We start from the raw sequence: 1093298 nt of genomic DNA on the forward strand, positions 1-1093298 counted from the left end.
AACAGGGACTCAAATCAACGTTTTGGAGCAGAAGGAAGAGATAAACATTCAACCAGAACAGACTGAAGAAACGGGAATTCAAAAAAATGAGAAGAGTCTTAGGAACCTCTGGGACAACTTTAAATGATCCAACATCCAAATCATAGGGGTGCCAGGAGAAGACGAAGACCAAGAAAATGAAAACTTATTTGAAAAAATAATGAAAGAAAACTTCCTCAATCTGGCAAAAGAAATAGACTTCCAGGAGATCCAGGAAGCTCAGAGTGTCCTAAAGAAGTGAGACCCAAGGAAGCACACAACAAGGCACATCATAATTACATTACCCAGAATTAAAGATAAGGAGAGAATCTTAAAAGCAGTAAAAGAAAAGGAGACAGTTACCTACAAAGGAGTTCCTATAAGATTATCAGCTGATTTCTCAAAAGAAACTTGCAAGCAAGGAGCTGGAAAGAAGTATTCAAAGTCATGAACAGCAAGGACCTACATTGAAGATTACTCTATCCAGCAAAGCTATCATTTAGAATGGAAGGGAAGATGAAGTGCTTTCCAGAAAAGGTAAAGTTAAAGTACTTCATCATCACCAAGCCCTTATTATATGAAATGTTAAAGGGACTTGCTTAAGAAAAAGAAGATCAAAACTATGAAAGATAAAATGACAACAAACTCACAACTATCAAAAACTGAATCTAAAAAAAAAACAAAAACAAACTTAAGCACACAACTAGAACAAGAAAAGAATCATAGAAATGGGGATCAGAGGGGAAGGGGATGGGGAAGAATGGGGCAAAAGGTACAGGGAATAAACAGCATGAATAGTAGGTACAAAGTAGGCAGGGGGAGGTTAAGAATAGTATAGGAAATGGAGAAGCCAAAGAACTTATATGTACGACCCATGGACATGAACCAAAGATGGGGGAGGGAATGCTCAGGGAAGGGGCAGTGCAGGGTGGAGGGGAATAAAGGAGAGGAAAAAAAATGGGACAACTGTAATAGCATAATCAATAAAATATATATTTAAAAATAACCTCCTGCAATACAAAAAAAAAAAGAATGTACGTTTTTGCCACTTCTAATTAACAAGAGCAATTGGATAATAAAAAATAGGGAAAGGGGAAATATGGGAGAAATACATGTACATCCTTGTCTATTTGTGAATGGGATCTTGTATATAGAGAAATCATAATAAATCCACAAAAATATTAGAAGTAATAAATCCTTTAAAATGAAGAAAAACAATTCCATTTACAACAGCAACAAAAGCAGTACAATACATGTAATCTTAAAAATAAAAAAACTTGTTAAAAATTAAAAACCTGAAGTAATGCAGAGCATATCATATTTGTGGACTGTAAAATTTAATATTGTTAAGGTGGCAATACTTCCAAAATTGATTTAAAGATTCCATGAAACCTTTAAATTGATCTAAAGATTCTGCAAAAGTAAAACGGACCCAGAATAGGTAATATTGAAAAAAAGAACCAAGTTGAAGGAATCACAATTTCTGATCTCATAATTTACTATAAAAGAGTAGTAATCAAAACAGTGTGATTTTGGCATAAGGATAAAAATAGAGATTATTTTGATTCTAGAAGTAAGCATTTATATTTATGGTCAACCCATTTTTTTGTGTGTGCCAAGGCATTTTAATATGTAAGGAGAAGTCTTAATATGTAAGTAGAAGTCTTACTAACAAACTAGTGCTGGGGCAACTAGATACTGACATGCAAAAACATGAAGTATTACTCCTTCCTCACACAATACACAAAATTGAGCTCAAAATGTATCATTGACCTATGTGTAAGATGTAAACCAAGAAGTCTTTTAGAAGAAAATATGTAAGAAAACCATTGTGATTGTGAGTTATGTGAAGCTCTCTTAGATATGTTATAGAAACTCAAACAGCAAAAAAATGAATTGGATTTCACCAAAATTAAGAGCTTGTGTTTCTTAAGTTATTAAGAAGATTGACAGAACTGGAGAAAGTATTAGCAAATTATATATCTGGTAATGAGCTTGTATCCAGATATATACAGACCTCTTATCATTTAATAATAAAAAATAACCCACTTAAAAATTAGCAGAGTCTGAATAGACTATTCTCTAAAAGAAGATATAGAAATTGTCAATAAGCACACAAAAGGATGCTCACCATCTTTTCCATTTGAAAAGTGTAAATCAAAACCATAATTAGATGCCACTTCACACCCAGTTAGTATGGCTGTGATCAGAAGGAAACAGGTGTAGGTGAAGAGACCTCATACATTATTCGTGGGACTATACAATGGTGCTGCTGCCTTTAAAAACAGCCTTACAGTTCCTCAGTGTTAAACAGAGTTACTATATGATCTGGCAATTCTGCTCCTAGGTGATGGACCCAAGAGAATGGAAATTTATGTCCACCTAAAACCTTGTACACAAAAGCTTACAACATGATTATGCAAAATAGTTGAAAGGTAGAAACAACCCAAATACCCAGTTGATGAAGGGATAAACAAAATATAGTGTATCTATAAAATGGAAGAATATTGGACCAAAAAAAAAAAAGAATGAAGTAATGATACATACTTCAACATGGGTGAGCCTTGGAAACATTATTTTAAGTAAAATAATACAGTCAGAAAAGAGCACATAGTTTATGGTCTCATTTATATATAATAATGCAGAAGAGGCAAATTCATAGAGACAGAAGGTGGATTAGTAGTAACAAGGCAGTAGAGGAGGGGAGGATAGGGTATAACTGCTAATAGGTATTGTGTTTGTTTTTGGCTTGATGAAATGCTCTAAAATTAGAGACTAGTGATATTTGAACAGCTCTAAATACTATAGATTTTAAATAGGGAAATAATAGAGTATGTGAATTGTATCTCATTAAAGCTGTAAAAATGTTTAAATACCTTAATGAAGAATTCTCCCATTTTTTTCTCTTGCTATTCTTCCCTAATATTGTACTGCCTACTATGCCTCCCTTAGAGTATGCATTCCTATGCTGGAACAGAATTTGAACACCCCTGAAATGTATACATATATAGCCTGTATTTTTGGAGTTACATTATGTAAATTTTCAAATGATCAAGGAAAGAAACTTTCAAATTACATTGTTGTTACAGTTTTCATACTAAGAATGTAACAAAATAAGAAAATTTCAAAAATGGTATCCTATTGTAGTGTAGATAAAGGTGTGTGGGTGGAAGAGGTTTGAGAGTTACAAATGAGGAAGGAAATCAATACCACTCAATTTTCAGTGAGTCAACCAGAGCATGCTGACTTTTAGTAATTTTACGTATTAGAATTTGACTTTTGTCAACTCTGACACCAATTACGATTTTTTTCTTTTTTTACACTACTAAATGAATCTCCATTTCTCAGCGGACACTGATCTGGTGTCCTGGAGACTGTCAGATCCCACTTGTTAAGGGCTTATTCTCACAAGACTGTCCCCACTTCAGACACTAGTTGCAAGTCCTGGTGTCTGTGATTCTGAGCAACTGGCTCTAAATTGGAGGTTCCCACAATCCCCTCCTCAGGTTCGACTGACTTGCTAGAGTGGCTCACAGAACTCAGAAGATCAGTGTATTTACTTGAGTACCAGTATATTATAAAAGACTATGTAAGTCAGGAAGAGCTAAATGGGAGGGATGCATAAGACAAGGTAGTACAACGTGGTGCAGAACTTCCATGATTTCTGGGAAAGCCTCCACTCTCCCAGAATCTTTATACGTTCACCAACCTGGAAGTTCTCTGAATCCGGTCCTTTAGGAAAGATTAACTCAAATTTGATGCAGATTTGTAGCTCTACTTACTCAGTCATTTTGAATGTGACAGCCACACAGTACATATGCTCACTCTATGGCATCTACTGGCCACACTGACTAGAACAATGAAGTTGCCATTGTTCATACATGTGCATTCCAGACCACTGTCCTTGGCTGCCAGTTTACATCAATGTGCAAACTGTTATTAGATTAATAATGGCTGGATTTTTTTCTGGACAGAATTTGTGAACTAAATGTGGTTTGTTGGAAGGGATTTTTTCCTTTTTCTTTTGATTTAAATTTTTTATTTTGAATAGTTCATTTTTTATTGTTTTTTTTCTGGTTATTAAATATCCCCCTTATGAATATCAAGGCATTGTTACCGTTCTTATCACAGGAAAATTCCAAGGGTTTTAGGAACGTTATGATGGAACAACAACAAAGACCAGTTATATATTTCTTATTATAAATCACAAAATGACAAAGTAAATTGTGGGGGGAATATTTTTGTTGTATTTTTAATATAGTTTGTAAACTATCACCTTATTTCATAGGAGTTTCTACATAGATTTCCCAATAGTGATTTAAAGCATGTTGACTTTTACATTTCATGATATACTGATGCACATAGTAGTAAAGGGAAATTTGATGGGCAAAAATAATAAGGGCACACAGAGAGCCTCAGAACTAGTTATCTGGAAACTCCCACAGAAATGAATTGATAAATTGGTAGTATTGGAAGAAGCTTTAAACTGGCTTTCATGATAGTGTCTAACATCAGCAAAAAAGTGGAATTCTAAGAGTGCATTTCCCTGCTTAAAACACTTTGCTATTCCTATAAGGTAAAGTGCATTTCATCTGGTAATAGACCTCTTGAGAACAACTGTTTTTTAAATGGCTTTACCCATTAATTTACAGGCATAATTCAAGGTGTAGTGCTAAGAATTTATTTTTAGTAAATAAAACACCCATGGAAATACTAAAATCAGCTTTTTGTGAATGTAACCAGAGTATTTATATTGTGGTTTTTGCATTCACTCATTTTCTTGGTGAGACCTTAAATACATAAAACATTGGAAACCTGAAAGCAGAGTATATGTCCTAAAGTTCTCCTTCTTTGAAGAAAAAAACCCACAAGTCATTATATGTATGCTATGTGTATATATGTGAGTTTAAAATTATTGTATCTTTTAAAATAATCAAGGAGAATGATATGTGAAGGTCTTTTCATCATAAGATGAGCATACTACTTTTCCATGGGTTATGTATTAAAGAAACTATGGTGCTGATTACCTAGAGTGCAATATCAGATGAACCATCCTATTCCTATTGAAAGCATCTTTCAATTCTTATACATGTAAATGTGTGAAAAAATTTCTTCTCTGTAAAATTTTTCCTACTCTCTATCAATTACAACATAGGATTTTAGTCCTCTAAAATATCCATTATATAGTCTATATTTTATTGAATTTAAATATATAACTTTTCAGTGTTTAAATTGTTATAAATATATATGTAAGTATATGCTTATGCAAGTATATATAATTTTGTTATTGTATAAATGTGCTTTGTGTTAGACGGTAAAATGAGATGTGAAAAATTAAATTCTTTTTTTTACTCTCTACCTAATGAATATAAGGTATAATTCTCAAGATTATTATTTTTTTTTACAAAGGGACATTATGAAGAGCTGTATTGAATTGAGATAACTCAATGAAACAGAATTATTTCAAAGCTGAAAGAACTGTTACATCTTATCTACTATTAGCCACTCGGTTTTGAATAATAATACTCATTTTTTTCTCAAGCCTGATATAATGCGATGAAAATAGGCAATGTTTTTGGTGGAAAAGTCTGGAGAACAAGACACTGAATGGTTTAAAGGAGGCATCAAATATATGGTATCAAAGCAATAAAGCCTTCTTGATTTCATTTAGAATCATTCTAGATCTTAAGATGCTGTAAAGGACACTTTGTTACCTCAAAGTCCTATAGGTCTTTCAATTAATAAAATGTAAAAGCTAGAGAAAATATAGTAACTGCCTAGCCATATTACCTTATAATTTAAATAAGAACACTGAGGTCTAATAGTAATGTGTTTTGAACTTGGTTTCTGTTTTGAGATAGAAGAATCCAGAGATTGAGAAATACCCATTGAGAGACAGGTACTAATTAAACAAGAGGAAAAGAAATAATGAATTAATGAGAATTCAACAATTTCAGAGTGGAGAAAATCCCAAAGTCTGATTACAGTTGGACTTTAAATTGAACAAGGACACTCAATATAGTATGAGACAGGAAATGAAAACAAAAGATAGATACAGCTAGAGGTGTAGTTGTTCAATTTTGGGTAAATTTTGAGGATGGTATTTTTAAATGGTATTTAAGGAAATTTAAAAATAAGATTATTTTCTGAGAATAAATTGGGTGGCCACAGGTTTCTAAGTATGAGAAGAATGGAGAAATTGGAAAATACATCTGCTAAGGAAGACTGGAGAAAATAATTGTTGTGGAAGGACTGGTGGGCAGAATTGGGAACTGGGTTGAATGCAGTGGGAAACCGTAAAATAATGGTGGCACCAATGTGTGCAGTTGTGTGTTTTTCTTCAGTAGCATTTATCCAGGTGTGGTCCCACCACTCCACCCCCACACGCTGATATACAGACTACCTGTTCAGCGTGAAAGAATACTGTAGCAAAGATGTTCAGAATACTGAGAAAATAGATATTGGCGTGAATGTTCAATGAAGAATGAAAGAGCAACTCTAAAATAGGACAGTCTCTGCAGTGTCTTCTCAGCTCACCAGCTGGACCTGTACTCTCAAAATCTTTTTCAATAGATAGCCGTTTGTTCTATTACTTGAATACCATTTATTTGGCTTCTTATTAGTTGGTGATCAAGATGCACTTCTACTCTAAAGTTTAATTTTATTTTTTTAGCCCTAAAAGTATATTTCTTTAAACATCAATATTTTCTGAGTTTCAATAAATCTAAAAATTCACTTAACAGGGAGTATAAATGTGTCAACTCAAAATTTTAAGCAAAAAATCAATAGCAACAACAACAAAAAAACCTAGATATTCAAGAATAACTGAATACTGGAAAATATATATTATTAAGTTTAATGTTTCAATTAGCATTTTTTTGTTTTTGTCATTTTAGAAAACAAGCCCATCAATGCCTTTCATTTCTTTCATGCTCTCATTTCCTCAAATTTATATATAAAACTAAAGGAAATAGAAAAATGTAGTTAATATTTTACAATTGCTTTATTTCTTCTAAGGTGATATGATTTTTCAAGGGAATAGGCATATGTCAAATTGCTGCAGTACTACAGATCTTAGAAATAAGAATTGTATTGCTCATTATTCTTGGATAAATGTACCTAGGTGAAAAGTTAAAAAGCAGAAGCAATATGTTTTCTTTTTCTTCAACAATGTTTGATAAAACATTCCTTAAAGAAAGAGCATTTCGTTCTTCTTGATTTCGTCCTTTTCCTTTTCCTTCAGTTCTCAGCTTCACATTGCATGTTGGAGAGAATTATTTTATCACAATCAAGATTGGAGATAATGACAAAACAGAGAATATACTTTCTAAAATAATAAGGTTCCTGTGAATAAACTACAGTACTTTAAAAAAATAATAATGATGAAAAATAGAATTTTTCAAAGAAATAATCTAATGATAATAAAAATGTTTAAATTTGTTCCCTGGAAGTGATCTAGATTTACAGTGAAGTTTTTCACTACTCAGCACTATCAGAAGGGTTGTAGTTTTAATAACCGGAATTTTCGTAACTTTTGAAATTTTAATCTGTGACCTTGGTACTTTCAGGGATCTAAGAGAGTTTCTTGCTTTCTGATCTAAATTTCAGGATGGAAGCCAGTACTCTGTATCAGTATTGTATAGCTTTCTGTGAACTACTTAGGTAATCATTTGAGAATACAAAATTTAGTCAGATCTACCTAAAGTAGGCAACTATGTGAGTCCATGAAGCTGTTCTCTGTGGAATGAGAACTCTATGTGTTTTGTATTTGCTTAAATTCAAATTTTTAATATATACATATTCATATATATTTATACATAAATATATAATATATATTTATACAAATATGTATTTATAGATAGTTGTTGATATATATTATTGCAATATTATTTTTCATATTTTTATCTTTTTTCCTTTTCTTGTGTTTCTTAAAGAAGACCCTTTAACATTTCATGTAGTACTGGTCTGGTGGTGATGAACTCCTTTAGCTTCTCCTTGTCTGAGAAGCTCTTTCTATGTTCTTTGATTCTAAGTGATAACTTTTTTTGAGCAGAGTAATCTTGGTTGTAGGTCACTGTTTTTCATCACTTTGAATACTTCTTGCCAATTCTTCTGGCCTGCAAAGTTTCTGTTGAGAAATCAACTGACAGTCTTACGGGAACTCCTTTGTAACTAATTGTTTTTTTTCTTGCTGGTTTTAAGATTTTCTATTTGACTTTAACTTTTGGCATTTTAATTATGCTGTGTCTTGGTGTGGGTCTCTTTGGGTTCATCTTCTTTGTAACTTTCTGTGCCTCCTGGACTTCTATGTTATTTCATTCACCAGGTTGGGGAAGTTTTCTGTCTTTATTTTTGACAAGACAAGAGCAAATACATTTTAAATTTCTTGCTCTCTCTCTTCTCTTTTCAGCACCCCCATCATGTGAGTGTTGGTATGCCTGAAGTTGTCCCAGAAGCTCCTTACACTATTCTCATTTTCTTGGATTCCTTTTTCTTTTTGACATTCTAATTGGGTGTTTTTTTACTTCCTTATATTCCAAATCATTATTTTGATTCTCAATGTCATGTACTCTCCTAATGATTCCTTATAAATTATTTTCCACTTCAGTTAGTATATCCTTCCTTTCCAACTGCTTATGTTTTATGGTTTCCAGGTCCTTTGTTATGCTGTTTAAATTCTTAGTTCTTCTACTCTTTCCCTAAGTTTTCTGAGCATTCTAGTAACCAGTGTTTTGGACTCTGCATCTAGTAGATTGCTTGTCTTCATTTTATTTAGTTCTTTTTCTGTAGTTTTGTTCTGTTCTTTTATGTGAGATATATTTCTTTTATCTTCTCATTTTGGCAGGCTCTCTGTATTTGTTTCCTTCCATTAGGTAGATCTGTTACATCTCCTGTGCTTGGTAGAGTGGCCTAATGTAGTGGGTGTTTAGTAGGTCCCAGTGGTACAGCTTCTCTGTTCACCCAAGCTGAGCTCTCTAGGTGTGCTTCCCTGTGTGGGCTGTGTACACTCTCCTGTTGTAGTTTAGCCTTGATTCATGTTTGAACATCAATAGGAGGGATTTATCTCCAAACTGATTGGCTGTAAGGACTAGCTGCAACCACCATGGACGATCTGCTGAGCAGGGTCCCATCCCACAAAGCCAGGCTTACTTCATCAAGGCACTGGTGCCTGCTGAGTCTGCCTCTTGTATGTGTTACTTATTGAGATGGACATCTCAGGAGTTGCACGACAAGGTTAACCACAGCCTGTGTTCTTCCTGGGACTAGCAGGCATAAGCTCAAAAGTAATCAGCAGATGGCTGCTATTTATGATGGGCTTAGAGGTGCCCAGGAGAGGCCAAGCTGAGAACCAAGGCCTGTAGTAACTACTGTAAGGCCTGGCGCCACTTAGCAAGAGCTACATACAGGTCACACTGAGGCCAGATACTGCTTGTCTGAGAGATTTTAGGAAAGTCTGAAGTAAGAACCAAGACAGTCCATTTGTATGGAAAAATCATTGGAAACAGCTTGGTTGGGCCCATAAGTTGGTGAGCTGGTGTCTAAGGGAATCACCAAAGTGGAACAAACAATGATAGCCAGATTAATGGAGACTTATATATGACATCTGCATGCTGGTTCTATAGGGGAGGGGATCAGAAAAAACAATGGCCTCTGCCAGGACTTCTGTCTGGGAAAATATTGCCCTGCCAGCTCTCGATCTAAGCCCAGAAAATTCAGTTTTTACCCATATATTCCTAGGGGCTTTGAAGTTGATGCCCCAGCTCTGGAACTAAGAGGATATGAGTTTGAGTAAGTGTGTCCTTTAAGAGGAACTGCCTGGGACCCCTGAATCACTTTGTTTCACTCAACCAAAATTCCCACTTGTTTTCACAACAAGAATTTGTGGGGACTTCTCTTCCCATACTGGAACCCTGAGATGGGTGGCCTGGTGACCCCTCACTCCTCAAGGTAGATGTTCACAGCTAAGGTATCTTGCCCAGTTTTTATCTGCCCACATTTTGGTGTGGGACCCATTCTGAATCTCTGCCTGTTTTACCAGTCTCAGTGTGGCTACATTTTATATTCTTAGTTGTAGGACTTCTGTTTGCTAGATTTCAGGTGTTTCTGAATGATGGCTGTTCTGTAGCTTACTTGCAATTTCGATGTGGTCGTGGGAGAATGAGAGTACCGCATTCTCCTATGCTGCCATCTTGACCAGAGGCTAGACATTTATCTCTATTAAAAAGTTCTGTTACTGAGAATCAAGATGGCAGAGGAGTGAGTGGAAGTCACACTAATGTCCTCCAGGGACAAATCTGGAATTACAACTAAGTTGTGGAGAAATCACCTGGAAAAAACAACAACTGAACAATAGCTAGAGAGGAGCCTTGTAACCTCAGACAGACAGAAGAATCAGTTTTAGCACAATATAACTGGTAAGGAGTGTGGTAGAGACTCCAGAAGGCAGGTGGGGTGCCCATGGGTGGCAGGGCCAGAAGGATATTGAAACGGCCAATTTGATCCTCTTGTGGGATCTAAACCATATGTGGGGATCTCCAGCCTACAGCACCAGAACCCAAAATGTACACAGAAAACAGCCAGCTGTGAAAAGTGACAGGATTGCTCTCTGCCAGAGACAGGTGGCTGGAGCTGCAAAGAGCCCTTTTAAAGGGCCTACACATACACTTTTAATTGCAGCCACTTATCCTTGTCTCTGGCAAAGGTGAGGGCAGAGTGGGCTAGAGACTCCTGAAGAGAGACTGGGGAGGGAGGCTTTGGGGAAATAACTGAGAGAGTAGCTGGAGGAATCCCAGTGCTAACTACTATCTCATACAGCAGCAGCCATCTGGTTCAGGCAGACCACTCTTCTGAGCAGCAGCAGCATGAGAGGACCCAATAACCCCACCCCCAGGAGGGACTATACCCCACCCTGTGCTGTCTAAGCCTGCCTTTGGAGTGCAGATTGATTAGATTAACAGCTAAAGGAGACAACCACAGACTGTAGCTTCCTAGAAGCCTCAAACAGACTGCCTAAAGTCAGGCAGGGTCAACATCCAGTATCATCAGAGGCAGAACCATAAAGAAAAAACAGTGGTCTCCTACCATAGAAGTTCACACAACAAAGTCAAGAAATCAAGAGAGAGCAACTTAATAAGCAGAAGCAAAAAAGAAGAGTCTCACAAATAATGGGAAGACAAAGAATCACCCCCCAATCAAAGGGAAAGGAGGAATCCCCAGAAAGAGAAATAAATGAAATAGAGGCAAGTATACTATCAGATGTTGGGTGTAAAACAACAGTTCTAAGGAAGCTCAATGAGCTTAGTGAGCTCAGAGAGAATTACAGAAAACTACAGGGAAACTATGGGGAGCGTACTGCAAACTATTTCAGCATGAAAAAGGACATAGAAATTATCAATAAGAGACAAGAGGAAATAAAGAATATTGTTTCTGAGTTGAAGAACACAGTAGAAGGAATCAAAAGCAGGTAGTTGAAGGAGAGGATTGAATCAGTGAGCTGGAAGATAAGGTAGAAAATTGCTCCCAGGAAGAGCAAGAAAACAAAAAAGGACTCAAAAAGAATGAAGAAGTGTTAGGGAAAATGCAGGACAACCCGTAATAAGATACATATAATAGGGACACCAGAAGGAGAAGAAGAGGGGAAGGGATAGAGAACCTGTTTGAAAAAGTAATGATGGAAAACTTCCCTAATTGGAGGAGAGAAAAAGTCACACAAGTCCAGGGAAGCACAGAGGGTCCCATTCAAGAGGAACCCAATGGGGCCCACTCCAAGACATATCATAATTAAAATGGCAAATATCAAAGACAAACAGAGAATCCTAAAGGCAGCAAGGGAGAAAGAGGTAGGAACATATAAGGAGGCCCCGATATGGCTAGCTGCCGAGTTCTCAATAGAAACCCGACAAGCCAGAAGGGAATGGCAAGAAATATTTGAAGCAATGAAAAGCAAAGGCCTGCAATGAAGACTGCTCTACCCTGCAAGTCTTTCAATTCAAATAGAAGGCGAAATAAGGAGTTTCTCAGACAAAAGAAGGCTAAAAGAATACATCTCCATAAAACCAGCCTTGCAAAATATGCTAAAGGGATTGCTTTAAAAAGATGAAGAAAAAGAGTATATAAATACTCAGTTGCTTTCACAGCACCAATACTTAATATTACCAATATTTTTAATACTTATTAATCTGATTGTAATAATGATGCATTTTAATTGTTACTTTATTGTTGAAACTAAACCTGTTTTTGTAGATTTCTTGCCTATTTATATTATTTTTAAAAAGCTTTAAATTACTTTTTGGTATTCTTTAACCATTTTTAACTAAATGTTTGTAGGAAATTTTCACTGAAAAACAAACAATCTATTAACCCTTTTTTAAATGTGTTGTAAATACTTTCCTATTCTATTACTTGTCCTTTACCTTTTTTATATGTATATTACTGTATAGTCTTAAATGTTTAATATAGTCATATTGTAAGTATTTTACTTTATAGCTTCTGGGTTTGAATATTTTACTTCAGGGTAAGAAAAATATTAGTTTGCATTTTTTTATGAAAACTCCTTAGATTTTACATACTGAGTTCTAACTCACCTGAATATTGTTTGTATAATATGTGAAATAGGGCTCTATATTTGTTTTATTTCAAGTAATAGTGGTCCATGCACCTTATTTGTTGAATAAGCCTTATTTTCTCCATTGATTTGAAATATCGACTTAATGATTTATTACATTGTAGAAAGATATATACATTTGTTCCTAGAATGTTCACTTGATTTCATTGATCTACTTTATTATTTCTGTGCTGTTGTCATGACGTTTTAATTGCTGAGACTTTATAATGGATTTAATTTTTTAAATAATTTATACTGGATTTTGACATTTAAAAAATTAATAAAATCAATCTTCATTTAAAAAAAAATAAGGAAGGGACTCCTCCCTTTTGCAACAAGATGGATGGAACTGGGGAAAATTATGCAAACTGAAACTTGCCAGTTGGTGAAACAAATACCATATGATCTCAGCTATAAGTGGAATCTATTCAACAAAACTCACAAACAAAATAAACCACAGGCATGGAAATATGGAGCAGACTTAAAGTGACCAGAGGGAATGGGGAAGGAGGACAATGGTGGAAGGAAGGAGAAGGAACTAAACAAAGAACATGTGTGAATGACCCGTGGACATGGACAACAGAGTGGGAATTGACTGTGGGAGAGGGGCCAGGGTAAGATGGATGGCGGAGGACAAAGGGGAAAATTTAGACAACTGTAATAGAATAAACATGAATAAAGATTAAAAATTAAATAAAAAACTTTGTTACTTATACACATTTTAAACTATGAATATTTATAGGTGTAAATGAAATGATGAGATTAACTCATTTAGGAATGTAATATATCACAAAATACATATTTTTAAAAAGACCTTACTTCACATGTTATTTTCTTACTAATACATGATCACAAGGCCATCACTGTAGAGCATTTTTCCCCTTTATCTGTACTGTCTCCCCAACTTTAATGTGGTTTAATTTGGTTTTTGTAGACGATATGGTTAATATTTCTTAGTTGAATGTATTATTAATGGTTTATACTTAGCATATAGTATGACTAACAAATATAATTGATGATGAAATATTCTTTCTTTTCTAAGGGTCTCTATAAATGTTTGTTATTTTGGAGTATGATTCAAGAGAAGGTACATCTATAAGGAGAGATGAGGTGGCATGAAAATGGTCAGAAATTTCAGTAAATATGAAAGAGTAATACAACTAAAATTTTTTTGAATTGTCAAAGAAATGACTTGAAAAATCTAGTATTGATTATTTTTCTGAGGTAATTGGAATATTTTCAATAAAAATGTGAAATTTTTAATATGAATCATCATTTAATTTCAACAACAAAAATATTACAAACATAATTTTAATGTCAGTACAACTTTCCCTTTGTTTTGGAAAATGGGTGACTACTGGAAGGATTGCTCAATTTTTCTATTTTTTTTTACTATGAGCCTTGTTCAGGTTTAATTTTTTAAAAAATTTTTTAAGAGATTACATATATAACCCCCTTTAAATTTGGTGGATTTGGGGCATTTTTTGTATAAAACAGAATGAAAGTTAATATATAACTCAGCAGCTCCACTAACAAGTATATACCCAAAATAAATGAAAATATATATCCACATACTTGTACAAAATGTTTATAGTAGCATTATTTATAATTGACAAAAGGAGGAGACAAACAAAATGTCCATCAACAATGTAATTGTGGATAAACTATGGTGTATCCACATAACGGGACATTATACAGCCATAAAAAAGGATAAAGTACTGATACATGCTACAACATGGATAAATCTAGATATTAGCTTCACAAAAGAAGCTGTTACAAAAGATCACATATTGTATGATTCCATTTATGTGAAATGTTTAAAATAGGCAAATCAATAAGGATAGAATACAGATTTTTGGTTGTCAGTGACTTGTGGGGTGGGGAAATGGAGACTGCTAAATAGGTATGAGGGTTTTTTGGAAGGTGATAAGAATGCTCTGAAAAGAGATTGTGATGATGTTACAAGTCTGTGAATATACTAAAAACATGATACACTCTCAGAAGGTGAATTAATGGTATAGGAATTATATCTCAATAAAGCTGTTATATAAAAAAGGTAATGACATTTTGTATCTGTTCAAAATTTGGGGAAAATTTATTTCTTTGTATTACTTAAAGTATAAATGTTAACTGCTGAAGATTAAATATTAATTTTTTCCCCCCAGCCATTGTGTAGTGGCCTTATGGTAAAAACATTCTTTAGGAAAATCTGCATGGAACCTAGCAACAATCACCAAGTTTTCATAAGTACCTGAACTAAAAATAATTTTATTCTATTCGATTTGAAAGATAAGTCTAAGTTCAAGAATAAAATAATACATTTCAGAATGTCATCATAGAAATATTTATTTGTCTTTAATTAAAAAGCAAGATTTTTTAATGAAATCTTTTCTATGTAAAAGAAAATTTTATTTAAAAGATAGGTATTTTTATTGGTTGAATTCCTTAATATTTTACTTTTTTTCCCACAAGAGGAGCTAGTCTTGTATGTATTAGAAAATTGTGCCAACACCTCCAGGAGGGATAAAAATGATTCAGTTATTTTCTCTCTGGAAAACACCTAAGTTTAATTGCTTGTTCACTTAGCATTATCAATTAGAATTAACTCGTTGCTTCCAGGTGCTTCGTCCTGTGCCCCAGACTCTGGTCATCCTGCAGATAGTCCAGGTGAGGAGAATTTTATTATGGGTGACGTAGGGTCATTGCTTCACTTAAAAGGCTCTGCCAAGGAGCCAAAATTATGTTAGGATTTTTATTCCTGTTTGATTTTCAAAATTTGCAAAATGGTGCAAACATATTATGGTAGTGATAAGCAGCATATACACTGAGATCATGTTATTCTAGCGACATTAATGTCCTTAAATCTGAGTTTTTGATCTCATATTACAGTAATATGCATCTACCATTAATGATTTTTGTAAGGGTTAAATGTAACATTGTATAAAAAGCTTTAACACAATAACTTAAGTAGTTTTAATAGAGATAATACTACTGAATAAATTCTATCCTCTCTCCAGCCACATGGATTTTATCTACAGTAGACCAAGTCACTTCACATAAATTGGGAAATACTAAGTACCAAAAGATGTTTATTCAGCAATTCCTATACATTTTGGAAACATAGTCACTTTAAATATTTGTAACAAAGGCTGGTGGTTTACCAAATCTCGGTAGGAGGAGGAGAATTGCAAGTCATGGTTACTGAGAATTAAGATCTTTGTCAGAATCCAGAGGACCTGCCCTTAATGTAACTCTGCCATGGATATTGTACTTGCCTGCCCAACACCTCCCCACCCGCTTTTCCTTTCTTTATTAATTCTTCCACATTTCCCATGCAGCCTGTTTGCTTTTAAATTAAAAGTAAAGGTAATTGATCTCGACTATAGAAAAGGACAAATTGCTCAAATCTAACATCCCATCTACTGGCAATATTTACTGTTGTAGTGATTGGCATATGTCCCAAAGTGGTACAATAATGTGTATGTAGAGATGACCAGAGCTTTTAAAGAAACAAATAAAAACAGTTTCTTGGTCTCCTGAAATAACCTCCAGAAGAAATCCTCTCTCTATACTTGAGTAGCTAAAGAAGCAAGTAGACCTGTGACTACTTAGCACTAAAAGGAAAGCCAGTATTGGAATGAGACTGATATCACAAGATGCAAAGCAGAGAAAATGAATGAAATTGGAGTCCTTATGACATTATTATTTTGTTTAGTTTTTATTTCATAATTATAAACTTAACTCTGCAATCTAGCTAAACTTGGAAGGAGTAAGAAAAATATGGAATCTAATGAACTGAAGCAAGAACACGAAAATTATAGAATATTCCAAGCTGATGAGGGTGCTCTTTTGAGCTACAGAAGGAATGGTCTGGTGATTAAGAAAAAACACAAGTCAAATTTATTAGAGTTATCCACAGTCTGGTGATCTTGCTGGTCTTGCCATTCTGGGGCCTGTAGTGCACCATGGCTTTCTCAACATCCATGTCGTCTTTCGCCTGGCTGAAGACCACATGCTTGCCATCCAGCCACTCAGTCTTGGCAGTGCAGATGAAAAACTGGGTGGTCCAGCATTTTCCATGGAGGAGATGCCAGGACCTGTGTGCTTCAGGATGAAATTCGCATCATCAAATTTCTCCCCTTACATGGACTTGCCGCCTGTGCCATTGTGGCATGTGATATCACCACCCTGGCACATAAATCCTGGAATAAATGTGAAAGCAAGACTCTTTATAATCACATCGTTTCTACCCAGTGCTCAGAGCAGGAAAGGTTTCTGCTGTCTTTGGAACTTTGTCTGCAAACAGACCGAAAGAGATGAGGCCCAAGGGCTTGCAATGTTAAAGAACATGGCGGGGTTGAGCATGGCTGGACGCAGGAGGATTCTGGGTGGCGGGGTTTGCAAGGTCCTTACGACATTAGTGTACTGGTGAATTGAATCATGCGTGAAGGCTCCCTGCTCATTGACTTGCCATTATTTGAGCTAATAAATCCTCCTTACTACATGAGTCATACTGAATTATATTTTACTTTGTTTCTTGCAACAGAAAATATACTGAAATAACAGAGTCAAATATGTTTTTCTATTGTTTCTGATACTAATATTCAGAAATATGTAGTCTAGTGAGCTTCTAAAATCTATTGATTTATACTCTTAATCATAATAATTACATTATAACAAAAAGAAAAGTTTACATTCTAAACTGAGAACAATGCAAAAAGAAAAATGGCTTACATATTAATGGCTCACACAAGTGTTGAAATAAAAGTGAAATCTTACTTGATTGTGTAAAATGCAGTGACATTCCAATGATAGTAAAAATTGATAATCATTTCTAAGATGTATATCTTGTCATGTCAACTTGTCATACATCATAAAGAAATTTTAAAATTTCCTGTTTTTGCTTTTGAAAAAAGAACATTAGATTATTTGAATACAATGGCATAGCCTACAAATATTGCTATAAAAATGAAAACAATTGACAATTTGAATGTATACTTAATACAGTACATATTTGTTAACTAAAGTTCAAGTGGATTTTTATCTTAAATAAACTCAATAAGTGACATAAGGATTATTATATAATGCATATCAATATATCTAAATTTTACATATTTTTGAAGTACGGAAAAAGTATTGATTTACATATACAGATCCTTAGTTCAGGTATTACGAGTATTTGAAATTCAGGTATAAAACACTCCATGAGATAAAATTAAATTTGGTGATGTGACAATATGATATTTTGTTATTGTTTCATGTGTCCCTAAGGCTCTTTCATCTCTCTTTCTCTATTGCTTTTTATTAATATTACTTTTAAAGTCTCCCCCCCCCCCCCCTCCCACTCCTCCCAATAGTTTACCCCCCTCCCTCCCCCCCTTCCTTTCATGTTGCTCTTTTTAGTTAGCCTCCACCCTTATAGTATTCCATTGTGTATATGTACCATAATTTTTTTTTTTAAATTGGATATTTTTTCTGTCGTTTAGATGGGTTAAGCCTTTTGATCTGTCCTTCAGATTACTCTTTCTAACCTCTTTCATCTTCAATCTAAATCTGAACTCCTCTAGCATGCTGTGTTTATTTCTATTTCATTTTTTATTTCCAAACTTTCATTTTTATAACTTTTTTCTTTAAGAGTTCTATATTTTATTTGTTTCAAAGAATTAAACTTTCTCATTAGAACATTTCTGTGATTATTGCTGTAAAATTCTTGTCAGTTTCCAGTATGTGATTCATGTAAGTGTTGGTGTTAGATGATAATCTTTAATTTTCAAAATTCTGATTTTTTTGGTTCTTGGTATGACACATTTTTTATTATATCCTGTATTTTGGTTTATTGTGAAACTCTAGTAATATTTAAGTTTCTTTATTTCTTTATGTATATTTTAAATTAAAAATTTTTTTTATTCAAATACATTTTTCTCCATTTCCTGCTACCATTTTCCCCTGCCTCACCCACCCCCACCTCCCACCCTCAGTCCTTTCCCACTGTGGCTTTGTCAATGAATCCTTTATACATTTAACCCTTCCCCTCCATTTTCCCATTATTCCCTTCCCTCCTTCCATCTCATTACTGTCCGTTTCTTTTTCTTTCAATATTGCTGGTTATATTTTCCTTGCTTGTTTGTTTTGTTGATTAGGTTCCACTTATAGGTGCGATCATATGGTATTTATCTTTCACCCCCTGGCTTATTTCACTTAGCATAATGCTCTCCAATTCCATCCATGTTATAGCGAGGGACAGTAGCTCTTCCTTTCTGCTGCGTAGTATTCCATTGTGTAAATGTATCATAGTTTTTGATCCACTCATTTACTGATGAGCACTTAGGTTGCTTCCAGCACTTGGCTATTGTAAATAGTGCTGCTATGAACATTGGGTTACATAGGTTCTTTTGAATTGATTGGTGTTTTGGGCTTCTTAGGGTACAGTCCCAGCAGTGGAATTGCTGGATCAAAAGGCAGTTCCATTTTTAGTTTTTTGAGGAAATTCCAAACTGTTTTCCACAGTGGCTGCACCAGTCTGCATTCCCACCAACAGTGTACTAGGGTTCTCTCTTCTCCACAACCTCTCCAGAACTTGGTGTTTGTTGATTTGTTTATGATGGCCATTCTGACTAGGGTGAAGTAGTATCTCACTGCAGTATTAATATGCATTTCTCTTGTGGCTAGTTATGTTAAGCATCCTTTCATATGTCTCTGGGCATTGTTTACATCCTCCTTAAAGAAGTGTACATTCAGGCCCTGTGCCCATTTTTTAATTGGAATGTTTGTCTTGGAGTGGAGTCATGTGAATTCTTTATATATTTTGGAGATCAAACCCTTGTCCGTGAGGTATCATTGACAAATATATTTTCCCATATGGTTGGTTCCCTTTTCATTTTGTTGATGTTTTCTTTAGCCGTGCAGAAGCTTCTTATTTTGATGAAGTCCCATCTGTTTATTCTTTTCTTTATGTCCCTTACTCTAGGGTACATATCAGTGAACATATTGCAGCATGGAATATCTGAGAGTTTTCTACCTATGTTCTTCTCTAGGACTGTTATGGTGTCATTACTTATATTTAAGTCTTTTATCCATCTTGAGTTTATTATTGGGTGGGGTGTAAGTTGGTGGTTGAATTTCAATTTTTTTGCATGTAGCTTTCCAGTGCTCTCAATACCATTTGTTGAAGATTCTATTTTTATTCCATTTTAAGATTCTGCCCTTTTTGTTGAATATTAATTGACCATAGACACATGGGTTTATTTCTGGGCTCTTTATTCTCTTCATTGATCTCTGTGTCTGATCTTATGCCAGTACCAGACTGTTTTGATTAGAGTGGTCTTGTAATATAATTTGATGTCAGGTATTGTGATCCCTCCAACTTTGTAGTTCTTTCTTAAAATTACTGCAGTTAATCAGGGTCATTTGTGGTTCCATATAAATTTTTTAAATGTTTGTTCTATATCTGTGAAAATACATCATTGGTGTTTTAATAGGGATTGCATTAAATCTATAAATTGCTTTGGGTAGTATGGACATGGTATATTCTTCCATTTATTTTGTCTTCCTTAATATCTTTCTTCAGTGTTATTTAATCTTATGAGTATAGGTCTTTTACCTCCTTGGTTAAGTTTATTCCTAGGTACATTATTTTTCTTGCTGCTATAGCAAAGGGGATTTCTTTTCCAGTTTCTGATTCTGATATTTCATTGTTGATATACAAAAATGCCTTTGAAATCTTAATATTGACTTTGCATCCCGCCATTTTGCCAAATTCACTTCTTAGATCAAGTAGTTTTTTGGTGGAGTCTATGGAGTTTTATAGGTACACTATCATGTCATCTGCATACAATGACGGTTTTATGTCCTCCTTTCCAGTTTGGATTCCTTTTATTTCTTTTTCTTGTCTGATCCTTGTGACAAGGACTTCCAATACTATGTTGAATAGAAGTGGTGAAAGCAACTTTGTTTTGTTCCCAATTTTAGTGGGAAAGATTTTCATTTATGTTCATTGAGTATGGTGTTGGGTGTAGGTTTTTCTTATATGGCCTTTATTATGTTGAGGTATGCTCCCTTTATTCCTGCTTTCCTGAGTGTTTTTAATATAAATAGATGCTGTACCTTATCAAATGCTTTTTCCGCATCTATTGTTATGATTGTGGTTTTTGTCTTTCCTATTTTTTATGAGATGTGTTTATTGATGTGCAAATATGGAACCATCCTTGCATCCCTGGGATGAATCCTACTTAATCATGGTGGATGATCTTATTAATGTATTGCTGGAGGCAGTCTGCCAATATTTTGTTAAGGATTTTAGCATCTAGTTTCATCAGTGATATTGGCCTGTAGTTTTATTTGTTTCTCATGTATTGTCTTGTTTTGGGGTTAAGATGACGCTGGCCTCATAAAAAGAGTTTGGGAGTCTTCCTTCTTCTTGGGTTTTTTGGAATAGTCTGAGAAGAATAGCTCTTCCTTAAATGTTTTGTAAATTTATCCTATGAAACCATCCGGTCAAGGGCTTTTGTGTGCCAGGAGATTTTTGATGACTGCTTCAATATCAGCAGCTGTTATTGGTCTGTTCAGGCTTTCTGCTTCTTCATTAATTGTTGGAAGGTTCTGTTTTTCTAGAAATTTGTCTATTTAGTCAAGGTTTTCGAATCTCTTGGCATATAACTGTTGATAGTAATTTCTTACAATCTTTTGTATTTCTGTGGTATCAGTTGTTATTTCTCCTCTTTCATTTCTGATATCATTTATTTGGGTCCTCTCCCTTTATGTCTTGATGAGTCTGCTTAAAGGCTTGTTGAATTTGTTTTTTCTTTTCAGGAACCAGCTCCTGGATTGGTTGATCCTTTGAATTGTTCTTTTAGTCTCTATAGCATTCTGTTATGCTCTGATCTGGATTATTTCCTTCCTTCTATTAGGTCTGGGCTTTGTTTGTTGTTGTTTCTCCACTTCTTGAAGCTGTATTTTTAGGTTGTTTATTTGAAATATTTCTATCTTTTCTAGGTAGGCCTGTACTGCTATGATCTTCCCTCTCAAGACTGCCTTTGCAGTGTCCCATAGGTTTTCGACTGCTATGTGTTCATTATCATTTGTTTCCAGAACCTTTTTGATTTCTTCTTTGATTTCATTATTAACCAATTCATTATTTAATAGCGTGCTGTTCAGTCTCCATGAGTTTCAATATTTTTGAGTTTTTTCTTTGAGGTTGGTTTCTAGTTTCAAGCCCTTGTGGTCTGAGAAAATGCTTGTTATGATTTCAATTTTCCTGAATTTGTTGAGGCTTGTTTTGTGTCCTATCATGTGGTCTATCTTTGAAAATCATCCATGTACATTTGAAAAGAATGTGTATTTTGCTTCTTTGGGATGAAAGGTTCTATATATGTCAGTTACATCCATTTGTTATAATGCATTGTTTGTTCCATGATATCGTTGTTGAAGTTTTGTCTGGAAGATCTATCCATTGTTGACACTGGAGTATTAAAATCCCCTACTATCAGTATCTTGCTGTCTATACCTTTCCTGAAGTTCTCCAAGACTTTCCCTACATATTTCAGTGCTCCTATGCTGGGTACATGTAGTTTTATAATGTTTATGTCTTCTTTATGGATTCTTCCTTTGAATATCATGAAATGTCCTTTTGTGTCTCTTTTTATGGCCTTTGTTTTGAAATCAATTTTGTCTGATATAAGTATTGCTACCCCTGCTTTTTGTTCCTGCCCATCTGCTTGGAATATTTTTTTCCATCCCTTTACCTTCAGTCTGTGTAGGTCCTTTGTTCTGAGGTGGGTCTCTTCTAGTCAGCGTATGTGTGGCTCATGTTTTCTTATCCATTCAGCTATCCTATGCCTTTTGATTGTGGCATTTAATCCATTTACATTGAAAGTTATTATTGATAGGTACTTATTCATTTTTTTCCCTTTGTACCTGTGATCGTGTCTTTCTTACTCTCTTTTTTTCATCTTCTTAAAGCAGTCCCTTTAGCATATTTTGCAAGGCTGCTTTGGTGGAGGTGTATTCTTTTAGCCTTCTTTTGTCTGGGAAAGTCTTTATTTCACCTTCCATTTGAATTAAGAGCCTTGCAAGGTAGAGCAGTTTTGGTTGCAGGTCTTTGCTTTTCATGGCTTGGAATATTTCTTGCCATTCTCTTCTCTTATAGGGTTTCTGTTGAGAAGTTGGCTGCTAGCCGTATCGGAGCCTCCTTCTATGTTCTTACTTCTTTCTCCCTTGCTGCCTTTAGGATTCTCTGTTTGTCTTTGATATTTGCCATTTTAATGATGATGCGTCTTGGAGTGGGCCCCATTGGGTTCCTCTTGAATGGGACCCTCTGTGCTTCCTGGACTTGTGTGACTTTTTCTCTCCTCAAACTAGGGAAGTTTTCCATCACTACTTTTTCAAACAGGTTCTCTACCTCTTCCTCCTCATATTCTCCTTGTGGTATCCCTATATACGGATATTATTACATTTCAGGTTGTCCTGCATTTCCCCTAACACTTCATTCTTTTTGAGTCTTTTTTTATTTTCTTGCTCTTTCTGGGAGCATTTTTGTACCTTGTCCTCTAGCTCACTCATTTGATTCTCTGCTTCATCTAGCCTAATTTGAATTCCTTCTACTGCGTCCTTCAATTCAGAAGTTGTATTCTTCATTTCATCTTGTCTCATATATAGTTTCTATGTCCTTTTTCATGCTGATATGTTTTTGTAGTAAGTTCCTTGTAGATTCCCTATAGTTTTTTGTAATTCTCTCTGAGCTCACTCATCTTACTGAGTATCTTTAGAACTGTTGTTTTGAACTCAGTGTCTGATAATATACTTGCCTCTATTTCATTTAATTCTCTTTCTAGGGATTCCTCCTTTCCTTCAACGGAGGGGGTGATGCTTTATCTTCCCATTATTTGTGTGACTCTTCCTTTTTGCTTCTGCTTCTTAAATTAATTTGTCTTGATTTCCTGACTTTGTTGTATAAACTTTTGTGGTAGGAAACCACTGTTTTTTCTTTCTGGATCTGCCTCTGATGATGTCAGATGTTCGCCCTGTCTGAACTTAGGCAGTCTGTTCGAGGCTTCCTTGACTCTACTGTCTCTGGCTGTCTCCTTCAGTTTTTAATCTAGTCACTTTGCACTCAGCAATCAGTATTTTGCATCTTAGGGCAGGTTAGTGCCTCTCCTGGGGATGGGGCTATTTGGTTCTCTCAAGCTGCTGTCACACAGGGGAGTGGCTGGCTTTCACAAGATGGCTGCTTCTGTATAGCTAAGGAGTCAACACCGGGATCCCCCAGGCTTCTTTCTCAGTGCTTTCCCCAAAGCTTCCATCTCTTGGCTCTCCTCAAGTGTCTCTAGACCACTCTGCTTCCCCTTTAGCCAGGGATCTACTATCTGTTGCTTCTAGTCTGTGCTCAGCAGTCAGGTTCAAGCACCACCAAGCCCGGGCAGAGGCTTCTGGGGTGGAGCTATTGTATCCTCTTTTGCTGCTGCCTCTCAGGGGAGTGGTCTGCCTGAACAAGATGACTGCTGCCGTATTTAGGATGACTCAGCACTGGGATCGCCTCTGCTATTCCCTCAGTTCTCTCCCAAAGCTTCCTTCCCCAATTTCTCCTCAGGTATCTCTAGCCCACTCTGCCCCCGCCTTTGCTGGAGAACAGGGTAAGTGGCTGCAAATAAAAAGTTACGTGTTGGTCCTTTAAATGGCTCTTTGCTTCTCCAGCCTCTCATCTCTGTCAGAGAGCAACACTGCCACTTTTAACATCTCATTGTTTTCTGTGTTCATTTTAGGCTCTGGTCTTTTAGGCTGGAGATCCCCTATTATGGTATAGACCCTGCTCTTCTCAGGGATCCAATTGGCCGTTTCATTTTCCTTCTAGTGCTGCCACTTGTGGGCACACTGCTCGCCTTCTGGAGTCTCTACCACACTCCTTACCAGTTAAACTGTGCTAAAGCTGATTCTTCTGTCTGTCCAAGGTTATAAGCCTTCTTTCGCGCTATTGTTCAGTTTTTTCCAGGTGATTTCTCTTCAGTTTAATTCCAGATTGGTCCTCAGAGGACGTCAGTGTGACTTCCATTCACTCTGCTGCCATCTTGTCCCCTGTCCAACACCATTTATTGAAGAGACTGTCTTTACTCCATTGTATGCTCTTGCCTCTTTTACCAAATACTAATTGACCATATAGGCATGGGTTGATATCTGGGCTCTCTGTTCTTCTTTTTTATCTATATGATTGTTCTTATGCCAGCACCAAGTTTTTTTGTTTTCCTTTTTTCCCCCTTTTATTTTCCCTATTACTAAGTTGTTTAATTACTCTCTCCTCATAGTATAATTTAACATCATGTTGTGATACCTCCAGCTTTGTTCTTGTTTCTCAAGATTTTTGAGGGCATTTGAGGTATTTTTCTGACTCCACATAAATTTTTGGAAATTTGTTATATATCTGTGATACATGCCATTAGTATTTTAATAGGAATTGTGTTTAATTTATAGATTGCCTTAGTTATGGACTTTTTAGCCAATTATTTTTAAAGAAATAATGGCTGATATCTTCCAAAATTTGATTTAAAAATGGTTAGCTTTCACTTTTAAAGATTTTCAACCATCACCAATAAGAATAAGCTCAAAGACATCTCTAGACACATAAAAAACAACTTATTAGGTACAAGAAATCCTTAATAATATTGACAGCTGCCTTATCAGAGGTCATGAAAACCAGAAGGAAACAAAGTAACATTTTCAAAGTGCTGGCAGAAAAAGGCTATTGACTGAGAATTTTATATAAAGCTAAACGCCATTTCAATAACAAAGAAAAAATTAAAAGATTTCCAGGGAAAAAGAAACTGAGTAACCAGCAAACATGCCATAGAAGAAATATTAATATGAAACTTCATGTTAAGTGAAAGGACAATAGATGATTTCTTAAATATATACAAAGAAATAAAGAGCACCAGTAAAGGTAAATACAATGTTATTATGGACAGTATAAATGTACTTTTATTGTTATATTTTTCTTATCATGTATTTTAAAAACAGCTACATGAAGCAATAATTATAAAATTTGATCACCTTATAGTGGATAGCAATGTAACTTATATGAGAATGATACAAAAGAGAGGGATGAAACAGAATTATGTTGGAGTGAAGTTTTTGTGTACATTTAAATTAAATTATTATTAATCTGAACTAGATTATTTTAAATTGAAATATTAATTGTCTTCTTCTGGGTACCCAGTTTGATTATAATGAAAATGTATACACTGAAAAAAACAAAAAGAAAAATTTGAAAAGTATATTAGAATATATTTACATAACAAGAAAAAAAAGAATAGTGCATAAAGAAATTGAAAGTCATAAACTACATAGAAACTAATAGTAAAATAATACATGTAAATACTACCTCCTCAGTACATACATTACATCTAAATGATTAAACACTCCAGTTGTAAGCCAGAGATTGGCAGAAGAGATAAAAAATAAGTAAAATTTAACAATATGAACTACAGGATCCAGCACAAATAATGCCCCTTCTTCATTAAAGAATCTTTTATTACAAAATCATACGCATGTAATTCTGTAATATAACAATATCACACTCAAGCACACCATATGACATTTTAGGTGAAATGTTCAAATTAAAACTATAAATTATTACACCCATATTATTACCCTACCAACCACACTCAAGCAGACGTTACTTTTGCCGGACCCTGTAGTTCTTCTCATAAAGATGAAAAAGGGTTCCACTGTATTTCTGATAGGTTTGAAGAAAACTATATAAGTTCTTATATAAAATATTCAGTTTTCCAAAACACTGTTTGTAGGGGTAGACTCATACACCCAGTAAATGCACATATGTGTACATAGATGTGTAAATGTCTTATATACTTTAAGATGGAGTAAGAAAAATCTGTTAGTTGTGTGAAATACAAAGAACCTCTTTTTATACTTACTCTCAGCAAAGTCTCTTAGTTTACCTTGCTTTCTGTATCAGTGAAAAAAATAATCTGTGCATTCATTTTTCCCTTTCTCATCCATTTATGCATCTTTTCATTTATCCTTCCAACCATGGGCCTATTCAATATACTTTATGAATCTCTTACCTCAAAGAGAGTCGTAATACAAGTATGACTCATACGTTCAGTAAAAAGGATAATAAAAAGCCTCCCAAAATATGCAAGGATATATTAAGAGTACAGATCAATGATAATGAGGACATGATTGTAAGACATGGAAGCTTGGAATACAACTATACAAAATGACATTTGATTGCTTTTTATTCATCTTGAGGTTCCAGTGTGTGGAAAGGATTATATACAGGAGTGCTTTATATTACAAGAAAGATAAAGATGTTATCTAAACATGAATATTATTTTGCCACATATCAAATCGAGATGCTATTAAAATAATGTGATTGAGATAAAGTATATGGAAATTTGGCAGTAGAACCCATGAACATGTATATTGTTAATCTGTACAAAAGATCAGAAAGCAATCAGACCTTTTGTGCCAGTGCGCTCCATCAGTCCATGTGCAATTTCTCTTTCTCTTTTGCGTTAGTATTAAACAGCAGTTATGCTGGTTATCTCTGACTGGTCTTTGACAAATCTAAAATCTGAAAGGAAAGTATTTTGCTTTGAAGAAAAGTGATTCTCCTCTTCTGTCTTCTACTCCTTATTTTTTATTTACTCAGTCAAGGTAAATTTTCTTATGATACAGAATGTATCATAATACTTCCACTTTTTTGGGGGTAGTCTTTTATAATATATTTTTAATAGGTCTTCTTATGCAGGAGGCAGAAACAAGGCTTCCTACAGAGTTGCCAGCCTGCTATTCATTTATCTTTTAAATCATTGGGTATAATGCCAACAAAGATAATTCCAGTTTATTAATTACTTGAATAATGATACTATGCAACATGTAATCATTCTTGTAATAAACTTTCAACTATATTCCATCTGAAATATATTTTCTGGTAAAATATTTTCTTCTTGTAATAATTATCTAATTTACTTAGGAGTACCATTAACTTGTGGGGTATTTGTTTGGATTTTCTTGATATACCTATCTTTATAAAGGGGCATTTTATGGAGTGCAGATGGTGAAATTATACAAAATGATATCCCTGTATAATCTGATGATTTGTCTTCTGATAAGGTCTGATGGGGAGTAAACTACAAATGCTTCTCTATACATGGAATATTAGATGCACCTGGGATTTTGGCTTTCTTCTTTATGTATGACAAAAAGGAATTTTTTTGTAGAGTCTAAGAAATTTGGTGGAAAAAACTATATATGGTAGGGATAAAATATTTGAAGGAAATAAACTTTATTATGTATAGATTCTTCATCCTTATTTAAAATCTTAGATATGGGCAAGGTCTAGAGTTTCTCAAATTGTGGCTGAAGTCCTGTTAACTGAAAGTCACTCAGCAATGCCTTTGGACATGAATATGATTAAGGGCCACCCCTAGTCTGCAGAAGAATCCCTCTGGTGGGACAGAGCAGGCTAAATTTTAAATACAGTTTCAAGTATCCTGTATGCACACAAAAGCCATGGGAACTACACAAGTCCTTGAGTAGGCTTTTATAGAGCTAAACTTCCTTGGAAAAATGGCTGTGATAAATCTTCACAGTTCCAGAATATTTTTTTCAGGAAAAAGAGCTGTAAATTCTATCTAAAACCTTCTAATCTGATAATTCCCTTTTTATTGACTTCCTCAATTCTATCTGCATTGTTATAATTTTTCACCACCTTTATCTGAGTCATTTTTCACCTACCCTTTGTCAACACTGGTACAAGGGTTTAGATATCTTTCCCAATTCTACAATAGAATCTCTCCCACTAACATCATGTATATAGTCAAGACACGATTTTTCATGTCCTTGTTAGATGAGAACATTGAACTTGATAAATTTATTTCTCCCATGGAGTTAATGGAACTAATGATACTTTCTAAGGTACAGTTAATGGGGAGACTCTGAGAACTACAGAAGGTCTAGAAATTCAACCCTCTAGTTATGGTGCTAGTGATTATGTGGTTCTATGTTCATCAGTGATTAAGCACCTTCACATCTACTGGTTTACAAAAGGGAATATAGCATGGTTAAAAACATGTCATTCTAGGGAGCACAATAATAATAGAAAAATTCATGGTGCATGTAAAGAAGCATTGCAATATAAAGAACACAGTGGTGTCATATCAAGCTCCACCTCTATCTTGTTGTATCACAATTAGCAGACTATACAATCTCTACTGGACTCACTAATGGGGGTAATAAATCCTATTATGGATGTAATAATAACCTCTTGAGGATACTCTACAGATAAATGAGATAATAATGCTGATACGTGCTGCATAGAAATTTTTACAAAATGTTTGTGGTTCCAGTGGGAAACACCCAATTATGTTTTAAGATGTGTGGAGAATGGTTCAGGACAGACTTTACCTAGGCATCTTGGTCAAAGTCCAATACTGCCAAAGGAAGCATGCATATAGTCCAGTGGTGTAGGACAAAAGTAATTGTTATCAAACTCTGGAAAGCTATAGAAACCAAAACAAGACAGATAATTAAACAAATCCATGAGAGCTGCATCATGTCCCCTCTAGCACTAATGGATCTCCTATAAGGAGGCCTGCAACTTGGTCAATGCCTTAAATATATATTGGATTAAATTGGCTGAAACTAAATTTAATTACCTGGAATAGAGTAATAGATTATCATTAGCCTGCATGGAAGGCTAGAAGGTTGTTTTTTTTCTTTTTTTTCTGTTCAGGACTATTTACTGTTTACTGTCTGTGTTTTCAGGAAGAGTTATGGTGCCAGAATATATGGAGAGTTCTGAAATGGAGTCTATGCCATCCATATTCCCATTGGAAAAAATTTAAAACATACATTTCCTGGTGAAGTAAAGTAATGTGGGGTAGATTTTGATCTTTCGTTCATTCTCGCACACAATACACATGCTAGTGAGAAGAAAAGAAGGAACTCTAAGATCTCCAGGTTAAAGGAATGTTTGTAATTGTTAGAATATGTAGAATCACAAGATCAATGTGATTTCATTGGCAACAATGAAAAAAGTCCTCAATTAGAAATCACCTGGAAAACAATGGAATGACAGAGAGGAGCCTTGGAGCTGCGGACAGTGTATTCGACTCTCACACATCCCAACAGGTGAGAAGTGCAGTTGAGGCTCGAGAGCATGGGCCGGGCGCCCATGGGCACTAGCACCAGAGGGACATTGAAATGGCTACTTGGATCCCCCTGAGAAGAACAGGGTCTGAACCATAAACTGGAACCCCTAGACTACAGCAGCTGAAATTAGGAAAACACACAGACAAAATTCAACCCTGAAAAGCTTAGTGGCACTCTCTGCCAGAGACAGGTGGCTGGAGATGCAAAGAGACATTTAAAGGGCCATTGCAAAAATTTGCTGTAGCAGTCACCTTCCTTGATCTCTGGGTAGAGGTGGCAGGAGAGTGGGCTGGTGCCTGAGGAAAGATTGAGGAGGAAAACTTTGTGAAGAGAACAGAGACGGTGGCCAGCGGAGCCCAGGTAATAACTCACCTCCCGCTCTGCAGCTACCATCTTGCCCAGTCATAAGAGACTCAATTAACCTGCCTTTTGCATGCTCCGCACACAGCTTGTGGGCATGTGGGCCTAGGGGCTGAGTGCAGACTGGCTGGAAGATATCAAGGATCCCTGGCCAAAGGGGACACACAGCTGCCCAGAGACCCAGAGGAGACACTGGAGACAGGATTAACCGGAGAGGCCCGGAGCTGACTTCTTCCCATTTTCCTACTCTCCATTTTGCGGGTGCAGGCCACACCCCCAAAGAGCCAAAAGCAGGGAAAGCACACAATAGAAGACCCTAAACTGACAAGTCCTGGGCGCCCGCCGGGTGGGGGCAACAGGCAAATGCGTGAGGTCCGGTGAATAAGCCCCCCCCACCCCCACGCTGGGGCAACTGTGCGCACCCAGGCCAGCAGGTGATCCTGCCTGGCCGGGGAGCAGGCTCAGGAAGCTGGCATGAGAGTGCAGAGCAATCCACAGAAATAGTGGATCCCTGGCCGAAGGGGTCACGGAACTGCCCAAAGCAGGAGGTAGACACAGACAGTAGATTCCTGGAAAGCTCAAACAAATGACTCAAGGTCATATAAGGTCAACAAGTGACATCATCAGAAGCAGACCCACAAAAGTAAAGAAAAAAAAAAAGACCCACCTACTACCATAGAAGTTTAATCTACAAAGTCAGGAAATCTAGATGGATCAATTGAAGCAGAAGCAAAAATAAATAAATGAATGAATGAATGAATAAATAAATAAATAATAATAGACTTCCACAAAAATGGGAAGAAAAAGAAGTTCCCCCCAAATGAGTGGAAAAGGGGAATCCCCAGAGCTAAATGAAATAGAGGCAAGGGAACTATCAGATATTGAATTCAAAACAATGGCTCTAAGGAAGCTTAATGAGCTCAGCCAGCTCAAAGATAACTATAAGAAACTGCAGAGAAACTATCAGGATCTCACAGCAAACTATATCAACCTGGAAAAGGACATAGAAACTATCAAGAAGACACAAGACGGCATGAAGAATACAATTTCTGAATTGAAGAACACAGTAGAAGGAATCAAAAGCAGGCTAGATGAAGCCGAGGATTGAATCAGTGAGATGGAGGATAAGGAAGAAAAACGCTCCCTGAAAGAACAAGAAATGGAAAAAAGACTCAAAAAGAATGAAGAGACATTTAAGGAAATGCAGGACAACCTGAAATGCAATAATATCTGCATAATAGGGATACCAGAAGGAGAAGAGGAGCAAGGCATAGAGAACCTCCTTGAAAAAGTAATGATGGAAAATTTCCCTAATTTGAGGAGAGAAAGGGTCTCACGGATCCAGGAGGAACAGAGGGCCCCATTCAAGATGGACCCAAGGAGTTCTACTCCAAGACACATCATCATTAAAATGGCAAATGTCAAAGACAAAGAGAGAATCCTCAAGGCAGCAAGGGAGAAGGAGAAAGTAACATACAAGGGGGACCTGATAAGGCTAGGAGTTGACTTCTCAACAGAAACTCTATAAGCCAGAAGGGAATGGCAAGAAATATTCCAAGTAATGAAAAGCAAGGGCCTACAACCAAGGCTGCTCTATCCAGCAAGGCTCTCAATTAAAATAGAAGGTGAAATAAAAAGTTTCCCAGATAAAAGATGGCTAAAAGAATACATCTCTACCAAACCAGCACTACAAGATATGCTAAAAGGACTGGTTTTAGAAGATGAAGGAAAAGTGTGAGAAAGAGAAAAACACAGGTAGAAAGAGATAAAATGAATAGGTTTCTATCAGTAATAACTCTCAATGTAAATGGACTAAATGCCCCAATGAAAAGACACAGGATAGCAGAATGGATAAGAAAACATGATCCACACATATGCTGCCTACAAGAGACCCACCTCAGAACAAAAGACCTACACAGATTGAAAGTAAAGGGATGGGAAAAAATATTCCAAGCAAATGGGCAAGAGAAGAAAACAGGGGTTGCAATACTTAGACAAAATAGATTTCAAAAACAAAGGCCATGAAAAGAGACCCAGGGGAACACTTTATAATACTTAAAGGAAGAATCTATCAAGAAGACAAAAACATTGTAAACTTATATTCTCCCAATATAGGAGCCCCCAAGTATATAAGGAAAATCTTGGACGACTTCAAAAAACATATAGACAGCAACACACTGATACTAGGGGATTTTAACACCCCACTGTCAAAAATGGACAGATCTTCCAAATAAAATATCAACAAGGATATTGTGGAGCTGAATGACGCACTGAATCAAACAGACTTAACTGACATATATAGAACCTTACATCCCAAAGAAGAAAAATACACATTCTTTTCAAATGCTCACGGCAGTTTCTCAAAGATAGACCACATAATAGGACACAAAGCAAGGCTCAGCAAATTCAGGAAAACTGAAATAATACCAAGCTTCTTCTTGGACCACAAAGGCATAAAACTGGAAACTGACCTGAAAGAGAAACCTGAAAAACTTGCAAACTTATGGAGACTGAACAGTAGACTATTAAACAATGAATGCATCTATAATGACATAAGAGAAGAAATCAAAAAATTTCTGGAAACAAATGAAAGTGAACATACAACAGTCCAAAACCTATGGGGCACAGCAAAGGCAGTCCTGAGAGGGAAGTTCATAGCAATACAGGCTTACCTAAAAAAGATAGAAACATTTCAAATAAAAGACCTAACACTACAACTTCAAGAACTGGAGAAACAACAACAAATAAATCCCAGAGCAAGTAGAAGGAAGGAAATAGTCAAGATTAGAGCAGAACTGAATGACATAGAGACGAAAAAACAATTCAAATGATCAACCAATCCAGGAGTTGTTTTTTTTGAAAAGATAAATAAAATCAACAAGCTTTTAAGCAGACTCATTAAGAAGAAAAGGGAGAGAACCCAGATAAATAATATCAGAAATGAAAGAGGAGAAATAACAACCGATACCACAGAAATACAAAGGATTGTAAGAAACTACTATGAACAATTATGCCAAGAAATTTGAAAACCTTGATGAAATGGACACATTTCTAGAAAAGTATAATCTTCCAACACTGAAGGAGGAAGAAACAGAAAGCTTGAACAGACGGATAACAGCTGGGGAAATTGAAGCAGTCATCAAGAAACTCCCGGCACACAAAAGCCCTGGGCTGGACAGTTTCACAGGGGAATTTTACAAAACATTTAAGGAAGAGCTATCCCCCATCCTTCTCAGACTATTCCAAAAAATCCAAGAGGAGGGAAAACTCCCAAACTCTTTTTATGAAGCCAGCATCACCCTAATCCCAAAACCAGATAAAGACCCTACAAAGAAAGAAAACTACAGGCCAATTTCGCTGATGAACATAGATGCTAAAATCCTCAACAAAATATTGGCAAACCGCATCCAGCAATACATTCAAAAGATTATCCACCACAATCAAGTGGGATTCATCCCAGGCATGCAGGGATGGTTCAATATATGCAATTCAATAAACGTAATACATCACATAAATAAATGAAAAGACAAAAACCACATGATCATCTCGATAGACTCAGAAAAAGCATTCGATAATGTACAGCACCCATTTATGATCAAAACACTCAGCAAAATGGGAATAAATGGGCATTCCTCAATGTAATAAAGGCCATATATGAAAAACCTACTGCCAACATCATACTCAACGGGCAAAAACTAAAAACTTTCCCACTAAGATCGGGAACACGACAAGGATGTCCGATTACACCACTTCTTTTCAACATCGTATTGGCAGTCCTCCCACAGCAGTCAGACAAGAAAAAGAAATAAAAGGCATCCAAACAGGAAAGGAGGAGGTAAAACTATCATTGTTTGCAGATGACATGAAAGTGCACATAGAAAACCCTGTAGACTCCACCAAAAAACTACTCAACCTAATAAGTGAATTTGGCAAAACAGCAGGATACAAAGTCAATATTCAGAGATCAAAGGCATTTTTGTACACCAGCAATGAAATAGAAGAAAAGTAAATAAGAAAAAAATACCATTTGATATAGCAAGAAGAAAAATAAAGTGCCTAGGAATAAATTTAACCAGGGAGGTAAAAGACCTGTATCAGAAAACTATACAACATTGAAGAAAGAAATTAAAGAAGACACAAGTAAATGGAAGCATATACCGTGCTCATGGATTGGAAGAATTAATGTCATCAAAATGTCCATACTACCCAAAGCAATTTATAGATTCAGTGCAATCCCTATTAAGATACCAATGATGTATTTCACAGAAATAGAACAGATATTTCAAAATTTATATGTATCCATAAACAACCCCGAATAACCTCAGCAATTGTGAGAAAGAAACACAAAGTAGGAGGGATCACAATACCGGATATCAAACTCTACTACAAAGCCACTATACTGAAAACAATCTGGTACTGGCACAAGAACACACCCATAGACCAGTGGCACAGAATTGAAAGCCCAGAAATAAGCCCAGGTCTATATGGGCAACTAATATTTGACACAGGGGACAGAAGCATAAAATGGAGCAATAATAGCCTCTTCAATAAATGGTGTTGGGAGAGCTGGACGGCTACATGCAAAAAATTGAAATTGGATCATCAGCTGACGCCATACACAAAAATAAACTCAAGATGGATAAAAGACTTAAATATAAGTCACAACACCATAAAAGTCGTAGAGGAGAACATTGGCAGCAAACTCTCAGATATCCCACGCAGCAATTTTTTCACTGATATGTTTCCTAAAGCAAGGGACATAAAGGAAAGAATAAACAAGTGGGACCTCATCAAAATAAGAAGCTTCTACATGGCTATAGAAAACATCAGCAAAATGAAAAGGGAGCCAACTCTATGGGAAAATATATTTGCTAATGATACATCAGTTAGAGGTTTGATTTCCAAAATATATAAAAAACTCACTTGACTCCACTCCAAGAAGACAAATGATCCAATTAAAAAATGGGCAAAGGACCTGGGCAGATGCTTTTCCAAGGAAGAGATACAGAGAGCCCAAGACATTTGAAAGGATGCTTGGCATCCCCAGCCATCAGAGAAATGCAGATCAAAACCACAATGAGATACCACCTGACACAGGTCAGAATGGTCATGATAAACAGATTAACAAACAACAGGTGCTGGCGAGGCTGTGGAGAAAAGGGAACACTAGTACACTGTTGGTGGGAATGCAGACTGGTGCAGCCATTGTCGAAAGCAGTCTGTAATTTCCTCAGAAAGCTGAAAATGGACCTGCCTTATGATCCAGTGATTCCCCTCCTGGGACTATACCCTAAGAATCCCAAAATGCCAATTCAAAAGAACCTATGCACCCCAATGTTCATAGCCACACCATTTACAATAGCCAAGTGTTGGAAGCAACCTCAATGCCCATCAGCAGATAATGGGATCAAAAATTATGATATATTTACACAATGGAATACTACACAGCAGAAAGAGAAAAAGACCTACTAAACTTCGCAACAGCATGGATGGAACTAGAGAGCATTATGCTAAGTGAAATAAGCCAGGGGGCGAAAGACAAATACCATATGATCTCATCTATAAGTGGAACCTAACCAACAGTACAAAGATGCAAGGAAAATAAGACCAGCAACACTGAAAGGAAAAGAAATCAACAGAGACAAGAGGGAAGGAGTGGGGGGCGGGGACAAGGAAGGGAAGGGGAAAGTCAAGGAACATATAGCAAGGACTCATGTACAAAACCAAAGGGGAAGGATTGAGGGAGGGAGAGGTGGGATGGGGCAAGGGAAAGTAGTGGGGGGTAGGCAGAGACAAATGTATTTGAAAAAATAATTAATTAAAAATTAAAATAATAAAGAAGCTAAAAGTAAAAAAAAGAAAAGAAAAAAGTCCTCAATTAATGTTTTCTGTAAATATATGGTAACAAAATTATCTCAGGACCAGTCTAAGAAATCTAGTCATTAATGGAAAATCAACATGATTAGAAGTAGAAGAGTAAAGTGAAAGTTTCATTTAAGCTTGGGAAGAATTGAAATTGATATCTATTAGGAAGGAGTCTGTGAAGGGTCAGACTGATGATTTGGGAGGGGAGCAATGAATCTTATAAACAACAGTGGTAATATTAATAATTATCATTGGAATGAACCAACATTCCAGTACTTAATCTATTTTTTTTCCAAGACTGTATTACAGTTAGATGATCTAAGTTTTCAAAGACTCCTAGCTATGAATTAGAGTAGGCAAAGGCAGGGAGATCACTTTTTATATTTTCACAAATAATGGCAGTTTTATAATTTTTTTAAAGTCAAATAACTGCTTACAGTGGCATTATTTTGTGAATGACAATTTTCCAAGTGCAATTGCTTAGATCACCACAGAGAACAAATATTAAACTATATTTGTTGTGTGTCACAAAAAGCTTATTAATATATACAAAGCTGTTTTTAGAAAATTTGATTTCATCCATGGAATTTTAACAGCTTTCTAGAGATTTTCCAAGTGTTTTAAGCAATAAACGTATCTGGCAGCCTCTTTGTCTTTTTCAACATTTTCATGTCTCCCTCTAAAGACTCCTCTTCCCCCAGACCAAAGGATATACTGTTTCACTCATGTTTGCTAGATTCAGTGAGACAATTCCCCTATACTAAAAGAATGAATGGCCATAACAATAGCAATAAAAAACATTTAATCATAAATTTTCAGGAAGCCCAAGTACTCATTAAGATCAACAGGAGACTCTGGTGGGTGTCCAAGCCTCCTCCTTTATGACCACTAGTATGAGACTTGGTTGGGTTCAGGCTACAGAACTCAGCTCAACTAAGATAGCTCTGAGTTATATTAAGACATGGGCATATGTTTATGTAGATGGGGAGGGAATGTACTTTAATTCTAAACTGATTCTGTGTTAAAGTTGCGTCTTTTGTTTGTTTGGATATAGTTTATACAATGCCAAAAAGGAAGATGTTCTCATTTTTTTACCCTGTGTGTTCTCCATGTGGGATCCCTGGATGAGCTTCATCGGTGTCACTTGATAACTTGATAAAAATTCAAATTTAGGCTCCACTCTAGAGCTACTGAAGTAGAACTGACAGTACAGCTGAACAATCTGTATTTTGGTGAACCGTGCAGATGATTTTGTTGCCCAATAAAGTTTGAGAACTACTGTTCTAGGCAAACTGAATACAGATCTAGGAAAAAATGAGTATATACTCTCAGCAAGGTGGTATAAGACATAAAGACCATTTTCAAAAGCCCGCATACCAGGTTTTTCTTTCTTTTTCTTTTTTTAAAAGAAAATTTATTTTTAAAGACACATGAAAATAATGTAAGAAAAATATAACAAGCAACATTGGGAAAAAAAGAAAACGACAGTAACAAGAGGGAAGGAGGGAAGGGGGTAATGGGGAAAAGAATGGGAAGGATCAAATCAAGGAACATGTATAAAGGACCCATGGACAAAGCCAAAGTGGGGAAGGATTGAGGATGGAAGGTGGGGGTGAGAGGGACAGGAGAAAGTGGTAGCAGGGAAATGGAGACAAATGTATTTGAACAATAAAAAAATTTATAAAAATAATGTATTTCTTTTTAGTCATTCTCAATGACCCTCCACTAAGTTTTCTATGCAACAATCAGAACAGTACTATGTTACTTTAGTAACATCAGTTGTCTTTATTGAACTGTAATATTTTACATACTTTCTTATTAATATTTCTTTATTCTGTCATCTAAGTCATTTTATGTTTAGCTTAATCCTACTTTACCCAAAATTCTAATTATTAGGTATTCTTTTCTCTACTAAGTTTATCATGCATTCAACTATATGTTAAACTACTAATTAGTTTAGGGTGATAAATTTGTCTACACAAAAATTTATGGAAGGGGAGAAGTCTAGTTTTACAAGGTGGTATAATATTCACAGTGTAAGAAATATATTTTATTTTAAAAATGATACAGACAAAACACATTGAAGAGAACTGTTACATGAGAACATGTAAGAAAGTTATGTGGGAAAAGAAATAACTGGTAAATCCTGTAGTAAGAAAAAACAATGTGGGTATTTTTTAAGCCTTTCAATACCAACCTAATATTTCAGATAGAGGGAAAAATCCCATATTTTAATAAAACTTTACTTTTTTGGAAAAATGCATGAAAATGTCATTTTCCTAAAAATATTAGAAAAACTCTAAAACTGGTCTTTCACTTTGCTTTAGAAAATAACTTCCTAATCAATACATTGCAATTTATTTTCTTTCATTGTTGCATGTTGGTATATAGAGTGCATCTCATTCATCACAGTGAACCAAATTATGCTGTTTCTTACAATGATATAATACCAGACTCATAGTTACATAAATGAACTTGCAGTCAGCCAGCAATTCTCCCTGGAGCTCTGCATTTAGGTCTCTGTCCCAGATTTTCTCAACATTTTAGGCTGCTGTATATTTAGAGTAGAATACAAATAAGCTTCAGAAGAACATAAATTATCTAAACTTGTTCCCTACAACAACATAAAAAGTTCAAATGTTTATATATAAAAATTTATTTGATCACTTGTTTTTTGATAAAGATGCCTTCTACTTCTGATATACTGTAAAAGTGGTGTATATTGTTATTGAGTTTAGGCTTTAAATTATTTTTTGGTCGATACATATCTTTTCAATAATAAATTTGCTCTATTTGTAGGATTAAAAATGACTTTGAACATGTGTAATGGTTGAACATTTGTTTTAAGCCTCTTATTCTGGAAAAGCATTGCTGTCTAAATTCTACATTGTCTTGGACTACTTGGTATGTATATGTGCATAATAATATAATGAATTTTCCCTGGTCTAATTGCAAAACACTTGTCTAGCTAGTTAGTTAGTTAATCTGGTTAAAGGGAGTTGGTAATGATATAAAGATTAAAGATTCAAAGTAACCGTCTACCAATTACTTTCATGAGAAAGAGAAACCTGTGCCCACATTCCTGTGCTGGAGGTTATCACATCACAAGAGCAAAATGTTGCACATAAGTAAATGTTATGAGCTTAAGGATGGTTCAACAAGAACACAAAAACACAAATAGAAAAATAGCCCAATTTAAGAGATCCCAAACATGAGGTGATTACATCTTCATTCAAAAATTATTATTTATATGGATATATAAATATATAGATATAGACAGAGATAGAGACATAGATAGAGATAGAGTATATAGAAACTTAGTGGTTTGAAAAGGTAGAAGGTTATTTTCTCACAGTTATTGAGGATAAAACTTACAGCAGCCTGAAGAAGCTAATGTACCATCCAACAAAATTCATTGTGTATAATGGCTACTCGGAGAGTAGAATAAATTGATTTTTTGTCACTGAAACTTACTCTCTTAATTCACCTTCTCTCTTAATTGATTAATAATTTCTATAGTTTTCATCTAAAATACATATAAATTACCTGAAAGTTTTAAAGATAGTACAGATACATCAAGTTGTCCCTTCACTCAGTTTTCTCCAATGGTTATATCTTACATAATTAGGGTACAATATTGACAGTAGAAAACTGATATTGGTATATTGCGTGTTTATAGGTCTCTGTCATTTTATTTTATGTGTAGATGTAACCGATGCAATCAAGATATAGTACTATTTTAACACTGTTAAGATCGTATATAAATATGAGGTCTGTCCAGAAGGTATCCAGCCATATAATATGAAAAATAGAGACATTTATTGAGGGAGATACAAGATACAAGAAAAACTGTACACAGAAAAATGACTTCTCTGTCCCCTTCACAGTAGGCACCTTTGGACCTTACATAGTTCTCCCAATCGTCATCAGCTGTCCCATCATATTTTCCTGAATCTCATTGATGTCTGAAATCGCTTCTCTTTCAAAGGTGATTTTAGTTTTGGGAAAGCCAGAAGTCACAGGGTGCCAAATCTGGGCTGTGGTGGGGTTGAGGAACCTGAGTGATTTGATGTTTGCCAAAAAACCCTTGCACGAGATGTGATATATGAGCAGGCATGTTGTTGTGATGAAGCTGCCAATAGCCAGTAGCCCATAGCTGCGGCCTTCTGAATAATCTGAATAGTTTCTGTGGGGGAATGTTCAAGTTTAATGCAAAATTTTATGCAGATTCTTGCTCTCCTCACTCAGTCACTTTGAATGCAATGTCCGCACACTACACATGCTTACTCAGTGGCGAATACCATCCCCACTAACTAATACACAGAATTCCTCATTGTTTATACATGTACATTCAAGTCTACTCTCCTTGGCTGTCACATTACATAAATGTCACACAAACCATTCTTGTCATATTAACAATGGCTGGATATTTTCTGGACAGACTATTCGTGTATATGTTTAAAATTATTATTTTTAAAATTTTTAGTTATTTTAATAGGTAAATATGTCATAATATATCATTGTGCTCTGAATTTGCACTCATTTCCCTAGTGGCTAGAGATGTTGAACATACTTTCATGTGCTCATATTTTATCTACATATTCTCTTTAGTGAAATATGAATAGTCATAATTTTCCCATTTTCTAATTGTATTAAAAATTTTAAAGGTATTTATAGGTTGTAAATGAAGGTATTTTCTCAGATATGTGACTTGCAAATATTTTCTCTGTTTATAGCTTGGATTTCGATATTTTTAAAATGATAATTTTCAGAAAATTTTTAAAAATGTGATATTATGAAATTATGCACCTTTTTTCTTTCATGTGTGTGCTTTTGGTTTTAAGTATAAGAAATCTTTACCTAGCCATAGTTCCTTCAAAGCCCTAGATTATACTCTTAAGATTTAAATTAATTTTACATTTAAATTTTTTATTCAGTTTGAATTATTTTTTGTATATGACATAAGGTTCAGTTACAGGCCCATATGTTTGCCTATGGATGTCCAATTACTCCAATGCTTCATTAGATAAACTATATTTTCTCCATTGAATTGGTGTTCTTTCTCTTGTCAAACAACAGTTGTCAATACTTGTATGGGACTATTTCTGTTTTCTCTATTTAGATTCATTGATTGATTTATTAACCCTTCCACCAACACTGTACGGTCTTGATTAGTATGCAGTAATTCTTGAAATTGGGTGGAGTGGTTTCTCTCATTTTGTTCTTTTGAAATTATTTTAGCTATTTTTGTTTATTTGTTTTTTTCACATATATTTTAGAATAATTTAGCTTATATCTTCTTTAATAAGGGGTTGGATCTTGATAATAATTGTGTTACACCTATGTATAAATTAGCAGATAATTGACATCTTTATTATGTTGAATATTCCAATTGAGAGACATTTCATTGATGTATTCTTTATGTTTTTTTTCAGTAGTGTTGTGTAATTTTAACACATAACTCCTCTACAAATTGGGTTAGATTAGCACCTAAACATTCTTAGCAACAGTAAATGGTATTGTTTTATATTTCTGTCTTCATATGTTCATCAGTAATATAGAGAAATGCAATTGACTTTTGTATGTTTATTATTTATATTGTGACCTTGCTGAACTCATGATTTTTAGGTCTTCTGGAGTAGATTGCTGAGGATTTTCTATAAACCATTATGTTGCTCACAAATAAGGACCTTTCCATTGTTTGCTTCATTGCTCTGGCTAGAAACTTCAGTACTAGGTTGAATAGCAGTGGTGACAGTAAATTTTTTTGTCTTGGTCTCAATGTTACGGGGAAAACAGTAAGCATTTTACCATATTCACTGTAATTATTTTTAGGTATACTTCATCAAGTTGGGAATGTTATACACCTATTTCTAGTTTACTGAGAGTTGTCCTTATGAATAAGTATTGAATTTTAGCAAATGCTTTTTCTTCAACAATTGATATAATTAATCATTTAATTTTTCTTCTTTAGCCTGTGAAATGTGGATTGATTTTCAAATGTTTAGCCATCTTTTGGCATCCCTAGAATAAGCCACATTTGGTTGTGGAGTGAAATTATTTTTATATGCTGATGGATGGATCCTATTCACCAATATTTTATTAAGAATTTTCACATAAATTTATAAATAATACTGGTAGTTTGTATTTTCTTTATCTAGTTTAGAATGAGAATAATACTGGCTTTATAGAATGAGTTGGGAAGTATTGCATTCTTTTCTTTTTAGGAAGAAATTTTGTGTTAATTTTTGAATATTTGGTAGAAATCCTCATGAGAATTTTTTAGTGGTTTTTAATTACAATTTAATTTCTTTAATAGTTACAGGGTATTGAATTTATCCATTTCGATTTAGGTGAATTTGGTAATGGAACTTTTTAAGAATTTGTCTATTTGTATCATTTGTCAAATTTATTTGTTTGGAATTATTCATAGTAATCCCATTTAGCCTTTTGATGTCTACAGCGTATAAAGCAATGTCCCATCATTTTATTGTAACATCATTTTATTGTTAGCAACTTATATATATTATTTTATTTTTTCTTCGTTAGTCTTGCTAGAGGTGGGTCAATTTTATTATTTTTCAAAGACACAACTTTTGTCTCAATTATTTTTTGTTTTTAATTTTATTGTTTTGTGCTCTTTATTTTTATTTCTTTTTGCTTGTTTGGCTTGTTTTGCTCTTCTCTTTCTAATTACCAGCAATGGGAACTTAGATGACCAATTTGAGACCTTTTTCCAAATGTAACTATTTAGTGCTATAAATTTTCTCAGCACCTGTTTAGTTGTGCCTCACAAATTTCTTGTTTATTTTTATTTTTATTTAGTTTGCCCTATGAATTACTTAGGTGTGTATGTTAGTTTCCAAGTGTTGGAGATTTTCCTATGGTTTTCCTATTATTTATACTTTCATTCTATTATAGTCAAAGTACTCTCATACATACAATGTATGATTTCCTTTCTTTAAAATTTTTTTTATAATTTTTTTAAAAAAGTACCAGATATGGTCTATCTTGGTATATGTTCTACAGGGACTTAAAATAAATATTGTTGGTTGTATTATTTTATATATGTTGATCAGGTGTTTTTGTTTGATGTTTGTTTGATTAATGAGTTCTTCTTTTGCCTTTTGTTCTATTAATAGGTGAACAGGAGGGTTTTGTTCTCCATACATAATTTTGGATGTGTCATTTCTATTAGTATTTGACTTACATACTTTAGACTCTGTTTTTGGTATATACTCACTTAACATTGCTATGTTATCTTGACTCTTTTATTTAATGTCCCTCTCTGTCACTGGCATTTGTAGTTGCTCTGAAGTCTGGATTATCTGCTATTAACTTAGCCATTGCTGCTTATTTGGAGTAATGTTTGCAAGATGTATATTTTTTATTGTTTACCTACATATATAATTATATTTGAACTGAGATTCTTGTAGGCAGGGTATGGTTTTGTAACTTTATTATTATTTTTAATCCACACTGCCAATCTTTGTCTTCTAACTGGCATGTGTAAAAATTTACGTCTAATATCAGTATTGATATTTTGAAGATTAATCTGCCATTCCACTTTAGATTTCTCTTTTATAAAAAAAATTGTTTCCTTTTCTTCCTACCTCTCTATTGGTTATATGAGCAATGCTATATTTCTTATATTACTTGGAGCTTTTATTATTATTATTATCTTTATTTCTCTATACCTATAAGCATTCCAAGTGACTAACTTCTCCAGTATCACTACTCTAGCCATCCTCAAGTTCCTAGCAGGTCTTCTTTCTTTTCTCCAGCTTACAGTGTTTTTATTTTTTTTCCTTTTTAAATGTAATGTCTAGAGCTCTTAGTTGTATTAAGCATTAGAAAAAAAAGTACATCTTCTCCATTTTTTGGAGGCAAAGTTGATATTTTTAAACACTGTCTTGCATAGTGCTCGGTAAATTAATTTTCTTAATAATCATAATTAATATATACTTAATAACTCTCCTATTATTTGGAATGTAGGAGATTCTGTATAATCTCAACTGATTTATTAAAAGTCATGGATAAGATGAGCAATAAATAGGGAAAATGAACCTTCAGAAACAACTCGTGACTGTGTCAAAAATTAATTGCATTGTTTAGTGATGGAAGTCATAGTTCAATAAAGAGAGTGGAGAGAATTAAAATTTTTCTTCTAAATATTAAAAGAGTTAGCATAGAAATCTGGAGCAATCAGGACACATTACCCCAAGGATCTGGAGTTCAGGAGAAATGAGAATGTTTACCTTCTCAATTTAAATAAATACCACCATAGGACCATCAAACTTGTTGCCAGAATGCTTACAAAGAGTTAGAAGGAAGCTTCAAAACAGACATGAGGGGTCATAAAAATCACATTCCTATATTCATTCATTAAAGAAAAAAATAAGTGATGCAACGCAGATTAAACTTTTCTTAGACTTGCCATCTACTTAAGAAAACAAACAAGTTTGTTCAAGCTCCTAGAAGTGCTGACTACTTTTACATATAAAAGGTTTTAAATACAAAGCTAATGCCAGAATTTTTAAAACAAAGATTGTTATTTTACACTTAATTGCTGTAACAGTAAGAGCAAAGATTACTCAATGGGGTGAAGTTGGAGTAGAGGGAATCTTAGCTGTCACTTGTGAGATTCTGCCCATAACCTGGAATTCTATGTCATTCTGAACAGTCTACTGGTTTACACATTAGTGTTAATTTTTAAAAATCAACATTTATAAGTCTTAGATTACCAATATGTAGTTTTGGAAGGGTCATCCATTAGCATGCTAGCATTCATCAATCCAATTTTCAATGATTGAGGGGGGCTACCTTGTAGAGAAACATCTGCACTTTTGGCTGTGCAATGCCCCCATGGGGTTTCTACTAGAAGTGATTTTTCCCTACTTTGCTGATTTAGAATTTCCTCAGTGCTTGCTCCTTTCTTAGCACTCAGTGTACCAAAAGTCTAACTGCAGCCCCCCGTAAGTGAAACCTTGTGGATACTTCTAAGCAGTGCTTGGCTTTCTGTAATGTTTCCTTTTGGAAGTACAACTACTGTCACAGAGCTGATGTTATTTGTTAAATAAATTAGGCAATTTGCACCTTCTTTATCTTCTTGCAAATCCGAGAAACAGTTTTTCACTAACACTTTCTATGACTGTGGCATCTGTTTATTCTTTTTCTAAAACTTCTCATATCATCTCTCTGACATGAAACTGCCTACCTTTTCACTTTCTTGGTCTGTGATGTTCTTTTTCTATTTTTACAATGTATATGTTTAGATCTATATAGTCATTTTTCCCTTAGTCCATTTTTCCCAGAAGTGGCACAAGAATAAATGTGTGAAACTTTAGAAAGATACCAAGTCACATATTTTGAGATTTGTCAAAATTCTTCCCTTATTAATATAAAAATATGCACTGTATCTCTAAGAAAAGTCCTGTCATGCCCTATGTTTAGCATAATTCAACTTTAAGGGTCATTTGTCAGTTGGATTTCCAAAATTCAGGGGAAGAAAAGCCACTTTGGCCTCTGCCCAGTATCATGGGTCGTCACAGAAAGCTCTCCAATATAGACAGTCTCAAGAGGTTCTAAGGAAGACCACCTAAGGTACAGTGGAATAAAAGGGGACATCTGTTACTGGACTAGAAAATGTAAACTTGACAGCAGAGAGGGCTGGATTAAGTTCCTCTTAAAAATATGTGGGTTAATTATTAGGACAGATATCCAAGCGTGGCCTAGAGTTGCTATAATCAAACTAAAGAACATGTTGCTGAGGGCCAGTTTTGGGTTTATAGCAGAGATCTCGTGTGAAAAAAGCAACAAAAAGACCATAAAGTATCATAAAGTATCAACATTGCAAAGTTTAGCAAATTTGGTCTCTTTATACCTAGCTTTCCCCTCACAAAAAATTTACTCAGGATAATATAAGATGATTGAAATTGGTATGAAATGTGTAGTGATATGAATGAAAATAGACTTGTTTGTGTGAATATTCAAGAATATGATTTACATGCATCATATATCATAGCCATGTTTTACTTACAAAATCTGTCTTGAACACTCAAAGAAGTAAATAAACACCATTGCACTAATGGGAAAAAGAAAACGTTGATATTTCTATGCAGCTTTTGCACAGCCTTTCTGATTCTTTTAGTGTGCCATGGCCAGTGTCTCTCTCAAATCTGGGCATGCTCTTTCCTTTGCCTAAAAAAACAAAGTCTGTTTTCTACTCTGAATCTCATTGGATTCATGCTTATTCATTCATTAGGCTCTATGTTAGATTTAAGTTTCTCCAGGATGGATGTCTCCATAGTCTGGACGAGTTATTCTCAAAAATATTTCCCCTGTCATCACACTTGTATTCCACCAACGTGGTCTGTTCCTTGTCCATCTTCTCACTAGATCAGGAATTCCCTTTGGCAGGGGAAATCTCATTTGGCAGAAATCTTCAGCTTCTACAACTGCGTCTAGTCCACCATAGGCAGATAATGCTTATAGAATGAATGAATGATAGCTGATTATTTATTATGTGTATTTAACATGCTAAAATCCAGCCTCCTCTTTTTCAGCCATAGCAGGCATCCCCTACAAGTTTAAAAGAACTTGGTTTCTTTCTCTCAGTAATATTATATCATTCTTTTTTTTTTTTTAATTTATTTTTTCAAATACATTTGTCTCTGCCTGCCCGCCAACACTTTCCCTTGCCCCCTCCCTCCTCCCCTCCCTCAGCTCTTCCCCTTTGGTTTTGTCCATGAGTCCTTGCTATATGTTCCTTGACTTTTCCCTTCCCTTCCCTTTCCCCGCCCACCGTCCCTCCTTCCCTCTTGTCTCTGTTGTTTTCTTTTCCTTTCAGTGTTGCTGGTCTTATTTTCCTTGCATCTTTGAATTGTTGGTTAGGTTCCACTTATAGGTGAGATCATATTGTATTTGTCTCTAGCCCCCTGGCTTATTTCACTTAGCATAATGCTCTCCAGTTCCATCCAGGCTTTTGTGAAGTTTAGTAGTTCTTTTTTTGTTTCTGCTGCATAGTATTCTATTGTGTAAATGTACCATGGTTTTTGATCCAATCATCTACTGATGGGCATTTAGGTTGCTTTCAACACTTGGCTATTGCAAATTGTGCTGCTACGAACATTGGGGTGTATAGGTTCTCTTGAATTGGCATTTTGGGATTCTTAGGGTATGGTCCCAGTAGGGGAATCAGTGGTCAAAAGGCAGTTCCATTTTCAGCTTTTTGAGGAAATTCCAAACTGCTTTCCACAGTGGCTGCACCAGTCTGCATTCCCACCAACAGTGGACAAGGGTTCCCTTTTCTCCACTGACTGGCCAACACCTGTTGTTTGTGGATCTGTTTATGATGGCCATTGTGACCGGTGTGAGGTGGTACCTCATTCTTTATTTTGCCTAAAATTGTGTTCTAACAGCATTGTTCGTCTAGTGACAGACGCTTATGAAATATACAGGAAATTATATAAGAATGAAAAGTTAAGATTATATAACCCGCAGTCTTGAGAACTGAATACCTATGTAAATTTCAGTACACAAGTTCATCTGTGTACTGAATACTTATTGCTTCTTCATTTAAACATTGCATGTATAACCATTTAATAAGTCTAGCTTTTCAGCATTAGGTGTCCTGAATCCTTCTCTAATTAAACATGTGATAACTGGGTTGCATGGAAAGTACATTTACTTTCAAAGTTTGGGAAATCATTATTGTTGTGTGCATTTTCATACTTTAACTTGTCAGTTTTGTTAAACTATAGGTACCTTGAAAGTTAGTATTTTAACAAAGGATATTTCTGTTTTTTTTTAAATGAATGTATAACAAACCAGTGTTTCTAAAACTTCATTTAACATGAGGCATCCTGGGATTTTGTTAAATGGAGATTCACATTCATCAGGTCTGGGATAAGGCCTGCAGTTCTGGATTTTTAAGCAACTTTCTGTGATGATAGGTGTGCCTGCAGATGGATCAGGACCTCAAAGATGAATGGATAAAAATGCTGTGGTACATTTACACAGTCAACTACTACTTGGCTGTAAAAAAAAGAAGGAAATTTTACCCTTTGTGACAGCACAGATGGATCTGGAGAATATTATGCTGAGTAAACTAAGTCAGTCAGAGAAAGAAAAGCACCATATGATTTCACTCATATGTGGAATATAATGAAGGAAATGAACTAATAAACAAACTAGAGACAGACTCATAGAGAGAAGTCTGAAAGTTGTTGGGGGCGGGGGCTGAGTATGGGGGTAAAGGGATTGAGCACAAAAGAAAATAAAAGAAAAAGTACTCAGGGAAATGGGCAACAGTGTGATGATTGCTGGGGGTGGGGACATGTAGGGAGGTGGAGGAAGGTTTTGGGGAATAAATTGTGATGGATGGAGACATGACTTGGGGTGGAAAGCACAAAACAGTGTACAGATGATGTGTTTTGGAATTGCGCACCTGCAACCTGTATAATTTTGTTATAACAAGTGTTACCCAATTAAATTTAATTAAAAGGGAAAAAAATAAATATAATCTATTCAAAAAGAGGAATTTGTATTTAAGATAATCCAGGGATTATTATGTATTTCTTATGGCAGAATCAGGCAAATTCACATTGTGAGACATTCTACAGGACAGAAAATGATATATCTTAAACTAATATATGACATGGGAGAAAAAAAGGAGACGGTTATAAGTAAAAGATTTATGAGAGACAAGAAGATGAATACAGCATGTGAACCTGTTCAGAACTTCATTGAAAAAAGGAATAATTGATTTAGAACCCAAGATTGAAGCAGAGTGGGTGGGAGCTACACTAAGCTCCTCCCAAACTGGAAGTACAACTAAATTAAAGAAAAATCATCCTGAATAACCAACTAAACACTAGCTGGAAAGTAGTCTTATAACTGAGGACAAATGGAAGAAACCACTTCACCACAACATGACGGGTAGGGAGTGCAGATTTGCAAGAGGGCTGGCTGGGTTCCCATGGGTGGCAGATGAAGTTCTGGAGGGACATCTTATTTTAAACATTTTAAAATAAAATAAGATACATATCAACTAGATACATGAATTTGGAGGTCATCAGCACCTGCATCAATTCTGGTTTCAAAACCCATGTCTTCATGGTCAATTAATATTTGACAGAAGAGGCAAGGAATAGATGGGGTAAAGACAGCCCATTAATAAATGGTGCTGCGAAAATTGGACAGATACATGCAAAATACGAAATTAGACCACCTTCTTAGATCATGCACAAAAATAAATCCAAAATAGATTTAAATGTAGAACTTGAACCATAAAAATCCTAGAAGAAATCACAGGCAATAAAATCTTGGACATTTCTCATAACAATATTTTTTTATGATATATCTCCTCAGACAAGAGAAAAAAATAAATGGGACTTCATCAAACTGAAAGATTTTTGCACATCAAAGGAAACTATTAACAAAATGAAAAGACAACCCACTGAATGGAAGAACATATTCACCAATGATACACCTGATAAAGGGGTTAATTTCCAAAATTTGTAAAGAACTTGCACAACTCAAAACCAAAAAACAACTATACAGATGGCCAATAGACATATGAAAAGATGCTCAATGGTGCTAGTCATTAGATAAATGTAAATTAAAACCACAATAAGATATCATATCACACCTATCACAATAGCCATCATCAATAAATCAAAAAAACAACTGTTGGCAAAGATGTGGAGAAGAGAGAAACCTCTGCTTTGTTGGTGGGAATACAAATTAGTGCAGTCACTGTGGAAAACAATATAGAGTTTCCTCAAAAAATTAAAAATGGAACTGCCTTATGTTCCAGCGATTTCACTTCTTGGAATATTTCTGAAGCTCTACCTCCACTCCCCCACAAAACACTGATTTGAAAAAATATATGTACCCTTATGTTCATTGCAGGATTATTTACATTAGCCAAGAGCTGGAAGCAGCCCAAGTGCCCATCAGTAGATGAGTGGATAGAAAAGCTGTGGTACATTTACAGAATGGAATACTATTCAGTTGTAAAAAAAAAAGGAAATCTTATCTTCTGCATCAGGATGGATGGATCTGGAGGTTATTATGTAAGTGAAATAAGCCAATCAGAGAAAAAAGTACCATATGATCTCACTTATATGTGAAATCTAATGAATAAAATAAAGTAAGAGAATAGAAACAGAGTCATAGCTGCAGAGAAGAGACTGACAGCTCTCAGAGGGATTGGGGTGTTAGGTGAAAGAGTTGAAGGGAGTAGGACAAAAATACTCATAGACACAGACAATAAGATGGTTATAAACAGATAGAAAGGTGGGTGGGGGAGTTAGGGTAAAGAGGGGATAAAAGATGACAGGAGACTGGACTTTGGGTGGTGAACACACCATAAAATTGTATACAGATGTTGTAGTATAGAATTGTACACTGAAACCTATATAATTTTATTCACTAATGTCACCCCATTAATTTAATAAAAATAAAATACATATAACTTTGCATGGTTCAACATTGATAGAAATAGTGTGTCACATGACTATATTCACATTAATTTTGCTTTACTTTGATGTCTTTTAGAAGACTGGTATCTTTCCCTAGAAAATAAAACACTCACTCTGATGTCACCATAGCACTTAATACAAGTACTTATATCTAAAGCACCTTGTAACATTTGCCTTTCTTGATGAGAAAATTAAATCTAAGACTGCCATAGTTAGATCACTAATATGTATGTGGTTAAGAAATGCTTTCTTTATATCTAATCTATAGTTTCCTTACACTTGAATGAATTTACTACACAAAAAGTTTGGGATAAATATAAATATACTACACATGCAAACAGTGTAAGTAATATGCAGAATGTACAAAATATGTGTAAATTTCATTCACATTTATGGCAGATTTGTTCATTAAACCAATGTTTATGGGCTAATCATTTTCCAAAATTCTCATAATTTATTTCTACAAGAAAAATCAAATCCTAGTTGAAGATTTCCTGACTACAAGACCCTCACTTCAAATTCAGGGACAGGTAAATTGAAAGTAAAAGAATAGAAAAAGATACAATATGCTAACATTAATAAAGGAGTGGCAATATAAGTATTAGAAAAATTAAATTGCAGAACAAAGAAGCTTGCTAGAGGTTAAAAAGGACATTATGTAATGATAAAAATATCAGTTCAGTAGTAAGACATAACAATCTTAAAGGTGACATTAAGCAACAAAGCCACAAAATGCATAAAGCAAAAATTTATAGAGTTGAAGGAAAAAAAATCCACAATTAGAGTCTGGATGCCAACACTCTACTCTCAGCAACTGATACAAGTATTAAACAGTAAATCATCATGTATAAACGCGAACAACACAATTCACCAACAAGATCTAATTAACTTATATAGCATATTCTATCAAATAATAGCAGAATGCACATTAATTTTTTTTAAAGGGAATGAAAACTTCACCAGGAGGGAACATATTCAGGGCCATAAAACAAACCACAAATTTAAAATAAACGACATTGTCTGACAGTAATGAAATCAAACTAGAGACCAATAATACAATGATAAAAGTAAAAACTTCTAAAATTTGAAAATTAAACATCATATTGCAAAATAATGCATATCAATAAAGGAGAGCTTAAAAGAAAGTAAAAATTACATAAAACTGAATTAATAAAAAGGTAAAACATCGAAATATGTAGGATGCAGCTAAAACCGTCATTTTCAACTTTTTTCATCTCATGGCACACATAAACGAATTACTAAAATTCGGTGATACTCACTATGTATATATTTTAAAATAAGGATTTTACATTTCTTAAATTTATTTTTAGAAAGGGGAAGGGAGGGAGAGAAACATGAATGTGTGGTTGCCTCTCGCAAGCCCCCTACTGGAGACCTGGCTTGCAACCCAGGCATGTACCCTACACTGGGAATTGAACTGGTGACCCTTTGGTTCACAGGCCAGCACTCAATCCACTGAGCCACACCAGCCAGGGCAAAAAATACATTTTTTGCTGAACTGACAAAAAAAGGTATATACCTTTTTATTGAATTTATTGGGATGACATTGGTTAATAAAGTTATCTAGGTTCCAGGTATACAATTCCATAATAGCTTCTCTGTACGTTGTATTGTATGTTGACCACCCCAAATTAAATCTCATTCCATCAGCATTTTTTATTCGTTCACACAGGAGGCTATTGCTGTGTTGGCTGTTTTCATTTTCTTATTTGACAGTCTTAGAGTAAAGGGATCAGTGCCCCTGACTAAATAGTCAGGTATTGCATGTTTTAAAATTTCTGTGGCATACCAGTTGAAAATCAGTGAGCTAAAGCAATCATGAGAGAAAAAAATTTATGCCCCTGAAAACTTACATTGGAGAAATGAAAATATTTTAAATCAATAATCTAAATCCTACCTTGAAACCTGAGGTGGGAAAATCAAGGAGAACATGTTAAATAAGGATAAAAGCTGAAAAATAATTAAATTGAAAATAGAAAAATAAAGAAAATCTGTGAAACAACTGATTTCCAAAAACTTTTTAAAAATAATAATAAAACACTAGAAAAACTATGAAAGGTAAATACAGAGAAGACACAAATGACCATAGCAGGGATGAAAAAGGATTTATCACTGCAAATCTTGAAGACATCAAAAGGGTAATAATAGAACATTATAAGCAACTTTATACTCAGAAAGTCCACAAATTTGGAGAACTGAACCGCTTCTTTGTAAACTACAAACTGTAACAACCCAACTAAAATGAAAAGCTAATCTAAATAATTCTGTGATCATTAAATAAATTGGAAACATAATTTAATTCTTCCCAATAAAATCTTTAGGCACAAATATCTTTACTCTTGGATCTATCAAACTCTTAGAGAATTAACATTATAATATCCTCCATGAAATAAGAGGAAACACTTCTGACCTCATTTTTAAAGCCAGTATTACCCAGATAGTGAAACCAAACAAAGACTGAATAAAAATAAAATATATTTTTAAATACTTCTCTTGAACTTACATACAAAAAGCATCAACCAAATATTCAATATAGTCATTTGAATCTAATTATACATGAAGAAATTATACAATATAGTCAAGTAGGGTTTATTTCAGGTATAAAAAGCTGATCCAATATGCAAAATTCAATCAAAGGAATCCACCGTATCAATAGGATAAAAAAAATCATGTGATCATATCAATGGACACAAATAAGCCTTTGACAAAACTCAATACACATTGATGGAGTAAAAGGGAGAAACTTCTAGCAATCCAGAAACAGAGTGGAAATACTTCAAGCAAAGAAGAATATTTACAAAAACTTACAGCTACACACGCGTGCACACACACACACACACACACTCAACGTGCTTCAATGAATTAAATGTTAGAGCTAAAATAATAAAACTTATAAAACAAAAAAATATTTCACAGCTAAAAGACTTCTCTATAAGTGAGGTTTTCTTGAGCCAAAACTTTACTTATAGAAAGGAAGACTGGTCTTTGGGTAGCAAGTCTAAACCACCAGAAGAATGGCCAGGAGGAAAGACAACATGTACATTGTTTAGGAGTTTGCAAACATTTTAATACATCAAGTGGGTAAAGGGGGGAGAAAGATGCAGGCTGTATGAAAGAACTTTCAGAGGTGGGGTAAGTTGAAACAAGGCCAACCTTGCTATAGGCACAGGGTCTGAAAAAAGGAAGTGTCCACTCCTGTGGATTGGTTGTGGGCAGCAGTACAAAAAGCCCATGTGTAAACAAGAAGTGGAGTTTCCTGGAGTTTGATGACTAAAATAGCCTACAAAATTGTCACCTAGAAATTAATCCAGTATTTCCACAGGCATCCACAGAAATGTGAGCAGTGTTTTGTTGCCTGGCCTGTTGCTGTTAACAAACAGTTTTGCCTCTTTCTCTCTCTGGTTACTGTAATTTAATTTACAGTAAGAATTTTCTCCTTGTCAAACTCACAGAAGAAAACATAGGTGTAAAATTGTGACTTTGGATAAGGCAATGGTTTCTTAGATGTGTTCCAAAAAGCACAACAAAAGATCAAATAAAGTGAACATCATCAAAATTAAATATTTTTTTTACTTCAAAGGACATTAAAAAAATAGAGATATAGCCTAAGTATTGAGAGAAAATCATTTGCAAATCATACATCTGATAAGCCACTTGTATCTAAAATATATAAGGACAAATTATACTCAATAGTAGACAATGACCTTATTTTTTAAAAAATGGACATAATAATCTGAGTAGATATTTCTTCAAAGAATATACAGAAATACCCATGGAAAACAAAGCAAAGAACATGTATGAACAACCCATGGACATGGACAACAGAGTGGGAATTGACTGTGGGATGGGGGGCGGGGCAGGATAGGTGGAGGAGGGCAAAGGGGGAAGAATTGAGACAATCATAATAGAATAAACATGATTTAAAAGTAGAAAAAAAAATATAAAATAAATAAAGAATATATACAGAGTCAATAATCACATGAAAACGTCAACATATTTTCCATGTCAATCCTATCTTTTTATAATGTTATAATTTGAAATGTTTTTGGGGAACAGGACAAAGAGTAGATAGGTCATTTTTATTATTTCTTATAATTTCATGTCAACCGACAATTATCTCAAAATAAAAGGTTTCTTTAAAATTTTGCGATAGTTGTAGTGAGGACATTGTACTGTTCCTGCAGTCATTTCTTTTCTAGACTCTTACCTACCACATATTTAGTTGTACCAGCTCAAAAATTCACTTTATCATTTTAGGCTTCAGCTTCCCTATGGAAAAGGAAAGAATTTAGGTTAGTTATACGGCTTCCAGGCTATTTGAGGGTTAGCAATTATTTTACCCTGCTACACACTTTACAGAGGACCCCCCTTTATTGTCTTCACTACAGTGAGAGGTAACTTTTGCAGATTTTAACATTAAAAAACAACTTTTCTGTTTGCATGTGCTTCTTTTAGTCACTTAACAAATATAGTGAATATTATGAAAATATTCATCTATTCTACAGACCATGTTTGCAGCCATATTTCCAGGGCCCTCTGCTGCAACTCTTCAGCTCCACAGGATCCACAGTTTATGGTGTAAAAATTTTAAAAGACAGAATAAAAAACCTCAAAGGTCTCTTTCAGGCCTAGGATTCCAAGGTAGAGTCTTAGATATTTAAACTGTACAAATTTATGTTTTGACTTACTACCTACCACAAGAGTTTTCATATGAATCATGTTTTTCAGTGTGTGAAAGTGCTGTTTCAAATTACATGCAAATCACAACCAATAAGTTATGAAGCACAAATAGTCTGTTATTATAAGAAAGGTATGTCATCAGTCAGAAGGTCTCATTAAAGGGAAACAAACAGGTGTGGGCACAGCCACAGCTCAACAAGGCCTTCATATTTTAAAGACAAAGGAGGGAAAAGTTCCTGCTTACATTTAATTCTATGTACATAATGCTGTAGACATTAGCATCTGCTTTATCTCTTTAAGCCGTAAAATAGTCCTTAAAATTAGACATTATCTTCATTTTAAAGACCCCGACACTGATGCTTGGTGAGGTTATATAACTGGCCCAGATAACTACCAGACCTTTTATTTGTTTTAATTCAAATTTTAAAGCCCACACACTTTCTTGTGAACTGCGGCATTTCAAAGGAAGTTAGAAATATTTACAAAGGAATAATTAATGCTTCAAAAGAGGAAAAAATGTACAGTCTCAGCCAAGGCACATGTCCTAATGATATCATTTTATTATCACGTATCCTGTCTTCCATCTGTGAGCAGAACTAATTTTTTTAGAGCTACATTTCGATTCAGCATGGTCCTCTGACAAATACCACACAAGTTGAATGCATATGACAAAATAAATAGGAGAACACATTTTAATTAAACCTATCTCTCCCCCCAAAAAAGAATGAAAGGAAGAAAAGGAAAGAGAAAGGAAGGCAGGAAGCGAGGGAGAAAGAGAGGAAAACAACTATCCAAGTAATCAATTTCTTAGTAACAACCACATTTGTAAATATTTCCTCCTAATCATGTTTTGCTGAATTACTACAGAAATGTATTATGAAATATGTATCTTGTTTCTTGTTACAATATAGTTATGTTAGATATAATAAATTATGTTAATTATATTAAACTTCAAAATGCAGTGTAATTAATGTGGCTAGTCTCTTTGAATCTGAAACAGGAACCTCAATAAGCATTTGCTTATTTTGAAATAAAACATGTCTGATTTTGATCCTAACACATACAGTCCAATCCAATACTGTTTGATTAATCCTTCATTGCTTCTATTTCAGGCAAGATAGTAAGAGGCTGGGAAAGTTCCTTAGCAGGTGGAATGGGAAAACTGAGACAAATAGCTGATTCAGACTGGCCTCATCCAGCACCCGGACTCACCTGCCTCTTCTCCCTTTAATCATGAAGTGTTTTAACCATTAAGGGCTTGGGAAGATGTGATTCTTATCAGAATCAAATAATTTTATGAACAAAGACTTGGGTCCATTGACTACAGAGGCAGCGTTTTGGTCAAACTAGAGATAACATTTAGTCTTTGGTTGTGTTTCAGGTCCAGGCCCAGAAGAAGCAAAACCAGGCAAAGTGAAGCCATGGCTGGCCTCAGGGTCAGTTACGTTGGCTAATGACCTCCAACTGTAGCACTGACCAGTCAGTAGAGACCGTGGCCCTAAAAGGACGCACCTGAAAACTGATATATAGTCTATTGAGATCCTCCCCTGAGACCTCCTCTAAAATTTTTGCCTTTAAAAAACAGATTACAAATCCTTGGAGGACAAGGGATCCAGCTCGTCTTCCTGGCTCCCACCACCTGGCTTCTTTCCTTAGTTGTGTTTCCTTTGCTTTCTTTCTCTTAAGCTCCAAGGGCCCTTATTTTGCCTCTGCAACTTGTTTCCTGAGTTCATGCAGCCCAGCTGGCTCATGTCTACCTCTGTGACTTTCTAAAAAACTTTCGTCTTTATAAGAATTCTTGGCTCTGAATTCTTTCTTAGCTGAACTCAGGGACCAAGGTCTAACTGCAGGCAACATATCAGGCTGATTCAACCATTTGTCCATTGTTGGAAGGTGATACTTGATAATAATAACTAACATTGATTGTTATTTTGTCCTAAAAGCACTTTACTTATGGTAAACCTTCCAATAACCTAGGAGGAGAATACTATTCTTATCATCTGTATTTGACTAATGAAGGGACTGGTTACACAGAGAACTTAAGAAACCTACCTCATATGGAATGCAAAAGTATTTGAAGCCAAGCAGTTAGGTTTCAGAGTCTGCAAATTTAGCCACTGGCTAGCCCATATATTTTGAAAGAAGGTTCCTGACTCTCGACTTCACTATTCTCCATAGCTTTTCTGCCATGTCACATGACTGGCCTGTAAGCTTGATTAAAAAAAAGAGAGAGTCATATTTCCATAGCAGTAGCAGTAGGAAGCTGATTTAGCCTCAGATAAAGAGTTGCTTTTCTCTCTCAGACAAAAGAACCTTACTAGTCTTAGGTCCAAATTCTCTGTGCCCAATACCTTATATTTAGAGCATAGTAAGATACATGGTCTTTTTCTAAGTTGTTTTAAATGGGCCCTTATTGTTTAAGACCAAGGACAAAGACTCCTTGGATTAAAGCAGAAGTACCCAGGGAATGAAAAAGGTCATGCTTCTGATGAAATCAGTGCTTTATCTATTTTGAAGTGAGGCTACATGGGTATTTTCAAATATAGTTTGACAATCCAAAATTCATGTACAGGAAGGCAATGATTCACTCTTTTCCTCCCTTTGGAACTCCTTCTAGGCCCTTGAAAACAGAAATGTTAGAAAATGGGGTTAAACAGAATCATCTGGCATGGCATATTATATATTGTTTTTCAATAAAACAATGGTAAAATATATTTCTAAGGAAATTTATAAAATATATGTATACATCAAATCTATTTGAAAAAGGATTTTTAAAGTTATAAAATACATTGATTTGTTTGTCACTCTTGCTTAGAAGTGGTGTAAATAACTTGTTTTCTTATGTGCAAGAAAACAGAATGATTCTGACTTACCACAAACCTTAGTGATGTCATTTCTCAAAAACGACTGGGGAGCAAAGATGGGAAAGAGAAGAATTACCTGCTAAATTGACATGCTTTACATACATATCTTTTTATTCTTAAACAGTACTCTGAGGTATTATTATGCCTTTTACAGATGAGGAAAGTGAGATTCAGAGATGTTAATAAACTTACTCATACAGGAAAAAACATGGTTTTCTCCCTGTCCCTCACTCATCAGCACTATGGAGCCTCCTGACATGGGCTGCTTCACTTTAAGACAGGAAGAAGCAGAGCAACAAGAACATTAACATGTTTTTCAAAGTTTATTTAAAGCATGGAAAATATCTTTCAGATATTATTCCATGAATTTATTTAAAATATTGATTGAATATAAGATTATTTTTCAAAGTGAGCTATAACGATATGAGAGTGATTCCTGCTCTCCCAGCTATAACAGTGTGGATGTGGAGAAAATTGAACAAGTAATTAAAATAAAATATTTGGGGGGTTTTACAGGAAAGACACCAAGTTGTGGGAGATCAGGGAAAGACTCCTAGAGGCAGTAGCAGGTCTATCAGTTTCTGACTATTCAGTAGATATTAGCTAGCTGGTGTCAGGGAAGCAGCTGATGTCAATATGGGAAAGTGAGTCAGTGAATTATAGGCAAGTTTGGAATGACTGGAGGATTGCAGCCCATTCAAATAATTTAAGAAAGGTCAGTGTGATTCAGCAATAAGGCATGAGAGAAGTTAAAATGACTGAGGCTATGAAGACTGGTAAGAGGCAGGTTATTTTAAAACCATGTGAAGAAACATAAACATTACTCTGAAAAATGGAAGAATTAAAATGTCATTTAAACTTTCCTGTAATGCATTAAGATACTTAAGACAAAAACTTCCACTAGTGATGAGAATTCCTGGAGTCTCTTTTTCTTTCCTTACCGGGAATTCAAATTTAAAAGTTACTTGGCAAAGATAATGCAGATTTAGAATGTCAGGATAGTCATCAGAAAAATAAAGTTTAGCTCACAGTGTGTGTACATATGTGTGTTGGGGGACTGGTTTTTGTAGATAAATAGATGAATAAAAGAATTATGTGCATATGTAGATTCATATGCACATAAATATGCTACACTGAGATATAATTCACATACAAAAAATTCACATTAAAGGGTTTCATTCAGTGATTTTTAGCATATTACTATTGCTGTGAAACCATCAGCTTTCTCTAATTTGAGAACATTTTAATCAGACAAAAACAAAAAACCCTGTACCTATTAGCAGTCAATCTTCATTCACTCCCTAGTCCCTAAAAACCACTAAACTATCTTTATATGCATTAGCCTATTCTGGACATTTTATATGAATAATATGAGTTTTTTTGTGATTGACTTCTTAATTAGCTTAATTATCAATACTTCATTTTTTATGGACAAAGAATATTTCAGTGTACAAATGTACCATATTTGTTGATTTGTCAGTAAATGAATATGTGAATATTTCCCCTAATTTGACTATTATGCATAAAGCTGCTATGCGTCTTTTTTGTAAAACAGTTATGTGGAAATTTTATCTTGGTATATACAGTAGCAATGGGATTGTTGGGTCATAAGGGGACAAACTCCAGGTTAAACATTTAGAGGAACTGTCACAAGGTTCTTCTAAGTAGCTGCACCATTTCTTCTGCTCAGTAACAATATAAGATAACCCTCATTATACGGTGACCTCACGCTGTTAGATCTGTCAAACTACCTAGTCACGATGCATATATAATGAATCCACTGCTTTTTAAAAATGTTTACAAAATAAACCACAGGCAAGGAAACATGGAGCAGACTGAAGTGACCAGAGGGGATGGGGAAGGAGGACAATGGTGGAAAGAAGGGGAAGGGACTAGACAAAGAACATGTATGAATGACCCATGGACATGGACAACAGAGTGGGAATTGACCGTGGGAGCGCGGAGTGGGGGTGGGATGGGTGGAGAGAGTTAAAGGGGTTAAAATTGAGACAACTGTAATAGAATAAACATGATTTATGATCTAAAAAGAAAAAAGAAAGGAAATAAAAATGTTCAGGGTACAAATGTCTCCTAGGATGCTTTAACTAGAAAGAATACGTCTATCTAATCCAGCGTGTCATATTACTTTCTTAGTTTAAAATAACCACATAAAACTGTCTTTTTTATTCAATTTAGAAAGAAATTCTGTGGAAACTCTCTGAGAAATAAGACTAACAGTAATACTTAAAATGCAATGACAACTTTAAAATAATTGATTGAATTGATTTCCTTTTCTTTCCCCTCTTTTTATAAATTTGTTTATATCTGTATTCTAACAATGGAATGTTTTCAGACATAACTTAGTGCAGACTTTTAAGTAAAAATGTGTTAGTGTTTAATGCTATTTCTTATGTTCTAAATCTGTTGTGAAAGATGAATAGAAATTGCTTTAGCAAGCCCTTAAAATAATAAAGGATATAATAGAAGTATTCTAATTGCAGACGTTGGTGTGAGATAATCCCAATTATATTATAGTGTTCGACCTGTGAAACTAGACCTAGTCGCTAGTGGTTATTAACACCTCCTGACCAATTTATTGAAAGAGCCTTGGATGAAAAACAAAACAGTAAAGAAAGTGTTGTACTTTTAGAGGAGGAATAAATTTTCCTTTAATCTTCTAGGTTCTTTCAGTTGGTCAAAATTCAAACTGACATGAGCAGATTAATAAGAGCTGATAATAAAATTTTATTGCACATGTATGTAAGGGATCTTCCCATACATGAAATGTTCCAAGAAAGAAGGCTAAAATGTGGCATATGTGACATCCTGAGATTAAGCAGCAGAGGTTTCAGAAGGGAAGAAGGTCATTGTTGATTGACAAGAAGAGCAGATGTTCAGTAATTAAAAGTCTTCCCTGTATACCCTGGCTGGAGTGTCTCATTAGTTGGAATGTTGTCCTATAAACTGAAAAGTTGCGGGTTTGATGCCAGGTCAGGTCACATGCCTGGGTTGCAGGTTCAGTCCCTTGTTGGGGCACTTACAAGTGGCAACCAATGGATGCCTCTATCTCACACCGATGTTTTCCTCCCAGATCAACATCAATGTTTCTTGTCCCCTCTCTTTTCCTCCCTTTCCTCTCTTTCCCTCTCCCTAAAATCAATAAGCATGTCCTCGGGTGATGATTTTAAAGAAAGATTTCATGTCCTATAAATAAGTCATAAAAAGTTCTCTCTGTTAATAACTGTTATTATAGGCAAGGTCCCCAATTAGATTCTTCTGGATAGTTAAGGGATGGGCAGATGTGTCTCCTAAACCTGGTCTCAACTGCCTTCAGCTCAAAATAATCCACACGATGAAGTAGCACATCTTTAGAGGCCTGTTCTGAACTTCATATTCTTATGTAGAAAATACCACTGGGGAGGAAAAACAAGACAATGAGTTTGATTTTAGTCATTAATGCATACAATTAATATTATTAGTTATTATTTGTTCTTTTATCAATCTTTAAGTTATTTTTAAAAGATATAGAAAGACTCTGGTGTCAACTGCATTTATCTTACTTTGGTTTTGTCTTAAATGCACCTGCTCCTGAAATTTGTACACTGCTATACTATTCTGTGCTTAGTATTGCTGGTTTGTCCCTTTCATTAGTTTGCTTGTTATATTTTCGTACAAGCAACTTTAATGAATTTTTCCAAAGTTTAAAACATTTTTATTTTGCACAAATGTGGTTTTTAATCAGTTTATTTCAAAATCCAAACTAATGCTATTAGTTTAAAACTTGAATTACTAATTTACATGGCATTTAACTTCCAATAGCATTCTGAACCTAATTTAACTTTAAATTTAATAAGATTAACCAAAATACAATTGCAAGCCATATGGTTGTTTCAGGTCTTTTCATTTCCAATGTAGAATTTTATTTCAAATGGGCTTGTTTACTTGGCTCAGTTTGAAAGTAATTGTTTTGTTGAACAACACTTGAGATCTTAAAATTTGTTAAACATTTTAGGTCTTCTCTTTAACAATTTGCAATTTGTTTTTCTTTTTTTACTTTTCAAAATATATTAATGCCAACTCACATTAATGAGTTAAAAATCTGAAGTTGAAAGTTAAGAAACTTTCTCTATTTGTCAAAGATTGAGAATGCACACCGTGATTTTGATGTCCTTGGGCTGATATTTGCAGAATGCACATTTAGAGATGCTATTCCCCTAATCCTTTGCTTGCTTAGTCTTATCCTGAGGAAGAAGTTGGGTAATGCTGAGTATGGGCCCATCTGTCCTCTGTTTTCAGTGTTTGGGCACATGGGCCTATCTGAGCTTGCCACAAAGCAGGATCTCAATCAATAGTTGCTACAGGAATGATTGTCAAAATCTGTTTAAGATGAACGTGGTCCCAAAAGGTCATGTTAAGAGTTTCTAATTAGTTTACTGCATTTCATGTCCATGCATGCCCAAACAGTACAGATACAACAAAAAATAGAGAAATACCCAGAAAAACTTGTAAAATAGATATGTGGATTTTATATGAAAAAAAGTACAAAACCTTGCTGCAGGACACAAAGGACGTGAAGGAATTAAAAAAAACAATCTTATTTCTTAACAAATTATCTTCATAGAAATATTTACATTGTCCTCAAATAACAGGTATATTACAATTCTAATTACAATCTCAATGAGTAACTGAAGAGGGGCTCTGGAAATTTTGCTTTTATATTCATCTGTAAATATCTTCAGGAAGATTATCTGCCTGTGAGATCCCCTAATTAAAGCTCTTCCTCTAACCTGCTTCTCTGTGTCACTGTTGTAAAGCCATATAAAAGAAGTCCCTTTTCCTGAGGGGGTAAAAAATTATTTCCAAGTATTTTCAAGCTGCTTGTCATGAGTAGGGTCTGGTGACACTTGCTGTTGTCAAGCACTCCAGCTTCTCATTGTTTGAACTCTATACAGGACACCCCTTTAATAAAAAAACAGATTGACAGGGGATAAATCACTTTAAATTATGTACTATGCACAGGAACCACACAAATTAGTGAAACACAAAGGCAGCCTGATAATTGAACTTTATATACCATCCTGAGGTAAGAAAAGAGATACAGTTATGGAGCTTCAATTGGAGGAAGGCAAGTCACAGGAAGACAAGAAGAATAAAATTTGGTATACAGAGGCTGCCTGCCAAACAGATAAGTCTCTTTGGTAAAGAAAAAATATTTCTGAGAATAGCTTTCTCCCTGGTATAGGCACATTTTGTAAATTTCTTTTTACATATGGGTAATCTTTACTGTGTTGTCAGAGTTTCTCTGGGTCTTGCCTTTTCTCAAAATAGCTTTATATTGAAGAGGCATATTTTTGAGTGGCACATTCTGTTACCCTTTGCTCTCTGATCTAAAGCTTCAACCAAACCTTTGTAAAAAATTGTAACAAATATACCACTTGAGTGGGAGACATTGACTTTAAGGGAAGCTATACATATATATGGGGAAGAGGTACATGTGAAATCTATGTATCTTCCCTTCAATTTTGATGTAAAGTTTAAAAATTGCTTAATTAAAATAATAATTCAGTAGTTATAAAGTTATTTTCCATAGAATATTATTGTAACATGAAAAATACAATTAAAATAGTACATAAAATTATTCAGTACTAAAATTTATATGTTGAAACTATACTGAAAAATACTTTAATACAGTATTTGTTATTATCTCAGGGTAGTGGGATTGAGAGTGTATTTTCTTTCCCTCCAATTAGAATATACAGTTTCAATGTGAGAAAATCTTTTACTTTTGAATCCCCGCTGCGTTCTCCCTCCACCTGACTCTTTTCCATCGCGCTCATACTGAGTCTCTGAAGTGATTTCCTATGCCACTTTTCTTCCCTGCCACTTGCCCTTTCTCTGCTTGGTGCAAAATTTCTCCCCTCCTACCACCCTCACCCCAAAAAAGGAAAAAGAATTCCAGAGTTGGACAGTAGTTAAAATGGTAAAAACAGATTTTAATCAGAAATATTGCAACAGGAGAAAAGAAATCTCAGTATATAGAACTGGACTCAATTCCAAATAAACTTTGGACAAGTTGAAATTTATAGCCAAAAGCAGAGCAAGCGGTTTTTACATGGGTTGTGAAGGGTATGAAACAAGTGACTGATCTTATTCCTTTCTATTTGAGTTGTGAATGCATGTGACACATGCAAAAACAGGGCTGACCTGTTTTTGTTATTTTGATTGTGAATCATCTTTCTGTGAAATTGGCAAAAGCTATGTTTTTACAGTCCTTACCAGCATGGTTGGTGTCGTCTGTACTGCAGACGTGGGCAGTGGGTGCATACCCATATGTGTACGTATGTATATATATCACTCAGCAGACGTGACTGCTGCTGTCCCGCCGCAAAGCAGCAAGGGCAATAAAGCTTGGCTCAAAAGGCCTGGTATGTCAGGGCAGGAGGAGGGTCCCTGGGAGCTCCTCTGCTGGGTGCATGGAATAGACCACTGACGCTGCTACGTACCTAGAACTTGTGTGGACAGCCAAGCATTGTACCTGAGCCCATTGCGGTGGCCCTTGTGGGCTTTTCCAGGGTAGGGTGCTCATCCCCCGGGGCCCTCCCTTCACAAGATTACCTGACCCTCAGCTGAGTGCCCTGTGACATCTGGGAGGTGGTAGAAACCGATTCGTCTTTGGAAACTTTAAAATTTTCTAAGCATCAGATACAATCAGTGACCAAGCTGCATTCCAAACACCCTCTTTTGGGACCACAGACCCCAGGAGGAGGAGTTGCAGGAAAGAGCAAAGCCATACCACCCATCATCCAGGCAGGGGCAGGCTGGGGTCCTACAGGCACAGCTTTGCAGATTTTGTTTCCCTGGAAAATGGACTCATGTTTTACGGTAAGGGGAGGCAGTTTGTACTGCAATATACCTACGTGCTTTTTTTTTTTTTTTTTTTTTAAATTTTGAAACTAAGTGCAGTGCATAGAAAGCATTGTCTCAGCTGGTTCTGTCCTGTTGCTGGAACCCAGCAGAGCTGGGGCACCTCAGGGCCCTGACTCCCACATGCACACCTGACGGCCCGGCTGGAGGATTGTGATGGTTTCCCACAGTGATCTCCATCTTGTATGTCTGAGTGTTGATTTAAGGATAACTGTTGTAAAATAAATGTTTTCACTGAAAAAAAAAAGAAAAGAAAAACAAAGAAATTACTAAAAGAACACATCAAGGGTAAGGGAGATACTGGCTAAATTGATTTGACAGAATAACAGTAACAAGCTGATAGGTACGCTGATTTGCATTTTGCATATATCTGGTGATGGCAGAAGTATCAGTATTACAGGTGTGCTTATCACTTGAAGTAGAGCATGAAGGCTTCTAGCTCCAACTCAGGGGCTTCCTTAGATAATCCAAATAAAAGTCTTAGTCAGGTTTTACCTCAATGGCACTGAGTAAGGAAGGTAAAAGAAAAATTGGAAACATTAGAGAGTTGTAGCCACATAGTAGAGGAAATTAGAATTGAAAACCCACAAGGATTCACTATAGTTTTCTATTCAAACATAACATTTCTCTTTACCGTCACCACTAACCCCACTTTGATTCTGTTTACAAGTATGATCTCATTAGATTTGGCCTGGTTATTTACATAAGTGCAGGAAGAATGGTAAATTAACTGCATTGGCCATTTTCAGTCTGCTTTGCTGGAACTTTTTCACTGTCAGATGGTTGGTTGTTTTCGGAGGTCCCTGAATTCCTTGAGAGATTTTGATGAGGGGTAGTGTCGACAGAGGGGTGAAGTAGAGGGGGATGTGAAGGACTGAGGGTGCTGAAGAAAAGATTGAAGGTGGAAATGGAAAGAAATAGAGGTTTTGGGAAAAAAGAGACCTCAGAGGAGCCAGTTTGGGAAGACCTTAAGTTTTCCAGAGATCACCAATATTCCATAGTATTGTTAGTAAAAGTATCCCAATAGTGAAGAGAGTAGACACCCTGGTCAGTGTGGCTCAATTGGTTGGAGCATCTTCCTGTAAACCAAAAGGTCATGGGTTTAATTCCCAGTCAGGGCACATGACTAGGTTGCAGGTTCGGTCCGCGGTTGGGGTGTATGCAGAAGGAAACTAATCAATGTGTCTCCCACATTGATGTCTCTCTGTCTGTCTGTCTCTCTCTTTCCCACCTTCTTCCTATCTCTCTGGGATCAAAAATAAATAAATTAATTAACTAACTAATTAATTAATAAAAAGCAGAGCTTGTCGAATAGAGCATATAGTCAACAGGGGTTTGAGAATACTATAAGAATACTATAATAAATAGTATTGGAATCATTTTTAACTAACTTGGGATTCCAACCTAGCTAGTTTTTCGTACAGGGAATAGCCTCGTATAAATAGAGAAACTTAGGACTTTAACCCAGCCCATGTATCTGGGGCTCTAGTACAGATTCTAGTATCTGCATGATTAAAATTTGTCCTTCTCTATATTAATTGACTGCCATCTGGTGCATTGACTCAGGCATTGGACTAACCAATGAATCTCTAATCAAGCAGCTAGAAGTGCACACTTAGAGTCCTGGATGGGAAGTCCCAGGGTCCTATGATGACTCTGATTCTACCTGAGTCATGGGCACCACAACATGGTCCTGCTCCTCCCTGTCACCCCTCCAAGGGCCAGTTTGTGTCAAAGAAATTACAGAGCTGGGAAATAGGTGATAAAATACAGATTTTACTCAGACGCTATTTTAATAGAAGAAAAGAAAGCTGTAGTATAGTACTGGGGCCCTATTCCAAATACAACATGGAGAAGTGGAAATTTATAATCAAGGAACAGGATGGAGTCCAATGCATGAAAGCTTACTGAGTAAAACATTAATGAAAAAGGGATTTCTGGCTAAATCAGTTTAACAGGATTCTTGAAGTCAAGCTCAGTGATCAGATCAACCTGCGGGATGTGGTGGATGAGGAATTTGATCAGATATACAGAGTCATCAGATTTCAAGGGTGAGGGTTCTCCCCCAAATGACAGTACAGTCTTGATAAAACTGAACTTCTCAGTAGCGGAGACAGAATGCAAGATTTGGTCTAGTTGTATAGAGAGATCAGAGTATATTAAAAACCTGACTGAAGTCAGGTTTTTTCATTCATTTCATTGCTGTGAATCCCTCTGAACTCTTTATCTGAAGCTAGGTAAGTAGGTCACCTCCTCCTCCAAGTCTGCACTGGAGCTGCCTTCTTCCTCTCTCCCTCTCCTGCCCCCATTCTTCCTTTGGAAAACATTAGACTGAGCAGCAGATGGTCTGTAACTTGTCAGATTCTTCTCTTGTGAACATTTGGGGGGCTGTATCCCCTGTGAAATACCTAAAACAGAGTGCCTTCCATACTTGTCTGGTAAAATAATAAAGAATGAATAGGCGTGATGATTGTAAAAGTATAATCATCACAATAGTTAATAAGATGTCCTAAGAAATTCCTTTATAAAATCTAAAAAAACAAAAAACCCATATGTTTACTAGAGAATATCAAAACTAACTTAGCTTTATAAGGGTCATTCAAATATGTGGAAAAAAATTAAGCACCATTTTTGGAAACTTTTTTGGTTTTTATCTTTTTATGAATCAATGATAAAAACATCACTTTTTACCATTGCACCAGTCCTTTGAAAATGAATACCTTTTTTGTTTTCCCATCTTTTTTTTAATTTTGAAAATTTTATTGAAAATTTCCTGTGCACCAAAAACTAAAAACATTTGCTACCTTTCAATAAGTACATGTACTATAAATTCAATATGTGTATTTTTTTTTTCCTGTTAGGAGTAAAACCATTATATCAGCCAACATTTAAAGCCATGAAAATTACTGGTCAGGCCAAACAAGTCTCATCAGCCAATTTCCATGAAAGCAGACTATACGGGACCTCCATGTTAGAGGTTGTGAGTAGAAACCAGAAAAGGGAAATGGGTTCAATGCTATTGTGAACAGTACATTTAAGAATCTTGTTCAGGTTATCTCTTGCTATATAACAAACTACCCCTCGATTCTAGTGCTTTAAAACAACCATTCAGAGATTCAGATAGAGCTTGGCTAGGTAATCCTTCTGGCCTTCCTGTCATTAGTTATGATCACAATGTGTTCACCTGGTGGCTGGGTTGGTATACAGAGTTAAAAATGACTATTCACATGCTTAATGCCATGGTAGAGGTGGCTAGAAGCTAAGCCCTTCTGCCACTCTGTTCATGGAGACTAAAGTTTCCATGTAATCCTTTAGCTGGGTAGTTGTTCTTACGTGAAAACAAGACTTCAAGAGAGTGTTTTTCAAGTGGCAAGAAGTAGATATGACTAATGTTTTAAGGCTTGGACCCAGACATGATCACAATTCACTTTCTCTATATTCTGTTGTCCAAGTTAGTGACAAAGATTGCCCTGTGTATTTCTGTGTTCAAATGGCATTTTTTCCTTTATCTTATAAAATTATTGGTCACAATTAATTATGGCCAACACTAATGACCTTACCTTAATTGCTACTGAAATATCCTATTTTCAAATAAGGTTATGTTTCCATAAATTGACAGTTAGGACTTAAACATCTTTTTGATTGTCATAACTCAACTCATGACACTGTCCTAACTTGGTCACATCAAAAGGGATAAGTTATAAAATCCCACAGCCTTAAATTATTGGGATTGATTAAATGCCTAGAGTGGAATTTTAGGGAGAGATATATCTTGTACCCACTGCTGAAGAAGAACCTTAGTATGTTATCTTTGAGTACCGTAAAGTTACCCAGCTGTCTATCTTCAGTAAACACTGATCCCATAAAGTGTGAGAAATTTTACAGCATGTCAAAAGGCTGACACCATGAACATGGTTTGGCAAACATTTTTCCCCAGTTTAGCTGAGGTCAATTCCCTATTCTTAATGATATAATTTGGCAGTGATTCTTCTTTAGGTATCATACATTTTAAAAAACTCAATTCCTATGAAAGTTGATTTATGTGTATTAATAACACAATAACATGCTATAAATATAAATGTTGGATAGTGTAAGTTCTATGAAAATGTATGACTGTCAATAGAGCAGAAAAATCAAGAATAAAATTAATTTTATTTCTAGAAGAATTGCTTTGCATGTGCTATAAAAGAGCTTCACAACACCAATTACGGTCTGAAAATTACAATTTTCAGAGTTTTTTGAGCATCCTTGTAACGCTTATTTTGAATTCTATCTGATAGATTGCTTGTCTCTATTTCATTTAGCTCTTTTGCTAGGGATTCTTTCTTTCCTTTTGATTGGTGCAGCCACTATAGAAAGTAGTATGGAATCTCCCCAAAAACCTAAAAAGGGAACTGTCTTTTGATCTAGTGATTTTGCTGCTTGGAATCTACCCTAAGAATCCTGAATTACCAATTCAAAAATGTATATGCACCCTTATTTTCATAGCAGCACTACTTAAAATAGCCAAGTGCTAGAAATAGCCTAAGTACCCATCAGTAGATGAGTGGATCAAAAAACTGTGGTAGATTTATACAGTGGAATACTATGCAGCAAAAAGAAAGAAGGAATGCCTACATTTTACCAACAGCATGGATGGTACTGGAGAATATCATGCTAAGTGACATAAGCCAGGCGGTAAAAGGCAAATACCATATGACCTCACTTATAAGAGGAATCTAAGGAACAACATGAACTAATGAGCAAAATAGAATCACAGGCATGGGAACATGGAATAGACTGACAGCGGTAGAGGGGGCAGGAGCGGGGGATAATGGTGGAAAGAAGGGGAAGGGACTAGTTGACTGTGGGAGTTGGGGTTGGAAGGGGTGTAAGAAGCCACAGGGGAAAAAATCAGGACAACTGTAATAGAATAACAATAAAAACATCTTTAAAAAAAGGCAATTTTAGATTTGGGAAAAGCCAAAAGTCGCAGGGTACCAAATCTGGGCTGTAGGGGGATTGAGTCACCTCGGTGATTTGATTTTTCACCAAAAAAACTACATGAGATATGATGCATGAGCAGGTTCATTGTGATGATGAAACTGCCAATCACCAGTTGTCCATAGTTGTGGCCTTCTGAACCATCCAAATAGTTTCTGAGGAGGAATGCTTAAGCTTAATGCAAAATTTGATGCAGAAATTTTGCTCTAATTATTCAGTCATTTTGACTGTGACAGCCACACAGTACACATGCTCACTCAATAGTGTCTACCATCCCCACTGATTAGTACAGTGAAGTCATCATTGTTCATGCATGTGAATTCCAGTCCACTCTTCTTGGCTGTCAGGTTACATCAATGTTGTGCAAACTGTTCTCATTAAATTAACAATGACTGGACTGTTCCCAGAAAGACCTGACACACTTAGATCTAGATGTTCTACCATATATTTTACAAATTTTATATTCTCAGGTGTTTAATCAACTTCCTTGAGACTTTTGATTCTTTCTCGAAGTTTTAAATTTTATGTTTACATGCATTATATTTTCCAATTTAAATCATAGTAATTCAAAACTCATATTTTTGAGGTATAATATTTTGAGTTCCTTGGGATAATAAACATCTGGAGAATCATAAATTGCATAAATGCAGACTGTATTTAATATTTTTAAATTTTGATTACTCAGGGGATCTCCAGGACAAAAACTATTCTTGTGCTTTATTTCAAATACTTAAGTATATTTTAACTAAAATTATGACTAAAGCAGTCTTAAAGAGTAAATATAGATTAGACAAATTAGTTTTTAATGACATAAATTTTTGATTTCCAGCATATTTGACACTATTTTTCAAAGTACAGAAATTATCAAAATGAGGCTACTATCATTTCTTCCTCTGGCTTCACCTTCTCTACTCACACGCTATGTTCTGTTGGCCTTTGCTGATTGACAGATTGCAAATGAACAGTTTAACATTCAAACACATATTTTGGCTACAAAGAAGAAAGGCACAGAAAGAATAATCTGTATTCATTTTGGCAGCTCTGTGTAGAATCATTCTTGCATGTTTTATTTATTCCTCCTTGTTAATAATTGGCATATTTTAGCCTCTTCCGTAGTAGAATATCAGCAGGAAAAATTTAGGTGCATAGGTCATTAAATCATTAACCTCTCTATAATTTGTATTATTATTCAGGATGTTAATGAAGTCCAATCCCATGTCTGGCTCTATTAATACATATTTTTATCCCTCCATTTTTTCTTTAAAGTCAGCAATCTAACTCAGTTTTCAAATACTTGATTACTCATGGTTATTAAGCATATTTCATATTACATGCTTATATATACATCTTCAATATTATTCTCTTTATAACAAGCATTTTTAACATGTTTAGGCTATATATAAATTATGAAACATAAAACTCACCCATTGTAAATGAGAATTCATATAGGTTTCGTAAATATATAGTGTTGTAAAACCTCCTTTCCAATAAATTTATAGGTTGGGGCCATCATCCTGAGAAGTTTACTAATGTTTATTTGGAAGTGACCCCAATTCCTAGCTTTTGGTGTGTGTCTAAAACTTTTTTTTACCTTATTCATTTTCCTAAAGGTCTTATTTTTGTGTTGTGTGTGTGAATACAGGTACTTTTTTAAAAAAAAATTTATAGGTTTAGCTTGTGCCTTTATGCTTTTTGATACATTTTAAGGTAGTATTTTTATGGTAAAGTGAGGGCATAAATAGGCATATAAACTTATATTTACATAGATATTTACATATACACATACATGTGTATATATGTATACAAATATTCAATTGTTGAATAAACTTTATTTCCCTCATTGAATTGTCATTGCACATTTGCCAAAGATCATTTGAAAATAAATGTAAAGATGTGTTGCTGAACTCTCAATTCTGTTTCATTGATTTTTATAATATCTTTAAACAATACCACATTTTATTGATTTCTGCAGCATTGCAGTTTCAATATTGGTTATAGTACGTCTTCCATCTTTCTCTCTCTCTCTCTTTTTAACAAAATAATCCCGGCTATTTTTGTTCCTTTGCATTTCTATAGAAGTTTTAGGTTTACTTTGCCAATTTCTACAATAAACACCTACTGAACTTTTGATAGAAATTACATTAGATCTATAGATACATGGGCAGAGAATTACCCCCTTGACAATAATGAGTGTTCTATTTCGTGATGCTGGAATATCTCTGCATTTATTTTGATGTTATATAATATGTCTCAGCAACAGGTTTTAGTGTATAAATCTGTATTTCTTTTTGTTATTGTATTCTTAGATGTGTTATAATTTTCGGTATTGAAAATAAGAGTTTTTACAATTTTATTTTCTACCTTTTATCCAAAAATTCAAGAATACATATTTGTTTTTTAACTGCACATGGAACATTCTTCAAGATATATCACACGATAGGCTACAAAAGAAGCCTGAAAAATTCAAGGAGACTGACATTTTTTCAAGTATCTTTTTCTTTACACAGTGGTATAAAACTAAAAACTATAGAAAGAAAACTGGAAAAAACAAATATATAGGGACACTAAACAACATTCTATTTTAAAAAATCAATAGATCAAAAAGGAACTTGAGAAATCAAAAGCTATTATGAGTCAAATTAAAATGAAAACAAAAATTTTAAAAAACTTTAGATGCAGCAAAAGCAGTTCTGAAAGAGAAGTTCATAGCTAAACAGGCCTGTCTCAAGAAACAAACAAACAAAAATCTTAAATAAACTATCTAACTCTGCACCTGAAGAAACTAGGAAAAAAAATAAAGAGAAAGTAGAAAATAGTTAAGCTTAGAGTAAAAATAAACAAATGAGAACTTAAGAAATTAAAAAAGAACTACAAGCTGGTTCTTTGAAAAGATAAAATTGATTAAATTTATTCCTAGGTACTTTATTTTTCTTGTTGCTATAGCAAATGGTATTTTTTCTGATTTTTGCTTCTGACATTTCATTATTGGTGTACAAAAATGCCTTTGATTTCTGAATATTGACTTTGTATCTCACTGTTTTCCAAATTCACTTATTAGGTCGAGTAGTTTTTTGGTGGAGTCTATAGGGTTTTCCATGTACACTATCATGTCATCTGCAAACAACGACAGTTCTACGTCCTCCTTTCCAATTTGGATGCATTTTATTTCTTCTTGTTTTCTGATTGTTGTGGCTAGGACTTCCAATACTATGTTGACTAGAAGTGGTGAAAGCAGACATCCTTGTCTTGTTCCTGATCTTAGTGAGAAAATTTTCAGTTTTTGCCTATTGGGTATGATGTTGGCTGTAGGTTTTGCATATATGGCCTTTATTATGTTGAGGTATGCCCACTTTATTCCCATTTTGCTGAGTGTTTTTATCATAAATGGATGCTGTACCTTATCAAATGCTTTTTCCGCATCTATCAAGGTGATCATGTGGTTTTTGTCTTTCCTTTTGTTTATGTGATGTATAACGTTTATTGATTTGTGAATATTGAGCCATCCTTTCATCCCTGGGATGAATCCCACTTGATCATAGTGCGTGATCTTTTTAATATATTGCTGAATGCAGTTTGCGAATATTTTGTTGAGGACTTTAGCATCTCATGGATTGCTAGTGCTCATGGATTGGAAGAATTAACATCATCAAAATGTCCATACAACCCAAAGCAATTTACAGATTCAATGCAATCCCTATTAAAATACCAATGACGTATTTCACAGACAGAATAGACATTTCAAAAATTTATATGAAACCATAAACAACCCCTAAAGCTACAGCAATTTTGGGAAAGAAAAACAAAGCAGGAGGGATTACAATACTGGACATCAAACTATATTACAAGGCCACTGTAATCACGACAGTCTGGTACTGGACACAAGAACAGACACATAGGTCAGTGGAACAGAATACAAAGCCCAGAAATAAACCCATGCCTCTATGGTCAATTAATATTTGACAAAGGGGGCAGAAGCATAAATTGAAGTAAAAATAGCCTCTTTAACAAATAGTATTGGGAGAGCTGGACAGCTACATGCAAAAAATTGAAATTTGATCACCAGTTGACACCATACACAAAAATAAACTCAAGATGGATAAAAGACTTAAATATAAGTCACGACACCATAAAAGTCCTAGAGGAAAATATAGACAGGAAACTCAGATATCCTACACAGCAACATTTTCACAAGACGACAGTTTCACAGGAGAATGTTACCAAACACTTAGGGAAGAGGTAACCCCTGTCCTTCTCAGACTATTCCAAAAAATCCAGGAAGAAAGACTTCCAAACTCTTTATGAGGCCAGAATCATCCTAATCCCAAAATCAGATAAAGACACCACCAAGAAATAAAACTACAAGCCAATATCGCTGATGAACATAGACACTAAAATCCTCAACAAAATATTGGCAAACCGCATCCAGCAATATATTAAAAAGATCACCCACCATGATCAAGTAGGATTCATCCCAGGGATGAAAGGATGGTTCAATATTCGCAAATCAATAAATGTAATACATCACATAAACAAAAGGAAAGATAAAAACCACATGATCATATTAATAGATGTGGAAAAAGCATTTGATAAGGTACAGCACCCATTTATGATAAAAACACTCAGCAAAATGGGAATAAAGTGGGCATACCTCAACATAATAAAGGCCATATATGCAAAACCTACAGCCAACATCATACCCAATAGGCAAAAACTGAAAATTTTCTCACTAAGATCAGGAACAAGACAAGGATGTCTGCTTTCACCACTTCTAGTCAACATAGTATTGGAAGTCCTAGCCACAACAATCAGAAAACAAGAAGAAATAAAATGCATCCAAATTGGAAAGGAGGACATAGAACTGTCGTTGTTTGCAGATGACATGATAGTGTACATGGAAAACCCTATAGACTCCACCAAAAAACTACTCGACCTAATAAGTGAATTTGGCAAAACAGCAGGATACAAAGTCAATATTCAGAAATCAAAGACATTTTTGTACAGCAACAATGCAATATCAGAATCAGAAATCAGGAAAGAAATCCCATTTGGGGGCTGTTAATGGGGAAAAGAAGGGGAAGGGTCAAATCAAGGAACATGTATAAAGGACCCATGGACAAAGCCAAAGTGGGGAAACATTGAGAGTGGGAGGTGGCAGTGGGTGGGGAAGGGGAAAGTGGTGGTGGGGAAATAAAGACAAATGTGTTTGAACTATAGAAAATATAAATAAATAAAAATATATGCCAATATTTTTGTAACATAGATGCAGAAATTCTCAACAAAATATTAGCAAACTGAATTCAACAATATATTAAAAAGATTACATACCATGGCCAACTGGGATTCATCCCAGAAGTACAAGGATAGTTAAGCAACTGCCAATCAATCAATGTGATATATTATATTAACAAACTTAAGGGTTAAAATTATGTGATCATCTCAATAGACATAGAAAAACTTTAGAGAAAATTCACGATCCTTTTATAATAAAAACTCTCAACAAAATGGATATAGAAGGAACATATCTCAACATAATAAAGGCTGTGTATGACAACCCAGAGTTAATATCGTACTCAATAGTGAAAAGCTGAAAGTTCTTCCTCTTAGATCAGTAACAAGACAAGGATTCCCCCATCCCTACTTCTATCTAACATAGTGTAAGAAGTTCTAGACATAGTAAATTAGATGTGAGGAAGAAATAAAAGGCGTTCAAATTGTAAAGGGAGAAGTAAAGCTCTTGTTATTTACAGATGGCATGATACTATACAGAAAACTCTAAAAAGCACAGCAGCAAAAATCTATTAGAAGTAATAAATGAATTTAGTTAAGTTTCAGGATACAGAAGCAATATACAGAAATCTGCTACATTTTTATACACCAATAATTGAATGACCTGAAGGAGAAATCAAGAAAACAATATTATGTACAATTGCAACAAAAACATAGAATTTCTAAGAATAAATTTAACCAGAGAGGTAAAAGACATGTACTCTGAAAATGCAAGACACTGAAAAAGATACAAATGAATGAAAAGATATACCTTGCTTATGATTGAAATATTTATATTGGTAAAACATTCTCACTGTCTAAAGCCATGATTAAATGCAATTCCTGTTAATATAATAATAGCATTGTTCCTGGCCATCTAACCCAGTTAGACTGTGGCCCTCATATTCCTAGGTTGCTAGTTCCATTCCAGTTCTGGACACATACAAATAGCAGTAAATGGATGCATGGATAGGTGGAATAACAAAGTAAAGTTTCTCTCTCTTTTTCCCTTTCTCTCTCTCTCTAGAATCAATCAATCAATAAAATTAAAAAATAGGTACCACCGGCATTCTTTTCAGAATTAGAAAAAGTAATCCAGCAGTTCATATGAAACCACAAAAAGACTCAGAGAAATATTTAGAAAGATACTGAGAAAGAACAAAGCAGGTAATTTCATGCTCCTTGAATATCAAATTATAATATAAATATAAATAATTAAAACAGCCCTGGTTGCTGTGGCTCAGTGGATTGAGTGCAAGCCTGTGAACCAAAGGGTTGCTAGTTTCATTCCCAATCAGGGCACATGCCTGGGTTGTGGGCCAAGTTCCCGGTAAGGGGCAAGTGAGAGGCAACTACACATTGAGATTTTTCTCTCTCTTTTTCTCGCTCCCTTCCCCCTCTCTAAAAATAAATAAATAAAATTGTTAAAAATACTCAAAAAATAATAAAACATATGGTACTTGCATAAAAAAATCTATAAATCAATAGAATAGACTATATAGCCCAGAAATAAATCTTTACTTATATGGTCATTCAATCAATGGCAAATGAGGCAAGGATATAAAATGGGGTAATGACAGTTTCTTTAATAGGTAATGTTTGCAAATAGGGCAGAATATGCAAAATAATAAAATTGCACCACTTTCTTATGCCATATATAAAAATAAACTAAAAAATGAATTAAAGACTTAAACATAAGACCCTAAATTTAAATCTCCAAAAAAAAAAAGATAAGCAATAAACTCTTGACATCGATATAGGAAATGTCATCTTGGATATGTTTCCTTGGACAAGATCAACGAAAGAAAAAATAAACACGTGAGACTGCATTAAACTAAAAAGTATTTGTATACCAAAAGAAACCATCCAAAAAATGAAAGGCAACCTACTGAATGAAAGAAGATGCTCACAAATGGTACGTCTGATAAGGTGATAAGATCCAAAATAATATAAGGAACTCAAATACTTAATAAAATGAGTAGTTTAACTACAATGTGAAAAGAGACTTGTCTAGACATTTCTCCAAAAAAAAATGTACAGATGGGAAACAGACTTATGAAAAGATGCTCAATATCACTAATGATCAAGAAAATGCAAATTAAAACCACAATGAGATATCACCTTGGACTCATCAGAATGGCTATCATAAATAAATCAACAACGTGTAGGAGATAATGTGGTGAAAGGGGAAACTTCATACACTATTGGGATTGTAATTTAGTGTAGCCACAATGGAAAACAATATGGAGATTAATTAAAAAATTAAAAATAGAACTACCATATGACCCAGAAATTCCACTGTTGGGTATTTATCTTTAGAAAACAAAAACACTAATTCCAAAAGATATTTGCACCTTTGTGTTCATTGCAACATTACTAATAATAACCAAAATATGGATGCAATGTAGATATTTATCAATAGATAAATAAATACATTTTTATTCACCAATAAAAAAATGAAACCTTTCCATTTGTGACAACATGAATGGACCTAGACTGTATTATACTGAGAAAAATAAGTCACACACAAAAAGACAAATACTATGTGACTTCACTTGTATGTGTAACCCAAGAAAACAAAACAAATGAATAAATAAAACAAAACACAAACAGATCCATTCATATAGAGAAGCTGATTAGCCAAAGGGGAGGGTGTGAAAGATGGGAATAAAATTTTAAAAAATGTATAGAATGGTTAAACATTAAAAAAGAAATAAAAATAAAATATAAAATTTTATTTTGTAGTGTCCAAAGTCATTATAGAGATAAATTATGTTGATCTTTATACTTACTGCCTTGCTAATATTTATATTAGTTCTAATAGTGTTACTATAAATTTTGTGCATTTTACTATATAAACAATTATGTTATTTACAAATGAAAATTGTTTATTTTTTCTTTCGAATCTGGGTACTTTTTTATGTTTCTATTTGGCCTTTGCATTAGTTAAAACCACAGGTAAAATGTTGTATATAAGTGACAAAAGTTAATAATCTTAGGTGTTTTTTTTCCTAATTTAAGAAGAAAATATTTATTCTTTTATCATTAAGTACAATACATCATAGTTTTTCTTGAAGATGCCCCTCATCACTTGAAAAACTTCTATTTTATCCTAGTTTGTTGAGAATTAATTTTGTGTGTGTGGAATTGGTGATGGTTTTGCATAATTCTTCTGTGTCTCTTGAGACATTTATATGGCTTTTTTGAATTTTATCCTATCACTATAATTTAAATAATATATCATTATCATTGTCCTCATCATTGTCATCATCATCATCATTATTTTGTTAAACCAATCTTGCATTCCTGGGAATAAATTTTACTTGACTTTGGTGTATAATTTTTTTTCTTTTTCCAATTATTCAATTTGGCTTCTTTGGCTTCTTAATGTCTTTAATGGATTTTTGTGTCCATATTCAAGAATATTGTTCCTCCTATTTTTTTCTGATATTTTTGTCTAGTTTGGTATCATGGTGCTTTGTATGCAAGAATAGGATGGGAGGTGTTCTCCATTGTTTTCTGAAAGATTTTGTTAGGAACTTGTATTGTTAATTCTTTATATATTGCTAGAATTCATAGCGAAGTCATTTTGGCTACACTTTTTCTTTTTTTGCAAGAAGATTTTAATTATTAATTTTATTTTTTGTTATAAACCTACTTAGATTTTCTATTTTTTAATGTCATTTATCATAATTTGTGTCCTTTAGATGTTTTTCTAATTTAAGTTTAGGTTCTAGTTCCAATTTGCTGGCATAAACTTGTTTTTATTACCCCTGAGGTTGTTTTCACTTTCAGAGTAAATCAGCAATGATATTTTTCTTTTCTATTTTCAGTGACTGTATATTTGTCTTATTTCATCTTTTTAATGAAGCAACATTTGGTTTCACCTCTATTCTCTATTATGCTCCTTTGTTTTGTATGTTTGTTTTTAATTTCCATTCTATATTTTATTAGTTTTTCCCCTCTACTTGACTGGAGTTTATTTTTAGTTTATTAAAATAAAGGCTTATATTAAAAATTTGTGAACTTTTTAAATATAGCATTAACAATGTACATTTTTTCTAAATACTATTTTAGCTCTGTTCCGCAAGTTTGATATGTTTTGTTTTTATTTTCATTCAATAACATATTTTAAAAATTTATTTCTAGGGGACGGGGGATAGGGGACTGGATGGTAATGGAAAAAATACAATAAAACTTAAACTTAAAAAATAAAATTTATTTGTGATTTATTTTGATCCATGCATTATTACAACTGTAGTGTTTAATTTCTAAATACTTCCGGTTTCCCAATTTTGTTTCCATGGTTCATCTTTACTTCCTTTTATTGCTATAGAATGTAATTTGCATGATAGTGTAGTTGAAGTTTTCAACGATTGTTTTAATTTTCTGCTTCTCTTTTTTATTTTTATTTTTTAATTTTTTTATTCATTTTTAGAGATGGAAAGGGAGGGAGAAAGAGAGGGAGGGAAACATCAAAGTGTGGTTGCCTTTCAGGCACCCCCTACTGAGGACCTGGTCTGCAAACCAGGCATATACCCTAGACTGAGAATCGAACCAGCAACCATGTGGTTCACAGGCCAGCACTCAATCCACTGAGCCACACCAGCCAGGGCTCTACTTCTTCTTTTTAATTTTGTCGTTTTTGCTTCATATATTTTTGGACTCTTATTAAGTGTATATAATTCTTTTGTTTTTGTGTGTAATATGTAATGAGAAATATATCATTATGAAATTTACCTCTTTTCTCTTGCAATATTTTTATTCTTAAAGTCTACTTTGTCTGATAATAATAAAAGCAGTCCAGCTTTCTGAGGGCTGTTTGCGTGGCATATCACCTGCCATCTTCTCATTTTCAGTCTAATTATATCCTTGAACTGAAGGTGTGCATCCTGTTGATAACACGCAATTGCATCTTAATTTACATCAGGATTAACATAATCTGTCTCTTGAATAAAACATATAATCCATTCATGTTTTATGTTATGCCATTTTCTTTCATTTTAATTGTCTCAGCTCTATTTAGCTTCTCTGTTTCCCTCTTCTGCTTCCTAGTGTGCTATGTTAATTTCTGTGTTTAATTTTTACATTATTTTGTTTTTCTTAGTGTTCATCTGAAGTAAGAGTTGACATAATTTTTCTGTAAAGGATCACATAATAAATATTGTAGACTTTGTGGACCATAATTTCAATGTTGAAACTGATCAATTCTGCCATTTTACTGTGAAAGCAGCAACAGCCAATATGTTAATGTAGAAGCTTGGCTGTTTCCCCCAAAAATTTAAGTGCAAAATAGATGGTAGGCCAGATTTAATCTATAGGTCAAAACTTGCCCTCTCATATTCTAACAATTACACACTGTGCATATTAACTTGTTACAATCTATATTGGAAACACAATAGTTTAATTATAAAATACAGAGATATTGCTATAGTCTCTTTTTTATCCCCCACTTTGTGTGAATATTTTGTTATATATAAGATACCATATAGCATATTTATATGTTATATAACGCATATTTACACATTAAATAACAAAATATGTTATATAACATTATATATAATATGTCATATACAAAGTGAGGCAAATGTAGGATTACAGTTGTGAGTATAGAAAATAATATAGTAATTAATAAATAATAGTGCAAGAATAAACTATATTTCACATACTCACAACTGTAAACCTATGTATGCCCACCCTGAGAGTGCATGTGTGTGTGTTAATACTACCTTATATCTTATAAATAAGTTAATATAAGAAATGAGGATATATATTTAATCTTATATATACACCCACATATTTACCATTCTGACACTCTTAGTCTCTTTCTGTCCATATGAATAACTCCCCAGAGCTCTCTCTTATCTGTAAACGATTTTCTTAATATGTCTTAGTCTTCTGTCATTGTGAGAATGTTTATACTTGCCTTTCAACTTTGAAGATAGTTTTGCTGGTTTTTACATTCTTGGTTGATTCTAATTTTCTATCACCAATATAGATATAATAGAACTATTTTTGCTTATTATTTCTGATGTCAACCATTAATCCTCTTGAATATAGTTGGTGATTTTTCTCTTGCTGCTACCAAGTTCTCTATTTTTGGGTGTTGAGGGGTGCTGGGCACTTTCAACAATTTGACTGATACATCTAGATGTCAATCCTCTCTTTATTCTATGTGGGATTTATTGGGTTGCTTAAATCCATAGCTTGAAGTTTTCCATAATACTTCAGAAGTTTTCAATTGTTATTTCTTCATGGATTTTTTTCTTACCCTTTCTCTTTCTCTTTTCCTCCCATGGCTCACTGTCATGCATGTTGCTATTCTTGATATTTTCCTAAAGGTTTCTGGAGCTCTGTTTATTTTTATTTAATCTTTCTACTTGTTTTTTAGATTGAATAATTTATTTTGCTTTATCTTCCAGTTTCCCTACTCTTTCTTGCCCTACATCAAATATTGTTAAGTTCTTTTTTAAAATTTATTTTAGACATTGTACTTTTTAACTCCAGGATTTTCAATTGTTTTTTAATTTGTATGTTTGTTGAACTTCTCGATTTGTTGAGTCATTATCATTGTAGTTTAATTCTTTAGACATTATTTCTTTTAGATCTCTTAATATTTGTAAGGGTTGTTTTAAAGACTTAGCTGAATCCCACATTTGTTGGCAGTCAGAGACAGTGTGTGCAGATTTCTCTTTTATTTTTATTTTGCTGAGTATTGGCCACACTTTCTTGTCTCTTTTCATGTTTAAAAATTTTTCCATGTGATAAATTTTGAGAAATTTATTGTAGAAAATCTGGATTCTTACTTTCCCACTATTTTTTTTCTTTATTTCTTTATAATTCACATCGTCAAAACTTGTGAAGCCTCAACAGAGACAAGAGGGAAGGCGGGGGCAGGGAAAGGGAAGGGAAGGGGAAAGTCAAGGAACATATAGCAAGGACTCATGGACAAAACCAAAGGGGAAGAGCTGAGGGAGGGAAGGTGGGAGGGGGCAAGGGAAAGAGGTGGGGGGAAGGCAGAGACAAATGTATTTAAAAAGTAAATAAATTAATTAAAAAAAATGCTTATGACCTAAAAAAAACAAAAAAACAAAAAAAACTTGTGAAGCCTTTCTTTCCTGCAATGTTTGGTTGTTTCTTTGTTCTGTTTTTGTGTTCTTCTGCTCACCTTTACCCTGCATTTCTGCTTAAGACTGGTATGTTTGAACATTTTAAGGTTTACTTTAAAACTAATACAAGGATATGCTCACAAACAGTTTTACTATATCTTTAGTAAAGTTTCTAGTCTCTGCTACTGATCTATGCCTGACCTGGGAAGAGTTTTTAAATTTCAAATTATTTTAAAATTTCCCTGGCATTTATTTCCAATGGAATCTTATCACGCTGCTTCAGTATATACACACAGGCTTCTTTTCTTTGGGATGTTGAGTGTCTCAAGGCCTCTGGTCTCTGCTGTGCACACACACACTGACTCATCTCAATTACAGTTGTATGGACAGTTTAAAGCCCCTGGACCTACATGACTATTTCACCTTCCGTAGTTCCCTTGTTAAACCCCATGCTATTCTTACAGTTCATTTTTGCCCCCAAATATAACCTAAATCTCAGGTTAATGAGGCCATTGAAGTTTCTTCAGTTGCCACCAAGATTGTCAATTTATCTGACAATCCTTTAGATAAGGTGAAATAGATCTTTTTCCAAGTGTTGTGAAGCTGCTGGTTTTGATAGCCTGTCTGACCCTGATTAAAATTCTATGCCACCAAAACTGGGAAAGTTCTGGGATTACCTGAGTAAAACAGCCACGTACGGTTTGGTAAAATTTTTCACTGTACTTAGCTGAAAGTCAATAGTTTCCATGAATAAATAAAATACTTCTCCATTTTTTAAATAATATTGGTCAGATTCCAGGGCTCTAAAATAATTGATTTTGAAAACTTGTCCAGTTTTGTAGTTGATTTCTTAATGTGTCTATTCACACCAAAAAGTCATAAAAATAGTTTTATATAAATGCTTACTTAGAAAGTTAAAGGCACTTGGGTTTTTAAAAATTCATTGTTCAATAGTTAAAGTCAATTATATATCTACAAATTATCCTGTGAAGGCTACAACTAATCAAACACAGCAAATATAACCAAAGCTTTTTAATGCAAGAAAAGGCTTAAAATGAGAGGGATAAGGCAATTGGAAAACTGTACTGTCTTGAATACCAGTGTACAAATTAAAATCCTAAATTGGCGAATTTTATATAAAGCAATGAATTCTTTCAATACCAGAATATTATTAATCAGGAATAGTGCATTATGCATATGTTGTGAGATTATTTAAGCAACTACTTTAAGCATTCACTTGATAATTAATATTACGTGTTGTCCTAACACAAATGTATCTTCTCATTTCTTAGGAAATATTAACTTACAGAATTATAGAGCTATGTTTGTTTATATTTTTCATTTGTTTAATGTATTATTCTTTTTGAACACCCAGTCAGTAATTTTGCAATTATTATTATTATTCATTTGGTTTGGTTTTACATGACTTTCTTAATCTACAATTACTAGAAAAACCAGTAGAAGCACACTAATTTAATGCTTTATTGGCTATTTTCAATATGTTGATGTAACTTTTGAACGTAACCTCTTTCGATTCTAAGTGTCTAATATTTATACCTTTAAATATACAAACTATTCTATGTGTACACTCATCCTAAACTGAATATATATTACAGTACCAACCTCTTAAAAACAGCTTCTATTGTTAATATTAGATGGTTTATTTGGAAAAAAAATTCTGTGGTTAATATGGTGTAGTGGTACAAAATCTTTAAATATATTGTGATTTTGTTCTTCCAAAATCTAGATGACCAAAATCTACATCACTTGGGATAGTTATATTTAAATTCTTGCTTTAATTATTTCATGATTCAAATGAAAGTAACCCTTTCTGCCATATTGTCTAAAATTACTATTTATGAATGTAATTATAGTTATATGTTTATAATTATTGGTGAACATGTTTATAATTTTTATATGTATTAGCAAAAGTACACCCTTAAGTTAGATGATGAAATAGCAGGAGGACATTATGCAACATCTTCTTCAGGTATGCCCAACTTGTATTTTTAAAAGTAAATCTTATTTTATTATTAAAATTATACATAATTTTTTAGAATATTAAGGACATTAAAATGTATATAAATCAAGGCAAATAATTAACAATTCCTCTGAGCACAATATTTTAATGGAAAAACCTACCAGTTGCTGATAAATTCATTTATTTCTTAGTAGCTATATCTGCACTCTCCTCTTCAAATTTAACAATTTATAAAAAAGCTTTTTTTCTTTTTTCCTCTACATTACATATTTATTATCAAAATGTTTTGAGCACTCTTATAGGCACTGGTGAGGCAGTGCTGGAAAACTTAAACAAAATCATTTTCTCATTTAGGTTACATTCTTTTGGTGAACCTAAGAGCTAAAGGATTCAAAGACCAGAGACATGGTTCCATGTATAGTATAATCAGCAACTCAGTAACATTTTCAAATCCTCGGGCTCTTATTTTCTTCTCTACTCCTCTTAGTGTTTAATTCATTCTTAGACTGGTTTCATTATCACATTATGTGGACAGTCCATACTCAGTCTGTATTAAATGCCTCCTGTCCTTATTCAACAGGAGATAGAGCAAACATAACCCTTGAGCTTGCAATATAAATTATTGCCTGTGTCAATGTCAGAGAAATAGAAAATAGCTGGAGAAAGACAAGCTTGGTAGGTAATGTCATAGATTTTGTTTGAAGTGTCTGTGTCATTTCAGGGAATTATGCCCAGGACACAAATGGGTAGCAATCTTGTTAGTCAACTAAGAATCTTCATGATCAGAGGCAAAAATTCCTGTGCTCTTAGAATAAGCCATTAAATATGTGGACTTGGTGACCACCATTAGAAGAACCAAAAATACTCTTTATTAAAAACACCTTATTACATATTTTATTAAATTATAAAGTGCTAAGATGTAGGTTTTAATGCAGTAAGGATTACTTTTTAGGTAACTGTACTAGTGGAATAAAAGAAAAAGGTCTCATGGACATGGGCAAAACTGTGGCTTGCTGGGGGAGGAGGGTATAATGGGACTAAATGGTAATGGAAAAGTACAATAAAGATTAGATTAAAAAATAGAAATAGTAATGTTTTAGAATACTTTTTAAAGGATAGATATGTTCTGCGATGTTATAATATTCTAAGGAAGAATCATTGTTCTTTAACTTGTTCCACAAATAGCGTCCTTCGAGGTCGGGATAGGATTGAACGCCTTTTGTCTGGTGGTATTACACCATTATGTTCCAGATATTTTTGTGAAATAAGTCAGAGATTGTCATGTTTAGTTTTTTTCCTCAGTTGGCCTCTGTTATTAAACTTCTGTGAGCAAGATATGTATTAGCAAGTCTTAGGAATGCCTGACTTGTTTTCACTTTTTTTTGTTGTTGCTGGCTGTCATTGATATAATATTTTTCTCGGTTACTGTGATCTCCCGGGGATTCTGGCTTCCTCTGAAAGGGTCAAAATTCTCTTTGATTATAACAGGACTGTTGCTCAAGTCTCCTAAAATTTGACATCTCAAATAGAGAATTTTCACAATTCCAGATAGCCTAAAGTTCTCAGTAATATAGTTTATTATTTTACTATGTCATGTAGAAATGTCTTCTTTCAATAATTTCAGGCATCTTTTTAAAAATTTTTGTTCAAATACTGTTGCTTCCATTTTCTCCCACTGCTTTCCCCAGTCCCACCCATCCCAACTTCCACCCTCAATCCTACCCTCCTTTGGTTTGTCCATGGGTCTTTACACATATTCTTTGACAACCCTTCCCTTTCTTCTGCTGCCATTATCCCTTTCCCCTCTCCTGTGGTTACTGTCAGTTTGTTCTTTATTTCAGTGTTTCTGGTTATATTTTGCTTGCTTGTTTGTTTTGTTGATTAGGTTCCACTTATAATTGAGATCATATGGTATTTGTCTTTCACCTCCTAATTTCAGGCATCTTTATATGCTATCAATATAGTATTAAAAATCCTGTCTCTTATTGTTTATCTTTTCTTCTCTTTTTCTTTTGCTTCTAAAATATTTTAGGCTCTTTCATGTGAAAGAATATCCTTATGGAATCATAGCATGTTATAGTTTATGGATATATTCTTTTTAGCTCAGTGAGCATTGCTGATATAAATATAAACTTGATAATCTTTCCTATTGCAAAATATGTACAATATTCCTTGTTAAACTTAAATACAAATTACTCAACAGGCAATTATGGAAAGTCTTATTATGCTTAAAATAAAAAGTATTTCAGAAGATAGAAATTTTATAATATCAAAAGGATTGTATGATATCTTAGTATGGCAATAATGCTTCTTTAACTAATAAATAAAAATTAAACATAGCAAATCTGTGCCCAATAAATTGGATAAACATCCACTAACATATTGCTATTCTTCTGTTTCTGCTGCATGACTGGTCAAAGGTAATTGACAGAAAATATGGAATAAGCCAACTCATCAAAGAAATATATTTAAATAATCACAACCACTCAAGAGCATCAGTTCTATTTTTCAACATGAAAATAAAAGATTTGAAGCAGGGTGTCATATTTCCTCTAAATTTAGAACAGTATCTTTCACTACCTAAAAAGCCCTAGTTCAGTTTTCTGTCTAATGAAATCTTACTCATACTTTAAAAGCCAAGAGAAATGCCACTTTAGGAAGTATTTTAAATTTTTCAGAACCTGTCTGTTACTTTCTCTTTTTTGCTGCTTATCAGACAATAGTAATTTAACTATATTGTGGCGCCTCCATAGTGATTTACTTGTGGTATGAAGCCTCTGTTTCTCCTTAAATATTGTAAGGTTTTAAGCCATGATTTTAATTTTATTAGTTGTGTATATTATTCAAATTAGCAAGTGATAAAAATGAAGTCCTAAAATGGATTATGCAGAAAAAGAGTCAATTGGCTTGTAACTTGTAACTGAAAACAAAAGGATAGTGCCTGTTTTTGGCTCATCTTAAAAGAGGGTCTAAAGAGATATCACTAAGATCTGGTTTCTCTCTATCTATTTCTAATCTTCTCTTTTCCTGAGTTAGTTTCGACAATATATGATATACAGCCTTCCATTGTGACAGGAATTTAGCTTCAGTCTTAAAACTTCACAAATCAAAGAGCAATAGATTTTAAGAAGCTCAGTTTCAGAAACTCCTCTACAAGTCCTGAGATTTACTATATTTTTCCATGTATAATGTGCTCCTCTGTATAATATGCACCACATTTTTGGTCCAAACTTTCAGGAAAAAAATATTTCGTTTTAATTTTTTAATTCAATTATTTGTTTATATTTAGATCTTGGTTTTTTGTAATATAAAAGAATTGTATAATGTTTTGCATTATAAAATAATTTCAATGGAGTTATATTTTTAACACAGAAGCATACATAAAAGAATAGAAAACATTTATACAGGTACAGAATTAATACTACCCATGTATAATGTACGCCCTTATTTTTTCCTCTAAAATTTGGGCAAAAAAGTGCAGTACTCTGAAATTAACAGCTTGGCTTAAAGTCTGCCTCATTAAGTTATTAGAATGGAAAGATGAAATAATTATCTAACTGGATCCTCCACCACAGAGACTCCTCCAGGTTATACTGAATAAATTGTGTGGTCCAAGAAAAAACAAGGGCTGTTGACAAAGAAGGAGCAATGATAGATAGATACTATGCAGAAAACAACTTAATTAAAAGAACCATTGTATTTCTGTACACATCACATTGGTTAAAACCTGAAGAGTACAATGACAAAGAACTCATGAAGAAATGAAGTACATTAAATGCAAGAAAAACAAGTGAAAGAAGGATAGCATGATAACTCTACTAGAGTTAAGGCCAAATACAAGAAGACTCTAAAATTATGCTTGAGAGCTTTATTTACAAAGGGCTAGTATTTTAAAAATGCTCAAAGCTTATAAAGAAATAACAAATTTATTTTGCACTATCTGAAGGTTAGGGATTCTAATATCAAGCAGCTAACAAAGTAGATTTAATTGTAGGCTTCTTCTCTTGGCTTGTAGGGAGTCTCTATCTTGTTCTGTCTTCACTTGATCTCTTTGTGAATTATGAGAGAGAGGGAGAGATAAAGAGCAAGAAAGAGCTCTCTATTGTCCCTTTATAAAGACACTAATCCCATCAGAAGGGCCTCACATTCATGATCCCATCGAAACCTAATACTCTCCCAAAGACCTCATTTTCAAATATCATCACATTGGAGTTTAGGGATTTAACATACGAATTTTGGAGCAATACTGTTCAGTCCATGGTAGCAAGGGCCTAAGTAAATTGGAACTGAAGCTTCTGTTCAAATTCAAGAATCTCAGAAAATCAGAAATGTAGTAAAAAATATAATCAGGATGTCTGCAAAAGTTGGGAATATGAAACTGTGGTTCTCTTGTAATAAAAGATATTACAAGTAACAATTTTCCCTATAGACTTGCCCTCAGTGGGTCCTCTGGTTATAATTTATACTATCCCAAGAGTAGAAATGTTTAAAATTTGAAAATTCTGCCAATTTTGTTATGAAGAAACTAAACTCACATATATAAGTTTTTCAATATTAAAAACAAGTGAAAATTCTTTCACATTTTCACACAATAAACAATTACAGATTACAGCACGGAACAAACTTATTAAAGCTCAGATGAAAACATAAACATAAAACAATCTGTATGTCAAGAATTTCACCTTACGGCCCCTGGCAATCACCCTTCTACTCTCCACTTCTGTGTGCATGACTTTTATAGATTCTGCATAGAAAAGAGATCATCCAATATTTGTCTTTTTCTTTTTGGCTTATTTCACTGAGCATGTCCTCCAGATTTATCAAAATTGTCACACATAATAAATTTTATTAATTCTTATGGATGAATAATGATCTATTTTGTGGATACACTGCATTTTATTTTCCATTCATCCATTGACAGACATTTTTTTCCTATATCTTGGCTACTGTTAATAGTGCTGCAATCAACATAGGTGTGAAGATATATTGTTGAGATCCTTGTTTCATTTTCCTTGGCTATAAAACTAACAGTGAGATTGCTTGATCATATGGTAGTTTTACTTTTGATTTAAAATAGAACCTATATACTGCTTTTTGTAAGTATGTAATGGTTGTACCAATATACATTCTCACCAACAGTGTTTAAGGATTCCCTTTTCTCCACATTCTCACCAATGCTTGCTATCTCTTGTCTTTTTTTTTGTTTTGTTTTGTTTTTAATAGCCACTTTAACAAGTTGAGGTAATATTTAAGTGTGGTTTTATCTGTATGTCCCTGATGATTAGTGATGTTGATGGGCTTTTCATATACCTGTTGGCCATCTCTATGTTGATATTATTTTTGGAGAAAAAAAGTTGTATATTCAGGTCCTTTGCCTTTGGCCATTTTTAATCTTATTTTATCCTTTTGGCTATGTAGTTGTATGAGTCCCTAATATATTTTGGATGTTTGGATATTTGGGTATCCCTTATCAGATCTATGTTTTGAAATATTTCCTTCCATTTGGTGGGTTGCCTTTTAATTTTTCATTTTCTGGGAAGAAGTTTTCTTTGAAGTAGTCTTTTATTTTCTTCAGTTGCCTGTGCTTTTGTTGTCAAATCCAAAAAAATTATTGTCATGCTGATGTCAAGGATATTTTCCTCTATGTTTTCTACATGAATCCTACACTTTCTGATCTTACACATATCTTTGATTTATTTTAATTCTGTTAACTGTGGAGATCCAGTTTTCCTATCATCATATATTGAAGTGATTGTCCTTTTCTTTTTGTGTATTATTGGCACCCATTTCATGATTAGTTGACTATGTATTTAGTGTCATAGAAAATGGGAAAATGTTGGTCAAAGCTACAAATTTCAGTTATAAGATGAAGTTCTACAGAAATAAATTCAGCAGGCTAACTATAGTTAATAATACTGTATTGTATACTTGAAATTTACTAAAAGGAGTAGGACTTTACGTTCTCACTACAAATATAACTAGTATATGAGGTGATATGTTAGTTTGATTATGATAATTTCACAATATAGATATATTAAAACTTCAGATGTAGAAACAAGAAATATTAAGAAACATAAATAGAAAGAAATGTATAAACTATTACATGGTGGATTCCAGAATGCCAAAAAGAAGAGTGAAATATTTATAAACAACCAGAGAAAAAAAGAGCATACATTTTGTAATCATGATAATGGAAACCAGAAGTAGAAAGTAATAACCTTAAAATTCAAAGGGGAGGTAAATGTCTATTTAACTGTTCTGAGTACACAGTTTAACTTATAAAACTGATGAAATTAAAAAAGTTTTATTATGAAATTATTAAAGTTTACCATGTAGAAATGAACAATGTATGAATTTATAAAACATATAGTTGAGGTTAAAGAAAATGTTCCTGCAAAATTTTTTGAGATTCAAAAACTAATTCTAAACAAAATAATTACATATTTGAATAAATCTAAATATACACTGATAACATAAAACAACAATAATTATTGGAGGTTAAGAAAACAAAGGAGATCTAAGGTACTGGATAACAATATAACCTAAAATAGATGGATGATGGCTTCAATCAACATTTAAAGTCTTTGTATTGTTTGTAAAAATTACAAAGATATTCATTCACTTTAAATTTAAAATTTTGTTACACTTTCTTAATTTAATATAACCCCAGAAATTTATAAAAATAGGCTAATTTATTTTCTGGAACAAAAGAAAATAAAAATAACATGCTTAATAAAAAAGAGGGTAGGAAAAACTTATAGAGAATGCAGAACAGAGATAATTCAACACTTCCAGTGGATATATTTAGTGATTTTTTTTATTAGAGCATACACTTCCTAAGCAAATATCAAAAATTTATGATGTAGTTCTTAAGTATTCACATGTGTAGCATAAACAGAAAGAAATGTGTGGGAATTATAAATCAACATGTTTATGGCAGTGTTGGCCTCCAGAGTAAAGGCTAGCAATATCATCAAGGAGGCATTTAGGAATAACAACTGTATCAATAAGCTTTACATTTTGATCTGGAAAATTGGCACTTGGATATTCCCTGTATTCTCTTCATCATCATCATCATCATCATCAAAATATATTCACCTCATCTCAACATCCTCAAAAGCTGCAGCACTTCCAGCATCAACTTTAAATCCAAAATTCCACCTTAAAAAGACCAAAATCTTAGCCTCTGAAGAATTTAAATGAGTTGTGAATGAGTTTCAGGTGATGATTTATCCTGGGGAAAAATCCTGTCTATCTGGGGACCTGCAAAAATGAAAAGCAAGTGATTTGCTCCCAAAATACAATGGTGGGACAGACATAAGACAAATATTCCCATTCCAAAGATAGCCATTGGCAGGAAAAAGGGGGCCATGGGTATCAGGCTAATCCAAAGCTCAGGTGGGCAAATTCCATTTAACTTAAAGACTAAAATAATTCTCTGTGGCTTGATACTCTGTACTCTGGATCTTCTGGATCTTTTAGGGTGGTAGCTATGCCCCTTTAGCTCGAAAATATGTTGTTGGGCCAGTCCTCTGCACCTGTGGCTTTGCTCTTAGACGCATTTTTGCTTCATTTTGTCTCATCTCTGTCTCTCTCAGTCTATGCTGGTAATGTTTCTGCAAGTATAAAAATTCTCAAAGACCTTTTGGTGACCTATGAAATTCATGGAGTCCTGGCTATCAGGCAAGAGGGTCTAGCACAGATCATTTCTGGATAACTGTATCTCTATTCCTCACTTCTTTGATGATGCTTGATTGGAATCAAAAGTCAGTCATCTAACCTCTTTTGTAAACAGTTGTCCAGCAACACCCTTGGCTTTTTCTCCAGAGTAAACTATCTGGATAAGCTGAAAATCTTCAAAACCATCAAGTGCTAGCTCTTCTTTGCTTAGCAATTACTCTGGAAATTTATCTCTTTTTTTCTCACATTCTATTTTGAACAATAAGGAAAAACCTGTCAGTGCCTTCCACACATTGCTTATCCAGCTCCTCAACTAAATGTCCATGACTTAAAAGCTATATTTTCCATCCAACTCTAGAAAGTATTTCAGTCAAGTTTCTTGACACATGATAAGAAAGATTACTTTTTCTGTACTGTACAATAGCATGGTTTTCATTTCCTTCTAAGCCTTCAGAAAAGCATCTTGAATGTCCATGTTTGTAACAACAGTCTCTCCAAAAAAATTCAGACTTTTTCTATTAAGCATCTCAAAATTCTCCCAAACTCTACTGACTAGCCAACTCCAAAATCACTTCCATATTTTTAGTTATTTGTTATAGCAGGATCACATTTTCCAGTACCAAATTCTGTATTATCAGTGGCTTAAACCAACAAAAACATATTCTTTCAAAGTGCTGGAGACTGGAAAACCAAGATCAATCTTCCCTTGCGCCTACCTGGCTTATAGTGGTGACTGTCAACCTTTGTCATTCCTTGGCTTGCAACTGCATCACTCCAATTTCTACCACTGTTGTCACAGAGTATCCTCCCTGTGTATCTTTTCTCCTCTTATAAAGATATCCGGCATAATGAATTAGGGTTCTCCATACTCCAGTATGCCCTCAACTTAACTAATTATATCTTCAATGACCCAATTTCCAGATAAGGTCTTATTTTGAAGTAGTGTGGCTAAGATTTTACCATATGTTTTTGGAAGACACAGTTTAACCCATAAAAAAGAGCTTAAATATAATAAACAAAAGGAGTAATAAAAGCAGAGAAAAAGGACAGCTATTTCAAACTGGAATGCATAGAAAAACTCTACATTGTAGAGTAGGACTTTTGTAACATCAAAATAAAAGAAATAGGTGTTTTTCCAGGGTTCAGAAGGTTATATGAAATATATAAATCTTGATTTGTGCTGATGGAAGTGGATTAATAACAGGCTATCTTTTAGAGGAGATAATATTCTTTAATTGTTGTGAACATGTGAGGTTGTTTTGGCAATTAGTGTAGCACAGTTATAGTTGAACCATTAACAGTGAATAACCCAGGTTAATCAGATATTAATGAGTAATTAGAGAAGTGAGAATGGATTCTTGAACATTACCAACATATATCAAAAGAATACAGAAACAGAAGCTTTCAAATGGGACTTAGAATATAAGATGGGATAATAAGGGGGAGTATGGCAGTGTTAACAAGGAAGGCTGGGTCAAGTGGGAACTGTTACAAAGGGATTAGGCAAGGGAAGGACGTGCATGTGTCTGCTGAGTTTGGTAAATGGGCTCTTATGAGGAGTGGAAAAGCTCTTTAAGTGGAATTTTGGGGAAATTCAATGAGCAAGTATAGAAAACAATCTGAAGCATGATTAAAGATAGCTGAAAAAAGAGGGGCTACTGGACTAACTTATGGAATGTGGTTCCTGGAAGAACTGAGATTCAGAACCTAGAAGGAGGTGTTCACTTGGACAGGAGACTGGAATGATTCAAGCTTACTGTAAAAAAGAATCCAGACGATATTTCCTCAGTGCTTATAAAAATAATTTCAGTCCTCTTTCTTGTTCTTTACAATGAATAAATGATCCAAAAATAGAAACTACAGCATAAATATCATCTTAAATTCCTTGTTTTTTTGATCCCAGTGAGAAACATCTGCACAGGTCTAATTATTCAATTCAATAGTCAGCCTGGAGCTTAAGAAAAACCAAGCTCTTTAAAAGTGCTTCCACTGTCACAAGAAACCTGTTGATGGGAACTTTTTTTTCATTTGTTAAACTTTAATAGTCTTTCAGAATTTTTATTGGCTTTCTTTATAATACACCTGCTTAGAGTGTATACACACACACACACATGCACACACACATACACACAGGGTTGGGCACAAATATGCCTCTTTTTATTACAAAATCTTTTGTTACAAAATCATAAGCATGTAATTCTGTAACAATAATATCACACTCAAGGCACAAAATATGAAATTTTAGGTGAAATGTTCAAATTAAAACTATAAATTATTATACCCATGTTATTACCCTACCAGCCACACTCAAGCAGACATCACTTCTGCCAGACCCTGAATAAAAAAAATGGAACATTTGAAAAAAAGACTCTTTGCATTCTATTAAAGTTAGAGCTATCTCAAAATCACTAATTACCCTTTATTGTAAAATGCAATAATTAATTTCCAGATATTTTAATTATGTAATGTTTTCTGTTTAAATCATTTGATTAAAAATAATCTCTTCAACCATAGATCCCACTCCTCTGGTCAAACTTTAATTCTTTCTTAACCTATATTATCAAGATTTCATAACTGTTTTTTGTTTTGTTTTGTTTTTTATCTATTTTTCCCAGGTTAGGACTCTGGAGTTATTTCAGCTTCCTTTTGCATTGTAGTCTATGTATTCTGTTAGGATTACTCCATAAATTTTATGCAATTCCAATTAATCTCTCTCACTGCTTTGCGTTCTCCTGGTTTCTCCTTCTTCATTTCCCTCTCTTGACACCCCTCCTATTGAACTCCACATCAAAATTTCTACTTGCTCAGAGGAGCATCGATTTGATGTTTGTCAAATATTTTTTAGGTCTAAGTTGTCAGGGGCACAGAGACGAATGAAGTTCATCCCTGTGCTCAAGGAGCTGATGTTACACAGACTATAAAAAAATAAGCCCCATGGTGAGGTTGGAAGTTATAGTCAGTGCTTATACCTACATGAGGAAGAGGTCAAGAGTTTTTCTTTAGAACTGACACTTTTGAACTGTTTATTGAATATGAGTAGGTTTTGCCAAGAAAACAAGGGCACACACCATTTGGGGCCCCACAATATTTTTGGAAAGAGATATGTGGAGAACAATATAAATTGCAACACATTTAAGGAAAAAAAGAACTGCTTCAGAATGACTTTAGCTTCAGCAAATTAGTCTCCATGGAGTACCTTCCAAGATATTCTAAGAAATAGAAACATCAACTCCTACACAGTATTAATGTGCTATAGTTAGACATCCTCCCTGGCAGTGTGGGGGATGAAAAGGATTAGGATAAAACTGAAAGTGAGCTGAGTTTGAAGGCTATTGCTTTAAATGGGAACATAAATAAAGACAATATTTTTAATCAGCCCACTCATCTTCATTATACTGCAAATGAAATGATTTGAGTCCCCCATCTTACTCTGCTAATTACAAATGCTGCCACTGCCTATTGTCAGTTGTCCCTCATTCGTTCAGCAAATGTTTATATTCTGATTACCGTGGTCCATGAACTAGTGTAGGTGTAGAAGCATGGCAGTAAACAAAACAAGGACTATGTACGTAAAAAGTTCATTTTTTAGTGGTAGAGGGCAGCAACTAATTAAGTAAATATGGAAATAGCATGTTAGAAATAATTAGTACTATTGAGAATACAGAAAACAGGATGAGATAGAGTGGTCAGGGAAGGCCCCAAACATGCGCACCCGCGCACGCACGCACACACACACACACACACACACACAGAGGTATTGTTTTCTCATTCATTCATTAAGCCTATTTCTTTAATTTGGAACAATTAAGCCATATACATTTAAAGTGATTATTAATAGGTATGCATTTATTGCCATTTTATTTTATTATTTTAACTATGTTTATCTGTTGTCTTCTTTTTCTTCTAACTCCTCCTCCTCTGCCTTCCCTTCCCCTTCTCCTCCTCCTCCTCTTCTTCTTCCCCTCCTGCTCCCTCTCCTAATTCTCCCCCTCTCCCTTCTCTCCCTCCCCAGTCCTCCTCCTTCTTCTTTCTTCCCCTCCTCCTCCTCCTTCTTCTCCTTCTCCTCCTTCTCCTTCTTTCTCCTTCTTCTTCTTCTCCTCCTCCTCCTCCTCCCCCCTCTTCCTCCTCCTCCTCCTCCTCCTCCTTCTTCTTCTTCTTCTCCCTCTTCTTCTTTTTTCTCTTCCTCTTCTTCTTAAAGAAAGCCCAGCAACATTTCTTACAATACTGCTTTGGTGATAACAAGCTCTTTTAGCCTTTTCTTGTCTGTGAAGCTCTTTATTTATCCTTCAATTTTAAAGAATACCCTTGTTGGATCATTGCCTTTCATCACTTTGAATATTTCTGACTAATCTCTTTTAGTCTGAAATGTTTATGTTAAGAAATCTGATGGCATTCTTATGGGAGCTCCCTTGAAGGTAACTAACAGTCTTTCTCTTGTGGCTTTTTAGAATCTCTTTGTTTTTAACCTTACCATTTTAATTATGGTGTGTCTCAGTGTAGGTCTTTATGGGTTTGTCTTGTTTGAGACTCTGCATATCCTGGACTGTGTATCTTTTTTTCTTCTCCAGATTAGGGAAGTTTGCAGTCATTATATCCTCATATAGGTTCTAGATCCCTTGCTCTCTCCCTTCTTCTTCTGCTACCCCTATAATGCAGATGTTGTTATGCTTCATGTTGTCACGAAGGTCTCTAAAACTATCCTCACTTTTTAAAATCCTTTTTTCTTTTTGCTGCTAATATTGATTTTGTTTTCCTTTGTCTTAAAAATCACTGATTTGATCCTCTGCTTCATTCAACCTACTGGTTTTTCTTTCCTTCCAGTATATTCTTCATATCAGATATTTTATTCTTCATTTGTGATCAGTTCATTATTATAGTTTCTATGTCTTTTTTATGCTGTTGAGCATCCTTATTACCATTATTTAAACTCTATATTTCATAATGGTTTGTCTCCATTTAATTTAGCTCTTATTCTCGATTTTTCTCCTGTTCTTTCATTTGACTAAATTTGATCAGGTGGATTTAGCTGATGCATTTAGAGCGTTTCAATACAAAGCAGCAGAATATACATTCTAATCAAATGCACAGGGACTATTTTCTAAGATAGACTACATATTAGGAAAAAAACAGGTCTTAATACATTGAACAAAATTGAAATCATAGCAAACATCTTCCCTCATCATAGCGGTATGAAACTAAAAATCAATCACACACACAAACAAAAAACACAAAAGCACATGGAGGCTAAAAGCATGTTATTACACAATGAATGAGTTAAAATGAGGTCAGGGAGGAAATCAAAAGATTCCTTGAATCAAATGAAAAATGAGAACACAACCCCAAATCTATGGGACACAGTTAAAACTGTCCTAAGGGGGAAATTCATAGCTTTCTATATTTATCTCAAGAAATGAGTGAATCTCAAATAAAAAATATAACTTTACACTTAAATGAACTTAGAAAAGAACAATAAAGCTCAAAGTGAATAAAAGGAAGGAAATAATAAAGATCAGAGCAGAATAAAATGAAATAGAGTCCAATGAAACCAAAAGCTGCTTCTTTGGAAAGATAACAAGATGGACATGCATTCAACCAGACTTATCAAGGAAAACAAAGAGACAGAATCCAAATAAATAAAATCAGAAATGAAATAGGAGAAGTAACAACAGAAAAATAATTCCTAACGAAATCAAGTCACTAAACAAAAAACTCCCAATACACAAAAGTCCTGGACTACATAGCTTTACATATGATATTTACCAAACTTTCAATGAAAAATTAATCTCTCTTTCTCAAAATATTTCAAAAATTTAAAGAAGAGGGAAAGCTCCCATGTCAGTTTTAGCATACCAATAATACTCTGATTCCAAAATATACTCATTATTTTATTTACCATTTATTCATAATTTTGATTATATTCTAATGTTTCTTTTATCTTTAGGGTCTAGTTGCATAGGTATTAGGGTCATTTACTAATATTTTGTGTCTCTTACTGCTTCATCCATTCTGAATTCTGCAGCCCAGGCATGTGCCCTGATTGGGAATCGAATCTGTGACTCTTTGGTTTGCAGACCAGCCTTCAGTCCACTGAGCCACACCAGCCAGTGCCATTTTATTTCTTGTTAATTTTTCATATCCAGAACTATGACTGAGAAACTTATATTTAGTATCATCTACAAAGGGAATGGGTTTTATTGAGTTCACCAACTGTGGGAATTATTTTGCTGATATTCAGGCATTATTTTCAAGTCTTTGTTCCAAAAACTTTTTTAAGGTAAACTTTAAGTATTTTTGCTTTGCCCCGCATACACTGTGCATTAAAATCCTGGTTATAGCTTTAGTGTCCTTGGCACAAACCTGAAAAGCTAATGCCAGTTCAAGATCATACATGTCTGTTAACTTGCACATATTCCTTTTTTGTGTTCAAGAAACAGTAAAAAAGGTCAATGAAACCAAGAGCTGCTTCTTTGAAAAGATAAAAAGATGGACACTTCACTTTTATTTTTTCCAGCATTTTGATTGTGATGTGTGAAGAAGAGATTATCTGAATGATTTGTCTACCTGTTAAAAGAAAGAAAATTCAATAGTTTTATGACTTTTTATTATGAGCTGCATTTTCATTAATTAATATGTTCTGTGAGATGATATTGAAACAAATTGATGAATTTAAATATAAACAAACTTTGCTTTTATATTCTCAAGTATATACCTTCAATTAAAAAGATGATCCTGATTTATTTTTAAATTTGTTCTTTCACTAATTTTTTCCTTTTAATTCATGTCTTGGATAATACTTGTAATATATGTTTTGATGTCTTAATATATATAGGTGTTAAAATGCATAAAGATAAAATCATGCATTTTATATTGACTTTTTCATACCAAATGCTGTATTACTTGACACAACTGGTTGATGCTTGTATCAAATATAACAATGTATTTTTATGTAAAAATGCTCAGTTGTCAGCTTCATCCTTATGCTCACACATTTCTGCAAAAAATGCTTTTTACTACTCATTAAATATCTACAATTTAAAAAAAACTTGTATTAAGTATAGCACACAAAATCAAGTTCAGATTTAAGTGAATTCAATTAACTAATTATGTGCATTTTATTTTTCCAGGTTTATTGAAATATAGTTGACATATAATATGTAAGTTTAAAATGTACATGAATTTGAAATATTTATATATGTCAAAATGCTAACTACAATAATGTTAGTTAACACATCCATTACCTTAGATTTTACCTTTTTTATCAGTGTAGTCAGAGCTTTTAATAATCTAATCTTATTGCAGTTTTCAAGTATACAATACAGTTTTGTTAACCATAGTCATTATGCTCTACATTATATTCCCAGAGCTTACTCACCTTATAACTGGATGTTTATACACTTTTGCTGCTTTCAACCATTTCCTCCCTTTTCTGGTAACCAGCAATCTAGCATCTATTCCTATGATTTTATTTTTTTAAAAAATTTTATTTAAAAAAAAATCCCACTTCACATATGATTGGGATTATACTGATTTTTGTCTTTCACTGACTGACACTTTACTTACCATAATGTCCTCTCTCTTTGTGTGTGTGTGTGTGTGTGTGTGTGTGTGTGTATAATGTCCTTATATATAATGTCCTCTCTCTCTATTTATATATATACAAATATGTATGTATATGTGTGTGTATATATAAATAAATATGTGTTTATAAATATATATTCATATTTATATATAAAAGATTTATATATATATATTTATATATAAAAGATTTATATATATATATATATATATAAAATCTTTTCTTCACCGTTCATCTGTCAATGGACATTTAAGTTGTCTTAGGTATTATAAATGATGCCGCAATACTGCAGTGAAAATGGTGGGGCAAGTATCTCTTTGACATAGTATTAAAATTTTATTATTTCCTTTGGATCTATACAAAAAACTATAAATGCTAGATCATATGATAGTCTATTTTTAATTTTTGAAAGTATTTAATGTTTTTTTTCCATAATGACAATATCAATTTATGTTTTCACCAACAGTACACAAGAATTATCTTTTCTGCACATCCTTGCCAACACTTATTTTTGTTGTCTTTGTGATAATAGCTATTCTAACAGGTATGAGGTAATATCTCTAACTGATGGTTTTCCTTTGCATTCCCCTGAGACTCGACACTGTTAAACGCATTTTCATGTACCTGATGGCTGTTTGTATGGCCTTTGTTTGGAAAATATCTATTTAATTTCTTTGCTCATTGTAATTTAGATGATGATGATGATGATGATGATGATGATGATTTATTTATTTATTTTTGCTACTAAGTTGTATGAGGTCCTTATGTTTTTTGGATGTAAGTCCTTTATCAGATAGATGGTTTGCAAATATTTTCTTCCATTATATAGGTTGCCTCTCTATTTTGGTGATTCTTTTGCTATGTAGAAACTAAATAGTTAGATATAGCCCCACTTGTTTATTTTTTTCTTCTGTTGTTCATGTTTTTGGTGCCTTTTCCAAAACACTTGCCAAGGCAGGTATGATGGTGTTTTCCCTCTTATGTTTTCTTCTAGGAATTTAATGAATTCAGGTCTCATGTTTAAATTTTAAAGCCATTTTGAGTTTATTTTGGTGTATGGTGTAAGTTGGTAGTCTAGCTTCATTATTTTTTGCATGTGCTTGTGCAGATCTCCCAACACCATTTATTGAAGAGGCTATTTTTTACTCCATTTTATGTTCCTGCCCTTGTTGTCAACTATTAACTGACCATATTAACATGGGTGTATTTCTGAGACTTGGAAATGAAGAACAAACAGACAGTGACCAGAGGGAAGTAGGGAGGGAGATAATATGGGAAAGAAGGATAAGGGCAAGCCAAGAAACATGAATAGAAGACTCATGGGCAAGGACAATGAGGGGGTTGACTGTGTGAGTAGGGGTGGATGGGGCAGGGGAGAGCAAAGGTAAAAAGGCGGGAGAACTATAACTGAACAACAATTAAAAAGAAAAACCTCTTAGGCACAGGCAACACTTTGGTGATTATCAGAGGGAAAGTGTGGAGGGGAAGTAGAAGAGTATATAGAGGGAATAAATAGTGATGGAAAGAGACTTGACTGGGGGTGGTGAATACATAGTACAATATACAGGTGATGTATTATAGAATTGTACATCTGAAACCTATATAATTTTATTAACCAATTTCACCCCAATAAATTTAATTGAAAATAAAATTAAAAAGTGAAAAAATAAAGAAAATAAATTTTAAAACTATTTTCAGAGTGTTGTAAGATAGAGGTTTCATTTTATTCTTTGAGATATGAATACCCAGTTTTCCTACCACCATTTATCTAAAAGACTATTCCTCATTGAATATTCTTGGCTCACTTGTCCAATATTAGTTGATCATGTACATGTGAGTTTAGTTATGGAATCTTGATTCTGTTGCACTAGTCTATGAATCTGCTTCTATTCTGTTACAATGCTGTTTAGATTACTACAGCTTTGTACTGGAGTTTTAAATCAGGAAGAGTGATACCTCCACATTTTTTTTTTTAATGATTGCATTGGATATTCAAGTCCTTTTGTGGTTCCACTCAGATTTTAGGATTGCTTTTTTCTATTTCTGTAAAAAACACCATTTAACTCTTGATAGGGATTGTGTTTAATGTATAAATGAATTTGGGTAGTATGTGTATTTTTAAAATATTAATTATTCTAAAACAGAAACACAGATGGCCTTCCATTTATTTGTGTCTTCTTCATTTTTCTTTTCCACATAATTTTCAGTCTACAAATCTCTTTCACTTTCTTGTTTAAATTTCTTCCTGAGTATTTTATCATTTTTTGCTATTGTAAATGGTGGTGTTCTTTTTATTTCCTTTATAGTTTTTGTTAGTGTATAGAAATAAACTAATTTTTGTATGTTCATTGTGTTCTGTAAGCTTATGGAATTTATTTATTTATTTTTTGTGAAATCTTTAAGGACTTCTATATATAAGATTTTGTCATCTACAAACAGAGACAATTTGACTTCCTTCTTTCTGATTTGGATGACTTTTATTTCATTTTCTTGTCTAATTTCTCTGGCTAGAATTCCTAGTACCATGTTGAATTAAAGCAGTAAAAATGGGCACCCTTTTCTTGTCTCAATCTTAGGTATTTTTACTGTTGAATATGATGTTTGAAGTAGGTTTGCTATAAATGAACCTTATTATTTGAGGTACTTTTATTATACCCCACTTCTTGAGAGATTTTTTTTCATGAAAGGATATTGAATTTTGTTAAACCTTAAAATAATATTGATAAGGTTTTGTGGTTTTTATCTTTCATTCTATTAATGTGATGTATTACATTTATTCATTTGTGTATGTCGAATCATCCTTATGTCCTAGGGACAAATCCCAAATTATCACAGTGTGTGATCTTTTCAATGTGTTATTGAATTAGGTTTGCTGGAACTTTGTTGTGAATTTTTACACCTATATTTATCAGAGATAAGGGCCTGTGATTATCTTTTTTTTTCAGTGTCCTTAACTGGCCTTAGTATCAGGTAATGCTGGTCATACAGTGTCATCTTTGAAGCACTTCTTAGTCCTGAACTTTTAAAGAAAAGTTTGAGAAGGATTGGTATCAATCCTCTAAATGATTTTTAAATAAAATTCAACCATGAGGCCATCTGGTCCTGAGCCTCTCTTTATTGGGAATTTTTCGATTACTACTTCATTTTCCTTTGTCATTATCGGACTATTTAGATTTTCGATTTTATCATGATACATTCTTGCTTGTTATGTTGTATGTTTCTAAAAATTTATGCATTAATTCCAGGCTATCCAATTAGTTGTATAATCATTCACAGTATTCTCTTCATGATCATATATATATATGTGTGTGTGTGTGTGTGTGTGTGTGTGTATATGTCATATATATTCATGTTATTATATTTCTAGAAATGTATCTAGTTCCTTTATGTTATCTAATTTTATGTGATTTTTATAATAATTATTCTTAGTTGCCCCTTATAGTTCTTTTTGTTATTATTTCTGTGATTGTTTTGCATTTTTTAAGTTGTGATTTCTATTATTATTTTAGTTATAATTTTACTTATTTTAGTCCTCTCTATTTTTTGTTAGCCTATGTAAATATTGTCAATGTTTTAATCTTTATGAAAACCCAACTTCTAGTTTTATTAAATTTTTAATTGTCCTTTAGTTTCTATTTTATTTCTATTATTATTTTTATTACTTCCTGCCATCTGGTAACTTTGGGCTTAGTTCGTTCTTCTTTTTCTAGTTTCTTGGGGTATAAAGTTAGGATAATTACTTCTGTTGAGCAGTAAAATATCTTTTTCTCACTTTCAGAGACAGATTATGGTGAAATCATGATATCCAAGGGTAAAATTTTAGATAATATACAAATCTCAGTATTTACATAACATTTATTTATCTTTTAATGTGTTCATTTTTTAGGATGTTTCTAATGAAAAGGAGCAGATTTACTGAACTAATTCCCGAATTGAAATTCTTTACTTAAATATAAATTGTTTTATTCAAGTTGATACACCCATTTACCAATATTAAATACATATTAACATAGATTTCCATATTATATCTCAATAATTAAGGCCAAAAATAACCTTCCATATTCTAAATGAATGACTTCAATGGTATTTACCTCAACTCTAAAAATTATTTTGAACTGTAAATAATTATAAGAGAGATTTGAAGCTAAACTAGAATCTGGTTATATAGAATTAATGATTGGGGTTGACCCAGTGAAAAGCTGACAAAAAATAACTCCTTGTAACCAACTTCTACCAGTGTATGTTGGCCTTATAGAATTTATTTTAGTTACATTGATGGTCTTGATTTTCAGTTCATACTTATGCACTTTCTCATATCCAGATACTTGCTCCTCTAATTTTTGTTTGGAGAGTAAGTCCCTGAATTCCCTAAACTGCAAAACATTAACCACTCTAAAAGAGCTTTCCCAGGACCCTAAGAGAAAACAAATGCACCTGCCCCTGAATTCCCAGAACACTTTGAACTTCCATGTTATTTATTACTTTCTGGTGAGCACCGTACAAGGGTGGGCAAGAGTAAATTTACAGTTGTTCATATGGAAAATAATTCAATAATTAATAAATCATATTACAATAATAAACTCTGTGTTTCATGTACTTACATCTATAAAACTACTTTGGACCAGTTTTGTATTTAAGATTTTTCTCTTCTATTTCCTTATAAGTTCATTTGTGTTTGAGTCCATTTTAGCAATAGTTGTCAAGATGGTATCCACAGAATTTGGGAGGGTCAGCATGTGAGATACTTTTGGTATACAAGAAGTTAAAACTATATTTATGAGAATACTGTTTTTAGTTGCCTACTGCATGGTGTTTATATTTGTACCAGTGGTGCCAACACAATGGTGGCTGAAACTGCTGATGCCTTAGCATGAACCAAAGACATGGTAATGAACCAGAGAGTAGTTGTGGTATTCTTCATTGTCACATACTCAGGATTTTAAAAAATGCCCATAATATCCAACACTGCCATTGACAAAATATAAAAATATGATTGTATTAAATCTTCACACTTGAGTAAATATTCTTTTAATATTATGTGTGAAGAAATGGCAAGTACCCATAAAAGTTCTGCAGCACATCAAAGTACAATGGTCATTGCAAGAAAAAATACTTGAGAGATTTAATTCAGGATAGTTTAAAAATTTTTTTTACAATCTTTATTAATACTTGAAAGTAGAATTGACAAATGAAATGTAGTTATTCAGGCTTTGGTATTTGGCAGCAATTTTCTCAAACATGAATGAAATGAGTTTATTAAAGAAAACTGGTGGCAGTATTCATTGTCAATGATAACATTCAAGCTTTCTAAATAAAATTAGACTTGGAAGAACTTGTATACACTTCATCAACTTTATTCAAAAGAATGTATTGCACAATTACAATTCAGAAGCAAATACAATGATTTGGCTGTTGTCTCCTATGGTAAACATTAAAGAGATTTGCAAAAAAATATAAAAAGGTATAACATAACATTATGCTCAGTAATTTGTTTTGCTATGGAAAATGTTTTTTTAAGAATATGTTATTTATGTTATTATGGTTATGATATGATTTCTATTTTAGAGTAAAGTATTTTTAAAATTATTTTATTTATTTATTTTTAGAGAGAGGGGAAGAGAGGGTAAAAGAAAGGGAGAGAAACATCAATGTGTGGTTGCTTCTTGCACCTCCAAGTGGGGATCTGATCCACAACCCAAGCATGAGCCCTGACTGGCAACCGAACCAGGGACGTTTTGGTTTGAAGGCTGGCACTCAATCCACAGAGCCACACAAGCCGGGACTAAACTTTTAAATATACACATATTTTTAAAATTTTTTTCAGATTACTTTCTTTTATTTTAATAAATTTTTTTTTATTGTTCCAATACATTTGTCTCTACCTGGCACCACTTTCCTCTGCCCCACCCACCCACAACTCCCTCCCTGAATCCTTCCCCACCTTGAATGTTTCCATGTGTGATTCACACCTGTCCCTTGGTCTGTCCCTTCTCCTTCCCCTCCCTGCTACCACCCTCCCTCCCATCCCTGTCAGTTTCTTCTTTCTTTGAATGTTGCTGGTCATATTTTCCTTGCCTTCTTGCTTTGCTGAATAGGTTCCACTTATAGGTGAGATCATATGGTATTTGTCTTCCATCCCTTGGCTTATTTTACTTAGCCTAATGCTCTTCAGTTCCATCCATGCTGTCCTGAAGGGTAGTAGCTCTTTCTTTCTGCTGTGTAGCATTCCATTGTATAAATGTACCATAGTTTTTTGATCCATTCATTTACTGATGGACACTTACGTTGCTTCCAGTACTTGGCTACTGTAAATTGTGCTGCTATGAACAATGGGCTGCATATGCTCTTTTGAACTGGTGTTTTGGGATTCTTAGGGAATAATCCCAGCAGTGGAATCACTAGATCAAAAGGCAGTTCCATTTTTAGCTTTTTGAGTAAATCCCACACTGTTTTCCACAGTGGCTGCACCAGTCTGCATTCCCACCAACAGTGTAGTAGTGTTTCCTTTCTTCTACAACCTCGCCAGCACCTGTTGTTTGTTGATTTATTTATGATGGCCATTCTGACCGGTGTGAAGTGATATCTCATTGTGGTTTTAACTTACATTTCTCTGATGGCTAGTAATGCTGAGCATTCTTTCATATGTCTCTGGACCATGTGTATGTCCTCCTTGGAGAAGTGTCTGTTCAGGTCCTTTGACCATTTTTTAAGTAGATTCTGTGTCTTCCTGGAGTAGAGTCATGTGAGTTCTTTATATATTTTGGAGATCAAACCTTTGTCTCTGAGGTATCATTGGCAAATATGTTTTCCCATATGATTGGCTCCCTGTTAATTTTGGCTGTTTTCTTTAGCCATGCAGAAGCTTCATGTTTTGGTGAAGGTCTCTTTTGTTTATTCCTTCCTTTATGTCCCTAGCTCTAGGGGACATACCGGCAAAACTATTGCTGCATGGGATATCTGAGAATTTCCTGCCTATGTTCTCCTTTAGGACTTTTATGGCATTGCAATATATTTAAGTCTTTTATCCATCTTGAGTTTAGTTTTGTATATGGTGTAAGTTGGTGGTCAAAGTTCAATTTTCTTGCATATAGCTATCCAGCTCTCCCAACACCATTTGTTGAAGAGCCTATTTTTACTCCATTTTATGCTTCTGCCCCCTTTGTCAAATGTTAATTGACCATAGAGACAAGGGTTTACTTCTGGGCTTTCTCATCTGTTCCATTGATCTACGTGTCTGCGCTTATGCCAGTACCTGTCTGTTCTGATTACAATTGCCTTGTAATATAGTTTGATGTCAGGTATTGTGTTTCTTCCCACTTTATTCTTCTTTCTCAAAATTGCTGAGGCTATTCAGAGCTGTTTATGCTTCCATATCAATTTTTGAAATGTTTGCTCTATATCTGTGAAATACATCATTGGTGTTTTAATGGGGATTGTGTTAAATCTATATATTGCTTTGGGTCATATGGACATTTTGATGATGTTAATTCTTCCAATCCATGAACACCATATATGCTTCCATTTATTTGTGTCTTCCTTAATTTCTTTCTTGAGTGTTGTGTAGTGTTCCAAGTATAACTCTTTTACTTCCTTGGTTATATTTATTCCTAGGTACTTTAATTTTCTTGTTGCTGTAGCAAATGGGATTTTTTTTCTGATTTCTGCTTCTGCTATTTCATTGCTGGTGTATGATTTCTGAATATTGATTTCTGAATATTGACTTTGTATCCCACTGTTTTTCCAAATTCACTTACTAGGTCAAGTAGTTTTCTTATGGAATCTAATGGGTTTCCTATGTACACTATCATGTCATCTGCAACTACTGACAGTTTTAACTCTTCCTTTCCAATTTGGATGCCTTTTATTTCTGTTTTTTTTTATCTGGTTGCTGTGGGTAGGACTTCCAATACTATGTTGAATAGAAGTAGTGAAAGAGGACATCCTTGTCTTATTCCTGATCTTAATAGGCAAGCTTTTAATTTCTGCACATTGTGTATGATGTTGGCTGTGTGTTTTTCATATATGGCTTTTATAATGCTGAGGTATGCAGCTTTATTCCCATTTTGCTGAGTGTTTTTATCATAATGGGTGCTGTACTTTATCAAATGCATTTTTTGCATCTATTGATATTATTATGCGGTTTGTGTCTTTCCTTTTGTTTATATGATGTATTACATTTATTAATTTGCAAATATTGAGCCATCCTTGCATCCCTGGGATGAATCCCACTTGATCATGGTGGATGATCTTTTTAATGTATTGCAATGCAGTGTGTCAATATTTTGTTGAGGATTTTAGCTTCTATGTTCATCAATGATATTGGCCTGTAGTTTTCTTTCTTGGTGCTGTCTTTATCCGGTTTTGGGATTAAGATGATGCTGGCTTCATAAAAAGATTTTGGGAGTCTTCCCTCTTCTTGGATTTTTTGGAAGAACCTGAGGAGGGCAGGGGTTCTTCCTTAAATGTTTTTTAAAATTCTCCTGTGAAACTGTCCAGTACAGGGATTTTGTGTTCTGGGAGTTTTTTTGATGACTGCTTCAATTTCAGCGGCTGTTATTGGTCTGTTCAGGCTTTCTGCTTCTTCTTAATTCAGTGTTGGAAGGTCCTATTTTTCTAGAAATTTGTCCATTTCATCGAGGTTTTCAAATTTCTTAGCATATGATTGTTCATAGTAATTTCTTACAATCCTTTGTATTTCTGTGATATCAGTTGTAATTTCTCCTCTTTTATTTCTGATATTATGTATTTGGTTCCTCTCACTTTTTTTCTTGATGAGTCTGCTTAAAGGCTTGTTGATTTTGTTTATCTTTTGAAAGAACAAGCTCCTCGATTGGTTGATTCTTTGAATTGTTCCTTTAGTCTCTGTGTTATTCAATTCTGCTCTGATAAAGATTATTTTCTTTCTTCTACTCATTCTGGGCTTTGTTTGTTGTTGTTTCTCCAGTTCTTGAAGCTGGAGGGTAAGGTCGTTTATTTGAAATGTTTCTTTCTTTTTTAGGAAGGCCTGTATTGCTATGAAATTCCCTCTCAGGACTGCCTTCATTGTGTCCCATAGGTTTTAGACTGTGGTGTGTTCCTTTTCATTTGTTTCCAGGAACTTTTTGATTTCTTCTTTGATCTCATTATTGACCCATTCATTGTTTAATAGCATGCTATTCAATGTCCATGAGTTTGAATATTTTTTAGTTTTTTCCTTGAGGTTGGTTTCTAGTTTCACGCCCATGTGGTCCTAGAAAATTCTTGTTACGATTTTGATTTTCCTGAATTCGTTGAGGCTTGTTTTATGTCCTATCATATGTTCTATCATTGAAAATATTCTGTGTGCATTTGAAAAGAATGTGTATTTTTCTTCTTTGGGATGAAAGGTTCTACATATATATGAGTCCAATCCATTGGCTGTAATGCATCTTTCAGTTCCACAATATCCTTTTTGATATTTTGTTTGAAAGATCTATCCATTTCTGATAGTCGGGTGTTAAAATCCTCTACTATCAGTGTGATACTGTCTATATCTTTCTTGAAGTTCTCCACGATTTTCCTTATACATTTGGGTGCTCCTATGGTGGGTGTGTATAGGTTTACAATGTTTATGTCTTCTTGATGGAGTCTTCCCTTAAGTATTATAAAGTGTCCTTCTGGATCTTTTTTATGGCCTTTGTTTTGAAATCTATTTTGTGTGATATAAGTATTGCTACCCGTGCTTTTTTTTTTTTTGCTGTCCATTAACTTGGAATATTTTTCCATCCTTTTCCCTTCAGTCTGTGTAGGTCCTTTGTTCTGAGGTTGGTTTCTTGTAGGCAGCATATGTGTGGCTCATGTTTTCTTATCCATTCAGCTATCCTATGTCTTTTGATTGGGGGCGTTTAATCCATTTACACTTAAAGTTATTATTGATAGGTACTCATTCACTTTTTCCCTTTGTACCTGTGATCCTCTTTTCTCACTCTATTTCTTCATCTTCTTAAAGGAGGCTCTTTAGCATATCTTGGAGTGCTGGTTTGGTGGAGGTGTATTCTTTTACCCTTCTTTTTTCTGGGAAACTCTTTCTCCTTCCATTTTAACTGAAGAGTCTTGCTGGTAGAGGAATCTTGGTTGCAGGCCCTTGTTTTTCATGACTTGGAATATTTCTTGCCATTCCCTTCTGGCTTGTAGTGTTTCTGTTGAGAAGTTAGCTGCTAGCTATATTGGATCTCCCTTGTGTGTTATTACCTGTTTCTTCCTTGTTGCCTTTAGGATTCTCTGTTAGCCTTTGATAGTTGCCATTTTAATTACGATGTGTCTTGGAGTGGGCCTCATTGGATTTCTCTTGAATGGGACCATTTGTGCTTGTTGAATTTTTGTGACTTTTTCTGTCTTCCAATTAGAGAAGTTTTCCAAAATTACTTTTTCAAACAGGTTCTCTATCCCTTGTTCCTCTTCTTCTACTCCTGGTGTCCCTATTATTTTGAATATTATTATGTTTCAGGTTGTCCTGCATTTCCCTTAATGCCTCTTCATTCTTTTAGAGTCTTTTTTCATTTTATTGCTCTTTCTGGGTGCTTTTTTCTACCTTGTCCTCCAGTTCACTGATTCAATCCTCAGCTTCATCTAGCCTGCGTTGATTCCTTCTACTGTGTTCCTTAATTCTGAAAATATATCCTTCATTTCCTCTTCCCTCTTATTGATAGTTTCTATGTCTTTTTTCATGCTGATATAATTTGCAATAAGTTCCTCATAGTTTCCCTGTAGTTTTTGGTAATTATCTTTGAGCTCACTGAGCTCATTGAGGTTCTTTAGAATCATTGTTTTGAACTCAGGATCTGATAGTTTACTTGCCTCTACTTAATTTAGTTCTCTTTCTGGGGGTTCCTCCTGTTCCTTTAATCGGGGGGTGTTTCTTTTCTTCCCATTATTTGTGAGACTCTTCTTCTTTGCTTCTGCTTCTTAAATTGATCTGTCTTGACTTCCTGACTTTGTGTTGTGAACTTCAGTGATAAGAGACTGCTGTTTTTTTAATCTTTTTTCTTTTTTTCTTTCTTCCTGGACCTGCCTCTGATGAGGTCAGTTGTTGACCCTGTCTGACCTTACTCAGTCATTAAGAGTCTTCCAGAAATCTACTATCAGTGTCTGTCTTCTCCAGTTGTTAATCTAGTCACTCTACCCTCAGCAGTCGGGCTTAGGCACCATAGGGTAGAGCAGAGTCCCTCCTCTGTCCTTTATTGTGTCCTTTAATGCTGCTGCCACTCAGGGGAGTAGTCTGCCTGAGCCAGATGGCAGCTGCTGTATGGGGGAGGAGTCAGCACCAAGATCCCCTTGGCTACTCCCTTAGTTCTCTCCACAATGCCTCCATCTCCAGACTTTCCTCAAGAATTTCTAGAACACTCTGTATCTCCTTTAGCCAGGATTCTACTATCTGTGACTGCCACTTTGTACTCAGCACCCAGGTTTGTGCAATGCCTGGCCAGTGCTGAGCCTCCTGGGGGCAGGGCTATTGTGTCCTTTCCACTGCTGCCGCTCAGGGGAGTGGTGTGCCTGAGCAAGATAAGATGACAGCTGCGGAATTGAGGGTGAGTCAGCACTGGGACCCCACTGGCCACTTTCTCAGTTCTTTCCCTAAAGCCTCCTTCCCCAGTCTCTTCTCAGGTGGCTCCAGCCCACTCTCCCGTTGCCTTTGCCAGAGCCCAGGGTAGTGGCTTCCACCACAAATTTTTGCATTGACCCTTTAAACGGCTCTTTGTGTCTCCAGCCGCCTGTCTCTGGCAGAGAGCAATCCTGTCACTTTTTGCAGCTGGCTGTTTTCTATGAACTTTTCAGGCCCTGGTGCTTTAGGTTAGAGATCCCCACTTTTGGTTTAGAAACTGCTCTTCTCAGGGGGATCCAACTGGCTGTTTAAATATTCTCCTGGTGCTGCCACCCATGGGTGCCAAGCCCACATTCTCAAGCCTCTGCCACACTTCTTACCAGTTAGGTTGTTCTGAAGCCGATTCTTCTGCCTGTCTGAGGTTTTAAGGCTCCTCTCTCACTATTGTTCAGGTTTTTTCCAGGTGATTTCTCCACAATTTAGTTGTAATTCCAGAATGGTTCTGGGAGGAGGTCAGTGTGACTTCCACTCACTCTTCTACCATCTCGAAATTCTCTCGAGTATCTCAGTTTACTTTCTAATACAATATACGTTGATAGATGTGATCCTTATACACAATAACTGCTTGGATTCTGAGTGCTTTTTAAAGTATGAAGTGGTCCCAATAACACGGCAAGAGAGTATTGTGCAGAATCTCTTGTGACTGACAATTCTCAGAGGATGCTATTATTATGATAGAGGAGCATGGGCAGTCCTATGTCACAAAATTAATAGAACCAAAAAAAAACCCAATGTAAAATAGAAAGTAAAATGTTTGTAAATTTTATTGACTGTGCAATTAGTGAGTTCCTGAGCTTATTTCCAAGTTACTCATGTAGCTGTAGTTAATTTTTACCTTTCATTGAAGTAATAGTGCACAGTTTTTCTATTCTATTCTGTTTTCCATGGGCATATCTTTGTTTTTCTAAGTTTTTTTGCAATTATAGGCATTTGATGAACATACATTCTAGTATATTTTGATGCATATGTATAAGAGATTTTGTTTGTTTTTGTTTTAAATAGTAATGTATCTGATAATAAAGTTGCTGGGACTTCAGATATGATTGTCTTTAACTTTAATAAATAACACTAGACTATTTTCCATAGTGACATTACAAATTTTTGTATCTACCAGGGTGTAAAAATCAGTTATTCCACTTAATCATAGACATTTATTATCTGACTGATTTTCAATTTGATGGTTGTAAATGACATTGTGTTGTGAACATAATTTGTTTCTTCTGGATTACTCCTTATCATGAGTACTGTTAGTACTATTGGCCATTCGACTTAATTTCTTCTCTAAAATGATTTTTCCTGTACTATGTCCATTTTTATAGTGAGTTATTTGTCTTTATCTTACTGATTCCTTACATACTTTAAATATATATTTTTCAGTTAAATTTGTTACAAGTATATTTTATTTTCCTTCTTTCTCTTTAGGTATCCTATAAATCATTCTTCTTATTTTCATTCCTACTGTGGCAATACTTTTAGGCTTGCCTAGTTTCTGCATTTTCTTGCTTTACTAGAATTCTGCAATATAAATTGTTTTATTTCTGTTACTTGCCACCTGCTTGCTTAGGGAAGATTTAAGAATCTTCTGGCCTTCAAACAAAGTTACCAATCATCCATCTGATTTTTATATTTCAAAATTTTGTTGAATCCTCTCATTTATAATTTTTGATGTATGTTTTTGTATTATGTATACTGTAAACTCATGTAATTTTGTTTAATAAAAAATAAAAGCTGTCTTTAGTTTATTGTTCATCCATGTTTAGCTAGAAAATATTTCAATACTTGATATGTGTATTAAAAAAGTGAATGAAAGTCATAATAATTTTGAATTTCTGAAAAGAATAAAAGCCATCTACCTACACTTGTTTAGTTGACCCGATTAATCTTTTGTATGCAATAGCAGTTTCTTGATTTCTATGACACTTTCACATTCTTGCATTCCCCTCTCAAATTTACCCTGCCCCACTATTCTTACACACACACACACACACACAAATTATATGAAACACCATTCAGAGGCCTTAATTAGCTTGATAAGGAATATCATGTACTAATATAGAATAAGAAATTAAACCAAGTTTTTTCAGAATCTACCTGAAGCTTTCTCTACTCCTAAAAATATGACCAGTTACCTTAAAATGGGCACTTGCTTGGTCTTCTTAAAATGGAAAATCAGCTGGAATAAATTTGAATTCAGAACAAAGGCAAATTTAAAAAAGAAAAATGTGGAAAACTCTACATGTGTGACATTTACACAGCCCATCTAGAACAATGTGTGTGCTCCTTTTCTAATAAAAGGAAGACACACAACTGAGCCTTGGACTTAATTTCTGATGCAGTTTACTACATATCATTTGAGAAAAATTAACCAATTTTTAGGGTGGGGAAACTGCTCCTAGATAGTCCTCAATTAGAGCCTTATGATATTGAATTCAATTTCTGACACATAGATTTTGCCACAAGATGATCTTAACTATATCTGATTTTTTTGTGTGAAAATTATATAAAAATATCTATTCTAATGGTAACTGATAATCTTTTGTTGACTTCTGAAGTGAATTTTAAGAGAAAAATGCTATTCTTATCAAACATTACCTCTTTCCAAAAAGAAAATATTTCAGTTTTCTTAAGCATCACAGGGATTGCTCAAGATTTGCCATAGTCACTCAAAGACACTGACATGCTTTTTCTTTTTGTACTTTGATTTTACATAACTGACTAGAGTGCTGCTTAAATTTTACATTTCATCATAAATGAAATGTCAATGAAATAACGTAGTGTTATTACATTTTTCTGAATAGCAAAATGTGTAGCTATGATCTTCCTGAATAATAATGTCTATGAAACTCCCTGAGTAGCAATTTGCATAGCCTGTAATCAATTTAGGCATTTTGAAGTTGACGTCTCATATACATATATATTCATTTATTTGACACTCACTGGGCTCTTGTGGAACCACAGTCTAGGGACAGTATTTCTTTGGGAATGTACACCTTGAGCACATAGGCTAGGGAGTAATTTCTCTCTACTCTGGCAGAAAGATTGGTGGCTAAGGGGTTCAGGGAAAGGGGTATCCAGGCAGATGCAACTGCCATTGAAAAGTGACAAGTACAAAGAGAGGATTTCACATTTAGAGAATAAAAATGACTTTAGAATACTACACTAAAGGAGAGGAGATTGTTAAGGTATATAGACAGATCACTAAGGACAATGATTATTATTTTAAGTGATAGTGTGTACTGAAGGCAATGGAAGTCCATGAAAGAAATTGACCTTGAAGAGTTACATAGTTACATATTTGCATTTTCAAAAAAGTATATGCTGGTGATTAAGAAAGATAAATTTAGCATCAGAGGTTAGGACAAATTATAACTTTTTTCTTTTAAATTATATATTGTTGATTATGCTGTTACAGTTGTCACAATTTTCTCCCTTTGCTCCCTTGCATTTCAAACTCCACTCCCTCTAGCGATCCTCACACTTTTGTTCATGTCCATGGGTCATATGAATAAATTATTTGGCTACTCCATTTCCTGTACTGGACTTTATATCCCCATGGCTATTTTGTGGTTACCAATTTGTATTTCTTAATCCCCTTACCTCTTCACCAGTTCTCCCAAAACCCCTTCCCATCTAACAACCATCAAAACCCCCCATATCCATGATTCTGTCTCTGTTCTTCTTGTTGTTTAGTTTGTTTTTTAGAGTCAATTGTTGATAGGTATGTATTTTTTTTGCCATTTTATTGTTTATAGTTTTGATCCTCTTTTGCTTAAATAAGTCCCTTTAATATTTCATATAATAATGGTTTGGTGATGATGAACTCCTTTAGTCTTTTCTTGTCTGGGAGAAACTTATCTGCCCTTTGGTTCTAAATGATAGCTTTGCTGGGCAGGGCAATCTTAGCTGTAGGTCCCTGCTTTTCATGATTTTGAATATTTCTTGCCAACCCCTTCTTGTCTGCAAAGTTTCTCTTGAGAAATCAGCTAACAGTCATGAGAATTCCCCTATAGGTAACAAACTACTTTTTTCTTGCTACCTTTAAGGTTCTGTCTTTGTCTTTAAACTTTGGCTTTTTAATTATGATGTGTCTTGGTATGGGTCTGTTTGTATCTATCTTGTATCTGTACTTCCTGGGTCTGCATGTCTATCTCCTTCACCAAATTTGGGAAATTTTCTTTCATTATTTTTTTCCAAATAGATCTCCAACTTCTTGCTCTTTCTTTTCTCCTTCTGGCGCCCCTATGATGTGAATGTTGGTAAGCTTGAAATTGTGTCAGAGGTTTCTTACAGTATCCTCATTTTTTAAAATTCTTTTTCCCTTTTTGTTATTCTGATTGGTTTTTTGTTTTCTTATGTTCCATATCATTGTTTTGACCATCAGCTTCATCCATTATACTGTTACTTTCCTGTAAATTGTTCTTTATTTCCATTAGTTATCCTTCATTTCTGCCTAGGTCTTTTTTATGCTGTTGAGATACTCACTGAGCTCCTTGAGCATCCTTATAACAAGTGTTTTGAATTCTACATCTGATAGATTGCTTATCTCCAATTTGTTTAGTTCTTTTTCTGGGTGTTTTATCTATTCTTTCATTTGGACCATGTTTCTTTTGTCTCCTCACTTTGGCTATTTCCCTGTGTTTGTTTCTAAGTATTAGGTAGAGCTGCTATGACTCCCTGTCTTGGTAGTGTGGCCTAATATAGTAGGTGTCCTGTAGGGTCCGGTAGCACAGCCTCCCCTGTCACCCAAACTGGGTACTTGCAGTGTACCCTCTGTGTGGGCTGAGTATATCCTTCTCTTATAGTTGAGCCTTGATTATGTTGGCAGGCCACTGGGAGGGATTTAGCTAGGTCAGTCAGCTGCAAGGACTGGCTGTGACCACTGACCACTAACCTCCACCAGCCATGGAGGATCAGCTGTGTAAGGACAGGGTGATAGTGCTCTGACATGGTCTGTAGATTTCTACGAGGTGCACAGGCTCTGGGGTTTCCATGTTGTGTATCCAAGGGTTGGCCACCAGTTGTATTCCACTCAGAGCCATCCAGTATTAGTTACAAAGCAATATACATATGGCTGCTCATTATGCTGGGCTCAAAGGTTTCCAGGCAAAGTAAAACTCTGAACCAAAGCTGGCTGCTGCTAGTGCCTGGCCTGGAACCATGTGGCCAGATTTAAGGGGGTTGGGGGTTCACTGAAGCTGGCTGTTACTTGTTTGAGAGGATTTAGGAAGATGTGAAACCTGAGCCATTTGTATGAAAAAAGCCACTGTTAAAGGTTCGGGTGGTCTGAAGTTTTGGTGGGTCAGAGCCTCAGGGATTTACCAGGGCAGAGAAAACTGTGTAAGCCAGGTTAATGTAGTCTCAGATATGACTCTGCTTGCCAGCTCTGTAACTCTGTTGGAGGAGGGCTCCAAAAAGGAAAAAATGGCCTCTGCCCACCTCCATGTCTGGAAGAAAGCTATCCCCCAGTTTTCACCCTTATGTCAGATACTTCAGTACCTCTCTGTATGCCACTGCTGCCTTTCAAGCTGCCACCCAAGTCTTGGAGCTCACACAGAGTGAGTCTGAGTAAGTTTGTGTGTGGGCCTTTGAAGAGGAACTGCTTGAGAATCCAGTACTTCCTTTCACTGACTCAAACCTGCTGTTTTTATTAACCAGAAGTTATGGGGTCTTATCTTCATGGCACTGGAGCCCTGGGCTGGGGGGGTCCTAGTGTGGAGCTCCCAAGATATACCTCCCAAATTTTTATCCACCACACGTGGGTGTGGGACCAGCCTATTCTGCATTTTTGTTTCACCACATCTCCTACCAGTCTAGTGGGTGGATGTGGTTTCTTTAGATCTGTAGTTGTTGGACTTCCATTCAAATTGATTTCTGATGGTTATTAGTGATGGCTATTCTGTAGTTTAGTTGTAATTTTGATTTGGTTGTGTGAGGAGGTGAGCCATGTTTACCTACATCTCCATCTTAACTAGAATTCTCCCAAATAAGTCCCCAAATCATGATTTGTATACAGGACACCATGTGATAGTCATAAATTTAAGCATCCAATGATAACTGAACTAGTAGCCAAAGAAAACAACAAGACTTGGGGAATATGTAAGTTTGATAAATAATTAGGTAGAAACTTTCATAGAACTTAATGACCCACTAAGTAGAAGGACCAAGGTAAAGAAAATAAGGAAATACAAAGTTTAGTTTCCTGCATTGGAAGACTGTTATATAATACCATTTGATGGAGACAATATACGTGAGAAGATGGGTGTATTTTGGGTTGAAGAGCTTGACTTGTCTAAAGAGTCGGAGGACAGACTCTGTCCCACAGAGGCTGCTCTGGGTCATCACAGATGGGGAAATAAAATAAGTTTTCCCAGAGACTTTTCTCTGTCTGCCATGGAAAGGGGTGGCACTTGCTTCTAGTGGAGAAGGCCCTGAACCCCTATGTCCAATGGCTTTTATTGAAAGGGTTATCAGTGGGACTAGATAGTAGGAATGTAAAGGTGATCTCATTATATCAGTATGTTAATGTTTACAGAGAATAGATGATGTTTTGAAGAGAATAAATGACAGGAACACACCGATTTACATGGGTCAGAGAGGAGACTAATAAACAAGAGAGCATAAACATAATAGTGCCAAAGAGTATAGGGTCAGGGTCTGTGAATAATGTAAATTTCCTTCCCAGCATGAGCTGGTTGTCATAGCTTTTGAGGGAAAAACAAAGCATACTTCAAAGAATTTACTTCTAGGCCTAATTTCCCCCAGGAACTGCCGGATCCAGTTTAGGGCTGTCTCCAGTATTGTTTCTAGCCTGAGCAAATTGGGGAATCAGAGTCGCTAAGAGATAAAGAGACTTCTTTCAGATAGAATGAGGACCCTAGCCATATCAAAGCCAAGGGGTGAGGGTCTTTTTCTCTTTCTCTGTGTCCCCCAAATCCTTCCCGTGATGGCCCATGTGGCTGCGCCTGTCTTAGGTTGCCCCTGCCATAGAAGGGTCTTATCCATCACTGACTAACCAGCCATCCTTTGGGACCAAGCAGGGTGATGTGAGGGAGGCAGGGGCTCAGGGGGACAGGTGGTGTCTCCTCAGTGACCTATTTTCCCAAGGCCTCCTTGCTTAGTCCCAGCCTTGAGGCCCTCTCGCCTGTCGGTGAGACTACAGTTCCTGAAACGAGACGGGATGTTTCCCAACAGCCTAACACTCACTTGGGAGGACAAAATAAGCTATTGAGAGAAATAAATTAGATAAGAGAATTAGTCGCACTTGTTCTCATCAGGGCAACTCAATAAGTCTTACTGTGCAAAAACAGTATAACAAAACCAGGAGGAGAATGAGGTGGTGTCAAGGGTTGATCTTGAAGTCCACTTGTTAAGACCCATACAGTGGTTGTTAGGATTTCAACTTCCATTACATATGTGCCCTCTATGCTTTGAGGCTCTATCTCATCTAAGGAGATGGGTTAATAAGGGGTATTTGTGCCCTATATGTGAATCGAAGTCATTTTTTTTTTCTGATTTAAGTCAGCCTGGTCACTCCTTCATAATTATATAGTAGTCTGACTCTACTCCTGCCATCTGACTGCCTCTGGAATTTCCTCAGGAAGAAATGTTCCTAACATCACTGACTTCAATGGCTGCACTATTTACTACCTAATGGGAGCTTGAACACATGTACTTTCTCTCATATCTCCACTGCAGGGCACAGCTGAGATAATCTTGAAACATTCAGGAAGACCTCTTTGACAGTTCAAGGAAAATAGAAGGGAATTATAAACAATATATTGTGGCTATTTTGGGGATGAATAGTTCTACTAATAGTTTTACTAACCACCTGCTTCCAGACTCAACGGGCTAGATTTTTGGTCGTCTAGGTCCTCGCTTCCCCTTCTGAATAAGCCCTGTCTTATTTCCAAATTCTTTGCAGGTCATGGCAACGGGGAAGAAGACATTTCTTCTTAATTCAGTTTGTTGTTTCAACTCTTTTTGAAGAAAAGCTCATTTCATCAAGAGACAGTGTCTCACATATGTATTTTTTTAGTTTTAAATTTTGAAAAAATCTACCTAATCATAAGGTATAGGATATTGATTAAAGAATACTTTATCTTTTACTGTTGATTCTCAGTATACCAAAATAAATTACTTCTGAAATTTGGATCATCCTATTTTTTTTGGCATGTTTCTTAAATAAAAATTAAGAATGAAAAGTTTCTTTTAAGAGATTTTTAAAAAATTAACTTTCCAAGTGTGGCTATATATATAAGCTTTTATAATAATAGATTATGGTAATTATAGTTTAAAAATCAAAAGTGAAAATAAAAAAGTTAAACATTCAAATTTACTTATTGAATCTTACTTTTTCAAGATAATAATGGTATCATTACAATGGCCTAACTTAGCACTATAAATTATTAAACTGAAAGATGTAAAATTGTGGGTTGGTCTACCTCTTGTGTTGACATATTTTTTAAAAATTTCTTTTTACCCATTATAATATTCTTATTGATCTCAAGGTCCTTAATAGAAAGACAGATTCTTCCCTGTACTCTAAATTACCATAGGCTTAAATCCTTGATATGCTTAAAAGTGGTCATAAGTAAAAGATGAAAGATTTGTAGGATCTGAAGAGAAACCAGAGCAACAAGAAAAATAAAATGCTTAGGAATAAACTTAACCAAGGAGGTAAAAGACCTGTACTCAGAAAAACTACACAACACTGAAGAAAGAAATTAAGAGAGACACAAATAAATGGAAACATATACTATGTTCATGGATTGGAAAAATTGACATCATTAAAATGTCAACTTTGGAGTATAAAAGAGCTAATAATCATATCTTCCTAAATGGAGATTTCAGAAGCCTGACTGTTGGATGTGATTCTTGAAGTGTACCACATATTGCTCCATGGCCTGAGGGATGCTCAGGCTTTTACCCCGGTAGGTATTACTGGGCGATACAAGTGGAAGACTTGGAATCGGGCTTTTGGAGTCTGTAATGATTATTGGAAAGAGAATATGAATGTCCAGAGAGACAAGGAGAAAGGACTCTTTCTTCTTGGCTGTGCTAAAACCAGCATCCACTATAGCATCTTCACCACCTTCCCACTTTCACTGCAATTTGTGCCAAAGCCTATTGGCCCAGTAGGAGTATTCCTGGATTATGAAGGTGGAACTGTGAGCTTTGTAGATGTAGCTCAAAGTTCCCTTATATGTAGCATCTCTTCTTGCTCCCTCTCTCCCCATCTCAGGCCTGTCTTTTGCTGTGGTCACTTTTAACACGAGACATATTGGGCATTTGTTCATATGCTGGGGAACCCAAATCTAAGGAAGACTTTTTCCTTGTGCCTTGTCAAACAAGACAGGCATGTTATATTTTATTGGTTTAGTTTCCTTTTATGTCATGAAAACCCACTTACCATTTTATTAAATAGTTATAACATTAAAACATAAATATCAGTTCTTTATTCATTATGGGAAAATTATTACACATGATGCATGGCATAGAATACATTCCCTGGTTTTTGCTTTATTTCTGAACTGTGGTTAGGAAGTGAAATAATAGATGACAGGGGTGTCCGATAAAAGTAAAATTCAATGCAAAGTAGCAGCTATCATTCATTCTTTTTCCAAACAAACATTGAGGTAAAAGACCCACTGGTAATCTGAAAAGAATTTTCTACCTTCTCTTTATTGAACTATATTCTGCCTATCCAAATATCTCAGTTTAATAATCCACAGTTTGAAGTAATATTATTTGAAAATCTATGATATACATACTTTTGTAGTTCTTATCACATTTATATATACTTAAGTGTTATCAGTATTTTCTACCAGACTGAAATTTACAAGATGATCAGGCCAGTACTCTCCTTAGTCATCCCTAGTATCTCCATCTAGAGCTACATTATTCATACATTACACTATCTATATATTACATAATGATACTATAACATCTTCCTCCATATCTCAGTATCACTCCTCAGGTTCCCTCTATTCATCTGTCTGTGAAATCCTCTGTTACATTCCTACATCTATCATCCAAGCTATACTTTCTTCAGCTGTGATTAACCTGCTGATAAACTCTTCACCAAATACCTAGTCTTAATTGTTACCTTTCTATTTATAGAAATTCTACTTTTTCTTCACTATGGCAGGCACATTCCACCTAATTTGTATAGGTGTGTGAAAACTCAAAGACAATATTGTCTTTTTGTAAGTTTAACATTGACCCTTTTGATATTTTATGATGTGAAACAGCACCTTTTAACTTAAGTATATGTAATGTATCATTAATTATGTGATAATGTAAATAATAAGGATCTTTATATTGTTAAATAAACATCATTATTCACTAACCTCCCCCCCAAAAAAGTCCATACTACCCAAAGCAATCTGTAGATTCAATACAATCCCTATTAAAATACCAGTGACATATTTCACAGATATAGAAAAAACATTTAAAAAATTTATATGGAACCATAAATGACCCTGAATAGCCTCAGCAATTCTGAGAAATAACAAAGTAGAAGGGATCAAAATACCTGCTATCAAATTTTATTACAAGTCCCCTGTAATAAAAACAATCTGGTACTGGTATAAGAACAGAAACATAGATCAATGGAACAGAATAAAGAGCCCAGAAATAACCCCATGTCTATATGGTCAATTAATATCAGACAGAGGGGATATGAACTTAAAATGGAGTAGAAAAAGTCTCTTCAACAAATGGTGTCTGGATATCTGGACAGCTACATGCAAGAAAATGAAACTCTACCAACAACTAACACCATACACAAGAGTAAACTCAAGATGGACAAAAGACTTAAACATAAGTCATGACATCATAAAAATCCTAGAGTAGAACATAAGCAGGAATATTTCAGATATGCCATGCAGCAATGTTTCCAGAGATAGATCCTCTAGGGCAGGAGAAATAATGGAGAGAATAAACAAATGAGACTACATCAAGTTAAAAAACTCCTGCATAGATAAAGAAAACAACAAAATGAAAAGGGAACCAGCCATATGGGAAAACATATTTGCTAATGATACCTCTGACAAGGGCTTGATCTCCAAAATATCTAAAGAACTCACACATCTCCACTCCTGGAAGAAGAACAATCCAATTAAAAGATGGGCAAAGGACCTGAACAGGCACTTCTCCAAGAAGGATGTACAAAGAGCCCTTAAGCACATGAAAAAATGTTCAATTTCACTAGCCATCAGGCAGACACAAATTAAAAGCACAATGAGATACCACTTCAAACCAGTCAGAATGTTCATCATTAACAAATCAACATACAAGTGCTGGTGAGGATCTAGAGAAAAGGGAACCCTTGTACACTGTTGGTGGGAATGCAGACTGATATAGCCGCTGTGGAAAAAAGCATGGAATTTTTTCAAAAAACTAAACATGCAATTGCCTTTTGACACAGTGATCCTACTGCTGGGATTATACCCTCAGAATCCCAAAACACCAATTCAAAAGAACCTATGCACCCCAATGTTCATAGCAGCACAATATATAATAGCCAAGTGTTGGAAATAGCCTAAGTGCCCATCAGTAAATGAGTGGATCAAAAAACTGTGGTTTATCTAATCAATGGACTACTTCGCATCAGAAAAAAGGAAGGAACTCCTACCCTTTATGACAGCATGGATGGGCCTGGAGAGCATTATGCTAAGTGAAACAAGTCAGGGGGTGAAAGACAAATACCAAATGATCTCACCTATAAGCGGAAGCTAATCAACAAAACAAGCAAGGGAAATAGAACTACAGATATGGGAAAAATGAACATAGTGACAGTGATTAGAGTGGGTGGAGAAAGGGGATAATGGGGAAAGAAGAGGAAAGGGAAAGTCAGGGATCATGAGTAGAGGACTCATGGGCGCAAACAATGGGGTGGTGATTGACTCTGGGCGTGGTGCGGTGCAGGGGAGAGCAATGGGGAAAAAAGGTGAGGTAACTGTAACTGAACAGCAGTAATAAAGAAAAATCAAAAAAAGAAAATTAAAAACTATAAAGAGTTCAAAAGGAAAAAGTGAGCATAAGTAAAAGTTATCAAAAGTCTACATTACTTTTTCCTTTTTCATATAGAAATTTGAAATGGCTAAGAAGAATAAAATATTACTGTGCTGCTATTCAGATGCTTTAGCATGGTTTATAACACATGGTGAACAATTACAAAGAATTTGCATATGAGCATGTTCTGTTGCAATATCAAATTCTGAAACGGAGTACATAATTCTAAAATTGACAATGATTAATAGTAAATGACATTGCAAATCCCATTTACTGGTACTTATCAGGCTACTTTTCGTTCTAAAAATAAAAAGAGATATTTAAAAATAGATTTTTAAAATAATCCACAGAGACTCATTTGAAATAACTAGGGGACATTTGCTTGTAATTCTCTTTGGCACATATAACAGATCACATATTATATAAATTTTATTTCATTGGTTCTTCATTGTGTGTGTTCTTTCTCTTCGGCATTCAAAGACCTTAGGAAAAATTTCTGGGTTCCTAGTAGACACTCAAATATTTGATGAACGTATAAGTAGAAATAACCTTTTGAAATATACAACCCACACTCATCAGCTGGAAATATTTGACTTTCTGACCATCTTAAAAAATATGATATAAAACATCAGGAAATAAACTTTATTATTCTAAATATTTCTCTAACATTCTGGTAAAAAATGAGTCATCACTTATTTACATGTATTTAAATGTGCCTTTAACTTATTTCATATGTCATGAATTAAGAAAAAAGCAACCATTTTACCCATAGAAACTAAGCTTTATTTACCCCTTAAGAAAGAAACGATATTTTTTCTCATTTTTAAGGAAGCTATGAACTTCATATCAAGTGACCTCAAACCTTAGTGTAGAACAGTGTTGCATTCCACATTGATGAGCTTAAGAAGTATAACTTTGTTTATGTAACTAAGGACAAATGGCTTAGTATTGCTCTTTATTTAAGTCAATTTAATTTAAAGGTTAGTCTCCATCTCCTGCCATAGACTACCATTCGTTTTGCTATAGCAAATTATCTACTTGGAAAGATTAATGTTTCATATCATGGTGCAGCCAGTGACAAGAATGAGGCTTTAGCAAACGGATGTATGAATATATTGAGAACATTTTGCAGTCTAGTGATCTATTCAAAGCAAAGAACAAAATATGCATGCTGGCTTGTTACTGTGTGCATAATTGTTATAATTATTATGTCTATCTGCTGTAAGGAACCTATTATTAATATATAATGTGCTTTTTGTCTGTTGTGAAGTTTTTTGACTCAAAATCCCTTATTTCTGATAAAGTATAGCCACCATTGCACTATTTCATTTATTATTTACATGAAATAACTCTATCTTTTTACTTTTAAGTTCTTTGTGTCTTTTAATCTAAAATTAGTCTCCAGTAGATAGCATGTAGGTGAATTATAAATTGTTAACTTTTCTACCAATCTGTCATTTTATTGAAGAGTTTAATTTACTACATTAAAGTAAGTGTTAATAAGGGACTTAATTTCATCATTTTTATATTTCTTTATTTATTATTTATTAATTATTGTATTGTTTTCTATACAAAAAACTGTAAACATAGTTTTACCTACCTTTGTGTGTTTTATAGATTTTATGTCTCTCATTCCTTATACTACTTTTTTCTTTAGTTTATATTTTGTAGTGAAGCATTAAGTATTTTTCTTATTACCTTTTGTATATATTTAGTAGAAATTTTATTTGTGATAACCATGAATATCATATTTAACATCCTAAAGTTATTGTAATCGGTACTAACATAACTTCAGTAAAAAACAAAAAACTTGCTTCTTTATACCTCTGCCTATACTATTTTTGGTTGTTGATGTCACAGAACTACATCTTTATATATTTAGTTATCCCAGACATAATTTAATAATTATTTAATGTATTAGTCCCTTAAATTAGGTAGAATCCAAAGTTATAATAATAGTAGCTTTCAGGCAAATATTTTTAACAAAATATTAGTCTCATAAATCATGTAGACAGCCAAAGTAGAGTTATAAACTGTAGTTGCAATAACACAAGCTTTTATAATTGCCAAAGTATTTACCTTTACTAAAAATTTTATTTTTTATATAACTTCGTTACTGCCTAATGTCCTTTTGTTTTAGTTTGCAGAACTTCTTTGAGTATTTTCCTCAGGGCAGATCTACTGGTAATGAACTCCCTTTAGCTTTTGTTTCTATACGAATGTCTTAATTTCCCCCTCACTTTTGAAGGACAGTTTTGTGTGCTATTAAAATCTTTGGTTAAGAGTTTTGTTTTTCCCTTTAGCACTTTAAACATATTGTCTATTGCTTTCTATCTGCCAAAGTTTCTGATGAGAAATCTCCTTGTATTCTTAATTAACATCTTTTGTATACTCTATGTCAACTTTTTCTTGCTGCTTTCAAGATTCTCTTTTTGGCTTTTATTAATTTCAATAAAATCTGCCTCAGTGGGGTTCTTTCTTTATTTCATTTTACTTGGAGTTTGCTGAGCTTCTTGTATGTGTACATTACTTTCTTTTTTTTAAACTTGGAAAGTCATTATTTCTTCAAATATTTTCTCTTCCTGTTTTTCTTTTTCTTCTCCTCCTGGGACTACCACATGCTCATGTGGTTTTATAGATAATACACTATAAGTCCCTTATACTTATCTATTCTTCTTCAATATTTTTTTTCTGTACTTTAGACTCAATAATGTCTATTATGCTGTATTCAAAATTACTGATTCTTTATCTTCCTGCTCAAATCTGTCTTTGGATTCTTCTAGTTATTGTTTTATTTATTGCAGTTTTCAACTTCATAATTCTTTGTTCCTTTTCTACTCTATTTTTATTGAGGGTCCTATTTAGTCCATACATTATTTTTCTGACTTTCTCTGTATCTTCTTTAGTTCTTTGAATATCTTTTAGTCAGCTGTTTTACAGTCTTTGAATAGTAGAACTGCCATAAAATCTTTGGTCAGGAACAGTAGCATTGATATTTCTCCCCTTTTAAACAGGCCATATTTTTCTTCTTCTTTGTATGCTTTGTGATATTTTTTAACTGAACATTTAATCTAATAATGTGATAATCCTGGAAATCATATTTCCCTTTTTTCTGGGTTTGCCTTTAACACAAAAAAAGTCTTTGCTTAGTTTTATTTTTATATTTTTTATTTGTAGTCTGTTACTGTATCAAAGATTAGTTTGAGGTATAAATTTATGGTTTTCTCCAGTGTTTTCTGAGCCTCAGCCACATCCTGGGCACACACAATTTATGTCTAACTCTTACAGCATAGATAGTTGTATTTGTGTGCCCTAGTCTTTAAAGTCTGCAAGGTGTGAGCAAACTGCTCTAGAAGCATGTGCACAGCTCCCTGTCACAAGGCTGGGCATAATAGATGGGTTGATGACTGTATTAAGAGCTACAGTAAGTTACAATTTACTCCCCAAGTCTTCCCCTGGAAGTTGCAAGCCTTCAATAGACTCTAGGGTTCCAAAATAGTTACAGATTCTACCAGTGCAATTATGGTCTCAGTGAGGAAACAGATACTTGGTACTTCCTAATCTTACATCTTCTCCAAATCCTCTTTATTTCCCTTGCTTTTGTAAAGTGTCTATGTCTAAACAATATGGTGTTTATTTTTGTTATGTTTTAAATGTATAAAAATGGTATTATAATGCATTGTTTTCAAGTACTTAATTTTTCTTTTTTAGCATTTTATTTCAACAACTTAAGCATATTCTTTTTGTGAAACTCTAATAATAAATAAAATATGAGACATCTCATACATTAATATCACACTTTGAGGAACTACCATTTTCCAAATTGTTGCATTAATTCCAAGGGATCAGAGATAAATTTATATGGCTACAGTGGAAGATATTGTCCATGGCTTTGATTTTTGCAACAGTTGTATATAGGCTTTTTTTTATGACAGTGATAGAAACGGAAGATAGAAGATATCCAATAATTCAGACTAGTGCCTATAAGTACACAAAGATGTTTTCTGAGTACAAGAAGTTGGTGTGTGTATAATCAGAGTGATAAATGATAATGGGAAAATACAATAAAAATAAATTATTAAAAAATTAAATTAAATTAAAAAATTCAATGTAAATAGACAAATGAGAGATTCAGGAAGATATCTATAAAGACACAATTGCATGCATAAATTTTCTAGGTTTGTGGTTGTATCTCTTAGCATTTACTGCAAAATAAAATATCCCAAATTTTAGTAACTTGAATAACTAAGTCATTATTGCTGCCTTTGCCTGTGGATCAGCTAAGAATCTTGTCTTGCCTCTTGACTGTGTGTCTAACAAGCACTTTTGCTAAATTCTCAAGTGCCCAGTGCCTCTGTTGGAACACTTCGTATCTCCTGCATGTGGGTGCTGATAATCCAATAGACTATCCTGGGCTTGTCCTTTTTACTTGAAAAGCCTTGAATAAAATGCGTAGTTGCATTTTATTTTGTTGATGGTTTCCTTTGCTGTGCAAAACAGTTTGATGTAGTCCCATTTGTTAATTTCTTTCATTTCCCTTGCCTAAGGAGATATATCAAGATAAAATATTGTTATAAGAATATCTGAGATTTTACTGCCTATGTTTTCTTTTAGGATTTCAATGGTTTCAGGTTTAACATTTAATTCGATAATCCATTTTGAATTTATTCTCACATGTAGTATAAAAAAGTGGCCTAGTTTCTTTCTTTCTTTCTTTCTTTCTTTCTTTCTTTCTTTCTTTCTTTCTTTCTTTCTTTCTTTCTTTCTTTCTTTCTTTCTTTCTTTCTTTCTCTCTCTCTCTCTCTCTCTCTCTCTCTCTCTCTCTCTCTCTCTCTCTCTCTCTCTCTCTCTCTCTTTCTTTCTTTCTTTCTTTCTTTCTTTCTTTCTTTCTTTCTTTCTTTCTTTCTTTCTTTCTTTCTTCGCACTTATCTGTCGAGTTTTCCCAATGCCATTTATTGAATAAACTATCTTTAGGTCATTGTGGTTTCTTGTTCCCTCTGTCAGATAGTTATTGACTATAAAGTTGTGGGTTTAATTCTGGGTTCTCTAATTTGTTCCATTGATCTTTATGTCTGTTTTTAGGCCAGTACCATGTTGTTTTGATTACTATGATCTTATACTATAGTTTGATATTAGATAATGTGATTCCTCCAACTTCGTTCTTTCTCAAGATAACTTTTGCTATTTGGGGCCTTTTGTGGTTCCATATAAATGTTTGAAATGTTTGTTTTAGTTCTGTGAAATACAGCATTGGTATCTTGATAAGAATTATGTTGAATCTATAGATTGCATTGGGTAGGGGGAACCAATAAAAAATAAAAAGACAACACATTAAATGGGAGAACCTATTTGCTGATACCCCTGATAAGGGGTTAATATCCAAAATATATAAAGAGCTTATAAAACTCGACACCAAAAATAAAATCCCATTAAAAAATGAGCAAAGGACCTGAATAGACACTTCTCCAAAGAGGACCTACAGATGGCCAATAGACATTAGAAAAGATGCTCAACATCACTAATCATCAGAGAAAGGCAAATCAAAACCACAGTAAAATATCACCTCACACCTGACAAAATGCCTATCACAGTAAATCAACAAACATGCATCAGCGAGAATGTGGAGAAATGGGAACACTTTCTCACTGTTGGTGGGAATGTAGACTGGTGCAGGCCTTGTGGAAAACAGTATGGAGATACTTCAAAAAATTAAAAATAGAATTGCCTTATGACCCAGAGATTCCACTTCTAAGAATTTATCTGAAGAAACACATAACACTAATTCAAAAGATTATATGCACCCCTATGTTCATTGCAGCATTATTTACAATTGCCTAGATATGGAAGTAGCCCGTGTCCATCAATAGATGAGTGATAAAACAACTATGGGATATTTACACAATGGAATAACACTTGGCCTTAAAAAGAAAAATTTACCCTTTGAGACAGTGTGAATGAACCTGGAGAATATTATGCTAAGTGAATATTATGCTATTAAGCCATTCAGAGTAGAACAAGTACCATCTGATTTCACTCATATATGGAATCTAACAAACAAACTGAACTAACATGCAAAATAGAACAATAGAGAAAACACAGGCTGACAGCTTGGGGGAGGGGGGTTGAGGGTGGAGAGATCAAGCAAAAAGGAAAAAGGACTCATGCACATGGACAACATGTGGTGATTGTGGGTGGGGTTAGGGTATAAGGGAGACATGTGGTATTAGAAAAAAACACAATAAAAATAAATTTAAAAAATAAAGTAAAATAAAAATAAATAAAAGCTTTAGTTGCAGTACAACAATATGTTTACTTCTACTGCAAGCTACTGACCAAGCCCAGCATAGATATAAGTGAAATGGAACTAGACACTTTTAATGGGCAACTCCCCCAAGTCCAATTGTGAAGGGCCTGGATACAGGAAAGAGTTAAGTCTTACAACCATTTTTACAAATCTCTGTGGTAGTATTGAAGTGTGTGATTTATCCCTATCTCTATTACGCTGAGCTGACTCTGACAAATCAGCTCTTTGTCTTGGCACAGTAATTGTATAAAATGTATTCTGAAATGTAAGGAGGCAATGAAATATCACAAATTTATTATTTTCTATAACTATTATGAAAATAATTAATTATACTGTTGACATTATTGTAAAAAAATCTCGTAGTAGCACTAATAATATCTCAACCCTACTTTGATAAGGTGGAACTTCTTTTACATTGCTTGCAACTTAAACAGAAATATTGACCCCTATGGTTAGAGCGCCCTTCTGTATGTGTTTTTAGCTACTGCTGGGAAGTCTAAATGAGGTTGTTGTTTTGTCAGAACACACTTTATTTTGTAACAAAATACTCTGATGTTTGGAAAACTGAGTTAATAACTATGTCTCATTAAAAATAGTAATCACTTCTTGGCATCACATCAATAGGTGATCCCTCACAAGGAAGGCATTTAAATATTATTGATAATTTAAGCTTGGAGTTATTGTAAAGGCTGAAGTATTAGCAATTCAGATCTGAATGCCAGCTACTGGCAGATACAGTTTTTGGCAAATTATCAAATATCATCTTGTACTTCTTTTAAAGCCAATTTCCCTAAGCTGTGTTCTGCAGAAATTAATTTTATGACATTAGTCATTTAGAGAATACTTATTATCTCTTTTCAGCCTCTTGACTCACAAAGCTTTGACTTACTCCTAGAAATTGGTAAGAAATGTGGTAAAATTATAGGTGATATAAGTGTAAATGGGGTGCATGTCTCCTTTGTGGATAAAATAAATGTTTCAGTGTATAAATTATATTGTATCTATTTTGAATGTTCACAAGACTTTTTAATTTTGCTTTCTGCATCCAGACTACTCTCCAGAATGTTGAGATTGCCAGAGAAGTGACTTCTGAAAAAAGAAAAATATTGCTCTACTTAAACTCAAGTAAGATCATTACTTTTCAATATTCCATTGTGAATAAATGGTAAAAAAATACAACTCTTTACGTTGTTATAAGAGAGTCATTTTCTTCAATGTTAAGCTTTGTGAAGCTTCTTTATTTGTTCTACAACAAATATCAAACAAAATAATCTTCTGGTATGGGTAGGGTAACAGCATGGCAAATGCATGGTGATGTTTAGTAGTCAGACTGTATTTGGACATATCTTCCTACCGTATTCATTTAAACAGCTATATTGGATTTTTGTTACTTTAATGAGCATCATTCAGAGGAATAATCAATATTAATCAACTTTTCAAAAACTGACTTTGTGTGAAGGTGTCCGTGACTCTTTACCAAGATGAGGACTAGCATCATACATTTCAGTGAATGCTGAAATCCTGGAGAAAGAGTAGCTATGCAATAATCCAAAGGGAGGCCTTGATAAAGCATTTCTCAAAATGCTTCACCCCACTAGAGCCTGTGGAACTATTACATCCTCATTTGTTTATTGAGAACAAAGGATGAAAAGTGTGAAATTGTAAAATAAATTACATAACTACAGAAAAGGAGCATGAGTCAGGAAAGACATCAGTTTGAAGATGAACATCATCTATGACATTAGTGAAGGGATGGATGTTCCTTTTGGAAAGATTCTAACTCTATTTGCTATAAAATCAGAACCTGGATGCCAAAGTTTTGGATAGAATTGATTAAATTTCTTATCTTGATGATTGTTAGAGTATTTTTGAGTTTTTATTTTCTGTCAGTACAAGGATGTCCAATGCAGTTTTAGTGAAAATCATAAAACCCATTGTCATCTATTATGTTTAAATGAATGCTGATACTTCAAAGTGTATTATATAAATATCGTTGTATTAAGTCATATTTAAGTGTAATATATAAATGACAATAATTTTTCAGAATGTATATCTGTGTATTGTAAAAATCATAGAGTTCTAGGAATGGGTGCACTGTTGCAGAAAGCTTATTAGATTATTTGTACTGGGTTCTCAAAAGTTATGTCAAGGTTCAGAGACATTTAGGATTACAAACAATTAAGTCTATATCTATTGTTGTTACTAAACATTCTTTTAGATATGGAAAACATAGTGTGCTATATTTGTCAAAGTATCACCCAAATAGGGATGGGTTACTAATAGACTGATTGTTCTTTCCTCAACTAATCCTGATCCCTAACCACCTGTATCTAGGTAGCTTTTTCCTCATCATTAAACACCATATTATCATGATTTAAATAAAGTCAGAAAATTCTATTGCATAGTTTCTTAGGCACCAATAAGAACTCATAGTACACCAAAATGGTGGATTATATCCAAAGTTTTCAAATAATTTTTCATAGTTAGGCCTTTTTCAATAGTTATACTTCTTTCTCATTAAACTATTTTAATGAAGCTTGATCGATAACAAAGAGGAAAATAGCATTCTTTAACAAAATTGAAACAGGCGTGATTGATCTAGGATAACCTGTTCTTTCTCCCACTGCCTTTCCTTACCTCTGAATTTATTCCTTGTTTCCCCAAACCCTTTAAACTTGATGAACATTTATATTTCCTGGAGCCCTGTGATTCCTTGGTTTGTCAGCCTTCCATTTTGAAGCCCATGAGGAAAAATAAATTAACTAAACAGAGACAGAGAGCAAACTGTAGAGGTAGAAACTACCCAAATTATTTTGTGCTAGCCAGAAATGGCAACGTTATTGCTCTGCAAGAGATGGTCTTCTATTACCTACTTACAATCTCCCAGTACCACAGGTAGCCCTGTATGTTTTCACTGCACCATTGTGTTAAGTATCATATATTGTAAACCTTGACAGAATCCCAAGAAAGGTTACATATAAGTGAAGAAAGAGAAACAAGCCATACTAAGGAGAGATGACAATTTATTTGACGGTGACTATTTTAATCCTCAAAGCACCTTCTTCTGCAATGACAAAACAAATATTTTATTAAAAATATATCTGGATACATTTCTAACATTTTTCTCTCTTCTTAGGTAGCTATTTTTTCTTTCCATATTGTTTTTTAAAGAGTTTAACATACTTTATGGAGAAGCAACACGTTTGATTTGATATTATTTTGAAAGAGGATGAATAAAGAGGAGAAACAGTAAACAGTATTAGAACACATAGATTACTCACATTACCTATTTTCTGATACTTTACACATAAGAAATATTTTAAAACTAAATACATGTCTCAGCATTGCAATGTTAGCAGATTTTTAGAGTCTCTTACCTGACCTATAGAATTTTACTTGTATCTCCCATGTTTTATCCATGCACATATTTGACCTCACTTAAAGCATTTAAAGCTGGTTTCACATTTTAATTGGAAAATAACCATGAGAAAAAGCAAACTGGATGTCTGTTTTGTGAGTAGATATCCTAGCTGGACGGCCTGCCCTTCCTTTGTGCTTGCTGACCTCCATACTTTGCCAGAGGACAGCTCTGTCTTTTTGGGTATCTTCTTATTGCTTAAATGAAATTACCTTTTTTTTTTTAAATTTCTATATATTTTTGTTGTTGTTCAAGTACAGTTGTCTCCATTTTCTGCTCCATTTTCCGGACACCACTTTCCCCAGCCCCACCCACCCCCACCTCCCTCTCTCAGTCCTCACCCCCTGTGGTTTTACCCATAGGTCCTTCATACATGTTCCTTGATGACCCTTCCCCTTCTTTCCCCTATTCCCCCCACCCACCCTCTGGTTACTGTTAGTTTGCTCTTTATTTCAATGTCTCTGGTTCTACTTTGCTTGCTTGTTTGTTTTGTTGACTAGATTCCACTTATAGGTGAGATCATATGATATTTGTTTTTCACAGACTGGCTCATTTCACTTAGCACAACACTCTCCAGTTCCAACCATGTTGTTGTGAAGGGTAGGAGGTCCTTCTTTCTTTCTTTCTGCTGTGTAGTGTTCCATTGTGTAAATGTACCACAGTTTTTTGATCCACTCATTTACTGATGGGCACTTAGGTTGCTTCCAGCACTTGGCTATTATAAATAATGCTGCTGTGAACATTGAGATGCACAGGTTCCTTTGAATTGGTGTTTCAAGATTCTTAGGGTATAATCCCAGCAGTGGAATTTCTGGGTCAAAAGGCAAGTCCACATTTAGCTTTTTGAGGAAATTCCACACTGTTTTCCACAGTGGCTGCACCAGTCTGCATTCCCACCAACAGTGTACTAGGGTTCCCTTTTCTCCACAACTTCTCCAGCATTTGTTGTTTGTTGATTTATTTATGATGGCCATTCTGACAAGTTGAAGTGATATCTCATTGTGGTTTTAATTTATATCTCTCTGATGGCTAGTGATGATACCTAATATTTTAACAATTAAATTTAATGCGGTTGCTACTTTTCTATGCTTTGAGAGTGTTTGAGGCATCTCATGTTGCACCTTGGTCTTTTCAGTCTCTGTCCCCTCTTTGTGTTACACATCGCACTTATCTACAGGATGTCTCTTATGCTGGCCCATTTGTTACAAAAATTATTAATCAAATTCCCAGTGTTTTCAAGCATGTTTGAGATGTTAAGAGTCACTGGCTACACTGGTAAAACATATTTATTTCTGGTTAAGCGGGTGGAGTAGGTAAACACTGTGTTTGCCTCCTCCCAGGACCACATGAAAATTACAATGAAACTACACAACAATCATGATTTATAATCACTTTATATCTAACTGAACACAAGTCCTATAACTAAAGATCTATAGAAGAAGCCACGTCAAGACTGATAAGAGGGTTGAGACGTGAAATGAGTTGGTCCCACACCACCATGTGTCAGTAAAAATCCAGAGGGACATCTCCACAGCAGAGGTCCCCCGAGGAGCCCTGCGCCATGCTCCCTAACTAAGGGTTTCAGTGTAGGGAAACAAAGTCTGCATAACTTTTAGCTGTGAAAACCAGCGGGGTTTGCGGCTAAGACAGAGGGCTTCTGGAAACCCAAGATTTCCTCGTAAAGGGCCCACACATAGACTTACTTGCTGATGGCAACAGCTTGAAAAGTGCAGCTGGGATATTCAGAGGAGAAACTGAATTGTGTGGCTTCAGGGTGAGGGCTGGAGAGTCGGGTTTCTCCCAGACAAATTGCTGTCAGAAACATTTGTTCCTTTATTAAATCCCTCACTCCCCAACCCTGCAAGAGAAGGCAGGCACTGTTCATCCTGACATGGTGATTCCCTGAGATCCTGCCTCACCCAACTTGAGAGCCCACCCAAAATGTTCCCCGTGGTATTCCCATACAAACAGCATGCCTTGGTTTGTGCTGAAGACTTTCCTAAAATCTCTCAAAGTTTTACAAACCCCAAACAGGGAGTGTGTCTCAGAATGCCCAGTACATCTTGTTAAGCAGCACCAAGACTGAAAATAGTGGCAGCCAACCACATTATGTAGTTTACCCTCTACTAAGCACCTCCCTGCCCATTACAGGTGGCAACAATCTGCAGATCACTTTGTAGCTCATACCAGGCAGTGGCTCATGTTGGCCCACCCAGAGCCCCCCTCAGGAGGTTCCAGAATCAGTATACCTCATGGCCAGCTTCAGACCACAGCAGATACCACCCAACTAATTCTACAAATGACATACTGAAGTGGATTAGCAGGCCCCAGAGCCCTGTGAGTCTTGTTCAAAGGAGCTGCACAACAGCTTCTCCACTGTAGTCATGACCAACCCTTCCAGCCGATCAGCTGAAGAGTCATTCTCTCCAATTAATATAGCAACAGAAATCAAGGCTCAACTGTAAAAAGAGTACTCACACAACCCAGACAAGGGCCACACCTGATGCACCTGGATCAGGTGACCAGGAAGACTGTGTCACTGACCCCTCAGGACTGCCTAGGCTATTCTTTACCGAGAGAAGGAGATGTAGTGGCTCTCCCTAATACACAGAAACAAACACAGGGAGGCAGCCAAAATGAGGAGACAAGGAAACATAACCCAAATGAAAACACAGAACAAAAGACCAGAAAAGGAACTAAACAAAATGGAGACAAGTAATCTACTAGATACGCAGTTCCAAAACACTGGTTTTAAGAATGGTCAATGAACTTAGGGGAAGAACGGATGGTCTTAGAACTACAATAAAGAGATATAAAACAAAAATAGAGAGAAAATACCATATGATCTAACTTATGTGTGGAATCTAATGAACAAAATAAAGTGATATACAAAATAGAAATAGAGATATGAATTCATGAAACAGGCCAATAGCTATCAGAGGTGGGGGTACTTTATGAAAGAAGGTGAAAGGATTAGCCAGAGAACTTTTATGCATAACCCACAGACAGAGGCAACAGTGTGGTGATGACCAGAGAAAAGGGGGGCTGGGCTAGATATAGGGTGGCAAAGTAGGGGTAAGAAATGGGGACATCTGTCATAGTGTCAACAATAAAAATAAAGCAAAAATATCATAAACAACCAGTCAGAAATGAAAAATATATTAACTGAAATGTAGAATACATTAAATATTAGTTGAAGTAGAGGAACAAGTCAGCATTTAGGAAGACAAGGAAGCAGAAAATATCAAATTAGAATAGCAAAAAACAAAAAGAACTCCAAAATGAAGATAATTTAAAGAACCTCTGGTACAATTTCAAGCATACCAACATTTGCATCATAGGAGTATCAGAAAGAGGAGAGAGAGAGCAAGGAATTGAAAACCTATTTGAAAAAGTAATGCCAGAAAGCTCCCCAAAACTGTTGAATGAAATAGCATATAAGTTCAGGAAGTACACACTAAAATACTTCATAATTAAAATATCAAAAGTTAAAGGCAAAGAGAGAACCCTAAAATCAGCAAAAGAAAAGCAGTCAGCTACCTACAAGGGAGGTCCCATTAGAATATAAGCTGATTTCTCTACAGAAACTTTGCAGGCTGGAAGGGATTGTCAAGAAACGTTCCAAGTGTTTAAAAACAAGGACCTATAACCAAGATTACTCTACCCAGCAAGGCTACCACTTAGAAATGAAGGAGAGATTAAAGAACTTCCCAGACAAGAAGAAGCTAAAGGAGTTCATCACCAACAACTGGTATTATAAGAAATGTTAGAGAGTCTTCTTTGAGAAGATGAAAAAGGAGGAAATAGCAACAATATTAATAATAATATAGCAATAACTACATACCTATCAATAAATGTATTAGTCATAAATGGAGTAGATGCTCTAAACGAAAGACATAGGGTGGTTGAATGGATAAGAAAACAAGACCCATATATATGCCATCTTTTAAGAGACCCATTTCAGATCAAAAGACACACACAGACTGAAAGTAAAGGGAAAAAAAAGATTTCATGCAAATGAGAACAAACAGAAAAAGTTGGGGTATATTTTAGGAGACAAAAATAGATTTTAAAACAAATCCTATAACAGATAAAGAAAGACCCAATGATTCCAATTCTGCATATTTATTTAAAGAAAACCAGAACACTGATTTGAAAAGACATATACATCTATATGTTTATTACAGCATTTTTTATAATGATAAAGGAAGAAACCGAAGTGTTCACTGATGTGTGAATGGATGAAGATGATGTGGTGCATATATGCAATAAAATGTTAGTCAACCATATAAATAATGAAATTTTGCCTTCTGTGAAAACATGGATGGACTAGAATGTATTATGCTAAGTGAAATGGGTCTGACAGAGAAAGATAAATGTCATGTGATTTCACTTATATGTGAAAAGTAAAAAAAAACCCCTAAATAAATGAATAAACAAAACAAAATTAGATGGTCTGACCAGGGTGAGGTAATATTTGATTGCAGTTTTAATTTACATTTCTCTGATGATTAGTGACATTTAGCATCTTTTCATATGTTTATTGGTCATCAGTATGTCCTCTTTGAAGAAGTGTCTATTCAGGTGCTTTGTCCATTTCTTGACTGGGTCATGTTTTTTTGGTGTTGAGTTTTATAAGTTCTTTATAAATTTTGGGTAGTAACCCCTTATCAGATATACTGACAAATATGTTCTCCCATTTAGTGGGTTGTCTTTGTATTTTGGTGATGGTTTCTTTTGCTGTGCAAAAACTTTTTAGTTTGATGTAGCTAACATCAAACTAAAATAACATCAAAATAAATCCATTTGTTTTTTTTTCCTTTGTTTCCCTTGCCTGAGGAGATATATTGGAAAAAAATATTGCTACAAGCAATGTCTGAGATTTTACTTCTTATGTTTTCTTCTAGGATTTTTATAGTTTCAGATATAACATTTAAATCTTTAATCCATTTTGAATTTATTCTTATATGTGGTGTAACAAGGTGGTCTAGTTTCATCTTTCCACATGTATGTGTCCAATTTTCCCAACACTATTTATTGAATAGACTATCTTTAGCCCATTGTATGTACTTGTTTCCTCTGCTTTGTAGTAATTGACTATAAAGGGGCTGGGAAAAGGTGAAAAAGGGAAAGGGATTAAGATGTTCAAATTGCCCATTATAAAATTAGTTTCGGGGATTTACGGTACAGCATGAAAAATATAGTTTGTTTAATACCTATGTTTGTTACATAATCTGATGGGTATTATTGGGCTGTTCACTTTTCAGTTATGTAACTGTCCAATCACTATATTCTATACCTGAAACTAGTATAATATTGTATGTCAAATGTAATAAAAAAATAAAAATTATTGAAAAGATCTTTATTTCTAGTTTTGAGTATCATTTCTATCATAACTCTGCTCTCTATCATGGATAAAATCACACAATCATACAAGGCAAAAAAGCCTAGCCTTGGGCTCAAAACTGACTTCATATTCTGGGCAACTTTTTAAATGTTTTCTGACTATGAAATGTTCTCTGTCTATCCTGAATATGGGGATCTGCATATCATTATACTCATCTTTTTTGTCCTTCCTGAAAATTTCCAATTAAGGAGGAACATCAAGGATTCCAAAAGTGCTGTGAAATCAATAATCCACAAGTCAGCTTTTGACTACTAGGATACTAGAGCCAGTGGATGCATTCTCCTCCCTTCTTTCCTCAGAAGTACTGTCCTGAGAAACTACATTTACAGGCACCTCACAGCTTGCACAATTTTGTTGTAACTTCTAATCTGACCCGGTCTTCCACCCTTTCCTGATTTTCCTGAACCTTCCAAATAATCTCTGTATGTCTTACCTTTCGCCATCCAGTGTTTTGAGTATTCCTTTAAACTTTTTGCCCTAATTCAAACTGTGAAGTCATCTGGGGGCCATACAACCTCTCCAATTTTCTCAAATGTGGTAGCCTCTCCTGCAACTCAATAACAACTAGATGGAAAGGTGCACGTGTGTTCACTGTGCTCCTTTTTGCTTAATGTTTATCCAAACCTTTTCTGTCTTGTTTCTCATAAACTGCTGCTCCTTTGAAATGCATACCACCAGATTTTATTGCTCAGATCATACTTGACGATATCATTTGCTTACACTTGGTCACTCTTGCTCATATTGTAAAGATTTTATGTCTGACTAATGGCGTTTCTTTTCATTATTTACACAGTTATTATAGTTCAGTATTCATGTAGCAGATTTAACACTAGAGCCTTTCAATTCTACACCTCTTTCCTTTCAACAATTTGGCCATTCTTCTACAATCATCCATTCCTATTACATTGTTATTGAATTATTGACTTTTACTGTATGGTCATCAAAATATTAGTGGTTTTTTTAATTCTATATCCCATCTTTTCACTTTACTTAGTCTAGTTATTCTATCCAGAGCTTTTTAAGGACTTCTATTCCATCAGTGTCCATACTCTTTATTACTTCATGACCTCTTTATACAACATAGATTCAATGATACATCAGTATAATCACAGTCATGATTATCATAAACATCCTCAAACCTCTTTTGCCTTTTTTCCTTTTTCTAATACTTATCTGGGAAAACCTTAACTAGGGTTAAAATATATTTCTATCTGTTTACCTAACTTGAAGGATATGACTAAAAGAAAACATACAATTATGCTGATGAATCCACTTTTAAATTTTGAATCCAAACCTCAACAAGGTCATAACTATTACTTGTCAATAATTGTTTGTCTGGCATAGTTATTTGTATTTTTATTCTTTCTCAAACTTTCAGCAAACTTTCATCATTAAGTTTAATAATATTGTTTTCACTTTACCGTAATAGAAGCAATAAGAAGGTATTTATTTGTTACCTGTAAATATACCGAACTATATACATCTCTACCCATATTCTCTTGTTACTATTAATGAAATGTACATACTTTCATCTTAGCCAAAACTCTTCCCTTTTATGTTAGATTTCATCTTTCTTCATCAGCCTAAGAACTTGCCTCCTGAAATCTTATTTTTCCAAGTATTACCAATTTGTCTCTCTCTGTTCTACTTTATTTCCATCAGAACACGAGCATGATAATATCTCAAAATAAAATCCACTAGAACACGTTGTTCTTTGCCTTGCAAGTAATGAGGATAATAAATGCCTTTCCTAAAGCTATAAGTCTCAATAGTATGGTTAGAAAATATTTGCAGGTTTCTTAACAGTCATAGCTCTAAAGTTAGACTGCTGAGGTCAAAACTTTTGGAATCATTCACTAGCTATGAGATATTTGACACATAAATCATAGTGGTATGGAAATAATAAATGCATAATACATGTACAATATGTAATATAATGTCTGTCAAATAAGCAAATATTAATAAATGGATTTAAAATTAAATTCTTATTTCAGTTTAAAATTTACAAATAACTTTGTAAAATGTTACATACAAAATTTTTATTTAATCTTTGCAGTAAACCTGCTAAGGAGATGATATTTTTGGGCTCATTGTATGACTGATAAAATAAGAATGATCAAGTTTTGTAAAGCCGCATAAGCATAATATAAACTCAGGGTGCAATTGTTGCAGATAATTTATGAGCATGAACCAATTACCACACTTTCATTACTGTGAAATGAGCTCTGTGGTCAGAAGCAATGCTGCACAATATTTGAAAGAGCATTTTATAAGTTCTTAGGTGGCAATTTTGATAAAAATCACTGTAATCAGAGAAGACAAGTAAATATCAGTAATAAGGATCTATTTCACCAAGATCAAAATGCTATCCCTTCCATGATGAAAATGGTCCAGTGTAATCAACCTGCCACTAGGCAGCTGGTGGATCACTCCAGGAAATGGTGCCAGTTCTCAGTTACTTTATCCAGTTCAGCCTGGGCGAGTGAAAATCCATGTTGCTTAGCCCACACATCCTGTCCCTCACTGCCACCATGGCCATCTTGTTCACCAGCCCATGAAATACACAATAACAGCTTGGGGAAGAGACTGACTGACATGACAGAATAGGTCATTCTATCCTCATTATTAAAATATTCCTCTTCCTAGGTCACTTGCTGGGCATAATTCACATAGGACCCACATATCTTCCCACTACGTTCTATGATGATTTGAAGTGGGCTAACAACATACCTCTTTCCCTGACCTCCTTGTACTAATATTCCAATCATATTTATTTAAATTCTTAACAATTTCAAACAATTAAACTCAACTAATAAATCAACCAGCTCATAAAACAGTCCCTCTTTCCAGGCAAAATAAACAAGCAGGTATCTGATGCAAATTCAGTCCACTGACAGTATTTTCTTCAAGATTATCTTTAGGATTATCCTGGAGGCTGTTGTGGTATGGTTGTCTACTTGTGAATAGTTCCTACATATCCTGTAAAAATATCCTATAGATACATCAACCTGACTTGTTTTGTCCTTGGTCACCTAGTGATAGGAACTCCTCATCAGGCCATAGACATAGGCAGAAGGAGAGAGACATTATGGAGTTGACCAAGGCCTTTGGGACACTTTTTCATGCAACTCGTGCCCTCAGGTCCTGCTCAGGCCCAGGGGTGTATATATCACACCCATCTGATAATGAGCACTGATGCACATAGTCAATATTATGATTTCTGGGCCGGGGGCCAGGGGCACTACACAGTACTTAGTTCATAGTGTATACAAAAAAATTTGGTGACCCATGGTTAAATGTTTAGTCTCCTCTAAGTCTCTATGAAATAACTAAAGCTGCTTCTTTAAAGGAGAGTAGATATGCATGGTGGATGGCAGAGCTTTGTTCAAAAATTCTCAGGGCCTGAACAGTGATTCACATAGTGGGCCTGCTAAAAAATCAGACAACATCCCTGTCTGCCACTGGAACTCCAAGAACCACTGGATCAGCTAGATCATATGAACCAGAAGGCACAGCAGCTTTTACAGAAGGCTGGATCTGTTGACAAGGTTTCTCTTGTTCTGAATTCCATTTAAAACTAGCAGCTTTTTCCCAAATGATGTATATATTTTTTCCAAAATCCAAAGATGGCCCAGTAAGAGAAGTATAAGAAGCAAGAAGCAAACTTGTCTTTTACCTTGTAAGGGATATTTGACATCCTCCAGACCACTGAAGCCTAGAAACTTGGGAAACTAATTAAGCCAACAGAGATCCTATGAATTTAAGGATAAAATTCATAGAGTGAAAATACTTGCTTAATGTTACCCTATGGCTTTATGATTTTTGAATACCTTTAGGTATCAGAGAGTAGTGGTTCTCAAAATAGAGATAAATCAAAACCACCTAGAGGGCTTATGAAACTAAGATTTCTGGGCCCCAAGGACAGAGTTTCCAGTTCAGTGTATCTAGGACGGAGCCTGAGGATTTGCATTCCTAACAAGTTCCTGGGCCCTGTTGATGCTGGGATCACACTTTGAGAATCATTAGAGACTGCAACTGATGATTTATATTAGAAAGCAAGTTGTAAGTTAACTCTACTGTGATTTGTCACTGACAACTGTGTTTTATTTCTAAATGACATTCAAACTCCAGGACACCAGGTGCTCTGTAAGAACCATGTTGGAACTCTTCTGCTAATTTGTTTGCATCTAGGTACCATGTGACATTTACACAGCAGAACTGAACACAGTATATTTCAGAAAAGATAAGTTTATAAGTATGAATATTGAATATTCTATGTACAACATATATCTTTACAAAACAGTATAAAAATAAAGAAGGCAAAGGATTTTAAAATGACATTAGTAGCAGATCTATTAATTATTTTTGAAACATACTAAATTCTAACCTAAGTTAAATTCTAATCTTATTCTCCTATAGAGCACATTTGAGTGAAAGTTATTTTGTGAACAATGGACATACATTTGATTATGTTATGGGTATTCCCTATTTTTGATGTGAAAGTTAAATTATCTATAACTGTTATTTGGTAGCTTTTGCTCATTTATTCATTTTTGCAACAAGTATATGTAGAATACCCACTATATACTAAGCTCTTTGTTAACCATGGAGATTTAAAGATGGAAAAGACATATACTCTGCCTATATGAGGTTCACAGTCTGGTGATTTGTAACTGGGTCTTTACAGAGGAAGGCCAGCATTTTGCCTTTGCTTCTTCCTAGGATAATTTTTTGTTTCATTATATACAGTGGCATCTCTAGTACAAAACTTAGCTGTTAACTGTGTTCTACAATCCTCAACTCTCACAACGGAGGAGGTCAGTTAGAAAAAGAAGTAATAAGACATGTTCTATACTTTTGGCTCTTAGGATTACAATTCATATTTATTTTTAATCAGTGTGTCAAATTAAAAAAATATAATACAAAAGTATTTTAAATTATCTCCAAAAGATATTTTTCTCTCACAGACTTACATGGCTGCTATAGTACCCTACTTGTTCTACTAACCTAAGAGGCAATAACTATGTATAATTAAAATTAAAATACATAGTGAGTTAAGTCTGCTGTTAACAACATTGGTAATACCAGTAAAAGTATGGCTATATCCGAAATAAGCCAGGGGGCGAAAGACAAATACCATATGATCTCACCTATAAGCGGAACCTAACCAACAATGCAAAGAAGCAAGGAAAATATGACCAGCAACACTGAAAGGAAAAGAAATCAACAGAGACAAGAGGGAAGGGGGGGGGGCAGGGAAAGGGAAGGGAAGGGGAAAGTCAAGGAACATATAGCAAGGACTCATGGACAAAACCAAAGGGGAAGAGCTGAGGGAGGGAAGGTGGGAGGGGGCAAGGGAAAGAGGTGGGGGGGAAGGCAGAGACAAATGTATTTAAAAAGTAAATAAATTAATTAAAAAAAAAAGTATGGCTATATCCAATCATTTTGAAATACATAGTTTCCATTAATTTCATTATTTCTCTTTGAGAAAGGAAATAAAGAATTACCTCTAACTAACTAGGTTATAAGTCAAATGGATATTTTGTCCATTTGAAAACCTTAGGAAGATATAGTCACAGCACACACAATTTTTTATTCTTTAAACATTTGTCAGTGCCTTGAAATGTGTATTGTTTCAATACATTTTCTGGCACACTCTTACAGAAGATTTGTAAGCCATTTTAATATCTCCTGTCAGTAAACACAGAAAGACTCTGCACTCGCCACGGAAGTGAAATGCCTGGTCATTTGGGGCAAGAGCTTCTGTTAGCAAGGTAGTATAACAGGCTCCGAGTGCGGAAGCAGCCACCTGTTCACTTTCAGTAGATGAAGCGAGGCAGCTAGAGTGTCTGTAAGAAGAGGTAAAATGACAAGATAATAGGAGTAAATTGAGCAAAGATAGAATGGTGCAATTATACTACAAACAGCCTTTCATTGCCATTATAGCCTGCTGGGTTAGAGTATTTTCTAGATAAGCAGTTTGTTATTTTTTCCTGCACTGCTCTTTTGAAATTTTACCATTTTGGTATTTTGTTTTATCTGTCTTGCCATATATTGTACTCATTCTTTATAAAGTTCATTTGTTTATGAGACTTTAGTAAAAAAAAAAATCAAACCAGAAAATGAACAAAAAATATTATAAGCTATGATTTTTAATATGAGGCTGTGATTTTTCAGGGAACAAAGTCTCTGTGATGTCAAACTACCTGCATTATGTGTGGCCATTTGGTAATGGTAAGATCAAGATTTTATTCTAAAAATTATTTTTATTCTTATTTTGGTTCATTGGAATTAACATTTTAGGAAACGGGCAAATACGCTTTGCAAATTTTCGTTAATTTTTAAACATCACAAGAACACAATTTGGAACAGGTTGGCAAATCACTTATGTTGGTCTCATTGATTAATTAGCTGCAAATTGTATTGAAAAACCCATACCTTTAATTGAGGAGGACCTATTTTTGAGATAAAACAAATGATATTAATACTAAATGTACTCCTCTCAATAAAGTATTATATTTCAGCAGCACAATAACAGGCAGACTCTCCAAATTTTGCTACATCTTTTTACCTCAGTATTTACTGGACGACGCAAATCAGAGAACTCATGAGATGGCTAAGGGTGGCCTGGTCTGTGAGACCCGCCGGCCAGTCTGGGCCTGGCCACAGTGTCCTGAGTCAAAGCACCTGTTTTGTCGGACACTCATATTGAGCAAGGCAGAAAAATAGCAAAAAGGTTTTGATAGTTTTAGAACAAAACCAGAAGCAGTTTGGGGTCGCCAGATTTTACTTGGCCTGAGATAAATGAGTTTCTGACTCAATCATCTGCTTTTTGAATTTGCTAACCACTTACTTTCTGTGGGCCTTAGTTATTTCACCTATACAATAAGTTAGCCCCATTCCAATGTTACATTCTAATTATGCTTTGTCTTAGTGTTAAGGTGTGGGATTATTTCCAGCAGAAGACTACAAATTTAATCAGGTTTTTCTCTTCTAATGGGTTTATTTGCTTTATTTATTTATTATATTAATAAAAGAGATAAATCTATAATATGCCTCAAATACCTTTAAACAAGTAAAGTGGACAACGAATGCAGTTATTTGTCCAATTATTTTAAAACTGAGCTTCGTTTTTTTAAAAGAAAGGATCCTCTTTCTTTAACATTTTTTTTATTGGTCAAATACATTTGTCTCCATTTTTCTGCCACCACTTTCTCCTACCCCACCCACACCCACCTCCCACCCTCAATCCTTCCCCACTTTGGCTTTGTCCATGAGTCCTTTATACATGTTCCTTGACTTGACCCTTCCTCTTCTTTTCCCTGCTATCCTCCTCCCTCCTCCACTGTCGTTGCTATGAACCGAAAGGTCAGGGCATCAAACTGGTGTCTTTTCAGTTCACAGGCCAGCACTCAGTCCACTGAGCCACACAGGCCATGGCTTAGCTTCATTTTTAACCTTAAAAAAATATTAAAATATCAGTTTTACTTAGACTTTCCCTATGGTTTAGATTCATCTTTTGTCATTTGGAAGTTTTATTTTTGACTAGGATGATTATATTACTTTAAGTATTGTTAAAAGTTTGAGTATTCATATCTTCCTACTTTAATTATAAAATAAAAAGTCCTTGGTAGAAACATACATCGGTATAATTTAATAAAATTACAGTTATTCCAATTTCAGTGTTACTGGAGTTGAAGAAGTAGTACTTATTCTCTTTCTATGCAACATATAATGCTAAATTTCTATGAGTTGCATCTGTAAGACGGGAGTTTAATATTGTTTTGAGTTACAAAATATATGAATACTTACTATTCGATAAGTATCTTTTATGAAATACATCTACTAGTTGTTTGACATATGATACATAATTTGACAATTTGCATAAACAAAGTATCATAAGTAAAAATCTGCCCTGGCCAGTGTCGCTCAGTTGGTTGGAACATCATCCCATAACCAACCGAAGGCCTGAAGGTTTGATTCCTGGCCAGGGTGTGTGACTAGATTGCAGATTACATACTCGGTCTGGCGCATGCTGGCGAAAACCTCTCCAAGTTTCTCTTTCACATCTTTGTCTCTCTCTCTCTACTTTCCTCTCTCTCCAAAAGAACGGAAAAAAATATCCTCAGGTGAGGAAAACAAAATCTAAGAAAAAATATATAACATTATTGGAAAACAGATCAAAATCCTACAAACAAGCAAAATTTGTTTTCAAAACCAATTTTATGTATATTGTTCATTTAAATCTAGAAATGGCCTAAGAGAGAATTATAAAGTGCAACAGTGTATACTACTTTAAAACTACTGGAAACTCTATTTCCCACCATTGCCCTATATTTATATTATTACAAGTATCCCCTGTATATCAAGGATTTAGAAGAAATACCTATAATTTACATTGAAATAAAAACATATTTCACACTATATGCTAAAATGGGTTATTTTATCTTGGTAAAGAAAGGGTCCAGTAATCAACTTAGTGCTTTAAGTTAGACAATATATATTTAAGTAAAATCTTTTTTTGGAGAATCATCTTATTATAAACTTTTTATGTCTTGCCATGAAAATTATTCATCATGTATCATTTACTGTTAGTTTTTTTGCATAAATTTAGGTGATGAATGAAAACATGCCATGTGGGTGATTCTTTATTTGAAGAAAAAGAAAATGCTATTTATTTTCAATGTGAAAACATTCTAGTGGTGAAAAATTTGATGGTGTTGACTTTAAAATATTACTTTTTTCTAAAACGTGGGTCCGATTCCCATTTGATGAGCTCTTCAAGAAATACTTATGTAAGATGGTATGCTAAAGCAGACAAATTTTAGTTTAGGTATTAGAAAAAAATGGATTTAGCCTGCTGAGATATAAAGAAATGTACGCATATTTGCACTATTGATTTGGGTTCCTGTATCTTTTTATATAACCTTCTTATTAACAGTAAGTTTCCACTGTCATGGCAACAATGACATGTAATGTCTATAATTTTATTTTAGTACTTTGTTTTAGTTACCTATTATTGTGTAATAAATTAGCACAAACTTAATGACTTAAAACAACACATATTTATTATTTCAAAGAGTCTGTGGGTCCAGAATCCCAGCACAGCTAGTCTGGGCCCCCTGCTTCAAGGCATTTATAGGGTTCTAATCCAGGTGTTGGCCTGGGCTGGAGTCTTGCAGAAAGCTGTCAAAGTTGTTTCTCATCCTACCTGCTTCTGTTGTATATTCAGGACCTCTCTTTTTGAGCAAATTGCATAAATTTAAGAAGGAATCAACTAATTTAAAATACTTCACATGATATAAATAAGAAAGGTCATTTAATACAGTGCAGGTGACTAATATTAGAAATATTTTAAGAGACTTTAGAAGTACCCCCAGGATTATGGTGAGCTGTATACATAGCAACTGTTTAAGGAAAACAACAACAAAGCAAAATGTAACAAACAATGCAGAAATGTTTATTTGTGAGGTAATTTGTTACATGGCACAGCTTCAGAAATGGTTTTAGCTCTAATAATTTTTGAGTTCAGATTGATATATTTCACCTTAGTCAAAAGGTAAATTTATCTTCAAGGTCTTCAGAAAATGCCTTTTCTAAAGCCATCACCTAGCCTTAACGCTGTCATCTCTTCAAATCAACCAAGAGGACCCACTCTTAAAAGGTTAAGTAAAACTCTATTCCAGGGTTTCTATTAATGACAGTCGCCTTCCTTAGTTCATTCCACCAGAGCAGAGCTTCGATCTCCTCAGCCTCTCTCCTGGGGCCCTGTATGAACTCTTCTCACTGCAGCTACTCGTCTTTGGAGCCACTCTGTGTGTGCACAATCTGGGATACTTTTGTTGGTTGATTCTTTTCTCTTCATTAAATACATTCCACTACAGTTCTGAATCTAAGCATTCCCTTCTTTTTCCTCAGTCTAACACATTTAAAAGAATAAAAGTAATGAGGAATAACATTGCAAGTGGGAGGATGAAAGAAAATTTAGTAGGGATGGAGAGATACTGAGGACCAATAAACAGCCTATCTGAAAAAAAAAATAGAAAATGATTCGGAGTGATGCAAGGTGACAATGCTATACTGTGGGCTTCTATGAACTACTGAATAATGTCTTGGCTACTCAATACTTTCAGTAGGGCCAGATGGTAGCAAAAAGTCACCACGGCACTGCAGTCATGCTCTTGTTCTTTCAGTTTTGGCATGCTTCCAGATCAACCATCTGTTAAACAAAACACTTAACTGTCGTGGCTGGAAGCCTGCTTAGAAGAAAGGGTGTATTGAGCTACGTGCTAGCCAGAAAAAGGCCATTCCTGGGGAATAAAGTCTAAACCACCAACAGCAGGGCTAGATAGAGATGGCAACATATCCACCATTCTGGAGTTAATGGGCACTTTTGTACATTTTGTTTTGGGGAAGAAAGTTTGTAAGTTGTTTAGAAAGAATTTACCAACAGTGCAATAGGGTTCCCCTTTCTCCACATTCTCTTCAGCACTGCTTGTTGATTTATTAATGACAGTCATTCTGACAGATGAGAGGTGATATCTAATTCTCATTGTGTATTTATTTATTTATTTAAATCATTTTTATTGTTATTTTATTACAGTTGTTCAAATTTCCGCCCCTTGCCCTCCTCAGTCCATCCCACCACCCTGCTCCCACAGTCAATTCCCACTCTGTTGTCCATGTCCATGGGTCATTCATACCTGTTTTTTATCTAGTCCCTTCCCCTTCTTTCCACTATTATTCCCCTCTCTCCTCCTTTCTGTTCACTTTCAGTTTGTTGCATATTTCTATGCCTGTGGTTTTATTTTGTTCATTAGTTTATTTTGTTCATTAGATTCCTCTTATAGGTGAGATCATATGGCATTTGCCTTCACTTACTGGCTTATTTCACTAAGCATAATGCTCTCCAGTTGCATCTATATTGTCACAAAAGGTAGGAGTTCCTTCTTTCTTCCTGTTGCGTTATATTCTGTTGTATAAATGTACCACAGTTTTTTGATCCATTCATTTACTGATGGACACTTAGGCTGTTTCTAGCACTTGGCTATTGTAAATAATACTGCTAACAGAATAGGGGTGCATAGGTTTTTTTGTATTGGTGTTTCTGGATGCTTAGGGTATAATCCCAGCAGTGGAACTGCTGGGTCAAAAGGTAGTTCCATTTTAAGCTTTTTAAGGAAATTGCATGCTGTTTTCCACAGTGGCTGCACCAGTCTGCATTTCCACCAACAGTGGACTAGGGTTCCCTTTTCTCCACAGCTTCACTGGACTTGTTGTTTGTTGATTTATTAATGATGTCCATTCTGACAAGTGTGAAGTGGTATCTCATTGTGGTTTCAATTTGTCTTTCTCTGCTGATTAGTGACCTTGAACATCCTTTCATGTGTCTGCTAACCATCTCTATGTTCTATTTGGAGAAGTGTCTATTCAAGTCCCTTGCACATTTTTTAATTGGGTTGTTTGGGTTTCTTTTTTTTTTCTGTGTTGAGTTTTGTAAGTTCTTTATAAATTTTGGATATTAATTCTTTATCAGATGTATTGGCAAATATGTTCTCCCATTCTGTGGGTTCTTTTTGTGTGTGTTGATATTTTTCTTTGCTGTACAAAACCTTTTTAGTTTGATGTAGTCCCATTTGTTTATTTTTTCTTTTGTTTCCCTTGCCTGGGGAGATATACCCAATAAAATATTGCTACTTCTGTAGATGAATGGATAAACCAACTGTAGGACATTTATACAATGGGATGCTACTCAGCCTTAAAAATGAAGAAAATTTTACCCTTTGAGACATTATGGGTGGACCATTATGGATAGAACATTATACTAAGTGAAATAAGCCAGTCAGAGAAAGACAGATACCATATGATTTCACCCATACGTGGAATCTAATGAACAAACTGAACTAACAAGGAAAACAGAGACAGGTTCGTAGACAGAGAGCAGCATGACAACTAAGGGCAGGGAGGTTAGGGAGTGGAGGGATAAGGGGACGAAATGACAATGAAAAAAATACAACAAAATGTTTTTTTAAGAAGAATTTATTTTGCTATAGGTAAGAGAGGCAAGATAAGGTGAAGTGGGGGCACTTCTGTGGTAGGTGCACAATAGGTAAGGAGAAAATACAGCTTTTTATTGGCTACAGGAATCAGTCCTAAAATTTCATGCATATGCAGGATGCAGTGGCACCTAGTGTTCCCTGCGCCATAGTTGCCTGGAGGTGGGTTATAGGCTCCAGCAGGCAGTCAGGAGTGTGAGCTGTCTTTCGTTAGATGACCCACAGCTATCAACTGGTGAACTGCTCTGTCCTTTCTCTCACTCTCCTGACCACTGTAATTACATTTAGAACATCTCAGAATTTTTCTCTTGTCACTTCTAAATTGCATAGAGCATACTGCATCTGGATAAATTATTATTTTGATAGTAAACTTGAACAACTTAAATTCCATAAAAAGTTTTACTCCAGAATAGGGTGAGATCCCACATATTTCAGGGAAATGGTTTAGTCATTATCACTATTTACAGATATTTGGTAAAATTTTACCACATTATTGTGGGTTAATATTGTTTATGATCTTCAGATTTTTTAAAATTTGAATTCATAATATTATTTAAAGAATTGAAAGAAATCAAAGTGTAATAATGTGTTTCTGAGTGATACAAAATCATGCCTTTACTGAGATCTAGGATGAATTTCCTCCACCATGAAACACATACTGTGTGCGTGCTTGTGTGTATCCTCACTGTTATCTTTAAATTGTTTACATGTGATGTCATGGTAGACATATAACAGATGAGTGTGGGGTAAACTCAACCAAAAGTAGAAACTAACTTGATGGAGTCAGAAAAAGGTTTTCAGTTTCCTACTATTAAAAGATAAACTGAAGCATATTATAAATTTTAAATTTATTTGAGCAAAAACTACTTTTAATCAGGTAGTGCCAAACTAGAAGTGGTTAGGAGTGTTACACCAAAAGGAGCTAGGGGAAAGACCTTTTTGGAGAAAAGACAGAAATAATCAACCAAATTATTTGACTGGCTCTAACTTAAGCAGGTACATTATTTGGCAAAACCTGGTTGGCTATTTGTAATTTGGCCCTTAGGTGTTGATTTCTTAAACTGAGACATTACAAGTTTAGATTTTGATTCGCTTAAGTAGGCTACCAAGGCAATAAAGCCACAACAATCGAATGTCCTACTTATTTAATGAACTTAACACTTCTCATTTTAGGGGTTTGAATTTTCCTATTCATTAATCTCTGATAGTAAATTTAGCATAGAAAGGCTATCATTAATTCTTTTGAGCCTATTGAGCAGGACTGATATGAGAAAATACTTGATATTATTTAAGTTGTTCACTGAAAAAATCTTGATTATTTGGAAAAGAAGAGGGAGAAAGTAAGATATAAATATATATATATATTCATACATTAATTGTAGAAATTTTTGACTTAAAATAAAATAATTCTTAATATTTTATGGTCATATTTAGTCATGTTTTTCTTCTATCTTATTACATTATATTGTCGTTATTATAATATCATTTTTACTTTAGGATGAAAAATAGGTATAAAAATAAGATAGAAATATGGTGAGGCCAAAGAAAGTAATATAACTTATATTGCTTAATACAAACTGCAAATAGGTATGAACTGCTCTAAGTTAACAAAATGATACAAATCAGAATTTGAAAACTAAATATCTTGAGGTTTAAATGTTTCCCTTGCCAAATAAATTTTTGTAGCAGTTTCTTAAATTTCCCTGGGCACTACAATGTGTTTCTTTATAAATCTTTAACAATTGAAACAAACTAGAACCCAGAATCATATAAAATAAGATTAAATATTAGATACCAATTTAAATTAATTATATTTTTAATTATTAGAATAAATTATACTATTTTTGTAGTATTTAAATACTATAAAAATAAGGAGAAAATTATCATCCCCAGGAAACACCATGTTTAAGGAACACCTCAGTTGTATAAATATACCTGTAGAACTGGGAAGACAATGCTTTTCTGAAGATAGCTTTAGTCCTCAGGAGAATCTCACTTCATATGCAAAAAGGTACTTTTCCTAAAGTTGGCTTCTAAACCATGTATTTGTTTTAATAAAGTGTTAATGATTACGGGAATGAAAAACATCCAGGGATTCTTGATCCAAGTTTGCATTAAACCTAACAGAGATTTTTCTAATTGAGAACAGTCTCTTACATGTTGCTTGTGTTTTTGTTTGCTTTCTGTAAGATTTAGATGGCTACTGAGTAAATTACTTTGAAGAGAGAAAAATAAATGCTTATATCCTAAGCAAGTATTTCTCTATTTTTTTTCCAAGAAAGCTCTGAGGAATACAGCATCCTCTCTAGAATATCAGTCCAGAGCTATTACCACAGTATGCTATGGCATTTTTAAAATTTAATCTTCAGATTGAATTTTTGTCTTGAGGAATAATGTATCTTTTTTAATTGATATATAACATTGTGTAAATTTAAAGTGAACAACATGGTGATTTAATACATTTATATATGGCAAGATAGTGTAAGCTAACACATCCATTATATCATACAATTACTAGTTCTTTTTTGTGGTGAGAATATTTAAGATCTAGTTTCTTGCAACTTTGAAGTATATGATGGTATTGCTCAGTATAAAGACAACACTGTGTATTATATCTCCAGAAGTTATTCATCATATAACTGCAAGTTTGTACCCTTTGATCAATATCCTGTTAAATTTCACCACCCTCACCCCTACTCCAGCTTCTGGTAACCACCATTCCAGTCTCTGTTTCTACAAGTTTTGTTTTTGTTAGATCCCACACATAAGTGATATCATATAGTATTTATGTTTCTCTGACTTCTCTTAGTACAATGCCCTCATTGACCACCCATTTTGTGGCAAATGGCAGGATTTCCTTCTTTATTGTGGCTGAATAATATTTCTTTGTGTGTGTGTGTGTGTGTAAACCATCTTTAATCCATTTATTCACTGATAGACATTTAAGTTGTTCACATATTTTGGCTATTGTTTATAATGTTTCAATTAGCATGGGATATTGTTATCTTGTTTGCATTGCCTTTAGATATATACCCAGGAGTGTTGCTGGATCATATTGTGCTTCAATATGCAATTTTCTGAGGACCCTCTATACTATTTTCCATGATAGCTGATCCAATTTATATTACCACCAACAGTGCACAAAAATTCCTTTTTCTCCATATCCTTTCCCACATTCGTTGTCTCAAGTCTTTTTGATGATAACCTTTTTAACATGTTGATGAGACATTTCATTGTTATTTTGACTCCATTGTCAAATATTAGTTGACCATATATGTAAGTGTTTTTTAACTGCGTTCTCTATTCTCTTCCATTCATCTGTGCATCTCTTTTTTTATGTCAGTGCCATACTGTTTTGATTGCAAAAGCTTTGTAGTATATTTTTAACTCATGAAGGGTGATGCCTCCAGCTTTCTTTCTCCTCCTTTGGATTCCTTTTGTTATTTGGGATTTACAGATATGTAAATTTTTAGAATTATATTTCTATTTCTTTGAAAAGTATCATTGGAATATTGATAAGATTTGCATTGATTCTTTAGATGACTTTAGTGAGCGTGGGCATTTCAAAAATATTGATTTTTGCAATTCATGAACATGGAGCATTTGTGTCTTCAATGTTTTTTCATCAACATCTTATAGTTTACATTATCATTTTTTCTGGTTAAATTTCTTCCTAAGGATTTTATTGTTTTTGATGTTGTGAATTTGAAGTTTTTTAAAAATTTATTATTCAAACATTTTGCTGTTAGTATATAGAAACAATTGATTTATAGTTGTTGATATCATATCCTGCAATTTTACTGAATTTGTAGATTTGTTTCAATGGTTTTGGCTGAGTCTTTAGAATTTCCTATATACAAGGTCTGTCCAGAAGTATCTATCTATGTAAAATGCAAAATAGAGACATTTATTGAAGAGTATACAAGAAATATTGTACATAGGACATGGATGCTTCAGTCCCCTTCAACGTAGGCAACTTGGAACCTCATACAGTTCTTCCAATTGCCATCAGCCGCCCCATCATATTTTCCTGAATCTCATTGAAGTTCTGAAATTTCTCCTCTTTAGAAAGTTATTTTAGTTTTGGGAAAACTTGAAGTTGCAAGGTGCCAAATCTGGGCTGTAAGGAGGCTGAGTCATTTGAGTGATTTGATGTTTGGCCCAAATATTCTGTGCGAGAAGTGATGCATAAGCAGGTGTGTTGTTGTGATGAAGCTGCCAATCATCAGTTGCCCATAGCTGTAGCCTTCTGAATCATCCGAATAGTTTCTGCAGTGGAATCTTCAAGCTCAATGCAATATTTGATCCAGATTTATTTCTCTGCTCACTCAGTCATTTTGAATCTGATGGCCACACTATTCATATGCTCACTCAATGGCAGCTACTGCCCCCATTGACTAGTACAGTGAAATTGTCATTATTCATTCATGTGCATTCTAGTCCACTCTCCTTGGCTGCCAGATTACATCAATGTCATACAAACCATTGTTATATTAACAATGGCTGGACTTTTCCTGGACAGACCTAGTGCATATAAGATTGTGTCAATTTCAAATACAGATTTTTCTCCTTTATTTCTAATTTGGATTTTTTTTTATCTCGCAAAGTTTCTTTAGCTAAGGATTCCAGTATTATGTTATACTTAATACATGTCCAGTATTATATATAAGAACAGTGATAGAACCTTTGTTTTTTTCCTAAGCTTGGAAGAAAGTCTTACAATCTTTAACTAGGGAGTATGATTGCTGTGGTTTTGAGGGTTTTATTCATGACAGGATACTGAATTTGTCAAATGGTTTTTCTGCATCTACTGAAATGATCATGTGACTTTATTTTTTTATTGTATTCAGGTACTGTATAACATTTATTGATTTGTTAATGTTAAACCATTCTTATATCCAAGACATAAATCCCACTTGATCATGGTGTATGATCCTTTTAATGTATTGTCAAATTTGTTTTGTTAATATTGTGTTAAAATTATTACATCTATTTCCATTAGGGATATTGGTCTTCAGTTTTCCTGTAGTGATTTTGTCTTGTTTTAGTATTTTGGTAATGCTGGCCTCATAAAGTAAGTTTAGGAGTGTTCTTTTCTCTTTAGGAGAAGGATTGGTATTAATTCTCATTTAATGTTTAGTATAATTCATCAGGGAAACTATCTAATCCTGTGTTGGGAGTTTATTACTTTTATTACTTATTTAATCACCTTACTCATTATTAACATCTTCAAATTTTCTATTTCTACAAGATTCAGTCCTGGTAAGTTGAATGTTTCTGAAATTTTTTCCAGTTTTTCTAGGTTATCCAATGTTGACACATAATTGTTCGTAATATTTTCTTGTGATTTTATGTGTTTGTTCATTATCAGCTATAATGTATCCTCATTCATTCCTGATTTTATTTGAGTGTTCTGTTTTTCTTTGTTGATATAGATAAAAGTCTGACAATTTTATTTATCTTTAAAAACCTAGTTCTGAGTTTTGTTGAATTTTTCTATTGTTTTCTTGTCTCTGATCTTTGCTATTTTCCTTCCTTCTCCTAACCGTGGGCTTAGTTTGTTCTTTTTCTGCTTCCTTTATGTGTAAAAGTAAATTGCTTAGGTGAGATTATTTTTCTTAAGATATTTATTTTTCACTATTAACTTCCTTTCAAAACTGGTTTTGCAACATCTCATTTATTTTGGTATGTTGTGTTATCATTTTCATTTATTTCAGTATATATTTTTGATATCTCTTTTGATTTCCTTTTTGACCCATTGGTTGTTTACAATTTTGTTGTTTAACTATCATGTTTGTGAATTTCTCTGCTTTCCTCTTGTTGTTAATTTTTTTAGTTTTATGCATCATGGTCAGAAAAGATACTTGGTTTGATTTCAACCTTCTTCAATTTGCTAAGACTTGTTTTATTGCCTATCATATGATCTATCCTACAGAACTTTCCAAGTGCACATGAGAAAAAATGTATATTCTCATATTGTTGAATATAACGTTCTATAAATGTGTATTAAGTTCATTTGATATAAAATGTAATTCATGTGGTATGAAATATGACTCAAGTCCAACAATTCTTTGATAAATTTATCTGTATGAGCTATCCATTGCTAAAGTGGAATATCGAAATCCTCAACTATTATTTTATTGTCTATTTCTCTCTTTAGATGTTTTAGTATATGCTTAATACATTTAGTAACTCCAATACTAGGTTTATACATTTATAATTATTATATCCTCTTGACAAGCTGGCCCTTTTATTATTATAAAATGACCTTCTTTATCTTGTTACTATTTTTGGCTTAACATCCATTCAGTCTGATACTAGTATAGCTACCCACACTTTCTTTTACTTTCCACTTGTATAAAATATCTTTTCTCTTTCCTTCACTTTAAGCCTATGTGCGTCCTTTAAGCTGAAGTGATTCTCTTATAAGCAGAGTATAGTTGGGTTTTATCTTTTATCTGTTCAGAAATTCTACTTTTTGATGGTAAAAGTCAATCAAATTTCAACTACAGTAATTATTGACATGTAAGGAATAATTAATGTCTTCTTATTAATTATTTAAAAATATTTCACAGTTCAATTATTCCTTTATTTCTTTCATTCTGCCTACTTTAGTTATTTGGTGATTTTCCCACATGGGTAATTGAAATTAACTGTATTTAAAAATGTCTTAAACCACTGAGAAATAGATAAATAAATAGGCATAAAGACAGATATATTTGGATATATAGATATAATTGCTGAACAGGCTTTCTCTTAATTTCTATTTTTTAAGAAAATAAACTTAGTAGTATACTTGTAACATCTTTTAAATTAGATATACCCCTCTCTTTCTTACTCTTTTCTAATTATATATGCATCAAATTTCAAATCTACCAACCAACTATGGCCAATAAATCTTTTCGCCTTCCTCATTCTCTTTTAAATTGATTAAAATAAAAACAGGAAACTGAAGATATAGTGATATAAATAACCCAAAACAGATAATGGTTACATTTTTCAACCATCCAGACTTGGGCTATAGTGAAAGTAGGTTGCTCAAATATGAAGGAAAAAAATAGCTGGAAAGCTATTAGAAATGTTCTAAATTGGTCATTACCTGTCATCATGATTTTATTTTTTAACATTTGTGCATTTCAGTTTTGATAAACTATATAAGACTCTATAGATAAACAATTAGGTATCCAGTTGTTAGCTATGAAACAGCAAATGAAGTTTCTATCACTGCCATCTGTCTACTATTTTAGTGCTTTTTCCTTGACACTAGGTCAAAAACTCTTTGGGATACTGGCCAACTCAGGTGAATTGTTCCAAGGCTTTATGGAAATCATTTACTAGGACAATCCTGCCAACTGCAGCAGTCTGAAATGACAAAGACATTAGAAAAAATAAATACACTTTTGTACTGAGCTCAAGGGAGTCCTGAAATTAAATTCAGTTAAATCACCTTCATGTACTTGGATGGGTAAAGATCTGCATGCAAATTATTGATATTTAAATTTCATTTCAAGATATAAGTGGACTATGCTGTTCTTCATATATTTTAATAAAAAGTTTAGTTGATAAATTCTGGGCATTCAGAAAGAATTACGTATTCCCTCTACATATGCTTTGGTTTTAAATGGGTTTATTATCAGTTTTACATCTTTTCATTATACCTTCGTGATTAAGGATTTTGGAAATTTAATAATATCCTAATTAAAAATATGCAGGAGCCTGTAGAGAACAACTGTTTATTCAGTGGATCTATGAGAGGCAAATGGATGATGTGAAGATTGTTTTTCTAAATTCAATTTGACTTGTCTTTGAATTCTTTTAGTAATGCAAATAATTTTACTAAATTATATTTGCGCCTTCAAATACCATGAAAAAATATGGGAGACATATATTATGATGTACTTCAAACTGAAATTCAGTACATTTTCATCATTTAAAGAAACTTTGATATATAATTTCAATTATTCATACACATTATACCTGGAATATAAATCATATTAAGCCAAAAAAATCTCAAATACAAACTCTTTCATCCCTTGTGTGAGAATATCTTTAAAATTGTTATCAAGGGTCATAAACCTTGTCCTAAGGCTTATGCATACATAATTAGATTTTGTATTGCTAGATTATTCTCCAGAATGGCAGACCAAACTATCTCTGATGAGAATAAAAATACCCTGCTCATTATCTCCTATTATCTTTATTGTTTTATGTTCAGCATTTATGTTTTGAAAACATCTGCTTTCAAACTTTGAACATGGAGTTATGTGGAGATAGAGTTTTATGTTCTCCTTAATAGAAGTACATTTTCTGATACCATCTGGTAAACAATATATTTTTCTATTGATTTTAGTGACATCTTTATTGTATATTTAATTGCCACTTATAAATCGGTACATCCTTAAATCTCCTTCCTGTGTTCCTTTGGTTTCAATAGCCCTACCGCTACCACTATATTTATTTCTATGGCTTTGTGATATGTCTGCTCATTTGTTTTCTTTTCAAAATGAGCCCCACCTCAGAAAACAACACACAAAGCACATGGCAACTGCAGCGCACTCTCCCATTTGCTGCCTTCGACTAGGCACGTCCTTATGTTAGTAACTGACTTTGGGCTATCAAAAAGAAATAGCATTGCGAGGGAGTAAACTGGGTGGATGCAATCTACTAGGGTTTTGGGGTTTTTTTTGACATTTGTTCTTATTTATTTGTTACTCTTAGAAGACCTCATTTTTGGCTCAACTCAGAGGCAGAAATTCTCAGAGAGGAGTCTACATCTCTTGACAGTCTATTCCTGGTGTTTTTCTTTGGTTTCCTTCATCCTCTTAGCCAAAAGTTGAGCATACTCTGCAGCCTCTTTCTTATTTTTCTTAGTATGTTGTTTCTTCAGAGCGATATACCCACGTTTGTGTTGCAGGACACATGGTATAACAAGACGCTAAATCTTAGGTGCTTTGGTTCCAGGTTTCTTACCTTCCTTGCTTCGGGACTTTCTCACAACATACTGGCAGACATCATTTTCTTTAGAGGTTGAAAAGTGTGTGGATTGTGCTAGCTTTTTTGGGCCCCAGGCAATGAGGCACAGTAGTAACAGTGAGACTGGGAATATCTTTCTCCCCCCTTTTTTACGCCAAAGTTGAGAACAATTGGCATCCACAATGCAACCCCGAACTGCTTTGTGCTTTGTATCTCCAGTCCTCCTTGATCTACAACAGGAATGCCCTTTGCTCAGAAGCAGGCAGACCTGGCCTTGAGTCAAGACCCTCTGCCGTATGGGGACACCTTGTTTGTCATTCCCACCACTGATTCAAACCACATAACCCTCCCATTCTTCACCCAGAGCATCAGCAGCAACTTCTCTGGCCATATGCTTCCTCACAAAATGTACAAAGCTTGTGTTCATCATCCACATCATGAGTTTCTGGCAGCCAGTACCGGGAAAGAGATATTGAACTTTATCTTGAAGCAGCCAGCTGTCTCTGAGGCTTCACGGAAAAGAGGACTCCACTTTGCTACTTTTAATCTGAAGCTCTAAAGGTGGAGAGAGGAGAGGAAGGAAATAAATGCACTTTGGCAGCTTCCAATGCCAGCAGTCGTCTTTTAGTGTTCTGGCTTTATCATGCCACTCCATTGGACCCACCTTCTAGTGATTGTTTCTCTGGATATGAGGCAGCCAGAAAATTTAACAAGACGTGAGACAAGCAGAACCTAATTATAGTTTGTTTTTTAATTCTCAATGTAATCTTCAGGTAGTGTCAGAGCCCATGCTGCATGTCAAATTTGCAGGAACTCTGCAGGCTTATGCTTCCTTCTTGCTTTCATAGTTTCATAGTAAGGTAAATATGAATGCAGTCCCAGCCCTGCTAGTTGACACTGGTAACAGGTGACCGATATGAAGAAAGTGATTATAACGGAAAAAGACAGAAGTGTAGCCAGAAATATTAACATCATCAACAAAGTATAGTAAAGCATTGATTTCTTCTTTTATGTGTCATATTTTTTAATTAACAATAGAAGCCTTGTAGCACTTTTGTTATAGGTTGAAAAGATAATAATAAGTATTAATGCTAAAATTCAATGAATCAAAATGTAGTTCTATGATCATTTACTTTCCCTATAGCCCAAGATGGTAATTATAGATCTTCAGGTATCACAATCATGAAGTTCAAATCTTTTTTCAGAGGATAAACTGTAGAGTGCTTTAATGAATGGATTTCAAAGATAAACCGAGTTAAAGTGTATTTTCAACACTTGCTCAATGTGACCTTAGCAAATTAATTTCATCATTGGTAAAATTTCATATGAAATGCTTTATATAGATTTTTCTTGTTGAATATGGTTAAGATCATCTCAACAGGGAAGATAGGATTAAAAGCATGGATGGAACTGGAGAGCATCATGCTAAGCAAAATAAGCCAGGGGGCGAAAGACAAATACCATATGATCTCACCTATAAGCGGAACCTAACCAACAATGCAAAGAAGCAAGGCAAATATGACCAGCAACACTGAAAGGAAAAGAAATCAACAGAGACAAGAGGGAAGGGCGGGGCAGGGAAAGGGAAGGGAAGGGGAAAGTCAAGGAACATATAGCAAGGACTCATGGACAAAACCAAAGGGGAAGAGCTGAGGGAGGGAAGGTGGGAGGGGGCAAGGGAAAGAGGGGGGGGAAGGCAGAGACAAATGTATTTAAAAAGTAAATAAATAAATTAAAAAAAAAAATAAAGACAACTAAAAAAAAAAAAAAGAAATTTAGTCATGCATAAGGTTGCACTACACTCAGTAGAAGTTTTTGTTTTTACATTTCAGTGTAGAAAATCATATTTTATTTTTGAGTTAGATGAAACTGTTGAAACACAGTGTATTATCACACAAATTCTAATGTGTTCCTAGAAAAGAAAGTCCTCTTTCTTTTCTAATAGAGAATGCAATTCTTATTGAGCAACACAATTCTGATCTGGCCCAAGAAACCAAACCCCACTTGTAATTACAGATTCTGAGAATGTATTAAAATTATAATTGTAGGGCACCAATTGCCCCGATGTAGTTTGTTTGTCTTATCTGTAAGATGTTCTGGAACCTGTGTTGAATGCAGGGAGCTTGTCTGCCCAACACCCATTTCTTCCAGTGTGCAAAGATTGGAAGCTAAACAGAGTTGCTAGACTTTTTGTTTGTGATTTATGTTTCATCAGTCACTTGCATTTGTTGGGAACTTTGACTCTGAACTGAATTACATAGATAAAGAAACAAGATTAGGGGAATCTATTTTGCTGGTGTGGGTTTTAGTGAAAGAGATTGGGTGAATAATAGAGTGATAGACAATCTATGTATTTTTTTGTTTAGTTTATCACTCTCACAGTAGATTGACTTTTCTTTGGAAGGTATGAATAATATAAATATTTACCTTCATTTGACTATATCGTTGTATTAGAAAGGTGTACATTATAGTAGCAAATATTTTTCTAGCTCGTACTGAATTTTACTCAAGACTGTATATACACTGACACATTGAATCCTCCAGTCACCCTGTGAATTGAGTCCCATTAGTATTCCACTTTACAATGATAAAAGTAAGTCCCCAGATATAAAAATAATTTTCCCTGGGTCACAATGAGATTGTTGGAAATAGAACTTTAATTCAGGCAGGTTAGCTTTGGAGTCCCTTCACTCAGCCACTGTTCTGTTAATCCTCTGCTAAAGTATTTTAATCTTCTAATGATGATGATACCAGAAAGTCCAATATCATAATGACTTGGACAATAAAGTAAGTGTGCATAGCAGAACACTTTGATTCCCTGATTTGTAGTATACTAAAGCTTGAGACTCAGTCTCCAGACTTGAGCTAAAATTTGGGAAATGTAACAAAGAGAAACATTTCCTATGTAGGAAGATGAGCGGTTATGAGTCTCTGCTCTCTCTTGATTTGACCTGTTCCATCCAGATATTTGGATGCAGAGCAGTATGCCTTGTAAGCCAAGGATTCAACTATTCAGTTCATTTGTAGTCACCACACTCATAATAGTAGCAAGTAATGAACACATTTGGGCTGTAAAACCCAAACTGATGAAAGAGTTTCAGGATAAATAAAAAGAAATGAGCACCAAATAGGACTATGAAGGAAGAAGGGGAATGATCCATGCATTGTTCAATGTAGACATTGTCTAGATGATAACTGAGGCAACCAGAGCTAGAGAAACAAAGCAAACAAACACCCTGAAATACATGAGGATTACATTTCATATAACTAAATATAGCAACTTTACTCCTCATTGTGGCTACTGGTATGAACACAATCTGTACACACAATATTCTTTCCCATGAATTGGAGAAAAGACTTCTCTTTATAATAGTTCTTTTGTTCAAAATCTTCTCTAACACCATGGGCTACTTTGAGGTATACTAGAATACTGCAGGGAGAAAGGATGATAAAAATGCCATATCAGTTCCTTCTCAAAATAGGAAACTGGAGATAGAAAACAGTTAACATATTCCTTAAGGGTATAAGCCCAAGATCTGGCAATTAATACTTAGTTTAAAGTTTTCTCCTATATGTATCATCCCAACAATTAAGATGGTATTTTGTTATGATTAAGTAGCAGAATTTTTTTCCTTTTTTAAAAGAAATTGAAAATAAATGGATTCCAGTTACAAATAAAATTTAGAACATTTTGTCTATCTTAATGTTTATGAATTACAGGAAAAAGTGTCATCAGGTTAGAGTTGGACATCCATAATGTTTATTTTATCCCTTTTACTGTGATTTCTAATTGAACTTTAATATTTAGAAGAACAGTTTTGGACTTACAGAAATTGAAAAGATAGTACAGAGAGTTACCATGTACCCAGCATCCAAGCTCCCATATGATTAACCTTATAATTGTATAATTCTTCATAACTAATGAACTAATATTAATATATTATTTTACTTGTCTGTAGTATATTTTGATTTATTTGGTTTTAAATAATGTCTTTCCTTTTTCTGTCCCAGGATCTCATAGTACTTTTAGCCTTCATGTATCCTTACATTTTTCTTGGATATGAACTGTTCTCAGACTTCTTTTGATTTTTAAGTCTTTGAGAGTTTCTAGGAGTACTCTTTAGGTATTTTATAGGATGCCCTTCAATTTTGAATATTCCATTTTTTTTTATTCTGCTAGACTTGCTTCTTGAAAAGAAGGCAAATATAAGTGCCATTTTCACCACATCACATGCAGTACACAAACTTTCAACATGATTTGTGACTGCTGATGTTGACCTTAGCAAAGGTAATTTCTCCATGGTAAAGTTGCTCTACACCTCTTTCTGTGCTGTACTCTTTGGAAGGAAGTTACTATGTGAAACCCATACTTTAGGAATAGGGCGCTGTACTCCCTTTTATTTAGGGTGCAGCACCTACAAAAATTATTTAGAATTTTTCAGCAAAGAGATTTATTTCTTATTCCTCATTTATTAATTTATTGAATCATATTTATGTTAGAATTGAGGCATGGATATTTATTTTATATTTTAGGTTTTAACCCAATATTTCTTTATTAATTTGTAGTTCAAATTGCTTCAATTTTGACCATTAGAAACACTTTTCAGGTAGTTCCTATAATTCTTTGACATACCACCATGTGGTAAGATTTCTATTTTTGTTTTGTTTTGTATTTGGAACACTTTGTTACATGCTGGCACTACAAGGTGCTTCAAGATCATGTTGTACATTTTCTGCCCAAATTCAGGAATCAGGCATTTCTCTCAAGAGCCCTGGTTTCTTTTATTAGAGAATGACACTGGAAAACAAGATCTGGGTGATACTTGGATATCCTTTCTTATAGGCACTCTCAGCTGGCAGAGCAAAGAAAAAAAAATCTGTGTGTACTAATACCTGTGTAAACATATAATTATATATGTTTATCTCTATGTATTAATTGGTATTAATATTAAGGTAAACATAAGTTAATAGTAATTAATTCAACTCTATTTCCTCATGGATTATATTTGTTTCCTCCCTTGATTATCTGTAAACTCTCACTCTAATTTTAAAAATATGCCACCCATCCTCAGGCATACATTTAAATATTGAATTTCAGAATACAAATGTAACAGTATTAGGATTCTTAACCTATAGCCTCTTGGGGAAAACCATTATCAACTAAAGCACGGTGCTTATGTGTAGTTCCTTTGCCTTTTGCCTTATAGACTCAACTCTTTTCCAAAGTTACTTAGATGTTCACCTTTTCTCCCCTTACTCCTCAGCGAGGTTGTTCATATATTCATAATACAATTAGATTTTCTTGCCACAGCCTGAAGTCCCCTAACCTCCTGACTTTCTTTTTAATTTGCATGCAGTTTTATATTTCATTTTGTAAATTCTATGATTTTTGACAAATGGATAGAGTCATATATCCACAATTATAGTGTCACACAGAATAGTTTTAGTGGCTTAAATAGTGTCCTATATTTCACATACTCATCCTTCCTGCCTTCTCTTCTTTGCCCTGGAGTTACCTTTTTTTCTTTAATCACATCTATATTTTTGCCGTTTCTAGAATGTGATAAAAATTGAAACATTCATTATGTTGTCTTTTTAGACTCACTTTTTTCACTTCACATATATTACTGTTTCCTCAATGTCTTTTTTGTGGCTTGATAGTTTGTTTATTATTACAAAATATTGTTTTATTTTACATATAAATTACAGTTTTGATTAATTCACTTGTGGAATGACATCTTGAATATTTCTAGTTCTTGAGTATTATGACTAAGTTGATATAGTCATCTGTGTGCAGCATTATGTATGGAAATAAATTTTCAAATCAAATAGATAAATACTTGGAAGTTCACTAGATGGATAATATGAAGTGACTGTGTTTAGTTACCGAAGAAATTTCCAAACTTTCCTCCAAAGTGGCTGTACCATTTTCTACATCCACTAGCATTCAAGGAGAGTTCTTGTTGCTGCACATCCTTGCCAGCAATTGCTATTGTAGTGTTCTGGATTTGAGCCATACTAATAGATGTTAATGGTACCTCATTGTCTAATTTGCAATTCTTTATTGACAAATGATATTGAGCAACTTTTCATATGCTTATTAGCCATCTGTATATTTTCTTTTGGCAAGGTGTCCATTTAGATTCTTTACTCATTTTTAAACTAGGTTGTTTGATTTCTTGCTGTTAAATTTTAAAGAGCCATTTTATATTTTGGAGCTGAATCTTTTTCACATATGTGTTTTCCAAATATTTTTTCCCATGCTCTGGCTTGCATTTCCATTCTCTTAACACAGTATCTTTTACAGTGTAGAATTTTTCATTTTGATATTGAAGTCCAATTTATTAAGAAAAATTTTGTGTATGCTTTTGGTGTGGTATCTAAAAACTCATTTCCAAACATAAGATTCCATAGGTTTTCTTTTATATTTTTTGTAGATTTGTATAGCTTTCTATGGTACATTTAGATATACATTTCATTTTGAATTAATCTTCTGAAATGTAACATCTTTTAAGTTTAATTTTTGTATGTGCATACCATAATATACCAACATCATTTGTTGAAATAATTATTCTTTTTCTATTGAATTTTCTTTTCTCCTTTGCAGAAATAAGTTGGCTACATAGTGTGGATCTATTTCTGGGTTTTCTATTCTGTTTCATTGGTCTGTGTGTCTGCCTCTTCATTTGCTAAAAATTAGATAAATATGGGAGAAGTGACATCCTAGTGATATTCAGTCTTCCAATACATGAACAGAGAGTTTTGTATATAGTTTCCCATTTATTGATTGGGACACATTTGCCAGAATTATTCCTATGTATTTCACTCTGGAGTGATTTATTAAATGGTATTTTTCACTTCATTTTTATTGTTGACACTAGTACAGATGTTCCCATCCCCCTGCCCATTGCCAGCTTCCAATCTGCTCCCACCAACCCTCTCCCCTGCCCCGCTGGGCATCACCATACTGTTTTCTGTGTCTAAAGGTTATGCTTATGTGTATTTTGGCTAATCCCATCACTTTCTTTTATCCAGTTCCCTCCTCTGTCCTTCCTTCTGACAGCTATCAGTTCAATGTATCTATGCCTTATTTTGTTTGACAGTTTATTTTGTTCATTAGATTCCACATGTAACTGAGATCATATGGTATTTATGTTTCTCTGACTGGCTTATTTCATTCAGCCCAATAATCTTCAGGTCCATCCATTCTGTCACAAAAGGTAAGATTCCCTCCTTTTTTATGGCCACATAGTATTCCATTGTGTAAATATACCACTAGGTGTCACATATGAGTCAGTGAGTCCATCCATGTTGTTTGAAATGACAAGATTTCTTTTTTTATGGCTGATTAGTATTCATTCCATTGTTTGTACGTGTGTATATAATCTTTAGATATATTTTTTCATTCATGTATCTGGGAACACTTAGGTTGTTTCCATATCTTGCTTATTGTAAATGATACTGTAATAAACATAGGTATGGATATAGATTTTCAAATTGGTGGATTTTTTTTATTCTTCAGTTAAATGTCCAAGAGTGGAAAAGCTAGATGATGTAATAGTTCTACTCTTCATTGTATGAGGAATTTCTGTACCATTTTCCATAGTAGCTATATAAATTTAAAGCCCCACCAATGGAGTAGGTGTTCCCTTTTCTTCAATACTAGTTATTTTTTGTCTTTTTGATAATAATAATTCTAACAGGTTCTGTGGTTTTGATTAGCATTTCCCTTATAACTAGTGATATTGAGCATCTATTCATGTACCTGTTGACCCTCTGTATGTCTTTTTTGGAAAAATGCATATTCAAATATTTTTTAATTGCATTTTAAAAAAAATAAACAAAAGACAAACTTTAGCTAGACTCACTGAGAGAGATAATAAACAGAAATGAAAGAGAAGTTACAACTTCTCACACAAAAATAAAAAGGTAATAAGAAAATACTATGAACAATTATACACCAAGAAATTGGACAAACTAGAAGAAATGTATAAGTTCTTAGAAGCATACAATCTTCCAAAACTAAATCACAGAGGAACAGAAAACCTGAATAGACCAATTACTAGTAGGAAGAGTGAATCAGTAATGGAAAACCTTCCAACAAACAAAAGTCCAGGACCGGACATCTTCAATGATGAATTCTTTCAAATATTCAAAGAAGACTTATTATCTATCCTTCTCAAACTTTTCCAAAAAACTGAAGAAGAAGGAACCCTAGCAAACAGTTTTTTTATGAGGCCAGCAATACTCTAATATCAAAGCTACACAAGGATACCATGCAAGAAATATTACAAGCCAATATCCTTGATGAACATCAGGGCAAAAATCCCCAACAAAATATTAGCAAATGAAAGTCAACAACATTTAATCTAAATTTAATAATTACTAATGCATTAAATCAGTAACAGAAATATTTGATATCTTCATTTTGTATGCAGTCATTACCATACCTAGCCATTAATCTTGCAAACCTCAAGTAAATTTGAAAGTAAGATTTATTTTTTAGTTTTTTTCTATTTTAAATTGCCTCTACTATGCTATACTTGTGCTAGACAGCTTTTTATTTTTTAATTAATGTCACCATGAAATGAATAAAGTCAATACTGGATAATCTGGGCATAAACAGTGCTCACAGTAGATTATCCTGACCGTGCTTTTCTGTCGTTTCCTTGTCAGCCAACATATTTCTGACCTAAAGTTCTTCCAAAGTAAACTGCAAATGCACTTGTAATATTAACTTAGGAATTACATTAATGTGAAAATAAATTTGTTAGAAATCAATTCAATTAATTCTATAATCAAATAGAAATAATTTAATGATAGTAACTTCATTAGTAAATGGAGTTGGACTATGACTAAATAATAAAGTGATTCCTACCACTTGATTTGTAACACTCAAGGATTTATTCAAATATCTAAAAGGAGTATTGTAATAATACGAACAAATTTTTTTAAAAAAGGATTAGTTTCATGTTACTTTAATTCTTCGAAGTGGCAGAGTAAAAATAGAACCAGAATAGATGCTTGTCCAAATTGTATACTAACTTTGTGCTAATTAACTTTGCTCTTAACCAAGTCATGTATTTTCCTAGACACTATCTGCAGTGTAAAAGACTCTCACAATGACTGAAATTCATGCCTCAGTAATTTATGGTTGCTCTATTAAGTCTAATGTTTTAGAATTAGTGTTATTCAACAATACTAAACCAAGAAAGAAGGTGTTACAAATCAGATGAAAAGAATGTAATGTAATGCAATTAGGACAAATATGCTGATTTTAGAAGCTATACAAAATTGATATTTTTTTGTAATATGGTGATAGAAAAAAACGTAAGTATTAATAGGAAGCTTTATTATTTAGTAACACCAGGAGAACATAAGAAATCTGTTTGATTTCAACAGTAAGGAAATATTTAAATAATGCATTTGTATTCTAGTTATATCTACACTTTATAAAGTGAAAATTATTATCGAAATTTGAACTGACTTTGATAAAATCTTTATAATCAGAGAACTTTGTAAAAGTAAAATAATTATCAATGAACTGAGCTATAATATTGAAACTTCGTTTTTTCTTAAATTGTTTTATTTGCATAATAAATGCTGCAATACAAATATAAAATCATTTTGTTTTAATGGTAAAAAAATTTTCACAATACATAGCATCAGATACCCAGTTTCAAAATTTATTTTCCTGTTATTTTATTGTCTCTTAAAATCCTAGTATATGAGTTAACTTCTGTGAACAAGACTTCTTCTCTCAAGATGCTCACATCTCTAAATGAGAAAGAGAAAATAAACAAGTAAAAATAAGTGACAAACTGAATTTGTGAACTTCGATAAACTGAATTTCTTTAGGAATTTCAGTAATTGTTGGTAAATACGTATTATTATAAAATATATACAACATTGAGAGAAGTCCAGAAACATCTTTCACTTAAAATTAGTAATATTTTCTCTTATCCTCTTTATTAGCACACTTATTTACATAAACAGTAATTTCTTGAATGTTTTACATTTTTAACTTCTATTGTCATAATAAAAAAAGCCACAGTATAGAATTTCATTAGAAACTAAAAATTGAACTGCCTTTTGACCCAGCCATTCCGCTGCTGGGAATATACCCTAAAAATCCCAAGTCACCAACAAAGAACTTATGCATGCCTATGTTCATGGAGGCACTATTTACAATAGCCAAGTGCTGGAAACAGCCTAAGTGCCCATCAGTAAATGAGTGGATCAAAAAACTGTGGTACATTTGCACAATGGAATATGCAGCAGGAAGAAGGGACTCCTATTTTTCATGACAGCATGGATGGAACTGGAGAGTATTATCCTAAGTAAAATAAGCCTGTTGGTGAAATACAAATACCATATGATCTCACCTTGTAAATGGAATCTAATGAACAGAATAAACTACTAAATAAAATAGAACCACAGGCATGGAAACATGGAGCAGACTGAAAGGTACCAGGGGAGAGGTGGGAGGGGAACAGTAATGGAAAGAATGAGAAGGGACTAGACAAGGAACATGTATGAATGACCCATGGACATGGACAAAGGTGTGGGAATTGACTGTGGGAGCGGGGTGGTAGAATGGATGGAGGAGGACAAAGAGGGAAAAATTGAGACAACTGTAATAGAATAACAATAAAATAATAAAAATGATTAAAAACAAAAAAAGAAAGCCATTTAAACAAAGCAGTTCTGTTGCCTAGGCAACACTTTTCATTCTTGTATTCATCTGGTTCCAAAAAAGGGACAATTTAGGCAGTAAAAATGTGCATATTATATCCCTAATAAATGAATGATAAAGATTCTATCCAACCTGATTAACAAAATTCCATTGTAGGACAAATGTTTCAGTATAGAATAATATAAAACTTGATGAGAGGCAAGATTACTTTGAGGCTATAATATAATCATTCAATACCTACTGGACAGTCAGTAAGCAAACATTCTTTAAGCATATAAGGTATAGATATAAATATACATAGCCCTTGCATTCTAAGGAATCATGGGCTAGTAAGAGAGCTATAAAAATATACTTCACTATTAAAAAATGATAAGTATTCTGTTTTTCTATTGTAAATTGCCACAGCAGGCTGTGTGTGTGTGTGTGTGTGTGTGTGTGTGTATTCGTAGTAGCAAAAATTTCAAATTCTTAACTGTTGAATGGAGCACATCAGACATGGTTTCTCCATGAGGCAGTGTGATTGGCAGGAATTCAAAATTACTATTCACTTCCTTTTAGCAGCTGTGTTTTAAGATCAAGCTAAGCAATTTGAATAGAAGTTTTGGTTTGAATATTCTCTGAACTGTTCTGTCAGAGAATGTATGAATGCAGCTACAGCACAATTTAAGCCTGCTTATGCAACGGTGAATTACATTTCAGTGAAGGCTCTTCCAATAACCTCCATTCAGAAACAACCTTTCTTCTCCTTCTAAACTGCAATTGTAATTTGTTGCCTGTACTGGTTATGAGTACCCTGCTATAATTTCCTGTCTACATAGATATTATATTTCCTGTCAAAGTGCAGATACATACGCATCTTTGCATGTGCAATAGAGCCAACCATGCCTATCATGCATAGAAGATATTTAATAAATATTTCTAGAAGGAAAAAAACATTGTGTGTGTGTGTGTTGAACATTTAACATCTGAACAGGATTTATCAATGAAGTATTCCTATAGTTATTTCTTTCTAATGGGTCTATTTTATCAAATTATATTCTTATGGTTAAATATTGAGTGGTAGAGCAAACCCAAAGGGAATGGGAATGGTACTGATTAAATTTCTTATAAATATGTAAGTGGTGGCATACCATATGTTGATTTTGCTGGGGAAGAATTCCAGGAATATTTTGACATAAATCTACATGTTAAAAGTTGATCTGAAAATAAAGTATTTTCCCTTGAACTGTTGAAAAAAATGAAATATGATTTTATTTTCAGTTATAGCACTAAAAAATAAATACAAATTTTATGTCTTCTTTATATGGACCAGAAAAAATTGAGGATACTTTAGACAGGAAAGTACAACATTGTTTGGGAATGAAGGTAATATGTGTTTGTATTTTATGTGTACTAGGAAAATTGATGTCAAGATAATATCTTATGTGAAATCTACTACTTTGTGTTTTCTGCTCCTGAAGATTTCATTGGTATTATTTATGCAATTTGCCTGACCTGATTCAAAGTAAGTCCATATCTCTAATAGCTTGATTTAGGGCCAAAGTTTTTTCATTTGTCCACATTAGTGTTTGGCCCAGAATAAAAAATTAAACACACAAAGCAAATAGATAATAACAATGTAAACAAATCATTAGTGATGCAGTTTCAGCACCCTAGCCTGACAAAGATGAGGAAACAATGGGAAACTAATATCCTAGGAGCGAGGGGAAATTATCATCACCCTTCACACACCCACCAGCAATGTCTCAAGAAGGCCTTGTTTGACTTCACTAGTGGCGCACCCAGTGGCTATCTGTCAAATGAGAAAAAACAAATAAACAGAAACAAACCTGTCTCCCTTTTCCATTAACTGAAACCAGGAAGCAATTCTATTACTTTCTGTGGCCTGGCAAACAGATGTGTCCAAGTGCACCAACCAATGAAGGGACCGTTGTGTCCATGGAGCTTATCTTTCAAGGCACAGCTAACTAGGCTTGTGTTAATTAAAATATAAGTGTATATCAAAAGAGAAAAGCAGAATAATTAGTTGAGAATTTTAGTGGATGGTATTTTTCAGCAGACTTGTAATTATGAGGTTCCCTATGATGATTTCAGCATCTCCTGTTTTTTGATCCTTAACTTGCCCTGCCGATCGTAAAGCTTCTTGGCTTTTCCTCCAGGCCTCACTCCTTTGCTATCCTGTGTAGTGATTTGGTGAGACAAATAAGTGCTGCCTACCCTTCCCCAACCCGCTCCCCTGCACTACATATGAATATCAAGTTCTATTACTGCAATAAAAGTGCTTTATGCTGTTTTTTCCTCAAAAATAAATTTTCTAAGTAAGATGACACTGTTTGTGGGTATTTTATAAATGTGTGTCAATAGGGGAAACATTGTACATAGAGGATACACAAAACTTTGATCAACTGCTGAAGGATGGGCAAGAGGCAAAGAGAGAAATAAATTTTTCTTTTCTCTATATGCTTTTATTTGCCACTACAAATGAAGCAAAATTTACCATATAAAGTGCATTATGTGACATATCATATCACATCGTGAACAAGTTCCATTATTTTTCATTTTTATTGATGCTGACACTTTAAAGCAAGATTATTAAATATGTTACATTGTAAAATAATCAGTGAGAGGAATAAAAATATTTTATTTAAAAATGGCAATTCTTCATTACATTATCTGTTTTACTAAGGCTTAATGTTGGTAATATAAATTCCTGCTTGAATTTGTCACCCATAATTAGGCACAGATAAAGGGTTGAGGTTTGTTTAGAATATCCTGAAATTTTGTAATTGATATTCAAAGTAAAAATAATGGGGATCAATGAAATTCACACAATAGGAGATGAATTATAGAGTTACTTTTTAAAAATTTAGAAAGGTATTATCAATCCAGATAAATATAAATTGTAAAATCAATGATTTTTAAATAGAAAATCAGAGAATTTCTCACTCACTCAGGACAATGACATAGGTGTGTCTTTGCTCCCGACAAATATCTAAATGTTTGGTGCTAACCGATTGCTCTGGCATCTATCATTCTATTGAGTGCTTTGAATTGGCCAGCTGATTTGACTGGTTGGACTGATGTTCTCTTATCTTTTTATTTAAGTGCCTTCCAAAGATGTAAATGAACAAGAACAATTTGAAAGCACCTTTTTAGATATTATTGATGTTTTATTTATTTTTACCTTCTGTAGCATTTATTAAATTTATTATTCCTGGCTTAACATGTTTTAGTTATATATCTTTTTTTTGTTTTCAACCGTTTTCAAATATGGAACTCCTATCTCTTCAATAAGACAGTCCATTACTAACAGAAAGATGGTGTGCTATTTATTTTGTCAGTAATCATCTATTAGTGTTTTATAAGAACATGGTAAGAAGAAAATAAGAAAAGTCAATAAATTTATACTTTAAAGAGTCGTGATAAACTTGGAAGGAGGAAGTTGCCACTAATCTATGACATGTTCATTTTTAATTACCTAAACAAATTTGTTTCAGATTTTATCTGAAGTTATGCACTTCAGTGTGATTAAATGGATTTTTTCCTAGGCCTAGGATATAATAATTACAACTCTTTTACAATTAAAAAAATTGCGCATGTATGAATCATATTTGAATGGTGAATTAGATGAAATGAATAATGTTTTGGGATTCGTTTAATAAGCAGAAGAATGTTGCTAAAATTTTATGTTAAGCAATTAACCAGAATATGTAGAAAAATATAAATGATATTAGAAAATAATAGATATTTTTGCCATAGTATACATGTTAAAATAACATTTGGAGTGTCATTACTACAAGGATTGTTGGGGCAGAGATTGGTCAACATACCAGATGTTCTCCTCTTAATATTTAACAGGTAGAATACTTAGTTTGGGGAAAAACATTTCAAGGATAAAAGCATAAAATATTTTTAAAGCCTATTAATATTGACTATTGATGAAATGTGTTGTCACCAAAGGGAAATTGTTTTTTAATCCTGTAATTCAAGTTGGTCCAGATATATCAATTAATAAAAATATAGCTTCATCATGATATGAGTGTTTTCTTACTTAAATGTTATTAATTCAAGAATTATCAATATACTAATATATACTATAACTCATTTTATATTGCTAAAATATAATCATGTATAGGAAAATATACTATAAATCATATTAGCCTATGATTAGAGTTTTTTTTTAATTTTTATTTTTTAAGTGAATATTATTATTTTTTTCAAATACATTTGTCTCTGCCTTCCTCCCACTACTTTCCCCTGCCCCCTGCCCCCCTCAATCCTTCCCCTTTGGTTTTGTCCATGAGACCTTGCTACACATTCCCCGACCCTCCCCTTCCCTTTCTTTTCCCCGTCCCCCCCTCCCTCCATCCCTCTTGTCTCTGTTCTAGAGTAGTAATAGACCTTTTTTTTCCCCCCCAATCACTGGGAAGGTGCTCCAGAGGGCTAATGAAATTTATACCTAGTATATATCAGAAATTTTAAAGTACTACTTCCTGATCTTGGCAAAAAAATTTAGTTGCCCATATTTATTGCTATTCAACAATAGGTGGTTACTATGTAATAATGTTCTTATCTTATTTCGGTAATGAAAATAGGGCAAGAGGAGACTTAATGGAGAAAAGTTAAGTGGAAGCACACAAGACCAATTTTGCCCTGTCTGCTAATTAGTTTTAAGATCTAGAATAGACTAATGACATTTAAAACCTATTGCATTAAATGTCCCTTTATAATCTATAGACAATCTTTCACACTTAATGAAAATACGCTTATCGTGATAACACTAAAAATTATGAAACTCAGAAAGATTCCCTGATTTTCAAGTGCCCCTGAAAATGATAGAGAAGTTATTTAGATCCTGTTCTAATTCCCACCTCTGTGCTGTTACCATATCTTTTAGCTAAAGGAAGAGCCAGTGACTTTCAAATGAGGAAAAGACTAGACATTGAATTCATTCTGGGCCATGGAACAAAAGAGTGCATATCAGCTCAGTTTTGGGACTATGATTCCTTTTCTCAACTTTGTTATCAACTTCTGCTCTGGAAATAAAACTAATTATAACAAATATATCATATCACTACAGACTTTAAGATAGGAGAATTTCATATGCTTTCAAAACTACAGAATATTATTTCTGCATGAACTAATAATACCTTGCCATAAAATTTGAATATACAGCTTTTTTTCATTATTTTCAAAATAGTTAACATTTGGACTCCTTTTTACAAATGCTGTTTTAGAATGTGAACAATGTTTCCCATTGAACCACATGAACAATATACATCCTAAAAATCTTTTTTAATTTTATTTTTAAATCATGTTTATTTTATTACAGTTGTCTCAATTTTCCCCCCTTTGCCCTTCTCCACCTATCCCACCCTGCCTCCTTCTCCCCTAGTCAATTCCACTCTGTTGTCCATGTCCATGGGTCATTCATACATGTTCTTTATTTAGTTCCTTCTCCTTCTTTACACCATTGTCCTCCTTCCACATCCCCTCTGGTCACTTTCATGTGACCAGCTTCATGTTTCCCTGTCTGTGGTTTATTTTGTTCATTAGATTATTCTGTTGAATAGATTCCACTTATAGGTGAGATCATACAGTATTTGTCCTTCACCAACTAGCTTATTTCATTTAGCATAATATTCTGCAGTTCCATCCATGTTGTTGCTAAAGGTGGGAGTTCCTTCTTTCTTTTCTTTTCTTCCTTCCTTCTTTCCTTCCTTCCTTTCTTTCTTTTCTTTTTTCTTTTTTTATGATTGATTTTATTTTTTAAAGTGTCAAAATCCATTATAAAATGTTAAAAAATTTAAATCCATTATAAAGTCTCAGCAATTAAAACAAAATGACACCAGAACAGAGATAATCAAGTAGATCAATGAAATAAAATGAGCACTCTAGAAACAAACGTATGTATCTAACAATGTAATATATGATTAAATTGATATTTCAAATCAATGGGGAAAATAAGGTTTATTCAACAAATAAGGTGCATGGACCACTATTACTTGAAATACAACAAATATAGAGCCCTATTTCAGACATTATACAAACAATATTCAGGTGAGTTAAAAATCAATATGTAAAATCTAAGAAGTTTTAGGAGAAAATACAAAATAATGTTTTTCTTACCCTGAAGTAATATATTCAAACCCAGAAACTATAAAGTAAGATATTGACAATATGACCATATTAAACATGTAAGACTATGCAGTAATATTCATGTAAAAAAAAGTTAAAGGACAAGTACTAGAATAGGAAAGTGTTTGCAACACATCTATAAAAGGATTAATAGGGGAGTATTTTGTTTGTTTTTTGTTTTTAGGGCAAAAATAAGCAAAATTTAATCAAAAAATGAACAAAGAATACCAAAAACTCATTTAAAGCTTTTTATTAAAAAAAGAAATGGGCAAGAAGTATACAAAAACAGGCTTAGTTTCAACAAATAACCAAGTATTAGTTAAATGACACATCATTGTCACACTCAGATTAATTAGTATTAAAAATATTGGTAATATCAAGTACTGGTAACTGTGAAAGGAACTGGATATTCATAGGCTTTTTTACTTTATCTTCTTAAAGCAGTCCCTTCAGCATATTTTACAATGCTGGTTTGGTGGAGGTGTATTCTTTTAGCCTTCTTCTGTCTGGAATACTCCTAATTTCACCTTCCATTTTATTTGGGAGCCTTGCTGGGTAGAGCGGTCTTGGCTGCAGGCCTTTGCTTTTCATTTCTTGGAATATTTCTTGCCATTTCCATCTGGCTTGTAGTGTTTCTGTTGAGAAGTCAGCTTCTAGCCATACTCAAGCTCCTTATATGTTACTACCTCTTTCTTCCTTGCTTCCTTTAGGATTCTCTATTTGTCTTTGATATTTGCCATTTTAATTATGATATGTCTTAGAGTAGGCCTCATTGGGTTACTCTTGAATGGGACCTTCTGTGTGTCCAGGACTTGTGTGACTTTTTCTCTCCTCAGATTAGAGTAGTTTTCCATCATGACTTTTTCAAACAAGTTCTCTATCCCTTGCTCCTCTTCATCTCCTTCTGGTATCCCTACTATATGGATATTATTATGTTTCAGTTTGTCCTGCATTTCCTCTAATACCTCTTCATTCTTTTTGAGTCTTTTTTCATTCTCTTGCTCTTTCTGAGAGCTTTCTTCTACCTTATCCTCCAGCTCGCTGACTCAATCCTCAGCTTCATCTAGCCTACTTTTGATTCCTTTTACTGTGTTCGTCAGTTCAGAAATTGTATTTTTCATTTCCTCTTGCCTCTTGTTGATAGTTTCTATGTCCTTTTTCATGTGGATATAGTTTGCAGTAAGTTCCTCATAGTTTCCCTGCAGTTTTTGGTAATTCTCTCTGAGCTCACTGAGCTCATTGAGTTTTCTTAGAACCGCTGTTTTGAACGCAATATCTGATAGTTTACGTGCCTCTATTGCATTTAGTATATTCTAACAATCTTAATGATATACAACGAGTGTAAGAATAGTTGTAGGAGATAATAGAATTAAAGACATAAAGGAATGGTTACTGTTGGCTGCTATTCTTTGCTTCTAAACACCCTTCAACCATTCCAGGTACATAAAAAAGTATTTAAAAATTCACAGAAAACATAATTAATTTGCATTAAACTTCATTAGATTCTAATATGTAAGAATACTCATGGTATAGTTGTTATATATTCATAAGTACTTAAGGTATATACAGAGTTTGGCAAAAGCAGGTTTACATATGTAAATGAAACACAGAGTTTATTCATATATTATTGTTTAATTATTGTGTTGTTTTGCATATAAACAACTTTAAACTGACCTTTGCCCCAATGGTATTCTTTCTTTTTATTTATTATTTTTTTACTGTTCAAGTACAGTCGTCTACATTTCCGTGCCACCATTTTCCCCTGCCCCACCCACCCCCACCTTCCACACTCAATCCTTCCACACTTTGGCTTTGTCCATGGATCCTTTATACATGTTCCTTTATACATGATCTCCCCTCTTTTTTTCCCCATTACCACCTTATCTCTTCCCCTCTCGTTGCTGTCAGTTTGTTTTTCCTTTCAATGTTGTAAGTTATATTTTTCTTTCTTGTTTGTTTTGTTGATTAGGTTCCACTTTTGGTGAGATCATATGGTATTTGTCTTTCACCTACTGGCTTTTTCCCTTAGCATAGTGTTCCCCAGTTCCATCCATGCTGTCGTGAAGGTAGGAGTTCCTTCTTTCTTCTTGCTGTTAGTATTCCATTGTGTAAATGTACCACAGTTTTTTGATTCACTCATTTGCTGATGGGTACTTAGATTGCTTCCAATACTTAGCTATTGTAAATTGTGTTTCTATAAGCATCAGGTTGCATAAGATCTTTTGAACTGGTGTTTCAGGATTCTTAGGTTATAATCCCAGCAGTGAAATTGCTAGGTCAAAAGGCAGTTCTATTTTTTGCTTTTTTTAGTCCATCTACTGTGTTTTTCAATTCAGAAATTGTATTCTTCATTTCCTATTTTCTCTTTTTGATAATTTGTATGTCTTTTTTCATGCTTATATAGTTTGTAATAAGTTCCTCATGTTTTCCCTGTAGCTTTTTGTAATTCTCTCTGAGCTCACTGAGTTCATTGAGCTTCCTTATAACCATTGTTTTGAACTCAATATCTGATAGTTCACTTTCTTGTTTCATTTAGTACTCTTTTTGGGGGATTCCTTCTTTCCTTTTGATTGGAGTTTTTTCTTTGTCTTCACAGTATTTATTTGTTAGACTCTTCTTTTTTGCTTCTGCTTCTTTAATTGATCTTTCTTGACTTCCTGACTTTGTGTTGTGAAATTCTATAGCAGGAGACCTGTGAGATTCAGTAGTACAGACTCCTTGATCTCCTGAACTTAATGCTCTTTGGATGCCTTTTATGCCATCTATGTTGGCTTTCTGGAAGTAATTGGGTTTTGATTATTTTTTGGTCATTCTTTGGTGGGCCCTTCCCTCCCGCTGGTTGACTGAGAGTCTCTCTGCCCACTATGTCTTGTGTGTTTGTGTGCAGGTGCTGCCAGAACAAAACAAGAAAGCCCAAGAAACAAACCCCCATCTTCAAAAATAACTCCCCCTTGCAATCCCACTATCAACAGCAAATGAACTAGTATTAATATGGCTGTACAGAAATTAGTACTATTTTAAGAAAGGAAAGAAAAAAAAAACTCTCAGTATAAAATCTAATGACTTAATATGCACTAAATTGATTGTCCCAAAATTAATGTTAAAGAGTTATATAGTAAAGAAAATATCACAAATCATAGAGAAGATCACAGTGGATTTCATCTCAGCACCTTCTAGTATTTACTGCTGCTTTTTCTTTCTGGGTCTGCCTCTGGTGATGTCAGATGTTGACCCACTCTGACCTTAGGCAGTCTTTTTGAGACTTCCAGGAATCTGCTGTCTATTGCTGTCTCCTTCAGTTGTTAATCTAGTCACTCTGCACTCAGCAGTCAGGCTTAAGCACCACAGGCCAGGGCAGAGTCCCTCCTGGGGGTAGGTTTATTGTTTCCCCTCAGGCTGTTCAGAGGGGAGTGGTCTGCCTGAACACAATGACTGTTGCCATATGGGAGATGACTCAGCACTGGGATCCTGCCAGCTACTCTTTCAATTCTCTCCCCAAAGCCTCTGTCTCCAGTCTCTCCTCAGGCATTTCTAGCCCACTCTGTTCATACTAATATTTGCTGGAGCCCAGAGTAAATGGCTGCAAATAAAAATTTATGCATTGGCCTTTTAAACGGTTCCTTGCATCCCAATCTGCCCATCTCTATCAGAGAGCAACCCTGCTGCTTTTCACAGATGGCTGTTTTCTGTGTACTTTTTGGGCTTTGGTCCTACAGGCTAGGGATCCCTGATTATGGTTTAAAACACACTCTTCCCAGGGGGATCCAACTGGCTGTTTAAATATTCCTCTGGTGCTGCTGCCCATGAGCGCCCAGTCGGCCTTCTTGAGTTTCCACTGTACTCCTTACCAGTCAGATTGTGTTAAATCTGATTCTTCTCTCTGTTCAAGGTTATGATGCTTCTCTCTTGCTATTATTCAGTTGTTTGTTTTGGGTAATTTCTCCACAATTTAGTTGTAATTCCAGACTGGTTCTGGGAGATGGTCAGTGAGACTTCCTTTCATTCCTCCACCATCTTCCCCCTCTATATCACACACACCCATTCTGTATTCTTAGAGGAATAATAAAAGCTATTCATTTTAAGAGACAGTAGAAATTATAAAGTATTTGCCAATCACAATTACAATGTTCCCATGTGCAGGGGATTACAGCAAATGTTTCATTTTATTTTTTTCATTTTTTTATTTTATTTTATTTTATTTTACTTTATTTTATTTTATTTATTGTTCAGGTACAGCTGTCTCCATTTTCCCTCCACCACTTTCCCCCATTCTTCCTACCCCCACCTCCTATCCTATCCCCCTTTGGCTTTGTCCATGGGTCCTTTACACATGATTTTTGACAACCCTTCCTCTTCTTTTCCCCTGTTATCCTGGTCTCCTCTCTCCTCTGGTTACTGTCAGTTCATTCTTTATTTCAATATCACTGACTATATTTTGCTTGCTTGTTTGTTTTGTTGATTATGTTCCACTTATAGGTGAGATCATATACAGTGAATGTTTCATTTAAACAATTGTAATTATGCTTAAAATAATACTTTACCATCATAATAATATGTTTTAGTTATGGACATTTTAAAAATGTGGATGCAAAGACAATAAAAGGAAAACCAAAATCAGACTTAGTCCACCAATATGGAGGACTAATGAACTAAATAACCTTCCCAATGCATTATGTATAAAACAAATTCAATAAAACCCATCTCTTTCATGTGCAGAGTTAATTTGGCAAAAGAGTGTGCAACATACTTAGAGACCAAAGCATAAATTGAAAGGGTTATAAAGCACCAATTCTGGGGCTGCCCTGAGAGCATTTTTGGTCTTCCATGGCCCAAGTCTCATCTTTTTAATGGGGATCTCAAGCAAGAAAACAGAAAAAGCCTACATTCTGTATAAGTTGGGAAATCATTATGAGAATCTTTCACAATAACACACTCCAAAAGGTAATTTTCTGAAGGAAAGGCAGATTATGAAAAAAGAAAGCACTCAAAGGGTACAACAAAGAGGAAACTCTCATGCTTTATGTGAAGGGACTAAAAACAGATTTACAAATAATGTCTCATATTTTTTTAAAATGAGACTTAACCATTGTACTATAGCTCATAAAGGATATAAGTCTGGAATGTATTTTAAAAAGGTCTCAGTTGGTACCCTTCAGATGTACCTGATGGAATAAATAAAATAAATTTATTTTAAATCACAGCCTTAAAAATCCCATAGATAAAATTTCATTGATCATAATCTCAACAATCCTCAAAATCACATATTACCTGAGGATGTGAACCATAAGGAACAAGTGTAGCAGAAGCAACAAACACCAGTGACAAAGTAGCAAAGTTTCCAGTTGGAATAATCAGATTGCCAAAGGCAAATCAACTAGGAAAATGCAGTATAATTTTATCAATATAAAACAAAATTGTATGAACAAAAACCTTTTTAGAGATAAAGCATGAAAGTTCACTTAACCACGTGAAAAGAACAATTGTAAATTTTCATAAATGTTGGAATACGTAATGCATCAGTGAGTGGGGGAGCACCGCCACGGGTCACTGCTCATCCCGGTCTCCGCAGCAACTGCCAGGGGGCGGGCGGCGGACGGAGCGCGTGCGGGGAGTGCGTCGCTTCCATATTTGAGGGTTACTGTCCAGGGCCAGCTGAGATGGGACCGGGGACTCTGAATCCCACAGAGCCCGCCCCAGGGGTGTCACAGGTTGGGGGAATAAACACAAATCATTGCAAACACTTTTCTGTTTGCCAGGAGAGGAGACGTGGTACATCTTTCTAGTGGGGAAGGCCCAGAATCCCTTTGTTCAAAGGCTTTTATTGAAAAGGTTATCAGTGGGGCTAGGTAATAAGAATGCACAGGTTATCTCATTGCATCAGTATGTTAATGTTCACAGAGAATGAGTAATATTTTGCAGAAAACAAATGACAGGAGCACACCGATTTACATGGGTCCTAGAGGAGACTAGTAAACAAGAGAGACAGCTAAACATGAGAGCTTAGTAAACACAAGAGTGCCTAAGGGTATAGGGTTAGGGTCAGTGAGTAATGTAAATTTCCTTCCCAGCATGAGCTGGCTAGAGCTTCTGAGGGAAGAACAAAGCACACTTTAAAGAATTTACTTTTAGGTCTGATTTCCCTGGGAACTGCCAGATCTGGTTTAGGACTGACTCCAGAATTGTTTCGAGCCTGAACCAGGTGGGGAGAGGGAGCCGCCAAGAGACAAGACTTCCTTCAGATAGAATAAGGACTCCAGCCATGTCCAAACCAAGACGAGGGGTGCGGGCCTTTTTGCCCTTGCTCCGTGTCCGCCAATTTCATGTCTGCTGCCCATACCTGATCGACATTGGTCTTAGGTTGCCATCTGAGCATGAAATAACTTACCCATCATGGATTACCGATCATCACAGGGCCAAGCAGAGAGGCTGGAGCTGCGCCTCTGCCAGGGGGGCCAGGTTTTGTCTCCTTGGGCCTATTTCTCCAAGGCGTCCTTGATTATTTCCAGCCTATCGGCGGGATTGCAGTTCTTGAAACCAGGCAGGTCATTTCCCAACAGTAATATAACTAAAATATGTAAAGCAAAATGTGAAAAAACTTTAAGGTGAAATTGACATACCTATAGTTCTTTAGGGAGATATTAATACTTTTATCTTCAATAATTCAACCATAAAAACTACAAGATAATAATACTGAAGGACATATGGATATTTCTGTCCCAAAACATTTATATGTCCTGAAAATGATTGTGTTCTGCAAGAATATACACAAAAACAGCAAGCCTTCTGATATAATTTGGCAGAACAGCACAAATCTATGTATTTTGTAGCAAAAACATGAAAGAGTGATTGAGACTGGAGATAATTTTACTCCCTGTATAGATGTATTTGGGTGAATAGATGCTGTCGCATTGGTTACTAAAACTGTACCAAAACGTTGGAATGGAAATTATGGCAAACCTTTTTTTGGACAATGGCTTTTGGGTGCTAAGACAAAACAGATAGAAGGGAACATGAGCCAGTGAGCTCCTAGTAGAGCAATGGAGCAAGAGCCAAGTGCTGCATAAGTGAGGCTGCTGTTATCTAGGATGGAGCCTGGAGGACTTGTTCCTAAGCTTGACCCTAGTTCCTAGCCTCTTAAGAGAGATGTTGAAGTTCTTTTCCTTTTATTCAAGCATAGCAGTAATATAGAAGACTTTTCCTTTTTCAAATAAAGATCATAATTCTGCTATGATTCTACCTACTCTTGCTGAGGATATATTGTGGATAAACCAACATAATTTTTATTCTATTCTAAGATATTTCCTCTATTAATGAGTCATATATGAGTGTAATTGCTTTACAAAAACACATGTTGTGGCATAACAGACTGTAAATAAAACACTGCACTGGGTAATTGAAGAAAACATCTTTGTTCAAATCAAGTCCATAAAACAATTACTTGTATCACAAATACTATATTTTCTGACTACAGCATGAATTAACAGTAACAAAATTAATTTCTTAAAACCTCCCTCTATTTTGAAATTAGAACATTTGAAAATTAAATATAATCTCCTAAGTAGTTTATAGTTCAATGAAGAAATCATAATGGAAATGTATACACATACATACAATATTATAATATAACACTTATTACATATAAAAATTTGTAGGACACGGACAAATGTTTAGTCCTTAATGTATTTTGTTGGAAAAAAATCAAGACTGAAAGTTAATTTGAATATTAAGAAAAGTGCAGTAGGAGAAAAATAATAAAAGGGTGAATTAAAAAGGAAAGCAAACATACTATAAAGATCAACCAAGCTTTTGTAAAAAAATGGAAAAGCAAAAAGTTACTGAAATAATAAACAGTGCTTAATACAAGGTCTTCCACAGTTGCTACTCATCCCCAACTCTCTCTCTCTCTCTCTCTCACACACACACACACACACACATACACACACACACACACACTAATTAAAGGAAGATCAATTATTAGTGGCAGCAAGGGCAAGCTGATGCTATAGGAAGGATCTGGTAAAAGCTCTACAGCAATGCATCCTGTGTGTTTGGTCCTCTTTTTCTCTGTATTTTCCAATTTGGGAGGAATCTGACAGCTTTGTGGCACTATGGGGATAGTAATTTGAAGGTAGAGATTACAAGGTGTTAGGACCTTGAAAAACCACATGTTAAAAGTATGAATAAACCTAAAATAGACAATTTCTCACCAGGGAATGCTGCTCAGCCCAAAGTGACCTTTAATGCCAAAATTAGTTTAAATAGTCCTGGAGTCCCAGCGCCTCCTGGTGCAGACAGAAGCAAAGGTGCATTCTTTCTGGAGACAGATTCCATCACCTTAGACTTTATGTTATTTCTGTAAATACTTTTTAAAATACAATGTTTTGCATTAAATAAAAGTTAACTACCACCAGAAGGAGTAGGCAAAAATATGAATAAAATTGCAGAAAAATAAATATTCACTAGAAATAAATCAACAGGGAGCGGCTTCAGAAATAGGAGTTCCTTAAACACTTAATAGCAATGAATTTGAAAATTTAAATAAATTTGAAAGATTCCCAGAGACAATTTTAGGACAAACTCAGAAGAAACTAAAAAGCTAACTATTAGGGAATTTAAAGAGATATTAATGAGAATGGGAATAAATAAGGCTGCTAATGGGTAGACGTTTCTTTTGGGGATAAATATGTTCTAAAATTAAATACTTTTATAGGTACACAACTTTGTGAATACATTAAAATCCACTGAATATTACATCTTAAAAAAACAGAAATTTTTAAGCATTTCCTGAGACGCAGATAGTTTAAAATATAAGTTCCACCAATGATTCAGAAAATAAATCATTTCAGTCTTTCTCTACAGATTTACTGAGACATAGTTTAAATAACACTGGGTATATTTAAGATATACAATGTGATGATTTGATACATGTGTATATTGTGAAATGCTTACTACAATAATGTTTGTTGACACATATGTCATTCACATTACAACTTCTTTTGTGGTAAGAACAATTAAAATCTCTATGAGATATTCAAGCATACAATAGAATATTGTTAATTATTGTCATGATGCTATACACTAGATCCTTAAAACTTACCTTATACTGGAAATTTGTACCTGTTGATCAATATCAGATTTTCCCAAAAACAGTTCCCATGGCAATTGCAAATCTACTATGTTTATGACATCAAATTTATTTGTTTGTGTTTGTGTTTGTTTCACTTTTTAAATTTTTTCAATATAGTTGACATACAACACTACATTAGTTTTAGGTGCACAGCCCAACAACTAGACACCATGCACTTACCAAGTTTCCATCCCAATAAATCCCACACTCATCTGACTCCATACATATTTATTGAACATTAGTGTCTGTATTCCTTATGCTGTACATTACATCACCATGACTATTCTGTAACTACTAACTTATACTTCTTAATCCCTTTATCTTTTTCACTCATTTCCCTAACCCCCTACCATCATGCAATGGTCAAAATGTTTCCTATAGATGTGAGCTTGTTTCTGTTCTGATTGTTTGTTTCTCAGGTTCAATTGTTGTTATATATGTATTCGCTGCCATTTTATTGTTCATATTTTTTTATCTTTTTTCTTTGTCTTCTTAAAGATTTAACATTTCATGTAACACTAGTTTGGTAGTGATGAACTCCTTTAGTTTTTTTCTTGTCTGGGAATACTTTATATATTATTTAGTCCTAAATGATAGTTATGCTGGGTAAGTAATTTTGGTTGTGGGCCCTTGTTTTATTTACATCACTTCAAATTTTTCTTGCTAATTTCTTCTGGCCTGTGAAGTTTCTGTTGAGAAATCATCTAACAGTCTCATGGGCATTCCTTTGTAGATAGATAACTAACTTCTTTTCTCTTGCTGCTGTGAAGATTCTCACTTTATCTTTAACCTTCGGTATTTTAATTATGCTGTGACTTGGTGTGGGTCCCTTTTGGTTCATCTTGTTTGGGGCTCTCTGTTTCTCCTGGACTTGTATGTTTCTCCTTCACCAGGTTAAGAAAGTTCTCTGTCATTATTATTCATAATTTTTAATTCCTTGTTCTCTCTCTTCTCTTTCTGGCACCTCCATGATGTGAATTTTGATGTACTTGATGTTGTCCCAGAGCATTCTTACACTGTCCTCATTTTTTAAAGATTATTATTTGTTTCTTTTTGCCTTTCTGATTGGGCATTTTTTGCTTCTTTATATTGAAAATCATGAATTTGATTCTTGACTTTATCACGGTACTATTGATACCTTGTAATTTATTCTTTATTTCAGTCAGTATATCCTTCATTTCTGACTGGTACTTTTTATGGTTTCCTTGTTCTTTTTATGCCGTTAAAGTTTTCACTAAGTTCATCTATTCTTTCCCTGAGTCCATTGAGCATTGTTTTGAAAACTGCAAATTTGGTAGATTGCTTGTCTTTATTTTATTTAGTTCATTTCCTGGAGTTTTTTTCTATTCCTTTATTTGGAACATGTTTATTTCTCACCACATTTTGGCATACATAGAAACCTTTGTTTTTGTGTATTAGGTAGAGCTGCCATGTCTCCCAGGCTTAGTAGTGTGGCCTAATGTCATAGGTGTCCTGTAGAGTGCAGTGGCACAGCTTGATCTGGGCACTTCAGGTGCACCCCCCTACCCTATGTGTGTACTGTATACACCCTCCTGTTGTAGTTGAAACGTGATTGCTATTGGCACATCAGTAAGAGGAATTTACCCCCAAGTCAATGGCTGCTAAGATTGGCTAGGACCACCATGGAGATTCAGCTTTGCAAAGGCCAACATCACAAAGCAGAATTTACTTCAGTGGTGCTCTGGTGCCCTTCAGTTTGCCCTTGAGTATGTCTCTTTGACTTGCTCCTCACAAAGCAGAATTTACTTCAGTGGTGCTCTGGTGCCCTTGAGTTTGCCCTTGAGTTTGCCCTTGAGTATGTCTCTTTGACTTGGTCTGAAGATACCCAGACATAGTGCTTTCTCTAGAGCCTCCTGGGAGGATTCAGGTCAAGGTCATCTACCAGGTTGGGGCAAACAATAATATCCATGTCAATGGAGACTCAGATATGTCACCTGCCTACCAACTCTGTGGCAGGAAGACTCAGAAAAGAAGCAATGGTCTCTGCCAGCATTTCTGTCAGGGAGAAAGCTGCTGCTTCCATTAGCTCTGGCTCTGATGCCAGACACTTCAGTTCTTCCCCGTATGTCTCAGGTACCTTTTGACCTGCTGTGGGCTGGGTTCAGAGGGAGTGAGTTTGAGGAATTCCTTGACAGGGGGTGGTTACATAGAAAAAAATAAAAAGACAAATGACCCAATTGAAAATGAGTGAAAAATTTGAATAGATATCTTCCAGTGTTAATATACAATTGGCTAATAAACATATGAAAAGATGTTTAACATCACTATTAATTAGGGAAATTCAATTCAAATCACAATGAGATACACTTAACACACACTCAGATAGCTGCAGTCAAAGAAACATACTATAACTGGCATTGAATGAGAAGGTATAAAGGAATTGAAGTACTTACACATTTCTCTGAGAATATAAAATTGTGCAGTCATGGGGGAACAGTTTGACAGTTCCTCAAATATTAAATATCAAGTTACATCTATATGAATAAGCAATGTTTATTTAATACTCAAACTATGTAATCTACCATACTAATAGGCTAAAGAAAAGAACATATAGTCATATCAACTGATGCAGAAGATATATTTAATAGAGATCATCTACAAAACACTTTTTTTAAATACAGCTAACATCATACATCCAGAGTTAGAACAAATGATATCCCCCTAAGATAATAAACAAGGCCTAATTCCCACTCTCATCATTCTTATTCATCTAAGTACCAGAAGGTAAAAGCCATACACAATGGAAAGAAAGAAAACTATCCCTTTTTACCATTGACACATATGACTTTGCAGAAAATCACAATGGCTCTTCAAAAAACTAGAAATAGTATATGAGTTTAGCAAGATATAGGACACAAGATCAATGTGGAAATTCATTTTCATATACAAACAATAAATGTAAGGAAACAAATATTAAAACAATACCATATGAACTCTTTCCAAGAAAATGAAATGGTTTAGTAAAAATTTAACAAAATGTGTAAAGGATCTGTATGCTAGAAATCACAAGAGGTTGATAAATGAAAACAAAAGACTATTTAAATACATGGGGAGACATATAATAATTGTGGATTCATGGATTTTGTGAGCGATAGGAGAGCACAGTAAAGAGGTCATTCTTGCCCAAATTGACCTATAGTCTTACTGTCTATGGACATCCCAGCATTTTTTAACAGGCATAGATAAAACCATTGTAAAGTTTATATACAAAAATCTTGTGGTAGATTAGCCAAAACAATGTTGAAAAAATAAAACAGAGTAAGATAGGAAGAATTGCTATCTCCAATATTCAGCCTTAATATTTAGCTACAATATTTAAGACAGTGTGGCATTGGGAGAAGGAGAGATAAAAAGATAAATGAGACATGATACAATGGAAAACCCAGAAATAAATACTCATAAATATGCCCAACTGATTGTGAAAAGAGTATAAAAGCAATTTATTTCAGATAAGATAGCATTTTCATTAATTTATATTTAAGCAATTGGATATGACTAAACAAAAAAAATGACTGGGCTGAACCTTGCACCTTGCAGACAAACTAACTCAATTGAATCACCGACTTGAACATCAAATGTAAACTATGAAACTTAAAACTAAAAAAAAAAATGGAGCATATATTTGAGATCTAAAATTGGACCAAGAATTCTTAGTATTAACACCAAAAATAAGATTCATAAAAGGAAGAATATATAAATCAGGTCTCATAAATATTCAAAATGCTATGCAAAATACTTAAGAGGATGAAAAGACAAACTGAAGGCTGAGGAAATTTTGCAAAGAAATAATACAATACTAAAATATATATCAAAAAACTCCTTAACATTAAAAGCAAACACTTCAGGTATAAAATGGAAAAAAGATATAAAGAGATACTTTGCCGAAGTGATATACAAATGACAAGTAAGCACATGTAAAGATAGTCAATGTCATTATTACAGTACATGTAAGAATTTTAAATTGTTTCACTAAAATTAAATTTACTAAAATTTTACTCAAATGAAAGTTTTTTTTTTTAGGTTAACAAATTATATACAGGCAAAATTACATTTGAATGTCCCTCATGGTGATCTTAAAGTATGGTACTTGTATTTGTCTACACAGTCTATACAGTAAATATGTATAATATAAATGTAAAAACAGTATTTTATCATTTATAATAACTTGTATATGATAAACCATAATTTGATGCAGAAAAAAAGGGAAAATGCATATATATATACATAGTTGTTGCCTTCAATGGCTCTGTAAGTTAGTAAAATGATGGTGCAAATATAAATGACTGCAGTACAAGGCAGTATGTGATTAGTTATATAAAAGACTATACACATATAAGCTTTTATATAAATTTAGGGTAACAGAAACAACTTGAATAAGTATATCAAAGCAAAAATATTTGGCAAAATACAACCAGTCCATTTCTTTCAAATCAAGAGCTCCATGCGATGATGTTGTCAGAAAAAAAAATACAAGACAGATATTTTTTACAAGACATTGAATTCCAGGTTAAGAATATTATATTTGTCTTATAGATGATTAGAGTCATTAGAGGTGTTTCAGTAGAGCCAAACAGATTTAATACAGGAAATCTAATTAAAAATACATGAATGTATGAAAACTTTTAGTTTTATCCTAAATTAAACAAAGAGAAACAGGAAATACAAAAAGCAAAACATTTTAACCAATAACTCTGTTTTCTAGTGTAAATTAAAAACCAAAAACTGGTTATGATTGGGGTGTAAAGAAGTCTACTGTAATTAGGATGTGGAAATATTGTAGTACAGAGAAACTGAGATTTGCCTGGAGTTTGAAAGAATAAGAGCTAGATACAAGAGCCCTTTCATTCTGTAAGCTCAATAAAGGAAGAGGCCACATCTCTGTTGAAGGCTTTTTGCTCACCAATTTGCACTGTTTGGAGTATAAATGACCAATATGTGTTTTAAATGAATTATGTGTACATGCATACCTGAGGTAGAATCCCTAGGATTAGCACATATTGACTTTTGTGTGTCAAAAAGAAAGGGAAGATGTAAAAAAAAAAGAGCTATTCAAGTACTGATGTCTGATGAGGAACAAGTTCCTTTAAAGATAAGGGAAATAACATGCCCTGATTGGTGCGGCTCAGTGGATTGAGTGCCGGCCTGAAAACCAAAGGGTCACTGGTTCGATTCCCAGTCAGGGCAAATGCCTAGGTTGTGGGCCAGGTCCCAGTAGGGGGCGCTCAAGAGGCAACCATACATTAATGTTCTCTCCTTCTCTCCCTCCATTCTTTTCTCTCAAAAAATAAATAAAATCTTAAAAAATAAAATAAAGATAAGGGAAAAATAGCCATGTGAGTTATAAGACAATCAGCTCAGCCATTTGCAGTGCTTTAGGGCATATTTAAATACAGTAAAAGTTACTCTAAATATGCTACTGCTGCCTCTGTTATTACCACTTAGAAACACTGAGAGTAAAAGAAATAGATGAAACTGGTTATTTGTTCTGAGGGAGAACATGAATTACCATGTACCAAATTCAAATCAATTATTAGTGTTCTGAGGTTGGATGACTAAATGGAATAATGAGATCCCTGGGATAGAGGAAAAGATTATAGGAGCATGTGAGAAATACAAAATATTATTAAAATATGTCAGTTTTTGGATATCAGCCATACCTTTTCTGATGATCCATTATTATGCTAACAAATTTCAAAAATAATGATGGTGACATTTACTGAAAAACTCCAGTCTAACTTTCCATTTTAATGTGTCATACCTCTTATGTTTATCCATAACCTAGAAAGTTTTCACATTTATCAAAATCACAGTGAGTTTTTTTCTACTTTAAAAAATCACTAATAAATATTTATTTTGGCATCCTCTTAAAGTCTGAAAGTGTATGAGGGGATTTCTCATAATGAATAAGCAATGATATTTTAATCAGTTTTAAAACTTTTAGCTGTTTTTGTTACTGACCATATTTTATACCTACATAAATTTCTTAGAGCAAACTTTCTTTCCAATAATTACATGGTAAGCCAAAAAGTTCAGATTAATTTAGAGGTTGTTGTTGTTGTTTTTGTTTTTTTAAATCAGGATGATTGAACAGAGTTTAACTGGGGAGAGTTAACCTGTATATTTTTATAAGAGTTTAATTCTCAGACAATTTGACCCAGAAAATTCTGGAACTAAGATTTCTTGGGGAAGTTGCTTATGTTTATGTTAAGATACATAACATTCAGACTTATTTCTAATATTATCTATTTGTTAATTAATTGGTAATTGTTGTGACTTTCTCAAATGTTTATTTGGCTAGGCTCTACTAAATTTCCCAGAATTCTCCCTTTTGTGTTTTTTTGGTGAAGGTGGGCCACAATAAATGCTCCTGTGAAAGATTTTGGCAGAAGAAGTTAAGCCACAACTATTGCCTAGGTCCTGGGTGTGTTTCCTTCCCTGCTGCTGACCTCATTGGCCTGAGCAGCAACCAGGCCTGCGACTGCCGTCTTCCCTTTGATCCTTCTTTACTGTCTCTCTTGCCTTAGCCAGCTCTGTATACTTTGCTCCATATCAAAGAGCCCCAGTTTCCATAAGGTCCCCATACCACTGAGGCCATAAACAATAAGAACGAACACAAGTTTCATTTCTTCCCGTAGTCTCCAGCTCCTGCTTGACAGTGACAACTTATTCTTGCTCTCCTTTCCTTTCTGTACATCTTTCCATCTTCCCCCGCCCACTGCCTATCCAGTGGGCTTTAAGTGCTAACCACTAGCCACATGCCAAAAAGCCTTTAGTCTTGACTGGTAAAGAGATTATGTACAATACTATGTATAATTTAGATCATACATCTGGTAATTATACATTTTTAAAAAAAAATTTATGGTTATTCAAATTTTACATAATAAGAACTAAGAAATTTTCTCAAATTCTTCTTGGAGTAAGATAGAATATGAATCATCATGAAAGATGAATAATATTGAATTTTAGGATATTTTAATGAATAATTCTTAGGTGGTATTTTTATGTTATATGGCCTTTCAGGGAACTAAAAGCAGCATTGACAATACCATTGCATAGTTTTGCATGGGGAGCCTGTGCAAATACTAATTCAGCATGGTTCAAGGAGTTTCTGAAGACCACAGTTGTGATAGAAGTTCTACAGACATATACTTGGTCATTCCTCCATTTTTACTCCTTCATTCCACACACTTACATGATACTTACCATGTACTAGGCACTGTTCTAGGTGCTGAGATACTTGAATGACCTAAACAGAAAAATGTTTTTGTACTTGGGCTTATACTCAGAACAGAACACAAAGTGCAGCTGTAATAATAAAATGATATGTGGTATGTTAAATTATGTTGTGTTTTATTAAAAAGATTGAAGTGTTGATTAGTGTAATGAGGAATTGGAAGATTGGAAGTGCTTAACACAGACAGATGCTCGTTGCAATTCCAAACAGAAAGATCAAAGTATATGTTTCCTGGAACTGACTGGCATTTAATTAAAAAAAAATTGAATAAAGTGAGAGCGTTAACAATGCTAGTGAAGAATATATTATTTTCTGGGAATGGCCATAACAAGTTGCTAAAGTGAGTTCACATGGGGTATGTTTGAGCTGTGGGATAGAAGCCAGAATAGTTGGAATGAGAAAGCAAGGAAGAAAAATGTTGAGAAAGAAAATCAGAGATTTAATGAGAGAACTACTGGGAAACGAGTTACGGGAGGACTTGGGGATTATTTGAGGGAATTGAGTGTCTTCAGCTAGGGCTTTAGCTTATAGCATAGTGAGATGGGGAGCCGTGGCTGGGTTTGAACTGAGTATTAATATGGTCAGATCAAAATATTTTCAAAAGTTCATTCTGGCTGCTGCAGGAGGAATTGACTTTAGTAGGGGAAAGTCAATTATCTAGGGCCTGTAAGAGATTATATAGTAGCCCAGATGAACATTATGATGACTCTTGACCAGGGAAATAGCATATGAGGTGGTGAGAAGAAGAGGTTACTTCACTGATGTATTTATAAAGCAAAAGTAACAGCATTTCTTGATGGATTAGATGTGAACTGTGAATGAGAGAGAAAAGTCATGGATGACCACAGTTTTTAGCCATGAAAATCAGGAAGGATGAAGAGGCTATCCCTGGAGATAAGGAAGGCTGTAAATGTTACCTACTCTGGCAGCAGTATCAGGTATGATTTAAAGTATTCACAAGCCCTAATGTATCAGGGAAGGTTCTCTCACAATTAAACAAGTATTTCAAGGACATACTTATTGCATGGAAGGAAGTATTCCTGTGTATTATAGTAATGCTTCCTTAGTAGATCCATGTGTTGTGAGATCAGATTTGGTGGTGTCTCACTGTCATTTTCCCCTCTCCTTTTCTCCTAAACATGCAAATTTATACAGGGGACAGTTTATTCATCATTAAACCAATACTGCTTGCCAAGCATTGCTCTAAAGGCTGATATTGCACATGGAACAGAGTAAAGCAGTGTGACTGGGAGCTTACACACACCTGAGAAGAGATTGATAATAAACAAAAACTGGTAGTAAAATAGATTTTCTTTGCTGTAAAGTAAAATAAAATGGTTAACGATGTTGGGAATCACCCTTTCTGGTTTCAGGAACTATAACCCCGCCGACAGGCAGGAGGGCCCCAAGGCTGGAAATAACCAGGGAGGCCTTCGAGAAACCGGCCCCTGAGGAGACATAACCTGTCCCCCCTGGCAGAGGTGCAGCTCCTGCCTCTCTGCTTGGCCCAGTGATATTGATGATGGGTAAGACCCCTTGATGAAAGAGGTGACCAAGACAGACATCGACTGGTATGGGAAGCAGACAAGAAATTGGGGGACTCGGAGAAAGGGTATAAAGGCCTGCACCCCTCCGCTCAGCTTGGACATGGCTGGAGTCCTGATTCTATCTGAAAGAAGTCTCCTTGTCTCTTGGCGGCTCCCTTCCCTTGCCTGGCTCAGACTAGAAACAATTCCGGAGTCAGTCCTAAACCAGATCTGGCAGTTCCCAGGGAAATCAGGCCTCAAAGTAAATTCCTTAAAGTGTGCTTTGTTCTTCCCTCAGAAGCTACAGCCACCTCATAATGGGGAGGAAATTTACATTATTCACAAACCCTAACCCTATACCCTTAGGCAGTCTTGTGTTTACTACATTCTCATGTTTAGTTGTTTCTCTTGTTTACTAGTTTTGTCTGGGACCCATGTAAATCGGTGTGTTCCTGCCATTCATTTTCTTCAAAACGTCACCATTCTCTGTGAACACTAACATACTGATGCAATGAGATAACCTGTGCATTCCTGTTACCTAGCCCCACTGATAATCCTTTCAATAAAAGCCTTCGAACAAAGGGGCTCTGGGCCTTTCCCACTAGAGGGATGTGCCACGTCCCCTCTCCTGGCAAACAGAGAAGTGTTCGCAATGCCTCGTATTTATTCCCCCATCCGTAACACCCCTGGGGCGGGCTCTGAGGGATTCAGAGTCCCCGGTCCCATCTCAGCTGGCTCCAGACAGTAACCCTCAAATCCTGGAGCTCCGCACTCCCCACAAGGCACTCCAACCCCCGCCGCAGTTCTTGCCCTGACCAGGGATGAGCAGAGACTCTCAGCGGCACACCCGCCATGCGCTACATGCAACATAAGGAAGTAGAGAAAAACTGAAGATGACATGCACTGTTTTATTCAATATATGGGGAGGGGGGGGGCGACCAAAACCAAGAGGATCTCAATTCCGTACAGAAAGAAAAAAGAAAATAAGAATGGTTAGGAAAGGATCCAGGTCTATTTTAAAAAGCAATATGACCATGGCACACTTGGAGTAAAAGGATAGAATAGGGATATTGTTTACTTAGCCAGAGATTTCTGATTTCTGATATCTCTTCAAAAATAAATACTTGTTTTAATGGATAGATTTTATAAGAAAAGTTTTAGACTGAGAATATAGCACAGAAAGTTTCCATACACTCTCATCTCCTCCGCAAATTTTAGTAGTAATTTGTATTAGTAGAATATATTTGTTAACATTAATGAACCAATATATTATTATTAGCTAAAGGCCATAGTTTACATAAAGATCCACTTTTTATGTTGTACATGTCCATGGATTGTGACAAAAACACAATGTCACTTATCTGTCATTACAGTATAATACAGAATAATTTCAGCACCCTAAAAATTCACTGTGTTTCACCTATTCAATTCCTCCAAAAACCCCTGGCAAACATTGATTTTCTTGTTATCTCAACAGTTTTGCCTTTTCCAGAATTTTATATAGTTGGGATCATACAGAATGTAGCTTTATAAGATTAGCTTTGTTAACTTAATAATATGATTTTATGTTTCCTCATTTCTTTATATAAGTAGATCTTTCTTTTTTTAAATATCTGAATAATATTCTGTTTTCCGTAATTTGTTTGTCCATTACCTATTGAATGGCATCTTGGTTCCTTCCAGTTTATGGTGATTATGAATAAGGCAAAAAGCATTCCTGTGCAGTTCTTTGTGTAGACATACGCTTTCAAATCAATTGGGTAAATACGTTAGGATTCCTGGGTCATATGGTAAGACTACATTTAGCTTAGTAAGAAACTGTCAAACTGTGTTCTAAAATGGCTGTATGATTTTTGGATTCTGGCTGTCAATCAGTGCAATTCCTGATATTATATCAGACATCCTCACCATCCTCTTGTATTGTAAGTTTTGTTGGATTTTAACATTTATAATGAGTATGTAGTGGTGTTTCATTGTGCATATAATTTACATTCTTTATTTTGGGCTCTGTTCTGATCCACTGCTCTATGTATTCATTCTTTCACCAACACCACACAGGGATTTATAGTGAAACATGAAGTCAAGCAGCTTGTGTCCAATTATGTTTTCAATATTGTTTTGGTTATTATGGGTATTTTGTGTTTTATGTAAACTTTATTATTATTTTTGACCATGAAAGAGACTTTATTATAATCATTTTATAGGCGAGGAACCTTGAGGCTCAGATGGGTGAAATAACGTATCCAAATCTGTCTGACTGCAAGGAAAATATTCTTTCTACCAACACCAGATCTTCTCTCTTATGTTCCTGATAGTTCAATATGCCTATCCTCTGTGTTTTTCTTAAACTTATTTTTTATTATAGTTGACATACAAAATTATAGTAGCTTCTGGTGTACAACATAGTGATTCAACATGTGAGTGATCCAAAGTGATTTCCCCAGTAAGTCTAGTAACCATGTGTCACCACACATAGTTATTACTATATTATTGACTCTATTCCATATGCTGTACCTTATATTTATGTCTTATTTTATAACTGGTATTTCATACTTCTTAATCTCCTTCCCTTCTTCCACCCAACCCACCCTCACTTCTGGCAACCATCATTTTTTTCTGTGTCTATGAGTTTGCTTTTGTTTCATTTATTTGTTCTTGATTTATCTTGTTTTTTAGATTCCACATATAAATGCAATTATACAGTATTTGCCTTTCTCTGATGTGTCACTAAACATAATATCCTCTATGTCCATCCAAGTTGTAAAAAATAAAAACATTTCATTCTTTTTATGACTAGTATTTCATTGTACTCCTATATGTACCATATCTTCTTTTTCCCTTCTTGTAATGATGGAGGTTGCTTTCATGCCTTGGTTATTGTAAACAATGCTGGAAGAAACACAGCAGTGCATATATGTTTTTTAACTATCTTTTGCTTTCTTCAGATAAATACTCACAAATTAAATTGCTAGGACATAGGGTAGTTCCATAGTGACTGCATTACTTGGCAATCCAAACAACAATGCAGTAGGGTTCCCTTTTCTCCACACCTTCACCATCAGTTATTATTTGTTGTTGTTTTCATAATATCCATTTGACAGTTGTGATGTGAAAGCTCATTATGGTTTTGATTTGCATTTCCCTGATGATTAATGATGTTGAGCATCTTTTCATGTGTCTGTTGGTCATCTATATGTCTTCTTTGGGAAATGCTTATTTAGGTCTTCTGTGCATTTTTAGATTGTTTTTGAATTCATTATTTGTGAGCTGTATGAGTTTTTAAAAATATACTTGTGATATTAACTTCTTATCAGATACATCATTTGCAAATATCTTCTCTCACTCACGAGCCTGCCTTTTGGTCTTGATAATGGTTTTCTTCGCTGTGAAAAAAAAATTTTATGTTACTAAAGGGCCACTTATTTTTGTTTTTTGTTGCTTTTGCTTAAAGGAAATACCCAAAGAAACTGATATCAAAGTGTTTACTGTGTATACTTCCTTTACAGGAGTTTTATGGTCTCAGGTCTTAGATTTAAGTGTTTAATCTGTTTTAAATTTATTTTTGCATACTGTTTAAATAAGTAGTCTAGTTTCAGTTTTCTCAATATATCTCTCACTTTCTCATCACCAATTATTGAAGATACTGTTTTGTCTCCGTTGTATATTTTTGCTTACTTTGTCATAAGCTAGTTGACCATGTGATTGTGAGTTTATTTTGGGGCTATTCTGTTCCAGTGAGCTATATATGTATCTGTTTTTGTGACAGTACCATTTTGTTTTGGTAAGGATAGCTTTATAGTATAGTTTGAAATCAGGAAGCATGTAACCTCCAACTTTGCTCTTTCTGAATATTGCTAAGGCGATTTGGGGTCTTTTGTGGTTTTATACATATAAAATTATTTGTTATAGCTCTGTGAAAACGGTCCTTGGTATTTTGATAGGGATTGCATTGAATCTTTAGATTGTTTTAGGCAGTATGAACATTTAAATCATATTAATTCTTCTAATCCATAGTATAGTATCTTTCCATTTGTTCCATGTCTACTTAATTTATTTTTCATGTATGTCTTATAGTTTTCAGAGTACAGATCTTTTACTTCCTCAGATTTATTTCTATGTAGTTTTTGCTCTTTGATGCAATAAGAAATGAATTATTTTCTTAATTTCTCTTTCAGTTAGTTTGTTATTTGTGTATAGAATAAGCAGATTTCAAAACAATAATTTTATATCCCGCAACTTTACTAACTTCATTTATTAGTTCTAATAGTTTATCTTTGTGAAATCTTTAGGGTGTTATATTTAGTATGCCATCTGCTAAGAGTGACAATTTTAGTTATTCCTTTCTATTTTGCAATATCTTTTACTTACATTTATTTTCTGATTGCTTTGGCTAGGACTTCTAAAACTATGTTGAAAAAGGATTGTGTGAGTGCCCATCTTTATCTTGTTCCTGATCTTAGTGAAAAAGTTTTCAGCTCTTCATTGTTGAGCACTATGTTACCTGTGGCTTTGTCACATATAGCTTTTATTATTTTGAGGTACCTTTGTTCTATACCCACTTTGTTGAGGGCTCTTATCATAAATGGATGTTAAATTTCGTTGAATGTTTTTCCTGTATCGAGATGATGATGTGGTTTTATGCCTCATTTTGTTCATGTCATATATCACATTGATTGATTTGCAGATATTAACCAATCTTGCATCCCAGGAATAAACCCCATTTGATTGTAGTATATGCTCTTATTAATTTATGGTTGAATTTGGTTTGCTAATATTTAGTTGAGGATTTTTGCATCTATGTTCATCAGGATATTGGCCTCTAATTTTCTTTCTTTGTAGCGTCTGTGAGTTTTTGTACTCTGGATAATGCCAGCCTTGTAGAAAGAGTTTGGGAGCTTTTTCTCCTCTTCAGATATTTTTGGAATGATTTAAGAAGGCTAGATATGAATTCTTCTTGAATGCTTGGTAAGATTCACTGTGAAGATTCCTAGTCCTGGACTTTTTATTTGTTGGGAATTTTTTTATTACGGACTCAGTTTAATTTCTAGTAATCAATCTGTTTAGATTTTCTGTTTCTTCCTGATACAATCTTCAGAGATCATGTGTTTTTAAGAATTTATCCATATCTTCTAGTTTGTCCAGTTTGTTGATATGTAATTGGTCATAGTATTCTTTTGTAATTATTTATATTTCTGTAATGTCAATTGTTACTTTTCTTTCATTCTTGATTTTATTTGAGTCCTCTCTCATTTGTTCTTGATGCATCTGACTAAAAGTTTATATATTTCATCTTTTTTTTAAAAAAAGAATTTTTATGAGTTTATTTCAGCCAAACTGATGAAAATTGCCAGGAAACAAAACCTCAATGGATTGACAAAATGCTCTGGAAAATGGAAGTTTTGCACCTTATTTTTTATTATTGCTTTATTTTATTTTATTTTTAAGTATATTTTATTGATTATACTTTTACAGTTGTATCATTTTTCCCTTTATCTCCCTCTATCCTCCTTCCCTCAGCAATTTTCATGCCCATGGGTCGTACATATAAGTTCTTTGGCTTCTCCATTTCCTAATATTATTCTTAACATCCCCCTCTCTGTTTTGTACTTGCCAATTATGCTTCTTATTCTCTGTACCTTTTCCTCCATTTTCCCTATCTATCCAGCAAAGCTATTACATAGAATTGAACGGCAGATAAAGTGCAGGAGTTCATCATCACCAAACCCTTATTATACTAAATGTTAAAGGGACTTATCTAAGAAAAAGCAGATCAAAACTGTAACAGTAAAAATAACAAACTTGCAACTATATTTCATCTTTTCAAAGAAATACTTTTTAGTTTAATTGATTTTTTAAAATTTTAATAGTCTCTATTTCATCTACTTCTACCTTTATGCTCACCTTTGGCTTTGTTTTTATATTTCTAGTTCCTTTTGGTGTAAATTTAGATTGTTTATTATGATATTCCTGGTAGTTTGAGGTAAGCCTGTATCACTATAAATTTCATTCTTAGAACTGCTTTTGCTATGTCCCACAGATCTTGTATTGTTGTGTTTGCAGTTTTATTTTTTTCTCAACATATGTTTTGCTTTTCTTCTTGATTTCTTCCTTAACTGACCGATTGTTTAGTAATACGTTGTTTAGCTTCCATGTGGTTGTGTTTGTAGAAATTTTCTTTTTGTAATTGATTTTTAGTTTAATGCCCTTAATTTAAATCTTAAATGTGCTAAAACTTGTTTTGTGGCCTAACATGGTCTATATTGAAAAATGTTCCATGTATACTTAAAAAATGCATATTTGCTAATTTTTGGTGGAATGTTCTGCAAATATATGTTAAATCTATCTGATCTAATGTGTGAATTAAGACCAGTTCTTCATTGTTGTTCTTCTATTCAGATAACCTATCTGTTGATGTAACAAGAGTGTAAAAGTTCCCTCTTGTTATTGTATTTATGTCAATCTTTCCCTTTACGTCTGGTAATATTTGCATTATGTAGTTAGACGTTCCTAGTTAAGAGCGTAGGTATTTACAAGTATTATATCGTCTTGTTGATTGATCCCTTTATTATTATGTAGTTCCCATTTTTGTCTCTTGCTTCAATCTTTGCTTTAAAGCCTATTTAGTATGATATAAATAGGGCTACCTTAACTTACTTTTTATTTCCATTTGCATAAAATATCTTTTTCCAGCTCTTCACTGACAGTCTGTGTGTATCTTTCCATCTATAGTGAGACTGTTGTAGGCAATGTATATATTAATTTAAAAAAATTCATTCAACCACAATTAATTGAAATATTTAGTCCATTTACATTTAAAGTAGTTATGGATAAGTATGTATACTTACTGCCATTTTTTTTTGGTTTTTTTAACTCTTTTAATTTTAAATTAATGTTATTTATTTCTTTGTTTTTCCTAACATTGTTTCTTTGCTTCAATAAACTGATCAATGTAATCATTCTAGCTTTGTTTCCCCTCTTTCCCTTCAGTCAGCCCAAACTGACAAGATCGCAACACTGAATAAATTTAACTTTTCCACCTACTCAGAACCTATAAATTGGCTGGAGAAAAACAAATCCAGTTTGACAGGTATCACTTCAAATTCATGACCACAAACAAGTGGGTCATCAGAGTTATTTAAAAATCCTCTCATATTTTCCAAGTTAGTTCACTCTCTCACTTTATGAGACAATTGTTCGTATGTTCTCACAAAAATTTTGTTCTCACTAAAATTTTTCACAGCCCCCTTCTCCATTCTGAGCTGAGGTCCTTGCTTTACATTTTACTACTAAAAGAGAAACAATAAGAAGAGAATGCCTACATGGGACTAACATTAAAATGACCTACATTTATCTGAACCCATATACCCTGACTCACTCCTCCAGGTGGAACTGATGGCTCTCTGTGTCCCTATTTAAGGTCTATCTAACCATTTGAACAGTGAATGATATTTCCTCTGACTCACTCAGGAGCATTGCTCCTGCCATTGTTCCTTTCCCTCCTGAAGGACTGATATTTCTCTTCCTACTTGATAATTCTTATCAGCATATAAACATGTTTCAGTCTCCCATTTAAAAAATCATCTTGTCTCCATATCTTTATCTAGATCACAACCCATTTTTCTGCTCCTTTTTAGAGAAAATGTCCTCAAAAGATTTATTTATACTCACTGCCTCTCTTTTCTTCACTTCTCTCTTGAACCAGGGTTTATTTCTACTAAATCTTCTGTTATTGTCACCAATAAACTGCACTTGGCCAATTTCATTGACTTATTCTTAGTCCTCATTTTATTTGATCTCATAATAGCAAAGGCCATGTTTGATTACTCTTTCCTGAAACTTTCTTCATTTATCCTCCAGGATAACAATCCGTTTTTTCCCTTCTCTGCTCTGATCCTCCCCTGTCTCCTTTGATGCTTTATGTTTTGGGCTCCTGCATCTGTGATTTGGAATCTGTCATTGGAAAATTCTTAACCATTATTACAACAAACATTTCTTCTTTTTTGTACTTTCTTTTACTTTTAGTATTTCAATTATGCATATGTGACATCTTTTGTGAGAGTCCCACATATATTCTACAATTGTTTATGTTTTTATTTCCTTTCTTTCCATTTGGGAAGTTGCCATTTACATGTATCTTCAGGCTCACTGGTTCTTGCCTTAGCCATGTTCACTCTACTAAGGAGCCCATACTTTTTTAATAAAACTTAGTGTTATCAAGGAAGTGAGTGACAAGAGATTGTAGTGAGGAAATGACTTTGTGAATCCATTAACTATTAATTAACAAAGATGCAGAAGCATGATGTTATGTAAATTGTCTAAATAAAATTTATCTAATGCAACTTTTTTTACATATCTTAAAACTGAATTAACCTCCATTTTTGTTTTAGTCTTCTAGATGACAATGATGTTAATATTCTGAAAAGGAATTGGCATTCCCCCTCATTTTTCATAAAATAAAAATGTCGGGACTAATGAAACATTATAATAAGTTAATCTAGAACTCAATTCAGTTAGCAGTTTTTATCTGTTTGAGTTGGGAAATGAACTGTTTATAATGCATTTGTGTATTTAGATGATTCCTTACCTGACTCAGTTACTCAATATCAACAATAATTTTTTTGTATATGAATATCTGTGATGTAAAAATTATTATAAAATAGAAAATATTTGTCAAAGAGTTTTCATATACTATATAACCTAGACATAAAGTATATTAATAAAATTAATAATTCCAGTTAGGACTTAACATTCCTTAGCTCAATAAATTGCTGTAATTATACTAGGTCATAGAAACTTTTTCAGATACATAAGGATCATATGTATTTTTGAAAGAAAAATTATTAGGTAAAATATTTCTAATTTAAAATAAGGCAGATCTACATGATTTCAATCTGTTTAAAATGCAATTGAAAATGAGATATCTGACTAATACACGTAATTAAACAGAATTCAAAACACCATTAAGCAATTATGTGATATAGTCATATGTTGATATAAATATTCTTTTTAATTATTTTTTGTCCTGGGGTGTGTACATATTCTACAAATTTCCCATAGTTCAATTTCAGAATTATATAATTAGTGCATCAAGAAAATACTAATGATTTCTGTGACACTTATCATGTGTTTTGTCTTATTGATGGTTAAGAAAAATACCTAATTAAGAGGTATATTAGTAAACAAAAATAAATTTATGAATTATTTTTCAAAAATTTAAAGGAAAAATGTGATTTATTTATGATCGAGTATAATATTTCCCAAAGGCAAGGAATTGCTTTACGTGACAAGTTAGTCATTTCTTGCTATCTGCTCCTTGAAATTACAGAGATTTTTTAAATTGGTTTTCCATTAAGTCTCTTCCTGTTGACTTTGACCTTGTAATGTATTTTCTGTCCACTAAAGGTATGATAATGAATTCTGCCTAATTGAAGTGGCAATCTCTTCAGAACTCTCTGTGATTAAATTTATTGTGAATCATAAACAAGGATTCTTTACAATATACAATACTCTGCAAATTGATTCACTGTTAAATGAGAGGGCTGTTATGAGTTGATTATTTGTCAAATAAACTCAATTGTATAAACTTTCTGTGGAAATATTAATTGACTTTGTTAACCTCAAAAATAACTTAAAGAAGACTATGAGGAAAAATAATAAAGAAGGACAACCAAAATGACCTTTTATACAGGATTGGATAAATAAGATATAGTACGCACATACTATAGAATGCTGTTACTCAGCCATATGAAAAGATAAAATATCACCATGTAACAACATGTACGGACCTTAGAGTATGCTAAAAAAATAAGTCAGTCAGAAAAATCTGAGAACCTTAAGTTTCATTCATATGGGATATAAAAGTGAAACTCATAGACACAGAGAGAAGACAGTATGCAGTATGGTGGTTACCAGAAGGTGGGAATAGTAAAGAGTAAAGAGGGCCAAATATATGGTGATTTGAATTTGGGTGGTGGGCACACAATGCAATATACAGATCATATGTCATAGAAATATACACTTGAAACCTATATGACCTTATTAACCAATGTTACCCAAATAAATTTAATAAAATAAAACAATAGAGAAAAAATGAATAGGAAAAATATTTAAAAATTAATATTTAAATTTAATCAAAATAATTACATATCTGAGGAAAAAATAACAGGAAATTCTCCATTAGCTGCAATATTTCAGGTGAGATAAATATTTATATTATCTTTTTTTATTGAATTTATTGGGTTACACAAGTTAACAAAATTATACAGATTTCAGATGCACATTTCTACAACACATCATCTGTACACTGCACTGTGTGTTCACCACCCCAAATCAAGTCTCCAGCCATCAACATTTATCCCCCCTACCCTGCTCCACCTTTTCCCTAATCGCCACCCCCACTGACAATCACCACATTGTTGACCTTGTCCATGAGTTTTTTTCTCTTTTTTCTCTCAATCCAACTCCTGCCCCCTACTCCACCAAAAAGTCAGACTGCTTTCTATGAGTGTGTCTCTATTTTGCTAGTTAGTTCATTTAGTTCAATAGATTCCACATATGAGTGAAGCCATATGGTACTTGTCTTTCTCTGATTGACTTATTTAACTTAGCATGATGCTCTCCAAGTCCATCCACGCTGTCACAAAGGGTAAGATTTCCTTCTTTTTTCTAGCAGCTGAATAGTATTATACTGTCAATGTACCACAGCTTTTCTATCCAATCATCCACTGATGAGCTCTTGGGAAACTCCCAAATTTTGGCTATTGTTAATAAGGCAGCAATGAACATGACAGTGAATATATTCTTTCAAATTAGTGTTTCAGGTTTCTTTGTGTAAATTCCAAGAAGTAGAATTTGTGGGTCATAAGGCAATTCCATTTTTAATTTTTTGAATTACATTCTGCTTTCCACAGTCACTGCACCAATCTGCATTCCCACCAGTAGTGCAGGAGGGTTCCCTTCTCTCCAAGTCCTCGCCAATTCTTGTTGTTTGTTGATTTATTGATGATAGCTGTATGACAGGTGTGAAGTGAAATCTAATTATGACTTTAATATGCAGTTCTCTTGATGATGAGTTATATTGAAGATACTCAATATCACTTTATTTTTAGTAGTATTGTTTTATATTTAGTCGTATTGTTTGTGTTTTTGGTATTGAGTTTTTAAGTTCTTTATAAATTTTCGATATTAGCCCCTTAGGAGAGGTATCATTGGCAAATATATTCTCCCATTCTATAGGTTGTCTGTATATTTTCCTGATCATTTCTTTTCTGTGCAAAAACTTTAGTTTGCTGTGCTCTCATTTATTTTTTCTTTTGTTTCTCTTGCCTGAGAAGATATATCAGAAAATACACTGCCATAAAAATACAGGATTTTTATGGTATTAAGTTTTAACATTTAGGTGTTTTTGATTTGACTACATTAAAATTATTTCTGGAACAGCACATATCTGCCATCTAACTTATATTTTCACATAAATGATTTCAAATGGAGATCAATTTTATCTTTTTTCATCTTTTCCTGATTTCTCAAGGAACAGCACTTGTTGAGTCCCAGATTTATTCAGTGTGTTTTACCTTTCTGTAGTATAATCCATATATTTAGTTTTTTTATTATATACTGTATTTATGATATTTCTACAACATGTTAAAAACATTTATTTGCTTATCTCGTTATTAAGTAAAAATTAAATTTATTATCTGACAGTTTATTTTTTATTTCCTCTCCTCAATTTGTTTTCATTAATTATACTATCTTCCTCAATCTAATTGCAGTTTCTTTATATTATATATTTATACTATATTACTAACCTTTTCTGTATTTGCCTGTGAATCACAAAAACATTATTTTGGTACTTTTATGCACAAATGTGTATCTGTGTATGTAAATATTTACATACATGCTTTAGTTAGCTGTATATAGATTATATTAGAGAAAAATTTTAGCAATTTTTTGATTGTTCATGTATACCTAGCTAATAATAGAATAATAAAAATAAAAAAAGACATTTGGAGAAAATGATGCTGTGTAATATTCAAATTCAAATCTGCATGGATTCAGCCTTCCATAATACAGTTTGGTTATACTTCATCACTTGCAACAGTTGAGGCATTAATGGCATGGAAATTGCAAACTTATTTTAGCAGAAACTAAAATCTAAGCTGAAATGAAATGGCAGAAATTATACTCTCAATTTTCAAAAATATTCTTTAAACTGGCATAATATATGTACAGTTATTTTTAATCAGTATGTATTCCAACAGCTTAATGGGATACCACTCCTAGAGCCTATTTAGTTAGAACATGATTGTAAATTTTATTTCACTGCAATCAAGCTTCAGCTATTTCAGGTGAAAAGTTTCTTAATTGCTATATTCCCTATAGCTAATAGCCTTGATTACATGTGTGCTTTGAATATGGGAAAATCCATTTGTTTCACAATTTTGTGTTAAATGAATAATATTTCCAAGAACAGTAAAAAGGCACTTGAAAATTTAAAACGTACCTTTTCATTTCAGCTGCCAATTCCAAGTTTAATTTACTTTCAGTACTTTAGTTACTTCAGCATTCAGTTACTTTAAAGAGTTTATTTATTTTTAGAGAGAGGGAAAGAGAGGGAGAAGGAGAATGAGGGAAACATTAATGTGTGGTTTCCTCTTACACACCCCCTAAGGCGCGGGCAACCTGGCCTGTCACCCAGGCATGTGCCCTGACTGGGAATGGAACCAGCGACCCTTTGCTTCGCAGTCTGGCACTCAATCCACTGAGCCACCCCAGCCAGGGCATAGTTACTTTAAATGAAGTTTTCATTAATAGGAAGTATTTTTTTTATTGGTCTCCAGCTATTTCTTTAAATGGAGGAACTAAGCATATGAGAAAATGGAAGAAAATAGTTAAATTGAACATTTTGAATTTATTTTATATTTCCAAATTTATGTGGAACATATTTAGAAGATACTGTTTAAATAATGCATTTTAAATTTATGTAATAACTAATTTAAAACACATTTTATTATAGAAAACTTAAATATACAAACATAAAGAATAGTTATAATATGAATGGACATTAATCAGTATCTTCTCTCATTTCTCCCAAAATCATTTTTTCAGAATTATTTAAATGTAAATTCTCTCTTTTTTTGATTACTTTATATCTTCCAGTATTCATACCTAAGATAAAACAACTATTTTATATAATTAACTTGCCATTATCACAATTTAAAAAATATTGATAAAACTTTTATCAGTATTTAATAATAATGTAGGTTTTTATATTGGTCCCATGCTGTCTTTTCAACTTTATGTTTTCTAATTTAGCACCCAAACAAGCTCTTATATTCAGAGGGGTGCTCACTGACACTAGGTTATTCTTCATACTCAGCCTCTTCTACATAAGTTACTTATGTATTTTATTTTATATCTGATTAGTGTACTTTTACCTAATGTTTACCCTTGTGTATGTTGTAAGAAAGTGGCTTAGCTTCATTTTTTTGCATGTATCTATCGAATATTTTAAAACTACTTATCAAATAGACTATCTTTACCCAATTGTATGTTTTTGCATTATTTGTCAAAATTAATTGTCTATAATGTCGTGGGTGTGTTTCTGGGCTCTCCACTCTCATGCCTTTATCTATATGTTCATTTTTATGCCAGTACTATGCTCTTTGAAATACTGTGGCTTGTTATTGTAATTTGATACCAGATACTGTCATTCCTCCAATTTTGTTCTTTATTCAAGTCATTTTGTTGTTCCACATATATTTTTGGAATATTTGTTCTAGTTCTGTGAATTGTACCTTTGGTATCTTGACAAAAATTGCATTAAATCTAGGGGTTGTTTCAAATACTATTGATGTTTAATTATGTTAATTCTCATATCCATGAACATAGTATATGCTTCCACTTATTTGTATCTTCAATTTCTTTCTTGTATCTTATAATTTTCTGAATTCAGGTCTTTTATATCCTTGGTTAAATTTATTCCTAGGTATTTTATTCTTTTGAAGCAATTGTGAATGGGAGTGTTTCTTAGTTCCCCTTTCTGGTACTTAATTATTGGTATATAAAAATGCAACTTATTTCTGGATATTTATTTTATACCATGCTACTTTACTAAATTCATTAATAAATTCTAGTAGATTTTTTTTTTTTGGTGAGATCTTTAGGGTTCTTTATATGCACTATCATGTCATCTGTGAATAATGACAGTTTTACTTCTTCTTTTCCAATATGAAGCCTTTTATTTCTTTTTCTTATCTGATTGCTGTGGCTAGGACTTCCTCTACTATACTGTAAGAGTGCTGAAAGTGGACATAACTGTTTTGTTCCCAATCTAAAGGGGAAAACTTTTAGTTTTTGCCCATTGAGTATGATATTGGTGGTGGGTTTGTCATCTATGGCCTGAGGTGTTAGGTATGTTCCCTCTATTCCCACTTTCTTGAGAGTTTTTATCATAAACCAGTGCTGGATTTTATCAAATGATTTTTCTGCATCTATTGATATAATATGTTTTTTTCTCTTTCATTTTAATGTGGCATATCACATTTATTGATTTGAAGATATTGTACCTATCTTGCATCCTCAAAATAAATCCTCTTTTTTTTTTGGAATAGTTTGAGAAGGGTACATATTAGGTCTCCTTTGACTGGTTGGTAAAATTCACCCATAGAGTCATTAGTCCAGGACTTCTATTTTTTTAGGGGTTTTTAAAATTATTATTATTGCTTTGACTTCCCTACTTATAATCTGCATATTTAGATTCTCTGATCCTTCCATATACAGGTTTGTAAGATTGTATGTTCCCAGAAATATATCTATTCTGTCCATATTGTCCACCTTTTTGGCATATAGTTGTTCATAATATTTTCTTCAATTTTTATGCTTTTTGGTGTCAGTAATTACTCCTTTCTTTTCTGATTTTTTGGAGTCCTTCCTTTTTTTTTTTAATGAGTCTGGGTAAATGTTTGTCAGTCATGTTTATTTTTTTAAGAAAGCAGCTCTTGGTTTCATTGAGCTTTTGTCTTGTATTTTATTTATATCTGCTCTGATCTTTATTATTTCCTTCTTCTACTCACTTTGGGCATTTTTTGTTGTTCTTTTTTACTCTGTTAAGTATAAGTTAAATTGTTTATGTAAAAAATTTCTTGTTTCTTGAAATTAGCTTGTAATACTATGAATTTCCTTTTGGGATCACATTCACTATGTCCCATAGATTTTGGGTTGTTGTGTTCTTGTTTTCATTTATTTCAAGGTATTTTTTATTTATATCTTGCTCTTACTATTAACCCATTCAGTAACATGGTATTTAATCTCCATGTATTCCTTGTTTTTAGTTTTTATTCTTGTGATTGATTTCTTGTTTCATACCATTATGGTCAGAGAAGATGCTTGATATGACTTCAATTTTCTTAAATTTATTAAGACTTCTTTTGCATCCTAACATGTGGTCTATCACAAAAAAAAGTTTCATGTGCACTTGAAAAGAATTTACATTCTGATGCTTTGGTATAAGGTACTCTGAAAACATTAAGTAAATTTATCTGCTTTAGTGTGTTACTTATGGCTACCCTTTCCATATTAATTTTCTGTCTGGAACATGCATCCATTGTTGTCAGTGGGATATTAAAATCTCCAACTATGACTGTAATACTACCAATCTCTTTCTTTATGTCCATCAAGATTTGATTTACATATTGATGTGCTCCTATGTGGGTTGCATAATGTTTACTAGGGTTGTATCCTCTTGTTGGGTTGCTCCATTTATCATTATATAGTGTTCTTCTTTCTTTCTTATTATAGATTTTATTTTAAAGTCTATTTTGTCAAGTATAAGTATTATCACCCTAGCTTTTTAAAAATTTCCACTTGTGTAAAATAGTCTTTTGAATCTTTCATTATGAGGTGGGTGTCTTGTAGACAGCACATATATGGGTCTTGTTTACTTATCTATTAAGCTACTCTAGGTACAACATTTTGATTGGAGCATTTAAGACATTTAATGTGATTATTGATAGGTATATATTTATTGTCATATTATTCTTTTAACTGTGTTCCTCTCTGTTTTTCTCTTTTTTCCTTTTGTTTTCTTCTGGTTAAAGCAGGCCCTTTAACTTTTCTTATAAAATTGGTTTGGTGGTAACAAACTCCTGTAGTTCTTTGTGGTCTGGAAAGCTGTTTATTTCTCTTTCAGTTTTATATGATAGCTTTGCTGTATAAAGTAGTTTTGGTTGTAGGTCCTTGTTTTTTATCACTTTGAATTTTTCATATAAATTTCTACTGGCCTGAAATATTTCTGAGAAATCAGCTGACAGTCTCATGGGAGCTCCATTGTAGGCAACTGACTGTCTGTCTGTTGTGGCTTATAAGAGGCTCTTTTTGTGATGTGTCTTGGTGGGGGCCTTTGGGTCTCTTTTATTTTGGACTCTCTGTGCTACTTGGACTTGTGTTTCTTTGTCTTTCACCAGATTAGGGAAGTTTTTGGTCATTTTTTTCTTCAAATAGGTTCTTGATCCCTTGCTCTCTCTCTCTTCTTATGGTACCCCTATGACACAAATGTTGTTATGCTTCATGCTGTCCCAAAGGTCCCTTAAACTATCCTAATATTTTTATTTTTTTTTCCCTTTTGCTTCTGTGATTGGACATTTTTTTCTATCTTGTCTTCCAAATTGCTGATTCGGTCCTCTGCTTCATCCAACCTACTCTTTATTCTTTTCTGTATAGTCTTCATTTCATACATTCTATTTCTGATTTCTTATCTTTTTATGGTTTATATATACTCTTTCATGCTACTGGGTAGCTTTAAAACCATTATTTTGAACTGTATAAATAATAAACCCCTTGCCTCCATTTCATTTTGTCTTTTATCTGGAGATTTCTCCTGTTCTTTCTTTTTGGACCTGTAGGTTTGTCTCCCCACTTTAGCTGCCTCTTTGTGCTTGTTTTAATGTATTAGATAGATCTGCTATGACTCTCAGTTTTCATTGCATGGCCTTATGTAGTAGGTAGGTGTCCTGTGAGGTCCAGTGATACAATCTCCTTGATCACCTGAGATGTGTGCTCCAGGAATGTCCCTCAAGTAGGTTATGTGAGCCCTCCTTTTGTAATTGAGTCTTGAGTTCTGTTGGCCTGTTTGTGTGTGGGATCAACCCTCAGGCTGGCTGACAGTGAGGTCCAACCCTGATCATGACATTTAAGTGACTGTGCAGGTGCTGACCACAAAGTGGAATTTGCCTCAGCATTTTGGTGTCTGCCAAGATCTCCCTTTGGATGTGCTGTTGTGAAGCTTATTGGATCCTGCTTTGATGTCTTAAGCCGGTCACTGGGTATGTTTATTCTGAGCTTCCTAGGAGGGAGTCTGGTGCAGTGAATGTCAGATGATGGTATGACTGGCCCTGGGCAACCACTTTTGTGCTACTAGAGATTCAGAGTTTGTGGCTGCCTCAGCTGGCCCTGGGTATGAGCAGGAAGGACCAAGCTGTGCACTAAAGCTGGCTTTTACCATCACTGGGCCTGGAGCACATCCCCAAAAGTCACAAGGCTCCACAAGGAAATCTTCCTCCAACTTACCTTTGTCTGCCCTCTACCTATTAGGCCAGTCTCTCTCTCTTTTTATTTTTTATTTTCTTTACTGTTGTTCAAGTACAGTTGTCTTCATTTTCCCGCCACCACTCTCCCCCACCCCACCCTCCTCTACCTCTCACCCTCAATCCTAACCCCCTTTGGCTTTCTCCATGGATCCTTTGTACATGTTCCTTGATGACCCTTTCCCCTGTTTTCCCCCTCCCCCATCCACTCTGGTTACTGTCAATTTGTTCTTTATTTCAATGTCTCTGGTTTTATTTTGCTTGCTTATCTGTTTTGTTGATTAGGTTCCACCTATAGGTGAGATAATATGGTATTTGTCTTCCACTACCTGTCTTATTTCACTTAGCATAATGATCTCCAGCTCCATCTGGCTATATTCCTAAGTAGGGGTTAAGCTCTATTAGATTGTGGGTCAGGCGGGAGTCCAGGCTGTGGGTCTATTTCTTTACCTCAGGCTGATGCTGCACAGAGGGGACTGTCTGATAATGGCATAAGAACAGACACACAGGTCAATGGTACAGAATAGAGAGCCCAGAAATACACCCATGTCTCTTTGGTCAATTAACATTTGACAAAGGGGGAGGAAGCATAAAATGGAGTAAAAATAGCCTCTTTAACAAATGGTGTTGGGAGAGCTGGACAGCTACATGCAAAAAATTGAAATTTGACCACCAACTTATACCATACACAACAATAAACTCAAGATGGATAAAACACTTAAATATGAGTCACGACACCATAAAAGTTCTAGAGGAGAACATAGGCAGGAAACTCTCAGATATCCCATGCAATTATATTTTCACTGGTATGTCCCCTAGAGCAAGGGACATAAAGGAAAGAATAAACAAATGAGAATTCATCAAAATAAGAAGCTTCTGCACGGTAAAGAAAACATCAGCAAAATGAAAAGGGAACCAACCTTATGGGAAATTATATTTGCCAATGATACCTTGGACAGGGGTTTGATCTCCAAAATACATAAAGAACTCACATGGCTCCACTCCTGTAAGGCAAACAATCCAATTAAAAAGTGGGCAAAGGACCTGAACAGACACTTCTCTAAGGAGGACATACAGAGGGCCTAGAGACATATGAAAGGATGCTCATCACCACTAGCCATCAGAGAAATGCAAGTTAAAACCACAAGGAGATACTACTTATCACCAGTTAGATAACTCTTTGAAGATGCTTTTGATTTCAATATGTTATTCCTGCTTCTTGGTTCTAACAGAAAAAAAAAAACACCAAGAAATACATTGTAATATTTTGAATTAATATTTTTGAAGACCAACTTCATAAACCTTACCAGAATGTTTTTCTATTTATTCTCTGTACAATGGAATGAAGCAGTAGTCCAAAATTTATCACTTAGGATTAGCTTCCCATTTTAATCTTTTTAATTTTTTGTACATATGCTTTTTTATTTTGAAATTATTTTATAAAGTAAAATTCTCTCATTTTTAAATATTCTACTTCTTTTTGGTAAATTCACATATTGTTCTGTAATTATGAGTTCCAAAATCCTTCAATACTAGTTATTGGTTTACATGAATTCAGTTTTCACCACTTTTTGCTCTTGTTAATATAGCTTTTCATTCTTTAGTAGTTTATTTTGTCCCAGTTCTCAATGGAATACTTTCAATTTCCAAATAGTTTCTTCAAGAAGGACACATGATTATTGTATTTCCCATGTTCTTCTTGTTTGGGAATATCTTTAGTATTTTTGATTTAGGTATGATAAGCTGGGTTACACACTCTTTTGTTTTTACTAATTTTGATATTTTAGAAGTCTTAAATATTATATTACCTATATACTTAAATATAATATATTACATATATAATTATATATTACAGAAAAATGTAGTATATAGCACAGAGTCTCCATGTGTTCCTTTAAAAAGTATTGCCTATTATTAACATAGTACATTAGCATGCTATACTGGTTAGGATCAGTGAAGTAATGCCTATATATTAGCATTAAATAAAGTCCAAAGTCAATCAGATTTCATTGGTTTTAATCTAACATACTTATTCTGTTCTATGATCTTCTTTAGAGTGCCACATGATTTATATTCATCATGTCTCTGAACTTTCTTTTAGCTGCAATAGTTTCACAGCCCTTCCTTGTTTTTGATGATCTTGAAAGTTTGAGAAGCACTAGTCAGTTATATAGTAATATGTCACACTTATTAAAATTGGCTTGATGTTTTGCTTATGAATAGACTGGGATTGCAGTAACTTGAGAGGAAGCCTAGAAAGGTAAAGTGCCACTTTTATCACATCATATCAAGCACACATATTATCAACTTATTACTGCTGATTTGTTATAATGCATTACTAAGTTATAAATTTATTGTTGAAATTGTTGTAGCATTGACCATTAAAAACTTAATTGGCTCTTGTGTCATTTTGATATCCCTCAACCAATGTGTGAGTGTGTGTGTGTGTTTTATCAACTTTTTTTTTTTTTAACTTTCTGGCACTACAAAATATTGTAATCTCATCTTGTATATTTTTTCTTCCAATGCTAGAGTCAGTCATTTCTCCAAGGAGTCTTGATTTGCTTTGTTGGAGGAAAGTATTAGAAAACAATATATTATTAGAAAGGCATATGAACACTAAGTGTGTTTATGGCTACTAGATGTTTTTTCATTTTGGTCTTCTAAGCTGACAGAATAAAGATATATATTTACTATGAACTCATCTATCTGTATGTGTACTGAGCTGAATGAGCTCTTACTGATCTCCCTAACTCTATTCCATTACTACTTGGATCTCTATAGCCCCTACTTCCCTTGCTTATATATGGAGTCTCATTTCAAAAATAAGCTCTCTCTCCCATCATGCTACATGTTTCCTGAATTATTCATTTCTAGTACACATGTATAGCAGTATCAGAATTATTAAGCACTACCCATTAGGAAAAAACACTAATGATTAGAGTACAATGTTATGTGCAAATTCTATTGCCTCAAACTTTTAGTTAAAGAGATTTCACTCATAGATAAAAACGTTGTGGTACACATACATATACACTGGAAATTACTTGACCATAAAAACAAATGAAATCTTACCATTTGCAACAGCATGGGTGAACCTAGCAGTAAAATAAGTCAGAAAAAAACAAATGTCATAATTTCACTTTATATGGGATCTAAAGAGATAAATTAAACAAAATAAAAATAGATTCATAGAGAACAGAATATGGTTGAAGACTGGGGGGCTGGGTGAAAAAGGTGAAGGGGTTGGTAGTTACAGAATAATCCCAGGGATGCAAAGTAGAACATAGAGGATATTATAATAATTATGTACAATGCCAAATAGGTATGGGAAATATTGAAGAAACTGCTCTGTAAAGTATAAGATTGTCTAACCACTATGTTGTACACCTGAAACTAATACAAAATAATATTAAATGTAAACTTTAATTGAGAAAATAAAATTTAAAAGAAATACTCCACTCACTTTCAAAGTTACCTAAACCAGCAGCTTTCCCTGACAACCTTCAAAGATATTATTGTCAGTCTGCATTTTGTCCTAGTTTTTCCTGACTTTTGAAATGATTTTAGAACATTTTCCCACCATAAGGTTTGTGTAATAAAAAAAAAAATTGGCCTCACTTAAAGAGTGTTCTTCCTTTTGTCTAGGGCTTTTGGAGGTAACTTCTAAACTCTTGGGCTATCCTGACTGATTAATGGGATTGTTTTTGTTAATTATGGTGGGCCTTTTGGACCATACCTGATAGTTCATGCTAAGGAGTTGAATCAAGGTGGGTTGGATATACCCAAAAAATGATCTTAGGATGAGTAGTGGCCTTACCAGAAAGATCAACTATATGCTTTATTGTGAGCTTTAGGTAACACAGTAACAGTTAACTTAGAAACTACATTCAACCACATGGACAACCAATCATGCCAAGGTAATGGAGGTCTCAGGAGAGTTAAATTTGAGTGAGATGCCCAGGATGGCTATACCCATGCTGTTAGTCACACATCAATACAAGCAGGAAACATATTCTGAAGACTGGTTTTTCATGTTTGGAATCCTCCCAGATTCTGCCCAATGTGTTTCTTATCTTGGCTGATTTGAATTTATTATTTCTCTGGAATAAATGTAATCAATCATAAGTATAATAGTTGTCAGCAAGGTCTGTGTATCCCTAGCAATTTCTGACACTGAGGATCATTTTGGAAAACCCCCAAACTCCTGTTTGACACCAAACTCCTGTTGGTGTCAAAAGAGAGAATGGTCTTAAATGGAAACTTGGTGTTTGGACCCTAACTCCTTGCGATTGTGGTAAAGAGTCTTGGACAAACATGGCAGCCTGGAAAGCTCAGTCCTGTATCTCACGGTTCATCTATCTCAAGGGAATGCTCTAGAGTTCTATGAATTTTGATGAATGCATAGAGCCATAGATCCATTATTATTGTATCATACAGAATTGTTTAACTGCCCTAAAATATCCCCTGTGCTTCACCTAATTTGACCCATTAGAAAATTCTTGGGAATCTCTGTTTTTTTAAATATAATTTTGCGTTTTCTATATTTTGTCTTTTCCTGAATGTCATATAGTTGGATCATATAACATATAGCTTTTTAGACTGACTTCTTTTACGTAGTGAGATGCATTTAAGGTTTCTCTATGTCTTTTTATAGCTTAATACTTTTTAAAATACTAAATAATATTGCTATGCATTTAGCAGACCATATTTGCTTATCCATGACCTATTAAAGGACATGTTGCTGCCCTGTTTCTTGCAATTATAAATAAAACTGATATAAACATCTGTGCATACTTTTTTGCATAAACATGAGTTTTAAACTCAGTTAAATCAATTACTGAATCATATGACAAGAGTAGGTTAGATTTAGTAAGAAACTGGTAAATTGTCTTGTCTTTTTTTTTCTTTTGTATTCCAATAGGTGTATAATAACATCTTGTTATTTTAATAAGTGATTGCTTGATAAAAACTGTTGTTGTGAATCTTTGCATATGATTATTTGCCTTCTATTTTTGGTGAGGAGGTGGTTAGATCTTTTGTCCTTATTTTAAATAGAATGATAGTTTTTCCTATTCTTGAACTGGAATATTTTGGATACAAATCTATTATCAAATATGAGTTTTATAGATATTTTCTCAGCATGTCATTTACATTTTAATTTCCTAAACAGTGAATTTTTCCAATCCAATTTTTGATAATTTTAAGAATCCAAATTAACAAGTTTTCTTTTATGCATCTCACTCTTCATGTTGTATATAAACATACTTGCCAAATTTCTGGTCAACTATATTTTCTCCTATGATTTATTCCAGAAGTTTTATAGATTTGCATTTTATATTTTGGTCTATAATCCATTTTGAGTTAATCTTAGCGTGAAAGGGATAAAGAGTGTGTCTACATTAATGTTTTTGCATATGATGCCCAATTTTTCCTGCACCATTTGTTGACAAAACTACTTTTCTCCCTCAAATTGTGCTTAAGCATTTGTCAAAAATTTGTTGATTATATTGTATGGGCCCATTTCTGAACTGCCTATTGTATTTCATTGATCCATATGTCAATTTTTCATAATACCACACTATCTTGTCTGGTAGTTTGAGTTTTCCAATTTAGCTTTTCTTTGTATCATATCTGCTATTTTGGTCCTTTGCCCTTCCAAAATATTCTTTAGGATCTTTCATCAATATTCATAAAATTGCTTCAGAGGATATTATTTGAATTGCATTAAATCTATAGATCATGCTGAGAAGAGCTAGCATATTACAATTATTGATCCTTTCTATGAAAAGAATATCTCACTATTATTTTAGATCTTTCTTGAAAAATTCTTTCCTAAGATATTTGTAGTTTTCCTTATTTAGATCTTTTACTTATTTTTTTAGGTTTAGAACTAAGTATTTTACTTTTTATTGCTAATGTAAATGATATATGATGTCTGTTCAGAGAAAATACAGCCATTGTTAATATAATGAGAATGGTTTGCACGACATCAATGTAACCTGGCAACCGAGGAGAGGGGACTGAAATGCACATTCATGAACAATGACAATTTCACTTCACTACACCATGGGGGTGGTAGATATCATTGAGTAAGCATGTGCAGTGCGTGGCCATCACAATGAAAATGATTAAGTGAGTAGAACAATGAATTACCATCAAATTTTGCATTAAGGTTGAACATTCCTTCATGGAAACTATTCCGATGATTCAGAAGGCTTTCAGGGATGATGCAATCAGTGCAGCACGAATAAAAGTGTGGCACACACACTTGAAAGATGGTTGAGAGTCTGTTGAAAGTGATCTACATTGTGGAAGGCCTGCAAACAACCAGAAGACCTGAGAATGTTGAATGTGTATAGGCCTCAGTCAACAATGATTGGCTACTGACAGTGCAAAAACTAGAAGTTGACCTGCGGATTCCAAAAAAGTATGTCCAAGATTTTGATGCACAATCTTGGCATGAAACATGTTGTGGCAAAATTTGTTCTGCGGCTTCTATTATCAGAGCAGAAGGATCATTGTGCTTCAGTTGCTAATGACTTGATTCAAACCACTACCAATGAACCAGATTTACTCAAGAAAGTCATCACCAGAGATGAATCATGTATCTATGGCTGTGCTCCAGAAACAAAGGCCCAGTCATCCCAATGGAAGTGGCCTGGTTCTCAACACCCAAAGAAGGTACAGCAAAGTCACAGCAAGATCAAGACCATGTTAACTGTGTTTTATGATTGAGAAAGTGATGTCCATCATGAATGTACCTTTCCAGGCTATGCTGAATAATACTGCAATGCACATGGTGTGCAGATATCTCTTAGAGGTATTGGTTTTATTTCCTTAAGGTATACAATGTGGTAAAGACTGGGAGTGGTGGGGGCTGGGGTTGAGGAGGCCAATTGGTGAGGTAATGGGGATCACTTGTAATAGTGTTGACAATATAAATAAACAAACAAACAAATTAAATAAATACAATATTTGGGAAAAAATACTCCTGAGATATAAGGTACAGCATAGGGAATATAGTCAATAATATTGTAATAATAATGATAATATTGTATGGTGTCAGATGTGTTCAAAACTTATCAGATGATCACTTTATGAGCTATATAAATGCCTAATCACTATGTTGTACACCTGAAACTAATATATGTCAATAGTAATTGAGAAGTAAACTTTTAGAAATTTAATTAACATTCCATTAAATTCAAAAATTAAAAAATTAAAATTAAAAAATGATATGCTTATTAAACTGACAATGAAGAACATTATTAACACAGGATAAAAGAATTCAAAATTTCTCTTAGTACCTTGAATTATGTTGTCTTCTAAATTCATTTGTGTCATCAATAGCATGTTTGTTTTATTCTTTTGTCTTTCTACTTTCATATTATGTTTACATGTTGCCATTTTTAAAAATTCATCCTAGTATTTCCATTTAATCTTTTCTTTTAGTCTGATATAGCACAATAGATTTCTCAGCTCTGTGTGTATGTCTTCCTTTACTTCTATCTGACTTGTACATGGAAACCTGCACTGTTTTCTTTGTTGTCTATCCATTTTCACATAACTTAAATGAATGATTGGGGGGTGCTTTGTAGTGTATAGAGAATGGAGGATTTGGGTGGAAGTAGGAAAGGAAAAGCATATTGTCTTTGCAAAAGTGTCAGATTTCCAATTTATTTCTCATGTTGTATTTTTAAAATGTTTTTCACTACTTTTTAAAAAAAAAATCTTTATGGGGCCGTAGTCATAAACAACGTGACAAAACCCTTGGGATATTCTTTCCATAGTTATTCTTACCATTTATTATCCTTGATTTACCCTTTCTCTCTGCCAAGCATTTTTTTAATAATTCTCTAAAAACAGGAAAATATAATGATAGCCACATATTTTCTTCTCTTAAGATTTTGAGATTAGGGGAAATCCTCCAAATTGTTACCATATAACTATATTTCTTGAGGATGGTAAGGGAAGGGTTAACATCTGAGCTAAACTGGGCTGTCTGCTTAGCCCCCAATTTTTGGTTTTTCCCTTCTTATTTCTAGTGTTAATTGGATTATGTTAATTTTTTTATGTGAGTTGGGTTAAGGAATTTATTGCCATTTTTTAAACAAAATTTTGTTATTTTTGTAATTGATGAAGAAAATTTGCAATACAATTTTAATCTGTTATTTTAATAAGGAACTACCAGTTTATTTTCAAGCCATAAAATTAGGTTTTGCTCCATCACTCAGCTGAATATGTTCTGAGGTCATCAGTAATTGCCTCATTACCAAATCCTGTTTTAAGAGCTAATTTTAACCTACCCCACTCATTTATTTAACATCATTAATTTTTTTCTTAAAATGATTTTCTCCTTTCTTATTAACTCGTTCTTTCCCAACTGTATAGCAATCTACCCAACTTCTCTTCCCAGTTCTATTCACATGTCTTTCTTCCTCTGACTTATAATGAAATATTGATTTTCCTGTTATCCTCTCTTCTTCTCCCTAAGTAATCACTATTATTTGCATGTTTCCAGCATGTGTTTTTCCTTACTGTCCCAAATATAAAACAACTCAACTAAACAGTCTGAAAGTTAAGCTCATTTCCATCTTGCCCTCAATCTTCGAGCTTCCACGTAGAATTGTACAAGTCACTAAATATAAAACAGCATCCAGGTCAGAGGACTGGCTCAGGCTCACTTTTCCTCACAAGCATAAATACACCCTAGGGTCTAGCTGCATGTGGTCTTTACATACAAAATAGTGCCAAAATCCTTTAATAATGAATTTGATTCTAGACCTGTGGTCAGTTACCTTAACTGGGAACTCACAGGCTGAAACACATCGAAGATTTTGCATGATACGTTTTGAATGCATAATAATAAAATGTGTAATTTAAGGTCATCTGGAGAATAAAGAGTCAATAAACAGAACGATTTCAAATTATCATATTGAGTAACATTGAAATGTAAGGTTACTTTTGTCATTTTAGAAGTTAATGTACTTAACATTTTAACCTTACTCCAAAGTGGTTAATTTATCTTTTAAGTACCACCCAGATATTCCACATTATAGGTTGCTCACATCAATTTAGAGTGTCTCTTCTTTTTAAATTAAGCACATCAATTTTACCTTTTTTCTTATTGAAGAGGCAGGGCTGTGTCCTACATTTCAATCAATTATTGGAAAATATAGCATATAGTTGCAAAATGTGACCATTTGACTATGAAGAATTTTATCCTGGTGCTGCTTTGAATTTTTCTTTGCAAGTTTTTTTGTTGTTGTTATTTTTTTGTTTTTAGAGGAGCAAAATGGTAAAGCTCAACCTTGTATACTTAGATAATTAGAATACAATAAATCTAGCTAGATGATTCCTACATAGATTTTCAATAGAAAATGAAGGGGTATAAAACCCACTTACATGCTGGTATGTTTATAGGATACCAGGTAAAACTATTTATTCAGTAAATAATATCAAGTTACTGAATTTTACAGCACTGACTATTAAGTAAGCATTGACAAGGATGCACAGACCCAAGACAAATATCCAGTTTGTGAGTGTTTCTGTAGAGAGATGAAACATAGCCTTGGAGAGTGCATATATGTGGTCTGTTGCTAAAGGTAATGAGGTTAATTTGCTTGTACTTCGGTTATAGTGATATATTGTCACATATCACTTAATAGTTTCCATGAATCACTGAAGTTAATGAATACCTTATTACTTGGACTTAAAGAAATATCAAACTAAAATATAAACTATGCCAGACAGAAAATTGTGTCTGTGTCGTTCCTTGCTGTATTCTCAGTACTTCAAATAGTAGAATAATGAATCATTGTTGAGTAAGTATTGACTTAAAGAAGAGACAAAATGTGTATATGCGGGGTACATCAGGATTGGTACGAGTGAAAACTAGTAGAACTGGTTTTGTTCACCTTCTTTTGGGATACCTGTGATTCTTCTTTTTTATAGCAAGGCAATACATGGTAAGTACATCTAGTGAGTTTGGGGTTTCTCAAAAATGTACTCATAGATATAGATGCCCACAAACATTAATCCCGCACAGATCGTGTGTGTGCGTGTGCGTACATGCAGTTGGTGCGCAGAGTTCTTTTAGTACTAGCAGAGCTAGCAAGAGCCTGGTATATTCTTTGACTTCTCAGAAAGGGCAGCTCTCTACCTCATTCAATTTTTTTTTTTTGGCACTTGCCCCAGCCAAACGTTTCCCAAAACTATCCTGTGCTCAGAGACCTCCAAATCCTGTTTGTTTTAGTTATCTGGGATTACTCTAACAAACCATTTAATTTGCTTTGTAGGTTATTACATTATTACTCTTTACTTTATCACAGCGCTATAGAATATGCCCTAATTCATATTTCAGAATACCATTTGGGGTACCAAAAGTCCTTGAAAAAATGTTTTTCTTCTTTTTTTTAATTGAAAGAATTGTAGAATAAGTTATACAAATTTTCCCTTCTGTGTTTTCCATATAAGGTAGAACCACTTCAGGAAACATAATTATTTGAATTATTGAGGCTATAGAAAAGTCACCAGATAGCTGTGCAATCTTTGGCAATTATCCAAAAATTTTGGGTTTAGATTTACCAGAGGTATGTAGAGTTCTTACAAGTTCTCACATATTGTGTCCCTAAATAAAATTATCAATATAACACATTTATTATTTTATTGTCTTTATTTGTTTACATATTTTTCTATTCTTATTCTCCTTCCAAACAGGTTGAAGTTAGTTACGATGTTCATGATACCAGTTCTCATTCATTTATTCATTCATTCCTGAGTATGAATTTCATTTAAATAATAATTGTTTAGCATTTTAATACAATCCTCCAGACCCTAAGGTTTTAGCAGAGAAAAAAAATGGCCAAGTCTCTTTCTTCAGATGTCTTACACAAGAGATAGAGAAGAAGAGAGAGGCTTATAAATATATAATAAACTACCACATAATGAGAAGAGTTATGAAAAAAATAAATTTGAGTAGAAGGATAAAGAATGAATGGTACAATTTTTAAAAGTGGTCAGGCAAGAACTCTCAGAGAGGTGTCATTTGACCAGAGACCTGAATCTACTAGGGGAGCAAACCATATAAACATTCAAGGCAAAAGTTTTCTTTGTATAAGGAAATATGTCCACATACCCTGCAATGAAAGTTCACCTGGTATATATGAGGATAAACAATATAATAAATGATAAATGAGATACTAGGAAACGGCATTAGGGAAGGTGCAGAGCCAGATTGTGGGAGGTATTCTAGACTATGCTATAAACTTGGGATTATTGTTGGTGTCATGGAGAGCCAGTGCAGGTTTTGACCAAGGAGTAACATGTTGGTCTGTTAGTCTGGTTGCTAAGTGGAATAGGCTTTACGAATGCAGGGATAAAATCAGAGAGACCAGTTAGAAGAGTAATGAAATAATCCATGTGAGAGTTGTTTATGCTTTGGACCAGGGTATTAGGAATAACACTGAATAGGAAGGTATGGATAAGATACATTTTGAAGACAGAGAAGATAGGATTTGTTGATGGATTGGATTTAGAAAGTAAGAAAAAGGGAGGCATCAAGGTGACCCTAGTGTTTTGGTTTGGCCAACAGCATCAACATTTATTGAATTGGAGAAAGGTACAGGGCAGGGAGAAAATGGAAGTTTCATGTTTTGTGGGGGTTTTTTGGTAATACTAGGATTGAAATTTCTATTACATAATCATGTGTAATGAAAGGAGAGAAATTAATCCTAAAGATATAAATGTGGGCGCCCTCTGCATATGTAGATGGTATCTAAATTTGTAGGAATAGATATCATCCAGGGAGTAATATGGACAGAAGAAGAGCAAAGGGTCATTCTTAGTCATCAACAACCTAAAAGTGGCAATTAAAGTCAAAGAGTAAATGAGCCTTCTCTATAAGTGCATAGAATAAGAGGAGAAAGAAATACCAGAGAAAAAGCAGTGTACAACATTATTCAAGAGAGACAGTGAGCAAAAGATTGGAGAAAGAACAGCCAGATATCGGAGATACACCTCAGGGAATTCTGATCAAAGAAGTAAAATTGCAGGAGCCTCATCTGCAGGGTGTCTGATATAGGCAGTACTTGTGAGACCCCAGAATTGTGCTCATATCAATTTGTTCCTTGAAACATCCTGTGTGTGCATCTATTGTGTAACCTTTACGACTGACTGTAGAATTGGGACATATAAACTGTTTTGTCAGTGCATTAGTTAGTTAGGGCTGTCAGTAGAAAGTACCACAGACAGTGACTTGATTACCTTTTTAATGACTTTATCCCCAACTATATTCACATTCTGAGATATGGGAAGCCACAATTTTAACACATAAATTTTGGGGGAACAACATTCATCCCATAACAGTCAGATTACATAAATTCTACATTTATAGGGATTTGGGCTAGAAAGGAAAAAAAAAAACTTCTATAGAAATTATTCAATATGTAGCATCATACAACTTTACTATTTGTAGAGAAAAATAATTTACATTGTTATGTTACTGAACAGAACATTTAATCAAGAAAAAACTATGAGCTAAACAATAGTGATAAGTTAATTTAAGATTTATTATTAAGAAATGTGGAAGGTGAAATCAAGTTGTGAGAATAGGTTCACATGTCTACCCTCTCTCGTCCAAAAATCTATGAAATAATAAAAAAGATAATAAAACAAATCCATAATATAAAAAAATTAAAAATATTTAACTATTACTTTAAAGAGTAATTCCTAAAAGTGAGAAAAAGTGAAAATATCAGATAATCAATAAATTATATTAGATAATTACACTGAAAATAACACAATCAGGATTAGATTGGTTCAGAATTCTGGGTTGTGCTAATTCAGGTTCAATAGATATAAGAAACAGAAAGGGCTCAGGAATCATTGAACAATCCTCAAGGAGCAGTTGCTTAGTATAGGTAGTATGTATAGCAACTGTAAAAAAAAACAACAACTCAGAACCAACAGGATGTTTATAAACATAAATATTTATTTTACTTTATTTTATTTTATTTTATATTTTATATTTTATTTTATTTTAGATTTTAATTTTTGAGGAATGGGCTAATGTGATTATGGAGGCTAGCAAGCCCAAAACCTGGACTTAAGTCTGCAAGTCATCAGGCTGGAGACCCAGGAAAGAGCCACAAGAAAGAGACCCAGGAAAGAGACCCAAGCTGCAGTTCAATCCAAAGGCCCTTTGCTGGCAGAATTCTTTCTTACTCTGGGGAAGTCATTGTTATTCTAGTCAGGCCATCAACTGATTAACTAAGGCACATCTCCATTATATAGGACAATCTGCTTTACTCAAAGTCCACCAAATTAAATGTTAATTCAAAAACATCTTCACAAAAACATCAACAATTATGTCTGACCACACAGCTGAGTACCATAGCCCAGCCAAGGTGATGCACAAAATTAACCATCACAGCAACCTGTTCCTCTTCTGCCGTTGCTTACCCTCAGCATAGCGTAAGTTAGGTTGGAGGCTAGGGGGGCTAATAACACAAGTCAGTGGCTCAGCACCCGTTGTCCTGCCAGGAACCCCCCTAAATCACACCTTTCAGCAAAACATCCCATTCATCCTTCAGAAGACAGGTGCTAAAATTATCAAAGCAGTCAGATAAATAAAATATTTTATACAAATCATTTTGTACATAGCATATGCTCGTGGGTGTACTAGAGTCTGAGAAAGGAACAATTTAAGACAGCATTGACTTCAAAGACATTTAAATAATTTAGCAAAAAGACAAAGGCAATAAAATCAAAACTAACAATAAGAAGTATCAAAAATGTCAACATTGATAAGCAATTAAGCAGTGAAAATAATTTTTGTTGCAATAATTTTCGTTGTAGGAATCATAAGATTCCAACATACCTGCTTATTAAAAAAATCCATACATATTTTAATAATATATGTGCTACAGTAGGACATATGTTATATGTGCATGTAGTTTTTACAGTTTTAAGATTTTTCTCTTTTAATAAAATAGAATATATTTTTAAATGAAAATTCTAATCTAAACCAGCATGTCATTGACAATATTTGCCATTTTAACTAGAGGTGGTTTCCCAGATGCCATCACAAATATATTGGTCTGAACAACCTGTATTATCCAGTTGTAGGTTCTATTTTGTGGGTGATAGTTTAAAAGAAGAAAAACACTACCTCCAACAAATATTGTTGCAAACAAATAATTTTAGAAGGTTGCAAGTGTTCTCTAATTGCCATAGTATTTGCTTAACTATTCAAATAGTAATAAAGACAATTTAGAAACCGTAAGAACATCATATACCCTAAATAGAAAATAAAGCACTAAAGACCTTAAAACTTTAGACAAATTTTACCCTCTTTAGTCTAAATCCATTATAGAGATTTCAATTCCTGATTGTTAATAATGACATTTAATATATAAATGGCATCTTTATATTTAAACCCTATGACGGCATTTGAGCATGTGCATATCTTATTAATTTGATTCTAGACTGGGAAAATGTTTTAAGACGTTTAAAGAGGATTTTAAGATTTAAAGTTATTTAACATTTAATTTGTTCTCTGTCATACCACATACCCTTTCTAAGTACAACACTGTTCTACATCCTGATCTAAGAAGAAAACACTAGTAATGAAAAGGGTGGGTTACAGGCTGCAATTTAAAGAAAATACTTTCATGGATTTTACATAATATTTGAGGAGATAAGCAATTCTTCTTACCAGTGAGCACATGAATTATTCCTTAAATATGTGTCCCACATATTGCATAAATCCAGTTTGAGATTTAATATTTATCAACTTGGCTGTGTTCCTTATTAACAGAGTCCACTCTTATTTATCCCTAAATCATTACTCTGAAACAGCTCAGAACACATGGTAATATCCAGTACATATTTATGGTTTTCTATTGCATGAATGCACATAATTTAAACATTTTAAAAATTAACTACAGGGAATTTTTGAGTGGAAAACTTTTAAATGATTCATGATTGAGCAAGGCAATAGTGTGGCAGCAAGAAGACAGGAGTTTTAGGAGGAAGAGTTGGTTAACCTACCTTTGACAACACCCATTTTGTTAAGAGATAGTTGTGTCTATTAAGTGAGGACACTATGCTAGACAATGACAAAGTAAACGTAAGTAAAAGATTGCATCTGTTGTCAAAACAGGGTAATTAAGTGGGATTGCAGGGGGCGGGCAGGGGGGGGGAACGCCCTTTTTTACATTATCCAATTCAAAAGCTAAACCATCACTAGTAAAGGTCGGACTCCTTTAGTTATTGGCCAGCTTTATAGCCTCTCATGCATCCCACTCCCTTATTAAAGGTGCTCCTAACACATTGGCAATTTTTTCCATTATTCTTCAACTCAAGGTTTTCCCAAAATGTGTCTCTTTTATCTCAAATATTCTTTACCTCAACTTCTAATCCTTAGTCAGTAAGATAAATCTAGGTTTTTCTCAATGGGTTAGCTTTTTTTCTGGCCTCATTTAAAAAGTCATTTCCTTAAAAAATTAGATCCTAATTGTAATTATAAGTTAAAAGTGAAATAGAATATTCAGGTAATAATCTGTATCTTTGGGTTTCACATCCACAGGTTCAACTAACTGTGCAAGGAAAATATTTAGGAAAAAATACATTGTTGCTTATGTGTACTATGTAGTTAGTCCTACAATGGATGCATCTGTACTGAACATCTACAAGCTTTTTTTCTTCCCATTATTCCCTAAACAACATAGCTACTTGCATAGCATTTACACTGTATTACATATTATAAGTAATCAAAAAGTGATTTAAAGTATACAAGAGGATGTGCTTATGATATATGCAAATACTATACCATTTTATATAAGGAACATGAGTATAAGGAATCCTGGTATCCATGGGGGTCATGGAACCAATCCTGGAAGATATTGAGGGACAAGTGTACATTTTTGTCCTTTATGCTCCTTATTGCATTAGCTTCTCCTGTTCATTGTCTCCTGTGTTTTTCCTTCAGAAAAATATGACAACCTTAATTCATTATTCAAGTAAATAAGTATGTATTTATTTAATTCTAAATTCTAGGAAACCAGCAATCAACTTAGTCTTCTTACTTTCCTTCTATATTTACATATTTCCTTCTATATTTACATACGTGTGTGTGTGTGTGTATGTGTGTGTGTGTGTGTGTGTGTGTTGGAAAATGCCCTATCTGGTTTCAGGAACTGTAACCCTGCCAATAATGATAATAATAATAATTAATAAGTATATAAGTATATATATGAATATATACTTATATATGTATGAGTATGTTTATATGTGCATATATCTTATACATGATATATGTGTGAAATATGTGACTATAAATATAAAAATAATAATAAATATACAGGTAACAATATAATACAACTTATAATAAATAAATACAATTTAATTATTTGGATTTTGCAAATCTAAGTAAATAAGTAGATAATAATAAACTTTATAATAATAAATAAATAGAATTTAATTATTTAGGTTTCGTGAACCTAAATAAGTGAGTAAATAAATAAAGCAACTCAAACTCTTATACTGCAGTTAGCCTATGAGAACGCAAATATTAATTTTAAAGCTGTTCTCAATTCTATCAAGCTAAGGAGCATTTAACATCAAGCCAACTCATTAAGGCCTGCCAGAATATAGGCACTGAAACCCACTTACTTTCTGTGAACATTAAGGAAGGAATTAAGGAACTGAAAGATTGTGAAAATCAAGGATTGTAATGGAGCATTGTGAAGGAGTAAAAAGGAAAAAAAAATATATATATGCCATGTCCATTTGTGGCATGGAAAGGAAGAACATTAAAAATAGAAAATGAATGAATGAAAAATAAATGTAAAAGTCTTTCGAAACACTGTAAAACTTTTAGACCTGGAAGTGACTAGGTCATGAGAACAAAGGGTAATTAACTTGCCAATCCGAACAGCAGCATGCCTACTTCTACAGGACCGTAGGAAAAAGAAGTGGCTCTTTTAAACTCAGGCGGTTTTTCAGCTGCACCTGAGGCCTGAGGCCTGTAACCTCAGCCTACTTCCAACACCAATATTGGCCCAGGTTGCACGGCAAAGTCAACTCAAGAATTTTTAAACAGATGGAAATTCAACATAAAACAGGAACCTCATAATCTTATCAGTCAAGCAATCGTGGAGCGCACTCATCATATCTTTAACTCTCTCCTTAGCAAACAAAAAAGGGGGAGTCAGGAGTCCCCCACTGAAAATTTATTAAAAATTTGATAATGATAGCCATGTATACCTATAATTCTTATTTGTGGCCATTTATTTAACATTCCGATAGAGAAACATTTCCCCTGGAGTAAGCCCAATGAAGATCCTCATCCCTTGGTATTTTATAGGGATCCCCTAGGAATGGAAACTGTGAAGGACCAACAGAATTACTAACCTGGGGGAAGAGGGAATGTTTGTATTTAAGTTCCAACAAGACCACTGTGTGCAACCAGTCTGAATGAACGGAGGAGAAACACCACATCTAATCAGCTGTGATATGGCTGGGAGAACGCCAGGATGCCATTGTCACTTGCCAGCAGCTCAACTGTGATCCTGGCTTCTCCAAGTTGTGGGTCATCCCACTGCAATGGAATTCCAGTCAACACTCTTGGGCAGAAGTGCTACACCGCCTTAGAGGGGCTTTCTCATCCAAACTGGAAGGCCAGATCGATCAGCTCCAGCTTGAGTGGCGTCAACAACTTTAGGACATTAAGAGATGTTCTAAGCACAAAATTTTCCAAACTCTAAATGATTAATTTGCAATGGCTCAATCCTAAGACTTGGTCTGAGGGTCTGAACTCTGTGTATGGGCCATGGGTGCTGCAGGATGTTTACTGATTATTATTGTCTTCTGCGCTTTGCGATGCATTTCTAAGCTGTTTCACAGAGATAAAGTGAGGGAAAAAACAAGTAGCTGGTATTGTCGAACTCACCTCAATGTCCACTTTAACAAACAAAAAAGCAGATGTTGGGAAATGCCCTGTCTGGTTTCAGGAACTGTAACCCCACCAACAGGCGGGAGGGCCCCAAGGCTGGAAATAATCAGGGAGGCCTTGGAGAAACAGGCCCCTGAGGAGACATAACCTGCCCCCAGGAGAGGGGTGCAGCTCCTGCCTCTCTGTTAGGCCCTGTGATAGTCACTTACTGATGACGGGTAAGACCTCTTGATGAAAGGGGTGACCTAAGACAGATATTGACCGGTATGGGAAGCAGATAAGAAACTGGGGGACACGGAGAAAGGGCAGAAAGGCCCACAACCCTTGAACATGGCTGGAGTCCTCATTCTATCTGAAAGAAGTCTTCCTGTCTCTTGGCGGCTCCCTTCCCTTGCCTGGCTCAGATAAGAAACAATTCTGGAGTCAGTCCTAAACCAGACTGACAGTTCCCAGGGAAATTAGGCCTAAAAGTAAATTCTTTAAATTGTGCTTTGTTCTTCCCTCAGAAGCTACAGCCACCTCATGATGGGAAGGAAATTTACATTATTCACATACCCTAACCTTATACACTTAGGCAGTCATGTTTACTACGTTCTCATGTTTAGTCGTCTCTCGTTTACTAGTCTCGTCTGGGACCCATGTAAATCGGTGTGTTCCGGCCATTCGTTTTCTTCAAAACATCACCATTCTCTGTGAACATTAACATACTGATGTAATGAGATAACCTGTGTATTCCTGTTACCTGGCCCCACTGATAACCTTTTCCATAAAAGCCTTTGGAAAAAGAGGCTAGAGGGGCTTCTCAACAAAGAGGGAAGTCCCCCTGTCCCCTTTCCTGGCAAACAGAGAAATGTTTGTGACGCTTTGTGTTTATTCCCCCCACCTGTGACGCCCTCGGGCCGGACTCTGTGGAATTCAGAGTCCCTGGTCCCATCTCTGCTGGCCACAGATGGTAACCCTCAGATCCCAGAGTGCTGCGCTCCCCGTGAAGGACTCTGTCCTCTCATGCTACACGTGTGTGTAATCATGAGTGATTAAAGCAGGATTAAAACAAGTGGTAAGCAGTGTAGGATGGAAATGTTCACAAAGGTGAAGAGGAAAGGTATTTTCATTGGATCTGGCAGTCAGGAAAGGCTCTCCAAGAGAACAGGAAGTTTGGATTGTGACTTTGAGGAAGAAATGGATTTTGCAAGTTGAGGCAATAATGAAAAGGTTTGTCTCCAGCACCACATCACCTAGATTTTTCAATTTCCTATGTAACATTTGCAAGTAATCTTTCTAAGCCTCAGTTTTTTTATCTGCAAAGTGGAGATAATAAATATAATTTATTATTTGAGATATTATGCATCATATTTACACACAACTTATCTGAAACTTCAAATATTATAAAAACTAAATAATGGAGTATGAGAGTGTTTCAGGCAAAGGAATCAGCATGAAAAAAGGCAAGGAAGCATGGAACACAATAATTTACAAGTTACATGTTGTTGGATTAGCTCTAACTGCAATTATTCAATAAAAAGGGAAACGTGGAACCAATAGGGACAGCTTGCCAGCTCTAACTATGTTTTTTGTCTTATATTTTCTTTGGGTTTTCATGGTTCACTTTGAAGGCAGTCACATTTAGCGATAATTTAATGGGAGTTGTATAATAAATAATTCTTAGGTTGCACAAAAATATAAAAGGGTGCATAAATATAAAGAATAAACAATCTAGTGGATTATGTTTCACAAATTGGTTGATAGGATATGCTGAGAAGACATGGATTGAAACCTTTCAGGGCTACCCCGAAAGTATCCAGCCATGTAATATGAAAAAGAGACATTTATTGAAGAAGATACAAGATACAAGAAACATTATACATAGGACAATGGTGCCTCAGTCCTCTTCCAAGTAGGCACCTTGGGACCTTACATAGTTCTCCCAGTCGCCACAAGCTCTCCTCTCATATTTTCCTGAATCTCATTGATGGCCTGAAATCTCTTCTCTTACATATGTAATTTTGGTTTTGGAAAACGCCAGCAGTTGCCAGGTGCCAAATCTGGGCCGTAACGGGGCTGAGTCAAACAAGTGATTTGATGTTTCATCAAAAACTATGCACAAGACGTGATGCATGAGTGGCCACATTGTTGTGATGAAGCTGCCAATCACCAGTTGCCCATGGCTGAGGCCTTCTGAATCATCTGACTAGTTTCTGTGGAGGAATGTTCAAGCTTAATGCAAAATTGGATGCAGATTCATTACTCTACTTGCTCAGTCATTCTGAGTGTGACAGCCGCACAATACACACACTCACTCAACAACATCTACTATCCCCACTGCCTAGTACAGTGAAGTCATCATTGTTTATACATGGACATTCCAGTCCATTCTCTTTGGCTGCCAGGTTACACTGATGTCATGCAAACCACTATCATTGTATTAACAATGGCTGGACTTTTTCCAGACAGATCTCATATATATCTTGACTGCTTACATAAGTGGTATGGATCAGAGACAGATTTACTATAACTTCACATTAAATAAGTTTGGGAAGGTCTTAACCCTTATCCCATGACATAAAAGCCAATGGGAAATTTCCTACGTGAATAATAAAAAATTCCATCAGGGAGCAGTGAAGAAAGTATTTTTCTTTGCTTTTAAAGGGGAATGAGGTAGATGCCCTCCTCTCCTCTTGAGACAGTCTCCTCCTTTGGCACAAAATGCCCCGAAATCCTAATTCCAACCCTGTGAAATATAAATAAACTCTCTCTGTGACCTATAGAGTCCTAAGTAATCTGGACATTTACAGCATAGGGATGTTTTCAAGTTCCCAGGTGTTGTTTTTAGAATGATAATAGTTAGGAAGATAACTTCTCTATTATTCTTAGTACTTTATAGTATAGCCTGGGAGCTAGTCTGTGCTATGAGCATCTCAGGGGGATGAGATTTTGATTTCCTTTTACGATAAGATAAAAAATAAACCCAGCAAATGGCTATAGATCTAATCCTCATGTCATGTGACAGGTAAGTAAACATTTTCTATTTTTATTCTCTCTATATATCCATATCTCCAAGGCCAAGGCATTTTACAAGAACTCCTAGAACTCTAGGGAAAGTTTATTTCCCCAGAAAGCCTTTATTCTTTGATTAGTAATTTTATATGTTTTAAACATCAATCTCATAGCAACAGTGGCAACCTATAACACCTGACAGAAAAGTTTCATTTCTTAAAAAGCATTGAAATCAAGGTTGTTGTGAATGCATATATTTGAAAGTGAAATAGCATATACCATGAACCTAAATGATCAAAACTCTTACATGAAAAAAAAAGATCAAGTAACATAATTCCCAAATCATGGCTAATATGATTTTATGTCCCATTAAAATTGATTCCTCCAGGAGCAGTTCACGTACTTGATGGTTTCAATGCCAAATATAAATAAATATTTAAGGTTACTACAGCACATTAAAATGTTTTCCAAATTCTGTATTTACCTATATGTATAAAGTCCAAGTCTTATATGAATACTAATCTTAGTGATTTCAGATGCAGTTAAGGATTTTTATGAGATTTTTATCCTGATTCCCAAAGCAATCTGGCATTGGTTTCTCTGTGTTTAGACCATTTGTTTGAGATAATAGAACATGCATAAAAAACAGGGAGTTCTACTTGTTCACATGCAAAACATTCCCTTTTACTTCAACATCTGCTAGTGTTTCAATGCCCATTGTTTCCTTCCTTGTCCTCCTCCTTTTCCTTGTACTCCTTACTTTTATTTTTTTAGAAGAAAAAAGGGGGAAAAGGACTTATTTTTTATTGTGCATATAAAATGAGGTAGGCACTTAATTTTTTTTGGAATCTCATGACCTGTATAATCTTTTAATGAAGAGACAAATTAAATAATCATAGGTTAGTGCAACAATAGATTAGTGTCCAATAGAAATATGTAAGCCTCATCTGGTGCAGCTCAGTGAGTCACAGATTCAATTCCCAGTCAGGGCAAATGCCTGGGTTGTTGGGCAGGTCCCCAGAAGAGGCAACCTGACACTGATGTTTCTCTCCTCTTCTCTAAATATAAATAAATAAAATCTTTTAAAAAATAAAATAATAATTAAAAAAAGAAATAGGTAAGCCAAAGTGCAGTTTCTCATTTTCCAGTGGTTGCATTAAAAAATAGGAGAAATAGGCAAATTTAACTCTTAAATTTTTATTTATTTTTAAAAATGTAATTGTTGGCACTAATACAGATATTCCCATCCCATGTTTGCTCACCTATATCTACTCCACCCCCCCCTTTATTTAACCAGAAAATTCAAAATATTATAAATCAGAACTGAAAATATTTGAATTAAATATCATAAAGAAAATTAATTATATAAATATTTAAATAAAAGTGCTGTTCTTAGCACTTGGTGCCATTTAATATTTTTATGCTGTATTTTATGCACTGATGTATGATATATGAAAAGATTTTTCCTTACAATACAATGTTATGGAAACTTTTCATTCTTTCAGGGTAAATGAGAAATAAGTTTTTCAAAGAGAGAATTTGTATGATGGTTAATATATTAACAATCCATACTCATTAATAAAGCATGAGATAAGATTGCAATTACACAGTTTTCCATATGACATATAAGTATATTACTTTGCCTAAATTACTTTTTACACTTATAATAAAAAGGACATATTTGAAATTTCATAAAAATTATAAAATTCACTTGAATAGTTGTCTCAAGGGTCAAAACTGAAGAAATAAAATAAATATGCACAAATAAAATTGTGAAATTTTTCTCAGTATCTGAAACAAAATAAGAGTCATAAATTTTTTATTAACATATTATTCCTATAAGCTTATGTAAGTTAATAACTTCTTCATTTATTAGCTTTGTTTTAAATCCATAAAATGAGGATAATTGTCACATCCTCAATTCGGCTATAAAATTTATATGAATTAGTTATAGATAAATCCTTTAAACTACTGCCCAGCTCATAGGAGGTTCTTAATAAAAATTAGCTAATACTTATTAATTGTAATTGCACTGATGCCATATCTGTTTCTGGTGACTGAACTCTTAACAAAATAGTTGTATTCATTGACTCATTCATTCCTTGAACAAAAGTCTCCCAATTCCAACTATGAGTGCTGTGCTAGATTCATGGGTAATTTATAAACACGATACACAACATCTTTTATCATGTAGTGTTCCACCTTTCCCTGTTGCCACTGTGTTAGAAGCAAGGGTGCAAGAAGCAGGAGTACAAGTATTAACAAGAAATGATATCATCAGACCCATACTATTTCTCCTTCACTGGGTCCATACTGGAGGCTTAAGGTACTTGCATATTTATATCATTCACATATTTTTGTACATCTTGCCCATGGGCCATAACAAAAGTACAGTCATGAAAATTAACATAAAAATTATTATGGCAGCCTATTTTACAGACTGAGGTTATTATGACCACATCATTATAATTCCTAAAGTGGATTTGTCAAATTATATTTTTAAAAAATATATTCTAAATTGTACATTTTTCCATTTACATTATGTAACAAGCCATCCAAAACCTTTGTAGTTTAAAATGACAATATTCACTTTATTATCTCAAGTTTCTGAGAAGGTTGAGAATGAGTAAAAGGCTCAGATCAACAAGCCTGTCTTGCCTTTTCATATACTTTAGAAAATGACAAACTAAAACAGTACTGTAGATCTCTCTTTTTATGCAATCTAAGAGTGTAGTCATGTGACATCGCCCCAAGGGCTACTTTGGGTTTCTTGCCCTAAGGTGGCCAATTAGACACACAAATGATTGTAGGAGTCTTCAAGAGTGGGTCTTCCTTCTGACAAAGCAGGGGCTGCATTGTCTTTTGTGACCCAGCCTCAGAAATCACAGTGTTACTTGAACCATACTTCATTAGTCAAAATGTGGCAAAATTATTTCTGGTTACAAAGGCAAAGGTCATAGGCTCCTCCACTCAATGGGAGGTAGGTCAATGTCACACTATAAAATGAATATGTGAAATGGAATCTATTGTTGAGGACATTTTGAAAATATGTCCTGCCATACGGTAATTACTGTGATTCTAGGAAAGTCATCCTACTCGAAAATATATCTCTCTTTGCCTTTTGTGGTACATAAATTTCTAGTATTGGTAATTCATTTTTTTGACTTGGCAAATATATCTCTTCATAATTATTTTCTCCATTTTTATTACTGTGTTCCTTTGTTTAGTAACTCAGAAAATGTAAATGAAATAATTACTTGATATAACCTAGTTTAACTAAAAAATATTCATTTTCTTCCTTCTTTATCTGAACTCATAAAAGCATTCTTTTATTTTCCTTATTTTTGATGTAAAACATGTTTTTGGATGTAAGAAGTATATACCTTAAAAAATAATGATCTAATTTCAAAGATAATTTTGATGAATTCAATCCAACTTTCCTGTTGAATTGTATTATGTAATCAGAAATATATACAGTTGAAAGAAAACATTGGGCCACAAGATATTCATGAACACATATACTTGAAAGCATGTATGCACACTCATATTTATGCATATGCAGCTTCCTGTAGAATGTAACTTGTGACTTAAAATTAATTTGAACTAAATTTAGTATTCTAATATATATCAATAATTAGAATTTTTCTCTTCTGGTTAGACATGAAGTAATTCAGATAATTTTTTCAATGGAAGAAAAATAGAAAGAGACTGATTTAGAGAAATGTAGAAATAAAAATAAATAATTGTGAGTATGATCTGGGAGAAGGAAAATACTTATATATAACAATGCAATATTCTTTGTTAGTAATCATTATCATTTTACCTGAATTTGAGCTAATGCCTAGTGTCATTTCCATTTAGCATGAAGAAATTATTTTAGTTTTTTTGTAAGTCAGGCATTAGCAACAAGTTCTGTCTGTTTTTCTTTGTCTTGTAATATTTTTTACTTTGCTTTTATTTTGAAAGGACATTTTGATTGATATATACTTTTTGGTTGAAATTTTATTTAACAGTTTGGATATGTCAATCCACTGATTTCTGGCATCCATTGATTCTAATAAGTAGTAAGATATTTATAATATGTTTCTCTTATTCTGATGAATAATTTTTCTAATGTTGCTTTCAGGATTTTATCTTGATCTTTGTCTTCCAACAGCTTGACTCTGATGTGGCTAGCTGTGGATGTTTTATCTTTATCTTATTTTGAATTTATGAACAACTTGGATGCATAAATTAATATTTTTATAAAATGTAGGAAGCTTTTAGCCATTATTTTTTTCAAATAACTTTTCTGCCTCTTTCTCTCTTCCCCTTCTTGGACTTCTATTATACATATGTTATGCTTGATGAAGTCCTATGATATTAAAATCCTATTTTTTCTTATGCTTTATAATTTTTGGTATTCAATTTGAATACTCTATACTGAACTATCTTTAGGTTCACTAATTCTTTATTCATCCAAATAAAATTCACTGTAACTATATATCAAAATATTTACTTTGGTTATTGTTTTATACTCCAGGATTTCCATTTTGTTTTTTATAAATATACTGTCTACCTCTTTATTGATACACTATATTTAAATAATCATTGCCACCATATTGTACTTTCAGTTAATTATTTTAAAATGGTTTATTAATGTTATTAACATATTTATAATAGTTAATTTGAAGTCCTTTTTGTTAATTCCAATATTTGTAAGTTCTCAGAGACAGTTTCTATTGACTGTTTTTCCCTGCCTTTGGGTCATACATTTTTGTTTCTATTCATGTTTTACTTTATTTGTTTATGAAAAATAAAAATATTATATTCTGTTTTGTATACTACATTGTTGCAACTCTAGTTACTTATGTCTCTTAGATAGCGTGAGTCACACAATAGTTGTCAAAACAGATATGTTTATACTTTGGCAACACAGCTTGACGTCTCCATCATGAAATTGCATCTCCTTTTAAATAAACTAATAAGTTGGATATGCTATAATGCTGCACATTTTATTGATTGATTTTTCTCTGCAGTGAAATAAACTGGCACTAACCAAATACCTCCCATATCTCATAAAGAAGAACCTTGTAGAACACCCTTACTGAGCATCTAGGGGAATGCGGATACCACAGTAGAAGGCAATATCATTTAGGCAAATCATATTTTTTTAAAGTTTTAATTTATAGACATTATTTATTAGGTCCATTTTAGATTTATAGAAACATTGAGCAGAAGATATAGAGATTTCCCACATATGTCCTGCCCCACACATGTATGGCCTCCCTCATTATCAATATTCCCTCACCTGAGTTGGGCATTGGTTACAAAAGATGAAACTACATTCACACATCATTATCAAAGTCTGTAGTTTATGTTAGAGAGCACTCCTGGTTTGAACAATACATAATAACATGTAGTAACCACTGTAACATCATACAGAGTATTTTTACTACCCTAAACATTCTCTGTGCTGTGCTTATCATGGTTAAGTTGCTTATTTCTATTTAGAAATTAGGAACATTCCTTTGTCTGGATATACAATAGTGTATTTATCCTATTGAAATTACATCTTGGTTGCTTCCAAGTTTTGATATTATGACTGCAATAAATATCTGTGTGTATTTTTTTTTTTTTTTTTTGGTGAACATGAGTTTTCAACTTCTTTGAGTAAATAACAAGAAGCATGACAGCTGAATTTTATAGTTAGGGTATGTTCAGTTTTGTAAGAAAACCTAAACTGCATTATAAAGTAACTGTTTCCATTTTGTATTTCCACCAAAAATGAGTGAGAGTTCCTTTTGCTCCACTTCCTCAGCATTTGGTTCTATCACTTCTGAATTTTGGCAGTTCTAATAGATGTGTAGTGTCATGTCATTGTTGTTCTGATTTGCATTTCCCTGATGAGGAGCATTTTTCCATGTGCTTATTTGCAATCTGTAATAGTAAGGTCTTTGACCCTATTTTGTCAGTTTGTTTGTTTTCTTATTGTTGAATTTTAAGGGTTTTGCAGGTGTATTTTATCTATGTATCAGATATTTCTTCTGTAAATATTTTCTCTGAGACTATGGCTTTTCTTCTCATTTCTTGACAATATCTTTCACCAAGCAAAATTTTGAATTTTAATGTGGTCTACTTTATTATTCTTTTTTATTTCAGGGACTATGCCTATGCTGTTGCAACTAAAAGAATATATTGCCAAATCCAAGGTTGTATATATTTAGTCCTATTTATTCCAAGGCTGTCTAGATAACTGCTAGGTTATAATTTCAAAGATTTGTATTTTTGCATTTTACATTTATGTCTGTGGCCAATTTTGAATCAATTTGCCTGAAGGGTGCAACGTCTGTATCTAGGTTCATTTTTTTTTTTGCATGTGGCTGTCAATCTATCTCTGTACTATTTGTTGAGAACACTATTTTTGCTCCATTGTTTTGCCTTTTCTCCTTTTTCAAAGATTAGCTATGTTTATATGAGGCAATTTCTAGGTTCTCTCTAGTCTGTTTCAGTGATTAATCTATCTATCCTTTTTATTCTTAATATTACACTGCCTAAATAGTAAGCCTTGGAGTCATGTAAGGTTGATTCCAACTTTGTTCTTCTCCTCAATGTCATATTAGTTATTCTGGATTTTTGCCTCTTCATATAAACTTCAGAATAATTTTATCAATATCCCTAAAAAAACTTTCTGAGTTTTTATTGGGGTTACTTTGAATCCATAGATTATGTTAGAACAGTCTATGTTCTAACAGAACAGTAACAATATTAAGTCTTACTATTCATGGACATGGAATATGTCTCCATTTATTCAGATCTTCTTTGGTTTCTTTTTATCAGTTTTGCAGTTTTTCTTACATAGGTCTTTAACGTATGTTATTAGATTTATACTTATGTATTTAATTTTAGGTGCTAATTTAAACGATATTGTGTTTTAATTTGAAATTTTATTTGCTCATTGCTGATATATAACAAAGTGTTTGACTTTTTCATATTAATCTGTGTCCTACAGCCTTGCCATAATTCCATAGTTCCAGGAGTTTTTGCTATATCCTTTCAGGTTTTAGACACAGATGATCGAATCATCTGTAAATGAAGACAGTTTTACATTTTCCTTTCCAATCAGTGTATGTTTAATTTCCTTTTATTGTATTATTATATTAGCTAGCGTTTATATACATTCTGTATATTTTAGGGCATTTTGAATGATGTTGAAAAGCAGTGATGAGAGAGAGATCATGTTAACTTTTTTTCTGGTTTTAGTCAGAATCTTGGAATTTCTTACCAATAAGTATGATTTTAACTATAATCTTTTTGTAAAATTTACAAATCAAGCTGAGGAAGTCCCCTCTATTCATAGTTTACCAAGAGTTTTTATCATGATAATATTTTTAATTTTGTCAAATATTTTTTTTGAATCCTTTGATATAGTTAAGTAATTTTTTTCCTCTTTAGGTTTTGCTTCAAATATTTAAAAATGAATATCTGGGATAAATCACACTTGGTTATGGTATATACTTATTTTAAACATTGCTGGATTTAATTTGCTAATATTTTTCTAGGTATTTTTGCAACTACACTTATGAGAAATATTGGTCTATAATTTTCTGTGGTTGGAATATCTGTCTGTTTTTTATATTAATGTAATATTTGCCTCATAGAATGAGTTAGGGGATTTTCCCTCTATTTCTGATTCAGAAAGAGATTGTTGAGAATTGGTATAACTTTTCCCTTAAGTATTTGGAAGGGCATTTCAATAAATCTATCTAGTCCTGATAGTTTGTTTTGTAAGGTTATAAATTATTGATTCATTTTTTTCCTTTTTTAAAAAGTCTTGTTCATTCTGTTACCATTGTTCCATTTTCTCCCTTTGCCCTCCTCCATCCAGCCCACCCCCTGCTCCCACAGTCCATCCCCACACCATTGTCTATACCCATGGGTCATTCATACATGTTTTTTGGCTAATTCCTTCTTCTTCTTTCTAATCAATAAATCCATCTAGTCCTGAAACTTTTTTTTGTAAGGTTATAAATTATTGTTTCAATTTAAAAACAAATTTAAAACATTTTAAAGATGTTTCCTTAGAGTTTGTAATATACATTAATTCCATGTCCACTGACAAATACTATATTACTTAATAGTAGTGAAAGTGCCTTATATTATCATACTTCTTTTATAATTTTTAATTTTTTTTTATTTATTCATTTAAACTTCACCAGAGTACATGCTCATTGATACTAACAGAGTATCAATGGGGAAAGGAGGAGAGAGAGAAGGAGAGAAACATCAAATGGAGGAGAGAAACATCAATCGGTTTTTGCCTATACATTCCCCGTCCAGGGACCAAACCCACAACCTAAGCATGTGCCCTGACAGTAACCGAACTCACAACCTTTCAGTTATATAGGATGACACACAACCAAGTGGGCCATACCGGCCAGGGCAAACAACATAATTCTTATTTTCTTCCCATCCCTGTATCATTACTGCCATTCATTTAAATTATACATAAGCATATACAAGAATACATATTTTTGTATGTATATTGTATATACATAATCAAATTCATTGTTTCTATTATTATTTTGAACTGTTATCTGATAATTAGAAATAGAAAAGTAAAAGTTTTTCTTCTACATTCATGTACTCCACATCTGATGTTCTTCCTTACTTTATGTAGATCCACACTTCTTACCTATATCTTTTTCTTCTCTCTAAGGGCATTTCAGCATTTCTTGCAAGGCAAATCTGACAAAACACTTCTTCAGTTGCATTTAAGAAAAATCTTTATTTCTTCATTTTGGAAAGCTGCATTTTCAGGGTACAGAATTCTAGATTGGTGGGGTCTTTTTCTTCAGCACTCTGAATATTTAATTCCCTTCTTGCTTATATGATTTCTGGTGATAATTCAGATTTAATTCTTATCTTTGCTCTTCTGTAGGTAAATTATTTGTTTTCCCCCGACTAGTTTCTTTCAGGATACCTTCTTTATCTTTGATTTTCTGTACTTTGAAAATAATAAGCTTAAGTGGAGGTTTTTTATTTTAGGGGGTAGGGAGAGGTTAGCTATTCTTTCCTTAGCCATGAACTATCTACAAATAAGCCATTCTAAAACATTCTTTATTTTTTTACAGTGTTTTAAATTTTTAGCTTTTTAAGATTTTTATCTCTTTGCTTACATGTATGCCCATCTGTTCTTACATATTGTTTACTTAATTGATTAGAGGCCTTAATATATTTATCATAGTTGTTTTAAATTGCCAGTCTAATATTTTCAACATCTCTGAAATACCCGAGTCTGGTTCTGGTGATTGCTCTCTATCTTCAAACTGGTTTTTGTTTTTCCTTTTCATTGTATTTTATACATTTTTTTTCTTGTTAGCCAGATACGATGCACCAGATAAAAGGAACAGTTGTAAATAAGCTTTTAATAATGTATTAGTGAGGTGTGAAGAGAAAGTGTTTTATTTCTATGATTAGGTCTCAGTCTTTTAATGAAATTTTGCTTCTTGATTTGAACTTCCCAAATGCATCTCATCTACACCTTTAGATATATCGGAAAGGCTAGAGGAGGCTGGATTGCGCATTTCCCTCCCCTGAGATTAGTTAAGCTGGTAAAATTCCAGCAGGTTAAATTCTGGTTAACTAGTTTCTCCAGAGAGCAGAGTTCATTAAGAACAGATATACAGATTGTTCTGGAACATTTCAAAATGGTTCCTTTTCTTCTTCCACTATTGGAAGCACAGGAGATTCTTCTCTGCTATTTACTATGAAAACCTTGTAGAACTCTAGGTGGTAAACCTACAACAGTGTGTTAGGACTTCTGATAAATGGGTGTCCCTCAAAGCTTTTATTTGTTTGTTTTATTTTGTTTTGTTTTGCTTTGTTCATCTTTCAGACTTTTTACTCTGAGCCTACAGCAACTTATAAATTACCATTCAATTTTCTTATCCCAGCACTGGTTTTTCTCACGGCGGTTTGTGTTCAGGTGAGTTGTGATTCTCATTATTTGCCTATTGATCTCTTCAATTTAGGGGGCAGTAGTTGGCCCTATGAACTCACTTTTCTAATGGATCAGCAAAAAATTTGTGACTTTTTTAGCCTCTTCAGCATTTCACTTGTTGTTAAGACAGAGTGGTGACTTCCAAGCTTCTTAGATGCTGGATTGGAAACCAGAATTCCTAAATCATATATTTTTGAAAGACAATTTGTTAATGATTGTAATATATTTAACTCTAGTTATAGAATTAGAACATAGAAGACTACAGGAGACTTTGCGTTTTGTCATTCCACCATGAGCATCTTGCCAGGAAATTTTTATTTTAGTTTTAACTTCAATATAATGTCAAATTTACTAAATTTTTTAAATTACAAAACCTTTTGTATATTTTAAGTAGATTATCCAAGAGTTAAAGTTATTTCATTAATTTGCTTTATCTGTCTTTTTCCATGTCCGTCTCCATCTCTTGTTCCTCTTCTACTCTTCTCATTATGATCTTTCTTTCATGCACACAGGCATTTCTGTCTATACCTATATCATTTTTTATGTCTTTCATAGTGAATTTTAACCTTTGGCAGATAAAATATTATTCTTATTCTTTTTAAATGCTTTTTTTTTGCTTTGAAATATACATTGTCAGGTAGCAAGTTTGTGATTCATGCTTTCTTTATATTTGTATTTGCTCAGCACATTTACCTAAATATGGATTTTTAACCTTCCCTTGTTTTTTCAGTGGGTCTTTCAGATAGAAAGTAAGGTAGAATTTTGCTTTGTTAACTAGAAATACTTTTTCTTTAATTTTTAAGTAGCTTTGTGTTCATTTACCTTACTGACATGTTTAATTTATTCAGTGTTTTGTTATGCTTATGGATATTTATATCTTTAATATAGTCTCTGGTATTTATAAAAATCATCTTCTCTTGTATTTCACTCTTGTATTTTCTCTTCTATTTTAGATTTGTTTTTGTATTACAAGTTATTTTTATTCTAACAGTTTAATTAATATTTGTATATTTATGTAATATTCTCAGTAGTCTCTTATCTTTTTTTATTTTTCTCGGCAGGAAACATTATTAAAATATCTTGTAATTTCTTTTCTCTCACATTCCTTTTCCTATCAGTTGATCTGAATTAATACTCTTTTATGTTTTCAATATTTATAATATAATCACCAAGCCAATTCTATTTTATAATTTTACAATTTTCCAATTAGCCCCTCCCACCTTTAGTTTTGATATTTGACCTATATCTATGTTGTCTGAGAATACAGTTATTCCATATTATACTCTGTCTCTAATAGTCATCATTTATTTATGATCTATCAGTAAATATAATTTATTTTTGTCATTATTTCTCCCATGATTTGTTTATTTGAAGTTGTTTTTCTAGTTGATTTCTCCAAAAGTGCTCATGGAAACATCTCACTGAGCTCTTGTGGTCTTGACCTTTTAACTTTAAAGTCAGTTTGGCTCAGTGAAAAATTCTTAGTTCACATTTTTTTCATTAGTATCTTAAATAATTTCATTTTTCCTGGAAAAAATTATAGTGATTCAAAAATCTGAAGGCAAGTATTATTTTTTTTCTATTATGTTTTACTTCCTCAATTTTGGCTTAGGTAATGAATTTTGTTTTTAAATTTTTTAAAATTTCTTTAAAGTTTAATTTTTTACTAGAATATGTCTTGCTGTTGGTCATTTAGATTTGATTTAAGGTATACTATTTAAATTTCAAATAGCATTTATTTTTAATTTGAGGAAAGACATTCATTGTTTTGCTTTGGTTTTCCCCTACATGCAGTCATACCGTACATATGTGTGTTATTATTATTATTTGCCTGTCTTCAATATGTAACTTTTTCTAATACCTTTAAATTTTTTAATATTTATTTTATTAAAAAATTTGATGGAGCCCCGACTGTTGTGACAGAGCGGGTTGGGCGTTGTCCTTCAAACTGAAAGTTTGCTCGTTCAGTTCCCCGTTATGGCACATGCCTGGGTTGTGGGCCAGATTCCTAGTTGGGGGTGTGAGAGAGGCACCCAACAGATGTTTCTCTCACACACTGATGTTTTTCTCCCTCTCTTTCTCCCTCCCTTCCCCTCTCTCTAAAAATAAATAAATAAAATCTTTAAAAAATTTTTTGTGGAAATATAAGCCATACACAAAAATTCACATAAAAATATTTTAATTCAACAAATTGAACATACTCATGTTGTAAATAGCATCTAGATAAGAAATAGAAAGTAGCTCCAGATACCTCCATTTAAATATTAACATCACCAAAACTAAACACTATCTTGACTTTATTCATTTACTTATTTATTAAATTAAATTCATTTGGGTGGCAATGGTTAATAAGATTTTACAGGTTTCAAGTGTACAGTTCTCTGATACATCATCTGCATATTGCACTGTGTGCCCACCACCCCAAGTCGAATTTTCTATCACCATATATTTGACCCCCTTAATTATTTACTTCCCCCATCTCCTTCCCTTTGGTAACTATGATAGTCATCTCACCTTGACTTTTAATATCATGCATGTTTTAAATTTTATATAAGGGATAACTACAGTGTGTATTTTTTTGTGTATGTCTTCATTCGCTGAATCTTATAGTTTTGAGTTAATCTATTTGATTATGTATTATTGCTCATTAAATCTCATTAATATATTGTATTCCATTGAGTGAATATGCTATAATTTATTATTTATTGTACAGATAATGGAATATTGGGCTCTCTTAAGATCTTGGTTGTTATGAATAGTTCTGTTGTTACTATTAATGTACCCGTAATTTGGTGAAGAAATGTAAACATCCTCTTCTATATATATCTACGAATGGGATTGCTGTACCTTAGGGTATAGATACGTGCAATTTTAGTGGGTACTGCCAGTGTTTCACAGTGATTGTAGCCACCAGTTTTTGAATAAGATATGTAATTGCTTTGATCTATTCAAAAATTTGGCTTTAATATCTTTTTTTAAATTTAGTTCTTCTGGTAATATTACATTATAGTTTTTGTTTGTCCTTCCTGACTATATTTTTATTAAAAAGAAAGTTTCCTACATTTCAACCTCTTGATCATAAGGCATTGTCTATTGGGTTTATTTACTACTGTGTTTCATCTTAATCTTTACTTCTGAAAAAGAAATATATTTTAATTTTAATTCTTTCCTCTTTTATCATTTAATTTTTCAGTTTTTCCCATTTTGATATTTTCATTTTTCTTTCTATTATGTTTTTAATTTATTAATTCATTAAAATAATTAGGTGGTGGTTTCTATCTATTCATGGCCATGTAATTTTGTGCTTTCATTTTCTGTAAAAACCTTGTTCTTTTTTCATCTTTTCTTTATAATAGTCCTATATTTAATTCAATAATAACATTTCTATTTTTCATTTTTTGCACAGTATTAATTTTTTTTCTGAACTTTTAGGAAAAAGGTTTGCTTTTCTAGCTTTGTGACTAAAGATTCTTCTGTTGTCACATAGTTTTTTTTGTTGTTGTTGTTTTTGTTTTTAAAGACAGTGTCATGCTTTCTGAGTTGTCCTGGAGCTGCTCTCTCCTCTCCCTTTAGCTGTGATCTTCTCTTTTCTTTGCTACTGTTTCCTCTATCCTTTCAATAAGAAATACATTTCCAGAAGCTTCCCTTCAGTACATTGCTTTATCTTGGCGGGGAACTTAGATGGGAAATTTGAATTGTTGACTAGATTTACTCTCCCAGCACCTTCAGAGATTATCAGATACCTTCTACTTACTTATTAATATGAGATTACTAAAAACCCTCTATACCTTACATGTTAATTTAAAATTAACCCACTGTGCTTTTTGGAGAGTTCCCATTAACTGTGAGGTGTCTTTTTTTCCTGTTATTTTGTATACAACAGAGCTTTCTTTGTTTCTATTTCCCTCTGCACACATACTAATGCCATGACAGACTTGTAACTGTTCCTGTGTTTTTTTACACCAGAAACACATTTTTGGGTATGTGAGGCTACCTCATCTCCTTTTGTATTGTTATTGTTGTAGATGTTATTTATTTATTAATATATTCATATGTTAATATTTGTGTGTCTGTGTGTCAGTAACTATTTGTTTACCAGGGCATTTATGGAGATCAAAAACCTGCATTGACACCAGCTCCATCTTCCTTCCAATTTCTTTTAAGATTTGTAATATTCCAAGTTCTATATCTTAAGCTAGATAGAATACCCTAATTTTATTTTTCTTCAGTTGCTCATATGTTATACCTATCCATTTATGCTAGTAAATGCCTCACGCAAGTTGCTTTCATTTCATAACTTTCCATAGATACTATATGTGTTTTAACAATTGAATGTTAAAAATAGAGGTACTATTTAGATTTGTTTTGTCTTGTTAAATCGATACCCTTGTTTTACTAGAAAATGTTTCCCAAAGATACAGAATTAAAGAATCAGTGGTATGTTTTCTAAAATATGTTTCTCTTCATAAGCCAACTTTATTTGGTCTATTATAACTAAGATGCAATAACTTTGATGTACACATCAAAGATGATTTGAAGAGCTCTTACAAAAGAAAACATGCATCTTCATGAATTCTTGGCATTTATAGTCACCTGGTAAGAGCTAATATAAAATATTTTCTAGTATTTTCTGACGGTGTTAATGGACCTTTACTACGTTTAACCAAGCTTAGAGTTCATGAGATGGGTAATTTTATTATTGCTATATATTTGAAAGAGTACGTAGACTTGTTTCTTTTGAAACCTATCATTTCCCAAACCAAGAAATAATAACATTTAGTGGTTAGAAGCAATAGAAGCAAGCAGTGTATTTACTCTTTTCTCTCTCCACTGCTAGATATTAAATATTGAGTAGCCTAAGCCTTCTTGCTCTTTTGAGGGGAAAAAAGCATGATTATTTAAAAGAAAAACATTTTCTACTAGTTTTGACTTTTTTTGCCCTTACATGATGCAAAACTACTGCTGGGCAAACAGAGGTATTTGTAAGTTGATCTTATGCATTCGAATTTCAATAGAATAAATGAGAATTTTGACATGCAAGTTACATTCATTCATTTAGGAAAAATTCATTTCCTCTGTCTTTGGTGAGAGATTTTAAAATCTACAAAGTAACAGGTAACTTTGAAGAATGAACCAAATATATTGACATCTCAGTAGTCATTGGTTTAAATGTGCAGCTATTTCAGTGATGGCTGATGTAATCACCTGAAAGGAAGTGTAGATGTTAAACAAATACACACCTAATACTGCTTTAATGACTTCTCTTTCTAAAAGTTGTAAGTCCTTAGAGGACTTAATATGATAGCAAAATATTTTTCATTTTAATACCTTGAAAATATAAATTCAATGTCCATAAATTCTACTGGCTGGTACTAAAAATTGAATTAAAATAATTAACTAAAAAGCTTGTTTTTTTGTTACTTCTGTTATATTGATATGAAAAGTGAAAACTAAGTATCTACATATGTGAAAATAGTCAAATAACTGCCATTCTATTTAATGTATATGAAGTAAAGCTCAACTACATATGTGCATATCCACTACCACATGCCTTAATCTGCAAGACATACCTACACTTGTTCTCTTTAGGAGTTTACTTATTGCAGTGATTGCTTGAGATATTATTCTTGTTTTGTTTTATTTCAAACTTCCTACCCAGCTGCTTCTCTAGTGTTATAAAATGAAATTGTTATGGATCCCTTAGACTCATAAAATTTCAATTTAAAATTATGAATATTTGACATTGCCACCGACAGTTGTAGAAATGCATTCTAAATGTAGTTTTAAGAGTAGTTGCAAGAGTAGAATCTTGTAGTTTCAAGAGTCTTAAAGAATGGCAGTTATACTTAATCAGTACTATTTGGAAGTGAGTCTGTACAAACTTATATTTCTTAAATAATTGGTTTAGTAAGATAAAATATGAGTATATAACATATGTTTACCCATATAGAGTGAATGTGTTTGTGAGTGTGTATATAATGAATCATACAATATCATCCCTAACTAGGGTTTTATCATCTAATTCAGTTTTTTCATGCTCATTTGCCACCCCCCACCTTTATACAAATGAGGAAACTAATGTCTAGAAAATTTTATTCAGATTTCACAACTACTTAATCTCAGAGCTAAAGTTATATCTTAACTTTTGATTCATTGTTTTTTCCACTAAGATATTCTTCTCTAAAAAATATTACAAACTTTTATATGAACTCAAAATTAATGCTTCTAACTTTTGTTTTTGAAAATGTATTTTTTTAACTTTGTAATTGGGTATCTAAAGTTGTGTTCTATCTCTGCGCTCTCACCCATCCTGTTTTCGAAAATAGCTAAGAGGTCTGGCTGCTCCCAGCCTGAGTAACTGAGCACCTCTGTCAGCATTATAACAGGAGCTAAAGATCCCACGAGGTGAGCCACTTGAGTAAAGGTTATGCTCTGTTAGTCAGTGATATGCATGCTGATTACCCTCCAACTTCAAATTGTAAATGCAGATCCAAAGTGCTTTTATAATGTGTTTTGATGTGTTTTATGTTTATATGTGGCATTTGACTAAAAGCAAAAGTAATCTTTTTATTAGCAGGAGGGCTAGAAATAGTTACATTTAGTGGGTTGTATGTGTACAAATAACCTCATACATAAATGTCTTATTTTTATCATGTATCTTTTTAATATGCACATTGTGACAGGAAATGCAAATAATTTATTCTATGTACCTTGAAATCTAGAAATGTATTTCACTGTCTTAAACTGTTATCACCTACCAACAGTTTAAGGTCAATTCTCTTCATATATAAGTGTGCCTAAAGAAGAGAACAACATTTTTTAAATAAATAAGAATTTTTAAAAAATTGCAGTTCAACGTTATTTGAAAAAATACTATGAGATTGTGTAAAAAATATATGGAAATATATTTTGTATAGATTATAAATCATCCAAGAGTAATGTGAAATATTCAATTAAATAAGTTGTCATGGTAACCAAACTGTGGTCTTTTCACTTGATTTCTCTAGTTCAGTGATTTGACTTTTGTGTATCATTTAATCTCCTGGGACTATTGTGGATTCTTGATTATCTGCCCAAATGGAAAGGATTAACAGAATAGATTATCTTTAATAACAGTGAATAAGGTTAATGCATATGTGATATGTAAATGTATTTTATAATTGATTACTTATATAGAATTTTTTGTCCTTAAAACAGACAATAATTTAGCCATATGACAATGGATAAGCTACTCACATACTCTGGGCTTCACTTTGAGCTATGGTGTTCTTATTGTCGAAGTATAAAAGTTTGATTAAGTAATAAATCCAAAGTTATTATTAAGGATATAATCTATTATATAAGTAATATTGTAAAAAATTAAACCAACAAAAACTTTTTGGTTCCCTCACACATTTTCTGTTTAAATCTTTCTTAGTTCTATGAATGTTCAATTGTCATCTTAAAATAGTAAAAATAGGTGCCTGAGCCTGGAAATAGCTTATTTCTCTAATAATCCTGCTTAAATTCTTCCTTGTAATTTCTAAACATAAGGAAATTTAATAATCATAAAATATAAAATGTTGGTATAAAATATCTAAAATTTGAAGGTGATACATAACATTATTTTAGGTATATAACAGAATTCAAAAATGAGTAAGGTGAATACCAGCATAAAGTGAAAATCAGAGCTTTAACTGGAAGGTAGAGATTATAGGATAAGGGTACAAAAAAACAAGTATAATTTTATAAGGCTGTATAATGTGTTTTTGTTTAAGGGTAGTTTTATTACAACAAAATTGAAAATTTTTAAAACTTGTAAAAAGTTACATTAAGCTAAAGTTAATTTATTAGTGAAAAAATATGTTAAAAATAAATTTAGTGTGACCTACCTCTAGCACTTATGAAGTCTACCATCGTGTACAGTAACGTCCTCAGCCTTCCAATTCACTGCCCACTTTCCCATTGACTCACCCAGAGCAACTTCCTTTCCTATAAACTCCTTTCATGGTAAGCATCCTATTGAAGTGTACCTTCGAAAAGCCTTTTATACCATATTCTTAGTATATCTATTCTATATTTAGATACACAAATACCATTGTGTTATAACTGCCTATAGTAGTTAGCACAGTAACATGCTGTACAGGTCTGTAACCTGAGAGCAATATGCTATACTATACAGCAAAAGTATGTTAAGCAATATGATCTACATCTTGGTTTATATAAATACAATATATGATATTTATGAAATGATGAAATCACTAAATGATACATTTCTTAGAATGTATCCCTGTTATAAAGTAATATATAACTGTAAATTTAAATTCTAAAAATAATAAAATATAATATAACCATTGCAATTAAAACCTCTATGTATGTGATAAGAAATTATACCTATAAAAATGTGAGGTAATTAGAAAATTGAACTATAAGGATGAACAAATTATACTATGATTTAAATGACAGAGAGTATGACAGAGGAGTTAAAAGAGACAAGTATGAAAAAATATGTTGCCTGAAAAAACTGTGGGACCAGTATGGAATATATATATCAATACATATCATATAACAATTCCAAAGAAGATAAATTAGAGAAAGCAGAAGTGATATTTGTTTGAGTGTATTGGTAAATTTGGCATTTTGAGAAATTCCCCAATAAATGACAGTGTTCTTTTCAATCTGGTCCTTAACAACAAAATAATTGTGGAAGTAAAATGTCACTTTAATTATTGATGGGGAATATTTTGTATAATATACTTTACTGAAAGAGGTGAATAAAATTATGAATATAACTTTAACATTTTTCTGACCCTTCAATATAGTCAGTGTTTTGCTGGTTTATACTGTGAGGTATAACTTGTGGTATGGAAGAACAGAGAAAAACATCCAGAAAGAACAATGGAAATAACGATTAAGTTATGGTCAGGTAGCCTTTCCAAATTTACCTATCATTTTCCACACCCTTTGATGATAAGTGAATTAAGGAATGGAGTGATATACAAAGGATGAAGAGATACACTGTTCTATTGACTGATATTATTTCACAGTAAAAATTTTATATAGTAAGAAGGAGGGTTCTTTACTATAGGGACAATAGTAAATAATACAGAATTGATGAAAGACATATAGAAGCTTCAAGCAAGACAGACAGAAAGCACCCAACAATTTTACATATTGGAATAAAATTTCAAAGCATCAAAAGAAAAAAATCTGCACACAGAGAAAAAAATGCAAATTACCTAAACAGATCATAAGATTGAAATACAGACTTCACAGGTATAAAAATAAAAACCAGACTCCAAAGGGATAGTAACCTCAAATATTTGAGATAAAATAACTGTCAACCTATGATTTTATACTTATCTAAGCTACTATTACAAAACAAGTACCTGTTGAAATATTTTTTTCAAATAATATACTTGAAAGTGTTTAACTCTTACATAAATTTTTTTATAAAAATTTCTAAAGATTGTTCTTAATGTACAGGGAAACTGAACTTTGGAAGGGAGGACTTAGATGCAAACATTAATTATGTGTAGGGATGCAGATAAAGTTGTGAGTAAATATAAAATTGTCTAACTGAAAACGTTGTGATATAATTTAGATTATATTAAAATAATATGCAACTAAAACTGTAAAACAGTTCAATGTAATGTAGAAAGTGATTCATAAGGGATATACAGTTATTTATTTTCTAATATGCAAGTAAAATATTAGCAGAAATTTAAAAAAACATGTATTTGACATGGACAATGGAGTGGGGATTAACTGTGGGAGCCGGGGGTGGCTGGGGTGGAGAAGAGCAACGGCAGAAAAAAACCGGACCACTGTAATTGAACAATATAAAAAAGGAAAGAAATACAAGTATAAAAAAATAAAAAGTAAAGTATACGTTTCTAACAAATAGAAAAACATTCAATTAATGAGAAAACAAAATAAAAGCTTGAATAAACAAAAAAAGCAGAAAAGAAACAAACAAAAAAGGTATAAATCAAAATGAAAAGCTCAAAATAATATGTAAGCAAATATCATGGTGTGTAATATTAAATATGAATGAGCTAAACATGTAAGTAAGAAGGACCCCTTATATGATGTGGTAGTTTTATATGTTGCTTGTAAAGAGCTTTCAACCCATTTAGATGGGTAATTGGAAATTTCAAAAATAACAATCAATATGTTATACAATTAAGGAGAGAGAACAAGATAAGATTTTCTCATATTTTTTCTATAATTACCAACAAATATTTGTGTTAAATTAACACAATTTTTCACATAAAAATGTACTTCTAGATTTTTGAAGTTTTACTTCATCAAAAATATTTTCTTAAAGATTTTATTTATTTATTTTAGAGAGGGGAGTGGAGGGAAAAAAAGGAGAGAAACATCAGTGTGCGGTTGCCACTCACACAGCCCCTACTGGGGACCTGGTCCACAACCCAGACATGTGTCCTAGGCTGGGGATTGAACCAGCGACCCTTTGAGTCAGAGGACAGCACTCAGTCCACTGAGCCACACCAACCAAGGCTCAAAAATAATTTTTGAGGAGATTTTTTTATTAAAGTACCTATGCAAAATGTTATAGGATATAAGAAAAACTAAAATATCTTAAATTTATATTTGTCTGTTGCACTTAGGTATTTTTATTATATTTTATTTATATTGGTAATTAAATTGATCTGTAAGTTCATCTTTTATTTGATCTATATTCATCTAGTTTAGTTAAGTTACCTTTTATTTTTTATTGAATTTATTGGTGTAATATTGCTTAATAAAATAATATAGGTATTGCTGTACAATTATATAGCATGTCATCTGTATTTTGCATTGTGTGTTCACCACCCTAAGTCAAGTCTTTTTCCATCACCATTTATTCCCCCTTTACCCTCTTAACATCCCCCCACCCCACAGGTAATTGTCATACTGTTGTCTGTGTCTTTTGTTTGTTTTACCTAATCCCTTCACCTTTTTCACCCAGCCCACCAAATGGCCCACCCTCTGACAGTTGTCAGTCTGTTCTCTGTCTCTATGACTCTGTTTCTATTTTGAATGTTCATATAAGTCCACCTATACTGTTGTATTTCATTGTGTAAATGTACCACGGCTTTTTTGTCACTCATCTACTGATTGACACTTTGGCTGCTTTCAAATCTTGGCTATTGTAAATAATGCTGTAATATAAAAAGTGGTGCATATATTATTTCAATTTAGTGTTTCAGTTTTTTTCAGATAAATTCCAAGAAATGGAATTGCTGGGTCATAAGGCACTTCCATCTTTAATTTTGTGTGCCAACTCCACACTTACACTTTAACTCTGTACTGCTTCCCACATAGGTTGTACCAATCTGCATTTCCACCAAAAATGCACTAGAGTTCCCTTTCTTCCCCCTTCTTGCTATCACCTGCTGTTTGTTCCCCCTTACTTTTTAAATCATTTTTATTTTCAAGTACAGTTGACATACATTATTATAGTATTTTCAGGTGTACACCCTAGTGATCAGACATTATATAACTCACTAAGTGATTATCCCGATAAATCTCGCTCCCATCTGACACCATATATAATTATTTGAATATTATTGACTATTATTCCCTATGTTGTACTTTATATTCCTATGACTATTCTGTAACAACTAATTTGTACTTCTTAATCTCTTACCTTTTCACCCATTCCCCAAACACTTTCTCATCTGGCAACTGCCAAAATGTTCTTTGTATCTATGAGTTTGTTTCTGTTCTCCTTGTTCTTTTATTTTGTACTTTAGATCCACCTGCTGATAGATATTTATGTATTTCCATTTTATAGTTCATATTTTTATCTTTATTTTTCTTCTTTTTAAAGAAGACCCTTTAATGTTTCATTTAATACAAGTTTGGTGGTGAAAAATTCCTTTAGTTTTTCTTGTCTGGGAGCTCTTTATCGATCCTTCAATTTTAAATGATAGCTTTGCAGGGTTGAGAAATCTTGGTCGTAGGGCCATGCTTTTCATCCTGTTGAATATGTCTTGCCAGTCTTTTCTGGCCTGCAAATTTTCTGTTGAGAAATCAGTTGACAGTCTTATGGGAGCAATTGACTAATTGCTTTTAAGATTCTCTCATTGTCTTTAGCATTCTGCATTTTAATTATGATATGTCTTGGTAGGGACCTCTTTGGGTTCATCTTGTTTGGGATTCTGTGCACTCCCTGAATCTGTACATCTATTTCCTCTACCAAGTTAGGAGAGTTTTCCATTATTTATATTTTTTCAAATAGGTTTTCAATGTTTTGCTCTTTTTCCTCCTTCTGGCACCCTCATCATGTGAATGTTGGTATGCTTGAGGTTGTCCCAGAGACTCCTTACACTATTCTTATTTGGGGGGAATATTTTTTTCTTTTTGATGTTCTGATTGGATGTTTTTCTTTCTCATATTCCAATTGTGTTTTGATTCTAGTCTTCATTTACTCTATTGTTGATTCCCTGTAAAATATTCCTCATCAGTTAGTGTATCCTTATTCTGACTGGTCCTTTTTAATGCTGTTGAAGTTCTAAGTTCTTTGAGCATCCTTAAAACCAGTGTTTTAAATTCTGAATCTAGTAGATTGATTGTCACTGTTTTGTTAAGTTATTTCTGGAGTTCTATTCTTTCATTTGGGACATGTTTCTCTGTCTCCTCATATTAGCAGCCTCCCTGCATTTGTTTTCTACATTGTAGGTAGAGCTGCTATATATCCTAGTCTTAGTAGAGTATCCTTGTATAGTATAGCACATGTTCTATAGGGTTCAGTGGCACTGCCTCCCCAATAACCCAAGCTTGGCACTCCAGGTGCATTCTCCCAACGTGGGCTGTGTACGCCCTTCTCTTATAGTTGGGCCTCGATTTCTCTTGGCACATCAGTGATAGAGATTTATTCCCAGACTGATCAGCTGCAAGGACTGGCTGTGACCACTAACCACCAACCTCCAAATACCACAGAGGATCAGCTATGCTGGGGACCACTTCACAGAGATGGGCTTAACTCCTTCAAGACTCTGGTGCCGGCTGAGTCTGCCCCTTGAATGTGTCACTTGTGAAGATGGTTAGGTGGAGGTGCTTTCATGTGGTCTGAAGCTTTCCACTGTGTGTGCTGGCACTGTGGCCTCCTGGGAGGTGCAGGCCAAAGTCAGTCATCACCTGTGTTCTACCTGTCATAAGCTACACAGTGATCTGCAAATAGCTGGTTCTTGTGCTGGGCTTGGAGGTGCACAGGTATGGCCAAGATTTGAACCATGGTTGGCTGCTGCTAATGCCAGGCCTGGGAACACTTAGTGAGAGATACGGGGCATGCTGAGGCCAGATGCTGCTTGTTTAAGAGATTTTAGACAAATCTGAAGCATTAGCCAAAACAGGTCATTCATATGGATAAATCACTGGAAAAAGCTTGGATAGGCTTGAAAGTTTGGTTAAGTGGAGTCTCAGGGAATCACTACGCTGGGGCAAACAGTGTGACTCAGGTTGATGGAGTCTCAGATATGATACTTGCCTGACTGCTCTCTGTGGAGAGGGCTCATCAAAAGAACAGTGGCCTCTGCTAGAACAGCAGTGTGGGAGAAACCTGCCCTCCCATCTCTCACCCTGATGCTGGGCAATTCACTTTCTTCCTGTGTGACCCTAGTTTTTTTCAAGCTGCTTCACCTTTGCTAGAGCTCAGAAGAAGTGAGTCTGAGTTAGTCCATGCCCAGGGCCTTTAAGAGGAACTCCAGAAGCCTCCAACTCCCTCAGCCTCTGTCCCTGGTTTGTACAGCCAGAAGTTATGGGGGTTTCTCTTCCTCTGGCACTGGAACCCTGGCCTGGGGAACCTGGTGTTTGGCTGGGACCTCTTGCTTCTCATGGGGCAGAGACCTCTGCAGCTGAAATATCCCTTCTGATTTTTATCCACCATACATGTGTTTGGAGCCAGCCCATTTTATGTCCTTGCCCCTGCTATTCCTACCAGTCTCAATGTGGCTTTTTCTTTCATTCCCCAGTTGTAAGACTTCCATTCACCTCGATTTCATTTGATTCTGAATGATGATTTTCTGTAGTATACTTGTAATTTTGATGTGTTTTCAACATTTTTTGTTTGTTGATTTATTGATGATAGCCATTCTGGCAGATGCGAAATAATACCTTATTGCAGTTTAAATTTTCATTTCTCTGAGTATTAGCAATGTTGATCATCTTTTCATACGTCTATTGGACATCTGCAGGTCCTCCTTGGAGAAGTGTCAATTCAAATCCTTTACCCATCTTTTAATTGGTTTGTTTGTGTTTTTTTCATGTTGAGTGGTATAAGTTCTTTATAAATTTTGGATATTAATCCCTTATCAGATGTATCTTTGGTGAATTTGTTCTCACATTCAGTGGTTTATCTTTTCATTTTTTGATGGTTTCCTTTGTTGCACAAAAACTTGTTAGTTTGATGTATTCCCATTTTTATTCTTGTTTTTGTTTATTTGTTTCCTTGCCCAGGGAGGTGTGTCAGAAAAAAATCTGCTTCAAGAAATGTCCAAAATTTTACTGCCTGTACTTTCTTCTAGGATATTTATGGTTTTGCATCCAATGTTTAAGTCTTTTTTGATTTGACTGCATTAAAATCATTTATAGGACTACACATATCAGTCATATAGGATATATTTTTCACATAAATGATTTCCAATAGAAATCTATTATGTATTTTTTAATCTTTCTCCTGATTTGTCAAAGAACAGCAGCCATCTTTTTCACATGTTAAACCTCAGGTTTATTTGCTATGTGTTTTATCTTTGTGTAGTATAATCCATATGTTTAGTTGTTTATTATATCATGCCTTTATAATATTTCTACAGTATTTTTAAAAGCACTTATTTCTTAATTTCATCATATTTATGTTACAATTTATTATTTCTATTTATCTCTTCTCATTAATTTGTTCTCATTTCATTAATTGTATTATCTCTTATTAATTTTAATTGCTGTTTCTTCTCACTATATATTTATATTATGTTACTTTTTTCTGTACTTGCGTTTGAATCTTAAAAATATTATTTCTGTACTTACTTTTGTGTACATATGTATATCTGTGTGTGTAAACACTTGCATACATGCTTTAGTTGGCTGTATATTGATTTAATATGTTTGAATATTAAACAATATTTCAGGGATTTTCTGAATGTTCCAGTATACCTAGCTAATAATAGAATAATATGAATAAGAAACGATATTTGGAGAAAATGATGCTACATAATTTTCAAATTCATATCTGCATGGATTCAGCCTTCCATAATACAGTTTGGTTATTCATCATCACTTCCAACTGTTGAGACATTAATGGCATGAATTGCAAATTTATTTTAGCAAAAACTAAAGTCTAAGCTGCAATAATATGGTATAAATAATTCTGTCAATTTTCAAAACTACTCTTCAAAATTCATAAAAATATGTAATTTTTTAATGCTTATCATTATGGATTCCAACAACTTAATGGGATACCACTGTTTGACCTGTTTAGTAAGAACATGATTGGAAGATCAGTTGGGGTAGGCTTTCTTCTATCCTCCACCAGGATATGTAAATACATGACAAAATAATTTTTTTAACTGCAATCTAGTTTTAGTTATTTTAGTTGAAAGTTTTCTTAATTGTTATATACCTTATAACACATAACCTTGATTACACGCATGCTTTGATTCTGGGAGAATTTGTTGGTTTTACAATTATGTCTTAAATAAATAGCATTTTTAAGAACAATAAAAAGGCACTTGAAAATTTAAAACGTACCTTTTAATTTCAGCTGCAAGTTCCTACTTTGAATCTATATGTTCTCTTAGTTACTTTTAATGAAATTTTAATTAATAGGAAATATTTTGTTTATTAATCTCTAGCTATTTCTGTAAGAGGAGGAACTAAGCTATATAGGACAGTGGAATAAAATAGTTAAATTGAACATTGTGAATTTATTTTATGTTGTCAAAATATATATAACATAATTTACAAGAATGTGTTTGAAAAATTCATTTTCAGTTTATAGCTCTTTTAAAACCCTTTTTTATGATAGAAAACTTAAATATACAAACATAAAGAATAGTTATAATGAACTAAAATGATCAGTATCTTCTTTCATTTCCCTCAAATTCATTTTTTCAAAATTATTTAAGTGTAAATTTGAACTCCCTTTTAGTTACAACTGAAATAAACATGCATACCTAAGATAGAAGAACTTTCTTTTGCTACATAATTATCTTGCCATTATTACAATTTTAAAATATTGATAAAACTTTTAGCAATATTTATTAAGCAATCAATTTTCAGAGCTTTTCATTGTTTCTATACTGTCTTTTCAACTTTGAGTTTTCCACCTTAACACCACAAAAAACTCATACTCTTAAGGGGGCTCACTGACACGAGGTCAATCTTAACTCTAAGCTTCTTCTATGGATAGTTACTTATTAAACATGCTTCAAATATGATTATTTTACCTTTGTCTAATTGTTTTGAGTTTATACTTGCATCTTTACCTTTTTAATAATGAAAATCTTGATCCTTCTACTTTTTGGCTCATTAAAAATGTTTTCCTTTATCACTTATTTTGACCAATTTGATTATGACATGCTTTGATATAATTTTTCTTGTGTTTCTTATACTTGGGATTTTTAAGATTCTTGAATATGTGTTTTTATAGTTTTCAACATATTTAAAATTTTCTAGCCATTGTTTCTTCAAATATTCTTCTGTTTCTTCTTCTATTTCAGACATTTCAATTACCTATGTAGTTGGTCAATTGTGATTAACTGTTCGCTATACATAAAAAAATATGTATATGTCTATTCCCTCTGTGTTTCATATATTTTTATTTCACCATTTTTTTCTTTTAATATCCATAATGCTGTCAATACCATTGTCTTTTTTTAAAATCTCAGGTATTGTACTTTATATATCTAAAAGTTGGATTTAGTGCACTTTTCATATCTACTATATCTTCACTTACCACTTTGAATATACATATAATATAGTTATAATCATTGTTTTAATGTCTTTGTTAATTCTAATGTCTGTGTCCATTGTAAATCAGTTTTGATTGATTTTTTTTATCTCCTTATGATGAGTTGAAATGTCCTGCTTCTTTGCATGCCTCATAATTTTGTATTGGATATCAAATCCAGGCATGCTTTTTACTTCATTCTATGATACACATATATCACATATATGCATATATATGTTATATTTATATATTTTACATACAGTTACTCTGTGATATACATATATATGTATTTTATAGTTGTTTAGAAAGAATTTGATCCTTCTGGATTTTGTTTTAATGTTTCTTAGGCTGCTGAACTAAGGATTTTTAACTGGACTAGAGAAGGGCTGAGTTTAGGACTAATTATTTTTTTATTTTTGGGGCCCTTCTAAGTAGTTTACTCACTGCTCAATGAACTCTGGATTAGGAGAAACACAATTTTCTTGGCCTGTGTGAGGATGAGGTACTATTTAATTTGATATTTTAGGTATTTTTTCCCTGACTTTGAGTAATTGTTTTCATATACATATGTTTTTTCCTATCCTGTGGCCTGAAAATTCTCTCAAGGCAGTCAACTCAGAGAATGCAAGAGTTCATCTCATTATATTCCCCATTCCTATAGAACACTGACTTTATCTGATGTCCATTATTTTGAAAATCATTTTTGTATATATTTCTGCTAGTTGTACATCCTCTCTCCATTATATATCTTGGCTAGGAGCCTAAGTCATAATTATTCTAAATAGCCAATTTTTGTCTTGTATTATTGTTAGTTCAATGATATGACAACTCTAATGTAATTTAGTCATACTTACAACACAATAGCGTAATTTAAGGTGGCATAATATTTACACAAAAGAGAGAATCAATGCAAGAGTCCTTGAAGAATAAAATTTATATAAGATGATCACCTTTGGTTTTAGAAGATGTCATAAAGAAAAGAATATCAAGGAGACCGAGCTGTCAGAAGGCAGAAATGGTTTTCAGTGGATGATGACATTGAGAGTCTTATTGGACTTGTCTAATATTAAATTGTATATAGTCCTCCATCTGAAGAAACCACATTAGGAAGTGTAGATGAAGACCTGAATCTCAGACAAGAATTTGTAATATCTTGCTATTTCCTGAAATTGTCTTATTTTTCTAAAATCATTCTTACAAAGATCGTTGTGACCTATCCTAATTCTTCCATTGTTGCTCTTCTTAATCTCAGCCCTCTCTTCATTTCTTGGCTGCAGTCTCCATTTGAATTGATAACTCTACAAAGATAAGAAAAAGCTGAAACAATTTTAGTATCTTCATTGTCTCTCTTAAAGTTGTGTGTTTATTCTGTACTTATAATTTTTGTCTTCTTAACAGTCAAATACAGTCCTGATTTGGCAATTTATTCTTTTATTTTCATCAGAAGTTTCAAATCATTGCTACTTTCTTCCAATGAGATGGTGTTGCATGTATATCTTTTTTTAATCTTTGTTCAACTACAGATGTCTCCATTTTTTCCCCATTATGCTCCCCTGCTCTACCAACCCCCACCTCCCATATTCAATCCCCCTTTATCTTTGTCCATGGATCCTCTATTCATGTACCTTGACTTAAACCTTCCCCTTCTTTCCTTTGTTATCCCCCTTACCTCCTTCTCTGGTCACTATCAGTTTGTTCTTTATTTCCATGTCTTCGTTTGATTTTGTTCACTTGTCTGTTTTGTTGATTAGGTTTCACTAATGGGTAAGATCGTATGGTATTTGTCTTTCACCGCCTGACTTATTTCACTTAGCGTAATGCTCTCCAGTTCCGTTTATGCTGCTGCAAAGGGTAGGAGCTCCTTTTTTCTTTCTGCTGTGTAGTAGTCCATTGTGTAAATGTATCACAGTTTTTTGATCCACTCATTTGCTGAAGCGCACTTTAGGTTGCTTCCAGCATTTGGCTATTGTAAGTTGTGCTATGAACATTGTGGTGCATAGGTTCTTTTGAATTGGTGTTTCAGGATTCTTAGGGTATAATACCAGAAGTGGAATTTCTTCCATCAATTTTCACTTCTCTTGCCCCTAGTCTAGCCCATTTTTTATACGATGTGTTTCATGTACAGATTAAACAAATAGGGAGATAAAATAATCCTTGTCTGATACCTTTGCCTGCGGGATTCCATTTTGTCTCTACATATTTTGTCCTGACAGTGGCTCTCTGTCTAGAGCAACAGATATTTTTATGACTCATGCAGTCAAAGGCTTTTTTTTTTTTTTTTGAAGGCAACATATTTACAGGAATAAGAAATTGCTTTCCTCATTTTTTCTATCACCCAGTCTCTTCCCTTTGGCTACCATCAGCTTGTTCTTGGCATCTATGTGTCTGTTTCTTGTTTGTTTATTCATTTGTTTTGTTTTGTTAGATTCCACATATAAAGGAAAGCATATGGTATTTGTCTTCCTCTGTCTGGCATCACTTAGCCTAATACATCTATATCTATGTTGTCAAAAATGGCAAGATTTCATTCTTGTTTATTACTAATATTCCATTGTGTATTTGTGCCTCATATTCTTTATATATCTATAAATCAGTGAACATACAGGTTGATTCCATATCTCCATATCTTGTTTATTATAAATAATGCTGCAGTGAATATAGAGGGACATATATTTTTGAATTAGTTTTTTTGTTGTTGTTGTTGTTGTTACTATTGTTCTTTCGGTAAATATCCACAGTGATATTACTGGTTCATATGACAGTTTTCAAAAAAATATAAGAAACTACATACTGTTTTCTGCAGGGGGTGCACCAATATATTATCCCACCAACAAAGCATGAGGGTTCCTTTTCCTCTATATTCTTGCCAGCACTTACTTGTTAATTTTTGATGATCGTCATTCTGACAAGTGTGAGGTGATAGCTCATTGTGGTTTTGATTAGCATTTTTCTGATTATTAGTGACATTGAGCATCTTTTCATGTCTGTTGATCATTTGTGTATCTCCTTTGGAGAAATGCTTGTATACGTCCTCTGCCCATTTTTCAATTGGACTTTTTTCTTATGTTAAGTTTTATGCATTTCTTATGTACATTGGATAATATCATTATGTATATATCATTTGTGAATATGTTCCCCCATTTAATAGATATTTTTGTTCATTTTGTTATTGCTTTCCTTCACTCTGCAGAAACATTTTGATTTGATGTAGTTCTACTTCTTTATTTTTGTTTATGTTGCCCTCGCCTAGGAAACGTATCCAGTAAGGTATTGCTAAGACCAATATCAAGGAGTTTATTGCTTATGTTTTCTTCTAGGGGTTTTATAGTTTCAGGCCTTACATTTAAGTCTCTAATCCATTTTGAGTTTATTTTTGTGTACAGTATAAGAATGTTGTCCAGTTTATTTTTGGCATGTATGTGTTTAGTTTCTGCAACACTGTCCTTACTCCACTATGTATCTTTGCCTTTTTAATTATAATATAACTGACCATGAAGCAAGAATTTATTTATTGAGTTCTCTATTCTATTCCATTGATCTATGTGTCTGGGTTTTTCTTTGTACCATACTGTTTTGATTACTGTACCTTTATATTATAGTTTGAAACCATGAAATGTAATTCCTCCAACTTGTTCTTTTTGAGGTTGCTTTGACTGTTTGGAGTCCTTTGTGGTACTATGTAAATATTAGGATTATTTCTAGTTCTGTAAAGAATGCCATTGATATTTTAACAGTGATTGCATTGAATCTGTGTATTGCTTTGGTTAATAAGGACTTTTTTTCTTTATTTTTATTATTGATACTATTGCAGAGGTCTCTGTGTCCCCCCACTCTCCATTTACCTCCCTCTTCTCAGTCCCTGCTCCCCCTTCCCTCCGTCCTTCACCACACTGTTTTCTGTGTCCATGGGTTATTCATATATATTCTTTGGTTAATCCCTTCATCTTCTTTCATCCAGCCCATCCCACCCCTTTGACAACTGTCAGTCTGTTCCTTGTATGATACTTCTGTTTTTATTTTGCATATAATGTCATTTCAAATGTCACTTGTTTTATAAAGACTTTGTAATCTTTCTAATTAAATATGATTACTTTCAACTCTACATTTGGCTTCTACCTCCCTTGAACACTTTTAATTTACCTTGTGTTATAGGTAGTGATCAACTTTACTGCCCACTACATAGGCATTAGCTTGATATATGGACTATACCTTACATTTTTATATACTTTATGGTAATGGTTTTAAGTATAGTATTTGATAAATTGACTTGAATTTATTGATTGTGCAGTGTTTATTAAATAATTCATTAATAAGAAATAATCTTTAAAGGTTGTGTTTTACCCCATTTTAAAATAAATTAAAAATCAAGTTTAACTTTATTACAATGTTCTTTCATTTACATTACTTTTGATTTCTAAAATATGAGATCCAGGGATTGGGCTGCATTGATCACTAAGGGCACACCAATATAACTTCAGTTTGTTCTAGATGTCATGTGGACAGGGTGCAATACAATGAAACTTTATTTTCCATCTGTGACCTCTAGGGAAAAAAATAGAATAATTGCTTTTCAGGAGCTAGTGAGAGATACATTGCAAACTGAAATTAATAAACACAATTATATTTGCTTTATAAATACTTTAATATCATTTAAACCCTGGAAACATTTTATTAACATTCACTACAAATTAAGTAATAAATCTAAAACAAATAAAACATAATTAAATTTATTGTACTATGCAACATTGTTAAGCAGATTGTGTGAAGGTAATAAAAATAGCATGTAAGATCTAAAAAAATAATATTGTTGGTAGTAAAAACAATGCAAATGAGTATTATTGAATGATAAAGGGAAAATCAGAAAATGCAGATTGCTTCCAAAAACAAAGCAGAAAACCTGAGTGTTGGATTAAAATGAATAATAGATAAGATTGTTATAATGCAGCTATTTTAGTATTTTTTTTTCTCAAGCACCTAAAGTCAACATATAGGTATGCTTCATAGCTAACTTTCACTCAAAACCACCACCACTTAAAAAAACAAACAATATTACTAAGGATGTAAAAATCATCAAAACTTTTCTCTCTTTTATTTACAACATGAACATCTGCATTGCAATTAAGCTCAACAATTCACAGTTGTAAGTTGAACTTGTACTGATCACAAGTATATTTTTACCTTTTGAAGTTTAGTTGAATAAATACTACCTGGAAATTCAGAAAAGTGTAAATCGAATGTGAAAACATATCATTCAAATGACACAATATTACTCAAATATTTTCTCCAAATCACAATTCAGTTGATTTCTTTTTATTAAAATCACACATTTTCTTTTAGATTTCAGGTGTTAATGGTTTGCCTTATCTTTTTTCATTGTCTTTTAAATTATATTTAATCTTCTTCTTTCTTAGTCTTATAATTGTAAGTGATCAATTTAAATATATGCCATGGAGTAGTAGAATAGTACTTAAATCTATACCCTAGTTCTATAATCACCATCTAATAAATGTTGTGACCTTCAGTACATTTTGAATCTCTCTGGATCTTACTTTCTTTATCTGTTAGATAATAGAGTTAAGCCACACGATCTTTAAAATCTGCTAGAGTGGAGCTTTAGTGTACATTATTTATAAAACAATATGTAACAATATTCCCTATGCTGTACTTTACATCCCCGTGACTATCCTGTAACTACCAATTTGCACTTCTTAACCTCTCTACCTCTTCCATCCAGTCCTCCAGTGCACCTCTTCTCTGGCAGTCACCAGTCTGGTCTGGTGTCTGTTTCAGTTTTGTTTATTTTGTTCTTTTGATTCCACCTATTAAGTGAAATCATATGATATTTCTTTTTCTCTGACAATTATTTTACTGAGCATAATACCCTCTAGGTCCCATCCATTCTGTTGCAAAAGGTAAGACTTCATTCTTTTTTGAAGAATGAGGTAATATTCCATTGTATATGTGTACCACAGCTTTTTTATCCACTTGTTTATTGAGGGGCACTTGGGTTGCTTCCATAGCTTGAATACTGTAAATAGTGCAATGAACATAGGGGTGTATAGATTCTTTTGAATAGTGTTTTGGGTTTCTTAGGATAAACAATATGTACAGTGCCCGGTGAATACTGGAAATATCGGAGTAATACTTTGTAAAGTATATGATGGTCTAACAACTATTTTGTATGCCTGAAACCAATACAAAGTAATACTGAAAGTAAACAAAACAAAGCACTATATAATGATTGGGAATTTTTCATCTGTAATATGCCACAGAACTATAAGTAATGCATAATAAACTTGCACACATTCTCCTAGCTTACAAAATCTGATAAAAATGGTAGAACCCATAATTATAGAAAATGTTTTTTAAGAACATAAAATGTAAGTTCTGGGAGTTGAAAATTTGGAACATAGTCTCATCCTCTGTAATAACTTACCATGTGACCATGATTGTGTTTATTAGTTTTGGACTCATTTTGCTTCTTTCATTATTTTAAAGTAAAACACGTTTGTCAGAAAGAGGAATTAGTTTCTGTGCTCACGTTATTATTAAAATAATCACAAGACATAATTAAGAGCAGTGTAAAGTATTAACATTTTCTTCTTTATGTCACTTAATATTTGGTTATGGTCTTATATAGCAAATCTACATGGAATTGTAAATAAGTTTACTTTTCTGTGTTTTTACAGCATGTCACTTACCAGCTGAGTTATAATTACTATAGGCTTGTCTGGCTTCCTCACTGGCCTTGAAGACAGGACTTTCTCTTTCAATTTTGCTTTGTTTCTGTACTTGGAGCTGTTTTTTGGCATATCTAGACAATCTACGGGCATGTGTAAAAGAATATTTCAAGGTAATTATATAGTTATCTATTGTGGAATCCACTGGATATAATGCTTAACTCATAAAAAGAATCCGTCTTCCTTTAACTTGAGAATGCTTACACTCCTTGAATGAATACACTCCTTGTGGTCTATATCTCATTTACCTCTCTGGAGATCCATCTGTTAAAATTTCTTGTTCATTTTCCTTAGGAAATGGAAGATAATGTATAATTCAATGGGTAATTGAGAGATTAGCACTGAACTAATCTCTCAATTACCCATAATATAAATGGCACTGTGTGACTCCTGTGACAATACTATTTTTCTGGGAGGAATCTAATGGCAACCAAGTATTCTGCTGCTAGTATTGCTGGACAAATTTCCTCAAGTAGACTAAAAAATTGCCAGCCTTTTTTGTCAATACCTGAACTAAGTTACCTGTGATAATTTAGACTTATAGAACCATGAGCATTCAGTTTAAAAATACTGAAATATGTGTTCTGTTTACATGTGTGAATCACAATAATGTATCATTATGAAAAAAATAATACATGTACATCCATCCAACTGACAATGTCATATGGACTTCCAAAATGCTATTGTATATATGTATTTTCTATTCTCATTCTGTCATTAAACCTTTATTTATCAAAGCCATAGTTATAAAAAGAAATATTCCCTCTGGTTATATAGTGCTATTGCTTGTATAGGAAATGCTTCTTTCATTTATTGAACAGTTTTCAAAAAATGATCTGATATTCACAGAAATACATGGTTATGCTCATTAAAATTCATACAAAATTGTTAGAGTTGCTTTACTCACATAGCTAAGAACTGGAAACAAGTCAAATGCCTATCAAAAGAATAGTTGAATGTACTGTGCTATATCCATACAGTGGAATATTGCATAGCAATCCAAATGAATTAATACACACAATAGCATATAATAATCTCATAAATATAATGCTGATTTAAAGAAATTGGACAAAAATACAAAAGTATAGTTACATTTATATAAGGTTAAAAGCAGGCAAAATTAATCTCTGGTAACAAAAATTAAATTAATAGTTACCCCTGGGGAAAATACGGATAAGAGAGGCCTATGGAGTATCCTGGAGGAAAAGCTTTCTGTTTCCTCATCTGAATATTTCTTCATGAAGATTTCAGAGCTGGAAAATATGTAAAGTATAACAATTTTAAAATGTGGTTTAGTTCACTAAAGGTAGCTAATAATCTGAACATACACACATCTATATGCTCACTATTGTGAGCTCAATGAACTCATTTCATGTGTTTCAAAACACATTTTTAATTGATGTTCAAATTGTCTCTTATGAGGGTGTTTGTGCCTTTTTAAAATTAGTTAATTAATTAAATTATTGTTTAGCTCTTGTGTCTTTTCTACAATTACTTAGAAGTTTTTGATTGCTTCCTTGCTATTTGATGTGATGATCCTATGATGTTTCCTACCACAAACTTCAAATACATCACTTCCCAAATAATACATTTTTTAAACAAGAACTTAACTGTTTGGATACCAGTATAATCTAGAATTATTTATTTCTTTTTTAAATTTTTATTCTTTATGCTATTATAGTTGTCCAATTTTCCCCCTCTGCCCCAGTCCCCTAACCAGCTCCCCACTTTTATAGTCATTCCTCACATCATTGTTTATGTCTATGATCCTTCATATATGTTCTTTAACTAATCTCTTCACCTTTTTCAAACAGTTCCCAACTCTTACAGCTGTCAATCCATTCCATGATTCTGTGCCTCTGGTTTCATTTTTCTCATTAGTTTACTTTGTTCATTAGATCCCTCTTATAAGTGATATTATATTGTATCTGACTTTTACCACCTGACATATTTCACCCAGCATAATAGTCTCCAGTTCCATCCATGCTGTCACAGAAGGTAGGAGTTCCTTCTTACTTCCTGTTGCATAGTATTCCACTGTGTAAATGTACCACAGCTTTATAACCCACTCATCTTCTGATAAGCACTTAGGCTGTTTCCAAATCTTGGCTATTGTAAATAGCACTGCTATGAACATAGGGATGCATAAATTCTTTTGAATTGTTGTTTCAGACTGCTTAGGATATACTCCCAGCAGTGGAATCTTTGGGTCAAAAGACAGTTCCATTTTTAATTTTTCGAGGAAATTCCATACCTTTTTCCACAGTGGCTGCACCAGTCTGCCTTCCCACCAACAGTGCACTAGGGTTCCCTTTTCTCCATATCTTCACCAGCACTTATAGTTTGTTGATTTATTTATGATGGCCATTCTGATTGGTGTGAAGTGGTATCTCATTGTGGTTTTAGTTTGCATCTCTTTGATGTCTAGTGATATTGAACATTTTTTGCATATGTCTATGAGACATCTGAATGTCCTTCTTGTAGAAGTGTATATTCTGGCCCTTTGCCCATTTTTTAATTGGTTATCTTTCTAGTGCTTATCTTTCTAGTGTTGAGTCATATGAGTTCTTTATCTGTTTTGGATTTTAAACCCTTGTCGAAAGTATCATTGGCAAATATGTTCTCCCATACAGTTGGTTCTCTTTTTAGTTTGATGATAGTTTCTTTAGCTGTGCAGAATTTAATTTGGTGTAGTCCCATTTGTTATTTTTTTTCTCTATCTTGTACCTAGGAGATATATCAGCAAAAATAATGCTATGTGACATATCTGAAGTTTTACTGCCTTTGTTTTCTGCTGGGATTTTTATGGGATAAAATGCTGCCTTTGTTTTTTGCTGGGATATCATGACTTATATTTATGTCTTTTACCCATTTTTAGTTTATTCTGGTGTATGGTATAAGTTGGTGGTCTAGTTTCATTTTTTTGCACGTACTAGTCCAGTTCTCCCAACACTATTTATTAAAGAGATTATATTTACTCCACTCTATGATTGTGCCTCCTTTGACAAATATTAATTGACCATCAAAGCATGGGTTCACTTCTGGGCTGTCTTTTCTGTCTCATTGACCTCTGTGTTGGTTCTTAATGCTACTATCAGGCTGTTTTGATTACAGTGTCCTTGTAGTATAGTTTGATATCAGGTGTTGTGATCCTTCCAACTTTGGTTTTCTTTCTCAAGATTGCTGAGGCTATTCAGGGTCTCTTTTGGTTCCATATACACTTTTGGAATATTTGTTCTAGATCTGTGAAATATACTATTAACATTTTAATTGCATTTGCATTAAATCTATAGGTTGTTGTGGGCAGTATGGACACTTTAATGATGTTAATTCACCCATCATTATGTTGTATTCCTGGATTGGAATAATCAATCTAGGTGTATTTATTTCTACTATGTGGATAAATGTTTCAAAATTATTTGAATTACAAAAAGAAGAATATATTTTAGTACATAATTTCCAACATTAATTTATTACCAATATTTTGATTCTGTATTTAATACTAAGAATTTTTATTAAACTTCTTTATTTACCTCCTCTCTTATGACAAGAATCTGGTTTCTCTAGAACACCCTTGTTGGTAGAATTAAAGTGTTAACATAGTTACTAAGTACTAATTAGATTTATCTTACATTACATACACAACAGTTTTAGAATAACAACATGAATCTTAGCATTAAAATATGACTACTGAAAACAGTTTATGTTTTAACAGTACTTTCCATCTTATAGTGGATCCCACTAAAGATATATCAATAAGTTATTGTTACTGAAAGTCACATGGATTTTCTGTGTGACTATGTTATAATTATGTTATCTGTGACATATAGGCTATTTTTTTCAATTTTATTTCCAATTCTAAATTTTTGAAATTTTTATATTTTGTTCCAAAATTTATTATAAGTATTGAATCCAAAGTGTAATGCATAAAACAAGGTTTAGTCAAAGAGTCTAGTTTTTACCACTGCCTACTTCTACCTTTCCCTTCTCTACCATTATGATAATTTTTATAATTTTACGATTTATATTTCCATTAAAAATAACAATTTTTACTTTGTAATCTGTTTTATTTTTGATCTTCCAATTTTTGCACATATTTCATGGTTAGAGATATTTATGTTTTAGTTCTAATGTTTATCTTTATATTGATAACTTTATGTATTATCCTTAGTGACCTATTATTTGTTCCCTCTGTTTTGGGTTTTGGTTTTGATTGTTGACTGTCAATTTCCTTTTATGAGCAATAATGATATCAGCAGGTGATCTCTTATTTTCTCTTATATTGCATCTGAAATAATATTCTTTTAGTGCCAAACAGCAGCCATAGGGTGTCACTGTTTAATTTTTCTACTTTTTGATATTTCAAATTTTCTTGACTTTTTTTAATTGGAGTGAAATTCACATAATATAAAATTAACTAGTTTAAGATATACAATTTGACAACATTTAGTACACTTTCAGTGTTGTACTACCACCATCACTGTCTAGTTATAAAATGGTTTATTACCCTCAAAAAAAAACAATCTATTAATCAGTCACTCTCTATTTCCTCCTTCACCATGGCTGCTTCCTCTCTATGGATTTACTTATTCTGGACATTTCATATAAATGGAATCATATAATTTGTGACCTTTGGTGTCTGACTTCTTTCATTTAGCAAAATATGGTTGAGGTTTGTTCACATGGTAGTGTATATTAGTATCTCATTCCTTTTCATGGCTGAGTATTATTTCACTATATAAGAATGCCACTTTTATTTTTATATTTAGCCATTGGTAAATATGTGGGTTGTTTCCACCCTTTAGCTATTATGAATTGTGTTTCCATCATATTTTGATAATTCTGATATTATTGGCAGAGTATGTAGTCATTATGATAATCTTTTGAACAAAGAAAGCAGAAAGAGACTCATAGATGCAGAGAACAAACTGTAGATCCAGAGAGCAAACTGATGGTTGCTAGATGGGAGGGTGGTTGAGGGGCTGCATGAAAAAGGTGAAAGGATTAGAAAGTACAAATTGGTTGTTACAGAATAGTCATGGTGATTAAAGTACACCATCAGGAATATGGTCAGTAATATTACGATAACTATGTATGGTGCCAGGTGGATACTAGACATACAGGATGGATCACTTCATAAATTATGTAAATATCTAACCAGTAGCTGTTAACCTGAAACTAAAATATTTAATGTCATCTTTAATTAAAAAATAAAAAAGGAGAAAAATCTTTCATTTTTACACATTTTAAACTCTTTATGTATTTAATGCTTACCTGTAGTCCTTATGCCAATGTACGTGTAATTGTTTTTATTTGAAGCTTGTTATAAAATACATTGTTAACAGAGAGTTACCTGATGTGTTTCATGCTGCATACATCTATATACATAATATTAGAAAGCAATTTACTCATCCATGGGTGACCTTGCTTTCTTTTTATATTTTACTTTATTTTATGGAGTAAAATCAGTTATATATAACTCTGTGTGTGTGTGTGTGTGTGTGTGTGTGTGTAAAATAAAATGTATTTAATATGGCCTTCTTGAAGACAACATACAAGCATACAGTTGAGTTTTATTTTCAGATGCATTCTGACAGTCTTTGTTTTTAATTGGTATATTTAGATGATTAATGTATTTGGGTAATTATTGATATAATTGGATTAATATCTACCATACTTATTATTTCCATTCATTTCTCTTGCTTTTTGTTCCCATTTTGTTTTCCACTCTTTTTGTGGCTTTTGTGGTTTTAATTACACATTTATATATTTATATTTTCTTTCTATTTTTAACATAGTAACTATACTTCTTTTGAAACTTTTATTAATGGTTGTCTAGATTGTACAAAATATATTTGCAACTAATTAAAGTCCACTTTAAATAGCTTTAATGCATTTCACAGGTAATGCTAGTAACATAATAAATTAGTGCTAATTCCTCCATCCCATTCTTTATATCATTGCTATAGTTTATTTCACTTATACATGAGCTATTATCAAATATATTTTTGTTATTATTTGGAAAAACTATTATCTTTCCGATCAATTAAGAATAAGAAAATAAGTTTTATTTTATTCTTCCTTATTTCTTCTCTATTGCTTGCTTTCTTAATGTAGACCTGGGTTTCTGACCTGTATCATTTTCTTCTCTCTTAAGAACTTATTTAACATTTCTGTAAGACATACCTACTGGCAACAAATTCCCTAAATTTTTGTTAGCCTAAGAAAGTTTTTATACATATTTCACTTTAGAAGAATACTTTTTCAGAAAAATAATAAATGTACATTTTTTCTGTCAGCACTTTAAATATCTTATTCCATTCTCTTTTTGTTTGCTTGGTTTGTAAACATTTGGATGCAATTCTTGTCTTTGCTTCCTCGTAGAAGAGAATTCCCACATTTACAAGATTTTTTCAGTATTTTTTTATTTTCTGAAGTTGGACTGTGATATCCTAGATGTGTTTTGTTATTTGTTTTTTGGCATTTACATTTTTGGTGTACTCTGAGATTCCGAATCTGTGATTCGGTGTCTGATATTAATTTAGGCGAAATTCTCAGCTATTATTGCTTGAAACGCTTCTTATGATCATTGTTTTTTCTTTTTCTGCTATTATTCTTACCCATATGTCATAATTTTTGTAGTATTCAATAGTTCTTGAATATTCTGTCAGTTTTTTCAGTCTTCATGTTCTTTGCTTTTTCTTTTTTTTAAGTTTTGGGAGTTTCTATTGACATAGACTCATGTTCAGAGTTTCTTTCTTAGTCAAGTTTAATCTACTAACGAGCTCATCAAAGGAATTCTTCATTGCCATTATTGTGATTTTGTTCTACAGCATTTCTACTTTGTTCTTTGTTAGAATTTCCGTCTTTTTTCTTACGTAACCCATATGTTCTTGTTTTCTGTCATGTTTTCCATTAGAGCTCTTAGCATATGAATCATCGTTGCTTTAAATTACTGGTCTAAGAATTTAAACATCCCTACCATATCTGATTCTGAAGACTTCTTTATCTCTGGAAATCATTTTTTTAAATTTTGTTTTGTTTTCCTTTTTAAAACGTCTAGTTTTTTTGTTGTTGTTGAATGCTGAATGTGATATACTGAGTGAAAGGATCATTGTTAAATAGTTTTCAGTAATATGGTGGTAGGGTTTGTAGGGAATCATTAATAGAAGCATTCAATAGTCCTAAGACAGGTTTGAGCTTTTAGTGGGCCTATTGCCCTGGACTGTGAATTTCACCCCTTTAGTGGGACAGGACAGCTGGAGAAGTTCAGAGTTGGGTGTTTTCCTTCTCCTACATGGAAGGCTACAGGGCCTGGAGCTGGGTATTTTCCTTCACACAGATGGTTAAGCTTAGAATATACCACAGTATGTTAGATTCTGGTAAAATATTTTTTCTTGAAGGTTGAGCTTGTTCAGAACAGAATGCTCCGGCACATTTAAAAATAACAACATTTTATTTTCTCCTGCCAAAAGCGTGAGGGGATTCTTTTCATAATTTTCACTATGAGAAACAGGTACAGCTCATGGAGGAAAAACTCATGAAAGTGTGGAGGCTCTCCCCCACTACCTGCCATCCCAGAGTTTTTTCATTCTCTGATTTATCCACACTGTGTCTTCAGCAATTCGTCAATCACAGTTCTGGTTTTCCCACACGATACTGAGAGCCACCGAGGTTTCTTTCTGCTCCTGGGTGAAATGTTTCTGCTCTGATGAGTTGTGTTTTCTGGTTCTGTTCATCTAATTTTGAAGACAGTCATTTGTTCTACTAATATATCAATTCCCTGATGAATCTAAGAATATTTTTTCCTTCAGGTTTTTTTTCTTTTTTTTTTTATGTTTTGGCTTGTTTTTGGTATAGAGTGACAACTTCTAAGCTCTTTACATGTTGGCCTGGAAACAAGAAGTCACTCCAGTTATTTCTGATTAGTTTATAGTATATTCTCTATCTTTTTCATTTTTCTGAGTATTTGAAAGCCAGTTCTGAAGGCAACATATAGTTGTGACTTCAGTTTTTGGTACTCTCACAGTCTGTCTTTTATTACTGTATTGAGACCATGCATAATTAAGTGGTTATTGTTGTAATTATAATAATGCATACCTTATTTGTAACTGCCATTTGTTGTTCTTAAAAAAAATTTGCCCTTTGATGACTCCCCATATCAAAAGTTTGTCATGGGTCCTGAATCATAGGTAGTCCATGGGCTTGAAGCAGATATTTCTTGTTTCCCCAGGTAGGGATGAAGAATCACTTCTACTTGTATACCAGAGTATTTATGCAATAACTCAGAGAACTGGTGTATGGAAAAGCCCATGTAAAAACAAGTTAAATATTTCCCTTGCATACAGAAAGCAAGGTGAACACAACAGCTCATATCCTTTCACTCAGCATGTTTTTATTTTGTTCATAAAAAAGAATACTTGATGCAAATATCTGTCAACACCAAAGCAAATAATGCATGTGATGCAATTAAACTCAAAATTGCTTTCATTGTGTGTATATGTTTTTAAAAAATATTGTTTGTGTTTCCCTTCAGGGCCTTTTTCATCAAGTATAATGATGACAGTCACCTCTATTCTAAAATAATAAGGCTGCTGTTTTATGAATAATTCCAAATGTGGTCTGATTGGTTTCTTGTGTTTCTATATGCATATGTTTATATGCATTAAAATGGTGTGTTGCTTTGATAACTTTTATCTATTTTATTAATAGTATTAGACATCCCTATGAAATAAAAATTACTGCTTATTAGTACTATATTCCTGTGATTTCTCTATGTTGATTGATGTAAAGTTAGGTATTTTAGCTGATATATAGTTACCCATTACAGAATTATATAGGTTTGATAAAATATTTGTGTATTTCCTGTATTATGTAAGATTAGGTTTTATACATACAGTAAACATTCTTTTTTATTTAAAAGTTTTATTTATTTTATTTTTAGAGAGGGGAAGGGAGGGAGAGAAACATGATTGCTTCTCACTTGTCCACTACTGGGGACCTAACCTGCAACCTAGGCATGTGCCCTGACTGGGAATCTAATTCCTGACCCTTTGGTTTGAAGGCTGACACTCAATCCACTGACCCACACCAGCCAGGGCACAGTAAACATTCTTATGCATATAATTTTGACATATGTGTGGAACTTTCTCTAAGCAACTTAACAATAAATTGCCATATACCATAGATTTATTTGCTGGGTCATAGAATATACATTTCCAAATACTTTCAAAAGTTGTTGTTTTGCGGCATAAATACATGCAGCTGTTAGATGGGAAGGGGTTGGTGGACCAGCTAAAAGAAGGTGAAGAGATTAAGGAAAAAAAATATACATAACACATTGACACAAACAACATTGTGGTGATATCCAGAGGTATGGGAGGTGAAGGGTGGATGAAGGTGGGCAAAGCAGGGATAAGGACGGAAAGATAATTTGCTTGGGGTAGTGAGTACATGATGCAGTATGCAGATGATATTTTATTGAGTTGTACACTTAAAACCTGCATTGTTTTGAACCAAAGTCACCCCAATAAATTCAATTTAAAAAGGTGATTATGACAATTTTCACTGTTATAGGAACGTGTCAGAATTTCTTTCAAATAATCACTGATCCACAAGGAGATACTTGAAAAAAAAGAACATACAGATGTGCATGTATGTGTATTTTCATGGAAAAAACTGACAGGAATAAAAATAGGAGCAAGTATGCTGTGATACATCATGTGCAAAGGGCTGCTGCCCAGACCACCTGGCTGGCTGCAGGCAGATTAGGAGATTTCCAGCCAAGTTGGGAGTTTAAGTAAACACACTTCTCCTCCACACACAACTATAGCAAAAATTACAACTAAACTACAAAACAAACATCACCCAGATTCATTAGAAAATTGAGCTGTATGGAAATCTGGCAACCAAGGATTTAAAGAAGGCACATTCATCCAGATGGGTACCTTTCCTTCAGTAGGCCATGTTACTAAGGGAGTCAAAGCAGCTCTATGTAATATGCAGAAGCAAACACAGGGAGGCTGCCAAATTGAGGAGACAAAGAAATATGGCCCAAAAAAAAGAACAGAACAAAACTCCAGAAAAAAAGAACCAGACAAAATGGAGATAAGCAATCCATCAGATGCATAGTTCAAAACACTGGTTATCAGGATGCTCAAGGGATTCATTGGGAACTTCAACAGCATAAAAAACACTCAGGCAAAAATGAAGGTTACTCTAAGTGAAATAAAGAAAAATCCACAGGGAACCAACAATGGAGGGGATGAAGCCGAGATTCAAATCAATGATTTGGAACATAAGGAAGGAAAAAGCAATCAATCAAAATAGCAAGAAGAAAAAAGAATTTAGAAAAAATGAGAATAGAATAAGGAACCTCTAGGACATCTCCAAACATACCAACATTTGAATCAGAGGGGTGCCAGAGGAAGAGCAAGGAATTGAAAACTCTTTTGAAAAAAAAATGAGAGAAAACTTCTCTAATTTGGTGAAAGAAATAGACATATGAGTTCAGGAAGCACAGAGAATCCCAAACAAGTAGGACCCAAAGAGGATGACGCCAAGACACATCGTAATTAAAATGCCAAAGGTTGAAGATACAGAGAGAATCTTAAAAGCAGCAAGAAAAAAGCAGAAAGTTACCTACAAAGGAGTTCCCATAAGACTTTCAGCTGATTTCTCAAAAGATGCTTTGCAGGCTCAAAGGGACTGGTAAGAAGTATTCAAAGTGATAAAAAGCAAGGACCTGCATCCTAGAGCAATCTATCCAGCAAAACTGTCATTTAGAATAGAAAAGCAGATAAAGTTCTTCCCAGACAAGGTAAAACTAAAGGAGTTCATCATCACCAAGTCATTATTATAAGAAATGATAAAGGGAACTATATAAGAAAAAGAAGATCAAAACTGTTAACATTAAAATAGCAACAATACACAACTATCAACAAGTGAATGTAAAAAATGAAGCAAACAACTAGAACAGGAACAGAATCATAGATAGGGAGATCATTTGGAGGATTATTAGCTAGGAAGGGAAGGGGGAGAATGGGAGAAAAGTTTCAGGGATTAAGAAGTACAAATTTTTAGGTACAAAATAAACAAGGGTATGTTAGAACACTATAAGAAATAGAGTAGTCAAAGAATTTATATGCATGGCCTATGGACATGAACTAAGAGGGGATTGCTGGAGGGAATGGGGGTACTGGGTGGAGGGGGGCAAAGGGGAATAAATGGGGAAAACTGTAATGGCAAAATCAATAAAATATATTTAAAAATTTAAAAATATGAGCAAACAAGAAAACAGATATTAGTGACATAATTTAGTCTGTAAGCAATTTGCACATAATTGATTTTTGAAGTAAAATTAAAGGAATCTATAAACAAATGTTATTATGATAAAAGTTGTCACTTTGAATGTCGAGACTTACATACTAGTTTGTTATTTGTGCTGGTATTCATTGCTCATATTTTTCTTCTGTAACAACCAAAATACTTTTTAACATGGTAAATGCGTTCAATGTTATTGGTATAAAAATTGGTTTCATGTCTTCGGTTCTGATACCTCTCCTGTCAACTTTCAAAGCTATGTCAAATCCTTTCTTTTATTTTATGGCTTGCAGGACCGTGTTTCTGCTTCCTCATCAAATTCCTCCAAAGTCTTCTATTTCTTAATGTTGATTCCTTTTAGTAGCTTCTCATATATAGTTCTCAGTAATTTTTATGATAATTTGTAGCTTCTACTTGAAAATGTTTATAGAAAATATTGTATAACCCCTTTAAAGATATAAAGAGTGAAAAGATGGACTAGCTATAGGAACTCCAAAATTAGGTTGGAAGCATTAATTTTTTCCATTGCTTACAATTGTCCAAGATCATGAAGTGACCCTCTGATGTTCACAAAAATTTCAGTAATCTACATTTAATTACTGAAAACATTTCAGTTGACCCAATACCACCATAATGAGCTTATGTTGTACTATCATGTGAATATTTAGAACAATGAATACAATGAACTTTGAAACACATATAAGATTTATACAGAAAAAAAGGAAAGTCATTGAAATGTTCTTATAGCACATGTGTGGCATTAAAACGTGTATTAAAAAAGCCTTGTATGTAGTATTTTATATAAAACCAAAGAGAGATATATATATAATTTTTATCTTATTTCTTAAAAGATTTTGTTCATTTATTTGTAGAAGGAGGGGAGAGGGAGGGAAAAAGAAAGAGAGGGAAACATCGATGTGAGTGAGAAACATCAATCGGTTGCCTCTTGTACATGTGCAGACCTAGGACTGAACCTTCAGCTCAGGCATGTACGCTGACTGGGAAGAGAACCAGTGACTTTTTGCAACTGAGCCACACCATTCAGGGATAATTTTTAATAATAATTAAAAATTTATGTATTTATATGTACATTCCTGTGTATAAATACTCATATAGCCATCATATACATCCTAAGATATAAAGATTAGATATAATGAGTTTGTATTTTCATGGAAATTTTATTTTACTTCTCCAAAATCGAGTAATGAAATAAAAAATTTTGGAATGCATTTTGCCCTAGTTGATATGGCTCAGTGGATTGAGCACTGGCATGTGAACCAAAGGGTCACTGGTTCGATTCCCAGTCAGGGCACATTCCTGGGCTGTGGGCCTTGTCTCCAGTTGAGAGTGTGCAAGAGGCAACCACACATTGATGTTTCTCTCCTGCTCTTCCTCCCTCCCTTCCCCACTCTAAAAGTAAATAAATAAATAAATAAAATTTTGGAGTGCATTTTATCCATCAGTTTCTTCTTTTGCTCTAGGTTAGACCTAAATAATTTTTTAATGACTCACATCAATATCACCTTTCTAGTGATGAAACTTCTAAGATGATCATATCATTAGTTTCATTGATAAAAGCAACGTACACTAAAAAATATATATACTCATAATAAAAAAATTCACTATATCTTATCAGATATTTTTCATGAATGCTATATTTTGTAGAGTGCATGTCTGGATATCTGGGTATTATTTCTGGTTAATACTCATATCTCTTGCTGACCTTATTTAACAATTTAATAGCCCTTTCTCTTCACTTCCTGACAGAGGATTGTTAATAATCCCGTTACTAATAAGAGAGAACTCTTCTTTAGGAGAGTAAAATATGAGTAACATTGAAGTAGTGGCAAGTTACAGTGAGCCATGAGTGAATAAAAAAAGGGGTGTGAGATACCCAAAGAGCAAATACCAAGTGAACATATGATTGGTCCTCTCCCACCATCATAAAAAATGGAGTGTTCCAAAAAATTATATATGTTTATGTATTGATTTATTAAGAGTGAGAAAGAAGGTAATGGGGTAGTAAAGGGTAAAGAGGGTCAAATATATGGGGACAGAATATTAGACTGTGTGGTGAGCACACAATGCAATACACAGATGATGTATCATAGAATTGTACTCTTATTGAGGACTGTCCCCCCAATAAATATAATTTTAAAAAGAATGAAAACCATTTCCTATGAGTTTTATCATAACAATAAAAATATGTCTCACATAATTAGCGATAATTAGTAAAACTGCTTAGTGGGATTCCAAGAGAAATGTTAAATTGTTCCTTTATCCATATTTTCCTAGTTTAAGAGGAAATAAAACAGAGGCTGATGCTGCAGGAAGACTATTAGAAAATCAAAGGCAGCAAAATCAGAAATAATGAAATGTAAAATATTTTTAAAAATGTAATATTCTGAAGAAGCTTGTTGTTTTTTCCTTTTTTAAAAAGGAACATTATTAACATGCCAAGGATGAAGACAGAAAAAAAAAATTGAAAATGAAAAAAAATCTAAAAGTTTGCAACTACACAGGGACTAATATATATGTGTACTTGCCTATACACACACACACATACATACACACACTGAAACACACACATATTAGGATTTATGTGTCTGACCAACATAAGAATCATTCATAATGATTATCTATCTACCCTGACTTCAGAAACTGAATTTTACTTTAAAATCATGTATATGGCTATAATTTCATAATACTCTGTTTGTAGTTTTGTTACTGGGGAAAGAACAGAGTCAGCACCACTACCACCCCCAAGCTTATTCCTTGGTTTTTGCCTCACTCACAAAAGGTGAATTCAAGTGAGAGACAACATGTAAAGTGAAAATGAGATAGCAAGTTTATTTATGAAACACACACAAGGACAAAAATACAGACAGGAACTCAGCTAGTCTAAATGGCCACATATGGAGGAATCAAAGTTATTAGTAAGCTTCTAAATGTGTTCTATAACCTTGAGCCAAGGCCAGAGGTGGACACTCAGCTAATTTGAGTGCACTGACCATTGGGGTTCAGGGATTATATGCTTTAGTCAGTTTCTAGGTTCTCCCTCCTCCTCCCATTCCTTATTTTAGGAATAACACAGCTACGAAGCCTTTCTTTCTCAGCTAGTAAAGGCTCTTTGTCTCAGTGAAATTGCTACAGAGGCTACCTTTCCTATCACAGTCTCAAGGACTCCCTTCCTCCTGCTCTATATTTGCTTGCGATGTTCAGAGTGCCCAGTGATTTTATTGGCCTGTGCTCAGGTCTGCTGAATCAATGGGTGACACATATCTCCGCACTCCTCCCTAGTTTACTAACTATCCTACCTGACGTTCCCCCTCTACAAGCATTTGGGGCCCAATCTTTGGGGACTTTGAGGCAAAGACTGCTCTGGCTACTTCCTCTTGTAAAAGGGACATTGATATTTCTTTGGTTTCATCCACTTGCTAGCTATTAGAGGAAGCAGAAGGAAGTGCTTGCCCATGGGTTCATGATAGATGTCCAGAGCCTGGGGTCCCTGGGACTGATAGTAATTGTGGTATCCTGGAGACAACAAATTTGACAAAAAATGTTAGGAGTGGAAGGCATGGGACTTTATTTGATAAGTTTTAAATCTAACAGAGATAGTAAAATTCCACTCCTATGCGAGGAGGCTGAGTATATTGATAGGCTGGTCGAAAGAGTGTCAGAAATATGAGAAAGTTTATATTAAGGCTTACTTGTTGTATTACTTATCTGTAACAGAGTTTTGTCTCTTGAAGAGGAATTTGAGGTCCTTCGCTGACTTATAGGAGTAGATAGTATTGTCCTGCTGTGTTGGAGGCTTCTTCTCAGTAGAGGGGTCAGATATTCTGGAACGAAGAGGAAAAAAATGTGTAAGGTAATACCTACGCTAGAAGCAACCTAAAGGAGGAGTGAGGCTTTCCTGCTACTCCTAGGATGGTGCAAGATTGTGAGGAGAGGGATCCAGAGAAGGAAGTAAAAGACAGAGTACGTGGCCCCAGTATCTGGTAAGAAAGTTACTGTCCTATGTGTCATGTCCACGCATACCCTAGTCTCCAGTCCAGTAATGATGCACTCTTCAGGTGGGGCCATCTGGGGCAGGCAGCTTAAGTCCTTAGTTACTATTTGCAAGGCTGTCGTGGCCTTGGGCCTGGGGGCCTTTTGGCTCTGGAGGAACAGGGTATTGCCCTGTGGCCTGCCTTCTTGCACTTATGTCATGGTCCCTGGGGGGCACCATGTCCCAGTGCCCACCTCTTAACATATAAGACACTTGGTGTCCTTGGTAGTGGACCTGGAAGGGCTAGTGGGATGTGGCTGTCCTTCAAGTGTGGCTAGAATATGCATGTCTAACCTCCTCCCTTACTTCTCTCTCTTGTTCTCAGCTGTAGAAGACTGTGTTGACTGTGATTAATATCTCATTTAAGGAGACTCCAGGTTCCTGGATAAGCTTCTGGAGTTTCCTCCATATGAGAGGCAAATTGAGTTAGAAACTTATCTTTTAGTATGACCAGGCCTTCATATGACTTTAAATCTAGGTTGGTGTGCTTTATTAGTGCCTCTCTTAGCCTTTCTAAAAATGTGGTGGGATTCTCCTCCCAGCCTTGGATGACAGAGGAGATTTTGGAATACTTAATGGCCTTTTGTCAGTTGGCCTTGAGGCTTGCTTTAATGCAAATTAGAAAGTGATTTCTTTCCCATTTTGGGGAGAAGTTGTAGTACCATTCAGGCTGTACAGGTGGAACTGCTGACTCTCTTATGGGGTATTTGCTTACAGATATGAGTATATTGTTACTTCCTGGCTTCTTTATTAACTTTTCCTGTGCAAGATCTGATAAGGTCTTCCCCAACCCATTCATAATGTCCTTTCAAGTTAACTCAAGTAAAGTGTTGAAATGAATCTAAGTACTTCTCTAGGTTATTGGAGTAGCTACCCAAGTCTACCTTAATTTGTTTAAGTTCTATAAGAGAGAAAGGCTTATGTACTAGTTGAGGATCACACTCTCTTACAGCCTCCATCGATGGTAAAAGCTTAGTTGGTAGAGATGGCCTAAGGCTGGAAGGTGTCAGGGTTGCTAATTGAGTTGGAGTGAAACCGAAAAAGGTCCCTGTCACCTACCAGACCCAATAAGCAGAGACAGGGATTGAATCTTTATGTGTGCTTTATTCAGATGGCTGGCAATCTGAAAAGCTGGTGCGTTTGTACCCTAATGGACTGTACTGTGTTTTCTTGAAAACCAGCCTTTTTCTATCAGAGAACAAAGTGTGGAGAGGGGTTTGGAATTCAGAGAAAATTAGGAAAAATAAATGCAACATTCTCACCCTGGGCAGTGGCCCCTCCCTGGAACACAAGTCGGGGATATCTCCAGCTGCACCCCCGGCTGTCATCTGTCTCCTGTGGAGCACAAATATCAGTTGCTGTGATTTCCTGGGGTCAAGGTGGGCTGAATCTGCAGATCCTGAAACAGCTTTTTCACATGCATTTATTATTTAGGCTTATCAAACTATTTCCTGAAACTAAAATTTTCCAACTTTTGAGTCCCCATCAGGAGGTCCAAGATATGGCAGCAATGACAATATTGAGGACACCTCTTTTAAAGGGGTTCTCCTAAAGTTGGAGGTGTGGACAGGGGTTGCCTATGGAGTGGCCATTAGAAGGCATTGTAAAAGCTAGCTTGCATTTGGAGCACAGGTGTGGAGCACCTGCTCCTTAAATAGAAGAATGCCTGTACATATGGGATTTCTGACTACCTTCCCAGGTGTTTGCAAAAGTCATCAAGTTGGAATTTCATACTGTGATTTAAGATTTCATGTAGTGGCCAGGATTCCCTCTTAGCTAACTGATATTGAGGCCAAACAGTGTTGCAAAGGAATGCCAGCCTTTCTTCTTTAGTGTTCAGGGGTTAAAGTGTGACCACTTGGAAAGGATATAGTCCAGTGGGGACCCACTTGGTATGGACTCCAGATTTCCCATCTGGAAGGAAGGAACACCAAGAGATTAAAAAGCTCAGTGTCTTGGGGTATAATCTGAGAGGCTCAGCCTTCCAGAACCCAAGACCCGGCACATCCAGAACTGTTGTCTCTGTTATGGGCAGATGTAGAGGCAAGGAGTTTAGTCCCCAGCTGGAAGGAGGAAACAGTAGAAAGCTAGAGAGCCCAGCGTCCTGGGGTATAGCCTGACAGCTCGGTGTACCAGGACACGAGACCCTGCACATCCAGAAGGGACGTCTTCACTATGGACAGACCCTTCCAGGGGTTGAGAATGTTTGTCCTTACCTTTTTTCAGCTAAAGAGAAGGAGTTCACTGATCAGAGGGATCTCCAAAGTTTAATGGTCAATTTTGAGAGCCTGAAGGTTCAACTGAGGGGTAGGGGAGAGGGTAAGATTTGGAATGTAAAAAATGTTAGTGGTCTAGGGCATGGTGCCGGTCTTAGGGTATCCCTCCTTGTCTTCAGGAATAGCATTGGCTCTATGATATCAGTTGTAGTCTGGGGGCTTGCTGTCCCTGAGATGGCATAGGGCTTAAAACTACGACTGACAAGTGATCCTTTTGTTGCCCTTGGATGTTGGCTTCCTGCTTTCCTGCTGCTCTGTTTTGATTGTAGAAACACTGAAAGCTGTTTCTACTGGTATCTTAGTGAGAGTCTGAGGTCCTAAGGTTAGCTTTGGTACCTGATGTCTGCGGTTGCCTGCTGGATAAAATGTATTCACAAAAGTGCTCGGCCCTCAGCAGACTTAGGGTTGATGTTAATGCACTTTTGTAAAGTCCTAGTTTAATAGGCCATGAAAAAGGGTAGGATTTTTATCCCCTTTTGCCCTTATCTGTCCTAGTTTGATTGATCTACTTAGGGTCCTGATCTGGGATTGTATTTACCCCTAGTTCACACATTCACTGGTGAGTAGGATGACCAGCTAATTTATCAGTATAAACCCTGGCAGATTATTTTTGTACTGTTTTTTTAATCTGTAGTGAAGCCCTGGGAGAGAACAATATGTAAATTACTCCAAGTTAGGTCACAAATTAGTGATTACATTGCAATTGATAAAGGAATTTGTTTTTGTAACAATATTTTAAATTAATCCATTTGTTTCCCATTGTTTAATTGTACCTGGTGTTTCTTTTGGGAAATAACAACTGATTTTGGAAAATCAAAGTGAGCTTTTGGTTTTCTTATTTGTCACTAAAATTATTACTTTGCCATTTATCTATTTGCATTTTCTTCCTTAATCCTAGATTTCCTCACTCCATTTTCCTCCTTGAGTTTCCCATTCCTATGTCCTTTCCTCCTGTATGCCTCTTTCTTTTATTCTTTCTCTCCCTTTCCACTTCCTCAATTCTTTCTCTTTTGCCCCTTCTCCCTACACAGAACCCCTGAACATATGCAGTTCTTCTGCAACTTTCCTAGTTCCTTTCTACTAGGCACAACATTCTAAAATAACCATCAGAATTATAAATGAAAGTGTATTAGAATTTTGTAGTCTTTTGGAGATTTTTATATAATTCCTTTATTTGGCAAAGAATTCTATGCATTTTAAGTATATGAAACAAGCCTGATTAGTCCAAATTTTATTTTTGTAAGAAGAAAGAATAAATCCATGAGATATTTCAGGAGCCCTTTGAAAAACATCAAAGCCATTTTAGACTAAGGAAAAGTCTTTTAAAATTTAAAACTGGAAAGCTTGCCAAACACTCTTCACCTAAGGAATGGCATGCTATGTCAATATAGGCCCCCAAACATCAGTTCTTAGGATTGAGAGAGATGAATTTTCTTTGAAAATTAAGCCTTAGATTAATACTTTGCATTTTTGTTAGATTCGGGAAAAACTTTCTCCATTTAACAAACTGAAAAGGACCAACCAAATTTCATATTAGCTTATTTATATAATTTCCTCTCAAGATTTTTCTTTTTATAAACCCTCTACAATTTGTTTAGGCTTTCTGCAATATACACAGTCCCTCATTGTTTCTTTTTAATTCATTCAGAAATAAAACACTTCTTTTCCCCACTGGAGGATACACACATTGCTCAAAAGTGAGCTGTTTTATCAACCAGTGACCTTGACATCTGCAAGGAAACTGGAGAAGAAAGGGGGAATACCACACTTGGGTGGGCTTCAGCTGCCTCAGTTTTAAAAGTACCAGTTTTTCTTTTGTACCTTGAGGGAGAGAGTATTATTTCTTCTGGGGACAGTGAAACACAGGGAAGACTTGGGGTGGAGAAAGTAACAGAACAGAATCTAGGTGGGCTGCTCTGGCTCCTTGGATAAGTTATGGATAGAAAAGGGGTGAGTCAAGGCCAGGCTGCCCTGGTTCACCTGGAAGTCAGAGAAAAAGAGAGCCCTAGACAGAATCAGGGTTTAGCCCAGGTCGAGCTTCCACTGCCCACCGCTTCCCTGGCTGCAAGTCTCCCAGGGGCCCTTAGAATTTAAGAGGAAACAAAAGGTTTATGTCTGAGAAGGGGTCAGCTCTTTCTGAAGGGGGAAAGAGCAGGGCATTCACTTGGCAAATACAACACTGCCCCTCGGGAGAGAGGTGCAGCAGGTTTACAACAGGTCAGTGATTCAAACTTACTTTCCCTGGCCATGGTTTAGAGACAGAAAAGACTTAAGGTATTTGGAGTATTGGCTCAAAGTGTGCTGTTCTGTGAGAAGGGCTCCCAAAGGCCGTTCCACTCTTGGTTATCCTTAACTCTGTTATGTGTCTCGGTTTCTCCTCCAGTCATCTAAAACAGCCAGTGGGCTCAAGTGCTGGGTGACCAGCCCTTATTTTGTACATCACCAGATGAGCCCAAGTTACATTACAGTGATAGGAGTGCCCTATGAGGCCTCTGCAGGTCTTAGGAAGTAACCCCAGACAACTCCCCGAGGCCCCCAGTCATACAGTGTTGCACATGAACTTGGACCAGAGGGAGAATATGTCTCTTCAGTCTTTGGAGCCCAGACAAACCGAAGCAATTGTTTTATCTTATCTTTGTTTCTGCCTCCAAACACGGACCCAGAATATCTGAATATCCTTTCTCCATACCACTGCTGCATCTCCTTTAAACTCTGGAGGTGAAACGGGCAATAAAACATTTCTAGTGAAACCACTAACTCACAGCTTTCTGGACACCTAAGACAAAGGGTAGGATCTGAGTCACGATCTTAGTCACAGTGCCAAAATGTGTTACTGGGGAGAGGCCTGAGTCAGCACTATCCCCTGAGCTTATTCCTTGGTTTTCGCCTCATTCACAAAAGGTGAATTCAAGTGAGAGACAACATGTAAAGTAGAAATGAGATAGCAAATTTATTTATGAAACACACATGAGCACGAAACTACAGACAGGCACCAGCTAGTCTAAGTGGCCCACATATAGAGGAAATAAAGTCATTAGTAAGCTTCTAAGTTTCTTCTATAACCTTGAGCCAAGGTTACAAGTGGGCACTCAGCTAATCTGAATGTGCTAACTATTGGGGTTCAGGGATTAGATGCTTTAGTCAGTTTCTAGGTTCTTCCTCCTCTTCCCACTTTTAAATCTTAGGAATAACATACAGCTACAAAGCCTTTCATTCTCAGCTAGTAAAGGCTCTTTGTCTTAGTGAAATGGCTACAGAAACTCCCTTTCCGAGCACAGAGTCTCAAGGACTCCCTTCCTCCTGCACCACCCCGGCTTGTGATGTTCAGAACACCAAGTGATTTTACTGGTCTGGGCTCAGGTCTGCTGAATCAACAGGTGACACATGTCTCCCGCCTCCTCCCTGCCTTAGTTTACTACCTATCTTACCTAACAGTTTTAAAGCCAAGATATTAAAAATATAAATCAAATGAGTTTGTTTTCCAACATTAAATTAAATTCCTATCATCAATATTCACTTTAACGAACTATTTAAGCAAAACACTGAATCAGAAAGCAGTCTTAAGAAACAAGGACTAGACATGCAGTATTATGAAACTATAACATTATAAGAATTAATTTATCCAATAAAAAAGATTTCATTGATTCTATAAGAAGTTATAAATTTATGTATAATTGTTTTAATTTATTTATTTATATATTACTATTGATATTATGTTATATATTTCATATGATATTTTAGGTGTATTAATATATTTTATAGCTCTTGAATGATTTCACAACAGATAATGAAAAGAGATTTGAGCTTACCAGTTTTACACAATATTTCAACCTTTTTCCCCAATATTTTCTGGAACTTAATAGGTTCCTTGATAAATTCCAGGCAAGAGTCCTAAATGTAAGAAGGAGCACATGCTAGATTCTTTTTGGATAACTTTATACACATTACCTATTTAATTCTTAAACTCTTTTATTAGGCAGTTATCATTTGCTCTATTTTACACAGATGTCTGAGGCCTTTAAAAAGTAAATATCTTTCTCTGTTGCAAAGGGCGACGTGTTGTGGGGAGTGCAGAGCACGGGTGCTCCTAGAGGTGAGGGTTACTTTCTGGAGCCAGCTGAGGAGGGAGCGGGGCTCTGAATCCCGCAGAGCCTGTCCCAGGGTTGTCACGGATGTGGGTAATAAACACAAGTCGTGGCAAACACTTCTCTGTTTGCCAGGAGAGGGGACGTGGCTCTTCCCTCTAGGGGAGAGAAGGCCCTGAACCCCATGCTCAAGGGCTTTTATTGAGAACCATATGCACAGGGGTATGGATGCAAAGCTCATCAATCAATGTCAAAAGGCTATGTTTACAGAAAACAAATAAAGATAGATCATGGATAACAATTGGAGAGCACAAGAGATCTGCCTCAGGTCAGGGTCTATGAATAATAATGTAAATCTCCTTCCCAGTACGAGCCAGTTTTCAATGCTTTTGAGAGAAGAACAAAGCATGCTTAGAGAAACTTACTTCTAGGATTGATTGTCCCCCCAGAACCGCCCTCTCCAGTTTAGGGCTGTACCTGCCCTTAGTATTACTTCAAGCCTGAGCCAGGTGGGCGGGGCAGAGCCACCAAGAGACAAGGAGACTGCTTTCAGATAGAATGAGGACTCTGGCCATGTCCGAGCCGAGCCGAGGGATGTGGGCCTTTTTGCCCTTTCTCCGTGTCCCCCAAGTACTTGTCTGCTGCTCATACCAGCGGATGTCTGGCTTAGGTTGTTTTCTCCTCATGAGAAAAACTTACATGTCATCAACAAGTGACCATCACAGGGCCAAGCAGGCTGAGGCTGCCAGGGGGACAGGTTTTGTCTCCTTAGTGGTCTGTTTTCCCAAGGCTTCCTCGATTAGCTCCAGCCTTGGGGCCTTCTCGCCTGTCGGCGAGGCTACAGTCCCTGAAACCAGACAGGGCATTTCCCAACATTTCTCAAGTTCATCCACTTATACATCCTTTTTATAAAAAAGTAGCTGCTATGAAACAGGCTAAGTGCTGTGATCACAGCAGCAAATATTGTGGAGTTGATGCTCCCTCTTAATACAAAATGAAGGGAACTGGGGCCTGATTTTGATTAAGAGAAGCAGAAGAAAAATCTCTAATAAAGTCACATTAACTTGGGATCAAAGGATACTTAATTAGTGAAAGAAATAGACCTGAGTGAGAAAAGAGCTTGACATTTTTAGAAATTGAAGGAAAACCAGTGAGGCTGAATCAGGAAAATAAGGAGACAAATGCCCCAGTTGGAATCAGATAAATCAGAGTCCTTGGGAATAGTTTTTGCACTTTTTCTGTTTGCAGAAAAACCACTGGTGACATTTAAGCCCAGGCATGACATGGCAAATGTATACTTTAACAGATCATATTGGTGCTTATGGATAAATGAATGGGGAGATGAAGTTAAAAAATAATCCAAGTGAGAGTCAGTGGTGGCTTGAGTCTCAGGGTGAGGAGACTAGTGAAAGATGTAGTTTAGAGGCATAGTAGCCAGGGTTTGATGATGGATTCTACATTGTAGTATAAGAAAGAAAGCAATTTCTCAATTTCTCCTCTTCAATGGAGGGCAAGAGCAACTAGGTCTATGGAGGTGCCAAAATTTCAAGTGGAAAAAAGATCGAAAAGTGTTCATTTGAAATATTTTAATTTTCAGAATATGTCAGATAAGTCATGCCTGAAGCCAAGAGGAGAGATACAGGTGGTGAATTTTAAAAAAAAAGATAACCAACAAATGTATTCAGAGGCGGATAAGGCATTTTGGGGCCATGTGGCTAATTCTTGCAGATTTACATTTAATTCTTCTCTAACTCCGAAGCATAAATTCTTAACCATTGAGTTGTGGAGCCAGGTAGACACAATTTTATGAAACCTGACAAATCCCCTTAATCACCACATCCATTTTAATGAGCTGTCATGTAATAAGCACTATGTGATTCATTTATTGCACACATGTTATTTCTAATGGTTCCTCTAATTCTGCAAATGGTTATAGGTTCATTTAGAGAGTTAAAACTTATTCCAGTTGTTATTTTTACAAAATTTTTCTACACACTTTTCATTCATATTCCTGTGACACCCATCAGCTTAGAAAGAGCAGAATCCTTTGGAAAAAAATGTTTCTTTAAGCCTTAGGAGGAAATGTATATGTTTATTTTATAATTCACTTAATTGTCTAAAGAATTTCTCTGAGGGATAATTAAACTTGTTTTGGGAATAAAATGTTAAAATAAGTAGAATGATATGAAAATGTTTAAAAATATTTACTTCATTGTGCCCTGGCCCAGTGGCTGACATAGTTGGAGCATCATCCCATACACTGCATGGTTCCAAGTTCAATTCACAGTCAGGGCATATACCTAGGTTATGGGTTCTATCTGTAGTCAAGACAAATAGGAGAGGCAACAGATTGATGTTTCCCACAATGTTTCTCTCTCTTTCTCTCCCCAACCCACTTCTTCTTCCTCTAAAGTAGTAATATAACCTTGGGTAAGAAATAAAAAAAATAAATAAATAAATATTAAAATATTAATTGTATGATGCTCATGACGGAATCAGCCATTATGTCAAGATATCATGCTATTTACTATTAACAATGTATGTCACAGGTATGCATGACTGCTCCACTAATACTGCTGTCTGTTCCCAAAATGAAATGAAAGCTTTGCCAGCAATTCATATCCACCGTCATTAAAACAGACTGTACACCATTCCCGAGTGCAATAAGCATGCAGTTGCTCCTTTAATGTCAGGGATATTTGAGGCACTTAGTGCTAAATGATGACAGTGTCTCCAGGAAAAAGCTCAGATACAGAATAGCACAGTTAGAGCAGCTGTTTTCTTCTGGAGTCCAATTACTTTGCTCTCAGAACCAATGTAATCATTTAAGCAGGTCCGTTTTTTCCATACATTCAGGTTGTGAATATGTACCTTTGTGTATTCTAACACAAATACATAAAATGTATTATACTTGATGTTAATGAACAGTTTGAGTTTCCTTCAGATATTAAAATATTACCCCTAAAATAAACTAAAGTTTTCATAATAAACCTCTTAAGCTTTACAGAAATTAACAATGATGAGAACAAAAACAATAAAAAGCAAAAGCAAATAAAGAAATTTTGAAGACACTGCTAACTTTGTAAAAACAAAGTTTTTAAAACTTTATTTTACAACTTTAAGAAATCTTCCAACTATTTTCCTAATCTATAATTTACAGAATGTCTGAATTAACTTTCCACATGAGTTTGTGCCTAATTATTTCACTTAGCTATATAACGATGATGTATTTTAAATGGAGGCTAAAGTTGTGCACTTCTAGGCATATTTTAAAGCATGAAACAGATTAAGCTCTGGGTTAGACTGCTGACTTCAGGTCCTGGCTTAACCACTTCATAGCTGTGGGCATTTAGGCATAATAACTTAACATCTTTGGGTCTCTGATTCATAATTTACATTATTTTCACAAATTCTCTGTGGAAAAGGTACTACTAGGCTTTTTTTATTCTTCAATTAGATTAGAAAATTGCGAGTTCAGTCTTCTGGTTTCTGTTATAATGTGTAAAGAGTTTAGAGGTTATCATACCCTTTCTCATAGTAAGAAAAAGCCTAACAAACTATAAGTCACTAGTGTTTCTTATCCCTTAGAAAACTAGGCATAGAGCAAACTACCATCCTCCAAAATGGAAAGACAGGCAAATATAGGGAATCACCTTATTAAGAGCACAAAATACCATTGGAACAAAAAAGGGAGGGACATTTAAACTGTAATTGACAAATCACTACAAGTTTATTGTGGAATAACCTAAGAGTTAAATAATCCTATGTGCCCAGCCTTAAAATGGCCAGTGAGCATACATGAGTTTTATCTCCAGGAGCCCCATCAGTCTCTCACAATAATGATCACCAAAACAAAACAAAACAAAACACCCAAAACCCATCTATGTCCATGCAGCACAAGGGGGAAAGTAACTATGTTGAAATAAACCAATAGTAATTTTTTCTAATTAACAGAGTTCTTCCATAAAGAAAAACTACTTTATTAGATACTAACCAACGTAGAGAAAAGTAAGTACCAACCTACAGACTCCTCAATGCTTGCCTATCCACCTAAGTGCAGAAAGAGAGAAAAATCTGAGAAGTATGTGAGAAAGTCACAGATGAGTGTCATAAACTCACTGTGAGACCTAGTCAGATGATTCTAGAATGTTTTCACTTCTACCACAACATACCAACATATAAACAAGTCTCCAGTAAAATAACACTGGATTCCAGGAGAGAATGTCAAGGAACAGACTCTACTTAAGAAGAAATCTGTATGAAAAACCACAAATAACATGAAACACAAAAATAAGGAAACTATAGAGGATATCTTGGATATCTATAGTTACAGCAAATTGTAAATACCATACAAACTGAAAAATCCACACTAAAGTTTCTTTTTACCCATATATGATGTCCAGCTTTGAATAACAACAACAAAAAAAAAAATTGCAAGGCATACTAAAAGACAAAAACAAAACAAAACAAAATAAAACTATTTTGACAAGACAGATAAAGCAAAATAACTAGAATCAGGTGTACAGAGACTTTGGAATTATCAGAACATGAGTTTAAAATGTAACGGAATATATATTTGGGGAATATAATTGAATAAAGTAGACATCTTGCAATATCAGGTGAGTACTGTAAACAAAAAGATGGAAATTACAGTGAAAATAAAAAATAAATGCAAAAAATGAAAAAAAAACCCACTGTAACAGAAGTGAATAACTTCTTTGATGGGCTTATAGGTGACTCAACAGAGCCAAAGAAAAACACAATAATCATGAAGGGATGTCATTAGAAAATATCAAATCGAAAAATTAAACAGAAAAAAAAATGACTAAGTAAATAGAACAGAGTATCCCAAAACTCTGAGACAATTTCAAAATATACAACCCTCATGTAAGGGGAATACCAGAAGAAGAAATAGAGAATGGAATGATAGAAATATTGAGGTAATAATGGCTGAGAATTTTAAAAAATTAATGACAAACTGAAACTACAGATCTAGGAAGTTCAGAGAACATCAAACAGAACAAGTACTAAGAAACAATCTATATCAAAACCCAGCACATACAAACTGCATAAAAACCAAAGAAGAGAAATTAAAAAAAATAATAGACAAAACAAAACCAAAAGCACCACCTTTCTTATAGAGGACCAAGGTTAAGTATTACACCAGACTTCTCTTCAGAAGATATATAAACCAGAAGACAGTGGAGTGAAATATTTAACTGTTGAGATTCATGGAAAGGTCAAACTAAACTTCTGCATCTAGTGAAATTTTCCTGCAAAAGTGAAAGAGTATTCAAGACTTTCTCAATAAAAAAGAAACTGAGAGAATTCATTTCCATTAAACCGCCCATGCAAGATATGGTTTAAAAAAAAGTTTTTTCAGTGAGAGGAATGGTATTGATCAGAAACTTGGATCTACATAGAGAAAGGAAGAATGCTAATGAAGGAATAAATATAAGTGTGATGAAAATTATTTATTTTTCTATTTATTAATCTAACAATTCTTTATTTCAAATACTAATGGGGATAATATATTTGGTGATCATAGCATATCAATTAGTGAAATTAATAGCAATGTTAACAAGGCATAAGAGGGAAGAATTGTGAGTACTCTGTTATAAGTTACCTGCATTACCCAAGAAAAAGTGTAGTATAATTGAAAGTAGGCCTAGATTAATTATAAGTATATATTGCATTCATTAGGGCGACCATTGAAATAATTAAAAATAAATAAAATTGATGTGCTAAGGGACAGGAGAAAATGGAATAATACAAAATGCTCAACTAAAACAAAAACAAAAAAAGAGGGGAAGCCAAAAAAGGGGGAGAAATAGAACACTTATAAATAGGGTAGATATGAGTATTAGTAATGACTTTAAATGTAAATTAATACATTAATTAACAGGTAGAGGGTTAAGTGAGTAAAAATCAACAAGACCCAAGATATTTTTACTTTTACCATATGCTCCACCAATAATACTCCTAGTATGTACCTACATTAGTTGAAAACTTACTTTGACAGGAAAAAAAACCTGCACAGTAGTGTTTATTGCAACTTTCTTGCCAAAAAAAAAAAAACTGTAAAAAATCAAAATGTTTTTCAATAGAAGAATGGATCAACAAACTGTGGTATGTTCATACTAAGGAATATCATTCAGTACAAAAAGAAATGGGCTTTTAGGCCACCAAAAACAAGGAGGAACTTTAAGTTCATATTGCTACATGAAAGAATCCTTTATGATTAAAACTATAATGAGATTTTATACAAGAAAAAATATACAGACACTATAGAGTTCTGTGGTTTCCAAGGGTTTGAGGAGAGAGGTAGAGATAAATAGGAGGAACACGGGATTTGTAAAACAATGAAACTATTCTGTATGATACTATAGTAGTAGATACATGATGTAATGTATTTGTCAAAAACTATAGATGTGTACAATACAGAGAGTGAAATTTAACTTTAATATAAACTAAAGTACTTTAATTAATAATGTGTTGAAATTAGTTCATCACTTGTAACAAAATGTCGTACTAATGCAAGATGTTAAAAATAGGAGAATACTGTGTGAGGTGAAGAGGAGGTACATTGAATCTCCTGTAATTGCTGCTTAAGTTTTCTGTAAACCTAAACGTGCTCTACAAAATAAAGTTCATTAATGTAAAAAACAAAAAAGACTAGTAAATTAACTTACAAATTTAGTATGTGTCAGAACCAGGACTCCGGCCAAATTCTTTTTACTTAAACATTTTTACTTTTAAAAAGTCAACATGTATTATAGAATGGCACTAAGCCACCTATTAACCCTGTGGAGGTCACAGTCCAAAAAATTACAGTGTAGTTTGCATGTATCTGAATGACACATTCAATACTAGAATGTGCTGAAATGCTAAAATATTTTTAAAAACACTACCATCTGTAGCCCATAAATCCTGAAAATTTAGTTGATTGCTGTGATGTAAACCAGCTAGATATGGGAGGCCTAAAAATGCTTTCAGTTGGATTTTGTCTATTCATTTAGCATGTCTTTCTCATGAAAATTAGCTCAAGATACAATCAATGTATTTATTTGTATATAATAAGATTAGATCTGAAATATCATTTGTGATAAAGCAGTTCCAAGTTTCAAGTTCTGTTTTGGCATTTTTTTGTGTTTGGCTGAACTAATGAATGTTGACACAAAACATTCTGCAGCTGTTTTCTAATTTGAATTTGAATCTAATTATTTAATTTTTGTTCCATTTTGATTCTTTATCCTTTTCAAAAAAATACTCTTCATTCATGTCTAACTGATCTTCAGTTTCTCACTAGAAATGTCTTGATCAGTATCCTAATCTTCTGAACAAACTTCCACATAATCTTCATCTTCTAAATCACTTTTGTTTTCATATTTGACACTATCATTCCCATCATCAGACTCAAGTAGCATTCACTGAAGGTCCCACCATCTCTTGGATTACCAAATCAATATATTTTTCCAGCCATTTTTCAACAATAAATTAAAACAAAAAATACAATACTGACTAACTTTAGATTTGCAGTACCTCTCAAATAGAATTTACTATCAAATACCACATACCCTGACAAAACACATGTTATAACCAGGTGGCTTAAATGTTATGGCTTAACATTACAAACAAAAGTGCAGCTAGTCATGACCTTGAACCTGTGCACCCTATATATACACACACACACGCACATATAACAATATTTAAGAATAATGACTGTTTGGTTGTTATTAGCCAGATACAAGGACAATATTAACAAAATATTAATAAAGAGTTATTATTTTAAAAGATGTTCTTAAAATAATGTATCTAACCGATTAACAAAGTTATTTGAGCAGTTTTTACTGCTGTCTCATACTTTTAAATTGGATCTATTACATTCAGAAAGCAAGAAGATACCATCAGCATTTTAGATTCGGTGATTTCAAAATTAAAAATATTTTTGCATAAAGGCCATAAAATGATTTTTATGTGTTTGTTATTAATTTGTAGCATATGACTTATAATCATACCATCTCTTTTGTCTTCTATAACTTAGAACAGATATTTGCAAGAGTTTCAGTTGTGTTTGAATTTGTATATCTCACTGCTCCATTGATTAAAAGCAGAGTAAAAACAATATACTATATAAGTCAGAGATGATGTTTTTGTCTTCGCACTACTTTTGATATGTGAAATGCTTCTTGCTTTACAAATTGAGCAGTTAAAATAGGCGCTCAATTTGTTAAATGAGTTTGATCACAGAATAGATAGACTACAATTTAATGCAGAAATTACTTGATTTGTTCAGGAAAAAAATGATATTTTACTCTTGAACTGAGACGTAATCCACCTAATTCAAATATTCAAAAGTGGGAAAATCATGGACAAAAGCAAAGAGGTTAAAGTTATTTGATTTTTTTAAAAGATTTTATTCTTTTTTTATTTTTAGAGAGACAAGAAGGGAGGGAGAGAAACTTCAATTGGATGCCCCCAACTGGGGACCTGGCCTGCAACCCAGTCATATTCACTGACTGGGAATGGAACTGGCACTCCCTGTATTCACAGGCCATTGCTCAGTCCACTGAGCCACACCAGCCAGAGCAACAGGTCTGATTTTTATTATAGCAGCTGTTTGTTGCTGTTATTTGTTTGTTTCTGGCTAAATAATAGTTGAGTCAACTTAATGCAATGCAACATAGATAGAAAGGGTGAGTCCCAACTTTCCTTAGAGAGATTGCATTCTTTCCCCCTCCACCTCTCCTTTTCTCTAACTATATAAATATACAACTGAGTACCTCTTTTGGCATACTGAAATGTGACTAATACTATAAAAACAGGAAGTTAATGTGTTGGAGTTCAAATAAAGGAAAACAAAAGAATTGGTGGAATAGCTTCTAATATTTTTTTCTCTGATCCTTAAATGGGATATTTCCTTACATATCTGTATAACCAGACTTCAAGCTTAATGAACATTTGCTATGTCCAATCTGACATATTTTTTATCTGAGTATTTATATTAATTTATTCAACAAGTGTGTATTATAGTATCTACTGTTTGCTATGCTTTTGAATACTGAATGTCAATAGATGCAGAACATAAAATTAGGTGAAAATTGACATGAGAAATAAGTCATAAATTTTGAGAATCAATTTTGATTGGAAGTATGAAGGAAATTTAACGGTTGTAGAGAAAACATGATAGAAGGCAAAAATAATCATTTAATTTTGTTGCCCAGATGAATAAAATTTAATACATTACAGAAAACTAATATTAGTTGGGTTAGGCTCAAGCAGTAGCGGTACCAGTTTGAGGTAGAAATTGTAATTTTTGCCAGTAAAAGTAATTTTGAGAATCTGAATAACTTTAGGTACATAAAAGGATAGTTGTCCCTATAGAATGATAGGTTAAATATAAATAACATCTTTTTATTCATTCTATGTTAGAAAATAGTCAAATAACTTACCATTTAAAAATAGTTTTTGCATGACTGTTTATTTCTGTATTCTCAGATTAAACATACTATTCCAAATATTGTAGTTTCAACCATAATTCAAGCCACTCTTATAGTTTGATGACCAGAAAAAAATGGCATAGTAACTATTTGTACAGTAGTGATTTTTCAGTGCTTGCAGAATGACAATAAATATGTAACTTGTGTTTGTTCCAAAGAATAAATAGGCAACATTAAAAACATTTTCTTTTCCATGTATGTTAATTCTGCTTCCAGAATAATACCATGTACCCTTTTAACATCCAGACTTCCACCTGCTGGAAGATAAACTAAATATCTATAACCAATGTGAAAACATGTAATACTTGTGTTTATATAGATATAAAATTATGTTGAAAATTGTGAGAATGTGAAATATTTATGTTGCTATATAATTATGTTGAAAATTGTGAAAACATGTAATATTTATGTTAGTGTATATATATATATATAACTGGGATATATATATTCAAATTCAATAGATGAAAACATAAATATGCTTTATGTAAACAATAATTGGCCTTCTTCTTTCTATACTATGTTTAAAGACAAGAAATGTTCATAATTAACCAGATTAAAAAAATTGTTTTACTAAAGTAGAAAAACCAGAAATATGTATAGAAAGAGGTATGTTGGCTCTAAATATTTAAATATGTCCATTGATTCAATCTGCCAATGGCTCAGTCACATTATAATATAGATTGCATTAAGTCTGTCACCTACATTTTCAAAACAAAATTAAAGCAACATACATTGAAAGAGAAAGTGACATCAGAAGAATGGTGGTGTGAGAGATCTCCTCAGTCTTTTCCCTTGAATTTTCAACAGTTTGAACTGTAATAACTCAACAAAGGACTCCGTGCTCAACACACAAATGCACCTGGGAGATCTGCACATAGAAACATCTAAATATGGACAAGTAGAGCAAAAGGGGAAGGCTCGGAAGCTTTGTATGTCTGTGTGAGCATTGTGCAGTAGTAAAAATATATGTCATCAAATCTAATCCATCCTTTTCAGAGCTGAAACAAGTGAGTTCCAGAGAAGCCTAGTGATCTGTCTGATCTTATTACATAAGCCATCAGTATAATAGCTCTGAATTATGTGGTCAACATCTTTTTTGAGGAAAAATGCCTGGGAGTATTTTACCAGAAAACAAAATTGAAATAAAAACAAACAAAAAAACATATAAACACACAGATCAAGCAAAATTAGCCAGTGAAATTTTTTCTGCTTTGCTGTTTAATCAACAGTAATTTCTAATGGGTTTATGTAGGTCAGCAGAATTTGTACTCAGTAAAACTTGATCAAGCTTAACCTCCTTGTGACTGAAAATCTTTCAAATCTAGTATAGAAAGTAGACGATGGAAAAGGATACCATAAATATTGATTAAATAGTTTACATAACATTAATTATTGAGTAGTTTATGAGCCAATTACAAATTTTGAAAACCTTCATATATTAACATAGTTTCTATGTCAGTCTTCACCTGAGTTTATAAAGCTACATTTTAAGGGAAGAAAGGTAGTGTGAAATATTTCTATTAAAACAAAGCATCATAAACTCAAAGATCCAAGATGGTGGCAGAGTTGGTGGAAGGTACACTTACCTCATCCCATGACCAAGCTGGAAAACTAGAATGGCACATAATTATAAAACAATCATCCTGAATAACCAACTGAAGACTAGCTGAAGAGAAGTCTTATAACCAAAGATTTACAAAAGAAGCTACATCAAACTGGTAGAAAGGGTGGAGGGCAAAACGTGCTGGCCCCACTCCTGTGGGCAGTGGCTGAAATTCCTGACAGATAGTTCAGCTGCAAAGGGTTCCCCCTGAGAAGCATGGGGTCTAAACCCCATCTCAGGCTCCTCAGCTGAAAGCACCAGAGCCAAGAAGAGACACCCATGTGATATCCATGTATAAAAAGCAACAGGGTTTCTGTCCATCAGGGAGAGATGGGAATCACCTAAAGACACAGTTCGCCTCTGAACGGGACAAAGCACAAAATTTCACTGGTGGCTACTGAGCCTTGGCTCTAACTGAGAGAGGGTGGAACAATATCAAGTTGCGTGAAGAGAGTTTGGTGCTTGTTGCTCTGGGGAGAGATCTGGGGGTACAACCACCAGTATCCATGTGCTTAGTCATTTTCCCATACCACAGACACTATCATTTTTGGCTGGAGCACTCTCTCAATTATAGCAGAAAAACTTACTTAACCCACATTAGGGACATTCCTATAGTACCTAGTTCATGTGATCTAGGACACTGCACCACTATAACATATCATACATACTACATAAAGCCACCACATGAAGCCTAGGAGTCATAACAGATCTATCTACTACATATAAACAAACACAAATGGACAAACAAAATGGTGAGACAATAAAGTCCCCAAATTAAAGAACAGGAGAAATCTCCAGAAAAATAGCTAAATGAAATGGAGACAAGCAATTTTTCAGATATAGAGTTCAAATTAATGGTTATAAGAGTGCGCTATAACATTAAAAAGGACATAGAAACCATAAAAAAAGACCAGTCAGAAAAGAAGAATACAGTATCTTACCTGAAGACTACAATGGAAAAAACATACAGTCATTTGGATAAAGCAGAGAAATGAATCAGTGATTTGGAAGACAAGGTAGAAAAAAACACACAATCAGAACAGCAAAAAGAAAAAAAAAAGAATTTAAAAACAATAGAATAGTTTAAAGGACCTTTGGGAAAACATGAAGTGAAACAACATTTGGGCCAGAGGCATACCAGAAAGTGAAAGAGAGAGCAATGGATCAAAAATCTATTTGAAAAACAATGACTGAAAACTTTCCTAACCTGGTGAAGAAAAAAGACATGCAAGCATGCAAGTCCAGGAATCACAGAGTTCCAAACAAGATGAACCCAAAGATGCCAACACCAAGACATAATTAACATGGCACAATTTAAAGACAAAGAGAGTATCTTAAAAGCCAGAAGAGAAGAAATTACTTTCCTACAAGGGAACTCCAATCAGACTTTTAGCTGATTTTTCAACAGAAACATTTCTGGCCAGAAGGGATTGGCACAAAATATTCAAAGTGATGAAAATCAATGCCCTACAACCAAGATGACTTTACCCAGCAAGGTCATCATTTAAAATTGAAATAGAGCCCTGGCTGGATGGCTCAGTTGGAGTACACCAGTTTGTGGGTTCAGGCCCAGCTCTGGGCACATAGCTAAGTTATAGGTATGATCCCCAGTCAGGGAAATTATGGGAGGCAACAGATGTATATTTCTCTATCATACTGATGTTTCTCTCAATCTCTCTCTCCCTTTCTCTCTGTCTAGAATCAATAAACATATTCTTGTGTAAGGATTAAAAATATTAAAATAAAACAATTGAAGGAGAAATAAAGAGCTTCCCAGCCAAGAAAAACTTATAAAGGAGTTTATTAAAACAACATAGCATTACAAGAAATGTTAGATATCCTTCTTTAAGAAGAAGGAGAAGAAAAAAACACCCAGGAAAACATAGTTATAAGAATAAATTGGTAATCAATATGCACCTATCAATAATCACTTTAAATGAAAATGGCTTACCCAAATCAAAATATATAGGGTAGCTGAATATATAAGAAAACAAAACCCATATATATGCCATCCACAAGAGACACACTTCAAAATAAAAGATACACAAAGACTAATATTAAAGGCATGGAAAAGGTATTTAATGCAAATGGAAATAAAAACAAAAGCTAGGGTTGCACTATTTGTATATAACAAAGTAAACTTTTAAAAACAGGATAGGGATTGACTGAGGGAATGTGGGATGGGCAGGGCAGGTGACAGCAATGGGAGAAAATTGGGAAAACTGTAATTGAACAACAATAAAAAAAATGTCTATGGAACAACAAAAAGGCTATAGTAAGGAAAACAGAAGGTCACTACATAATAATACAACGAACAATCCAACAAGAGTATATAACCTGTGAAGATATTTATGTACTTTAACATAGGACCCCCTAAATATGTGAAGCAAATTTTGATGGAAATGAAGATTACTGAGAGATGGACAGAAATATAGTCATAGTAGGGAATTTTAACACCCCATTAACTTCAATGGATAGATATTACAGACAGAATCAACAAGGAAATGGTGGCCTTTAATGACACTAGATCAGATGAATTTCACTGATATTTTAAGAGCAGTTTATCCCAGAGTAGCAGAGTACACATTCTTTTCAAGTGCACATTAAACATTTTCTAGAATAGACCACATGTTAGGACACAAAACAAGTCTTAATAAATTTAAGAAGACTGAAATCATATCAAACATCTTCTCTGACCATAAGAGTATGAAACTAGGAATCAATCACAAGAAAAATGCTGAAAAACACACAGTCATGGAGACTAAATAACATGTTGTGATACTATGAATGGGTTAACAATGAGATCAAGGAAGAATTCAAAAGATACCTTGAAACAAGGGAAAATGAGATCATAACAACCCAAAATATATGTGGCACAGTGAAAGCAGTTCTAAGAGGAAAATTTACAGGCCTATCTCAAGAAACAAGAAAAAGCTTAAATAAACAATCAAACATTATACTTAAAGGAACTTATAAAATATAACAACAAAAAAGCCCAAAATGAGTACAATGAAGGAAATAATAAAAATCACATCAGAAAAAAAATAAAATAGAGTCTTTTCATTGAAAAGATCAATGAAACCAAGAGCTGGTTCTTTGAAAAGATAAACAAGATTGACAAACTTTCATCCAGACTCATCAAGAAGAAAAGAAAAGAGGTCCTAAATAAATAAAATAAAAAATAAAAGAGGAAAAATAATAACTCACATCAAAGAAATACAAAAGGTTATAAGGAAATATTATGAACAACTATATGTCAGTGAATTGGACAATTTGAAATAAATGGATAAATTCCTAGACCATATAATCTTTTAAAACTGAATTGGAAGAATCAGAGAATCTGATTAAAACTACTAAAAAATGAAGAGATAATCAAAAAGCTCTCAGCACACAAAAAGTCCTGGACTGGATGGATATTACTGAGCATCTAGGGAAGAACTAACACCTCTCCTTTTCAAATTATTACAAAAATTCAAGAGGAGGAAAGACACCCAAGCTCATTTTATGAGACTAGGATTATTCTAATTTCAAAATCACATAAACACTACAAAGAAAGAAAATGATAGGCTGATATCCCTGATGAACACAGATGTTAAAATCCTCAACAAAATATTTAAAAAATTATATCTAGCAAAATATACTTTAAAGCAAAGATTATAATAAGAGGCACAAAGGACACTACATAATAAAAAAAGAAACAATTGCAACAGAAGACATAAACCTTGTAAACTTTTATGCACCCAATGTAGGAGCACCAGCAATACATTAAAATAATCATACACCTAGATTATTTTATCAAATGGGATTTATTCTGGGTATGGAAGGTTGGAAAAATATCTGCAAATCATGTAATACATCACATAAACCAAGTGAAACATAGAAACTACAGTCCTGATTGGTGTGGCTCAATGGATTGAGTGCCAGTCTGCAAACCAAAGGGTCACTGGTTCGATTCCCAGTCAGGGCACATACCTGGGTTGTGGGCCGGGTCCCCAGTAGGGACACATGTGAAGAAACCACACATCAGTGTTTCTTTCCCTTTCTTTCTCCCTCCCTTTCTCGCTCTCTAAAAATAAATAAATAAAATCTTTAAAAAAAAATAAAGATAGAAACTACAAACCATATCAATAAATTGCAGAAGAAGCATTTGATTGAATACAGCACTGATTTTTGGTAAAAACTTTCAGCAAAATGGGAATAGAAGGAACATTTCTCAAAGTAATAAAGGCCATATATGACAAATTCACAGCCAACATTGTATTCAAACACTTGTAGCAAATATTACATGGGTTTTTCTTAAGACTGGGACAAAAACAGGGATGTCTGCTTTCACCATAATTATTCAACCTATTACTTCTATTCCTAGCCACAGCAATTAGACAAGAAGAAGAAATACAAGGCATCCAAATTGAAAAAAAAAAAACAACAATAAAACTGTCATTATTTGCAGATGACATGATACTCTATATAGAGTACCCTAAAGATTCCACCAAAATCTACTAGAATTTATAAATGAATTTAGTAAAGTAACAAGATACAACATAAATATCCAGAAATCTATTGCATTTTTAGATACCAATGATGAACTATCAGAAATGGATACTAAGAAGAGAATTCCATTCACAATTACTTCAAAAAGAATAAAATACCTAGGAATAAATTTAATCAAGAATGTAAAAAACCTGTACTCTAAATCTAGGACACTGAAGAAGTTGAAGAAACAAATAAGTGGAAGCATATACCATGTTCATGCCCATACTATTGAAAATACCAATGGTATATTTCACAGAAACAAAACAAATATTCAAAAAATGTATATGGAAGAACTAACAAGCAAAATAGAGACACTTAGAGTCAGATACCAAGCTGACAGATCTGGGGAAGGCTGGTGGGTTGAGGCTTGAGCAAATAAGAAAAAAAAAAGAGATTGATATAGTAACATTTGCTTTATATTGTTTCCCTTGCCTGGGGAGATATATCCAATAAAAAATTTCTAAGAACAATGTCTGACTTTTGCTGCCTATGTTTTCTCATATGAGTTTTATGGTTTGGGGTCTAATATTTAAGTCTTTGATCTATTTTTGAATTTATTCTTTTGTGTTGTGTAAGAAGGCGGTTTAGTTTCATTTTTATGCACATATCAGTCCAATTTTTCCCAACATCATTTATTGAATAAACTATCTTTAGCCCATTGTTTAGTTCTCTCTTGCTTCCTCTGTGAAATATTGACTTTGAAGGTGTGGGTTTATTTCTGGGCTCTCTATTCTGTTCCACTGATCTATGTTTTTATGCTAGTACCATGATGTTTTGATTTTTATGGCTTTATAATATAGTTTCATATCAGGTGGTGAGATTCATCCAACTTTGTTCTTCTTTCTCAGGATTGATGTTTCTATGCAGAGCCATTAGTGGTTCCATATAAAATTTTGAAATATTTGTTCTACTTCTGTGAAATATGCCATTGAAATCTTCACAGGACTTGTGTTTTTGCACAGCAAAGGAATCATTAGCAGAATAAGAAGACAACCCAGACAACGGGAGGGCATATTCACTGATGCATCTGATAAGGGATTGAGATCCATACTCTATAAAGAACTTATAAAACTCAAGGCCAAAAAATTAAACAACCCAATTAAAAAATGGGCAAAGGACCTGAATAGATGTTTCTCCAAAGAGGATATACAGATGTCCAAAAGACATATGAAAAGATGCTTGACCTCACTAATTATCAGAGAAATGTAAATTAAAAACACAGTGAGAGAGACTTCCAGCCAAGATGGAGGCGTAAGTAGATACACTTTACTTCCTTGCACAACCAAAAGAAGGACAACAACAAGTTTAAAAACAAAAAATAACCAGAGCCGCTGGAAAATCGAACTGTATGGAAGTCTGACAACCAAGGAGTTAAAGAAGAAATATTCATCCAGACCAGCAGGAGGGTCGGAGACAGGCAGCTGTGGCAGAGGCATGGCAAGGCAGCAGATGGATGACCAGGCAGGCAAGGTGGTGGTTGGCAGACTAGGCAGTCCCAACATTTGTGTGAGGATAAACTGGGAGGAATAGCCGAGGATAGAGACAGACCGTACAATACAAGGTCTCAGCGTGGGAAAAGTAAGCCTCAAAACCTCTCGCTGTAAAACCCTGTGACGGTTACAATAGCAGGAGAAACTCCCAGCCTCACAGGAGAGTTTCTTGGAGAGACCCACATGGTCCTAGAATGTACATAAACCTACCCGCCTGAGAATCAGCACTGGAAGGGCTCAATTTTCTTGTAGGTAGCCAGGGAAGTAACTGAAAGCCAACTGAGAGCCCAGCAAGGGGCATTGTTCCTTCTCAGACCTCTCCCCCACACACACAGCATCATAACACAGACAACTGGCTTGCCCCGCCCTGGAAAATACCTAGGGCTCCACCCCTTCCAAAGTAACACACAGGCTGAGACAAAGAAATATGGCCCAAATGAAAGAACAGATCAAAACTCCAAAAATAGCACTAAACGATGAAGAGATAGCCAACCTATCAAATACACAGTTCAAAACACTGGTAATCAGGATACTCACAAACGTGGTTGAGTATGGTTGCAAAATGGAGGAAAAAGTGAAGGCTATGCTATGCAAAGTGAAATAAAAATATACAGGGAACCAGCAGTAAAGGGAAGGAATTGGGGACTCAAATCAATGATTGGGAGCAGAAGGAAGAGATAAACATGGGACAACTGTAACAGCATAATCAAAAATATATATATTAAAAAAACACAATGATATATCATCTCACACCTGTCAAAGTAGCTATCATCAGTAAATCAACAGACAAGTGCTGGTGAGTATGTGAAGAAAGGGGAACTCTTTTGCACTGGTGGTGGGAATGTAGATTGGTGCAGCCACTCAACCGCTGTGAAAAGCATTATGGAGATATCTCAAAAAATTAAAAATGGATCTGCCATTTGACCCAGTGATCCCATTTCTGGGAATTCATCCAAAGGGACCCAAAACACTAATTCACAAGAACATAAGCACCCCTATGTTCATTGCCACGTTATTTACAGTCATCAAGATATGGAAGCAGCCCAAATGTGCATCAATGGATGAGTGGATAAAACAACTACGGGACATATATACACAATAGAATACTACTCGGCTATAAAAAAAAAGAAAATTTTACCCTTTGCAACAGTAAGGATGGACCTGGAGAACATTATGCTAAGTGAAATAGCCAGTCAGAGAAAGGCAAACAGCATGTGATTTCACTTATATGTGTAATCTAATGAACAAACTGAACTAACAATGAAAATAAGGACGGACGGAGAGCAGGATGACACCTAGTGGTGGGGGGTGGTTAGAGGGTGGAGGGATTGAGCCAAAAGGAAAAGGACTCATGGACATGGACAGCGGTGTGGTGATTGTGGGATGGAGGGAGTTATAATGGGCCTAAAAGCTAATATAAAAAGGAAAATACAATAAAGATTAAATTATAAAAGAAAACATAAACAAATGGGCCTGCATCAAACTAAGAGCTTTTTGCACAGCAAAAGAAACCATAAACAAAATGAAGACAACCCAATGAATAGGAGAACATATTATCAAGCAAATATCTGAAAACAGGTTAATATCTATAATTTATAAATAGCTTGTAAATTCAACACCAATAAAGCTAACAATCTATTTAAAAATGGTCAAAGAAGCCATTCAGATGGCCAATAGATGTATGAAAACCAGTGCTCTATGGCACTAATCACCAGAGTAATGCAAATGTAAAACACAATGTGATATCAGCTAACATCTATCAGGATGGCTATCATTGATAAATAAACAAATAGCAAATCCTGATAAGGATGCTGAGGAAAGTAACCTTCATGCACTATTTGTGGGAATGAAGATTGGTGTAGCCACTGTAGAAAGCAGTGTGAAGATACCTTGAAAAAAATTAAAAATAGAACAACCTCATGACCCAGCAATTCCACTTCTGGGAATTTATTAGAAAAATTGAAACATTAAATCAAGAGAGTATGTGCACCCCTGTGTTCATTTCAGCATTATTTACAATAGCCAAGATTCCAAAGTAGCCCAAGTATCCATCATTAGATGAGTGGATAAAAAGCTGTGGTACATTTACATAGTGGAATACTTCTCAGCCATAAAAAAAAAGAGGAAATCTTAGCATTTGCAGTCACATGGATGGATCTGGAGAGCATTATGCTAAGTGTATAAGCCAGTCAGAGAAAACCAGGTACCATATAATTTCATTCATATGTGGAATTCAATGAACAAAATGAACTAACAAATAAAACATTGACAGACTCCTAGAAAGAAAGCAGGCTGATGGCTGTCGGGAGTGACATGAGCTTAGTGGGGGAGGTGGAGAGATTGAGCGGAAAAAAGGGAGAGAAAACTCATAGACATGACAACAGTGTGGTGATTAGTGGTGGGAAGGGGAGGAAGAGGGATGTGAAAGAGTGTATATGGGGAATAAATGGTGATGGATGGAGACTTGACTTAGGATGGTGAACATACAATAAAGTGTATAGATGATGTCTTGTAGGATTGTGTACCTAAAACTTGTATGATTTTGTTAACCAGTGATACCTCAGTAAATACAATAAAAAGGAAAAAAAGAAAAAGGCATCATGAATATTACAATGGTTTAAAGCAATTAACAATTGATTACTTTAAAAGAATGCAAAGTACAAACACAAGATAAAACCAAGCATATTATTTTTAAGAGGGTTAATTATAGTTCATTGGAATTTTTGATAAAAAAATGTAAATAGCAAACAAATAGAAAGCTAAATCAAATTTAGGAAATTATTTTACTGTACTTTATCTGTAGTTGCATTAAAGTATTTAATTGTTAGTTAAATTATGTGTATCATTCTTATGTGATCACCATAACAATATAGTAAGGTTATCAGGTAAAGAAAATCAAGGCAATAATTCTATTGATTTTTAAAATAAAAAGTAGTGGTGATTCAGTATATCTAACACTAACATTTTTTTTAATCAGATTATGTTCTAAGATTCTTTTGAGAACCTGGGCCTTAACACTATCACAATAGGATAAATGTGAATGCTCCCCAGGTTAGCAAACTCAAGAAAAATACATCAATCAACACAAAAGATAGAGCAGGGTAGCTGGTGTTAGCATCCTGAGGAGATAACTCAGTCCAGCAACTGGTTTCTCTTCTTTTTACAGAATACTATAGTCTCCAGCGACAATCTTCGAAAACATAGTACTTAAACTAAAATATCAAAGACATTTTACTTTTTGTCTGAGGAGGTTTCAGTTTGGGGCTTTATTGTGTTGTTATTTGTCTATTGGTTGACTATGTTATACTTAAAATTTACTATTTTTTTCTGTGAATTTTGAAATGTCCATTTTTGAAAAAAATCTCAGTGTTCACTTGGTATGCCTTTATTTAAAATATTACACATAGACTAGTGGCTTAAAACAACACAAAAATATTTATTTTTCTCAAAGATCTTTAGTTTGAGCGAGGGTCGGGGAGGTTAGGTGGTTTCTGCTCCGGGCTGTGTTTGCTAGGGCAAGGTGAAGGCTGACCCCTCTATTCTGAAGGTTCCTTCCTTTATTATTAGTCTGATATAACAACATGTGGCCTCTCTACGTGTCCTAAGCATTTTCACAACATGCTGACAGAGTTCCAAAGGCAAGTGTCCTGAGAAAGAAACAAAAGATACAGAGAAAAATAAAGAAAACCAGGATGCAGGCACAATACCTCTTATGCCTTAACCACAGGAAGCAAGTGGTGTCACTTCTGCATCACTGCGTTTGTCAGAAATATCCCTACACTTTGACCCAAGTTCAAGGGAAGTAAAAATAGATTGTGTCTCTTGATGGAGAGAGGCAATGTTCTGTAAGAGCATGTGGAAAAAATATATTACTGTGGTCATTTCTGAATAATGTAATCTATTACATTCTGCCCTTTGGCCACCACAATTTAATACAACACTCTGCCGCATGCAAAGCACATGCAACCTTTCTCAAAAACTCTTCAGAGTTTTATAGTGTTATTGCTCCAAGTCAAAACATCATCATCCAGCTCAGCTCTCAGTGTATGTAAGGTTTCTCATGTTTGATTCCTTAAGGACAGCCCATTTGATTTTGAATGATACTGTTTGGGGTTAAACTGTATCTGCACAAAATTCATATTTTGCAGCCCTTCTCCCAGTACCTCAGAATACAACTGCACTTGGAAATAAAACATAAAAATGTGATTAAATTAAAATGAGACTGTTAGGGTGGGCCCTTATCCATTCTGAGTGGTGTCTTCTAAGAAGAGGAAATTTGGACAAACAGACACACATGGAGGGAAGACTGAGAGGGCACAGGAAGAAGGCAGCCACCTGCAAGCCAAAGAGAGAGGCCTCAAGAGAAACCAGATTGGCTAACTCCTTGATTTCAGACTTCTAGTCCCCACAAGTGTGAAGAAAAAAAAAAAATTCTGTTGTTTAATCACCCAGTCTGTGGAATTCTTTTATGGTAGCCTCACTAACTAATAAATCTTTTCACCAAAGAGACAAATTATTTTCTTCTACTCCACAACCAATATACAATGGTGCCGCAGGAATAAAATAGCCACAATACATCCTCCTGTTCAAAAAGAGAGAACACTGGAAATTCACAACCGTCATTGGCCTATAGCAATGCTAAAACAAGAAAGTCGCATTTTATCAGTTCCAGGATTAGTTAGGGCTCAGTAACAGTGTGTGAACTGTTGGGCTCTTGACTGTCCTCTAGGATCTTGGCTCTGCCTTCTGTGATCTTGCTTCTTCCTTCTGGCCTCTTTAGTGTATCACTTGTGTCTTCTGAAATCTTGAATTTACCTTCCGGGGTCCTGGCTTTTTACTCTCAATTGCACTTTCAGTGTACCATACCTGAGAATTAAAATATATAGCGTTGATTCATAAGAAATTGAGTGTATTATGGATGTAGTGCATCAGCTAGAAACTGACTTCTAGTAGATAATTCATTTCTACTTTAAGCTTATTTTCTAATTTACTTATTAAGTTCAGACAAAAGCAGACATATGCGATGAATATTGACTTTCATCACTTTTTCTTTATTTCAGAGAAGTTTGCTTTTAGTATTTCAGTGTCATGCTGTGGTACACTTTTATCTCCATAAGCATAAAATTTCTTTATATTAAATAATGCTTTTCAAGTATATTTTGGGTTGATGTTGCAAAGCCTCTTTTATCTGCATTTGCCTGGTATATCTTTTTTTTTTACTCAGTTAATTTTAATTAACCTTGCTTTAGTTTAACAGTATTATTTTACCAAATCAGTTTGTGTTTACTTACATTAACAGGGTTTAGTTAACTTTACTACTAGTATGTAAATCTTTGATTATAATTCAAAAGTATGTTTAATTTATTATATAATTTGACATGATGAAGGGCCATCATGGAGTAAAATGATAATCTAGGTTATATCCAAAATACATATGATGTATTAAACAGATATTTATAATATATAAACCACAGACAAATAGGCATTTGCTTCTAACTATCTCCAATAAATGTCATGAGATATAGTTGTGCTATATTAGCATTTCCATAGACTTCAACCTGGGATCCATTTATTGATTTATTTATTCTGAATACTTTTTATATGCATGCCATGTAATATGTGTATGGTGGAATTAAATAGTACACTGTGAGATTCTTGAGAGTAAGGACCACATATCACTCAGCCTCTTGAATTTTTCTGGTGCTTTGTCAATAGTAGGTATTTAAAAATTATTTGTTCCTTTATTCATTCACTGCAAGAACCTATGAGGTTAACACAAGTATTCATATATGCATATATACTTTCAACAGAACTGTGGAAAAAAAGAAAAAGAACATCCCTGGCTTTTCCAGTAAGCCTGTAGAAAGCCTTAGTCTTATGAACCATGAAAATACATGTGATATAGTGTTAGACAATATTTACTTCCCTAAAAAAATTCTCACTCACTGTAAGGATTAGGTCTATAGCCAATTGTTTTTCCAATAATGCAATTAATTGCTCTAATGCAAAAGGGAAGTAAAACTTCCTGCATCCTCCTAAAAGCTGACTGGGTACATCCTGGAATATATACCTACGTGAGCTTGTGAGGTGGCAGGGACACTTGAACCTTATCTTTCTAGGTAATTACACTCGCAAGGTGCTGGGAGACATCTCTAAGAGTTAACAACCAGAGATAGAGGAGTTTATCTGGTCTTTGAAAATTTTATTTGCATTCCAAAATGTTAGGATAAGAACCCAGAATCCTTCCAATCAATCCTCAATTGAACAATAAGGTTTTATTTTCCCATCTCTTTCTGCAGTTGGGAAGATGGAATGACTGTCTCTCTGCTGTATATAATGGAAAAAATACATTGTTCCCCAATCCTTTCATGTAAGTGTCCAGCTACTCATGTAGAGCATTTGTATTGGCTCTCATTTTGTTGCCCCAGAAGAGAGTTCTAAGGCAAGGGGGACAAATGCACTTAACATTTATTGTAAGGTGACTAATCAGAAATCTGTCGGTGATCCAGAATACCTTGTGTTCATGCAGGACAAAACTAAAAGAGATGAACTTGAAATATTCCACAAGTAGATAACTTGTAATAAACGTGACAAGTGAAGGATAAATAGCTTCCTATGGATTTAAGAAAAATATCTCCTACATTGACTTTGTTCCCCCTCATCCATAATTCCATCATCATCCCCACCATGAAAGTAGTTGATTTAAATTAAGTTTTGTCCTTTAATAACACTGTTGGACTAAGGCTTTGTAAGAAACTATTTTAGTACACCTCCTGTACATGCATATGATTACAATTATCACCCTTGGTGGACTTAATATAATTTAACCTTAATTTAATTTAGTTTAACGTAATCTCAATTTAATTTTTATAGTATGCATGGATTGATATTTATGTAATTCTCATAGTATGTATTACGCCATGGGAGACACTGCAAATGCACAATAATATGGAAGAGTCCCTGACATTAAGAGATTTACTGAAGATTAAGTCAATGGATTAAGGGTTTGGTGTAACAAGCCAAATACGTTACCCTAAAATGCATAAATTGTTAATTCCATAGAGGAAAAAAAATCACTTTTGTTAGAAAAAATTTTTTAAAACTTTATATATTCAATATGGAGCAAACCTTCTATAATGGCCATTATACTTTTGGAATTGTGCTAAGTGTTGACTGCATATGATTGACACAGGTCTTGCTTCAAAGATTTCACTGCTTAGCAGGATGAATTAAAGAAAAAAAAACCCTTTAGTTTGGAGATTCCTACTTCCTCTCTTATATCAATTTGTTTATTTTATCCTCAAAATTTATTTATTGAAGAAATGAGACCTTTCTTGCAGTTTCCTAATCTGGATTTTGCTTAATACATCTCTGTGTTATTGTACATATCACTGTATGTCCTGTAAATTGGTACTCAGCTCCAGAGATCTGATGGTATTTTAGTTTAGTGTGCTTTTGGTTTTTGATAACATGCTTTTCTTGATAGAGATATATGATTCCTTCAGGAAGGGCTTCATGTTCCTTTTTCCTTTTTTATGGTATTGGTTGACATTATTGATTATTAACTAAATCTACTGCTTAGTAAAGTTGCAAATATTGATATTCCAGTTTTGGCAATTGTTTTCGTATATTAGCTAGTATTAGGGTGGCTGACGTTCTTCTTTGTTTAAAATGATATGTTCGCATTCTTGAGATGTCTGACTTTCGGTGAAAAACTATGAATGTTCCAGTAAGCCTGATCAAGTTGTTTACTTAGATGGAATACTACCACATACGGTGTTTATTTGTGGCCATTATTTGGCAACCCAAATGTAGAGTTTACATTAAAAAGACACAGAAAGCACTCTATTTTTGACAGAAAAGATGAATAGTTCTCTTGGAGCTTTGTAGAGAATTAATCTTTAAAAATAACAAATGTTTTTATTTTTTTATTTGACTAATATGCTTTTTCTTTTTCTTATAGCATTACTTTTTACCATACATAATTTAATAATGGGTTTTAATTCAAAACATTCATGAGCTGTTCTGGAAATAAATAGGCCTATAATATAGATATATCACAGTAAAAATTGAAGGGGAAATAGTGAAAACAAATGATAAAAAATAGTGTTAAAAACTAAGTTACCATATAATTTAAGGTGATATAAAAGGTTGAGCACAGCAGTAAAGTACCTGTGCCTCAGGATATACCTGGCCTGAGAAAGCAGGAAAATATATTCTAGGAGTGATTTGCTAATTTAAAAGATTTCTTTAAAACTGGTGGCTAAAGTTTTATGTTTTCTGAAGTAGGTGATTCCTTGATGATTTTTGGTGATTGAGAAATAAGACTGCACCCCTCCTAAATTGGAAAAAAAATAATATTGGCTTTTATGACTGAAAAATAAATGAGTGTCTTCAAGTTACAAGTGCTGTAGTTCTTGGGGGAGAGAAGAAAGGAGAAGAATATACCCTACCATTGAAGAGACTTTTAATATTTTCAGTTTTGTTGCATATTAAAAAAGATAATAAATTAAGCATTTAAGAATGAAAAAAATGATAGTTTACAGCAAAATTTTGAATGCATGGTAAAGTCTGCAAATCTGCAGGATTTTCTGTTTTTATATGATGGGTCAACCAGAAGTTTACCTCTAAAATATTACTTCATATAGAGCATACAAAAAGTAGATGTGTATCCTATACTCTTGATTGTAGTAATTATTATAATCAAATTTCTTTACCCTCCAAAAGGCTAATAATTAATCTTCTCAAAATATGGAATTATGAAACCTCTTACTTCAGAATAGCTACATTTATGACACTAAAATTCCCTAAAGCTTATTTTTTTCATGGTCTTTATATACTTCTACTTAGAACTTAATAAGGGGTGTTTCTTTTGCTTTATGTTGAAACCATTTTAAGAAAATGATTCTTCTTAAGATATTATCTTGTTGAAAACTTCTATCTTGTAGAGAATTCTACTAACCTACATCATTTTATATACTCCTTTGCTTTTTCTTGGTAACAAGAAAAGGAGACATTAGAAAATTTTGTAAACCTTTCTGTGGAGATTGTTTTTACCTGATTTTTTAAAACAAAAATGGGAAATATTGTCATTTTCTTTCTTCTCTCATTGACTAATATAGTTGACTTTCTCTTACTTACCTTTATAAGTGAGAGTGAATTGAGAAATCAGTAAATTTTGATCTATCCAACAAGGTAGACTTATTCAAATTAAAAGGGATTTACTAAAGGTAGGGTGAAAAAAATGAAGGTATTAAACAAACAAACAAACAAAATCACATAGACAAGAGCATGGGAATTGACAGAGCTAAAGCTAAAGAGAAGTGAGGAGAGGTAGAAGAGGCTATAGGGGGATAAATGGTGATAGAAGTTGACTTGACTCGGGATGGGGAACACAAATTACAATAGATAGATGCTGTATTATAGAATTTGGCCCTGAAACTTATATATTTTATTAACCAATGTTACCCTATTAAATTCAATTTAAAAAAAACAACTTAACTGATAAGGGTAAAACAGATAATTAGTTTGAGCTTGGAATGCAATTTTTTAATTAATTAAATATTTTTTCAAAACATTTTTCTCTGCCTACCCACACCACTTTCCCTTGCTCCCTCCCCCCCCCCAATCCTTCCCCTTTGGTTTTGTCCATGAATCCTTCCTATACATTCCTTGACTTCCCTTTTCCATTCCTTTTCCCCCACCCATCCTGCACTTCTTCCCTCTTGTCTCTGTTGGTTTCTTTTCCTTTCGGTGTTGCTGGTCTATTTTCCTTGCATCTTTGCATTGTTGGTTAGGTTCCGCTTATAGGTGAGATCATATGGCATTAGTCTTTCGCCCCCTGGCTTATTTTGCTTAGCATAATGCCCTCTAGTTCCATCCATGCTGTTGCGAAGTTTAGTAGTTCTTTTTTTTTTCACTCTGCTGCGTAGTATTCCAATATGTAAATGTACCATAATTTTTTGATCCAATCATCTACTGTTGGGCATTTAGGTTGCTTCCAACACTTGGCTATTGTAAATTGTGCTGCTATGAACATTGGGGTGAATAGGTCCTTTTGAATTGGCGTTTGGGATTCTTAGGGTATAGTCCCAGCAGGGGAATCACTGGATCAAAAGGCAGTTCCATTTTCAGCTTTTTGAGGAAATTCCACAATGCTTTCCACAATGGCTGCACCAGTCTGCATTCCCACCAACAGTGTACCAGTGTGCCCTTTACTCCACAGCTTCGTCAGCACCTATTGTTTGTTGATCTGTTTATGATGGCCATTCTAACCAGTGTGAGGTGGTATCTCATGGTGGTTCTGATCTGCATTTCTCTGATGGCTAGTGATGCTGAGCATCCTTTCAAATGTCTCTGGGCCCTCTGTATCTCTTCCTTAGAAAAGCATCTGCCCAGGACCTTTGCCCATTTTTTGATTGGATCGTTTGTCTTCTTGGAGTGGAATCAAGTGAGTTCTTTATATATCTTGCAGATCAAACCTCTATCTGATGAATCATTAGCAAATATATTTTCCCATAGGGTTGGCCCCCTTTTCATTTTGCTGATGTTTTCTTTAGCTGTGCAGAAGCTTCTTATTTTTATGAGGTCCCACTTGTTTATTCTTTCCTTTATGTCCCTTGCTTTAGGTGACATATCAGTGAAAAAATTGCCGCATGGGATATATGAGAGTTTCCTGCCAACGTTCTCCTCTAGGACTTTTATGGTGTTGCGACTTATATTTAAGTCTTTTATCCATCTTGAGTTTATTTTTGTGTATGGTGTCAGCTGATGATCCAATTTCAATTTTTTGCATGTAGCCATCCAGCTCTCCCAACACCATTTGTTGAAGAGGCTCTTATTACTCCATTTTATGCTTCTGTCCCCTGTGTCAAATATTAGTTGCCCATAGAGACCTGGGCTTATTTCTGGGCTTTCTATTCTTTTCCACTGGTCTATGGGTCTGTTCTTGTGCCAGTACCAGATTGTTTTGAGTATAGTGGCTTTGTAGTAGAGTTTGATGTCCGGTATTGTGATCCCTCCTACTTTGTTTTTCTTTCTCAAAATTGCTGCAGCTATTCGGGGTCATTTATGGTTCCAAATAAATTTTTGAAATGTCTGTTCTATTTTTGTGAAATACGTCATTGGTATCTTAATAGGGATTACTTTGAATCTACAAATGGCTTTGGGTAGTATGGACATTTTTATGATATTAATTCCTCTGATCCATGAGCACGGTATATGCTTCCATTTATTTGTGTCTTCCTTCATTTCTTTCTTCAATGTTGTATAGTTTTCTGCATACAGGTCTTTTACCTCCTTGGTTAAATTTATTCCTAGGCACTTTATTTTTCTTGTTGCTATAGCAAATGGGTTTATTTTCTGATTTCTTCCTCTTCTATTTCATTGCTGGTATACAAAAATGCCTTTGATTTCTGAATATTGATTTTGTATCCCGCTGTTTTGCCAAATTCACTTATTAGATTGAGTAGTTTTTTGGTGGAGTCTATGGGTTTTCTAAGTACACTATCATGTCATCTGCAGACAATGATAGTTTTACTTCCTTTTTTCCTGTTTGGATGCCTTTTATTTCTTTTTCTTGTTTGACCGCTGTGGCTAGGACTTCCAATACTATGTTGAAAAGAAGCGGTGAAAGAGGACATCCTTGTCGTGTTCCTGATCTTAGTGGGAAAGCTTTTAGTTTTTGCCCATTGAGTATGATGTTGGCTGTACGTTTTTCATATATGGCCTTTATTATGTCAAGGAATGCCCCATTTATTCCCATTTTGCTGAGTGTTTTGATCAAAAATGGGTGCTGTACATTATCAAATGCTTTTTCTGCATCTGTCGAGATGATCATGTGGTTTTTGTCTTTTCTTTTATTTATGTGATGTATTACGTTTATTGACTTGCATATATTGAATGATCCCTGCATCCCTGGGATGAATCCCACTTGATCGTGCTGTATAATCTTTTGAATGTATTGCTGGATGCAGTTTGCCAATATTTTGTTGAGGATTTTAACATCTATGTTCATCAGCGAAATTGGCCTGTAGTTTTCTTTCTTTGTAGGGTCTTTATCTGGTTTTGGGATTAGGGTGATGTTGGCCTCATAAAGAGTCTGGGAGTCTTCCCTCTCTTGGATTTTTTGGAATAGTCTGAGAAGGACAGGGGTTAGCTCTTCCTTAAATGTTTTGTAAAATTCTCCTGGGAAACCGTCTGGCCCTGGGCTTTTGTGTGCTGGGAGTTTCTTGATGACTGCTTCAATTTCCCCAGCTGTTATCGGTCTGTTCAAGCTTTCTGTTTCTTCCTCCTTCAGTGTTAGTAGATTATACTTTTCTAGAAATGTGTCCATTTCATCAAGGTTTTCAAATTTCTTGGCATATAATTGTTCATAGTAGTTTCTTACAATCCTTTGTATTTCTGTGGTATCGGTTGTTATTTCTCCTCTTTCATTTCTGATATTATTTATTTGGGTCCTCTCACTTTTTTTCTTGATGAGTCTGCTTAAAGGCTTGTCGATTTTATTTATCTTTTCAAAGAACCAGCTTCTGGATTGGTTGATCCTTTGAATTGTTCTTTTCGTCTCTATGTCATTCAGTTCTGCTCTAATCTTGACTATTTCCTTCCTTCTACTTGCTCTGGGATTTATTTGTTGTTGTTTCTCCAGTTCTTCAAGTTGTATTATTAGGTCTTTTATTTGAAATGTTTCTCTCTTTTTTAGGGAAGCCTGTATTGTTATGAACTTCTCTCTCAGGACTGTCTTTGCTGTGTCCCATAGGTTTTGGACTGTTGTCTGTTCACTTTCATTTGTTTCCAGAAATTTTTTGATTTCTTCTCTTATCTCATTATTGACCCATTCATTGTTTAATAGTCTACTGTTCAGTTTCCATGTTTGCAAGGTTTTGAAGTTTCGCTTTGAGGTCGATTTCCAGTTTCATGTCCCTGTGGTCTGAGAAAAAGTTTGATATTATTTCAATTTTCCTGAATTTGCTGAGGCTTTCTTTGTGCCCTATTATGTGGTCTATCTTTGAAAAACTTCCATGAATATTTGAAAAGAATATGTATTTTTCTTCTTTGGGATGTAAGGTTCTATATATGTCAGTTAAGTCTATTTGATTCAGTGTGTCATTCAGCTCCACAATATCCTTATTGATGTTTTGTTTGGAAGATCTGTCCATTTTTGACAGTGGGGTGTTCAAATCCCCTACTATCAGTGTGTTGCTGTCTATATCTTTTTTGAAGTCATCCAAGATTTTCCATATATATTTAGGTGCCCCTATGTTGCGTGCATATAAGTTTACAATGTTTATGCCTTCTTGATAGATTCTTCCTTTATATATTATAAAGTGTCCCTCTTGGTCTCTTTTTATGGCCTTTGTTCTGAAATCTATTTTGTCTGATATAAGTATTGCTACACCTGCTGTCTTCTCTTGCCCATGTGCTTGGAATATTTTTTTCCATCCCTTTACTTTCAATCTGTGTAGGTCTTTTGTTCTGAGGTGGGTCTCTTGTAGGCAGCATATGGGTCATGTTTTTTATCCATTCAGCTATCCTGTGTCTTTTGATTGGGGCATTTAGTCCATTTACATTGAGAGTTATTACTGATAGAAACTTATTCATTTTTTCTCTTTGTACCTGTGTTTTTCTCTTTCTCACACTTTTCCTTCATCTTCTTAAACCAGTCCCTTTAGCATATCTTGGAGTGCTGGTTTGGTAGAGATGTATTCTTTTAGCCTTCTTTTGTCTGGGAAACTCCTATTTCCCCTTCTATTTTAATTGAGAGCCTTGCTGGGTAGAGCAGCCTTGGTTGTAGGCCCTTGCTTTTCATTACTTGGAATATTTGTTGCCATTCCCTTCTGGCTTGTAGTGTTTCTGTTGAGAAGTCAGCTGCTAGCTGTATCGGGGGCCCTCTTGTCTGTTACTTTCTCCTTCTCCCTTGCTGCCTTGAGGATTCTCTCTTTGTCTTTGATAGCTGCCATTTTAATGATGATGTGTCTTGGAGTGGGCCTCCTTAGGTCCCTCCTGGGTGGGCCCCTCTGTGCTTCCTGGATCCATGAGGCCTTTTCTCTCCTCAAATTGGGGAAATTTTCCATCATTTCTTTTTTGAGGAGGTTCTCTATCCCTTGCTCCTCTTCTTCTCCTTCTGGTATCCCTATTATGTGGATATTATTGTGTTTCAGGGTGTCCTGCATTTCCCTAAATGCCTCTTCATTCTTTTTGAGTCTTTTTTCCATTTCTTGTTCTTTCTGGAAGCTTTTTTCTACCTTGTCCTCCATCTCACTGATTCAGTCCTCGGCTTCTTCCAGCCTGATTTGGATTCCTTCTAGTGTGTTCTTCAATTCAGAAATGGTATTCTTCATATCTTCTTATGTCTTCTTGATATTTTCTATGTCCTTTTCCAGATTGATATAGTTTGCTGTAAGATCCTGATAGTTTCTTTGTAGTTTCTTATAGTTATCTTTGAGCTGACTGAGCTCATTGAACTTCCTTAGAGCCATTGTTTTGAATTCAGTATCTGATAGTTCCCTTGCCTCTACTTCATTTAGCTCTCTCTGTGGGGATTCCTCCTGTCCCCTCATTTGGGGGAGACTTCTTTTTCTTCCTATTTTTGTGAGAGTCTATTATTTATTTATTTATTTATTTATTTATTTATTTATTTATTTATTTTTGCTTCTGCTTCAATTGATCCTTCTAGATTTCCTGACTTTGTGGATTAAACTTCTATGGTAGTAGGAGGGTCTTTTTATTTATTTATTTATTTTTTCTTTTTTTGTGTGTGGTACCTGCCTCTGATGATGTCAGTTGTTGACCCTATATGACCTTGGGTCATTTGTTTGAGCCTTCCTAGAATCTAGTTCTGTGCCTGACTCCTGCTTTCGGCAGCTCTGTGACCCCTTCAGCCAGGGGTCCAATATTTCTGTGGATCTCTCTGCACTCTCATGCAGGCCCCTGAGCGCTCCCTGGCCTGGCAGGATTCCCCACCCACCTGGGCACGTCCGCAGTCCGGCCTGGGCGCACACATTTGCCCCAGCCCGGGGTGGCTTATTCACCCTACCTCGCGCACTCACCTGCTACCCGCACCCCGCGGGCTCCCTGGCACTGATCAGTTTAGGGTCTTCTATTCTGTGCTTTCCTTGCTTTTGGCTCTTTAGGGGCATGGCCTGCCCAGGCGAAAAGGAGACTAGGGCAAGGGGTGGAAGTCAGCTCTAGGACTCTCCGGTTAATCCCGTCTCCAGTCTCTCCTCCAGGGTCTCTAGGCAACTCTGTGACCCCTTGGGCCAGACATCCACTATTTCTGCCGACCATAATCACGCGCCTTCTGGCTCCCATGCCCACTTCTGCCTCTTTAGGGGCAGGGCCTGCCTGCACAAATGGGGGCTACAGAATGGGGAGGGACTCTGCTCTGGGGATCTCAGATCATCCTCCAGTTCTTTCCCCAACCCCTCTGTCTCCAGTCTCTCCTCAAGGATCTCTATGCAGCTGTGTGTCCCCTTTGGCCAGGGATCCTCTATTTCTTCTAGCCAGTCTGCACTCAGTCCCTAGGCCCACATGCCCACAAGCTGTGTGCGGAGCACTCAAAAGGCATGTTAATTGATTCTCTTATGCCGGGGCGAGGTGGTAGTTGCAGAGCGGGAGGTGAGTTATGACCGGGGCTCCGCTGGCCACCGTCTCTGTTCTCTTCACAAAGTTTTCCTCGCCAATCTTTTCCCAGGCACCAGCCCACTCTCCTGCCGCCTCTACCCAAAGATCAAGGAGGGTGGCTGCCACTGCAAATTTTTGCAATGGCCCTTTAAATGTCTCTTTGCATCCCCAGCCGCCTGTCTCTGGCAGAGAGTGCCCCTAAGCTTTTTGGGGTTGCGTTTTGTCTGTGCGTTTTCCTAATTTCAGCTGCTGTAGTCTAGGGGTCCCTGTTTATGGTTCAGACCCTGTTCTTCTCAGGGGGATCTAACTGGCCGTTTCAATGTCCCTCTGGTGCTGGTGCCCATGGGCGCCCAGCCCACCCTCTTGAGCCTCCACCACATTTCTCACCCATTGGGATGTGTGAGAGTTGAATCCACTGTCTGTCCATGGCTCCAAGGCTCCTCTCCCTCTATCGTTCCATTGTTTTCTAGGTGATTTCTCCACTATATTGTCGCAATTCCAGTTTGGTCTTGGGAGGAGGTCAGTGTGACTCCCATTCACTCCTCCACCATCTTTTTTCCAAATTTTCGGGAATGCAATTTTCAAAACAGAGTTGGGCTAATATGTTCCTGTTTTAATTGACTTTTGAGAAAGGGAACATCCACTATTCTTTTTCTACTGCAATAGGTGGACCCCTGAGGAGAAGGGACAAGCCCTAGCTCACAGGGTTAAAAGAGCCTTCTGATTGATTTTTATTTCTTCTTTTCTGGTAAACAGCAAATACACAGATTAAGACAGCTATTATTATTAAACAGATTTTTCAAAAGCAGTTAAAATTCTTTGGCCTAGTCTCACTATATTTAGACCTCTCAGAATACCTGCCTTAAAAGAGCACTTTTAATAATTATCCTACTCACTGAAATTAGCACTGTAAATCGGTGGAAACATTTCAGTCTTTTTATTATTCCAGGGAGGCAGAACTCATTGATATCATGAAATATAAGGATTTTACCTTCGTAAGTAATTCAAGTCAAATAATCCCCTTTAATAAGATATGACATGGTACTTCAGGCTTTTATTTTATTTTTTGTATGACACACACATCAAATGCAGAATGAACATTTATTTTAAGTGTGTTTAACCAGTGATTTATGTTTGTGCAGATGTGTTCTTCCACATTGTTCACTACAGATGCTCTGAAGCCAGAAATCACCCCTTTTCTTTCATACCAGGTAAAGTTCAGTCAAAAAAGCCACATTCAGTATGATAACAGAAGTGGTGCTTTTAATAGAAAAGTGAATGGTTACAGAATTGGTAAAGGAAATTTGGAAACCACCTAGTAAAGCCAAGGGTGAAGGATTAATCTTCAGTCACAAATAGCAAGCTTTAGCTTTTAGAATTTTAATTGGTCCCAAAGGAAACCTGGGGTGCTTTTGAAGGATTATTGATTGCGTGTACCTGGTTCTCACAGTAGGGAGGACACGTAAGCCCTCAGCAGGGACATGTCTATCTCAGAAAGGTAGACCTATCATTGAAATATGCACTCAATAATCGCCAGAGCAGTATTTTCCCTTTCAGAGAGCTCTGTCCCACTTGTATCGTCCAGAAAGCTGAATCTGCCTGCTCTCTATGCATTCCTGCTGCTGGCGAAAACCACAGTTGTCCTTTATTGGTCATTAATAAAGGAAGCCTTGACTTTTTCCCTTTCAAAAGGTTTAAGTTACAGACAGTTCTTTATGTTTGGAGTGAACAGCCACAGATCTAATTTGTATTAACAAAACACTACTAACTCTGCACATTAAAACATGACCAAGCATCTTTTACATTAGATTTTATCAAAAACTTTGCAACATCATCACACCTTGTCGAGAATACTCTATGCAATATTAATAACAATTTATTTCCTTTTTCACAATACTAGGCTTAAGCTCTTATAGTCCAGAATTGCATTTTCCATATATCACTACTGAATCTTGCCTGGAGTGATTAAAAAAGTAGCTGTGACTATATATTGTTTCATGTTCTCCTGGTAACCTCTACGGTGAACCTTGCAACCTGGGGTTGACATTATTATCTCTTCTGCTCTGTTAGTTTTCTATTGTTGGGTAAGAGATTACCACACATTTAGCAGCTTGAAATAGCATTCGTTATTACCTCACAGATTCCATGTGTGAGGAGCCCGGTCATGGCTTAGCTGAGTCCCTGGTTCAGCGTCTCCTAGGCTGCAGTCAGGTGTTGGCCAGGCTGTGTCATTTTGGGAACTTGGGATCCTCTTCATAGCTCACATAGCTGTTGGGAGAATTAGTTCCTTGCAATTTTAGCATTTTCTTTCTGTCTAAAAATTATATAATACAATCAAAGCGTTGAAATAAACCCTCAAAAATGCATGCCCAGTTGTGTAAAATTGGAATATAATTTTGTTGCTACAAACTTTCTTGAACGTGGCAGGATATAGGAAAATGTATTTAGATATGAGATTCAAGTGTCTTTTAACAAAAGGAAGCCTGCCATTCTTGAGAACTGTATATTATTTTTGACACAGAGACTTAAGTTCTAGAAGTTGTGGAAGAAAAACATAAATGCAAACCTAATTACTTTCAAAACTTACAATATTTCCCTGAAATCATGCTGCCTTAAACAGAATTTTAGTTCAAATATTGTATTTTACAAGTGGAGAAACAGAAAAATGTAAGCTAAAGAGCTATTTAGTAAAGATTTGAGAACTGAAGTACCTAGATTTTCCCATACTCATTTATTATTTTTTATTAATTAGCTGCCAATTTTAATTCAAATAATATGATTATCTCTAATTCATGATGTATCATGATTATATGTTCTCTACTGAAAGCAGAAAATCAAGCTAATTTATATTACCTTCTCATACTCCTGCCCAAATTCGAGAACTAAGTTAGTGTTCTTGGATTGATCTGTATCTTTTCAGTTATATGCTTCTTTATATTCTCACTTCTTTACTTGAGAAAGGATACATGAAAGATTAAATTTGTGAAACTTTTAATGTCAAAAAAATCTTTGTTCTGCCTTAACATTGAAAGGATAATTTGAGAAACATTTTGTCTCAGAGCTTTGAAGATTTTGCTCCATTGTTTTTTAGTATCAATTGCTGCTGATGAGAAATCTGATCCCCAGATATTTCTCACTTGTGGGTCTGACCTCAGTCTGTGAGGTTTCTATGCTGTAAGAAAAAAAGAGGGTTTATTTTAAGACCAAATATTCTCATTTTTAGCTTTAAATACCACCAAAACAAGTTTAATCTGTTTATTGAAAAAGGTTGTGACTATTTGCTTGGAATTAATCATGACTTTTAGGCTAACTTGATTCGAGCTCAGAGACCCATCCAGTCCCAGAGGGCCAGTTCTCTCACAATATCCTATGCCATTTTGTCATATTTAATTTGGGGCTATGGCCCTCTTGCTGCCGAAATTCCTTTACTTTTTTTCTGCCTTTCAGCATTTTTTGAACCATCGTTGGACTGCTGATTTCTTCCCATGCTATGTTGCCATTTGGAGGCATGTATGTAACCAGGGCTTAGGAAAGGCTGAGTCAAATGCATACTCAATTCACTACCTTGAGGGGAGTCATTTTAAGCCTAACTACTCAGTTTACCTTCCCAGGAAAGATGTGAAAGCAGCTTATAGAAGCTCAGCAGGCCTCTGTTAGCCTAGGTTTGCAGCTACTTTTACAAATATCTCATAAAGAAGCAGGGATCTGAGGGGCATCACTTGTGCTGCTGTGGACAGAATCAGGGATTTACAGGCCAAAAGAAATGTGCAATTTTACTCTAAAAATGAATGTAGTGTTATATTGGGCAAATGTTCTATATTCATCAAATCTGTTTCCTTATCTTCATCATGTAGAAATAACTCTTATGAAAATTTATTAAGACAGTGTGGGTGCAATGCCAGACTCATTGCTGGTCTTCACACATGCAAACATCTTGAGTCCTGAGTTCTGCTTTTCCAGTCTCATTGAATCATCACTGTGTGAGCTTTATGCTTGTGCTGTTCCATCCAGGATGCCCATACTGTACATATGTGCTTCTCTTCTAGACAGCCTTCCTTTCAGAGTCTGCCTGAGAAGAGTCTGCACATAGATGGAGATTCCTTTGTCTTTCAATTTTTTAAATTAATTAATTTATTTTTTCAAATACATTTGTCTCTGCCTACCCCCCACCACTTTCCCTTGCCCCCTCCCTCCCTCCCTCCCTCCCTCTCTCAGCTCTTCCCCTTTGGTTTTGTCCATGAGTCCTTGCTATATGTTCCTTGACTTTCTCCTTCCCTTCCTTTCCCCCACCCCCTCCTTCCCTCTTGACTCTGTTGGTTTCTTTTCCTTTCAGTGTTGCTGGTCTTATTTTCCTTGCATCTTTGTATTGTTGGTTAGGTTCCGCTTATAGGTTAGATCATATGGTATTTGTCTTTATTGCTATTCCATGACCTCAGAAGTGGCCTCCTGATATCCTTATGGCTGATTATTCACAGACTCATCATCACAATATCACATTGCACTGCCATCAGTCAAAATAATAATTTCTGCCTTCCAACTAAAGAATGTCCTATGGTTTCCCTTTTGCCTTTGCTTTCATAACTGAAGCTGTCAGCTAGTTCTTTCCTTGGATATAGGAACATAAAAATTTCTCAAAATATGCATGCTTTTTATTCTGTTGTTTGCTTAGTCTTCATCTGAGTTTACCACCTACGCCCATAAAGTCACTCCCCGCTCGACAGGGTCTCTAGATTTCTGACATTCATATACTTCATACTCTTCAGTTCACAGGCCCTTCTCTGCACCCAACTGTATTCACCAGTATATATTTGACATCAGGACTGGAGCTGGATCTTTTATTGTTCTATGCAGTTTTCTTTCTGGGTCTGCACATTGTAACCTGCTGGTATTTAATCTGTCCTAAATTTTCTTGCCTTGCATATTATAACACAATATAACCCTGGCTTATTTCTAATTTTTACATCTTTGCTTTTCTTGTTGTTCCCAATATGATCATTATTTTCAAGAATATTTGGTTTGAGCTAGTCTTGCATCAATAGTAGCAGTACTGTTTTCCAATCTCAAGGTGATTTTGCAAATCTGTTTAAAATATATGATTGTCTTGCAAATAAAAACAAATTTGCACTAAATTAAATTTGTGAAAAAACTGTAGTAGTCTTAGTAACTTTCCTTGTCCTAAACTCATCTTTAAAACATCTGTCAGCACCATAAGGTAAAATTTTAAGGTAGAAAGCTTCAAAATTAAGAATTAAAAAATATTTTAAAATATTTTTAGTTATTTCTCTCCTTTCTATTGGCTTCATTCAATCCCTACTTTACTGTTAAACCTAGTCATTTATTCTCTTCTGCTTTTTGCATTGTAATGCCGTTCTTCTCTGTTTCTACGTGAATATACAATATTATAGATTTTTCTACCTACACTAGCACCCATTTAGTTCACTTATTGTTTATATTTAATAACAACAAAAAAAAAACACAAATTTTTATGTAGAAATATAAGCCTTTTTGTAGAGAAATCCATAGGATACATTAATGAATGACTCAATTCTAATTTTCAATGAATGTGATAGTCAACAACTATTATTAGCTAGTGTTAGTATTCATGCAGAAAATACGCCCAGACACCTACACAGGTAGGTCATCATTGCTACATATATTTAGTCTTTCCTCTTATCAAACAAAATTGGGCACAAACTTGGCAGTTTTTACATATATTATGCAACCCCAGCACCATTTCCAAAATACCTACTACACAGTTATGCATGTGATTTTATACATTAGATATGAATCTCCTAGACCCCAGGTTATTCAACATCTACTTGAGTCTGGTTTCCTATTAACATCTGGCAGATTCTTTTTTCTTTTTCTTTTTTTTCTTCTCTTGAAGAAAGGTACTTATCAGTCTTATTGTGGTCCCTGTATGGTATCCTGGAAAGCATTGGTAGGTCATCAATTTTTTTTCTCTTACATATTTTAAAAAAATTCAATTTTGCTTTTTAATTTACCACCAAGTACACTTATTATGCTTTATTTCATATATTTTTTCAAGGATATTTTGACACCAAATAGCCTTAGAAGAAAGTTATAGCATCTCCCTATAGTGCAAAGGGCAGGCATCCTTAATATCTAGCATAAGAAAGATAATGTCTTTCTACAGAACAGAAGGCAAGGGATATTCAATCTGAGCTCAAGATTCCTTTACTATAATGCACCCCACTCTTTGTGCTCCTGCCTGTCTGGACCCATCTGTGTCACCTCTCTAGGACATGGGGACAAGGAGAAATGACATAATATGCTGATACTTATGCTGCTTGCTGTGCTGTAAATCCTTAATCTCTGACCCAGAAGTCTCATGTTCTGCCAGAACCCTTGACACTGTGCCAGGTTAAATTGTTAGTTTGTAAACACACTCTTAGTTTATAAAGTCTAGGACCCTTCACATTCTTAACAGCCAGGCCATGGACTAATTATTATGATCTTATAATTATCTAAGTCATTGTTAAAAAATTAGAAGCTATTTGTAAAATATTTAGAACTACAGTTATTTTAGTATAAATTTTACTGTTTTCATGAGTGTTCTATGTCAGTTGTTACTACTATATTTTCGCTTAAAATGGATGACTTATCTATGCACATTTGCCTCACATCATTTGCAAGAGATCAGTAACCAAGAAGATTTTTTAAAAAGATGTCATTTATTGCCCTGGTTGGATTGAGCACTGGTCTGCAAATGGAAGTTTGCAGGATCAATTCCCGGTCAAGGCACTTACCTAGGTTGCCGGCCAGGTCCCCAGCTGGGGGCATGTAAGAGGCAACCAGTCAGTGTTTCGCTCATACTTAGTTTCTTCCAACAAATAATTAGAAAATTTTTGATAAACATGTAATTTATAATGAAAATCATAAATTATAAATTGAAATTATAAATTTATAATTTTATTTTTCAATTTATAATTTCTGAAATATTTTGGAACTTCTGATATTTATTTTTCATGTATTTTTCTCTCAGTTTTATACAAATATTAAAGATACATATTGTTTATTTTGAGAATGTAGTAACAATGTGAAAATGCTTGGAAAAGTTCTAGTTATTTAACAAATATAAAGCATGGCTCTGTGGTGATCACTTATTTACTATGTAATCACTACAATGTAGACTTGCATATTTGTTGGCAAAAGAACTCTTTAATTCAACAAAATTTTCTTATAATGATTTTGTCAAAAATTATTAGATTAAAAAACTATCCAAAAGTTATGCAAATATATACTTGCATATAATATACATCAAATATATTTTCTTATGTGTTAGTTTGTGTATATATGTATATAATTTCAAACAATGCCCAAGCATAGGCTACACCTACATTTGCAGTACAAACATATGTAATGCTGACAGGTACAAAATGCATATGTACATCCCAGATGTCTTTTTTATTACAGAAAGCAAAAATGCTGTGAATTCTTTACATATAAAATGTCATTTTTGTTTAATAAGAACACTTTAATTTTTGTGTTATAGTTTCTGTCACATTTTTCCTGAATATTACATGTAATTTTTTCTTCACTCTTGGTTTCCTAAAATGATCACCTTGGAAGGATTTGAGGAGAAATATAATGTATTTTGCCACTTTTGGCTAACTGTACCATTCTCGTATAATGAATTATATAGTCATGTCCCCAACCCACTGCATGTAAAATGGTTATTCCTATGGATCTATACAGGTGGATCTGGGGACATACTGATATTATCTACTAAATGGTACTCATTTAATATGATAGAGTCAGTCTGAAGGCTGAAAAATGTCTTTTTCTAAGTGTGTGTTTGGAAAGAATCTGATCTCTAAATTCTTTATTATAGGAGCTTGTCAGAAGTTTCTTGCCTTTGTACTTTAGAAAACTACAGATTTTAGAAAATATCGCATAAATAAATATATAAATACTTTAAAAAAATTTTTAGGCATGAATAACAAGAATGGAAACAATAATTCAAATTCAGTCATTTTGACCAGTCTCTTCAAGAATTTACTGTGTCACCTGACAAGAATTATTTATTTGAGTCACCTGATTACTTTATGGTGTCATCTTAATTGTGTCCCTTCATTAAAAACTCATAATCATAAATTATGAGTGGTAAAGCACAATCATTCCTATTTATTTTAAATTGCATAAAATATTTCAAAAGCTTATTGGTCTTTAATTGCTAACGTAAATCTTTTTGGGTACTTTCTCCTATAAAGTGTTGGAAAACTATAATCAAGTTTGATTATGGGGCACCTGACATAAAAGCCATCTTCTAAGTATTTCTCACTTTTCTAAAATAACTACTGAGAAAAGAGAATTACATAAAAATAGTGCATATTTTCTAAAATCCCTCAGCTTTGTGTCTAAACTTAAAATAGAACTCAATACTTTTACAACTTAGGTGAACTATTCCTTCCATTATGGTTTAATTATCTACTGAGGCACAACGTTAAGTTTGGAGTGAAATAATAGAAGACATATAATGTTCATAACTGGAAAGACAAGTATAAACTTAATGTTAGAAAAAATATTAACTTTGTAGTTAAGGAAATCTATTTTTGAATTCATGGCACTTAATTACTAGCTTTAAGAAACTGTCAAATTATTTAAATTCTCTAAGCCTTAGTTTCCTCCACTAAAATCTCAGGTTGATAATCTCTACCTCCAAGGGTGAATATTAGAATGTAAGGCTTCAGTTAGAAAGCATATATGAAAATATTAGCAGTAGACACTCAATAGTGTTAATAGGATTGATATATGGTTTACACAGCAATGAATACAAATCATTGTATGTAACATTTCTGCCTAGATTCATGCCCAAATGGAGTACGCAAAAATATATCACAGTGCATTGCTGTTACTTGAGAAGGGTAATGAAATAAAGTCAAGTTACAGGACACTGAATAATATAGTTTTAGCCTTGGTCTCACCTCAGAAAATAGAGATGGATTCAACTGCTTACATGTCAGGTGACATCAGCAAAACAGCAGAATAAGAATTCCTACCATTTTTCCCTAAAGAAAACTAAGTTTGACAATCTCTCATGGATGAGAGAGAGTACCTTCATGGAAATATAAGAATTTAGTGCAGAAATTCCAATGAACTGTTGAAGAAAAAACTAGATTGGACATATTGAAGAGGATAAGAAGAACAGTTTTACTTTATCTTCATGACATTTCTCCTAATGAGCCACAGCTTAGTGCCAAGAAAGTTCTTCTCACCTCCTTGAAGTTCCATTAAGAAGAGTGAATGCATGCAAATGAGGTCCTGGCTTCCCCAGTTGTGGAAAACACTGCCAAAGAAGCTCACTTGTTTCTTGCCCCATACAGGAGACTGAGGTAAACTGTATGACTAGGGGGTGAGGAGGGGCTGGGAGAAGAGCAGCCAGGGATCTACAAGGGCATTATGAAGATATGGATCCTTGTAACCATTTTGCAGACTCGTCAGGAAGCCCATCAAAAGCAATTGCAATGCTTTTTTGGTGGGGTCGCCTAATGGCTCATGGGCATTCCCGATGCTCCATTTACCTGCCCACACTCCCCCACATCCTAAGGCTGACTCCTTGTGCGTGCTCCTGAGATAAGTTAGTGCAAGTATTTGCAAACAGCTAATGAGTACTGTAGAAATTGATCCTAACTTTATGGGAGTAAGAGAAAGTACACAAATTTGAACATTTAACACTACCTTAAGGTAAGTAAATGAAAGGCTTTTAACATCAGACCTGGCTTTTCAGGATTGAGAGGAGGCTACCAGTTAGTTTTTCTCTTCCAAAGTCAGACAGTAAATACTAGAGATTGTGACTGCTTCTTCAAATGTGAAGACAACAATGCAAAGCTTTAAGGAACATGTAAAATCAAGAATACATGATACCACTAGGAAAAAATAACAATTTCTCCATAATCAGCCTGAAGAAATGGAGTTATTATAGATATAAAATTTGTCTGATAAAAAATTAACCATAATTTATAAAAGCAGCTCATTGAGCTACAAAAGAAAAAGAAAAAAAAGAAAGTGATCAAAATAAAAAAATATGTGAATAAAACAAATTTAACCAAAATATAGAAATTATAAAAGAGAAATTCTGGAGCTGAAGAATACAATACATGAATTGAAAAAATGCAATGGAAACATTAATATCAGACCTGATCAAGTAGAAAAAAGAATCTGAGAAATCAAAGATAAACCATTTGAAATTATCCAGTCAAAAGAAAACAAAGATAAAGGGATAGAAGTATTTAACAAAGTTTATACAAATCATGGGATATGTTCAAGTGAAATCTATGCATTACAATATTCCCCATTTACCTACTGGAGAAATGATCCAAAACCCCCAGTGGATGCCTGAAACTACAAGTAATTCAGAACCCTCTATATAATATGTTTTTTTCCTATACATACAATACATACATACCTATGATAAAGTTTAATTTAAAAAGTAAGTACAGTAAGAGATTAACAACAATTACTAATAATAAAACCATTACACCAATATACTGTAGTAAAAGTTATGTAATTATGCTCCATCTCTTGGTCCAGGTTGATAATCTAGAGCCTTGCAAAGCAGTGGAGTTAAAAAACCAACAGGGCTTTGTTCATCTCCTGGGAGCCTGATTTTCCTCCAGGGACCTACTGAATTACAATCTGTGTGCTCAGGCAATGCAACAGCAATTCCCTTGCATAATAAATTTTGAGTTGCATTTCTCTGAAATGACATGCACTTTTTTGTGCTGCAAATAAATATTGGGTTGGCCAAAATGTTAGTCCATGGTAAATTAAAAAGAAAAGACACTTTTTTTTCATTTTCACCAATAACTCTATTGTACAATGTAGTCACCATTTTGTTCTACTACTTTCTGCCATCTTTCAAGCAACTTCATAATTCCATCTTCCCAAAACTTTTTATCTTTTTGAGCAAAAAACTCTTCCAGGTGCCTTTTGCAAGCATTCCAGGACATTGAAAATTTTTCCATTAAGAGTATTTTGTAAAGACCTAAATAAATGGAAATTTGGAGATACAATATCTGATTAATATGGCAGATGAATCAGAACATCACAGACAAGGTATAACATTTTTTGTCTGGTTATCAAAAGAAACATGCAGTCTTGCTTTATCTTGATGGAACTTGCTTTAACTTGCTATTGACTAATTCCTGACACTTACCATGAAGTGCTGCTTTCAGTTTGTCTAACTGGGAGCAGTACTTATTGGAATTAATCATTCAGTTTTCTGGAAGCAGCTCATAATAGAAGACTCCCTTTCAATCACACCACATGCACAATATCACCTTCTGTGAATGAAGATTGGCCTTTGCTGTGGTTGGTGGTGGTTCATTCCTTTGCCCCATGATCTCTTCCCTTCCACATTATTTATTGTAAAATATCCACTCTAATCACCTGTCACTGTAGCATGGGGGGACGGAGCGTGTTGCAAGGAGCACAGTGCTCCGGGATCTGAAAGTTACCCGTCCAGGGCCAGCTGAAATGGGACTGGGGACTCTGAATCCCACAGAGCCCGTCCCAGGAGTGTCATGGATGAGGGGAATAAACACGAGTCATCACAAACACTTCTCTGTTTGCCAGGAGAGGGGACACGGCTCATCCCTCTAGTGCACAGGTTATCTCACTGCATCCGTATGTTAATGTTCACAGAGAATGGGTGATGTTTTGAAGAAAACAGATGGCAGAAAAACAGCGATTTACATGGGTCTGAGAGGAGACTAGTAAACAAGAGAGATGACTATACCTGAGAGTGTAGTAAACAATTGCCTAAGGATGTAGGGTTAGGGTCTGTGAATAATGTAAATTTCCTTCCCAGCATGAGCTGGCTAGAGCTTCTGAGGGAAGAACAAAGCACACTTTAAAGAATTTACTTCTAGGCCTGATTTCCTTGGGAACCATCAGATCTGGTTTAGGACTGACTCCAGTATTGTTTCGAGCCTGAGCCAGGCGGGGAGAGGGAGCTGCCAAGAGACAAGGAGACTTCTTTCAGATAGAAGGAGGACTCTGGCCATGTCCAAGCCAAGCAGAGGGGTGCAGGCCTTTTTACCCTTTCTCCATGTCCCCCAAGTTCTTGTCTGCTGCCCATACCCAATTGATAGCTGTCTGCAAAAGGTAACTTACCTGCCATGAATTACTGACCATCACAGGGCAAAGCAGAGAGGCAGGAGCTACGTCCCTGCCAGGGAGGACAGGTTATGTCTCCTCAGGAGCCTGTTTCCCCAATGTCTCCTTGATTATTTCCAGCCTTGGGGCCCTACTGCCTGTCGGTGGGGTTACAGTTCCTGAAACCAGACAGGGCTTTTCCCAACATGTCATAATTTATTTTAGAAGCAGAATGTTTTCAATATGTTTAAGTAGAAAATTTCATGCAGAAGTACAGTCAAGGAAGGTTTTTTTTTGTTGTTTTCTTTTTGTTTTGGGTTTTTTTTGTTTATATGGAATCCATATATCAAAGTGATTAACATAACCAAGCTGGTGCAAATGATTTTCAATGCTTAATATGGATATTTTGAGAATGTAGGCTTCCTCTCACATGGTGTGATGTTGATTATCTCAGTTAATGTCTTGATTTGATCACTATCAACTTCAACTGTTCTACCTGACCATGGAGCATCATCCAGAGAGAAATCTCCAGCACAAAATTCTGCAAACCACTGTTGACACATTTGGTCAGTCACAGCATCTTCTCCACACAAAAAGGTGTTTTTACTTTTTTTAAAATAATAAAAAATATTTTGCCAAAGATGTGTATTTTCTTCCACCTTCAATGTTAAAATGGCTACACAAAAACTCACTAATTTTGACGTTATTTTTAAATGCATGCTTATGTGACAGCTGTCACATTACAATCTAACAAAACTGTTTTGAATGAAGCTAAAGACAACTAAGCACTGCTAGAACCATCGTGCAGATAAAAATGAACAAACCTTTCAGCCAATCCAATGTTTTAGGTTTTTTAAAAGTACAGTCTATTTTTTAGGTCATAGAACATTTTTTCCAATTTATGTCTGTCCCTGACTTTTTAACAAGAGCCATTATTATTATATTTTTCTCTTGCATGCATAACAGAATTTATCTTAGTAGTTGTAAAAAGAAAAGGTAATTCAAATGTCTATTAAAATTATGATTGTTGTTAAAACCAAGGATTAGGTGTTAAAATCATTCTGATGAAAGTATTATTCTTGCTATAGAAAAATCTGATAATATTTTTGGAATAGCATTGTAGTCATATTTTTTCCTCCAATATCAAAATGTTTTATAGTCAAACTACCTGAGTTGTTACTTTTGGAATTATGTAATAGGTAACTAAATTCTGTCTAACAAAATTATACCAGCACTTTAAAATCATTCAATTTTATTTCTAGACTTCAGTGTATTGTTACTATTTTCTGTAGACAAGTGACTTTTTTATTTAATATATTTGATGCATAACCTTGTGTAAATTTAAGATATATAACAAGTTAGTTTGATACATTTATATATTGTAATATGATTGTCAATATAGAAGTAATTAACATCTCTATCACCTTACAAAATTCTCATTTCTTTTTAGTGCCTGAAATAATTAAGTTTTAATCTTTTAGCAAGTTTTATGATTATAATACAAAACTGTTGTTTCTAGTCATTATCTTCTGCATCAGATCTCTAGGACTTATTTGGTACTTGATGCAAGTTTGTATCAGGTACCAACACTATATCTGTCCTATCCCCCCTCATAACCTTGTAACCACCATTTTACTCTCTGTTTTTATGAGTTTGTCTTTTTTAGAATTACATATGAGCAATATCATACAGTATATGTTTTTTCCTGCCTGACTTATCTCACTGAGCATAATGACTTCAAGTTTCATTCATGTCACAAATGGCAGGATGTCCTTTTTAATGTCTGAATAATATTCCGTTATATAGACATACTACATATTCATTATCCATTTATCCATTGATGGGGACCTGAGTTGTTTCCATATCTTGGTTGTTATAAATAATGCTGCAATATACATGGAAACGTATAAATCTCTTAGGTAGTTTTTTTTTTCATTTCTTAGGAGTATATACTCAAGATATAGAATTTATGGATTATATTATATAACTATTTTTAATTTGGGAGAAACTTCCATACTGTTTTTCATAGTAACTGAACCAATTTACGCAGAGTTGCATTTTCTACATGCCTTCAGATATACTTGTTGTCTCTTGATTTCTTACCATTGTAACAGCTGTGATGTGATATTTCATTGAGGATTTTATTTTTATTTCCCTGAGTATTTGTGATGTTGACTACCTTGTCATATATCTGTTGACCATTCAGATGTCTTCTTTGGAAAAACGTCTCTTTACTTTTTGTTTAGGTTGTAATGCTTTGTACATTTTTATATGGAGGATATCATAACAATAGGTTATGAAGAGTATCTTGATTTTCTGCCCATTCTCTGTCAGGCCTCTCTATTGATCACATACTCAGGTCGTAAAGGTGATTGGGACTGTAGTAATTACTTAGAAGAGTGGTCTTGAAAGTGGGCTCTCTAGAGCTTGTGGCTTTGAGGAGATTAGTCTAATTTGCTGTGGGGGGAGAAAAGCAAACCTGAGAATCTGAGCGCATATCATTGGACACTGCTCAGCATTTATGTTTTTTGTTTTTTGTTTTTTTTCCACATTGGATTTCTACACAGTATTTAGGTAAAACAAAGAATTTCATGGCTGAATCAATAAGAAGTAGGGATGGTGTAAAGCTGAATTTTGGTACTTAAATATGAGTCAGCATCTGTTTAAACCATATGAGAGGCTTAATCTTAGTGACAGTTATACATGGATTTTAGAGGGGAATGCTTTCTTGTGGGTGAACAGAAACCAAGGAAAACTCTAACCACTAAGTACTTTAAATTTTTATAGAATGAGAGTGGTCTTGGATATCTGGAGTAAATGGAAAGAGAGGCTTGCACACAATTAAACGAATGGGTTCAACACACATGTCTCTTAATAAGTAAGTTCCTCAGGTGACTTTTGTCTTTCTTGCAGCAAATGGAACACTTTTAGGTTGGAAACTTGTTTCCACATAAATTAAAATGTTTTCTTAGTGAAGAGCAAAGGTCACAAGCTCAAATGTCTCAGGCAGTGGAAGATAACATGAACAAGTGAAGGTGTAAGTATCCTTTGTAGAAGAAACAAGTGATCAGTTAACTGAAGAGTAAATGTCCTGCAAGAATGAAAATTTAACCCACAAACAAAATATGTCTACAGGCAAGATTTGGCCCTAAGTTTCTTAATAATATCTCTCACATTGAGGATGCTTGAAAATGTAGGGCAAAATAATGTGCTCTAAAACAAACATTTCTGATATGTGATGCTTGATAGGGATAAAATATGCCATTTTTACTGCTGTCCTCTGTAGGCAAGAGACTTGAATCTTTACTGCTGTCATCAGATCCCCTTCAGGCACATGCTGGGCAGAGTGGACCAACCTGGGTGGTCCTGGCTGCTGTGCTGGCCTAGTAGATGAATGGCAGGGAAGCGTGCTCATCGCAGGATAGCCTGAATGACAAACCCCAGAACTTTACGGAGAGTCAGGAGTTTGTGCATGAAACAAATACAACTTGTAAAGGAGCCTAGTAAAGAAAATTAGTGAATAATAGGGACTAAAGAAGAGAAGAACTAAAGAAAAGGCAGTTTGTGAGGATGAGTGCTAAATAATCATAATTATAATCATAATCATAACAAAAGGTGAAAGTATTCATAAAGAGTCAAGGAAACGAAGAGAGGAAAAGGAGTTCTTTGGCTTTAACCAGTGGGAGTGGTGCCAGCTCTACAATCCTAGCATGCACTTGTTTTGGTGTATTAGTCCCATAAAATGAGCCAGGATAAGATATACAGAAAAATTCCTTTTATAGGATCATGAACATTTAGAATTTACTATGTAGATCACATACAGTCTTTATTTTATATGTAAAACTAAATTGGCAGTTAACTAAAAATTAAGCCTCATTCTTATGGTTGAGGTTTGAGTATTTAATGCCCTGGGATAGGTAAAGTATTTTTCTATATTTTTCATATGAGTTTTCATTACTGTTGTAATAATGTATTTGACTGATGATAGTTATAATAATTTATAATTTTTTCAAAATATTTGTATACTTCATATCTTATTTCAACTTTATATCACCCCTGAGAAGGAAGACATTGACTACTGTTCTCATTTGATAGAAAGGGATATTATGAGTTGAACCATTTAAGTAAATTAATTAGCAGTAAGAACCATAATCAATATAGTGCACTTCCTGAATGTGGCCTGAAGCTTTCCATGGTGCACTTGTCTTTTTTCTGAATTTTCATCAAATTAGATATAGTAAGTACTCAATTTGTAGATAGATAGGTTCTTGGAAATTGACTTTAAGTGAAATAAGGAATAACAAAGCAGATTTTGCCATAGGGTAAATGATATAAAGAAGAGTTAATTTCCTGCAACATACTTGAGTTCACAAAAAAATCATCAAACTTTTGAATAATCACCCCAAACACTTCTAGTATTAAACATTGAAATAAATGTAAGCTATGCAAACATTTAACAAATATTAATAAAAATAAGTAAGATAATTATTTCCCAATCTTCTTATTCCAGTTTAGGGTAGTGAGGGGCTAGAGTCTATCCCAGATACTCAGGGCATCAGGCAGAAACCAACCCTGGACAGGACGCTCTTCTATCACAGGGCAAACTAACACCCACCTACACTAGCTCAGACTGCAACAATTTAAACATGCTAATTAACATCATTTGCATATCTTTGGGACACGGGAGAAAACTAGAGTACCTGAGGAAAACCCATGCAGATACAGGGATATCATGCATACTCCACACAACAGTGACCTCTACCAGGAATTAATTTTTTTTCTCATCGGCATTATACAAAACAGTGTTGATTGAAATAATGTTATTCAAGAACCTGCTGTATTTGTTTTCATCTGCCTCCATAAATCCCAGGGCTTAATTTTAATCTATCTTCACATTTATATGGAAGTATTTCCCTTATGGATTTAAAAAACAACACTACCCTGTAACTCTATTCATTCTCACTTGTGTCGCGTACATTGATCATTACTCCTGTGTTCTTTATACACTTCATTCAGAATTTACTTCCTTCTAGCTCATGCCTCAGAGCTAAAACATCTATCCAGGACTGCTAAAGATTAGAATAGACAGTCATAAGATATATTGTGTAGATGCGCATGTGGAGGGAAGTGTTTCAAAGTAGCCACAAGTAATTAACTTCAAAATAAATATGTCACCATTGAAGCTATCTTCCATGTGTTAAGACTATGAATGTGTAGAAATTTTGATGCTTTAATCCTTCCTGCAGATGTGAAATGTACGCCTGTGTGAGCCTCTGTGCTAGAGAATGAAAAAACTAGTGAGGGAACCAGACCTGCCCTGGGGTCTCCTGTCCTGGCCAGAAACCATGAACCCCACGATGACCCTAAGACAGGTACCATGACTCGTCAGCTTCCTAAGTCATTGGCACAGAATAACGACAATTGAAGGAGGATTTGGGAGATGTGTATATGACAAGTGTGAGAGAAGAAATGAACTAGGAGGTTGACATAAATGAGCTTGGCTGAAGTTTCAAAACAGTAAAACCTAGGCACTTGGAAGCCAGCAACTTCATCAGTAAAGACTCTGCGGATAAAAGGAAGAAAAAAAATCAAATGTCGAACAATATTGATACCCACTTATATATACTTTCTTGATTTACTTCCATGCACAATGGAAAGGTTTTACCACATTGTACATAATTTCAAGTATTTTATTCATTATCTGGATTTAGAGGAAGAGATAAATTTAACTTTTATAGAAATATATTCAGCATATTACAGTTTGTAAATTTAAGGTATACAACATGTTGATTTGACACATTTATATATTGTAATATGATGGTCATTGTAGCATAAATTAGCACATCTATCATGTTACATAATTATCTTTTGGGGACATAGAAATAATTAAGATCTAATTTTAAGAAATTTGACAATAATAAGGAAATATTATTATCTACATTCACTATATTGTGCATTAACTGTTCAGAATGTATTTATCTACTCATTGCAAGTTTGTACCCTGGAACAGCATCTCTACTATCACCCAAACCCTAGCCCTGGTACCCATTTAACTTTCTATTTTGTGAGTTTAGCCTCTTTAGTTTCCACTAAATTCAAGAACACAGTGGAGAAGATGATTTTCATGAAATAAGGCATTCTTCAATGTTTTGAAAGTTTACTTTAAGAACATATGTCAATGTCCTATTAGATTTTTTTCTAATTCACTGGCAGTGCTTGTCTAGAATCTGTTTGTGAATTTCCGGAGTTTCTTCTATTCTTATAAATGAAGTATCAAATGTTTAAAAAAACTTATTTTTCTTTTTAAAACAATACAATCAAGACCACAGAATTAAAAATAGTCACTCAAAGCCATGAAAAAATATCTAGGTAAATACATTGGCTAAAAATGAATGTAGCACAAAAAGCAAATCAGTTAAAAAATTGACATAATTCCCTAAATATGCATTTAAGAGTTGTAAAATCAATATAGAAATTTAGAGTCCACATAAATTATCCAAACATCAAGAAATTATTGGAATTATTTAACTTTTAAAAAATATTGATTTTGAATAGTTTTGTAAAAGATAGAAATTTTCCAAACTTCTTAACAACTTTTCAAATAAGCAGAGAAAGCATAACTGGCCAAAATTGATACAATATTTAGGGAAAATAATTTTAACATCTTAAAAAGTGCATAAAATTTTCCCAATAATCTCAAGGCCTATAAAAACTATCTTTAAAGGAGGTTTTGTTTATTTTTTCTCTAGAAAGACAAAGGTATTTGTTAAATGCAACAAAGCAATGCTGAGAAAAGGAAGTTCTCATATTAGGTACAGCCTGGCCTGCTGCTGGACCCTTTTCTACTCTGTGAGCCACATTTTGCTTGATCACAGAGCTGCCTTAGTAAACACTACATTTCCCATTCTCAATGTGGCTACATGAGAAAAATAAAATGTGAGTGGACTTATATTCAACTCCCATTTTCTGCCCTTGTAGGAATTTGGACATCGGGCAGAGCTGGACTCTCTTGGACCACATTTGTGGAAGATGGCAGAAAAATAAGATGGAAGGAGAGTGGATTTCAGACTTTTTGAAATCACCTCTTGACTATTAAGTTTGGACTGTACTGGAGAGGAAACAAATTGCAATCCTGTATAAGCCACTGTTGGCATTTTTTAGAAAATGGCCAACCAGTATTTTAATCAATGTAGAAATATAAAAGACTCATAAACAGTTTCTCCCAAGGTACACATTGCTAAATGCACAAAAATGTCCTAAAAATAAAACCCAAGTGACTGTAACTTATTTTTAATACTATTGTTTCAACCAATTTTGAGAGGGGACCAATTTAGTTTCCAGTCAAGACATAATGTGAGATAAGAAAGTACATGGGAAGGGTATATGCTAGGTTTGAGTTTAGAACATAACAATGAAACAATGAAAGATAGATTTTGCATATTTTATAATTTTGTCTAGGGCAAATTTCTATAAAGAGGTAACATTTTTCCCCTCAGTAAACTCAACTGTTGTAGTAAGCAGATACAGAGATATTTTTTACATACACTAAGTAAAGAAATCTGAAAATTATCTAAATAATTTAAATCCAAAATATTTTCACCAATGCATTTTATTGCTTAAACAACTACCTACTCAGTTCCACACTTCATTTTTTATGTGTGCGCTGTTGTAGAGGTGCATTCTTGGTATTCTTTCAGCCTCATGCCAAATAAAGCATTTTGATAGGATAAAGTTGTGTTTTATGCAGCATGCATAATTTTGTATGTGTCTAATTTTGCTTTCCCTGTTTTAGTTACAAAGATGAGTTTTCATCAACAGAAACTGACACTATTCTCAGCATAATTGATGATAATAGTTTCTGTTAATTTCTGAGTGTTAGATGTAATCATATGAGGCAAAACCTTTGGGCAGAGTCCAAGTGTGATGAACCATGCCACATACACAGAGCGCCCGGTAGGCCCTCAGGAGTATTCAATTCCACTGTTCCTCCTCTTGGGCAGGGACCAGGCTGTCTCCATTGTTTGTTGGGTCACTTTCATAATAATGGTAGAAACACGTTTCCTTAGGCTATAGGGCTTTTCTATGCTGTGTAATTTAATACTACACTGATCATGAAGCTTCTAAATGGACCAAGAATGAGGTAGGTCACATATATTGTGATTTTGTAAACACTAAAATTAATTTTACAATTTTTTACTAAAGCTACTAATGCATTGTGATTCTCATCTCCGTATATTAAGTGATGATGTTTTCTAATTATATTTTAAGGAATTTATTTTCATAAAGGCTTTATTTTTTCCCTTGTAAAACTGTAATATATATGGATGAAACAGTAAATTATTTATATTTATCCCTAGATAGAGATAAAAACATTTGACAGATGTATATTTTGTTGCATTGTAAGGTAATATAGATCAATTATTTTAAAATAGTCATATGAACAAAGCTCTAAAAAATTCAGATCTGAATAGAAAAAAAATATGGACTTAATGTTTTCCTTATGGGGAAAAAAAGAGAGACATTTTCTTTTGTGAGAAAAGGAAGTTTGAAATTTTTAATGGCTTTATGAGTTAAACATCTTGTTATTGAACCAACTGCACTAATGAAGTGCTCTCACATTTTTGATAGTACAACTTAGACATGATTAGTATATAAAATATTCTGAAATGAATGTTATAGAAATTGGCCTTATTTGTTAGTTGTGCTTGATGGATTTTCATATATACCCAGACACATGCTTTGTCAGTTAGTCATTATAACAATAATATTGCAACAATAATTTTGCATAATAAATAGAAAACCTAACTGGCATACAACATTTATCAGTTAGGAGGCCAGGATTCTCCAGAAAAATAGAACCAGTTGGATACTTAGACATCTATATACATGTGTTAAGCCATTTATTTCAAAGAATTGGCTCACACCATTGTGGCAATTACAAGTCCGAAATCCATAGGGTAGGCTAGAAGGCTGAAAATTATTGGACATAAATTGGAGCTGAAGCCTTAAAGCAGAATTTTTCAGAGAAATGTCTGAGTTTGTTTTAAGGCCTTTCAACTGATTGCATGAGGTGTACCTACATTATCTAAAATAACCTCATTTACTTAAAGTCAACTGATTGTAGATGTTAGCTCTGTTTAGAAAATAACTCCATGGCAGCACTTGCATTAGTGTTTGATTAGTTGGATACTAGGCTGAATAACTAGTCTAGCCTGCTTGACACATAAAAATTAACCATGACAGTCCACTCCTTGTCAGCTTGTCACAAAACACATCCCTTTATCCTATTTAACCTCCAAATAAAAAACATAAAGTCCTGCTTTTAACCAAGACAATACAATTATGATTTACACAACGTAAAATACACCAACCATATTATTTAAAGGGAATACAAAGGCTTTAAGTGATATTTACTCTTCTCCTTAATATACTGTAATTTACATGTTGTAATATAAAGGTTGATATTATTAATAAATTGTTAGATGATTGGATGATAAAGGGATGAGAGAGGGAAGAAAACAAAGATATTTATATATAATTATATGTTATACATATATAATAGACACAAAAAATATTAACAAAATAAGGAAGAAATACAATTACATATGGTCCTAGCTGGTATTTATAGCTGTCTTCTTCCATTGTCCTTTGTACATTATTTTGCCATCAACAAGCACCTCAGCTGGTTATGGTTTTTTATCTCATGAAGTGATCTCAACCTTCAATCCTGAAGAGTCTGGACCATTTATTAGCAGCTCTGCCTTGACTGGGTTGCTATGGTTTTCTATAGAATTTATTTACAGGACATAGTGATACTAAGAAAGACCCCACGGCATCTCCCACATTCCACGCATATGCTTCCTTTCCTCCACTGTAGAGTAGCAGTGCAATTCCCTTTGGTAGTCAGGCTCAATCACCCCTGCCAAAGGAGTAGCTACTTTTTGGTACGGTGATTCTGAGTCATGAGAAGTCCAAAGTGTCCAGGTAACACTCTTAACCTACAGTTCAATGGAATCATTGTGTCTCTTGCTGGAAGCGTGCCTCCCTTTGGAGATGATGCAAGCCTTCCAGTGCCTGGGGACATAAGGTTCTGAGAACCACTGTGCATTCTTGGTTTTACAAAGGAAAGAACTAAATCTTCTGCCAGCATAGAATTTAAAGTGAAAGTGAGTTTATTAGTGAAGCAGTGATGCAGAGAGTGGGCTGCAGAACATCCTCCCTTTAGTAAAATTTGTTTCCTTTATTGGGATTCATTTAATGAGGGGTAGTGTATTCAGTAAAGAGGAGAAATATATAGGATCTTCCTGGAAAACAGGTGGATGTTCCTCAGAAGAGCTTCATTGCCCATTTTGTGTCCTTATTTGGGCTTTTCATTTCTGATTATGGTGTCACAGGGTATGTTGTTTAACATGCTAACGTATTACAAAGAGCGTAGAATGAGGCTAGGTGTTGGTAGTAGATTAAATTAGTTACCATGTTGGATCCAGCTGGTCTTTACCAGTTTTAAGCCATAAATCATGTAGGGGGTGGTCTTACTTCCTTGTTGACCGTTCCTGTAGCTTTTATTGACTGCAGTCATTTTGCCACATACCGTATCTGAAAATGAACACCACTAAGTCAGCAAAGCATATCACAAGAATAAGCATAAATTTTGCTAGTGTGTAACTGAGGCAATAATGAATGGTGCCATTCCCATTTCATCCCTTGATACCTGAACCTATGAATTTTAACTACAGGAGAAAGGGCACCATGTATTGGATGATAAATTAGAGCATATACAGAATTCTGTGGAACTTTTTCTCACCCTGCAAGATACTATCGCACCTAGCTGATACTACAACTGAGTATTCAAAAAGCCACTACACTGTTCTATCAAGCTAGTTTGATTCTGGATGGTAGAGAATATGGAAATACATAAATTCCATGAGTGTGGGCTTTTTCCCCACTTCATTTGCTGTTGAGTTTCTTCATCAGAAGCAATGCTGTACAGAATACCATGACAATGGATAAAACATTCTGTAAGTCTGTGTATGGTAGTTTTAGAAAAATCATTGCATACAGAAAAGGCATATCTACATCCAATGTGTTTATTCCAGTAAGAAGAAAACATTCTCCTTTCCAATATTAAAGTAATTCAATAATATTAACCTGTTACCAGGTAGCTGGCTCATTATCTCAAGGGATGGTGCTTGATCAGATTGTGTTGATCTCCGCTGCTGGAACATTACTGAGCAGTGACTACAGCTATGCTGACCTTGGTGTGGGGAAGTCCATGTTACTTAGTCCATGAATAGACTCCATTCCTGCCCTAAATGCTCCTTTATTCATTTGTCCTTTGGACAATAACAAGAGTGGATGGGGAAAGGGTCTGACTGGTAGCCCCAAAGCAGTTCATTCAGTTCACTTGATTTTTAAAATTTTCGTCTAACTCTCCCTTTGGTGATCACATGAGACACAAATATCTTTATGTCTTTTACCCACGTACTGATAATGGGTCATTAAATGTTACAAATGTGTCACACAAATGTAAGTTGTTAATAAAAGTGGAAAAAATATGGGTTATATAAAAACTTTGTTCTATTTTCACAAATTTCTGTAGATTGAAAGCTGTGTCAACATAGAAGTTTATACAAAAAGAGTCTCAGGAAATTTTAGAAATAAAAAAATTTGAACAACTTTTATTCTATTTTTTATTTTATTGTATTTTTCCATTACTATATACCCCCCTTTCCTCCTTAACCCCACAAACACCATACTGTTGTCCATGTTCTTTCCTTTTTGCTAGATCCCTCCACCCACTAATCTCTCCCCATAGCTGTCATCCTACTATCTACGAATCTGTCTCTATTTTGCTTGTTAGTTCAGTTTGTTCATTAAATTCCACATATGAGTAAAATCATATGATATTTCCCTGTCTCTGATTCACTTGTTTCACTTAGCACAATATTCTCCAGGTCCATCCATACTGTTGCAAAAGTATATTTTCTTCTTTTTTTATGGCTGAGTAGTATTCCACTGTGTAAATGTCCCATAGTTGTTTTATTCACTCATCTATTGATGGATGCTTGGGCTACTTCCATATCTAGGCAATTGTAAATAACACAGTAATGAACACAGGGTCTAGGATTAGGGTTACGGTTAGGGTTGGGTTAGGGTTAGAGTTAGGTTCTGCATTTTCTTATCGTCAGGATATAAACTTTGATGATTGTTCTTAGTGTTATTAAGTTTATAGTATGACTTAAACTCTCTAACAATATTCAAAAAGACAAAATTTAAGTGTGTTTTTCTACATTTAAGTTCATGCCCACCATTTAGGTACTATAGTGTCCATAAGCACATAAAATGAATCTGTATTATATGAGTATATTTTATACAGTATCTTAATATTATCTTAATATTATTCATTCTGATAGCTTACTTCATTATGTCATATTGTTTGTGAAAAAAAAATTTAACTTCTAGAGAGAATTATCCATGCATGTAATTTTTAATTAAAAACAGAAAGATTAGTCAACCTTCTTTCAATAGATAACCTTATGAAAGTCAACTTTTAATTACTCCTTTTGAAGTCTCATTCCCATTTGCTAACTGAAGTTTCAAAATGAGTGTTGGGAATAAGCTGACACTTGAGGGAAGTTAACCATGTGTAGATCCTGTCTGAATGCTGAGCAAAATGAAGCACTGATATGCATATTCTCCATCACACCAAACCATGGCAGCCTCTTTGTACTTCATAAAAGCAGCAATTCAGACTATTTCAACTCTTCCTTCTCTTATCATTTTACCCTGGGAATTCTTGTTCCATGCAGGTGTCCATAAACATAGAGTGCCCACAGAATCTGCTTCATAATCTCTCATACTTTATTAATATTCTCTTTCTCACTCGATGCTGTGCTCAATGGCTTACCATTTCTTTCTTTTCAGACAAAATCCTTTGCAGTGCCATAGCACATGGATTTCAGGACTGCCTGTGAAGAGGTAAGTTAAATGGTTTTGTGCTTTTCAAATTTTATAAACAGGAAACACTTGTCCCTCCTTTATTAAAATGGAACATCACTTTTGGTGGAAGGATGTGTGATGGGTTTATTTTATTTACAGAGTAGGTAGGATATGTTTCAACACTTCTACTACCTGAAATCATTCAGTTCCTAGTTTATGGAGAAGGACAATTTAATAAAGGCAAATGCGCATGTGCCTGTCTTCTTGATGTAAGTTGAGAATTAATACATGGCAATTCGGATTCTCTGTAGAACTGTCATCAAACTTCAGTATGAGTTGGTGATAGTTAAGGCCATTCAAGTGTGCAAAGTACATTGACTTGGGCTTCCAGGGAATGTAAGTATTCTTTTTTAGGAAGAAAGTTGATCTTTTTTAACTAAACAAGGGGCATTCAAAGCATTTCTTTTCATCCTCCAGGTAAAATGCTAACATTCATAGGTTAAAACATTTCATACATGTACTTAAAAAGTTTAAAACATTTTTAGTGTGTAAAAAACCTGAGGGGGGAAAAAAGCAAACAAAACTATTTTTTGTATAATAGGTAACTATAATTACTATTATAAAGTTAAAACAAACCAACAAAACCTTCAGTTACTAACATTTGTCAATATTTTTTCTTTAATGAAGTGTCATGTGTTAAAATTCTAGCAAATATCTTCTTTTAAAAAAATTGTCACAGTTCATAGTTTAAAACCTAATTTCATTCAGAAAATTAATAAGTTGTTTTATATTTTTAATGCTTAATGTCTTACATTATAGTTATTTGTTTATGTCTCTCATAAGCACTGCACACTAAGATCAGAGTGTATATACCTTATTCATCCTTTTAACACCTATCAATTCATAAATTTTCATAAAATTGGATTCACATTTTAGAAGCTTAAATTTAGAAGCAAAAATTTCAGTATTATTTTGTTTTAAATGCATATAATACTTTTAATTTTGAAGGTAGTAAGTCTACTATTTCTATCAAAGGGTTATCTTATATCTTGAGTGGTAAATCACTCATTGAAACTGAATGGATATTTGTGTAAATGAAACACAAATGAAACACATATGAAATTCATGGTGTAGAGACTGGATTATGGCCAAAAGCTATTTTAACAAATGGTTTACCTTGGACTTCAGATCCAAATCAGGCTAGCATAAGACTGATTTTCCCAGATCTTCTTTATATTTTATTAAAAAAAATTGTTCTGATTTATTGATTCAGAATATACAACAGATTCTGTTTATGGTTCAGGTGATGTATTTTACAGTGGTAATACTGTTTTGATCATCTTACCCTTGCTTCTGTAGTAGTGTTTTTCTGCACTATTGCAATGAGCTCTTTGAGAATCTCTATCTAAAGTTAAAGCGTACCCACCACAAAGTAGAAGTGTCTCAGAAGTGCTGAGCAGCAGTGCCCTTGTGTCTTCCACATGCTGGCTGAATTGGAAGAAATAGAGAGTTCTAAGGTCCTTGGAAGATGATTACATCTCCCTGAAGTCAGACAAAATGAACGAGTTTACCTGTAATTTACAACATCAGAACATTTCAGTGGACAGTGTTCATACAGATAATTTAGCTTAACTGTCATTAGCAGATGAAGAAATCGAAAGGTTTTATGAAATGCTGAGTACCACTTATTTAATTAATTAAAAGCAAAATATAATTTGTAAGTTTGGGCTTCAGTGTAAAGTACTACATTGCTGGAAATTGTAGTATATCCTCAGATAACATGAAATAAAACTTGTTTTGTCTTGATTGCTAAGAAGCCATTAAAGAGAAAAATCTACCATCCATGTTTATCAGACAGATTTAGCTACAATATCACAGTGCTGATTCCAGAAAATCTTTTCTTTGAAAAGGAAAAGAAGCATGCTTTTGGGGGGAAAGCCCCAAAAGTCCAAATTCAGGATGGATTCAAAAGAACTGACACACAACCTTATTCAAATTCATTAGAATGTTGTTCGGAGAAACTTTCATACATGAGCAAAGAGGCTGCTTGCTCCCAGTGGTGGCTGGTAGGGAAGAAATCCATACCCCTCACAGGACAGGGTCTCTTTTTTGTTGGGGGTTAATAGTAGAACTATATTAAGAGTAATTGCATAGACCACAGAAAGAACAATGCATTTCTAATTTAACAGATAATATCAAGCAGTTATCCACACTCTATGAGTTTATTACCCTCCTTCCCGAGGGCATGATATGCATTTTGGGGAAGCATTCTGGCCTTCTGGGAAGACAGCCAAGCCTGAAGCTACAGAGAGTTAAGCAGTCACAGAAGGTTAAACAAAGCCCGACATTTCCAGATTCCCGTACTGCTGGAGCCATATTGCATCTGACTTCTCCTACACATGCCCAAAAGAGTTCCATTTAAAACATCTTAATTTTTTAATACAGATTTTTTAAGAGGTCCATTTATTGTTTAAAGACATTCTCTTCTTAAAAAGAAAATGTTGCAATTATTTCAAGAATGAAGATACAAGTCTAAACCCTGGCCAGGTATCTCAGTTGGTTCGAGCATCATCCTCATACATCAGTGTTGTAGGTTCAGCCCTGGCTGGTGTGGCTTAGTAGATTGAGTGCCAGCCTGCAAACCAAAGGGTCACCAGTTCGATTTGCAGCTGGGGCATGTACCTGGGTTACGGGCCAGGTCCCCAGGGCGGGGCATGTGGGAGACAACCACACATTGATGTTTCTTTCTGTCTCTTTCTCCCTCCCTTCCTCTCTCTCCAAGAATAAATAAAATCTTTTTTAAAAAAACAAAAAAGGTTGTAGGTTTAATCCCCAGTCAAGACATGTACAAAAATCAACCAATGAATGCATCAGTAAGTGGAGCAACAACTCTGTGTTTCTCTATCTCTCTTTCTCTGTCTCTCATTTCTTTTCTCTCTTTAAAATCAATCAGTAAATAAAAAATTTAGCAGTAGGACAAGATGCAAAAATGAAATAGGGAATGCAATTATAACAAATTAAAAAATCTAAAATATATGCACAATCAAGCATAATTACTGATTTATCTGCTTTGAAAAGTTTCTTAAAAATAATATGTGTTCAATAAGCAATACACTATTTTATATAGGTTTTCCTTCTATTTCAAATATGACTTAGATCTCTGTTGATTACAAAAATGAATATTTCTCCATAAATATATTTAATAACTGAATAATTCAGGCACACATATAATTTAATTCCTCATTAAAATAATCTTTGACTAGGATTCAATCAACACATATTGAAAGAAATCCTATTATGAGCCCTGTCTGGTGTGGCTCAGCGGATTAGGTGCTGGCTTGCAAACCAAAGTGTCGCCAGTTCGATTCCCAGTCAAGGCACATGGCCAGCAAGGGACATATGAGAGGCAACCACACATTAATGTTTCTCTCCCTCTCTTCCCCACTCCCTTCCCCTCTCTAAAATAAATAAATAAAATATTTTTAAAAAGAAATCCTATTATAAATATAATATGTATGGTTCTAGGTCCTATAGATGAATAATTCTTAATAATAAAAACAGTAATAACTCATTAAGATTTCCTTGAGATAACAATATATAAGATGAAGTTAAATATTATGATATTAAATTAAACATTTCTGAAGATACTATATGTGATGCCTAAATACAATATTGATTGTTAGGCAGATTATTTTTCATGTAATGAAAACCCTAAGTTCAGGACAGTAAAGAATCGTGTTCAGATAAAGTGGTCTCCAAAGGCTTCAAGGAGAAGCAAGTCTTATACTACTTCTTGAAAAAAGGTTATTTTAGCAGAGAAGGTCATGATTAGAAGTAGGAAGGGACAGAAAAGGATAAAATTCCACTTGAACCTTGCATGAAATGGTATTAAGTGCACTACTGCTACGATGGTGCAGTATAAGAAATCACATATCACTTAAAGCTATAGCTTTACAAAACAAATTAAATTATATTTGGCAATCAAAGTATAGGACTATTGAGGAGACATACAAGAATATTTGCAGTGCATTAGGATCTTTGCCTATTTTCTTGTATTTGATAGTTTCTTGAATCTCATATTGTAAATTCTACATTCAAGATTAATGAGACATAGGTTATAATTTTCCAGAAAACATAGTTTGTGGTCTTTCAAACACAAGAAGCTGAAGAGACCTTAAATTTTACATACAAAATCAATAATAGTCTACTTTTGAAAATTCCAAAGTTACTAGATTTAAGCTAAGCATAAATCCTTAATAAGTTTAAAAATAAGGTTTGTTTTTAAAACAAAAAGTAAATTCACATGAATTCATAAATATAGTTTACTGATTTAAAGAAAACAAATCGATGACTAGATTTTTTTAAAGTATTACTTTTTAAGTAATTAAGAGGCACTGCTTTTTAAAAAAATTTTATTGTTGTTCAATTACAGTTGTCCCCATTTTTCCCACATTGCTTTCTCCTGCCCTTCCCACCCTCCTCCATTCAATCCCCTTGCTGTTGTGCTTGTCCATGGGTCCTTTATACATGTTCCTTGACTTGACCCTTCCCCTTCTTTCCCCCATTTTCCCCACTTCCTCCTCTCCTCTAATCACTGTCAGGTTGTTCTTTATTTCTTTGTCTTTAGTTCTATTTTGCTCACTTGTTTGTTTTGTGTATTAGCTTCCATTGATAGGCGAGATCATGTTGCCTTTTGGTATTCATCTAAAGCAAATACTGAGGTCCCCGATGTGGATTTTATAAAATCCGGCTGCACTGCAGGATCATCCAACAGGAACAAGAAAACATTTGAATTTATATCATTTTTTATAAATTATTTTTTTAAAATATCAAGTTTTCTATGTTTTAGGGTTTACATAATATAGCTGTACATTATAAATAGTACACACATTTCTTAACACCTATGCAAAGTATCCTCAGTCAACAAAGCCTAAAGACAAATGACTGTTCATTTAATAAAGAAAAAGAAGAGTCCAGATCTTAAGTTTAGTGTAAAATGGGAGACCGTAATTACTTTTTTTATTTAAATCGTATGGGTTATTTTTTATTTAAACTTATTAAGAATTTATGCTTAGCTTAAATCTAGTAATTTTGGAATTTTTAAAAGTAGGCTATCATTCATTATGTATGTAAAACTTAACGCCTCTTTAGTTTCTCACGTTTGAAAGAACACAAACTGTGTTTCCTGGAAAATTAAAATCTATGTCCCTTTAATCTTGAAATGTAGAATTGCTTTTTATTTTTAAACAGTATGGGTCCGCAGATCTGTGAAGACTTTCTGGCTGATTGTTTTAGGTTGTGCTGTATAGTCGTCATTGTCACTGTCCCATTTCTTATTCTTATCCCGGAAGCATTCCAGGGGCACTAGGGTGTGTAGATCAAGCCTCAGACAACATTCTATTTTCCCCTAAATGCAAGTATTTGATGGGAAAATCAGCTGTCAAGCTCCGAGTTTTCTCTTGTTGATCTTATTTTACCTCTAGTGGTCATTGTTTTGGTACCTGGAGAACAGCTAGTTCAAGATGATGTCCGTCTCAGTATTCTTTGCAGTCGCTTCCATAGAAGGTTCTTGGTGACCAAAATGCTACTTGGTGAAAGACATCAATAGCCACGTGGCTGTATTCGGAAGGACTGGGGGAGGGATATCTCAAGTAAGCTCTGTCTGAGGGAAACTGGAGAGAGTGGTTAAGAGGGCAGAGTCTGGAGACCAACGCCTGGGTTCAAATCCTGACTCCCACTGACACCTGCTCCTCTCCTCCTGTTGAATCTGTGAGACAGCTTTCATTGGGTTGTTAGGAGGGTAAAATAAATTAATATTTGTGGACACACAGTAAGCTCTATATAAGAAGAAATTAAACGACAAATACTATAGGACGTCATTTCATTAGCAATGGCACCAGTACAACAGTGCTGTTCTGAACAAGGAGAGTGCCCTGAAATGGATTTTATCCATTTTCCTTGATTTACTACAGTAGCCCTGAATTTAATGCAATTGTTTAACAATCTACAACATTTCCTGTTCAAGGTTTACATTTCTGTCAACAAAAACTGTTTTAACTTTATAAATTATTATTCATATTCTACTCTACTACTAAAAATGCCTTTATAAAGCATACATCTAAATATATGATTTTGCTGCTGTAATTTCTGTAAGGCATCTTCACTACTTTCAGATCCCTGCTATATCCCACAAGGGCCTTGTTCCACTTTGTCCTCTGCTGGCACGTCTCCCTTGGCCGCTGCTGATTCTCACCAGATCAGCATTAAGGATGCATTTGTGTGCTTCTTACTTTTTGCATCAAATAAACTAAGCATTGTCATGCTTCCATATATTTACTTTTTTTCCTCTTAAATAAAATAATGTTTGCCTCCTCCAAATATCATTTAATTTTTAAGATAAACCACACATTTTTCTACTTACAAAGCATCATTTAACATCCTCATCCCTCAAGAATATTTAATTCCTCTCTCCATGTTGCTCCATCTCTGATATCAGATTGCATTTATTTATATATGAATATTTTTTATAACAAGAATACTCTAAGTTTAGAGGGCATTATCTAATTCATGTAGGATTCTGTTAATGTTACACAATATTTGCAAAATTGATGTGTGTGTAGATATTTTAAATGTATTTTCTTTTATAGTAACTGAATTATTGTTATAGAATATATGTGAATAACATCTTTAACCCCTGAATAATGTATTGTTAACTTGAATTTGTTGTTAGCTTTATTGTCTTCCTGTTATTTTTTCAAACAGTTATTTATTGATATGTATTAAATATATTTTATAGAGCAATGTATCAATATGTATATAGAGATGTACTTTATTCTAACAACAACAACAAAAACTGCCTCATTTTTTCATCCTCTCAGTAAAAAAACGTAAGCTCAAAATCTATATTTTGTTTTCCAGGCAACTAAATAACAATTAGGAGACATTTTACACATTATTTGAATGTGGAGTGAATGGAGTTTTAACTACATAAATAATGTGATGAGATTAGCCTCATAATTGTTTTAGTTCCTCAAATATTCCCTGGGTGATCTGTGATATCACTTTGATATGTAGCAATAACGTATTTATAGACTTTCAGAGAAAAGCCCCTTTTTTGTCCACAAGTTGAAACAGCATTATTTGTGAATGCCATTTCTTCCTTTACATTTCTGGGAGAAAATGGCCTGATTTTACTGTACTTTTGAAAAATTCAACAAATGTGCTCAAGTATGTTCATCTGACTCTGATATTACTTTATACAACTCTCTTCCCCATGCCACCTCAGAGAGTCCTGATTTGGTTTCTGGTTGAAATCACATTGTAAGCATAAGAGACTTTTCTATATAAAAAGCAATTTATTATAACTGAAATATTTTTGTCTTCTAGACATGCCCACTGGAGTTATGATTTAGAATAGATTAATTGACACAAATTAGTGAGTTCCTGCTGTGCATCAGTCTCATAGAGGTGAAAAGAAAATCATCTGGGCTGCTGAGAAACATTAGTTTTTCTTAAAGTATATCATAACCCTTACAAAATTACAGACTAATATAATATTATATGTGATAGAGGGTAAAATGGTATGTATTAGCACATGGTATAAAGCAGTGTACAGAAAGAATTCTCTTTAGAGGACGCTATATCTAAACATATTCTTATCAACATTATAGAACATTCTTTGAAAGAAACTTCTAGCAATCCGCATTAAACATATTATTTCAAGAGAAAACCTGGTATTATTTGCATGAAATTTTGTACTTATAAATTCTAAGAATATATATGTATTTCTAAGAGCTTTTCATCTTAAGAATAGTTCAATAATTATCAATTAAAAATATAATTGCCAAAGTAGTTGTTGTTCCTTTTCATTTAGTGAAAAATAACAGCCAGAGGCCATATCCTGTCTCAGAAAAATTTCATTTTATATCTCTGACAAATGGAAACATTAAGTGAACTACCTAAGGAGACTCTGCTTATTTATCTGAGTAAATATTACAACATTACATGCTTTAGGAGTGACAAGACTCATGGAGTTCTTCAATGATTACTAGGCTGCTGGTTTAAAACTATGGAGTATGAGTCTAGAAATCCTCAACTGTTTCAAATTCCCAAAGAAGTGTGAAGCAAGACAGTGAATTGGAAATCAAGAATCTTGAGTCTCAAACCAGGCTCTATGTTTAATTAACTATATTAATTTAGGCAGTTCCCATCACCTCTTCATCCTTGTTCCTTCATCTGTACCAAGTGTGTGTGTGAGTGCATGTATGTTGGTTACTAAAAATAATTAAATAGTGTAAGTTAAAGAAGACGTAAGGAGGTATGTTTTCAAATTTAATATTTCATGATCAAGACAAAAGTAGATTAGAGGTTGTCTAGGCCTGAAGAAGGGGCTGGCAAAATGGTAGTAATAAGTTTCTTTTTAAAGTAATGAAAATATTCTAAAATTGATTGTCAGGATGGCTGTACAACTTTTAATGTGCAAAAATAAACACTAAATTGTACAATCTGAAGGGTTACGTTGTATAGAATTTATATCGTAATTCATAAAACTATTACATTTTATATTTAGTTAAGCATTAAACAAAATTTTCATTATTTTTCAAATATGGTACATACACTATACTCCTTATTCTCTGAACATTTATTTGTATTTGCTGATATGAATTCTATTATCTGTGATATGAGGACTACTTTATGTGAAATGGTTATCCTTTTTTCTGTACCTATATTAGGTATTAAGTTTCAGATTCATTAGAATGAATTTTCCCTAGATCTTAAATGTTATTCATCATGTTTTACAGTAAATAACCATACAATAATAATTTTAAACTAAGTATAATATTCTCTATGTTTTTCTTTTTTGTCTGAAGACAAAGACAGGGATTTGTTTGCTGCAGGATGGTAATCAGGAGCCTTTCAAAGTTCGGCTGCACCTAGCCAAAGATATTTTGATGATCCAGGAGCAGGATGTGATATGTGTGTCTGGTGAGCCTTTCTATTCTGGTGTAAGTAGCTTTCCCTTCTGTTGAAGATTTTTGTTTTTTCTCATTAAAATGTTTATTCACAGAATATTATTAATATATTTTTCTTTCACTTTTAGTCATTTGCGTGTAATTTTTGTTTGCATTATTAAGTGAGCAGGGTTCTTGTATAAATACCCATATATCTGGGTCCACAGCCACACATTTAGTGTCCATCTGCAGGAGGACATCTCATTGACTCTAGTCATCTTTATTTGACTGGACTGACACCTATATATTTCCTGATCATGAGAGACTGCATTCTACGTTTCTACACAGAGGACTAGCTGAGAATAGAGCATGGCTATTCTAACAGTGTATGGCAGGGCATTATTTTCCTGCCTTAATCTTTCTTGCATCATGTGGAGATTTTGGAGGTGATGCAAAGGTGGAACTCAATTCTTGGCATCTGAGAAGCATAAGGCTTTAGACAGCAGTCACTTAACTCAGAGTCAGTGCTTTGCACCGGGGTCTTCTAACTACCACTGAAGTACCACTGTGGAAGACATCCTTAGGTAAAATTAGATTAGATTCAACAACAACAAAAAACAAAAACAGGACAAGTTTTAGAATTTATTATTTGTTTGGTAATAACATTAAAGACATAGTCTTCAGTGTTGCTATGTGTGAACTCAGAAGAAAATTACAGCAAGTATCAAACAGTTGGCTTCCTGGATTCCCCCGACATTTGTGGCAATTTAGCTCAAAGATTTAATTTTTAGCTTATTAACAGACTTACCTTGGAGTGTTTTATTGGTGGTGAATAATGTTGAACTTTCCACTTCACTTCTTACTAATATCCTATGGGATTCACACTGGGTCCTAAATCAATAGACCCTCACTAACTAAAGATAATGGACATTTTGCAGACTGTTAACTATTCTTTTGTCACGCACCATTTAAATCATCCTAAATCATGGGCCTTGCTGTCAAGGTTGATTAAATTGTTCCCATGGGGCTTGTCCTTTCTTTTAGTTAACAAAAGAATAGTACTAGATTCCTTCCTTCCTCCCATCCTTCCTTCCTTCCTTCCCTTCTTTCTTCCTTCTTTCCCTCCTCCCTTCTTTCTTCCATTTCTGTTTTTAACTAAATACACTTTATATAACTCTTTGAAATAAATGTATTTTGCAGGTCATCAATAAAGTTCTGTAATTTGTAAAATTTAGTATTTCAACACTGTAACACTGATATTGCTTTTAAATTTTGCAGTTGAAATAACTAATATACATAGATCTAATTTCTCTTTTGAAAAGAGGGCTGGGGAGAACCTGGACAGAATTAAGGAGAAATATCCCATGATAACATTAGCAAATATGAAAAAAATATCATTTGACAAAATTTGACACTCAACACTTCCTGCAAATGATGAATGAGAGAAAACTTGCTTAATATGATAACCATCTAATGAACACTTTTCACTAATGTTATAGTTAACATTAAGCATATTCTCTGAGTTTGAAAACAAGTCGAGAATCATGATTAACATCATTTTTACTCAATATTTTTTGGCTGTGTAACAAATCTGGAAATTGAAATAATGTAACAATCAGAAAAAAAGAGGGAAAATGGCTTTATTTTAGAAGTCATAATGGTATACATAGAAAACCCTAAGACATTTACCAAACCAATAGAATAATCTGTAAATTTAACAAGTTATTAGAAATGATGATGTCCAAAGTTAATTCAATGTTTACAATTTGCAACAAACAACATAAAAAGTGCAATTCACAATATATCAAAGATAACTCATGAATAAATTAACAAAATATATACAAAGCTTCTATTTTAAAAACTGCAAAACTGTGATGAATAAAATGAAAATAAATAAACAAATAAATGGAGAAATATAGCATGATCATAATTAAAGACTTAAATTTTCACATTTTCCCAAACATTCAATATCAGTCAAAACCCCAAAAGGTTTTTGCAGTCATTGCCAAGTTGATTCCAAAAATTTACATGGAAATACAAAGGATTTAGTATATCTAAAACAATCTTGATAAGGAGAGCAAAGTTGGAGTGTTTATACTTCCTGATTTCAGAACTTAACTATATTACAATAATGAATGCAATGTGATATTACCCTAAGTATAAGCATATGAATCAATGGAACATTATAAAGACTCCAGAAATTCTCACGTTTATATGGTCAATTCCTTTTTCTTAATTACAGTAAACTATACATTAAATTTGTCATTTCAGCCATCTCTAAGGGTACGTTTCAGTGACATTGAATAGATTCACTATTCATCTCCAGAATTTTCATCATCCCATACTGAAACTCTGTCCCCATTTAATAACAGCTCCCCATAGCTCCCCTCTCCGCAGTCCCCGGTAACCACTAGTATATTTGCTGACCCTATGTATTGACTCATATAAGTGGAATTACACAGTATTTGTCTTTTTGTGTTTGGCTTAGTTCACTTAGTATAATGTACTAAAGGTTCATCCACATTGTAACATGTATAAAAATTTCATTCCTTTGTATGACTGAATAATATTGCATTTCATGTATATACTATATTTTGTTAACCTTGTTTATCCATCCACCTAACAATGAACATTTGGATTGTTTCCACCTTTCGGCCCCTATAAATGATGCTGCTATGAACATGGGTGTACAAATACTTGAATCACTTTTTCTAGTTCTTGCGTGTATGATCCCAGCAGTGGAATTAATGGGTAAAATGTAATTCTAGTCCACTTTTTTTTTTTTTTTGCTTAATCCTTTATCAGATATGTGATTTGCAAATATTTTCTCCCGAACTCTGGGTTACCTTTTTACTCTATTGTTTCCTATGATGCCTACATTTTTTTTTTATTTTGATGAAGCTCAATTTGTCTATTTCTCCTTGGTTGGCTATACTTTTGGTGTTTAATCATTGCCAAATTCAATGTCATGAATATTTTATCCCATATTTTCTTCTAAGAGATTCTAGTTTTAGCTCTTGCAGCCATTTGAGCATTTTAGGGTTTTTTTTTTGGTTTCTTGTTTGTTTGTTTGCTTGTTTTTGCTTGTATATGGTGTTAAAGTTCTAACTTCATTCTTTTGCAGGTGTACCTTTAGTTTTCCTGACACCGTTTGTGTTTTGGCACTCTTGTTGAAAAGCATTTGACCACATATATGAGGCTTTACTTCAGGCCTCTTTCTTTTTTTTTTTCCCCCTATTGGTCTGTGTGTCTGTCTTTATGTCAGTACCACACTCTTTTGATTAATGTAACTGGGTGATAAATTTGAAAATAGGAAATGTGTGGCACCTGGATTTGTTCTTTTTCAAAAAAGACTTGGTTAATTGTAGTACCTTCAGATTCCATATAAATTTTAGGATGGATTTTTCTTTTTCTGTAAAAACTCACATTTAGATTTTGATAGAAATAACATTGAATTTGTACCTTTCTTCTGACAGTGTTGACTTCTTAACAATATTAAACCTTTTACTCAATGAACATGGATGTCTTTTCATTTGTTTATGTATTTTATTTTCTTTCAGTAATGTTTTGTAGTTTTTAGTGTATTTCTTTCACTTTCTTGGTTAGTTGATGCCTAAGTATCTTATTCTTTTTAATGCTATTTTAAATGGAATTTTTATTAATTTTTTCAAATTGTTAATTGTTAGTGTATAGAAATGTAACTGATTTTTATGTGTTTGTATCTAATTTGCTGCATTCATTTTTTTAGTTTTAATGGTTGTGTGTGTGTGTGTGTGTGTAATCTCTAGGTTTTCTGCATATAATATCATGTTAACTGTCTGCAAAAATATCTTTATTTCTTCCTTTCTGATTTGTATTTATATATTTTTTAATCCTCTCTTGAAGATATTGCAACAATGGCATTTTGCTTCTGTTCCTGCTCCTCTGCAGTCAGAAGCAGAAATCAGCAATCAGAGCCTGGATCTCTGATCCTGTCTGTCAGTGACTGATGGTGGAAGATGGGTCATTGCCACTTGTCTAAGAGCTGAAATTGACCTCAGTTAAGCACAATTTATTTTCCAAGTCTTCTGAAAGTTGCCACTTTTACAATGCACTTCAGAATTCTAACATGATTACCTAAGATAGATTCAATCAGTGTAATTTTTGTCTAGTCTGGAGAGGATTCCTAGTGCTTCCAGGTCCCCCATTTCCATAATGTTGCCAGTCAATTGTTTTTAGACAAATCTGTCAAATGAGTTCAAAGGGAAATGTTGATGTTTTCAATTACAACTTGCTACATATTTGGAAGAGTGAAATTATACTTGACCCCTACCTCAGATGAATTATAAATATTTTAGATTAATCTTACACTAAAATGTAAACACAAAACAAATAAATTTCTAGAAAAATAATTTTGTATTAAGGAGTAGACAAGAATTTCTTAGGACAAAAGATTATTGATAAATTAAAAAGAAAATGTTAATGTGAACTTAATCAGTGAACACTTTTGACTTTTGAAAAAAACCTTTTAAGAAAATCCAAACTGCAGAGTAGGAGAAAATATTTTCTATATCTGACACAGGACTTGTATCTAGAATATATAAAGAACTCTCACAACTCTCACAACCATAACAGGTACAAACAAACCAACTGTAAAAAGAACAACTGAGCAAAAACTTTGAAGAGATTTCATGAAATGGTGAAGAAGAGTATGGAAGGATGTTCTAATTCATCCATCATCAAGGAATTACAGATCAGGTTAAAATCATGTAATTTACATCTTTACATCCATTACAATGGCTTAAAAAGATTTTATTGGCAAAGATGTGGTTCACTTAGAAATTATATGAACTAGAATTTCAAATGAGCAACCACTTTAGAAAACTATTTGGCATTGTCTTATAAAGTTAAACATAAACCTACTTTAAACTCAAAACTCCTGTTCCTTCAGATATTCTCAAGAGTAATAAAAATGAATGTTCACAAAAAGACTTGCACACAAACATGCATAGCTAAAACCAAATTATGAACTGATAAGTGAATTTGGTATATTTATAGAATAAATTTGTATACACTTATTTTTTAATACAAAAATAATAGAGACTTCCAATTTCTGGTTTCACATGTAAGGAGCTTAGAAGCCACTATATCCTAATAACAAGCAAAAACATGAACACATAAAAATTCATCAATTCTGCTTAGATTCATGAGAGGCAAAAACACAAGACAGACCACTGCTCCTAAGGTTGGGCAGACAGGTAGACAGAGTCCCAGCTTACCAAAGTAGAGGCTTGCAAACAGAAACTACCTCATAAACCAGGCCACAACAGAAAAAACTGAATAATCATTGACAAACCGCTGGAGGCTCAGTATGGACTGGATTGAGAATTAAAAACTCCAGGGCCACCCGGTCACATGGGGAGCCCACAGTTTTATGAAATTTACCTTTTGGTGCTTGATTGCTTTCCCACAGTAAAAATTAAAAAAAAAATCCTTTGGAGTTCTGTTAGGGGAAAGGAGAAAGAACCATTTTTGAAATTTACCAAAACACTTTATTCTTAACAAGGGCTGCCCTCACGAGAAACTAATTAAGTACACCCTAACTTGCTGGGGATATTATTAAGCCCTAAGTGATGTGAAGAATGAAATACCCAACTCCAGTCCACTCCAACTATCCTGTTCCACCTACAGGAGAAAGAAAAAACTAAGGAGCACTTACAAAGTTTACAGTCTAGAAGCAAAGGCTCATTAAAAGGCTGAGACCTAATCCTAGGCAATAAAACACTTCCCTTTCCCTCACCTTGCCAGCACATTATTAAAAATCATATTGACAGCAGGTCCTTTTACCTAGTACATCATGTCTGGGTACCAAGAAAATATTACAAGGCATACCAAAGGCCAAAAAAATAAAAATAAAAAATAAAAAATCCCCACAATTTGTAGATACAGAAAAAACATCAAAACCAGATTTGTCAAGGACATTGGAATTATTGGATCAAGAATTTAAAAGAACATAGTCTTTTAGGCTCTCGTGAATAAAATAGAATGCAGAAACATAAGGCAATGTGGAGCAGAGAGATGGAAATCCTAAAAATAAGAACCAGAATGAAATGATAGAGATTATAAAACATGAAATAGAAATGAAAAGTACTTTTTGTGGGCTTATTAGTAGATTGAGCAGAAATTTGGAAAGATTCTCTGAGCTAGAGGATGTATCGACATAATCTTTAGCAACTAAAAAGCAAAGAGAACAAAGACTGAAATAAAACAAAACAGAATATTTAAAATTGTCAGACATCTATAAAAAGTGTAAAATAGGTGCAGTGGGAATACTAGAAGGAAAAGAAAGAGAGTAAGGAACAGAAGAAATATTTAAAACAATAATGACCAAGAATTTTTCCAATTAATGTCAGACACCAAACCACAGATGCAAGAATCTTAGAAAACACAAAGCAGGATAAATGCCTCAAACCTACACATAAGCATATTATTATCTATCTACCGAAAAATCAACAATAGAGAAAAAAGTACTAGAAAAAGCCACGAGAAAGAAAGAGCACTATCTATAGAGGAACAAATGTAAGAATTTCAAAGGACCTCCCCCTAGAAATCTTGGAGGCAAGAGGACAGTGAAGTGAGATATTTAATGTTAAGAGAAAGACAATCAAAAAGAACAACCTAGAATTCTGTGGTGTTCAAAATTATTCTTCAGAAGTAAAAGAGAGATACAAACTTTCTCTAACAAAATTAAGGTAATTTGTTGTCAATAAACCTACCTTGCAAGAAATGTTGAAAGAAGTTCTTTAGAGTGATGAAAATTAATATAGGTAAAAATCTTGGATTTTCATAAAGAACAGAGAACATCAAAGAATGAATAAGCAAAGGGAAAATAAAACCTTTTATTTTTCTTATTCTTAATTGAATGTAACAGATGAGAGTATGTCCAAAATAATAACAAAAATGTCTTTGGTTATTTATGTTTATGACTATTGTATGTATTCAAATGAAAGCATATGTGTATGTGTGTATATATATATGTGTGTGTGTGTGTGTGTGTGTGTATGCTTATATATAACAAGTGAATGACAGCAATTACACAAGGGAAGGGAGATAATAATTAAGATTATTTTGTTATAAGGTACTCCCTCTACATGTGACCCAGTACTGTGTTATTTGAAAGTGGAATAGGATTAGCTGTAAATATATATTGCAATTACTTGGCCAATCATTAAAAAAATAAAGCATAACTGAGAGTTAAGAAAAGAGACAAAAATAGAATCACATAAAATGCTCAATTAAGATAACAGAGGGCAGAAAGAGTAGAGTACAAAAATGGTAACAAAGAACAAGGGCAACAATAAAAAGAACAAATATGTTAGATACTATACTAATTAAAACCAATGGTCTAGTATACCAATTAAAAGACAAAGATTGTCAAGGTGGATCAAAGTCCAGACCCAAGTGTATGTTGTCTACAATAAATCCATTTTAAGTGTAAAGACACAAACAGATTAAAATTAATGAGTGGAGAAAAATTGTATATACAGAGACCATACATAGACTAAGATCTCTAATGAATATAGATGCAAAATCTTCTACAAAATATTCAGAAATTGAATTAAGCAATGTATAAAAATAATTGTATACTATAATTAAATGGGATTAATCTCACATATGCAAGGCTCAACATTAAAAAATGAACTAGTGTAATCCATGATACCAACAGGCTAAAAAAGAAAAAAGAACTTTATTGTAAAAATACCCTGGAAAGGAAGGCTCATCTCTCCTAGATACAGTGCCAAAAAAAACAGACCCAATCTCCTTTTCAGCATATATAGGGAGGGGCAAAAGTAGTTTTACAGTTGTTTGTGTGGAAAATAATACAATAATTAATAAATAATTATACAAGAATATATTCTGTTTTGTGCACAAGTGTAAACCTACTTTTGCCCCACCCTCTCTGTTGTTACCAGGCCAAATGAATTTGTCCAAGAAAGCATGTGGTAGCTACTGGTGCTCAGATAACCTCTGTTTTCTCCCTCACGAAGCCATTGAAACTGGTGACACCCTAGTTCTTTCCCTCCAAAAGTAACTGGTAACCATTAAATAGATATTCTCTTTCTTCCTATGCAGCAGCAGGGTCCAGATTATACTCAGACACCATTTCTCAGAAATCTCCCCAAACAAAAGGTGACTAGTCCCGATATCTTCAGGGACACAGCAGCATTTCAGTTCTATATATTTGTCACACCCTCTCATCCCAGAGGGTGGAGAGAAATGCTGCAAGGAGCTGCCCACACTCCTGTGGAGCACTGTTTCCTCTATGATGGTGGTTCCTTACCTCCAGCACCTGCCATTCCCTGGCTCAGAGCTTTCTCTGGCTGTGGGCATGCAGTATGCTTGTGCACTGGGCAGGTGAAGGTGCTGGGAATTACTTCCTCCAGAAGTAGACTTTAACCAAGGACCAACAGGAGGTAGAGGATGAACACCCAGCTTCCTTGGTCTTGAGTGGGTACTGTAAGAGACAGGCTGACTCTCAGTAGAACTGGGCTCAATTGCGCAGTGAACTAATCTGCTTGGGGGGAGAAAAAAATGCCCTGTATGGGCCTCATTTTCTTCTCTCTCCAACCCACTTCCCCTTACCTGAGAGAACTTCTTGGGACCCCTCCCAAATATAATTCTACCCCTTTTATCTACATCTGAGGAAACCAACCAACTAAAGGAAATGTAGCACACTGTACTCTTAGACTCACAGATTTTCTCTGGGAGAACTCCGTATTTCCACTTTTTAAAACCTCCCACCGCTAAAAACCCTCAGACACCTCTGCACTGAAAAACAAACCTTTTTTGAATGTCACCCTTCACAATGTATTGTCTTTGTTCCAACATTGTGCCCTTTGTACAATGATAGCTCACTTTTAATTATGAGTTTAAGAGAGTAGGGGATTAGGGCTGAAGTAATCATCCAACTTTTGAGAGCAGAAAGTCAAACAGTGTGTAACAACTGAAATAGTGCTGATGCTTAGTCTTCTCAAGTTAGTGGTAAGGCTAGAAGAATGTTCTTAGGACACAGCAGATATTAGGTGAAGAATCCAGGCAAGAATGCTAGTATGTGAAATCTGGGAGAGTTGTTATGAAGCTTTGGTTGGAGAATGAAGAAATAAGAAATCAGTATTGGGGGACTAATGACAACCTTGTCATCAGGCAGTTGACTTGTAAAGGAAAATGAAGCTCTATTCTCTAGAGAGCTCCCAGACAGCATAGAAGATCAGTTTCCTTACATGCTGACAATGGCGCAGGAAGAAACTGGCATTTGTGTTCCTAGGTCCATCCCACTATCTCAGGCCTATATCTGAGGTTGCCATCTCCTGACACTTCTGGCCTACCCAGCCCACTCTGAAAGACAGCCCTGGGGCAATGAGACTCAGAAGCCACACTGGGATGATTCCTGGGAAAAGAATTGAGTGGTGGAACCTGACAATGTCTGCTCTTCTGAGTAATATGTAGGGAGGGACCCAGGGACCTGGAATAGGCCTACTATAGACAACGGTGCACAAACACTGGGGCATGAGTCCAGGGAAAAAGCTTGCTCAGATGAGTGAAGTGAAACTGAATGGTTAGAGAATTTGAGTTAGGCAAAATGTTAGTGTCTGAAGATAAAAGATCAGCAGACTGGTTATAATCCAGGCATCCACACTGAGGGATCCTCTTAGCTTCTTTCTCTAAAGTTATTGACATACGGATGGGCTAAATTCGGTAGCAGGGACACAGATTTGGAAAATCTGTAATAAGTCTGTGAGTGCCCCTGAGAGAAGGCAGGATACTAGAGTCGGATGATGAAAGAATAACTGAGAAAAGGCTGTTATGGACTGAATATATGTGTCGCCTCAAATTTTACACACAGAAGCCCAAACCTCAAATGTGATGATATTAAGAGATGCGGGTGTTTGGAAGGTGATTAGGTTTAGATGGGGTTATTAGGGTGGATTCCCCCATGATTGGACAGGGCTCTTATACAGAGAGGAAGAGGCACTGGGGCTTCCTTTATCCGCCATGCGAAGACACAACAAGGAGGCAGCTATCTGCAAGCCAGGAAGTGGGTCCTTGTCGGAATTTAGCTGCGCTGGCTTTCTGATCTTGGACTTCCAGGTTCTGAACTATGAGAAAATACATTTCTGTTGTTTAAGACACCAAGTCTATCGTATTTTTTTATAGCAGCCTGAACTGACTAAGAGAGAATTTACTTCAGGAAGTGGGGTGTGGAATGAAAGGAGGAAAGCTGCATGGGGAAGACTCCGTGGGCTCTGAATGAGCAGCCTGGTGAACATTACCAGCAAAGATGGGGCTGAGCTCTATGGAATGTTCATTATTGGAATCATTATTAGTTCAGTAATGAAGATGACTTAATAATCCACCCCATCAGACAAGGAATTAAACCTCTCATTCTTGCCTGGTTAGGGAGCCTTCAAGTCCTCAGTAGAATTGAGGTAGAGTCTGGGGCAAAGGAAAAACGCTTTGCCACACTTTGCGCATTTCACAATTTTATTCCAGATATACAAAGAAATTCAGTAAATTATTGTTCTCCTCGAAGAGTTTGAAAACATAACCACTTATCAGTGACAGAGAGGAAAACTGAGGTATCCAATGGAGTTACTGTGACTTGTCAGCAAACAAGCTGGATTTTGCCCCAGTGCTTGTGTTAGTTAATTTTCAAAAGAATTCTGTGATTTGTGCAGAGATTATAAGATTGAAGTTTCAGTGTTGAGTTCATAAGACCTGTTCCTCTATGATAATTTGGAAACTAACAAAAGGCCCACAATTATTCAAGATCTTTAAATGCAGATAGCAAAGTGACCACTGATCAGAATGATACATAGCAGTTGTCGGGTAGACATAGTCATCCCTCGTTATCCACGGTTTTGCTTTCTGTGGTTCCTCTGGTCAATTATGTTCCAAAAACATTACATGGAAGATTTTAGAAATAAACAACCCATAAGTTTTAAATTCATGCCATTCTGAACAATGTGATGAAGTCTCACGTTATCCAGGACCCTCTTGCCAAGGTATAAATAATCCCTTTGTCCAGTGTCTCCACGCTGTATGGAATCTCAACCCATTATCCTTTTGGGTTATGAGGTCAACTCTAACAGTATCACAGTGTTTCTGTTCAAGTAATCCTTATTTTACTTCATAATGGTCCCAAAGTATAAAAGTAGTGATACTTACAATTCAGATATACCAAATAGAAGTCAGAAGTGCTTCCTATAAGTGGAAATGTATGTATGTATAAGGGGGAAATGAAACAGTATAGGTCTCAGTACTATCTGTGGTTTCAGACATCTGGGTTTCTTGTAACGTATCCCCAGTGGATAAGGGGGACTATTGTATATTATAGCTTTGGTTAACAAAAAAGAAAGTGATCATCATCCCTTGCGCGCAGAAATCAAACATCCAGTCCCTGTCATTCTCCTTCTGTCCTCTACCACTCGAAGTCAGAAATAGCTGTAGCTGTCCTAGTGATAGTATCCCCTTCGGTGCTGCCCTGAAGGAAAATCAAATCTAGCTGTGCTAGTTATAAATATTAAACAAAATATTTTTAGAAGGCTGATGAGGCTAAAATCAATATGAGATGGCTCCATATTCAAAAGTGTTGTCAGTAAAAGATAAGAATATCTTGGCAATTAAATTCCAAATATGTCAGAATATATGTCAGATAGATATACAGTATCAATATAACAAGTACCTCAGCAAAGTTTTAATGGGCATTGTTAGAATTTAAAATTAAAAAAAATATTTTAGTTGTCCTTGAGGGAACAAACATGCAAGGTGAAGGGATTAATCAAAGACTATATATGAAGGAACCATGGAAATGGACAATGGTGTGGGGATTGACTATGGAAGTGTGGGGGTGGGCTGGAAGGAGGGGGGTGAAAGGAGAAAATTGGGAAACAATCAATAAAATATTATTAAAAACTTGTATATGTTTAAGTGTAAAATAAAGCAATTAGTAATCCAATTAGTAAAACTATAACTTCCTGAAGGTAGCATTAAGAGAAAATAATATTTACCTTTAATCTTGGAGTTAAAGGTAACTAAAGCTAACTTCCATATGGGGTGTGACAAGATGCACAGCAGTGTGAGGTGAGGTTCGTAATCTGTGGAAAGTTTGATCAGGAGAGAGATTGCAGCTAGATTAGTCTGCATGCACACTGAGGTAGAGTCTTACTGCGTCATCTAGGATGGATAGTGCCTGTAGCCTCTGGTATATTTTTTTCTTATCCTCACATCAAACAGCCATTCAATACAGAGATCAAAATCTGTGTGCACACGTGGACATGCACATTATGTATTTTTTCAAACTTTTGAGGTAGTTTCATATATCAACAATTACCTATTAAAATATGCTATTAAATTTGATGTGTTCTAGGTAATTTCATTTGATTACCTGGCATCAGTTTTAGAAGTAAAAGGGGCCATTGCTGAGTACAATTAACACAGAAGTTATTACTTTATTCTTAGTTCTTTTTACATTTGATTTTATATCTATGAAGGAGGCCACAGAGGATCCTTGTTTCTGCTCCTCCTTTTTCAACTTTTTTTGGGGGAGTGGGGAGTGTAGAAAGATGGGAAGCTGCCATTCCACATCTGTTTCAATTAAGAAAAGGGAAGATAGAGTCCTGGCTGATATAGCTCAGTTGACTGGAGCTTCATCTTATAAATCAAAGAGTTGCATGTTCGAATCCCTGTCAGGGCACATACCTAGGCTGTAGGTTTTGTCCCGATTGGGGAACAAATGAGAGGCAACCAATCAAAGTTTCTCTTTCATATTGATGTTTCTCTACCTCTCTCTCTCTGTCCCCTCTCCATCTCTAAAATCAATAAGCATGTCCTCAGCTGAGGATAAAAAATATAGTTATAGGTACAGGATTATGATTTAGATAGTTCCAGTAATGATTTTATAAGGAAACGATGTATAAAGCCTTGATCTTGAAAACTAGAGTATCTTTTTCTTTTATTGTCACAGAGATGATGAGCAGACAATGCTGGAAAACTTCTCTCTTGTTACTTGTGTGGTTTTTGTTTTTGAAACAGTAAACATCACCACCGGAGCCAATGATGTTCTTAAATTTTCCAGGGCTTAAACTATAGGAGAGGCAACTCTGGAAGAAAAGGTTGTGGTATAAGCAAAAATGTTGTCTCCAGACCCATGGTAGGAGCACAGTGGGAAGATCCCAGGTAGCAGCTCTGATTAGTGACAATTGTGTTGGTTTGCCCAACATTGGAAGCAGCAGCAAAGGTCGTGATTGCTGGCAGTTCTTTTGATTATGATGGACAGAGGGGATGTAATAGGAAATTTTGGTGTTAGTTGAAGAATCTTCCAGAAGACAAAGAAAGGGGTGATAATATTTACTTCAAGAACAATAACAGCACTGGTAGAAGTAAACTTTATAAAGTGAGCTAATTTTTTCCATGAAATCATTAAGTAGAAAATGCATGTTAAGGTTATTAAGGATATTATGCTTAATATATTTTTAAGTGGAGATTTTAAGGCCATTTATGTATTGTTCATCAATGTTATATTTTACTCATTACATGTAATGCAAATGTATTGACAAGTTTTTAATATTTAATTTTAGTACAAATGTACCATTTACTTATCATATTACTTTTGCAGCTTATTGTCATTGAGTTTTTGTAAGAAACATCCACATGACACCAGAATGTATTAGACTGAAGATATGAATATTTTCTGAATTGTACAAATGTAAGATGTAAGAATAAAAATACATTTTCGAAGTATATGAGTTAAATATTTCGACAGAATAACAAGTCATGTATCTTGACTACATATAGTTAATATAATATATAATAATAAATATAATATATTATCAATAATATATAAAATAATAAGTGACAGTAATATATATTGAATTAGTATTTTAGTTTCTAAATCCTATTATGGCTTTCATTTATTGGGCACACAAATAATTAATAGATTATGTGTCTATAAAAGCCATGGTTGATGGACCCAGATTGTATATTTGTTTGGTTTGTAATGTGGTTTACCTTCCACTTAGATCAGCCTACTGGAGAAGGAGTCTGGGTATGTCTCTCATTAGTAGTGCATTTTTACATCTCTATTATTATTTTATGTTCAGCATTTTCAAATAACTCCCATAATAAAATTATCTTTATTTCATTTGCTGATTGTTTTTAACTTATGAACAGAGGCGGTCTTTTGTATTGTTGACCAATATGTATATATTATCAAATTATCTAAGAGGAGAATGTGCATTTTCACAGAAAGAGGATATTTAATCCCTGACCAATCATCTTGTATCAACTGTCAAAGATGTATTTAGGACTTAAATGTAAATAAATTGTCTCATTTCTGTTTTTGTTTTTTTATTAATTAATTAATTTAATCATTTTAATTATTATTCTATTACAGTTGTCTCAACTTTCTCCCTTTGCCCTCTTCTGCTCATCCCATCTCTCCTCCCGCAGTCAATTCTCACACTGTTGTCTGTGTCCGTGGGTCATTCATACATGTTCTTTACCTAGTCCCTTCCCCTTCTCTCCCCCTCTTCCTTCCTTCTGGTCACTTTCTGTCTGCTCCATGTTTCCATGCCTGTGGTTCTATTTTGTTCATCAGATTCTACTTATAGGTGAGATCACATGGTATTTGTCTTTCACCGACTGGGTTATTTCACTTAGCATAATATTCCCCATTTCTACCCATGCTGTCGCAAAAGGTAGGAGTTCCGTCTTTCCTTCTGCTGTGTAGTACTTCATTGTGTAAATGTACCAGTGTTTTTTGATCCACTCATTTACTGATGGGCACTTAGGCTGTTTCCAGCACTTCACTATTATAAATAGCACCTCTACAAATATAGGGGTGCACAAGTTCTTTTGAATTGATGATTTGGGATTCCTAGGGTATATTCCCAGCACTGGAATCACTGGGTCAAAAGACAGTTCCTTTTGTGGTGTTTTAAGGAAATTCCATACTGTTTTCCACAGTGGCTGCACCAGTCTGTGTTCCTACTGAGAGTGTGCTAGGGTTCCCTGAATGGATCCATGTCTGTCTTTAATGACTCCTCATATTAAGTATGTGTCTTCATAGAAACAACCAAAGCATAGGTATGGGAATTATACTAGTTCTAGGTCAGGTTTTTCCATTTACTAGTTTGATGATCTGAATTTTCTTAAATGTAACAAGGAGGAAAAGATTTACCTCATTTCCTTATAAGTAAATCATGTAAATGAGGATAGTAGTATCTACTTCATTGGCTAATTGTAAGAATGAAATTAGTTAATGTGTATAAAACAGGCAATACAGTAGCTGACACATACTAAGGGCTAAATATATAATATCTTCATTAACATGAAACATGATAATGTAGGTATGTATAACATGGTGATGACAGTACAGAGATGTAGACACTGTTTCCCAAAGGATGTAATTAAGGAACCATATCTTAAATATGAGCAGAATTTTACAAGATGCATGTGGAGAGCAGACCATCTAAGCAGAGAGGAAAGTGTGTGCAGAATCACCAAACTAGGAAAGAGTATGCAGTAATTGAAGGCTGGGGTTACGGAACAAGTTGCTTGTGGGATGGAGTGGGATATGATATAGGGTAAGGTGAAAACTCAAAGGAAAAATGGGTTGCTGGGTTGTAGTTCTATTAATGAAGGGAGGAATCTGAGGAGGGATATCAGATTTCAGAGAGAAGTAAGATAAAAGTTGAATTTGAGACATATTCAGCTAGGATTTCTCATAAAAACTCCATAGGACATGGCTTAGAGACTAATATATAGGTACAGAATACAAAAGAAAAAGCAAAGCAAATACTGACTTCACACAGTTGGGAACAACATGAGTCTTCACTAGAACTGTTTATATTTCTCTCTCTGTGTGCATAAGAATGTATTTATTGCACTTCTCTATTGACATGTTTCCTGTCTTCAAAAGACCATGAGTGCTTGGAGGGATGGGAGTTTGTATTAATCATCCTGTAACTTCTCCGTGATTGCTGAGCATGTTTGTTGACCAAGAAGAAGCCAGTGGAATAGGCTAGTTTCAGGATAATTAATTAGAGAGACTTAGGAAGAATGGCATGAAAACTACAGCTTCTCCTAGTTCTAGTTATCTTAGCCTTTCTTCTCTGAGCATTGTATAATGGTGATAATACCTAGAACTCATTTCAGGACTGGAGATGAAGTAGGAGAAAAGTAAAGGAGACTAGGGATATGCCATCAAGACAATACATTGATTGGATCTCATATTGGGAAAATAAAAACTTATACAGAATATTTTTGAACCAATTAGAGACATTTAAATATGGACTCTATATTAAACAATGTTATGTAGCAATCTTAAATTTACTAGGAGTGATAATGGTATTAGGAAAATGAGCATGTCCTTGTTCTTAGAACAAAAATGAGGAATATGTAAGGGTGAAATGTCATGTTGTCTATAACTCACAAATGTTTCAGCAAAAATAATATCTACATTGATATCTAGGAAGACAGAGAGAAGGTAAATGTGGCAAATATAAGTAACTTTAGATTGAGCATAGAAGTGCTAATTAAACACTTTTACAATATATCTGCGTATTTGATTTTTTAAAAATAAAAACATTGGAATGGTGCCTATCGTTTTAAACTACAAAAATATAGTTTAATATTTCAAAAGTGAAACTAATAATGTAGTACAGAATTTTAATTTTACCGAAAACAAGTTTATAACATTTTTAAAACTTTTCTTTCATCAAATCACATTTTTACACATCAGTAAAAATTTTGTCATAGACTGGTAATAATATAGAAACTGAAATTGGTTTATTAAAACAATGATGCTTAAGTTACATTGGCTTACTTATATTTTTATTACTCATGACTTTACAGGTGTATTGATAAAAGATGTCATATTTACACAAATGAAATTTTATGACATATAATTTGAATTTAAAGAATAAGACGAATATGGTCACCCATGTCCATCACCTGCTTAAGACTGTTACAGTTCTGGTGTCCTCACGTGTTCTCACTGATACCGTTCTCTCCCACTCTCAACGAGAAAGGTGTTCTGAATATTTTCTTTATTTGTTTATCGTATATAAATAATACAAAATCTAGCTCTAAGTTATATTTATGGTAGACACATAGGTAGATATATAAAGATACTGATTTAAAATTAGTTGGTGTTTATTTTCTTCACTTTTGTAGGAAAGTTGGCAATAGGTTAATTTTGTTATATTCATCACCCACTCCTGCTCCCAGGTTGAATGTGCAGTTTTGGAAAGTTTGCCATCTATCGACCTATTTTTTTTTAGATTTTATTTTTATTTTCTATTTTTTATCTTTATTATATTTTTACAATTACCATTTAGTCCCCTTATATCCCTCTATCCCAGAAATCCCCACACTGTTGTCCATGACCAGGAGTCCTTTTTCCTTTTTGCTCAATCCCTCCACCCTCATCCCACCCACTAGCTGTCATCTGTTCTCCATCTATGAGTCTGTCTCTGTCTTGCTTATTAGTTCAGTTTGTTCATTGGATTTCACATATGAGTGATTTTATATGGTATTTTTTCTTTCTCCGACCAACTATTTTTTCTTTGTAGGGAATCTGTCCCTTTTTTCTAATTCCTTTGGAGATTTCAGAATCTCTGCCTGTGGTGACCTGCAGGCTCACTCTGACGCATCTATCTAAAGATTTACGGTATTTATTTTGCTTGGGAGGCATAAGACTTCTTTGAATATAAGGATTTATGTATTTCTTCAATTCTAATAAATTATCAGTGATTAACTTTTTAAATGTTGCTTATCTCCCATTCCCTGTTTTTCCCTTTAGTAATATTTTTTTTACATGGATGTTAAATCAGCTCCTTTATTCCTCATTCTCCACTCTTTCTCATATTTTACACTTGTTTCTCTGTGGAGTACTAAAATAACTCCTTCGGTGTTCCTTTCAGTTCACCAACTCTGGTTAAGTTCAGTCTGTTGTTTAAACTAGTTATTGAAGTTCTGGTTCTGGTAATTATATTTTTTGCTTCCAAGAGTTCCATTCTGTCCTGTTTATTTACCTCATAAGATTTTATATCACTGTCATACATCTGACATCTCTTGTTCTAGTAATCAGGTTAAACAATCGTATTTATATGTGGATCTGGAATTCTAATATCTCCAGTCTTTCTAGATCTTAGTGTGTTATTTGTACCTCATTTGTTTTGTTACTTGTTGTATTTTATTTCCTCCTGTGGTTGTTCACTGTGAACTCATGTTTTTTGGTTCTCTGTGGGAATTTTTGGAGTTTGACTCCATAACGTGTTACAAAGATAGAATTTGCATTTGTCTTTGCTAGGTGCCGGAGGATACTATTAATCCAGATATGCTTAAAACTTAATTCTCAATTGGGGACTTGAGGTTGCACAGGTAAAATAAATCTCATTGCAAACCCACCTATGGACCAATTTGTATTTGCAAATTCTCAGAAAAATTGGTTTTTAAATCTTCCATTCAGAGTCAAGTTCAAAATGGGCAAGTGTGCTACTATTACTCTTTTGGTGGATAGAATGATTTTTCATTTTTACATCCTACTCCTCATGTTGCTCGTGTCCTTCTATCTATGGGCTCCAGGTGGATGCCATCAGGGCAAAAACGAATATGGAGCCTTCTTCGCTCCCAGTTCCTCTTCCTTTTGTACCACTTTTTCATTTGTGACAACCGAGAATTTTTCTCTTCTTTGTGATTGCCCTGCCATTATTTTATGTTTGTTTTGTTTTATCCATTATTTTATTTTTGCCATTTGACATTAATTGTTGTTTTGTTTTATCCTTTATTTTATTGTGTTGCCCTGAAAAAGGATTTCAATACATCTGCTGAAGAGTGTCAGACTCAAGGTTAGTTTATTATTTTTTTTTAATGGTAGAAAATTAATTGGTTTTGAAACCAGATGGACTTGACCTGTAATCTCAGCTTCACCATTTGCTAACTTTGTGATTCTAAGTAAGTTGATTACCATCTCTGCATATTGGTTCTCCTGAGTGAAAAAGACAGAATACCTGATTTACATAATTAACTTGACAGCATTAAATGAGGTTGCATTACCATGGTTGCTCCTAGAAGTAAACAGTAAAGGTTGTTCCTTTTTTCATTTTCTGATTTTTTACTATTTATATATTTTTGTTTTAGTTTCACAACCTTATTTAAGGTCATAATTGTTTCCTAAGATGATGCGTGAACTACAAATCTGATTATTTGTTCCTTTCTCTAATTCAATTTGTGTAAAACTTTGAGTAATTATTCTGGGTAAGCCATTTGAGCTGGATGAATAGTCTTTCTGTATAAAATTAGAAAACAAATCATCTCACCTCAAAAGAAATGTTCTGTGAATGACTGAATGCTTTTTAAATACAAAAGAGTTTCATTATTAGTGCTTCAAACCAAAGCATTCTTAATATGATGCTAGTTAAAAGAATCTTAAATTATTATAAAGATTATAGATTTATGAAGGTTATATTGCTTCAGTAGAAATTTAATTAAATATGTAATACTTCAATGATATTGAATATAGATTGAAGGGCAAAATTTTAAATTTTTCTGGTAATGAAGTATAATACAAATTAGGTATAATAAAATAGATAATGTAAAAGATCAATTTAATTTATTATACATAAACTCTATCCCATTGAGTTACATTATAGGGAAACCTTTGGTCAAAATTGTCATGATTGTTAATGGCATATTTATTACTTTTCTTCTGTGAAATTGATTCCATCTCTTGATTTGTACTATAGATTATGAAATTTGATGGTTAAAAAAATATATTTTTCTCTTCCGCAACCCAGAGTATGTGAAAGTAGAGACCTAGTGGAAAGTCAGGACTGTCACTTTAGCTCACTGATAAAGAGACCACCTTCACCACGGTGTCAGCTGAGACATCTCAGGGATCAGCAAGGGAGCACTCCAGCCTCTCCCAGCCAAGGTCTTGTCAGTGGAGGCCTGGTGGGCAGCTGCAATTCCTATCTATGACCTTGAAATAGAAAAAACAATCAACAAATGCCAACCCTGAAATAACTCAGATGTTAAATTTTTTAAAGACATTTTATTTATTTAGTTTTAGAGAAAGGAGAAGGGAGAGAAACATCAATGTGTGGTTGCCTCTGGCATGTCCCCTGCTGAGGACCTGGCCTGCAACCCAGGCATGTGCCCTGACTGAGAATCGAACCCACAATCCTTTGGTTCACAGGCCATTGCTCAATCCACTAAGCCACACTGGCCACAGCAGATGTTATAACTTTTTAACAAAGATTTTAAAGTAACTGTCATAAAATTGCTTCATATATGTTACAAACCGAATTGAAACAACTGAATAAATAGAATGTCTCAGCAAAAAGCAAATTAAAATTGTAGAACTGAAAATACAACTATAATAAAAACTCAATAGATGGGCTTAACCACAGAATGGAAAAGACAGAGGAATGAATTAATTAACCAGGAGAACAATACAAATTAAATTTTTTGAACAAAATAAATACTTTCAACTCAAAAAAGAGAGACCCATGGAACTATAATACTATATCTAACATTTGTTTCATTAGAGTCCCAGAAAAGGAGAAAAAGGACAGAGCTCAAAGAGTTCTTGAAGAAATAATGACTAAAATCTCCTAAAATTTTGCTAAAGACACAAACTATGCATTCAAAAAGTAGGACAAATCTCAAAAGGATAAATTCAAAGAAAACCATGCCAAGGCACACTGTAGTCAAATCCTGAAAAGACAAAAGGAAAAAAATTAATGGAATGAGAAAAAATAATAATTTAGTAATAGAAGGAAAACAATTTAAATTATAGATTTTCTCCCAGAAACAATGGAAACCAGAAGTAGGTGGCACAGTAGTTTTCAATAGTTGGGAAAAAACAAACAAAAAAAAAACCTATCAATGCAGATTTATTCACTCTAGAGTTTAGAGCAAAGAGAATTACCAAGGACAGATAGATCCATTACACAATGATAAAAAAAAAATCAATCCCCCCAAAAGTACTAGCAATCATTAATTAATGTGTATGAAATAAACAACAGAGCTATAAAATACATGGAAGGATGAATAAAGAAATCCGCAGTTAGAGCTATTGACATCAACATTCTCTCAAACACTGATAATATAACTAGACAAAAATATGAAAAATATGGAAGAACTCAATAACATATCAGCCAACCTGATAATCAACATTTAGAAAACATTATCAAAGATTACATATTCTTTTAAAGAACATATTTTGGAACTTAAAACATCAAGAAATTTAAAAAAATTGAAATACAGAATTTCTTCTTTGACTAAAATTGAATAAAATCGGAAATCAAAAACAGGAAGATAAGAGAAAAATCTCCAAACACTTTGGAACTAATCAACACATTCTAAATAATAGATGAGGCAAATAAGATGTATCAAAAGATGAACACATACATTTAAATGAATTAAAATGTAAATACAATATGTGTGGGATTCAGCTAAAGTAGTATTGAGAGGGAAATAGCTTCAGATGCATATTTTAGAAAAGAAAAAAACAATCTCAAATCAATAATTGAAGCTCCCACACCAAGAACTTAGGAGTAAAAGAGCAAGATAAACACAAATCAATTAGAATGAAGGAAATGGTAAATGTAAGAACAGAAATAAAAAAATTAAAACAGAAAATCAATAGAAGAAATTAATATAACTAAAACCAGTTTCTTTGAAAACATCAATAAAATTGACAAGCCCCCATAAGACAAAGAAAAAAAACTAAAGATACAAAATGCTGATATTCAGAATAAAACAGGAGTTATTACTACAAATCCTACAGATATCAAACAGAGAATAAGGGAATACTGTAAACAACTCTACACACATTAAGTTTAATAAGTTAGATGAAATTGGCCAATTTCTCAAATAGCTCAGGTTACTAATGTTACCAAACATGGACCCATTGCGGGGGTAGTGGGGAGCCCCAGATGCTATTACCAGAAAAATGCTCTCCCTTTCCCCATGGTCCTTCTGTTGTAAGTTCTTTTGTCCACCACCCTTAAAAATTACGGCTCTCAATGGCAGAGCTTGGTGAAAATGAAAGGAATTCTTTATTCAAAAGTTATACAGGTTTTGATTAGTGGCTAAATGTCACCATTAAATCTCAAAATCCCTCTAAAACACCCACCAACATACACAGTCCTACCTTCCCCCTTTTTGCCCAGTCAGACCAGTCAGGGATAGAGTCCTTCAGAAAAAAAAAGAAGTCCGGAGGTCAGCTAGGCAGGCCTCTCGCTGTGCCCCGCACCATCCGCTGCGTTGCCATGATCTCCAGTTCTTAAATCAGAATACATGGCACCTTCTCATGGCCCACTAGCAAGAGTCCTTTATTCCCCTTTCCTTCCTGCATGGTCTTCACATTGTTCCCTCGAGGTGTGAAGCAAACCATCTCTGAGCTCTCATGCACACGTGCTGCAACCAGAAGAAACCGCCTTGCATGGCTGCTACATCTTGCTTTCCTGCATCTTAAGCTCTTGCTTTCCTGCTTCTTAAGCCACGTGGTCAAGGGAACCCCCACTCCACTCCCAAACCCGCATGGTCAAAAGCCTCTAGCATATGTCCAAACCCTGGTGGGAATCCTCTCCCCACAACCCCCATCTCCAACTCCTTCAGGATGCAGGAGCTGCAATCCGGGGAGCAGCTTCCCAGTTACATCCTGGGTAAAAGTTATGCAAACTTTCGTGGTTAGCCTTGTTGATATGCAAAATAACAATCTCTGCATATGAAGTATGAAGTTATCCTGCTGTTATTGACATGCAAAATAACTCTCAAGGGCCCTGCTCCCTGTCTCCCATCCCCTATGGCAGCCCACCTTGGGGTGATGGGTGAGAATATTCTATATTTTTCTTGGACACCCCAATTTCTGGACCTCATTACAAATCTCCTTTGGGGGAACTACCTGCACTCCATTACACTAACACTCACAAAATGTGAAACAGATTATTTGATTCCCTTTACAACTATTATTGATATGGAATTTGCAGTGAAGTAATTAAAAATGTAATCTCAAGGCTCAGGTGGTTTTATTGGAGAACTCTATCAAAAAAAAATTAATAATAATTCTATAAAATTTCTTCAAGAAAAAATTGAAATTGAATATTTCAAAACCTTTATTATTCTGATACCTAAACCAAAGACCATACAAAAATGAAAACTATGGACAAATATACTTTATAAATATAGACATAAAAATTCTTAACAAAATATTAGCAAATAGAATTCAACAATATATAAAAGGAATTGTACACCATGAACAAGTTTATTACAGGGATACAGACTGGTTTGGTATACAAAAACCAGTCAATGAACTTGATCCATGATAAGAGAAAAAAAAAAAAAAAACTTTTGTAATATTAGGAATAGAGAAGAAATTCTGCAATTTTGTAGAAAACATCTAAAATATTTACAGCTAATACCATATTTAGTATGGAAAGACTGAGTGCTTTCCCCCTAAGTTTGTGGAAAAGGACAAAGATGCACGTGCTGACCATGGGTATTCTACATAATCCTACAAGCTTTAGCCAGTGCAATACGGCAAAAGTAAATAAATGAAGGGATATAGAGCAGGGAAAAAAAAGGAAATGTCCCTTTTTCAGTTAGCATGGTTATATCCTTAGTATACCTTCTATTTCCTGGGTATACCAGGTAACTTTCATCTTAAGGCTATTATATTGGGGTGGCCAAAAAGTTCATGTGGTTTTTTTTTCAGGAAAATAAAAGACATATTTTTCATTCTCACCAATAACTTTATTAATTTGGCTATTTTGAGTAAGTCAGCTGTCTCCTGCATGGTATAACATTGATTATTCTCAATTAATGTTTTGATTTGATAGCTATCAACTTCAACTTGTCTATCTGACCATGAGCATCATCCAGAGAGAAATCTCCAGCATGAAACTTCAGAAACCACTTTTGACACATTTGATCAGTCACAGCACCTTCTGTATACACTGCACAGATCTTTATTTATTTATTTATTTTGTATTTCAGTTGTACTTCTATCTTTCTTGAAATGATAAAGCGTAATATGCTGACAACGTTGTGTTTTATTCCATCTTCAATATTAAAATGGCTATACAAAAATTCACCAATTTTGATGTTTTTTTAATGCATACTGATATGACACCTGTCACAATACAATCTAACAAAATTGTTTCAAATGAAGTTAAAGACAACTAAGTGATACTAGAGGCATTGTACACTTTTTGGCCAACCCAGTACTTGATGGTCCCTCATGCCTGTGTTACCCTTCATCCAGGTAACTGTATCAATGAATATTTTCTCATCAAGATCTTATTTTACTCAAATGTTTTATTCCCTTTTATTGATACCAAGTTCTGTCTCTCTAGGGTTATTTTTTCCAGAGTATTTATCACTATTATTTTCCCTATATTTAGAATGTGAACACCTGACAGGCATGTGTTTTATTGATGCTTTGTTCTCTGTTGTAATTACAGCGAAGCAGTACTTAATAGATAGTAACCATTCACCAACTACTTGAAATAGTCAACATTTTTTAAAAAGGGAAAAAAATCTTTTTTCTCCTGGTTTTGAATTCTCAATTTATATCCATTCTCCCTTTCCAAAAGTTCATTAACTGCCATTTTTTTACTTTAATATTCTGATAAAGCCTCTTTTAAACTCAAAATATCTTCATCGTTTTTATGTTCTTGCAAAAGCATGTCCCAAATCTTTTATTAAAGCACAGCAGAAAAACATCTTACCTCACAGAGAGATTCGATGATTGTATAACATAGACAATACTTCTAATTTGAATGTGAAAAGCGGTGTCCTTCTTGGAAATCAGTTAAGCCTCAGTATATGAAGAATTTACTTTGCACAAATCTCCAAATAGCTTTTAAAAGAGGCATAAAGCAGATGGGAGATATAAAAAAAAGCCAACCAAACAAAAACAACTGGGAACTGACAAAAATCTGGCAGGGAGAGACAGCTGATTTATCTGATGAAAGGAAGCTAAACTATGAATGCCAGAAATGAGGTTAGAAGGGCTAATGTCAGTTATGTGAAATAATCAAATTCCTAACTTCAAAAGGTAGTGGTGAAAAACTCAAGAATTCTTCTGAAACCTGGGATGCAGGGAAGAGGTAAAGAGAGAGAAGGTGGCTGGAGCTGTGTGAGGTGTTAAACAACTGGCTCTGCTTTCCTAGCCCACAGCTCCTCCTGCCCCAGTCTGCGTCTCTAACAGTGACATTTGCTTTTGGAGAGGGTGAAACAGAGGCTCCGGGAATGTGACCCCTGTGAAGCTGTGATAAGATATTGTACTGAAAATAAGGAGATAAAAACAGTGAGGCGAATGGTGAGATAGCCCAGGCACTCCCCTTCGAATCTCTCCTTCCCCCAGAATACAGTAGCTCGGTTTGCAAGTCTTTGGCAAGTAAATTGAAGATTACTTCCAGAAGGCAGGCCATATCAGGAGATAATTTTGTTGTTCCAACTTTGGTCATTGGCAGTTCTTTCAGTTGGCCCCTGTGCCCCTAATGTGGGCTTTTGTTATTGTTTGTTGTTTGTTTTACTATGTTTTGGTTTTAGCTTGTCTTTATTTCCTAGCATTACAAGATGTTCTAGGTTCTTCTTGCATATTTTCTGCCCTAGTCCTAGAAATAATCATTTACCCAAGAGACCCTATTTCATTTTATGGGAGAATGGTATTAGAACCAGGAATTGGTACTAGATATGCTGGTTGCTACTGGAGTGTGTTTTAACCATATTACCTTAGGTGAGGTGTGGTGAACAAGATGCATATGAGAGAAAAAAAAAAAAGAGAAAGTTTTACAGTTTTGTTACTTACAGTTCTCTGGGAAGAACACAGCACACTATACAGGGCCACTTAACGGAAAGCACCAACATTGATCACAAGGCAGGGGGAAAATTGAAAAATAGTGTTGTGATTTCTGTGGAAATTATTTCTCTGACAGTGCTTTCTACTTTATTAAACATTAAAGCACAAATGGATGTTCTCTATCAGGGAAGAGAAAAAGAGACATAGTCTGGGAGAAAATCATTTAACAGAAACCCATCTTCACAAAAAGAGTTTAATAATTGATTTCTGGGGAGGAGCAGGGCATGGTAAGCTCAAGTTTGGTCATGATATCAAGGTAAGGACCCCAACCTTCACAGTGCTTTGACCCCTGGCATAGATCTTAGCACACTGTCTAGAGAAGAAAGCAGGACCTTCTGATTCTTTGATCACATATTCCTTCCTTTTGCCGTAAGGCACACCAAGCACCTGTATAACTCTGTTCAGTAGCACATGGATTTTCACAAAACTAAGATTCTTGTTGTAATATACATCACATTGATGACTAGTTTCTTGTACTTACATATGGTTGGGGTGTGGACTTAATCAACTGGTAAAAGAGGGAAACTCTCCAGTTTCTAGCCAAGGCCTCAAATTTGAGGGGAAACAGCATATATAAGAATCATTTTACAATTGACCCCTTGATGCTTTGACATCAATTTTGGCCTTGACTATTTTTGGCATTTGAGTAGCCTGCATAATTGAGGAGAGCCTTAGAGAGCAGGACCTACATTGTCCTAAAGGGCACAACAAACTTTTCATTGTGAGAACAAAAAAGACAGGAAAACAAATGTAAGGAGTAATTTTAGGCCATCCCATAATTAAGTTTTCCATTTATGTTAGCCAAGTATTAGCCAAGAAAACTTCTGAAATTTTCAGTCTCTAACAATATTCGGCGGTGTTAAAAGTTTTGGGGTCACTATAGAAGGAAAAACAGGAGGAGCCTCAGGGAATAGGTGGTCCTTTCCCCTGTCTCTCCAAGGAGTTGAGGGGTTGACTGGTATGAGGCAGTTTCCTTCAGGAGAAAGTGATCATTTTGATTAATTTTGGGAATGACACAAATAGTAGGAACCTCTAACAGATTTCCTTTAAGACATGAGAGTGTCAGGGTGGACATTTTGTCAGGGTGCAAAAGTATACCAGGATCATGAGTTAAGCAGACAAAGGACTCAGGAAACATAATGGAATCCTTAATCTCAGTGTAAGGAAAGCAATAAATGCCTTGTGTCCATTTGTCAACACCATAGGAGAGGTGTTACTAGGAGTTACTGGAGTTGAGGTTTTAGTGGTCAAAATGAAGTTGTCTCTGGACAGGGGACAAGTCATCTCTAATATCAAGGTCTTGGGCTGGAATGATGTTGACTGAGGCGGTGTCATCTCAGCAGTGAGCTCCTGTCCAAATGGATGCACACTCAAGTTGATAGTTTTTTGTTTTTATAGCTCAGTGATATTACAAAGAAGATGAGCTGCTTGTATAATTGGCAAGAAACCCTAGGCCTGGGAATTAAATTTAACTGGAGGCACAATTAATCAGCCTCCATTAACAGTAGTTGAATCTAAAATATTTCTAACAGTCCAAGGTTTTTCCCAGACAGTTGATGAGAGGTTTTCTGTTACAAATATATTTAAAGCAAGTGGCCCTATTTGGATGTTAATAAAATGTCAGATTATTTGCTAATTAAAATATCTGTAACAGGTTGGAGGTCCAGTATCAGCCTGGAGACAGACCCTCCTTTGCAGCCAGTTGTTATGGGCCCTTTGCTTCAGTTGTTGATTTTGTTGGTAACAAGCATGCCAACAACATCTGGTTGTAGGGCTTGTATTAACCAAAATCAATAGTGTGTGGGCCCCGATATTTGCCATGTCTTTTACAAAATGGCTTATTGGGAGGTGTTGGGCCTCTTAATTACAAACCAATGAAAGTAACTGGAACAATAGTAGATCAGCAATTAATTGTGTATTTTACAAGTTTTTGTTGTCTGATGTTAATTTTATAGCAGCATGTGTTATCGCTAAGAAAGAATTGCCTGATATCATTATGATAAGATATAGTGTTAATTTTGTTATTACCTATGAATATGAGTTTCTATTTACTAAGTGGAGCTATCTACCTCCCTGTTTACTAGTCCACATTATTTGTTTGATTGGCACTGGGATACTAATTTAAATTTTCTGGAGAGGGTCAGAAGGAAGGCCCAGGTTAAATATCTACCCTTTATAACCCAAATATTCCAGAACATATCTTGGGGAGGAATGGTAAAATTTAGGCTCAAAAGGGTCTCTTTCTGATGGCCCTGCTTTGTCCATAGATACAATCTTTAGTTAGCGGGTCCTGGGAGAATCTGAACCTTTGATCTGGGCTCCAACCCTTACAGGATGAGTGCAAGATTGAAGACTTATAACAATAGAGGAGCAACATGTGTGGAGGACCCATGGACAAAGCCGAAGTGGGAAAGGATTGAGGGAGGGATGTGGGGGAGGGGGGCAGAGGAAAGTGGTGGCGGGAAGGTGGAGACAAATATATTTGAACAATAAAAATAAATTAATTAATTAAAAAAACAAAAAAAAAGATGATAGAGGAGCTTGCCCTGGTTGGTTGGCTCAGTTGATTGGAGCATTGCTCTGTACACCAAAAGGTTGCATAAATGCATGATTCCTGGTCAGGGCACATACCTAAGTGGAGGATTTGATCCCTGATTGGGACATGTACGGGAGGCAATCAGTTGATGTTTCTCTCTCCCCCTGATATTTCTTGGAACTCTAAGAGACATGGAAGTTCTATTGAATGCCTTTTTTGAGAGCTCAGCATTGTGTATTCTGGGAAGTAAAATGTGTGCCTTGGTTAGTATCTTGCAGATGTACTTGGTTATATGCCTGTACTGTGAAGGAGATATGGAGTGTCCTACCAAGGTCTTGTATTGTGGCCTTAGTATCTGCAGGTGTGTGTAATTTTGATTTATATTTTGTGTATATTTGAGGCAAGAGATTTCCACAGTTCTTTACTCTGAAGGGGACAGCTCTAAGGTAATGTCTCAGCAGTATGTAATAAATGTGAAGATAGGGACTTTATTTTATTTATTTTTTTGGGATTGGACTGCTTGTTTGATGGAGCTAGGGAATCCAGTGCTGAAATGATTGCCTGAAATTTGATCAACTATGTGGAGTCTTGGTTCCCACCCTTTATCAGTAATGTCTTGACTGAGATAAAACAACAATATTCCACTGAGCTTCATCATTTAAGATGGTGACAATGTCATTCATAGAATCTATGAATTCTTTTGATGTTCATTCAATTAATCTCAAGGGGATTCCCAGTAAGCCAAGGGGCTGGGAGAGGACTGACTTCCTCCAGCATCATGGAATCAGCCAAGGACTGAAGACTAGGGAGGATATCCCTGCTACAGGTAGAATACACCGGAAGACCCAGATTTGACACCACCCTGTCTTAAGGAGGCCTCAGTAATCATGCTATACTGGTGAAGTGTTATGTCTATGACCTGGAGCATAATGGGCAGTTGGGTAAGGATGGACACAGACATGGGGTGTGTGAGATTTATTTCCAGGAGTGCCCAGTAGACAGCTATTGCTTTCATTGTGATTTTCATGAAGCTGATGGGGCAGTTTCTTGCGTAAGAAGCCCTTGGACAATTTATGGCCATCAAGGTTATCCAGAGACTCCAGGTATTGTAAGAAGAGGTTGCCAAAGTCTATAGTGAAGGAGTCTTTGGGGTACTAATAGAAGTGCTTGTGGAGATTAATTTGGATACATTTTAGATCCTTTTGTTGAAGGGGCCCACTTAATTTGGGCTGATTTATAAACAGCAACATCAATGAAATTAAGTAAAATTTGTAGTGAGAAATATGTTACTGTCAGAACCCAAAAAGGACCAGCACAAACTGGACTTTTATGTCCTTAATGTGTGGAGGAGGATGCCATCAATATAATGCCATACCTGAGCTCCTGGAGATATGTGGATGCAGTTAAGGTCTTATATGGAACAATTGTGAGCCATGGCAAAGCTGTTGAAGTGCATGTGTTAACACACACCTAGAAACAAGTATGTTGTCCCTTTACAAGTAAAGATGCTGCCGCGGAGAGGCTATTGAAATAGGCACTCAACAAAATATATTAGCCAATTTCATAACAGCAAAATATTTTCCATTTGTTGATTGGATGGAGTTAGTAATTTTAATAATATTGGGTATTGGTTGTGGGAACCTTAATGGATGGGACCACAGAATTAATGTTGTAGTGATAAGTTTGCACAAGAAATACTATATTTCTGGTCATAAGAATTATAATTTTGTTTTTTGTCAAGCCTCCTAATATGTGGCACTAGATGCAGTTCAGGTGTTACTTTTGTGACCAATATTTTTAATGGAAAACACAAATTTATTTAATTTAGAAATGAGTCTATTTGTTTTGTGTGTAAGAGTTTTGCTTACATTGAAATAATGAAAATATTGAACTGAAATGATTCATTGGCAAAATTCTTCAAGTTTTATAAGTGGTCCAGTTTAAAATGTAGTATTTTACTAAAAATAAATAGCAGTGTATTATTGGGTTTAAAGTACAAATGGAAATAGAAAAAGAAAAAGAACATTTTAGCCTTCACAAATGAATATAGCTCCTGTATTAGAAAAAGAGTCAGCACAGGGCAGGTAAAATTGCACAATGAGGTGCTATTTATTTTTTCCCAGAATTTAGAACAGGTAAAATTGAGTTTTTAAATGAATAAACAGTAAGAATAATTACTCTTTTATTAATTAGGTATTACATAATAAGTATAATTGTTGAAGGTTTTGTTTTATCATACATTGGGGCCATGTTACTATTTCAATTTGGGGTCCCTTATTTCTCATTTTATCAGGCCAATTTGTAGATGCAGAAGATTTAAGTTATTTTTCATTGTGTCAAAGAGTCTACATCCACAATGGAATATTTTAATGTAGCTGGTACTCTTAGAATGAGAAATTTAGGCAAGGTTATAGTTAAAGTGAAGCAAACCAATTTTGCCTCCTTTCTATGTTGTTACTTTCATAAGATTATAAGGAATAACATGTTTATATTTAGTTAGCTTTGTTTTTTATTTTTTTAAGATATGCATCTGTAGAAAGATAAGGGAAGGCAGAGAGAGAGAGAAACATTGATTTATTGCTCCAATTATTGGTGGATTCATTGGTTGACTCTTCTCTATACTCTGACCGGGGACAGAACCCAGCAACGTTGATGCATCGGGACATCACTCCAACCAACTGTTCTACCTGTTCAGGGCTATTTACATTCTTAGATTATGAAGAATAATGTATTCATTTATTGGGATCCTCAGATATATCTATAATTTGAGCCCAAGTATTGATTAAATGAAACTTTGCCAAATGGTGAATTTTATCAAATGCTGAAATCAACTTAGAGCCTATGTTGCAGGGACACAAAGACAATTATTTTTTAAAATATTTTATTGCTACTCTATTACAAGTGTCCCAGTTTTCCCCCTTTGTCCTCCTCTGCCCAGCCCAATCCTGCTCTCACAGTCAGTCTCCACACTGTCATCCATACCCATGATTCATTTATACATGTTCTTTGTCTAGTCCTTTATCCTTCTTTCCCTGTTATCTCCCCTCTCCTCCCCTCTGATAACTGTAAGAGTGTCCCATGTTTCCATGCCTCTGGTTCTATTGGGTTCATCAGTTTGTCTTTGTTCCTTAGGTTCCTCTTATACGATAGATCATGTGGTATTTTTGTCTTTCACCTCCTGGTTTATTTCACTTAGGGCAATATTCTCCAGTTCCATCCATGCTGTTGCAAATGGTTGGCTTTCCTTCTGTCTTTTGCTGCATAGTATTATTCCATTGGCAAATGTACCCGTTTTTATTCACTCATTTAGTGATGGGTTCTTAGGCTATTTCCAGCACTTGGCTATTGTAAATAATCCTGCTGTGAATATAGGGACACTAGGTTCTTTGGAATTGGTGTTTCAGGATCCTTAGGATATAATCACAGCAGTGGAATCACTGGGACGAAAGACAATTCCATTCAGTTTATTGAAGAAATTCCATACTGTTTTCCTCAGTGACTGCACTGGTCTGCATATCCACCAACAGTGAACTAGGGACCCCTTTTCTCTGCATCTTTGCCAGGACGTTGTTTGTTGATTTATCAGCGATGGTCATTTTCACAGATGTGAGGTGATATCTCATTCTGGTTTTTACTTGCATCATTCTGATAGCTAGTGAGACTGAACATCCTTTCATATGTCTGTGGGCTCTCTGTATGTCCTCCTTGTAGAAGTATCTGTTCAGTCCTCTACACATTTTCTAATTTGATTGTTTGACATCCTAATGTTAAGTCGTATGAATTCTTTATATATTTTGGAGATCAAATCCTTGTCCAGGTATCATTGGCAAAAATGTTTTCTGATACTGTTGGGTTCCTTTTCATTTTGATGATGTTCTCTTTAGCCATGCAAAAGCTTTTTATTTTCATGTAGAACTATTTGTTTATGTTTTCCTTTATCTCCCTTGCCCTAGGAGATATATTGACAAAAATATCACCGTATGGGATATCTGAAATCTTACTGCCTGTGTTTTCTTCTAGAACTTTTATGGTGTCATGAGTTACATTTAAGTCTTTTATCTATCTTAAGTTTATTCTGGTTTATGGTGTAGTTGGTGGTTTAGTTTCATTTTTTTCACATGTACCTGTCCAGATCTCCCAATACCATTTGTTGAAGACTATTTTTACTCCATTTTATGCTCCTGCGCCTTTTGTAAAATATTAATTTGACAGAGACATGGGTTTATTTCTAGTCTCTCTATTCTGTTTCATTGATCTATGTGTCTGTTCTTATGCTGGTACCAGACTGTTTTTATTACAGTGGCCTTGTAATATAGTTTGATGTCAGGTGTATGATCTGATCTCTACTACATTGTTCTTTCTCAAGATTGCTGAGGCTATTTGGAGTTGTTTTGGGTTCCACATAAATTTTTGAAATATTTGTTCTAAATCTTTGAAATATGGCATTGGTATTTTAACAGGGATTGCATTGAATCTATAGATTGCTTTGGGCAATATGGACATTTTAATAATGTTGATTCTTCCTATCCATAAAACAGTATATTATTCCATTTGTTTGTATCTTCCTTAATTTCTTTCTTCAGTGTTTTGCAGTTTCTTGAGTACAGGTCTATTTTCTTCTTACTATAACAAATGGGATTTTTTCCCTAGTTTCTATTTCTGATATATCATTGTTGGTATACAAAAATGCCACCAATTTCTGAACATTGAATTTGTATCCCACTATTTTGCCAAATTCATTTATGTTGATTAGTTTTTTCATGGAGAATATAGGGTTTTCTATGTACACTGTCATGTCATCTGCAAATAATGCCAGTTTTACTTCCTCCTTTGCAATTTGGATGCCTTTTATTTCTTTTTATTGTCTGATTGCTGTGGATAGAGCTTCCAGTACTATGTTGAATAAGAGTGGTGAAATCGACACCCTTGTCTGGTTCTTGATCTTAAAGGGAAAGCTTTTAGTTTTTGCCCATTGAGGATAATGTTGCCTGTAGGCTTCTGTATATGGCCTTTATTATGTTGAGGTGTGCTCTTTTTATTCCTACTTTTCTGAGTGCTTTTTACCATAAATGGGTGCTGGGGTTTATCAAATGCTTTTTCAGCATCTATTGATATGCTCATGTGATTTTTTTCATTTATTTTGTTTATGTGGTTTATTACCTTCACGAATTTGCGAATATTATACCATGCTGCATCCCTGGGGTGAATCCCAGTTGACCCTGGTGTATGATCTTTTTAATGTATTGTTGACTCTGGATTGCCAATATTTTGTTGAGTATTTTAGCATCTATGTTCGTCAGATATATGGCCTATAGTTTTCTTTCTTTGTTGTGTCTTTATCTGGTTTTGGAATTAAGGTAATAATGGCCTCATATAAAAAAGTTTGGGAGTCTCTCTTCTTCTTGAATTTTTTGGAATAGTTTGAGGATAGAAGTTAATCCTTCTTTAAATGGTAGGTAAAGTTCAACTGTGAAGTTGTGCCGTACAGGACATATTTACACCAGAGTTTTTTTATTACTTCTTCAATTTCACCTGTTGTTTTCCTATCTATTGAGGCTTTCTGCTTCTTCTTGATTCAGTTTTGGAAGGTTTTATGTGTCTAAAAATTTGGTCATTTCACCCAGGTTGTCCAGTTTCTTGGCATGTATTTGTTTGTAATAATTTCTTACACAGTTTTGTATTTCCATGGTATCAATTGTAACTTCTTTTTCATATCTGATTTTATTTGTTTGGGTCCTCTCTCTTTTGCTTATTGATGAGTCTGATTAAAGACTTGTAAACCAGCTCCTGAGTTTATCAATTCTTAGAATTGTTCTTTTGGTCTCTATGTCATTTAATTCTGCTCTGATATTATTTCCTTCCTTCTATTCATTCTGGGCTTTGTTGCCATTCCTCTAGTTCTTGTAGATGTAGGGTTAGAGTTTTTGTTCTAGGGTTTTCTATTTTTTTAGGCAAGCTTGTATTGCTGTGATCTTTCCCCTCAGGAATGCCTTCTCTGTCCCATAGGTTCTGGGCTGATGAGTGTTCATTTTCATTTGTTTTTAGAAGATTTTTGATATCTTCCTTGATCTCATTGTTAACCCATTCATTGTTTAATAGTATGTTATTCAGTCTCCATGTATTTGAATGTTTTTGAGGTTTTTCCTAGAGGTTGGTTTCTAGTTTCAAGCTGTTATGATCCAAGAAGATGCTTGATATGACTTCAACTTTCTTGAATTTGTTGAGGCTTGGTTTGTGTCTTACCATGTGGTCTATTTTTGAAAACACTTCATGTGCATTTGAAAATAATGTCTATTTTGCTTCTTTGGTGTGAAAGGTTCTATATATATCTATTGAGTCTATTTGATCTGGAGTGTTTTTCAATGTCATAGTATTCTTGTTGATTCTTTGCTTGGAATATCTATCCATTGTTGACAGGTGGCTGTTAAAATCCCCTATTATGAGTGTATTGTTGTTGATATCTTTCTTGAAGTTCTTAAAGATTTTCCTTATATATTTAGGGGCTCCTATGTTGGGTGCATATATGTTTACAAAGGTTATATCTTCTTGATTGATTATTCTCTTAAGTATTATATAGTGTTCTTCTTTGTCTCTTTTTATGGCTTTTGTTTTGAAATCTAATTTGTTTCATAAATATATTACTACCAATTATTTTTTTTAAAGGTCTCTTTGCTTGGAATTTTTTCCCATCCTTTCAGTCTGTGTAGATCTTTTGTTCTGAGGTGGATCTCGGTAGACATCATATATGCAGGTCATGTTTTCTCATCCATTCAGGTACACATGTCTTTTGATTACAGCATTTAATCATGTTAAGTTATTATGGGTAGGTACATATTGCCATTTTTTCCCCTTTATACCTGTGTTCTTCTCTCTCTCTCCCCCCCCATCTTTTTAAAACAGTCCCTTTAGCAACTCTTGCATTGCTGGTTTGGTGGAGATATAGTCTTTTAGCCCTTTTTTTTTTTTTGTCTGAGAAACTATTTTGCCTTCCACTTTAAATGAGAGCATTGTTGGGTAGAATAATCTTGGTTTCAGGCCTTTGCTTTTCATTACTTGGAATATTTCTTGCCATTCCCTTCTGGCTTGTAGTGTTTCTATTGAGAAATCAGATGATAGCCTCATAGGAGCGCCCTAGTATGTTACTAGCTGTTTCTCCCTTGCTGCATTTAAGAATCTTTGTCTTTAAATTTTGCCATTTTAATGATGATTTTTATTGGAATGGGCCTCTTTGGGTTCATCTTGGTTGGGTCCCTCTGTACTTCCTGGACTTCCTTGACTTTTTTTCCTCATCAAGATAGGGAAGTTTCTTGTCATTACTTTTTCAAACATGTTTTTTATCCCTTGCTCCTTTTCTTCTCCTTCTGGTATCCCTATGATGTGAATGTTATTACATTTCATGTTGTCCTCCTGTTCCCTTAAATGCTCTTCATTCATTCTGAGCCATTTTTCATTTTGTTGCTCTGTTTGGGAGTTTTTTACTACCTTTTCCTCCAGCTCACTTATTTGATCCTCTGCTTCATCTATCTGGCTTTTAATTCCTTCTAATGTATTTTTCATTTCAGGTATTGTAGTCTTCATTTCCTCTTGGCTCTTATTGATAGTTTCTATGTTCTTTTATTGCTGGTGTAGTTCCCAGTAAGTTGCTTATAGCCTCCATGGAGTTCCTTATAGTTTCCACTGAGCTCCTTGAGCATCCTTATAACCATTTTGAACTGTACGTTTGATAGTTTGCTTGCCTCAAATTCATTTAGCACTCTTTCCTTTTGACTGGTGGTTGTTTCTTTGTCTCCCCATTTTAGATGATTTTTCTTGTTTGTTTCAGCATGTTAGATTTATCTGCTTTTCATGGTGTTGCCTTCTGTGCTAGGAGACCTATGGGACTCAGTGATGCTGTGTCCTTGATCTCCTGAGCTGGATGCTCTTGGGATGCCCTTTTTGCCATTTATGTGGGCTTTCTACTTGTAATTGGGTTTTGGTTATTGTTATGTCAGTTTTTGGTGAGTCCCTCCTTCTGGCTGGATGATTGAGAGCCACACCACCCAACACATTGTATGCTGTTGTACAGGTCCTGCCAGAATAAAAACAAACAACCCAGAAAACATACCCACAAAAATAAATGTCACCTACGACCACACTATCAACAAAAAATGAGCAAATATTGAGAAAGGTATAAAAAGATTGAGACTATTATAAGAAATAAAAATGAAATATGAGATGACTAACTGTAAGAAAAATGATACTGAGTGGGTCGAGGGAGGAGAAATAATAAAAGTAGGGACTAGAAACAGGTGAAGAAAGAAAGAAAATAAAATGTACAGCATAAATAAAAAAGGGAGGAAAGAAGGCAGAATGGGGTAAGAGATGGTAAGAGTATAGTACTAGGTTTAAACAACAATTTTTAAAAATATAGTGAAAAAATAGGAACTAAATTGGAGAAAAAGATATACCACAGTAATATCAACAACAAGTAAACAAAGATTAATATGGTAGAATGGGGCTAAAGCAAAAAAGAAAGATAGAAAAGCTTATGAGATGTCTAGAGGAAAGAAAAGTGATTTTGAGAGGATAGAGAATAAATACTAAGAGTGAGGAATGAAAACCAGGCTAAAACAAGGACAAATTAAAATTTAAAATGTGAAAAAGAAAGGGCAGAATGAAGGTAAAATGGAGTAGGAGAGGAGAAAGGTAAAATTTGAGATTTGAACTATAGAAATAGTGAAAAATCTAGAAATAAAACAGAAAAAAATGCAACAACTACCATATCAACAACCAATGAGAAAAGATTGATAAAGGTGGAGAGAATATAAGAGTACTTTAAGGATGAGAAAAGAATGTGAGATGACTATGACAAGAAAAACGATTTTGAGAGGCTGGAGTGGGGAGAAATAATAAGGGTGTAGAATAGAAGAAGTCATAGCAAGAGAAAAAATAAAATATAAAAGGTAAGAAAAGGAAGGAAGAAGGTAAAATGGACTAAAGAAGAGAAGAGTAAATTATGAGATTTGAAATAAACTAATATATAATAACTAGTGAAATAATAGGTACAAACTTTAAGAAAAAAGAATGAATGTTAAAAAGCAATGCAAAAAGCAATGGAAATCATAGAGAAGATCATGGTGGAATTGTCTCCTTAGAATCCAATGTTTACCACTGTCTTCTCTTTCTGTATCCACCCCTCGTAATGTCAGATGGTGCCCGAATAAGTCTGGCCCTAGGCAGCTTATTCAAGACTACAAATGAATCATGGTCTGTGGTTGTGTCCTTCAGATTTGGCTGGTCCCCACCGTTCTTCCCTGAAGGCTTTCCACCAGCTTAGGGTATAGGAGTGGTTCATTTAATGACCAGAGAGGATTGCCTGCACCTTCACCTGCCTCTAGGAGCAGCCTCTAGTGTGATCAGGAGAGTGGGTTGTGATCTGGTGTGAACAGTGCCCCTGTGTCACCTCCAAGGGGCACTGTTCAGTCTTCTTGGAAGATGGTGGGGATGTTTCCCCATGCTCTTGCCACTGATCTTGGCCTGTTCCAGATTCTTTCCAATAATGCATGGTTTCTGGGGAATTAGCTATTTCCTATGAGGGACCAATCTGTGCAAAAGAGGCAGCTCTTTACTGCTTGACACAGACAGCAGCTCTATCTAGGAGCAGGGACTGGGTAGGGCCCTGAACACTCCTTCTTGTGCTTATCTCTAATCTCTGCTCTGCTGGTTTCAGCAGATCAGAGCCTGGACAGAGGAACAGTATAACTTGTAGTGTCTGGTAAAGGGCCCTTTTAGAGATTTTTCTTCCCGCTGCAGAAATGTGCCCAGCAGTCGGCTCCTGAGCCTGGCTGGCCTCACTGATCTGCAGAGTTTGTAATCCAGCAAGTAGGGGTTGGGCTCACCTGGCTGTGATGGGACCTGCCTGCCTACAGCAAATTTCAGGCATTTAGCTCCTGGCTGTCCAGTCCCCAGCCTGCCACTGTCTCATGCCCAAACTCTCCTCTTTGTGTAGTCCACTACGTGCCAGCCGTTCTGGGTTGGGACCCACAATCCCTTCACTGTGATTCTATCCCTGAGTTCTTTGTTGGCATAGCTGAGTCTTGAATCTTGCCTCAGCTCTTCTTTTAAAATAGTTTCTGTGTAGCCCCAACACTGCAACACTGAGCCCTGGGGGCCTGTGCTCCACCTGTTGCCCTTCCCCTAAAATCACTAAGCGTCTCTCAATCAGGACTGGCAGCAGCCTGCCAGAGCCTCTGAGAGTTTTAGGTAAAGTTTCTCTCTGAGTTTCTCCCAGATGGTGCTGGGAAGAGTCCTGCAGCAATACTATCACACAGGGTGCTCTCACTGCTCCCTCCAATGATTCTCAGCCTTGGGTGGGCCTGCTCCCACCATACTGTTGTTTTGTGGCCAGAACCCCCCAGTCATCTTTTTCCATCCCCAGGGCTCGCAGCTTCAGAGCTGATCCACAGCCACCCCAAATCTGCGCAGCTGGAAGTGCTGGGTTGGGCAGCATCGACAGCAGTTGCTCTGCTAGGAGAGCTCAGGCTGCTTGCTCCCGAATGTGCTACAGGTAGGCAGCCTCTCTCCCACTCATGCACACTCCCCAAACTCTTGTCTGCACATGTACTCACTCACACATGCTCTCACTCACTCATTGCTGGATTTTCAAGTTGGTGGCTCTGTGGTTTAGCTGCAATACCAGTCCGGGTCTGGGTGCAAGTGGACAGAGCTTCCAGCTACTCTGCAGCCATCTTGGGTCCCCCTCTTATGTCAATTATTTATATAATATTTTTCGTTAAATACTACTAGAAAATTTTAGATTTCTATTCATGTTAAATTATGGGCTTTAGTTTAAGTTAATATATACAAACATATGTTACTATACTATATTAATGTATATGATTTATTTACTTTTAATTTCTTCCTGTGTATCTAAGAATTTTTCCCCATTTTTCTTCTTTATCTTTTTTGTTTATTTGTTTTATTTTGTTTTGTGTTGGGCTTTAGTCATCTGAAGCTGTGATTTTTAGTTTCTATCTCTGTCTCTTAACTCACAGTGTGGAACTGAGATGTGCTTATAGGAAAGGAGAGGAAAAGAGGTATATCTGGCTCTAAAGCTTTCAGGTTCACCTTCAGGGCATGGGCTTTGCACATAGAACAGTGCAGTTAGCCCTCTTGTGTGAACTATCAGCTCCTTTTCATTAGCTTTTTGAACTAAATCTCTTAGAATGGCATGTATCTTTAGGTGGGTAAAAATCTTAGTCTCCTGTCTGTCCACAATTGTTTTTATTCTTTGAGTGCTAGCTGGACAAACTCCTGATGGTCCTGAGCAGCCCTGTGCATGGGTTAGCCTCACCCTCTGTCCAGGCAGATGTCAGCTGACCTCGGAGTGGTGGCCAGTGTTCAGGAGAGAAATGGTGGCTCTGGTTGTATGAAGGGAAGGTAGGCTTTTGATGTCAATATCAAGTTCTTAGCTTTTTGATAAGCCACCTTGGCACTAGGTAGTGCCCAGGAACATTGACTTGGTTGGAGCTTAACATTTCTCTAGAAACTTGAAGCCATTCTCCAGAGCCTTAGGGAGCACAGAGATAAAGATCATACAATTTAGTGACACTAGTCTCCTGGGCTGTGTGCCCTGGTATCAGAGGCAGAGAGGCAACAATACAGGAGCTTCCTAACACCAGGCGCTTAGGTACTAGCCTGAGATCACTTAATTTGTCCTTAGACACTGGAAACAGTGGAACTCATACCTCACATTATTAGTTCCACAATTTGGAGTGAGAAGTGATGCCCAAACCTGAAACAAAAGACATGAAGCACTGTGGACCGAGTGCAAGTGTGCTTCAGCACTTTCCCACATTACCTCTCCCATCAGGTAACCTAATTAGGAAGCCAAGAGGAGTCTACAAGTATTTCTGTCTAGTCTGGGGCCAAAGCACCCCCTCAGTGCACCAATTGTTTGAATAATATTACTCTGGGTGAAGTGTGGGGATGCCAGGTGCAGATGAAGAGAGAAACTGGAGAGAGTTTTACAGTTTTGTTACACTCACAGTTCCCTGGACAGAACACAGCATGTTATGCAGGCCCTGGAAAGCACAAGAGTCGGGCAAGCACCTCTACTGTGGTTTCAAGGAATAGGTGAGGGAGGGTAAATAGATTTAGAATTGGCTAGTTGGCATGATGTTAGTGCTATGAGGAATAGGCATTGCTCCGATTGTTTGGTGTATGACTCTGGGTGACTAGGGCATGGAGAGTGACCCACAGGTGTGAGAGCCTCATAAAGGCAGTGATTGGGGTGCGATTGAATCCACTGCTCAAAAAGGGAAGGGGCAGGCTTCCAGAGAAGACCTCAAAACTGGGTCTAGACAGCGTTTTAAAACACTGTTATAGGATGTCATATGCTTAGGCCCCTTAGTTGAAGGAGCATGGAGATTACACACATATATAAACCTACACACAATAGTAGTTTCACTAAAAACAAAAATCAAGGGAAATAATATTTTAATCCTGCTATAAATCAGCATGATGACAAAGGCAACAGTCACAAATATTATTTAATAATATTCAATATTGCAAGGCAATTCCAACAAGTGAAAAATATTAAGTATTATAGAAATGTAATTCCAATAACGAATGATGATGCTTAATAGTAATATTACAAATTGTATGAATCTCTTTCTTTGAAGATTGAATTGTCGAAAACATTATAAAAGATGACTTGGGGTGGTCAACACATGCAACATACAGATGATGTACAATGTTATAAGATTGTACACATGAAACCTATATAATTTTATTAACCAATGTCACCCAGATAAATCCAATTGAAAAGTAAAAATAATAATAAAAATAATAAAATGTTAATGTAAAATATTATCTAATATAAAAATAAAACATTTAAAAGACAGTAGTGAAATTATATAAATATTCAAAAACATTTTTGCATAATTATTCAAAATATTTAAAACAACTTACTCAAATATTCTTTCTTTAATCTGCCAAAAATTAATTTGTTGGGACAACATATTTAAAGACAATTTATTAGATTATTAAAAATTAATGAATATTTGTTTCACACAGCTTTTTAAATATATATGTGTATGTGTGTATGTATGTATATTTACCTGAATCAATTAGAAATCCTATGGCAGAGTTTTTAATTAGGAAAAAAATTGATTAAAGAGAGTAGTATGTTTAATATAGGACTTGTCAGAGCCATTATAATTTTAATATGTTGGGAAATAGGAGACAGAATATATATAGCAGGAACGTGTATATGAGTGCTAGCATAGAGTGCCTGGATTTTAATCTAAAGGATCACCACTGATTGACCTTGATCAAGTGACTTGGTATCCCTGTGCCTCTGTTTATATTGTAGATCCTCGTTTTCAAGAACAAAGACATAAAGACATTTTCAGTTTTGTAAGTGGTGAGAAAACAAAAGTGGAATCACACGATTCCAAATTCTCTGTAATTATACTTTTCAAGCTAAACAGAAAATTTTAAATTTCCAAAAGTTACATTGTTTAACCACTGTTAAAAAGATATAAAGGACTTGCTAAAACAATATTTTCTAGGGGGCTTAGGGAATAACAGCCTCCTTTCTCTTTGCCACCTATTGTAGCAGAAGATGGACCCACCAGAGATTAGAAAGGAGGAAAACAAAGCAAGTGACCCTAGAATTGTATTAAATGTGATCTGCAAAGAACACATAAGAAAGGAACATTTTTAAATTAGATTATTTAGTTGTTCATTTGTAAGATAGATATACATATATATAAAAATGTGATATTTTCCTCTTGTTGGAGGTGTCATTTGTAAATATCTTCTGTTCAGTTGTTTATCATTTTGTTTTGTTGGTTTCTTTCGCTGAACATAAGATTTTAGTTTGATATAATCTAATTCATTAATTTTTGTTTTTACTTTCCTGGCATTAAAGGTCAAATTCATAAAAAACTAAACCCAAGATCCGTAAGTTTAATTTTTATGTTTTCTTCTATATAATTTACTGTTTCAGGTCTTATATTTAGGTCTTTGATCAAGTATGAGTTAATTTTTGTATATGCTGACAAATATCAATCTAGTTTCATTCTTTTGAATGTGGCTTTCCAATTTTCCAGAACCATTTATTGAAGAAGCTTTCTTTTATCCATTGTATATTTTTGGTTCCTTTGTCAAAAATTTTATTTTTATATATGTGTACATATATGTATGTGTGTGTGCATGTTTATTTTTGAGCTCTCAATTTTCTTCCACTGATCCATGTGCCTGTTTTTCTGCTAATACTGTACTCTTTTGATTATTGTCATTTCATAGTATACTTTGAAGTTAGGAGTATGACACCTCTGACTTTCTTCATTTTTTGCAGGAGTGCTTTGGCTATTTGAAGTGTTTTGTAATTCCATACAAATCTGATGACTTTTTGTCCTATTTTTTTTAATGCCATTGGAATTATGATGGAGATAGCATTAAAAATGGGTAAAGGACGTGAACAGACATTTCTCCCAAGAGGACATACGATACTCAACAGATATATTAATAGATGCTCAACTTCACGAACTATTAGGAAAATGCAAATCAAAATTACAATGAGACCCATCTCACACCTGTTAGAATGGCTGTTATGAACAAGACAATTAATAATGAGTGTTGGAGAGGTTAGGGAGAAAAAAGAACTTTCATTCACTGATGGTGGGAATGTGAACTGGTACAGCCACTATAGAAAACAATATGGAGGTTCCTCATAAAAATTAAGAATAAAGTTACCATCTGACCCAGTGACTCCACTTCTGGGTATCTACCCCAAAAATTTGAAACATTTTTCCATAAAGATACATGTACCTTTGTGTTTATTGCAGCATTAGTCAAAGTATCCAAGACATGGAAACAACCAAAGTGTCATTCCATAGATGATTGGATAAATAATAGGTGGTACATATATACAATGGAATAACAGTCATAAGAAAAGATGAAATACTGCTATTTGTGACACTATGGATATCATGCCTTGAGAATATTATGCTAAGCAAATAAATCAGAGAGAAAAAGTCAAGAACCATATTTCACTTTCACTAATATGTGGGATATAAGACTGAAAGCAACAGATGAACAAACAAGACAAGCAAGAACTCATAGACACAGACAACAGCATGGCAGTTACCAGAGAGAAAAGGGGGTGGAGAAAGGTAACAAAAGTTAAAGGGAGTCATATGTGGTGACAGAAGGGGATTTGACTTTAAGTAGCAAACACACAATGCAATATACAGATGATGTGTGATAAAAAAAGAAGAAAGGAACGTTTTATAATTTATTCTCCTCATTTACTAAGCTGCGTGAGTGTGTTTGTGTGAAGTTTAATGCCTAAGCCATCTTAGAAAGAAAGGAAGTACTTATTTTAGACCAAGAAATTTTAAATTCTAAACAACATTATTCATTTAAAATAAGATTTTAAAAAATTAAATACATAGGAATAAATTTGCAAAAGTGCAAAACATATATTTGAAATTTTTTTTAAAAAAGTGACTGAAAGAAATTAAAGACCTGCATGGAAATACATCACATTTTCATGGATCCAAAGACCTAGTATTATTAAGATAGCAATAATATCCATATTTACTTATAGATTAATCTATCAGAATTCCAGCTTGCTTCTTGGCAGAAATAGACAAACTGATTCTAAGATTTAGATGGAAATGCAAAGGACTTAGAATAACCAAAATAATTTTGAAAAAGAATAAGAAAGATGAAAATCACACTTCTTCATTTCAAAACTTAGTTTTAAATAGACAGTAATCTAGACAGTGTGGGTTATCTTATATATGGCATATGCTTAATCATACAAATAATTGGAATGAAATTGATGGTCCATAAAGAAAATCCTCAGTTATAGCCAATTGATTTTTAAGGGTGACAAAACCAAAGGGGAAAGAATTGTTTTGTTTTGTTTTTTTGACAAATGGTGCTGGGAAAAATAGATAACCACATGCAAAATAAACTTAGAGACATATCTCACACCATATACAAAAAAGAAAAACTAAAAATGAATCAAAAAACCTAAATTTAAGACATAAAAATATAAAACTCATAGAGAAAACAGAGATGTAAAAATTTGTAACATGGAATTGGTAAATGATTTCTTAAATATGACACCATAAGCACAAGTTAACAAAAAATAAATTAACTGTACATCACCAAAATTAAAGTTTTTGACCTTCAGAGTATACTCTCAAGATGTTGCTAAGGCAACACACAAAATAGGAGAATTTTTTTTTTTTGCAAATAATGACTCTGAGAATGAAGTTATGTCTAGTATATATGAAGAACATGATGACATCTGAAAAAGTCCAGCCATTGTTAATATAACATTTTGCGCAACATGGATGTAACCTGGCAGCCAAGAAAAGTGGACTGGAATATCTGTGCACGGAAAAGTGACTTCACCGTATTAGTCAGTGGGGGTGGTAGACACTGTTGAGTGCGCATGTGTACTTTGTGGTCACCACATTCAAAATGAGTGAACAAGTAGAGCAATGAATTGCATCCAATTTTGCATTAAGCTTGAACATTCCTCCATGGAAAATATTTGGATGATTCAGAAGGCTGAAGGTATGGGCAACTGGTGATTGGCAGCTTCATCATGACAACACACCTGCTCATGCATCACTTTTTTTTTTTTTTATGAAACATCAAATCACGCAGGTAACAGCCCCACTACCGCCCAGATTTGGTGCACTTCAACTTCTGGCTTTTCCAAAAACTAAAATCACCTTTGAAGTCAAAGAAATTTCAGACCATCAATGAGATTCAGGAAAACGTGACAGGATAGCTGATGGAGACTGAGAGAACTGTGTGAGGTCTTTTATACATGTTCCTTCACTTGACCCTTCCCCTCCCTTTCCCTGTCTCCCCCTTCTCCCTTGATTTTGTTGGTTTCTTTTTCTTTCAATGTTGCTAATTATATTTTCCTTGCTTATGTGTTTTGTTGGTTAGGTTCCACTTATAGGTGAGATCATATGTTATTTATCTTTCACCCCCTGGGTTATTTCGCTTAGCATAATGTTCTCCAGTTCCATCCATGCTGTCACAAAGGGTAGTAGCTCTTTCTTTCTTTCTGCTGCATAGTACTTCATTGTGTAAATGTACCATAGCTTTTTGATCCACTCATTTGCTGACAGGCAATTAGGTTGCTTCCAGCCTCTGGCTATTGTAAATTGTGTTGCTATGAACATTGGGGTGCATAGGTTCTCTTGCTTTGGTGTTTCACGATTCTTAGGGTATAAACCCAGCCGTGGAATCGCTGGGTCAAAAGGCAGTTCCATTTTTAGCTTTTTGAGGAAATTCCACACTGTTTTCCACAGTGGCTACACCAGTCTGCATTCCCACCAACAGTGTACTAGTGTTCCCTTTTCTCCACAACCTCGCCAGCACCTGTTGTTTATTGATCTGTTTATGATGGCCATTCTGACCAGTGTGAAGTGGTATCTCACTGTGGTTTTAATTTGCATTTCTCTGATGGCTACTGATGCTGAGCATCCTTTCATGTGTCTCTGGGCCCTGTGTATGTCTTCCTTGGAGAAGTGTCTCTGCCCAGGTCCTTTGCCCATTTTTTAAATTGTATTGTTTGTCCTCTTGGAGTGGAGTCGTGTGAGTTCTTTATATACTTTGGAGATCAAACCCCTATCTAATGTATCATTGGCAAATATATTTTCCCATATAGTTGGTTCCCTTTTCATTTTGCTGATGTTTTCTTTAGCCATGCAGAAGCTTCTTATTTTGATGAGGTCCCGCTTGTTTATTCTTTCCTTAATGTCCCTTGTTTTAGGGTACATAACAGTGAAAATATTGCTGCATGGGATATCTGAGGGTTTCCTGCCTATATTCTCCTCTAGGACTTTTATTGCCCTATAAATCTCATGTCCTTCACCTATTCAATCTTCCCTTTCTCAACCTGAATCCTGGCAGCTACTAATGGTTTCATTGTCTCTACAGTAGTGCCTTTCCAGAAAGTTATATAAATGGAATTAGAGTATCTGTAATTTTCAGACTAACTTTATTACTTAGTAATATACAACAGAGGTTTCTCCATATATTTTTGTAACTGGGTCTTTCATTTCTTTTTATTTGTATAGATTGTATATTGCTAAGCGATATTTTATTGTATAGATGTAGCACGGGTTTTTCTTTGTTTACTTCATCCACCTATTGAAGAACATTTTGGTCATCTCCAATTTTGAGCAACTCTTTATAAACTCATTTTTGCATTCAGGTATTTATATAAACATAAATTTTAAAATTAGTTGAATAAATACCTAGGAATGCAATTCCTAGATCACGTGTTAATACTATGTTTAACTTTGTAAGAAACTGCCAAACTTCTTTTTGAATCCCCACGAGCAAGGAATGAGAATTCCTCTTGATGAGAATCCTTGACAGCATTTGGTATTGTAATATTTTGGATTTTTGCTATACTAATAGGTATGTAATATTGTCCTATTGTTTTAATCTAAAATTCCTTAATAATAAATGACATTGAGACTCTTTCCATATGCTTAATTTTCAAATGTATATTCTTTGATAAGATGTTTGCTCAAATATTTTGGTTAGTTTTTAATTGGGTTGTTTATTTTTCTTGCTGAATATTAAGAATTCTTTGCATATTTTGGAAACAGTCCTTTATAAGATATAAGTTTTGCAATATTTTCTTTCCATATGTGGCTTGTCTAATCATTACCTCAACAGTGTCTTTTGTAAAGCAGAAGTTTTAAATTTAACTTTATATTTTAATTATATTTTATTGCTTATGCTATTACAGTTGTCCTGATTTTCCCTCTTTGTCCCCCTCTACCCAGCATCCTCTACTCCCTCAGGTAATCCCCACACCATTGTTCATGTCCATGGGTCATGCATATAATTTCTTCGGCTACTCCATTTCCTATACAGTACTTTACTATACTACCCCATGGCTATTCCGTAACTACCTATTTATACTTCTTAATGCACTCATCATTTCACCCATTCCTCCACACTCTCTCCCATCTGGCAACCATCAAAATTCTCTCTGTATCCAGGACTCTGTCTCTTCCTGTTTGCTTAGTTTGTTTTTAGATTCAATTGTTAATAGATATGTATTTATTACCATTTTATTGTTCACGGTTTTGATCTTCTTTTTCTTAAATAAGTCATTTTAATATTTAATAGAATAATAGTTTAGTGATGGTGAACTCCCTTAGTATTTTATTGTTTAGGAAGCTCTTTATCTGCCCTTTGGTTCTAAATGATAGCTTTGCTGGCTAGAACAATCTTGGCTGTAGGTCCCTACTTTTCATGATTGTGAATATTTCTTGCCAACTCCTTCTAGCCAGCAAAGTTTCTTTTGAGAAATCAGCTGACAGTCTTCTGGGTATTCCCCTGTAGGTAACTAACTGCTTGTCTCTTGCGGCTTTTAAGATTCTCTATTTATCTTTAAGCTTTGTCATTTTAATTATGATGTGTCTTGAAGTGGGCACATTGCATCCATCTTATTTGGGACTCTCTGTGCTTCCTGGACATGCATGTTTATTTCTTTCACCAAATTAAGGAAGGTTACTTTCATAATTTTTTTCCGATAGATTTCCAATTTCTTGCACTTTCTCTTCTCTTTTTGGCACCCTTGCGATGCAAATGTTAAAACACTTAAAGTTGTTTTTACAACTTACCAGAGGCTGCTTACACTATATTCATTTTTTTAATTTGGGTTCTTTTTTCTTCAGGTTATTCTGATTGGTTGTTTTTTTGCTTCCTTATATTCCAATTCATTGGTCTGATTCTCAGCTTCATACATTTTACTGTTGTCTTTGCTATGAATTGTTCCTTATGTCAATTAGTGAATCCTTTGTTTCTGACTGGGTTTTTTCTTTTTTTTTTTCTGTTATTGAGGTCCTTGCTAAGCTTCTTGAGTATCCTTATAAACAATGTTTTGAACCCTACTTCTAATAGATTGGTTATCTCCTTTTTGTTTAGGTCTTTTTCTGGAGTTTTGATCTGTTCTTTCATTCGGACCATATTTCTTTGTCTCCTTATTTTGGCTGCATCCCTGTGTTCGTTTTTATGTATTAGGTAGAGCTTCTATGACTCCCTGTCTTGGTAGAACAGCATAATGTAGTAGGTGTCCTGTAGGGTCCAGTGACACAGCATCCCCTATCACCAAAGTTGGGTGCTTGTGGTGCACCCTTTATGTGGGCTCAGTATACCCTCCTCTTGCACTTGAGCCTTGATTGCTACTCACAGGTCAATGGGAGAGATTTATCCAGGACAGAAAGCTGCCAAGAGCTGGCTGTGACCACTGGTCACAGCTCTCCTTCCAAGGAGGAGCAGCTATACAGGGACTGGGTGATACTGCTCCAACATGGTCTGTAGCTGGTCACTGGGTGGGCAGGCTCTGGGGTTTTCTTGGTTGTGCAGGCCAAGGTCAGCCCCGACCTGTGTTCTGCCCAGGGCCACCCTGCATGAACTATAAAGCAATCTGACATGGTTGCTACTTGTGCTGTGGTTGGACCTTGATGCCAGACACTTCAGTTCCTCTCTATATAACACTGATGCCTTTCAAGCTGCTACCCTGGTGCTGGAGTTCAGGGAGAGTGAGTCCATGTGTGGGTTCTTTAAGTGGAGCTGCTTGGGACTCCTGAAGTTTCTTCCACTGACTTAATCCCCACTGGGTTTTGCAGCCAGGAGTTATGGGCACTTATCTTCCTGGCACTGGAACCCTGGGCTGGGGGGCCTGGATCTCCTAATTACAGAAATATCCCTTTCAAATTTTTATCCACCACACATGGATGTGGGATCAGAGTGTTCTGCATCACTGCCCCTCCTACCAGTCTGGATGGATGTGGTTTCTTTTTTAAAAGATTTTATTCATTTACTCTTTTAGAAAGAGAGTAAGGTAGGGAGAAAGAAAGGGTGAAGAACATCAATGTGCAAGAGATACATCGATTGGTTGCCTCTTGCACACCCCAACTGGGGAACCTGGGCCACAGCCCAGGCACATGCCCTGAGAGGGAATCCAACCTGTGACCTTTTGCCTTTCAGGCCAGTGCTCAATCCATTGAGTCACACCAGCCAGGTCTGGATGTGGTTTCTTTAATTCTGTAGTTGTCAGACTTCCATTCAACTAGATTTCTGACAGTTCTGGATGACTGTTGTGCTATTTTTAGTTGTATCTTTCATGTGGTTGTGTGAGAAAGTAAGTCATGTTTACTTATGCTACCATCTTCTGTGATTTTGTCAGAAGTTTTTAAATTTAATTTATCCTAAGATCAATTTTCTCTTTTTTTATGGACCATGTTTTAGATGTTATATCTAAAATCTCACTGCCAAAACAAAATCATGTAAATTTTATGCCATGTTTTCTTTAGGAAGTTTTATAATATTGTCTTTTATCTCTATATATTTTATCTATTTTGTGTTAATTTTTGTGTAAGAAATAATATCTAGGCCTAGATTCCTTTCTTTGTTTATTTTCTGGGTTTTTTATAAGGACTACCCTATTTTTCTTCATTAAATTACTGTTATTCATTTGTCAAAGATCTGTTGACTGTCTCTCCATATATATTTTTCATTTTTTGGTTTTATTTTTGGACTCTCTGTTATATTTATTGATATATGTGTTTAGTCTTCAAAAACACTCAGGCTGTCTTGATTACTGTAGCTTTATGGTAAGTCTTGTGTCAGGTATCCTGAGTCCTCCAACTTTGTTCTTCCAATGCCATATTGTGTTGGCTACTGTGGGTCTTTTGGTTTTCCATATAAACCTTCTCACCAGTTTATTGATAATCATAAAGAGTTGGGATTATTTTAAGATCACGCTGATTCTCTAGATCAAGTTGGGAATAACTAACATTTTAGAAATATTGAGTTTTCTAATTCATGAACATGAACTACTTTTATGTTTATTTTGATCATCTTTGATTTTTTCTCCAGTTTTATAATTTTCCACATATAAATCTTTATTCACTTTGTTAGATTTATACCTAAGCATTCTTTTTAAGTGAGATATTATAAATAATATTGTAATTTTAGTTTCAAATTACAGTTTCTCATATACAACAGGATAATTGACTTTTGTATACAGTAAGTCTTCACTTAGACTTATTGATAGAAACTGGAATTTCAAATGAAACAATGTATAATAAAATCAGCTTTACCATAGGCTAATTGATATAAGCAAGTTAAGTTCCTGTGGCATATTTCTGGCCAAAAAAAATCACTAAACTTCTAAATAAAGACCCAAAACACTTCTAACATTAATCATTTAAATAAATGGAAGCTATAGATACACTTAAAAAGATAAATACAAAGAAGCAATCAAATTCATTTTCAACTCTCTTTCTTATTCCAACTTTAGGTCAAGGTGGCTACCTCAGCACCTCAGGGTCCAATGTGGGAATGCCATTCCATCAGAGTTTGCACACTCACACACACACACACACTCATTATATTGGAACAATTTAGACATGTCAATTCACTTACCATGCATATATCTGGGATGTGGAAGGAAACTGGAGTACCCAGAAAAAACTGGAAAAAACCTGCAAACTCCACACAGACAGTGTCTCCAGACAGGAAGTGATTTTTTTCTATTAACATATAATGAAACAACATTTAATGAAACAATATTCTAGGACTCACTGTTTTAACCTTGTGTCCTGTGATTTTGTGATAATTACTTATTACAAAGTAATTATCATTAGTTACATGATAATTTTGTTGATTCTTTGGAATTATCTACAGACAAAGACAGTTTATATTTTCTTCTCTAATCTGTATGATTTTTATTTTATTTTCTTGCCTTTTTGCACTAGCTAAGACAGCAAAAATGAACATCCTTGCTTTGTTCCAGTCTTAGAGGGAAAACATTCAATTGCTCACAATCCCCTCTCTGTTTGCTACCTTGCACCTTGATGTTTTAGTTTTTCTCTGTTTCCTTGGTCAAAATTCACCATCTCTTCTAGGGCTTGTTGTGATTAAAAAAAAGACAGTGGGAATCAGAGAAACATTCATTTAAATCAGGATTTGGATTTTGGTGAAGTTGATTTAAATCCTTTCCATTTGTTTTCTCATTCTAAATGAGAAAAATATCGCCTATGCCAGTGAGTTGTTGTAATGATTATGTGGGGAAATGTGTGAAGAAACTCCTTAACACTTGAACACCTAACTTTCATTTAGGGCATATGCTAAATACTCAGAATACAACTGTGAATAACACATAGGACTAGCTCTCTGAAAGTTGTAGTAGAAAAAATTAACTAACAAAATAGAATATTTTAATATATAATCATATGTCCTAAGAGAAATATGAGTTTATAGAGTAGCTTTAATAATTAGAAGCTATGATCATTATTATTATTCCTTTCAAGTTTATTTACTCCTCCTGAGTTATCAAACAGAGCTAATGACATTCCCTAGCTCTTTTACTACATATCTTCTTTTGTTTACATCAAAGAAAATTAATACAATTCTTCACTTGATGACCTCTCTAGTTTCTGCATTGTCCTCATTTTTTTCTTTTTACATATATATCTCAAAAATTTTTACACCTTAGGTATATAATACCTACATTTTTTTTGTTTGGTAATATTTATATTTTGGTTCTCACATGCAGTGTAGAGAGGATTTCAAATAAAATAAAATATTTGAGAGGGCATGGTGGTTAGAATTATATTTTTATATTGAGCAAGTTAAAAAATAAGCTTTTTAATAAGATTAATTCTGATTATCTAAGTATGCAGCACATCATTATATAGTCTGAAAATTATTTGGGACTCCATCCTTTACATTTTGTAACAAATAGGAAGATTAAATAAATATATTTTATATATGTGAGTTTATATGAACACCCATCTTAATTTTGTGTTTTAAATAATGAAATAATTGATACCATAGTTTTCCAAAATAAAGTTCTTTGTTACTAGGCAGCAGTATTATGATGCTCAAGAAAGATATGTTAACGAAATATAACTTCAGGTCAGCTTTCTAATATTCTCTGACTTATGACGTGAAGAGCTGAAACAGTTTGTTAGCATTGTGGGTTTTGTTTTTGGTGGGGCAGGAGATGAAGGAAGGAAACACCAAATATGGAGAGGCAGAAAGGGGATAGAGATCATAACTAACACGAATATAATTGGGGAGACTGTGAGCAAGGTGCCACCCTGAGAACAGTTACTTGCCTTTTCATTCATCTTGCTGCCTGCAGTAAAGAATTTAATATTTTGGCTTTAAAACAAAAAATAATTTGTCTTGCCCATCACTCTTACCTCTCTTAATAGTAAGCTAATAAAGCAACAGCATACAGAGGTAATCGACGGGGTTTGCATGTGTATGTGTGTGCGCCCGTGTTACTAAAAAATATTAAAATAAGTGCTGCTTCTGAGATTTTCAGAAGTTTCTGCTGACTCTTTAATCTCTCCAAGCTCCTGTCTGAATCAGTAATTTTGTATTGGATTTGGAATATGTTCTTAATATTCTCCACCCAATATTGAAAGGCAGTCTTTTAGAGAATGAATAAAGGCATTGCAGGGACCTTTGACAACTCAGCATGCTTGTTTCTTTGAAGAAAAGCAGTGTTTCAGCTCATATTTGTCTACTTGATAAAATTTAACCACCAGGTTGCCCTTTTGACTAATGATTGCTATGAAAGATATACCAGGAAATTTAGGTGATTGTATTTGCTAATTAAAACGCATTTGCTTTGACAGATTGAAATCTTTATTTTAAGGTAGTTTATGGGAGCTGTTTGAGCTAAGTTCACCATTGGTTTTAATTCTGTTTTAAGGGATCCAGTACTTATTTCACACAGAAAAGGAATTAAGAAAATAGCTCTGCCCTCCAAGAATGTTAGTTTAGTTTGATAGGCACTATTGTGAAAGCAGTTTGCTTCTCTGTTTTAAAAGAATAAAGATAGTCAGTTAGTTCTTCAAACCCTGAGTCTGAGTCTTTTAGTATTTGAGCTACTCTGTGAAGTAAATATTGGGACATGATGTAGAAAATCTTCTGTAGATATTTATGGGACTATTAAATAAAAAATTCTGTCTAGAATTGTAGATTATGCATGTGTTAGTTCATTAAGTTTCTACTATATGCTAAGGTTCTTCACAAATATTAATCCTCAAAACAAAACTGTTACTGTATATTAGTTATCATGATTTTACAGATTTGGAAACGAAGACTCAGAGGGCTTAATTAATTTGCTAAACACTTTAAATTGTAAATATTTGAGTCATTAATAGAGCCTATGACTTTAATTCCAATGTGCTTGTATTGTACAAGTTTTCTTTAATCTTTTAATGAAAATAATAAAAGATTAATTAATTTAACAGATTGCTTTTGTTTAGCCAATAAAAGGACACTTCCAAAAACATTTAGTTTATTTTAAACTAGACTTTCCATATTTATAATGCATATGTTCAACTTTTTTTTTGCTTTTGTGCATGCAGGTATGTTTATATTTATAAATTTTGCAATATAAATTTTAAAACAATCCATCTTTTCATACTTGTGATATCACCAATGGAAAGTAATGTTAACAGTCTGTTTATGAATTTAAAAATAGAGCTTTGGAGTTCTTTAATATAGCATTAATAATTATTAATACTAATATTAATAATATAGCATTAAGTATGATGTTTTATGTTTTAAGATGCTTTGCATAAATTGTAATACATACATAAACTTATTCATATAAATGTAAGTTTAATTGTTGGTTTGAAAACATGATTAGATGACTGGTTAAAAGAATACACTATGAATACTTTTAAAATAGACCAAATTACTTAGCACACAATCAAAAATAAGAAATGTATATTATTAAATGCTATTCACTGACACCATTTTCTTTTTAATATGCACCCATCTCCAACTAATAAGACTTATTTTTACTTAAAAATAAATAACAATAAACCTTAATTTTTTGTATGGCAATCTTGTTCTTCAGGTATTGTTTTGTTTTTATTTATTAAATCTAAATGTTTGGTTACAATTAATTTAGTGTATAACTTTGCCAAATTGATGAAGTTCATGCTGTCTCAAAATATTTAAATAGAGCCACTGGAGGCACACATTTTTTCAAATTTTCTCTTGGTTCTTTTCAAATGATATTATATTTGTTCCACACATTCCCTCCAAAATCATGGAATAAAAGAGAAAATTCATGTATAAGAAAGAGAGCAGCATTTAGATATAGAAATAGATAATGTAGGCATAGAAATGCAAATTAGGCATTTGTAAAATGCAGGAACCAGGTAACAAATATCTATGGCAGGTACAAGGTGAGCACGGTGGTGCCTCAAATCTTTATGGGTAGGAAAATATTCAAGAAGATGAGAAAGTTATAAGTAAATGGAGAAAGCTGCAAATAAAAGCTTTTAACCTTTCTGCATGGCTCCAGAATATGCATTATAGAGAGATAAGTACCCTAAAACAGAGTATTATTAATTTAATATTGGAGATTAAAGGATGGCTCCTTTTTTTTTTTAATTTTCATATACCAGTGATTGAATTATTGTTTCCAATATGGAAGGGAAATGAACTTGTTTTGAAAATTGATAATTCCATTATCATTATCATTATAAATTAGGTGTAAAAAAATTTAAAGAAAAAAAAGGAAAGCAATCATTTTGAACCTGGTTTATTTGCACTTGCAATCCCAGAAATACACATGAATTACTTATGTGCTGGGACATGGCAGCCTTCTGGCTCTGCTATCAAATCTCTGCAAACAATGTGACTTGGAGTGATAGAGATAAGAATTTAGTTGAAAGATAATATTTACCATTGACATTGAGTTACTTTGATGTAACCAAAACCTTGTCATTTCTTAGACAACAAGAATACGTAATGTGAAAATGAGAAGAGATTTAAAAGTTGATTCCAAAATATGTCCCAAAAAATTATTGAAAATAATTAATTTTTACAAATTCAGCTGTTTAATAACAGTACAGTCCTTTTATCTTGTCAAATAAATTATTAATGTTTAATTTTAAAATTACAAAACACTCCATTTATTGCAAGAGTCTCTATATATTTAAGGGTAAAAACAAAAGTTAGAGGAGGGATATGTTGTGCAAATACAGTTTTATAAAAAGCTAACCACTTTTAAAATCCTGTCTTTCAGGAAAGAACGGTGACCATTAGAAGACAAACTGTAGGAGGATTTGGATTAAGCATAAAGGTAGCCCATCTTTCCAGTCTATCCTTACAAAGGACATACTATCCTGCTGAATTTTTTGTGTATTTTAGTTTTTGGAAGATTAATAATTAGGCAAGCATGACTATAACAAACTCCTCAGTACCTGGACTGAGATGTAAGCTAAGTAGTTTCTCGTAGAAACTTGGCCACATTTTGATTTAGAAATTTTACAGAAGTATTTGGAAATTTTATCTCACTTGGCATTGAATAATACTAATTAATTACCTTTTGTATCTGTTTTCATCTAAACTAACAAATATGATGTTTTAGTGTGCATATCATCTTTTAATCAACCAGAGTAGAAAATATTGACCTGTCGATGAATGTGGCCAGAACAAGTTCTATGCTAATGAGGTCTTATATAAGTTAAGTATTAATTGTATTCTATTCATCATTTTCTTTTCAGTGTTCATTTTTATTTAAAAAATAGTAAAATCTCATGTTACTATCCAAATATATATATATCCAAATATATAGGATAAAGTTTAGCATTTGGTTATTATAAAAATTACCATCTTTTTTATTGCCATTTATTCATTTTTTCTCAAAATTTATTTTAATTGCTCACTTTTTATTGTATTTTTCCATTACCACTTATTGCCCTTATACCCTCTTCCACCTCCACCCACCTCCCTTCCCCTTGAATCATGACACTGATGGGCTTTTCTTTCTGTATATTGTTGGCTGTTAAAGATGTACCACACCTGCAGTTTATCATCACTGAAGCCAAACAGAACTTTTAAAATGATGGGAAATTATATAAATACTGGAAAAGTTAACTTAAGGACTTTAAAATACCTTTTAGAAGCCTACATCTCTAAATAGATAAATGAAATTTAAATTTCTCTTGATTGTTGGGCTAGGCATTTTGCTTACATAAGGTGAAAATCATACATCTGAAGTAAATATTTCATGAAATGATAACACAGCTCAAGTTACAGATGCTTGAAAATTGGAACTCATGGTTTAGTGAATACAGCTCTAGTTGACATTATGAAAATGGCTCAGAAAATTGATCAATGTAGAATAGTATTGTGTAGACATATAATAAAAATATTACCATATAAAATGTTAATTTTAATATGTACTTGTATTTTATCTGTCATCAACTAAGACCAGGGAGACACACCAAACAAATTATAAGATTTAAGTATGGAAATGATGTTGTGGCAATTCCAATGTTTAATAGATAGGTTTTAGTTTATTTCTTTGTTTTTGTTTTGTACAATACTTATTGAGAATGCTGTCAAGGATTTAAAGGTATGACTAAGAAATAAAGTCCATGAAGAGAGCAAAAACACTTGAGTGTGAATAAAGTTCAATAGTTAGAATAGCATTCATTTCAGAGATGTGTTTTTATCTACCTGCACTGACTCTATTTCTGAGAGGGCAGCTAAAAATGTTATTTTCTTTTTTTAATTTCAATTTATAAGTTAAACCTAACAATGTGTTTTTATTTATTTTTACTAAAATACCAAATTTTATAACCTAGACACTTTTAAAAAATCAAAATTTTTGCCAAATGAATAATTTCACCTTAATGAGTTCATTATTTCAAATCAAGTAAAATTTTTAGACACATAAGAAATACAATAATTTTCCAAAATCCATGTGCTTTCAAAATACTGGCCATAAAAGAAGTATGTGAACTGTGATTGTTGCCATATTCTGGGAGGTTTAACAAAAAAGGAAATTATTTTTTTTAATTCTTATGTCACACAAACAGAAATATAAACAATAGATTTAGTTAGAATAAATCTAATAGATTTATTAGAGCTTTCCATTTTGATTTTCTCAGTACCACTGATCTTTGCTTTTCTATCTATCTTTTTTTAATTTTATTTTAATCCTCACCTGAGGATATGTTCATTGACCTCAGAGAGAGAGGAAGGAGGAGAGAGAGAGAGAAAGAAATAGTAATGTGAGTCCTGGTTGGCATGGGTCAGTTGGTTGGGCATCACCCTGTAAACCAATAGGTAACCAGTTCGATTCCTGGTCAGAACACATGCCTGCATTGTGAGCTCTGTGCTGTGTCCCTGTCAAGGTACTTGCAGAAAGCAACAAACTGATATTTCTCTGTTTCTCTCCCTCTTTTTTTCACTTCCTTCCTCTCTCTCTCAAATAAAATAAAATATTTTTAAATAAAAGAAATATCTATGTGAGAGAAACATTAATGGGTTGCCTCTTGCATGTGCCCCAGCTGGGGACCAAACCGATAACCCAGACATGCCCTGACCAAAAATCAAACACACAACCTTTGAGTCTACAACACAATGCTCCAAACAACTTAGCCATGTTCTATTTTTTAAACTCTTATTCTGTTACTGTATTCCTTTATTTTAAACTACCTTTTATTCTGTTGTATTTTAAAATATGATTATTTCCTTATTTAAAATAGCAATGTTATTGAACAAATCCTTTTTCCCTTTGTCCTGTCACATGTAATTGGAAAAAATACTGGGTTTATCTATCTGCTCTATTTTCTTTAGACCTGAGAATTTAAAATATACATGTTATATACTTTAATAGTATACTGTATATTAGAATTGAATGTTATTATAGAACTTTACATAATATAATATTTTATATTATAAACTATATATATGCAGTGGACAGATTAAGAAATTATTTTAATGCAGAATTAATATTTTAGTGTTGGTCATTTATCTCTTTATTGCTCAAGAATTTCAGTTAGCCATTTCTATGCACATGAAGACATAAACATACATTTTATCCTTACTTGTTTCATTTACGTAATCACTGCTGACACACACTGGAGGTTTTGTAGTGAGGATTATTAATTAAAACCTCAAATATCTCAACTAGATATAACAGAAGAAAGAGTGTATGCTAGACAACAGAAAGGCTTTTACCAATACAGTTAAGGCTCTGACGGGTGCTCCTGAATTTTACTGTACTCAGAACATGTGATACTGTTATTTCAGGTTCCCCTTCCCAGAAGCTCTTTTATAGAACTTGGCTAAGAGACAATAAAATGTCCTTTTTGGTCAGAAAGCACTGAAATACTTTAAAATGAGCTGTTGAAAGGCAAAGCTAGTTGGCTTTGCTGCATTCTCCTGACAAATCTTGACTTCTGGGAGCTTCCTTGTGACTTTTGCCATTGCACATGGCAGGAATTCTTCAGGTGTCCCAGCTGACAGTCAAGAAAACTTTTTATACAACATCTATTCTAATGCTTTCTTTACTAACATTCCTCAGTGGTTATAGTTTGGGGTAGCACGATGTCCCTGACGCTATCAATGTCCATTAGGCCTAATGTCACCTGTCCATGAACATTATTTTCGCTGCCAAACACTGTCTCCAGCCAGAGATTCCCTGAGATTGGGTGTGAAATAAAGTAAGCCTTTACCTTTTACCTTTTCTTATTTTATCTAATTGATTAGACAGTTTTGAAACTTCTGGGATAAAAATTGTGTAGGTACCTCAGAGGTTGACATAGTTATATGTTTCTGCAGTTTAATTCTAGGTCTTCTATTTGACATCTTCCCTTGAAGGCCAAATGCCAAATGGGACAGTGCACATTGAGGAGGGTACCCATTTCAAAATTTCCTAAAATCCCAAATAATAAGGGGAAACAATAAATTTAATAAAAATGAAAAGTAATTATTGACTTAAATTGTAACAATATAAGTAAGTTTTAATTCACTTTCTTTTCAAATTTTGTCTACTTTCCTTTCTGCTATTATTTTTTTAACCTTAAGTTGTTTAGTTTGCATTATGAGAACTTTTAACAAAATCTGAGACTCTTTTGTGAAAATCATAATTATTATAATTTTTAAAATTATGTCCAAATATCTAAATTTGCAACAGTCATCCAAGGATTTTTAAATCAAATATATTGAGATTTAATATAGAAATCTCATTCATCTTCATAGGCAAACTTATCGTATAGATTCCTGAAATGCCATCATTTTATAAAGACTATTTGACTATGAAAAAGTAGAACGCAAAATCACCTATATATCCATGTTGTTTCCAAATTAAGGAAAAAAAAACCCCACGAAACATAGAGCCAAGGACCAATGAGCGCAGAGCAGACTTGCACTGGAGCTGCAGGTGGGAAAGCAGATGTCTTGAAGAGGAGGTGCCACACGCAAAGCTGACATTCTTGCTCCCACCTTTCCATTCTGTTACGACGCACTATTTGTCTTCAGCTTGTAAAACTGAAAGAAATTATTTTTAAACCCTGAAGAGTGTGCCCTCGATCATAGCTTTCTGGTCCCATGTTATAGTTATTCCCTTCTAGAAGGAACAAAAGCATAACTGAACAATGGTACAAAGAAATGGGCGTGGCATACAGGCACCGAAAACCTGGCCCGGCCCCCTGCTGTGTTTGAGTGACCTTTCATCCACAAGCCCCTACCCTATAACCTCAAAGAGGAGAGAAGTGCTTGTCAGGTTCTGGTCAGAAACTTAGTCATGAACCAAGTCTAGTGCTTTTTGCACTGTGCTCACTCCTGCTCTCAGTCATCCAGGAAGCCTTGTTCATTTTAAGCTGTTTTTTTTTTTAATTAATTTATTTACTTTTTAAATACATTTGTCTCTGCCTCCCCCCCCCCCCCCCCCCCCCCCCACTCTCCCCCAATCCTTGCTATATGTTCCTTGACTTTCCCCTTCCCTTCCCTTCCCTCCCCCCTTCCCTCTTTCCTATTTCTTTTCCTTTCAGTGTTGCTGGTCATATTTGCCTTCTTCTTTCATTGTTGTAGTTCCGCTTATAGGTAGATCATATGTATTGTCTTCCCCTCTTATTTGAGATGATGCTCTCCTTCCATCCTCTTGCAAGTTTAGTACTTCTTTTTTTCTTTCTTAAGCTGTTTTAAATTTTGTGTTGCTTTCAGAGCCATTCTCTTATTTGCTATAACTTTGTATTTTCCTTGATTTAAACATTCTTCAGGAGTCACAAGCTTGTGTGTATGTTTCTTGTTCGTTTTTGAGGGGTTTGTTTTTTGTTTTTTGCTCCTTAGTAAAATGTCAAGCTTTTCTATTTGTATTTTAAATAGGACCCATAGCACCTAATAGTTTATATTTTTCCTCATTCTTCTTAAAATGATTACCATGTGGATAATCATCTTAAAGTAGGCAACCATCTAGATCTTATGAGACTTTTATTTATCCTCTTTATTTTTAAAAATACAATATCATGTACGTGTATATTTTAAAAGAACACTTCTGGTAATTGTTACTTTAAAAAAAATCACCTTCTAGGAAAATGGTGTTTTGAATATTATTACCAGAAGAATATTTTATGTTGCATTTTCCAAAAGACAAGTTTTTCTTACGTAAACAATGTTATTCAAGTCCATTAAGGAAATGTTTATAATCAAAAGTAGTTTCTATGCAGAAGCTTTAATTTTGCAATTATCAAAAATAAAATACCATTTCAACCTTATCACTTATAAACAATAATTGTTAATATTTAGTAACTGCTATTTGAGTGCTATATTCTGAGTTAAAAGCTTCATATTCTGCTTCACTTGGGGTTTACTATCCAGCAAAGTAACTACAATTGTTATCCCTCTACAAGAATGAGATTAAGTACTAAGAGGTTAATTTACCCATTGTTCTAAGTAACAGAGCTGAGCCTAACCCCCACTTAAAGTTGATGACAAAGCCCTTCTTCTTAAAAACTATGCTCTATAGATATAAGACCTAGACTAAATTATCTTTGAACTCTTGGGAAACATAAATGATGTTTCCTCTCTAAGGTATATGTATGCTAGTGTATTTAAAAGTAATAAATGAATTAAAATGTGCAGGATCAAGCAAGCAACTTTTTAACATCAAATGCCGATTTTTAAATGTATCAAATTTACCAAATAAAAATGCATGTCTTCATTTTAACTATAATACATTTCTGCCATTAATTTATTAGTCATTTTAGGGTAAAAGTCTTCCAATGTGAACTGTTAGTATAAATTCACACACATCTGCATACATGTCTCCTCATATTGTCCTTCCAATCTTTTTATTGAGTCATTTATCTGTTTACACCAGAGACAGCATCGATGCCTACCACCATAGAAACAGGAACATAACAGGCAGGTAATGAAGCTTATATTGAAGATTATGAATTCGTCTCAAGAATCAAGTCAGACCAGCCACTGGCCAATTATTATTTGAAAGACATTTTAAATTAAATAGCTTCTTGAGATATAATACACATACTATACAATTTACCCATTTAAAGTGTGCAGTTCAATGATTTTTGTTATATCCACAATCTATGTATAGATATACATGTAGAGGAGGGAGAAAACTCTCAAGTTCTTAAAGCAGGACTTGAAACAAGACCAGATTAACAGGAGACAAACCAATTTAATACATGTCCAAGGGAGAATCACAATCTGATGCTCAGATCATAGAATCAGGTCCAAGAAATGATCAAACCGGGTAACTTTTATGCCTTTTAGACAAAGAAACACTAAATTTGTGATAAATTAACAGGACAGGAAATTTACTGCTCATTACAATGTAATCTAAGCAATGTTTGGGTATTTCTTCATGAAGAATCTAAACAAAGTTTGGGTTTGGATAGTAAATTAGTAAAGGTGGTACAAGATTTGTTTACACAAGCTTTTCAACTCTGGATTCTTTTAACTATTGTGATAAAGTTGTGTCTCAACCTACAGGAGCAAGGAGGGCACCAAACACGTAGGAGATTTGTCTTTTGCCTTTAGGGGGACAGAGAGTTCAGGGTTTTCTTATTATAAGTATAGATTTTTAAGTAACTTTAGTTCAAAATAATCAATATGCCATTATGGGATATCTTGAGTGTCTTTCCCTGGACCCTGGCATGTGTGACTATCACTTCAGTCTATTTTAGAGCATATTCATCAACTCAAAAAATAACATTGCTGATGTAGGCGTTCGGTGGTCCAGGGACCTTAGGGTCCGTGACCCACTGTGGGTTCTTGGTTTCCCATGAGAAACAATTCAAACTCGCCCAGCATAGAGTTTAAAGTCAAAGCAAGTTTAAGTGAGACACTGAGGCAGAGTGTGGACTACTCCATAGATGGAGCAGCTCTTCTTTAATAAATCTGCTTCCTTTATTGAGGTTCATTTAATTGGTGGAGGCCGGGGGTGAGGGGAGAGTATTCGAAGAAGGGGAGGAATACTCAGAATCTTTCTAAGAAAATGGGTGGAGGTTTCACAGAGGAGCTCCTTTGCCATTTTGTGCCCTTACATAGGCTTTCTGTTTCCAATCATGGTAGTGTGGAGTGTCTCCCCTTTAGCATGCTCATGTATTGCAATGAACATGTAATGGAGCTCGTTGTTATCATTAGGTTAAATTAGTTGCCATATGTTAGGCTGAGCTGGTCTTTGAAGGTTTCAACCTGTAAATTCAGTGGGGGGTGGTCTTTCTTCTTGACAGCTCCTATAGCTTTTATGTATAGAAGTCCTCCCTTACAATTGTCCATTGTTAGACACCTGGGACTTTCTGCCCTGAGTGACCTTCTGTACCTGGCCTATCTTTCCTACTCTACTTTTGTCTGTCTAAATGCCTATTATATCAACAAGATATGATGAGCAAAGGGGCAATAAAGCAGGGGCCGACACCTCAGTTTCTCTTGGAGTCTGCAAAATAAACTGGTGAAACAAGTTTTGTGGTGAAATAGACAATGCGATGATTCAGTTCCTTAAGTATACAGAGTCGGAGTTTAAACTGAAAAATGGCCTGTTTACTTGAGCATGGTCAGAGACCAAATTGCAAAAGACTCCAGATATTCAGTCTGAAATTATGATAGTAGTATCCTCAGCAGCAAAGCGTGGGATTCAAATAGATTCAGAATGGTTGCCCAGATTATGCCAGGTAATCTTTTAGGTGCCTCTTCCATACCTGTTCACTGGGTTCTTACTTCTAATTATTGTGTTTTTATCTGTTCACAAGTATTTTCCTTACTCTAAATGAATATATAATTGTGTGGTCTATGTATTTTTTTTTTATCTTCACGAACCTGGAATGTAGTTGATTGATTGATTGTAATAATAAAAATAATGAATTGAAAAGATTTATTTTGCAAGATTCCCAATGCTCTAAAAATATTCTGGGTTTGATTTAAATGAATTTCAGTTGTACTGGCAAAAATCATTATATAGGGTCCTATTCAAAATGCTTTAAATGAGAATTTATATTCTGGTTCCTATAAGTTAACTGGAAAATTAACTATGCTTTGTAAACAGACTATTAAAAAATTGAATAGTATATGTTTTAATATTTTGGGGGTACCCTTAGGTGTCAGTTGACTTTCCTTAAACTTGATTTTACACTGAAACAACAGAATTCAGTTAATTCATTTATTCTCTGTACCCCTTAGTCACAAATCCTGGCCTAAGGATAGATTGAGGAACAGATGGTAAAGAAGGAAAGCTTGCCCTGACCCCAGAGCCTTTACACTCTGATAGTAAAGTAGAAATTGATAAAACTGTGATGTAAATAGGGCCCTGCCAGCCAGTTATTCAGTAGGTTGGAGTGTCGGCTTGATACACCAAGATTGCAAGTTCAATTCTCACTAAGGGCGCATACAAGGAACAACCAATGAGTGTATAAATAAGTGGAACAACAAAGCAATGTTTCTCTCTCTTTTTCTCTTTCTCTTTCCAAAAAAAATCAATAAATAAAAAATTTTCAAAAAATATATAACTTAGTTAAAAATCGCAGTATAAATAAATGTAAATCACAGCCATGTTTCAGTGCTATAGAAATGAATTGCTTCAAGTAAGGCGATGCTAAAGAAGGGATCCTTCAGCTGGAATCTTGAATATGAGTAAGAGTTTATCTAATTAAGAGTAAAGGAAAAAAAAATATCTTCATGGCAGAATAGGCAGTCTATGTTAACCTCCTTTAACGTTCAAACAGATAAAGGCAGAGAATGAAGCAGCAGAGGTGAGCAAAGGTCACATGGCAGGGGGAGGTTAAGGATTTTGTTTTTTATTCTAAATCTGAGGGGAAGGAAGCCTATTATCTCTTTTGAACAGAGTGAGTCACATTATTTGATTCTTTCCCAGAAAACCTTGAGTTTCTCATTTAGGTCCAGAACTAAATCTAATGAACTTTAACGGAGCTGGATTGCTCTCACATTTTATCCAATAAATGAAGGTACTGTGATTTTGTTGCCGGTGGGAATGGGGTTCTTGCAGTGCTGCAAGAAAAGCATTTCAAGGGCCTGCATGGGAAGATAGAGCTTCAGTGGCAAAGTTTATTGAACTGTAGCAAACATAAAAGACTGTCCTAGGTTCAGCTTCCCGCCATGGGAAAAGTTCAGTCTTGTCTCCATCAAGCTCAGAACAAAGGCCAAAAGCCAGAAATTTTGTGTCATCAGTTCAAGCCGTATCAAAGCTTATTCTAGTCCTGTAATTTTCCTCATTGGGCTAGCTTAGTCTGTGTTCCCGGCTGTGCTTTGGCTGCTGCTGTGCTCAGGCCCATGCAAGACCCAGTGCAACCTGCCACGGGTCCCAGGCCCCAGGCAGCTGCTAGGCCTGCTTGGGTTGTTATCTCAAGCTTTAGAAAGCAGGCACTTTTTCAAACTAACCAATCAATGTCCCAGTCATTCGTGGGCTTGCATTGAATCCTCCCCTTAACCTATGCATTTCCTGAATCCTCTGGAGTTCTGTGTCCCTTATGCAATCTCATCCTATTCCCAGGTTAGCCTGACCAGCTTCTATGGTCACCATCTTGGTTCCTACTTCAAATGCCCCATAGTAGAAGCATCTGCCTCTGTGCCATCTTGGCTTTTATTAAACAGTCCTTACCTCCTCATTATGGCTCTATTCCTCCTTCCCCATAGTCTGGGCAAATGGTATGGTTATACCCTGGGGATTTTGGAAAGCTGATCCTTTCTCCCTATACAAAGAAGGGAACAGTATTAATCTTCTTGGGAATACTGGGAATGCTCTGATCTACTAGGGAGTGTGTGATGCTGTAGCTTCCTAGTAGGTAAAGCTTCTTAATGTCTATATCTCTTTGCTCCCTTCCTTTATTAATATCTAGCTACCTATGGTAAAAATTTTGTTACAATTTTTTTCTCGTCTTTGTCTTAAAATTTTCTATCTAATTAATTATAAATTCATTTTCTGAAATTAGTTTAAAATTTTTCTCAGAACTCCAAATGCCTAAAACAAACAAACAAACAAAAAACAAAACACCTCTGAGTACAAACCATACAGATCTCAGGAAAAATTTTATAAAAAAAATGTTCACAAAATAGGGGTTAGTTATATCTTGTCATTAAGGGGTGGTTATAAATCTGGCTGTTGAGGGAAATGGGTTACTGAGTTGGCCCTGAAAAAGATGCTATCTCAACAGCATTTTTTCTAGACAGGTCCCAGGGAGAGATTTCCCATTTTCTTACCATGGTAATGTGAATTAAAAACCTAAACACTGAGAAAATCTTTAGATCAGTAATTCAAGGAGAGAAAACTAAGAAGCAGGAAAAAAAAAAGAAGCTGAAGGAAAATACTCTAAACACATCTACAAAAGACAAGAGTGATATAAACAATATTAATGTCTACCTTAAAATATCTAAACCACAATGTCTGGATGATCTTGTTTTCTATTTTTATGTTACATAAAACTTCTTTAATGAGTGATTTATTTTAGTTAACAAGCTTTTTCTTTTAAGAAAGGGAAATGCATTCTTAAAATACTTTCCAGTTTCTAGATATATCTAGAAACTCTCAGTGACCATGTACATTTGATATTATTGTATATCTTCCCAGCTCCAACAACAAAATTCTGCAATTAAATAAATGTTTATTGATTTTACAGAGAGTGGAAGAGAGAGAGAGAGAGAGAGAGAGAAAGAGAGAGAGAGAAACATTGATATGACAGAGAAACTCCAATTGGTTTCCTCCCATATGTGCCCTGACTGGGGATCAAAGACACAACCTAGGTATGTGCTCTAAGCAGGAATTGAACCCACAACCTTTTGGTATATGGCATGATGCTCCAACCAGCTGAGCCACACTGGCCAGGTGTTCCAATTTTTTTAAAGGAACAGTTCCAGGGTTGGAAAAGCTGTAGACTTTATTTATTGATTCACTGACTTATTCAACAATCATTTCAAGATGAAAAAGATAGGCATTATTCCATATGATGCAGGCGTTCCGGGGGCAGGGTCAGTGACCCACTCTGGGATCTTGGCTTCAAGTAGAAAGGAATTCAAATTCAAGCCAGCATGGTATTAAAGTGAAAATGAGTTTATTAGTGAAGTAGTGAGACAGAGAACCTCCCCTTTAGTGGATTTTTCTTCCCTTAATGAAGTTTATTTGATTAAAGGTAGGGCATTCAATGAGAAGGAGGAATATTCAGAATTTTTCCAGGAAAATTATAAAAGTTGTAAAGACTTCTTGTTAGAGCTCCATAGGCCATTGTGTGACCTCTTTTGGACTTTTTGTTTTCTCTCAGGGAAGTACAGGGTGTGGCATTTAGCATGCTAATGTATTACAATGAGTGTATAATGAGGTTAGAGGTTACCATTAGGTGAAATTAGTCACAATGTTGGATGGAGCTGGTCTCTGCTGGTTCTAAGCCATAAATTCATTGAGGGTTGGTTTTCCTATCTCCTTATCAGCTACAGCCTCTTCGCCACATGCTTTATCCCTCATGCACTAGGTTATATCAATGGACAAAACAAATTACAAAAATATTCAGTGTCCTTATAGAATACTTACATATTAGTTTAGGATGGATGAAGGAGAGAGAAAACAAGTAATAAATGTAAATAATGAATAAAAAAATAGCAGGATAGAAGCCGATAAGGATAATGGAAAAGAATAGAACAGAACTTAGGGTATTGGGAACTTGGAATCCTTACAAATAAATATTAAGTATCTTAGAATAAATTAGTTTTAATTTTATTTACTACTTAATGACATGTAATTTTACTCATAAATCTTAATTGATGAACTGCATGGGGGAGAAACAAAATTTTCTCTACCACCAAGGTCCTTCTGGCTGGTCTAACAGACATGAGACAGATTAGCAAAAGAAAATAACCAAATTTAATACATGTATATGTACGGAAATCCCACATACATGAGAGAATCAGAGACCCTCACATGCAAAAGAAGTTCAGGGGCAGAAGGGGGGATGAGCTATATAAGATACCCTGAGCTAGAAACGAGGTAATGCACTGGGGAGCCTTCAAAAGGTCACTGTGAAATGGTAAGAACACAAGTTTGGTGAATAAAAGTTTGTTTGGACCTATAGATAGCTCAAAAGAGCTTCTCTCTGATAATCTCTTATGATGGGCAAGGCCTCTGATTTAAGTTCTTCCACGTGGTTCGGTTAAAGAGAGGGACAGAAGTTTCTCTTGAGCCTGTGGCTAAAGTTGCCCTTAACTCAAAACAACCTGCATACCCCAGAGGCACATCTTGTGGTGACTTATTCTGAACCCCTACAAATGAATAATAATAACAACTACTTTTTATTAAGTATTTACTGTGTTCTAATTAAGCACTCACTTCCATCCAATTGCCAGTTACAAATTACTCTCCCTTTTATCAGGGAGAGTAATTTATCAGATGAGAGGTAGACATTGCTTGCTCGGCACACACAGACTACAAAGCAAAAACAGACTTAGGTACCAGTGCAGTTTATGCCAGAGACTTTTCTCACTGAGTTAGTGAGGGTGGGTGGGTAAGTACTGGGTTGGTGGAAAATAGTGAGAACATGTTAACTTAGTCATGGGTTTGAATTTCAAATTGATTAAGACCGTTTTCAATATTTTATTTTTCATATTTCTTCGTAATATTCTAGAAAAAGAAAGAACTACTTGTCAAGTAAAAGTTGAAAACCACCTCTTTTCTTAAAAACTACTGCCTACCTTAAAGTATTTTGGCAATTTAATGTTAAAAATAGGCATTTGTGGGGGCGTTGGAAATGCTTGTTGTAAAATAGTTTATTGTGCTTGAAAAAAAACAAAGGCTTAGGAGGTATACTTATTCTAAAAATAGAAAAAACCCAGTGGAATTTAGATAATCCTTTCAACTAAACTATCTTACATATGCTATACAGGGTGGGACAAAAATAGGCTTACAATTGTTGATATGAAAAATAATACAATAATTAGCAATAATATAAGAATAAACTGTTTCACATACTCACAATTGTAAATCTACTTGTGCCCCATCTTGTACTTCTTTTATGCAAGACATTTTATTCTTTAATGCACCTACTTGATTTTCCATCTATTGCTTTCAACTGTCTCAACTCTGTAATATAGAAACAAATTTTCTGTAGTTATTTCAGGGATTTATTTTATTGTATTCTACAAAAGTTTAGCTAACTTGTTTTTGTTTCTTTTTTTCATATCTCATTTGCTCAGTTAGACAAAGTACTGCAACATTCTTGCCATTTTGTTTTATTCTGTTATTGTGCTTTTACTGAAAAATGGAATCTGATACTAATTAAGGAAATGCAGACTATCATTTCCCATCTTGCTCACTCTGATTTTGTGTATCCATTTGTGCAAGTAGAGGTTCTCTAGTCGTTCAGCCTGCAAAGGGGCCTGAGCTCAGTCACCAGCTTAATCATAGGAGTGGAAACACATGATCATCTAGAGCCCTAAATAGAAATTTCTACAATGGACAGTACTGTTACACATTGGGAAAAAATGACTATTTAACATATTATCACTCTATTTGAAAAATAAAAACTTGCAAAGTCACTTGTTATTAAATATGGATGTCACAGTAAAATTCTGAACAAGTAGATAATTTTCTTGGGAGTACTATCTACATACTGAGGAAATTCCACAAGTTTATTTAAATTTTATCTAGTATTTCTTAACATGCTATTCATAACATGTATAGCTTTTAACTAAACACTGCATTTTTTTAATTTTTAGATTAAGAAGCACAATATATGATTTTTCTCTTTTCAGGGGGGTGCAGAACATAACATTCCAGTTGTCATTTCAAAAATCTCCAAGGAGCAAAGAGGTAAAGTATTAAGAGAATTATATTGTAGCCATTCCTTTGTAAGCCATTGTTATTCAAGAATAAGATAATTATATAAGAATCATAAATCAGTATGTTATTGACTAACTGCAGCTTCCCCATGATCAGGCAATAAGTGAATGAGTCTGACTCCTGAGTCTATGCACTTTCTTATTCCAAGGAAGGACTTTATGAAAGATAATAGAGCATTGAACTGTGTATGAATTAGGGAGTATATTACTTTTCAATTGTTTTATTAAACAAACATACAAACAAATGTAATGGTAACAAGTTATATCAAGTATAAGCAATTTTAGATGTATATTATTGGGTTGGCCAAAAAGTCAATTCGTTTTTTTCCATAAAATAAAAGACACGTTTTTAATTTTCACCAATAACTTCACTGATTTGGATATTTTAATTATGTCGGCTCTCTCCTGCTATTCGCTTCTAGTGGGTAGAGGCCATGGGTGCTGCTAAGTGTCTTCCAATGCGTAAGACAGCCCCACAGCAAAGAATCACTTGGCCAAGGAGTCAAAAGTATCAAGAAACTTCACAAACTACTTTTGACACTTTCGCTCAGTCACAGCAACTTCTCCATACACTGCACAAATCTTTTTATGTGTTTAGTTGCGTTTTTATCTTTCTTAAAATAATAAAACATTGTATGTTGTAAATGTTATAGATTTTCTTCCATCATCAATATTAAAATGGCTACACAAAAATTCACCAATTTTGATAAGATTTTTAAAATACATGTTGATATGACAACTGTCACAATACAATCTAACAAAATAGTTTTGAATGATGTTAAAGACAACTAAGTGCTACTAGAGCTACCATGTGGGAAAAATAGATAAATAAATGAACTTTTTGGCCAACCCAATATTTTCAGTTCTTATGTATAATTTAACTCAGCTAACCCCTCACATAAAACTTTACCTAGGGAAATCACTAAAGATATAAAGCACCTGATAATAACTGATATGTATAAGATAATCAAATGTTTAAAAAAAAATTGGGGCTGATTCAATGATTGATGTATTGAATGTCTACATCTTAACTTTTTCATAGCTACCTTAAAATTGTAAGTACATGAGAAAATTTAGTCATTGATGCAGAAGACAGTATATGTTTTAACAACTGTAAAATCTGAAATGGAACTAAATTGAAATATCTCAGCTTGTGTTTCAGTATTTGGGCTGAATCACATGGCTACTTTTGTATTTACATTCTTTGTGCATCTTTTAAGATAATATCCACATAAAGCATTTATTTTTTTATTTTGAGTTTAATTTATAAAAACTAATCTGTATAAAGAAAGTGGTTGATGCATAATCAATTGTTCTTTTTCATTCACAGCGGAACTTTCGGGACTACTCTTTATCGGGGATGCAATTTTACAGGTAAATATTTTACTATTATTGTTCTATGCCAATCAAAACATAAAGTTACTTGTAACATATGATGTGAAACTATGCTTTCCTTTCATTGCAGATAAATGGAATTAATGTGAGAAAATGCAGACATGAAGAAGTGGTGAGTTTTCTTCATTCTTTCTTGATATCAGGATTTTCCCCTTGTGCAAATGAGGATTTAGTATATCGCTAAAAACTACTTAATTTATTCAGGAAAACGATATGACATTGGTCCAATGTGCTATATTTGCAAAGGATATCTTGGTCTCTTAATTGTTTATTTTTTATGTTAGAAACAGATCAGGAGTACTGTACAAAGAAATACTTAAGGAAGGTCAGTTTTTATGTTTTTCCTATTGTTCTATTAATCCCTACCAATTAATGTCCTAAAGTTTATCTCTACATAAACTACATCACTAACTTTTGCAAATGTTTAAAAGTTTATGAACAAGCTTTTCTTAAAAAAAAGCTTGGTGGGGGCAAGGGAAAGTGGTAGTGGGAAGGCAGAGACAAATGTATTTGAAAAAATAAATTAAAAAAAAGCTTATGAACAATAAAATTTATGCCTGTAAAATCCCACACAGTAACAGGGGCAGTTGGACAATTATATAAAGACTGTATGTGTTGTATATGTATGTGTGAGAGAGAGAGAGAATTTAAAGGAGCTTAGTCTCAAGGCAACAATTTAACACTAATCAGAATGGTTGTCATTTTTTTTACTGCGGTATTTTGTTGATTTTTGGTAAATGGGCAGATCTGGAACCCTGGCCTCATATATTCAAATGCAGTCCATTTGGGTGGGCCCAGGAATTTGAATTTTAAACAATCAACTCAAGTGATTCCATTGTAGGTGGCTTCTAAACTATACTTTGGGAGAACCTGGAAGGTTGCGAAGCGTCTGCTGGGGATGGTGAGATAGAATAAAAATTATACAGAAAGAAATAGGACAGTGTCAGAGACTTTGGGAAATGTTTGTCGTAGTTGATTCTTTTTATTATTGTTCAATCAAAATTGTCCCAATTTTTGCCCTGTTCCTCTCCCCTGCTCGGTCCATCCCCCCAACTCCCTCAGTCAGTCCCCACCCTGTTATCATTACCATGGATCCTTTATACATGTTCCATGACTAGACCCTGTCCCTTCTTTCCTTTGTTATCCCTCTGCCCCACGCCCTCTGGTCGCTGTCAGTTTGTTCTTTATTTCTATGTCTCTGGTTCTATTTTGCTCATTTGTTTTTTTCTTCATTAGGTTTCACTTATAGTTGAGTTCATATTGTATTTGTCTTTCACAACCTGGTTTATTTCACTTAGCATAATGCTCTGCAGTTCTATCCAAGCTGTTTTGAAGGATAGGAATTCCTTCTTTCTCTCTCTTGTATATTATTCCACTGTGTAAATGTACCAGTTTTTTTACCCAGTTATTTACTGATGGGCACTTAGGCTGTTAAGTAACATTTATAGAGCCTTTGCTAAATGTCTACATCAGTTCACATGGGAAAGCGTAGAGGAGAAATTATGTTTAAAATTTATACTCAAGTGTCAAACAAAATGAAAAATACCTTAAGCCTTTTGCTTCTCGGAGCTCTAGTTTATTTGTTTTTTTTATTACACTCCTCCTCTGCTAAAAGCTATTTGGAAAATTCTCTCATATGTGTACATATTTTAACTTCAAAAAGGCAACCTGGAGTGTCTGTGAAAAGCCCCAGTTCTACAAGTAGCAATCTTAGGGAGGGTCCTTGATTATGAACACTTGGAATAGTTAATCAGGTTTTGTTAGTATTTATCACTATTCATACTTGTCTTTGTCCTCTTAAAACTCTTACTTGGCCACCCCTGTTGCCACTCTGTGGTAGACTTTATATGTAAAATATAAATATTTCACATCTCAAGATTCCTACAAATATGTACGGAGAAGAGTATTGTTTTAGACAAGTGAGAGAACAGCATAGCAAAGAGTACTCTGCAGATTCATGTAAACTTTAAATATTGCTTTTTATTGAATTTATTCAGGTAACATTGGCTAATAAGATTACATAGGTTTCAAGTATCCACTTCTATAATAATACATCATGTGTGCATTGTATTGTGTATTTACCACCCCAAGTCTAGTCTCTTTTTATTAGCATTTATCCCTGCTTTCTACCTCTATCCACCCTCTCTGGCAATCACCATGCTGATATCTGTAATCTGTGTCCAGACTTTTTTTTATCTTTGCTTAATCCTTTAATCTTTTCCACCCAGTCCCCAACCCCCTTCCTCTGACAGTTGTCAATCTGTTCTATGTATCTATGAGTTTGTTTCCGCTTTGTTTGCTAGTGTATTTTATCAGATTCCACTTTTAAGTGAAATCACATGGTACTTCTCTTTCTCTGACCGGTTACTTAGCATAATACTCTCCTAGTCTATCCATGCTGTCACAAAAGGTAAGATTTCCTTCCTTTTTATAGCTAAGTAATATTTCATTGTGTAAATGCACCACAGCTTTTTTGCCAAGGAAAAGCGGAATACGACCTCTTTTCTTAAGAATCACTGCCTATCTTATATTTGAGTATTTTGGCAATTTAGTGTTAAAAATAGGCATTTGAGGGGGAAAAATGTCTGTTGTAAAATAATTTATCTTCCTTGGGGGGGAAAAAAAGTTTAGGAGGTATAGTTATTCTGAAAATAAGAAACCCCAGTGGAATTCAGATATCTTTTCAGCTTTTTTATCCACTCATCTATTGATGGGCACTTGAGCTACTTTCAAATCTTGGCTATTGTAAATGATGCTGCAATTAACATAAGGGTGCATATATTCTTTTGGATTGGTATTTCAGTTTTCTTTGGATATATTCCCAGAAGTGAAAATGCTGGGTCATAAACAGTTCCACTTTTAGTTTGACTGAGGTAACTGCATACTGCTTTCCACTGTGGCTGCCAATATCTGCATTCCCGCCAAGAGTGCAGGATTCTTCTTTCTCCATGTCCTCACCAGCACTTCTTTGTTGATTTATTGATGATAGCCATTCTGATAGCTGTGAGATGGTATCTCATTGGTGGTTTTAATTTGCATTTCTATGATGATTAATGACAATGAGATTCCTTTCATATCTCTACTGACCATCTGTATGTCCTCTTTGGAGAAGTATCTGTTCAGGTCCTTTGCCTATTTTTTAATTGGATTTTTTTTTTGGTGTTGAGTTTTATAAGTCCCTTATAAACTTTGGATAGTAAGTCCATATCAGATATATCATTGGAGAATATGTTCTTCTATTAAGTGGGTTGTCTTTCCATTTTGCCATGTAAGCAAAGATATTTTAGTCTTTTTTTTCAAAAGTATAAAATACGTTTAAACTCATTATACATGGAGCAAAAACAAGTACATTCGTTTTTAGAACCACAGGCTATTAAATTAAATAGTTTTTGCAATTTCCCCTCCCGAGGCAGTCAGCATGCTTAAGACAAAGAGTGATGGACCTCTGATTAAGTAGATTAATGTAGCATGAAAGGCTAGAACACAGTGATAATGCCATTTCTTAAGGGTGTTCATTCCTTTTCAAAGAAAAGGAACTGAAAATTGCATAGCAAATTATATGTAGTCTTTCTCAATAAACTTTTATTTTTAAGATGCTTAACTTTGATATTAACACTCTTATGTAATTTCAATTTTTAACTTTTCAACAGTAATATGACGCTTTTGGCCTCACTATCAATTACCTAAGCAAATAGACTAACACCTCAGTGGGACTAAGATGTTAATTAAATGTTTAAGAATGGATTAACATGGGCAGAAAAAGCACAAGAATCTCAGAGAATGTAGATGTTCTTTAAATAGCATGCTGCTATACTTCATTCCTTATTCCAATTGGTGATTCACATAAACTTTCAAATTTAGAAACAAACTGTGTAGATATGTCTATGTATTGTTTGTGCATGTAAATTTTCTTTTACTAATCTACGCTATTCTTTGATATTTTTAGTAATTCTGTATTTGGCTCTATCAGTTTCACTATTAGGAAGCCTTCAATAGAATAGCTTTTACTTTTGTTTTGAAGTTTAACTTTTGTAGAAGGGGGATCCCATGTTGTCTATTGTGAGTGCTCAGTAGAATTGATGATGGAATTATGTATCTAGATGCCTAAAATTAGGTTACTGAAGTCAGTTGCATCTATGTGTTTCTGTCTGGGGGTGTCATAAGTCAATTCTGGGCTTCAACCATGCCATAAAAGCATTCTCCTTGCTAGAAGACTGCTAAGGAAAAGAAGCTCTCAAAGTTTCCTCATTAAGAAGGGCTAGAACAAGTGCCAAATGCTGCTTTGCATGTGACCTGGTGAGGAGCTAGCCGGATGCTGTGTATAAAAGGATTTAACGCTCAGAAAAAATGGCATAGAAATCCAAGCTCTGACCACTTACTAATATTATAATTTCAGGCAAATAAATTTACTTTTTCTGTCCCTTTCTTAATCACCTGTAAAAACTAAATTCATATGAATTCTTATAAGGATTTAGAGTAATGTGTAAAAAAGTCCTAACACAGATCTGGCAACTAAGAAAAGTTATATATTATTTTATTCCATCAAATAATATTGCTTCACATGCTGGCGCTCTTCTCCTTATTTACCCTAGTGGCCACTGCTATGTGAGTGTTGAATAGTGCTTTGTTGTGACCCATGCTGGCCCCTGAGAGGTCCCACAGCAGAAAGGAAACTCATGAAGATGCTACGCTGTATCCCAAGCTGCTTCTACCACTTCCAGTCAGGAATCAAATTAGGCACCTGTGGCTGGTATGGCAGAACCATTTGAAAAATGAAGATATCTTACTCATTCTAGCAGGGTGTCTCTTTTTATTCTTGATGTAAATGTGTTTTGTAGTGCATGACTTGTGTCCCCAAAACACAGATCCCTAAAGTACCTTTTTTTCAAGGAAAGCTGAATGTATTGACATTGCTGTTGTTAAGATTGTCTCTACTTTCTTTAACTTACCATTAAGCTGTAGACATATTAAGTGGTTGTCATTTCTTCTCTGTTTCTACTTTATAATTTACTTTTATTTTTTAATATATATTTTTTTATTTTTCAATTAGAGTTGACATACAAAATTATATTAGTTACAGGTGTACAACGTAGTGATTGGGAATTTATATAACTTTCAAAGTGATCATCCCAATAGCTATATTACCCATCTGATGATGCCATACATAGTTATTAACATATGATCTACTAAATTTCCTATGCTGTACTTTACATCCCCATGACTGTTTTTATAACTAAAAATTTGCAAATTTTAATCACTTTCCCTGAATCAACCATCCCCTCAACTGCCTCCCATCTGGCAACCATCAAAATATTCTCTATATCTATGAGTTTCTTTGCTTATTTTGTTTTGCAGATTCCACATATAAGTAAAATCATATTGTATTTGTCTTCATTTGACTCTGATTCATTTCACTTAACATAATACCCCCTAGATCCATCTATGTTGTTGCATATGGTAAGATTTCATTCTTTCATTATTGCTGAGTAATATTATATCATACATAAGTTCCACCTCTTCTGTATCTATTTGTCTATTGATGGTCATTTAGTAGCTTCCATATCTTGGCTATTATAAATAATGCTGTAGTGGAGATGCATGTGTCTTTTTGAATTAGTGTTTTGGGTTTCTTTGGATAAATAGAAGTGGAATTGTTGGGTCATTCTTTGTTTCCTTTTTTTTCTTTTTCTTTTTTTAAATTTATAAATCATGTTTATTCTATTACAGTTGTCTCAATTTTTACCCCTTTACCCCCCTCCACATATTGCATCCCCACCCCCCTGCTCCCACAGTATATTCCCACTCTATTGTCCATGTCCATGGGTCATTCATACATGTCCTTTATCTAGTCCCTTCGCCTTCTTTCCACCATTGTCCTCTTTCCCCATCCCCTCTGGTCACTTTCAGTCTGCTCCAAGTTTTCATGCTTATGGTTTATTTTGTTTGTTAGTTTATTTTGTTGAATAGAGTCCACTTATAGGTGAGATCATATGGTATTTGTCTTTCATCAACTGGCTTATTTCACTTAGCTTATAATTCTCCAGTTCCACCCATGTTGTCACAGAAGATAAGAGTTCCATCTCTCTCTTTCTTTCTTTCTTTCTTTCTTAAATGCAGATTGATTTTATTTATTTTTTAAAATGTCAAAGTTAATTATAAAATATTTTAAAAAAATTAAAACCATTATAAAGTCTCAGCAATTAAACCAACATGACACCAGCATAGAAATAATCAATTAGATCAATGAAATATACTAAGCATTCTATAGATAAATGTATATATCTATCTAACAATATAACAGATAATTAAGTTGATATTTAAAATCAATGGGGAAAATAATTCTTATTCAACAAATAAGGTGCATGGACCACTATTACTTGAGATAAAACAAATATAGAGCCCTATTTCACACATTATACAATAAATGTTCAGGTGAGTTAAAAATCAATATGTAGAATCTAAGGAGTTTTAGAAGAAAATAGAACTAATATTTTTCATGACCTGAAGTAAAATATTCAACCCCAGAAGCTATAAAGTAAATATTGGCAATATGACTATATTAAACATTTAAGATTATATAGTAATATACATATAAAGAAAGTTAAAGGACAAGGAATAGAATAGAAAAGTATTTGCAACACATCTAAAAAAAGGTTAATAGAGTTTTTTTTGTCTGTTTGTTTTTAGGGAAAAAAGTTCTACAAACCTTTATCAATAAATGGATAAAGAATACCAAAAAGTCATTTAAAGCTTTAAAAAAAATGATAGAAATGAGCAAAAAAATATACAAAAACAGGTTTAGTTTCAACAAATAGTGAAGGAACAATTAAAATAACATCATTGTCACAATCAGATTAATGAGTATTAAGCATATTGGTAATATCAAGTATTGGTGACTGTGAAAGGAACTGTCTATACATAGTCTCTTTTTTTCTTCATCTTGTTAAAGCAGTCCCTTTAGCATATCTTGCAGTGCTGGTTTGGTGGAGGTGTATTCTTTTAGCTTTCTTTTGCCTGGGAAACTCCGTATTTTGCCTTCCATTTTAATTGAGAGCCTTGCTTGGTAGAGCAGTCTTGGTTGCAGGCCTTTGCTTTTCAGTACTTGGAATATTTCTTGCCATTCCCTTCTGGCTTGCAGTGTTTCTCTTGAGAAGTCAGCTGCTAGCCATATCAGGGCTCTCTTATATGTTACTACCTCTTTATCCCTTGCCTGCTTTAGGATTCTCTGTCTTTGCTATTTGCCATTTTAATGATGATGTGTCTTGGAGTGGACCTCATTGAGTTCCTCTTGAATGGGACCCTGTGTGCTTTCTGGACTTGTGTGTTTTTTTCTCTCCTGCAATTAGGGAAGTTTTCCATCATTACTTTTTCAAACAGGTTCTCTATCCCTTCCTTAACCTGTTCTCCTTCTGGTATCCCTATTATACGGATATTATTACATTTCAGGTTGTCCTGCATTTCCCTCAATGGCTCTTCATTCTTTTTGAGTCTTCTTTCATTTTCTCGCTCTTTCTGGGAGCTTTTTTTCTACCTTGTCCTCCAGCTCACTGATTTGATCCTCAGCTTCATCTAGCCTGCTTTTGGTTCTTTTACTGTGTTATCCAATTCAGAAATTTAATACTTCATTTCCTCTTATCTGTTATTGATAGTTTCTATGTCCTTTTTCATGCTGATATAGTTTGCAGTAAGTTCCTTGTAGTTTCCTTGCAGTTTTTTGTAATTCTGTCTGAGCTCAATGAGCTCATTGAGCCTCCTTAGAACCATTGTTTGGAACTCAATATCTGATAGTTTACTTGCCTCTATTTCATTTATTTCTCTTTCTGGGGATTCCTCCTTTCCCTTTGAGTGGGGGATATTTATTTGTCTTCCCATTAGTTGTGAGACTCTTCTCTTTTGCTTCTGATTCTTAAGTGGCTCTGTCTTGATTTCCTGACTTTGTGGTGTGAACTTCTTTGGTTGGAGACTGCTGTTTTTACTTTCTCTCTTTGTTTCTTATTACAACTTTTGTTTAAGATTGTTTTGTCTACTATAAGTATTGTTATCTCAGCTTTTTTTGTTTGTTCTGATTTGAATAAAGTGTCTCTTCTACCTCTTTACTTTTAGTCTGTATGTGTTTTGACCTGAACTGTATCTCTTGCAGACAGCATATATATGGGTCTCGTTTTCTTCTCCATTCAGTCACCCTATTCTATGTTTGTTGATTGGAGCACTTAATCCGTTTACAATTAAAATAATTATTGATAAGTATATAGTTATTGACATTTTATTATTTATACTTTTGATCTCTCCTCCTCCTTTTCCTTCTTCTTCCTCTGCTTCTTCTAGAGATACTTTAACATTTCTTGTAATAGTAGTTTGGTGGTGATGAATTCTAGCTTTTTCATGTCTGGGAAGATCTTTAACTCTCCTTTGATTCTAAATGATAACATTGCTAGGTAGCACAATCTTGGTTGTAGGTTCTCACTTAATCACTTTGAATATAGGTTTTATATTGATGTATTCTGGTCTGCAAATTTTCTGTTGAGAATTCAGCTGACAGTCTTATGGAAGTTGCCTTGGAATTAACTAACTGCTTTTCTCTTGCTGCTTATAAAATTTTCTCTTTGCCTTTAACCTTTGACCTTTTAATTATGATTTGTGTTGGTGTGGACCTCTTGGGATTTATTTTTGTTTGTGACTCTATGATTCCTGAACTCATATATCTATTTCCTTCACCAGATTACAAAAGTTTTTAGTCATTATTTTTTCAAATAGGTTTTCAATTCCATACTCTCTCTCTCTCTCTCTCTCCTCTTTCTGGAAATCGTATGATGTAGATTTGGCGTGCTTGATGTTGTACCAGAAGCCCCTTAAACTATCCTCATTTTTTAGTTTTTGTTTTACTTTTTGCTGTTCTGATTGGGTGTTTTATGCTACTTCATCTTCCAAATTGCTTATTCATTCCTCTACTTCATCTAATCAATTGTTGATTTCCTCTATTATATTCTTAATTTCAGTTATTGTATTCTTCATTTCTGAATAGTTCCTTTTTATGTTTCCTACCTCCATTTTTATATTCTCTTATCTCTTTGTTAAAGTTCTCACTGAGTTTATCTACTTTTCTCCTAAGTTCATTGAGCATCCCCTTATAACTAGTATTTTCAACTCTGCATCCAGTGGACTGCCTGTCTCAATTTTGTTTAGCTCTTCTTTCTGGAATTTTGTTGTTTCTTTCCTTTGTTTTCATTTGGTACATATTTGTTGTCTTCCAACTTTGGCTGACTCTCTGTGTATTTGTTTCTGTGTATCAGGTAGATTAGCTAACCTCTCCTGTTGTAGATGAGTCTTGATTGCTCTTTGGAGGGATTGACCCTTAGGCTGAATGGGTTTGATTGCAATACTGGCTATGATCGCAATAGAGGAGCTGTTTTTTAGGGGTTGACCCTTGAGGATGATTCAGTTTAGCAGGGCTCTGATGCATGCTGAGTCTGTCCTTTGGGTGTGTCATGCATGCAGGTGGTTGGGTAGTACTCTGGTATCGTTTAGAAACTGGCCACCTGGCATATTTGTTTGGAGGAGCTCTAGTGAGCATGGTCATTTGCTACCTGTATGCAGCTGATGCAACTTGGTATGAGCTACAAAGTAATCTGCAGAGGGTTGTCACTTATGTGAGATTTGGAAGCAACTGAAAGAGGCTAAGCTGTGAACTGAGGCTGGCTAGTGATTGTCATCTCTTTATCAAGCTATCCATATTTTCTTTCACTTGTCAGGTAACCTGATTACATGTAAAAACATCTGTAGTAACATTTATGAGAAGTGGAATTAAAACTGAGTCATTTGTGACACAAGAAAAAGAATATAAATAACTTTATATATTTCTAACTAGATTACTATATGGACATCATTTCACTTAGAGTTTAATAATTAAGAATATACAAAAATTATTAGGAAAGGGTGATATGAAAAATGTTTATTTACAGTGGCCTTCAAAATATAATAATGGTTACCTGTCTATACTCACTAGAAATAAAAGTAAATAAGATTTAATTATAGCAGAAAAGTATGTATCCTGATTCTGCTGTCAACTTTGTTGGATGTACAAACCCATTAATATAATTGAAATTTCTATCTCACAAAACTTTTGAAATACAGCAGCTCATAACTAGGCAAAGCAGGGTCAATGGATCGGTGATTCCAGAGATTTTCTTCTAAAATACATTTTTGGTTTCAGGTTTGAGATTTATCAGTCTTAAAATAGAGGTTCATCTGCTCTTTTTGTTTTTATGGTTTTATTAATAAAAAAATTAGATAATTAGAAATGCAAAGAATATCCCTCTACTTTTAATTTGTGATTTTTATATCCAACCCTAAAAAACTGTATAACTCTTACAAAAGCAAAAATGGTTAGCTAAAATTATGTAAATTAAAATTATACAGTCATGCAATGAAAACAAATGTTGATAAAACTAATATAAAACTTGACTTAATTTCATTTTAATTGTTATGTTTAACTTAATTTAAAATTTCCATTGAAATAAAAACATTTTTTAACTTAATAAGAAAATAACATTTCAAGGGATATGCTATATCATCAGAAAATAATTAATTTATATATTGGAAAAGTTTAGGAGGTTGGAAACTAGGATGTGATTTGAGAACACAAATTATTTTAGATCTGGGCAAAAATATTAAAATGACATTTAGTGGTAAATTATGTTTTACCTAAGTGCTAACAATTCTCAGTTTGTTCTCAATTTAGAAATAGGTTTTGAGCTCTAACTGATTAATAATTTCCTTAAGAATTCTAACCATAGTGGACTCTTTTACTTCAAATTAACTACCAACCAAGGAAAGCCATATTTGAAATAATTTAACTTTTAATATTTCTAATTGGTTTGGGAAATGTTAAGAGCAAAGGGAAAAAGGTGAAAAATATTGTTTATACTATCTCTTATTTTGAAAAGAAAAAAAGTATTCAGAACTGGCCTTAATTACATACTAACTTTTTGTTCATACACATAGGAGTTCCTTTGCTTCTGTCCCCTAATTAGGTTATGAATATAGATGACATAAATGACAGTTTCATTAAATGGATCCTCCTTACTTCTGGTTACTGATTCTCATTAAATTCCTTCTTGTTGTCTCATGTAGTTCAAACACTTGATTTTGCAGCTCCCTTAATAATGAAACGAACCCCAGCCTGATAGACCAATTAGTTGGGACTCCACCAATTTTAATCTAGAGAAATTAACATGCAGAATATGTAGCACACTGTGGTACCATACTGTATGAACCAAGAGTGGAAACATGTGGTAGAAATGCATTTGCTGGTTTATTTTCACAACGACCAAGTTGGAAGATAAAGAGAAGAAAGTGTATTAGAATGGAAGTGTGAAATTTTAAGTTATATTTTTGTTATAGACACTTCTCAGTTCTTTGATGTTCATAAAGGGCCTAAATTAGACATTCATGTTTCTTATTTGAAAGACAAATAGTTTGAAGTAGATGACTCTTAGTATCTTTTCCACTTAAAATGTTCAATTCATTTATTTTATAAGAGCACACACTTTCATGAAAACCTGTAGAACAATACAACACAAATAGTGAACTTTAATGGACCTAACCATGGGTCTTAGTTAATAATAATTTATCATTATGGTCTAATCAATTGTAACAAATATACCATGCCACCACGACCCTTTACTCTCTCATGAGAAAGTGGGTATGTAGAAAATTACCATGTTTTATAAGAAAGGAAGTGTATATAAAAATTATGGAAAAGCCCAGGCTGGTATGGCTCAGTGGAATGAGCACCAGCCTGTGGGCCAAAAGGTCCCCAGTCAGAGCACATGCCTGGGTTGTAGGCCAGGTACCCAGTTGGGGGCATGTGAGAGGTAACCGATCGATGTTTCTCTCCTTCTCTTTCTCCCTCCTTTCCCCTCTTTCTAAACGTAAATAAATAAAATATTTTTAAAAGTATGGAATGAAAAACAATATTGAAAACTGTCATAATTACTAAGATTAGGTACTTCTTTCAGACACCCATAACTCATTTATGTCTCAGTTCCCAGGAGAAACCTCATTAGGGAACAAAACCTAAAGGAAAATGTTTGGAAAGAAACATCTTTTAAAATACCTTTAAAATATCAGGACACAAGGCACAGTGCATTGCTATCTCTTAGAAAATGCCTCATGAACACGTTTACTCCCACTACACAATGAAATGAATGGTACACAATAGGAGCAGCCATAATGCTGAGGAAAAACAGTAATGCTTGTCAGGGTCAGCCATAAATGAAAGATTGAACAGCATGGGGAAAATATAGAGAATGGAGAGAGGGGGAGAAAGAAAGAAAGGAAAAAAGAAAGAGAAGAAAAAAGAAAATGAAAGAACAGGACATTGGGTAATATAAATGACTGGTTTCTAAGCACATGGTCATACCCAGAAACATCAAGGGTAGATAATAGTTTGTGGAGACTGAGTTTCTGCAATCTTATGGGGTGTGTGTGTGTGTGTGTGTGTGTGTGTGTGTGTGTGTGTGTGTATGAGAGACAAGAGCTATACATTCATTGTTCACTCTTAAGGTGGCCAGTTCTCATTAATGAACAGAAAATAGTTTGAATCCTTCAGATTGTGGAAACTTCACTATGGCACTGTGCCAATGTGAAAATTTCTAGAATTCACAGTTATACTTGAGCACTACTGGAAGTCTTACTGAGGAGTTTCTGGAGTTATAAGTTCTGTAACTGTTCTGAGACATCTTAGGGCAGTAGCTGTCAGCTACTACTGGAGGTCATTTGGGCAATAGACATGACTCCTTGAGTTAGCTATCTGAAAATCAGAAAGGGGAAAAAAGTCCAAGATATAGTTAAAGATCCATATATCTGTGGTCACTCAGGTAGGGAGAGACTTTTTGGGTAACTTTAAGGCAGAAAGATATCTTACATATGTATGTTTATTTTTAAGAATGTCTGGGAGTTCTAAGAGAGTTGCTACAGAATTGTCCTATAGAAATTATCATACTTTTATTCAATAATATCAATGATGTATATATAAACAAACTCCTAGTAAACCTCCTTGTGTTCCTGGTTTGGAATATCAAAGTAGTAAAGAAAAAATCATATTTGACCCTTTCAAGATTATCTATCAAAAGACAAACCTAAGGTCTTCTACTATGGTTTGAAAGTCATGTCACCCCCCAAATTCATATGTTGAAATTTCAATGCCAAAGTGATGGCATTAGGAACCGGGGCCTTTGGGAGGTGTTTACGTCATGAGTGTGGAGCCCTGATGAATGGGATTAGTGCTCGTAAGAGAGGTCCCAAAGAGCTCCCTAGCCATAGCCACTTCTCTCACGTGAGGATAAAAGTGTGCCAACCCCAAAGAGAACCCTCACACAACCACGCTGGCACCCTGACCTCAGATTTCTAGGCTCCAAAACTGTAAGAAATAAATTTCTGATGTACCTAAGCAACCCAGTGTATGGTATTTTGTTATAGCAACCTGAACGGAGTAAGATACTTTCCACAGTGGTATGTGTTCAGCTTTAAGTCAATTTAGAGATGTGGAGTTAAAGATGTTTTTACTCTCTTCTCTCCTCTAACTTTATTATATGACAACAAACAGGTAAATTTTTTGAAGATGAAAAGCAGGTATTTTTTTTCAGTGGACACTGTCCTAGAAGGTATGAGAAAGCTGAAGCAAAAGCCAGCATCTGCACCCTGGCTAGACTGGCTCACTGGATTGATTGCTGACCTGCAAACCAAAGGGTCACCAGTTTGATTACCAATTTAGGGCACATGCCTGGGTTGTGGGCCAGGTCCCCAGTAGGGGTTGTGCCAAAGGTAACCATACATTGATGTTTCTCTCCCTCTCTCCCTCCCTTCCCTTCTCTAAAAGTAAATAAATAAAATCTTTTTAAAAACTAAATTAAGAAAGCCAGCATCTAGCAAGTATTCACATTACAAAAATACAGAATCAGAACTAGCAGAGATATTAAAAAGGAAAGGTGAAGATGTATAGCTAAGAATAGGAGATTAAACTAGAATTCAATGAGTCTCTGAGTATTTGGTCCCAGGCACAGCAGAGGGCAGGGATGAGGTTCTGCACTAAAACAAAGCGGGAGATGTATTCTGAAGAGTAAATTTATTTCTCTGCCTTTGCCTTTTTTTCAACTCTCAGAACACTAGCAGCCAGATATTTTATTTTGTTTTGGCTAAGAGAGGATGTTAAAAGATTCTTCCTTAGTGAAATTTATCTAAGAGAATAAACCCACAAGTTGCAGAGGCACACATTTGGGCTCTTCCACAGCAGGCTGGGTTCCCACTTCTAACTCTGCAGGGGCCTCAGTCATGGGTAAACCATGCGCCCTCTACCCAGAGCTGTCAGTTTGCCTTTCAGCGTCTCACACGTAAACATTGACTGATACCAAAGGATTACCAGGATTTGAAGAAAATCATCCTCATCAAAGGCAAAGACAAAAACAAAAAGAAAAAAAATTGAAGGAAACAGGTAACCCAAGGCTAAGAGAAAAAAAAGAACTTTGTACTCTAATAGTTTTTGAAAGATGGCAGAAATTACTATATAAATAAAACAGCTCAAGCATTGTATATAAAAAGGAACATGTAAGAAAAAGTTTGTGGATATTAAAATTTTGATAGCAATATTGAAAAATATGTAGAATGTAGAAAGGTTATAAAGTTGAAAAGCCTTTCAAAATGGAATAAAATATTAGTTAATAGTAGGCTATAAGAAAAAATATGAAAGATATTCCATTGAAAATTTTAACATCAGACTGATAGAATTTTCAGAAAGAAATGCATGAAATAAAAGGATTGGCTGTTATCTAAGAAATGATATAAGAAAATTACCTAGATTTGATGTGTATACATTCAAATACAAACAAAATACAAAGCAAGAAAAAAAAGCATATCTACATGTTTCTGCTTCCCTCTGTATGGAGCGGCATCATCCATTGATTTTAGTTTGCATTTCCCTAATGAATAATAATACTGGGCATCTTTTCATGTGCTTATTGGACCTTCCTATATATTCTTAATTAATTGGGTTACTTCACTTCTTTTTATTGATCTGAAAGAGTTTTTATATTTTAATTAAACTTTTTTAATTCTCCCATCCAAGTACTAACCAAGCCCAAACCTGCTTAGCTTCAGAGATCAGATGATATCGGGCACTTTCAGGGCGGTATTAAAGGATGCTCAGCATCACTAGCCATCTGAGAAATGCATATTAAAACTGGTGAGATACCATTTCACACCAGTCTGAATGGCCATCATAAACAAATCAAGAAACAACAAGTTCTGACGAAGTTGTGAAGAAAAGTAAACCCTAGTACATTGTTGGTGGGAATGCAGACTGGTGCAGCCACTGTGGAAAACAGGATAGAATTTCCTCAGAAAACTAAAAATGGAACTGCCATTTGACCTGGCAATTCCACTGCTGGGATTATATCCTAAGAATCCTGAAAGGTCAATTCAGAAGAACCTATGCACCCCAATGTTCATAGCAGCTCTATTTACAATAGTCAACTGCTAGAAACAGCCTAAGTGTCCATCAGTACATGAGTGGATTACAAAACTGTGGTTCATTTACACAATGGAATACTACACAGCAGAAAGACAGAAGGAACGCCGACCCTTCAGGACAGCATGGACGGAACTGGAGAGTATTGTCCTAAGGGAAATAAGCTAGGCAATGAAAGACAAATACCATATGATCTCACCTATAAGTGGAACTTAATCAACAAAACAAATAAGCAAGTAATATAGAACCGGAAACAAAAAACAAACTGACAGTGACTAGAGTTGGGGAGGAGGGGGATAATGGGGAAAAGAAGGGGGAGGGTCATCAAGGAACATGTACAAAGGACAAATGGACAAAGACAACAGAGGGTGGACATGATAGAATGTGAGAGGTGGAGGTGGGTAGGGCAGAGGAGAGTCATGGGGGGGAAATGGGGACAACTGTAATTGGACAAAAATGATAAAAAATATTTTTTAATTCTACCTACAAGTCAAATATATGATTTGCAAATTTATTTTGCAGCCTATGGATTGTTGCTTCCATTTTTTATTATTATTTTAAAATTTTATTTGTAGTAGTTACTCTTCAGTTTCAGTTTCTTAATCATATCATGAAATCCAAATTTATGTATATTTTAATTTTATCACTTATACTTTTTCTGTCTTATCTAATATATGTAAGAACATGAAATTTACTGCTTTTTTTCTTCCTTTAGTTTTATAGGTTTAACTATAATATTTAAGTCTACAATCAATTTGAGTTAATTTTTGTGTATAGTAATGTGGGTATTCAATTGCTCCTAGTACCTTTTTTTCTGAAAAAATTATTCCTTCTCATTAAATTGCTTTAGTACTTTGGAGAAAATGAATTGCCCTAAATGTAGTAGTTTATTACTAGATTTAAAATTATGTTCTATTAATCTACTTGCATATGTTTATGCCAGGTTGTCATATGAAAAATGTAAATCCTTAAAAGGTTCTTTTTACACTTGACTTTAAAATAAACTGTTTATGTTAAAAGAGTTAATTTGACAGAAAATTATAAAAATAGATTGTGAAAATACAACTGACAATTATAATACACTTCATACCTTGTTTTATCTATTACTAATAATTTATATTGTTGTACATTTCTAACAATTAATAAACTGATATATTACTTTAACAAAAAATATATACTTTATTTAGATTTCCTTAATTTTTACCTAGTAACTTTTTTATGTTTGAAGATCTCATCAAGAATACACATTACATTTAGTTACTGGTTGTGTCTCCTTAGGCTCCTCTTGGCTTATAATTTCTAGGATTCCTTGTTTTTGATAACCTTGACACTTTTGAGGAGTAGTGGTCAGGTATTTTGTGCAATATACCACAGCTGGGATTTTTCTGATGTTTTTCTTGTGATTAGATTGGGTTTATGTGTTCTGGGGACAAAGACCACAAAGGGAAAGTGTCATTGTCCTCATGTTATATTAAGTGTACATACTTTGAACATGACTTCATCAACATGGACATTAACCTTGATCAATTGGCTGAGATAGAGTTTGTCAGGTTCCTCCACTCTAAGGTTACTTTTTGTTTCCTTTCCATACTGTGCTCTTTGGAAAAAGGTCACTATGCAGAGCCCACGCATAAGCAGCAGAGAATATGCTGTACCTCCACAAGGATCGACTATCTACATGAATTATTTGAAATTATGCTACATGGGAAATGTGTCTATTCTTCTCAATTAATTAATTTATCCTATCACTTTGAAATATAAGTATAGATTTGTAAACATTTATTTTATACTTTGGTTAAAAATCAACTCTATATATTTATTTATTTTTCTCAAGTGATTTCAGCTTTGGATACTGTGAGCTCTTTCAGTCAATTTCAGCATTGCTTTGAAACACTCTCGTGATTTTTTTGTTGTTGTTGAACACTTCATATGTTGCTGGCACTAAAAGATGTTTGGAGTTCATTGTGCGTATTTTCTGCCAGTCTAAGAGTCAGCTATTTCTTTGAGAGGTCCTTTGTCCCTTTATCTGAGAATGTATTAAAGAACATAATCTGGGTGCTAGGTGTGCTCGATGCTACAGGAGTAACAGTGTCTTCTAGGCCCTCTCAGCTTATAGAACAGGACATATGAATGTCTATAAACTTGTTCATATACACATATCCATACACATTTCTATATGTAACTATCACATCTATATTAAACAAAATATTAAGTTTATATGGCACCTCTAATTTAATTAATCGTCACAGTGATCATTCTCTTTGCTTATATGTAACATCTCGCTCAAACAGGTGGTCACACCCTCTGTCATCCATTTACTTAACTGTTCAAATCCAGTACATATGTGCAGCAGTGTCAAAATAGTTAACTCATTCCCATGTGGGAAAAATGTATTGAGTAGATTAAAGGGTTTATGTACAATTCACCTTTGCATTCAGTCTTACTGATTTCATTCATTTCCAAAATTACATAGGTCAGTAGCACTACCACAAGCCATTCAGTGAGATTGTGTCAAGCATTTGTGATATAAGATCCTCTTGGCACATTCTGCATTTCATCATATCCCCCAACCTCCTCAATACTCTTTAAAAAAATATTTGCACACATTCATAGTAGTATTTCTTTAGGAGATAGAAGTCATTTTAAAACATTGATTTCTCTTTGTAGAAGTTATAGTAATGTGTTTTTAAAAATTGATCTATATTATCTAAATTATTTAATTGATGACATATGGTTATTCATTAAAAAAACCTTTTTTTTAAATGTCTTTGGGTCAGTATGGTTGACCACTCTTATTTTTGGTATTAGTAATTAATATCTTTTTTTTTTAATTTCTGGGTTAGTCTACTAAAGGTTTATCAATTTTATTAATTATTTCAAAAGAGTAAAAGTTTAGTTTCATTGATTCTTTTCTCTGTTGTTTTTGTTTACTTCTTTGCCATTTCATTGATTTCCTTTGCAATTTTATTATTTGTTTTCATCTTCATGCCTTAGGCTTTGATTGCTCTACTTTTCATAGCTTGCTATAAAGGAAGTTTAACCATTGATTTCAATCTTCTTTATCACTATATACATTTAAATGGTATAAATTTCTTTATAAGTACTGTTTTCGTTGCATTCCACAAATCTTGGAAATTTTCTTTCATAATTAATTAGTCAAATTATTTTAAAATTTTTCTTTAGACTTTTTCTTCAACTTATATGTTACATAGAAAGGTATTGCTTTGTCTCCAAGATCTGGCATTCCAGCTACCTTTCTGTTACTGACTTCTAGTTTAAATTTCTTGTTGTCTGGTGATATAGTTTGTATAATCTTTATTTTTATTTTTGAATCTTTTAAGGTTTAATTTTTAACCTAGACTCTGGTCTATCTTTGTAAATATTTCATATCAGCTTTAGAAGAATATACATCTTGTTGTCTTTGGTTGGATTGTTCTCTAAAAGTCTATTATAGTGATTTAAAAGTAGTGTGGTTTAGTTCAAATATATCCTTACCATATTGCTACTTGCTTGAACTATCAATTCCTGAAAGAGAGTTATTAAAGTTTACAACTATTATAATGAGTATGTCTATTTCTCTCTTCAGTTCCATCAGCATTTGCATCATATACTTTGATATTCTATTGTTAGGTTTTTTAGTATTACTATGTATTCTTAGAGATTCTACCACTTTGTTATTAATTAATTCCCTTATATAACCTGGATAATTTTTCTTGTTCTGAAGTCTGCTTTGTATGTAATTATTATATATTCATAGCTATCTTTGATAGTATTAGCAAAGTATATGTTTCTCTATGCATTTACCTTAAAACTATCAATATCTTTAAATCAAATTTTTGTTTAAATTTTTAGTTGCTTCTTTTTTTAATCCTTACCTGAAGATATGTTTATTGATTTTAGAGAGAAAGGAAGGGAAAGAGAGAAACTTTGATGTGAGAGAGAAACATTACTCAGTTGCCTACTGTACCTGCTCCCTCAGGGATCAAATCCACATGCCCTCGGTGCACAGATGGTTCTTTAAACAACCACTCAGCCAGAGCTGTAGTTTGGTCTTTTACATCTCCTTGACAATCTGTCTTTAAATTGATATATTTAGATCATTCAAATATAAAGTGATTATTAATAAAACAATAAGTATCCCACATGTTTGTAACCCTTTTCTATTTGCTGCATGTATTTTTTTGTCCTCCTTCATCCCTGGTCACAATTACTTTTTGATGTCCTTGGATTAAACTTTTTAAAAAAATTTGTTTCTTTTATTAAAATTTTTCAAATACATTTGTCTCCATTTACCCGCCACCACTTTCCCCTGCTCTACCTACCTCCACCTTCCCCCCTCAATCCTTCCCCACCTTGGCTTCCTCAAAGTGTCCTTCACACCTGTTCCTTGATCTGACCCTTCCCCTGACTCTCCCCATTACCCTCCTTCTTCCTTCCCTCCTGTTCCTGCCGGTTTCTTCTTTCTTTCAATGTTGCTTGTCATATTTCTCTGCCTGCTTGCTCTGCTAATTAGGTTCCACTTATAGGTGAGATCATATGGTGTTTGTCTTTCACTCCCTGGCTTATTTCACTTAGCATAATGCTCTCCAGTTCCATCCATGCTGTTGTGAAGGTTAGTAGCTCTTTCTTTCTTTCTGCTGTATAGTATTCTATTGTGTAAATGTACCATAATTTTTTGATTCACTCATTTACTGATGGGCAATTAGGTTGCTTCCAGCACTTGGCTATTGTAAATTGTGCTGCTATGAACATTGGGGTGCATAGGTTCTTTTGAATTGGTGTGTTGAGATTCTTAGAGTATAATCCCAGCAGTGGAATTGCTGGATCAAAAGGCAGTTCTATTTTTAGTTTTTTGAGGAAATTCCATACTGTTTTCCACAATGGCTGCACCAGCCTGCATTCCTACCAACAGTGTACCAGGGTTCCCTTTTCTCTACAACCTTGCTAGCACTTGTTGTTTCTTGATTTATTTATGAAGGCCATTCTGACCAGTGTGAAGTGGTATCTCATTGTGGTTTTAATTTGCATTTCTCTGATGGCTAGTGATGCTGAGCGTCCTTTCACATGTCTCTGGGCCCTGTGTATCTCTTTTTTGGAGAAGTGTCTGTCCAGGTCCTTTGCTCATTTTTTAATTGGATTGTTTTTCTTCCTGGAATGAAGTTGTATGAGTTCTTTATATATTTTAGAGATCAAACGCTTGTCCGAGGTATCATTGGCAAGTATATTTTCCCATATGGTTGGCTACTTTTTCATTTTGCTGATGTTTTCTTTAGCCATGCAGAAGCTTCTTATTCTGATGAAGTCCCATTTGTTTATTCTTTCCTTTATGTCCCTTGCTCTAGGAAACATATTGGTGAAACTTGCTGAGTGGGATATCTGAGATTTTCCTGCCTGTGTTCTCCTCCAGGACTTTTATGGTGTCGTGACTTATATTTAAATCTTTTATCCATCTTGAGTTTATTTTCATGTATGGTGTAAGTTTGCGGTCCAATTTCAATTTTTTGCATGTAGCCGTCCAGTTCTCCCAACACCATTTGTTGAAGAGGCTATTTTTACTCCATTTTATGCTTCTTCACCCTTTATTAATTACCCTTCGAATATTAATTGGCCATAGAGACATGGGTTTATTTCTGGGCTCTCTATTCTCTTCCATTAATCTATGTGTCTGTTCTTATGCCAGTACCAAACTGTTTTGATTATAGTGGCCTTGTGATATAAGTTGATGTCTGGTATTGTGATCCCTCCTACTTTGTTTTTCTTTCTCAAAATCGCTGCAGCTATTCAGAGTCATTTGTGGTTCCATATAAATTTTTTAAATGTTAAATTAAGCTTTTTATATAAGTTCATTATATCTTTTTTTTTGTATTGACTGTACACAAAAAACAATTTGTGTTTATCTTAGAGTTTCCAGTATACATTTATAATTAATCTGTGTGACTTTTTTCTTTTTTATTGAATTTTTTCAGGTGAAACTGATTACCAAAATTATACAGCTTGCCCTGGCTAGGTGGCTTAGTTGGTTGAGCATCACCCTGTGCACCAAAAGGTTTCAAGTTCATCCCAGGTTTTGGAGTGTGTGGGCATGGCCAACCTATGTTTCTCTCTCACATGGATGTCTCTCTCTCTCAATCTTCTTTTCTCTCTAGAATCAATAAGCACATCCTCTGTTGAGGATTAAGAAAAATTATGCAAATTTCAGGCGCACTGTTCCACAACACATCATTTGTACACTGCATTGTGTGATCACCACTCCAAGTCACATTTCTGTGCATACACTTTCAAATAGCCCTATACTGCTTCATGCATAATTCAGGTACTTTATAGTGGATTATTCTTAATTCACACATTTCATATATTACAATACTGGTATTATTCATGTCACTTATCTGTACTTTTTAATAACCTCATTTATTGTTACTATCACTATTTTAAATGAAACATTATGTTTCCAATTAATCAAGAATAAGAAAAATAAAATACTTTATTTTCATTCATTTTTTTATCTTTTGACATATTTGTGTTTATCAGAGTTCCTGACATATATTCTTAATTCCTAAAGAAATTTTTATAACATTTGTTGCAATATAGGGCTTCTAGTAAAGTATTCTCTGTTGTTATGTATCTGATGAAGATTTTATCTTTCCACCTTAGAAGAATAATTTCCCAGGATATAGAATTTTGAGTTTATGGTTTACTCTTTCAATACGGTAAATATTTCACTTCACTTTATTCTTGCTTTCATGGCTTGTCATGAGAAGTAAGCTATAATTTTATTCTTTGTTTCTCTATAGGTAAATTGTTTCACTTAATCTATGTCTTATTTCAGCATTTCTTCTTTGTGTTTGATTTTCTGCAGTTTGAGTTTCTGTGGTAGATACACAAGAGAAATAACATATTCACACAAAAACTCATACACAAGTGCAAACAGCAGCATAACTGATAGTAGCCCAAAAGCCACAAGAACACATTAACTTATATATTGGGGAAAATGGCATTGTCACATAACTGAATGTTATTTGATGATAATCAAGATGAAGCAGTAATTCAAGGGACTACATAGATGAATCTTGAAGACATGCTATGTAAAAAAAGGTAGTCATGACAGACTACATATTATATGATCTCATTTACATGACATATCCAGTTAAGTCAAATGCATAGAGACAGAAAGTAGACTAGTAACTGCCTAGAAATGTGGAGATGGAGGAATGGAAAGTTAACGCTAACAGGTGCAGGGATTCCATTTGAGTTGACAACAATTTTTCCTAAGTTAGTGGTGATAGGTACACAACTCTATGTACATACTAAAAACCATATAATTTGTACACTTCAAATAAGTGGATTTAATGGTCTATAAATAATTTATCAATAAATATATTAGGTAAAAAAATACATTTGCAGAAGTCATTTAGTACCATTTAAACATAATTTTAAAATTTACTTGTTTTAATTTAATTTCATTTACTTCGTGGTAAAATAAAAGGAAAAATCAGAAAGCAAATATATAGCTTAATATATTATTATAATACAAATATTTTTAATCAATACTATGCCAAGAAATAAAATTTTGTCTAATGCACAAAATACCCATTTTGTATCCCATCTTAATCATAGCCTTCCAACTGTAACTACTTACTTAAATTTTACATTCATCACTTACTTGGATGATTATTATTATTCACATACACACAGCACATTGATGGATGGATGTTAAAGGTAAAAAAAGCCAACTGTAAGAGCTCCCAATGGCCAAAGCTAGACTCATTTAAATGACAAAATGAGTAAAATATTATTAGATTATATTTTTATTAAAATACACATCTATGAGCCCTAATATAAAAAAATGAGTAATTAAATGCTGATGAATAGACAAATATGTGCAGAACAATATCAATTTATGTAGATATTACACATTCTTTGAGGCAAAAATATAACTCCTCACTTCTTAAATATGGACTGTACATAGTGACTTCTTCCCAAAGAATGTGGTATGACAAGGAAGGGAGGGAAAGAGTAGCTGGGAGTGTAGAAATCTGACAAACACTACCACAGCCAATTGATTAAGGTCAACATAACCTTAATAGTTATGGTGATAGTATGCTCTCTTGATATTATAAAAGGGCAATGATGTTATACTTCTGTGGTCTTCTTCTAAAAATCACTAAACTCTATCTAATAATGAGAAAAATATCACACCGGTACAATTCATAAACATTCCACAAAACATCTAACAAGTACTCCTCAAAATTACTAAAGTTATCAAAAACAAGTCAGAGAAACTGTCACAGCCAAGATGAGCTTAAGAAAATGAGGCAGTAAAATCTAATGTTGAGTGATCCAAGATGGTGGGGGAGTAATTGGAAGCTGCATTAATCTCCTCCCAGGGCCAATCTGGAATTACAACTAAATGGTTGAGAAATCATCCTGAATTACCAACTGAACGCTAGCTAGGGAGAAGCTCTATAACCACGGATGGGCCAAAGAAACTACTTCACCATAAAAAGACTGGTAGGGAGTAAGAGGGAGGTGAAAGAGTGCTAGTTGGGCTCCCATTGGTGGCAGCTGTTGTTCTCAAGGGATAATTCAGCTGCTGGGGGGGATTCCCCTGGAAGAGTGTGGGGTCTAAACTCCAAACTGGGCTTCTTAACCTATAGCACCAGAGCCAGAAAGGAACCCAGATAACAGCCAGTTTGAAAAGCAGCAGGGTTTCTATGTGCCAGGGAGAAACAACTAAAGAAGCAAAGAGATTCTTAAAGAGCCAATGCTCAAAATCTTGTTTGTGGCCACTTACCCTGGGTTTCAGCAGCGGGAGGGCAGAGTGGACTAGAGACACTTGAGGAGAGTCTGGAGTTAGTGCTCTGGGGAAAGAACTGAAGGAACAGATGCCAGGATTCTTGTGCTGAACCATTCTCTATACTGCAAAGCCATATTTTTCAGGCAAAGCACTCCCCTAAAGTGGAATCAGCCTGAGGGGAAGCAATAACCCCACCTGCAGGAATTACTCTGCCCCACCCTGTGGAGCTTAGGCCAGGCTGCTGATTACAGCCTAATTAGCATAACTACTGATTAGCTTGACAACTGATTAGTTAAACAACTAAGGTGGAAAATACAAAAAAAAAAAAAAAAAAATCAGTCAAAATGGGAAGACAAAGAAACTGACCCCAAATGAAAGAACAAGAGAATTGTCCAGAAGAAGAACTAGATGAAATGGAAGCATTCAATTTATCAGGTAGTTTAGTGTAATGATTATAAGGATATTCAGCAGCATGTAAAAAACAAAACAAAACACAACAGAGAAACCATAAAAAAGGACCAGTCAGAAATAAGGAATACAATATCTGAATAAGTAATACACTGGAAGGAATAAAGAGTAGGTTAGCTGAATCAAGATTGAATCAATGATTTGAAAAACAAGGTAGAAAAAAAAAACACATAGGCAGAGCAGCAACAAAAAAGAAAATGAGGAGAGGTTAAGAAATATTTTAGGCAACATGAAGCATAATAACATCCATATCATGGGAATACCAGAAGGTGAAGAGAGTGAGCAAGGGATCAAAAACCTATTTGAAGAAATAATTACCAAAAACTTCACCCTAATCTGGTGAAGGAAAGACAAACAAGCCTGGGAAGCTCAGAGAATCCCAAACAAGTCAAACCCAGAGATGCCTACACCAAGATACATAATTAAAATGACAAGGTGACAATCCAAAAAGCTGCAAGAAGAAAGCAGATAGTCACCCACAAGAGAGCACCAAATAGACTGTTATCTGATTACTCAACAGAAACATTTCAGGCCAAAAGGGAGTGGTATGAAATATTCAAGGTGATGAAAAACAAAGACCTGCAACCAAGGCTGCTTTACCCAGCAAGGCTATCATTCAAAATCAAAGGAGAAATAAGGAGCTTTTCAGACAAAAAAAACCTAAAGGAGTTTGTTAACACAAAACCAGTATTGCAACAAATGTTAAAGGGCTTGTTTTAAGAAGAAGAAAAAGAGAAGAGAACAAGGAAAAAAAAGAGGAAAACAGTATAAAAATAAAATGGCACTACACACATACCTATCTATAATCAACTTAAATGTAAATGGCTTAAATGCTCTCTCCAAGAGACAAAGGGCAGCAGAATGGATAAGAAAATAAGACCCATGTATATACTGCCTTCAGAGACCCATTTCAGATTGAAAAATACACACAGACTAAAAGCAAAGGGACGGAAAAAGATATTTCATTCAAATGGAAAAGAAAAAGAAACTGCCAATACTTATAACCAGCAAAACAGACTTTAAGGCTATAGTAAAAGACAAGGTAGAATGATAAAGAGAACAATCCAACAAGAAGATAAAACCCTAGTAAACATTTAGGCACTCAACATAAGAGAACCTACATACGTGAAATAAATCTTGATGGACATAAAGGGAGAGATCGACAAAAATGAAGTCATAGTCAGGATTTTTTACACCCCATTAACTTCAATCGATAGATCTTACAGGCAGAAAATAACCAAGGAGATAGCGGCCTTAAATGATACACTAGATCAAATGGATTTAATTGATATATTCAGAGCATTTCACCCCAAAGCTGAAGAATATACATACTTTTCAAGTGCACATGGAACATTTTCTAGGATAGACCACATATTAGGACACAAACAAATCTCAATAAATTTATGAAGATTGAAATCACATCAAGTATCTTCTCTGGCCACAATGCTAAGAAACTAGAAATCAATCACAAGAACACAGAAAAACACACAAAGGCTTGGATGCTAAAAAACTTTATAAAAGTGAATAACAAGATCAAGGTCAAAAACAAGGTCAAAGTAGAAATCAAAAGATACTTTGAAACAACTGAAAATGAGGCCACAACAGTCCAAATCTGTGGGACACTGGGAAAGCAATCCTATGAGGAAAATTCATAGCATTATAGTCCTATCTCCAAAAAGCAAGAAAAAGTTTAAGTAAACAATATAACTTCACAGTTAAAAGAACTTGAAAAAGAACAACAAAGCCCAAAGTAAGTAGAAGGAAGGAAATAATAAAGATCAGAGAATAAATAAATGAATTAAAGTCCTAAAAATGATATTAAAAAAATCAATGACAAAGCAAAGTGGGGGATTGAGAAACAACTACTTGAACATAGTAAAAATGTAAATACGGAAAAGCTGAGAGTCCCTGTTATTTGTGTACTTGGACATGTGGACACAGGGAAGAAAAAAATTCTAGATAAGCTCCATCACACGCATGTACAAGACGGTGAAGCAGGAGGTATCACACAGCAAATTGGTGCCACCAATGTTCCCCTTGAAGCTATTAATGAGCAGACTAAGATGATTAAAAATTTTGACAGAGAGAACGTACGAATTCCAGGAATGCTGATTATTGACACTCCCTGGCATGAGTCCTTCAGTAATCTGAGAAACAGAGGAAGCTCTCTTTGTGATATTGCCATTTTAGTTGTTGATATTATGCATGGTTTGGAGCCCTAGACAATTGAATCTATCAACCTTCTAAAATCCAAAAAATGTCCCTTTGTTGTTGCACTTAATAAGATTGATAGGCTGTATGATTGGAAAAAAAGTCCCGACTCTGATGTGCCTGTCACTTTAAAGAAGCAGAAAAAGAATACAAAAGATGAATTTGAAGAGTGAGCAAAGGCTATTATAGTGGAATTTGCACAGCAGGGTTTGAATGAGGCTTTGTTTTATGAGAATAAAGATCCCCGCGCTTTTGTGTCTTTGGTACCTACCTCTGCATATACTGGTGATAGAATGGGAAGTCTCATCTGCCTTCTCATTGAGCTAACTCAGACCATGTTGAGCAAGAGACTTGCACACTGTGAAGAGCTGAGAGCTCAGGTGATGGAGGTGAAGGCTCTCCCAGGAATAGGCACCACTATAAATGTAATATTGATCAATGGGCATTTGAAGAAAGGAGATACAATTATTGTTCCTGGAGTAGAAGGGCCTATTGTAACTCAGATCCGAGGCCTCCTGTTACCACCCCCTATGAAGGAGTTAAGAGTGAAGAACCAGTATGAAAAGCATAAAGAAGTAGAAGCAGCTCAGGGGGTAAAGATTCTTGGAAAGGACCTGGAGAAAACATTGGCTGGTTTACCCCTGTTGGTAGTTTACAAGGAAGATGAAATTCTGGTGCTTAAAGATGAATTGATTCATGAGTTAAAGCAGACACTAAATGCTATTAAATTAGAAGAAAAAGGAGTCTATGTCCAGGCATCTACACTGGGCTCTTTGGAAGCTCCACTGGAATTTCTAAGAACGTCAGAGGTGCCCTATGCAGGAATTAACATCGGTCCAGTCCATAAAAAGGACGTTACGAAGGCTTCAGTGATGTTGGAACATGATCCTCAGTATGCAGTGATTTTGGCCTTTGATGTGAGAATTGAACCGGATGCGCAAGAAATGGCTGATAGTTTAGGAGTTAGAATTTTTAGTGCAGAAATTATTTATCATTTGTTTAAGGCCTTTACAAAATATAGACAAGACTACAAGAAACAGAAACAAGAAGAATTTAAGCACATAGCAATATTTCCCTGCAAGATGAAAATCCTTCCTCAGTATATTTTCAATTCTCGAGATCCAATAGTGATTGGTGTGACTGTGGAAGCAGGTCAAGTAAAACAGGGGACCCCCATGTGCATCCCTAGCAAAAATTTTGTTGACATTGGAATAGTAACAAGTATTGAAATAAACAATAAACAAGTGGATGTTGCAAAAAAGGGACAAGAAGTCTGTGTCAAAATAGAACCTATCCCTGGTGAATCTCCGAAAATGTATGGAAGACATTTTGAAGCTACAGACATTCTTGTCAGTAAGATCAGCCGGCAGTCCATCGACGCTCTCAAAGACAGGTTCAGAGAAGAAATGCAGAAGAGTGACTGGCAGCTTATTGGGGAGCTGAAGAAAGTCTTCGAAATCATCTAGTTTTTCCACATGGGGCAAGAATTAGAGTAATGCAAGAAAAACAAGATTAAAAAATGGAATGGACGTATATGGACACTGATGCACTTAAAGATGGAAGGAAAAAAATAGATGTAAGAAAAAAAAGAAAAAAGAAAAAAAAGAAAAAAGAAAAAAAAGAAAAAAAAGAAAAAATTCAACAAATCCAAGAGCTGGTTCTTTGAAAAGGTAAAGAAAATTGACAAACCTTTAACCAGACACATCAAGAAAAAAGAGAAAGGACCCAAGTAAATAAAATCAGAAAGGAAAGAGGAAAATAACAACTGACAAAAAAGAAATACAAAGGATTGTAAGAAAATATTATGAACAACTATATGCCAAGACACTGGACAACTTTGACAAAATGGACATTGATGAAATGGATAAATTCCTAGAAACACATAATCTTCCAAAACTAAATCAAGAAGAATCAGAGAATCTGAATAGAAAGTGTACACCTAGTGAAATTGAGGCAGTAATAAAAAACAACAACAACAACAACAAAAACTCCCAACAAACAAAAGCCCCGGACTGAATGGCTTCACAGGTGAATTTTACCAAACATATTGAGAAAAACTAAAACCTCTCCTTCTCAATTTACTTCATAAAATTCAGGAGTTTTATGTGTTTGGGAGGGAAGTCTTCCAAACTCATTTTACAAGGCCAGCTTTATCCTAATTCCAAAACCAGATAAACACACTACAAAGAATGAAAATTATAGGCCAATATCCCTGATGAACAGATTCTAACCTCCTCAACAAAATATTAGCAATGCATCAAAAAGATCATACACCATGATCAAGTGGGATTTATTCTGGGAATCCAAGGTTTTTACATTTGCAAATCAATAAATGTGATTCAACTCATAAACAAAATAAAGGATAAAAACTACATGATCATATCAATAAATGCAGAGAAAAACTTTTGATAAAATCCAGCACCCATGTATGATAAACATTCTTAGCAAAGTGGGAATAGAGGAAAATACCTAAACATAATAAATGCCATATGACAAACACACTGCCAGTGTCATACTCAATGGGCAAAAACTACAGGAGTTACCCTTAAGATCAGGAACAAGACAAGTGCCCACTTTCACCTCTCTTATTTAGCATAGTACTAGAAGTCCTAGCCACAACAATCAGACAAGAAGAAGAAAAAAAAAGACATCTAAGTTGGAAGGGAAGAAGTAATACTGACTTTATTACAGATGTCATGATATTGTACATTGATAATCCCAAAGATTCCACCAAGAAACTATTAGAACTGATAAATGAATTCAACAAAGCAGGAGGATACAAAATTAGTATCCAGAGATCAGCTACATTTTTATTTGCCAACAATAAACTAACAGAAAGGGAAATTAAGGAAACAATCCCTTTCACAATTGTTTCAAAAAAGAATAAAATACCTAACCAAGGATGTAGAAGACCTGTACTTGGAAAATCATGACACTGAAGAAAGAAATTAAAGAAGATACAATTGGTGGAAGCACATACCATGTTCATGGGTAGGAAGAATTAACATCATTAAAATATCCATACCACACAAAACAATCTATAGACTCGATGCAATTCCTATCAAGATTCCAATGACATATTGCACAGAACTAGAGCATATATTTCAAAAATTTGTATGAAGCCATAAAAGGCCCTGTGTAGCAACAGTGATTCTAAGAAAGAATCATTCTACCTAATATCAAACTATAGTATAAAGCCATGGTAACCAAAACAGCATGGTACTGGCATAAAAGCAGATACATAGATCAATGGAACAAAATAGAGAGCCCAGAAATAATTCCACACTTTTATAGTCAATTAATATTAGAGGAAACAGGCACGTAAAATGGGCTAAAGATAGTTTATTCAATAAAAGGTGTTGGGAAAATTGGACAGATGTACAGAAAAATTAAACTAGACCATTTTCTTATACTACCCTCAAGAATAAATTCAAAACTGATCAAAGACTTTAATGTTAGACTTTAAACTATGAAAATCCTAGAAGAAACCATATCTTGGACATGGCTTGTAGCAATTTTTTATCACATGTATCTCCCATGCAAGGAAAAAAAAAACCATAATCAAATGGGACTAAAGACATCAGACTAAAAATTTTTCCACAGCAAAGGAAATCATCAATGAAATAAAAAATACAACCCACAGAATGGGAGAACATATTTGCTCATACATCTGATAAGGGGTTAACTTTATAAAGTACTTACAAAACACAACACCAAAAATCAAACAACACAATTAAAAAATGGGCAATTGATCTGAATAGACACTTATCCAACCAAACAGGACATAAAGATGGCCAATAGCCCTGGCTGGTGTGGCTCACTGGATTGAGCATAGGCCTGTGAACCAAACGGTCACATGTTCAATTCCCAGTTTAGGGCACATGCCTGGGTTGCAGGCCAGGACCCCCGCAGGGGGTGAGTGAGATGCAACCACACATTGACGTTTCTCTCCCTCTCTTTCTTTCCCCTTCCCCTCTCTAAAAAATAAATAAATAAATAAAATCTTTATTTAAAAAAAAGATGGCTAAAAGACATATGAAAAGATATTCAATGTCACTTATCATCAGAGAAATGCAATTTAAAACCACAGTGAAATACCATCTCATACCTGTCAGAATGACTATCATCAATAAATCAACAAACATGAAATGCTGGCAAGGATATGGAGACAGGGGAACCGTTTTACACTATTGGTTGGAATGCAGATTGGTATAGCCACTGTGGAAAGCTATGGAGATACATAAAAAAATTAAAAAGAATGTGCCTTTTGACCGAGCCAAACCACTTATGGGAATATATCTGAAGGAACCCAAAACACTAATTTGAAAAAAACTAAGTACCTTTATGTTCATTGAAGTGTTATTTACAACTGCCAAGATTTGGAAACAGCCCAAGTGTCCAACAATAAATGAGTGGATAAAACAACTATGACACATTTACACAATAGAATAGTACTTTGCCATAAAAAAAGAAGAAAATTTTACATTTTGTGACAGTATGGATAGACCTGGAGAACATTGTGCTAAGTGAAATAAGCTAGTCAGAGAAAGACGAATACCATATTATTTCACTGATATGTGAAATCTAATAAACAAACTGAACTAACAAGGAAAATGGGGACAGACTCACAGATAGCAGGTGACAGAAAAATGTGGGGGGTGGGTAGAAAGAAGAGGGATTGAGCAAAAAAAGAAAAATGACTCACTGATATGGACAACAGTGTGGTGATTGCTGGGGGAGTGGGGTATAAAGGGACTAAATGGTAATGGAAAAAATATAATGAAAATTAATTAAAAATAAAATGAAATAAAATGTAATGCATTCCAGATGGAATCCTGTAACTAAAGAAAAACATTAGAAGAAACCTAAGGAATCTGAATGAACTGTGGACTTTAATAAAAATATATCAGTATTTGTTTATATTACCTATGACAAATTTACTATGTAAATGTAAGATATTAATAACAGGGTAAACTGAGTGTGGAGTGTTGAAAATTCTTTGTATTTTCTTTTCAATTTTCTATAAATCTAAATTTGTTCTAATGTAACAAGTTTATTTTTAAAAAACTGAATAAAATGGTGATCGCCATGATTTTATATTGGTTTCTTTTTCTTTGATTTTTTACTTTTTCTCTCTCCTGAAGGAATGTGTTAGCTCCCTGTGAGTGAGAATTATTTCTTTATTATTCAGTGAGTTATATATTGACACAATCAGGTGATTGATAAATATATAGTGAATGAAATATTGAAACGCCCTCCCACCTCAAACTAGATTGCTCCCTTAGTCTAAGAAATAATTTTCTTACCTCTTGTAGATTTTGCCTCCTTATTTTTTCTTCTTCTTTCCAAATAATCTTCACAGTTTTTATATTCAGCTGCCAAACAGCTCTTGTACTAACTTCAGAGAGAAAGCTTTAGTTATCAGCCCTTGGCCTACTGGTTTTAAAATATACCCTTACTTTTTCCACAAAGAACATATGATTAGAGTTGAATTAACAGTAATCTGTATCGCCACCTACCATTGTGTATAGTTGTGTTGGGAAAATTCTTTGGGCTCTATATAGCTGGAGAATAGTGGAAATAGAATTCAACTAATGAAGTCTTGCTCCAGAGCTCAAATTTTAACAAGTACATGCCAATTACATGAAATAGTTTGGGGTTGATATTATTATAATAATCTTCTGAAAATACAAAGGGAATTAAAGTTCTTGGCTTTTTCTTTTTTATATTTTTTCCTTTGGGAATGTTACGTGTCTTGGGTATTGAAGGACTGTCTTGATTATTCAACTTTCTATTCTGATGTGAATCTTATGTGATGCCTACTGTCCATCGGTGTGTTTAAGTACTCTAAATTTGTAGTGCGATGTATATAAACAGAAAAATGATTTCTCTCCTATAGCTTTTGAAATAGAATTCTTAATGCCTGTCCTCTATCTGTTTCTCCATTGAGGGAAAATTCTTGGCTGTTTTCTTTTTCCTATCCAACTTTCCTTCACATTCTAAGTGTTTCTCGTGATTTTTTTAGCCCCTCATCTCCAGAGAATTTGGATTCACATGAAATACGATTTGCACATCGTGTCTTCGTTTTATAACTCAGTGGAGAGTACTTCCCTCTGTTTTCACGGAGAGCCTTGTCTTGAGTCTAGCCCCACTGTGGCTCCCGGGCCCAGCCAGCATCAACCCCTTCCTATGTCCTTTATATCATGGTGGATTTCTGCTGCTGTTGCTAGTCTACACATTGCCTCATTCCTCTGTTTAGATGTTCTCCAAATTCTTGATTAAATCCTCTGCTTGAAATAACCAAAAATAGTTCCTATTATCTAGACCTTGACAATCACAGCTACTTATCTGTATTTCGAGTTTTCCTGGGCTCTTAATAAATGCCGTTGTAATTTTCATTGTAGAAGCCAAGTAAATATTTGTTCATAAGAATAATAAATTGGATGAGAAAAGATTATAAGAATAGATTAATTATTCACTACAGAGACCATAAAATAGTAAGCCCTTAACTGGAGAAAGAACATCTCTGTCCAAAACTATATGTCAAATATCTTGGAATGTAACTGTAATACTTATTATTTTGTTTAACTCATAATAATTGGTATTATAACCCTTTCAACATAACCTTCTTTGGTAAGTCACTCTCTCTCCCGCTTCTTCCTACCTTCAACTTACACACATTTTTACTGACTCTGACTGTGGGGTCTAAAGTTAGCTTTGGCCAATATTATCATCTTTTTCTTCTTTGAGATCTTTTCCAATATGAACAAATTTAACTGCAGGGCCAGCCTTTGGTAAAGTGAGTGAGGTCACATTTGAAATGGATACAGCCACTTTCAGTTTACTGACTTGAGATCTCTTAAAAATATTCAGGACAAAAATATATCTAAATCTATTACGTTGATTGGAGCTGTAAGGTTTGCTTTATTTGTATGTAATTGCTATTTACCTGGGCAACTGCTCACACAAAGTCACATATGGTGTCATAAACAATCACATATGGCATCATAAAAAAATCCAAGAAAGTAAAAAGGAACAAATTGCTAGTTAGCACAGAAGTAATTAGATGAGATATAATTTTTGGCATGAAAATGTTAACATAAAGCATCCAGGAAATATTTATAATCTCTAAAGTGTTTATTTCACACTGACTTGATGTTGAAGTTGTTGTAAAAAGTGTTTTATATTCTTTACAAAATTATATTTTGATGATCAGGTATAGAATATTTTATATTATCTAATAATCATTGGTAAAATATTTTTATTTTCACAGCATGAATCAGCTTGTATTTAACAATAAAAATATTTAACTGAAATATTCATAGGTTGTCAAAATGAGAGCATGCATAGTTTTTTTTATTGTCAATATTTATTTTTTATTTTTTATTTTTTCTTTCTTTCTTTATTTTTAAATACATTTGTCTCTGCCTACCTCCCACCACTTTCTCTTGCCCCCTCCCTTCTTCCCTCCCTCTGCTTTTAAAGTAATGTAACTCAAATACTATATCAGAGACAGAAAGCCATAATTATAATATTTATAAATAAATATATATTGAATATCTAATGTACACATAGCCTTCTCTTGGATTAACAAGTCACACTAGAGGTTGTTTTTCCCTGTAGAATTTATATTTAAGATGATAGCACCTATACAACACCAGTAATAGTGCTCATACAATACAAGTTGTTATATATAGTGTGCAGTATGAGGTATTATATACAGCATACAACATAAGGTACCACTAGATGCTAGTAGTAGACAATATGTAATATATGCTTTATTTTGATATCTTTACACTTTGTCCCTATAATTAATCATGCTCCACATATTTATTCAAGGAATGTGAAGTATTATGCTTATTTGGTAACAAATAACTGAACACATCAAATGAAATTTAAAAACTTGACTCTTTTTCTAAATTAAAACCCTTTAAGATTATATATAAATAATGGACAAGAGGTCTGCACTTTTTTTTCTACTTTGTTACTCTGGACTTAATAACAAAGATCATAACATTTCTCTGACATTTTTCTTTATCAATAATTGGAATAAGGTTATATACCTCCTAGTAATATCCACTTGAGTGTGACAATTGGTTTAGAAAATGACTAAGAATTTCTTTTCGGTTTCTTGCACAAAGCAATATCAAATAGAAAGTATCCATTGTTACTGTTAGTGATTTCCTTTACAATGTCATATTTGTTGTTATTAAATACTTTTGTGCTTCCTGCACTGTAATGAAGTGAGATGGTCAGTTCTAGCAGTGAACAGAAACACTGCTGGTCGTAGATTTTTCAGACATGCATGCTATGTGTTTGAGACATCTTTATTGGGTCTCTAGTTTACAAAGCTAAGGTAGGAACAGAGAAAGCAGCATAGCTGTAGTGATTTCCCAGACCAGTGACCTGACACAGTGTTGCCCCAATCAATCCGTCAACATGTCTTTCCCATGCTTCCTCTTTCTCTCACTACGTTGCAGTTGTTAAGCAGCGCTGTCTGGGGGTGTGCTGCCCTTGGTTGCTATGGAGCCAGGGCAATAATAAATATGGAAGGAAAGCTTTTTTCCTTCCTCTTATTACTAGCAAACATTAACTCACTGTACTTAGCACTTCAAATATAACTAAGGCAAGAAGAATGACACTAAGGGAATTTCAAAGACATATGAGCCTAGTGTCTTTAATACTCCATCTGAGCAGGGAGCCCAGCCAGCTTCCCTTATTCTCACCTACTTATCACCTGCTTTTCAAATGAAATGTTTGTGAAAATTACAATCAATAGTTTTCTCCAATGCTCTTTCATTTGAAAGTATTATCTGTAAGTTCGCATACCCTAAATCAACACATTCTTCCAAAATTTCTATCTGAACATAAACCATTTCAATTTTATGTCTGAACTGAATAGCCTATAGACAACCTGAATATATTTCTACTCATTTAAAGAGAGTTTAAATTTCCTTGTCACTAAACCATTGCTGTGAGGTAACAAAAGATGCATATGATTTTAGATGTCCTTGGATAAAATGCAATTTTAGTATGGAAGCTATAAAAATAGACTGGCCCAGAACTATTTTTATTATATTGTCATCGATGTGTTTACCCCATTCCAGACAATTTCTTTGGGTTAAGATGGCCCATGTGGTTTGGAGACAAATAGGGGTGACAATGAGACCTGAGCCTGGACTCTTGAGTGTGTGCACAGAGAGCTTCCCCACAGAGTTTGTTTTTTGTTTTGCTTTTGTCATTCAGATACCAGGTCCCAGGAGTTTCCTTAGGAACTTTGTTGGAATAGAAGTAGAAAAGTAGGACTAGAGAAAAGTTTAAGAAGACAAAATAGAAAGAAAATAAGTTTACACTTTGCCAACAGTCATTCTTATGCAAAATATTTTCAGTAATTTCCATATAAGTAAGATGGGAAATAGTTTCCAAATAAAGTGCATGCACTCATAAAATACATGTATCATGCATAGTTTTATAAATATCGTATAGTTTGTACAATTGTCATCTCTTCAATGTTTTTGTGCAGGATAGATTTCTCTGAAGGCTGAGATTTAAAGTCATTAGGAAGTAATAGAAGAAGCATAAATTTTCTTCATGTATTAAGCAGCATATAAGGCAAACTATTTTCTTCCTACTCATTTAATGTATTATATTTGAGACATACACATCTATTTTCAAGTATTTCAAATTACCAGACGCCCAAAGAAACTACTGTTTTCCCATGGCAGTACAGCTGTGTTTTTCCCTGTGCAAACCTTAGTTACCAAAGAAATGCTCGCTCAGCCTTATCTGGTGTCCCAATGATGATGCTAATGGTATCAGAGTATTTATACTGTACTCAGTGAGCATCACAGGAGATGACATTTAAATTCAGAATGATGTCAGTGAATGACTCACGCAATAGGCTAAAATGACAGTTTATGGAGGAAATAGCATAAGTTGTTCTAAAATATTTACTTCTTAGATTTATGTTGGGCAAACGTGATAATATCCCTTAACAGATATGTAGTAACTGTTTGCTCCAGCTGCAAATCTAATGTGGGATAATAATGTTTGTTTTTCAGATTTTGACAATTCTTTTTATATAAGATAATCTTATACAGAATTCTTAAAAATGAGGAAAGGTGTTATGATTTCCCTCTCTTCCTTCAAAAATTCTACTAAAATCTGTGCACTATTTACAAATTAGACATCCATGTAGCTGTGCTTTGTAATGTCATGAAGTTACAATAAATCTGTGCATTAGTTATTTTAGTCAAATTTGATTATACAAAATATTATCCAAGGGGGAAAATTGAGACAACTGTAATAGAACAGCAATAAAAAAGAAAATATCTTGAGATAATTAAAAATATTATCCTCTGAATGAAGGTATTTTAAACACTATAGCTCTTCCTAAATAAACATGGAGATGTTCTGTACTGCACTATCCTGCCTCAAATATATCATAACTGCATATACAAAATCTGCTAACACATTTTCAGCCTATCCCTGGCCAGCATGGCTCAATTGCTTGGAGCATCATCCCATAACCGAAAGTTGCCAGCTGCATTCGTGGTCAGGGCACATGCCCAGGTTGCAGGCTCTGTCCCCAGCTGTAGGGGGTTGGGAGTAAGGCAGCTGATTGGTGTTTTCCTCTCACATTGATGTTTTTCTCCCTTCCCCTTTCTCTCAAGTGAGAATAAAATAAACCTTAAAAAAATATTTTTGGTCTGTAAAATATGTCTTTTTCTCTTCTCTCCCAATATTTGAATTGAATATGTTTTATTAATGTGCAATGACTCATTTTATAGGTATAATTTTCATAATTGAAGTAAGATAGGGGGCCATTCAAATATGAAAATATGATTAGGGCCTCAGTAAACATATAATTACATTTGATGTGTTCATTAACCTTGCTCATTTGACAAAGTCAATGATGATTTCTGTAGTATGACCAATGAGAGAACTATAGAAACTGCTGGCAAGACTACTGAGATGTTCACGTTGTGAAGGTTTTATTTTTATTTGTTTCTTATCATGGTAAGCAATAAAATGAGTTTGAAACACTCTAATGTTATCAATATTGTTAGCAGAATGACTAGAAAAAAGTACTGTGTTACCTATTATGCTGACTAAATTTGGGCCTGAGGAATTTACATATGCTATTTATTTTTTCAAACCTTCCTTATGTGCTTTTTTTCTCTTTTATAATTTATTTATTTATTGTGAGCATTTGTTTTCTTATTCATTTGGGAGTTTCTGGAGCTAAAGCGCTTTATCATTTTCATTTCAACATTGAACACTTTATGTCATATAATGTGGTATTTTGAACATGGTAGAGACTTGCACGTTTGTTGCACTGATGTGAACTCTATATTCTTTGATCTCAAGAAGAAAATATGCATAAGTAAGTAATCTACATGAGTGTAGTTTAACCAGTTTATATAGAAACTTTTTACTCCATTTCATCTTGTTTTCTGGCACCTGCGTGGACGTGATATTCTATCTCCCTCTTGGAATGTGGACAGTGAGGTGGTGCTGTGTAGCTGGTTTCTATATTTAAACATATATCTGGAACCTAAAAGGTGGTGATTATCATCTTAAAATTGCTGAGAGTCAAATGTGCTTTTAAAATATTTATTAAAAATTCAGCCCTGGCTGGTGTGGCTCGGTGGATTGAGCACCAGAATGTTAAGCAAGGTTGTCGCTGGTTTGATTCCCAGTCAGGGCACATGCCTGGGTGGCAGACCAGGTCCCACGACAACACATTGATGTTTCTCCCCCTCTTTCCCTCCCTCCCTTCTCAAAGAAACAAACAAACAAACAAACAAATAAATACAATTTTTTAAAAGTAAAATATTTATTAAAAATTAAATAAAAACCAATAGACTCTCTGGAAAATGGCCCCCTGGAAAGAATGGAAAGTTCCCTTACACATACAGTTTTACTAGCCAATAGGTCATGAGGAGGACTCCCCCCAAAAATGTGGAATTGATTTATAAAATGTGGTGTTATTTATTCTTTCATGTTTAAACTTCAGTCACCTAAAAACTACTCTTGATTTGATGCAATACACCTATAGAGACTTTTTTTTTCCATTGTTCAAAATAGGTTTTGAACTTGTTGATGATGATGTCTTTAAGTGCTTCTGCTGTTTTTTATTTCACTTGTTCCACATCAGCAAAACTATTCCCTGTGAGGACTTTTTTCATCTGGGGAAACAAAACAAAAAATTGCTCAGTGTGAGATCAGGTAAATAGGGAGGGTGGGGCATGGGGGTTATGTCATTTTTCATGAAAAACTGCTGAACACTTAATGTGGTGTGGGCAAGTGTACTCCTAAATACCCATCATGAAATGGAGAAACACCTTGAATGAGTCTGCAAAAAAAAAAATTCACTGAAGCCAAACACAGCCTCTCACAACTCCAGCTGATACACCGATACAGATGGGTTTGTAGAACACTCACCTAGTAGGGGGAGGCTGTACTACAAGGGGCCTGCCATCCAGATGACAATTACGTTTTAGGTGGTCCCCACTCGCATATATTAGCTGTTGTAATTGAGCAAGTCACTGAACTTTTAAATGTTTTCAAATTCTCATTTTTAAAATAAAAAGTAGTAAATTTTATGTTGTTTACTTCACAGGCTTTATTTTATAAAGATAAGGCTACATTGTAACTCATACCACTTGGTAACACATTATTCATTTATATAAACATGGATCATTAAATATACAGCTAAATGAAAAACTTTTAGTAGAAACAAATTAACAAATCATAATTATATATTGGTAAGATAAAATGGTCTAATATTCACTAGAGAATATATTGTCATATTGAGTTATTGTTAAAATATTTTAACAATGTTACATTATATGTCACTGTCATCTCTGAAAGTGCAGTGTTTAAAAAACCATTGCTGTGTATGTAGGTTAATTAAGAATAATAGCAACATTCAAGACAAACTGGGTGGAACCCCTGCTCTGATACAGCTATCTTTTACCATGTTGCTCTAGTTTTGTTTTGTTTTGTTTTGTTTTGTTTTAATTTTAGAAACAGAGAGGAAGAGGAAAGGGAGGAAGAAGAGAGAGAGAGAGAGAATAAGAAAGATATCAATTTGTTGTTCCACACATTTAGGCATTCATTGCTTGATTCTTCCATGTACCCTGACCAGGGATCAAACCCAGAACCTTAGTGTATCAGGATGATGCTCAACAAACTGAGCTATGGGACCAAGGATTCTTTTTTTTCCCTTATTTTTTCAGGTGTATTGTATTTTTTTTATTTTTACTTAATTTTTTTGGGTGACATCAGTTAATAAAGTTACATAAGTTTCAGGTGCAAAATTCTATAATGCATTATCTGTACAAGTATGTTGTAATGTGTATTTACCACCCAAGTCAAGTGTCCTTCCATCACCGTTTATCCCCTTACACCCTCTTTGACCTCTCCCTACCTTACTTTCCCTCTGGTAATCACCATTCAGTTGTCTGTGTCAATGAGATGGTGGTGGTGGTGGTGCCTAAATCCTTTTCCTTTTTGCATCCAGTTCTGTAACACACCTCCCCTTTGACAGCTGTCAATCTGTTCTCTATATATGAGTCTGTTTCTATTTTGTTTGTTACTTTATTTTTGTTCATTAGATCCACATATGAGTGAAATCATATGTCATTTGTCTTTCTCTTACTGCCTTATTTCACCTAACATAATGTTCTCCAGGTCCATCAATGCTGTCTTAAAGGGTAAGCTTTTCTTCCTCTTCTTCTTTCTTTTTCTTTCTCCTCCTCCTTCTCCTTCTCCATCTCTTCTTTCTCCTTCTTTTCTTCTTTTTCTTTCTTCTTCTTCTTCCTCTTCCTCCTCTTTCTTCTTCATCTCCTTCCTTCTTCTACTTCTTCTTCTTTATAGCTGAGTAGTATTCTATTGTATAAATGTACCATAGCTTTTTAATCTACTAATCCATTGGTGGACACTTGGGCTATTTTAAGTAACGATGAATATGCAACATGGGTGGCATATATTCTTTCAAATTAGTGTTCTGGGTATTTTCTGATATATTTCCAGGAGTAGAATCACTGGATCATAAGGCAATTCCGTTTTTAACTCTTTGAGTTACCTCCGTACTGCTTTTCGCAGTGGCTGCACCAAGCTGCATTCCCTGAAAAAGGCAAAAGGGTTCCCTTTCCCCCACATCTTTGCCAGCACTTGTTTGTTGAGTACTAATGACAACCATTCTGACAAGTGTAAGATGGTATTTCACTGTGGTTTTAATTTGCATTTCTCTGATGATTAGTGATGCTGAGCATAATTCATATGGCTATTGGCTCTTGGCCATATGAAATATGACCTCTTTTGAAATGGGTTTTTTCTCCATTTTTAATTGATTTTTTTTGGTGTTGAGTTTCATATGTTCTTGATAAATTTTGGATATTTTGGATATTAATCTTTTATCAGATGTATCATTGGTAAATATTTTCTCCCACTAAGTAGGTTGTCTTTTCATTTTGTTGATGGTTTCCTTTGATGTGCAAAAACTTTTTATTTTGATGTAGTCCCATTTACTTATGTTTTTTCTTTTGTTTTTCTCGATGGAGGAGATATATCAGGAAAAATATTGCTGAGACCTGTCATAGGTTTTACTGCCTATGTTTTCTTCTAGGATTTTTTTTTTATTTTTTCAAGACTAACATTTAGTTTTTAATTCATTTTGAGTTTATTCTTGGTGTATGAAGTGGTATAGTTTCAGTTTTTTTGCAAGTGTTCGTCCAATTTTTCCAAAACTGTTTATTTGGTTAGACTGTCATAACCCTATTGTATGTTCTTGGATCCTTTGTCAAATATTAATTAACAATAAAGGGCTGGGTTTATTTCTAAGTTATCTATTCTGTTCCTTTGATATATACATTTTTTTTTCATACCAGCACCATGTTGTTTTTATTACTGTAGTCTTGTAGTATAGTTTGATATACTACATGTTATCAAACTATAGCATGTTTTCTCAAAATTTGCTCTACTTTATAAAGTTTTCTGAGCTTATTTGAGGTCTTTTTGGTTCTATATAAATTTTTGGAGTATTTGTTATAGTTTTGTGAAATTTGCCATTGGTATCTTGATAAGAATTCTGAATTTATAGGTTGCTTTGTGTAGGATAGACATTTTAGTAGTGTTAATTCTTTCTATCCATGAACATACATTATGCTTTCTCTTATTTGTATCTTCTTCTATTTCTTTCTACAGTGTCTTATAATTTTCTGAGTATAAGACTTTTACATGCTTGGATAAATTTATTTCTAGGTATTTTATTTTATTTTTTTGAAGCAATTGTTAATGTGATTGTTTTCTTAGTTTCCTTTCTGATAGCTCACTATTGGTGTACAAAAGTGCAACTGATTTCTGGAAATTTATTTTTTGTCCTTCTACTTTACTGAACTCTTTTATAGTTTTAGTTTTTACTGGAATCTTTCAGATTCTCTATATGCAGCATCATGTCATCTGCAAATAATGACAGTTTTATTTCTTTCTTTCCAATTTGGATTCTTTTTATTTTTACTTTATATCTGACTGCTGTGGCTGTAAGTCCAGTACTATGTGAATAAGAGTGATGAAAAACTTACTTGATCATGATGTATCATCTTTTTGATGCTGGATCTAGTTAGCTAATAATTTACTGAAAATTTTAGCATCTGTGTCCATCAAAGAATATCAGTCTATAATTTTTTCATTTTGTAGTATCTTCATCTGGTTTTGGAATTAGCATAATGCAGGCCTCATAAAATGAACTTTGGAGTGTTTCCTTTTAATGAAATTTTTAGAATAGTTTGAGAAGAATAGATGTTAGTTCTTTGAATGTTTGGTAAAATTCACCTGTGAAGCTATCTTGTCCAGGAATTTTGTTTGTTAGGATTTTTTTTAAACTATGTTAATTTCACTAGTTGTAATCTGTCTATTCAAACTCTTTGGTTCTTCATGAATCAGTTTTGCAAGGTAGTATGTTTCTAGGAATTTATTCATTTTGTCCAGATTGCCTTTTTTTTTTTTTTGCATGTAGTGGTTCATAATATTTTCTTACAATCCTTTGTATTTCTTTGATGTTAATTGTTACTTCTCCTTTTTCATTTCTGATTTTATTTATTTGACTTCTCTCTCTCTCTCTCTCTTTTTTTTTTTTTTTGATAAGCTGGTTTGTCAATCTTGTTTTGTTTTTTGTTTTTTTGTTTTCCAAAGAACCAGCTCTTGGTTTCATTGATCTTTTGTATCATTCTTTTAGACTCTATTTAATTTATTCCTGCTCTGATATTTATTATTTTCCTCCTTCTACTTACCTTGGATGTTGAGTGTTGTTTTTTCTCTTGTTTCTTTAAGTGTAAAATTAGATAGTTTATTTGAGAGAATTCTTGTTTCTGGAACTAGTCCTATAATGCTATGGATTTCCCTCTTAGGACTGCCTTTTAAGTGTCACCTAGATTTTGGGTTGTTGTGTCATTATTTTTATTTGTTTCAAGATTTTCTTTTTATTTATTCTTTGATCTCTTTGTTACCCAATTCTTTTTTTAGTAACATATTATTTAACCTCCACATCTTTGTATGTTATAGATTCATCTCCTTTCGGACTCTCTGCTCCCTGAACGTCTGTGTCTTTTTCTTTCACCAGGTCAGAGCAGATTTGGGTAATTATTATTTTTTTAAATTATTTTTTTAATTTTTATTTTTAAATCATTTTTATTCTATTACAGTTGTCTCAATTATTCCCCCTTTGCCCTCCTCCACCCATCCCACCCCACCCCCTCTCTCACAGTCAATTCCCACTTGGTTTTCCATGTTCATGTGTCATTCATACATGTTCTTTGTATAGTTCCTTCTCCTTATTTCCACCATTGTTCTCCTTCCCCAACCCCTCTGGTCACTTTAAGTCTGCTCCATGCTTCCATGCTTGTGGTTTATTTTATTCATTAGTTTATTTTGTTGAATAAATTCCACTTATAGGTGAGATCATATGGTATTTTTCTTTCATCTACTGGCTTATTTCACTTAGCATAATATTCCCCAGTTCCATCCATATTGTCACTAAAGGTAGGAGTTCCTTCTTTCTTTTTTTTTAATGCAGATTTTATTTACTTATTTATTTTTTAAATGTCAAAATCCATTATAAAATATTAAAAAATTTAAATCTGTTATAAAGTCTCAGCAATCATGACACCAGCACAGAAATAATCAAGTAGATCAATGAAATAAAATGAGCATTCTAGAAACAAACATATATATCTGTCTACAAGGTAATATATGATTAAATTGATATTTCAAATCAATGGGGACAATAAGACTTATTCAACAAATAAGGTGCATGGACCACTATTACTTGAAATAAAACAAATATAGAGTCCTATTTCACACATTATACAACAAATATTCAGGTGAGTTAAAAATCAATATGTAAAATCTAAGTTGTTTTAGGAGAAGATACAAAATAATATAATTTTTACCCTGAAGTAACATATTCAAACCCAGAAGTTATAGAGTAAAATATTGACAATATGTCTATATTAAACATTTAAGACTATACAGTAATATTCATGTAAAAAAGTTAAAGGACAAATAATAGAATAGGAAAGTATTTGTAACATCTGTAAAAGGGTTAACAGTTATTTCTCTTTTGGGTGGGGGGAATTCTACAAATATTTAATCAAAAAATGGATAAAGAATACTGAAAAATCACTTAAAGCTTAAAAAAAAGAAATAGGCAAGAAATATACAAAAACAGGTTTAGTTTCAACCAATAATCAAGTAACAATTAAAATAACACATCATTGTCACAATCAGATTAATAAGTATTAAAAGTATTGGTAATATCACTTACCGGTGACTGTGAAAGGAACTGGGTATTGATAGACTCTTTTACTTCATCTTCTTAAAGCAGTCCCTTTAGCATATTTTGCAATACTGATTTGGTGGAGGTGTACTCTTTTAGCCTCCTTTTGTCCTAGAAGCTCCTTATTTTGCCTTCCATTTCAATTGAGAGCCTTGCTAGGTACAGCAATCTTGGTTGCAGGCCTTTGCTTTTCATTACTTGGAATATTTCGTGCCATTCCCTCTGGTTTGTAATGTTTCTGCTGAGAAGTTGGCTGCTAGCCATACTGGCGCTCCCTTATATGTTACTACCTCTTTCTCCCTTGCTTACTTTAGGATTATCTGTTTGTCTTTGAAATTTACCATTTGAATGATGATGCGTCTTGGAGTGGGCTTTGCTGGGTTCCTCCTGAATGGGACTCTCTGTGCTTCCTGGACTTGCATGACTTTTTCTCTCCTCAAATTAAGGAATTTTTCCATCATTACTTTTTCAAACAGGTTCCCTGACCCTTTCTCCTCTTCTTCTCCTTCTGGTATCCCTATTATACAGATATTATTATGTTTCAGGTTGTCCTGCATTTTCCTAAATTCCTCTTCATTCATTTTGAGTCTTTTTTCATTTTCTTTCTCTTTCTGGGAGTTTTTTTCTACCTTCCAGCTTGCTGATTCGATCATCTGCTTCATCTAGCCTGCTTTTGATTCCTTCTAGTGTGCTTTTTCAATTCAGAAACTGTGTTCTGCATTCCCTTTTGTCTCTTATTTATAGTTTCTATGTCTTTTTTCATGCTGATATAGTTGCTGTAAGTTCCTTGTAGTTTCCCTGTAGTGTTTTGTAATTCTCTCTGAGCTCACTAATTATTTCTTCAAATTGGTTCTCAATCATTTGTTCTCTCTCTTATTCTCATGGTACCCCTATTGTGAGGATGTTGTTATGCCTTATGTTGTTCGAAAATCCCTCAAACTATACTCATTTCTATTTTTTTCCGGTTCTGATTGTTTCTACCCTGTCTTCCAAGTAGCTGATATAATCCTCTGCTTTATACTACCTATTGTTTATTTCTTCCAGTGTATTCTTCATTTTAGGTATTGTATTCTTTATTTCTGATTGGTCCTTTTTTATTCTATGTCCTTTTTCATGTAAGATTCAAGCTTATTTTTTGTGTGTGTGATGAACCAGTAGAAGAGTGAAATGATGAACTTGAAAACTCTTCTTCCTTATTTATTTGCCTTAGCAAATTTAAGAACCATGGACTTTTTCTTTTGAGATCACTCAAAAGTGTAATGCCAAGGGTTAAATGAACTCTACCCCTGTATATGAGTTGTGTATAGACATTGTGACTTAAAATCAAACAAACAAACAAATTTTTCAAAAAGTTCTCTTCTTATCTATTTTAAAGAAGTGATTAATTCAGCTAAAGTTAAAGAACATACATAACTGTTACAAAATTTACATTTATATACATATATAACTACCTATCTTTACAAATATAGGTATGTCTTCTAAGTTCTAAGTTTCTAGTTTAATTTAATATGTTATTTTCACCACTAGATTTTACTTGGAATCTCTTATGTAGTTTCTTACAACTTTTTGGTAGTATTATTTACATTTAACTCTTTATTCTCAATGTCCATCCATGTTATTGAAAATGGCAATATTTTATCTTTTCTTATGGCTGAGTAGTATTCCATTGTATTATGTACCACATCTTCTTTACCCAATCCTCTATTGAAGGACTATTTATATACTCTTTTTATATTAATTTTCATTTGATTTAATAATATGGATTGTAAAGATCAATAATTTTCTGCTGGAATAACATCTTGAAGAATTTGCTAAAACTTAAGACCAAGTAAAATATTGTTTGAATCATTAAGGAAACAATTATGAAATTAAATCAAATGCTGGAAAGCTCTTTTATTTTCATGTTAACTAGATAAGAAAGTATTTTGCTTGTTGAGTTAAAATTCAACTCATCTAGAATATGGTTTTTCACCAATTTTATTTCACAGAATTTTGTTTTAATGGGACCTTTGAAAGTAATAGGATCATTTTTAGTTATAGCTTTAAATATTTTAATTAATCCAATCAAGTTTTTCAATATGCTTGCTTCTCTGAAGTAAATGGTTCTTTCTCATCTTGATATTTATTATATATTACTATTATTTTACCATGATTATTACATTTAAAATTTATCATTCAGTCAACCTTTCTTCTACTTTTTTAAATCCTCATCGAAAGATACGTTTTTATTGATTTTAGGGATAGAGGAAGGGAGAAAAAGATAGATAGATGGATGATAGAGAGATGCAGAGAGAAGTAAGAGAGAAAGAGAGAAACACCAATGTGAGAGAAAACATCAGTCAGTTCCTTTCCATGTGTGCCCTGACTGAGGATCTAACATACAAACATTTAGTGTATGGAATGACGATTCAACAAACTGAGCACGTTGCCCAGGGTATCTTTCATTCTTAATTGTAATGTTTACAGGAATGCAAAAATAATTGCACAATTGAACACTATTTTAGGCTGAATCTTTAGAAATTCTGAAATATTGAAATTTTAGTAGCTTTTTAAACTCATAACCAGATATACATTTTTGTTTTGACTTCTCAATTTAAAACAACATAAAATTTATACTAGCAATGACTATAGCAAAGATAGTACTGTTTTCCTTTATATATATGGCATGCCTTTTATAAAAATAAAATGCAAGGAACGTGACTAAATTCAAGAATGCCTAAAATGCATTCTCAGTAATACTATATGACTTTTTATGACTTTTTTTTTTGCTATATGTTCACAATAATCTCAAATCCTGTCCCTTATTCCTATTTATAGCTTTTTCAATGCTATTCTGTATCACCTGTGGTAGCAATTCAAGACAAGAAATGATATTTCTAAATTTTCCCAAATTCTTTTTTTAATTTTGCTTTCCTTCATCTTAATCTTGCATTATATTTTATTTCAAATGATGATGTAATATGTTTTTCTTGGATTCAGTTCTATATCCTGTTTTTACTTAGAAAATCTCTGCTGTTACACTTGACTTACTATCCAAGCCATCCAAAATTTTATTACTTTAGAAGTCCCTATCTCCTTCCCTACAAGCTTAGCCACTACGACTTCGTGTGTAATCCTTAGGTATAAATGTATATATACCTGTACCCAGATTACAGAAAGGGTAGAAAGCTCCATCACCCTGCCACTCTGAGATTTCTCTGTAATCCTGACTGTTGAAGACCCTGAGCTAAAAAGTTTCATTTAATATGAACTCTGAGAAAAAAGTTATCTGCTGAGATGAACTCCTCATGGTCAAACTGGTGGCCCAAATTTTATAAGTAATAAGAGCCTAGCAACTATACGCTGACAAAGGCTTCTCACATACTTTGCAGGCTGGGAAGAAGCCCAGAGTGAACTCTCAGTTTACTACACTATGCACCACTTGTTTATGTCATCTGAGTCAACTATGGCAAGGAGAACCTGGTTTCATCTCTCTACCAATGGACTGAGACCTGCACTGTCCAATCGCAACTATACAATATTGACATTTACATAAAATGAAACTAATTGGCAACTTGGGTAGAACTTTAACCACAAAAGGTGGCCCACCCTTTGTCTCAGTGGAGCACAATTTAGGTAGCTACCTTGATCAATGTCTCCCAGGTTGCAGCTCTTTTTATTGCTCACATAAATGGTTTTTATTCTTTATTAGGGCCTCAAATGAATTTTGGTTCACAATAGAAGGTAGATACACAATGACTAGAGGACTCTATAGCCCATTTTAAGAAAACCTTTAAATTACAGTTTCATTTCAAGCTCTTGTCCTATAACATATCTAATAAATCAAATACTCCCCCCAAAATCTAATACTATTCCATACAAAATTACTTATTTATTTAGTGTCCACATGTAACCCATACTTTAACATGAACAGTAAAGCACGTTATTGTATCTATTTTTAGTGTTATTGTTTTGTTTGGAAAGCATCCTAGTTAAAATCATTCCTTGAAGTAACATTTAATTTCCTATTTCAGCTAGGAGTCAGGACTTTAAGCCAAAGATTTACTAAACTTAACAAAATGTCAAGATGGATGAGTCCAATGTTAATGTGAAAATCTATGTAACTGTTGTCCATCATGACCATCAGTGAGCAACAATAGTTGTCTTCCTCTCTTGAAATCTAAATCTTATTTTGTTGTTAGGCATCATGCTAAACTACTAACTATGAGTTGACTCAGTGCGCTGGTTGCCACGGAAGAAGAGTGTGTGTGTGTATGTATATGTGTGTGTTGTGAGATTCCTGATGTGTGCTTACAGTATGTCCAGGCAAAGCAGAAGTTCCTCTTTTCATCAATTAAAAACAATCTTTTAGATTAGGATGGGGGAGAAGGAGGACTTGGTGGAGCTCAGAAAATTTTTAGAGCACTAAAAATAGTATGTATGATATGATGGTGCATATCTGCCTGTACACAGTTTTGCAAACCCATAAAGTCTTCAACACAAAGAGTGAACCCTAATATAATCTATGGACTCTGGGTGATATGTCAATATCAGTTCATCAAATATAAATGTGCAGCACTTTTGTGGGGGATGTTATATTGGGGGAAGTTATACATGTGTGGGGACAGAGTCTATGAGGAATCTCCATATTTCCCCTCAATTTTGCTGTGAACTTAAAACTTCTCTATAAAAATAAAGTCTTTAAAATTGAATGCTTGTGTGTGTGTGTGTGTGTATGAGTATGTATTATTACAGTTTCCCAGGGAGAAATTTAAAATTCTGCACAGCCACAGAGAAAAAAATGAAAATATAAAACAGTCCCCAACTATGAATATTCTTGACTATATACCAAAACACTGGCAGATACCTAAATTCTTCTTAAAATGTCATTTAGAATGGCCTCTGGGTGGACGGAGAAAAGGGCAAAAATTACAAAACGAGTTTACAAAGTTTCCTTCATAACTGATGAATGGAACTTAAGAATATTCAGTTCATGAATTGAGTTGTTAGATGTGTCGTGGCTTAATACAGTAAATTTATAAAAATCTATTTTAATTCCATTGTCCTTTTCCATTCTTTCTGATTGCCATCATTTACCAATTTCTCTCCCTTTGCCCATGTATTCATTGAAGACAATGACTGTGTTAATGAATTATCTAGTTAAAATGCATAGTATTTGATTTGTGTTACAAAATGTGAATGAAAATGAAAAAAACAACTGGATACATGGGTGCAGATTTCTGATTTTGCAGGAAGATGACATTTATCATTATTCATGATGTAGAACCTATATTTTCTAAGCTGACAGTATCAGGTGGATGAAATATGCATTCAAAGTGTAGTAGGAAAACTGAAAAAAATTAAAACACATTATCCCCATCCTGTTCACTAAAAAAAATAAATATTTTTGCATTAATATAAAAAAGATCTATTGAAGATTGCAATTGTGATTGCTCAGAAAGGTATCCATAATTGATCGTTTATTGAAAACAATAGAGGGATTGAGCAAAAAGGAAAAATGACTCATGGACATGGACACTAGTGTGGTGATTGCTGGGGGCGGGGGGTATAAGAGGTCTAAATGGTAATGGAAAAAAGACAATAAAGATTAAATCAAAAATAAGAGAGAAAGAATAAAACAAAACTCTCTTTCCAGATTGAGATTTTATAATTTTTAAAAGAGTTTTTATTTTTCTCAGTCACACATGAGTAGAACTTCAAAACTGAAGTGCAAATGTAAAGTTTTGAATTCAAAATAAATGCCCATTGTCTATTTCTGAGGCAGCTACATTTATTTTAACTTATGTATGTCTAATCTATTGTCATGTTTAGACTTAAGATGTTCATGCTATTATTTCTTTATTTTAACTCTATATAATAGCTATTGTATACTTACTATAAAATATGAATTTTTATTGCATTCAATTGCTCCAAATGTTTCACTGAGTCATAAACTCCAATATAGTATATAATAATGATAATATCAATATTAAACAGTGCAAAACATAAGCCAAGTTCATATTAAGACCAAACTGAATAAAAAAAGTAAGGCTTTGAATGGGATTGTCTATAGAAAAGTAGAAGAGATTTGATATTTTCACAATATCAATCATCAAGCAATCCATGACATTGCATACTCTTCCATTTATTTAAAATTAATGTTATATTTGCTTATTGATATTAAATCAAAACAATTGATCTTTGTATATTAACTTTGTATCTATGTTATTCCTTACTAAACTTGCTTATTAACTAATCTATTAATGTGTCATGTAATAATGCTTATAGGTTAAGGATTTTCTATGTTCCAAATAATAATGGTTTAATTTCTTTTTTAATTATTATACATTTCATTAACTTTTTGTCTCATTGAATTAATATCTGAAGAATAAGAAAAAAATGAAGATAGTGGACATTTTGGCTTGATTTCTGATGTGAGAAATATTTTAAGAACTCATCACTAATAATGTTAGAAATTCATCACTAATAATGTCTTTATAATATGGATACTCATTTATATACTCATTATCAAATGAGTTTTATCAAATGTTTTTGCATATATTGCATTAATTATATATTTAATTTTAAAACCCTTTTTTTCTACTGTTAAGGTGATAGAATATATTGTTTTTTATGCATATGTGTCTACATCTTCTCTGTTCTTTAGATTGGGCTAATTCTATTGTTCTACTCTCAAGTTAACTTATTCTATTCTCTGGGTTTCTTTTATTGAACCAATAAATTTTATATTATTGTGTTTTTAATTCTCTAATTTTTGTTTGGTTATTTTTTAAAAAATTGTATTTCTTTATTGAAATGTTGTAATTTTTATTTGGTTCAAAAGAGAATTTGTATTTTCTATTGAAATATTTTTATTAAAGTGGTTTTTAATTTCTTATTAGATAATTTCAGTATGTTATTCATCTAGTTGGTATTATCTGTTCTCATTCAAATTATGTTTTTCTGGTTTTTAAAGTGACATGTTATTTTAATTTATCCTGGCCATTTTGCTTATGTTAAGGGAGTGCCTACTGATTTAAGATTTTGTTCTTTTTAGTAGGGATTCATTCTCTTTAGCACACATGTTACTAACCTACTTCTGTGTCTGTGGCTGTGGTTTCATTGCCAATATGATTCTTAGAGGATCTTTATAGGTGCTTTGATCTGATTGACTTACCTTGTGTCCCCAGGGCTCCTATTATTCCCTGTTGGTGCTGTTTGAGGAAGTGGAGTTTTCCTTAGTGCCCCTAGGATAAAGGGGTGCTTTACCTAGCAGTGGGTAGATGATCCCTCTGTTGAGTAAAAGCATTTAAAATATCCTTGCTCTGCCCTGTTGCTTCAGTCCCGGGGTCCCTAATCACGGTTATTTTCTATTCTACTTTTCGGTTTCCTTGGGCTATCTCTTGCACTTTTCCCCATCGTTTACAGTTGTACTTATTAGGGGAGGGGAAGCAAGGAGAGATGAATCTATGCCATCTTCTTGGAACCAGAAGTTATTATAAATTATTTTGATAGCTAATTCTTTAATAACTTGAAGTTGATCATCTTTTCCAACTTTTTTATATCAAGTTATGTTCTCATGTCTATTAACAACTATTTCTCTAATTATCTTAATTCTCTTAGTTTATGTGAATTTTTAAAAGTATAAATATACTTATATCTTTTCTATGTATGTTTGCTTTAAATAAATCCTCAGTTTTTTATATTGTTTTAATATTTTTACTCCTGTTTTGGATGTTTTTGAGAAACTGCCATTATTTCAACAGGTAGAATGAGACCTATTAATTCTATGATTTGGAAAATGTTTAGGGTTATTGATAATAGTTTTCATTATTATTCTAAGTTTTCAGAGAAAGGAAAACACAATGTTCAATGGTGTAATAGAAAAATAATACCCATATTTTGCAAAAGGTAGGAGTTAATTAGGAAGATTTTATTTCAATAAAATTAGCCTTCTGAACATCTGCAGGGTCATTTATTTACCTCCAAATATTGCATAATATATGCTCAATAAATATTAAATTAATAAATATAGTAGTTTGAGCACTCCATTTTTCCTGTAAACTTCATGATCCTTCATATTTGCCTAATATAGATCATAAACTCAAGAAAACCTCAATAAATGTGAGTGGAAGAGGATGATGTTGTATGTGAACAGGGGACCACAGAATGATAGAAAGAGGAAGAACACTGATGGCTGTATTTCTACAATGTTAGATAATTTACTCCTCTGTCTTTTGTAAAATATCTTTTACCATTAAGAAAGAAAATCAAAGGGGGAAAGGCGACAAATCATTTCAAGATTTTGCAATTGGAAACATTTTGTGAACATACTCATAATGGTATTATTTATGCTTTTTAATTTTAGGTTCAAGTTCTTCGGAATGCTGGAGAAGAAGTGACCCTAACAGTGTCTTTTTTAAAAAGAGCACCTGCTTTCCTCAAACTCCCACTGAATGAAGATTGTGCATGTAAGCATTTATGAAGTATAGGTGAAATGCTCACATCATTGCATTTACTTTTTAAATATTATTTCCTTACATTAATTAGTAATTTCACTTTAAAATTTGGATTTCCTCCTAAACACAAACATTCTTGTCACGAATTGTTTTATTAATCCTCACACAAAAAGAACAGATGTTATTTTTATTGCAGAATGTATTCATTACATTTACAGTTATTTTCAAATCTTTAATTGGAAAAGCTTATAGACATGTACTTAGCTACTGGACTTGCTAAACAAGCATTTACATTTAAGCCATCTGGATGAAAATTGTGAGATTGAAAGAAGCACCAGTATATGTGGGACTGTATTAATTTTCATAAGAGCTCCTTAAAAATTTCTCTACCATGCACACTATCACAGAAGAATATATCTTTAATTGAGACATAATTTGCATGCAATTAAGTGCAAAGGTCTTAAATGAATAGTTGGAGCAGTTCTAACAAATACACATTTGCTTACTCCACAACCTTTAAATCACAGAGTGGTTCTTGTGTGCCTCTTCCCAGTAAATAGTATCTCCAGAAACAGTCATTGACTTTATATCTTATCATCATGTATTATGTTTGTGCCTGTCTTTATTTTATTTTTTTTTTGTGTTCAACTACAGTTGTCCCCATTATCCCCTTTGTTCCCTTTAAAACTGTATAGAATGGAATATTACTATATTTACTTTTCTGTGTCTGGCTTTTTCCGTTATATACAAGCACTTGTTATATATTTCAATAGTTTGTTCATTTAGTTTGCTATGTAATATTCCATTATATAAATATATTAAAGTTTCATAATGCATTTTTTTGTTTATAGACAATAGAGCTGTTTCCAGTATTTTGCTATTGTAAATTTAACTGCTATGAACATTCTTATACAGGTATTGGAGGTCTTATAATTTTATGTCGTAATTATAAGTATCAAGAAGTAGAACTGCTGAGTCACAGAATAGATATATAAGTAACTTGTTAATAAACTGCCAAGAGTATTTCTAAAATAAGCACATATTTCAAGACCTCTTACTTCCTACTCCAGCAACTTATGAAACTTCTAGTTGGGTACATTTATTCCAATATTTGATGGTCAAAGATTTTTCACCATTATATGGAATGTGTAGTGGTGTCTCTTTGTAGTTTTAATTTACATTTCTCAGAAGACTAATGATGATTAGCTCTTTATAATATGGTATTTGCATACTTTATTGCCAATTTGCATATCCTATTTTGTTATGTGTTTGTTCTATTTTTTTCCCAATTTTTTTATTGTCATGCCTTTCTATTACCACACTGCAGAAGTTTAAAGATATAATCTGTATATAAACCTTTGTCAGCTTCATGTTTTACATTTTCACTCCATGGGTATATAACTATATTTTTTACATAAAGTTGTATTAGGTTTTCAGTTTTTAATTTTGATAAAGTCTAATTTACCATTTTTTGCTCATTTTTGCTATTAATGCTTATTCTTTTCTGTATGAAATGAAATACATTTCATAAAGCTATAGTTTCCATAAATAGTGATTACTCTGATGGATCTTGAAAGTAAATTGAAAGCCTTATGAAAAGGATTCACCATTCTAGATGCCTTTAAGGACACTTGTGATTAATGGGAATAGACTAATAGGAATGAATTTAACAAAAGAGGTGAAAGACCTGTGCTTGGAAGACTATAGAACACTGAAGAAAGAAATTAAGGAAGATATAAACAAATGGAAGCATATATCATTCCATTTGGAAGAACTGGAAGAATTAACATCATTAAAGTGTCTATACTACCCAAAGAATCTATAGATTCATCTCAATCCCTATTAAAATACCAAAGATATATTTCACAAATCTAGAACAAATACTTCAAAAATTTATATGGAACCAAAAAAACAAAAACAAAAACAAAAAAACACCCCTCCCCCCAAATCCTGAATAGCCTCAATGATTTTGAGAAAGAAGAAAACAAAGTAGGCGGGATCACAATACCTGATATCAAACTACACTACAAGCTACAAGTACCAGTAGTACTTCTACTATTGGTATCGAAACAGTCTGGTACTGACATAAGAACAGACACATAGATCAGTGGAACAGAACAGAGAGCCCAGAAATACTCGCATGCCTCTATGGTCAATTAATATTTGACAAAGGGGTCATGAACATAGAATAGAGTAAAAATAGCCTTTTTAATAAATAGTGTTGGGAGAATCGGACTAGTACATGCAAAAAAAAAAAAATGAAACTAGACCACCAACTTACACCATACTGCCAGAATAAACTCAAAATGGATAAAATACTTAAATATAAGCCATGATACCATAAAATCCTTGATGAACATAAGCAGTAAAATTTCAGATATCTCACACAACAATATTTTTGATGATACATCTCCAAGGGCAAGGAAAATAATGGGAAAATAAGCAAATGGGACTGCATCAAATTGAAAAGCTTTTGCATGGCTAAAGAAACCATCATTAAAATGAAAAGGGAACCGACTGAATGGGAGAACATATTTACAATGATACCTAGAGACAAGCGTTTGATCTCCATAATATATAAAGACTCATATGACTCAACACCAGGAAGACAAACAATCCAATTAAAAAATGGGCAAAGGACTTAAATAAGACACTTATGCAAGGAGGATGTAAAGATGGCCCACAGACATATGAAAAGGTGCTCAACCTCTCTAGTTATCAGAGAGATGCAAATTGAGACCACAATGAGATATCACCGCACATCTCTCAAAATGGCTATCATCAATAAACCTGCAAAAAACATGCTGGCGAGGATGTGGAGAAGGGAACCCCAGTGCACTGTTGGTGGGAATGCAGACTGGTGCAGCCACTATGGAAATCAGTATGAAATTTCCTCAAAAAACCTAAAAATGAAATTGCCTTTTGACCCAGCGATACCACTGCTGGGAATATACCCTAAGAATCCCGAATCACCAATTCAAAAAACTTACACACTCTTATGCTCATAGCAGTGCTATTCACAGTAGCCAAGTACTGGGAATAACCTAAGTGTCCATCACTAGATGAGTGGATCCAAAAAACTGGGGTACATTTACACAATGGAGTACATCCAGCAGAAAGAAAGAAGGAACTTCTAATTTTTGCAATAGCATGGATGGAACTGGAGAATATTAAGTGGAACAAGCTAGTCAGTGAGAAACAAATACCATATGATCTCACCTATAACAGGAATCTAATGAACAAAATAAATTAATGAACAAACTAGAACCACAGACATGGAAACATGGAACAGACTGACAGCAACCAGAGGGGTGGGGGAGGGTTTTAATGGTGGAAAGAAGGGGAAGGGACTAATTAAAAGTCAACAGTCTTTAAAACATCTATAACTTATGTTTTAAAAATAGATATTAGTATTATTAAGATTTTAGTTGCATTTTGCAAAAGTAGATAACTGTCAAAAGGGTACTTCCAGTTATAGTATTTACCAAGAACCCACAGGAAAATATTGTTTTTGCACCATGGAATATTATGGTATCTAAAGATAGGATTTAGCAGTAGGTTGAAACATGGAAAATTTATAAACAAAGTTGGAGAAATTTATAAACAAAATTGTTATGTAGAAATTTAAAGACAGAATCCTGCACTATTAACTATTATAAGTATGGTTCATAAGAATAGCCCACTTGGATAATAAAATAAAATATTACTTGTTTGTTTTCTTTAATAAAGCCTTAATTTTTCTGAAATCAAAGATTAGTAGTTCCAAGTCTCTTTTAGTGCCCCAATAACTTTAGTCAGTTAACTTACTTGCAAAACCCTGGCTTTGATATAAGTAAAATAAAAATTCATTTTATTACCTGATTTAATTGATATAATTGATGAAATATAATAATGTAGAATGTGTTAGTCAGGAGCTCTTTGGCATTCTGACCAGTCGGGTGTTGTGTCTTTGTTTCCTGTAGGTGCACCAAGTGACCAGAGTAGTGGCACGTCCTCTCCTCTTTGTGACAGTGGCTTACATCTCAACTACCATCCCAACAACACAGTAAGACTGAAGCATGGTTCACATTAATAAGATTAACAGAAGGAAGCCCCTCAAAATATGTATACTTATAGTTTGAAATACCTGCTGTTGAATCTTGCTAAAAATCCTTGGTTGCTTCATCATTTAAGTATTATGACAAGCCAGAAAGGAAAAAATAAGTAGGTCATTTATTTTTTTAATGTCTTTTTTTATTCTCCAAAATCTCTAAGCTATAGAAACTTTTAACTTCAAGAGGTCATTCATGACGCCTTATAATCATTTTGTAACACTGCATATTATATGTAATTTCATGCTCTAAATAATTTGTTATGATTTTTACCTTTTTTCTATTTAAATTATTTAGCTAAAAGTAGCTATTTCATTTGTCATTGTTAAGGATTTCTTAGAAACTTTTGTGCTTACCAGGGAGTTAATACAAGGTGAGGAAATAATCTATACAATATGTTAAATGTAATGAGTGTTAAACTATACATGTACTTAATAATTGATAAAATTGGCATGTGTGTCTATATATATTTAATAGAATGTTATTTTTAAATTTTTCAGTTATGTTTTGGAATAAACAGCTTTTATTTGAATTTTATATATAGTTTTTGAAGCTTCATGTATTTCACACTTTAAAACATTCACACATTCTAAATACAAAACAATTCTTTCTGGTTATATATAAAACTAACAATTTTCCACTATACTCACAAACATGAAGTTTAGCAGAGCTAACTTTAAAAGGCTTCTATTTTTTCATTCCACATATTGGGATATATGGGACATACACCTACTTTTGACTTACATGGTTCATCTTCCATTTGAAATTATTGACCTAATTGCAACATTTTACTTCAAAATGATCCTTTTGAATGTCTTTAGATCTGAATGACTTTCACTGTACCTGACTGCACCAGTGTTGTTATGTGGTTGAGTGCCTTAGGTCCCCAAGTGCTTTTATCTATCTATCTATCTATCCATCTATCTATCTATCTATCATCTATCTATCATCATCATCATCTATCATTATCATTTATCTATCATCATCTATAATCTATCTATTTCCTGAAGATCCTTGGCAAGGCCAAGCATTACTTCCACAAGTATAAACTAACCACATCTGAGAATATTTAAGTTGACTTTATTTTTAATTTTATTGTCAGAGAAATAATTGTCACACAAGAGCTAATATTAAAATGCTAATCTTCAGAAGATGGTAAGATCTGAGTATCTTAACATGGTCTAATGAGGAAAATGACTTAAACATTGACTAATGAGAAAATGAATCTATACACTCGGTGCTCCATCAGCTCCCTTCTGAATTCCCTAGACTTACAATATCCAGTTAAATCTTTACCTATCTTTACCTTTTACTTTACCAACTGCTTTGACCACCTGTCCCCTCACACTCTATAGGCTCTGATAATTTCGATGCCCACCCAGTTCCTTTACTGGGCTAGCACGTGTACCCTCAGCAGCTGTCAGTATTTGCTGCTGCTAATTTATAGTTGACCCCTCTTGTGAGAAAAATATTTTGCCAATCAGGGGTCACCACTCCCCACCCTAGTGTGGCTGCAGCCAGGGATTTGTGATAGGTGATAAGGGTGTAAAGGCAGGCGTCCTCACAGAGCCTTGGCAGCCACCCCCCAACCCCAGACCACATCTCTGGCCAGGTTGCTCCCTGCCTCACCCATGGCTTCCCTCAGTCCTGACAGGTTTCTCCTGAGAACTTTCCCTTCACAAGACATTCACAGAAGAATCCCTGTCAGCTCTGCTGGTAAGACAGGAAGGAAGAGCTGGTTTGGATGAGTTGGTTGGAGAAGACTGTTTGGTAATATTTTTATACTATAATAATGAAAAGTAGAGAAGTCAGAATGAAATATCTATGGGTAAGAATCATTCTGGTTTGTTTTTAACTCGTTTCATTGGCATATAAAAATATCTGTGGCATTAATTTTATATGTTGTGCCTCTATTTAGAAAGATATAAATAAAGCAAAAACAATTATTGAGTAATTCTGTAACATAATTGTTCTAAACAAATCCAGCTGTATAAAATTTTTTTAAAAATTGTCAGAAAATCTTTTACTGGAAATATGTCTTTCCATTTTCAAAGGCACATTTATTTTTAGCATTAAAATTAAAAATTACTTTGATGCTGTCAAAGATCTTTAAGCTTGAGGGTACTTATGATTTTAGATGATAACAAGACAAATGTAAATTCAAATAAAGTATATATATTAAAGATAAAAATAGTCTCAATGAATTTCAGTTAAATAAATATTTGCCATGAGCTTACTCTGTGGAAACACTCTTCTAGGTACTAGGGTGAGATGTTAATTATGGTTCTTGATTCAAAAAGCTTAAAATTCAGATCTATATACAAATGCATCAAATTAATTTTGAGTAGAAAAAGAATAATGGATGTTAGCATTCTAATATCAGAGTAAAGACCTACCAGAGACTTTTATACAACTGACTTAATTTAATTCAACAAAATTTAGGGACTATTGCTCATCAGAGAATAACCTCCAAGCCTGACGGGATCACACTGACTTATATAGCTCATGCTCTTCCGTATTTCTGTTCTACGTCTTGAATAGGTTTTGATGCAGGTGTGAAGAAAGGATGATATTTTCATTCAGGGATTTATAAAATTAGGAGCAATTAAGCACTTGTTTACTTCTAACTCATCACTAAATAACAATAAACAGTAAAAACTTGGAAGGAAGCATGCATTTAAAAATATATTTTCCACAGAATGTACACATATTAAATAAGGTCTTAAGAGAAATATTTAATTATTTGATATTCTAAATCCTCAATTCTATTTTGGGCCCAGGTAACTTCAGTTTTAATTCCTCTGCCTTAATTATTCTCTGAAGCAAATTTGAAGTAAGCAAGCCCAGTTCTGTTTTTTGGAAACAGCGTTGTAAGCAAGAGGGAAAATAACACCTTATAATATATTAACATTGCTCCACTATCTCACTTAATAAATATAGTCTAGACCTCCTAAGGATTTTAGGTTATCAATTTTAGGGTATAGAGTCAATTGGTTTGCCAGCCAAGGTAGACAAAAGTAATTAGCTTTATGTTCACAAGGAGACTTAAATTCAGATAATCATTTAGCCAGGTGTTTAGAAACATGTTTTTCATAACTATATACTTAATGAATATGTTTTATGCCAAGTCCCTAACAAAATCTTGGCATTCTGCCATCAATACAATTCTATTTTGGTGAGATAAATGTTCTTAAGTTTATTTTGTGGCAATATACCTTGAAATGTGTTAAGTTTTGGGGGAAAATATTTTAAAGCAACTACTATGTAAATGCTACTTTTCCCCATTCGTATTATTAATAACATCAGAAACAATATTTTTGGCATTGAAGAATAAAACTCTTGAAAAGTAGTTACAGGCCTTAAAATAATACAATTTTTTTTGTTTTTAGATTATCTTGTATACAATTAAAATAACTTGAAGGCTGCTATTACAGAAAAAAACTAGATGGCAATTTTATATTACATTTTCATAATTAAAATAAAAATAAATCATCTTTAAAATTATTAGTAGAATCACAAATAACAGACCTATAAAATGAAATATATTAACCCGATTAGTTCAATAGCTGAAGTGGGGCTTATTCATATTCTTGTAAGGAGAAAAACTAAAACAAAGTGAAATTTCACAACTTTGGTACCTAAAGGCACCAAACCAAGATTTTACATTAAAGTCATGTAAAGGATCACATGCATTTCCATGTCTACCAATCTATGAAATCTATAAAATAAATTTGTAAAACATTATACTCATCTATTGGTGATTATCACTGTCTGTAATATTCATTGCCTATGTCTGTTATGTTCCTTTACATTTACTATCCCATTTGTTTATAGACATAAAGTAAGGGATATTAATTTTGCTTTTCAAGAAAGATGAGGAGCCATATTTAAATAATTTGTCTATACTCACATAGCAAAATTATAAAGTAATTGAGATACAAATCTGAATCATTTTCATAGTTTCACCTCTGTTTATAAATATTAAATGTGCTGTGATAGATGTTTTGGCCCTCGAATTAGAAAAAATGTAGGACTGTGCCAATGCTGACACTGTCATTTGCTGGCTGGATGACTTAGATCAACTATTGACTGCAGAACTGGGCCTAATTTTTTACAGCTTGGTGTGACCTGAGACGCTTAAGATACATATGGTTAGTTCTGGCCTGACCACAGTAACCTATTCTGTTTCTCATAGTGTGTCACAAGTGATTATTGTTTCTTCAAATGCCTTACATAGAAAATGTGGGGAAACAATATTCTAATGCATCTAAAAATGCTCTAGGGTTTTTTATTTTTTTGTTAGAGGAGTCTTGTGATAGCCTTATATCTGGAAATAGGCACAATAAAGCACAAACAGTTCACATAACCTGCTCCTAGGTTAAAGGACTATTTAATTGGGAAACTGGTATCTTGAAACCAGGTGGTCTGATTCTGATCTGGAGCCTTGGTCTTCATCTCCTTGTGCTGCCGCCCAAATGACCCCATGCTGATCGTCTACAACATCTGACATGAAGGCCAGGGAAAAGATTAACAGGAAACCTCTGTTTGTGTTTTTGCCATCACTGGACAGGCATTAAAAGCAACTGTCTTGCATCAAAGGATAGGTGTCTTAAGCTGAAGTGCTTACTGAAACACCAGTAGTGGGCTCCACACTGAGTGGTTTTAGTTCACCCTTCTCAGTGTTCCAAACTGTTCTAAGGATTTAATAGTTTTATATTCCCACAATTGGTTACAAATAGCATGATAATGCTAAGGAACATTTGACCTTTAATAATAATAATAATAATAAGAGTTGTCATTTTTATTCCATAAATAATTTTAAATAAATTAATATCTGAAAGAAAAGGTGAATAATAGACTAACAGTTTCTACGTGATTAAAATAGAACCTCTTTCTAATATAATTATTCAGATTTAGAATAGAGAAATCAGTATCAACAGTTCCATGGTCAAATTAAGCCTTGGCCTGTTACAACCCATGCCAACTTAAATATCAACATTATTCCATGTGTTAGTGCCATGAAGAAAATTTAATAGTGAACCTCAGATAATACAAGCATAAATCAACATCAAGTGAAAAGCTCAAATTTTATTTAAATCTGTCTCTTCTATACATAAAGAAAAAATCCAAACTTCTAATAAAACATAAAATATATGTAATTTGAAATCAGCGGTATATTATCTAATAATACAATAAAATATATTTTTATAAACATGACGTTACAACAATGGGCCTGCAAATATTTGAGTAGTTTTTAAAAGTTGCCTTATAAGATAATTCATTATACTCAGAAATATTTGCAAGTAACTGATAAATCAGAAACACTTGTGTTTTGTGCTTACCAGATACTCAGAAAATACTGGCTAATTGAATTAAGTACAGCTTGTTTTAGTTTGTCTCTTACGAGTTCATTGCAATTACCAGTTCTGTCCCATCTTTCCCATTTGTGGATGCACTCAGTTCTTTCACACATTTACTTCTTTTTCTGTCTCCCACTCCATTTTTTAATGTTTTTCTACCATTCTTTATCTCAATGACACACTCCACTTTCTTAAGAATTCAATTCATAAAGAAGTGAACAAATACAATTTTATTGTCAATGCATATAGATTTCTTCTTGTGGTAATCTGTAAATATCTTTTGATTATTTAGGAGAAAATATACCTCAGATGAAAAGAATTTGTGACATAGAAACTCAAAACACAAAAAGATAAAAATAACAATACTGAATGTTGGTATTCTTTTCAGGACACATTATCATGTTCTTCATGGCCAACATCTCCAGGCTTGAGATGGGAAAAGCGATGGTGTGACCTTAGACTGATCCCTTTGCTTCATTGTCGTTTCTCTCAGTATGTGCCTGGGACAGATTTGAGTCGGTAGGTTCATGTTACTGAGTTCTGATTTTCTGTTGACTGAAAAACAGACATTTAGTCAAACTCTTAACATAGTATGCCTTATGATTCTTATTTTCATCATATTCTTAATAGTAGGAAGAAGAACTAGACAAAAATAGTATAATACAGTAAAACATTTATGAATCTAGTGGGGAAAAAAAACAAAACAACCTCAACTCTAATTCTAACTTTGTAATGGAATCAGTGCCTTTAAGAGATACAGTTTTATTGGATTTTTGTATTTCTTGTATTCTATTTAATGTTTTATTTTTTCAAAGAAATTGTATAATTTACTTAATAGCAAAAGTTATTTTCATGTAGTTTATAATATTCTCAGATTATTATCTTCTTAAATAAGTGTAAGAACACTAGTGATGTCTTCCTTTTCATTCTTTAAAGGTTTTATTTATTTACTTATTTTTAGAGAGGATAAAGGAGGGAGAAAGGGAGAGAAACATCAATGTGTGGTTGAGTTGTCCATGCCCCTTCCTGGGGACCTGGCCTGAAACCTAAGCTTGTGCCCTACACTGCAAATCGAACTGGTGACCCTTTGGTTTGCAGGCCAATGCTGAATCCACTGAGCCACACCAGCTAGGGCTCCTTTTCACTCTTGAAATTTCTTTTTTTAATCTTGCTCAGTTATCTTAGGGGGCTGTAAATTTCATAAATTTCTTTTTTCAATGGACTGATTTGGTACTTTGTTGAAAATCTTTATTACATGTACATATTGTAAATCATGATTTTCTGCTGCTTACTTGATTGTTTCCATTTCTGAAACTCTTTGGTTTGATTTTTTGTTTTTAGTTAGTTGAGATGGAAGTTCTTGGAGTCCAGAAAGTTTTCTATAAAAAATGGTACAGTAAACATTTTAGGCTTTGAGAGCTCTAATGTCTCTGTTACAACCACTCAACCCTGCCCTTTTATAATGAAAACTGCTATACACAGTATACAAATGAATGGGCATGGCTCTTTTCCACTGAAACTTTATTTATAAAAAGAGATGACAGGCTAGATTTAGTCCATAAGCCACAGTTTTGCCAAACCCTCATTTGATCATTAACTTTTCGAGATTAATTCCATTTAGGTCTTTTTATCCTCCCCAATTTGTAAGTATAATTATCTTAATTTTGTACCTACATCAAGCACCCTATCAAGTGACATGATTTTTTGTGTTAGTTATTAAAATAATTTCAAAAACTCATACAAAAAGGGTAATCTATGCAAGGTGGAACAAAAGTAAGTATGCAGTTGTGAGTTCATGAAATACAGTTTATTCTTTTATTAGTATTTATTAATTATATTATTTTCATATGAACAATTGTAAATTTACATTTTGTATTTAACCCAATGTTTACCCACTCCAAACTTATTTTTTCCCCTGAATTTCCAAGCCTTCTGTAAACATTTTCTGTCTAATTTTTTTTAGTCACTCCTTAAAGGTGAATTTGCTGGTATCAAGTTATCTTAGTTTTTCTTTGTCCAAGAATATCTTTATTTTAATTTCATTCTTAAGGATAGTTTCCCTGGCTATAGAATTTGTAGTTGACAATCCTTTTTTTTCAGGACTTTAAAATATGGTGTCAGTTCAGTTTCTTCCTTGACTCTGCTGGCACCTGAGAGGGTGGACATGGGAAGCTGATTTACATTGTTTTGTTTCTACTGGGTGATAGTAGAACCTCAGCTCACCACAGAACCATGCTGAGAGAAGGGAGAGGATGGAGGAAGAGCTGAGGGAAATCAGCCTCACCTCCCATCACCTGATTCTATCTTGGTGATGACCGGTGGGACTGGATGTTCATCTCCCAACTGGGTCATGATGTTCAGTAGTGGAGGGTGGCCGAGTACTGACTAGCCACATCTCATACTGCCTCCCTCAGTTTAATTGCTGCCAGATGGAGGTGGAAGTTCAGCTCCCCACTGGACCCCACTGACACTACACTGGAAAGGAACTGGATATTACCTCCTTCTTCCAGGTGGGGGATGGAAGATCAGGAACGTGCCTGCCCCTTGAACACCATCAGGTGGAGGAATTAGAGGATGGGTGGAAGACCAGATTCCTGTTCACCTCTGCTGAAACATTGGGGGGAAGGGGACAGTGCCTTTCTCTCTATAGATGTTTGACTAGATTAGGGATGGTTAGCAAAAAGATTTAATTTTTTTAGCCCACTTATTTCCCAGTGTTTTAACAAGAGAAAATAGGCTTTCCTTGGAGCACTTTTTGGTATTGCTGTTGGTGATTATGGGTTAAAGGCTTCCAGAGGATATATTTAGGATGTGTGGGAGAGAGTAAGGAAACCCAGGGGAATTATCAATTTGTCATTTTCAGGTCCTGAGGTCCCTGGCAGTCAGCTTTATCATTGTACCTTTCAGAGAATACCTATGTTTGTTGGGTTATGTCCAATGTTCTTTTGTTGTATTAGGAAACACCTGGGGAAAATGTGGCTACTCCTTCTTGGCCAGAATTGCAAGATCACAAGTATTGATATTCATGTCTTTTCAAAGGGACTAAATGGTAATGGAAAAAATACAATAAAAAAGAAAAATGTGTTTATTGATATTTTCTAATTTTTATTACTTATTTGATCCATGGACTATTTTAAAATGTATTGCAAAATACTAAGTTATTTTAAAATTTCTTAATTATCTTTTTCGTTGTTGCTTTCTAGTATAATTTTACCCTGAATGATTTCAATCTTTTGATATTTTTGAGGCTTGATTTTACCCAATATATAGATAATTTTGGCAAATGTTTCATATGCACTTAAAATATTTATTTAGTGTAGTGTCCTATATATTTCAAGAGGTCACTTTTGTTCACTAGGAGTTCTGATCTGTATCATTGAAGATGTTTTTGTCTATTATATTAGATATTAAGAAAAGTCCATTCAAATCTCCCGCAGATAGTGGTTTTATGTATTTTTTATTTCAGTTGTATCAATATACGCTGTATATACTAAATTTCATGTTATTCGGTACTAGCAGATTAGGGATTTTTGAAACTTCCTAAAGTATGAACCTTTTATTATAAAATGTTCTGCATCTCTGGAAATGTTTTTGCTTCTATGTTTACTTTAATAATAGGATAATTATACCAGCTCTGTGTTGGTTAATATTTGATTGTACTTCTTTTTATTCATTTTTCAACTTTTCTAAGTCTTAATCTGTGAAATATATCTCTTTTGAGCTGTATATGTTTGGTTTTTTTCTTTTTCTTTTGTTTTTAAACCAAAGTAACAATCTTAGCCTTTTATTTGGATCATTAAGTCTATTTACTTTTAATGTAATTACTGAAAAATTTGGGATAATATCTATCTTTTAAATTTGTATTCTTTTTAACTCTATTTTTTTGTCTTTTATCATTAAATATTTTATCTTGAGTTAATTGCAAATTTATCATGAAGTTAAAAAATAATAAAAGGGATTCCATTTACCAATTACCTATTTTCTCAAATGGTAACATCTTGCAGAATTTTAGTACAATACCACATTTTAGAAATTGATATTGATCAAATCCACCATTCATTCAGCTTTCATGTATGATTATGGTTAATTCTATAACACTTTATCACATGTGCATGCTCCTGTATTCACCAACAGAGTCAATGTATAGAACAGTTTCTTCACCATGAGAATCCCCTAATTGCCCTATAACCATGCCAGCTTCACTCTTTCCCCACTATGTCTCTAATCTCTTACAACTACTAATCTGTTCTTCATCTCTATTATTTTGTCATTTTAAGAACATTATATCAATGGAATCTTACATTATGTTTTAATTATTGCCTAAACATTACACCATATGTCTTAATCCTTTTGGGCTTCAATACAAAATACCACAGAATGGGTGGTTTATGAACAACAGAAATTTATTTCTCACAGCTCTGAATGCTGGAAGTCTAAGATCAAGACATCATCATGCATGCGTTCTTCTGATGAAGGCTCTTCTCCTGGTTTGGAGCTGATCCCTTCTCTCTGTGTCCTCACTTGGTGAAAGGGGCTGGGATCTCTCTGGAGCCTCTTTGATAAGGCACTAATCTCTTTCATGAGGTATCCAGCCTTAAAGCATCTATCAAATCCCACCTATTAATCCCATCACATTAAGTATTAAGATTTTTACAGATGAATTGGGAGTGGGGAGGACACCAACATTCAGATCATAAGAGTATGTGTACATGATTTATTAGAATTTAATGAAATTAATTTTTAATTTTTTTCAGAAGATGCTAGAAACCTAGAACACTAATTCCTTTATTCCTTCCTTGTCTTGGGTATATTTTTGAAATCATTTAAATTATATGTATAATTTAAACTCCTTGGGTATTAATTATATTATTTTCACATAACTTTGTATCCAAATATATATCCTAAACTTAATTTTTCTGTTTCTCATTATTTCTTTTTTGGTTTTTAGTTCTATTTTTCTTTTTTTTAAATTGTGGTTCAATTGCAGTTGTCCCACAATTTTCCCTGTTGCTCTGCCCTGCCTTTTTCATGTTAAGAAACTCTCTTACTATTTCTAGTCATGCTAATTTTTAAAAATGTGTACATTTGTGTTTTCTTTTTATTTTGAAGTCTTTTGTATAGATTCATGATGTAGAAGTATTTAGCTAAAACAATTTAAGAGAATAAAAATATTGTTTGGGTGAGTCGAGATGGCTGCTCACAGTTCTATTTTTATGACAGTTTAACACATCAACAGCTTATAGCAATTGAATTAATTACACAATAAATATTACAGTAATAAGTTGTTATAAACATAGTACTATTTAGAGTGGATAGCACAGCAATTCAGATTCAAGAGCAAATTTATTGTCCACTCATTCACCCAATAAAAATTGATTTAATGTCTATAATTGGGAACCGTTGTGTTTTGTTTCTTCCCTAAAGAAGCTCATAGGCAGTGGAAGCGGCAAAGATTAAAAAATAGGAAAGAAAAGGAAAGATAAATAAATGGCCTATGATGACAAATATAGAGAAGATTATTTAGATTAGTTCAAAAACTAAGATATAGTTTGCTGGCTGGTTTTGCCAAGGTCCATAATTTTAACTTCAGAGATGTAATACTTCTATTTAATTGCTACAAAATTTTTTGCCATCCTATGCTATTGCATAGATAAATTAAAACATCACAATATTTTATCAATAATGAGACAGTTACGTACATTTCATGGTAATGGCCCTGAATTAATAAGTATATACCTAATTTTAATTCTGAGGTGTCATAACATTGCCATGTCAGTGCATTATAATGGGAAGTGGAGATATGTGAACTTTGGTTGATCTTTTAATCTCTAAGCTTTATTTTCAATAGATGAATAAATAAGTATAACAAATATATGTATAGTACTATATATATATAATATATGCATCATATATAATTGAGTTTTGGAAACACTATCTCTGCCCTTTCAATGCTTAACATGCTTTACGGTTCAAAAGTGTTGAATATTATGACTTATAATGAGGAAGAATTTATTTTTTGAGTAGCACTATCATGGATTGCACGTTTATTAGAAACTATGAAAATAGTTTTAAAATAAAGTGAGCTAATTTTCACTATTACTTTTAGGAAATTTCAGCAGAATTTCTAATGTCCTTTCAGGAGCACATAGCATTTTTCTCCTGGGGTTAGGACAATTGAGATGGTGCCATACTGAGCACTTTTGGATGAAATTTAGTACTTGAAAGAAAGTAAGGAGTGTAGTTGTGAGAACTGTGCTTTCAGTAATCAAAGTATCTTATCAAATGAGTTTCTAATAATAAACCCAAATAAAATCAGGCTCATTGTAAACACTCAGTTCATGGTTGTTCATTGAAGGATGGCACTTTTAAGAATGTACACTAGGGGGTATGGGGAGGAAACGGAACCAGTGAGTATGAAATAGAAAAAAAGTAAACAGAATAACTAAGTATACTACTATAATATCAAAGATGATATTGCAAACAGGAGTGCAAAGAGAATAAAAAAATTGATCATATCAATTACATAAAAGATATACCAAAAATACTGAGGAACAGTGATTAATTTAGTGGTGATTTTGGGCACAATAGTTTTTGGAGCTAATTGGATTGAAAAAACAGTTTGTTACATAAAGAATATTGATGGTAAAGAAAGAAACAATCTGTAAGGGTATTGTATTTATAATATGATGAGGGGGAAGGAGAGAGATATAAATTTCAAGGCATATCATTGCCATGGTTACTGATTAAGGGGAAGACTCAATACCAAAAATAGGAAGCATTCCTGTGTTGATGTGCCATTGCCCTTGCCATTCCTTTGCTCTATATTTACATGTGGTTCTATACATTTGTCTCCAGAGTGACTGAACTGATTGACTTTCCTCCATTTTCACAGGCCAACATGTCCCCATCCTGGCCCATACACACAAATGTGTTCTATATAAACCAAGAATATTCAATGATTTTAAAAAATCCAACTAAATAAAATTAAGATCCTACTTGATTTAGCTACTCCCTGAGTTATGTGTTTGCCTTTGTCTAGAATAATCTTCATATATACCCACCTTTTCACCTGTTCTTAACACAATTGTACTGTGGTGCTAAGGAAGAAATTCCATGAACCCCTTAAAATATATAATTCTCTCTGTAAAAGCTCACACTTACTATGGGCAACTCTAGATCAATTATTATAGGTTTTTCAAACTGGAGAAAATTATGTTGTCAAAGATTTGCTAATGGTTTCATTTCTCCAGTTTTTGACATATTTATTCAAGGACACAATACTATCAATTCTACTTTAGAATCTTCCATAGCCAGAAAAAGATAGAATCCCAAGGAACTTGAATATCTCTGGAAAATAAAATAAACAATAAGGAATAACCTTTAAAACAGCATATTCCAGTATTTTTTAGGGTCAGATGAAAGATTTTCCGATTGATAAAATGAGAAGATATATATTTCAAAAACCCATAAGTTATGACGAAAACAGACTAAAGGCACACAATGTGGTGCATCTACTGGGTGGAGACTAGATATTTAAGAGTAGAAAGTCAAAGCTATCCTCTCACAGTTATGGAAGGATTCAGGAATTTAGGAAAGAGAGATAAACATGGAAGGTATGTTATAAGAAATAAGATTTTTCAGTCAGAAAGAGATAACTAAAATGACTGATAGGTGGGCACAAGAATTTGCAATGCTGACTACCATGAGGGTAGAAAGATAGTGTACTTAGGAACTAAAATCCTGATTCCCAGACACCAACTGTATTGGGAGAGCTTTTGAACAAATTGTCCTTTTTCCAGAGAATTATGGCACATTAAGAAGAAAAGGCTATATACTGAAGTTTTTGAGAGCTAAGAGTTAGTAAGGTAGAAACAGCTGGAGGTCAAAATGACAGGATATTCTAGGGTGGGAAAAAACAAACAAATTCCTAATGATATATATGAGCAGAAAGCACAGTCTAGGGAGAAATGCAGATATATCTGGAATAAGTTCAAGCCATTTGGAAAAGGAAAAAAAGAAAGATGAAAAAGAAAAAGTTAATTAGGTAGGTATGGAAAGTAAAAGGTTATAGTCAAAGAACAAAAATGTCAAAAATCAAACCTGACAGTCGAACTGTCTGGAATGACAACTAGATCTCAAGTTAGCAAAAACAGGAGACTGTTAAAATAAAATGGGGATGATATATTTGCACATCCAAGTTAAGGCTCAGAGCACTAACACTGTACCAGTACTATGAGCGATGAAAATTAACATGCATGGCACCTCCTCATCCAACTTGTAGTTGAGTAAAAAAGAACAGTATGTAGCAGACATACAAACAGGTTAATAAATACAGAGAACAAGTACTATACTAGATGGACTAGGAAAAATGGGAGTACTAAAATGGTAGAGATTCATTTCAAATACATGGGTTATAAAATATAACATGGAACAGGTAGCACCTGTTATTTTTTTTTTTTTACATTTTAATTGGATTTTGACAAGAAGAAATAATAAAACAAGAATTTTTAGCAGATTGTAAGGTTTTAAAGGTTTTAAGAAGCCAAATCCATAAGTTTTAAAACACAATGTAATAGAACATTCACCAAGATAGACCAAATTCTGAGCCATAATACACACTGAAAAGATTTAAAATGAGAAAAATCATACAATATGTGATCTCAGAACACAATGGAACTAAAGTGGAAAACAATAACAGAAAGATAACTGAAAAAGCCCAAAATACATGGGTATTTAATAACACCTTCTAAATGACACATGTATGAAAGAAGAAACCTCAAACAAAATTTAAGAAATATCTTGAACTAAATGAAAATAAAAACACAACTTATCAAAAGTTCGGGGTTCAGTAATAACATTGCTTAAAGAGAAATTTGTAGGATTAATTACATATAGTAAAAAAAAAAAGAGACATAAAATCAATTACCTAACTTTTCACTTTATCAAACTAGAAAGAGAAAAGACAAATTAAACCCAAAGTAAAGAAAAGAAGTAAGAATTAGAGCAGAAATTAATGAAATTGAAAACAGGGAACCAATAGAGAAAATCAAGAAAATGAAATGATCTTTAACAAAGGAGCAAAAGCAATAAAACAGAAAAAAAGTTAGTTTTTTAAACAAATGGTGCTAGAACAACTGGACATCCATATTGAAAAAAAATTAATCTAAATACAGATCTTCCACTTTTCACAAAAAAGTAACTCAAATTGTATCAAAGACATAATGTAAAACACAAAACTCTAAAACTCATAGATTACATAAGAGATAACCTATAAGACCTTGGGTAGGGTGATGATTTTTTAAATATAGCAACAAAGACATAATCTATGAAAGAGATAATTGATATGCTGGACTTCATTAAAAGTAAAAAATTTTGTTCTGCTAAAGACAACACCAGGAGAATGAGATGACAAACCATATCCTGGGAGAAAATATTTGCAGAGGAAATATCTGACAAATGACTGTTCTCCAAAATATACAAAGAACTCTTAAAACTCAACAATTAAAAAAAAAGAAAGAACTAACAAAGAGGAGCTAAAAACTTTTACAGACACCTCATCAAAGAAGATATAGTAGTGAAAAATAAACATACATCAACAGGGAAATTCAAATTAAAACTATGAGATACCACTATGCCTCTATTTGAATAGTAAAAACCCAGAACACTGACATCAAATGCTAGTGAGGATATGGAGCAACGAGAGCTCTCATGTATAGCTTGTGGGAATGCAAAATGGTATAGTCACTTTGGAAGACATTCAGAGTTTTCTTATAAATCTAAAAATACCCTTGCCATATGATAGAGCAATCAAACTTCTTGGTATTTAACCAAATGAATTGAAACTATGTTCACACAATAACTTGCACCCAGATATTTATAGCACCTTTACTCACAATTGCCAAAACTTGAAATCAAGATATCTTTCAGTAGATGAATGGATAAATAAAGTGTGGTACATCTAGACAATGCTAAGAAGAGAATAACTACCAAACCATGGAAATAACATGGAGGAATCATAAATAATTATTATGAAATGAAAAAAGCCAACCTGAAAAGATTATATACTGTATGATTCCAACTATGTGACCCTCAAGAAAAGAAAAAACTATGGAGGCAATAAAAGATCAGTAGTTGCCAGAGCTGGAGGTGGTAGGGTGTTCATATTTATAAATAGGTAGAACAGATTAGACTTTTACTCAGTGAGAATATTCTGTCTAATATAATGATGGACATATGTTGTTATACATTTGTCTAAACCTGTAGAATGTAGAATACCAAGAGTGAACCCTGAGGTAAATTTTGGACTTTGGGTGATAATGATGTGCCAATGTAGGTTCATCAAATGTAACAAATATACCACTCAGGTGGGAGTTGTTGGTAATTGGGGAGGCTTTGCATATATGAGAGCAGGAGGTATATAGGAAATCTTTGTACCTTCTCCTTAATTTTGCTATGAATTAAAAAATGCTTTAGAATTCTGGCAAAGATGGAGATGTAAGTAAATACACTTTGCCTCCTCGCACAACCAAAAGAAGGACAACAACAAATTTAAAGCAAAAAATAACCAAAACTGCCAGCAAATAAAACTGTATAGAAGTCCAACAATGAAGGAACTAAATAAGAAACATTTATCCAGACTGGTACAAGGGGTGGAGATGGGCAGCTAGGGCAGAGAGGATGCTTGGCAAGGCGGCTGCTTGAGGACTGGGTAGTTCCATATTTGTGTGCAGATAAACTGTGAGAAACAGCTGGGGAGTGAGACGGACCTCACAACCTAGGGTTCCACTGTGGGAAAAGAAAGCTTCAAAACCTCTGGTGGTAAAAACCTGTGGTGGGTATGACAGCGGGAGAAACTCCCAGACTCATGGGAGAGTCCATTGGAGAGACCCACAGGGTCCTAGAATATACATAAACTCACCCACCCAGGAATCAGCACCAGAAGGACCCAATTTGCTTGTGGGTAGTGGGAGAAGTCACTGAAAGCCAGCCGAGAGCTGAACATGTGGCATTATTCTCTCTCTGACCCCTCCCCTACATACAGTGTTACAACCCAGCGACCTGGGTTGCCCTGCCCTGGTGAACATCTAAGGCTCTGCCCCTCCCAATGTAACAGACACACTGAGACAAAGAAATATGGCCCAACTGAAAGAAGAAATCAAAACTCCAAAAATAAAAGTAAGCAATGAACAGAGAGCCAACCTATCAGATACAGAGTTCAAAACACTGGTAATCAGGATGCTTGCAGAAATGGTTGAGTATGGTTGCAAAATAGAGGAAAAAGTGAAGGCTATGCAAAATGAAATAAAGAGAAATATACAGGGAACCAACAATAAAGAGAAGGAAATTGGGACTCAAATTAATGATTGGGAGCAGAAGGAAGAGATAAACATTCAACCAGAACAGAATGAAGAAACAAGAATTCAAAAAAATAAGGAGAGGCATAGGAACCTCTGGGACAACTTTAAATGACCCAACATACGCATCTTAGGGGTGCCAGAAGAAGAGGAAGAGCAAGAAATTGAAAACTTATTTGAAAAAATAATGAAGAAGAACTTCTCAAATCTGGCCAAGGAAATAGACTTCCAGGAGATCCAGGAAGCTCAGAGAGTTCCAAAGAAGTTTGATCCAAGGAAGCGCACACCAAAGCATGATGAGAGCCCCTCTGGGTTGCCACGAATGGGGGAAATAAACTGTACGAGACAGAATTTGCCTGTCAGGAGAAGGGGCGGGTGATTCCCTCTAGTGAAGAATGCCCCGAGACCTTTCCTTGAAGTGTTTTTTACTGAGAATGACATGAGCAGGGGTATACAGCATACATACAAAGCCTATCAATCTACATCAAAAGACTATAGATAATAAATTGAAGAAATAGAGAGGTTTATCTTAAATGAAGGTCTGTCAAAAAAATCGGCACCAGATACTCATTAAGGCACAGTTTTCAGGGCTCAGAAATTATCTGTCTCCTTGCCATGAGGTAAGACACCTGGTTTTTCCTTATTAGGGCAGTGGGAGGCAGAGCAAGCTCCAGTGGATACAATATATTCTTTTGTGGGGCTATAGTTCCCAATGCCACACAGTGGTCCCCAACATCAGTACTCATTAACTCAAGGGCATTCTTAGCAACAGAAGTTTCATAAGATTTAATGCATTTCTTTTTCCAGGCCTAATTGTCTCTGGGAACTGCCTGATCCAGTTCTAGGCTATACCTTCCTTTAGATTGTTTCACTGACTGGCCATGCAGCTGAGTAGAGCAGCCGAGACAAGGAGACTTCTTTCAGATAGAATGAGGACTCTGGCCATAACAAAGCCAAAGGGTGAGGGTCTTTGCTCTTTTTCCATGTCCCCCAAGTCCTTCCCTGATGGCTCCCGCGCAGCTGTGGCTATCTTACGTTGTCCCTTCCATCCAGGGATCTTTCCCATCATTGACTAACCAGCCGTTCTCCAGGGCCAAGCAGGGCGAGGTGAGGGAGGCTGGGGCTGCACCCCTGCCAGGGGAACAGGTTTTGTCTCCTCAGTGGCCTATTTTTCCAAGGCCTCCTTGCTTACCTCCAGCCTTGGGGCCCTCTCACCTGTCAGTGAAACCAGGCAGGATGGTTCCCAACAAAAGCATATCATAATTACATTACCCAAGATTAAAGATAAGGAGAAAATCTCAAAGGCAGCAAGAGAAAATGAGACAGTTACCTACACAGATTTCCCATAAGACTACAAGCTGATTTCTCAAAAGAAAACTTGCAGGCAAGAAGGAGCTGGAAAGAAGTATTCAAAGTGATGAAAGACAAGGACCTACATTCAAAATTACTCTATCCAGCAAATCTACCATTTAGAATGGAAGGGCAGATAAAGTGCTCCCAGATAAGGTAAAGTTAAAGGTGTTCATCATCACCAAGCCCTTAGTATGTGAAATGTTAAAGGGACTTATCTAAGAAAAAGAAGATCAAAAGCTACGATCAGTAAAATGAAAACAAACTCAGAACTATAAACAACTGAACCTAAAAAACAAAAACAACGAAGCAAACAAGTAGAACAGGAACAGAGTCACAGAAGGGGAGGAAGAATGGGGGGAAAGGTACAGGGAATAAGCAGCAGAAATAGTACAAAATAGGCAGGAGGAGGTTAAGAATAGTATAGGAAATGGAGATGAACTTATATGTACGACCCATGGACACGAACTAAGGGTTGGGGGAACCCTGAGGGAAAGGGTGGTACAAGGCGGAGGGAAATAAAGGGGGAAAAAAGGAACTAAAAAAAGGCTTTAAAATAGTCTTTATATGTGTGAAGTATGCAGGACAAATATTGCCATCTTTATTTTGTACACAGATAAATTGGAGGTCAGAAAGTTACATAACATTTTTACCTGTAATAACCTTACAGATAGTAAATTAAGTGAGGTAAAAGGGCAGTTTAGACAAAGGAAATACTGGGGTTGAAGGAAAGAGGTGCTTTTGGGGAATGATGAGTTTCAGGGTTTTTAATCATAAAACAGTTTAGTAAATTTAACCTTGAGAAATAGGAAACAAAATGGTTTGAAATAACTCATGTACCTCACCAAACAGTTTAGGTTTGAAACCTGAATAATAAGAAAGGAAATAAGCAAGTGAATGAAGGTAGCATATATAGATAGGTCAGAAACAATTCTGAACTTGCTATATGTGAACTGAACTCACTAAGAAATAAATTGTTGAAATCACTGACCTGAGTGCTTCTTTTTATGTCTGTTTTCATTCACCAACTTCCCAAATAACCAAATCAAGTAAATGTTATATTTCCAATACTTTTTAAGTAAAAATATCCTTTCCTACATAGACAGAATCACTCTCTCGAAACAGATTCTTTTCATTGTTCGTCTTTAGGATTCTAATATCCTTCTTATATCTTTCTTACTTTCATTACGTTTTACATCTTTTTAACCACCACAAAGATATCTTTCTAAAATACAAAATGTGATCCTTGTGTTCCAATACTTAAATATTTTTGTTCATTCTCCCTGACTTTCAAAATTAGATAGAACTGTTGTAGCATGGCTTGCAAAGTTCTTAATGATTAAGCTTTGCATCATCACCAGTTTATGACTTGGCACCTTCCCATATGCATGTGCAAAAAGTCAAACAACCTGCATTTCTCTCAAAATGTCATGCTTTTCACACTGCTCGTATTTGTTTTAGGATTAATTATCTCCTGTCAAACAATGTGTGCTTTCCCTTCCTCCCTCAACTAAGCCATACAACCAGATAGGGCCAAAACTCTGGAGTAATTTTAATTCTACTATCTCCCTCACATTTTATTTTTTTAAAAAATTAATTAAATCACATCCTTTTTAATTCCTTAAAACTCCCTTGAATCAATTGTTTCTTTTCCACTCTCACAAACACATGTTTATTTCGGTTATAAAGGTCTCTAACTTGTCTCACAGGACCAAGCATTCCAGACAAATATGACTGTGGTAGTCTTCTATGGTAAGTTCAGCAGTGGTTCCTCATGGAGGACTTGAAGCTCCTTGCATTACAGAAAGGCACTTCCTCCAAGCCTGCCTGCTTTTCCACTGTGATATCTCATGCTTGTCAAGGAAGTGGTAGTGCAGCCTCTCCAAACCTGTAAAATTTGCTCCTCCTGCTTGAAATGCTTTCTCACTTTGCCCTCTATTGACTCCTCACAACTTTTTTCCTGTTTTAATGTTGTTTTTTCCCTTCCTTCTCCCCTTCCTCCCTTCCTTCTTCCTATCTTTCCTTCCTTCTCTCTCCTACTTCCTTTCCTCCTTCTCTCTCTCCCTCCCTTCCTTCCTGTTTCTTTTCTTTTCTTTTTACTTTTCTTTTTTCTTTTCTTTTCTTTTCTTTTTTTCTCTTCTCTTCTCTTCTTCCTTCCTTCCTTCCTCATTTCCTTCCTTCCTTCCTCCCTTCCTTCCTTCTTTCCTCCCTTTCGAGTATTTCTTACGTTTATTTGAGCCAAACTGATGATGGCTGCTGAGAAGCAACATCTCAACACATTGAGAAATATGCTGGAGAATGGCAGTTTAGTACCTTATTTTATACATTAGAATCAACGGAGGCATAAGGGGTTACACAAAGTCCACTGGTGATAAGTTAGGGGAGGCAGGAGAAAGCAAAGCAGGGGAACCTCTGGGACTGAATAAAAGGTAATGTGATAGATACATAGTTATTTTACATAGGGGGGTAAAGGATAGTTAACAATGAACATAACAATAACAATGAGGGGATTTGTAGTCTCACCTTGTGCCCAAGGAGTTTGGGAAAAAGGGAGATTACCTTGCCATTCCTAAAGTATGTTATCATAGATGCAAAAAGACAATAGAGAAGCTTAGTTAAGGTAAAGATTGACCTCTGTTAGAGAAAAATACTGGCCAAGGACATGACTACCCACCATGAACTGCCTTAATAAATTTGAATTTTAGATCATCCTTTGTGTTATTTTAGGTTTCTGAGTTTGAAAGTCTGCTTTGCAGGCCTCCTCTGATCTTGTCAGGTTAATACGTGGCCCTTTTCTTCCACACGTTCCCCTTTTGGTCATAAATCAATCTAAAGGATGCACTGATGACCAACCATTTGGTTGGAAAACGAGGAATCATGGTGCTAGGAAGTCTCATTCCTAGGAAGCCTCTAGAGTCAGCGTTTGTCTTGCCAAACAGGGCAGATGCTGTGAATGGAGCAAGACCATAATTTTAGATGGCATTTAAGGTTAACTTGTTATTATTCAAAAACAGGTAATGGGAGGCAGTCAGATCCTAAATGTCCTCATTCAAAAATATCCTGTATCTTTTCTAATTTTTGAGCTACCATGATCCAAGTCTTTTTGCTGCTTGTCTTACATGTTGTTTTTCTGCATCTAGTATAACATTTACACATTAGGAACAGGAGTAACAGTGTTAAACAATAACACCGATTAGGAACAGAAAACATCTAATACAGGAAAACGAGGAGTCTGAGGGGAGCAAGCATCCCAGCCAATCAAAAAACCTTTTACATGTATCATCACAGTTTTTTATTAAGCTAATATAATGTTTTCCTCCTTTGTCCACTGTTATTTGTAACTTTGCTATGTTTGGCCAGATGAATTAAGATTTTTTAGTATTTCAACATCCAGAAATTCTAATTATTTTTCTGGCTAATTACTTTCCATAGAAATGCCTTCATGGTGCTGATTAAGTTCAATTTCCCAATATATTGAATTTTCAGTATCAATATTAGCATAGCTTTTAAAAAAAATCTCAAAGGTATCTTGCCTATAATTTCAGTATTACAGTATATTCCAGTAATATTTAACATAAACTTGGTGCTATTATAATAAAAATAACTTAGCTCAATGGATATAACATTCTCAATAGACTAAAAACTCATGCACAAACCCAACAATGGGAATGTGTTTCTTCATTAGATTCCACATATGAGTGAATTCATAAGATGTTTGTCTTTCTCTGAGTGATTTATTTCACTGAGCATAATAATCTCTAGGCCCATCCATGCTGTTGCAAATGGTAAAATTTCATTCTTTTTACATGGCAGAATAATATTCTATTGTATATACATATAATACAGCTTTTTTTCCCTACTTATCTATTGATGGGCATTCAGGTTGTTTCCAGACTTTGCTATTGTAAATAATGCTGCAATGAACATAGGGGTGGTGTAATTTTTCAAATCAGTGTTTTGCCCCCTCACAAATTTAAAGCAAAGCAAAAGAAGTTAAAGCAAAGAAATTGTTCAGATACTTTATTTATTTATTTATTTATTGCTATTTTTAAATCCTCACCCAATGATATGTTTATTGATTGTAGAGAGAGAGGAAGGGAGATAAAGAGAAAGAGAAAGAGAGAGAAACATTGATATGAGAGAGAAATATGGATTGACTACCTCCTGTAAGCACCCCACCTGGGGATCGCAACTGCAACGTAGCTATGTGCCCTGACTGGGGATTGAACATGCAACCTTTTGGTGTATGTGAAGATGCTCCAACCAGCTCAGCCACCCAGCCAGGGCTTTACTTACTTCACTTATATTTATGATGGAGTTTTCATCAAATCAACCTGAAAAATATAAACAGAATGTAAAAGTGATATATATTAATATACAAGACTGGGTTTATGAAAGGTTCTTCAGAATTATTTTATCTAGGAACTATGTTACATATATAATTAGATATATTACAGGTGTGATCTAGGTGTGTTAACTATAATCAGCTAAAAATATCAAGCTGCTATGATTTATTTAAAGCAGAAAGAACAAACATGCTCAAGACATGCTTTAATTTATGATACATGAAGCAGTGGTTATGATTATCAGGGAATGGAAAGAAATGCATACTGCTAAACTCAAATTAGTTCACATATTTCAAGGATGGTTGAGCTTCTGTCTAGATATTTTTAAAAGTCTTATGCACTGCTGAGTATCAAAATTAAAAGTAAGAAAATTATGAAAGTTATATTTTTTCATGCTATGCATATTTTTGTCACCAGTTCAACAAAAAATTATTTCAGAGACAAGCAACAGTTGTACATACTAAAATCTTTTCATGGAGTTTTAAGATAAAGTGAAAAAATATATTTGATTACTCTTTTGTTATCGTTTGAAAGTGCTTGGTCAAAAATACAAGGACAAGTTTCTCTAAAAATATTAAAAATTTAGATGCAGAGTGTCTTACAGACAAAAGGCTTTTACCAACTGCCCAGTTCTAAGGTAGAATTTAAGTGTAACTTGTCCATTTTCTAAAGTGCATTGTGTTGTGGAACAGAGTGATTCTCAAGCATAAGACAATGGGGTTACCTTCCATTCGTTTTGAGATTTTTGATTATTTCTGTTCATTAAGTTTATCTCTAACATGCAAGAACTTGATACATGGAAAATGTAAATATTAAAGCTGTACAGAACTGCTGTAAATTCTATAGCACTCTGGTAAGCAATTTAGAATGGAAACATTTTTCTCCAACAATAACAAAAGATAATATAGATATTTAGACTGGTTATTGCATTTTAAGGAAAGTTGGTTATTGAAATGCACAACATTCACATAATTTATAGAATATGAAAATTGAGACATGAAGAAGAGCTATAAAAACCTCTTTTTCCAAACCAACTTTGAGAAGATGAATATACTGAGATCAAAAGTTGTTTAACCATTGACAAAATGCTGCAGCTTATGTTATCAAGTGATTTTTTACTTGATACTTAATATTTGTTTTTATATGATCTTTCATTTATAAATAAGAAGATGCATTGAAAAATGTAAAGAAGAGATGATGGTAGCCAAAATAATGAATTTTATGTATAATTTTATGGTAAATTGGGAAGAAATATCCTAAAATATACTAGATGTATTTCCATTTATGTAATACATATTTCATAACTCAGCGTCTCTAAATTTTTTCTGAATCTCAAGATTTAGTCTAGTAATTCAAAATTACATGTTGTCTCAGTTTATCTTTAGTCTCCCATTTAAAAATAAAGATATTAAGAAAAGTAAGCAAATCTAAATTTGAAGCTGTATTTATATTGTTTGAAAGAAGAGCTATACTGCAGATCTAATTTCAAGTTACAAATTGATTAATGAGATGATGTTTTGATATGATTTGTTCTGACATATCTGCAGGCAGAATGCCTTTCAAGTCATTGCTGTGGACGGGGTTTCCAGTGGGATTATTCAGTGCCTCTCTGCTGAAGACTGCATTGACTGGCTACAAGCAATAGCAACTAATATTTCAAACCTCACAAAGCACAATGTAAGTAGCAATTCAAGTAATACCTGGCCACAGAGTTTCTCTTTTTGGTATTAAAAAAATACACACACACACACACACACATAAATGTATATATGATGGGGGAACCTCCCTAAAATAGAATTTATTTATAAAAAGTGTGTATTTATTCTTACATGTTTAAACTTCAGTCACCCTTAAAGTACTCTCCATTTGATGCAATACACCAATGAAGATGTTTTTTCCACTGCTCGAAATAGCTTTTGAACTCATTGATTTTAATGCTTTTTAGTGCTTCTGCCATTTTTTTGTTTCATCACTTCCATGTCAGCAAAACATTTCCCTTTAAGGACTTTTTCATCCAGGGAAACATAAAAAAGTTGCTTGGTTCAAGATTGGGTAAATAAGGAGGGAGGGACCTAGGGATTATGACGTTTTGGTCAAAAACTGCTGAACACTCATTGTGGTGTGGGCAGGTACGCTCGTAAATCACCCATCATGAAATGGGCAAATACATCAAAAGAGTCTTCAAAAAAATTCACTGAAGCCAAACACAGCCTCTCACAAAAACGCCAGCTGGTACACTGATGCACATGCGTTCCTAGAACACCTAGTGGGGGTCTATTTTTCTCACGGCCTTGGCAAGTGTGGCTAGAAACCTTCAATACTATAAAAAAAAACAGATGAAAAATTACATGAAAGAAGTAACAAGAACTGAAGAGCAAGTGTGACTTGTCCAGTCTTTAGGAGGTCAGACTGAGTACGATGGTGACTGAAGTCAAAGAGAGTCACTGTGAAGAGTGATGTTCCAAGTACTGTCTGACTCAAAGTCACAATATTAGCAGTGGACCTGAGCAAGGAGCTGGTGTGTCCTGATTGATTTGGTTGTCATTAAACAGGCTGCAACTATGTCCTATGTCTCTGTATTTTTCATTAACACTGTCCATGATGAACAAATATAATGTGAATAAATGAGTCCATCAGCAAACAGCAGTTCTTCAAAAAAATATTACTGAGAAAGTGAAATGAAAGATGTAAGAGGGAAAATTTATTGAGCTACAGTAAACACTGCAGTATGAGCTTCTCATTAAATTATTACAACTCATTAAATAGTAATTATTAAGTTCTTACACACTATAGAATCATCTATGCAGTATTAGAGTAGCTGTGAAGAGGTGCTGGCAGCATTGTGTGCCACAGATGATTTCTGTAGATTGCCTGTTGTCTCGACATAGTTCCCTTTATCCCTTATAAATCTTTACCTATCATAGCGTCTGATAAACAAATGTGTTTCTGAAATAAAGCTTCTTCATATAAATCACTGAGTGACTTTCTAGTAGGTAAGGGTAGAAAATACAGTGCACCAGAGGTTCAAGAATAAATCAACTCTAAGGAATATCTGATTGCAAATCAAGGAAATACATTTGAACATCTGTATGTTGCACAACAACCATGATTCTTAAGAACATTTTAACATGTGTTTTCCTAAAACTTTATCATAAGAAGGAACTATGAAGGTCATCTTGACTCACCTCCCACCCAATTAAGAAATGTCTCCTGCAAAGTTTCATGCAGACAACTCTGCTGGAAGCCTCTCAATGTCAACAAAACCCACTGCTTCATCATGCAGCAACTGAACATTTGACAGTTAGTATTAGGAAATTCTGCTTATAATGAGCAAAACTCTCTCTTGTAACTCTCATCCATTTGTACTAGTTCTGCCATGGGAAAAGTACACAGTCATTTTCCTTCCACCTTTACTTGGCAGTTCCTCAAACATATAATGGCAACTATCATATGCCAATTTTTTTATTAAATATTTTTATTTATTTATTTTTAGAGAGGGAAAGGGGAAGGGAGAGAGGGAAACATCAATGTATGGTTGCCTCTTGCACTCCTCCTTCTGGGAACCTGGCCCACAAACCAGGCATGTGCCCTGACTGGGAATCGAACTGGCAACCCTTTGGGTAACAGGCCAGCTAAGACATTTTTTAAAATAGTAATATTACTGTTTTTTTCCTGTTCCTTACTGGAATGTCATCCTATGCTTTCTCAACATGAGCCTTGTCTCTGTATGTAGAAGCATTTTAGAATAAGTAGAGTATTAATTATTTCTCTAAGCTTTCATTACTGACATTACCATGAATTCTTAAGGATATCTTAAGGATTGATTATTTCCTTGGCATTTATTTACTGATTGTGTATTATCCATTTATTAAAAGCACTCATTGATTTTATTTTTATTATGATGATTAATCAAAATTCATGATTTCTAATTAATAAATACTATTAGCAGTAGTGAAAAGATTCAAAGTTTAAATATGCATCTTTTTATTTGAATACACTTATGAGTTAGAACTGCTTCTTGGGTTACAAAATACAAAATACTAAATGTGAGGCAAGTGAGCCATACTAAAACCATTTAGGCAAAAGCTCAGTTTCTTAAATGTTTGAAGATTGAGTTTCTTACTAGGTAACAACGAGATTCAAATAAGATGTTTCTGTAACTGCAAAATGCCATCACTTATAACTTCCATTTTTGAGAAGTATGGCTTACAATGGAAATGGAAATAAAATCTTGAGGATATTAGTAAGTTAATGAAAATTATGAGATTACTAAAGATATGTTTTCTTTCTTAATGTTGTTTTTTAATGGGCATAGTGGCTTATTTCCAGAATATAGAATAAAAATAAGAAAGGAGTATAAATTTTTTATGAAGACACCTAAAACTGCATAACTTCAGCTAAATGATCAAAGTTGACTTCCACAGTTATAGCCATGTTGACAGTAAGTACTTTGGCATGATGTAGTAAAAATATGATTTTACCACTGCAGTCTTCCTCCTACAAATCTAGGGCATTTCTTATGCCATCTGAAGAACATCAAAACATTCCAGTTAATGAATATTCTACAAAACACCTGACCAATAAGACTCAAAAGTAATGTCATGAAAAGCAAAGGAAGTCTGAGAAACTTTCAAAACCAAGAATAGCCTAAGCAGACACGGTGACTAAATGAAATATGGTATCCTGGATGAAATTTGGAACTGAAAAGTACATTATATAAAAACTAAAGAAATCTAAAACAGTGTGGATTTAATTAATAATAAGGTATTTTTTATTGTTTCATTAATTTAAAAATCTTCCATCATAGTAAATTATAAGATGCTAATAATGAACAAATTTGTGGTGTATAGGGATTGTTATTTTTGGAATATTGCTGTAAATCTAAAAATTTTTAAAAAATAATGTTTATTTAAAATATGTGGAGGGAATATGGCAGAGGAGTGAGAGGAAGTCACACTGACCTCCTCCCAGGACCAAACTGGAATTGCAACTAAATTGTGGAGAAATCACCTGGAAAACAATGGAACGATAGTGAGAGAGGAGACTTGGAGCCTCAGACAGACAGTGGAATAGGCTCTCACACATCCTAATGGGTGGGCTGGGTGCCCACAGGCAGCAGTGCCAGAGGGATATTAAAATGATCACTTGGATCCCCCTAAGAAGAACAGGGTCTGAATCATAAGTGGCAACCTTTAGCCTACAACATCAGAACCCAATAAAGCACACAGGCAAAAGACAAACATGAAAAGCAAAGTAGTGCTTTCTGCCAGAGACAGGCAGCTGGAGATGCAAAGAGATGTTTAAAGGGCCAACTCAAAAATTTGCAGTGGCAGCCACCTTCCTTGGTCTCTGGGCGGAGGCGGGAGCAGGGTGGGCTGGAGTCTGAGGAAAGATTGGTGAGGAAAGCTTTGGCGAGAGAGCTGAGACTGTGGCCAGCGGGGCCCCAGTGATGACTGACATCCCACTCTGCAGCTTCCATCTCGCTCAGGCGTAAAGGAAACAATAGCCCCGCCCTCAGGACACTCCACTGAAGAGTAGCGTCCAGGCCTGGGTGCTGAGTGCAGTGCGGCTGACAGAAATAGTAGATCCTTGGCTAAAGGGGACACAGAGCTGCCTAGAGATGCTTGAAGAGAGACTGGAGTCAGAGGCATTGGGGAGAGAACTGAGGGGATAGCCAGGGAATTCCCAGAGCTGACTCCTTCCCCATTTCACAGTCTCCATCTTGCTCAAGCAAACCACTCACCTGAGTGGCAGCACCCTGTAAGGACATGATAGCCCCACCGTCAGGAGACATTGCCCCACCCTTTGGTGCCTAAGCCTAACTGATGAGGGCAGAGTGACTAGATTAAAAATTGCAGGAGACAGACACAGACAAGAGATTCCTGGAAGTCTCAAACAGACTACCTAAGGTTGGAGAGTGTCAAAAACTGACATCATCAGAGAAAGACCCAGAAAGAAGAGGAAAAAAAAAAAAAAGACCTGCCTACGACCATAGAATTTCACACCACGAAGTCAGGAAATTGAGACAGATCAATTTAAGCAGCAGAAGCAAAAAATTGAGAGTCTAACAAATAATGGAAAGGAAAAGAAACAGCCCCCAGTCGAGGGGAAAGGAGGAATCCCCACCTAGAGAACTAAATGAAATAGAGGCAAGTAAACTATCAGATATTGAATTCAAAAAGATGGTTCTAAGGAAGCTCAATAAGCTCAGTGAGCTCAAAGAGAAGTATGAGAAACTAGAGAAACTATCAGGAACTTACTGCAAAATATATCAATTTGAAAAAGAACATAGAAACTATCAATAAGAGACAAAAGGAAATGAAGAATATCATTTCTGGATTAAAGAACATAGTAAAAGGAATCAAAAGCAGGCTAGATGGAGCAGATGATCGAATCAGCAAGCTGGAGGGCAAGGTAGAAAAAAACTCCCATAAAGAGGAAGAAATGAAAAAAGACTCAAAAAGAATGAAGAGGCATTTAGGAAAATGCAGGACAATCTGAAACATAAGAGTATCCATGTAATAGGAATACCAGAAGGAGAAGAAGAGAAGCACGGGATAGAGAACCTGTTTGAAAAAGTAATGATGGAAAACTTCCCTAATTTGAAGAGAGAAAAAGTCACACGAGTCCAGGAAGCTCAGAAGGCCCCATTCAGGAGGAACCCAATGAGGCCCACTCCAAGACACATCATCATAAAAATGGCAAGTATTAAAGACAAAGAGAATCCTAAAGTAAGCAAGGGAGAAACAGGTAGTATCATACAAGGGAGCCCCAATATGGCTAGTAGCTGACTTCTCAATAGAAACACTACAAGCCAGAAGAGAACGGCAAGAAGTATTCCAAGAAACGAAAAGCAAAGGCCCATAACCAAGACTGCTCTACCTAGCAAGGCTCTCAATTAAAATGGAAGGTGAAATAAGGAGTTTCCCAGACAAAAGATGGCTAAAAGAGTATATTCCACCTAATGAGCACTACCAGATATGCTAAAGTGACTGATTTAAGAAAATGAGGAAAAAGAGTGAGAAAGAGAGCACAGGTGTAAAGGGAAAAAATGAATAAGTACCTTCCAATAATAACTTTAAATGTAAATGGGTTAAATGCCCCAATCAAAAGACACAGGATAGCTGAATGGATAAGAAAACATGAGCCACACATATGCTGCCTTCAACAGACCAACCTGAGAACAAAGGACTTACACAGACTGAAAATAAAGTTATGAAAAACAATATTCCAAGCAAATGGACAAGAAAAAAAGCAGGGTTAGCAATACTTACATCAGTCAAAATAGATTTCAAAACAAAGACAATAAAAAGAGACCCAGAAGGACACTTTATTATACTCAAAGGAAGAATCCATCAAGACGACATAAACATTGTAAACTTCTATGCACCTAACATAGGAGCACCCAAATATTTAAGGAAAATCTTGGAGAACTTCAAGAAAGGTATAGACAGCAACACACTGATAGTAGGGGATTTTAACACCCCAGTGTCAAAAATGGATAGATCTTCCAAACAAAACATCAACAAGGATATTCTGGAACTGAACAATGCATTAGACCCAATGGATGTAATTGACATATATAGAAACTTTCATCCCAAAGAGGCAAAATACACATTCTTTTCAAATGCACACAGAACATTTGCAAAGATAGACCACATGGTAGGACACAAAACAAGTCTCAACAAATTTAGAAACATTGAAATAATAACATTATTTCCTGGACGACAGGGCTTGAAACTGGAAACCCACCTCAAGGAAAAACCTCAAAAACATTCAAACTCATGGAGACTGAATAGCACACTATTAAACAATGAATGGGTCAATAATGAGATAAGAGAAGAAATCAAAAGTATCTGGAAACAAATGAAGATGAACACACAACAGTCCAAAACCTATGGGACACAGCAAAGGCAGTCCTGAGAGGGAAATTCATACCAACACAGGCTTACCTAAAAAAGATAGAAACATTTCAAATAAAAGACCTAAGCCTACAACTTGAAGAACTGGAGAAACAACAACAAATAAATCCCAGAGCAAGGAGAAGGAAGGAAATAGTCAAGATGAGAGCAGAACTGAATGACATAAAGACGAAAAGAACAATTCAAAGGATCAACCAATTCAGGAGCTCGTTCTTTGAAAAGATAAATAAAATCGACAAGCCTTTAAGCAGACTCATCAAGAAAAAAAGGGAGAGGACCCAAATTAATAATATCAGAAATGAAAGAGGAGAAATAACAACTGATACCACAGAAATACAAAAGATTTTAAGAAACTACGATGAACAATTATATGCCAAGAAATTTGAAAACCTCAATGAAATGGACAAATTTCTAGAAAGGTATAACCTTCCAACACTGAATGAAGATGAAGCAGAAAGCCTGAACAGACTGATAACAGCTGGTGAAATTGAAGCAGTAATCACAGAACTCCCGGCACACAAAAGCCCTGGACATGACAGTTTTATAGGAGAATTTTACAAGACATTTAAGGAAGAGCTAACCCCTGTCCTTCTCAGACTATTCCAAAAAATCCAAGAAGAGGGAATACTCCAAAACTCTTTTTATGAGGCCAATATCATCATAATCCCCAAACCAGAGCAAGACACAGCAAAGAAAGAAAACTACAGGCTAATATTGCTGATGAACATAGATGCTAAAATCCTCAACAAAATATTGGCAAACTGCATCCAGCGTTACATTAAAAAGATCATCCATCATGATAAAGTGGGATTCATCACAGGGATGCAATGGTGGTTCAATATACACAAATCAATAAATGTAATACATCACATAAACAGAAGGAAAGACAAAAACATGATCATCTCAATAGATGTGGAGAAAACATTTACAGCACTCATTTATGATAAAAACACTCAGCAAAATGGGAATAAAGGGGGCATACATCAACATAATAAAGGCCATATATGGAAAAACCTACAGCCAACACCATACTCAATGAACATAAACTAAAAGCTTTCCCACTAAGATCGGGAACAAAACAAAGTTGTTTGCTTTCACCACTTCTATTCAACATAGTTTTGAAAGTCCTTGCCACAGTGATCAGACAAGAAAAAGAAGTAAAAGATATCCAAATTGGAAAGGAGGATGTACAACTGTCATTGTTTGCAGATGACAGGATAGTGTACCTAGAAAACCCCACAGACTCTACCAAAAAACTACTTGACCTAAGAAGTGAATTTGGCAAAATGGTGGAATACAAAGTCAATATTCAGAAATCAAAGACATTTTTGTATGCCAAAAATGAAATATCAGAATCAGAAACTGGGAAAGAAATCCCCTTTGCTATAGCAGCAAGAAAAATAAAGTACCTAGGAATAAATTTAACCAAGGAGTTAAAATACCTGTACGCAGAAAACTATACAACATTGAAAAAAGAAATAAAGGAAGACACAAATAAATGGAAGCATATGCCATGTTCATGAACTGGAAGAATTAACATCATCAAAATGTCCATACTAGCCAAAACGATTTACAGATTCAATGCAATCCCTATTAAAATACCAATGATATATTTCAAAGACATGAAACAGACATTTCAAAAATTTATATGGAGCTATCAATGACCCCGAATAGCCGCAGCAATTTTGAGAAAGAAAAACAAAGTAGTAGGGATCATAATACCGGACATCAAACTATATTACAAGGCCACTGTAATCAAAACTGTCTGGTACTGGCACAAGAAAAGACACATAGGTCCATGGAACAGAATAGAAAGCCCAGAAATAAACCCATGTCTCTATGTTCAGTTAGTATTTGACAAAGCGGACAGAAGCATAAGTTGGAGTAAAAATAGTCTCTTCAACAAATGGTGTTGGGAAAGTTGGACAGCTATATGCAAAAACTTGAAATTTCATCACCAACTCACACCATACACAAAAATAAACTAAAGATGGATAAAAGACTTAAATATAAGTCACAAAACCATAAAAGTCTTAGAGGAGAACATAAGCAGGAAACACTCAGATATCCCATGCAGCAACATTTTCACTGATATGTCCCCTAAAACAAGGGACATAAAAGAAAAAATAAACAAGTGGGACCTCATCAGAATAAGAAACTTCTGCATGGCTAAAGAAAACTTTAGGGAAAGGAAAAGGGAACCAACCTTATGGGAAAATATATTTGCCAATGATACACCAGATAGAGGTTTGATCTCCAAAATATATAAAGAACTCATACAACTCCACTCCAAGAAGACAAACAATCCAATTAAAAAATGGGCAAAGGACCTGGGCAGACATTTCTCCAAGGAAGACATACACAGAGCCAAGAGACACATGAAAGGATGCTCAGCATCACTAGCCATCAGAGAAATTCCAATTAAAACCACAATGAGATACTACTTCACACTGGTTAGAATGGCCATCATAAACAGATCAACAAAGAATGGGTTCTGGTGAGGCTGTGGAGAACAGGGAACCCTAGTACACTGTTGGTGAGAATGCAGACTGGTGCAGCCACTGTGGAAAAAACAGTGTGGAATTTCCTCAAAAAGCTAAAAATGAAACTGCCTTTTGACCCAGAGATTCCCCTGCTGGGACTATACCCTAAGATCCCAAAACACCCATCCAAAAGAACCTATGCACCTAATGTTCATAGCAGCACAAGTTACAGTAGCCAAGTTTGGAAGTAACCTAAATGCCCATCAGTAAATGAGTGGATCAGGAAACTATGGTACATTTACATAATGGTATACCACGCAGCATAAAGAAAGAAATAGCTACTGTCCTTTGCAACAGCATGGATGGAACTGGAGAGCATTATGCTAAGTGAAATAAGGCAGAGGGCAAAAGACAAATACCATATGATCTCACCTATAAGTGGAACCTAACCAACAAAACAAACAAGCAAGGAAAATATAAATGATAACATTGAAAGAGAAAAGAAACCAACAGAGTCAAGAAGGAAGGTGAGGCGGGATAAGGGAAGGGATGGGTCAAGTCAATGAACATGTATAAAAGACCCATGGATGAAGCCAAAGTGGGGAAGGATTGAGAGAAGGAGGTGGGGGGGCAGGGGAAGTGGTGGTGGGAAAATGGAGACAAATGTATTTGAACAGAAAAAAATTAATAAAAAATAAAGTATGTATAAGTATGTATATATGTGTTATATATATATTTATATTTTATTTACATTAATATCATATAGACCATATTTCAAAGTGATTGTCAACTCTTTGACTTACTGATACATTTATTAATTCAATAAATATTTTTGAGAGCTTACAGTATCAATTTGCTATGTGTTAACACTATAATTTTGAGCAAAAAAGGATAATCTTTGTCCTCACGGAGAAAATAATCTAGTGAGGAAGGGAGACATCAATTAAACACAGAAGTAATGTTGAAATTTACAACATTTATAGATAACATAAAGAAGTGTTATGAGAGAGTATGTCTGTACATACTCAGAAATGTGAAGACAGTTTCCTAAAGTTGATATATGAACAATAAGTAAAATAGGTGAATTGGTAGAGGAAGACATTTTATACAGAGGTAATAGTATATATCTGTACAAGAGAAAATTAATAAAATTAAGCTTAACAATGGATCTCCTATGAAAATTGTCAGTGATTGTTCATAAAATAAAAATATTTAGATCAAAATAGTGAGTTTCTATAAATTTTCATTTTTTAAGAACAGATTTTAATTTACTGTATATTTGTCCTATATTTTTAGTGTTAACTACTCATTCTGTTACAAAATAATAATTATAATATATAAAGTCTGTTTTATTTTATATCCATCTTTAATAAAATAATGGTTACCCTGTGCCATATGGCAAACTGTTGAAACTTTTGATTATCCAGGAAATATGTGTCCAAATTGTTTAATTAGAATCTTGCCAAATAGGGAAATCTAGATATATTCCTAAAATAATTGGGAGCTATAAAGTTATTAGTACCAGCTCATTGAATACCAGGGTTGAATGGAAATGGAGATGTAATTAAAAAAGAAAAGTCATTAAGAAGAGATTCGATTTTGGGAAGTCAACAAGACTACCTCCTCAACTCTCTTCTAGGCTAATCTCAATTAACTGCAGAACATTTGTGATATTAATTAAATGAATTACAAAGCTATTCACATACATAAACACACACATAAGCTATGATAGGAAGAACAAATATTTATTGAAGATTATGGTAAAGAAAAAAACTAAGATCTGTATTACTAAATTGGGAATACAGCAACAATTAGTTAAACATATTTGCATGTTTGCTAGCCCTGAAACTAGAAAGAAGTATAACTTCAAAACACTCTATTGTTTGAGGAATCAAAAGAAATTGAGTCTGATGTATTTGCAGAGGTAGTTTTGCAATGTGGAAAAAGTGATAGGACAGGTGTCATCAGATTTGATATAAAGTCTTAGCTTCCTTATTTACTAGTTATGGTACTAGGGCTTCATATTTTTCCTCATAAACAGGCACAAAATTAACTTCAGTCACCATGAGGATTAAATAAAGAAAGTATTTTAATTATTCTGGCCCTGAAACATTTGTTTTTTCCATCTTTTCAGTTTCATTCTTTAAAAATGCTTTAATCCATAAACCATCAATAAAAGACAGTATTAATTTCTTCATTGTGAGGTTGCACATCTTTGTTTTAACAAATTGTTATTTGAGATTTTGAAAGATAGTTGTTCAGGTAACATAAAGTTGACAAAATTTTACATAATAAGTTAAAATAAATGTCCAGTAGTGACTAGATCATTAAGCAGCTATGACTTTTAGCAAGCCAGATATGTGCCCCTCAGTTCCATCATCTTTAAAAGTGACAGAAGAAGCAGATAAGATGCAAAGCTATCTTTCAGCTGGTATTTCATGAAGCTCACTTTTCCTATCATTCTTTACTACTGCAATGGTAAAATAATATCCTCTAATATTCTAAATTCTTTCATATATATCTTATGTATTCATTTCCTTATGGGAATGAAATGTGTTACTTGAAATATGTTACTTGTGTGTATTAAGAGATAGGTAGATAGATGATAGGTAGATAATAGATACATGGATAATTTAATGCTTCTATCCTTAAAGTTTTGGTAAAAATTAGTGTTATCTTAAATGAGAATGTATAATTGCATATATGAGATGCTCAAAGTATATAATTCATATTTTATTTTGTGAGAAAGAATAGACTCTCTTCCCAAAATGTGTGTAACAATTATGAATGTTTTCAGTGACAAATAAGACTTATGGACTAAGAGGGTAAATAATTGGGTTTTGTCCTCAACTGATAAAAATACTGGATAGTGGCATTTGCTGGCACCCAGTGGTTCCATGAAGCCACCAAGAACCTATCTTTTATCTTTTCACATATTTAACCTCTACTACCCTTAGAGTATTGGCTTTTATATATGTTTGGCAACTCATGGTCACACAAGGTTTGCAACAGTTCTGAACATCCCTTCAGCATTAAGAACAAGGAAGGAAGGGAAAAAGAATAAGTAGCATCACCTGCATTTTTTTCCTTTCATTGAGCTAAAAGAAAATTTCCTAAAAACGCTTTAGTGGACTAAGTAACACTCACTTCTTGTTCTCTTGAACTCAGTCCCATGACAATTCCAGCAGGAGGTGTCCCAGGGCAATGAAGATGGCTAGCCTCTACCTTTAGCATTTATAGTGGGATATGATCAAGAAAAGAAGATTGTGAGTATTTTTTTATTCAGATAATGAACAATATCTACCACCTTGCTTAATACTAAAAGCATATTAATCATAAAGAAAATGTATAATCAACATTCTCTGTAACTTGTGTGGATTCCTCACTGTCCTTCAGAATTTACACACACACTCACACAATCAGTCTTTTGAGTTTACTAAGCAAATATTTCATTTATCTTCTATATTTTACTCATTTATCTGCAGAAGTTTAAAAATAGGGAGATATATATTTGCCCCGAGGAGATCTAAAATAGATGGTAAACATTTGCAAGTAGAATAATGGAATATTTTTCCATAAACATGTTGGATGTGAAAAGCAAAAGAAAAAAAGAAAAAAAAAAACTTCTGTTATGTCTGCCACACTGAAAAGACTTAACAAATCTTGTAGGTGAATTGAAAGTCATGAAAAAATAAAATGTAACAGAAAAGAGATTTACTGAAAATGAACTAAAGACTGCGATGAGAGGTTGCACAGTGTGGTTCTGACAGACATGGGTGTCACTCAAGTAGACTTTTTTTCCCGTTTTATAGCTGCTGACACTTCTGAGTCCTTACATGTACTTTTTAGTGCCAGTGAGTTGTTGTTTCTACATGTTTTTCCTCATACACAAAAATATGAATGTCGGACATGCAGTTATCAATCAAAAATGGGTAACAGAGAGTGAAATCAAACAACTTCAGTTGTTTGGGAACAAAGCAAGGGAAAGTTTGGGAATTATATCCATATTTTTGCCAATCATATGTTTGTATTTTATACAATTAGAGTTTATTTTGGCATTTTATGTCAGGAGGCATTTCAAGAAAATAACTAAATTATTTTGTCTCGGGAAACTACTCACTAAAAGTTAAAGTTTTAAAACAAAATTGATATTAGAAAAATATTAGCTGATTTCTTTGCACAATCTAAAACACCTGCTTTGATGTTAACTGACTATTGCAATCATAATAAAATGAGGCAATTTTATGGGATACAATTTATATACCACCCTTGATTCAATCGGTCTTTACTTGCTTCACTCATACTTCCCTCCTCATTAGGCCTCATCTGTTCTTCCTGGACAGAGCATTCCCAGTTCTTAATGTTCTAGCAGTCCCAAAGCTACAGGAACTGCACAGGGGGCCTCCCCCCAATTCGTACTCCCCTCTGCTGCCCACATCCCTGGGGATAAACTTCAACATGTTTTCCATCATGCCCATAGTGGCAAGAGCTGATCCCACAAGCTACTCCAGGAATAATGAGAACCCAACAGGAATATGAAGTAATCAATCACCCCCCCCCCCCCGGTAATATATTGTCCAGTGAAAAACTAGGGACAAAAAGAAGCTAATTAACAAATTACTTGCCCTTCCTCAGTAGATCAACTGTTTGGAAATACAGTGATTGCATAAGACTCTGTGGGCATATCTCACTTGACTGAACTTAATAGTGTTTTATTGACATGCTGTGGGATCTCAGTGACTTAGGTAACGACTGAACAACCAAAAATGTTTTATTGACATGCTGTGTCCAGCTCAGTGACATGGGAAAGTTACCACCTTATATTTGTTTTCTGCTCTCCCATCTCACTTCCCTTCACATTTGTTTTACTCTTGATCCCTCGGGTTTGGATCTGCTCCCTCAATAAAAATTTAACATGTAGGATTTTCCTCAGGCTCTATTTCTAAGGAAGCAAGACTAAGAAATTACATTTTACCTCCCAATGTTCATTCCAGGATAGTGATAATTCCACAGGGATTCCACAGAGGATACAGACTCACCTAGTAGCAGGCATAATAGGAAAGAGAAGCATAAATGAATTATGCTAATTAGAGAGATGAAGCATCATGAGGAAATTGGGCAAGAAATCATTTTAAATTTTCAGCTGACCAATAACTCTATTTTAGAACATCCTCATTCTAAAATGAAGCTTAAAGCTAAGGACACATGACCAGGAGACAGAGGCAGCTGCAAACATCTCCTGACTATTATTATCTGAATCTTTCTGTGTAAACACTGTCCATTTCCCTCACTGGGAATCCTGACTAATAATGTAGCAATGGCATACCTATTTTTTCATGTATGACTAACACTGATAGATTAAAAATGTTCCTTCATTTCTTGAAACCCACAGTAATTCTAGTGTTTCAGCACACCTACCTCTCCAGCAAGTTTTCTGCTCTTTTTCATTTTTACTGCAGTGCCGTATATTACCGGCTAGAATGCTTATCCCAAAGTCTTAAAATTAGCTGTTACATGTATGTTTTACCATTAATACCAGGTGATTAATGAGGATAAGAATACTGTATTTTTGGCATTCACTTGATGCCTGACAAAAAGCCATTTCAGTAGATTTCAATGATGTTTAATGAATTCACAGAAGGATGAGTAAGTTCTGAATGAATAAACATTGATATTTGTAAAAGGCTGCAGCCTACTTTCAATTTCCAGGCTTCTAATACATGATAAGGTGTTTGTGTTTGTGTGTGTGTGTGTTATATGTGATATATATTATAAATATGCAAATCTGAAAGATTGTGACAGATGAAATTGAACATTTGTTCTACTAGGAAAAATAAAGTTTAAAAAAGCTCAGATATAACACCAAATCATCCTGAAGTATTGATTTACTGCTAATGAATGTGTTTCCAAAAGCAAGATGGAATGCTTTTAACATTTTATCCATAGGCATGGGGAATAGCTAACATAGTAAGGTCATAGAATCGTTATCACAGAGAAAAATAAATGAAAAATGTAAACTGAAATGTGGCTTCTCAAAGAAAAAATTATTTTTTATTTTTTCATTTACAGAGTAAAGAGAGTTTATTAGCAGTTGCAGAATGAATTATTACTTTGATGTGCTCCACAGTAATATTTGTTATCAGGTGGATATATATCTACGGAATAAATCTCTCTCTACATTCTTGCACATCTGTTAAATAATATTGGCTATGAACCTCTAAGAGAATTAGAGGATTGTTTCCTGATTCTGTAAGAAAGATTTGTTTGTGTAAATCTTCAAAATAAATTTTCAGTAGAAAATATACTTTATTAGCAGAATCTCACTGCATACCTCTCCAGTCATCAAAACTGACTCTTGTATGATTTTTTAAAAAGCAACATCATTAACACATCAACAAACAAGTGCTGGGGAGGCTGTGGAGAAAAAGGGAACCTTAGTACATTGTTGGTAGAAATGCAGACTGGTGCAGCCACTGTGGAATATAGTATGGAATCTCCTCACAAAATTAAAGACTGAGCTGCCTTTCGATCCAGCAATCCCATTGCTGGGATTATACTCTAAGAATCCTGAAACACCAATTCAAAAGAATTTATGTGCCCCAATATTTGTAGAAAGCATTAGTTACAGTAGCCAAGTGCAGGAAACAGCTTAGTGCCCATCAGTAAATGAGCGGATCCAAAAACTGTGGTACATTTACACAACGGAATACTATGCAGCAGAAGGAAAGAGTCTCTACCCTCCCCAACAGCATGGATGGGATTGGAGAGTACTATGCTAAGTGAAATAAGTCAGGCAGTGAAAGACAAATACCATATGATCTCACCTATAAGCAGAACCTAATCAACAAAACAAACAAGGGAGCAAAATAGAACCAGAGACTTGGAAATAAAGAACAAACTGACAGTGATCAGAGGGGAGGGAGGAGAGGGATAACGGGAAGAAGAGGAAGGGGCAAACCAAGGAACATGGCAGAGACAGCGCAAGGGGGATTGACTGTGGCAGTGGGTGGGGTTGGGGAAGGGGAAAACAATGGGGAAAATGCGGGGCAAATGTAGCTGAACAAAATAAAAATAAAAATAATTTTAAAAGATTAATACAATTAGGATAAATTTTTTGAAATAGATTATCACTAGAATTTTAAACATTTACTTGGACAAAAAATATCCTTAAAGACATTTAAAGTCAGATGAAAAAAGGTTTTTTTATTTAAAAGAGTATTTGAACTTCCTATTGCATTCCTCTTTTTGTCTAAAGAGATATTTAAAAGAGGATATCACTGCTTTAGTTTCTGGGTACAACTGAAGATGCTAAAACTGAATGTATATTATGAAAAGATTAAAAAATAAGAACAACACTTAAAACAAATAACCCTCCTTTAACCCCAAATTTTATTTTTAATAAATTAACTTCAAAAAATGTTTATTAGATTCAGTTGTACAATTATATATATTGCAAATTAATAGGTCAGCAATAATTAAGCTTCATTTAATTGGTTTCCAACAATAAATTTTAATGGTATTTTTTTTTCCAAAAAAAGAGGGGCACATATTTATCATTTCCCCCTGCATTTAGACAAGGTTAATATTATTTCTAAAAATACTGTTCATAATATTTAAGCAGACTTTCATTTTTGATATTAGGTGAATTGAAATGTAGTAGAATTATCATTCCCCTTTTAGTTGTCAAGTAGACTATAAGGAATATCATTTGGAAACCATTTGTTATATAAACATTCAATGATTTCAAATTTGTTTTTCAAGTTTCTAAAGCAGTTTTAAATTTAACATTCAAAATTTTAAAGAAAAGTTGATAATGACAAAACCACTTGATGTTAGGTACATTATTAATAATAAAAAATATATTCATGCATATAATAGAGATTTTAACTATTTGTTTCTTTAAGTGTAAGACTTTATTGATACCAGAGATAGGAAACATCATTAATGTGACAGTATAAAATAAGAAGGCAGAACAAATGGTGAAAATGTTTGATAAAATATATACATTTTTCTATTATTATTTAATCTATAAAATATGTGAATGATATGCAGCAAGTACATTTTTCAGCAATATGTTGTAAGATCTTGAAAAATAACTTTTTTCTATTTCATTTTATCCAAAATATCAAGGGCCTCCCATGTTGGGTTTTTAATTTACACTTTCCTTTAAAAATTTTTTTCAAAATTTACTTTCTGGAAAAAAAAATATATCAATATTATCTGATTTTTGTTTATCTTTTTTTTTTAATTTTTAAAACAATTTTATTGAGACATAATTTACATACCATAAAACTTACAAATTTTAAGTGCATAGTTCAGTGATTTTTTTTGTAACTTTCCTGAGTTATGCAACCATCACATAACAAAGTTTAGAACATTTCTATCATCCCAAACGGCCTATCCTGCAATTTATAGCTGTGCCCATTTCCACAGCATATGAATGAACAAGCACAGAAAAGATATCGAAAGGTCTAAAAAATAGAAAACATGCTCAACTCAGTGATTATCATCAATAAAGGAAAAACTGAATATATTATTATATATGTTATATACAGTTATATATATTAGAAGATATGCAGATATTGAAAACAAAGAATTGAAGACTCATCATTTGATTTTTGTTTATCTTTAGCATATTGTTTTCTAGAAAATCAAGTGAAAAACCCCATTTGCCTTTTAGGGAAATAGAATTGGTCACAAGTATATTTTAACATTTGCTTTTTTATATTTTTTTGTTCAAATATATTTGTCTCCATTTACCTGCCACCACTTTCCCTGCCCCACCCACCTCCACTTCCCTCCCTCAATCCTCTCCTACTTTGGCTTTGTCCATGGGTCCTTCATCCGTGTTCTTTGATTTGACCCTTAGCGTCCCTTTCCCCATTACCCCCCTCCCTCCTCCCCTCTCATTTCTGTTGGTTTCTTTCTTCTTTCAATGTTGCTGGTTATATTTTTCTTGCTTGTTTGTTTTGTTGACTAGGTCCCACTTATAGGTGAGATCATATGTTATTTGTTTTTCACCTCCTGGCTTATTTCACTTAGCATAATGCTCTCCAGTTTCATTCATGCTGTGAAGAAGGCTAGTAGCTCTTTCTTTTTTTCTGCTGTATAGTATTCCATTGTGTAAAGATTCCATAATTTTGTGATCCACTCATTTACTGATGCACACTTAGGTTGCTTCCAGCATTTGGCTATTGTAAATTGTGCTGCTATGAACATTGGGGTGCGTAGGTACTTTTGCATGTTTCGGGATTCTTAGGGTATAATCCCAGCAGTGGAATCGCTGGGTCAAAAGGCAGTTCCATTTTCAGCTTTTTAAGGAAATTCCACACTGTTTTCCACAGTGGCTGCACCAGTCTGCATTCCCACCAACAGTGTACTAGGGTTCCCTTTTCTCTACAATCTTGCCAGCACCAGTTGTTTGTTGATTTATTTATGATAGCCATTCTGACCAGTGTGAAGTCGTATCACATTGTGGTTTTAATTTGCATCTCTCTGATGGCTAGTGGTGCTGAGCTAGTGGTGCTGAGCATCCTTTCATATGTCTCTGGGCCGTGTGTATGTCCTTGGAGAAATGTCTGTTTAGGTCCTTTGCCCATTTTTTAATTGGATTGTTTGTCTTCTTGGAGTGGAGTTGTATGAGTTCTTTATATATTTTGGAGATCAAACCTCTTTCTGGTGTATCATTGGCAAATATATTTTCCGTTTTGCAAAATGATTGGCTCCCTTTTCATTTTGCTGATGTTTTCTTTAGCCATGCATAAGTTCCTTATAAGTTTTTAATGTTAGTCCTTCCTAAATGACAAGAAGTTATACAAAATATTGGAATAATAATGGTATATGTATTGCTTGTGTTTTTGTTGTGTATGGATTACATATTCATTTCAACATATGTATTTTTGTTTATATATATAAAATAAAATTATCATTCTCTTGTGTAGATGACATTATCATTTGTTCAGTTAACGCTTACTTATTAGCTTTTTCCCATGGCAGGAGATATATTTTAAAATTACCTAATTTTAGTGGGCTAAAAGGTATTTTGGTATTTGTTTATATCATAATTGCTGAATTAATTATTTCACATATAAATCATTTAAAATATATTATTAATATAAAAGTGTACTACAAATATTTTGTTATATTAATCGGTGAAAATTTTGTTGATTATATCTTAATATAAGTATCTTTAATAAGAATCAAAGGATATGAGCATTCTTCAGTCTTTCAAACCAAAATTAATGTCTTAATACAATCAATTGAATTGTGCTGCGTGGCACATGGTGGAGCGCCGCAGATCACCACTTGTCCCTGGTCCCCGCCACAACTGCTGCGGGAGGTCGGAGATTATCATGGGGAGCACAGCACTAGGGATCTGAGGGTTACAGTCCGGGGCCAGCTGAGATGGGACCAGGGACTCTGAATCCTACAGAGCCTGTCCTGGGGTTGTCACAGATGGGGGGAATAAACATGAGTCATCGCAAACATTTCTCTCTTTGCCAGGAGAGGGGACGTGGCACATCCCTCTAGTGGGGAAGGCCCGGAGCCCCTTTGTTCAAAGACTTTTATTGAAAAGGTTATCAGTGGGGCCAGGTAACAGGAATGCACAGGTTATCTCATTACATCCCGTATGTTAATGTTTACAGAAAATGGGTGATGTTTTGAAGGAAACAAATGGCAGGAACACACTGATTTACATGGGTCCCGGAGGAGACTGGTAAACAAGAGAGATGAGTAAACAAAAAGCATAGTAAACATAAGAATGCCTAATGGTATAGGGTTAGGATCTGTGAATAATATAAATTTCCTTCCCAGCATGAGCTGGCTATAACTTCTGATGGAAAAACAAAGCATACTTTAAAGAATTTACTTTTAGGACTGATTTCCCTGGGAACGGCCAGGCCTAGTTTAGGGCTGTCTCCATTATTGTTTTGAGCCTGAGCCAGGCTGGGGGAGGGAGCTGCCAAGAGACAAGAAGACTTCTTTCAGGTAGAATGAGGACTCCGGCCATGTCCAAGCTGAGCGGAGGGGTGCGGCCCTTTTTGCCCTTTCTTCTTTTGCCCCCATGCCCATGTCTGCTGCCCATACTGATCGATGTCTCTCCTAGGTTGTTTTTTCTCCTCACGACAAAAACTTACCCGTTATCAACAAGTGACCATCACAGGGCCAAGCAGGGGGATATGAAGGCGGACAGGTTTCATCTCCTCAAGGTCCTGTTTTTCCAAGGGCTCCTTGATTATTTCCAGTCGTGGGGCTCTCCGGCCTGTCAGCAGGGTTACAGTTCCTGTAACCTGACAGGGCGTTTCCCAACAGAATTGAGTCTAGTACGAAGCTTTTTAAAGACTCTGTTTACTTTTATTTTTTCCTGCCCCAAAGATACAGCATTCTAGGCCTTGGAGGTGAGAGCATGGTCTGTTCCTGGAATCCCTTCTTCTTAGATGACTATACATTTTTCTTGCTTACCTCTCAGCACAACAAGATTTCTAAGATTTCTTGCTACTTTTTCATACATCTTCAGATTACTGATAATTTTTGTAACCATTTGGCTTGTTTGGTTCAGAATTCAGCAAATGTCTTAAGATGAAAACCAACAGTATATTTGAAACCCCCCAAGTTCTACTGTTGTTATTATCCTAGGAGAAAAGTAATGTTCTGTACCTTTCACCATCTGCATCTTCCTTGTGTGGTCATATTATACTTTTCTGTCTCTTCCCTGTGCTTATTTAGTGGCTATATATGTGTATGTGTATGCATGTATGCATGTATACACACACACACACACACATACACACACATGCATATGTATATATATCCATGGGTATTTTTATTGCTTTTAGAAAGAGAGGAAGAGAGAGGGGAACATCAGTTGGTTGCCTCCTGTGCATGTCTGGATGGAGATCATACAAGCTCAGGCCAGGGATCAAACACACAACCTAAGTATGTGCCCAGACCATGAATTGAACTTGCTACCTTTCCATTGTGGCAGGATGCTTCAACCAACTGAGACACGCTGGCCAAGGCTCAACTCACATCTTGGTTCCTCTCATATCTTTGGAATCTTAGCTATGCACACCCTTAACACAGCAGGAGCTCTCAGACACCTTTAAACAAAATGCTTTTAGGAAGTTTACTTTTCCATTCTAGTTTCTATCAATAAGAAGGAAGATGTGCTTCCTCCTACCCCATTCCATTTAGTAACCAAATATTTTTTTTTTATTTTTCAAATGTGTGTTTATTAAATATGTACTGCATTAAGAATTTTTTCAGTCTTGTTCTCTAAGTATAAAATGCAACATCTATAATTAACTCAGTAATATACATTGTAGATTCAATCATTATTTTTCTATTAAAAGTTGCTAGCACATTTAGTTTTGCAATGGTAAAACACTGTTTTAAATATCATTAGGTGTATTTAATTATTTATTCTTGACAGACTCATAAAGACATAAAAAGAGTTGCATCAAAATAACATCACCAAATATTTTAATTTCAATTATATATATATAGATTTGAAAATGGATCTATATATTACATATCAAATTAATTGTTATGAATTGTATTCTAACCTGAGGGATTAAAAATATTTCATTCTATTTCTATATCTTTTTTTCAAACATAAGAAATAAATATATATATACATATATATGTGTATATATATATACACTCAGTATTCAAACACCTTGAAATCGCTTAGTCATTTTTAATCTAAATGTCTTGGGTATTTATGATATGATTGATTATTTTCTGTTAACTTCACATGTGCCTGAAATTTCTGACAGTCATACCTTACATTCTATTTTCCACTATGTTATCCTGGCTATAATTTTTAAATAATACCGATAAAGGCAAATCTTATATTTTTTTGTTAAATGGATTCCATATGTTTAACTAAATCATGATATTTGTTAAGTTGAAATAAATGTTGCTTTAACATGATTTAAAAAAGATTATTTTCTTATTTTACCTTTTATATTTTTAACATACCTTTATAAAATAAGGATTAAAGTTAAAAATGTTTTTGTATATTTGAAGTCTGTCCAAAAAAAGTCCAGCCATTGTTAATATAACAAGAATAGTGTACATGACATTGATGGAACCTGGCAGCCAAGGAGAGCAGGACTGGAATGCGAATGTATGAACAATGAAGACTTCACTGTACTAGTCTGTAGGGGCAGTAAATGCTCTTGAGTGAGTATGTGCACTGTGTGGCCATCATATTCAAAATTACTGAGCAAATAGAGCAACATATCTGAATCTAATTTATTTTCTGCTTTATTTTTAAATCATGTTTATTCTATTATAGTTGTCTCAATTTTTCCCCCTTTGCCTTCCTCCACCCATCCCACCCTGCCCCCCACTCCCACCATCCATTCCCACTCTGTTGTTCATGTCCATCAGTCATTTATACATGTTCTTTGTTTAGTCCCTTATCCTTTCCACCATTGTCCTCCTCCCCTATCCCCTCTGGTGACTTTCAGTCTGCTCCATGTTTCCTAATTTTTCTAATTTTGCATTAAGCTTGAACATTCTTCCACAGAATCTATTTTGTTGATGCAGCTATGGGCAATTTGTGATTGGCAGCTTCATCATAACAACTCATCTCCTCACGTAGAGTTTTTTGTGAAATATCAAATCACTAAAGAGACTAAATCTCCCTACAGCCCAGATTTGGCACCCTGCAACTTCTGGCTTTTCCCAAAAGTAAAATGATCTCTGAAAGGGAAGAGATTTCAGACTGTTGATGAGATTCAGGAAAATATGACAGGGCAGATGATGGTGATTAGGAGAACTGTGTGATATCCCAAAGTGCCTACTTCGAAGGGGACTGAGGCATCATTGTCCCATATACAATGTTTCTTGTATTTTTCTCTTCTTAAATAAATATCTCTAATTTTCATTTTACATGGCTGGATACCTTCTGAACAGACCTCATATATAGGACTTATAACATTATTTTTTGTCTTAATATAGCTATCCCATAGATGTGTTTTCATAAAACATATCTGGCTTAAAATATGTTTTTGTGTTTAGTTCTCACCATTGTTGAAACTTAACATAAATATCAAAAATTTATGAGGAGGGACCCAAAAAACCCTGGAACTTATTTACAAAAAATTGTGTATTTATTCTTACATGTTTAAACTTTAGTCACCTTCAAAGTACTCTCCATTTGATGTAATACACTCATCTCATTAAGATGTTTTTTTTCCACTGCTCAAAACAGTTTCTGAACTAATTGATTTTGCTGCATTTTAGTGCTTCTGCCATTTTTTGTTTTAGCTCTTCCACATCAGAAAAACGTTTCCCTCTGAGGACTTTTTCCATCTGGGGAAACAAAAAAGCTGCTTAGTGCAAGATCGGATGAATAAGGATGGTCAGGCCCAGGGGTCATGCCATTTTTGATCCAAAACTACTGAGCACTCAGCATAGGTGTGGGCAGGTGTGCTCATAAATCACCAATACGAAATGGGCAAATGTGTTCAAAGTCTTCAAAAAAAATTCACTGAAGCTGAATGCAGCCTCTCACAACAATGCCAGCTGGTACACTGATACAGATGGGTTCCTAGAACACTCACCTAGTGGGAGAAGCCTGTACTACAAGGGTCCTCCCTCCAGAAGATAAATTAGTTTTTGGGGGGTCCTCCTTCGTATATGTTGAAATTTGTCATGAAAATTAACTTTCCACAATTTCTGATAAAAAATAGAACACTGGTGTATTTCAGTCTAACAAAATATGCCATATTTTAGTACCAACTGCTCTCTTTTTTTCTAAAGTATACATTATTAATGATGTTCATTATTTTTGTATTTCTATTATTTTTTTCTCATGCAAAATCATTAATAACATAAGACATGGTGTTCTTTCAATAAGTTACAGATTCTCAAGTTATACTTAAGGAGTGTTAGATTCTAGGTAAGAAGAATTAAAATAGCTGAGATGGTTATAGATTTTCAAGTTAGAAACGGGGGCATCACTGTAAGCTCTGGTGATGATCTCAGAGCATTAACAGCAGCAGAAGGAGCAACTGGCATTATTTTCATTCAGAGACAGGATTTTCAACACGTTTGAAAGTTCAGAGCAGCATGCAAGAGGGATCACAAGATGGTAACTGTGGCTGGCTGTGTTTGTCAAGTAGTGTGGGCACACTACTAGCCTGAGAGTAGATAAAGTAGAAAAGGCACAGTCTCTGCAATTAAAGGCTTGTGGTATGGTAGAGGTCAGTAAGTACATGCATCAAGAACAATGTAAGAACTTTTAGACCCATGGGGAACACTAAAGAGAAAGTCATTGGTCTTTCTCTTTAAAGAGAAAGTTTCATGTTGGTTATGGTTCTGGATTAGGTAGTAAAATAGCATGAGTTTTGGTGTCAGAGCCAGGCTGTGCTATGTTCAAGGTAAATTTAAGCTGCATCTCAGATAAACATAAAAAATAAGATAAAAAGTTGACAGGTGAAAAAGAGGAGAGATAGGGAATGAAGGAAAGTGTTAGAGAGGAAATAAGGGATGGTGAAAAGGAGAGATAGAGAGGACATGAGTGCAGGTGGGGTGTAGAGGAGAGTGTGCTTGAGCAAAGGCACTGCCCAAGACACAACAAAAGATATTTAGTGGCTCTGTACAGATGGAGACCTGGTATAGGTGAGACTGTGAAGAGAGGCAGGGACCAGATCTTGGAGGGATTTGAATGCCATAAAATTCTGTTTTTTTGTTGTTCATGAAGGAATGCGCAGTGAAGGTATAAGACAAACTTGAAATGTTATATTTAATCATTTACCCTTTTAAAGAACATGTATACTTATAGAAATAAGTCCTTTTACCTCCAATGTCTGTTTTTGCCACGTGATAAACTGGATGACTAAATTTAAAAAAAATCCTTTCTAAAATTGAATGGATGTGAGTCAATGCCACAGGTCAGGAAAAGTAGATGATTGGAAATTGCACTGAGAATGTTACATTTAATAATTTACTGGATAAGCCATGTGTTCAGGTTTCATAAGAATTTTTTAAAAGAAATCTATTTAAATCTCACTGAATTCATTTTATCATTTCTACTAGTATTAAAATCTCAATCTTGGTGATTCTTAGTATTTTAGTCACTTCCAAATTAGAATTCAATCTTATTGGGTAAATACCTAAATTGTAGTTCTCCTCTTCCTTCCCACCCTCTTTTTTTTTCTGCATTAATATTTCATTATTTTGGTATTGGTCCTTGTAAACTCTTCTGTAGAGATCTTTCCAGGTGGTCTTCAATGTTACCCTTTGCTCCTGATGCGCTCGTTGCTGTTGTGTGTTGTCCCACCAATGTCTCCAGCACAAATCTCATGAAGTTTCTTCTTGTCTAGCACTCCTGGTTATCTTTCCACCAGCCTTGCGGGCGTGAGAAATCTTTGATTATCTCCTTCAGACTGAAACATATCCTTTAGATAATGTGCTGCTATATCATTTTGAAACTATGCTTCTCATGGGAATTCTGTGAGCACATAGGGAAGACAGTGTGAAGCCTACTAAACTGGGGTTTCCCAAGCTAATTTGTATTTTTTATTTCCAATCCTTTAAGAGTTGGCCTAAAATGCCAAGTTAAAGGAGTCCAAACCTTCTATCTATCATCTATCTATCATCTATCTATCATCTATCTATTTACCTACCTATCATCTATCTATAATCTATCTATACACATATATTTATACATATATGTATATATGTGTATACATATATATACTGTATAGTATATATATATACACACACACACACACACTATATATATAGTATTCAAACCAGAAAGTATTCTCCTTGTGAGATGAGGACTTCTAAATCATTAAGTATTCCTTCCAACTCTTTTATGTATGGTATAAATTGTAGGTTTGAAAGCCATCAGAATTACTATAGTCATTCAAACTCAAAAATTTAGATTCTTTTTCTTTAAAAGGGCCTTGTTTCCCAGACTAATTCAGAACTCAGATACAAGACTTTGACTCTTTGTTCTTACTGAGATATTCTGTCTTTTCACTTGTTTAGCCAGTATTGTTTGAGCACCTGGCGAGACCTAGGGAATCTTGTAGGTGCAAGAAGTGATGTATTTAATGAAACAAAAATTGGTGACCTCAAAAGTACATTTCTAGCGCAAGGGAACAGATACAGAAATTAATAATTTATTAATTAAACAGTATTAAATAATGCTAAATGATATGGAGGGAAAAAATCAGGGAAAGACCATTTATAAAACAATACCATTTTATATCTTTGTTTTACTACCTCTAAGTCTATGAAATTATGAAGAAACATCAACTTAACTTTTTTCTTTTTTACACCATGATAACTTAAAGGATTTCTTTGTTTACTTTTGATATTTTCATTTATTTTAAGGAAAAGATTTGTTCAGGTTATTATTTTCAAATTTTTTTATTTAAAATTATTCAACATATACTCAGTTAGATCATATGAATACAGATTAACCAGGAAATTTTTTTAGATCTCCATAGATTGTCTACAACATAAAATTATAGTATGCTGTAAAGTTCTAATTGTGTGCATATATTTATGATATAAATCTGAAAAAGAAATTTACTTGAGGTATTGTGATTTTCTATTTGGAATAAATTGTCCAGTATAATTTTAGAAAAATAGAAATTAAAACACTACACATTGTTTTCTTGAACAAATCTGGAGGATCTTATTTAAGCAAATGAAATTGCATAAGTTGATTTTCAATAACAATTTTTAATGAATGACATTTTTATAAATATTACACAAAACAATGTCATTTCTTTAACTTTTGATTATAAGTTTTCTGTCATTCAGAAAATAAAAGTTACATGCTGAGAGAACTAATAATAGAAAGACTTTCCATTCTTAAAATGTTTACTGTTTTGCAGGCCTTAAATCTAATTCTAAGAATGACCCACAAGTTGGGCATTACCTTTTGACAATTGAAAAAAAATGATATTTGATGTTGAAATATTTAAATTCATTATCATACTTATATGAAACTTATGTTCTCAAATAAAATAAAAAATAATCACTACCTAGATTTTGTTTCTTTTGCATAGGTCACACCATCCTCAACATAGATATTTTCTTCCAAAATGAGTACAAGTTGTTAAACCAATTCATATGTTTGTAAATAACTATGGTATCAAAAATTCTTATAGATGCAAAGCTATCTTGCATGGAATGTATCATTCTTTGTTTGAGTTTCAGCTTTTTTCTTCTGTAGTCATCCTTTCTAAAGAAACACACTCATAACATATCTTACTCCCTAACATATTTTATTCCCTAATGAAGAAGAACAAATCAACTCTGCTTCTTGTGCCATAGATTTAATTTTTCTTTTTTTACAGAAGTCTCTATAAAATTTCAGTGTATTTAAATCCTTTGAAATATAAGAAAACTCTTTAACACCTTTTTTTTTTGCTAAGAGTTCACATAAGATTTATTAAATTTTTAAGTTCTATCATTTTAAATAGTTTAAAATATTTGTCTTTGAAATAAATGTATTTAAAATAACATGAGATATATAAGGAAAACAATGAAGAATTACATTTGGTTTTAATTAGTAAAGTTCTGAACAATGACTTTGTATAAGATAAGGGCATTAATCTAAATTTCCTATTCATTTTTATTTGGTTTTTGGAGTTTTTTTTACATAACTTATAACAAACCACATTTTTTGAAGATTTACATTAAATTCTTATAAAATGCCACTCATCAAATTGTCTGAAAATAAATGTTATACTTTATTTGGGATCCTGACTGAAAATATTTTGACACATATACTTTAGTGTTTGAATATTCTATTGCCTCTGTTCTCTTGAGAGTTCAAGGAAATTTAAAATAACATGATTTCAGAGTGAAATAATAAGCTACAGGACATTACTTTCTATGTTCTTCGTAGATAATTATATAACAACAAAGTCTCCTTTTTCTTTTATATGTATAAGTTATTGCACAGATGATCTTCTTGCTTCTCCTGAGGTGGCTTCATAATATTCATTAAAAAAGTGTACATATGAAATTTGAAATAATTTTGGTAGTAAAAATTTTTTTTCTTTCATAATTACTGTTTTATATGCAATGATTTTACAATGTCTACATATTTACTGACTAAAAATTGTTTCTCATTAAATTTGGGAAATTTTGTGTCACCTTATCTTTGTTGTTCTTACTTTTATTATTTATTTATCATTGCAGATTAAAAAAATCAACAGAAATTTCCCTGTAAACCAGCAGGTAAGATGGAGAAATGCTTAGAAAGTCAAATTATAAATTTATTTAATTTTATAAAAGAATAATGAAAACAATATTGATTTACTTATTATAAAAGAATATTGATTGAATTTAATTTTTATGTGGAAATAATTGGTACTACCATTAGCTATCTTCAGGAAAATACCTAACCTATTAGATTTTTTTACATGTGATACATTTGTTCATCTAATCACATTAGAAGCGGTTTTAAAAAACTTTAAATAAAGTAAATACTATTTTTACACAAATTATATTTATTTAAATACAATTTTGAAGAACATGAAGAGCAATTTACATGACATAGTTTTACTGTATCAACATTTGGGAGAACATTACATAAGTGACCTAAAAGGGATTTGAAAAGTTTACTGACTGTATTTCAAATGAGTATAAATGCATAGAATAAAAATGTCTGATTAATCAAGCAGTGAATTTCATTGGCTTATAAGACTAATAATTGATTATAGAATAAAACAATTATAGAAAAATAACTGTTCTCCTTACAACTTTATTATACTAAAGTTAGCTTTTGTGTTACTTTTATAAACATACTAAAATATTAATTTGGTAAGAAAAGTAAGTGAAAGCTCAGTGCTTTGACTCATGTCATTGGTACATCAAGTTTGTGTGATGGTGGAACAGCAATTGAAAGGCATAAACTTACTCTTGGCAACAACCTCAATTTTCAACCAAAGATCACAATTTAAATATCTAAGATATCTATTTATAAATGGCACACAAATCTGAAGCTAATTTAAATTGTAAAAATTTTAAAAATAATTTATTAGCTTATAAAAACTAGGTTACTTTTCTTACCTATACCTCAGTTCCCCCACCTATCTCTACGAGCACATGTAAAGTTCTCTATATATACCATTATTATCATTAATGTGTTAAATTTTTAAACTTTTCCCCTTGGAACACAAAATGTACATTCTCATATAAATTGTATCACTAGTTATACTGCCAACCCTGACTAACCTGCTAAGCTGTGTGTTACTGAAATATTAATGAGAACAGCTTTGAAGTACTCATTGTGTCTACAATTTCTTGAACTATCTATTTCCAGCCCTACGTGTCCCCTGCTTCTTAAATTCACATCATCATGCCTGAGCTAATTTGATGTGTTGGACAGATGCAGAGGTTGGAGAGATATATGGGTCTCGCCACACTCTGCAGCAAGCTGTGTTTGTAATTGAGGCCCTTGTTTAAAGTGCTAAGACCAGAGCTCTAGACCAGAACTGATGTCTCAGTAGCTTTGTGATGACCAGAGAGATTCTCTTTGTAGCTCCCATCCCATCCCAGGTGATCCCAGTGCTGGTGGTGCACAGGTGACATCTTAGAAAGAACAATTTAACAATTTCATAGGACTGAAGTAGAGGGAAAATCTGTTAATGAGAAATTATTCAAATAGAAAGATGCATCAGCCATGGGGGAAGATTCTTATATCCATTGGTAGACATTGCTTTTTTTGTTAGATATATAAAAATATAGATCTACTTATTTGGGGAATTCTTGCTAAAAATATAAAGAATAAACATTTTTGAAGAATGACTCTAATATCTGTGTTATCGCCCCTCTTTGCCCTTTTGAACTCAACATGTGAAGAATTAATAATTAGTATAATTTATAATACTGTGAATGTTTCACAACCTTGACAACCCCGCAGCTATTTTTTATTTATAATGAAAACTATGTTTAACACTTTCTATATATTTATTTTAATGACTTGTAATGTTCCTTGCCACTTCTGCACTTATTTAGGTTTTGAATAATACTGACTGAAGTTAATAATCTTAAAAAATTATTGATAAAATAATGATAATAAATTTTTAATATTTAACACACATATATAATAAACATAAGTCAGCATTAGTATTCATGGTTTTTTTATTAGACTTTGTGATATCATTACTGAAATTTAATTTGAAATCTCTTCTCATTTCATAATTTTTAAATTATAATTAATTATTCCTGTCATTTTAAAATACAAAAGCAAAAGTTAACAGATTTTTTTCTTACTACTTTCTATAAAGTAAATAAAGATTATCAGGAAGTACAATAGTTCAACATTCATATATATCCATAACCTGCATAGTGTTATACCAGTGAATTAGGAAAGCAGAGTCTATTCCTTACTTAATAAAATCTGAGCCACCTTAAGGAATAAAAATCTAAAAACACATATAATCTCATTTCTCATCCAGATTTACCTTTCAAACAGAACTCTTTTAGCCCACTTATCTTGGACTAAACCACATTGTTGCTTTCACTTCAAATTTCTTCCTAACTTAATTTCTCATGTAAAATTTTCTGAACTTTATATTACATATATGTTGATATGTGTGGTTCTGATTAAATATTATGGCATATTTTAAAATATTAAGTGTTATGAAATGAAAATCAAGCCCCCTCAAAGCTCTAGGTCTCAAAATAGAAAAATAAGATGTCACCCAAGTATATTGGCACAGAAGTTTCCCATTTATTGTGGGATTTGATTTTGAATTGGGCCACCTGTGGGATTATGGCAACCGCAACCAGAGAAATTAAAACAGAAACAAAACAAAAAGTACTTGAGCTGGAGAAATTCACTACTACCTGGGAGTTGACAGTACCACAGATTACCTCCCTAGCTATATTTCCACAGTTCAGAATACATGAGATGTTCAGTAAAATGATATTCACCAAAGAAGAAATTGTAATCAAATGTAAACCATATGAGGAAATAAACCATTGCAAGAGAAAACATTGTGTGAAGATTAAAGAACAATCCAAAATTGTTTTTATCTTATTTTGTTTTTTTTATGAGTTCTTTCTCTTTTTTAAAATTATTATTTATTCTATCACAGTGTCCCCACTTTTTTCCCTTTTGGCCCCCTCCACCCAGCCCACACCTCTAGCCCACAACTAATCCCCTCTCTGTTGTCCATGTCCATGGGTTGTTCATACATGTTCTTGGACTTGTCCCTTCATTTTCCTTCCACCATTCCCCCGTCTCCTCCCCTTCAGACTTTTTTGTTTTATGAAATAAATATATGCTAAGTGAAATAAGCCAGTCAAGAGAAAGACAAATGCCATGAGATTTCACTCATAGTTAGAATCTAATGAACAAACTGAATTAACAGCAAAATAGAGACAGACTTGGAAAGAGCAGGATGACAGCTCTGGGAGGGGAGGGGAAGGGGCAGGTATTGAGCAAAAAGGAATAAAGACTCATGGACTTGGACAATAGAGTGGTGGTTTTGGGAGGGGGATAAGGGGGCTAAATGGTAATGAAAATGCAAGATAAAAATAAAATAAAGTGACCCTCTTACAGACAGCAAAAAACGGAATATAAAGTGTAAGACAAAAAGAGGACATGTCAAAAATGTAGATCATCAAAAGAACCAAATAGAAGTTCAAAAACTAAAAAAGTGTGTATTTAAAATTAAAATAGCTAACCTATTGAAAAATAGATTAAAATGAAGAAAATATGTAATTTGAAGTAATATATCTGAGAATATCATCAGAATGTGGAAACTTAAAAGAGGAAAATATAAGAAAGCTAATGTCAGACATAAAGTTAATGAGAAGCTCCATAAAGCAAATACTGCAGAAAGACTGAAGAAAATGCACGAGAGGCAATGTATGAAGAAAGATAATGTCCTCAAGTTCCTGTGAAACTTTTAAGAACCAAACTAACCCTTGAGCATGATGAAGAGAAACAAAGGATCTGAAATAACCTCAATTTTCAGTTGGCTGGGTGCTGTGCAGACATTTTCTTCTTATCATTTTTATTCATTTGTAAGGACTGCATACTTAATAAATAAAGAAAATCCACCTTTGGTATTTTTATGTAGCCTAAATTAGCAATATTTTTGGATCATAGTGTTTGTGTATTATTTTTAAATTTTAATCAAATCAAAACTTATAAAAATAAAAAATCCATTGTTTATTTCTATTAATTTTATATTGTTTCTTTTATATTGTCACTCATAGGACCTTAAGCACTTCCCTCTTATTGCAATTATCACATTATATGTTATTCTTTATTAATGCATCCTCCCTCTCCCAGCCCAAACTCAACTGTAAACATTTTGAAGGTAAAAATATTAGTTTTTATTATATCATTTTCTCTTAACACAGTGCCTTATGTATCGTGATTATTGTAGAGATCTCAATGTAAAAAGAGAAGAGGGATGGAAGGAGAGGGGGATGGGGGAAAAGGAAGGGAATGGGAGGGTAGGGGAACGTGTAGCAAGGTCTCATGGACAAAAGCAAAGGGGAAGGATTGAGGGAGGGCGGGGGGAGGGAGGCAAGGGAAAGTGGTGGGGGGAAGGCAGAGACAAATGTATTTTAAAAAATAAAAAATAAAAATAAAAAAAGTTTGAAAGTGTCTTTAAATAAGAAATGTTAGAAATCTGAAACTTCATCAAAATTTAAAATTTTCACGTTTCAAAAGTTACTCTTTTAAGGAAAAATACAGAGCACACTGGAAGAAAATATTTGAAAATCATATCTAATGAAAGGCTCGCATCTAGAATATATTTTTTAAAAATTAAAAGCCAAACTTTTAGAAAACAAGCAACAAGAAAAGATACCAAGATTTGAACAAACACTTCACCAAAGTGTACAAATATCAAATATGCAGGTGAAAAAATACTCAAACTCATTAGAGACATGCAAGTTAGAAGCACAATGAAATAACACTACACCTTAGCTAGAATGACTAATTATAACTGTTCATACTAAGTAATGATAAGGAGGAATTTGAATTATTATAAATTGCAGGTGGTGATGTAAAATGTCACAATCATTTTGGAAAACTGTTTTGCAGTTATTTAAAAAGTTAAATGTACATGTACCACATAATCCAGCCATTCTACTCCTAGGAAATAAAAGCATATGAGCATAAAAAAGATTTGTTCATGAATATTCGTAGCAGCTTTCTATGCTAATAGCCCTAAATAAGAAACAACTCAAATTACATCAATGGGTGAATGGAAAAACACACCAAGTCATATTTCTACAATGGGACATTACTCAGTAATTAAAAAAAAAAACAATATAATATGGTGGTTACTACAGAAATGGTAGGAAGTAGTAAAGGCTATAGGGAGTCAAATATACAGTGACAGAAGAAGATTTGAAGTTTGGTGGTAGATACAATCCAACCAATAGATAATGTAACATAGAATTGTGCACTTAAAACATTTATAATTTTATTATTCAGTGTCATCCAATCTCAAAATTACTATGTTTCTATTTTATAATATCCTAGAAAATTCAAACTAAATTATAAAATCAGAAAGCAAATCAACATTTGTCAGGGGAAAGGAAGGTGTAGCAAAAGGAAGAATTATAAAGAAGCATGGGGGAATTTTAGGTGTTCAAGGACATGTTCATTAAATTAATTGTAGTGATAGTTTGATAGGCACATGCACATACATATGTCAAAACTTACCAGACTTTCCCCTATAAATATTGACTTATGTCACTACACTCCAATAAAGTTATAACTTTTTTTATTATTACATTAGCTGGAAATTAAATAAATTAGAAATTATATTAAATCAAGGCCATTGAGGTTTAGTTTAATATTAATTATTGTGTAACCTTGAAATTAGAAGAGTGGAACTTCCAATTCACTTTTTGCTAGACTAACTTTCTCATTTACTCTATGCATCTGGGCCATAGACATGTGTTTTCTGTATTACTATTATGATCATGTTCATTTATAAAATGAACAGACTAAAATTAAACTTCAATTGATACTTTTATTAGAAAGCAAGAGGAATGGTGACAGTAGTCTTGTTAAACTAAGCAATGACCCTCAGCTCAGTATAAAACATATTTTGATAATTCACAGTGAAATAGAAACCATTTAGACAAGTGTATCTATTTCACATTGCAATATGTACCAAAATATGTCATTAATTTATTACATTTTATTATTTAATAATTACTAACCAAAATTCTTCCATTTTCAATAATGCCTTATAATTTCTGAAAAATAGCATTTACAATCAATATCTTCTATAATTACCAAGGGGACAGGTTAGAGGACTAATTCTTCCTGAAAATGTAATGAGTTTCTTTTGCATAGGATACTATACAAATAATATCATTAAATTATAACATTTTAAATTAATAACATATACTTATTTGAAATAAATAAAATATTACTTCAGGTATTAACCTTAGGGAGCCATTCATTTTTGTCTACCTATACTTACTTCGACTCATTATTATAGATAACTACATCCAATTCGTAGAATGCTGGAATCAGTCTCAAATTCTGTTGAAAGAGCTAAGAAATTAAAAGAAATTATAAAATCCATTTTTTGGAGTATCATCAAAAAAAAAAGAGAGAAGTAAGTACCTCCGAAATTTACCTCTCCATAAAAACAAGAAAACCAGCAAAAATGTCCCAAATGAACTTTTTCTCAACTATGAAAATTCACAAAAATCTTGCTGAACCCAAGGCGCACACATTCAAGGAAAAACAGCTGAATCTGTAGGAACTGTAAGCTTTGCAGCATTTTAACTTGATCTACTCCTAATGCCCACTCTCCAGTAATTCAATAGCCTTGAATAATGAACAAATTGAACTGACAAGGAAAATGGGGACAGACTCATAAATGGAGAGCAGGATGACAGCTAGTGGGTGGGGAAGTTAGGGGATGGAAGGTTTGAGCAAAAAGGAAAAAGGACTCAGGGACAGGGACGGCAGTGCGGTGGTTGCTGGGGGGAGGAGTGTACAAGGGAACTGAAAGGTAATGGAAAAAATACAATAAAGCTTAAGTTGGAACAGGGAAAAGAAAAATAAGCTTACATTTCAAGTGCAATCTATCTCTTCAGATCTATTGATTGTATAGATGTGATCCAAGCACCATTAAAAACCAACTAGTGTAAAATGTGTAATCTAATATGAGACAATGTGTTTAAATGTATTTTCAGCTTTGTTGAAAATATGTCTGTGTGTGTGTATGTAGGGGGGAATTTTTTAAACATATTATTCTATTAGTAAGACTAGCAATTGGTCTTTACTTTGTATTTCAGAGTCTAGTTTCTTTTCAACTGTAAGAAAACTTTTTAAAAATTCTTTATTTATTCAACTTAAAATATTATTTTTATATTTTGACAACAAATCATAGATCACATAACTGGAGTTAATGAGCCTGTTGCTCTTTTCATCCATTTTATAATACTTGGTGATGAAATATGCTGGTATTTATTATTTTAAGTAAATAAAAGTAACATTTCCTCAAAAAAAGTAACTTCCTCAAAAAAAGTAACATTTCAGTTAATTTATGTAAATGCAACGATATTATAAATCCCTATAAAAATTAGTAGCAGAGTGTTTCAAAGTAAAAAGACAGAGTTAAGAAAATTATTCTTCAGTTGAGCTAAAAGAGCCCACACTTAATTACACACAGGTATTAGTTACTGCAATGAAGATAAAATAAACTACATTTAGAAATCTTGGAAGAGAGTTGATTAAAAAGTGAGATGCTCTGTGTATGTGTTTATGTGTTTGTACATTGCTTTGTTATTGAAAAAAGCTGTCATATTCTCATTTTTTTTGTTTACTAAACAAAAAATAAAATCCTGAGGTAAGGAGGAACACATAACATTAAACAAACTTTTTTTATGTATATACACAAAATAACTGACACACATATTGATCAATAGCTTAATAGACTATAAATGATAGATGATAGATAATAGACACATGATTAGGTAGAAGAAGTATATACTGAATGTAGTCTTTTATATTAAGGTAAATGCATTGATAAGGAAGTAATAGGATACTGAGTAATGGGGTGGTAACAACAGCACAGGTACAGTGGAAGCTAAATAGATGAAGCCCAAATTTCCATGAACTTTCATTGCTAGCAAAAGCTGCCACTTCGTCTGCAGCATTTGCCTCAGGAGGGAGCGGGATAACGGGGGAAAGAATGGAAAGGGTCAAATCAAGAACATGTATGAAGGGCATATGGACAAAGCCAAAGTGGGCAAGGATTGAGGGTGGGAGGCGGGGGTGGGTGGTGGTGGGGAAAGTGGTGGCGGGAAAATGGAGACAACTGTATTTGAGCAATTTAAAAAAAAAAGAAATATTCACAAATAAATATCCTTAGGACTTAACTTCAATTATGCTTCTCATTTAGATTCTTGCACATTCCAACTGAAAAGCATAAAATCCATCCTAAGAGGAGATAACCTATACAACACAAGAGTTGCAGAATCTTGTTCCCTGTCAGGCCCACCCTCTCCCCATCCCCAGATAGTCTTTGCCAGTAATGAATGGTTTGCATTTTTCAGAACGTTATATAAATGGAATCATACAATATGTATGATTTTGTTATCTGAATTCTCACATGGAATGATTATTTTTAGCTTTTTGCAGGCTACTAAATGCATCAATTCTTCATTGCTTTTTATTGCTGAATAGTATTTCATTGATGACAGTACTACCATTTGTACATTCAATCACATATTAATGTACATTTGTTCTACTCTAAATTTTAGTGCATTACAGATAAAGATAGTATAAATATACTAATAAGTTTTTGTATTGCCATATTCTTTTATTTCTTTGGCTAAAATACTATACCTGGATAATATGGAGGTGTTTTCAACATTTTAAGAAAATGAGAAACTATTTTCTAAAGGATTTCATCATATGACATTCATACCAGCATTGTAAAGAGAGTTTATTGGTGTCAGTTTTTAAATTACATTAAACATGATTTTATGTGATTATGTTCCCACTGTATAGTTTATATTCTGAAGTGATTGTTCAAATATGTTGTCCAAATCTAATTTATTATATTTTAATAAATTATACTTTTGCCATTTTATTAAAAAATCTTTGCATATTCCAGAACAGATTTTCAACTATGTTCTGTCCTTGATTATTTTACAAATTTCTATTTTAGGGGTATAATCCATTAGAAGTCTATGTATGTATGTATGTATGTATGTATGTATTCATTTATTTATTTTACTTCAAATAATTTTAAATTACAATTGACATACAATATTATATTAGTTTCAGGGATACCATCCAATGTTATACATTATATAACTTACTAATTGACCACGCCCAAAAATCTAGTACTCATCTGACACCATGAATAGATTGTACAGTATTATTGACTATATTCTCTATTCTGTACTTTATATACCCCCAACTATTCTGTAACTACAAATTTGTATTTCCTAATTCCTTCAACTTTTTCTGTCATCCTCCAAACTCCCCTCCCATCTGGCCACCATCAAAGTGTTCTCTGCATCTATGAGTCTGTGAGTGTTCAGATTGTTTGTTTATTTTGTTTGTTAGATTCCATATATAAGTGAATTCATTTGACATTTGTCTTCATCTGTCTGACTCACTTTACTCAGCACAATACTGTTCAGGTCTATTCATGTTGTTGGAGATAACAAGATTGCATTCTTTTTTTATAGCTGAGTTATATTCCATTGTACAATAAGTAGGTGCCACTTCTTCTTTATCAGTTCATCTATTGATGGACACTTAGGTGCTTCCATAACTTGGCTATTGGAAATAATGCTGCAATGAACATACAGATGTATGTCTTTTTGATTGATTATTTTGGGTTTCTTTGGATAAATACCAAGCAGTGACATTTCTGGGTCCTTCTTTGTCTCTTGTTATAAAGCTTTTGTTTTAAAGTGTACTTTGTCCAATGTAAGTATTGTTAACCCAGCTTTTTTGTTTGTTTTCTTTTTCATGAAATATCTTTTTTCATCCGCTTATTTTCAGTTTGTGTGTGTCTTGTGATAAGAAGTGAATCTCTTGTAGACAGCATATCTAAAGATCTTGCTTTGTTTTCCTTTTGGCTTCCTTATGTCTTTTTATTAAAATGTTTAATCCATTTTCACTTAAAATTATTGTTGATAGATATGTACTTATTGTCACTTTATTATAAACATTTTTGAACTTTTTTTTTCTTAAAGTAGACCCTTAAATTAACATTTTCTTTTATAATACTTAGGTTGGGTGGTGATGAACTCCTTCAGCTTTCCTTGCCTGGGAAACTCTATCTGTTGTCTGATTCAAAATGATAGCTTTGCTGGGTTGAGTATCTTAGCTGTAGGTCCTTGCTTTTCATCAATTTAAGTGTTCTTGCCTATCACCTCTGACCTGCAAAGATTCTGTTGAGAAATCAGGTTGAAGTCTTATGGGAGCTCTCTTGTAAGTAACTAACTGCTTTTCTCTTGCTGCCTTTAAGTTTCTTTGCCTTTAAACTTTGGCATTTTAATTATGATGTATCTTCAGTTGGTCCTCTTTGGGTTCATTGTATTTGTGACTCACCACACTTCTTGGACTTGTGTGTCTATCTCCTTCACTAGGTTAAGGACATTTCCTGTTATTATTTTTTCACATAGTTTTAAATTTCTTCTTCTCTCTTTTCTTCTGGCATCCACCTATGATGTGAATGTTGGTGTGATTGAAGTCCCAGAAGCTCCTTATATTATTTTTATTTTTTTTGAAACCTTTTTTTTCTATTTTGTTTGTGTGTTTTCTGCTTTCTTATGTTCCAAATCTCTGACCTGATCATCTGTTTTATCTAATCCAATGTCAATTTCCTATAATGTGTTCTTCCTTTCAGTTAATGTATTATTCATTTCTGATTGCATTTTTTAATCTGCTCTGTCTTTGGCTTTATGCTTCCTATCTCTTGATTGAAGTTTTTACTAAATTCATCTATTATTTCCCTAAGATAATTGAGTATCTTTATAACTAGTGTTTTGAGCTCTGCATCTGGTAGATTGCTTATTTCCATTTTGTTTAATCTTTCTCTGGAGTTTTTGGGGTTTTTTTCTGTGTGTTTTCATTTGGGGCATATTTCTTTGTCTCCTAATTTTGTCCCCTCCCCCTTGTTTGTTTCTGTGTATTAGGTAAAGCTTCTATTTCTCCTGGGCTTAGTAAAGCAGACATTAATAGGTGCCCTATAGGTTCCAGCAGCACAGGCTCCTGAAGCATCAGAGCGGGACACTCCAGGTTTACCTCTTGTCTGTAGTGTATATACCTGCCTGCTGTAGTTGATCACTGATTGAAGTTTTACCTCATTGGGAGGGATTTAACCATTGGCAGATTCTTTGCAAAAATGACTGAGACCACTGTGGAGAATCATCTGTATAGGGACTGACTCCATGAAGGAAGACTAATGTCAGGAGAGCTTTGGTGCCCAAATAATCTACTTCTTGTATGTGTTGCTTGTGAAAGTGGTTGGGTGTGCTTCAAGGTGGTCTAAATATCTCTACAAAATGTGTAGGCCCCTGGGACGACCCAGGAGGTGCAGGCCAACTTTGGCTTCCTCCTGTGCCCTGCCTGGGGCTACCCATCATTAGCTACAGTGTGATCTTCAGATAGCTGCTACTTCTGCCAGCTTGGAAGTACCCAAGAGAGGCCACACTGTAAGTTTTTTTTTGGCCCTTTAACAGGAACACCTGGGATTCCAGAGCCCTCCAGTTCACCCAGCTACAAACCTAGATGCTTTTTACAGTCAGAAGTTATGGGGACTTCTCTTCCCAGCACTTGAACACTGGGTTTGGGCTTCTTATATGGAGCTGTGACTCTGCTTCTTAGGGTGGACCTTCACAGTCAAGGAATCCCTTTCAATTTTTATCCAGCACACATGAAAGTAAGAACAGTTTGTTCTGCATCTCTTCCTCTCCTGCTGTCTTGATATGGCTACTTCTTTATATCCTTAGTTGTAGGACATCCATTCAGTTAAATTTCAGGTGATTCTGAATGATGATTTTCGGTAGTTTGGTTGTAATTTTGAGGTGGTTGTGTGAGAATTGGAGTACCACATTTTCCTATACCACCATCTTGACCAGAAATCTGGAGTATTGTTTTATGAGTGATATATCAGTGAAAGACATTTTAAAATAAATATCTAATTGTTCCAGTACCATTTTTTGAATATACTGTTCTTTATCCACTGAATTGCTTCAAGCTTTTATCAAAAAATAAATCTGACAATGTTTTCGTGGATTGATTTATGGACATTCTGTTCTGTTGAATTTGTCAAATTTATATATTCTGACAGGGATACTACACTGCCTGTATTATTGTAGCTTTATAATACCTGAAAATCAGTAGTATAAGTCTCCTAATTATGTAATTCTTATCCAAAATTATTTTGGCTACTCTAGGCTCTTACTCCTTTTACGTGAATAAAATGAAATGATCAATGTATGTGTGTGTTCTTAAAGATTGTATTTATTTATCTATAGATAGAAGGGAAGGGAGGAAGAGGGGGAGGTAAATATCAATGTGTGGTTGCCTCTTGTGCACACCCCACTAAGCATGCGCCCTGAATGGGAATTGAACTAACAACCCTTTGGTTTGCAGGCCGACACTCAATCCACTGAGCCACACCAGCCAGGACATATATGTGTATTTTTAAAAAGGTATTTGAAATTTTATTGGGATTTTGTTGAATCAGTAACTAAATTTCAGGAAAGCTGACATATTACCATTATTTAGTCTTAAGATTCATAAATATGGCATACCTCTCCATGTTTTTAGGACTTTAATTTCTTCCAAAAATAGTATTTATATTTTAGTGTATAGATAGACCTTGTGTATATTTTTACCAAATTTATTCATAATTTCCTAATGCTATTAAACTATATTATTTCTTAAATTTCTAATATATATAAATTTATAATTTCTAATTATATATCTAAATGATTGGTGTTTTGTAACCTTGCAAAATCATTTTTAATATCTAGGAACTATGGATTATCCTGTTGTCTGTGAGAAATATATTTTTTTCTTTTTTTTCAAATTGGCTATGGCTCCATGAGATCCTCCAGTACAATGCAGAATATAATTAGTGAAAATGGACATTCATACCTTACTTCTGATTTTAGTGGGAAAACGTTTAATATTTCAATATAAAGTATGATATTAACAGAATGTTTTTCAAAGATGACATTTATCATGTAAGAAATCCCTATTACTAGTTTGTTGAGAGTTTCTTTTTTAATCAGGAACAAATACGAGAATTTTTAAAATGCCTTTTCTGTGGCAACTGATATGATACTGTATTTTTTGCCTTTTATTATATTAGCATGGTTTATTATATTTATATATTTTCAAATGTTAAGCCAACTTTTTTTTGAGGGGTATATATACCATTAGTTCAAAATAGCTTAAACTTTTTATGTATTATTGGATTCAATTTTCTAATATATTCTTAATTTTACATCTATGTTTCTGAGATATTGATTCATAGTTTTCTATTCTTTTAATGTCTTTATTTCTTTCATCCCTTTCTTCTAATATCTTTATATGAAATCAAATTTGATATACTGCATTTTTATTTGCATCTTATTTGAGATAGTTTTTAACTTATTTAATTTTTTAACTGATAGGTATTTGGAAAAGCATTGTTTAACTTATTTAGGGGTTTATAAGACCTAAAAGCACAGTAATAGTAGGTTAATAGAATAAGTTGGGAAATAGTCACATTTCTTGAATTTTCTGCAGGAGTTTGTATTGCATTGTTATTATTTACTCTTTAAATATTTGCTAAAATTCTCCCAGTAAAGCTATATAGACCTGAAGTTTTATTTATGTGTAGGTTTCCAACCAAAATTTATATTCTTTTGTAAGTATAGGGCTATTAAGGCCATTTCTTTTAGAGTAAGATTTGGTCATTTGTGTTTGTTTAGAAATTCATGCATTTTGTTTTACTGATCTGTGTGGCATAAATTTATTCACAATATTATCCTATATCTCTCTCCTGTACCCTCTTACTTTCCTGATTATAACATCTATATTTTTTCTTTTTTTATTTTATCATTTTAAGTAAAAGCTTATTCATTTTCTTGATTTTTTTAAAGACCCAAATTTTTATTTGATTTGTTGCTTTCTTATTTTTCAGTTTTGATGTTTTTCATTGTGATATTTATTATGTTCTGTATTCTTTTGGCTATAAATTTTTATTTTATTTTTATTATTATGGTTTTGGTCAAAAAATCAGTATTTATTATTATTAAAATATCAATTTTAAAATAAAATTATGTAGCACCAGTTTCACAAAACAATATGAAAAATATGTGAAAAATACCAAGACAAAATAAAATTTCACAGTGAATGAGCTTATCTCTATTTTGTTACGGTTAGAAAAAAATGTTTTAAAATGTATTGTACATTTGAAAATGGTATTTTTATCACACCATGTGAAAAAAATGAACTGTAACACATTTCATATGTTGAAGCAAAGAACATTTTAAAGCTCATATGCATATTCTTCTAAGAACTGAAAAATTCTCAAAAGTTCAGACCGTTTGATTAAAAAAATGCATTAATTCCTAGATCAGGAATTTTCAGCTATAACTTACAGGCCAAAATCCATATTTCTGTACAGCCCACAAGCTAACAATGGTTTTTACATATTGAAATGATCAAAAAATCAAAAGAAAATATTTTCTGACACATGAACATTTATATAATTCAAATTTCAGCATCCATAAATAAAGTTTTATTGGAACACAACCTCTGTTCCTCTTCTATTTACATATTGCCTATGGCTACTTGTATTAGTTTCCTATTTTATATTTATTTATTTGTTTATTAAATTTATTGTGGTGACACTGGTATACAGTTCTATAATACATCATTTATATAGTGTATTGTGTGTTCACCACGCCAAGTCTCCTCCCATCACCATTATCCAATTTTACCCTTACCTTCCCTCCACCACTTTTCTCTCTTGTAATCACCATACAGTTGCCAGAATCTATGAGGTTTTTTTTCTTTGCTTAATCCTTTTACCTTTTTACTCAAACCTCAAACCTCTTCTGTATCTATGAGTCTGTTTCTATTTTGTCAGTTTATTTTGTTCATTAGATTCCACATATAAGTGAAATTATATAGCACTTGTCTTTCTATGTCTGACTTATTTCATTTTGCCTAATACTCCCTGCATCCTTCCATGCTGATGCAAAATGTAAAGTTTCCTTCTATTTTTATGTCTGAGTAATATTGCATTGTGAAAATGTACCACCACTTTTTCATCCACTCATCTACTGATGGACACATGAGTTGCTTCCAAATCTAGACTCTTGCAAATAACTCTGTAATTAACATAGGGAGGAATATATTTTTTTGGAATTAATAATTTAGGATTTTTTGGATATACTCCCAGAAGTAGAGTCATTGGGTTATGAGGCAGTTCCATTTCTAATTTTTCTGAAGTAAATCCATACTGATTTCCACAGTGGCTACAACAATCTGCCTTCCCACCAGCAGTGTATGAAGGTTCCTTTTTTTCCACATCCTCACCAACACTTGTTATTTAATGAGATTATTTATGATATTAATTCTGACAGGTGTGAGGTGATGTCTCATTATGGTTTTAATTTACATTTCTCTGCTGCTTAATGATATTGAGCATCTATTCGTATGTCAATTGGCCATCTTTATTTCTTTGGAGAAGTGTCCGGGGCTTTGCCTATTTTTTTTTATTTTACTTTTTTATTGTCCGAATACATTTGTCTCCATTTTCCCACAATCAGTTTCCCCTGCTCCCCTCCCCCATACCCTTTCTCAATTCTTCCCAACTTTGGCTTTGTCCATGGGTCCTTTATACATGTTCTTTGACTTGACTTGACCCTTCTCTTCCCTTTTCCCACTTCCACCTCCTTTCCTCTTGATTCTGTTGGTTTCTTTTTTCTTTCAGTGTTAGTGTTTATATTTTCCTTGCTTGTTTGTTTTGTTGGTTAGGTTCCACTTATAGGTGAGATCATATGGTATTTGTCTTTCGCCCCCTGGCTTATTTCACTTAGCATAATGTTCTCTGGTTCCATCCATGCTGTTGCTAAGGGCAGTAGCTCTTTCTTTCTGCTACATAGTATTCCATTGTGTAAATGTACCATAATTTTTTGATTCACTCATTTACTGATGGGCATTTAGGTTGCTTCCAGGATTAGGCTATTGTAAATTGTGCTGCTATGAACATGGGGTGCATAAGTTCTTTTGAATTGGGGCTTTGGGATTCTTAGCGTATAATCCCAGCAGTGGAATGGCTGGGTCAAAAAGCAGTTCCATTTTTAGCTTTTTGAGGAAATTCCACACTGTTTTCCACAATGGCTGCACCAGTCTGCATTCCCACCAACATTGTACTAGGGTTCCCTTTTCTCCACAATCTCACCCGCACCTATTGTTTGTTGATTCATTCATGATGGTCATTCTGACTGGTGTGAAGATATATCTCATTGTGGTTTTAATTTGCATCTCTCTAATGGCTAGTGATGCTGAGCATCCTTTCATGTCTCTGGGCTCTCTGTATCTCTACCTTGGAGAAGTGTCTGTTCAGGTCTTTTGCCCATTTTTTAATAAGATTCTTTGTCTTCTTGGAGTGGAGTCATGTGAGTTCTCTACATATTTTGGAGATCAAACCTCTGTCTGACGTATCATTGGCAAATATATTTTCCCATATGGTTGGTTCCTTTTTCATTTTGCTGATGTTTTCTTTAGCCATGCAGGAGCTTCTTATTTTAATGAGATCCCACTTCTTTATTCTTTCTTTTATGTCTCTTGCTTTAGGGGACATATCAGTGAAAATGTTGCTGCGTGACATATCTGAGAGTTTCCTGCGTATGTTCTCCTCTAGCTCTTTTATGGTGTCACAACTTATATTTAAGTATTTTATCCATCTTGAGTTTATTTTTTAGTATGGTGTCAGCTGGTGGTCGAATTTCAATTTTTTTGCATGTAGCTGTCCAGCTTTACCAACACCATTTGTTAAAGAGGCTATTTTTACTCCAATTTATGCTTCTTCCCTCTTTCTTGAATATTAATTGACCATTTGAGGCATGGGTTTATTTCTGAGCTATCTATTCTGTTCCACTGATCTATGTGTCTGTTTTTGTGCCAGTATCAGACTGTTTTGATTACAGTGGCCTTGTAATATAATTTAATGCCCAGTATTGTGATCTCTCTTGCTTTGTTTTTCTTTCTCAGAATTGCTGCGGCTACTCAGGGTCATTTATAGTTCCATATAAATTTTTGAAATGACTGTTCTATGCCTTTGAAATATGTCATTGGTATTTTAATAAGGATTGTATTGAATCTATAAATTGCTTTGAGTAGTATGGATATTTTGATGATGTTAATTCTTCTAATCGATAAACACGGTATATTTGTATTTTCCTTAATTTCTTTCTTCATTGTTGTAGTTTTCTACGTACAGGTCTTTTATCTCCTTGGTTAAATTTATTCCTAAGTACTTTTTTTATTTTTCTTTGTGCTATAGCAAATGGGTTTTTTTTCCTGATTTTTGCTTCTGATATTATATTGTTGGTATACAAAAATGCCTTCAAGTTCTGAATATTGACTTTGTATCCCACTGCTTTGCCAAATTCACTTATTAGGTCGGGTAGTTTTTTGGTGGAGTCTATAGGGATTTCTATGTACACTATCATGTCATCTCCAAACAAAGATAGTTTTACTTCCTCCTTTCCAATTTGGATGTCTTTTATTTATTTTTCTTGTCTGATCACTGTGGCTAGGACATCCAATACTATGTTGAACAAAAGTGGTGAAAGCAGACATCCTTGTCTTCCTTTTCTTAGTGGGAAAGCTTTGAATTTTTGCCCATTGGGTATGATGTTGGCTGTAGGTTTTTCATATATGGCCTTTATTATGTTGAGGAATGTCCAATTTATTCCCATTTTTCTGAATGTTTTTATCATAAATGGGTGCTGTACCTTATCAAATGTTTTTTCCACATCTTTTGAGATGATCATGTTGTTTTCGTCTTTCCTTTCCTTTTGTTTATGTGATGTATTATGTTTATTGATCTGTGAATATTGAACCATCCTTGCATCCCTGGGGTGAATCCCATTTGATCATGGTGGATGATACTTTTAATGTATTGCTGGATGTGGTGTGTCAATATTTTGTTGAGGATTTTAGCGTCTCTGTTGATCAGCGATATTGGCCTGTAGTTTTCTTTCTTGGTTGTGTCTTTATCTGGTTTTGGGATTAAGACAATGCTGGCCTCATCAAAAGAGTTTGGGAGTCTTCCCTCTTCTTGGATTTTTTGTAATAATCTGAGAAGGACAGGGGTTAGCTCCTCCTTAAATGTTTTGTAAAATTCTCCTGTGAAACTCTCCGGTCCAGGTCTTTTGTGTGCTGGGAGTTTTTTGAATACTGCTTCAATTTCACCAGCTGTTAGTCTGTTCAGGCTTTCTGCTTCCTTTTCATTCAGTGTTGATAGGTTATACTTTGCTAGAAATTTGTCTATTTCATCAAGGTTTTCAAATTTCTTGGCATATAATTGTTCATAGTAGTTTCTGACAATCCTTTTTATTTCTGTGGTATCAGTTGTTATTTCTTCTCTTTCATTTCTGATAATATTTATCTGGGTCCTCTCCCTTTTTTTCTTGATGAGTCTGCTTAAAGGCTTGTCAATTTTGTTTATCTTTTCAGAGAACCAGTTCCTGGCTTGGTTGATACTTTGAATTGTTCTTTTCATCTCTATGTCACTCAGTTCTGCTCTGATCTTGATTATTTCCTTCCTTCTACTTGCTCTGGGCTCTGTTTGTTGTTGTTTCTCCAGTTCTTGAAGTTGTAGTGTTAGGTCTTTTATTTGAAATGTTTCTATCTTTTTTAGGTAGGCCTGTGTTGGTATGAATTTCCCTCTCAGGACTTCCTTTGCTGTGTCCCATATATTTTGGACAGTTGTGTGTTCATTTTCATTTGTTTCCAGAAACTTTTTGATTTCTTCTCTTATCTCATTATTGACCCATTCATTATTTAATTGTGTGCTTTTCAGTCTCCATGAGTTTGAGTATTTTTGAGGTTTTTCCTTGAGGTCAGTTTCCAGTTTCAAACCTTTGTCATCCACAGAAATGCTTGTTATTATTTCAATTTTCCTGAATTTGTTGAGGCTTGTTTTGTGTCCTATGATGTGGTCTATCTTTGAAGATATTTGGTGTGTATTTGAAAAGAATGTGTATTTTGCCTCTTTGGGATGAAAGTTTCTATATATGTCAATTAAATCCATTTGATCTAATGCGTGGTTCAGTTCCACAATATCCTGAAGGTGAGGCTATTATGTCCATTATGCCTGAGCAAGATGGAAGCTGAAGAGTGGGAGATGAGTCAGCACCCGGGTCCTGCTGGCCAGTGCCTCAGTTCTCTCCCCAAAGCTTTGCTCCCCAATCTCTCCTCAGGTTCCTCCGGGCCACTCTGCCCCCACTTTTGCCCAGAGACCAAGGTAAGTAGCTGCCACTGCAAATTTTTGCATTGGCTCTTAAAAGGTTCTTTGTGTCTCCAGCCACCTGTCTCTGGCAGAGAGCACCACTACACTTTTTTGCAGCTGTCTGTTGTCTGTGTGTTTCTATCAGGCTGTGGTGCTGCAGGCTTGGAGGTCCCTGCTTATGATTCAGACCCTGCTCTTCTCAGGGGAATCCAACTGACCATTTCAATCTCCCTCTGGTGCTGCTGCCCATGGGCACCCAACCCACCTTCTCGAGTCTTTACTGCACTTTTTATCAGTTAGGTTATGCGGAAGCCTATACCTCTGTCTGTCTAAGGTTTTAAGATTCCTCTCTTGTTTTTGTTCTGTTGTTTTCCAGGTGATTTCTCCACAATTTAGTTGTAATTTCAGATTGATCCTGGGAGGAGGTCAGTGTGACTCACTTCCTCCTCCACCATCTTGAAGTCACACCTATTTTTTTTCATTTTTTTAATTGATGTTCAATTACAGTTGTCCCACTTTTCTTCCCCTAACTCCAACAGTCAATCCCCCCATTTTTCATGTGCATACGTCCTCCATTGATATTCTTTAACTTGTCCCTTCCTTTTCTTTCTTCCATTATCCCCCGGGCCCCTTCCCTCTGGTCACTGTCAGTTTGTTCTTTATTTCCAAATCTCTTGTTCTATTTTTCTCATTTATTTGTTTTGTTGATTAAGTTATTGGGTTTTTTTCATGTTTTGTTTATAAGTTCTTTATGAATTTTGGATATTAACCTCTTATTAGATGTATCTGTGAATATATCAGAATGATCTCTCATTCAGCAATTTGTCTTTTCATTTGTTGATGATTAGCTTTTTAAAAAACTTTATTTTGATACAGTCCCATTTGTGTGTTGTTGCTTTGTTTTTATTACATTTTTCTTTTTTAAAATAGTCTATTTTTATGCTATTTTTTCCATTACCACATATCCTACATAATCCCTTTCCACCTCCATGACTTCCTCCTCCACCACACTGTTGTCCAGGTTCATTAGTCCTCTTTCCTTTTTTTGCTCAACCTTCCATACCCCAAGCCCCTGAGAGAGCTGTCAGCCTGCTCTCTGAGTTTATCTCTATTTTTCTTGTTAGTTCAGTCTGTTTATTAGATTCCACCTATGAGTGAAATCAATGGTCTTTGTATTCTCTGACTGGCTTATTTCACTTAACATAATGTTCTCCAGGTCTATCCATGATATCACAAAGGGTAAAATTTTCTTCTTTTTATGGCTGAGTAGTATTTCATTGTATAAAAGTACAATATCTTTGTATCTACTCATCTACTGAGGGACTGGTAGACACTTGAGTTGCTTCCAAATCTTGGCTATTGTAAGTAACACTGCAATGAACATAGTGGTCCTTATGTTCTTTCGAATTAGTGTTTTGGGTTTCTTTGGATAAATTTCCAGAAGCAAAATCACTGAGTCATAAAGGAGTTCCATTTTTAAATTTTGATGTGACTCCATACTGCTTTCCACAGTGGCTGCACCAATCTGCATTCCCACCATCTGTGCAAAAAAGATTCTTTTTCTCCAAGCCCTTGCCAACACTTGTTGTTTGTTGATTTATTGATGATAGCCATTCTGAAATGTGTGAAAGCACAATGATTCCATTTCTCTAATGATTAATGATGTTGAATATTTTTTCATATGTCAATTGACCATCTCTATGTTATCTTTGGAAAAGTGTCTACTTAGGTCCTTTGCTCATTTTTTAAATTGGAATGTTTGATTTGTTTGTGTTGAGTTTTATAAGTTCTTTATAAATTTTGGGTATTAAACCCTTTTCATATGTGTTAACAAGTATATTCTCCCATTCAGTGAATTTTCTTTTTATTTTGTTTATGGTTTCTCTGTTTTGAAAAACCTTTTTAGTTTAATGTAGTCCCACTTGTTTATTTTTTCTTATGTTTTACTTGCCCAAGGAAATGTATCAGAAAAAATATTGCTATGAAACATCCAAGATTTTACCATGTATGTATTCTTCTAGAATTTTTATAGTTTTGATCCTAACATTTATGTCTTTACCCATTTTTAATTTATTCTTGTGTTTGGTATAAGAAGGTGGTTTAGTGTCTCTTTTCTGCACTTATTTGTCCAATTTTCCCAACATTGTTTATTAAATAAACTGTCATTAGCTCATTGCATGTGCTTACTTCCTCTGTCAAATATCAATTGACTATAAATATGTGTGCTTATTTCTGGGCTCTCTATTTTGTTCCATTGATGTATGTATTTTTTTTTATGCCAGTACAAGCTGTTTTGATTACTATGGCCTTATCATATAGTTTGATATTAAGTAGCATGATCCCTCCAACTTTGTTCTTTCTCAAGAACACTGTTGCTATTCAGAGCTTTTGTGATTCCATATACATTTTTGGAAGATTTAGTATAGTTCTGTGAAATATTTCATTAGTACCTTGGTAGGAAATAGGCTGAATCTATATATTGCTTTGGGTTATATGGACATGTTAATGATGTTCATTCTTTCTATCCAATAACATAATATGTGCTTCCACTTATTTGTATCTTCTTCAATTTGTTTCTTCAGTGTCTTATAATTTTCCAAGTACAAGCCTTTTATATCTTTGATTAGATTTATTCCTAGGTGTTTCATTCCTTTTGATACAATTTTGAATGGATTGTTTTCTTTATGTCCCTTTCTGTTAGCTTGTTATAGGCATACAAAAATGCAACTGATTTCTGGATATTAATTTTGTATCCTGCTACTTTACTGAATTCATTTATCAGTTCTAGTATTTTCTTGATGGAGTATTTAGGGTTCCCTATGTATATTATCATGTCATCTGCAAATAATGACAGTTTTACTTCTTCATTTCCAATTTGGATGACTTTTACTTTCTTATTGTTTCATTGCTGTGGCTAGGACTTCTAGTATTATGTTGAATAAAATGATGCTAACACACATCTCTTACTTGTAAACTGTCTTAAGGGGTACAATCATAGGTTTTGCCTGTTGAGAATGATGCTGGCAGTAGACTTGTCATATATGGCCTTTACTATGTTTACTTATGTTCTCTCTATTCACACTTTGCTGAGTGTTTTTATCATAAATGATGCTGGATTTTATCAAATGGTTTTTCTGCATCTATTGATATGATCATGTGGTTTTTATTCCTTCATTTTGTTTATGTGGTGAGTCACATTTACTGATTTGCAAATGTTGTACCAACTTGCATTTCCAGAATAAATCCCACTAGATCATGGTGTATAATCTTTGGGATGCATTGTTGTATTTGGCTTGCTAATATTTTCTTGAGCATTTTAGCATCTATGTTCATCAGGGATATTGGCCTCTAATTTCCTTTTTTGTAGTGTCTTTATCTCATTTGGGAATTAGGGTAGTGCTGGCCTTCTAAAATGACCTTGGGAGCTTTCTCTTCTCTTGAATTTTTTGGAATAGTTTGAGATGTGTTAGTTCTTCTCAAAGCTTTTGGTAAAATTTACCTGTTTAAATATCTGGACCAAGGTTTTTGACTGTTGGAAGGTTTTTTATTACTGCTTTAATCCCATTAGATGTAATCTATTTATTCAGATTTTCTGAACTTTCATGATTTGCTTTTGGAAGACTGTATGTTTCTAGGAATTTATCTATTTCATCCAGGTGGTCCAATTTTTTGACATATATTTGTTTGTAATATTTTTTTACGATCCTTTGTATTTCTTTGATGTCAGTTTTTATTTCTTTTCTTTAATTTCTGATTTTATTTATTAGGTTCCTCTCTTTCTTTTTTTCAGATGAATCTGCTTAATGGTTTGTCAGCGTTTATTTTTTCAAAGAATCACTTCCTGAATTCATTTATTTTTTGTATTATTTTAGACTCAATTTTGTTTATTTCTGCTCTGGTCTTTATAATTTCCTTCCTTCTACTCACATTGGGCTTTGCTTGTTGTTCTTTTTGAATTTCTTTTAACTGTAAAGTTAGATTGTTTATTTGTGCTTTTTCTTTTTCTTGGGATAGTCCTGTAGAGCTATGAATTTCCCTCTAAGGACTGTTCACCCTGTTTCCCATAGATTTTGGGTTGTTATGTTCTCATTTTCATTCGTTTCAAGTTATCTTTGAATTTATTCCTTCATCTCACTGTTGACCCATTTATTGTTTAATAATATGCTATTTAGCTTCCATGTCTGTGTATTTTTCAGTTTTCTTCTTGTGATGACTTCTAGTTGTGTAGTAGTATGGTCAGAGAAAATGCTTAATATGATTTCAGTCTTCTTAAATTTATTAAGATTTGTTTTGTGTCCTAATGTGTTCTATTCTAGAAAACATTCCATGCCACTTGAAATGAATGTATATTCGGATTCTTGGGGTAAAATGCTGAGTATATCAATTAAATCCTTTTGATCTAGTGTGTCATTTAATGCTACTGTCTCCTTGTTGATTTTCTGTCTGGGAGATCTATTTATTGAAGTCAATGGGGTGTTAAAATCCCCTACTATTACTGTATTTCTGTCAGTCTCTCCCTTTATGTCCATAAATATTTGCTTTACCTATATAGGTGCTCCTCTATTGGGTACATTGATGATGTGTCCCCTTCTTGGATTGTTCTCTTTGTCATTACATAGTGTCCTAATTTGTCTCTTACTATAGCTTTGATCTTAAAGTCTATTTTTTCAGATATAAGTACTGCTACCCCAGCTTTTTTCCCTTTTCATTTGCGTGAAATATTTTTTTCCAGCCCTTTACTTTTAGTCTGCATGTATTTTTCTGAGGTGGGTCTCTTGGAAACAGCATACATATGGGTCTTGTTTTTTTATCCCATCCAACTTATTTCTTTCAATTGGAGCATTAAGCCTTTTACATTTAAACTGATTATTGATAGGTATATATATATTTATTGTCATTTTATTTTTAAACAGTGTTCCCTTTCCTTCCTTCCTTCCTTCCTTCTTCTTCCTCCTCCTCCTCCTTAAAGCAAGCTGTTTAACCTTTGTTTAAATACTTGCTTGGTGGTAACAAAGTCTTTTAGCTTTTTCTTCTCTAGGAAGCTCCTTATTTCTCTTTCAATTTTAAATAATAACCTTGCTGTGTAAAATAGCCTAATTTGTAGGTCCTTATTTTTCATCACCTTGAATATTTCATGCCAATTACTTCTGGTCTGAAATTTTCCTCTTGATAAATTAGTGACATTCTAATGGGTAACTAACTTCTCTTGTAGCTAATTAACTTTTTTTCTCTTGTGGTTTTTAAAGTTCTTTATCTTTAAGCCATTTAACTATGATATGTCTTTGTGTTGGCCTCTTAGGGTCCATCTTGTTTGGAACTCTCTGTGCTTCCTGGTCTTGAGTGTCTTTTTCCTTCATCAGGATAAGGAAGTTTTGGGTCATTATTTCTTCAAATAGGTTTTCAATCTCTTGCTCACATTTTTCTCCTTCTGGTATCCACAGGATCCAGGTGTTGTTACATTTTATGTTGTTCCAAAGGTCCCCTAACCTCTCCTCATTCTTTTTTTAAGTTTTTTTTTCCTGCTCTGCTTAGGTGTTTTATTTCTACCTTGTCTTTCAAAATGCTGATTTGATCCTTCATCTAACCTACTGTTTATTCCTTCCAGTATATTATTTCAGATATTGCTTTTTTATTTCTAAATTGTCTTTTTACATTTTTTCTGTCTTTTTTATGCTTTTGAGCAGCCTTACAATCATTACATTAAACGTTTTATGTGATAAATTACTTGCATCCAATTCATTTTCCTTTTTTTTTGGAGAATTCTCTTGTTCTTTTATTTGGGGCCTGTTTCTTTATCTTCTTCTGGCTGCCTCTTTGTGTTTGTTTCTTTGTATTAAGTAGATCTGCAAAGACTCTGTTTCAGGCCTATGTCAGACTCTGCCTGTGACTGACTGGCCCAGGGCAACCTGTTTCGAGCTATCAGTGATCCATAGCTTTTGGCTCCATCTGCTGGGGCTGGCTGTGTGTGGAAAGAGCTAAGCTGCACACCAAGGCTGGCTTTTGCCATCACTGGGCCTGGAGGAGGCTCAGCTAAAGTCTCAAGGCTCCCAGAGATACACCTCCACCTGCAGAGTTTCTATAACCCTTAATCAATGAAAGTGCCTCTATCTGTACTCCTCATCAACTGGGCTTAAGCTCCACAGGGTGGGGTGAGAGGGATGCCTGTGCGTGAGGCTATTGCTTCCCCTAGGCAGATGACACTTGGAGAAGAGTGCTCTGCCTAAGAAAGATGGCTCCTGCAGTTCAGGGAATAAATCTGCACTGGGATCCTAGTGGCTGACCTTTCAGCTCTACCCAGAACCACTTTACTCTCCCTACTCCATTTTATTCTTTTTTTGCCATACCCCAGTGTATGTGGCCACAAATATATTTTGGGTGTTGGCCCTTTAAGAGGCTCTCTTCATCTCTATCCATCTCTTTCCCGTGGACAGAAACTCCATTGCTTTTCACAGCTAGATGTTATTTGGGTTCCTTTCCCAGTCTGATGCGTTAGGCTGGGGAGCCCAGCTCATGTTTTAGAATCTGCACTTCTCAGGGGGACCCCCTGGCCACTGAAATATCCCTCTGTAACTTCAGCTATGGCCTGTGGGAGCCCCTTCAGCTTTCTGGTGCCTCTGCACTTCCTAGCACTCTTATTGTGGTGCTATGGTTCCTTCCACAAGTCCTTGGTTATAAGGCTTCTCTTCAGGTAGTGTTCATCTGGTTATCGAAATGTTTCTTCTATAATTTAGTTGTAATACCAGTTTGGTCCTGAGAGGTGGTTAGTGTAGCTTCCACTTACTTTGCCATAATCCTGGATCTCTCTTTGTTTTTCTTAACTGAGGTGATATATAAGAAAAAGTATTGCTACAAAAAACGTCTGAGCATGTATTGTCTATGTTATCTTCTAGTATTTTATGGTTTCATGTCTAACATTTAAGCCTTCGATCCATTTTTGAGTTTATTCTGTGCATGTTGTGAGAAAGTAGTCTAGTTTAATTATTTTATATATCTGTCCATTTTTCTCAACACCATTTATTGAATAGACTGTTTTTACCCCATTGTATGATTTTGCATCTTTTGTCAAATGTTATTTGACTATAAAGGAGTGGATTATTTCTGGGCTCTCTATTTTGTCCTATTGATCTAGATATCTGTATTTATGCCAATATTATATATTTTTTAAGTAATATGGCCATGAAGTGTAGTTTGTTATCTGGTAGCATAATTACTTTTTGCTCTTCTTTCTCAAGACTGCTGTTGCTATTTGGGATTTTTTTGTGGTTTCATATAAATTTTTGGAATATTTGTTCTAGTTCTGTGAAATATGCCATTAGTGCCTTGATAGGAATTGCTTTGAATTTGTAAATTGCTTTGGTGCTGTGGACAGTTTTTTTATTCTCACCCAAGGACATATTTATTGATTTCTAGAGGGAGTGGGAAGGAAGTAGAGAGCGAGAGAGAGAGAGAGAGACATTGACATGAGAGAGAAACATCTATTTGTTGCCTTTTGTGTGTGCTCTGACTGGGAATCAAATCCAAAACCTTTCAGTTTATTGGGCAACCCTCCAGCCAAGTTAACCACACTGGCCAAGGTGATAGTATGGACATTTTAATTATGTTAAGCCTTCCTATCCATGAATGTAACATGTGCTTTCACTTATCTATATCTTCTTCAATTTCTTTCTTCAGTGTCTTGTACATTTCTGAATATAGGTCTTTTACATCCTTGGTTAAATTTATTCCTTGGTATTTTAATTTTTTGATGCAGTCGTGAATGAGATTGATTCCTTAGTTTCCCTTTCTGATAGTTTTATTGATGTATAAAAACTCAACTGATTTCTGGATATTTATTTTGTATCCTGCTGTTTTACTGAATTCATTTGTTCTAGTAGTTGTTCTTTTTTTTTAATGGAGTCATTAGGGTTCTCTATATACAGCATCATATCATCTGCAAATCTCAGTTTTATTTCTTTCCTTCCAATCTAAATATCTTTTGTTCTTCCTTCTTGTCTAATTTCTGTGGCTAGGACTTCCAGTACTCCCATTCTTAAGGGATATGCTAATAGTTTTTGCTCACTGAGTTTAATATTAGCTGTGCATTTACCATATATGGCCTTTAGTATGTTTATTTTTGTTCCCTCTATTCCCTCTTTGCTGAGAGTTTTATTATAAATCGGTGCTGGTTTTTATCAAATGCTTTCTCTGCATTTATTGATACAACCATGTGGTTTTTATCCTTTATTTTGTGTATGTGATTGATCATGTTTACTGATTTGTGTATATTGTACCAACCTTACATCTCTGGAATAAATCCCTCTAGATTCTGATGTATGATTTTTTTAGTGTATTGCTGAGTCTGTTTTGGTAGTATTTTGTCCAGAATTTTAGCATATGTATTCATCAGGAATATTGTCCTACAATTTTATTCCTTTGTAGTGCCTATATCTTGTTTTGGGATAAGGGTACTGCTGGCCTTATAAAATGAGTTAGTCTGTGAGTTCATTTTTTTGAAGTATTTTCTTGATTAGCTGTTACAAAATTTAAATTTTTCTTCCTCTCTAATATATATTTTAGAAGCTAGAAATTTTTTAAAAATACTGCTTAACTGCATGTCATCAAGCTTGGCATGTATATTCCTTTGCAATCTTTTCACAGAATTCTCCAATTATATTTAAGAATTGTTTTATTTCACACATGGCTATTTAAAAAAGATTTTATTTCAAAAATGTTTTTGGTCATCCCTTATTTATTCCTACCTTTTATTTCTAATATAATTATGATTTAGCTGGAAAGCATATATTATGAGGTCCCAAATCTTTCAGTTTCATTCAGGTTTATGTTATGGTTTATCCTGAGACATATTACATGTGTATTTATAAAAAAAAATGTATTTACTCTATTGTTTTGGGTGGAAAATATTTTTAAATATCATGTTTCTCAAACTGGTTTATGATGCAGTTCAGGTCTTCTATATTTCTACTCACTTTTTCATTAACTGTTTTATCAATTATTATTATTGTAATACCTAAATATCAAATTATCATTTTTTTTAATTCTCTCATTTCGCTTCATTATATATTGTGTTTCTAGGGTCAATTTGTTAATCTGTCAGTTTTCTGACAGTTTATTCAATAGGTATCACAACCTCACACTGATATCTTATGATATTTGCCACATTTGTATCCTGCCCAGTTAACTACTTTACCAACCAATTCTACAAGTTTTGTTATTTATGTCCTGTTGATTCCAGCCATTTGTGTAGCAAAGCCGTCAAATTTCACTTCTAGGCCTACATGTGTAAACTAATTATTTTTATTTTTACTGACCATTGCAGGTGGGATTAGAGGGTAGGAGCACAATGAGGTATAAAAACCACAGACTCCCATGGCCCTCATGAAAAGTTCTAGCACATTTTGAAGGGTAACATTTTTTTGATTTGTTGTCTGTCTTTAATCAATCTCCAGAGCCTTGAAATGGTTGTTTTTGACAATCTTTTCCAGCTTTTAACTTGTTTGATATCAGCAGAGTTTGTTAAAATCTAAATAAATGCTACTAAATGCTTTGTTTTTAAAATTCAGCATTTTTGTAAATAAGAAGTAGTGAAACATTAAACTGGAAATTTGAGGCTATTGAAGTTAAAGAACTATTATAAAAACATAAGTCTATTTCTAAAAAACTGAAAGTATATATATATACTGAAAAATGTGTATATATATGTGTGTGTGTATATATTCACATATACTTTTTGCAGCATATATTACATATACACACAAAGACAGATAAATAATAGTATGAGTGTGTGTGTGTGTATATATATATTTTTAATCTATCTTTACAAGAAATTCAGTGTAGGCAAATGTTTTAGGACAGCATAGCTGTAGAGTCATGGACAGCAATTTCAAGCACCAATTTAGTGTTTAGATTCTAATATAAAGCTTCAGCATTTATCTGGTCATCAGCTGCATGCAGGGATGTAGATAAATTGGATCATAAATGGAAGCAGTAGTTTAGACAAATTTAATTCCTGGAAAGATTAAAACAAGCAATATGATGTCAAAAATCTTAGTGCAAAGGATGAGTACATTAAGCAAGATTACTAAGTATAGTAACGCTACTTCCCAGGTATGCAAAAGCAGAAAGGGACCCGCTTAAAAACTGGGGAAATGGGAGAAATGCCTATGTCACAATACAAGTGCAAGATAGAGCCTTGTGTCTGATGGTAGTGATAGAAAAATGTTAAAGCTTCAGGTGAGCACGAAGTGTTAGTCTAGTATAATTCATACCCATGCTTTCTGTAGATAGAGTGGGTGTGATAGACTTAGATGAAGTTAATTAAACCTGCTGTGGTGCGAGAAAAAATGTAGAGTATTTTGATTGCTCAAAATTATGGTGTCTTTATTTTGAGATGTAGAACAAATAAAAGGGGTCTTTTTTTCAACAACAAAAACTCCTGTGAGTACATGTAATTATCACCAAGAATGTATTCCTTGTACTGAGCAATAATAAATCACAATTATTTGAAAATCCAAATTAAATAGTATGAATTTGATAGTTATAGTTTTACATGGTTAATTGGAATATATAAGGAGAAATAATGAAGATACATTTGGGATATATTCTCCCATATATTAATGAATTGGCAAATACTGAATTTTGTGAAACACAGATATCATCAGATTTAAATGTATTTGTGTTTATAAAAGTATTAACTCTAAATACATTTAAATAGTCAGACATTCCTATATACTCTTGGTTACAATGTGAATGATATTAAAAATTTCAGAAGACAGTTTTGTATTAATTATCAAAAGTTAAATTGCACATATTGTTTGACTCAACATTTTTAAAGATATAATTAACAGAAAAATATACATGCAATGGAAAACTGAAGACAAAACAACGGGTTCCACCAATATAGGAATGGTTATATAAATTTGTTACAATCATTTTAGGGATAATAATACCAACATATTCAAAAAAGTTTATGTATGCAGACATAAAAGTGAAGAAATAAAACACTGTCGCACTCACTGGTTCCATCTGTTTGGGGTTGATTATGCCTATGTTCACAGGTTTCTCTTTTGACTTTAAGATGATGTCTAAGCATGGCTATCCCTCAGTGTCTCTAGGGAAAACACTGGCTCTGGAGGAGAGGAAAGATTTAACTTTAATATTTTATTTTATATATATTTTTGGCTTATTTTTAATACACAATTACATAGATATTATTTATTAAATTAAAAATGAAAATAAGAAAATAATACTATATTGGATACAATTATTACACAAAAATGAGAAAATTTAGATAGAATATTTGAATTTTTGTGACAGATTCTTAAAGCTTTTTAAGAAAATTTTAACTCAAATATATTTAGAAAAACACACCAACATATTTCTAAAATACAGAAAAGCCACCCTTGATATTATTAAACTTGAAGAAGATTCTTTCTAAATTAGAATGCCTATGATTATTACAGCAGAAGGAGAGCCATACTATTTACAATAGCAAGAAATCAGGAGATAATTTTCATTCACCAAATATGGAAACTTTCCTGGTTTGTTAATTTTGATATTACCATAAAAATGAAATTAGAAATCTAGTGGGAGAATTAATTTGTCATGCCTCAGAGTATATTCTGACAAATTAACATATAGTAGAATGTCATGATAATAGTTGTAGTTATTTTTATCTACTCAATGAGCAATGACCTATACCAAAATTTGCATTTTAATTACATAATCTTACCCACTGAGGCATGAGTAAATTTTAATCACAGTTTGAACAACATGCACATTTGAGAATAATTACATGAATATGCTTAATGTGTACTTGTTTTAATGATAAAAACTGTGAAAATTTTAAGAAATGAAATTTACTTGGATTTCTTACACTCTGTGTACTAGTTTATTTTATTTCCATAAGAAAAGTAATAAATGTAAGATGTGTATCAAAATATATGTGAAATATGATAAATATAATACTTAATATTAAGTGGTCATTAATTTAATTTAAAAACTAAAGATGTATGATAATGTAATGTTTTAAGATAAAATTGTTAAGGAACAGTTTTTCACTAAAAAATGACATAGTATATTTAGAAGTTAATAATTACTGAATAGTCTATGATAATACAATAGAAAGAAGGAAATCTAGAAGCAGAATACAACTGTGGCTGGAGAAAGAAACAGAAATAAACACAGTTTATTTTGACATTCAGTTCAATTAAAACATCTTAGCATTTCCACATAGAGAAACTCTTCTGCTACACCTTTTATTAGAGAACTTGAAAAGAAGATATAGAATAAACCTTTGTGAGGGGCATGGGCAGTCAACATCCCTTTTTGATAGGTGTTAGATAGGTTGTTAAAGGTAGAGATGAGAAACTGTCATTTCATAAGACCTCTTCCAAACTTCTAACCACTCTTTGAATACTACCCAAAGGCTTTACAAGAAAGAATTATCCAGAGACCCATCAAAAGACAGAAACTGTACAGATTATCTGAAAAGAGAGAATTTAATGTAAAGAATTTTAACTAGTGTTAAGTGAGTAACTTAAAAGGTAAAGGGAGGTACTATCACAGATTTGGCAAGAAGCATCCCCTACACCTAGGTCTAAAGGGAAAATGGAAAGAGGTAGTGCATGAGTCAGGTTCCCCAAAGAAAATGAACCAATAGGATATCTATCTATCATCTATCCATCATCTCTCTCTCTCTCTCTCTCTATCTATCTATCTATTATCTATCTAATCTATCTATCATCTGTCATCTATTGTTCTATCTAGTCAGAAAAAGAAAGATATTTATTTTAAGTAATTGGCTCATTTGAGTTTTGGAGCTGGAAAGTCTAAAATTTATAAGACAAATTAGCAGTTTGAAAAGTTAGCCAGGATTTCAACTTTACAGTCTTGAGACAGGAGTCCTTCTCCAGGACATTTCAACTTCTGCTCTTAAAACCTTCAACTGATTGGAAGAGCCCCACTTCCATTGTGGAGTACAGCCTATTTTACTTAAAGTTAACTTATTGTAAATGTTAATCACATCTTTAAAATAGCTTCGTATCATTATCTAGAGTAATATTTGACCAATACTTGGCACTTTAGCCTAGCTCAGTTGACACTTAAAATTAACCATCATAAGTAGGGATAATTAAAATAAAAACTTATATGATGTGTATGGTCAAATGAAATTTGGACTTCTGAGGAGAAGAAGGCACTCATTAACTAGTGCTGGTGTCTCTGAATTGAAGGTAAGACCTTTTGAAATGGGGCACAATTAAGCTGGCTCTGACAGTAACAAGTATACTGCTACTCATACAGGGCAGAATTTGCTACTTCCAGAGTGAAGTCTTTTTGAGGGACGCTCATAGGAAACAAAAAGGAAGCAGCTGAGAACAAACAGCAAAGTCCCTTTATCTTTGCAACCTTGTTTTTTGAGCTAGCCTCTTTGGCTTCCCAGAATTCATGAGACCAGAATCAATTAGCAAAATGTCAATGTAATAGACCTGTAATATTATGCAGAATGTCAAGATGATCAGGTTCTCTGTACACTATAATAGAAAAGAGCAGGAGAGTTGGCATACGCTTGGCACAAGCTTGTGGAAAAAATATATGACCTGCCTTTTAGATACCATTCAAAATTAATCCTCAACTATTCTTTCCCTCATCTGACAACTATAGCTTCATTAGTCTTCTTGATACTCATTCAATTTACCAAGTACATTATCGCACCAGTGAGTTGACAATTGTTTTTTATCTCTACCCATAGTCTTTCTACTGTATAAGCACTTAACCTGGTTACTTCGTTTAGGTCTGGTCAAATATCTGAGGTACACCTACCCCCAGAATATTGTACCTAATATCATTCTATGATTTCTCTATCTCACTCACCCTGCTTTCATTTTCTGCACATCACTTATTCCTACCCGAAGCCATACTATATGTCTCTTTATTTCGTTATTATCTACTGTGCTTGCAAGAATATATACTTGAAAGAGTAGGGATTTTGTTGTGTTCACTGGCCCTTTCCCGATAGCTTTAACCTTGTATGGCATATTTTCATATCAAAATAAGGTTGAATGAACAAGTGAATCTTGGCATGTGCAACTCAAGTGTCAGTATGACTAAGCCAATAACATAGAGTAGTAGTAAGTTTTATAATATACCATAAACAAAATAAGAAAGAAAAAATTAAAATGTGATCCACTGGGAAACTTGAAATAAATTAAGAATGTAAGACCCAAGAAACAGAGATCTTTCTTGTCTTTGAACATTGTAACCTGAATACTGGGAAATAAGCCTGGCCGATAGCAACATTTTTTAATCCTCACCCAAGGACATGCTTATTAATTTTAGAGAGAGGAGAAGGGAGAGAGAAAGAGAGGGAGAGAAACATCTATGTGAGAGAGAAACATCAATCGGCTGCCCCCCATACACACACTGAACCCACAACCCAGGCATGTGAACTGACCAGGAATTGAACCTGCAGCCTATTGGTTTGTGAGACAATGCTCCAACCAACTGAACTATACTGGCCAGGGCTGACAGCAACTTCTTAATAATTAATTAACTTAATGAAGAAAAGTCAAAGTGAATGGACAGTATCTACATATTCTTAAGATATTATGTTATATTTAAATTTTTACTTATAACCTGTGATTTCTATTACAAAACCTTAAAATTACAAATTACTAGAAAATAGTGAAAAACAGCACTATCATTACAACAATAACAACAAGAAAACATGTACATATATATCTATAACTGGTACTTGGTTGTCTCCTAAAATTTGTTGTGTACTTGAATTTTTTAACCAAGGAATTTTACTTGCTGTGTGTTCATTTTATGTCTTAAGCATTTTCCACTGTTCTGTTCCAATTACTATTTAAAAATCTACGTTATATTCACAGTATTTTCTTATCATTTAGTAGATTTTTATCTATTACAAGATGTTTAACTTTTTCAAAATAATCTAACTAGAGACCTGTGAGAATTTTCTATTGCTGCTGTAATAAGTTACTCCAAAGTAAACTCTTTAAAATGATATACATTGCATAAGCTCACAGTTCTCCAGGTCAGGATTCCTCCCAAACTTAGCCTGTTCTTATGGTCAGGTGTCCCAGGGCTGCAAGCCACCTGTTGGACAGCCTATGTTCTCCCAGGAGGCTTGGCTGGGATAGAATTCACTTTCAATTTAATTAGGTTCTTGGCAGATTTCAGTTCCTTGTAGCTTTGCAAAAGGGCACCAGCTTCTGCTGGATTGTCAGCTATAGATCTCAAATACTAAGTTACCCCTTGCAATATCCTTTCTAGTGTCCCTGTGCGTAGGCAGTTCATTACATGGCTGTTCGCTTCTTCAGGTCCAGCAGGTAATTCTCCCCAGAATATACTCACAAGATTGAATTTTGCTACACAAATATCTTGTTGGTTAGAAGAAAGTCACGGTTCCCTCAAGGGGAGAAAATTTTGTAAAGACATGACTACATGATTCATTGGGGTCACCTGTGTGTACGTCCACCACACAACCATATAAAACAGAATAAAAACACCCCCAAAGTAAACCCCAAACTTATTTTCCTGCTTAGTCCTTATAGAATTTTAATTTTTCATAGTACTTTCCTCTTTGGAAGATGAATTATATTTAAATGGCTGCTGACAAATGACCCCACACTTGGCCTACATTTCTTGAGGCCAGAAGCCAGAAATGGATTCACTGGGCTGAAATCAAGGCGCAACAGAGTGTGCTCTCCACAGAAGCTCTCGGGAAAATTCCATTTACTTTTTCCAGCTTGTATTTTATTTTTTTAAAGATTTTATTTTTATATACTTTTAGAAAGAGGAGAAGAGGGAAAAAGAAAAGGAGAAAAATATTGATTGATTGCCTCTTATACATGTCCACAGCTGAGGACCTGGCCTGCAACCCAAGCCTCTGCCCTGAGTGGGCCGAGGTTTTTTTTAAGGAAGGAGAGGGGAACTGACCAAGGAGATCAAGGGAGGTGGTTACAAAGTTCTCTACGCAGCTCAACACAGTCCATCTCCATAAGGAAAGTGATGGTCCAGTGTGCATCATCCTGGTTTAGTCGTTGTGGATTCATGTCATCCTGGTTTCATGAGTGAGGTCAGCAAATATCCTAGAGCTGAGATGCCTGAAGGTCAGGGTCTTTATCTTTTGAAATTAGTTCCTAGGATTCTTATACAAACATGCTGTTCATCTACAAGATACATATTTGTCAGAGTCCACGCTTACAGAAACAATGTCAAAAGAATGGTGGAGCGTGTTACAATTTCCCACTGTTACAAATATATAACATGTTTTATTCTGTATAATTTAACCTTTATATAGTATGCATGTCTTGATTTTCTAATACAGAGTATCAGAGTGATTATGTTCTCATTAGTAGCACTAAGACAAATATATGGCACATGCAAATGTTTGATGTTTCAGGCATGGATTAGAAATGTATTTCATAAGTGGATTTTTATTTCAAATATGATGACTATTTTAAGTTCTTTTGACAGTAGTAGCAGAATTATATCCCAAAAAGGATGTACCAATTTACATTTCCTGAACAATATGTGAAAATGTCTATTTCTCTGCCATCATCTCTGGGTTAGTTTATGACACGTAGCTCAAAGAAAGTAGTTGGTTTGGGACCTTTGTGCATTCTCGAAACCTGCATTATCCTTTTCTTTTCATTAGCCCTGATTTAACCATTTTCTACTTGAAATGTAGTGATTCATATGCTTCAGCCTCATTTAGAGACATATTTGTGGATAAGTAGTATGGTTGTGTTTGTTTTCTGTTGATGGCATAGTAAGTTAACACAAACTTAACAGTTTAAACTACACAGATTTCTTATTGTACATTTCTGTATGCCAGAAGTCTCTCATCAGACTAAAACTAAGGTATTAAGCAGGACTGTGTTCCTTTGAGGAGGACTTAAGGAAAAATATCTTCTCTTGTTCAAACTCTTCTGAAGTCATTGACAGAGTGTACAGTCCCCGTGGTTATAGGCCTGAGGTCTGCAGTTTCTTGTTAGTTGTCAGATGATGGCCATTATGAAATTCCAAAGATCACTGTATTTTTTGCCTCTCTTTCTCTATCTTTAAAACCAGGAATGGTGGATTGAGTCCCTCTTCCGCTTGGAATCTTTGTTCTTTTTTATTGCCTCTTTTATTGCCTCTATGACGGACTCTTTTGCTTCCTTCTTCCATTGTTAAAAACGTATGTGATTAGATTGAGCCCACATGAATAATCCAGGAAAACATACTCATCTCAAAGTCTTTAAAATGAACAATATCTACACTGTACCTTTTGGAATATAAAGAGGCATATTTATATGATCTGGGGATAAGGAGTGGTTTGGGGGACATAGTTTTACCCACTATGATGGAGATGGAGGATTGAAGATCATACCGTGTTTTTGGAGCTGGGCACAGCTCCTATTTGCTGTGGGACCTTATATAAGCTTTTTACCCTTCCTAGACTTCAGTTTCCACATGTGTAGAATGAGCATAATAATCCTAATTAAGCAAACTAAACAATAAAAAAAATACATATTTATAATGTGTCAGGATGTCTCCTGTAGAGGAGGCTGATGGGTGAATAAAGTTCTCGGACTAGAGTGAGATATACCTGGGAAGAGTGTAGAGGAAAGGTGAAGCAAAGGGCCAGTGCAAACCTGTTTGAGGGTAACCGATCTTGGCTTTTTCCTGTAAGTAAAGAAAGTAATCATGGCTAGAGCATACTAGATGATAAAAAGTGGTCCCAGGTGAGCCAGGAAAGATGGCAACTTCTAGGTCATTCAGAGCTTTGCAGTCCAGGGCAAGCGGCTTTGGAGCTACTGATTAAAATGAGAAGATAGAGGATTAAATGGAGCTGTGAACATAAAGAGGTACCATTCTTTGAGACATGGTTATAGACTAATAAATTTTACTCTCTATGTGATTTTCTTTTGTTATGATATAGTCATAATTTTATACTTTTTATTAGATTATTTGTCTCAAAATTTTCAAGTACACGGCATTCTTCGAGATACTGAATTGTATTATGTTATACACACATGCCTCTTGGGGCAACAACTCTCTTTTCCCATTTCATCTAGATTTCAGTGATTAGCATGCAATTCTATGGTATTCTCTCATAATTCCTTTTCTTTTTTTTCTGTAGAATTGATAGTAATGGCCCCTCTTTCATTTCTAATTTTAGTTATTTAAATCTTCTCATACTTTTTATTAGCCAATCTTGCTAAAATGTATCAATTTTATTGATTCTTTTCAAGAATCAATTCAGTTTTTTTAAGTTTATTATCTCAATTTGTCTTTCTAGTCTCTATTTAGTTTGTTTTAACCTTTATTGTTTCTTTCCTTCTGTTACCTTGGAAATTAATTTGTTCTTTAATGTGTAAAGTTAGATTGTTTTCATTGGAATTAGAGAAAAGTGTATGTTTTAATATTTATTAGAGTATATAGTTGTATAAGGTAGAATTTCTTTACCTATATTAATAATTTTAAGAGCAAATTTATGTTTTATACCTCTTGAGTTTCATCAAATAAGACAGTGAGGTTATAGTCAATGTTTTAATTTTAAGTCACTTAACAAATGGCAAGACTCATATACAACTTTAAGTGAGCAGATGCAGTTTTCCAAAATAAAGTTTTATAAAAATCCTCCTAAATATAATTTCTTATAACAAACATTTACAATTTAATATTTACAATAAAAAAATCCTTGAAATTATTAAATCAAATTTTCAAAGTTTTTATAAGTAAACAGAATACAAAATAAGTAAAAAATTACGTTAAATTGTATTAACTTATGTGTGAATAATCACTAATTCAGCTATGTAAGTAAGGTTAATTTACTAACTTGCATACACAAAAATGTTTTTAAATTCTCAAACTGTGGCATCTAGTTTTATTAATTTAATAAAAATATAATTAGAGATATCTTAGACTTATATTTCTCCATAAGATACAATTTAGCTGTATAAAAACATCTGAGTATACTAGAGGCATGGAGTTTTATAGTGGAAAGAAAATATTCTATTCAATGATCAAAAATGTGGATTTCAGACTTTACATCTTGAATGTTTCCCTTTGATTTCACACAAGCACTGTCAAAATTTTCACAGACTGCCAATTTTATTTTACTTTACTTTTTATTTTAAATATATTTACTGGGATATAATTGATATACAATAAACTGCACATATTTAAAGTGTATAATCTGAGGTTTTGGTATAAGTGTACATACATGTAACCATTACCACTGTTAAGATAATGAACATACTCATCCCCCCGGAAAGACTCCTAGTGCCCTTTTGTAATCATCCCCACTTCTCTGTCCCTCTCATGCCACCTCACAACCCCCAAACATACTGATGGGTTTTTTTGTCACTAGAGATTAATTTGCTTTGTCTACAGTTTTATAAAAATGAAATCATATACTATGAACTTTTTTTTACAATATAGTGATTAGACATTTATTTAACTTATGAAGTGATCACCTGGATAAATTTAATAACAACCTGACACCATACATACTTATTGCAATGTTATTGGTTATGTCCCCTATGCTATGCTATAATTTATATGCCCATGACTATTACGTAACTACAAATTTATACTTCTTAATCCCTTCCCTCTTTTCCCCACCCCCTAAGCCCCTTTTGTCTGGTAACCTTCAAAATCTCCTGTCTACGAATTTGTTTCTGTTTTGTTTGTTCATTTATTTTCTTTTTTAATTTCACATTTAAGTAAAATTATATAGCATTTTTCCTCTGTTTGACTTATTTCATCCAGGTCCATTTATGCAGATGAGGATGCCTATTTTTCCAGACATCCCTACCTGGTGGACAGACATCCCATTACTTTTCACAGCCCCATGTTATGTGGGTGCTTGACTGGCTCAGGTTCCTGACTGAGGAGCAGGGCTTATGGTTTAGATTCCATGCTTCTCAAGTAAAACTCCCCTCAGCTGACATATCCTTCCTTAATCTCACCTGTTGCCCATGGGATCATGCCAGCCCTATTTTTGTCTCCACTTTTTCCGCTGGTCTCAATGTAGCTTCCTCTGTAAATCCTTGGTTATAAGGCTTCTCCTCAGCTGGTCTTCAGGTGGTTATTCAAGATGATTATTCCATAATTTAGTTGTAATTCTAGTTTGGTCATGGGATGAGGTGTGTATAGTGTCCACCTACCTTGCTGCCATCTTAGATCTCTCTTTCCCATCTAATCTTTATTAATCATAGCAAGGTATTTAGATGTAATCTTCTATTGTTATAATTTCATTTTTATTCTACAAACTTAAACTTATTAATTCAATAAACAACCCATGTGTTATTTGTGTAAATTTCTGTTTATTTTCTTATAAAAATTTTAATAAATTGTTGAGTCACATAATTTTAATAACTATTTTTACACTTAGTTATCTATCACAAAACTGCCTTCAACATGTTATTAATATTTTTAAAATGTCTCTACAACCATATTAGAGTGGCCATTAGTGCCATTTTAATTTCAGTACTTCACACTAGAATTCACGCATTTACTTTTTGTGTGTGCAATGATTTATTTCTTTACCTCTGGCAGAAAACCACCTCTGCTGACCAGTAATACTGAGTAGTTTGATACCTTTATTTGCTGGCTCTAAAATTGTTTTATCTCCTTATATATTGGGAATCTCTGTTAGTTGTCTGGTTCACTCTGGTCACTTATCAATTGTGATCAGCTTTGCTAGGGTGAGAAAAATGTCTCTGAAAATCATTTTAAGTCAGAGGTAGTACAAAGGGAATGAAATGCTCAATTTTCTGAGAGAATGAGGTCAAGACCAGCATAGAGTGTTATGATAGTAGTACTGCTCTGAGAAAATATGCCAGTTTTGAGCTAAAGTAGTCTGAAGTAAATAGTATTAATACCCTTTATTGAGCTGTGTGATTCTAATTTTGAGAAAGGTCTAATATATTCTGACCCTTGATCTTCCATTTTTTAACATCACCATCTTTCTAGCTAACTTGTACTTAGTTTATGCATTACACTTTCAAAACAACTTACTCCTTTATTTGTAAGTTAATGTTTTCTACTAGTAAAATGTTTATTGTTTATAAGTTACCTTAAAATGGTAAGGAATCATGTTTTTGGCAGTAATCATTCAATGATATCACTGAGTCTTTTGGAATCTCAACACACAGAAAAATTATTATTTCTATCATGCAAGACTATTTTACCTTCATTGAAAATCCATTGTTTGGCATAGTCACCTTAGGTAGACCTCTTTGATTATTTCCTGCAATTTCTACATCAGCTCTTGTTTCTTCAAATTATACTTTTGTGTTACAGTGATGACTTCTTTCCGTGAACAACATAAATCAAACTCTGATATCTTCAAACTTTTCTTCTGTAGCTTACTCACCTTTCTCAGTTTTCACAGAATTAAAGAGAATTAGGACCTTACTCACAATTAGGCTTTGGCTTAGGGAATGTGGTGGTTGGTTTCGTCTTCTATCTAGACCTTTAAAAGTTTGTCCATATTAGTAGTAAGTCTATTTTGCTTTCTTATCATTCTTATATTCACTGGAGTACCACTTTTATTCTGTTTTTTTTCAAGGACATTTTCAGCCTTTCTTGGCTTTCAAGATGGTTTCCTTATTAAGCATAATCACTTCTAGCTTTAAATTTAAAATGAAATAAATGTGACTATTGCTTTCACATAACAATTTACAGGGTACTGTTGGGCTTTTAATTGGATTAATTATATTATTTTTGTGTCTCAGGGAATAGAGAGGCCTGAAGGGAGAGAAAGGTATAGGGGAGGGTTTGGTGAGAGTATACACATTTATAGAATAAGCTCAAATTTTATCTGAGCATGGTTTGTGGGGTCCCACAACAATGACAATAGTAACCAAATATTTTTGATCAGAGATCACCATAATTTATGATGATGAATAAGTTTGAAATATTGTGAGAATTTTTGAGATACTGATACACAGAGACATTAAATGAATAAATGCTGTTGGAAAAATGGAGCTGATAGAATTGCTCGATTCAGGGTTGCCACAAATCTTCAATTTGTAAAAAAAAAAAATCAGAATCCGCAAGGTGCAATAAAATGAAACACAATAACATGAGGTATGCCTGTATGTCAAACCATTTGCTTATCTTGATCTTTTAGGCAACTAGAAATTTTTTTTTAATGTATTGCAACCACAGGTTACTGCACTCTTTTGTAGTTAATGTTCTAAAAGTAAACTAATAGTTTACATTTATTACTTTAAATGCTATCAGTTTGGTTCAATGAGACAAAAAGTGTTTGGATTGCCGTTTTCACTTCAATGTATTTGCTAATATTCCCAACTCCTTTTCACTGCATATTTTCTGCTTTCATCCAAATTAGTTATAAAATTGTTAATGATCTAGGTTACTGGATATGTCTAGATATCATTCACATAGCTAGGGTGGGATAGGAATATATATTTGTTAAATTATCTTTAACGCTTCTGTTAGAAAACAGGTAATTCTTATTTGCTTGTTCTCCTAGTGTTACTGTGGCAGTGAGATCACATTCACTTCCTTAAGCTATATTCACAGTTTCAGACTGGTTTTCTAAGTTGTTCAAAGATTCCTGTTGCATCAGAATTCAAACACATATTCACCTGACAGCATAAGCTTCTTCAGATTATTCTAGATTCAGCAGCTTCTTAGGTATATTCAGGGGCATTACCATACCTGTGAGAATGTGTGCTGAATTTCCTTTGCATAGCAATCATCTTTTACTCCGTATTTCTTGTTAGAGTTGTCAAAGTATTTCAAAAGTACACTGAAAATATTAGTTATAGCCATTATTGAGTACACATAGATGTAAATTATGAGGGCAGCAGTACAAGTGTAAACTGTATGTCTGTTCAAGAAATTAAGTAAAATATGTTCCTGGATTTAGAAAGATGCAATCTTCTATGTTATTACTTAAGTTTATTGACTTGATCTGTCATGGTAAAAAGAAATATAAATTAAAGTCTCAGTTTATTTCTCATATGATTTGCATTTATTTTCTATTATTGATTTTAATGTTTTGATGTATGTATATTGTATTGCAGATTGCATATTTTATTATTATAAAATGACTTTTTCTCTGAATTCTCTATTTTGTGACATAAACACTACCACCTCTATTTTGTTCCATTTTCCCATTATATCTGTCTTTGTTAATCCTTTTTTATTTTTAACTTTCCTAAATCATCTCATTTTACACAGTTTTTGCATATCGTACAAAGCTGTATTTTGCTTGCTGAACTAATATTAAAGACATCTTATTTTAATGGATAAATTTACTTAATTTATATTAATTCAAATAAGATCTATGTGTAAGCCCTGACTGGTGTGGCTCAGTGGACTGAGTGCCCATGTGTGAACCAAAGGGTCGCCTGTTCATTTTCCAGTCAGGACACAGACCTGCGTTGTGGGCCAGGTCCTAGTGGGGGGCACACAAGAGGCAACCACCCATTGATGTTTCTCACCCTCTCTTTCTAACTCCCTTCCCCTCTATCTAAAAATAAATAAATAAAATCTTTAAAAAGAACATCTATGTGTGGTTCAATTCTACAATCATATTTTATCAGTTTAATAAAAAATTTTATTATTTAATATTCCTTGTTTACACTTACTTTTAGTTGAGAAGGTTTACCTTAAGTATAATCATCTAAATTACAATCATTTTCTGTTATTAGATATCAGTTACAAAATACCTATTTTGAAAAATGGGGAATGTATACATTTATTGTTTTTTTAAGTATCTCATTATTTCAATAAATTATTTTACATATTGTACTTATTTACTTGATTTTTAATATTATTGAGTTTTAGCATTGAATAATATATATATTTTTAAATTTTGTTAAATGTATTTATGTTTTGTTTATTTAATTTTATTATTATTATTTTTTATTGTTCAAATATATTTGTCTCCATTTTCCTGCCTCCCACCCTCAATCCTTCACCATTTTGTCTTGTCCACGGGTCCTTTATACATAGTCCTTTATTTAACCTTTCTCCTTTTTTCTCCATTACCCCCCTCTCTCTTTCCCTCTCGCTACTGTCTGTTTTTTATTTCAATGTTGCTGGTTATATTTTTCTTGCTAGTTTCTTTTGTTGATTAGGTTCAACTTATAGATAAGATCACATGGTATTTGTCTTTCACTGCCCGGCTTATTTTGCCTAGCATAATGCTCTCCAGTTCTATCCATGATGTCCTGAAGGGTAGTAGCTCTTTCTTTCTGCTGTGTAATATTTCACTGTGTAAATGTACCATCGTTTTTTAATCCACTCATTTACGGATGGGCACTTAGGTTGCTTCTAGCATTTGGCTATTGTAAGTTGTGCTGCTATGAACATTGGGGTGCATAAGTCCTTTTGAATTGGTGTTTTGGGATTCTTAGGGTCTGATCCCAACGGTGGAATCACTGGGTCAAAAGGCAGTTCCATTTTTAGCTTTTTGAGGAAATTCCAAACTGTTTCCCACAGTGGCTGCATCAGTCTGCATTTCCACCAACAGTGTACTAGGGTTGCCTTTTTTCCACAATCTCGCCAGCACCTGTTTTTTGTTGATCTGTTTATGATGGCCATTCTGATCAGTGTGAAGTGGTATCTCATGTGGTTTTAATTTGCATTTCTATGACTGCTAGTGATGCTGAGCATCCTTTCATATGTCTCTGGGCCCTCTGTATCTCTTCCGAGGAGAAGTATCTGTTCAGGTCCTTTTCCCATTTTTTAATTGGATTGTGTGTCTTCTTGGAGTGGAGTCATGTGAGTTCTTTATATATTTTGGAGATCAAACCTCTATCTGATGTATCAATGGCAAATATATTTTCCCATACAGTTGGTTTCCTTTTCATTTTGCTAATATTTTCTTTTGCTGTACAGAAGCTTCTTATTTTGATTAAATCCCATTATTGAAGGTGACACTGGTTAACAAATTATTATATATAGGTTTCTGTTGAACAACTCTACATTACATCTCTGTATATTGTATTGTGCGTTCACCACCCAAAGTCAAATCTCTTTCTGTCACTATACATTTATCTCCTTTACCTTTTTCTACCTACATCCCTACTCTTCTTTTTTTCTGGTAACCACCATACTGTTGTCTGAGTCTATGACTTTTTGTTCATTTGATTGTCAACTTCATTTTGACATCCTATATATGAGTGAAATCATATGGTTATCAACTTTTTTTGTCTGATTTACATAGATTATCATGATATTCTCAAGACCCACCCATGTTATCTAATAAGGCAGTATTTCATTTTTTTCTTATATATATATATATAGCACATCTTCTTTATCCAAGTATCTATCAAAGGACCCTTTGGTTGTTTTCATATCTCATTTCTGTGGATAATGCTGCAATGAACATAGGGGTATATATATATCTTTACAAATAAATGTTTTTAAATTTTTCAAGTAGATACCTAGAAGAGGGATTTGTGGATTACATGGTAACTATTCTTAATTTTTTGGAAGAACCTCCCTACTGTTTTCCATGGTGGCTGTACCAGTTTACACTCCCACCAACAAAAAAGCCTTTCTTTTTCTCCACAACATCTCCAATACTTGTTATTACTTGTCATATTAATAATACACATTCTAACAAGGTATACGGTAGTGTCTCATTATGGTTTTTATTTTCATTTCCCAAACAGCTAGTGAAGTTGAACATCTTTTCATGTATTTGTTGGCCATTTGTGTGATTTCTTGTGAAAAGTGTCTGTTCAGGTCCTCTGCCCATTTTTAATTGGTTTGTTGTTGTTGTTATTGAATTGCATGATTCCTTTATATATTTTGGATATTAACCACTTATTGGAAGTTTTGATTATAAATATCCTCTCCCATTCATTTGATTACATTTTTGTTTTGCTGATGGTTTATTTTGTTGTACAAAAGCTTTTTGGTTTGGTATAGTTTTATTCATTAGTTTTTGCTTTTACTTCCTCTGCCTTTGAGGTCAAATATATAAAATCCTAAGAACAAGTTTCGTAAGTTTGATACCTATGTTTTATTTTATGTGTTTTATCATTTCAGATCTTATGTTTGGGTCTTTGATTAATTTTGAATTAATTTTGTTTATGAGGACAAATAGCAGTCTACCTTCAGTCTTTTGCATGTAGCTTTCCAATTTTCCCAGCACCATTTATTGAAAAGATTGTCCTTTCTCTTTTGTACATATGTGGCTTGTCAAAAAATTTTGCCAATATATGTATTTTTTCTGTTTGAATGATAGATTTGGATAATTGGCCATTATGATAAAGTGAGCATAATTATGCTACTGGTGGTTTTCTTTCTGCAGCCATTACCAACTCTTCTTATTTATTTTATTGCACATTTAAATCCTCTTTTGCAGTAGTTAAATCCTCTTTTGGAACAATAATTGCCAATTTAATTTTAGTGCTTATTTTTTAAAACAGTATATTTTATACTATACAATATCATATATATTTTTTAAATACGTTCATGTCTTGGTTGCCAGGAGTTTATCCTCTTGTATTATCTAAAGAACATTCTCTTTTCAGGAGAATATATTTTCCATTTGTTTTTAAATGTTCAGAATTTTTAAACTGTGTCCTTTATTCCTGAATATCATCATGGTATTGGAAGTTCACATTTTTTTTCTTTTGGAACATTATCTTCATGTGTTCAATTTTGCAGTTGAGGTTACAGAAGCTAAATTGATTTTATTTTTTCCCTTAGAAGTTTTCTTTATTGACTTGGTCTAGCTGATCAAAGATTCTTTTGTTTTTCTTTAAAGTTTAATAACTTGATTGATGTAGCTCCCAGGATTGCTTTTTCTGGTTTAATTATTCCTGGAACACAAAATGTCTACTTAATTGATAGAATCAGATAAGCTCATATTTGGCAAATTTGTTTGCTTTAAATACAGCTTTATATGTTTTTCTCTTAATTCTTGTCTCATTCAGCTTCTCTGATTATGTCCATATTGAATGTCTTATTTCTTATTTTCTTATCAACACTTTTATGTTCTTTGTCTTTTTCTATTTTGTTTCCTCGTTTTCTTAGTCATATTATCTCTTCTTGGTTCAGTTTTCAGCAGTGTTTATTCTAACAGTATCTAGAACTTTAACATAATTTCAGTGAATGTTAATTTTTTTGCTTTCATTTCTCTTCTGAGATGAATGTTTCTTTTCTTTTTTTCTATAGTGTCTTACTTGTGGCCATTATGCATCTTCTTTGTTTTTTTATGTAAAGGGAAATTTTCATTTATTCAATTTTCTTGAATTTATAAAATTTTTATTACACTTTAAATTATTATTGCAATATTTTCTATTGGATATATTTTGAAATTATATGTTCTGTTCATCATCTTCCTTGTGTTGTAGTAAGTATAAAGAGATTATAAAGATTCTAAGGAGATACTTCAATAGAAGTGATTTTTTTCCTGGTCAAGGCTGTAAAAGACAGGCCAACTCTATTCAGTATTGCAGAAAAATTTCTGAAAGTATTTAACTTAACAGATCCTTACTGACCATACCCTGATGATTAATGCAATTTTCTGGTTATAAAAAGAAAAACATGAAAATAATTTTTTCCTGAGATTTATAATATTTGCTCATCATAAATATTTTCTGTTACTGGAAACCCTGTAAATGTGTCATCAGTGACATGAACCATGTTTATGAGCTGAGAAAATACTGAATTCTCAAAATTAGACATGAAACATAGAATATTCATTTTATTACTCATCTGCTGCTTATATTTCCATAAGATTTACATGGAACAATGTGTTTTATTTTTATGTATTTTATTTACATGGAGCACTTTATTATCACAGCCATGTTTATTAGCCTGTGCTCACATAAACTGTAAATTCATTATTTTCTCTGCTTTTTAAGATTCTATACTGTAACTGGCACATCTTGTAATGAAAAATGTTGGGAAGATATATTGTCTGATGAACTTAGCTATTGTGTCAAAGGAAATATATAACAATGCTCTTCTGATATTATTAATATGTATGACCATGTCACCTATTCTAGGGCCTATGTATGGCAAATGTTTGATTTTTTTTAAGTTGACAAATCTATTGATTTCTCTAATATTTGATTAATTTCATAATAATTTTCAATATTCAATTTCAATTGGGAATATCGATGAGAAATTAGAAATGATAAAAGCTAAGTAGCAATTTATGAAAGGTTTTAAATATTTACACACTTTTATGTAACATCATGAAATATAAATGAGACTTGAAATCTTGGCTTATGTCTATACCTGTATCTTTCCATAATTAGGTGATAAATATCTTACGTTAAATCTCCTTTAAAGAGAGTGGTGAACTTGGTATTGTTTCAGGTTTTAAGAGAACAGAGTGTAGAGATTATCTGCCTTAAATTTCTAAATATTTACCTATATAATTTGTGATAAAAGCAGACTAGTAACTAACCATCAGTTTTGGAGTTATGTAAATGAAATTTCTAATCTCCCCACTTCTTACTGACTGTCCTTGGTAGTTGTCATAGACTGCCTTTGTATTCTAGTTACCTCTCCTGTAAATTGCTTGCTTTAATGTATGATGTTATTTAATAGATGTCAATAGCACAGCATTCTTTGAACATATTCTCAGAAGTAGAATCTCTTATTCATAAAGTAGTTCCATTTTTAATTTTTTGAGGTAACTACATAATGCTTTCCAGACTGGTTGCACCAATCTACATTCCCACCAGTAGTACACTAGGGTTTCCTTTCTCTACATCCTTACCACTTGTTGTTTATTTTATTAATGATAGTTATTTGGCAGGTGTGATGTGCTATCTCATTGTTTTTAATTTGCACTTCACTGGTAAGTAGTGACATTAAGCATCTTTTCATATGTCTCTTGGCCATCTGTATGTCTTTCTTGGAGAAATGCCTACTCAGGTTCTTAGCCCATTCTTAATTGAACTGTTATTTTGTTTAAAGTTGTATAAGTTTTTTAAAATAAATTGTGAATACTAACCCCTTATCAGATGTATCATTGGCAACTGGGTTCCCCCATTCAGTGGGTGGTCTTTTCATTTTGTTTATGGTTTATTTAAAAGTTGTGCAAAAACTTTTTTAGTTTTGTGTAGTCTTTTTTGTTTCTTTTTCTTTTTTTTTCCTATTAGTCCTAGGTGATATATTCTAAAAAAAAGTTGCTATAAGAATTGTCCAAGATTTTACTGCCTATGTTTTCTTCTAGATAATTGTTGTTTTCAGTCTTACATTTAAGTCTGTAATCCACCTTGAGTTCATTCTTCTGTAATGGAGTAAGAAGGCCATCTAACTTTATTTATTTATTAGTGCACATATCTTTTCAAAAGCTGTGGTACATTTACACAATGGAATACTACTTGGCTATAAAAAAAAAATGAAATCTCACATTTTGTCACAGCATGGATGGACCTGGAGGGTATTTTCATAAAGTAAAGTAGGAGCAATTCGGTCTTCCTAACACCTTGAAGTCTTAGTCTGGGGACTTTGAGCTAATACCATTTGGTCTTCCCAAAGAGATTAAGGGAAGTTTATTATTCTTTCAGTTCAGTTCGGAGCAATCAACTAGAAAAATAATTACAGGTCTGATTTTCATGGTATGTGAAAAGAAGAGTTTTTCTTGTAAAAGTAAAGGCAAACATTTTTGCCTTATTTTGTATACAGTTCCTTGCTTCAAGAACCCATGACTTGATAGTAGCACTAAGAAATTCAGAGAAGTTTTATTTCCTTATTTTAAGTGGGCACAACTATTTTGAATGTTAATATGACATTTTACACTGTTTACTCATAATCATCAATGGTGATCTTATTACAACAGAAGAAAACAAGTCTAGTTAAACCAGCACACATTTTGTATACTTGCCTGAGTAATACTATTTCCATATATTTAAATAATACTCTTAACATTTCGTTAACTTAATCAAATTAACAATGAATGACTCTGATGACATAACCAAAAGATTTATTCAAGGAGGAGATAACATGTTATAGAGGTGAATTAGCAAAGGTCAAGTAAGGCGAGCTGCATAGAAAAAAAGATATATGTTTTTTGCTTCCAATGTCACTCCTTAAGCATAATTTAATTGGACAAATTGTGTAATTCATTCCATTTGGTATATGAAGGAAGATATAGGTGATTAGTACCACAGAAAAGCATAGTAAGAATGTTTGGCTTAGGAGAAACATGCATCCCATTTGGGATTTAATGGATTGATCCTATGCTCCACAAAGCATACACTGACAGAAACTTTGTTTATTGCCAGGATTCCTTTCCTAACAGGTTTGATGTTAGACACTAAACCAATGCACATGTCTGCTTTATTTCACTAGACAAGCATTTTTGTGTGTTAGTTGAAATGTTAAAATACAACTCAGATAATGTAACTAGTCTGTTAAGTGATTTATCATTAAGGGATACTTTAACACAAATTCACTTGAAAAAAATACTGCACTGTTTAGAAAAGATATTTTTCAACAGTGGTTAATTGTCACAGGTATAATATATACCATTAACTGAAGGACAAAACCGCTCAAAACAAAACTGTCTATTAAATTATATTTATATTTATAGTTACATTCTAGCAGTAAAACATAGTTGCCTGCTTGGGAATTTGGGAAGTGTATTATAAAAAAATAGATATCATATACTTTATTTTTATTAGCATAAAGAAAATATATTGTGTGTGCTATTTCTATTGTGAAATAGTAAGTAAAAGAGTTAAATCATGTAAAACTGTTAGCCAGATATTATAAAACTGATAAAACATAATCAAACCCAAAGCCAAATATATGAATATTGTCAAAAAGAAACTGTGGCTATGCAGCAAAAGAAGGTTAAGGCTATTCCTTTTCACTTGCAGGCCCATAATTAGGTTAGTAGTATCTGTGCTACGAAACCTAGGCCCCGGGTGGGAGAACTCCATGCCCATTTGAACTAAATAGTCATTTTACCCGAGATAGCACAGCTAGGGAAGAGAAAAGTTATCATTAAAAAATAGTGCTAAACAATAAATACAAAAGGTAAGGCAAGGATTGAAAATTTAAGTATGATAAGTAAGATCTTGATGTAAATTAGGTAAAGTGGGGGGACAGGACATCAAAGAGGAGAGCTGTGAAGTCCAGTTGTCTATGACATGTGTGCGTTGGTGTTTTATATCCATGGAGGAGAAGGTAAGATGGCTACCAAAGTAAAATATAACTGTGCATGGCTGGACATGTCAGTAAGGGAAGGAAACATTTTACACTAATGAATGAAAGGAAGATGTAATTTTCAAATTAAATATGATCATTGTTTTTAGCATCAATAGGACCTACTGACACAGAAAGAAAACACATATTCAAAATATGGGCTGCAGCTCATTTCATTTTTCATTTGAAGAATCACAGACATAGACCTTTCAGATCCTTATGATCAGGGAAAAGAGAGGTGCTAAGTGCATCACCAAAATGTTGCCAGATTATTGGGAAACATTTCTCTATGAGTCTTTTGCATTTCTGCATGTCTCATAAACAGAAACACTCAGTTCCAGACTATTTTTAATGACATTTATGTAGCAAACAGCCTCATAAAATAGAGATAGCGTTCCTCTTTAGAGCAAAAGGAAGAGTTGCATATATTCTTACAAATGAGATAATAGCTTTCTTCAGAGAAAGAGGAGGACATGTCTACTGTTTGTTATGAAAGATTTCAGTTTTCCTAAATGCTCTTGTGTAATGCAACCCACTCTATATGCAGGCACATCTGACACAAATATGCTGATATTCATGATGTCTGTTGTGCCATGATTAATAAGGTCCTTTGTCTCTGAACTAAGAATATTATAATCTTATAATCTGGCAGAATCCATAAACCTGTGACAGTCTAATTTCACAAAATCTTAGACTTTTCATGGTTCATAACAGTTTGCAGTGAAGATGACATGCTGACAGAGATATGACTTTTTGGTAGATGAAGGCTAAGGGGCACATGGACCATCAATCAGATTTGAGAGAAGTCCATGAACATCAGTAGCAAATATGTCAATCAAATTGTTTGGTCAATTATACCATGATATTGTCCATTATATTGCCTGTTAAAGAGGAGAATTTTAGAAATTATTACAGGCAGAGGACTAGAAAGTAGATTAAAAAACAGCTTTATGAATAAATAGTCCCTCAGGTGTTTTTACTATACTTCAAGTGGGTGAGTCTTGCTCACCAGTCATAGAATCAATCTCAAGTCTCTCACCTTATGACAGCTTGATTTTGTTCTAGGAAAGCCGAATATTCTGACTCTTTACAGACAATGATTACAGATGTGCTTCCACACTAAGCATTAAAAAAGAGAAATTTATAACCATTATGAACAGAAGTCAGCTGAATAGTTAGCATTCTACCTGGTTCACTTGAGAGAGATGAGAAGGCAGAGCGCATAATGTTTCATAAGAAAGAATGACAAAGCTTCTGCTCAAATAGGAAAAAAATGCATCTTGCTTTGTAGCATAGAGCTTCATGCTTCCTCTTTATCATGATCTATCCCTGTCCCTACCTTGATCCAAGTTTTCTTATGAGGAAATATCATTTGGGAGAAAAAGCAGTTATTGAGGTCACTCTGATTCTAAGAACAACTGATACATAACTATCCAAATAAGCTGGAGAACTTTGGACAAGGAAGGGGTTCAAACCTGTATGATTCTGTTTGACACAAGTACTCATCTTATCAGCCCACCTGTTCTTGTGGGACGGCAGAATGCCTCAATTCAACAAATGCTGTTTGGAAAGGGTTTAAAATACGTGAGAGTCTAATGTGACCTTGAAGTCTTTTGAGCCAATTCAATGCCCTCATGTTGCTACTTTTACATCTGTATGTATAGTAGGAACTGATGCATTATATGTTTGTGCTTCCCTCTTTCATAAGTGCCAGAGGAGATTCTCTTGATTGAAAGTTACCACATGCAGAGATGAGCTTGCACCTTTGTGGTTCCATGACCTATGTGACCCCTTCAAGCTAGAGTTTTTCTGTGACTGATTTAGCTACTTAAAATCCTGACAAAAGGAGACAGCCTCCACCTAGAAGCAACCCTAGGGGTTAGACTTGTCATCCTCTTGACATCATTACCAGACATACCTCTTTTAAAAAAGAGCTCTTTATGTGTCATACTTGAGCTGCCCCAGGTAGGTCTTAGGACTCTCTGGCTTGACATATCCATTTTATAGTTGTTCAGCTCAAACTCCACAACTAGCAAGATAGGAAGAACCCAAGAGGCCTCACTTGTGAAATGGAAATGGAATATTTAAAAATGCTGTCAGCTGGTCTCAGCAGCATCTTACCTTTCCATGAAAAATTTACAACTTCCACTTTTGGGGAAACTTTATTTCTCCTCTGACATCTAAAGTAAAAACACCAACTCAAAGAAGACCTTTATTCACACAGGTCACTTCAAATATCTGGACTTGGGTCACTGATGGTTCAGCAAAGCTGAAGTCTGAAGGTGTCCATTGGGCTGCCGGGAGAGTTGAAGCTCAGCACCAGCAGCACAGACCCAAGTGTGAACACAGTCACTCCACTCAGTGGGCAGACTCAGGGCCATTCTCACAGCTCTTAACAATGCTCTCCTTGATGACCTTTGTTGTATTTTTACTGATCTTTAATCTGTGACCCAGCTATTTGGTCTGTCACTTGGAAAACTACAAAATGGCAGATTAAAGACTCCTTTGGGGACCACTAACTATGGAAACAAGTCATTGCTGCTGATAAACTCTCTGGGTCAATAATCTAGATGCCCATGGTAAAAATAAGTCCTCAGCCTAACCCTGTTCATATCTTGTGCAGATAGATCTTTTAATTCATCTTCAAGGTTTGCAGACATGGTATTTTTTTCATTCAGGTTGTTTGTCTTATTAAACAAAATTTTTATTAAAATTTCTTTTGAGAAAATTTAGATTCACCTATAGTTTTGAGAAATAATTAAGAGAGAACCTTTTACCTAATTTACCAGATTAGCATCATTTTGCAAAACTAATAGTATAATGTCATAACTATGATATTTAAATTGTGTGATTCATATACTTTGTTCATATTTCTCCAGTTCTTTATAAGCATTTGTAGTATGTGTGTCTATTTATTTTTATACAATTTCAGAACATGTATATGTCCATTTACCTACCACCAGTCAAGATATTGAACATGCTCATCCCCATAATGATCCCTTGTGTTACATTTTTCATAATTACATCCATCGCTATCTCCACATTTTCTCCAATCTATGAACATCAATAATCTGTTTTCCATTTCTAAGTTCTTTTTCAAAAAGTTTAGATAAGTACAATGATATAGCATGTAATCATTTGTGATTGACTACCACAATATGTACTCTGGCCACCAGCAGATTTTGTTTCTTTGAAATGTAAAATACATTCACACTATCAAAGTTTTCCAAAAGTCTTATTTCATTGTAGAATCAGCTCAAAATTTAAGGTATCATCTAAAGGTTATCAGTTCAAAAGTTAAAACATAATAATTTAAATCACATAAATAACACACAAATGAAACTTCCTGGTGTAATCCAGTCAGCGCAGTTCTTGGGTTTTAATTCCTTTCTATCTATGGACTGCAAAGCTAAAGAAACTATTTATCTGCCTCCAGTGCTTTTAACACACAGCAGTGGGAAATGCATTGACATTCCAGTTCAAAATGGGGAGAAATGTAAGTTCAAAAGGAGCCACTGGTCAATAACAGTTTTAAATGTTGGATATAGTTGATTAGGTTTCAAGATTTGGTCATAATTCTTTGTAGCTCTTGATTTTATTCTCTAAATCATTGTTTAGTTTTTCAGGAAAGGTAGCATGTGTTTGCAGCTGAGTAGTTTCATAAGGAATGCTTTCTGCCAATAGAATTTAGGGAATCCAAGAGCTTGCTGATGTTTCTGTCCCTGTTGTAGTTCATGTTAGCAATGTTGTCTGCTGAAACAATTTTCTTATTTATTTGAAGTTGCTCATAGATTTTAAAGGTATTCACTCTGTTAGACAATAGTTATCTTCACAGATTTTTTTGAGATAATCTTCTCTCTATCTTGGTCTCATGCTGAGATGTCTGGGGACAACACCCTTAAGTTTCCTAGAGACCCTAGTTTAGAAGATTTGAGTCATATCTGCTATCCTTTAAAAGGACCCTCTGTGCAAAATTTTGATTTTTCAAAGATTTTTGGTGAAAGTTTGTATAGTTACATATCTAGTCTTCCTTCTATGCTAAAATCTGGAGAAGCTGAGGATATTAAAAATCATTAAGCCTTGTTTCATTTGTATTTAATGTTTTTTTGCCAAATTTTTCCCTTCTTTCTCTCTTCTCTCATTTGACTATTTACAGAAAGAAGGAACCAAGCAATACTTTCAACATTTTGCTTGAAAATCCCCATAGGTATATAAAGCAGTCCATTTTTTACAATTTTTGCTTTCCAAAGAGCTGCAACAGATAATTCCATCAAGCTTGCTCTCAATATATAGCAAGGATCTCCTTTCTTCCAGTTTTAAATAAAATATCAATATGTGTTTCTTCCTTCTGAATCCTCACCGGTTAGTAGCACTCCTAAGTCCAGATTTCTACTACAATTCAAGTTGAATGTCTTGTTAATCAGTGAATGTGACTTAGACTTGCTCTGTCATGTTACCCTAAAATACTTCCAGACTTTACCTATTTACTTCTCAATTTTTAAGCTATTCCTATGTCTTAAATATTTATGGCAGAATTATCCTACTTCCAGTATCAAAATCTCTATTAGTATTCTATTATGACATAAAAAATTTATACAAATATAATGACCTTAAACAATACACATTTATTATCTCATAGTTTCTGTGGGTCAAGAGTCCAAGCTTATCTTAGCTTGTTTCTCTACTCTGTGTCTCCCAGAACTGAAATCAAGGTTTGACCTCTATTATTATCTCATGTGAGGCTGGGAGTTCTCTTCAAGAATTCAGTCCATACTATGGGTGGGACTGAGTCCCTCCCTCTAGAGGCTATCTGACTTTTCCTAACACATTGCCCTATTCACAGCATGGCTGTTTGCTTCTTAAAGGTCAGCTGGCCTGTGTTCCTGCTGTTTCCAGTCTCCTTCAGATGGCTTACTCAACTAAGCTCCTCCAGGATAGTCTCCTTTTGATTAAATTTACTCAACTGATTAGAGATTTTAATTATATGTGCAATATGTCTTCATCTTCATGTAATATATAATCCGGGGAATGACAGCTAGCATATTCATGGGTTTCTACTCACGCTCAAAAGAAGGGAATTATGAAAGTGGATGAGCCAACAGGTATTATGGTAGCATTCACTTTTTAAAAACATTTTATTTTCTCTAAAAGACTTATTAGACTTTCAGAAATTCTAAATAAGTCTTGGGTATTTTCTTAAAAATTTCTGCCTCATTACCTAGTATAGGATCTCATGATAATCTAGAGATTCAATTAATAGTTGTTAAATAAATTAATGTCTTCATTTCCTACATTCCATATAATGCCTGGAAAGATCAGGCACTCAATAGAATTTGATAACAACTAGGAAAGGAAGAACTAATGTAGATTCATCACCTACTGTTTGCATAAGTAAAACTTTAAGTTTTGAGGAGATAACACTTTTTGATTCCCGAGCTACACCAGCATATTGTTATATCATAGCAGTTTTAAATAATTATAATAAGATTTCTATTATTGGAAAAATATGAAATAATTATAATAATGTTAATTTCTCTAATTATATTAGTCAAGATAAATAAGCTACAATAACAAAGAAAGTCCCAAATATTTAATGTCTCACACACAACGTAAGTCTTTTGTTTTTACTTTTCTCAATTAACAGTCCAAGACAGGTGTTCCTAACAGGTAGAGACAAATTCTAACTTGTAGAGACAAGTTGTCTCTACAGTGTGATTCAGAAACTCATGCTGTAACTTCATTATCTTCCATAGTCCTAGTATCAAAATGTATGCAGTTTGAAGGACAGGCTAGAGAAACCTAGCCTGGAAATTGTACACATCATTTCAGCTGACATGCCATTGGTGATTTCTAGTCTCATATTCAGGCCTACCTGAAAAGAAGCCTGGGAAATATAGCCCTTCTGGGTACCTAACTGTATTTTTCAACTTCATTTATTAAAATTAGCTCTAAACCTTAGCATTTTATATTCACTTGCTTGGGACTCTGGTGTCTTATGATGAGTAAAATTTGTGGGGGGTTTTTTGGTTATATAATTATATAAAATCTTTAATTTAGAATTACTTTTTAGGAATTTTTGAGTTTAATTTCCTCATTTTACTGAGATAAGAAAACCAAAATATTAATTTAATTCAATGCATTCTCTTTCTGTTATTTTTACAAGATAACTTTTCATAGTTTGATGGTGTGATATGAATAAATCATCCTATTTTCAAGGAGCTTAAAATATATTTTGGTTAAATTATTTATTTAAGGTTATAAAGCAAGTAAATTTTAGAAACAGGCTTAGGATACAGGATTCATTAATCTTATTTCACTACAGTATTTAGTACAGTCTTCAGGCTTTAGCACATTTTCTCAACACATTGATTCTTGTATTTCTTTAAAAAATATTGTAATAATAATATGAATAATAGCCACCAAAAATGTGTTCCTATCCTAATCCTTGGAACCTTTGAATAAATTGCCTTTCATGCAAAAAGAGACGTTTCAGATGTAATTTTTGTTAAGGACATTGAGATGGTGACATTATCCTGTATTATCTAGGTGTGCTTATTTAAATCACATAACTCAAAAACAAAGAACCATTTCAGGATAAGGTGTGTGAATGAGAGAGCAAAAGAGATGTTAAGGTGATGATATGACCATGGAAGCAGTGAAAAGATGCTCCCTTTCTGGCTTTGAAGAATGAGGGAGGAGGGTCATGAGGAAAGCCCCCTGCTCCCGTAGAAATTGGACCAGTTACATAAATGGATTCTTTTTCCCCAGAAAAGAATGCAGACTACTGGCATCTTGATTTTAGCCCAATGAGACTTGTTTCAGACTTCTGACCAATGAAATTGTAATATAATAAAGTTGTGCTGTTTTAAGCCACTAAATTTGTGGTTATTTTTATAGCTGTGATAAGAAACTAATGTAGATCTAGGTATTTGGAAGTGAAATGCCATTTTAAAGCAATTGTTTATAAATGAGTGAGGATTCAAAGGTATCATATAACAATATTGATTTTTCTCATCTGCTTTTTGCTATTTTTTTTTAGCAAAACACCAAGGAGTAGAATTCCAAGAATTTTTTTACAGAACATTATCAACTCCAATGGAAGTAGGTAGAGCAGGATAAGAACTCCCCTGAGGTGTTTTAATTGAAAATGATATGTGCAGAGAATGAAGAAAAGCAGTTATTCATAAGACCATGAGTCATTCCTGAGCATTTTCTTGAGATTCCATCCCACCTCCATTCTGGAAGAGGAGGTAACTATATGTTTCTCTCAGTAGACATTCTTCCTAACAGAATAAAACTCTCTCAAGGTTTCCAGTTTAGATACTATTACCTCATTTAAAATTTGTTGTATAATTAAAATTTGAGTTTAGAATAGAGTGTTTTAACTGTAGCAGTTTCCCTACACCAATAAAATATCATATATTTACAAAGGCATAAATACTGATAATTTGTTGCAGATTATTCCATCCAGATCTAGATTCATGATTGATTCAGTTAACTGAAGTTAGCTGAAAGATCAAAATTATATGCTCAAAAAGCTGAAAAATGCTTCTGACTATTGTTTGTTTTATTAACTATTCAATAATTGGATATTATATAACATTAGTTCAATTGTGTACAAATTTAACTACATTTTACATAAAGAAGATATTATTTATGTAAAGGTAGAAATTATAAATATAGTAAATGGAAATGTGAATTTAAAGTTTTATACTAGAGTAAGCTAATTATCTTGTTAAAAAAAATCTGTTAGTGAAATAAATTTTTTTAAGAAAAAAGCTATTACAATATTTCATTGGCTTATTCATTTTTACAATGGTACTTTAGTCATTGGTCTTTATCAGAATAATAAATTTTGGACAATGCCTCACTAAGCTCTCTAAATTTTTAATATTTATATGTTCTTCATATGCTTCTCTTATGTGTAAATTTTTTTTGCATTTTTTCTTTAAAATTATGTATGAGAAAACAAAATTGAGATGCTAGCATAGCAATAAAATTAAAATGAATTATAAAAAATGTGATTTGCTTTTATTGCTTCCATGTTAACTTTAAATATATGTATTTGCTTAAGGTACTGAAATATGTATTACTGATCCCAAAAGAATCTTCTATTATCATGCTCAAAATGTCTTGTTAGCAGAGTTATTTACATCTCTATTATAGTAATATATATTTACAAATATACTTATATTCAAACAATGTTTCAATTAAACTCCCTTGTCTGAATATTTATAAACTGAAAGCTGTTAACTATTAGTAAGCTTAACTTTTAGTTAACTTCTAGTATAAAATGATGTTGCAAGACTTTTGATCTTTTCAACAAATTATTCTAATGAGAGTTCCCTTTATCAAGTTTATCAACAGAGATTTTTATGTCTGAAATCACTGTCTCCTAAATTGTTGACAAACTCAATTGTATTTTTTATGGCCAATCTTCATGTTGGATTCTCATGTTTCAGTGGTGTGCTTGTTTTGTTGTTTATTTTTTTTAATCATTAAAATTCCTAGGTACTGTTATTCTGTTATTGTAGACTTGAGATTACTGTAATCTCTCCACCTTAATGAGTTTGGATATTTGCTTGAGAAGTTCTTTTAGCAATGCAAAAATTATTAAAAACTTAAGTAAACATGCATTAATTATTTTGCCTCCTGAAGAATATTAGCTGTATGAAAAATGCATTTAGACATAAGGAAGAAAGTTTGACTTCCTTATTGTGCAGTATAAATATCTCCACACTTAGTCCTTTAATACTTCTTTCTATACGGAACAAGACAGGAATGTGCATATTCTGCTGTTGCTATAACTGAATTTTGAGCTCCTAGTGATCACTATCACTCATTCAAACAGCTCTCACTTCTCTCTCCTTGCATCACTATTTTTCTCTCCACTAAATTTTTCTTACAACCACTCCATTCTTGCTCATTTGGAGCCAACTTCATTAAAAGAAAGAGACTACACATTCAGTGTGTTCAGTTAGTCCTTGTACATTCTCTCTTGAGCCCAACCCAGTAACAATTTACCACAAGGTTACTAATGAACATTGTTTTGCTATTAATGACCAGTTCTCAATCCTCATTGTAATTGTGTCATCAGTGGCATTTGACACAGGTGATCATCCTCTTTACACTTGACTCTCAAGACATCAAAGTTGCTTGTTGTTTCCTCCTCTTCTCTGCCACTGTCATCTGCTGCTCCAAGACTGTCTTTGTGCTTTTTCTCTCTTCTGTACATATTATCCAGTTTCAATGCTGTAATGTCAGTTTTAAATTGACGAATCAAAATTCTATATAATACTTGACCATTCCTAACAACTCCACATGCTTTAACAAATTTGCCTCTTGGAATGTCCACTTTATGTCTGAGATGATTATAGTCTTAAAATATATAGTACTGACTTCCAGATTTTCCCTCCAATGCTGATTTTCTCAAAACCTTTTCTACCTCATAATTGTTGTTTCCATTCTTCTGGATGTAAAGTTTGAACATCTTGTATCAACCTTAACCTCACTTTTTTCTTTCACACCATATGTTGAAATTCAATTTTCAAAATATACTCAGAGTCCAACAACTTCCTAAAATCTCCTCTGCTGCCAACCTTTCCTTAACCTCTATTGTCTTTTGCTTGAATTGCTGTGATTGCATTCTTACAGGATGCTTTGCCTTTTTTTCCACTTTCTTTTAAATTGCATGATACTGCTCCTTGTTCTGACACAAATCAGATTTTATGTCTTCTTTATTCAAATCCTCCAATGACTTACATCTCACTGAGAGCAAAAGACAGAGTTATTACAGTGGCCTGTAAGTCTGTACAAATCTGAGGTGACATTCCAGTCTAGCTCATGAGCAACTCTCCTCTCTAAATTATTTTTCTCTAACTTTCTTGGCCTCATAACTCTCCCCAAAAAGTCCTCTCAGGATTTTTCATTACAGTCTTTATCTTTTCATTAGTCCCCCTGCCTTAATTCTCTTCCTCCAGATAGATAGATATATGGAGAACTTTCACTTCTGTTAAGCCTATACTCAAGTGTTCTCTTTGTGAGACTATGCAATTTCATCTAAAATTTCAGACACTTTGCAATACTTCCTATCTTCCTTTCTCTGTGGTTTTTTAAACTGTTTTCCTTAGGACTTCTGTGAGGAGGACTCTGGAGGTCCCTGTTTGGGCGCCAGCTGAAGCGAAGGTTGGACTCTGTCCCGCAGAGTATACTCGGGGTCTTCACGGATGAGGAAATAAGTCATCCCAGGCACTTTTCTTTCAGTCTGACAGAGAAAGGGGTGGCACTTCCCTCTAGTGGAGAGGGCCCTGAGCCCTTCTCTTGAAGTGGCTTTTATTGAGAACCATGTGCACAGGGGTATACAGCATGGCTGCAAAGCTCATCAATCAATGTCAGAAGGCTATGTTTACAGAAAACAAATAGAGATCATAGATAACAATTGAAAGAACAGAAGAGATTTGACTCAGGTCAGGGTGGCACCCACTCTGCCCTGAAACCTGGGAAACTGATCACATTCTATGCTCAATCCCAAACATCAGTACTCATTAACTTGAGGGCATTCTTAGCAAAGTAAGTGTCATAAGATTAAATGTATTTCTATTCCAGGCGTAATTGTCCCTGGGAACTGCCCAATCCAGTTTAGGGATGTACCTGCCATTAGCATTGTTTCAAGCCTGAGTCAAGCTGGCGGGGCAAAGTAACCAAGAGATAAGGAGACTGCTTTCAGATAGAATGAGGACTTTGATCATAGCAAAGCTGAGGGGTGAGGGTATTTTTCCCCTTCTCCGCATCCCCCAAGTCTTTCTCTGATGGCCCCTATGCGACCGTGCTTGTCTCAGGTTGCCCCTGCCATCAAGGAGTTTCACCTATCATTGACTAAACAGCTATCCTCCAGGGCCAAACAGGATAATGTGAGGGAAGCAGGGGTTGCTGCGCCCCTTTCAGGCGACAGGTTTTGTCTCCTCAGTGGTCTATTTTTCCCAAGACCTCCTTGCTCAGTTCCAGCCTTGGGGCCCTCTCGCCTGTTGGCAAGGCTACAGTCCCTGAAAATAGGGAGAATTGTTCCCAAAATTTCTATATATTTAAAAAATTTTTAATTGTATTTTTCCATTACCATTTAACCCCCTATATACACCTCCCTCACAATCACCACACTGTTGTCCATGTCCATGAGCCCTTTTTCTTTTTGCTCAATTCCTCCACCCCCTAACTCCCCCACCACCTTAGCTGTCATCCTGCTCTCTATAAGTATATCTCTATTTTGCTTGTTAGTTCATTTTGTTCATTAGATTCCACATATGAGTGAAATCATGCAGTATTTGTCTTTTTCTGGCTGGTTTATTTCACTTACCATAAAGTACTTCAGGTCCATCTGTACTGTCACAAAGGGTAAAATTTTCTCAGTTTGTATGGCTGAGTAGTATTCCATTGAGTAAATGTCTCATAATTGTTTTATCCACTCATCTACTGATGGACACTTGGGCCGCTTCCATATCTTGGTGATTGTAAACAACACTAAAATGAACATAGAGGTGCTTATGTTCTTTCAAATTAGTGTTTTGGGTTTCCTCAGATGTATTCCCAAAAGTGGGGTCACTGGGTAAAAGGCAGATCCATTTTAATTTTTTGAGGTATCTCCATACTGCTTTCCACAGTACACTGTTTCCCTTAGGACTTCTGTATTCTTAAATATAGCCTCTATTTTACTTCTTTCTTTTTTTCATTCTCAATCACCCAAAATAGAATCTAAACTATATTACTGCATTTTATTTTACTGCTGTATCCCCAATGTTAATAAGAGAGGCTTGAATTAATTACTGTAATTTTTATCTCTGTGAGAAGGAAACATGTTCAGGTTACCAATCATCTGAAAACATTACCTTTATATGCAGAGAGCTCAGATGCCATAATATCTGTGATATCTCTTTGCCAAACAACAACAAAAATTTACCGCTTTTCTCTTTAATTGTGAATCAGTACAGCCTAGAATTATTTTATTTGTCAGAGAGTGATCAATGGAAAATGAACAGTGTATTTCAGATAACACTGACACACGTTGTCAGAAAATAGCTATCATATTTCCTATCAACACACATGTCCCCTGCTGCAAAGTCTACCTGCCTTTTTGTGCTGACAGTGGCATCGCTTTTTTCTTTCCTGATTACCACTCTCCAGTATATCCTGGCAAAATGTCAAGATGCTTAATTTCCATATCTTGAAAAATGCCTTTATAGCCAACCCTTTGTGGTGACAAATCAGAGTAATTGCCATGGTCCCCCATTTGAGGGGCTTTGTGCTACTGAAGTATTTGCTGGCTCAGCAGTGGTTTTCAGGGAAGCAGCTGGAAAGAGGGAGAGGAGGTAGTTTTCTACGACTGATATAAAAATGACAATGGGTTCATTTGTAAATGCATAATCAACCTTGTGCCCTTCTACCAAAAGTGAAGATTACTTTCTTCTTGTACCAGAGCACTCAGGAAACATTTAGCTCATCTTATAATCTTTCTTCCATTTTTAACTCTTGTTCAAATTCACTTTATTAAGATTTCTCTTAGAGAAATATTAGCACAGTAAAAGTTTTGTAAAAGTCCCCCCTCCAAAATAAAATCACCTGACAAAACATTTATCAAACAGTGGGTGACTGACATTACAAGGGGCTGGGCAGAGAAGTAATTTCCTGAAAAGGACTGAAGGAGTGATTTCAATTGCTACACCTAGAGAGAAGAAGCAGGCTGGCCTCCTGGTTTGAGAGGGAGCATGAACCTGCAGCCAAATAACATCAGAGGCTTTGATGAGACATAGCCTGGCCTGTTACTTGAGCTGAACGACCTCACCTTTTGGGCGTGGTGTCCACTGAATGCAAAGAACAATGGAAGGAGAATAAAGAATGCATTTATATTAGAAAGTGGGTGAGCCAATCCATAACTCAAGTCCAATGGTCCACAGAAAGGCTTCTGTCCAAGATGTAGAGGGTACACACTGTGAGAAAACACCAGTGAGGCACACAGTGGTAGCAGCAACCACATAGTGTCAACTGTATAGGCATGGTTTTGTCAGAAATCTCCTGTTAACATTATCAAAAGCAGACATACGGATTTGTTAGATGCTGTTGATGTTGCTGTCTAAATGAGTAAGTGCTGCATTGGGGAGCCCTGGGGGTAACTGCTCATCCCTAGTCCAGGCAACAACTGCCGTGCGGGATGGAGCACGTCGCTGGGAATGCGGTGGTTCTGGGATCTGAGAGTTACCATCCTGGGCCAGCTGAGATGGGAGCACGGACTCTGAATCCCACAGAGCCCGTCCCAGGGTGGTCACGGATGGGGGGAATAAACATGAGTCAAAAACACTTCTCCATTTGCTAGGAGAGGGACATGGTGGCTCTTCCCTCAGTGGGGAAAGCACCAAGCCCCTTTGTACAAAGGCTTTTATTGAAAAGGTTATCAGTGGGGCTAGGTAATAGAAATGTACAGGTCATCTCACTACATTAGTATGTTAATGTTTACAGAGAATAGATGATGTTTTGAAGAAAACAAATGGCAGGAACACATGGATTTACACGGGTCCGAGAGGTGACTAGTAAACAAGAGAAATGAGTAAACATGAGAGCTTAGTAAACAGGAGAGCTCCTAAGGGTATAGGGTTAGGGTCGGTGAGTAATATAAATTTCCTTCCCAGCATGAGCTGGCTATAGCTTTTGAGGGAAGAATGAAGCACACTTTAAAAAATTTACTTTTAGGTCTGATTTCCCTGGGAACGGCCAGATCTGGTTTAGGACTGACTCCGGTATTGTTTTGAGCCTGAGCCAAGAGACAACGAGACTTCTTTCAGATAGAATGAGGACTCCGGCCATGTCCAAGCTGAGCCGAGGGGTGCGGGCCTTTTTGTCCTTTCTCTGTGTTCCCCATGCCCATGTCTGCTGCCCATACCGGCTGATGTGTGTCTTAGGTGGTTTTCTCTTCACGAGAAAACTTACCCGTCATGGATCACTGACCAACACAGGGCCAAGCAGGGTGATGTGAGAGAGGCAGGGGCACAGCCCCTGCAGGTGGGGTGGGGCATGTTTTGTCTCCTCAGGGGCCTGTTTTCCCAAGGCTTCCCTGATTATTTCCATGCTTGGGGCTCTCTTGCCTGCCAACAGGGTCACAGTTCCTGAAACTAGATGGGTCGTTTCACAACAAGTAAGAGTCTAGGTAGAACATAAAGATGAGGGTATATGGATGTTATCACACCTCCTCTCCCTTGATTTAGGGACTTGAGATTAATTCTGAATTTCTGCAAGTTGAGGAGTGCCATGAGATGAGAGTACTGCCAAATTAGGACTCCTTGACAAATAACTTAATTGTTGTAATTATCTAGCTTTTTGTAGACATTTTAGATTGATGTGGCTTGAGAAATAGCCATTACTCCCAGATGATTTTAGTTGTAACATCTAAACTGCCAATCATCTGTGTATGCACACACACATATGCACATATGCACATGTATGCACACACATGACAGGATAGAAAATGATCTTTTTACTATAGAAAGACAATTGATTGTTATGCTGATTCTGTATACAGTGATTATTCATTAACTTAATTCTGTATAAACTTCTGGCAAATCCTTATATTGTATTGCAGTTTGTTATTCTGATGTGTTTTATTATTTCACAATTTCTAGTTATCTTCTCTAATTTATTACCTAGTCATCTAAATTTTGAACACATATTGAGCAAAATACTAATTGTAAAATTTGGATCTCAAACCTCCAAAATCTGAATCTCCTATGTGTGTGCTTCTGTTTTATTTCTTGCTATTCTGAATTGTATTTATTTTTGTCTCCTCATATGACTCCTAAATAATTATTAAATACTAGATAGTGCTCATAAAATTATAGACATAATTTGAGGCTCAGATGATGTTATCTTGCTTCAGAGATGAGTTGCTTTTATTTCCTGCAAAATAAAATCAGAAGTACAGTTTAACAAGTCACTGTTAGGACTGAGTGCTTATGAACTAGACCACAATCTTTATGATGTTTAGCCTATTACTCATTTATTTTTACTTATATGTTGTATCCTGCTGAGTTTGTTGTTGTTGTTGTTGTTGTTGTTGTTGGAAGGCTCTGAAATAGAACATGAGTTACATGTTCTATTGTTACATAAATCTTAGAATCTGCTGCGTTCCACTCTGTCAGCTCCTCTGCAGCTAGTTTTCAGACAACAAATGCCATGATGGAAGTGGCACTGATAGTGACTCATACCTCTGCACTTTACATTTCACTAGGACCTGGGCTGCTTCTTGGTGCCTTCCTTACCTGTCGTGTGCGTGGCAGTATAGGGGCGCATCACCGCGGGGGGAGTGCCGCAGAGAATGCAGCGCTCTCTGAAACCTGAGGGAAACCGGCTTGGGCCAGCTGAGGTGGGAGCAGGGTTCTGAAACCTGCAGAGTCCGTCCAGGCGTTGTCGCAGATGAAGGGGATAAAACAGAAAACGTCTCAAACACTTCTCTGTTTGCCAGGAGAGCTGATGGGGGCGCTTCCCTCTCACTGGATAAGGCCGTGGTACAGCCCTCCAGTGGGGAAGACCATAGCACATCCCCATAATGGGGAAGTCGGTCTTGTGAGGAAGGCCTGGTCGTCCTTTGTTCCAAGGCTTTTATTGAAAATCTTATCAGTGGGGTATGTAACAGGAATGCAAACTTTATCTCATTACATTAGCATATTAAGCTTCACAGAGAATAGATACTTTTAAGAAAACAAGTGACAGGAGTTCATTGATATACAAGGGTTTGAGAGGAGATTAGAATCAACAATAGAGACTAAAGGGGGAAGTAGACTTAAAGGCGCCTTAAAGATATAGGGTAAAAAGTGTAAATAAATGTCTTAACAATACCAGGTAAGGGGTGTAAACAAAGGTCCTGCACAGCATGAGCTGATCAGAGATTTGAGGGAGGAACAGAGCACACTCCAAAGAATTTACCTCTAGACCTGATTACCCCTGGACCTGCTAGATTGATTTAGAGCTGTTTTTCCGGCTTTGTTTCAAGCCTGAGCCTGGCCGGGGAGGGACCACCAAGAGATAAGGAAACTGTTTCTCCGCTGTAATGAGGACTCTGGCCGTGTCCAAGCCAAGCCAAGAGGTGTGGGGGCCTTTTGCTCCTTCTCCGTGTCCCCCAATTTCTGGTCTGCTGCCAATATTGACCAATACCTGTCTTAGGTCGTATATCTCTGCGCGAGGTAACTTACCTGTCATTGGCCATTGACCATCCATGGCTAAGCAGAGGGGCAGGGGCGCCTCTGTCCCGGTGGGGGACAGGCCAAATTTCCTCAGGGGTCTGTTTCTCAGAGGCCTCCTGATTATTTCCAACCTTGGGGCCCTCCAACCTGTTGGCAGGGTTACAGCTTCTGAAACCAGGCCAGGCATTTCCCAACAGTTACATTGCAATACTCTTTTAAAAAAAACAAACCATATTTTAATTAAATTTATTGAGATGACATTGGTTAATACAATTATATAGTTTTCAAGCGTAAAATTCTCTGATACATCATCTGTATACTGTATTGTGTGCCCACCACCCAAAGTCAAATCTTCTTCTGTCACCATATATTTCACCCCCTTTACCCTTTACTATCTCCCACCTCCCTTCCCTGTGGTAACCACCATACTGTTGTCTTTGTGGATGAGTTTTTATTGTTTTTCTTGTTTGTTCATTTGTTGCTTTCAGTTTTATGTCCCACATATGAATGAAGTCTTATAGTTCTACACTTTTTCTGTCTGACTTATTTTGCCTTAGCCTGGTATTCTCAGTATCCACCCAGGTTGTTGCAACTGGCAATAGTGCATCTTTTCTTTTGGCTGAGTAATATTCTGTTGTATATATGTAGCACATTTTCTTTACCCAATCATCTATCAAAGGACATTTTCATTGTTTCCCTGCCTTGGCCTGCATGAATAATGTTGCAATGAATATAGAGATGTGTATATCTTTTCAAATAAATGTCTCCTTCCTAAATGTTTTTAACTTCTTTACAAAATGTTTGTTGTTCTATTTCAGTTTAATCTTCAAAGCTGGTATTCCATTGCTTTTCTTTGGAAATACCCTGCTTATCAATAATATAATTTCTTTTTTCATTTTCAAATACTAGAATACTTTCATTATGGCTTCTTCTGTCATAAGTGAAACAAACAAAAAAGCATTGTTCTCAATAATTCACAGTATTGCCAGATGTTAGGAGTATAACATAATTAGATGGTTTACTCCCTGATTTTAAGATGAGTATGTTCAAAAGTAAGGCGACATCAGCATCAGTTTGATGGTTTGTTAAATCAGAGTGCTGGGCCCCAACCCCAGGTTACTGATTCAGTAGGTCTGGGACAGAGTATAATAATTTGCATTTCTAACAAGTTTCTAGGTCATACTGATGCTAATGAACCAAGGACAAGCACAATCACAGGGAGATTAGATAAGGTTCTGTCTTCACTTTGTCTAACAAAGTCAGCGCCAAACTTGTTGACATATGTTAATAAGTGCAAAAGACTTAGGGTGCTTTAATTATTTTCCTGTAAGAATGTACCATTTGCTTTAGTTTGTCACTTATTATAAATATGTTGTCACATGCTATATTGTATCTTCTTAAGTAACCCTCTCTCCCATTTAACCCTCCAAAACCTAAGGATGCATGTATAAAAATAATCATTATTAAATTTTGACAATCCCAATAAAAATCTCAACAAGTTATTTTGTGTATACCTACAAACTGCATCTAAAATTTATATGGAGAAGCAAAAGATGCAGAATGGTCCACATAATAATGAATTTTAACAAATTTGGAGAGCTGAAAATACCAGACTTCAAATCTCACTTTAAAGCTATATTAAACAAGATAGTATGGTATTGGCATAAGAATAGAGATATAGATCAATGTTGCGGAGAGACCAGAAATAAACCCACACAAGTATTCATTAATCTTTATCAAAGAAACAAAGGCAATGCAATGGAGAAAAGATAAACTTTTAAACAAATGGTGCTATAAAAACTGGATATTTATTTGCAAAACAAACAAACAAAAACCTAGTCATAGGCCTGGCATTCTTTCCAAAAATTAACTTAAAAAAATAATTACAGATCTAAATGTAAAATCCTAAACTATAAAACTTTCAGAAGATAACATGGAAAAAAATGTAGATTACTTTGAACATGTTGATAACATTTTAGATGCAGCATATAAGAAATGATCTATGAAAGAAATCATTGTTAAGCTAAACTTCATTAAATTAAAAACAAACAAACAAAAATCCTTTGTTTGGCAAAAGACAGTATCAATAGAATAAGAAAAGCCATAGATTGTGAAGAAATATTTGCAAAACACATGTCTGATACAGGACTATTATCTGAGATATACAAAGAACTCTTGAAACTTAAAGGTAAGAACACAAATAACTCAGTTAAATATGAGCTAAATGCATGAACAGTAATCTTATCTTAGTGGTATGCAGATGGCAAATAAACATATGAAAACATGTTCCACATGATATGTCATCAGGGAAATACAAATGCAAAACAACGTGATACAACTACAAACCTATAAGAATCACCAAAGCCTAGTACACTGACAACATCAAATTCTGGTGATGATGTGGAATAAGAACTTTCATAATTGGCTGGTGGAAATGCAAAATATACAGCCACTTTGGAAGACAATTTGTTGGTTCTAAATAAACTAAGCATGATTTTATTGTACACTTAGCAATGATTCTCTGTAGCATTTACCTAAATGAACTGAAATTCTATATCCATACAAAAACCTGCCCATAAATGTTTAAAGCATATTTATTTACCAAAACTTGGAAGCAACCAAAATGGTCTTCCCTAGGTGAATGAATAAATAAAACAAGTTACATCCAAAGATGGAATATCATTCAGTGCTCAAAAGAAATGTACAACCAAACCTTGAAAAGACATAGAAAAATCTTGAATGTATATTACTAAGTAAAGGAGGTCAATGTGAAAAGGCTACAGACTGTATAATCTCAACAATATGTCATTCTGGCAAAGGTTAAATTTTATAAAGGTAGTTAAAAATCAATGGTTGCTAAGGTTTGAGGAAAAAAAATTAATTGATGACTCGGACGATTTTTAAGACAGTGAAATTATTTTGTATGATACCTTTATGGTGGATACATGTCATTATACTTTTTGTTAAATCCTGCACCACATAAAACACCAAGAGTGAACCATAACTCAGTGTAGAATTTGCGTGATAATCACCTGTCAATGTAGGATCTTCAGTTGTAGCAAATGTATCTCTCTGGTGAGAGATGTTGATAATGGGAAACTCTCACAAGCTGTGCATGTATAGGTGCAGGAGTTCTATGTGAAATCTCTGTATGTTTCATTCAATGCTGCACCGAACCTACAACTGCTTAAAAAATAAAATACATTTTAAGGGGTAAAATATAGTTTAAAATATAATAATTTTTTAAATAATATAAAATATAATAAATGTCATTAAGGAAAGGCTTTACATGGAAGTCATGTTGTCATATAATTACACCTATAGTTTAAAATAGGCACGCTTGTCCAAATGAAAATCGCCATGAACAATCAAGCAAAACATAGCGAGAGACAATGAAATAAAGAACAAACTGACAGTAACCAGAGGGGAGGTGGAGGGGGATAACGGGAGAAAGAAGAGGAAGGGTTGCCAAGGAACATGTATAGAGGCCCTTTGGACAAAACCAAAGGGGGGAAGGATTGAGGGTGGGAGGTGGGAGAGGGTGGGGCTGGGGAGAATGGTATGCAACTGTACTTGAACAACAATTTAAAAAAAAACACCATGAGATACCACATCACACTTGTTAACATGGTTATCACCCAAAGGTAGATAGTAGGCGTTGGTGAGGACATAAAGAAAAGGAAATCCTTATACACTGCTGGTGAGATTCTACATTGGTACAACCACTGTGTGAAACAGTGTTGAGATTCCTTTAATGGTTAAAGATAAAACTACCATACAACCCAGCAATCCTACTTTTAATCCTTCTTCCAAAGCAAAGGAAAATAAAATCTTGAAGAGACAACTGCACACCCATGCTCATTGTATCATTATTCACGGTCAGGAAATGTAAACAGTCAGTCAACAGATGAATGTATCAAGAAGCCTGGTATATATGTACAATTAAATATTATTCAGCTATGAGAAAGAAGGGAATTCTGTCATTTTTGACAACATAGATGCAACTTGAGAGCTTTATATTAAGTAAAATTAAGCCAGTCAGAAAAAAAATAAAATACTTCACAATATTACTCATATGAAACATAAAAAGAAAGTCAAAGTCATGGAAACATAGGGTAAAATAGTGGTTGCCAGGGCCTCAACAGTGAAGGAAATGATGAAATTATTATAAAGGTTCAAACTTTCATCTATAAGTCTGAAGATCTAATGTATAAAATGGTAAATATAGTAGATCATTGTTACAGGGAGCAGCTGCGCAGGGCACTCCAGGATCTGAGGGTTACTGCCCAGAGCCAGCTGAGGAGGGAGCGGGGCTCTGAATCCTGCAGAGCCCATCCTGGGGTTGTCATGTATGGAGGGAATAAACATGAGTCGTCACAAACACTTCTCTGTTTGCCAGGAGAGAGGACATGGCTCTTCCCTCTTTTGGAGAAGGCCCTAACCCCCGTGTCCAAAGACGTTTATTGAGAACCATATGCACAGGGGTATGGATGCAAAGCTCATCAATCAATGTCAAAAGGCTATGTTTACAGAAAACAAATAGGGATCACAGATAACAATTGAAGGAACCCAAGAATTCTTCCTCAGGTCACGGTCTATGAATAATAATGTAAATCTCCTTCCCAGTATGAGCTGATTATCATATCTTTTGAGGGAAGAACAAAGCAACTCAGAAGAATTTACTTCTAGGTCTGATTGTCCTCAGGAACCGCCCGATCCAGTTTAGGGCTGTACCTGCCTTTAGTATTGTTTCAAGCCTCAGCCAGGAGGGTGGGGCAGAACCACCAAGAGATAAGGAGACTTCTTCCAGATAGAATGAGGACCCCAGCCATATCCAAGCTGAGCTGAGGGATGTGGGCCTTTTTGCCCTTTCTCCACATCACCTAAGTCCTTGTCTGTTGCCCACACCGGCCGTGTCTGTCTTAGGTCATCCCTCCGCATGAGGAATCTTACCCGTCTTTGACTATCCAACCATCACAGGGCCAAGCAGGGTGATGTGAGAGGCAAGGGCTGTGCTCTTGCCAGGGGGACAGGGTTCGTCTCCTCAGTGTCCTGTTTTCCAAGGCCTTGATTGGCTCCAGCCTTGGGTCCCTCTGGCCTGTCAGCAAGGCTACAGTCCCTGAAACCAGGCGAGATAGTTCCCAAGAGATAATATTGCATTGTATGATTAAAATGTGCTTACAAAGTAGACTTTAAATATTTTCACCAAACATACACACACACACACACAAACACATATTTTATCTACATATATGTAAATATATATATGAGGTCTGTCCAGAAGGTGTCCAGCCATATAATATGAAAAACAGACATTTATTGAAGAAGATACAAGATACAAGAAACATTATACATAGGACAATGACGCACACCTTAGTCCCCTTCAAAGTAGACACCTTGGGACTTCACACAGTTCTCCCAGTAGCCATCAATTGCCCCATCATATTTTCTTGAATCTCACCGATGGTCTGAAATATCTTTCCTTTCAAAGGTCATTTTAATTTTAGGAAAACCCAGAAAACACAGGGCAATAAATCCGGGCTTTGGGAACGGGGGACTGAGTCATCTGTGGGATTTGATGTTTTGCCAAACCTCCAGGAGACATGATGCTTGAGTGGGGTTCATTGTTGTCATGAAGCTGCCCATCACGAGTTGCTCATAGCTGTAGCTTTTTAAATCTTCTGAATAGTTTCCACAAAGGAATGTTCAAGCTTAACGCAAAATTGGAGACAGATTTGTTGCTCTACTTGCTCAGTCATTTTTTTTTCCTGCTCAGTTATTTCGAATGCTAAGACCATACAGTACACATGCTTGCTCAATGGTGTCTACTGACTGTCCCCATTTACTAGTACAGTGAAATCATCATTGTTCAAAAATGCACATTCCAGTCCACACTCTTTGGCTATGAGGTTACATCAATGTTGCGCAAACCTTTCTCCTTATATTAATGATGGCTTGACTTTTTCCAGACAGATCAATATAAATTGATGTGTTATTTAATTACAGAAAGAATTATTTCATAATATATATGTATAGCAAATTATCATAATGTACAATTTAAATATTTTACAATTTTATTTGTCAACTAATACCTTAATAAAGTAGGAAAAAATAGGCACGCTTCCAAAATATTTATTAAAATTATACACATTTGGAAGTTCTCATGTTATTGCATATGCATAGTGAAATATTTCCATTTAATTATATTTGTTTTTAAAATATTCTATTGAAAATAATCATGTCTATATTATCCATTTTTTAAAATTTTTAAAAATTAAGTATTCATTTTTAAAAATCTAAAAAGATTAAATTTTTCTTTAGAATTATCATTTGCAATAACATGCATAGGAATAATTTATTGAAAATGCTTTATGTTTCTTCAACCATATTACTATTTAACATGAATCGTGGTAATGATGAAAAACAAAAAGTGCATTTTGGCATCTATGCCGGTTGAGAGGAGCCCACTTCCCTTGTTTTGGCATAGAAAATAATAAGGTCAATCTTTGGCCCAGAGAGCAACCATAAAGAATATTCTGTACATGTGAGTGAAATCATATGGTATTTGTCTTTCTCTGACTGGCTTATTTGACTTAGAATAATGTTCTCCAGATCTATCCATACTGTGGCAAAGGGTAAAATTCTTTGCTGGCACGGGAGAGGGTGGTATAAGGGGACTAAATGGTAATGGGAAAAAATACAAAAAAGATTAAATTAAAAATGAAAGATACCTAACAGCTCTGAAATTCCATTTTTATTAGCTCCAGCCTCAGCTCATCCCCCAAAACTATAGTCTGTTCAAAATAATAAAATTGTATTCTCTGATATTTCTTGAAAAGATCTTATATCATTCTTAATATTTCAGCTTCTAGCAAATTACAGAGACGAGAAGAGACAACAAATTCAAATTTCAGTCTTAAGAAACTTAAATATTTTTCTCTTGTGATTACGTATACCACATCATTCTTTGTTTCCCTGGCTCATACAAAGAAGTCATAAACAGAGAGAAACTCTTTTATCAGATTAAAATGAAAGACTGAGTTAACTGAGAAATAATATAATGATTAAAGGTGATATAATTCATAATAACTACAATGTCATGTCTTTGCAATGGCCCCAGGATGACAGGGCACTTTAACCATATTTGTCAGAATACTTTCTTGTATAACTCCTACAGAGCTCTGTTATTTTAAGACAAGATTGTCACAAAAATGTTAGTAATAATATACATAGTATGGTATTCTAAAAATGAGGATTTATAGAATATCATATATATGTGTATAGAACATCATATATGTATATATGTGTATGTGTACACATACACACACACCTTGATTGTCAAAAAGCCAAATCCCTGTGTAACCCCAGTTCTGGTCTTGAAAAGTAGATTGTTGGTGGCTCAATTTCTCTGTTTACTTTGTCTTCTTCTCCAGTCACAACTAGTTTCTAAAGTAAACAGTTGTCTTGGCAATATGGGTAATAATTATCTTGTTTTACAAAATAAATTTTTCAACAAAGAATTAATTCCCAAGCACTATAGTTTATTGGAATCGTATTGTATATATAAATATTTTTATCAATATCTGCTTCTTTCAATTAACATGCTTTGGGAGGTTTATGTTATTTCATTTAACTAATTACTAATTCTCCTTGCTGTACTTATTACTTTATTATATCATAATTTATTGTTATATTTGTCTATAGAATGTATTAAATTTGCACAATTTTTTAATATTTTAAACTATTTGAACATAGTTGAGATTAATAAGAATTAAGCCACAATGAACATTCTTGTACATGTTCTTCAGTGTACATTTGTGTTGAGTTTATTTAAGAAGTGAAGAATGAAACTTTCACCAGATGTATGACTTTTTTATTTCTCTAGTTTCTTTAAAAATTTTGGCAATTTTTGTCTTTTTAATTGTATCTTCTTTGGAAGATATACATGGGAAATATATGCTGTTTTAATATTGCAATTCTTATAGTTTTATGGTTTAGTATTACATTTAAGCATTTTATTCATTTTGAGTCGATTTTTTATATGGTGTGAAATAAGGGCCATTTTTCTACATGTGGATATTGAGTTTTCCCAATGCCATTTATTGAAGAGATTATCAATTTCCCATTTTGAGTTCTTGGCATGTTTGTCAAAATTCAGTTCACTATAAATGCATGGATTTCTTTCTGGGCTCTCCCTTCTGTCCCCATTAGTCTATATATCTGCTTTTATGCCAATATCTTACTGTTTTCATTATTGTTGCTCTGTTCTTCTTGCTCAGTATTGTTTTGGCTACTTAGGGTCTTTATTGGTATTATATGAAATTTAGAGTTTTCTTCCTATTTCTATGAAGAATGACTTTGGGATTTTGAGTGGAATCTCATCTGAAGGTTACTTTCAAATTATGGATATTTTGAAATATTATTTCTGTCAATCTCTGAATATGAGATATCTTTCTATTTATTTCTCATTTAATTTATTTAATTAATGTTTTATAATTTTCAGTGTACAAGTTCTTCACCTCTTTGGTCAAGTTTATTCCTTAATGTTTTATAATAGTTGTTGCTATTGTGAATGAGATTTTTTTTAAAACTTCATCTTTGGATAAAAGAAAGAAAAGAAAACATAAGGAAAAATCTTCTTGACACTGGTCTGGCCAATAACTTTTTAGGCATGATACCAAAAACATAGTCTATAAAATAAAAAGTGAGCACATGGGATTGAATAAATATAAAAGCGTCTGAGCAGCAAAGAATACAACAGAGTGAAAAGACAACTCCTGGAGTGGGAAAAATATTTGAAATCGTATATTTAATTAAGAGTTAATATCCAAAATTTATAGAGGACTCAAACAACATATAACCAAAAAGGCAAATGACCCAGCTAAAAAAAAAGGCAGAGGACCTGAATATACATTTCTCAAAAGATATGCAATTAGCCAATAGGCATATGAAAAGATAGTCACCATCATTAAAGCATCAGGGAAATACAAATCAAAACCACAAAGAAATATTACTTTACACCTGTTTAAATGGCTATTATCAAAAAGAAAAACAATAATTATAGAAAGGACATGGCAAAAAGAAAACTAATGTACACAGTTGGTGGGAATTTAAATTGGTATAACCATTATGAAAAACAGTATAAAGGTTTCTCAAAAAATTAAATATAGAACTACTGTATGATCCAGCAATCCCAGTTCAGGATGTATACCCTAAAAAAAATAAAATCAATTCTTCTAAGAGATTTCTGCACTTCATGTTCATTGTAGTATTATTCAGAATAGCCAAAATATGATAAATGAATTGTGTCCATTGACTATGAATGGGTAAGAAAATTATATATGTAAATATTTTTCAGCTTTAAAAAAAGAAGGAAATTTTGTCATAGTTACAATGTGAATAAACCTTGAAGGCATTATGCTAAGTGAAATAAGCCAGACAAAACAAAACAAATACGCTATGATCTCACATTTATGTGGAATATGTATTTAAAAACAAACAAACATAAAAGAAAAGAGTAAATGGTGGCTCTCAGGAACCTGAAGGTTGAAGGGCACAGGGAGATGTTGGCCAAAGTGTACAAAAGTTCAGTAATGCCAAATAAATAAGTTACAAAATTCCAATGTACAGAATGATGACTATGGTTAATAATACTGTGCTGGGTTCTTGAAGTGTACTAGGAGAGTTGATGTTAATTGTGTGAGGTGACCGAGGTGTTAATTAGCTTGACTGTAATAATCATTTCACAATGATATATATATATATATATATATATAAACATCAACTTTTTTTTTTACATTTTAAAAAACTACCAATCTTTTCCAAAGTAGCTGTACTATTTTATAGTCCTTCCAGTAATGCATGAGAATTGTATTTCCAGCACATACTCTCCAACATGTGATATGGTTGGTTAGTCATTTTAATTTGGGCTATTCTAATAGGTGTGTAGTGGTATCTCATTGCAGATTTAATTTGTGTTTCCCTAATAACTAGTGTTGAATATCTGCTTATATGTTTATTTGCCATGTACAGAACTCTCCTTGGGTGAAGTGTCTGTTCAAATGTTTTGCACATTTTTAAATTGTATTACTTTGTATCTCATGGAGTTGTTGTTGGTTTTTGGGTTTTTGGGGTTTTTTTTGTTTTTGTTTTTGTTTTTTGCCAGTGGAAAAGAGGGAGAAAGAGAAACATCATCTTTTAAACCTAAAATAAATACAATTTTTATATGTCAAGTATACCTCAATAAAGCTACCAGCATTTCTTTTATGAACACTTAAGGTGAATATATCGTATGAGTTGAATAACCAAAATTTCCTGTAGGAAATGAATCATTAATATGCTTATCTGTCTCTCTTTTTCTTATTTCATATTATTGTCATTTTCTCATTTTAAAATCTTATTTTTTAATATTTGGGATACTCAGTAATATCATTTATTTCTGAGTTATAATTTTGTATGAGAAACATTGACAAACTTACAAACTTTTTATAGTTCTTTTTCTTTTTAATTTTAAAGATCAAACATTAGGAATGAGTCAAATTCCAGGACAATCTTCAAAATGACCACATTTCTTAAATTAAAATAAATCAACTCAAATTCTGACAACTGTTTTTACATATTGAATCAATGCAAGATCCAAGGACAAGTAACATTTATGCTATTTTATAGCACATTATAAATTGTAGTTTTAAAAATATGACATTTTGTTACCAAAAAATTCAATATCTTAATGGAAAATTTAAATGTATAGTTTTATAATCCAAAAGTAATTAAAACTTTATATAATTCAATGGTCAACTGTGACTAACTATAATTTTAAGTAAAACATAGTCATCAAAGACTATTCTTGATTAAGACTATTTCATAACCATATAGTTGCATGTAGATGTAAAAATAATTGTGATGTAAATAAAACTTGCAGCATCACTCCCACCTTCTATTATCTGCATTCTTCTTTCCTTTAAGGAGACCTCTAGTTCTTTATTTTAAAATTATTTTATATTTTTATACACAAATTCAATTTATAATATAATGATGATTTTTTTCTTTTTCTTAAATCTACCACTTGTATTTTTTTCCACAAAACATTGGGTAAAATCTTAAATTTATGGTTGATTTTTAATGATAGTAGTGAATATTCCTGTACTGTTACTGATCTCAAGGGGATATTTTCAACAATTAACCATTAAGTGCGGTGTTCTTTCTTTTATATAAATATCTTTGCTTAGATTAAAAAGTTTTATTGAATATTAATAGAGTCTTTGTTATGAATAGATGTTGGATTACACTAAAAGGTTTTTTACATTTTTAGATACTTTATTGATTTTTTAAATATATTTTTCACCTGAAATTTGCATTTAAAATTATTTTTATTAGTTACAGGTGTACATCAGAGTAGCTACACAATTTTAATCCTTAATTCTGTTTATGTGGGAAATTGTACTGATGCTTTTAAATATCACTAAATTTATTTGATTAATAAATTTGCATCTGTTGTATTTAAAATGATGAAATATAAATTTCCTTTTTCATATTGGCTATCCCTGTCAGATTTGCTTTTAAGGTCAGGTTGGCCTCATAAATTGTGTTGTGGAGTGATCATTCTGTTATTCTTTTCTCTGAGGACTTTACAAATATTTGGTTTATTTTTTCTTAACTGTTAAGTAGAGATCACAAGGTAAATTAAACAGAACTCTAAATTTTATTTTTGAGATATTTAAATTACAGATCAAATTGCTTAAATAACTACAAGATTGATCATTTAAAAAATTTCTTCTTGCATCTGTCCTGATATTTTTCTAGGGATTAGTATATTTCATTAAAATTTTAAAATTTGAAAACTGTTGTTTATAACATCATTTTAACATGATTATGTCTGTAGGCTCTGATATTGTGGATGTTAGTAATTTATGACTTCTTCTGACATAAGTATTCATCTTATTAGTGTTTATTAAATAATATTTTTGCTTCTGATGAATATCTACTGTACATTTCCATTTCATGAATGACTACATCCAGTATTTTATTTCTTTTTTACTTTGTTTTTGGAGCGCTCTCTCACGCTCTCTCTCTAAATTTGTCTTTCTCTCTCACCTTTTAATATTAGATTGGCCAAAAAGACCATTCAGCTTATTTCCCTAAAATAAAAGATACATTTTTCATTTACACTAATAACTGTATTGATGTGAATAATTTGAATATGTCTGCTATCTCCTGCTATTGGCTTCTCGTGGTTAGAGGCCAGGGGTGCTGCTAAACATTCCAATTCATAAGACAGCCCCACAGCAAAGAATTATTTGACAAAAATGCCAATGGTACCAAGAAACTTCGCAAACTACTTTTGACACTTTCACTCAGTCACAGTACCTCTCTCCATATACTCACAAATCATTTTTTACATTTTAGTTACATTTATTTACCATTCTTAAAATTATAAACAGCATAATACACCCAAAATGCTGCATATTTTCTTCCATCTTCAATATTAAAATTACTGCAAAAATTCACCAATTTTGATGTTTTTTTAATGCTGATATAAGAACTGTGCAAAACAATCTAACAAAGATTTTTTCAAATTAAGTTAAAGACAACTAAGCCCTACGAGAGCCATCGAATGGAGAGGAAAAATAAAGAACGGACTTTTTGACCAACCCAATACTTTCTAACTTCTTGATTGAAATTCCCAGTTTATTAACTTAAGAATTTTCAGATACACACACATAGATTAAAATTCTAAGACTAGCTTTTGCTGAGTCTCTCAAGTTTAATATATCAAATTTTCCTTGTCATTTAAGTCAAACTGTTTTTTAACTTTCTTTGTGATTTTTCTTTAACCTGTGGACATTTATTACTTAATTTCTAAATATTTGGGGGTGGGTATTCTAGTTATCTTTAAATATTGCTCTCAAATTTAATTCTATTGATATTTAGGACACAACACATTATTAAATAATAATGCTTATTTGAGACTACCTTTATCGCCAAAAAAAATAATTTCTTGCAGTTTCCAGTAAACTTAAAAAAAAAGTGTATTCAATTTTTGTTGTGTCTCTTGTCCTAAATGCCAATTAGACAAATTTTATTAATTATATTGTTCAAAATTTCCATAATTTGATAGATTTTTTTTACTTTTATTTGATTACTTATTTATTGAATTCTGTTAAACTCTCCTTTCATGATTATCATTTTGTCCATTTATTTTGTTATTGTTCTGGCAATTTGTTATTTATAGCCTTTAAAATTAGGTTATCAGATATATGAAATCTAAACATTACTATGGAGTCTTTTAGATTTGACACTGCATCATTATGAAATTTTCCACTTTATTTCTAGTAATAATTCTTACCTTAAGTTTATATTTTCTAATATTTGCATTGTTAAGCAAGTGTATTTTTGTTATAATTTTTCATTCCTTTCTTTAAAAACTTTCTGTACTCCTAGATGTGCCTTATACAAAATGAATATAGGGTTCGTGTGCATGTGTGTGTGTATGCAAGTGAAAATATCTATAGAATACATTTATTCTACTTATGTGTAGTATAGTTATTACCATATTTTGGTTACATTCTGTAACCTTATTATATATTATACTTTATTAGTTGTAACATTATTATATATTATACCTTTTATTAATTCTTTTTCCTTTTATTTCTTTTACATTTTCTTTTGAGTATTGATTAGTATTTGTGTTTTTCCCATTTATTGTGGAGTTTTATATTTTTCACTGTCATCTTTCCTTTTATACTTTTAATAATTTTTAAATTTATAGTTTTATTTTCTGACATGGTAAATATTAAAAACATAACTGTATTATGAAACAATCAAGATCTTCTAGTTAAGAATAACAAAGGATGCAATTCCAAAGTTTCGGAACTGCTGCTTACTCTCTTATACCCTTTTGCAAAGAGGTTACTTTAGAGATTATCATTATCACCGAAATACTTTAGATATTACAAAATGTAGACTACTAAATCATAATGTTAAATATTTCTTATATAATTTCCCCATATAATGCAGGACCTTAAATATTTTAACCAAAACTATCTCCTAAATTTTAGTATTTTGTTATGCTAAAATTATTAATAAATTTACACAAATATTTCAACCCTTTGTCTATTTTTTTCTCTCAGAAGTATCTAATTTTTTCTTTAGTGCTGATTTTAGAATGTTAAGTCAATATGTTACAGAAGTGTAAATTTTACCTTCAACTTAGAGAATTTTGCTCTGGATGAGGTTCTGGGCTGGCTATTACTTTCATTCTATACCTTTTAAGTTTATGTTCTATAATATTTTGCATTTCATGGTTTCTGTTGAGATTTAGTTATCAATCTAACTCTTCCTTCTGCAAACATGTGGTGGAAAATATATTCTCCCAGGTACCTCTACCACATAGATTGTGGTAAGAGATAAGTGAAATTATATAAATACATTTTAAGAATGTAATACTCATTTAATAAATGTTTGTGTACATGTTTGACTTTCACAACTATCAAATGATGGAAAGAGGAGTAACTGCATAATTTTATTTTGGAAATTGATCCATCTAAATTAAAAGAGCTCTTGTTGCTGCCGTTTGATATATGAATAATCTTGAACAAACTTGATTCATCTTAGATCAGTGACTAAATCAAGAGAGGCACAGGGAAAAATTGGTACACCACACTAGTGGAAATAACATCAAGTATCTCTCTTTGGTTTATCTCCTTACCCACTGGAATATTTTATCCTGGTATCACATTCCTAGATAATGAAATGTCACTATGGAAAACAGATGGTACAAGTCAATAAATTCTATTACAAATTAATATTTTCCTAGTACAAATGGTATAAAGAGGGAGACATAATTCATGCAAAGCTGGATTGCACAAATTAATGCTAGGTAAGTGGTGGTGGAAACAGATTATAAATTATTATGAGTGGCTCACATATGTTTATTGAAGGTAAAGCTGGTTAATGTGCTTTTGCATTAATTAATTTGATAACTTTATTAGAGCTTTAAGATATTACAGATAAGAAAAATACACATAATACATCTGATATGAGACTTTGTTGGCAGTAATTATATTCAATTTCCCTGCAGATAGTCTACATGGGCTGGTGTGAAGCACGGGAACAGGATCCCCTTCCAGATTGTGCATACTCTCCAATATTTCTGGCTCTGAGGGGCTCCTGCCTTTACAAGTTTCTGGCACCCCCGGTAGGTGTATTTGTCAAACACTTATTTTTCCCATATTATCACAAAAGAGTAACATCAACTTAATGATAATATATTGCATGTAACCGATATATTTTGAAAATAAGATACAGAAAAAAATAGAAAACAGTCCAAATGTTTTTTTGAATATATAGGGCCCGGCAGAGGTAACACCTGCTTGAGTATGGTTGGTAGTATAATAATATGGGTGTAATAATTTATAGTTTTAATTTGAACATTCACCTAAAAAGGTCCTATGGTATGCTTGAGTGTAGTGTTATTATGTTACAGAATTGCATGCTTATGATTTTCTAATAAAGATTTTGTAATAAAAAAGGGGGCGTTATTTGTGCCAGAGCCGGTATTTCACTAAATATATAAATTCTGGCATTAAGCACTAACTTATAAATCTTGAAAAATCTAGTAACTTTTTCTATTTAGGTATTTATGACAGTCAAAATATGTTGATATGACCCAGGTCTGCCTACATCAAATCAGTAGTGTTTTTGATATCCCATATACAAGTCATTGGGCTTTGTATTATATATGTATGGATACCTATTGCACTTAATGTCTTACTTTTGGAAAGATGTACCTAACCCAATAGTAAGTTCTTAATAAATATTTATTGAAAATAAATACCAAATGCCAGACCACTCACTTACAGGTCTAAAAAATGGATTAGATCTTGGAATTATCAAGTCAGACTTGCTGCTATTTTGAATGTCTGTCAATACAATTTCTAAACATCAAGAAGGCAGGTAAAAATCCAATAATATTTATATTTTTTACTGTATTACTATTCTGAATAATTTCTTATGACCGGGCAGATATATGGTTCAAACTTCAATAATGAAACAATTTCATTATAGTGTTTGGTATCATCATAATTTTGTAAAGTGTTCACATCTTGGAATGACTTCTACTATAAATTGTGTCTTTTTTAAAAGTTAAAGCCAGTGTTATTATCTAATATTTTTCTTTGGAGGTAACTAGTAGTAAACTAATGTGTATTAGTTTATATAAATATAGTATATAAATATAATGTATTATATTTATATTATAATATAATATAATTATTATATATAATTAATATATAATATATAATAATATATAATAAAATTAATATATTTCTATAAATTAATATACATTAGTTTACTGCTAATATTTATATAAGTAATATATTTATATAAACTAATATATTGGTAAACATATGTATTAGTCTATATACAAACTTATATTTATATAATTTATATAAATATGAAAATTATATGTAAATAAATATATAAATTATCTATTTATATAAATATATTAGTTTATCACCAGTTAATACATAATTATTTACATAATATATAAATATTGAGTATTTTTCACATATATATGAAATAGAAATACTCAATATTTATATATAAAGAAAACACACATTATTTAAAATATGTAAGGATACTGAGCAAATGGAGCCTGTCGCATGTAATATGACATATTTGCTGAAAGAGGAAGAGAAATGGTGATAAAGCTTAGAAGAAAGGAAACTGCAACATTCTATATTGACCTTTATGAGTGTAACTTCACAACTGACAGACTGTATAGTACATATGACAGATTCCCTTATGCACCGTAGTATATAAATAGCATAAAAGGGAATAAGAGCTATCTTTCTAAAACAAATAGCATATTCGTTTCTCATCTTTTAAAGGTGACAACGTGGGACTGGACTCGAGCCGAAAAAACATTTTCAGTTTATGAGATTATGTGCAAGATTCTCAAGGTATGATTAATAAGTAGTGAATATTTTAATGGTTTGTCCTCAGCAAACAGTTCTGGGGTCATAAGTAATTCTTGAGAAGAAATGCATGGATAGAAAAAGAAATATAAGATAAATACACGCAATAGATATATGTATGGCAGAAAAATGTGTTGGCACCCTTGTATTGGACTACATAATTGCTGAGCAGATTCTGCATCCCTCAGTCTGGGGCAGGAACAAGGAGAAGTGTGACAGAAATCCACTGAGGAAGAAGTAAAAAGTTCAACTGGAAATTGTCTTCATTTAAACCTTAATTATTACCATAGTTTCCTGCTGAATAAAATACAGGAAAAAAAGATTTGGATAAAATTTGGATTTAGAAAATACAGAAAATATAAAGGCATATTTGAAGAAAGATTGTTTCTTTTTAAATTATCAGAGTTAGGTTAACACTTTAAGTATGCAAAACAATATACAATTGTTTTTAATTATTTGCCTCTGCTATACATAAAATTGTTGAAATAGAAAATCATCAAGAATTCTTTAAACATTCAGTTTCTACTCTAGGATCTGTGGGCTTGGAAGTACTAGAGATTGCTTATTATTCCTTGTTAGAGTTGATCTTGCTTGTGTAATCAAGGAGAACTACATTCCTTGCATTTTACGTCAATTATTTCCCTTCCAGTTAAAGATTGAGTAACATAGAAAATGCTGGAACGTTTGAAAGAAAATGAAATTTATCAAATGTGTCTGAAAGTAGAGATGAAGAAAAATGATTACCTCAAAAATGTTCATAATTTTTTTGCTGTATAAAAATCTCTAGCTTACATTTGACATTTACAATAACACAGAGCTAAAGAAAATATAGGCCATTGCTTGTTCATCACTGTTCATGGTTTTAATTATATTGTGGGACTAATGGTGGAAGAGTAACTTTGATACGCTTGAACTTATTGTTAGTAAAAAAGCTCTGGAGACTTCTAAAAGATGTACAAGTATCTGAAGGAAAAAGAGACCATACTCAACTTCAGTTATCTGAAATAATTACCAAAATGGCTAATAAGATAGCTTTCTAACTGAATTGTTAGCAAAAAAAGAAAAAGAAAAGAACAAAGAAAAGAAATGTTGGTATAATTAAAAAGAAAGAATAAAGAGAGAGGAAGGAAAGATGGAAGCAAGGGAGGGAGGGAAGAAAGGAACAAAAAAAGAGAAACAGAGAAAAAGGAAAAATAAAGAAAAACAGAAATCCAGAAACTACCCTAACAAATCAGTGATATGTGTCCATTTTCTTATCATACTTAAATATCTTTTTCATACATTAATATAACTTTCACATCTAGTATGCATTTCTATATTCTTATTTAGATTTATTTTTCAACTCTTTCCAGTTTAACCTTTGTAAACTTCTTTTTGGAAAAAGAAAGATCTAAACATTCAAAAATAGTGTAGTTTATTATAATACTTTAAATAAGGACAATTTTAAAGGAGACAATATGCATTATCTCTGGTTCCTATAAACACTTTTATTTTTATTTTTTTGCAAGTTAAGATTATATAGTTTGTAATCTGTTTTTATGTAAAAATGTCTTGAATTTAAAATGTAAAGTAATATTATTTTAAAAATACTGTGATTTTTTCCTTGTAGTTGTTATCTATCCAATTATTTGGCCATATTTATTTAGTAGTTTAGATACTTAGTCTACCAGACATATCTAAATGATCATTCTTTGATATTTAATAGATAAACCTTGATTATCACTGTATACCAGGTAATCTGCTAAACACTTGTTATGGCTTGAAAGAAAAGACAGGAAAAACATTCTGCTTTCATTGAGCTTACATTTTATTAGGGTGGCAGTCTAAGTAAATATAAACGGAGAAAAAATAGGTAGTAAAGAATTGATCTTTGCCCATAGGCTATTATATAACATTCAAGTAGCTTTCTTTAATATAAATTCCAAGTTTAGGAATTCCTGGGTGGAAAATATTTTAATATACTGACAATGTTTATATGTCTAAATTGCCTACAGGAAAGTCCATAATAGTATATAATACTATCACAAGTACCTGGAAGTGCCCAAGTATTTGCATTCTGCTCAAATTAAAATTAAAGAGTACTTCTCTTTTTCTACATAAAATTTACCTGAAGTTTATTAGTTGCTTTGGAAAGTATTTACATAGATTTAGGAGCCTTGTAGATAAATATTTTTGACGTTGAATAAGATACAAATCTACTCTCACTTATTATATGTAAATAAGAAATGTTTCTGCCATCATTGAATAAAACACTAATGTTCTATGCTTTATGGATTTATAGTTGACATATAGAATTATGCATTGAAGATTTTCTTTCCCAAAAGAATATTTTATATAGCATAAAGACAGAGGAGTAGGCATAAGACTTGTTGCTAGATGAATTATTTTCCCACATGCATATCAGTGCCAGGATGATCATTAGTTTGACAAAAAGCCTAGTCTCAGATATTTCTGTTTGGGTAGCAAATCTCAAACGGAGCTTCTAATAACCAGCCAGCTACCACTGTGAGGTAGAAGTTCCCATCAAGTGTGAGTTGTAGATTTCTTTCTCCAGAGAATGACTCTTTAAATAAAACAAATTTAAAAGTATAGTTTATTGATTTGGATCATAGAATATCTCACCTGGAACCACTAATTGGGAAAACCCTCTGTTATAACAAAAATGAAGAAATAATCATTATACAGTATATATAGCTCATATGTATGTACCAATTATTGCTCTAAGCATCTTATGTAATAATTTATTTAATCATTACAACACTGCTATGAGGAAGTTAATATTCTCATTTTAAAGATATGAAAACTGAGGCAGAAAAGTTTAAGTAAATAGCTCAAGAAAATATAACTAGTAAATGTTAGTTCTAAGAATTTAAATTTTGCAGTCTGTCTCAATCTATGTGTTTACATGTTATATTATGTTTCCCCTTTCTCTCTCACACTATAAACATTGATAGGTTGAAAAGATGAGAATGAGAAACCTGGCCTGGTACTGATGAGAGATAATCCCTTTACAAAAAAGATATGACATTATCCTTCATAAATCTATTAGTCAGCATAACCTCTACTTTCATTTGTTCAATGGGGCTAATTAAGCATATATAGGTTATTGTAAAGATTAGCAGTTTATTAATTAATTTGTGAATTTTTTTGTTAATTCATATTATAAATATTTAATAAGTACTCTTTAGATGTCAAACATGCCATTAAGTTAGAGATTCCATACTACTGTATAGGGAGCTTAAGCTAACAAAAACCCTGGCAGCAAAGGAACTTAGTAAAGACATTGTGGAGAAGACCTTAAATAAAATTAAAATATAAATGATTATTAAAGGACTCAACAGATGACGATATGTTTAGGTTGGGGATGGAGTTTGGTGAGTGGGATGAGAAAAAAGCTTTCTGTGCATAAGATATAATGTGTAAACATGCCAAAGTGTATAAAGAAGTGTACACTTAAACAACTATAAAACATCTATAAAACATTCAGCTTGGCTATGGATTGCTTAGGTAGGGGATTGTGTTAATGTTTGCGTGGGGGAAAACTGTTAAAAAAAAATAATAAGGAATATGAACTTTACTTGAAAAAAAAGAGATCCACTGAAGTATTCCAAGCATGACTAGTGACAGGGATTACCTTTTTAAAAAGGGTCTTCTAGGTCCAGTGGTGAAAGACAGTTACCATATGATCTCACCTATAAGTGGTGAGATCAAGCAAAACAAAACAAACAAGCAAGCAAAACATAACCAGAGACATTGAAATAAAGAACAAACTGACAGTAACCAGAGGGGAGGGGAGAGGGCAATAGTGGGAAGAAAGGGGAAGGGTCATCAAGGAACATGTATAAAGGACACACGGACAAATCCAAAGTGGGATGAGATCAAGGGTGGCAGGTGGGGATGGGTGGGATGGGGGGAATAGGGGAGGAATGGAGGCAACTGTACTTGAACAGAATAAAAATAAATATATAAAACTTCCTTGGACATTAAAAAAAAAGGCCTTCTAGGTCCAATGTGAGATGTGACAGGAAGGGTCAGAGAGGGGCATACCAGGAACTGCTGCAAAGATACTGGTCAGAGATGACATGTTCAAAACAAGGGATGGAGAGGTGTGGGGAAAAAGAGAGGGACTTGAGTAGAAGATTACATAAAGGTCCATAGTCAGTCACCACACACATGTCTACACTATGACACTGCTTTTGTTTTCCTGTTTACCTGAGATCTAACTTGCTAGCATGTCACTGGAAGTGAATGTAATTGGAAAAAGACGCATGATGTCTTGAAGTCTAGACTAAACTTCAAAAAGTCTTTAATTTTGCCTTGTAGTCATACTATATTTATTAAGTCCATCTGCTTGCCTAATCTACTAAGACCTATATTAAACTCTTTTATTTTCTGAAAGTTAACATATTCTTCTCATTGTCACTCTTAGGTAGTGATTTTATTTCCTATTAACAAACTAGCTCAGCACTGCAAATATCCACTACAGCCCCATCCTGGTAAATGACCCCTTGCTCTTACCTAAGGCCAGAAATTCCCAGTGTAATCGGTCTTGTCCACTCTCATATACTAGGAATACCAACATTTTTATCCTAATGAACTCCAATGCATATATTACACCCAAACCTCATCCCAGAGTTCTAAATATTCAAGTGTACACAGGTATGCACTGACATGTCAAATAGAAATTTAAGATGTTAAACAGCTAAAACTTATGATTGAACAATTAGAGAAGAATATGAAACAACATGGAGGCTAGAGAAGAAAGAAAGAATACTAAAATTTTGTTAATTTATAGGACATAGAAGAAGGAGGGATGGCCAACAGATATTTTATGTAAAGTGGAAAAGCCAATATTCTCTAGACAATCGACCAATACCACACTAAGTCTCAGCATTGGGTACATTTAGTATTAGAAGCCTTTGGTGCCGATCAAGAGGGATGTGTCCAGGTGTTGTGAAACCTGAAACCTATCATTTATTTTTTTTCAATATTGAGACCTAAGTTTTTAAAAAGTATACAGTATTATAAATATAGAATTAGTCTCAAAAGTGAACATTTAGAATGAGAAAAAAATTATAGTACTGAATAATTTTAAAAGTGGACAAATACCACAAAATTGCTAAATTTATAAAAAGGTCATTATATTTTTAATCACCATGTAACAGCTTTATAGAATCATTTACCCGTATGTTTTTGGGGAGCTGTGTATTCTTTGATCATCTCTTCAAATGATTGGCATAAAATATTTAAAGTGATGAAAGCACGGCCCTACAATCAAAACTACTCTACTCATAAATGCTATCATTTAAAATTAAAGGAGAAATAAAGAACTTCTCAGAAAATAAAAATCTAAAGGAGTGTATTACCATTAAACCAGTATTATAAGAAATGTAAAAAGTCATTAAGAAGAAGAGGGAATAAAACAGATATAAAATATAAAATGGCAATAAATACATACCTATCAATAATCACTTTAAATGTAAGTCACTTAAATGCTCTAATAACAAGACATAGGGTAGCTGCATGAATAAAAAAATAAGGCCCATATATATATGCTTTCTACAAGAGAATGACATTAGAAAGAAGATACACACAGACTAAAAGTAAAAGAATGATAAAAGAAATTTCATGCAAATGGAAACAAAAAAGCTGATACATCAATACTTAGACAAAATAGACTTTAAAACAAAGGCTATAATTAGACAAATAAGTACATTATAATAAATGGACCAATCCAACAAGAAGATAATACCCTTGTAAAGATTTATGCACCTGACATAAGAACACCTAAATATATAGAGCAAATCCTGGATATAAAGGGAAAGATTGACAAAAATACAGTCATAGTAGTGGATTTTAACAAGCTGTCAACATCAATGGATACATAAGCCAAACAAAAAAATCAGCACAGAAACAATAGCCTTAAATGACACACTAGACAAGACGTATTTATTTCATATTTTCAGAGAAGTTCACCCGAAGGCAGAAGGATATACTTTCTTTTCATGTTTGCATGGAACATTCTCTAGGATAGAAAACATATTAGGACACAAAACAAGCTCAATACATTTAAAAAGACTTGAAATCATATCAAACACCTTCTCCAACCACAGTGGTATGAAACATGAAATCAATTAAAAGATAAAACTGAAAAGAACATAAATACATGGAAGCCAGAAAACATGTTATTAAATAATAAATGGGTTAAGAATAAGATCAAGGGATAAATCAATAGTTACTTTGAGACAAATGAAAATGAAAACGTAGTAACACAAAATTTATGGGACACAGCCAAAAAGTTCTGAGAAAGAAATTCATAACAATCCACACCTACCTCAAAAATGAAGAAAAATCTCAAATAAACAATCTAACCTTACACTTAAAGGAACCAGATAAAGAAAAACAAAGCCAAAAGGAGTGCAAGGAAAAAGATAATCAAGATCAGAGTGGAAATACATAAAAAAGAATTATAAAATAATACAAAAGATCAATGAAACCAACACTTCATTATTTGAAAAGTTAAGCAAGATTATTAAACTTTTAACCAGACTCATCAGGAAAAAAAAGAGTGATCCAAATAAATAAAATCAGATATTAAAGAGGAGAAATAAAAACAGACACTTCCGAAATACAAAGGATTAAAAGAAAATTTTACAAATAACTATCTATTTGCAAATTGGATAATCTGGGAAAAATAGATAAGTTCCTAGAAACATAAAGTCCTCCACTAAATCAAGAAGAAAAAGAAAATCTGAACAGACCAATTGTAACTAATGAAGTAGAAACGGTAATTAAAAAACACAACAAACAAAAATTCCTGGACTGAATAGCTTCACAAGTGATTTTTACCTCACATTCAAAGAATAACAAGTCCTGGTGAGGATGTGGAGAAAAGGGAACACTTTTATCCTGTTGGTGGGAATGCAGATTGGTGCAGCCATTGTGGAAAGCAGTATGGAGATACCTCAAAAAATTAAAAATGGATCTGCCTTTTGACCCCGCTATCTACTTCTGGGAATATATCTGAAGGAACCCAAAATACTATTTTGAAAGAGCATAAGCACCCCTATGTTCACTGCAGGGTTACTTACAAATGCCAAGATACAGAAGCAACCCAAACGTCTACCAGTACATGAGTGGATAAAACAACTATGGGGCATTTATACAGTGGAATACCACTTGGCCATAAAAAAGAAGAAAATTTTACTCTTTGCGACAGTATGGATGACATTACACTAAATGAAATAAACCAGTCAGAGAAATACATACCATATGATTTCATTCATATGTGGAATCTAATGAACTGAACTAACAAAGAAAATGGTGATGAAAATGGGGACAGACTCAACAGATGGAGAATAGGATGACAGCTGGCCATGGGAAGTTAGCAGGTAGAGGGGTTGAACAAAAAGGAAAAAGGACTCATGGGCTTGGACAATAGTGTAGTGATTGCTGGGGAGGGGGAGTATAAGGTGACTAAATGATAATGGGAAAATACAACAAAGATTAAATAAAAATATATAAAATAACGAAGGCAAACCAAAATTTTAGGAATCATAAGTTTCAGAAATCATACACATTTATGGAAATATTTAATAAATATGTTCAGGCATGACATAGAAAATACAGTGTAAAAGATATCACATAAAAATAATAATAATATAAGAATGATAGAAATGTGTGCCACTAATTAAGAACAAACAAAAATGATTGGAAACCTCCAGTCTGAAAACAAAGCAGGAAAAGAGTATTAAACTCTGATGCCTCTGAACTTTCAAGAGCGTAACTAGAGCAATAAAAAAGAAAAATATATTTTTTTATTTTTAATTCTTTTATTGTGCCAATACATTTGTCTCCATTTACCCCTCACCATTCTCCCCTGCTCCACCCACTACCACCTCCCCCTGTCAATCCTTCCCCACCTTGGGTTCATCCATGTGTCTTTCACACCTGTTCCTTGATCTGACCCTTTCCCTTCCCCTCCCTGCTACCCCCCTTCCTCCATCCCTCCTGTCCCTGTTGGTTTCTTCTTTCTTTCAATGTTGCTGGTCATATTTGTCTTGCCTGCTTGCTTTGCTGGTTAGGTTCCACTTATAGGTGAGATCATACGGTATTTGTCTTTCGCTCTCTGGCTTATATCACTTAGCATAATGGTCTCTAGTTCCATCCATGCTGTCAAGAAGGATAGTAGCTCTTTCTTTCTTTCTGCTGTGCAATATTCCATTGGGTAAATAGACCATAGTTTTTTGATCAATCATTTACTGTTAGGAGCTTAGGTTGTTTCCAGCCCTTGGCTACTGTAAATTGTGCTGCTATGAGCACTGAGGTGCATAGGTTCTTTTGAATTGGTGTTCTGAGATTCTTAGGGTATAAATCCCAGCCGTGGGATCGCTGGGTCAAAAGACAGTTCCACTTTTATCTTATTGAGGAAATTCCACAATGTTTTCCACAGTGGTTGCGCCAGTCTGCATTCCCACCAACAGTGTACTAAGGTTCCCTTTTCTCCACAACCTCGGCAGCACCTATTGTTTGTTGATCTGTTTATGATGGCCATTCTGACTGGTGTGAAGTGGTATCTCATTGTGGTTTCATTTTACATCTCTCTGATGGCTAGTGATGCTAAGCATCCTTTCATATGTTTCTGGGCCCTGATTATGTCCTCCTTGGAGAAGTGTCTGTTCAGGTCCTTTGCCCATTTTTTAATTGGATTGTTTATCTTCCTGGAGTAGTCATGTGAGTTCTTTACATATTTTGGAGATCAAACTCCTGTCTGAGGTATCATTGGCAAATATATTTTCCCATACAGTTGGCTCCTTTTTCATTTTGCTGATGTTTTCTTTAGCCATGCAAAAGCTGCTTATTTTGATGAAGTCCCATTTGTTTATTTTTTCCTTTATGTCCCTTGCTCTAGGGGACATATTGGTGAAAACATTGCTGTGTGGGATATGTGAGTTTCCTGCTTACGTTATTAATTCATTTTGAATTTAGTCTAGTTCCATTTTCTAATGTATCATTCCAGTTTTCCTCGCACCATTTATTGAATAATAACTACCCCATTGTTATTCTTGCTTCCTTTGTCAAATATAAACTGACCACATAGGGGTGGGTTTATTCCTGGGCTCTCTATCCTGTTCCTTTGAGTTATATATCTATTTTTAATGCCAGCATTGTGCTGTTTTGATTACTATGGCCTTGTAGTATTCTCTGATGTCAGGTAGTGTGACACCTTCAACATTGTTCTACTTTCTCAAAATTGCTGTGGTTATTTGGGGTCTTTGATGGTTTTATAACTTTTAGATTATTTCTTGTATTTCAGTGAAATATACTATTGTTATTTTGATTGGAATTGTGTTGAATTTATAGATTGCTTTTGGTAGTATGGACATTTTAATTGATGTCAATCTTCCTATCCAGGAACATAGTGTATGCTTCCGTTTATTTGCATTTTCTTAATTTCTTTTCCACAATATTGATCTTCTGAGTACAGTTATTTTCCTCATTGGTTAAATTTATTCCAAGTATTTTATTGAGGCAAGTGTAAATGGCATTGTATTATTCCCTTTCTCATAGTTCATTTATGGTATATCAAAGGCATCTGATTTCTGAATACTAATTGTGTATCCTGCTAGCTTACTGAATTTATTTATCAGTTCTAATAGCTTTTTTGGTGGGATCTTTAGGGTTGTCAATACACGGAATTAAATCACCTGGTAAATATTCAGTAACAAAAGCTTTACTTCTTTCCAATGGTAAATTACATTTTTTATCTTTTACTTTAAAAAAATTTTTAATTTTGTTTTTCCATTACAATTCAGTGCCCTTAAACCCCCTGTCATGACATTTTTGTCCACATCCATGAGTCCTTTTTCCTTTTTGCTCAATCCCTCTACACCCTAATTTCCCACCTCTCTAGCTGTCATCCTGCTCTCCGTCTATGCGTCTGTCCCCATTTTCCTTGGTTTGATTATCAGATTCCACATATGAGTGAAATCATAAGGTATTTGTCTTTCTCTGACTGCCTCTGCATGTTCTCTTTAGATAAGTGTCTATTGAGGTCCTTTGACAATTTTTTAACTTTTTTTTTTGGTGTTGAATTTTCTAAGTACCTTGTAAATTTTGAATATTAATCCCTTATCAGATGTATCAACAAATTTGTTCTCCCATTCTGTGGATTGTCTTTTTATTTGTTGATTTTCTTTGCTGGGCAAAAACTTTTTAGTTTGATGTATTTCCATTTGTTTATTTTTTCCTTTGTTTCCATTGCCTGGGGAGATGTATCAGATAAAATATTGATAAGAGAAATGTCTGTGATTTCTCTGCCTATGATTTCTTCTAGGATTTTTATGGTTTCGGGTCTAACATTTAAGTCTTTGATCCATTTTGAATTTATTCTTCTGTGTGGTATAAGAAGGTTGTCTGGTTTCATTTTTCTGCACATATATGTCTACCACCATTTATAAACTGCCTTAATTTATTTTAGGTCTTGCTTTCTCTGTCAAATATTATTTGACTATAAATGTATAAGTTTATTTCTGGGCTCTCTATTTGTTCCATTGATCTATGCGTTTGTTTTTATGCCAGTACCGTGATGTTTTGATCACCATAGCCTTATAGTATACTTTGATATTAGATAGTGTGATTCCTCCAACTATGTCCTTCTTTCTCAGGATTGCCGTTGCTATGTGGGGCCTTTTGTGTGGTACTTGGTCTATTTCTGTGAAATATCTCATTGGCCTCTTGATAAGAATTGTGTTAAATCTATAGATTGCTAGGGTAATATGGATATTTGAATGATGTTCATTCTTCCTATCCATGAACACAGTATGTGTTTCCACTTATTTGTACCTTTTTCATTTTCTTTCTTCAGTGTCATAATTTTCCAAGTATTTTACATCCTTTACAGGTCTTTTACATCTCTGGTTAGGTTTATCCCTAGGTTTTCTTTTTGTAGCAATTATGAATAGGACTGTTTTCTTAATTTCCCTTTCTGTTAGTTCATTATTGGCATGTAAAAATGCAACTGATTTCTGGCCATAAACTTTGTATCCTGCTACTTTGCTGAATTCATTTATCAGTTCTAGTAGTTTCTTGGTGGAATTTTATGTTTCTCTAGGTACAGTATCATGTCCTCTGCAAATAATGACAGTTTTACTTCTTTCCAATTTAGATGTCTTTTATTTATTTATTTATTTATTTATTTATTTATTTATTTATTGGGGTCTGATTGATGGGACTAGAAATTCCAGTACTATGTTGAATAAGAAAGGATGCCTTGTTCCTTATCTTAAGGAGAACCCTTGTAGTTTTTGCCCACGGAGTATGATGCTGGCAGTAAGTTTATAATATATGGTCTTTATTATGTTAAATATGTTCAATCTATTCCCACCTTGCTGAGAGTTTTTATCAAAATCTTTTTCTGCATCTATTGAGATGATGATGTGTTTTTTATCCTTCATTCAGCATATGTGTTGAATCACATTTATTGATTTGCAAATGTTGTGCCAACCTTGCATTCCCAGAATAAGTCCCACTTGATCATGATATATGACCTTTTTGATGTATTGTTCTATTTGGTTTGCTAATATTTTGTTGAGGATATTAGCATGTATGTTCATTAGGGATATTGGCCTAAACTTTTCTTTCTTTGTTGTGTCCTCATCTCATTTTTGAATTAAGATAATGTTGGCTTCATAAAATGAGTTTGAGAGCCTTCTTTCCTCTTCAATTTTATGAAAGAGAAGGAAGGTGTTAATTCTTGATATGTTTGTCATCCAGTCTACGGCTTTTGTTTGTTAAGGGATTTTTTTAATTACTGCTTCAATTTCACTAGGTATAATCTATCTATTTCGATTCTCTGAATCTTCCTGACTTAGTTTTAGAAAATTGTATGTTTCCAGAAATTACACTGTTTCATCCATGTTGTCCCATTTGTATATAGTAGTTCATAATATTTTCTTACAATCCTTTGTATTACTTTGGTGTCAGTTGCTATCTCTCTTTCATTTCTGATTTTATTTACTTGGATCTTTTCTCTTTTGTTCTTGATGAATCGGTTAAAGATTTGTCAATCTTGTTTATCTTTCCAAAGAACAAGCAATTAGATTCATTGATCTTTTGTATCATTTTTTTAGACTCTATTTCATTTATTTGTGCTCTGAATTTTATTATCTCCTTTCTATTCACTTTGGGCTTCGTTTTTCTTTTTCAAGTTCCTTTAAGTATGAAGTTAGATTGTTTATATGAGGTTTTTTGTGTGTTTTTTTTTGTTTGTTTCTTTGAAATAGGCTGGTAATGTTATTAATTTCCCTCTTAGGATTGCTTTCCCAGTGTCCCACAGATTTTGGATTGTTGTGTCCTCATTTTCATTTGTTTCAAGGTATCATTTGATTTCTTCCTTGATCTCATTGTTGACCCATTCACCGTTTAATAACTGTTCTTTAGCTTCATGTCCTTGCATGTTTTTAAGTGTTCTTCTTGTGAATTATTTCTAGTATCATAGCATTGTGATCAGAGAAGATCTTTGATACAATTTCAATCTTTTTAAATTTATTGAGACTTGTTTTCTGTCTTAACATGTGGTCTTGTCCTAGAAAACATTCCATATGAACTTGAAAAGTATATACATTCTGCTGCTTTGGGGTAAAATGCTCTGAAGGTATCAATTAAATCCATTTGACCTAATGTGTCATTTAAGGCCACTGTCTCCTTGTTGATTTTCTGTCTGGAAGATCTTTCCATTGAATACAGTGGGGAATTAAAATTCCAACCATGACTGTATTTCTGTCGATCTGTCTCTGTGTATATCAGAATTGCTTCACATATTTAGGTATTCCTATATTGGGTGTGTAAATGTTAACTAAGGTTATATCCTCTTGTTGGATTGTCCCCTTTATCATTATGTAGTGTCCTTCTTTGTCTCTTACTATAGCCTTGATTTTAATCTATTCTGTTGGATATAGGTACTACTACTCGGGCTTTTTTCCCCTATTTGCATGGAATATCTTTTTCCATCACTTTTAGTTTGTGTGTATCTTTCAATCTGAGATGGATCTCTTGGAGGCAGCGTATATAAAGGGTCTTCTTTCCTATCTATTCAGCTATCCTATGTCTTTTGGTTGGAGCATTTAAACAATTTACATTTAAGGTGATTATTGATAGGTACATATGTAGTGCCATTTTATTGTTAAACTACTTTCCTCTGTTGTCATCTTCTTCCTTCTTCCTCCTTCCTCCCTTCCCCTCTCCCTCCTTCCCCTCCCCCCTGTTCTTCTTGTTCTTCTTGTTCTTTTTCTTGTTCTCCTTCTCCTCCTACTCCTTCTTCTTCTTCCTCTTCCTCTTCTTCTTCTTCTTCTTTTCTTCTTCTTCTTCTTCTTCCTCCTCCTCCTCCTCCCCTTCTTCTTCTTCTTTCTTCTTTCCTCTTTCTTCTTCTTCTTCTCCTTCTATTCTTCTTCTTCTTCTTCTCCTTCTATTCTTCTTCTTCTTCTTCTTCTTCTTCTTCTTCTTCTTCTTCTTCTTCTTCTTCATCTTCTCCTCCCCCTCTTCCTCCTCCTTCTCCTTCTTCTTTCTTCTCCTTCTCCTCCTTCTCCTTCCCCTTCCTCTTCTTCTTCTTCTGGCAAGCCCTTTAACATTTGTTGTAATACTGGTTTGGTATCAATCTTCTCCAACTTTTTCTTGTCTAAGAAGCTCTTATTTCTCCTTCAACTTTAAATGATAACCTTACTGGATAAGGTAGCCTCGGTTGCACGTCCTTGCTTTTCATCACCTTTACTATTTCATGTCACTCCCTCTGGCCTCAAATGTTTCTGCTGAGGAATCAGATGTAGGGTAAATGGAGGCAATCTGGATTCCTCATCCAGATGTGTGGGGAACTAATATAAATAGTATTCTCATAGGCTTGAGACTGGGCCCAAAAAGCACTCTCACAGCGTTCAGTGGGCTCACATGCACAGAATCTCACTATATTCTACAACCTGTTTTGGCTCTTTGCCGGCTTTGTCTGTCTTCAGTATCTAAGGGGGTAGGGGCTCCCTGTTAACACACAGGAGAGAGAGGGGACAGGGGCCACAAGGTTGGCCACACAGGGACACACAGCCTGCACCATTCGTGGATCACCCACCCTTGAACAAAGCCATGTCAAGCATCCCCACAGCTCGGTGACTTTTCTTCCATCTGCATGAATCCTGTGAACTCATCCAGCCTTGAAACATCACCACACATCAAATGACAGAATAATCAGTGTTCCCTTAATGTAACTACCTGCTTTCCTCTTGTGTCTTTTAAGATTCACTCCTTGCCTTTAAACCTTGTCTTTAAGCCTTGTCTTTTTAATTATGATGTGTTTCAGCGTAGGCCTCTTTGGGTCTGACATTTTTGGGATTCTCTGAGCTTCCTGGAATTGTATTATCTTTTTACTTCACCACATTAGGGAAGTTTTTGTTAATTATTTTTTGAAAGAGGTTCTTGATCCCTTGTTCACTCTCTTCTCCTTCTGATATCCCCATGCTGCAGATTTTGTTATGCTTCATGTTTTCCAAAATGTTTCTAAGCTCTCTTCATTAAAAAAACAAACAAACTTTTTCCTTTCTGCTTATCTGCTTGCATGTTTTTTTCTATCGTGTCTTCCAAATCACTGATTCAGTCCTCTGCTTCATCTAACCTATTGTTTATTCCTTCTAGTGTATTATGTATTTCAGATATTGCATTCTTTTTTTGACAAGTCATTTTTATGGTTTCTATGTATTTTTTCATGCTATTGAATATCCTTATAATCATTACTCAAAGCTCTTTATCTGATAAACTTCTTGCCTCTATTACATTTAGTTCTTCCTATAGAGAACTGTTTTGTTTTTCCATTTGGGTTCTGTTTCTTTGTCTTCCCATTTTGGCAGATTCTTTGTATATTCAGCCTTAGTTGTTTAACTTATCAATGATATAATCTCTAGCTATAATCAATAACCTGGTTTAAACAACAGAGGGTGTGGCTGAGTAATTCCTGAAGGCGGGGCTATTGTTTCCCCTCAGACTGACGCCATTTAGAAAGGGGTGCTCTGCCTGAGAAGATGGCTTCTGCAGTTTGGGAGATGACTCAGCACAGTGAACCTAGTAGCTGTGACTCCAGTTCTTCCCCCAGAGCCAATGACCCCAGACTCTCCTCAGGCATCTCTAGTTTACTCTGACCTCCCTGTGCCTAAGCCCAGGGTAAGTGGCTGAAAACAGAATTTTGTGCATTGGCTCTTTAAGAGGCTCTCTGTGTCTCCAGCCATCTCTCCCTGGCAGAAACCCTATTGCTTTTCACAGCTAGATGCTATCTGTGTTCCTTTCTGGCTCTGGTGCTGAAGGTTGGGGAACCCAGCTTGAGTTTTAGACCTTACACTTCTAAGGGTGATGCCCTAGCCACTGAAATATACCTCCAGAATGTCACTTGCTGCCCCTAGGAGCCCAGAGTGCCTCCTTGTATCTTCTCTGCACTCCCTACCAGTCTTGTTGTGGTAAAATTATTTCTTCTCTCTGTCCTTAGTTATAAGGCTTCTCTCCAGCCAGTGTTCAGTTGGTTATTCAGGATAATTTCTTTACAATTTAGTTCTGATTCCAGATTGATTCTGGGAGAAGGATTGTATAGCTTCCACTTACACCTCAAACTTCTTGAATCCTCAGGCATCCCCATGTTCATTCTGTTTGTCTTTTTCATAATAAAATCACAGCCTTGCAATATTTTCATGAAGCTTCTAAAGTAAACCCAGGTCCTTACTGAAACCATACAAGTATCTCTTGGCAATGGAATGTGGTAATAAAATGATTAATTTCTTTTTTCTTTTTTTACAAACAATACACAATATATCTAATCTAAGGTTTTCAAATAAACCTTTAACTTATCTCTGTATTTTCTGATATGTAATTTTGATGGAGCCTTTTTTCCCCAAATAAGTAGGTCTAAGAATCTTATGTTTATAAATTATTAAAACTTTGTGTTGCAGAAATCTATTCCCCTTCAACTGAATTCGAAAAAATAATATTCTGAAAATAAGCACTAGGGAGCATTTCTGTTTTAAATAACATTCTAATTTTTTCTGGTGATTTTAATAAAATATCAGTATATTTTTCTTACATATTCCAAATGAAATATATATAATATTAATAAATTATTAATAAATTTAAAACTTTTAAATCATTTAAAATAAATAGCAATTTATCTTCCACAATAATTTTCTGGTTAGTGAAATTTTGTGTGGGTAGTTAGAATATATCCTCTGTGTGTGGAGAAAGCTATAAAATTGGTTTTGTCACTCAAATGAATTTGTTCCAGTCCCAACATTCATCTTTTAAGAATGGAATCATTTGTAATCTTTTTTCAGTTTAATTCCTTCAAGTCCATTCTAGGTTTTTATATAATCTTTCTTAACTTAGTTCTTTTATATTCTGTTTCCATAAATGTTCTGCCTTGCAAATTTACTATTGTATGAAATCTTAAAACTGCTTGGACTTCCACAACTTTATACTATTTATTTAAAGTAAAAATACAGTTTTAATACCATAAGAACCAGGTGTCAGACTCTTTTGGAACCTTTATCTTTTAAAAAATATTTCAGAAGAGTGTTAAAATGTCCTTCAAATTTATTTAGATTGTCTTTTTTTAAAAATAATGCCATGGCATAATTCACTTAAAGTATCAGCATTCAATTGCATCATGTAAGTAATATTAATAGTAATTATATTTTTGCTGTTGCACATTTTAATTGATAAAAGATTGTTCTTGTTACTTTGTAATTGTGTTTTTAGAATATCAATTTCTATGAACAATGATTTTTCTTGCAGGGATTTAGCAACACACACTGAACACTGTCTGCATTTTGTAACTTGTCATTTGCATATTTAATAGAGTTAACTAGATTGAACCTCTTGTTCAACATCTCACTCTACAAAGTAGGAAAAATGAAGATTAGAGGTACTCTGCCTATCAACTACTTAATTGCTGTGTAGAGGAACATGTAAGGCATGGACTTTGTGGACCATGCTGCTCTCTGTCCTTTCTAACCTATATTTTTATTTTTTATTTATTTATTTATTTTTTTACTTTATTTTTTTGTTCAAAGACATTTATCTCCACCTTCCCACCACCACTTTCCTCTGCCCCCTATCTCATCTCTCTTCCTCAATCCTTCCCCACTTTGGCTTTGTCCATGAGTCTATGCTATATGTTTCATGACTTGACCCTTCCCTTCCTTTTCCCCACACACACTTCCCTCCTTCCCTCTGAACTCTGTTGGTTTCTTTTTTTCTTTCAGTGTTGCTGGTCATATTTTCCTTGCATCTTTGTTTTGTTAGTTAGGTTCCACTTATAGGTGAGATCATATGGTATTTGTCTTTCGCCCCCTGGCTTCTTTCACTTAGCATAATGCTCTCTAGTTCCATCCATGCTGTCGCGAAGTTTAGTAGTTCTTTTTTTCTTTCTGCTGCATAGTATTCTATTGTGTAAATGTACCATGGTTTTTTGATCCATTCATCTACTGATGGGCACTTAGGTTGTTTCCAGTACTTGGCTATTGTAAATTGTACTTCTATGAACATTGGCATACATAGGTTCTTTTGAATTGGGGCTTTGGGATTCTTAGGGTATAGTCCCAGCAGGGGAATCACTGGATCAAAAGGCAGTTCCATTTTCAGCTTTTCGAGGAAATTCCACACTGCTTTCCACAGTTGCTGCACCAGTCTGCATTCCTACCAACAGTGTACTAGGGTTCCCTTTTCTCCACAGCTTCGCCAGCACCTGTTATTTGTTGATGTGTTCATGATGGTCATTCTGACCGGTGTGAGGTGGTACCTCATGGTGGTTTTGATCTGCATTTCTCTGATGGCAAGTGATGCTGAGCATCCTTTTATATGTCTCTGGACTCTCTGTATCTCTTCCTTGGAGAAGTGTCTGTTCGGGTCTTTTGCCCATTTTTTGATTGGATCATTTGTCTTCTTGGAGTGGAGTCGTGTGCGTTCTTTATATATTTTGGAGATCAAATCTCTGTCTTAATATATTTATATTTATTTATTTATTTATATTTATATATAAAATATATTTATATTATTATTATATTACATATTATATTTCTATTGCAAATCATTTTATATTGTTATTCTATTACATATATATTGTATTCTATTACATACATATTACAATTTTTCTACCTTTGCCCTCCTTCACCCATCCTACACCCCACTCCACAGTTAATTCCTACACTGATGTCCGTGTCTGTGGGTAATTCATATATGTTCTTTGTCTAGTCCCTCCCCCTTCTTTCTACCATTATTATCCTCTCTTCTCCCCTCTGGTCACTTTCAGTCTGTTTCAAGTTTCCGTGCCTATAGTTCTATTTTCAATTAACATTTTTATAAAAATAAAATTAGGAGTATTTATATTTATCTTTGGGGTTACATCAATCAACAGTTGGATCATGTCTAAATTTACCTTGTTCCTAATTTTTTTAAAAAAAAACTCTTTTGAGAAGATTTATTATAGGATTTCAATTTATTGTGGCCAGGAAAGAGTAATTAAGAAGGAAATGATGAACTCTTGTGAAATGTTTCCCTTTCCAAGGTGTGTGTATGTGTGTGTTTTGCATTTTGTGCTGTGGAAATACATGATGTTTTGCAAATAATAGCTAACTTTTCAATAAATATTTGTTTTATAGAAACATTGAATAAAGTTCAGTTTTGTTTTAGCATCACTATGCAAATATTTTATTGTCTTACTGCATCATCGTTCGCTCTGAACAACAGCCAATGGACTTAATAGGAACCAAGACGATTCTAGGAATAGATTTATGGTTACTTCTATTTCAATAGATAACCTTACTACTGTATTTTTATTTTTATTTCCCTAACATTTGCTCATACTTCAGCCATTTATTATGTACTAAATATTATAAATTTGTTTCTGTATGCTACATTATCATGATTACCAGGTTAGCTGGTCGACAGAAAGAACAGTGACATGTTAACAATATGAATCTGAATCAGGCTGTCTGTGCTTGATTTCTGACCCCAGTTTGGACCCATTAATTCCCAGCAATATATCATTAATAAATTACTTATCTTTATTTCAATTCCTTACCTATAAATCAAGAATTATAATTATAGCTCCCTTCTAGAATTACTGGTATGCATAAGTATATTAAGAAAGGACATTTAATAGACATTGAATAAATGTTAGTAATTTCTGTCTCCAAATTTCTCCTGAAATGTGTGTCATCCTAAAGTGATATCAGTCATGTCCACCAAGGCAGCTCCTTTACTTTTACTCATTATAGTTCCAATGCCCATTTTCTGAGTGATATGACTTTCTGAGAAATATGAAGACCTATATGTGTTTTACCTTAGTCCAGATAAGTATTTAAATGAGATATCCCTTTCATCTTTGGAATCAGAAGACAGTCTTTTGAGCGATGGTTGTATATTAAAAGAATAATATTGGTTCTTGGTCCTCTGGAATTTTACTATTTTTGTAACTCTTGAAGGTTTCTATTCTCTGGGTGGGGTATCAGTCCCCTTACAACCACATACTTTATAGAAAGAGAAATAAGGAGTGTCCTAGATAGAGGTACCTATAATTCACTGGCATATTTCTCAGCAAGCACATCTTACATAGAAGTCTATCTGGGTGCTGAGGAAACTAGGTGGCATGGATACCCTGAGGCTGGGAATATAACCCTGGTCAGCTGGCCCCCAGGGTGCGGCTTTTTCTCCACTGCGTTTAATTAGGAAAATTCTTTGGGATAGTAATTGACTGAATCATTTGCAATTCCTTCAACTCATTGCTCCATCTGCTTAACCTGTATAACAGTAGGGGAGACAAGGACATTCATGTAGTGCAGATAGCTTCTTCAAAATGGGTAGTGTTGACTAAAAAGATGTGGGTTTATTTCTGGGCTCTCTATCCTGTTCCATTGATCTATGTGTCTATTTTTATGCCAGTACCATGCTGTTCTGAGTACTTTTAGTACAATTTGATATTAGGTAGCATGATTCCTCCAACTTTGTTCTTTCTCAAGATCACTGTTGCTTTGTGGGACCTTTTATTAGGGGTTGGAGAGATTGAGCAGGAAGGAAAAAGGGCTCATGGACATGGACAACATTGTGGTGATTACAAGGAGGAGGTGGGTATAAGGGAACTAAAAGTTAATGAAAAAAATACAATAAAAATTTTAAAAATGGGTGTTGTCTATAATAGGCAATTTTATTTTAAAGGTTTGCTTAATATAACATACCTTCTAAATATAACAATTCAAACAGTATGATTCAAAAAGTGTTCTCTTCTTGATGTTCTCGCAGAATTTGTAAATCATATCAGGAATATTTGTTTGTATAATACACTTTTTATGGGCTTCAGCTTTTTGATTTAGAGACAAAAGGACAATGACCCTTTAGTTGGTCAACACACAGAGTGTAAAATATTGTGAATGTCATCAAAGCGCTAAAATTAATAGATTCATGTGTTCACTTGGGCAACACATATAATAAAAATAAAATACAGACATTATCATGGCCCCTGCCTAAAGATGACATGTGATAGTAATAGATTCATTTTTTCTTGTTGGACTGTGATGTGTTGTCCCTATTATGTGTCATTTTTCAGGTTCTGCTTGGAGAGGATCTAAGCTTGTACACACTGAAATGACTAAGGGAAAGCACTACAAACTAGACTGTTAGAGAACAGCAGTCACTCTGCCCACAACTTCAGCCAACCAGCTGCCCAGCCACTCTCTCTCTCTTTTGTCTTCCTTTCTCCATCATCCTACAGTTTGACCTATGACCACCAAGTGTAAAATCCTGAGGTCCTGGCAACCTGAAAGTATTTTTCTGTGACATAGAAGTGAGACAGAAGGTAACAACAGAGCCAGGTATGAGCTCATAGCTCCAGCCAGCTCAGTCTCATCAACAGTAAATGACTTGCAGGTGGAATCTGCATTGACATTTCATCAGAATGACCCTAAGGACAATATGTGAAAACACAACATAATAGAATTAAACCAATACTTAAAATTCATTTTGTTTGGTTTGTCTCCTCCCCTACATTTCTCTTCTCTGGAGAAATGCTTTCAAATAAAAAAAGTCATAACTGTTACTGGACAGGTGACCTGGCCCTGAGTGGGTCTGCTCAGGCCCACAGGAGGGGGTTTCAGCAAAATACGCATTCCAGGTGTTCTTTTTCAGGGTCATAGTCTCTACTGATTGGTCAGTGCTGCAATATGGATGGTAATTAGTCATTTCAGCTGGTCCTGGCCTCACCCACCTGGTTTTGCTGCTTTTCTGGGCCTGGAGCTGAAATACATCTGAGGCCTAGATATTATCTCTGGGGAAGTGACCTGTATCTGGCTGTAAACTACTCATCCAGTATGTTCAGCTATCTTCTGTTTCCCTATTCCACTTGTCCTGGCTTACTTGATTGTTTCAATAACAATCTAGACAAAAAAAAAATACATTGATATAGACTATATTTATTAATTGAGCTTATAATTTGAGAGCTAATAAAATAAATGTTATCAATCAAATATGGGCATTAACTAAGAGCTTCATCAAATTTGATTGCAGAAATAAAAACTTATTTTGGACAGAATAATACCTATATGCTTTGTATTTATATAAAATCAAGGTTATTGATGTGGAAATATACAATGAATACTAAAGAGCATATAGCTTTTTACATGTCAGGAATGGAAAAGAATTACATACAAAAGGAAAGAAGAGTATGTGTTATTCCAGATATATAATGGCTCTGAGTTCTAACATGATGAAGTATGTTCAGAATGTATTTTTCAAAAATGTTATTTATATTAAAACGCATTTCATTAGTATATCTCTATATATGCCACATTTTATATATTATATACGTTTTAAATTATACATTGTTATATATACTTATAACAATAATGTTATTTTTAAGTGAGAAAGGGAATTTATTGTTGCTATGTTTTTTGATGGCTTTACTATTACATAGAAAAGTGAAAGAGAAAAACCAAAAGTTCCTCAGAATGATCCAGTATGCTAATAGTTCTTTATGGAAAATCACCATTTGGAATTTTTCCCAATTGCCAATAGCATTGCTTTAAATGCAATTTATATAGCAATAATTATGAATTCATTCAGAGTTCTATCCTGAATTCCAAATGAATGTATTTATTGTCTTCTAGATATCTCTACATGGACATCTAATAGAGTTCTCAAACTTATGTCCTCCCACAGTCCAAGTGCCCACCTCAGTTAGTGTCCATCTTGACTTTCCACTTGCTTTCTTCCAACACCTCAGAGTCAATCTCAAGTCTCTCTCTCTCATACACGTATATGCTGTATCAAATAAAATACCCCAAACCACTGCTATGACACTGGTCAACCTCATGTCTCAATTGCAATAGTCTAATTGTTTTCCCCCTATTTTTATGCCTAACTTTTGCCTCCTAGTAGCTTTCAATTTGACTCAAAGTATATTCAAAGTTTTCAAGGCAACTGCAGGACCCTCTAAGATCTCTACCACACCACCCTCCTCATGCCTCCACCTGTCTTCTCTAGTGTGCTGCTACCTTCCCCTTAACTCACTGCAATACCATTATTCTGTTTTGGCACACATCAGCCTTATGTTCTTTAACTTGTTGTCACCCTCCTCCCCCACCCGATATCTAAATGGTTTACTTCATGCTATTCTTCAAATGGGACCTTATTAAGGAGCGCTTTCCTAAGCATTCTATTTAAATGACAATGCCCCCAGAGGCTAGGACTCTCAAAAGCTTATAACAGGCTTTATCAACAGATGACTTGTTATGATTAAGTAATTTTTTTGTTTTCTCTGTGAATTGTCCCACCTTCAATCAAACAAAATCTCCATGAGGCAGAGATGTCATCTGTTCTGCTCAGCGATATCTGTCTACAATAGAACAGTGCCTGGCATGCAGCAAACATGCAATACTTTTTTGATTGACACAAACCAAATATCTACTGTAGGCAAAGGGTAAAATAGTCTCTGATGTAGCAGTGGGAGTATACTATTTTGAACTCTGCTGGAAATATTTCTGCAGTTAAAAGTTACTGTACTTGTAAAAGAAGTAACAAGAACAACAACAAAATAAATAGCATCTAATAGGACTGTGATGATTTTTAGGAGACAAAATCAAAAGCCAGGCCAAAGGTTATATTGTTTATATTCATGAGTACTAATTGAACTCTGGGGCCCAAAATCTTCCCCTTTACTGACAAAATATTTAAGATTAATTGCACATATTTTATGAAAACTTTGCTAGCCAGATACTACTTCCCACTATGATATGCACCTTTTTTATCTTCCCAGGCATAGCCCCAATAAAGCATAGCAGGGAATATAAATAAAAGAGTAGTTTTAGGTGACACAAGTAATTCCCTTTATATCTCATGTTGGCCAGATCCATACAGGTCCATTCTGGCTGGTTAATGGATTTTACATCTTGAGGGATAAGGAAAAAGTTCGATAGATTACAGTGAAGAGATACTAAGATAACTGTGGCCCAGGAGCTCAGTTGGTTAGAGCATCTTCTTGATACACCAGGGTTGTGGGTTCTCTCTCTGGTCAGGGCACATACAAGAATCAACCAATGAATGCATAACTAGGTGAAACAACCAATTGATGTTTCTCTCTCTCTTTCTCTCTCTCATTACTTCCTCACCCCCCCTCTCTCTTTCTCTTAAATAAATAAATAAAAAGGTACTGAGATAAGGAGCTAAAACAGCAACAATGGAGAGAGGTAAAATAATATACTTGATTTGGTTTTATAAATAGAAGACTGAAAGGTATGTTTACAGCTGTTCTCAAGGCTATAAAAGGTTATTTTTTTAAGAAGTGATGGCCACACTGTTTTTAATCACATGTGAACAAAGATTAAGAACAAAAACAATGTGAACTGCAATATGAGACATTCAGTTGTCAAAAAAGAAGATTGAAGAACAGTTTTCACATAGAGAGTATTAAAGGGTAGAAATTAAAATTTGAGCAGCCATTGTGGAAAGCAGTGTGGAATTTCCTCAAAAAGCTGAAAATGGAACTGCCTTTTGATCCAGTGATTCCCCTGCTGGGACTATACCCTAAGAATCCCAAAACGCCAATTCAAAAGAACCTATGCACCCCAGTGTTCATAGCAGCACAATTTACAATAGCCAAGTGTTGGAAGCAACCTAAATGCCCATCAGTAGATGAATGGATCAAAAAACCATGGTACATTTACACAATGGAATACTACGCAGCAGAAAGAAAAAAAGAACTACTACACTTCGCGACAGCATGGATGGAACTAGAGAGCATTATGCTAAGTGAAAGAAGCCAGGGGGCGAAAGACAAATACCATATGATCTCACCTATAAGCGGAACCTAACTAACAAAACAAAGATGCAAGGAAAATAAGACCAGCAACACTGAAAGGAAAAGAAACCAACAGAGATGAGAGGGAAGGAGGGAAGGGGGGCAGGGGGAAAGGAAGGGAAGGGGAAAGTCAAGGAACATATAGCAAGGACTCATGGACCAAACCAAAGGGGAAGAGTTGAGGGAGGGGGCAAGGCAAAGTGGTGGGGGGTAGGGAGAGACAAATGTATTTGAAAAAATAAATTAATTAATTAAAATAAAAAAAAAAGAAACTAAAAAAAAATTTCATTCTTTGGAGATATTTAAAAGTAGGATTATTTGAATTGGTTCTTGAAGGCAGGACTAAATGACCAGCCATAATTACTGTATACTAAGAAGTAGTATATATTTTTCTCCACTAGAAAGCCTTTTCTACAGAAAACATTATACTCTTCCAGAAAAGTTTTAAGTATGGATTTAAAAGGTTTTTGGGTTTTTTTTTTTTTAGTGTAATGTAATTATCCTCAGAAGTAAAATATTAGAATTGAAATCTGGAATATGAGAGTCATTAACTATTAATTAAAACTGTTAATCTCAACAGGTAATTTTGTAAATCATCTGTTTTAATAATATTATAAGAAATTAAATTTTGTTTCATTTGTCTCTTGTTTTCTCTTTCTAGTAATGCTAATTTATAGCAGTAAATTTCCTGTTTATTTCAATAGTAACATCATAGAGAAAATGCTAATATCAGTAAAAATAATAATGAAAACTACCCTGGCTGGGTGTCTCAGCTGGTTAGAGCTCATCCCATACCAAAAGGTTGTGGGTTCGATTCCGCATTAGGACACATACTGAGATTGTGATTTGTTTGGTTGGGGTGCATACTAGAGGAAACTGGTTGAAGTTTCCCTCTTTTTCTCTCTCTCTTTCTCTCTCCCTCCCTGTCCCTCTAAAAGTAATCAACATATCCTCAGGTGAGGATTAAAAAATAAAATAATAATGAAAATATATTCAAGTATATTAAATAAGAAATCATGAATGCAAATCAAATGTCATAATAAAAGTTTATTTTGATTATATGATATTGTTTATAAACTTAAAAAAGTTATTATATAAAAAAACATTCTTCCTTTGAAGGGGCACAGCACTTTTCCACATGGGCAGTGAAGACATAGTTGTCTTCACTGAAACTCTTCCTTTTTCTTCTCCAAGTCCTGTGGAAAGCTAACTCAAACACATATTAAGTCAGTCAAGGTGCTTAAGCTATGCTGGTGGATGGATTTAAACAAGGAGATTGTTATGGATTCTGCAACTGAGGAGCATGCTGGAAGGACAGGAAGTTGGTTAGGGTCATTGTATCCCTTACCTAAAAGAGGCACAAAAAACAATGCTGGTTTTGCTCTAAGATATCAGTTAATGCATTTGCATCTGAATCAGGTAAATTCTAGTGCCAAGAGAGATGCTCCAAAAAGACTTTTTGTCCTTTGAAGCTATCATTCTATTAGTGCTATGGTGGTCTGGGGAAATTATCCCACATCCACGTTATTTAAGCCACTTGCCTTTTCCCCCATAAAGTACTGAACCTAAGAATTTTAATCTTAGAATATTCATTCTAATGCCAATAATCCACTCAATTTGTGAATGGTTGTTTTTAAAAAACATTTTAATTAAAATTGCAAAAATCTCAGAATTTTCAGTATCTTTACTTGTTAAGTCATTTAAACTTTTTAGACTTTAATCATCTCAACATAGAATGAATAGGAGATAATGTATGTAAAAGCTTTTTGTAATATATATGATGTTCTTCGAATAAAAATATTAACAGGAATAATAAACAAATATCTATAAGGATCAGGGTTACCATATACAAAGCTATTTTAAGCAGGGACAAAATTCACATACCTCTGTGGACACACACATAAATGCAGTCCACACAAAATGTTTAGAGAATAGCAAAAGTCAAATTTGCCTATGTAACATCAACTTCAGCAAGCATGTTTCCCTTCTGTTGTGACTAGTGTTAATTTTGTTAAAAAAATTGAGTCTTTCTGACTCTCTTAATGTACATATCCTATATTCTACATAATAATGTCACACTGTACTCTGAAGGAGGGGGTGCTTGTCTGTATGTGTACAGGGATATAGAATTTAGAGTTTGATCTAAACCAGGCTTTAGTGACATTCAGTATTAATGATGACTAACATTGTTAATTATTAGTGATATTATGGAGCACTTAACATGAGCCAGACACATTTCTAAATGATATACATTTAAAGTCATTTAATCTTTACAAGATCCTTGAGGTAAACTACTGTGATCCCGTTTTTTAAAATGTCTGCACTATTTCTGCACAGAATGACTTCCAAGCTAATAATGAATTTTAATCCTTATACCAAAGAGCTTCTAAAATGTGGAAGTGGCTAATGTCTGAAAGACCTATTTACCTCCTCAGGGAAATGAAGATGATAGACTATTTTGATGGGTTATTATAAAGATTAATTTAGAGACTGTATTTGAAAGATATGCGTTCTGTTGTTTTTCTAAAGTTTGCTTTGTGTCCGTTTATATTGGAATTCAAATTTCCTAAGAAGCAGAAAAATTAAAGTTCTATTTTTTCTTTTCCCTGATAAGACAACTAATATCTAGAAAAATGAATTCATTTATGTATATGGAATGTTCATTTGGATTTATTTTAAATGAAACTTTAATACCTAAAATGTATTGAATTTTAATTTATTTTTTAATTTAAATTATAGTTTTCTAAAGTTAAACACTTTTACTTTTCAGATCATGAGATTTGCCTGTGAATACATAAATAATAATTTACAAGTTTAGTGATATTCAAAGTAATTATTCTGGCAGGCATCAGGTGACATTTTAATAGAAAAGTGATTTTGATATCTTGGTACCTGTTATAGGTATAAAAAATGAAAATATTCAAATTTATCGACATCACTTTCACATTTGATGTATTTTTACATAGCAAAAATAGCAAAAAGCGGAAATTATATAATTATTGAGTTAATGTTGTTACTGTTCCAAATTCTGTATGTTCAATGCTTTAAAAGGCCAAAACTCAAAACACCAAATTTGGGAGTAAGAAAAGGTTGATTGATTGAGAAGGCACCAACAAAGAAGAGGAGAGATCTGATCCTCAAATCCACCCTAAGTCCAGAGTTCAGGCTTCTTTATGAAACAGTGGGTGGGGGACAAAGGGGAGGGATTGTTTTTTCTAAACCTGTCACAAGCAGAATTTCTCTGATGAGCACGTCTGAGTGAAGGACAGGGGAACAATGCGGGCTTGAAGAGAATGGAGTCAGAGAGATCCAGCATTTCACTCTGTTACAATGTAACTTAAAAATAAATGCTATTTTCCCACATATATCGTAGTGTCTGAATTATATACAAATATTCTTTTCATTCTGTGATGTACAGGATTAGATTTGTAATATTTTGAGTCCGATTCTTAAATCTCTTTTTTGAAACACATAATGGTAGAAAATATTCCTAAAAATATTTTGACTTATTTCAAAATTTTCACTACACAACGATATTAAGAATAATATTTTATAAAAATAAAAAATAGTATAATAGGTTATTAAAACTATCATTTATTTGTATATGGCTTGATGTAGATTTCATATCACTTTAGAGACTTGATTATTCCCAAAATTCTAATTCAAAATTAATTGGCAGGATTTAATTTTGATGGTATTTTTTTCCTTTCATTTCAATTATTAGAATAATTTTTAAAAAATAATCATTTATTGCTAAAAAATATACCCTGTTTGCTCTCCTTCTTCATAAAAACATCACAGTTTTTGTTACTTTTAACTAACTTCATGTATAATGACTGAATGATTTCTTGATTCAGGACAAGTTCAAGTAAAAGAAACAGTAGCAAACATAACAATAAAAACAGTAATTTAGACATATAGTTTATAAATTTATATTTAATGTGATATAAAAATATTTCTTCCATCTACCTTTTTTAACTTGCATTTTTAATGTCAAAAATGCCATTAACCTGAAGAAAATAATTTATTATTGATGATTTTTGTGTTCTGTAAAGTCGCTTTTTTTGTGACTTGCCATATTAACAACTATTGGGCTACATAACTGTAATGGGAAGGAAAGAAGAAATTATACCTATATATGCAGAAGCTTGCCATAAGGATAACTCACCAATATTAGGCAACTTTTTCTGCCTTTAGTTTTATGTATTTTAAGTATAATAGAAAATTTGTGCCTAGTGATATCAATGTGGTCAATAGTTATTCTAAATACAGGTTTTATTTTTTAAGAATAAAACTTTGCTTATGCCTGTTGACATCTGAATATGTTAGAAGAATATATACATTATTAGCAAAAACATTTGTAATATGTCGTTTCTGTGTAATATTGCTTTATAAATCTGAGTAATATCCCAGAAATGGCAATATTTGGTTATTAGTCTGCAGAAAATATCCATGATACTTGGAATAAACCTGAAAGACCAGAAAATACTTCTGAAGGAGATGTCATACATGAGAAAAATGCACAAATGTATGCTTAGCTAATATTTTGTTTTCATTTTTAGATGATATTTTCCAATGCACAAAAAGTATTCTGGAACCTGTTATTTTTCTTGGGGCCAAACTCACACTCTATTTAATTTCATCAGCTTGACAGTTCTGTAAGAAAAAAATGGAGATTGTATGTTATTTCTTTGTACAGTAAGAAACATTGCTATTAAAAGTTGAAGCCAGAAATCCTAACTTCCATTTTACAGACGAGCTTCAATGTCAATAAGGAGATGAAATGTGTTAGTCATGGACTTTGAGGCCTGGAATTTTGGCTGACCCTTTTTAAATTAAATTTATTGGGGTTACACTGTTTAATAAAGTTATATAGGTTTCAAGTATACAATTTTATAATACATCCTCTATGTATTGCCTGTATGCTCATCACCCAAAGTTAGTCACCTTCTGAGCAGTGACCATTTTGAATGAAATTTAGTGATATCATGGAGTGTACTCTTGATGACTGGCATCTCCACCATGCATTAATTGACATTGATTTAAGAGGTATGACCATGTTAGCAATATGAATTGATGTATGCCAGCCTGTGTAACTTCAGGTTTTCATCAGGACAGTGACCTGTTGGATCGGCGGAAACACTGTTTCACTGTGCAGTCTGAGACTGGAGAGGACCTCTACTTCTCTGTGGAGTTAGATTGTGACCTTGCCCAGTGGGAAAGAGCCTTCCAAACAGCAACGTTTCTGGAAGTGGAAAGGATACAGGTGGGAGTCTGTCTAATTTTAGAGTCTGTGACTCACATAGTTGCATGCACTCACCTAGAGTTCTCATATAAATTCAAATTTGTATAAAAATACAGTTCTCTGAGTCTTGACTTCCTTTTCAAATATATTTGATAATTAGCCATTGTAATTAAGTGAATAGTAATGCAGTTTTGAAAATTTTAATTTTTTTACAGTTTGATCACTCTAGGCTATTTCTTACCACTCATCAAAAGTATATTGGTAATTTTAATTAGATTCAGCTCCATTTTAAATCTAAATGAAAATGTTCTGATTTTAATTAATCTTTTACAAGACTGTTTCCTGTTCTCCAATCATGACAACCTACCTGATTTTCAGCTAAATGGCTTCATTCACTCATAATGCTGTTCTTGCTAGAAAGCCTTCACTTCATTTCTACCTTTCAAAATTACATGCAGACTTGGAAAATTTTTCATGGATCATATCATCCATGAAGATTTTTCTAATTTTCAGGCTACTCTGCCTACTCATTAACACTACTCCATCCACAACAATTCTGTTTAACACCCCCACCCCCGGCTCCCCACCCCTGGCTTATGAACACCAATATTACATTGTTTTGTCAACAGTATTATTTTCTTAGCTCTGCTCTCTCTGTCATGTTATTGGAATGATGTGTGCTTGACATTGCTCACACTGAGTTATAGTTTATTTGAGATGTTTTTATTCATGTAGCAACTATAGTGCATTTTGTACATCACAAGTATTCAAAAGACAATTATTAAACTTTATTTATTAAGCATAAAGTTATAGCTAATCAAACTTTATAGAACTTTCAGCCTCTCCAATTCACAGAACCATGAAATGGATCAGGCTACCAAACATTCGCTCTGCCACTGATAACAGACAAAACTATACAGTTAACGATGCACATGCCACATGCAGATGGATTAAGAGCTAGGACTTAAATAAACACAAAAGTAAATACTTACTTTTGGAAACAAATATATGAAAATAGTTAAATAATTTTTAATAGTTCTGGAATGCTTGTTTGCACTAGGATACTTGGATGCATTTTTTTCCGGTGTATTAAATTGATTTGTAACATCTATTAAATTTTTTTTCTGATTACAATTCTGTATTCAGTACATCAAGTTGCACACATTTGACATGAAAATCAGGGGAAGAGAACAGGGAGAAGACTAAAATTTCACTTGTTTCATTTCTCATTTACTGTTTTCTAATATTTCTGCTAATCTGCATATATCCAAGATGTTTAAATAACTGAGAAATATTGTTTTCATAATTTAACTGTATAGAACCTCAATACAGAAAATACTTTAGTATCATATATAGAAAGAAAGGATCTTATTATTTTGTTTCAAGTATGAATATCTAAGATTATTTTATAGTAGGACAACAGTGTGGTGATTGCTGGGGGGAAGGAGTCTATGGGGGTTAAATGGTAATAGAAAAATATAATAAAGATTATATATTAAAATATTTTAATAAGCATTGACATTTTCAATTTCAAATTTATACTGATATTTTTAGGTATTTTGAATCTTCATTTCCCTAAAATATCACACTTTTCTTGGAAACAGCTACATGGTGTTTTCAACTTGCTGGCCTCTCAATTTAACATTTCATTTCAAGACTCCTGAAGTTTAGAAATAAGAGAGGTGAAATTATGTTGTTTCACTGTATTTCAAAACTTTTTTTAAAACCTGGGATTCATATTCTGTAAGCTGATATCTTGAGCAATGCATTTCTTTGGACTATCATCTTATTTATTCAAAATACCAATTTATGATACACAGAGTAACTAAAAAATAAAATTTTTAATGCCTTTTAAGCTTTAGATTTTTCTTAAAGGTTTTACTTATTTATTTTTAGAGAGAGGGGAAGAGAGGGAAAAAGAGAGGGAGAGAAATATCAATGTGGTTGTCTCTTGTGCGCTCCCCACTATGGACTTGGCCTGCAACCCAGGCATGTGCCCTGGCTTGAGATTGAACCAGCGACCCTTTAGTGAGCAGGCCAGCGCTCAATCCACTGAGCCAGCCAGGAAATGCTTTAGATTTTTAAATGTATTTTATAATTTCCCAGTCAATTCTTGTAGAAATTTTCTACAATAATATAACAATATTTATTTTGATTACTGTATCAAAAATCAATAGTCGATGACTCAACACTTTGGTAGTATTATTTTCAAAATTCAAAGATATGAACATATGTACATGAAAAATATTAGTGTTTCCTTCTATGTTCACAATAGTCCCACTACTACTAAATTTGATTAAGTAATAAAATAAAGGGGGAACATAGGGCCTATTGTGAAATAAGCAGAAACATGGAAAATTATTGAATTGACTAATGTAATTAAAGAATTAAGAAATAAAATTATATTTCATTTTAAAACTGGTTTTCATAAATGAGATTGCACCCTAACACTTCATAGTTTTTAATCTATTCTTATACCTACTTACACATTTTCTCATCTCTAATATACTTAATAATGATATAAATATTATTATAGTTATTTTAAGAAGGCATTCATTGAATGCAGGGCATTTCTAAACATTTTACAATGTCTTTTAAATTAACACCTCAAAATTTGGAAAATTATAACAAAAAGATAAAATTTTATATAAATAAAATCTTACAATATGTTTCTAGTATTAAAAGTACCAAACAGGGCTTAATTCATTTACATTATTTCTAGTACCTGTGTTTGTCTTATTTGTGAACAATTTTCCAAGAGTAAGTGAATAAGTACTAGTGAGAAGTAGATAATTGTTTTGAACTTACATTAATTCAATTTGGAAAAAATATAACTTTTTTAAAATAATTTTTTAAAGAAAAAGTATAATACTTTCAAAAACTGGTTTTCTTAAATGAATATTATTTCAAACTCATATGTGTTTTTTCAAGCTAAAGCAGTTAACTGTCATCTGAAAGAACATATTAACAAGTATTGTATGTGTGATGTATCTTCAAATATTGTGTAATAATATATAATTGTGCAAAAATCTTTCAAAGTGTTTTTAATTTGATCTTCCCTAAAAAACATAATGTTTTTGCTTTTTTCCTAACTATAATTCAATTTTATTATAAATAAAACATAGAAATCAAATCAAATATTTTAATATTAAAATATATTAAGTGTATCATTATATATGCTTATTTTGATTATATAACATTAAATTTCAGTATGTCTCAATTTATATCATTTTCATTTATGATTATTGAGACAATGTAATTTAATTTGTATTTATGAGCTTAAAGAAATAAATTTAAAGTTCTGTAATTTTTCATGTTTCCATGAGACAGTGTATTTTTAAATGATAGCATTTGAAAGTAGCAAATAATTATGTCTAAATTGGAGGAAAACTTGAACATTCCTTGATTTGATAATAGTTTTAACAAAATAGTAATAGGTAGATGCAAGCATGGAATAGCCTCATGTATTAGATAAAATCACACCCAAAATGAATTTAAAGAGCCTATTAAGTTTGTTTTCTAATCCTCTTTTTTGAAAATCTTAATTCCAAATGAATAATTTTCCATGGTTATAACTTTCCTATGCAAATTGGGCTTAAACATATGTATATAGAATACAGCTTTTTTGGTGAAGGCAAAAGCATTTATTCATCATTATAGTGAGAAAGTAATTAATTCAATGCACTGTTGAATTACAGTATTACAAAAACCAGTATGATGTAAGGTTTGCTTTTGAAAATTTGCTTAAGGTAGATTTCTCTCCCTCTTTTTCTTTCTCCTTAATTACAATTATTTTTCTTTATTTAAATCCCACTTACAGTTTGCAGTTGAATGCAAATTGAACTGGCCTATAATCATAAAAATGTACTGTGTTGTATATAAACCCCATGTTTATTTCATTTATTATCATATTTTAGTATCTAAATTCTATGTCTTTCCAAAATTTTTATATAAGTAGAACTATAATTAATCTATCTCAATGTGAAAAGTCATTGATTGTTGTTTTATGAATAATCAACAGTTTATGCAAATAATAATAAGTGGTAAATGGCTTTGGGAAATAGCTCGTGCCACATGAGTGAACATATAGAGACTGTTAAGGTCAAGCTCTTTTTTGTATTTTTTGCCTTCATTACACAATTTATTTGTGTGCCTCACAGTTCTCTTTTAATAGTATCTATAAAATTGACATGTCAAGAATTTGAATAATACTTTAATCTTTAATAATTCATCTTTGGTTTAATGAAAATGCAATGATATTTAGTTGGAGGACCTAACAACTTCATAATCTTGCCCACACCTAAAAATTTTTGTACCAGTTTTATTGCTACTATAGCAGGGGAGCCTGCATGGAACCCAAGAAAAAGAGTCCTTTAAAAAAGATTGGGAACTTGGCCCTGCATACCCCTTGGAAGGTCAAAAACAACATGACTTCTGTTTTATTAACATTAAGATATTGATAATAATAGCTACCTTACATGATCACTGCTGCTATCGTTAGCTATTACATAAGTAAGAACTTATCACAGAAGTTTCCACACAGTCTTGGATAAAGAATAGCTATTAATACTGATATTAAATCAATTGCATAATAAGTAACAGTGTTTTCTATTTCATCTAGTGCAAGACATATGCATGTGTGCTAGAAAGTCATCTAATGGGACTCACAATTGACTTTAGCACAGGATTTATCTGCTTTGACGCTGCAACAAAGGTAATGCATTTGGGTCAGCTCTGAGAGGTGTGGTCTGGACATCCTAATTTAAGAATGATTGAAATAATTCAAACTCCTGTCAGCATTTTAATTGGTTATCATGTATCGAGTTTTAGATTCTGACTTTTGTTAATAAAAGTTAAATTATACTTTATCTGTTTATAGAAAACAAAAGTTTATAATTTTAATATAACAAATGTGTTGCCACAAAACATTAGAATCATATACATTGAATATATACTAAGTGTGTGTATGTATGTATATATATATATATTTATATTTTTGTATATGAGAGGGGACCAAAAACAATTTATTCCTTAAAAATTGTGTATTTATTCTTACATGTTTGAATTTCAGTCACCTTCAGAGTACTTTCCATTTAATGAAATACACCTATTGAGACATTTTTTCATGGCTCAAAACAGTTTTTGAATTTGTCGATTTTGATGTCTTTTTGTCTTCTGCCGTTTTTTGTTTCACCTGTTCCATATCAGCAAAACATTTCACTTTGAGGACTTTTTTCATCAGGGAAACATAAAAAAGTCACTTGGGGTGAGATTGGGTGAATAGGGAAGGTGAGGAACAGGGGTCATGCTTTTTTTTTTTTTTTTGGCTCAAAAACTGCTCAACACTCAGCATGGCGTGGGCAGGTGCACTTGTAAATCACCCATCATGAAATGGGCAAACACACTGAAAAAATCTTCAAAAAAAATTGCTAAAACCAAAGGCAGCCTCTGACCACAACGTCAACTGGTACACTGATACAGACGGGTTCCAAGAATACTCACCTTCAGGGAAGCATGTACTTTAAGGGGCCTGCCCTCCAGAAGAGACTTCTGTTTTTTGGTGGAGAATTTATATATTCTTTTTCTCTTTTACTAAATGTATGGTATCATATTGAGGAGAAATTTTCTTTCTCAAATACTCTTTTAAAGAAAATGTTCTTGTGATTATTTTATCAGCAACTCTAATATGAAAATAGAGAAAACATATTTTTCAGTTTCATAAGTAATATGTTAGAATTATAGAATGGAGGAATTTAAATATTTGAAGTTTCTAGTCAGGGCGTATAATTCTTGTAAATATTTAACTTAATAAGGTCTTATACTGATTGGGTACCCTTTCCATAAAGGTTATGTCTCTGGGAGTTATATATACTGAGTGATGAAGGGCACCGTCACAGCCAGTCATATCTAAAACATTTTAAAGCTCAACTGACCCCCGACCCACCACTAATATCCTTCTAGTACTGGAGTCACTGCTGCAGTGACTGGGGCTCTGGTCCCCACAGATGTCATTCTGTTTCTTTCCTTAAGGACATCATTTCTTTAGATTCATCCCACTTTCTCTTTTATCGAAGTGTGGTCTCCGGAATAAACTGATATATTCCTTATCACTAATTTTAAGGATAAAGGGTAATTCTTTTCTGGCAAACTTACATTTTACCTAGAAATTAAGTCTTCTATAAGATTTTCAAAAACAAACGCAAATAAAATGAGACAGCAATATATATATATATTTATATATATGTGTGTGTATATATATATGAGAAAGGCAGAGTGTATGATAGTGGGATTATTTTGATCTTGGGAAAATGGGAGACCAGTGGCACAGCCAGTTGTTCACAACCAAGTAGTATGTGGGTTCATGTTTGGAGATCTTACGGTTTTTTGTAACTAAGGAATCAAGATTGTCACACAAAATCTCATGTTATTTAAGGACAACCAATGTTTCTTCTTATTTATTTATTCATTCATTCATTCATTCATTCACTTATTTATTTTAAAGATTTTATTTATTCTCTATTTTTAGAGAGAAAGGAAGGAAAGGAGAGAGGGAGAGAAACATCAATGTGTGGTTGCTTCTCACATGTCTCCTACTGGGGACCTGGCCCACAACCCAGACATGTAGCCTGACAGGGAATCGAACCAATGACCCTTTGGTTCACAGGCCAGCACTCAATCCACTGAGCCACACCAGCCAGGGCTGTTTCTTTTTATTTTGAAAGTGTAAAATTAATAAATAGCACACATATGCTGGTCAGATTTGATTGTCTAGTGTATTGCCTTTACAAAAATTCTTCTCTGAATATGGGATTTCAGATGCCAGCAGCTCCTTCAATAACTTTCATATGAGACTTATATAAACTTTGTATATAAACTTTTCCTATGATTAAAATCTCTATATATGTGAGTATGTGAGTATACATAGAAATACTTTTCAGAATCAGGATAGGCTCATGAGTATTAAATCAGTTTAATGAATTTACTAATTTAATTATTAATTAACCAAGTTCATATGTATTTATTAATATAATAATTAATTTTTTAAATAAATCTGATTGGAAAAAGAAAGTTGAAGTTTGATCTTTAGAAAAGGAAATATTATTGCCACGATTGTCACCAAATCCTATCATATGGTAAAGTAGAGAAGAGGGAAACACAATTCATCTGAACACATTCATGAAAGCCTGAATATATTCTGAGCTTTTCAAGGCTAGTATAATCCTAATCCGCATCAGCGTTCTTGGTGCATAAGGAAGAAAATGATGACATGGATGGTCTCTTGCCCGGGTCTGCTGGGCAGGAGGGATTAGTCAGGAGAAGCTAAGCAAATTGTCATGATGCCATCCAGGGCAAACTATTAAGTAGGAAATGAGATTTTAGTCAGTCCAAGTTTGACCCACAGGGAAAACCAAAAACCTTCAGGAATAGTAATCACTATCCTTTTTGTTTCTTTCTGTTGTTGGGAGTATCTAACTTCAAGGCAATTAGATATTTGAGAGAGATGGAAAATAATCTACACACATTATAATTAAGACAGTACCATTGCTAAAACTGTGATACTTGGAACATGAAAGGGAGGGCTATTAATAGTAATGCCAGGACAACAAGTAAAACCCAAGAGAGCCATGGGCAAACCACTGAGCTGAACTTACTGCAAAAACATTGTGTTACCGCATGGAGTGAGCCCAGAAGTTATTTTTAAATACCAAAAAAAAAAAAAAGCCATTGTTAAATATAAATTAGAGTGTTTCATTATAATAATTTGTTAAAATAATTCAATAAAATTTAGTTATTTTTTTTCTCTGTATGCATGTGGAAAGAATCCTTAAGGATGTATCTGGCAGATTTTTAAAATGTTTGAACGCTAGAGATGATGTCAACAATACTACTCATATTCTTTAGCTGTACATATTTTGTCTTTCTGCTCTGCATCTTGATCAGGCTTTGAAGTGACTGTGCAAGAAAACTGAAGGTCTGATAATAAAGTACAGATTCCAGGACAGGGGAGAATGGTGTTCTGAGTGGCTAATTCATTAGGTATGAAGCAAAGACTGCACTGTTTACAGATCTCGAAGGGGAGAATTGACACATTAATGTATTTTAAAACCCTTTATTTTCATTTTTACAAGAAATTTTGAAAAATAAAAATCAAAATAAACACTAATGAAAAATTAAACTAAAAGACCAGATCAGGTACTCCTATGACAGGGAATGAGAGTCAGCATAATTTTAAATTCTATTAAAATGCTGCAGGTTTGGAAGCAGTGAGGTGTCGGGAAATGTCAAACTCATTTTCACTATTTATTACTTGTGCGTGAAAGTCCCCAGGGAAAACCATTTTCCTGAATTTCCAGAGAGTACAAGACACACTAAATAGCACTGTATTCCACAAACTTCACTTTATGTTAGTAACATAGCAATAGGTTATACATTCTTCTTTTTCTTTTAGTATTGCTGTGTTGTCTATGACAATAGACATAATTTGTTGTCATAGTATGTTGTCATAGACAACACAGCTTGTTCTTTGTAATCTCCATTTTTATGAAAAAGCAGCCTTTTCAATGTTAAAGAAAGGTTTTCTCACTAATGTGTCAAAGTATGATATTGCAATACTTATATGAGTTCTGTCCAGAAGGTGTCCAGCTATATAATATGGAAAACAGAGACATTTATTGAAGAAGATGCCAGGTGCAAGAAACATTGTACATAGGACAATGTTGCCTCAGTCCCCTTCAAACAAGTCATCTTAGGACCTCACACAGTTCTCCCAATCACCGTCAGCTGCCCTGTCATATTTTCCTGAATCTCATAGACTATGTGAAATCTTTTCCTTTTCAAAGGTGATTTAGTTTTGGGAAAAGCCAAAAATGGCAGGACACCAAATATGGGTTGTATGGAGGCTGAGTCACCTGGGTGCTTTGATGTTTTGCCAAAAAATTCTTTATGAAATATGATGCGTAAGTGGGTACCTTGTTGTGACGAAGCTGCCAATCACCAGTTGCTCATAGCTGTGGCCTTCTAAATTATCCAGATAGTTTCCATGAAGGAATGTGCAAGCTTAATGCAAAATTTGATGCAGATTTGTTGCTCTACTCTCTCAGTGATTTTGAATGTGATGACCAAACAGTACACAGGCTCACTCTATGGCGTCTCCTGCCACCACTGACTAGTACAGCAAAGTCATCATTGTTCACGCATGTGGGTTTCAGTCCACTCTCTTTGGCTGCCAGGTTTGTATGTCATGAAAACTGTTCTTGTTATATTAACAATGACTAGCCTTTTTCTGAAACACCTCGTATAATTCTCATATCTTAAAAGTATAGATTTGTTGCCATTATATTCTTTTAAACATACAAATGTGCAATAATTAGTTATAGCTATTAATAGATTTCCATGTAAACAGAGACTTTAATAGCAATAAATATTTATTGAAAACTTGCTGTCCATACAGGGATACAGAAGGAGTGTGTGTGTGTGTGTGTGTGTGTGTATATGTATATATACATATATACGTGTGTGTGTGTGTGTGTGTGTGTGTGTGTGTGTATATCAGTCTTGGGTGTTCAAGGAAGGCTTTACAGAAATTGAGACACTGAGGGTAAGATTATCCAGACAAATATCTGTCAATAATGAAGGACATTTAATTTGATATCAGAGGAGATAAGAGATCAAGTCTGTGTTTAACTAAAAGCCAGATTACAAAAGGGGGCTTATTAAAGAATTTGGATTTGATACTAAGAAAATAATACCTCTGAAGGGTTTGGGATATAATAAGGAAATAATCAAATATGTATTTGACAGAACAAACATGCAGGACAGTGTATGGCTGAGATTGAAAGAACCTGGACAAACACCAGATTCTAAGTTCTTAACATCTGTCCTGCACTGGGCATCTATCACTCTATGCCACATTCCTGAGAACACAGTATTTGTGGTAGATGAGGTCAAAAAACACATTGTTGCAAATCGAGTATAAAAATAATCACATCATATATTTAGTGAAAAAATGAGTACAGTAGGGGGAAGTAGGACAACATGGGGAAAAAAAAAAGAAACTGGACCACATGGTTAAGTGACATTGCATGTTTGAACTAAAGCAGGTTGATATTGCAGAAAGATTATTTTTGCCCAGGTGTACAGATTGCATTGATTGGATGGAGGCAAGACTGAATTAATGGACATCTATGTTTCCCCTCGATAATTTAAGAGAATAACTTTTTTTTTTAAACCATGACATTTTGTTAGGAAAAAAACAACAAAATGATGGACAGTGCTGACCTGCATGTTAGAGACTTATGTTCTATGCAATAAAAGAGGAAATCATTTCCTCTTGCTTTCTATATTTTCTCTATACAATTAAAAGACATTCTGTTCCCAAATAATTGTACTCAGCACTAAGTTCACTGTTAATACAATGATAAATAAAATATCTCAATATTTATATTTTATTCTTACTGTTACCAGGGCCCCAGTATTTGAGTCCATTTGCCTATACAGTGTGGCTCCCAAAAATTTATGAGCAGGAGTTTGTAGTATAGAAATTAGGTTTATTAAATAATTGGCCAGTTCAGAGCATGGGGAATTAATGGTCTAAAGACCAGATTCCTAGATGTTGTCACTAGACATCCAGGCTTAGGGAGTTAGGGTTCTTACTAAAAGCTGATTGGTTGGAGGTGAGGTAAAGTTAATAAAAAATCATTTCTTTAGGTCTTATAGACAGCTCTTTGGTCAGCTCTGGAGTCCGTCTGCACAGTCTAATGGGAAAGTAGCCAGGGTGTCATTTCACTTTAGGGCTTAGAAGCCGAAATATAACTTAGACTGCTAGATGTCCGGTCCATGTGACCATTAGTCAGGTCCAGGTTATTGTCTTCCACTGCCTTGTGGGCTTTCTGAGGGGAAAGGCAATGACTATAAGAGGGGTATATATATATATATAGAGAGAGAGAGAGAGAGAGAGAGAGAGAGAGAGAGAGAGAGATGATTTCTAGAGTTAGAATTTAAAACTAAATTTAATCAAAGTCATAAGGACCCTTTGTTTCAATACATTTTCTCCTCAAAATATATGACCTTCATACATACACATACATGACATAATGTGTATTTGACTTTTTCTAAAAAGTACTTATATAATTATACCATAATTATAATTGTAAATTCCATAGTTACAACCTCTCAAAATAGAATTTACCTTTTAAAAAAATTTATGCTATTTATTTTATAGTAAATAAATTATTCATATCAAAGGTGATTATTAAAAATACAAAAGGAAAAGTTGAAATTATTCAAATTACTATCTCCTTGAAATGTCTTCCACATAAGTAGAAATTTTAAATATATGTATGTTATGATGTCATTATGGCAATATTTATATAATTCTTAGCATATTTCTTCTTATATTATCTTTCAATCTTTTATGTTCTAATTGTATAACTTACAGCTCCAAAACACAGGCAAAGATACTTTGGTGTTTGATGGAATTTTTATATTCCTCTTCAGATAAACTATTTCATCTTTGCTTTTTGGAGAATGAAGAACATTTTTTTTTCCAAAACAAACTCAGGCATTTAGGGAAACAACCTATCAGATAATTTCTTTTTAACCCACAAGCATTTCAAAGATCCCCCTAAAGTAAATATTCAAAAGGAAAGTATTAACCCAAGTTTTCATGCCACAATAATAGATAGCTGTAAAATAATAATAAAACCCTGGGTTTTTTATTCATTAGTTGCAATACAAGGATATTATAAAACTGCTGTAGAGATTAATACATTTTATAGCCTATAGTATTTATAATCTGAGTATAGAAAGAACTAAATCAGGTAAGAATAAAAAATTCTTTAAAGTAATGAGACACCAAACAATGAGAAGCCTTGATCTCACAGCAAATATCTGACACTTTACATCAGTTAGTGGAGTCCGCAAAATTCCTATGTAACACACACACAATGACAGCACTTCCCTGGCTTACAGCAGTACATATTTATTTCTCACATTTTGTGGAATCCAGACTACTATTAATCTGAAGAGGGCTCATCGGTGAGTCAGCAGTTTGAATGGTTCCCTCAAACATCTTTTTAATTCTTCTCTGCTTGTGCCCTATTCTTCCTGGAACCAGGCTAGCCCAGGCATGTTCTTTTCTTGCAGATGGCAAAGGCAGAAGAGAACAAGCATAATATGCAATTCTCTAGCCTTTGCTGTTGGAACAATAGCAAAATCCCATTGGTCAAATCATGTCATGTGACTTAGACTAAAATCAAGTACGAAGACAGAGCACTATAGTCCCTGGTGGGAGGACAATTCACAGTTACATTGCAATAGACATGGTTATCAGGGATGATGAAAATTAAGGCTGATATGCCATTAGTGCCAAAGACCATGGAAAGCCACTAAGATTTTATATGAGCAACAGGATGCGATCAACAGTGACTTTGATACCCTGATAGAGAATAATTTGGAGAAAGAGAAGAGTGAATGTTGGGAAGGGAGGAGGTCATTAGAAAACCTTGGGCTTAGAGTAGGGAGCTTTGAAAATGCAGAGTGGTAGGGATTGAGTAATAGTAATGCTAAGTTCTCAATAGAGCTTGGAGAAAGAAAGGATGGAACTAAGTATGACAACAAAGATTCTGACCTGAGCAACTGTGTGAAAAAAGGAAATATAATAAAAATAAGTGGATTTTTCAGGATATCTGTTGAATTAACTGTCATGAAAGTAGTTTTGGAGAGGTCACTGAATTGCTACTTGAGGCAGACGTGGGGCTCTGGATCTGAGAGTCCCTTTAGGCGCCAGCTGAGGTGGAGCGGGCTCTGATCCCTCAGAGCCCGTCCCAGGGTTGTCATGGACAGGAGAAATAAATTAAGCTATTCCAGACACTTCTCTGTCTGCCAGGGAAAGGAGTGGTACTTCCCTCTAGTGGAGAAGGCCCTGAGCTCCTGTGTCCAAAGGCTTTTATTGAAAGGGTTATCAATGGGACTAGGTAGTAGGAATGTACAGGTGATCTCATTATATCAGTATGTTAATGTTTACAGGGAATAGATGATGTTTTGAGGAAAACAAATGGCAGGAACACACCAATTTACATGGGTCCAAGCAGAGACGAGTAAACATGAGAGTGTAAACATAAGAGCGTCAAAGGATTTAGGGTCAGGGTCTGTGAATAATGTAAATTTCCTTCCTAGCATGAGTTGGTTATCATAGCTTTTGAAGGAAAAACAATGCATGCTTCAAAGAATTTACTTCTAGGCCTGATTTCCCCTGGGAACCACCATATCCAGTTTAAGGCTGTCTCCAGTATTGTTTCAAACCTAAGCCAGGCAGGGGATCAGAGCCACCAAGAGATAAGGAGACTTCTTTCAGATAGAATGAGGACCCTGGCCATATCAAAGTTGAGGGCTGAGGGTCTTTTTGCCCTTTTTCTGTGTCCCTCAAATTCTTCTCTAATGCCCATGTGGCTGCGCCTGTATTAGGTTGCCCCTTCCATCAAACGGTCTTACCTGTCATTGACTAACCAGCCATCCTTCAGGGCCAAACAGGGTGATGTGAGGGACAGGTTTTGTCTCCTCAGTGGCCTATTTTCCAAAGGCCTCCTTGATTAGCTCCAGCCTTGGGGCCCTCTCACCTGTCAGTGTGGCTGCAGTTCCTGAAACCATATGGGACATTTCCCAACAGTTGCTATGCTCAGTGTTAAAATGAGGACATTTTTTTTCACTCTTCTAGTGCTATACATCTTACATTAGTTAAATAACTTGTCTCTCTATCATAGAAAAATCCACTCTGGCATAGTGTGATATATCAATATTATAAACAGATAAAGTATATTGTGGACTTAAATGCCAAAGTATTGTTCTAATAGATTGTCTGTATACTATGCAGTGCTATATAACATATTACTCATCTCAGAATGACTTCTATCTAAAGATACTTCCTGGTCTTGACTTGGTCAGATGATTCAGTTGGTTGGGGCATCGTCCCATTCACCAAAATGTTGCCATTTTGATTCCCAGTCAGAGCACATACCTGAGTTGTGAGTTTGATCCCCACTCAGGGTACATATGGGAGACAACTGATGTGTCTGTCTGTCTGTCTATCTTTCTCCCTCTCTCTGTCTCTTCCCCCCTCCCTTTCTTGCAAATCAATAAAAACATATAGTCAGGTAAGAATTATTTTAAAAAAAGAAAAAGAGAGACTTCTTGGTCTCTAATACAAATTTCTGACTGGGAGGATTCACCAGGAAACCAAAATATAAAGTATTTCCAAATTCATTTTTCACTCCACCTGGGACCACTCATATTGATCTATTCTTAATAGATTCATTCATGCATTAGACTTATATACTCTCTCCCTAAACTTGCATAATTTAAACTCTCATCTCCAACTGCTTGCAATATTATATGGCCTTTTTATCTAAATCAAAATGATTCAATGCAGGAAGATTATGCATCCCAATATAATCCATTATCATTATATGTTGCTGATTTATTGAATGCAATAGTTTCCTAAGTTATAACTTACATTTGAGTCAAATGTAAGTAATCAATTTCCAGAATACAAATTTCTTTCAATTTCGGGAGTTGTTATTATGTTAGAGGGAAAAAAATGATTGATTCATACCAATAAGGTTCATAATTAAACTTTAGAAATCAAATTAGTAAATGTGAAACATAGTGCTGCTTCAAAATAAAGGTATGCAGAAGCTTATGTGTTAAATTAGCAATTATTTAATAAAGTGCTTAATCTCTGTCAGCAGACCAGCCTGAAGAAAATCTAGGGGGAATGAAACAGTTATGGCTTACTACATTGCACAGGTATTTTGACATAGATGAAGCTTTCACAGGAAACTCGTTTCATTTTCTCTCTAGAGCTATTACTATCCATTGAGCTGGCTACTATGTGTGCATATGATCAAAATAAAGAATTAGAAGAGTTGATTTGTATAAAGAATTGATAATAGGAAGCATAAGAGCAACTGAATTTTATTGTATTGCTAGAAAACAACAACAGCACACAAAACAAAAAAAAACCCTAAATATCTGAGAAATTTATACCAACAAAACCAAGTTTTCTTGCTGGTGTTTATTATGTAGACAACAGGTAAAGTTTTTCAAAATAAAATTAGATAATTAGAATATTTAGAATATTTAGTATATTTAGAATAGCAAATGGTATTCCATGTCTAATAGTATGTAAAGAGATGTTAGCACTTCATTCCCACATGTATTATCCTTTTGAAAATGTTTACATAAGCATGATTAAAATATGTACTCTATGTACATCAACTCACCAGATTAATGATTTTATTACAAAATAACCCACAAAGTCTGAGTTTCAGAAACACTTACTTTGCTTTTTTCATTACTTCATTATAGATTCCAAGTGAATTTTTAGAGTGAAAATGATACTCTTCTTTGAATGTTTCATGTATTTGATGGATTATTTATATTTATATTTATATCCTTAAAAGTAGAGCCCATTTTGGAGGAATCAATTTGAATGAAATATGTCTGATGGAGACTCTGTGCTTGATTGGAGAATTTCATCCAGTCTTTAATTCAGGCAACCTTCCTAGAGATAATGAATTTCTGTGCTGTTAACTCCAGGTCAGGCCTGCATCTTGATCCCTAAGGCTGCATATTAAACAGAGTGTGTCCAACAGTGAGCTTGTTGTTCATTTTGGCCTGACTTCTTTATCACAAAAATAAAAATTGTGTTTCATACTTTACTTCTTCCTCAACAACTCCCTCTAAATAAACCTAGAAGGTTTACCCTAACTAACTTGGATAATCTCAATTTGTTTGGATTAATGTAATACTATTCAACAGGGCTTCTCAATTTATGTATTGAACAGCCACTTTTTGTGCATCAGCTATGTGACATAGACACTAGGAATACAAAAATAGGTATAGTTAACTCTTTCAAAGAGTCTGAAATATAATTGGAAAAACAGATCTGGACCTGGGTGCTTTCAGAAAGTATGCGGAGAAGCTAAAGCATTTTGAAGACTGAGGTGACACCCTTCTGTGCTTCTTTCCACACAATTACCAGATTAACAATATTTCTAAAGTGTAAAGACAACTATGTCATCAATCTCTCTTACTAAATTACTTTAGTGGCTTCTTACTTCGTTAAGACAACTGTTAGCATAGTAGAAAAGCCTTTCAGTGCTCTGGTCTCTGCCTCCCCATCTCCTGCATTACCTCAGCTTGGTGGCTCAGTCATTCTCCATGACTTTCCAAATAACATTCCCATGACTTATTTTTATCCTTGAATTCAAATCTTTATCCAGAAAGCCTTCTTTCACCAATCTGATTTAGATGTCCCTTTGAGAGCAGAGAATTGTAAGCATACCCTAACATAGCATTTATCCATCATTATGCATTATAGCTGAGTCTGGCAGAGATATTAACTCTAACCTCTTTGTCTAGACTCAAGCACAGGTCAAGCACACATAATTAATTTAATTATTAATGGTAAATATGTTAATGAATATGATACTTTTAATTAAATAAAATTTATAGCTTTCATCTATTCTATGACCTTTTGATGTTTTTATTTTATCCCTTTATTCACCACCATCACTCAGTTTACAAAATGTATAAAATTACTGTGTAGTTGAAGTGCTAATGTTAGTAAAAATATAATTATTTAAGCCCAAAAATACTTACTTAGGATAATTTCATATGAATGATGTGAGAAATAAAAAGATATGTAAAGAAAAAAACATTTGAGAGAAAAGGTTTCTCATAGTTTTCTATTAAATATGCTTCCTAGCTCATTGACATAAAAAGGAAGAACAAGGAGCCACTTTTAGAACATTAACATTGGGGAGATGGGTAGATAGAAGACAAAAGAAGATATAGCACATGGGCTTTTTGTGACATTGAATAACAGTGCAAAATAGAAATAGGATTGTGTGGGAAGATCTGAGGTACTGCTTAACTAGAAGACCCATAAATACAACCTGTAAGAAAAATAAGCATGTTTATGGGTATTGCTGGGAAAACAGTTAAATATCAAATACCATGTGATTGGTATTATATGGAGTGAGTTGTAGCCTAGCTTCAAAGCATCTTTATTGTAATTTTTAATTTGTTTTCTATAAGTTGCAATCCATATGGAGTGCTATTTTTTGTTTTTACCCCCTCAGTAGTAATAGTCTACTTCCATTTTTCATAAAACTGGTGACATACTGCCTAAATTACCTTCATATGTAGAATTTATTTCAGTTTTTTTTTTGAAGAGGAGTTTTTCTGTGAAGCATTGAAATTTGGGGCACGCAAACAGTGAACTGATAAGGAAATTGATAAAGGATGTATTATATGCTATTTTTGCCTATTTTGTTCAACATAATAGTTTTATTATCATTATGTAACTATTTTTATTTATATATGATTAATGCATTTTTTGAATATTATTCATTCAAGGAATACTTGATGCTATATAAAGGTGAATTCATTCACTAACCTGCACCCCTCAATTAAGCCAGCTTTACCTTCCAGTTCTATGATGGATTATAGCCAGCCTTGATAATCTTGATTATAAAGAGCAAAAATAAATAGCAAGGGTAGGCTTTTTCTTTTTCCTTCCCACTGAAGTTATCTAAATAAGTGGCATTTCAAACTTTAAGTGAATTCTAACAGATCTTACACAAACAAACAGCTTAATGGAATATTTTTACTTGCAGAAAGAGAAAAGAAAGCTTAAAATAATAACAGCATTGCAGGGAGGAAGAAACTATGACTCAGAACATGCTATGTTTTAAAAAATCAATAAATTGCTTTTCTGGGTTTAGTGTTTTGTACTAAATGGGACTTCAGGTCTCTTCTCTATTATAAGAAAGGAATCAGGCATTTGTAATGACAATTCATCTATAATCATTCTCAAAAAATGGGTCTATGATGTTTAATTAAACAAATAATTGCAGAAAACAAAGCTACAGTTTGAGATAAATGAAGAAATATGAACCATGGAGAATCACAGACTTGGGTTTGATACCCACTTATTAGTTGTTAAATATTATGAATGTGTATGATGTTTTTTTTAATTGTACCCAGAAAATGTCAATACTCTAGAAAGTACATAGCCTTTGCAGAGATTGGAGAAAATGTAAGACAAGGTCTAGAATAGTGTTATGTTCATTGCAACAACAAAGACAATGTTCCATGGAAAGATAAAAGCTGATACACAAAATACTTCACAGGTATTAAATGAGGTATTTTTAAAATGATCTGTACAAGTATTCACCCATCAATGTCAGGAATAAATGATAGAGTCCATATTGTACCACATTTTCTTCACATAAATATTTTTCTTGATGATAATCAATATTTCATCTTCAAAACATGCAGATTAATCATTGTTTATAAGCACATTTTATAAAAATTAATTCCTGATTTAAGAATGGCAACTTTAGCCCATCAGTAAATGAGAAGATGAAAAAACTATGGTACATTTACGCAATGAAATACCACACAGCAGAAAGAAAAAAGGAGCTCCTACCCTTCACAACAGCATGGACGGATTTTAAAAGCATTATGCTAAGTGAAATAAGCCAGTCAGTGAAAAACAAATACCATATGATTTCACTCATAAGTGAACAAGCTAAATAAGCAAGCAAGCAAAACATAACCAGAGACGTTGAAATAAAGAACAAACTGACAGTAACCAGAGGGGAGGGGTGAGGAGGTTAAGAGGGGAAAAATGGGGAAGGGTCATCAAAGAGCATAAATAAAGGACACATGGACAAAGTCAAAAGTAGAGAGTAGGAGGTAGGGATGGGTGGGGTGGGGTAAGGGGAGTGGTGACGGGAAAATGGAGACAACTGTACTTGAACAACAATTAAAAAAGGAAAGAATGGCGACTTTAAATTATAAACGTCAAATGGCATTAAGTCTAAGGTTTCTACCATTTATCTTCTTGCCTGCATTGTTTTATATAAAATATATGTATTGTAAAGAGTAGCTCAGAGGCAAATGAATCGTTCTTCAAAATCTTTAAGTGTGAGAGAATTTTGATCAATAAGCTTTTACTATATATGAAATCTGTCCAGAAAAAAGTCCAGTCATTGTTAATATAATGAGAATGTTTGCATGACATTGATGTAACTTGGCCACCAAGGGGAGGGTACTGTAGTGCACATGTGTCAACAATAACAACTTTACTGTACTAGCCAGTAGGGGTAGTAGACACCATTGAGTGAGCACGTTTACTGTGCAGCCAATGCATTCAAAATGACTGAGTGAGTAGAGCAACAAATCTGCATCCAATTTTGCTTTAAGCTTGCACATTCTTCTGTGGAAACTGTTCTCATGATTCAGAAGGCTTTCATGGATAATGCAATGAGTGCACTGCAAACAAAAGTGTGGCACAAATGCTTCAACGATGGTCAAGAATCTGTTGAAAGTGATCCATATTCTGGAAAGCCTGCAATAAGCAGAATAGCTGAGAATTTTGAACATGTATGGGCTGCAGTCAACAAAGATCGACAAGTGACAGTGCAAGAATTAAAAGTTGATCTGGGAGATCCAAAATCCCCTGTGACTGAGATTTTGATGCAAGATCTTGGCATGAAAGTTGTCATAGCAAAATTCATTCCACAGCTTCTGCTACAAGAGCAGAAGGAATGTCATACTGCAGTTGCTAATGATGCTTGGGAGAACTGTGTGGTCCCAAGGTGTCTTCTTTGAAGAGGACTGAGGCATCATTGTCCTATGTACAATGTTTCTTGTACCTTGTATCTTCTTCAATAAATGCCTCCACTTTTCATAGCATGTGGCTGGATATTTTCTGGACAAGCCTTGTCTTTTCATATTACTTGCTTTTCTTCCTTTGTCATCTTCAGTGACTTTATTATAATAACAGTATTAAAAATGTTGTGATTCATCATTTTCTTTTTTTCATACATATAGTTACCTTTGCTTCCAGTTTTTTAAGCTCTTAAAATATTTAAATGTAACTTCAAAATGCCAGATATATTGTATATTTATCATTCAAAGAAACGTCACCTTAAATACTATTTCTGACTGTCAAAAACAAGCAAATAAATAAGTTTTAGTAAATCAAAAAGGTATATTGAATCAATTATAACTATACTGAAATTCATCAAATATTTTAATTTACAGTGTGAATTTTTGTCATTTCTTGAAATACATTGCATGAGAAAAGATATGTGGCTAAACAAAGTTAAATGAGTTTCTTGCCTGAAAATATACTGAGACTTTCTTGTGCAAATGAACCTCCAATATCAAATGTATTTGACCATTTTGAACTCCTTTTTCTCCAGGGGTGTATAGAAGGTATCTGTGGGAAGACTTGGCAAAGTGAATATATAGTCTGTGATCATACTTTATAAAGGCTTTGGGTCAAATTACAGATTGTAAAAATATTCAGAAATTTCTTCATACACATACATCTTATTTATTTATTTATTTATTTATTATTTTTCTTTTTCTTCTACCTCCTCCTTTTGGTCTTGATCTACATCAAGTTAAACCAATTAAGACTACTACTAGGGGTTGGAAATTTCACATTACTTTGTAGGTTCTCATTTTAGTGTATGTTTCCTCACCCTTCCCAAATGCACTTCTCCAACAGCATAATAATGAAATAATAAAAGAAATGCAACATTTTTATTCTTCAATATTTATTTTATCTTAATGCATTTCTCTTACAAACTTAGTTTCATTTTGTGTCTTCTGTATAGCAGCTACCTTGTTAGAATCAAGAAATGCAGTGCTGAGCTAGTTACACCAACTACCTGTCCACTTGAAGCTTTCTTTACAATGGAGAGAGACAGAGCAGCATGATTGCAGGTTGCAGTCAGATCTGTGAGGAAATGAGCAAGGTATTGAGAAAGAGAAGAACTCAGAAGGGCCTTTTAATAGTTTGTCAGGAAAAGAGTTTCTGAGGCAAATATACTTCTAGTGGGGACCTAGGTAGTGAGAATGCAACAACCGTGAGAGAGTTGGGGGAATTTTCAAGCAGAGGGAACAGAAAATGTTAAGCAAGAAGTATGAAATGTCTTTTTATTTACTTTCAGAAACATAAAGGAGAGAGACTGAGGGAGATCACTCTAATTGTAAAAAAACAGAAAAAGAAAATGAAAATGGATTCATGTTTTCACTGTACTTTAAGCCCTTTATTTTATGATATTACTTGTATTTAACATTTGCCTTATACTTTAAATGATCTGAGGTAACTACCTTTTCCACATTTGATGTCAGAAAAAGCCTGGGTCACTGGTTTTGGAGAATATCACAGATATAGTGGGGATAGTCATAAAGAAACAAAGCTAACAAATGAAAAATATTGTCCACTTATGATTATTGATCATTAACAGGTGTCTGGTCTACGGAATAGATGTGAGAGAACACGTAATCAAATATTTTCCTCAAATTTGAGTTCCCTATATTCCTAGTTGAATATCAGGCCCCTTTGTAGCCAATAATTGAGGTGGCATGCAATTTACTGCCCACAATGTAATAATAAATGATTATTAGATAAAATGGATTCATGATATTGGTAAACTCTTAAAATGGTTCTGTTCAAAAATTATTTTTAAAATATTATAATGCTTAAAACATATATTTAAGCACAGTAAAGAAAATCTAAGAGACATTTATATCAATTATCTAAGCATTAACAAGCAGGGTCATTATTTTTGTACATGATTTAGTAAAGTATCACAGCTTGTTAAGATGCAATTATAAATGGTGTATTTACCAAAACTAATTCAAATACATTTTAGCTACATGTATTTCTTAATATAAGAAAAATTGAATTTAACAGCTACTGTGCTTTATTTATAGTAAATATTCATATTATCATTGCAATTACAAACAACATATTCAATGAATGCTGAAGGGTTTAACTGAATTTATGATAGCATGCATTGCGATATATATTGTGGTTTTTACATAATGAAATTTATAAATCTTTACTTTGATTCTACAAATTAAGTGAAATAAAGTTACGAAAATTAACTCATTTTCTAATTGAAACACTGATAGACAATGTCTGGTCAAGATACTGGCAAAGGTAAACATGGTTTTTGATTGATCAAAATTACAATGGAACTACAGAACAACCATCATTCAGAACTACCTGAAATCTAACTGAACACAAGTCCTACAACTTAAGATATAAAGAAGAAAACACATTGAGACTGGTAGGAGAGGTAGAGACACAGAACAACTGATTCCATACCCCCATGTGGCAGATAAAAATTGAGAAGTATAATTTCCCATTACCAACAAATAAAGAGCATTATGCTAAGTGAAGTAAGTGGGGGCCTCTTTGGGTTCATTTTTTTGGGATTCTCTGTACTTCCTGGACTTGTATGTCTATTTCCTTCACCAAGTTGGGGAAGTTTTCTGTCATTATTTTTTCAAATAGATTTCCAGTTTCTTAATCTCTTTCTTCTTCTGGCACTCCCATTATGTAAATGTTGATATGCTTGAAGTTGTCAGAGAGGCTCCTTATGCTCTCTTCATTAAAAAAAAAAAAAAATTTTCTACTTACTGTTCTGATTGTTTTTTTGCTCCCTTATATTCCAAATCACTGATTTAATCCTTGGCTTCATCCACTCTACTGTTGATTCTATGTAAATTGTTCTTTATTTTAATTAGTGTATCCTTCATTTCTGACTGGAATTTTTAATGCTTGAGGTTCTCACGAAGTTCCTTGAACATCCTTATAACCAGTGTTTTTAACTCTGTATCTAGTAGCTTGCCTGTTTCCATTTTGTTTAGTTCTTTTGCTTGAGTTTTGTTCTCGCCTTTCATTTGGGCCCTGTTTCTTTGCCTCCTCATTTAGACAGCCTCCCTGTGTTTGTTTCTATGTATTAGGTAGAGCTGCTACATTTCCCAGGCTGGGTAGAGTGGCCAAATATAGTAGGTGCCTCGTAGGGTCCAGTGGCTAAGTCTCCCTTGTCACCTAAATGGGGTACTCATGGTGTGCCCTCATGTGGTCTGTGTAGACCACACCTACCTGTTGTAGTTGAGCCTTGATTGTTGCCAGTATATCCAATGTCATCCACCTCCTGTGTTCTGTCTGGACTCATATAGCATAAGCTACAAAGTGATCTGCTGCTACTTATGCTGGGCTTGGAGGTAACCAGGGTAGACCAAGTTGTGAACCAAGACTGGCTGCTGCTAGTGCAGGGCTTGAGGCAATTTAGCGACAGGTACGGAGCTCATCGAAGCCAGGTGCTGCTTATTTGAGAGAATTTAGAAAAATCTGAAGCATGGGCCAAGACAAGCAATTCCTATGGAAAAGCCACGGGAAACATCTTGAGTAAGCCTGAAAGTTTGGTTGAGTAAGGCTGCAGGGAATCACCAGAGTGGGGCAAACAGTGTGAGGCAGGTTGATAGTCTCAAAAATGGTTCCTGCCTGCCAGCTCTGTGGCGGGAAGGGCTCAAAAAAGGAACAATGGCCTCTGCCAACACGTCTGTATGGGGAAAAGTTGACCCCCACCTCTCACCTTGATACTGGACAATTCAGTTCTTCCCTGTAAGTCTCTGTTGCCTTTCAATGTGTTTTCCCCATGCCGGAGCTCAGAGGCAGTGAATCTGAGTAAGTCTGTGCACTGGCCCTTTAAGAGGAGCTGCCAGGGAGTACAGCAGTTTCTGTCTTTCTCAGCCTCAATCCCTACTGGTTTTTACAGCCCGAAGTCATAAGGACTTATCTTCCTGGCACTCAAACCCTGGACTGTGGTGCTTGATGTGGAGGTGGGAATCCTCACTACTGAGATATACTTCCCAGTTTGTATCTGCCACATGTGGATGTGGGATGAGCCCATTCTATGTCCCTGCTTCTCCTACCAGCCTCGATGTGGTTTCTTCTTTAATTCCGTAGTTATGACACTTTTACTTAGCTCAATTTCTGACAGTTCTGAATGATGGTTGTTTTATGGTTTAGTTGTAATTTTGATATGGTTGTGTGAGGAGGTGAGCTGTGTTTACCTATGCTGTCATATTGACCAGAAGTACTAAAGCCAATCTTACAATTCAAAGGACTGAAATCACACAGTGTATATTATCAGACCACAGTAGAATTAAACTAGAAATCAGTAACAAAAAGATAACAGTAAATCTCTATTTGAAAATTATAAAATATACTTCTAAATAATCCAGGAATCAAAGGAGAAATTAATATGCAGCATAAGTAATATAGTCAATAATATTGTAATAACTATATATGGTCCTGGCTTTGAAGACCCAAGAGTGAATGAACCCTAGGAAGCTAGGCTTAAATATAAGAACAAGGATTTTTGAAAATCTGAGCAGAAATTTCAGTGGTAACACACTGCAGGGTAAATAGACACTACATAATTACTCCAAGCACATGACTGAAATAAATAAATAAATATTTAAAAACAGAGAAATGAGATGTAGCTCATACAGAGGAGAAATTGCTTATACACTGTTTCTGGGAAGGCCTAGGTGATAGATAAAGTGCATAAAGATTCCAAATAAGCTATTATAAATATGTTCAAATAACTAAAGGAAACCATGTAAAAAGAATTAAAGGAATATATGATGACAATGACTCATCATATAGAGACCATTAATAAAGAGATACAAATTATAGAAATAAATGAAAATTCTGTAGTTAAACAATATAACAACTGAAATGAAAAATTTACTCAAGGGGCTCAACAGCAGATTTGAGCTTCTAGAAGCAAATAATCAGCAAACTCAAAAGTAAATCAATAGAACCAGAGACATGGAAGTAAAGAACAAATTGACAGTGACTGGGGGTGGGGGGAGGGAATAACAATGGAAAGAAGGAGAAGGGTCAAGTCAAGAAATGTGTATAAAAAACAATGGACAAAGACAATGGGGGAGAGGTTGAATGTGGAAGGTGGGGGGTTGGTAGGGCAGGGGGAGTAATGAGGGAAAAACGGGGACAACTGTAAATGAACAACAATAAAAACATCTTTTAATTTTTTTTTAAGAAAGGTAGGTCAATAGAAATTACCCAGTCTAAAGAACAGAATGGAAAAAAAATGAAGAAAACAGAATAATCTCAAAGGCCTGTGAGACAGCATTAAACACAGGACATATGCATAACAGGAGTGCCAGAAGAGAGGAAAAAAAATAACAAGTGTTTGAAGAAATAATGGGTGAAATTTCTCAAATTTGATGAAAAACTTTAATTTACATATTCAAGAAGTTCAATGAACTCCAAGTAGAACAATCACAAAAATATTCACAACTAGAAAGATATTAATCAAAGTGTTGAAAGCCAAAGCCAAGCAGAAAAACATAAAAACAGCAGGAGAAAAATTACATATAATATGCAAAGAAAATACAAGAAGATTAACAGTTGATTTCTCATAAGCAACAATGGAAGCAATGGAAATGATGGAAATGCCCAGTAGATGAGTGGATGAAAATAGTTGTGGTACATATATGAGTATACAATGGAAAATTACTTGACCATAAAAAGAATAAAATCTTAAAATTTGGGACAGAATAGATGGACCTAGAGGGCAATATGCAAAGTGAAATAAGTCAGTCAGAAAAATAAAAAATATCATATGATTTCATTTATATGTAGAATCTAGGGAACAATATAAATGAACAGACAAAACAAACATAGGCATAGATGCAGAGAGCAGACTGGTAATTGCCAGTAGGGTATGGGTTTGGGGAACTGGGTTGGGAGGGTGAGGAGGTTAAGAAGTACAAATTGGAAAAAAAGAAAAAAGGTACAAATTGGGTTCTGGCCAGATGGCTTACTCATTTGGATTATAGTCTCATATATCAAAAGGTTTCGGGTTCAATCCCAGGTCAGAGCACATACCTAGTTTGTGGGTTTGATCCTGTCAGGGTGTGTATGGAAAGCAATCCATCAATGCTTCTCTCTCACATCAATATTTTTCTTTCTTCTGATTTCTCTTTCTCTAAAATCAATAAGCATATCTTTGAATGAAGATTTGTTAATAAGTGCAGGTTATTGGTTGCAGAGTGGCCATGGGGATATAAAGCATAGCATAAGGAATATATTAATAGTCAATAATATTGTAATAACTATTTATGGTGCCAGGTGGATACTGGAAGTATCAGGGAGAATATTTTGGAAAGTATATGATTGTCTAACCACTACGCTGTACAGCCAAAACTAATACAAAACAATATTGAATGTAAAGTGTAATTTAAAAATAAAAAATATATAATCCGTTACCTAAAAAAAAAAAATGGAGACAAGAGGTAGTGTTATGACATATACAAAATGCTGGGTGAGGGGACTTCAACCAAGGATTCTGGAATTCAGCTCACCATGGTAACTGCTCATGACAATGCTTTTTCTGGGCAGCTTTGGCTGCCCCTTCAGATCTTCTGTCTGAGGTGCTGAGGGGAAGAGTGTGGAGAGTTTTCTGACCTGACGCTATGGGGAACGAAAGAGGTGACAACTTTGAAGATATGAGCATTGAACAACTGAAATTGGAGTTATTGGAAGAACTTCATATGAAAGACTTAATACAATTCTCAATAATTGAACTAAGACACAAAATAATGGAACTGAAAGCCAAACTCATTATTGCTAATATAGGCAATGGATGGAAAATCTGTTATGAGATACAACTTGAAGTGAACGATCAACTAAAAAAGCAAATAGCTACTCTCAAAGAGAAATGGGAAAAACTCCATGTAGACCCTTCAAATAGACTGTCTTCTATTCGTGCCTATGAACGAATGTCAGTAAAATCCTTAGTTTCATTACTTGAAAAGCTAGAAAAAGAAAAAAGGCATCTTGAACATCAAGTGAAATACTATTTACTTAAACTGGAAGAAGAATCAAAGGCTTACCAAAAGATCAAGAATGAACGGCAAATATACCTAGCTAAATTATCTAAGATCTTTCACTTAAAACACATTTCTAGAAGGCAACAGATGAATGAACTCCACAAAATTAAAGAGAATCCAGTGAAAATGGGAAGATATAATACAGCTGATCAGAAGACAGTAAATACCAAAAGAGGACCAACAAAAAAGAGTACGAGATTAAATCACGTTCCAAAACCCAACACATGATTCAGGAATTGGGTAGATTTCTATCTCTTCCCCTTTTTCATTTGTTATATTCAACTTGTCAAATTAATGTTCAACACATTTTTTTTAGAAATTAAATAGATAAGAAAGATCTATTAAACCTTTTTAGCTCCTCTTTCAAAGTAAATAATATTTCATTAAAATGGAAACAAGCAAACAAATAACAAAAAGCTGGGGTAGCAATACTTATACCAGAAAAAAAAAGACTTTAAAATAAAGGCTATATATTGTAACAAGAGGAAAAGAAGGACCCAGAATTTCCACTTCTGGGTATTTATCCAAAGACCTAAAAGCACTAAGTTGAAAAGACATATATATCCATATATTCATTGCAGAATTGTTTATAAAAGCCAGGATATAAAAGGAACCTGAGTGTCCATCAATAGATGAATGCGTAAAGGAGTGGTGCATATATAAAATGGAATATGTCTTGTCCATAAAAATGAATAATATCTTACCATCTGCAACAACATGGGTAGACCTAGAAGGTATTGTGCTGAATGAAGTAAGTCAGACAGAGGAAGACAAATGCACTATGGTTTCACTTACATGTGGAACATAGAAAACAAAATAAATGATAAGGAGAACAGAAGCAGACTCGCAGAGACAGAGAATGTTTTGATGGTTGCCAGACGGGAGAGGGGTTAAGGGCCTGGGTGAAGAAGTACAAATTGATAGTTACAAAATATTCACAAAGATGTAAATTAGAGCATAAGAGATATTGCCAATAATATTTTAACAACTATGTATGATATATGGGTAATAGATTTATTGGGTGATCATCTAGTAAATGATATAATAATACCTAATCATTGGGTTGTACAACTAAAAATAATATTGTATGTTGACTATAATTGAAAAATTTCAAAAATTTTTAAAGTCAGAAAAAACCTGCTAATGGAGACAAATCAATATTAATAACTTCACTTTGATACATGTATAAGAAAACTTGAATTTCAAAATGACCAGATTTAATTTAAAAAGGGTCATTTAATCTAAATAAAAAATTATGCCTAAGTAATAATTTTTAAATATAGTAATTTATGTAAATATAACAACATATTGAGCACTTTTTAAAAAGTAATACTAATATTTCAAGTACCTTATAATTTAGTTTTTTTGTTTGTTTTATATGATTGGGGATATTGTGGTTCACATAGTGGATAAGTAAACATCACAATACAATCTGTTTAATTATACATTCATTATCAACTTTTGAGATCTTAGATTCACTAGTTAATCTTTCATTATACTCACTGTTGTTTTTACTTACTGTTTTTGCAAAACTTATACTATGTCAAATTATAAAATAGCTTTTATTTACTCATACATTAAAAAAGATCTCTATCACAAGAGTATTCAGTTTACTTCCTATAAATTTTACAGAACTTCCACTTACCCCATTTTCTGCGCACCTTTTATGTCTATACCATCTATAATTTCTTGTTTCCCACTGGCCCTCTTCACAGACTTCCAGAGAGCTTCATTCATTTAAGATGCCAAGGGGCAGGTTGCAGCCAGCAAGTTGGTACAACTGCCTCACAGACCGAAAAATATTCAGTATTTACTTTACCAAAAGAGACCTGAAAAAACAAGCTGTAGTTAACACCCTTTGTTTAAATGCACTAAATTTTATCAGTAATGACCCCAAATATTCACTTGTGGTTATGAGGAAAATCTGGTGTGATGGAAATTTTAGCCACCAAATACAAAGCCAGGAATGTGAAAATGCTTGTTTACAAAGGTGCATCTTGTCCACTCACACTCCAACATGCTGAATCTGTCTATCTGTGGACAAATCTTAGGGTTCTTTTTTTTTTGCTCTCTTGGGTACCCATAACAGACTTATCCCTATGTGCTCATATTTGCGAGTTTATGGAGTGTTTCAGGTCCAAGGGTGGTGATTATTTGAAAATCTGGACTGCCAGCTTGGGCAGCTTGCCATATTCTCCTGTTTTATTGGAAAACACTCAACTAAACTAATTTCAAATAATAAAAAAGAAGAGAAACCCCTGCAATTTACAAAGCAATATTATAAACATTTTCATCTCATTCATCTTCTTTTTTTAAACTATCAAATTTTATTATTAAAGTTTTTATTTTTTATTGTTATTCAGTTATAGTTGTCCTGCCTTTTTACCCATTGTTCTCCGCTGCTCCCCTCCCCGCGCTCCTGCAATCCCTCATCCCCATTGTCCGTGCTTCACATTCATTTTCATAGTAACCCTTTAAATTTGGATAGTCAAGTATTATTATTTCTAAATCCTAATAGAATGTACTCAGATTCTAGTCGATGGATAATCTGTTTCAAGGTAATGTGGTTTATGAATAGGATATAAAGTTTGAATTACATTTAAATATTTATAACTCTAAGACTCTAAGATCAGTATTTTATTTTTAAATTTCAGGGCTTTGTCAAAAAAAGCATTATCTTTCCTGGGATATATGTATTATAATATGGAAAAAGATCTTAATTTACTGTTAATGGTTAAGAGAACACCAAAAGTAGATGATCAGGAAGGAGGGTTTTCTGGCCTTTATAATTCTAATCTCATTCCATGTAGGCAATAGGTATCTATTCCACTATAAATGAACTACACCAGAATTTTAAAAAATGAAGACAGAAAATTTACACATTCCTTCTAAGCTTAGGTGTAGCATCATTCAAAATCATTTTTACAACAAAAGTGTACATGTACTTTACAGAGAACTTATTACTGTATCTTAGTTTACTTTCTACCCTCAGAGAAAGCTCTTAAGGCAAAGGATACCTGTTCCTGTTGTTCTTCACTATCACCTTGTACAAAGTCTGTAAAATAATCACAAAAATTCCTACTCTCCATCCACATCTCACTTAACTCTGTCCTACCTGGGTCTACCTTATAGCCAGCTACAAGAATCCTGCATTTGTACTCACCCATAGCAATATAAATAGCATGTTATGAAGGCAGTAGTGTTCATGCACCTTTTTTTTAATATTAATATTCTTAACATAGTTGAAATAATGTTTATCAAAATCTTAAAAACAGAATATTGTCATAAAAAAATAGAATAGCCTAAGAGTTCTTGAATCCAGACATATTTTAGACCTGTTTTACTTCTTGAAAAGTCATATGGTTCAAATAGAAAATTCCTGTTTTATACTATTATGACTATATAAAATAGCATTTCAAAATTATACAATTTGAGAATTTGAAAAACTTTAGTTTTAGAGCAAAACCAAGCAAGAAATAAAGGTTTTTACTGTTTAAAATTGCATATTAGATTAATGGCAGGGCTTGAATTATATATAATAATATGTTTTAGAAGACATTTTTCCATCCAACTTTTCAGAAGCTCCTTTGTTTAAACATAGGTATCTCTTCTAATTTTATGTTCTAATATCCCCCTTACCATTATATTATTTGCATGTTCCTATGTAAATACATGATTTTCATAAACATTAATGCAAACTGTTCTGCATTTCCATTTTTGATACTAATAATAAAGTCTTTAGCACTTTCATTTTTATATATTGTTTTTCTTACAGTTAATATTTAAAAATTAAATTTCTGGATTAAATAATAGTATCTTTTTAAGGCTTAAACTATGTATTAAAATTCTATCCTAAAGTATTTCACACTGTTGTTAGTATTTTATGCAAATATTTGTTTTAACATAATCTTACTAACTTTAGATATAATTTTTAGTGATCTTTACTGATATAAGGTTTGAAAAAAGCTAAGTCATTCTAATATTACCACATTTTTTATATCTAGGGAGGGTAAACATATTCTCTTATTTATTAAAATGATCATTGTTTTCCCACTTTTTTGAATGTTTTTTGTCTAAAATTGTCTAAAATTGTTTGCCTTTTTATTTAGTGTTTAGAATTTTCCTTATATTCTACCATATTTCTTGCTAAGTGGAACTCAGCCTTTTGCTTTTGTTTTCAATTTTTTCTTAACATATATTCATTGTAAATAATGAGCATGTAATTCTTATTATTCTGTGTCTAGAACTCCTTGTTTTCAAAAGTTACTAAGTATTTATCTATAGGATACTTGCAGTTTTTCTATAATATGGGTTATTTAAATTCTTTACAACATATATATTTTATTCAGTGGAAGTTTTGAGATAAATTATTTAACTGTTGTGTTTTTTCAGAAAGTTAATTACCCCTTATAATTTCATTCTTGAGATGTTATAAGAAATTATATGTAAAGAAATAAGAAAAATTGTAATGATTGGATATTGCTTCTCTATAAATTATATATTCTCATAGTAAGAACAAAATGATAGTAAGAACAGGCTGTTCTAAATATAGAGATTAGTATCCAGGATAGTGGCACTGTCTTCTTTATATAAATATTTAGCGAAATGCTTATAATACAGTAGCCATTTTTTAAGGATTTGGTTAATGAATAAATAATAAATGAATGACATTTTATATAAATTATTATACTTTATTATATATTTTGATAAAATTTTAATCCTTATTTTTAAGAGATTTATGACTTTGTTATTTTAAACTTTTTAAAGTGTGAAGTTTTAAATTAACATTTATTTTGAATGGATTCTAAAGAAACAATGTTTACACAGTTTTTAAAAGTTTTTTCAATTGTTGTAATAGATATATAATATAAAATTTCCCATTTTAGCCATTTTTAATTTTGCAATGCAGTGACATTAATTAATTTGCACCATTTCCAAAACTTTTCATCACCCCAAACTGACACTCTTTAATCATTAAGCAATAACTTCAATTTTTCTCTCTCTACAGAATAAGAAAAAAAACACTGATCCAACCAAAAGCTGTCCACAAGAGGCTAACTTTATATTTAAAGGAAAACACAAATGGGTTGAAAAAACATGATGTGAAAAGATATTCCATACAAATTGTAACCAGAAGAGAGGTGGATGGCTAAATTTATATAAGAAAAAGTAGATTTTAAGTCACCTTTCCAAGAGACAAAGAAGAGCATTATATGTTGATAAAACAATCATTCAACAAAAGGATATAATAATTATAAGTATAGATGCAAACATCAGAGACCCAAAATATATTAAACAAACATTAAGAGAATCATAGGTTTATGACTTTGTTAACTTATCATTTAATAAGTGGAATACAGGGTGCTGGTTGGTGAATTTTGATTCGACAATGGACCACAAAATATCCTGAAATACAAAAGTATATTACTCACAGGTCCTGGAGGAGGAACACAGAGCACAGCGTACCTTGAGATGCCACATGGGAAGGTCAAGGCAGAATGCGGGAAGTGAGAGGGTCAGCGTGGGGGATTGTGACAAGACTTCAGGAAAATAAATTCATTAAGTAGAATCTATAGGTGGTGTGATTTCAAGTTCCAGGGCTAGAGCTGCATTGGTCAATTCAAACCAAATGAGCAAGGTTTTGGTGAGTCTAATGGGGGTATCCTGTAAGTGGTTCACAAAGTATGAGGTGCTGGAAGGCTCTGAAGACTTGATCACAAACCAAGAATGTTTGGGGAAGTCATATTAGGAGCTTACATGTGTTTGTGACCATGCAACTTGCATGAGAGGGCTAGTGACAGTTTTTGACTATTTAAGGCCACATTTTCAGGTCATGCCAAAGCAACAGTACTGTAGAGTAGCGTACCTCAACACTCAACATGGGAGGAGAAATAAACAATTCTAAAATAATAGTTGAAGAATTCAATAGTCCACTCTCAATAATGGGAAAAAAAACTAAGCAGAAGACCAACAAGGAAATAAAGAACTTGAACCAGACTATAACCAATTATATCTAACATACATACACAGAACACTCCCAGAACGATATGCAAATTTTTCTCAAGTGAATGTAGAACATTCTCTGGACTATACCATATATAGGAATACACCATATGTAGGTACACAAAGCTAGCAGTAATAGCTTTTTAAAAAATTAAATTATATAGAGTATAATTACTTTAATAAATAAGAGAATTAGAATTCATATTTAAAATTATTCTTTTATTTATATAGGCTTATGTATAAGTTAATTATTGAATCATGTTAAGACTAACAAAATTTATAGTCAACACACTATAAGCTCTACTATAATGTGTTTTAAGTTGAAACCTCTTCAAAATACACACTGGGGTTGTTGACAGAAACTATAGGATCTTATTTTATTTTTATAAAATCTTTGTTCCATGTAGTCATGGAAAAATATGACACATTCCAACAAGGGACCATCTACAAAATATCTTACAAGTAATCATCAAATTGTGAAGGATAGTCTAACAAAAAAATGAGATTGTCAGAGCCAAGTAGAGCCTTCAAAGACACAATGAATGAATGCAATGTGGTATCCTGGATAAAACCCTGTACCATAAACAGTTTTTAGGTTAAAACTAAGGAAATTGAAATAAATAATGGACTCTAGATAATAATGTTCCAATATTGTTTCCCTAATTATGACAGTGTACCATATTGCTGTGAGATATTGCAATAAAATAAACCATGTGTGAGGACATAGGAACTCTCCTTACCATCTTCTATTTTTTTCTCAATTAATGTATATATCTGTACATATTCTCAACCCACCAAAAAATATGTTTGGACTTGTCAGTGTGCTTCTATGTCACTATGTATTGAAAAATAAGAACAGAGTTATGTGTTAATTAGTATTTTGGTCCTTATAGAGGTTTCACATTATCTAAACTTATTGTTGCAATGTGTGAAAGTGGCTTTTAAATAAATATTCTAATGAACTGAGATATTATAGTCTGATTGAGCTAGTTCTATAAAGTGTCTGTCTATCCCAGTTCAATCTCATGATGGCATCACGTAAATTTTTGTCATAATTATTTACTCAGGTTGACTTTCATTGTGACAATGCTACAGGTTATTAGTTTGAGCTTAAAAAGAAAGTTCTACAGAATTATCCAGAGTTCTCAATTCAAAATGGCATTACCATTTCTATTGATGCAAAACAAAGAAGCATTTACATAAAATATGTTTTCCATCTTTCTATTTTTAATCTGTGTGTATCTTTCAACCTGAGATGGGTTTCTTGTAGGCAGCATATACATCAGTCTTTTTTCTTTCATTCAGCTACCCCATGTCTTTTGGTTGGAGCATTTAAGCCAATTATTGATAGATACTTACATAGTGCCATTTTATTTTTAGACTGTTTTTGTCTTTCTTTTTTCAAATTTTATTTATTTATTTTTAGACAGAGGGAGTGGATGGAGAAAGAAAGGGTGAGAAAAATCAGTGTGTGGTTGCCTCTCATGCTCCCTCTACTAGGGACAACCCAGGCATTTGCTCTGACTGGGAAGTGAACTGGCGACCCTTTGATTCACAGGCCAGTGCTCAATCCACTGAGACACACCAGTCAGGGCTCTTTTTTTTTTCTTCTTAAAGCAAGCCCTTTAACATTTCTTGCAATACTGGTTTGGTGTTAACAAATTCCTTTAGCTTTTTCTTGTCTGGGAAGCTCCTTATTTCTCCTTTGATTTTAAATGACAGTCCTGAAACACCAGTTCAAAAGAACTTATGCACCCCAATGTTCATAGCAGCACAATTTACAATAGCTAAGTATTGGAAGCAACCTAAGTGCCCAATAGTAAATGAGTGGACCAGAAAACTATGGCACATTTACACAATGGAATACTACACAGCTGAAAGAAAGAACTGCTACCCTTTGTTACAGTATGGATGGAACTGGAGAGTGTTATGCTACTCAAAATAAGCCAGGAGGTAAAAGACAAATACCACATGATCTCACCTATAAGTGGAACCTAATCAACAAAACAAATAAACAAGCAAAATTTAACCAGCAACAATGAAATAAAAAACAAACCAAGAGTAACTTGAGGGGAGGAGTAAAAAGAGGGAAGGTGAGAGGTGGGTAATGGGAGAAAAGAAAGGGAAGGGTCAAGGAACTTGTATAAAGGACCCATGAACAAGGTCAAAGTGGGGAAGGATTGAGGGGGGAAAGAAGGGGTGGGTGGGGCAGGGAAAGTAGTGGCGGGAAAATGGAGACAACTCTACTTGAACAAGAATAAAATAATACATTTTAAAAATTAAAAAAACGCATAGAAAAATTTAAAAGAAAATGATTGCCTTGCTGGGTAAAGTAGCCTTGGTTGTAGGTCCCGGCTTTTCATTACTTGAGTATTTCATGCCACTTGCTTCTGGCCTGAAATGTTTCTGTTTAGTATTGTGGATGGTGTAGTCATAGAATGATTCTTTTTAATCTTTAAGAAATCATGAAGAATGAAAGTGAGCAAAAGTAATGCTGATTTTTAAAGGGTGGCAGGGAACAAACCTCTGAATCTGTAGACATATAAGTTTACTATCGAACATTAAACAAATTCAAAGATAGATTTTTAGATGTTACAGTCTAATAATCTTCATTTTCTTCTAGTAAGAAGTAGTAGTATTTCTTGATTTCAGTATATCTTATGACCAGGACTCTCATGAGATCTTTATAAAAAGAATAAAATTGAAATTCCCTTGTTAGAAGATTATTATTCTCTCAGTTTATTTCTAGTTGAACAACTTCACCCAAAGCCTATTGAGCTGACATTAGGGTGGAAGAAAGTCTATCAGGGTATGCTGGAGGGCATTGTCCTTGACCTTGTCTTATTTGATACTTTTTATTAAGAACTCAGATAAAGACATGGTGATAATGTGCCTGATCTATGTGTGTGTGTGTTGTAACTGGGAGCCATAATTAATACTTGGAGTGATGGAATGAGAGGTTAAAGAGGAATCTGAAGGAATGATGAGCTGAACCTACAAGATGAATTCCTGTGGGGATTTTACTTATTTTACTTACAAAATAGACTACTTGGTTTAAAAAAAAAAAAAAGAAGCCCAATATAATACAGAAAAACAGAGTAGAGTAAAGTTAACTTAAAAACAATTGATCTGATGGTGATGGACAGACACTTGACTTGAGGTGGTGAACACACAATACAGAGTGCAAACGATGTGTTGTGGAATTGTACACCTGAAACCTGTATAATTTTGTTAACCAGTGCCACTCGAATAAATTCAATAAAAAGGAAGAAAAGAAAAAAAAATAGTAGGCTTTATTGCTTACTCACTGGCATAAACATATGCTTTGAGTGATCTTGTTTTTATTTCATGATAATGTAAAACAGTACACTCAAATTGATTTATCTGTACATATATTTTGAAATAATTATTTCATGGATACAAAAGTTATTTCTAGAAATACAAGTATATATTGAATACTAAATTATATCTTTAAACAATCTTTTTAAATTTTTCACGTACATTTGTCTTTATTTACCCGCCATCACTTTCCCCTGCCCTACCCACTCCCACCTCCCCCCCTCAATCCTTCCCCACCTTGGCTTTGTCCATGTGTCCTTCACACCTGTTTGTTGATCTGATCCTTCCCTTTCCCCTTCCCTCTACTCCCCTCCCTTCCTCACTCCCTCCTGTCCTTGTCAGTTTCTTCTTTTTTTCAAAGTTGCTGGTCATATTTTCCTTGCGTGCTTGCTTTGCTGATTAGGTTCTAATTATAGGTGAGATCATATGGTATTTGTCTTTCACCGCCTGGTTTATTTAAATTATAGCTTTTGATAAATATACTTTAATTTATTTTTTAATATTGGTATATAGTAATAACAACATAACTTTTTCCACTTAAAAAAGAATTATAACTTGATTTGAACTAAGATATTAATTGTATTGAATTGCATGTTTCTTTTTTCTTTTAGGCTGTACTTTGGAGGTATAAGTTTTCTCAGCTTAAAGGTTCTTCAGATGATGGCAAGAGCAAAATCAAATTTTTGTTTCAGAATCCAGATACTAAACAGATTGAAGCAAAGGTAAAACCAAGTTCATCGCATAAACAGCCTGTAACTACATTAATACTGTTATGAATCAAAGGAGGAGCAATTTAGAAGAACCAAAAGAGCAAAAGCATACATTTTCTGTTTACCTTGGCCTGCATCTCACGGCAAAAAGAAAAAAAAATTAACTTAAAGATTTTAATCGCTAATTTTTCCTGAAAGGCATAACTTAAAATCAGTTATACAACTATTGCAGTTCTTCGTTTTAATTCCTTATGAACTTTATTTGCATCACACTAAAATAATCTAGGAATTAAAAAAGTTGCTTTCTTGGTCATTTCAGACACTAAATTATAATTTAAAATGCTTAAAAAATTTCTGACTCTATTTTGATGACTATAAATCCTTAAAAAAAATATTTATATGCCATATCATACTTTTCTCATGTTTTTATATGTTAAACATTTCAATGAATCATTTTGCTTTGCTTCATGCAAATTCTCAGAATTCTCAACTGTTTAGCTGTTTTTTTAACTCCTCAAAAAAGATTCAGTATTTTTATTTTTTAAGAATACATATATTTTTAAATATTCAAAGCTTTAATTATTTCCATTAATTTACTATAGGATTTACAATAACAATGTTTATCTTAGAATAAACTGTAAATATATATTCCTGTGTGGAAGAATGGGTAAATAATAAATTTCAAAATGAAAATTTTAATTCTATGTTATTGAAAACCAAAATATAATTTTAACTATGGATTAAATTAGCATAATTCTGTTACATTCTTGTACTTGTTAAATTCAGGGAATAATAGTCATAGCCTGACATTCACATTGTTTCAAGGAATGATCCTATCTATTTTCAGGCTCTCATTCTTCTTTTACCAAATGTTTTCTTTTTTTTTTTTTACCTTATATATCAGCTCATGCTCTTTTTTTAACTTTTAATTCCTTAGCTTTTTATCAACATTTTTCTTAGAATACCCCATTTCTGTCTTATGTTTCTCTTTGGACTTTTCTTACCATCTGCTCCTAGCCTGTAGGTTGTTAAAAGAGGGAACTGTGGCTTAAAGTTTCTTTTTTGCTGCTCACTTTTCTACTGCATTTCTCTAAAGCTTTGGTGTTACCCATGGTCTTGTCTTGTATTTGACTCCTGTCAGTTTAAACAAATGTCTTGGTGACTCCATCTACTTCCTTTCTTTAATTGCTTCATAATTCTCAAATCTACATTCCATCACTGCCTCTTTGCTAAATATAGGCCCATCTATGAAGTTGCTTTCTCTTCATGTCCTGCTTTTTAAACCAGGCGGTGAAAGAGGTAGCCACACCTACTTCTCTTTTCTCCTGGGGGTACCATTTACTGAAAATTTACTTTATTCCAGCCACTAACACTTCTCGTTAAATTTATTCTTAGTGTTATTATAAAAAATGTATTACTATTGTCCAAAATATTTATCTTTAGTTTTTGGTAGATTTATCAATCTTTCAAAACACAGGACATATCCTAACACTGGTAAGTGATGTTAATATTCTCAGTTCTTACATTTTTCTGGTTAATGTGAAACCTCAACCACTGGTTGCTGACAGCAGTATAGCATTTGACAAACTACTTCTCTTCAAATCCTTTTAAATGTGCTAAAAATTCCTTAGTGGACAACAAAAACATAGAGGATGAATGCAGTGAAATGACTACAAACTATGGTCTTTAAATTTCAGTCTAGCATGGAACTGATTATACTTACTTAACTTCACTAGTTTTAGTTACCTAATTAGGTATCTGCCAGATTTTAAATATTACTCATTATAATGTTTTCAAGCAATATTTCATAAATGTATTTATTAAAAGCTAGTTTCAGAAGATATTCGACTCAGTTTCTTGAACTTGTAAGCAGAAATTTTTGAATAGTAGAAAGAGAAGACTCAAAAGCACTCTTTAGTGAGTTATTGAGTTTCTTCAAAGTTATCATCTCCTTCTATGAAAGAGGAGTAGTAAGACTTCAATGGGTAACACTGAAAGTACCTGATTATAAAGAGAGACCTCAACACCACCATGGTCCTAACCAATCAGAATGTCGATTGGTTCTATAGAATTGTTAACCATACTGGTATGTATTACCTCTGCTAACACATAAATTGTTTAAGAATTTAAAATAGTACAAATGCTAACTATATTATAACCATTATAATTGCAACTTGTGAGCAATAATCAAAGATATCATCATAAAACGAAAGCAAAGATAATGCAAGCATGTATCACATTACTGGATTTATGGGACCCTTGTACCATAGAATGGTTTATAGTTAAAGTTGATGTAATCTGAGAATTCAAAATTATCTTTGTTAAAACATGACCTTTTTCATGAGTAGGTAGGCAGTATGATACAGTGGAAAAATTACAACCAGGTGTCCATCCGTTAAAATTTCTTCTTTATCATTTCCTAAATATATTAACTAGGTATTTATTACTAAATTACAACTGCTATGTTGCAGGGAATGTATAGAAATAAATATTCCCAGTTCCTGGTACACAGTAGACAATAAATCACTGATGGAAGATTTTACTTTATTTTTAATTTTTTGAGATTTTATAGAGGGTATTTTTTCAAAGGTAGCCACAAAAATATTTTCCTTCCCATGTGTCTTTCTAGAATCTGACACTCCCCTTTGAATGTACATGATCTTATATTGCCTTACAAAGAGCAGATAGTGGCAGAAATGATGTTACACAATTTCTGAGGACAGTTCATAAAAAAACAGTGAAGTGTCTGTGTAGGGCTCTTGTCCTTAGAACCTTGAAGCACCATGCATTCAGGATGTCAGGCCAGAACCTAGCATAATCACAGAGAAAGTAATAAAAGAGTAGCTATTATTATTAGAAGAAAGATTAATAAAGATGATTTTTAGCATATGTATATTTGTGGCCCTTCCCACACTTAAGAAATTTAAGTGTACAACCATAACCTAAGTTTGTGTCATTTATCAAATGCCTTGAACATTTTTTGTGTTTTGTTCTTTTAATTTAAAAAATTTCAATATGGGAAATTTACCGTGAGTCTCTGTCTCCAAGAAAGGGACAGGAACTTCTCTTATATTTATATAACTCTTCTAAATTTATAAATGCCATAACATTGGTACCCTTACTTCATGATATTTGTCCACTACCATGCATTCTTTACTAGATCTAACCAACAATGCAAAGAAGCAAGGAAAATATGACCAGCAACACTGAAAGGAAAAGAAATCAACAGAGACAAGAGGGAAGGGGGGGGGCAGGGAAAGGGAAGGGAAGGGGAAAGTCAAGGAACATATAGCAAGGACCCATGGACAAAACCAAAGGGGAAGAGCTGAGGGAGGGAAGGTGGGATGGGGCAAGGGAAAGAGGTGGGGGGAAGGCAGAGACAAATGTATTTAAAAAGTAAATAAATTAATTTAAAAAAAAAGAACTTTTAAACACAAAATATATGCCTACAACATAGTATTTTTAAAGCTTACTTAATGATTGTTTGGAAGCAGACAAGTAATAACTGTCTCTGCTTTAATTAATATTTTTTGGTATTATTATTTAGTCACTCCTCTTAATCTTTCTTTTTCAAAATTTACTAAGTAGTCATAATCTTAATAGATTATAAAAACCCACCTATGAGTGCATATTAGAAGAGCCAAAGAAATATTTAGAGTTTATTGTGTGTAACTCCATGCTGAATTGTTTATCTAATTATTTCTTTTTCCTTATTTTTTTAAAATTTTGATTTAATTTACACTTTTCATCAACAGAAATAAAATACTATAGAAATAATTGTTTTAAGGCACGTTAGCAAAAAGACTTCTGGAAGATAAATGCAGTTAGTTACTAGGGCATCAGAAACAAATGTAAAACTACATGGATGTAAAGGTATTTGTGAAGTTGTTTATAAGGATAAAATAATATCCTTATTTTAAAAAAAATGATTATTACAGCTTGACAAGAGTAGAAGTCTAGGCTTTTCATTTGGCTTTTTTCTGCTGGAAGCAGGTGTGGGACTGCAATTTTTTTTCTGTAGTATTTGACTAAAGTAGACCAATTAATGTATACAAGTGCTCTTCCTGGCTATATTGCCTGTTTTCCAGTCAAATGGCTAAAGAGAGTACATGTCTCCTCGTTTGTTCTTTTTTTTTTTCTTGGTATGTGTGTTTGTTTGTTTTTGCTTTTTTTTCTTACTGGACTAACTGGTATGTCCAGTTGCCCAGAGTCTCCACTATCTTATTTGAGATATATGTTGCAAACAGAAAAGACCAGAAAAATAACTGTGATGTTGTTCCTTGGGTCCTGAGGTCTCTAAATCCCTAGCCAATGTGCCTTCTTCTCACCTTCTTTCAAGGGTCCATTTGTTTGTTTTGCAAATGATAACCAGAACTTTAGATTATACTTAGTGAGAGAAATAGGGAAACATACATCTACTCCATCACCCCAAATGTAGAACTATAATTATTTTATAGGATGCAATATGAATGCCGCTTATACATAAAAAATAATTGTCATAGTCTAGTATTTTCTCACCTTATATAAGGCCAATGGAATAGTGACTAAAATACAACAAGAATTTGACAATAAAAATTATTATGAACCTGGCTCTTATTATAACAGAAAACTCTTGGAAGAATTCTTTAGATGTAGAGACCTAGTTATATGGATATATTTTGTGGAATAATAAACTTCCTACACTGTAATTCCTTGGATCTACTTTATTTTTTCCTGCAAGCCTGACATGATAAAATAACAAATTTTACATAAATAAAAAGTACTAGAGGAATTTACATTATTTGAAAATAACATAAGTTAACTTTTAAACATTTATATCCTCAATTTTAAATTTAATAGTTTCTATTTAATGAGAGAGTAATCCCAGAAAAATTTGTTCAGATAAAAGTTACTGCTTGCATTACAAGAATTTGTTTCTCTCTACCTTTCTCATTCCATTAGTTATCATCAAAAAAATTTTTATTCTAAAAATATTAAATGGTATTTATCAAAATCAAAATTTGCATTCATTACTTTGATCCCACTTTACAGAGGTAAGCAAATGGATAACCTATAAATGATATTTAAAAATATTGATAGTATGGTAGTGTCTCCTGGTATTTCAAGATTCTACTAGCTAGTTTATGATGCCCATTACATTTTACATTGCTTATTGCTGATTTGGAGATAGTTATCAAAAATAGTTTTATGGTTGTTTTATATCACTTAAGAATATCAATTGCCATTTAACTGTAAAATTTACACAGGACAAATTATGAAAAAATATTTGAGTATTTAAAATGTACTTATTAACTATGGGATAGTTTTAGACAGACTTAAAATATTTTTACATATTTATGTAGAAAACAAAATATTCTATTTGGTAGATACAAATATAATGGATAACACAAAAATAAAACAATAAAAGATCATACAGGGCTACTAAGGACAATTATATACCAATAAATTGGATAACCTAGAAAACAGAGAATAATTTACTAGAGATATAAAAACTATAGAGACTAAATCAAGAAGAAATAGAAAGTCTGAATAAATCTAATAAACAAAGAGCTGAATCACTAATCAAAAACCTTCCAACAAAGAAAAGCTTAGAATCAAAATGGTCACACTCTCATATTCAAGCAAGCATATCAACCCTCTTTAAACTCTCATTAAAAATGGTAGAGGAAAAACTCCCAAAATGATTTTATGAGACCTCAATCACCCTGATTCCAAAGCCAAAGACAGCATGAGAAAAGACAACCATAGGTCAATATCTTGATAATCATTGATGTAAAAATCCTTAGTGAAATACTAGAAAATCAAACTCAACAGCACATTAAAAGGATAATATACCAATCTAAGTGAGATTTTTGTTTGGGATGCAAGGGTAGTTCAATATTTTTAAAAAATCAAATAATATAGTATAACACATTGACAGAATAATAGATTAAAAAGCAAATGATTATTTCAGATGTAGAAAAGCATTTGACAAATTAACTATATTTTATGATAAAAATTCAACAAAATAGGTTCAGAAGGGAGATAACAATACAATAAGGTTATATTTAAAAACCTTCAGGTACCATCATAATCAATATGGAAAAATTAAAAGCATTTTTTCTAAATTCTGGAACAAGGCCAGGATTCTTTCTCATGACATTCCCATTCAACACAGTACTGGAAATGGTAGCCAGAGCAATTAGGTAAGAAAAGGAAATAAAAGACTTGCAAATTGGAAGGAAAGAGTAAAAATTATTTCTGTCTCCAGATGATATGATCATATACATAGAATATTATAAAGAATACAAATATCCTTAGAACTAATAAATTAAGTAATGTTGTGGGTATAAAATTGACATAAAATTGAACTACCTGAGGAAATTAAGAAAATCCCATTTATGAAAAAATATAAATAATTAGAAATTTACATTAAAAAGTAAAAAAAGAATCTTGTATAATGACACAAAACATTGATGAAGCAAATTTTAAGACATATAAATGGAACAATAGCAATTTATATGAGATAGAAAAATTAATATTATTAAAATATGTATATTACCCAAAACAACCTGCAATACCTATAAAAATTACAATGATATCTTTACAGAAATTAAACAAAAACTAATTTCATATGGAACCACGATATACTCCAAATAGTCAAAGTAATGCTGAGCATGAAGGATAAACCAGGAAGCATCACACTTTCTAATTTCTAATTTTATCACAAAACTACAGTAATCCAAACAGTATGATGCTGGCATAAAAATATACATATAGACTAATAGAACAAGATAGAGACTATAGAAATAAACTCATGCATTATGGTCCTTTGACTGTGGACAAATATTCTGATAAAACACAAAGAAAGAACAGTCTTTACAACAGAAGGGAAAAACTTGTTATTTCCATGCAACAGAATGAAATTGGACCACAATCTCACACCATACATAAAAATAGACACAAAATGGATTATATTAAATGTAAAAAAATGAATCCATAAATTTCCAAGAAGGGAAAAGTAAAAAATAACTTTCTTGGCTATGACCTTGGCAATAATTTTTTGGATATGTCACCAAAAATATAAGCATCAAAAACCACAATAGACAAAAGGGAAGTGAGGTTATATCTAACTAAAAATCTTCCATCCACACATACAAAATAGAAAAATAAATAAATAAAAACTCATTCAGAGTTTTTTGGTGACACAAAAAATCACCCAGGTGACTCAACCCCGCTATGGCCTAGATTTGGAGCCCTGTGACTTCTGGCCTTTCCCAAAATTAAAATCACCTCTGAAAAGGAAGAGATTTCAGACCATTGATGAGACTCAGAGAAATATGACATGGCAGCTCATGGTGAATAGAACTGTGTGAGGTCCCAAGATGCCTACTTTGAAGGGGACTGAGGCATCATTGTTTTATGAACAATGTTCCTTGTATCTTGTATCTTCAATAAATGTCTCCATTTTTCATATTACATGTCTGGGTACTTTCTGGGAAGAATATATATATATAAAATTTGGCTATATATATAAAATTATATATAATTATATATTTTATACACATATATAAAATTAGGCACATACACATTGGAATATTACTCAACCTTAATAAAAAACATTCTGCCATTTGTGACATGGATGAACCTGGAGGTCATTATTCTAAGTGAAATAACAAGATACAGAAAGTGGAATATTGCATGATCTCAATTATATGTGACATTTAAAATAGTCAAACTCAAATGCAGATGCAACATAGACTAATGCTTGCCAGGGTCTTGGGGAGTCAGAAATGGAGTGGTGTTTGTCAAGGGGTACAAAGCTTCAGTTATACAAAATGAATAGAGATATAATATAAAATGTGATGATGATAATAATACTGTATTGTAGACTTGAATTTTGCATAGACAATATATTTTAATGAAATTTTCACACAAATAATCATAACTATGTAGAGCTGAAAATATATTAGCTTGCTTGTACTCTTCACATATATCAAAACATCATTCATACACTTTAAATATATATAATTTTTCATGTCAAAGATATCAAACAAGTGTATAAAAATAAAAAATAAGCTAACATTTGAAATATGGGTCAGAAAAAATAGTCACATAAAGAAGGTGTTACAATGCTCCTTTTGTTTTTAAAATAATTTAAAAAGTGATACAATAATTTCCAGAGTGGATTCATATATTGCCACATATTTATAAGTATTTGTAAGAAAACGTACCTTAACTTAATAATATAAATGTACATTCCCACTTACTAGGTAAATACATTATACCAGAGTTTAATTAACAAAAAATTTGGGCTGGGGGGAACATGATTGCTTGAGTTGCCAAATGTACAGCAAGATTGAAAGTTATAATTTTTATTTAACTTTTTGTTTGTGAAGAAGTTTCAGAAATACTGAAAAAAAGTCATGTGTATTTACGTGAGAGAGGAAAATTTGCTTCATTGTTGTTGCTTTTATCAGGCTACATAAGAACATTGTCATGACACAAATCTGTTATACTTTTTTCTCTGAAAGCAGAAGCTCAAATTCTCACTTCTTTATTCAGAGTTTAATAAGTTTTCCTTCTGTTTTCCAAAGCCTCATTAAACTTTTCAAAACTTTCCTAGAACAGGATAATGATGTTCAACTGATGTCCCGATCGCTATTCTTACTTGTCTGTTTACAATATAAGCTTATTTTATTGCTATTTTAAACTTTTAAAAAGTGGTTTATATATATTATTAATGTAGACACTAGTACCTCAAAGAATACTAATATATTTTCATAGTTGTCCATAACTAAATTTCCTAGGTTAATAAGAAATATATATCCTAAACTAACAGTATCTGAATCTTAAAATACTGGATTTGAAATCTGGAAGGCAAAATAGTGCACTTTTACATTGTTGTTCAGTTATAGTTGTCATGACATTTTCCCCATTGCTCTCCCCTCCCCAGCCCCACCCCCACTCCCACAGTCAATTCCCCCCATTGTCCATGTCCATGAGCCCTCTACTCCTGTTCCTTGGCTTGCCCCTTCCTCTTCTTTTCCTTGGTATCCCCCTCCCCTGAGCCCCCGGGTCACTGTCAGTTTGTTTTTATTTCCAAGTCTCTGGTTCTATTTTGCTCATTTGTTTGTTTTGTTGATTAGATTCCACTTACAGGTGAGATCATATGGTACTTCTCTTTCACTTACTGGCTTATTTCACTTAGCATAATACTCTCCAGTTCCATCCATGCTGTTGTGAAGGGTAGGAGTTCCTTCTTTATTTTCCTCTGTGTAGTATTCCAGTTGTAAATGTACCATAGTTTTTTGATCCACTCACTTACTGATAACATTTCAGCTGTTTCTAGCACTTTGCTATTGTAAATTATTCTGCTACGAACACTGTGATGCATAGGTTCTTTTGAACTGGTGATTTAAGATTCTTAGGGTATAATCCCAGCACCGGGATTGCTGGATTGAAATGCAGTTCCATCTTTAGTTTTTTTGAGAAAATTCCACACTGTTTTCCACAGTGGCTTCACCAGTCTGCATTCCCACCAACAGTGGATTAGTGTTCCCTTTTCTCCACAACCTTGCCAGCACTTGCTGTTTGTTGATTTGTTAACGATGGCCATTTTGATGGTGTGAAGTGGTAACTCGTTGTGCAGTTCAATAATAGAAGGAAAAGAAAAATCGCTTTTTTACTCAGTGGAGTAGTGCGGAGTTTGGAAATATTTTGAAATAGATTTCCTCATTGCAGGCTTCTTCCCCAAAACCTTGTTCTGTTCCAGTCCAAAGTCTCACAGACTCCATGCTGCCGTGAAAGAACTTTTTCATTTAAGACTCAAGTAAGAAATTGAGGATTGACTTTTAATAATGGCACTTTCTAGCTAATCGTCATATATCTTCATTTTCTCATTATAAATTGTGGATAAAATGCCCACTTTAAAAGATTGCTTTAGGGATAGAACATTCTGTGATTTGAAGGTAAGGATTGAATATATAACACAACTTTTGTATGCACAGCCAGTGTCTGCCAAAGATCCCCACTGAAGAATTCATGATGTGTTTGGTTAAAGTAAATAAATTCCTTTTTGGCACTTGAGGTCTCTTTGGGATGAAGGATGTATCTCTGCATCAAAATAGAAGGCTCTGCTTTTTATCTGTCCTGCTTTTCACAATTTCTGAGACTTTTTGGCATCTGGGACCAAAAGTATTAGAAAATTGCAAGATCATTTTCCTTACACTATAATTTGTCCAGAGCACCAGCTCTTTAGATTATTGAGAAGAAAAATGAGGAGAGGGCACCTAATTAAAAATTCAGGTTCTGCTTCATATGTAAACAGAATTGAAGCAGCTGGGAATAAATCAAGGGAAAATCAAAGTCAATTACATATGTGTAATTTACATATTGCTTGTTTTATCTGAGATTTTATTTTGAACTATTGACTGGGTTAAGAAAAGGAATATGTAGTAAAGGAGAATACATAGTAAAGCATATGCCTTTACCTTTAATAGAATTTCTAACCTCCTGGGAATCACTGAGGTACTGAACCACTTTCTTTCTCTGATTTTTTTTTCTTTTATCCATAATGTATTTTTCAAGTCTCCTTTTATTCTTGGTAGGGATGTTACAGTTTATTTACACATATGTTTTAGGACTCCAAAACATTCTTATGTTATGTCCAAAAGATAATTTTAATGTAAACTATAAAACTTAAAATAGCAACTTTTAAGTAAAACAATAATATTTACTATCTCCAAAATAAGTAGCTTGTCAAGAGAAACTATTTCGTAGTATAATGATTTTTTCTTTTTTGCCTAAAGATATCATTTACCTATAGAAAAAAAGGTAATTACATTTTAATTTAATTTATATAAGTAAAAATATCTTTAAATTCAGAATTTTAAGCACAAAGATGCACTTGAAAGCATTTTCCAAGGATGTAAATAACTTAATATACAGAGTATAGTAAACTGGTAATGTGTTATCTTCTCATATTAAAGAAATAGTAGCAAAATTACAATAATAAAAGTGATGGTTTACCAGATGGGAGAAGAGTATGGTTGGATGAAAAAGTAAAAATTGTCAAATATAAAAATGGTCACAAGGATGGCAAGTACAGTATAGGTAATACAGTCAATAATATCGTAATAACAATATTTGTAGCCAGATGCATCCTAGATATAGGACAATCTTACATAAAGAACAGAAATGTCTAATCACATTTTGTATACCTGAAACTAATATAATATTGTATGTCAACTATAATGGAAAAATAAATTTAAAAAATTACAACATTCATGAAAGCATTTTAAAATAAGAAAAATAATTGGATTTCAATCTAATAAATTATTCGATGATGAAAACAAGTACCATAAAATTGTTTTCAGGCTGTAAATATAGTACCTAGTCTTTTGCATTTGTATTAAAATTAACTGTTTAAATTAGTTTTAAAAAATGACTCGAGCTTTCTTATTGCAACAGCTATATCTCCTTCAAATTTATGGTCCTAGGTATTAAGACATTATTGACACATGTCAATTTACTAAAGAACTTAATATTAGATAAATGATATTTACATATATCAGTCTCTTATTTTTTAAAATTAACTTGAAGGAATTAAACAAGTATTATTAAATAAGATTATATTACATCAAGATTTTTAAAAGTATCTGAGATTTAAAAGCAAACAGTTTAATATGGATTGGAAAACAGTTTCTATTTTCACCAAGCCCTATAGTGGCAGTCAGGGTATAGATAAATATAATGAACCAATAACCCAAACCACAAAGAGGTACAGGCTGTTATTAATGGGGACCCATAATGTAGATAAAGTGTGTAAAATAAAAGGACCCCAAAAATAGGTTGGAATTTAATATGTGCTAATAAACATTGCAATGCAAATAAATTGATATTTATTGTCCACATAAATTTTGAAATTCATTTTACTCTAAGACAGTTCAATAAATCAAATTTAAATATTAGTTGGACTTCCAGATGACACAAAAATATCTTCTAAAATGGCACTATTCTAGAAAATAAATGAAAACAGTCAAATTATCAAAATTTACCTACCTAGAATTCTTAAATTTATGCATATATTTGTAATAACTGCACAGTTTTTATTAGAAACAGAACAAACAAGTGAATTTTGGTAATGATTGGGGAGCTTTGTTGAATTTTAACTTGTTCTATTTCTATCACTCACTCCATAGCTCATTATCACTTTGAAAATAAGCTGCCTAGAAAACATGATAACTGTGAAAATCAGCAGCACAGAAACAACTGAAAAGTGCAGACTAAGCTTGAAGCACCTCAAAAAGCTCTATCCTGAGAAAATTGGAATTATTTGGTCTATCTCTCTGGCAATTTTAAATAAAGCCCATTTACAGTGCTTGACATAACTCAGACCTTTGTCACTAGTAAAATCCTACCCCAAAATATTTATTGAGAACAATCAACAACAGTTGTTTAAGATTCCAGGTGCTTGGGTTGGTGATATTACTTGCAACAAACACAAAAGTAGGGAAACTGGAAAAAAAAAATCTGAGAATTAAGATATCAGTAAGTCGCTTTGAAAAAATTCCAGTATATTTCAGACAACCTAGAAGAACAAGACTGTATGATGACGAGGAAAGAAACCTTAATTTCTCATCTCTGCCTGATCTTATGACCTTGTGAAAGAAGTAAAATCTTAGAAAGAATGTAAGGAATGTCACAAAATACACAGAAAACCCCATGGAAAAATTGAGAAACATTGCTTCAAATCATTTAAGGAAATATCTGTCAAATCATTAGGTGGCCAGGAGGCTAAACAAGCACTTTACTGGCAACACTGCTAGGAGAGACAAGATTTAAAGAATTATGAATTATTCGGGGAAGATCACACAAAAAAAGAAAAATACCACATTAATGAACTATAGTAATAGCAAACTCTTCAGAGGAATAAGAATCAAATTTTCAGAGTACATTATTTGAAATGTCCAGTTTAAAAAAACTATGAGAGGCATTCACAGAATTAGGAAATTATGGTCTTTATGTAATAAAATAAGCTGTCAGTAAGGAATTTTCCCGAGGAAACTCAGGTGTTGAATTTATTGGACAAAAACTTTGAAATGTCAATACATATATTTTAAAATACTGAAGAAAGACATGCCCATATAATTAAAACAAAATATAGTGTTCTCATGACATGGAGAACGTCAATGAAGTGATAGAAATAATAATGAGAAATAAAATTCTATAGTTTAAAAGTGCAATAACTGAAGAAAATTCCCTGAAGGAATTAAACAACATATTTGAGTTTTTTTAAGAAATAGTGAGAGAACTTGAAAACTTCAATACATTTCAATCACAGTAATTTGAGAATATCTAGCCTAAGAAACAAACAAACAAACAGACAAACAAAATGAATAAAAATCGGTAGGAACTAAGGAAAATACTAGTTTCTTAGTAACTTGTATGACAGCATCAAGTGAGTACACCATTGAATGCTTAATGGGAATCCTTGGAGAACATAGAAAGAAAGGGCAAAAAGAATACTTGAAGAAATAAAATGGGGGATATATGTTGATGAAAGGAGACTTGACTTGAGGTAGTAAACACAGAAACCAGTATATAGATAATGGGTTATAGAACTGTGCACCTGAAGCCTCTATAATTTTGTTAATCAGTGTCACACCAATATCTTCAATAAAAAGAAAAAAAATTAAATTTGATTAGAAGCATTAACCTACACATCCCAACTCAATGAACTCCAAAGTAAGCTAAACACAAAAAAATAAAATATCATAATTGAACTTCAAAACCCCAAAATAAAGATCATGAAAGCAGTAAAGAAAAAGAATGTGATTCATAATTGGGATTATTAATAAAGATAGCAGTTAATTTCTCATAACAAGCCAAAACAAATGAGAAATTAAGACATAGCTAGATTAAACAATAAAAACCAAATAATTTTTCACCAGTAGATCTGCACTACAAGAAATATTAGAGTCCTTAAGAATTAAAAAAGGAACAGTAACTTGAATCTACATGAAAAAATTAACAACACTTAAAAGTAACCACATAATTAAATATAATTGGCAGAGTAAGTACATTTTGTTTGTAATCTCCTGTTTAAAAAAACAATTTTATAAGACAAGTTCATTGGACCTGAAATTTATAAAGATATAAAATGTGTGGCAATAATATAAAAGAGGAAGAAAGAACAGAGGTATATTTGAACAATTTTTTAATACTATTGAAACTAAGTTTGTATTGATCTAACAAGATTGTTTGAAGATGTTACTTATATTTCCAGAATAAGAAAATAACTAAGCATATAGTATAAAAAGATAAACATATATATGTATTTATAGTGTTGAATATATACACACATAAAAGAAAGCAGTAATGGAGAAATAAAGGAACAAAAAAGACTGAGATCTATAGTAAATAAATAGCAAATGATAGATATAAATTTTATTTTATGTATATTTTTGAGACAGCATAAATGGAACTGGGAACTATTATACTAAGTGAAATAAGTCAGTTGGTGAAAGACAAATACCATATGTCTCACTTATAACTGGAATTCAATGACCAAAGTAAACTAACAGGAAAAGTAGAACCAAAGACATGAAAATGTGGAACAGACTGGTAACTGTAGGAGGGGAGGAGGGAATCGGGAATGATGGAAGGAAGAGGAATAGTCAACATGTATGAATGACTCATGGACATGGACAATGGAGAGGGGATTGACTGTGGGTGAGAGGTGGGCTGGGTGAAGGGAGGGGGCTGGGTGAAGGGAGGTAAAGGGCAAAAAGGGAAAAAATGGGACAACTGTAATAGAATAAGCATAAAAAATAAAAATAAATAGGTTAAACATTTGAAACAAAAAGCAAAGATTAACAAAGAAGTATTCTAGATTTTTATATTAATCTTTATATTTGTATTTATTAAAACTGTGGATTTTTTTTCTGAATTTATGAGGCTATTAACACAGCTTTTTAAAAATTGATGTATAATAGAAATATGTGTGACATTAGTTTCAGGTATACAATATAATGCTTTCATATTTGTATTTATTGTGAAATGGTCACAAAAATGTACATGTAACATCCATCACAGTGCAATCAAAACTTTTTCCTTTGAAGGGGATTTTTAGGATTTACTGTCTTTGCTACTTTCTGGCAACCATTTTGGCAACCACCAATCTGTTCTCTATATTTTTAAGCTTTAAAAAAATCCACAAATAAGCTAGATCATATTCCGTTGTCTTTCTTTTTCTGACTTATTTTACTTAGCACCACGACCTCAAGTTTCATCCATTATGTTGCAAATGACAAGAATTCATTCTTTTTCATGGTGAATTCCATCATTTTATATATATAACTTTTAATTATTCATTCACCCACTGATAGACACTTAAGTTGTTTCCATTTCTTGGCCATTGTAAACAACACTTTGTTGAATATGGGGGTGCATATCTTTTCAAATTAGTGTTTTTATTTTCTGCAGATAACTACCATAAGTGGGAATATTATATTATATAAAAGTTTATTCTTTTAACTCTCACTATAGGATATATTTTATTATTTATTTTAGAGAGAGAGGAAGGGGAGAAGAAGAGGGATAGAGGGGGAAAGAGAGAGAGAGAGAGAGAGATCCATTGGCTGTCTCTCATACACATCTGGACCAGGGATCAAACCTGTGACCTTTTTGTGCATGGGATGAAGCTCCAACCAACTGAGCACCCAGCCCCCAGCCAGGACTACATTTATTTTTTGAGAATACCTATAGTTTTTTCCAGACTAGCTGCGCCAATTTACATTTCTAACAGGACTGAACGAATGTCCCATTCTCTCCACATCCTTGCCTTGTTACTTGTTCTTGTTGTTGTTTCTTTTTTTAATAGCCATTCTAACAAGCATGAGGTGCTATATCATTTTGGTTTGGATTTGCATATACCTGATGATTAATGATGTTGAGCATCTTTTCCTGTACCTGTTGACCATCTGTATCTCTTTTTTGCCAAAAGTGTCTGTTCAGTTTCTCTGTTCGTTTCTTAAGTGGATTTTTTTTTTTGCTTTTAAGTAGTATAAAGTCTTCACATTTTTACATACTAACCCCTTATCAGAGATATGATTTGTGATTATTTTCTCCCATTCAACAGTCTGCTTTTTCATTTGTTGATCATTTCTTTTGCTGTGCAACAGCTTTTTAGTTTGATATAGTCACACTTGTATGTTTTTGCTCTGTTTTTGAAATCTGCTCTCCAACAAGTCACTGCCAAGACTGATATCAAGAGCTTTCTTTCTGCCTATGATGAGAGGGAGAGAGAGAGAGAGAGAGATTTGCTGATTCTGTTATTTATGCATTCATTGGCTGCTTCTTGTACGTGCTCTGATTTTAGAGAAAAAGTTTTCAACTTTTCACAGTTGGGTATATTATCTATGGCTTTGCTGTACATTGACTTTATTATGATGATATACATTCCCTCTATACCCACTCTGCTAAGAGATTTTAATAATAAATGAATGTTAGGTTTTGTCAAATATTTTTATGCATATATTAAGATGATCATGATTTTTATCCTTCATTTTGTTAATGTATGTCAAGTATTTGATTTGTGGAAGTTCAACTATGCTTACATACTTGGGATAAATTCACATAATCATGTGTATGATCTTTTTAATGTTTTGTTGGATTCAATTTGCTAATATTTTGTTGAAGATGTTTGCATCTATGTTTATCAGGTATATTGGTCTGTAATTTTCTTTCCATGTGGAATCTTTGTCAAGGAATCAGGATAATGTTTTATTATCAGGGTCATACTTGTCTTGTAAAATGAGTTTAAAAGTAGTCCTTCTCCTCTATTTTTAGGCAGGGTTTGATTAGAGTTTGTTTTAATTATTGTTATTGTTTCCTAGAATTTAACAGTTATTCTGGCTGGTACTGCATTTTAGCTTGTTGGAAGGTTTTATTTTTATTACTGATTTAATCTCTTACTAGTAATTAGTCTGTTCAGATTTTATATTTTTTTATGATCCTTTGTTGGAAGGTTTTAGTCTAGGAAATTATCCATTTCTTCTAGGTTGTCCCATTTGTTTTCTTAAGTATATTTTATTTGTTATGCTGATACAGTTGTCCCAATTTTTTTCCCTTGCCCCCCTCCACCTGGTACCCCCCTTCCCTGCTGCCATCCCCCCTTAGTTCATGTCCAAGGGTCATGCATATAAGTTCTTAGGCTACTCCTTTTCCTATACTATTCTTATCACCCCCCTCTTCTAGGTTGTCCTATTTGTTTGAATATAATTATTAGCAGAAATCACTTATGATCCTTTGTCTATCTGTGATATCAGTTAAAATGTCTTCTCTTTTATTTCTAATTTTATTTATACGATTCTCCCATTTTTCTGGTGAGGTTAGCCAGAGGTTGATTTTGTTTGTCTTTTTAATGAACTAGTTCTTGATTTCATTAATTTTTTCTACTGTTTTTCTTGTTGCTATTTCAGTTACTTCCACTCATTTTTATTTACTCTATTGTCCTAATTTAAGACTTCATTTGTTTTTCCCATTCCTTGAACTGTAAATTTCTTTTGATACTTACTTGTGATTTTTCTCATTTCTTGAAGTAGGCATTTATCTCCATGAATTTCACACTTAGAAGTTCATAGAGGAAAAATACAGCTTTTGATGCATCCCATAAGTTTTAGTATGTTACATTTGCATTTTCATTGTCTCAGTGCATTTTATTATTTCTCTTTTCATTGTTTAATTAACCATTGCCTGTTTAGTAGCATGTTGTTTAATCTCTAAGTATTTGCAATTATTTTTTCTAATCTTCACCCAAGGATATGTTTATTGATTTTTAGAGAGAGAGGAAGGGAGAGAGGGAGGATGAGAAACATTGATATATGAGAAAGAAACATTGACTGTTTGCCTCTTGTACACACACTGGATGAGGATAGAACCCACAAATTAGGTATGTGCCCTGACCAAGGATCCAACCTGCAACACTTTGGTGTACAGCACAATGTCCAACCAACAGAGCCACCTAGCCAGACCTAAATTTTTCAATTTTCTTCTTGTAATTGACTTCTATTTTTATACCATTGTGTGGCCAAAAATATTGCTTGATATGACTTCAAATTTTAAAATTTATTGAGTTCCTTAATGACCTACATGTAACCTATCCTGGAGAGTGTTTTATGCGTTCCTTAAAAGAATGTACATTCTGTCAGTTAAATAGAACTTTCTGTCAACTTCATCTGCTCTAATGTGTTATCTGATGATCATCTTCCCTTACTGATTTTTCTATCTGGTGATCTATCCAATGATGTAAGTATGGTATTAAAGTCTCCTGCTAGTATTATGTTGCTGTTTATTTCTCCCTTTAGTTCTGTTAATATCTGTTAGATATATATATATAGATATAAATATGTATATTTATAAAATATATAAAATATATTTTATATTCCTTAATTGATATATATTATATAAAAATATATAGGTATAGATATGTACATATATAAATATATTTTATATCCTTAATTTATATATATTATATAAAAATATATATATTCCTTAATTTTTTAATTGTTGGAAAAACATTATTGACTTTACCTATTGACCAATTTTTTCTGTTCAATTTGGAGAAAAAAATAACTTCTTAAGGCCTTCTATATATACTTATTTTGTAATTTCTTTCCACCCAAGTACTCATGAACCCATTCCTTATGAATTCTTCTCCTACCACTTCTCCATAAAAATTGTTCCTGTAAAGAATAAAAATGACATGTTGTTAAATTTAATGGTCAATTTTCAGTTGTCATTCTGGAAAACATCCTGTTTTCTCTCCCTCACTTCCTTCGCAACTACTGCTCCCTTTTCTCTCCTGGTTCCTTCTTATTTTCTACATTTTTATACTGTAGGATCCCAGGAATTAGTTCTTTGTTCTTTTCTCTACATACTCTCTATACCTTGATCTTCTCACTAAGAGACTTACTTATCATCTACATGCTGACAGATCCTAAATTTTTATTCCCATCCCTAATATTCCCTTAAATTTACACTAACCTGTACAACTATATACTTATCCCTTGCAATTCTAATTTGCTCTCAAATGCAACATATCCAAAACCAAGTTCTTGCTCTTTTATGCCAAACTTGTGTTTCCCTCCATCCCTCTTTTGTAGTAAATGATAACTCTCTCCTTCCAGTTGCTCAAACATAGATCTTGGAATCATCTTTACTTAACTTTAAATACTACATCTTTTCTCATTGAAAATCTTTAAACCTCCTCTGCCTTTTTAAAATCTTATTCACAAAATGCTCATTCTCAACAGTATAGCCCAAATTATCATTTTAAGGCTTAACATCAATATTTGTCACTTCTCTGCTAAAGAACGCCAGCAGTTTTCCATCTCACTCACAGTAAAAATCATAAAAGTCCCATATGGAACCACCAATTCTGGCCTGTGTTATTTCTTTGACCTCTACTGAATCACTATTAATTACTATAATTTTCCCCCTGCCACCAGAATGTAGGTACCATCTGTATTTTTTTGTCTATTTTGCTCACTATTATATTATTTCACCAAGAAAATCACTATCTGCATAGTAAGCATTAACAAATATTTATTGACGAGTGAATGATTAAATTTGCAAAGAACTTACGCTTAGTGAGATTCATGAGGATCAGAAGAGCTTTATTAGATGTAAATATAACTAGGAATAAATCATTTGTGGATGCTCAATAGGTAGATAAATATGAAGTTCTAAAACGCATTTTATAAAGAATAAAAGAAGTTCATTAGTTCTATAGAATTAATAACTGAAACTCAAGAAGTAGATATAATTGTCAAAGGTGATCACTGAGACTGAGGAAAAATGAGTTGACTTTGGAATCAAGGTCCAAACTTGAACACATATCTGCCTCCTGCTTTCCCTTTTAAATATATATGTTTGCCCGTCACTCGCTCCCCTGAGAAAAGGTGTAAAAATTTTAAAGTACCAACCTACATTACATAATTGGTATATAGTTGACAAGGTGTGAATAACTGAAAATTTTAACCCTTTCAAAAATTTTTTATATTTAGATATTCGGTTTTTAATAACCACAATATAATATCCAATTTATTAAGAGTGTGGCAGAATTAGTTTTAAGAAAAGTTATGTGTTATATTTTTGCTAGTTGTAAGTTGCAACAATATTCTTCCTTTTACCAAGAATGAATTGTGTGGGGTTTTTTTGTTGTTGTTTTATTTATTTAATTGTACACAGGCACATCTCATATTTTCCAAGACTTTCCCATTTTTTAATTTCTGGTGGATTTAATATGAGTTAACACAGGAAGCAACAAAATCTGCAGCTGCATCTAATATGATGACTGCACAAAGAATGAAGAGATGAATATAGTTAAGGCAGAAGAAAACCTGTTAGATAACTAATAACATATCATAGTACCACTGAAGTAGTTATTGTTAAAAAAAACTTATGAAATAATGATGGAATAACTAAAATAATTTTTACATGGAAACATTTTAGGACATTAGAATTGTTAACTATTTCCTCTTTTCTAGGATAAGTCAATATTTGCCACAGGAAACTCTCTATGAAATACTGGTTCTAAAGGGAATTGTTGAGACAGTATGGCTACTTTTATCTATGTTGTACAGAACTATAAATCTACATTGTGCTATATTGCACTCTTATGGCATGGACAGAAAAAATATTTGCAAAGTGAATTATTTTATTTAAATAGTTCCCTGGTACATGAAGACGTTAAAATATGTCCTAAATGATTTTTTTTCCATTTGTATTATTTTCCATTTCCACATCTTATAAATTACAAAACTACAATAATATGAACATCAATTATAATTTTGTAGCTTTTATTAAAAATATGTAATTATATAGCATTAGCTTCATCGGCAATTTCATATGGTTTGTTACTCTCTTGTTTTCTTTATAAGTTTATTATATATATTTCATTAAACATATATATATTTGGTTTCTCTCCATTCTCTTTGAATTAATAATTTTATGGTTTATATTTTTATGGATTTTCATAAGCTTTTAAAACCTATCTTAACATTACCTCAAGATTTTAACAAAAATAAAGTACAACAATTTTAAACAACCAAGTAAATCAATTAACATTATTTAAATTAAAAATTAATAAAATGTATTATTTTTTGAAACTGAACCCCCAGGCTCCTAATGTCATGAACATTTATATCTCTTTTTTCAGTAATTCATATTCAATTTTCTATGCCAAATAGCAACTTATTATAGAGAGTAATGAGTAATGTTTTCTAAAATCATTCCAACCCAAATTTATCATTTGAAGTTTGTACAAAGAAATAAAAATACTTTTTAAACTACTCTTATGGTTCACTTTAGTTATACTTTATCAAGCATAAAATTTTAATCTGGTCAAATATATTTTTATGCATCATTTATCAATATTGAAATGACTTTCATGAATGATAAGGATGCCTAGAGCTTCAAGCTCTTAGATCACCATATTTTGAAGTAAATCTACAATATATATAAAATTTACATATTGAACAAAAATTCCTACAGTTGCCAAACATTAGAAGTGGTTTATTATAGTCAAGTTTATTGCATGTGAAAAATGTTTAGCTATGCTCTACTTGCCTACATATCAAATTTTTAAAGAAAAACATTTTTTCTGACCTATTTCTCTTTTTTTAGGAGCTGGAATTTTCTAATCTATTTGCTGTTCTTCACTGTATTCATTCATTCTTTGCTGCCAAAGTAGCTTGTTTGGACCCTCTCTTTTTAGGCAGTCAGGCTACTGCTTCTGCTGCCGGCAGTTCTGCTGCTACAAGCAAAGTAAAGTACACAACTTGACATAACTGAGCTTTGTATTGCCACTTACCATGACTATATAAATAGAGTAAAGAGATTCATCATTTTAGACCTTGGAGAAACAATATCATCAAATCAACAGTGAAGTCAAAATAAAATTTCAGCAGGAAGAAAAGGTCATAAGGAAATCTCAAAAGCATTTCTATTTTGGAAGACATCTGTGAATAATGCTGAATGAACAGAACAGCTTGATCTCTTTCGGTTGATTTGTACCAGTTTACTGCTTTCATTAAAATTGAAGAAAAAAGAATGAATGATTTGAATTATGTAAATAATATACAAATTGTAAGCTATCTATAAATAAAAATACCAATTAAATGGTTATTTCTGTATTTTAGATTATTTTGTATGCAAAATACATGTTGGGTCAGATTGTGAATTAATGATGTCTTATAATTGTACTATGAGTGGCCTAAGGGAGGCAAAAACCATACGGCAACAAGGACACTAGCATGCAAAATATCTCATCAAAGAAAAAACAAAAACACTTTAATTTGCTGATGTAGATTTCTCCTTGTATTCTCATTTCATGATTTGACACTGACACTCTTATTTTGTTTATCTTATTCTAAAGCATTCCTAAAAATTGCAAAGGATAATAATATTGACCTATGGTAGACACAATGTGAAATGAACTATTTCTTCCTTGGATCATTATATTAACTCTTTTGTTCACTGCCAATGTTAATTTAATTATGAATGAAGGAAACATTCATGAACATATTGTTCTGTCCTTCATTTAAGAAGATTTATATTTTACCTAATAAAATTTATTTTCAAAGTAAAGTTTCATAAATTTTCAGTGACTGACTTCAACATTTTTGTAGAAAAGCATAATATCAACAACTCTGGTGTGAGAAACAATTCTTTATAATCCTAACCCTAGCTAATTCTGAATTAAAATGTTTCTAGAAAGTGATCTCAAATCTATTATACTAGTTAAATTTTTTCATGTTAGTAATATTTTATGATAAAATAGAGATATGAAGATAAAATTAAAAATTTCTCTTACCATGTCATAAAAATTTATTATATGACTCCAAACAATGTGAGTTAATTTAGGTATGTTTTTTAAGGAATTCCAGATGTGAAAAGGTTGGAAATTTGGAAGCATTTGTTGAGGGTGTATACATACAAGATTCCAATATTACATAACTTTTTGTATAATGTGAAAAACGTTTTCTGTCCCTCACTATAGCTGTACTGAGATCTGCTTTTAAACAACCATCTGCCTATTAAAAAAAAAAAGGAAAAAATGCTGTCTTGTTAACATGTTCCTAACTAAGACAAAATTGGATATTTCCTTGTGAAAATGGCCAAATATCTAATAAGGTGATTTGATATATTTTGTAAATAGGAGAAAAAATATCACTCAAGAATGAAAAATAATCTGTAAAAAGGCACTACCATTATAATTAAAAAATTAGCATCCAATTATTTCTATAATCATAGATTATCAATTTACTTTGCATCTGATTTAAATTCTGAATCACTTTTTTTAAAGGTTCATAATTATACATGTGCAAGTGTTAAGTTGGGCTTAGGACATGTTAAAAGAATATTGGAAAAATGCAACAATTAATATAATTTATTTTGACCACAAAACTAATTACATATTCATAATTAGGGTAATACTGTACAATTCCTTTTTAATATGTATCCATCAAACACAAAAGTCATTCTAAAATAAGAAGCCCACCGAAGATAGGCCTTGCTAAACCACTATTGTTTTTAATGGAGAAAAAATAGAGGGAGGCATCAACCCTAGGCTGTGAAGCTGTTGGCAGCCAGCTCATCATACAGTCTCTGCTACTAACTAGAGTTGTGTCTCTCAATGAGTCCCACCTTGTGGTAACCTCTGTGTGTCTACATTCTGATAAGCTACTCTACAGGAAATATAAGGTGGGCAAGTTAGCCAAAAGAAAAAAAATGTTTAAACCTTTATGTAATTGTAATATAATTATTAAAAATTAATGTCAGATTTTAAAAGCATTTCATTTTAAAAATACAAAAGGAAATTAGTATAAATATCTTTTTTGTCACATCATAAAAATATTCTAGCCTGTGCTTATGTGTATGAAGAAGAAAAAGGTGCACAATGAGATATGTATGGGTTTATATCTCCTTGTGCAACACAAACACACACATACATATACATATATTTATATATATATACATATGTATATATAATAAAATGCTAACAACAGATTATATTAAAATATTTCAAATACATATTCTTAATATCTTTAAATTTATGTTATAAATTATAATGAATTAAAATTTATGATAATACTACATTTATTTTTGATACTACTCATACAAAAAAGGCCTAAATTACTACATAACTAAGTTAGTGGAGCAGCCACTTATTAAAAATATTATTCTGATTTTCCTTAGTTAGCAGGTAGTACTTAGCATTTTCTTTTACAGTACAAATATTAGCTACTGTCATTGGTTATAACTTGGATTACCTGAATGAGAAAGCTCATGAATGAAAAATACTTAATCTCTATTTCTCATCTAATTTAGATTTAGAAGCATTTAGATTTATTCATATTAAAATGTAGTTTATACTAGAGCACATTTTAACAGAAGAAAGCTTAATTTTGTGTTAACCCTTCCAGTGCCTTGGTATTTGTGTGTGTACATTATGTGTATATATGTACATATGTATATCTGCATACATTTGTATATACATACACACATTTTAAGGGTTCATTATAGGTGCATAGTGCAAGTTCAAGGAGAATATTGTATAACACATACTAAGGTCAGAGAAAGGCATTCAAATATTTTGAATTTTGCTAACTACTATAAACATATTTTGCCTGATAAAAATAACAATTCATTTAAGCTGAAGTAAATTAAAGCAGGGGTATTTTCAATTTGTTATATTGCAAAAAATATTTATTTAAATCTACTTTAATAGGTAATATACAGGTAATGTGTATTATAACATTTATCATCCAGCATTATTTTAAAGGAGAATAATAACTAATCATTTCTTGCTCATTTTCCAGGCTTATACCAACTGATAGTGTGAAAGCTTTTGATCACAGAACTGTGATTTAACAAGTAGAAAAGTAATCACTTGAAAATAAATGTCAAGCCCATATTAACCATGTAAGCAGAGAAAACATTAGTTTGTAAATCGTCATCTCCCTCATCTACAGCAAAGTTTATTCATAAACTTTTGTCTACGTGGAATGCTAGCTTTGAGAGAATTTTGATTTGTTATTGTAAAAAGTACTAATTTAAAAATTATTTAGAATTACTGCTAGAAATCAGCAGTGTGGAGAAGCTTTAAATGCACAAGGACAACCTTGTGCTTTACTTTTAAAGGTAAGTGTAGATGTTCTGATATTAATAACAAACATTTTGCCACTCAATACTGCTATACCATGAATTCTCCTTAAATAATTCCTTTATTCATTCCTCTAAAACTGTTATTTATGATTTATTCTTATTCCTTAATATTTTAAAATCATAATTCACTTATTTGCACACTTGAAGTTTCTCTCAAAGATAAATAAAATATTATAAATATTATATATTTTATAAATATTAAAATAAAATGAGAAATACCAGAAATATAACATGTAAATGTATTTATTTCATTTTTAATTGTTTTGGTGAATGTTTGTAAAATATAAATTAATATCTGTGACAAAAACTTGTCACTTTGTTAAGGTTATTAATGTACTACTAATAAAACTGTATCTTTTTTAATGAAGCATACTGGAAAATAAAAACATACTTTTTACTACATTTGTGTTTTCATTTTTGTAGCTAGCTTGTAAGTTTTACATATGTTAAGAGCATGATCCTGCATTAAGCAGGAGCAGATGCAAGCTATCTGCTGTCAGGGCACACCTTTTCGGACAAGATGTGTTCTGATTCTTCAATGTTTATGAAGATTAGATATATGACCCCTAAAAGGCCTTAAAGATTATAGAAAGATGGTATTTGACAAATTATTAAAACAACCCAAGTTACAACTATTGAAAGCAAGACAACTTTGATATCTTCACCATGGTCCATTATGAACTTAATCTATATTGAGTAATCTCATAAGGCATCGTTATCTGGTCACTGGTAACTAGAAGAGCTCATCACTTTATGTCATACATGACCAAAATTGTCTTTGGGTAATTACAGCTTCACAAAAGTGATTGCTTACATAAATTATTTTAAAACAACTCTGACAAATACCATATGATCTCACCTATAAGTAGAACCTAACAAACAAAACGAACAAGCAAGGAAAATATAACCAGGAACATTGAAAGGAAACAGAAACCAACAGAGACAAGAGGGAAGAAGTGGGGGTGCAGGGAAAGGGAAGGGAAGGGTCAAGTCAAGGAACTAGTAAGAAGGACCCATGGACAAAATAAAGTGGGAAAGGCTTGAGGGAGGGAGGTGGGGGAGGTGGGAAGGGGAAAGTGGTGGCGGGAAGGTGGAGACAAATGTATTTGAACAATAAAAAAATAAAATAAATAAAAATAAAAATAAAATAAATAAAACAACTCTAATATCCAATTAGTTCAGTTACCAAATGCACATCTCTCTCACTTTTGATATATTTGATTTTTGTTTTGAAAAAATTGGAAAAATTATACATGCTCATCATAGGTAATTTAAGCACTTGAAAAAAATACAAGACACAAAACAAAACAAATAGATATTATATTAAATCTCACAACCACAAAAAAATATGCACTATACATTTTAGATAAATGCTATTCAATACATATGTTTATGTTTATATGGAGGTAAAAAATAATTGATGTACAAGTACATAGATTTAAATGTTTCTACAAATATATTCCCTCAAAATGGCAATGTAAAATAAATAGATAGCTGTGTTTTGGGTGTATATATGAACAAGAATAGCAAAATGTAGACTTTTAAAAGTTAACTATATACAATTGGCATTTGACTAATGTGAGGGTGAGGAGTACCGAACTCTGTGTTGTCAAAAATATACATATAAATTTTTACTCCTTAAAAATCTTAATTACAGTCATTCTTTGGTATCTGTGAGAGGATTGGTTCCATGGCCCCCTGTGAATATCAAAATTCTCTGATGCTCAAGTTCCTTATATAAAATAATATGGAAGAATGCATAGAGTCAGCTCTCTGAATCCACAGATTCCCATTGCAGATTGAAAATATTCTTTTCATTATCAGATTATTTGACTCTGAGGATGCAAACCCAGGGATAAGAGGGCTGACTGTGTATTTATGGAAAAAATATTTGCATATGAAGTGAACCTGTGTGATTCAAATCTGTGTTGTTTAAGAGTTGACTGCATAAGCCAAAAGTGGAATTATGTGTTTATTCTAAATGGGTTGTAACCTCAAAAATATTATTTTATTAATTTTTAAGATAAATTAAGGTAAATTTTAATTATGGAAAGTCAATGTCTTCAGAACACAGTCTTGCAAATTTTGATGAGTAGATATGATTGCATATCACCACCAAAATCAAAATATGGAGCCGTTAAGACTAACCAGTATATTACTTAGTGCCCCTTGTAGAAAGCCTCTACTCGTAACCTCAAACTCTTTCAACTATTGGACTGTTTTCTCTACCTATAGCTTTCCATTTATAAAACTAAAGTGAATAATAAGTCATATTTTGAGATAATTCCCCTTTTTGAGGGGGATCACTTTTCTTCATAAAGTCTATGTTCTCTTTCAAGGGGAATAACAATTCTAATTAATGTTATTACGTTCACAAATATCGTATAACCACTTTTACCCTGTGTCCACTTGAGCCTGCAAATTTCTATCAGAGGCATTTCTAACCAGCTTCAGAGTTTCCTAGGCATGAATCATGTACTTTTCCTTATATGAGCAAGTATGGAGAGAATGAAGGGAATATTCCATTTAAAGAAAATATCACAATAAAAGTGTTTGAATTCAAAGGGTTGCAAGAGTTTACATCTATGTGAATATAAGTTTTTAACTTATGTTAATAAATACCAAAGGAAGTAATTTCCAGATCATATAAGAGTATGTTCAGTTTTGTAAGAATCTATCAAACTTTCTTTCAAAGTTGCTGTAGAATATTGCATTCCCACCAGTAGTGTATGTGAGTCCTTGTTGGTCCACATCCTAACCAGTACTTAGTGTTCTCAGTGTTCCAGATTTTGGTTGTTCTAACAGGAGTGTAGTGGTATCTCTATTTAACTATAACTAGAATAATAATCAATTCTCAGTGTGCAATAGCTCCTTTTCTTCTCAAGTGTTTCAACTTGAAATTCCTTATCATTATTGCATTTGTTTGCTAGGGTTGCTATAACAAAGTACTGCAAACAAAATGACTTAAAAAAAATGAAGATCAATTAGCCCAAAGTAGTGGAGTGCAGAAACACGAGCTCAAGGTGTCAGTAGGTTCATGCTCCCTTCGAAAGAACTAAAAAAGATTTGTTTCAGGATTCTCTCCTAGTGCCTAATGGTTTCTTAGATCATGGCAGCAAAATTGAAATTTCCTCATGTGTGTGTGTCACCTTATTTAATTATTTATTTTTTTTGTAAAGACATCTGTCAAAATGGTTTAGGGGTCTTCCATACTCCATTATAACCTCATCTTAACTAATTATATTTGCAGTGACATTATTTCCAAATGATAAGCATTTTCTTCCAACTTCTAGTCTGAGGTACTAGAAATTACAATTTTGGGTTATCTATATTTCAACACACAACAGTCCCTAAGATGACAGCTTATGTGATACTTATTATAAGAGACTTTTGTTTCCTTATCTTCCATAAGAAAAGTTTAATTCTGTCTGCCATGTACTTATAGCATTTAGCCACTTTTATTACTATGGTTTAATTTACCATCTTTCTTATTAAACTTTAATTTCTATGAAGGCAGTGACTATGTCTATTTCATTTACCTTTATACATTCATCATCTATCAACCATGCTTGGAACATGGAAGATGCTTAATGAAAGGTGCTATTGTTAAATAACCTATAAAACAATAACCAAAAGTAATTATTTTGTTCAAAACTAAAGTTCATGACAATTAAAAAGTGACTACATTACACTAATTTAGTGATTATCTTGACATAACTGCTTATTTTTCAAGAAAATACTTAATGGAGAGTTTGTTTTTATATGGAACTGCTAATTATATAAAAAATAGTTGGAAAAAAAAGCGAGTTAGTATTCTTTGGTATTTTTTTAAAAAATTTTTTAGGTCTAATGTTTTTTATCCTGCATTATCATTGTGTTTAAAGCATCTTCTACTAATATATACTGTTTGTTAATAAATTTTCAACATTTTCAATTTTAAAACTAATAAAGAATATGTATCTCCAGAGAATAACTAAATTCTTTATTTAGAGCTATATTTCCCAAAAGCATGTATAAGAGAAAAACCTTCAAAATTAAGACCTTGTTAAATAAAGAAAAACATATAGAGATATAGGAACTCAATTTACTAATTCTGTGAAATACACTGTGAAAGATAAAAATAATCAGAATGACATGTAGAAAGGATAAATATCTCTGCTATCTAGTAGTAACCAACTAGCTTTTAAAGAATATTCAAGACAATAGAAACTACTTCAAGTATTCTCTTCTTGAGTTATAATTTTAATCAAAAGGATGTGATCATTGAAACCAAGGAGTTAGAATCAAATAACCTTGAATATGTTATATTGACTTTTAATTGACTTTTATAATTGATTTTAAATACATAGTAATGAGACTAGCAGATCTCCTTCACAATGGTTCCCATAAAATGATTTTGTGGAACAAAATGATTGTGTTGTAACAGTCACTTCTGTCAGCAATACTTTATTTTCCTCTTATATAAGATTAATTTTCCTTTTATACAAAACACTTAATGATAGTTATGTTTTAAAACACTGCTGCATGATAATCATGTGTAACTTACTGTATACTTTTCCATAAAAATGTTGTAAATGGATAGTAATATAATAAATCTTCTAGTAATTTACAAAAGCAGATAAAGTAAGTACAGCGTTAGTAGTGTTTAAATTTTTTTTTTGGAAAGTATTCGATTGGCAAAAAAGTTTGTTTAGTTTTTCTGGAAAATAAATTACACATTTTTCATTTCCACCAATAACTTTATTGATTTGGATATTTTGAGTGTGTTCGCTATCTACTGCATGGTATAATGTTGATGGCTCTCAATTAATGTCTTGATTTGATCGCTATTACCTTCAACTTATCTACAGAGCCTTGCCCAGCGAAAATCTCCTGCACAAAACTTCGCAAACCACTTTTGACACTTTGAGTCAGTCACAGTACCTTCCCCATACACTGCACAAATCTTTCTGTGTGTGTTTCAGTTGCATTTTTACCTTTCTTGAAGTGACAAAGCATAATATGCCAAAAATGATAAGCATTTTCTTCCATCTTCAATATTAAAATGGCAACACAAAAAAACTCACCGATTTGATAATTTTTTTGTTTTTATTTCACTCTGATATACAGCTATCACAATACAATCTTACAAAACAGTTTCAAATTAAGTTAAAGACAGCTAAGCTCCACTAGAGCCATCTTACAGAAAAAATCAAATGAGTTTTTTGGCCAACCCATACTTAAATGAAATTTTAATGTCAGTAATTACCAGATAGTTGAGTAGACACTTTTAATTTTTAAAAAATTTATTATAAGACATGGAAGTAAAAGTCAGCAATGTTTTCAATGATTGAATGTTTGGCCTTGTGGATTTCCCTGAGGTGTTGTTCCACTTTAAAAATACTTTGTTTGGGATGTCTGGCATCTCAAATTCATCAAATTAGAACCAGTGCATTTACAGTGGAATCTATGGCAAAATTAATAAATAGATGTATCATCCCTTTGAAAGTAGATGTTTTTGTAAATTGGGGATATATTATGCAAAAGTTCCTTGTTATGAGTATGTTTAATAATCAGATGACTATAGGCCCGGCAATCAGCAGATAATAAAACAGCAGAATTTCCCCTGACTTTGAACTTTTCACTGTGATTCACTCGTGCAACTCCAGGTTCCTTTGTGTTGAGTCAAGTTCCAACTTCTCCAGACTTCTTTCAGATGTCTATTCCCCCATGCTTCTTTCTGCCTAGAACCTTTAGTGCTCCAATTGGGTTCTACATGGAAACTCATTCACCAATCTGCATGAGTAAGTTGGTCTCACTCCTGGTTTCATGTCAAATGTCACATTGTTCAAGAATATTTTTTTGCCTGACACCACTCCTTTTCACCACCATTACCAAGATCTTTGAGTTACCTTTTATTGTCTTCTTTTTGTATATAAGGCAACTGAGAAAGATAACATTTATCTGCACAAGGTCAAGCCAAGTGTAACTGAAACAGGCTGGATGTGAATGCCAGTTCCTAGGCTATCTGAAACAGAATACAGACTGGTTAAAAAATTTAGGACCCAAGAACAGGTCATATGTGTTTCAGGGCAGGTACCAGAAAAATCAACAACTTAGAATATCAATGAGCACACACACACACACACAAAACACCACTTTTTCTCTTTTGTCATATGATGTGTTAAGGGACAAACTAGTAAGACATAAAGCATTTGGAAAGCAGAAATCATCAATGAAAATGAAGATAATAAAATAGAAATTACAAAAATGAAACAAGAAAGAGAAAATAGACTGAAAATAAATGAGCAGAGCTTCAGCAACCTGGAAGTGTACAGGAAAAAAATTGTCATGGAAACCCTAGAGGGAAAGCACAAAAAAGTGGGCTTATAAAAGTATTATATGAACTGACTGTCGAAAACTGCCCATATTTGCAATACACACACACACACAAACACACACACGCATGCGTGTGTGCACGTGCGCGCTTAGATTGAAGAACCAAAATCAACTGCAAACAGGTTAAAGTCAAAGATCTCTATGACAAAATATATCGTAGTCAATCTATATCAACATCAAAACCCTATAATTGTCAAATTAAAAAGAAAGAAAGTTAAAAACAATTAGAGAAAAGACACCTTACTTATAGGGAAAAAAATAACAAACTATTAGAATGACAGTAGATTTTACTTCAGTAATCATAGTGTCCAGAGGAATGTTGCATAGCACTTTTCAAGTGTTAAAGAAATGAATTATCAAGGTGAAATCTTATGCAGTAAAAATATCCTTCAAGAATAGGGAGGAATCAGGAAATTTTCAGACCAAGTAAAACCATAACAAGTTTACTAACAACACAATCATGGGTACTTCCACAAAATAAAAATTTTTTAAAACTATAAATTTGTGATATTAAGAAATAAGAAAAACAATGGAAAGTGTAAACATGATTCAATATAGCAGATTTAACTTCTTATTTTGAATTTCCTAATTATGAATAGTGGTTGAGTAAAAATAAAAACACTGGTTAATAAAGTTCTTAATAAAATATAGTATAAATTAAGAAGAATAGAGGGATGAAAAGGAAAGTAAGGTGATTAAACTTCACTGTAACCAGTAAAAGACAACAGAAATAGACATATTATGAAGGTATGATGTATTATCCACAGCATTTTAAAAAATAGTTATACAGTCATTTACATATAAGAACACGAGATAAATCCAAATACAATTCCAAACAAATGTTTAAGTAAACTTTATCAAGGCAGAAAAAGAGAAAAGTAAAAAATTGAAAAACAGAACAAAGAACGCAATAAAGTCAAATAGCATTTTGAAGCCACAAAATATCACAACTTACATTAAATCATGTAAATATACCAATTTAAAGGAAGAGATTAGCAGATTGGATTTTAAAAACGACCCAGCCATAGTCTGTTTAGAAGAAATTCATTTATTTCTTTTTGTCCACTAAAATATTTTTAATTAATTAATTAATTTTTTCAAATATATTTGTCTCTGCCTATCCTCCACCACTTTCTCTTGCCCCTTCCCTCCCTCCCTCCCTTAACTTTTCCCCTTTAGTTTTGTCCATGAGTCCTTGCTATATGTTCCTTGATTTTCCCCTTCCCTTACTTTTCCCCCACCCCCACTCTCTCCTTCCTTCTTGTCTCTGTTGATTTCTTTTCCTTTCAGTGTTGCTGGCCTTATTTTCCTTGCATCTTTGTATTGTTGGTTAGGTTCCACTTATAGGTGAGATCATATGGTATTTGTCTTTCGCCTCCTGGCTTATTTCACTTAGCATAGTGCTCTCGAGTTCCGTCCATGCTGTCACGAAGTTTACGAGTTCTTTTTTTCTTTCTGCTACGTAGTATTCTATTGTGTAAATGTACCATAATTTTTGATCCACTCATCTACTGATGGGCATTTAGGTTGCTTCCAACACTTGGCTATTGTAAATTGTGCTGCTATGAACATTGGGGTGCATAGGTTCTTTTGAATTGGCGTTTTGGGATTCTTAAGGTAGAGTCCCAGCAGGGGAATCACTGGATCAAAAGGCAGTTCCATTTTCAGCTTTTTGAGGAAATTCCACACTGTTTTCCACAATGGCTGCACCAGTCTGCATTCCCACCAGCAGTGTACTAGTGTTCACATTTCTCCAAAGCCTAGCCAGCACCTGTTGTATGTTGATCTGTTTATGATGGCCATTCTGACTGGTGTGAGGTGGTACCTCATGGTGGTTTTGATCTGCATTTCTCTGATGGCTAGTGATGCTGAGCATCCTTTCAAATGTCTCTGGGCCCTCTGTATCTCCTCCTTGGAAAAGTGTCTGCCCAGGTCCTTTGCCCATTTTTGGATTAGATCGTTTGTCTTCTTGGAGTGGAGTCGAGTGTGTTCTTTATATATCTTCGAGATCAAACCTCTATCTGATGTATCATTAGCAAATATATTTTCCCATAGTGTTGGCTCCCTTTTCATTTTGCTGATGTTTTCTTTAGCTGTGCAGAAGCTTCTTATTTGGATGAGGTCCCACTTGTTTATTCTTTCCTTTATGTCCCTTGCTTTAGGAGACATATCAGTGAAAAAATTGCTGCGTGGGATATCTGAGAGTTTCCTGCCAATGTTCTCCTCCAGGACTTTGATGGTGTTGTGACTTATATTTAAGTCTTTTATCCATCTTGAGTTTATTTTTGTGTATAGTGTCAGCTGATGATCCAATCTCAATTTTTGGCATGTAGCCGTCCAGCGCTCCCAACACCATTTGTTGAAGAGGCTATTATTGCTCCATTTTATGTTTCTGCCCCCTTTGTCAAATATTAGATGCCCATATATTTCTGCGCTTATTTCTGGACTTTCTATTCTGTTCCACTGGTCTATGGGTCTGTTCTTGTGCCAGTACAGGATTGTTTTGAGTATAGTGGCTTTGTAGTAGCGTTTGATGTCCGGTATTGTGATCCCTCGTACTTTGTTTTTCTTTCTAAAAATTGCTGCAGCTATTTGGTGTCGTTTATGGTTCCATATAAATTTTTGAAATGTCTGTTCTATTTCTGTGAATACGTCATTGGTATCTTAATAAGGATTGCGTTGAATCTATGAATTGCTTTGGGTAGTATGGACATTTTGATGATAGTAATTCTTCCAATCCATGAGCAAGGTATATGCTTCCATTTATTTGTGTCTCCTTAATTTTTTTCTTCAATGTTGTATAGTTTTCTACGTACAGATCTTTTACCTCTTTGGTTAAATTTATTCCTAAGTGCTTTACTTTTCTTCTAGCTATATCAAATGGTATTTTTTTCTGATTTTTCTTCTATTTCATTGCTGGTGTACAAAAATGTCTTTAATTTCTGAATATTGACTTTGTATCCTGCTGTTTTGCCAATTTCACTTACTAGGTTGAGGAGTTTTTTGTTGGAGTCTACAGGGATTTCTATGTACACTATCATGTCATCTGCAAACAATGATAGCTTTACTTCCTCCTTTCCTATTTGGATGCCTTTTATTTCTTTTTCTTGTCTGACTGCTGTGGCTAGGACTTCTAATACGATGTTGAAAAGAAGAGGTAAAAGCGGACATCCTTGCTGTGTTCCTGATCATAGTGGGAAAGCTTTTAGTTTTTGCTTGTTGAGTATGATGTTGGCTGCAGGTTTTCCATATATGGCCTTTATTACGTTGAGGAATGCCCCATTTATTCCCATTTTGCTGAGTGTTTTGATCATAAATGGGTGCTGTACCTTATCGAATGCTTTTTCTGTCTATAGAAATGATCATGTGGTTTTTGTCTTCTCTTTTATTTATGTGATGTATTACGTTTATTGACTTGCATATATTGAACAATCCCTGGATCCCTGGGATGATTCCCACTTGATCGTGGTGGATAATCTTTCTAATGTATTACTGGATGTGGTTTGCCAATATTTTGTTGAGGATTTTAGCATCTATGTTCATCAGCAAAATTGTCCTGTAGTTTTCTTTCTTTGTAGGGTCTTTATCTGGTTTTGGGATTAGGGTGATACTGGCCTCATAAAAAGAGTCTGGGAGTCTTCCCTCCTCTTGGATTTTTTGGAAGAGTCTGAGAAGGACTGGGGTTAGCTCTTCCTTAAATGTTTTGCAAAATTCTCCTGGGAAACTGTCCAGCCCTGGGCTTTTGTATGCCAGGAGTTTCTTGATTACTGCTTCAATTTCCCCAGCTGTTATTGGTCTGTTCCAGCTTTCTGTTTCTTCCTCCTTCAGTGTTGGGAGATTATACTTTTCTAAAAATGTGTCCATTTCATCAAGGTTTTCAAATTTCTTGGCATATAATTGTTCATAGTAATTTCTTGCAATCCTTTGTATTTCTGTGGTATCAGTTGTTATTTTTCCTCTTTCATATCTGATATTATTAATTTGGGTCATCTCACTTTTTTCTTGATGAGTCTGCTTAAAGTCTTGTTAATTTTATTTATCTTTTAAAGAACCAGCTTCTGGATTGGTTGATCCTTTGAGTTATTCTTTTCATGTCTATGTCATTCACTTCTGCTCTAATCTTGACTATTTCCTTCCTTCTCCTTGCTCTGGGATTTATTTGTTGTTGTTTCTCCAGTTCTGGAAGTTGTAGTGTTAGGTCTTTTATTTGAAACATTTCTATCTTTTTTAAGGAAGCCTGTATTGCTATGAACTTCCCTCTCAGGACTGCCTTTGCTGTGTCCCATAGGTTTTGGACTGTTGTCTGTTCACTTTCATTTGTTTCCAGAAATTTTTTTTATTTCTTCTCGTATCTCATGATTGACCCATTCATTGTTTAATAGTCTATTGTTCAGTCTCCATGAGTTTGCAAGTTTTTGAAGTGTCTCTTTGAGGTTGATTTCCAGTGTCAAGCCCTTGTGGTCCGAGAAAAAGTTTGATATTATTTCAATTTTCCTGAGTTTGCTGAGGTTTGCTTTGTGTCCTATTATGTGGTCTATCTTTGAAAAACTGCCATGAGCATTTGAAAAGAATGTGTATTTTTCTTTGGGATGTAAGGTTCTATATATGTCAGTTAAGTCTCTTTAATTCAGTGTGTCATTCAGCTGCACAATATGTTTATTAATGTTTTGTTTGTAAGATCTGTCCATTTTTGACAGTGTGTGTTGAAATCTCCTACTATCAGTGTATTGCTGTCTATATCTTTTCTGAAGTCATACAACAATTTCCTTATAAACTTGGGGGCTCCTATATTGGGAGCATGTAAGTTTACAATGTTTGTGTCTTCTTGATAGATTCTTCCTTTAAGTATTATAAAGTGCCCTTCTGGGTCTCTCTTTATGGCCTTTGTTTTGAAATCTACTTTGTCTGATACAAGCATGGCAACCCCGGCCTTTTTCTCTTGCCCATTTGCTTGGAATATTTTTTTCCATCCCTTTCCTTTCAATCTGTGTAGGTCTTTGGCTCTGAGGTGGGTCCTTGTAGGCAGCATATGTGTGGGTCATGTTTTCTTATCGTTTCAGCTATCCTGTGTCTTTTGATTGGGGCATTTAGTCCATTTACATTGAGAGTTATTACTGATAGAAACATTCATTTTTCTCTTTGTACCTGTGTTTTTCTCTTTCTCACTCTTTTCCTTCATCTGCTTAAACCAGTCCCTTTAGCATATCTCGTAGTGCTGGTTTGGTAGAGATGTATTCTTTTAGCCTTCTTTTGTCTGGGAAACTCCTTTTTTTTCCCCTTCTGCTTTAATTGAGAGCCTTGCTGGGTAGAGCAGCCTTGGTTGTAGGCCCTTGCTTTTCATTACTTGGATTATTTGTTGCCATTCCCTTCTGGCTTGTAGTGTTTCTGTTGAGAAGTCAGCTCCTAGCTCTTACCCAGACTCCCTTGTATGTTACTTACTCCTTCTCCCTTGCTGCCTTGAAGATTCTCTTTTGTCTTTGATAGTTGTCATTTTAATGATAATGTGTCTTGGAGTGGACCTCCTTGGGTCCCTCTTGAGTGGGGTCCTCTGTGCCTCCTGGATCCATGAGACCTCTTCTCTCATCAAATTGGGGAAATTTTCCATCATTACTTTTTCGAGGAGGTTCTCTATCCCTTGCTCCTCTTCTTCTCCTTCTGGGATCCCTATTATGCGCATATTACTGTGTTTCAGGTTGTCCTGCATTTCCCTAAATGCCTCTTCATTCTTTTTGAGCCGTTTTTCCACGTCTTGTTCTTTCTAGGAGCTTTTCTCTACCTTATCCTCCATCTCAGATTCGATCCTCGTTTTCATCCAGCCTGCTTTGGATTCCTTCTACTGTGTTCTTCAATTCAGAAATGGTATTCTTCATATCCTCTTGTGTCTTCTTGATAGTTTCTATGTCCTTTTCCAGGTTGATATAGTTTGCTGTAAGATCCTGATAGTTTCTCTGCAGTATCGCATAGTTCTCTTTGAGCTGGCTGAGCTCATTGAGCTTCCTTAGAACCATTGTTTTGAATTCAGTATCTGATACTTCCCTTGCCTGTTTCATTTAGCTCTCCCTGTGGGGAGTCCCCTTTTCCACTCATTTGGGGGGAACTTCTTTTTCTTCCCATTTTTGTGAGAGTGTGTTCAGTAATTTATTTATTTATTTATTTGTTTTTGCTTCTGCTTCAATTGGGCCGTCTAGATTTCCTAACTTTGTGAAAGTTAGGCAGATCTTTTTGTTTATTTATTTGTTTGTTTTTTCTTTAGTTTTTTTCCTGGGCCTGCCTCTGATGGTGTCAGTTGTTGACCCTATATGACCTTGGGTAGTTTGTTTGAGCTTTCCACGAGTCTATTATCTGTGTCTGACTCCTGCTTTGGGCAACTCTGTGACCCCTTTGGCCAGGGATCCACTATTTCTGTGGATCGCTTTGCACTCTCCCACCGCCTCCTTGAGCTTGTTCCCAGCCCGACAGGATCCCCCGCCCGCCTGGGCTCATGCATGCTTGCCCCAGCCCAGGGGACTTATTCGCGACCTCGCGTACTCATCTGGCCCCCCAGGCCAGCAGGCATCCTGGCACTGCTCCGGTTACGGTCTTCTATTGTGTGCTTTCCCCAGTTTTGGCTCTTTGGGTGCATTGCCTGCCCTCGCCAAATGGAGACTATGGAAATGGGAGGAAGTCAGCTCCAGGACTCTCTGGTTAATCCTGTCTTCAGTCACTCCTCCAGGGACTCTGGGCAGCTCTGTGACCCCTTCTGCCCGGGATCCACTATTTCTGCGGACCACTCTGCACTCAGGCCCGCACAGGTCGGTTTTCGCCTGCCCTCGCCGATCTGCGCACTCCCTTGCAGGCCCCATGGGCACCAACCTGCGCGAGCCCTCGCCAGCCCACGTGGGTCCACACACACCCTCACCAACCCTCGCTGGCCACTCGGCGAAAGTGTGTGCACCTGCACTGGGTGGCTTTGGGCTGTGTGTTGGCTCTTTGGTAGTGTGGCCTGTTCCCGCACAGTGCAGACTATAGAAAGGAGAAGGAGTCAGGACTCCCCGGTTCCTCCTCCCATTCTTTCCCCAACGCCTCCGTCTCCAGTCTCTCCTCAAGGCTCTATGCAGCTGTGTGACTCCTTTGGCCAGGGATCCTCTATTTCTTCCAGCTTGTCTGCACTTAGCTCACATGCACAAGCTGTGTGCGGAGCGCACAAAAGGCAGGTTAATTGATTCCCTTATGCCTGAGCGAGATGGTAGCTGCAGAGTGGGAGGTGCGTTACCACCGGGGCTTTGCCAGCCACCGTCTGAGTTCTCTTCACAAAGTTTTCCTCACCAATCTTTTCCCAGGCACCAGCCCACTCTGCTGCCATCTCTACCCAGAGATCAAGGAGGGCAGCTGCCACTGCAAATTTTTGTGTTGGCCCTTTAAATGTCTCTTTGCATCCCCAGCTTCCTGTCTCTGGCAGAGAGCGCCCCTAAGCTTTTTGGGGTTGTGTTTTGTCTGTGCATTTTCCTGGTTTCAGCTGCTGTAGTCTAGGGGTCCCTGTTTATGGTTCAGACCCTGTTCTTCTCAGGGGGATCCAACTGGCCATTTCAATGTCCCTCTGGTGCTGGTGCCCGTGGGCGCCCAGCCTACCCTCTCAAGCCTCCACCGCACTTCTCACCCATCGGGATGTGTGAGAGTTGAATCTGCTGTCTGTCCACGGTTCTGAGGCTCCTCTCCCTCTATTGTTCCATTGTTTGTTTTCCAGGTGATTTCTCCACTATTTAGTCGCAATTCCAGTTTGGTCTTGGGAGGAGGTCAGCATGACTCCCATTCACTCCTCTGCCATCTTAGCTCCTCTTTTCCTAAAAGATCCTGACTTTATAAAATTCTATCATAAATATAAACTGTTCAGCTAATTTTTCTTTCCTTTTAATTTTTTAATATGAATTTTAAAGCTCATTTTTGTAGGACATTTTAATTATTACTTTATTACAAATGAAGACTAATAATCTTCCTGTAAAGAGTTTGTCTTTCAATTACTTTTGAATTGCTTAGACTTTGAAATAGTTTATAATATCAACTAAAATAACTAGGTTAAAATGATGGTTTCTTTGAAAATAAATCCTGATGATTTTTTATTTATTCCTTCTCTGACACTTTCTACCTTTAAATTGACCCAAATTTTTGACGTATTTTTCTTCTTCTCCATGATGAACTTCTTTAAACTCTTCCTGCAGGACAGATCTTCTGGCAAAGAAATCTTCTGGATTTTGTTTGTTTGATGAAGCTTTTATTTTTCTTTCCTGTTTGAAGAATACTTCTGTGAATTTTAAATTCTAGATAATGTTTATTTCCTTTTACTTCACTCACTGATAATGATTGATGAGAAGTCTCCTGTAATTCATGTCCTTGTTATTTCACATATACCTTCTTTTTATCTCTTCCTACTCCTGCCGTGTTCATTGGTGTGTATATTACATTTTCTGAAATTGTACCAGAATACAAGGACATTCTGTTCTGAATTCCTAAATTGTTTTCTTCTGTTTGCATTTAAATTAGGGAAGTTTATTGAATTATCTTCTAAGTTCACTGATTCTTTTCTTGGCTATTTTTATTCTATTGATGGGCTCATATAGGCATTTATTTTTCTGTTATAATGTTTTTCTCTAGAATTTTCTTTTGATTATTTTTTAGAATTTCCATCATGCTGCTTACATCTCCCATCTGTTCCTGAATATTTTATGTTTTTCATAGAGGTTTTTTTTTTTTAATTCTCTATGTAATAATTCCTAAACTTGTACCTTTTCTGAGTCTGGTCCTGATTCTTCTTCTTTTTTCTTTCTTTTTTTTCATTAAAGCTATTAGGGTGGAATTGGGTAATAAAATTATATAGATTTCAAGTGTAAGATTTTATAATATATTAACTGTATATTTTTATGTGTTTACCATCAAAGTCAACTCTTATCATCATGTATTTGACTGTCTTTACTCTATTACCCTCACCCATTTTTCCTTTAGCAATCACCATACTTTTTTGTTTGTGTATGTGAGTTTTGTCTTTGTTTATTTGTTGCTTTCAGTTTGATATCCCACATATGAGTGAAATCATATGTTCTTGACTTTTTTCTGATTGGCTTATTTTGCTTAGCATGATATTTTCAAAATCTATCATGTTGTCAGAAATGGTAGTATTGAATTTTTCATATGGCTGAGTAGCACTCTATTGTGTATATGAAAAATTTGAAAATATTTATTTGAAAAGATATATGCATCCTTATGTTTATTGTAGTATTATTCACAGTGGACAAGACATGGAAATAACTGGTGTCTTTTGACACACAATTGGATAAAAAGGATATGGTCCAGGCAGAGTGGGACAACAGTAGATTTAAAGTTGTTTGTATAAAAAATAATGCAATAATTAATAAGTAAAAATGCAAGAATAAACTCTGCTTTACAGACTCAAAACTGTAAACCCAGTTTTGCTGAATCCTCTATATATACTAGTTCTGATTCTTGTTTTTTTAGCATGCCTTGTAAATAGTAATTTTAGTTGAAAGCCAGACATAATTTTGGGGCAAGATATCTGAGGTAAACAGGGATTTATTATGAAGATTTTATGTTAATCTGGGTAGGAGTTAAATTGTGTTCAATATTTGTTGTATCTATAGGTGTCAAAGGCTTCATGTTCCTCTATTGTTCTAGGATTTGTCTTCCTCATTCTTTGAGTTTCACTAAGAAGTGTCTACTTTCTAAGTAGAGTCTGTGTCATATAGCTTTTCAACTATAATTCATTTGTTACACTACAGCCCCCTTTGTGCAGTGTTAAGGTATAAGGAAGAAGCATTGTATTAGGTTGGCCAAAAGGTTCATTTAAATTTTTTTTCTGTAACATAAAAGACAATTTTTTTTATTTTCACCAATAACTTTATTGATTTGAATATTTTGAGTGTATTGGCTATCTACTGCTATTGGTTCCTAGTGGGTAGAGGCCAAGGGTGTTGCTAAATATCTTTCAATGTATAAGACAACCCTGCAGCAAAGAATTATTTGGCCAAATGTCAATAGTACCAAGAAACTTGACAAACCACTTTTGATACACTTGATCAGTCACAGCACCTTCTTCATATAGTGCATGAATCTTTCTTTATTTATGTTTCAGTTGTGTTTTTACCTTTCTTGAAATAATAAACCATAATATGCTGAAAACATTGTATATCTTCTTCCATCTTCAATATAAAATGGCTGCATAAAAATTCACCAACTTTGATATTTTTTAATGCACACTGATATGACAGATGTCATAATACATTCTAACAAAATTGTTTCAAATGAAGTTAAAGACAACTAAGCACTACTGGAGGCATCATACAGAAGAAATAAAAACAACTAAACAAATTTTTGGCCAACCAGCATAATTTTATTATTAAATCTCAGCCTTTTATAGGTGTGTGTCCATTGTCAAGTGTTTTTTACCTTCACCCACTCAAAATGAAACAGGAAAGGCAAAAGGGGCCAGAGTCAACAACGACAACAAAAAATACTGTCTCCTGCATGGGATATGGCTCTGAGAAAAAATAAAGAAGAAGAAGAAGGAGAAGGAGAAAGAGAAGGAGAAGGAGAAGGAGAAGAAGTAGAAAAAAAATGAAAGAAAAACCTTTGTTCTTGGAAAGTAACCTTTGTGGAGAATTTTATGGATGTAGAGCGCAAAATTTATGCTCCTTACCTCTTGCAAGAGCCATGAAAGGATCTTTCTTGGATTCTCACTATGAATAGCTGGTGGGTTTCCAGAAGACAAAGCACACGAAATGTGGGGGTTCTGTTAAGACTACTGTTCCCCAAGAGTCTACCATTCTTATTTTCAAGCTAGTCCACACTTGGCCTCCAGTAATTCATCAAAGTGTCCCTACAAGTTTATTCCTTTAGAGGTTTCTCCTCCAGATAAGCAGATCCTGCCTATAATCCTCTGGATTCACTTGTATTCCAAACAACAGATTTCAGGATGGAAGTTTACCATGGGATGTCAGTATTCTGGTGGTTCTAAGTCCTTGATTATCAAACTCTTCCATTAGTTCGTTGTTGTTAAGAATGATAGTGATAAATTTCAAGGTCTTCACATGTTGTAGATGAAACTAGAAGCCTTATTTGTAGTATATAAAATGAGTACTGCACACAAAAACTTTCCAAGTAACAGGTTAAAAGTAATTAATAGTTGATAAGTGCTTTCAATCTATTGCTTTTATTTTATGTTCCTTAACTTACTTTTCTTTTACATTGCTTTTTCAAATTAAAATAATTAATTTCTGATTATGACAATAATTTTTAAATAATTAATATAAATAAAATAAGTATGCATGAAATTAAGTTATATAAACTGGAAAGGTTTAACAGATGGAATGGGAAGTAAAAACAGACTAATCAGGGACAAGTTTCACAGGACACAGAAGAAGAATTAAACTATAATAAAAATATGAGTGGAACATTTTAGAAATTAATTTTATATCAGGTAATGAGAGTAAAAGTATAAGAAAGCTGAATGTAAGAATTAGATAACATTTTTATTAGATAGGAGGTGGTTGTTATGACTAATGTGTTGCATATGCATATGTTTACATTAAAGATTAAAGGAAAAGGCATCTTAAAATAATTAAAACTATGTTCCCATTGTTGTGTTTTTAAATGAAAATTAGCAACTTAAACATATTGCCAAGAGAAAAAAAAAGCATAAAATAATATTAAGTAAGTCCAGGAAAGCATTTGGAACTAGAGAGCATTAGGCTAAGTGAAATAAGCCAGGGAGCAAAAGACAAATACCATATGATCTCACCTATAAGTGGAACCTAATCAACAAAACAACAAGCAAGGAAAGTATAATCAGCAACATTGAAAGAAAAAAGAAACCAACAGAATCAATAGAAAAGGAGGGAGAGGTCGGGGAAAAGGAAGGGAATGGTCAAGTCAAGGAACATGTATAAAGGACCCATGGAAAAAGCCAAAGTGGGGAAGGATTGAGGGAGGGAGGTGGGGAAGGGGAACAGGGGAAAGTGGTGGCAGGAAGGTGGAGGCAAATGTATTTGAACAATAAAAAAAAAAAAAAAGTATATAAAAAAAGAAAAAAAGAAATTAACTCGATGTCTGTTTTGACAACTCAAGGCAACAACTATTACTATCTGTAATACTGAAGGCCAATATATATAATCATTAAGTTCTCATTCTTCCTGTGAAAGATTTGTTATTTAAAGTCCAAAATCATGATTGTATCTATCGGTTGATGAAGCTGGGGAAAGGTCTGGTGTATATTGCTGGTTTTATTCCTCTGTTTGGATAGTAAAGTACAGCACAAATTTTCTTATTCTTGTCTGCCCTAGAGAAACAGCCTAGACATCTAGTTCATTGTAACTCATTTTTGGTTTATGGAAATCCCTTTTCATGTTTTGTGAGTTAACCTAGTTAGTTTTATCCTAACCATTTTCTTAGGCAGGAAAGTAGGAGATTCAGCCTCTTACTGTGTAACATTTTTTTTTCCAGAATATATTACAAAGTTATAAAAGTAAATTAACAGAATAGTTAGTGAGATGTAAAATACAGAATAAGTGATATAGTAAAAATATTTTAACAACTATATATGGAGTCAGGTGGGTGTAAGACTTACTGAGGGAATCACACTGTAAGTTATATAAAATGTCTAACCACTATGCTGACACCTGAAGCTAAATAATATCAAATGTAAACTGTAATTGAAAAAATATATATAAATAAAATATGTAAATTAACAATAACCCAAGACAATGCTATATCTTCTACATCTTGATCATTTCATATTAAATATATGGAGGTAAAAAATCAGCTGTTTATCCCATAACAAAACTTCTTTATGCTCTTTTTTTAAAAAAGTATACCTGTTTTGAAACCCTCACTTAAAATATATTCTATGTTAGTGCTTGGTATTTTCAAACTGCTCTAAGCGTTTTTAAAGTGAAAAATTAGGTCTGAAAATTCTTTGTTAAAATTATTTTTTTAACATAGTTATTCACTAAAGTATACATTACAAGGCAAGGAAATATGTTAAAATCAATGCATTTATTTATAAAATTTAAAGTTAGTTTTCTGAGTTCTGGGTTCGTACCTAAAGCATAGCATGAAATTTAATAAAGTTTCAAAAATTTCTCAAACATATGATGTCTGTCCAGAAAGTATCCAACCATGTAATATGGAAAATAGAGACATTTCTTGAAGAAGATACAAGATACAAGAAACATTGTACATTGGACAATGATGCCTTAGTCCTTTTCAAAGTAGAGGCCTTGGGGCCTCACACAGTTCTCCCAATCACCATCAGCTGCTCTGTCATATTTTCCTGAATCTCATCGACAGTCTGAAATTGTTTCCCTTTCAAAGGTGATTTTATAGGGGCAGGGTGGTGGTGCTCTGATGTGGTCTGTAGCTGTCCACTGGGAATGCTAGCCATTGAGTTTCCTGGGTGGTGCAGGTCAAGGTCAGCCCCAACCTGTGTTTTGCCCAGGGCTAGGAAGCCTAAGCTATAAAATAATCAGAGATGGCTGCCGCTTGTGCTGGGCTTGCAGATTCCCAGGTGAAGCCCAGCTGTGAATCTAGTCTGGTTGCTGCTAATGCTGGGCCTGGGGTTCACTGAGGCCAGATTTTACTTGTTTGAGATGATTTAGGATGTTGTGAAGCACTCACCAAGATCAGCCATTCCTATGGAAAAGTTGCTTGGGAGGGCCCATAAATTGGGTGAGGAAGAGTCTCGGGATGTTCAAGGCATGTCAAACAAGGTTAGCCAGGATGATAGGGTCTTGGATACGTAACCACCTTAACAGCTCTATATGGGGAGGGTTTAGAAAGGAGACAACTGCCTCTGCTCACCTTGATGCCAGACACTTCAATCCCTCCCTTTATGGAACTGGTGCTTTTCAAGCTGTTATTCTGGGGTCGGAGCTCAGATGGAGTGAGTTGGTGAGTCTGTATGTGGGTTCTTTAAGAGAAACTGCTTGGGGCTCCTGCAATTCCTTTCATTGACTCAGTCCCCACTGGCTTGTACAGCCAGAAGTTGTGGGGACTTATCTTTCTGGCACTGGAACCCTGGGCTGAGAGGCCTGGTGAGGGGCTGGGACTTCTCACTCCTGAGATATCCCTCCTGATTTTTTATCCACCACAGGTGGGTGAGTGGCCAGCCCATTCCATGTCTGCACCCCTACTTCCAGTCTGGATGCATGTGAATTCTTTAATTCTGTAGTTGACAGACTTCCATTTGACTCCATTTCTGATGGTTCAGAATAATGGTTGTCCTACATTTTAACTGTAAATTTGATGTGGTTGTGCAAAGAGGTGAGCCATGTCTGTCTACCTTATCATCTTGACCAGAAGTATCTTCCACAGAGGGTGGAGGTTGGTTGGTGGTCAGTGGTCACAGCCAATCCTTGCAGCTGAATGGCCTGAGTAAATCCCTCCCATTGATTTTCCAACAGTAACCAAGGCTCCACTACAAGAGGAGGGTGTACTTAGTCCACACAATGGGCACACCTTGAGTACCCAGCTTGGGTGATAGGGGAGGCTGTGCCACTGGACCCCTGTAGGACACGTACTACACTAGGTCTCATTACAAACACACTGAGTTAAAGCAGCTCTGCCTAATAGAAATAAATACAGGGAGGTTGTCAAAATGAAGAGACAAAGAAACATGGTTCAAGTGAAAGAACAGATCTATACTCCAGAAAAAGAGCTAAATAAAATGGAGATAAGTGATCTATTAGATGCAGAGTTCAAAACACTGATTATATGATGTTCAAGGAACTTAGTGAGAACCTCAACAGCATAAATTGGAAACAAAGGATACACAGGTTGAAATAAAGAACGATTTACAGGGAAACAACAGTAGAGTGGCTGAAACTGAAAATCAAGTCAATGATTTGGACCATAAGGAAGCAAAAAACAATCAGAACAACAAGAAGGAAAAAGAATTCAATAAAATAAAGATAGAATAAGCAGCCTCTGGGACAACTTCAAGAGGCCAAAAATTCACATGATAGGGGTACCAAAATGAGGAGAGAAAGAGCAAGAAATTGGAAATCTGAAGATAGAATAAGCAGCCTCTGGGATAACTTCAAGAGGCCAAACATTCACGTGATAGGGGTGCCAGAATGAGAAGAGAAAGAGCAAGGAATTGGAAATCTATTGGAAAACATAATGAAAGAAAACTTCCCTAATTTGGTGAAGGAAATAGACATACAAGTCCAGGAAGCACAGAGTCCCAAACAAGATGGATGCAAAGAGGCCCACTACAAGACATAGCATAATTAAAATGCTCAATGTTAAAAATAAAGAGAGAATTGTCGTGTGTGTGGGGGCAACGTGTTGCGGGGAGGATGGGGCACGGGCGCTCCTGGATCTGAGGGTTACTGTCCAGAGCCAGCTGAGGAGGGAGAGGGCCTCTGAATTCCGCAGAGCCTGTCCCGGGTTTGTCACAGATGGGGGTAATAAGCACGAGTTATCTCAAACACTTCTTTATTTTCCAGGAGAGGGGACATGGCTCTTCCCTCTAGTGGAGAAGGCCCTGAACCCCTATGTCTAAAGGCTTTTATTAAGAACCATATGCACAGGGGTATACAGCAAAGCTCATCAACCAATGTCATAAGGCTATATTTACAAAAAACAAATAAAGATCATAGATAACAGTTGAAGGAACACCAGGGATCTGCCTCAGGTCAGGGTTTATGAATAATGTAAATCTCCTTCCCAGTATGAGCTGGTTATCATCGCTTTTGAGGGAAGAACAAAGCATGCTTAGAGAAACTTACTTCTAGGCCTGATTGTCCCCAGGAACCACCTTATCCAGTTTAGGGTTTACCTTCCTGTAGCATTGTTTCAAGCCTGAGCCAGGTGGGCGGAGCTGAACCACCAAGAGATAAGGAGACTTCTTTCAGATAGAATGAGGACTCTGGCCATGTCCAAGCCGAGCCAAGGGGTGTGGGCCTTCGTGCCCTTTCTCTGTGTCCCCTCAAGTCCTTTTCCTGCTTCCCATACCAGCCAATGGCTGTCTTAGGTCATCTCTCCTCATGAGAGAACTTACCCATCATCAACACCGACCATCACAGGGCCAAGCAGGGTGACATAAGGGAGGCAGGGGCTATGCCTTTGCCAGCTGGACAGGTTTCATCTCCTCAGTGGTCTATTTTCCCAAGGCCTCCTTGATTATTTCCAGCCTGGGGCTCTCTCGCCTGTCAGCGAGGACACAGTTCTTGAAAACACATGGGGTGTTTTCCAACAGAGAATCTTAGAAGCAGCAAGAGAAAAGCAGTTATTTACCTACAGGGAGGTTCCCGGAAGACTGTCAGCAGATTTCTCAATAGAAACTTTGCAGGCTAGAAGGGGTTGGCAAGAAATATTCCAAGTCATGAAAAGCAGGGACCTACAGCCAACATTGCTCTACCCAACAAAGATATCATTTAGAATACAAGGGCAGAGAAAGAGCTTCCCAGATAAGAATAAACTAAAGGAGTTCATCATCACAAAACCATTATTATATGAAATGTTAAAGGGGCTTGTTAAAAAAAAAAAGATCAAAACTATGAATTAAAAAAATGCCAAAAAATATATATATCTATCAATAATTGAATCTAAAAAACAAAACTAAGAAAATAAGAATAACAGAGACAGAGTTATGGATACAGAGAGCATTTTGATGATTGCCAGATAGGAGGTGGGTGTTGGGAATGGGTGAAGAGGTCAGGGGATTAAGAAGTTCAAGTAGTTGTTTACAGAATAGCCACAGTGATGTAAAGTACGTACAGGAAATGGCATATCCAAAACACTTGTATGTATGACCCACGGACATGAACAATGTTGGGGGGATTGCCAGAAGGAGTCGGGTATGCTGGGTGGAGGGGTTGCTAGATGGAGAGGGAAAAATCAGGACAACTGTAATGGCATACTCAATAAAATATAATTAAATAAATATTGAATAAGGGGAAAAAAAGGTAACTTTAGTTTTGGGAAAAGCCAGAAGTAGCAGGGTGCCAAATCTGGGGGTGGGGCTGAGTCACCTGGGTGATCTGATATTTGGCCAACAACTCTGCATAAGACATGATGCATGAGCAGGTGCATTACTGTGATGAAGCTGCCAATCACCAGTTTCCCAAAGCTGAGGCCTTCTGAGTCATCTGAATAATTTCCACGGAGGAATGTTCAAGCTTAATTCAAAATTTGATGCAGATTCATTGCTCTACTTGATCAGTCATTTTGAATGTTATGGCCACACAGTGCACATGCTCACTCAAAAGGATCTACAGCCCCCGCTGACTAGTATAGTGAAGTCACCATTGTTCACACATGTGCATTCCAGTCCACTCTCCTTGGCTGCCAGTTTACATTAATATCATGCAAACTGTTCTCATTATTCTAACAATGGTTGGACTTTTTCAGACAGACTTCATGCATATCCTGTTAACAGGTAGCCTGAGAGGAAATAGTATGACTTCAAAGAAGTTACTAATACTGGTTCCAAAGAGAAAGACGAATAGAATTTGTATTTCTTACTTTTTTTCACAAATATGAACGTTATTGATTATTTATTCCTGTTATATAAGCAGTGCAATCTGGACTTTATTTCTTAGTGGCAAAGGAGAAACTGATATGCGGGGTGGAGCAAAAGTAAGTTTACATTTGTGAGTTAGCTAAACAGAGTTTGTTCTTGCATTATTTATTAATTGTATTTTTCCGCATGAATTACTGTAAACCTACTTTTCCCCACCTTGTATATAAATTTTTAAAAATGTCACAAATAATATCCTTAAATTTGTAATGTCAGATGCATAGTAAATCTCAATTTATAACTTAAGAACAATGAAAATGGACACAAAAATAACAGGGTGATTATTTAGGTTTTACATCATTTTTACTCCATTCGCAATGCTAGTAAGTAATGGAACCACTCTTGATTCCCTTCTGTACTGTGTACATATATTTTATTCAAGCACTATTAGTTTTTTATTGGCATATTTTTGAACTAATACTTTCACTTTTTTCAGTAGTTTTTTTAAAGATAAAGATGGGTGCTGTGTTATACACATATTATATATACATATATATAAAGATGTGTATTATATGTATGTATATATAATACACATATATAAAGATAAAGATGGGTGATATGTATTTATAATATACAAAATTAATAATATCTGTATTATAAAAGTCTATGTTTACTGTCCTGAAGACTTGAGAGTGTTGAGGACATTTAAAGCAATTCAGATAGCTATTTTTTATTAGTATCAATTGTTATTACAAAGTTGCATTATTTAAGTTTTGGCAGTCTTCTTCCATACATTAGATGTTTAAAGAAACATATTACTACAATATTCTTAGCAAAAGCTACAGTGCTGTCTATAATGAGGCTTTTACACTCTTGTTCTGGAACTTGGGGTTATATCTTGGGCTAGGTCAAATCAAGTCCCTGATTTGACATGGGGCTCTAAACCATAAGTAGTTTGTGTTCCATTTCATTTAATTTGTTCCTTGCTGTGCAAAGATAACAAGGTTGATTTTATCCCAATAAAATTGAACTTGGTTTTAACTGGTGAGCCAACAAACTACAGTTTTATTTTATTGGCTCGGTGGACCTGATCCCATGTATTTATGCTGAGGGTAATAGTCATCTTTGAAGTCAACCATTGTTTTATTTAAAAATCCATAATTTTTTAAAACATTTGAATACTTCTAGAAGATAAGTTTATCTTTTTTTCCATAATAAATCACTTCATATCTCTTAGCCTTCACCAGAGTTTTCATCCTTTAACTTTACCTCAATTTTTTTCCTATTTTTCTTGGTCATCTGAGCTCTTCATCTTTGACTTGGTAGAAATTACACACACACACACACACACACACACACATACACACACATGTATATGGGAATAATCTTTATATATATGATTATTTATACATAAAGATTTTTTCATACCAAAGAGATTATGTTTCATACACAAAATAACATTTTTATCTTGTATATTATGTCCTAATTGATCTCTATAGAGGTTTTAGCTTTAAGTGGTTGCACTAGCATAATGAGTTAATACATTAAGTTTTGGAAAAAATATTTTATAACATTAATTATATTCAATTAAAGTTAGAAGCCCTTTTATTTTTATATCCATAGTTCCAGATATAAAGTACAATCTTGTTCAATTAAATTCTCTATCACATAATGACTTATTTTTCAAAATAGTTTTTTAAAAATTATATAAATCAAGCCATTTCAAAATGGAGTCAGGGCCACCATCCCAGAGGAATTGTCTTGCAAGTCTTCCTCCTTGAATCACCTTTAGAATGTTTGATTGGACAAAATAACCTTTGGCTGGACAAAATCAACACTGTATTCAAACAACTGTTTTTTGTTTTTTTATTTTACTGATTCCAGAGAGAGTTGAATGGTGGAATAAGGAGAAGGAGAGAAACATCAATGTGAGACTGGTTGCCTTTTGCACATGCCCCACCTGGGGACTGAACCTGCAACCCAGGCATGTGCCTTGACCTGGGATCTAACCTGTGGCCTTTTGGCTTGCAGGACAATGCCTAATCAACTGAGCCAAACAAGCAAGGGCTCAAAATAACTGTTTTTAAAGCTAACAGGAGATGGATGTCCTTACTGCGAAGACTTATGTATGTTCTTTAGAATCAGTGAACAGCCACGTATTGCTAAAGAATAATATAGCTTATTAGTAGTAATAAAAATGTCTTCATTTTATACATACAATTATTTCCCTTTCCTTTCTCATATTAAGAAAAAAACAAAACAAAACATTGCATTTAGTTGATTAGAACTTTATTTGGGTTTCTGCCTCAATCACTTCTTAGAATTACAATTTTTGGGGTCTCAAATACATACTTGATATAATATTCCTCTTTTAACATCTGAATATATATATATATATATATATATACACACACAATTGAGAAGTAACATGCTTCCAGGAATAATGACCTACATATGATATAATTCTATTTGTTTATCCAAAATTTTTATCTCTCTCCCATTTTTTAAGTTTCATGAAGCACTATAAGGTAGAAAGATTAGATATGTGATTTTACACATTTTTTTTATGTAATTCTTCCTTTATCCATTTAACACTCAAAAGCATAATTACATAACCATTACCAGATAACATAACAATAAAATTTATCTGTATCATTTTCAAGTTGTCACACAAATTAGACTGAATGCCACTTATTTGATCATAAGAAGCATTTCTTGTATTTCATTTCATTTGCCTTTCATATTTCATGTATATATATATACATTAAAAGTTAAATAATTTCAGTTTGATGAGATTTCATTTGGGATAATCATTTTACCAAAGTTTAATTGATGTTAATATGTTCTAACCGGAGACATTTTTGTATGACCAAATGCAATTATCACTCTGTTTTGCAGAACAAAATGTAATTAACACTCTGTTCTGGATATGTTATAAAGAAAATAAACAAAGGTGTTCTTTGTGAAAATGTTTTTCAGAGATTCCATTGTCTCTTAAAATAATTAGGGGGCTAAAGTGCTGTTGTTTGTATCACTGTTTCTTGTAGAAGTTAAAAATGAAAGCTTTCAAAAATTGATCATCAAGAAATATGTATAAAGGACCCATGGATGAAGCCAAAGGAGGGTAGGATTGAGGGTGGGAGGTGGGGGTAGGTGGGTGGGGGAGAGTGGTGGGGGAAATGGAGACAACTATACCAGAACAACAATAAAAAAATATGATTTAGGAAAAAATAGTTTATTTTATTTCAAACAACAATGTTGAACTTATTATATAATATAAACTTTTACATATTTAAAATAACTCAGTGTTTTAATTTAATATTAATTAATATATCAAGAATAACATATATAAACCAAATATCTTAAAAGAACAATAACTATTTCTTAAAAAAATCAATGAGTGGTGGCATTGTTTGATTTTAAAAATGGATATAAACAATACAGTTGGACTTTCCTATTTAAATTGTGGTAAATTGTTTTGGCTGAAGTATATGAGGAAAATATTGCCTCACACACAGTTTGAAGAGACAGGCATATTTTAATAGTTTTTGAGATAAATGCTGGATACTCTTCTTTAATACTACCTTAGAACTTAACAAGTAATATTTCTTTAGTAGAAACATGAAATTTAAAACAATTGCAATGAATTTTATGTAATTATATCAACATGTGCCATTTTAATACTCTTTAAATAAATTTTTGACTCCTGCATGATTTTCTAACATTTTCCATTAATCATTTGAAACTATTGGTTCACTAACTTAAGTGACTATTCTAAAAATGACACATTTCATTTATAACTTTTTTAAAAAACCACTTTTATAGTATCCTTGCCAATCTCATCAAATAGTCTTTGCACATCAGAAAACTGCCTAGATATTAGTGGATACAAATTTTCAAAAATATTAACCGTACTTGATTTTGGCAAAAACATAACAAACAAACCTGTCAGCGACTTTTTTTGATAAGGTAGAGTCACTTTATCTATATTTGGGCAAATGTCTGCCAAGAATCCACATATGTCTAAGGTTAGTTTGCCTGTCAGTCATTCTTTCCAGTGAAACACAATGATAACTGAAAATAGCAATGATCTTATCTCATAACTCCAACAATGCTTAGGCTGCTTTTCCTTAAGACAAATATCATACTTTGACTAGTACCAGAAGTTCCTTTATTTAACTTTTTATGTCATCACAATGAATAGTAAAAACATATGAATATTAAAAAAATACTTTGAGACATCATAAAGTTAACATTTTTACTGAATCAGCAAGAATATTTTAAAGTGAAATTGGTTTAATTTTTACTTTCTATTCTCTTCTGGCAGTTAACGTTACCATGACTACTAATAAAGTTTGGTGCCAATGCCTTAATTCATGTTAATGATTAAGCAGTATAAGCCACCTTTGTTTATGTAGCATCAGTACATCAGTTGCATATGTTAACACAGGGCAAAAGGCAAGCAACATTGTTTCATTATCATGGAAATAAGCTTTTCATCTAAAGACCTTCTGAAAGTGTCAAAGACCTTAAGGAACTATGAAGCCCATTTCGATAGCCATTGCCTTAGAGGAATGAAATTAAGGGGATTGAAATACAGAAGAGAGTAAGATAGAGAGGAGAGGAAGAATCCTCTGTTTCCAAGTATATAAGAAGGGGAGATTTATAAACCAGGTTGTCAATGCCAGCATGGGGTGGTGTGGAAGGAAATGCAGGTGTTAGTTATACATATTGCAGTAATCTGACTGCAAAACATGTCCTCTGATCAAATAGCACAGCTATTTATGATAGCACAGCCTCTGTGATAATCATGTTACATAAGAGAGGATAAAATATCACTCAGGTATTATTTAGTAACTATTTTGGTCAAATATATCAATTTAAATAAAATAAAAAGAACTTTAAGAGAGAACAAAAAATAAATAATTCAACCTACATATTATAGGATATTTTCTAAAATCATAAATTTTTAGAGTTTTTCAAGCAAAAAGTGATTTTAGATAATAGATATATTGTATTCAACTTAACTCATTTTACAATTAATTATTTTAAAATTAGAGTTCATGGAAGTTCTCGTTTGAACATCTTTTGGCTTCTCAGAAGGAGAACAAGGTTTAATACTTCAATTGTTGCAATTCACACTGCTTTCAATTACTGAAATGAAAATTTTTTCCCACCATATAATTTAGTTATACTTTCAACTGATAGTACTAGAAAACCCAATTACACTGACTTAAACAGATTTATTTTTCTTTCATAATAATGAATTCAAACATAGCTGGCTATTGAAATTGTTTCAGGGGATCGTCTCTGTCATGTCACTGACTTTCTTGGTCACAGAATGGTTGTTGCAAGCATGCTCTTATACACATTTTACATATGAACTTAATGAAGAAAATAGTAGGGGCAGCACTAAGGACTTCTGCTAGTATCTCATCGAAGAACAATGCCTGGGAGGGAGCATATAACGTATAGTAACTTCAAGACACTAGTGCGCAGTCAGGCAAAGAAGGTGGATGAGATATGGCGCAATGTGGGTCTACCAAGGCGCATCTCTTTCTCTCTCTCTCTCTCTCTCTCTCTCTCAGCAACTACTTTTTTTTCTCCTTGCAGACCCATTGCCTTGAGGAAAGTTGACCACTTGACCACTTTCCTATATCCTTGGAGTGGCTGAATAGCTGAGGGTATTTGATGTCCATGTTTATAGAAATTTCAGTGACACAGGCAAAGCCACTTACAACACTCATTACAACAATAATTTGCAAAAGGGATTTGAATCAGCATAAGCATTGTATTCAATTTCAGTCAATACCTTTAAAGAAATGTTTCTGCATCCTCTAATAAAGGAACTCCTGCTTTAAGGAATAATCTAACATATTGTAAAAGACGATCTCTAATTGTCTGCATATCTCCAGATACCTTTGTCAGTCCTGACTTGTCACAGTCTAGGACTACAACAGTATTTAGGGCAGAAATAAAATGATTGCATCAGAAATTTGCAAGAGTATCATAACTCCTTACCTCTTCACAATGCTAAATTCAGTTTTATAAATCAATACATCTTTAAAAATATATTTTAAGCCATTTTAGATTTTCCGTGACTACAGCTTAACACAACCTGATACCTTAAGAAAGGATGCACATTCTAGAAACAGAAAATAATGTGAGCAAGGTCACGAGGATCATAACATATGGGAACATGTTTATGGAGTAACTACTACTCAGTTTTAAAAATGATTTTCAGAAGAACACAGGAGAGGTACATTTAGAATTTATAGCTAAAAAGTAAAGCTCAAATCATATTGTATAGGGCATTGAGTGCTGGTCTTAAGAATACAAAGAACATTTAATAGATTATGAGGCAGACTTGGAAGTTTTGAACAAAAGAGTTATATTAACAGTCTTGATATCAAAATGCCACTGTGACAATAATATGCAGGACAGGCAAGAGAATATTGCAATATGTTAGATAATCGGTAATAAGAGCCTGAATTTATATTGTTTTTAATTAAATGAAATGTAAGTAATTATGGGGGAAACTAGCTGGATTTCTGATTCAATATGCTTTCCACTCTTCTACACAGCACAGAAACGGCACCCAGAAAAGGGCCGACCCAGCTGTACAGACAGTGCTGTCACAGCATTTTATGTTAGAACGTCGTGAGCTGCAAGTATTACAAATAGACTCTGATTTAGTACAAGAATGGTTGATGGGATGGACATTTGGGCATCTCAGAAAAGCAAATAAATAATTTCAAAGTACTGCTTTAGTACTTACAGAGAACAGACAACTGGAATGGTGACCAACTTTTAGTGTTCAAGCATCAGAGAAGATTACACATATTTCTTTTGTTTCAATTATTCTCTTAACAGTCAAATTCTTTGAAAAGTAAAGACAACCTTTTTCATTTGGTTTCATTGCTCTGTTAGGGAACTGGAATCAAGTTACTGTCAATAATTAAATTCCTCAAAAGGGCTCTTATCAAAACGATGAGATTGGAGTATAGGAGAAACATAATAATCAAATAAAAACAGTTCTTACGACACATTTCTATCTTAATAAAGTAATCCACATACTATCAAATTTTATAGTGGCTTCAACTCAAAGCAATGTGTAGACAACATATAATATTAAAGGTATTCTTATTGTAAGACAAAAACATGACTAATATAATAAATGATTTAACATAATTTCTATGGAAAAAATGTAGTTTTTCCAAAAGAAAATCTAATTTTTTAAAATTCCCTCTTCAGGTTTAAAATAAGATTCTTTAAATATCTGCTTATATTCTAGCATAAATAACCATGTCATTCCCCATTTTTCAAAAATGGCATTACTTAGCATGAGCTTTAGAGTAACGTAAATTTAGCTATTTCTGCATTGATCAGAGTCCACAGAGAAATCATGATTATATGTATCACAACTTAGAAAATTTTATAAGTGCTTCCACAAATTTTAAAGATGTAGGATGAAAAGGCCCTTCAGAGCTTCAATTTTATTTTCACAACAATTTATTCATGCAACACACTGATATTGAATCTATATGTTTTAGCAGGAAATATTTTTTAAAAGAAAAGAAATAAAGTTCTTAACTTGGGTGTTTATGAGGGAGTTCCACTAAGTCCCTAAGCTTCAATGCAAGTCTGCTTTTGAATTTTGAGTATCGGTAACACATAGAATATTTAGAATTATGCTGGTGTTAATCATGATTTTCAATCAAAATACTTAATATGGTCAAACCACATAACAGTTGTGGGCTGTGTTGGGAAACGCCCTGTTTGTTTTCAGGAACTGTAACCCTGCCAGGCTGGAGGGCCTCAAGGCTGGAAATAATCAGGGAGGCCTTGGAGAAACAGGCTCCTGAGGAGACATAACCTGTCTCCTGTAACCTGTAACCCGGCTAACCTGTAACCTGGCAGGGGCATAGCTCCTTCCTCTCTGCTTTGCCCTCTGATGATCAGTAATCTATGTCAGGTAAGTTATCTCGAGCTGAGAAATCAACCTAAGACAGATATCAATAGAAGTATTGGCAGCAGACAAGACATTGGGGGACCCGGAGAAAGGTTAAAAAGGCTCGCACCCCTTGGCTGGGCTTGGACATGGCCAGAGTCCTCATTCTGTCCAAAAGAAATCTCCCTGGCTCTTGGCGGCTCCCTCCTGCCGCCTGGCTCAGGCTCGAAACAATACCAGAGTCAGTCCTAAACCAGATCTGGCGGCTCCCAGGGAAATCAGGCCTAAAAGTTAATTCTTTAAAGTGTGCTTTGTTCTTCCCTCAGAAGCTACAGCCAGCTCATGCTGGGAAGGAAATTTACATTATTCACAGACCCTAACCCTATACCCATAGGCACTCTTATGTTTACTACGCTCTCATGTTTAGTTGTCTCTCTTGTTTACTAGTTTCTTCTCGATCCATGTAAATCGGTGTGTTCCTGACATTTGTTTTCTTCAAAACATCACCCATTCTCTGTGAACATTAACATGCGGATGTAATGAGATAACCTGTGCTTTCCTGTTACCTAGCCCCACCGATGATAACCTTTTCAATAAAAGCCTTTGAACAAAGGGGCTCGGGCCTTCCCCACTAGAGGGATGTGCCACGTCCCATCTCCTGGCAAACAGAGAAGTGTTTGGGACCAACTCTTGTTTATTCTCTCGATCCGTGACAAGCCGGGATGGGCTCTGAGGGATTCAGAGCCCTGCTCTCATCTCAGCTGGCCCCGGTAACCCTCAGATCCGGCAGTGCCAGGCTCCCTGCGACCCGCTCCATTCCGGACCCCGCCCCCGCCCCCGCAGCAGTTGCTGCCCCTACACTACTTCCACCTACACTAAGTTGCACGACAAAATCTCAAAGCTCTGACACTGAGATGTATACACTGTTTATGTAGAAACACTATAAAGGCGTGAACATATAATTCTATCAGATAGACTAGAATTATTAGCACATTACTTAAATTCACCTTTTGATCATGGGTATGTATTTCCTTCAGATACACAAAATACATTCAATCTCCCCCACCAAAATAACTCAAGGCACTTTGAACATCAGATATGAAGTCCAAAAATTCATGACCTATATCATGTCCAAATATGGATTCTATTTATCCAAATAACCAGGATATATTAACTGTATTCCACAACTAAGGATAATGGGAGAGGATAAACATGATGATGACTTCCATTCAAAATGGGAAGGGGTGAAAGACACAACACTCTCCCTCATGCATAGCAGTTCTGAAATACCGCTTGGAAAATTTAAGTCCTGGTACTTTTTTTGGATAGAAAAAATATTTGGATCAAATACTGATTTTATTCCTGGGGCATAGTGACCTGCTATTCATTGTATCCCCAACTGTAAGCTTCTGTCCTTTCCATTTCCTTTCTGTCTCCATCTTATGAAGGTAACAGAGAATATATTATAGTGAGAAATTTTATCAATGAACTTGAGGACCTGTAGAAATTTGGGACCAAAAGTGGTTATATATATATATATTAGTCATCAAGAGCCATTATTGCTTTAGTCCACCCTGGGCTTTTTATATGTGCATGTGTGTGTGCTGTGTATAATTATTGTAGCTTCATAGTGAGTTTTGAAATTGAGAAATGTGAGAGTCCTCCACATAAAAAAATAACAATTGAGTATTGATCTTAATTCAGCAATGTTGCTAAATTCATTTTTTATTTTAAATAATTTATAGATTTATTTTTAAAACATACAAAATAAATGTATTTTCAAATAATAAATAGATATAACTTTTGCTGGTCTTTTAATATATATCTTCTTCAGATTATAGGCATTATATTTACTTCTAATTTGCTAAGGTGTTTAATTTTCTAATGAATAGATATTGAATATTATCAAGTGTTTTACTGTACCTGTTGATATCAAATATAGTTAATATTCTTTACTCTTTTAATATAGAAATTAGATTAAATAGTTTTCAAATATTAACACAAACATGTATTCTTACACAATCACACCTTGGTTGCGTTTTATATATTATTTATATATTGGTAGCATTTAGTTTCATAATATTTTGTTAATAATTGTTTCATCTTTGTTTGAGTGAGACTAGCTTTATTGCAACGTCTTTGTCATATTTTGACATGACATACTGGTCATGTTATACTGGTCTCATGTAAACAGTGGAAGTGTTCCTTTTTTGTGTGGCAAATTTTGCAAAATATTAATGTTATTTCTTTCCTAATATTAGTAAATATACATTGGTAAAACATCTACTTTCAAAAGAAGAGATTTTCTATGTTTTAAAAATGTAATTCTTATTCTGAGAATTAATCTTCTGAAACCAAATTATTAAATATTTTAATTTTACATTTAGAAAATAAGCAAAATAAGGCAACAATAGTGATGATTTAACAGGCTGAAACTGACTGAGATAATGACATTTAGCCAAGTTGTGATAGGAGAAGTAGGTATTAGCTGGCAATAGAAGGTGTGCCTAGGAGAAGTGGAAAGCAGCTTTGCAACTTACCCACCCCGTTCAAGCTAAGAGAAACCAAAAGGGCCTGGAGAGCAAGGCTAGCTATGGTGAGTGTTGAGTGGATAGTCAGTAGGGGTTCAATAATGCAGGAGCTTATAGGCCATGTGAAGGATTTGGGACTTTATCTCAACATCAACGGAAGACCTGCACATGCTACCAGAGAAATCTTTCTAAGTATGATCTATTCCTATTCCTCTGTGAGGATGCTTCTAGTGATTATATTCTCAGAACAAATTCCAAATTTTTAACCATTTGATCAAGTTTCTTTGTGATCAGGGACTAATCTACATTTTCAGAGGTTTCTTTCAATCTTCTCCCATGTATCTTTAGCCAAATATATATGTCCTATGTGGCAAACACTATCCCACCAAGTGTCTTTTTCACATCATTTCCTCTGCATGAAATATCCTCCCATCTCTTCCTGCCCTTCTGCCTCTGAGAAAGACCTTCCCCTATACAGTGGCCTAATTCTAAGGTCATCATCTCCAAGAAGCTCTTCATCCCCTTCCCAAATATATAGGATCTCTCAGGACTCTGAACCTGGCTGCAAAGCAGTACCTCTCCTCCTGTGTTGTTCATGTTCCGCCTCATGTTGTAGTTATTTGACTATTTTACTTCTCTCCTTTATGTAATTTAAAAAGGAAGGAAAGAAGGAAGGGAGGAAGGTGGAGGAAGTCAGAGTGAGAGACAAAGAGGGGAGGGAGAGAGGGAGGGAGGGAGGTTAGGAAGGGATAGAGGGAGGGAGGAAGGAGGGAAGGAAAGAAGGAAGGAAAGAAAGAAAGAAGGAAGGCAGGAAGGGAGGAAATATAAGGTGTCACCAGTGACCATTTAGCAGACTGAAACTGACAAGGTGGTAATTATTCAGGATTATACAACATGTTTTTAACAGTTTTCATGATAAGTCATTGTGACAGCTTTACCAGAACACGTTTGACCACGACTTTATTTAAAAAGGAACGTATGGTCTGGCTTATCTTGGCCTGTATAAGAAGGAGATATATGCCTATAAATGGAGTGGGTGAGATCAACTTGGACTTCTCACTATATTAAATACCTGTTTCTTCTACATATGCACTGATAATGTATAGGCAGTTCTAATTCTATTGCCAGAAATCTGCATGGGATATTATTACTGCAGCAAATTGTATCTGGGAATAATGAACAATTACCATAGCAACACCATGTGTCACAATGGCTGAAATGAAAAAGACAGTAGAAAGACTGCCAAACATTTTTTGGCATTATATACATATAATCATTAAAGGACGTGAGGTTTTTAAGCCATCGAATTATTTTTTTATTATTGAAAAGACCTTGTTATTGAATCTGTCAGTCATTCAAGCACGTGAGAACATTTGTGTCACTGAACTTAGAAAAACATTCTGTTTAGATATTTTTCTTTTGAAGAAACATATTAAACAAGTAAGCTTTTATAACTTTATAAAAATTATTTAAATTAAGGAAATTTAAAAAAGAACATGTAGAGTCAAAATTCTTAAGCTCCCTGTCTTCTACAGAGTTCAATTAATCATTATGCGCATTAAAGAGCCTTCTTTTATGGCAAGAATATGGCAACTGATTTGAGAGCCTGACGCTATATACTTCTGAGAAAAATATATTTTAGCTATTTTGTATAAAACTTTGAAGAGACAAATTTGCTGTATTCTAACAGCAGTAGAAGAGAGTGTTGCATTTTATTAAGGAGGAGCAAATAATTTTTCTATGTAATTCTCTAGTATTGGCATAGGAGCTTATTGTAAGTGTCATATATAATGTTATTTTGAAGAAATCATAAAACACTAAATTTATTTTAACATGAAATATGAGTTATGATACCATATAATTTTTTTATTATTTCTCACTATTTATATATTTTTCTCATCTTTTAATTCCCAGTTACTACTAATTCACTTATTAGCAAGAAATCATTTAGTCGTTTTAATCTAAGTGTGTACTTAAGTTACCCTCATTTGAGTTATGTAAAATTTGAGTACTTAATCATTGTTCACCTTCTCAACTTATTACAGTTTTGAACAACATTACTTTGGTAAGAGTAATCTAAATTTATTTCATAAAAAATTAAATATTTAATATAAGGGATAATTAAAATGTTAAATAATTATTTTAAAACATATGTTAAAATAGGGTTCTATATATATTACAAATAGTGATTGTAAGGATTAGATGGAAGCATATGAAGAACACTTACCAAACATCCTTGCTCATGTATTAGAAATGGAAGCTCATGTATTAGAAATGGAAGGGGATCCAAGAGGAATAAGTGGAAGCCACACTAACCTCCTCCCAAGACTGATCTGGAATTACAACTAAATTGTAGAGCAATCATCCATAATAAGTGGTAAGAAGACACAATCAAGGAAAGACAGAAGAAACCATTTCACCAAAATGGGAATGGTTGAGAGTGTAGAGGAGATGTAAGAAGGCTGGCTGGGCTCCTTTGGGTGGCAGCTGCAGTGTCAGAGGGAAATTTCAGTGGCCAGGGGGTTGCCTCTGAGAAGTGTGAAGTCTAAACCCCAAGCTGGGCCTCCCCCGCCTACAGCATGCAAGCCAAACAGGAACCCAGATAACATCCAGCTGTGAAAAACGATGGGGTTTTGGTCTGCCAGGGAGTGACACAGAGAGCCTCTTAAAGGGCTAATGCAGACTATTTCATTTTTCAGCTACTTACATTGGGCTCCACCAAAAGGGGGTGAGGAACAGAGTGGACTAGAGATGCTTGAGGAAAGTCTGGAAATGGTGGCTATGTGGAGAGACCTAAGGGAGCAGCTGTGAGTATCCTGATGCTGAGTCATTCCCTGTACTACAGGAGCCATCTTGCTCAGGCAGAGCAGTTCCCTCCAAGTGGCATCAGCCTAACAGGAAACGATAGCTCTGCCCACAGGAATTACTCTGCCCCACCCTGTGGTACTTAAGCCTGGCTGCTGATTACAGATTGACTAGATTAATAACTGAAGGAGACAGCTACAGACTGTCGATCCCTAGGAGTCTCAAATGGGCTGCCTAGGGCCAGACTGGGAAACCATCTGACATCAGAAATGTCAGGTCCAGAAAGAAAAGACAGTGCACCTTGTATTGAATACAACAGAATACAACAAGTGGTGGGCAGAGTGACTGTCAGTCAACAAGCTGAAGGAAAGAACCTGCCAAACAATGACCCAACAAAAAACAAACCCAATTGCAACCAGAGAGCCCAAATAAATGACATAAAGGGCATCCCAAGAACATTAAGTTCAGATCAAAGAGACTGCAACACTGAATCCCACAGGTCTCCCGCCACAGTCAGTCACACTACAAAAACAAGGAGTCAAAGCAGATCAATCTAAGTAGCAGAAAAAAACAAGTGTCACCTAAAGTGGGAAGAAAAAGAAACAATCCCCAATAGAAAGGAAAGCAGGAATACACAGAAAGCATGCTAAATAAAACTTAGGTAAGCAAACTATCAGATATTGAGTTCAAAATAATGGTTATAAGGATGCTCAATGAACTCAGTGAGAACTACACGGAAGCTACAAGGAACATACTGCAAATTACACAGCATGAGAAACCACAACATAGAAACTATCATGAAGAGCCAGGAGGAAATGAATATAATAGCTGAAATGAAGAACAAAGTAGAATGAATTAAAGATGAAGCAGAAGATCAAATCAGTGAGCTGGAGGACAAGGTAGAAAAAAACTCCTAGATAGAGCAAAAAAATGAAAAAAGACTAAGAATGAAGAGAGTTTAAGGGAGCTGCAGAACAACATGAAACTTAATAATACACATATCATAGGGATACCAGAAGGAGAAGAAGAGCCAAGGAGAGAAAACCGGTTTGAAAAAGTAATAAAAGAACACTTCCTTAACTTAATGATGGAAAAAGTCATGCAAGTCCAGAAAGCACAGAGGGTCCAAAATAAGATGAACCTAAAAGGGTCTACTCCAAGACACATCATAATTAAAATGACAAAATTTAAAAACAAAGAGAGAATCTTAAAGGTGGCAAAGGAGAAACAGCTAGCAACATAAAAGGGAGCTCTGATAAGACCAGCAGCTGATTACTTAACATAAACACTACAAGCCATAAGGGAATGACAAAGAATATTCCAAGTAATGAAAAACAAAGGACTGCAACCAAGACTGCTCTATCCATCAAGGCTCTCATTCAAAGTGGAAGATGATATAAGGAGTTTCCCAGACCAAAAAAAAAAAAGTGAAAAGGATATATCTCCACCAATCCAGCACTGCAAGAGATGCTAAAGAGATTGCTTTAAGAAGATGGAGAAAAAGAGAGAGAGAGAGAGGGGAAACACAGGTACAAAGGGAAAAAGCTGGCAATGAATAAGTATGTATCAATAATTGTCTAAAATGTAAATGGATTAAATGGTCCAATCAAAGGACACAGGAGAGGTAAATGGATGAGATAACATAACCCACCTATATGCTGTCTGCAAGAGACACACCTCAGAACAAAACATCTACCAGACTGAAAGTGAAGGTATGGTAAAAAATATTCCAAACAAATGGACATGAAAAAAAAAAGTGGGGTAGCAATACTTACATCAGACTAAATAAATTTCAAAACAAAAACAATAAAAAGAGACAAAGAAGGACACTACATAATACTTAAGGGAGTAGTCCATCAAGAAGATATAACCCTTGTACCCTTGTAAACATATATGTACCCAACATAAGAGCACTTAAATATATAAGGAAAATCTTGGAGGACTTCAAGAAAGATATCTACAACAATACACTCATTGTAGGGGATTTTAACACATCACTGTCAACAACGGATAGACCTTCCAAGCAAAGAATTAACAGGATATTGTGGCACTGAACACTCTAGATCAAATGGACTTAACTGATTATATATTTATATCTATCTATCTATCTATCTATCTATCTATCTATCTATCATCTATATATCTTGCACCACAAAAAAGCAAAATATACATTTTTTTCAAATGCACATGGAAAACTTTCAAAGATAGATCACATGGTAGGACACAAAACAAGCCTCAAAAAATTCAAGAGAAGTTAAATCATATCAAGCATCTTCTTGGATCATAGTGTCTTGAAACTAGAAACCAACCTCAAGGAAAACACTTAAAGACATTCAGATACATGTAAATTGAAGAGTATGCTACTAAATAATGAATGCTTTAAGAATGAGATCAAAGAAGAAATAATAAAATACCTTGGAAAAAAAATGAAAATAAACACACAGCAGACCAAAACTTAAGAGACACAGCAAAGGCAATCCTCAGAAGGAAGTTCATAGCAACAAATGCATACCTAAAAAAGATAGAAACATCTCAAAACAAAAGAAATAAACAAACAAACCTAACTGTACACCTACAAGAACTAGAGGAACAACAAACAAAGCCCAGAGGAGCAGAAGGGAAGAAATAATCAAGATCAGAGCAGAATTAAATGATGTAAAGACTAAAAGAACAAGGATCAATAAGTCCAGGAGCTGGTTCTTTGAAAGGATAAATAAAATTGACAAGTCTTTCACCAGACTCATCAAGAAAAAAAAAGAGAGAAGACGCAAATAAATAAAATCAGAAATGAAAGAGGAGAAATAACAACCGATATCAAAAAACTGCAAAAGATAGTAAGAAATTATTATAATTATATGCCTAGAAATTTCACAGCCTGTGTGATATGAAAAAATTACTAGAAAAATATAATCTTCCAAAACTGAGTCAAGAAGAAACATAAATCTTGAATAGACCGATAACAACTAGTGAAATTGAAGCAGAAATCAAAAAGCTCCCAAAAAACAAAAGTCCTGGATCAGATGATTTCACAGGCAAATTTTGACAAACATTTGGGAAGAGTTAACTCCTATAGTTCTCAAACATTCCAAAAACTTCAAGAAGATGGAAGACTCCCAAACTCCTTTTTATGAAGCCAGTATTTTCTTAATTCCAAAATCAGATAAAGACACAAGAAAGAAAATTACAGACCAATAACACTGATGAACAAAGATGCTAAAATTCTCAGCAAAACATTGGCAAATCAGATCCAGCAATACATGGAAAAGATCGTACACCATGATCAAGTGAGATTCATCCCAGGGATGCAAAGGTAGTACAATATTTGAAAATCAATAAATGTAATATACCACATAAACACAGTGAAAGACAAAAGTTACATGATCATGTCAACTGATGCTGAAAAAGCATTTTAAAAAGTACAGCACCCATTTATGATAAAAACACTCAGCAAAGTGGGAAGAGAGAGAGCATATCTTAACATAATAAAGACCATATATGAGAAACCTACAGCCAACATCATACTCAATGGACAAAAACTAAAAGTTTCTCCTCCTAAGATCAGAAATAGGACAAGTGTGTCCACTTTTATCACTTCTATTCAACATATTATTGGGACTTGTGGTCATAGCAATCAGACAAGAAAAAGAAATAAAAGGCATCCAAATTGGAAAGGAAGAATTAAAACTATCACTGTTTGGAGATGACACAATAGTGTACATAGAAAACCCTATAGGCTACACCAAAAAGACTACTCAACATAGTAAGTAAATTTGGCAGAATAACAGGATACAAAATCAATATTCAGAAATTGAAGGCATTTTTGTACACTAACAATAAAATATCAGAAACAGAAACTAGGAAAAAAGTCCACTTAATATAACAAAAAGAAAAATAAAGTACCTAGTAGTAAACTTAACCAAGGAGTCAAAAGACCTGTACTCAGAAAACTGTAGAACACTGACAAAAGAAGTAAGGAAGATACAAACAAATGGCAGCATATACTATGTTCGTTGATTGGAAGAACTAACATCATTAAAATATCTATACAACCCAAAGCAATCTATAGATTCAACACAATCTCTATTAAAATACCAATGACATATTTCACAGATTTAGGACAAATATTTTAAAAACTTGTGTGAAACCAAAAGCCAAACAACAACAACAAAAACCACCCCAAATAGCCTCAGCAATATTGAGTAAGAACAAAGTAGGTTGGATCACGGTACCTGATATCAAATTATACTACAAGTCCACTGTAATCAAAACAGTCTTGTACTGGCATAAGAACAGACACATAGATCAATGGAACAGAATAGAGTTCCCAGGAATAAATCCATGTCTCTATGTTCAGTTAATATTTGACAAAAGGGGAAAGAATATAAAATGGAGTAAAAAACAGTTCTCCTTAATAAATAGTGTTGGGAGATCTGGACAAGTATATGCAAAAAATGAAACTAGACCACCAACTTAAACAATACACCAGAGTAAACTCAAAATGGATAAAAGACTTAAACATAAGCCATGACACCATAAAAGTCCTTGAGGAAAATAAAGACAATAAAATTTCAGACATCCCATGAAGCCATATTTTTGCCTATATATCCTCTAAGTTAAGAGAAATAAAGGAAAGAATAAACTAAGACTATATCAAATCAAAAAGCTTATTCATGGCTAAAGAAAACATCAAAATGAAAAAGGAACGAACTTTATGGGAAAACATATATTTGCCAACAATACCTCAGATAAGGATTTGATCTCCAATATACATAAAGAGTTCATAGAACTCAACACATGGAAGAAAAATAATCCAATTAAAAAATGGACAAAAGACCTGAACAGACACTTCTCCAAGGAGGACATACAGAGGGAGCATAGACATATGAAAGGATGCTCAGCATCACTAGCCATCAGAGGATGCAAAGTAAAACCACAGTGAGATACATTTAACACTGATCAGAATGGACATCATTAACAAATTAACAAACAACAAGTGCTGGCAAGGACGTGGATAAAAGGGAACCCTAGTACATTGCTGGTGGGAATGCAAACTGGTGCAGCCACTGTGGAAAACAGTATGGAATTTCCTCAAAAAACTAAAGATGGAACTGCCTTTTCATGCAGCGATCTCACTGCTGGGACTATACCCTAAGAATTCAGAGTCATCAATTCAAAAGAACTTAATGCACCCCAATGTTCATAGCAGAGTTATTTACAGTAGCCACGTGTTGGAAACAGCTTAAGACCCCATCAGTAAAGGAGTGGATCAAAAAATGATGGTACATTTACACAATGGGGTACTATACAGCAAAAAGAAAGAAAGAACCCCTACCTTTTGCAACAGCATAGATGGAACTGGAGAGCATTATGCTAAGTGAAATAAACCAGGCAATGAAAGAGAAATACCATATGATCTCACCAATAAGAATAACCTAAGGAACAAAAACAAACAAGTGACAAAGTAGAACCAGAGGCATGGAAACAAAAACAGACTGACAGCAGCAGGAGGGGAGAGAGAAGAGGATAAGATGGGAAAGAAGGGAAGGATCTAGTCAAGAGACAGGTATAAATGACGCATGGACATGAACAACAAAGTGGTGACTGACTCTGGGAGCAGGGGGTAGGAGGGGTTGTGGAGACCATTGGGGGAAAATTGGGATAACTGTAATAGAACAAAATAAAAAAAGTTTAAAAAATGAAGTATAAGCTATATAAATGGTAAATCAGTTGTTTGGTAAGCTGAGATATCCTACACTGAATAAATGATACAAGTCTAGCGGTTTATTATTCATAGTACATTTTTTCTCTTTCACTTGTCTATACCTTATATAGAATATTTATCGTCAGCATGAAGGTAAAGATCTATGAGATACACAATTCAACTGCTCTCAAATAATCTTTTGATGAAGGATTGTTACATAGCACTGGATTGTAATTTAAGAAAATAGATTTCAAAAATTTATGATCAGAAATATATGTAACTAATATAATAAACATGAGGACATCACTCTAATATTATAATTTACTATGACTTAATAAGAGTGCTTAAGTGAATTTTGATTTTGTAATAATCATTAGTAACCACTTTACTGAGAACACAGCTAAGAAGAATTTGCAGACATAATTATAAAAAAATTAATTCAACTTATGCTATTATTTGGCACTCTGTTTATGGTACCCTTAAATAACTGTAAAACTGCAAAATAATTATGAGGTCAATTTTTTCAGTTTTTAGATACATAGCCATTAGAGAGTTGTATGTGCAAGAGAAGAGAAATGCACAAGTAAGACTATACTATTCATGACTCTCTGCTTGGGGTTAATGTCACACCGCAGCCAGGTCGGTATAGAGCATCCCAGGCTGTTGGAACCGGGGGCAGAACCAGCCTTTGTGGCCAGTGACCTGCACAATCCTACAGATACTTCACTCAAGAGGGCTCCAATATTGGTTTAATTTTCTGCTGGTTTTATCTTGAAATTCTCATGCACTCATTTTTTGTTTTGTGTTTTGTAATTGAAGTCAAATGGGTAATAGAGATTGCATGTAAGCAGAGGAGATATTCTGCTGTTTCTTGCTGTCTCATTCACATATAGGGTTTGTGATGCCCCATTGGCATGGAATTCTGCTTGGCTCATGCACAGCACATGGGAGTTCAGAGAAAGTGACAGCAAGATGAGTTTATTACGTCTGTGACTACAATGATTCAGAAGTCATGTTCTTTCTTGTTGTCATTAAAACCTACTTTAAACACAAATGGAAGAAAGGTTCTAAGGAAGCCTGTCATATCCTCTCTTATTCATGTTATTTCCATGCCTTAACCAAATACTTAGGCTAAAAATGATGATAGAGAAGGAAAGGAAAAAAACTGATCAATTCATAGTTACTTTTATTTCATTTTTTTCTAACTAGTGAGCCAAAGGACATCAAGTCAAATTAAATGTAATTTTTATATTTGGTAATAGCAACGTCATTACTGAGAAAAGTTTTGATGAATTTCATATAAAATGCATTGAGGTGTCAATAGATTAAGGAGATACTAACATTAAAATAATGCAACACACTGGATTTTCCTGTCCACCCCCACCCCATACTTGCCAGTGGGACCTTTAAATCTTCATTCTGTTAGAGATTAGATTGCCATCCCTGATATCTATTAACCATCACTCTGTTACAGATTAAATTAAATCAAAGTAATATGAAATAAATAAAATAAAGTCTTCAAATATACTTCTTTCAGGATAATAATATGCTCATAATGTGAATTCCAAAAAACCCAAAAACCTTTCATTAAATTTGCATTCCTAAATAAAATATTTTTGTATTTTGGTAATAGTCATGATTTATAATTGTCATAATAATACCTTGCAGAAATCCTAATGAATAAATATGTTTACATCTAAAATTTTTGTATTCTATATGAAAAGATATGTACTACAATCTTGGGCCATAAAAATAAATGAACTAATTTACAAAATACCAAAGCATAAGAATTTGAAGATACCTTTAAAAAGAAAATGAAAGATCAGTTCAGATAGTTTTTTTCAGAGTGCTAAGTATTAATGTAATCTTTCTTTATACTTAGATAATGACAACTGAGACAATAAAAGCACTGATAAAAATGGTATAATTTGATTTTTAGTTAGTAAAGTCATATTTTAAAAGAATTACCAGTACCATAATTTAAAAGAACTCTGCCTCATGCCATCTGGAAGTAATAATTTTCTCTAATGGAAATAATTGTGAATATAGCAGACAATTCTATTTCTGAACATTAATTCCATGTCCTTTAAATGATAATTTTAGCCCTGGCTGAGTAGTGGCTCGGTGGGTGAGAGCATTGTCCCATACACAAAAATGTTGTGGGATTGACCCCCGGATGGGGAGGCAGCCAGCAGATATTTCTCTCTCTTTCCCTCGCTCTCTCTTTCTCCATCTGTCTACCTTCTTCTCTATCTAAAGTCAATAAAAACATACTTTCAGGTGAGGTGTAAAATAAGGAAAAAAAACTAAATATATAATAGGAGAGTGTGGGAAATAGTGTAGAGGATGAGAATTGAAACAAGACAAAATGATATCCCTTGCCCTTTTCATGGTGGCATACTACTTCTCTCATTAGAGTGTCATACATATTTTTGCCATTTATAATCTCTTATACTTAAATTGCTAAAAATACAGGGAAAACATTAAGTTCATTTTTAAAGGTACTGTGTATTCTCTCTATTATGTAAATTTTATGTATCTAACACAGCTGAGTTCCATATATCCTAGGTACTAAACTCCCACTCACTGATTTTATTTAAAGCTCTTGAGCAAACAAATAATATCTTATGGTAATGGTGAAATAAAAAGGGAATCCTTATAAGTTGATCAAATAAGAACTAAAAATACCACTGCAAGGGAATTTAAAATACAATTATGTTTTATTATACTATAGTTCTCTATGTCATGGATTCATACATTTTGATCCCAACAATTATATAAAATTTAAATGATGCCTTATCATAGGCTATGGATATGGCCTCATAGTGTCAGCATTCTAGTGGGGCTTCCTAGCATTTGGTATAGTATCCTGCTGGGTGCATTAAAATGCAAACTTCTATAAGAATATTGCTAAAAAAGAGATAAATATAAGAAGAAAGAACCTTTGAAACAATAAGTTTCTACTGCACATCAAAAGATTTTTCCACAATCTTTCAATGAATGGTACTTATCAAAGTCTATGTGATAGAGCATCTGTCATCAGCAAGGAATGACTGAATCATCAAGTGGTCAGATTTGAGAGTATTTTAATACCATAGAATGAAGACAACTCAGTAAAATACTATATCCTGATCAACTTGCTGGGGACATCTTCTGCAGTTATCCAAAAAAGCTATTCCTAATCTTTTACTTTGATATACTTTGTATTTAAGACTGCAACCTTGGATTTCAGTCTAAAGATTTCTTAAACCTCTTAGCTTCCTTGGCTAATAGAGCACAGAGAGAGTTCATAGACAGTTCTCCCCTCCCTCAGCAATTTAAATATGTCATCCCATTGCCCTCTGGCTTCCATGATTTCAGAAATTGGCTGTTCATTTTATTGAGCATTCCTGGCATATGGCAGGCCACCTCTGTTTCGCTTCTTGAAAGATTCTTTCTTTGACTTTTGACATTTTCACTATGATGTGCCTAGCTGTTGTTCTTAAGTCTGTAAAAATACTTGGGGTATGTTTAGCTTCTTTGATGTATAACTTGTTATCATATATAAAATTTTTAAAATTCAGGCATTATTTCTTTAAATATGCTTTCTCCCCTTTCTTCTATTCTCCTTGGGAGTATGACCATGTGCATATTAGAATATTTGATGATGTCTCACAGGTCTGTGAAGCAATGTTCATATATCTTAATTCCTTTTGCTTTCTGGTTCTCATGCTGTTCTTATTATTGACTTATTCTCAAGTTCCATGATTATTCTCCTTTTAGTTCAAATCTGCTGTTGATCCCCCTTTAGTAAATTTTTAAATGTCAATAATTATACTTTTTCAATTCCAGAACCTCTTATTGTTTCTTTTTATATTATTTTAGTTTCTTTATTGATATCCTCTATTTGTTGATATATGACAGAGTTTATTTCCTTTATTTATTTCTACATGGATTATTAATTGTTTGATTTTTTAATAATAATTGAGTAGTAAATCCAACACTTAAATCTTCTCAAAGACAATTTCTGTTAAGATGTTTTCTTATTTATTTTCTATATTTTACTGTTTCTTTGTGGCTCATATTTCTTGTTGTTGTTGAAAATTGAACAATATAGTACATAATATAACAAGGCGACTCTGGAAATTAGATCTCCCTTATTTAAGGTTTTTTGGTTTTTTTAAAATTTTTCTGTTGTGTTTTTGGTGGTTGTTAATGCTTGTTTACTAAATGACATTCCTGGACTAACCCCTTAAAGTATTTATTTCCTGTTTGTTGGTACTGAAATCTATTTGCAGCTGGGTCAGTTGACATAATAATTTGTTGGAATTCACCTTATATTCTTTGAACTCTAAACCTACACCCTCTAACTTAAGTTTTGTGTTGTTTAGGAGCACTCCTTCAATTCTCAGACAGTTTGAAATTCTGCCTTAACTTTTAATTACTGTTTTCACAGAGACTCAACATCAATCAGAGTTGAGAGATGAGGTTCTTTCAAGTCCTTCCTAAACATGCAGACAGATGTGCCTTTTTCATGGCCTTCTAATCTCCAGAAATGCACCAAAGCATGTCAGAGTCCCTTATGGATATCTTGTTCTCCAGATAAATGACACTTTTCCTTTATGTTTAGTGTTTTACTTGCTTGTTTAATAAAGTGTTGCTTTTCATAATACTATTATGATGTTTTTATTTTCTCTCTGTTTTTTTATTAAATAGAAACTTCATTGTTTTCTATTTCACATTTATGTCTACAATCAAAATGGAACTGATTTTTTGTGTATGGGGTAATATATAGTGATGATTTTTTTTTACTTCAAGGGGATAAAAAAATCAGTTATATGCTACCACCAGTCAAAATTATGTAAACTGCCTTAATTGGTGTGGATCAGTGGGTTGGGTATTGACCTGCAAACTGAAAGGTCACCAAACTGAAAGTTCAATTCCTAGTCAGGGAACATGCCTGGGTTGTGGGCCAGGTCCCTGGTTTGGAGCACGTTAGAGGCAACCAACTGATGTTTCGTTTCCTCTTTTTCTCCCTCCCTTCCCTTCTCTCTAAAAATATAAATAAATACAATATTTAAAATATATTTTTTAAAAACTATGTAAACTATACCCTCATCATAGGACACTTTTTAACTATATTATAATACAAAATAAGATTTTTACATCTGGTAGAGTTCTCTAAACTTGTGCTTTTTCTCATCTTCAGTGTACCACATTTTCTGAAGTACATATTTATGTCATCCAAACCTCATATCATGACTCTTCCAAAGAGACTTTATTTGAAACAAAGCATAAGAACATTCAAGCATAAGGATGCTATTGAAAAGAGTGGAGATACTGGGCTAAGCAATTAAAAGGAGGCTGGAACATCCAGAACAACAAGCTAAACTATAGACCAGCTAGTAGTTTAGCAGATAAAATCAGGGAATGAGACAGCTAAAAAGGAGTCTTCTTAGAACAGAACAAGCCTCAGAGACTAGACTCAAAGACCAACCCTGAAAAAGGTCTTACCTAATTGGGTGAGATTGTGAAGCAATTGGAGAAACAGAGCTTTGTCAAAAACAATATAACCATAACATTATAAAAGCTAAGTATGATAGCAACTAAAGCAGAGTACTTAACAAACCAATCAGGGAAAGAGAGCCAAACAGACTACTGTAAAACCAAGGTCATCATGCTATAGTATGGATCCATTTGGAGGCCACAATATTGTTACTGAAACAAGTCCCCTCCCCTGGGGTCCCTCTGTTCTAGGTTCATCTTGCCTGCTACCAGGTAGGAATTGTGGTTCTCAGTGCCAGAGTTTGGTGAAAAGGAAAGATACTATTTATTCAAAAGTTATACAGCTTTAGAGTAATGGCAGAATGTTGCTGTTAAATTTCAAAGTCCCTTTAAAACACCCACCAATACACAGTCCTGCCTTCTCCCTTTGCCCAGTCAGGCCAGTCAGCCATAGGGGTTCCATATCTCAGGAAAAGAAATAGAAGTCTGTAGCTTGGCTAGACTCTCCCTTCCTCCCAGTAATGCACACTCAGCTGGGCAGGCCTCCCGCGGTTCCCAGCACCATCAGAGTTCTTTCACCTCTTTTCTTCCCACATAGTCTCACATTGTTCCTCGCCATTTCTCATGGTGGCCTGCCTTTAGTTTAAATCCCAGCCAGGAACCTCATCCATGACCCCATTTACAACTTCTCTCACAACTGGCTACTCCTGCTAACACTCCTCTATTCTCTGCCCTTCTTGGCTGCCATAGTTAGTCTATGCAGGCATGGTCCCCTGGTGTGGAATGAACCATTTCCAAGCTCCCTCACAGGTGCTGTATCCAGGGAAACTGCCTGCCAGTTACATCATGAGTCAAAGTCATGCCCATCTTCCTAGCTAGCCTGTTGTTGATATGCAAAGTAACTCTCAATGGCTCTGCTCCTTGTCTCCTATCCCCCAGCCAGGTCAATGGAGGGGGTGCCCTGGGTTCTCTCTTAGCTGACATATCCCATTACAATCACAAGTTGACTATGTATATACACATGCCTGAAACATCTATTTATTTATTTGTTTGTTGGTTGTTTGTTTATTTAACTGTTTTATGCTGTTATAGTTCCCACTTTTTGTCCCTTTCTGCACCTCCTCTCAGCCCCACCCTCACCCATTCCCAAGCCAGTCCCCATATTGTTGTCTATGGCCATTGGTTGTGCATAAATATTATTTGGTTAATCCTTTTACCATTTTTCATCCCATCCCCCACCTCCTTTCTGAGAGTTGTCAGTTTGTTTAATATATCTAAGTTTCTGTTACTATTTTGTTTGTTGATTGTATTCATTAGGTTCTACATATAAGTGACATCAGGTGGTATTATTTTTTTCACTGATTGGCTTAATTCACTTAGCATAATTTTCTCCAGGTCCATCCATGCTGTTGCAAAATGTGAGAACTTCTTTTTTTTTACTGCTACATAGTATTCCATCCATTGTGTAAATATACCACAGCTTTTTTATCCACTCACATACTGATGGGCATTTAAGCTGTTTCCAAATCTTGCCTATTTTAAATTACTCTGCTATATACATAGGGTGCATACATATTTTTTGTATTGGTGTTTCTAGATCCTTGAAGTATATTCCCAGAAGTGGAATCGTTGAGTCAAAAGGGAGTTCCATTTTAATTTTTTAAGAATACTCAATATTGTGTTCCACAGTGGCTGCATCAGACTGCATGACTGCATTTCTACGACACTGTACTAGTGGTCCCTTTACTCTGCATCCTCACCAGCACTTGTTGTTTACTGATTTATTGATGGTAACAATTCTAGCAGAAGTAAGGTGATATCTCATTGAGGTTTTAATTTGCATTGCTCTTAAGATTAGTGATGTTGACCATTTTCTCAGATGTCTATGGGTCCTTTGTATGTCCTTTTTAGAGAAGTGCCTATTCAGGTCTTTTGTCCATTTTTTAAGTAGATTGCTTGTCTTCCTGATATTGAATTGTATTAGTTCTTTGTATATTTCAGAGATTAACCACTTGTCAGATGTATCATAGGCAAAACTCTCCCATACAGTAGTTTCCCTATTTGTCTTGCTGATGGTTTCTTTAGCTGTACAGAAGCTTTTTAATTTGATATAGTCCCATTTCTTTATTTTCTGCTTTGTTTCCAGTACCTTAGGAGATATATAGGCAAAAATATTTCTATATTGAATATCTGAAATTTTACTACCTATATTTTCTTCTAAGATTTTTATGGATTCACAACTTACATGTAAATCTTTTAACCATTTTGAGTTTATTTTTGTATATGATGTAAGCTGGTTGTCTCGTTTCATTTTTTGGCATGTACCAGTCCAGTTTTCCCAACACCATTTATTGAAGAGACTGTCATTGCTCTATTGTATGCTCTTGTCACCCTTGTCAAATGTCAATTGCTCATCTAGGCGTAAGTGTATTCCTGGGCTCTCTATGCTGTTCCATTAACCTATATGTCTGTTCTTGTGCCAGTACCAGGCTGTTTTTTATTATAGTAGTCTTGTAGTATAGTTTGATATCAGGAGTTGTGATATCCCCAGCTTTTTTTCTTTCCTCACAAGATTGCTACGGCCTAACATGTGATCCATATGCACTTGAGAAGAATGTATATACTTGTTCTTTGAGTTGAAATGTCCAGTAAATATCAATTAAATCCATTTTGATCTAGTGTGTCTTTTAGTGCTGTTTTCTGTGTCTAAAGGCTCTGTCCTTGGTTGACAGTGGGTTGTTAAAATCCTCTATTATGACAGTATTGTGAACTGAGATTCTAATGGAGACTGTCTTGTATGTAACTGACTATCTCTTTCTTGCTGCCTTTAAAATTCTCTGTTTGGCCCTGGCTGGTGTGGCTCAGTGGCTCAGTGGATTTTGCACCAGCCTGTGAACCAAAGGATTGCTGGTTCAATTCCCAGTCAGGGCATATGCCTGGGTTGCAGGCCAGGTCCCCAGTATGGGGTGCTCAAAAGGCAACCACACATTGATGTTTCTTTCCCTCTCATTCTCCCTCCCTTTGCCTCTCTAAAAATAAACAATAAAATATTTTTAAAAATTCTCTCTTTGCCTTCAGCTTTGCCATTTTAATTATCATGTGTCTTTGTGTTGGTCTCTTTGGTTTCATCATTATTAGGATTCTCTGTCCTTTCTGAACTTGTGTGTCTTTTTCCTTTACCAGGTTGGGAAAGTTTCCTGCCATTATTTCTCCAGAGAGGTTCTTTATCCCTTTCTCACACTTATCTCCTTCTGGCCATTTTATGATGTGGATATTGTTATGCTTGATGTTATCCCAAAGGTCCCTTAGACTTTCCTCATTTCTCTTGTCTTTTTTTCTTTTTTATTTTCTCTTTGTATGGATAACTCTCATCTTGTCCTCTAATTAGCTGATTCAGTCCTCTGCTTCATTTAGCCTACTTTTGATTCTTTCAAGTGAATACTCCATTTCAGATATTGAATTCTTCATATCTGACTGGTTCTCATTTTTGGTTTCTATTCCATTTTTAATGCTTACTATCTTTTTGAGTTCTCACTGAGATCATCAATTCTTCCTCTAAGATTTTTGAGCATCTTTATAACCATTATTTTAAACTCTGCATCTGTTATTTGTATTTCTTCCATTTCACATAAATATTTTAATTATTTTGGTGGAGATTTCTGTTGTTCTTGTGCTTGAGACATTTTTCTTTGTTGCCTCACTTGATGTCTGTGTGTTAGGTAGTGGTACCAAGTATCCTAAACCTACTTTGATTGTTTTATGATAAAGATGTCTTGCTAGGGTTAGTTGCCCAGTCCTTTGGATTTCCTTAACTCCTTCATTCAGGAGTGTTTATTGTGGGTTCTGTGACCCCTTACTGTAGTTGTATCTGAATTGCTGGTGGCTAATAGGTAGAGTTATCCTTTCAGGCTGGGTGACTATAAGAGTCGCCCTTTACTTCCATGTGTAGTATGTTGTGTAGTCGCTGCTCCTTGACAAGGCATTGTTCCCAGCAGGGTCTGGAGCCTGCAGGGATCCCGCTTTGGGTATACTCGTTGTGTGGTTAGTCTCCCCTTTCCTCCTTATTGCTGTGGGTATTTTTACAGCCACATAATTCAAAGGACAAGGAGCTCTGGAGCTGCAATTTCAACCTGATCTCTTTGCTGGCAGAGCAACTATGCACATGGTCTTTGCCCATCCATGTTTCAGTTTCTTTTTATAAGTCTTTATGCAGTACCCACACCACAAAATTGGTCACTGTCTGGTTATGCACACATAAAACCTCTCCAAGGAACAAAATGTCTCTCAAGGTGAATGCTGGCTGCAGCCTGTAGGTGCCTCTTGGAATAGGGTATGGTAACTTATTCTAAGAGTCCCTATCCTGAGTTCTCCATGTTAGCACTCCAAAATTTGAAGCTCTGCTCACCGTGAGTGTGCAACCTGTGTCTCACACATTTGGTGGATCCCCCAAGTTTCCCCCAGTTAAGATTTGGGATCCTTGCATGGGACTAAGGCTTCTCTCCAAGGACAGAGAGAGCGCCAAAGCTGTAATTTCTGTCTGGTCTCTCAGCTGCAACAGGAATCATGCACACTGGACAGTACAAAGCATCTTGTCTACTTGAGTTTTACAGAGTTTTGGTGTTTGGCCTCTTAAGAATTGTATTTTTGGTGAATGATATATATATATATATATATATATATATATAATCTCAATAAGTTGATTTATCTTATATTCTAGAGATCAAGTTTAGAATGCCCAGGAAGCTTATTAATAGCAAAAGTAACTAGTAAGAGTATGATATCTAATACTTTTTGGGCATAGAGGCCATTTGCAATTTTATCCTTGCTTGCAATAAGAAGGCCTTGCTGTTTCAATAGTATCCCAAAGCCATGGGCTGCTCCAGAGGTACACCTAGCATCGGTACATATATTTGCAGTTTTGCCTTTGGCTAAAATACAGGCCAAGTAAGAGTATATAGTTCAGCTTGTTGGGCCAAGGTAACCAAGGGCAAAGATGTTGGCTTAATGACTTCAAAAAGAAGTTCAATAGTATATCAAACATATTTACCATTTTCTCCTTTTAAGTAAGGACCATCAGTAAGTCATGATAGAAGAGTTTTCTGTAAATTACCCAGAGAGGCCAAAAGGAGATCTGTCAGAGTCATAGAGTCATCAAGATTATCATCCATGGAGGAAAGAAAGAGGTTAGCAGGGTTGAGGTCATTGGAGTAAGAAAGAGTTTATATGAGGAGTGGTTAGCAAGGGAATTTCAGAGGAGGTGAGATGACTGGCTGAAAAGTGTTGTCTGTGATGAGAATTCAGTAGCAATTCTACTGCATAGTGTACAAAGATGGTTAGAGGGGATCCCATGCCTATTTTTTAGGTGGCCTTAGCTAAAAGTACAGTGGGAAGAATGGCTGAGGTAAGAGGGCTATCCTCATCCCATAGGGGCTAGCTGCTGCGTGTATTATGCTGTGGGGTCATGGTGATCTCCGTTTTTGAGTGATTACTCCAAAAGCATATTTCTCCTTTTCATATATAAAGGAAGATCAAAGGTGATTATTCAGTGTCCAAGGGCAAGGGTGTTTATCAAGGTTTTTTTTTTTTTTTTAATGTATTAAAAGTAGGTCATCCTGATCTTTTCAAATGAAAAGTTTAGGTTTGCTATGTTTTAGTAACACATATAAGGATTGGGCCATAAGAAAGAAATTTGGAACCATTTTTGACAGTACCTGGCTAGCCTCCTTCCTGAAAACAGATCATAATTTGTGCTTAGTTTTGGGTTTAGGGAAGCTTAGGATGCTATGAAGCCTATCTGGATTTAGGTACAGCACTTGTTTTGAGGTAAGATATGCTAAATAACAAACTAGAGATTAAACAAATTGCAATTTTTCATTAGTTACTTTATGTCCTTTCAAGGATAAAAGCTTTTACAGGTAATGCTGTCTTCATGTGAAGAGGCTTGGGAAAGAATGCAGAGAAACATGCCATCTACATATTGTAACAAATCAGAACCTCTACTATATTTTATAGCATCTAATAAACCTTTAACTCTTGCAGAAAATAAGAAGGACTTATCCTCGAGTCTTTAATCATTTGGAGTTAATTTTTGGGTCTGGGGTAGGAGATTAAGTCTACTTCTAATTCTTTTGCATATGGCTGTCCAGTTTTCCCCACACCATTTGTTGAAGAGACAGTTCTTTCCTCATTGCATATTCCAGCTTCCTTTGTTGTTTAGTTACCATAAAGGTGTACATTTAATTTTTGAGCATTTGTTTCTTGATTCTGTCGCATTAATCTATTTGTCTCTTTTTATGCTAGTATCCTATTGTGTTTATTACTATTGATTTGTAATGTAGTTTAAAATCAGGATGTGTGATGTGACCAGCTTTGTTATTTCTCAAGATTGCTTTGTCTCTCTGAGGTTTTTCTGGGTTTCATAAAAATTAAAATTTTTTTTCTAGTTCTGTAAAAATGCTTAGAGTTTTAACAGAGATTGCATAGAAATTGTATATTATTTTTGGTGGTATGGATATTTTAACAATATCAAGTCTTTCAATACAATTATTTGTTTTTTTTTATTGCTTTCATTAATGTCATACTTTCAGTGTGTACATTTTTCATTTCCTTGGTTAAATTTATTTCCACTTATTTTTATGCAATTGTAATGTTTTTATTTTTGTAAATACAATATCATCTTACAAAATTTTGGTGGATACCAACTACTGTTTTTCCCTCTTTTGTTATCGGATAGCTTTCTATTCTTACTTGGGTTTTGCTGTCTCAGGTTCCCTATTTCTTCAAGTTTCTGGTATTCATTTGTTATCCATCCATATAAGATGACATAATAGAAATATTTTGCTTTGTTTTTTGAGTAACAGAAAAAAGAACTGCCCTTTATCCCTAAATATGTCTTTTCTCCAAAATGACAATATCCTTCCTAGTTTTCCTAGTTCGTGCCAAATAATTTAATCAACTGTTTTTAGATAAATTTCCTCCTTTTTGTGCCCAAACAGTAAGTTCCTTATTGTTGCACATTAGAATATAGGGTAGAGGCTGCCTTGGGTACTGGGAATTCCTAGTGTTCAGTTTTAATAAGTTCCTCTCTTTTCCTTTCTAATTTATTATCACCGCCCTTTATCATACTTAGAGTCTTCAAACTGCAAATCTAATGGCTGTCTAGAATTCCCAGGAAATTTGGCTGTTCTCCTGCTATAGCAACTCTCTCTCCTCATTGACTCAGTGTGGGACAACAAGTTTTTACATTCGATTCATCTACCAGAAACTTTTTCTCTGAATTCTCCTTTATCCCTCAGTGCCACTCTATGAATATAGAATCATAATTTTATTATTTCTTTTCTTTAGCTTTAAAATTAGATTTGGTAATTACTACCTAGTCTTATCTATATTTAAGTAAAATAATAAGTATAATATTAGTGTGAATTAATGTTTGTTATATTCATAAAAATGACTAATGTACAGTGGGTTCTTACCTATAATAAGTCCTGACTATATAATTTACAAGTTTATTTCACTTAGCCCACATAATTCCATGAAGCTGTTATCCCCATGTATGGATGATGAATCTTAAGCTTGGGAAAGTTTGGTGTAATTGTCTTATAGAGTCTCCCAAGATGCATACAATCAATTCTTCTCCCAACCCTCTTTGTAGATGCATGAAGAGAAAATGATAATCTCCATTATAAGTTGGCCAAGGGCTTTATTTACTTTGACAAACAAAATTTAGTATAAGTTATGATATGACAGGTCCCATATTAGAGATTTGCAGTGGAACACTAGGCGTCTAACACATAAGAGAAGACAATCAGCAGCCAAATGGGGTCATATATATGACCACATCCAATGACTGATGGACAAAGAACTGCCCACCTGATCCCTGCATAAATTCCTGTTCTATTTATTTTAAAATAATTGTATCATATTAAATGCAAAAGTTACAATACAGTATTGTCAATAATTGTATTGTACTTATTTTATTTTAAAATAATTTAAAATAATTGGGTTTGACCATGATTGCATTTGCTGTACAATATAGCTCACAGAAATTCTTTATAAACAAGTGGGAAAACATTCAAGTTTAAAATTATTTAAAATTATTTAAAAAACAAATTATTATTTAAAATCACTAAGTTTCAGGAAAGTTGTTAAATTTTAACAATAATTTTAGAAGAAGACACAGTTGAAACAAATGAAGAATTACATAGCACTTTCTTTTTTTAATTTACTTTTATTGTATTCTTTTTCATTACCATTTGTACCCCTTATACCTCCCTCTCCACCATAATCACCACACTGTTGTCCATGTCCATGAGTCCTTTTTTTTTTTTCTGTTGCTCAGTCCCTCCAGAGAAAGACAAATACCATATGATTTCACTCATATATGGAATCTAATTAACAAACTGAACTAACAAACAAAATAGAGACAGGCTCGTACACAGAGAACAGGCTGACATCGCTGGGTGGGGGCTAGTAGGGGGTGAATGGAGGCATTGATTTTCTTAAAGCAACTCTGTAAGGCAGGACCAATGAATACCATCCTGATTTTGTAGAAAATTACAGGGACAAAAGTCTCCATGCAGCCAGTTAAGTCAGCTAGTTAACTCACTGCACCAGCATCCAGGCTTCAAGGCTCCTTTTCCTTGTCTCTATTTTTGACATCTAACATTGTGTGAAACACAGGCTATGTTTTCCAAAGCACCTCGCCACTAGCCTTTGTTGTGATTTTTCTGATGAAATAGTAGGAAAATTGAATGTAAACACTTGATTCTCATAATCAGTTCCCTATTAACACTAAATAAATATAACAATTCATATATTTCATAAATATGTGTTGTCTTGAAAGTAAAAGAATGGTGAAAGTATTCTCTAACTTCTAGGAGATTTCTATCTAGTGGATGGAAAAAAACCAGACATAAGTCATTATAGTGACAGGTATAAAATTTATATTCACTGTAAGATCAAAGCACTGAAAAGAGTTAATTCTACTAAATATTTAAGCTTAAATTTTAGAATATCTGAATGCCTGAGTATATTTCTTCAGACAAATAGGACCCCTAAACCTGCATCTAAAGAGTGCAAGACATGTATTTTTGAAATTTTTTGACTTATATTTTGTTTTACTATATGTGACAACTTGAGAGCAGAATTTCTAGCATTGAACCATTGTACTGTAACTTAGTCTGGGGGATTTATTCCAAAGTGAAAACTCTATTTGACTGTTTTCCCTCTTGTTTGTAAAGAATTTTCATGAGCTGTATTATACAGAAAATGCAATCATGGTCAAATCCCAAGAGTAGCCAGAGGAAACAGTTATCAGAAAAGACTGTAAAACACTAGATTACTAAATATTTTTTAACTTGTGATTGAGAGAAGATACTTCTTGATTCAGAATGATAGAAAAATAAGTGTAAATGTTACCACACAAACACAGAAATAAGTGCCTTATTTTCTTTCCAAAAACCATTAAACTAAAATGTGAAGCAATATTTGCTACTGGTTATTTTCAGGCTACCAGCGAACACAAAATTATCAGTTTGTCAGTGAGATCTGAGTAATTAAAACAAAAACCAAACAAAAGAAAATGACACAAAATTGAAATAGAACAGCACCAAAGAAATCCTATATTGAAATGCTATTGGCAAATACTCTTGGTGTCATGTTGAATATGTATCTGTTTGTATGTAGTTCACTAAAAAAGCTGTTTGGTATAGAAAGGTAAGCATGGAATTGGGAGACAGGACTTTACTTTTTCACCCTAACAAAGAAAATGCTTTGAGAATTTAGCCAAGTCAATTTTTCTAGGATTCAATTTATGTTATGGCATGTAAAATTAGGCAAAGGACTTCATGATTTCCAAAACTATTATATTGGATATAAAAGTAACTGAGTATAGTTACATACTAGGAATAAGAAGGCCTGGATTGAATTTCTGCATCAGGGAATTCACTAGTTCATATTAGGCAAGTAATGTCAAATATCAAAGCCTCAATTTTTAAAAATTCAATTGTAGAAAATGATACTTAAATTCTCAATGCTGCTACTGAAAGAAACCAAATATTTGGCTGAATACACCAATGGTTCCTATTCTCAGTTGTCTCCATCAAAGAAATCAATTTTGACTCTCTCATATTTCTTAGAAATATGACTCACAAGGCATGAGGATTGAAATGTCATATTACAGTATCAAAGTTCATTTACATCCTTTGCAATGGTGTCCGACTTTTTGGCATCTCTGGGTTGCACTGTAAGAAGAAGGGTTTTCTTGCACCACACATTAAATACACAGACACTAACAAAGACAAAAAATCTAATAATTTAAGTAAATTTACAGTTTTGTGTTGGGCCGCATTCATAGCCATCCTGAGCAGCGTACAGCCCACAGGCCACAGGTTGGACACACCTGCTTTAAGGAAAGGTATATTGGAAAACCAAAACCAGTATTCTGCCTCTAGTCAGAAGGAATGTCATAACTACCTTAAAGACCACATAAATATTATCTGAGCCCTGAGCAATGTTGCTCAGTTGGTTGGATTGTCATCCAGTTCACCAAAAAGTTGCTGGCTGGATCCTTGCTCTGGATGCTTAAGAACCTGGCCCAGCGTGAGGGTCAGTCAATCAATATTTCCCTCTCACTTTGATGTCTCTTTTGCCCTCTTTCTTTCTTTCCCTATCTATATCTTTCTCTCCTTTCCTCTGTGTCTAAAAGCAATGAAAAAATGTCTTTCCTTAGGTGAGGATAAAACAAATTTAAATATACTGAATTAAAATTTCGTTATGTGGAATTTAAACCAAATTGAACAGGACAACTTAAATTTCAAACTGATTGAATGGTAGCAAAAATTGTCATATAGTTATGAGATTTCCTTTCAAATTACTTTTACTGTTAATAAGATAATTTTATCTGAAGGTGAAGCATAAATATGTGTAGCCTTGGGTAAGGACTAAAAACTAAATTAGATTATTTTCTAAGACTTTTGTTAATGACATGGTATTAAAATGAAAGAGATTATTGCATTGTAGTAATAGATATAAGTGTGTTGCAGTAGAATAAACTATAAATTATGATATTACTCACCTTTATCATAACTTCTTGTGTTTTTGTTCATCTCATTAATTGCATCATGCAAATAATAAATATAGTGACTCCATAAAGTCAATAGCATTACTTATACACAAAGCCTGTGAAAAATGGGCACAAAGGGTGTTATTTGCAATTACAAAATGACTAAGAAACATTGAGAAAGAAAATTAACATGCCAGGCCCATGTTAATAGCTGTGCTTGCACTTTATGTCATGGAATGTTGCATTATTTTGTAAAATTTTTTAATAAACTCACTTTTATTATTTAAAAGACAAGCAAGCTTCTTACAAAATTATGCTTTATGAAAAGAAAATATATACTGAGGATTTAAGTCTTTAGGAAAAAGGGCCATAAATGATAAATATTTCAGGGTCAGAAAAATCAAATATTTGGAAAGCTTATTAATTAATAATCCTTTGCACTAAATTTATTTTTCTTTAGAATGTATGTAACCCTCAGAATATATGTAACCCTCAGAATATATGTAACCCTCAGTAAGGAAAACTTTTGTGTAAACCATGTAGTGTTTAACAATTTTGATGGAGAAAAATCCTCTTGCTAACTCGAAATTCCCTGATATTTTAAACTGCTAAAGCTATAATTTACTATGATATGATACTGTATAATTTACTATATAATTTACTAAGCTATGATACTGCCTTAGGAGGGAAACTCTACTAAAAGTATTTGTTAAAAAAAAAGAAAATTACTTGTGTCTATATATTATAGGAAAAAAGATGATTGGGAGTGAGAGAAGTTTGATTTGGTTGTAAGCAAACGTTTCTAGTTCCTTTAAGAGATTAGCTGATTGTAAGAGTCCAGCTAAATGGTAGTGCATGGAATTGAACACGCTTACACTTAACCTGGCAGTCCTCACCTCAATAGTTATTAAATGGGGAGAAACCAGGGACAGAAATGAGAATGGTGGTAATTTTGGACTAAAGCAATAGCTATTCCTTTCTTCCTTTAATATTTTGCATACATTTTTATGTAAAATTACTATATTTATATTCACCTGGATTACTAAGTCTTTCAGTGATCTATTATATTTTGTGCCCAATGCAAGTGGCAAATCCTAAAACAAGGTCAATCTCAAAATAACATATCTGGGTATGTTCAGGGCCTGATGTGGGAGAAATATTTATTGGAAAAAGCAAGAGGACAACTTATGGGATTGTGCTTTGAGGGTGCTTGGTAAAGCAGTCTGGAATGTAAGACTGAATAATCAAGGATTCGTTGACTCAGGGCACTTCTTTGGGACATGGGATTAGGTAACCTGGTGAGGACCACAGGTTACCAGTAAAGTTGCTGTGAAGCAAATCTTTGAAGCCTGAAAATGTGGCCAGTGCTTGGTAAAGTGGGAATGCTGAGTGACCCTAAAAGACAGGAGAGGAAGCAATAGACTGTGGGAGAGGTGGTTTGTTTGACGGGGTTACTGTGAGGCCAGAAGCTAATTAGATGGCTGTGCTACACAGAGGGCCAAGAACACAAGTTATTTATCAAGGGAATCAGTGATGTTATGGTGAGAGGACTCTGTTAATGGCTCTTTTCTGCAGGCCAGGGTGATAGTAAATAAGATACACATAGAGATAGGTTCATTCATAACCAAGGGCATGGAGGCTACATGCCAGCTATGAAACATCAACAGCACAATGCCTCAACTCCTGTAAGGCCTGAAAAGTTCACAGAAGCAGCCAAATTATTGATTCAGGGAGCAGCAGAGATGATTAAAAAAACACAGTGACCCTAGGGGCAATCTAGGAAGCTCACATGCATGCTGCTTAATATCTATTACCAAAAAAATTAAAAATGTATACAAACTTATACAACTAAACACACACACACACACACAAGCACACAGAAAACACAAACAATTAAACAATGGGCAAAGGATCTGAGTAGACACTTATCCAAAAAAAGACATACAGATGGCCAGTAGACATGTTAAAAACATGGTCAACATCAAAAATTGTCACAGAAATGCAATTAAAACTTCACTGAGATATCACCTCACACCTGTCAGAATGGCTATCATTAATAAACCAACAAACAGATGTGGAGATGAGGATATGGAGAAAAGAGTAATCTCAGCCCTATTGGTGGGAATGCAGATTGGTGCAGCCACACTGGAAAACAGTATGGAATTATTTCAAAAAATTAAAAATGTAACTGCCTTATAACCCAGAAATTCCACTGCTGAGAATATAGCTGAAGTCCAAAACACTAATGTGAAAAATCATATGCACCCTTATGTTTATTGCAGCCTTATTTACAACAGCCAAGATTTGAAAGCAGCCCAAGTGCCCATTAGTAGATAAATGGATAAAATGCTGGGGTACATTGGAAGTTAACCATTTGCAAAAACAGGGATAAACATGGAGAGTATTATGTTAAGTGAAATAGAAATAGACTTACAGATATAGAAAACAGACTGACAACTATTGACGGGGCAGATGGTTGGGGGGCTGGGTGAAAAAGGTGAAGGGATTAAGCAAAAAAAACAACAACAACAAATAAACAACAACAACTCATAGACCTAGACAATATCATGTTGATTACCAGAGGGAAAGGGTAGTGGAGGAAGGTAGAAGAGGGTAAAGATGGTGGTGATAGAAAGAGACCTAATTTTGAGTAGTGAACACACAACACAATATACAGATGATGTTTTATAGAATTGTACACTTAAAACCTATATACCTTTGAGTAGATGTACCACAGCTGTTTTATCCATCCTGCTATTGATGGACACTTGGCTGCTTCCAAATCTTGGTTATTGTAAATAACACTGTAATGAACATAGGGATATATATATCCTTTCAGATTAGTGTTTCTGGTTTCTTTGGATAAATTCTCAGAAGTAAAATTGTTGGGTCATAAAGAAATTCCATTTTTAATTTTTGAGGAAATTCCACATTGCTCTACAGAGTGGCTACATCAATCTGCATTCCCGCCAACAGTGCAGAAGGGTTCCCCTTGACCACATCCTTGCCAGTAATAGTTTTTTGTTTATTTATTCATGATAGCCATTCTGAAAGGCACGAAGTAATATGTCACTGTCGTTTTACTATGCAACTCTGATATTCAGTAACATTGAGGATGTTTTCATAAGTCTATTGGTCAACTGTCCTCTTTGGAGAAGTGTCTGTTCAGATCCTTTGCCCATTTTTAAACTGGATTATTTATTTTTTTTGGTGTTGAGTTTTATAAATTCTTTATAAATTTTGGATATTAATCCCTTATCAGATGTATCATTGGCAAATATGTTCTCTTATTCAGTGGGTTGTCTTTTCACTTTGTTGGTTTCCTTTGCTTTACCCTTTGCAACAGCATGGATAGACTTAGAATATTATGCTAAGTGAAATAAGCCAGTCAGAAAAAGACAAATACTATACTCATATGTAGAATTTAAAGAACAAACTGAACTAGTAAAATAGAGACAGACTCATAGATAGAGAGCTGGCCTGATAGCTTTGGCATGGGGGTAGAGGGATGTAGCAAAAACAGATAAAGAACTCATGGATCCAGTGGGATGATTGTGGGGATGTGGGAGGTGGGTGGAAGTAGTAGAGAGTATCGGTGGTAAACAGTAATGGAAAAAATACAATAAAAATGAATTATTAGAAATAAATTACTGTTTAATGCTTTGGGGAAAAAAAACACCTATATAATTTTATTAACCATTGCCACCTTAATAAATTGAACAAAAAATTTAAAAATTAAATAAATATAACAAGTGGAAAACACAAAGTACAATTACTCTGCTAATAATTAATAACCTCTTGTTTAGTTGTTTCCAAAGCTGGCAGATCCCTAGAGGAAAAGTCCTGGAGTAGAAAACAAAATATAGAACATAATTATTACCCCAGTCTTTCTCCAAGTTTACCTATAGTCATTCATTTGAACAAGTGTACCCTGGAGGAAGGGGGATAATCAGATATTTAGAGTTAATTAGACACAGGGTCTCAGTTGATATTATACTCAGAAACCCAAAACACTACAATGGTGAGTGTGGGTATAGAGAATTCTGGCAATCAATGGAACAGTGGCTGAGGAGCAGTTCATAATGGGTCCACAGTGTTTGTGGATCACCCAGCAGAATTTCTGAATGCCATCAAATGGGTATAAATTATATAATTGGAATTAATTTACTTGGCAGTTAAAATACCTTCATATTCTTATTTTGTGGTATAGGGGATATCACAGTGAGAAAAACCACATGGAAAAGTATCTCCCAAACCGTCCCTGGCTTCATCAAGATAGTTAAAAAACAGTACCATGTCCTGGAGGATGGTTGACACTTGTGCCACTCTGAAAATTTAAAGGTTGAAGGACAGTGTTTTCTATTATAACTCCAGGGAACTTGCCAATGCAGCCTGATCTTGTAAGATGATTGTGGACTACAGCAGACTTAACCAAGGGTAGCCATTGCTCAAATGTGGTATAATAGCCCGAGCCCACAAAGAGTCCTCAGGTATGTGGTGTGTAGCCATTACTTTGGTGAATTTGTTTTCCTTCATTCTAATTAGAAAAGAGCATTATAAATAGTTCACATTCGTAAGACATGGATAACAATATTCATTTATGGTTTTGTATCAGGACTTTGAAGTCTCTTGCAATCTATCTATCACAGTTTAACCCAAAGGGACCTTGACTGCCTGGAAATCCCATAGAACATCATATTGATTCATTATATCTATAGCACTGTGTCCATTGGAAAGGATGGATAAGAGCTGGCTAGAGTGTTGGAGGCCCTGGGAAGGCACATGTACCCAAAGGGGGGGAGTTTTTAAAGGATCTATTATGAAAAATATTCCAGAATATGCTTCATCTTGAAACTCATCTTATGAAGTAGAAATCACAGTGCCCAAAACACTATGGTATTTCATGGTATGCATTTTTTATCTGGCTACTTTTATTCACCATAATTATTTAAAGATTTATGAAAATTCTTGTGTTATTAATTCTTCATATTTTTTAAATTTCTGAGCAGTATCAGATTGTATGGATGAGCCATAATTTGTTTATTTTATTTAATTCTTGATTGATATTTGCATTGTCTTCAGTTTGTGAATAATAAAAATAAAACTACTATAAACATTGGTGTAAAAATCTTTCTATGAACATATATTTTTATTTCTTTTTCAACAGCATGCAGAAGTGTAAAAGCTGAATCATGTGACAGATGTATGAAATTGTTCAAAAATTTTTAAGTTACACATGTTACAAATACTTGCCAAGAATTTTAACCATTCTAGTGGATGTGTGTTAGTATCTCACTGTAGTTTAATTTACATTTATATTATGACAAATAAGTTGAGCATCTTCTTATATGTTTTTCAGCATTCATATATTATTTTTAATTAAACAGTTGTTAAAATTTTTTGCATTTAATTACTGTATTTATTGTGCTTAAGTGTTTTTTATTTTCTGAATTAGTCCTTTATATACTTAGCAAATATATTTTATTAATCAAAAGTTTATCTTTTTAGTAATAATTTGATTTATTAGTGGAATTTTAGATTTATAATAAACTAAAAAGAGAATACAGAGATTTCATATATATATATTTTACTATTTCACATGTCAGAGAATGGTACTGTCTTTGTTAGACTTGTTTTACTTAACATAATGCCCTCAAGGTCCATCCATGTTGTCACAAATATTGTTATTTAATTCTTTTTTAAAGTTGAATAATATTCCAGTATATATACTTATATATTTATTCATATATACACATATATATCACATTTTCGTTGTTAATTCATCATCAATGGACATTTATGCTATTTCCATACCTTGATTATTGTAAATAAGCCCTGATAAACATGAGAATGCATATACATTTTTGAGTTAGTGATTTTGTTTTCTTAAGAATTACTAAAATAAGAATTACTGGATCAAATGATAGTTCTATTTTTAATTTTTTGACAAACCTCCTACAGTTTTATTTTGTTTATTTGTATTGTATTTTTTCCTTATTATTTATCCTTCTTATATCCTTTTTCATTTTTACCCCCTAACAATAATCAATCACCACACTATTGTCCATGTCCATGAATTCTTTTTCTTTTTTGCTCAGTTCCTCTGCCTCCTAACCCCCTTCCAGAGCTGTCATCCTGTTCTCTATCAGTCTATCTCTATTTTGCTTGTTAGTTCAGTTTGTTCATTAGCTTCCACATCTGAATGATATCATATGGTGTTTGTCTTTCTCTGACTGGCATATTTCACTTAGCATGTTCTCCAGGTAATAGTGGCTGCACTACCAGTTTGCATCCATCAGCAGTGTACAAGGGATACTTTTTCTCTACATCTGCATCACCAACATTTTTGGGGGGCGTTCTGGAAGACATATTTATTGGTGATAATAGTGTGTTAAAATCTTCTATAATGACTGTATTGCTATCTCCTCTTCCTTTAAGCCCACCAAGAATTTCTTTATATATTTAGGTGCTCCTATAAGAGGTACACACATGTTTACCAGGGTTATGTACTTTTGTTGGATCTATCCCTTTAGTATTATGTAGTGTCTTTCTCTGTCTCTTGTTATGGCCTTTGCTTTGAGGTCTATTTTGTCAGCTATAAGTATGGCATCACCAACATTTATTTTTAGAGTTTTTTATAATAGCTACTCTTACAGGTGTGAGATGATACTTTATTGTGGTTTTGATTTGCATTTCCCTGATGATTAGTGATGTAGAGCATCTTTTCATGTATTTGTTGGTCATCACTATGTCTTCTTTGGAAAACTTTCTATTCAGATCTTCTTCCCATGTTTTACTTTTTTTTTTTTTTTTTTTGCTATTGGGTTGTATTAGCCTCTTATCAGGTATATTATTTGCAAATATTGTCTTCATTTCAGTATGTTGCCTTTGTATTTTGTTGATGGTTTTCTTTGTTCTTAGGCTTTTTAGTTTGATGTAGTTTCACTGGGCATTTTGTCATTGTTGTTCTGGCTGCTCAATGCAAAGAATCAATGCTAAGACCTATGTAAAGGAGCTAATTGCTTATATTTTGTTCTAAGGGTTTTTATAGTTTTAAGTCTTATGTTCACATCTTTAATCCATTTTGAGTTAATTTGTGTATATAGAGTAATATAGTGATGCAGTTTTGTTCTTTTGCATGTGGTTGTTTAATTTTTCTAGCACCATTTATTGAAGAGATACTTTGTTTCCCCCTGTGTCTTCTTGGCTTCTTTGTCATAAATTAGTTGAACATACTGTATTTTGCTGTGTATAATGCACCTTTTTGCCAAAAATTTTTGAGGGAGAAATAAGGATGTGCATTATACATGGATATAATGATTACATACCATGGATATAGTGATCCTGTGTATAATGCCCACAAAAATGTGGGTGTGCATTATGCATGGCAAAATACGGTATATGTGCAGGTTTATTTCTGGACTTTTTACTCTGTTACAATAACCTACATGCCTTTCACAGAAATAGCATACTGTTTTAATAATTATAGCTTTGTAATATAGTTTGAAATCTGGGAAAATAATTCTTTCAGCCTTGCTCTTCTAGATGAAGGTTGATGTGGCCATCTAGGGTCTTTTGTGATTCCATACAAATTTTAAAATGGTTTCTTCTATTTCTCAAAAATTTTGATGGGGATTATATTGAATCTATTGATTATTTTGGGTAGGCTCAACCTACAACAATACCAGTTACAGTGGTATTTCAGTACCATTAATCTGTTTCTGAACTCATGATGCATACAGACCACCCCTTCTTGACCAAGCCAGTGTGCAGTGCACAGGCATGTGTACACAAGGATCTTCCATGGAACACCTTGCATGCAAGAACCTTACAAAATAACTTTTTAAATATGTACATATTTTAGGGTATCAGAGTGAGAATACCTAAAGTATAGTATAGTTCACAGGTAGCATAGAGATAATGATTGTTTGGGGTCTTTGTAATTAAAGTATGCATGTTAGATTTTTATGGGGTAACCTTTCAAAGAAAAGAAACAGAACAATGAAATCCCACACTTGTACAGGAAAATGGGAATGAAAGAAATGTAATCAATTTTAGATGATGATAAACAGATAGATGGATAAATAGATAGAGAGATGATTGATAGATACAGATATGGTGTAAAATGCTCACTGCCAGTCATTGTATTTTAATCTGGTGGTGATGTGTCCAGTGCCGAAACATGTGAGAGAAAGAGCTTCTAGATATGATCTACATATGTTCATTTATAAAACTGTATATAGCCTTCATTGGCATGTACTTCTTGTCTGTCCTCCTTCCCATCAGCACCACAATTTTCTAGTTGCCTAATGCAGAAACGACGCCTGCAGATAAATCAGGTATTTTGCATCTGTGAGGATGAAAGTCACATATTAAAAATGATGTGTTGAGAACCTCAAGGGTCCTTTCCTTTATAAGTTATTCAAGCAGCCATCCAAATCCCCAAATTCTTACCCCTGACATTCTTATTACATAAGAAAAATTAATGCCCCATTTGATTAAGCCACTGTAATTTTCTTTCTTGCTGTATGCAGTCAAATGCAAGGCAAACTGTTAAACACAATCATTTACATTGATGAATCATATTGAATACCTTTTTTAAAAACAGTTGTAATAGAATTAGATTAAAAATAAACCAACAAATCTGCAAATGAAATAAAACAGAACAAAATTCACCTATGTTCTATAAAAGTGAGAGACATACAAATTTAACAACAAAATGTGGTACAAATATATGTGTGAAATTACACTGTACCAAGTGTTCTTGATATTTTTAACTTACTCCTTTAACTCCACTGTCTACTGTATGTCACTTGGTTCTGTCCCCTTGACGTATATGGACTTCCTAATCATCTTCTATTGATTTCTGGCTTCCTGTTGGGTTACTTCATTTGGATATACTAGAAAATAGGAAAGGAAGGGTGGAAGGAAAGGGGTTGAGATATATATATATATATATATATATATATATATACACACACACACATCTATATATCTATCTATATCTATTACCTTGGTTACTTCACTACTGAATTGCTCCATTTGGTTGTTTCCCTCTGTGAAAGGCTACTGCTCCAATATCAAATGGTTCTATCACAAAGATCTCAACATTTTCTGTTGTTTCTAGCAGCTTAGCACTTCGTTTGTCTCACCAGGCCTAGGTAGAGACTGGCTGTAATCACACCTATGCAGTACAAACTGCAGGAGCAGGTGGTTCAGACTCACCGTGGTATCTGTTTCTAATTCTTCATTCACTTTCCCTAAATTCATACTTGCTCTAATGGGGAATTCTACTTAATGGAGGAGGAAAACCCATTGGTGTGATTGCGAAATAAATTACATTATGTGCCGATACCGGACTCAAAAGTCACTGAATGATATCCTTATCCAGTGGTGACTCCAAAAAATACAGAGAAAAGAAGTCATACCAATGAACAAGACTTACTGACTTTGATGAAAGGGAAGATGGCTTAAGGTTTTAAGGTTTTGGTACATATTGATATGTAGGTTATAATTAATAGTTTGCAAAGTAAAAGCTTGGAAAATTGGTAACAAGAAGGATTAAAAGAAAGAGAGATGTAGCATAGTGTGTGAATATATTCTCATGTTATATCATTGCTCATGAGAAAGCACCCACAACTAAAGAAAGCTCCCAAAAATCATCCAGGCATAGTGATTCAGACTCTGAAATGCTTGTTCAAAAAACAATGTACAAAATGGCCTTTTGCACTATTTATACAAACCAAGCATATCTTGTTCTTTGCATGGGCTTGATGCTATAATTTCCTCTCAGAGCTGCTGTTTCCTTGAAAGTATTGACTGAGAGAGATTCACTTCAAAGCTCATTCATGTGATTGATGACTGAATTTATTTCCACACAGTCAGTTGGCTAGAGGCCACTCTCAGGTTTTTGACTCATGGCTCTCTATATAATATACCTTACAGTGTGAAAGCTAATTTTCATTAAAAAGAAATTAAAATTAAAAAAAGGAGAGCAAGATGGAGTGAGCAACACTGAAGCCACAATCTTTTTTGCAAACCTAACTAACCTTGAAAGTGATATCCGTGTATTCTGCTGTAGTTTATTCATTAAAATTGGGTCACATATACTAAAGGCAAAGATAATACAAAAGTCCAGCCATTGTTAATATGAGAACTATTTGTGTGACATTGATGTAACCTGGCAGCCAAGGAGAGTGGACTAGAATGCATGTGAACAATGACAACTTCACTGTACTAGTCAGTGGAGGCAGTAGAGTGAGCATCTGTACTGTGTGGCCATCACATTCAAAATGACTGGGCAAGTAGAGCAACAAACCTGCATCAAATTTTTCGTTAAGCTTGAACATTCCTCTGCAGAAACTATTTGGATGATTTGGAAGGCCACAACTATAAGCAACTAATGATTGGCAGCTTCAACATGACAATACACTTGCTCATGCATCACTTCTTGTGCAGAGTTTTTTGTCAAAACACCAAGTCACCCAGGTGACTGAACCCCACTACAGCCCAGATATGGTGTTCTGTGATTTCTGGTTTTTCACAAAACTAAAATCACCTTTGAAAAGGAAGAGATTTCAGACCATGAATGAAATTCAAGAAAATAGGACGGGGCAGCTGATGGCATTTGGGAGGGCTGTGTGAGGTTGCAAGGTGCCCACTTTGAAGGGGGCTGAGGCGTCATTGTCCTATGTACAAAGTTTTCTGTATCTTATATCTTCTTCAACAAATATCTCTATTTTCCATATAAGATGGCTGATACCTTCTGGGCAAACTGTATAAAACTTATTGTTTAACATTATTTCTGATCTTTGGTCACAAATTCTAAAAGTTCACCTTATTTAGAACACATAGATTTCTCTAATAAACCTTCCCAAACTCAGAGTTTGGACCAAAATTTCACAAAGGAAAATTGATCAATTGCCAAACACACATTCATTTTCAGAATATCTATTTATTACTCTTAACATATTAACCTAAAAAAGAAATTTTTACTTTACAGAAATTGTTTCACAAATGGCAAGTAATATATTTAAATGTATCAACATGAACCTCAAATATTCTGTAGATATTTTATCTAAAGATTATGGGATATAGTAAGAAAATAAAATATTCAGATTTTTTTTGGCACTCATAGCAAATGCACTACAAAAAATAACATCAATATTGACTATGAGCCACATGCAAATTAGTGCTTTAAATACACTACTTATATTAACATTCTTAATACAACCACCTCAGTAAGTAGTTATATTATCATTCAGATTTTAGAATAAGAACATTGAAGCTAACAAAGGTTAAGGCAGCTTTCATAGTCAGATAAAGAAATACTGACGTTCAAATACAGATATTTGTACAAGAGTTTGAAACTAAAGTTAGAAAACATTCAATGTTGCTGTCAGTTAACTACTTTCTCCCACGCCCACTCAATAAATAAATTCCATTGTCCTTTATTAGTTTGTGTGTGTGTGTGCCCCAACTTCAGACCTTAGTTTTATCTTTCTCAAGCTCCAGTTTGCTATATTAACTCTACTGGTCTTTTTAGTTGCTGATGATCTAGAGTCAGCCCTTTCGATGATTGACAGTGGTGATCCCTTCCCATCATTAAGTCATATTAAGTGCAAACCTAGGACTTCATCAACTCTCCTAATACATATTTTCCATGACCCTGAGTTTGTTAGTTTGTTAGGGCTGCTGTAACAAAGTATCAGTGATTGGGTGTCTTAAGCCACAGGGATATATTTTCTCACCATTTGGGAACTAGAAGAACTAGATCAAGATGTCAGTGGGGTTGGTTTCTTCTGAGTCTACTCTTATGTTGGCTTGCAAATGTCTGTCCACTAGGTTTGTCTTCACATGATCTTCTCTCTGTGTATGCATTTCTGTGTCATAACCTCTTGAGTTATATTGGATTAGGTTCCATGCTAATTTCACTTTAATTTACTCTTTAAAGACCCTGTCTCCAAATACAGGCATATTCTGAGATCCTGGGCATTGGAATTTCGTCAGGTGACCTAGGACTTCATTTGAATTTTGGCAGGGCTATGATACAATTAAATCTATGACACTGACTAAAGAGCAGGAAAAGATTAGTTGAAAGTGTAAAGAAAAAAATATAACTATACAGCTGTTTTTTAAAGCATGCTTTTTTCACATTGGTAATTTTAACATGATGTTAAACAAGATTTACTCAAATTACTCTGCAAAATAATAATGCAATACACATTGAATTAAGTGCTGTAATAGTTTATTAAACTTCAAGCAGTTATATAATTTGTTATGAGAAACAAAAGACCATTTTAGGAACTGCAGAAAATAATGCATATTGATGATTTTTTAGTTTGTTGTTTCTGGAATGATAGATTGCACTAAGACTTTATTGCTATATTTTAAATGAAAAACAAAACATTGTGAAGTGTCAAAAATAAAGTTCTGCTGTAGGACAAAATGATGTCACAATCAATAAGATATTACTGTACCCATAAAGAAATTATTCAAACAACCTTAACATCAGGTATTACACATATATAAGGAATGCTAGCTAATAGCAGAATCCTCTATCGGGTTACTTCTAAGATTCTAAAAATTGACCAAAAAAAAACCCTTCAAGATGGTGTCCATACATCACCCCTCATTCAGTCAAAGAGTGTGAAATTGCCAATAATCCAAAAATCAGTTAGATTTCCAGTTTGCTTCAATAATTAGTATTGATTACCCACTTGCTAACTTTTTAAAAAATTTCCCCATTTTCTCATTTTCTTATGCAAATACCTTTTACCTATTTCATATTTTGTGCTGAATAAAAAGAACCCTATTTCATAATAAAGAGTTAAACAGGGGTAGAAAAGATTAAATTGTATGGGAATAATAGAGTTACAGCCTCAACAAGAATTCCTGAATTCCTTGTACAAAACTTAGAGCCTTTAGCTTTACTGAAATCCTTATTAACCACAATTAACAACACTTTGAAATGGTTGATGTTGAAATAATATTTACTTAAAGGCAAACATACACGCACACAAATATATATACACATACATCCACACACACAATTATTTTTGAAATAATTATAGATTACTTAAAATGGTGAGTTTAATAGAGGCCTCATATACCCTTTACCACGTTCCACAAAATGGTAACATTTTTCATAGCTGTAATATCATAATACCACAAGGAAATTGGCACTAATGCAATCCACTAATATGTTTGGATTTCACCATTTGTACTTGCATTCCTGGGTGCACATGTACGTACAGGTACCCTTAGGTTGAGTAAATATCATATATATAAATTTGTATGATCACCACCACACAATAAAGATACCAAACAGTTCATCACAGGTATTCCTTGCACTACCAATTGAAAGTCACTTCCCCCTACTCCCTCTTCCTTATTCCAGGCAATCATCTGATTGTTTCCATCTCTAATTTTGCTATTGGAAGAATGTTATAAATAGAGTTACACATTCTCGAATCTTTTAATATTGACCTTTTTCATCAACAATATCCACTTGAGATCCACACAAGTTGCTGTATGTATCAGTATTATGTATTTTGTTTTTTTTCTTATTGCTGCATAATATTCCATGGTATTGATATACCTTAATTTACTTAACCATTTATTTGTTGATAGACATTAGGTTTTTGATTGTTTCCTGTTTTTGACTATTATTAAAAACATGCTATAAACAATTTTTTTATAAATACCCAAAATTTCAATATATAAATGCATCTTGGCAAATCATTCTTTTCTTAGATGATAGATATCTGTGTTGATTACAATGTATTGCTATTGCAAACTTAATTTAATTTAATTTTGTTATTTTCTGCTTTGTAACTGTGTTATACCATATTTTTGGAAAGCTAATTTGATGATTGATAATTTTAAATAATTCCTTATATTCTTAATTATTCATATCATAAATTATATATTTGTATTTATTCCTACCCCTTACTTAAAGTATTTCAGCCTAGGTCAGTAACTTTCTCCCTGTCTTTCTTTCTTTCTTTCTCCTTTTTGTCATTTCTTCTGATTTATTTTTTAGTAGAACATTTTCAATTACCAAAAGTTTTGCAGCTGTAATTCCAGTAACTCTAACGTATATTCTTTCTTCTGGTCTTCATGGTATTTTATTATTATTTTTGGTTATTATTTGTTTTGCTTACTTTGAACTCAAATCACTTTGGAATATTTGCAATTATTAAGTATTGGACTGAAAAGGGTGTGTGCGTGTGTGTGTGTGTGTGTGTGTGGTGTGAAAAACTTAGCATTTGTTTCTGCCAGGTACCTGGTGGTATTATAGACCAGAGGCTACTTTCAACTAAATTCTGCTGAAGTTTTCAGAAACACAGATAGTTTGAATTAGGCTTCAAAATCATGTGCAGGCTGAATTTTTATTATAAATTCTCAAGGAAATAGTTTTCTATTCCTTTTACTAGCACCAAGTGAAAATCATTAACATTCCCTTGCAGTCTCCTAACAGCAGAGAAAATCTCTTTCAATTTATGAATTTATTCAACAAATATTTATTGAATATTTCTTCTCAGTCTTTTAGGACCTATCAAGCACTGTTTTAAGTACTTCGATGCATCAGTAAACAAAACAGAGAAGCTACTGTGCCTCTGTGGAATATATCAGAGACAGAGACTTCCTATATCAGAGACAAAATAAATGAAAAAATAATAGGTAAATATGTAAATTGCATAGTATAATAGAAGATGATAAATGCTACTGAAGAAAAAAAAAGGAGAACGAGTTCAGAGGGGAGAGAAGCAGTGTTTATCCTCATTATCTACCAATACATCCACATACATTACCTACCAATAATACTGAGCCAGCTCTTCTCTTTTGTTTTAAATTTCATAATGTGGTTCTATAGCTTCATGTAATGCCTATTGACTGTTCATTTCCGGCATGCAGTATGTCTTTTAATCCTCAAAACTATTTAAAATGTAGTTGCTGTTATTAGTAAAGAAACAACTTTTCATGGTTAAAAATGCTGGTAAGTGACAAAACTGAGTCATAAACATTTACATAATGATTCTAGTACACTTTTAAGTTGTACACAATATAACGTCAAATGATTCTCACTGAAGCAGACCATAAAATTCATTGGTTCCTATAACTGGAAAAATATGTTCTCTTCAGAGAATCCAAAGATTTGAAGGCTACCAACTAACTCTTAATCCCTTTCTCCCCTAGCCTAATATCTTGGTTTAATTTTGTTTCCCTTTTTTTCTTTTTCAGTCCCCTTTTCCTCTACTACATATTAATATGTCGTCTAAGCAAGGGATGGGAGGCATAGAGGGAGGAAAAACTACAGACCTTCCTAGCATTATGTAATTATTCATTAGTGATCCCTGACCAAAAGTGTTTTGGTATTTTGGTTTTATTCACTCTGAGTGAGAGATGAGCACACCCATGGATACATTATTAAACAAGCTAATGAGTTGTAATTACTGGGATCTTTATCAGAAACAGATAAGGTAAGAAGGAAGATGTTCCCAAAGGAAATTTGAAAAGTGATGCCTCATCTAGCCAGCGACTTAATGCACAAATTATGCAGCCATAAGGTGATGAGAGTAATCTTTAAAGGACTATAAAAGATATGAGAGTGTAAGTAAAAAACAAAGCAAAAAAGACAAACTATCTTTGAAGAAAATATGCACATCAGCCTACAGGAAAAACACTGAATGGTACTCTTTAAATAGTTAATGTAGTTTCCCTTTTAATAGTATTTTAAGAACTACAGTGAATCATTTAATATACTCCATGACCCAACAAATGTAACAATTCTTATTTTTGAATAAAAGAAATCTAGAGTAGAATCTTGTCATTTATATGTGGTTATTGGACTATCAGCATCATTATCACTTGAAAGCTTATTATAAAATGTAGAATCTCAGACTTTACCTCAGACCTATTGAATTAGTGGTTTGTGCACACATCCACTTTATGTAATAGTTAAAGACAGTCTCTGGAGTAGTTGATGGGTTTTTATCCACTCTTAAACACTTACAAGCTGGGTGATGTTGGGCAAATTTCTTAAACCTTCTTTAAGTTTTATATTCTTTTAAATAAGGTGAGGCTAATATAGATACTACTTCAATATTAAAGAATAAAATATGTATTATATACTTATCACAGTGCATGACAAATATAAATATTTAATAACCTTCAGAGAAATAGCATTTATTTTTATTTATCTATTTTTTTCCCATTATTTCTTTTAATAGTTTGCCTGTTTGCACCCAGATCCAAATATGGCCCACACATATCAATGGGATAACTTTTTTTCATTTTTATTTTTATTATTTTAAATTTATAAATCATGTTTATTCTATTACAGTTGTCTCAATTTTTACCCCTTTACCCCTCTCCGTCTACCCCAACACCACCCCCTGCTCCTACAGTCAATTCCCATTCTGTTGTCCATGTCCATGGGTCATTCATACATGTTCTTTGTCTAGTCCCTTCTCCTTCTCTCTACCATTGTCCTCTTTCCCTGTCCCCTCTGGTCACTTTCAGTCTGCTCCATGTTTACATGCCTGTGGTTTATTTTGTTCGTTAATTTATTTTGTTGAATAGAGTCCACTTACAGGTGAGACCATATGATATTTGTCTTTCACCAACTGGCTTATTTCACTTAACTTAATATTCTCCAGTTCTATCCATGTTGTCGCAAAAAGTAGGAGTTCCATCTCTCTCTGTCATTTTTTCTTTCTTAAATGCAGATTGATTTTATTTATTTTTTTAAATGTCAAATTTAATTATAAAGTATTAAAAAATTTAAAACCATTTTAAAATCTCAGCAATTAAATCAACATGATACCAGTGCAGAAATAATCAAGTAGATTAATGAAATATAATGAACATTTAGAGACAAATGTATACATCTGTCTAACAGTATAATATATGATTAAGTTGATATCTCAAATCAATGGATAAAATAAGGCTTATTCAACAAATAAAGTGCATGGACCACTATTACTTGAAAGAAAACAAATATAGAGCCCTATTTCACACGTTATACAAGAAACATTCAGATGTTAAATGTTCTGAATTTTTAAATTGGTTCTTTTCAGAGAATCCAAAGATCTGAATTTTTAAATTTCAGGTTCTCTGTCCCTTCCTCATCATCTTCTCCTTCTGGTATTCCTATTATACAAATATTATTACTTTTCAGGTTGTCCTGCATTTCCCTAAATGTCTCTTCATTCTTTTTAGTCTTTTTTCATTTTCTTGCTCTTTCTGAGAGTTTTTTTTCTACCTTATCCTCCAGGTTGCTGATTCGGTCCTCAGCTTCATCAAGCCTGCTTTTGATTCCTTCTACTGTGTTCTTCCATTCGGAAATTGTATTCTTCATTTCCTCTTGTCTCTTGTTGATAGATTCTATGTCCTTTTTCATGCTGATACAGTTTGCAATAAGTTCCTCATAGTTTCTTGTAATTTTTGGTAATTCTCTCTGAGCTCACCGAGCTCATTGAGCTTCCTTAGAATCGTTGTTTGAAACTCAATATCTGATAGTTTACTTGCCTCTGTTTCATTTAGTTCTCTTTCTGGGGATCCCTCCTTTCCCTTTGAGTGGGGCGTATTTCTTTGTCTTTCCATTATTTGTGAGACTCTTCTCTTTTGCTTCTGATTCTTAAGTTGATCTGTCTTGGTTTCCTGACTTTGTGGTGTGAACTTCTACGGTTGGAGACTGCTCTTTTTACTCTCTGGATATGCCCCTGATGATGTCAGATGTCGTCCCTGTCTGACCTTAGGCAGTCTGTTTGAGACTTCCAGGAATCTACTGTTTGTGGCTGTCTCCCTCAGCTGTTAATTTAGTCACTGTGCACTCAGCAGGCTGCCTTAGACAGCTCAGGGCAGAGCAAAGTCCCTCCTGGGGGTGGGGTTATTGGGTCTGCTCATGCTGCTGCCATATGGGGGAAGAGTCTGTACTGGGATCTCGCCAGCTACTCTCTCAGTTCTCTCCCCAAAGCCTCTGCCTCATCTCTCCTCAATTGTCTCCAGACCTCTCTGAACTGCCTTTAGTCAGGGATCTACTGTCTGTGGCTGCCACTCTGCACTCAGCAGACGGCTTAGACAGCACAGGGAGAGGTGGAAGCCTCTATTTTTATTTAACCTTCAAATTTAAGCCAGTTTATTCATAACTTCTATTGTAGCATTAGTGCGAAAAATATGGTAGACAAAACATCTGATTGGGTATGCCTTTTAGTATACCAAGTATAAAAAATAATATTCTCTTTGATTATTTCAGTTTTTGACTTTTAATAACTAGCTTAGATGCTAATTATGCAATTTTGTTTATATAAAATCCCAACAAATATATATTGCTTAACTTAATAATTAGAAAATGCTATTTTGTATAAATATTTTAAACTAATAATAAAGTCATTTATACATTAGAAATATAAATGTTATACTTTTCTCAGTTTTATTATAAAAACAATGAATAATTATTAAACATGACATTTATTTTTTACATTTAATACATTGTTAAAATACTTATAAATATGACATGATAGATTAAGAAATAATCTAGCTAATGTTGTTTTAACTGAGTTCTAAGGAACACTAATATGACTCAAATATACTAATACCATGATAAAAGGGAGGAGGGTAGATCTGGGAAGAAACCTTCCAGATTATCAAAAATTATAACTATGTGGAGATATAGTTGAGATCAGGTGGGATCTAATGCTGAATTTAGAAAAAAAAATTGTTTATTCAATTAACACATTTATTGATATTCTACTGTGTGGGATTTATTGTGGCATCTGTAAAAGGGACCAGTTTTATGCATTCATGGGGCTTATACATGACAAGGAGCATAAAAACAAAATATTCATTTAACGTGATTGCTGATATGGTTATGTTTAAATCTATCATCTTATTACTCCCTTACTATTTTTTCCTTTTTAATATGTTTTGGACAAGGTTTTGATCTCCATAATATATAAAGAACTTGTATAACTCAACACTAAGAAGACAAACAATTCAGTTAAAAAATGGGCAAAGGATCTGAATAGACACTTCTCCCAGGAGGACATACAGATGGCCTATAGACATATGAAAAGATGCTCAACATCGCTAGCCATAAGAGGAGTGCAAATTAACAAAACAATGAGATATTACCTCACATTTGTCAGAAGGGCCATCGTTAATAAATCAACAAACAGCAAGTGCAGGCAAGGATGCAGAGAAAAGGGAATCCTAGTGCACTGTTGGTGGGAATGCAAACTGGTGCAGCCACTGTTGAAAACAGTATGGAATTTCCTTAAAAAAACTAAAAATGGAACTGCCTTTTGACCAAGTGATTCTGCTGCTGGGAATATACCCTAAAAATCCCAAATCACCAATTCAAAAGAATGTATGCACCCCTATGTTCATACAGCACCAAGTGCTTAAGTGCTCATCAATAAATGAGTGGATCAAAAAACTGTGGTACATTTACACAATAGAACATTACACAGCAAAAAGAAAGAAGGATGGAACAGCATGGATGGAATTGGAGAATATTTCGCTAAGTGAAATAGGCCAGCTGGTGAAAGACAAATACCATATGATCTCACCTATAAGAGGAACCTAATGAACAAAATAAACTAAGGAGCAAAATAGAACCACAGGCATGGAAATACAGAACAGACTGAAAGTGATCAGAGAGAGGGAAGTAGGGAGATAATGGTAGAAAGAAGAGGAAGGGACTAGACAAAGAACATGTATAAATGACCCACGGATGTGGACAACAGTGTGGGAATTAACTGTAGGAGCGGGGGCGGGATTCATGGAGGAGTGCAAAAGGGGAAAAATTGGGACAACTGTAATAGAGTAACAATAAAAAAATGATTGAAAAAAGTTGTATAAATTTTATGACTTGGAGTAAAAAAAATTTCAACGATAAAATGATTATTCTAATTTTAAAAATATAATTGGATAAGGACTATGATTCAATTTTATCTCATTTAATGGCTTATATAACTTTATGATTTTTTTTTATGTTTTATTTTTGGAAATTGATTTAAAACTGATCATATATATATTTAATTTGTCACAATCAAACCTTTAAATATATTGCACAAATTCATGTATAGTGTAAGAAACTTAAAATGATATATCTTATTTTTTCCTCCTCAGCTTTATGCTATTATCATATATTTTGCTTCAGATATACAATAAATCCCAATACACATTAATTTTGATTTAAACAGTTACTTTTATTTTAAAGAGTTTAAGGTATTGAGAACAAAAATGTCCTATATATTCACCCAAATACTCATCATGTAGTGCTCCTCATTCCTTTGTGTGTATCCAGATTTTCATTTGTATCGTTTTCCTTCTGGAATGAAAATCTATGATGATAATCTTTTTTATCTTCTATGTGTCTTATCAAGTATTTAGCTCACTCTTATTTTGAAATAATTTTCACTAGGTATAGAAGTCTACATTAAAAGATATTTCTCTTAATAATGTTGCTTTGCTGTCTTCTTATTTGCATTATTAGAACTATGCTGTTAAGTCTTTATTTCTATGCATATAATGTATCACTTTTCCTGGCTATATTAAGCTATTTGTGTATAATATCTCTTGGTATAATTCTCTTTAAGGATTTTGTGCTTAGGATTCTCTATCTTTGTTTTTTTTGTTTTTGTTTTTATTTTCCTTTTTTTGGTGGTCTAATTTCATTGTTTTGCATGAAGCTCTCCAGATCTCCCAACACTACTTGTGGAAGAGGTTTTTTTAACTCCATTTTATGCTTCTGCCCCCTTTTTTGAATATTAATTGACCATAGGGTCATGGGAATTCTCTGTCTTTTTGAATACTGAATCTATAGTTTTTTGTCAAATTTAAAAAAATAGTCCTCAGCTATTGTTGTTATTTATTTCCTCAGCTATTGTTGTTACCACCCTTAAACTTTGTGAATTCCAGTTCCACATGTATTTGGCCACTTGAATCTGTCTCTCACCTCATTGACAGTCTATTAATTTCTTTAGCATTTTTAACTTCATTGCTTTCATGCTGAATAAAATACATAATTATGTGTTCATGTTCCTGATTTTTGTTTCTGTAGTGTCTTCAGTGTTGTTTATTCCATCCACTACAGATTTATCTGTTATTGTGATTTTTCATTTCTAGAAGTTAATTTTGGTTATTTATACTATACCTATATGCATTTAATAGACCCATTCTTTCCAATAGCTCTTGAACATATGGAATATATGTATGAAAACTATTTTAATGTTCTTATTTAATGAATTATAATCTGTGTTATTTCTGGGTTGGTTTTAGTTGTTTAAATTTTCTCCTTGTAGTTTATTCTACTTTCTGGCTTCTTTGAATGCCTGATAATTTATATTTAGGTGTCATGCATTTTAAGTGCACATGTGGGTAACATTGATTAACAGTTGTGAGTTGTATTATTTATTAATTACTATATTATTTACTTGTAGTATTTGTCTTTTTCCATACATACAACTGTAAACTTACTTTTGCCCACCCCCGTATTACCTTCTTGGATGCTCTATGTGTTTATATTCCTATAAATGTTCTTCAGCTTGTTGTAGGATGCAGTTAAGTTACTTGGAAGTAGTTTCACCCTATAATATTTTATTTTGAAACTTTGTTAGGTACACTCAGAGTAGTGTAGTCTAGGGCTAACTTTTCCCAACTACAGATGCAAAATTCTTCTAAATTTTCTCACAAATGTCCTGTGAATCATATATATTTTTTCTACTCTTGTTGGTAAGAAAACTTTAACAAAGGTGATTGTCTTACTCATATGTGCTCAAATTGCCATCTCTGCAGATTTCCAGGTTTTTTTCCCTGTTCAGTTGTTTCCTACCAGTGATTCTGATCTACAAACTATAGCTTTCTTTGTCTACTCAAAATATCAACTCCATTTTCTGAACTGTGGGTCATCTTAGGTTTTATCTCCATGCTCCGTAGCCGGGAAACTCTCTCTAGGCTGTAAACTAAGGAGATGGTAAAGGTCACCTCAATCATTTTCTTTCTATTTGGGATCACTCTTCTTCATTGCTTAATATCCAATACCTTGAAAGTCATTATTTGATATATTTGTATGGATTTTTTATTCCTACAGGAGAATAAATTTAACCACTATAACTCTGTCTTTACTCAAAATTTACACTTGTTATGTAAAATTAAAACTATAAAAAGTGATAAGAAGGTAAGATACTGGGTTCTATAAGTGGTTTAAAAAGAAAGTAAACCTCATGTACAAGATAATAGAAAAAACTTTCTTGAGGAAATCACACTTGAGCTAATATGTGAATGGTTATTTGTTAACAGAGATGGGAACTGTGTCCTAGCAGGAAAAAAAGGGCATATATCCATAAGAAGTATGGAAAAAATGAATCCAGGTTTCTTGAAAACTGATAAAGAGACATTACAAATGTGAAATGAGACTATAGACATTGTCAATATTCAGACTTGTAGGATCTTCGGAGCGATATTAAACAGTTTTTGTTGTTCTTGCTTGGTTTGCTCTTTTTTATTCTGTATGCTAAGAATATACATAGGTTATTACAGTAGTGAATATAATAATGAAAATAGATTAGATAGATAGATAGATGATAGATAGGTGATAGATAGATGTCATTGGAATTTTAATAAGGACTGCATTGAACCTGTATATAACTTTGGGTTTTATTGACATTTTAATATTAATTCTTCAAGTTTTGAAGAAGAGATGACTTTCCATTTATTTAAGACTTGCTTAATTGCTTTCAATAATGTTTGTATTTTTATTGACCAAATCTAACTGCTTGGACAGTAGTAGGAATTTAAAACATTTTTCTTTTATTATTATAGAGCTGTATATTTCTCCTTTCAAGTTTGTCTATGTTTGATTCATATATTTTAGACTCTACAATTGGTGCAAACCAGTCAATGAAAGACAAATACCATGTGATCTCGCCTATAAGTGGGATTTATTGAACAAAACAAACTGATGAACAAAAAAAAACCGCAAGCAAGGAAACATGAAGCAGACAGAAAGTGACCAGAGGGGATGGGGAAGGAGGACAATGGTGGAAGGAAGGAGAAGGAACTAAACAAAGAACATGTATGAATGACCCATTGATATGGACAACAGAGTGGGAATTGACTGAGGGAGAGGGGGGCAGGGTGGGATGAGTGGAGGAGGTCAAAGGGGGAAAAATTGAGGCAACTGTAATAGAATAAAAAAGGTTTAAAAGTAAAATTTAAAAAAGAAGTAATTATCAGTGCTAAAAGAATAAAAAAAATAAAATTAATTTTTTGACGAATTAACCCTTTTATCAATGTAGAAGTCCCTCCTTTGTCTCTTTTAACAGTTTTTATCTTAAGTAAATTTTGACTTATGTTTGTGTAGTTACCTCTCTTCTTCTCTAAGTATTATTTGCATCGAATATCTTTTTTTCAGGCTTTCACTTTCTACCTACTTCTGTATGTGAATCTAAACTAATCTTGGATTTCAAGGAAGTTGAATCTGATTACCTTTAAAGTAATTAGTGATTTTTTTTTTTAAGACTCACATCTATTATTATGCTGTTTGTTGTCAGAATGCCTTACAACATTTTTTTTTTTGTCCCTCAGTGTCTTCATTACTGTTTTGTTTTTTGTTTAAGGTGATTTGTTGTGACAAAGTCATTTTTATTTTGAGTACATATTTTCTTACAAGTTACTATGGAGTTACAATTAACTTTATAAATTTATAAGTCTAGTTTGAATATATACCTACAGTTATATTGTTTTTGTCACAAATTACATCTTTATAAATTATGTATCCAGTGATATAGGTTTATAATTATTTTTATAATTCTTTTATGCATATGTAGCAACATAGACAATAAAGTCTAGAAATGTAGACAATAAGAATTGGTGTAAAAATAGTAAAACCAGTTTTTTATTTACCTATGTAGTTATCTTTACAAGAATTTTTTTATTTCATTGTTTGGTTTCAAGTTACTCTATAGTGTCTTTTTATTTCAACAAATAGTATCCTCTTCAGCAGGACTCTCTATAGGGAAGGCCTACTAATAATGAACTCCCTCAGCCTTATATGTCTGAGAATGAATTAATTTATCCCTCATTTTCAAAGGATAGTTTTGCCAAGTCCAGGTGTAGAATTCTTAGTTAACAAGATTTTTAAAAATATGTCATCCCATCTTTTTCTGGCCTTCATTGTTTACAATAATAATTCAGCTGTTACTATTCGGAATCTTACACATAACAAATTACCTATCTTTAAATTCAAGATTATCTCTTCATCTCAACATTTGGTTATACTCTCTTCACTTCAGATCTCTTTGAGTTTATCCTCTTGTTTGTTGAGCTTCTTGAATATGCAGATTCAGGTATTTCTTAAAATTTTATGAAGTGTTTGGCCATTATTTCTTCAAATATTCTGTCTACCTTTTTATCTCTTTTCTCCTTGTCGGACACTCAGAATGTGTATGTTGATCTTCTTGATGGTATCCCATAGTATCTTAGAATATGTCCATTTCTTCATTTTTCTCTTTTTGATCATTGAACTAGATAATATTTCAGCTGTATTCTCATAATTTTTACTGATTCATTTTTATCATTTTCATTCACAGCTTTTCTGATCCTATCTATTGAAAATACTATCATATCTCCATCCATTAAACTATCTTTGCCAAAAAAAAGGATCATTTCTGTGTCAGAGGTATTTTTAAATTATTTCTGGGCTCTCCATTCTCTGCTTTAATTGACATCTATTTTTCCCCAATATGAACTACTCTTTAGTAGTTTTATAGTAATATTGAACTTATAAAATATGAGTTCTCCAAACATTTTCTTTAAGAATTATATTGGCTATTCTACATTCTTTGTCTTATGATATTATATAACTTTGGAATTCTTTGTCAACAAATAAAAATACTTTCCTGGAATTTTTAATGTGTTTTTTTCAATCTATAAATCTACTTGGCAATATATGATATCTTAAAATATATAGAATCTCCTAATCCATGAAAATGAATTTATTTTAAACATTGCTCAGCTATTATTTCAAATATTTCTTATGCTCTGTTCTCACTGTCTTCTCAGTCTGTGATTCCATTAACCTGAAAGTTACACATATTGATAGTGTTCTTTAGCATTTGAATATTCCTTTTTATTTTACATTCTTTTTTACTTTGCATTTCAGTCTGGGCAGTTTTCACTAACATATCTTCATACCTTTCCTTGTTTTTTTTTCAGCCAATAGAGGAATTGTTGAAGAAATTCTTGATTTCTGATCCTGTGCTTTTTATTTTCTAAATCTCCTTTAACATATCTATCTCTTGGTTTACACTATCCATCTGTTTTTTTTAAATTAATTAATTTATTTTTTCAAATACATTTGTCTCTGCCTACCCCCCACCACTTTCTCCATCTGTTTTTTTTATGTTGTCTACTCTTTACATTAGAGCTCTTAACATATTTGAATCTGGTTCTGATAATTTCTTTGTTTCTTCAGAATTTGTTTTCTTTTGCCCTTTTGTTATCTTATAATTTTCTATTATAAATATGGCATGTTGTATTGAGCAGTAGAATTAAGGTAAACAAGTCTTTAGTGTTAGTATTTACATTAATTTGACTGGGAGTTGGCTTGCATTTACTATTTCAGGTATCAATATGCAGGTCTTCTAATTTCCCCTAATGCCTTTGTTTTCATCTTTTCACTGGTCTGTTGGCTCCCATAGTGTATTAGTGAGGGTTATCCAGTGAAACAGCACTAATAAGCTATCTGTTTATCATCTCTCTATCTACCTACTTATCTATAGGTTGACTCACACAATTATGCAGGCTGGCAAGTCCAAAATCAGGAGAAAAGGCCAGCGGGATGAGAACCTGGGAAGAGCCAATGTTGCAATTAAAATCAGAAAGCAGTTTGCTGGCAGAATTACTTATTGATTAGAAGTCAGTCTTTTGTTACATTTATGACTTCAACTGAGTGTGTGAGGGCCACTTGTTAGCATAGTTGGTTAGTCAATTATTAATAAGAAAAGGAACAAATATAATCAGACATTAAGCTTGATTGACTAGGAAGCTACAGCTTCCAGACACTCCAGGGGACAGTTGCACTGACCCACCAATGGGATTAACAGCCTTCTCCAGCCCTGAGTAGGGAGAGGAAACTGGCTTTCCAATCTTCCCAGTGAACAACCATCTATTCCTCCTGATTGCAGGGGTGGGGAGAAGAATAAAGAGGAAATTCCTTTGCTGAGGCATGTTCAGTAGGAGCCAAAATAGCAACCATGAAAGGAAGGAGTCAAACCTGGAAAAATCTTGAAAAAGAATTGGATAGGATAAGAGCACAGAAACCCCAAAGATCCAGGAAAAGGATTGGATAGAGGGATGGCCCAGAAGAAGCCTACAAAGAATTAGAAGGAAGATTGGTTAGTTTGCAAGAAAGCTTACTTTTTCCCCAAGCCCAAGGACTTATAATCAAAGCTTAACAAAGACCCAGAGTTTTCTGGTACACGATCTCTCTCCCCCACAGCTGTGCTGGTGTAGTACCTGCATGAGCAGAAGCACAGGCCTGAGTGCAGCACTGTTGTGGCCTGGTTGCCATTGAGTCTTGGCAGCAGATATACAGAAGGGGAAATGAGACACAGAATTCTTCATCGCTGGATCTTAGCCCTCTTGGGCCTGACAGGCATGGAAATGGATCTGAGTCTCCAGAGTCTGGACTTTTTCTGCAGCAAGACAGAGATGAGCCACCTGGTCATGGGTGAGACATTAGGCACCTGGGGGTAGTTTTTTGTTTTAGCACCAATAAATTTTGTCACAATGCCTCAAGTCATCCTATGAATGGGTCCTCAAAATGCATTTCTTATAACTCTACAAAATACCCTATTTCCACTGACCACACATTCACATTATGGAGGTGATCTACTTTCACTAAGTCCACTGATTTAAATGCATATCTCATCCAAAAACACCCTCATCAATACATCAAGAATATTTGACCAAATATCTGGGCACTATGGTCCAGTCAAGTTGACACATAAAATTAACCATCACACATGTGTACTGTTCTTCAGAGTTTGTGTCTGACAGCTATTTTAGCTGTAATCCCCTCTTATTGTGCTTCAGTCTTGTTAGTGTGGTGGTAGGGTTGTGAAATAGGATTCTCTATAATGTTCCAAATAAATCTCAGTGCTTTATTTTGCCTGAGCTTCTGATCTTTGGTGCTTCCTAGGAGGTATCATCCTTCCCACGCTCATTGGCTCCTCCTACTCCCTTCCTGCATGCATTTCCTTGAATTATTGACTCTTGTTGGCTAAGTGTTCACCTACCCCCACCTGATAAAAGAAGGCTAAGGGAGACAGAGGTATGGAAGGAACCCTTTTCACAATCGAGGGTCAAGTTTCAGACATTTGTTGTGTCATGTTTTCCCTAGAGTGTAGGTCTTTGTTTGGAGAATACTCCTTGATGTTTTTCATAATGGTTACTTTTCCCTTCCTTTGCCACAGCTAGGAGGAAATCATCACATGAAGAACCCAATGAGGTTACTTGAGATAAAGCCCAGGGAAACACACTCTTCATCAAGATTGTGGTCTTCAGAAGTTTCCCACTCTCATGCTAATTTACACTCAGCCTGGAGCTTTTCATCAAATTACCACTTAAATGTTCTCTCATCAGTTTATACTTCCTATAACTTCTGCTCCAGTTAAACAAATCTTTTACTTTTCCATATTCACTTGCTACTCTACATTTGTGGCGGTAGTTTTCCCTGTTAATTTAAGAAATTGGACAGTTGCTCTTTGAAAGATCTCAGTGAACAGAAATCAGTGTTTTTGAGACAGTAGCCCATGTTCCCAGTGCAATATATATGTTATTAAGCAGCAATTCTCAACTGCTGTGCTGCAATAATTTTTAAAACAGGCAATAGCTGACTATTTAGTCAGGGGCACTGACCTCTTTTCCCTTAGACTGTCAAGTTGAAAAATGACACAATAACTGTATGGTGTGAGTGATTCAAAATTATACTAGATTGGCAAAAAATATATTTTTGGTGTGCCACATAAGTTTAGTAGTTTATGTGTGCCATAAGATGAAAATGTTGAAAATTGCTGTTATAACTGACAGATGCAAGGCACTTGTTTTTGTTTAGCTTAATTTGAATTATCTGAGTATAAAAGTGTCAAGTGTATAGCAGTGCTTAGAAACATTGAAAGGGGAATTAACAAGCTGCTGTTCCCTGGAACAAAAGATTACAGTTAAGACAAACAATAGGCTCAGGGGCTTTGGAAGAAAAGCTAGGGAGAGAGTTAACTTAGGGCTTAAAAGCATCAAAAATCTCCTGCATGTAACATGGTATCTGGAAAGCCATGCACATGCCCAGGCAAAAGTCATGCTCAGAAAGGAACAGAGAAGGCCCTAAGCTTTTACTTCCAGCTTATCCTTAGTGTCAAATAAACAGAGCGAAGACTAACAAAGAGAACTAAACATATAGGCTAAACATAGAAGGAGTGCACAACAAAGAGCCAAACAGCAAACGCTGGGATTCTCTGTAACCCAAACAGAGCAGATATGGTAAATACTATTATCAAACAAAATAAAAGTTAAATTAAAAATCGTTACAAGAGAAAAGGACATACAAGGCTTGTCCGAAAGGTATCCAGCCATGTAATATGAACAATCGACATTTGTTGAAGAAGATACAAGATACAAGACACATTGTACATAGGACAAGGACACCTCGGTCCTCTTCAAATAGGCATCTTGGGACCTCATACAATTCTCCCAAACTCCATCAGATGTCTCATCCTATTTTTCTGAATCTCAACAATGGCCTGAAATCTCTTCCTTTTCAAAGGTGATTTTAGTCACCTGACTGGGGAAAAGCCAGAAGTCACAGGGCATCAAATCTGGGCAGTAGTGGGGCTGAGTCCCCTGAGTGATTTTATCTTTCTCCATAAACTCTGTACAAGACATGATACATGAGTGGACACGTTGTCATAATGAAACTGCTAATTGCCATTTGCTCATAGCTGCGACCTTCTGAATCAACCAAATAGTTTCTGTGGAGGGATGTTTAAGCTTAAGACAAAATTTGATGCAGATTCATTGTTGCTTGTTCAGTCAAGAATGTGACAGCCACATAGTACACATGCTCACTCAATAACAGGTACCACCCCCACTGATTAGTACAATGAAGTCATCATTGTTCACACATGCACATTCTAATCCCCTCTCCTTGGCTGCCACAACGCATCAATGTCACACAAATTGTTCTCAATATATTAACACTGGCTGGATATTTCCTGGACATACTTCGATTATATTGATAAAAGATCGATTTATCAAGATAATCAAACTCTTAACATGTATACACCTCAAAAGTAGCTCAAAAATATATTAAGCAAACCTTGACAACATTAAGGGAAGAAATAGACTATTCTATAATAATAGTAGTGATTAAATTACCACAATTTCAATAATAGATAAATAATCAGACAGGATCAATAACTAGAGGATTTGAATGATACTTAAAACCAACTAGACTAAACATAAATGTGATCTTATAGAGATATGATCTTATGTAAAGAAAATACTAAAAAATTAACATCCACCTACCATACACACAACTATTAAGTGTAATAAACAAGTTCATCAAAATTATATGGTTTAATATTAATGGAGAGGTATCAATTGTAATTCTGTGCCCTAGCACAATAGAATTAAAATATGACATTAAGGAAACAATTACATATTCTATAACATCCAAAAGAATAAAATAGTAAAATTGAATTTAACCAAGGAGGTGAAATACTTGTATACTGAAATGACAATATATTGCTGAAAGAAACTTAAAAAGTCCTAAATTAATGGAAAGACACCCTATGTTCATGGATTAGAAGACTTAATAATGGAGATACTACAAAAAGAAATCCATTGACATAATAATTTTTAACATACTAATTTTTAAGGGAAAAAATCAATCTTAATATTTATAGGAAATGCAAGGGATGCTAAACATTTAAAATATTGAAAATAATAACCGATTTGGAGGACTAACACTTTCAAATTTCAAATCAAATTCCAAAGCTACATTAATCTAGCAGTGTGGTACTGGTATATGTAGAGACAAAACAAACAAACAAACAAAAAACAGAGCAGTAGAACTGAAAATCCAGAAGTAAATTCCTTCTTTTATTCCTTCTCTATTTATGACCAGTTGATTTTTGACAAAAATGTCAAGATCATTTATGTGAAAAAATAGCCTCTTCTACCACTTGTGTTTAAAACATTGGATATCCACATGCAAAAGAAAAAAATAGACTCCTTCCTCACAATTTGTACAAAATTTAAATCACAAAGAATCAAAGACTTAAATATAAGTCTTCTCTTAGAAGAAATAATTCTGGTAAATCCTCAAGACCCTTCATTTGACAAGACACCAGAAGCATGAACAAAAGAAAATATTGATAAAATGAGACTTAATCAAAAGTAGAAACTTTCCTCTATCAAAAGACATTATCAAGCATTTGAAAAGAAAACCTAAAAATGGGAAAATATTTGCATGTTATATATCTGACAAGAATTTAGTATTTGATAATTTAGTATTAGTATTTTAGTATTTAGTATTGAAAAATGCTAAGCATCATAAGTTATTAAAGATTTGCAAGCTGAAACAAAAATTATATACCATATACATGCGTTAGAATGGCTAAAATTTAACAATGACAACACAAATAACTGGCAAGGATGAGAAACAATGAGAATTCTCATTCATTGCTGGTGGAAAAGCAAAATTGTACAGCTACTTTGGAAAATTGTTCTATAAAGCTAAATCTAGTCTATCATAAGAATCAAAATTTTCCCTCACTGGTATTTAGCCAGAGGAATTGAAAACTTATGCTCTCACAAAAGTCTGTAGATAAATCTTCATGACAGCTGTATTTATAGTTTCTGAAACTTGGATGCAACCAAGATGCCCTTAAACAGGTGAACAGAAAAATAAATGCTGGTACACCCATGAATGTTAGATTATTCAGTGATAAATAGAAATAAGCTATCAATCATATAACATATAGAGAAACCTTAAATCTTATAAGTGAAAGTAGGCAGTTCAGTGTAAGAAGCTAGTCTGAAAAGGAAAAGGATATATACTGTAAAAACAGTAAACAGATCAGCAGTGGCCAGGGTGTTGAAGTGGTAGAGAGGGAGGGAGGAATGAACACATTGAGCACAGGGAATTTATAGGACAGAGAAACTATTATTTATTATATTATAATGGTAGATATGATGTTTTGTATTTGTTAATCCCCATAGAACTATGCCATACAGATAATGAACCTTTACGTAAACTATGGACTTTAGTTAATAATAATATATCAGTATTAATTTATCAATTGTAACAAATATACCACACTAATGAAGGACATTAGTAATGAGAGAAACTGTGTACCTGGAGTATGGGGGCAAGTGGGTTGTAGGGAGGGAGTGAAATATGAGAACTTCTTGTAATCACTGCTCCAGTTTTCTGCAAACCTAAAAATGATGTAAAGAGTAGAGTACATTAACTTTTTTAATAAAGCTATGGAGGGGGCAAAGAATGACCATTCTTTGTATTTAACTATGTATTGCAGATATCAATCAATGCAATCTGGTAAGAGAAATCAACTAGAGGAATAAGAAATAGTGAAAATAATTTTAAACATATCTTTTCATACATGTCAATCAATAAAACATTACAGAGTTTTAGTGTACATTGGGTAGTGGTATCCGTGAGGGAAAACAATTAAGGTCATTTTTTGCAGTAAAAAGTTATATAGATTTCAATTAGTATTTTTTCTTTGTGTAAGTCTGAATGTTCTTTGGAAGGACACATGAGCCACTGTGGGTAGTAAGATTAGTCTAAACTGGACATAAATCTATTCCTTAATACAGCTTCTTCTTCCTCATTTCCCTCTAATTCCATCCTTCTTCAAATAAGCACTTAAAAAAAAAGCAGTATTCTAAAAGACAAAAAAAAACCCCACATTTATGAGTCTTATATACATAGAAATAATCAATGTGTGATGTAAATATATGAATTAGTAATAAGAGTTATCAACAGCAGGCATAAATTGGAGAGGCAGACATGTATAAGATTATCTAGAAAATGTGTTCACAACGCTAGTATTTAATGCAATGGAGAGATCTTGTAAAAAAAATAATGAAATAGCATAGTCAGAAAGAAAATGTGTATGTAGTCCAGGAACAGATGGTTTTTCTGGAATCCCAGTAAGAGCCCCAGTCCTGCAAAATACTTCCAGATAGTCAAGATGAAGATTGTAAGGAGCTAAAAAATGCAACAGGTTAACTAGCATATGTATATATAAACTGTACCTGAAATTTAAAACCTCAGTAGTACCATAAAAAGATGATGATAGGACTGTAGACTTGTAGTAGGTGTTGACCCTTACAAACCTGTGGAAAAAGACTCCTTCTGGTTAATTGGGCTCCAACTCATAACCATTGTCTAGCAGTCCTTGTTTATAGAGATCCCTCTTGTATTCAGGTCAGGGAAAAGCCAGAGGCTACATGGACAAGCCTACTGTACTGTGATCCTGCTGTCTGAATTGACCCTAATAGGAGTTCCTAGGATCAAAATTTGACCAATGGGACTGAGACTTTCCTTGTCCAATTGGAGATGGATAGTTACATCCTCATTTTCATCTTTACTGACCAATCAGAGTAGTTCCATTCCAGCCAATCAGGACAGCACTTTTTGGACCAATGAAAACTGTGAGAATTTGGAATTCTCATTTGCATGAGAATAGAGCAATTAGGAACCAGGGCTAGACACTCTTCTATATATGTTAGCTCCCTTCTGTCTTACCAGAGCACACTTTCAGTATCAATAGAAGACTGCACTTCTCCAGCTAAACCTGTAACATTGACTGGAAATGCAAAATCAGCTGAGCTGCAGTATTTAGTGGAATAGAGCTGACTTCCCAGACCTGAACTGATCTATCTCACCAGATCAGATTTGTGATACTGGATTTGTTACTACTTGAGCCTTAATACTGGAACTGCCTTGCCTGGGCTACCTCACAGACAGTGCTATACTGTGTTATAACTGAGCTGTCTCACAGCCATGCTATTCCACCGCCTAGCTATACCACAACTGAACTTTTCCACAGCTGAGCTGTTGGCACTGAATAAAGTGTCCCCTCCCCCCTCACCACACCCTAAACTGGGGATTCCTATTGGTATTGAATTGATGATGATAACCTTTAATTGACTAAGAAAACTCATTGTCAAAAGAGGATTTTTAGTTATTGTAACAAATTGGCTACAATAACATGCCGAAAAAAAGAGAGTAAGAGAGTACAGAGCAGTGCCTCTCACTACATTTAAACTTTCACAGAGTATATATTATGAAGTTTAATCTCATTAATATATTGTGATACATCCTTCACACAATAATTCTGGGGCTGGGAAGGGTAATTAATTGAAGGTAGAGCAGACTAACAAAGAATAGGGCAGTGATGAGTTATGTTTGGCTTGAACCCACAGCCATACTCTCACTATAATATCCAATCTCACCCCCAGTTATAGTCACCATTAAAGACAACAGTGTACCTATTACCACTTATATTCCATTAAACTTACCACATAAGGGAAATAATGTTTAACTTATTTAAAATTTAAAATTAATCACTCCTATATATTTGTAGGAAAATGAGACATCCTATATAAGTAGATAAAAGAACTAAATAGAGGAATGCATTCTATTTTTTATTAAACACTAGAAATGGATGTCAAATACATAAAGTTCTCTTTAGAGTTAAAAAGAATCTTTGTATTCTTTCAAGGTAAAGAATATAAACAGTAAAGTTTTTTCTGGTAGTTCTTGCTATTTGTTATTAAAATAAAATATAAGGGCTTAAAAATGTTATTAATCACACAAGCCTTTGATCTATATACCTCAACACTGGGTCCTCATCCTTTCTAGCACATCTCTTTGTCTTTCCCTTTCTTTTAAGACTAATGATTGTGTCTCTAAATGAACAGAAGATTAAAGAAATTAAAAGAACCACTATTGTTTTTCTGTCACTTCTCTGTACTTAGGGGGAAAGTTATATCCCAGTAACATTCTCCTATTATTATCTGTTTACCCTTTTCTTTAAAACACACATATTTGAGAAAATGAAATATCAAGAACTACCATGGCAACACTTTCTTTGCAACCCTCATGATGAAAAAAAAAAAGTTTCTTTTAATATCTAGGCTAAATTAAGTTGAAGCTAGTTTTCTTCATTTTTATCCTTAGTGAAAATAGAAGGCAATTTTCACCAAATACAATGCTCTTGAATACAATTTAATTCATGTTAAGTCTCCTCTATCCCATATAAATTGTTTCATTAACCTTCCTCCTTAGAGGGTACCTAAATTTTCTTGTTCTTGAAAATCTGACATTGAAGTATCCCAAACTACAAGTAATAGGCATCACATTTCCCTAATTAGAAAAAGCATGACCTCAAATTATTTTTATTTTGTGTTGTTATATTTTGTGTATCTGTATATAAGTCTGCTCTGTTGAAATGGCTATCACACTTGCATTTTAAAATTCAGGACTCAATTATTTTATTATTTTAGATTGAGTACTGACATCTCTGTGTCCTTTCCCAAAATATAGTATTGTAATAGACTGTTTAACTCCCCCCATTTCAAAGTATAAAGTAAAGAAAGAAAATGATTCCCCTCATAGAAATAACTTTTAGCAGAGGTCATAAATTAGTGGCAGAAGATAGCTTGGCAATATGATTACTAGTGAGTCTGAAATGTTTGTGAAATCAACCAACCAAACACACACTAAGGAAATAATGATATTCTTCTTCATATATGCCAAATCAAAATAATCCCAGAAAAGAAAAGCCTGAACCAAAGATAAAATAATGTATTCATCAGAACTTTCCTTTGGAATGTCAATAGGTCCCTTTGAGATTAAGCCTTTCTACGTTGTGGCCAAGTAAGACATTGTAAACTGAGCTGTCCAGTAAGGTAGCCATTAGCTGAATGTGGCTACTGAGCCCTTGAAATGTGGCTAATTAAATTGACATGGGCTATAATGCAAATTATACACTAGAATTTAAAAGTTTTAGAATGAATCTAAGAATGTAAAGTAGTTTATTAACAATATTTTGTGTTGATTATCTACTAAAATTATAAAATTTATCTATTTAAGTAGAATAAAATATATTAAAATCAATGTCACTTTTAAAATACGTTTTGGGGAAAGTAAGAAATTAAAAATTACATATATAGATTACATTTATGGTTCTCATGATATTTCTACTGGATAATACTCCAGTAGAAATTATCTGGTTCAGAAAATTATGGCTGTCGATTAAATCTGACCTGCTGCCTGTTTTGGCTGCTTTCATAAATAATCTTATATTGAAATAGCCATACCCATTCATTTTGCTATTATCTAAATAAATATTTGTGATACAATGACAGAATTTAATAGTCATATCAAAGGCTATATATGGCCCACAAACTTACAAGGTTTACTGTGTGGAGTCTTATAGAAAATGTCAGCCAATTATTGATTTAGAGGGACTGCCAGTAACTTTAAGGAATGAAAATGAGAGTCTTATATTTAAGATGGATTGGTTGACTTGTGGGGATAAGAACATAGAAAAAGACATGCTTCCTGTGAAATAACTTTTAAAAATCTCAAATGCATAGCTAAAAAAAGGATATTTTCTTAGCTGTATTGTTTGAATATCAAAAATTTTTAAATATAAAGATTTCTTGTTTTCTTTTATTTAAATATTTTACATTTTGAACCAGGAGAATTAAGATAGCAGAGGAGTGAGTGGAAGTCACACTGATCTCCTCCCAGGACCAATCTGGAATTACAACTAAATGGTGGAGAAAACACCTGGAACAACAACAAAACTATAGAAATAGAGGAGCTTTATAACCTTGGACAGACAGAAGAATCAGCTTTAGCACAACCTAACTGCTAAGGAGTGTGGTAGAGACTCAAGAAGGCAGGTGGATTGCACATGGGCAGCAGCACCAGATGGATATTGCAATGGCAAGCTGGATCGCCTTGAGAGAGCAGGGCCTAAACCATAAGCGGTGATCTCCAGCCTAAGCACTAGAGCTCAAAAAGTACATAGATAAGCGCCAGCTGCAAAAAGTGGCAGGGTTGCTCTGTCAGAGACAGGTGGTTGGAGATGAGAAGAGCCATTTAAAGGGCCAATGAATAAATTTTTATTTGCAGCCACTTACCCTGGGCTTTGGCAAAGGTGGACAAAGAGCGGGCTAGAAATGCCTGAGGAGAGACTGGGGAAGGAGAATTACAAAAAAATTACAGGGAAACTGCAAACTATATCAGCATGAAAAAGGACATAGAATCTATCAACAAGAGACAAAAGGAAATGAAGAATACAATTTCTGAATGGAAGGACACAGTAGAAGGAATCCAAAGCAGGCTAGATGAAGCCGAGGATCAAATCAGCGAGCTGGAGGGTAAGGTAGAAAAAAGCTCCCAGAAAGAACAAGAAAAAGGCTCAAAAAGAATGAAGCGGCATTGAGGGAAATGCAGGACAACTTGAAATGTAATAATATCCATATAGTAGGGATACCAGAAGGAGAAGAAAAGGAGCAAGGGATTGAGAGCCTGCTTGAAAAAGTAATGATGGAAAACTTCCCTAATTGGAGGAGAGAAAAAGTCACACAAGTCCAGGAAGCACAGAGGGTCCCATTCAAGAGGAACTCAGTGAGGCCCACTCCAAGACACATCATCATTAAAATGGCAAATAGCAAAGACAAACAGAGAATCATAATAGAAGCAAGGGAGAAAGAGGTAGTAGCATACAAGAGAGCCCTGATATAGCTAGAGACTGACTTCTCATTAGGAACACTGCAAGCCAGAAGGGAATGGCAAGAAATATTCCCAGTAATCAAAAGCAAAAGCCTGCAACCAAGACTGCTCTACCCAGCAAGGCTCTCAATTAAAATGGAAGGCAAAATAAGGAGTTTCCCAGACAAAAGACGGCTAAAAGAATACATCTCCATCAAACCAGCATTGCAGAATATGCTAACGGGACTGCTTTAAGAAGATGAAGAAAAAGTCTATGAATACCCAGTTCCTTTCACAGTGACCAATACATGATATTACCAATATGTTTAATACTTAATAATCTATTGTGACAATGATGTGTTATTTTAATTGTTCCTTTATTATTTGTTGACACTAACCTGTTTTTGTATATTTCTTGCCTATTTCTATTATTTTTAAAAAGGCTTAAATAATTCTTTGGTATTCTTTATCCATTTTTTTATTAAATTTTTGTAGAAATTTTGACCTTAAAAAATAAAAAATAAAAACTATTAATCCTTTTTTAGATGTGTTACAAATACTTTCTTATTCTATTACTTGTCCTTTTACTTTTTTATATGTATATTACTATATAGTCTTACATGTTTAATATAGTAATTTTATCAATATTTTACTTTGTAGCTTCTGGGTTTGAATATTTTACTTCAGAGTAAGAAAAATATTATTTTTGTATTTTCTCTGAAAACTCCCATATTTTACATATTGATTTTTAACACACCTGAATATTTATTGCATAACATGTGAAATAGGGCTCTGTATTTGTATTCTTTCAAGTAATAGTGGTCTATGCACCTTATTTGTTGAATAAGCCTTATTTTACCCAGTGATTTAAAATATCAATTTAATCATATATTACATTGTTAGACAGATATATACATTTGTTTCTAGAATGCTCATTTCATTTCATTGATCTACTTGATTATTTCTGTGCTGGTGTCATGTTGTTTTAATTGCTGAGACTTTATAATGGATTTAAATTTGTTAATATTTTATAATGGATCTTGACTTTTAAAAAATAAATAAATAAAATCAATCTGCATTTAAAATAAAGAAAGAAGAAACTCCTGCCTTTTGTGACATCATGGATGGAACTGGAGAATATTATCTAAGTGAAATTAGCCAGTTGGTGAAAGACAAATAATATATGATTTCACCTGTAAGTAGAATCTATTCAACAAAATATACTAATGAACAAAATAAACCACAGGCAAGGAAACATGGAGCAGACTGAAAGTGTCCAGAGAGGATGGGGAAGGAATATAATGGTGAAAAGGAGAAGGGACTAAACAAAGAACCTGTGTGAATGACCCATAGACTTGGACAACAGAGTGGGAATTGACTGTGGGAAAGGTGGGCGGGGTGGGATGGGTAGAGGAGGGCAGAGGGGAAAAATTGCGACAACTGTAACAGAATAAACATGATTTAAAGATAAAATTTAAAAAATATATTTTACATTTTGATATTACTGTAAATGCATTGTAAACTAGATATTTAAATATAAATATCCTACTGTTTATTTCTAATATATGGAAATAAAGCCATTTGTTGTGTATTGACTTTATATCTTGCTATCCTGCCAAACTCTATTATTTTAGTAGTTTTTTTCATAGATTACATTGAATGTTTTATGGAAATGATTATGTCATCCTTTAATAAACACGATTTTACTTTCTCCATTTGATCACTTTTTTTCTTATTCCATCACATTGGCTATGTTGCCAATATAATACTAAATAAAAGGTTTAAATATGAATATTACTGCTTATTCATAGTTTTACAGTGAGATATTCACTAATATAAAGTAGAATAGCATAAAGAATTATTAAGCATTAACATATATAAATTAAACTATAAAATATCATATAAAGTAAGCTGTGGACATTCACAGATGTTTTTGTCAAGTTAGGAAAGTTTTCTATTGTTCTTAGTTTACTGCAAGTGTTTAACATGAGTGGACATTGAATTTTATCAAATGTGTTTTGCCACATTTTTTTTTAAATATAGGATTGTGTTAATACGGTGACTATTACAATTTATTTCTAACTGTTAAACAAACCTTGCATTCCAAAAATAATACAACATGAGATATTATTCTTTGTACAGATTGATTTAATTTGCAAAAACTTCTAAAAATTTTGTCTTTCAAGAAATGCATCCATTTCTTCTATATTGAATATTTTCACATAAAATTGTCTAAAATATTTCCTCTTACACTTTTATTTTCTGTAAGATCTGTAGTATAATCTCTTTATTTCCTGATATTATTAATTTATACTTTTTTCTTTTTCTCCCTGAGCCATCTCACTAGAGGTTTAATATTTTGTTGATCTATTCAATAAATTACATTTTATTTACATTAATTTACTCTATTGGTTTTGTTTCTTTGTCAATAATTTTGTTTTTACCATTATTATTTAATTTGATTATTTAGATTCAATTTTTTTCTGTGAAGTTTCTAATTCTATAAATTTATGTCTTTAGCTATATCCCACAAATGTACCTGCATGTGTTTTAATTTTTATTTATTTCAAAATATTTCCTAATTGACTCGATTATTTTTTATGTTACTCAAAGGATATTTGAAAATGTGTTCTTAAATTTTCATACATTTGCAGTTTTCCAAGTATTTTTCTATAATTCGTTTCTAGTTTAGTAGGCTGGTTGTTAGAGAAGATACTTAGGGTTGTTTAAATCTTCACAAATATACATAATCATTTGTTTTGATGTTTTTTCATCATCTCTGTTTAAGTTTCATTGGCTTACGAGTTTTATTTTCATGCTTTTTTGAATGTCTGGACATTTTTAATTGAATGCCATCCATTAGATGTTTATTCTTATGTTCTATTTCTTTCAGTAAAGTTGGACTTCATTTTGAGAAACAATTACATTACTTTGAATCAGATTTCTCTAGGGTTTGCTTTTAAGATTGGGTAATGTACATACAGGTAATGTAGCCTTAGAAGTTTTATCCACTCTGCCTTGTACAGATACAAACTTTTCCCAGACTCTTAGGACATTAAACATTTTCTATTTACTCACGTATAGTGGTTCTTTCCCTGGCCTCAAATGTTTTTCTCTTATGCATACACAGAGTAGTATTCAGCTAAAAAAGCATAGGGAAGCCAGTGCAGATCTCTGAAGCACTTACTTTCTGTGAAACTCCATTCTCTATCCTAGCTGGCCTCTCTGAAATCTAATCTGTGTCTCTTCAATTCAGTGAGATCAGGCAGGCTCTACCATGGTTCCCCCTATTCATGTACTAGAGACTGAAAATTGTTGTAATGACAAATTAGAAGCTATTGTTGATGTGTTTCTTCCTCTTCTCAGATAGTATAGTGCTTCCTGGCTTTTGTCTTAATTAAGATATGAAAGTAATTAAGCTTTACTGTTATTTAATACATTAATTGACAATGATACTTTCGTGTATTCTTTATGACTAGCACATCCCTTTTCACATATGGTAAGGGATAAACTGTGGGAAGAAACTTTCTTGTGCAAAGCATAGGTGTTGGTGGGTGATGGAGCCTTTATTAGTTTTATTATTTTACAATATCATTACAAAAGGTTTTTGATGTATGCTAAGTCAAAAAAATTAAATAAACTAAAATTTAATAATATGTTATAAGTAAAAAAGAATCTTGCAAAGAAATCCCAAATTAACTATATAAATAAAGTGCAAATGAACAGTAAAAGTATGACTTTTTTTTCATACTAAGAGGTTTTTGCTTGACTATTCCAAGTCAACAACAAAAAAAAATTGGTGATCTAATTATATCTGACAGGTAAGTACGAGAAAAATAAACTATAAAAATGAATTTCTGAAAATGTGGATGTAGTTTCTATATAGCTAATAATGAACTAGCTAATGAATAAGTTCATACTATGCTTTGAGTTATTCTCTACTGGTGATTTGAAGTCATACATATTAATAGTAAAACCAGATTTAACATTATTTTATTAATGAAATGTACAATCTCAAAAACTTGAGAGTAGTAGACTATCATTTGCAGACAGTCTAATGTTTTGTTTAACAATTTCACTAATTTCTGTTTGGGAGAAACCACATTCAGTCCATATCTCCTTCTATGAATTAGTATTGATTGATTTTATAGAACCAATAATGAAGTAGTATTTTTCTTGGCATCAGTGGTTTTAAAACCTTCACAGAACTGCAAAATTGTAGGCTGATCCTTCTCATCACTCTCTGGCACAAATTAATGGAAAGCATCCTTTAAACCAAGTGAGCTTTAATGCAGGCAATTGCCCTGTGACTAGTGATGGGATAATGCCTCTCTGATTTTAGTGAGCTCTTCCATTTCATACTGCAAGACAAATTAATTAAATTTATGAACTGCTTTTATGCATTAGCGAGATTTTTATATGATGATTTTATATTAAACCTTATTGTTCTAGGTACTGGTTATAAAATAGTGAAAATGACATGGTCCCTGCCTAATAGTGAAGAAACATAACCATAAAAATAGACAATTTCAATAGACTGGAGTAGATTCTCTGACAAAGTTAATTAAAAGGTTCCACAGAAGCCCAAAAGATATGTAAGCTTTAACATGTATACTTTGTCATTCTAAAATTCCACACAGATATGTATTTTTAAATAATCTTGAGAATATTTTTAAGCAAAACTGCTTATTTAACTGCCAGATGTCACTGGAATGTTTATGGAGTTATCATCGCCTCGAGGATATCTATGTGACATAAGCCAATTTTAAAATGACTTCAAATCACCTGTAGCCTGATAACCAAAAGAGTTTCCCAAGAGAAATTTGAATCCTATTCCTCGCTTTTCCACCACACAACACAATATCATTTTCAAGCAATTTTTAGATCCCCTTCTCTGTTTTGCTACTCATCATTTTCCTTCAAATATTTCTTTACGCCAGCTTGTTACTTCACGTATTCTCTAGATTTTGTCAACTACTTCAATTCTGGTAAGGCTTTGTCTATTCACAAACTTCTCAACTTAGAACTACATTACCTGGGCCAACCTTAGAAAAGATAGGGTTATTTTCTTAAAATTATTTCTATATTCAATTATTTTAATACATAGTTGTGCAAAAAACTGTTAACACAGCAGGCTTGACTATAGTTCTTAGAAAGTCTTGTTTGCAATCTTAGCCTTTGGCTGACACCTGGGATGTTAGGTTTTTGGAAGAGTTCCCACCATTCCCTGAACTAAGAGTGGCTCACTGTGTCTACATTGTTTGTACAATGTGGTCTGCCAAATTCCTTCTTTCCTTTTAAGCAAAGCTTACCGATGTGGCCAGACCCCATTAAAATCCCAGGGCACTGCCTCTCTATAAACTACCATGGTAGAAAATATTTCACATTTATTATAACTTATTGTTGGTTAAATAAAGCACATCCTGAGTCACTTACTTGCGGGAAGATTCTTAGAGTCTGTGAGTGCTCTCCTCTGGACTTTGCCCCATGTTTCTTTTCTCCTTTCTGATATTGCTTTGTATCCTTCTGATCTAATAAATAATAGCCATGAATATGACAATGTACTGAGTCCCAGGAGCCCTTCTAGAGAACCAATGAAACTGGGATTATTGTAGAATCCGAATAAAAAGGTTAATGATAAATGCTAGATAGATTTGAAAGGAAGAAAAAAATCCACCAAATTTGTACTAATTACACATTGTTTGTTTGAATTATTAGCAACTCAGTCAGCTTTACAAATCTTGGCCAGTCTTAATAACTGCAGCTATAACTTTAGCATTTCAAGAGAGTTAATAATCTGCTCTGCTACAGCAATCATCAACTGATATGTGGTGTAATTTCACCACTACCAGCAACATGCTTGATTTTGTACATTTTATATGTGCTGGAAACTCAGGATCTGGACCACTTTATTCCTGTTTTACACAGGACAATCAAACCAAAACCTGTGGTATAAGCTAACAAAATTGGAAATGCAACCAATTTTGCTTTGCAAAAGACTGAAAAGGCACAAAATTCAATTTAATTCTGACTTCCTGCTTTCCATTTCTGCAATGACAAATAAGCCAAACATTTTCTTTTTTTAACTATTGCTTTTCAGTTACAGTTGTCCTACCTTTTTCCCCATTGTTCTCCCCTGTTCCCCCGCTCCCACGGTCAATCCCCACCTCATTGTCCGTGCCCACAGGTTCTTCATTCATATAAGTATGTTTCTGGGGCGCGTGGATGAAGGGCATTAACAAGTAGAGTCTAAAATTTGAAACTATTCAAGAGTAAAAATAGTTATCATCTAGAACTGTTTAATAATATTCTGAGAAATGCATCGTCAGGTGATTTCATGGTGTGCACATCACAGAGTGTGGTTACGTACAGCTAGATGGCGCTGTCTACTACACACCTAGGCTATGCGGTTTACCACTGTTGTATATCACGTCCATCATCTTGATGCAATGCATGACTGAACTTAAACATAAAATTCTATGTAATTTGATAATTTCATAATTTGTGCATGTGAATTGGGTTCTTATTTTTAAAATAATTTTGAAGAATTCTGTAAATGAACACTTCTTCCTTCCTCCATACTTTCTGCTATATTCCATTCTCACCTCTCCTTTCATCACTCCCCTCACCATTACTCTCTTCTTGAATAATTCCTTTACATTGTTTGTATGTCCCATGCCAAAGTGTCCAAGAAATGTTTCCTATGGTAACCATGATAATATTTTAAAAAAGAAATTCAAGGTCTGAAGAACACCTGAGGTTAACTGTTTGAGTTAATTTGTATTAGAAATCAATGATTGTCTTGTTTTAAAATATTTAGTGACATTTCAGCTTCTCACAAAAATATGACTTAGAAATAATAATTTTTAAAAATCTCATATAAATTAATACTAAGATTTCCAGAATAGAGCAGTTTGTATAAATTAAAAGGCATATGAGACTTAGTTACTTAGGTAAAAATCATCAGAGAAAGTAAGATTTAGAAGAAAACATACAGATAAGACAGAACAGTAAGTAATTTATCTACTTCCATACTCGTGAAAGACAAGGCTGGGAGAACTCATGCCCTTGAGTCTATAGCTGCTTTCAGAGCTTTTAGCTGACAAATCCTGCCAAACAAAAACACACTCTTAACAGTGGTTTCAGAAAATCTCTGATAACTGGAGAGTGAACACCTTATTCATAGAAGGCAGTTATTACTTAGTTTTACTGAGTCATGCCAGGCAGTCCTAATTAATGCTGCCAGATATTCTGATAATGTGATCAGAAGCCTAGAATCCAAATTTTTAACAAAATCTCCTATTATTTAAATGTTGACAATTAAGTTCAATTGTTCTTTTAAAACATGGTATCTGCTATGAAGGCCAAACAAAATGAATGCATGTGTTATAACCTATGCTTAGGCTGCTATTTTCAAGTCCCCTATAGGATAAAAGGCCAGAACCTGTGTATCAGGATTGCCAACATCCTTGTACATTCCCATATTCTGGGAGAGAAGTAGGGCCTGCCTTCTAATAAATGACCAACTTACCTAACCTTTCTTTCTATTCCAAGAATACCAAGTAGAAAGAGAGAATAATAGGATGGATATGTGGGGAAAATGTAACGTGTGCTTAAATGTAATTTTTTTTTCAGTTTAAAACTATTTCAACTTAGTTCAGACCCTTCAGGGATAATTAGCCTTCTGAGGCTCCTTCTTGTTCTTTTCCTCTCCCTAGTCTTACCCAGAAGGTAGAGACTTACGTAGGTCAGGCAGCATGTGAGAGAGTCTTGGAATCTGAGCTTCACCTACAGGGTTTAGTCCATCTGTTGTCTGGACCTTTAGAACATCCTTCTGGCTCTGATACCAACACTTTACTGGGACCCGTTCTGGAAATCTTCACAGTCCGAAACCTTATAAATGCAACCTCATGGCTTCTGCAAGTTCTGCAGGCCTTTAGCATCTCAGATTTATTGCAGCTTCTTCTGAAATACTATTTAGCAGCATTTGAGCATCAGCCAAACTAAAGTGAGGTTGGAAACTCACAAAGCAGGAGCAGCATGGAAAGCCTTCATCCAAGAAATATCAAGGAACAAGGAAATAAGCATAGAGCCTAGAGTTGACTTGGCATTTGGGGATTCGCTAACTGGATAAACTGCATTTTTCGTCAAGTGGAGCCTTTACAGGGACATAAAGTCATCAAAGTTTGGTTTACTGACTTGGCATCCCAGGCAGAAGCAGCTCCATCTTTGGCCCAGGAATTTTTCCAACACACACCATCTGTGGAATGCTTGACTGGCTGAGCTGCAGGGGAGACCATGTCAGAGCAAAAGCACTTCAACATGTGAGCTGTGGAATACAACTGAGCCAATACTAAAACTTCCATAGAACACTCCCTGGAGGCCAGGTGACTAAATAGTAGTGGAAGAGCCCTGTGCTCCTGGAGATGAAGGCAGTGACTGAATGTAGGGTCAGCAGTCCACGCTGACCTCCCTGTGCTTTCTAGCAGCTTTCCTCAGGAGTACTTTCTGTGGCTTTTCGCTACATCCATCTGGTATCTTCAGATTTAAGACTGCTTCCTTTTACTAAATTATAACCAAGCACCATAGACAAAAATGCTGGCTTCCCCTCCCAGTTCCACCTGCACCTTGCCTCTAACTGCTCTCCATGAAGAACTTTGCAAAAGTCATTTTGCATCCTTAGTTTTCTCTCTGAATTTTGCCACCAGAGGACAAATAATAGAAATTGGGAATATTCTTTGTAATTTTTTAATGCTAAATTCTAGCTTTCTGTTTATGCCAGATAAATGTTGGTTCTCTCTTCATATTCAGAAATAAAATAAAGTTATTTAAATTAGAGTGACATGAACATAGGGAGCACAAGGTTAGAGCCAAAACTATAGTTCATCAACAATTGAACAAAATGATCGAAGCCTTTCTTTTTTGGAAGGTTTAAGGAGATTTTTAAAAATGTAAAGTAATTTTTACTTATGTCAACTAAGGAGACTATAGCTTTAAGAAAGTGATTGCTTGGTCAAATCTGTATGAAGTTGAGGCAAACATTTTTTGTGAGGCTGATGAAGTTGTAATGATTGGAGAGAAGGGATAACAAAAGAGTTAGCAAATTATAATCAAGGTTTTATTCATAACTTTAGTTAAAAAAAACAGATGTGCTTGAAAGAGAAGATTAGATCTTGGGAATTTGTATTAAGATAGAAATACGTGTCTTTATAGGAGTAGGTGAGTAACAACACCAGCTACATCTGTATAGTGATTCTCTGTAACCACACCACCTACATTTTAGCATACAGGCAATAAAATAATGGCTATGAGGCTCTGGCTATGCAGATTACAGACACACTGTATGACATGCAATGAAAAGGGAGAACATGATTTATTTTTTTATGAAGTACAGTTGAGAAGTGTTCTCTATGGCACTGAAAGAAATTATATGTGCCCAGAAAAAATGTAACCAAAATGCACATTTGGCTATCTGCCACAATGAAACTCAAACTCACAATATAGGTGCTGGTGCAAAAGAAAAGAGCTTTATACGGGTGCTGCGACCTGGGAAAATGGTAAACTCCCATCTCAAAAATGATTTCCTCTTCTGTTCAAACCCCGAGTGCTTATAAGGATAAGGAGGGGAGGGCTCTTTTTCCTATCCAGTTATCTTTATTGTTTTTGGCACACTCAGGCCCTATCCATTCATCGTTCTAGCTTTTGGCATGGTCGGTATAAGAGCCTCCTCCTGCAGCCATCTTGGCCATTGGGGGAAACTTTCTAGTGCCCCTTGACTACCAGTGGTATGAGGGTTATTCGAGAGGGGTGTGCTGCAGGGCCCAACATCAGCAAGTGTGGAGATGTCACAGGCAGCCCTCAACCCACCTCTTGATGTTGGACACAGGGCCTGCACATTCAGGGAAGCGGGATAGATTGCACAGTGCACCCCAGGATTCCGGCGCAACACAGTCCTCTCTCTGCACAGCTCCAGACCGGTTTGCCCTGCTAGGTGGCTCGCCTTCCTCCCTTACCCTATCACTGGCAGCCAGGGCTCAGATTGGCTGTCTATGATAACATAGGGTATTATCTTATATTCAATGTAAAGAAAAGGAAGTCTGGAAAAAGTCCTTGTTTTTTTTTAAATTTTTTTAAATTGTTCAAATATATTTGTCTCCATTTTCCCACCACCACTTGGAAATAGTCCTTGTTTAAAAGCTGAACAAAGGAGGCTGTTAACTTTGTAATAACCTTAGCTCTGAGCCCAAATTAAAAATGTTCACAAAAGTTCCGCTTAGCCAATATGAACTATTAGATTTAAAACACAAAAGAATAATGGTTTTCATTAAATATATTCACTTAAAAGCTGTATATCATATATATATTTTTTCTTTTTTCTTTTCATTTTTAATTTATTTTTTATTTTTTTACTATTCAAATACATTTGTCTCCACCTTCTTGCCACCACTTTCCCCTGCCCTCCTCCCCCACCTCTCTCCTTCAATCCATTCCCACTTTGGCTTTGTCCGTGGGTCTTTTATAGATGTTCCTTGTGTGTGAATAAGAAAGAGAGAGAGAGAGGCACATTCATTTTTAATTGTAAAAATATTTCAAAGGCAAAGATATCAGATAATATACAAATATATAAATGCTGACCCACAACCTAGCACAAATCTTTCAAAAATGTTTGTAGTTCGTAGTAAAATAAAAAATTAATTTAATTTAAAACAGTTACTTATAACAAAGTTAAATTAATTTAACACGTTGACTCATTCTGAGATAATTTTCAACATTTTTCAAAGTGTTTATTTGTAAAAAGTCATCTGCATAAACTGTGGCACAAGAACACAATAAAAAAAAAGATGTGGGGTCCTCCATGAACTGATATAGAGTGATTTCTAGTACACATTGTTACAAGTAGACTAAATTAGAATATGGACTATAAATTAGTAATAGTTACTCAATATTAAATTTTCTTTTATTAATGGTCCAATGGTTATATAAGATAAATATTCAGAACTTTGATATTATATGTTAATGTGAAATATGTGGGATTGTTAAATTTAAAGTTCATGTTTTGTTCATTCTAAATCAAAAATGGAATTTTAAAATATGTTAAAATGAGTACATATTTACTGACCAATAATACTTAAAAACTAATAATGTCAAATGATGACTATATGCTACAGAGAAGTCAGTGTAAGTGTGTATATGGATGTGTGTATGTTTAGATGGGTATTGCAGTGGCAAAGTCAAAGTCAAACAGTTTGACTGATTCTTTGAAACGACCTGTAGTGCCGCACAGAAAATCTGTAAATGGAAAAACACAATTCTGTCCTAAAATTGTTTAATTTTTTAAATATCATGAGAGGATATGTTCTTTTCTTTTGTTTTCTCTTTTTTGTTGGTTGATTTTAGAGAGAGAGGAAGGGAGAAAGAAAATCAACTGGTTGCTTCTGTATGCACTGTGACCCAGGATTGAACCTACAGCCCTTTGGTGTATGAGGCAATGTTCCAACCAACTGAGCCACCCAACTAAGGCTGCCCTAAAAGTGTTTAAAACACCAACTTAGCTAACAGGCTCCTGGGAAAATAATAAACTAAAAAGTAGAAAAGCCACCACTGCTGTATCAGAATGCAGAGGTGACAAAATTTTTTCTGTGCTGTAGGACACAATATGACTAGCTCCTAATGTGATACATCTTCAGTGAAATTGTTGTGTGGGCAATTATAGAAATGATTATTTATCATGGTACCAGCTGGTAATGAGTGGGACAGCAGGAAACAAGGAAAAGTCCTCTTTTGTTATAGCTTCTTCCAGTTTTGATTGTGGTAGAAATGGTACTATTTATCTCATCATTTTTAAAAAGGACCCTGAGGTTATGGTTCATAGATACCAAACTAGAAAAGATAACATTGAGAAAATCTCTAAGATTTTCCAGAGAATAAGAGAAAAGAAAGTTTAAAGGAAGAATTCAGAGGGGACCCAGAGTGTGTATATTATTTATAAAAGTTCATAAATAAAATATAGGTAACCTTTCTGGGAATACAGTTCTTGTGACAACCATGATACCAATAGGCACAAATAGTTTAATGTAAATTCACAAATATGTAGATTTAATATTTAACATATAAGTGTTTTAAGTTAAATGCCACATGCTAATGAATTTTATAATTAATCACAGGGCTTTTCTTCTATATGAAATCTCTAGAATGTATTACAAACAGCTCTTGACTATTAGGAATTATTTTTGACTTTCTACACAGAAATACACTAGTTAGTATATATTTTCACAAGAGGATTCTCTTGCTGACTGAGGCTTACTATAATTATCTTTCACATAGAATTTTTTTGAGAGATGATTATGATAATTAGAACCATAAGAAATTAATTTTCTTTTTTGATATCAATTTATTTATCAGTATTTTTCATCTTGGAAATCTATTTGCATATTTTGGTGATATATAAAGATGGCTAGTCTGAACAGTATTTGGACACAAAACCAATTCTATTTGTATCTTAAATAAACAAATGAAAGGAACTGCAAAAGACACAGTTTCGCAAAATTCGATTCTACATCTGCCACCAGCAGTCAAAGACCCACACTCTACTCATGCCCCAAGTTATTAAACCCAGTTCATTTATTTCATGCCAAAACCGTTATTAAGAGGCTTCTATGGGTCAGGATCCACTTTTAGCATAACTGGCCTCCTTATCTGACCTCTTCTGTCCTGTGTCATCAGCCTCTCCATCTTGGCATTTTCCTGGAAAACTACAATCAAGTTTCTGTACCCTAAATTAATTTTTTAAACTAAGTTTACTGCTGGATCTTGAACATTTCACACTGTCCCTTAGGTGTTCTTCTCCAGTGGATTTCTTCTCAGAAGCTTAGTTTGTCCCCAGTGTCCTGTAGTCACAGGACTTCACATCTTCTTCTCATGGCAGTTCCATTTGTTTTTACGTCTGTTTCTATCACTCACCTGAAACCTGCTTTGCAAAAATCATCAAGGATATTATGAATATTAAATGCAGTAGAAATATCAGCACATGATTTTTATTTTATCACAGCTTAATAAATTAATTTTGAACTCTGCAATATGCTAAGTACTTTATACTCATTACATAATTTGTTTTTCACAAAGCACTTTAAAGTAGTTTTTAAACATTTTATTTATGTAATGTGATACTAACAGAGGATTCTTAGAGCAGTGAAAATGTTCTGTACGATAACATAATTGTAGATATATATCATTATAAATTTGTCCAAAGCCATAGAATGTACAACATGAAGAGCAAATGTTAATATGAACTAGAGTCTTTGGGTGATAATGACGTGTCAGTGTAGGTTCATCAGTTGTAACAAATGCACCCTTTTGTTAGGGGATGTTGATAATGGGAAAACAGTGCATGTGTTGGGGCAGGGGGCCTATGGGAAATTTTTGTACTTTCCTCTCAGTTTTGCTGTGAACTTAAAATTACTCTTAAAACAGCCTATATAAAAATAATAATGCTCACAAAATTCAGTAATATATCTAAGGTAATGCAATTTGTGTTTGAATTAAAATCTGTACCTAAGTGTGACATACTTGGGGGATCATTTTCTAAACTCTTCTATTACTTTTGCTTCCAAGAGTTAAATCATTCTCATGTTTAAAACTTTGTTCTTTACCATTGTCACAAATACCACTCTCTTCTGAAATGTGCTTGAGCTCTTTTTATTTTTCAAATTGTTAAAAACTGTCTTTCTCTTGTCACCCCATAAAGAGGGAGTTAAGGAGGCTGATCCTTAGTCTTTTTTTTTTCTCATGCTATACATTCTTCAGTGAATGTAGGTTTGTCAAGTGGGATTGACCAGATGTAAATTTATAACTGCAGATGTAACACTTCTGTCATCTAACCACCCGCAGAACCTAACTCAAATGTGCTGAGGTATTTCAAACTCCAAAGGGTCACAACAAAATTCGTTTTCTTCTTCACTTTAACACCCTTTTGAATTCTCAGGCTCATTTGTTGCAATGTGAACCTGACATCACCATGCCTTTCATCTCCCACTTCCAATTAAGCGCCATGTTCTGCTGCATGTACTTATTAAATTGATCTTGACTCTATCTTCTACTCTTCCTGTTACTAACCCTACATCATTTTCATACTTTCATCCTGTCTTACCTAAAGAGTTCCAGTCATCTCCTTAATGTTTCCTCTACCTTAAAATTCCCCTTCAAACCAATTCTCCAAAATTCTCATAAACAAATATATTACAAAATTTCTCTCCTGATTGAATATTTAAAAAGTTCCCCCATCCTGGGGGGCCCACCATCCTCCAGGCACACGGGCTTGTGTTACAACCACAGCATACTTATCGAATCTCATCTCATGCCTTCTCCAAATCCCACCTGGCCATTGTTAAAAATTCTATACAGATGTCCTACTGGGTTTTGATTTTGTCCATTTGTTTATGTAATCCAACCCATCCAACCAATTCTATATTTCTGCTTTCCCCAAATGTACCCTACTGAGTGTGTGCGGAACGGTAAGTAGCATCTACTGCACAAGACTTTAATGGTATCCCTAGGCTCATCATGTGTGCCTCATATTAGTATTGAGAGGATACTACATATATATTCTTAGAATTGGAAATGAAAAGACCAGATTCTGTTTACTTCTATTATTACTATACAAGTGTATAAATGTCATAAAATAAGAATATGGCTTATTTACTCATGCATTTCTATAGTCTAGTAATAGATATAAACATTTTAAACATAAAATACACATTTATTTAAAAGACTAGGTCTTTATTTCATGATTTATAATACCAGGTATTCTCTTTGAGGAACTTCTGGAAATTATTATTTTGATAGATGTTAATAATAATCTGTAAAAATAGAGTTCCTTATTCAAACAAATTTGACATTCTGGGGTAAAGTTAAACATATGCATTTAATAAAGAATCTCCTGAGGCAATTCATATAGTAGTGCCTTTTGACCCTCTAAAAACAATGAGAATAGAGGATTTCATCATGATTGTTACATAAAATGAGATGCAATAAATGGAAAGTCCATAGAGCTTTCTAAGATGACTTTCTAATGACTTATAAAGATATTTTTGACTTACTCTTAAGTAATTGTTATTGTTTTATATTCATATCTATCTATATCTCAATGAAATTAAAATGAAATGTATATTGTAGGCCTATTTTAACAATAGAAACTAAAAACTAACAAAATTGAAGCATGTATATTATTTTTATAAGTATAGAAAATAATAGGGAAAGGTGTATTTTAAAGTGTATATATAGTGGTTTCCTCAGGAACATAAAGTGATGGGAGAGAGAGACAAGTTATTATTTTTCTAACTCTCTGTGCAAATGGTCCTTGTGATTACCATTGGATTTTTTAAGCTAAATAATTGACAAAATCTTACAAGAGTGTTAAGGGGAAATAACTAATTAGAAAATAAATTAGTACATTATGATAATAATAACATACTAAACTGTAATTAACTTAGGAGTAAACCTTTAAAAAGGGTATGACAGTTATACAAGTAGGAGAAAGAATCAGAAATGACACTAGGTACTTTTTTTGAAAATCACAAAAGAGGATCTCTTTATTCCATGGATATTGGTATAAAGATATTATATAAAGATGTCATAACTCTAACATTAGTTCACAAGCTAAATGCAAATTAAAAAAATAGGAAGAAATAAAGAAAAGAAAGAGAAAAGAGAAGGAAGGAAGGATAGAAGAAAGGAAGAAAAAACTAAGCAGACTTTTCAGAAAAAATAACAAACTAATTCTTAATATCTAAGAGCATGTGTTTCAGAAGAACCATGTTAAAAAATTCGAACATGAATTAGCAAAAATAAAAACATTTTCTTTTGTGTCAAGTCATCAGATCAGTATAAAGACAATTATTAAAATATTGTGGTATTTTTTCTTTTAATTTTTTGTTCAAATACATTTTTTCTTTTAATTTTAACTTTTATTATTTTTTATTTTTTGTAGTATTTTTATATGAACAGAAAAATAGGGTAACAGAGTAAAGATTTAATTCATAAAGAGACTCAATATGTGCATTGAAAATGCATAGGTATTTATAAATACCTTGCTACTTAATAAAAGGAGATATCAATTAAGTGACAGGATCATGGAACAATCAAAATATTAGGGACTGATTCTTCATTTTTCAAGATACAAATATATTTCTAAAATTAGTTTTAAAAAATGACACACACAAAATTAGAAAATGGGAAATCCCTGATGGGATATTCCATGGAAGAAGAGACCATATCACCTGTCCACATGGGCAAAGCTGTTCAACCTTGAGATTTATGGGACATTCAATGTGACATTTCACACATTCTGAGACTCAGATAGTTAAATATTTGTTAAGAAATTATTTATGTTGATAGGGAAAGATAAGTGTTACACTACTTTTTTTAGAATACAAACTATTGGTCAAAATTCTATATTCCTTATACTACTACCTATGTATACAGTAAAAGACCAAAAATAGTAAAATAAATCAGGAACTCTCCTCTTTCTCGTTCTGTTTCTTCTTAGGGACAATGACTAATTTAATCATCAACAAAATGAAAAGACAACTCACTGAGTGAGAGCACATATTCTCTGATACATCTGATAAGGGATTAATATCCAAAATTTATTAAAAACATAAAAACACCAAAACAATGCAATTTTTTAAAAATGGGCAACATACCCGAAGATACTTCTCCAAAGAGGACATAAAGATGACCAATAGACATATGAAAAGATGCACAATTATTAACATAAAGCTCATGTGGATCTTGTCACTATTTCTAGTAAATGTGTTGTGCACATATGTTTCTTTGTGCCATGTACACTTATTATCACTTTTATCCTACAACACATTCTACTGCACCTTTTATTGGGAAGTCAATTTCCCAAAATAATTGCCCTGTTTTTTCATTCATATTTTTGTTTTAATCTACCTTTCACAACTATGAGGTAGATTAATGAGGAACACCTTAATAAAAATGAACAGCCCCAAATAAAAATTGACAATAGCCACAACAGTATGTGGTAAAATTCATTGAGTATAAATTGAAAGGAGATTAAATTTAGATCCTGAACATTTAGGCTGGCCAAATTTGTTCATGGATAATCGTGTTTGGTAGACATAATGGCCACGTTAACACTGGTTGAAGCAATAATTTATAACTTTTTATATAAAATATAGAATCTGACCTTGTGAAAATATATGCTTAAAATATTTGATATTAAAAGGTTGATCAGGATGAAAATGATTTCAATAAAATGAAAATACTTTTAATAAATCAATCAAGTAATTAAAGGTAGCTTAATAGAGTTTACTCATGAAAATAATGTAATATTATGTAAACATAGATAAAAATTCTAATTAAATATTTTATGTACAATATTCTTGAAATGTTAGAGGATTATAACTTCCTGTCCTAAACAAATATCATTTTAATTTATACAAAGTTCCTTTTGCATCTATGTGTCTTTCCTACATCAGCCTTATAACCATGTTTTGAGACTGTTAATAGTGAGATCAATTTTGACCCCTTGGGCAGTCCATTTCCTTCATCAAGCACCACATTATATTGATTCCAGACAACTATTTAACATTTTCTTCTTTCTAATTTCATTGACAAAGCTAGTCCTCCTACTGTTACCATAGTGAACTAGATATTAATAAAGGAAAGAGAGCAAAGGGATATAGACACTAAGCCTGTTTAAGCAGGAAACTATACCTTCACATCCCTTGCCACCATCCTCAGGTCTGTCCTGGTCTGTTCCCTGCAGATCACTACTGGAAGGGATGGGACAAAGAAGGGGCAAGTAAGGACATGCACAATAAAAGTCAAAGTGGTGCAGGGGGTGTTGCTTGACTATAGAGGCCTGTCAGTCTAACCTAGGAACGGGATTATTAGTCAGGGGTGGACACATAGGAAGCCCGCAAAAGCTTGGGATATTAATAGGTTATTTTGAAAAAGCTCCTGGTTATAACCCTAGGGTAACAAAGAAGCTCTCTCTCTTGCTGGGTAACCCACACTCACCCATGGCATTGGCACGCTTTCGCTCTGCATAACCATGTGACCCCATGCTCTAGGTGGGTATCTAGATACCACAGCACATCAACAGATTGCAGCAGGGAATACAAGCAAAGCCTGAGAAAAGCCTGACTGGACTGTTTTAATATGAAACAGAAACTCGGGACACTGGCCTTTGTTTTGGCCTTGCTGAATACACTGTTGGACTTTTTTCTATGGTGGGACAGACCACAGAAAAAAGTCCATTGGAAGCCCACAGGCACATTTCCAGCTGAATAAATCTTGTCACATAACAGTCTCCCATGGGTGGATCTATGAAATGCTTTTCTTGTGACCCTGTGGAAGAACCTGATTTCCAACAGTGATACTAAGATCATATATGATATAGTATATGTCATAATAAATCAGTATTTATGTTATTAAAATCTACACTTTATTCATATTTTCTTAGTTTTCACCTATTTTTTAAAATTTGTTCTAGCGTCCCATTCAAGATACCACATTGCATTTAGTAGTCATGCTTAAACAGGCATTTTTTGGCAGCTTTTTCAAACTTTCCTTGTTTTCAACAATCTTGACAATTTTGAGTACTGTCAGGTTCTATAGAATGTACCTCCATTGGTATGTATGTGTCTTATGTTTTCAGATAATAAGGGTGGGTGTGCAGGTTCCGGGAAGCAAAACCAGAGAGGTTAAGTGCCATTTTCATTGTAAATCATGATTTGTGAATGTTGATGTTGACCTTGATCAGTTGGCAAGGGTACCATTTGTCAGGTTTTTGCACTTTGTAAAGTGTTAGAGACTTCTTAAGAACTGTGGTTCCCAGGAGTTCCTCACTTTTAGTATCTAACTCAGCCTCTGTCAATTAGTCAAAGTTACCATTTAAGTGGCCTACTCTTTACAGGTAGAGTAGCTTTTGTTCCAGGTAAGGAGATCTTGGTTGTGACTCTGTGGATTTCCTGTCCCTCACTACATTAGGGTAACTATTTGCCTGGCAAATCACCATTTGGATGGGACTAGAAAAAAAATAAGATTTTTATTTTGCTTAGCTTTTACTGTGGTGCAGAAAGGAGCAATAACTTTCAAGTTCATTGTATTCTTTCTTAAAATTACCTTTCATGATTCAAAAATGAAGGTAGGGTTGAGAATTACCATTTTATATTCTTGTAACATTTACTTTTCCCAATGTATGAATCTGTTTATATAATTTCAGTTCTCAAATACCTTCTGATGACCCTCCCTCCCTTGGAAAGCACTTCTGAATTATGTAGCCAGAAGTAAGATTTCCCAAATTTAGTTCTAACTTTATTTCTCCAGTTTTACCTTTTTCTATTCAAGACTCATAGAATCCTATATTCTAGAAAGATTTACAAGAAACAAACTTTAAAATTACAGTGAACACACTCATTACCCCTTCTATGCGTCTTCCAAATTTCTATAACCAAAAATGGCTTAGCTGAAATATTGCTAATTCTATAAATTCTTCCTTAAATTTTCAGGTAATTCAGTTCTGCACTTCTGTCCATTTTCTTAACCCTGTTTCTTTCGTATGGCATGATTCATATTGCTTCAATAAATACATATCATTACTAAATATTTTATATATGAATGACTGACATTTTAATTTATTTACAAATTTTCTTCTGAAACATAACTGTCTTTGAGGTAGAAGGTTGGACTCTCTGTATCTTGCATTAATTGCATAATTTAGTGTACATTGAGCACTACGTAAGTGTTCATTAAATATATAAAGGAAAATTGAATAATTAAATTCAACACAGACTATGTTATAAAAATTAAAACCTGTCACGATAATGTATTTAATATAGCCACAGCACTTATTCCAAAGCCATAAATGAATTTAATTGCTGTATCCATTTTATTTCTTTGAGCAGGTAATTTACAAACTTCATGTTTGACTTCATGAATATCACATAAGAGATTGAAGCTACATGAGTTTACAGATTATCAAGTTGAAAATAATACAGTGATCAAATGCAAAGAAGAAAATGACTCATTTTATGATTAAAAACAAAAATATCTGACTTTGTCTTTTAAATATATAAAATGTAGACACCCCAAAAACACCTAATGCGGGCGCGCACACTTGTGCCGAGTGACCGGCGAGGGTTGGCGAGCATGTGTGTGACCCGTGCGGGCTGGCAAATGCTTGCACCGGCCGGCAAGGCCTCCCACAGACTGGCACCAAAAAGGCCTCCAAGGGAGTGCACAGAGGGGCAAGGGCAGGCGTAAATTGACCCGCCCGCCCGCGATTGCGGAGCAGCCCACAAAATTAGTAGAGCTGCCCAGAGTCCCTGGAGGAGAGACTAGAGACAGGATTAACCGGAATGTCCTGGAGCTGACTTCCTCCCATTTCCATAGTCCCCATTTGGCGAGGGCAAGCAATGCACCCAAAGAGTCAAAAACGGGGAAAATACACAACAGAAGAACCTAAACTGACCAGTGCCGCGGAGCTCACCAGCCAGGGGGGCCAGATGAGTATGCGAGGTCGCGAATGAGCCCCCTGGTCTGGGGCAAGCACATGCGAGCCCAGGCAAGCGGGGGACCCTGCCGCGCTGGGAACGCGCTCAAGGAGCCCGCGTGAGAGTGCAGAGAGATCCCAAAAAATAGCCCAGCCCTGACCGAAGGGGTCACAGAGCTGCTCCAAGCAGGAGTCAGACACAGGCATTAGACTCCTGAAAGGCTCAAACAAACAACCCAAGGTCCTATAGGGTCAACAACTGACATCATCAGAGGCAGGCCCAGAAAGAAAAGTAAAGGACAAAAATACTTAACAGACTCTCACAAAAAGGGGAAGAAAAAGAAGTTCCCCCCAAATGAGTGGAAAAGGGGACTCCCCACAGAGAGAGCTAAATGGAATAGAGGCAAGGGAACTATCAGATATTGAATTCAAAACAATGGTTCTAAGGAAGCACAAAGAGCTCAGCCAGCTCAAAGATAACTAAGAGAAACTGCAGAGAAACTATCAGGATCTTACAGCAAACTATATCAGCCTGGAAAAGGACATAGAAACTATCAAGAAGACACAAGACTATATGAAGAATACCATTTCTGAATTGAAGAACACAGTAGAAGGAATCCAAAGCAGGCTGGATGAAAACGAGGATTGAATCAGTGAGATGGAGGATAAGGTAGAAAGAAGCTCCCAGAAAGAACAAGAAATGGAAAAATGGCTCAAAAAGAATGAAGAGGCATTTAGGGAAATGCAGGACAACCTGAAACGCAATAATATCCATATAATAGGGATCCCAGAAGGAGAAGAAGAGGAGCAAGGGATAGAGAACCGCCTCGATAAAGTAAAGATGGAAAATTTCCCTAATTTGAGGAGAGAAAGGCTCTCATGGATCCAGGAGGCACAGAGGACCCCACTCAGGAGGGACCCAAGGAGGTCTACTCCAGGACACATCCTCATTAAAATGGCAAATGTCAAAGACAAAGAGAGAATCCTCAAGGCAGCAAGGGAGAAGGAGAAAGTAACATACAAGGCGGCCCCGATACGCCTAGGAGCTGACTTCTCCACAGAAACACTACAAGCCAGAAGGGAATGGCAACAAATATCCCAAGCCATGAAAAGCAAGGGCCTACAACCAAGGCTGCTCTACCCAGCTAGGCTCCCCATTAAAATAGAAGGGGAAATACAGAGTTTCCCAGACAAGAGAAGACTAAAAGAACATCTCTACCAAACCAAGACTCCAAGATATGCTAAGGGGACTGGTTTAAGCAGATGAAGGAAAATAATGAGACAGAGAGGAACACAGGTACAAAGAGAAAAGATGAGTAAGTTTCTATCAGTAATATCTCTCAATGTGAATGGACTAAATGCCCCAATCGAAAGACACAGGGTAGCTGAATGGATAAGAAAACATGACCCACACATATGCTGCCTACAAGAGACCCACCTCAGAGCAAAAGACCTACACAGATTGAAAGGAAAGGGATGGAAAAAAATATTCTAAGCAAATGGGCATGAGAAAAAGGCCGGGGTTGCCATACTTGTATCAGACAAAGTAGATTTCAAAACAAAGGCCATAAAGAGAGACCCAGAGGGGCACTTTATCATACTTAAAGGAAGAATCTGTCAAGAAGACATCAACATTGTAAACTTATATGCTCCCAATATAGGAGCCCCCAAGTTTATAAGGAAATTGCTGGATGACTTCAAAAAAGATATAGACAGCAACACACTGATAGTAGGAGATTTCAACACCCCACTGTCAAAAAATGGACAGATCTTCCAAACAAAACATTAATAAACATATTGTGGCGCTGAATGACACACTGAATCAAAGAGACTTAACTGACATATATAGAACCTTACATCCCAAAGAAGAAAAATACACATTCTTTTCAAATGCTCATGGCAATTTTTAAAAGATAGACCACATGATAGGACACAAAGCAAGCCTCAGCAAATTCAGGAATATTGAAATAATACCAAACTTTTTCTCGGACCACAAGGCCTTGAAACTCGAAATCAACCTCAAAGAGAAACTTCAAAAACTTGCAAACTCATGGAGACTGAACAGTACACTATTAAACAATGAATGGGTCAATGAGATAAGAGAAGATATCAAAAAATTTCTGGAAACAAATGAAAATGAACAGACAACTGTCCACAACCTATGGGACACAGCAAAGGCGGTACTGAGAGGGAAGTTCATAGCAATACAGGCTTACCTAAAAAAGATAGAAACATTTCAAATAAAAGACCTAACACTACAACTTCAAGAACTGGAGAAACAACAACAAATAAATCCCAGAGCAAGTAGAAGGAAGGAAATAGTCAAGATTAGAGAAGAACTGAATGACATAGAGACAAAAAGAACAATTCAGAGGATCAACCAATCCAGTAGCTGGTTCTTTGAAAAGATAAATAAAATTGACAAGCCTTTAAGCAAACTCATCAAGAAAAAAAGGGAGAGGACCCAAATTAATAATATCAGAAATGAAAGAGGAGAAATAACAACTGATACCACAGAAATACAAAGGATCATCAGAAACTATAATGAACAATTAAATGCCAAGAAATTTGAAAATCTTGATGAAATGGACAAATTTTCAGAACAGTATAATCTTCCAACACTGAAGGAGGAAGAAACAGAAAGCTTGAACAGACTGATAACAGCTGGGGAAATTGAAGCAGTCATCAAGAAACTCCCAGCACACAAAAGCCCAGGGCCGGATGGTTTCCCAGGAGAATTTTACAAAACATTTAAGGAAGAGCTAACCCCTGTCCTTCTCAGACTATTCCAAAAAATCCAAGAGGAGGGAAGACTCCCAGACTCTTTCTATGAGGCCAGCATCACCCTGTTCCCAAAACCAGATAAAGACCCTACAAAGAAAGAAAACTACAGGCCAATTTCGCTGATGAACATAGATGCTAAAATCCTCAACAAAATATTGGCAAACCGCATCCAGCAATACATTCAAAAGATTATCCACCACGATCAGGTGGGATTCATCCCAGGGATGCAGGGATGGTTCAATATACGCAAATCAGTAAACGTGATACATCACATAAATAAAAGAAAAGACAAAAACCACATGATCATCTCGATAGTTGCAGAGAAAGCATTCAATAAGGTACAGCACCCATTTATGATCAAAACACTCAGCAAAAGGGGAATCAATGGGGCATTCCTCAACGTAATAAAGGCCATATATGAAAAACCTACAGCCAATATCATACTCAACGGGCAAAAACTGAAAGTTTTCCCACTAAGATCGGGAACACGACAAGGATGTCCGCTCTCACCATTACTTTTCAACATCGTATTGGAAGTCCTAGCCACAGCGATCAGACAAGAGAAAGAGATAAAAGGCATCCAAATAGGAAAGGAAGAAGTAGAGCTATCATTGTTTGCAGATGACATGATAGTGTACATAGAGAACCCTGTAGACTCTACCAAAAAACTCCTTAACCTAATAAGTGAATTTGGCAAAACAGCAGGACACAAAGTCAACATTCAGAAATCAAAGGCATTTTTGTACACCCGCAATGCAATAGAAGAAGAAGAAATCAGAGAAAAAATACCATTCGATATAGCAAGAAGAAAAATAAAGTACCTAGGCATAAATTTAACCAAAGAGGTAAAAGATCTGTACACAGAAAACTATACAACATTGAAAAAAGAAATTAAGGAAGACACAAATAAATGGAAGCATATACCGTGCTCATGGTTTGGAAGAATTAATATCCTCAAAATGTCCATACTACCCAAAGCAATTTATAGATTCAACACAATCCTTATTAAGATACCAATGATGTATTTCACAGAAATAGAACAGACATTTCAAAAATTTATATGGAACCATAAACGACCCTGAATAGCCGCAGCAATTTTGAGAAAGAAACACAAAGTAGGAGGGATCACAATACCGGACATCAAACTCTACTACAAAGCCACTATACTCAAAACAATCTGGTACTGGCACAAAAACAGACCCATAGACCAGTGGAACAGAATAGAAAGCCAAAAAATAAGCCCAGGTCTCTATGGGCATCTAATATTTGACAAAGGGGGCAGAAACATAAAATGGAGCAATAATAGCCTCTTCAACAAATGGTGTTGGGAGAGCTGGACGGCTACATGCCAAAAATTGAGATTGGATCATCAGCTGACACCACACACAAAAATAAACTCAAGATGGATAAAAGACTTAAATATAAGTCACAACACCATCAAAGTTCTAGAGGAGAATATTGGCAGGAAACTCTCAGATATCCCACGCAGCAATTTTTTCACTGATATGTCTCCTAAAGCAAGGGACATCAATGAACGAATAAACAAGTGGGACCTCCTCAAAATAAGAAGCTTCTGCACGGCAAAAGAAAACATCAGCAAAATGAAAAGGGAGCCAACCATATGGGAAAATATATTCGCTAATGATACATCAGATAGAGGTTTGATCTCCAAGATATATAAAGAACTCACTCGACTCGACTCCAAGAAGACAAACGATCCAATCAAAAAATGGGGAAAGGACCTGGACAGATGCTTTTCCAAGGAGGAGATACAGAGGGCCCAGAGGCATTTGAAAGGATGCTCAGCATCACTAGCCATCAGAGAAATGCAGATCAAAACCACCATGAGGTACCACCTCACACCAGTCAGAATGGCCATCATAAACAGATCCACAAACAACAGGTGCTGGTGAGGCTGTGGAGAAAAGGGAACCCTAGTACACTGTTGGTGGGAATGCAGACTGGTGCAGCCACTCTGGAAAGCAGTGTGGAATTTCCTCAAAAAGCTGAAAATGGAACTGCCTTTTGGTGCAGTGATTCCACTGCTGGGACTATACCCTAAGAACACCAAAACGCCACTACAAAAGAACCTATGCACCCCAATGTTCATAACAGCACAATTTACAATAGCCAAGTGTTGGAAGCAACCTAAATGCCCGTCAGTAGATGATTGGGTCAAAAAGTAATGGTACATATATACAATGGAATACTACACAGCAGAAAGAAAAAAAGAACTACTAAACTTCGCGACAGCATGGATGGAACTGGAGAGCATTATGCTAAGTGAAATAAGCCAGGAGGCGAAAGACAAATACCATATGATCTCACCTATAAGCGCAACCTAACCAACAATACAAAGATGCAAGGAAAATATGACCAGCAACACTGAAAGGAAAAGAAATCAACAGAGACAAGAGAGAAGCGGGGAGCAGGGAAAGGGAAGGAAAGGGGAAATTCAAGGAACATATAGCAAGGACTCATGGACAAAACCAAAGGGGAAGAGCTGAGGGAGGGAAGGAGGGAGGGGGCAAGGGAAAGTGGTGGGGGGAGGCAGAGACAAATGTATTTAAAAAATAAATAAATAAATAAATAAATAAAAATAAATATATAAAATGATTTGAAAATTATTTTTCACATGGAATTTTCATATTTTCTCATATGTTCCATGAAAAATATACATTTTTCACTTGTGCATCTTAGATTTTCTCAATGCTTTTGTTAAATAGCGTCAGCACATAATATTCCATCATCTACGAACTCTGTCATGAAACACTTCAGCTACAGCTTTGCACCTGGCCTCTGAGCATGAAAACAAAGGGAACTTTCAGATCTGTGATAGGACTGCCCATTACAGGTGCTGCCTCTGTGTGTGTATGTGTGTTGGGGCAGCAGTGTCTCAATGAGCCATTCTATTGTCATTCCATTTGACGTAAATGTATTTTCTTATTTTCTTCATCACTTTGCTCTTGGATCTTAATTGTTCGCTAGAAGAAATGAAACCACTGTGTACCGAGTCCACAGTTTGGCATTGGGACATATAGCTGCTTTCCAGGGAACACAGGCATTAAAATTTATTGCAATATTTGATACCAATATTGTAATAATTTTATTCAGTGTTTTCATTGAATAACCTATTAAAGAGGTTGTTATATAATCCACTGTAAGAACAAGGTAGAGTGTCTCAGATGAAGATTTACTGAGCATTAAGTCTCTGTTAAACAGGTAAAGGTCATAGCCATTATAATAATATTTAGTGCCTAATAAAGCTGTTTACTGCTTTGGTTTATTAGCCAGGTCATAGGGTTCATGCATTAAAGCCAAATAAAAGTTTTATCTCTTTCAAACAAAGGTACATTGCCAACATCTTTAACCAGAGTGTAATAAAACTGCCCAACATGTAACTGACTATAACAGTCTTTTAGTATCTTATTTGTAGGAGGCATAATCAAAGCTAATAAAAAATCATTTAAGGCAGCCAAACAAGAATGCTAGCAATATTGTATTATTTTTACCACATTAATTTAACAATTAGCATGAAAAAATCAATACTTACCATATGTCTTTCAGTGCTCTCATTAGAAATCATTTTCATTACTTAATAAATTTAAACATTAATTCAATTGACTTTAAAGCTGTGATAATGTGATTTGTATTTTTTTTACCTATAGATTTCTTTCTCTTTCGTGTTCAATGATATTATGAGGCTATACTTTTTTATAGTACCTTAATTTTTCACTGCCAAATAACTCAGGGACATTATAGTTATTCATGAAACAGTCATCAAAACAATGACTCTTTCTTGAAATTCTTAAGATGAGTTATTTCTTTTTCTATAGTTGGCAGAAAAATAACTCAAATTTCTGATGCCCAGCCATCCTGAAGCCTGTAATATAAATTAATCCTTCATGATGCAGAACTCGTACACAAGACAGACTAGAGTGAACAGTCATAGAGAAGCAGGAATTGTACAAAAGGTGAATGGGAACTTTGGTTATATAAAATTCAAAGGTCAAAGCACTGTTCTTTCATTTTGAGTGTGTTTGCTTAGGGAAAATAACACCCTGCCTTAGTTCTCCCCGCTGTCTGATGTATTCCTGACAATAAGTCAATAGTTATCAGAGTCCTTAATTCTTTATAGCTTCTTGAGTGCTACTTAATATTTTATAATGTTTTGTTTTTTTACTTTTCTCTGTGTGTATATATGTTTTTTATTGTTGTTCAAATACAGTTGTCTCCATTTTCCCCCATTACTCTCCCCTGCTCTACCCACCCTGACCTCCCACATTCAGTGCCCCCCATTGTCTTTGTCCATGGGTCCTTTATTGCTACGTGGGGGAGCACTGCAGGTCGCTGCTCATCCCTGGTCCAGGGAACAAGTGCTGCAGGGGACAGAGCTTGTCATGGGGAGCATGGTGCTCTGGGATGTGAGGGTTACTGTTCAGGGCCAGCTGAGGGGGAGTGTGGACTCTGAATCCTGCAGAGCCCGTCCTGGAGGTGTCACGGATCAGGGGAATAAGCACGAGTTGTCGCAAACACTTCTCTATTTGTCAGGAGAGGGGACATTGTGCCTCTTCTCTCTAGAGGGGAAGGCCCTAAACCCCTTTGTTCAAGAGCTTTTATTGAAAGGGTATCAGAGGGGCCAGGTAATATGAATGCACAGGTTATCTCATTATATCAGTATGTCAATGTTTATAGAGAATAGATGATGACTTGAAGAAAACAAATGGCAGGAACACACCGATTTACACGGGTCCAAGAGGAGACTAGTGAACAAGAGAGACAAGTAAACATGAGAGCGCCGAAGGGTATAGGGTTAGGGTCTGTGAGTAATGTAAATTTCCTTCCCAGCATGAGCTGGCTATCATAACTTCTTAGGGAAAAACAAAGCACACTTTAAAGAATTTACTTTTATGCCTGATTTCCCTGGGAACCACCAGATCTAGTTTAGGGCTGTCTCCAGTACTGTTTCTAGCCTGAGCCAGATCGGGGGAGGGAGCCACCAAGAGACAAGGAGACTTCTTTCAGATAGAATGAGGACTCTGGCCAAGTCTAAGATGAGCCGAGGGGTGTGGGCCTCTTTGCCCTTTCTCCATGTCTCCCATGCCCTCGTCTGCTACCCATACTGGCCAATGTCTGTCTTAGGTCGTCCCTCCTCATGCGAAAAACTTACCCGTTATCAACAAGCAACCATCACAGTACCAAGCAGGGGCTGTGCCCCTGCCAGGGGGAGAGATTTTGTCTCCTCAGTGGCCTGTTTTCCCAAGGCCTCTTAGATTAGCTCCAGCCTTGGGACCCTCTTGCCTATTGGCGGGGTTGCACTTCCTGAAACCAGACAGGGCATTTCCCAACACTTTATATATGTTTAATATTTTTTTATGTTTTATATTACATTACACTAATGTAATATGATACTATGGTGTCTTACAAGATTAGTATGTTTTTTTAAAGCTGATATACCACTATAAGATCAAATCAACTAGATTTATGAAATAATTGCAGATGAAATCTGCTTCATAGTAATTTCTTCAGGTTTACAGAACAGTCTGCCTTAGCATTTCAAACTCCATGAAACTGTTGCTATGTTTCATTTTTTTCTTTGATGATATCCCAGAAATTTTATAAGGAAAAATTTTTCAACATGAACATCAGATCTTGTAAAGCTGAATTTACCTTGCATATCAATATTAAATATATATATGATACACAATACAATACACACTTGGGAGAGGTTCAGGGTGGAGGGTTGGGACAAAAAGGAAAAAGGACTCATGGACATGGACAACAGTGTACTGATTGCTGAGGAGAAGGTGGTATAAGGGAGTTAAATACTAATAGAAAAAAATACAATAATTTTTGAAAAGAATAATGTAATGAATATCTGGATCTCCCCATGGAATCTGTACTTACACTATAGTTTATCTCCTGATCTCAATTACAATTTTTACTGGTTATTTATATATGAATCCTAATAAAGCCCACTATAACAAATAAAAATCTTCAGCATATATTAATTTAGTTTTCATGTGAGACAAATTATTTCTCTTAAATATATAGTTCATTTTCCACTATAATATCAGGATAAAAAATTAGAAAGAGTTTTAAAAACTGCAATCTGCTAAAGGGTTTGCAGGTTACAAGGAATCCCTCTTACAAAAATTTATTTTTTCATTTCCTTCAAAAAATAGTACAATAAATATGAAACTAGTACTTTCAGTTTCCATTACAGCTACCTGAAAATAAAAGATGATGCTTTTAAAAGTAGATAAGTTCAAAACCACTTAATTTTCATCCAAAGAGAGAATGTCAGTTTTGTGCTTTTCCCAATGTGTTAACCTTTTTGAGCCATGGAACTCCATATAAAAAACAAAATAAATACATTTATCTCAAAGTATTATAAAGATGAGATAAAATGATGTTTTTAAATATCTGCAAATATCCCAGCAGGAATGATATCTTGTATATATTATTTCATTCATTTGAGTCCTTTATTCTCAATATTTTTGTTATTTTGATCTTTTCAGATGAAAACACTGATAATAGTCTGTTTTTTTTCTTAGTAGAGAGTATGTCTTTTCTAAGATTACTTGCAGAATTTTATCTTTATATTTGAAATTTAGAAATTTGAGAACATTTAGGTATCATCCATGATATGTCATGGTATATTTCTTTTCTAATCAGTTTACCCTAGAACTTGAACTCTTTGAGGCTGACATTGCATATCTTTCTTCAGTTCAGGAAAATTCTATTTTGATACTGATTTAATTATTCCCTTCTTTATCAGTCCATTTTATATCTCTGTATACACATTTATATATGAGATCTTCCAAATTTATTATCTTATGAGAGTTTTATCTATTATTTTTGCCATGGGCTTAACAGTGTATCTTTCTCTTGATTTTTCTAGAACCTTAATTTGCATACAAACAATAACCATGAAGCAGGGCATGTCTACTAAATTTTACATTTTCAATTTTAAAATTCACTTATAATTTTTAAAAATACTGTACTTAGATCTCAAGTACTTTTTCATTTTCTTTTTTTAAGACTTACTTATTTATTTATTTTTAGAGAGAGGGGAAGGGAGGGAAAAAAAGAGGTAGAGAAATATCAATGTGTGGTTGCCTCTTGCACACCCCCAAGTGTGGACTCAGCCTGCAACCCAGGCATGTGCCCCAACTGGGAATTGAACCGATGACACTTTGATTCTCAGGTCAGCACTCAATCCACTGAACCACACCAGCCAGGGCTCAAGCCCTTTTTCTTTAAATTTTATTCAGTTTATTGGAGTAACATTAGTTAATAAAATTGTATTGGTTTCAGGTGTACAACTCTGTAATACATCATCTGTGTATCTTATTGCGTGTTCACCACCCCAAATCAAGTCTCCTATCACCATTTATCACCCTTTGCTCTCTTCTAATTTTCCCACCCCTTTTTCCTTCTGTAATCACCATACTGTTGTCTGTGTCCATGATTTTTTTTCTTTTGTGCTCGATCCTTCCACTCCCTCACACCCCAACTGCTGTCAGCTTGCTCTCTTTCGCCGAGTCTGTCTTTATTTTGCTTTTTAGTTCATTTTGTTTGTTAGATTCCACATATGAGTGAAATCATATGGAATTTATCTTTCTTTAACTGGTTTATTTCATGTAACACAACACTCTCCAGGTCCATCCATGCTGTTGCACAGGGTAAGATTTCCTTCTTTTTTACAGCCAAGTAGTATTTCATTGTGTAAATGTCTCATAGTTGTTTTATCCACGTATCTACTGATGGAAACTTTGGCTGCTTCCAAACCTTGGCTACTTTAAATAATGCTATAATAAACAAGGGGTGCATGTATTCTTTAAAATTAGTGTTCCGGTTTTCTTCAGATAAATTTCCGTAAGTGAAATCCTTTAGTCCTAAGACAGTTTCATTTTTAATTTTTTGAGGTAACTCCATACTGCTTTTCACAGTGGCTGCACCAATCTGCATTCCCACCAACAGTTCATGAGGGTTCCTTTTTCTCCATATCTTCACCAGCACTTGTTATTTGTTGATTTATTGACAGGTTTGAGATGGTATCTCATTGTGGTTTTAATTTACATTTCTCTGATGATTATTGACATTGAGCATCTTTTCATATGTCTGTTGGCCATGTGTATGTCTTCCTTGGAGAAGTATCAATTAGGGTACATTGACAATTTTTTAATTGGATTTTTTAATTTTTGATGAAGAAACGACTTGGGTCGTGAGTACATAATACAATACGCAGATTATGTGTTGCGGAGCAATGCCCCTAAAACCTGTGTAATTTTGTTAACCACAGTCACCCCAAAGAAAATTATTTGCATACAAATCATTGTCTCTGCTCTTGATATTCAGGAGGCTCTAAGCTAAGAATATATACTGGCAGAGTGCTGTTTTATAATCTGATGGTTGTTAGGGATGGACAGTAATATATGTACTGACACAGAAAGTTTATTTTATTTTTATTTTTTTATTGTTCAAATACATTTGTCTCCATTTCCCTGCCACCACTATCCCCTGCTGTACCCATCCCCACCTCCCACCCTCAATCCTTCTCCACTTTGGCTTTGTCCATGGGTCTTTTATACATGTTCCTTGACTTGACCCTTCCCATCTTTTCTTTGATACCCTCCTCTCCTCTCTTTACTCTTTGTTTGTTTTTTCTTTCAATGTTGCTTGTTATATTTTTCTTTCTTGTTTGTTTTGTTGGTTAGGTTCCACTGATAGGTGAGATCATATGGTATTTGTCTTTCAACACCTGGCTTATTTCGCTTAGCATAATGTTATCCAGTTCTATCCATGCTATCCTGAAGGGTAGGAGCTCTTTCTTTCTTTCTGCTGCATAGTATTCCAGTGTGTGAATGTACCATAGTTTTTTGATCCACTCATTTACTGATGGGCACTTAAGTTGCTTCCAGCACTTGGCTATTGTAAATTGTGCTGCTATGAACATTGGGGTGCATGAGTTCATTAGAATTGGTGTTTTGGGATTCTTAGGGTACAATCCCAGCAGTGGAATCTCATAGGGTCAAAAGGCAGTTCCATTTTTAGCCTTGTGGAATTGAGGAAATTCCACACCGTTTTCCACAGTAACTGTACCAGTCTGCATTCTCACCAACAGTGTATTAGTGTTCCTTTTTCTCTACAACCTTGTCAGCATCTGTTGTTTGTTGATCTGTTTAAGATGGCCATTCTGACCAGTGTGAAGTGGTATCTCATTGTGGTTTCAATTTGCCTTTCTCTGATGGCTAGTGATACTGAGCATCTTTTCATAAGTTACTGGGCCCTGTGTATGTCCTCCTTACAGAAGTGTCTGTTATGGCCATTTGTCCACTTTTTAGTTGGATTGTCTGTCTTCCTGGAGTGGAGTCATGTGAGTTCTTTATATATTTTGGAGATCAAACCCTTGTCCGAGGTATCACAGGCAAGTATATTTTCCCATACGGTTGGTTCCCTTTTCATTTCACTGATTTTTTGTTTTGCAGTACAGAAGCTTCTTATTTTGATGAAGTCCAATTTGTTTATTTTTTTCTTTTTGTCCCTTCCTCTAGAGGACATATCAGTGAAAATACTTTGCTGTGTGGAATATCTGAGAGTTTCCTGTCTATGTTCTCCTCTAAGACTTTTATGGTGTTGTGATTTATATTTAAGTCTCTTATCCATCTTGAGTTTATTCTTGCCTACGGTGTAAGTTGGTGGTCAAATTTCATTTTTTTGCATGTATCTGTCCAAATCTCCCAACACCATTTGTTGAAGAGGCTATTTTTACTCCATTTTATGCATTTGCCCCCTTTGTCGAATATTAATTGACCATACAGACATGGGTTTATTTCTGGGCTCTCTATTCTATTTCATTGACCTATGTGTCTGTTCTTATGCCACTAGCAGACTGTTTTGATTACAGTGGCCTTGTATTATAGTTTGATGTCAGATTCTGTGATCCCTCCTACTTTGTTCTCCTTTCTCAAAATTACTGCAGTTGTTTGGGGTCATTTAAGGTTCCATATAAATTTTTCAAATGTTTGTTCTGTGTCTGTGAAACACATCATTGATATTTTAATAGGGATTGCATTGAATCTATAAATTGCTTTGGGTAGTATGTGCATTTTGATGATGCTAATTCTTCCCAATCCATGAACATGGTATATGCTTCCATTTATTTGTGTCTTCCTTAATTTCTTTCTTAAGTGTTGTGTAGTTTTCTGAGTAGAGCTCTTCTACCTCCTTGGTTAAATTTATTCCTAGGCACTTTATTTTTCTTGTTACTATAGCAAATAGAATTTTTTTCCTGATTTCTAATTCTGATATTTCATTGTTGGTGTACAAAAATGCCTTTGATTTCTGAATATTGACTTTGTATCCTGCTGTTTTGCCAAATTCACTTATTAGGTCAAATATTTTGGTGGAATCTGTAGGGTTTTCTATGTACATTCTCATGTCATCTGCAAACAATGACAGTTTTACTTCCTCCTTTCCAGATCTTTTTAATACATTGCTGGATTTGGTTTGCCAATATTTTGCTGAGGATTTTAATGTCTATGTTTATCAGCAATATTGGCCTATAGTTTTCTTTCTTTGTTGTGTCTTTATCTGGTTTTGGGATTAGGATGAATCTGGCCTCATTAAAAGAGTTTGGGATTCTTCCCTCTTCTTGGATTTTCTTGGAATAATCTGAGAAGGACAGGGGTTATCTGTTCCTTAAATATTTTGCAAAATTATCCTGTGAAACTGTCCAGTCCAGGAATTTTGTGTGTTGGAAGTGTTTTGATTACTGCTTCAGTTTCACCAGTTGTTATCAGTCTGTTCAGGCTTTCTGCTTCTTCTTCATTCTGTGTTAGAAGGTTATATTTTTCTAGAAATTTGTCCATTTCACCCAGGTGTTCAAATTCCTTGGCATACAATTGTTCCTAGTAATTCCTTACAATTTGTATTTTTGTGATATCAGTTATAATTTCTCCTCTTTCATGTCTGATATTATTTATTTGTGTTCTCTCCCTTTTTTTCCTGATGAGTCTGCTCAGAGGCTTGTTGATTTTCTTTAACTTTTCAAAGAACCAGTTCCTGGATTTATTGATCCTTTGAATTGTTCTTTTAGCCTCTATGTCATTCAATTCTGCTCTGATCTTATTTCCTTCCTCTACTCACTCTGGGCTTTGTTTGTTGTTGTTTTTCCAGTTCTTGAAGCTGTAGAGTTAAGTTGTTTATTGAAATGTTTCTATTTTTTTTTAGGTAGACCTGTATTGCTATGAACTTCCCTCTCAAGACTGCCTTTGCTGTGTCACATAGGTTTGGACTGTTGTGTGTTCATTTTCTTTTGTCTCCAGAAACCTTTTGATTTCTTCTTTCATTTCTTTATTAACCAACTCAGTGTTTAATAGTATGCTATTCAGTCTCCATGAATTTGAATGCTTTATGAAGATGAAGAAAAAGAGTGAGAAAGAGAGGAACACAGGTACAAAGGGAAAAAACAAATAAGTACCTACCAATAATAACTTTCAATGTAAATGGATTAAATGCTCCAATCAAGAAACACTGAGTGGCTGAATGGATTAGAAAAGATGACCCATGCATATGCTCCCTACAAGAGACCCATCTCAGAGCAAAAGACCTACACAGATTGAAAGTAAAGGGATGGAAAAAAATATTCTAAGCAAATGGGCAAGAGAAGAAAGCAGGGGTTGCAATACTTATATCAGACAAAATGGATTTCAAAACAAAGGCCATAAAAAGAGACACAGAAGGACACTTCATAATACTCAAAGGAAGAATCCATCAAGCAGACATAAACATTGTAAAACTACATTCACCCAACAGAGGAGCACCCAAATATATAAGGAAAATCTTGGAGGACTTCAAGGATGGTACAGAAAGCAACACACTTATACAAGAGGGTTTTAACATCCCACTGTAAACAATGGGTAGATCATTCAAACAACATATCAACAAGGATATTGTGGAACTGAACAGCACATTAGATCAAATGGATTTAACTGACATATATAGGACTTTTCATCCCAAAGAAGCAAAATACACATTCTTTTCAAATGCACATGGAACATTTCCAAAGATAGACCACATGATAGGACACAAAACAAACCTCAACAAATTCAGGAAAATTGAAAGCAGAACAAGCATTTTCTCAGACCACAAGGGCCTGAAACTAGAAAACAACTTCAAGGAAAACTCAAAAACATTCAAATTCATAGAAAGTTTATTTTAAAAAGAATGCACTCCAAGTCTGAAATAGTAAATTTTTAAGATCATATTATCTTATGAAAACTTCTCATTTTAATAGAAATTGCATTCACTTATCTCTAATTTACCTTTTCTTAGTTCTCTTGAAAATAGCCAATGCCTTATTTTTTTAATCTTCTCTGAGTCTCTGAGACACTTCTTTTCTTTATTTAAAATTGTTATTTTGAAATAATTTAGGTGCAACATTATTGGAAAAATAATACTAAGATTTTTATATGTATCCCAGTCCCAAAATGTTAACTTACATATAACCATAGTGCAATTATTAAAATCAGGAAATAATATTTATATGGTTCTGTTTTCTACTCTACAGACCTTATTCAGATTTCATCACTAACTAATATATTATTTCTAGTTGAAAACTAATTCAGGGCCACACATTATATGACATCTTTGTTTTGTCTAATCTGGAACAGCTCCTCTATGTTTTTATTTTTTGTGACCTTGACACTTTTGAATCCCTTTTTAATGTCACTTTCTTTAGCTATCCCTGAATCTAAGAATGACTACTTAAGCCAATCATCAAAACACCTTCAAATTGTTTTCATTTCTCCCCTTTTTTTAATCTTCCATAAAAAATTATTTTTAAAATCACTTAAAAATTCTTTGTCTCTACTTTTGTATTCAGGTTTCTTAGCTCTGTGAATAATAATCTGAAATGTTAATTAGTATTATGTTTTCAATCATTGACTTGTCTTTCCACAATTATTTTTGTGTGCTGAGTTGACATTTCTACTATCTTCAGCAAATACAAGGTCTTTTCAGAAAATATCCAGCCATATAACATGAGAAATAGACATTGAAGAAAAGATAAGATAAAGGGAACATTGTACATAGGATAATGGCACCTCAGTCCCTTTCAAAATAGGCATGCAGGGACCTCACACATTTTTTCCACTTGCCATCGGTTGCCCCATCATATTTTCCTGAATTTCATCAGTTGTCTAAAATCTCTCCCCTTTCAAAGGTGATTTTACTTTTGTGAAAAGCCAGAAGTTACAAGAACCAAATCTGGGCTTTAGGGGAGCTCAGTCACCTGGGTGATATGATGTTTTACAAGAAAAACTGCATGAGATGTGATGAATGAGTGGATGCATTGTCATGATGGAGCTACCAGTCACCAGCTGCTCATAACTTCATCCTCCTGAGTCATCTGAATACATTCCATAGAAGAATGTTCAAGGTTAATGCAAAATTTGATGTGGATTTGTTACTCTACTCACTCCGTCATTTTGAATGTGATGGCGACACAGTACACATGCTCACTCAAAGGTGTCTACCACCCCCACTGGCTAGTACAGTGAGGTCATCATTGTTCACACATGCGCATTCCAGTCCACTCTACTTGGCTGCCAGGTTACATTGATGTCACACAAACCATTTTCTCTATATTATCAATGGCTGAACTTTTTCAGGACAGACTTCATATTCTAAATCTTCGCTCTTATGCTACTTAATTATCACCAACTCATTTTCTACCCATACCTTACCCATACATTTTCAACCAAATATTGATCAAGAAATATGTTCTAGGCACTCTTTAGGCATGACAACCAAATGGAACAAGATAAATAGAATCACTGCCCCTCTGAAGCTTACATTCCAATGGGGAAAAACAAAAATCAAATAATAAGCAAATAAATCACTGGTATGTGCTGTTAAAATAGGGTATAAGGGAATATCATTAAAAATTAGGAATACAAGAATGTGAATAATTAAGCTATTAAATAGGTTATACATAGACATAAATAGAGATTTAAGGTACCCAGAATATTATAGAAGACTAGAACAAAAACTTCTATGTGTGTGAATGCACTCTCAAAGGTGATGTGCTTTGCATGCATCCTCTGCCCTTGTCTCCTACTGTGTAGACGGCATCATGCAAGCTTCCTCAGGGAGTGGCTTTCAGCTGTGTTTCAACCTACAAGGTAGGAGAGGGATGTTCGGGAAATCATATTATGTCTCTGGACACCATTTTACCTGTGTACCTGTGAGAATAACCAGTCTTCTTCATTCAAGAGCACTTTAATGAAGAAGTGTTTTAGGAGAAAAATCAAGTTTGTGTTAAAATAAGCTGATTGACTCTGGAAAAACCTTCTAACTGTCCACAAAAAAAATCTCTGTTTCCTTCTTCCTGGCACCCAGCTGGATAGACTACACTTGCCAGCTTCTGTTGTAGTTCGGCATTTCCTGTGACTGAGCTAAAGTTAGTGAAATACAAGGAAATAATATGTGAGTCTTTTCCACTTCTGCTTTATGAAAGCTTTCCACTCATGTTCTTTGATGCCCATTTTCTCTTCTAGCTGTCTAAAATGGAAAAGTTACCCAGAGATTTGGACTTAGAAACCCATGGAAGATAAGATAGCTTCTGTCATCCTGAGTCCTCAATAGGAGGAATTACCAACATTCCTACTCACTGAAGTTACCATTAATAAGCAAGAAATAATTCTATTATGCTTGAATCATACGTATTTTTATTTAATATCTGAAATTAATTTTCACAGGACCCACATTATCAACTAATTCATAGCGGAAAAATTGAATTTAAAGAGTTAAGACAATACTAAAAATATACAATTTGTTTCCAGATAGCAGGTTGATGAGAGAAGAGAAACAAAGTATAGAGGTGAGAATGTAGGAAAACACAGTTGACTAGATGGACTTGAGGGCTTTCTAACAAAAGGACACAGTTAAATGACCACACAGAGCTCTGTCAATTAGTTAATTAAGATCTCATATCCTAGCCAAATCCATTTTTAAAGGCTGCAAACTACATGTTTTTTCTGGGATTTTTTTTCACAGATGCTATAAATTCCGCAAGTCCAAATCTGAATTTGTAGCCTTCCCACATAATCCTCCTGTGACTTTTAGTTTAGGAAAATGGCATCGCTATCCATACAATTACTCAAATCATAAATGTCTAAAACACAAATAGCATCTTATATTTTAAACAGTATGCAGTTTTATCATTTCATCTCTATCTACTCCCATCTTCAAACAAAAGCAGAATCTTCATTTTGAAAGCAAATCTTAACAGATGATCCCTAAGTTTTCCCTCTATTCCTAGCATCCACATTATTGTTATGAACCATAAATGTCTGTCTTTTCTTTTAGAATAAATTCAAATTTCTTACCATGGCATCCTCAGTATTGTATAATATGATCCTTTGCTTATCAAAGATGTATATTCTCAACTCTGGTTCTTTGAAAATTCTTTGATTATGCTATTATTTCTACCATAACTGATCTTTATCTTTATTTTGACTCACTAACTCACTTTCTGTACCTCAGGTTTTTAGGAGACCACCCTTGAACTCAGACTAATATACATTCCTGCAGAATTCTAATTTATTCCATTTGTTGAACTCCTTATAATTATTAATAGATGTTTGATATTTACATAACTGAATAAAAAGTAGATCCTTTGAGGGTGCAAAATCACAGTGCAGTATTTTCCTTGTTCAGCATTTGCCTTGTTCAATATTTGTTGAATGATGCAAAAAAATGTTCTCTTGAAATTGACCCTACTTTTTTCTCTGTGGTGTTGGGCTATTTCCCTAATCTGGTGAGCTGGTTTAGAAATGCACAAGGAAATCTCAATGACTCCAAAATTCATACGAAATGTATAGATGTTGTAAATCCATATGTGCTATAAGTAAGGTTTCATGGAGATACATGAATGAACATTGTTCTCTAGGTTAATGCATATTCAGATTTTGTTCTGGAGCTGAATCCAAGGCCATTCAGTAAAAGTCTCATGTACACAGAGGTCAGCTGCCATGCACCTGGGGCCTGTGAATCTTTTCAGTAGAAGGAGGTCTCAAGAAGTCATAATGATGGTGGTAATGAAGTTCATCAGGTTAATGCAGATTCAGACTCAGCTGTGCATGGGTAGGGCCCAATGCAAGGACAATGGTGGTCATTCTTCCAGCCCTCACCCTGAAGCCACATAACTCAGTCTCCCCTTCTATGGTTTCGGCACTCCCTGAGCTGCCTTCCCTCCACCAGAGCCCACTCTGAGTGCCTTCAAGAGAGAGAGTTTGTGGTCTGGCTCTTTAAAAAGATATCTGGGTTATCAGCAGCCTTCTGTCTCACCTGGATAGACAGAATCCCTGCTGATTTTCACAGCCAGATGTTATTTGGGCTCCTCTTCCCAGCACTGCTTTCTAAGCGGGAGAGCCCAACATGGAGCTGAAACCTCTCACTCCTCAGTAGGGACCTCTGCAGCTCTGAAGCTCAGACATACCTTCCGATTCTCAACAGCCACACATGGTCGTTGTGACAGCCTCTTTCATGTTTCTGCCCCTCCTATCAATCTCCTCATGGCTTAAAAAATATATATCCTTAGGTATAAACTTGTGTTCAGCTGGTCTTTAGTTGATTATCCAGATTGATTGTCCCATAAATTAGTTGTAATTTTGGTGTAACCTTGGGAGGAGGGGAGTGCACCATGCCCCTACTCTGCTAGCTTGACTGGAACCAATGATATTTTTAATATATCATGTTATTGCTTTAGCTTATTTTATCAAAAAATTTTCCTCACACCACTTACTGTTTTAATTTGGATTCTATTTCATTTTACAAATAACTTATTCATCTCTGGTTTCAATAAGAATACTCTTAGATGTGTCATTCTATACTGAGGTTGTTTCCCACCCCCATCATCTAGCTCTTAAGTACTATGAATACATGTACCTAAAACACATATGAGGTCCCTCCTTATATATTCACTGTTACCAGCAGGGTCTTGCTCTACTGCTCTCTACTGTCATTTAGTAATGGGGAACCAGGGTTCAAATGTCTGTTCTCCAATTAATTATTATTTGCCTAGAGTGGGATATAAAGGGTCCATAAATCTTGAGGCTTCTATACAAAAAACAACTGTCTAACAGCCTACTTCCAAATTTATGTATACAATGAAAACCAGGGTGCATGTTAGCTTTGTCATCAAAATTCAGAAGATAATTTTACTATTTAAAAGTTAGTGGAATTTGATAAATAAAAGCTGGTAGTCATACTAACTTGGTCTCTCTCGAAGCAAGTAGGGAGATCACTATCCCTTCATGATCTGTTCTTGGGCTCAGATATTCATGGATGATTTTAATCAGAAAATTGAGCAGACATATCTTTACTATGTGTTTGCAGCCTTTTCAGGCAGTTAGAATACTCCACCAGCACTGTTCTTTGACAATCATTAAGACAAGACAGTTAAAGTATAAGTTAATAATGTATAAAATGCAATTCCATGAACTTAAAATAGACCCATGATCCATACTATTTTCTATAACATGCATCAATTATTTTTTGTTTTTAGCACTCTTTCTTGATCTTTCATCTCTGCCTAAAGATAAGATTTAGTTACATTCTATATCTTCTTGCTCTTTCTTTCTCTCTCCTCAATAGGTGGATGCCTACAACTCTGTTTTCTTTAATGAGGTCTTTTAATGTCTATGACACCCAACCACAAATTCATTAATATAGGAAAAAGATCTCAATAAAAAAGATCTTTTTTACTGATCTCATTGTTAAACCATTTTCAACAGTGAATCAAATGATCAAATTAGTCTTTTAGAAAATTTTTTGAAGAGTACTCTATCTGAAATATAATACCTTATCAGTACTTGCTTGCTATGTTAAAGCTTTGAGAGTTTATTAAATTCACTTAATAATAAATTTTGATACTGCTTAATAAAATAACTTTACTCTGAATATCCATGTTAAATGTATCAGAATTGTCATCTTTCTTTATAATTCAAATTGAATAAATGTGACATTTTATGAGTATATTAATTTTTTGAATAATCATTTTCTCACTAATGTCATTAAAATATCTTTCTTTGTACTGCATGAAATTGTCATTTACAAAGTTTGAGGGATAATTAGGACAGATATATTTTGTTCTAGTTTTTGGAAGTGTGTTTTAAAATATGAGTCCAATAATTCATGAATAAATGAATATTCAGATAATAGAAAATATCATGAATATTTGTCAGGTTGTTAAATTTATCTTGACAGTTAAATTAAGTCTTGTGTTTGAAATATTTCATTTTATTTTCATATTCTTGTATGAAATATATACCAGTGGTTCATCTGGGCATATTACTTTAAATTAGAAAAATATTACAATAACAATGATGTGCAACAATTATATATTATAATTGCAATTATATGGTGACCATGTAAGTATATATTTTATCTGAAAAAAATTAGGCAATAAAAAATTAACTACAATTCTCTGCTAAGATATTGAAGACCAACCAATAGTGATACCATTTCTTAGAAAGCAAAAAAAAAAAGAAAAACACAGTAGATTGACTGAATGATTTGCGTAAGCATCTACACTGTACCTAACTCATGGGTGATAATTTGTCAAGATCCTGTTTGTTTAAACTGTGTACTAACAAATTTTTTTTAGGTGATTCTTCTCTTTAGACAGATGAGTTATTCATGACTTTTTAATTAATGGTAATATATCAGTTCATTGAATAGTGTCAGACTGTTCTGAAGTACATAGGATATATTAGAAATATACATATATATGAAGTGAGTGGAAAAATAACAAGATGCTTTCCAAAGAAGACCAAGTCATGTGTCCAATAAAATATGAAAAGTCTGAGTTGCAACAAGTTCAATGGCTCATCAGTCAAAATAAAAATGAAAAATAAATATTCTAATGCCCAACTACATATAATAAACACACATAGAAAACAAAACACACACACACACACACACACACACACACACACACACACACACCAGGCTCTAGATGCTTGGGGTTAAGGATAGAGAGATGAATAATATGCTAGCTATTTCTTCTCACTGGATGCTTCCAGTGAACTGAGAGAGAGATACAAGTTCACAAATACATGCCCTGCAGGACAATCAATCAAACTGCCTGGCAAATAGCAGTGTTCCCACAAAGACTAGGCATTTTATTTTAATGGAAATTGGAACTGAATTACAGTGAGAACTCCCTGGAGAAAGCCATCCATTTACCCAGCAAGGCCAATCAGTCTTCCCAAGGGGTGGTGGGGAAGTGATGACAGAACTGAGTCTAGTAGGACTCACAGTTTTCCAGACAAATAGATGAGAACACTGTGAAACCTTTACCTCCTAGTCTGTGCTCCCACTGACCTCCGTGCCACTAACTAGCCATATAAATATTATATTGCTACTATATATATAGTAATTTTATATGAATTACTATATTGTCATGCATAATTTTTTTGGCTATGGAAATTGCCATCACTTGAAGTCACAGAAGTTGAATTGGTGTCTGAAATTAGATTTATTTAATTGTCATTTTACAACATCCTACAATGAAGTCATTAGCTGGATTAGATATAGAGTAGCAAAAGGGTGTCCTTCTCAGTTAACACAGATATTTCAATGATCGAAATAAGAAATAGCAATTATAAGGTCAATGAATTATCTGTTACACTTAGCCTTTAGAAACGTGTAGAGAAAAATTACTGAGGCCTAAGTATGTTTGATTTGAGTGACACCTTTTCATTCAATGGAGTACGAATTTAAATAAGTTATTTATCATCTCTGTGTATATTTTAATCTACATATAAATTTATGAATAATACCAATTTCTTATAGTTACTCTGAGAATTAAATGAGATATAGTAATTCATATAAAGCAACTATTGCAATTCACATCAAATCTTAAATTACATTATATGCAATTTTACCTTTATCAACCTAATAACTTACACATGTTTGAATGACTTTAAATAGCACTTCCCACATGTTTCAAACAACTATACTATACATTATTAATTAGTCATTTTTAAAGTGTATATCTTAGAACCTCCCAGTCTATCATGGTTGAGGAGAAGCTAAGTGATGCTATGTCAACCTTCATCCAACTTGCAGGAGCTCTGAACCATTGGAATCCTGCTGCCAAGTGTTTAAAACCCATTATAAGTTATTACATCTTTTGCAGATGTGGGCATTTAAACAATTTTATTACCTATAAGTTGAAAATATTGTATTTTCTTAAAGAACTTACCTCAAATTCTATGTACTAAAACTTATAAAAATATTTATATTTTGTTTTATTAAAGATTGTATTTATTTATTTTTAGAGTGGAGGAAAGGAGAGAGAAAGACAGGGAGACAAAGATCAATGTGCCAAAGAAACATCCTTTCGCTGCCTCTCAAACACCCCAGATTGGGTACCTGGCCCCACAACCCAGGCATGTGCCCTGACCAAGAATTGAACCAGCAACCCTTCAGTCTTCAGGATAACACCCAATCCTCTGAACCATATCAGTTAGGGCCAACTCTTTATATTTTAAAATATGCTTTTTTATCAATAATCTCATTAATCATGTCAACAACTCTATAACATCTTCATTTTACAGATAGGAAAACTCAGACCCAGATTATTTAAGATTCTGTTGTCTATAGCTAGCAGGTTTACCAGGGTTCAAACACATGTTCACTGATTTCAAACACAGAGAACCATATTTTTAATTAAATTTTTTTAATTTGAGATCATTGTAAGCTTATAGAGTCAGGATAAAGTAGGTTCACAGTTGTGGGTACGTGAAACCTAGTTTATTTTTGGGTTACTTATTAGTAATTCTATTATTTTTCCATATGAACAAATGTAAACCTACTTTCCCCTCACCCTAAAAGTAGCAAAGAGAAACAACACAGGATGATTCTATGTATTCTTTACCCAGTTTCCCCCATTGGTAACATCTTGCAAAACTATATCACAACTACAATGTTAACACTGATACTGTCAAGACATAGAACATTTCCATCATCATAGATTCCCTCAGTTGCCCTTGAATAGCCACACTCTCATTCCTCCTGCTCCAACTCCTCCCCTCATCTGGTTCTTAATCTGTTTCCCATTTCTATATTTTTGTTATTTCAAAGCTGTTATATAAAACATAAGCTCATAGAATTTATAACTTTTTAGATGTACCTATTTTTCTCAGTATAATTCTCTGCAATTTTATATAAATAGTTACATTCCTATAGAACTTGTTCTTTTTCATTGAGTAATAAATATTTTATGGTGTAAATGTATGATAGTTTATTTAACCGTTTATCTCATAAAGAACATCTGTGTTGTTTCCAGATTTTGACTGCTATTAATAAAAGGCTAAGACAAAACAAAACTTTTTAATAATTTATATCAATGTTGAAAAGTGATTTTGTAGTTTTAATATAATGCAGATTTTTTTCCTAAAACTATATCAAATGTGTTTATTAGAATTATAGATGGATTTATGTAGATTAGAATTATAAAATTCCCTCTTTAGAGCCAAATAAATGACATATAAACTAGTGGAACAGAAATGAAAACCAAGTTCTCATCAATCCTGTGAAGTTACAAAAAATTAAAAAGTTGATTTCTTCATTCTGATTTTTAAAATATATTCATTATCAATTTGTTCCTTTTTTCAGCTACAAAAGTTTGCAAATTTGTTTTTTCATATTTGTGTTATCTTTTAAGTATGACTTGTTATCGTTTCTCATGTATTAGCTAAAGGAATTAGGAATAGGGGAAGGAGCTCATCTCTTATTTAACATGTGGTTATTTACTGATTAAATTGAGTCTATTTCACATTCGGTTCTTAAGAAGAGAATACAAAACAAAACAAAAACAAACAAAAAAACTGAGTCAAGAAGTAAGCACCACTCACCTGGTTTTTTTTTTTTATTTTCATCTAGGTCTGAAGTATGCTTTCATTACCAGAGATGGTTATTTCCTGCATGATGGATATGGCTAATTAATATGGCACCATAGGACTTTGACTTTGCTAGTGTTAGGAAAGATCTACAGGTCCTGTTATGTTTAATACTGGTTAGCAGAAGTAGTATGTGCATGTAGGAGTTCAACCTCATGACCTAAGCTCAGATCTTCCTGCTCCTGAAAACAGAAACAAGAACCCTTTCCTTCCCCAACCACTTCTGGAAGATTGTTCTTTTCAATGCAATGCCTGATACTTGCTAAGTTACTCCAAAGACATTTTATAAGAAGCAGGAAAATAATTCCTAACTATATATATTAAATTATTTTTCTACAACATGTATATTTAATACACCTTTAACTGTTTATTAAAACATAATTTAGAAAACATTTTTATTAAAACTTAGTAAAAGTAAAAACCAGTACTTTTAAAATTAAAATTTGGTGACACTAAAATTCAAAACATTTAAATTATTAGTTCTTGCTTTCTTATAACACTGTAGTTTAAAAACAAATTTTTTATGGCAAGAAAATCATAAATGACACTTTGAGAAGTCCCTGTTGTTGCAGATGGCAAGAGTTCATTCTTTTTCATTGCTGCAAAATAGTCTATTACATGAGTACATATCTTCTTTATCCCTACACCTATAAATGGACATCTAGGTTACTTCCATATCTTGGTTATTGCAATAAACATATATATTTTTTAATTAGTGTTCCAGTTTTCTTTGGATAAATACCCAGAAGTGAAATTGCTGAGTCATATAATATATCTGTTTTTGGGTTTTGAGTAATCTTCATACTGTTTTCCCTAGGAGCTACACCAGTTCTCAGTCCAACCAATAGCGCACAAGGCTTTCTTTTTCTTCACATCTTTGCCAATGACACATTATTTTTTGACATTTTTATAATAATCCTTCTAACTGGTTTGAGGTGGTATGTCATTGGATCAATCTAAAAGATAGTATGTTAGGTGAAATAAGTCAGATAGAGAAAGACAAATATCATATGGTTTCACTTATACATGGAATCAAAAATAAAACAAACAAGTGAGACAAAAACAGACTAATAGAAATAGAGACCAGAGAGAGAAAGATGGCGGAGGAGTGAATGGGAGTCACGCTGACCTCCTCCCAAGACCAAACTGTAATTGCAACTAAATAGTGGAGAAATCACCTGGAAAACAATGGAACAATAGAGGGAGAGGAGCCTAGAAGCTGCAGACAGACAGTGGATTCAACTCTCACACATCCTAACAGGTGAGAAGTGCGGTGGAGGCTCCAGAGGGTGGGCTGGGCGCCCACGGGCACCAGCACCAGAGGGACATTGAAACGGCCAGTTAGATCCCCCTGAGAAGAACAGGGTCTGAACCATAAACAGGGACCCCTAGACTACAGCAGCTGAAATTAGGAAAACACACAGACAAAACGCAACCCCGAAAAGCTTAGGGGCGCTCTCTGCCAGAGACAGGTGGCTGGGGATGCAAAGAGACATTTAAAGGGCCAACACAAAAATTTGCTGTGGCAGCTGCCTTCCTTGATCTCTGGGTAGAGGTGACAGCAAACTGGGCAGGTGCCGGAGGGAGATTGACAAGGAAAACTTTGTGAGGAGAACAGAGGCGGTGGCCAGCGGAGCCCGGATAATAACTCACCACCCACTCTGCAGCTACCACCTGGCCCAGGCATAAGAGAATCAATTAACCTACCTCTTGCATGCTCTGCGCACAGCTTGTGGGTGTGTGGACTGAGTGCAGACTGGCTGGAGGAAATAGAGGATCCCTGGCCAAAGGGGACATACAGCTGCACAGAGACCCTTGAGGAGATACTGGAGACGGAGGGGTTGGGGAAAAAACTGGAAGATTATCTGAGATCCCCAGAGCAGAGTCCCTCCCCATTCTGTAGTCCCCATTTAAGCAGGCAGGCGACACCCCCAAAGAGCCAAAAGCGGGGAAAGCACACAATAGAAGACCCTAAACTGGCCAGTGCAGGGGCATGCCCGGCACCAGGCACCCGCGAGGTCGGGAAAGACTGCTGGGTGAGACCGCTAGTCCCAGGACCGCATGAGCATGCTCAAAGAACCAGCGTCAGAGTGCAGAGAGATCCACAGAATTAGTGGATCCCTGACCAAAGGGGTCACAGAGGGGGCCCAAAGCAGGAGTCAGACATAGACAGTACACTCCTTGAAGACTCAAACTAACGACCCAAGGTCATATAGGGTCAAAAACTGTCATGATCAGAGGCAGACCCCGAAAGAAAAGTAAAGAAAATAAATAAATAAATAAAAAACCCCGCCTACTACCATAGACGTTTAATTCACAAAGTTAGGAAATCTAGACGGCCCAATTGAAGCAGAAGCAAAAATAAATAAATAAATAAATTACTGAACAGACTCTCACAAAATGGGAAGAAAAGGAAGTTCCCCCCAAATGAGTGGAAAAGGGGACTCCCCACAGAGAGAGCTCAATGAAATAGAGGCAAGGGAACTATCAGATATTGAATTCAAAACAATGGTTCTAAGGAAGCTCAATGAGCTCAGCCAGCTCAAAGAGAACTATGCGATACTACAGAGAAACTATCAGGATCTTACAGCAAACTATATCAGCCTGGAAAAGGACATAGAAACTATCAAGAAGACACAAGACGATATGAAGAATACCATTTCTGAATTGAAGAACACAGTAGAAGGAATCCAAAGCAGGCTGGATGAAAACGAGGATCGAATCAGTGAGATGGAGGACAAGGTAGAAAGAAGCTCCCAGAAAGAACAAGAAATGGAAAAACGGCTCAAAAAGAATGAAGAGGCATTTAGGCAAATGCAGGACAACCTGAAAGGTAATAATATCCATATAATAGGGATACCAGAAGGAGAAGAAGAGAAGCAAGGGATAGAGAACCTCCTCGAAAAAGTAATGATAGAAAATTTCCCCAATTTGAGGAGAGAAAAGCTCTCTTAGATCCAGGAGGCACAGAGTACCTCACTCAAGAGGGACCCAAAGAGGTCCACTCTAAGACACATCATCATTAAAATGGCAAATGCCAAAGACAAAAGAGAATCCTCAAGGCAGCAAGGGAGAAGGAGAAAGTAACATGCAAGGGGGCCCCGGTAGGGGCTAGGAGCTGACTTCTCAACAGAAACACTACAAGCCAGAAGAGAATGGCAACAAATATTCCACGTAATGAAAAGCAAGGGCCTACAACCAAGGCTGCTCTACCCAGCAAGGCTCTCAATTAAAGCAGAAGGGGAAAAAAAAGGAGTTTCCCAGACAAAAGAAGGGTAAAAGAATACATCTCTACCAAACCAGCACTCCAAGATATGCTAAAGGGACCGGTTTAAGAAGATGAAGGAAAAGAGTGAGAAAGAGGAAAACACAGGTACAAAGAGAAAAAATGAATAGGTTTCTATCAGTAGTAACTCTCAAGGTAAATGGTCTATATGCCCCAATCAAAAGACACAGGATAGCTGAATGGATAAGAAAACATGACCCACACATATGCTGCCTACAAGAGACCCACCTCAGAGCCAAAGACCTACACAGATTGAAAGTAAAGGGCTGGAAAAAAATATTCCAAGCAAATGGGCAAGAGAAAAAGGCCGGGGTTGCCATACTTGTATCAGACAAAGTACATTTCAAAACAAAGGCCATAAAGAGAGACCCAGAGGGGCACTTTATAATACTTAAAGGAAGAATCTATCAAAATGCAAACATTGTAAACTTACATGCTCCCAATATAGGAGCCCCCAAGTATATAAGGAAATTGCTGGACGACTTCAAAAAAGATATAGACAGCAACACACTGATAGTAGGAGATTTCAACACCCCACTATCAAAAATGGACAGATCTTCCAAACAAAACATTAATAAACATACTGTGGCGCTGAATGATACACTGAATCAAAGAGACTTAACTGACATATATAGAACCTTACATCCCAAAGAAGAAAAATACACATTCTTTTCAAATGCTCATGGCAGTTTTTCAAAGATAGACCACATGATAGGACACAAAGCAAGCCTCAGTAAATTCAGGAAAATTGAAATAATATCAAACTTTTTCTCGGACCACAAGGCCTTGAAACTCCAAATAAACCTCAAAGAGAAACTTCAATAACTTGCAAACTCTTGGAGACTGAACAGTACACTATTAAACAATGAATGGGTCAATAATGAGATAAGAGAAGAAATCAAAAAATTTCTGGAAACAAATGAAAATGAACAGACAACAGTCCAAAACCTATGGGACACAGCAAAGGCAGCCCTGAGAAGGAAGTTCATAGCAAGACAGGCTTACCTAAAAAAGATACAAACAATTCAAATAAGAGACTAACACTACTACTTCAAGAACTGGAGAAATAAGAACAAATAAATCCCAGAGCAAGTAGAAGGAAGAAAATAGTCAAGATTAGAGCAGAACTGAAAGACATAGAGACGGAAAGAACAATTCAAAGCATCAACCAATCCAGGAGCTGGTTCTTTGTAAAAATGAATAAAATCAACAAAGCTTTAAGCAGACTCATCAAGAAAAAAAGGGAGAGGACCCAAATAAATAATATCAGAAATGAAAGAGGAGAAATAACAACTGATACCACAGAAATACAAAGGATTGTAAGAAACTACTATGAACAATTATATGCCAAAAAATTTGAAAACCTTGATGAAATGGACAAATTTCTAGAAAAGTATAATCTCCCAACACTGAAGGAGGAAGAAACAGAAAGCTTAAACAGATCAATAACAGCTGGGGAATTTCAGATAGTAATCAAGAAACTCCCGGCACACAAAAGCCCAGGGCCAGACGGTTTCCCAGGAGAATTTTACAAAACATTTAAGAAAGAGCTAACCCCAGTCCTTCTCAGACTATTCCAAAAAATCCTCCTTTTGGAATAGTCTAGTTTCCTTCCTTTTTATGAGGCCAGCATCACCCTAATCTCAAAACTAGATAAAGACTCTTAAAGAAAGAAAACTAGATGCAAGGAAAATAAGATCAGCAACACTGAAAGGAAAAGAAACCAACAGAGACAAGAGGGAAGGAGGGAGAGGTGGGCAGGGGAAAAGGAAGGGAAGGGTAAAGTCAAGGAACATATAGCAAGGACTCATGGACAAAACCAAAGGGGAAGGACTGAGGGAGGGAGAGGGGAGAGGGGGCAAGGGAAAGTGGTGGGGTGAAGGTAGAGACAAATATATTTGGGGGGAAATAATTAATTAATTAATTTTAAAAATTAAAAAAATTAAAAATGGTTAAGCAGAAAAAGTAAAAAAAGAAACAGAGACCAAATGGATGGTTACTAGAAGTCAGTGGGTAGGAGATTTGGGCAAAAATAGGAAGAGGAATATAATCAACAATATTGTGATATGTTTATGCAATGACAGATTAGTATTACAATTAGTGGGATGACCATATATAAGGTATAAACATTCTGATTCACTATATTGTACACATGAAACAAATATAATCTATATAAGATTGTAACTGACTATGGTGATTGCAGGGGGGGCGCAGTATAAGGGAACTAAATAGTAATGGAAAAAATACAATAAAAATTTAAAAAATGTTTTTGTATAGCAGATGTTACCAGTATATATCTTTCAATTATATTTTAATTCCTTCGATAGCAAGTGTTAACTTGAAAATTTATAGTGACTTTATTTTAAAAAACACCACTTCATATATTCACTCAAAAAACATGCAAGGAGCCACTGCATCTTCTAATGCTAGATATTGCAGGTATAACTATTATTGGCATAGCCTTGGCCTTCAAATGCACACAGCCTTGTAGGTGAACAGTTTTGGATTATAATTCCAGGTTTTAAAAGTTATAAGAAATGTCTGCAGATCTATGAAAGCAGGCTCCTGCCTATCTAAAACAGCAACCCAGCTCCAGACCCTAGCAAAATAATTGGCATATTTTATGTATTCAGAAAATATTTGTTATATTGAATGAAAGAATAAATTAAGCGCATAACAGAGCTTGTAGGAAAATTTAAATACTTAATATAGAATTACATATGGTGGCGCCACAAAAAAGGGAATTATCTTCTGTAAGGCGGACCCCTTGTAGTACAGACTTCCCCTACTAGTTGAATGTTGCAGGATCCCATCTGTATCGGTGTATTCTCTGGCATTGTGAGAGGCTGTGTTCAGCCTCAATGGATTTTTTTTTTTTGAAGACTCATTCAGCATGCTTGCCAGTTTCATGATGGGTGATTTACAAGTGCGCCTGCCCACACCACACTGAGTGTTCAGCAGTTTTTGACCAAAAATGGCATGACTCCCATGCCCCACTTTTCCTATTCACCCGATCTCACCAAGTGACTTTTTTGTTTGTTTGTTTCTTCAGATGAAAACAAGTCCTTAATGGGAAAGAGTTCGCCAATGTGGAAGAAGTGAAACAAAAAATGGCAGAAGTATTAAAAGGCATCAAAATCGACAAGTTCAAAAACTGTTTTGAGCAGTGGAAAAAATGTCTCAATAGGTGCATTGTATCAAATGGAAAGTACTTTGAATTATTAGACACACACACACACACACACACACACACACACACACACACCCCATGGATGATGGATGATGTGGGAATCTAAAAACATAATATTATAAAATAAATGAATGACATCTGTATCCTCAGGAACTTGAAGTACAGTTAAAACTATTGATTTCTTCCAATTTTACTGTGTTCTTAACTTCTCAATGTATTACCAAAATATTAGGTTTTGATCCCTTTTTAATTAAAAATAACTCAATAACAATAACACCAACTCAATGTTTCTTAAAAAAAAATTAAGCTTATAATAGCTTATTCTATGCATCAGTATATCAAATTTTATTCACACTTTTCTTACTATAAATGACTGTTTTCATTTTTGTACTATTAGTAGTAAGGTGATAGACAAAGATTCATGTTCTTAAAAGTTTCTGGCTATCTCCTAACTACATTTTCATCTTGTTGCTTTTTTTCCCTTTTATTATCAGTCTATTAATAAAACATAGTATTAACATAGAAGTAAAACATAGTAATAAAACATAGAAGTAAAAAAAACTAAACAACATTAGAGACTGATATAAAAAGTTTATTCTCTGTCCATAAAAAGGACTCTGCAATGTTTCTGAGCAATAAAACTCTACAAATAGAAAAAGGAAAGGATCATATATATTAAAGATCCCCAAAATGAACTTTTGCTATATTTTACCCAGGCCACTGGTTATTTTCAATAATTATTGAACCTAAGCAATGTAACTGTAATCTTACAAAAATTGTTAAATATGTAGTACTTGGTTGGACCCTACAAAATAAGAAGGGAGAAAAGGAAGTAGTGAAAGTTTCTAATAACTAAGAATCTAATATTAAACAAACATAAATTGACTTGACCACCTGTAGAATATAGACATTCTAGAAGGCAAGTGTTATTTCTGTAATCCACAATCATGGCTTTCCTATAAATAATACCTCTTGTTGAAATTTAAAGAATCATTAACAGTAGCTGAGCATCTATTCCAGGAAAGGTACAGTGATAGATAAACAAAACTATTCTCAAGGCATTTACAGACTAGCACTGTGGTTACATAAAAACATTAAAAAATGGCTGAATAAGGCAGATTATACTAAGAAAGCAATAAGGAAAAAATAAACTATAATGTATGATTTGTTCATATCAAGGGGTTCAGGTGAAACTATATGGACAATGATAATTTGACATCTATCCAACAAATATTTGTTGAATGCCTATCATGATATTTTTTAGATATAAAGCATACAGGAATAAACGAAACAGAAGTCTTAATCTCATATACCATATATTCCAATAGATTAAAGCAAACCAAAAACGCTAAAACAAAAAATACATTTACCATTTGCTGAGATGGGCATGACTAAGAGAGGCCTGACTTGTGGGACAAAGTAGGACAAATTCAGTTTAGCCTGAGTTAATTTTAAGAATTGAAAACAAGTAATACAATTTTAAGAATAAGAAAGAGGTTTTTACAACCAACAAAATTTTTAGAGTCAGCTTTCTGAATCTCTGGATCTAATCTAAAACTTAGAGCAACCAGAGGACTGCTTAATAACAAAGAGGGCTTGTGACTTTTGATAAGAAAGTATGGCTTTACTGTTCATCTGCTTACTATCACCACTCTTCAGCCAGTGGTAGTGGTTGTGGTGGTGCATATGGTGACCTGTGGTCTTGGTGTGACTTACTAGCATCAGGGCTAATATGAACCTTGTTAAAATATTGTGGTTCTTTACATACATATTCTTAAAATGTTGTTTTGACATTTTAATTGTTCCATGAGGGATAGGCACAGACTGAGAACTTTTTTTTCCTCGTCACTCCCTTAGACTGGAGGAGATCTCTAGGCAGTATCCCTGGTGCTATCAAAATGTTGAAAAACACAAGACACACATGCCCTCCTGGGGAAAGGGATGCCAGACAGTGCAAAAAACAAATAGACCCAAGTATGACAAGGGGGTAACAGAGAAGAAAATCTTTGGCAGAGGTGAAGACTCAGAACAACCATCGCTTAACACCAGGAGAGAAGGATGCAATGTGCATGTACAGCACTGGATATGTGCTTAGAAAAACACAGGAGAAGAACCTAGACTTGTGCCTGTTGCAGCTCTCTGGGTAGTACAAAAGCAGGAAGTGATGACAGAGACAAAGCTGTAAGCAGTCCAGCTTAGCAGTGAAAGATTACTCCAGCTCTGTGCATTGGAAAATAAACAAGGGGAAAATAAACAACAAGTGTTGACAAGGATGTGGAGAAATCTGAACTCTCCTACATTCCTGGTGGAAATGTAAAATGGTGAAGCCGCCATGGAAACAGGTGGCAGTTTCTCAAACTTTTAAACAGAATTACCATATGACATAGACATTTCATTCCTAGATATATACCCATAAGAAATGAAAACTGGTACTCAAATAAATACATGTCCATACATATTCATAGCAGTACTGTTCATGATAGTCAATAAATGGAAACAACCCAAATGTCCAGTAATGCTGAATGGATAACAAATTGCGGTATATACCAGGTCCTTGAATAATGTGTTTTCATTCAACATCATTTTGTTATAACATTGATGAGGTGCTATAGAAACGTAACTCTTGTTTATATCAATTAACTTATGATAAAATTGGATTTATTATACTAGTTTTACTTCAAGTTGCTTAAACTCTCAATGACATTAAATGAGGATTTATCATATACATACTATAGAATATTATTCAGCCATAAAAATGTAGTATTGATATATGCTACAATGTTATAAACTTCAAAAATCAGTGTGCTAAGTGAGAGAAGTTGCACACAAAACATCACATATTATATAATTTAATTTATAAAAAAAATTTCAGGATAGGTGAATTTATACAGACAGAATGCAGATTGGTAGTTGTGAAGTGTGAAGAGAGAGAATTGGGACCAACAGATCAAAGGGTACTGGGTTTCACCTTAAGGTAATACAGATGTTTGAAACTAAATAAATGTGGTGTTTTCACATTTGTGAATGTATTAAGTTCTCACTGAATCATTCTCTTTAAAGTGGTCTATTTAATGTCATGTTAATTTTATTTTAACTGAAAATGTAATATAAATTGACTCAGGAAATAGAATAAATTTGTAAAGCCAAAAAAAAAAAACCAAAACAACAATATCTTGAAATCCCCACAATGCTTAGTTCCTTTTCCCTAATGTATGATTACCATGGCAAAGGATTGTTAGGTCACTCTGGAGAGGGCTAGAAGAAAGATCAACAGTCTAAGTTTTCAGGTAGTATACAAGATCTTTCTTCAAGGGGACCCAACGTCCCCTTCATTCAGTGGGTTCTGGGTCTATAAATTGGCTCGTCTTGAAGTTGATTAAGGGACCGTGCCTCTCTATGTTTATGATTCAGACTAGAATTTTATTCACTTGACCTAGAATGTTTATCTGTCTACACCTCAAGTAATAATTTAGTAGTTGTCCTTTCTGTTTACTTCTAGGAATACCATTTCAACTAGCCAATGCAATAGGTTTTCCAAACTCAGACTATTCTCTTTGCTGTTTTGACTCTGGTGTCCATTACAGTAACCATCTCTACCTTATATTTGGCAATTGAATGCTGTCTCTTTATCCCTGATCCCAGGCTCCAATTACTCCCCTTGCAATATATTTCCCAGTTGAGTATCTACAGTTCCCATTGTAAGATCTGACCTACAGAGAAGAGCTGTCATGGGGCTCTTGAAGGATGCTGTGGTTTCCCTCACAAATTTATTTCTCAGAGCAATCCTAAAAGGCATGTCTTCTGAGTCTTCCTAGTGTTAGCGAGCAGGTCTTAAATGACAAACCCATTCCAACATTCCATTTTCCTTAATCCTTTAAATCCCCTTATCTACATTAAATTAATTGGGACAGAGTATTTCATATTCTCTCACTGTAGAGCATTTTTTGGTCCATGTTCCAGCCAAACAAACAAACAAACTTTTAAGTCTTTTCTAATTCACTAAGCTACAACATTAAATGCATAATCTCTGCTTAGTGAATCCATTTCAATAAATTCGGTCTGATCCAACTTTATATCCTTCCCACCATTCTGACACACCATTAATATTTATTCCTACACATGTTACCAGAGTTCTATCTATACAAATTAAAAACTCAAGTAGATTTTTGGAGTGCAACCCAGCTCCTCATGGGCCATACTTTGTACCTCACCTTTAGAGGTCTGCTGAGAATTGAGTTTAGCTACTGGTCTAGAAGCAGAACAGGATAGTGAAGGTGGGTCCTGAAGAGAATCAACTTTATCTTGCTAGGCAACTGCCTCAGAAGAGGCCATTACCATTTCTTTAGACAATACAGGGTTACTGCCCTTAGGCAAGGTAAAAAAATGTGATGCTGTTACCGAACAAAAGGACCCATGGGTTGGGGGGGTGCCCAGATGCTATTACCGAAACAACACCCTCTTCACCTGGGACCCCTGGGTTGTGGGTCCTTTGACCGCTGCCCTTGGAATTATGGCTCTGAATGGCAGAGTTTGGTGAAAAGGAAAGGAACTATTTATTCAAAAGCTTTACAGGTTTGATTAATGGCTAATTGTCACCCTTAAACCTCAAAATCCCTTCAAAACAATCACCAGCACACACACCATCCAGCCTTCCCCGCTTTGCCCAGTTAGGCCAGTCAGGCCAGTCAGGGGCACCGTCCTTCAGAAGAAAAAGAACAGAAGTCCGGGGCTTGGGGAGGCAGGCCTCTCGCGGGTCTCAGCACCATCCACTGCGTCGCCATGATCTCCAGCTCTTAATCCATAACCATGTGGCACCTTCTCATGGCCCACTAGCAAGAGTCCTTTCTCCCCTCTTTCTTCCCACTTGGTCTTCACACACTGTTCCCGAGTCCGTGTCCCTCTCTCTCTCTCTCTCTCTCTCCCTCTCCCAGTTACATTCTGTATAAAATCTTTGAAACCTTTCTGATCAGCTTTGGTGATATGCAAAATAACCCTCTTTGCCTATGAAGAATAAAGCTATCCTGTTATTGACATACAAAATAACTCTCAATGGCCCTGCTCAAGGCTCCCATCCCCCATGGTGGCCTGCCCTGAGGTGGGGAGAATATATTTTTCTTGGACACCCCAATCTCTGGACTTCGTTACAAACACACTTTGGGGGGGCCTTGGCTGTGCCCCGTTACAATGCTACCACCAATGTAGGTGGGGATTCCATTGCCTACATTGGTGGTAGCTAATGTAGGCGGGGAGGCCACTTCCTTTGGAAAAAAAAAGACTTCTCAGAATTTAGGGCCTAAACGTCCTCAGCTTCATCAATGACTTCCCACACATCTCCATCCCCACTTCCAGGCTCTCCCAGTCAAGGCCCGCCCCCCCCTTTAACAACAGATACTTTGCAAGTCTGAGAATTCAATTTGCATAGTAATTCAGATAATTAGAGATCATTTTATTTTCACTATTTTCAGCCCGTCCCTACAAAAGATAAGGGTCTCTTTCAGGGCACATGTAGAAGCCTTAGCTTCATTTTTTTTGTGGTGCTTGAACAGAATGTCAATCCCTGAGCTCATCCTTTTCTTTGCCCATTCTGTCACTTATCCCTTTGCTTCTTATATGTGGTTATTCAGTGCAGATATTTTGCGCATCTCTTTTGCCAGATAATACCATCAATTATCAGATGGAAATAGTCATTCATATCTTCAGGTCTTATCATATTAAAGAGCCAGTAAGGTATTATCTCACATGATTGTGGAGGTTAAGAAGTCCTAAGATCTGCTGTCTGCCAGCTGGAAACCCTAGCGGTACACTTCAAAGTCCTGAGAGCTAGAGGGCCAATGATATAAATTCCAGTCTGAATTTGAAGGCCTGAGAACCAAGTGCTGAAGGCAGAAGAAAGATGTCCCAGCTTCAGTTAGTCAGAGAGAACAAATCCTCCCTCCATGCTTTTATTATGATTAGGTCTTCACTGGCCAGTTAGGGAGGATAGTCTGCTTAACTCATACCACGAATTCATACGCTAATCTCTTTGAGAAAAAAAACTCACAGACACACATCCAGAAACAATGTTTGATAAGATATCTAGGCATCTCATGGCCCAGTTATGTTGCAGCCTCCTTAGGCTGGATAGGTCGACTTGAGACTCAAGTAGATGGAAGAAAATGCACGGAGCCATGGGGATGCTTGACAAGCCTTTATTTGAAAGTCGCACAGGCCACAAGCCCATCTCTGTGTTGACGCCCAAACTCCCTCACTCACCTCCTCTTTCTCTCTCAGTGAGAAGTGCCTACCTCCTTAAGTACTAGTATGAACAAAGCCAGCTGCAGGCCAAATAGTGAGGTGACGTGGCATGATCTGTGCAAGCAAGCCTACTTAAGGCTAGGGGGCAGTTTATCGCAGCCAGACTCAAGGCAGTGAGAACACTGCTTTATCAGACTCCATCAAGATTGTGAGGAGCTGTTCCCCTTAGTTACCCAAGCACCTGGCTGAGGAAGCCAGACTGCCTCCACTTACCCTTCACCAGTCAATTCGACAAAATTAACCATCACAGGCTGTGTTATAACATTCTACTAAAAAATAGAGTGTCACTCATCTACAGATTTAAGTGTTAAAATATGAGATATGTGACATATAAGCCATTGTGTGGTACAGAAAAAGATTTTACATTTTTTTCTGGAAATACTGAATTAATTTTCTAGGATCTACAACTTAACACAAGTACAGATTGATAATGGCTACAGGAGAGTGATCACTTTAGTAAATCATCAAACATTGTAGAAGCAAGATATATATAAATACTTTATCCATATGCTCATTTTATGTTTTATTCTTATTTTTTTAAGCCAAGAGAAATTGATTTAGACGTAGACAATAAATTGAGACATTTCAGGATGAAACCTAAAATAATCCCAGATTTATATAAAAAAGTATTTTCTGCCTTTTAATTGAAGTGATTAATGCAACTAATAGTGATTACTTTTTAATGAATACTTAATTTACTCTTAGAGAATTACTTATATTACAACTCATTATCAAATAATTGCCAGGTATTTAGTGATTTATATTGTGCTGTTAATTCATGCTGATTGAAGGATCCATACTTCCTAAACTTAAATTATTACCTGTGTAAATACAACATATCATTTTGGTAAAATTAATGTCAATAAATGCATTCTTTTGCAATTGTCTGATGTTTCTTCCAAAAATCACTGATATGATAGAAATATTATTTTTGTTTAAAAAAGATATTGATTGGGGGAGAGGTTGTGCTGAATTTTATTATTCTGGATTGTTGACAAATTGTCAGTAAAAAAAGTGACAGATTGAATTGGAGACTAGATTGCTGTTGCTTACCATTGTAGGCAGGACTTACTACATATGTATCACTTTCCCCTGAGATAATTATGCCATAAAAATTTCCACTTTTAAATGAATGCAATAGTTCTTCCTTTCCTCTGCTGGAGAGTCAGTCTAGCTTACAGTCACTATTGTTATTGAACAAAGTTCATGAGTTTGATGCTGGTCACAAACAGAGAAGCAAAGTCTGACATGCCACTGCCACATGAGGAGACAGGAGACAAGGCTCAGATTAATCTCCCTGAATAAAAATTGAGAGCAAATTTAAAAGATAATGGTAAGAGGAAACTATATATTTTTATTAATTCTAATCTTGGAGTTTTAATTGGATAACCTTGGGACTAAGTCATCTAAGGTAAGGCATGTGAAAAATGAGAGTATAAAGGAATTCTGAGCTGTCAGGGTTTGTTTGGATGAGATCTAGGTGCTCAGCCAGGCACAAACTGCAAGGCACCCCTCGACTTCTCAATACTGTCCCTGAGGACCTGGGTCTACACACAAAGATTTTAGCTAGGGGTGAGTGTTGGCTCCAGTCACCTATTGGGGTTAGTTTGATTTCTTTGTTGGTTTTATATGCCTATGTAAACCTCTAGGATAAGACTCATCTGACTTTGTCTGGTGGTCTTTGGGATGCTATTAGGAGGCCTGATGTTATTCTTTTAAATGCAAAAAAACAGCAAAGAAAACAACAACAACAAAACAGTAGAAAAAAAAACTAGAAGGAAAGAAAATAAAAACACTTGGGGTCTGGTTTCAGTTTTAGGGTCCCTCACACTGAGGTGTGGCAAGGGGAGCTCCAGCAAAGCAGAAGCCTCTGACTTCACTGTTGTCTTAAGTGAGAAGTGGCAGGAAATGTAGGTGGGGTATCAGAGCTCATTGAACTGCACCAACCTTGAAGTCAAACCTCTGTCCTCAAGACCCAATACCCGCCAATAGTATACTCTGTGGACCTTCGAAAAACTCATGTGCTAGCTTTAGTGTCTTCATTTGTAAAAAGAGGACGACTACAGTACTTGGGATATTGGGATTAAATGAAAACTATGTAAGACATTTTGCTCAATACAAGAAGAATAAAGGTGTATAGATTATATCTTATTCTAATCATCAATAGTCATTTCCTAAATATAATATACAAAATGATTGTTACATAAACTTAAATGCAATATAATATTTTGTATGTTTTGCCTTATTGGGAAGAAAAAGTATACATGAAGAAGAAGTTCATGTAAAAATATACAAGATAATGCTGGTTTAGGTTACAAAGCATTCAGGTTTACACCAGCTATTTTGCAATATCACTTTCAAGGTTAAATGCAACATCTGGTTCTGAACTTGCTTTCTCAGTAAAAGCTCAAAAATCATCTCATTGTCAGATGCCTAGCACAAAGATGTTCAACAATGTGTGAAGAGGTAAGGGGATTAAGAAGTACAAATACATAGTCACAGAATAGCAGTGATGATGTAAAGTACAGTATAGGAAATGGAGTTGCCAAAGAACTTATATGCATGACCCATAGACATGAACAATGATGGGGGGATTGCCTGAGGGAGTAGTGGGCACTGGGTGGAAGGAGGCAAAGGAAGAAAAATAAGGACAACTGCAATAGAATAATCAATAAAATATAATAAGAAAACATACAAAAAACTACCTATAAGATGAAAAAGACAATTTAACAAATATGCATGAAATAAATTATTTCCAACAGCTATTTCACAGTGCATATGATATATAAACTTATACTATTAGACACTTTGACCTTTTGTATGTGCTTTTTATTTGTTCACATTACCAGGGTATTGTTAAAGACCACTCCACAGACATAAAAGCTAGGTTTGCTCATATGCCCAAATTTGAGGTTGTCATCCATATAAACAAGTATCCTAGTAAAATATCTATATTTTCCTTTTAAACTGTGTTTTAGTGTAACCAAAGAGTTTCACATAAAGTTTTGTATGATATAATAAAAAATATACATGCTGCTATATATTATATATAATTATTTAATTAAAGCAATTACAAATGAACTTGAACTAATTTAGACTTAACAGTTTTTAGATCATAATTTTATAAACATGATATACTTATTGTCTGAAAATATCAACCTATATTTATTTAAAATTTTATTTACAGACATAGTTCTGGAAAAATACTCTTGATGAGTTAAAAATAAAGTGATCAACTGAATGATATTACTGATGTTATTTAGATTTTTACAAGCAGATTTAATCACTCTCCTGTCAACCAGAGTAAAGAAATAATAACGTTGTAAGGAGTAGCTAGATGCCTGAGGTGGCAGCCAATACATCTAATAAAAATGAGAGATGGCAAAAGAGATAACAAATCCCACATACTCGTTATAGCTGAGTTTCAACAACAGTGTTATTTTTTAATTGAATTTTATTTATTTTTGCCCTTATGTCTCTGTAATCTGTCTAATGCACATTTTATTTTCAAGAGAGAATTTATATTAAGCACGTCTATCCATACTGGCCCAAGGCATTTAAAATATCAATACTAAATACATATTATTCCAAAAACTCTAAATTGAGCTTAAGTAGAGGTTAAGCAAGGAGGCCAGTTTAATCAATTAAAGAGCACCGAGGTTTCTAATCTTCAATTTATAAAATAGAAGAAACAAAAAAGCTTTATATCTTAGTATTGAATAGGAATGGCTGGAAGAGTGCTTAGGGAGCTTCAGGTAATTGCATCAGAGCTGACATTTCTTGTCTAGTGCTTCATTCTGAATTGTCAGCCAGGGCAAATCACTTCTGCCCTCTGAGGTTATTTCTCATCGACAAAACAGGTCAAAACAGATTGTTTTATATGGCCATTTTGAAGGTATTGTCTGTCACATACTTCCTTTGCCTCCTCTTCGTATTCTATCATAGACCACATTTTCAAAGCTTTCCTTATGTTGTAGATAACTTGATTTGTAACCAAATGCAGGTTCATCTGCCTGCCACAACAGAAGCCAAATTCATGAGACAGGTGCTGGTGAAAAGTGGTTTATTCAGATGCTGTCAATCTGAGAAGATGGGGGACTCATATCTCAAAGCCCATCTCATCATCTCAGGGGAAGCAGAGATTTTTATAAGGGGGAAGAGGGAAAGCAGAACAAAGAGATCGAGAGAGGAGTTTGAAAAGTTCTCTACATTTTAGACCAGCACAGTCCATTCTAATAAGGACCTCAAAACTGGTCAGGTGATGGTTTGGTCTGCATCATCTTGGATTTCGTTATCTAGGTTTTACAACATCTTGGTTTCATGGCTGAAGGTCAACAAATTTTCCAGAGCTTGGATGACTGAAGGTCAGAGTCCATATCTCTTGAAGTTAGTTCCTAGGATTGTTATACAAAAGAACCTTTGCTAACCAGTTCTTTCAAGCCTGTGAATGCCAAAACAATCTTTATTGTCAAAGTACCATTTTTTAATATAACTCTTAAAAATAATTTTAAAATGGCATTCTAGGGTCTTAGATTTTTTGCTATTTTAGTATATTTTATTTACACTCATATGAGTTTCTCAAAATGGAGCCTCTGAATATATTTCCAGTGGCCAATAATTCAATAAGAACTTCTCTTTCCTTTTTGTTACTAATTATATGCATATGCCTATGTGTGTTGCATGTGTATGCATACATGTGCATGCACATGAGTGTGTATTTCTTCAATCACTTCAACAACCACTTCTTTGAGCACTCTATGCAGTAAATGCATATGTACTTCTGCTACAATTAGGTTGGTATTCCAAGATAAGTTAACTGCAGTGTTTTGTTGTCAATGTTATGGTCTTTCATGGGAGCTGAAGACATTCAGAGTTTTAACAGGAGATGGAGTTACTATCAATTCCACATTGGAGGCTTCTCTTTGAGCTTCAAGTAAGGCAAGCTCATTATCTTACATCAGCTTCCTCAACTGCAGACACAACTACCCAGAAAAGATTAATCAAAGAGACATCACCATGTCCATTTCCAGAATTTCTAAACAACATATTAGCATAATGATTTATTTTGTTCTTTGCATCCTCCTGAGTCCGAATCATAGAATTTATAAGCTTTCTGAAGTTAAAAAAAAATGCATGATAATAAAACATCTGAGATTAATCATTTATTTCAAACATTTCAAAAAATACTATATAAGACAAACATAATCCTTATGAAGGAGGAAAAATAAAACATACAAATCAAAACAAAAAATGTGAATCACTGAATTAAATATATTGCTAACATTTTTCATTAAATCTATCTTGGCATTTATTATTCTTATAGACCTTGAAAATGATAATTAACAATCAGATTTGTATCTATGTAATAGTCAATGAGTCATTAATATGCTATATATTCTGTAAAGCTTTGCAAGTTTAGTTTAACACACCTTATGTAAATGAGTTTTGTGATATAAAGATATGAATGATGCTTATCAACATGGGAAGACATGTTAATAATATAAGTAAAAAGAAGAAAGAGGGATATCAGATGAATAACAATTTGCACTAAATCTCATTAACAAAAGATGGTTAAGTTGGGTTTAGATAAGGACATAATTAGAACTGAAATGAGTTGTTAGTCAAAAATAGTTCCAGGTGAATTCAAATTGTGAAAAATCACTTAAAACTAAGGCTGAAAAAAATGTAAGGAGATATTTTACCAATCAATTAATATAACTTAACTTGAAAACACTAGTTTCCAAATGAAAGGTTGATATGACCATACCAAAATGGAATTGATAAACACTAATTGATGAGTAAAAAGATCTAGGAGAAAGTAAATTGAGATTGACAAAAAAATTTTATTTGCCTTTGTAGGATATTAATACAAAAAGTAAAATGTTATTATGATCAGCTTTGGACCCAGTTCTGTGTTATGAACCCTGGGAGGCTGTGAGGTAGCAGACCCTGGTACAGAATAGGTATAAAATAGTTTCACATAATTTTGGCTTCCTTTTTTCTTATTTTTATTTCTTTGTTTTATTGTTCAAGTACAGTTGTCTCCATTCCCTCCCCCACTCTCCCCCACCCCACCGTCCCCTGCCTCCCACCCTCAATCCTACCCTCTTTGGCTTTTTCCATAGGTCCTTTATACATGTCCCTTGACCAGGTGTGCCCAGCTAGCTCAGTCGGTAGAGCATGAGACTCTTACTTGGATCCTTTTACTCTTTCTTCCTTGTTGACACAGTCAGTAACATTAGAGGATAACAAAAAATATAAAAGTGATTGCATTTCTTACATCATCTAATACTACTAAAATATCCTTTTACTGAAGAATGGTTTCAAAATACACTTTCGTGCTAAAACTTCACTGAAAATGTCCCTTTATTTAACTTCTAAATATGTATGTGAAGTAATGTAAGAGGACTTAGTGGGGCTATTTCTTTGGGGGAGGTGGGAATCACGTATCATTTCCCTAAGAAAGTTTTTATAATAAATTCACATGGAAATGATACCATCAAACATATGAAACATCAGGATTACAAGTAAATTAATAATTATCTAATGAAATGCCCTATTAGTTGACATATAAATATGAATATTATATTTAGATAAAGTTATTACATATGTAAATGCATATAAATTAAGGAAGAGAAGCAGATAGGTTTAAATCAATAGCACACATATACTTGTGATTTTGTAATGACTCTTTGCTTTAGCGATCCTTTTCCTTTAGAAAAGAACCAAGATGAGCTATTAATAGGTGAATTTACACCATGCAACAGTAGGAAATAAAGAGCACAGATCCTTGCTAGTAAGCAAAATAATTTGAAGATCAAATCTGAAGATCAAATCAAGAGTTTAATTTTGGGTTGTCGTTTTGGCAAGAACAGCATGCTCATGGAGGTAGAACAAATTGATAATGGGGAAAACCTGAGATAAGGTCAAGCCAAAATAGAGCAGCTACCAGTACTTTTCTCAATGGTGTAAGGAAATAGAGTAAGTAAAGAAAACTCATTAAAACTGTAAGGTGTAGTTGTTGCTAAACACTATAATCATCATAATAATATCTGGGTCGTCCCCTTACTTTTATTTAGAAAATAATCACTGCATTTCTCACGCATCATGCATATCCTAGGCCTGGGCTGATGTTTTTGGGATGCACGGAGTGGGATAGGATCACATAGCAGGAGTTAATGGCTCTGATAGCAGCACACAATAAGCTCCCCAATGTTGTTCTTGAACAACCAGAAAAGGTTCAAGGGTAAATAATTTTCTGAGCCCTGGTTTTAATCACGAGCAGCCACAAGAAGGCAGATCAGGGCAAAAGTGCTGAGGGAGAGAATAGCTTGGAGGCTAGGCAAGTCCTTCAAGGGCAGGTGAGTGCGTCACCTGGGAAGCTGTGAAAGACACAGACAGGAAGGTCCTGTGTGCCCAGTGTGTGTGGAAGTTTACACTTCATGCTATGGAACAGAATGGGCAACTGCAACATTATACACAGGAGAATAACCAGTTTAGCTTTGCCCTTTCCTGAGAAAGTAGTTTCACCTTGTGCTTACAGCTCCCTAATATTTATAATATGACTAAGGCTGTCCTCCTTCCAGAGATGGATGTAGGTTTGTGGTACCTGAAATTCATATAAATTGAGGAATCCACTTTCAAAAAAAGAATGCAAAATTATCTATACAAAATTAAGTACAAAGATAAACATTTATTTAAAATGAAGAAATTAATCACAACCAATAACTCAAGGCTTGAAGATTCCTACTCTCTTCTCAGGTCTGTCACCTAGGTAGTTTCTTAGATATGTTTAGTCAGGAACATTTCTCTGCTGACCTGCTACCAAACCACCCACCAACAGTCGTAGTGCTCACAGGGGGACCCTGTCGGTGGTGCTCCTGTCAGTGGGGCACCAGAGCTCCTGCAACTGCAGCATCCAGACTGATGTGCTTGTGTCTTCCTTTCTGTGTTCTGCTCAACATACATGATTTGCAAGCAAGAAATGGACCCCTGTTATTGTCTCAGTACACTCTAAATGTGACACAAATGTTTTCTCTGAGATGGAAAGCAAAGGTTTCAGCTTTGTAAAGTTAGTTCTTCTCTCTGCAGACAGCAAAAGCCTTGGGGAGACTGGGAGGCCCTGCTCATAACTTATTGTTTTGTATTGAAATGTGTCCTTATGATGGTTACTTGTACAAACTCCCAAACTTACATTTGGTTCTCCATTCACAGATTTTCAAAGTGCTATTAAAAATACTGGAAAATATTTTAGGAAATCTAGGCAATGAGAAGTCACCTTATAGAGTTCCCCACACCCATCTGGTTGTAGGTGTTTCTCTAAGTATATTTATCAATTAGAGTGAATGACAATTTCTTATCAGCCACAAAAAGAGTTCTAATGGGCAGATTTATGAAGAGATGGAGAACCACTACATGTCTTTGTCTCTCTCACCACTTCATCCTCCAGTGCCCAGCAGTCTTAGCTCATGTCCTACTGGACAGGGCAGAGACTGGCTACAGCTTTTTACCTTTCCCATGTATATTGCATGTGAATCTGCCTCTGAACTCATCCTGTAAAATCTACCCCATTCCTTAATAATAAATCGAAGAGAATAACACTGTTTTTTTGTCAATTAATTTGTTGATGGAATAATTATCTAATACAGATGTATAGAACATTTTTAAAGTAAATAGTTTGAAAATGGGTGAAATGTGACAATAACACATTGCTGTGGAATAATCATATTCTATTAATATTTAGTTATTATTTATCAAATCATTAGATTAAATAATATAGCATGAACAAAGGAATGCATTACTTTAATCAGAAAATTTATTATTTTTAATGTAACATTTATTCAATTATTCATTAAGCATTTGGGGCTTAATGAATAATTGCAATATTTCAATAAATGCAATTTTAAGCATGTTTAGATCTAGAATGTCCTTAGTTGCCAGGCAATAAGAATAACAGTAAATTTTATTTGTTGAACCCAGACTTGGGCTTGGTGCTTCTTTGATATTTTCTCTAGCTGTCACAATGTGGCAGCTAGGAAAAAATACCACTGACTTCAGGAATCCACTGGGAAAACCAAAAATCAGGAAGATCAAGCTATGTTACCATGGTTCCACATCTTGTAAATGACAGAGCAGGAATTTAAAATAAGCCTCATCTGCTTCAAAAACTATGTTTTGTTTTTACTTTACCACCTCACCATAATGAAAAAAGACAGATTTTTAAAATTAGAGTCAAACTTCTAATTGGTTACATAAGTGTCTATGACCTTAAAATTGGCAGGCCCAACAGCAGTGTCTGACCAATAGAAGATGCTCCTGAGGACTTCTCATCAAAACGGTAGAGTAAGTAAATACTGTGGTCATCATCTCCCATAACCACATCAAAATTGCTACTAAATTATAGAACAACTACCCATAACAGAACTCCTGCAACTAAAGGTATAAAGAAGAAGCCACATCCAGATTGTTAAGAGGGGCAGAAAAAGGAAATAAGCTGGTCCCACACCCACTTATGGCAGTTAAGAATCAAGAGGGATGGAAGTTCCCCTGAAAGCAATTGATCCCAGTCCCACCCACACTGAGCTCCCAGACCCGAGTTCAGTGTGAGAAAGAGGAGCCTCTAAAATATCTAGCCGCGAAAATGACAGAGAACCCATCTGGGAGAGATGGAGGGATGCTGTAAACACAAGCATCCTCTTACAGGGCTGAACCACAGACTCATTTGCTCACAAATACTCACTCTAAGCTCCAGCAAATGGACAACAGTTAGATAAGTGCCAGGGACAATAGGGGAGGTCCTACATTTTTCTGGCTTCAGACTGAGAACCAGAGGGGCAGCCCTCTCCAGGACAGAAGTTCTAGCAGGTGTCATTGTTCCTTTGTTGAGCCCTTCCCCCACCTGCAGGTGCAGGAAAACAACAAATCCAAGTCTACATCAAACTGACCACACCCTAGTGATTCTCTATGAATCTGTTCTACCTGATTTGCACACCAGCCTCAACCTTTTTCAGTGACCATTCATCACAAACTACCAGCTTTATTCCACATTTCTAAAATCTCTCAATGATTCATAAACTCCAAAAAACAGCAGCTTGCCAAGCAACCCCCTACACTAGTGGCAGTAGCCCTCAGTTTGCAGCATAGCCTCTTCCAGGTGCCTCCAAATCCATTACAGGCAGCTACTAACCACAGATCACTTAGTAGCTCCTACCAGGTAACCCTGGGCTGGGCACAGGTGAAAGCTGACTTGGGCCTGCACCAGACCCCCTTCTAAGCGGCCCCAGAACCAATACACTGAGTAACCAGCATCAGACCATACCAGAACATCAACTAATTAGCTCCACAAATGACAAAGCCAAAGGTCATAATCAGAAGACACCAGAGCTCACTTCAGTGAATCCCACTCTTTGAGGTCAGCGCCCACACTGCAACTCGTCCACTGTGGTCATGGCCAGTCCTCACAGCCGGTCAGCCTAAGGGTCATTCCCACCCACTTATGTGCCAACAACAATCAAGGGTCAGCTACAACAGGAGGTACACACAACCCACGCAGAGGACACCCACCCCTGGAATACACAGCTCAGGTAACCAGGAGGTCTGCACCACTGGATCCGACAAGACATCTATGACATGTCTCAAATGAAAGAACAGAATAAAACTTCAGAAAAAGAACTATGTAAAATGGAGGCAAGCAATGTATCCAATACAGAGTTCAAAATATTGACAATAAGGAGGTTCAATGAATTTAGGGGAAGAATAGATGAAATGGCAATAACTACATACCTATCAATACTTTATTTAAGTATAAATTGATTAAATGCTCAAATCAAAAGGTTTAGGGTGGCTGAATGGAGAAAAAAAAGAAGACCCATAGATATGTTTCCTATAAAAGATTGACTTCGGATCAAAAGATACATAGACTTAAAGAAAGGGATAGGAAAAAATATTTTAGAAAATAGAAATGATTTTACCAAGCTTGGATAGAAAATGGTAAGCTTTAATTCTTTTTTTATGGCCCAATAATATCCCATTGTACATATATACTATAGCTTTTCATGCACTTGTCTTTCGAGGGACAGTAGTGTTGTTTCCATATCTTGGTTATTATAAATAAGGCTGCGATCAACATGAATAGACCTAGAGGGTATTATAGCTAGTAAAAGAAGTCGGTCAGAAAAAGACACATACCGCATAATTTCACTTATATGTGGAATCCAAAGAACGAAGTTAATAAACAAATGCAATTAAAATAGACTCATAGACATAGAGAGCAGACTGGCAGTTGCCAGAAGGGTGCGGGGGTGACTTGGAGAACTGGGTGAAAGAGTTCAAGGGATTAAGAAGTACAAATTGATAGTTACAAAATAGTTATGGGGATGTAAATTACAGCCTAGGGAATATTGTCAATAATATTGCAATAATTGTGTATGGGGTCAGTTGAATACTGTAAAGATCAAGGGGAATGCTATGTAAAGTATGTGATTGTTTAACCACTAAGCTGTATACCTGAAATTAATACAAAATAAAATTCAAAGAAAAAAAGAAGCTGGGATAGCAATATTTATATCAAACAAAGTAGACTTTAAAATAAAGGTTATAAGAAAAGAAAAATACAGTAATGACATTTCATATGCAAAAGACAAGATATGGAAGCAACTTACGGCACCATCAATAGACAACTGGATAAAGAAGATGTGGTACATATACATTCCATAAAACATTATTTGGTCATATAAAAGAATGAAATCTACCTATTTGCAGCATCAGGGATAGACCTAGAGGATATTATGCTAAGTGAAATAAGTCAGACAGAGGAAAACAAATACCATATTATTTCACTTATATGTGGAATCTAAAAAAATAAACAAAGAAAATAATAATAAACTAATAGATACAAAAAAGAAACTGATGGTTGTCAGATGGAAGAGGTTTGGGGGTCTGGGTGAAAAAGTTAAGGGGCTTAAAAGTACAAAGTGGCAGTTGCAGAATAGTTGTGGGGATATAAACTACAGCATAGAGAATATGGTCAATAATATTGTAATAATTATATATGGTGCCTAGTGGGTATTAGGGTTATCAGGGGATCATTTTGTAAGTTATATAAATGTCTAACCACTATATTGTACATCTAAAACTAATATAATATTGAATGTCAACTGTAATTGAAAATAAAATTTTTAATATAAGTATTAAATTTAAAAAGTGAATTTCAAACTCCTACCTACCTCTTGTGACAGCATGGATGGAACTGGAGAGGATTATGCTAAATGATGTAAGCCAGGGGGCGAAAGAAAAATACCGTATGATCTCACCTATAGGAAGAACCTAAAGAACAAAACACAAATAAGTAAAATAGAACCAGAGTCAGGAAAATAAGGAACAAACTGACAGAGACCAGAGGGTGTGGAGGAGGGGGATAAGGGAGGAAAAAAGAGGAATGGCCTAATAAAAGAACAAGGATAAAGGACCCATGGATATGGACATGGACAACAGGCGGGGATTGACTGTGGGTAGGAGGGGGCAGCGAAGTAGGGGAGAGCAACCAGGGAAAATTAGGACAATGGTAGTAGAACAACAATAAAAAAAGTGAATTTCAGATAAACAATGTCAAAAAAGAACATGCTTCACACATATTTGTTTAACATATTTATTTTATTTTTCTGAGTTTCAGTTTCCCTCACATCAAAAAGACCTAAAATACTTATTTTACTTATTTGTTATCAGAATTCAATGAGGTAACATCTAATAAAGACTGATGTGTTTTAGTTTTGATAAATGTTAGTTTTCACTTCCATTTTCTCTTTTTATCTCTCCAATATTTATTACTCTTAAATAAGAAATAACTAGAATATTTTTTTATCAGCCTGGCTGGTTAATATTGTGTAACTTTTATATCACGAAATAGCTTGTAAAAAGAATCAGCTTCATTATTCATTACATATTCTGTCAAAGTATATGAGCCTCAAAATATATCTTCTTATTCAAGATTATTGAGTTTTAAGTAAAAATTACAGAGCATAACTGACAGTGTACCACACATAATTTATAATCAAAAGGAATCATCAACACAAATAGAACTTTCTAATCATCTAGTCATTTCTAAAGACATGGCTTTCTTTCTTTTCTTTGTCCTTTACACTAAATGAGAAAATGCCAGAGAATACCAGCAGATAAACAGAGAAAAATATATTATAAAATAATTTTGCATTGTAAGTAAGATAAACTGAAAAAGAGAAAACATGACTGTACTGAAGCCAGCAGACAACAGTTAGAGTTCAGTAGAGATGCTCAAACAAGTTCTGGCAAGTCCCTGCTTGAGCCAAGGGAGCAGGAGCCCCACTCCTAGTCTGACAATAATTAAGGAAATATTATCATTATGCTGATCCATGATCAAATATTCACTTTCAATCTTGTTTGACTTCTTTGTTTTAACATTAATATTATCCTATTTCACAGTGACCTTCTATAGATGTCATGCAAATTCACAATGTTTTCACTTGTTCTGTGAGCACATTATTTTGCAAGTACTTGAAGAAACGGCTTTATTTTCCTTGGAAAATTTTTAAAAAATCAGTATTGAAAAAAATTATTTAAAGGCATAGGCTGACCTTGGAAAAATATTCACAAACAGGAAGAAATCTATTAAAATTGTAGGTGTTTACAGAGAATCACCTTTTAATGTATTAAGATACTTTATGGCTTTGTACTTGAGAAATAAACAATAGGTGTATTCTTTTTAGAGACAGAAAAAGAGCGAAACATTGATATGAGAGGGAGACATTAATTGGTTGCCTCTTGAATTTGCCCCAATCACATACCCTCAACTTTTTGGTGTACAGCATGATCGATGCTTCAATCAACCGATCCACCCGGCCAGGGTTGATTGGTATATTCTTTAAGTTTCTATTTTGCAGCTAAAATGAAGTCCAATACAAAGACAAGGGAAATTTTGTAAGTTATTAATTGTACTTGGCAAAATAGATCATTGGTGAACACAATAACAGTGAAGAGGGATGCTGGTGATTTTCATTGCTCTTGATGGTGGTGACAAAAAGCGGAAGTGTTTGCCAAAATATGTCAAGGAATAGTCACACAAGAAAAGATATAATCTAGTTCAACAGACAAGAGAATCTTTCCTTGAAGAATTGCCAGAAAGAAATGTCTTATTTTCTGAGGCTTTAATAATCCTGGCAAATTTTACTTAACTGTAAAGAAAAAACAGATTGTCTCAAAGTCTGGCAACAAGGATAAAAAAATATTAGTTTTCTATTGCTCTATCACAGATTACTGCAAAATTAGTGCCTAAAAACAAGGAACATTTATTGTCTTTAATTTTCTATGAGTTAAGAGAAAATTCAGCAAAGTTGTGCCTGGGCTCTTAAGTCTCATAAGGTTGCAATCAACATGTTGCTGGGCTATATTCTCATCTGGAGGCTGAACAGGAGAAAAATAACTCATTCGTTTTGTTAGTAGACTTCATTGCATTCTGGCTGTGTGATTGAGAAACCTGGGTTTTTGCTGGCTGTGAGCTGGAGGCCGCACACAGGTCCTCCAATTCCTCGTCATATGGACTCTTCTAAACATGGGCAAATACTGGATTAAGCCAGCAAGGAGAGTCTTTCACCTTAAAAGTTCTATGTCTTGTTTCAAGGGCCTTTATTTAATTAGGTCAGACCCACTGATGGTGACATCGTTTTTCATTAATTTAACATCAGCTGAATTGGGGCCTTAATTGCATCTGCAAAATCCCTTCACCTTGGCCATACTATATTGGCAAATCACACTTCCCATCCATATTCAGGAGAAGGGGAGTACGCAGAGTATGAACACCAGGGAGCAGAATCAGGTGGACAGCCGTAGGGTCTGCCCACCAAAAGGAGACAGAGAAGACTAGAGATGAGGCCAGAGTTTAAGTGATCACTATAGGGCTTAAAAGAGAAAGTCCACCAGATGAAGACCTTTAGATACCGAAAATATTTTGGCAATCTCTTATGTATTTTATAATAAAAATAATGGTATTTAAATTAAAATTAAGAAAGTATAGTAGAAGAAAAATCATATTTGTTATGATGACTAGTGAATTGCTTTTCAAAAACATTGCTTTAACAAATTTTAAATGCTCTTTTTTTTTGCTATTGCCCTAGGCATATATGTGTTTTGTCTGTTTATTGAGTTACCCAGTTTTGCTTTTTAAAAAAGATATATCTTATCATTTATTATGCCCGAGATAGACAGAGATGTGGTATGGTGCTGGTATTGGTGTTGGTGGTATGTGTATGTGTACATTTTTAAATAATGACACACAGATTCACCTGTGACATAGAGAAAAAAAGAAAATATGATATATTTTATCATTTTCTTAAGTGTCTAATTCTTCATAATTAACCATTGTTTGTCAAATAATCCCATGAAAGACCTATATATTTACTAAAAGGAATTTGAAACACTTAAAAACAGACAATTCTATATTGGCTGCTTCTATTAATTGATGCTAAATAGTATTACATTAGTAATTGTCTGTAAAACTGCCTTCTATCTTCTTAGCTCTTAGCTGCTTCGCTCTTATTAGACAATATACAAAATGAAGAAGCAGTATCAATTATTTTTAAATTGATCTCAATTTATCATACATATTATATAAACCTCTAGTTTTACTCTGTGAAATAACTGGTCCTAATTACATAAAAAATCCTCTTCAACATTTCAGAAGAAAATAAAACAGAGATTTTTGGGGTTAGTTGACTCTAAAGCCAAAGTACACCATGGAGAAATTTTGGACTCTTAAGGCCTATAGATCTAAAGAGTATTTTGGAAATTTTTCTTTATTTTTCTTTTATGGTCTATCAGCTACCTCATTATTATATCACAAGCCTTAAAAGGCAAATTTTATTCTAATCATAATTATTGTGACATGATTATAGCACAACACAGTAGCTTTCTATTTATTTCTACAATGTATGTAATATCAACCTGAGCACCTAGTTAATGTTCCTGTAGCATCTGCTGAGTGTTTAGTTATGGGAATTAATCTCCGATCTGAGTTCACTGGTGTGTAGGCTGACAATATACAGTCTTCTTGACATATTCATCTTGCCTATGAGTCCATTCATTTGAGCTACCAAAAGGGTTACAGGTATTTAGGGCTACCTCTGTGCCTGCTGGTGCCTCAGAGCATAGAATATGAAAAGCCTCCAGGACGAAGGTGATGCAAATTTACCACAGGCCTTTCTTACTTTCACAAATATAAGTCTTTACCAATATTATAGAAGCAATAACAGTGTGAACTATGATTTCAGACCACTGTCTTTGTTTTTAAACCATAGTGAGTAAATACCAAGGAATTCATGAAAACTGTGTTTTAAAATCTGGTATTAAAATAGATTTCCATTAAATTATTCCATGTTATTGCTTAACTATGACCCAACTGGTGATTTTGAAAAGCAAGGATATGACTTTAACTACTTCACAAATGGAAATCCATAACCACTGAAATGAGACTAATTGTACTTCCAGTATTTGACAATATAACAATATCCATTAGCTATGTGAATGAACAGAACATGTACCAAATTGTATGATAATGGAAATTCAAGGAAAAACAGACCAGAAATACAAGGTAAAATATGCTGTTAAGCTTCCCAAGGAGTGTTTTTAGTGTTCTGGAACCAAAATCAATAGTATATGATTCTGAACTGCATAATAATATTAAACAAATAAAAATCTAATTGTATTTATCACTAATGTATGCCAATGACCTGTTGAAAAGTAAACCAATCTTTAATAGCACATAAAGAATTATTACTTAGCAATAAGAAGCATTCATTTTACTAGTGATTTAATTTTCTTTGCAAAGCAACATTATGCAGATCAAAATGTGAAGTAATACGTCTAAATAAAACCAAAACAAAATTGAATATTTTATGAAAAAATTATATTCACTATTATTTCTCAGTTTTTCCTTAGTGATACTAGGATTGAAAAATTATAAAGCATGAAGCTGTAACTCAGAGGAAAATGATACTGATATTGAATAAAGAAGTTTTTGTTCCAATAGAAAACTTTGTAGGAGAGCATATTGCTTGGTCAGACACTGGAATTTGTTGGCTGGTAAAGAATGCAGGATGACTTTTATGGTATTGAGACCTATATTTAAGTCTTTCATCCATCTTGAGTTTCTTTTTGTGTATGGTGTAAGTTGGTGGTCGAATTTCAATTTTTTACATGTAGCTGTCCAGCCATCCCAATACTATTTGTTGAAGAGGTTATTTTTACTCCATTTTAAGCTTCTACCCCCTTTGTTGAATATTAATTGACAATAGAGACATGGGTTTATTTCTGGGCTATCTATTTGTTCTCTTGATCTATTTGTCTGTTCTTATGCAAGTATCAGATTGTTTTGATTACAGTGGCCTAGTAATATAGTTTGACATCAGGTACTGTGATCCATCCTACTTTGTTCTTCTTTCTCAAAATTGCTACAGCTCTTTGGGGTCATTTAGGATTCCATATAATTTTTTTAAAATCTTCATTCTGTATCTGTGAAATACAGAATCATTAGTACTTTAATAGGGATTGCATTGAATCTATAGATTGCTTTGGGTAGTATGGACATTTTGATGATAATTCTTCTGATCCATGCAGGAAACTCTCAGATATTCCATGCAGCAATATTTTCACCAATATGTCCCATACAGCATGGGACATAAAGGAAAGAATAAACAAATGGGACTTCATCAAAATAAGAAGGTTCTGCATGGCTAAACAAAAAATCAGTGAAATGAAAAGGGAACCAACCATATGGAAAAATATATTTGCCAATGATGCCTTGGACAAGGGTTTGATCTCCAAGATATATGAAAAACTCATACAACTCCACTCCAGGAAGACAAACAATCCAATTAAAAAATGGGTAAAGGACCGGAACAGACACTTCTCCAGGGAGGACATACACAGGGCCCAGAGACATATGAAAAGATGCTCATCATCATTAGCCATCAGAGAAATGCAAATTAAAACCACAATGAGATATCACTTCACACCCGTCAGAATAGCCATCATAAACAAATCAACAAATAAGTGCTGGCAAGGTTGTGGAGAAAAGGTAATCCTAGTCCAGAATGGCTGGGAATGCAGCCTGGCGCAGCCACTGTAGAAAACAGCTTGGAATTTCCTCAAAAAACTAAAAATGGGTCCTTTTGACCCTTTGGGATTCCACTGCTGGGATTGTACCCTAAGAATCCCAAAACACCAATTCAAATGAACCTATGCACCCCACTGTTCATAGCAGCACAATCTACAATAACCAAGTGCTGGAAGCAATTTAAGTGCCTATCAGTAAATGAGTGGATCAAAAAACTATGGTACTTTCACACACTGGAATACTATGCAGCAGAAAGAAAGAAAGAGCTCCTACCCTTCATGATAGTGTGGATGGAACTGAAGAGCATTATGCTAAGCAAAATTAGTGAGCGGATGGAGGGAGACAAATACCATATGATCTCACCTATACATGTAACCTAATCAACAAAACAAACAAGCAAGAAAAACATAACCAGCAACATTGAAGTGAAAAACAGACTGACAGTAACCAGAGGATAGGAGAGAGGAGGATAATGAGGGAACAAAAGGGGAAGGGTCAAGAGACGTGTGTAAAGGACCCATGGACAAAGCCAAAGTGGGGAAGGATTGAGAGGTAGGGGTGGGAGGTATGGGTGGGTAGGGCAGGGGAAAGTGGTAGAGGGGAAATAAAGACAAATGTATTTGAACAATAAAAAAATAACTAAAAAATTTAAAAAAAAACAATGAGATTGAGTTGAAAGCCAAATAATAATGAGCTATGGAATAAAAAAAGACAAACACCATATGATCTCACCTATTAGTGGAACCTAATCAACATAACTAACATGTGAGCAAAATAGAAACAGAGACATGGAAATAAAGAACAAGCTCAGAGAGACCAGACGGGATGGGGAAAGGGGACATTGGAGTGCTGCGGGGGGAAGAGGGGGAAGAGTAAAGGAACAGAATAAAGACCCATGGGCAAAGACAACAGGGTGGGGGGAGATTGAATGAGGAAGATGGGGGAGGGGAAGGGAGGAAAAAGTAATGAGGAATAAAATGAGGACAGCTGTAACTGAACAATTAATAAAAAAATCTTTTATATTTATCAACCATTAAAAACAGAAAGTAGGATGACTATATTGGAAAGTATTCTATTTCCTTTAAGAAAATTAGAAGCAAAATTTTAACATTTAGAATTTTTATATGTCTGTATATTTAATACTGTGCTTTTTTCTTTACTTTTTTAGTGGTGGGTGGTTTAAAGCGTTCAAAATGGGTGGTCCAGATCAGATCTAAAGAAAATTCAAATATGCTTGGCAAGGTTGTGTGGCAAAGATCCCCTTTAAATTTACTTTCAAAGGAAGTGAAAGTGTCTTCGAAGAGAATTTATCCAAAAGAAAGAAGGGATAGAAACAATAAGCTTGACTCAGTAACATGGCCTTACTCCAGGAGGGGAGGAGTGGTTCGGGGCAGGGTATCTGTACTGGTATCCTCCTCAGGGTCCATTACAGCCCTGAGTAATGGAATTCTAAATAAAAACAAAAAGATCAATTTTAAAAAATGTTTATAAAAGGCCAAATAATAACTGGTTCTACTGTATGCTCTGAAATCCCCATCTTAATTATTGTACATGCAATAAAGCTTTGGTCCACTAAAAAATAGCATTCATGAATCAATACTGGTGTGGAAATATGAATAAGTCTGCAATAAGCGCCTACCTCCCCTCCTGTGTCCCACGTGTCTAAAATATAACTGTTCACACTGCTCAGGGACATTTTAAATTGTCTAAAGAACAATCTGAGGTTTGACAAGATTTCATACAGCTTCTCCCATCTCATGGATTCTAAAAATGTTTTTGTCATTTCTGTGATTTCTCACCGAGCTGAAGCCTTCTCTTGTAGAAAATTTACCTCCTCTTCTGTGGCAAAAGTCCTTTTGAAAAGGATTATCCCTACCTGGGGAATCCCTCTCAAACTTCATGGTTTATGAAGAACTCATTTTACCAGTAGGTGCTTTTACAAGTCTGCTGTTTGGCTTGTTTTACATCACTTTCACTGTGCTTTCCACCCTCAACCCCCAGGTTTATCCAAGGGCACCAATCAATCATTAAGCCTCAGTTGGGGACATTTCTAGAGACCCTACAAATATCTTGGCCAAAAGCAATGCTGCTGGTCCTTCTAAATCTCAAATTCACTTCTTTTGAAACTCATAAACCCTCACCATTTGAGATAGTCACAGGGTACCCAATGCACCTGGTTCCTGCCTATTTTGATTTGCTGATAATAAAAGCCTGATTGTTTCTGCCAAAAGTAACCATGTTCTGGTAGCACAATATTTTTACAGTGTGCTTCAGGGAGATGAAAACCTTACGCTACATACTTTTTTGTCTCTTGGAAAAGAACCTCCAAGAAGACTTACTGCAACCTTACAGGAAAGGCCCCTATCAGATATTACTAAAAAACCTTATGCTGCCAAACTCCAGAGATTAGACTCATAGATTCATATGACACATCTAAAGAAGGCACCTAACCCTAATTAGACCTTTGCACCATCTGAGGACCTAAAGGTGAAGATTTCCCAAAATTTAATGAGGCAATATGTAATGAAACAGTTTTCCAAGATGTTCAGACCAGGCCAGTTAGAAGCTTCAAAGTTTATGGAAGCCTCTCTCTTTTATGTAGTCTATTAACTGGCTCTAGACTTTTTCCTTTCAGTTGCAAACAACAGGCTATGTTATGAAGACATTTTGTTCCAAACAGTTGCTGTTTAGGAAACCATTTTGTTTAACTGCTTCATATTTTATTCCTGCATTGTGCCTGCCCAAAGTGCTGTTTTATTCTTCCAGTTCTGAGTGTATTTTTGCCACATTCACTGTTCTAAGATACTGAATTTTCAATGGGAAATGCCTGAGATATCTGTATTCTCTACCTCTTTGCTTCTACAGTGGGTTTAAAATGTGTGCACTTTCCCTCTGACATGAGTCACAATGTCTTTGGTTTTTTCCTAGAGCATTTTTGTCTATGCCCATTCTGGGTTGGAGATTCTGCAGGACTGGGTCAAATACAAGGTTATAAGGTACAAGATATCACGTGGACACAGGCCAGTATCTTTCCTCAAGTTGCAAGGTCACTAGGCAACTCCCCTGTTTTCTGATAGAAAAACTGCCTGGAAGGAATGGATTAAGCTTATCTTGGTTGCAACTGAAAGTTTTATTTTTAAAAAGATTTTTCTAACTATTGGTAGATATTCGCATTAAACTTATTTTTTACTGCTCACTGTTATATTATTATCATGTGTGCCCCCAAACAACTATGATCTAGTTAAGTATTCTGAATATCTTTAAATTTCACACAAAATCATTCTGACAGACATTTAATAATTTAGCCAATAAATGGTTGGCTTCAGTACAGACTCGATGGTGTTGCTATGGGCCAATGCCCTATTAGTTTATTAGGTTCTGAATAATAACAAAGTAGGAACATTGTGGAAAATTTTATTTTTGTGTTAACAAAACAGAAATACACAGATTGTATAAAATAATCTAAAAAATCAAAATAAAAGAAACACCTTGCTCTAATAAAAAATCAAAGTATAGACACTCCTGTCAAACATAGGTAACATTACTATAATTATTTTGTTAGTAAACACCTGGGAATAGTTTCAAATTATAGGAGTGTTTGCAGATTTACTATTTTCTTTAAAAGTATTCCAGAAATAGCTACAATTTTAACCTATCATTTGTTGAAGAATAATCAAAGTAGTAATTTTATAATAGAAATATTGAGAAGTATAGGTTGGAACATAAAGAATAAAAAAATGTAGGTTTAATTTATACAAAGTCATCACAATTTTTTTTAAAAGTACTGAAGTTGGCATACAGTATTCTATTATTCTCAGGTGTACAACATAGTGATTTAATAGTTACATATCTTACTATGTGATCACCACGATAAGTTTAGTAACCACTGTCACTATGTAAAGTTATTACCATATTATTGAATACCTTTCCTACCTACACTACATCCCCATGGCCTATTTATTTTGTAAGTGGCAGTTTGTCCCTATTATACCCTTTCATCTGTTTTCACCCATTCTCCTACTCTCCAGTAACCATCAGTTTGTCCTCTGTATTTTTGGGTCTATTTCTGCTTTGTTTTTTTTTTTGTTCATTTGTTGAGTTTTTTAGATTACACATATAAGCAAAATCATCTGATATTTGTCTTTTCTGGTCTGACATTTCACTATGCATAACACTGTCTAGGTCTATTCATGTTGTTACAAATGGCAAGATTTCATTATTTTTTTATTGCAGAGTAATATTCTGCTGTATATCCGTAAACCACAACTTTATCTATTGATGGACACCTAGGTTGCTTCCATATATTGGGTATTGTAAATAATGCAGCAATGAACATAGTGGTGACTGTATCTTTTCTAATTAGTGAGGTTTTTTTTTCAGATAAATGTCTAGTAGTAGAGTTGCTGTATTGTATGGTCGTGCTATTCTTAATTTTTTAAGGAAACTCCATACTGTTTTCCACCAGCAATGTTCAAGTGTTCTCTTTTTCCACATCCACTCCAACACTTGTTGTTTGTCGACTTTTTGTTGATCATCTTTCTGACTCATCTGAGATGGTATCTCATTGTGGTTTTAATTTACATATCCTTGATGGTTAGTGAAGGTTAAGCATCTTTCTGTATGTCTGTTGACCATCTGTTTGTCCTCTATTGCAGTACATTGAACAAAGAACATCTATTAAGCACTTAATTTATCAATTATACTGAGAACTTTTGTGTTCTTAAGAAATTCTGCAGGCAATAATAAACTTGCAATTATTGAATTGCTCCAATTTGTGCAACACCATTTAAGATGAAAATAATGAGAATGGATGTAATTGAAAAGAGTCACATTAATCTGTAATTGAGTAAAAATTTATATAAAAAGCATTTACCTTTGTCCAGTAATAATAATAGTAAAAGTAAAATAACATTTATTAATTTTCTATAATTTGCTTGGAAGAGTCCTAGCACCTTATATGTATTATCTCACCTCACCTTCTAAACCACCGCATGAGATGGGTTCTGTTATCACCACTTCCAGATGGTAAAAATCTGTCCAATATAATTAGCCCAGGTTATTCAGAGGGATTTGAACTCAACAGCACGATTTCAGAGTGATGCTCCCAACCGTTAATCAATGTTACAAACACATAGGATACACAAAAATAAAAATAAGTAAAGTAATTAATAAGAACTATAAGTTAAAAGCTTAACTTCTGTCTATGGGCTTCACTTTTATAACAAGCAGGTATGAATGCTACCAAACAGTACTATACTTGTAATATATTAGATAGATTTATATTTGGCTTCTAAAAAAGTACCTACAGTTTATTTGGTAGGCTGAATTTAATTTTCTAAATATATTTTTTTCCTTTAGAAACAAATGAACAGAAGTGATAAAAATTTACATTCTTATTCAAAATTCTGTTACTTTAATTTAATAAGCCAGATTAAAATATCCCTAACAAAATGGGCCTCAAAACTTTTCTTGGCAAATGCATGTGACTTCAATCTTAAAAAAATAAAATAGAAATATATTTTTCACATCCTTTTATGTTATAAATGAAAATACAAAAAATAAATGGAGCTAGATTTTCTAGGGTCTTTACAGTTTGTCAGGTCCTTTTTTGCCAATTATTTATTCATTGTTTTTACTAAATCTCAACAACAAGTGTCAGTAAAAAGCTAAATAAGAAAATAACTGCAGAAAGTAGAGTGTCCTGATTCTTTAAAAAGTTATTTTTTAATGAATTATTTTATCTGAATTACAACAAATTATCCCATATTCAGATGAAAAACAAGAGTGTAAATAGCATTCATTTTGGGGTTATCATTTTTCATTATTTGTATTAAAAAATTGAAATTTGATGAATATTAAGAAACACTAACAAATGCCTCTTTGTCTCTATGTCTCTATCTATCATCTATACATACATAATCACTTGAGATCGTGTGAACTATAAATAATTAGTTCCCCAAAAAATATTATTAGTACATGTTTGCAAATAAGCTTTGTTTCTTTCTAACCTTAATAGCAAAACTTTTGATAAAATTATATCTTGTGTGAGAACAAGTCATTTAGAGGCGAGATAGACCATAACTCTAAAAAACTAAGTGATTGATATATAAATGTAGCATATATTATTCTAATTCTTATTTTTTATTGTAATATTGATTCATAGTATGCAAACTAATAATTTCTGTTATTACAGAGTATATACCTAGTTTCCTTTGATATTGGGTCTTTCTTTTGCTTCATCATTAGTAAAGTTGGTAATAACATTTAAAATACTTTGTAATTTGAATACTGTAAGGAAGCAGATACAGATATAATTTATGTTGGCTTTAGCACTAGATCACAATTTCCAAGGAATTTTAAATAAGGTCCATATTATTATATAATATCTGTCTAGTTTTCAATGCTATAGATGTACATTGACAGAGATCCAGTTAAAATACTTATCTTTGTCATTCAATCTACGTTATTTTGGGGTCACATAGCAGTATTTAATAGAATATTCCTTCTCTAACTTTCCCATTCCCTAAAGGTATATTCCCATGTTTCCTAGCACAAAAACACAAATAGCCAACTTCCCAGATAAAGAAGAATGGAATTTTGATATTCTGTAACCCTGTCAAGATTCACACATCAAACAATGGGTTAAAAGGATCTGTGTGTGTGTGTGTGTGTGTGTGTGTGTGTGTGTAAATTATATACTAACACTAGATTATTATAGTTAGTATGTAGAAATTTCATCAACACAGGAAGTTTTTTAGATTATAGATGACGTGAAATATATATATTTTACTCAGCCTTCTCATTTTTTAAATTTTTTATTTAAATATATTGGGGTGACATTTGTTAATAAAATTATATAAATTTTAAGTATATAACTTATGATATATCATCGGTACATTGCATTGCATGTTTATCACCCAAAGTCAAATCTCCTTTTGTTACAATATATTTGACCCCCTTTACACCTTAGTTTCCCCCACTCCCTTTTCCCGCTGCTATCCACCATACTGTTGTCTGTGTTTATGAGCTGTGTTGTTTGTCTTGCTTGTTCATTTGTTGCTTTCAGTTTTATATCCCACATATGAGTAAAATTATATGTTTTTGACTTTTTCTGTCTTATTTTGCTTAGCCTAATATCCTCAAGATCCATCCACATTATTGCAAATGGCAGTATTTCTTTTTTTTTTATAGCTGAGTAGCATTCCATTGTATATATGTGCATATCTTTATTTAATCACCTATTAATGGATATCAGTTTATTTTTCCATGTCTTGGCCACCATAAATAATGCTACAATAAACATAGGGGTACGTATATTTTTGCAAACAAATGTTTTTATATTTGGAGGGGGTAGATGCCCAGAAGAGGGCTGCTGGATCATATGGTAACTTTATTCTTAATTTTTGAGGAACCTCCATACTGTTTTTCCATAGTGGCTGTACCAGTTTACATTCCCACATGCAGTGAATGAGGGTTCCTTTTATTCACCAACCTCTCAAAAACTTGTTAGAACAGCTATTATCAACAAAAAAAAATGTATATTTTGATAGATAGCATATTATATAAGTTAAGATATTTATACTGATAAAAAATAAAAGTGCTTAATGGTTATTTCAAATAGTTTTAGAATGTGATAGTATAAGAACAACATACTAACACAAAAATTTGTTCCCATAGTCTGTCCAGCTTGAAGATACAAACCTACATGCATTCCCAGTCATTGCCCAGATCCACTGGTTCTCATTTACTCTTGCCATTGCAGACTTCCAGGCCCCTGAATCATCTTGGTCTCAACCATTCCTTGGAATTCATACATGTTGTAAGGGGTGGTTTACACATGCTCTCCAATATGTGGACAAACTCCAAGATGACATTAACTGTTCCCTTCCTTTCTTATTCCGTAACCCTTCCATGATACCATCACTGAGGCTATTGAAGCCTCCAGAAGGTGCTTTAAAATAAGCCTGCAGTGTCTACTTCCTAGGAGCTTTAAGAGATTCTCTCTTTTAGGCCTGGAGATTCTATCGTCACTACCATCAATACCTTTCCCTCTGTGAATAAAGATATGAGTCTTTCAGAATAGTTGATCCTGTCCTCCAACCTGTTCAAATCAGAAGTAGGAAAATGTTTTGTTGTCCCAACTCTCTTTTGTGTGGCCAATTGTCCCAAATGCATGGTAGAGTTTTACAAACACGTTTCTTGTTTCTCAAAATATAAAAACCTCAATTAACATTTTTCTTTCAGCTGGTAGACTCAGAGAAGAAATCAAAATGATTGATACTGAGATGGCTAAAGAATTTGCTATCAAATCAACATATGTTCACAACATTCTCTTAGGGCAATTTTTTTATTCACAAGTCTTCTTATTGCTCAAACAAAATGATTCTCTCCACAAGGCAATCAAGAATCTTCTTTGCTAACCTAACTTAAAGCTATGAAAGGAATAACAATGATTTTATTTTATTTTATTTTTATTTTTTTAGAGAATTGCTACTTTGACTTGTTTTAAGGCCACACTTAGGAATGTGCTCTGGTCTAGCTTAGAGTCAGTGGATTCTGATCTCTCCACTTTACGCTACACTACACTCTAAATGTAAAGGTACAAAGTTTTCCAAGTACTGAGTTGCTGTAGTCACACAGGAGCATCATATCCTATGGAGCAAGTTCCTTCGGATTGCGATGGCTTGCTGAAGCTACTTAGCATTTTTACTACAAAATGCTAAATCAATACTAATCACTTATGACTCATAGGAAATCTTCTCCAAATTAGGACACTAACCTAGATCATTTTTTGAGAAGGTGCTTTCCTTTGTGCTGTGAGCCATACCCTTCCACTACACCAGATCACTTAATCCTAACACTCACCCACACCTTGCCAAGAATCACAGGGCTGTCTTTTCCAGTGACAGTGTTTTCTAGTACCCATACTTGGCAGGCTGATTTTAGAGGAGTTAACAACTTTGACTCGTTCAAAATCCTCTATTCATTGCCATGATTAATGCAAAAATAAGACCCCAAATTGCAGTCATTACATGAGATAATAAACCTCAATTCCATATAAGTAAACCCTAAATTTTGCCTGAATGCTAACAGTAAGTATTCGTTAACATTATCTTTATTTGCATCTTGATACAATTTATCTTTATGCCAACACTCAATCAACTACATCATTTTTACATGTATTGGCTTGGTGAAAACACAAAATTTGTTCCCTTAGTCTGTCCTGCTTGAAGATACAAACATACATGCATTCCCAGTCATTGTTTACTGTAGTTATTTACTGTAGTTTTTGTTTTTCACTTGTCCTTAGCTGTAAACCAGGGGTGTCCAATCCTCAGCCTGTGGACTGCATGCAGCCCAGGACGGCTATGAATGTGGCCCAACACAAAATTGTAAATTTACTTAAAACATGAGATATTTTTCATGATTTTGTGTCACAATGTATTTAATGTGTGGTCCAAGTCAACTCTTCTTCTTCCGGTGTTGCCTAAAGATGCCAAAAGATTGGATGCTCCTATTGTAAAACTTTCTTTAGAAAAGTTACATTTTGATTAGTCTAGGCTTAATGATGCAATTTTTTTTTTAGGTTACTAAATAATTCCATCCTTTTATCATATGAAAGAATGAGGGAATGAAGTGCTACTAATTTGCATTGCTCTAAAGGGCCATAATATTCTCAGGTTATATTGAAAAAAGGTCTTTGTTTTGTTTTGAATTATTAAAAGTGTTGATTTTGAAAGTCCATCAGGCACAGTAATTGTTTATAAAATTGTTCCAAAGACACCCTGAACACCATGTTGCATCATAAAATAATCTAATTGAATCTGAAATGGATTTGATTTAATTACATTATCTACTGGAAATCATATTTAGGATTATAAGGTATTTCCTAGCTCCTCTAAACTTTATTACTTAAACTAATCACAGCATTTTTTTTCTGTATTGTTATTAAAACAAAACAATAGTAAGCAACACGCTGTTTCTCCAGGCTACCTAAGTGGCATTTTAGAGAAGAGATAATGAGTCTCTGAAAGAAGAAAGTTTTTATAATTTTGATTTTTGGCACAATAAAAAAACAAAGACAGTGTTTGTTTCCTAAGAGTCTCTTCTTGAATTTTTTATCTCAATCTTTCCAGAAGTTCTATAAAATAATGGTTTTAAAGATCTATTAGGTAAGAGATAAGTTTTAAGCACATTTTATTATTGAATATTCTTCTCAATCCATCTAAAATAAAAATGTGTGTTTCCACACCTGATGATATCAGACTAAATCCAGTTAAATAGTAATAAAATAATAATTTTAATAGTTCCTAGTGTATTCTTCCAGCCATTTACTAGAAATATAAATGCCACATTTATTTATGCATATTTACCCATATCTGCATTCACTCGTGCAAATTATCTAAATCAACTTCTAAAAATTTTTACTCTACATTAGACATAAATAAATAAATAAACAAACAAATAAATAAATAAATAGAGGCCCTGCTTAGCATGGCTCAGTTGGTTGGACATTGCCCCACAAACCAGAAAGTTGCTGGTTTGATTCCTAGTCAGGGCACATACGTGAGTTGTGGGTTCCATGTTCTGTCCCAGTTGGGGCACTTGCAGTAGGCAACCAATCAGTGTCTTTCTTCCACATTGATGTTTCTCTCCTTCTCCTTCTCATTCCCTTCCCCTCTCTCTTAAGTAACATTTAAAATAAAGCATTTAAAAAATTACTGTAAAACGTATAACAATAAAACTTCTGAAATAAAACATATAATATATTAAGATTCTCCAGAGAAACAGAGCCAGTAGGTAACACATACATGGATATGAAACGAGACTTCTCATAAGAAATTGGCTTATATGATTATAAAAGCTGGCAAGTTCAAGAAGCTGGCCTAGCCCATGTTCCAGTTAGAGACTGAAAGCTGGTTGGCTGCTGTAGGACCAAGTAAATCCAATGTCCCAGTTTGACAGCTTTCAGGCAGAATTCTTTCTTACTTAGGGGGTGCCATCAGTTTAATTCTATTTAGGGCTTTAACTGACCTAATAAGGCCAACTCATATTAGAAAGGATAATTGGCTTTATTCATTTTACCAATTTGAGTGTTATTTTCATTCAAAACAAACTCAAAGAAATACCCAGAATAATGTTTGGCCAAATATCTTGACATTTCATGACCCAATAGTTGGCACAACATTAATCCTGTTAATAAAAATAATGTGGAAATTTATTTTCTCTTGATCATCAGTGATTTGATTGGCATAATACATTTTTTGTTTCTTAAAGATTTGAATTATTTTTATGAAGAGTTAGATCTAAAGGCATTAAAATGCAAACAATTTTACTGTACTGTACAAACCAAGAATCATATTTTGGCAGATTGCAACGAGACTGCTAATTACATTGGTGAAGCTAGGAGAATTAATCCATCTACTATTACTTCCTTTTAATGTCTCCTTTTTTATCTGAAACTACTCTGTTATGTATTTTGGTGCTAGGTATTTTTCAAATTTATAACAATAAAATATTATACAATTTGTTCTTTATTAGAATAAACTATTGATCTACTTTTGTTGCAAAAAAATATGAAGTTGTCTCCATTTTTATAACAGAGATTTTATATTTTAGAGCAGTTAGGTTTACAGCAAAATTGAGAGAATGATACAAAGATTTGCCTTATATAACATGCTTCACCCTGACATATAGCCTCCACCATTATTAATACCACCCACTAAAGTGGAAAATTTGTTAAAATTTATTAATCCCACATTAATATGTTATTATTACTAAAAGTCTGTAGTTTAATCAGGGTTCAGTTTGGGTGGTGTACATTCTATGAGCTTGGACAAATATATATAAGCTTGTACCTACCATCACAGGGTTATACAAAGTAGTTTTACAACCCCAACAAGCCTCTGTGCTCTCTATCTATTCATCCCTTTCTCCTCTTAAATTCTGGCACTTACATTATATATAGTTTTTATGATTTTGAGAACACTAGTACCTCACATGAGTAAAATCAAAGAGTAATTTTTTTGTACCTAGCTTCTTTCACTAAGAATAATGTCCTTAAGATTCACCTATTTTGTAGCATGTTCCTTTTTAAATATGGATAATATTCCATTGCATGTATATACCATACTTTACTTACCTATTTTTTATCAGTTAGATGGTAATAATATATCAATTTTGGTTCATTGATTGTGACAGATACACCATACTTTTTTTCCTATAGGATATTGATGGTGGATGCAACTGGATGGGAAGTATACAGGAACTCTGTGTCATCTTCAGAATTTTCATGGAAATATAAAATTATTCAAAATAAAGGTTTATTAAAAATTCAGTTGCATGTTCATATGATAACAATAAACATATGGAAACCTGGAAACCAAAATTAAGAACACAATATTATTTATAGTTATTCCAAAAATTAGAAATAGTTACATATAAATCTAATGAACATGTATAGGACCTATAGGCTGAAATTAATAATTCAGATGAAAGAAATCAAAGAAGTCCAGAATAAATAGAGAGAAAGTGTGATTAAGAATTGAAATACTCAGCTTTGTAAAAATGTCATTTCTTTCCAAATTAATATATAGGTTTAATACAATTCTTATCACAACTCCATCAAGTTATATTGTATACATACATAACTTTATCCTAAGTTTATGTGCAAAATCACGGTGTCATGACCTTGCATAGCTTAAACAATTTGGGAAAGATTAAAGGGAAAATAATCACTACCTAATGTTCAGAAATATTGTATAGCTACAGTAGTCAAGACTCTACAGTATTGGCAAAAGAATAGATATCTTTATTTTGAAAAAAACAGTATTCAATGAAACAGATTAGGGAACACAGAAATAGACCCACACAAATGTACACTGCTGAATTAACAATTTTGCAATGGAAAAACAATATTAACAAATGTTGCTAGAGAAATTGGACATTCATAGGAATAAAAACAAGCAAAAACTACTTCAACCTAAACCTAATAGTTTTTTAAAAATTAACTCAAGTTGTATCAGAGGCAAATATAAATCATAAAACTATAACATTATAGAAAAAAATAAGGAAAAATTATGTGGTCTAGAGCTTGGTGAAGAATTCTTAGATGACCCAAGAGCATATTTTATAAAAGGAAAATTTCTTAAATGAGACCTCATCAAAATTTATACTTTTAAAATTTAATTAAATTACTCTGTTAAAAGAATGAAAAAACAAGCTATAGTCTGGAAGAAAATATTAACAAACCACATTTCTGAAAAAAGACTCATATCTAGAATATATACAAAATTTCCAAACTACAGTTAAAAAACAACAAAAAATAAAAATGGTCAAAAGGCACAAACAGACATTTCCGAGAAGAATATTTACAGAAGGTGTCCAAGCATAAGAAAAGTTGGCTAACATCATTAATTATTAAAGAAATCAAATTAAAGCCACAATAAAATGTCACTAAAACTGTTAGATCAGCTAAAATTTAAAAAACAATGACAACATCAAACACTGCCTAGCATAGGTAAGAATAGAATCACTCATAAGTTGTTTCTGGGGATGTAGGTTACTGTAGATATTCTGAAAATGATTTGCCAGTTTCTACCTAACAATATATGTCTTTACCATATGGCTCAACAATTCTACTCCTGGACATTCATTCATCTCAGAGAAATAAAACTTACCTTCCCATATAAAACCCTGTACTTGGATTTTTCTAACAACATTTTGTAATACACAAACACTGGAAACACCATATATATGCTTTAAGAGTTGAATGATTAAACAGATTGTGGTTCATCTATATCATGGAATTCTATGAAGCAGAAAAAGGGAAGAAACTATTGCTGCAGGCTTCAACTTGGATAGATTTTGAGATTTTTGCTGAGTGAAGAAAGGTCAGTTCCAAAATATTAAAACTTTATGATTCCATTTATAAAAATTATTGTGACATGATTGTAAACAAAAGAAGACATTAATGGTTTCTAGAGTTTAGGGATGGGTGAACAGGGCTACTGGCTTATAAAAGGTAACAAAAAGGATCTTTGCAATGAAACTGTCCTTGACCTTGACTGTACACATGAGTGTATAGAACAAAATGCTCACACACATGACTGCATATAAAGATAATGAAGTATGGATAATTTATTGCATCAATGTTTATTTCCTATTGTAATGTAACATGGTTGTGGGAAACTTTGTGAAAATTATATGGGCTTTCTCTGTACTATTTCTTATAACTGCATGTGAACCCATCATTGTTTAAAAATATAAATGAATCACTTAAACCCAATGTATATTCTAGGTTTGAACAAAAGCTCAAAATTTGAGTAGTAGTGAGTGATATGTCCATTCAATATACATTCAATAATTTTAACAAATGTACCACTCTGGTGAAGTATGTTGATAGTGGGGGAAGCTTTATGTATGTGAGGAAAAGGGGTTTTAGGGAAATTTCTGTTCTTTCCACTCGATCTTGATGTGAACATAAAACTTCTCCAAAAGTTACTTTATTTAAATAAAGAAAACTGTTATTATCATTTTTACATTGTTTATTATTATTGTGAATCATTTGTACTCTGAAATTCAAGGCATTATCCTTGTCTCATCATCAAGCTTCAACAAAATAATGGATCAAATTTGGTTTCATTCTAACAGGCTCATGCATCTTCTTAACAATCATCCTGAACTAATTATTAATTACTTCTACCCTTAATTTCAGTTCTGTTTCACTGAGTACCAGCCTTGTAGCTATTTAAGCAGAAACACACTTGTAATATACTGAGTACTGTATCTTCCACAAGAGACATCTTAATAATTTCTATTCCACCCATCTTAAAGTGATTCACTCCTGTCATAGCATTGCTTTAGTAACACAGACACATTTCTTCAATATCTCTGTCCAGAGCTTCCAAATATGGTAAATAGTGACTCCTTTCAGCCTTTTATTCACGTGTAAATGACTCTCTAAAGTCATTCATAACTTTTTGAATGATGCTGAAAACCACCTTTCTAGCTCTGTTAATTTCCTTTTTATTGAATTTATTTGTGTGACTAGTTTGTAAAATTACACAGCTTTCAGGTGCACAATTCCACAAAACAGCATCTGTAGACTGTCTTGTGTATTTCCCAAGTCAAGTCTCCATCCATCACCATGTATGCCCCTATACCCTCTTGCACCTCTCCCCATTCTCTCCGCCCCCCAAATCACCACACTGCTGTCCATGTCCATGATTTTTTTTTCTTTCCTTTTTGCTCATTCCCTCCAACTCCCAACCTAACCTTCCAAACCCAACCCCCACAAAAATCTGTCAGCTTTCTCTCTATGAGTCTGTCTCTAATTTTCTTGTTCGTTCCTTTTGTTCATTAGATTCTACATATGAGTAAAATCATACGGTATTTGTCTAACTGGCTTATTTCACTTAGTATAATGCTCTCCAAGTCCATCATGCTGTCCCAAAGGCTCAGGTTTCCTTCTTTTTGTGGCTGAGTAGTATTCCACTGTTTAAATGTACCACAGCTTTTTTATACTCATCTACTGATAGATAATTGAGCTATTTTCAAACGCATTTAAAAAAAAGAGTGCAACAATGAACATAAGGATGCATATATTCTTTAAAATTAGTGTCTCATATTTCTTTAGTTAAATTCCTAGAAGCTCCATTTTTTTTTTTTTTTGAGGTAACTCCATACTCCTTTCCAACAGTGGCTGCACCAATCCGTACTTCCACCAAAGGTTTACAAGGGTTCCCTTTTCTCCATGTCCTTACTAAAACTTACTGTTTGTTGATTTATCTATGATAGCCATTCTGACAGGCATGAGGTGATATCTCATTGTAGTTTTAACTTGCATTTCTCTGGCAATTAGTGACATTGAGGATCTTTTCATATGTCTATTGGCCATCTGTGTGTCCTCTTTGGAGAAGTGTCTATTCAGGTTCTTTGCCATTTTTTAATTGGATTGTTTGCTTTTTTGGTGTTGCATTGTATAAGTTCTTTATAAATTTGGGATATTAACCCCTTATCAGATGTATCAGCAAGTATGTTCTCTCAATGGGCTGTCATTTCATTTCATTGATGGTTTCCTTTGTGGTGCAAAAACACTTTAGTTTGTTATAATTCCATTTTTTTATTTTGTTTCTCTTGCCCAAGGAGATATAGTAGAAAAAAACAAATTGCTTCTAAAATTTATAAATTAATTCAGTAAATTAGAAGGACACAAAATAAATATCCAGAAATCAGTTGCATTTTTATTTCTTTATTATTATTATTTTAGTCCTCATTTGAGGATATATTAAATGATTTCAGAGGTAAAGAAGAAGGGGGAAAGAGAGAGAGATAAATATTGATGTAAGAAACATCAATTGGTTGTCTCTTGTACAAACTTGACTGGGGATCAAACCTGCAGTTTAGGTTTGTACCCTGACAGATCAAACACCCTGACAAGAGATTAAGCACACAACCTTTGGTGCACGGGACAGTGGTCCAGTCAGCTGAGCCACCTGGCCAGTACAGAAATCAGTGACATTGTTATATACAAATAATGAACTATTAAAAATGGAAACTAAGGAAACAATCCCATTCACAATTGCTTCAGAAAAATAAAATGCCTAAATGTAAATTTCACCAAGGATGTAAAAGAGAGGTACTCAAAAAATTATAAGACTGATGAAAAAAGTTGAAGAAGTTACAAATAAGTGGGAGCATATATTGTGTTCATGGACAAGAAGAATTTACATTGTTAAAGTGTTGATGCTACCTAAAGCAATCTGTAGATTCAATGAAGTTCCTATCAAAATACCAATAGCATATTTCTCAGAACTGGAACAAATATTTCAAAAATTTATGTGGAACCACAAAAGACCCCAAACAGCCACAGCAATCTTAATAAAGAAAAACAAAGTTGGAAGAATCATGGTATCTGTTATCAAACTATACTGCAAGACCATAGTAACCAAAACAGCATAGTACTGGCATAAAAACATGCATAGTGATCAATGAAAATATATTAAGATCCCAGAAATTAACCCGCACCTTTTTAGTCAATTAGTATTTGGTAAAGGAGGCAAAAACATACAGTGGGGCAAAGATAGTCTATTCAATAAGTGGTTTTGGGAATATTAGACAGATACATGAAAACAATGAAACTAGACCATCTTAAACCATACACAAGAATAAACTCAAAATGGATTAAAGACTTAAATGTTAGACTTGAAACCATAAAAATTCTTAAAGAAAACATGGGCAGTAAAATCTATCAATTTCTGTCTACTTCATAGATATTTCCCATTCACCATTCACAGGAGTAGAAGAATATTGAAATTAAATCAGTAAAATAAGAACTGGAGAACCTTCCAATTCAAACTTTCTCACTGACTTCCTTAAAACATTGAAACAGCTACACAGGTTATATATATATTTTTAAGTCAGTGTTTTTTTCTTTCATCTTTTTTTTGGAAATGGCAAGTTTTCTTCTGAAGTAGGTGAACTTATTAATGCTGCTTGCTAAAAACACAAATTTGAAATCAAATATGTCCCTGCATGTGTGTGTATGTGTGTGTATGTATTCTCCAATTAGCATTACTATGTCTATCTTCTCTTGAGATCTTTTTCAATATGATGTATGATGTTAATTGCTTTTCAAATTACTTCCTGAATTGAGATTTCTATTCATGACATTACACCAATTTAAAGGGAAAAGAACATGCCAAATTATTCAGATAAAAGCTGTCTTTTTACTGTCACCCTGCCAACTGTTTGAGTTTAATTTGAGGGAAAAATTACATTGTTTTGTTCATAAAAATGAATTTCTTACTTGTTGGTAAGTAGACTGCTTTGGCATAATATTCTCAGATGGACTCCTCGTCACACTGGAGAGCAGTGGGCTCCTCATGACCATTTCACATTTTAAAAGCTAAACTAATCTAATCTAAGCTGCCAAACAGACATCTTTAAAGGACTCCTAAAACTCCTATGAAGTAAAGTTGAAGGTGGGGAGACACTGTGCTTTAATCACTGTGGTAATTGACCCAAGTGCTCCCGTCACACTAAGGCAAGCCCTGAAGATTTCACTATTAATGGAAGGAATGATTGAAATGCCGTCTCATGCTTTCTATGATGTAAGATGTTATGCCATGCTGTATTTTTCTTTAATCTTTTTTTCTGGCACATTAACTATGTTGCATACATAATTTCTTAATTAGTTTTACTTTCTCAAGAATCACATAAACATTATATATTACTGAAATAAATTTTGCCTTTGATGTAGAAGACCAAGAGCTTAAGTTTAAAATGCATGATTTATTACTGCATATTTTTGAATATGGTAAAACATATTTCAAACAATATAATATCCCAAAACAAAATATACAACAGAATATATTTCACCTTGATATGGATGATTTAATATAAGAAAAATTCCAAGTAAAAGAGAATTTACATAAAGCATTGCTGTTTTATTCTCCATTTTACATGCTTATGCATAGTAATGAAAATTTTAAAAGTCTGCTTACATCACAATGGAGTTTGAAAATGTAATTGTGAAAATTGTTATATTTATGAACGGGAGAAAATAGAGCGTAGAGTACCCTTTACTATATATAATGGCAATAGCTTGCATGTGAACATAACTTTGCAATTAATGAAGGAATTTCATAAACTATGCCATAGGTGACTGTCATTAAGCAAAAGTAGCCATGTACAAAGTGGTAGTCTGTTCAGAGAACATAAACATGAAATGGATAAGTTTTTCTTTTTTTCCATCATTCTTTAATTTATTTTTTAAATTAATTAATTTATTTTTTCAAATACATTTGTCTCTGCCTTCCCCCCACCACTTTCCCTTGCTCCCTCCCCGCTCCCTCTCTCAACTCTTTCCCTTTGGTTTTGTCCATGAGACCTTGCTATAAGTTTTTCTTGATAAATTTTCTTAGAATATAAACTGTAACCCTCAATTGGTTACCTTATGTTTTACAACTACTTGTCAGTTTCAGAAGAAAAGGAAGTGACAATCAATTTATAAACATCCCTCAATTTATAGACATTCCTTATCTTATGAATAGTTTCACAGAGATTTTGATATGTCAATCAGTGCTTTGCAGAGCCATATCTGAGTCTGAAGCAAAAACATGAGAAAACAAAATTAGTGATACGGATCAAATTTAAACACTTGATATTTTATTCCTCAGGAATTTATTTCTGCACTAACTTTGATATTTTTTAATTATTGCATTAAGTACTATTTATTCTATTGTTGAGATTTTTGGTGTATCCTTAAATTTTGCAGTGTTAACATGAATGGTAAATAAAATGGTCCCCATCAAGGTTAAGTCAGCTAGGTGCCATCCCTTTAAGCAATCTGTTTTCATGGTAGTTATACATTATTGCTCACTTTTGTTACATTTACATTTTTGTGTTCAAAAGATTGTTTATAGATCAGTGACTCAAAAGGATTTAATAATGCAAAAACTAATAATTACCAGTAAAGAGAATACTAACATATAAAGTAAAAATAAAAACTGAGAATAACAATATAAATGTTAATAGAGAATATGATTCATGGAATGTAATTTGATGAGTGAGAAGTAAATATTTTAATATTATGATTGTATATCATAATATTTTAATATTATGATAGCTCTGAAAAAGTAAATTTTGAATAGAAAATATAATTATAATTGTCTAAAAATTGAAATTTGTTATGATACCAAAACCCCCAGTTCCCTCCCTGTACATTTCTTTTTATAAATTTGTCAGAAACTAGCATAAAGCTAACAATAATATTTGTATCATTTTATTTTTATGAATTTTTTTTCTGGAACATGATCAAAGAATGTTTTTAGTAAGAATTAGGTTGGTTTTTGCCCTTAAGTTTCAAAAGAGACCCAAACTAAAGAAATATAATTTAAAGTGATACCAGTCAAAACAGAAACTCATCCAAGTAACTCTGTTACTGAAAATCTTAAAAACCAATACCAAAATTAATGGAAAAAAAATCTTATGAATAAGTGTTGGCCACCCTATTTATCATATGACACTGGAAATTACACATCAGTTGGAGAATGATTATACTTACAGAGCTGGATGAAATCATAAGAGTATGAATCTGCTTTTGGCATACATGTGAGAACCATTTAAGGGACAGTGCTTACTCAGTGTTTTTTACTGAGAAATAATTTTTCATATATTGAGCAATTTTTTGGCAGACATAGTAGAGACTGAAATCATATTTTAAATCAGCATAAACATCTTTCATCCACAGACAACTGGTCATAAATAGCATACTTTACAGGTGAAAAAAATGGTGAAATATATGACTTTGGCAAATCATACACATAGCTATCCAGCTCTCCATCATGCTATGCACAGAAATGGACCACAGGGTCATCTGCCTTTACACCATTAAGTATGTTATCTGTCCAGGGCAGAGATGCGCACTTATGTATCAAAATGAGAGACTTTTTCTTTATTTCTTAATAGAGGCATATTTTTGCACATGTCACATTGAAAACCATGACTCTCTCACTTTGGCCCTGAGATATATTTTTCAATATTGAGAAAAAGTTATCATTATTTCTTTGGAAAACAAACTGGGGAGAATATTAACATTCAGTTTCACCCACTTATTAAACTATTTTTACACTGTAGCTAAATTTGACAACAGAACATGCAAAAACATATTTCAAACGTGAATGAAACCAAAGAGATGATAGAAAATTCTGTCTTCACCTTCTTGCATGTTTAAATTTTACACTTCCAACTTCTATGAATTACTCATTACATATTATGTAATTTTTCATACATATTATGAAAAATATCTCCAAAGACTGTGAAGTTGTCAAAGGCAAGTCTGAGTTTCTAGTCTGTTTAACAAAATTCCTAACACCTTTTCTTAAAAATGTAATTATAAATTAGAAATGCTCACCTTAATTAATATTGGAGAAACTAGTGGCAGGTTATTCCTTACTTTCTTTTAAATTGATGTAGATACATGTGTAATAATTTCAAAAATTGTAATCAGTATACCTTCATGATATGAGTATATAAACCTACCCACAGAATTCATATTATCATGGCTTTATTTGATTTTTTCTTAAACTCATGTAAAACAAAAATGATAAACTGATTAATGGTGGCCAAATTTTTGAGAAACTTTATTAAAAATTTAATACCATTTTATTTTTACTTTAATATAGTAGCAATATAGTACCAATGTGATAATTAATTAAATGTTAATTAATTGATTAAATATTAACAAAATATATTTGGTTTTGAAATGTACTGTTCAAACAATTGAATATGAACTTTTCCTTATTTTGTGATTGTTTTCTCATCATATGAAGAAATTGTTACAAATGGGTTGTTCACTTTCCCACAGACAGCACTTAATAGCTAAGAAATTAAATGATTAATTCGGCTCATTTACTGCAGTGTAAGACCTTGTAGACCAGAATTATAAGTTTGGATTTCATCCTGAGGCAAGAAGTCCTGTATGCTTTAACCAGAGAAGAGGAATCTTATGAATTATGTACTTAGAAGATTACTCTGTAGAAGTAAGCGAAATAAAAGGCTAGAATGAATCATGAACCACTGGATTAGAGTTGGAACACCACTATGAACTGTTTAGCTTAATATAGATACTGATGTGATATCTATACATACTACGTGTGTGTGTGTATGTGTATAATTAGTATACACACATATATTTCTAAGCTCTGTCCATTAAAAAGGCCTAGAAGCAAAAACATCCTATAGAGAACACCAAGTAATTTATGTAGATACTCTCCTCTCAAAGACTTGGGACACCTTGAACTATGTTCTACACGTAATAACTTCAGAGTACAGTATAGAAATGGGGGAGGGGAGTTGACTTTACAGTGGAGAAACCTAGTAAACACTACTTTCATCAGGTGATCAGAGTTTTAACATCATTAATTATAAATCATGTTTATAGCATCTACCCTTGATATATGATGAGAATTGTACTTACCTCTGTAATCTCTCCCCAGAACAAAAAACAAAACCCAGCCTAACCTTGAGACAAACACTATGTAAACCCAGTTGATGGACATTTTACCAAATATCTGAAAAAACTGACAAAAGCCAGAATAGCCCAAGAAGACACAGTGATTCAATGAAACATAATACTATAGAAAGAATTCTGGAGCAGATAAAGTACAACAGGGAAAAATGAATACATTTCTTAAAAGTATAGAATTTAGTTTAAAAACTAACAAAAAAGATACCACTAGCTGCTATATAAAAAATGATGTTAAGGTCATGGGTCTGCCTACAATATAACATCCCTGCCCCCACTTTCCTTATAATTAACACTGTGTTCTTGTTAAAATCCTATGTTTTCTAAACTTCCTTGTGGGTAGTTGGAACCAAGTCTCTATTTACTTGCTAGTAAGATATAAGCCAGTTTGTATGGAAACTCTAGCAAGTCTACTTGGGAGCTGATTCAGCTCAGTGGCGTGGTCTTACCTACCACTTCTTTCTGCAGCCTGAAATGTCAGCATGATGGATGGAGCTCCATTGGCTATATGGAATAAATGGTGACCTTGTGGATGGCAGCCATATGCTGAGGATAGCTAACCAGAAGGATCAATGACCCTGGGTCCCCAATGACTACAGAGTCATCACACTAGTTTTTTGTAATCTACCTCTAGATTCCTTATTTTGTAAGAGAAAAGAGGGCCCTTAAAAATTGAAGTCATGAGTTTTCTCTTAGCCACAGATGAACTTAATACTAAATGTCATAGGCACATATGGAAGCATTAAAGCTAGTTGAGAGGGTATTAGTATACCCTGACCTGTGTGGGCACCGTGCTATGTTGGTTGGGCACCATGCTATAAAGCAAAAGGGTGCTGGTTCAATTCCTGGTCAAAGCACATGCCTGGTTGAAGGTTCAGTGCCCAGTCAAGGTGCGTATGAGAGGCAATCGGTGGATGTTTCTCTCTCACATCCATGATTCTCTCCCTCTCTTTCCCCTTCCCTTCCCCTCACTCTAAAAAATAAATAAAATAAAAATTTAAAAAGAGGGTATTAGTATTTGATATTTGAACCATTTGAAATTTATCTTTTATATAGGTAAAAATATATATATTAGGAATGTCATTTGTTGCATGCTAAATAGTATCAGTAGTCTACGTAAATGTGTGACTTAGGCTGAGATATAGAAATCGAAAAAGTAGAAAATTTCCGGGTATACGTTGAAGACCAAATTGACAGGGCTTGAAGATTTAAATGAAGTATGTGGCAAAAAAGGGAAAAATAAACATGGCATCTAGTGTCCAGGTGTTACCAACTGGATGGCTATTGTGCAGGCATGTTGGGGCCCTTGTACCACCTTGCAGAGTGAGATGAGCTTATGCTGGGCTAGGAAGCTGAAGTATATTCTAACAGAGCTAAGCACTGGATGCTGTCAGCTAACCACGTTTCTCACAGCTGGACAGCAACACCTTTCTTGAAGGGGATTCTTTATACGCAGCAGTCCCCCAGTGAGTCTTGTTTTGTTACTCCTTACTTCAGTTCTTTCAGCACTGTCTCTGGAGAAATTTCTGAAGAAAGCAAATGTTAATTTCTTGTGCCATGCATTTGTTTACTAATTTTTAAAGACTACAAATACAAAACACTGAGCCAAGTTTCCCTGTGTATATTTTACTTTTTATTTTTATTTATTTACTTTTACTGTTCAGTTATAGTTGTCCCCATTTTCTCTCCATCTCTGTGTACATTTTAATTTCCAGCCACCTTTTCCAAACTCAATGCTCCTGAATTTCCTACCCAAACATCCATTACTAACCTTTATGCTATCCATGTAGTAACAAAGCATATATCTAGCAGTCATCTTGTGTTTCTCCAAACCTATTATTTTTTACTTCCACTTCTTTTATATCTAAATTCCATTCATTCTATCTGCGTTTCACCATCACTAACTCCCAGCAACTCTTCTTTCTTTTGATCCTGGTTAACAGTGAATTATGGCATTATTCCTCAGATGTATCCAATATGGAAGTGCTATTTAGAACATATATTTCTTGTAGATGGTTCTTTCAACTAAATTATGAGTTTCTGATTATATAAGAACAGGATATATATATATATATATATATATATATATATATATATATAAAATGTGTGTGTATGTTTATATATATATATATTTGAGTTTTGTGCTTTATATTAAATATATATGTTAGTTCCTTGAACATAATATAAGGTTATGGTTCACCAAGTAAAGGCATTATCTGGTGTAGACATAATTACTCATTTCTATTCATTTCTTGCCACATTAAAATGGGAGACTATCCCATACAATAATACATTATCTTTGTTTCATAAAGCACAATGCTAAGAGACCAAGTACAACAAATCTGCAAGCCATAATATCAATGCTTGACACACAAATTCACATGTATAGAAAAAGCTTTATAGAACATATGCTATATCTTAAAGAACATTTTAAAAATTAAAATTTTACCATAAATCTAATGTTATTGATTAAGGTTATTACAAACCCTACCAAGCTTTTTACTAGAACTGCTAGGCACTAATGAACATTAGTTTTCAAAGATTTTGCAGCCCCTATTTCTCTAGACATGAAAGCACCACATGTATTAGTTATTTCATATGAACAATGACTCTCTTAATATCTAGAATACTAATTCTTTTCTGCACAGAACACTTATGTTATCATTTCATTCAAGGAATTTTGATCCTAAAAATAATCTTTTAATATTGTTACCTTCAGTGACAATGGTCTAGGGAAATGTTTGTCAAATCAATCACGCCTCTAGAAAGGGGAATACTGCTATTTTGGTTGACAAAAATGTATCACCTGAATTTAATAATTCTCATATTGAACATGAGATACAGCACTTTTCTACAAAAATGAAATAATTCAATTTCAACTAAGTGATTTAGCACCAAACTTTTTTACCTGATTTTTTTTTCCTTCACTATGTCCATTTTGTGTTTTCTTTATATTTGTTTGAGTCTGTCTGTTTCATTTTGCTGTACTGTTATTGCCTTGGGTTGCTGTTAAAAGTCGTGCTACACAGTCTAAACTAACAGCAGTGAAATTGAACCTCTGGGATAACACTAATTCATTGGTTCTTCTCGGATGTTGATAATATTACCAATATTTTACATATGGGTAAATTACAGCTAAGCAAAAACCTAATTATCCAAGGTTAACAATTAATAAATATGTCACTTATATTTAAATTCAAGTCAGCCAGTTCCCTAAGCATGTATGCTTTTTATTGTATACCCAATTATAATATTAATAAATTGTATATTTTACATTTGAACATAGAGGTACAGTTTCCCTTTACCTTTGAAGTTAAGTCATCTACTTAAAAAATACACCACACTGATTCTAATTTTCTCTAAATTAAATACACTTTAGAAGGGTAAGGAGGAAGGAAAATAATGTTTAGGAAATGCCTGCTGTATGTAAGTCACTAAGCTAGAAATTTCATATGTTAATCATTTCCACATATATTAATTATTAACAATAGGCAGTTTTCATCTAGTATTTTGTGGAAAACTTAATCTCCTCGGTAATTAGAATTATATAGCAGGTTATACAAATTTAGAGAAGTCAGTGTACCCTCATGATCTTTTTCACAGTATATAAATACTTATATTAATTTTAAAATATACATTGGTTTGTCAAGGATAGTTCAATTTAATATATAATATTTTATTTCCATCGTTTATAATACCTGTCCTAGTACATTTTAGGGTCATAACTAGAATTGTTATTTTTTAATATTTTAGTAATTCACAGGCTTTTATATTACTATATGTAAGGCACTTTCTAAATGATAGCAATTCAACAATGAAAGAAGCAAACAATCAGTCTGCCCTCTTATGAGCTTACTTTCCCATGGGGTGAAGTGTAATGTAGTTGGGTAATATTTAGTGCAATAAAGAAAGGTCTTTGTCTGCTTAGGACCTTCCTCCACTCTTTCTCAGCATTCTAACAAAGTGGATATGAACATCTTGGGCTCTTATTTTTCTGGTTTTACTCAGTTAGAGCCTACACAGATTGAATGTTCACTATGAAGAGCAATAATGGGGTCAGGAAACTTCAGAAAGTTTCATGCAGGCTATCATAGAGAATATGTGGTGTTCCTTTCTACTCATTATTCAGCTTCTCTTTTTCATTGTAACCTCTCCTACACATGCTGGTAGATTCTGCTTTACTTATATATAAATAAAAGTAATCTACACCAAACACATTTTTTTTAATCTGTTAATGATGGGGTAAACATTAGGTTACATGATGCCGATGTAACATTTCTTTAACCTAAATTCTTTGATAAAAGTGAGTGAACAGAAATTAAGTGACTTGTGTTCATTTTAAAAGTGTGGGAACATTCTGTATGTAACATTTATTTGATTATATCTGTTTTTTAGACTCTCTCATCTTAATGTTATTTTATTAATGTTTAAGTCAAAATTTTAAAAATCAGTTTGATACTGATATTAATGGACCAGGATAAGGATGAAGAAGGTGTAAATATTTTTATTACATTTTTTTTAGCTTACATTCGTATATTTTTTGCAAGAAAATAACTCCATTACTAAATAGCCAACCAGAAATGTTTGAATGAGGTGTTTGCTGCTGCTATTTTCCTGAAAACTTCTTCTTTGCATTAATTTGAGAATATGTGACAGTTGTATTTATTGCAGTCAACTCTTTGAAAAATTAATCTTATTCTCTTACCTCGCTTTTGCAATCATTATTAGCATTCAAATACTGTCAACAAAGTTGTGAATGAGGGAAAAATAAATTAATAATCAATATGAAATATATGTTTTTGAATGTCATCCTTTTAGAGTCAATAACAAACCTACTGTAAATAAATTATACCTGATGATCTATGACTACCTTGTTTCTGATTAGAAATTTTAAATACTTATCCTCTAATACCAGCGGGCCAGTTCAGTTAGAGGAAATCATCTTAACGGATATAGGAGAGCCATCGATCATAGGTTTTTCTATTAGTAATTCCTACTACACAAGGCAATTTACATTAATAAAATTATACAACTTCTCTTTATTATTTAAATAAGTTCTCTCCTTCAAGCTGCAGAGTGCAGATATTGTTCTCAGAATTGGAGACAAAAGAATTTCTTTATGTTGCTTTATTTGTGGTAGGAAGATAAATTCTTCTATACAACATAAACCTGTGGGGAGTTTCTTCCACAAATTGGCAGCGCAGAAATAGATTATATTTCTTGAGTAATAAACAAAACTATCAAATCTCTAGAATGAAAAGAAGAATACCTTTTTTTTAATGTTGGAATAGGCAGACTTCTTATATAGGACCCCCAAGTGTTTACCATAAAAAATAAATTAACAAAGATCAATAAGATTCTGTTAAGGAAATGAATATATAATGCAGAGTGGGAGAAAATAGTTTCAATACATATTCAAATGAAGACTCATATCCAGGATATATAAAAAACTCCTAAAATCAATCACAATAATACAGAAAACCAAATATCAGAAAATTAAAAATTGAGAGTGAAATATCTCTGTAAACATACAAGAATGGCTAAAATAAAAATGAATGACAGTACCACCTGTGGCAAGAATGTGGAGCTTGGCACTCTCATATGTTGCTTGGTTGGAGTATAAATTGGTCATCTTTTTTGTCAGCATGTACTAACGCTAGTTATACAGGGTGGGGCAAAAGTAGGTTTACAGTTTGTATGGAAAATAATACGATAATTAATAAGTAATAACACAAGTATAAACTGTTTCATGTACTCACAGCTATAAACCTCCTTTTACCCCACCCTGTTTATACAGGCTGTGACACAGCACTTTCATTCCTGGCAATGAGTACTTACGTCCGTTAAATGATCTCTAAAGAATTTTCATGCTGGTATGATTTATAATTGTCAAAAACTGGGGATAATTTTCATGTCAATAAACATAAAATTAATATATTCATCAAATATATTCTATACTACAAAAATATGAAACTATTACTAGTATACTAATATAAGCAAAAACATAAGTTTTACAGCACAAAAATTAGATATAGGCTAATTTTTGTTTATTTAGAGTTTAAAGTCAGCAATTACTAATATTTTCAGTGAAGGCTGATTTAGAGATATCATGAGGACTCTGTCTGGGTCCGGTAATGTTTCAAATCTTGATCTGTGTGGCTACATGGGTGATCACATATAATAATTTATAAAGGTATATATTATGGATTTGTGTACTTTGTATAAGTTTTGCCTTAATGTAAAAGAAAATAAATATCTCAAAGGGTCAGAAGTTTTATGGAATTTAATACTTATAAAATGAAGAGGTTTTTAATGAAAATAAAATTTAGATGTATTCTCATGCATGCCTCTTTGAAAATGAGTGAATTAATTGTCTTATCCTTGTAGATGCTAACAATGAACCTTGCTTGCCTCAAAAAGTGATAGTCTTCTTTAGATAAAATGGCTTTGAAGTCATATATAAAATTCTTCATAAACGTGTGAGAATTGAAATTATTAGGTTCAGTGTCACAATTTATACAGAAATAAATGTGGGAAACTCATTGTATCTTTGCTGAATTGATTTCTGAAAAAGAGTAGTGAGTACTAACTTACTACATTCTTATTTTGTGCCTACTTGGACAAAAGCATTCTGCTTGATAACTTTGTTGATAGTAAAATTAGCATTAATATGTAGCTACAATTCCATGTCCAATAAAACAATATTGACACATAAGCTCCATATTGACTAAAAGTTTGATATAAAATCTTTAATCCACTTTAACACAAATAAATATCTAAGCCAATACTCCAACACACACACACACACACACACACAAAAGAAACATAAAAAACAGAGTCAGGAACGTTACATTATATGTTAGTGCTGATGAGTAATACTGCAGTTATTATAAAATAAATAACAAATGAAAATATTGATAAAAATAAAAGTTTCAAAAATGTTTTATAATCACATATTGATGGAAGAATATTATAAAAAACAGAAAATATGTATACTTATATTTGATAAAATTGTACCAAAGGATATATTTTTATAGCTCTTATTATAGTAATATGTTGAAGATTTTAAGAACACTTTAAAATAAGAAAGACATTATTTCACTAGCCATCAGAGAAATGCAGATCAAAACCACCATGAGGTACCACCTCACACCGGTCAGAATGGCCATCATAAACAGATCCACAAACAACAGGTGCTGGCGAGGCTGTGGAGAAAAGGGAACCCTAGTCCACTGTTGGCGGGAATGCAGACTGGTGCAGCCACTGTGGAAAGCAGTGTGGAATTTCCTCAAAAAGCTGAAAATGGAACTGCCTTTTGATCCAGTGATTCCCCTGCTGGGAATCTATACTATACCCTAAGAACACCAAAACGCCAATTCAAAAGAACCTATGCACCCCAATGTTCATAACAGCACAATTTACAATAGCCAAGTGTTGGAAGCAATCTCAATGCTCATCAGTAGATGATTGGATCAAAAAGTGATGGTACATATACACAATGGAATACTATGCAGCAGAAAGGAAAAAAGAACTACTAAACTTCGTGACAGCATGGATGGAACTGGAGAGCATTATGCTAAGCGAAATAAGCCAGGGGGCGAAAGACAAATACCATATGATCTCACCTATAAGTGGAACCTAACCAACAATACAAAGATGCAAGGAAAATAAGACCAGCAACACTGAAAGGAAAAGAAATCAACAGAGACAAGAGGGAAAGGGGGGGGGCGGGGAAAAGGAAGGGAAGGGGAAAGTCAAGGAACATATAGCAAGGACTCATGGACAAAACCAAAGGGGAAGAGCTGAGGGAGGGAAGGAGGGAGGGGGCAAAGGAAAGTGGTGGGGGGTAGGTAGAGACAAATGTATTTGAAAAAATAAATTAAAATAAAATTTAAAAAAAAATAAAAAGAAAGTAAAGAAAATTTGTATCCTTGTTTTAGTAAAATTAGAATTTATTTATATTAAATTTTTTTTCTGATCCAAACCACAGGAAAAAAATTGTGTTGTTCATGTTCATTCATTCTTTAAAAGAAATTGTAATTTTTGGCTAAGGAATATAACCAACTAGTGATTACCTCATTGAGAACAATCACCCCCCCCTTCAAAAAAACAAACAAACAAACGTCATTTCCTTCCCTCCCTCACATTTTTCCTTTGCCAAATTCAGTCATAAGCCATAGGGCAAATAAACCTGCAGACACCATTCATATAGTCAGTCACCTAGGAGAGGGAGAAAAATGGAGGTGGGAGAAACATAGATCTTAGAGGACAATTTTAAAAAGACACAAACATATTGTCATTTTCCATTACTCTATCTCCAGATATTGAGCAAGTATTTTCCAGAGAATGTTTAGGTCATCTTTAGACATAAGTATGACTTTTTATTTCAACCCCTGAATTTTCTTTTGGTAAAATAATAGTGTAAGTAATTAGGTCAAGAGAATGCTACTTAATAAATCTGGAAGTGTATAATATAATCTTAACAAGTACAGACATTAAAGCAATTAAGAGCTTAGATTTTGGAACCATACTGGGTTCTAATCCATGCCCTAATGTCCTTATATTTAAAGTTCCAATACCAACATTTACCTCATTACAATGTATAAAGGTTAAGTGAAATAATGTATGTAAAGCTTTTGGCACAGAGCCTGGAACACAATAAATGGCAGTTAAATGACATAAGAAACTTATGTTACAATAGATTGATTAAAAGTATACAATTTACATCTCAGAATGTGCAAATAAATGACTTTTTGAGTAACCTTGAGTTATATGAGAAAATGAGAGAGAACTGAAAAAAAGGAGTTAATCAGAAGAGATTGATGAAGCTAAACACAGCAAAGGAGTGATTTAGAATGTACACACTTGAAGCAGATGAGGTCCTTTGAATATTTCTCTAATCATGATTAATGAATGTGGTACATATAATATAAAATGGGAAATTAAGTAGAGATCATTGGGAAGCCTTCTTTAATAGTCAGTAGGACTCAGTCCAAACCACAAGGACATCCAGAATTGATTGAGAACAGGATGAGGCAGGAAACATTCTAGGGAAGAATTTATTTGCCTCAAAATTGCAAATGGAGGGAGAACAACTGGCTACTGCTTGATTCTGAATTCCATATCCCAACAGAAGAAAACAAAACACTAAAAATCACTAAGGACAACATAAAAATCTGCCTCTATGGACAAATGTAAAATATGTATGGCAGATTAATTTTTAAAAGAAGCACCATTTTAAAAAAAACAGAAAGCTAGATGGAATATATGTTGAAATACTGATATTTGAAAAAATGGCAGCAGTGAGCAGTGGTCCTTTGTGATAGAGAATTATTGATTGGCTCTGGGAAGGGGCAGAGGGATGTTTACTTTTGTATTTGTGTGTGTATGTGTGTGACATTTTTTTTATTGTTGTTCAGTTACAGTTGTCCTGCCTTTTTCTCCATTGCTCTCCCCTGCCCCACCTACCCCACTCCCACAGTAAACCCTCCCCATCGTCTATGAGTCCTCTATTTGTGTTCCTTGGCTTGCCCCTTCTCCTTCTTTCCCCCTTATACCCTTCCTCCCTCCCTTCTGGTCACTATCAATTTGTTCTTTATTTCCAAGTCTCTAGTTACGTTTTGTTCATTTGTTCACTTTGTAGATTAGGTTCCTCTTATAGGTGAAATCATATAGTATTTATCTTTCACTGCCTGGCTTATTTCACTTAGCATAATGCTCTCCAGGTCCATCCATGCTGTCCCGAAGGATAGGAGTTCTTTCTGCTGCATAGTATTCCATTGTATAAATATACCATAGTTTTTTGATCCACTCATTTGCTGTTGGGCACTTCAGCTCTTTCTAGCCCTTGGCTATTGTAAATAATGCTGCTATGAACATTGGGGTACATAGATTCTTTTGAACTGCCAATTCAGGATACTTAGGGTATAGTCCCAGCAGTGGGATCTCTGGTTCTAAAACCATTTCCATCTTTAGCTTTTTGAGGAAATTTCATACTTTTTTCCACAGTGGCTGTATCAGTCTACATTCCCCCATTAGTGTACTAGGGTTCTCTTTACTTCACATCCTCACCAGCACTTGTATGTTGATTTATTAATGATGACCATTTTGACCAGCATGAGGTGGCATCTCACTGTAGTTTTAATTTGCATCTCTCTAGTGGCTAGTGATGCTGAACATTTTTCCATGTGTCTACAGGCCCTCTGTATATTTTCTTTGGAGAAGTGTCTGTTCAGGTCCTTTGCCCAATTTTTAATTGGATTGCTTGTCTTCCTGGTGTGGAGTTGTGTGAGTTCTTTATATATTTTGGAGATCAAACCCTTGTCCAAGGTATCATTGGCAAATGTATTTTCCCATACAGTTGGTTGCCTTTCCATTTTGTTGATGTTTTCTTTAGCCATGCAGAAGCTTTTTAGTTTGATGTAGTCCTATTTGTTTATTCTTCCCTTTACATACCTTTCCTAGGGGATGTATCAGTGACTATATTGCTGTGTGGAATATCTGAGATTTTCCTGCTTAGGTTTTCCTCTAGGACTTTTATGGTGATACATGACTTCTGATAACAATTTTTTTTTCCCAGAGATAAAGTGGTAGTTCCTGAAGTGCGACATGCTCAGTTTCAAAGTGTGTGGGTTTTGGAGTCACAGAAACTCCATCTCTACCACTTATTAACTGGTTGACCTCAGTCAAGTTATTTAACTTAATTTTCTTGTTTAGACTGTGGGCATAATCTATGGTTGTTAGAAATAAGGAAGGGGCTTGATAAAGACCTCTGAAGTCTGTTACATCCCCAAGAAAATTGAAAATGATTGGCATTCAGCTCTGGCTTCCTGATTGCCTGCACTGAGAGCTACAGTGACATCTACGTACCCACGATACCCAGGGTTATAATAACTTTAGTCCATCAACAGTGATCACACTGTAGTCATTATGTAGTCAGTAAAATTAGTGTATTTAGAAAGAAACACAATAAAATGGTGTTTTGGATATTAAAAGAGATGGAAAATTAGATTTTACAGAGTAGCTTATTCCTCAAATAATGTGAATGAGTTGTTTATTCAATTGCTTATTTTTGGTACATATTTGTGACAACAATTAAGTCAATAATGGTATTTAAAAAATTAAAAGCTCAGACTTCTGGCCAAGATGGAGGTGTAGGTAAATACACTTTTCCTCCTCACATAACCTAAAGAAGGACAATAACAAATTTAAAAGCAAAAAATAACCAGAACTTCCAGAAAATCGAACTGTATGAAAATCCAACAACCAAGGAGCTAAAGAAGAAACATTCATCCAGACAGGCAGGAGGGGTAGAGTCAGGCAGCTGGGGTGGAGAGGACACGTGGCAAGGCGGTGGCTGGAGAACTGGGTGGTTCTACATTTGCATGCAGATAAACCAGAGGAACAGCTGGGGAGCAAGACAGACCCTGCAATCCAGGGTTCTAGTGTGGGAAAAGAAAGCCTCAAGACCTCTGGCTGTAAAAATCTGTGGATGTTGTTGTGGCAGGAGAAACCCCTAACCTCAAAGGAGCGTCCGTTGGAGAGACCAAAATGGTCCTAGAATGTACACATACACACCCACCCAGAAGCAGCACCAGAATGGCCCAATTTGCTTGTGGGTAATGGGGAAAGAGACTGAAAGCCAGCAGAAAGCCAAGCAAGTGGCATTGTTCACTCTAGGACACTCCCCCACATACAGCATCACAACACAGTAGGGTACGTGGAGGCGGTCTGGCTCCCTCACCTAGATGCATGGGTAACCGGAGGGAGCAACTCCTCACAACCTTGGAGGGGTCTGATAAAGCACTGTTCCCACAGGCTTTTGCCCGGGTCTCATGGCCTTGAGCCCCAGGTGCAATAAGCTGCCCTGTAGCCTTGAGTAGGATCACATGAGCAGCTCATGATAGTTACTTCACCTTCTGGCCTGATTGCCTGCTTTGCTTAGGGGTAGCATAAAAAGGACAGGAGCTTTGGACGGGGTAGGGAGTTGGAGTGCTGAGTTGGACGCAGGCTTGTGGCCTGTGTGACTCCCTCCACATGGGCTCATGGCCTGTTCGCAGCACAAACACAGGTTTTGTGGCCTGTGTGATTTCCCTGGACCGGGCTTGTGTCTGTGTGACCCTCCCAAATAAAGGCATGTCAAGTATCCACAAGACTCCACACACCTTCTTCCATATACCTGAGCCCTGAGTGGACCTGTCCAGCCTAGAGAGGCTGCAACACACCTGGGTTGCCCCGCCTTGGTGAATAACTAAGGCTCCACTCTTTTCAACAATTTCCAAGGCTCTCTAAGACAAAAAAAAAAAAAAAAAAAGGGCCCAAATCAAAGAACATGTCAAACTCCAAAAGTAGAACTAAACAATGAAGAGATAGCCAATCTATCAGATGCACAGTTCAAAACACTGGTAATCTGGATGCTCAATAAATTGGTTGAGTATGGTTGCAAAGTGGAGGAAAAAGCGAAGGCTATGCAAAGTGAAATATATACAGGAAACCAACAGTAAAGGAAAGGAAACTGGTACTCAAGTCAATGATTAGGAGCCAAAGGAAGAGATAAACATTCAACCAGAACAGAATGAAGAAACAAAAAATCAAAAAATGAGAAAAGGCTTAGGAACCTCTGGGACACCTTTAAATGTTCCAACATCAGAATCATACGGATGCCAGAAAGAGAAGAGGAAGAGCAAGGAACTGAAAACTTATTTGAACAAATAATGGAGGAGAACGTCTCCAATCTAGCCAAGGAAACAGAGTTCCAGGAAGTCCAGGAAGCTCAGAGAGCCCCAAAGAATTTGGACCAAAGGAGGAACACACCAAGACACATCATGATTAAGTTACCCAAGATTAAAGACAGGGGGACAATCTTGAAAGCATTAAGAGAAAAGGAGGCAGTAATCTACAAAGGAGTTCCCATAAGACTGTCAGCTGATTTCTCAGAAGAAATCTTGCAGGCAAGAAGAGGCTGGCAAGAAGTTTTCAAGTCAGGAAAAACAAGGACCTACATGCATGATTACTCTACCCAGCAAAACTATCATATAGAATGGAAGGGCAGATAAAATGCTTCCCAGATAAGTTAAAGTTAAAGGAGTTCATCATCACCGAGCCCTTATTATATGAAATGTTAAAGTGACTTATCTAAGAAAAAGATCAAAAACTATGAACAGTAATACATGGCGGGGAGGGGGAAGAATGGGGGAAAAGGTACAAGGAATAAGCAGCATAAATAGTAGATACAAAATAGGCAGGGGGACATTAAGAATAGTATTGGAAATAGAAAAACAAAAGAACTTATATTTACAACCTATGGATATGAACTAAGTTGAGCGGGCAGAATTCTGGGGGGTGGGGCAGTGTAGAGTGGAGGGGAATAAAGGAGAGGAAAAAAATGGTACAACTGTAATAGCATAATCAATAAAATATAAAATAAATAAATAAAATATAAAAATAATACACATGAAACCTCTCCAGTTATATGAGACTAACGTCTAACTCTAGCCTCATGAAATTAGTTGGTTCAGTATATGTTGCTAAAAATGTATGGAATTTTTATTCTTGCCCTCATACTGTTGCATTCAGACATTTTTCTAGGGTTATGTATACATTAAGTAAAAAATATGTATGTACTTGAGTATTCTTTTTGTTTGATTTCCTATAATGGAAGAAGAACTTTTTGAAGTTGAGTTCCTTAATAATCTTTGGCTTTTTATTTTTTCTTGCTTCGAGATAACTTTATGACAAAAATATAAAAAACTTAAGTGTATGTTCCGGAAACAGAAGTTCAAAAATAACACTTACAAAGAAGAATGAAAACTGCAGTAAACAACGTACCCATTTAGTTATCCATACACTTCTCTAGTCAAATAGATTTGATGTTGTTTCCAAAATGGATAAAATAGCAAAATTAAAAGTATAAATTTACAAAAAAAGGAAAATTGAGATATTGCTTGGCAAAGAGGGTGAAAAGGGAAATGGGATGAACTAAAACTCTATCTGACATAAGACTATCCAAATCTTCTTAAGGTTGCATAGGTATGTAGAACAAAACCAGTCACAATTGACAGGTTTATGCTATTGCCTACTATAATTACATTTAAAATTTTATATGTTTGAGAAAAAGTGCAAAAGTAAAATAGATTTATATTCATGATATAATAAATAAGCATTTTTAAATGTTATCAAACGAATAAATGATACTTTCATTATTTATTTAATAAAATATTTCTATTTTACAAGAGTTTTAGATATACAGAATTATTGCAATTATAGTATGGAATTCCTATATACCCAAGCCTCTAGTGTGCTTTATTATTAAAATTTTCAATGGTATAGTGCATCTGTCACAATTGAAAACAAATATTGTTAATGTATTAACTAACATCCATACTTTTTTCAGATTTCCCAGTTTTTCCCTAATGCCCTTATTTTTTGTTCTAGGATCCCATATAGGGTAGAATATTTCACTTAATAGTCATGTCTCCTTAAGCTATTTTTGGCTGTGATTCCCTCAGGTAAATACCCAGAAAAGGAACTGCTGAGTCACAGGTATATTTATCTTTAATTTTTAAGGAACTCTATCCTTTTTTTCACAGTTGTTGCACAAAGTTGCAATCCCACTGACAGTGTAAGATGGCTCCCTTTTCCCCACATCCTCATCAACATTTGTTGCTTGTTGATTTATTGATGATAGCCATTCTGACATGTGTGAGGGGCTATCTCATTGTGGTTTTAATTTGTATTTTTCTGACGATTAGTGATGCTGAGCATCTCTTCATTTGTCTATTGGTCATCTGGATGTCCTCCTTGGAGAAATGTCTATTGAGGACTTTTACCCATTTTTTAATAGAGTTGATTGGTTTTATTTCTTTATTTGGTGCTAAGTTGTATCAATTCTTTATAAATCTTGGGTATTTACCTCTTCTCTGATGTATCATTGCAAATATCTTCTCCCAATCAATAACCTTTCTTCTTATTTTGTTGATGGTTTCCTTTGTTGTGAAAAAAAATATTTGATGTAGTCTCATTTGTTTATTTTTTTCTTTTTTCTTTTCCCTTGGCCAAGGAGATACAGCATAACAAAATATTACTACGTACAATGTCAGAGTGTTTACTATGTATGTTTTCTTCTAGAAGATTTATATTTACAGGTATTATAGTTAAGTCTTTAATCAATTTGATTTTATTCTTATATATGGTATAACAGGTGGTCTAATTAATTTTTTGTATTATCTGTCCAGTGTTTCCAAAACCATTTATTGAGTAGACTGTCTTTGTATATTCTTGCTTCCTCTGTCATTGAATAATTGACTATGTAGGTATGAGTTTATTTCTGGGGTCTCTGTTCTGTTCTTATGCAAGTACCATACCATGTTGATTACTATAGACTTGTGTTATGGTTTGATGTTAGGTAGCATAATACTTTCAACTTTGTTTTCTTTCTCAAAATTGTTGTGGCTATTTGGGGTTTTCTGTGGTTCCATATAAATTTTAGAATAATTTGTTCTAGTTCTGTAATAAATGCCATTAATGTTTAAAACTATAGATTGCTTTGGGTAGTATAGACATTTTCATAATGTTAATTATTTCTATCCACGAGCACTATATATGCTTCCACTTATTTTATGTACTTCAACTTCTTTCTTCAATGTCCTATAATTTTCCAAGTCTGGGTCTTGAACCTTCTTGGTTAAATTTATTTCTAGATATTTTATTTTTTGGTACAATTTTAAATGATATCATTTTCTTATTTTCTCTTTCTGATAGTTTGTTATCAATGTATAAATACAACAAACTTCTAAATATTAATTTTGTACTGTACTATACTAAATTCATTTGGCAGTTTGAATAACTTTTTGGTGGAATCTTGAGTTCTCTATACTTAGTATCATGTCATCTGCAAATAACGATGGTTTTACTTCTTTTCCAATTGTATATCATTTATTTTTTTCCTTTGTATGATTGCTGTGCCTAAAAATTTCAATACTGTGTCGAATAAAAGTGGTGAAAGTGGACATCCTTGTCTTGCTCCTAATCTTAAGGACTATAATTCAACTTTCCCTTGTTAAATATAATGTTAGCTGTGGGCTTGTCATATGTGGCCTTTATTATGTCAAGGTATGTTCCCTCCATTCTCACTTTGCTGAGAGGTTTTATTATAAATGGCTGCTGGATTTTGTCAAATGCTTTTCTTTCATCTATTAGTATGAGTCATATGCTTTTACTCTTCACTTGGTTTATGTGGTGTATCATGTTAACTGATTTGCAAATCTTGTACCAACCTTGTATTTGGTAAATCCCGCTTGATCATGGTGTGTGATCTTTTTAATGTACAGCTAAATTAAGTTTGCTAATATTTTGCTGAGGATATTTACATCTATGTTAATCATAAATATTGCACCATAAATGTTTGTAATGTCTTTGTCTGGCTTGGAATTATGGTAATGGTAGCTTCATAGAATAAGCTTGGCAGCCTTCTCTTCTCTAGAGCTTTTGGAAATAGTTTGAAAGTGATAGATGTTAATTTTTTAAAAGTTTGGTAAAAATGACCTGAGAAGACATCCTGTTCAGAACTTTTCTTTGTTGAGAGTTGTTTTATTACACACTCAATTTCAATAGTAATAATGAGTCTGTTTAGATTTTCTGTTTCTTCTTGATTCAGTTTTGGAAGAATGTATGTTCCTAGAAATTTATGCACTTTTTTCATATTATTCTTTCAGCATCCTTATAACCAGTGTTTTGAACTTTGTATCTGGTAGATAACTTGTCTTTATTTTAATTCTTTTCCTAGAATTGTCTCTTGTTCTTTCATTTGGGACATGTTTCTTTGTCTCCCTATTTTGGCTGTCTCTCTGCGTTTGTTTCTATGTACTACATAGATCTGCTACGTCTTCCAGTCTTGGTCAAGTGAAGAATAAAAGTATATGACTCATACTAATAGATGAAAGAAAAGCATTTGACGAAATTCAGCATCCATTTATAATAAAACCTCTCAGCAAAGTGGGAATAGAGAGAACACACCTTGACATAATAAAGGCCACATATGACAAGCCCACAGCTAACATTATATTCAACAAGGGAAAGTTGAATTATAGTCCTTAAGATTAGGAGCAAGACAAGGATGTCCACTTTCATCACTTTTATTCAACATAACTGAAGATGGCATTCCAGGATTGTTTCTTTTGTGGGTTGTGTGTGCTTTCCTGTTGTAATTGAGCCTTGACTGCTGTTGCCACCTTAATGTGTGAGGTCGACCCTCAGGCTAACTGGCTGTGAGTCATGCACAGAACATGAACTTCTGTGCAAGGGCTGACTATGAAGCAGAATTTGCTTCAGTTGTTTCTACTGTCTTCTGAGACCACCTTTTAAGTATACTGCTTGTGGAGCAAAATGAGCGGTGCTCCGTTGTGATCTGAAGCTTGGTGTTTTTGTTCTGGGGCCACTTGGGAGGAGCTCCAGGGCATGCCAAAGTTATAACCAGCCCAGCACTACATACTATGAGCTAGAAAGAAATTTATATTCAGTAGCCTCCTGTGCTGAGCCTGGAGGTATTTGAGAGATATTACACTGTGAACCAACTCTGGTTGCCACCAGTACCAAGCTTGAGACTTCTAACCGAAAGGACATCTGAGGCCTACTCTCATCGGCTGGCTGTCTGTATGGCTTAACCACTGAAAAATCCTTGAGTGGTTAACAAATTTAGGTGAGGTGTGGTCTCAGTAGGTCACCAGGGGGAAGCAAGTAGTGTTCACTGGTTAATGCTGATTTAAATTTGGCTATTTGTGGGGAGGGTTCAACACAGAAAGGATGGCATCTACCTACTGACCACTTGGAAAGCAGGTTCAATACAAGGACAACTCAAAGTCTCCTTGTATGTATTTGGAACCAAACCCCTCTATCTCCAGGATACTGCCTTTCTGCTGGAGCCCAGGGTGGATACCTGAGGGCAAGTGAGTCCGTGTGCACGCCCTTTCAGAGAATCCCTGGGTCTCTAGCAATTTTTCCCTCACCTGGACTAATGAAATCCATGCTGATTTTCACAGCCAGATATAGTGGGGGCTCCTCTTCCCGACACTGGTGCTGTGAAGTGGGGAGTTTGGCATGAATCTGGGACCTCTTGCTCTTCAGGGCGTACCTCACAGTTGAGATTTTTCATCTGATTCTCAACCACCACACATGGGTGTAAGGCCAGCTTGTTTTGAGTCTCAGCCTCTCCTGTCAGTCCTGATGTGGATTCTTCTTCATATCCTTAGTTAAAGGACTTCTGTTCAGCTAGTCTTCAGATGGTTTTTCAGGTTGATTGTTCTATAATTTAGCTGTAATTTTGATGTGGTCATTGGAGGTGATGAGAACAGTGCTCCCCTACTCCCCTATCTTGAGCAAAAATACTAGTCATTAAAAAACATTGAGGTTGTTTCCAATTTGAGCAATTTATTTACTATAAATGAATCTACTATAAATAAAAACATACAGGAGTTTGTAAGAATCTAAGTTGTTTTCAGATCAGTTGAGTAACTAGGAGTGCAGTTAATTTTTTGTATGTAAGACCATGTAGGAAGTGGCCAAGGTGTCTTCCAGTGTGGTGGTGGCATTTTGGATGCTCACTGTCAATGAATGAAAGTATCTGTTACTCTGCACCCCACCATTTTTTGGTATTGTCAATATTTTGGATTATATCCATTCTAATGGGTATGTAGTCATATCTCACTGCAGTTTTCATTTTAATCCTTTGCTGGCAAATGACATTAAGCTACTTTTATATGTTTATTGGCATTTGTACATTTTATTTGATAAAAATGTTCAGACCTTTTGACAATTTTTAATTAGCTTCTTTCTTATTGTTGAATTTTAAGAATTCTTTGAATATTTTTAATACAAGGGTTCTAGTGTGTGGCTTGTATTTTCATTCTCATAACACTGTCTTTTGCAGAGAAGTTTTCATTTGAACAAAGTATAAATTATCAATTTTTTCTTTCTTGAATCATGATTTTGATATTATATTTAAAAGCTTATTTCTAAACCCTTGGTAACATAGGGTTTTTTTCCCTGTATTTTCATCTGGTAGTTGTATAGTAAAGAATTTTACATTTAGGTCTGTAATCTATTCTGAGTTAATTTTTGCAAAAGATTTAAGATCTCTGCCTAGTTTTTGTATTTTTTGCACATAGACAATTAATTTCCCAATACCAGTTGTTTGAAAATCTATTATTCTTTCTTCAAGGAATTGAATCTTTTGTCAAAAGTAAGTTTACAATAATTTTCAAGGATATACTTCTGGGCTCTCTCTCTTCTGGTTCATTGATTTATGTGTTTATTCTTTTGCTGACACGACTATCACTATTACTTTAGCCTTACAGTAAGATTTGAAACCCAGTAGTCTGAGTCCTTCAACTTTGTTCTTCTTCTTCATCTAGTATTGGCTATTCTAGGTCTTTTGTCTTTCCACATAAACTTTAGAATAAGTTTGTCAGTATCTACAAAACACTGCACTGGAATTTTAATTTTTATTGTGTTGAATTTACAGGTCAATTTAGAAAGAATGGACATCTTAACAATATTGAGATTACAAACCATAAATACAAAATATTTTTCCATTCATTTAGACTTTATCAATGTTTTGCACTTTTTTGCATATTGGTATATTTATATATTTAGCTTTACAACAAATTATATTATTTATGTGTTATTTAAATTGTATTAAGTTCAAATTCCAATTATTCAATTCTAGTATATAAGAGAGTAATTAAATTCTTTTATATTAACATTGTCTTTTCCAACCTTACTAAAATTATGTATTAATTTGTAAGAATTTTATAAATTTAATTATTTGGGATTTTTAATATGTAATCTACAACTATAAATGATTTATTTCTTCCTTTCCAATCTATATAGATTTTTTTCCTTTTTTTCTCTTAGAAGTTCCAGTACCATGTTGAAGAAGATGGTGACAGAGGACAGTATTTCTTCCCAATTTTAGCTTTAAATCATACAGTTTCTTACCAATAAGTATGATGCTTGCTCATGAACTTTGTAGCTATTAATTAATTTAGAATGTTCTTCTCTACAGTTGAGTGACTTTTTAATAAAAAAAAGCATGCTGGGATTTTGTAATCATTTTTTATTGTTATTCTCTTACAGTTGTCTCAGTTCTTCCCCTTTTGCCCCCCTTCAGCCATCCCACCCCTCCCCACAGTCAATTCCCACATTGTTGTCTATGTCCATGGGTCACTCATAAATATTATTTGTCTAGTCCCTTCTCTTCCCCTTCTTTCCACCATTATCTCCCTCCCTCTCCCTTTTGGTCACTTTCAGCCTGCTCCATATTTCCATGCCTGTGGTTCTATTTTATCCATTAGTTTATTTTGTTCATTAGATTCCACTTACAGGTGAGATCATACGGTGTTTGTCTTTTGCTGGCTGATTTATTTCACTTAGCATAATATACTCCAGTTCCATCCATGATGTTGCAAAGGGTAGGAGTTCCTTCTTTTTTTCTGCTGTGTAGTATGCCATTGTGTAAATGTACCACCATTTTTTTAATTAATTTATTTACTTTTTATATACATTTGTCTCTGCCTTCCCCCCACCTCTTTCCCTTGCCCCCTCCCACCTTCCCTCCCTCAGCTCTTCCCCTTTGGTTTTGTCCATGAGTCCTTGCTATATGTTCCTTGACTTTCCCCTTCCCTTCCCTTTCCCTGCCCCCCCCTTCCCTCTTGTCTCTGTTGATTTCTTTTCCTTTCAGTGTTGCTGGTCATATTTTCCTTGCTTCCTTGCATTGTTGGTTAGGTTCCGCTTATAGGTGAGATCATATGGTATTTGTCTGTCGCCCCCTGGCTTATTTCGCTTAGCATTATGCTCTCCAGTTCCATCCATGCTGTCGCAAAGTTTAGTAGTTCTTTTTTTCTTTCTGCTGCGTAGTATTCCATTGTGTATATGTACCATGATTTTTTGATCCAATCATCTACTGATGGGCATTTAGGTTGCTTCCAACACTTGGCTATTGTAAATTGTGCTGCTATGAACATTGGGGTGCATAGGTTCTTTTGTATTGGCGTTTTGGTGTTCTCAGGGTATAGTCCCAGCAGGGGAATCACTGGATCAAAAGGCAGTTCCATTTTCAGCTTTCTGAGGAAATTCCACACTGCTTTCCACAGTGGCTGCACCAGTCTGCATTCCCACCAACAGTGGACTAGGGTTCCCTTTTCTCCACAGCCTCACCAGCACCTGTTGTTTGTGGATCTGTTTATGATGGCCATTCTGACCGGTGTGAGGTGGTACCTCATGGTGGTTTTGATCTGCATTTCTCTGATGGCTAGTGATGCTGAGCATCCTTTCAAATGCCTCTGGGCTCTCTGTATCTCCTCCTTGGAAAAGCATCTGCCCAGGTCCTTTGCCCATTTTTTGACTGGATCATTTGTCTTCTTGGAGTAATGTCGAATGAGTTCTTTGTATATCTTGGAGATCAAACCTCTATCTGATGTATCATTAGCAAATATATTTTCCCATAGGGTTGGCTCCCTTTTCATTTTGCTGATGTTTTCTCTAGCCGTGCAGAAGCTTCTTATTTTGATGAGGTCCCACTTCTTTATTCTTTCCTTTATGTCCCTTGCTTTAGGAGACATATCAGTGAGAAAATTGCTGCGTGGGATATCTGACGGTTTCCTGCCAATGTTCTCCTCTAGGACTTTGATGGTGTTGCAACTTATATTTAAGTCTTTTATCCATCTTGAGTTTATTTTTGTGTATGGTGTCAGCTGATGATCCAATTTCAATTTTTTGCATGTAGCCATCCAGCTCTCCCAACACCATTTGTTGAAGAGGCTGTTATTGCCCCATTTTATGCTTCTGCCCCCTTTGTCAAATATTACATGTCCATAGAGACCTGGGCTTATTTCTGGGCTTTCTATTCTGTTCCACTGGTCTATGGGTCTGTTCTTGTGCCAGTACCAGATTATTTTGAGTATGGTGGCTTTGTAGTAGAGTTTGATGTCCGGTATTGTGATCCCTCCTACTTTGTGTTTCTTTCTCAAAATTGTTGCGGCTATTCGAGGTCGTTTATGGTTCCATATAAATTTTTGAAATGTCTGTTCTATTTCTGTGAAATACGTCATTGGTATCTTAATAGGGATTGCGTTGAATCTATAAATTGCTTTTGGTAGTATGGACATTTTAAGGATATTAATTCTTCCAATCCATGTGCACGGTATATGCTTCCATTTATTTGTGTCTTCCTTAATTTCTTTTTTCAATGTTGCATAGTTTTCTGCATACAGGTCTTTTGTGTCTTTGGTTAAATTTATCCCTAGGTACTTTATCTTTTTTCGTGCTATATCGAATGGTATATTTTTCCTGATTTCTTCTTCTTCTGTTGCATTGCTGGTGTACAAAAACGCCTTTGATTTCTGAATGTTGACTTTGTATCCTGCTGTTTTGCCAAATTCACTTATTAGGTTGAGGAGTTTTTTGGTAGAGTCTACAGGGTTCTCTATGTACACTATCATGTCATCTGCAAACAATGATAGTTTTACTTCCTCCTTTCCTATTTGGATGCCTTTTATCTCTTTCTCTTGTCTGACCGCTGTGGCTAGGACTTCCAATACGATGTTGAAAAGAAGCGGTGAGAGCGGACATCCTTGTCGTGTTTCCAATCTTAGTGGGAAAGCTTTCAGTTTTTGCCCGTTGAGTATGATATTGGCTGTAGGTTTTTCATATATGGCCTTTATTACGTTGAGGAATGCCCCATTGATTCCCATTTTGCTGAGTGTTTTGATCATAAATGGGTGCTGTACCTTGTCAAATGCTTTTTCTGCATCTATCGAGATGATCATGTGGTTTTTGTCTTTTCTTTGATTTATGTGGTGTATCACGTTTACTGATTTGCGTATATTGAACCATCCCTGCATCCCTGGGATGAATCCCACTTGATCGTGATGGATAATTTTTTGAATGTATTGCTGGATGCGGTTTGCCAATATTTTGTTGAGGATTTTAGCATCTATGTTCATCAGCGTGGCCTGTAGTTTTCTTTCTTTGTAGGGTCTTTATCTGGTTTTGGGATCAGGGTGATGCTGGCCTCATAGAAGGAGTCTGAGCAGTCTTCCCTCCTCTTGGATTTTTTGGAATAGTCTGAGAAGGACAGGGGTTAGCTCTTCCTTAAATGTTTTGTAAAATTCTCCTGGGAAACCGTCTGGCCCTGGGCTTTTGTGTGCTGGGAGTTTCTTGATTACTGCTTCAATTTCCACAACTGTTATCGGTCTGTTCAAGCTTTCTGTTTCTTCCTCCTTCAGTATTGGAAGATTATACTTTTCTAAAAATTTGTCCATTTCATCAAGATTTTCAAATTTCTTGGCATATAATTGTTCATAATAGTTTCTGATAATCATTTGTATTTCTGTGGTATCAGTTGTTATTTCTCCTCTTTCATTTCTGATATTATTAATTTGGGTCCTCCCCCTTTTTTTCTTGATGAGTCTGCTTAAAGGTTTGTCCATTTTATTTATCTTTTCAAAGAACCAGCTTCTGGATTGGTTGATCCTCTGAATTGTTCTTTTCGTCTCTATGTCATTCAGTTCTGCTCTCATCTTGACTATTTCCTTCCTTCTACTTGCTCTGGGATTTATTTGTTGTTGTTTCTCCAGTTCTTCAAGTTGTAGTGTTAGGTCTTTTATTTGAAATGTTTCTATCTTTTTAAGGTAAGCCTGTATTGCTATGAACTTCCCTCTCAGGACCGCCTTTGCTGTGTCCCATAGGTTGTGGACAGTTGTCTGTTCATTTTCATTTGTTTCCAGAAATTTTTTGATTTCTTCTCTTATCTCATTATTGACCCATTCATTGTTTAATAGTGTACTGTTCAGTCTCCATGAGTTTGCAAGTTTTTGAAGTTTCTCTTTGAGTTTGATTTCGAGTTTCAAGGCCTTGTGGTCTGAGAAAAAGTTTGGTATTATTTCAATATTCCTGAATTTGCTGAGGCTTGCTTTGTGTCCTATCATGTGGTCTATCTTTTAAAAATTGCCAGGAACATTTGAAAAGAATGTGTATTTTTCTTCTTTGGGCTGTAAGGTTCTATATATGTCAGTTAAGTCTCTTTGATTCAGTGTTTCATTCAGCGCCACGATATGTTTATTAATGTACCACCATTTTTTGAACTACTCATTTACCGATGGGCACTTAGGCTCTTTCCAGATGAGTTTTTTCAAACTATATTTCTGAGTCAATGATGATATACTTTTTATCTTTTAGTTTATTGATTAATGGATCACACTGATATTTTCTATATAGTTGAACCAACTTTGCATAACTAGAAGAAATTTCACATGGTCATGGTGCATAATATTTTGTGCATTATTAAAATCAATTTACTAACATGTAGAGGATTTTTGCCCTTATGTTTATGAGAAATATTGTCATTTTCCTTTCTTCTAGTGTTTTTAATTTGGTTTGGTATTAGGATAATTCTGTACATCTAGAATGAATTAGTCTCCCTCTGCTTCTATAATTTTGGGAAACAATTGTGAATAAGAGGTATTATGTATTCATAATGTTCTATGCAATTTATTAGTCAAACAATTTTGTTTACTCATTTCTATTTTAGAAATTTATTAATTATTGATTCAATAGTTAAGAACAAATAGGGACATTCTTATTTGTGAGTTGTAATTAATGTCTTTCAGGGAATCGATAGATTTCATCTAGTCGTCAATTTTGCAATCACAGATTTGTACATATTTTTCTATTTAATGCATTTAATGTTAACTGATAACATTAGTAATGCATTTGTTAAATTGATAATTTATTTTCACTGCCTATTTATTTACCTATTTATTTTTTATTTGCCTAGCTAGAAGTAGATCACTTTTATTGTCTTTTTCAAAAATTCAATTTTTAGTTTCATTGATAATCACTCATTTTTATGTTTTAAATTTTATTGACTTCTGGTAAATTTTTAATTACTTTTTGTGCTTTCAAGGCTTAAATATCTTTTCTTTGTCTACTTTTTAAGGTAATAGCAGAGGTATTGATTCTAGATCTTTTTGCTTTCTAAAATATAACTTGAGTTCTGTAAAATTTCTTCTAAGCACTGTTTCCTCTGCCTTGTACATATTTGACAAATCATATTTTTATTTTCTTTTAAATTGAAACATTTTAAAATTTCTCAGAAGAATTCATTGATTTTTACATTACCTGAAAGTAAGCTGTTTAATTTTTAAATATTTGGAAATTTTCTAGGGATCTTTCTGTTACTGTTTTCCAGTTTAATCCCATTATTGCCTGAGAACAAATTTTGTATGTTTTATTTTTTTATTTATTCTCTTAGAGTAATGTATTTACATTAATTGATTTCTATATGTCAAACCACTTGAATTTCAGGAATAAGTTCCACATGGTCATGGAATATAAAATATTTTTAAAGTGCTTTCTGTTGGTTAGTATTTTGTTGAACATTTTTGTATCAATATTCCTTAGGGGTATTGGCTTTTAGTTTTATTGTGGTGTCTTTTTCTGACTTTGTTATAAAGAAAATTCTGGCCTCAAAGAATGAGTTTGGAAGTACTCTTTCATTTTTTCTTGAGGGGTGAAGAATTTGAGGAGGATTTATGTTGACTCAATTCCATTAAACTTTTAACAGTGTGTTTTATGCCCCAAAATGTAGTTTATCTTGATCAATGTTCCAGGTAAGCTTGGAGCAGTATGTATTCTTCAACAATTGAATATATTTTATAAATGTCAATTAGAGCAATTTGATCGATAGTTCTGTCCAAGTTAATATGTCTTTATTGCTTTTCTGCAGGCTTTGTCTTTCAGCTACTGACATGATATGTAGAAATCTCCAAACATAATACTAGACTGGTTTATTTCTCCTTTCAGCTCTATCAGTTTTTTCCTCACATATTTTGATGTTCCATTGTTTGGTGCATAGATATTTAAAGTATGTGTTTGTTTTCTTGGAATTTGGCCCCTTAATAATTATGTAAAACCCTTCTTTTCCCCTGATAATTCTCCCTGCTCTGAAGTCTGCCTTGTCTGAAATGAATATAGCTACTCCAGCTTTTCTTTAGTGTTAGTGTTACAGATATTTTTCCATCTTTTTTATTTTTAACTTCTCTCAGTATTTTAAATGTGAATTTCTTGTATTCAACACATAGTTAGTTCACATGTTTTTAATACACACTGAGAACCTCTGCCTTTTATGGTTTTAAGTGAATATTTCTATACAGTTCCAGTTGATCTCTTCCCTGAAGGTATCTCACATATTTTGTTGAAAAAACAATTCTTTCTGTTTGTGCATTCTTGCTGTCTTTTCAAATATATGACCCAGTAATTCCACTTTTGGATATATTTCCAAAAAATTAAGATCAGGATCTTGAAGATATATTTATATTCCTATATTTATTGCAACATTATTCATAATAATCAAGATTTGAACAACTTAAATGTCCATCAACAAATGAATGGATAAAGGAGATTTGGTATATACATAAATAGCTATATTATTCTACTTTAAGAAAAAAGAAATTCTGCCATATTCAACCATGTGGATAAACATGGGGGATGTCATGTTAAGTGAAATAAGCAAGTTACAAAAATACATATACTTTGTGTTTTCACTTATATGAAATATCTAATTTAGTAAGACTCACTGAGGCAGAGAGGAGAATGTAGGTTGCTAGAGGCAGAAAAAAGAGAAAATGAGGCAATTTGTTCAACAGATACAAAGTTTCAGTATACAAGATGAATCATTTTTAGAAATCTGCTCTACAATGTAGTCCCTATAGTTAAAAATACATTATGGTGCACTTCAAAATTTTTTAAAGGGCAGATCTTGTGTTAAGTGTGTTTGCCACAATACAAAAAAATAAAAATGGAAAAAATAACCAACATATTTTTAAAATACAGATTGTTTTTATAACAGAATGACAAAATAAGCAAACAAAAACAATATAAATCAAAATCATCATTAAATAAGGATAATATAGTCTTACAAAGTGGGATCCCATGTTTGGTTTTACATTACAAAATCAATGTACTGAAATTTAGTACAATAATTATAAGTAGAATAAAAAATGAGGAGTAAGGCTTATGAAAACTTTGCCCTTCTTCATGAGAATTTGACCATTATTTATTTTCTCTTTTTCTTTATTATTTATAATAAGCAATGTTACTTACCATACAAATCACCCCTGGTGAGTGCATTTCATCTGTTGAAGGAGACAGTAAATATACAGTGGAGTCATTCTACCTTTGGGCTTTCTTGAGAGAGGTTACTTGTGCCTAGGCAGGTTTTTGTGGGGGCATTAGAGATTATGTTTATGAGATTGTTACCGGGACTGCTCTGGGAGGGAGAGTTGCAGCTTCTAGAGCAAAGGAGCTCCCACACCTAAAGCAGTTTTTTAAATAGGAAATCATATAGATAGCTTTATATCTTCACTGCTTTTTGACCAAAGTCTTATTTCCTAAAAGTTTCATATGTAACTCATTGAATCATACACTATACAGTCAATACAGCCCTTGACAATTTTATTTTTTGAAATTTTAATATTCAGGTTTTTTCTTTTTAACCAAAGAGTCTATCCTTTTAAACATGATCATGAAGAGTCAAACCATGCCTTTTCTTGATGATATGACAAAAACCATATTCTGTTCTAATAGAACACTCTAATAGATTTATTAAAATATTATTTTTTAAAATAGGCAATGCTAATAATTTCTAAATATCAGCTAACTCTAAAATGTGTAAAATTTTCAATGCTGGTTACGGTCTACAATGAGCCTGTATGATTCTCCAAGTCTAATTAATTGAGTTTTTAAAATCCCTTTCTCTACTGAAACATGAAATTACAAGTTTTTACTTTGGAATTAAAAAATGTTAATATATTTTTCCTGCTAAGATCAAACCACTTTTTTGTGCCTGTAGGATACATGCCCTGCTGAGGGAACATAACTTGCTACAGTCCCCCATGAGTAATCATTTCCAGTGACAACGGACTCTGCTACAAGGCCCAGCATGTGAAAATAACTCACTCCTAAATCCAATGAATAGCCACACATATTTAAGCTTTTAAAGTGTATTTTGCAAGCAGATTTTTAATACCTAAATATCTGATACAACTTTCTTTATGCATTACTGCACCAATTAAGACCACTCAAATCTCCAGATTTTAAGCAGTTATTGATTAATGACACTTGTCAAGAGCTTAGAAGGTTATAGCAATTTAATAAAACCCACATATGAAAACAAATTTCCCCTCTTTTGAAAAACAAGCATTTTTCATCTCAAATCTCTAGAATATTAGTTGAATGCCAAATATGACTCAACAATTATCACTATGGTAGCTAGAAATTTTATTTAAACTTCAATCTTTTAAATTTTCTGTGATATTGGAATTCATGATTTGACACAAACATAATATAGCTAAATCTTGCTGGAAAAGTTCAAGAGTGGCAACTGATATTGGTGTAATATTAATAAAAAACAGACCCACTTCTGAATTCTGCAAAAGTGTTTCCATGTACCATTCTTTGTGAAACAAAGAATACTTTTCTGAAATTAAGGATGTTATAGAAAATACCTAGATCTTTAATTTCTCTAAATTCTTACTCTTTGTATCCATATCTCCCAAATTGTTTTAGTAGCAAGCAGTTTATTATTATTATTGTCAGTAACTGTTTTTTACTATGATTTGCTGATAATGATTCATTGTTCTTGTTAATCTTGTACATTTCTCCCTTTCATCTGTCTTTGCTGACAGAAGAAAATAAAGTCTTTACAAACTGCTAGGTACAATAATCTCTGTGCAAATCCTCCAGGAAAACACATAATTTTCTAAGCTAATGTATAATGTTATATTTTAAATGTTTTATTACATTTATTAAATTTAAGATGATTTAAGTAAGAACTATGTACAATTCTTCCTATATTTAGTCTTTTCCTAGATGACAATCTGAAGCCTAGTACATGCTCAATCGTTAGTTGAATTTAATTAAACTTCTTTTCCATTGAATAACCATTCTTAGTTCCATATAATTGTTGCTATTCCATGTCTACCTATTTTTCCAGTACTCATGATGTTTCAACATTATAGCATATCCATTGTTCAAGTTTTCTCTCACATATTTTAGCACATCTAGCATCTCATATTTTTTACCTCTTTATATATAAATAAGTAAAGATTCATGCCAAGGCATTGCACATGGTGGAAATTCACTTAACCTGAGCCAGTTTATATCAAATTACCCAGGAATGAAATGCTCTTTACACACTCATATGTTCAATAAGAGACTTTAACATTATTTTACATTTAACCCTACTTCCATCTCTTTCAAAATGCCTTCTAATTGATTGCTCTTGCTGCAGTATAAAACCTGTAGAGGCAGTAGTCAAAGTAATACATAGAGAGATTGGAAAGATAGCGGAGGAGTGAAAGGGAGTCATGCTGACCTCCTCCCAAAACCAAACTGGAATTGCAACTAAATAATGGAGTAATCACCTGGAAAGCAGTGGAGCGATAGTGGGAGAGGAGCCTTGGTGCCGCGGACACTGGATTCTACTCTCACACATCCCAACGGGTGAGAATTGTAGTGGAGGCTCGAGAGGGTGGGCTGGGTGCCCATGGGCACTGGCACCAGAGGGACATTGAAACAGCCAGTTAGCTTCCCCCGAGAAGAACGGGGTCTGAATCATAAACAGGAACCCCTAAACTACAGCAGCTAAAGCCGAGAAAATACAGACAAAACGCAACCCCAAAAAGCTTAGAGGTGCTCCCTGCCAGAGACAGGTGGCTGGGGATGCAAAAAGACATTTAAAGGGCAAACGCAAAACTTGCAGCAGCAGCCACCCTCCTTGATCGCTGGGTAGAGGCGGCAGCAGGGTGGGCTGGTGCCTGGGAAAAGACTGGTGAGGAAAACTTTGTGAAGAGAACTAACAGGGCAACCGGTGGATTCTCGGTGATGGTGCACCTCCCACTCTGCAGCTACCATCTCGCTCAGGTATAAGGGAATCAATTAACCTGCCTTTTGTGCGCTCCGCACACAGCTTGTACGTGTGTGAGCTACAGGGCTGAGTGCAGACTGGCTGGGAGAGCCTTGAGGAGAGACTGGAGACGGAGGCGTTGGGGAAAGAACGGGAGGAGGAACCGGGGAGTCCCGACTCCTTCTCCTTGCCATAGTCTTCATTGCGTGGGAAGAGGCCACATCCCAAAGAGCCAAAAGCTGAAAAGGAAACATAGACTCCCCCAAAACACCCAGAGCAGGCACGCACACTTGCGCCAAGTGACCGGAGAGGGTTGGCGAGAGTGTGTGTGACCCACGCGGGCTGGTGAACGCTTGCACCTGTCGGCAAGGCCTCACACAGACTGGCACACATACGGCCTGCGAGGGAGTGCACAGAGGGGCAAGGGCAGGCGTAAATTGACGTACACTCAGAGATTGCGGAGCGGCCCACAAAATAAGTAGAGCTTCCTAGAGTCCCTGGAGGAGAAACCAGAAACAGGATTAACCGGAGAGTCCTAGAGCTGATTTCCTCCCATTTCCATAGTCCCCACTTGGCGAGGGCAAGCAACGCACCCAAAGAGCCAAAAGCGGGGAAAATACACAGTAGAAGACCCTAAACGGACCAGTGCCACAGAGCTCGCATGCCAGGGAGGCCAGATGAGTACGCAAGGTCACGAATAAGCCCCCTGGTCTGGGGCAAGCACATGCGAGCCCAGGCAGGTGGGGGACAGTGCCGCGCTGGGAACGCACTCAAGGAGCCCGCGTGAGAGCGCAGAGAGATCCCCAAAAATAGCCCAGCCCTGACTGAAGGGATCACAGAGCTGCTCCAAGCAGGAGTCAGACACAGGCATTAGACTCCTGAAAGGCTCAAACAAACAACCCAAGGACGTATAGGGTCAACAACCGACATCATCAGAGGCAAGCCCAGAAAGAAAAGTAAAGGACAAAAATACTTAACAGACTCTCACAAAAATGGGAAGAAAAAGAAGTTCCCCTCAAATGAGTGGAAAAGGGGACTCCCCACAGAGAGAGCTCAATGAAATAGAGGCAAGGGAACTATCAGATATGGAACTTAAAACAATGGTTGTAAGGAAGCTCAATGAGCTCAGCCAGCTCAAAGAGAACTATGAGAAACTGCAGAGAAACTATCAGGATCTTACAGCAAACTATATCAGCCTGGAAAAGGACATAGAAACTATCAAGAAGACACAAGAGGATATGAAGAATACCATTTCTGAATTGAAGAACACAGTAGAAGGAATCCAAAGCAGGCTGGATGAAGCTGAGGATTGAATCAGTGAGATGGAGGACAAGGTAGAAAAAAGCTCCCAGAAAGAACAAGAAATGGAAAAACGGCTCAAAAAGAATGAAGAAGCATTTAGAGAAATGCAGGACAACCTGAAACGCAATAATATCCGTATAATAGGGATACCAGAAGGAGAAGAAGAGGAGCAAGGAATAGAGAACCTCCTCGAAAAAATAATGATGGAAAATTTCCCCAATTTGAGGAGAGAAAGGCTCTCATGGATCCAGGAGGCACAGAGGACCCCACTCAAGAGGGACCCAAGGAGGTCCACTCCAAGACACATCATCATTAAAATGGCAAATGTCAAAGACAAAGAGAATCCTCAAGGCAGCAAGGGAGAAGGAGAAAGTAACATACAAGGGGGCCCCGATACGCCTAGCAGCTGACTTCTCAACAGAAACACTACAAGCCAGAAGGGAATGGCAACAAATATTCCAAGCCATGAAAAGCAAAGGCCTACAGCCAAGGCTGCTCTACCCAGCTAGGCTCCCCATTAAAATAGAAGGAGAAATACGCAGTTTCCAGACAAAAGAAAGCTAAAAGAACACATCTCTACCAAACCAGCACTCCAAGATATGCTAAGGGGACCGGTTCAAGCAGATGAAGGAAAAGAATGAGACAGACAGGAACACAAGTACAAAGAGAAAAGATGAGTAAGTTTCTATCAGTAATATCTCTCAATGTGAATGGACTCAATGCCCCCATTGAAAGACACAGGGTAGCTGAATGGATAAGAAAACATGACCCACACATATGCTGCCTACAAGAGACCCACCTCAGAGCAAAAGACCTACACAGATTGAAAGTAAAGGGATGGAAAATAATATTCCAAGCAAATGGACATGAGAAAAAGGCTGGCGTTGCCATACCTGTATCAGACAAAGTAGATTTCAAAGCAAATGCCATAAAGAGAGACCCAGAGAGGCACTTTATCATACTTAAAGGAAAAATCTATCAAGAAGACATCAACATTGTAAACTTATATGCTCCCAATATAGGAGCCTCCAAGTTTATAAGGAAATTGCTGGATGACTTCAAAAAAGATATAGACAGCAACACACTGATAGTAGGGGATTTCAACACCCCACTGTCAAAAATGGACAGATCTTCCAAACAAAACATTAATAAACATATCGTGGCACTGAATGACACACTGAATCAAAGAGACTTAACTGACATATATAGAACCTTACATTCCAAAGAAGAAAAATACACATTCTTTTCAAATGCTCATGGCAGTTTTTCAAAGATAGACCACATGATAGGACACAAAACAAGCCTCAGTAAATTCAGGAAAATTGAAATAATACCAAACTTTTTCTCAGACCACAAGGCCTTGAAACTCGAAATCAAACTCAAAGAGAAACTTCAAAAACTTGTAAACTCATGGAGACTGAACAGTACACTATTAAACAATGAATGGGTCAATAATGAGATAAGAGAAGAAATCAAAAAATTTCTGGAAACAAATGAAAATGAACAGACAACTGTCCACAACCTATGGGACACAGCAAAGGCGGTCCTGAGAGGGAAGTTCATAGCAATACAGGCTTACCTTAAAAAGATAGAAACATTTCAAATAAAAGACCTAACACTACAACTTCAAGAACTGGAGAAACAACAACAAATAAATCCCAGAGCAAGGAGAAGGAAGGAAATAGTCAAGATTAGAGCAGAACTGAATGACATAGAGACAAAAAGAACAATTCAGAGGATCAACCAATCCAGAAGCTGGTTCTTTGAAAAGATAAATAAAATTGACAAGCCATTAAGCAGACTCATCAAGACAAAAAGGGAGAGGACCCTAATTAATAATATCAGAAATGAAAGAGGAGAAATAACAACTGATACCACAGAAATACAAATGATCATCAGACACTATTATGAGCAATTATATGCCAAGAAATTTGACAACCTTGATGAAATGGACAGATTTTTAGAAAAGTATAATGTTCCAACACTGAAGGAGGAAGAAACAGAAAGCTTGAACAGACCGATAACAGCTGGGGAAATTGAAGCAGTCATCAAGAAACTCCCAGCACACAAAAACCCAGGGCCAGACGGTTTCCCAGGAGAATTTTACAAAACATTTAAGGAAGAGCTAACCCCTGTCCTTCTCAGACTATTCCAAAAAATCCAAGAGGAGGGAAGACTCTCAGACTCCTTCTATGAGGCCAGCATCACCCTGATCCCAAAACCAGATAAAGACCCTACAAAGAAAGAAAACTACAGGCCAATTTCGCTGATGAACATAGATGCTAAAATCCTCAACAAAATATTGGCAAACCGCATCCAGCAATACATTCAAAAGATTATCCACCACAATCAAGTGGGATTCATCCCAGGCATGCAGGGATGGTTCAATATACGCAAATCAGTAAACGTGATACATCACATAAATAAAAGACAAAAACCACATGATCATCTCGATAGATGCAGAAAAAGCATTTGACAAGGTACAGCACCCATTTATGATCAAAACACTCAGCAAAATGGGAATCAATGGGGCATTCCTCAACATAATAAAGGCCATATATGAAAAACCTACAGCCAATATCATACTCAACGGGCAAAAACTGAAAGCTTTCCCACTAAGATTGGAAACACGACAAGGATGTCCGCTCTCACCGCTTCTTTTCAACATCGTATTGGAAGTCCTAGCCACAGCGGTCAGACAAGAGAAAGAGCTAAAAGGCATCCAAATAGGAAAGGAGGAGGTAAAGCTATCATTGTTTGCAGATGACATGATAGTGTACATAGAGAACCCTGTAGACTCTACCAAAAAACTCCTCAACCTAATAAGTGAAATTGGCAAAACAGCAGGATACAAAGTCAACATTCAGAAATCAAAGGCGTTTCTGTACACCATCAATGAAATAGAAGAAGAAATCAGAAAAAATATACCATTTGATATAGCACGAAAAAAGATAAAGTACCTAGGGATAAATTTAACCAAAGACACAAAAGACCTGTACGCAGAAAACTATACAACATTGAAAAAAGAAATTAAGGAAGACACAAATAAATGGAAGCATATACCGTGCAAATGGATTGGAAGAATTAATATCCTCAAAATGTGCATACTACCCAAAGCAATTTATAGATTCAATGCAATCCTTATTAGGATACCAATGAGTTATTTCACAGAAATAGAACAAACATTTCAAAAATTTATATGGAACCATAAACGACCCCAAATAGCCGCAGCAATTTTGAGAAAGAAACACAAAGTAGGAGGGATCACAATACCGGACATCAAACTCTACTACAAAGCCACCATACTCAAAATAATCTGGTACTGGCACAAGAACAGACCCATAGACCAGTGGAACAGAATAGAATTCCCAGAAATAAGCCCAGGTCTCTATGGACATCTAATATTTGACAAAGGGGGCAGAAGCATAAAATGGGGCAATAACAGCCTCTTCAACAAATGGTGTTGGGAGAGCTGGACGGCTACATGCAAAAACTTGAAATTGGATCATCAGCTGACACCATACACAAAAACAAACTCAAGATGGATAAAAGACTTAAATATGAGTTGCAGCACCATCAAAGTCCTAGAGGAGAACATTGGCAGGAAACCGTCAGATATCCCACACAGCAATTTTTTCACTGATATGTCTCCTAAAGCAAGGGACATAAAGGAAAGAATAAACAAGTGGGACCTCATCAAAATAAGAAGCTTCTGCACGGCGAAAGAAAACATCAGCAAAATGAAAAGGGAGCCAACCATATGGGAAAATATATTTGCTAATGATACATCAGATAGAGGTTTGGTCTCCAAGATATATAAAGAACTCACTCGACTCTACTCCAAGAAGACAAACGATCCAATCAAAAAATGGGCAATGGACCTGGGCAGATGCTTGTCTAAGGAGGAGATACAGAGGGCCCAGAGGCATTTGAAAGGATGCTCAGCATCACTAGCCATTAGAGAAATGCAGATCAAAACCACCATGAGGTACCACCTCACACCGGTCAGAATGGCCATCATAAACAGATCCACAAACAACAGGTGCTGGCGAGGCTGTGGAGAAAAGGGAACCCTAGTCCACTGTTGGTGGGAATGCAGACTGGTGCAGCCACTCTGGAAAGCAGTGTGGAATTTCCTCAGAAAGCTGAAAATGGAACTGCCTTTTGATCCAGCCATTCCCCTGCTGCGACTATACCCTGAGAACACCAAAACGCCAATACAAAAGAACCTATGCACCCCAATGTTCATAGCAGCACAATTTACAATAGCCAAGTGTTGGAAGCAACCTAAATGCCCATCAGTAGATGATTGGATCAAAAAATCATGGTACATATACACAATGGAATACTACGCAGCAGAAAAAAAAAGAAGTACTAAACTTTGCCACAGCATGGATGGAACTGGAGAGCATCATGCTAAGCGAAATAAGCCAGGGGGCGACAGACAAATACCATATGATCTCACCTATAAGGGAACCTAACCAACAATACAAAGATGCAAGGAAAATATGACCAGCAACATTGAAAGGAAAAGAAATCAACAGAGACAAGAGAGAAGCGGGGGGCAGGGAAAGGGAAGGGAAGGGGAAAGTCAAAGAACATATAGCAAGGAGTCATGGACAAAACCGAAGGGGAAGAGCTGAGGGAGGGACGGTGGGAGGGGGCAAGGGAAAGAGGTGGGGGGGAGGCAGAGACAAATGTATTTAAAAAGTAAATAAATTAAAAAAAAAGAAAAAAGAAAAAAAAGAAGTCATATTCATTTAAATCTCAAAAAAAAAAAAAAAAAAAAAAAACCTAAGTAATACATAGAGGCCTGCATCAAGGTGATAAAAGTAGAGATTGAAAATTAAAATCTGGATATTTTGGAAATAGAAACTAATTTGACAAATGTTTATATTGGGTGAGGTAGAATGAATAATGTTCATTTTTCAGTGAACATGTAAAAATATTCATGTCTTGATCACAGCAATCTATGATTATGTTACCTTACATGTTAAAAGGAACTTTGCAGATGTGATGAAGTTAAGGATTAGAAATAAGGAGGTTATCTTATTATCCAGGTAGGTTCAATATAATCACAAGAGTCTTTAAAAGAGGAAGGTAAAAGGGACAGAATCACTAGTAGAAAATGTAACACTGAAAATAAAAGGCTGGGATAATATAAGGTAAGAGTGATGAACCAAAGAATGGAGGTGGTCTCTAAAAATTGAGAAAATCAAAGAAACAATTCTTCTCTAAAGTCTCAAAAAGAAATATAGGCTTGTTAACATGCTGATTTTAGTCTACTGACTTTCAGAACCATAAGAAAACAAATGTGTGTTAGGTCAAGCCACTAAATGTGCAGTAATTTGTTATAGCAACAGTAGCAAAGTGATATTGGGGAAAAAAACGAGACAAAGGGAAAATCAGAGATATCAGTCAGACATTACTGAAGTTTTCCCTCCCCACCCATCAATGATGTCTTGAAGGCCAGTTGTTAAGACCAGACTTCCACCGCTGCATAGTCGTAATGAAGTTCCCCTTACCATCTGTGTTTGATGGTGTCAGAGGATACCCAGAACTTTCACGATTTTCCAGGAGTAATGAGACAAATCTTTTTTTATTTTCAGTGAAAGGTAGTATGTAGGGAGCAATAATTAGGTACTCTTACTACCCTTTGGCAAGGAAGTATCAGTAAGAGCTGGAACTCCCACTTTTGCCCAACAAAAACAAGGACGTTCCCCACTCATGTATCAATGGAAGGCAAGTGGGAAACTTGGACTTCTATTTTCACCTGGCAATGCTAAGGGACACCTCTATTTCCCTGTTAGAGCAATATTTGAGGAGAACAACTAAAACAAATGGTTTGCATAAGTTCCAGAGCCTTATAAAACAATGCCCAAAATATCCAGGTTTCACCCTGGCCAGTGTGGCCAAGTTGGTTGGAGTGACATCTCATACACCAAAATGTTGGGTGTTCAATTCCTGGTCAGGGCACATACCTTGATTGTGGGTTCAGTTCCCAGTTGGGGCACGGATGGGAGGCAACCAATTGATGTTTCTCTTTAACATTGATGTTTCTCTCTCTCTCTCTCCCTGCCTCTCTCTAAAATCAACAAACATAACTTTTTAAATATGCAGGCTACAATGAAAAATAACCCATCATACTGTAATTAAAAAACCAGTGGACAACTTACCACCAACAGACAAAAATTCTGGAGGTAGAGTTTGGTGGAAAGGGAAAGGAATAATTTATTCAAAGGCTGCACAGTTTGAAATAATGGCAGGTTTCTGTCTCAAAGTCCATTTTTCCTAAGACATTCAAAGAAAATCACCCTACCACCCTTTGCTGGCTCAGTCCAAGGTCGCACCAGGAACCTCTTCTCCCACCTAAAAGTACTATCCTTTAAGAAGCCTAGTTTCAGTTGTCTTTTGGAGTGTGCATGTCCAGTGTCTTACCCATGACATGCTGCCCTCTTCTTCATTTCCTTCTAGTGCATCCGCGTGCCTGGCTGGGCAGGACCTGTGCAGTGCAGTTTCATTTGCCTGCACTGCTGCAGCTTCCCATGTGGGAGACAGACACACAAACACATGAGGCTTGTCACCTAGCCACAAAGCTTCCAGGGCCTGCCATCCCAGGCTTCCCTGGATCTTGCTTTAACAGCCCAGCACCTGCTTTACTCCTATCTAGGCAAGCCTGTGAAGTGCTCTGGGCAGGGTGCTGGAGATGTTCCAGGACCACATGGTCTCTAAAGGCTGCCAGCCTAGAAACCCCAGCCCCCTATGGCCAGGGAAGAGGGAAGAACAAAAATAATGGCATTTCTGCATTCTATTTTATGTAGTCCAGCCCAAAATTCTTTGCATGGTGGAAGCACAGAGAAAGGTAGTTCCCTCCATTATACCACACTGCCTAGTTGCTGAGGCAACTGCTCATACACAGTCCTTGGTGCTTCCTGAACCCTTCCCCATCTCTGGTGTGGGGGTGTTGTAGCCTCACTCATTGCTCCTGGAGCCCTGCATCTGGGGTCCCTGCTCCCCTCTGCCCACAGATCAAGCCAGACCCCTCCTGCTACATTACCAAGAACCAGGAAGATTTAAACTTGAATAAGAAAAGATAGTATTTAGCTGCCAATACCAAGATGAAAGAGATGTTAGAGTTACCATAGACCTTCAAGCAGCCATCATTAAAATGTTTCAATAAGCAATTACAAATGAAAGTCTCAGCAAAGAAAGAGTAGAACAAAATACAAATTTAGGAAACTAAAATCACAATAACTAAAAGAAAAACTTCAATATATGTACACAGCAGCAGGACTGCATGGGAAGAATAAGAAAACTTGAACTGGAAGATAGAACCATCAAAATTACCCAATCTAAACAGCAGAAAAAAATAGGCTGAGAAAAAGGTGAATCGAAACTCAAAGACAAACGAGATCATAATGAAACTTCTGACATTCATATCAGACTACTGCAAGGAAAGGAGAAAGAGAGCAGGCCTGATGAAGCACTAGAAGAAATAATGGTTGAGAATTTCACAAATTTGGCAAGTATAGAAATCTACAGATCCAAGAAACTCAGTGAACACCTAACAGATTAAACACCAAGACACATCATATTCAAATTTCTAAAAAGAAAGACAAAGGAAAAAATTTTGAATGCAATAGGAAAAAAACACATTATTTCAAGTAAAAACAATAAAATGACAAGTTTTTTTCAAAAGCCCCTGAGATCAGAAGGAATAACAACATTTTTCAAGTATGAAAAGAAATGTACTATAAACCTAGAATTCGGTTCTAGTGAAAATATTCTTCAGGAGTAAATTAGAAGACAAGACTTTTCAGAAGATCAAAAGTTAACAGAATTTGCCACCAACAAACAAATCCTAAAAGAATGACTACAAGAAGTTCCCTAAACAGAATAATCTAGGCAAGTTCTCTAAACAGGATAATCAATGTTCTTAGACTAACACATACACACAAATGCTATACTAGACTTTGTTCCAATTTTTTTTTAATTTGTTTGCTCTGATCAGTATGGTTCAGTTAGTTCTGTTTCATCTCACAAAGTAAAAGGCTACTGGTTCCATTCTGGGTCAGGGCACATGCCTGAGCTGTGGGTTTGGTCCCCAGTTGGGGTACGTAGAAGAGGCAATGAATAGATGTTTCTCTCTCACATTGATGTTTCTCTCCCTCTTTCTCCCTCCCTTCCCTACTTCCTAAAAATAAATAAATAAAACACTTTAAAAATGTGTTTCTGTAAAAGACTTTTAAGAGGATAAAAGACAAACTACAACTGAGAAATAATATTTGTAAACTACCTATCTGACAAAGGACTAAAATCTAAATAAATAAAGCTTTATTAACACTAAACAATTTTAAAATGTCCAGTTATCAAATGGACAAAAGAAACAAACATTTCATTGAATAGGGTATATGAATGTGAGATAAGCACATGAAATGATGTTCAACATCAATAGCCATTAGTGAAATGCTAATTAAAACTACAATGTTGTAAGTGTCCTGTAGGGTCCAGTGGCACAGCCTCCCCTGTCACCCAAGCTAGACACTTGAGATGCACCCTTCATGTGGGCTGAGTATACCATCCCTTTGGTAGTTGAGCTTTGATTGCTGTTGGCACGTCAATGGGAGAGATTTACCCAGGCCACTCAGCTGGGTGCTAAGGCTCTTGGATTTCCTGGGTAGTACAGGCCAAGGTCTGCTCCCACCTGTGTTTTGCCTGGGGCCACTCTGCTTGGGCTATAAAGATGGCTGCTACTCATGTTGGGCTCAGAGATTCCCAGGCAAAGCCAAGCTACATTAAGCCGCACTACCAAGAGAGGGAGTCATGGCAGCTCTACCTAATACATAGAAACAAATGCTGAGAAACTACCAAAATGAGGAGACAAAGAAACATGGCCCAAGTAAAAGAACAGATCAAAACTCTAGAAAAGGAACAAAACAAAGTGAAGATAAGCAATATATCAGATGCTAAGTTCAAAACACTGGTTATAAGGATGCTCAAAGAACTTAGTGAGGACCTCAACAACATAAAAATGATCCAGTCAGAAATGAAAGCTACACTAATTGAAGCGAAGAATAATTTGCAGAGGAACAACAGTATAGTGGATAAAGAAAGCCAAGAATCAAATCAATGACTGGGAATAAAAGGAAGCAAAAAACAAGCAATCAGAAGAAGAAGAAAAAAAGAATCCAAAAAAATAAGGATAGCGTAGACAGCCTCTGGGACAACTTTAAGCATTCCAACATTCGCATCATAAGGGTGCTGGAAAGAGAAGAGAAAGAGCAAGAAATTGGAAATTTACTTGAAAAAATAATGAAAGAAAAATTCCTTAATCTGGTGAAGGAAATAGACATGCAAGTTCAGGAAACAGAGAGAATCCTAAACAAGATGGATCCAAAGAGATCCACTACAATACACATCATAAGTAAAATGCCAAAAGTTAAAGATAAAGAGAGATATTTAAAAGCAGGAAGAAGAAAGTGGTTAATTACAGGGGAATTCCCATAAGACTGTCAGCTGATTAAAAAAAAACAAGTTTGCATTCTAGAAGGGATTTGCAAGAAATATGCAAAGTCATGAATAGCAGGGACATATAGCCAAGATTGCCCTACCCAGGAAAGACATCATTTAGAATTGAAGTGCAGATAAACAACTTCCCCAACAAGAAAAAAACTAAAGAAGTTGATCATCACCAAATCATTGTTATATGAAATGTTAAAGGGACTTATTTAAGAAAAAGAAGACGATCAAAACTATGAAAAATAAAATTGCAATAAATGCATATCTATCAGCAATAGAATCTAAAAAGCGAACTAAAGAAACAAGAACAGAGACAGAATCATAGATATGGAGAATGTTTTGATGGTTGCCAAATGGGAGAGTGGTGTGGGGGAATAGGTGAAGAGGTGAGGTATTAAGAATTACAAATTGGTAGTTACAGAATAGCCACGGGGATGTAAAGTACAGTATAGAAAATGGAGTATCAAAAGAACATACACACATAATTCGGACATGAACAATGGTGTGGGGATTGCCTGAGTGGGGTCTGCTGGGTAGAGAGGGCAAAGGGGGAAAATTGGGACAACTATAATAGCATAATCAAGAAAACATAATTTAAAAAAAATACAATGTAGTATCACTACACACATACTTAACATAGCTAAATTGAAGTAGTGATAACATCAAATTCTAGTAAGAATACCTAGAGACTAAATCATTCACACGCTGTTGGTGAGAATGTAATATGGTGTTGTAAATCTAAAAAAGAGTTGGGCATTTGTGCCAAAGAAATGCAAACTTGTGTTCAAGCCAAAGTCTGCTCATGGATATTTACGGCAAATGTATTCATAATAGACAAATATTATGCTATGGTACCAAAGTGACATTGTTAGTAAATTGAAATGTGAATATTTAAAAGCTGTCAGGAACTGTATACTAAAAAAATAAAAGAATAAAATTGCTATTATAAAAACAAATTCATGTGGTTAAAAAGTTTTGTTCTCATTTTACAAATAAACATACTTAGGATTAAGAGGGTGTAAGTGTCCTGCCAAATATAACAAAGCCAGGATGACTGCAATCAACCCCCTAGTCTCTGTTGAACCCATGACCTCTTTTAGCCAGAGGCAGAATAGAGTCACATGAGAAACTTGGAAGTTAGACATTAACGGCTGAAGAAGACATCCACAGACAGTAGATTCCTGGAAATCTCGAACAGATTGCCTAAAGTCAGATAAGGTCAACATCTGACATCAGAGGCACATCCAGAAAGAAAAAAACAGCGGTGTCCTACCATAGACGTTCACACCACAAAGTCAGGAAATCAAGACAGACCGATTTCAGAAGCAGAAGCAAAAGAGAAGGGTCTCGCAAATAATGGAAAGACAAAGAAACACCGCCCAGTCAAAGGGAAAGGAGGAATCCCAAGAAAGAGAACTAAATGAAATGGAGGCAAGTAAACTATCAGATATTGAGTTCCAAACAACAGTTCTAAGGAAGCTCAATGAGCTCAGTGAGCTCAGACAGAATTACCAAAAACAGGGAAAATACGAGGAACTTACTGCAAACTCTGTCAGCATGGAAAAGGACATAGAAACTACCAGGAAGAGAGAAGAGGAAATGAAGAATACAGTTTCTGAATTGAAGAACACAGTAGAAGAAATCCAAAGCAGGCTAGATGAAGCAGAGGATCGAATCAGCGAGCTGGAGGATCCAGCTCCCAGAAAGAGCGAGAAAATGAAAAAAGACTCAAAAAGAATGAAGAGGCATTGAGGGAAATGCAGGACAACCTGAAATGTAATAATATCCATATAATAGGGATACCAGAAGGAGAAGAAGAGGAGGATGGGATAAAGAACCTGTTTGAAAAAGTAATGATGGAAAACTTCCCTAATCTGAGGAGAGAAAAAGTCACACAAGCCCAGGAAGCACAGAGGGTCCCATTCAAGAGGAACCCAATGAGGCCTGCTCTAAGACACATCATAATTAAAATGGCAAATATCAAAGATAAACAGAGAATCCCAAAGGCAGCAAGGGAGAAAGAGGTAGTATAAGGGAGCCCTGATATGTCCAGCAGCTGATTTCTCAACAGAAACACTGCAGACCAGAAGGGAATGGCAAGAAATATGCCCAGTCATCAAAAACAAAGGCCTGCAACCAAGACTGCTCTACCCAGCAAGGCTATCAATTAAAACGGCAGGCGAAATAAGGGGTTTCCCTGACAAAAGGAGGCTAAAAGAATACACCTCTACCAAACCAGCATTGCAAGATATGCTAAAGGGACAGCTTTAAGAAGATGAAGAAAAAGAGTCTATGAATACCCAGTATCTTTCACAGTCACTAATACTTGACATTACCAACATTTTTAATACTTATTAATCTGATCGTGACAATGATGTGTTATTTTCATTGTAACTTTATTATTTGTTGAAACTAAACCTATTTTTCTATATTGCCTATTTCTATTATTTCTAAAAAGCTTCCCATGACTTTTTGGTATTCTTTATCCATTTTTTGATTAAATGTTTGTAGAATTATTGCCCTAAAAAACAAACAAAAAACAAAACAAAACAAAACTATTGTCCCTTTTTTAGATGTGTTGTAAATACTTTCCTATTCTATTTCTTGTCCTTTAACTTTCATTATATGTATATTACTATATAGTCTTAAATGTTTAGTATAGTCATATTGTCAACACTTTAGTTTATAGCTTCTGGGTTTGAATATTCTCCTTCAGGGTAAGAAAAATTATTTTGTATTTTCTTATTATACTCCTTAGATTTTACATATTGATTTTTTTAGCTCACCCGAATATTTTTTGTATAATGTGTGAAATAGGGCTCTATATTTGTTTTATTTCAAGTAAAATTGGTCCATGCACCTTATTTATTGAAGAAGCCTTATTTTCCCATTGATTTGAAATATCAATTTAATCATATATTACATTGTTCGACAGATATATACATTTGTTTCTAGAATGCTCATTTTATTGCATTGATCTACTTGAATTTCTCTGCTGGTGTCATGTTGTTTTAATTGTGGAGACTTTATAATGGATTTAAATTTTTTAATATTTTATAATGGATCTTGACATTAAAAAAAATAAATAAATAAAATCTGCATTTAAAAAAAGGAAAGAAAGAAGGAACTCCTACCTTTTGCGACATCATGGATGGGACTGGAGATTATGCTAAGTGAAATAAGCCTGTCGGTGAAAGACAAATACCGTATGATCTCACTATAAGTGGAATCTATTCAACAAAATAAACAACAAACAAAATAAACCACCAGTAAGGAAACATGGAGCCAACTGAAAGCGACCAGAGAAGATGGGGAAGGACAATGGTGGAAAGAAGGGGAAGGGACCAGATAAAGAACCTCTATGAATGACCCATGGACACGGACAACAGAGTGGGAACTGACTGTGGGTTTGGGGGCGAGGGTGGGATAGGTGGAGGGGGTTAAAGGGGGGAAAATTGAGACAACTGTAATAGAATAAACATGATTTAAAAATAAAATTTAAAAAATTTAAAAAATAAAAAAAGAAACTTGGAACTTAGTCTACCTCCATGTTTCAGCTTTTGAATATTTGATCCTTTTCATCTAAGAATTTTCTAATCAAGTATTAGGAGCTTTGTGGAAAAGTGTTTGCTTTAAAGTGATACATTTTTGTACCAGTTTTGATTAGTAATTCCTCCTATATTTGTTACTTTTCTATCACATAAAGCCTTTTACCTTCAAAGTGATATACAGGAAGACACCCTAGAAATTTTTTTTCTTTCTTCATTTTGTTTTTCTATGTCAGTATTTCTGTAACATTTAAGGATTTTAAACATTTGCTAAGTTAGAGAACTTGACTTAGTTAAAACCCTTTTAAAGACATTAAGTTATCTAGAAGATGGAAGTGAAGTTGCCACACTGCCATGCTTTCATTTGGTTTAAAAATAAATGGCTTTAACAAAGCAAGTAAAATATAACCAGACATATTAAAATAAAGAACAAACTGACAGTAACCAGAGGGGAGGTGGAGGTGAATAACAGGGGAAAGAAGATGAAGGGTTGTCAAGGAACATGTGTAAAAGACCCACGGACAAAGCCAAAGAGGGGAAGGATTGAATGTGGGAGATGGAGGTGGGTGGGGCAGAGGAAAGTGGTGCAGGAAAATGGAGACAACTGTACTTGAACAACAATAAAAATATGCTAAAAGAAATGGATGTCCATAAAAAGAGGACAATTTCAAGTAAAGTGTTTAGAAATACTGTAAGAAATATTCTTCTATAACTCTGAAGTGAATTTTTAATAAACTATAATATACATATAGAAAATTGCACAGTTATAAGAGGTTTTTTACAAAGTAAACACCTTTAAACCCACTGTGAAGACTGAGGGCACATTACCACCACACCAGAACACTCCAAGAGCCTCTTCCAAGTCACTATTACCACCAAATACAACCACTATCCAGATTTCTATGCCACAAATTAATCAGGCCCTTGTATTGGCTTTATACAAGTAGATTACCATATGTAAATAGATTAATACAAAATTATGCTTTGTTTTTTAGCTTTCTTCTCTCAATATTATTTAAGAATTTTATCCAAGTTGCATGTGATGTAATTGTACTCTGTCCATTCTTGTTGATATACCATATTTTATTTTTATTGATAGCTTACTCTATTCATTTCATTGTTGATGAAAATTTGGTGTGTGGGTTTTTAAAAAATACTTTGAGGCTTTTATGAAAAATAAAGCTATGCCATTCTTTGTCATGTCTTTTAGTGAATACATGCCCCTAATCTAGCTTACATAGGAGAATAGAATTGTTGAGCTACAAGGTATACATGTGTTTGGGAATAATAGACACTGGCAAACAGTTTTCTGATATGGTAGTACTAATTTATAGTTTCACTAGCAATATGTCAGTGTTTCACTTGTTCCATATCATTGGTAACAGTTGAATTGTCATCTTCCTTTTAACATTACTGTAAATTCTAAATGTGTAGTGGCATTGCAATGTGGTTTTATGTGCATTTTTCAGATGAGAAATGAAGTAAAAAGCATTTCATGTAGTTACTGAATATTTGGATATTCTTTTATCTGAAGTGTCTGTTTAAGAATTTTTGCCTATTTTCATGTCAAATCATTTTGCTTTATTATTGATTTATTAGTGCTCTTTAAATATTCTGGGTATGAGTATGTTGTCACACATATATTTTATAATTATCTTCTTTGTCCCTGTGGGATAACTCTATTTATAGAGTTAGCATTCTATATTCCAATATATTCACAACCATTATTTAAAAGATCACCTTTTCATCACAACATATCAGTACTAATTTTGTTTATTAGCAGGTTAATTGCCTCTATTTTTGGATTCAGTTCTTGATTTATTTCCACACTACCTTATCTACTAATTTATATTAGATTGTATAAACTTATTATGTTTTAACTTATCAAATTGCAGATAATGTTTAAAGAAAATGTAATTAATGGAATAGCTATAGTTGCTAATTTAATATTATTTATGATACTAATGGTCAAAAGCATGTATTCAGAATTCAATTGTCTCATTATACATCACTTTTCCAACTGGTAAAATGTAGTATAATATTAGGACCTACATAAGGGATATTATAAGGTTTAAATAAATTAACAAATGTCAATCATCTTGCAGAATATTTAGCACATAGTGCAAAATTCACATTGGTAAATAATTATCAATGTATATACACATACATAAAAGTACAATGGGGCAATTATAGAAGCTTATTTTTGGATTCTTAGGGTATAATCTCAGCAGTAGAATTGCCAGGTCAAAGGGAAGGTCCATTTTTAGTTTTTTGAGGAAATTCCAAATTGATTTCCAAAATGAATCCTGAAACTCCAATTCAAAAGAACCTATGCACCCCAGTGTTTATAGCAGCACAGTTTACAATAGCCAAGTTTTGGAAGCAACTGCGTGCCCAACAGTAAGTGGGTCAAAAAACTATGATACATTTACACAATGGAATACTATGCAGTAGAAAAAAAGAAGAAAGAAAGAAAAAGAAAAGAAAGGAAGGAAGGAAGGAAAGAAGGAAGGAAGGAAGGAAGAGCTACTACCCTTTGCGACAGCATGGATGGAATTGTAGAGTATTATGCTAAGTGAAATCAGCCAGGCAATGAAAGAAAAATACCATGTGATCTCACCTGTAAGGGGAACCTAATCAACAAAACAAAAAAGCAAGTAAAATATAACCAGACATATTAAAATAAAGAACAAACTGACAGTAACCAGAGGGGAGGCGGAGGTGAATAACAGGGGAAAGAAGATGAAGGGTTGTCAAGGAACATGTGTAAAAGACCCACGGACAAAGCCAAAGAGGGGAAGGATTGAAGGTGGGAAATGGAGGTGGGTGGGACAGAGGAAAATGGTGCAGGAAAATGGAGACAACTGTACTTGAACAACAATAAAAATATGCAAAAATAAATATAAAAAATAAAAATACTTGTTTTTTATTGACTTATGTAACAAAAAATTTCTTCTGAATGAAATGAACATACATTGTTTGCAAATAAAACAATGGCATTAGCATGTAAATTTGGATGCATTTACTCATTTGGTCAGAGCGCAATCTTATGACTTTTTTGCCAGAAAATTAGAGCACATTATTCTAAATATTAACATGATCATTTTAAGTGAGAGTCCTTATTCAGTTACTTAGATTTCATGAATATTTCTCCCATAAAAAGAGTATGGTATAAATAATACATGCTATACCAAAAATGCATGCTACCCACTGTCTAGAAAACTGTATACACCTTTATGTGAAATTTTTAAGTATATTTGGTGATTGATTAAGTTAATTGCATATAATATTTTTCTTTGTACAAGTGTTGTAAACATGTAAAATGTTTAAAATCAACATGACTTCCTCTAGAAATAACTAAATTTTTAAAAAATATTCCCATAGGAGACACAGAAATCTCACATAGCCTGCGGTTAATGCAAAACAAAACTAATTGACTTGCCAACCTTTTATGTGAGAACATTGGGCAGTTTGAATAAATGATTATTTATATTATCTATTGAAGGAAAAAACCACCTTTATTCGTTCAATTCTTAAAATGCATATTTTTATGTAACTTTTAACTGTTAAAATTTATTGGTAACAAATGAAATTCCCCATGTGTTTTTTTATTTACTAATGTATGAGAACTGCACAGCTTTAATTATCTCACTATTTACTGATAAATTTATTTTTAAATATAAATTAAACTATTTATTTCTGTATATGTACATAGACATACTCAAGTGTACCCAAATAGCTGTTCAAGTAAGACTTTAATATTCTATAAATATCAAAATTTTGATAAAGTATAATGTTTAATAAACTTTTATGAGTTTTAATAACCTCTTAAATCCTAATTCTAATAAAAATAAAAATATTTAAAGCTCATTTTTAATTTTTCCCTGAACTCTACCTAGAAGATTCTATCTCAGTGACTTGGCTAATGACAGACCACCTTGGATGGTTTATGGCTTCAACACTATCTACGAGATACACTACCAGGGATTTTAGGTCCTCGCATATATTTTTGGCTTACTATTTTGGTGTAGGTGATTGACAAACAACTATTTGTAAGAAGCTAAGATCTAAATCAGTGTAGAAATTTAAGCCAGCCATGGATAGAGATATAACCATAAATAAGGGATGCACAGATTTGTTGAGAGTATCTCCTTATCTCTAGAGCACAGCTATGTTGGATTCTTATTGTAGCCTACCAGTGACAGAAGGGAAACATTGATGAATAGAGCCACCTCATTCACAAATAGAATTAGATATTGTTTCTTCTTTACTTTCAACAAGTCTATTAACCTGCAAGTAATCTTTCTATATTTTGTTAGACAAGAATCTTCTCCTTCAGCACTATAATAAACTGCTAAGATATTATGTGTGCTGTACAAGTATACAACATAAATTTTATAATTTATGAGAGTGAAGATTTTACCTAAAATTTTGACTTTAGTATAAACTCCAAAAATATTATTTGTTATTTTTGAAAGGACCAATTTTGAACTAAGATAGTACCAAATAAAATGAGATACAGAAATAAAGAAAAGCACACAAAACTTTAAAGTCTTCATATGCAGGAGGGGAGAAAAGCACCCAATGACTTTTGGTTCCCAAAGGCCACTATAAATAGCCTAGAGAATATAAATCATTAGAGAATATCCAACTATTAACATAACTCCATGTTGCCAGGAAAATACCTGCAATTATAGGTTTTAGATGGTGCTACAGAAAAAAATTACAAACTCTCTACTTTTTTTCAGCAGTGCTGTACAGATGACCTGCTTTTTCACATGAGTAAGATTGAGAAGACCAGAAGAAACAAACAGCTAAACCACAGACTTGTGAATTAAATATAGCCTATTTGAAGCTGGGTTTTCTTTTTAATATGTAGCATTATTGTGACAAGAGATAAATGATACACCCCCTTTCTGACCTCCAAAATCAAAGTTTTTGCAGATTCAAACACCATTTTAAGAAGCTCAATAAATAGCCAAACTAATTATCATCCAGGACACCCTGCTTCCCTTTCAAAAGTTGGCAAGAGGGATACTGTAGTGAGTTGGAGATATTTTCATGGGGCAGATGTCCAGGAGGACTCCGAGAAAACTAGTCAGCCTACTAGGAGAGACACATGTGAGAAATAAGTGTGCAAGTGTTAACAGTGAACAGCACCAGATATTACAGCTTCTTTCTTAAGTTTTGGTAAAGAAAGAATTCAGAGCTAAGACTCAAATACAAGTGAATGTTTATTTAGAAAGTCACAGGTAAAAATGCGCTGTGGAATAAGTGAATCAGCTGGGGTCTGTGGACTCAGGAAACCAATTATAGAGGCAAAAGAAGTGCCCTTGTAGCTTTAGAGAAAAAAAAGGCAAAGAAAACATGCCTTGGAGAAAGAAGCAAAAAGGCTCCAGTGTGCTCCAGTGAGAGTATGCATAGGGAAAGAAGGTGGTGGGGAAAGGGGTGGGCATGTGAAAGAGAGAGAGCTGGGTCCTTCATCTTAAGAGTTTTAAAGATGGGGCTTTTAGGGGAGCTCTCATGGGAGAACCTCAATAGAATACTCATCAGCTTTCTAGGTATGTCCTTTCAGGGTCCTGGTCTTTATTAATTGGTTTTCAGCAGGGAAGGGGGTCATTAGTTATTGCAGCTGGTCCTGATGTCAGCCATGGTGTCTCCCTGCCTGGCCTTTCCACTTTCTGGACTTTGAGCTGAAACACAACTAAGGCCTAGATGTTATCTCTAGGGCTTAATGCTTAAATGAGTAGTCATATAAGGACTCGTATGGGCATTGTATGAGGTTATTCTCCAGCCCTCTTGTTCCTCCTCTAAGGGGGTCAGCCACATGACTAGGGACATTCCAGATGAGGAAAGTTCCAGGGATAGCCCAAGCCTCATGACCAGCAATATGAAAGGTCAACATGACCAGTGATATGCTAGGGGAAGAAAGGTCACCCTGGGAGCAAGGTCCAAGCAGTTTTGCCTGTTACTAGGCACCTGGGGCTTTACATTCTGGGGACTTTCTGTACCTGGCCTATTGTTCCTACTCTGCTCATGTTTGCCTCACCGCCTATGTCATTCTCTCCTCAAGGATTTTTGGCTCTGAATTCCCTAAGGGAAGAGGGCATAGGATCTCTTCTGCGGCTAATTCCTGCTGAAGAGGGGGGAAGTTTTCCTTCAGAGCCAAGTGATCCTGGCTGTATGTAAGAAGGATGATGAGGTCCAGGCACACAAGGAGGTTGTGATAGGGTCTGAAGTTGGTAAGGAATGGCAATCCCAGTGCACAACTAAGGTCTGCAACCTGGTGGAGACAAGCTGTGTTACAAACTCATTCTTAACATCTAAGTGACAGAAACGTCAGGCCTTTCCTGAAGTGTAACTTCTCATATGGGTGTAGATAGAAGAGTAAATGTTATGTACCAAGGACTAGGAGCCTAATTTTCTTATAATTATTTTTAAAAGTTTTAGTTTTTTCTACAATTGTATCAACCTTTTCTTATTAATGTGTAGTAAGTTTACAACTGTTGCTGAATTAGCAGTATAATTCAAAGAGTTTGACTCATTTCAAAACAAAAGCAATCATACTCATCTCTGTTAATATGTGATCCATTTTTTTTATGCAACCATTATTTTACTCTGAGGAAATAAACATTTCTAGTTTTCTCTGGAGTACCACTTAGGCCTAAGTTGCAATTACAGATGTAATAACAATTCCTAATATTTCTAAGTTGCTTATTTTATACACTAAATAGTTAACTTAAAGGGGCCACTTCAACTACAGAGAGTAAAAAAAAAAAATCATGTTTGACTGATATTGTCACTAGGGCCATGAAAAAATATGACATCAGACCATAATATAATATAATAAAAATATAAATAAATAGACCACAAAAAAAGAGCTTCAATAAATGTAACTTTTTAGTAATACTAAAAGATGGATTGATTACACATTTTTTCTGTTTTATTCAGTTTTTCTTCATTGACTTAAAAAAGTTGAATTGGTAATTTTTTATAGAAAATATTTGTTTATTTATCTTTAATTTTTAAATCATGTTTATTCTATTACAGTTGTCTCTATTTTTCCCCTTTTACCCCCCTCCACCCATCCCACCCTGGCCCCCCACACCCACAGTCAGTTCCCACTCTGTTGTCCATGTCCATGGGTCATTCATACAGGTTCTTTGTCTAGTCCCTTCCCCTTCTTTCCACCATTGTCCTCCTTCCCCATCCCCTCTGGTTGCTTTCAGTACTCCATTTTTCCATGCCTGTGGTTCATTTTGTACATTAGTTTATTTTGTTGAATAGAGTCCACTTATAGGTGAGATCATATGGTATTTGTTTTTCACCGATGGCTTATTTCACTTAGCATAACATTTTCCAGTTCCATCCATGTTGTCACAAAAGGTAGGAGTTTCTTTCTTTTCTTTCTTTCTTTCTTTCTTTCTTTCTTTCTTTCTTTCTTTCTTTCTTTCTTTCTTCCTTCCTTCCTTCCTTCCTTCCTTTCTTTCTTTTCTTTTCTTTCTTTCTTTATTTTCTTTCTTAATGCAGATTGATTTTTTATTTTTTTAAATGTCAAAATCCATTATAAAATATTAAAAAATTTAAATCCATTATGAAGTCTCAGCAATTAAAACAACATGACATCAGCACAGAAATAATCAAGTAGGTCAATGAAACATAATGAACATTCTAGAAACAAATGTATATATCTATCTAACAATGTAATATATGATTAAATTGATATTTTAAATCAATGGGGTAAATAAGGGTTATTCAACAAATAAGGCACATGGACCACTATTACTTGAAATAAAAAAATATAGAACCCTATTTCACACATTATACAAGAAATATTCAGGTGAGTTAAAAATCAATATGTAAAATCTAAGGAATTTTAGGAGAAAATACAAACTACTATATTTCTTACCCTGAAGTAAAATATTCAAACCCAGAAGCTATAAAGTAAAATATTGACAATATGACTATATTAAACATTTAAGACTACATACTAATATACATATAAAAAAGTTAAAGGACAACTAATAGAATAGGAAAGTATTTGGCACACATCTAAAAAGGGTTAATAGTTTTTTTGGAGTTTTTTTAGGGAAATAATTCTACAAACCTTTAATCAAAAAATGGATAAAGAGTACCAAAAATGATTTAAAACTTTCTAAAAATAAAAAATAGACAAGAAATATACAAAAACAGGATTGGTTTCAACAAATAATAAAGTAACAATTAAAATAACACATCATTATCACAATCAGATTAATACATATTAAAAATATTGGTAATATCAAGTATTGGTAACTGTGAAAAGAAGTGTGTATTTGTAAACTCTTTTTCTTCAGCTTAAAGCAGTCCCTTTAGCATATTTTGCAATGCTGGTTTGGTGGAGGTGTATTCTTTTAGCCTTCTTTTGGCTGGGGAACTCCTTATTTCACCTTCCATTTTAATTGAGAGCCTTGCTGGGTAGAGCAGTCTTGATTGCAGGCCTTTGCTTTTGATGACTGGGAATATTTCTTGCCATTCCCTTCTGTCTTGTAGCGTTTGTGGCTGTCTCCTTCAGCTGTTAATCTAATCAGTCTGGACTCAGCAGGTTGGCTTAGAGACATCACAGAGTTGGGTAGAGTCCCTCTTGGGGGCAGGGTTATTGTGATCTCTCATGCTGTTGCCGCTTAGGGGAGTGGTCTTCCTGACCCAAATGGCTGCTGCTGTATGGGGGAGGAGTCAGTGCCAGATCCCACTGGCCACTCTATATTCTCTCCCCAAATCCTCTGCCTCTAGTCTCTCCTCAAGCATCTCCAGGCTGCTGTGTTCCCTCCAGCCAGGGATCGACTATCTGTGGCTGCCACTCTGCACTCAGCAGGCTGACTTAGAGACACCACAGGGCAGGGCCAAAGCCCTAATGGGGATGGGGTTACTGGGAACCCATATGCTGCAGCTGCTCAGGGGAGTGCTCTGCCCAAGCAAGATGGCCACTGCCACTTGTGAAATGAGTAAACACCAGGATCCTGCCAGCCACTCCCTCAGTTTTCTCCCCAAAACCTCCTTCCATAGTCTCCCCGAGGTGCCTCCAGCCCACTCTGCCCCTGCCTCTAACGGAGTGCAGGGGAAGTGCCTGTAAATAAAAATGTATGTGTTGGCTCTTTAAATTGCTCTTTGGGTCTCTAGCTGCCTGTCTCTGTCAGAGAGCAGCCCTACCACTTTTCTCAGGTTGCTCTTACCTGTGTACTTTTTGGTGCTATAGACTGGAGATCTCAGCTTATAGTTTAGACCCTGCTCTTCTCAGGGGGATCCAACTGACGATTTCAATATCCTTCTGATGCTGCCACCCATGGGCGCCATGCTCACCTTCTTGAGTCCCCTTACCATTTAGGTTGTGTTAAAGCTGATTCTTCTCCCTGTTCAAGGTAATAAGGCTCCTCTCTCATTATTGCTCAGTCGTTTGTTCCAGGCAGTTTCTCCGCAATTCAGTTGTAATTCCAGGTTTGTCCTGAGAGGAGGTCAGTGTGACTTCCACTTACTCCTCCACCATCTCGATTCTCTCAAATTAGTAATTTTTAAATTTCTCACAAAGAAAAGCCTAGGACCAGAAAGTTCCATTGGTGAATTCTATCAAACTTTTAGTGAAAAATTAATATTAATCCTTCATATACTTAAAAAATATAAGAATAAAGGGCACATCCCAACTCATTTATGAAGTTAGTATTACCATGATATCAAAACAATAACAAGGAAATCACATAAAATCTACAGAACAATATCTTTTATTAATTTATTTTTAAAATCCCCAAACAAATACTGAAAAACTAAATGCAATGATGTGTAAAATGGATTACACACTATGACCAAGCATGATTTATTCCAGGAATGCAAGATACTGTTAACATCTGAAAACAAATCAATGTATTATATCATATTAAAAGAATAAAGGACAAAAGCCACATTATTTTCTCAGTAGACTAAGGAAAACCATTAGACAAAATTCAACATCGACTCAAGGTAAACAGCACTCAATAAACTAGGACTAACAGCGATCTTCCTCAGTCTGACAAAGAATATGTGTGAAAAATCCACAGCTGACATAATAATAAATGGTGAAAGACTGAATGTTTTCACTTTAAAATCAGGAAGAATATGAAGATTTCTGTTCTAAGTTTCAATTCAAAGAATATAAGCAAGAAAAAATTCCAATTAGAAAGGAAGTGGAACAATCTTTATTTACAGAGAACGTGGCCTCTTATATAAACAACACTAAAAATCCACTTAGAACTTCCACATGTAGTTTTGAAATACCTTACAAAATCTATTAAAAGAAAAAAATGAAAAGAAAAAACTAGCTTGAGTTTTGTTTGAAATTTCATTGTTAATTTGGAATGAACTGACTTTTCTGACATTGAAACACAGTTTACCACATATTAAAAATTGTACTCTTTTTATTTTCTTTATAAAATTCTTTTACTTTATTTTTAAGATTTCCTCCTTTGTCACTTATATTTTAAGGTAGTTTTATACATGCTTTAATTTATTAAATTACATTTTCTAATTTCTTTGCTGGTTTCAAAAGATAATTCACTTTTTAAAATTGATTTTATACTAAAATCTTTCCTGAATTACGCTATGAAATGTAACAGTTTGCCAAATTATTATTGTAGGTCTTCTCCATGGAACACCATATCATCTAAAAATGAAAATAGCTTTGGTTCCTACTTTTCAATCACAATAATTTTATTTCAAAGACATGTTAAACAAACAATAAAAGTGGGCTTCCATGTTCTAATTCAAGATTTTTTAAACTTCTGACATCTCACCATTAAATATGAGAGAAAAAAAAAAGACTTTAAAACAAATTAGAGTTGTAGCTAAGATTATATTCAGTTTTATACAATGAAGACCCCCAATAACTGTCTGACACAACATAGACATTTATTTCTCTTCCATGTAAAAGGAAGTGGAGGCTGTCATGCTCAATATGGTGACTCAGTGGTTTCCATTCCATGTTCTTCCATGTGGTTGTACTGTTCATTTTAGCAAATGATTTTCACTTTATGTTTATTTGGTTTCTGTGCCCTCGCCACATTTACAAAGTAAAAAGAAAGAAGAAATAAAAACATAAGATAAAGCTCCTGTTTTTCAAGGGGCCTTCTTAAAACTATCATATAGTATATTTATTTGTTACTAACCAGAATATATCTGCATAGGCACAAATAAAGCTACAGGGGAAACTGAAAAACATAGTTTTCTACCTGGGTGTTAAGGTGCCTAGCTAAATACAAGGCTCACATGCTAAAGAGACTGGTCCCGTCATATGACTGAACACCAGTCCACTTTGCTGACTTTTAGAATTTTTCAGTAATGAGTACTTTTTGTTTCAGTAAAGAGTTAATCCACTCTTTATTGAAGAGTGAGTGTATTTTTAAGAGCTTTAACATGTAATTTATATATAAAGAACTGCACATATTTAGGGTGTACAATATGATGAGTTTAGGTATATGCAGACACCTCTAATACCATCACCACAATCAAGCAAATAACCAATAGCTCTAGCTGGTGTGGCTCAGTTCACTGAAGCATTGTCCTATAACCTATAGGTTGTGGTTCAATCTCTGGTCCAGGCATGTATGAAAGGCAATCAATTGATATTTCTCTCTCACATCAGGGTTTCTGTCTCTCCCTTTTCTCTCTAAAAGCAATGAAAAATGTTCTCGGGTAAGGACAAAAAACAGAACCAACGCCCACCAGAGTTTCCTTGTGTCTTTGTGGGTCTGTGATAAGAACATTTATTATATATTCCTTTAACAAAGTTTTAATTGTACAATACCTTATTGTTATCTATAGGCACTATGTTATACAACAGATCTCTAAAATTTATTTATCTTACGTAACTTAAATGGTACCAAATCAACAACTTCCCATTTTCCCTACCCTCTAGTACCTGGCAACCACTACTGTATTTCCTCCTTCTATGAGTTTAACTGTTTTAGAACCTCATACAATGGAATCATGTAGTATTTGTCCTTTATGATTGACATATTTCTCTTAACACTAATGTCCTCCAGGTTTATCCACGTTGTCATAAATGGCAGGATTTCCTTCCCTTCCTTTTTAGAGTCACTTTATTGAGGTACTATTGACATCAAAAAACTTAAATGTTAAGTGTATAAACTTGATGAGCTTAGAGATAACTCTAGACATCTGAAACCATCACCACAATCTACGGCATAAACATATTTATCAGTTCCAAAAGTTTCCTCCTGCCATCTTTACTTATTTTTTCATGAGAACATTTAACATAAGGTATATGCTCTTAGCAACAATTTTAAGTATATAATATTATTAACAATAGGTCCCATGTTGACAATAGATCTATAGGATTTATTCACCTTATAACTAAAACTTCATAGACCTTAACTAAAACCTCTCCATTTTTACCCTCTACCACCCCCTGGCAACTACCATTCTACTCTCTGCTTCTCTGAATATGACTTACTTAGATTGCTCATATAAGTGTTATCATGTGATATTTTTCTTTGTTGTCTTGTTTATTTCATTTAACATAATGTCTTGCAAGTTCATCCTTGTGTTCACAAGTGACAAGATGTCTTTTCTTATGAAGGCTGAATTATATTCTATTATATATGATATTCTCTTAATTCATTTATCTGTCAATGAATACTTGAGTTGTTTCCAATATTTGGCAATTGTGAATTGAACTTGGAAGTATAACTATATCTTTGAGATTGGACTTCAATTTGTTTGGATATATACCCAAAAATAGAATTGCTAAATCATATATGGTAGTTCTATATTTTTTAATGTTATGAGGAATCTATACTGTGTTTCATAGCAGCTGCACCATTTTATATTCTTACCAACAATTATAAGTATTCCAGTTCTATAGATACTCACCAAGACTTATTTTCTTTCTTGTTGTTTTTTTTTGGGGGGGGGTCATTTATTTTTCTTTTTTTAAATTATTTTATTTTATTTGGGTAAAGACATGACTTGAGATCTATACTTAGAATAAGATTTTAACTGTAAAATGCATTTTTGTTGACTATAGGTGCAATGTTATATAGAAGATTCTAAAGCTTATTCATCTTGATTGACTGAAACTTTATTCCTGTTTACTAGAAATTCTTCATTTTCCCATTCCTAGAGCCTGACAACTAACATCCTGCTGTATGATTCTATGAATTTTACTATTTTAAATATCTCATAGAAATAGAATTGTGCAGTATTTGTCTTTATATGACTGGCTATTTCACTTAAAAATAATGCCCTTAATGCTTATCCATGTTATTGCATATTATAGAATTTTCTTATTTATTAATGCTGAATAGTATTTCATTATAGATATATAATATATTTTCTTTATTCATTCACCCATTGATGGACATTCACCCATTAATGGACATTTCTCTAAAGCGGAACCTGAGTAGGAATCCTTATAGCAATTTCATCATGTTTCTCATAGTAGGCCAGTAGAGCTGTTCTGTTTTCATTACTCATGAAGGATTTACCATGTATGCCAATCATTAGTCAATAAATCAAGAAACATTTGGTGACTATGGGTCTAAGACGGCATTGTAAGGTTGTAATAGAAAAATTAAACAAAACCTGTCCTCTCAGAAAGATTATAATCTAAAATCAGAGATATAGACCCTTTTACTCATACTCCACACCCAAACTGTGTCAACCTTTTTTTTACTAGGAAATTGGTCTCTTTCTGTTCTTCTTGACCATATATCAATCCAACAAACATGTATTTTATCATGTATAAGAAATAATCCCTGTTATTAACAAGCCTACATCCTTGCATTCACACTTGGATCAGTTTTTAAAACTGTTGCATTTGAGCAACAAAGTACACTGATTTTTTTTATAGATATTGTGTTGTTCTTTTTTACTTACATAAGCCTATAATTACTTGCACAGCACACCTGCAATGTGTACTCTCTCCATTATACTGATGGGAAATTGAAGATTAGAGAACTCAAGCAAAATCCCAAAGATAAAGACCTAATAAATTACAAAGCCAATATGTGAATACTGTTATTCCAATTATATGAATAAAAAAATGAGAAGGGGATATGGGTGATAGCCAATATTTGGTCCTGGGTAAATAAGGTCAAATAACTATGTCTCATTGTTAGTTTAATGAGTTTGTTGAGTGGAATTTTTTTAATAAGATGACAGAAACATGAGGATATTTTTTGACTGAGAAGCAAAAGGCAGAAAGGATTGACTAAATAAGGGATAATTAAAAACATAATGTTTTAAGGAAGCAATGATGAGAACAAAAAAAACAGTTATCAAGGCTTAATTTAGACAGAAGACACTGGGGCAACCCACACACTCCATGTACAGAAGAAAGGAATTTGGTAGAAGAGTATTTTGCAACTTCCTATCAGCCTCAGGTCCCCCCACTGAAGTGGAGCAGTTATTCTTTCTCAAATACATGGCCATAGTTGTCAGAACTCCTAATCTCAAAATGCTGATAAAATTATTCCAAAACTCTTTAAATAATAAATTTAAAATAAATTGTTACGGCCACATAAATAAATAATAGGTTGTTGACAGAAAAAGCTATCATAATTTAAAGTCTAAAGCAAATATTCTAGATTTAATCCAAGCTTCACTTTGCTAATGTAGTTTTACTCTCTTGAACTGTTAGGCTTTGTACCAGTGGTAAGCTCTTTGAATTGTTCTAAAATTAAAAAAAAAAAAGTTTTTAGTATATGTGAATGAAAGTGGTTAGACCAAATTTTTAGCTCCATCTCTATAATTATACTTTCAATTCATCCACTAATTTTAATAAGAGCATTGTTTCCACGTTTGCCAAAATGTCATGGGTCAATGAAGAAAAATGTTTCTATAATGAAGCATTTTTTTTTCCTTTTACCAGATCCGTGTAGAAACAATGAGGCATTAATTAATAATTAAGAAGCTTAATTAATTTTCATAGTGCTCTGTTTCAATACCACTAATTTTTCTAGCATTATTTGCCTCAATCTTTTTTGAATCAAAAGATCATTGAACCACTTTAATAAAGTTCCTTATTGATGTATGACATAAATGTTCTCTGTATGGCTTCTAGTTCCTTAACTGGATACTAAATGAGAGAGTAATAATGTCTTGCCACACCATATATTTTCTGTCTCAGAACCATAATTGTTTTATTTATATCTTACCACAATGTGAATTTGTTTATGGGTATTTACTAGGTTTTTGCCTATGTACCAATCTAGAATATAACTTACAACTATAAAACTGTTTCTGTCTTTTCACCATTTCATTCTCACTGCATAACCAAAGCCATGGATTAATTACTTAATTAATGTATTTTGAATAAATGAATGAATGAACCAAATCACAGTAAATAAACAGTTGAAATGCTTCTTACAGTCCTGACTTTTGGCTTCACTATTTTTTAACTTCATTGACTGTACACTACTTCAGTGATTTATGTAACTTGACTAGGCATATGCTGGATGGATACATCTGTAGAACAGATAGATTGATAGATCCATAGATTGACTGATAGATATAGATAGGTAGATTAACGATATAAAAGTGGATTCTACCCATTTTAACCTGTTTAAGATGAGCAACATGTCTTTTTACTGTGGTCTAAATTATAGCTGTTTGGTTTATTTTATATTAGTGCTTGCATATTGTTAACAAATAATTATGTATATAAAGGTGTTTGATATAATCAAACAAGCATATTATGAAGGTATTTCATTTTAACCACTATCCTCACAGATGCTGCCAAACTGTAACTTCCTAAAAAGAATCACTTATATCTCTTCATTTCCATTAGTATAAAAATAATGTATGAGTACACTAACATTCTTTCTGAAGTCCCTTGAATGTATTTTTCTCTTTGTCAGAGAACTAATTCTTTCTCTTTTTAACAGAATATCCTTTTTGAAATGTATCATTAATGTTCATTCCTTTTCTTTAGAGTGTCTCACCTTATTTGTAAGTGTTCTTCAAAACATTATAGTTTGAATTTGGTGGATGCTGTATCACACAGAATTATAGATAAAAATTTTGCTTTGAGCTTTTCTTTTCTAGTCTGCCTTAGTTCAAGAACCATTAATCTGTTTTATGTTTTCCAAGTTTCTTTTTATCTCCACTTTCCCATATTTTAATGATTTATAATTTTATTTTTTAATTCTAAATATATTCCTCTTAATCACAAACACATCCATTATTTTACTGCACTAACCTGAGCACTATTAAAGCAACAAAACCCTGGAGAGGAATTACAGCCTCAGAGATCAGGGTATTAAATGGCCACATTGACTAAAAGTGGGAATCATCATTTCCCATGAACAGGTCTCAGGTGCATAACTTGACCTGGAAGGCCAAGCACTATTACTAGGTTTTAGAAGTAATGAGAAAAAATGCCCATAACTCACGGGATACCTGCCTGTTTGAGTCAGTGTTTCCTATTACTACCTTTGCCCTGATATTTCAAAAAATAACTTCCATATTTGTAAGGCAGATGCTCTGAATTTCTAATGCACTTATGAAATCTGGCATCTACTTTACACCAAACTCAGAAACTGAAATAAAGAGAATGACTGAAGAATCTAAGAATTTAAAGGCTTGATTTTGCTCTCTCTCTCTCTCTCTCCCCTATACTCTGTGTATGATGAGTCTATGTGACTATATGTGTACACATATATGTGTATCTGTGTGGGTTGTACTGAAAAACCCTTGAGAGCATTTGTGAACCAGCAAATATTCAAAGGACTGGCTGCACCATGAGGTTCCTCTCCTAGTTCCTTCTGCTTCTCTTGCTCCTGTTCCCTGCCATCCTCTTGCTCTTAGGCATCCCAGGAGGCTCAGCAGCAGCAGCCCAAGATCTTACAGAAAATGAATAAACAGTGGAAGATTCAATGATTGAAGATGAAGATGAGGAAGCAGAGGTGGAAAATGAATTCACAGATTTGACAGAAGATAAAGAGGAATACATATTTGGTGAACCTGGAGCTTCAAGTGCAGATACAACTATCCTGTTTATAAAAAGAGGAGCTTTTTTTCATCAAATCACATTGTGAAATTCCAGGTAGGCTTTAGAAACAAGGGTACAAAATATTTTATTTTTGAATGCCTCGATGACTCGTGCTGTTATTTTCAGGACTAACAACTTTAAATACAAAATTTCACAGCTCTTCCTGTGAGCATGTAATGAAAAATTAGATCACATATTATTAAACTTCTGTATTTTATTTTTCATGAAACATTATATCATAAGTTTTACCAAAAGCATTAGATCTTTGAATCTTCAAATGTGATTATACTTGTCTCTTTTACAATTGGAGAAATTGAGCCTCAGAGAAGTTGAGAAAGTTGTCCAAAATCACAGAGACAGTTGTGGCAGAAACAGAACTCTTATCCAGAGATCTGATTTATTCTACAGAAGTTATATCCAGTCCCTAGTTTATTAGTCAATTCAAACTACTAAAAATAAAAATTATTTTTTCCAGGGGTTCTGGTCAAATGTCAGCATAGGTAAGCGCAGGACACAGAACCTCTCACAACCATGTCAATATTACAACTGAACTAGAGGACAATCATAATTCAGAACCACCTGAAACCTAGCTGAACCAAAATACCATAACCAAGGATATAAAAAAGAAGCCACAATGAGAATGGCAGGAAGGGCAGAGATGTGAAAGGGGCTAATCTAACATCCACATGTGGAGATTAAAAATGGGTAGAGCTATCTCTGCTGCAAAGTTCCCCCCTAAGGAGCAAAGGTTCCCAGCCCCATCACCAGGCCCCCCAGCCCAGGGTTCCATTGCTAGAGAAAGAAACTCTAATAATTTCTGGCTATAAAAGTGAGCAAAGACTGGGACAGTGTAAGGCAGAGGCGCCCGAACTCCCAGGTGTTCCTCGTAAAGAGCCCACACATGTATTTACTTGAACTCACTAGCTCTGAGCTCCAGTACCAGAGTGGCAGCATGGAAAATGCCAAGGACATATGGGAAGGATGAGGGCTGGAGAGGCAGCTTTCTCCCAGACAGAGGTGCTAGCAGAGGCCTTTGTTTTTACTGAGCACCCCCTGCCACAGAGCCTGTAGGCAGGGGCCATATCTGAGTCTCTATCAATCTGTTTCACACTGCTCACCCTGTCCTGGTGGTTCCCTGAGGCTCCTACCCCTCCCAAATGACAGGCCTACCCAAGCTATTTCCCTTGGCGATTTCATACAAACGGCCTCTCTTGTTTCACATTTCTAACTTTCTTGAAATCTCTCAAACAAGCAGCATTTGGTGTCTGTGTACCTGTTCCTCCAAGTAAGTAGTCCCAGGCTTGGCAAAAGCAGCAGCCAGCTTTGATTCACAACTTGGACAACTTCAGGCTCAGCACAAGTAGCAGCCACCTACACATTGCTTTGTAGCTCATGCAGGGTAGAACCAGGCAAGGAACAGGTGGTGGCTGATGTGGCCTGAACCTCCTAGAAGAGCCAAGAGCTAGTTCATGTAGTGGAAGCATCAGGTCACACTGAATTACAACCTAACCACTGACATTAGTGACATATTCAAGGGGAAGTCTCAGTGGGCACCAAAGTCCCAATGAAATGAATTCTACTCCATGTGGCCAGCCCCTATACAGCTATGGTCAGCCCCTGTACAGAAGTTCCTTTGCTATGGTCTCAGCTGTTCCTCCCAGTCAATTGACATGAGAGTTAATCCCTCCTAGTGACCCAATGACATGCCAAAAGCAATCAATCCTCAACTACAACAGAAGGAGTGCCCACATCCCACACAGAAGTCACTCCTAGAGTGCCTAAGCTTAGGTGACTGGGGAAGCTGTGCTATTGGGCCCTAAAAGACACTTACTACACAGGGCTGGGTAACATAGCAGCTTTACCTAATACATAGAGACAAGTATAGGGAAGCAGACAAAATGGGGAGACAAATATATATATGTCCCAAGTAAAATAACAGGAGAAATCACCAGAAAAAAATCTAAATGAAATGGAGACAAACTACCAGAGTTCAAAACACTTGTTATAGGGATGCTCAAGGAACTTACTGAAAACTTCAACAATATAAAAAAAGAACATGGATACCATATAAAAGGACCAGTCAGAAATGAAGAATACACTAACTAAAATAAATATATTACAGATAATCATCAGTAGAGTATATGAAGCAATAATTTAGATCTATAATTAGATCAATAATTTAGAAGATAAGGAAGCAAAAAGTGCCCAATCAGAAGAGCCGAAAGGAAAAAGAATCAAAAAAAAAAAGAAGAAGAAAAAATAGAGTAAGAAGCATCTGGGACAACATCAAATATATCAACATTTGTATCATAGGGGTGCTAGATGCTAGAATGGGAAGACAGAGAGCAAGAAATTGAAAAGCCATTTGAAAAAATGACAGAAAACTTCCCTAACCTGGTGAAAAAAATAAACATGCAAATCTAGGAAGTGCAAAAAGTCCCAAATGAGAAGAACCCAAATTGACCCACACTAAGAAAAATTATAATTAAAATGCCAAAAGTTAAAGACAAAGAAAGAATCTTTAAAGCAGCAGGAGAAAGCAGTTAAGCACCTACAAGGGCACTGCTATAATGCTGTCAGCTGATATCTCAACAGAAAATGTACAGGCCAAAAAAATTGTAATGAAACATTCAACACAATGAAAGGCAAGGACCTACAATTAAGATTATTCTACACAGCAAAGCTATCACTTAGAATTGAAGGACAGATAAAGAGCTTCCCAGAAAAGAAAAAGCTGAAGTCCATCACCACCAACGCAGTATTACAAGAAACCTTAAAGGGTCTTCTTTAACAAGAAAAATATATCTATCAATAATTACTCTAAGGTAAATGGATTAAGTTCTCCATTCAAAACACATATGATGACTGAAAGAATAACAAAACAAGCCACTTCCATATGCTCTCTATAAGAGACTCATTTCGGATAGAAGACTACACACACAGACTGAAAGTAAAGGAATGGAAAATAATATTTCATAAGAATGGAAACAAACAAACAAAAAAACTGGTGCAGCAATGCATGTACCAGACAGGACAGACTTTCAAAAAAAAAAGGCTATGACAAGAAACAAAGAACAACCCAGCAACTTCACTTCTGGGTATTTATTCAAGGAAAGCCAAATCACTAAATCAAAAACACATATATCCATATGTTTATTGCAGCATATTTACAATAGCTAAGATATAGAAGCAACCTAAGTGTCCCAGAATAGTTGAATGGATAAAGAAGAAGCTGTGCATTTATAAAATGGAATATGACTTGGGCATTAAAAAATAAAATCTTGGCATCTGCGACAACGTGGATGAGCCTAGAGGGGATTATGCTAAGTGCAATAAATCAGGCAGATAAAGACAAATGCCACATAATTTCACTTATATGTGGAATCTAAAAAGCAAAATAAATGGATAAACAACACAGAGATACAGATACAGAGAACATTTTGGTGGTTTACAGATGGGAAAGGGCTGTGGGAATGGGTAAAAAAGGTGAATGGATTTGGAAGTACAAATTGGTAATTACAAAGTAGTCACAAGTATGTAAACTACAGCATAGAGAATGTAGTTAATAATATTTAATAACTATTATGGTGTCAGATGGATACTAGATTTATTGGAGTGATCATTTCATAAGTTATATAGATGTGTTATCACTGGATTGTAAAGCTGAAGCTAATATAATATTGTACAACAGCTGTAATTTAAAAATAAAATAACTTTTTAAAAAATGAAGTAATAGAGACTTCCAGTCAAGATGGGGGTGTAAGTAGACATGCTTTACCTCCCCACACAAACACAAAGAGAATTACAACTATATCTCAAAACAAACAACAACCAGAACTGTCAGAAACTTGAGCTGTATGGAAGTCTGACAACCAAGGATTTAAAGAAGCCACATTCATCCAGATGGGTAGGAGAGGGAGAGCTGTGGAGACAGGTGGAGAGGCGCAGAGATGCAGTGTGGTGTGCAGAGGTGGCAGCAGTGGAACCAGCAGCAATCCCACACTCACCATATGGTAGATAAAAATCAGGAGGGATACCTTTGGAGTGAGCAATCACAGCCCAAGGCCAGACCACACAGCCCAGGATTCCAGCACTGGGAAGATAGGTCCCCATAACTTCTGGCTATAAAAACCAGAGAGTGTTGGAGCAGTGGAAGAGGCTGCCGGATTTTCAGGACAGTCTATTTAAGGGGCCCATGTGGACTTAAAATGTGCACAAACCCAATGACTCCGGGATTCAGCACTAGGGCAACAGGTGCAAGGGCGACATTCACATACAAAAACTGGAAAAAGTCACTGGAAATGGGGAAAGTGTTAGGCAAATCCCCCTAAGCCAGGCAGCGGCAAGGCCCCCTCTGTAAACCCTCCCCCTTCACAAAGCCACAGAGCAGTGTGGCAGGTTGCCCTGCCTTGGCGATTACCTAAGGCTCCGCCCCAAACAATTTATAATTGCCTTTTCTAAGACAGAGAGTCAAAGCAGCTCTACCTAATATACAGAAACAAACACAGGGAGGCTGCCAAATTGAGGAGACAAAGAAATATGGCCCAACTGAAAGAACAGAAAAAAAAACAAACAAACAGAAAAAAAAAACTGAATGAAATGGAGATAACCAACCTATCAGATTTAGAGTTCAAAACACTGGTGATCAGGATGCCTAAAGAACTCACTGAGTATAGCAAAAACACAAGGGAAGAAATGAAGGTTACACTAAGTGAAATAAAGGAAAATCTACAGGGACCCAACAGTGAAGAGGATGAAACCAAGAATCAAATCAATGATTTGGAACACAGGGAAGGAAAAAGCAATCAATCAGAAGATCAGGAAGAAAAAAGAATTTAAAGAACAAGGATATGCTTAGGAACTTCTGGGACAACTTTAAATGTACCAACATCTGAACCATAGGGGTGCCAGAAAGAGGAGAGTAAAAGCAAGAAATGGAAAAATTATTTGAAAAAAACAATGAGAGGAAAATTCCCTAATTTGGTGAAGGAAATGGACATACAAGTGCAAGAAGCACAGAGAGTCTCCAACAAGGTGGACCCAAAGCGACCACACTGAGACACATCATAAATAAAATTTCAAATATTAAAGATAAAGAGAGAATCTTAAAAGCAGCAATAGAAAAGCAGAGAATTATCTAAAAAGGAGTTCCCATAAGACTTCCAGCTCTTTTCTCAAAAGAAACTTTGCAGGCAAGAAGGGACTGGCAAGAAGTATTTAAAGTGATGAAAAGCAAAGACCTACAACCTAGATTACTCTATCCAACAAAAGGCAGATAAAGCACTTCTCAGACAAGGTAAAGTTAAAGGAGTTCATCATCACCAAGCCATTATTGCATGAAATGTTAAAGGGACTTATTTAAGAAAAAAAAATCAAAACTATGAATATTAAAAGGGCAACAAAATCACAACTGTCAACAACTGAATCTAAAAAAAAAAAAAAACACAACCAAGCAAACAACCAGAACAGGAACAGAATCATAGATATGGAGATTATTTGGAGGGTTATAAACTGGGTCGGGGGGGGGGGACCGGGGGAAGAGGTTCAGAGATTAAGGAGCATAATTGGTAGGTACAAAATAGATGGGGGGATATCAAGAATAGTATAGGAAATGGGGAAGCCAAAGAACTTGTAGCATGACCCATGGACATGAACTAAAGCAGAAGATTGCTTGAGCAAATCGGGATTCTGGGTGAAGAGTGTCAAAGAGGGAAAAATTAAGACAACTGTGATAGCATAATCAATAAAATAGGTTTAAAAAATATATACAGTTTTTAGTTTAGTTAATATTGTACCCATGTCAACTTTCTGGTTGTGACGGGGCTCTGTGGCTGTGTGTCACTGGAAAAAGCTGGATAAAGGGCCCCTGGGAGCTCTACTATTTTTGCAACTCATTGTGTCTTAAATTATTTCAAAATAACTTTTTTAATCTTATAAAAAAAAATGAGAGCAAGACACTTTATTTTAAGGTTTTGTAACATATTCAGCCCCAGAAGAGTTGAATTGAATTTTAAATTAAAAAATGAATTAAAAATATTTAGGCACTTTCAAAAATTAGGAAAAAAGAAAAAAATAAATAAAATAAAATATACGTATGAATTAAAATTAGTTCTATATTAAATATTGTGATGAATATCTTTACCTTGCTATAATCTCTGATTATTTCTTTAGAATACACACCTCTAGAGTGTCAATAGTTCATGGCTTATGAGCTTGTCTAAAACTACAGATGTGTATTTTTTTTTTTTTTGAAGATTGTCACCATAGACAGTTGGAGCACTGGGGAGTCTCCATCATTGGCCAAGATGATGGCATGGGGAGTTTCTCACACTGAGCACCCCAAAAGCTAGAAAGATTAGTAGATAGGACCCGAACACACCAGAAGCTAGAAAGATAATTTGATAGAAAAAAATGTCCTACCCTCCCTATCCTTATAAGAACCAGGGGCTTGAGCAGGAATGGGGGACATATTTTGACACAGTTCTCTGCTCTCCTAGGTCACAGAGCATGAATAAACCTCTTGCTTTTTGCACCATCATCTGTCTGATGAGTTTGGATTTAGTTGCAGCAGGCAGCCGAACCTTCATTTTTACCCTTACAGTATTACATCTTTTGAAGCTATTTTCAAGTGTAAAAGTATTTAAGTCACTGTAGTTTTATAATGCGTAAGAATGATAACTTTTATTAAAATTTGTCCACATTGTATTCTTTTGAATACTGTGTTTTGAATTTTTTACCTTTTTTCGTTATTACTGAGATTGACTAATTTCCCCTGTTTATTGGCATGTATTCTCTGTGAAAAAAAATGGCTTCCCATTGACATAAAACAATCCAAACACATTTTCATTTATTTCTAAGAAACTTCAAATTTCACCCAATATAAATGCATCGATTAAATAAATCACTGCTATGTAAATGTAGTAGTTTTTCCCATTATATATTTCAATTCTTCATTGTTAATATTTTGGAAAACTTGTTTGTTCTAGATTTAATCTTCACCTGGGCATTTCAATGAAAACACCTATTGACCATTCTCACTGCAAAACTAACTCAAAGTTCAGGATTAGTATTTAGATAAGGTTTCCAAATTATTTTATTGTTTTTTGTTGATTTTCTAAATATATTATTTTAAAATAATTTTATTTGCAAATACCTATCTTGTCTTTGCCTTTCTAATAATATATTTCTCATTTACCAGTGCTACATACACAATTATAGTGAATCTAGACATGTTTGCTTTCCCAAACTAAAGGTACTATTTTATTAGTACATGATGTTAAAAAATAGAATAATATAGTTTTTATAATGCTAAAAAAAAGTTTATATTTCTAGTTTCCCAAAGATTATATGAGAAAATTTTTTGTATGTTATTAAATGTTTTTCAATGTAAATGAATGTCTTAATTAGATTTTCTGATATGAAATATTTTATTTCATTAGATTTCATAAATTTTATCATGTTTTTATTATTATACTAACTTTTTTCATTTTTGCTGACAATATTTATATACTGTAGACAATTTCAATTTATATTCTATGCTAATAGATTTCAGTTTAATTTTTTTGTGTTCTTCCTGAATGAGTTGTGTAAGATTTAAAAATAAGATAGTTTGCATATTCTTCTAGAGTATAGAAAATGCAAAGTATGTATATTCCTTAATTTTTTTCTTATATGCTTTTCCTCAAGTGTCTACTTTTGATGAGTGCATAATCATGAATGCTTAGTGCCAGGAGATTAGCTAATCTGTCTTCTCTATTTTACACATGAAGAAATACAAATCCAAAGACTTTAAATTACTTTTCTATCCTCACACTGTTAAGGTGAGCTCCCAATCCTCTCTTTAGATGTGTACCTGGAGCAGTTAGGGAATGACAGAGCTTGAAATAGAAGTCTGGTTGCCTAAATCATCATGTTGAGTATCTCTGCTAACCAAACAGAACACTACCATTGCACTGTGTATGAGCAAGATATAACACAGAAGAATAAAAACATAAATCCAGGTATTCAGATTTCCAACTTAACCTTTTGGAAATATAGTAGTCTCTTCATGATTCAATCATGGTGATTTAGATAAACAAACATAAATGTGAATATCATCGATATTTGGCCATGTCATTTAGGACAATAGTGAAGTGAATTCCCACCTTTCAAGGCTAGTTAGTACATTCAGCAGAACCATTGAAGTTAGGAAGAAATAACAACAAACGAATACAATCTACTCACATTTACAATATATTGAAATTACAAATAACAGGAAAAAGATAAATAGAAGCAAATGACCCAGTTGACCGATTAGTTATTTGGTTAAGGTTCACTGTAATTATGTTATTGTTTTTTGTTTTTGTGTTTTTTCTTTGGTGCACCTGGGCAAAAATATGATTACCAGCTATAAACAAAGCTGTTATTCCTACATAAATATTGACATGGAGATGATAAACCCAATATGAACATAAATCATATCCACATACATACACTACAAATTTGTGATGTCAAAATGAATTATTACAAAACTAGAAGAACTAGTCTGACATACTTTTTTATTAAACTACGATTTAAATAACATTTTATATAACAATGAATAGTGTGGTAATAGCTATATATAATCATATTGTGTGTAATTAATTAGGATTACCCAAATAATATCAGTAATAGTGATAATAACAATATCACTTTCTGCCACCAATGATACTATTAATGGCATGGATAACAAAGTTGGTTGGCTCAATTAAGTCCAAAACATATGGGACACAGCAAAGGCAGTCCTGAGAGGGAAGTTCATAGCAATACAGGCCTACCTAAAAAAGATAGAAACATTTCAAATAAAAGCCCTAACACTACAACTTCAGGAACTGGAGAAACAACAAGAAATAAATCCCAGCACAAGGAGAAGGAAGGAAATAGTCAAGATTAGAGCAGAACTGAATGACATAGAGATGAAAAGAACAATTCAGAGGATCAACCAATCCAGAAGCTGGTTCTTTGAAAAGATAAATAAAATTGACAAGGCTTTAAGTAGACTCATCAAGAAAAAAAGGGAGAGGACCCAAATTAATAATATCAGAAATGAAAGAGGAGAAATAACAACTGATACCACAGAAATATAAAGGATGATCAGAAACTACTATGAACAATTATATGCCAAGAAATTTGAAAATCTTGATGAAGTGGACAAATTTTTAGAAAAGTATAATCGTCCAACACTGAAGGAGGAAGAAACAGAAAGATGGAACAGACCGATAACAGCTGGGGAAATTGAAGCAGTAATCAAGAAACTCCCGGCACACAAAAGCCCAAGGCCAGATGGTTTCACGGGAGAATTTTACAAAACATTCTGAGGAGGAGCTAACCCCTGTCCTACTCAGACTCTTCCAAAAAATCCAAGGTAAGGGAAGACTCGCAGACTTTTTTTATGAGGCCAGCATCACCCTAATCCTAAAACCAGATAAGGACCCTACAAAGAAAAAAAGAAAACTATAGGCCAATTTCGCTGATGAACATAGATGCTAAAATCCTCAACAAAATATTGGCAAACCACATCCAGCAATACATTAAAAAGATTATCCATCACAATCAAGTGGGATTCATCCCAGGGATGCAGGGATGGTTCAATATACGCAAGTGAATAAACGTAATACATCACATAAATAAAAGAAAAAAACCACATGATCATCTCGATAGACGCAGAAAAAGCATTCGATAAGGTACAGCACCCATTTATGGTCAAAACACTCAGAAAAATGGGAATAAATGGGGCATTCTTCAACATAATAAAGGCCTTATATGAAAAACCTACAGCCAACATCATACTCAATGGGCAAAAACTAAAAGCTTTCCCACTAAGATCGGGAACACGACAAGGATGTCTGCTTTCACCACTTCTTTTCAACATCATATTGGAAGTCCTGTCCATAGCAGCCAGAAAAGAAAAAGAAATAAAAGGCATCCAAATAGAAAAAGAGGAAGTAAAGTTATCATTGTTTACAGATGACAGGATAGTGTACATAGAAAACCCTGTAGCCTCTACCAAAAAACTACTCAACCTAATAAGGGAATTTGGCAAAAGTGTAGGATACAAAGTCGATATTCAGACATCAAAGGCATTTTTGTACACCATCAATGAAATAAAAGAAGAAGAAATCAGAAAAAAAAAACATACTATATAGCAAGAAGAAAAATAAAGTACCTAGGAATAAATTTAACCAAGGAGGCAAAAGACCTGTATGCAGAAAACTATACAACATTAATGAAAGAAATTAAGGAAGACACAAATAAATCGAAGCATATACTGTGCTCATGGGTTGGAAGAATTACTATCATCAAAATGTCCATACTACCCAAAGCAATTCATAGATTCAACGCAATTCTTATTAAGATACCAATGACGTATTCACAGAAACAGAACAGACACTTCAAAAATTTATATAAAACCATAAACAACCCCGAACAGCGACAGCAATTTTGAGAAAGAAAAACAAAGTAGGAGAGATCAAACTCTACCACAAAGCCAGTATACTCAAAACAATCTTGGTACTGGCACAAGAACAGACCCATAGACCAGTGGAACAGAATATAAAGCCCAGAAATAAGCCCAGGTCTAGATGGGTGACTAATATTTGACAAAGGGGCAAAAGCACAAAATGGAGCAATAATAGCCTCTTCAACAAATGCTGCTGGGAGAGCTGGACGGCTACATGCAAAAAATTGAAATTGGATCATGAGCTGACTCCATACACAAAAATAAACACAAGATGGATAAAAGACTCAAAGTCCTAGAGGAGAACATTGGCAGGAAACTCTCATATATCCCATGCAGCCATTTTTTCACTGATTATGTCTCCTAAAGCAAGGGACATAAAGGAAAGAATAAACAAGTGGGACCTCATCAAAATAAGAAGCTTCTGCACAGCAAAAGAAAACATCAGCAAAATGAAAAGGGAGCCAACCCTATGGGAAAATATATTCGCTAATGATACATCAGATAGTGGTTTGATCTCCAAGATATATAAAGAACTCACTCGACTCCACTCCAAGAAGACAAATAATGCAATAAAAAAATGGGCAAAGGACCTAGGCAGACGTTTTTCCAAGGAGGAGATACAGAGGGCCCAGAGACATTTGAAAGGATGCTCAGCATCACTAGCCATCAGAGAAATGCAGATCGAAACCACCATGAGGTACCACCTCACACCAGTCAGATGGCCATCATAAACAGATCAACAAACAACAGGTGCTGGTGAGGATGTGGAGAAAAGGGAACCCTAATACACTGTTGGTAGGAATGCCGACTGGTGCAGCCATTGTGGAAAGCAGTCTGGAATTTACTCAAAAAGCTGAAAATGGAACTGCCAAGGGAATAGTGCCTCGCTGGGACTATATCCTCAGAATCCCAAAACGCCAATTCAGAAGAACATATGCACCCCAATGTTCACAGCAGCACAATTTACAATAGCCAAGTGTTGGAAGCAACCTAAACGCCCATCAGTAGATGAATGGATCAAAAAACTATGGTACATTTACACAATGGAATACTATGCAGCAGAAAGAAAAAAAGAACTACTAAACTTCGCAACAGCATGGGTGGAACTAGAGAGCATCATGCTAAGCGAAATAAGCCAGGGGGCGAAAGACAAATACCATATGATCTCACCTATAAGCAGAACCTAACCAACAATACAAAGATGCAAGGAAAATAAGACCAGCAACACTGAAAGGAAAAGAAACCAACAGAGACAAGAGGGGTGGGCGGGGGGAAGGAAGGGAAGGCGAAAGTCAAGGAATATATAGCAAGGTCTCATGGACAAAACCAAAGGGAAGGGTTGAGGGAGGGAGGGAGGAGGGGGCAAGGGAAAGTGGTGGGGGGGAGGCAGAGACAAATGTATTTGAAAAAAGTAATTAATCAAAAAAATAAATTTGCAGTATATATTTCAAACTACTTTGAAATGTACAGGGTCAGACAAAAATAGGTTTATAGGTTTATATGAAACACAGAGTTTATTCCCATATTATTATTTATTCATTATTGTGTTGTTTCCGTATTAATAGCTGTAAATCTACCTTTGTCCCCCATATGGTCTCTGCACATTTAAATGACATCTTTTTAAAAGCATAATGGATTTACAGATGGAAAGGTTTTGTATTATTAATTACAAAATTCATAATTATATTAAAATACTAGCCAGAATTTTTGTAAATGATGCATTTGCCTGAATAAATCTAGAAATTAAATCATCTCAAATTTTTTTCTCTCATATATATTAATGCTATTTTCTTATCTGACTCAATCAGGAAATACTTGTAATGCTAATGATAAACTTGAGTATCCATAGATTAAACAAATCAAAGGAGTTGCCTCATGATATGAAAGCAATATTGTGTCGAGTACAATGTGAATGTTGCTATTAAATCTTGTTTTCAATTATTGCTTGTGAAAGGTTACTAAAACCATTTTTGTGAATTTAAAATGATTAAATCTTTTGACCTATACTAATAAAATATTCCCTAAGGACATGACATAAAAATTCAAATTTTCCGTCAAATATTTGTATGTTTGAGAATTATAATTAATTTACTAATATTTTAATATCATAAAGTTCATCTTGAATTTGTATTCCATTTAATAACTTCAATAGTTGAAGGGCTGCTTTTGTGTTACGAATATTTTGCTTGAGATGTGCTATCATCTTGAAGGATTTCCTCAAATTCCTATTTGCAAATAGTCTCAGATATTGCAAGTGTTTGTCTGTTGAGTACAAATATATTTAAAGATAAAAGTAGCAAAATGCTGATAAAAACATTTAAAATACATACAAAATGTGTTTATTAAACCCCTACATTTCATTTTTTTAATCATCCTAGCTTCTCCTCCATTAGGAAATTCTAATGTAAGAACCAAAGTCTTCTGTCACTAAACCTTTTGATAGCTTTTTAAAGTTATTTTATTCATACTAGAGAAGGCAGATGTTAATGTGCTGACTTGTGAATAGTTCTGGAAACTTTTATTTTTAGGACATTAATCCAACTATAATATTTTACAATAAGTATTCTTTAAGTGGTGACCCTGAAATATGCCTGGTAGAATATGTATGGCTTCATTGACAGTGAGCAGGAGTATGGAAGTAGAAACACAAGAAAGACTATATTAATTCTCCATTAACCAAAATACATTTAAACAATCATAGAGCTTTATGAATAATTTTATTGTACAATGAGGGAACCTCCCAAAACTTAATTTATTCATAAAACTTATGTATTTCTTCTGACATGTTTAAACTTCAGTCACCCTTAAAGTACTCTCCATTTGATGCAATACACCTAGCGAGATTTCCCACTGTTCAGAACAGTTTTTGAACTCATTGGTTTTGATGCCTTTTAGTGCTTCTGCCATTTTTGTTTCACCTCTTCAACATTGGAAAAATGTTTACATTTGAGGGTTGTTTTTTTTCATTCCGAGAAACAAACAAACCAAAAAAGTTACTCAGGGCAATATCTGGTGAATAGAGACGGTGGGGTATAGGGAGCATGCCATTTTTGTTCAAAACTGCTGAATGGTCAGTGCCGTATGAGCAGGTGCACTTGTAAATCACCCATCATGAAATGGGCAAACGTGTTGAAAGAGTTTAAAAAGAAATTCACTGAAACTGAATTTTGCAGCCTCTCAAAGCAATGACAGTTGTTACAATGAGAGAGATGGTTTCCCAGAACACCCACCTAGCAAGGGAAACCTGTACTACAAGAGGGCTGCCCTCCAGAAGATAATTCTGGTTATTTTGGGTATCCCCTCATAATTTTGGCCAAATGTGTTGCACTAACTATTTCTTTGAGACCTAAGTTAATTCCATATTTATTTATTTACTCCACAAATATTTATTTATTATCTACGATGGGACAGGCACTGTCCTTGGTATAAAAACTCTTATGGTACATATACACCAGGAGAAAATCCTCTTACTCTAGCCTACAAAATATCTTTAGTTTTCCTGTAGCACTTCTCACAGAGCCTGTACTGCCTTGTATTGTGTATTCCCCATGATACTCCTTCTACATGAAGGGTATCAGCTACTAGAGGGTTCAGATCTTATTCTATGTATAGCACTGAAACATGTTAAATTATGAAGGTGCTGGGAATGCTAATAGCCTAGAATGTAAACATGTTTTATACATGTATATTCTTCCATTTCCAACTCATGGAAAATATCTTCCCACTGCATCTTCCAATGCCCTATTTGGCCTCAATGTCTTACATCCCACTGACAATCAGTTTTAACTACTTCAAGAAAATAGACTAATTTATATAATTATAAAAGATATGGCAATATTTTAATATCCATGTTTTTTAAAATTTGAATCATTAGCAATAATTTTACAATATATTGAGATTTTTTTAAATATTCATTGAACTTGGAGTAGGAAAATGAGTAGACTCTATGGAGTAAAATTAATCAGGCATAAGTTCTACCTTAATGATTTTATATACATAATATATACAATTAACAATATTTCCTTAGCACATACAGTGCAGTATAAAGATGTGTAAGGTGATATTTCACTGTGGTTTGGATTTGCATTTCTCTGATGATTAATGATGTTCTTTTCACTTATTTTTTGACTATTTGTAAGATTTCTTTGGATAACTATCTATTCAGGTCCACTGCCAATTTTTTTAGTGTATGTGTATTCTTTTGTTTGATTGTTTGTTTAGGTTTTGCATTTTTTCCCCTATTTAGTTGAAGATGACCCATATATTTTGGATATTAAGCCCCTTATTGGATATATAGTTTGCAAATATTTTATTTTATTCCATAGATTATGGTTTCATTCAGTTGACTATTTTCTTTGTTGTATAAAAACTTTTAGTTTAATGTAGTCCCATTTTTTTTTCTTGTGTTGTCTGTGTTTTTTGGTAACAAATCCAAAAAACAATCATTACCAAGACCAATGTCAAAGAGATTGTCCCCCCATATTTTCTTCTCATTGCATACCTTAAATATTACATATACAATTTCTATATAAATGCTAATGATGCTTTAGTAAAGGTGGAGAAAATAAAGAAATAACTCAAGATTGAAAAACAAAAGGGTGCAAGGCATTGAGGTTACAATTGTAAAAGAAAGACAGGGTCTTTGTCAACAATGCACTTAAGGTGCATCTAGGAACAGCTAAATTAATAATTACAACAATAAGGACTGTCTTAAAGTTTGTAAAAAAAGATAAAATGAACTCATAGGAAGCACATATATTTTGTGGGATTAGGAAAGGAGTCTTTAGAGATAGATAAGGAGAAATTAGCCAAATGTAGAGAGATAAAAAATAAAGAAGAATTTCAGGAAGAAAAAAACAGGAACTTAGTCCACAGGTGACAAGGAATATAATTTATTGTTTAGTCCAATGTGAATTTATGTATTTCATCTTGATGTAGAAAATGGAATACTTGTTTATTTACCTCAGATAAGTTTATTTATATAGATTAAGTAAGAAAATTTTAGATAATGTATATGAGATATGAGTATTTCTAGTTTCACTGGGTTGGCTTCTATTTATAGTAAATATATTTTAAATTTATTATTATATTTATTTAACTTAATAAAGTGTACATAAAACAATTCATTAAGTTCAGTTTATAAACATTGTGACTATTTAAAAATCTAGTATATTTTATCAAGTCATTTACAAGGTTTTTATATCTTAAATAATTTAAATACCGTATATATTAGAAACATCATAATTTTAACATATTCAATTCTCTAAATACCTAACGGTATAACATTTCTAATTATTAAATAATTCTTACAACTCTAATAAGTTAAACTCATACAAAATTGGTGAATTTTTAAGTTCCTTTAACTATTATAATATTACTTATAATTAGTGAAAAAATATCCTTACATTTTTCAATCACATGTGTAAAGATAATTAGTCTCTATACATTTTAAATAGAAAAATAAGGTTTAGCTGTTAAGTCTTTAATCTGTTATAAATTTTTTAAATATAATAAATAGAAGAACAATAAAAATATACTGTTCCAAATGTAACACAAAAATATTTTTTAAGTGGGTTTCATTGTCTTCATAATTTTTTATATTTAATTCTAGTTATTCTGGAATTCATATTCAATATTCTTATTTGTTAATAATTATATCATTCAAAACAAATCAGAATTATTTTTATTATTTTTATGTTAACCATGGAGATATTTGGCCAGGATAATTGTCTCTATTTTTGTCCAAGATATTAATTATGAACACAAAGACCTGTATCAAAAGAAAAATATTCATAATTTACCAAGAAGTATAGTGTCTAGATATTCATCTGATTTAAATCTGAAACTTATCAAATTCCTTCATCAGTTTATTGAATTAAATAAATTTATTTACTACTTAATTTTGTTCTAAAATAATTTTTCTCTTCTTATCATCTGGCAGAACCACAATTTCTTTAGATATTTTCCTGACGTCCTACTGAATTATCTAAACATCTCAAGAGTTTGTCACCCACTCCCCATTGTGGACATGCAGCCAGTGCCAGGTATCTACACTAGGCACTGATAGCACTAGGCACTGAGAGAGTCCATGTAAGAATCATTCTCTCAGAAGTTTATGTGCTAATGAGGTTACTGTCCATTAGGAGTTAGAGAATTGTGTAAGATTATGGAGTAGTAACTGAGGAGCTTTTTTATTGTTTGGGCAGATAAGCCCTTTCTAAGAGGAAAAAAACCCCAGATATATAAAAATCAGGGAAGGGAGATGTCTGGAAAGAAGGGAAAGCTATGTACATTTTACTTTATAAATATTTGAAATTATAACAATTAAAAGTGAAAAAGTTATTCACAGTGGTTTGGCATTCTAATGATACAACATATAGACATAGACATATCTACTATTAATATATTTATCATTGTTTATATACATATTTCTTTGCAAGAAGATGAAAGAATTTGGGGGGGGGGTACTTTATCATCCCAGTTGTTCTAAAGGAGTTCATTTAAATAAATGCCCTAAAATAGAATCTTAAAATAGCTTCTTTTTTATTTATTTGTTTGTTTGTTTATTTTTTGTCTTTATGGGCAATTTTTTCAGATGGCAAGCGATCTGAAAAGATGGTAGGTTTGTACCCAAACAGACCATCTTAAATTGTGTTTTAAATGACCCTTTTTTAAGAAGAAAAGTGTAGATAAGGGATTTGGAATTTAGGGGAAAAGTTAATCAGATAACAGCGCAGCATTCTTTCCTCTGTGTCCTGGGCAGTGGTCTTTATCTACATCCAGGGCAGTGGGTGCCTCACCCTGGAGTACAAACTGCTCAGATACCATCTCAATTGCTTTCAGCCCTCCTGAGGCCCAAAGGTGGAACTGCTTATGTTCTCCTGAAGTCAAGGTGGATCATACCTTCAGTTCCTGAAACAATAGCTTTTTACCTACGTTGATTGCTAAGCTTATTAGCTAATACATGAAACTAAAATTTTTCCCACATTTGAGTCCCTCATCATTCCCCCATTGTTATTTTAAACTATCCTATTTCTGAGATTAGTTTTATATGGAAGTACTCATTTTGTTGTTGAGTATGTATCCTAGCCTTAAACCAATTGGTAAGGGGTTTAGGAATACAATTAATTGCAGATCCACATAAGGATGCAACAACAAGCTATGCAACAACAAGCTATGATTAAGCACAAAACAGTTTTCGCACAGGTGACAAAGTTGCACCCTCCAGCTGGGGCTACATTTCTGACTTTTAAGGAAAATATTTCCTTGCCCTTTAGAGTTACCATAGGTCCCTGATTATAAATATCAGAGTAGGTTATTTTCTTATTGATATGCTGAAACAAAGTATAATTTCAAAGGCTTTCCAGGGGAATATAAACATCTATAAGACATGTAGTGAAAGTTTATTCAATGTAAGTTTCTCCTGCAAGACAAAATTCAGAGATGTTTTGAAAATTTTTTGCTACATTCACAAATATTTTCATCTCGTCTGAAAGGAACAAGGTCTCCAAAACATGAGGTTAAACAAAAAGTAGTGAAAATAATATGTCACTGTTTTCAAAAGATGACTTTAAGGTCTTCTTGAGGTTCAGCAGTCCATTTATCCTCTGGTGATTTATTTACTCTGGTGTGATAATCCAAGGTTTTATTTCTGCCAACTTCACCATGGTGAGGGGTGATGAGGAGCATGTCCCAAAGTTCAGTCTACTTTTCTTCTAGTTGGATTTCTGGAGATGCTATCATCCAAATCTTGAGTAGCACCTTATCTCCAGACTCAAAGGAATGTAGCAAACCTGTAGGGGGTCGGGGACAGACATTATAGAGCTCTGTCTGGTAGAATGGAGAGAGAAGCTTCTGTTCCAAGAAATAGCCCTTTGCAGTAAGTGTCGGCCAATCGGTTGACCTATGCTTATAAACCTATGACTAAAAAGAAAGTGGGTTTTTATCGTAATACTGTTTGGCTTACGTATTGTATACTCTACACTCAGGAGAGCACTGGCCACTGAATGGGTCTTTAAATTACTGTTTTATAATGTCACTGCAGTTGTTTTGTCAAGATTAGGGAAGTGGGACAAAATGCCTTACCCAAAAACTTCCATTAGTGCGCATAATCAGGTTAAAAGAAAATAGATTAAAGATACAGAGAAAGGGGAATTTGCTTGTGAAAGACAGCAGAAGCTCAGAGGAGAAGGCCCAGGAACATCTAGATATTATGGCTGCTATAAGCAGGGTCAGGGTGCCCACAGCCCCTCCAGCCCTGGGAGATTTTCTTCTTTACTCAGTGGAGGAAACCGGGAAAGGTGAGCCTGAACTGGTCTTGTCATCTCAAACCAATCAGGGAATGAAATTCTGTAGAGGAAAAGCCCCTACCAGCACAGGGTAATACCCTTTGTGAAAACTCCCAGCGGGAGTAGGGCCAGAGGGCCAGCCCACTGGATACGATGGGCACATGCTCCTTTTTCTATATCAGATCTGTTAAACTAAAAACTCTGAAAGGACCAGAGTATTTCCGTTTAGAATGGACGAAGGAATACACCCAGGCTTTGGAGTCCCTGAAGGTGCACATGGCTTCTACACCAGTCTGGGAACTTCCAAACTTACGAGAGCCCTCTCAGCTATATGTTCATGAAAGGCAGGACATTGCCTTAGGATTCCTCACCCAAATGCTTAGAGACATTTTGCAACCCATCACTTACTTGTCAAGGAAACTAGACCACACTGTCTAGGGGCAGCCAATCTGCTTGAGAGCTGTGACAGCTACCTGTGAGCTCTTACAGGAAGCTGGAAATTTTCCTTGGGACAGACTATCACCATTTATGCACCCCACCAAGTGTTGAGCCTGCTGGAGCAAAGGGGGCATTTGTGGCTCACTGCTGGGAGAATGGGCAAGTACCAGGCCACTCTTCTCAACAATCCCAAAGTCTCCCTCAAAACTGTAAATTAAATCCTACTTCTCTTCTCCCAGAGCCTGACTTGGCTGCGCTAATACAGGACTGTACTGAGATAATTGATGAAGTTTATTCTAGCAGAATTATCTACAGGACCATCCTCTAGAAGAAACAAACTGGACTGTATATGCAGATGGAAGCAGTTATGTGGGCAAGGAAAACAGAAAAGTTGGTTATGCAGTTGTGATTCTTGAAGGGATAGTAGAAGACAAGTCCTTGCTGCCAGGAACCTCTGCTCAGAAAGCTGAACTGATTGCACTGACAGGGGCACGGGAATTGTTGCGCGAAAAGAGAGTGAATGTGTATACCAACTCAAGATATGCTTTCCTAATTTTGTATGCACCTGTTTCCATATGGAAGGAAAAAGAACTGTTAACCTCCAATAAAATGGAGATTAAGCATGCAGCAGAAATTTTAAAATTATTAGAGGCCATTCAGGCACCTTTACAGGTGGCAGTTATGCACTGCCCAGGGCATCAGAAAGAGGACACTGAAGTGGCCAGAGGAAACAATCTGCCTGATTTAGCAACGAAAGGGCTGCTACAGGAATGTTTATAATGCTTTTGGTAACTGTTCTAGACTTGTCACAGTTTAACCCTGAATATTTGACTGCAGACTTAGAGAAAGCTGAAAGCTGAGGTTTTGATGAAGGACCTGATAATGGATGGGGAAAGAATAAGAAAAGAGTTATATTGCTTCCTGAAAATTTAGTAGAGCCAGTCGCGAAGCATTTGCGTGAGGCCACTCACTGTGTAAGGGACTCATTAACCACATATATTAAACTGTGGCTCACAGGTGATGGAATTTCTAAAGCCATATGAAAAGTAATTTCTAGGCCCACTGTGTGCCAGAAGAACAACACCAAGACAGATCCCCATCAAAAGAAAGAAGGGAATCAATACCTAAGACAGAGTCCATTTGAAGACTGGCAAATAGACTTTACCCAGATGCAAAGGGTCTGAGAGTAGAAATATTTGCTAGTCTTTGCTGACGCCTTCTCAGGAAGGTGGAAGAAGCCATCCTACTTCAACGGAGGAATCCTCAAGGTAGTGAAAGGCTTACTGAAGGAAATAATTTCTTGATTTGACCTACCCAGCAGCATCCAGAGCAATAATGAACCTGCTTTTGTTTTAGAAATTACACAGAAGGTTAGTGAATTTTTAGGAATCAAGTGGAGACCTTACACAGTATGGAGACTTCAGGCATCTGGGAAGGTATAGAATATGAATCACACCTTGAAGAAAAATATGAATCATACCTTTAAGCCAAGCCATGCCAAGAAATTCATCTCCATTGGAATCAAAACTCATCTCCTTTGGAATCATGTTTTACCTATTGCCCTGCTCAGGATAAGGGTGGCTCCTCAAAGTGTGATTCAATTGAATATGAAACGATGTACACACCAATTCAGACTATGATTGGGCTTGGAGATATGTATATAGATCAAGAAATGAAGGTTAAGAAAATCTACAACATTTAAGTCAGACTTTAGCTATAATTAATGACCTTGTTTGTATTAGAAACCTATCCCCCGTCAAATGTGAAGGCTATGGGAGATGCTGAGCGTCAGAAGAGGAGAGTTCCTGAGTGAAATCACTTGGCAGCTGCTAAGGAGTCTCCAAATCCACACCACAGGGCTCCCCAACCCAGGCAGCCATTGGGGCTCCTCACCAAATACCCAGACTTACCAGAGAGTTCCAAAGTCTGTTTTGGTAGAGTTGTCAGAATATGAAACCAAAAAAGCCAGTGTTCCTGCTGCCTGTTACCTACCAGACCCCGTAAGTAGAGACAGGGGTTGAACCTTTATGGGCACTTTATTCAGATGTCCGGCGATCTAGACGATGGTGGGTTTGTACCCTAACAAACTATCTTAAATTCCATTCTAAACTGACCCTTTTTATTTCAGGAATAAATTATTTTATTTTATTTTTATTTTGTTGTTCAACTACAGTTGTCCTCATTTCCCCCCATTACTCTCCCCCTCCCCTCTCCCCCCTCCCCCCACTGCCACATTCAATCTTCACCACCCCCCTCTGTTTGTCTTTGTCCTTGGGCCTTTATACATGCTTCTTCCTCTTCTTTTCCCCATTATCCCCTTTTTCCCTCTCCACTCCTGAAGAAGAACAGTGTAGGTAAGGGGTTTGGGATTCAGGGAAAAAGTTAATCAGATAAAAGTTGCAGCATTCTTTCATCTGTTTGTACCCTAACAGATCATCTTAGCTTCGTATTTATTATAAACACATAATCAGCTACATGATTAAGCTAACATTTTGAACTTTTATGGTTTACATAATGGAAGAAGAACAAGAGATTAAGCTCTTCAAAGGGATTTAGAGTAACTTCCAGTTTCAATTCTGGCAAGGTATTTGAAAGTCATTACTTCTATTCCCATAACAAGAAAAAACCTCAGTCAAGTGAAAGTCAACAACTTTTCTTAGATACATCAGATAATTGAGATCAGAGGGCAAACCACTGTCCCCAAAACTAGAGACAGGTAGATACAGAGAATCAAAACCTACCCAACCAGAAGTACAGGAGCAGATTCCACTGCTGGAGTGATTAACAAGGTAGGAAAGTCTAAAAGTAATTGACACATTGTTGGAAAATCAATATGGACAAGCCAAAATTAATATCTATGTCCCACTCTGACAAGATGTGATAGGATTGGAAGGTAAAGAATCACAGCACCATTTCTGTCACTTATTACTGGAACCATTTTTACAATTACCTATAAATTGGTACATGAAGTGAAGAAAAGGCCTACTCTAATGTATATTTAGAAAGTTTAATGGCAACTATTTAATTTTGAATGTAAAGATATAAATGTTGCCATTTGTGAATATAGAGTACCTTCCACAGAAATCCATAAGTTTAAACATGGCCTAGGGACCACCAAATTGGGCAAAATAAAAAAAAAAAAAGTTTGTAAGGGAAAAATATAAGTTTCTATAATTGCACTTTTCTCCTCCCCTCATTCCACTTCTTAGTCCAATATAGATGAAGTACACTCTACTTTCCTTCATATTTATTATAGACACATAATCAGCTAATTGATTAAGGTAACACTTTGAATCTTATTTCTACTACTGTTTAACTAACAAGTGTTTTAGTTTTTCATTCATTTTCAATATTGCAAATGCTCTGAGGGTCCAGGAATGTGGTATGTTCATTTGATATTGTAAGGGTTTTTTTGTTGTTGTTGCTAATAATAATAATATAATAACAATTGCAGGCTGAATAGATAGAAAATTTACTGTTTCAAACTTGTAACTATATTTTCTGAGTTAACTAAAGAAGAGGTTAGAAAAAAAATTTAATTTCAGTTACCATCCATTTGTCATCCTTCAAAGTGGTCAGAAAGGTCAGTTATGCGCTCAAATATTTTATTGCTATTTCTTATTACATTTTTTATTTCCCCTTGTCTTATAGTCTGTTCAGAATGATAGAAAAAAATACCACAAACTGGATGGATTATAAACAACAAAAATTTATTTCTCACAGTTATGTAAACTGGAAGTCAAACCCAATAGAGTCTTATAAGAAGAATGTAAATCCCGTTTATGAAGATTCCAGTTTCCTGTGCAGAGCACCTTTCAAAGGCCCCCACCTCCTAATTCTATCATCCCTGGAGATTAGGGTTTCAACATATGACTTTGGGGCAGGGTGGTATGGGATAGGAGAGGCAAGAAAAGAGTCATCTCTCTACCCAGCTGAAAATAACCTAAGCAACTGCCTGTCTATGCATTTCATGACTGGAACTAAGAAATAGAGTATGGTATCTGCCTTAACATTCCAATAACCTGATCTGGTCATTCATTTATTTATTTATTTTTGAGTGGGTGAACTACTTATTACATGGCTCAACTGAATTGTCATGGAACTCTATATATGTGGAATGGAGCACTCAATTCATCCCTATAATTTCCTGATACTACATGTTTGATATTTAGACATTACCAGAAAACTAATTTACAATGCTTCATTTAGAAATGCTAAGATATACTTTAGTGCCACCAATTTATGTAATAGTACTATAAATATCTTAAATAACTCAGCCAGCAATAATGTCAATGTTCTTCAACTTCAAAATTGTTTTAAAATTTAACCTCTCTACCTAGAGAAAAAAGCACTTGCTAGTTTAATGTCAATCATAAAAGATATAAGTTATGCCCTTGAGATTCATTATTTAAGCTTTCTGGGTTTGTTTGTTGGTTTGTTTGTTTACAAAATATTACCTCACTTTCAAAAATCTAAATCATTTAGTTTCAATGTGACGCTTACCCTAAGAAATTTGTTTCAAATTTTTTCAAAGTATCCTCATTAATTTAGCTTTAATATATCTCTCCTACCTATTGAATGTTATGAAAATATTCCAAAAATATCAACATAAAGAAACATATAAGCTGTCTCCTTTAACTTAATGATAAAATAAAAAAGAACTACCAATAAAGAGTCAATATTATGGCAATGAAAGAAATATAATGAGGTGGCAAAAGAATCATTCAGAATACTAACATTGTTTGATATTACTCAGTAGTCAAAGATGAGCTTATATGATGTTCTCACTGACAAATTCAGTCTTTGCTCTCCGAGCTTACAAAGTGCTGTGAGGTAGGCTGCAGGCAAAGCATATTTACTGGCAATACCAATATTATGTGAAAAGCCTAAGGAAATATTTTTGTGTAAAGTCTGACAAGTATCAGTTCCTCAGAATTTAATTAAAAACATTTATTAATATAAATCTTTAAAAATAATAGTAAAAATAGATTTGTGAAATAATCTCAAGAATATATTATGGGGGGGGAATGAAAATACCAAATTAGACAAAGGTAAATTATAATAGGATTATGTCTGAATTTATAACATCAACATAATTGAATATAAATAAGATCACTACAGCTTTTTATAATCTGTATTAGAGCTAATGAGAAGACTGTGGAAGGAGTATCTATTAAGTTTAAGTTAAACTTCATGTATCTAAAAAAAAAATGACTATATGACCCCTTAAACCAATGTCACCCCAATAGATTTAATAAAATTACAAAAAAAAATGAAAAATGAAAAAGAGAATGAAGGAGACAACAGCAAATAATAATAATAATAAACATGGTTTAAATCAGATATTTATTTCTCTCATAAAAGAATTTGAAGGTAGGGTATTTTGATAATATCTATGGCAACACCATATTATCTTCCTAGAAGAAGTTGCCAAACCTCTGCTCTATCATCTTCAGTGTGCAACAGCTATTGTAAATTTACCTTTTGGTCCAAAATGGTTATTGGAGACTCAGTCATCATGGCAGTCTAACAGGTAGTAGGAAGGAAAGAATTTGAAGCCTAAAACAAAACACTTCAAGAAGCTTACCATAAAATCTCACTAAACCATTTTGTTTAACCAGTTCTATCACTTAGTAACAAGACCACACATATGAGCAAGGATGCAATCTTTCAATATAATAGCAATATGCTAACATTAAGGTTTTAAAGCTGAAAAGGAAGAAGGATACATAGATAATGTTTTGGCAACTGGAAATTTTAACCATAAAAATGAATATAAGGAATGTATGTTATTGTAATTATTAAGAAGAAAAGTTTTAGGTTTAGATAGCTCAGATTGAAATTCCAGTTCTGCCAATTCCAAGGTTGTACATATGGGCAAGTTATTACAGGAGACATTGAAACCATAGAAAAGAACCAGCCAGAAATGAAGAATACAATATCTGAAATAAATAATAATACACTAAAAGGAATCACCCTGGTCAGTGTGGCTCATTTGATTGGATCATCATCCTATATATGAAGGGTTGTGGGTTCAATTTTTGGTCAGGGCACATACTTAGGTTGCAAGTCAATTCTCAATCCAGGTACCATGATCCCCATTCTGGAAACTTACAGAAGGCAACCAATCAATGCTTCTCTCTTGCATCAATGTTTCTCTCTCTCTCTCTTTCTCCCTTGCTCCCTCTCTCTAAAAAAAGCAATTAAAAAAATGTCCTCAGGTAAAGATAAAAACAAAAGAATATACTAGAAGAAATAAAGAGTAGGTTAAATGAAATGGAGGATTGAATTTAGAAGATAAAGACGATGAGATTACCCAGTTGAAGCAGCAAAAATAACAAACAAAAAAACAGAATTTAAAAATCAAGGATAAGTGAAGAGACATTTGGGAAAACATAAAGCATAAAAACATAGGCAACATAGGGGTACCAGAAGGAGTAGAGAAAAAAACAGAGATTAAGAGCATATTTGAAGAATTGACTGAAAAATATCCTTACCTAATGAAGGAAAAAGACACACAATTCCAGGAAACACAGAGTCCCAAACAAAATAAACCCAAAAAAGGCCCACAGCAAGGCCTATCATAATTACAGTGACAAAGGTAAAAGACAAAGAGATAATCTTAAAAGCAGCAAAAGACAGTTACTTTCCTACAAGGGAGCTCCCATTAGACTAACAGTTGATTTCTGAACAGAAATATTTTAGGCCAGAAAAGACAGGAATGAAATATTCAGAGTGATGAAAAGCAAGGACTTGCAACTAAGACTACTTTACTCAGCATAGCTATATTTAAGATTGAAGTAGAAATAAAGAGCTTCCCAGACAAGGAAAAGCTAAAGAAGTTTGTTACAACCAAACTAGAATTACAAGAAATGGTAGAGGGCATTTTTTAAGAAGGAGAAGGGGGAAGGGAAAAAGGAGGGGAACAAGAAATATAGTTAACAATCAATAATCAATTTAAATGTAAATGGCTTAAATGTTATAATCGAAAGACATAAGATAACTGAATGGATATGAAAACAACACTCATACATATGCTGTATATAAGAGATCCGCGTCAGCATGAAATATACATACAGACTAAAAGTAGAAGGGGTAGAAAATATATTTCATGACAATGGAAATTTTTAAATTCGGAGTAACAATACTTATACCTGACAAAATAGACTATAAAGTAAAGGCTATAATGAGAAATAAAAGACACTAAATAATGATAAAGGGAAAAATTCAACAAAAGAATGTAGCCCTCTTAACTATTTATGCACCCAACATAGCAACACCTAAATGTCTATATCAAGTCTTGTTAGACATGAAGGGAAAGATTGACAATAATACAGTCATAAGAGGGGACTTTAACACCTCACTGACATCAATGAATAGATCTTCCAGGCAGAAAATCAACAAGGATCAGTGGCCTTAAGTGACGCACTGGACCAGATGGACTTAACTGATATCTTTAGAGCATTTCACTTCAAAACAGAATAAAATATATTCTTTTCAAGTGCACATGAAAAATTTTCTAGGACAGACCACATGTTAAGACACAAAACAAATACTAATACATTTTTAAGAGTTAAATATTATCAAGCATCCTTTATGATCATAACAGTATAAAACTAGAAATAAATCACACAAAAAAAATTGAAAAACACCCAAAGACATGAAGGCTAAATAATATGTTACTAAACAATGAATGGATCAACAATGAGATCAAGAAAGAAATCAGAAGATACTTGAAAAGAATAAAAATAAGAACATAACAACCCAAAATGTAAGGGACACAGTAAAAACAGTCCTAAAGGAAAAATTCATAACATTACAGGCCTATCACAAGAAACAAGAAAAATCTCAAATAAACAATCTAACTTTACACTTAAAGGGACTAGAAAAAGAAAAACTAACAAAGCCCAAAGTGAGTAGAAAAAGTAGATAATGGAGCTCAAAACACAGATCAGACTGATAGCTGTATGAGGGGAGGAGAGAGGAGTGAATGGTTGAAGAAAGGGGAACGGATTCGTTAAAGAATATGTATGAATGACCCATGAACATGGACAAAGGAGAGGTGATTGACTATGAGAGAGAGAGGTGGACTGGGTTGAGGGGAGAAAAGGGGAAAAATTGGGACAATTGTAAGAATATACAATAAAAAGTTTTAAAAGATCAAAGCAAACATAAACAAAATAGAGCCTAAAAAAGCAATTAAAAAGATCAATAAAACCAAGTAAAACAAAGAACTTGTTCTTTGAAAATATAAACAAGATTGACAAAATTTTAACCAGACTCATCAAGAAAAAAAGAGAGAGGGCCCAAATAAATAATCAGCAATGAAAGAGGAGAAATAACAAATGATGCCATAGAAGTATAAGGGGTTATAGGAAAATATTACAAATAATATAATATGTTACACATTAGATAATCTACATAAAAAAGATAAATTCATGTAAACAGGCAATAACCCATAACTGAAACAGGAAGAATCAGAGAATTTAAATAGATTACAACTAGCAAAATTGAAGCAGTAATCAATAATCTCTAAACAAATAAAAGTCCTGAACTGGATGAATTTACAGGCATATTTTACCAAACATTCAAAGAACTAGCATCTACCTTTCTGAAATTATTCGCTCAAAAAATTAAAGAGGAGGGAAGACTCTAAAGCTCATTTTAATATGCTAACATTATCTTAATTCCAAAACCAGATAAAGGTACTACAAAGAGTGAAATTATAAGTTGTATGTCTGAAGAAAATACATGCTAAAATCTGCAACAAAATATTAGCATACCAGAACCAGCAATACATTACAAAGGTTATACCCCATGATCAAGTGGGATTTATTCTAAGGATGCAAGGTTGGTTTGATATCTGCAAATCCATTAATTTGATATGCCACATTAAAAAATCAAATATAAAAATCAAATTATCATATTAATAGATGCAGAAAAAGCATTTGATAAAATCTAAAATATATCACCCATTTATGATAAAAAGTCTCAGCAGAGTAGGAATAAAGAGAACATACCTCAACATAATGAAGGTCCTAGATGACAAACCCAAAGCCAACATCATACAAAATGGGCAAAAATCTGTTAACATTTCCCCTAAGATAGGGAACAAGACAGGGATGTTTGCTTTCACCATTCTTATTCAACATAGTACTGGAAGTCCTAGACAGAACAATCAGAAAAGCAAAAAACAGTCATTTTTTGCAGATTATATGATATTTTATACAGAGAACCCTAATTATTCTACCATAAAACTATAGGAACTAGTAAATGAATTCAGTAAAGTAGCAGAATACAAAATTAATACCCAGAAATCAATTGTATTTTTATACACCAATAATAAACTATAAGAAACTGAAGCTAAGGAAACAATCTCATTTACAATTGCACCAATAAAAAATACCTAGAAATAAATTTAAACAAGGATATGAAACCCTAAACTTGGAAAATTATAGGACACTGAAGAAAAAAATTGAAGATACAAGTGGAAGTATATACCATGTTCATGGGTAGGAAGAATTAACATTATTAAAATGTCCACACTACCCAAAGCAGTGTATAGAGTCAATGTAATTCTTATTAACATAACAAAGACATAATTCAGAGAACAATAATCCAAAAATGTATATGGTGCCACAAAAGATTATGAATAGCAACAGTAATGTTGAGAAAGAAGAACACAGTTGGAGGAACTACACTACCTCATATAAAATTATACTACAAAGTTATAATAATCAAAACAGCATAATACTGGCATAAAAACAAACATATAGCTTAATATAAGAGACTAGAGAGCCTTGAAATAAACTGATGCCCTTATGTTAAATTAAACTCTGACAAAAATGGCAAGAATATACAATAGGATAAAGGTAGCCTATTCAATAAATGGTGTAGAGAAAATTAAACAGATATGTGGAAAAAAATAAAACTAGATTACTTTCTTACACTATGCACTAGAATAAACTCATAAAGAACTTAAATATTAGACATAAGACAATAAAAATACTAGGAGAAAACATAGGCAATAAAATCTTAAGCATTTTTCATAGCAATATTTTTTAAACATATCTACTTGGGCAAAGAAAAAAAAAAGAATAAAAGAAACAAATGGGACTGCACCAAACTAAAAAACTTTTGCAAAGCAAATGAAACCATTATCAAAACAAAACCCACTGAATGGGAAAACATATTTGTCGATACATCTGATGATGGGTTAATATCCAAAATTCATAAAGAACTTACACAAGAGCAAAACAACAAAGAATCTAATTAAGAAATTGGCAAAGGATCTGAATAGACACTTCTCCAAAGAGAATATACAGATGGCTAATAGACATGAATAGATGTTCAATGTCACTAATCATCAGAAAAATGCAAATTAAAACTACAATGGGATATCACCTCACATCTGTCAGAATGGCTGGCATCAATAAATCAACACCTAGAGGTGTTGGCAAAGGTGTGGAGAAAAGGGAACCCCTGTGTCTTGTGGTGGGAACGCAGATGTGTGCAACCGCTGTGGAAAGCAGTATAGTGTTGTTAAGGAGTTAGAAAATGAGGAAAGAGAAGGAAGTTTGAGGGTCCGTTGTTCTTAACACAAAAGTTGCCCAAAATAATTTGGACTAACTGCTTCTGGTCACATAATGTTTCACAAGAGATGACCAGATGCTGCCTGAAGTGGAAGTTAAGGATGCTGAGAACTGACCTCTATACATGCCTAAGCATAGGTGCTCATGTCCTCCATAGGAAAAAATGTGAGGTCAGCACCACCATTATCCTCTAATCAAAATGTCACTCCCATTTTCTAATGTCATACTAACCCTCATCCCGCCCCACAAAATATGAAAGTCTTCAGTACTAGGTCCAGGTGTCCATGCCTCTTTTGACACCCTCAGAGACCCATTCTCTCCCTTGAGAATGTACTAATAAATCCTGCTTGCATACTACTTGACTTGCTGATCTGTAATTCTTTACTGCATCAGCAAGAACTGAATTTTCAACAGCATAGTTACATCAAAAATTTAAAAACAAAACTGCTTTATGACCCAACATTTCCACTTCTGGAAATAAATCTGAAGAAATACGAAACACTAATTTGAAAGACAACATGCAGCCCTATATTCATTGCAGCATTATTTGTAATAGCCAAGATTTGAAAGCAGCCCAAGTGTCCATCAGTAGATGGCTGGATAAAGAAGCTGTACTACATTTACACAATGAAATACTACTCAGCTGTAATAAAGAAGAAAATACTATTGTGACAACATAGGTGGACCTGGAGAATATTACACTGAGTGAAATAAACCAATCAGAGAAAGACACAAACCATATGATTTCACTTATATTTGGAATCTAATGAACAAAATAAAAGTACAAACAAAATAGAAACATACTTATTGATACAGAGATCAGACTGGCAGCTGTTAGAGGGATAGGGAGTAGGGGCTATGCATGAAAAATATGAAGGAATTAAAGAAAAAAAACCTCAATAGACAGACAGCAGTATGGTGATTAGCAGAGGGAAAGCAGGTAGAGGAGGTAGAAGAGGGTAAAGCGGGGGATACATGGTGATAGAGGGTGATGACTTTGGGTAGTGTACACACAGTAGAAAATACAGATGATGTAATATGTAACTGCACCCCTGAAACCTCTATAGTTTTATTAACCAATATCACACCTATAAATGAAATAAAAATATCACACATGGAGTAAATTAAACAATATATATGAAGAAATTGAATAGATGTTTAATTTAACAAATTACTATTACTTTGTTTTCGCAAATTTTCTTTTTTAATTATATGACAGGTTTAAAGTAATTGTAATACTATTGTGTCCTTTCTCAAAGATATTTAGGGCAAAGTGTGCATGGGCAAATTAAGGCAAACACATCCCACTCCATTATTTTCCTAGACTCTATTTTTATCTTCTGACTTTAAACTTAAATAAAAACTATTCACTCCTCCCATTTTAATTTTTAAAAACTTAACAGATATATGCCATATGTTTCTGTCTATTCGACCTGAAACTATTGAAATTCCTATTCTATCTATCCATCTCCATCCATTTATCCACTCATATATGTATATATTTTACTCACATGACTCTCAGTTATTTTCTTTAGTTCCAATGAAGGTAAATTATGTTATGAATTATAAAATACAACATACAACCCTCAAGGTCATAAATCTAAATTTTGTTATCTGAGCATGTTTTAAACATGGGCTTTCACAAACTAATTATGTGTTCTCTTTGTAATTGCCTTTTTTATATTGTAGTATTTTAGAAGAAGCCAAATTCATCTATGATTTATTACAGCACTTTTTGAAATTTTTACTTAAGGCGAGAAATGTTATTTTGAAAGAGTCCTTTACATGTTTTGCTTGATGATAATTTTTATTTTAAAACAGCCAAATTCTCTTTTGTCATTTTCAAAAGAAAATATCTCCACCTACATTGTGCTACAAGTATGTTAAAACAATTCACTAATTCACTGTACTGTACTTAGAAATATATTTGGGTTCACAATATTAAACAAAACATAAATATTTAAGAATTTTTTCTTTTTTTAAAGTTTTTGACATTTGTTATTATTTTCTATTATTTTCAGGTGTACAACATACTGGTCAGACTGGATGTAATTTACAAAGTAACCCCTCAATTTTAGTACCTACCTGGACCCATACAGAGTTATTACAATATTGTTGACTGTCTTCCTTATGCTGTATTTTACATCCCAGTGATACTTTAGTAACTACCACTTTGTACTTCTTAATCTCTTCATCTTGTTAACCCAGCTCCCCAGCCCCCTCCCATCTGGCAATTCTCTGTTCTCTGTATTTGAGTCTGTTTCTATTTCATCTGCTTTTTCATTTTGGTCTTTAGATGACATATACAAGTGGTGTCATGTTATTTGTTTTTCTCTGTCTTATTTTACTTAGCACAATACCCTCTAAGTCCATCCATGTTGTTGCAGATAGGAAAATTTCATTCTTCTTTACAGTGAAGTAATATTCTATTGTATATGTGTACCACTTCTTATTTATCCAATAGTCTATGGATGGACATCTGGGCTGCTTCCATGTCTTGGCTATTGTAAATAACTCTACAATGAATGTAGGGGTGCACAGGTCTTCTTGTATTAACATTATGGATTTCTTTGGATAAATACACAGAAGTGGAATTGTTGTGTTATTAAGTATTCTGTTTTTAGTTTTTTTGAGGAAAACTAAAAGGATATGGATATCCTTTATAATAGTGGCTGCTCCAATCTGCATTTCCATCAACAGTGCATGAAGTTTCCCTTTTGCTCATATCCTCACTGACATTTGTTTCTTGGTTTATTGATGATGGTTATTCTGACAGGCGTGAGGCAGTATCTCATTTTGGTTTTAATTTGTACCTCTCTGATGATTAGTGACACCGAACATCTTTTCATGTTTCCTGACCATTTGTATGTCCTCTTTGGAGCAATGTCTATTTGGGTCTTTTGCCAAATTTTTAATTAAATTGTTTGTCTTTTTGGTGTTGAGTTGCATAAATTCTTTATAAATTGTATACTAACACCTTATCAGATACATCATTAACAAATATCTTCCCCCACTCAGTAGGTTGCTTTTTCATTTTGTTCATGCTTTTCTTTATTGTGCAAAAACCTTTTAGTCTGATACAGTCCCACTTGATTATGTTTTTTCTTTGTTTATTTATTTCCCTTGCCCAGAGGGATATATTAGAAAAAAATATTACTATGAAAAATGTCAATGTTTACTGCCTATTCTTTCTTCTAGGAGTTGTGCTGTTGTTGTTGTTATCGTTTTAAATCTTACATTCAAGTCTTTAATCTATTTATAGTTTATATAAAAATAACTTTTATGCATAAAAACACTTAAAATTACAAAAGAAAGGCATTTTATACACATTTCTTATTCTTACACAATAGATAAAATCCAGGCAATTTAATCTCTTCTTAAAAGAACACCCCAATTCAAAGGCCTTATTTAGTAAACTACAGATGTTTTATACTTTAAAGCCAGGATGCTATACACTTTTTAATTCAGTTTGTAATTCATTCAATAAGTATTTGCGAAGTGCCTACTAAGGAAAATATAAAATATTAAACTGAAAGTGAATAAAAAGAAAAGGTATTGTTTATTACCATAAAGACAACAGTTTATTGCTGGTGACAGTTATGGAGAAAATTATTACAAGATAATACACTTGTTAGAGTTGATATCCATATTAGGTGCAATAGGCTTAAGGTCTCATCTATGCATTTCAGCTGGATATGTGAGCAGAATTGAGATAAGAAAAATGTTTTGTTGCCCTGACCAATTTTAAATGCCCTTTATATATAGCATCATATCTAATTAGTGTTTATTCAACTTTTGCCATAAAAGGTAGAATTGGAGGAACATCAGCTCATGTTTGTTAAAAATGATTATTTTTACTTTCTACTTTTTATTAAAGCAATTATAATGATAGATGAGACTTTATGGTAACTAGCAGAAGGAAATTTTTTGTTTCTGGCACTCATATGATTTTTTTAATATATTTTATATATGCAGTCAAATAAACATAAAGAATGAAAGAGTGCAAAGTTCTGTAATAAAATTGAAGGTGAAAAGGAAAAACAAAGACCACGTCTACTGGGAGGAGAGTACAATATAGCCCCTACCGGAGGATAAATTTTGTTAGAACAATTCATCAATTGATATAAGCCATAAAGTAAGCAAAGTTCTCCTAAAATAAGGATTAATAGTGTATTCAAATTAAATGTGTACTCGATTTGAATACCTCATATTTCAGTGTTGTCTTTATAGTAAATTTTAGTGAGTTTTTTCTCAATCCTTCCACCACCCCCACCTAGCACCCCAGTATCCCCCACCTCTGACAGCTGTCAGCCTGTTCTCTATCAGTCTGTCTCTATTTTTTGTTACTTCATTTTGTTCATTAGGTTCCACATATGAGTGAAATTATATGGTATTTGTCTTTCTCTGACTGGTTTATTTCACTTAGCAAAATGTTCTCTAGGTCCATCTATGCTAGGGGTGTCCAACCCATGGCCCATGGGCTTCATGTGGCCCAAGGTGGCTATGAATGCAGCCCAATACAAAATCATAGATTTACTTGAAGCATTATTTACTTTTATTATGAAGTTTTATACTGTTTTACTACTTATATATGTACATTTTCTAGATTAATGATCACAAACTTGGAGCCTGCTTAAGGATTTTAAAAGATTATTGAAAGAGCTGCTAGGTCATTAGGGTTATTATGTGAGGACTTTTTCGCTTATCTGTGGTGGTGAATATCACAAAACTTATGCATGGACAATGTTTTTTGCTCACCAGTTTTCATTAGTGTTTTTGTTTTTAATGTGTGGCCGAAGACAACTCTTCTTCTTTCAGTGTGGCCCAGAGACGCCAAAAGGTTGAACACCCCTGATCTATGCTGTCACAAAGAGTAAGATTTCCTCCCATTTTAAGATTAAGTCTTTGAATAAAAAATATAAACAAAATCTCTTACAAAATTTGGCTACAATATTTTCTGTTTTTACATCCGTTAAATGTCCCTTTTATTGAATTATAAACAATACACTCTTCATTTTTCTACATCCTCTCTCTTACTACCTTCTAACCAAACTGGTTTTGTAGATTGTATTCCTTTCTCTTTTAAAATATCATCTTAGATTCACTGGTTTGATTCCCAGTCAGAGCACATACCTTGGGGTGTGGGCCAGGTCCCCAGTAGGGGACACATGACAGATAACCACACATTGATGTTTCTCTCCCTCTCTTTCTCTCTCCTTTCCCCTCTTTCTAAAAATAAATAAATAAAACATTTAAAAAAATCAAATAACAAGGAAAATAAGGTGAAGTGTCAAGTCAAGGAACATGCATAAAGGACCCATGGACAAAGCCAAAGTGGGAAAGGATTGAGGCTGGGAGGTGGGGGTGGGTGGGGCAGGGGAAAGTGGTGGCGAGAAAAAGGAGACAAATGTATTTGAACAAGTAAAAAAAAGAGTAAGATACAAAAGAAATGAAATAAATAAATGAAATAATAAAAAATAAAGTAAAATATCATCTTACTATCCTATAAATCTTAGTCCTTTTTTTCTGTTTTTTTTGTTTGTTTGTTTTATTATTGTTGTTCAAGTACAGTTGTCTCCATTTTCTCACTACCATCCCCCCCCACCTCATTATGCCCTGCCTCCCACCCTCAATCTTATCTTCCTTTGACTTTGTCCATGGGTCCTTTATGCATGTTCCTTGATTTGACCCTTCCCCTTCTTTTACCCATTATCACCCTCCCCTCTCCCCTCTGGTTACTGTCAGTTTATTCTTTATTTCAGTCTCTCTGGTTATATATTGCTTGCTTGTTTGTTTTGTTGATTAGGTTCCACTTATAGGTAAGATCATATTTGTCTTTCACTGCTTGACTTGTTTCACTTAGCACAATCCTCTTCAGTTCTATCCACACTGTCACAAAGGGTAGGAGCTCCTTCCTTCTTTCTGCTGCATTGTATTCCATTCTGTAAAAGTACCATAGGTTTTTGATGCACTCATTTACTGATCAGCACTTAGGTTGCTTCCAACACTTGGCTATTGTAAATTGTGGCGCTATGAACATTGGGGTGCATAGGTTCTTTTGAATTGGTGTTTCAGGATTCTTAGGGTATAATCCCAGCAGTGGAATTGCCAGGTCATAAAACGGTCTTATTTTTAGTTTTTTGAGGAAATTACAAGCTGTTTTCCACAGTGGCTGCACCAGTCTGCCTTCCCACCAACAGTGTAGTAGGGTTCCCTTTTCTCCACAACCTCCCTGGCATTTGTTGTTTGTTGATTTGTTAATGATGGCCATTCTGACTGGTGTGAAGTAGTATCTCATTGTGGTTTTAATTTGCATCTCTCTGATGGCTAGTGATGCTGAGCATCCTTTCATATGTTCCAGGGCTCTCTGTATGTCTTCATTGGAGAAGTGTCTGCTGAAGTCCTTGTCCATTTTTAATTGGATTGTTTGTCTTCCTGGAGTGGAGTCATGTGAGTTCTTCATATATTTTGAAAATCAAAACTTTGTCCAACGTATCATTGGTAAATATATTTTCTCATATGGTTTGTTCCCTTTTTTTATTTTGCTGATTTTTTCTTTAGCTGTGCAGAAACTTCTTATTTTGATGAAACCCCATTTGTTTATTTGCTTTATGTCCCTTGCTCTAGAGGACATATCAGTGAAAATATTGCTGTGTGGAATATCTGATATTTTCCTGCATATGTTCTCCTCTAGGACTTTTATGGTGTTGTGACTTACATTTAAATCTTTTAACCATCTTGAGTTTATTTTTGTGTGCGGTGTAAGTTGGTGGTTGAATTTCTTCTTCTTTTTTTTTTTTTTGCATGTAGCTGTCCAGATCTCCCAACACCTCCCAGCATGTGTTGAAGAGGCTATTTTTATTACATTTTATGTTTCTGTCCTGTTTGTTGAATATTAATTGACAGTAGAGACATGGGTTTATTTCGGAGCTCTCTCTTCTCTTCCACTGACCTATGTGTCTGTTCTTATGGCAGTATCAGGCTGTTTTGATTACAGTAGCTTTGTAGTGTAGTTTGATGTAGTATAGTTTGTAGTATAGTTGTGATCCCTCCTACTTTGTTCTTCTTTCTCAAAATTGCTGCAGCTATTTGGTGTCATTTATGGTTCCACATACATTTTTTAATTGTTTGTTCTATATCTGTGAAATATGTCATTGGTATTTTAATAAGGATTGTGTTGAATCTAGAAATTGCTTTGGGTAGTATGGACATTTTGATGATGCTAATTCTTCAAATCCATAAACAAGGTATATACTTCCATTTGTTCGTGTCCTTCTTAATTCATTTCTTCAGTGTTGTGTAATTTTCTGAGTAAAGGTCTTTCACTTCCTTGGTTAAGTTTATTCCTAGGTACTTTATTTTTCTTGTTGCTATAGCAAATGGGAATTTTTTTTTCTAATTTCCTTTTCTGATATTTCATTGTTGGTGTACAAAAATGCCTTTGATTCCTTTGATACTGACTTTGCATCTTGCTGTTTTGCCAAATTCACTTATTGGGCCGAGTAGTTTTTCTGATGGAGTCTATAGGGTTTTTTTATGTACACTATCATGTCATCTGCAAACAATGACAATTTTACTTCCTCCTTTCCAATTTGGATGCCTTTTATTTCTTTTTCTTGTCTGATTGCTGTAGCTAGGACTTCCAATACTATGTTGAAAAAGTGGTGAAAGTGAACATCATTGTCTTATTCTTGATACTAGTGGGAAAGCTTTTAGTTTTTGCCTGTTGAATATGGTGTTGGCTGGAGGTTTTCATATGTGGCCTTTATTATGTTGAGGTATGCCCTCATTATTCCCACTTTGCTGAGTTTTTTTAATCATAAATGGGTGCTTTACCTTATGAAATATTTTTTCTGCATCTATTGATATGATCATGTGATTTTTGTCCTTTGTTCAATTTTATGCATTTTTATCATTGATTTTTATTTTTTTAATAGATATCTTTTTACTTCATATAAAAATTGCTTCCCCATTGGAAAAAAAATGACTCTTTTGGTAGAGAATGAATAAATGATAGAAACTTACAATATATATTGGTAATTAATTTATTAATCACCCATTTCAAGTATTACTAACCATACTTCTTTCAGGTACTTAATTACTTATTAGAAATTATTCAACCTGTTGCATCTCTTGAAACTTCACAACAAAAATAACCACTATTTATTCTTGGTGTGCTAACTCCCTCTCAGTTACTGACTATTTATAGACATTATTAATTCAATTATTACATCAATCATATAAGAAGTGTAATTTAGGAACATTGTTAAAAAATAATAAATGAGGCTTTCAGAAGTTTATCAACCTGTCTAAGAAGCACATCTCAGTACAAAGTCTGAAATAAACACTGACTTTTCTATTAAATATATGCTGCACTTGATACTCTAATCTTCATGAGGAATAAGATAAATGTGACATTATTTTTCAATCAGAGGAAATAATTAGATTTATACAAATGATCTCAGATAAGAATTAGCCAAATTGCAAGCAGAAATGGAAAAAAATATGAAATATCAGAAATTGAGTACTTGCATTGGTTGCAAGCTACATGCTTTTCAACCTAAACTCAGGAGCTGAATGCCTTACCTACCTTTAAAGACCAAATGTGTTCAGGTGGCCACAGCTATCCATCATTAAATTAAGAGAAATGTTTGGGTTGAATGAGGAAGTAAAGAAATTAAACATGAGAACTAATTGGAGAGGAAAATTTTAATTTTGGCTACTGGCATATGGAACTGATTGAGGGTCATAGATCAAAAATCGGCCATCTTAGGTTAGACTGTTAAGAACTGAGAGCCTGAGCACAAGTTTAAAGGTTGATACTTTATATGGAAAGCATAAGCCCAGTATTGTGAATGAAATGAAAAATGGAAGTGAATTAAAGAAAGATGAAAACTGGCCACCACTTCCGGATGAGCTCCAAAAGGCACAGCATATTTTTCAAGAGAGTGTATAACCATACCTCAGAGCAGCCCACAAAAGGAGGGTGTGCATCTTCCTAGCTTCTTCGCATCTCCCATTTCCCATTAATCAAGACTTTCTCCTAGAGAGTTAATTGCAGCTCCATGGTGCATACGGGGATCATGCCTTTTGAGATATGCCATCTCAGCTGAACCAAGAAATAGAAGCGTCAGTCGTGGTCCATGGAAGTGAAGTGTGTACATGGGAACCATGCAGGGCTGGGTCTTAACTAAGACTACAGCTGGCTCAAGCAGCTTGACAGGTTGATAGCAGGATGTAAATTTTGCCACAATGAGGGAAGCAATAAATGAATGTGAAACACCTTTTAAGTTGTACTGCATATGAAACTATAAAACTAACTGAAAATGTCTGTGATTTTTCAAGTTTTAAACTGATCTTTGTGTTCTCAAACTTGCTGCTCCATTAGTTTTCTGGGGCTATCATAACAAATTACCAAAAAATGAGTTGCTTAAAAAAACAGAAATTTATTCTCTCACAGTTTTGGAGCCTAAAGTACAAAATCAACATGTTGACACAGCCATGCTACTTCTGAAGACTTTAAGAAAAAATCCTTCTTTGCCTCTTCTGACTTCTGGTAGCTCCAGACAGCCATGCCTTGTGGCTTCCTAATTCTGATCGCTGCCTCCATCTTCAAATCAACTTGTCTTCTGTGTGGGGTCCATGTCTTCTCTTTTTCTGTCTCTTACAAGGAAAATTATTATTGTATTATGGTCTATTTAGGTAATTTAGGATAATCTCATTTTGAGATTCTTAGCTTAATTACATCTGCAGATTCTTTCTCCAAATTAGCTTACATTCACAGTTACCAGGGATTAGGACATGGACATGTCTATCGAGAGAGGCCAGTATTCAACCAAGATACCCAGGAACAGGCTGTCTTCACCTCATCTTCATATATAGTCTTCAGAGAATGCATACTCTCCAAGATGCACTTCAGAGGTGACCTTAAAGAACAAAGGTCTATGATAAATCTCTCCAAAGGCTGAGTCAGTGTTCTTGGAGATTAACAGACAAGGCAGTTCCTTCAGAGTATAGCACTATGAAAGGCAGGTAGGCTAACTCTGAAAAAAAGTCATAGTAGAAAATATTTGTAATTTGTGACCAGCCAAATATAATAGTTGCTATAAAGATGTGATTTCTTGTGGTTTTCTGTTCTTTCCTATTCTTCATGGGAGTTGTATGATGAATACCTTGGATCTGCTCCACCTGGAGGTATCTGTGTGTGGTAAAGGAAGAAAAGGAAGCAAGTAACTAGCATTTAATTTAAAGCTTGTCATGCCATGAGGAGCAGCATCCAGACCTGATAGAAAGGACTACACATTGCACACTAATTCTGGATTTAAGGATTGTATTTAGGTCCTGTTATTTTATTAAGGGATGAATCTGAATTATTGTGTGAAGAAGGGTATATAAAGGCAGAGTGGTGCACTCTGGCAGAAACCACTAGTTGTTCACACACACACAAAAAGTTGTTCTTTCCTTCCTGTACGCAGAGTTGTAGACTGTAGCTGGGATATAGGCTACACATAGACTGTATTTATCAGCTCCTTTACAGCTAGATGTGGTTAGGTAACTCTTCAAAACACATGCTTATGAGTAGATGTGATGCAGGTCTTGCCCAGGGCTACCCTACAACATGAATTACAACATGTAATTTCTTACATTCATTCTTCCATGCTGTTTGTTCTTCCTTACTGGTTGAGGTAACCAGAAATTCTTGAAAGATTCATGTTTGAAAGAAAAGAGTCACTGTCGGTAGATGTCCTTGAATGTCTTTGTGAGACAGACATTTCCCAGCTGCTCAATGATGTTTCATGATGTTTAACATACACCACAAATTATTACATAAGTGAGAAATAATGTGTCCTTTAAGTTTTATAGTTTCCAAGTCTGTTGCAGTTGCTAAGCATTTAACCCTGATTAAGAACTACTGATGACAACAAATTTGGATAGTTCACTTGAATTAAATTAATTTTCAGAAATTATTATTGCAAGACAAGATACTAAGTATTGTGGGGGAGAAACTAGCAGGTAGAACTTTTAAGTTATTGGAGGTGTCTGGGGAAAGAAGATAATAAAATTATCAGACAGCTAATTAAAATGAGATATAATGTAATAATGCTTTATTTAAAAAGTCAGGAAAAGCCAAATATGTATAGAGAAAACAAAGAAGACTTCACAAATAACGTCATATGTGGAGTGGAGGTTTAACATGGATAAGAGGTTGTCAGGTTGCATGGCAACTCCTGCTGGGGAGTTATATGCATTATGGTGGAAAGATTCATGGTGTGCTTATTCAAATATGTGATATACACCTAGCATATGTGAAGCATTAACTACATCTTATGAGAAATCTTTTAATTATGAGTAGTTTTTCTCTTAATAAATTTGCACATTAGCCGGGAATATCAGAATTTAAAGAATTAACAGCACTACAAACAGAATTTAATAAATACTCCGAGGAACCTAAAATAAAAATCTACTGAATAGAATGAACTCCACAAAATTCATGACCTTTTTAAACAGTTTATTTTTTCTTTTATAAAATGGAAATATCATTAGAATCCATGTCATGGTATTCTTGTTAGCAATGTTAAATGAGTTAAGGACTGCAAAAGGTTTATTGCAACACCTGAAACATGATAAGCAAGGTGTTGTTGAGACTGCTATTCTCATTTTTACTATTGTGGTGTGTGAGTTGAGTCTTGGAGGTTGTGTAAACTTTGATAGGCAGATTTCATGTCAGTTTAGCTGGAAAGAATAGCTCACACAAATTGTAAAACCAGGAATATTCAACTTTTCAGAGGACAGAAAACAGTTTTATTTCATCAGGGCATAATGTGTGTACAGAGCAGAAGCTGCCTCCCTTGTCTACCATAAGGAGTTTGGACATCCTTTGATTGGTGTGACACAGGCTGCACATGAATGCATTTGTGTAGAGAAGCTTCACATTGAAGTTATCATGTTTTGATCAGATTGAAATTCAAAGAGGCTGAAATTAGGGTGACCCAGATTGCAGGCTATTTTTATAGTCTAGTGACAACTAATTAAAGTGAAGAGATAGAGCCAAAGTTGTAGAGAAGAAAAGAAAAGGGAGAGTTTAAGAAGTGTCACAAAGATAGAACTTACAGAATTTGACAGTTGGTTACATATGAAAACAAGGTGAGACAGAGGGAAAAGAAAAAAAGAAAACAAAAAACTTCCAGTCTTTTGGATGACCAGAAAAATGACAGTGATAAGAACTACACAGCAGAAATAAAGAAAGAATTCCTACCTTTAGTGACAGCATGAATGGAACTGGAGAATATTATTCTAAGTGAAGTAACCCCACTGGTGAAAACAAACACCATATGATCTCACCTGTAAGAGGAATCTAATGAACAAAATAGAATCACAGGCATGGAAACATTGACTGGACTAAAAGTGACCAGAGGGGAAGAGGAAAGGAGATAATGGTGGAAAGAAGGGGAAGAGACTAGACAAAGAACACGTATGAATGACTCACAAACATGAACAACAGTGTGGAAATTAACTGTGGGAGCAGGGGTAGGATGGGCAGAGGAGGGTGAAGGGGGGAAAATTGGGACACCTGTAATAGAATAACAATAAAAATGATTTAAAAATAGAACATCATGAAAGAACATGTATTCTTGGATGTGATGTTGGAACATGCTGATAGGATTTTCACATGGCAGTTGCAAATTTCAGACTGGAGATTGGAGTCGGGGCTGCGTAACATACAGACTGAACTCTCCCATAGCAGGCACAGCAGAAACAAAGAATACAGACTAAGTTGTTTAATAATCTGGCCCAAGAATTATTCTGTTCTTTGTTTTGAAGAGAATATTCAAAAAATAAGTGTCAACAGAGCTGCACAATTTGGTATTGTCTCTGTCTCTTAGTATTTATACCAACACTGTCTGGCTCTCATTAACAGCACTGTTGATTTCACAACTGTGACCTTGTTCCTCAGAATGTGAGATGATGTTGCTAAGTGATATGAAAGTTGTATGTAATCCTTTTTGAAAATCAATGAATATGTTAGCTTGACCTTTATTCTCTCAAAAATATTCTGTTTGAACTAAAGAAGAGACAAATATAGGATTGAGAATGAATCAGTAAAAATGTATCTCCATGTTCATTAATAAACAGAAAACAAATAAAAACTTTAATGTATCTACTTTCTTGCTTTTAGTAAATTCATTATATTCACTATTTTGGTAGACTTATTATTTCAATAGATCCTTTTATCCCTCTTATCTTCTCAGTGATGGAAGTTTATTTGAAAGTTTATTTCATTGAATTTCATAACAGTTTTCTAACATATGTACATGGCATTTTTCTCTCTTGTCTACTAGCCCGAAGAGTTTCTGTTCTTTTCATCCAAACAACCCAGAATTTTTCATTAAATATTCCAACATTATCAGAATTTCCTGACCTCTTTTCATATACACGTGTATACACACACATTTTAGGGTAATTCATAATTTAGGATAATATGCAGTTCTTCCAGAGATCACAGGAGTTCATCTAGTACTAAAATCCAAATTTAAAAAAAAATAAATTATTCCCTTCAGAATTGTTATAAACTTTATCAACTGAAATGTGACTTCTTAGAACATTTTCACAAATGGAGATTAATGTTAAACAAAATATTTGAACTACTTATTAATTACCTATAAACTTAATCCCTAGAATTAGTTGACTTAAAGTGTTTGTTAAACTACTTTTTAGGTATATACATTAATAAATCACTTAAACTTTCTGAAGTAAAAAAATCTCATTTTTAAAATACATGAATAATTGATTCTTATCCCCTGGGATATGAATGTTAAAGATGGCATAGTATATGTCAGATACTTTTATAAGCAAAAAAGGTGACAACTATTGGAAATGGTAGTTGTAGTCATAATAATAGTGGCATTACAGAAGTAGTGATAACAGTAATAGTAGCAGATCAATTAAGGATCTACTTCTGAATCCCACATTAATATTCAAGAGACACCAGACTGGTGGTAGCTAAGCATATATAAGAATAAACAAGGTTAATGAAGGAAAAAGTAAAGAGTAAGGAGGAATAAGATGAGAATCAACCTGAGAAAATTTGAAAGGAAAATTAGTGAGGAGGATCCAGCATTAGAAAACTCAGAGAAAAAGATGGGAGATAAGTCAAGGAGGAAGAAATATTGAGCCTTGTCAAATTCTGCAATGAGTTTCATTAATTTGAATACTAAAATAGTGGGGAATGGGCTGAAAAATTATCTATCTTTCACAGAGTGAGAGTGAAATCCAGATAAAAATGAGCTTAAAACAAAATTAAAATAGAATTCAGTCAGTAACCAAAACATCTCTTGTGGTGTTTTGTAGTAAAATAAAAGAGAAGACAAAGCTATGTCAACATTGGGAGATTTATAGAAGAGTTTTTTTGTAAATAAAGTTTTATTGAAATACAGCCACATCCATTTGTTTACACATTGTGGGTGGCTGTAGTATAGCTACACACAGAGCTGCCTCTATAAAACAGATCCGAGATGTGACAAAGATCACATGACTTACAAAGTCTAAAACATTAACTATCTGGCTCATAACATAAACAATTTACTGACCTTTGCTCTAAGTGATCATGGGAATACTGAGTTTGGAAGTCACAGATAAAAACATGTTTGTCCTTCCTTGATCTTACTATATATTTTAAGATAAAATATTTGTGATTTATTACTTTATTTATGTAAATACCAGCTCTCCTTTCTTGACTAATTATCCTCTAACTTCCATAAAGAATATATTCTGTACCGCAATAACTTATTTTTAGTGTATCACTAAAGAAAAACAGCAAAAACCATTGTTCTCTGTCCATTATATAAAATTAAATGTAACATGAATGTAAAAAAATTTTCACCAGAATATAACTTTAAAAAGCAACTTAATAAAAGTAGAACCACTTTCCTTACCTCTACCATTTATGTTCTTTAAATTTTTGTACTTAATGCATGTGCAATAAATGACAATTTATTTGTAAGTATATTCAATCATTTTTATTTTTATTTTTTTATTTTTTATTTTTTATTTTTTTTGTATGTTGGCTATCTCCTGCTTTTGGCTTCTAGGCGGTAGAGGCCAGGAGGCTGCTAAACACCTTTCAATGCATAAGACAGCCCCACAGGAAAGAATTATTTGGCCAAAATGTCAGTAGCACCAAGAAACCACAAAACATTTTTGACACATTTGGTCAGTCACAGCACCTTCTCCATACACTCCACAAATCTCTTTTTGGCATTTCAGTTGTGTCAATCATTTTTATATTAACAAAAATTATTGTCATTCAGCAAATTATCATTCAAACAATGGCTGATTTTAGAAATATTTATTAGTTGCAGTGTATGGTGTCTTGAGTACAGAGAATTGACAAATTTTTTAGTGAGCACTATTTTGGTGAACTATGGTTGCTAGTGTTCTCAATAAAAACATGCTAAATTCAATTCAATTGAATTGCAAATTTCTAAGGTTACATTGAAGTACATTGGATTTTTGAAGTGCTAAAAATTTCTTACTGGCTCTAGAAACAAATTAACAATATGTATTTCTTATAATTTTTAGGAAATGGTCAATAATATATGATCTCAAATAATTTGCACAAGATGCAAAATTGAATATTATGCTAAAAGTCTTAATGGTGCATATGCTGCAGCTGCCAAGTTCTGAAATTTCTAATTAGTGGCTATGAAATAAAGACTAAAATAATGAGCAAAATAATTAAGAACGAAGTTACACATGGCTTGTATGCTTTTAATTAGGCTTTTTGTATTTGCAAAGACCAAAAGCTGCAACATTACTCTCATTTAAAGATATTTTTTATTACTATCCTTCAGAGAGTCTAGATGTCTTTATTATAAAGCCACATATTTTAAGAGTGAATTGAAAGCAAGTGATTTAATTTAAGAGTACAAAAAATTTACATAACTATAAAATTTTAAAAGTACATATAAATAATAATAAAGCACTATCCAGAGTAAAATGTACCACCCAGGCACAAAGTTTAGGATGCTTTTAATCCATTACATATAACAAACAAGAATAATATTTTGGATCTAACCTATGTGCACTTTTTGATAACATAAATAGGAAACTTCTAAAATGAAGTTTCATTTTTAAAGACTAAAATGATTATATAAAAAGAAACATGTGAATTAAAATTTTTAAACCTTATTAAATTTTGGAGAAATCCTTATAGTTTAGCTAAGAATATTTGAATATTCAGAAATGATTAAGTAAGATTTCTTATAAAAGTATTAAAATTGTGTATAAATTACAGCCTATGCTTTAGCTAAAATCACTGTTGAAATTAGAAGTATTGATTTCCCCGTTGGACGATTGTCTCAAGCCCCTCCCCTCCAGAAAACCCAGGGAAAGCCCAGCCATCAATCAGTCAGACCAAAATCAAAGGCAGTGTCCTTCTCCTATTTAAATTACCATCCTTTGGGAACCACAGACAGCCACTGAGTAGTCATCCAGGTGGCTCAGCTTGCTCCTGGCCACAGCTCAGCTTCAGGCTCCCTGCTGGAAAATGCATGTGCATCTGGTGCCACCATTGGCCATGAGGCTTCCATGGCCAGAAGGCCCCACAAACACTCCAGCCAGTACATTTTCCAAGTGGGTGAGAGCATGCTCCTTCCTTCCCTTGTTGCTATTCTGACCTCTATTGTCCACACGCCTGCCTTCCCCTGGTCCCACCCCCAGTCAGGTACCAGAAGGTGGGAGGAGGGCTTCCTCCCCCATCCGATTATCTTACTAGGGGAGCATTTGCAACAGCCTGGGCACCTCAGCCTGCCCATTGGCTCAGTCAGTTTGTGATTTTCTTCAGTGGTCTCCTCCATTCCCTGCCCTCTGCCTGACCCCATCATCCAGTGAGTCTTTTGGTGTCAACATTACCTCTTGGAAAAGTAAGCTAAGTTGCTTTTGATGGTAACCCAGATGTATGTTTTATTCTTTTAAACTTGAAGAAGGCCTTAAAGAAGAAAGTAGACAATGTTTCAGAATCACTGATATCATCTAAATGCCTGAGTTGAAGAAAGGATTAACTGTCAAACTTTTGTTTACAAATATCTTTTCATTGATGCAGAAAGTGCACTTGATCTCTAACTCCTACTTTAAAGACAAGCCAACATCAAGCAAAACATTTGCTAGGTAAGACATGTTCTCATGGGGAACTTGGGTCTCCAAAGCAAATGCTTCAAAAAGTTTTCTCATATTCAGTAAGAACAAAATAATCAGTGAAATTTGTCAGTGGCTTGACATTCTCCAATCACAACGATCCAGGATTGAATATGTATGGATTCTGTGTACTGGGAAGGCTAAGACAATGTGAAACCAGCCTCTAGTCATTGACCTGCCATCCACTCCTGTTTATAAAAAAATAAAGGAATATGATAAAAACTAAAAAGAGGCTTCTATGGCCAGAAAGAATTTTGGAGTGCTATTCTCACACGTGTTCCCATAAACACCAAGTGAGAGGGGTTTCAATGAATCATTTTTCTTCTGATGGAGCTTGAAGGACACAGGAACCTCTGAGGCACAGGGGAAATTACAAAAGGTTAGTTCCGGAGGAACTTAGAGAGAGCTGAGGTCAGAGGGAGCTGTGCTCCATTGATGGCAGAGCCCAGAGTATGTTTTCTGATGGCCAAATATGAACCTTGCAAAAGGGATTCAAGGTGAGCTACCACTGACAGATCTCATAGTTCTGAAGAGGATTGCAAGAGGCATTGACAGAACCAGCTACACAGAGGTTGAGTTGTGAGTCATTTGCTTCTTCCTGGAGGAAGCTTGGCCTGACTCAGAAAATCATCAGTTCTTTGGCAGGGGAGTCTGATCCATCCACGAGGGCTGTACCCAAAGGATAATTTTAGTTATTTTGGAGACCTGTTAACATATTAAAAATATTATTATTTACAGAATTTTATACCTTCTGTCATTGTTTAATTCTAAATTTTAATCTCAAAAGAATATCTTTATTTCCCTCTACTAAAATTAATAATTTCTTTATTATGGTAACCACTTCAGTGACCTTACTAAGATACCTGTCTACTCCTAATTTCAAATTTTCATTCACTTCCTCTCTCCATTGTGTTCTCCAGTATCTCCAAATATTCATTGATCTCTACATAAACTTTTTAAAAAGCAACAAAAACAAAATCTTGTTTGCCTCCTTTCCTCCTCATAACTTCGAAGAAATATTTTTTATTCCATCCTTATATATGGTGGATAAAGTAGGTTTACAGTTTTTTGTATGGAAAAAGACATGGAGGCTGGGATTATTACAATAGATTTATTAACTCTGTGTTTCACGAACTGTAAATCTACTTTTGCCCACATCTGCATTATATTGTCTACACCCAGAGCTTCTATTTTCTTACCAATGATTAAATTCTAATATGCTCTATAAATATCACCTTTCAAAGATATTTAACCATTTGTATCCTACCTGTAAAAAAAGACCTGTACATTTTATTTATTCTTAATTACTTCTTAGTAGTATTTTTATTTCTATAGTGAGTATTGGAGTTGGGCAATATTGGGTGAAGCCTTGTTTCCATGAACACATTTTATTAAAATAAATGATTTGGCAAATATAGTTGAAAATACAACTTTAAAGAAAAATAAGGGATATGGATGCCAATATTGATATGATTATTTGAAATAAATAAAATTATGAAAGTGATACCTAATACAATATAAAGATGATATGGCTTTTTAAAACTCCCACCATACCAAAAATCCTTCCTCTTCTTCCAACTGCATTAAAGAAAAATGAAACTTGCTCAACAAAGTGCCAGAGGTTTTTCTAGTAATGATATGTAGCAATAGAATGAGATGTTTAAATGTAAACTAATATAGCTAGAGTCATTGAGATTAAGTATACTATACTGAATTTTCAATCTCACACTTAGAAGTAGAAGTAAATCCCACTTCTGGCCTGATTCCTTTGTCTTGTAATGGCGCCTATCTTCACTGAAGCACACTATAGATTTAGTGCCTAACATTTCTCACTCTGAGCCATAATACACAGGTCTTAAAACTCCTTCTGACACACATTGATTTAACATTCTCTCACAATTCCCTGGGATAAGTGAAATCCTCATTTCATTAACTCATATGTTTATGGTGATCCTTCCTAGTTTTTTAGTTGCAACACTCCAGGATCATAATTACATGTGACATAATCCAGGTGCAAACAGTGAATTCCAAATGCAGGGGGGAAAAAAGTTGTTTAGGAAACAACAGCATTTTGTTGTTGGAATTGTTATTTGGTTTAGCTCCAGAGGTATTTATGTTTATTCATAAAAAAATAATGTGAGCTACACTAAATAAAACACAATAAAAGCTTACTTTTGCTAGAGGTATGTTATTTCATAGTTTAAAAAAAAATGTTCAGATACCTCCTTAACAGAAATTAAAGTGACTTTTTTAAACCACTCGGTAAATTTTCACAACGGAATAAAGTGTGTTATATATATATAACTTCTCTGCCCCATTAAACCAGGAAAATCAATAATGAGGAGGTTTACCAAAATTATGTGGACAAAATGTATATATTACTAGAAGTGAAGGCAAAAATAACTATTTGATTTGTTTTCTGTAAGATCGCAATTTGAAAGCATTTCAAAAAATGGCTAAAATTTTTGAAACCAAATTACTGTTAGGTTAAATATAACCCAAAATACAAGAATCAAGTAGTAAGTCTAAAATAGGACAGCAATTAAATGACAAAGCTTTGGTTTTTATGGTTTTCGTGAAAGTATGGCTTTTAATGTTTATGGTTGAGATACATATTTAAGAATATAATTTCAGGAAACTGAGTGCTTATAAAAAAAGTTTGTCTTGAGAAATTACTGTTATCACCTTTAATGATTTAGATGCATTAAATCACACACACACAAACACATACAAGATGAGGTATGTCCAGAAAATATCCAGCCACGAATCACGTCTCATGCAGTTTTTTGGCAAAACATCAAATCACCCAGGTGATTCAGCCCCCTTACAGAATCTATTTGGCACCCTGCAACTTCTGGGATTTCCCAAAACTAAAATTACCTTTGAAAGGGAAGTGATTTCAGACCATCGATAATATTCAAGAAAATATGACAAGACAGCTGACAGCAATTCCAACAAAAATTTTTGCACTGTTTTGAACAGTGGAAGAGACACTGGGAGAACTGTGTGAGGTTCCGAAGTGCCTACTTTGAAGGGGATTAAGGCATCATTGTCCTATATATAATGTTTTTTTGCATTTTCTTCAATAAATGTCTGTATTTTCAGTACCTGGCTGGATACTTTCTGGACAGACCTTGCTTACACACATACTCACTGTTTTTTAAAAAGCTGTGTTAACATACAAAAATTATGGGAAAATAAATATGTATAAATGTACTCATGCTTATTTCCTATTAAGAATTCTGGAGAGAATAAAAGTCCTACCCTACTCTGTGGTTATAAAAGAAACTCCTGTCTAACACATCTGTTGTACTTGAGTTTATTAATATATTGACACTAAAATGGAGAGAATGCTAAAGATATTTGGAATATTTTAACAGGTATATTTATTGTAATAACTAAGTAAGGGACCAATAGAAAAGAGCTTTGTTAAACATCACCATCTTGAAACAAGTCCTTGCCAGTGTGGCTTAGTTGGTGCAAGCATCATTCATAAACAGAAAGGTTTGACTCCCGGCCAGGACACATGTCTAGGCTGCAGTTTCGATTCCTGGTTGGGACATATGCAGGAATCAATGGATCAATGTTTCTCTCTCTCTCTCTGAAATAAAAAAAAAGAAAAGAAACTGCCTCTGTCTCACCTCCACCTCCAGCATTCTCTTTTTCTTCTGGGTATATCCCATAGCTTTCTGGTGGCATTTTGAAAGCAGAAACATCCTAGGCAGACTAATGCAAACTTTTGTGTGACATGTGAATCACAGATTCTCCCTAACTGCCTACTTACACTTGATCTTTGGTTGACCGATGTGCAGAAAGAAAGGATTCTGTGTGCTCTTTTAGTATTCCTCTTTCTATATAGAACTACTCGTTTGGAGGGAATTCAGGGAAAGGCAGGAGGAGAATACATTAGAAGAGACAATTCACACATTAGCTTCAAGGACATATGGAACAGATTCTGCTTCTAGAGTTCCCTCTTGTTTTATGGCAATATCTTGTGTCCTATTTGGTAAGCCTCCAAACACAGTAATTTCATGCAGTGTCTTATGGATTCTTAAAAGTCTCTCCAAGCTTCCTGGAACACATCCACAAGTTTCAGAGGAAACTGCTAATTGCTCAGTTATTTCACAGCAATATAAATTAACTGAACAAATGTCAGCCAAGCTAGAGAGGATAGTCTCTAGCATTACTGTAGCTTGCAGTGACTAACTTCATGTACTGAACATCTAACTAAATGCATCTAAGTGCATCTATCTAAGGTCTCACTGGTGGTCAAAGGGCCATTTTCACTTAGACTTCAACCAGTTCCAGCTGGAACTCAGAAGTGCCACAGACTAACTTTGGCCATACAGAAGAAGACAAAGATCTAGGAGAGATCAGAGTGACAGGTGGAAGGAGCCTGGATTCCTGAATGACTCTGGAGCAGAGATACCTCTCCAACCTGTATCACTCACCTTGGGATGTTTATGTCAGAAAATTCTAGGACACTGTTTGTAGCTTATCTTCTTTTGTCAGCTTAGTCTTTCCCTTTCTAATAACCCAACTTGCCTAATATAACATCCTAAGCTTCTACTGAGATTCCTTCATCCTGGCAGAAAGTCTTCCTAGAAAGATTTTACCAAAAGCCACCTGGTCTGACTACTTTCTCAGTTGTCCAAGTCACCCAGAGAGAATTCACATAGTATTGCCTCTTTGAACAATAGAAGTATTCATCTGCGTAGAACCCCTTTCTCCTTCACCTATTAAGTCAAGTAGCAGTGTCAGCCTCCTGCTTTCTGATTTTATCAGACAGAATTTAGCTGTGAATCCCTCTGTTCACACATAATTCACTAGATCCCATGGCAGCTTTGACACTAGGGCTCATAGAATTTTCTTTAAAAAGGGAGATATCAGAGCTTCTTTCCTCCACACTCCTGCTTCTCCCCCAGTATCTCAACATATTTATTCAAACATTATTCTGTAAATAAGTTTTTGGATAAAGTTAATATTTAAATCAGTAGACTATCTAAAGTCATTTGCCCTCCCCAATGTGCATGGATGGGCCTCATTAGTTAAAGGACTTACTAGAACAACAACAACAACAAAATGGTTGACCCTCCTCAAGTAAGAGAATTCTCCGGTCTGATTGTCTTCCTGCTAGGACATCAGCTTTTCCTCATCTTTAACTGAAACATCTCTTCCTGGTCTCAAGCCAGCTGATCTTTGGACTGGAGCTACACCATCAGCTCTCCTGATCTCCAGTGTGCCAACTGTGCTCTCAGATCCAGGGCTTGTCAGCCTCCATTATCACATGAGTCAATTCCTTACAATAAATCTCTCTATATATAGCATTCTGGCTCTCTCTATATACCTACAGAGCTCTGGTTTTCTGGAGAACCCTAATATAAGTACCACTCTTTAGAATGTAGGTACTTAAGACTTAATTTCCTTTGCCTTGGGCTTTCAACCAAAATTCTAAGACCACAGGAAAAGATTATTTTAGTAACTAGTTTTTAGCACTAAATCTTGAGAGGAATAGAAAAAGTATTGTTTTTCATTTAACACTTATTTTAACTTAAAATATTTTTTTTTGTCATCCAGTAGAAGTAACTAGAAACTAAAGAATTGCAGGAATGGGACAATGGTATTAGTTGATGCAATTTTGTATCAAATAAAGAGAACATACAGTAATTTCTAAAATTAATATTCTTGCTTCCAAAGCACATTGGCAAGTGGAGCATTTGAAATTTGAAGTTTGAATTTGGCACCATTACTGATTCTCTCTCTCTCTTCACATTTATTATCAAGATACCAAATGAGATCAATTTAGAAATGACCCTATCTACTTGATAGGGGTTTACGTAAATAACTATTCTCTGGCAGTTTGCATGGTAAGAACAACCTTACACATCTCTGGCTCTATGAATTTCAATAACAAAATGGCACATAATATTTATTCTATGTTAATTGTTGCTTAAATTTTAAATTTGTAATTCCTCACAGAAACCCTAGAAGGCAGGTATTATTTTTTCCCTTTTTAAGGTGAGGAAAGTGAAACAAGACAGAAACATGACTGTGTCAGAACCCCCGAGGGAAGACCGGGAGCAGAGGGCAGGCGCCATGTGCCCAGCCCTTTCAGTGGTCGATCCACAGCCCCACAAATTTGACCTGCCTGTCATACCAGAGAGTAGAATCTCTACCTCAGAAAAGGGTTTAAATTGTGTTAATTAATCAGAAGGAAAGACTAGGAGAGGGACAGAGAAAATAAGGGGAGTGTGTATTGTAAAGACAATATTTTCCCTAAAATTTTGGATGATTTTGTAGTGCTGATTGTTATGGGGAATGGCTGAGCCCTCGCAAGCTGGTTTTGATGCTCCCATAGAAAACACTCCCTGACTTGAGGTTATGAGTTGCTTTTGTTTGGTATCTGGTCAGGATTGCATCATCTCAGGAAGGTCCCTGACATAAAGGTTTTTCCAAAGCATTTTTTACAATAAATGTTATTTAATCATTTTTATACCACTTCATTGAATAATAAATAAAGTTGCATAGTCATCAACCTGAATTTCATGTGACATTTCTCTGAAACCACCCAGACCCTTGAACTAGTGCCAGACAGGACCCAGGACTGATAGCCACATATATCAGGGCAGTGAAATGCATTCAGGCAACTGTACTTGTTCATTTCTTTCAGTACAAGTGACTTCTGTATTGATTGAATTTATGTTTACTAATTCATAATTTGTATAGGAACATGGTTTGTCATTATCTAAGTCAACCTTCATATAATAAGCCTGATTTTAGTAATAGCAGTGTAAATATAATTTTTATTGAAATTAACTTGATTAATTTTTATATACTTAGTTTTATATTCATGACAATATTCCAGAAGCACAAGTACCTCATATGGCCTGTCTATATTCATTTTACATAGTTTAATTTTCATTTGTTTAGAAACAGTATTCTGCCCTGGACGACGTGGCTCAGTTGGATGGGGCATTGTCCCATACCCCAAAAGGATCGGGGTTCAATCGTAGTTCAGGGCACATACTTAGGTTGTGGGTTCAATCCCTGGTCAGGGTACATATGAGAGGCAACCAATCGATGTACTTCTCACATCGATGTTTCTCCCTCTCTCCCAGCCACTCTCTCAAAAATCAATAAACATATTTTTAGGAAGAAATAGTATTCTAATAGTTTCTTCAAGACAAAGTTTGTATCATGTTACATTTTACAATCTAAGAAATTTCTCTGGTAGTTAAAACAGTTTAATTTTGGTTTTGGTTTTGTTTTTTCGGTCCAGAAATAGAATTAGAAACCTTAAAAATGTCAACTTGTAGAATACTACATGTCATACTGCAGCCTATGCTTTAGAGGGAGAAAGTAGGACTGGGCAGATGAAGTGATTCCTGTGACAGCATATATGACAGCTTGTAACCATTCCAGAGAGAGGCAATGGATTGAGAGCTAAGATGAATAGAGATAAGGTGGTTACAGCTATACACAATGTCCAATAGATGAATTTCAAAACCATAGACAAAAGAAAAAAAGCAGTATCTCTATTCTTTAATTAACAATTAAATTGTACCAAAAAAAAGTTTTTAAAAAAGGATTAATGAGCCTCCGCTCTCTCCCTTTAAAGCTTTTTAAAAATTCTAATTCAAGCTACCAGAAGATAGATCTACTTAATATGTATGGAGTGGCCACAGGTAAACAAGTTGATTTATTTATTAGAAGTTCTTCTGAAGCACTGAGTGTAAGATGGAAAAGGTACAAGATATTTGATGCATTCAGAGAGCACATTATGTGCATCTGACAGTTAACGACCTTGGTTTTGCTGCAATTGATGTGTGGACTGCATGCTCCTCAGATTGGTTATTGTCCTTGGAATTCCTAAGAAAGCAGTGTAATGTGTTGGAAAGAACATAGGCCTAAATGGGGTAAGTCCTGGGTTCCATTCCTATCTTTGCCATTGTAAGTGATCTTATACACCGTTTAATATTCCTAAGCCTCAGTTTCCTCAACTGTAAAATGGACATAACCTATCTCAAAGAATTGATGTGACAATCAAATTAATTTGATAACAAATTTTGAACTAATTATGAAAGGCTAAAAACCATCCCACTTAAATGTAGGACCAAAAGAGACTGTCGGGTATCACTATTTCTATTTAAAATTGTGTGAATTACCCTAATCAGTATAGTAATGTAAAATTATAAAAATAAATAATCTTAGGAAAGAAAAAACAAAACTTCAAATACCCATAAAGGATATAATAGTTTGTCTAATAAATTCAAGAGACTCTAGAAATAAATTAGCAGGACTAATTAAAGAATTCAAGAGAGCTACTAGCTTTATGAGCAATATAAAAACCAATTGCACTCCTGTATGTCTGCAAAAATCACATAGAAAACATGATTTTATAAGGATCCATTTTAAAATAACCATAATAGCTTAATATTTTCAAAAATTCAGCTAACAAAAGATGTGGGACATATTTATGGGGGGAACATAGCAGTACCACAGAAAAAGAACAGGAAAACCTAAAATAAATGAAAAGACATGGTGCATGGTGGAAAGACTCAGTATCATACTGTTTTCTAACTATCCTTTTGACTTTGGACTTAGTTTTGGACTAGTTTTTTTTTAAAAACTAGTTTTTTAAATATTAAATTGTATCCTACTCAAGCAGTAAGAAAATATTGGGATGCTTTATTAGAGCTGACTCAATTGTACCATACATTATGTGTTTGTGTCAAGTAGTAATATTCAACAGTTTCTCCATTCACTTTTTTATGATATAGAAGCATAAGTAAATTCTAGATATGAATAACACCTTGAACAAAGCAGAGCTCAATAACACTAACCTGTTTTTATATGAAATCAATTGCTACTTTCTTGAAATTCAATTCAATTTAACTGCCTGTTAACATTGATATCTGCTCCTTTGACATACTTGATGAAAAAAGGAAACAAGACAGCTGAAATGTGCTGTTATTTCTAAAATAAAAATATGAAATGCACACTTTTAGCTAACAGTTCTCAATATAAAAAAGGGATACTCAAAAGCCAGAATAATTGGTGTAACTTGTACATCTTATCAATTCCTGGCTAGAAATATACACTAGAACTCAATATGTTGAATAATTTAATTATTATAATAATTTTGATACATAGAAGAAAGTGATGTAGTTGTGAGAGGCAGTAAAGGTCCTCCCTCTGTTCAGCAGTCGTTCACAATCTCTTTCTCCTATGCCGTCCATCTCACCACAGAAACTACGAAAAGTAAACAAACACTCATGTTCCAAGACTCCCTTGCAGTTAGGGGTGGTCAGGTGGCACAGTATTAGCTAATATAAGCAGAAATATGCTGGGTGTGGAGGGTTCTAAGTCTTATTTTTCTAATAAAAGGGACAAAGCTTTAATCTACTGGTATTAGCACAGCCATATTAAGACCCTGAGGCAGCAAACATTAGGGGGAAAGCACAAGTATGTCAGGGAAGTTAGCCCTATCATTACACTAATGACAGAGGTCACCATATTCACACTTCATATTTTTAAGAAATGATAATCAAAGCTAACTGCTGCTATTAATGTTTCTTCAAATGTCTCTTCCAATTACATATTTCTTTTCATTTTTCTTTAGGGTTATAATTAAATTTCTATTCATCTAATACCAAAAATTGAGTTGTGAACAAGTTCATTTGTCTAATTATGGATCACAGCCTTCTGTTTTCTGGGTCTCATCCATCCCATCTTTATATAATATTCCCCAGTACAAAACTTGAGTCCATAGGATCAAAAGATAAGCCTCTCAATAGTTCTATTTGGTAGAGCTTTCTTTGTGATAGAAATGTCCTTTATCTGTGCTGTCTAATGTGGTAGCCATTAGTTGTAATTGACTAGTGAGCTTTTGAAATGTGGTTAATGCAACTGAGAGAGTAAAATTTTAATATCATCTAATTAATTTAAAATTTATATATCCATATGTGGCTAGTGGTGACCATGTGACCATATTGGTAAGCAGAGCCTAGAGCAACTGAAAAAGAATAGTCTTGGGTATTCCAATGTTGTGAGGGGTGCACTGGGCTCCTGGATCTGAGGGCTCCTGCCTGGGGGGCCAGCTGAGGTGGGAGCATGTCCCAGGGTTGTCACAGATGTGGGGGAATAAACATAAGTCGTCACAAACACTTCTCTGTTTGCCAGGAGAGGGGTCATGGCTCTTCCGTCTAGTGGAGAAGGCCCCAAGCCCCTTTTTCCAAAGCCTTTTATTGAAAAGATTATCAGTGGGCCTAGATAATAGGAATGTACAGGTGATCTCGTTACATCAGTATGTTAATGTTTACAGAGAATAGATGATGTTTTGAAGAAAACAAATGGCAGGAACACTCCAATTTACATGAGTCCGGAAGGAGACTAGTAAACATGAGAGCAGTCAACATAAGGTGCCAAAGGGTATAGGGTCAGGGTCTGTGAATAATGTAAATTTCTTTCCCAGCATGAGCTGGCTATCCTATATTTTGAGGGAGAAACAAAGCATGCTTTAAAGGATTTTCTTCTAGGCCTGATCGCCCCTGGGAACCACCAGATCCAGTGTAGGACTGTTTCCAGTGTTGTTTCAAGACTGAGCCAGGTGGGGGGAGGGAGTCGCCAAGAGAGAAGGAGACTTCTTTCAGATAGAATAAGGATGCTGGCCATGTCAAAGCCAAGCCAAAGGGTGCAAGTCTTTTTGCCCTTTCTCTATGTCCCCCATGATTTTTGTCCTGATGCCCATTTCAGCTGTGCCTGGCTTACGTTGCCCCTTCCATCAAGGGATCTTCCCTATCATTGATTACCAGCCATCTCAGGGCCAACATCATCTCAGGGTGATGTGAAGGAGGCAAGGGCTGTGCCCCTGCCAGGCGGAGGGGTTGCGTCTCCTCAGTGGCCTCTTTTCCCAAGGTCTCCTTGATTATTTCCAGCCTTGGGGCCCTCTTACCTGTTGGCAGGGCTACAGTTCCTGAAATGAGACAGGCTGTTTCCCAACAGTCTAAGTTCACTGTATAAGTATGGCTTTCAGGCGGATAAAAGGAAACAAATGTATTTGAACAATAAAAAAAAAATTTTTTAGGTATGACTTTCAGACTAAATTTTAGACTTAATTGCCTCCAATTGTTTGTTCTTTAATCCAATTTGCACATATTGTCTTTACTTAAATTTCTAAAGCAATGAATAATTTCACTTGCTTGCTCAAACCCTGCAAAGGACCCTCACAGCCTAAGAATTAAATATTAACTTCAAAAGTTTGCATATAAGACTCTTCAAAACAGGTCCTCTTTTGTCTCCTGAAGGTTCTCTATTCACACGATTATTTTTGCCAAAGTGTTCTGCTCATTGTGAACATACAAATGTTTTTTTTCTCTGCTCATTGTGATTTTCTCACCTGAGATGTGCTACATAAAACTTAGATCAAATTGGCAAGAACTTCCATCTTAATTTTATGAATCCCCAATTCATAAACATGGGATGCCTTTCCATTTATTTTGGTCCTTTTTAATTTCCTTAAGCAATGCGTCATTATTTCCAGAGTAAAATCTTTTTGTTTCTTTATTAAATGTATTCCTAAGCATTTTAATATTTTTGATGCTAAAAAATAGAATCATTTTCTGAATTCATTTTCATTGTGCTTCTTGTTAGTTTATAGGAAAACAACTGATTTTCATATATTCAGAATTTCTTGTTTATTATTTTTAGTAGTTGTTAGTGAATTCCATAAGACTTTTCTATGTATAAGATTATATCCTCTTCAAACAGAAACAGTTTTACCCCCTTCTCAAGCTAAATACCTTTTTTTTTTTCTTGTTTTGGTACATTGACTAGCAATGACAGCATATAACTGAATAGAAGTGGTACGTGAACAACCTTTTCTGATCATAAGAAGAAATCTTTCATCAGTAAGTATGATGCGAACTCTGGGTTTTTCATAGATGTCCTTTATCAGTTAAGAAGTTTTTATTCTAGTCCTAATTTGCTGAGGGTTTTTTAATCATCAAATAGAGTTCGATTTTGTTAAATGCAATTCCTGTGTATATTGAGATAATTGTATGGTTTTGTCCTTTTTTTGATATGATATATTACTTGAATTGCTTTTCATAAGTTAAACCAAACTTACACTCTTGGGATAAATTCCACTTGGCTGTAATACCATATATGTTACTGGATTCTGCTTGTTAGTATTTGGTTGAGAATTTTGTATTTACACTCATAAAAAATATTGGTCTCTGATTGTGATATCTTTGTCTAGAATTTGATATCAGAATAGTATTCATCTCATAGAGCGTGTTTGAAAGTTTCCTAACTTCTGTATTTTTTGGAAGAGTTTGTGAAGAATGGCTGTTAATTATTCTTTAAATATTTGTTAGAATTCACCAGTGAAGTCATTTGAGCCTGAACTCTCCTTTGTAGGCATTTTAAAAAATTACTAAGTTGACTCTCTTTACTATTGTTAATTTATGTACATTTTCTATTTCTTGATTTCATTTTTATAGTTAGTCTAGGAGTTTTTCTACTTCGTCTAGTCATGTTGTTTTATGGCATACAGTTATCTCCTTATAGTCCTTTTTATTTCATAAGATTGAGAGTAGTATTTCCTCTTTCTAATATTGGTAATTTAAGTTCTCTCTCCCTCTATTAGTCTAGCCAAAGTTTGCCAAATATGTCAATCTTTCTATATAATCAAATTTGGTTTTGTTTGTTTATTTTTTTACTTCATTGATTTCTCCTTTTTTCTCATCTTTAAGGTAGGGGTTGTGCATTCATTTGAGATATTATTTATTAATAATGTAGGCCCTTACAGCTTCTAATGTTCCTAAAACCTCACATTTATCTGCACCTCACATTCTTCATATATTTTGTTTTTATTTATTCAGCTCACAGTATTTTGAAATTTTTCTTGTGATTTCTTCCATACTTTTTGGTTATTTAACAATGTGTTGTTTTAAAAAAACTACATATTTTACTATAACAATTTTTCCCTGTTATTAGTAATTTTAATCCATTTATGATAATAAAATATATTTTGTATGATTTTAATCATTATAATTTACTGAAACATCTTTTATGGCTGAACACATGGTCAGTACTGGGTATGTCCCATTTGTCCCTAAGAAAAATATATATTATGCTGATGGAGTATTCTATTGGTGTAATAGTTCTAGTTAGTTTATAGCATTTTTAAAGTGTTCCATATCCTTGCTGACATTTTGTCTAATTGTTCTATTTTTATTGAAAGTGAGGTATTGTGCAGCAACACTGAAAGGAAAAAAAATCAACAGAGACAAGAGGGAAGGAGGGAGGCGGGGGCAGAAAAAGGGAAGGGAAGGGGGAAGTCAAGGACCGTATAGCAAGGACTCATGGACAAAACCAAAGGGGAAGAGCTGAGGGAGGGAAGGAGGGAGGGGGCAAGGGAAAGTGGTGGGGGGGGGCCAGAGACAAATGTATTTGAAAAAATAAATTAAAATTAAATTAAAAAAAAGAAAGTGAGGTATTGAAATCTCTGACTATTACTGTTAAATTGTCTATTCCTCAATTTTTTTCTGTTTTGCCTCAAGTATTTTGGGGCTCTCTTTAGATGCATATGTCTTCATAACTGTGATATATTTCTGATGGATTGATCCTTTTATCAAAAAATATGTTATATCTAGTAAATTTTTGGTTTTAATATCTAATTTATCTGATATTAATGTAGTCACTGGAATTCTTTTGGTCCCTGTTTTCATAGAATATCTTTATTTACTTACTACTTCAACCTATACACATTTTTGTATCTGAAGTGTGTCTTCTGTGGACACGTTACAGTTAGATCTTATTTTTTCTTTGTTAATTTGTTTTTTAAGTCTAAACTGACAATCTTTTTTTTTAAATTAGGTTTTAGACTAACTTTAAAGTGAATATGTTACTGAGTTACTTCCCTAAGCAGCCAGGAACAGATTATATTAAAATGTACCACTACCAAAGGTACATCGTAGACTTATGCTGCTTAATTTTATAACCAAACAACTGTTATACTCCATTATTTTTTTTGTTTTATTTTACTATTCCACTTCAGGTAATCTTTTTTAAAGATTTTATTTATTTTTAGAGAAAAGAGAAGGGAAGGAGAAAGAGAAAGAAAGAAACATTGACGTGCGACAGAAACATCAATTGGTTGCCTCTTGCAAGTGCCTCAACCAGGAACCTAATTTGCAACACAGGCAATGTGCCCTGACCAGGAATCGAACCATTGACTTTTCTCTTTGTGGGACAATCACCAACCGAGACACACCGGTTAGGGCTATTTTAGGTAATCTCAAGTTTATTTCCTATTTTGGTGTCGTGCAATAAAGTGATGTGAACTTTGATCTATATCATAAAGTACATGAGCTGTACTGTCTCTCCAAGATATTGTCACATCTATTTCAAGTTTCTTTACATACAAGAATATTTAGAATATACTATGAATAAAAATAGGTACAGCCATAAACTTGGAAATTCATGCTTGAATTTATCAAATTAATACCTATATATGCATATATTATAAATACATACTCTTGCTTTTCTCCATAACTTTTTATTTTGATTTCTGGGTTCTAATTTTTGCATAGTGATTCCCATTCCTAGTTTATATTTTTAATGTTTGTTGTTGACTGACCTCCAATATAGACTTCATTTTCTATTTCAATCTCAATATGCTAAAAGATGCAAAATCCAGTTTTCATCCCATGGGCCTATTTGGAAAAGGAGTAGCTCCCTGGGCTCTCAGATGTAACCTATACTCCTAGATATGCCCTTATTTGTCCTGACCTTTATATTCCCCGGGTTATTTTGGATTTATCCCCATTATATTTTTTGTAGTTCTGTTTTTACAGTAGCAAAGCTAATGACATTTTTTATTTTATTTTTATTGTTTATGCTGTTATAGTTGTTCCTGCCATATCAAAGAGAAACAAGCTTGCTTAAGTGTATAACCCCACCTCTGAATAATTTAAATTATTGACCCACAGAAATTTTGTACTTTTACATGAACAAAATAATAGTTTTCAGCTCTTAAAATTGAGATACTTCATTCTCACGCTATTTTAATGACCTTAACAAGGTTTTTGTTTTGTTTTGTTTTGCTTCTGTAGTATCATTTCCTTTGCTTGAAGATGGAGGAAAGTCCTGGGTTGGTCTCCAAAAATGAAACTTCCTCTCTTTGTTGCTGCTGCTGGTAGAGTATTGTGCTGCTTACAACACTGCCTGGGGCTCAGAGTCAGTACAATTCTTTTTACAGGTCAGCTCTAGTGTTTGAAACTGAGCCACTCCATCTCCGACTGCCATGGGCATTCCCGATGCCAATGTGGTGTGTTAGCTCTTGTAATTCTCTAGCTGCTCACATAATGACACTTGGCTTCAAACTACACTTCAGAAAATTGCTCCTTCTTAAGATTCTTTACCATTCCAGGATCTCATAGTGCACATTTACTTCAGTTTTAAAGCACAAAAATATATCCTTATTGCCTGAAGCTAATTTTGTAAAAGAATCACTCCTCCATTGTAATACAAAAGGACACTAGCTCCTATTTCATAATGATTTCATCCCTTCCTTCTCTCAGATAAGAATCTCTGAAAATGATTAGAACACAGAATCTTTCATCAATTATCAAGAAAGTTAATACATTAAATACTTTCCAGAGACATATTTTATATGTATAATTAATGAAGTTGACATCCATGTAGTACAATAAAATCATTGTTTAGAACACCAAAGTATTATATGGTAGCCCTTACCATTTAGAATTAGGAAGTTATTAAATAAATAAATACACAATCTCTGTAAATATCTTCTCAAGACTTCAGAAAATTTAAAAACGAAAGACAAGATTGAAGAAAATCTATTGACATTATGGGAATTTTTTAATTAAAAAAACAATACCTTTTCCATAACCTACCGTACTGGACACTAGGAGACATTATTTTAGTTAACCTATATAAATGGGAATTGACTTTGATAAAAATGGTTACAACCATAAGAGAACAAACTTAAATAATTCATTAATGTCAGAGTTTCATGGAAACCACATGGTGGACTTTAACATGAAGTAAATGTGAAGTTAGTGGATTGCATAAAAAAGAGATATGTGCTTAAAATGATCGATGAGAAATACAATTCCAGTAATCCAAACTGCACTGACTTTCAAATTTTCCAAAACATCATCAGCCACAGTTTATAATCTAATGAATCTACAACTAAGAACTCGTTTTCTTACCTTTTTTTCTATAAAAACAAACAATTAATAAACATGAAACAATATGGGAATGTTTGAGCAAATAATACAAAAAGAACATTCTTCTTCACAAAAACAATGACATCAGAAATGCCTGGGGATCCAGATGTCCAGATTTTCTAACAAATTATTTTAACCGAATAATGAAATAATCACCACAGTTTGTTATAGGAGGGGAATAGTGGGTGATTTTAACCAAAACTTGTCAGGGTTTATCTTTAAAGCTCTGTCTTGTATCCTTTAAGCATTAAGAAAAATGTATTTTGGGTAGAGGTATGAAGAAGATTAGGCTAGACTCTTAAGAGTTACACAGACACACACACATATTCATGATATGTCGTGTGATTTATATATATATATAAAACATTATATATATATATATGAAACATTACTCCTAAAGCTTACTGTAAGTGCCAAATAAATCAGTTTGCATGCCTTTTTTTTTTTTTCTACGTTGATTTGAACCTTAAACACTTGGAGAGATAGGAAACATATCCTCTATTTTCTGTCTTGTTTAACACTTGAGACAAATTGAGGCCGTGAGACTCTAAGCAGCAGCATATGTATTTTTTTCTAAGACCTTTCACATACTGGCTTCATGCCACCAGGCTTAAGTTATAAAGTATGAACAACACAGTTTGGTCATTATTATCTTCTCTTTTTTGTAAAGATAACAGTTTAAGTTAGATGTCATTTGCAACAGCAGTAATACCACAACAGTTGAGTGATTCCAAGGCAATTAACAATTACAAGGCTCTACATAAGTGTCCCCTTCACTGTGTATTTCTATAACCCTACACTAGCAATACAGAGAGGTATCACACTAAAGGATTGTTTTTTCCCTAAAATTCTAAGATTTTATATTTCTCATTGTTACCTTGGCCCTATTTGTCTATAGTGACTCAGTGAATTAGAGTCCTATGTATTAGGAATTGCATGGTCACTATGATCAGAGAAAATCTAAGGAGCTAAAAATATAAACCACTTAGATAAGGTCAAAATAAACTATGACACATACTGATATTTCACAATTTTAGCTGATCTCCACAAGTTTCATTACATAGGGGTTTTTGTTTTGTTTTGTTTTGTTTTTTGTTTTAGGTCCACTATAAATATTTCATAATACCCATTTCAATTTTTTTGTTGATAGAAATGTTTTGCATATGCTATCATTTTTTCTTATTTTCTATTTTGATTGCATTGTTATGAGATAGTGTGGTTTGTGAAACACCACTCAACCACTGGAATTTGTTAAAGTATGCCAGAAAACCTGGAATCTATTTTGGAAAATTTTTTCATGTAGAGATTTAAAGAATATGTATTCTCTTACTGTTAGGGGCAGGATTGCATGTATAAGCATTAGATCAAGTTTGTTGACTGTGTTTTTCAAATCTTAACTAAGTTATATCTGCTTGATATGTCAGTTTTTTTATGAAGTTGTCAATCCATAGTTGTTGGATCCAATTCCACACCAACAGGAATCCAAAATTTATGGTTCAGTGAAGGAGGAAACTCTATTCAGTGCCCAACAGCAATGCTGTAAGAAAGTTCAGGTGTTACAGCTTACTGATGATACAGCACAGCTGTGAAGCAGCCCTCCAGCAACGCGGCCCTCTCCAGGTAGACAGCTCTGCTCCACTCTGATTCACACTCCACTCTCCTTGGCTCTGGTCCACTCTGCCTGCTTTGCTCTTTCCTTTGTGCTCCACTCTGTTCTGCTCTGCTGCAGCAAGATGTTTTCAGGGTTATAGCTCTAGCCCAAGCCAGGGAAACACAGTCTTCTTCAGTCTTGGATGGAAATAGGAGGAGCTTGACAGGAACCCAACAAGTGTAGCTAACTTTGACAAGTGTAGCTAATTGCAAAGAAGAAATCAGTGTGCAGTTAACCACGTTGTGTTGAAAAAATAGCTAAACCTCCTTTTGTGGAGACACAGCTTTGGATGTGAATTCCATGTCTCCCTTACTTGCTGCATGTAAATGAAACTACGTTCAGACAACCATGTCTAATTCTTGAAGGGGACACCCTGAGTGGCAAACCCCTTAACTTCGGTAACAAAATGACAAGGAGACTCTTTAAGAAAAGAAATACTCTGAAAATATTTTATTTACCATAAATATAAAAATTATACTATGGTATGCAGTTTTGTTCTGGTCTTAATTACAAAGTCTTGAGAATAAAAGAAAGTTTGGTGGCGAGTCACAGAACAGTGAACCATAGCTTCCCTTCTCCTACCCATCCGTGTATTCATTGCTAGTATACAGAAGCACAATTCACTTTTGTATGCCTGTCTTGTGTATCTTGTATGCTGCAACTTTGATGGACTTACTTCTCAATTATAGCAGTTGTTTGGTAATTCCTTGTGATTTTCTACAGAGCTAACTGAAGTCATACCTTGTTTTATTGCATCGCACATTGTTGTACTTCACATGTATTGTATTTTCTATGAATTGACAATAAAACCTTCTACCAGCAAAAAGATTATGACTTGCTGAGGCTCAGACAGTTAGCATTTTTAAGCAAAAGAAGTATTTTATTTTCTATAGGTAAAGGATACACTTGCAAGATAAATTCCTAGTTTAACACTTTAAATAAATACTAGCTCTGGCCAATAAAATATCATAATGACACAGGCATAACCACAAATCTAAATCATAAAATAATAATGTCTGTATGGTCCTCTCAAATAAGGAGAAAATATATGTATTATACCAAAGCCTTGTAGAAAAGCATATACCATAAGTATACAGTTCATTTTTACTATGACTTTGAAATTTACACATAAATGTTTATTTTATTAATTTTAAATATTAATTCAATCTTGTCTTATTTAACTTGAATAGAATTTGAAATAAATTGTTAAGAGCTGATTTGAATGATTTAGATTTTTTAAAAAGAATCTGACAGTTTAAATTCTGAATGTCTTATTTTTCTCTATATTCAAAATAAAACTGAGTATCTGAGAATGTGTCCCAAAGTCTCAATATTTTTTGTTTATTCTAAGCCAAGAACATCTTTTCACTCCTTTTAAAGAGAGAGAGAGAGAGAGAGAGAGAGAGAGAGAAATATTGGTGTAAGAGAAAAACATTGATTGTCTGTTTCCCATACACGCCCAGACTGGGCATTGTACATGCCAGACAAGGTATTGAACTCAATCCAGGCATGTGCCCTGTTCAGGAATCAAACCTGCAACCTTTTGGTTACAGGATGACACTCCAACCAACCAAAGCTCACTGGCCAGGGCTCAACTATTTTTATAAAGCAATTACTCAAGAACAGCAATAATCTCCTAACCAGTTAGTACCACTATGGAATACAATTTTCATGTACTGTACCTCTTTAATCTACCTCTTATTGTCTTTAATTTCATCATCAGAAACACACAAACTTGATCAGTATGCTCATTTTTCATAAAATAAATGCTTTAGAGAATTCTTTACACCATTTGTGGCATCCATGCTGATGAGGGATGGAAAAACCACCAAGTTACACATACAGTACCACCACGTCCTTCTTTACTAGAAAGGCTCACTTTCACAACCCTTATTTCAACACAGACTACTAAACCTCAGGACTTTGTATAGCAAGTGACAAATTATGATCAAATGTTAACTTCATAAATTGTAAGGGCTTGTCATATCTGAAAATATGCTTTGGCATCAAAAAACGGCTTCATCGTGCTTTGCGTGTCTGGGTGCTCATGCTCTGGTATAGTTGTAGATGCTTCTGGGAACCACCCAAGAAATATGTTCAGCTTACCTGTTTTCCACTCTCAAATCTTTTTCTTTTTTAACCTCCTTTACATGATCTGGGTTGATGTTTGGCTTTAGTCTATGTTCTCCAGGGCTGGTGTTCTGTCATACTTAGCTATTTACATCTTACCTCTCAAAATTTTGTTATGTGTCATTCAGTGTGGGCATGGCACTGTGTACTACTGCAGCCTCTTCCTACCCCAGGTAAACCTTGCACCTCTGTAATAGCTCTCAGGACCCTCTAACTCTCTCCTCCAGCCTGGTTAGCTCCATCAAACCATTTATATCCCTTTTAGATCTGAAGCTAACTTGCTGGGTTCCGACAATAAGAAACATTAGTTATTTTTGAAAAGTACTATGCATCAGGCACTGAGGAACGAGCAGTGTAGTCTCAGCTACTAACAAATTTACAATGTAATAAAAAAGAGTGAAATAACAGGAGAAAACACTGTGTCAAGAACATTTAGAGATACGTGTTACTTTCAAATGCTATTGGACACCCACAAGGGCTACTTACTGCAGTCTTGGGGTGTCTGGGATGATTTTAATCATTAAAGCACATATTATGATAAAAGTATCACCAGCAATATGTAGATAAAATAAGACTGAAATGTTGTTTATGAATTCTACCTGTCTTCAAATCCATAAAATAAATTTATGAAAAAAGAATGTGCTTAATGGGCCTGGCTGGGTGACTTAGCTGGTTGGAGCATCATCCCATACACCAAAGGGTTGCATGTTCAATTCCTGGTCAGAGCACATACCTTGTTGGAGGTTCAATCCCAGGTCAGGGTGCTAAACGGAGGCAACCAATGGATGTTTCTCTTTTCTCTCTCCCCCCACCCACTTCTTCTCTCCATAAAATCAATAAGCATATCTTCAAGTAAAGATTTATTTTTAAAACAGAATGTGCTGCATGAATGAATGGATTAATATTTAAATTAACAGGATCCCCATTCTCTAGCTTAGCGCTGCAGACTCTCCTGTGCCATTGCAACTTATCTCTCCTGTGAAACATACACTCACTGAAAATAAAATAGAGGTTCCCATACTCAGTGGTATCCCAGAGTCTAAGGTCACCCCACCCATTCCATGATGGAATGACTTCAACAGTTAGGAGTAACCTTCTAGAAACAATGCCACATGTCTTTCAGATTTTTGTTTAGACTTGGACTGGAAGGGCACTGACGGGTAGCACACTGATGCGGACCATGGCTACAGCCTCTATGCTGTGCAGCACATGAAGCAGGTTATCGTTCATCTCTAAATAGGATGATGTGTTCACATCTAAAAGCTATAGTAATACTTTAAGAGGGTTACAGTTCACAAAGTGTTTCTGCCATATCATCCCATTAGATTCTCACAACATTCCTGAAAGTCCAGATAAGGACACTCATTCCGAGTGATTAAACAAAGTGTCAGGTCAGACAACTAGTAAAGGCAGAACCTCTTCACGGCAAATTCTAGCTCTTTTGATAGTGCTTTCTGCCTCGAGGCCCTTGAAGGAAAGTGTGTGTATCAAAGTGACATTGAAGTCTAAGAAGGAGCTAGTTTGGCACAGTGCCTTAAAAAAATTTTCAGTCTTCCATTTCTGAATAAAAACATCTACATTTTCATTTCTAATACAAGCCAAATCTCTCATTTACTTGTTTTCAACTTTTAGGAAAAATTAAATCATGAGCAAGAAGAACTGAGAAGGTAAGCAAAAGTGCAGAGGAATGTAGACATTTTAACAATAGCTTTCTTAGCAATGGAAAGGCAGACAAAGTAATAACCTTTATGAGGCTACTTTGACTCATTCCAGGAAAAAAATCATGATGAGAAAACTATGTGTCGTGTCTATTAAAATTATCTACATCCACAGAGATGAAGACAGCACCCAGATACAACTATTCAGAAACTGACTGGCAGGGAGCCATGGGCACTTGGGCCCTCTGTATTTAAGAAGTTGGCACTAGGAGGGAAGGGTAAAATTATCTGCATCTGTGTGATGTGAGTTTCAGCCAAGCCTTCCTTCCCCTAATTCAGTTTCTCATTACAATAAAGCTCCCCATGTATGTGGTTATTATTCTGGTATGGTGCTATATCTTTGGAGAGTTATTTGGCAGATTTTTTTAAAGTGTAGTTTTTTCCAATCTACACAAAAAGGGCATGTTACTTGGGGAAAAAAAAAAACAAGCATGCTGTTTGAGAACTTTGATGGTTTTTTAAATTTCTGCTGCAGTATTGCTGAAATCCTGAGTGAATTTTCTTTTTGCCAGAAGTGCCACATTTCTACCGTCTTTATTCCCAACAAGTTATCTTGTTGCCTGTTTAAACAAGAAGCAAATAAAATGCTGAAAAATATCAGTTGTATGAGGATAAAAAATTAGCAAATATTCTTTTGGCATTTGACATGTAGAAGGAATTGTGCTCACTGCTCTGTGTGATCATAAGAAGAAAAACATGTGACAAGAATTAGAAATTAAAAGTAGATGGCATATAAGAAGATAATCCAGCACTTCACATCTGCTTCACCTAGTTTATTTAAAATGACAAGGAAGTATTTCTTATGAGATAAAGGGAATGTCATGTCATATTACATATAAATCTGACATTATTTAGATTTTAAAGTCTCTCTTTTGCTAATGAAATGTTCATTTCACATTAAACAGTGAACATCTATGACAGATTCAATATTCCATATCATGTAGCACCCAGGTGGGCAAGTTCCTTGCTCTATTATAAATTCATGGCAAGAACTAAATTAAGATAAGGATATTATGTCTGAGAATAATCTAATCTCAAACCAGATACAAAATAGCTCAGTATTGTCAGTAATAAAAGGAAATAAAAAGGCTTGGGCTGAGTTTAAGATCTATTTCTTAGAAGTACTCAAAAGACAGCGGTAAATAATGAGTTTGGGAAATTAAAAGGAAAGTTTTATCCATCCATGATTATCATATATTGTTAAAAATATTTCAGTATAAATTTGAATTAGTTGACACATTGTCTCATTTTCAATTTCTTGTTCCTTATGAAGAGGGCATTATAACTTTTACGATTGTTCTGCATTTTTTCTGTTTGATATGGTCTTATATTGTTCAATAAGAAAGTGGTTTGCCACAAACGGTATGTCCTAAAAGTTTTTAAAACAATTTCTAAACCAGAGACATGTTTTAGATCTTATATCACAGAGGGAGTTTAAGAAAGGGAAGAATTTCCCTTAAGAACGGGAAAAAGAACAGACGTTTCCAAACTAGTACCTTAATCACTTAATACACTCTATGTTCCTTAAGACACTGAATTAGAGGTGCCATGAGTCAATAGTGGCTACATGCCAGCTTTTACTATGGTGCTCTGTTAAAATCAGTTCAGGTGTAGAGTGGTTATATGAATAATGTTACTAAAAATGGATAATTTTAATTAAAATGGTTTGACACTTTTTTCTTCATAGTACTGTCTTGGAAATCCTTATTGTCTAACCAAAGGGGATTTAACTACAAAGAAGTCTGGATAATTGCATAAAGATAAAGCCAAGATTTAAATTACTGAATGTAGGAATGTGGAGCATGGCTGATGCTGGCAAGACTAGATATTGTAGGTATCCAAGATGTCTGCGGAGTAGCTGGAAGCTCCGTCCGCTTGCTCCCAGGCCCGGACCAGTCTTGCAGATAAACCACCGAGCAATCAACTCAAAAATCCAGCTGAGAACGAGAATGTGTGTGAGTGTGTATGTCGACGAGTGTGTGAAGTGTGTGTGTGAGCGGGCAACAGCCCGCCCGCCTGCAGGGTACCTGTGAGCAGGCAGCCTGGGTTCTCCTGGTGGAGCAGCTGCCGCCACTGCTGCCCACACTGGCACTTCTAGCTGCACAAATTTGAGGCAGGAGCCATTTTAAATAATTTAAAATATTCCCCTTGAGAGGAAACCACTGGAGTGCCTGTACCTTAGTGCCCAGACATGTCTCTGTGCTCTCCTCCCTGGCAGGGCTGTGCACCCTGCTGTGCCAGGCACAAGATTCTGGGGACTGTGGTAAGGAGCTGTCACCTTCCTAACGCTGGGCACCATGGGTCCCACGAATGCAACAGAATCTGACTGAGGAGGCTGCCGTTTGGCTCAGGATCCACACACTCTGGGGAAGGAGAGAGATGCTTGGGGGCATGCTGGAAAGAGAAGACAGTGGTAAACTGGATTCTTTTGTGTTATTTTCTCTCCTGCATAACTTTTGAACATTTTTTTCCTTCAAGTTTGTGCCTATTATTTCACTAGTTTTTTTTTTTAATTTAGTTTATTTCAAATCTCATATATTGCTCCTCCCTTCTCTTACTACATTTTACCATGTTCCTTCCACTTCTTATTTTTGTTTTAAATTTTATTTTTTCCCTGTCTATGACTTGTTTCCAGCCTTCTCTCTTACTATTTCTCCCCACTTCAGCTTCTCAGCCTGTGTCATCAGTCATCTCACATTCTTTGGCTCATTCTTAAATACATTCTCTCTCTGCTTCTATCAATCTTTGCTTGTTGGTTTTTGATATGGTTTTTGTTGCATTTCTTCAGTATTATGCCTAGGTTTTCACTATTTTTGTATTTCAAATCTCAAATTTTACCATTCTTCTCTCCAACTCTATTTTGCTTCTCTCTTGCCCTTTCCTTTTATATATTTTTTTTATTTTAAATTTTACTTTTTCCTGGTTTCAGCCTGGTTTTCATTCCTCCCTCTTAGTATTTCTTCTCCCTCCATCCTCTCAAAATCACTTTTCTTTCCTCTAGACATCTCATAATATTCTTTTCTTTCTTTTTTCCTTTTTATTCCCATTTCACTAGTGTTAATCTTTGCCCATTTGTTGTTCACATTGTGGTGGATCTTTTTCTCCAATTTGGTTCCTAATTTTATCACTATTGTTAAATGTTTTTAAACCTCACAATATACCCTTTCTTGTGCTTACTCCATTTTGCCTTCTTCCCCCCACCTATTTTTAATTATGATGTAAATTCTATTTTCTTTCATTCTTCACCTTGTTACTATTCCTAGTTCTTATTTTTCCCCTTCCTCTACTCTCTCAAAAGCATTTTTATTTCAGTTAGTCACCTCATATTCATTTTCCTTTCTTATAATAGTCTTAATCTCTTTAAATCTTTATTTGCTCATTTGCTATTAATAGTGCGGTTGTGGATGGGGCTTATTATTGCAAGTGTGGGTTTTGTTTCTTGGTAGTTTTGTTGTGTTCTGGCAGAACCTGTAGAAAAACATACAAGACATGGTGAGCCATGTGACTTTCAGACATCAGCCTGAAGGAAGAATCCACCAAGCAATGACCCAAGAACAACCAAAACCCAACTACAACAAGAGCGCCCAAATGAAGGCCTAAAAGGCATTCCAAGAGCATCCATATCAGAAGATCAAGGAGACTACACCACTGAGTTCCACAGGTCTCCCACCACAAAAGTTCACCCCATGACAAGGAGTAAAAGCAGATCAATCTAATACGCAGAAACAAACAAGAAGAGTCACCTAAAATGGGGAGCCAAAGAAACACCCCCCAACTAAAAGGAAAGGAAGAATACCCAGGAAGAGTGTTAAATGAAATCGAGGCAAGCAATTTATCAGCCACTGAGTTCAAAATAATGGTTCTAAAGATGTTCAAGGAGCTCAGTGAGAACTACAAGGAACTCTGTGGAAGCTTCAAGGAACTTATTGGGACTACAACAGCATGAAAAAGGACATAGAAGCTATCAAGAAGAACCAGGAGAAAATGAAGAATACAATATCTGAAATGAAGAATACACTAAAAGGATTTAAAAGCAGGCTAGATAAAACAGATGAGTGAATTAGTGAGCCAGAGGACAAAGTAGAAAAAAAACTCCCAAGCAGAGATTTTTTTCAACGAAATGAAAAGAGACTGAAAAAAATGAAGATGGTTTAAGGGAGCTTCAGGACAAGAAGAAATGTAATAATATTCATATCAAAGGCATACCAGAAGGAGAAGAGGAGCAAGGTATAGAAAATGCATATGAGAAAGTAATGAGAAAACTTCCCTAACTTGATGAGGAAAAAAGTCACACAAGTCAAGGAAACACAGAAGATCCCAATCAAGATGAAAACAAAGAGGCCCATTCCAAGACACACCATAATTAAAATGACAAAATTTAAAAACAAACAGAGAAAAAATTAAAGGCATCATGGGAGAAACAGCTATTAACATACAAGGAGCTCTGAAAAAGCTATCAGCTGATTTCTTAACAGCAACATAACACCCAGAAGGGAATGACAAGCAGTACTCTAAGAAATAAAACTCAAAGGCCTGCAACCAAGAAAACTCTACTCAGAAAGGCTCTCACTTAAAATATAAGGTGAAAGGAGGAGTTTCCCAGACAAAACAAAAAATATGCCCTGGCTGGTATGGCTCAGTGTATTGAGCACCGGCCTGTGAAACAAAAGACTGCCAGTTCGATTCCCAGTCAGGGCACGTGCCTGTGTTGTGGGCTAGTCCCCAGTGGGGGGCATAAAAAAGGCAACCACACAACGATGTTTCTCTCCTTATTTCTCTCTCCCTTTCTCTAAAAATAAATAAATTTAAAAAAATAAAAACAAAAAATCTAAAAGAATACACTTCTACCAAATCAGCATTGCAAGATATGCTAAAGGGAAAGCTTTAAGAAGATTTAAAAAAAAGAGTGAGAGACAGGGGAGCTGGTACAAAGAGAAAAAAAGTCAATGAATAAGTACTAATCAATAATCACCTTAAGTATAAATTGATTAAATGCTCCACTCAAAGGACATTGGGTAGCTGAATGAATAAGAAAACACAACCTGCATTTATGCTGTCTACAAGAGACCCACCTCAGAACAAAAGATCTACACAAACTGAAATTGAAGGAGGAGAAAAAATATTGCAAGCAAAGGGACATGAAATAAAAACTGGGATAGCAATACTTATATCAGATAAACAGACTCAAATCAAAGGTCATAAAAGGAGACAAAGAAGGTCACTACATAATACTTAAGGAATAGTCCATTAAGAATAAATAACCCTAGTAAACATATATACTATCAAGGTAGGACCACCTAAATATATAAGGAAAATCTCGGAAGACTTCAAGAAAGATATCAACAGCAACATACTTATTGTAAGGGATTTTAACATCCAACTGTCAAAAACAGACTGATCTTCCAAGCAAAGAATCAATAAGGATATTGTTGCATTGAACAACACTTAGATCAAACGGGCTTACTGGATATTTATAAAACATTTCACCACAAAGAAGCAAAATATAAATTATTTTCAAACACACATGGAACATTTCCAAAGATAGACCACATGGTAGGACAAAAAACAAGCTTCAACAAATTCAATAAAATTCAAATCATATCAAGCATCTTCTCAGATCACAATGGCTTGAAACTAGAAACCAACCTCAAGGAAAAAAAAACTTCAAAAACATGGAGGCTGAATAACATGCTATTAAATAATGAATGGGTTAACAATGTGATCAAGGAAGAAATAAAAAAAATCTGGACACAAATGAAAATGAGCACACAACCGTCCAAAAACTTATGGAACGTGACAAAGGCAGTCCTGAGGGGAAGTTCATAGTAATAATACAGGCCTACCTAAAAAAGATCGAACAATCTCAAATAAACAGCCTAACTTTACATCTACAAAACTAGAGGAACTACAACAAACAAAGCCCATAGCAAATAGAAGGAAATAAGCAAGATCAGAGCAAAATTAAATGACATAGATTCTAAAAAAAAATTCAAAGGATCAATAAATTTTATCTTTGAAAAGGTAAACAAATTTGACAAACCTTTAATCAGACTCATCAAGAAAAAGAGAGAGGACCCAAATAAATAAAATCGGAAGTGAAAAAGAAGTTACAAATGATACCACAGAAATACAACATATTATAAGAAGTTACTATGAACAACTATAAGCCAAGAAATTGGAAAACCTGGGTGAAATGGACAAATTTGTAGAAATGTGCAATCTTCCAAAACTGAATCAAGAAGAAGCAGAGAGCCTGAATAGACTGATAGAACTAGTGAAATTAAAGCACTAATCAAAAAATCCCAGCATACAAAACACCTGGACCAGATGGCTTCACAGGTGAAATTTATAAAACATTTAAAGAAGAACTAACATCTACCCTTCCCAAACTACTCCAAAAATATTCAAGAAGAAAGAAGACTCTCAAACTCTTTTTATGAGAACAGTATCACCCTAATTCCAAAAACAGGTAAGAATACAACAAAGAAAGAAAATTACAGGCCTATGTCTCTGATGAGTATAGATGCTAAAACCCTCTACAAAATATTGGCAATCAGGATCCAGCAATACATTAAAAAGACCATACACCATAATCAAATGGGATTCATCCCAGGCATGCAAGGATGGTGCAATATTCACAAATAAATATGCATAATACATCACATAAACAAAATGAAAGAAAAAATCACATGATCATATCAATAGATGCTGAAAAAGCATTTGATAAAGCTGAGCACCCATTTATGATATAAAAAAAACCTCAGCAAAGTTTGAATAGAGGGAACATATCAATACAATAAATAAGACCTTATATGAGAAACCTACAGCCAACGTCATACTCAAAGGGCAAAAACTAAAAGCTTTTCCTTTAAGATCAGGAACAAGACAAATGTGCCTGCTTTCACCATTTGTATTCAACATAGTATCATAGCTACAGTAATCAGACAGGAAAAAAAAATAAAAGGCATCTAAATTGGAAAGGAGTAAGTAAAACTATCATTATTTATAGACTGACATGATAGTATACATGGAAAACCCTATAGTCTCTTCCATAAAACAAGTGAATTTGGCAGAATAACAGTATACAAAGTCAATATTCAGAAATTGAAGGCATTTTTTGCATACTAACAGTGAAGTATGAGAAACAAAAATTAGGAAAAAAAATCTCATTTACAATAGCAAGAAAAATAAAATATAAGAATAAATCAAGGAGGTATAAGACCTGTACTCAGAAAATTACACATCACTGAAGAAAGAAATTAAGGCAGACACAAACAAATGGAAACATATATCGTGTTCATGGATTAGAATTAACCTCATTATAATGCCCATACTCTTCAAAGAAATCTATAGATTCAGTGCAATCCCATTAAAATACCAATGGCATATTTCACAAATCTAGAAAAAATATTTCAAAAATGTATATGGAACCAAATATGACCCTGGAAAGCCTCAGCAATCATGAGAAAGAAGAGCAAAGTAGGAGGGATCACTATATTTGATATCAAACTATTCTACAAGGCCACTGTAATCAAAATAATCAGGCATAAGAATAGACACAAAGATCAATGGAACAGAAAGTAGAGCCCAGAAATAAACCCATGTCTCTATGGTCAACTAGTATTTCACAAAGGAGGCAGGAGCATACAATGGAGTAAAGATAGTCTCCTTAATAAATGGTGTTGGGAGGACTGGACTGGTAAATGCAAAAAAAAAAAAAAAACTAGTTCACAAACTTACACCATACACCAGAATAAACTCAAGATGGATAGAAGACTTAAATATAAGTCGCAACATCATAAAAGTCCTAGTGGAAAACATAGGCAGTAAAATTTCCGATATCCCATTAAGCAATTTTTTGCCAATACATCTCCTAAGACAAAGGGAATGAAAGAAAAAATAAACAAATAGGACTACATCACATTAAAAGCTTCTGCCCAGATAAATGCAGAAACCATCAACAAAATGAAAAGGGAAATGAACATATGGGAAAATGTATTTGCCAATGATGTCTCGGACAAGGATTTGATCTCCAAAATATATAAAAATCATATGACTCAGAACCAAGAAGGAAAAAAATCCAATTAAAAACGGGCGAAGACCTGAATAGACATTTCTCCAAAGAGGCCATACAGAGAGTCCATAGGCATATGAAAGAATGTTCAACATCACTAACCATCAGAGAGATGCAAATTAAAAACAAAATGAGAAATCATCTCACACCAGTCCGAATGACTCTCAGTAATAAATCAACAAACAAGTTCCGGTGAGGATATGGAGAAAAAGGAACCCTAGTGCACTGCTGTTAGGAATGCAGACTGGTGCAGCCACTGTGGAAAACAGTATGGAATGTCCTCAGAAAACTAAAAATGGAACTTGCTTTTGACCCAGCAGTTCTACTGCTGGGATTATGCCATAAGAATCCTGAAACACCAATTCAAAAGAACATACTTGCTGGGAACCATCTGCCTGTTTTCAGGGACTGTAGCCTCATTGACAGGTGAGAGGGCCCCAAAGCTGGAGGTGAGCAAGGAGGCCTTGGGAAAATAGGCCACTGAGGACACAAAACCTGTCCCCCTGTCCCTCACATCACCCTGCTTGGTCCAGGAAGATGGCTGATTATTCAATTATAGGTAAGATCCCTCGATGCCAGGGGCAACCTAAGACAGACACAGTCATACAGGGGCCATCAGGGAAGGACTTGAGGGACACAGAGAAGAGGCAAAAGACCTTCACCCCTTGGCTTTGTCAATGGCCAGAGTCTTCATTCTATCTGAAAGTAGTCTTATCTCTTGGCTGTTCTGCTCCCCCTACCTGACTCAGGCTTGAAACAATGCTAGAGGCAGGTCCAGCCCTAAACTGGATCAGGAGGTTCCCTGGGGGCAATTAGGCTTGGAAAAGGAATGCATTAAATCCTATGAAACCTGCTTTGCTAAGAATGCCCTTGAGTTAATGAGTACTAGTGTTGGGTTCTGAGCATAGGATGAGTTTATTTTCCCAGGTTTCAGGACCAAATGGGTGTCACTTTGTCTACCAGACCCTGACTCGGACTTCTGTAATTCCTTTACTGTTATTCTTAAATCATATCTCCTCCTTTAATCATTACTCTTTAACATTGATTGATGAGTTTAAGCATGCTATGTATCCTTATAGGAGCTAAACTCAGTAAAAGCCCAAGGAGAAGAGTGCTCAGGGCTCTTCTCCTCTGAGAAATTAACCAGCCTTTCCTTCCCAAGCAGATCTTGCATTGAGCATTTTCATTTCATTCACAATGCAGGGGGACACCGCAGGGTTGAGCTCCTCCTTCACATACTCACCCCAATGTTCATAGCAGCAGTATTTACAGTAGCTAAGATTTGGAAAGAGCTTAAGTGCCCATCACTACATGAGTAGATTAAAAAACTGGTACATTTACACAATGGAATACTATGCAGAAAAAGAAAGAATGAAATCCTACTCTTCATGACTGCATGGATGGAACTAGAGAATATTATGCTAAGTGGAATAAACCAGGCAGTGAAAGACAAATACCACATGATCTCACCTATAAGAGGAATCCAATAAACAACATAAATAAATAAACAAGCAAAATGGAACCAGAGTCATGGAAACAAGGAACAGACTACCAGTGACCAGAGGGACGGGGGCGGGGGGGGTAGGGGGTGGGAGAGGGAGTAAGGGTGAAAAGAAGGGGGAGGGACTAGTCATGGAACAAGTATGAATGACCCATGGACATAAACAGCAGTGTGGGGCTTGTCTGTGGGTGAGGGGAGGCAGGGGTTAATGAAGGAAGACAAACAAGAAAGCAATTATTTCTCCCTGGGGGTAGATTGGAGGTGTTTTGGGTTATGAGCCAGGGAAGCTCTACAAAGACTATTGCCCATTCCATTTCAGGGATCTTTATCCATTTCAGGGATCATATAGCAATGTCTGCCCAGCACCAGGCAGCAATCTAAGTGCTGGAGTTCTCTTCATGTCACTCAATCCACTAAGCAGTGCTTAGAGACATTAAGTAGCCTTGTTTTTCAGATGAGAGTAGAAAATACATATCCAAGTTATACAGTTATTAAATTGCACAGCTGGGATGCAAATCAGGATTTAAAAAATGGAAACGTCCTTTCTTAACCACTACATAGACTGTGTTCCATTTGTGGAGAACTGGGGGTCATTTTAAGCATGATTAGATTTGTGTTTTAGACACTGCAGAAGGAAAAGAGACAGACAAGCATACTAGTTAAAAGCATTATTTTTTAAAAATGAAAGAAAAATATGGACATTATTGATACCGCTATAATTCAAATTCTTGTTGAAAACGTGAAACTCAGCATAGGGTTTGTAAGAAGAGATAATGATATTTATCAAATTAAACTGACCTTAATTCATAAATAGTTTATTAAAAGTAAAACTAAACTTGTGAACGAGAGAGGATAAATGCAATAAAGATGATTTTGCAGAGAAAAGTAAAAGTTAAGTCATAATCTAAGTGATGTGTGCACCTCGGTTGAGATTTGACCCTCTTTGTCTGAACAAGTATGCTGCATTTAAGCACAAGAGAGCAATCTACCAAGAGTTACTAAAGTGTGCAGTTACAAAAGAAAACAAAGCTGTTTTTTATCAGATTAATGATAAACAGAACTTCCAGTTGCCAGGTTTGTGTTTGAGTACAACCTTGATAAAATTGGCAGGAGGCTGAAATGAAATCAACCAATTTTAAGCTGATTTACTTAGGCTATATATAAGCAGAACATCAGTGAGCACACCATAGTCTAAAGAGCTTTGAAAATAATACACATTTTTTACTTCAAAACAAGCAAAATGAATCTTTATGGAAAAATCTGGATATCGCTGTGGCACAGGACAGATGCAAGTAACGGGTGTTATTATTCCACACATTTGTGGATGTTACTGGAAAAGACAGATCCCTATCAACATCTTATGTTTGAAAAAGGGAAATTGCACACAAATATGTGGGTCCAATATCCGTTTCTTATTATGCACTGGTGAAACACCTCACCTAGCAGAACCAATTACAAACTAAATAAAATGTCAAATTAAATTAAAAAGGAAGTGACTGTTTTTCTGTCATTTGAGTTATTTAAAAGAGGCTCTGACTGAGGCTCCCCTCCTGGTCAACATTGTAATTACTTTGCAGGAAAGAGCTCCAGGAACACAGTGAACAAATTTACTTTCCTTCACCTGGAATTTAAGGACCTTTTCTCTCTGTCTTTCATAGGACATTTTCCAGCATGGTCTTCATCTCTAAGTACTGAAAACACCAGGTCACTTAGACACTGCATACTGCTCTCCAAATACACCTTACTTTCCTTTGTCTCCATAATTTTGCTTATTGTTCTTTCAGACTGGTAAACCCTTAACCTGTATCAAAATCTTAACCTATTCTTCAAGATACCTCCTCTCTATCGCCAAGTGTCCCGTTAGAATTAATCACCCCTTGTTCTGCACTATACTCCATCCTAATTGGATATGATATGGAAATATCAGTACTTATATGAGTAAGTTTGTTAAATGAGTTAACGTTTGTATAGTATTTAAAAGAATATTTGACATATAGTGAGCACTATAACAGCCTTAGCTGTCCTGTTTTTTATGAAATGCCTATAAAATGCTAGGTACTATATTAGTATTAGGAGCTTTACATCTATATTCCTAGCATAGCAATCTCATAAATAGGTATTATTATATTCATTTTACAGCGAAGGAAACTGAAATAGAAATTCTTTATATCTTGTAGTTATGAAGCAATGGGAAAAGGATGTGAATCTGTCTGCCTGAATCTAAAGGCTTCACCCATCTTTCCTGTCACATAACACTGTCTCCTCTCATGGATCGTAAATCCTGCAAGACAGGGATGGTGTCCTGTTTATTTCTACATATTTCACAGATTTCCACTTGTAATTGAATAAATAGACCCAGACATGTATTTTGAATTTAATTCAATTTTACATGTAGGAATCTGCTATGAAAGACAAAGTTACTACAGATAGTGCCTTCAATGATGCCCCACCTATGGGGCTATGAATTGCAGTCTTTATGTAGGTAATTTAATTATGGTAGCATCTCTTGAATGTTTACTCCATGAAAAGAATCTATTGGACATGACCATGCACAAGTCACTGTTTCTGTTTTCAAAGCTTTGAAGTCAATGGAAAGGAGAAACTTGTAAAGTAACTATACGTGAAGCTACTATATCAATGTCAAAAGAGGCATCCTAAGATATTTCAAAGAAATATGATTAACAATTCTCAATTATCTAGGAGTACAAAAATATTCCATCTTGGTCATAAATTGAGTCTTCCTTGCAATACATTATACATGAATTAAGTTCAACTTAACTTGATAAATCTTACTTTCTGACAAATAGTATGCTGAGTTTTATGTTTTCAAAAAGAATTTGAAAAACAGTAACATCCATAATGTGGTTTAAGGAGTCAAAAATAACATCTATAATGTGCACTTTTCTGCACTTTATTGGGAAAAAAAACTTATTGCCAAGCAAGCCCTGAATATAATGTTCCAGAGTGTAAAGAAGCTATACATATTACAGAATTTATGTGCTTGTTTCCCTTACTTTATCATATATGTAAATGAATCAACTACATTTCCTATAAACCCCCTCAAACTATATATTTGAAGTAAACCTCTACTAAATAACCTAGAAAAATAGATATTCTTACACATACCTTATAATTAGGTCATTTAAGTCCATATCTTTCTCACGAGGATAGCTGTATTGAGCAGTGTTTCTTTCAAGAATTTTGTGTGAATGTTCTGAACTGTCCTCTGTTCCTACAGTCTGTGTGTGTGCGGCGCGGCGGGGGTGGGGGTGAGGAGGGTAGTAGCCACATGAGCATTGTGAGAGATGGGATTCCACCTTTTTTTCCAGATTATTTCCTTAATGTTGGTGGTGAGGGAAAGAGAGAGTTCTGTTTAGTCAGTTTGATATCACTGGATCACAGATATCTGGTGTTGAATGGCTGAATCTCTGTTTTTACTTAAAGCAGATGAAATACAAAGCAGTTTGCAAAACGTTTAGAGGCTCCACAGTGAGAATCATGCTCAATCTGAGTAAGGACATGAATCACAGGGTAATTTATTTGTTAGATGTCTTGATGTTTTAAGGAGCAGAAAAGTTGTGGGAGGGTGGGTGAAACACTTGAACTTTAGATCTCAAATTATTTTACCCACACAAACTACTGAGTAGAGATTTTTTAAACAACCTCTACTGAACAAAAATGTGCATATAGTTAACACTACTGTATTGTACATTTAAAAATAGTTAAGATAGTAAATTTTATGTATTTTGCCACAATAAAAATATGAGAAAAATATGAAAAAAATTTTGTACATAAATATAAAACTTTTTTTAAAGTCCTGCAAATTTCATCTGAAAAACAGATAGACTGAAAAATAAAATGTTTTGAAAAAGAAAATCGATGGTAGGACCAGTTCTAGGTACTGTCACTGTACCATCTTTGATATAGGCATCTTTGCCACAATATTTTTGCCACATAACTAATTAGCTGTAAGGCAGTTTTGCAGTAAAAAAATAAAATAAAATGAAAAATAAAATAAAATCAAGAAATTTAAGGAGGCACAATTAAAATTTAAAAGACTTCATTGCAAAATACAAAATACTTGATTACATTTAAAATGTGTGTAGATTCATGGTAATGCTGTGCAAATAACTGATTTTATTTTGAGGACTGTACCTCAGCACTTATCTTAGTTCTATGGAAAATGTGGGTTCAACTCAGCCCTCAAGAGGTTCTTTGACCTCTCTTTCTCCTCCAAATCTGGTATTTTTCAAAATAAGAAACCAACTCTTGGGGCAAATCATTGTCATCTGGAAAAAAAACTCAAACAATTTGAAGATCACCACCACCACCAAGTATACCCATGACTGTATAGTTCACTGTGTGGGCTAGCTAAAACTTATACACAATATAAAAATGGGAGTGACTGTGAGACCTTCACCAAAGAAAAAACAAAACTGATCTGACAACTAGCTTAAATCCATTAAATTAGCTAAGGGCGGTTCATTGATTCGCCAATGGAGAGATGAAACCAAACAACAATAACACAACAAAACAAAAATCTATCAATCAGTTATTTTATTTTTTTTACAGCAAAATTGCTTCATGGCCAATTAGATATGTGGCAAAAAAAAAAGTTTTGCAGCAAAAGTATTTGAAGCAAACATGTCTAAGGCAAAGGTGCTTACAACAAAAATACCAGACATGGTAGGAACATACCTTCTGAGACAGTAAAATTACTATATACAAAAGTAAAAAAAATTAAATTGTTAATACTGACAGAAAATAATAGCTCAAAATGTTCTAACAATCTTGGAACATCTCACTATGTAACTGAATCTATAGATTAGATTGAGCAGTCTAAATTGGAGGGAAGGAATGAATACTTTATAATTATTGTGTGTGTTATGCAATTAGCACATTATTTCTTTGGGAAGGGATTTAAAGACAACTTAAATATTAACTAAAGCATGTATAAATTATATTCTAGAAAAATATTTCTCATGATAAATTGTTAAGCACATACGAAGATGAAGTTTAAGCTGATTTTAAAATAACATAATTAAATGCAAATGTTATAAAGTCAGGTACAAATTAAAAGTAAATTTTTTTGTTAAACAATATGAACTCATCAATATTAAAACTATAGAAAATAGAGTGAAATAAAAATTCTCATCATGATAACAATGATGTGTCTAGAATACTGGATATGGTTATTACTTTTCTTTTTATATTTCTACATCTACCTTTTGCTTTGTCCCAGTTTTTAATAATGAAACAGTAATTATGTAAGTGAAATCTGTTTATTGAGGAAAAATGTAAGGTTTTTGTAAAGTTAACAAGTTAATGATCACTGTATCTAATGCTATAATTGAATAAAAGATTTCTGGAAATGTAAATAAGACAGAGAGAATGAGTCACTTCATTAAGCAATCCTGGGACAGGTGAGTTATTCTGGACAATCAAGGAGCAAAGTAAAATTACTGAATTCCTGGGGATAGAGAATTATTCTAGAAGGGAGATTGAAGGGTGGCAATGAAAAAGTATCTCACCTGGGCAGCTGTGCCAGTGAACAGATGGGAAAGACATGCTACTGAAAATGCTTCCTGTGTTACTTTTGAAACTATGGAATCAAGACATCGTAAGTCAAGTTGTACATTATATTAATGGATCAATAGATGTTTACTTTTACACTATTACTTCAACCTAGTACCTTATCAATCAATAATCTATATATACTTGAAAACCTGGGTGAGTAAAAAAAATAGAAATAAAAAATAATACAGCTATTTCATTCATATAATGAAACAGTATGTCTATTTATGAAGAGTGTTTTTTCTCAATAAAATATTTATGTAGAACTTAAGGTATTAGACTAAGCACTGTAGGAAAATAAGAATGAATACACATGATTCCTGATTTTGAAGAGTTTTCACATGAGTAAACACAACATTTCCAGTTAAGCTAAATATCTCCCCTTCTAATCCTTGTATGAAACGGAAAAAATATATAGAAAAAAGATTCTGTAGGTCAACTTTCATTATCCATTGCCTCTCACTTATTTTTTAGAGAGATAAAATTTTAGAATTTATTTTAAAACACCAATGCAAGGTAATATACATAAAACCCAACAGCAGTGCATGTGATGTGATAGGTACATAGAGATACACACATGTGAAAAGAAACACAGACAATCACTCCACCCCATCCTTGTTCCACCAGAGAATGAGTGCTGAGACTTTACCTTTTTTTTTTAAGATTTTATTTATTTATTTTTAGACAGAGAGGGGAAGGGAGGGAGAAAGAGAGGAAAACTAGTGGTTGCCTCTTGTGTGCTCCCTAATGGGGAACTGGCCTGCAACCCAGGCATGTGCCCTGACTGAGAATTGAACTGGTGACCCTTTAGTTTGCAGGCCGGCACTCAGTCCACTGGGCCACACCAGGCAGGGCTAAGTGCTATCACTTTCCATTGGTGGAGGGACTTGGGAAAGCAATCCACTATCATTGTAAAGACCATTCAGCCTTTTAAATGTGACAGCTGAGGTGTTTTATTCCTGAGTTTTCTTTTTTAAATTTGCCTTGGTGTTTATCACTGAAGAGGCAAAGCACCCTTGATTGTGAGCGTTTGCCTTTCTTATACAAAAAAAATCTGAATAGAAACAGTATGTTAATTTGGTACATGCATTGGTTTTATATCCATGCATACATATCTTAAATAAATATGTATAGCATCACGTATGTATATGTACACATATGTGTGCATTTATGTGCACATGTGACATGTGTACATACACATGAGTTCAAACTGTTCTTAGGCTTAATATGAATTATCTATTTGAAACTTTACAATAACCTGTGGTAGATATTATCTACACAGATAACTTGAGAAAACGAAGACACAAGAGGTAACATTACCTTCTCCAAAGTACTATAGCTTTTCAATGGAAGAGCCAGGATTGAAATTCAGACGGTCTGACTCCTAAGTTCAACCATTTACGTCAGGTTCTACAGCACAGAATGGGGAAAACAGACGTAACAAGATTAACTCCTAAATTTCTTGTGCGTGCAACTTCAGAATTATGGTACTGTTATTTGTCAAATGATTGAATGAATGAGTTTAGAGTGGGAGATATAATGGAGATGATTTCAATTCAGATTGGGTCAAAAGTATTGTAAAATTTCTGGTATACTCATGACTTCAGGGCCTGAAATACAGTAAATTGTGTTTCAAGACACTTACAGGAGGTATAGATGAAAATATAGCAATAATTTCACTGTGTAAAATATTTGGGGGTCAGGGAGAATACATGAAATTTAAAGATTGTTACACAGTGAAGGAAACCATCAACAAAACAAAAAAAAAGCCTATTGAATAGGAGAAAATATTTGCAAATGATACATCCAATATGGGGGTTAATATTCAAAATACATAAGGGACATCTTCAAGAAGCACAATGCAATGTGTGTATGCATAAATGTGTGTATCTTCCACATATTTCCATTCAGTGCAACCTTAATTGATCCCACCCCATTCCCCAGTATTTGCTCTGTGGAGCCCTAAATCTTTACTGTATCAAAAAAGGTCATCCCCCTTCTTTGCTCCCTAGCCTCATTTTCTTTCTAATTCATGGCTAATGATCCAGTTCCAAATTTATTTGATCTTGCCTGAGTAAGGTACCATCATTGTCATACTACTTCTCTAGGAAGCGTTTCCTGTCTGCAAAGGCCAAGTCAGCTTAAAATTGATTATCCTCAGCACTCTGCATACATTGGTTGCACCACTGGCTGAGAAACAAAAGAGGAGGGTTTTTCCTCCTATCAGTTTATCCTCACCACATAGCACAGCACCTGTGCATGATACACACTCAATAAACATTTTAATGAATAATAAAATCAGAGAAAAAATTATTATTGTTAAATATTGTTATTTTTCTGTATTCAAGAATATAATTTCAGAGTAACATAAAATACCTAGGAATGAATTTAATGAAAGAAGTGAAATACCTCTATTCTGACAACTATAAGACATTGAATAAAGAAATTGAAGAAGATACAATAAATTAAAAATATGTATCATTCTCATGGACTGGGAGGATTAATATTGTTAAAATGTCTTTACTAGCTAAAGCAATATACAGATTCAATGGATTCCAATTAGATTATCAATAGCATTCTTCTCAGAACTAGAACTACTAATTCTGAAATTTATAGGGAACCACAAAAATTCCTACATAACCAAAGAAACATTGAAAAAGAACAAAGTGGCAGGCATCACATGCTCCGATTTCAAACTCTGCTACAAAGCTACAATAATTACAATATGTATTAATTATTAAAACAATAATAAAACAGTTTTACTGGCATAAAAATAGATATCTAGATTAATGGAATAGAATAGCCCAGAAATAAATCCTTGCTAATAGAGTCAATGGTCTATGACAAAGGAGGTGAGGGTAATACAATGGGATAAAGAGAGCCTACTCAAACAGTGCTGTTGGGGGAATTGGAAAGATACATGCAAAAAAATGAAACTGGACCCTTTCTTATACCATATATGAAATAAACACAAATTAGATTAAAGATTTAAATATAAAACATGAAACCATAAAACTTCTAGAAGAAAACATAGGCAGTAAACTCTTTGACATCAGTATTAGGAATATCTTTCAGAGTATGTGTATCTTCAGGCAAGGGCAACAAAAGCCCCCAAAAGGGAGGGGGGAGAATACATCAAATCAAAAGCTTACTACACAGAGAAGGAAACCATCAACAAAACAAAACAAAAAAGCCTATTGAATAGGAGAAGATATTTGCAAATGCTACATTCAATAAGGGGTTAATATCCAAAATATGTAAGGGACTCATACAGCTTCACACACACACACACACGCACACACACACTCACTCACTCACTCACTCACTCAATCAATTTTAAAAAAATGGGCAGAGGACCTGTTTAGACATTTCTCCAAAGAGGACATACAAATGCAACAGACATATGAAAAGAAGCTCAACATCACTAATTATCAGGGAAATATAAATCACAACCACAATGAGATATTGCCTCACACCTGTCAGAATGGCTATAATCAAAAATCAAAAACAAGTGCTGGAAAGAATGTACAGAAAAAGGAACCCTTGTACAGTTTGTGAGATTGTCAATTAGTGCAGCCACTATGGAAAATAGGAGGAAGAGTCTTTCTAAAGAAATTAAAAATGCAGCTGCTACATGATCCAACAATATCAATTTTGAGCACTTATCTGAAGAAAACGAAAGCATATTTTGAAGAGATATATGCACCCTTATGTTTATCATAGCATTATTTCTAATAGCTAAGATATGAAAGTAACCTAGGTATCTGTCAATAGATACAGGGATAAAGAAAATGTGATATAACTATGTATATATCTCTATGTGCATATCTATATATACCTATATCTATATATACCTATATCTATATAGCTAGATATATGTATAAGTGGACAATAAAAAATAAAATCTTGTCATTTGTGACAGCATGGATGGACCTACAGAGCATTATGTTAAGTGAAATAAGTTAGAGAGAAGTACAAGCACTGTATGATTTCACTGATATTTCACTTTTATGTGGAATCCAAAAACACAAAACATAAGCTAACAATAAAAATATAAACAGACCCACAGATATACAGAACAAGCAGTGGTTACCAAAGGGGAGGTGTAGGGTGGATGAGTAAAAAGGGGAGAAATAAAGAGAGACACTATAGCTAAAGAAGCAACACAATAAAACCCACTTAAAAAAAAAAGAGTATGATTCCAGTAATCTGGGTCTGTATCCTGTCTTCCGCACTTAAAATATATTACTTTAGATGAGCTACTTACATTTTCTTACTCCATTCTCTGATATGTAAATAAAGATGATAATATAAACTATCTCATGTAGTTATTGAGAGGATTATATGAGTCAATGTAAGTGAAGCAATGTACATGAATTCTGAACACAGAGTAAATCAAATGTGGCTCTAATTTTTGCACTAAATGCACTTTATGAACTGAATCAGACAGTTCATAAATAAGTTTTTCATAATGCCAGTTATATTTATATATGTTTTTGTTCACAAGCATATACCTGGTATTCAAAAAATTTTGTTGAATAAATTAAAACTTAAGGTAATGTATTCATAGACTGTTTTCAGGTAATTCCAAATGACTTTAAGATATATTTTTCCCAAAAACAATTGGGTGCATGTATTTTAGTATTTTCTAAAATTTGCATTTCTTTATTATGAAAAACAGCACAGAACAATTTGTGAAACTTATGAAAGTATAATTTGCTATATAAAGCTATTCCAAATGAAACCAGCAGAAATGTGTCAGCCTGGCTTAGTAAGTGCTAGAAAAAGGAAAGTTTTTATTAATATCTATGTAGAATTCAATCATGCCCCTCATAGTCACATTTAAACTGAGAACACATCTGATTTGACCAAGGGGTGGACACATGATAAGGATGTAACTAAGGACAAAAGTTACAAGTACTAATGATTAATTTAACCAAATCAGAAGATTAAAAAGAATAGGTTTCTTTAGGAATATGCCTAGATATTCCAGTTTGTTGGAGTGCATTGATGTTACTTGATGGATAAATAAGTTCAAGTAGGGAGAGCAGGCCACAGTAATTCAGGCAATCATACATTTTCCAGGTATTGATCAAAACTCTACAACTTTGGGACACTGGTGTCCCAATACTGCATTTTATGTAGTAAAAAAATATAAATAATTGCAGCGAACAAACTGGTAATTGCCACAAGAGACTGAGATGGGGAGATGAGTAGAAAAGAGCAAGGGTATTAAGAAGTATAAACTTCCACTTATAAAATAAGTTTCAGGGATGCAATGTAAAGCATAAGAAATAAAGCCAATAATAATTTAATAACTATGTACAGTTATATAAGGCTACTAGACTTACTGTGATCACTTCATAAAGTATATAGATGTTGAATTACTATTTTGTTCATCTGAAACTAATATAACAGTGTATGTCAACTATAAATAAATATAAATTTAAAAAATATATCAATTATACATGCTTTAAAATGCAATATAATAGGTATTTTCTGATTTTATCTTCAACACTTGTTTCTAACACATTTTGCACCTCCAATTTTTTTTTTTTGCAAAAATCAAAAAAACTGAAAAATACAAATAATATAAAGAAAACATAAAAATGACAATTTTAGGGGGAGTTTGAGAACAAGCTTGTTTATTATGTGGTTTTCTATTGTGTATATATAATATAACAGCAAGTTGTAATTCCTAGTTCCGACTTCCACATCCAGGTCCTAGAGGCCACCCACACACAGCTCCCTATCCTGTCGTCCCTCATAGTCCGTCCACAGTGTGGCTGTTTGCTTCTTCAAGGTCAGTGGGGGAATGTCTCTCACTCTGGAAAAATAGAGTCTTATATAATTTAATACAATCATGTGGGCAACATACCATCCCCTTTGCCACATCCTAGTTATTAAAAGCAAGTAACAGATTCTGCCCACCCTAAAGAAAGGGGAATATAGAAGGTTGTGACTCATTGAGGGTTACCTGAGGGTAAGTTCACCTGAACAATCATTCATCTTGTGGATTATACTTCCTTTCATGAATCAAATGGATATTTCCCTGAATAAAAAATAAAGGACTATCAATATATAACACATCACAAATTTTATTCTTTTTTGAAATTACAGCATTTTAAAAATTATGAAGTAAAATTGTTAGTACTAATTTTGTATGGAGTATTAAAATAATAAAGGCTCTTTGTACTAAACTTAGAAAGTAAGACACAAAGAACAAAACTAAAGAGCATTTGTAATCCTCATAACCTCAGAAACATAATTGCTATGAATGTCTTAATTGAGAAATTTTAAAACATACATTTTGATAAATAATGCTACCATTAATATTTTTAAATATACCACTTTAATTTCCTATTTAACAAAATATTTGTTCAAATGATTTTAAAAATTTCTAAATAACAATTTTATTTTTAAGTTTAATCATTTAATTTTAGATTAGTTGAATTGAAGAATATTGTCCACGTGAAGTTTGCTCTTGATAATTTTAGTTTTTTCATGATATAACATATAATCAACTTTTTAAAATTCTCCAACAAAATTTGAATATAAAGCTAATTTTAATTCATAGAGTACAAAGATGGATACATATGTCATAAATTGATCTCAGTAATATTCTAATACACTTCATTAAATTGTGATGAATGGATGCTAAGCTATTTCAAATATGAGAATTTCTGTGACTTATACAGACTATTAAATGAAAGTAGACTTTCTGTCTTATGTAATGCATTTTCTTCCTTAACTTGGCACTCAGGTTTCTCTCTGTGTGCCTGACTTCTACTTATGCTTTTATGTTTTATCATTCTCAATATTTTGCTTACTTATGTCTCTTATAATGGTATAGAATTTAAATGTGCTTTTGGATACTTCTAAGCATTCTCTACTTTTAGTAATTCTCTTAGTGCATTGAAACCTCAGCCATATCTGAGTTTTATTAGCTTTTGTATTTTTATTTTATGTTTTATTAATGTTTCCTTTAGTTTTTACATTACTGATTTTATTTTTCTAGTGATCTGTAGGGCATACTCTCTGTTTTCATTGGTCAATAACTTTGTATTTCATGGGAGTATATTTTAAGCAAAATTTCACTGATTATCAATGTCAGTACTTAAATAATATGAATAACTCTAAATATAATGAGAATTTTAAATTTTATAGTAATACTAAAAGGAACATATCTAATGGAAAAAATAAAATTTTGGTATTAAGAGACCACTTAGTAACTAACTTGATGAAACCTTGTTTATTAATAACCTAGTTTTGATATGGGAAGATATTTTCCCCCTGGGATGCCACAGATTATAAATAAATGCATAATGCTGTATTTGAAAGATAAGTTAAAATCCTCAGAACTTTTAAAAGGTTGTTTTTAAGTGAACGTTTTATGCTCTATGTAAAGTTGGTATTTTCAGTAGAGTTTGATTCATTAACTATATCACCTTTTGAACACATCATACTTTGTATTATTTCAGGGCTATTTAGTGCCCTGTCTCCTGCTGTGAGGTTTGTTTTCACCTTGATTTTAACAAGCTTTTCATGTAAGATAATATATACTAGCAGAACCAAAGAGAGTGAAAGATGTTCTTATAGCATTCTATTAAAATAGCAACAACTTTCAAAGACAAACCTGAAAACACAGTTGCAATTTAATTGATTCATTAAAACTTCATAGCAGTTGCTGAACTCTTCTTTAATAACATTTTGAAAGCATTATGTAAGTTAAGCATGAAACACCATGAAGTGTTGGTAATAAAATTAGTCTCTTATGGAAGAAATTAAACTTTCATTAGGTTTCAAATATAAACACAATTTATTTGAACTTAAGGCATAAGTAAACAATTATATTTACATTTATATATAAAATATATTGTATTTAAAATTACTTGATACTTTAATATTTTTTATTTATGGATGAGCGAGAAGCATTAATTTGTTTTTCCAATTGTTTATGCATTCATTGGTTGATTTCTGTATGTGCCCTGACCAAGGATTTAACCCAGAAACTTGGCATACTCGTACAATGTTCTAAGCAACTGGGCTACCTGGCCATGGCCTAAAATTACCTGATATTTTAAAGATAGAACTTAATGTGAAGTATGCAGCTAGAAATTGCAAAACCAGATGGCTCCATAAATCTCAGTAGAAAATATACATCTGTTAGTTATTTGTGAATTGTTTTATTTAATCAAGTGGCAAGGTGCCTTAACACACTACTTATCTTGTCTTAGGAAATGTACCACTTATATTAGGTGTTATTTTTCATCTCTAAAATGAATGAAGAATAAATGACTTTCTGTTTGATTTTCAAGGAAATTTTGTATGCGCTATATAAAATAATTTTATCATTAGAGTGTGATTTATTTGATTTATGTACGGCACAAACAAATGTGCCAATTATAAAGTTTGCTGAAATAAGCAGATGAATAATAAGGACTTGTGAATATTGCCTAATTGAATCTGTAATACCTACAATATTATGCAAAGAATCTTGATTTATTGATTAGACCATAATGAAAATTAGATTAAATTAATGGCAAAATGTCATGGTTGCATTTATAATTTGCAAGCATAAAATTTTAAAAAGGAAGTGCAGCCAGCTAAAAAGCTTTCCATATTTACTAAATGTAAAAGAGACTTGGAGGAAATTATAGACTGTAGAAAGAAAAAAGCTAGCTATGAAATTATATTGTAAGATAAAAAAACAAAAATTGGAATTAGAATTGGGTGGGACATCTGAGTTATATCCTTAGATCTGCTAATAATTAACTGAGAGCAAGTTACTTAGACCTTTTCAATTTTTGCATCCTAATCTTAAAATGATATTTTTTAATCAAATGCTCTCTCAGGTCATCTCTAGTTCTGATAACGTATAACTAAGATAACAAAGGAGTGAAAAACAACCCAGAAATGTAATGTGAAATGTTTTACATTTTATAAGTGATATAAAATATTAAATCTCAATGAAAATTTGAGAAATTTCCATTCTTACATAGTTACAATAAGATTCCTAACTTTCCTATCATATTTATTCCATTCTTTGCTAATCTTGATTGCTGTGATCTTTTGATAATTACAAGTTAAGCATTTCCCTTGAGACTTTTCCAAGTTCCCTTTTCCTTAAAATCAAATCAAATCTATGAATACTTTGAATAATTGCTACTCATGAGATAACTCCAACAGCTAAGGCTCTGTTCTGGACCTCTCTTTGTTCTACATGCTTTTCTCCATGTTTTGAGTGAGAACTCACTCTTTCTTAGCACTTACCTATGACACTGAGTCATTACATTTCTGCTGGTGAAGGAAGAATGACACCAAATCAAGCAAATGATTCATCTGAGAATTATCTCCACAAACTAACCTGATGTTTATAGATGCTTTGAGTGCACTTGTAAGTTGTTTTAACATAATAAAGACATACTGATTGAATAGCATTTTCTCATGTGCTCAGATAAATAGAAACTTCATGGACAATATGTAAAATAATCTTAGGCCAGATCTCCATAATTTTAATTAGAATATTGATATTTTATCCTTAACAGTATTAATCATTCCAGAGGGCTATATTAAACACTAACTCATAATTATCCACAGTTTCTTCAATGTAACTTGTATCAAAGACATGCATCTACCTCATTCAAATTCATATTCAGCTTGAGTCTGCCATTTTTTCACATTCTCTGGTACTAGAACCTGTGCAAATTACAGGCTTCTCAGAGAGACTTCTAGATTACTTTTGGGTGGCACAACAAAGTAATTAAATGGGAATTCCAGAATTGGTTCCTGAAGGTCATCCCAGTAGATGGCATGCAGTTTGTGTTTAGATACATTTAAATGTATTAGTTCACACATATTTAGATACAGTTTGCTAATATTGACAGTATCAGAAATGAGAGAGTAGACAATTTAAACTCATGTCAAAATGCAGAGGCTAGGCAGAGAAATGCATAACATCAAAACAGAATAAATTAAATGTCTAGGGGAGAGGGACTCCCTAAAGTTTTGGAGGTTAGCTGTGCGATTTTTATTTTTAAACAGAGCACCTGTTGACTTATTTTTCATTAGTAAGGGAATATATTAGATTAGATAATCAGTCCAAAATCTACAATACCTTAATAACTATACTCACTCTGGATATTCTACTTTAATAAACTATAGTGTTCTGAGAGAATACCATGCAAAATTAGAAGAGTGAAGCAACTCTAAATCATACAATATGAAGAAAATGGAAAGTTTAGGGGATGTCTATTTAGTGAAAATGCAGAGATTGGAGAAAAGATAGTCATCTTTAAAGGTAGACATCATATTCCATATTTCTCCACAAAGGATCAAAGTGGCCAAATGGAAACCTGCCATCATAAAGTTGGTCTTAGTGCAATATTAAAAATAAATCCTAATAATTTGTCTTTAAATAAAATGAACTCTTAGAAAACATGGATCCAGAGCCCATGGGACAGGAGGGAGGTTGGATGCCACAGTAAACCATCAATACGTGTTTTGCTTTTTTCTTGTGGTAACTTCTGAGGTTCTATATGAAGGTGCTTTTAATCTTCAAAGAAACAAGTGTTTCATAACTGAATTCCAGGTCCCACTTTAGCTTCAGATAAAAACTGGTTTTCTCACAGCTTGCCTTGGTATATTTTTAGCCCACACAATAGTGTGCATACAATGTTTAAATAGGAACCTCCATGACCTTCAACAGCCACATCTTCTGGCTGATGCTGTCACACACGAAAGCTCACATACTCATGTTTTCCCCAAAGATTAAGACCTTGATCAGAATAAAGCTCAAAAAAGACAAGAAGATGGCTCATCACAGGATCACAGAACCTGCAGCACGTGGACATGAACCTCACAGGGATTTTTCAGGGCCCAAGACAAGCTAACCAAAAATATCCTACAGTGGCATATCGATTACTTTGAATTAAAGTTACTTGACAAGCAGCTGGTGCCAGAAGGGCACCTTGACCCTCCCTTGTCTCCTTCATTGCAGGAAATAAATCTCCCTGCACCTGGAGGACTCTTCCTATCACTAAAGTAAAAGCCACAGAGTCAAAATTTCTGTATAAACAAATCTTGTGGCCTCTTTTCAAATTTACTTCTTTGTTTAAATTCCTCACTAATGAATATCAACTGCACTTACATTCTTCTCTAATAAGTACTAACATTACTTTCTTTGCCCTGTCAATTCTTCACAAATATTGTTTCTTTGTCTAAAAGGTATTAAAATGTGCCTGTTTTGATTATTTATTTGAGCCTGATTTTAGGATCTGAGTATTATAGTGCAATTCTACTATGCTTATGTATCGATTTGTATTTTTCCTGGTAATCTAGTCTTGTGCAAATATTTCTGTTTTATTATTAATTCATCCATGAGAACTAAAGCAGGGTTGGGAGGGGTGGAGAAACTTTTCCCCTCCCCAAAAGTTTTGGTTAGCTAGCTAGGAGAACTTTCCAGCTAGGAAAAATGGCTTTTCCTGAGATGACCAGAACTGAGAGATGCTGGGATCTCCGACAACCAAGCCAGGAAACAGATAACTTTCTTTAAGTAACTTTTTCAAATTCCCAGAATCTCTGTCTGCAGGATCCTATAGAAAAAAGAGGCTCAAATTTTATTCTGTTTTTCTAAATTTAGATTAGCAAGAAACAATATTTATTGAACTAATTCCTTGGGCATGGAAACTTTGATAAACATTTGGTTGGGTATTCTTTTTCTCCAGTGATTCTTTTCCTTACAGAGATGGCCATTGTTTTGTTTACTTCCTTTGAAAGCTGGAAGATTCATTTACATCAGGCTAGCAACTGATAGTCTGTAGATTCAACCTTAGGGACTCTAAAACTCAATTCTGTTCAAAGTGGGGAAACACGTGATTCCCTGTGTTTGGAACTCCCTGTGTTTGAACTTTTCTTAGGCAAACTCTGAGTAAATTCTTTGGATCTTGTGAGAGCTGGTACTTCTTGCTTGGCACATTAAGCCATAAATGACTTATTGGTTTGAGTTCCTATTGATATTAATTGAATGAACTTCTTACTTGAAAAGAAAAATAGATATTTCTTATATTGAAATAATGGCTAGCCATTAAGACTCCTTAGTGAAATGGAAGGACAGAAATTAAAACAAAACTCAAAATTCAGACCCTTTCCAATTTGCCTTCAGACATTTGCAGATATTTTTGAAAATGAATATACTGAAATTCAGTTGCCCAGCAGTTAAGAAGAAAAGTGGAAAAAAATATAACATTGAGGGAGACCCCATCACGCAGGGTCCTCCCAGCTGCCGTGGATGAGAAATAAATTGTACCAGATACAATTTGCCTGTCAGGAGAAAGGAGTGGAGATTCCCTCTAGTGGATAATTCCCCAAGCCCTTCTCTGAAATGGCTTTTACTGAGAACGATATGTTCAGAAGTATACAGCATACATGTATGCAAAGCTTATCAATCTACATCAGAGGGTATAGATAACAATAAAAGAAACACATAGATCATCCTTGGGTTAGGGTCTTTAGACATACTGATGCCAGATGGTCATTTAGCCAAGGTTCAGGGGCTCAGGAATTTTCTTCCTGGCTTTGAGACTAAACACTTGGTTTTTCCCTATCAGGACAATACAAAGCAGAGCAAGCTCAGTAAATATAATGCACTCTTTAGGCCAGATCTCCCACTGGAACCCTTGGTGCTAGTATTGGGTCATGTGCCTCCCAGCATTCCTGGCTTTCCAGTCGAGGCTTACAGGCAGGGCCTGGCTCGTGCAGGGCTACAGTTCCAGATATCACACAAAGTGGTCTCCAACATAACATCTTAGACTTAAAGACTTCTTAACAAGATAAAAAAAAATTAGACTTAAAACATAAATCCAATAAACTCCTTAAAAAAACACCCTGTATCTTCAGCAGTTCCGAAGTCTTCTTACAGAAAATCAGAAAAAGAGTCAGCTGTAAGCCAGCAATTAAGGGCTAATAAAAGGAACTGTCTTTGCCTTAACAAATCTTTATAAAACCAGACAAACAGCTCTAGAAGCAAATCGAAGCCTACTGTTCTTTACCAACCTCAAAACCTCTCTTATTTCTCTCAGAATGATCACAGATAGTATAAATGATCAAGATATTAAATAAAATTTAAAAATAAACAGAAACTGCCCCAAGACTCCTGTAAGAAAACTCACAAGCCTTCTTTATCCCTTGAAGTTATAAATATTACCAAGTGTTTAAAATGTGTAACAGCCCATAATCACCTGAGATGGAACCCAATTAACTCAACTGCTGGAACATCAAACCATGGGTGGGGAGAGCAAGAGTGGTCTTTTTAAAACTACAAACTACAATGGCTGCAAAGATGGCAACTAAGTAGGAGAACTTATCTCTCACCATTTCCCAGAACGAAACTGAAAATAAAAATAAAGAGGGGGACATCCACCAGAAATAAACAACTAAAGACTATCTGAAGAGGAGATACTTAACCAAGGATGGGCAGAAACGACCTTGTGACCGGTAGAAAGGGCTGGGACAAGAAAGGAGCCAGCACTACTTTCACTAGTAGTAGTTGAGACAGCAGAATGGATGTCCTCAAACTGGGCTGCCAAGCACAGTGCACTAGTGGTGGGATCTCCAATCCATGCAGCATCAGTGTGAAAGGCCACAGGTTCTTTTGCCCACTGGAGAAAGACTGAGTCCACTTGAGACAAAGCCACTTTTTCTCTTTTTTCCTTTCTTTTGGTCTTAGGGGTCCAATGCACAGGATTTGTGTTCCCAGCCACTCTTACCTTTGCCTCAGGCAAAGGGAAGACAACATTATAGTCATTGTGAGATTTTAACACCCCACTGTCAACAATAGATAGATCTTCTAAACAAAAAATGAACAAAGACACCATAGCATTGAACATCACTTAGATCAAATGGACTTAGTGAATATTTACAACACATTTCACTACAAAGAAGCAATATATACACTATTCTCAAACACACATAGAGCATTTTCAAAGATAAACCACATGGTAGGACACGAAACAAGCCTCAACAAATTCAAGAACATTAAAATCATATCAAGCATCTTCTTAGATCACAATGGCTTGCAACTAGAAACCAACCTCAAGGGGAAAAAAAAAAAAAAACTCAAAAGCATTCAAATACTTGAAGACTGAATAACATGCTATTAAATAATGAATGGGTTAACAATATGATCCAGGAATAAATCAAAAAGTATCTGGAAAAAAATGAAAATGAACACACAACAGCCCAAAACCTATGGGGCACAGTGAAGGCTATCCTGCGAGAAGTTCATAGCAATACAGGCCTACCTAAAAAGTAAGAAAAATCTCAAATAAACAACCTAACTCTACATTTAAAAGAACTAGTGGAACAACAACAAACAAAGCCCAGAGTGAGCAAAAGGTAGGAAATCATCAAAGTCAGAATTAAATGACATAGAAACTAAGGGTCAAAGGGTCAATGAATCCAAGATCAGATTCTTTGAAAAGATGAACAAAACTGACAAACCTTTAACCAGGCTTATCAAAAAGAAAAAGAGAGAAGACCCAAGTAAATAAAGTTAGAAATGAAAGAGAAGTAACAACTGATACCATGGAAATATAAAGTGTAAGGAATTACTGTGAATAACTATATGCCAATAAATTGGACAACCTTGATAAAGTAGATAAATTTCTAGAAACATACAATCTCCCAAAACTGAACCAGGAAGAAGCAGAAAGTCTGAAGAGACCAAAAACCACTATTGAAATCAAAGCAGTATTCAAAAATCTCCCAGCCCACAAAAGACCTGGAGCAGCTGTCTTCACAGGTGAACTTTACCATAGATTCAAAGAACTAATACCTATCTTTCTCAAACTATTTCAAAAAATTCAAGAAGAGGGAAGACTCTCAAACTCTTTTTATGAGACCACTATTATGCTAATTCCAAAACCAGTTAAAGACACAACAAAGAAAGAAAATTACAGACCAGTATTTCTGATGAACACAGATGTTAAAATCCTAAACAAAATAATAGCAAACCAGGTCAGACAATACATTAAGAAGATCATACACTGTGATCAAATGGGATTCATCCCACGGATGCAAGGACGGAACAATATCAAAAATCAATAAGCATAATACATAATGTAAACAAACTGGAAGACAAAAATGACATAATTATATCAATAGATGCATAAAAATCATTCAGTAAAACCCAGCACCCATTTATGATAAAAACTCTCAGCAAAGTGGGAATAGAGGGAGCATACCTCAACATAATAAAGGCCATATACCAAAACCTGCTCCCAACATCATACTTGCTGGGTAAAAACTAAAAGCACTTCTCTTAATATCCGGTCAAAACTAGTGTGGGGATTGACTATGAAAGTGGGAAGGCGGATTGGGCAGAGGAGAGCAAAGGGGGAAAAATTGGGACAATGTAATGGCATAAACAAAACAATAAATACATAAATTAATTAAAGTAAAATAAAATGACAAACTGCTAGAAAATTTCTGTCCCTCAGAATCTAGGCCAATATCCTTATAAAATAATTTGTCAAGGACAGATATGAATCTTAAAAGTCCTACAAATAATAAAAAGTTTTAACGATCTGGGTAGATAAATGTAACTTATTCCAATATTTGTTTATAAATTAATACATTTTGCATTATCATGCTTGTCTCATAGCTAGAATTTTAAAACAAAACTATCTCATTGCATCTGCCAGTATATTAGCATGTATGTCTATAAAACTATGGTGTTTTTCTACCAGCAGAAGATAGTACTCAAACTGATTTGTAAAGAACTCCATTTAATCAGTTTAAATGAATTAGTCATGTGTATACATTAGCAAATAATAAAAATTGAACCTAATATTTTTCAATATCAAATAATCTAAAAACATATTTGGTATTAAAGTTGTTGTTAATTTTTAAAAGGCATATCTTTCGAGTCATCCACATTTAACATAATACTTTTATTTTACCTGGTATACTAAAAGTCAAATTATTTGTTATTAGGAAAAATAGCTTGGAATAATAATAGACTTTGTTAGCAGTCTCATTAAGTTTTCATTAGTAATTTAAATATAGTTGTTAAGAATACAAATAAATTAAATAGATGTGAATAAAATTAAAGGTTTTAGGTGAAACTTATAAGTGATAATTATGTCTTAAAATATAGAAACTTAAAAATAACTTTCAGAAAACTTTTGAAATTTTAGAGTTTTCCAAAGTTAAATAAATGTTGAAAATGTATTGAATATGTAGATCATTTCAAGATAAAATAAAACAATAAAACATTAATTACTAAACATAGTAATTTTGGCCTCCTATTTCAGAGGGATAAAAAATATTGGAGTCTGTTTGTAACTATGTGTGCCTTACTGAAAAATTGTACTATGTAGAAATATATGTTTCTAAAAATTATGAAATTGCCCCAGCTGGTGTGGCTCAGTTGGTTGGAGCGTTATCCTATAGACCAAAAGATCATGGGTTTGATTCTTGGTCAGGGCGCGTACCTAGGTTGTGGGTTCCATCTCCAGTCCAGGCGAGAGGGCAGCCAATCAATGTTTCTCTCTCACACCAGTGTTTCTCTCTCTCCTTAAAAAATGTCCTTGGGTGAGGATTAAAAAGATAAAAATTATGAAATATATTCATAAACTTTCCAGTGAAGTACTGTTTATAATTACTTATGTCTTAGTTTTCACTAGAAGTTAAAACTTTCTAAGGGTTAAAAATTCTAATTTAGGTAACTAAACAACTGAAATAAGAAAGAAAACAACTTTGTAGTGTAAGATGTGTTTTTATGCTAAGAAAAGATATGAATATGGAAATGAATTTTATCAAGAGAAATTAAAGTGATTTTGTCCAAAATAAAACTGGTTTTTTCTGAATGGGTAAAAGAATAGGGGACCAAATTAAAATGGACACAAAAAGTTACAGAAATTTTATGAGAAAAGAATTTTAAGTGTAATCAAGCTGGATAAGTCTGAAGAAAATTGTTACAAGAATTTTAAACTTAAATACCAATAGTGTACTAATATAAATCTAAAACTTCATTTTCTTTCATCTGCCAAAGGCATGTCCCTTAACCAAAATAAAGACAATAAATGAAACCTTTCCCTTTAACATTAAAAGCAAACATGATACTAGACTTCTCTGGGGAAATATGCCAGGACAGTATTGAAATTAAACTCTGTTGTTTGATTCCACAGGTGGAATTTTCAAACCTTCCAAAGAGATTGTAAATGACTTCAATTTAATATTTTTGGCATGAATATCTGCTAAATCACCAAATGTTTGGATGGTTCACAAACCACCTTTTCACATCTTGAGGTGTTGCAGCTGCTCCCCTGATTAAGCTGCCCAATACCATAAACTACATATGGGTGAACCAAAACTTTGGACTTACTCGGCGAGGCAACAAAACAAAGCTTTTTAGCAGTAAAAATCACGCTGTAAGCTATTTCACAATCTCTTCTGCTTTCACAGATTGACAGGATATAAATCATGAAATACTTCAGATTCTTGGAATTACAGATTCCACTTTAACTTTGTAAACCACAGTAGGCTTTTTATTTTATGTAACAATAAAATATTTAAAGAGTTCCAACCTAAATGGTCAAGATGATATGGACTCAGATACCTGCCTCTTTCTATCATGAAATATTGCCAAATGACAATATTGACAATATTGTCAGCCAAATTACAAACTTGGGCTCCTTTATTCATAAAGCTGTGCTATATAAACATGCCAGTAGCAAAATCATAGAAAATCTACCTGTGTATCACAATTCCAGCTTACTGTTTTTTCAGCCTCAAGGGTCTTATTCCCCTGCTTTCAATATTATAAATGGGAAAAAAAAACAACTTTAAAACTCTCCATGGCAATTAAACAAGAGTTCAACACACTATAAAAACTTTGGGAATACTCCAGTCAGAAGTTAACAGCTTAGCCTCTGTTGTACCCCAAGCCTGGAAGGGGCTTATGCCACAGCACAGCCCAATGAGCCCTCACCTCCCGTAAGGTTCCTGCCATGAAAGTAACTGCAATAACCTGATTTGAACACAAATGATTTAAGGGTGGAAAAATAACTGTCCATTCCAGGAGCGCAACAGCTAGAGACAAAAGAGAAGGTGGTACAGTCAAAACCTGGCACGCGCGATAAAAGAGACAGAGAATAATAACACAGGGATTTAAGTGTTGCAAATGCTGCAGGGGAAAAAAAAAGCACAAACAAAAAAACACAGCTTCCTAAACCTTAAATAGATGAAGTTGGAACTATGAAATTAAATAAATAAATTATAAAGGAGAATGCTCCTTGTTGAGGTGGACACTAGTAAATTTGATATTAATGGTCATGTGCAAAAAATAAATCAGAACATTTAAAAAATATAGAAGAGGTTGAAATATGAAGGAAAAGAAGAGAGATATGGAGGGTAGATCCAGCAGCCCTAAAGTCAAGTATATATCAAAAGCAAAACATAATAGTATACAATATTTAAGGTATATATAAGTAAAATATGAGATTCACATATCCTTTTGTTGAAGAAAAATGTAAATCTATGAATTGAAATTGCTCATTAAGTTCAAGAATGGGTTGATAAGAAAAGTTACATGTAGGTAAATTATAATCTAATTCTGAAACAGAAAAAAAAGGACAAAAATCTAATAAAATCACAGCAATAAAGAACTAGAAATACCTATATAAACAGGAAACTATGGTATCTAACCTTCCAACTGCAAATCAGAAGGTTAAAAACAAGCACTAATGCATCTATGAACAATGAGAAGAAAACACCACAATTCAGGAATCGTATACAAAATAAGATGGCCTTTACTTTTCAGGGAGAAAAAAAATGTTTGACAGTAAAACATAACATAGAACATTTTACACAAGTGCCCCAAATGAGAGCATTACCTGAGAAAAGGACCCAGTGACTCCGCTGCTGAGAATGTACCCTAAGAATCCCCAGTCACCAATTCAAAAGAACTTAGGCACTCCTGTGTTCATGGCAGCACTATGTACAATAGCCAAGTGCTGGAATCAGCCAAAGGGCCCATCAGGAAATGAGCGAATCAAAAAACGATGGTACATTTACACAATGGAATACTATGCAGGAGAAAGAAGGAACTCCTATCTTTTGCAACAGCATGGATGGAACTGGAGAATATTATGCTAAGAGAAATAAGCCAGGGGTTGAAAGACAAATACCATATGATCTCACCTATAAGAGGAATCTAAAAAATAACATGAACTAATGAAGAAAATAGAACCACGGGCATGGAAACATGGAACAGACTGACAGTGACCAGAGGAAAGGAAGGAAGGGGACAATGGTGGAAAGAAGGGGAAGGGACTAGTCAAAAGAATGTGTATGAATGACCCACAGACAAGGACAACAGTGTGGGAACTGACTGCGGGAATGGGGGATGGGATGGGCGAAGAAGGGCAAAGGGGGAAAAATTGGGACAACTGTAATAAAATAACAATAAAAAATGATTAAAAAAAAGAACTAAATAATAAAACAGACCACCTCAAGACAAGGGGCAAAAAAGAAGAAATTATTAAGAAGTGCATCTCTTCCATCTGCCACAGTGAAGACATTCATAATATATTTTGTGTGTTTATATACATAACATGCCTGCATAAATGGCATAAATGTTATTGGTTAAACCATTAAAGAAAGCTCTAAATAACAGAAAATGCAGAAAATGAGAAAAAATTCTCATATTAGTAAAACTCTCCCTGCACACTAGGATTGAGGATGGGGCAGTCAGTGCACAGGGAGAAGGAACAGCAATGATAAAATGTAGCAGTTATTCTTATTAAATATAAGTACAGCAATATAGGAAACTTGGGTAACCATAAACAAATATATATATACAAGAAAACCAAATATGTAGCTACAGGGTAAAATGATAAAATTATTTTAATTCAGTGATAAACTGGAATGATCAATACTACCATTGCCATAATATAGAATCTGCAGGGCTCATACAGATTGATAAGAGGACACATATACAATGCACAGAGTAGCACCCCCTTACCCCCCAATCAACAGCCATGTAAAAAGTTGCATAAACATAGAGAAGTTAAAATTAAAAATAAACAGGAGAGCCCTAGCTGGTGTGGCTCAGTGCATGGAGCACCAGCCTGCAAATCAAAGGGTCACCAATTCAATTCCCAGGCAAGGCACATGCCTGGGTTGCAGGCCAGGTCCCCTTTGGGGGATGCAAAAGAGGCAACCACACACTGATGTTTCTCTCCCTCTCTTTCACCTACTCTCTGCCTCTTTCTAAAAATAAATAAAATCTTCAAAAAGTAGAAATAAAAAAATTCAAATAAACAGGAGATAATCAAGTTTTCATTCACCAGAATATCAAAAAGCCCTGGTGAAGTAGTTAATATTCTTGTAATTGTTCATAGTTCATAAAGTTTGCCTTTTTAGAAATATATCATAGACAGTTTGTATTAGAAACATATACCTTTAAGTAAGCAACTCTACTTTAAGAATTCTATAATACAGCCCCTGGAAATACCAACAATGGTATATAAAGTATGGCTACATAAATTTTGGTGTATGCAAATATATCCATTAAACCCTATTAAATAATTAAAAGGAATTAAATATATATACATAGATGGAATGAATGACTTGGGGAAATTTATACAAGGTATGAATCAAACATAAATGGATGATATAACATCAAAAAGAAAAAATAACTTGGAGAAAATAATATTTTCTCCAAATTCAGTGAAAAGAAACTTTAAGTTTCTGGGTAAAAAGGCAGAAAAAATTCACCATGAAATGTGATGAAGAGCATGTAAAATGAAACAAAGTCTTATTCCATAACATCCTAAGATATTCCACAGCTACATTACCCACATGAACCCACAGCATCACAACCTCACAGCTCTCTAAGTGATATAAATCTTAAGTCCATCTTTTAGGCTTTAGACCTTCTACCTATAAAGAATAATATAGTTATCTAAAGTCTGTTACATTATATTATTACTGCTAAGGACAAATTATTGTTCACACTATTACAGATATCCCCATATGCCCCCTTTTCCCACTTCCCCATGCATTCACTCCCATTTCCTTTTGGCCATCACCAAACTCTTGTCTGTGTCTATGGGTTATGCATATATGAAATCTGAACAGCAGGTATCCAGCCATGCACTGTGAACAATAGACATTTATTGAAGAAGATACAATATACAAGAAACATTGCATGTAGGACAATGATGCTTCAGTCCACTTCAAAGTAGGCACCTTTGGGACCTCACACAGTTCTAATTGCCATCAGCTGCCCCTTCATATTCTCCTGAATCTCATCATTGATCTGAAATATCCTCCTTCTCAAAGATGATTTTAGTTATGGGAAATGCTGGAAGTCACAAGACACCAAATCTGGGCTGTAGGGGCATGGAGTCACCTGGATGATTTTATGTTTTGTCAAAAAAACTCTTCACAAGATGTGATGCATAAGCGGGCGTGTTGTCTTATCATGAAGCTTCCAATCCCCAGTTGCCCAGGCTGTGGCCTTCTGAGTCATCCAAACAGTTTCTGTGGAGGAATGTTCAAGTTTAACATAAAATTTTATGCAGATTCATTGCTCTACTTGCTCAGTCATTTTGGATGCAACAGCCACACAGTATACATGCTCACTCAACAGCGTCTACAGCCCCCACTGAGTAGTACAGGGAAGTCATCATTGTTCATGGATGTGCATTCCAGTCCACTCTCCTTGGCTGCCAGGAGACATCCATGTCACTGAAACCATTCTCTTTTATTAACAATAGCTGGACTTTTTCTGGACAGAGCTTGTTGTATATTAAGTTTAACTATAGATAAAATCATAGACTTTAGAGTCAAGTACATTAAAGTTTGCATTTTTCTCTTGCCAAATGTTGGTTCTCAGGAAAGTTAACACTAGTTTACCAGATAAAAACCTAGAAAGTATGTATGTCTTCATGGCATATGTAGAAAAGATCTGCCTTAAACTAGTCTATTCATTTTGGAACATGAAGAACTATTCTTAAAAAGAAATATCTCATATATTAAATTGTTGTCTTAAAAATCCATAAAATTTCAAATATTAATAAGATGATTTCCATTTAAGAATTTTTTGATAGCTGAGTGTCTTATTTTAATATGAGAAAATTATAAGTCTGAAGATGAGAAGTATCATTCTCAAGTCTTGAGATAGATTGGAATAATTCATCTAAGAATATCATCCTTCTTTTGTGCTTTTTATTATTAGAGCAGGGATCAGCAACCTTGTTCTTAAAGAGCAGATAGTAAATATTTTTGATTTTTCAGGACATAAAATCTTTACTGCAGTTACTCAAGTCTGTCATTATCATGGGAAAGTGGCAATAGATAATACATAAATAAATGGGTGTGACTGTGTAATAATAAAAGTATTTATAAGAACAGGTGGCAAACTCATAGGCTGTAGTTTGCCAAATTCTGTATTAGAGTCTGGTAATCACATTAACTCTGAAGTTTAAATATACATAATACTGTCTTTCTATCTCAAAAGTGCCCTGGGTTATATGACCCTAGTCTTAAGGCCACATATACATGGAAGTTCTTAACCTTCCCAAAGAGCTCCCCAAAGGATTCATCCTCTCTAACTAGATCAATCCTATTTCCCTGGTGTAAATTAGAACTGACCCATACAAACAAGCACAATGGCCATTCCATGTCTGCCTCACATATTGCAAAGATGCAGTAGAGTCACCAACCCCAAGAGATACGTGCTTAGACAAAGGAACAAATCTGTGGTGGCTACATCTAATTAATGAGTAACTACCCAGAGGCAAATTAAAGATAATGGAACAAATGAAGGCAATTCTTCAAGCTCAAAACACCAAGGCTCTTCCCAGTGGCCTAGGAGGCTAAAATGTGTCCATGCAATCACATGTGTTTATAAAATGTGTATATGTGTAAGTATCAGGTCTTGCAATCCTGGATCCTCCCCTGATTTTGTAAATAATATTCCATATGCTGAGCAAAATAGCTCTCATGATGAAATTGAGTTTAACAAGTACTTTTAAATTACACTTTAGAGATTATTAAATGCAAGAGTGGGATTAATTCATCTGTGCTGTTTCCAAATTCTGTTTTATAAATACCAGAGCTTAATAAATATTTGTATAACTGATATAATATTCAGAGGATCAAAGCATAAATGATGCAAACAGAAAAGCTAAGTCATTGTAGAGGAAAGGTTTTTTTTTTTTTAAGGATTTAGTAAATTTTAAAAAATAGAAGAAAGGGAATTAAGAACATTATAAAACAAAAGAGCAACACAATGTTATTTTTTTAAATGACATGTTGTTTGATTAAAAAATAAAAGTTGAAGATATGGAAGAGAGAATGTTGGAAGATTAAAAGATATATAATCCAATTTCTAAGGAAAGAAAAGAATGCTATACAGTGAGGAAGCTTGATTGGTAGAAACAATCACATTAAGATGAGATATATTAAAAAATAGGCAACAAATTTTGTTACTTTCGCTTCTTTTTTCTAGCAGAGAAAATTAACTTCACAAAACTTTAGAAACTCTAGTGTCTAATGAGACTCTTATTTACTTTAATTGACTTTCAGGGCCAATAGCCTGTCCAACTCTAAATCACCAGCACAATGTCATTGGTTAATAGGATTTTCATAATACAATTTCATAGCTACCCCACTGTTCCTTTCTTAGTTTTCAAAGAGAAGATTATAGCAAATTATAGGTCCATATGCCTCTCTTGCTACAGGTACTGACACTGATGGAACTTAGCTCTGCTTGGCTGAGAAATAAATGCATTCTATGGATTGGCAATAACTAGGGCCACACTCGGAAATCAGCTTCAGCAGACCACCCACAGTTCCAAGAAGAAAGGGAATCTGAATGTCATATTCATTTATGTTTGATTTGTTATCAAGGTGACTAACCTGCAGGTTTTTTTTCCCTTTCCACATGCTGGGGCAGATTCTCTGTGAAGAGACTCCCTACTGGCAATGTGCCAGGATGTGTGTCCCCAGTATGAAGCTGGAACCCAGGAAGACCCTCTGTCCCCAAAGACCAGACTGTAAATCTGCCTGCATTTCTATGTCTCACTGATAATTGAGGTATAAAAAGCCTGGATACATATAAACATGAATCTGAAAGAAAGCAATAATAAGCCATTTATACATTAATCAAAATTTTAGTTACAATTAGCTCTGCTTTCCCCTCTAGAACTTATGATAAAGCAATTTTCAATTTTTAACTCATAAAAGGCAAATCATGTACTTGATCATAAAATATTTGTACTTTATTTTTAATATTTTTATGAATGTTTTTGCCATGGCCATTCTAAGATCTTCACAGATGTGTCACCCATATGTATATGAACCCATATACAACAGGTCTGATACTAAACTGAAGTATTTCATTAAGAATTTTGGTTAATAAAGAAAAGGTTAATAGAAGGCATTGGTCTAAAACCATCTTTAAAGTTATTATCCACCAGGGACTGTTCATGCTCAACAAGTCTTCATGAAATAAGAAAAATAAGCTTGCTTCCTAAAAATTAGTATTTTTATTTCTTAACTAGAAATGGATTTCAAATAAGTTCCAATGTTTGTATTCATTTTAAAATCACAAATTGCACTACTACTTTAAAGTGTTTTTGTAGTTAAATTTGTTTCCTGTTAAGATATATTAAAAATCCAAATGATATATGTAGTCCAAATCCCTAATCTAAAGCAACAGAAATTAACATATAACAAATACAGAAACAAAAGAAAACAAAAAATTATAAAATCTATTCATTAATCCTCTGTTATTTAACCCATTTTACTAAGAACTGGTATTTTTAGACATAAAGGAAAACTTAGGGAGGTTTGTTATTTTTATCCACAATGTTCACAGTTTAATGAAAAAGTTGGGCACATAAACAGTCACAATAAGGTTTTAATATAAATTAATACAAAGTGCTAAGATGTCACTGAAGAAAAGTTGGTTCTGCAGAGATGACAATATTAGGAAACTTTGATTTAGGCCTGGAAGACAGAGGAAGGCTTAGCCAGGCAGGCAAAAGAAAGAAATGTTTTCCAGGAAGAAGTAATAACTTATATAAAGGCATAAATGCTGGAAAGATCATGGCATTCTTGGGGAAAAGAGAAAAGTGAATATCAATATAGTTGAAGCATAGAATTCCTGAGTTTGGGTTTGAAAATTATAAGAAATATGGCTGAAAATATAGAATAGAACCATGGTCTGAAAGGATTTCTTCCCAAGTGCAATTTTTTAACCAAATAAAGAAGAGAAAATCCTGATGTTTTTAAGCAAAGAGGTGATGTGCTCTAAAACTGTACTTTGCAATAAATCTGATGCTATAAGAAGAAAAAAATGGAGTGCAGGAAGATACACACAGAAAGAGCTGTTGTAAAAATTCAGGTAGAAGTAGAGGAAAGCCTAAAATGTAGGCTTAATTAAGGAAGGTAAATCTTCTGTTTAAACCTTTTGTTTTGCTTGAACAACTGCACTAGGGCTACAATTATAGGAAACAAAACCATACTTAAATATTGTGTGTTAGATTCTGTTTCTGGCTGTGGTATTATAACTGGAAGGAGACTAGTCCTTCCTTTATAAACACCATAGAAAAGGAAAAAATATATGAGTGCATGGTTTTCAAACACTGGTCAATAATTAGCATAAAACTAAGAAACCTGAGGAAAGGAAAACTTGTGACAATGGTCCAGCTTTTTGCCTGGGGAAAATTTCCCCATGCCATGCAGGGTGCTAGGATCCAAGCAGAACAAGACAATGCTGCGCTCAGGGGACCCATTAGAGTTCAGGGCCACTGGAGCAGCTGGAACACAGTAGAGAAGGGAGCAAACACTGATTCGAGTGCCCCCATAGTCCTTGGGAGAAGCTGGCTGACACCCAAGCAGGAAGAACTATCTATGCCTTGTAGAGAAGAACTGTCATTGGGGCCTGAATCAGAAAAATGAAGACTACTTTAACATTTTCATAGCACCCCAGGTAGCTCAGGTAGCAACACATCAAGTCTTAGAAAAAGTTCTATTCTTGTAAGGATAAAACATAACTCTAACAGAGACTAAAACCAAGCCTTGCCCCTTGTCAAGATTTGCATGATAGACAAAGCATGGAGGTTGGGCCTCACCAAGTCAGTGGAGCTTAGGAAATACTTGGATTTTCCACAGTTTCGCTCAAAGTATAAAGCAAAGCCTACACAAGTCCAAAATGAAATAATAGTTATTGATATGCATTTAAAAGTTACAAGACAGGAAAAGAAAAACAAAAATGTGGTCCAACTTAAGAAAAAAAATTCAGTAGTAATCTACTCCAAACCAATGATTGTGATGTTGCATTGATCGGAAAAGGACAATAAAACAGTTATTATAAATGCATTAAAAAATGTAAAGCAAATATGTTCTTAATGAGTTAATATTTAGGAAAAAGTCAACAGAAATTAGGCACCATAAGTTCTCAAACCAGTATAACTGAAATGAAAATTTTTCTTGATATATGCAAGAGGAGACTGAAAATGACAGGAAAAAAACATATCAGTGAACTTAAAAATTAAAAAAAAAATCAAAGAAACTATCCAACCTAAAGAACAAATAAATATAGAATTACCAAGTGATCTAGAAATTACATTGCAAGATTTTTATTCAAAAGAAATGAATACATAAGTCCACAAGACTTACATGTGATTGTTCGTATCAGCATTATTCAAAGTAGATGAAAACTGGAAACAGCTTAAATGGCCATCTCAAATTAATGAATAAACAGATATTTGTACATTCATCAAATAACGCTACTCACAATTTATAGCAACAAAATAGATATACTGATACATATACATCAACTTCAAAAACATGGTGAGCAGAACAGGCCAAGCTTAAAAGAATACACACAGTATGATTCCATTTATATGAAGTCCTAGAACAGACACAACTAATACATAATGATTGAAATCTGATCTGTAATTGCTATGGAGGAGTTTGGTGGGAAGACTAGCTGCAAAGAGTGAGATAAATTTCTAGGGTAATGAAATGTTCTTTGTCATTACTGGAGTGATGATTACACAGGTATGAATGTTGTTCAAAGTCACATAATTGTACATAAAATGTGTGCATTGTAGTATATGTTCCTTTTACCATACGATGATTAAAATTTAATTTTGGTTTAGTAATATTTTGATGATTTAGACAAAATACCTTAAGTTGCATTCAGATACATACTTCTTTGGTAAGATAGAATTTTAAAATAAAGCATGTATTTTGTTCATTCTAAAGTTTTCTATAAAGTATTCATTTTTTCATATTACATATAACCAGGAATATTAAGTTATAGTATAATATTAGTGTATAATAATATAATATAGAGTATAATAAGTATGCTATAATGCACACTTCCATTGAGTTACTGTAATTGTAAAATAATTTCAAAGATGGAAATAAAAGCAAATTCACAAAGAAAGGGTAGATAAAAACTTCTTTATAAAATAAAATTATTAGAACTCACCACTATAAAATCCACAAAACTGATGCTGAATTAAATGTCATGCTTTAAAGTACTGAATTAATTATTTTTCATTCTAAATAATTTCGTTTTTGCTAAATGAGTGGCACCAAATGCTTTTTAAGAATGGGACCTTTGGGGATAACTGATTGACAACCTGATTTTTAATTGGCCTCTTGTCACTTTTTATTAACTCAGCCATGTATTTTCCTTGTTACAGGGCTACAGACTTGAGTTTTAATTTTTTGAAATTGGGGTTAAGGTAATGCAATAACCAAATACATATGTGATTTTCTCTTTTGTACTTTTTCATTATATTGTATATAAAATTTGAATACCTAGTTGATCGAGGTCACAAATTTTTGTTGAAAAAATATATTGGTATGGATAAGTATAAAACCCTTATTTCCATCTTAGAAAACAAATCTGTTTATGGGTTTCAAACTGAGAGTACTTTTCAAAGCCAGAGCCCATGGGAAACTAAAATGAGATTCACCAGGCAGGGCACACTTCCCCTAATGAACCACCTAGTGTCTATTGAGCTGCTCTATTGTGTTTGGCTCTGCTATTAGCTCTGGGGATTCAAAGATAAATTAGACAACTCATATGCAACCTCTTGGAACCTTCTCAGGAAAGGCAAAAACATGATGGAATAAAAAAGATCACCATAAGGATGTCCCTAAAAATGGCATTTTTTTATTTTTCATTTTAATTAAATTTCATTATTTGTACTATGGCAGTTGTCCTAATTTTCCCCCTTTACTCCTCTCTACCCAGCCACTGACCTGCTCTTTCAGTCAATCCCCACACCATTGTCTAGGTCCATGGATCCTGCATATATTTTTTTTGGCCACTCTATTCCCTCTGCTGTACTTTACATCCCCATGACTGTAATTACCCATATGTACTTCTTAATCCCTTCATCTTTTTTTGCCCATCTATCTAATCCCCTCTCATTTGGCAACTATCAAAATGTTCTCTGTATCTATGATTGTCTTTCTGTTATGCTTGTTTTGTTTGATTCAATTGTTGATAGATGTGTATTTATTGCAATTTTATTGTTCATATTTTTGATCTTCTGCTTAAAGAAGACCCTTGACATTTCATGTACTATTGGTTTGGTGATGATGAACTCTTTTAACTTTTTCTTATCCGAGAAGCTCTTTATCTGTTCTTTGATTCTAAATAATAGCTTTTCTGGGTAGAGTAATCTTGGTTGTAGCGCCGTGATTTTCATCACTTTGAATACTTCTTGACAGTCCCTTCTAGTCTGCAAAGTTTCTTTTGAGAAAAGAGCTGACAGTGTTATGGGAACTCCCTTGTAAGTAACTAACTGCTTTTCTCTTGCAGCTTTTGAGATTTTTTCTTCTATTTGACTTTTCACATTTTAATTATGATGTGTTTTGGTGTGAGTCTCTAAGGGTTCATCTTGTTAGGAATTCTTTGTGCTTCCTGGACTTGCATGTCTATTTCCTTCACCAAGTTAGTGAAGCTTTCTGCCATTAATTTTTAAAATAGGTTTCCAATTTCTTGCTCTCTCTCTTCTTTCCAGTATCCCCATAATGTAAATGTTGGTATGCTTGCAGTTATCCCAGAGGCTCCTTAAACTATCCTCATTTTTTTGGATTCTTTTTTTCTTGCTGTTCTGATTTTCCGGGTTCTCCTGGCACTGGAACCCAAGGCAGGGGACCTGGTATGTGGGCTGAGACCCCTTGCATCAGAGATATCACTCCCAATTTTTATCCACCACACATGACTGCAGGACCAGCCCATTCCACGTCTGCACCCTTCCTACCAGTCTCCAGGTGGTTTCTTCTTTAATTTTGTAGTTGCAAGATTTCCATTCAGCTTGATTTATGGTGATTCTGAATAATGGTTGTTTTATAGTTTAGTTGTATATTTGACATGGTTGTGTGAGAAGGTGAGCCATGTTTACCTATACTGCCTTCTTAATCTAAAGTTTAAAAATGGCATTTAGAATAAAACAATATGACTTTGTATAATTGTATAATTGACTTAGAAAATTATTTTTTAGAAAATAAATGTTTAGTACTCCTGTGCTAGCTATGCCTTAAAAGATGTACATGAACATGGGAGCTGAGAGAGCAACTTTAGTGTACCATCTCTAAAAAAAAGTAGATGTAAATTTAAAAGAGAAAAAAGTTGGCTGGCATAGCTGAGTGGATTGAGTACAGGCCTTTGAATCAAAGGGTCGCCAGTTCAATTCCCTGTCAGGGCACATGCCTGGATTGTGGGCCAAGGTCCCCAGTGGGGGTTGTGCACATTGGCAGCCACACATTGATGTTTCTCTCCTTCTCTTTCTCCTTCCCCTTCACGCTCTCTAAAAATAAATAAATAAATATTTTTAAAATCAATTTAAAAAAAAGTAGATGTGAGAGTTTAGGGAGAAAGAAAAATAGATCCTGAACAGAAAGAAGAGGTAAGAGGTGAAAAGAATATATAAGTCCTCTGGAGGCCTGGCTGTATTTAAACAGTCCAGTTTCCTTCTGTAAGAAAAAGAACAAAATCATTCCTTTCAAAAGGGATAGAAGATAAGGATGGTTGAAGGAATATGAAGAAATGGTAGTTTCAAACTTCGGGGTTTGCTTTTCGGGTTAAGGGAACAGACATTTGGAGAAATAAAGTGGAGAAGTACCTATTTCATATGTTTGGTGAACTCTGTGAAGGAGTACAAAATAAATATTTGTTAAGTCATTGAGAGAATAGTGTCCATGGATGCCTTCCAGGAATGTATGAGTACTCTGAAAATACATGCAGAATTTTAGGTGTGTAGTGTTTTTTTGTGTGTATGTTTTTCTACAAAAGATTTATAGCTTCTATCAGATTTCTAAAATGGTCTTACATGTAATAATTAAGAATCACTGTTTCACAGCAACTGGAATGGTTTCTACACATACTGACTATTTAATATAGGTGAAGGGAGGATGTTGATTTAACATCCTTTGAGGCAGATTTGAGTATGAAAGTTGAGAGACATTTAGAAGAATGAGTTATGAATCCTGAATAAAGAGGACCAACTTCTGAGAAAAGTGGCCAAGCTCACTCCGATGAAAGAAAGAGAGATGGTGCAAGTTGTTGAAAAGACATCATTTAGGAATGTGACTCTGTGGTACCTAAAAGTGGAAAAATGAAGAAACTAGGGATTTTAAAATTGTATTATCAAAGAAGCAGCTATAAGAAAGGTATATATACCGAACATAAATTACACAACTGGTGAATCACAAGCTATCCTTCAAAAACGCTGAGGCAACCTGTGATGATGGGTGACAAATAAACTTATACTTACTCAAGAACAGAAGTTAACCATATCCACAAAAAATGTGCACATCATATTTTCAAAAGAAGATTCAAAATAGCTTTTTAAATGGCCTCTTTCCTTTGAAAATTTATTCTCACCACTCATTGTATAATTAATCCTCACATTCTGCTCATTATGTTTTAGAGAGAATAAAAACAAACACTATAAGTTTAAAGCAAATATAATAATATACTCTAAAAAGCAATTAATTTATTTTCATATAATCTATAAAACTGTAAAAAATAAAATACTTTTAAACCCCATTCCCAAAAAGGTTTCTCACAACTCTTGGTACTAATGGAAGTAAGGCTATGCATTTCACAGGTCCTTCTCACAAAGGCTGTGGGTCTTCGGGTCCAGGAGAAGTAAAGTAAGAAGAACAGAAGCCAAGGGGTCCAGCACTTTCCACCTTCTTCTTCCAAAATTCCTGTTACTGCCTTTATCTATCAAGGCCTCATATAAAACTTCACTTGGGAGAAAAGTATCAGTTTCTTAAAAAAATTTTTTAAAAAAAGGAGACCTATTTTGAAAAATCTCTTGACAGACAAAATCAACTTAATCAAACAAGAAAAGCTTAATTTAGCTTATTTTGCAAAACTAATTTGGCCTGGGTCTTTTCTTGCTTATGCCTCTGAAAATCATAAGTAAAAAACTGCTTCCCAGGGTTTAAAAAAGTAGCCAGTGAATATTCTGATATTATAACCAATTACTGCAAAGGGAAAAACCATTACTTTCTCACTGTATAAGCTGCTTTGTAGTATACCTCTAAGCTTCACTCCATATTTTTATTTGAGTATTCCTGATTCACAGACTGGGATTTTGTTTTGTCTTGTTTGGTTTTGTTTTTGGTGTGTGCACATCAACTTTTATTACGCATTACTTTGGTGATTCAATGGTTTAACTTCTGTTATTTTTTGAACTTTTGACACCCCCACAAATCTTACTAACTTTGGAGTAGATTAAGTCCAATGCTAATTCTATGTATAGGCTCCTCCATGCCATGTATTCAATAAACCAGCATGATAGTTGGCTTTTAGTTTCCCAAGCTTATCATACTTGGCCTGGTGCCAGGTTTTTCCTCTCTATTTTTAAAATCTTGATTGACCTCTGTCTGCTCTCTCTCAGATGAGTCATTCACAGATAATTGGCATACCCTTTTAAGGCTAAGTTTTGACACCGCCTTCTAGGAGAAATTCTTCCTACATCTCTGTGGAGAGTAGGACCAATAACATAGCATTGGTCTGGTCAAGATAGCATAAAGTATATAAAACAAAATGGAGTCACTCATGTCAACCAAGTTGGCCAACTGCCAGCCATGACACTTTGGTTTAAGAAGGAAACTACTTGAGTCATGCCAGACATATCTGGCAAAGAGATACACCCAAGATATCTGCACATGTAACCAGAACAGCGGTGTCTGCAGAACAGGACCACCTACAGATAGGCTCCTGAGGAAAGTACCCACTTAGCATCAGGGGTGCCAAGACACTTATCAAGAGATCCAAGGGTGGAGTATACCACTTTCAAGGTGTAAGTGAGGCAGGCTCCAGACCACTGCTGAGACAGATGAGCTCCACACACCAGGGTGCTGCTCCATGCCATGCTGATCTCATGTGGCATCAGCCACTGGAGGATCTGCCCTACTAGACTAGGGACTTCATCTGCCTTGCTGCTCATCTTGCCCTGGAGCTTCTTCCTTGCAAGGTGCTGACAGCTCCCTTGTCTCCTGGACCTGCTGACTGAGACTCTGGAACTCGGGTTCATTATTACTGATTGTTTTAGTGATTAGTATTGCTGTTATTAGTATAGATTTGGATTAAATATGCATTAATAAAAGCTTAGTGTACCTGCATTAATAAAATCTAAGTGAATAACATAGCACCTATGTTGGCTCCGTTATTTCGCAGTGCCAGTGTCACATGTAAGACTTGTCACATGTAGTCATACAGGCAACTCAGAGCTTTCATTTCTTAAGGCCTAGATCAGACAACCTGAGCGGGGACCAAAGTATGACTTACAGGAAAGACTATATCAGGAACATGCAATTGCAACAATCTCTGATCATGTTGCTCTAAACATAACAAAACTAGGCTATGTGGTTTGTGAGTCTGTCACCCCGCACACCCTGAGGCCCTTGAGGAGAATACAAAGTATCTAGCTGATCTTACAGAACTGAAACAAAAGATAACTAAAATAACAAGTCCCATATGGCTTTCTGTGACAGACTGGGTGTTGCTCATGGCAGGAATAGTTGGTCATTTGAGAGGAAAGTCCTGGCATAAATTTCCATATTGTTCTGGTTTTCTGCTACTTAAAATATGCCACTGAAAGAAACTTTTTTTATGCCTTTGACATCTAACATCCAGGAACTAACCAAACATTGCCCATGGAGACTGAAGGAAAAAAAGAGGACATTTAAAAAAAGTGTTAATTAAGTTCAGTAGCCAGAATTAATTTGTAAAAGAGCTAAGGTTTTATGTAATTTTTATTAAACTACTAGAAAATAAGAATAAAACAAAATGACTATATGTTGGGAAATGTCCCACCTGGTTTCAGGGACTGTGGCCTCGTCCCAAGGCCCCAAGGCTGGAGCTGAGCAAGGAGGCCTTGGGAAAACAGGCCACTGAGATAAAACCTGTCCCCCGACACCCTGCCTCCCTCACATCACCCTGCTTGGCCCCGGAGGATGGCTGGTTGGTCACTGAGGTAAGACCCCTTGATGGCAGGGGCAACCTAAGACAGGCAGTCACACAGGGGCCATGAGGGAAGGACATGTGGGACACGGAGAAGCAGGAAAAGACCCTCACCCCTCGGCTTTGATATGGCCTGACTCCTCATTCTATCTCAAAGAAATCTCCTTATGTCTTGGCGGCCCAGCCCCTCCCACCTGGCTCAGGCTTGAAACAATAACAAAGGCAGGTATAGCCCTAAACTGGTTTGGGCAGTCCCTGGGAGGAAATAAGGCCTAAAAGTAGTTCCTTGAGGCATGCTTTGTTCTCCCCTCAAAAGCTATGATAACCAGCTCTTGTGGGGAAGGAAATTTACACTATTCACAGACCCTGACCCGAGGCAAATCTCTTGTGTTCCTTCAATTGTTCTCTAGGATCTCTATTTTTCTTCTGTAAACCTAGCCTTTTGACAGCTTGATGAGCTTTGCTGTATGCCCTTGCACATATGGTTCTCAATAAAAGCCACTTCAAGAGAGGGGGTTGGGGTCTTCTCCACTGGAGGGAACTGCCACCCCTTTCCCTGGCAGACCAAGAGAAAAATGTCTGGGACAACTTATTTTATTTCCCCATCCGTGACCACCAGGAGCATATTCTGCAGGACGGTCTGCCCTCCACCTCAGCTGGTGCCTGAACAGGGACCCTCAGATCCAGAGCTCCGTGCCACCCCAACTATATATGGAATATAGGATGTATTGTTTTTAGTAGAAGAAAATATAAAGCATGGAAATACATTTTTATTGAGGGAAAAGAAAATGCAATGTGTTTTTTGAATACAAAATACATAAAGTACCTACTTTTTTTTGTTTTTTTGATAAAGGAAGAAAAAAATTGATTTATTCCTGAAATCAAATAATTATTTCAAAATAAGTACAAGATACGACAAAAAATGAAGGTAAATAAGAGTTGCAGAAGGTTCATGGAGAAGGGATCTTGAAAAAAGAATTTTATATATGATCAAGCTAACAAAGATGAGAATGGCAACTTATATTTATATGTGTATGTATGTAAAAAAAAAAGTCTCACCAGATCTTTAACCATGGTCACTTTTAAATCTTTTATCATTGACTGACGATTATTGCTTTACTCTGATGCTTTGTTAAAAATGTTTCAATAAATGTCTTTCATCTTCAAAGAGATTAATAAAATAAAAGAAAAATCCTGAACTTTAGAAACATATTACTAGCCTGAATAAAAATTTTTTAAAAATTTAAGGAAAAAATACATTCATAAAACTGCTAATAAAAATTAAGGTCAACAAGAATTAATAACATAGGACTAAATTAACTTGTAAAGATAATTACATATTTTTTAAAATTTTTATATAAGTCATTTTATATAAAATAGTTGTTTTTAATTTTTGTTTTCCACATATAAGAAAAAATTTCCCCTTAGATACCTATGCCTTAGAGCAATTTGGTAAATTATACCATTGTAAACAAAATTAAACATTTATCTTTTCTTTCTTACCTAAATCCTTTTAAAGCTCAGATACTCTTAACTAATTCATTCATATGTGACAAAATTTAAAGATGTTGACTCTTAGATTCATGTTTCCCACTTAAAGGAAGTTCTTGCACCTAACTCAACTGTTCAACAAACGGAGAATATGAAATTTAAAAATTACCAGGAAGTGAAGCAGACAATATCTATTGCAGACAGCTAACCCAAGATTATGGACCAAGTCTGTATAATCTATACCTTCACTTTTCATTTTTCCTTGCTTTGTGTACTTCCCATCTCCCAAATATGTCATGAACTCACTATAATAGTTATTGTTTCCTTTCCCTTTGAAAGCGTAACTTAACATTGAGCCTCATCTTTAAATCTACCTCACAGATACAACTGGTTACACATATAAACAAGAATATTCAATGGCTGATGATGTCAAACTCAGTGAAGTTACCAGATTTGGAAAAATACTTTTTCCCTGAGCAAGTATTACAATAAATAATTACATAATTAAAAACCTATTTTATAGGAAATTGCTGGAATCCAAAGCAAAAGCCATCCAGGAAAAATAAAATTCTTTAAATTCTCTTGCACAAGTTATACTAGACAATGAGGTACTAATTATCAGAGAAAAGTACACTAAAACCACAATGAGATACCACCTCACATCTGTCAAAAAGATTATCATCAAAAAAATCAACAAACAAATGTTGGTGAAGCTGTAGAGAACAGGGGACCCTCTTGCACTGTTAGGGGGACTGGAAATAGGTTTAGTTGTTGTTAAAAAAGCAATATAAAGATTCTTCAGAAAATTAAAAATAGAACTATTTAATGACCCAGCAATTCCAGTTTTGGGTATATATATCCACAGAAATCCAAAACACTAATTTGAAAGATTTATTTACTCCTATATTCACTGCAGGGTTATTTACAAAAGTCAAGATATGGAAACAATACAAATGTCCATAAATAGATGAGTGGATAAAAAAAGAGATGACTGCATGAAAAAGGTGAAAGGATTAAGAAGTACAGTCTTGTACAAAATAGTCATGGACATATCAATTACGACATAGGAAATATGGTGAATAATATTGTAGTTCCTATGCATAATGCCAGGTGGATACTGAAACTATTGGGAAGAAAACTTTCTAAAGTATATGATTGCCTAACTACTATGCTGTACATCAGAAATATAAAATAATATAGATTAACGGTAATTGAAAAATAAAAAGAATTTTTTAGTTACGTAGGATTTGCATATGTATTATATTTGTAATTCTCTGATTTATACAATTCTTAATCTTTCCTCACTGTATAAATCATAAACCATGAGACTTCTAATGTTACTGGTCATGATTTATATTGTGATTCATTGATATACTCTCTAGCTGTTTCCAAAATTCACTGAGTTGGTTCAGAAACAAATGTAAATTAACATAAAAGGAAAAGAAGTAAAGGAAGTAAAAAATACTAAGTTATCATATTCAAAGCCATGCCACCTTCATTTGCATAATCAGCTCCTGATGAATTGCAATTACAAATTGAAGATGACTGTAAAAAATCATTGTAATGCATTTATTATGTGATCATAGTTGAATGAGCCTATGGTTGATATTTTATAAATTTGCTACCTATCACAGGGAAGGTCAGACAGGAAGCAGCCTTAGGAAAAGCAAGATCGTGGAAGAGTGAGTTGCAGTCACACTGACCTCCTAAAGGACCAATCTGGAATTACAACTAAATTGTGGAGAAATCACCTGGAACAAAAAACTGAACAATAGTGAGAGAGGAGCCATATAACCTTGGACAGACATAAGAATCAGCTTTAGCACAACCTAACTGGTAAGGAGTTCGGTAGAAACTCGAGAAGGTGGGCGGGGCACCCATGGGTGGCAGCACCAGAAGGATATTGAAAGGGCCAGTTGGATCCCCCGAGAAGAGTAGGGTCCAAACCATAAGTGGAGATCTCCAGCCTACAGTACCAGAGCCCAAAAAGTACACAGAAAACAACCAGCTGCAAAAAGCGGAAGGGCTGCTCTCTGCCAGAGATAGGTGGCTGGAGATGCAAAGAGCCGTTTAAAGGGCCACAGCATAAATTTTTGTTTGCAGCCACTTACCCTGGGCTCCAGCAAAGGCGGGGGCAGAGTGGGCTGGAGACGCTCGAGGAAAGATTGGGGAAGGAGGCTTTGGGAAGAGAACTGAGAGAGCAGCCTGCTTGATCCTGGTGCTGACTCCTCCCCCATACAGCAGCAGCCATCTTGCTCAAGCAGGCCACTCCCCTGAGTGGCAGCAGCTTGAGAGGACCTAACAACAGCTCCCCCAGGAGGGACTCTGACCTGCCCAGGGGTGCATAATCCTGACTGCTGTGTGCAGAGTGACTAGATTAACAGCTGAAGGAGATAGCTTCAGATGGTAAATTCCTGGAAGTCTTGAACAGACTGCCTAGTCAGACAGGGTCAGCAGCTTACATTAACAGAAGCAGGTCCAGAAAGAACAGCGGTCTCCTACCATAGAAGTTCACACCACAAAGTCAGGAAATCAAAACAGATCAATTTAAGTAGCAGAAGCAAAAAAGAAGAGTCTCACAAATAATGAGAAGACAAAGAAATAACCCCCCAATCAAAAAGAAAAGAGGATTCCTCAGAAAGAGAATTAAATGAAATAGAGGCAAGTAAACTATCAGATATTGAGTTCAAAACAATGGTTTTAAGGAAGCTCAGTGAGCTCAGAGAAAAATTTCAAAAAACTACAAGGAAATTATGAGGAACTTACTGCAAACTATATTAACATGAAAAAGGACATAAGAACTATCAATAAGAGGCAGGAGGAAATGAAGAATGCAATTTGTGAATTGAAAAATACAGTAGAATGAATAAAAAACAGGCTAGAAGAAGCAGAGGATTGAATCAGTGAGCTGGAGGATAAGGTAAAAAAATGTTTGCAGAAAAAGCAATAAAATGAAAAAAGACTAAAAAAGAATGAATAGGTGTTAGGGGAAATGCAGGAAAACTTGGAATGTAATAATATCCATATAATAGGGATACCAGGAGGAAGGGATAAAGAACCTGTTTGAAAAAGTAATGATGGAAAACTTCCCTAATTTGAGGACAGAAAAAGTCACACAAGTCCAGGAAGCACACAGAGTGTCCCTTTCAAAAGGAACTCAATGAGGCCCATGCCAAGACACATCACAATTAAAATGGCAAATATCAAAGACAAATAGAGAATCCTAAAGGGAACAAGGGAGAAAGAGGTAGTAACTAGCAGCCGACTTCTCAACAGAAACACTAGAAGCCAGAAGGGAATGGCGAGAAATATTCCAAGGAATGAAAAGCAAAGGCCTGCAACCAAGAATGCTCTACCTAGAAAGGCTCTCAAGTCAAATGGATGGTGAAATAGTTTCCCAGACAAAAGCTAAAAAAAAAAACAAACACCTCCACCAAACCAGCACTGCAAGATATGCTAAAGGGACAGCTTTAAGATGAAGAGTCTATGAATACCAGGTTCCTTTCAGACACCAATGCTTGATATTACCAGTATTTTTAATATTTATTAATCTTGTGACAATGTTATTTTGTTACTTTGTTGAAACTAAACCTATTTTTGTATAGTTCTTGCCCATTTCTATTATTTTTAAAAAGCTTTAAATGACTTTTTGGTATTCTTTATCCATTTTTTTAATTAAATGTTTGTAGAATTTTTTCCCTGAAACAAAAATAAAACCTATTAACCCTTTTTTATATTTGTTGCAAATACTTTCCTATTCTATTACTTATCCTTTAACCTTTTTTATATGTATATTACTTTATAGTCTTAAATGTTTAATAGAGTCATATTGTCAATATTTTACTTTATAGCCTCTGGGTTTGAATATGTTACTTATTATTCTGTATTTTTTCCTAAAACTCCTTAGATTTTTCATATGGATTCTTAACTCACCTGTATTTTTTTTATAGTGTTTGTAATAAGCCTCTATATTTGTCTTATTTCAAGTGATAGTGGTCAATGCATCTTATTTGTTGAATAAGCCTTATTTTCCCCCATTGATTTGAAATATCAATTTAATCATAATTTACATTGTTAGACAGATATATGTTTGTTTCTAGAATGCTCATTATATTTCACTGATCTACATGATTTTTCTGTGCTGGTGTCATGTTGTTTTAACTGGTGAGACTTTATAACGGATTTTTTAAAAAATATTTTATAATGGATTTGACATTTAAAAAAATAAATAAAATTAATCTGCCCTTAAGAGAAAGTAAAAAGGAACTCCTACCTTTTGCAACAACATGGATGGAACTGGAGAATATTATGCTAAATTAAATAAGCCAGTGGGTGAAATACAAATACTGTATGATCTTGTTACAGAACAACAGACCCATGGAGAGGTGGTGCCTAGATGCAATTACCAAAACAACGCTCCCCCTCCTTTTCCTGGGGTACCCGGGTTGTAGATCCTTTGCCTGCTACCCTTGAAATTATGGCTTTCAATGGTGGTGAAAAGGAAAGGAACTATTTATTCAAAAGTTATGCAGGTTTGATTAATGGCTAAATGTCGCTCTTAAATCTCAAAATCCCTTCAGAACAGCCACCATTTAAAACACACACCAACACACAGTCATGCCTTCCCCTCTTTGCCCAACTAGGCCAGTCAGGGGTACCATCCTTCTGAAGAAAAAGAACAGAAGTCCAGGGCTTGGCTAGGCAGGCCTCTAGCGGTTCTCAGCACCATCTGCTGCATCGCCATGATCTCCAGTCCTTAATCCAAACCCATGAGGCTGGCACATTTTCATGTCCCAGTAGCAAAAGTCTTTTCTCCCCTTTTATCCCGTGTGGCCTTTCCATTGTTCCACAGAGTCTGTGTCCCTTAGTCTCGCCTCCTTCTCCCAGTTACATTCTGTATTAAGTCTTTCAAACCTTCCTGGTTAGCTTTGTTGAAATGCAAAATAACTACCTTTGCATATGAGGAAGGAAGCTATCCAGTTGTTGTTGACATGCAAATTTGACTCTCAATGGCCCTACTGTAGGTCTCCCATCCGCCATGGAAGCCTGTCTTGGGGCTGGGAGAATGTCTTCTATTTTTCTTGAAAACCCAATTTCTGGACACTGTTACAAATACCCTTTTGGGGTCGCTCTGGCTGTGCCCCATTACAATCTTACCTATAAGTGGAATCTATTCCACAAAATAAACTAATGAACAAAATAAACCACAGGCAAAGAAACATGGAGCAGACTGAAACTGACCAGGGGGAAAAGTGGAAGGAGGACAATGGTGGAAAGGAGAAGGGACTAAACGAAGAACATATTATGAATGACCCATTAACATCGACAAGACAACAGAGTGGGAATTGACTGTAGAAGGGGGGCGGGATGGCACGGGTGGAGGAGGGCAAAGGGGGGGGGGATAATTGAGACAACGGTAACAGAATAAACATGATTTAAAAATAAAAAATTTTAAATAAAAAAACAAAGCTCAGACAATGGATGAACTCCCCTCCCCCCAAAACAAATAAAAAGAGGTAGCCGTAGAAGAATTTAGCTTGGCCTTCCTGCCTCCCTGAACCTACCTACAGCAGGTCAGTCCTGTTGTCCTCAAGTAGAGGCCTTGGATCAGGCTGCAAGAAGTTCCTTCAGTTTAAATATTCACTGAAGCAAAGATAACGACTCCATGTTTCAGTTTCAGAAGGCTCTGTGCTGAGGTTCCAAATGAATTAAAGGAACAAAGAGAAAGCCGGAGGTGTGAACATTCAACATGCAGGGTCTTGGCAGTTACCAAACAAATGGACCCGTGGGGGAAAGGGGGTGCCCAGATGCAATAACTGAAACAACGACCCCGCGCTTCCCCAACGTCCCTTGGTTGTGGGTCCTTTGCCTGCCGCCCTTGGAATTATGGCTCTGAATGACAGAGTTTGGTGAAAAGGAAAGGAACTATTTATTCAAAAGTTATATAGGTTTAATTAATGGCTAAATATCTCTCTTAAATCTCAAAATCCCCTTAAAACAATCACCAGCACACACACAGCCCTGCCTTACCCGTTTTGCCCAGTTAGGCCAGTCAGGCCAGTCAGGGGCACCGTCCTTCAGAAGAAAAAGAACAGAAGTCCGGGGTTCGGCTGGGCAGGCCTCTCACGGGTCTCAGCACCATCCGCTGCATCGCCACAATCTCCAGCTCTTACTCCAAGACCATGTGGCACCTTCTCATGGCCCACTAGCAAGAGTCCTTTCTCCTTTCTTTCTTCCCACGTGATCTTCTCACTGTTCCCCAGAGTCTGTGTCTCTTTATCTCTCCTGCAGGCCCAGTCTCTCCTCCTTCTCTCTCTCAGTTACATTCTGTATTAAGTCTTTTAAACCTTACTGATTAGCTGGCGTGATGTGCAAAATAACGCTCTTTGCATATGGGGAATGAAGCTCTCCTGTTATTGACATGCAAAATGACTCTCAATGCCCCTGCTCAAGGCTCCCATCCCCCATGGGGGGGCCCACCCTGGGATGGGGAGAATATATTTTTTCTTGGACACCCCATTTTCTGGACCCTGTTACAAATACCCTTTGCGGGGGCCCTGGCTGTGCCCCGTTACATGGCCACTGTCCATCTTAAAAGCCAGTCACATTTATTAAGCGCCACCTGTCTCATAGTGGAAGAGTCATACCTATAATCCAGCCCAATCTTGCTTGAGGCAACAAGTAGACGTGAGGCAGGAGATAGTCTGGAAGCAGGAAACTCCAGAGGTGCCCCAGGGCTAAGATAAAGAACATGGATAAAGGGCGGAGACCCTGTTCTAAGACTGGTAGTTTGTGCATCTGGAAAAGCATTGAATTCTAATGAATCAGGAATGCACCTGTGCAGAAGATGCTACCTGACCCCTGCTTCATTATAATAACATTATAATAAATTAGCATTGTGGGAGACCCACCCTAGAGAAATAAAAGCCCTCTAGCGCCTGAGTTTGGGACTGCTGCTGCTGCTGCTAAACTCTGCTCTTCTCTGCTCAGCTCAGCTCAGCTCAGAGTTGGTCTCTCCCGTGTTCTGTGTGACTTAATAAATCTGCTTTTCCTCACTTTGTGCTATAAACTCTGTGTGTTTGGTTCAATTTTTTGTACACAGTCACCAAGAATCTGGTTACCTGTGCCCACCTGTGATAGACACACATTAGAACTGTAAGATTTAGGGGGACTTGTGATAGGAAATTTCTTAAGAGAAAGTATTTCTGGTACTCTGTGATTTGTAGTGAATATACAAGTTAGCTGTGAATTGAGAAATGAGACTCAAATGGATTACAAAGCAAAAGTTAACCCCAGCTTTATTCAATGGAGATAAAGTCCTCCCACGGAACATTTGGAACACTGATAGCATTGCATATGCTGCCACAAGTTATCTAAGCTATCCTCTTGCTTCACCTAGACTACTGCAGCAACTGTAGAATTTCTTATTGCTAGCCTCTCCTCCTTCCAGTATATTTACCAAATTGCTGCCACCTATCATTTAAGGAAAAGTATTTCTTCATGTCACTCTCCTGCTCTAGAATTAAACACAGCGTGAAGATCAATTTCATTTGCATGACATATAAGGCCTTTAAAAGCTGTCCCCTATCACCTTTTTATTTCCTCCCCTTGCCTTTCTGTTGCTGATAGCCTGGCTCCAAACTGCTGGGAGAAGGCCTAGGGCAGGAAGCAGGAGGGGCCCTCATTTGCAAAGGACTAAGCAGAGGATTAGGCAAGACTATCAGATATGCATCAAAAACAATCTTAAAACAGAATGTGCCCCAATAGAAAAGGAAGTATCAGTCAATTGCCTTTCACACACCCACAGCTGGGGACCTGGTCTGCAGCCCAGGCATGTTCCCTAAGAATCAAACAGGTGAACTTTCAGTTTGTGGGATCATGCCCAACACCTTCAGCCACACCAGTCAGGGCAACTCTGATATACAAGTTCTGGCAGAAGGAAGGCCTGCTTGAATGTGGTTGGTAGGGTAATAATATGCACATAATAATTTATAGTTTTAATTTGAACATTTCATCTAAAATGT

The 1093298-nt window shown here is 34.3% G+C and overlaps 3 protein-coding genes and 2 pseudogenes across 3 annotated transcripts; all 5 read left to right on the forward strand.

Moving 5' to 3' along the window:
* Nucleotides 1–119990: 119990 nt before the first annotated feature.
* Nucleotides 119991–120468, forward strand: LOC129088183 (tripartite motif-containing protein 51-like; annotated as a pseudogene).
* A 10133-nt stretch (nucleotides 120469–130601) lies between these two features.
* On the forward strand, nucleotides 130602–707162 carry SNTG1 (syntrophin gamma 1). The gene is made up of 18 exons (XM_054595747.1): nucleotides 130602–130643; nucleotides 345833–345886; nucleotides 354718–354852; nucleotides 410368–410424; nucleotides 424347–424404; nucleotides 425764–425807; nucleotides 425899–425940; nucleotides 479014–479116; nucleotides 483067–483149; nucleotides 488944–489074; nucleotides 507153–507282; nucleotides 535196–535234; nucleotides 616969–617085; nucleotides 618779–618850; nucleotides 648343–648495; nucleotides 653096–653188; nucleotides 685233–685343; nucleotides 707004–707162. The coding sequence occupies exons 2-18, from the start codon at nucleotides 345860–345862 to the stop codon at nucleotides 707160–707162; spliced, it is 1554 nt and encodes a 517-aa protein (XP_054451722.1). The 5' UTR covers nucleotides 130602–130643; nucleotides 345833–345859.
* On the forward strand, nucleotides 452443–454372 carry LOC129088492 (eukaryotic translation initiation factor 5B-like; the record flags this gene model as incomplete). Its single annotated transcript, XM_054595867.1, is given in 1 exon segment — nucleotides 452443–454372. A coding segment is annotated over 1 exon segment (1848 nt), but the record flags the coding sequence as incomplete, so codon positions are not given.
* On the forward strand, nucleotides 639343–639443 carry LOC129061099 (uncharacterized; annotated as a pseudogene).
* On the forward strand, nucleotides 674863–675507 carry LOC129088493 (coiled-coil domain-containing protein 169-like). Its single transcript, XM_054595868.1, has one exon. It carries the CDS (start codon nucleotides 674863–674865, stop codon nucleotides 675505–675507), a length of 645 nt encoding a protein of 214 aa, XP_054451843.1.
* Nucleotides 707163–1093298: the final 386136 nt, after the last annotated feature.

The sequence above is a fragment of the Pteronotus mesoamericanus genome, unplaced genomic scaffold (assembly GCF_021234165.1).
Source record: "Pteronotus mesoamericanus isolate MK-2021 breed Mesoamerican mustached bat unplaced genomic scaffold, CSHL_Meso_final scaffold_54, whole genome shotgun sequence".
Taxonomy (NCBI): domain Eukaryota; kingdom Metazoa; phylum Chordata; class Mammalia; order Chiroptera; family Mormoopidae; genus Pteronotus; species Pteronotus mesoamericanus.

What these genes read in the sequence shown, in the direction of transcription:
- SNTG1 (XM_054595747.1), top strand. Translation starts at nt 345,860, where the DNA reads ATGGATTTCAGGACTGCCTGTGAAGAG. An exon ending in CCTGGGACAGATTTGAGTCG is followed by an intron (nt 489,075 to 507,152) that starts GTAGGTTCATGT and finishes ACATATCTGCAG; the next exon opens with GCAGAATGCCTTTCAAGTCA. An exon ending in ACAAGTTTCTGGCACCCCCG is followed by an intron (nt 617,086 to 618,778) that starts GTAGGTGTATTT and finishes CATCTTTTAAAG; the next exon opens with GTGACAACGTGGGACTGGAC.
- LOC129088493 (XM_054595868.1), top strand. Translation starts at nt 674,863, where the DNA reads ATGGGGAACGAAAGAGGTGACAACTTTGAAGATATGAGCATTGAACAA.